We start from the raw sequence: 1,129,810 nt of genomic DNA on the forward strand, positions 1-1,129,810 counted from the left end.
CCCCCCCACATGTTACCACACCTCTGTCTCTGTATCCCTCCCTCTCTCCACCTCCACACCCTCTATCTCCTTCATCGGGGCAATTTCCAGCACCTCCCCCTTCCAGATGATGCTCTTCGCTGTGACATCCACCCCCCTTCCTACCAACTGTAACCTGGCTTTGTTCCCCCCCTCCTTCTCTAGGTCACCCCTTGACCCCTTGTTTCCTCTTCCTGTCCTTCCCCCACAGCAGTTTTTCCTCCTTCCCCCCTCCCACTTCCCGCAAGTCTCTGCACCCTCACCTCAGCTGTTTTGCTCCCCCGTCCTTCGCTCCCCAGCCCCCTTTGGCGCACCCCCCCTCCCATCCATCTCCCACTCTCTCATCCTCTAGCAGTGACCATCTCCCTTTCTTCCCTTCTCCCTTGTCTCTGTACCCCTGGCAGGTCCTCTGTTTGTTGTTTGTCGTCGTCAGTGTGCTACATCTGTGTTGTGCCAGTGCCATCAGGAGCTGTGATTTTAATCGTGTGCTGGACTTGTACATAGTGTTGCTGTCCATGACTGTTTTGTGATACACTGCCCGTCACAACTTTTATGGTCTGGCCGTACTTCACCTTGTATTCTTTCAATTGTCAGTGTGTGGTTTTTGTGTACGCTACTTTTTTAAGATTTTTATCTCCATTTTACAGTCACCTACTTGTCGTCTGTTCTCTTCCACAATTTTCCCCCTTTTTATATCTATGTACTGCCATATTCTCTCCTTTATGCCTTCTATTGTATAATTAATGTCTTTCGGCTGAAAAGAAGCTCCTATGCTGCTGCCAGCCCGCCCCAGATGGGAAACTGAAGTACAATAAAGAACAAAAAAACAAAACAAAAAAGCAACATGTTAGTCAGCACCTGAAGATGACGAGCAGCTGTCTCGTCGAAATACTGTGCAGCTTCCACAACATTATCCGACGCGACGCCCGTGAACCAAGGAAGCAGAACGATAATAATTTGGGTCCTATGCGTAAACTGAAATGCGTCCCAAGTTTCTTTCTTTGTAGAAGATATAGTGTTATGTAATCGGCTGAATCTTTTTGAAACACCCTACGTTTTCATGTGTGCCTAGAAACGCGTTTGATGGTCTAGAGAGGAATGCGTGAAGCCCTCAATGACTACCACAGAAGAATATTGTCGAAACATCTTTAAATAAACCAAAAAAAATTCTAGTCGTATCTAAAGGCTGTTAGTGGCATCAAAGTTAGCGTTTAGTCATTCATGGACAAAACAGGAACTGAAATTGAGAGTAAAAAAGCAAAAGCTTAAATGCTTAACTCTGGTCTCAAATGTTCCTGTACATAGGAAAACCCAGGAGTATTGCCCCAAATTTAATCGCCACTGAGGAGATGAGCGAAACAGGTGTCAATGGCGCTGAGAAACAGCTGAAATCGTTACAATTGAACAAAGCACCAGGATCCGACGGAACTTCTATCGGATTCTACACCAGATTTGCGACTGAGCTAGCCCATCTGTTATCTGTAATCTGTCGCAGCAGATTACAGATCCGTGTCTAGTAGCTGAAAGAAACCATAGGTCACACCTGTCCTACAAGAAGGATATCAGCAGTGATCCACAAAACCGTGCAATGTCCTTGACATGCTTTCGTTAGGAACCTTAGAACATGTTCTGAGCTGAAACATAATGGGGTATCTCGAACAGGACGACCTCTGCTGGTTTACATCGATTTTAAAAATATCGATCATGCAAAACCCAACTCGCAATTTTCTCACACGACAGCCTGAAAGCTTTGGATCAACGCAGTCAGGTAGAAGCAGTATTTCTCGATTTCCGAAAAGCATGAGAGTCACATGTACGCTTATCATCAAAAGTGTGATCGTATGGGATATCATACGAAATATATGACTGGACTGAAGGTTTCTTGGTAGCGAGGACGCTGATGGTATTTTGGATAGATTGTCGTCTACAAATGTAGAAGTAACTCTGGGTGTGTTCCAGGGAAGTGGGTTGGGTCCTTGTTGTTCGTGTCGTATGTTAATGACCTTGCAGACAATTTTAATAGCAACCTCACACCAATTGCAGACGATGCATTCATATACAATGAAGTACAGTCTGAACCGAACAGTAAATATTTTCAGCCAGACCTAGAAAAGATTTCAAAGTGGTGCAAAGACTGGCAACTAGCTTTAAACGATCAGAAAAGTAAAATTTTGTACTTTATGTTGTGGGTTGGCAGGAGAGCCAACACCGGGTTACTAGAGTAAGCCGAAAGACAAGAGTTTTAGCTCACGCAGGCTGGCGTGAGGTCTGGAACAGGACAAGGAAATTAGACTTTAGAAAAAACGGACGTAGCTGGTGGAAAACTTAACTTTAATCCATTAATGATGAGCGTCGCTCTTGACTGTACATTATTCACAATATCAATAGTAACTGAACATGGCGCCTTGCTAGGTCGTAGCAAATGACGTAGCTGAAGGCTATGCTAACTATCGTCTCGGCAAATGAGAGCGTATTTTGTCAGTGAACCATCGCTAGCAAAGTCGGTTGTACAACTGGGGCGAGTGCTAGGAAGTCTCTCTAGACCTGCCGTGTGGCGGCGCTCGGTCTGCAATTACTGATAGTGGCGACACGCGGGTCCGACGTATACTAACGGACCACGGCCGATTTAAAGGCTACCACCTAGCAAGTGTGGTGTCTGGCGGTGACACCACACTTTATAAAACGAAAAACATAGTATCCAATGAATATAACACGAATCAGTCAAAGTTGAGATCAGTAAATACAAATACCAGGATGCGACACACATGCTTAGCAGTGGGTAAAGCAGGTAGCAGACGTAGATTCATTCATAGAATACTAGGGAAATTCAGTTGGTCTACAGGGAAGAATGCTTACAGATTACTTCTACGAAACCATTCTAGAATATTGCTCAAGTTTGTGAGACCTGTACTCAATAGGAGTAGCAGGGGGTTTTGTACGTACACAGAGAAGGGCAGCACAAACGGCCACAGGTTTGTTTGACTCACGGGAATGTGTCACATAGATGTTGAACTAACTGAACTGGCAGACTGTTGAAGACAGACTGAAACCATCCCGAGACAGTCTACTAACAAAGTTTCAAGAACCGGCTTTAGATGATGACTCTAGGGGTACACTACAACCCCCTACGTATCGCTCCCATAGAGAGCGTCAGGACAAGATTAGATTAATGACAACACGCACAGAGGCATTTAAACAATCATTCTTCTCGCTCTCCATACGTGAAAGGGACGGGAAAAGGCCCTAATAACTGAGACAGTGGAACATACCATTTGGCATGAATTTCACGTTGGTTCACCAAGTATGGATGTAGATGTAGGTGTAAAAACATGTCGGAGCAGATCAGCAACGTCACAGATTGCGAAATAACACCAAACGCAATCCGTTTAACTTTGATGTTATCATTCTCAAACTACGACGCCTAACAGCGACCAAATTAAACAATTTCGGACAGGGATTCACTCACGCTCACTTTGCTGTCCAGATTAATGCAGTGGGCACTGCCTGTGGTGTTTCTACATGCTTTGTAGTAACAACGTGCTTATAGACGTGTAACAGCGGAGATGTCTGTGGGCAGAACAGCCACCCCGCGTTCAAGCTCCTTAGCTACTCATTCTGCTCGAGATACCTTCTCCCCTGACAGGGCTTTCCCGGCGGAGTGACGCTGAGAGCGTAATCGTATTATTCCTGTGTGGCTGGCAGCCTGCCGAACCAGTTCATTCGCTCTCCTACCTTCAAATTTAGACGAGATCGATTTTCAGCCTTGAAGAGTCTACCATATGTTAGAATATGTTCTCATAGACGCTACGAACTGCTAAAGCGCCTAAACAAGTCTGTGTTTGCAACGCGAATGATGTCAGACATAGGAGATATAAAAAAAACTGGCATATTTTGCTTTTTTTCACTCCATTATGTCATATGGTATCATATTTTGGGGTAAATCCACAAACAGAGAAAACATTTTTGGAGTACAGAAGCGTATAATAAGAGTAATGAGTAGTGTTAATCCAAGAACATCATGTCGAAACCTATTCAAAGAATTGGTCATATTAACCACAGATTCTCAGTATATTCATTCCTTAATGATGTTTGTTGTAAATAATTAATTACACAGTAAATAATTAATTACACAGTATCAATACTAGGAATAAGAACAATATACATAAAGATTTAAGATCACTTACTCTTGCCCAGAAAGGAGTCCAGTAATCAGCAACGCATATTTTCAGTAAGTTACCAGCAACCATTAAGAGTTTAGTTTCAGACAAAGCACAATTTAAACATAATTTAAAAGAATTTTTGGTGGCCAACTCCTTCCATTCCATCCACGAGTTTCTCAACAAGTGCAGTAGACCATTTTAATGAAAATTTATCATACTTTCATTTTTGACAATAGTCGGTTGTAACAGCCAAGTAACTACCTACTGTGTGAATGATGGACGTATGGAAAGCAGATGTAAGTCTTAAGTCTGTAAATAGTGGAAGTTTAATTTTAAATCTTGTACATAATCTGACTGTTCTTAACTGTGGATCACTGAAATGAATAATTTACTTTAATTTTTGTCAATACTTAGTTGTAATACCCAAGGAACTTGCAAATGTCTGAATGATGGATTTAATGAAAGCAGATGTAAGTATTAAACCTGTAAGTATTAGAAGTTTAAATTTAATTCATGTACGTAATTTTACTGTTTATAGACTGAGGATCATTAAAATTAATGAAACTCAAGTTTTTCTAATTACATTTTTTGTAATGTGTTTATCTGATATGTTCCACACCCAGGAGGATTCCCTCTTTTATGGGTCTATGGAATGAATAATTACTCTAATCTAATCTCTAGAAACGTTTACCACATTTTACTTATCCACTGTCCCCATAGAACTCTTGAAAAATGCGTGCTATTCAGGGTATCGTCAGATATTTACAGACGTTTATTTAATACAATAAAACTCATTGTCGATCATTTAAAGTGGATGTCCGCCCCTGGTAGATGAGTGGTCAGTGCGACGGAATGTCATACCTAACGGCCTGGGTTCGATTCCCGGCTGGGTCGGAGATTTTCTCCACTCAGGGACTGGGTGTTGTGTTGTCCTTATCATCATCATTTTCTCCCCATCGACACGCAAGTCGCCGATGTGGAGTCAAATCGAAAGACTTGCACCAGGCGAACGGTCTACCCGACGGGGGCCCCAGCCACACGGCTTTTCCATTTAAAATGGATTATCCTACTTCATTCTGCATTTCCACTTGTACTGCAGTATTAGTACGGCGTTGCTAGTTAAAACGATCTATAGGTGGCACTATCTAGATGTGACATTGCTATTGTTTTAAAATTTACCATTCGTTATTGTTAAAACAATGGCAGCTCATGTAATTGACTAAGTAGTCTGTAACCTCCTACTTCCTAATCGGCCTACTGGTTTGTGATATAACTGACCTGATCGTATATGCCTAATGAAATTTTACAGTGAGTAAGGCTATCGTTACCGAAGGAAAATAACACCTGTTCGTTGGAGGAAAGTGTACAACAGGCTCTTCTGAATGAAGAATCTATTCTAAACTTAAGCTAAATTTAGATGATCATTTTTAAATGAGTGGAATATAGTGCAATCGCTCATAGACCGCAAAGGGGGGAAAAAGGGTACCACGTAATATTTACTAAAAGTCACTGATAACACAAAGAAAATACTGGTTAACTAAAAAAGGGATAACTAAATGGTCGCCGGCCCGCTAGGGCAATGAATCTCGAGAATCACGAGAAAGGTAATGGCAGAGAAATTTAAGTAAATAATCACTGGCATGGCAAGAGAAGATTGTCACTCTCTTCCACAGCACAACAGTTCACGAGAAAATGAGTCAGAAATCACTGAGTTTGCAGTTACTTATTCTGAAATACTAGAAATTGAAAGTAACTTTAAATGAAATTACTGGTTAAATAAATGACTGACTTAACGTGAACATTGTTATGTATAGTAATAACTTACAGCAACCTCAGTGTAATGTAATGCAAAATTTAGAAAAAGGCAAGCAATTTACTTCTGATTATTGAAAGATTGAACTGAATTTACTTTAAGCAAGTGAGCAATTTGTTTTACTTTTAAAATAACAGCAATAAAATACTTACCAAGCCAGCAGAAATCACTCGCTAAGCTAAATACAGAATAAATGAAATCGCGCACTCTTAATTCGTGCTGTATCTTTTGTTTTTAGTTTTGCCAGTGAAATTTTACTTTACTTTCAGAAGTCTCTGTCATAGAATACAAGAATGAACACTTACTGTCGCAGAAAATTTAGACTGAAACTGGTCTTTAGCAAACACACTAACTGGCAGTAAATAGTTAATCACTTTTCATATTCTTATGACGCTCGGTGATAGCACCGAAAGAAAAGGGACCCTGCTTGGTAATAACGTCTGAGGACAATGAGAACACAGGTGCCCCACAGATTTTAACTATTGCAAGTTATTATTCAAGTTATTCATACCCGGTTAAAGAAAATCAACTGGGAAAAGCCTCTACATTACTATGTTTGTCAGTTAACGGTCTTAACGCTGTTTTAGCTGTGCGGACGACGAAGAACGTAGCCGACGACTCTGCTAAGCTACCGTTGTTGTTGTTGTTGTTGTTGTTGTTGCTGCTGCTGTTCGATGAGAACCCCGAGTCGTCTCCAGAGCCACGGATAGTCATGGGACAGGCAGCAGTCAGAACTGTAGCTTCCTCCGCCTGTACACTCCTACCGTGCTTTCAATTCTCGCGGGTTAACAAATCAGGCGCATCTACACCGGCGCGAATATACACTCCTGGAAATTGAAATAAGAACACCGTGAATTCATTGTCCCAGGAAGGGGAAACTTTATTGACACATTCCTGGGGTCAGATACATCACATGAACACACTGACAGAACCACAGGCACATAGACACAGGCAACAGAGCATGCACAATGTCGGCACTAGTACAGTGTATATCCACCTTTCGCAGCAATGCAGGCTGCTATTCTCCCATGGAGACGATCGTAGAGATGCTGGATGTAGTCCTGTGGAACGGCTTGCCATGCCATTTCCACCTGGCGCCTCAGTTGGACCAGCGTTCGTGCTGGACGTGCAGACTGCGTGAGACGACGCTTCATCCAGTCCCAAACATGCTCAATGGGGGACAGATCCGGAGATCTTGCTGGCCAGGGTAGTTGACTTACACCTTCTAGAGCACGTTGGGTGGCACGGGATACATGCGGACGTGCATTGTCCTGTTGGAACAGCAAGTTCCCTTGCCGGTCTAGGAATGGTAGAACGATGGGTTCGATGACGGTTTGGATGTACCGTGCACTATTCAGTGTCCCCTCGACGATCACCAGTGGTGTACGGCCAGTGTAGGAGATCGCTCCCCACACCATGATGCCGGGTGTGGGCCCTGTGTGCCTCGGTCGTATGCAGTCCTGATTGTGGCGCTCACCTGCACGGCGCCAAACACGCATACGACCATCATTGGCACCAAGGCAGAAGCGACTCTCATCGCTGAAGACGACACGTCTCCATTCGTCCCTCCATTCACGCCTGTCGCGACACCACTGGAGGCGGGCTGCACGATGTTGGGGCGTGAGCGGAAGACGGCCTAACGGTGTGCGGTACCGTAGCCCAGCTACATGGAGACGGTTGCGAATGGTCCTCGCCGATACCCCAGGAGCAACAGTGTCCCTAATTTGCTGGGAAGTGGCGGTGCGGTCCCCTACGGCACTGCGTAGGATCCTACGGTCTTGGCGTGCATCCGTGCGTCGCTGTGGTCCGGTCCCAGGTCGACGGGCACGTGCACCTTCCGCCGACCACTGGCGACAACATCGATGTACTGTGGAGACCTCACGCCCCACGTGTTGAGCAATTCGGCGGTACGTCCACCCGGCCTCCCGCATGCCCACTATACGCCCTCGCTCAAAGTCCGTCAACTGCACATACGGTTCACGTCCACGCTGTCGCGGCATGCTACCAGTGTTAAAGACTGCTATGGAGCTCCGTATGCCACGACAAACTGGCTGACACTGACGGCGGCGGTGCACAAATGCTGCGCAGCTAGCGCCATTCGACGGCCAACACCGCGGTTCCTGGTGTGTCCGCTGTGCCGTGCGTGTGATCATTGCTTGTACAGCCCTCTCGCAGTGTCCGGAGCAAGTATGGTGGGTCTGACACACCGGTGTCAATGTGTTCTTTTTTCCATTTCCAGGAGTGTAGCTGCATCCCCCGTCTGCGGGAGCACCCAACAAACACTTCCGCACTCTTTCATGACTCAAGCTTCTCTGCTTTCTCTCTGCTCGCAACGCAACAGGCTCTCCATATGAAAAAATAAACAACGGCATAGTGTAATGTAATAAAAATTATTTGTGACTCTTTTCCTTGCTATCAGTGTTATGTAATAGAATGAATATGAGCCGTGACTTATATAAAAAAGAAACACACATTAATGCGACGGCTCAGCATAAAAGAGAAATAACTAATGTAGGAATATTATTAACAGAGTAATATGTTGTTTAATTTAGCCCGACGTGTATAAGCACTCAGTAAACTATCTCAGTTCACAGGGTAGTTGCGTAATCGTCGATAATTAATTGTCCTTTTCTTATTCACCCAACACTTAAGATATTATTCCAGGCTGGTGAGAAGTCGTGTGCTTATTGCACCAGAGAATATTTGCCAAGTCTGTTCGATGAACACTACTGTAATACGTAACTTATCGTGGTTTCGTCTCGATTCCAGAATATAAGATAACAAGAGTAGCATCTACAAATGATATCCTATAATGGAACTGGAATCCTGTGACCAGATCTTTTCTGCCTGGGATGTTATCTCGTTATATAAAGAAAATCTGTAAATAAAATTGTTAAATTATTAGTAGCTGCCTCCTGTCTTGTGGGATCTGAGATTTTTCTAAGATGGCGCCTAACAATGAAAATTCTTTGTTAACCCTAGGACGCCCAAGCCTTTTTTACTAACTTGGATGCCTAAGGGGGGGGGGGGATTCGGCGAGCCCACAGGTATTAAATAAGTTTACTGACGAAAAATTACAACTTTCAAAATGGTTTATGTATTTTAACTAAAGCATTGGTTTATAAATGTTGTTAATTGTTATAAATATTGGATTGAGTGAATAAAAAATTGACATATCACAATAAAAAATATGGATGTGTTCATAAACAATAGACTACTCTGAGTCCTCAACTTCAAGGCAAGAGACACACTTCACAATTTTTTCTGAATGTGTGTTACACACATGTTTATGACACTATCCACAATACTGTTTTAGTTTACTTAGATTGTTGTACTTCTGCTTCTTCGTTTTAGCTTTTCTCACACAAATATGGCACCGACCTTTCCCTGCAGGAGGCTGACGTGCTTCTATTGTCACTTCTTTGATTTTCTTTTGTAGAGTAGTCTCCATTGATTGATCAATTTGGTTAGATAACCCTCTTGCACTGGCACTTGTTTCTTCTACCTGCAATTTCACTAGTTCCATCCCAGCTTGCAGAATATAAAGTTTCCGTTTGCTGTGTTTCCTTTCATTCCATCTTGGATGTTGCTGGATGAATATGGTGGTTGCATTGATAGCACAAATGTCGATGAGTGAGTAAAATACAGATAGAGGCCATCTCTTTGTTCCCCTCTTGCAGGTGTAGATACGCGCCATTTGATCAATGGTATCAATTCCACCGTTAGTGGTATTATAATATGCATTTATCTGGGTTTTAATCTTCTCTCCTCCAACAGTGCCTTTATCTTGGTGCATTGTTGACAACATCAGTAAGTTTTTATGTGGTTTCGTTTTTGCTGTGCAGGACAGCAAAAGTTACTGGAGGCCTACATGTTGGGAATTGCACTAACTCACTGCATATTTACGAGATAAATAACAGCTGACTGACATCTACAATCACTTCCTCTGAAAGCAAAACGATTGTTGTGAATATAAAGAATACCAACCAACAAGAAACTAACTTGCATTGTTGTAGAGGTGAGAAAAACGAAATCCTACTAAGGGAAATTTTCTATAGCATGGAAGCCTAAGGGGAGGGGGGGGGGGTTGTTGGGCCCATAATAAGTTTATTTATTTTTTCTTTCAAAGCAGAAATTTTCTATAAAATATATTGAGACTGACGTGTCATAAAATAGCCAACAAACAATAACTCAAAGGGAATATGTAGTATGAAAGTTACTTGGGCAAAAGCAGGGGACATAAACAAATTCTGGGTTCAACGAACCCCCTCCTTAGGCGTCCTAGGGTTAAGGCCCATATCTACTTAAGACAATCCAGGTATCAGACTACCAATTGATTGACCACATACACAAATTCTTTTGACAAGATAACCATTATATTTTTCGGGTTTTAAGTACAACTTACACTATCAGCGGGTACAGCAAGATGATCTTTACACAAAAACGTCCTCTTAGGTCCGAATCCAAGCAGATAAGTGAAAGACAAAAGAAAGATAGTTCATGCATATAAGCGCAAGAGCCCATGGAATAACATGTCCATTGTGGTTCTATCTCTTCTTCTTTGGCGTACTTGTCGACTATTTATAAAATTTATCGTAATATTTAGTTTACATTTTTCTAAACCCAAATCCAACCAGGAGAAACAGTACAACAGCTACTACCATTTCGTCTTCCTATCGATACATTTCAATAAAGTTCCCTTGGCTATTACCCAGCAATTTACAATATTTTCATTATAATTACAATCAATCATATATAGTCAAAATAAATACTCTGGTATATCGATTACGTATTAAATATAGTTTCTGTAATACAGCTTACAGATTCAGAATCAAAAGTACAGTGCAACTTATCAACAGCGAAAATTTTGGATTGTGCAGAAGGTATATTATTTGCATTTTCGATGTTCCTAGTTTTCTTACAGTGAGCTTTTTAGGTAACAGTGTGCTGAAAAAAATAGAAGTTTTGACGTGCAGGTTTCCGTCGCGCAATTCTTTTCTGTTTTCGTAACTGAAGGCACTAATATGCCAAGACATTATTACCACTGCCCTTCGCGAAATCGTATGTCACTTTGTGGTGTTGCTTGCACGTTGCGCGGTAGGGGAAGTATGTAAGGGGAGCAGAGGCAAGTGAGGAATCACTAAAGCAACGATATGGTCCTACAAATGGGGAAGTCTACCGACATACACGACTCTGACAACGGCCAGGCTGTTATGTCCTTGCGTCTGCGAAGAGGCCGTATCGGAAACGCTAAATCTAGGTGCCCGTTCGCGTTGTGAACATTTGTGCTAAGTGTATGCAGAATGGTGAAATCACGAGTGGATTACAAGGCGTTGGACATCGACGCCTTGGTACAGAACGTGCAGATCGAAGGCTTGCCACTTTCCGTATAGTAGGATAGGTGCCGATCTCTGGCAGATCTACGGTTGAGCAGACACAGTTTATTGTTCCAGTGGGCACGGGTTCATCGGACTGTTGCTGCGCACCGATGGAAACGTGTCTATTGGTCGGCTGAATAACGTTCCTACGGTCGATGGTCATGTCTGGATACGCTGTTATACAGACCGTGTAACCTCCCCCTCACTTATCGACCTTAATGACAGTGAAAAATTAAACCGCGTGTACCTAATGGAAATTTGGGAAAAGCAATCGTCACCGAAGTTAATTTGTCGGTAAAGAGGGAGGAAAGGGTTACATCTAAATGAAAGGAAAAATGCTAATGAAACTGGTGGAAATTAATTTTGAAATAGGGGTAAAGTTAATAAAGAAAGTAAATGTGCGGACGTTACGTTAACAATTAATTAGCGGTAATTAGGTATTTGAGATTTTTGGGAAATTACGGTCGCCAGTCCTAAGGACAATTACTATAGTAACTGAAAAAGAAAGGTTGTTACACGTATAATTAGCACTAGCAGCGTGGCAACTGAAGGTTGACACGTGTAGTGTGAAAACTGAAAGTTTGTCAGAAGTAATAAATTTCGCTACACTCTGACTTAATTTAGCAAAAGAATTAATAAAACCGGAAAATTGAAAGTTAATTTAGTGACTGAAGTTAATAGTGAGCTTTCTTTCTGAAGCACATCGAAATTCAGTAAAATACGGTTAGTCTTGGACTACATCAACAATCATTTCAAAAGCTACTTGAATCTACGCAATTTAGAAATAAGAGAGTTAACTTTGAACTTGAATTAAATGATTCTGAACAATAGTAAAATTTAGTATGTACCAAGCTGAGCTGCAGTCACAGGTAAGCTAAAATACGGTAACAAAACTCGCACTCTTAATTTGTGCTTGTGTAATCTGAATTTGTAGCCAGCTATGAATACTTTAACTGAACTTTGAAATTAAAGTAGTGAAGTGGAATGATGCTGGCGTTTGAATTTCAACGACACTCGGGTTCATTCCGGAAAAGGAATGGACCCTGCTTGGTAATGCAATTGGGACAATGAGCAACAAACGTTCATGCTAAGTTGCTGTAATTTTGTGATGCAACAATTTTAAAAGTTTGAAAAGCTGAGGTCTGCCATAGAGTTCTAAAACTTTACGTGTTTCCAGTCTTCCTTGTTGGTTGATAGAAGGTTTGAAGCCGTCGATCGAGGAAGTGGCGACAGTCACTCATTGTCGGCCGTAGCTGTTGCAGAAGCTGGATGTTGGCTCGCCTTCTTCTCGACACGGTCACCAGGCGAAACGGGCTCTTGATGTGCGCCAGCTAATGCTTCCCGTCCGCGACACCGTGTCAGAAACTATCATAGCATGTCGAACGCAATTACATGCTGCCCAACCCCGAAAGCGCGGCAACTCGCGGGAGCGTCACACAACACACCTGCTCCACTCGCTACTCCAGCCAGACTCTCTCTGCCCGCGCTCCACGCGGCAGAGTTAACACTACCAAAGATCCTACACACTTTGATTCTTCACACGACCTATCGATGTAATCGTTCGATAGCAGTTTTCCCTAGGCAAGACCCAGCGTAAAAAATACAAATAATATTTACGAAACAAGCAAATTATACACCGACATAAATGCATAAATATATATATACAAATAGTAAAACAATTACAATATGTAAAGACACAGAAACGTCATATACTCAGGTAACAAAAATAAGGAAAACAAATTTATAGTACAATAGATGGAAATAGGAGGATATGCATTTCTGACCGCTCAAAACGTACACACAGCCACGGACGAACACAGTATTATGCTATGGCAGACGTTCAGCTTATCTCCCAAGTCATCTGTTGTGATGATCGAAATCACCAAGATAACTGTGGACTACATGAACATTATATCACCTGTACTGTTTCGTGAATTATGCGTTCACCTACGACGAAGGTATCTTCCAGCAAAACAACGCCAAGGCCAGAAACGTGTTACAGTGATTTGAGGAGCACGATATTGGACTCACTTCGATATCTTGCCCGCCATACACACCTAAGCTGAACCGATTAGGGCACGTGTTGGACACTACTGGGGCGCCAGCTAAGAACCCACGAAACACTGGACGATGGTTGGTGGGTTGATTTGGGGGAGAGGACCAAACAGTGAGGTCATCAGTCCCATCAGATTTGGGAAGGAACCATCCCTGCATTTGCCTGAAGCGATTTAGGAAAATCACGGAAAACCTAAATCGGGATGGTCGGACGCGGGTTTGAATCATCGTCCTCCCAAATGCGAGTCCAGTGTGCTAACCACTGCGCCACCTCGCTCGGCCGTAACTTACGGGAATTGAGTGACTGAGCTATGCGCAGAGACTTAGCTCATAGCTCCGGAAACGTACCAAGACATTGTCGAATCCATGTTACTGTACTGCGTTCCAAAGGTGGAGCAACACACTATTAGGCAGTGGTCATGTTTTAGCCCATCGATGTAACTCAACAACCAAGTGTAACCAAAATCGGTTGTTTTTATTTTTAAAAAAATTGAGGTGCTATGCCCAACATGATTGAAGATGTGATTCATCATCTCCTCAGTTCGTGAAGAAATAATTCATGTGTGAATGGCTGGATGTCAGCATCAAACAGCACAATATTTCGTCAAGCAATGAACTGACACCTAGGGGCTAGAGCGACGGTTTTATCTTCTTTACGCTCCTACCTTCTCGAGGGGGGGGGGGGGGGGGGCATAAGGGAAAAGATAACAGCGCCGTACTAGCCCCTAGGCAAGCAGTTCGTCAGCGCACCTGATCACCTGATGATGATAACGTGGCTGCTTGCCGAAATGTTGTGCCCGTTGGACACTGAAATCCGGCCGTTCATCCGTGAACTATTTCGTTATGATTGCAGGTAATGAGCATGTAATTTACCGTGGCACAGAGGCATGCTAATCAAACATCTCAACAACAGGGTGCTGCAGTGCGAGCTGTGTACTTCGCAGGATAATGAAACAACGTAGGTATTTTCATTAATCGGTGCGCTATCGGAGTATGTTGAAAAAATTAAGAGACCCAGTGTCTCTAAATGGGCTACAGAATATCATCAACAAATTTGAAGAAACAGGTGGTGCAGCATGCAGACGGAGGCGGCACGTTCCCATGGCAGTTGTTGATGAAGTTGCCGTAGCCATGGCTGATGGTGCAGCACGAGCATCAAATTATACAGCCAGTGCTCGAACTCTGAGAGGGGATTGCCTCTCCCCTAGTCAAAAGTTCAAAAGATTTCGAGGTGCATTTTACACCGGTATCCCCCGGTATACCTACAATATTCAGAATGTGCACCAAATGAAGTCACAAGATAAGTTACGACGTCGTGACACTGCCCGATTTTTTTTTTTTTTTTTTTTTTTTGGCGCTCTTGTAAATGGATGACATGCGGCCAGGCAATATTCTTCGGCCAGACGAGGTGCATTTTACTCTGCACGGTTTCATGAATGTACAGAACTGCCGCATGAGCTCTACTCCGCTACATGGTGTGCAGGAACATTCACTGTACTCAGCTTATTTGACTGAGTGGTGTGGTCTCACAAGCTCCTTCCATATGACTTCTGGTTGTGGGGATGTCTGGAAGATCATGTCTGTCAGGGATATATCGAGACTCTTCTTGATGTGAAAGGTAGCATACGACGACATATCGATCTGATTACACCGTGTATGCTGCGACCAACTGTCGGCCATCACGTGTTAGAGACGCAGTTTCTTGCTGAGTCAGGAGACCAAACTGAATTCATGTTGTAAATCTGCCTCCATATTCTAACAAACATACCAAACCACCTTTATCATGTGCATGACCGTTCCGCCTCTTTTCCTGCACTGACACCACATAGTGACTGCTCGCAGCGCCATATTTTCACCTGGTGGCAGAGAGTGGAACTATTATTTTTTCAGCATACTGTGCGAGCCCAGAAGAACCAAGGGACTACCAACAGTGTCTCCTCAACGACCATCCCCATACTCGTGCTGAGCCACTGTGCCATCCAGAACGACGATATCATCGACGGAAGGCCGCATAAACATTCTGCAGATCAAAACGCTCCCTTCTCCAATCTGAACCCTATGGACATTGTGTGACTGCTTACACTGCCATATTTTCACCTCTTGGCCGAAAGTGGAACTGTCACTTTTTCAGCATACTGTGCGAGCCCAGAAGATCTAAGGGACTACCAACAGTGTCTCCTCAACGACCGTCCCCAAGGATAGATACATACTCGTGCTGAGCCACTGTGCCATCCAGAACGACGATATCATCGACGTAAGGCCGCATAACCATTCTGCAGATTACAACACTCCCTTCTTCAATCTGAACCCTACGGACATTGTGTGACTGCTTACACTGCCATATTTTCACCTGGTGGGAGAAAGTGGAACTGTTATTCTTTCAGCATACTGTGTGAGCCCAAAAGAACCAAGGGACTACCAACAGTGTCTCCTCAGCGACCGTCCCCAAGGATAAATACATACTCGTGCTGAGCCACTGTGCCATCCAGAACGACGATATCATCGACCGAAGGCCGCATAAACATTCCGCAGATCACAACGCTCCCTTCTCCAATCTGAACCCTACGGACGTTGTGTGACTGCTTACGGTGCCATATTTTCACCTGGTGGGAGAAAGTAAAACTGTTATTTTTTCAGCATACTGTGTGAGACCAGGTGAACCAAGAGACTACCAACAGTGTCTCCTCAGCGACCGTCCCCAAGGATAAATACATACTCGTGCTGAGCCACTGTGCCATCCAGAACGACGATATCATCGACAGAAGGCCGCATAAACATTCCGCAGATCACAACGCTCCCTTCTCCAATCTGAACCCTACGGACATTGTGTGACTGCTTACGGTGCCATTTTTTCACCTGGTGGGAGAAAGTAAAACTGTTATTTTTTCAGCATACTGTGTGAGACCAGGTGAACCAAGGGACTACCAACAGTGTCTCCTCAGCGACCGTCCCCAAGGATAAATACATACTCGTGCTGAGCCACTGTGCCATCCTGAACGACGATATCATCGACTGAAGGCCGCATAAACATTCCGCAGATCACAACGCTCCCTTCTCCAATCTGAACCCTACGGACATTGTGTGACTGCTTACGGTGCCATATTTTCACCTGGTGGGAGAAAGTAAAACTGTTATTTTTTCAGCATACTGTGTGAGACCAGGTGAACCAAGGGACTACCAACCCTGTCTCCTCAACCACCGTCCCCAAGGATAAATACATACTCGTGCTGAGCCACTGTGCCATCCAGAACGACGATATCATCGACCGAAGGCCGCATAACCATTCTGCAGATCACAACGCTCCCTTCTTCAATCTGAACCCTATGGACATTGTGTGACTGCTTACACTGCCATATTTTCACCTGGTGGGAGAAAGTGGAACTGTTATTTTTTCAGCATACTGTGTGAGCCCAGAAGAACCAAGGGACTACCAACAGTGTCTCCTCAGCGACCGTCCCCAAGGATAAATACATACTCGTGCTGAGCCACTGTGCCATCCAGAACGACGATATCATCGACCGAAGGCCGCATAAACATTCCGCAGATCACAACGCTCCCTTCTCCAATCTGAACCCTACGGACATTGTGTGACTGCTTACGGTGCCATATTTTCACCTGGTGGGAGAAAGTAAAACTGTTATTTTTTCAGCATACTGTGTGAGACCAGGTGAACCAAGGGACTACCAACAGTGTCTCCTCAGCGACTGTCCCCAAGGATAAATACATTCTCGTGCTGAGCCACTGTGCCATCCAGAACTACGATATCATCGACCGAAGGCCGCATAAACATTCCGCAGATCACAACGCTCCCTTCTCCAATCTGAACCCTACGGACATTGTGTGACTGCTCACGGTGCCATATTTTCACCTGGTGGGAGAAAGTAAAACTGTAATTTTTTCAGCATACTGTGTGAGACCAGGTGAACCAAGGGACTACCAACAGTGTCTCCTCAGCGACCGTCCCCAAGGATAAATACATACTCGTGCTGAGACACTGTGCCATCCAGAACGACGATATCATCGACCGAAGGCCGCATAAACATTCCGCAGATCATAACGCTCCCTTCTCCAATCTGAAACCTACGGACATTGTGTGACTGCTTACGGTGCCATATTTTCACCTGGTGGGAGAAAGTAAAACTGTTATTTTTTCAGCATACTGTGTGAGACCAGGTGAACCAAGGGACTACCAACCCTGTCTCCTCAACCACCGTCCCCAAGGATAAATACATACTCGTGCTGAACCACTGTGCCATCCAGAACGACGATATCATCGACAGAAGGCCGCATAACCATTCTGCAGATCACAACGCTCCCTTCTTCAATCTGAACCCTATGGACATTGTGTGACTGCTTACACTGCCATATTTTCACCTGGTGGGAGAAAGTGGAACTGTTATTTTTTCAGCATACTGTGTGAGCCCAGAAGAACCAAGGGACTACCAACAGTGTCTCCTCAGCGACCGTCCCCAAGGATAAATACATACTCGTGCTGAGCCACTGTGCCATCCAGAACGACGATATCATCGACCGAAGGCCGCATAAACATTCCGCAGATCACAACGCTCCCTTCTCCAATCTGAACCCTATGGACATTGTGTGACTGCTTACACTGCCATATTTTCACCTGGTGGGAGAAAGTGGAACTGTTATTTTTTCAGCATACTGTGTGAGACCAGGTGAACCAAGGGACTACCAACAGTGTCTCCTCAGCGACCGTCCCCAAGGATAAATACATACTCGTGCTGAGCCACTGTGCCATCCAGAACGACGATATCATCGACCGAAGGCCGCATAAACATTCAGCAGATCACAACGCTCCCTTCTCCAATCTGAACCCTACGGACATTGTGTGACTGCTTACGGTGCCATATTTTCACCTGGTGGGAGAAAGTAAAACTGTTATTTTTTCAGCATACTGTGTGAAACCAGGTGAACCAAGGGACTACCAACAGTGTCTCCTCAGCGACCGTCCCCAAGTATAAATACATACTCGTGCTGAGCCACTATGCCATCCAGAACGACGATTTCATCGACCGAAGGCCGCATAACCATTCTGCAGATCACAAGGCTCCCTTCTTCAATCTGAACCCTATGGACATTGTGTGACTGCTTACACTGCCATATTTTCACCTGGTGGGAGAAAGTGGAACTGTTATTTTTTCAGCATACTGTGTGAGACCAGGTGAACCAAGGGACTACCAACAGTGTCTCCTCAGCGACCGTCCCCAAGGATAAATACATACTCGTGCTGAGCCACTGTGCCATCCAGAACGACGATATCATCGACCGAAGGCCGCATAAACATTCCACAGATCACAACGCTCCCTTCTCCAATCTGAACCCTACGGACATTGTGTGACTGCTTACGGTGCCATATTTTCACCTGGTGGGTGAAAGTAAAACTGTTATTTTTTCAGCATACTGTGTGAGACCAGGTGAACCAAGGGACTACCAACAGTGTCTCCTCAGCGACCGTCCCCAAGGATAAATACATACTCGTGCTGAGCCACTGTGCCATCCAGAACGACGATATCATCGACCGAAGGCCGCATAAACATTCCGCAGATCACAACGCTCCCTTCTCCAATCTGAACCCTACGGACATTGTGTGACTGCTTACGGTGCCATATTTTCACCTGGTGGGAGAAAGTAAAACTGTTATTTTTTCAGCATACTGTGTGAGACCAGGTGAACCAAGGGACTACCAACAGTGTCTCCCCAGCGACCGTCCCCAAGGATAAATACATACTCGTGCTGAGCCACTGTGCCATCCAGAACGACGATATCATCGACCGAAGGCCGCATAAACATTCCGCAGATCACAACGCTCCCTTCTCCAATCTGAACCCTACGGACATTGTGTGACTGTTTACGGTGCCATATTTTCACCTGGTGGGAGAAAGTAAAACTGTTATTTTTTCAGCATACTGTGTGAGACCAGGTGAACCAAGGGACTACCAACCCTGTCTCCTCAACCACCGTCCCCAAGGATAAATACATACTCGTGCTGAACCACTGTGCCATCCAGAACGACGATATCATCGACCGAAGGCCGCATAACCATTCTGCAGATCACAACGCTCCCTTCTTCAATCTGAACCCTATGGACATTGTGTGACTGCTTACACTGCCATATTTTCACCTGGTGGGAGAAAGTGGAACTGTTATTTTTTCAGCATACTGTATGAGCCCAGAAGAACCAAGGGACTACCAACAGTGTCTCCTCAGCGACCGTCCCCAAGGATAAATACATACTCGTGCTGAGCCACTGTGCCATCCAGAACGACGATATCATCGACCGAAGGCCGCATAAACATTCCGCAGATCACAACGCTCCCTTCTCCAATCTGAACCCTATGGACATTGTGTGACTGCTTACACTGCCATATTTTCACCTGGTGGGAGAAAATGGAACTGTTATTTTTTCAGCATACTGTGTGAGACCAGGTGAACCAAGGGACTACCAACAGTGTCTCCTCAGCGACCGTCCCCAAGGATAAATATATACTCGTGCTGAGCCACTGTGCCATCCAGAACGACGATATCATCGACCGAAGGCCGCATAAACATTCCGCAGATCACAACGCTCCCTTCTCCAATCTGAACCCTACGGACATTGTGTGACTGCTTACGGTGCCATATTTTCACCTGGTGGGAGAAAGTAAAACTGTTATTTTTTCAGCATACTGTGTGAAACCAGGTGAACCAAGGGACTACCAACAGTGTCTCCTCAGCGACCGTCCCCAAGTATAAATACATACTCGTGCTGAGCCACTGTGCCATCCAGAACGACGATATCATCGACCGAAGGCCGCATAACCATTCTGCAGATCACAACGCTCCCTTCTTCAATCTGAACCCTATGGACATTGTGTGACTGCTTACACTGCCATATTTTCACCTGGTGGGAGAAAGTGGAACTGTTATTTTTTCAGCATACTGTGTGAGACCAGGTGAACCAAGGGACTACCAACAGTGTCTCCTCAGCGACCGTCCCCAAGGATAAATACATACTCGTGCTGACCCACTGTGCCATCCAGAACGACGATATCATCGACCGAAGGCCGCATAAACATTCCGCAGATCACAACGCTCCCTTCTCCAATCTGAACCCTACGGACATTGTGTGACTGCTTACGGTGCCATATTTTCACCTGGTGGGAGAAAGTAAAACTGTTATTTTTTCAGCATACTGTGTGAGACCAGGTGAACCAAGGGACTACCAACAGTGTCTCCTCAGCGACCGTCCCCAAGGATAAATACATACTCGTGCTGAGCCACTGTGCCATCCAGAACGACGATATCATCGACCGAAGGCCGCATAAACATTCCGCAGATCACAACGCTCCCTTCTCCAATCTGAACCCTACGGACATTGTGTGACTGCTTACGGTGCCATATTTTCACCTGGTGGGAGAAAGTAAAACTGTTATTTTTTCAGCATACTGTGTGAGACCAGGTGAACCAAGGGACTACCAACAGTGTCTCCGCAGCGACCGTCCCCAAGGATAAATACATACTCGTGCTGAGCCACTGTGCCATCCAGAACGACGATATCATCGACCGAAGGCCGCATAAACATTCCGCAGATCACAACGCTCCCTTCTCCAATCTGAACCCTACGGACATTGTGTGACTGCTTACGGTGCCATATTTTCACCTGGTGGGAGAAAGTAAAACTGTTATTTTTTCAGCATACTGTGCGAGACCAGGTGAACCAAGGGACTACCAACAGTGTCTCCTCAACCACCGTCCCCAAGGATAAATACATACTCGTGCTGAGCCACTGTGCCATCCAGAACGACGATATCATCGACCGAAGGCCGCATAACCATTCTGCAGATCACAACGCTCCCTTCTTCAATCTGAACCCTATGGACATTGTGTGACTGCTTACACTGCCATATTTTCACCTGGTGGGAGAAAGTGGAACTGTTATTTTTTCAGCATACTGTGTGAGCCCAGAAGAACCAAGGGACTACCAACAGTGTCTCCTCAGCGACCGTCCCCAAGGATAAATACATACTTGTGCTGAGCCACTGTGCCATCCAGAACGACGATATCATCGACCGAAGGCCGCATAAACATTCCGCAGATCACAACGCTCCCTTCTTCAATCTGAACCCTACGGACATTGTGTGACTGCTTACGGTGCCATATTTTCACCTGGTGGGAGAAAGTAAAACTGTTATTTTTTCAGCATACTGTGTGAGACCAGGTGAACCAAGGGACTACCAACCCTGTCTCCTCAACCACCGTCCCCAAGGATAAATACATACTCGTGCTAAGCCACTGTGCCATCCAGAACGACGATATCATCGACCGAAGGCCGCATAACCATTCTGCAGATCACAACGCTCCCTTCTTCAATCTGAACCCTATGGACATTGTGTGACTGCTTACACTGCCATATTTTCACCTGGTGGGAGAAAGTGGAACTGTTATTTTTTCAGCATACTGTGTGAGACCAGGTGAACCAAGGGACTACCAACAGTGTCTCCTCAGCGACCGTCCCCAAGGATAAATACATACACGTGCTGAGCCACTGTGCCATCCAGAACGACGATATCATCGACCGAAGGCCGCATAAACATTCCGCAGATCACAACGCTCCCTTCTCCAATCTGAACCCTACGGACATTGTGTGACTGCTTACGGTGCCATATTTTCACCTGGTGGGAGAAAGTAAAACTGTTATTTTTTCAGCATACTGTGTGAGCCCAGGTGAACCAAAGGACTACCAACAGTGTCTCCTCAGCGACCGTCCCCAAGGATAAATACATACTCGTGCTGAGCCACTGTGCCATCCAGAACGACGATATCATCAACCGAAGGCCGCATAACCATTCTGCAGATCACAACGCTCCCTTCTTCTATCTGAACCCTATGGACATTGTGTGACTGCTTACACTGCCATATTTTCACCTGGTGGGAGAAAGTGGAACTGTTATTTTTTCAGCATACTGTGTGAGACCAGGTGAACCAAGGGACTACCAACAGTGTCTCCTCAGCGACCGTCCCCAAGGATAAATACATACTCGTGCTGAGCCACTGTGCCATCCAGAACGACGATATCATCGACCGACGGCCGCATAACCATTCTGCAGATCACAACGCTCCCTTCTACAATCTGAACCCTATGGACATTGTGTGACTGCTTACACTGCCATATTTTCACCTGGTGGGAGAAAGTGGAACTGTTATTTTTTCAGCATACTGTGTGAGACCAGGTGAACCAAGGGACTACCAACAGTGTCTCCTCAGCGACCGTCCCCAAGGATAAATACATACTCGTGCTGAGCCACTGTGCCATCCAGAACGACGATATCATCGACCGAAGGCCGCATAAACATTCCGCAGATCACAACGCTCCCTTCTCCAATCTGAACCCTACGGACATTGTGTGACTGCTTACGGTGCCATATTTTCACCTGGTGGGAGAAAGTGGAACTGTTATTTTTTCAGCATACTGTGTGAGACCAGGTGAACCAAGGGACTACCAACAGTGTCTCCTCAGCGACCGTCCCCAAGTATAAATACATACTCGTGCTGAGCCACTGTGCCATCCAGAACGACGATATCATCGACCGAAGGCCGCATAACCATTCTGCAGATCACAACGCTCCCTTCTTCAATCTGAACCCTATGGACATTGTGTGACTGCTTACACTGCCATATATTCACCTGGTGGGAGAAAGTGGAAGTGTTATTTTTTCAGCATACTGTGTGAGACCAGGTGAACCAAGGGACTACCAACAGTGTCTTCTCAGCGACCGTCCCCAAGGATAAATACATACTCGTGCTGAGCCACTGTGCCATCCAGAACGACGATATCATCGACCGAAGGCCGCATAAACATTCCGCAGATCACAACGCTCCCTTCTCCAATCTGAACCCTACGGACATTGTGTGACTGCTTACGGTGCCATATTTTCACCTGGTGGGAGAAAATAAAACTGTTATTTTTTCAGCATACTGTGTGAGACCAGGTGAACCAAGGGACTACCAACAGTGTCTCCTCAGCGACCGTCCCCAAGGATAAATACATACTCGTGCTGAGCCACTGTGCCATCCAGAACGACGATATCATCGACCGAAGGCCGCATAAACATTCCGCAGATCACAACGCTCCCTTCTCCAATCTGAACCCTACGGACATTGTGTGACTGCTTACGGTGCCATATTTTCACCTGGTGGGAGAAAGTAAAACTGTTATTTTTTCAGCATACTGTGTGAGCCCAGAAGAACCAAGGGACTACCAACAGTGTCTCCTCAGCGACCGTCCCCAAGGATAAATACATACCACTGCTGAGCCACTGTGCCATCCAGAACGACGATATCATCTACCGAAGGCCGCATAAACATTCCGCAGATCACAACGCTCCCTTCTCCAATCTGAACCCGACGGACATTGTGTGACTGCTTACGGTGCCATATTTTCACCTGGTGGGAGAAAGTAAAACTGTTATTTTTTCAGCATACTGTGTGAGACCAGGTGAACCAAGGGACTACCAACAGTGTCTCCTCAGCGACCGTCCCCAAGGATAAATACATACTCGTGCTGAGACACTGTGCCATCCAGAACGACGATATCATCGACCGAAGGCCGCATAACCATTCTGCAGATCACAACGCTCCCTTCTCCAATCTGAACCCTATGGACATTGTGTGACTGCTTACACTGCCATATTTTCACCTGGTGGGAGAAAGTGGAACTGTTATTTTTTCAGCATACTGTGTGAGCCCAGAAGAACCAAGGGACTACCAACAGTGTCTCCTCAGCGACCGTCCCCAAGGATAAATACATACTCGTGCTGAGCCACTGTGCCATCCAGAACGACGATATCATCGACCGAAGGCCGCATAAACATTCCGCAGATCACAACGCTCCCTTCTCCAATCTGAACCCTACGGACATTGTGTGACTGCTTACGGTGCCATATTTTCACCTGGTGGGAGAAAGTGGAACTGTTATTTTTTCAGCATACTGTGTGAGACCAGGTGAACCAAGGGACTACCAACAGTGTCCCCACAGCGACCGTCCCCAAGGATAAATACATACTCGTGCTGAGCCACTGTGCCATCCAGAACGACGATATCATCAACCGAAGGCCGCATAAACATTCCGCAGATCACAACGCTCCCTTCTCCAATCTGATCCCTAAGGACATTGTGTGACTGCTTACGGTGCCATATTTTCACCTGGTGGGAGAAAGTGGAACTGTTATTTTTTCAGCATACTGTGTGAGACCAGGTGAACCAAGGGACTACCAACCCTGTCTCCTCAACCACCGTCCCCAAGGATAAATACATACTCGTGCTGAGCCACTGTGCCATCCAGAACAAAGATATCATCGACCGAAGGCCGCATAACCATTCTGCAGATCACAACGCTCCCTTCTTCCATCTGAACCCTATGGACATTGTGTGACTGCTTACACTGCCATATTTTCACCTGGTGGGAGAAAGTGGAACTGTTATTTTTTCGGCATACTGTGTGAGCCCAGAAGAACCAAGGGACTACCAACAGTGTCTCCTCAGCGACCATCCCCAAGGATAAATACATACTCGTGCTGAGCCACTGTGCCATCCAGAACGACGATATCATCGACCGAAGGCCGCATAAACATTCCGCAGATCACAACGCTCCCTTCTCCAATCTGAACCCTACGGAAATTGTGTGACTGCTTACGGTGCCATATTTTCACCTGGTGGGAGAAAGTAAAACTGTTATTTTTTCAGCATACTGTGTGAGACCAGGTGAACCAAGGGACTACCAACCCTGTCTCCTCAACCACCGTCCCCAAGGATAATTACATACTCGTGCTGAGCCACTGTGCCATCCAGAATGACGATATCATCGACCGAAGGCCGCATAACCATTCTGCAGATCACAACGCTCCCTTCTTCAATCTGAACCCTATGGACATTGTGTGACTGCTTACACTGCCATATTTTCACATGGTGGGAGAAAGTGGAACTGTTATTTTTTCAGCATACTGTGTGAGACCAGGTGAACCAAGGGACTACCAACAGTGTCTCCTCAGCGACCGTCCCCAAGGATAAATACATACTCGTGCTGAGCCACTGTGCCATCCAGAACGACGATATCATCGACCGAAGGCCGCATAAACATTCCGTAGATCACAACGCTCCCTTCTCCAATCTGAACCCTACGGACATTGTGTGACTGCTTACGGTGCCATATTTTCACCTGGTGGGAGAAAGTAAAACTGTTATTTTTTCAGCATACTGTGTGAGACCAGGTGAACCAAGGGACTACCAACAGTGTCTCCTCAGCGACCGTCCCCAAGTATAAATACATACTCGTGCTGAGCCACTGTGCCATCCAGAACGACGATCTCATCGACCGAAGGCCACATAAACATTCCGCAGATCACAACGCTCCCTTCTCCAATCTGAACCCTACGGACATTGTGTGACTGCTTACAGTGCCATATTTTCACCTGGTGGGAGAAAGTAAAACTGTTATTTTTTCAGCATACTGTGTGAGCCCAGAAGAACCAAGGGACAACCAACAGTGTCTCCTCAGCGACCGTCCCCAAGGATAAATACATACTCGTGCTGAGCCACTGTGCCATCCAGAACGACGATATCATCGACCGAAGGCTGCATAAACATTCCGCAGATCACAACGCTCCCTTCTCCAATCTGAACCCTACGGACATTGTGTGACTGCTTACGGTGCCATATTTTCACCTGGTGGGAGAAAGTGGAACTGTTATTTTTTCAGCATACTGTGTGAGACCAGGTGAACCAAGGGACTACCAACAGTGTCCCCACAGCGACCGTCCCCAAGGATAAATACATACTCGTGCTGAGCCACTGTGCCATCCAGAACGACGATATCATCAACCGAAGGCCGCATAAACATTCCGCAGATCACAACGCTCCCTTCTCCAATCTGATCCCTACGGACATTGTGTGACTGCTTACGGTGCCATATTTTCACCTGGTGGGAGAAAGTAAAACTGTTATTTTTTCAGCATACTGTGTGAGACCAGGTGAACCAAGGGACTACCAACCCTGTCTCCTCAACCACCGTCCCCAAGGATAAATACATACTCGTGCTGAGCCACTGTGCCATCCAGAACGACGATATCATCGACCGAAGGCCGCATAACCATTCTGCACATCACAACGCTCCCTTCTTCCATCTGAACCCTATGGACATTGTGTGACTGCTTACACTGCCATATTTTCACCTGGTGGGAGAAAGTGGAACAGCTATTTTTTCGGCATACTGTGTGAGCCCAGAAGAACCAAGGGACTACCAACAGTGTCTCCTCAGCGACCATCCCCAAGGATAAATACATACTCGTGCTGAGCCACTGTGCCATCCAGAACGACGATATCATCGACCGAAGGCCGCATAAACATTCCGCAGATCACAACGCTCCCTTCTCCAATCTGAACCCTACGGACATTGTGTGACTGCTTACGGTGCCATATTTTCACCTGGTGGGAGAAAGTAAAACTGTTATTTTTTCAGCATACTGTGTGAGACCAGGTGAACCAAGGGACTACCAACCCTGTCTCCTCAACCACCGTCCCCAAGGATAAATACATACTCATGCTGAGCCACTGTGCCATCCAGAATGACGATATCATCGACCGAAGGCCGCATAACCATTCTGCAGATCACAACGCTCCCTTCTTCAATCTGAACCCTATGGACATTGTGTGACTGCTTACACTGCCATATTTTCACATGGTGGGAGAAAGTGGAACTGTTATTTTTTCAGCATACTGTGTGAGACCAGGTGAACCAAGGGACTACCAACAGTGTCTCCTCAGCGACCGTCCCCAAGGATAAATACATACTCGTGCTGAGCCACTGTGCCATCCAGAACGACGATATCATCGACCGAAGGCCGCATAAACATTCCGTAGATCACAACGCTCCCTTCTCCAATCTGAGCCCTACGGACATTGTGTGACTGCTTACGGTGCCATATTTTCACCTGGTGGGAGAAAGTAAAACTGTTATTTTTTCAGCATACTGTGTGAGACCAGGTGAACCAAGGGACTACCAACAGTGTCTCCTCAGCGACCGTCCCCAAGTATAAATACATACTAATGCTGAGCCACTGTGCCATCCAGAACGACGATATCATCGACCGAAGGCCGCATAACCATTCTGCAGATCACAACGCTCCCTTCTTCAATCTGAACCCTATGGACATTGTGAGACTGCTTACACTGCCATATTTTCACCTGGTGGGAAAAAGTGGAACTGTTATTTTTTCAGCTTACTGTGTGAGACCAGGTGAACCAAGGGACTACCAACAGTGTCTCCTCAGCGACCGTCCCCAAGGATAAATACATACTCGTGCTAAGCCACTGTGCCATCCAGAACGACGATATCATCGACCGAAGGCCGCATAAACATTCCGCAGATCACAACGCTCCCTTCTCCAATCTGAACCCTACGGACATTGTGTGACTGCTTACGGTGCCATATTTTCACCTGGTGGGTGAAAGTAAAACTGTTATTTTTTCAGCATACTGTGTGAGACTAGGTGAACCAAGGGACTACCAACAGTGTCTCCTCAGCGACCATCCCCAAGGATAAATACATACTCGTGCTGAGCCACTGTGCCATCCAGAACGACGATATCATCGACCGAAGGCCGCATAAACATTCCGCAGATCACAACGCTCCCTTCTCCAATCTGAACCCTACGGACATTGTGTGACTGCTTACGGTGCCATATTTTCACCTGGTGGGAGAAAGTAAAACTGTTATTTTTTCAGCATACTGTGTGAGACCAGGTGAACCAAGGGACTACCAACAGTGTCTCCGCAGCGACCGTCCCCAAGGATAAATACATACTCGTGCTGAGCCACTGTGCCATCCAGAACGACGATATCATCGACCGAAGGCCGCATAAACATTCCGCAGATCACAACGCTCCCTTCTCCAATCTGAACCCTACGGACATTGTGTGACTGCTTACGGTGCCATATTTTCACCTGGTGGGAGAAAGTAAAACTGTTATTTTTTCAGCATACTGTGCGAGACCAGGTGAACCAAGGGACTACCAACAGTGTCTCCTCAACCACCGTCCCCAAGGATAAATACATACTCGTGCTGAGCCACTGTGCCATCCAGAACGACGATATCATCGACCGAAGGCCGCATAACCATTCTGCAGATCACAACGCTCCCTTCTTCAATCTGAACCCTATGGACATTGTGTGACTGCTTACACTGCCATATTTTCACCTGGTGGGAGAAAGTAAAACTGTTATTTTTTCAGCATACTGTGTGAGACCAGGTGAACCAAGGGACTACCAACAGTGTCTCCTCAGCGACCGTCCCCAAGGATAAATACATACTCGTGCTGAGCCACTGTGCCATCCAGAACGACGATATCATCGACCGAAGGCCGCATAAACATTCCGCAGATCACAACGCTCCCTTCTCCAATCTGAACCCTACGGACATTGTGTGACTGCTTACGGTGCCATATTTTCACCTGGTGGGAGAAAGTAAAACTGTTATTTTTTCAGCATACTGTGTGAGCCGAGGTGAACCAAAGGACTACCAACAGTGTCTCCTCAGCGACCATCCCCAAGGATAAATACATACTCGTGTTGAGCCACTGTGCCATCCAGAACGACGATATCATCAACCGAAGGCCGCATAACCATTCTGCAGATCACAACGCTCCCTTCTTCAATCTGAACCCTATGGACATTGTGTGACTGCTTACACTGCCATATTTTCACCTGGTGGGAGAAAGTGGAACTGTTATTTTTTCAGCATACTGTGTGAGACCAGGTGAACCAAGGGACTACCAACAGTGTCTCCTCAGCGACCGTCCCCAAGGATAAATACATACTCGTGCTGAGCCACTGTGCCATCCAGAAAGACGATATCATCGACCAAAGGCCGCATAAACATTCCGCAGATCACAATGCTCCCTTCTCCAATCTGAACCCTACGGACATTGTGTGACTGCTTACGGTGCCATATTTTCACCTGGTGGGAGAAAGTAAAACTGTTATTTTTTCAGCATACTGTGTGAGACCAGGTGAACCAAGGGACTACCAACAGTGTCTCCTCAGCGACCGTCCCCAAGTATAAATACATACTCGTGCTGAGCCACTGTGCCATCCAGAACGACGATATCATCGACCGAAGGCCGCATAACCATTCTGCAGATCTCAACGCTCCTTTCTTCAATCTGAACCCTATGGACATTGTGTGACTGCTTACACTGCCATATTTTCACCTGGTGGGAGAAAGTGGAAGTGTTATTTTTTCACCATACTGTGTGAGACCAGGTGAACCAAGGGACTACCAACAGTGTCTCCTCAGCGACCGTCCCCAAGGATGAATACATACTCGTGCTGAGCCACTGTGCCATCCAGAACGACGATATCATCGACCGAAGGCCGCATAAACATTCCGCAGATCACAACGCTCCCTTCTCCAATCTGAACCCTACGGACATTGTGTGACTGCTTACGGTGCCATATTTTCACCTGGTGGGAGAAAGTAAAAGTGTTATTTTTTCAGCATACTGTGTGAGACCAGGTGAACCAAGGGACTACCAACAGTGTCTCCTCAGCGACCGTCCCCAAGGATAAATACATACTCGTGCTGAGCCACTGTGCCGTCCAAAACGACGATATCATCGACCGAAGGCCGCATAAACATTCCGCAGATCACAACGCTCCCTTCTCCAATCTGAACCCTACGGACATTGTGTGACTGCTTATGGTGCCATATTTTCACCTGGTGGGAGAAAGTGGAACTGTTATTTTTTCAGCATACTGTGTGAGCCCAGAAGAACCAAGGGACTACCAACAGTGTCTCCTCAGCGACCGTCCCCAAGGATAAATACATACTCGTGCTGAGCCACTGTGCCATCCAGAACGACGATATCATCGACCGAAGGCCGCATAAACATTCCGCAGATCACAACGCTCCCTTCTCCAATCTGAACCCTACGGACATTGTGTGACTGCTTACGGTGCCATATTTTCACCTGGTGGGAGAAAGTAAAACTGTTATTTTTTCAGCATACTGTGTGAGACCAGGTGAACCAAGGGACTACCAACAGTGTCCCCTCAGCGTCCGTCCCCAAGGATAAATACATACTCGTGCTGAGCCACTGTGCCATCCAGAACGACGATATCATCGACCGAAGGCCGCATAAACATTCCGCAGATCACAACGCTCCCTTCTCCAATCTGATCCCTACGGACATTGTGTGACTGCTTACGGTTCCATATTTTCACCTGGTGGGAGAAAGTAAAACTGTCATTTTTTGAGCATACTGTGTGAGACCAGGTGAACCAAGGGACTACCAACCCTGTCTCCTCAACCACCGTCCCCAAGGATAAATACATACTCGTGCTGAGCCACTGTGCCATCAGAACGACGATATCATCGACCGAATGCCGCATAACCATTCTGCAGATCACAACGCTCCCTTCTTCAATCTGAACCCTATGGACATTGTGTGACTGCTTACACTGCCATATTTTCATTTGGTGGGAGAAAGTGGAACTGTTATTTTTTCGGCATACTGTGTGAGCCCAGAAGAACCATGGGACTACCAACAGTGTCTCCTCAGCGACCATCCCCAAGGATAAATACATACTCGTGCAGAGCCACTGTGCCATCCAGAACGACGATATCATCGACCGAAGGCCGCATAAACATTCCGCAGATCACAACGCTCCCTTCTCCAATCTGAACCCTACGGACATTGTGTGACTGCTTACGGTGCCACATTTTCACCTGGAGGGAGAAAGTAAAACTGTTATTTTTTCAGCATACTGTGTGAGACCAGGTGAACCAAGGGACTACCAACCCTGTCTCCTCAACCACCGTCCCCAAGGATAAATTCATACTCGTGCTGAGCCACTGTGCCATCCAGAACGACGATATCATCGACCGAAGGCCGCATAACCATTCTGCAGATCACAACGCTCCCTTCTTCAATCTGAACCCTATGGACATTGTGTGACTGCTTACACTGCCATATTTTCACCTGGTGGGAGAAAGTGGAACTGTTATTTCTTCAGCATACTGTGTGAGCCCAGAAGAACGAAGGGACTACCAACAGTGCCTCCTCAGCGACCGTCCCCAAGGATAAATACATACTCGTGCTGAGCCACTGTGCCGTCCAGAATGACGATATCATCGACCGAAGGCGCATAAACATTCCGCAGATCACAACGCTCCCTTCTCCAATCTGAACCCTACGGACATTGTGTGACTGCTTACGGTGCCATATTTTCACCTGGTGGGAGAAAGTAAAACTGTTATTTTTTCAGCATACTGTGTGAGCCCAGGTGAACCAAGGGACTACCAACAGTGTCTCCTCAGCGACCGTCCCCAAGGATAAATACATACTCGTGCTGAGCCACTGTGCCATCCAGAACGACGATATCATCGACCGAAGGCCGCATAACCATTCTGCAGATCACAACGTTCCCTTCTTCAATCTGAACCCTATGGACATTGTGTGACTGCTTACACTGCCATATTTTCACCTGGTGGGAGAAAGTGGAACTGTTATTTTTTCAGCATACTGTGTGAGCCCAGAAGAACCAAGGGACTACCAACAGTGTCTCCTCAGCGACCGTCCCCAAGGATAAATACATACTCGTACTGAGCCACTGTGCCATCCAGAACGACGATATCATCGACCGAAGGCCGCATAAACATTCCGCAGATCACAACGCTCCCTTCTCCGATCTGAACCCTATGGACATTGTGTGACTGCTTACACTGCCATATTTTCACCTGGTGGGAGAAACTGGAACTGTTATTTTTTCAGCATACTGTGTGAGACCAGGTGAACCAAGGGACTACCAACAGTGTCTCCTCAGCGACCGTCCGCAAGGATAAATACATACTCGTGCTCAGACACTGTGCCATCCAGAACGACGATATCATCGACCGAAGGCCGCATAAACATTCCGCAGATCACAACGCTCCCTTCTCCAATCTGAACCCTACGGACATTGTGTGACTGCTTACGGTGCCATATTTTCACCTGGTGGGAGAAAGAAAAACTGTTATTTTTTCAGCATACTGTGTGAGACCAGGTGAACCAAGGGACTACCAACAGTGTCTCCTCAGCGACCGTCCCCAAGGGTAAATACATACTCGTACTGAGCCACTGTGCCATCCAGAACGACGATATCATCGACCGAAGGCCGCATAAACATTCCGCAGATCACAACGCTCCCTTCTCCATCTGAACCCTACGGACATTGTGTGACTGCTTACGGTGCCATATTTTCACCTGGTGGGAGAAAGTAAAACTGTTATTTTTTCAGCATACTGTGTGAGACCAGGTGAACCAAGGGACTACCAACAGTGTCTCCTCAGCGACCGTCCCCAAGGATAAATACATACTCGTGCTGAGCCACTGTGCCATCCAGAACGACGATATCATCGACCGAAGGCCGCATAACCATTCTGCAGATCACAACGCTCCCTTCTCCAATCTGAACCCTATGGACATTGTGTGACTGCTTACACTGCCATATTTTCACCTGGTGGGAGAAAGTGGAACTGTTATTTTTTCAGCATACTGTGTGAGCCCAGAAGAACCAAGGGACTACCAACAGTGTCTCCTCAGCGACCGTCCCCAAGGATAAATACATACTCGTGCTGAGCCACTGTGCCATCCAGAACGACGATATCATCGACCGAAGGCCGCATAAACATTCCGCAGATCACAACGCTCCCTTCTCCAATCTGAACCCTACGGACATTGTGTGACTGCTTACGGTGCCATATTTTCACCTGGTGGGAGAAAGTGGAACTGTTATTTTTTCAGCATACTGTGTGAGACCAGGTGAACCAAGGGACTACCAACAGTGTCCCCACAGCGACCGTCCCCAAGGATAAATACATACTCGTGCTGAGCCACTGTGCCATCCAGAACGACGATATCATCAACCGAAGGCCGCATAAACATTCCGCAGATCACAACGCTCCCTTCTCCAATCTGATCCCTAAGGACATTGTGTGACTGCTTACGGTGCCATATTTTCACCTGGTGGGAGAAAGTGGAACTGTTATTTTTTCAGCATACTGTGTGAGACCAGGTGAACCAAGGGACTACCAACCCTGTCTCCTCAACCACCGTCCCCAAGGATAAATACATACTCGTGCTGAGCCACTGTGCCATCCAGAACAAAGATATCATCGACCGAAGGCCGCATAACCATTCTGCAGATCACAACGCTCCCTTCTTCCATCTGAACCCTATGGACATTGTGTGACTGCTTACACTGCCATATTTTCACCTGGTGGGAGAAAGTGGAACTGTTATTTTTTCGGCATACTGTGTGAGCCCAGAAGAACCAAGGGACTACCAACAGTGTCTCCTCAGCGACCATCCCCAAGGATAAATACATACTCGTGCTGAGCCACTGTGCCATCCAGAACGACGATATCATCGACCGAAGGCCGCATAAACATTCCGCAGATCACAACGCTCCCTTCTCCAATCTGAACCCTACGGAAATTGTGTGACTGCTTACGGTGCCATAATTTCACCTGGTGGGAGAAAGTAAAACTGTTATTTTTTCAGCATACTGTGTGAGACCAGGTGAACCAAGGGACTACCAACCCTGTCTCCTCAACCACCGTCCCCAAGGATAAATACATACTCGTGCTGAGCCACTGTGCCATCCAGAATGACGATATCATCGACCGAAGGCCGCATAACCATTCTGCAGATCACAACGCTCCCTTCTTCAATCTGAACCCTATGGACATTGTGTGACTGCTTACACTGCCATATTTTCACATGGTGGGAGAAAGTGGAACTGTTATTTTTTCAGCATACTGTGTGAGACCAGGTGAACCAAGGCACTACCAACAGTGTCTCCTCAGCGACCGTCCCCAAGGATAAATACATACTCGTGCTGAGCCACTGTGCCATCCAGAACGACGATATCATCGACCGAAGGCCGCATAAACATTCCGTAGATCACAACGCTCCCTTCTCCATTCTGAACCCTACGGACATTGTGTGACTGCTTACGGTGCCATATTTTCACCTGGTGGGAGAAAGTAAAACTGTTATTTTTTCAGCATACTGTGTGAGACCAGGTGAACCAAGGGACTACCAACAGTGTCTCCTCAGCGACCGTCCCCAAGTATAAATACATACTCGTGCTGAGCCACTGTGCCATCCAGAACGACGATCTCATCGACCGAAGGCCACATAAACATTCCGCAGATCACAACGCTCCCTTCTCCAATCTGAACCCTACGGACATTATGTGACTGCTTACAGTGCCATATTTTCACCTGGTGGGAGAAAGTAAAACTGTTATTTTTTCAGCATACTGAGTGAGCCCAGAAGAACCAAGGGACAACCAACAGTGTCTCCTCAGCGACCGTCCCCAAGGATAAATACATACTCGTGCTGAGCCACTGTGCCATCCAGAACGACGATATCATTGACCGAAGGCTGCATAAACATTCCGGAGATCACAACGCTCCCTTCTCCAATCTGAACCCTACGGACATTGTGTGACTGCTTACGGTGCCATATTTTCACCTGGTGGGAGAAAGTGGAACTGTTATTTTTTCAGCATACTGTGTGAGACCAGGTGAACCAAGGGACTACCAACAGTGTCCCCACAGCGACCGTCCCCAAGGATAAATACATACTCGTGCTGAGCCACTGTGCCATCCAGAACGACGATATCATCAACCGAAGGCCGCATAAACATTCCGCAGATCACAACGCTCCCTTCTCCAATCTGATCTTTACGGACATTGTGTGACTGCTTACGGTGCCATATTTTCACCTGGTGGGAGAAAGTAAAACTGTTATTTTTTCAGCATACTGTGTGAGACCAGGTGAACCAAGGGACTACCAACCCTGTCTCCTCAACCACCGTCCCCAAGGATAAATACATACTCGTGCTGAGCCACTGTGCCATCCAGAACGACGATATCATCGACCGAAGGCCGCATAACCATTCTGCACATCACAACGCTCCCTTCTTCCATCTGAACCCTATGGACATTGTGTGACTGCTTACACTGCCATATTTTCACCTGGTGGGAGAAAGTGGAACAGCTATTTTTTCGGCATACTGTGTGAGCCCAGAAGAACCAAGGGACTACCAACAGTGTCTCCTCAGCGACCATCCCCAAGGATAAATACATACTCGTGCTGAGCCACTGTGCCATCCAGAACGACGATATCATCGACCGAAGGCCGCATAAACATTCCGCAGATCACAACGCTCCCTTCTCCAATCTGAACCCTACGGACATTGTGTGACTGCTTACGGTGCCATATTTTCACCTGGTGGGAGAAAGTAAAACTGTTATTTTTTCAGCATACTGTGTGAGACCAGGTGAACCAAGGGACTACCAACCCTGTCTCCTCAACCACCGTCCCCAAGGATAAATACATACTCATGCTGAGCCACTGTGCCATCCAGAATGACGATATCATCGACCGAAGGCCGCATAACCATTCTGCAGATCACAACGCTCCCTTCTTCAATCTGAACCCTATGGACATTGTGTGACTGCTTACACTGCCATATTTTCACATGGTGGGAGAAAGTGGAACTGTTATTTTTTCAGCATACTGTGTGAGACCAGGTGAACCAAGGGACTACCAACAGTGTCTCCTCAGCGACCGTCCCCAAGGATAAATACATACTCGTGCTGAGCCACTGTGCCATCCAGAACGACGATATCATCGACCGAAGGCCGCATAAACATTCCGTAGATCACAACGCTCCCTTCTCCAATCTGAACCCTACGGACATTGTGTGACTGCTTACGGTGCCATATTTTCACCTGGTGGGAGAAAGTAAAACTGTTATTTTTTCAGCATACTGTGTGAGACCAGGTGAACCAAGGGACTACCAACAGTGTCTCCTCAGCGACCGTCCCCAAGTATAAATACATACTAATGCTGAGCCACTGTGCCATCCAGAACGACGATATCATCGACCGAAGGCCGCATAACCATTCTGCAGATCACAACGCTCCCTTCTTCAATCTGAACCCTATGGACATTGTGAGACTGCTTACACTGCCATATTTTCACCTGGTGGGAAAAAGTGGAACTGTTATTTTTTCAGCTTACTGTGTGAGACCAGGTGAACCAAGGGACTACCAACAGTGTCTCCTCAGCGACCGTCCCCAAGGATAAATACATACTCGTGCTAAGCCACTGTGCCATCCAGAACGACGATATCATCGACCGAAGGCCGCATAAACATTCCGCAGATCACAACGCTCCCTTCTCCAATCTGAACCCTACGGACATTGTGTGACTGCTTACGGTGCCATATTTTCACCTGGTGGGTGAAAGTAAAACTGTTATTTTTTCAGCATACTGTGTGAGACCAGGTGAACCAAGGGACTACCAACAGTGTCTCCTCAGCGACCATCCCCAAGGATAAATACATACTCGTGCTGAGCCACTGTGCCATCCAGAACGACGATATCATCGACCGAAGGCCGCATAAACATTCCGCAGATCACAACGCTCCCTTCTCCAATCTGAACCCTACGGACATTGTGTGACTGCTTACGGTGCCATATTTTCACCTGGTGGGAGAAAGTAAAACTGTTATTTTTTCAGCATACTGTGTGAGACCAGGTGAACCAAGGGACTACCAACAGTGTCTCCGCAGCGACCGTCCCCAAGGATAAATACATACTCGTGCTGAGCCACTGTGCCATCCAGAACGACGATATCATCGACCGAAGGCCGCATAAACATTCCGCAGATCACAACGCTCCCTTCTCCAATCTGAACCCTACGGACATTGTGTGACTGCTTACGGTGCCATATTTTCACCTGGTGGGAGAAAGTAAAACTGTTATTTTTTCAGCATACTGTGCGAGACCAGGTGAACCAAGGGACTACCAACAGTGTCTCCTCAACCACCGTCCCCAAGGATAAATACATACTCGTGCTGAGCCACTGTGCCATCCAGAACGACGATTTCATCGACCGAAGGCCGCATAACCATTCTGCAGATCACAACGCTCCCTTCTTCAATCTGAACCCTATGGACATTGTGTGACTGCTTACACTGCCATATTTTCACCTGGTGGGAGAAAGTGCAACTGTTATTTTTTCAGCATACTGTGTGAGACCAGGTGAACCAAGGGACTACCAACAGTGTCTCCTCAGCGACCGTCCCCAAGGATAAATACATACTCGTGCTGAGCCACTGTGCCATCCAGAACGACGATATCATCGACCGAAGGCCGCATAAACATTCCGCAGATCACAACGCTCCCTTCTCCAATCTGAACCCTACGGACATTGTGTGACTGCTTACGGTGCCATATTTTCACCTGGTGGGAGAAAGTAAAACTGTTATTTTTTCAGCATACTGTGTGAGCCGAGGTGAACCAAAGGACTACCAACAGTGTCTCCTCAGCGACCATCCCCAAGGATAAATACATACTCGTGTTGAGCCACTGTGCCATCCAGAACGACGATATCATCAACCGAAGGCCGCATAACCATTCTGCAGATCACAACGCTCCCTTCTTCAATCTGAACCCTATGGACATTGTGTGACTGCTTACACTGCCATATTTTCACCTGGTGGGAGAAAGTGGAACTGTTATTTTTTCAGCATACTGTGTGAGACCAGGTGAACCAAGGGACTACCAACAGTGTCTCCTCAGCGACCGTCCCCAAGGATAAATACGTACTCGTGCTGAGCCACTGTGCCATCCAGAAAGACGATATCATCGACCAAAGGCCGCATAAACATTCCGCAGATCACAATGCTCCCTTCTCCAATCTGAACCCTACGGACATTGTGTGACTGCTTACGGTGCCATATTTTCACCTGGTGGGAGAAAGTAAAACTGTTATTTTTTCAGCATACTGTGTGAGACCAGGTGAACCAAGGGACTACCAACAGTGTCTCCTCAGCGACCGTCCCCAAGTATAAATACATACTCGTGCTGAGCCACTGTGCCATCCAGAACGACGATATCATCGACCGAAGGCCGCATAACCATTCTGCAGATCTCAACGCTCCTTTCTTCAATCTGAACCCTATGGACATTGTGTGACTGCTTACACTGCCATATTTTCACCTGGTGGGAGAAAGTGGAAGTGTTATTTTTTCACCATACTGTGTGAGACCAGGTGAACCAAGGGACTACCAACAGTGTCTCCTCAGCGACCGTCCCCAAGGATGAATACATACTCGTGCTGAGCCACTGTGCCATCCAGAACGACGATATCATCGACCGAAGGCCGCATAAACATTCCGCAGATCACAACGCTCCCTTCTCCAATCTGAACCCTACGGACATTGTGTGACTGCTTACGGTGCCATATTTTCACCTGGTGGGAGAAAGTAAAAGTGTTATTTTTTCAGCATACTGTGTGAGACCAGGTGAACCAAGGGACTACCAACAGTGTCTCCTCAGCGACTGTCCCCAAGGATAAATACATACTCGTGCTGAGCCACTGTGCCGTCCAAAACGACGATATCATCGACCGAAGGCCGCATAAACATTCCGCAGATCACAACGCTCCCTTCTCCAATCTGAACCCTACGGACATTGTGTGACTGCTTATGGTGCCATATTTTCACCTGGTGGGAGAAAGTGGAACTGTTATTTTTTCAGCATACTGTGTGAGCCCAGAAGAACCAAGGGACTACCAACAGTGTCTCCTCAGCGACCGTCCCCAAGGATAAATACATACTCGTGCTGAGCCACTGTGCCATCCAGAACGACGATATCATCGACCGAAGGCCGCATAAACATTCCGCAGATCACAACGCTCCCTTCTCCAATCTGAACCCTACGGACATTGTGTGACTGCTTACGGTGCCATATTTTCACCTGGTGGGAGAAAGTAAAACTGTTATTTTTTCAGCATACTGTGTGAGACCAGGTGAACCAAGGGACTACCAACAGTGTCCCCTCAGCGTCCGTCCCCAAGGATAAATACATACTCGTGCTGAGCCACTGTGCCATCCAGAACGACGATATCATCGACCGAAGGCCGCATAAACATTCCGCAGATCACAACGCTCCCTTCTCCAATCTGATCCCTACGGACATTGTGTGACTGCTTACGGTTCCATATTTTCACCTGGTGGGAGAAAGTAAAACTGTCATTTTTTGAGCATACTGTGTGAGACCAGGTGAACCAAGGGACTACCAACCCTGTCTCCTCAACCACCGTCCCCAAGGATAAATACATACTCGTGCTGAGCCACTGTGCCATCAGAACGACGATATCATCGACCGAATGCCGCATAACCATTCTGCAGATCACAACGCTCCCTTCTTCAATCTGAACCCTATGGACATTGTGTGACTGCTTACACTGCCATATTTTCACCTGGTGGGAGAAAGTGGAACTGTTATTTTTTCGGCATACTGTGTGAGCCCAGAAGAACCAAGGGACTACCAACAGTGTCTCCTCAGCGACCATCCCCAAGGATAAATACATATTCGTGCTGAGCCACTGTGCCATCCAGAACGACGATATCATCGACCGAAGGCCGCATAAACATTCCGCAGATCACAACGCTCCCTTCTCCAATCTGAACCCTACGGACATTGTGTGACTGCTTACGGTGCCACATTTTCACCTGGTGGGAGAAAGTAAAACTGTTATTTTTTCAGCATACTGTGTGAGACCAGGTGAACCAAGGGACTACCAACCCTGTCTCCTCAACCACCGTCCCCAAGGATAAATTCATACTCGTGCTGAGCCACTGTGCCATCCAGAACGACGATATCATCGACCGAAGGCCGCATAACCATTCTGCAGATCACAACGCTCCCTTCTTCAATCTGAACCCTATGGACATTGTGTGACTGCTTACACTGCCATATTTTCACCTGGTGGGAGAAAGTGGAACTGTTATTTCTTCAGCATACTGTGTGAGCCCAGAAGAACCAAGGGACTACCAACAGTGCCTCCTCAGCGACCGTCCCCAAGGATAAATACATACTCGTGCTGAGCCACTGTGCCGTCCAGAATGACGATATCATCGACCGAAGGCGCATAAACATTCCGCAGATCACAACGCTCCCTTCTCCAATCTGAACCCTACGGACATTGTGTGACTGCTTACGGTGCCATATTTTCACCTGGTGGGAGAAAGTAAAACTGTTATTTTTTCAGCATACTGTGTGAGCCCAGGTGAACCAAGGGACTACCAACAGTGTCTCCTCAGCGACCGTCTCCAAGGATAAATACATACTCGTGCTGAGCCACTGTGCCATCCAGAACGACGATATCATCGACCGAAGGCCGCATAACCATTCTGCAGATCACAACGTTCCCTTCTTCAATCTGAACCCTATGGACATTGTGTGACTGCTTACACTGCCATATTTTCACCTGGTGGGAGAAAGTGGAACTGTTATTTTTTCAGCATACTGTGTGAGCCCAGAAGAACCAAGGGACTACCAACAGTGTCTCCTCAGCGACCGTCCCCAAGGATAAATACATACTCGTACTGAGCCACTGTGCCATCCAGAACGACGATATCATCGACCGAAGGCCGCATAAACATTCCGCAGATCACAACGCTCCCTTCTCCGATCTGAACCCTATGGACATTGTGTGACTGCTTACACTGCCATATTTTCACCTGGTGGGAGAAACTGGAACTGTTATTTTTTCAGCATACTGTGTGAGACCAGGTGAACCAAGGGACTACCAACAGTGTCTCCTCAGCGACCGTCCGCAAGGATAAATACATACTCGTGCTCAGACACTGTGCCATCCAGAACGACGATATCATCGACCGAAGGCCGCATAAACATTCCGCAGATCACAACGCTCCCTTCTCCAATCTGAACCCTACGGACATTGTGTGACTGCTTACGGTGCCATATTTTCACCTGGTGGGAGAAAGAAAAACTGTTATTTTTTCAGCATACTGTGTGAGACCAGGTGAACCAAGGGACTACCAACAGTGTCTCCTCAGCGACCGTCCCCAAGGGTAAATACATACTCGTACTGAGCCACTGTGCCATCCAGAACGACGATATCATCGACCGAAGGCCGCATAAACATTCCGCAGATCACAACGCTCCCTTCTCCATCTGAACCCTACGGACATTGTGTGACTGCTTACGGTGCCATATTTTCACCTGGTGGGAGAAAGTAAAACTGTTATTTTTTCAGCATACTGTGTGAGACCAGGTGAACCAAGGGACTACCAACAGTGTCTCCTCAGCGACCGTCCCCAAGGATAAATACATACTCGTGCTGAGCCACTGTGCCATCCAGAACGACGATATCATCGACCGAAGGCCGCATAACCATTCTGCAGATCACAACGCTCCCTTCTTCAATCTGAACCCTATGGACATTGTGTGACTGCTTACACTGCCATATTTTCACCTGGTGGGAGAAAGTGGAACTGTTATTTTTTCAGCATACTGTGTGAGCCCAGAAGAACCAAGGGTCTACCAACAGTGTCTCCTCAGCGACCGTCCCCAAGGATAAATACATACTCGTGCTGAGCCACTGTGCCATCCAGAACGACGATATCATCGACCGAAGGCCGCATAAACATTCCGCAGATCACAACGCTCCCTTCTCCAATCTGAACCCTACGGACATTGTGTGACTGCTTACGGTGCCATATTTTCACCTGGTGGGAGAAAGTAAAACTGTTATTTTTTCAGCATACTGTGTGAGACCAGGTGAACCAAGGGACTACCAACAGTGTCTCCTCAGCGACCGTCCCCAAGGATAAATACATACTCGTGCTGAGCCACTGTGCCATCCAGAACGACGATATCATCGACCGAAGGCCGCATAACCATTCTGCAGATCACAACGCTCCCTTCTTCAATCTGAACCCTATGGACATTGTGTGACTGCTTACACTGCCATATTTTCACCTGGTGGGAGAAAGTGCAACTGTTATTTTTTCAGCATACTGTGTGAGACCAGGTGAACCAAGGGACTACCAACAGTGTCTCCTCAGCGACCGTCCCCAAGGATAAATACATACTCGTGCTGAGCCACTGTGCCATCCAGAACGACGATATCATCGACCGAAGGCCGCATAAACATTCCGCAGATCACAACGCTCCCTTCTCCAATCTGAACCCTACGGACATTGTGTGACTGCTTACGGTGCCATATTTTCACCTGGTGGGAGAAAGTAAAACTGTTATTTTTTCAGCATACTGTGTGAGACCAGGTGAACCAAGGGACTACCAACAGTGTCTCCGCAGCGACCGTCCCCAAGGATAAATACATACTCGTGCTGAGCCACTGTGCCATCCAGAACGACGATATCATCGACCGAAGGCCGCATAAACATTCCGCAGATCACAACGCTCCCTTCTCCAATCTGAACCCTACGGACATTGTGTGACTGCTTACGGTGCCATATTTTCACCTGGTGGGAGAAAGTAAAACTGTTATTTTTTCAGCATACTGTGCGAGACCAGGTGAACCAAGGGACTACCAACAGTGTCTCCTCAACCACCGTCCCCAAGGATAAATACATACTCGTGCTGAGCCACTGTGCCATCCAGAACGACGATTTCATCGACCGAAGGCCGCATAACCATTCTGCAGATCACAACGCTCCCTTCTTCAATCTGAACCCTATGGACATTGTGTGACTGCTTACACTGCCATATTTTCACCTGGTGGGAGAAAGTGCAACTGTTATTTTTTCAGCATACTGTGTGAGACCAGGTGAACCAAGGGACTACCAACAGTGTCTCCTCAGCGACCGTCCCCAAGGATAAATACATACTCGTGCTGAGCCACTGTGCCATCCAGAACGACGATATCATCGACCGAAGGCCGCATAAACATTCCGCAGATCACAACGCTCCCTTCTCCAATCTGAACCCTACGGACATTGTGTGACTGCTTACGGTGCCATATTTTCACCTGGTGGGAGAAAGTAAAACTGTTATTTTTTCAGCATACTGTGTGAGCCGAGGTGAACCAAAGGACTACCAACAGTGTCTCCTCAGCGACCATCCCCAAGGATAAATACATACTCGTGTTGAGCCACTGTGCCATCCAGAACGACGATATCATCAACCGAAGGCCGCATAACCATTCTGCAGATCACAACGCTCCCTTCTTCAATCTGAACCCTATGGACATTGTGTGACTGCTTACACTGCCATATTTTCACCTGGTGGGAGAAAGTGGAACTGTTATTTTTTCAGCATACTGTGTGAGACCAGGTGAACCAAGGGACTACCAACAGTGTCTCCTCAGCGACCGTCCCCAAGGATAAATACGTACTCGTGCTGAGCCACTGTGCCATCCAGAAAGACGATATCATCGACCAAAGGCCGCATAAACATTCCGCAGATCACAATGCTCCCTTCTCCAATCTGAACCCTACGGACATTGTGTGACTGCTTACGGTGCCATATTTTCACCTGGTGGGAGAAAGTAAAACTGTTATTTTTTCAGCATACTGTGTGAGACCAGGTGAACCAAGGGACTACCAACAGTGTCTCCTCAGCGACCGTCCCCAAGTATAAATACATACTCGTGCTGAGCCACTGTGCCATCCAGAACGACGATATCATCGACCGAAGGCCGCATAACCATTCTGCAGATCTCAACGCTCCTTTCTTCAATCTGAACCCTATGGACATTGTGTGACTGCTTACACTGCCATATTTTCACCTGGTGGGAGAAAGTGGAAGTGTTATTTTTTCACCATACTGTGTGAGACCAGGTGAACCAAGGGACTACCAACAGTGTCTCCTCAGCGACCGTCCCCAAGGATGAATACATACTCGTGCTGAGCCACTGTGCCATCCAGAACGACGATATCATCGACCGAAGGCCGCATAAACATTCCGCAGATCACAACGCTCCCTTCTCCAATCTGAACCCTACGGACATTGTGTGACTGCTTACGGTGCCATATTTTCACCTGGTGGGAGAAAGTAAAAGTGTTATTTTTTCAGCATACTGTGTGAGACCAGGTGAACCAAGGGACTACCAACAGTGTCTCCTCAGCGACTGTCCCCAAGGATAAATACATACTCGTGCTGAGCCACTGTGCCGTCCAAAACGACGATATCATCGACCGAAGGCCGCATAAACATTCCGCAGATCACAACGCTCCCTTCTCCAATCTGAACCCTACGGACATTGTGTGACTGCTTATGGTGCCATATTTTCACCTGGTGGGAGAAAGTGGAACTGTTATTTTTTCAGCATACTGTGTGAGCCCAGAAGAACCAAGGGACTACCAACAGTGTCTCCTCAGCGACCGTCCCCAAGGATAAATACATACTCGTGCTGAGCCACTGTGCCATCCAGAACGACGATATCATCGACCGAAGGCCGCATAAACATTCCGCAGATCACAACGCTCCCTTCTCCAATCTGAACCCTACGGACATTGTGTGACTGCTTACGGTGCCATATTTTCACCTGGTGGGAGAAAGTAAAACTGTTATTTTTTCAGCATACTGTGTGAGACCAGGTGAACCAAGGGACTACCAACAGTGTCCCCTCAGCGTCCGTCCCCAAGGATAAATACATACTCGTGCTGAGCCACTGTGCCATCCAGAACGACGATATCATCGACCGAAGGCCGCATAAACATTCCGCAGATCACAACGCTCCCTTCTCCAATCTGATCCCTACGGACATTGTGTGACTGCTTACGGTTCCATATTTTCACCTGGTGGGAGAAAGTAAAACTGTCATTTTTTGAGCATACTGTGTGAGACCAGGTGAACCAAGGGACTACCAACCCTGTCTCCTCAACCACCGTCCCCAAGGATAAATACATACTCGTGCTGAGCCACTGTGCCATCAGAACGACGATATCATCGACCGAATGCCGCATAACCATTCTGCAGATCACAACGCTCCCTTCTTCAATCTGAACCCTATGGACATTGTGTGACTGCTTACACTGCCATATTTTCACCTGGTGGGAGAAAGTGGAACTGTTATTTTTTCGGCATACTGTGTGAGCCCAGAAGAACCAAGGGACTACCAACAGTGTCTCCTCAGCGACCATCCCCAAGGATAAATACATATTCGTGCTGAGCCACTGTGCCATCCAGAACGACGATATCATCGACCGAAGGCCGCATAAACATTCCGCAGATCACAACGCTCCCTTCTCCAATCTGAACCCTACGGACATTGTGTGACTGCTTACGGTGCCACATTTTCACCTGGTGGGAGAAAGTAAAACTGTTATTTTTTCAGCATACTGTGTGAGACCAGGTGAACCAAGGGACTACCAACCCTGTCTCCTCAACCACCGTCCCCAAGGATAAATTCATACTCGTGCTGAGCCACTGTGCCATCCAGAACGACGATATCATCGACCGAAGGCCGCATAACCATTCTGCAGATCACAACGCTCCCTTCTTCAATCTGAACCCTATGGACATTGTGTGACTGCTTACACTGCCATATTTTCACCTGGTGGGAGAAAGTGGAACTGTTATTTCTTCAGCATACTGTGTGAGCCCAGAAGAACCAAGGGACTACCAACAGTGCCTCCTCAGCGACCGTCCCCAAGGATAAATACATACTCGTGCTGAGCCACTGTGCCGTCCAGAATGACGATATCATCGACCGAAGGCGCATAAACATTCCGCAGATCACAACGCTCCCTTCTCCAATCTGAACCCTACGGACATTGTGTGACTGCTTACGGTGCCATATTTTCACCTGGTGGGAGAAAGTAAAACTGTTATTTTTTCAGCATACTGTGTGAGCCCAGGTGAACCAAGGGACTACCAACAGTGTCTCCTCAGCGACCGTCTCCAAGGATAAATACATACTCGTGCTGAGCCACTGTGCCATCCAGAACGACGATATCATCGACCGAAGGCCGCATAACCATTCTGCAGATCACAACGTTCCCTTCTTCAATCTGAACCCTATGGACATTGTGTGACTGCTTACACTGCCATATTTTCACCTGGTGGGAGAAAGTGGAACTGTTATTTTTTCAGCATACTGTGTGAGCCCAGAAGAACCAAGGGACTACCAACAGTGTCTCCTCAGCGACCGTCCCCAAGGATAAATACATACTCGTACTGAGCCACTGTGCCATCCAGAACGACGATATCATCGACCGAAGGCCGCATAAACATTCCGCAGATCACAACGCTCCCTTCTCCGATCTGAACCCTATGGACATTGTGTGACTGCTTACACTGCCATATTTTCACCTGGTGGGAGAAACTGGAACTGTTATTTTTTCAGCATACTGTGTGAGACCAGGTGAACCAAGGGACTACCAACAGTGTCTCCTCAGCGACCGTCCGCAAGGATAAATACATACTCGTGCTCAGACACTGTGCCATCCAGAACGACGATATCATCGACCGAAGGCCGCATAAACATTCCGCAGATCACAACGCTCCCTTCTCCAATCTGAACCCTACGGACATTGTGTGACTGCTTACGGTGCCATATTTTCACCTGGTGGGAGAAAGAAAAACTGTTATTTTTTCAGCATACTGTGTGAGACCAGGTGAACCAAGGGACTACCAACAGTGTCTCCTCAGCGACCGTCCCCAAGGGTAAATACATACTCGTACTGAGCCACTGTGCCATCCAGAACGACGATATCATCGACCGAAGGCCGCATAAACATTCCGCAGATCACAACGCTCCCTTCTCCATCTGAACCCTACGGACATTGTGTGACTGCTTACGGTGCCATATTTTCACCTGGTGGGAGAAAGTAAAACTGTTATTTTTTCAGCATACTGTGTGAGACCAGGTGAACCAAGGGACTACCAACAGTGTCTCCTCAGCGACCGTCCCCAAGGATAAATACATACTCGTGCTGAGCCACTGTGCCATCCAGAACGACGATATCATCGACCGAAGGCCGCATAACCATTCTGCAGATCACAACGCTCCCTTCTTCAATCTGAACCCTATGGACATTGTGTGACTGCTTACACTGCCATATTTTCACCTGGTGGGAGAAAGTGGAACTGTTATTTTTTCAGCATACTGTGTGAGCCCAGAAGAACCAAGGGTCTACCAACAGTGTCTCCTCAGCGACCGTCCCCAAGGATAAATACATACTCGTGCTGAGCCACTGTGCCATCCAGAACGACGATATCATCGACCGAAGGCCGCATAAACATTCCGCAGATCACAACGCTCCCTTCTCCAATCTGAACCCTACGGACATTGTGTGACTGCTTACGGTGCCATATTTTCACCTGGTGGGAGAAAGTAAAACTGTTATTTTTTCAGCATACTGTGTGAGACCAGGTGAACCAAGGGACTACCAACAGTGTCTCCTCAGCGACCGTCCCCAAGGATAAATACATACTCGTGCTGAGCCACTGTGCCATCCAGAACGACGATATCATCGACCGAAGGCCGCATAACCATTCTGCAGATCACAACGCTCCCTTCTTCAATCTGAACCCTATGGACATTGTGTGACTGCTTACACTGCCATATTTTCACCTGGTGGGAGAAAGTGCAACTGTTATTTTTTCAGCATACTGTGTGAGACCAGGTGAACCAAGGGACTACCAACAGTGTCTCCTCAGCGACCGTCCCCAAGGATAAATACATACTCGTGCTGAGCCACTGTGCCATCCAGAACGACGATATCATCGACCGAAGGCCGCATAAACATTCCGCAGATCACAACGCTCCCTTCTCCAATCTGAACCCTACGGACATTGTGTGACTGCTTACGGTGCCATATTTTCACCTGGTGGGAGAAAGTAAAACTGTTATTTTTTCAGCATACTGTGTGAGCCGAGGTGAACCAAAGGACTACCAACAGTGTCTCCTCAGCGACCATCCCCAAGGATAAATACATACTCGTGTTGAGCCACTGTGCCATCCAGAACGACGATATCATCAACCGAAGGCCGCTTAACCATTCTGCAGATCACAACGCTCCCTTCTTCAATCTGAACCCTATGGACATTGTGTGACTGCTTACACTGCCATATTTTCACCTGGTGGGAGAAAGTGGAACTGTTATTTTTTCAGCATACTGTGTGAGACCAGGTGAACCAAGGGACTACCAACAGTGTCTCCTCAGCGACCGTCCCCAAGGATAAATACATACTCGTGCTGAGCCACTGTGCCATCCAGAAAGACGATATCATCGACCAAAGGCCGCATAAACATTCCGCAGATCACAATGCTCCCTTCTCCAATCTGAACCCTACGGACATTGTGTGACTGCTTACGGTGCCATATTTTCACCTGGTGGGAGAAAGTAAAACTGTTATTTTTTCAGCATACTGTGTGAGACCAGGTGAACCAAGGGACTACCAACAGTGTCTCCTCAGCGACCGTCCCCAAGTATAAATACATACTCGTGCTGAGCCACTGTGCCATCCAGAACGACGATATCATCGACCGAAGGCCGCATAACCATTCTGCAGATCTCAACGCTCCTTTCTTCAATCTGAACCCTATGGACATTGTGTGACTGCTTACACTGCCATATTTTCACCTGGTGGGAGAAAGTGGAAGTGTTATTTTTTCACCATACTGTGTGAGACCAGGTGAACCAAGGGACTACCAACAGTGTCTCCTCAGCGACCGTCCCCAAGGATGAATACATACTCGTGCTGAGCCACTGTGCCATCCAGAACGACGATATCATCGACCGAAGGCCGCATAAACATTCCGCAGATCACAACGCTCCCTTCTCCAATCTGAACCCTACGGACATTGTGTGACTGCTTACGGTGCCATATTTTCACCTGGTGGGAGAAAGTAAAAGTGTTATTTTTTCAGCATACTGTGTGAGACCAGGTGAACCAAGGGACTACCAACAGTGTCTCCTCAGCGACCGTCCCCAAGGATAAATACATACTCGTGCTGAGCCACTGTGCCGTCCAAAACGACGATATCATCGACCGAAGGCCGCATAAACATTCCGCAGATCACAACGCTCCCTTCTCCAATCTGAACCCTACGGACATTGTGTGACTGCTTATGGTGCCATATTTTCACCTGGTGGGAGAAAGTGGAACTGTTATTTTTTCAGCATACTGTGTGAGCCCAGAAGAACCAAGGGACTACCAACAGTGTCTCCTCAGCGACCGTCCCCAAGGATAAATACATACTCGTGCTGAGCCACTGTGCCATCCAGAACGACGATATCATCGACCGAAGGCCGCATAAACATTCCGCAGATCACAACGCTCCCTTCTCCAATCTGAACCCTACGGACATTGTGTGACTGCTTACGGTGCCATATTTTCACCTGGTGGGAGAAAGTAAAACTGTTATTTTTTCAGCATACTGTGTGAGACCAGGTGAACCAAGGGACTACCAACAGTGTCCCCTCAGCGTCCGTCCCCAAGGATAAATACATACTCGTGCTGAGCCACTGTGCCATCCAGAACGACGATATCATCGACCGAAGGCCGCATAAACATTCCGCAGATCACAACGCTCCCTTCTCCAATCTGATCCCTACGGACATTGTGTGACTGCTTACGGTTCCATATTTTCACCTGGTGGGAGAAAGTAAAACTGTCATTTTTTGAGCATACTGTGTGAGACCAGGTGAACCAAGGGACTACCAACCCTGTCTCCTCAACCACCGTCCCCAAGGATAAATACATACTCGTGCTGAGCCACTGTGCCATCAGAACGACGATATCATCGACCGAATGCCGCATAACCATTCTGCAGATCACAACGCTCCCTTCTTCAATCTGAACCCTATGGACATTGTGTGACTGCTTACACTGCCATATTTTCACCTGGTGGGAGAAAGTGGAACTGTTATTTTTTCGGCATACTGTGTGAGCCCAGAAGAACCAAGGGACTACCAACAGTGTCTCCTCAGCGACCATCCCCAAGGATAAATACATACTCGTGCTGAGCCACTGTGCCATCCAGAACGACGATATCATCGACCGAAGGCCGCATAAACATTCCGCAGATCACAACGCTCCCTTCTCCAATCTGAACCCTACGGACATTGTGTGACTGCTTACGGTGCCACATTTTCACCTGGTGGGAGAAAGTAAAACTGTTATTTTTTCAGCATACTGTGTGAGACCAGGTGAACCAAGGGACTACCAACCCTGTCTCCTCAACCACCGTCCCCAAGGATAAATTCATACTCGTGCTGAGCCACTGTGCCATCCAGAACGACGATATCATCGACCGAAGGCCGCATAACCATTCTGCAGATCACAACGCTCCCTTCTTCAATCTGAACCCTATGGACATTGTGTGACTGCTTACACTGCCATATTTTCACCTGGTGGGAGAAAGTGGAACTGTTATTTCTTCAGCATACTGTGTGAGCCCAGAAGAACCAAGGGACTACCAACAGTGCCTCCTCAGCGACCGTCCCCAAGGATAAATACATACTCGTGCTGAGCCACTGTGCCGTCCAGAATGACGATATCATCGACCGAAGGCGCATAAACATTCCGCAGATCACAACGCTCCCTTCTCCAATCTGAACCCTACGGACATTGTGTGACTGCTTACGGTGCCATATTTTCACCTGGTGGGAGAAAGTAAAACTGTTATTTTTTCAGCATACTGTGTGAGCCCAGGTGAACCAAGGGACTACCAACAGTGTCTCCTCAGCGACCGTCCCCAAGGATAAATACATACTCGTGCTGAGCCACTGTGCCATCCAGAACGACGATATCATCGACCGAAGGCCGCATAACCATTCTGCAGATCACAACGTTCCCTTCTTCAATCTGAACCCTATGGACATTGTGTGACTGCTTACACTGCCATATTTTCACCTGGTGGGAGAAAGTGGAACTGTTATTTTTTCAGCATACTGTGTGAGCCCAGAAGAACCAAGGGACTACCAACAGTGTCTCCTCAGCGACCGTCCCCAAGGATAAATACATACTCGTACTGAGCCACTGTGCCATCCAGAACGACGATATCATCGACCGAAGGCCGCATAAACATTCCGCAGATCACAACGCTCCCTTCTCCGATCTGAACCCTATGGACATTGTGTGACTGCTTACACTGCCATATTTTCACCTGGTGGGAGAAACTGGAACTGTTATTTTTTCAGCATACTGTGTGAGACCAGGTGAACCAAGGGACTACCAACAGTGTCTCCTCAGCGACCGTCCGCAAGGATAAATACATACTCGTGCTCAGACACTGTGCCATCCAGAACGACGATATCATCGACCGAAGGCCGCATAAACATTCCGCAGATCACAACGCTCCCTTCTCCAATCTGAACCCTACGGACATTGTGTGACTGCTTACGGTGCCATATTTTCACCTGGTGGGAGAAAGAAAAACTGTTATTTTTTCAGCATACTGTGTGAGACCAGGTGAACCAAGGGACTACCAACAGTGTCTCCTCAGCGACCGTCCCCAAGGGTAAATACATACTCGTACTGAGCCACTGTGCCATCCAGAACGACGATATCATCGACCGAAGGCCGCATAAACATTCCGCAGATCACAACGCTCCCTTCTCCATCTGAACCCTACGGACATTGTGTGACTGCTTACGGTGCCATATTTTCACCTGGTGGGAGAAAGTAAAACTGTTATTTTTTCAGCATACTGTGTGAGACCAGGTGAACCAAGGGACTACCAACAGTGTCTCCTCAGCGACCGTCCCCAAGGATAAATACATACTCGTGCTGAGCCACTGTGCCATCCAGAACGACGATATCATCGACCGAAGGCCGCATAACCATTCTGCAGATCACAACGCTCCCTTCTTCAATCTGAACCCTATGGACATTGTGTGACTGCTTACACTGCCATATTTTCACCTGGTGGGAGAAAGTGGAACTGTTATTTTTTCAGCATACTGTGTGAGCCCAGAAGAACCAAGGGTCTACCAACAGTGTCTCCTCAGCGACCGTCCCCAAGGATAAATACATACTCGTGCTGAGCCACTGTGCCATCCAGAACGACGATATCATCGACCGAAGGCCGCATAACCATTCTGCAGATCACAACGCTCCCTTCTTCAATCTGAACCCTATGAACATTGTGTGACTGCTTACACTGCCATATTTTCACCTGGTGGGAGAAAGTGCAACTGTTATTTTTTCAGCATACTGTGTGAGCCCAGAAGAACCAAAGGACTACCACCAGTGTCTCCTCAGCGACCGACCACAAGGATAAATACATACTCGTGCTGAGCCACTGTGCCATCCAGAATGACGATATCATCGACCGAAGGCCGCATAAACATTCCGCAGATCACAACGCTCCCTTCTCCAATCTGAACCCTACGGACATTGTGTGACTGCTTACGGTGCCATATTTTCACCTGGTGGGAGAAAGTAAAACTGTTATTTTTTCAGCATACTGTGTGAGCCCAGGTGAACCAAGGGACTACCAACAGTGTCTCCTCAGCGACTGTCCCCAAGGATAGATACATACTCGTGCTGAGCCACTGTGCCATCCAGAACGACGATATCATCGACCGAAGGCCGCATAACCATTCTGCAGATCACAACGTTCCCTTCTTCAATCTGAACCCTATGGACATTGTGTGACTGCTTACACTGCCATATTTTCACCTGGTGGGAGAAAGTGGAACTGTTATTTTTTCAGCATACTGTGTGAGACCAGGTGAACCAAGGGAGTACCAACAGTGTCTCCTCAGCGACCGTCCCCAAGGATAAATACATACTCGTGCTGAGCCACTGTGCCATCCAGAACGACGATATCATCGACCGAAGGCCGCATAACCATTCTGCAGATCACAACGCTCCCTTCTTCAATCTGAACCCTATGGACATTGTGTGACTGCTTACACTGCCATATTTTCACCTGGTGGGAGAAAGTGGAACTGTTATTTTTTCGGCATTCTGTGTGAGCCCAGAAGAACCAAGGGACTACCAACAGTGTCTCCTCAGCGACCATCCCCAAGGATAAATACATACTCGTGCTGAGCCACTGTGCCATCCAGAACGACGATATCATCGACCGAAGGCCGCATAAACATTCCGCAGATCACAACGCTCCCTTCTCCAATCTGAACCCTACGGACATTGTGTGACTGCTTACGGTGCCACATTTTCACCTGGTGGGAGAAAGTAAAACTGTTATTTTTTCAGCATACTGTGTGAGACCAGGTGAACCAAGGGACTACCAACCCTGTCTCCTCAACCACCGTCCCCAAGGATAAATACATACTCGTGCTGAGCCACTGTGCCATCCAGAACGACGATATCATCGACCGAAGGCCGCATAACCATTCTGCAGATCACAACGCTCCCTTCTTCAATCTGAACCCTATGGACATTGTGTGACTGCTTACACTGCCATATTTTCACCTGGTGGGAGAAAGTGGAACTGTTATTTCTTCAGCATACTGTGTGAGCCCAGAAGAACCAAGGGACTACCAACAGTGTCTCCTCAGCGACCATCCCCAAGGATAAATACATACTCGTGCTGAGCCACTGTGCCATCCAGAACGACGATATCATCGACCGAAGGCCGCATAAACATTCCGCAGATCACAACGCTCCCTTCTCCAATCTGAACCCTACAGACATTGAGTGACTGCTTACGGTGCCATATTTTCACCTGGTGGGAGAAAGTAAAACTGTTATTTTTTCAGCATACTGTGTGAGACCAGGTGAACCAAGGGACTACCAACCCTGTCTCCTCAACCACCGTCCCCAAGGATAAATACATACTTGTGCTGAGCCACTGTGCCATCCAGAACGACGATATCATCGACCGAAGGCCGCATAACCATTCTGCAGATCACAACGCTCCCTTCTTCAATCTGAACCCTATGGACATTGTGTGACTGCTTACACTGCCATATTTTCACCTGGTGGGAGAAAGTGGAACTGTTATTTTTTCAGCATACTGTGTGAGACCAGGTGAACCAAGGGACTACCAACAGTGTCTCCTCAGCGACCGTCCCCAAGGATAAATACATACTCGTGCTGAGCCACTGTGCCATCCAGAACGACGATATCATCGACCGAAGGCCGCATAACCATTCTGCAGATCACAACGCTCCCTTCTTCAATCTGAACCCTATGGACATTGTGTGACTGCTTACACTGCCATATTTTCACCTGGTGGGAGAAAGTGGAACTGTTATTTTTTCAGCATACTGTGTGAGCCCAGAAGAACCAAGGGTCTACCAACAGTGTCTCCTCAGCGACCGTCCCCAAGGATAAATACATACTCGTGCTGAGCCACTGTGCCATCCAGAACGATGATATCATCGACCGAAGGCCGCATAAACATTCCGCAGATCACAACGCTCCCTTCTCCAATCTGAACCCTACGGACATTGTGTGACTGCTTACGGTGCCATATTTTCACCTGGTGGGAGAAAGTAAAACTGTTATTTTTTCAGCATACTGTGTGAGACCAGGTGAACCAAGGGACTACCAACAGTGTCTCCTCACCGACCGTCCCCAAGGATAAATACATACTCGTGCTGAGCCACTGAGCCATCCAGAACGACGATATCATCGACCGAAGGCCGCATAAACATTCCGCAGATCACAACGCTCCCTTCTCCAATCTGAACCCTACGGACATTGTGTGACTGCTTATGGTGCCATATTTTCACCTGGTGGGAGAAAGTAAAACTGTTATTTTTTCAGCATACTGTGTGAGACCAGGTGAACCAAGGGACTACCAACCCTGTCTCCTCAACCACCGTCCCCAAGGATAAATACATACTCGTGCTGAGCCTCTGTGCCATCCAGAACGACGATATCATCGACCGAAGGCCGCATAACCATTCTGCAGATCACAACGCTCCCTTCTTCAATCTGAACCCTATGGACATTGTGTGACTGCTTACACTGCCATATTTTCACCTGGTGGGAGAAAGTGGAACTGTTATTTTTTCAGCATACTGTGTGAGCCCAGAAGAACCAAGGGACTACCAACAGTGTCTCCTCAGCGACCATCCCCAAGGATAAATACATACTCGTGCTGAGCCACTGTGCCATCCAGAACGACGATATCATCGACCGAAGGCCGCATAAACATTCCGCAGATCACAACGCTCCCTTCTCCAATCTGAACCCTACGGACATTGTGTGACTGCTTACAGTGCCATATTTTCACCTGGTGGGAGAAAGTAAAACTGTTATTTTTTCAGCATACTGTGTGAGACCAGGTGAACCAAGGGACTACCAACCCTGTCTCCTCAACCACCGTCCCCAAGGATAAATACATACTCGTGCTGAGCCACTGTGCCATCCAGAACGACGATATCATCGACCGAAGGCCGCATAATCATTCTGCAGATCACAACGCTCCCTTCTTCAATCTGAACCCTATGAACATTGTGTGACTGCTTACACTGCCATATTTTCACCTGGCGGGAGAAAGTGCAACTGTTATTTTTTCAGCATACTGTGTGAGCCCAGAAGAACCAAGGGACTACCACCAGTGTCTCCTCAGCGACCGACCCCAAGGATAAATACATACTCGTGCTGAGCCACTGTGCCATCCAGAATGACGATATCATCGACCGAAGGCCGCATAAACATTCCGCAGATCACAACGCTCCCTTCTCCAATCTGAACCCTACGGACATTGTGTGACTGCTTACGGTGCCATATTTTCACCTGGTGGGAGAAAGTAAAACTGTTATTTTTTCAGCATACTGTGTGAGCCCAGGTGAACCAAGGGACTACCAACAGTGTCTCCTCAGCGACCGTCCCCAAGGATAAATACATACTCGTGCTGAGCCACTGTGCCATCCAGAACGACGATATCATCGACCGAAGGCCGCATAACCATTCTGCAGATCACAACGTTCCCTTCTTCAATCTGAACCCTATGGAAATTGTGTGACTGCTTACACTGCCATATTTTCACCTGGTGGGAGAAAGTGGAACTGTTATTTTTTCAGCATACTGTGTGAGACCAGGTGAACCAAGGGACTACCAACAGTGTCTCCTCAGCGACCGTCCCCAAGGATAAATACATACTCGTGCTGAGCCACTGTGCCATCCAGAACGACGATATCATCGACCGAAGGCCGCATAAACATTCCGCAGATCACAACGCTCCCTTCTCCGATCTGAACCCTATGGACATTGTGTGACTGCTTACACTGCCATATTTTCACCTGGTGGGAGAAAGTGGAACTGTTATTTTTTCAGCATACTGTGTGAGACCAGGTGAACCAAGGGACTACCAACAGTGTCTCCTCAGCGACCGTCCCCAAGGATAAATACATACTCGTGCTGAGACACTGTGCCATCCAGAACGACGATATCATCGACCGAAGGCCGCATAAACATTCCGCAGATCACAACGCTCCCTTCTCCAATCTGAACCCTACGGACATTGTGTGACTGCTTACGGTGCCATATTTTCACCTGATGGGAGAAAGTAAAACTGTTATTTTTTCAGCATACTGTGTGAGACCAGGTGAACCAAGGGACTACCAACCCTGTCTCCTCAACCACCGTCCCCAAGGATAAATACATACTCGTGCTGAGCCACTGTGCCATCCAGAACGACGATATCATCGACCGAAGGCCACATAAACATTCCGCAGATCACAACACTCCCTTCTCCAATCTGAACCCTACGGACATTGTGTGACTGCTTACGGTGCCATATTTTCACCTGGTGGGAGAAAGTAAAACTGTTATTTTTTCAGCATACTGTGTGAGACCAGGTGAACCAAGGGACTACCAACAGTGTCTCCTCAGCGACCGTCCCCAAGGATAAATACATACTCGTGCTGAGCCACTGAGCCATCCAGAACGACGATATCATCGACCGAAGGCCGCATAAACATTCCGCAGATCACAACGCTCCCTTCTCCAATCTGAACCCTACGGACGTTGTGTGACTTCTTACAGTGCCATATTTTCACCTGGTGGGAGAAAGTAAAACTGTTATTTTTTCAGCATAGTGTGTGAGACCAGGTGAACCAAGGGACTACCAACCCTGTCTCCTCAACCACCGTCCCCAAGGATAAATACATACTCGTGCTGAGCCACTGTGCCATCCAGAACGACGATATCATCGACCGAAGGCCGCATAACCATTCTGCAGATCACAACGCTCCCTTCTTCAATCTGAACCCTATGGACATTGTGTGACTGCTTACACTGCCATATTTTCACCTGGTGGGAGAAAGTGCAACTGTTATTTTTTCAGCATACTGTGTGAGCCCAGAAGAACCAAGGGACTACCACCAGTGTCTCCTCAGCGACCGACCCCAAGGATAAATACATACTCGTGCTGAGCCACTGTGCCATCCAGAATGACGATATCATCGACCGAAGGCCGCATAAACATTCCGCAGATCACAACGCTCCCTTCTCCGATCTGAACCCTACGGACATTGTGTGACTGCTTACGGTGCCATATTTTCACCTGGTGGGAGAAAGTGGAACTGTTATTTTTTCAGCATACTGTGTGAGCCCAGGTGAACCAAGGGACTACCAACAGTGTCTCCTCAGCGACCGTCCCCAAGGATAAATACATACTCGTGCTGAGACACTGTGCCATCCAGAACGACGATATCATCGACCGAAGGCCACATAAACATTCCGCAGATCACAACGCTCCCTTCTCCAATCTGAACCCTACGGACATTGTGTGACTGCTTACGGTGCCATATTTTCACCTGGTGGGAGAAAGTAAAACTGTTATTTTTCCAGCATACTGTGTGAGACCAGGTGAACCAAGGGACTACCAACAGTGTCTCCTCAGCGACCGTCCCCAAGGATAAATACATACTCGTGCTGAGCCACTGAGCCATCCAGAACGACGATATCATCGACCGAAGGCCGCATAAACATTCCGCAGATCACAACGCTCCCTTCTCCAATCTGAACCCTACGGACATTGTGTGACTTCTTACAGTGCCATATTTTCACCTGGTGGGAGAAAGTAAAACTGTTATTTTTTCAGCATAGTGTGTGAGACCAGGTGAACCAAGGGACTACCAACCCTGTCTCCTCAACCACCGTCCCCAAGGATAAATACATACTCGTGCTGAGCCACTGTGCCATCCAGAACGACGATATCATCGACCGAAGGCCGCATAACCATTCTGCAGATCACAACGCTCCCTTCTTCAATCTGAACCCTATGGACATTGTGTGACTGCTTACACTGCCATATTTTCACCTGGTGGGAGAAAGTGCAACTGTTATTTTTTCAGCATACTGTGTGAGCCCAGAAGAACCAAGGGACTACCACCAGTGTCTCCTCAGCGACCGACCCCAAGGATAAATACATACTCGTGCTGAGCCACTGTGCCATCCAGAATGACGATATCATCGACCGAAGGCCGCATAAACATTCCGCAGATCACAACGCTCCCTTCTCCAATCTGAACCCTACGGACATTGTGTGACTGCTTACGGTGCCATATTTTCACCTGGTGGGAGAAAGTGGAACTGTTATTTTTTCAGCATACTGTGTGAGCCCAGGTGAACCAAGGGACTACCAACAGTGTCTCCTCAGCGACCGTCCCCAAGGATAAATACATACTCGTGCTGAGACACTGTGCCATCCAGAACGACGATATCATCGACCGAAGGCCACATAAACATTCCGCAGATCACAACGCCCCCTTCTCCAATCTGAACCCTACGGACATTGTGTGACTGCTTACGGTGCCATATTTTCACCTGATGGGAGAAAGTAAAACTGTTATTTTTTCAGCATACTGTGTGAGACCAGGTGAACCAAGGGACTACCAACCCTGTCTCCTCAACCACCGTCCCCAAGGATAAATACATACTCGTGCTGAGCCACTGTGCCATCCAGAACGACGATATCATCGACCGAAGGCCGCATAAACATTCCGCAGATCACAACGCTCCCTTCTCCAATCTGAACCGTACGGACATTGTGTGACTGCTTACGGTGCCATATTTTCACCTGGTGGGAGAAAGTAAAACTGTTATTTTTTCAGCATACTGTGTGAGCCCAGAAGAACCAAGGGACTACCAACAGTGTCTCCTCAGCGACCATCCCCAAGGATAAATACATACTCGTTCTGAGCCACTGTGCCATCCAGAACGACGATCTCATCGACCGAAGGCCACATAAACATTCCGCAGATCACAACGCTCCCTTCTCCAATCTGAACCCTACGGACATTGTGTGACTGCTGACGGTGCCATATTTTCACCTGGTGGGAGAAAGTAAAACTGTTACTTTTTCAGCATACTGTGTGAGACCAGGTGAACCAAGGGTCTACCAACAGTGTCTCCTCAGCGACCGTCCCCAAGGATAAATACATACTCGTGCTGAGACACTGTGCCATCCAGAACGACGATATCATCGACCGAAGGCCACATAAACATTCCGCAGATCACAACGCTCCCTTCTCCAATCTGAACCCTACGGACATTGTGTGACTGCTTACGGTGCCATATTTTCACCTGGTGGGAGAAAGTAAAACTGTTATTTTTTCAGCATACTGTGTGAGACCAGGTGAACCAAGGGACTACCAACAGTGTCTCCTCAGCGACCGTCCCCAAGGATAAATACATACTCGTGCTGAGCCACTGAGCCATCCAGAACGACGATATCATCGACCGAAGGCCGCATAAACATTCCGCAGATCACAACGCTCCCTTCTCCAATCTGAACCCTACGGACATTGTGTGACTTCTTACAGTGCCATATTTTCACCTGGTGGGAGAAAGTAAAACTGTTATTTTTTCAGCATAGTGTGTTAGACCAGGTGAACCAAGGGACTACCAACCCTGTCTCCTCAACCACCGTCCCCAAGGATAAATACATACTCGTGCTGAGCCACTGTGCCATCCAGAACGACGATATCATCGACCGAAGGCCGCATAACCATTCTGCAGATCACAACGCTCCCTTCTTCAATCTGAACCCTATGGACATTGTGTGACTGCTTACACTGCCATATTTTCACCTGGTGGGAGAAAGTGCAACTGTTATTTTTTCAGCATACTGTGTGAGCCCAGAAGAACCAAGGGACTACCACCAGTGTCTCCTCAGCGACCGACCCCAAGGATAAATACATACTCGTGCTGAGCCACTGTGCCATCCAGAATGACGATATCATCGACCGAAGGCCGCATAAACATTCCGCAGATCACAACGCTCCCTTCTCCAATCTGAACCCTACGGACATTGTGTGACTGCTTACGGTGCCATATTTTCACCTGGTGGGAGAAAGTGGAACTGTTATTTTTTCAGCATACTGTGTGAGCCCAGGTGAACCAAGGGACTACCAACAGTGTCTCCTCAGCGACCGTCCCCAAGGATAAATACATACTCGTGCTGAGCCACTGTGCCATCCAGAACGACGATATCATCGACCGAAGGCCGCATAACCATTCTGCAGATCACAACGTTCCCTTCTTCAATCTGAACCCTATGGACATTGTGTGACTGCTTACACTGCCATATTTTCACCTGGTGGGAGAAAGTGGAACTGTTATTTTTTCAGCATACTGTGTGAGACCAGGTGAACCAAGGGACTACCAACAGTGTCTCCTCAGCGACCGTCCCCAAGGATAAATACATACTCGTGCTGAGCCACTGTGCCATCCAGAACGACGATATCATCGACCGAAGGCCGCATAAACATTCCGCAGATCACAACGCTCCCTTCTCCGATCTGAACCCTATGGACATTGTGTGACTGCTTACACTGCCATATTTTCACCTGGTGGGAGAAAGTGGAACTGTTATTTTTTCAGCATACTGTGTGAGACCAGGTGAACCAAGGGACTACCAACAGTGTCTCCTCAGCGACCGTCCCCAAGGATAAATACATACTCGTGCTGAGACACTGTGCCATCCAGAACGACGATATCATCGACCGAAGGCCGCATAAACATTCCGCAGATCACAACGCTCCCTTCTCCAATCTGAACCCTACGGACATTGTGTGACTGCTTACGGTGCCATATTTTCACCTGGTGGGAGAAAGTAAAACTGTTATTTTTTCAGCATACTGTGTGAGACCAGGTGAACCAAGGGACTACCAAACCTGTCTCCTCAACCACCGTAACCAAGGATAAATACATACTCGTGCTGAGCCACTGTGCCATCCAGAACGACGATATCATCGACCGAAGGCCGCATAAACATTCCACAGATCACAACGCTCCCTTCTCCAATCTGAACCCTACGGACATTGTGTGACTGCTTACAGTGCCATATTTTCACCTGATGGGAGAAAGTAAAACTGTTATTTTTTCAGCATACTGTGTGAGACCAGGTGAACCAAGGGACTACCAACCCTGTCTCCTCAACCACCGTCCCCAAGGATAAATACATACTCGTGCTGAGCCACTGTGCCATCCAGAACGACGATATCATCGACCGAAGGCCGCATAGCCATTGTGCAGATCACAACGCTCCCTTCTTCAATCTGAACCCTATGGACATTGTGTGACTGCTTACACTGCCATATTTTCACCTGGTGGGAGAAAGTGGAACTGTTATTTTTTCAGCATACTGTGTGAGCCCAGAAGAACCAAGGGACTACCAACAGTGTCTCCTCAGCGACCATCCCCAAGGATAAATACATACTCGTGCTGAGCCACTGTGACATCTAGAACGACGATCTCATCGACCGAAGGCCGCATAAACATTCCGCAGATCACAACGCTCCCTTCTCCAATCTGAACCCTACGGACATTGAGTGACTGCTTACGGTGCCATATTTTCACCTGGTGGGAGAAAGTAAAACTGTTACTTTTTCAGCATACTGTGTGAGACCAGGTGAACCAAGGGACTACCAACCCTGTCTCCTCAACCACCGTCCCCAAGGATAAATACATACTCATGCTGAGCCACTGTGCCATCCAGAACGACGATATCATCGACCGAAGGCTGCATAACCATTCTGCAGATCACAACGTTCCCTTCTTCAATCTGAACCCTATGGACATTGTGAGACTGCTTACACTGCCATATTTTCACCTGGTGGGAGAAAGTGCAACTGTTATTTTTTCAGCATATTGTATGAGCCCAAAAGAACCAAGGGACTAACACCAGTGTCTCCTCAGCGACCGACCCCAAGGATAAATACATACTCGTGCTGAGCCACTGTGCCATCCAGAATGACGATATCATCGACCGAAGGCCGCATAAACATTCCGCAGATCACAACGCTCCCTTCTCCAATCTGAACCCTACGGACATTGTGTGACTGCTTACGGTGCCATATTTTCACCTGGTGGGAGAAAGTAAAACTGTTATTTTTTCAGCATACTTTGTGAGCCCAGGTGAACCAAGGGACTACCAACAGTGTCTCCTCAGCGACCGTCCCCAAGGATAAATACATACTCGTGCTTAGCCACTGTGCCATCCAGAACGACGATATCATCGACCGAAGGCCGCATAACCATTCTGCAGATCACAACGTTCCCTTCTTCAATCTGAACCCTATGGACATTGTGTGACTGCTTACACTTTCATATTTTCACCTGGTGGGAGAAAGTGGAACTGTTATTTTTTCAGCATACTGTGTGAGACCAGGTGAACCAAGGGACTACCAACAGTGTCTCCTCAGCGACCGTCCCCAAGGATAAATACATACTCGTGCTGAGCCACTGTGCCATCCAGAACGACGATATCATCGACCGAAGGCCGCATAAACATTCCGCAGATCACAACGCTCCCTTCTCCAATCTGAACCCTATGGGCATTGTGTGACTGCTTACACTGCCATATTTTCACCTGGTGGGAGAAAGTGGAACTGTTATTTTTTCAGCATACTGTGTGAGACCAGGTGAACCGAGGGACTACCAACAGTGTCTCCTCAGCGACCATCCCCAAGGATAAATACATACTCGTGCTGAGACACTGTGCCATCCAGAACGACGATATCATCGACCGAAGGCCGCATAAACATTCCGCAGATCACAACGCTCCCTTCTCCAATCTGAACCCTACGGACATTGTGTGACTGCTTACGGTGCCATATTTTCACCTGGTGGGAGAAAGTAAAACTGTTATTTTTTCAGCATACTGTGTGAGACCAAGTGAACCAAGGGACTACCAACCCTGTCTCCTCAACCACCGTCCCCAAGGATAAATACATACTCGTGCTGAGCCACTGTGCCATCCAGAACGACGATATCATCGACCGAAGGCCGCGTAACCATTCTGCAGATCACAACGCTCCCTTCTTCAATCTGAACCCTATGGACATTGTGTGACTGCTTACGGTGCCATATTTTCACCTGGTGGGAGAAAGTGGAACTGTTATTTTTTCAGCATACTGTGTGAGCCCAGAAGAACCAAGCGACTACCAACAGTGTCTCCTCAGCGACCGTCCCCAAGGATAAATACATACTCGTGCTGAGCCACTGTGCCATCCAGAACGACGATATCATCGACCGAAGGCCGCATAAACATTCCGCAGATCACAACGCTCCCTTCTCCAATCTGAACCCTATGGACATTGTGTGACTGCTTACGATGCCATATTTTCACCTGGTGGGAGAAAGTAAAACTGTTATTTTTTCAGCATACTGTGTGAGACCAGGTGAACCAAGGGACTACCAACCCTGTCTCCTCAACCACCGTCCCCAAGGATAAATACATACTCGTGCTGAGCCACTGTGCCATCCAGAACGACGATATCATCGACCGAAGGCCGCATAAACATTCTGCAGAACACAACGCTCCCTTCTTCAATCTGAACCCTATGGACATTGTGTGACTGCTTACACTGCCATATTTTCACCTGGTGGGAGAAAGTGGAACTGTTATTTTTTCAGCATCCTGTGTGAGACCAGGTGAACCAAGGGACTACCAACAGTGTCTCCTCAGCGACCGTCCCCAAGGATAAATACATACTCGTGCTGAGCCACTGTGCCATCCAGAACGACGATATCATCGACCGAAGGCCGCATAAACATTCTGCAGATCACAACGCTCCCTTCTCCAATCTGAACCCTACGGACATTGTGTGACTGCTTACGGTGCCATATTTTCACCTGGTGGGAGAAAGTAAAACTGTTATTTTTTCAGCATACTGTGTGAGACCAGGTGAACCAAGGAACTACCAACAGTGTCTCCTCAGCGACCGTCCCCAAGGATAAATACATACTCATGCTGAGCCACTGTGCCATCCAGAACGACGATATCATCGACCGAAGGCCGCATAACCATTCTGCAGATCACAACGCTCCCTTCTCCAATCTGAACCCTACGGACATTGTGTGACTGCTTACGGTGCCATATTTTCACCTGGTGGGAGAAAGTAAAACTGTTATTTTTTCAGCATACTGTGTGAGACCAAGTGAACCAAGGGACTACCAACCCTGTCTCCTCAACCACCGTCCCCAAGGATAAATACATACTCGTGCTGAGCCACTGTGCCATCCAGAACGACGATATCATCGACCGAAGGCCGCGTAACCATTCTGCAGATCACAACGCTCCCTTCTTCAATCTGAACCCTATGGACATTGTGTGACTGCTTACGGTGCCATATTTTCACCTGGTGGGAGAAAGTGGAACTGTTATTTTTTCAGCATACTGTGTGAGCCCAGAAGAACCAAGCGACTACCAACAGTGTCTCCTCAGCGACCGTCCCCAAGGATAAATACATACTCGTGCTGAGCCACTGTGCCATCCAGAACGACGATATCATCGACCGAAGGCCGCATAAACATTCCGCAGATCACAACGCTCCCTTCTCCAATCTGAACCCTATGGACATTGTGTGACTGCTTACGATGCCATATTTTCACCTGGTGGGAGAAAGTAAAACTGTTATTTTTTCAGCATACTGTGTGAGACCAGGTGAACCAAGGGACTACCAACCCTGTCTCCTCAACCACCGTCCCCAAGGATAAATACATACTCGTGCTGAGCCACTGTGCCATCCAGAACGACGATATCATCGACCGAAGGCCGCATAAACATTCTGCAGAACACAACGCTCCCTTCTTCAATCTGAACCCTATGGACATTGTGTGACTGCTTACACTGCCATATTTTCACCTGGTGGGAGAAAGTGGAACTGTTATTTTTTCAGCATCCTGTGTGAGACCAGGTGAACCAAGGGACTACCAACAGTGTCTCCTCAGCGACCGTCCCCAAGGATAAATACATACTCGTGCTGAGCCACTGTGCCATCCAGAACGACGATATCATCGACCGAAGGCCGCATAAACATTCTGCAGATCACAACGCTCCCTTCTCCAATCTGAACCCTACGGACATTGTGTGACTGCTTACGGTGCCATATTTTCACCTGGTGGGAGAAAGTAAAACTGTTATTTTTTCAGCATACTGTGTGAGACCAGGTGAACCAAGGAACTACCAACAGTGTCTCCTCAGCGACCGTCCCCAAGGATAAATACATACTCATGCTGAGCCACTGTGCCATCCAGAACGACGATATCATCGACCGAAGGCCGCATAACCATTCTGCAGATCACAACGCTCCCTTCTTCAATCTGAACCCTATGGACATTGTGTGACTGCTTACACTGCCATATTTTCACCTGGTGGGAGAAAGTGGAACTGTTATTTTTTCAGCATACTGTGTGAGCCCAGAAGAACCAAGCGACTACCAACAGTGTCTCCTCAGCGACCGTCCCCAAGGATAAATACATACTCGTGCTGAGCCACTGTGCCATCCAGAACGACGATATCATCGACCGAAGGCCGCATAAACATTCCGCAGATCACAACGCTCCCTTCTCCAATCTGAACCCTATGGACATTGTGTGACTGCTTACGATGCCATATTTTCACCTGGTGGGAGAAAGTAAAACTGTTATTTTTTCAGCATACTGTGTGAGACCAGGTGAACCAAGGGACTACCAACCCTGTCTCCTCAACCACCGTCCCCAAGGATAAATACATACTCGTGCTGAGCCACTGTGCCATCCAGAACGACGATATCATCGACCGAAGGCCGCATAAACATTCTGCAGATCACAACGCTCCCTTCTTCAATCTGAACCCTATGGACATTGTGTGACTGCTTACACTGCCATATTTTCACCTGGTGGGAGAAAGTGGAACTGTTATTTTTTCAGCATACTGTGTGAGACCAGGTGAACCAAGGGTCTACCAACAGTGTCTCCTCAGCGACCGTCCCCAAGGATAAATACATACTCGTGCTGAGCCACTGTGCCATCCAGAACGACGATATCATCGACCGAAGGCCGCATAAACATTCTGCAGATCACAACGCTCCCTTCTCCAATCTGAACCCTACGGACATTGTGTGACTGCTTACGGTGCCATATTTTCACCTGGTGGGAGAAAGTAAAACTGTTATTTTTTCAGCATACTGTGTGAGACCAGGTGAACCAAGGAACTACCAACAGTGTCTCCTCAGCGACCGTCCCCAAGGATAAATACATACTCATGCTGAGCCACTGTGCCATCCAGAACGACGATATCATCGACCGAAGGCCGCATAACCATTCTGCAGATAACAACGCTCCCTTCTTCAATCTGAACTCTATGGAAATTGTGTGACTGCTTACACTGCCATATTTTCACCTGGTGGGAGAAAGTAAAACTGTTATTTTTTCAGCATACTGTGTGAGACCAGGTGAACCAAGGGACTACCAACCCTGTCTCCTCAACCACCGTCCCCAAGGATAAATGCATACTCGTGCTGAGCCACTGTGCCATCCAGAACGACGATATCATCGACCGAAGGCCGCATAACCATTCTGCAGATCACAACGCTCCCTTCTTCAATCTGAACCCTATGGACATTGTGTGACTGCTTACACTGCCATATTTTCACCTGGTGGGAGAAAGTGGAACTGTTATTTTTTCAGCATACTGTGTGAGCCCAGAAGAACCAAGGGACTACCAACAGTGTCTCCTCAGCGACCGTCCCCAAGGATAAATACATACTCGTGCTGAGCCACTGTGCCATCCAGAACGACGATATCATCGACCGAAGGCCGCATAAACATTCCACAGATCACAACGCTCCCTTCTCCAATCTGAACCCTACGGACATTGTGTGACTGCTTACGATGCCATATTTTCACCTGGTGGGAGAAAGTAAAACTGTTATTTTTTCAGCATACTGTGTGAGCCCAGAAGAACCAAGGGACTACCAACCCTGACTCCTCAACCACCGTCCCCAAGGATAAATACATACTCGTGCTGACCCACTGTGCCATCCAGAACGACGATATCATCAACCAAAGGCCGCATAACCATTCTGCAGATCACAACCCTCCCTTCTTCAATCTGAACCCTATGGACATTGTGTGACTGCTTACACTGCCATATTTTCACCTGGTGGGAGAAAGTGGAACTGTTATTTTTTCAGCATACTGTGTGAGACCAGGTGAACCAAGGGACTACCAACAGTGTCTCCTCAGCGACGGCCCCAAGGATAAATACATACTCGTGCTGAGCCACTGTGCCATCCAGAACGACGATATCATCGACCGAAGGCCGCATAACCATTCTGCAGATCACAACGCTCCCTTCTTCAATCTGAACCCTATGGACATTGTGTGACTGCTTACACTGCCATATTTTCACCTGGTGGGAGAAAGTAAAACTGTTATTTTTTCAGCATACTGTGTGAGACCAGGTGAACCAAGGGACTACCAACAGTGTCTCCTCAGCGACCGTCCCCAAGGATAAATACATACTCGTGCTGAGCCACTGTGCCATCCAGAACGACGATATCATCGACCGAAGGCCGCATAACCATTCTGCAGATCACAACGCTCCCTTCTTCAATCTGAACCCTATGGACATTGTGTGACTGCTTACACTGCCATATTTTCACCTGGTGGGAGAAAGTGGAACTGTTATTTTTTCAGCATACTGTGTGAGACCAGGTGAACCAAGGGAGTACCAACAGTGTCTCCTCAGCGACCGTCCCCAAGGATAAATACATACTCGTGCTGAGCCACTGTGCCATCCAGAACGACGATATCATCGACCGAAGGCCGCATAAACATTCCGCAGATCACAACGCGCCCTTCTCCAATCTGAACCCTACGGACATTGTGTGACTGCTTACGGTGCCATATTTTCACCTGGTGGGAGAAAGTGGAACTGTTATTTTTTCAGCATACTGTGTGAGACCAGGTGAACCAAGGGACTACCAACGCTGTCTCCTCAACCACCGTCCCCAAGGATAAGTACATACTCGTGCTGAGCCACTGTGCCATCCAGAACGACGATATCATCAACCAAAGGCCGCATAACCATTCTGCAGATCACAACCCTCCCTTCTTCAATCTGAACCCTATGGACATTGTGTGACTGCTTACACTGCCATATTTTCACCTGGTGGGAGAAAGTGGTACTGTTATTTTTTCAGCATATTGTGTGAGCCCAGAAGAACCAAGGGACTACCAACAGTGTCTCCTCAGCGACCGTCCCCAAGGATAAATACATACTCGTGCTGAACCACTGTGCCATCCAGAACGACGATATCATCGACCGAAGGCCGCATAAACATTCCGCAGATCACAACGCTCCCTTCTCCAATCTGAACCCTACGGACATTGTGTGACTGCTTACGGTGCCATATTTTCACCTGGTGGGAGAAAGTAAAACTGTTATTTTTTCAGCATACTGTGCGAGCCCAGGTGAACCAAGGGACTACCAACAGTGTCTCCTCAGCGACCGTCCCCAAGGATAAATACATACTCGTGCTGAGCCACTGTGCCATCCAGAACGACGATATCATCGACCGAAGGCCGCATAACCATTCTGCAGATCACAACGCTCCCTTCTTCAATCTGAACCCTATGGACATTGTGTGACTGCTTACACTGCCATATTTTCACCTGGTGGGAGAAAGTGGAACTGTTATTTTTTCAGCATACTGTGTGAGACCAGGTGAACCAAGGGACTACCAACAGTGTCTCCTCAGCGACCGTCCCCAAGGATAAATACATACTCGTGCTGAGCCACTGTGCCATCCAGAACGGCGATATCATCGACCGAAGGCCGCATAACCATTCTGCAGACCACAACGCTCCCTTCTTCAATCTGAACCCTATGGACATTGTGTGACTGCTTACACTGCCATATTTTCACCTGGTGGGAGAATGTGGAACTGTTATTTTTTCAGCATACTGTGTGAGACCAGGTGAACCAAGGGACTACCAACAGTGTCTCCTCAGCGACCGTCCCCAAGGATAAATACATACTCGTGCTGAGCCACTGTGCCATCCAGAACGACGATATCATCGACCGAAGGCCGCATAAACATTCCGCAGATCACAACGCGCCCTTCTCCAATCTGAACCCTACGGACATTGTGTGACTGCTTACGGTGCCATATTTTCACCTGGTGGGAGAAAGTAAAACTGTTATTTTTTCAGCATACTGTGTGAGACCAGGTGAACCAAGGGACTACCAACAGTGTCTCCTCAGCGACCGTCCCCAAGGATAAATACATACTCGTGCTGAGCCACTGTGCCATCCAGAACGACGATATCATGGACCGAAGGCCGCATAACCATTCTGCAGATCACAACGCTCCCTTCTTCAATCTGAACCCTATGGACAATGTGTGACTGCTTACACTGCCATATTTTTACCTGGTGGGAGAAAGTGGAACTGTTATTTTTTCAGCATACTGTGTGAGACCAGGTGAACCAAGGGACTACCAACAGTGTCTCCTCAGCGACCGTCCCCAAGGATAAATGCATACTCGTGCTGAACCACTGTGCCATCCAGAACGACGATATCATCGACCGAAGGCCGCATAAACATTCCGTTGATCACAACGCTCCCTTCTCCAATCTGAACCCTACGGACATTGTGTGACTGCTTACGGTGCCATATTTTCACCTGGTGGGAGAAAGTAAAACTGTTATTTTTTCAGCATACTGTGTGAGCCCAGGTGAACCAAGGGACTACCAACAGTGTCTCCTCAGCGACCGTGCCCAAGGATAAATACATACTCGTGCTGAGCCACTGTGCCATCCAGAACGACGATATCATCGACCGAAGGCCGCATAACCATTCTGCAGATCACAACGCTCCCTTCTTCAATCTGAACCCTATGGACATTGTGTGACTGCTTACGGTGCCATATTTTCACCTGGTGGGAGAAAGTAAAACTGTTATTTTTTCAGCATACTGTGTGAGACCAGGTGAACCAAGGGACTACCAACAGTGTCTCCTCAGCGACCGTCCCCATGGATAAATACATACCACTGCTGAGCCACTGTGCCATCCAGAATGACGATATCATCGACCGAAGGCCGCATAACCATTCTGCAGATCACAACGCTCCCTTCTGCAATCTGAACCCTATGGACATTGTGTGACTGCTTACACTGCCATATTTTCACCTGGTGGGAGAAAGTGGAACTGTTATTTTTTCAGCATACTGTGTGAGACCAGGTGAACCAAGGGACTACCAACAGTGTCTCTTCAGCGACCGTCCCCAAGGATAAATACATACTCGTGCTGAGCCACTGTGCCATCCAGAACGACGATATCATCGACCGAAGGCCGCATAACCATTCTGCAGATCACAACGCTCCCTTCTTCAATCTGAACCTTATGGACATTGTGTGACTGCTTACACTGCCATATTTTCACCTGGTGGGATTAAGTGGAACTGTTATTTTTTCAGCATACTGTGTGAGACCAGGTGAACCAAGGGACTACCAACAGTGTCTCCTCAGCGACCATCCCCAAGGATAAATACATACTCGTGCTGAGCCACTGTGCCATCCAGAACGACGATATCATCGACCGAAGGCCGCATAAACATTCCGCAGATCACAACGCTCCCTTCTTCAATCTGAACCCTATGGACATTGTGTGACTGCTTACACTGCCATATTTTCACCTGGTGGGAGAAAGTGGAACTGTTATTTTTTCAGCATACTGTGTGAGACCAGGTGAACCAAGGGACTACCAACAGTGTCTCCTCAGCGACCGTCCCCAAGGATAAATACATACTCGTGCTGAGACACTGTGCCATCCAGAACGACGATATCATCGACCGAAGGCCGCATAAACATTCCGCAGATCACAACGCGCCCTTCTCCAATCTGAACCCTACGGACATTGTGTGACTGCTTACGGTGCCATATTTTCACCTGGTGGGAGAAAGTAAAACTGTTATTTTTTCAGCATACTGTGTGAGACCAGGTGAACCAAGAGACTACCAACAGTGTCTCCTCAGCGACCGTCCCCAAGGATAAATACATACTCGTGCTGAGCCACTGTGCCATCCAGAACGACGATATCATCGACCGAAGGCCGCATAACCATTCTGCAGATCACAACGCTCCCTTCTTCAATCTGAACCCTATGGACAATGTGTGACTGCTTACACTGCCATATTTTTACCTGGTGGGAGAAAGTGGAACTGTTATTTTTTCAGCATACTGTGTGAGACCAGGTGAACCAAGGGACTACCAACAGTGTCTCCTCAGCGACCGTCCCCAAGGATAAATGCATACTCGTGCTGAACCACTGTGCCATCCCGAACGACGATATCATCGACCGAAGGCCGCATAAACATTCCGTTGATCACAACGCTCCCTTCTCCAATCTGAACCCTACGGACATTGTGTGACTGCTTACGGTGCCATATTTTCACCTGGTGGGAGAAAGTAAAACTGTTATTTTTTCAGCATACTGTGTGAGCCCAGGTGAACCAAGGGACTACCAACAGTGTCTCCTCAGCGACCGTGCCCAAGGATAAATACATACTCGTGCTGAGCCACTGTGCCATCCAGAACGACGATATCATCGACCGAAGGCCGCATAACCATTCTGCAGATCACAACGCTCCCTTCTTCAATCTGAACCCTATGGACATTGTGTGACTGCTTACACTGCCATATTTTCACCTGGTGGGAGAAAGTGGAACTGTTATTTTTTCAGCATACTGTGTGAGACCAGGTGAACCAAGGGACTACCTACAGTGTCTCCTCAGCGACCGTCCCCAAGGATAAATACATACTCGTGCTGAGCCACTGTGCCATCCAGAACGGCGATATCATCGACCGAAGGCCGCATAACCATTCTGCAGATCACAACGCTCCCTTCTTCAATCTGAACCCTATGGACATTGTGTGACTGCTTACACTGCCATATTTTCACCTGGTGGGAGAAAGTGGAACTGTTATTTTTTCAGCATACTGTGTGAGACCAGGTGAACCAAGGGACTACCAACAGTGTCTCCTCAGCGACCGTCCCCAAGGATAAATACATACTCGTGCTGAGCCACTGTGCCATCCAGAACGACGATATCATCGACCGAAGGCCGCATAAACATTCCGCAGATCACAACGCGCCCTTCTCCAATCTGAACTCTACGGACATTGTGTGACTGCTTATGGTGCCATATTTTCACCTGGTGGGAGAAAGTAAAACTGTTATTTTTTCAGCATACTGTGTGAGACCAGGTGAACCAAGGGACTACCAACAGTGTCTCCTCAGCGACCGTCTCCAAGGATAAATACATACTCGTGCTGAGCCACTGTGCCATCCAGAACGACGATATCATCGACCGAAGGCCGCATAACCATTCTGCAGATCACAACGCTCCCTTCTTCAATCTGAACCGTATGGACAATGTGTGACTGCTTACACTGCCATATTTTTACCTGGTGGGAGAAAGTGGAACTGTTATTTTTTCAGCATACTGTGTGAGACCAGGTGAACCAAGGGACTACCAACAGTGTCTCCTCAGCGACCGTCCCCAAGGATAAATGCATACTCGTGCTGAACCACTGTGCCATCCAGAACGACGATATCATCGACCGAAGGCCGCATAAACATTCCGTTGATCACAACGCTCCCTTCTCCAATCTGAACCCTACGGACATTGTGTGACTGCTTACGGTGCCATATTTTCACCTGGTGGGAGAAAGTAAAACTGTTATTTTTTCAGCATACTGTGTGAGCCCAGGTGAACCAAGGGACTACCAACAGTGTCTCCTCAGCGACCGTGCCCAAGGATAAATACATACTCGTGCTGAGCCACTGTGCCATCCAGAACGACGATATCATCGACCGAAGGCCGCATAACCATTCTGCAGATCACAACGCTCCCTTCTTCAATCTGAACCCTATGGACATTGTGTGACTGCTTACGGTGCCATATTTTCACCTGGTGGGAGAAAGTAAAACTGTTATTTTTTCAGCATACTGTGTGAGCCCAGGTGAACCAAGGGACTACCAACAGTGTCTCCTCAGCGACCGTCCCCAAGGATAAATACATACCACTGCTGAGCCACTGTGCCATCCAGAATGACGATATCATAGACCGAAGGCCGCATAACCATTCTGCAGATCACAACGCTCCCTTCTGCAATCTGAACCCTATGGACATTGTGTGACTGCTTACACTGCCATATTTTCACCTGGTGGGAGAAAGTGGTACTGTTATTTTTTCAGCATACTGTGTGAGACCAGGTGAACCAAGGGACTACCAACAGTGTCTCTTCAGCGACCGTCCCCAAGGATAAATACATACTCGTGCTGAGCCACTGTGCCATCCAGAACGACGATATCATCGACCGAAGGCCGCATAACCATTCTGCAGATCACAACGCTCCCTTCTTCAATCTGAACCTTATGGACATTGTGTGACTGCTTACACTGCCATATTTTCACCTGGTGGGAGAAAGTGGAACTGTTATTTTTTCAGCATACTGTGTGAGACCAGGTGAACCAAGGGACTACCAACAGTGTCTCCTCAGCGACCATCCCCAAGGATAAATACATACTCGTGCTGAGCCACTGTGCCATCCAGAACGACGATATCATCGACCGAAGGCCGCATAAACATTCCGCAGATCACAACGCTCCCTTCTCCAATCTGAACCCTACGGACATTGTGTGACTGCTTACGGTGCCATATTTTCACCTGGTGGGAGAAAGTAAAACTGTAATTTTTTCAGCATACTGTGTGAGACCAGGTGAACCAAGGGATTACCAACAGTGTCTCCTCAGCGACCGTCCCCAAGGATAAATACATACTCGTGCTGAGCCACTGTGCCATCCAGAACGACGATATCATCGACCGAAGGCCGCATAACCATTCTGCAGATCACAACGCTCCCTTCTTCAATCTGAACCCTATGGACATTGTGTGACTGCTTACACTGCCATATTTTCACCTGGTGGGAGAAAGTGGAACTGTTATTTTTTCAGCATACTGTGTGAGACCAGGTGAACCAAGGGACTACCAACAGTGTCTCCTCAGCGACCGTCCCCAAGGATAAATACATACTCGTGCTGAGCCACTGTGCCATCCAGAACGACGATATCATCGACCGAAGGCCGCATAAACATTCCGCAGATCACAACGCTCCCTTCTCCAATCTGAACCCTACGGACATTGTGTGACTGCTTACGGTGCCATATTTTCACCTGGTGGGAGAAAGTAAAACCGTTATTTTTTCAGCATACTGTGTGAGACCAGGTGAACCAAGGGACTACCAACAGTGTCTCCTCAGCGACCGTCCCCAAGGATAAATACATACTCGTGCTGAACCACTGTGCCATCCAGAACGACGATATCATCAACCGAAGGCCGCATAACCATTCTGCAGATCACAACGCTCCCTTCTTCAATCTGAACCCTATGGACATTGTGTGACTGCTTACACTGCCATATTTTCACCTGGTGGGAGAAAGTGGAACTGTTATTTTTTCAGCATACTGTGTGAGACCAGAAGAACCAAGGGACTACCAACAGTGTCTCCTCAGCGACCGTCCCCAAGGATAAATACATACTCGTGCTGAGCCACTGTGCCATCCAGAACGACGATATCATCGACCGAAGGCCGCATAACCATTCTGCGGATCACAACGCTCCCTTCTTCAATCTGAACCCTATGGACATTGTGTGACTGCTTACACTGCCATATTTTCACCTGGTGGGAGAAAGTGGAACTGTTATTTTTTCAGCATACTGTGTGAGACCAGGTGAACCAAGGGACTACCAACAGTGTCTCCTCAGCGACCGTCCCCAAGGATAAATACATACTCGTGCTGAGCCACTGTGCCATCCAGAACGACGATATCATCGACCGAAGGCCGCATAACCATTCTGCAGATCACAACGCTCCTTTCTTCAGTCTGAACCCTATGGACATTGTGTGACTGCTTACACTGCCATATTTTCACCTGGTGGGAGAAAGTGGAACTGTTATTTTTTCAGCATAGTGTGTGAGACCAGGTGAACCAAGGGACTACCAACAGTGTCTCCTCAGCGACCGTCCCCAAGGATAAATACATACTCGTGCTGAGCCTATGTGCCATCCAGAACGACGATATCATCGACCGAAGACCGCATAAACATTCCGCAGATCACAACGCTCCCTTCTCCGATGTGAACCCTACGGACGATTGTTGCAGGGTGTTTGCTTTCAGACGTTTCATGCCATATACGCCAATGAACATCTGTCAGAGGCACCTTAAGACGTGATTCATCCGAAAAGCCCGCCTGTTGGCACTCAATGGACGTCCAGTGATGGTATTGCCACGCAGATTCCAGCCTTGTTCAGCGAACGTTGCTGCGTAAGGGCGTCCTCTGCTGGCGCCTGGTTCATGGACCCATACCGACTGTTGTTCATTGGCGATGAAGGCTGTAGTTTGCATGCTAACACCGTAACTGGACTACAATGAGTGGCGAAATGTGGCCTTTACAGGTGAATCACGTCTTATGCCCCATGACCTAGTAGATAGTGTCTGAAGTTCCATGCGGCTTTTTGCGGATGATGGTGTAGTATACAGATAAGTTGCAGCATTAGAAAATTGCATCGAAATGCAGGAAGATCTGCAGCGGATAGGCACTTGGTGCAGGGAGTGGTAACTGACCCTCAACATAGACAAATGTAATGTATTGCGAATACATAGAAAGAAGGCTCCTTTATTGTATGATTATATGATAGCGGAACAAACACTGGTAGCAGTTACTTTGTAAGTAGGCTGTTTATGTTTTCTTATCGTCAACGTTACCTAGCTCTCGGTATGAAAATCACTGGCTGTGCTGTGTGCAGTCTGTAGCTAGTTTGCATTGTTGTCTGCCATTGTAGTGTTGGGCAGCTGGATGTTAACAGCGCGTAGCGTTGCGCAGTTGGAGGTGAGCCGCCAGCAGTGGTGGATGTGGGGAGAGAGATGGCGGAGTTGTGAAATTTGTAAGACTGGTTGGCATGAACTGCTATATATATTATGATTATTAAGGTAAATACATTGTTTGTTCTCTATTAAAATCTTTCATTTGCTAACTATGCCTATCAGTAGTTAGTGCCTTCAGTAGTTTGAATCTTTTATTTAGCTAACAGATGGCTGCTGGCCGTCTCTACATGGACTACAGTGGGTCTGCATCCTTGATGGCCCACCTATATCATTATTTCTACAAGGACTGCAGTGGGTCTGCATCTCTGGTGGCCCACCAATACCATACTCTCTACCAGGACTACAGTGGGTCTGCTCTGTGATGACCTACCTACCAATATTCTTCAAAACGTCGAATGACTCTGCGGTGGGTTTGCTCTGTTGTGGCCCATAACCTGTCTGCTTTTTAAGAGTCAGCACTGTCTTTCCGTTGGAAGGACAACACTACTTCTTCAAGACTGCATGGAAATCCACTACTTCTGTGTGCAATTTCTTTTACTAATGAGACTTTGTGAAAAAAACCTGTAATTACTATTATGATGAATGATCAGGACTATCTTTATGGACTGTGAGAAAATTTTAGCTTTTGACCAACATTGTATCAATAAGTGTGTGCATTTGATATCTTTGTTATTGTAATTATGAAAAATTTTATCAAATCATTATTGGCCACTGCTCAAAACAATTTGTAAAATTTTTTGTAGGGAGCATGGGGGCTATGTAAGTAGGCTGTTTATGTTTTCTTATCGGCAACGTTACGTAGCGCTCGGTATGAAAATCACTGGCTGTGCTGTGTGCAGTCTGTGGCTAGTTTGCATTGTTGTCTGCCATTGTAGTGTTGGGCAGCTGGATGTTAACAGCGCGTAGTGTTGCGCAGTTGGAGGTGAGCCGCCAGCAGTGGTGGATGTGGGGAAAGAGATGGCAGAGTTGTGAAATTTGTAAGACTGGTTGGCATGAACTGCTATATATATTATGATCATTAGGTAAATACATTGTTTGTTCTCTATTAAAATCTTTCAATTGCTAACTATGCCTATCAGTAGTTAGTGCCTTCAGTAGTTTGAATCTTTTATATAGCTGCCAGTAGTGGCGCTCGCTGTATTGCAGTTGTTCGAGTAATGAAGATTTTTGGTGAGGTAAGTGATTTGTGAAACGTATAGGTTAATGTTAGTCAGGGCCATTCTTTTGTAGGGATTATTGGAAGTCAGATTGCGTTGCGCTAAAAATATTGTGTGTCAGTTTAAGCACAGTCCTGTATAATTTTTCATAGGGAACGTTTCAACTTCTGTAAAATATCTGGGAGTATGCGTGCGGAACGATTTGAAGTGGAATGATCATATAAAATTAATTGGTGGTAAGGCGGGTGCCAGGTTGAGATTCATTGGGAGAGTCCTTAGAAAATGTAGTCCATCAACAAAGGAGGTGGCTTACAAAACACTCGTTCGACCTATACTTGAGTATTGCTCATCAGTGTGGGATCCGTATCAGGTCGGGTTGACAGAGGAGATAGAGAAGATCCAAAGAAGAGCGGCGCGTTTCGTCACAGGGTTATTTGGTAAGCGTGATAGCGTTACTGAGATGTTTAGCAAACTCAAGTGGCAGACTCTGCAAGAGAGGCGCTCTGCATCGCGGTGTAGCTTCCTGTCCAGGTTTCGAGAGGGTGCGTTTCTGGATGAGGTACCGAATATATTGATTCCCCCTACTTATACCTCCCGAGAAGACCACGAATGTAAAATTAGAGCCGGCCGCGGTGGTCTAGCGGTTCTGGCGCTGCAGTCCGGAACCGCGGGACTGCTACGGTCGCAGGTTCGAATCCTGCCTCGGGCATGGGTGTGTGTGATGTCCTTAGGTTAGTTAGGTTTAAGTAGTTCTAAGTTCTAGGGGACTTATGACCTAAGATGTTGAGTCCCATGGTGCTCAGAGCCATTTGAACCAATTTTTTTGTAAAATTAGAGAGATTCGAGCGCGCACGGAGGCTTTCCGGCAGTTGTTCTTCCCGCGAACCATACGCGACTGGAACAGTGACACGCAAAGTGTCCTCCGGCACACACCGTTGGGTGGCTTGCGGAGTATAAATGTAGATGTAGATGTAGATGTAGATCCATTGGCGTGTATGGCATGAAACGTCAGAAAAACACCCTGCAACAATAGTCCGTGGGATCCAGGTCGGAGGAGGGAGCGTTGTGACCAGGGGAACGTTTCCGTGGCATTCTCTGGATGAATCGCAGTGTCTCAACACAAGTATGCATCTATCCTTGGGAACCATGTTCACCACCAAAAACAGTCTGTTTTTCCTCGGCACAATGGCATCTACCAGCAGGATAATGCAACGTGTCACACAGCTCGCAATGTATGTGCGTGGTTCGAAGAGGACCAGCATGAGTTTACCGTACTCCCTTGGCTACGAAAGACCCCGGCTTTAAACCCATTCGAGAAGCTGTGGGACTACCTCGATCGGACCGTTCGCTGCATGGAGCCTCAACCCAGAAATCCAGCACAGTTGTCCATGGCACTGGAGTCGGCATGGCTCCAGAGCCCTGTTAGTACCTTCCAGAACGTCACTGACTTTCTGCATGTGTAGCACCAATCCGCACTGCAAAAGGTGGTTATTCAGGGTTTTGACAGGTGATCACATTAATGTGACGTTCTAGGTATTTTCACGCGTGGTTGCGGTTTTGAAAATTCTGCAGTCGGTTTCTTAACTTCTAAAAATAAAGAAGCAATCATTACCAACAATTAAAATACATGACCATTATTTTTAATTACCAAAAATACTGTACCTTCAAAGTACCATAGGGCAACTGTTTTGCTGCAGTGCTGTTTCTGTAGTGTAGCTTATTATCTCAAATAAAGGAATTATGGTTTTTCGAGTATACTTTAATAGTCGATCTTTACCGTGTGAACAACATAAAAAAATCGTATCTAACGGGATCGTCTCTGGATACGAATTTAAAGTTTACCAAACTGTGGCTATTCAACCTAAACAATTCCCTTGAGGTAACTCAACCAGTAACTGCCCTCTTTGGCACAACAAATAATAACTGGAACAAGTATGTAAAATGCACATACATTAGTGCACTTGTCATTGATTGGCTACCGTTTTGTAGCCACAATTTCACAACTGTGGATCTGTAGTTAGGTGGAAAATTTTGTTCGTTTTAACGTTTCCCAACCCTATTTTGACCTTAATATCATTTTTTCTGCACCCCGTATGTTTTATTACCTACAGCGTGTGATGATGTTACATGTGTGCTTACCTTCCGGCTGGTGCTTCGTGCGCTGAAACTGTTTGTCAAGACATAATAGCAAAATAACTGAAATTCCAAGCTGGACTGAATGTCATCATCACATAAATCATGAAATTCTGCTAGACAAGCTCAAGTATTGTGGCATGAGTGGGACAGTGCACAAATGGTTTAATTCGTACCTAACTGGAAGAGTGCAGAAAGTTGAAATAAGTAGTTCTCATAATACACAAAGATCAGCACATTTCTCAAACTGGGGAACTATCAAGAATGAGGTTCCACAAGGGTCAGTCTTGGGTCCTTTGTTGTTCTTAATATATATTAATGACTTGCCATTCTATATTCATGAAGAGGCAAAGTTAGTTCTCTTTGCTGATGATACAAGTATAGTAATCACACCTGACAAACAAGACTTAACTGATGAAATTGTCAAAACTGTCTTTCAGAAAATTACTAAGTGGTTCCTTGTAAACGGACTCTCACTGAATTTTGATAAGACACAGTACATACAATTCCGTACAGTGAATGGTATGACGCCATTAATAAATATAGACCTTAATCAGAAGCATATAGCTAAGGTAGAATATTCTAAATTTTTAGGTGTATCCATTGATGAGAGATTAAATTGGAAGAAACACATTGATGATCTGCTGAAACGTTTGAGTTCAGCTACTTATGCAATAAGGGTCATTGCAAATTTTGGTGATAAACATCTTAGTAAATTAGCTTACTACGCCTATTTTCACTCGTTGCTTTCATATGGAATCATATTTTGGGGTAATTCATCACTGAGGAATAAAGTATTTATTGCACAAAAGCGTGTAATCAGAATAATAGCTGGAGTCCACCCAAGATCATCCTGCAGACATTTATTTAAGGATCTAGGGATATTCACAGTAGCTTCTCAGTATATATACTCTCTTATGAAATTTGTTATTAACAACCAAACCCAGTTCAAAAGTAATAGCAGTGTGCATGACTACAATACTAGGAGAAAGGATGATCTTCACTATTCAAGATTAAATCTAACTTTGGCACAGAAAGGGGTGAATTATACTGGCACTAAAGTCTTTGGTCACTTACCAAATAGTATCAAAAGTCTGACAGATAACCAACAAGTATTTAAGAAGAAATTAAAAGAATTTCTGAATGACAACTCCTTCTACTCCATAGAGGAATTTTTAGATATATTTAAAAAAAAAATTAATAAAAAAATAAAAAATAAAAAAATAAAAATAAAAAAACACAAAAAATGAAAAAGTTGTTTTATTAACTTAAGTATGTTGTTAAATTAACTTAATTATGTCATGTATTGGAAAATTTGACTCGTTCCACATCATTATGAAATATCGTATTCATGATCCATGGAACTAGTATTAATCTAATCTAATCTAATCTAATCTGTCGCTGCGGCCGTGTGTGAGTGGGCTTACGTGGGTGTCTTTTAATTATGTCATCTCTTCTGTCAGATTTAGCATTAAGTTGTTAGGTATGTGAGTGGTCATCAATTACTTACTGTTGTGGCTTCTCGGATATGATAGTTCTAGTGTATCGGGATGAGACACTTTTAATAACTTAGCAGCGTATGTTTACGTACCTCAACTCGCTGGAATTTGTCTGTCTTGCTTGGATGATGATTGTTGTTTTGCACGCCACATGGGTGCACTTTTTATTCTAAATGTTTGCATTTCTGTATAACAGTTGATTCCTATTTCTCATATTAGATTCCCTTTTCTTTTGTGTTGCTAATTCAGTACGTATCATTGTGTATGTGTTTGTGGGGTTGGGGGTGGGGGATGTAGTGTAACTATGCAAGTCTTGTATAAATGATTTTCTTTTGACATAAGACCATGTGCAGACTTCGCCACCTACGTCAGTTACAACACACTTCAAAATTATTTAAATTCTTTTTAAATTGTCTCTGAATGGTTCTTGAACGAAACTGTAAAACATCATCATTTGAGTCGTATGCGCAGAATTACGTCACTCAGTCCAATTTGTTTGTGCAAACTTTTTTTCAATTTAGATGTCGTTTTGTTTCTTCTCAGAAATTATATTAATGCAAGTTATCTGATTTAACAAATATTAGAACCACATTGAATAAACTTTCCAGATTCAAACTCGCGATGAACGTTGTCACAATTAATAATCTTGTCAAATAAATTAATAATTCATTCACATAATTCTTCATAAATAAATTCTCGGAACACGTATTTGAACTTTAGCAGTATCCACTAGTTTATTATCTTCCTACATATAGACGTGAACCTGAGCCTTGACAAGATAGGACTGACCATTTACAACATGATTAAACTTTCTATGACATCATTGTTGTACAAAATTACAAAATCTTATTTTTTCAGGTTTCTAGAAGCACAACGCAACAACTCGGTTTCAGGATCTTCTGTTGCTCTCTGGCTGTCGACCCGCGACGTATAGTGGCCAGCAATTTTCTCTCTGGTCCTGGCAGTGAAGATGATGTCTCCGTTCGTTGCGCCGCCCTCTCCGTACATGAAACATAAAAATTTAAATACAAAACTTTATACAATTCACAACAATTACAAAGATAACAAAAATACATAAACAAAACACTAAATTAAATTTATATTCACCTTCAAACTGGGCTGACACTGGTGGATGGGTGACGCTTCAATTTCGCGTCCCACTACAGGGAGCGGCATTCTCTTTGTATGTGAGCTATTGGTGTCGAAATTTTCCTGCAATAACAAGCGGCGACATCGTCGCGAAAAAAACGCAGTGACCCGTATATGTAATAAGTTTCCTTTAATTTACGTCTATGGTCACAATATTTGACCGGTTTCGGTCTTTAGTGACCATCATCAGATCTGTCTCATAAAATAAAGTCATATGCACTGCAGCCATAGTGGCATAGCCAACTGTTAAATGTACTACTGAGTAGTTTTACTGACAACATGACTCGTGCATGTGATGTGATTTATATGTATTTGACGATGCTGGTGCTGATTCCGCATTTAACAGTTTTGGTTTTAACTTTGTGATTCAGCCCGTCTGTAAATTCATTGGCTCAGTTTCACGCAGGCGTAGCCACCTAATTATTAACATAATATTACTAACAACGGATTCTCGACAGGTTGTCAGTATTAACTAATTTTTAGAAAGTATTTACTTTGTAATTATTGTAACGGTACTTCGTACATCCGCGGAAATATAATGCCCAATATACGTCAAAATGAAAACCGATACTTGTCCTGTGGATAGCATCTCAGTCTCTGTTTATTATACTATCACCATTCCTCGCCTCTGCCGTCCTTTCCGAGGTAAATCGATTTTCCTTCCCTGACGCCCCCGTTTAATCACAAACGTGGTCGACGTGGTAAAATCTCGATGACATTCCAAAGGAAATGAACAGTGTAGGTGGTCCCGGCAACCTCATTTCCTGCAGCAGTTTTGTGGTAACTGGAGGCTGTCTTTGGAGCGAGAAAGCATGCTGCGCTCTTGATGTGGTTCCGTCCGACAGGCAATGTGTTAGTGGCCAAGTTCACTAGCGTAGAACATTCGTGGTTTTGGAGGTTGTTGTCAAGGTTATCCTTGAGTTCTGCAACCTTTTTTCTCAAAATTAAAGACTAATACCAAAGTTCAAACCAAAGTACGTTCATTACTGCTAACTTCTAAGGAGGTAACTTATTCTCCACGCTTCTAAAAAGGACCCGCAATATACAATTAGTGTCACTTGTTCTCATAGCGTAGACGATAGCGCATGAGGCCGCTCAGTCTTTAGATCGGGTTCGATCCTTACTACAGTTCCATGTACGTTTTTTTATCGCTCTCTTGTTCGTTTTTAGGAGACCACCTAACCTAACCTAACCTAACCTAACCAAACGAAGAACACGTGGGCCGCTTGAATTTACACGCGTAATGTCTTGATGGTTAACTTCATTACAAATTAAATCGGAAACGACAAAACGTACAAAATTTTCTACATAACAATTACATCTCAGCACGACCTCCCTGCAGCACCCTTACAAGCTTTTCAGAATGTTTCTGACCACCCAGTCTATTGCATTCTTTATTTTGTTCTCTCTAGAGACACATTTGCGTTTTCTTAATCCATTTCCTATTTGAAATCTTAAAAATGCTCTATGGATACTGGAAGTCACTGGTTATCAAATTTACTCTTGTTTTAAAACCAAGAAATTAATCCATGCTAAAACATTGTTAATAGGAGCTTCAAAAATGCCATTAAAGATAAGAAGACAGACGATTCACAAGCTGCGACATGGTCGCGAGTACAACGGTGATCCCGCAAGCGTAGAATAATTTTTTTCTTTCCGTTTATGACCACAAAATTGTTTGGTCCATAGATTGCCGGTTTCGGTCAGCGACGATCATCTACAGACCTTCTTAAACCCTATCTGAAGATGATAAAATGTTGTTGGGTTGACAGCCGAATCAATGCGTCGTTCTCCGGAGCACGACTCATTGACTAGGCTGTCAATCCAACAAGATTTTATTATCGAGATTCGCCGAAAAAGCCTTCATTCTCAAATCTGAAGATGGGCATCGCTGAATGACAGACTGAAGCCCATAGTCTAAGAACGAAACAATTTTGTGATTGTAGACGGAAGTAAAAGAAAGACAGACGTTGTAGCATAAAATCTACATTTTAACTACTAATACAATTGCCACACTGGAGAGCAACAAACGAACTCCTTTACTAGTGAGAAGCTACGAGAAATGTCGGGATAAAGCTCCATCAGTCTTGCAAGACACAATATTATCATCATTTTGAAATCCGTAAGATATCTTCAACGACAAAATCCCTGTCATACTTGCCAAACGACTTAGGAAAATATGAGAACGCCAACCAAGAACTAGAGATATTCGTTGAACATAATTAGCCACAGTTTGCTTGTACATACGTATACAAACGGTTGTAGAACAGAAACGGGTGTTCAAAAATGGTTCAAATGGCTCTGAGCACTATGGGACTTAACATCTGTGGTCATCAGTCCCCTAGAACTTAGAACTATTTAAACCTAACAAACCTAAGGACATCACACACATCCATGCCCGAGGCAGGATTCGAACTTGCGCCCGTAGCGGTCACGCGGTTCCAGACTGAAGCGCCTAGAACCGCACGGCCAAACAGGCCGGCAAAAGTGTGTGGAGTACGCCTTCTACAGTACTACTAATGGAGCTTTTAAAATGACCGCACTCTCAAAGGAAATTTACACAGTTTGCTATGGAATACAAAAACATTAACGACCACGCTGATGCTCACCGATTCCAAAATTATCCTACGGAGATTGTAGAACCCGAAATCGGAATGGAAGATTAACAAGTGTATTTTGGAAATATCGGAGATCATTACAGAAGGAAAGACATAAACTCCATTTAATGTTACTGAAATTACATGAGCAAATCTGTCATTACATAAGAGCTGAATCTTCGCAAATAGGAGCATTACACAAGGTCGCCAACAGTTACTAACGATTCGACGTAACAATTTTCGGCAATCTGCCTATAACAACTGGGTCCACAAATAGCACGAATTTCAGAAACATAGAGGTAGACCCTTAGCAAGAAGGCAGCCGTACGTATTCCCGAGACTGTTCGCCCACGTGAAACATAGCAAACTTGAGCTTACGTCCATCACCCGTATGAGTTTGGGACAGGAATGCTACGCTACACACTTTTATCGCATGTACCGGTAATATTTACGGAAAATCGTGGCTTTAGAAATACTACCAGTGTGCTCTGTTGCCTTTGGGGAACTTGGTGAATTAATGCTAGTGCCTAGAAAAAGGGAGAGAATTACCTGGGTCGTGAGAACTGTACTGGACAACATGGAAGTCAAACAATAAATAAATTTTTAATATGTTACGCAATGAACTGTCATTGTTGTTACACATTAAGGCGGGTAGAACGTCAAACGGGCTGACATGGAACAGGTGAGGCACCACAGGACATTTTAATTTCCACTGTCTATACTTTTGTAAATAAATTCATAAAACTTTGTCAGCGTGGCCAGGAAGTATTCAGCATCTCTCTCATAGCAGTGAAAGTTCAAAACATAAACAAAATAATTTTTTTTACGTGTGAAATTTCATCATTTACTTCACTTACTATTGGCTGCATTTGTCGCTATGGGTATACATTTCTTCATAAGTAAGGGAGTTTCTTCGATGAATAATATGATAATTTCATTATTCTTTATTTTGAAACATCAACATAGATGTGAAAATTACCGAACAATTAGTTTAATAAGCCACAGCTGCAAAATACTAACACGAATTCTTTACAGACGAATAGAAAAACTAGTAGAAGCCGACCTCGGGGAAGATCAGTTTGGATTCCGTAGAAATACTGGAACACGTGAGGCAATACTGACCTTACGACTTATCTTAGAAGAAAGATTAAGGAAAGGCAAACCTACGTATCTAGCATTTGTAGACTTAGAGAAAGCTTTTGAAAATGTTGAGTGGAATACTCCCTTTCAAATTCTAAAGGTGGCGGGGGTAAAATACAGGGAGCGAAAAGCTATTTACAGTTTGTACAGAAACCAGATGGCAGTTATAAGAGTCGAGGGACATGAAAGGGAAGCATTGGTGGGGAAAGGAGTAAGAGAGGGTTGTAGCCTCTCTCCGATGTTATTCAATCTGTATATTGAGCAAGCAGTAAGAGAAAAAAAAGAAAAATTCGGAGTAGGTATTAAAATCCATGGAGAAGAAATAAAAACTTTGAGGTTCGCCGATGACATTGTAATTCTGTCAGAGTCAGCAAAGGACTTGGAAGAGCAGTTGAACGGAATGGATGGTGTCTTGAAGGGAGGATATAAGATGAACATCAACAAAAGCAAAACGAAGATAATGGAATGTAGTCGAATGAAGTCGGATGATGCTGAGGGAATTAGTTTAGGAAATGATACACTTAAGGTAGTAAAGGAGTTTTGCTATTTGGGGAGCAAAATAACTGATGATGGTCGAAGTAGAGAGGATATAAAATGTAGACTGGCAATGGCAAGGAAAGCGTTTCTGAAGAAGAGAAATTTGTTGACATCGAGTATAGATTTAAGTGTCAGGAAGTCATTTCTGAAAGTATTTGTATGGACTGTAGCCATGTATGGAAGTGAAACATGGACGGTAAATAGTTTGGACAAGAAGAGAATAGAAGCTTTCGAAATGGTGGTACTACAGAAGAATGCTGAAGATTAGATGGGTAGATCACATAACTAATGAGGAAGTATTGAATAGGATTGGGGAGAAGAGGAGTTTGTGGCACAACTTGACCAGAAGAAGGGATCGGTTGGTAGGACATATTCTGACGCATCAAGGGATCACCAATTTAGTATTGGAGGGCAGCGTGGAGGGTAAAAATCGTAGGGGGAGACCAAGAGATGAATACACTAAGCAGATTCAGAAGAATGTAGGTTGCAGTAGGTACTGGGAGATGAAGAAGCTTGCACAGGATAGAGTAGCATGGAGAGCTGCATCAAACCAGTCTCATGACTGAAGACCACAACAACAACAACAACAACAACAATTTTTCTAAAAACAATTCGTTATATTCGATAATGTTTGTTTAATTTTATCTTAATGCGAGTTGATGAACAATATTTTTAGTCAATTCCTGAGGGGTATAGATGAATAAACTTGACGGTTTTCCAACATGAGAAAACGCCTCATATAATTGGCCATGTGAAAAGACCGGATTTTCTAGATCCAACCCACAAATCGACATTGTTTGACCTTGTGACTTATTAACAGTCATGGCAGATGCCAAGCGAATTGGAAATTGCAGACGTCTGAATGGAATGGGTGAGTCTGACGGGATCATTGGGATTCGTGGCAGGAGAACAACTTCACCTTCAAATTTGCCGTTCAAAATTGTAGCTTCAAGAACATTGCCCATAATTTTTTTAATGACTAATCTTGTACTGTTGCATAGCTTAGGTACGTTTAAATTCCGAAGCAAAATGATAGGTGAGCCAATTTTTAATCGCAAGTTATGTGGTGGCATTCCTGGTAAATCCAGCGAATTCAAAAATTCGACAGGATAGTTGACTGCCTCGTCAGGATCGGTAACAGTGTCGATCGATTTGAACAATATCTCATTGCCGGAAAATGACTGTTGTATTTTGAAGTTAATAGCGTCAACATCTATATTTTTTGCGGCTAAAATAGCTTGTTCACGAAGCCACGCATGATTAATATAATTAGCCTGTAAGTCTGGAAATATGCTTTCAATCAAAGCATCTTTCGTATTTACCATGTTGCAGAAATTGTCTGGCAATTTGATGCATTGTGTGTCTCCATGCAATGGTATTGTTCCATTTCCAATGTTGAGCAATTTCTCGGAGAATGATAGTGCCAATGGATCGTTTTGCAGTTGAACACCTATATTTTTGTTATGACGTAATGTACTGACATTTCGCCACAGATAGAATTGTTTTATACATGCGTTAATTTCATCCGCAAATGTAGCGCGTGAAATGATCGGCAATGTCTGTCTAAAATCACCGGATAGCAGCAGTAAGGCACCACCGAAAAGCCTGGCGTTATTATTTAGATCTTTCATCATTCTATCGAGAGCTTCAAGTGAATGCTTGTGGGCCATAGTGCATTCATCCCAGACAATAATTTTGCATTTTTGCAAAACTTTAGCCATACCGGAATACTTTTTTATGTTGCACACTGCATCTGGATTTGTGTGAATGTTCAACGGCAACTTGAGTGCTGAATGTGCAGTTCGTCCGCCATCAAGCAAAGTGGTTGCAATACCTGATGAAGCAATTGCTAACGCAATATGATTAGTGCCACCTATTGCGTAAAAAAAAAATCCACCTTGTTCTGCTGCAGTTGACAAATTAATTCGATCGTATACATTATTTTGTTTATCAGTGAGTAGTTGCTCATTATTTTCAAAGAAAGTAGTTAAAGAGACCGTATTGAACTGTTGTTCGCGATGAATCTCGCTGTTAATGATGTCTGTTGCTGGGAGGTTAGGTGAGGGCATACCAAAATGAATGAGTGGCATATTCGAATTCAGAGTGCAAATATATTCAATCTTTATAAGTGACTCGTTATATATTTCCGGCGAAAAATCGATATTGGGATCTTGATCAGCGATCCGAATGCGATGCAGAATGTCGTCGCTCATGGAATCTTTATATTTGTCCCAGAGGACAGAAGATTGAGATGGAAAACATGTCGTCAATAATATGGCGAATAATTGGCGAATTTGATGAGGAGAGGAACTCAATGCTGCATCTGCAAGTGTAATATCCCAATAGTTGTCATCTTCCAGCAAATGTAATTCGCGATACGCATCATGATATGTGTCGTACAAAATGCCATTGACTGTTCGCAAGTATTGGAAGGACGTCGGTCCAGGAACATTAACCAACAATAAACAAAGAAGAAACATTCGCGTTGCTTTGGATAAATATGCCGTTGTACCCTTCAGCCCGAACACCTCGCTTTCTTGGTTCCCACTTTTTTGACTGTTTGTTCCATGTGAAATATCGTGGCACATCAGTATACATTAATGTCTTTTCGAATTGACCGGTAATACCTGGTCGGTTGCATAGTTCGAAAAACTCAGTTAATGTGGTTTTTGCGGCAATTGATGCTCGTTGTAGAGCAGGCTCTTCCGTGAAATAAACACGCTGTCCATTTTCAAGGTGCACGGCCAAATGTATAACAGCAGGGTCTCTTTCGTGTATCGGAAAACCCAAAATACGCCAAACTGCTTAATTGCTGCTGATGTATCGGCCCATTTGATACCGTGTTATTTCATCGTTTCCGTTAACATTGTAAACAGCAAATACACCCATATCACTGCCCTTATGGACATATTTGCGCATATATTGTATGGACTTCACCAAACTGCAGAGCTCAATGTTTATGTGTGCTTTGTAGATTTTACACAGCAATGGTGAATACGGAACCACCCAGTGATTGTCAATGTCAACTGTTGTACCGTTTGACATGCGTAATTGATGTGATTGACCACCATGGTCAGTGTCTCTACGACGATACAATGGATAACCATCGATATTGGTGATTGTATCATTTATACAACTTTTTGGAAAACGTTTCGTACATTTCCCATTGTCCATGCACGGCGCCTTCATGTTTATAGCACCGCATGGACCATGGATCATGTTAGCGGTAACAATCTCATACAATTCTTGATTGATATTCCGATCCGGAATTTCTGCTGAGATAATTTTATCAATTTCTTCAGACTGTATTTTGTCGACCAACCAAATCAAAACATGCGCGTGTGGCAAACCTCGTTTTTGCCATTCAACAGAATACAGCCAGCAACGTGTTTTGCCAAATACAGAGGAATGTATAATCAAGTTCATCACCGATTTTAACTTTTGTCTGAAGACACGTGCAGTGATATCGTGCCGATCTATTGCAGTTTGACCTGGCAACAACGCAATTTTAATTTCATCCCATTTTGGATTACACGTAAAAATAATGAACAAATATTGTCGTCCGTGCGCGCGAGCATATGACGTGGGCTACCAATATATGATGATGGAAGAATACAGGGTTATTACAAATGATTGAAGCGATTTCACAGCTCTACAATAACTTTATTATTTGAGATATTTTCACAATGCTTTGCACACACATACAAAAACTCAAAAAGCTTTTTTAGGCATTCACAAATGTTCGATATGTGCCCCTTTAGTGATTCGGCAGACATCAAACCGATAATCAAGTTCCTCCCACACTCGGCGCAGCATGTCCCCGTCAATGAGTTCGAAAGCATCGTTGATGCGAGCTCGCAGTTCTGGCACGTTTCTTGGTAGAGGAGGTTTAAACACCGAATCTTTCACATAACCCCACAGAAAGAAATCGCATGGGGTTAAGTCGGGAGAGCGTGGAGGCCATGACATGAATTGCCGATCATGATCTCCACCACGACCGATCCATCGGTTTTCCAATCTCCTGTTTAAGAAATGCCGAACATCATGATGGAAGTGCGGTGGAGCACCATCCTGTTGAAAGATGAAGTCGGCGCTGTCGGTCTCCAGTTGTGGCATGAGCCAATTTTCCAGCATCTCCAGATACACGTGTCCTGTAACGTTTTTTTCGCAGTAGGAAAAGGGGCCGTAAACTTTAAACCGTGAGATTGCACAAAACACGCTAACTTTTGGTGAATTGCGAATTTGCTGCATGAATGCGTGAGATTCTCTACCGCCCAGATTCGCAGATTGTGTCTGTTCACTTCACCATTAAGAAAAAATGTTGCTTCATCACTGAAAACAAGTTTCGCACTGAACGCATCCTCTTCCATGAGCTGTTGCAACCGCGCCGAAAATTCAAAGCGTTTGACTTTGTCATCAGGTGTCAGGGCTTGTAGCAATTGTAAACGGTAAGGCTTCTGCTTTAGCCTTTTCCGTAAGATTTTCCAAACCGTCGGCTGTGGTACGTTTAGTTCCCTGCTTGCTTTATTCGTCGACTTCCGCGGGCTACCCGTGAAACTTGCCCGCACGCGTTCAACCGTTTCTTCGCTCACTGCAGGCCGACCCGTTGATTTCCCCTTACAGAGGCATCCAGAAGCTTTAAACTGCGCATACCATCGCCGAATGGAGTTAGCAGTTGGTGGATCTTTGTTGAACTTCGTCCAGAAGTGTCGTTGCACTGTTATGACTGACTGATGTGAGTGCATTTCAAGCACGGCATACGCTTTATCGGCTCCTGTCGCCATTTTGTCTCACTGCGCTCTCGAGCGCTATGGCGGCAGAAACCTGAAGTGCGGCTTCAGCCGAACAAAACTTTATGAGTTTTTCTACGTATCTGTAGTGTGTCGTGACCATATGTCAATGAATGGAGCTACAGTGAATTTATGAAATCGCTTCAATCATTTGTAATAGCCCTGTATATGAAGTACCGATGTCGTTGATATTAGTTATTCCATTTACGTTACCAACAACAGCATCACGCAAATGAATGTATTCCTCAGCTCGAAGTTTCGCTTGATTTTACCTGATGTATCGTAATTGCTCGCTTTCAATTTTCGCATACATATCAACGATATATTGATGAAACAGCTGGCGGCATCGGAGAATATTGTTGTCTTCATTGGCACGAATCATCAACCGATATGCGTAGAAGTTCATCGCGCTCACTTTCTTGCTGGTTTCTGCACGTGCAAAGTAAAAATATAATTAAGACAAAAAGAAATCAATCGCGCATAAAAATAAAATATTAGGTAATGACAGGTGTTGATTGTACCTGTTGCTGGATTTCTTTGTTTGATATTTAAATGATATCCATCTTCTCCTTCCGAAAATATCAATGGATATTGCAAAGCGTCGTAAGAGTGATGACTGTCTTCAATCATATGCACTGTGTTATTTCTGCTTTGGATTTGTATATCTCGATGTTCAAATGCGTCGCCAGCCATAACAACTGCAACTTCATTCATGGTCAGTGCATTATATCGGGCCGCGAGCTGCCCAGATGGTACTTTGTCTGCTTTGATGACGATCGTATAGTTGTCGTTTTGCAGTCTGTTTGAAACGGTATTAAACAACTGCACCAACTGGTTGCGATTCTGTGAAACTGGTTCTAAAATACCCACAATTTCTCGCTCCTCCATCTGCTCGATATGGTTGTACTGACAGCGTGCGCTTATTTGCCTCCCCTCATCACCCATGAAGTAGATTTGCAGAAATTTTGAATCGGTATCAGACATAGGCATTAAAGAACCAATTTGATGATAAACTTGGTCCTGAGTCTTAAACGTTGATTGAAAATTGCGACCATCCTCATTCTGAACGATTTTTGTTGCTCCAAATGATGTCATTTGAAAGCATGAATTGAATTTGCGAATTTTACGCAAAAACAATTTAGATTGAGATGTAGCTCCAGCCAATAGTGTTTTCAATGGTTCTGGCGGCGAATTAAATGGTGGCAATACAGCTTTTCCAGACGCGCAGCAGGAAACCGGCCGATTCACCTTAGTATTGGAGTGCATGACAGTGTTGGCATTGTTTGTTCATAGCACCGATTACAATTTGTGAATGTGACGAATAGTCGATGTCCGACTCATATTCAAACGCAAGGCAAAGAAGTGGAGCACGTGTCAATGCGCGATACACTTGCAAACGCTGTTGTTCACGTGTTCTGAATGTGTCGATGACTTATGTCTGAATATAATACGCTCAATATTGCACACAAAAATGCAACGCCACCTACCATGCTGATTTAAGAATGTAAATTTTCCAGGTCCCCACTTGAATGGATACACAAAAATTGATTCAAGTCGATCCAGCCGTTTAGTTGCAGTATAGATAAATAACGTAGTCACCGACTGCAGCGCCATCTGCCGGGCTGATTTGTGAATCTTTAACCATCCAGGGCGCCACCCAAACGCATACAAAAAAATTCATTCAAATCGGTCCAACCGTATAGGAGGAGTTCAGTGACATGCACACGTACAGTAGAATTATATATATAAAGATAGAAATGCATGCATGCATGCATGCATGTATATACGTACACTGACCAGCCAGAAGACTTCACCTCCTACCTAATAGCTGGTATGTCCACCTTTGGCACGATTACAGCGGCGCCGCTTCGTGGCATGGAAGCAATGAGTCCTTCGTAGGCCGCTGGAGGGAGCTAATACCACATTTGCACACACAAGTCACCTAATTCCCGTAAATTCCGGGGAGAGGAGATGATATCTGACGCCACGTTCAATAACATCCCAAAAGTGTTCAGCTGGGTTGAGATCCGGCGAGTTGTGGGGCCAGCACATCAATTGGAACTCGCCCTTGGGTCCCTCTAGCCACTCCATCACACTCCAGGCTTTGTGACATGGCGCATTATCTTCCTGAAAAATGCCACTGCCGTCGGTAACATGGTCATCATGAATGGGGTGTATGTGGTCTGCAACCAGTGTACGATACCTCTTGGCCGTCATGGTGCCTTGCACGAGCTCCACTGACACGTGGATGTCCACGTGAATGTTCTCCAGAGCATAATGGAGTCGGTGCCAGGTTGTTTCTGTACAGGTGTCAAGGAGCAGTTGCCTGGAAGACATTCGCGCTCTCCCGTTGGTATGATGAAGGTGTCGGGATTCATCTGACCATATAATGCTCTGCCACTGCGCCGATGTCCAGTGGCGACGGTCACGTGCCCATTTCAGTCGTAGTTGACGATGTTGTGGTGTTCATATTGGTACATGCATTGGTCGTCGGCTGCGGAGGGCTATCGTTAGGAGTGTTCGGCTGTGTGTTCGGACGAACTTGTCCTCTAGCTAGCATTAGAGAGTGAATTTAGTTCCGCCACGGTTCTCCGCCTGTCCTGTTGTACTAGCCTTCCCAGTCTACGACGTCCGACATCTGTAATGAGGCGTGGACCCCCAACCCCACGACGTCTGCACGTGGTTTCACCACATGTTAAAGACACTCACCACAGCATTCCTGGAACACCTGACAGGTCGTTCAGTTTCCGAAATGGTCGTGCAGAGTCTCCAGGCCATTACAATCTGCCCTCTGTCAAACCCAGATAGATCACGCGCCTCCTCCATCCTACATGCGGACAGCACTCTCACTGATATTACATGCACCGTGCGTGCGTCTGGCTAGCAGTCATTCCTCGCCAGGTGACGTTGCTATCACCTGGACGGGTTTATATCGATGGGGAGTCAGCAGTCATAATGTTCTGTATGTGTGTGTACTCGTATGTATGTGTCTGTATGTACTCGTATGTATCAGTGTCTTTACGTAAGTAGGCATTTATGTATATTCCACATCTCGTACTAAACCACTTCATCGATTTCAACCGAACTTGGTAAAGCATATCACTTACTGTCAGGAAAGGAGCACTTGGGGGGTAAGAAGCACTTACCTCCCACAGGGGTGGGGGTGAAAAGAACATAGAAGCACGACTTCCAAATATCTGGACCAATTGCAATCAAATCTTGTACATACGTGTCCCGTTGTTTGTATAACAATACTGTTCCAGGGAAATCGGAACTAGTTGTACTGAATAAAAAAATTGTGCAACTGGGTATGAAAAATAAACTATATATTGAAACTGTTGTAAGTTAGAGTGTCTTTGAGAAGAAGGGCTCAAGTATGTGTGAGTGAAAGCGACACTGAGCATCTGTTGTAGTGTCAGCCGGCAGATGATTATCAGAGACAGAAAGTCCATTACCCAAGAAGTATCTGTTCCCATGCGTATGTTTATACACCTTTTTCATTGTTTTTACGTCTGATTTCTCTTGTAAGAATGTCACACGGAATAACTGTCATTTCTGCACAATAGTGGGAGTGCACATTACGATCGTAACGCACCTGCCACGTGGCTGCGAGAGCAGTGGAGAAGCAGGCGGCAGAGCCATCTCGTCAAGCAGAACCCACGGCTGGGTCCTTCGGGGCGTGTCACGCTTACGCAAAGCTAACGAGATTCTCTCTGGTACGACGCAACGCGTGCGAAACGCTTCCGGCCAAGAGTGGGGGGGAGTTTGCCCGCCAGTAATTGCCGCGGGCAAGCATATGTCCCAGGGGCGGTCCGTGTGGAAGGCGTCAGCGCTTCTCGGAGATAGCAGGGGACGTCTCGTCTCTCTGCAGAGAGCGCGGTAGAAGGGAGGAAGAGAGGAAAAGAGAAAAGGTCGGAAAAGGAGATGTAGCGTGCGCAGTTCTCCTTGCCACAAAGTTCTTCGGTGTGTCCCGCAGGGAATTCGGACGATCTTTCAGCTTATTTCGATCCTTACGAAGCCTTAGCCAATGCCGGACTATACAGTATACATAGTAACAAACTACCACAGGACACCTCAGACACATTCTTAACGAGTAAATTTTGTAAGGTGGGGTTTTCGCCGAGTAATAGCAGACAATGTGGTGAATGTTCTGATGTTCGTAAGTAGATACTGAATGATAACATGTACATTTTTAGGATTCCGTGCCTAAATCGGTAAAAACGGGACGCATATAGGAAGGATCACTTTGCAGTCTGTTCGTCCGTCTATCTGTCTGTCTGTCAGACAGTTAAAAACTCTTTTTCTCAGGATCGGGTACACGTGTCAAATCGAAATTTACATCACATATTAAGGTCTATAGATCGTTGGTGCTGTAGTAAATGTAAGCTTTTAAATTAGTGCAATCAAAAGTTACGGCCATTTATACTACATATAGCTGACAAACGTTACATTTCCAGGGTATTTATTTTACCAGTTTTCTATTAGAAATGGTTCAAATGGCTCTAAGCACTATGGGACTTAACATGTGAGGTCATTAGTCCCCTAGACTTAGAACTACGTAAACCTAACTAACCTAAGGACACCACACACATCCATGCCCGAAGCAGGATTCGAACTTGCGACCGTAGCAGCAGCGCTGTTCCGGACTGAAGCGCCGAGAACCGCTCGGCCACAACGGCCGGCGGTCGACGTCATGGTTATATTTGTAAGCGATGTCGCATCCTAGATATTTAAAATGTTTTACTTGCTATGAGATATTTTAGATCTTAGCAGTAGTCTGTCCTGAAATACTATCACTTTCGTTTTATCTACCGCCAATGTTGTGGTGTAATCTCAGGCTATATGTTGTAATTTACAGACTTCCATCTGAAGCTCATCTTCGTTCTCTGTAATCAAAATTAGGTCATTTTCATATAAACTTACGTTTAGTCTAGTGTTACCACATAAAAGAATTCCTTTTATGTTCAACATTTTCCATTTGCTTTTAACTTCATCTATTTATATTGAAGAGTGCTGGTGAAATACAGCATCCGTGTCTTATCGCTTTGTTTGTTTCCATTGGCTTTGTTATTATATTTCCCATATCCATAACAACTTCTATGTTTGCGTACAGACTCTTAATATCATTTATAAGGTGAGATGCATAACCTCATTCAGCCATGATATTCCATAGCATTTCTTTGTTCACGTTAACGAATTCTTTCTCAAAAACCACAAAAGTGAGATGGGTTTCGCTATTAAACTTTTGTCTTTTCTCTGTAACTTGTTGCAGTGAAAAAACATTGTCAATAGTTGATCGTACTTTTCTAGAACCTGATTGTTCTTCAGATATTACCTTTCCAGTGATATTTTTAAGTCTTTCATCCAGGATTTTGGCACATAATTTATAGGCTGAATCCAGGAGGCTTATATCTCGATGGCTGCTATATTTATGTCTATCGCCTTTTAAAGACAGATATCACTTTGACTCTCAGTCAGTCTTTTGGTACCTTCTTATTTTCCCAACACCCGTTAAACACACGAATAAGTCTCAGATGTAGGAATAACCCTCCATATTTCCACAGTTCCATATTTATACCATGTAAACCAGTGGCTTAACTACTTTTTGTAGCTTTAAGAGCTTCCGTCAGTTCACTCATATCAGTATCGCCCAGGCGTCTGAATTTAAGTATATCATACCACAATTTTTTTATAATGAGTTATCCATTACGGTATATTAATAATTTTTACTTATGGACCGTCTGACAGCAACTGAATAAAACACAATTTTAGTGCCATACGTGTTTCGCCTTTATTTTCTGCAAGGCATCATCAGTGGCCTGGAATATGTACATATGTTAGCTATTTTATTTACATTTTTGTCATTGTGCCTATAGGTTATAAACAGTTCTGGTGGTTGGTATTTCCTATTAAGTAGTAATGTTTTGAACTGTACTTACAGGTTGCGTGGACAATTTCCTACATATTACGCTCCTGTTGCATTTTTGGTGTTGTTCTTCTTCTTATGGACGCCAATTTGCGGTTTATTTCGCCATTCCACAACACTATGCACAGAACGCTTGTTTTAAAGCAATGTTTTGGTTTCTGTTGACGACTGTCAAATGTTTTTGCCAAAGATCGAATTTTATTGCCAAATTTATGAGTGTAACTATTGAAGTATCTGTGGTCTGTTCGTGTATGCATTTGTGTGTGTGTGTGTGTTTTTTGGTGTGATATATATATTTTTTGTGCTGTGTGTGTGTGTGTGTGTGTGTGTGTGTGTGTGTTTGTGTGTGTGTGTGTGTGTGTGTGTTTTGGTGTGATATATATTTTTTGTGTTGTGTGTGTGTGTGTGTGTGTGTGTTAGTGTGTGTGTGTTTTTTTTTCCTGTGTGAGTGTGTGTGTGTCTCCAGATGATGTGGGGAAGAGTTCTCTTTTTTTGTTTTTTATTTTCTTTTATATTTTATTTTTATTTTATTTTATTTATTTATTTTTTTGTTTTATGTTATCATTTCCTTTACTAAGTGTAGTAGGGAGCCTGTGCTGATCTGTGTTTGTTCATTTATCACATGTTTGTTTTCTGCTATGGCTTTCTGGATGTGGAAGTTTTCTTGCATTTGTATAAGATGTTTGTCATGGTTGCTTATTCTCATTATTTTCATTTCTTGTTCCATGTTAGTAGGATGATGGTTGTAGTGTTTTAAATGCTCTGCAAATGTGGAATGGTTTGTTTCATACTTCCAACATCTGATATGTTCTTTGTATCTTGTTTGAAAATTCCTGCATGTCATGCCTATGTATACTGCATCACAACTTTGACATTCAAGTTTATATATTCCTGATTGTTGGAATTTGTCTCTCTTGGTAGCTGGCTGGCTTAGGTGTTTATAACCTATAGGCACAATGACAAAAATGTAAATAAAATAGCTAACATATGTACATATTCCAGGCCACTGATGATGCCTTGCAGAAAATAAAGGCGAAACGCGTATGGCACTAAAATTGTGTTTTATTCAGTTGCTGTCAGACGGTCCATAAGTAAAAATTATTAATATACCGTAATATTGAGCGCAACTGAGGAGGACAGGACTATAAAATTTGAAGATGTCAATACAGCTATGTCAAGCATTCCCTGTCAACGTGTACAACAGGTTCAAGAAAATACATCTGAGACTCCATAAGACGATACAGCATATAAAATTCCACAAAACATGCAAAAAGAACGATTTAATTCCAAGTTACATTCATGTAAAGGTTAAAAACAGTTCTACAGTGGCACAAAAGTCGAAATCATTTGCAGAACGATATTGGTTACTACATGAAATTAAGATGCTCTATTCGAGAAAACAGCACCTAAACATGATGCTCTATGAGACTCATCTAGAATTGGCAAAAAACGTAGGAAACGCCGCAGTTTTCATGGCACTAGTAGAAAAAACTGAACACAACACATACACAGCAATGAAACATTTACAAACCAAACATAAACAGAAGATAATGAAACTAACAGTAAAAAGGACGCCAAAACACATTTACATTTTAAATGTGAAACCACATGAACACCAACACACATTCCATCCACGCTTAGTTAACCTAACAGAGACAGAACTACACGAAAATGAAAAAATGCTCTTGGAAAAAGGTTTGAAACACTGCACCAATAGCAAAGTGAACAATCAATACATAGAAAATCTCATAGTAGAAACCGAACACATCCTTACACGTGAAGAACAACAAAATAATTGTGAAATAAACATAGGACTGACGAGAGAACTAGTAAAAGAAGAAATAAAAGGCATAATAAAACAAACACAGCAGACACACAATAAGAACAACCAAACAGAAGCAGCTACTATGAAAAGGTTAAAACAAAAGTTAACAGACAATAACATATTAATAACAAGAGCAGACTAGGGAAATGTAACAGTACTCATGGATAAAGAGCAATACATCACAAAAACCAAGGAATACATAAACACCAACGCCATACAAAAACTGAAGTCAGATCCAACTACACGATTCCAGGCAAATGTGAAACGAACACTGAAAAACATTGAACACACACTCACAGACAAACAGAAATACTACTTAACACAGAAAAACCCACAAGCACCAACACTCCGCAGTCAACCGAAAGTACATAAAGACGGAATGCCAATGAGAGCTGTTATCAACTTCAAGAAAGCCCCAACATACCGCATAGCCAAACACCTCCAAAAGTTAGTTACAAAACACTATAAAGTAGAAAACAACAGAACAGTGATAAACACAGGAAACCTAATAGAAAACATACAGAACATACAGGTACCACACACAGCATCACTGATTTCATTCAATATAGAAAATATGTATACCTCCATCCCTATCACAGAAACAATAGAAATCATAGAACAAAATCTCTCATCCCACAGCAACCTCACCACAGACGCAATAAAAGAAATAACAGATATGCTCAGACTGACAACTGAACAAAACTATTTTCAATTTGAGAAAGAATATTATCTACAAACTGATGGACTGCACATGGGATCCCCAATATCAGGAACACTAGCAAACATTTTCATCGGTCACCTAGAAAATCAGATATTTGATAAGATAACCACAAATGAAAGTTTCAAAATCATATATTGGTACAGATACGTGGATGACATTATTTGTCTGGTAGATGAGCCAAGTGAAAAAATAGATGAACTCCATTCAGAAATAAACAAAGCTCATCAGAACATAAAATTCACACTTGAAAAAGAAAAAGAAAATCAAATAAATTTTCTTGACATTACAATTAAAAAAGAAAATGGTAAACATACATTTAACATCTTTAGAAAACCAACAGCCACAGACACAATAATACATTCCACATCCAACCACCCCCACAGCCAGAAACTTGCAGCACTAAGACACATGTTACATAGATTAAACAGAATCCCACTCAGCAAGAGAAACTATGAACAAGAAATGAGTACAATCATACAAATAGCTAGGAACAACGGGTATGACACACATGTGGTACACAAGCTCAATCAAAAAATAAAAACACAAATAAAAAACAAACACAACAGTTCCACAATACAAAAGAACTCACAAGCTGAAAACTTACAAACACACTCAACAAACACACACAATGACAACACCACACAGAAAAGAACCAGATGGTACACCATGACCTACACACATAAACTAACACACAGAGTTGCAAACATCCTAAAGAGACAGGGCTTTAAAATAACATATAAGCCTGGGCAAACCCTTCAATCACACCTAAGCCAGCCAGCTACCAAGAGAGACAAATTCCAACAATCAGGAATATATAAACTTGAATGTCAAAGTTGTGATGCAGTATACATAGGCATGACATGCAGGAATTTTCAAACAAGATACAAAGAACATATCAGATGTTGGAAGTATGAAACAAACCATTCCACATTTGCAGAGCATTTAAAACACTACAACCATCATCCTACTAACATGGAACAAGAAATGAAAATAACGAGAATAAGCAACCATGACAAACATCTTATACAAATGCAAGAAAACTTCCAAATCCAGAAAGCCATAGCAGAAAACAAACATGTGATAAATGAACAAACACACATCAGCACAGGCTCCCTACTACACTTAGTAAAGGAAATGATAACATAAAAAAAAATAAAATAAAATAAAAATAAAATAAAAAATAAAATAAAAACAAAAAAAGAGAACTCTTCCCCACATCATCTGGAGACACACACACACTCACAGAGGAAAAAAAATACACACACACACACACACACACACACAGCACAAAAAAATATATATCACACCAAAAAACACACACACGCACAAAAATGCATACACGAACAGACCACAGATTCTTCAATAGTTACACTCATAAATTTGGCAATAAAATTCGATCTTTGGCAAAAACATTTGACAGTCGTCAACAGAAACCAAAACATTGCTTTAAAACAAGCGTTCTGTGCATAGTGTTGTGGAATGGCGAAATAAACCGCAAATTGGCGTTCATAAGAAGAAGAACAACACCAAAAATGCAACAGGAGCGTAATATGTAGGAAATTGTCCACGCAACCTGTAAGTACAGTTCAAAACATTACTACTTAATAGGAAATAGCAACCACCAGAACTGTTTATAACCTATAGGCACAATGACAAAAATGTAAATAAAATAGCTAACATATGTACATATTCCAGGCCACTGATGATGCCTTGCAGAAAATAAAGGCGAAACACGTATGGCACTAAAATTGTGTTTTATTCAGTTGCTGTCAGACGGTCCATAAGTAAAAATTATTAATATACCGTAATATTGAGCGCAACTGAGGAGGACAGGACTATAAAATTTGAGTTATCCATTCGTTCTCCCCTATATTATTAACACGTATACGATCATTTTCTTGTCTGTTGACTGATTCCTTCACTTTACAAGCGACAATTTGTCTGCCGAGTAAATCATGCTCTATGTTGTTAATAAAGCCTTACTGTGATTCTGGATGCGCTTTCCGAGTTATGTATTTCGCATTATTTCTCTTCTTTTTATATTCATTACACTTTTCATTAATGACATTATTTATGTAGGTCCTGAAAACTTCTTGTTTTTCTTGAATAGGTTTTTCTATCTCTGGCGTCCAAATCCTACGTTTCTCTCCTCTACGTTCGATACGGCTGTGTTTAAGTTTTTCCGTTCTTCTTCTAAGTCTTCTACTGTTTCTAAATTTGCTAATGTTTTTGTTATCCGCTTTTGATAGAGGTCTTTTATGCTGATATCTTTTGCAAGGTAAATTTTAAGAATTTGGTCTTTCTTTAATACTTAACTGGTTTCCTCGGTATTCTCCATTTTGCATAGATGTCAATTATTGACACCAATAAGAAGTGAGCGGATACAGTATCGACTACTCGATAAACTCTGGTATATCTAACATGTTCAGGAAATCTCTCATTTATTATAATATAATCTAGAGTAGATTTATATCCTCTTGCTGACCAGCTGAACTTCCGTATTTCTTCCTAAAGAAAATGCTTGTAATTTTTAAATGATTAAAGTTAGCAAAATCTCTGAGTATTTTTCCGTTTTCATGACATACGTCTTCCACAAATGTGCTTACCATTTTTAGAATGCGCATATTTCCAATTGTAGCATTGACGTCTCCCTTAAGTAAAATCCAGTTTTTATTGTATCTGTTTAAGAGCACTTGTAACTGTTTCTAAAATGCTTTGGACTCGTCGATTTTTTTCTGCTTCCGGGGCATAAGTTGCTATTATTCTTAGGATTTCTCTTGGTTCTTTAATTCCTACTAGTGCAGTGCGTCCATTATCGAATCATAGTCCGTATTTTATCTCCCCATTTTAGATGGGAAAGCACACAGTGGACAAAGAGCGTTTCACCGTTTGCGAGATCCTCGCTCCCACGCGCTGGGCTGTAACAGTCTGCCCCTTGTTAGTATCGTTTGTGTCAATGGACTTCTCCTTTCGCTGCCCATATCATCTTTAGAAAGATTCCCCATTCGTACCAGCTCCGCTTGTACACTTACCGCGTCAAATGTCTGCAGTGCCATCTGGCTGCATTAAATCTCGCGTTGGGTAATGCACATAAAAAGTTGGCTCATCGATGTGTGTAGGTTTTATATATATATATCACTGGAGAGAGCCACCGAAGAAGTCTTATCATTTGTGGAACTAGATCAAACTGCAACTGTTTTCCAAGAAGACACAAGCTAGCGTAAAAGAAGTGAACACCTCTTAATTTCACAGTCATACAGATTTTGTGTATTGCGTTAGAACACTCAATACTTTTTTTTCCCGCACTATTAACAGAATCAGATAGGTGCGTTACAACAACTAACTTACATCCTCTTGCTGACCAGCTGAACTTCCGTATTTCTTCCTAAAGAAAATGCTTGTAATTTTTAAATGATTAAAGTTAGCAAAAAATGACTATCAGGAATCAGTTGATGTTACCTGTGTCATTTAGTGTAGGCACAGTAGTATTACGAACATGCGACTACACAGTCGTTTTCTTTCTGAAACATCTTACTGACAGCGAATACTGAAATTAAATGATTGCGACTCAAAGGCGATGGCATTTCCTTTATCCTGTGCGAATGTAAATCAGTGACATGTCACGCAATAGCCGTTACGGGAAAAAAGAAGTCGTGAGTGATTTTTTAATACGATTACCGTGTGTTTAAGAGCAATTATTATTATTTTTATAATGTTAATAATATTGTTATCTGAAAACTTGTATTCAGTGGTTATAAATTGTAGTGTTACAAGGGACTGAATAGTGAATAAAATAACAGTACAGCTGAGATTAAAGCATAAGAATGACATTTCGATTTATTTTTGTGTAACAAATGCCTAATATATAGCTTAATCAAAATCTCAATTATCTCTGTAACATTTTCAACGGTAGTTTTTTTTAGCTTATCTTCGCAGTAATAAGTGCAGTGATATCTACTTAAGGAAGCAACAACACCTGCAACACTATCGACTAAATTTTCTTTCGCGTTTACTCTGACTGCGTAAACTTCGGTCCCCAGAGAGCCTAATGGAAAACGTGACCGTAGCTGAGGGTTCATCGTTGACAGAATGTTGATTTTGGCTTTACCGCGAGAATGTGAAGGGCTCCGCCGTGTTGGAAGCAAAGGCCCAGTCCCGGTGATGAGGGGACCCCTTACAACACCGTGGGGAATTTGTTGCGCATAAAAAAAATATGTATATATAATGTCTGTAAGACTGTCTGATAAGACAAATCCCCACTTATCTTGTAATCAATCAAACAATACTTCATCGACAAACGGACGCTGCAGGAAATCTCTGAGGAACTGAACAGAATTTTTTTTTTCTTGTGTAGATGCACAGCTTTCAGCCAGTTCGAACTGAACTTCTCTTTAAACTTAAACACCTCTCATGTGGACGCTTTTACTTGAAATTATCTTTCAGGGAAAAGTAAATTTCAATGCCCAGCCATGAATGTTTGGATGACTGCGCGAGTTCCACATTTCTGACCTGTGTAACGCCGGAAATGCATATCCTCCTATTTCCATTTATTGTACTATAAATTTGTTTTCCTTAATTTTGTTACCTGAATATATAACATTTCTGTGTCTTCGTATATTGTAATTGTTTTACTATTTGTATATATATATATTTATGCATTTATGTCGATGTATAATTGGTTTGTTTCGTAAATATTATTTGTATTTTTACGCTGGGTCTTGCGTAGGTAAAACTGCTATCGAACGATTACATCGATAGGTCGTGTGAAGAACGAAAGTGTTTAGGATCTTTGGTAGTGTTAACTCTGTCGCGTGGAGCGCGGGCAGAGAGAGAGAGTCTGGCTGGAGTAGCGAGTGGAGCAGGTGCGTTGTGTGAAGCTCCCGCGAGTTGCCGCGCTTTCGGGGTTTGGCAGCATGTAATTGCGCTCGACTCGCGATGATAGTTTCTGACATGGTGTCGTGGACGGGAAGCATTAGCTGGCGCACATCAAGAGCCCGTTTCGTCTGGTGACCGTGTCGAGAAGAAGGCGCGCCAACATCCAGCTTCTGCAACAGCGACGGCCGACAATGAGTGACTGTCGCCACCTCCTCGATCGACGGCTTCAAACCTTCAATCAACCAACAAGGAAGACTGGAAGCACGTAAAGTTTTAGAACTGTATGGCAGACCTCAGCTTTTCAAACTGTTCAATTTGCCTCGAAAATTACAGCAACGTAGCATGAACCTTTGTTGCTCATTGTCCCAATTGCATTACCAAGCAGAGTCCCTTCCTTTTCCGAAATGAACCCGAGTGTCGTTGAAATTCAAACGCCAGCATTAAAGTAATATAGCTAATTCGTTTTCACTGCTTTAATTTCAAAGTTTAGTTAAGGTATTCATAGCTGGCTACAATATTTAGATTACACAAGCACGAATTAAGAGTGCGAGCTTTGTTACCGTATTTTAGCTTACCTGTGACTGCAGCTCAGCTTGGTACGTACTAAATTTTACTATTGTTAATTGTTCAGAATCATTTAATTCAAGTTCAAAGTAAATCTCTTATTTCTAAATTGCGTAGATTCAAGTAGCTTTTGAAATGATTGTTGAGGTAGTCCAAGACTAACCGTATTTTACTGAATTTCGATGTGCTTCAGAAAGAAAGCTCACTATTAACTTCAGTCACTAAATTAACTTTCGATTTTCCTGTTTTATTAATTCTTTTGCTAAATTAAGTCAGAGTGTAGCGAAATTCATTACTTCTGACAAACTTTCAGTTTTCACACTGCACGTGTCAACCTTCAGTTGCCATGCTTCTAGTGCTAATGATATGTGTAATAACCTTTCTTTTTCAGTACTATAGTAATTGTCCTTAGGACTGGCGACCGTAATTTCCCCCAAATCTCAAATATCTAATTACCGCTAGTTAATTGTTAACGTAACGGCCGCACATTTACTTTCTTTATTAACTTTACCCCTTTTCAAAATTAATTTCCACCAGTTTCATTTGCATTTTTCCTTTCATTTAGATGTAACCCTTTCCTTCCTCTTTACCGACAGATTAACTTCGGTGACGATTGCTTTTCCCAAATTTCCATTAGGTACACGCGGTTTAATTTTTTCACTGTCATTAAGGTCGATAAGTGAGGGGGAGGTTACACCTGGACGAGATTTTAGTAGAAGTACTTTTCCGTAGCCTTCCCTTGTACTTTCCCAGAACGTGATAGTTGTGTCTGAAAGTCGTGTTGGTGAGAGGAGGGACTACTCAGTGTATTGTTTTGTTTGTGTTGTTACAGAAGGTATAACTCGTTTCTCTCTTACATTTCTTTTTTCCTCAAAATAATCCTCGCGCTCGTCGGTTAATAACACAATATAAACACAGAAACTACTGGTACATGTCCTCAGAAACTCCCGAGACTAATCGACAATGCCGACGACATATTTCATATCGGCCAAAGGCACGTTGAGAAATGCTCATTCTCACAGAATAGTCACAAATAACATACACTGGCGGAAAAAAATTTCTGCACCAAAAAATAATTAATGTAAAGTAATGAAATGTCGGGAATTCATTTGTCTAGGTAAAATACTTACGCGATTAATATTGCAAGGTCACAGATTAATGTAAGCGCGAGATAAGCCACTGAAAATATGAAATGCTGGTACATTAATAACTGGCCAACATATTGACTGCAAGCACAGGTGCCGGATGTCAGTTTGTGAGATGGAGTTCCATGCCTGTTGCACTTGGTCGGTCAATATAGGGATGGTTAACGCTGTTTCTTGATGACGCTGAAATTGCCATCCGATGATGTCCCATATGTGTTCGAATGGAGACAGATCTGGTCATCGAGCAGGCCAAGCAAGACGTCGACATTATGTACAGCCTGCTAGGTTACAACAGTGGTATGTGGGCGAGCGTCATCCTGCTGGAACACCCCTGGTGTTTGCTTTGTTTGTTTAGTTTTGTTTTAGAGCGCAAAAACAACTAAGGTCATACGCGCCGATGTGAGAACCTTAGAACGCGAAGACGAAAAAGGAATTAAAAGCTGCTACACGTTAAGGTCAATCGACGAAAGGAAAGATAGTGAAAAACAGGGACAGCTTCTTGGAGAAAGGTCCATAAAATATGCCATGGAGACAATGGAGGTCCTGCACTAAAGATTAACTGATAAAAAGTAAACTGCGGTCGACAGCCCGCGCGTCATTAAATAAAACGGCCGATAACTCAAACGGCAAACAAATTAGAAAGTAAGTGACGAAAAAAAAGGACATTCCGTCAGGAAATGGCGAACTGTCAAAGGCTGTAGACAATGGGTACAAAGCAGTGGGGGATCACCACTTAACAAATGGAGAAGGCTAAAAAGACAGTGCCCAATACCCAACCTAGCTAAAATGATCTCCTCGCAGCGAGAAGGTCGAGAAGAGGTCGACCAAGCCGCAGGGAGAGGTTTAATTCCCCAGAGTTTGTTCCCATGAAGCAAAGACCAGAGGCGAAGCGAAAGTGACACCACCTGCTGATAGACGGCTACACAGGGATCCTCGAAAGAATGGAAGAACTAGCAGGCCGAGGCACGAGGACTGCAGCTTCGGCAGAAGTGTCATCGGCCTCGTTTCTTGTCAGGCCGACGTAACCGGTGACCCACATAAACATCTCAGTGGCTCCATCAAGAGTGAGCAACTGAAAGCTTCCCTGCACCCAATGGACTATGGGACGGACTGTGTACAGCCAACAGATGCTTTGAAGGGCACTGAGAGTCGTAGGAAACGACATAATTGGAAAGCCTGAGCCCTTGGATGAACTGCATGGCCTGATACAGGGCGAAGAGCTCTGCTATAAATGCTAAGCAATGCAGATACCACAAATCGTCAGTGATAATGACGAAAGCTGCCTGACACTGTGGTCAATCCAAGAGCCATCAGTGTACACAAAGGTACTACCGCGAAGTTCCGTGCAAAAGTCCAGAAACGTACAGCGATAGAGTGAATCTGGAGTAATGTCCTCAGGAAGCGAATGAAGTCCCAGATGAGGACAGGCCACTGCACGAAGCCAAGGCAGTGAAGGCTTCATAACCATCGGAAAAGTGGCAGGTAGCAAGTAAAGTGGCAGATAGCAAGGAAAGTGGCAGGTAGCAAGGAAAGTGGCAGGTAGCAGGGGTAGCAAGGAAAGTGGCAGGTAGCAAGTGAAGTGGCAGGTAGCAAGGAAAGTGGCAGGTAGCAAGGAAAGTGGCAGATAGCAGGGGTAGCAAGGAAAGTGGCAGGTAGCAAGGAAAGTGGCAGGTAGCAAGGATTTTAAATGCGAACATTTTTAGGTTAGGCTTTACCGTGACATTAAATGAAACAACAAGTTTACTGTTACCAGTCACCATAAATCCACCCGATGATGGAGGTTTAAATCTTTGAAACGCGCCGTGGAAATAAATAAAACGGTGACTGGTAACAGTAAACTTGTTGTTTCATTTAAGGTAGCAAGAAGTTAAGATGCTGGAGCAATAGTCGAAAGCGAACTCCAGGAGGTAACACAGAAGAGGGACGTGCCCCATACTGGCGATCACGGGAGTCATCAAAGAAGAAGGCATAGGATGGGTGGCCAAGCATAGGATGGGTGGCCAAGCATGACAGACAAACGGCATGCATATCTGCTGAGGAGAACGTCACGTCAGTATGACAGCAGTAGTTTGGCAGCTTTCACAAACAGACTCTCAATTGGGCTAGTGTAAAAGTGGCCAAATGGATGCTGCGATGGTGGATTGTATTTAGACGCTGTAAGATGGACAGACGTGCAGATGCGTAAACGAAACACCCATAGTATAGTTTCGAATGGATAATGTATCTTTACAAACGAAGGATGGTGGTCCGATCCCCTCCCCAGGAAGTACAGCTGAGGACATGTAAGACAGTGAAGGACTGGGTACAGCGGGCAGCCAGGTAAGACACATGAGAGGACCAAGAAAGTTTCCTATCTACGAGTAACATGAGCCCCAGGAATTACGTAGTCTCAGCGAACAGAAGAGCAATAGGCCCAAGCTGTAAAGGCAGTGGAAGAAACCAATTGCGTAACCAGAAATTTATACAAATAATTTTGTCAGTGGGAAAGCAAAAGCCACTGGCGATGCTCCACGAGTAAAGACGATCGAGACATCGCTGAAGACGCCGGTCAAGAAGACAAGTTCGAGGAGAACTGCAATAGACCACAAAATCGTCAACGAAAAGGGAGTGGAAGATGCCCAGTGGGAGGCAGGCCTTAATAGGATTAATGGCGATAGCAAAGAAGATGACGTTCAGGATGGAACCCTGAGGCACACCGTTTTCCTCGGTAAAGGTGACCACAAGGTGGAACCCACATGTACTAGGAAAACTTATTTGTAATTGCGTAACTGTATTGTTCACCACTTTCCTATTGTGTGAATTTAATATGGCAAATTAACATGGAAATTATCTACCTGTTTTATTAAAGGGCATCTGTTATTACTTTGAAAAATAAATGTTTGTTGTCAAATGATTAATGACGTTAGCTAAAGGGGCCTAGTCCTTCCATGTCATTATCCTGAACCTGGTAACTCCCGAGCTCAATGAGATGCCCCACTTAACCCGCAGGACAGGACAGATAGTATAAATTATGGTTCAAATGGCTCTGAGCACTATGGGACTTAACTGCTGAGGTCATCAGTCCCATAGAACTTAGAACTACTTAAACCTAATTAACCTAAGGACGTCACACACATCCATGCCCGAGGCAGGATTCGAACCTGCGACCGTAGCGGTCGCGCGGTTTCAGACTGGAGCGCCTAGAACCACTCGGCCACCCTGGCTGGCAGTATAAATTATGGAAAACGGCCAAAATAGGGGCTGTCAGTTACACTCGAACATATAACTTTATTACTTGATGAAACATTACAAGAACCCAAAAAAATTTTAACACAGAGCTTTAATCTTTGGGACTTGATTACCAACTGAAAGACACTTTTAAAAACGGCTGAAGGCCACTAACTTAAAACGCAAGCACAATCAAAAATTTAAAAGGCAAGCCTTATCTTAAAACAGTTCTTTAGTTAGGCTGAAGAAAACAAGTTACATTCAAATCGGCTGAAGGGCTCACACTTAAAACTCCATAACATTAATTTTTTTTTAAATACCAAAGGCCTGACGTGAAAAAGTTCTTTAATTTAGGCTGACAGCCTTAAGAGCAAACAACGGCCTTAAGAAAAATGGCTCTTAGCATCTATGGTCATCAGTCCCCCAGAACTTAGATCTACTTAAACCTAACTAACCTAAGGACATCACACAACACCCAGTCATCACGAGGCAGAGAAAATCCCTGACCCCGCTGGGAATCGAACCCGGGAACCCGGGAAGCGAGAACGCTACCGCACGATCACGAGCTGCAGACACGGCCTTAAGAGCAAACAAGTCAAACTCAAAGGCTGAAGGCCTGAGACTTAAAATTCAACATTAACCTTTTTTTAAAATGCCAAAAGCCATACGTGGCACAGTTCCTTGAAGTAGGCTGAAGGCCTTAAGTACAAACAACTCAAAGACTGAAGGACCAACACTTAAAATGCAACAACATTAATTTTTTTTAAATGCCAAAGGGCTTAGTTGAAACAGTACCTTAAACTAGGCTGAAGGCCTTAAGAGCTCTAATTTAAATAAAAACTGGCTAGGAGCCATACAAGTACAAACAACAAGAACAAATTAAAAAATAGGGCAATACACCCAAGGGCGCTCAGATGTTCGAGGGTCGGCCTGTAATCCAAACACTAACGCTCGCTTAGGTGAGACAGGCAGTCGGGCCAACCATTCACGATCCGACGACGACCCAACCGACCGACAGTCAGCGGACCCACCGACAAGATAACTTCCACTTCACCCGACCGCGGCACAACAGGGAGTACAACAGAACAACGTAGAAGATATTGGCGCCCCCAACCAATCACACATGGAGCTGTCTAACTACATACGATGCTGGACAGCAACAACACATTGGGGAATCGACACTGCCTGAAATTTACGTCAGTGGTCAGGGCAGGTAACCGGAATGTTAACGGCCACAAGGCAGAAGATTCCAGTGGTGCACTTCAATTCAAATAACCAAGTACAGTGAAACTCCGTCAGAGGGTGGCTGGAATTTTCCAACTTGAAAAACACGTTGTTGCTCGTGGGGATATCCCAACAGCTGACAACAGACTCCAAATGACACAATGTGGTCTTGACTTGCTGAGCCAGCCACGGTTCAACCTCCCCCCCTCAAACTTAACACAGGAAGGGGTAATTCAGCCCCTGAGCTACCTGAACTATTCTCCTTGACCAACAGATTTACTGGGCCTAAAATACGCATGATACTGCAAGGCCCCAGAAAACGAGAAGTAAATTTATTAAGATTCCCGCCATGCACCTGCCTCCCCGGGACATTGCGGACATAAACATGATCCCCTGGCCAGCCCTTAAAGGTTTTTCGATTGCGATTATAATGCTAAGCTTGTTTATTATGGGGTCTGAGTATATTGTGCCTGGCCCGCTTCCAGTTTTCCTTGATAACACGAGGACTAATATCAGCTGAAATAAGATCTTAAATTCCCCACAAGTTTTAAGTGGCGGTTTTAAAGGCAAAACTAAGCCACGGAAGACTGGAGTTCCATTTAGTAGGGGTTTCCTGATGATAAGTAATCAACACGGACTTAAGATTTCGGTTAACTCTCTCCGTGAAAGACCACTGGGGATAATGCGGGTTGGTAGTGATATGCCTAACACCATTATGAAAACAGAAGGCCTTGAAAGGAGCCGAAAGAAAAGTAGGAGCAATATCGCTAACAAGCTGCTTGGGTGGGCCAAAAATACTGAAAATATTAGTTAAATGATAAATAGTGGTAGCAGCGGTAACGTTACGGGTCGGGAGGAGTCAAGTAAATCTGGAGTACGCATCGATAATAACTAGTGCATATCGATGACCCTTCCTAGTACAAGGTAAAGGTCCTAAATAATCAATATAGAGCTTGTGCATAGGACACGACTCACGTTCAGAACTCAACTAACCCTGCTCAAGAGCATTCTTGGGTTTGGCTACATTACACAAGCGGCATTGGGATATCATCTCTCTGACATCCCATTCCATGGAGGGCCAAGTTAAATGCTCCTTGAATTTTTTGGAGTCTTATAAGTACCCAAATGGCCACCGCCCAACGAATCATGAAAATAACGAAAAACCGGACGAAATTGGGAACGAAACGCCTGAAAGAACAAGTTCCAATCAGTACAAAATGCAGTAACATGTTTACACTCTTCAGCCAATGGAATCTGATAATAGGCTTGATTCAAATCAAGAACCGTAAACCAATTAGCGCCAGCAAACCAAGTAAAAGATTATGCAAATCAGATAGGGGTACCGATTCAAGGACAACCTTAGCGTTTAAATAGCGGTAATCAACCACAGGTCTGAAATCACGCCCCTGATCTTTAGGTACAAGAAATATTGGGGAGGCATAAGCAGATGTAGAAGGCCTAATTACTCCTTGTTGGAGCATCTGAGATATCTTAGCCTTAAGTATCTTCACCTTAGGGGGTGAGAGGCGGTATGGGGACTGCCTAGCTGGAATATCGTCGGACAGACGGATATGACAATCAAGAACGTTAGTAACACCCAGGTTATCACTAAGGAGCTGGGGAAAACAGTGCAAGAAATAGCGTAACTGAGAAGTTCGGTGCACAACAGGTTTAGCGCACTCACAAAAGCCAAACTTCTCTCAAGGAGTGAATTTAAAGAAAAAGTTGTGTCCGGAATAATCCAAGACCAAGCCGGTTTTATTGATGAAATCACAGCCCCAAAATTAGATTAACGGGTAGTTCCTTAACCAAGGCTACAGACATAGGCCAGGAAAGATCGCCGATCGATATACTCCCCCGGACCCAACCATACAGAGGCAACACCTGGCCATTGGCCACCCAACGTCTCTGCACCGACGAAGGGACCAACAGAATTTCGTGAGATGCCCAAATTCCAAAAACCACTCGAAACTCAATAGTGAGAAGGAACTACCAGAATCCAAAAGAGCACAAACCGGCTCGCCATCTACCCGAGAACAATCGTAAGGCAAGGGGGGTGATGAGGGAGCGACCACCCGAGTTCACCAATGTCTGGAAGCTCGAACCCGACTTTGCAGTCCATCCCGGCGTCATCTATTGGCTCTGGGTGCAAGAGGCTGAACACAAGAACGCACCAAATGAACCGTACTGCTGCACCTGAAACAACGCCGGGGTTCTCTTTTGATAACTTCAGCAGATGTAGATACTCCAGCATCAGCGCTGACGTTCCGTCCCCTAACCATATGACGTACACAGTTCTCAAGTGGTAATGCAGATACTGCTACGACCACGTCATGGAGCTCTTCCCAGGTTGACGGCTGCTTACAGAATGTAAGTAGGCTGTTTAGGTTCTTATATTGGTAACGCCGCCGCCACGTAGCGCTCTCTGTATGAAAATCACTGGCTGTGCTGTGTGCAGTCTGTGGCTAGTTTGCATTGTTGTCTGCCATTGTAGTGTTGGGCAGCAGCAGCTGGATGTGAACAGCGCGTAGCGTTGCGCAGTTGGAGGTGAGCCGCCAGCAGTGGTGGATGTGGGGAGAGAAATGGCGGAGTTTTGAAATTTGTAAGACTGGATGTCATGAACTGCTATGTATATTATGATTTTTCAACACTATTAAGGTAAATACATTGTTAGTTCTCTATTAAAATCTTTCATTTGCTAACTATGCCTATCAGTAGTTAGTGCCTTCCGTAGTTTGAATCTTTTATTTAGCTGGGAGTAGTGGCGCTCGCTGTATTGCAGTAGTTCGAGTAACGAAGATTTTTGTGAGGTAAGTGATTTGCGAAAGGTACAGGTTATGAAACGTCCCCTTTGAAAAATTATACAAGACTGCTTAAACTGACACACAATATTTTTTTAGCGCAACGCAATCTGACTTTCAATAATCCCTACAAAACAATGGCCCTGACTAACATTAACCTATACCTTTCACAAATCACTTACCTCACAAAAATCTTCGTTACTCGAACTACTGCAATACAGCGAGCGCCACTACTGCCAGCTAAATAAAACATTCAAACTACGGAAGGCACTAACTACTGATAGGCATAGTTAGCAAATGAAAGATTTTAATAGAGAACAAACAATGTATTTACCATAATAATCATAATATATATGCCATCCAGTCTTACAAATTTCAAGTCTCCGCCATTTCTCTCCCCACATCCAGCACTGCTGGCGGCTCACCTCCAACTGCGCAACGCTACGCGCTGTTCACATCCAGCTGCCGGTGCCTAACACTACAATGGCAGACAACAATGCAAACTAGCCACAGACTGCACACAGCACAGCCAGTGATTTTCATACAGAGCGCTACGTAACGTTGCCAATAAAAAAACATAAACAGCCTACTTACATAGCCCCCATGCTCCCCACAAAAAATTTTACAAATTGTTTTGGGCAGTGGCCAATAATGATTTGATAAAATTTTTCATAATTACAATAACAAAGATATCAAATGCACACACTTATTGATACAATGTTGGTCAAAAGCTAAAATTTTCTCACAGTCCATAAAGACAGTCCTGATCATTCATCATAGTAGTAATTACAGTTTTTTTTTTACAAAGTCTCATTACTAAAAGAAATGGCACACAGAAGTAGTGGATTTCCATGCAGTCTTGAAGAAGTAGTGTTGCCCTTCCAACGGAAAGACAGTGCTGACTCTTGACATGCAGACAGGTAATGGGCCACAACAGCGCAAACCCACAGCAGAGTCAGTCGAAGTTTTGAAGAATATTGGTAGGTAGGTCATCACAGAGTAGACCCACTGTAGTCCTGGTAGAGATTACGGTATTGGCGGGCCACCAGAGGTGCAGACCCACTGCAGTCCTTGTAGAAATAATGGTACTGGTGAGTCAGCAAAGGTGTAGACCCACTGTAGGCCTTGTAGAAATAATGGTATTGGTGGGTCATGGATTTCTGAAAGTCAGAAATCCCTACAAAGGAATGGCCCTGACTAACATTAACCTGTACCTTTCGCAAATCACTTACCTCACAAAAATCTTCGTTACTCGAACTACTGCAATACAGCGAGCGCCACTACTCCCAGATAAATAAAAGATTCAAACTACGGAAGGCACTAACTACTGATAGGCATAGTTAGCAAATGAAAGATTTTAATAGAGAACTAACAATGTATTTACCTTAATAGTATTGAAAAATCATAATATACATAGCAGTTCGTGACATCCAGTCTTACAAATTTCAAAACTCCGCCATTTCTCTCCCCACATTCACCACTGCTGGCGGCTCACCTCCAACTGCGCAACGCTACGCACTGTTCACATCCAGCTGCCCAATACTACAATGGCAGACAACTATGCAAACTAGCCACAGACTGCACACAGCACAGGAAGTGATTTTCATACAGAGAGCGCTACGTAGCGGCGGCGTTACAAATATAAGAACCTAAACAGCCTACTTAGAAGAAGACAAACAGCGACTTATCCACTACATGCATTCCCCTAAGAACGATAGAGAGCAATTCTTGTTTAGGTAAATCAATCAGCAAGGCCAAAGAGGCTGTCTGAACTCTATCGACATAATGATGTAACTGCTCCTCACCCCGCTGCACTTCCCAAATATAACGACACTCAAGCTGTTTACGAACCCCGGTGGTCAACCTTTGCCTAATTAGGAGTTCCCTTAATTGCAAGGAAAACCCTTCTGCCATAGCTCGCGAGACAAGGTTCTGCAACTCCCCTCTAGCTAACAGGTACAACAACGACAAAATTCCTTGGTGTGGCATTCGAGAAGCGACCGCATATTGTTCTACGCGAACCAATAACCACAACAATCCCTCTACCTCATCAAGTCCAATTCAGTAATATCACGAAAGAAAAAGGCCAGAGGATTAGGCAACCTAGCAAACACAGCATCTAACCTGACAGCGGATCTAACAGTACCACACCCGTGCTGGCTCTCACTCTCTCCCTGACAGCGCAAGTCTCTTATCTTCAACCCTCCTCACATTCAACTCCAAACATGTAAGCTTAAGCTGAAATGCGCTCACCAAAGTTCCCAACTCAATGGTTAATGTTTTATGATGATCTTCCAAATCTAACGTGCTAAAATTCGCTACCCAATTACGAGGGCAGTTCAATAAGTAATGCAACACATTTTTTTTCTGAAACAGGGGTTGTTTTATTCAGCATTGAAATACACCAGATTATTCCCCAATCTTTTAGCTACACAACACTATTTTTCAACGTAATCTCCATTCAATGCTACGGCCTTACGCCACCTTGAAATGAGGGCCTGTATGCCTGCACGGTACCATTCCACTGGTCGATGTCGGAGCCAACTCCATTGATTGCCGTTTTGTTTCAGGTTCGAAGTGATGAACCCATGTTTCATCGCCTGTAACAATCTTTGACAAGAAATTGTCACCCTCAGCCACATGACGAGCAAGCAATTCCGCACAGATGGTTCTCCTTTGCTCTTTATGGTGTTCGGTTAGAAAACGAGGGACCCAGCGGGAACAAACCTTTGAATATCCCAACTGGTGAACAATTGTGACAGCACTACCAACAGAGATGTCAAGTTGAGCACTGAGTTGTTTGATGGTGATCCGTCGATGATCTCGAACGAGTGTGTTCGCACGCTCCGCCATTACAGGAGTCACAGCTGTGCACGGCCGGCCCGCACGCGGGAGATCAGACAGTCTTGCTTGATCTTGCGGCGATGATGACACACGCTTTGCCCAACGACTCACCGTGCTTTTGTCCACTGCCAGATCACCTTAGACATTCTGCAAGCGCCTATGAATATCTGAGATGCCCTGGTTTTCCACCAAAAGAAACTCGATCACTGCCCGTTGTTTGCAACGCACAACCGTTACAGACGCCATTTTAACAGCTCCGTACAGCGCTGCCACCTGTCGGAAGTCAATGAAACTATACGAGACGAAGCGGGAATGTTTGAAAATATTCCACAAGAAATTTGCGGTTTTTTCAACCAAAATTGGCCGAGAAAAAAAATGTGTTGCATTACTTATTGAACTGCCCTCGTAGTTAAATGCATTAACTGTGCCCCCACCCTATCCAGCTGATTGTCACTAGGTTGGGTTCCCTCCAAAAGACAAATAGTGTCCTTAAGGCCTCTAATAGCCTCAAACAAGAACCCAGTTGCCGCTCCTGTCTCACCCACCATCGCTGGCGTGACGTCAACCGGCTGAACAACACGCAAACGGACTACCAATTGCAGAACACTGCCCTCAATCTGTTGGCGCCTTATTGCCAACTCGTAAACAAGGCGGTCCTTTCTGAGCAGGCCGATCCGCGTACACTGTCTGACCGCCATTACAATAAGCATCTGAAACAAGTAACAGCCAAAACAATATGGTGCAATGGAACGCAAAGAAACAAGAGTGAAACTGACAGCAACTAGAATGGCAAGCACAAGCGCAGCCACGCTCTGCTACCAGTGAGATGCCCCGCTTAACCCGCAGGACAGTGCAGATAGTATAAATTGTGGAAAGGAGCCAAAAAGGGGTCTATCAGTCCCTCCAGATCCTTGAGCGTTATGCACTCCGCCTCGCCTTCCGTATCCGCCTCCCATCCACCACGCGGATCCTCTATGATCTCATTCCTTTCCCCCATCTGCTCCTCTTCCTCGAACATATCCGCATCCTCTACACCTCCCGCCGTCTTCAACCCCCTCACCCCCTGGTTGCTCCTCTCCTCTCCCATCCCCGCCCCCTGCCACGTCTTCACCGTTGTGTCCCCCCTACCCTCCATCTCTACACCCTCCATCTCCTTTCCCAAGGTGGCTTCCGTCAACTCCCCCTCCCGGACGATGCCCTCTCTCCCTCCATTTATCCTTCCTATCAACTCTGATCCTCACTCCCCCTCCTTTCCTCTGTCCTTTCCCTGGGCTCCCTCTTCCTCCCCTTCCGTCCTGTTTTCTCCCCACTAAACCTCTCCCTGCCTCCCTTCTCCCCCCTCCAAGTCCTTTTGTATTCCACTCCTCTGCCTACCCCACTCCCTGTCGCGTCTGCCCCCCACCCCTCTTCTGGGTCCTCATCCTCCATCAGCTCCTTTCCCGGTTTCACCCTTCGCTTTTACTCTCCTTTCCCCCCTTTTTTTGTTTTCCCATCTTCTGCCCAGTTTCCCCCCACCTGCTCACGACTGTGGTATGTCACATTTGCCAACTTTTTAGTGCAGTGTTCCAGTGACTATTCAGTGTTGTTTGTCTTTCTTGTGTTGCGAACAGAAACCACGCTGTCGCTAGGTGTGAATTTTATGTCTTTTGCGAACAGAATCCAGACTGTCGCCGTGTTTTTTTAATTGTCTGTCTATTGTTTTCCCTGTCTGCTTCGTATGTATTTTATTAGCATCATCATCCCTCTGTTGTTTGTTTTAAGTTCCACGATTTCTTTTCGCCATGTTACTCTTCAAGTCTCCGATTTTATCGCCTGTTTTTAATTATTTATTCTCTAGAACTTTCTCACAAAATCTGTAGGCTGAAGAGCGGCATACTAAGCTGCTGCCAGCCCGCCCCTTTCGGGGGGAATTGAAATTCAATAAAGAAAAAAAAAAAAAACAAAAAGGAGCTGTCAGTTACACTCGAAATACAACTTTATTATTATTTGCTCAAACATTACAAGAGACCAATTTTTTTTTAACACACAGCTTTAATCTTTGGGACTTAATTACCAGCTGAAAGCCACTTTGATTGAAAAACGGCTGAAGGCCAATACCTTAAAAAGCAAGCATAGTCAGGAATTAAAAAGGCAAGCCTTATCTTAAAACAGTTCTTTAGTTAGGCTGAAGTAAACAAGTTAAGTTCAAATCGACTGAAGGGCTAACACTTAAAACTCCATAACACTATTTTTTTTAAATACCAAAGGCCTTGCGTGAAACAGTTCTTTAATTTAGACTGAAGGCCTTAAGAGAAAACAACTCAAACTCAAAATCGGCTGAAGGCCCAAGACTTAAAAATTCAACAACATTAAAATTTTCAAAATGACAAAGGGCTTATGTGAAACAGTACCTTAAACTAGGCTGAAGCCCTTAACAGCAAAACAACTCCAATTAAAAAAAGTCGGCTAGGAGCCATACAAGTACAAACAACAAGAACAAATTAAAAAAAAAGGCAGTATACCCAAGGGCGCTCAGATGTTTGAGGGTCGGCCTAGAATTCAAACACTAATGGTCGCTTAGGTGATACAGGCAGTTGGGCCAACCATTCACAATTCAACAATAACCCAAGCGACCGACAGTCAGCGGACCCATTGACAAGATAACTTCCACTTCACCCGACTGGGGCACAACAGGGAGTTCAACGGAACAACGTAGAAGATATTGGCGCCCACAACCAATCGTGCATGGAGCTGTCAAACTACACACTGTGCTGGACAGCAACAAACGATGAGGAAACTACATTGCCTGAAATTTACGTCAACGGCCAGGGAAGGTAACAGGAACGTAAACGGCCACAAGACAGAAGATTCGACTGGTGCATTTCAGTTCAAATAACCAAATACAGTGAAACTCCACCAGAGGGCGGCTAGAATTTTCCAACTTGAAAACCACATTGTTGCCCGCGGGGATATCCCAACAGCAGACAACGAACTCCAAACGACACAATGTGAACAGTCTTGACTTGCTGGTAAGTTAAATCAAAACTCAACTTTCGTGTCCAAGCTCGGTGAGTCACGGACCTCGTAGCAATGGGAACAGCGCCACACACTCCGGCACCGCGTAGAGACCGCCAGTGGGCCCGGACAAACTACGCCCCGCCGAGAATTCCTCGCTGCTGCACGCCAACCGACCGACTGGTCGCATTCCTCCGAGCCAGAAACTACAGGGCTATTACAAATGGTTGAAGCGATTTCATAAATTCACTGTAGCTCCATTCATTGACATATGGTCACGACACACTACAGATACGTAGGAAAACTCATAAAGTTTTGTTCGGCTGAAGCCGCACTTCAGGTTTCTGCCGCCAGAGCGCTCGAGAGCGCAGTGAGACAAAATGGCGACAGGAGCCGAGAAAGCGTATGTCGTGCTTGAAATGCACTCACATCAGTCAGTCATAACAGTGCAACGACACTTCAGGACGAAGTTCAACAAAGATCCACCAACTGCTAACTCCATTCGGCGATGGTATGCGCAGTTTAAAGCTTCTGGATGCCTCTGTAAGGGGAAATCAACGGGTCGGCCTGCAGTGAGCGAAGAAACGGTTGAACGCGTGCGGGCAAGTTTCACGCGTAGCCCGCGGAAGTCGACGAATAAAGCAAGCAGGGAGCTAAACGTACCACAGCCGACGGTTTGGAAAATCTTACGGAAAAGGCTAAAGCAGAAGCCTTACCGTTTACAATTGCTACAAGCCCTGACACTCGATGAGAAAGTCAAACGCTTTGAATTTTCGGCGCGGTTGCAACAGCTCATGGAAGAGGATGCGTTCAGTGCGAAACTTGTTTTCAGCGATGAAGCAACATTTTTTCTTAATGGTGAAGTGATCAGACACAATGTGCGAATCTGGGCGGTAGAGAATCCTCACGCATTCGTGCAGCAAATTCGCAATTCACCAAAAGTTAACGTTTTTTGTGCAATCTCACGGTTTAAAGTGTACAGCTCCTTTTTCTTCTGCGAAAAAAACGTTACAGGACACGTGTATCTGGACATGCTGGAAAATTGGCTCATGCCACAACTGGAGACCGACAGCGTCGACTTCATCTTTCAACAGGATGGTGCTCCACCGCACTTCCATCATGATGTTCGGCATTTCTTAAACAGGAGATTGGAAAACCGATGGATCGGTCGTGGTGGAGATCACGATCAGCAATTCATGTCATGGCCTCCACGCTCTCCCGACTTAACCCCATGCGATTTCTTTCTGTGGGGTTATGTGAACGGTTCAGTGTTTAAACCTCCTCTACCAAGAAACGTGCCAGAACTGCGAGCTCGCGTCAACGATGCTTTCGAACTCATTGATGGGGACATGCTGCGCCGAGTGTGGGAGGAACTTGATTATCGGCTTGATGTCTGCCGAATCATTAAAGGGGCACATATCGAACATTTGTGAATGCCTAAAAAACTTATTGAGTTTTTGTATGTGTGTGCAAAGCAGTGTGAAAATATCTCAAATAATAAAGTTATTGTAGAGCTGTGTAATCGCTTCAATCATTTGTAATAACCCTGTATAAGCGCCAGGTCAAATATAGGTCAAGGTGCGAATATCGATACACACCGCTGCTGCCACCCGAGGATAACAGTATAATCACGATAACTGCGGGAGACTAAATACAGAATCACAATAAAGGTTTAATCCAGCGCATAGCATGAGCCAGCCACGGCTCGCTCAGTGGTGACCACAGAGCGGGATTGCAATCCTGTTGGCTAATTGGAGGGGGGGGGGGGGGGAAGGGAAGGGGAAGTGGGGAGTAGAATTGCCTACCTGTGATAACATATTTGACCTCACAAAGCATAATATTTGTAACATATTTCGCTTTGTTTCAGAGAACCGTGGCCAGTGTTGAGGCAAGGAGTTCTGCAGGCACAGCTATCTCAAACGCGAACATCTTCAATATGAACTGGCGTTTGCCGCACACCTATCGAGTGTGGTGATTCAGAGCTGGCAGCAGGGTTGCGTGTGGCATTGGGCGAGCCTCTTCGCATTTAATCCGAAACGGTAGGCTAGGTGGGTGCCGCTATTTCTGTTGTCTAGGAATCCTGCCCACTCAGTTCGCTAGCCAAACAATCAAACAACTTGTATTAATGTGTTTTATTACACTTAATCAAATACAGTACTTAACTTTGGCGATTACACAGATGTGTCGCTAGCAAGGGGCTACATACGAGATAATCAATCTTTGCAGTGATTGCTGATCTCTAACTGACAAAAGTCTGTCCTGAACTGCAATCGAAGTTCCTAATGTTGACGCTGCTATCCAAGTGGGCCGTCAGCAGGTGGGCGTGGTGCGTACGTCCTCTTCACATAGGAGCCGCTGCTATCACACTACCGTTCTGGAAGGGAGGTCGGTCAGCGTGCAATTGTCTGATTTCTCACAGCCTTCTCTTCTCTTTCGTTCCTGACTGGTGTGCTGTCACTTGACTTTACGCCATAACATTCCTCCTCCCCAAAGCGATGGACTATCCTCATATATGGGGCACAACAACAGGAGGGGAGGTACGAGTGTAGACACTCTGATGGCCTGGAAGCTGAGGTTGCAGGGGGCGTCAGACTTCCGGTCGTACCCCATCATCCAGCCTTCACTCTGGTGGAGACATCCAATGGGAAACATCCAGAAGGATACAGGTGCATCTCCTGAGGACCATACCGTGATGTAGAAGTTGTGGGCGGGTCCAGTTCCAGTTCCATCGGTAAGACGAGAAGAGGCGGAGGAGGAGAAGGCTCCATCTCCATGGGGCTGTCCTGTGGTGCTGTGATGACACCCTATGGAGGCTGCTGTAGCCGTGCTCTCCTTGGAATCCGTGAATCTGGGGCAAGAGATACAGAAGGATCACCGTGCACATGACAGTGGCGAATTTGATTGTGATGTCAGCACTGCAATCCATCTTGGCTTGAAAGGAGATACATGCACGCACCAATTCGACGAAGGATCTCGCCTCATGCCCACCAGCTGCTGCTGCTGCTAAAAACCCTGTAAAACACAATATCATGCAGCGCAAAGCAATAGTTGCGGCCTTCCATCGGCGCTGGATGCTGAGCAGGATGGAGCAGGTTGAACAGTGTTTGATGGAAGCGGCTGTGTAGCAGTTCCACTGGCGACGGTCCAACTCGTGGATGGGAAGGATAGTAGGCGAGAAACAGTTGCAATGCTTGATCCCTGGTGTGTGCAGTGTGGTTCAAATGGTTCAACTGGCTCTGAGCACTATGGGACTTAACTACTGAGGTCATCAGTCCCCTAGAACTTAGAACTACTTAAACCTAACTAACCTAAGGACATCACACACATCCATGCCCGAGGCAGGATTCGAACCTGCGACCGTAGCGGTCACGCGTTCCAAACTGACGCGCTTAGAACCGCACGGCCACACCGGCCGACCTGTGCGGTGTGAAGTTTGGCCATCTGCTGTGTGAAGGTTCTGACAAAATGTTCCGCTTCACCGTTTGACTGTGGATCGAATGATGCACTATTTAAATGCTGTATACCAGTGAGTTCACAGAATCTTTCAGATTGATTTGATGTGAACTGAGGTCCGTCGTCCGACATTATGACTTCAGGCAAACCTAGGAGGCAAAAAATAGCGAACAGCACCAGACTGTGCTACGTGATGTTATGGAGTTCATTGGCACAGCAAAAGGAAACATGCTACAAGAATCTACCACAATGAACCAATGAATGTTCCAAAAAGATCCTGCAAAGTCCATGTGGCCACGTTGCCATGGTACACTCCTGGAAATGGAAAAATGAACACATTGACACCGGTGTGTCAGACCCACCATACTTGCTCCGGACACTGCGAGAGGGCTGTACAAGCAATGATCACACGCACGGCACAGCGGACACACCAGGAACCGCGGTGTTGGCCGTCGAATGGCGCTAGCTGCGCAGCATTTGTGCACCGCCGCCGTCAGTGTCAGCCAGTTTGCCGTGGCATACGGAGCTCCATCGCAGTCTTTAACACTGGTAGCATGCCGCGACAGCGTGGGCGTGAACCGTATGTGCAGTTGACGGACTTTGAGCGAGGGCGTATAGTGGGCATGCGGGAGGCCGGGTGGACGTACCGCCGAATTGCTCAACACGTGGGGCGTGAGGTCTCCACAGTACATCGATGTTGTCGCCAGTGGTCGGCGGAAGGTGCACGTGCCCGTCGACCTGGGACCGGACCGCAGCGACGCACGGATGCACGCCAAGACCGTAGGATCCTACGCAGTGCCGTAGGGGACCGCACCGCCACTTCCCAGCAAATTAGGGACACTGTTGCTCCTGGGGTATCGGCGAGGACCATTCGCAACCGTCTCCATGAAGCTGGGCTACGGTCCCGCACACCGTTAGGCCGTCTTCCGCTCACGCTCCAACATCGTGCAACCCGCCTCCAGTGGTGTCGCGACAGGCGTGAATGGAGGGACGTATGGAGACGTGTCGTCTTCAGCGATGAGAGTCGCTTCTGCCTTGGTGCCAATGATGGTCGTATGCGTGTTTGGCGCCGTGCAGGTGAGCGCCACAATCAGGACTGCATACGACCGAGGCACACAGGGCCAACACCCGGCATCATGGTGTGGGGAGCGATCTCCTACACTGGCCGTACACCACTGGTGATCGTCGAGGGGACACTGAATAGTGCACGGTACATCCAAACCGTCATCGAACCCATCGTTCTACCATTCCTAGACCGGCAAGGGAACTTGCTGCTCCAACAGGACAATGCACGTCCGCATGTATCCGGTGCCACCCAACGTGCTCTAGAAGGTGTAACTCAACTACCCTGGCCAGCAAGATCTCCGGATCTGTCCCCCATTGAGCATGTTTGGGACTGGATGAAGCGTCGTCTCACGCGGTCTGCACGTCCAGCACGAACGCTGGTCCAACGATCGTCTCCATGGGAGAATAGCAGCCTGCATTGCTGCTAAAGGTGGATATACACTGTACTAGTGCCGACATTGTGCATGCTCTGTTGCCTGTGTCTATGTGCCTGTGGTTCTGTCAGTGTGATCATGTGATGTATCTGACCCCAGGAATGTGTCAATAAAGTTTCCCCTTCCTGGACAATGAATTCACGGTGATCTTATTTCAATTTCCAGGAGTGTATTTGCGACTTAGGCCAAGCAGAGAATTTTTGTGACAGACCGGACTGATTTTCCGCACATGCATGATACTGATGTCATCTGTTCAATTTGGGTGTCCATACCCTGCTAAATACAGTGTTGATACACTAACTGTTTTGTATGAGCAATTCCCTAGTGTCCTTGGCGAAGTAACTGCAACACTTCTTTTTGCAAAGCTTTGGGGATCAACACACGTCACTGTCCACTGTCATTCTGAAGAAGAATCACACATTGCTGTGTAGTGAGGCTATGTCGACCTGAAGGTTTGAGGAGCAAAACCAGTGGACTGTAAGGTGTGAAACAAATAAAACACCTTACATTGAATTCCTGAAACAGTTCCAGTTAAATCGATACGCCACACGACATAGTTACGCGATAATATACGAATTATTGTTAGACGAAGTGAACAAACGAGCCAGCATTTCATGAATATAAACCACTCACACTAGTAACTGCATGCAAGTAATTTCCCAAAACTGAGCTACGAGACGCATTTCTGTGGGAAAACGAATTTTATAACAGCAACGCCCATCTCAATGTTAGGCCGAAACCCACACAGCAGGACATCTCGTGGACGCAGTGAGATGCTGGAGCCACTGTGCAGGCCATTGGCAAAATCCGTCCTTGTCCCTGCTTTGTACGACGACACTTCGGAACGCCTTTCTACAGGAACATGGCCGGATATGTCAGATAAACGTCCAGAGAAACCAACTCAAAACATGGGTGACTCATTGTAGACACCTGTGTTAAAACTCGCATTAAAAAAAAAGCTGTTTATTTCAGTTTTACGTAGAAGAAGTTAAACTCTGCTCTACGAAAGAAACGACGCCTGTGATAGGCTACAAAAACTCTAGTGGGTGGAGTTGTAACAAGTATGAATGCTCTCAATGGTCAGAAAGAAAACGCGTGGTCACCAGCTTTGATATAGACAAATGTAGACAGAGAAATTCGTATTTTCTCTTGCAGCAAATCGTTGAGTGTTTGAGCAAGGCGACTCGCGCCACGCTGGGACGACTGCGAGAGTCTTTACGTAAACACTTGTTCACAGGCTTGTCTTAACTCGTAAGAGGTTAAACTGCAAAGCCTCCTGGTACGTAGAATCGCACCGACACTCACAGTTAACGCTTTGAGGGCAATGACGTATGCACTGTTCCAACCAAATAGTATGTACCATGCCAATTAACTTAGCTAGGGAATAACTAAGAGTCTCGGCTTCACCAAAGACGCAGGAAATGTATCAGATTGGGGTTTAACAGTCGAGAGGGATTTAGAATAGATTCTCAGGTTCACAGCTCGCGCCGACAGCCGCCACTGCCGCCCCAAACGAAAGGTAAACACGCACGCTCGCGCTACGCCAGTAAGTGATATTCAATTGACACTGAGAACTGCGGTTGTCTCCATGTCTCCTATTTCTTTGCACATTCAACCATGACCTGTAGCTAAAAATATTCATGGTTGTCGCGCCTAATTGAAGCAGGGATGGAAGATATCCGATCCAACAAAAAGGATTGATTAGCCACTGTAGAGAACTTTATACTCTGAAATTATTGAACTGTCTTAACTGTGCAATTATCTTTGCAGTGATATTTACGTACCCTGTACAGAACCCATTGAATTTTGGTTATTTTAATTGTGTATTTTTAGCTTAATTGATACCTCTTGCCCCAACTGTATTTGTTTGTATTTTATCGATCGCAGACATGGTCATCAACTATCTTACTGTTAAAGAGCCATGGAATAGTTAGGAATTTCGCTTCACAGTTGGGAACACCCAATATCAATTTTTTACCATCCTGTACGTTTTATAATTATGATATTAAAATACCTTGGTATCATATACACTCCTGGAAATGGAAAAAAGAACACATTGACACCGGTGTGTCAGACCCACCATACTTGCTCCGGACACTGCGAGAGGGCTGTACAAGCAATGATCACACGCACGGCACAGCGGACACACCAGGAACCGCGGTGTTGGCCGTCGAATGGCGCTAGCTGCGCAGCATTTGTGCACCGCCGCCGTCAGTGTCAGCCAGTTTGCCGTGGCATACGGAGCTCCATCGCAGTCTTTAACACTGGTAGCATGCCGCGACAGCGTGGACGTGAACCGTATGTGCAGTTGACGGACTTTGAGCGAGGGCGTATAGTGGGCATGCGGGAGGCCGGGTGCACGTACCGCCGAATTGCTCAACACGTGGGGCGTGAGGTCTCCACAGTACATCGATGTTGTCGCCAGTGGTCGGCGGAAGGTGCACGTGCCCGTCGACCTGGGACCGGACCGCAGCGACGCACGGATGCACGCCAAGACCGTAGGATCCTACGCAGTGCCGTAGGGGACCGCACCGCCACTTCCCAGCAAATTAGGGACACTGTTGCTCCTGGGGTATCGGCGAGGACCATTCGCAACCGTCTCCATGAAGCCGGGCTACGGTCCCGCACACCGTTAGGCCGTCTTCCGCTCACGCCCCAACATCGTGCAGCCCGCCTCCAGTGGTGTCGCGACAGGCGTGAATGGAGGGACGTATGGAGACGTGTCGTCTTCAGCGATGAGAGTCGCTTCTGCCTTGGTGCCAATGATGGTCGTATGCGTGTTTGGCGCCGTGCAGGTGAGCGCCACAATCAGGACTGCATACGACCGAGGCACACAGGGCCAACACCCGGCATCATGGTGTGGGGAGCGATCTCCTACACTGGCCGTACACCACTGGTGATCGTCGAGGGGACACTGAATAGTGCACGGTACATCCAAACCGTCATCGAACCCATCGTTCTACCATTCCTAGACCGGCAAGGGAACTTGCTGCTCCAACAGGACAATGCACGTCCGCATGTATCCCGTGCCACCCAACGTGCTCTAGAAGGTGTAAGTCAACTACCCTGGCCAGCAAGATCTCCGGATCTGTCCCCCATTGAGCATGTTTGGGACTGGATGAAGCGTCGTCTCACGCGGTCTGCACGTCCAGCACGAACGCTGGTTCAACTGAGGCGCCAGGTGGAAATGGCATGGCAAGCCGTTCCACAGGACTACATCCAGCATCTCTACGATCGTCTCCATGGGAGAATAGCAGCCTGCATTGCTGCGAAAGGTGGATATACACTGTCCTAGTGCCGACATTGTTCATGCTCTGTTGCCTGTGTCTATGTGCCTGTGGTTCTGTCAGTGTGATCATGTGATGTATCTGACCCCAGGAATGTGTCAATAAAGTTTCCCCTTCCTGGGACAATGAATTCACGGTGTTCTTATTTCAATTTCCAGGAGTGTAGTTACGCCTGAAGCCGTATACCAATTTCTGTTAGCAATAATGTTTCCTACACAGTAGTGTAGTTGAAGCGACATTGAGATCATTGTCTGATTACATCACTGTCTGTACTGCTGCACTCTTCTGAACCCTGCATGCATGGGATGGTATCTTCCTACCTTGCAGGCCGTAGGTTCCACACCAAATTCCTAAAACACTCAAGGAGCGTCCTTGTGTAACTGTGGTAGAAAGATAGATCAGAACCAGTCTCACACATGTTAGAGGACTTGCCCATTGACTAGCTCGTATGGGCGCAATAGCTCTGCTGACTAGCAATTCTTAAAATTCGGCAACTACTTTGTCCCGTAATGCAATGGGAACAATTCTAGCCTCGCATAATTTCAGCTGAGCATTGTCTTTCATAGTAATATGTGCAACAAAATTGGTAGCTTTGCCAAAACCTTCAGAAAAGAGTTCAGGGAATTTTTTCAGCAAGCTAGCTACACTGTCTTTGGCATTGAATGCAGTAACTGAGAACACATTGTCCTGAATTTGAAAGCCGAACAAATCAAAGGAATCAAGACCAAATACGTTCTTACAATCACGTGACTGTAGCACAGTGAAAGTCATAGTTTGCGTATGTGAGCGATACATGCTAGGCAAAGTACATTTTCCAAGAATGGGAATGTCTTGTCGATTGTAAGCTGTCAGGTGCTTTCTAGTTTTAGACAGTCATGGGGAGCCTAACAGTTCATATGTGTTATAATTCAGCAATGTAACAGAGGCACCCGTGTCCAACTGAAATTTCACGTGGTTGGTTGGTTTGTGGGATTAAAGGGACCAGACTGCGACGGTCATCGGTCCCAAATTCACATGTTTTCCAGTAAGATGCAAATGAACAAACAGTTTGTTGGACTGGAGTAGAACTGAAGAAACTGTTTGCTTCCTTGCTAGATTTGTTAATGCCTATAGCAGGCTTCGAATACACTGCATTTATTTCATGAGCCTTTTGGTTAGATTTTTGTGAGTGGGCAGAATTCTTATGTTTGCTGCGATGCAAACATACGGATTGTACATGACCTTGAGGCGGGGCGGTTCTTTCCCGTCCCTTTACGACGGACCTGCACCTACCTGTGAACATTGTCTCAGCAGATCATCAGTAGGAAAGCCGAGTGAAACCTACTGTACTTGGACGTGAACCAGGCTGCAATTTAAGTCACTAATCTACGTTTCGGGAGAAACACGAAATGAAAGTTTGGAAATTTTGTCCTCAATTAATATATTCTGAAACTTAGGTGAACAAGTATCACCGCCAAGCCCGTGCTAGTCTTAACACAGTCACTCACAATCCCTTTCACTCACGTTAGCAAGTTTATGGTGTTACATTTCCCGGAAACGTAATAGCTACAAAAATACGTATTGTTTTTGGTTGAGAATGCTCGCCAAATATTAAGTCTGTCGGTACCTAATGCAGTCGCTGTTTTTAGCCACCGACCTGCTCAATACGCCACGCGGAATTTATGTCTTTTGTCGTCACAAAATTCACTTAAAAAATTCTGAAATTTCTACACGCCCATCGGAATAATTATGCCGTTACTTTACCACACTTTTGATGTATGAAACACTGCTAGATCCGGCAACTTATCATTTCCATCGGAACTACTACTACTGCACACGTCCGATCACTTTCATGGCTAGGCTTCGACCCTCTGGAAGTCTGGAATACTCTAAGTCTTCTCTACCAGCAGAGAAAGGCGCGCGAAGAATACTGCTTTACCATTAGCCAGTTTTCTCAACAACCAATAGCAAAACAACACTATCCCGCGTTAATCCGCGCTTTTCATCAATAACCAATCGCAAAATAGCAAACCTAACGACTGCACTTTTTACCGACGTAACTATCTAATATGCTGAAGTTTTGCTTATGCATGAAGTTATTTACTATCGTTATTTATACCTGAATTAACTTTCTCTTTACCATAAACTTACTTTGCAAATCTATTCTACAAAAATCCCCTTTGTCCATAGCCATTCTTCTTCGAAATGTTCCCACACTAGATCCTACTACATAACTCGTTAAACAATTATCTTCATATTAACATTAATCCACACTCGCGCGTCATTCATACTGCTAAAACACATTTATAAAATTTTTCATGCACAAAAAAACATAACACTTTAGCACAGTTTATGAAAAGCATTCTATTACTTTAGTGCACTCTAGTGGGAACAATGGAAGCTAAAATCACAGTCCCCCTATCCAATACTGTCCTCTGTCGGCTGATACATAAACTACGTGCGCGTCCAGTCTCGCGTCACCATCCTTCACTCTCCAGCTCTGAGACACATTTCCCACCCAACCGCCTCTAAGGCAGGATCGTTATATGGCACTACGCCTCAACCTTTCTTGCCACAAACGTAACACTATTCTTTTCCTGACTGGACAGTCTTGGCGGTTATGCCGTGAATAGCGCCGAGGGCGTGACTTAATTCTGTTCACAGATGTAGCCGCTTGTTTAGAGAACTTTTTACGTGACTTGGCACGCGTATGCTGTAGCTGGTTACTGGGTCGGTCATGACCTAGTGACGACTCATCCCGATAATTTTGCGGCTGCTCAGACTTATCGGCCGCTACGGTACCTGAATCAAACTGGTCGAGAATTTGCACTATGTGCCGCAATGATGAATCCAGCTGTTTTAAAATCTGTTCTCTAAGTATGACATCAGTTACATTGTACATGATCGCATCACACAACATAACATCTGAATATAAGGCACCACAAGCACATTTGAATTTGCATTTCGTCGTCATACCCTGCAAATCTGTTACCCACTCGCGATGAATTTGCTCTGACCTTTTCTTGTAATGAAAGAATTGGTACCTAGCTGTCACAATATTTACTTGTTGAAACTTCCTGGCAGATTAAAACTGTGTGCCCGACCGAGACTCGAACTTGGGACCTTTGCCTTTCGCGGGCAAGTGCTCTACCATCTGAGCTACCGAAGCACGATTCACGCCCGGTACTCACAGCTTTACTTCTGCCAGAACCTCGTCTCCTACCTTCCAAACTTTACAGAAGCTCTCCTACGAACCTTGCAGAACTAGCACTCCTGAAAGAAAGGATATTGCGGAGACATGGCTTAGCCACAGCCTGGGGGATGTTTCCAGAGTGAGATTTTCACTCTGCAGCGGAGTGTGCGCTGATATGAAACTTCCTGGCAGATTAAAACTGTGTGCCCGACCGAGACTCGAACTCGGGACCTTTGCCCTTCGCGGGCAAGTGCTCTACCATCTGAGCTACCGAAGCGCGACTCGCTCGCGGTACTCACAGCTTTACTTCTGCCAGTACCTCGTCTCCTACCTTCCAAACTTTATAGAAGCTCTCCTGCGAACCTGAAAGAAAGGATATTGCGGAGACATGGCTTAGCCACAGCCTGGGGGATGTTTCCAGAGTGAGATTTTCACTCTGCAGCGGAGTGTGCGCTGATATGAAACTTCCTGGCAGATTAAAACTGTGTGCCCGACCGAGACTCGAACTCGGGACCTTTGCCCTTCGCGGGCAAGTGCTCTACCATCTGAGCTACCGAAGCGCGACTCGCTCCCGGTACTCACAGCTTTACTTCTGCCAGTACCTCGTCTCCTACCTTCCAAACTTTATAGAAGCTCTCCTCCGAACCTGAAAGAAAGGATATTGCGGAGACATGGCTTAGCCACAGCCTGGGGGATGTTTCCAGAATGAGATTTTCACTCTGCAGCGGAGTGTGCGCTGATATGAAACTGTGAGTACCGGCCGTGAGTCGTGCTTCGGTAGCTCAAATGGTAGAGCACTTGCCCGTGAAAGGCAAAGGTCCCGAGTTCGAATCTCGGTCGGGCACACACTTTTCATCTGCCAGGAAGTTTCATATCAGCGCACACTCCGCTGCAGAGTGAAAATCTCATTCTGGATTTACTTGTTGGTCATAATAGCTAGTTAGAGAACCTATAACCTGATCACAGGAAAGTTCATTCGGAGTCGCGTTAGGGAACAATTTCTGAATGAGGCGAAAGACTGCACTTCCTACCGTTGACAAAAAGTAATTTTGATCTGTCAGGAAGTTTCATATCAGCGCACACTCCGCTGCAGAGTGAAAATCTCATTCTGGAAACATCCCCCAGGCTGTGGCTAAGCCATGTCTCCGCCATATCCTGTCTTCCAGGAGTGCTAGTTGTGCAAGGCTAGCAGGAGAGCTTCTGTTAAGTTTGGAAAGTAGGAGACGAGGTACTGGCGGAAGTAAAGCTGTGAGGACGCGGCGTGGGTCGTGCTTGGGTAGCTCAGTTGGAAGCTGGCACGGTAGCTCAGCGTGTTCGGACAGAGAGCTGATTGGCCTCTGTAATAAAAAAAAAACTGAGTGTAACGATCAACAAACGAACTTGAACGGATGTCATGTGACGCCCGCAACGACCAAACATATATATATATATAAAAAAAAAGAGTTGGTGGAGCACTTGCCCGCGAAAGGCAAAGGTCCCGAGTTCGAGTCTCGGTCCGGCACACAATTTTGATCTGCCAGGAAGTTTCATATCAGTGCACACTCCGCTGCAGAGTGAAAATCTCATTCTGGAAAAGTAATGTAGTTTCACAATACCTGCCACTTTGTGAGCAATGATGTGGGCTTCATACTGTTGCAACCACTCGAGCCATTCCTCCTATTTTTCGTTAAACTGGCGAAAAGGTGGAATAGTACTTGGAGCTACAGTTGTTGCATGTTGAGCTGCGTTAGTTATTTGGTTTGCGAGTAACTGCTGTACTGTGTTTAGAAGGGTTGCAATCTGTTGCGTCTGAAACTGAAACATCTGTATCAGCTGCGTTACATCTATCGCTTGTAAGCTGAGGTGCCTGAACGGGGCGTGGGAGAGAGGTGGGCTGCTCATTTTGGAATAGACAAATGCAATAAATCGACAATGCAAAAATAAAAATAAGCACACAAGCAAAGAAAATTTCCGCAACACCCACCTGTAAACACTGACTAGAAAAAACCCTATAAGAGACACTGTTAAAACACGTAAACACAACCCAGCAAAGTAAAAGACAAGGTAGAATTAAGGCGCCAGCAAAACACAAAAGCCCACGACAAAACAAAGTCTGTGGCAGCTGCTGCTCGGGCTTCGAAACGTTAACAGGTTGTCGCTCTGTTATTTTACACCTCGTCGCCAATCTTGTAGTGTCTAGTAATCGTGCCTACTAGGCTCGCTAGACAAACAATCAGACAACTCGTATTAATGAGTTTTATTACAACTAATCAAATACAATACTTAACTTTGGCAATTAGACAGATCTGTCGCAAGCAAATGGCGACATACGAAATAATCGGTCTCTGCAGTGATTGCTGATCTCCAACTGACAAAAGTCTGTCCTGGACTGCTATCGAAAAGGCTAACGTTGACGCTGCTATTCAAGTGGGCCGCCACCAGTAGGGCGCGGCACTGCTGTCACGTTGTCGTCCTGGAAGAGAGGTCGGTCAGCATACAATTGGCTGTCTTCTTCTCAAAGCCTTCCCTTTCCTTCCCGACTCGAGTGCCGCCGCTTGACTTTACGCCGTAACAATTTCCACCATTTCTTTAGCTTTGGCTGAATCATTTCAAAACATTAAAGTCTTAGAGGGTAACCAACCTATCCGTAAGCAAGTGTGTAGGGTACCATTTCAGTAATTGTCTTGCCGATCTAGCCCGCCTTGAACTCAATGATCGGCAGAAAAGCGATGTAAAACAGCTATGGGTAGGATTAATTAATTACAGATTAGCGAGGATGATTAGGTTGTGAGCCGGCCGGAGTGGCCGAGCGGTTCTAGGCGCTACAGTCTGTAGCCGCGCGACCGGTACGGTCGCAGGTTCGAATCCTGCCTCGGGCATGGATGTGTGTGATGTCCTTTGGTTAGTTAGGTTAAAACTGTTCTAAGTTCTAGGGGGCTGATGACCTCAGAACTTAAGTCCCATCCTGCTCAGGGCCATTAGGTTGAGAGAGTGAAGGACCACGTGGGGAAGAAGGTGTTTTAGTTGATCAGTTCCAAATCAGAAAGGCCGAAGCCCAACCTCTTCGGGTATCCATCTCGGATTCTACCGCTAAATTGCCGAATCCTACTTTGTGGGTCAAATGGCTCTGAGCACTATGGGAGTTAACATCTGTGGTCATTAGTCCCCTAGAACTTAGAACTACTTACACCTAACTAACCTAAGGACATCACACACATCCCTGCCCGAGGCAGGATTCGAACCTGCGACCGGAGCGGTCACGCGGTTCCAGACTGAAGCGCCTTTAACCGCACGGCCACACCGGCCGGGTTCCTACTTTGTGTTTATGGTGTCACTGAACTAGTGGTTGTCCAATGGAACCAAGTTCGTGTGTATTACGGTCGATCGTGTGGACTGAATTACATGCTAACGCCTTGCAGGTCTTGCATTTAATCATTCTTTCTCTTCTTTATTCTTTGTCTAAGCGTTCGTCAAGCGAGTTGGTGTCAGGTGTACTCCGAGAGTTGGAAAATCTGGGCCAGTTTAGGGCCCGAATAATTGAAAGGAAGTTACCAGCACGTATTAGGAACGAACTTGACCGCTTGTAGTATTGGAAGGTACAGGCGTCTGATGAATCCTTGTTTCAATTCACTGAGCGTGTCTCAGCTTTGGGTATGAATGTCACCGAATGGGGCTGTATTTCTAACATCTTGTAGGACATGTGGTCCGAGGATCGGTCTAGGCTCGTGTTCGCTCGGAAGCCGGCCACCACTGTTCAACTCACTGATTTGGTAACCTCTATCGAAGCCTTTAGAGTTGCTGATGAGCAGCGTAATCTAAGTGAGGGTGAGCCACCTGTTTCTTGTTATTGTCGCGACAACTATCGCGGATCAGCTGTTAAATGACCATCTAGTTAATCCTGTTTCTGTTTCTTTACTTGATTATGATTGGTACCTCGAGTCTCGACATTTGCGTTAACTTCGCCACTCTTAGGCCTTCCCCCTCCCCCACACATGTGTTATCAATAGGCAGCCGTTGGCCCTTACTGGTGAGGAGCGAGTGAGTCTGTCGATCCTTAGTTTTTCCTGACCCGTTAAATTGTTAGTTGTGAAGAAATTGTCACTTCATTGCTTGGATGTACAGTGTACCGGATTAGTCCTCGATTTTGCCAGTAGTACCTTCTTCTTTGAGTACGTTCAAGAGAGAATATAGCGTTCCGTTCCTGTTTCGCTAACAGTGCTAATATTAATACCTTTCAGACTGAGTGGATGGAAGCGGATCATCCTATTCAGTTAATGGATCCTTTGAGTAAGTTTCCCGATGTACTAAATGATCGGTTGGGAGTGACCGACAAGATTCAGTATAAAATCCGTTTAGTGTATGATGTGCTCGTTCATCAGGGTCCTTATCGTCTGTCACCACCTAAAATGAAAATCTGAAAGCAAAAGATTGAGATGGTGTTTTGCTATGGAATAATTATACCTTTAACTTCTCCACATGTCTAACGTTTATCTTTGGTGCCTAAGCGACAGGGCAAGGATTTTAGAGCGTTTTAATTATAGGACCCTCAATGAAAAAGTTGTATCATGATCAGTTCCCTTCGGGATATCCATAACTACTTTACTTGGTTTGTTGGTGCCTCCTATTGTCCTGTGATTGATTTAAATCATACTTATTATCAGATAACTTTGAGTGAGGATTCCAAGTCTGTTACAGTGTTCTGTTGGACTGGGATTTGTATGAATTCAACCGTATCCCCTTTGCCCCAGCCACTGGAGCTGCCGTGCTTTCATGTCTTGTAGATTATGTTTATAATTATCTGTATGATCTACATCTGCATCTACATGATTACTCTGCTATTCACAATAAAGTGCCAGGTAGAGGGTTCAATGAACCACCTTCAAGCTGTCTCTCTACCGTTCCACTCTCGAACGGCACGCGGGAAAAACGAGCACTTAAAATTTTTCTGTGCGAACCCTGATTTCTCTTATTTTATCGTGATGATCATTTCTCCCTATGTAGGTGGGTGCCAACAGAATGATTTCGCAAATCGGAGGAGAAAACTGGTGATTGAAATTTTATGAGAAGATCCCGTCGCAACGAAAAACGCCTTTGTTTTAATGATTGCCACTCCAATTCACGTATCATGTCTGAGACACTATCTCCCCTATTTCGCGATAATACAAAACGATCTGCCCTTCTTTGTACTTTTTCGATGTCATCTGTCAGTCCCACCTGATGTGGATACCACACCGCACAGCAATACTCCAGAGAAAAACAAAGATGGCTGCAGATCTATAGAGAAAGCAAGGGCCAATTTCAACAGGAGCTTAGGGCAGTCAGGCTCAGAAGCTGGGAAAACTACGTGAAAAGCCAATTGGCTACAGACCCTTGGGGAGTCCCGTACAAACTATTACGGGAAAAAATAAGATCACCCATGGTGCTATCCACCGTCAGGGACGGGGACCGGATGACGGGCACATGGCAGGAAACTGCTGAGGCCCTCCTGTTACCTGATGATGTGGACGAAAACGATACAGAAGAACAGAAAAGAATAAGGAGAGAAGACCGAAGGGATTACGACAACAACATTAGAACTTACCCCTTCTCTGAGGAGGAGGTTGCTGCCCAGATCAAGGCCCTCAAAAGGGGAAAAGCTCCTGGCCCAGACGGCATCACTGCGGAAGTGGTGCAATTCCTTGCCCCCCAGCTCGTAGCTCCTCTCACTAAGTTATACAACGAGTGCCTGAGACTCGGGAAATTCCCAGCAATATGGAAGAAAGCAAATGTAATCATTATGAAAAAGAGTCCAGACAAAGATCCTACCGAAATTAAGTCTTACAGACCCATCTGCTTGTTAGACATACTGGGCAAACTTTTTGAGAGGCTACTGGCAAACAGACTGACAGCACACCGCATGCTGTGCGGGATGAGCGACAGGCAATTCGGTTTTTGGTCTGGGCGTTCTGCGTCTGACGCAATCGCCCTGGCCGCCGAGGTCTGTGGCTCTACCCCGCACAAGTATGTCGTCGGCATCATGGTGGACATCAGTGACGCCTTCGACAACCTGTGGTGGCCCTCACTCTTTTCCTGCTTGCGGGAGAAGAACTGCCCAGGGCTACTATATGGCTGTCTGAGGAGCTATTCTGCAGACAGAGAGGTCTGGCTATCGGCCCCTAGCGGCATAGTCAGGAAGACTGTGACCAAAGGATGTCCTCAGGGCTCTGTCCTAGGACCTCTCTTTTGGGACATCAACATGGAGCCACTATTGGAAGACCTGAAGAACTGTGACGATATGCTAGAGGTCATAGCATACGCAGACGACCTCCTCCTGCTGGTCGGCGGCCTAAGCCGCGAGGACCTAGAGCCAAAAGTGGAGAGAGCCTTAACTGTACTTATATCATGGTGTCATAAAAGCAAAATGACGATTGCGCCCAGTAAATCTACATACCTACTTCTCAAAGGCCAACTGGTCAGAAACCCTACTGTAAGAATCAGTGGCACGCCAGTTCTTCGGCGCCGCGAGGCCCGATACCTAGGTGTAATCATCGATGAGATGTGGAACTTTGCATCACACATTGGTACCGTATCTCAAAAATCTTTGGTATTATTAAACAATCTCATTGGAATTGGTCATAAACGATTTCACCTTCCACCCAACTTAATCAAATTATACCATAACAGTATCTTGACCTCAATAGTAGGATACGGATCAGGAGTCTGGGCACACAGACTCACGAGGGTCATGCCTGCCATGGCCGTAAGAAGAGTGCAGCGGAACATGCTTCTACGTTCAGCAGGGGCCTATAGGACAACACCTGGGGGAGCGCTGTTAGTGCTAATGGGGATCTGTCCACTGGACATAAAAATTCGTGAGCAGGCCGCCTGGTACTGGGCGAAGAAGGAGAACAGGGTCAAAATTAGGGAGATACTTTGGGTTTATGCTGGGGATAAGTACGCCATCAAAAAGAGAGGGACTGAACTGTGGCAGGAACTGTGGAACAATGAGGATACGGGACGCAGAACCTATGAGCTGCTACCGAATATAGAAGAAAGGGTAAAACTTAAGTTTTTCGCGCCTACGAGAGGAATGCTGCACTTTCTTACTGGACATGGACCATACCCAACATATCTATGTCGGTTTGGGAAGCAGGCTACACCAGAGTGTGACTGTGGTGCTGTGCAAGGTACCCCAGAACATGTGGTGTATGAGTGCCACCTCTTTGATGATGTAGCCCATGACCTGAGACAACAGCTACCAAACAATCACACGTACCACTTATTAAGGCACGATAACACTTTTAACATCCTAAATAAACTCACTGATGAAATATCCCAAAAAGTGCTTAGGAACTTTTTAAGGGACAATCAGTAAAGGCAAAAACTTTTCACCGACTTAGACTTCGTGCACCCTTCCTGTACCGCCGGGTAGGGACTTGGCCAGCCGCTTCACGGCTGGAATCCGCCTTGCCCTGGACTAGGAGGGAGGGGGGTACATAAACACCGGATAGGAACAAGCACCGATTATGACTTATGTCATTTAATTAGATGTAGAAGATAGGATAATACCTTAGAATAGACTGCAGCGATACCAAGTTAAGGGCCAGCCCAGTGCCAGGGGCATGCCCACTGGGATTAGCTCAGTGGGCCTGGCCAACACCCAGTAGGTTTATAGCAGCACTGGCACACCTGTAACGCTGCAGGTAGCATGTGTTTCCTTGTAGATTAAGTAGCTTAGAACCTCATAGCGGTAAGATTAGAGTAAATAATAATACTAATAAAATTACCTGTAGTGTAGAATAGAAAGCTGCATTTTCTTTGTATCATTATTAGGACCCACTAATGTAGTCAGGTAGTGGGTTAATATGTATAATACAATGAATTGAATAAAGATTAAAAAAAATACTCCAGAATAGGGCGGACAAGCGTGGTGTAAGCAGTCTCTTTAGTAGACCTGTTGCACCTTCTAAATGTGCTGCCAATGAATCGCAGTCTTTGGTTTGCTCTACCCACAATATTATCTACGTGATCGTCCCAGTTTAGGTTATTTGTAATTGTAATCCCTAAGTATTTAGCTGAATTAACAGTCTTCAGATTTGTGTGACTTGTCGCGTAATCTAAATTTATCAGATTTCTTTTAATAATCGTGCGAATAACTTCACACTTTTCTTTATTCACGATCAATTGCCACTTTTCGCACCATACACATATCTTACCTAGATGATGTTATTGTGTATAGTCGGTCTTTTGCTGAACATCTTTCGATTCTTTCGCAGGTCTTATTGAGGCTTCGGTCTGCTTGTATGACGGTTAAACCTTTTAAGGTCACTCTTGCCGAGCAGCAGATTTTGTTTTTGGGGCATCTGGGTTCTTAAGTTGGAATCAGAATTGATAAAGAACGCATTTCCGATCGCAAGAAGTTACCTCCTTCCAAGAAGAAAAAGGGAGTTGCCAGATTTATCGGGATGGCCAAATACTTTCGGAAGTTTGTACCTAATTTCGCTCAGTTATCTGCCCCTCTTAACGATCTTCGTAAGAAGGAATGGGAATTTGTTTGGGGAGAGCCTGCAGGCCGCATTTGAGGCGATTAAGACAGCTCTGAGTAATTCGCCAGTAATTTCGAAAAGAGATTCGGTCTCTAGACCAAAGCGTGTAATGGCGGAGTGGCCACAGTCGATTTACAGTAAGATGCTGATGAGAGAATGACTTGTTCCATTGCCTCGCTAAGATTGGTGGGACCTAAGATTAAGTATTCGGTGTATGAGTATGAGACTTTGGCTGTTCTGTTTGCTCTCGAAAAGTCTAATCTTTATCTTGAACACAGAGAATTTGACCTAGAGACAGACAACCAGAACTTCAGTTGGGTTTTGGCCAGCCCAAGGAAGACTGGCAGGACTGCGAAGTGGGCGATCCGTATATCTGCCATTCGTTTCCAGGTTCGGCATACCAAGGGCTCAGATAACCAGATGACCGAAGCGCTCAGCCACATGTTTGAGGAGGGTGCCCACGAATCAGGGCAGTGTTGTTCCGTCATCGCGTCTTCCGTTTTCAACGCGTTAACTGAGATACCTCAATTATTTTCTGAATTGAGGAATAAGCAGGACCAAGATCCATAATTAGGATCTGTAGGAACTCTGTTGTTGTCAGATGAGAGACTTTACAGCTATTCCTTGAGAAAGGGCATACTTCGTCGTGAAGTTGGGAAATAATCCGAGCCCAAAATTTGTTTACCTGTTGAACTCACGCCATCTGTATTTCGTTATTTTCACAGTTCCTTATTAGGTGGGCATCTGGGTCTCTATAAAACACTTGCTAAGGACCGTGCTCATTTTACATAGCCGTCGTTGTACAAGGATATTCGCCAATTGATTCAAAAGTGTGAATCTTGCAAAATGAGGAAGCTCAAGTGCAACTCACTTGAAGACTTATTGCATTTCGAATGGGAGCGAAGCCTTGTGTATGAAGTATTAATTGATTACGTCAGTCCCCTGCCTCGAAGAAGAGCTGGTAATCGTTATATATCAGTTACTGTTGATGCCTTTTCTCGTTTTAGGTGGCTTTTGCCAAGTAGAAGTGTTCTGTCTCACTAACTATTCGTCATTCAACTCAAACATTTTTCCGATTCGGTCCGCCAAAGGACTTTGTCAGCGATAATGCCCTCGCCTCCGCGTCATGAGAATTTAAGCAGTTTCGTTTTGGTAATGCCGTTAAGTACATTGCGACCACGCCCTATTACGCTCATCTTTTCTGAGAGATTTAATCGTAATCTTAAGGCCGCTTTAATTATCTGTCATGCTAAGAATCACACCAAATGGGACAATTCCATCAATTCCATCCCTTGCATTAACGCGGCCTTCAATTCAGCACAGCATGAGGGTTCTAAAGCAGTTCCTGCTGCTTTGGTGTTTCCTTATTCCATTAATTATCCTCTGGCAGATTTGTGGCGCGTAAACGATCTGTTGTCTGAGTGAATTACCCTTGTCTGGTTAAAGAGAGGTGGTACAGAGCTAGGAAAAACATCGAATTAACCCAACGCTGTCAAGAGAGATGGTATAACCAGGGAAGGAGACCATTTGCAGGGGAGTTGGGTATAAGGTTTTTGTTAAGAATTTTAGCTTGGTAATCAGGGTAACAGGTAGCTTGCACCTACCAGGTATACCAGCATGAAATGAGCGTTAAGATACAAATGTGTCGATAGGGAACATTTGTTGTGAACGAGCCTTAATTCTTTTTGTTTGGTTGGTATGACATCTGTCAATGATATTTAGTATACATCAAGTCATGGAGCAAACAACATCATATGTTTTCATCGTGTTAACAATGTCCAATTTTGTACCAGAAAGTGATGATTTGCGGAAAGCATTAATTTTTTGTTTTCATCTGAAAGAAAGTGCTGCAGAGTCGCATCGAATGCTTGTAGAGGCATATGGTGATCATGCTCTATCAGAAGCAACATGCAAAAGATGGTTTCAATGGTTCAGAAATAATGATTTTGATGTAAGAAATGAAGAACGTGGAAGACCACCAAAAAAGTTCGCAGACACCGAATTGCAAGCAATATTGGATGAAGATGATACTTTGAGTCAGAAGCAAATGGCAGCGATGCTAAATGTTGCACAACAAAGAATTTATGACAGTTTGAAGGCTATGGGAAAGATCCAAAAGTGTGGAAAATGGGTGCCACATGAATTGAATGAAAGACAGATGGAAAACCGAAAAACCATTTGTCAAATTTTGCTTCAAAGACATGAAAGAAAATCAATTTTGCATCGAATTGTTACTGGCGATGAAAAATGGATTTATTTTAAGAATCCTAAACGGGAAAAATCATGGGTTAATCCGGGACAACCATCAACATCGAGTGCAAAACCAGATCGATTCGGCAGAAAGACAATGCTCTGTGTTTGGTGGGATCAGAAAGGTGTGGTGTATCCTGAGCTTCTAAAACCCGGTAAAACTGTGAATACTAATCGCTTCAGACAACAAATGATCAATTTGAACTATGCATTGATCGTAAAAACACCAGAATGTGCCAGAAGACATGGCAAAGTAATTTTTTTACACGACAATGCACCTGCACACAAAGCAAAACTGGTTCAGGATACAATCGAAACACGTGGCTGGGAGTTGCTACCGCACCCGCCGTATTCACCAGACTTGGCCCCTTCCGACTGCCATTTGTTTTCATCAATGGGACACGCATTGGCTGAGGAACACTTCGATTCCTACGATGAAGTCGAAAATTGAGTGTCTGACTGGTTTGCTTCAAAAGACGAACATTTCTATTGGCGTGGTGTCCACAAATTGTCAGAAAGGTGGTCAAAATGTATAGAAAACAATGGTCAGTACTTTGAATAAAATGTCTTTACTTTTCAATTCAAAATTAGTGTTTCATTTGCACAAAAAATGCTGATTTCATACAGGTACACCTGGTAGGTTTGTGGGACCCTGTGCAGTTGTTAAGCATCAATCCCGTTAATCAGTTAGTGCACAACCTTGTGACTGGGAAGGCCTTGAAGGTATATGTGAGCCGAATAAAAAAACTAAGTGATTTATTTCTCTCCTTCTCTCATTGAAAAATGGTGGTGGTGTTTTTTGCTTGAGTGGGGGAGGTTGAGCCACGCCGGCTCACTTCGCCTTCCCACTATGGATAGCTTCTGTCCGACGTCACACCAGATCGGGAGTTTTACTCCCTCACTGTCCTGGATAGGCTTCAAAAGCTGCAGCTAGAGCGGCGTCGGGGAGGCCTTGGAACAGTGCAGCAGTGCTGGAGTTTATGCGTAGTCTTCGCGCAGTGTGGAACTGGGACCAGCGGCAATGCCTGGAGCAACAGACATGCGGTGCGGATCGGTACGACGTTTTCTATTCGTCGATCACTCTTTTTCACCAAAACTGAGTTGAAGGCAAAAGGTTTGGTTCGCCTATGCTGTACGTATCTGGTTATTCAGCTCTGTGCACCTGTCTGCCGCTCTGCAAGCTGTTTGAGCTGATGTTTCGCGTTTATATTGACTGAACGTCATGGTACACCTTGTTATTTGACTCTAGGACACTTTTAGTGCCCTGCTTGCTCTGTGGGTTTTTGAAGTGACTTATGTTAATTTAACGGCCAGGGTTCTCTCTAAATATCTGCCATGGTTTCTTATTGTAACACCCTAATGAACCCCAAAACCCAAGTAGGAAAGACCATCATGATGTAAAGTAGGGAAAAATTATCCTGACAGGTACGACAACTTTGTCGATGATATAACACCAGAAAGTCTTGATAAACACCAACATTAAGCGTTATGGAGTGTGTTTTGATAGAAAGGAAGAAGAAAGAAAGGTCATCTTTAGTTATTTACCAAACATTTAAGTAAAAATTGCAAATTAATACCATGAAAGTTAAGTCCAAAGAAATGTCGGTCAGAGATAACTTTTATGTGGAAGAGAGTTGTAAACGCAACGAAGAAATTCAATGTGCCTACAATACTCATTAACGGAAAAAGTAAGTCGCTTGCTAGCTATCATGATATCAAGGCATACGAGAGCAGCTCTTGCCATAGTTGAGCGAACAGAGCGCGACGAGATTGGTTTACTTTCAAGAGTCGTTGTTGCGTGACGTAGACGCACGGATTTTGTGAACTGATATTCAGACTAGAGACTTGAACCGAGATAGTACGAGGTGCATTCAAGTTCTAAGGCCTCCGATTTTTTTTCTCCGGTCTGGAAAGAGATAGAAACATGCGCATTGTTTTAAAATGAGGCCGCGTTCATTGTCAGTATGTCCCAGACATGGCAGCACCGTACGGCAGATGGAATTTTACCGCCAGCGGCGAGAATGAGAACTGTTTTAAATACTTAAAATGGCGACGTTTTCATTACTTGAACAGCGTGCAGTCATTCGTTTTCTGAATTTGCGTGGTGTGAAACCAATTGAAATTCATCGACAGTTGAAGGAGACATGTGGTGATGGAGTTATGGATGTGTCGAAAGTGCGTTCGTGGGTGCGATAGTTTAATGAAGGCAGAATATCGTGTGACAACAAACCGAAACTATGGTGTCATCGCCAGACACCACACATGCTAGGTGGTAGCTTTAAATTGGCCGCGGTCCATTAGTACATGTCGGACCCGCGTGTCGCCACGGTCAGTAATTGCAGACCTAGCGCCACCACATGGCAGGTCTAGAGACACGGACTAGCACTCGTCCAGTTGTACGACGACTTTGCTAGCGACTACACTGACGAGGCCTTTCTCTCATGTGCCGAGAGACAGTTAGAATAGCCTTCAGCTAAGTCCATGACTACGACCTAGCAAGGCGCCATTAACCATATCTGGAGAGAGTCTCACTTGTATAACCAAGAGCGATGTACCACAATGATGGAATAAAAGTTAAGTATCACCTCAGCTACGTACTTTTCTTTTAGCATTAATTAAGTATCCAGTTTCAGACTTCATGCCAGTCGGCGTGTGTGTACGCGTGCCTTTCGGTTACCCGTCACTGTGGACTGGCTGTCTTGTCAGGCCACTACATTGGCGACGAGTCTTTAAAGAGGCTTTCGCGTTCGTATTGCTCTGATTTAATTTGCTTGTGTCATGGCTTCGCCACATTCTCCAGATGTACTGTCCGAATTTTATCGCTTGCGGAATCAGCAGACGCAGGCGTTATTGGATGCCCTTGGACAGCTCGTCCAGGGTCAATGTGCGCTGCCAAACGATGCGGCCGCCGCCGCTTCATCGCTACAGCAGCCACAACACGCAGTTGCACCGACTTTTAGGCCTTTTGATGCAACCCAGGAAAGCTGGACGGAGTGGTCACGCCAATTTGGATTCCATCTCGCCGCCTACAGAATTCAAGGTAATGAGCGGCAGCCGTTTTTGCTTTCGTGTGTAGGTGTGTCCTCCTACCGTGTGATAGTGAAATTGTTTCCCCGACGCGACGTAGCAACTCTGTCATACGAAGAAATTTTGTCTGCTTTAGTGCTTTAGATGCCTTTTTCAAAGAAACAGTCAATGTCGTTGCTAAAAGGTATACGTTCTTTCGTACAAAACGTACGGCCGGTCAGACTAATAGCGAGTGGGTTGCAACATTGCAAGGCCTTGCTAGGGATTGTGCGTTTGAATGTGACTGTGGACTCCCTTATTCAGATATAATGGTGCATGATGCAATAGCGCAGTACGTTTCTGATGTTCGTATACGGGAACAGATTTTGAAACTAGTCAATCCCTCCCTTCAACAAGTGATAGACATATTGGATAGGCAAGACACACTTGACTTTGCTCAGGAATCATTTGAAACTTCGCCAGCTGTGTGTCGCATTAACCGGCCCGCCGGGCGCGCTGCACGGAACTGTAAACAGCCTTCGCGCACGTCCGCGCCGCCACGTGTCCCGCGAAAGCGAGCAAATGCAGTGCTGAAATCATGCCCGCATGAGAATTGCCCGTCACGCCAAGCTCTTTGCTTTTTCTGTAATAAGAAAGGACATGTTCAAAGTGTTTGCCAGAAAAAGCTTAAATCGGACACTACCGACCATTCCAGGCCCTTTGCTTCGCCCCGGAATCGAACCAAGGACACTCAGGCTCGGGAACCTTCGCCCATGGACATTCATGTAGTTAATGCCACTCCGCCCAGTGTTCCTCTCTCTAACTGTGACTGTGTTCGTCCCACAAAAAGTGTGCGTCGACGTCGACGGCAATCCCGTCACGTCGCATGTGATTCTGTACCAGTGTCTGTTCAAGTTGCACAAAACAGTCGCTCTTGTCGTCAGCAGGACAATAAACTTTTTGTAGATTTGGACTTTGCTGGGCAAGTGATACCGTTCCAGCTCGATACCGGAGCTGCAGTTTCATTGCTCAATCACGCCACGTACAAACAACTGGGCGCCCCTCCGTTGCGTGCTGCAAATGTTCAGCTCACTAGTTATTCAGGACAGCATATCCCTGTGTTAGGACAGTGCAGCCTTCTTGCAACATACAAGGGACAAACAAAACTTGTGTCATTTTACGTTCTTCGTTCTTCTGCTGCAGTGAACATGTTTGGTTTAGATTTATTTCAGTTGTTTAACTTGTCTATAGTCAATCAGGTCCTATCAGTGAACCAGACTGTGCCTTCACCTAGTGTTTCTCGTCTATGTGAGGAATTTGCCGACATTTTTGCACCGGGCCTTGGTTGCGCTAAGAACTATGAAGCACATTTGGAACTAAAAGTAAACGCGCAACCGAAATTTTTCAGGGTGCGCAATGTTCCCCACGCATTGCGTGATGAGGTCGCAAGAACATTAAACGATTTAGAATCACAAGGTGTAATTGAACGTGTGCAGGCTTCTCTCTGGGCTTCACCCTTAGTAATTTTGCAAAAACCTTCCGGAAAATTGAGACTTTACGTGGACTTCAAGGCAACGGTGAATCCACAACTAGTGACTGCTACTTTTCCTTTGCCCCGCCCGGAAGATCTTTTTGACAAACTGTGCCCGGGAAAATATTTTTCAAAGTTGGACCTAGCAGATGCGTACTTGCAAATACCGGTGGACGAAGAATCACAGCGCGTATTGGTGGTTAACACACATCTTGGTTTGTACCGATTCAAAAGACTGCCATTCAGGTGTGCATCCGCCCCTGCATTGTTTCAGCAATATTTACAAACTATTTGTGCGTCGGTCCCTACTGCAGCAAACTATCTGGACGATATAGTGATCTCCAGAAAGACAGAAGAAGAACATCTTGCAAACCTACGAACATTATTTCAGGTCTTGCGACAAAATGGTCTTCGCTTGAGGAAGGACAAATGTGTGTTTTTTGCTCGTGACTTGCCATATCTGGGGCATGTCCTTAATGCCCAAGGCATACATCCGAGTCCAGAGCACCTCCGTGCCATACAGGAGTTGCCTTCGCCGCGGAATTTGAAGCAGCTACAGAGTGTGTTGGGAAAAATTCACTATTATAATAAATTTCTTCCGCATGCCTCTTCCATTTCAGCTCCGCTTCATCGCTTACGCCGTAAAGGTGTTCCGTTCGTCTGGTCGACGGAATGCGAACGCGCCTTTCGCCAATTGAAATCGGCGTTGCTTTCAAATACTTGCCTTACGCCATTCGATCCCCAGAAACCCCTTTTGTTGATGGCAGATGCATCGGATTTCGGGATCGGTGCTGTGTTTGCGCACAAAGATGGTTCGCATGATCGCCCTATTGCCTTTGCGTCCAAATTGCTCTCGTCGGCGCAAAGAAATTATTCCCAGATAGAGAAAGAAGCTTTGGCTCTCGTGTTTGGTGTTACAAAGTTTCATGATTTCTTGTATGGTCGTCACTTTACCATCATCACAGACCACAAACCTTTGACATCGCTTTTTCATCCGAACAAGCCTGTACCTCCACGTACAGCGCAGAAATTCATTCGCTGGTCTATTTTCCTCTCGCAGTACCGCTACGATATCTTGTATCGGTCCACTGCTAAGCACGGAAACGCCGATGCGTTGTCCCGTTTGCCTGTTGCTGAGGATAGAGCACTCGATTCTTCCGAACTTGCTTGCATGTTCATTGATGCGGAAACTGATGACGTGGTCGAATCGTTTCCGATTGATTTTCGTCGTGTAGCTACAGCCACAGCTGCTGACCCTGTCCTTGCTACCGTTTTGCGTTTTGTTGCTACGCAATGGCCCTTGTCCAAGTCCCGGATCGAGGATCCGTTGGTTCGCAGATTTTTCGCTCACAAGGAGAGACTTTTTGTACGACGTGGTGTTTTGTTGTTGCGTTCTGATAATGATCAGTCTAGGGTCGTGGTCCCACGTTCGTTACAGTCCTCTGTTTTAAAGCTTCTTCACCAAGGGCATTGGGGTATAGTGTGAACGAAACAACTTGCTCGTCAGCACTGTACTTGGTTCGGAATCGATGCTGCGATTACGACTATGTGCTCTTCTTGCATGGCGTGTGCCAAACAACAATCCGCACCGCCGCGGAAATTCTTTGCTTGGCCAAAAGCCATTTCCCCTTGGCAACGCTTACATATCGATTTTGCTGGTCCATTCTGGAATGCTCGATGGCTGGTTGTTGTCGATTCCTTCAGTAATTTTCCTTTTGTTGTCCGGATGTCTTCCACGACGTCATCTGCCACCATCCAAGCGTTGTCTGCTATCTTTTGCATTGAAGGTCTTCCACAGACTATTGTTTCCGACAATGGCCCACAATTCATGTCCGCAGAATTTCAGTCATTCTGCAAGGCCAATGGTATTCAACATCTGACATCCGCGCCGTTTTCGCCTCAGTCAAACGGTGCCGCTGAACGATTGGTCCGGACTTTCAAGTCACAGATGTTGAAGTTGAGAGTCGCATTCTCGGGAGGACGCGTTGTTGCTCTTTTTGGCTTCGTATCGCTCTCAGCCCCGCGATGGTCGCTCGCCGGCTGAGTTGCTTCATGGTCGTCCTCATCGAACCTTGCTGTCTTTGCTGCATCCGCCGCATCAGGTTCCTGTGCAGCGGCAGACACCTGCTTTTGCTCCAGGCGACGTTGTATCCTATCGCAACTATCGAGGTTCACAGCGTTGGCTCGCAGGGCGCATTCTTCGCTGCCTCGGCCGCGCGATGTATTTGGTGTTGGGGGCCTCTGGTGAGGTGCGTCGGCATCTCAATCAGCTTCGCCTCTGTCGTCGCACGGGTTCTGCCGCTCCCCGTCTGCTTTCAGCGACGGTGCCGTCCGGTCAGCGCCCTGGGGACCCATCTACTGGCTCGCCTCATCCCCAGGTGTTACCACGATGCCTTCCATTTTGCCCCATGGCGACGCGCCGCCGCCGCCGCCGCCGCCTGTTCTCCCGCCGGCGCCTCCCGCAGTGGACGCTTCGCTGGAGCCGCCAACCGCCTCCCTGGGTCACGCGCCGCCGTCCGCTTCCCGTGACCAGCTGTCCTCCGCCATGGAACTCTTGCCCGCTCCGGACCACATGGCGTCATCGCGCGTCGGATACCCCGACGCAATGGAGGTCGACCCTTCGGCCCCTCCTGTCTCTTTACGGGCGCATACACCGCATGTTGACGTGCACCCTGGACTAGGTTTCCAGGCGTTTCCTAGCTCCCCTCGGACCGAATGGCCGGGTGCGGGTGGCACAGCCTCGCCTGTTGTTAGGCTCCCCACCTCATCGCATACGTCAACATGCGGCTCTCCCCACGGCGGGCGGAAGCCTTATAACACGACCGTTCGCCGATTTGCGGGGGAGGAATGTGGTGTCACCGCCAGACACCACACTTGCTAGGTGGTAGCTTTAAATCGGTCGCGGTCCATTAGTACATGTCGGACCCGCGTGTCGCCACTGTCAGTAATTGCAGACCTAGCGCCACCACATGGCAGGTCTAGAGAGACGGACTAGCACTCGTCCAGTTGTACGACGACTTTGCTAGCGACTACACTGACGAAGCCTTTCTCTCATTTGCCGAGAGACAGTTAGAATAGCCTTCAGCTAAGTCCATGACTACGACCTAGCAAGGCGCCATTAACCATATCTGGAGAGAGTCTCACTTGTATAACCAAGAGCGATGTACCACAACGATGGAATAAAAGTTAAGTATCACCTCAGCTACGTACTTTTCTTATAGCATTAATTAAGTATCCAGTTTCAGACTTCACGCCAGTCGGCGTGTGTGTACGCGTGCCTTTCGGTTACCCGTCACTGTGGACTGGCTGTCTTGTCAGGCCACTACAGAAACAACCTCGGGCTCGCACATGCCGGTCTGACGACATGATCGAGAAAGTGGAGAGAACTGTTTTGGGGGATCGCCGAATGACTGTTGAACAGATCGCCTCCAGAGTTGGCATTTCTGTGGGTTCTGTGCACACAGTCCTGCATGACGACCTGAATATGCGAAAAGTGTCATCCAGGTGGGTGCCACGAATGCTGACGGACGACCACAGGGCTGCTCATGTGGCATGTTGCCAAGCAATGTTGACGCGCAACGACAGCATGAATGGGACTTTCTTTTCGTCGGTTGTGACAATGGATGAGACGTGGATGCCATTTTTGAATCCAGAAACAAAGCGTCAGTCAGCTCAATCGAAGCACACAGATTCACCGCCACCAAAAAAATTTCGGGTAACCGCCAGTGCTGAAAAAAAGATCGTGTCCATGTTCTGGGACAGCGAGGGCGTAATCCTTACCCATTGCGTTCCAAAGGGCACTACGGTAACAGGTGCATTCTACGAAAATGTTTTGAAGAACAAATTCCTTCCTGCACTGCAACGAAAACGTCCGGGAAGGGCTGCACGTGTGCTGTTTCACCAAGACAACGCACCCGCACATCGAGCTAACGTTACGCAACAGTTTCTTCGTGATAACAACTTTGAAGTGATTCCTCATGCTCCCTACTCACCTGACTTGGCTCCTAGTGACTTTTGGCTTTTTGCTACAATGAAAGACACTCTGCATGGCCGCGCATTCTCCAGCCTTGCTGCTATTGCCTCAGCGATTTTCCAGTGGTCAAAACAGACTCCTAAAGAAGCCTTCGCCGCTGCCATGGAATCATGGCGTCAGCGTTGTGAAAAATGTGTACGTCTGCAGGGGGATTACGTCGAGAAGTAACGCCAGTTTCATTGATTTCGGGTGAGTAGTTAATTAGAAAAAAAATCGGAGGCGTTATAACTTGAATGCACCTCGTATGCTGACTGTGTATACCGAGATGTTGGACTTTATTAACGGAAGTAGGCAATATTGGACTCAACATTCATATAAGTGGACTTATAGAAAGGAATGGAGAAAGTTTCAAAAGACTATAATACACGTTTAGTCTCGAGTAGGAGACATTGACACGAATACATGAAGAAGATACGATTGCGCCGAGGGTTAAAGCTGTCGTAATTGTCACGATACTTGAAACTAACAGAACTGCCAGTGCTAATTAACCGTGTGTGCGTGTGGTGTGATGTTTATAAAGTATTTACCGAAAAGGAACAATAAAATTGTTGATCAAAAGTGGAAATTCAACTTGTCGCCTCCATCATTCAATGAATATTTGGTAATTGCACATCAAAAGTTAATGAACAGTGACTATTTAACTTGGAAGTAAATTCGTGGACCGTTAGTTGTGGCAAGGAAGGTTTGGACATACATAATTTTACGACGCAAGACAATTAAGACATTGTTAAAGAGTATCTGTGGATCTCGCGAAAAATTTTACTTAACAGCGAACAAACAACGACCATTACCATCGGCAATTGAACTTTTTCCTCGCTTTTGGTGATGTGGACGATGCGCATAGGGGAAGATTCATCAATTACTGCACTGAAGTGTTAACCGGGCAGATAATAATTCAACTTCAAACCGTAAGAGACAATCAGAGTGCGCAGTTCGCGTTAATAAGGAAACTGTGCGGACTCGCAATCAGACTTTAACCATTACGCGAGGAACGATTTCTTAAGAGCTTTTTCAGATCTTGTCTCTCGTTAACCGACGGAGATATCCACCATCGCGCATAGCGTCTCGACTCCACCGACCGAGCTGTAGCAGTAACAGCTCCACGGCGTCGACAACACCAGCACGTGGCGGAGAGGGGACGTCACATATTCTTGTGATGATATGTTCATGTAACATGGTTTTACCATATTCGGCCCAGCCTTAGACTGTGGAGTTTATGTCCTGATTTGTATTGGGTGGGAACCCTTGTTCAAAGTTACAGCTGTTCTGTATGATGTGTGAAATCTGGTGCCTTACGTCATATCTGATTGTTATGGCGATCCCGCCTTGTGTTACTGTGTAATGTGCGCAGCTTACATGCATAGTTATATAAGAGGCCTGTAAATTATCTAGGTTTTTAAAATTTTACATTTTGGTTCAAATGGCTCTGAGCACTATGGGACTTAACATCTATGGTCATCAGTCCCCTAGAACTTAGAACTACTTAAACCTAACTAACCTAAGGACAGCACACAACACCCAGTCATCACGAGGCAGAGAAAATCCCTGACCCCGCCGGGAATCGAACCCGGGAACCCGGGCGTGGGAAGCGAGAACGCTACCGCGCGACCACGAGCTGCGGCCTTACATTTTAGTTGCTAAATTGTTTTATGCGAGAGGACAAACTGTTGCTGAATTATGTTTTCACTCTGTTTTAGAAGCTGGTGTCGTCTCTGATATTATTAGCCAGCCCTTTAACTTTTGTGTGTTATGACCCATAGATAATGATAAGATCTGGGCGGTTTGTTATTTATATTCTTTCGTGGAAGATTTACAGCTCCCTTTAAGTTGCTCTCTTTTACATCTTACAGACACTGAAGAGTCAAAGAACTGGTACACCTACCTAATATCGTGTAAGGCCCCCGCGAGCACGCAGAGGCGCTGCAACACGACGTGACATGGACTCGAGTAATGTCTGAAATAGTGCTGGAGGGAACTGACACCATCAATCTCCAGGGCTGTGCATAAATCCCTAAGAGTACGAGGGGGTGGAGATCTCTTCTGAACAGCACGTTGCAAGGCAGCCCAGATACGCTCAATAATGCTCATGTCTGGGGAGTTTGGTGGACAACCGAAGCGTTTAAACTCAGAAAAGTGTTCCTGGAGCCACTCCGTAGCAATTCTGGGCGTGTGGGGTGTCGCATTATCCTGCTGGAATTGGCCACGTCCGTCGGTAGGCACAATATACATGAATGGATGCTGGTGATCAGACATGATGCTTATGTACGTGTTACCTTTCAGAGTCGTATCTAGATGTATCAGGGGTCCCATATCACTCCAACTGCAAACACCCGACACCATTACAGAGCCTCCACCAGCTTGAACAGTCCCCTGCTGACATGCTAGGTCCACGGATTCACGGGACTGTCTCCATACCCGTACACGTCCATCTGCTCGATACAATTTGAAAGGAAACTCGTCGGACCAGGCAACATGTTTCCAGTCATCAACAGTCCAATGTCGGTGTTGACGCGCGCAGCCGAGGCGTAAAGCATGGTCATGCAGTCATCGAGGGTGAAGGAGAGGACCATCGGCTCAGAAAACCCACATCGATGATGTTTCTTTGAATTGTTCGCACGCTCACGCTTGTTGATGGCCCAGCATTGAAATCTGCAGCAATTTGCGGAAGTTGCACTTCTGTCACGTTGAAAGGTTCCCTTAAGGGGCTCCGGAAAGGCTTAAGATCATGAAAAGTTCAATTGTTACTTTTTTGCGTTATCTGAATCTGCAGACTATTACCTTTTAATAAATATATAATTTATTCAATTCCGAAGACTACAACTATTTTTAAATTTTTTTTGAAATGTGTTCTACATGGGCGTGACCCACTGTGGCGCTGTTAAACTGCTGTCAAATGGTATTATTAACGTCCGTGTTCATCAGGTACATTTTAGTGATGTGAGATAAAGTATGTGTTGTGGCTAAACCTATTTTCAGAGACTTAGCAGAACCTGAACTGTTGAAAAAGTGTATTCACGGAAAAACTCAAAACCGCAATGAAAGTGTAAATAGTGTTATATGGTCGAGAATCCCCAAGACTGTATTTGTTGTAATAGAAACACTTCACTTTGGTGTGTATGATGCTGTTGCGACTTTCAATGATGGCAACATCGTAAGGTGCAAGGTATTTAGAAAGATGGGAATGAAGATAGGTTCTAACGTGGTACGAGCGATGCTTGCTTTAGACAAGGAACGCCTTCGGGCTGCAGACAGGGCTGTAAAGAGTCTAGAAATACAAGCAAGACTAAACAGGAGGAGGAACAAGAGGAAGCTGGAGGAGGAGTTTGCAGAGGATGAAGGTAATCCATCCTATGGACCTGGAATGCACTAAAAAGTTAATCCAATCTTTGTCGCTCGATTCCCAAAACTTTTATTTTCTCATACTAATTACATGTTTTCTAAGGATCTTCCAAACATATTTGTTTCAAACTTTCAGTAAATGTTACACAGTACCTTCTGCATAATTTAACACAGCCTTTTTCCAAAAAACTGTATTTTTTTGAATATATAAATAAAAAATTGCGAAAAAATGTTGTGAATTTTCATTACAATTGAAAAAAAAATCATCTTTAATAACTGAACTAAAATTTTGTAAAATCCCTGTGTTAAGTTGTAGCCCATATTCCAATAAATAATCTGTAAAAAGTTCAACTTCCTACCTCAAATACTTTGTGAGGAAAGATGTAATTTATAAGCGTTATTTTAACATTGCAAGTATAGGGCGTTCCGGAGCCCCTTAAGTCGTCGTTCTTCCCGTTTTTAGGATCTTCTTCCGGCCGCAAGAGTGACTGCGATTTGATGTTTTACCGTATTCCTGATATTTACGGTACACTCGTGAAATGGTCTTACGGGAAAATCCCCACTTCATCGCTACCTCGGAGATGCTGTGTCCCATTCGTCGTGCGCCGACTATAACATCACTTTCAGATTCATTTAAATCTTGAAAACTTGCCATAGTTGCAGCAATAACCGACCCAACGACTGCGCCACACACTTTTCTTATATCTAGGTGTTGCAGGCCGCAGCGCCATACTCTGCCTATTTACAGATCTTTCTATCTGAATACGCATGCCTATACGACTTTCTTTGGCGCTTCGGTGTTTTTAACAAGGCTTATTTCCTAGGGCACACTGCCTTATTGGAAATATTCTCTACGTGCAGTCGTTGTAAAACAATAACTTTCACTCGTAGTGTAATTCAGACAGCCATTTATTTTCGGTGCTTGTTGACAGCACCAAGTTGCCGGGAGAGCATTCCGTGTCGGCTACTTCGTGCCGCGTGGACACGTCTTGCTTCCAGCAGCTTGGACCGCTCATGAACATTTCCTGGGGTGGCTTGCTATTTGTTTGCAGTCACGTATCCTGACTTTCTGTGCTCAAGTTGAGTAGGTTACGTTATGTGACTTGCAGTGTAAATGAAATTTTGCTATCAAGAAGCCTTTAAGTGATTAATTGGCTTTCACACAGAAAATTTTCCCGTCGATGTTATTGTTTTGTTTCCTATATACATACTGCAACTTTATTCTAAATTGTATTTTAAATGATTTGGTGCAAACCCTTTGGGTAAGCCGTAAAGGCGAACTGTTATGTCTTGTTAAATAGTTAATATTTATCTTTTGGGGCTCTGCCTAATTTCTTGGTTGAGTTCGCTTGCAGAAATTTATCTAGGGCTCAGTTTTAATTATTTGCTGTTATTTTTTTAAATTTTTAAATGCCAATATTGTTAAAGTCTTGCACCTACCATTAAAAGAGTTTTACTGTAATTCAGTAGCTTTTATTCACCATTCCGAACGCTTTTCAAGCTTGTAAATTTAACATGGCAAATTAACTTGGAATTTTTTTACCAGTTTTCCTAAAGAGTGCCTGCTGTTACTTTGAAAAATAAATATTTGCTATCTAAAAGATAAATGATGTTATTTGAAGGGGCTTACCCCTTCCACGTCATTTTCCTTATCCTGATATTTCCAGATCTCACTCAGTATAAAAATAAAACTGAGAGTCATCCATTTATGTTGTTACAAATCCATAGTAATTCTCATTCCACCAGCTACTAATGGTCCTTTAAAGAATTTTTATTTTCTTGAATTAAAAAAAAAAGTCTGTAGTCACTCATATATCGCTGCAGAAAAGGACGTTTCGCAGGTTATTTGTAAGATAAAATATTCTCCATTTTGTGTGCTATCACATGACAAAAATTCGTTTCGGAATCTCAAACCATTTATGAGACTTGAGGGATGTCATGAATATTTCAGTTGCGCTCTGTCGTCTGCACACACGATCGGGGGTGAGTGCACTACATACAATTCAATCTCGAGACTGGCGATAGATATAGATCTTGTCCCAAGTTTAAATAAAATTTCAATACGTTAGCTCGATCTTGTACACTACAATATATGAGTTAACGCGGACCGAATGCAAACTCATACCAACCACTTTTATTGGAAACTCTTTGGATTTGCGCAGCGGCACCTTCCCAATGTAGGGGTCACTGTGATCGCCAAGGAAATGAAAGGCAGTTCACCATGAAGCTGATGAATGAGACTATGAGATCCGTGAGAATAAATTTCTTTACAGAACAGTTTCTTTAATGTCGTCTGAGAAAAGACGCAGTGGAGCCAGCCATGTGTACGCCTCCATTACCACAGTCTAGACAAGGCAGGTGGAGAAGAAGCACACCGCTCAGCAGGCGACCGGCAACTGAGGCCTCCGCCCCTTTGAAACAGAGTGGGCTCGCCCAGTGCTGAGAACAGGAATGAATTTCCGTGCACGGGTCAAGTAATCTTACGCGAGCTCTATCAATTTCTGTGGTCTCCAGGCTTGCCATGTGTGACATGTTAGTACGGACTGTACTGCAGGTAACCGAAGGCTACAATATCAGGACGGGCTGCTCAGGACATTCCAGTGTAAGCCTTTCTTTTGGACTGCTAGAAACAAATTCAGTATCAGGGGAAACTTGTCACTCGTGGTAGCTCAAAGTAAATCCGCAGGAACGTTAATGTCCTTCGGCATTGTTGGCAGGAATATCTGTGGCATCATCAAGTTTTGATGTCACTTCGTGGGCTTTAAGTTAGTAACGGAATAACAAGCTTCCACCTGACGCCGATAGCTGTCGCGCGGGAGCTGGCGACTCCAGTAGTGCGCACCCGGCTGAGCCACGTCTCCAGCAGCTTGTCACCTCGAGCGCCCTTTGACACCGCAATATACAGGGTGATTCAAAAAGAATAGCACAACTTTAAAAATGTGTATTTAATGAAAGAAACATAATATAACCTTCTGTTATACATCATTACAAAGAGTATTTAAAAAGGTTTTTTTTCACTCAAAAACAAGTTCAGAGATGTTCAGTATGGCCCCCTCCAGACACTCGAGCAATATCAACCCGATAGTCCAACTCGTTCCACACTCTCTGTAGCATATCAGACGTAACAGTTTGGATAGCTGCTGTTATTTCTCGTTTCAAATCATCAATGGTGGCTGGGAGAGGTGGCCGAAACACCATATCCTTAACATACCCCCGTAAGAAAAAATCGCAGGGGGTAAGATCAGGGCTTCTTGGAGGCCAGTGATGAAGTGCTCTGTCACGGGCTGCCTGGCGGCCGATCCATCGCCTCGGGTAGTTGACGTTCAGGTAGTTACGGACAGATAAGTGCCAATGTGGTGGCGCTCCATCCTGCTGAAATATGAATTGTTGTGCTTCTTGTTCGAGCTGAGGGAACAGCCAATTCTCTAACATCTCCAGATACTGTAGTCCAGTTACAGTAGCACCTTCGAAGAAAAAAGGACCAAAAACTTTATTGGCTGAAATGGCACAGAAAACGTTCACCTTAGGCTAGTCACGTTCATACTGAGTTGTTTCCCGCGGATTCTCAGTGCCCCATATACAGACATTGTGACGGTTGACTTTCCCGTTAGTGTGGAAAGTTGCTTCATCACTAAACACAATCTTTGAAACGAAAGATTCATCTGTTTCTATTTGAGCAAGGATAAAATCACAGAAATCGATTCTTTTAATCTTATCAGCTGCAGACAGTGCTTGAAGCAATTTCAGACGATAAGGTTTCATAACTAACCTTTTTCGTAGGACTCTCCATACAGTTGATTGTGGAATTTGCAGCTCTCTGCTAGCTCTGCGAGTCGATTTTCCTGGGCTGCGAACAAATGCTTGCTGGATGCGTGCTACATTTTCATCACTCGTTCTCGGCCGTCCAGAACTTTTCCCTTTGCACAAACACCCATTCTCTGTAAACTGTTTATACCAACGTTTAATACACCACCTATCAGGAGGTTTAACACCATACTTCGTTCGAAATGCACGCTGAACAACTGTCGTCGATTCACTTCTGCCGTACTCAATAACACAAAAAGCTTTCTGTTGAGCGGTCGCCATCTTAGCATCAACTGACGCTGACGCCTAGTCAACAGCGCCTCAAGCGAACAAATGTACAACTAAATGAAACTTTATAGCTCCCTTAATTCGCCGACAGATAGTGCTTAGCTCTGCCTTTTGTCGTTGCACAGTTTTAAATTCCTAAAGTTGTGGTATACTTTTTGAATCACCCTGTAGAATGGCCGGCGGCAGAGACGCGGGCCACTCTCGCTTGGAGCCACAACACTACATCACCTGGTCGCGGCTCCGTCTTCATCCTTCGTACAGAGAGACTTTTCCGTGTGGACATTGTGATAGCTGGACTCTATTTCTAAGGACATAACACACATCCATGCCCGAGGCAGGATTCGAACCTGCGGCCGTAGCGGGTGCCCGGTTCCAGATTGTAGCACCTAGAACCGCTCGGCCACTCCGGCCGGCTTTATAGGAGAAAACAGTCATTTGTCATCTGGTACAATATACCAAACGTTGTCAATTTTGCAAAACGAGCCACCATAATAACTTTATATCGTAATTTTCGGGGACTGACAACAATATTCAGAAAGTGTAGTTGCAGGTACTGTGGCGTTAACTCGTAGACTGGGCTGGGAGACCATACTTGGGTAATTCCAGCAACTGAAAGAGGTTGAGAAGACCAGATGGCTCTGAGCACTATGGGACTTAACATCTGTGGTCATCAGTCCCCTAGAACGTAGAACTACTTAAACCTAACCAACCTAAGGACATAACACACATCCATGCCCGAGGCAGGATTCGAACCTGCGGCCGTAGCGGGTGCCCGGTTCCAGATTGTAGCACCTAGAACCGCTCGGCCACTCCGGCCGGCTTTATAGGAGAAAACAGTCATTTGTCATCTGGTATAATATACCAAACGTTGTCAATTTTGCAAAACGAGCCACCATAATAACTTTATATCGTAATTTTCGGGGACTGACAACAATATTCAGAAGGTGTAATTGCAGGTACTGTGGCGTTAACTCGTAGACTGAGCTGGGAGACCATACTTGGGTAATTCCAGCAACTGAAAGAGGTTGAGAAGACCAGATGGCTCTGAGCACTATGGGACTTAACATCTGTGGTCATCAGTCCCCTAGAACGTAGAACTACTTAAACCTAACTAACCTAAGGACATAACACACATCCATGCCCGAGGCAGGATTCGAACCTGCGGCCGTAGCGGGTGCCCGGTTCCAGATTGTAGCACCTAGAACCGCTCGGCCACTCCGGCCGGCTTTATAGGAGAAAACAGTCATTTGTCATCTGGTACAATATACCAAACGTTGTCAATTTTGCAAAACGAGCCACCATAATAACTTTATATCGTAATTTTCGGGGACTGACAACAATATTCAGAAGGTGTAGTTGCAGGTACTGTGGCGTTAACTCGTAGACTGGGCTGGGAGACCATACTTGGGTCATTCCAGCAACTGAGAGAGGAGGTTGAGAAGATCAGACTTGCTCAAGGATTTCAACGAGGCGTCGAATGTAAACGTACAGGGTTATTACAAATGATTGAAGCAATTTCACAGCTCTACAACAACTTTATTATTTGAGATATTTTCACAATGCTTTGTACACACATACAAAAACTCAAAAAGTTTTTTTAGGTATTCACAAATGTTCGATATGTGCCCCTTTAGTGATTCGGCAGACATCAAGCCGATAATCAAGTTCCTCCCTCACTCGGCGCAGCATGTCCCCATCGATGAGTTCGAAAGCATAGTTGATGCGAGCTCGCAGTTCTGGCACGTTTCTTGGCAGAGGAGGCTTAAACACTGAATCTTTCACATAACCCCACAGAAAGAAATCGCATGGGGTTAAGTCGGGAGAGCGTGGAGGCCGTGACATGAATTGCTGATCATGATCTCCACCACGATCGATCCATCGGTTTTCCAATCTCCTGTTTAAGAAATGCCGAACATCATGATGGAAGTTCGTTGGAGCACCATCCTGTTGAAAGATGAAGTCGGTGCTGTCGGTCTCTAGTTGTGGTATGAGCCAATTTTCCAGCATGTCCAGATACACGTGTCCTGTAACGTTTTTTTCGCAGAAGAAAAAGGGGCCGTAAACTTTAAACCGTGAGATTGCACAAAACACGTTAACTTTTAGTGAATTGCGAATTTTCTGCACGAATGCGTGAGGATTCTCTACCGCCCAGATTCGCACATTGTGTCTGTTCACTTCACCATTAAGAAAAAATGTTGCTTCATCACTGAAAACAGGTTTCGCACTGAACGCATCCTCTTCCATGAGCTGTTGCAACCGCGCCGAAAATTCAAAGCGTTTGACTTTGTCACGGGTGTCAGGGCTTGTAGCAATTGTAAACGGTAAGGGTTCTGCTTTAGCCTTTTCCCTAAGATATTCCAAACGGTCGGCTGTGGTACGTTTAGCTCCCTGCTTGCTTTATTCATCGACTTCCGCGGGCTACGCGTGAAACTTGCCCGCACGCGTTCAACCGTTTCTTCGCTCACTGCAGGCCGACCCGTTGATTTCCCCTTACAGAGGCATCCAGAAGCTTTAAACTGCGCATACCATCGCCGAATGGAGTTAGCAGTTGGTGGATCTTTGTTGAACTTCGTCCTGAAGTGTCGTTGCACTGTTATGACTGACTGATGTGAGTGCATCTCAAGCAAGTCATACGCTTTCTCGGCTCCTGTCGCCATTTTGTCTCACTGCGCTCTCGAGCGCTCTGGCAGCAGAAACCTGAAGTGCGGCTTCAGCCGAACAAAACTTTATGAGTTTTTCTACGTATCCGTAGTGTGTCGTGACCATATGTCAATGAATGCAGCTACAGTGAATTTATGAAATCGCTTCAATCATTTGTAATAGCCCTGTAACTAAAAGTATTTCGTTATCAGGTAGCAGAAACAAGAAATGTTGGAAGACCGAGCAGAAGCTGTATCCAACAAGTTCAAACTGGCAGCTGCATTGGACCGTCAGGATTACATACTTGTTGTTGGAAAAATAAGAAAGATGTAGTTCCAGCGGCATAAAATTCTGGGTACTGCGCCATTCAATGCAATTTTAAATGTATATTTTACTTAGATAATTCTTGTAAGATCTTCGAAACAACATTATGCAATGTATAACTGAATGGAGATAACTTTGGAAACAAAACATCAAGTATGACCATACACAATTGAGAGGTGGCATGAGCCCCCTCTCATATTTCTATCTTACGATTCTCCCCTCTAATTGCATGCGGTGGAAAGTTGCTATTCCTTCACACGCGGACTTCCCACGCAGCGCCTCTCGTCACCCGGGTGGTCCGGTGACAGGCGGGCTCTGCTGATCTGGAAAGCTTTAAGCCGACGGGTGTGAGGAAGTCGAGTGAATGCTTTGCAGACACCGACATTGTCAAGAGGCACGCCCGCAGAGCTTGAAGTAGCGGCTGGGCTAGAGGTTCCGTTACTTCTCAGAAACTTAGCGAAAACACTTTCTGGCGGGCTACCAGCGAGGCGTGGGAATGACTTGTGTACCCAGGCAGCTGTGGCGGGAAAATTCCCGCACTTTCTGCAAAATAGTAACTGTGATTGGCTTGCTCAGGGCATAGCTCCGTGACGTAGCAACATCGGCGCAGAAATTGGCGCCAAGAATCTCCATTGGTGGAATGGTAGCGTTCCGGCAATGGAGTGGAATTTTCCGCCGGTTTTCGAGTTGCTGATTGGAACGTTTAACCACGGCCACTGTCGTGGGGGCGGGAATGTTCTGTGTTCGGTTTTTGTACGGGAGCTCTTGTAAGTAGTCGGCTCTCGTCTTTCGGTCGAGGACGTCGAAGCAACCAGCCAATGGCTCCGGTACGCCAGATCGTGTCCTGGCAGTCAACAAGACAGTCTGGTAATATATGTCCGCAGCACCGGCAGATAGGGATTTTCCTAGGTGATAATCAGAGCTCAGCAGAGCGCGCCTGTTCGTCTTTTTTCTAACTTTGTTCTGACTGGGGTAGCAGCAATTAATGTTGGGTTGGCTATGTGTTTTCTCTAAGATTTGAGTTGCAAGGAATTGGCTGCACATACCACTTCGTCATAATCCTCACAATCTAGTTTAGGGACAACTTCACATTCACAGCGTTTGTTTGAGTATCCAATTTGAGCCAATTTGATGTATTGTTTCATGTGTTTTTGTTTATTATTTTGTGTTTAGTCTTAATAAATCATATTGTTATTTTGGACAGAACTTTAATTCTGTTAATCGGTAGAGCAACCCCATCATTCCTCACTATGTTAATGAAACCTTCGTTTATTTAACTTATTTATCAAATTAAATTATTGCAGGTGCCAAACTCTCTTCTACTCCACTGGCAGGGTTGATTAGAGTCAGTTCGCGTATTTTTTTTATCCTTGTGCAACAGCAAAAGTTGGAGTTAGACTAGGGGGGGCTTAGAGCATCATGTACATATGTAAATTCTAGAAGAATTGAGTGTTAAAAACACTGCTAGCCCCGGCACCTCGCACAATATCGAAGTCGACTTTCACATCTCCTCGATTCACCCACCTAATAACAGATAAACACCACATTACGTTACCTCTACAAGAAGGAAATTTTGTCTGCTTTATTTATCTCTCACATTTAAGGTTCGCCTGTTTTACACGTCTCATCCAGTATAAAACGCAACTCTGGTTGATACATGTAATGACCACATGCATACGTGTCTAGACTGACACTTTAGAATCGCAATATGGGGCGAACACAAAGGACGTGTTAACAGCTGTTTATTTGACGATAAAACAGTCGTAAGAAATAGGGATGGACTGATATAACTGCTTACCTTTAAAATTTTGACATAATGGGCAATATCTGCATTATTTGTCTGTAATTTTTTGCACAATAGATGGAAAGGATGCAAGCATATCTAGAAATATCTTACGTATTTTTGCTTTTGTCTTAACTGAAATAACAGCAATGTTTAAATAATTTATGTATATTCTAAGCGGTTTAATCACTTCAGTATTAAGAAACGTAGCTTAATGACGTGCTTTTGACCTGTTTTGATCACTCTCGACTTTTCTTCGAATAGTTTGCTCGTTATGAAAATGCTCCTATAAGTAGGGCGTGCTACTTGTAGTTGATAACAAGTATGTCTATTCATGTAAGTGCTCTTACGGAAACTACACTCCTGGAAATTGAAATAAGAACACCGTGAATTCATTGTCCTAGGAAGGGGAAACTTTATTGACACATTCCTGGGGTCAGATACATCACATGATCACACTGACAGAACCACAGGCACATAGACACAGGCAACAGAGCATGCACAATGTCGGCACTAGTACAGTGTATATCCACCTTTCGCAGCAATGCAGGCTGCTATTCTCCCATGGAGACGATCGTAGAGATGCTGGATGTAGTCCTGTGGAACGGCTTGCCATGCCATTTCCACCTGGCGCCTCAGTTGGACCAGCGTTCGTGCTGGACGTGCAGACCGCGTGAGACGACGCTTCATCCAGTCCCAAACATGCTCAATGGGGGACAGATCCGGAGATCTTGCTGGCCAGGGTAGTTGACTTACACCTTCTAGAGCACGTTGGGTGGCACGGGATACATGCGGACGTGCATTGTCCTGTTGGAACAGCAAGTTCCCTTGCCGGTCTAGGAATGGTAGAACGATGGGTTCGATGACGGTTTGGATGTACCGTGCACTATTCAGTGTCCCCTCGACGATCACCAGTGGTGTACGGCCAGTGTAGGAGATCGCTCCCCACACCATGATGCCGGGTGTTGGCCCTGTGTGCCTCGGTCGTATGCAGTCCTGATTGTGGCGCTCACCTGCACGGCGCCAAACACGCATACGACCATCATTGGCACCAAGGCAGAAGCGACTCTCATCGCTGAAGACGACACGTCTCCATTCGTCCCTCCATTCACGCCTGTCGCGACACCACTGGAGGCGGGCTGCACGATGTTGGGGCGTGAGCGGAAGACGGCCTAACGGTGTGCGGGACCGTAGCCCAGCTTCATGGAGACGGTTGCGAATGGTCCTCGCCGATACCCCAGGAGCAACAGTGTCCCTAATTTGCTGGGAAGTGGCGGTGCGGTCCCCTACGGCACTGCGTAGGATCCTACGGTCTTGGCGTGCATCCGTGCGTCGCTGCAGTCCGGTCCCAGGTCGACGGGCACGTGCACCTTCCGCCGACCACTGGCGACAACATCGATGTACTGTGGAGACCTCACGCCCCACGTGTTGAGCAATTCGGCGCTACGTCCACCCGGCCTCCCGCATGCCCACTATACGCCCTCGCTCAAAGTTCGTCAACTGCACATACGGTTCACGTCCACGCTGTCGCGGCATGCTACCAGTGTTAAAGACTGCGATGGAGCTCCGTATGCCACGGCAAACTGGCTGACACTGACGGCGGCGGTGCACAAATGCTGCGCAGCTAGCGCCATTCGACGGCCAACACCGCGGTTCCTGGTGTGTCCGCTGTGCCGTGCGTGTGATCATTGCTTGTACAGCCCTCTCGCAGTGTCCGGAGCAAGTATGGTGGGTCTGACACACCGGTGTCAATGTGTTCTTTTTTCCATTTCCAGGAGTGTATATTCTACTTTAAATGTGTATATATGCAATATGATGTTCTTCTCATAACACGATTCTACAATGTATGTGTTAAACTCAACTAGTACGCAAATATTTGCTCAGCCGCACAACCTCGTAAAGCTTACAAAATCATTTCGTTTCAGAAAATCGTAGTACCTTACACAGATTTCTTGACGCCGCCATCTTACCTGACCAAATGTCAGGCCTCTATAAAAGATGTACCTTTGCCAGTCCAGTGATTATCTCTGTTAATTATGTCATACACATTGTAAACTGTGTTATATTTGAAAGATGCCTTTTATTTGCTGTAATCGCAGAAAACAAAACATATTTCACGAAATGTAATAAAAGTTGTGAACTTTCATTCGCAGTAGAAATGTGCGTTTCGCATTGATACAGATTTGACTAACGTATCATGATTATATTTCTAATAAAACAGAAAATGTGGAATAAATACATTTTTCGTTCAACAATGAAATGAGAGTGACAGTATCGCGTCATATTTCTCTCTCCCTCTTTCCTGTATGCACCGTTACCATTCTACGTAAAAGGCTCGGCTTAGACGACAGCGTACAGCGTTTATTGCCAATGCCCTGAAGCCCCCCTCCTCCCCCCCCCCCCCACCTAACGAGGCGTCGAATGTAAACGTAACTATAAGTATTTCGTTATCAGGTAGCAGAATCAAGAAATGTTGGAAGACCAAGCAGAAGCTGTATCCAACAAGTTCAAACTGGGAGCTACATTGGACCCTCAGGATTACATATTTTGGTTTTCTTAGAATGGTTCAAATGGCTCTGAGCACTATGGGACTCAACTTCTGAGGTCATTAGTCCCCTAGAAGTTAGAACTAGTTAAACCTAACTAACCTAAGGACATCACAAACATCCATGCCCGAGGCAGGATTCGAACCTGCGACCGTAGCGGTCTTGCGGTTCCAGACTGCAGCGCCTTTAACCGCACGGCCACTTCGGCCGCGGTTTTCTTAGATTTGGTCGTTTTACACGATAGACTTATTGTAACAGACCCTGATTACAAACCGCTGGCTTCGTCATCTATGAATCGAAATGCACCATTAACGAAGAGAACACGTCATTTTATGAGCAACAACTAAAAGTAATACTAAAAATGCTGCTAAAGCTGGAAAAGGTGTGGTCTCCAGAAGTTAGCGCCCTTCCGAAGGCGATGGAGTAACAACGCTATTCAACGTGCTATTACAGAGCCAGATTGCGAGACGATAGCCATCTTGGTTCTACCTAGGCTGTTACGACTGTAAGAAGGCTGCTTAGGTTTTTATATTGGTAACGCCAAGTAGCGCTCTATATGAAAATCACTGGCTGTGCTATGTGCAGTCTCTGTCTGGTTTGCATTGTCGAAAAATTCTCTATTGTAGTGTTGGGCAGTTGGCTGTTAACAGCGCGTAGCGTTGCACAGTTGGAGGTGAGCCGCCAGCAGTGGTGGACGTGGGGAGAGAGATGGCGGAGTTTTGAGAGCGGATGATCTGGACGTGTGTCCATCTGAGACAGTAAATTTGTAAGACTGGATGTCATGAACTGCTATGTATTATGACTTTTGAACACTATTAAGGTAAATACATTGTCTGTTCTCTATCAAAATCTTTCATTTGCTAACTATGCCTATCAGTAGTTAGTGCCTTCAGTAGTTTGAATCTTTTATTTAGCTGGCAGTAGTGGCGCTTGCTGTATTGCAGTAGTTCGAGTAACGAAGATTTTTGTAGGTAAGTGGTTTGTGAAAGGTATAGTTTAAGGTTAGTCAGGGCCATTCTTTTGTAGGGATTATTGAAAGTCAGATTGCGTTGCGCTAAAAATATTGTGTGCCTTTTTAAGCAGTCATTTATAATTTTTCTAAGGGGACGTTTCACGTGTAATTTTTTTCCTCCTATCTACGTAATTCTGTAGCTCTCAATTCGTTCGAGCAATCAATCATTCATGATAGGAAACACAGTCATAGCTCAGTCACTCAAAATGATTCTGAAATTTTACTTGTTAGAATGAAATCAGGCGATGATTCTTCTTCTCTGCAGGCTCGTGCTTTGCGGCAGTCTGCTAATCTGTACAAATAAAATGCCTCGTAGTTTTGGGAGCGTTGTATAATCAGTCGGGAAACCTCAGATCAAGCGGATATTTGGCTTTGATGAAGTTTAACCTTCCGAAGAAGTAATGGAGCTCTTGGATTATTAAATGCAGGTTCGTATCCAGTCTTTCAGAAGTCCCTTCTGATTAACAACTACGCAATATATCGATAAATATCATTAATTCTCAAATTTAAAATACACACCTTTTATTTGAAAGAGCAATATATATATATTTCCCTTTTAATCGTACAGTTCGTATCAGTTATCTTCTGTGATAAATCTCAATAATCAAATTACAGTTCTTCCAAACCAAGCTCATGCTAATCGGCACGAAGACAATCTCGGAAGCTCCCTTTCTTTCTTTTTCTTTTTTTTTTCTAACAACCACCAGAGAGAGTACTACAAAGAATACTTATGAGCTCATGGCATAGCTATTGTATGAAACTATTTTGCGCCTGGATTCTGCGAGTATGAAGATAGAAAATTTGTAAACGTCATTCAAGAGTAGAATTGTATCAGAATAATTCATCGAATATAAAGAGATATTACACACGACTACTGTAGTCTACGTCGCTGAGGCCTGATTTTGCTAACTTTTTCAGCTGCTGATCAGCAGCGTTACGTCCAATGGCTACATGTTCTGCTGACAAACTGATGCAGCGTGCGCTGCCATGGCCCTCTGCGACTGCTCGACAATTTGTCAACGCCATTGTCCTTTTGACCTCCTCCCAGAACGATAATCTGTCACCGCCCTCGGGAGACCACGTGGTGAATAGCTCTTTATTTGCGTCATATCCTCCGCTTCGACAGCAAAATCCAACAGATATCTTATTTCTGTCTGCTTATCTCCGCTTCTGAGAAAATATTGATCCAATATATTTTCTACTCGACGGATTTCACCTTTGCGGGTAATATGGTGAAGTAAACGATGGTAAATCGTAAAAATATATTTGCTCATTTCCTTAAGGGATTGCCTCATCTAACAGACTCACGTATCAGAGACAGGTATCGATTTCTTCCTTTCACTGTGTGCCTGTCGACCTAGCAGTATGGAATTTTCTTTGTGCATTAAGAGCATATTTTTTTGTCTGCGTTGTGTCTTCTACATGGTTCATATCCCTATGGAACAACTGTTGTTTTTCACACCGTTAAAATTTATCACAATTAGCCAGCGTAATGTAATTGGCTAAACACTGGATTTCGACAAAGCGAATGCACCCAGCATAAACTAGAACGCATTGGTTGTATTAAAGTGAAAAGTCAGGCACACGTGTGACCTTAATGTGGCGTTTAGATGATATACCTCCCATTTTCAAAGCAGTTAGCATCGAAGAGAAAAAAGAAAAGAACTTCCTAATCCATAGATATTATAAAAATATATGCTAATGTGTATCTATGCTTGTACGTGCCGGATCTCGTCCTAAACCCCTCGACCGATTTCACCCAAACTTGACACACATATCACTTGTATTCTGGAATGAAACGCTGTGAGGTTTAGAACCATCTACCTCTCTAAGGTGGGCAAAAGAGAAGAGTAGCACGAATAGCATGACTTTTTTTATACAGTATTTGACAATGAGAGCAGTTACTAACTGGCAATAAACTTAACACATGATTTTAAACCTTTATGAAAATTTTTCGCCGAAAACGCTCACGAAATGATGAAAGGAAAAGAGTTCACCTCTTATTACGTTTTCACTTTTCATGCAATAAAGCTGCCGCATCAGGCATGGCGTTTTAATTTATTACTTGTTTACTACTAACTGTATCCGCGAAAATTTTTACAGATAGTATCCACTTATGCCACTGACTGTATCTACAAATCAATATTACTGTAAAACACGTAGTTCAGGAGATATGACGTCAAAAACATTGCGCTGCGTGGAAACGAATTTGCAAGGTGAAATTTACTATTTATACTGGTGAACTAAGTGAACAAATATGTGTGAAATATGTTAAATATATGTGACATGTGCGTACGTTGGCAAATCATGGGTAAAAAGGTTCTCTTAAAGCCCTGGATCGATTTCAGTATCAACTTGGCATACATACTACTTACTATTGGAAAGACATACTGGTACTGTGGGTGTAAGAACCAGCGACATCCTATTGGGGTATGAGTGATAATGTGGAGAGAGAAGGCTGGAGGAAGAGATGGAAAGAGAGGGGGAAGGAGAAGGTGGACACAGATAGGGGGTCGAATAGATGGGCAGAGAGAGGAGAGGGGAAAATGGACAGAAAAGGAATAGGAGGACGTAGATAGAGAGAGGGAGAGAAGGAAATGAACTGAGGGGGGGGGGCAATATAAAAAGAACTTTAGAGGAGAGAGACAGGAAAGGAACAGGTGGGTAGATTAAGGAAAGAGGAAAGTATGGACAGAGACAAGGAAGAGAGAAAGATTATAGAGAGAGGGGAAGGACATGGACAGAGAGGGGAAAGAGAATGAAGAGGGGGAGGAGTAGATAGACCGAGACAGGGTGGAGGAGGAGGTGGACAATATGTGGAAGAGGAGGTGGCCAGAGAGAGGGAGTAGGAAGGAGGATGAGGAGGTGTGGAAGATGGGATGATGATGATTGGTTTGTGGGGCGCTTAACTGCGCAGTTGTCAGCGCCCGTACAAATTCCCAACCTTTGCTCAGCCCAATCTCGCCAATTTCACGAATGATGAAAAAATGATGAGGACAACACAAGCACCCAGTCATCTCGAGGCAGGTGAAAAATAAGACCCTGCCGGGAATCGAAGCCGGGACCCCCTGCTCGGGAAGCGAGTACGCGACCGCAAGACCACGAGCTGCGGACAGGTGAGGAAGAAATCGATGGGGAGGAGATGGATGGAGACAGAAACAGGGAAGAGAGAGAGAGATGTACAGAGAGAGGGGAAGTACGAAATGGACAGGGAATAACATGGACAGGGAAAGGATTAGAGGATGAAGAGGCGAAGGAATAGATAGACAGAGACAGGGAGGAGGAGGACATCGACAATGAGAATGTGGAAGAGGAAGTGGACAGAGCGAGGGAGTAGGAAGAAATGGACTTAGAGGAGGTGAGGAAGATATCGAGGGCGTGGAGATGAACAGAGGGGGAAGGAACAGATGGATGGAGGGGGGAAGAAGCGGATAGACAGAGAGAGGGTGTAGGAGGAGATCGACATAGAGAGAGAGAGAAAGAGAGAGACAGAGAGACAGAGAGAGAGAAGGAGGAGATGAATAGAAATACCCGGGCAATGCTACGAGATAAAACTTTGCCACCAAGACGCGGTGTCGCCCAGAAGCTGTTACTACAACCTTCAACAATAGCAGGGTGGCTATATTTGGGAACAGTGGAAGATGTGTATTTTTTTACTCTACGGCATCGGTTTACCAAAATCTTTCGCAGTCTGGAGCGAAAGATAGTACCTTATGGAGGTAATAAATGTAAATGTCGTATGACTAGGGCCTCCCGTCGGCTAGACCATTCGCCGGGTGCAAGTCTTTCGATTTGACGCCACCTCGGCGACTTGCGCGTCGATGGGGATGAAATGATGATGATTAGGACAACACAACACCCAGTCCCTAAGCGGAGGAAATCTCCGACCCAGCCGGGAATCGAACACGGGCCCTTAGGATACACATTCTGTCCCGCTGACCACTCAGCTACTGGGGGCGGACTCTTATGGAGGTGAACCAGTGGGAAAGAGTAGCAAAGTATAATGTTAGACCAACTTCCTGCTGTATTTTTGAAAATCAGATTTACTGCCCCCAGTCGATTTCCTTTATGACAATTTGTGGACCATTGTGCCTCCAACAGAGACAAAATGCTGTTAATGCACGAATTGTACTCGCCAAAACCATCTTGGTATGTCTAGAATAGAATGTTTAGTAATGTTGTATGCTTCTCGGAACTACCGACTACCCAGATGTTACGAACACAATGTTTTCGTTTTACTTCTTCTGCAACACGGCACAATGATTAATTGCCCTTACGGCCCTTAATTACCAGTATCGAAACGAGTTTTCTGTGTCCCTTCTGCAGAGGAGCTCTTTCTGATTTTCCACCAGTGTACTAGAGGAATAAGAAAATGGCCTTTATGGTCACCTACACGATGTGATCAAAAGTATCCGGACATACCCAAAACATACGATTTTCATATTAGGTGCATTGTGCTGCCACCTACTGCCAGGTATTCCATATCAACGACCTTAGTAGTCATTAGACATCGTGAGAGAGCAGAATGGGGGCTCCGCGGAGCTCACGGACTTCGAACGTGGCCGAGTAATGGGGTGTCACTCGTGTCAAACGTCTGCACGAGATTTCCACACTCCTAGACATCCCTGGGTCCACTGTTTCCGATGTGATAGTGAAGTGGAAACGTGAAGGGACACGTGCAGCACAAAAGCGTACAGGCCGACCTTGTATGTTGACTGACATAGACCGCCGACAGTTGAAGAGGGTCATTCAAACGTTCAAATGTGTGTGAAATCTTAGGGGACTTAACTGCTAAGGTCATCAGTCCCTAAGCTTACACACTACTTAACCTAAATTATCCTAAGGACAAACACACACACCCATGCCAGAGGGAGGACTCGAACCTCCGGCGGGATCAGCCGCACTGTCCATGACTGCAGCGCCCTAGACAGCTCGGCTAATCCCGCTCGGCGAAGAGGGTCGTAATGTGTAATAGGCAGACATCTATCCAGACCATCACACAGGAATTCTAAACTGCATCAGGTTCCACTGAAAGTATTATGACAGTTAGGCGGGAGGGGAGAAAACTTGGATTTCATGGTCGAGTGGTTGCTCATAAGCCACAGATCATGCCAGCAAATGCCAAACGGCGCCTCGCTTGGTGTAAGGAGCGTAAACACTGGACGATTGAATAGTGGAAAAACTTTGTGTGTAGTATCGAATCACGGTACACAATGTGGCGATCCAATGGCAGGGTGTGGGTATGGCGAATGACCGGTGAACGTCACCTGCCAACGTCATCTGCCTTTTCGTAAAGGAGTTCCTCAGGGCAGCATATTAGCGCCAGTACTGTTACTGATATACGTCAATGACTTTTATAGTCATGTTGGGGAAGAATTTCCGTTTGCTAATATCAGAAGTATTATAATCACTGAGAAAACGAGAAAACTCCTTGCAGACAAAGCAAATGAAACCCTCGAGGAAGTTTACAGCTGGACAAAACGCAATAAAGTGACATGTACAATAAAGAAAATAAGTGCCATGAGTTTCAATCCGAAGAGTGAGAATGGCATTGTTAAATGAAATTTTGATCTGTTTATAGGCTGTGTAACAGACACAAAATTTCCGGGAATGAATACTGGTGCCCAGTTCAAGAGGTGGATCACACAAAGATACTTCCAAACGGAATGTAATTAGCGTGCTAGGTCTTGTAGTCAGCGTGTAGCAGAAAGTGTCTTTTAGTCACAAATTACTCATATGTACACTCAATTCCGAACTAATGAATTCTCTTCTGGGGTAGAAATGCATAAAATATGAACATAGTTTTCAAACTATAGAAAAAGGCCACAAGAATAATATCCAAAAATAGTAGTCGAATTCATTGCAAATATCTGTCCAAAACACTGGAGATTTTAACTACGCTATGTGAGTGAATTTACCAACCAGTTACGCACATAAAAAATAACATTGATAATTACTGTACAGACAACTCCGCCAGCGAGCATGGATCAAGGTCAGAATAAACAAAATATTCAAAACAGCATTTTTTGCAAAGGACTGCAATTGTACAGTAAATTTCACAAGGATATTAACATGGATTACTAATGGAAACATATTTTATAATGCTGTTAAAAAGTACCTGTTAAGCAGTGCATTTTATACTGTGAAGAATTACTGAGTTTGGTAAAAGGTACAACATAAGTGAATAATAATAATAATAATAATAATAATAGTGATAAAAATAGTAACACAAAGAGCTGATGATTCAAGTATGCATTGATATTAAAGATGAAGAAAGCTTGAAGTTGAGTAATTGTGAACAGCACGAAATGTACAAATGTTATTTTATTTACCACTCAGGTAATGGTTCAATAATGAATGGACATGTTGGAAACTAACCACTATTAACCCAAACTCTCAATGCACTTGAGACAGCAATATAAAGAAACAATAAGATCATCTCAATTTCCCTATGATGTTCTCTGAAATGATGTCATCTACATCCATAAACAAAAGAATTTGACACGGTGATGTTCAAAGACGTTAGGCTGGGGAACAGCGTCGATATGGGCTCATGAAATGGAATCGCGACCTTCTAAAAAGCAGCAGTTCTAATGTCTTCTGTACAAGACATCTGAAAAATATCTGCTGACAAGAATTCACTTTGCCTGAGGTACTTTGTTGTAACAACAACACCGGTATTCTTCAGATAGGTAGATGACACGTTAGACAAAGTGGCCCCGACGCAGAAATGTATTCTCGTCCTGGCCGTTGAGTGAGTCCATTCCTTTGTTTTGAGGGTGTGCCCTCCTCAGTTGTGTGTCGTCTACTTAGTTGAGGCCGCCTCAATTGCCAAGGTGCTTCGCATGGCCAACCCCAGTACTTGGAGCGTTCTTGCTACTATCTCTATTCTACACATCACGACCTCACACTCACTACATGTACAGCGAAATTGTTTCATACCGTGCACGGGAGATTGTATGCAGTGCCATGAAATTTACGTCGGAAGAGGCAGGTGAGGCAGTGAAAATCCCATTAAAAAGTGTGCTAGAGAGTGCTGCACCAACCACTGGCATTTCCCATCACAGAGTAACGAGAATAAAGAATACCGGTAAAGAAGTCTGCTGCAGGTACTTCCTAAGGCTTCTCTGCCACAGGAAAGACGAGGAAAAGCAGAAAAAAAATTTTACATTTAGATAATTCTGATTAAAAGGTAGTCAGGAGAATAATACATAATTTCATGACACATAAACAGTGCCTGACATCAAAGTCACTACTTCTATTAAACAAAGAAAATACATATTTAAAGGAGGCATATCATCATTGTTATCATTAAAACAGAAGTTAGGCTACTGGTACGCCAGTTCCTACTTCTTTCATATAATATTTGTATGTTTAAAAGTTCATATAATTCACACAGTATAACGTTTAACAGGTGGAGAAGATCATAAGAAATGGGGACGTGTTAACTGAACGCATAGATATACGAAGTAAATGTACTGACTTTCTGAATAACGTGAGAAATGACAGTAAAGGGGGCAGCTCCAACGCATATGTCACTGAAAGAATTTTTTTTTTATATAACAGCTGCTGTTTAGTAACGGTGAATGTAAATGAATGATTTGAGAAAATCAGCCAACGCGTTGCAGGTGTGATGGTTTATTAACAACCCTTCACCACTGTCTCAAAGATTTTAAAATTGTCTTCTTCAGGACTGCTTAGACACATAAAATCACATGTTGACGATGGCAAATTTCAGAGCAAAGAAGCTCTTGTCAAGTAACACTACATGTGTGACCATCGGCACAACCAAATAAAATCCATTAAAAAATATTCCCATTGGAGCTGGGCTAAACGAAAAACTCTTCATATTAAAATTTACATGGAATTAAAAGGCAGTGAAACAGGCCGTATGCAGCTGGTGGCATGCGGCCATGCGGCGCTTAGCCCAGCTCCAATGGGAATGTTTCTAATGGATTTTATTTGGCTTTTCTAATGGGTATACATTTTACGTGCCCATGTACTTCTGAAGAGGACAATTTTAACATTGTTGAAACCATGCTCAAGGATTGTTAATAAACTCTTACACCTTGCACCCTTGGTGTAGGGGTAGCGTATTTGGTGACAAATTTTTTACGTCCTCGGTCCGGGGTTCGAAACCCGTCACCGCTTAATTTTGATTAATAATCAGCATTGGTGGCCGAAGACTTCCTGCAAAAAAACGTCACACTCATTCCGTCAACTGCCTTGTCGAAGAGGGCGGAGCAGTGGATAGAAGTTTAGAGCACTCTCTTGTCCTTGGAGTGGGAAACTGCCCCTAAAGGCGGAAGAATGAGCAATGATAAAAGGCATGAGGATGCAGAACGCAATGGAAACCATTACATTAAAACACATAACGTATATCCACAGGGTCTGTAAATAAAAAAGTGTCGTGAGGATCTCTCCATTGGCAAAAGATTCCAGAATAGTCCCCCATTCGGATCTCCGAGGGGGACTGCCAAAGGCAAGTGACTATGAGAGAAAGACTGATTATTCAACGAAAGGATAACGTTCTACAGGTCGCGTCCTGGAATGTCAGAAGCTTGAACGTGGTACGGAAGCTAGAAAATCTGAAAAGGGAAATGCAAAGGCTCAATCTGGATATAGTAGGTGTCAGTGAGGTGAAACGGAAAGAAGACAAGGATTTCTGGTCAGATGAGTATGGGGTAATATCGACAGCAGCAGAAAATGGTGTAATAGGAGTAGGATTCGTTATGTATAGGAAAGTAGGGCAGAGAGTGTGTTACTGCGAACAATTCAGTGATAGGGTTGCTCTTATCAGAACCGACAGCAAAGCAACATCTACAACGATAGTTTAGGTATAAATCCCATCTTATCAGGCAGAGGGTGAAGAGGTAGAGGAAGTATATGAGAATATAGAACGAGTAATATAGTGTATAAAGGGAGATGAAAACCTAATAGTTATGAGGGAGTGGATTGCAGTTGTACGGAAAGGTGTAGAAGAAAAGGTTACAGGTGAATATGGGCTTGGGACAAATAATGAATAAGAAGAAAGACTAACTGAGTTATTTAATAATTTTGAGCTACTAATAGGGAATACTCTATTGAAGAATCACAAGGCGAGGAGGTATACTTGGAAAAGGCCGGGTGATACGGGACGATTTCAGTTAGATTACGTCATGGTCAGACAGAGATTCCGAAATCAGATACTGGATTGTAAGGTGTACCCAAGAACAGATGTAGACTCAGATCACAAAGTATTGGTGATGAAGAGTAGGCTGAAATTCAAGAGATTTGTCAGGAAGAACCGATGTGCAAAGAAGTGGGATACAGAAGCACTAAGGGATCACGAGATACGCCTGAACTTCCTTAAGGCTATAGATACAGTAATAAGGAATAGCTCAGTGGGCAGTACAGTTGAAGAGGAATAGACATCTTTGAAAAGGACAATCACAGAAGTGGAAAAGAAAAACATAGATACAAGGAAGGTAACTGCGAAGAAACTAGGGGTAAAACAAGAAATACGTCTGTTGATCGATGAAAGAAGGAAGTACAAAATGTTTTGGGAAATTCAGGAATACAGAAATACAAGTCGCTTAAGAATGAAATAAATAGGAAGTGCAGGGAACCTAAGATGAAATGGATGCATGAAAAATGTGAAGAAATCGAAAAAGAAATGATTGTCGGAAGGACAGACTCAGCATACAGGAAAGTCAAAACAACCTTCGGAGAAATTAAAAGCATGGGTGGTAACATTAAAAGTGCAACGGGAGTTCCACTGTAAAATGGAGAGGAGAGAACGGATAAGTGGAAATAATACGTTGAAGGCCAATATGAAGGGGAAGATTTGTCTGATGTGATAGAAGAAGAAACAGGAGTCTGTTTAGAGGAGATAGCGCATCCAGTATTAGAATCTGAATTTAAGAGAGCTTTGGAGGAGTTAACAAATAAGCAGAAGGGATATATAACGTTCCATCAGAATTTTTAATGTGATTGGGGAAAGTGGCAACAAAACGACTATTCATGTCGGTGTATACAGTGTATGACATACCATCTGACTTTGGAAAAAATATCATCCACACAGTTCCGAAGACTGGAAGAGCTGACCAGTGCGAGAATTATCGCACAATCAACTTAACAGCTTATGCATCCAAGTTGATGACAAGAATAATATACAGAAGAATGGAAAAGAAAATTGAGAATGTGTTAGATGACCAGTTTGGCTTTAGGAATAGTAAAGGCAGGAGAGAGAGAATTCTGACGTTACTGTTGATAATGGAAGCAAGACTAAAGAAAAATCAAGATACGTTCATAGGATCTATCGATCTGGGAAAAGCGTTCGTAAATGTAAAATGTTGCAAGATGTTTGGAATTCTGAGAGAAATAGGGGTAAGCTTTAGGGAGATATGGGTGATATGTAATATAAACAAGAACCAAGAGTAGACGACCAAGAACGAAGTGTTCGGATTAAAAAGGGTGTAAGAGAGGGATGTAGTCTTCCCCCCTCCCCTATTATTCAATTAGTACATCAAAGAAGGAATGATGGAAATAAAAGAAAGGTTCAGGAGTGGAATCAAAATTCAAGGTGAGAGGATATCAGTGATACGATTCGCTGATGACGTTGCTATCCTGAGTGAATGTGAAGAAGAATTATATGATCTGCTGAATGGAATGGACAGTCTAATGAGTACAGAAAATGGACTAAGAGTAAATCGAAGAACCTCGCGGAGTGACTGCGCAGTTTGAGGCACCATGTTATGGATTGCACGGCCCCTCCCGCCGGAGATCCGAGTGCTCCCTCGGGCACGGGTGTGTGTGTTTTTCTTACCATAAGTTAGTTTAAGTTAATTTAAGTAGTGTGTAAAAATGGTTCAAATGGCTCTGAGCACTATGGGACTTAACAATTGAGGTCATCAGTCCCCTAGACTTAGAACTACTTAAACCTAACTAACCTAAGGACATCACACACACCCATGCCCGAGGCAAGATTCGAACCCGCGACCGTAGCAGCAGAGCGGATCCGTATTGAAGCGCCTAGAACCGCACGGCCAGTAGTGTGTAAGTTTTGGGACCGATGACCTCAGCAGTTTGGTCCCTTAGGGATATACACACATTTGCACATGTAGTAAATCGAAGAAAGACGAAAGTAATGAGAAGCAGCGGATATAAATACAGCGGAAAACTTAACATCATGATTGATGGTCACGAAGTGGGTGAAGTTGAGGAATTCTGCTACCTAGGCTGCAAAATAACCTGACGGACGGAGCAAGGAGGACATCAAAAGCATTCTAGCACTGGCAAAAGGGGCATTCCTGGCCAACAGAAGTCTACTAGTATTAAACATAGGCCTTAATTTGAGGAATGAATTTCTGAGAGTGTACGTTTGGAGCACAGCATTGTATGGTAGTAAAACGTGAAGTGTGGGAGAACCGGAAATGAAGAAAATCGATGCATTTGAGATGTGGTGCTACAGACAAATGTTGAAAATGAGGTGAACTGATAGGGTAAGGAAAGAGGAGGTTCTTCGCAGAATCGGAGAGGAAAGAAATATGTGGAAAACACTGACAAGAAGAAGGGTCAGGAAGATAGGACATCTTTAAGACATCAAGGAATGACTTCTATGTTACTAGAGGGAGCTGCAGATGGCAAAAACTGTAGGGTAAGACAGAGATTAGAATATATCCAGCAAATACACTCCTGGAAATGGAAAAAAGAACACATTGACACCGGTGTGTCAGACCCACCATACTTGCTCCGGACACTGCGAGAGGGCTGTACAAGCAATGATCACACGCACGGCACAGCGGACACACCAGGAACCGCGGTGTTGGCCGTCGAATGGCGCTAGCTGCGCAGCATTTGTGCACCGCCGCCGTCAGTGTCAGCCAGTTTGCCGTGCCATACGGAGCTCCATCGCAGTCTTTAACACTGGTAGCATGCCGCGTCAGCGTGGACGTGAACCGTATGTGCAGTTGACGGACTTTGAGCGAGGGCGTATAGTGGGCATGCGGGAGGCCGGGTGGACGTACCGCCGAATTGCTCAACACGTGGGGCGTGAGGTCTCCACAGTACATCGATGTTGTCGCCAGTGGTCGGCGGAAGGTGCACGTGCCCGTCGACCTGGGACCGGACCGCAGCGACGCACGGATGCACGCCAAGACCGTAGGATCCTACGCAGTGCCGTAGGGGACCGCACCGCCACTTCCCACCAAATTAGGGACACTGTTGCTCCTGGGGTATCGGCGAGGACCATTCGCAACCGTCTCCATGAAGCTGGGCTACGGTCCCGCACACCGTTAGGCCGTCTTCCACTCACGCCCCAACATCGTGCAGCCCGCCTCCAGTGGTGTCGCGACAGGCGTGAATGGAGGGACGAATGGAGACGTGTCGTCTTCAGCGATGAGAGTCGCTTCTGCCTTGGTGCCAATGATGGTCGTATGCGTGTTTGGCGCCGTGCAGGTGAGCGCCACAATCAGGACTGCATACGACCGAGGCACACAGGGCCAACACCCGGCATCATGGTGTGGGGAGCGATCTCCTACACTGGCCGTACACCACTGGTGATCGTCGAGGGGACACTGAATAGTGCACGGTACATCCAAACCGTCATCGAACCCATCGTTCTACCATTCCTAGACCGGCAAGGGAACTTGCTGTTCCAACAGGGCAATGCACGTCCGCATGTATCCTGTGCCATCCAACGTGCTCTAGAAGGTGTAAGTCAACTACCCTGGCCAGCAAGATCTCCGGATCTGTCCCCCATTGAGCATGTTTGGGACTGGATGAAGCGTCGTCTCACGCGGTCTGCACGTCCAGCACGAACGCTGGTCCAACTGAGGCGCCAGGTGGAAATGGCATGGCAAGCTGTTCCACAGGACTACATCCAGCATCTCTACGATCGTCTCCATGGGAGAATAGCAGCCTGCATTGCTGCGAAATGTGGATATACACTGTACTAGTGCCGACATTGTGCATGCTCTGTTGCCTGTGTCTATGTGCCTGTGGTTCTGTCAGTGTGATCATGTGATGTATCTGACCCCAGGAACGTGTCAATAAAGTTTCCCCTTCCTGGGACAATGAATTCACGGTGTTCTTATTTCAATTTCCAGGAGTGTAGTTGTAGACGTAGATTCCAAATACTACTCTGAGACGAAGAGGTTGCCACAGGAGAGGAATTCGTGGTGGGCCACATCGAACCAGTCAGACGACTGGTGATCAAAAGAGACAAGCAACTGGTTGGCTGATTTTCTCAAATGATTCAATGAAAGATATGTCCATGGTTCTCACATTAGACCCAGTCTGTAGGCAGATCGATCAAGTGAAGGAATAGAAGTGCCACTTTCAAAAGGACAACTCCTAGCTTTAGTACACACAGATGAAAGATCGTAAATCATGTGAAGGTACCGTTTTACAGAATATAAGATATTTATTCCTTTCTAGAAAATAAGTAAATGATTTATGTACAAGAGGAAAATGCGGTATTGTTCCATATGCTTTTTTAATGTGCAAGAATGAAACGGCAGAGTAGCATGAGGAGATTATTGCTGTGAATTTTTCGTGGTAACAATTTGTGCTGTTACTATTCTCTTCAAAAGCATGCATAAAACAGTATAGCTGTTCGACTGAATTACAGTCTTTTTTGGATCAGGGCGGGAAAAATTGTAACTTTCCAAATTTCCCGTAGCTCCATTATTCTGATTGGTGAGCCTATTTAGAAATATTGCTTTTGTCGGGTTATTGGTCGTACTGATGTAACCTTTCATACGATCTTCTACAGACCAGCTAGCTGTAACTTCCAAGTTGCGCGGGATACGCTTCGAGCGAACGGTTCAGCGGCCCTAACTGCACCTCCCCCACCACGCGTGGCCGTCCGTAAGAGAACCCACACCACTACCAGTCTTTCCCCCTCCACCGCGCCATCTGTGCAGGTAGGGACCGCGTTATTTTGCGCAGCCTTTGTGTCAAAACTGTACTGCGATGTCACGTCTCCATGGAAGGTGAGGGGGGACTAATTTGAATAACTTTTCTGAATCTAGTACTATGTGCAGATTGTTAGGTACATAAAATAATTACCAAAATGTGTGTACAATGAAACGATCCTCATTATGTGATTGTGTAGTCATGCTGTTTAGCAGACGAACATAGTTTCCATTGAGGTGCTGAATGTATGCAGTAATCAAATGTATTGGCCATTCTTGCAAGCGGTCCTTATGAGAGTGCTGAATTCACTGACCAGGGTACTGCAGTTATACCCTGAACAAGCCCAGTGCCGACAGTGGCCGAAACATTGGCCAGCAAAACATTATGAGGACACGATCACTTACCCAGAAACGTTTCATCGAAGCAGAAAACAGTCGTGGCAGCCTACACGAACACAAAAAACAGTTAATCCCCCCTCTCCCCTTCCGCCCATCATCGGTCCCTTAGGATTAGGGAAGGACGGAGAAGGACGTTGACAGTGTCCTTTCAAAGGAACCACCCCGTCATTTGCCTGAAGTGATTTAGGGAAATCATGGAAAACCTAAATCAGGATGGCCGGACGCGGGTTTGAACCGTCGTTCTCCCGAATGCGAGTCCAGTGTGCTAACCACTGCGCCACCTCACTCGGCGCATCTGATTACTTTGCAAATGAGTTAATGTGTGAAATATTTGACGTTTAACATGTAAAACCATAACGGTTGAAGAAGCAAAAATATTGTAGGTTTTATTAGTTTCGAATTATTCACCCGTAGCTTTTCACGCAAATCAATGTTAAGACCTCATATCTCCTAAACTATCTGACGCACAATGATATAATTTTGCAGATTCATTCAGTGGTACACTCCTGGAAATTGAAATAAGAACACCGTGAATTCATTGTCCCAGGAAGGGGAAACTTTATTGACACATTCCTGGGGTCAGATACATCACATGATCACACTGACAGAACCACAGGCACATAGACACAGGCAACAGAGCATGCACAATGTCGGCACTAGTACAGTGTATATCCACCTTTCGCAGCAATGCAGGCTGCTATTCTCCCATGGAGACGATCGTAGAGATGCTGGATGTAGTCCTGTGGAACGGCTTGCCATGCCATTTCCACCTGGCGCCTCAGTTGGACCAGCGTTCGTGCTGGACGTGCAGACCGCGTGAGACGACGCTTCATCCAGTCCCAAACATGCTCAATGGGGGACAGATCCAGAGATCTTGCTGGCCAGGGTAGTTGACTTACACCTTCTAGAGCACGTTGGGTGGCACAGGATACATGCGGACGTGCATTGTCCTGTTGGAACAGCAAGTTCCCTTGCCGGTCTAGGAATGGTAGAACGATGGGTTCGATGACGGCTTGGATGTACCGTGCACTATTCAGTGTCCCCTCGACGATCACCAGTGGTGTACGGCCAGTGTAGGAGATCGCTCCCCACACCATGATGCCGGGTGTTGGCCCTGTGTGCCTCGGTCGTATGCAGTCCTGATCGTGGCGCTCACCTGCACGGCGCCAAACACGCATACGACCATCATTGGCACCAAGGCAGAAGCGACTCTCATCGCTGAAGACGACACGTCTCCATTCGTCCCTCCATTCACGCCTGTCGCGACACCACTGGAGGCGGGCTGCACGATGTTGGGGCGTGAGCGGAAGACGGCCTAACGGTGTGCGGGACCGTAGCCCAGCTTCATGGAGACGGTTGCGAATGGTCCTCGCCGATACCCCAGGAGCAACAGTGTCCCTAATTTGCTGGGAAGTGACGGTGCGGTCCCCTACGGCACTGCGTAGGATCCTACGGTCTTGGCGTGCATCCGTGCGTCGCTGCGGTCCGGTCCCAGGTCGACAGGCACGTGCACCTTCCGCCGACCACTGGCGACAACATCGATGTACTGTGGAGACCTCACGCCCCACGTGTTGAGCAATTCGGCGGTACGTCCACCCGGCCTCCCGCATGCCCACTATACGCCCTCGCTCAAAGTCCGTCAACTGCACATACGGTTCACGTCCACGCTGTCGCGGCATGCTACCAGTGTTAAAGACTGCGATGGAGCTCCGTATGCCACGGCAAACTGGCTGACACTGACGGCGGCGGTGCACAAAAGCTGCGCAGCTAGCGCCATTCGACGGCCAACACCGCGGTTCCTGGTGTGTCCGCTGTGCCGTGCGTGTGATCATTGCTTGTACAGCCCTCTCGCAGTGTCCGGAGCAAGTATGGTGGGTCTGACACACCGGTGTCAATGTGTTCTTTTTTCCATTTCCAGGAGTGTATATGTGGATATTGTGTGCAAAATGGGTTGCGAATAGAATTAGTAGTAAAGAAATGATAAACTAAATCGTCATGCCTGGTGCCAAAGTTTTACTGAATGAACGTCTTAGGCGTTTCATTGTTCCGTGGGGGGTCGTCAACAAGGAAAAGTTTCGGGAAGGTTTGAAATTATGTGTGAAGTTCGTTGAAGTCGCTACATCGTCTGTTTCCCAAATACTGGACGAACAGACTCTGAATGATTTGCACACCGTGAGTTGGTTATCTCAAAACATATAACTCCACAGTTTCTAACTTTAATTCTTGACTTATTACTTCAACATGAAGCCCTTGTTTCAATAGTGGTACAAGTCCATTTTTGTTCATATTGAGATACAGAATCCTAAAGTTGAATGAGCGCTGAAAAATCTGCGGTTGAGATACCAGAAATATTCAAGCATATGGCTTCTTGCTAGAGATGAACCTTTCTTTCTGTTTGTTTGGCTCATTAATTTCAGAAGCATTATAGACAGAAAAGTGGAAGTAATGGACTTGTACCACTACTGAAATAAGGCTTTCACATTAGATTGTACCTCATAATGAGTAGACTGTAACAGCATTTTAAATTTTTAAATTCAGTCTGTAATTATAAGAAATTTTTTGTTCCCCTGGAAGCCGTTTGATAGGCTACCTGCAACTGAGACCGTGTAATCGTCTTAGTCGTTTAATAATATAAAGACATGTCCTCTCGGATTTTTGTCAACATCAGGAAACCAAACGTAGATTACAAATTATCTCATTTTCGTTTTTAGCTTCCGCTAACTGGCTTCTACGCCGACGTTTCTTTCCTCCAATTTGGCATTTTATCCTCTGCTAACAAACCTGCGAGTCTGCTTCATCATCATAGGAATGCAGTATATGTTACTCTGCCCAGTCAAATTAATGTGACTGCGTGTCAAAAGCCTGAACCACCACCTTTCGCAGCGCGGCCGCTGCGAGTCGTGCAGGAACACAGCCAGTGAGGTTCTGGAAGGTATGGAAAGGGATGTGGAGCCATCCCGACTCCAGTGTCGTGGCCAGCTGCGGTAGGTTTCTCAGCTGAGGATCCATGCCGCTGACAGCCCGATCTAGGTGGGCCCATAGATTCTCCATTGGGTTTAAATCCGGAGAGGTTGGTGGCTAGGGGAGAATAGTAAACTCATCCTCATGCTCTTCGAACCACGCACATTCGCCGCGATCTGTGAGACAAGTTGCGTTGTTCTGCTGGTTGATGCCATTGTGCTGAGGAAAACCAAACTACTTGTAGAAGTGGACATAATCCGCAGGGTTAGATGTATGCTGATACTGATCCATTGTACCTTCCATAATCACGAAATCACCCGTGAATGCCTTGATAACATTCTTCATACCTTAGTACTCCCTCTTTGTTTGCTTTCAGATGTTTCAGATGTCGACGACCACCTATCCAATGGAGCACCAAACGTGATTCATCTGAAAAACCCATCTGTCGCCTCCCAGTGGAGGTTCAACTGCGGTTGTTGTTGTTGTTGTTGTTGTTGTGGTCTTCGCCGGCCAGAGTGGCCGTGCGGTTCTAGGCGCTACAGTCTGGAACCGAGCGACCGCTACGGTCGCAGGTTCGAATCCTGCCTCGGGCATGGATGTGTGATGTCCTTAGGTTAGTTAGGTTTAAGTAGTTCTAAGTTATAGGCCACTGATGACCACAGAAGTTAAGTCGCATAGTGCTCAGAGCCATTTGAACCATTTTTTTGTTGTGGTCTTCAGTCCTGAGACTGGTTTGATGCAGCTCTCCATGCTACTCTATCCTGTGCAAGCTACTTCATCTCCCAGTACCTACTGGTATCTACATCCTTCTGAATCTGCTTAGTGTATTCATGTCTTGGTCTCCCTCTACGATTTTTACCCGCCACGCTGCCCTCCAATACTAAATTGGTGATCCCTTGATGCCTCAGAACAAGTCCTACCAACCGATCCCTTCTTCTGGTCAAGTTGTGGCATAAACTTCTCTTCTCCCCAATCCTATTCAATACCTCCTCATTAGTTATGTGGTCTACCCATCTAATCTTCAGCACTCTTCTGTAGCACCACATTTCGAAAGCTTCTATTCTCTTCCTGTTCGAACTATTTATCGTCCATGTTTCACTTCCACACAAGGCCACACTCCATACAAATACTTTCAGAAACGACTTCCTGACACTTAAATCTATACTCGATGTTAACAAATTTCTCTTCTTCAGAAATGCTTTCCTTGCCATTGCCAGTCTACATTTTATATCCTCTCTGCTTCGACCATCATCAGTTATTTTGCTCCCCAAATAGCAAAACTCCTTTACTACTTTAAGTGTCTCATTTCCTAATCTAATTCCCTCAGCATCACCCGACTTAATTCGACTACATTCCATTATCCTTGTTTTGTTTTTGTTGATGTTCATCTTATATCCTCCTTTCAAGACGCTATCCATTCCATTCAACTGCTCTTCCAAGTCCTTTGCTGTCTCTGACAGAACTACAATGTCATCGGCGAACCTCAAAGTTTTTATATCTTCTCCATGGATTTTAATACCTACTCCGAATTTTTCTTTTGTTTCCTTTACTGCTTGCTCAATATACAGAGTGAATAACATCGGGGAGAGGCTACAACCCTGTCTTACTCCCTTCCCAACCACTGCTTCCCTTTCATGTCCCTCGACTCTTATAACTGCCGTCTGGTTTCTGTACAAATTATAAATAGCCTTTCGCTCCCTGTATTTTACCCCTGCCACCTTTAGAGTTTGAAAGAGTGTATTCCAGTCAACATTGTCAAAAGCTTTCTCAAAGTCTACAAATGCTAGAAACATAGGTTTGCCTTTCCTTAATCTTTCTTCTAAGATAAGTCGTAAGGTCAGTATTGCCTCACGTGTTCCAGTATTTCTACGGAATCCAAACTGATCTTCCCCGAGGTCGGCTTCTACTAGTTTTTCCATTCGTCTGTAAAGAATTCGTGTTAGTATTTTGCGGCTGTGGCTTATTAAACTGATTGTTCGGTAATTTTCACATCTGTCAACACCTGCTTTCTTTGGGATTGGAATTATTATATTCTTCTTGAAGTCTGAGGGTATTTCGTCTGTTTCATACATCTTGCTCACCAGATGGTAGAGTTTTGTCAGGACTGGCTCTCCCAAGGCCGTCAGTAGTTCCAATAGAATGTTGTCTACTCCGGGGGCCTTGTTTCGACTCAGGTCTTTCAGTGCTCTGTCAAACTCTTCACGCAGTATCGTATCTCCCATTTCATCTTCATCTACATCCTCTTCCATTTCCATAATATCGGTCTCAAGTACATCGCCCTTGTATAGAACTTCTATATACTCCTTCCACCTTTCTGCTTTTCCTTCTTTGCTTAGAACTGGGTTTTCATCTGAGCTCTTGATATTCATACAACTGGTTCTCTTATCTCCAAAGGTCTCTTTAATTTTCCTGTAGGCAGTATCTATCTTACCCCTAGTGAGATAAGCCTCTACATCCTTACATTTGTTCTCTAGCCATCCCTGCTTAGCCATTTTGCACTTCCTGTCGATCTCATTTTTGAGACGTTTGTATTGTTCAACTGCGGTATTGGCTTGAAAATTCGTCGCTGATGAACAGCAGTCAGCTTGGGTGTATGAAATTGGTACCTGCTGCGAAGACGCATATGCAGAAATGTTCAATGAAAAGTCGATAGGAGACACTGGTGGTAGCCCCTTGGTTCATATGGGCAGACAGCTGCACGTCTGTTCACCAGCACACATCTCCGCTCCTGCCGTTCACCGTTGTCGCGTATGGTCCGTGGTGCACCACAGTTGCTTCGCCTCCAGTTTTGGAGAGCGCCATTTTGCCACGCACAGTATACTTTAACCACACCGGCACGCGAACAGTTTACAAACTTAGTCATTTCGGAAATGTTTCCATCCTTGGCTCGAGAGCCAATGATCATGCCCTTGTGAACGTCAGATAAATCGCTCCCCGTGTGTATTACGACAACGAGTGCACTGTTTTCTGTGTCTCCCTGACACGTTTTATACACCCACCACTGCTAGTGCTTCCACCTGCCGTCTGTGAGTGGTTATTGCACGTTGCCGTTGAACGCAGGCGGTGGCTCAGTCATGCGACTGGACTGTGTACATTCATTAATGTGGAATATGTTGGAGTGATTTCTCGCGTTAATCGCGACTTGGCTAATACAGGGTGTTTCAAAAATGACCGGTATATTTGAAACGGCAATAAAAACTAAACGAGCAGCGATAGAAATACACCGTTTGTTGCAATATGCTTGGGACAACAGTACATTTTCAGGCGGACAAACTTTCTAAATTACAGTAGTTACAATTTTCAACAACAGATGGCGCTGCAAGTGATGTGAAAGATATAGAAGACAACGCAGTCTGTGGGTGCGCCATTCTGTACGTCGTCTTTCTGCTGTAAGCGTGTGCTGTTCACAACGTGCAAGTGTGCTGTAGACAACATGGTTTATTCCTTAGAACAGAGGATTTTTCTGGTGTTGGAATTCCACCGCCTAGAACACAGTGTTGTTGCAACAAGACGAAGTTTTCAACGGACGTTTAATGTAACCAAAGGACCGAAAAGCGATACAATAAAGGATCTGTTTGAAAAATTTCAACGGACTGGGAACGTGACGGATGAACGTGCTGGAAATGTAGGGCGACCGCGTACGGCAACCACAGAGGGCAACGCGCAGCTAGTGCAGCAGGTGATCCGACAGCGGCCTCGGGTTTCCGTTCGCCGTGTTGCAGCTGCGGTCCAAATGACGCCAACGTCCACGTATTGTCTCAAGCGCCAGAGTTTACACCTCTATCCATACAAAATTCAAATGCGGCAACCCCTCAGCGCCGCTACCATTGCTGCACGAGAGACATTCGCTAACGATATAGTGCACAGGATTGATGACGGCGATATGCATGTGGGCAGCGTTTGGTTTACTGACGAAGCTTATTTTTACCTGGACGGCTTCGTCAATAAACAGAACTGGCGCATATGGGGAACCGAAAAGCCCCATGTTGCAGTCCCATCGTCCCTGCATCCTCAAAAAGTACTGGTCTGGGCCGCCATTTCTTCCAAAGGAATCATTGGCCCATTTTTCAGATCCGAAACGATTACTGCATCACGCTATCTGGACATTCTTCGTGAATTTGTGGCGGTACAAACTGCCTTAGACGACACTGCGAACACCTCGTGGTTTATGCAAGATGGTGCCCGGCCACATCGCACGGCCGACGTCTTTAATTTCCTGAATGAATATTTCGATGATCGTGTGATTGATCTGGGCTATCCGAAACATACAGGAGGCGGCGTGGATTGGCCTCCCTATTCGCCAGACATGAACCTCTTTGACTTCTTTCTGTGGGGACACTTGAAAGACCAGGTGTACCGCCAGAATCCAGAAACAATTGAACAGCTGAAGCAGTACATCTCATCTGCATGTGAAGCCATTCCGCCAGACACGTTGTCAAAGGTTTCGGGTAATTTCATTCAGAGACTACGCCATATTATTGCTACGCATGGTGGATATGTGGAAAATATCGTACTATAGAGTTTCCCAGACCGCAGCGCCATCTGTTGTTGAAAATTGTAACTATTGTAATTTCGAAAGTTTGTCTGCCTGAAAATGTACTGTTGTCCCAAGCATATTGCAACAAACGGTGTATTTCTATCGCTGCTCGTTTAGTTTTTATTGCCGTTTCAAATATACCGGTCATTTATGAAACACCCTGTATCTCTATACATACAGAGGGGGCGGGTGCGAGGTAGCAGTTAGGCTTGAAAGATGCGTGTCAGAGCAGTACGCGCGGTGAGTTGTACATCAGGAATAGTAATAAAGTGGACTCACTAGATCAGGAACGAACATCACCACAAACCGATCCACTTCATCTAAGGTACTTCAGAGCAGCCTCCTCTGACGTAAGATAGGATGAACAAGGACGCGCTTCAACATGTGCTGGCCACCAGCAGCAGCTAATGTGTGTGTACGCACTGGCGATTTGTGGCTTATCAAGGCACACGACAGTACTTTGCTTGGCGATAAGAATACAAGAAGAAAATTCCCCGACGTGCAAAGGCACCTTTGTTGGCTGGAGCACTGTACTTACGAAACTTTTTTATATTTTTATCATGTTTTGCATCTGCAATTGAGATCTCTTCTTACGAACTTTCACGTTCAGTTTGTTCAAACGATTTGCGTACTATTCGGCAATTATTCTTTTACATTTCCCAAGGCAATAAATAAGAAGAACCCCTTTAGCATCTCAACCCTGCCCTTTCTGCCAGATGAAAATTGACTTTGTCTACGTTGCTTTGGTTATTACTATGTTTCCGAGCACTTCGACATCTCGGAAGGTGATGTGCCGCAAACATAACTAGTGCACTGGCCTTCCTCACCGACTTGCCAGCTATACTGTCAGTTTGTAGGAATCTTGCAGGAAAACAGATCGCAGGCCCAACATGTGCTATCAAGAGGGAGTCGCTCACCAGTAGTTACCAACTAACATCCCTCATAGGCACTCTCTTACAGAATAGAGGATTCCACGTCTTTCTCCGGGGTAAGAAGAACAGATGACAGATGGCGCATACGAAAGAACGGCTACTCAACGCAGTACGCTCGCTCTTGTGCTCTGTAACATTTACACTAATGGTCAGTCCATCACAGAACACTCCATACAATTCATCTTAAGTTTTTGAAAACAGGCACAAATCACATTTAGTATACAGGGTGATTCAAAAAGAATACCACAACTTTAAAAATGTGTATTTAATGAAAGAAACATAATACTGTATAACCTTCTGTTATACATCATTACAAAGAGTATTTAAAAAGGTTTTTTTTCACTCAAAAACAAGTTCAGAGATGTTCAATATGGCCCCCTCCAGACACTCGAGCAATATCAACCCGATACTCCAACTCGTTCCACACTCTCTGTAGCATATCAGGCGTAACAGTTTGGATAGCTGCTGTTATTTCTCGTTTCAAATCATCAATGGTGGCTGGGAGAGGTGGCCGAAACACCATATCCTTAACATACCCCCATAAGAAAAAATCGCAGGGGGTAAGATCAGGGCTTCTTGGAGGCCAGTGATGAAGTGCTCTGTCACGGGCTGCCTGGCGGCCGATCCATCGCCTCGGGTAGTTGACGTTCAGGTAGTTACGGACAGATAAGTGCCAATGTGGTGGCGCTCCATCCTGCTGAAATATGAATTGTTGTGCTTCTTGTTCGAGCTGAGGGAACAGCCAATTCTCTAACATCTCCAGATACTGTAGTCCAGTTACAGTAGCACCTTCGAAGAAAAAGGGACCAAAAATTTTATTGGCTGAAATGGCACAGAAAACGTTCACCTTAGGCGAGTCACGTTCATACTGAGTTTTTTCCCGCGGATTCTCAGTGCCCCATATACAGACATTGTGACGGTTGACTCAATAACACAAAAAGCTTTCTGTTGAGCGGTCGTCATCTTAGCATCAACTGACGCTGACGCCTAGTCAACAGCGCCTCAAGCGAACAAATGTACAACTAAATGAAACTTTATAGCTCCCTTAATTCGCCGACAGATAGTGCTTAGCTCTGCCTTTTGTCGTTGCAGAGTTTTAAATTCCTAAAGTTGTGGTATTCTTTTTGAATCACCCTGTATTTTATTTATAAAAATTACTAAGTGCGACTTGTGGCTGCTTTCAGAAACTTAGCTTTAACAGACGCTTCCCCTACACGGAATGCCTGTTCTTGCTCATTTCATCTGTACTAATATACAGCAGTGGCTGCTGGAGTGAAGACGTTTTAAGAGACAGAGGTTAACTCCATTGAACCGTGAATTTACTTTCAAAACATTTCTTAAGAATTTACTTTATTTACTAGCGATTCATCAAGAACATTAACACATTTAATCACACTATGTGAGCGTGGAAGTAGTTGCCAATGGGTAACTGAAGAAACAAATTAAATTTTTTTTTCAATAAATGCAAATTTTATGCCTAAAAACCCTTTTTTTTACAGATTTAAAATTATAATCAGAAAACACCTTGTAAATATCAAGTTACAATTTTTTCAGAGGCAGAAATAACACTTTTTTTCTATAGTATGAGCTTTCGGGCTGAGAAGCTTGCCGCTTGCCGACCGCGGTGGTCTAGCGGTTCTGGCGCTGCAGTCCGGAACCGCGGGACTGCTACGGTCGCAGGTTCGAATCCTGCCTCGGGCATGGGTGTGTGTGATGTCCTTAGCTTAGTTAGGTTTAAGTAGTTCTAAGTTCTAGGGGACTTATGACCTAAGATGTTGAGTCCCATAGTGCTCAGAGCCATTTGAAGCTTGCCGCTCCCTTTCAACACGGCCGTAGTCACGACCGCTCACAACAACCTCTGAAAGGCTACACTGGTGTAAATCTGCAACACACCACATTACTTTAAACTAAAAATTTTAACAACTCACACAAACACATAAACTATGCACCCCGTAAGAGGGATGGAAATGGTACAAAATACTCACATTAAAAATTATTTGCCACCGAAAGTGCAACTTGTTTTAAAAGAACTCTCACGGTGGATGGGTGGCAACTTTATATACTAAAATGACCATTTACATAAAATCCATGAAATGCAGTTTTACATAAAATGTACCAACATGCTCTACATTACACATATACCACCTCGCAAGAAGATAGGCAAGATAAAAACATATTTCAGGAATTCGGCCTTTACACCTTAAGCAATAAATTCGTTAACATCGAATCCGACGAAAATGACAGAGGCAGCTATTAACGTATGGCAGATTGACAGGGGGAGTACTGAACAACCCGAACCGCAGGTTGCTCTAACCAACTCCAACTTGTAACATTATGTGATTGTCTTATCATTTTAAATCATTCACTAATCGAGCAGTCGCTCGGCAACAGCTACAGTTAGCAAATAATGTTGCAAGAATGTAAAAGGTGAACGACCTGTGACGTAACTTGTTTATTGTCGAAGCGCCGTCAGAGATGCAGTGAGTTATTGACTTTGAAAACCGCGGCGCGAAAAACGGACAGAAGAAGAACACTTCTACACATTTTTTTTTTTTTTTTTTTTTTTTTTTTGGAGGTACGAGATATTCTCGATGAACAGTTACTCATTCTTCTCTTGTCTCCTGTAACTTGTGTCGGACGCGCATGTCTTGCCGCCGTATTATTATTGTTAAAATTAATATTGTTCTAGTGTAAAGTAAATGTGTAATACTAAAAGTGCCTAGCAGTAGATTTATTGTGCGACGTGTATGTGAAAACGTCAAAGGAATTGTTTTCATTAAGAGAAGTGCCAGTCAGAACGGCATCCATTTTAAATCCTTCATTGCAGTGTAAGTTCGTCTATTAATTGCCATAAATTCAGAGTTAAATGGAACTGGTGTATGGACTATTCATTTACTATAGAATCTATGTCTCACTTCTTCATGAAATTATTTAATTTTCTATATGTTTCTGCCAAATAGAGAGTTCACAGTCACGAATTCTTTCGTCGAGTTCGGACGGAAGTTGCATGCGGCGAAATATTTTCTCCGCGCCATATTCTACTGGTAAATGCATGATAAACTACGGTCCCTTAGGAAATTCATGTTGAGCTATCCAAAATAATTATATTTTGAACAGGCATTTACTCTCCTCTGCAATGCAACTTCCGACTGATCAGACGATCCAACAAGAAACAGCCGCACACGGTCGGCGTTCGCAAATATGTTTCCACCGCTGATTATAGCTATATGTTACAGCACAAAAGTAACATATTGTTATAATTAGAGACTACGAACGGGGACATTTATAACTGTATGTTTATGTATACACATTACGTAAACATATCGTTATAAACTCCACAAGGGAGAACGCACCACCCAATTCATAAATAACCACCTTCCCGCGGATGGGCAAACGGAGAAGAATGGTGGGTCGACCCCAAAACAAAGCGGCTGGTGACCTCACCAAGAAGACAAGTAGAATTTAAAAAGTAAATGAAACAACATATCTCCAATCACTTAACTTCTAATAAACTGCGATTTCTGGCGAAGATCTGGCGCAGCATCCCCAACGCTCTCCCGCACCGTCCGCTGACAGCCGTTTTTACGGACGCAGGAAGGCGCGCCGATCTCCCGTCTCACGGCGTCGCAGCTCGCCCCGTCCAGCCCGATGTCGTGGTTTGACTCCGGTTGCTCTCGTGTCGACCGCGAAGCCACTACCCCTTTCTATACGGTGCGGCCCACTGGACTCACGTGGGGACCTCACATGCGCCGACGCTCAAGGCGCACCAGCCATCTTGTGCCTCAGTGCGCGACCGACCAACCGACCGATCCAACCGCCAATGACCGTTGCCTGAGCAAACTCGAGCAGACTGGCGGCCTAATGCGCAGACTCAGATGCAGGAACACAGCCCCGACCGGGAGACCACTGGCTGAGTTCTGTTACTGGCAGAGTGGCACGACTCTCATTTTCTGGCCTTAAAGTTTGATCCAAACGACAGCCATACAAGCACTCCGACGACAGACAGACACTCAATGCCGCACAAATGCGAACGAGAGACAGACCAGAAACTGGTGACACGAAACTGACCCAGGCTCACTCGGACTGACCGACCAACTTCCGAGCTGATAGCGCCCATTAAATGCACGTGAACAGGCCACCTTTCCCTTTCCCAAAGGGAGACACCAAAGCTGCGATTGCCACAGCGGTGCGACCGCCAGAAACGGAGGGCGACTGCTTCACACAACGCGCTGCGGCGAGCTCTTCAAAACAGCAATTTTTACCACGGCTCATCCATCATTACATACTCTTGGTCCTTACTATGAGTTCCGCCAACTGAGGCACAGTCCCAAAAAGGCTCAGGTGTGCTCATTTCACTTACAGAATGGAGAATCTCGGCGCGAATTGGTCGTCACATAGCAAGGCAGACTTCTTCAACATTGTCCACAACATGAGTATTTGGGTGTCATTCTTGATCGTACACTCTCCTTCAAGAAACATTACCATTACAATAGGCTGCAAATCAGTGGAAGGAGTAATATTCATAGGCAGCTCACAGTCGCCACCTAGCGAGCTAGTTTTCGTGTTCTGAGAGGTTCTGCTATTTCTTTGCGCGTGTAAGCTGCCGAATACGCCTCACCTGTGTGAGGTACATACGCTCACCCCGAAAAGGTTGACACGGCAGTCAACAAGACTGTCTGATCTTCTCGGGATGTATGAAACCAACTCCAATCGACAAACTTTACTCGATCGTTGGAATAGCTCCCATCACTCCCAGAAGGGCCGTTGCTGACGACGCGAAGAGGGCGAAACAGATCAATGACCCTCGCCATCCAGCGTATGATCATCAAGCTGCAGTCTGTCGATTGGCATCTGGCGAAAGCTTTATCACGAGGACTCAACCAATGGAGGAAACACCAGGGATTAACCGCGTCGCGAAGTGGACCAGGAAGTCGCCGTTGGATATCCCTGCAAAGATGATCTAGCCTCAGGAAACGATGTACGCTACCTTATCTGGAAATCACTCAATAGTCGTAGGGTGGATATACCCCACTGCAAGATCAACACGCAAAAACGGGACTTCCTTCCAACTGACGGCCGTGTGACCTACGAGTGCAGAACAATGCAAGTTACGAGCTACTAGCTCATGTGTCTTGTACTGTAGAAACGTTACACAACGCAGGACTTAACCGTGGAAAAAAAATAAGGCCATCGGAGTTACAGCATTCTGAAAATATTGACCAGACAGAGAAATGAATGAGCTCCTCATATAGCCCCTGATGCTGTTTTTACACTACTGGCCATTAACATTGCTACACCAAGAAGAAATGCAGATGATAAACGGGTATTCATTGGACAAATATATTATACTAGAGCTGACATGTGATTACATTTTCACGCAGTTTGGGTGCATAGATCCTGACAAATCAGTACGCAGAACAACCACCTCTGGCCGTAATTATGGCCTTCATACGCCTGGGCATTGAGTCAAACAGAGTTTGGATGGCGTGTACAGGTACAGCTGCCCACGCAGTTTCAACACGATACCACAGTTCATCAAGAGTAGTGACTGGCGTATTGTGACGAGCCAGTTGCTAGGCCACCATTGACCAGACGTTTTCAATTCGTGAGAGATCTGGAGAATGTGCTGGCCAGGGCAGGAGTCGAACATTTTCTGTATCCATAAAGAGCCTTACAGGACCTGCAACACGCTGTCGTGCATTATCCTGCTGAAATGTAGGGTTTCGCAGGGATCGGGTCGTAACACATCTGAAATGTAGCGTCCACTGTTCAAGGTGCCGTCAATTTGAACAAGAGGTGACCGAGACGTGTAACCAATGTCACCCCATACCATCACGCCGGGTGATACGCCAGTATGGCGATGACGAATACACGCTTCCAATGTGCGTTCACCGCGATGTCGCCAAACACGCATGCGACCATCATGATGCTGTAAACAGAACCTGGATTCATCCGAAAAAATGACATTTTGCCATTCGTGCACCCATGTTCGTCGTTGAGTACACCATCGCAGGCGCTCCTGTCTGTGATGCAGCGTCAAGGGTAACCGCAGCCATGGTCTCGGTGCTGATAGTCCATGCTGCTGCAAACGTCATCGAACTGTTCAAGCAGATGGTTGTTGTCTTGCAAACGTCCCCATCTGTTGACTCAGAGATCGAGATGTGGCTGCACGATCCGTTACAGCCGTGCGGATAAGATACCTGTCATCGCGACTGCTAGTGATACAAGGCCGTTGGGATCCAGCACGGTGTTTCGCATTAGCCTCCTGAACCCACCGATTCCATATTCTGCTAACAGTCATTGGATCTCGACCAACGCGAGCAGCAATGTCGCGATCCAAAAACCGCAATCGCGATAGGCTACAATCCGACCTTTATCAAAGTCGGAAACGTGATGGCACGCATTTCTCCTTCTTACACGAGGCATCACAACAACGTTTCACCAGGCAACGCCGGTCAACTGCTGTTTGTGTATGAGAAATCGGTTGGAAACTTTCCTCATGACAGCACGTTGTAGGTGTCGCCACCGGCGCCAACCTTGCGTGAATGCTCTGAAATGCTAATCATTTACATATCACAGCATCTTCTTCCTGTCGGTTATATTTCGCGTCTGTAGCACGCCATCTTAGTGGTGTAACAACTTTAATGGCCAGTAGTGTACATGTTGCACTTTTTACGTGTTGCATTAGTTATGCAGAATTCTGTGATCTTTCTTCTGATGTGTTTAAGGCGTCATGTAATTCATACACCTTTAACAGCCTATTAACCAGTACCATAATGAACGCCTTGAAGATGTTTTCAGCAGCGGCAGCTGTGGTGGAGTGGACGGTGAAGTTCTTCATCCAGCTGTAGACAGTAGTTAACGCAGGTAGAGATTAACTCCAGTGAATGTACACGAGAAGCCTCTGCACGTAGGATGGTGGAAGGCGACAACCTTTGGGTTGTCGTGGAACTATGTTCCACAACTCCTATCATAGAAATTATTTCTCACCCTGCAGAGGGTCGCTCAATCTGGAAATACTATTAGCAAAATGTGGGTGTCAACTAACAAAGATAATGAAAGGAAGTGTTCTGCATTCAGGGTCGGAATGCCATTTACTTCTTTTGCGATTTTCTTCTGTCACAGAAATTACACTGCGGCTGAAATTTGCTTGTACATTAATACCGTACGCTGGACTGAGACTCAAGTTCTGAATATCTCTACATCTACATCTACATCTACATACATACTCCGCAATCCACCATACGATGCGTGGCGGAGGGTACCTCGTACCACAACCAGCATCTTCTCTCCCTGTTCCACTCCCAAACAGAAGGAGGGAAAAATGACTGCCTATACGCCTTTGTACGAGCCCTCATTTCTCTTATCTTATCTTTGTGGTCTTTCCGCGAAATACAAGTTGGCGGCAGTAAAATTGTACTGCAGTCAGCCTCAAATGCTGGTTCTCTAAATTTCCTCAGTAGCGATTCACGAAAAGAACGCTTCCTTTCCTCTAGAGACTCCCACCCGAGTTCCTGAAGCATTTCCGTAACACTCGCGTGATGATCAAACCTACCAGTAACAAATCTAGCAGCCCACCTCTGAATTGCTTCTATGTCCTCCCTCAAGCCGACCTGATAGGAATCCCAAACGCTCGAGCAGTACTCAAGAATAGGTCGTATTAGTGTTTTATAAGCGGTCTCCTTTACAGATGAACCACATCTTCCCAAAATTCTACCAATGAACTGAAGACGACTATCCGCCTTCCCCACAACTGCCATTACATGCTTGTTCCACTTCATATCGCTCTGCAATGTTACGCCCCAATATTTAATCGACGTGACTGTGTCAAGCGCTACACTACTAATGGAGTATTCAAACATTACAGGATTCTTTTTCCTGTTCATCTGCATTAATTTACATTTATCTATATTTAGACTTAGCTGCCATTCTTTACACCGATCACAAATCCTGTCCAAGTCATCTTGTATCCTCCTACAGTCACTCAACGACGACACCTTCCAGTTCACCACACCATCATCAGCAAACAGCCGCACATTGCTATCCACCCTATCCAAAAGATCATTTATGTAGATAGAAAACAACAGCGGACCTACCGCACTTCCCTGGGGCACTCCAGATGACACCCTCACCTCCGATGAACACTCACCATCGAGGACAACGTACGGGATTCTTTGGCAAGAGATGCTCTTACCGACTTAGCTATCCAGACAAGAACAGCTCAGTCGGTAAGAGCACTACTCATGAAAGGCAAGGTTCTGGGTTCGACTCCCCAGTCCACCACACGCTTTAATCTACCAGAAAGTTAAGCAAACTCGACTAATGAGTCAAAGATTCATTCTGAAAACATTGTCAGTAATATACACTGCGAAAGAATATTAAGGGATCGCTTTTTTGATGCCATGTAATTGTCTCCCATTGCGACGCGAATTTGACTCGAACTCGCGACGAAGAGCTAGGCCCTTGCAGAAAGGCAACCCCTTCGACATCTCTCCGATTCTGCATGCCCACTGACAGGCGCAAGAGCAGCAGCATGGCCCGCCTAGGACTCTCGCCACGGGTTGTTTCTGTACAGGTACACTTTTAAGGCGTTCACAGATGTGGGCAGGTGGCACCGAGGATGTTGCAGAGCTGTGTGGTCTAAAAGGTACCCTTTGCCGTTTTATTCAAGCTGAGTCAATGTCAAACCCTCCCTTGATCACACCACAGGATGACGTGAAAGAAGAGAGCTGAAAAGGCCGAGACCGATTGCAGTGTTTGTTTTTGAACAACCATTGCTGCTTCGGATCACGGCCCGATGTCGTCGAATGGTTTTGAACGGACGCTACTGGTTCCAGCTTGTATACCAGAGGAAAATTTCGGTTGTGCTAAGATCCAAAGGGGTGTGATCACGTTCAGTCGGATTGCAAGCCCACGATGTCCTTAGAGTCGTCCTTGGGGTATCAGCATTGTCAAAGGTGATCAAGAGTGTCGTCCTGTTGTTTATCGCACTGCGGACTATTTTTTTCGACCGCGAAACGTGTGGGAATCAACGCCCCATGGAATGGAATGTGCGGCGGCGCGGTTCTTTCCGTCCCTTTACGACGAACCTGCACCTACCTGTGAACATTGTCTCAGCATATCATCCGTAGGGAAGCCGAGCGAAACCTACTGTACTTTGACGTGAACCAGGCTGCAATTAAAGTCACTAATTCACGTTTCCGGAGAAAGTTTTCACACGAAATGAAAGGTCGTAAATTTTGTCCTTAATTATTATATTCTGAAACTTAGGTGAACAAGTATCACAGCCAAGATCGTGCTAGACTTAACACAGTCACTCACAATCCCTTTCACTCACGTTAGCAAGTTTTTGGTGTTACATTTCTCGAAAACGTAATAGATTTAAAAAATACGCATTGTTTTTGGTTGAGAATGCTCGCCAAATATTGAGACTGTCGGTACCAAATGCAGTCACAGTTTTTAGCCACCGCCCTGCTCAATACGCCACGCGGAATTTATGTCTTTTCTCGTCACAAAATTCACTTAAAAATTCCGAAATTTCTACACACCCATCGGAATAATTACGCCGTCACTTTACAACACTTTTGATGTATGAAGCACTGCTAGATCCGGCAACTTATCGTTTCCATCGGAACTACTACTACACACGTCCGAACTGTTTCATGGCTAGACTCCGACTCCTCCCTAGAATACTCTAAGTCTTCTCTAACAGCAGAGAAAGGCGCGCGAAAAATATTGCTTTACCATTGGTCAGTTTACTCAACAGCCAATAGCAAAACAACATTCTCCCGCGTCAGTCCCCGCTTTTCATCAATAACCAACCGCAAAATACACTCCTGGAAATTGAAATAAGAACACCGTGAATTCATTGTCCCAGGAAGGGGAAACTTTATTGACACATTCCTGGGGTCAGATACATCACATGATCACACTGACAGAACCACAGGCACATAGACACAGGCAACAGAGCATGCACAATGTCGGCACTAGTACAGTGTATATCCACCTTTCGCAGCAATGCAGGCTGCTATTCTCCCATGGAGACGATCGTAGAGATGCTGGATGTAGTCCTGTGGAACGGCTTGCCATGCCATTTCCACCTGGCGCCTCAATTGGACCAGCGTTCGTGCTGGACGTGCAGACCGCGTGAGACGACGCTTCATCCAGTCCCAAACATGCTCAATCGGGGACAGATCCGGAGATCTTGCTGGCCAGGGTAGTTGACTTACACCTTCTAGAGCACGTTGGGTGGCACGGGATACATGCGGACGTGCATTGTCCTGTTGGAACAGCAAGTTCCCTTGCCGGTCTAGGAATGGTAGAACGATGGGTTCGATGACGGTTTGGATGTACCGTGCACTATTCAGTGTCCCCTCGACGATCACCAGTGGTGTACGGCCAGTGTAGGAGATCGCTCCCCACACCATGATGCCGGGTGTTGGCCCTGTGTGCCTCGGTCGTATGCAGTCCTGATTGTGGCGCTCACCTGCACGGCGCCAAACACGCATACGACCATCATTGGCACCAAGGCAGAAGCGACTCTCATCGCTGAAGACGACACGTCTCCATTCGTCCCTCCATTCACGCCTGTCGCGACACCACTGGAGGCGGGCTGCACGATGTTGGGGCGTGAGCGGAAGACGGCCTAACGGTGTGCGGGACCGTAGCCCAGCTTCATGGAGACGGTTGCGAATGGTCCTCGCCGATACCCCAGGAGCAACAGTGTCCCTAATTTGCTGGGAAGTGGCGGTGCGGTCCCCTACGGCACTGCGTAGGATCCTACGGTCTTGGCGTGCATCCGTGCGTCGCTGCGGTCCGGTCCCAGGTCGACGGGCACGTGCACCTTCCGCCGACCACTGGCGACAACATCGATGTACTGTGGATGCGGTACGTCCACCCGGCCTCCCGCATGCCCACTATACGCCCTCGCTCAAAGCCCGTCAACTGCACATACGGTTCACGTCCACGCTGTCGCGGCATGCTACCAGTGTTAAAGACTGCGCTGGAGCTCCGTATGCCACGGCAAACTGGCTGACACTGACGGCGGCGGTGCACAAATGCTGCGCAGCTAGCGCCATTCGACAGCCAACACCGCGGTTCCTGGTGTGTCCGCTGTGCCGTGCGTGTGATCATTGCTTGTACAGCCCTCTCGCAGTGTCCGGAGCAAGTATGGTGGGTCTGACACACCGGTGTCAATGTGTTCTTTTTTCCATTTCCAGGAGTGTAGTAAACCTAACTACTGCACTTTTTACCGACATAATTATCTAATATGCCGAAGTTTTGTTTATGCATAAAGTTATTTACTATGTTATTTATGCCTGAATTAACTTTTCCTTTGCCATCAACTTATTTTACAAATCTATTCTACAAAAATCCCCTATTTTCCACATCCATATTTCTTCGAAATGTTCCCACATTAAATCCCACTACATAACTCGTTAAACAATTATCTTCATATTAAACTTAAACCACACTCACGCATCAGTCATACTGCTAAAACACATTTATAACATTTTACCTACACAAAAAGACATAATAACACTATGAAAATACTAAAACAGTTTATGAAAAACATTCTTCTACTTTAGTGCACTCTAGTGGTCACAATCGAAACTAAATCACAGTTCCCCTATCCAATACTGTCCTCTATCGGCTGATACATAAACCACGTGCACGTCCAGTCTCGCGTCACCATCTGTTACTATCCAGCTCTGAGACACATTTCCCACTTAACCGCATCCAACGCGGGATCAGTATACGGAGCTACGCCTCAAATGGTTTGATTGGCGCCCTTTGTGCCACCCCCTCAGGGCCTTTTCGTGTCTATTCTGAGCGGTGGTGTGTCTGCAATGTTTTCCTTTGCCACTAATATCAAAACCACTTGATTTCAACGTTGGTCGCCGCGATTCTGACCTCTGTCGCCGAGGTGAAATGTGAGTGAGAGGGGGTGTGACGACATTCCCACAGTGTTTCACGTCCACCGTGTCAGTGGGCTGAATTCTGGTAAACTTTAGTGCCCATATGACCTCATTAACCTGCCTTACATTTGACATGAAGCCGCGAGGGATTAGCCGAGCGGTCTAAGGCGCCGCAGTCATGGACTGTGTGGCTGGTCCCGGCGGAGTTTCGAATCCTCCCTCGGGCATGGGTGTGTGTGTTTGTCCTTAGGATAATTTAGTTTACGTAGTGTGTAAGCTTACGGACTGATGACCTTACCTGTTGAGTCCCAAAGGATTTCACACACACACTTGACAGAAATATAAACGGATTGAGTGCCAAATAGGAGGAACAAAGTTAGAACAGGTGGACGGTTTCAAGTACTTAGGATGCATATTCTCACAGGATGGCAACATAGTGAAAGAACTGGAATCGAGGTGTAGCAAAGCTAATGTAGTGAGCGCTCAGCTACGATCTACTCTCTTCTGCAAGAAGGAAGTCAGTACCAAGACTAAGTTATCTGTGCACCGTTCAATCTTTCGACCAACTTTGTTGTATGGGAGCGAAAGCTGGGTGGATTCAGGCTACCTTATCAACAGGGTTGAGGTTACGGATATGAAAGTAGCTAGGATGATTGCAGGTACTAATAGATGGGAACAATGGCAGGAGGGTGTCCACAATGAAGAAATCAAAGAAAAACTGGGAATGAACTCTATAGATGTAGCAGTCAGGGCGAACAGGCTTAGATGGTGGGGTCATGTTACACGCATGGGAGAAGCAAGGTTACCCAAGAGCCTCATGGATTCAGCAGTAGAGGGTAGGAGGAGTCGGGGCAGACCGAGGAGAAGGTACCTGGATTCGGTTAAGAATGATTTTGAAGTAATAGGTTTAACATCAGAAGAGGCACCAAAGTTAGCACTGAATAGGGGTCATGGAGGAACTGTATAAGGGGGGCTATGCTCCAGACTGAACGCTGAAAGGCATAATCAGTCTTAAATGATGATGATGATGATGATGATGACTTGACATGAACTTCTGGGCTCTGACTTGATTTCCGGATCCGGTAGGTGAACTTGCAGTCCGCCACGCTTTTGCAGCGTTACAGAGGAAGGGTGTAGTCACCTTTGAGGCAAATTTCAAATTTTGCATTGCAGTGGGAGACAATTAATGGCCTTCACAATAGTAATTCTTTAATTGTATTAGGCAGTATATGAAAGAACTTGCGGAATCCACAATCTTCACCTGCGACAGGGCTACCTGCATTGCAGACGTAGTCGACAAGTTGCCTGCTCTTCACTACCGCAGGGGACACTTTTTTCCAGGATCCTTACGTCAGCGCCTGCCGGAGTGCCCGAGCGGTTATAGGCGCTTCAGTCTGGAACCGCGCGACCGCTACGGTCGCAGGTTCGAATCCTGCCTCGGGCGTGGATGTGTGTGATGTCCTTAGGTTAGTTAGGTTTAAGTAGTTCTAAGTTCTAGGGGACTGATGACCTCAAAAGTCCCATAGTGCTCAGAGCCATTTTTTGAACATTACGTCAACAGTACTAAAAGGGCAGCGTATCCTTCACAACAAGCTGGAATGTACTCAAAACACGCCGGACTGTTTTGAAGTACAACTACAGCTGGTGCCACGGAAACACGTAGCGCTACTGATAGGCATAGTTAGCAAATGAAAGATTTTGATAGAAAACAAACAATGTATTTACCTTAATAGTGTTAAAAAAATGGTTCAAATGGCTCTGAGCACTATGGGACTCAACTGCTGTGGTCATAAGTCCCCTAGAACTTAGAACTACTTAAACCTAACTAACCTAAGGACAGCACACAACACCCAGCCATCACGAGGCAGAGAAAATCCCTGACCCCGTCGGGAATCGAACCCGGGAACCCGGAATAGTGTTCAAAAGTCATAATATATAGCAGTTCATGACATCCAGTCTTACAAATTTACTGTCTCAGATGGACACACGTCCAGATCATCCGCTCTCAAAACTCTGCCATTTTTCTCCCCAGGTCCACCACTGCTGGCGGCTCACCTCCAACTGCGCAACGCTACGCGCTGTTAACAGCCAACTGCCCAACACTACAATAGAGAATGTTTCAACAATGCAAACCAGACAGAGACTGCACACAGCACAGCCAGTGATTTTCATATAGAGCGCTACTTGGCGTTACCAATATAAAAACCTAAGCAGCCTTCTTACAGTCGTAAATAGCACAGTAATAAAAAATAGTATTACAGCAAAGTGTGTTGCAATGTGTGCTAAAGATATGAGACCTTTTAATGCTGTTTGCGGTGAAGGTTTCAGAGAACTAGGCCACGAATTAATATATCTAGGTGCGCATTATGGAAAAGTTCACGTGGCAGATGTCATGCCACATCCCTCTACTATAAGCAGACATGTCAAAGAACAAGCTGATGCAATACGAAACAGTATAATGCCTTCTGTTATTGCGGAAGTTATTAATAAAACATGTGCTGTGATAGTTGATATGTGTAATGTGTTTGTAGTTACGTGCTACGTATTCGGTCACGGCTTCTATGCTCGGTCTCTAGACCTAGTGCGGGCAGCCTATCCAGTTAGGGTGTGTTCGCCCCATCTCGTATTTTGTGCTCGCTTACTCGGTCATGCAGGACTCTAATGCCTGTAACATTGCTCAACCAGTACTTGCACCACAAATCTTCCCCTTTTGTACACAAACCATGCTGTGGGATTTCATCTGTTGACACTCTGTGGAACCATGTTGCCCAAACAGCTCGTCTCATGTTCTTCAAATCTCCCACATTTCTCCTTGTTGCTAGTCCATAATATTGAGTCAAAAAATCAGTTTCACTTTTTGTAAGACGTCCTGGACCACTTATGTGTTCTCCGTCTGACAGTTTTTCTCCACTGAAGTCTTTACATAATTTTCTCAACCCAGCTCCCATTCTTTTTTTGTACGTGCCCAACATATTCAAGCTTTTCTATTAGCGTTCCCATATGGTCTGTCATTAACAGCAGTAGCGTGTCCCTTACAGTCTCCACCCCCAATGTAGCCTACATACCTCACACCACAACTGACCTCTGATCTTCTAAAATTGTTTAGAACTCCTTTCGTTTCCATGTTTCACTTGGGCCATCAAAGTTTTTTACACAAACATGGGTACCAATAAATTTACTTGATCAACCCTGGCAGTGCTGTGTTAAACATTCATAATCTAGTATCTTACCAGTTTTAATAAATGTGGCAGTTACAACCCCATTCAGTGACGTATGACCTCTCTTCTGCCAAGATCCATCAAATGTTGCTACAACGTCTGTATTCCCAGACAAGGCTACTGCTTCTTCTGTTGCTCTTTTCATTGAATGTTCGCTTACACCACATAAAGCATTATTTATTAATTTATTGTATCTGTCAAACCTCATTGGTGATGGAGGAAAATCCATCACTGCGCAAAATGTCTGGGCAGCTCTCCTTCCCCTTCCAATACATCGCATTGCGTAAGCAAGCTGAATATTTACAACAGTCATGTCAGCAGGGTACTGTTCAAGCTGGTGGTGGCGGCTTTGTAATGGTGTGCGGCGTGTGCAGTTGGAGTGATGTGGGACCCCTGATACGTCTAGATACGACTCTGACAGGTGACACGTACGTAAGCATCCTGTATGATCACATGCATCCATTCATGTCCATTGTGTATTCCGACGGACTTTGGTAATTCCAGCAGGACAATGCGACATCCCACACGTCCAGAATTGCTACAGAGTGGCTCCAGGAACACTCTTCTGAGTTTAACACTTCCATTGGCCACCAGATTCCCCAGACATGAACATATTGGGCTGTTCAGAAGAGATCTCTACCCCGTCGTACTCTTACGGATTTGTGGGCAGCCCTGAAGGATTCATGGTGTCAATTCCCTCCAGCACTACTCCAGACATTAGTCGAGTCCGTGCCAGGTCGTGTTGCGGCACTTCTGCGTGGCTGCGGAGGTTCTACTTGATATTAGGCATGTGTACCCGTTTCTTTGGCTCTTCAGTGTAGTTATACAACATGGTGCCAAAAGGCACGAATAAATTTGTACAGGAAAGTCCAACTGTGACCAACAAATACTGTCATCGATAAGACAATCTACACTCCTGGAAATTGAAATAAGAACACCGTGAATTCATTGTCCCAGGAAGGGGAAACTTTATTGACACATTCCTGGGGTCAGATACATCACATGATCACACTGACAGAACCACAGGCACATAGACACAGGCAACAGTGCATGCACAATGTCGGCACTAGTACAGTGTATATCCACCTTTCGCAGCAATGCAGGCTGCTATTCTCCCATGGAGACGATCGTAGAGATGCTGGATGTAGTCCTGTGCAACGGCTTGCCATGCCATTTCCACCTGGCGCCTCAGTTGGACCAGCGTCCGTGCTGGACGTGCAGACCGCGTGAGATGACGCGTCATCCAGTCCCAAACATGCTCAATGGGGGACAGATACGGAGATCTTGCTGGCCAGGGTAGTTGACTTACACCTTCTAGAGCACGTTGGGTGGCACGGGATACATGCGGACGTGCATTGTCCTGTTGGAACAGCAAGTTCCCTTGCCGGTCTAGGAATGGTAGAACGATGGGTGCGATGACGGTTTGGATGTACCGTGCACTATTCAGTGTCCCCTCGACGATCACCAGTGGTGTACGGCCAGTGTAGGAGATCGCTCCCCACACCATGATGCCGGGAGTCGGCCCTGTGTGCCTCGGTCGTATGCAGTCCTGATTGTGGCGCTCACCTGCACGGCGCCAAACACGCATACGACACACCGGTGTCAATGTGTTCTTTTTTCCATTTCCAGGAGTGTATGTGCCTACTGTTACACCTGAGCGACACAACCAAGCTACTGTGTAGTTAAGGTGTAACAGAGAGTGGGCGAGTCAGCCGGAAACCGATAACCACTGTAGCAGTAAATTGTATGTTCATGCAATAGAAACGGATGAAACAAAAGAAAAATTATCAAAATTTCCTCCCGAAGCAGCATGCCTCGAAACAGTTGAGAATTTGAGTTCAACTGACAAATAGATGTTAACTGCATTCTAACTGCGACAATCAGTTATTGATGTGTGATGCCACGTAGAACTCAGTATAAATAAGTGATTCACGTGGTGGGGCCAGCAAGACTGTCAGATTATTGGCTGACAATGTCGTTTGTCATTGGGAATGCATCGTAACAAAAAGCAGAAACACTTGGACATGGCTTTCACTTGGTGTAACAAATAGCTGATGCTTTGAACGTGAATAAATGCAAAGTAATGCTCATAACAAGAAGAAAAAAAACACCCGATATGTTTAATTCCAATATTAGCAGTAAATTTCTCGAGACCGTCTTATCTTTTGTCTATTAACGTACGACGCTAAGAAGTAGTACGAACTGAAACGAACACCTATAATCAGTGATAGTGAAGGTGAATCGTCGACCACTGTCACAGAGTGATGTACTTCTCGCAAGTGAGAGACTGCTTGTTTACTCTTAGGACAATGTATCTTTGACTTGTTATATTGTATGTTCTGTGACTATGTAATAAAGTGTTGTTGGACTGCTAATCGCTGCTCTATTGTGATTCACGACACAAGAGTATGGTGCCGAAGCCCGGGAATAGACTTTGCCCGAGACAATTTCCACGATTGCCGTTGTGAAACACGAATTCTGGACGCACGTCACGCGGCAATACTACGACGGGGTTTACTGCAGCGATTTGTTACACCACGCAACAAGCTCTTCGACGACAACCGCCATCATACACAGCTAAGTTCAACTGAATTATCACGCAACATGTTTTGTAGTGCCATTTGTAAAGGAACTGATTACATTATTGCCGCTGTGTACTGCTATTGTAGCTGTTCGATTAGCGCTTTAACGAATTATCAGATCCCACGCTACGCCTACATATTGTTTATGACTAGTGCTGCCATCTAGCGACCATCAATTGAACTACTTCGACTAGCGATCCAAAGATAACGCCTTACTAGGACCAGCTGATCGCTAGCCGACACTGCTTTAAACTTTGGAGTAATCGGACGGAATGGGCGTGCCAGATCACAAACCAGAAGCGCAATTACACTCTCTAAAGAGAAAACGTATGAGAGAAAGAGCAAACATTACGCGACTCGTGGCGGAAGTTGCAAGGTTGCCCGACACATCAGAAATCGCGGATTATAAATATTACAATGACAGATTGGGAAGCGTTCTGGACCGCCTCGTTAAATTAGATGAGAATATTCACGAGTTGTTAGACGATGGCGAATACGAAGAAGATGTTCCTAAATGCGAAGATTATATAGACACCGCAAAACTCACAATTTCCCGATTGTCTCACGAAATAGAGAAACAGCTTGCGAAATCGGTAGCAGACATAAAGATTCCCGACAATCCGCTGGCACAATCTGTAACAATGAGTGTTCCCACAGCTTCAGTAAAACTTCCGCCGATCAAACTTGAGCCCTTTTCAGGCGATATTGAGACATGGGCGCGATTCTGGGAGCAGTTTGAGCAGTCGGTTGACAAAGATCCGACGGTAACTACAATCAATAAACACATTTTTCTTCGCGGCTATCTCTCGGGAGAACCAAAGCATTTAGTGGACGGTATTGCGGTGACGGCCGAGACGTACGCAGAAACGAAGAGGATTCTCCGAGCGCGTTATGGCAACAAGGATCGAATAATTCAAGCCCACTTAGATTATCTCGAAGCCATAAAACCAATTAAGCTGTCCACCCCAGAGGAACTTAATTCAACATTCATTGAATGCCAGCGACGTATTCAAGCTCTCCGGGCACTTGGGGAAGACGTGAACGGATACGGTCGAGTCCTCGCGCCGAAAATTTTACGCGCCTTTCCGGATGACATATGCCGCCGCTGGATAATTCACGCCAAGCGTACAGGAATATCCGAAGGGGACATTTTGCAACTGATGGAGTTTCTGAACGAGGAAGTCGACGGGGCGCTTACCACGCAGAAGATACGCGGTGAATTTTCAAGCACTTCTAGTAACGGTAACCTTCCCACAGCGTCCACACTTCACGTACACGCGAAATCTAAAAGATCGACTCCGAAGGATACCAGCGTAAAGGAACCATTCTGCGTCTTTTGTGAATCTGACGGTCATTGGGCACAAGACTGTAAGAAGATCTTACGCGTTAATGATCGAATAGATAAATTGAAACTAGCAAACAGATGCTTTCTTTGTCTTCAACGTGGCCACAAAGTGTCAAATTGCAAAAAGAAAGAAAAGGCTCGGTGTGTTAACTGTAAAAGACTGCATCATAAGTCCATTTGTGAGGAACGAAAGGATATTAGGGGTCCTGCGGGTCAGACAAACGTTACCTCCGTGGGAAAGGTATCTGTCGCTCCTCACGGATATACGTACCTTCAGACAGCTCAAGTATGCGTCTCAGGACCTACAGGATTGAGCAGGACAACGCGATGTCTACTGGACGCAGGTAGTCAGTCCAGCTTCATAGCAAAATCGCTGATTGATGATCTGAAACTGCAAACGGTAGACAGACAAGAACTAACCGTTTGTTCCTTTGAATCAAACCCTACACGCCCACGCCACCGCAGGCTTGTTCGGTTTAATATGAAGGGGCTTTGGCAGAATTCTTCAGTGCCACTTACTGCCTTCGAAAGTACTCACGTTATTTCTCACCAGCCTTCAGTTCCACAACATATAAAGAGTTTACCAGATGCCCGTAAGATTACGCTAGCAGATCCGAAAACCGATTCAACAGAAGATCTTCCCGTGGAGATTCTTGTAGGAGGCGATTTTTATTGAAAGATAGTGAAGCACAATTCGCCCATACGCATCTCTGAAACCTTAGTGTTAGTTCCTTCTCTGTTTGGCTGGATACTTAGTGGTAACAAGTCACAAGCCTGTGTGCATGCAACCGTGGTAAATTTTGCTCAGACTGACCGATCTCCTCTGCACTCTGACAATGATTTCAGACGCTTTTGGGACTTGGAAACTATAGGGATTACTGCCGATCAGGATCTACCTGTGAACAACAAGGATACGAGACTTCTTGAAGAGTTTAGAGCATCTTTCTCTATAAAGGATCATCGAGCAGTCGTTACACTTCCCAAAATGCAACATAAAGTGCTTTCGAGTAACAGACCTATCGCGGAAAAACGATTCAAGCACCTCAGGGAAAGATTTCAACGTCAAGAGACATTTAAGCAAATGTATTTCGATCTTATGCTAGACTACATTACGAAGGGGCAAGTAGAGGTCGCTCCCACCCCACTCTCAGGAAAGGAGCTATTTTATCTCCCTCGTCATGCAGTGAGGAAGGAGAAATACGGAACCACTAAGTGGAGAATAGTCTTTGACGCCTCATCTCACGAAAACAATGCACCTTCTCTGAATGAGGTATTAGAAGTAGGACCGAACCTATTACCAGAGATTCTGGAAATTTTACTGCGTTTCAGATTATATTCTACGGCTATCGTCGCGGACATCACACAAGCTTTCCTTCAATTAACCTTGAGCGAAAAGGACAAAGACTTGACCAGATTTTTCTGGTTCAAAATTAGCCAGGATCAAACAGGAAATCTTCAAACGACGGACGAACTAACAGAATACCGTTTTAACAGACTCCCATTCGGCCTGACCTGCAGCCCATTTTTACTTTCTGCAACACTAAGAGAACTTGCCGACAAGTGTATGACAGCATTTCCCACCGTAGCGCCACTTATAAACAAGACTGCATACGTGGACGATTTTGTGATCTCAGTAGAAGGTGATAATTTGGTGATAACTATATACTATGAACTTGTAACCCTAATGAAATTGATCAGTCTCCCCTTATCAAAATGGGCTACCAACTGTGAACAACTCCACACTATCTGGAGGGCAGAAGGGCGAGAACTCCACACCCAGACTCAAGTTTTAGGCGTAGACTGGAACACTGCAGGTGACTACTTCTGTATCGATCCTAGCGAAATCATCAGAAGGTCGTCAGAAGAGCCAGCCACCAAACGACTCCTTTTACAATGTACGGCTAAATTCTATGACCCACTCGGACTGTTTTCCCCAGTTTCTCTTGTTGGGAAATTGCTATTCCAGGACACATGGTGCCGAGGAATTGGCTGGGATGAACTTATGCCCTGGGACTTAGGGGCACGATGGCGCGCTTGGATATCTAGCTTACCTTCATTGTCACATATACGTGTCCCTAGATGGATTGCTACAGCTCATGGAAGAGACTCTCAGCTGCACGTATTCTGTGACGCCTCGGAAAAGGCATATGGAGCAGCTTTGTACATTCGTACTGTCTTAGATGATGACGTCGTAACCCATTTAGTCTGTAGCAAGAACAGACTTGCTCCTATTAAGAAGGTGACATTGCCTCGACTCGAACTTTTAGCGGCAGTAGTTAGGACCAGACTACTGTGTTACTTTTGCCGTGCAACAGACTTTAAAATTGCCCATACGATATTGTGGACGGATTCTACAATAACACTAAGTTGGATTCGCTGTGATCCTAACAGATGGAAGACCTTTGTTTGTAATCGGGTAACTGAGATACAAACACACACGACTCCCACGCAATGGAAACACTGCCCAGGACCAGACAATCCTGCTGACCACCTCTCACGTGGACTCCTCGGCTACCAAATGAATTCTCTGGATATTTGGTGGCATGGGCCGCCTTGGCTTACACGCCCTCCTGAATGCTGGCCAAACAACGATACTCCAACGATGGTACGACTTCCTCCCGAAGAAAAGAGGAAGAAAACCCAGAGCCAAGTTTTGTCGATATCTACGCCAACCAGCCTTTTGAACTTACTTAAATTCAGCTCGTACTGGAAGCTCATTCGTATCACAGCATGGACTCTCCGTTTCCTACACAACATTCGTCAGAAGAATAAATCTTCAGGAGAACTTACAGCCTCCGAATTATCAGCTGCCAAAATGTATTGGATTCGAGTGGGCCAGAGAGATTCCTTCCCCAACGAATTACATGCACTTCAGAATAACTTACCACTGCCAAGAGAGTCAAAAATCGCACGATACAATCCTTTCCTAGAAGATGGACTGATACGTCTAGGAGGTCGACTGCAGTGCACTAGCCTAAATAGGGAACAAAAACATCCTGTACTCCTTGACGGTTCCCACCACTTCACACAATTGGTTATTCGAGAGACACACATCCACCTTCATCACTTTAGTGTTCGTTCTGTACTATCCGAACTGCGAACCGAATTTTGGATCCTTAGAGCTCGTCAGGCCATCAAAAGAATCCTATACTCATGCCTCGCATGCAAGATCTTGAAGAATCCACGAGGGCAACAGATCGAAGCACCGCTGCCACCTGAACGAGTTTCACCTGCCAAACCATTTGCTGTAACCGGAATAGACTTTGCTGGCCCACTATTCATCAAAGTGGGGAAGGAAACGCACAAGTCATATATCACTCTTTTCACATGTGCTACCACACGAGCTGTACACCTCGAACTCTGTACAGACTTGTCAACGGACAAGTTTCTTATGGCACTTCAGCGATTCGCCGGAAGACGCGGACTACCCCACACGATATATACAGATAACGCGAAAACATTCCACGCCTAGAATATGGAACTAGCCCAACTTTGGAAGGTATTAACCACCACAAAATCTTATCAGTTCCTCGCCCACCACGGTATTACTTGGAAATTCATTGTCTCCCGTGCGGCTTGGTGGGGAGGATGGTGGGAAAGAATGGTGGGCACTATAAAGCGTTGCGTACGGAAGGTACTGGGACTCGCAAAGCTCACTGAGGAACAACTGAACACCACCTTGATCAGTATTGAAGCCGCGGTGAACTCCAGGCCCATCACACCAGGAGATGATTGTGATGCACTCACACCATCCCATTTTCTGACGGGAGAAAAACTTACGACTATTCCGACGGGACCAGAGCCTTCAGCGAGCACGAATTTAACAAAGGAATTTCGACTGAGACAGCAACTCTGTGACAGTTTTTGGAACCGTTGGGTTAAAGAATACCTATTGGAGCTCCGGAACTACCATGAAGTTAAACGCCCATCGGGACGAGTCATCCCCTTTCGCCCTGGCGACATCGTGCTGATCCAAGAGGACCTTCGTCCGCGACATATGTGGAAGAAGGCCAGGATAGAAAAGGTACTACCAGGAAGAGACGGCAGGGTAAGGACGATAATACTCCGGACACCAGAAGGTCACATCATTAGTCGTCCTGTGCAGCTGGCCGTACCTTTGGAGGTCGACCAGGGTGGGGAGGATGTCACAGAGTGATGTACTTCTCGCAAGTGAGAGACTGCTTGTTTACTCTTAGGACAATGTATCTTTGACTTGTTATATTGTATGTTCTGTGACTATGTAATAAAGTGTTGTTGGACTGCTAATCGCTGCTCTATTGTGATTCACGACAACCACAGTTATTTGAGACGGTACTGGGAAACTGCTATCAGTCTTAAAAGGAAACTGGATACAAGCAGCTCAATACGGTATTGGCATTCGACAGAAAATCGTTGACATTGGTTCGAAGTACCTTCTGGCATGTTGCGCCCAGTGAGGATGTTTCAGACAAGGTGTTTGCTTCTGCAACTCCCAAAACAGTCTGTGAACAGAATATTTATTGAGACAGATAAACGTAAGAACCGTTACTCTTTTGCGGAGTTGTCAACGTGTTGTTGTTGTTATGGTCTTCAGTCCTGAGACTGGTTTGATGCAGCTCTCCATGCTACTCTATCCTGTGCAAGCTTCTTCATCTCCCAGTACCTACTGCAACCTACATCCTTCTGAATCTGCTTAGTGTATTCATCTCTTGGTCTCCCCCTACGATTTTTACCCTCCACGCTGCCCTCCAATACTAAATTGATGATCCCTTGATGCCTCAGAACATGTCCTACCAACCGATCCCTTCTTCTGGTCAAGTTGTTCCACAAACTTCTCTTCTCCCCAATCCTATTCAATACTTCCTCATTACTTATGTGATCTACCCATCTAATCTTCAGCATTCTTCTGTAGCACCACATTTCGAAAGCTTCTATTCTCTTCTTGTCCAAACTATTTACCGTCCATGTTTCACTTCCATACATGGCTACACTCCATACAAATACTTTCAGAAATGACTTCCTGACACTTAAATCTATACTCGATGTTAACAAATTTCTCTTCTTCAGAAACGCTTTCCTTGCCATTGCCAGTCTACATTTTATATCCTCTCTACTTCGACCATCATCAGTTATTTTGCTCCCCAAATAGCAAAACTCCTTTACTACTTTAAGTGTCTCATTTCCTAATCTAATACCCTCAACATCACCCGACTTAATTCGACTACATTCCATTATCCTCGTTTTGCTTTTGTTGATGTTCATCTTATATCCTCCCTTCAAGACACCATCCATTCCGTTCAACTGCTCTTCCAAATCCTTTGCTGTCTCTGACAGAATTACAATGTCATCGGCGAACCTCAACGTTTTTATTTCTTCTCCATGGATTTTAATACCTGCTCCAAATTTTTCTTTTGTTTCCTTTACTGCTTGCTCAATATACAGATTGAATAACATCGGGGACAGGCTGCAACCCTGTCTTACTCCCTTCCCAACCACTGCTTCCCTTTCATGTCCCTCGACTCTTATAACTGCCATCTGGTTTCTGTACAAACTGTAAATAGCCTTTCGTTCCCTGTATTTTACCCCTGCCACCTTTAGAATTTGAAAGAGAGTATTCCAGTCAACATTGTCAAAAGCTTTCTCTAAGTCTACAAATGCTAGAAACGTAGGTTTGCCTTTCCTTATTCTTTCTTCTAAGATAAGTCGTAAGGTTAGTATTGCCTCACGTGTTCCAGTATTTCTACGGAATCCAAACTGATCTTCCCCGAGGTCGGCTTCTACCAGTTTTTCCATTCGTCTGTAAAGAATTCGTGTTAGTATTTTGCAGCTGTGGCTTATTAAACTGATTGTTCGGTAATTTTCACATCTGTCAACGTATTATATTTATTTTTCACACATGATGCATCCACAGCTAAACCTTTGATCACTTCTAGCTCCCTAACTGAAACTGAATGAAATTTGATTTTAACTAATTTGTACTTGGATGGTTCAATTACATCAAGTACACAATTACAAACAATTAAATTTACGACAATATAACTTGTTGATGCAACTCTTTGGAACATAACTAAACTACATTCCTGACTGGGCAGAAAGAGTAAAGGTTCTTACGTTTACTTTCTAAATAAATATCCCTTTCGTTTATTATTTTGTAAGTTACATGGAAAAACACCTAACCTGAGATACCATGTGTGTATGTTTGAAGTAGAACTAAATGCACGGTGTGTATTCGCAAAATGAAGAAAACAGCCACATTTTTATAATAATATTTTATTGTTTACCATCAGTTTCTGAATAATGTAATACGATCTTCCGGCGTACACTGTAACGGTTGTAAACAATAAAATATTATTCGTTCAACAACTGATGCGGTTTACTTCATGTGAAAATGGACACGTACAGTTGCGGTTGCCCCATGAAAATAACTCTTTGTAAATGCACAGTGTTTACGCAGCCTGTCTAAACATAATTTTTTTCGACGCACTGCCACGGATGTGTGCCTACTGCCAAGCGAGGATAAATAGCGCAGAATAAATAATTTCTGAGCGCGGATTTTTGCTGTGATCGTTTTAGGTATCACTGACTGTACACACGCAAGTTGCGTCATTTCGACACAATAGCTCGTACGAAATCGTCAAATTATGGGTCAGGCATCCAGACACTTTCCTCTAACTTTTGTTTAGGGGCGACTTGAATTCTTTAATAATAGATAAAAATAGAAGTACGAAACTTATATATCTTCCTTTTCATCAGTGCACTTCAGGTTATAAGACGTGTATATTTCTATTGTTTATTGTCAAATCACAATTTATGAAAGATGTTTATATTTTATTAATAGGATTAAATAGGAATAATTAATATTTGTCATGTTGGAAATATTTGTGGTAGCAGGGAATGTCTGCACCAAAGTATTGTTGACAAGAGAGACCGCAAATTGATATAATTTTAAAAAGGGCGGTAGAGACCGCGTATGAATACATTTTAAGAAAAGAGCGGGAAAGACCACGCATTGATACATTTTGTAATGGTAGCAGGGATTGTCTGCACCAGAAAGCATTGTTGGCAGGAGAGACCGCACTTTAGCGTTCGTAGGAAGTCAGTAGTAAGCGATATGTGAAGCGAGTCGGTAGCAGGTCTGAAGCGAGAGGTTGAGAGGAGTAGTGTGCCTGCCAGCCACCAGCTATGATTTACAAGAGATTATAAACGGATGTACAGAGACATCAGCTAACTATTATAATAAGAGGAACTAACATTATTGAATTGAGAAACTCAAGACTACTGAAGGTATGTTTGCGCATTGCTAATTGTAAGATTATTGTAAAAAGTAAGTCCCATTTGAACGTTTGTAAAATCATTTCATTCAGAATATAATTAACTTTTGCCAGCAATATTGCATTTCTAATTATAATGCACCCCAAAAACCATCAACGTAAATCTTTGTAAAATTTTATTGTTGTCAAGAAAAAGTTTAACTATGAATTACGTAACTTCAGTCAAATTAATTAAAGAATAACGTCAGCTTTGCTATTAAAGAATAACGCCAGCTTTGGTAATAAATACAGCCACTTATTATGAAAGCCCACTAGCAGCTAATAGAGTATAGTAAAACAGGGTAAGTATATTCATGTCGCAGTTCGATGTAGCAGTCAGATGGTGATCCAGTAACAGTAAAAAAGGTAAGCAACGGTTTTGGGTTATTGCAGATAACGACTGAGGGCCACGACGATAACACATTCTATGTTTCGTCGAAATAATCAGAAAATCACTTTTAATAAGCAGCAATTAAATTTGTATGCGAAGACAGAGAAAGAGAATAAATTTCAAAGGGAAGATTTCATTTGTTATTATTAAGCAAGAGATAGAAATCCTAAGGAAAGGTTTCATAGTTTATTGTAAAAGGGAAGGTTATCATTAACAAAAGAGGTATAAAGGAGACGGGAAGGTTTCAAGGTTTGCGCTCCAAAACGTGGAATTGCCACCAAAAAGTTATTGTCGAAGATTGACAGAGTCGGTCTTCAACAGTTTCAATGTCCTTGCGGCTTTAAACGAATGTCACATGAGAATAACATGGCGCAACAATGAAAATGTAAGTTGCACAAAACTAGCTAGTTCTCATCAGTTCCATCGCGTTGATAACAAATATCACGAAGAAAACTGAAACTTTCCTTTGGTTTCTCTTTTGGTAATGCATTCATCCATAGTGGAAAACAGAAAAAATTCATTGGCAACTTATGTGTAATTATTGCATATGTAAAGAAAAAAACAACAGAAGAAAAATATTATACCAGCACTGGTCATACCAGTGCATTACCTTACTTCAGTTAGTATTGTAGGTGGTACTGATTGTAATTTGACTTTATGCTTTGTTCTAAAGTGATTTTTACATGATTCTTGAAAAATTTTGTGAAGCAGTGAATCACAAAGGCGAGGCTTACAAGCACTTGAGGAAAAAGTTCCCATGAATGAGTGTGTCAAAATAAAAAGCGGGTTTCTTCGTTGTTTTGCATTTTCGAGAGCCATTCAGAGTCAAACAATATGATGAAATGTTATACGGAGATGAGAAGTCTGCTTGGGACAGTTCTTAAAACGTTAGGTTCATTTACTTGGGAAATAAGAGAGCACAAAATCATTAGGAACATATGGATGACGAGTTGTCACCTCATGAAAAGCTCAGCTGTTCTTTCTTGCAGACTCCGGAGCAATTTTCGACGAACATGGCGAACGATTTCATCAGGATACTGTCGTCGAGGAGAAAAAGCATACAGGCAAAAAGGTACTAGTTACACAGTTCTCTAAGGCTGTTGATGGACCACTGCTAGGGATGCTCCAGATGTAATTTATGACTGACAAGTGAAGCGGAAACGTACAGCCGGTTAATAGTTTGATCGACTTTTTTTTTTTTCAAAATATCATGTCAGAAGATTAATGATGGTAAGTGTTTGTAGAGTTGGATATTAAGCACTCCAGCGGTACCTACTATTACCTTATTCATTAAAAGTTAATGGGTTCTTTATGTAGGTTTCATAATTTCTATAAGAAACAAAAAAAAACAATGAAAATCCTTCAGTTGTTTTAGTTTAGTTTAGTAATTTTATGAGCTGATGTTCACTGAATTTGATAGGCGCTATTATTTCATGCCGTTTGAGTGATTCTTCACCTTAGGAATTCACACATATTAACAAATTTCCTATACTAATCATTTCTGTTATGTAGGTCTACATAATAAGTACGTATATTGGCATGGTTCAAAATGGCTCTGAGCACTATGGGACTTAACATCTGAGGCCATCATTCCCCTAGAACGTAGAACTACTTAAACCTAACTAACCCAAGGACTTCACACACATCCATGCCCGAGGCAGGATTCGAACCTGCGACCGTAGCAGTCGCTCGGTTCCAGACTGAAGTGAGTAGAACCGCTAGACCATATATTGGTATGACACGTATTTCTAAAGCTGTAGCTAAATATCTTTTGTAACGGCTATTTTTCAGTTCAAAAATGTGTGTTAAATCTTATGGGACTTAACTGCTATGGTCATCAGTCCCTAAGCTAACACACTACTTAACCTAAATTATCCTAAGGACAAAGACACACCCCCATACCCGAGGGAGGACTCGAACCTCCGCCGGGACCAGCCGCACAGTCCATGACTGCAGCGCCCTAGACCGCTCGGCTAATGCCGTGCGGCTATTTTTCAGTATATTAAGTCTTAGAAAATGCAGAAATTCTAAATGTAAGTAATTTAAAAATTACCAATGAAAATTTATTGCACAGTGAACGTTCAATTCCAATAATGAACGTTTAATGTGAGACGACAGCTGTGGCTTTAGTATCGAAGTCTCTCAACGTACCAATCGCGAGTTCGAGACGAGCTCATAGCGACAATTTTCTAAATGCTAAAATTATTTTAAGTTCTCGCTCTGCACAATTCCTTAACCGACGCAGACCAGCCCGAGACACGGATCTCGCTGCACAGAATGCAGAACCGCTCCACAGAGGCCTATACTGTAGCGCTTGAGTAACCTCGCTCCAAAAATTTATTCTTGAGTGTCGCTATTGTGGGATGATCTTCTTCCAGTCCGGGTGCTAGCCACGTACAAAAGTCTCCTAGTTGGCCTGATGCCACTTTGCCGCTGGAACGCAAAACGTAATTATGTGTCCCCTAAAATCACACGTTAGAAAAATAAATCTGCGCAGAACCCGAAGGTTCAGGATGAATAAGGAAAAAAGTACAAAATATGGAACATTATTCAAGATATTGAAAATATTTAAGGGCCTCCGGAAAGGCTCAAAATCATGAAAAGTTCAATTTTTACTTTTTTGCGTTTTCTGAATCTGCAGACTATTACCTTTTAATAGATATATAATTTATTCAATTCCGAAGACTACAACTATTTTTAAATTTTTTTTGAAATGTGTTCTACATGGGCGTGACCCACTGTGGCGCTGTTAAACTGCTGTCAAATGGTGTTATTATTAACGTCCGTGTTCATCAGGTACATTTTAGTGATGTGAGATAAAGTATGTGTTGTGGCTAACCTGTGATGGTTCAATATATATCGCTGGTGTGATTGTCGATTGTTTCATGTTTATTTACTCTGTCGTTATCTCGAAAATATTCGTAATTAATTCTGTTTCTTGAGTCTCTGTTTTGTTGAAGTATAATAATGAGTAAAAGTAAAGTTATTAGAAATCCTCTGAAGGCTTTTAAGAAAAGGAGAAATGTTGGAAAGCCAAAGGTATGTGTTATTACTGTAAATAATAGCATTCTAACAAGGTACGAGCGATGCTTGCTTTAGACAAGGAACGCCTTCGGGCTGCAGACAGGGCTGTAAAGAGTCTAGAAATACAAGCAAGAGTAAACAGGAGCTGGAACAAGAGGAAGCTGGAGGAGGAGTTTGCAGAGGATGAAGATAATCCATCCTATGGACCTGGAATGCACTAAAAAGTTAATCCAATCTTTGTCGCTCGATTCCCAAAACTTTTATTTTCTCATACTAATTACATGTTTTCTAAGGATGTTCCAAACATATTTGTTTCAAACTTTCAGTAAATGTTACACAGTACCTTCTGCATAATTTAACGCAGCCTTTTTCCAAAAAACTGTATATTTTTGAATATATAAATAAAAAATTGCAAAAAAATGTTGTGAATTTTCATTACAATTGAAAAAAAAATCATCTTTAATAACTGAACAAAAATTTTGTAAAATCCCTGTGTTAAGTTGTAGCCCATATTCCAATAAATAATCTGTAAAAAGTTCAACTTCCTACTTCAAATACTTTATGAGGAAAGATGTAATTTATAAGCGTTATTTTAACATTGCAAGTATAGGGCGTTCCGGAGCCCCTTAAATTATCTCTAGCAATGAGTTTCCCTCTTAGAGAGATATTTAGTAACGACATATTTTCGTTGAGGGTATTGTCTGCAGGCCCTTCAAGAAAGTCGATTAATTGTTAATTAAAAGACTAACAATTAAACCAAAATATATGCTGTTTGGCGGATTTCTGACATTTTTACTATTCACTGTCGAATGATATTAAAAACTAAATTTATCGTACGAAATTTCTGAAGAGAGGTGATTGTGTAGTACGAGGTCAGATTCCTAGTTGACTGTGTAGTATGAAATTAAACTTCCAGTGCCCCCGGTTAGCGCTCTGCGCCCCTAGCGGTGCGTTGCCAGGACGAGCTTGCCTCCCCCACAACGCTTGCAGCAGAACAGAGCAACGGCGACGCGTTGAGTCTTCTCAGAAATATCTTCGGCGCTGTTTAACGCTACGAAATTATCCGTAACAACAGAATCCAGTAACTTATACTCTTCGCGTGCTCAGCACCAGAGAAATTTGCTGGAAGAGCCAACGCGTTCGCTGTGAACATTCGCGGGGGCCACTTCGTGCACACCTTCCGATGTTCCAGCTGTTCAGTCGACGTCTTATGAATGGTGCCTCCATAAATCCAAGGAGACAAAATTCAGAGATCATCGACAGCGATCCTCCATTGTTGTTCTTGTGCTCTTCAGTCCTGAGAGTGGTTTGATGCAGCTCTCCATGCTACTCTATCCTGTGCATGCTCCTTCATCTCCCAGTACCTACTGCAACCTACATTCTTCTGAATCTGCTTATTCATCTCTTGGTCTCCCTCTATGATTTTTACCCTCCACGCTGCCCTCCAGTACTAAATTGGTGATCCCTTGATGCGTCAGAACATGTCCTACCAACGGATCCCTTCTTCTAGTCAAGTTGTGCCACAAACTTCTCTTCTCCCCAATCCTATTCAACACCTCCTCATTAGTTATGTGATCTACAAATCTAATCTTCCCCATTCTTCTGTAGCACCACATTTCGAAAGCTTCTATTCTCTTCTTGTCTAACCTGTTTGTCATCCATGTTTCACTTCCATACATGGCTACACTCCATACAAATACTTTCAGAAACGACGTCCTGACACCTGAATCTATACTCGATGTTAACAAATTTCTCTTCTTCAGAAACGCTTTCCTTGCCTTTGCCAGTCTACATTTCATATCCTCCCTACTTCGACCATCATCAGTTATTTTGCTCCCCAAATAGCAAAACTCCTTTACTACTTTAAGTGTCTCATTTCCTAATCTAATTCCCTCAGCATCACCCGACCTAATTCGACTACATTCCATTATCCTCGTTTTGCTTTTGTTGATGTTCATCTTATATCCTCCTTTCAAGACACTGTCCATTCCGTTCAACTGCTCTCCCAAGTCCTTTGCTGTCTCTGACAACACTGTCTCACTCCCTTCCCAACAACTGCTTCCCTTTCATGCCCCTCGACTCTTATAACTGCCATCTGGTTTCTGTACAAATTGTAAATAGCCTTTCGCCACCTTTAGAATTTGAAAGGGAGTATTCCATCAACATTGTCAAAAGCTTTCTCTAAGTCTACAAATGCTAGAAACGTAGGTTTGCCTTTCCTTAATATTTCTTCTAAGATAAGTCGTAAGGTCAGTACTGCCTCACGTGTTCCAACACTTCTACGGAATCCAAACTAATCTTCCCCGAGGTCGGCTTCTACCAGTTTTTCCATTCGTCTGTACAGAATTCGCGTTAGTATATTGCAGCTGTGACTTATTAAACTGATAGTTCGGTAATTTTCACATCTGTCAACACCTGCTTTCCTTGGGATTGGAATTATTATATTCTTCTTGACAACTGAGGGTATTTCGCCTGTCTCGTACATCTTGCTCACCAGATGGTAGAGTTTTGTCAGAACTGGCTCTCCCAAGGCCGTCAGTAGTTCTAATGGAATTTTGTCTACTCCGGGGCCTTGTTTCGACTTAGGTTTTTCAGTGATATATCAAACTCTTCACACAGTATCGTATCTCCCACTTCATTTCATCTACATCCTCTTTCATTTCCATAGTATTGTCCTCAAAAACACCGCCCTTGTATAGACCCTCTATATACTCCTTCTGCCTTTCTGCTTTCCCTTCTTTGCTTAGAACTGGGTTTCCATCTGAGCTCTTGATATTCATACAAGTGGTTCTCTTTTCTCCAAAGGTCTCTTTAATTTTCCTGTAGGCAGTATCTATCTTACCCCAAGTGAGATAAGCCTCTACATCCTTACATTGGTCCTCTAGCTATCCCTGCTTAGCCATTTTGCACTTCCTGTCGATCTCATTTTTGAGACTTTTGTATTCCTTTTTGCATGCTTCATTTACTGCATTTTTATATTTTCTCCTTTCATCGATTAAATTCCATATTTCTTCTGTTACCCAAGGATTTCTACTAGCCCTCGTCTTTTTACCTACTTGATCCTCTGCTGCCTTCACTACTTCATCCCTCAGAGCTAGCCATTCGTCTTCTACTGTATTTCTTTCCCCCATTCCTGTAAATTGTTCCCTTATGCTGTCCCTGAAACTCTGTACAACCTCTGGTTTAGTCAGTTTATCCAGATTCCATCTCCTTAAGTTCCCACCTTTTTGCAGTTTCTTCAGTTTTAATCTACAGTTCATAACCAATAGATTGTGGTCAGAGTCCACATCTGCCGCTGGAAACGTCCTACAATTTAAAACCTGGTTCCTAAATCTCTGTCTTACCATTATATAATCTATCTGATACCTTTTAGTATCTCCAGGATTCTTCCATGTATACAACCTTCTATCATGATTCTTGAACCAAGTGATAGCTATGATTAAGTTATGCTCTGTGCAAAATTCTACCAGGCGGCTTCCTCTTTCATTTCTTAGCCCCAATCCATATTCACCTACTACGTTTCCTTCTCTCCCTTTTCCTACTGTCGAATTCCAGTCACCCATGACTATTAAATTTTGGTCTCCCTTCACTATCTGAATAATTTCTTTTATCTCATCATACATTTCTTCAATTTCTTCGTCGTCTGCACTGCTAGTTGGCATATAAACTTGTACTACTGTAGTAGGCGTGGGCTTCGTGTCTATCTTGGCCACTATAATACGTTCACTATACTGTTTGTAGTAGCTTACCTGCATTCCTATTTTTTTATTCATTATTAAACCTACTCCTGCATTAGCCCTATTTGATTATGTATTTATAGCCCTGTATTCACCTGACCAGAAGTCTTCTTCCTCCTGCCACAGAACTTCACTAATTCCCACTATATCTAACTTTAACCTATCCATTCCCCCTTTTAAATTTTCTAACCTACCTGCCCGATTAAGGGATCTGACATTCCACGCTCCGATCCGTAGAATGCCAGTTTTCTTTCTCCTGATAACGACGTCCTCTTGAGTAGTCTCCGCCCGGAGATCCGAATGGGGGACTATTTTACCTCCGGAATATTTTAACCAAGAGGACGCCATCATCATTTAAGCATACAGTAAAGCTGCATGCCCTCGGAAAAATTACGGCTGTAGTTTCCCCTTTCTTTCAGCCGTTCGCAGTACCACAACAGCAAGGCCGTTTTGGTTAGTGTTACAAGACCAGATCAGTCAATCATCCAGACTGTTGCCCCTCAACTACTGAAAAGGCTGCTGCCCCTCTTCAGGAACCACACGTTTGTCTGGCCTCTCAACAGGTACCCCCCCCCCCCCCCCCCCGTTGTGGTTGCACCTACGGTACGGCTATCTGTATCGTTGAGGCACGCAAGCCTCCCCACCAACGGCAAGGTCCATGGTTCATGGGGGGAGGGATCCTCCATTACGTATTATTATTATTTCAAAACAATGGTTCAAATGGCTCTGAGCACTATGGGACTCAACTGCTGAGGTCATTAGTCCCCTAGAACTTAGAACTAGTTAAACCTAACTAACCTAAGCACATCACAAACATCCATGCCCGAGGCAGGATTCGAACCTACGACCGTAGCGGTCTTGCGGTTCCAGACTGCAGCGCCTTTAACCGTACGGCCACTTCGGCCGGCTATTATTATTTCATTTATTGTCCAACAGAGAAAACCCACAGCCAGTCACCATGTATATTTAATTATGAACAAATGCAGTGTGCCTCTGGAGGCGTATAATACGATATATCACAAGACAACGTAACATATTTACACAGAAAAAATTATTACATAAAATAGTCGTGGTGTAGTTCGATTTTTTGTTGCATATTGATCTGTCGAAAAATCTAGCTAAAACTTTTTTATATTTTCTTATTTATTTTTACTCTTATATATACACTCCTGGAAATGGAAAAAAGAACACATTGACACCGGTGTGTCAGACCCACCATACTTGCTCCGGACACTGCGAGAGGGCTGTACAAGCAATGATCACACGCACGGCACAGCGGACACACCAGGAACCGCGGTGTTGGCCGTCGAATGGCGCTAGCTGCGCAGCATTTGTGCACCGCCGCCGTCAGTGTCAGCCAGTTTGCCGTGGCATACGGAGCTCCATCGCAGTCTTTAACACTGGTAGCATGCCGCGACAGCGTGGACGTGAACCGTATGTGCAGTTGACGGACTTTGAACAAGAGCGTATAGTGGACATGCGGGAGGCCGGGTGGACGTACCGCCGAATTGCTCAACACGTGGGGCGTGAGGTCTGCACAGTACATCGATGTTGTCGCCAGTGGTCGGTGGAAGGTGCACGTGCCCGTCGACCTGGGACCGGACCGCAGCGACGCACGGATGCACGCCAAGACCGTAGGATCCTACGCAGTGCCGTAGGGGACCGCACCGCCACTTCCCAGCAAATTAGGGACACTGTTGCTCTTGGGGTATCGACGAGGACCATTCGCAACCGTCTCCATGAAGCTGGGCTACGGTCCCGCACACCGTTAGGCCGTCTTCCGCTCACGCCCCAACATCGTGCAGCCCGCCTCCAGTGGTGTCGCGACAGGCGTGAATGGAGGGACGAATGGAGACGTGTCGTCTTCAGCGATGAGAGTCGCTTCTGCCTTGGTGCCAATGATGGTCGTATGCGTGTTTGGCGCCGTGCAGGTGAGCGCCACAATCAGGACTGCATACGACCGAGGCACACAGGGCCAACACCCGGCATCATGGTGTGGGGAGCGATCTCCTACACTGGCCGTACACCACTGGTGATCGTCGAGGGGACACTGAATAGTGCACGGTACATCCAAACCGTCATCGAACCCATCGTTCTACCATTCCTAGACCGGCAAGGGAACTTGCTGTTCCAACAGGACAATGCACGTCCGCATGTATCCCGTGCCACCCAACGTGCTCTAGAAGGTGTAAGTCAACTACCCTGGCCAGCAAGATCTCCGGATCTGTCCCCCATTGAGCATGTTTGGGACTGGATGAAGCGTCGTCTCACGCGGTCTGCACGTCCAGCACGAACGCTGGTCCGACTGAGGCGCCAGGTGGAAATGGCATGGCAAGCCGTTCCACAGGACTACATCCAGCATCTCTACGATCGTCTCCATGGGAGAATAGCAGCCTGCATTGCTGCGAAAGGTGGATATACACTGTACTAGTGCCGACATTGTGCATGCTCTGTTGCCTGTGTCTATGTGCCTGTGGTTCTGTCAGTGTGATCATGTGATGTATCTGACCCCAAGAATGTGTCAATAAAGTTTCCCCTTCCTGGGACAATGAATTCACGGTGTTCTTATTTCAATTTCCAGGAGTGTATATGATATTCTGCGATGTTGACGCTTGAGTTGTTCATATTCGTGAATTTCCTGCTGAGTCCGGCTTCTATCTTTGGAGTGAAATTCACTGTGGCGGCCTGGAATCTCCTTACAACACTTGGGCACGTTCGTAACAACGCATTCACTATTGTCCATAGACTTCCGTCAACTGGCGATGAATTTCGTCAGCGGTTTTGACGCCTTACCTGTCGGATTTTATTAACAAAATTGATACAAATTATTCTGAATTGTGGATAACTTGTGCTTCCCTAAACGTTACAGTGTTTGTTATGTGGATCATCCTTTAGAGAAGGCCTCGTATGTTCTGACAAACCCATTTGTTAACTAGTGCGAACAAAGGAGCAGAATCCCTATAAATGATCACAATCGTATGACGTTTATCCATCCGCGATAAACCGACCTAAATGAAGAACTTTATGACAGCACAGTGTTCACTTCATCTTTTTGACAGATACACGGACAACACAACTGATTTTACAATTGTAGTTTCAGCTGTGATCCACAGCCTCGTAATAACACGGCGCATATAGCATAACAGCGCACACGCTTGGTCTAAAACTAGCTGCAGATCACATCTGAAACCGGAAACAGTAAAAGGAAAACGAATGTGTGTCTTCCGTTTGAATAATAAGAAAAACTAACAGATAGTATCGCATCTGACAACGACATGTGACCTCTCGTAACATTTTCTTTCAGTCATCAGTCCTCTGACTTTTGATGCGGCCGGACACGAATTCCTCTCATATGTCAACGTCTTAATCTCAGAGTAGCAACTGCTCCCTACCTCCTCAATTATTCGTTGGACGCATTTCCCTATTTGTATTAACCCTACAGTTTTTACCCTCTACGCCTCCCCTTATTACCATGGAAGTTATTCACTGACGTATTAACATATGTCTTATCATCCTGCCCCTTCTTCTTGTTAATGTTTTAATTTTCAGTCTCCTTCTATAGCATCGCTTAACGCTTCGATTCTCTTCTCTTTCGCTTTTCCCACATTCTATGACTTCATACAATGCTGTGCTCTGAATGTACATTCTCGGAAATTTCTTCATCACGTTAAGCCCTACGTTTTGTACTAGCAGACTTCTTTTGGCCAGGAATGCCATATTTGACTGCACTAACCTACTTTTTATGTCCTTCTCGCTACATCCATCCTTAACTTCATTTACTTCTCGTCCCCAATTCTGACGTAAAATTTCTCACTGTTCTCATTTCTGCTACTTCTCATTACTTTCTTCTTTTTCGATTTACTCTCAGTCCATATCCTGTACTCATTAGACTGTTCATTCCATTCCACAAATGCTTTAATTCTTCTTAACTTTCACTAACGACAGAAAGTCATCTTATCATCCATGTCCTTCCATCTTGAATTTTAATCCCACTCTTGAACTTTTATTTTATTTCCGTCATTGATTGTTCGATGTATAGACCGAATAATAGGGACGAAAGACTGCGTCCTTGTCTTTCATCCTTTCTAATCTGGGCACTTCCAGTGTTATTGTTCCATCTTGGCTCTTGTACATGTTGTTTAATAATCGTCTTTCCCTAAAAATTACTCTTATTCTTCTCTGAGTTTCGAACATCTTGTACCATTTGACGTCGTCGAAAGCTTTTTCTAGGTATACAAATTCTATGGACGCCACTTTTATTTTTCGTACGTCTTGCTTCCATTACCAAGCACAACGCGAAAACAGCTTCACTGGCGCTTTTGTCTTTCTGAAATCTAACCTGATCGATATCTAAGGTGTTCTTTTCCATTCTTCTGTATATTTTTCTTGTCAGAAACTTGGATGCATCACCTTTTAAGCAGTGTACTCTTTCGACCTATCCGCACTCACCTCTGCGTTTGACAGTTATATTCCAGTGGCAATATACAATTGTTTTGAATTTTCTGTGTTCTGACTCAGTCCTTCCGACGACCATTTCTTTTTCGATTTCTTCGCATTTCTCCTACTGCGCTTTCTGCTTATTTCATTTATAAGCGACTTACTTTGCTGTATTCCTGTCTTTTGCTGAACATTTTTGTACTTCTGTCTTCCATAGATCAATTGAAATATTTCTTCGCAGTTACCTTTCTTTACCTGTGTTTGTCTGTCCGGCTTCTGTGATTGCCCGTTCAAGGCTATCCATTCCTCTTCAACTGAACTGCCTGTTTCTGTATTCGTTGTAGCAGAATCTGCAGCGTTAGAGAAGTTGAAACGCGTCTTATCATTCCTCAGTATCTCAGTGACCCACTTCTTTTCACATTCTTTCTTCCTGACGCTTCTCATGAACTTCAGTGTAGACTACATTCTGATTTGTGTCTGGATTTATTCCTGGGCACGCCTTAGAATCCAATGTCTGATTTCGGAATTATAAGTGTTGTGGTTGGCAGGAGAGCCAACACCGTTTTGCTAAAGGAGGCCGAAATGCACGCGTTTTAGCTCACGCAGGCTGGCGTGAGGTCTGGAACATGACAAGGAAATTAGAATTTAGAAAAACGGACCTAGCTGGTGGAATACTTAACATTAATCCATTAATGATGAACGTCGGTCTTGACGGTACATGATTCACAATATCAATAGCAACTGATAATGGCGCCTTCCTAGGTCGTAGCAAATGACGTAGCTGAAGGCTATGTTAAACTATCGTCTCGGCAAATGAGAACGTAAGTAGGCAGTGAACCATCGCTAGTAAAGTCGGCTGTACAACTGGGGCGAGTGCTAGGAAGTCTCTGTATACCTGCCGTGTGGCGGCGCTCGGTCTGCAATCACTGATAGTGGCGACACGCGCGTCCGACGTATACTAACGGACCGCGGCCGATTTAACGGCTACCACCTAGCAAGTGTGGTGTTTGGCGGTGACACCACAATAAGAACTAATAGTTGCGTTGTTGTGGTCTTCAGTTGGAAGATCGGTTTGATGCAGTTCTCGACGAGTATATCCTGTGCAAGCCTCTTCATGTCGGGTAATTATTGCAACCTTCATCCACTTAAAACTGGTGTAGACAAGCCTTGCTATTCTTGTTAATATTTTACCGCTTCCCCCGCCCCCCCTCCCACGCACACACACACACACACACACACACACACACACACACACACACACTCGTTTCCCTTCATTACCAAATTAACTACAGCTTCTGCGTCAGAACGAATATTGTTACCGTATCCCTTACTTTGACCAAGGTGTAACATATTTCTTATCTCTGCAATGCGATTGAGTACCTCTTCATTAGGTATCAGAACTAACCATCTAATCTTCGACATTCTTCTGTAGCACCACATTTCAAAAGGCACTCTTCTGTTTTAGTACGTATCGCTTATCGTCAATGTTTCACCTCCGTGCAATGCTACTCTTGAGATAAATAATTTTCGGAATAGAATTCCTACGTCTTACAATTTCAAGTTTTCATTCTATAGCCTTTTGTAATCGTCAGTTACTCTGCTTCATAAACAGCAAAATTCGTCTACTACTTTCTGTGTTTCATTTCTTATCTAATTGTCCTCGACATCATCTCAGTTAATTAATTTCTTTGCCCTCGTTTTACTTTTATTCGCATTCATCATGTTATCTGTACTCAAGATATTATCCATTCCGGTCATCTTATCTTCCATTCCTTTGCCATATTTATTAGATTTACTTCATCAGCAAACCTTAGAGTTCTTATATCTCCTCCCTGAACTGTGATCTCCTATTTAAATTTCTCCTTGGTTTCCTTCATCGGTTTTACTACGTGCAGATTGATTAACGTGGGCGATATGCAACAAAGCTGTCTCTCTCACTTCTAACTGCTGCTTCGCTGCAGCCTGGTTTCTACGCAAGTTGTCGCTCCACAACTGACACTACTTTTCATAAATAAGTTATTTTAGTGACAGTGAGTTCATCCTGCAACTTAATTGGTGCGTATAATAGCCCTAACGACATCAATACGAAAACGTGATTGCAGACCTGATTTAAAATACACGAATTCAGTAGACCTCGAATAACATCGTGCAGTTTCCGAACATTCTCTGTCGTTGACTGATGGTGACATCTAATACATATTTTACGCAAATGGCTCAGTGAAATGAAATGATCGTGTGGCATTGTTGTACAACACATCAGTTTATTTGGAGTCTTTTTGTGCAATTCTCATATACACTCCTGGAAACTGAAATAAGAACACCGCGAATTCGCTGTCCCAGGAAGGGGAAACTTTATTGACACATTCCTGGGGTCAGATACATCACATGATCACACTGACAGAACCACAGGCACATAGACACAGGCAACAGAGCATGCACAATGTCGGCACTAGTACAGTGTATATCCACCTTTCGCAGCAATGCAGGCTGCTATTCTCCCATGGAGACGATCGTAGAGATGCTGGATGTAGTCCTGTGGAACGGCTTGCCATGCCATTTCCACCTGGCGCCTCAGTTGGACCAGCGTTCGTGCTGGACGTGCAGACCGCGTGAGACGACGCTTCATCCAGTCCCAAACATGCTCAATGGGGGACAGATCCGGAGATCTTGCTGGCCAGGGTAGTTGACTTACACCTTCTAGAGCACGTTGGGTGGCACGGGATACATGCGACGTGCATTGTCCTGTTGGAACAGCAAGTTCCCTTGCCGGTCTAGGAATGGTAGAACGATGGGTTCGATGACGGTTTGGATGTACCGTGCACTATTCAGTGTCCCCTCGACGATCACCAGTGGTGTACGGCCAGTGTAGGAGATCGCTCCACACACCATGATGCCGGGTGTTGGCCCTGTGTGCCTCGGTCGTATGCAGTCCTGATTGTGGCGCTCACCTGCACGGCGCCAAACACGCATACGACCATCATTGGCACCAAGGCAGAAGCGACTCTCATCGCTGAAGACGACACGTCTCCATTCGTCCCTCCATTCACGCCTGTCGCGACACCACTGGAGGCGGGCTGCACGATGTTGGGGCGTGAGCGGAAGACGGCCTAACGGTGTGCGGGACCGTAGCCCAGCTTCATGGAGACGGTTGCGAATGGTCCTCGCCGATACCCCAGGAGCAACAGTGTCCCTAATTTGCTGGGAAGTGGCGGTGCGGTCCCCTACGGCACTGCGTAGGATCCTACGGTCTTGGCGGGCATCCGTGCGTCGCTGCGGTCCGGTCCCAGGTCGACGGGCACGTGCACCTTCCGCCGACCACTGGCGACAACATCGATGTACTGTGGAGACCTCACGCCCCACGTGTTGAGCAATTCGGCGGTACGTCCACCCGGCCTCCCGCATGCCCACTATACGCCCTCGCTCAAAGTCCGTCAACTGCACATACGGTTCACGTCCACGCTGTCGCGGCATGCTACCAGTGTTAAAGACTGCGATGGAGCTCCGTATGCCACGGCAAACTGGCTGACACTGACGGCGGCGGTGCACAAATGCTGCGCAGCTAGCGCCATTCGACGGCCAACACCGCGGTTCCTGGTGTGTCCGCTGTGCCGTGCGTGTGATCATTGCTTGTACAGCCCTCTCGCAGTGTCCGGAGCAAGTATGGTGGGTCTGACACACCGGTGTCAATGTGTTCTTTTTTCCATTTCCAGGAGTGTATTTGATGGTCCATCGAGTTAGATTCCAGAGAAGCTTGCGCGAGCTGTCCGGACATCGTTCTCGTTCTACTCTCTAAGTATTAGAAACTATAAAAGCCACAGCCGCCATTTTATGAATCAGACCTTTTCGATAGACCCACTTCTGTGATTTCTTCTTGTACGATAGCCATCTTCTGATCTAGATTTTGCTTAAGCTTCGCTGATTCAGTCGATTAATTAGAATAAATTTTGAGAAACATTTCATAGTAAAGCTTCACACTCTTATTATGAGTGTAGTTATGCGGAAGTCACTGTAAAGTAATGCAACTGTTAGTTAACAAAAAATCAATAACGTGAACTTACTTATAACTGTGAATTATTTACCGATCCTTATCAATGAAGTACTTAAGAAATATTAACAATTCAGCTGTGATTATTTCAAAACAAATTTGCAATTTTCGTCCTCGGTGACGCTAGGATTTTGTAGTTGTTGCTCAGAATAACTTTTATTTTGGTGGTCGATGAACCTGCTACACGTGTCAAATATAATGGTAGATTATTCAAATTAAACCCTACAATAGATGGAAATCTTTCCCAATGGCGGTTGACACCCGCTAAGACGTGTGTTATTGTCATATTGAACAGTAGCTCTCGGAAACATAGCACAGTTTTCGCTACACTCTTAGAAGTCGACATTTTATAACAGTGCCTCGCAAGCGCTGTTGTAATTGGCTGTGAGATCCCGTGCGGGATTGTTCGACCGCCTGATGCGCCTTTCTATTAGACAGGACTTCAGCAACCTGTGCGTCGATGAAGATGTGAACTAATGAGAACAACAGAAACATGCAGTTACACTGGCAGGCTGTTACAAATCGTGATACTGTCACAGAGACGAAACAAAATGTATTATTTGAGATTTTTCATTTACCATCTGCTAACTCTATACTTTTAATGACTTGGGTACAATGTGTACTTGTTGCCTATTATTTTCAATTATTTATATGGATTCCGCTTTAATATTACTAACTGCTACATCCGCATTGGTGAGTCACCTTGCTTAAATTGAACTATGGAAATTTCTTTCTGTTACCTCCCTTTTGTAATAATTGATTCTTATACAGGGTGAGTCACCTAACATTACCGCTGGATATATTTCGTAAACCACATCAAATACTGACGAATCGATTCCACAGACCGAACGTGAGGAGAGGGGCTAGTATAATTGGTTAATACAAACCATAAAAAAATGCACGGAAGTATGTTTTTTAACACAAACCTACGTTTTTTTAAATGGAACCCCGTTAGTTTTGTTAGCACATCTGAACATATAAACAAATACGTAATCAGTGCCGTTTGTTGCATTGTAAAATGTTAATTACATCCGGAGATATTGTAACCTAAAGTTGACGCTTGAGTACCACTCCTCCGCTGTTCGATCGTGTGTATCGGAGAGCACCGAATTACGTAGGGATGCAAAGGGTACGGTGATGGACCTTAGGTACAGAAGAGACTGGAACAGCACATTACGTCCACATGCTAACACCTTTTTATTGGTCTTTTTCACTGAAAGTGGACGTAATGTGCTGTTCCAGTCTCTTCTGTACCTAAGGTCCATCACCGTTCCCTTTGCATCCCTATGTAATTCGGTGTTCTCCGATACATGTACATGTACATGTGCGTCAGTGAAAAAGACCAATAAAAAGGTAATGTGCTGTTCCAGTCTCTTCTGTACCTAAGGTCCATCACCGTTCCCTTTGCATCCCTATGTAATTCGGTGCTCTCCGATACATGTACATGTACATGTACATGTGCGTCAGTGAAAAAGACCAATAAAAAGGTGTTAGCATGTGGACGTAATGTGCTGTTCCAGTCTCTTCTGTACCTAAGGTCCATCACCGTTCCCTTTGCATCCCTATGTAATTCGGTGCTCTCCGATACATGTACATGTACATGTACATGTGCGTCAGTGAAAAAGACCAATAAAAAGGTGTTAGCATGTGGACGTAATGTGCTGTTCCAGTCTCTTCTGTTCCTAAGGCCCATCACCGTTCCCTTTGGATCCCTACGTAATTCGGTGCTCTCCGATACACACGATCGAACAGCGGAGGGGTGGTACTCAAGCGTCAACTTTAGGTTACAATATCTCCGGATGTAATTAACATTTTACAATGCAACAAACGACACTGATTATGTATTTGTTTATATGTTCAGATGTGCTAACTAAACTAACGGGGTTCCATTTAAAAAAACGTAGGTTTATGTTAAAAGACATACTTCCGTGCATTTTTTTATGGTTTGTATTAACCAATTACACTAGCCCCTCTCCTCACGTTCGGTCTGTGGAATCGATTCGTCAGTATTTGATGTGGTTTACGAAATATATCCAGCGGTAACGTTAGGTGACTCACCCTGTATACCTATTATATGACCCCATGTCAATATTTACTTGTACGAAACCCTATTGCTCGTTCGTTAGATAATTGTCCTCTTCATTATTGTTGATTTTCAACTCGATTATATTGTTGTCTAGACAGGGGCCTGACCACGATGTAATGCGACAACGAAAGAGGTAGGTTAATAATCAGCTCAAAATTTACGGGTGAAGGTGTACTGGATTTAGTTCAGATTGACCAACCGACGTCCCACCCACAATCTTCTACAAAGATGGACATACAAAATACCAGTTACCAGCGCTTCACATCGCTCGTTTACGTAATTGCAGTTCTAGAAACAACCCAACCAATCAATCAATGTAAAACAATTATTTTCATAGTCGGAGGAGGATGTAGTTGTCGGGAAAACAATTCCTGCCGTACTACAAGAGGTATAACAAAGGTTCACGCGATCATTTATTCCAGACTTTGGAGCGTCCGGAAAAGTGACTGATTTAGCGCGTCAGCGGCGGATATGAAATACGGAAGTTGTAAATAATGCGCTCTGTATGGATTTATGCCACACGGTAGGCACAAGCTTTCAGCTTCAATTTGAAGTTAAATTACACCGACTGCGGGCGCACTCTAAAAATTCCCAACCCTTCGTCGCGCTGCGAATGCTTCCTTTGGAGATAAAGCTTACACACTCGGAGAACTGATTAAATATCTAGCTAGTGGTCTTTCTGAAACACAAATGTTACTCGAAGGCGGATGGCCTAAAATAGCGAGACCAGTTATAAAAGCAATAAAATCAACTTTAGAATGTGCCCCAGTATTTGGAGAGTTCTTTTATGTCTTTATTTTTATTGACTTTTAGAAACGCCCTATACATTTACATGTACGGGGGGTGGAAAAATAATATGGCAACATTAAAAACACAGCACATTACCATGGCTAATATGGTGTAGGAAGCCCGTTGGCACGGCAGGTATTAAGAAGTCCTCCCAAACACTTAAATACCTCAGTTCTATGAAAATGAGTCGCAATAATCCAGAACTCTTAAATTTCTATCACAGATACAAAAAGATCTATAGGAAGGTGCTGATTGCTGCAATAAAGTAATTTAATGACAAAATAATATATAATGCAGAGAATAAAAGCAAAGCAGTCTGAGATGTTATAAAAAAGAAACGGGGAGAAGCAAAAACACGCAGAATAACATACTGCTAAGGGAGGGGGATAAGGTAATAAATGATCCACACCACTTAGAAAATTATGTAAACGAGCATTTTTCAAGTATTGCAGAGAAGTTACAGCAAAAACTCCCCAAAACAAATATAACACCTGTAAATAATGTTGCAATAAATACAATGATGTTACTTCAAATCAGAGAGAATGAAGTCAATAAAACTGTTCAAAAACTAAAAAATAAAACGTCAGTAGGCTTATATGAAGTACCAATGTGTGTACTGAAACAATGAATAAGGATTGTACAAGGCCCCTTAACAAATATAATAAATGAATCCTTCGCATCAGGGACATTTTCAGAGCAGTTAAAACAGGCAAGACTTGTACCTTTGCTTAAGAAAGGTAATGCAGAAGACGTAGAAAATTACCGGCCTATTTCCCTGCTGTCACCATTCGCAAAAATAATAGAAGCAATTATGAAAGACAGATTAATGAATTACCTGAATAAATACAATCTTTTAAACGAATCACAGTTTGATTTCCGAAGTGGCAAAAATTTATAGAAACAAATAATAATAATGATTATAAAACATCCAACATTCCACATAACTCTTTCAACTATATTTTTTTTTCCTTTCTTAACCCCAATCTATGCATAGCACAACACTGACACCTCTTCCTGTTTCTGAGCTTAACATCTCACTCATTATAGAGTGATGCTGACTCACTTTTTCAGGATAGCAAATGGGAAGTTGTGGTACAGAAAATGGCCGAGAGATCACCGGTGTGTGTGTGTGTGTGTGTGTGTGTATGTGTGTGTGTGTGTGTGTGTGTGTGTGTGTGTGTGTTTGTGCGTGTAATGAGTGAAGTGTTACGAAAAAATGTGTGCGTATAGTGTGTGCAGTGACTTATAGTGAGATATGAGTGAACATTGTGGCATTACACTATTTAATTAGTTATTTGTAAAAATAATATTGTATACCAGGAGTAAATCTAATGATTGTCTCTAACTAGAAGTCTGTAAATGTAGGTGTATACGAATTAGCTTATTTTAAATTAGTCTAAACTTGTAAATACTTTGGTATGTCCTATATCCTTGTAAAAAGAGATCTACGGATGAATAAAGCTACTACTACATCAAAGTGCTTCCAGTCGTCTGGGAATAGATAAATACAGGTACTGTATTGATTTCTAGGGAATCTTATCAAAAAAATGGTTCAAATGGCTCTGAGCACTATGGGACTTAACTGCTGAGGTCATCAGTCCCCTAAACTTAGAACTACTTAAACCTAACTAACCTAAGGACATCACACACATCCATGCCCGAGGCAGGATTCGAACCTGCAACGGTAGCGGTCGAGCGATTCCAGACTGTAGCGCCTAGAACCACTCGGCCACTCCGGCCGGCGAATCGTATCCTATTCTTCCTGCAAAATATTTGCGGGTGTAAGTAACCGTGAAGGTGGATATTAACCATACACGCTTCTCTCCAAAGGAGTCCACAAAGGTCAATAATAATGAGATCTGATGACTGCGGTGGCCAGGGGAATTGCAACAATTCGATCTCGTGTTCACGAAACCAGTCCTGGACGATATGAGCTGTGTGTACAGGCTCCCTGTCTCCATGGGACGCAACATCACCATCAGGGAACAAACACTGTGCCACAGGATGGACTGATCAACCAAAACGGTCACATACTTCTTGGCAGTATCGCGACCATGGGACCCTTGTAATACCCTAATATCGCTGCCCCAATAACCACTCAACCTGCGTCATGTTTCACTCTTTGGACGTAAAATTGGCCAAAAATTGGAAACAATGAGAACCAAGACTCATCCGACCACACGGCATCGTTCCGTCGCTCCTGTTTTTACAGCTTCGGCACCACATTTTCCCTTTGCGGGCATTTTGCATCACTGATGTGCAGTTCTGCAGTTTCTTGGTTACGGAGTTCCCTTCATATTTTGATGCTGGTACTGTTCGTGACCGCGACATTCAGTTCTGCAGTGACTTTTGCAGCTGTCGTCCTCATATTTGGTGTCCCAGTCGTCTTCAGTGACATTTGTGTCAGAATCACTCAACGCACGCTGTCATCCTGTAACCTCCCCCTCACTTATCGACCTTAATGACAGTGAAAAATTAAACCGTGTGTACCTAATGGAAATTTGGGAAAAGCAATCGTCACCGAAGTTAATCTCTCGGTAAAGAGGGAGGAAAGGGTTACATCTAAATGAAAGGAAAAATGCTAATGAAACAGGTGGAAATTAATTTTGAAAAGGGGTAAAGTTAATAAAGAAAGTAAATGTGCGGCCGTCACGTTAACAATTAACTAGCGTTAATTAGATATTTGAGATTTGGGGGAAATTACGGTCGCCAGTCCTAAGTACAATTACTATAGTAACTGAAAAAGAAAGGTTATCACACATATAATTAGCACTAGAAGTGTGGCAACTGAAGGTTGACACGTGTAGTGTGAAAACTGAAAGTTTGTCAGAAGTAATAAATTTCGCTACACTCTGACTTAATTTAGCAAAAGAATTAATAAAACCGGAAAATCGAAAGTTAATTTAGTGACTGAAGTTAATAGTGAGCTTTCTTTCTGAAGCACATCGAAATTCAGTAAAACACGGTTAGTCTTGGACTACCTCAACAATCATTTCAGAAGCTACGTGAATCTACGCAATTTAGAAATAAGAGATTTAACTTTGAACTTGAATTAAATGATTCTGAACAATAGTAAAATTTAGTACGTACCAAGCTGAGCTGCAGTCACAGGTAAGCTAAAATACGGTAACAAAACTCGCACTCTTAACTTGTGCTTGTGTAATCTAAATATTGTAGCCAGCTATGAATACCTTAACTGAACTTTGAAATTAGAGCAGTGAAATCGAATGGTAGTATTTTAATGCTGGCGTTTGAATTTCAATGACACTCGGGTTCATTTCGGAAAAGGATGGGACCCTGCTTGGTAATGCAATTGGGACAATGACCAACAAAGGTTCATGCTACGTTGCTGTAATTTTGTGATTTGAACAGTTTGAAAAGCTGAGGTTTGCCATACAGTTCTAAAACTTTACTTGCTTCCGGTCTTCCTTGTCGGTTGATTGAAGGTTTGAAGCCGTCGATAGAGGAGGTGGCGGCAGTCACTCATTGTCGGCCGTCGCTGTTGTAGAAGCTGGATGTTGGCGCGCCTTCTTCTCGACACGGTCACCAGGCGAAACGGGCTGTTGATGTGCGCCAACTAATGCTTCCCGTCCGCGACACCGTGTCAGAAACTATCATAGCAAGTCGAGCGCAATTACATGCTGCCAAACCCCGAAAGCGCGGCAACTCGCGGGAGCTTCACACAACACACCTGCTCCACTCGCTACTCCAGCCAGACTCTCTCTGCCCGCGCTCCACGCGGCCGAGTTAACACTACCAAAGATCCTACACACTTTGATTCTTCACACGACCTATCGATGTAATCGTTCGATAGCAGTTTTCCCTAGGCAAGACCCAGCGTAAAAATACAAATAATATTTACGAAACAAACCAATTATACATCGACATAAATGCATAAATATATATATATATATATATATATATATATATATATATATATATATATATATATATATATATATATATATACAAATAGTAAAACAATTACAATATACGAAGACACAGAAATGTTATATATTCAGGTAACAAAAATAAGGAAAACAAATTTATAGTACAATAAATGGAAATAGGAGGATATGGATTTCCGGCGTTACAATCCCCGCTGTGACTTAACGGATGACGTATTACCGCTTCTTCTGTGCATGGTGTAAACCTTCCATACGGTACCTCCTGAAACACCTGACACTGCTGCTCTCTTGGTTACGGAAGCACCGAGCATACGAGCCTCAGCAACTTGCCCACGTTCGAATCCACTCAGCTCCGACACAATTCACTCACAACTACAGAGAACACCGTGCTGACCTCGACTCACATATTGAGGACATTGCAGAGGAACGGTTGGTGATCAAATTAGACAGCGGAACTCTCAGGCACGTCTAGCATCTGCACTTACGTTCAAGCACGCATTTCTCGCTGTTTTTCCATATTTCTGTTCAACCCCTGCACATATACAGGGTTTAAGCGATAACTGAAGTAGAGGCGAATAAATTGATCTGGGACACTAGTGGTTCGTAAGAGCCCCGAACTCGTCTACAAAAACAGCCTTAGCTGTAGCCCAAAGCGCTGCACAGGATTTTTGCTAAAACGGTCCTTGAATATTAAAAATCCCTTGTTATTCCACTTACAAAATGGAAAATTGACATTCCTCTTACTACGAAAGTACTCCTATTGTGCTCGTAAGGGTTTAACTTTAGACAGAATTGCAAACGTAATTAGTTTTTGAAAGAAATACTTTTCCTTCCATTGACGTCATGGGAAATTGTTTACGAAATATCCGAATAAGTCGGTTGCTTAGTGGAGCTAGAGGATTTTGAAAATCTCGAGAGAAGCACTTGCGCTCTAACTTAGGTGGCTTTTGGTAGGCCAATGTGAGGCTGTTTCCCAGCTGATAGACCACAAGTGTTCCGTATCCAGTTATTCGCCTCTACTTGCGATGCCACTACCCGAATTTACTGTATTATTATTAGACCATGCGGCATCGGACTTCCGGAAAGCGGCTCTCGTGTGTAATAGGTTCGAATAGACACCCTATGGTGATCCAACTACTACACGGAATTTTTGGAATAAATAATGATAATGGCGCGTAACAAACTTATTTTTACGTCTATATTTGATTATTAGTAGCACTGTTAATCTCTTTGAAGTGACTGAACAGGGAGCACTTAATTCTGTATGTTTGATATTGCCTAGCAGGAGGACATTATTCATTTAAAACAATACCACAGCCTGAAATCGTTTCACAATACATAAACACACATTATAAACACTTGAACTTGTTTTAGGTTAATGTAAACTACACAAATTGTAATTTTGAATTTAATGTTATTGAGCTTGCTTTGTGCTGAAGGCACAATGTGTACTGTGGTAGCAGCAATTTCCTTGAACGCTTAATTAAAGAACGATATAGATCTGCTTGTCAATATAGTTACTGAAAACACTAATTGAGAATCACGTTGCTCGGACGGAACCGTGTAATTTTTGACTATGGCTGTGTACTGAAAAACCACCACCTCTAGCTGGATAGTAATTAAGGTGGCACAGTACCTGTCATCTTCCATCCGTTGCATGAAGCGGCGTCTGCTGGCAATTTCGGCGTTAATTCCGACTATTTTCTCTTGTAATATAGCTACGCCGATACTCACGCAACATAACTTTTCACTGGTGTTGCAGCACATAGAAATCACTGTATATCGGGTAATAATGAGCTATTTCCTTTAAGCAATTGATTACACTCGGGGAATGCAATTTAAACCACAAAATTATTATTGCCTCCAAATTTTACACACTGTAGAGAACTTGGTTTGACTATTACACAAACTGATTCACAAAATATAAATGTACTGGTAATGGCGTCAGCATAACAACCTCTGTTCCTAATAATGCCCTTGTAAGATAACTTTCAGTTCGTTGCTACCGAAGTGAGCTCGCCAATGGACCTGATCCGTTATTGAGATCACACTACGCCATTGGATGCGGCTACTGGTCCCTTCCAACCTCTCCGCTGGCACAAGCAACTCGTCTCAATTAACACAGCACTGCACCATGCAGTGCCATGTACCTCAAAGCGGGAAACCGTACTATTTTGCCGCTCACAGCCCATCTCCGTCGAAATACAGCGTCTTACTAGCCTTAGTGTCCATTTAGCTTGTAGCCATACGATAAACGAAGTCCATATCTGTTTACAGGTCACTTCTAAATGGTCTGTTAGGAAAGTTACCATAGCACACACCGGCAGTCACTTTTACACCACTCAACACTTGTTCTGCCTCAGAGCTACGCCAACTTACTTCTAACGCCAATATTACGCGCCAACCTGTACACTGTTCTCCTTCTCGGGGATTCCCCCCACACCTAAACATTATTTTACATTACGCCAAGTTCTCTGTTTACAATTAAACAAACTATAGCATTGTTGTTGTTGTTGTGGTCTTCAATCCTGAGACTGGTTTTACGCAGCTCTCCATGCTACTCTATCCTATGCAAGCTTCTTCATCTCCCAGTACCTACTGCAGCCTACATCCTTCTGAATCTGCTTAGTGTATTCATCTCTTGGTCTCCCTCTACGATTTTTACCCTCCACGCTGCCCTCCAATACTAAATTGGTGATCCCTTGATGCCCCACAACATGTCCTACCAACCGATCCCTTCTTCTGGTCAAGTTGTGCCACAAACTTCTCTTCTCCCCAATCCTATTCAATACTTCCTCATTAGTTATGTGATCTACCCATCTAATCTTCAGCATTCTTCTGTAGCACCACATTTCGAAAGCTTCTATTCTCTTCTTGTCCAAACTACTTATCGTCCATGTTTCACTTCCATACATGGCTACACTCCATACAAATACTTTCAGAAACGACTTCCTGACACTTAAATCTATACTCGATGTTAACAAATTTCTCTTCTTCAGAAACGCTTTCCTTGCCATTGCTAGTCTACATTTTATATCTTCTCTACTTCGACCATCATCAGTTATTTTGCTCCCCAAATAGCAAAACTCCTTTACTACTTTAAGTGCCTCATTTTTTTAACTAATTCCCTCAGCATCACCCGACGTAGTTCGACTACATTCCATTATCCTCGTTTTGCTTTTGTTCATCTTATATGCTCCTTTCAAGACATTGTCCATTCCATTCAACTGCTCTTCCAAGTCCTTTGCTGTCTCTGACAGAACAATGTCATCGGCGAACCTCAAAGTTTTTATTTCTTCTCTATGGATTTTAATAACTACTCCGAATTTTTCTTTTGTTTCCTTTACTGCTTGCTCAATATACAGATTGAATAGCATCGGGGAGAGGCTACAACCCTGTCTTACTCCCTTCCCAACCACTGCTTCCCTTTCATGTCCATCGACTCTTATAACTGCCATCTGGTTTCTGTACAAATTGTAAATAGCCTTTCGCTCCTTGTATTTTACCCCTGCCACCTTTAGAATTTGAAAGAGAGTATTCCAGTCAACATTGTCAAAAGCTTTCTCTAAGTCTACAAATGCTAGAAACGTACGTTTGCCTTTCCTGAATCTTTCTTCTAAGGTAAGTCGTAAGGTCAGTATTGCCTCACGTGTTCCAGTATTTCTGCGGAATCCAAACTGATCTTCCCCGAGGCCGGCTTCTACTAGTTTTTCCATTTGTCTGTAAAGAATTCGTGTTAGTATTTTGCAGCTGTGGCTTATTAAACTGATTGTTCGGTAATTTTCACATCTGTCAACACCTGCTTTCTTTGGGATTGGAATTATTATATTCTTCTTGAAGTCTGAGGGTATTTCGCCTGTCTCATACATCTTGCTCACCAGATGGTAGAGTTTAGTCAGGTCTGGCTCTCCCAAGGCCGTCAGTAGTTCCAATGGAATGTTGTCTACTCCGGGGGCTTTGTTTCGACTCAGGTCTTCCAGTGCTCTGTCAAACTCTTCACGCAGTATCGTATCTCCCATTTCATCTTCATCTACATCCTCTTCCATTTCCATAATATTGTCCTCAAGTACATCGCCCTTGTATAGACCCTCTATATACTCCTTCCACCTTTCTGCTTTCCCTTCTTTGCTTAGAACTGTGTTTCCATCTGAGCTCTTGATGTTCATACAAGTGGTTCTCTTATCTCCAAAGGTCTCTTTAATTTTCCTGTAGGCAGTATCTATCTTACCCCAAGTGAGATAAGCCTCTACATCCTTACATTTGTGCTCTAGCCATCCCTCCTTAGCCATTTTGCACTTCCTGTCGATCTCATTTTTGAGACGTTTGTATTCCTTTTTGCCTGCTTTGTTTACTGTATTTTTATATTTTCTCCTTCATCAATTAAATTCAATATTTCTTCTGTTACCCAAGGATTTCTATTAGCCCTCGTCTTTTTACCTACTAGATCCTCTGCTGCCTTCACTACTTCATCCCTCAGAGCTACCCATTCTTCTTCTACTGTATTTCTTTCCCCCATTCCTGTCAGTTGTTCCCTTATGCTGTCCCTGAAACTCTGTACAACCTCTGGTTCTTTCAGGTTATCCAGGTCCCATCTCCTTAAATTCCCACCTTTTTGCAGTTTCTTCAGTTTTAATCTACAGGTCATAACCAATAGATTGTGGTCAGAATCCACATCTGCCCCTGGAAATGTCTTACAATTTAAAACCTGGTTCCTAAATCTCTGTCTTACCATTATATAATCTATCTGATACCTTTTAGTATGTCCAGGGTTCTTCCATGTATACAACCTTCTTTCATGATTCTTAAACCAAGTGTTAGCTATGATTAAGTTGTGCTCTGTGCAAAATTCTACGAGGCGGCTTCCTCTTTCATTTCTTAGCACCAATCCATATTCACCTACTACGTTTCCTTCTCTCCCTTTTCCTACACTCGAATTCCAGTCACCCATGACTATTAAATTTTCGTCTCCCTTCACTATCTGAATAATTTCTTTTATTTCATCATACATTTCTTCAATTTCTTCGTCATCTGCAGAGCTAGTTGGCATATAAACTTGTACTATTGTAGTAGGTGTGGGCTTCGTATCTATCTACATCTACATCTACATCTACATCCATACTCCGCAAGCCACCTGACGGTGTGTGGCGGAGGGTACCTTCAGTACCTCTATCGGTTCTCCCTTCTATTCCAGTCTCGTATTGTTCGTGGAAAGAAGGATTGTCGGTATGCCTCTGTGTGGGCTCTAATCTCTCTGATTTTATACTCATGGTCTCTTCGCGAGATATACGTAGGTGGGAGCAATATACTGCTTGACTCTTCGGTGAAGGTATGTTCTCGAAACTTTGACAAAAGCCTGTACCGAGCTACTGAGCGTCTCTCCTGCAGAGTCTTCCACTGGAGTTTATCTATCATCTCCGTAACGCTTTCACGATTACTAAATGATCCTGTAACGAAGCGCGCTGCTCTCCGTTGGATCTTCTCTATGTCTTGTATCAACCCTATCTTGGCCACAATAATGCGTTCACTATGCTGTTTGTAGTAGCTTACCCGCACTCCTATTTTCCTATTCATTATTAAACCTACTCCTGCATTACCCCTATTTGATTTTGTGTTTATAACCCTGTAGTCACCTGACCAGAAGTCTTGTTCCTCCTGCCACCGAACTTCACTAATTCCCACTATATCTAAGTTTAACCTATCCATTTCCCTTTTTAAATTTTCTAACCTACCTGCCCGATTAAGGGATCTGACATTCCACGCTCCGATCCGTAGAACGCCAGTTTTCTTTCTCCTGATAACGACATCCTCTTGAGTAGTCCCCGCCCGGAGATCCGAATGGGGTACTATTTTACCTCCGGAATATTTTACCCAAGAGGACGCCATCATTATTTAATCATACAGTAAAGCTGCATGCCCTCGGGAAAAATTACGGCTGAAGTTTCCCCTTGCTTTCAGCCGTTCGCAGTACCAGCACAGCAAGGCCGATTTGGTTATTGTTACAAGGCCAGATCAGTCAATCATCCAGACTGTTGCCCTTGCAACTACTGAAAAGGCTGCTGCCCCTCTTCAGCAACCACACGTTTGTCTGGCCTCTCAACAGATACCCCTCCGTTGTGCTTGCACCTTCGGTACAGCTATCTGTATCGCTGAGGCACGCAAGCCTCCCCACCAACAGCAAGGTCCATGGTTCATGGGGGGGCTATAGCATTACATGGGGGGGCTATAGCATTACAATATTCAATTACAGTCATTTTCATGTATTAAAGTAATATTACATTTATATTTTTACTACACATAACAATATTATTTAGTTTAATTCTTTTGTTATATCGCTGTCAGCGTGCAGAACAAGCCAGACACTGTCTCCCGCATAGCGTTCTTTAATTAAGCTGCCACCAGGCGGAAGCACTTCCGCTTTGTCTTCGATTCTGGCCCACAGATGGCATAAGCGTCCAGTTTCTCTACTGTTGCGGCTTGACTATGCCTGGCATTCACTAGAAGGCACGTTGTCACATTACATACTCCACCCACATCTCTGCGGTACGCCATGAACACTTATGTTTACACTACGTTACATTACATTACATGCATGTCTGATAGAACAGATACAGTTGGCGATCAAAAGCTGTACGAAATATTTTCGAAGCTATTTCGCTAGCTGCAAAATGCGTGACATCAGTCGTATTAGGCGTAGATCTACTACCCAACAGTCACGTATGAAAATTTGTGCTGGATCGGAACTCGAACCCGAATTTCCCGATTATCACGAGCTGTTGGGTAGTATATGTATATCTCACACAGCTGATGACAAGGAATTCGCAGACAGCGAATTAATTTACAAAAGTTTCGTGCAGCTGTGGATCATCGACAGTGTCTTTTCTTTCAGACAAACATGTTGTTGTTGTTGTTGTGCTCTTCAGTCCTCAGACTGATTTGATGCAGCTCTCCATGCTACTCTACCCTGTGCATGCTGCTTCATCTCCCAGTACCTACTGCAACCTACATCCTTCTGAATCTGCTTAGTGAATTCATTTCTTGGTCTCCCTCTACAATTTCTATCCTCCACGCTGCCCTCCAATATTAAATTGGTTAAATTGGTGATCCCTTGATGCCTCAGAACATGTCCTACAAAACGATCCCTTCTTCTTGTCAAGTTGTGCCACAAACTCCTCTTCTCCCCAATTCTATTCAATACCTCCTCATTAGTTGTGTGATCTACCCATCTAATCTTCAGCACTCTTCCGTAGCACCACATTTCGAAAGCTTCTATTCTCTTCTTGTCCAAACTATTTATGGTCCATGTTTCACTTCCATACATGGCTACACTCCATACAAATACTTTCAGAAACGACTTCCTGACACTTAAATCTATACTCGATGTTAACAAATTTCTCTTCTCCAGAAATGCATTCCTTGCCATTGCCAGTCTACATTTTATATCAATTCTACTTCGACCATCATCAGTTATTTTGCTCCCCAAATAGCAAAACTCATCTACTACTTTAAGTGTCTCATTTCATAATCTAATATCCTCAGTATCACCTGATTTATTTCGACTACATTCCATTAACATCGTTTTGCTTTTGCTGGTGTTAATCTTATATCCTCCTTTCAGGACACTGACCATTTCTTTCAGTAGCTCTTCCAGGTCCTTTGCTGTTTCTAACATAATTACAATGTCGTCAGCAAATCTCAAAAGGTTTTATTTCTTCTCCACGGATTTTAATTCCTACTCCAAATTCTTCTTTTGTTTCCTTTACTGCTGCTCAATATACAGATTGAATAACAGCGAGGATAGGGTAGATCCCTGTCTCACTCCCTTCGCAACCACTGCTTCCTTTTCATGCTCCTCGACTCTTATACCTGCCATCTGGTTTCTGTACAAATTGTAAATAGCCTTTCGCTCCCTGTATTTTACCCCTGCCACCTTCAGAATTTGAAAGAGAGTATTCCAGTCAACATTGTCAAAAGCTTTCTCTAAGTCTACAAATGCTAGAAACGTACGTTTGCCTTTTCTTAATCTATTTTCTAAGATAAGTCGTAGGTCAGTATGGCCTCACGAGTTCCAACATTTCTACGGAATCCAAACTGATCTTCCCTGAGGTCGGCTTCTACCAGTTTTTCCATTCATCTGTAAAGATTTCGGGTTAGTATTTTGCAGCCGTGACTTATTAAACTGATAGTTCGGTAATTTTTACATCTGTCAACACCTGCTTTCTTTGGGATTGGAATTATAATATTCTTCTTGAAGTCTGAGGGTATTTCGCCTGTCTCATACATTTTGCTCACCAGATGGTAGAGTTTTGTCAGGACTGGCTCTCCCAAGGCTGTCAGTAGTTGTGATGGAATATTGTCTACTCACGGGGCCTTGTTTCGTCTTAGGTCTTTCAGTGCTCTATCAAACTCTTCACACAGTATCGTAAGTCCCATTTTATCTTGATCTATATCCTTTTTCATTTCCATAGTATTGTCCTCAAGAACACCGCCCTTGTATAGACCCTCTATGTACTCCTTCCACCTTTTTGCTTTCCCTTCTTTGCTTAGAACTGGGTTTCCATCTGAGCTCTTGATATTCGTGAAAGTGGTTCTCTTATCTCCAAAGGTCTCTTTAATTTCCTGTAGGCATTATCTATCTTACCCCAAGTGAGATAAGCCTCTACATCCTTACATTGGTCCTCTAGCTATCCCTGCTTAGCCATTTTGCACTTCCTGTCGATCTCATTTTTGAGACGTTTGTATTCCTTTTTGACTGCTTCATTTACTGCATTTTTATATTTTCTCCTTTCATCAATTAAATTCAATATTTCTTCTGTTACCCAAGGATTTCTACTAGCCCTCGTCTTTTTACCTACTAGATCCTCTGCTGCCTTCACTGCTTCATCCCTCAAAGCTGCCCATTCTTCTTCTACGGTATTTCTTCCCCCCATTCTTGTCAATTGTTCCCTTATGCTCTCCCTGAAACTCTGTACAACCTCTGTGTTAGTCAGTTTATCCAGGTCCCATCTCCTTAAATTCCCGCCTTTTTGCAGTTTCTTCAGTTTTAATCTACAGTTAATAACCGATAGATTGTGGTCAGAGTCCACATCTGCCCCTGGAAATGTGTTACAATTTTAATTGTGGTCCCTAAATCTCTGTCTTACCATTATATAATCTATCTGATACCTTCTAGTATCTCCAGGCTTCTTCCAAGTATACAACCTTCTTTCATGATTCTTGACCCAAGTGTTAGCCATGATTATGTTATGCTCTGTGCAAAATTCTACAAGACGGCTTCCTCTTTCATTTCTTACCCCCAATCCATATTCACCTACTACTTATCCTACTGTCGAATACCAGTCATCCATGACTATTAAATTTTTGTCTCCCTTCACTATCTGAATAACTTCTTTTATCTCATCATACATTTGTTCAATTTCTCCGTCATCTGCAGAACTAGTTGGCTTATAAACTTGTACTACTGTAGTAGGCGTGGGCTTCGTGTCTATCTTGGCCACAATAAGTCGTGCACTATGCTTTTTTTAGTAGCTTACCCGCACTCCTATTTTTTTATTCATTATTAAACCTACTCCTGCACTACCCCTATTTGATTTTGTATTTATAATCCTGTATTCACCAGACCAAAAGTATTGTTCCTCCTGCCTCCGAACTTCACTAATTCCCACTATATCTAAGTTTAACTTATTCATTTCCCTTTTTAAATTCCTAACCTACCTGCCCGATTAAGGGATATGACATTCCACGCTCCGATCTGTAGAACGCCAGTTTTCTTTCTCCTGATAACGCCGTCCTCTTGAGTAGTCCCCGCCCGGAGATCTGAATGGGGGACTATTTTACCTACGGAATATCTTATCCAAGAGGACGCTATCATCATTTAACCATACAGTAATGACACATCCCTTCGGGAAAAATTATGGCTGTAGTTTTCCCTTGCTTTCAGCCGTTCGCAGTACCAGTACAGCAAGGCCGTTTTGGTTAATGTTACAAGACCAGATCAGTCAATCGTCCAGACTGTTGCCCTGCAACTACTGAACAGGCTGCTACCCCTCTTCACGAACCACACGTTTGTCTTTCCCCTCAACAGATACCCCTCCGTTGTGGTTGCACCTTCGGTACGGCTATCTGTATCGCTGAGGCACGCAAGCCTCCCCACCAACGGCAAGGTCTATGTTTCATGGGGGGGGGGGGGGGGGGGAAGGCAGACAAACATGTATGTATTACAACTGTAGGTAGACACACGACGGTAAGAACACTGCTCTCAGTTCCTCGTTGTCTCGTTCTCCCTGTTCCAGGAATCCAAGTAACGTTGCCAGCATTAGGTACTGAATTCAGTGGACTGTGATATCAGGACGTAGACGGTGTGACACACTGAAGTTTCGGTCTGTCCGGGGAGCGTGCACGGATAGCCGAAGTGGTTATGGCAACTGTTCGCGATAAGCGGGAAATGCGGTTTCAAGTCACAAATTTTCATTTCACTTTCGGGTAATACCTAATACAGCTGAGATGTTTACGCCCGGTACACTGAAGTGACAAAGTCATGGGATGGAGATATGCACATATACAGATGGCAAAAGGATCGCGCAAACTAAGTATAAAAGGGCAGTCCAATGGCAGAGCTGTCATTTGTCTTCAAGTGATTCAAGTGAAAAGGTGTCCGATGAGATTACGACCGCACCACGGGAAGTAACAGACTGTGATCGCGGAGTGGTAGTTGAAGCTAGATGCATGGAATATTCCACACACATAAAAAAAAAAATTGCATCACCTCGGTTCCGAGAGGTCCGGAGCCTGTACAGAAAATTGGAATAGAGATCAACATAAACATCATTTCCGCCCTTTTTATTGCTCATGAAAACCACACATTGCATGTTGTACTACCATACAGCGAGACCTTCAGAGGTGGTGGTCCAGATTGCTGTACAAACCGGTACCTCTAACACCCATTAGCACGTCCTCTTGCATTGATGCATGCCTGTATTTGTCGTGGCACACTATCCACAAATTCATCAAGGCACTGTTGTTCCAGATTGTTCCACTCCTCAACAGCTATTCGCTCGTAGATCCCTCAGAGTGGTTGGTGGGTCACGTCGTCCATAAATATCCCTTTTCAATCTATCCCAGGAATATTCGATAGGGTTCCTGTCAGGAGAACACGCTGGCTACTATAGTCGAGCGATGTCGTTATCCTGAAGGAAGTCATTCACAAGATTATCACGTCCATGAAGACAAATGCGTCGGCAGTATGCTGCCTGTATGGTTGCAGTATCAGTCGGAGGATGGCTTTCACGTATCGTACAGCCGTTACGGCGACTTCCATGACCACCAGCGGCGTACGTCGGCCCCACATAACGCCACACCAAAACAGCAGCGAACCCCCACCTTTCTGCACTCACTGGACAGTGTATCTAAGGCGTTCAGCCTGACCGGATTGCCTCCAAACACGTCTGCGCCGATTGTCTGGTTGAAGGCATATGCGACCCTTATCGGTGAAGAATAGTGATGCCAATCCACAGCTGTCCATTAGGCATGTTGTTGGGTTGGGTTGCTTTGGGGAGGGGGCGGGGGGGGGGGGGGGGGAAGGAGACCAGACTGCGAGGTCATCGGTCTCATCAACTCAGGGAAGGATGGGAAGGAAGTTGGCCGTGCCCTTTCAAAGGAACCATCCCGGCATATGCCCGAAGCGATTTAGGGAAATCAGGGAAAACCTAAATCAGGACGGCCGGATGTGGGATTCAACCGTCGTCCTGCCGAATGCGAGGCCAGTGTGCTAACCACTGCGCCACCTCGCTCAGTCATATTGTTGGGCTCATCCGTACCGAGCGGCGTGGTGTTGTGGTTTGCAAAGTGGACCTCGCCGTGGACGTCGGAAGTGAAGTTGTGCGTCACGCAGCGGTAGCGGGCATCCACTGCAGTAGTAGCCCTCGGGCGGCCTGAGCAAGGGGCATGTCATCGACAGTTTCTGCCTCTCTGTATCTCTTCCATGTCCCAACAACATCGCTTTGGTTCACTCCGAGGCGCCTGGACACTTCCCTTGTTGAGAGCCCTTCCTGGCACAAAGTAATAATGCGGACGCGATCGAACCGCGGTTTTCACCGTCTAGGCATGGTTGAACTGCAGACAACATGAGCCGTGCGTGTACCACCTTCCTACATCTACATCTACATCTACATCCATACTCCGCAAGCCACCTGACGGTGTGTGGCGGAGGGTAACTTCAGTACCTCTATCGGTTCTCCCTTCTATTCCAGTCTCGTATTGTTCGTGGAAAGAACGATTGTCTGTATGCCTCTGTGTAGGCTCTAATCTCTCTGATTTTATCCTCATGGTCTCTTCACGAGATATACGTAGGAGGGAGCAATATACTGCTTGACTCTTCGGTGAAGGTATGTTCTCGAAACTTCAACAAAAGCCCGTACCGAGCTACTGAGCGTCTCTCCTGCAGAGTCTTCCACTGGAGTTTATCTATCATCTCCATAACGCTTTCGCGATTACTAAATGATCCTGTAACGAAGCGCGCTGCTCTCCGTTGGATCTTCTCTATCTCTTCTATCAACCCTACCTGGTACGGATCCCACACTGCTGAGCAGTATTCAAGCAGTGGGCGAACAAGCGTACTGTATCCTACGTCCTTTGTTTTCGGATTGCATTTCCTTAGGATTCTTCCAATGAATCTCAGTCTGGCATCTGCTTTACCGACGATCGACATTATATGATCATTCTATTTTAAACCACTCCTAATGCGTACTCCCAGATAACTTATGGTATTAACTGCTTCCAGTTGCTGACCTGCTATTTTGTAGCTAAATGATAAAGGATCTATCTTTCTGTGTATTTGCAGCACATTACACTTGTCTACATTGAGATTCAATTGCCATTCCCTGCAACATGCGTCAATTCGCTGCAGCTCCTCCTGCATTTCAGTACAATTTTCCATTGTTACAACCTCTCGATACACCACAGCATCATCTGCAAAAAGCCTCGGTGAACTTCCGATGTCATCCACCAGGTCATTTATGTATATTGTGAATAGCAACGGTATGGTGGAATGACTGAAAATAATCGGCTGCCGCACCCCCTGCGTCTAATACGCGGTGCTCATGCATGCTTGTTTACATCTTTGGGCGGGTTTCGTGACATCTTTGAACAGTCAAAGGGACTGTGTCTGTGGTACAACATCCACAGTCAACGTCTATGTTCAGCAGTTCAGGGATCCAGGGTGATGCAAAACTTTTTTTTGAAGTGTGTATTTCGAACATCGTTAGGGAACTCAATATTCCGAGATTCACAGTGTCGAGGGTGCGCCGAGAATACCAGATTTCAAGCATTAACTCTCACCACATACACTCCTGGAAATGGAAAAAAGAACACATTGACACCGGTGTGTCAGACCCACCATACTTGCTCCGGACACTGCGAGAGGGCTGTACAAGCAATGATCACACGCACGGCACAGCGGACACACCAGGAACCGCGGTGTTGGCCGTCGAATGGCGCTAGCTGCGCAGCATTTGTGCACCGCCGCCGTCAGTGTCAGCCAGTTTGCCGTGCCATACGGAGCTCCATCGCAGTCTTTAACACTGGTAGCATGCCGCGACAGCGTGGACGTGAACCGTATGTGCAGTTGACGGACTTTGAGCGAGGGCGTATAGTGGGCATGCGGGAGGCCGGGTGGACGTACCGCCGAATTGCTCAACACGTGGGGCGTGAGGTCTCCACAGTACATCGATGTTGTCGCCTGTGGTCGGCGGAAGGTGCACGTGCCCGTCGACCTGGGACAGGACCGCAGCGACGCACGGATGCACGCCAAGACCGTAGGATCCTACGCAGTGCCGTAGGGGACCGCACCGCCACTTCCCAGCAAATTAGGGACACTGTTGCTCCTGGGGTATCGGCGAGGACCATTAGCAACCGTCTCCATGAAGCTGGGCTACGGTCCCGCACACCGTTAGGCCGTCTTCTTCTCACGCCCCAACATCGTGCAGCCCGCCTCCAGTGGTGTCGCGACAGGCGTGAATGGAGGGACGAATGGAGACGTGTCGTCTTCAGCGATGAGAGTCGCTTCTGCCTTGGTGCCAATGATGGTCGTATGCGTGTTTGGCGCCGTGCAGGTGAGCGCCACAATCAGGACTGCATACGACCGAGGCACACAGGGCCAACACCCGGCATCATGGTGTGGGGAGCGATCTCCTACACTGGCCGTACACCACTGGTGATCGTCGAGGGGACACTGAATAGTGCACGGTACATCCAAACCGTCATCGAACCCATCGTTCTACCATTCCTAGACCGGCAAGGGAACTTGCTGTTCCAACAGGACAATGCACGTCCGCATGTATCCCGTGCCACCCAACGTGCTCTAGAAGGTGTAAGTCAACTACCCTGGCCAGCAAGATCTTCGGATCCGTCCCCCATTGAGCATGTTTGGGACTGGATGAAGCGTCGTCTCACGCGGTCTGCACGTCCGGCACGAACGCTGGTCCAACTGAGGCGCCAGGTGGAAATGGCATGGCAAGCCGTTCCACAGGACTACGTCCAGCATCTCTACGATCGTCTCCATGGGAGAATAGCAGCCTGCATTGCTGCGAAAGGTGGATATACACTGTACTAGTGCCGACATTGTGCATGCTCTGTTGCCTGTGTCTATGTGCCTGTGGTTCTGTCAGTGTGATCATGTGATGTATCTGACCCCAGGAATGTGTCAATAAAGTTTCCCCTTCCTGGGACAATGAATTCACGGTGTTCTCATTTCAATTTCCAGGAGTGTACGTGGTAGTGGCCAACGGCCTCCACTTAACGACCGAGAACAGCGGCTTTTGCGTAGAGTTGTTAATGCTACCGGATAAGCAAGAGTGTGTGAAATAACCGCAGAAATCAATGTGGGGCGTACGACGAACATATCCGTTAGGACAGTGCCGCGAAATGTGACGTTAATGGGCTATGGCAGCTGGCGACCCACGCGAGTGCCTTTGGTAACAGCACATTTCGTCTGCAGCGTGTAATGGTCGCCTAGTCGTAGATATTGCTAATTACTATAATCGCACTATTTCACTCCCATTTACGGAGCTTGTTAGCACTTGATGTTAGGTTGGCGCCATTAAAATGCATTGTAGTGATCACTGCTGCTTGCTGGATCGCTGCTGTGTCTCGATGTTGATGCTGGTTCTAAATCTGGTTGTCTAGGGTTAAAAATATGAGGTCCCGTGTTTTTTTATGTGCTTTTGTTGATAAAGAACGAGCGAAACCAACAAATATGTAAACATAAAATATTTATTTCTCTGGTGGCCACCTTAATTCCACTGTCCACCAAAGACCATGACACAACACAAAGTAGTACTTCCTTTACATGTTCTTTGCATTGTTTACCCACCTCAAACAATAACACAGAAACACACTTTACCAAAGTGACATTTCGACTGCGCCCTGACCCTTCTTGCTGCTTGTATTTGTAACATTGTCAAAGAACTACTAAAAAGAGATATAGTTTATAAGTCACATGTACATCTGTTAACATAATTTGTGCAGAAAAGTTATTAATTTACATCGAGTGACATAATTTAACATGTTATTAAAATGACAAACAGATTTGTTGACTTGACAGGATAATTCTTTGTTACAAAAAGGCCGTTTTTTAGAAGTTTGTCAATTGACTTCTCTAATTTGCATAAATAAGTAAATAACATGAATTATTAAGAATTACATTGGTTTTCGTCTAACATAGGAATGATTACATGAATACTGAGTGAAACCGCTCCTAGTGAACAAATAGGTTTCACTGGGTGATTTTTATTTAAGGAGATCTAAAATACCAAAGTTGGCCACTATTTTTCGTACTTCATATTAATTATTTAAGATGAACTTAGTGTTTTTACATGATGACATTTGCTGTATCAGTGATCAAGTGATATAAACTTTTGTGTGGGTCAGTTATTCAGTATAATTTAATGGGTTGACTGTTTATGGAGACATGTTATGCAATCATTGTTAACATACACAATAACTTTTCTATACTCATAAATACTTGTTAAACTGGTTGAATTTGGAGGGTATCGCATACTTCGGTACAGTAATGCCTTTAATATGTTCCGTTACAAGCGCCTCTGCTAGGCTAGTGACAATATCGATTGGACACAAGACAATTGGAGAATCGTGGCCTGGTCAAATGAGTCCTGATTTCAGTTGATAAGAGCTGATAGTAGGATTCGAGTGTGGCGCAGGTCCCACAAAGCCATGGATGCAAGTTGTCAACGAGGCACTTTGCAAGCTGGTGGTGGCTCCTTAGTGGTGTGGGCTGTGTTTACAAGGTTCAAATAAACCAATCATTGACTAGAAATGCCTGTGTGCGGCTACTTGGAGACCGTTTGTAGCCATTCATGGACTTCATGTTCCCAAATAACGTGGAATTTTTTTGGATGATAATGTGCTATGTCACTGGGCCACAACTGTTCCCAATTGGTTTGACTAACGCACTGGCCAATTCGAGAGAATGATTCGGCCACCCATCAAACATTTATGAGACATAGTAGAGAGTCCAGTTCGTGCCGAAAATCCTACACTGGTAACGCTTCCGTAGTTATGGACGGCCGTAGATGCAACATCGCTCAGCATTTCCGCATGGACTTCCGACTTGAGTCCATGCAACGTCGATCTCTTGCACTACGCCGGAAAAAGGAGGTTCCACACGATATTAGGAGGTGTACCACGACTTTTGTGACCTCAGTGTATACTGACCACTGTCAGTGCACGATGGATACAGCGTACCACTGTTATCCGAATTTCTTTCCGATTCCATTCGCTTATTGAGCGAATACAAGTGACTGTCGATATGCATCAGTACGTGCCATAATCTCTCTTGCTTCTCACCATCTCTAAGAGGGATATATGTTCATGCCACCGTTATGGTCCCACAGTCTTATTAAAGTGCAAGTTCTCTAAATGCACGCGGCGTGGTTTCGTAAGAACTACGTCGACTTTCTACCAATTTAAAACGAACCGAGCATTTTTGTTACACTTAGCATGAGCTACACAGGCCTGTTACGATCGTGTCTAAAATCGTTTGCTATCTGTCTTCGTACTTGATGGAGGCTCCAAAAATTGGAACGGTAGGGTTCGGTGGGCTAGCGCCTTGTGTGCGATTTCCTTTACAGATGCGTTGGATTTTCCCAGAAACCTTCCAACAAATCTAAATCTTCCACTCGCTTTTCCTAATATTCCAACAAATCTAAATCTTCCACTCGCTTTTCCTAATATAGATTTTACGTGATTGTCCCATTTCATATTGCTACTTAGAATTACCCCTAACTACTTAAATAATTTCCCGTGCTCAAGACGTTCAAGGCTAATGTTGTAATAAGATGCGAAATGATTCTTTCTCTTTGTTACACGGTTTAACTTACATTCTTCGACATTTAAGGAGAGCTGCCATTCATTACACCGATTGGAAGTTTTATCTTTCCTCATTACCTTAGGATCGCCTAGAGGATACTGTCCTATACACGACAATATCGGCATCATATAGTATGAAAGAAGCCTATTTCAGCCCACTTTCATATGACTATCAATTACAATACCCTGTTTAGTCTGTGATTAGAAAAAAATGGTTCAAATGGCTCTGAGCACTATGGGACTTAATTGCTGTGGTCATCAGTCCCCTAGAACTTAGAACTACTTAAACTTAACTAACCTAAGGACATCACACACATCAATAACCGAGGCAGGATTCGAACCTGCGACCGTAACAGTCGCGCGGTTCCAGACTGTAGCGCCTAGAACCGCTCGGTCACTCCGGCCGGCCTGTGGTTAGAGCAGCAGACTAGTTTGCTGGTAGGGTGCACCTAAGCGAGCCAGGTGGTAGTATTTCTGGTTTTACAGCCATCATGTTCAGCTGCGAGAAGCTCTTCTTACAGCAGTTGAGAAGACAGCAGTGGGAAAATAATGTAATGTGGTGTGAGATATCGATGACATGTGGGTTGTTCGGTACTGATATCGTGGAAAGGCGGCCTAAATTGTGGTCCTTCTCAACGATTCGTTGCTGCGTTCGAAAGTAGCGCGCCAAAATGATAAACTTCTGTTATTAATACTAGAAAAACCTAAAGAGTGATCTTACTTTCATTTCGCATCTGTCAATACCAGACTACCAAGCCGGCCGAGGTGGCCGAGCGGTTCTAGGCGCTACAGTCTGGAACCGCGCGACCGCTACGGTCGCAGGTTCGAATCCTGCCTCGGGCATGGATGTGTGTGATGTCCTTAGGTTAGTTAGGTTTAAGTAGTTCTAAGTTCTAGGGGACTTATGACCACAGCAGTTGAGTCCCATAGTGCTCAGAGCCATTTGATCCATTTGCTACGGTCGCAGGTTCGAATCCTGCCTCGGGCATGGATGTGTGTGATGTTCTTATGTTAGTTAGGTTTAAGTAGTTCTAAGTTCTAGGGGACTGATGACCTCAGGAGTTGAGTCCCATAGTACTCAGAGCCATTTGAACCATTTGAACCAGACTACCATTTCTTTACTTCAGAAGTGTTAATTACGAGCAGAATAATAAACAATTACTAAATGAGAAGGCAGACGAAGCACTTCGGAGGTCGCATCACAACCAATTCTGATGGTGAGCGAATTGGTCGGCTGTAAGATCAGAGCTAGCTCGACAGTCTCGAAAGATAGACATGTTGTCTTCCGCGGTCGGCGTTGGTTTAGAACGTAATTAACAATCTTCCTTTTTTGCACATGTGACTGAGAACTAGTTTGGTAGTAATTACGCAGATACGCAGTTCATTATTTCGTTTATCTTCTATGAAAGTGTGAAAAATGGGCATTTGTGATTCACAAAGTCGACTACAATTGTGCAGTTTCTCGTATTCTGCTAACAAAAATCGAATGGCTTCCCATTTAAACAAACCGATCCAAAATTCAATTACTTATACAATTTCAGTTCCTCGCCAACAGTTTATTACAGCCACAAGGCAACGGACTCACGACCCACGCGCGGTTTTCTGCGCAGCTTACAACTACTATAGAAGACTACAGGTTGGTGAACATTATTCAGAACTTATGCATTCCACTCAGGGCGATGGAAGCAGCTGAGCACCTCGCGTGTACTGCAGTCTTAGTACAAATGAGATGAGTGGCACGTCATCTGTGGTAACACAGAGGAGATATGAAGCAGAGAAATTTTCGAGGGATGCGATTTATCACTCACACATAAATCTCTCTCTCTCCTTTCTTCCATGCCATGGCATCCGTGGTGGGGATCTTTGAAGTCGAAGTGCCACGGAATTATGAGGCTAGCTTTTACTAGCGATAACTGTGAACCGTAATCGACCAGTGAACTGTGTAAGGACTTTGATACGTGTAAACTATAAATGACCAGAGGACAGCATAAGAACTGTGATAGGTAGGCGTTGAACTGTGTTTGAACTATTTTTGAACTTTAGTTGAACTATAATAATTGATGCTGCAATTTCCTTTATTTTTTATTTTTTTTTTTTTTTTTTACAGTGAAATTAGTATCGGTATAAAGATTCGACCATAGATACTAGTAGACTGGCCTTGCTGTGCAGAAGCTACAGGGCTGGTTTGGCTCCAACAGAAACCACGTGACTGTTGGCAAAACGTGGCGGGATTTCAAATCAGCGGTCTGCCATCCTATGTTTGTATCGTATTTTCCCCACATTTCTCAATTGACTGCCAAACGCTTCCAACAAAAATTATTTTTTTATTTGCGAAAAATTATGTCAGAACTACATTTGACCTGGATTTGTTCACAGTACCATTTATAAAATCTAACAAATACATCGAACGCCCTTCTGGTGGGCAGCGGGACGAAATTACTATAAACTATCAATTAAAGTAAAATGTCGTTAAAATTCTTTTAAATAGTAAGAGTGGGCTCGGGTCAAAACTTTAAATATTGGATTCACCGCGTTTTGAGCTCTAGTCACTTATAAAAGAAAATGGGATATGGGAGTTACGTCAACTATAGGTGCCAAAATTGTCGACTTTAGGAGCAGGTCCATTTTAGAGTATCAATTTTAGGTGCACTTCAAAGGTTCAGTTCCTACTATTTTTACAAAAGTTTAAACTATCAGTTTAAAAAAAATGATATTTTAGATGAAAGTGGGACTTTGAAGTTTCAGAAAATAATTTTGGAACCTACATTTATTTAGTAGTATTAGAAGGTAGAAAAAAATTCTCTTCATGTGCCGACTGCAGGTGCTCTTACCTTATTATAATCTCACTTGTATATACAAAAAGGCGCGTATGTGCAGACGGCTTAAAGTTTTTCCGTTTCAGGGCCTGTATCCAAAGCTGCCTTCGGTTTTCATCCTTAGGGAACCTATGAGTAGCAACGAGAAACAGTTGTACTTACTTCTATAACCGAATTATCACAGATAATTTCCTAAATGTAATATGAGTCTGACATTACAGGCATCACTTTCAACACTTTAATTTACGTGATACTCCATTTCAAGAGTAAAACACATATAAAAGTCACTTCAGCAGATTTCAAAAAACGAATCTGCACTATCATAGAAACACACGTGAAATGTAATGCCATTTCCCCCGACAAAACGCTGAGTACAGCCATAAGCGCAACACGAAACAACCATGTTTTGCCAACATTCACGTGACTCTAGCCCAGAGATGTTGGAGCCAGAAAATGACGTCAGGGCCAGTCTATTATACACTCCTGGAAATTGAAATAAGAACACCGTGAATTCATTGTCCCAGGAAGGGGAAACTTTATTGACACATTCCTGGGGTCAGATACATCACATGATCACACTGACAGAACCACAGGCACATAGACACAGACAACAGAGCATGCACAATGTCGGCACTAGTACAGTGTATATCCACCATTCGCAGCAATGCAGGCTGCTATTCTCCCATGGAGACGATCGTAGAGATGCTGGATGTAGTCCTGTGGAACGGCTTGCCATGCCATTTCCACCTGGCGCCTCAGTTGGACCAGCGTTCGTGCTGGACGTGCAGACCGCGTGAGACGACGCTTCATCCAGTCCCAAACATGCTCAATGGGGGACAGATCCGGAGATCTTGCTGGCCAGGGTAGTTGACTTACACCTTCTAGAGCACGTTGGGTGGCACGGGATACATGCGGACGTGCATTGTCCTGTTGGAACAGCAAGTTCCCTTGCCGGTCTAGGAATGGTAGAACGATGGGTTCGATGACGGTTTGGATGTACCGTGCACTATTCAGTGTCCCCTCGACGATCACCAGTGGTGTACGGCCAGTGTAGGAGATCGCTCCCCACACCATGATGCCGGGTGTTGGCACTGTGTGCCTCGGTCGTATGCAGTCCTGATTGTGGCGCTCACCTGCACGGCGCCAAACACGCATACGACCATCATTGGCACCAAGGCAGAAGCGACTCTCATCGCTGAAGACGACACGTCTCCATTCGTCCCTCCATTCACGCCTGTCGCGACGCCACTGGAGGCGGGCTGCACGATGTTGGGGCGTGAGCGGAAGACGGCCTAACGGTGTGCGGGACCGTAGCCCAGCGTCATGGAGACGGTTGCGAATGGTCCTCGCCGATACCCCAGGAGCAACAGTGTCCCTAATTTGCTGGGAAGTGGCGGTGCGGTCCCCTACGGCACTGCGTAGGATCCTACGGTCTTGGCGTGCATCCGTGCGTCGCTGCGGTCCGGTCCCAGGTCGACGGGCACGTGCACCTTCCGCCGACCACTGGCGACAACATCGATGTACTGTGGAGACCTCACGCCCCACGTGTTGAGCAATTCGGCGGTACGTCCACCCGGCCTCCCGCATGCCCACTATACGCCCTCGCTCAAAGTCCGTCAACTGCACATACGGTTCACGTCCACGCTGTCGCGGCATGCTACCAGTGTTAAAGACTGCGATGGAGCTCCGTATGCCACGGCAAACTGGCTGACACTGACGGCGGCGGTGCACAAATGCTGCGCAGCTAGCGCCATTCGACGGCCAACACCGCGGTTCCTGGTGTGTCCGCTGTGCCGTGCGTGTGATCATTGCTTGTACAGCCCTCTCGCAGTGTCCGGAGCAAGTATGGTGGGTCTGACAAACCGGTGTCAATGTGTTCTTTTTTCCATTTCCAGGAGTGTATTTATGGTCGAAGGTATAAAGCGGGAATTGGGAAGTGCGGAAGTGCAAAGAAAATAAAAGTTGTCGTGTGCGCGGGCCGTAGGATTACGTTAAAAATCGCCACTTCAAGATTCTTCACGCTACGAAACGGCGCAACGCGAGGTAGCCACCAACAGCAAGCAGCGGCCGGCGCAGTTTGTAGTTCAGGGCGCGTCTGAAATGTCAGCTTCAGCACAACACGACGGCGGAGTTGCAGCCAGCGGCGCAGTGCACAGCTACGAGAATCAGCTGTAGTACGTCAAGAAAAAGAAAAGTAGTGAAGTGTTGCGCTTGCGTATAGTAGTCTAAGATTTGTAACTGGAACAGTAATATTAGTAAAATGTCTGGGGAAAAGGAAGTAAGGTGCGCTCTTAGAAGTAGAGAAGGAGTCCAGTCTCACAGTAGTAGGGGCGATACAGTGGGTCAGATACAAATAAATGGTAGTGAAGTTAGATATGTGTTTAATGAAATGTCAAATTTAGTCAAAAATATTTCAAATTTAAACCTAGATTCAAACCTTGGTGAAGAATCCTAGCCGGCCGCTGTGACAGAGCGGTTCTAGGCGATTCAGCGCTGCTGCTACGTGTACTGTTTCTCCTGGGTGGACATGGGTTTAAAAAAAATGTATACTAAATATGACGATATATTTTATAAATAATCGACAAGTACGCCAAAGAAGAATAGATAGAATATAATGGAAATGTTATTCCATGGACTATTGCGCTTCTATGCATGAACTGTCTTTCCTTTGTCTTTCGCTTATCTTATCTGCTTGGATTCGACCCTAAGAGGACGTTCTTGTGTAAAGCTCAGCTTTCTGTACCAGATGATAATGTAAGTTGTAGTTAAGACCCGAAAAATATAATGGTTATTTTGTATGTGGTCAATCCATTGCTAGTCTGATACCTGTATTGTCTTAAGTAGATATGGGCCTTAACAAAGAATTTGTTTACAGATAATCTTTATATAACGAGATAACACCCCAGGCAGAAAAGGTCTGATCACAGGATTCCAGCTCCATTATGGGATTTCATTTGTAGATACTACTCTTGTTATCTTATATTGGTGAATCGAGACGAAACCACGATGTCAAGTTACGTATTGTAGTAGTGTACATCGAACAGACTTGGCAAATATTCTCTGGTGCAATAAGCACACGACTTCTCACGAGCCTGGAATAATATCCATAGTGTTGGGAAATAAGAAAAGGACAATTAATTATCGACGATTACGTAACTACCCTGACAACTGAGCTAGTTTCCTGAGTGCTTATACACGACGGGCTAAGTTAAACAACATATTACACTGTTAATAATATTGCTACATTAGTTATTTCTGTTTTATGCTGAGCCATTGCATTAATGTGTGTTTCTTTTTATGTAAGTCACGGCTCATATTCATTCTATTACATTACACTGATAGCAAAGAAAAGGAGTCACAAATAAAATTTTTATTTTATTACATTACACATGGTCGCAGGTTCGAATCCTGCCTCGGGCGTGGATGTGTGTGATGTCCTGTGGTTAGTTAGGTTTAAGTAGTTCTAAGTCTATGGGACTGATGACCTCAGATGTTAAGTCCCATAGTGCTTAGAGCCATCTGAACCATTTTGTGAAGAATTCTAAATAGTGAATTCATTAATCAGTGACCTCATTGGAAATCCTGAAGTAGCCTGAATGATTTAAGTGGGAACGTAAACAGTGAAATTGTAGGTTTAGTGGGAAACAATTATATTGTAAACCCAGGATATATAGTACCTAGTCAAATTAAAGTGAATAATTGGTAAGATGATAATAGACAAAATGACTCTGACGTCGACATAATTAATGAACCAATAGATGAGTTACGTACATTAAGTAATGGAACAGCTTCAGCTGACACGTTGCCAATTGAAGCCGACGATCAAGATATAAGGTTAATGCTAAAATTAATTTTGCAACAACAAAAAGTAGCAAGAAAAGAAAATAAGGAGGAATTAATAAAAGCACAATCACAATAAAGGAAGGGCTAAAGGAAACTGATGTAGCAATAGCTCAACTTAATGCTAAGTTCAATGCTTTGGAACAAAAATTTGTAATCCTTGAAGCTAAAATTGAGGGATTCTGCAAGAAAATAGATTATGAAACAAAAGAATGAGGTGAAAAATTAGAAGTTTATAAGTCAGAAATAAATCAAAAGTTTGACTATGAAAGACAGAAGTTAAATAAGGATCTGCGGGATCAAAATGGGGTAGTAAAAACAACCATCAATGACATTAGTAATGTGAGGCAAGAGCAAAGCAAAGCTACCAAAGCATGTAATGATAATCATAAAAAAACAATCTAATTTACAATATATCAAACATAACCATGAAATATTTCGTCGTAATATTTGACATGTAGAATCAGCTTGTAAAGGCAACACAAATGCTATTCAAGGTAAATTGAGAGAAACAGCAAAAAGTACTTCCTGAGATCCAAGACAATATAGAAAATGAAGCTTAACGAAAAGTCGAAATTTGGTGTGAACGGGAAACGAACAAAGAAAGAAAGGTAAGGTCATGTAAGTGACGGAGCAAATCACGATAAAGCGTATAAATTCCATCATTTCTCTAGTAAGAGATCTATACACCTCCTGGCCTTCATTAGACGGTTTGAGGACATCATTCCTGAAAATATGAAAGAACAACGAAACATCATATTCGTAGTCAGTAGGTTAGAAGGAAAAGCAATTTCACGGGGAACAGTGGTCAGTAACACATGCAAAACCTATAAAGAACTAAACACCTTTCAGCCGTCTAGTTTCCAGCCCTGTTTTGATCACAACAGCGGCAGAATCTTCCTACTCGTCGGTCAGGCGCCTGAAGATGGCGTAGTAAAACGCTGAAACTGGTTGCCAAATAAGGTTGCAAACTAGACGGTTGAAAGGTGTTTAATTGGACATCCTGTATCGAACAGACGAGTCTCGCAACCACCTCTAAAAAGATGGACATACAGAGATATAAAGAATTTGTTCAAGCATTTTTGAATTGATAGTGATCTTCCAGCGCGCAAAACATAGCGAGAGGTAAAGTAACTGTGGGCAGAAGGTTTGATGTTGAGAAAGTCATTATACCACAAATGGATAGGTGTAAGGTACTAAAAGATCCTGCAACGCCGCGCGGGATTAGCCGAGCGGTCTAAGGCGCTGCAGTCATGGACTGTGCGGCTGGTCCCGGCGGAGGCTCGAGTCCTCCCTCGCGCATGGGTGTGTATGTTTGTCCTTAGGATGATTTAGGGACTGATGACATTAGCAGTTAAGTACCATAAGATTTCACACACATTTGAACATTTTTGATCCCGCAACGCAGTTTGGAGACGTCAAGACATCCATAAGTATAGAATTGCCAGTCGGTTTCTGTCAGAGACAGCTAGCAAAAAACTGGTCGAATGTGTACTGCATTAGTTAATAGGAGACAAAGTTATTAGTTCATTTTTAAGAAGCATATTCTGGAGATAGTTTACTGATTGAATTTGAGAAAGATTTGAATGAAGATTCTCATTCTAACAAGGAAATACCGCCACAACAATTATTAGATGAAATGTCAATCAGTTACATGAAAAAACATTACGAATACTGACCTCAAGGGGGAATAACGTTCTTCGTATTGCTAGGTAACTGACGATTACCAGGTGACCGAATTAACCGACAGCATATTTCATTTTCCTTACCTGCTGTTAGTTTTTTTCTTTCTTTTATTCGGAACTGTATTTATCTTCTTTAACATTCTTCACTATCAAGGTTAAGATGCGTAAATTTCCTTATACTGAATAGGACAACAAGGAAACAAACTATGACAGAAACAAAATAACCCAGCAGAATAAACATCTACTTAGTAAGGGTGAAAAACGGGCGTTTGACGAAATATAAGTGGACTGGCTACAATATACGAAGAATAGGATTACCGATACACCAGCAAGAGAACACAGTGTGTAGCTACAACAAGACACCGGTACCATATTAATGCACATAAAAGAATATTGTAAAGAATATAGTGGGACAATTTTTAAATATTTACAACAACGAAAAGCAAACCTTTATGTTTGAAAATATTTTAAGAGTAGGAAAGGAAGAGAGGGGGTAACAGAAATAAAATAACGCATAAGCTACGCTGAAGGCTGCAGAAGAATAGGGCGATGCTAAACCAGGTAAGTGAGGAAGGCAATGTATAAAAGAAGAAATTATGGTGGCAAAAATAATACAAATAACTAAATGTTATGAGATGATGGACAATTGTATCAAAATAGACTGTAAGTAGGCTGTTTATGTTTTCTTATTGGCAACGTTACGTAGCGCTCTGTATGAAAATCACTGGCTGTGCTGTGTGCAGTCTGTGGCTAGTTTGCATTGTTGTCTGCCATTGTAGTGTTGGGCAGCGGCAGCTGGATGTGAACAGCGCGTAGCGTTGCGCAGTTGGAGGTGAGCCGCCAGCAGTGGTGGATGTGAGGAGAGAGGTGGCGGAGTTTTGAAATTTGTAAGACTGGATGTCATGAACTGCTATATACATTATGACTTTTGATGACTATTAAGATAAATACATTGTTTGTTCTCTATTAAAATCTTTCATTTGCTAACTATGCCTATCAGTAGTTAGTGCCTTCCGTAATTTCAATCTTTTATTTAGCTGGCAGTAGTGGCACTCGCTGTATTGCGGTAGCTTGAGTAACGAAGATTTTTGTGAGGTAAGTGATTTGTGAAAGGTATAGTTTAATGTTAGTCAGGGCCCTTCTTTTGTAGGGATTATTGAAAGTCAGATTGCGTTGCGCTAAAATTATAGTGTGTCAGTATAAGCACAGTCATGTACAATTTTTCTAAGGGGACGTTTCAAGACATATTGTTATTCCCCAGCATGAATTGAAACGGTGAAGTGTTTTCCGCTGTGTGATACACTGACAGGCCGGGAATAGTTCCGGCTAAGAGGTTTATGATAAATGGAGAGTTCTGGTTATTAGGCGACACAAAAGTCGGCCAATTATTTACGCAGAGAGAAACGAGGTAAATGGAGAGATACAGATTAGGCGACAGAAAAGTAGGCCAATTATTTGTATAGAGACAGAAAGGAGAAGCATGTTTATTACGCGACAGTAAAGTCAGTCAATCGTTTGTGAAGAGTTATGGAGAAAGGGCAAAAGGTGACGCGAAAGTCGACCATTAGATAGTATTTATGAGCGAAGTGGTTTCCGCCAGCTATTTAAGGAAGTAAAAGCGAGCAGACATACTGTCGACATAAGTCAAAACACTGACCTAGAAATCTCATAAAAGACATAAATTTAGTAAATAAGGTTTAAATAGAAGGCGTTGTAATATGAAGTACAGAGAGAGTAATGGCACACACTGGCTTTAAATATGAAAGAAATTTGGAATAAAGGTCTAGCTAAGAATAAGATGATTAGCTTCTACAAAGTCACATAATGCTCGTATATGAAAATCAGTAGAAAATACACAGTCATTACACGAATACAGTTCCACTAGTACGATTTGTAGCGGCAGTGACACTCAAATACAGAGGGAACGACACACCGTACTGTGGACTGAAGCAACGACATGGTAAACGAGTGTTTATGCATTCTAAAGGGTTCTCTCAGTTTATCAATGGATCGCAGTTGTAAGCCTCCGTGTGTAAGCTTTTAAAGAGGATAGCAGCAGACTCTGGGTAGCGGCGTGAGTCTTTATCGAAACGGGTCAGTAGTAACAGGTGGTGCGAACAAGCACAGAGCTATGAAAGAGTGCGATGGGCTATGCCCAGCTGTATATTAACAGTGGATACAGGTGTGATCAGACGGCCGCGGTGACCGAGCGGTTCTAGCCGCTTCAGTCCGGAACCGCGCGACTGCTACGGTCGCAGGTTCGAATCCTGCCTCGGGCATAGATGTGTGTGATGTCCTTAGGTTGGTTAGGTTTAAGTAGTTCTAAGTTCTAGGTGACCGATGAGATCAGATTTTAAGTCCCATAGTGCTCAGAGCCATTTGAGCTGTGATCAAAACAGACACAATGATAAATGGCTGTCGTCGTTGGATGTAAACAGTGGCATTGCTTATAAACAGCCAAAATCAGAACAAAATCTTACGTATTATCTATTTATATTGTTATAGTGTATAAAAATTTGTTTATTTAAAATTTGTTTAAACTCATTAGGAAACTAATTGACGACATTTTGTACTGTTACATGGAATTATACTCCAGCTGTATGCTGAGGTTAGAGATGGAAGAATGGACTGACAATTATTGAATTCAGCACCATCCGGAAAGTCTGGAGTTTCGCAATGAGAGACCACATCTTGAACAACAGGACCATCTGTATGGGTTGCAGTTGTGGATTGCTTACGTATGTTCTGGCAAAAGGTGTGAGTGAAATGTTCATCGGTCTCCAAGTATTTGTGAAATATATACGTGTTGTGTTTTTCTTTTCTTTGTAACCTTGTGCAGTGGGCGCCTTTATGACTCATTCAAATGCATATAAGTGCAGAACGATATGGTGCCGACATAATACTAAGGAAAAATATGAAGAATGGCGTGATAAAGCCATCTAGTGACATAACTGTTTCACCGAATTGAAAGGACGGCAATGCGCCGATTGTGGTTATGTAGCAGTGTAACTTTTTACGACAGATGGTTGGTCAATTTAAAGACCAGCAGTGCGTGAAAAGCGAATAGCAATTTAACTTCTGATGAGAAATATTTTGTCGAATTTGATTGACAGCAATGCGCCGATAGTAGCTTAACAGCTGTATAGAATTTTGTCACTGAAACTTGGCTAGGAGATAGTGAACTACTATAGAGTTTTCTAGCAGAAATGATAGACTATAAGTTAATAAAAGACTGCCAACAACATAAAGGTGCAGAGTAATGATGCTTTGAAAATTTTTACTATAAAATGAATAATGTAATTAGTATAGAATGCGTTACTAAAGATTAGTGATTTTTGGGTATAAGGCTACACACGATATAGTGTCCCTTTTGAAATATTCAAGCCGATATATTTGAAGTAAATATTAAAAGGACTCTGAATAATATTATATGGACATAAACGAGAAAATTAATTATGAAAATGTATTATATTGGCTCCAAAGAAAGACTATATCGATTGCAATGTTATAAAAAGACATTACTTATATTAGATGAGATCGTGGTGCATAACGTTCTCGAAACTAACATTATTATCTTTGTCATTATATATAAGAGAAAAAAAGATATTTAAAATCACTTCGAATCAGATCATTTCTTCTGCTGTATGTAAGGTACACTTGCAGTAGCTTTTGTTCTTTTTGTTCTTGTACGTAGCGAATAATTCAAGTGTGTATTCTGTGTTCTTGGAAAAATATTTACAAAAAGTGAGGGCATTGTGTTACTTAAAGAAACCATGCAAACAATTCTTCCTGAATTAATAACAGCAAGAAGCGAAGCGAGCAGCGGTGATCTTTGACTGGCAACAGTTGGACGCCATTACGCGGCGTATTTAAATTTATTTTTCTGTGTAACATATCACCATAGCCGGAGCAAAAAGAATCATTTCAAGTTAATCAGTTAACTAAAGTGCAAAGCTTCACTAATTTTATTTCATCAAAAAATGCATACTTTCAAAGATACGATTTATTCTAGGTCAGTGAACTTAGCCTGCATTAGATTTCGACGAAAGCATTTGAAACAATTTGTTGGGAGCCTGGCGCTCATTTTAAACATAATTTAATATTTATCTTTGGCCACCTACAAATATGTATTATCCCTTTCTTGTGTTTCACTTAATAATAATAATAATTAATAACCACAGAAAGGAAGGGATAATATAACGAATGTATTGAGGGTAATAATTAGTCTTCTCAAAACACAAAATAATTAATTCTATGATTATATAAATTAATTAATAACTTGAGGATGAAAAATAAAAAGCAGATCCAAATTTTAAATATAATTACGAATCACAAGTGTAGTGGAATGGTATGACTTGTGAGATTCTTACTGAAATATTTATAAAAATTTCGGTAAAAATTGATTGTTGTCTGCGAGATCTCAGTTTCTGGGAATCTCAGAATGAGGGGGACGTGTAATATTTCTCGCTTTAGAGCCATCATATTCAGCTGCAAGAAGCTCTTCTTAGAGCAGTTGAGAAGGCAGCAGTGGGAAGTTGACGTAACGTTGTGTTAGGTACCGGTGGCAGATGGTTTGTTCGGCACGGATATCGTGAGAAAGACCTCCTAAACTTAGGTCCTCCTCAGTAATTGGCTGCTGCGTTCGGAAGTGGCGCGCCAGAATGATAAAGTTCTGTTATCAAAATCAGAAAACTAAACAACGAATTTACTTGCATTTCATATAAAAGCACATCGCAACAGCAGGCTACTGTTCTATTATTTCAAAACTTTTAATTATCCGCAGAATAATAAACAATTGATAAAAGCAAAGGCAGACGAAGCACTTCGGAGATCTTCGGATCGCGCCAATTTTGGATGGCGGGCGAAGTGGTTCGGCTGTAAGATCAGACGTGGTTCCGCAATTTTGGAGGATGGACATGTTCTCCGCCGCAGTCGGTATGAGTTAAGACCTTATTAGCAATCTGATTTTATTAGCAATCTCTGATTTGAAGACGTGTCAGCTGGTTCGTCAGTCTCGGAGGATAACCGTATTGCCTGCTGCTATCGGTATGGGTTAACAATTTAATTAGCAATCTCTGTTTTTGGACATGTAACTGAGAAGTAGTTTGATAGTAACTACGCAGATACACAGTTCATTATTTTATTTATTTTCTATGAAAGCGTAAAGAATGGAAGTTGTTTGTGATTCATAAAGTGGACTATAATTGTGCTGTTTCTCGTATTCTGTTAATAAAAGGCGAGTGGCGTCCCGTTTAAACAAACCAGTTCAAAATTTAATTATTTATAAAACAGCAGTTCCTCGATACTGTTTATTATAGCTCCAAGATAACGGACGCACGACCGACATACTACACTCCTGGAAATTGAAATAAGAACACCGTGAATTCATTGTCCCAGGAAGGGGAAACTCTATTGACACATTCCTGGGGTCAGATACATCACATGATCACACTGACAGAACCACAGGCACACAGACACAGGCAACAGAGCATGCACAATGTCGGCACTAGTACAGTGTATATCCACCTTTCGCAGCAATGCAGGCTGCTATTCTCCCATGGAGACGATCGTAGAGATGCTGGATGTAGTCCTGTGGAACGGCTTGCCATGCCATTTCCACCTGGCGCCTCAGTTGGACCAGCGTTCGTGCTGGACGTGCAGACCGCGTGAGACGACGCTTCATCCAGTCCCAAACATGCTCAATGGGGGACAGATCCGGAGATCTTGCTGGCCAGGGTAGTTGACTTACACCTTCTAGAGCACGTTGGGTGGCACGGGATACATGCGGACGTGCATTGTCCTGTTGGAACAGCAAGTTCCCTTGCCGGTCTAGGAATGGTAGAATGATGGGTTCGATGACGGTTTGGATGTACCGTGCACTATTCAGTGTCCCCTCGACGATCACCAGTGGTGTACGGCCAGTGTAGGAGATCGCTCCCCACACCATGAGGCCGGGTGTTGGCCCTGTGTGCCTCGGTCGTATGCAGTCCTGATTGTGGCGCTCACCTGCACGGCGCGAAACACGCATACGACCATCATTGGCAGAAGCGACTCTCATCGCTGAAGACGACACGTCTCCATTCGTCCCTCCTTTCACGCCTGTCGCGACACCACTGGAGGCGGGCTGCACGATGTTGGGGCGTGAGCGGAAGACGGCCTAATGGTGTGCGGAACCGTAGCCCAGCTTCATGGAGACGGTTGCGAATGGTCCTCGCCGATACCCGAGGAGCAACAGTGTCCCTAATTTGCTGGGAAGTGGCGGTGCGGTCCCCTACGCACTGCGTAGGATCCTACGGTCTTGGCGTGCATCCGTGCGTCGCTGCAGTCCGGTCCCAGGTCGACGGGCACGTGCACCTTCCGCCGACCACTGGCGACAACATCGATGTACTGTGGAGACCTCACGCCCCACGTGTTGAGCAATTCGGCGGTACGTCCACCCGGCCTCCCGCATGCCCACTATACGCCCTCGCTCAAAGTCCGTCAACTGCACATACGGTTCACGTCCACGCTGTCGCGGCATGCTACCAGTGTTAAAGACTGCCATGGAGCTCCGTATGCCACGGCAAACTGGCTGACACTGACGGCGGCTGTGCACAAATGCTGCGCAGCTTGCGCCATTCGACGGCCAACACCGCGGTTCCTGGTGTGTCCGCTGTGCCGTGCGTGTGATCATTGCTTGTACAGCCCTCTCGCAGTGTCCGGAGCAAGTATGGTGGGTCTGACACACCGGTGTCAATGTGTTCTTTTTTCCATTTCCAGGAGTGTATTTTCTGCGCAGCGGACAACTGCTATAGAAGAGACTGCAGGTTGGTGAACATTAATTAGAAATTAAGCATTCCACTGACTGCAATGGAAGCAACTTGGCACTTCACGTGTATTGCGATATTAGTACAAATGAGATTAGTGACACGTCGTCTGTGGTAACACAGAGGAGTTATGAAGGAGGAAAATTTTCAAGGGAAGAAATTTACCTTAGACACATAAATTTCTCTCTCTCCCTCTTTTGCGCTTGCAGTAAAGTGTGCACTACACATCATCTACATGGTTACTCTGCACATCAGGCTTATGTGCCTTACAGAGGGTTCATTGAACCACCTTCTCAATAATTCTCTATTGCAGTGCATATCTTTCGGTGCGAGCTTTGATTTCTCTTACTTTAATATGACGATCCATTCTCCCTATGTTGGTCGGCGCCAATAAAATCTTTTCACATTCGGAGGAGAAATTTGATGATTGAAATTTCGAGAAAAGATCGCGCCGCAACGAAAAACGCCTTTATTTTAATGATTTCCGCTCCAAATCCTGTATCATATCTGTGGCACTCTCTCACCTATTTCTCTATAACACAAAACGTGCTGCCCTTCTTTGAGCTTTCTCGATGTACGGACAAGCGTAGTGTAGGCAGTCTCTCTACTATATCTTTTGCATCTTCTGAGTGATTTGCCAGTCTTTTGTTGCCCCTCCCAACATTTCCTATGTGTTCTTTCCAATTTAATTTGTTCGCAATTGTAATTCCTAGGTATTTAGTTGAATTTATTACCTTTAGATTTGATTGATTTATCGTGTAACCGAAGTTTAACCGATTCCTTTTGCCACTCACGTGGATGACCCTCACATTTTTCTTTACTTAGGGTCAATTGCCAATTTTCGAAACTTACAAATACCTTCTCTAAATCATTTTTCAGCTGGTTTTGATCGTTTGCTGACTTTACTAAACGATAAACGACAGCATCATTGACGAACAACCTAAGACGGCTGCTCAGATTATCTCCTAAATCGTTTATATAGACAAGGAACAGGAGAGGGCCTATAATACTACCTTGGGAAACGCTAGAAGTAACTTCTGTTTTACTTGATGACTTTCTGTCAGTTACTACGAACTGTGGCCTCTATGACAGGAAATCACAAATCTAGTCCCTTGACTGAGATGGTATTCCACAGGCACACTTCTCTAAATCATTTTTCAGCTGGTTTTGATCGTTTGGTGACTTTACTAAACGATAAACGACAGCATCATTGACGAACAACCTAAGACGGCTGCTCAGATTGTCTCCTAAATCGTTTGTATAGACAAGGAACAGGAGAGGGCCTATAATACTACCTTGGGGAACGCTAGAAGTAACTTGTGTTTTACTTGACGAATTTCTGTCAGTTACTACGAACTGTGGCGTCTATGACAGGAAATCACAAATCTAGTCCCTTGACTGAGATGGTATTCCACAGGCACACAATTTGATGGCAGGCCGCTTGTGAAATACAGCGTCGAAAGCCTTCCGGAAATCTAAAAAAAAAAAAAGAACTAGTTTGAAATCCTTTGTCGATAGCACTCAACACTTCGAGTTAGTAACGAACTAGTTGTGTTTTACAAGAACGTCGTTCTCTAAATCCGTGTCAACAGACCGTTCTTTTCGAGGCAATTCATAATTTTCCAACACAATATATGTTTCAAAATCATGCTGCATATCGGTGCTAATGATATGGGGCTCTGATTTAGTGAATTACTCCTATTGCCTTTCTTGAATATTGGTGTGACCTGAGCAGCTTTCAACTCTTTGGGTACGGATCTTCCGTCGTGCGAGCGCTTGTATAGGATTGATAAGTATGGAGCTACTGCATCAGCATATATTGAAAGGAATAAGTGATTTAAGTTGCCTCTTTACTCCAAGGATATATGCTTCCGAGTTACTCATGTTGGCAGAATTCTGAAATATTTACTTAATCTTCTATGGTGAAGGAATTTCGGAAGGCTGTGTTTAGTAACTGTGTTCTGTCATCGATAGTATTTCAATTGTTATAGCGCAGAGAAAGCATTGATTGCGTCTTGCCGCCAGCATACTTAACATACGACCAGAATCTCTCTGGATTTTCTGCCAGATTTCGAGAAAAAGTTTCGTTGTCGAAACTATTGTAAGTATCTGGCACTGAGGCCAGCGCTGCGTTCCGAGCATCTGTAAAAGATCGCCAGTCTTGGCGGTTTTGCGTCCATTTAAATTTGGCATGTTTTTTCGTAGTTTCTGCAACAGTGTCTTGACCTGTTTTGCGTACTATTGGCGATCAGCTCCATCGTTTGATGATTACTTGGTGTAAATCTCTCAATTGCTGTCGATACTATTTCTTTGAATTCGCGCACATCTCGTCTACACTTACATTGTTAATTTGGAAGGAGTGGAGATTGTCTCTCAGAAAGATTTCAAGTGAACTTTTATTTGCTTTTTTGAATAGGTGTATTTTTTGTTTATTTTTGGAGGATTAGGAGGTTACAATATTCACTCTCGCTACCACAACCCTGTGTTCACTAATCCCTGTATCCGTTTTGATGCTCTTTATTAGCTCTGATTATTTGTTGCCAAGAGGACAAGTGTGTTTTCACAACCGTTTACTATTCGCATGGGCTCGTGAAGTAACTGCTGGAAATAATTTTCAGAGAGTGCATTTAGCACAATTTCGGATGATGTTTTCTGCGTACCATCGGATTTAAATATGTATTTTCGCCGGCATATCGAGGGTAAATTAAAGTCACCACCAACTATAATTGTATGAGTCGGGTACAGGTTTGAAATTAAACTCGAATTTTCTTTGTACCTTTCAGCAATTGTATCATCTGAGTTGGGAGATCGGTAAAAGGACCCAATTATTATTCTATTCCGGTTGCCAAGAATTACCTCTACCCATACTAACTCACAGGACCTACCTACTTCTATATCGCAACAAGATAAACTACTCGTAACAGTAACAAACACGTTACCGCTAATTGGATTTAGCTTATCCTTTCTGAACACCATTAGGTCCTTCGCGAAAACTTTGACTGAACATATTTCTGGCATTAGCCAGCTTTCAGTGAATTTAGCGCTTTGAGTATCAATGTTTCCTGCTAGCGCTTGGAGCTGTGGTACTTTTTCAACACAGTTACAATAATTTGCAGTTGTTATACACATGATTCCTAGATATACGTTCTTCCTGTGTTCGATGTGCGCCTTTTAGACTGAAACCCTTTTTTGTGTTTCCTGAAAACCTCTAAACTAAAAAGCGCCCACTCCACGTTACACAGCTTGCACTACCCGTATAGCCACCTCCTGCCTGTAATGGACTCTCGACATATTTAGCGGTACCCGAAATCCCACCCACCCTAAAGCGCAAGTCGACGTGTCTGTGGCCTACACGGTCGCAGAACTGCCTGAGCCTCTGATTCAGACTCTCTACTCGGCTCTGCACCAAAGGACCAAAGTCGGTTCTATCAACGATGCTGCAGATGGTGAGCCCCACCTTAATCTCGCAGGCAAGACTGGCAGTCTTTACCATTTCCGCTAGCCGCCCAAAACCAGAGAGAATCTCCTCCGATCCAAAGCGACATACGTCATTGGTACCGACATGTGCCACAACCTGCAGTTGGCTGCACCCTGTAATCTTCATGGCATCCGGAAGCAACCTTTCCACATCCTGAATGACTCCTCCCACTCTGAGCCTCTGATTCAGGCTCTGTAGCAAAGGTCCGCAATCGCTCCTGTCGACTATTTGCTGCAAATGGTGACCTCTGCTTCCGTCTCCGCAAGCAAGACTGGCAGCCTTTGCCAGATAGCGGTCGAAATGAGGGAGAATCTCTTCCTTCCAAAGGGACACACATCATTGGTACTGTCGTGAGTCACCACTTGCAGCTGGCTGCTTTCCCTGAGCAGTTTTTCTCCCTCCTACACCCCCCTTTCCAGTGCCCCCCTTCTGTGTCTCGGTACTCCCTCCTGCCTTGCCTACTCTCTTCCTATCCCACCCAAGCCGTCTCCTGCCTCTTGGACTACCCCTGCCCCTTTTATCTTTTTATCACACCCCCTCCATCCCCCCCTCCCCACGGCACCTTCCTCTCCCCTCTTTTTCACTCCTCTCAGGCCTACCACCCTTCGGCAGGTCCCTGCCAGCGCCTTTTATTCTTTGTGTGTGCTCGACTTTTTAGGTGTCTCTCCCTCTGTGTGTTTTTTTGCACTGTGTCTGACTTTTAACTTGTGTGTGTGGCTTCAGTGTATTTTAAGTGCCCCAAAAATCGCCTTCTGTGTTATTTTAACTGCATGTCGACTTTTGAACTGTCCTCCAATGAATGCCCCTGTGTTAGTGTATATTTTAACTTCCATTGTCTCTATTTACCATGTTTTATATCCCTCTTTTTCTTCCCTTTTTAATGTATGTTGTCTCTTTTATTATTTTGATATGATAATTAAATCGACACCATAGGTGCAAACAGGCGTTGATATACATCATTGGAGACGTGTTGAATATGTCAACATGTCCCTAATGATGTATAGCGACGCATGTTTGCAGCTAGGGTGTCAATTTAATTGTCATTTTATTCTAGAGGCGCTGCATGGTTATTAATGGCATCTGTTTTTTCAGGAACAGATACTACCTTCATATATAGTTAAATGTGGCTACCTAGTCATTGATATTCTTGTGCAAACGCACACACCATGCCCCAACTCGTATGGGACTTGGTAGATTAATCTTCCATGAGTAATGAGTGTGATGGGCAATCATTTATTAGGCACACTACGAATATAGTGGTGTGGACATGTTGGGAATGTGGGTCTCACAGGGAGCATGCAAGGGATAAGTCCATGCAAGCGCACTATCCTCTGTGCCCTCAGTGGCTCAGATGGATAGAGCATCTGCCATATAAGCATGAGATCCCGGGTTCGAGTCCCAGTCGAGGCACACATTTTCAACATCTCCCCCATGATGTATATCAACACATGTTTGCAGCTAGGATGTCGATTTAATTACCATTTCATTCTAGAGATGCTGCACAGTCATCAATGGCATCTGTTCTTTTGGGAACAGATACTACCTTCATGTACGTTTATTATTTGTATACCGCTCAGCTGAAGAGTGGTGGATTATGCCACTGCCAGCCTTCTCCTGCTTGTAAGGGGCAGGGCATAAAATTACAATAAAGGAAAAAAAAACATTTCACCCTGCCTGGCCACAACCCTTGTTCAATGACCCAATCGAACACCTTGTCTTCAGGGTTATTTCCGTCACCCTCACCCTTACCTGTGCCACAATATATGTCTGTCCTGCTGCCCCCATCCCCTATGACTTCCTCTCCAATATTGACTGGACCTTCTCCATCTACATGGTTGCTGCAGACCTTCACATCCATAGCTGTTACTTTGACACCCTCCAACAGTTTCACCAAGTTTCATCAGTTCCTTTCCACCCTCCAAGGCAACCTTGTCCCCTTCCTCAGCAGAACTGCCCCAAAAGTAACACATCTCCTGATGTCGTACTTGATTCCCCCAATCTCCTTGTGCATATCACCACAGAAGTCCTAGATCCCCTCCCAGTCCTTATCACCATCTCCTTTGCCCCTCATCCTACCCCAGTTCCTCACTCTGTCGCTCATCCCAAGGTCGTTCACGAGTACTGCTCTGCTGACTGGAATGCCTACCGGGAATCCATTGACATTCAAGTCAGAAGCCACCCCCTTCCCCTTCCACCATCCTGATGACAGCATTCATGCCTCTTCCTTCCTCCAGCAGACCATCTCTGACACTGTGGTGGCACACATTCCTACCAAATCTATCCACCTCCACTGTCCTATCCTTCCTCCAAAGGCCTTACTCCTTCTCTGTGAATCCCACTGGCTCTAACATTCCTTCCTCTGCATTCATGACTGGGACACATTTCTCCACCACTGGCAGTTTCAACACCTTCAGAACCTTCTGACAGCAAAGAAATGCTGAGACTGGCTCCATACACACACACACGACTCAATACCACCCTCCCTGTCAACTCCTCCAAGCAGTGGTCCTCCACCACCTTGCTGGTAGCCATTTTGTGCCACGTTACCCATTGCTCCATGATAACTGGCCCCTTTCCCTGACAGTCCACCTCTCCAATATCTTCTCCATACTCGATGATGCTCACTTTGATTACTCCATTTTCCCTGATGTCCTTGACTACACCAATACCACTGTCCCACCACACCTTTCTAGCTTCTGGTACTTAGACCGATTACCGCCCTCAGAATTGAACATTCCTGTTACAACACATGACATTAAACCCATCCTCCACTCTAAATACAACACCCACCACCCCTGGTCACGATTGCATCACCTGCTGCCATCTCCTTCCTCGCCTCCCTTGCCACCCTGTACAACACTATCCTCTCCACTGGCTTTTACCCTTACTTGTCCTAGACCTTCTACATCCTGTTGTTCCTTAAACCCCACAAACCCCCTTCCAGCACGTTCTCGTATTGCCCCGTATGCCTCACCTCTGTGTTCAGTAAGGTCTTTGAGTCCATCCTCTGCCGCTGTATCCATCACCACCTAACTCAACACCACTTCCTCTCTCTCACCCAGTGTAATTTCCAGAATTCCTTCTCCACTGATGACCAACTCCTCATGAGATGTGGATCGGCCATGAGGTGAGCTGAGATAATTTGTGCAGTTGCAATAGCAGGATATCCTGGGTTCGAATCCCGGTCTGGTACACGTTTTCATTCATAACTGCTGATTCCATGTAATGTCCCAATGCAGCTGACAGCCATGATCCCTCCCCTTTCCTTTCCTTTCTTCCCCAGTTCACCTTCAATTTATATATAACAGGTGCGGATTCTGTGGATTTGGATTTGTCTGAAAGAACCGAACGACACAGTCATACAATTTCAAACAACTCCTCATCCTTGCCCATCTCCTCATCCTCCAACTTAACACCTGTCACTCTGCTTCAGTTTCTTTCCCTTGACCTCCACATCGCCTATGTCCATGTATGGCATTCCAGGCTCCTTTTCAAGCCCCAGACGTATGCCCTTCCTACCAACTTCATCCATCTCAATGCCTCTTTCCTCTCTAACTGTCCTTACTATGTCACCATCCGTAACACCAATTCTCGTACCTTCTACCCTCTCGCAGGTGTGCCCCAGGGCTCTGTCCTTTCTCATCTCCTGTATCTCCTGTACACCACTGATATGCCCAAATCACCTCACCTGTCCATCTCCTTCAATATGCTGATGGCACCACCTTTCTCGCCCTCTGTCCTACCCTTCAATGGTCTCAGCTCTCCCTGCAAACCGACATAGACCATGTGCATTTTCAACTTCTCGCGGCGTAATGAATAATCCATTAAATTTCGGGCATGCAGCCGCGCAAATAAAATTTCTTCTACTGATATTTCGGCCGCGTATCGTCCGGCCATCTTCAGAGCGAGTCACAAGACTGATGACAAGGTGCCAAGCGCGGCCTTATATGCTCCACCGCGGCGGTACTGCGCATGCGGGTCACAGATGCTGCGCCGCCTGTGGCGAAAGCGGACGGACGTTCGATGTGCTTATCGATGTTTGATCGGCGGCGATGACACGGTGACGACTTCTCTGCAATTTAATTAGTGCAAGAGCCGGATTCCATGCTTTGTCCAAATTGAAACCTTTATCTCTGTTTATTAAATTGTTGGCTAATCGAATTTCTATGGCTTCCTTGAATACAGAATCCCAAAAAGAAGAGGTGGATGTTAAAATCTTCACATCACTGTAATTCATGGAATGACCCGTATCAATACAGTGTTCGGCCACAGCTGACTTGTCTGGTTGTAATAGGCGTGTGTATCTTCGGTGCTCCACACACCTTTCATGAATGGTGCGTGTTGTTTGACCTATGTATGACTGCTCACAATTTCCGCAAGGAATCTGGTACACACCCGCCTTACGAAGCAATAAATCGTCCTTTACAGAGCCGAGTAAAGCCGCAATCTTCGTGGGGGGCCGGAAGATCACCTTAACACAGTGTTTCTCTAGAATACGGCCTATCTTTGAAGAAAGAGCACCCACATAAGGCAGAAACGCCCTAGATCTGAAGAAATTACTATCTTCTTCCGCATCGTATACCTTCTTTTTAGGTTTTACATCGAATGCTCTACGAATTTGTTGCGGAGAATATCCATTCGATTTAAAAATACTCTTGAGGTATGTTAGCTCTCCTTGTAAATTGTCTTCATCGGATACACAGTGCGCCCGATGCACTAAGGTCTTAAGGACACCCATGCTCTGAGAAGGGTGATGGCAGCTACTGGCATGAAGGTATAGATTTGGGCTAAGTCTGACTGGGTTCGCGAAGTGGCCACGAAAAGGCAGATTACCAAGTATAGCCGATTGGACCAGCCTTCTCAGGTGGACTCAGTTATTCGACGCCCTGTCATAAATTTGACGGGTAAGGAATTGGACGAAGCTACGTTGTCTGTCTTAAGTAAAGGGCTAAATTTTGCCCCTACTCCCAAGACTTTGCCGATATCATCTTTCATCAGTGCCATTGAAGAAGCTGTCCGACCACTATCAGAGGATTCTGCGGAAGAAATCAGACGAGAAACCTGTCAAGCAATCACGAAGCATCGTCCACAAAGAAGCAACGTTTCCAAGGAAGAAAGACGTGCGATACGAAAGCTGTGTGAGGATACTGATACAGTCGTCCTGCGTGCTGATAAAGGTAATGCTACCGTCCTTTTGCCTCAGGAAGTCTACAAGGAAAAGATATGTGGTCTACTTAGTTCTGGTGCATACCGGAAGATTAACAAAGATCCTACTAACAAGGTGACAATAAGGACTGCTGCCTTGCTGAACGCTTCATCACTACCGAAGGAAGTCATAAGAAGTTTAAAAGTACGAGGTGCAGTACCACCGAGATTTTATGGTCTTCCTAAAGTTCACAAGATGGGTAAGGATGAGCGTCTAGAGGACTTGTCTATGAGACCTATAACGAGCACTATTGGTTCACCAACATATTTTTCTGCCAAATATTTAGCTTCCTTATTAAAACCATTGGTAGGAAAATGTAGTCATCACATTCGTAATTCTATGGATTTTATTCAGAGACTTAGCAATGTCAGGCTAAATAGTATGGATGTTCTTGTTAGTTTTGACGTAGTATCATTATACACCAAGGTACCTTTAAAGGACTCTTTAGCTCTTATCAACCAACATTTTGATAAGAACATTACGGCCTTATTTGAACATGTGCTTTTATCATCTTATTTTCAGTTTGATGGTGAATTTAATGAGCAAATTGACGGTGTTGCCATGGGAAGCCCCCTCTCCCCTCTGGTAGCTAATTTATTCATGGAAGACTTCGAGGACAAGGCACTGGACTCAGCATGTTTTAAACCCACGGTCTTCTGGAGGTACGTGGACGACACATTCGTGGTATGGCCCCATGGTATGGATGAATTACATCGATTTCTTCAGCATTTGAATTCTATCCATGCTAGCATTAAATTTACCATGGAAATAGAAAAAGACGGGTGCCTCCCCTTTCTGGATGTTGTCGTTCGCCGTAAAAGTGATTGCACATTAGGACATGCCGTACATCGGAAACCAACGCATACAAATCTATACCTTCATGCCAGTAGCTGCCATCACCCTTCTCAGAGCATGGGTGTCCTTAAGACCTTAGTGCATCGGGCGCACTGTGTATCCGATGAAGACAATTTACAAGGAGAGCTAACATACCTCAAGAGTATTTTTAAATCGAATGGATATTCTCCGCAACAAATTCGTAGAGCATTCGATGTAAAACCTAAAAAAGAAGTTATACGATGCGGAAGAAGATAGTAATTTCTTCAGATCTAGGGCGTTTCTGCCTTATGTGGGTGCTCTTTCTTCAAAGATAGGCCGTATTCTAGAGAAACACTGTGTTAAGGTGATCTTCCGGCCCCCCACGAAGATTGCGGCTTTACTCGGCTCTGTAAAGGACGATTTATTGCTTCGTAAGGCGGGTGTGTACCAGATTCCTTGCGGAAATTGTGAGCAGTCATACATAGGTCAAACAACACGCACCATTCATGAAAGGTGTGTGGAGCACCGAAGATACACACGCCTATTACAACCAGACAAGTCAGCTGTGGCCGAACACTGTATTGATACGGGTCATTCCATGAATTACAGTGATGTGAAGATTTTAACATCCACCTCTTCTTTTTGGGATTCTGTATTCAAGGAAGCCATAGAAATTCGATTAGCCAACAATTTAATAAACAGAGATAAAGGTTTCAATTTGGACAAAGCATGGAATCCGGCTCTTGGACTAATTAAATTGCAGAGAAGTCGTCACCGTGTCATCGCCGCCGATCAAACATCGATAAGCACATCGAACGTCCGTACGCTTTCGCCACAGGCGGCGCAGCATCTGTGACCCGCATGCGCAGTACCGCCGCGGTGGAGCATATAAGGCCGCGCTTGGCACCTTGTCATCAGTCTTGTGACTCGCTCTGAAGATGGCCGGACGATACGCGGCCGAAATATCAGTAGAAGAAATTTTATTTGCGCGGCTGCATGCCCGAAATTTAATGGATTACGACATAGACCAGTTTACCACTTGGTGTAACCAGTGGCTCCTTCAGATCAATCCTTCAAAATCCCAGGCAATCATAATAGGAAGTACCATCCCCCCCTTTTCGCTCCATGATTTCTCCCTCACCATCTGTGACCATCCTATCCAACTTACTCCCACCTTGAAATACCTTGCCCGTCACCCTCGACTGTCACCTCATCTGGACTCCCCATCTTACCATCTCACACAAAGCCTACAATAGACTCTGCCTCCTAAAACACCTGTCCAGTCAGACATAGGGATTGCGTCTCTCCACCATCCTTCATACTAACATATCCTTGATCTGCCCCATTCTTTGTTACACCAGTGTTGTCCAGATCTCCACCACTCCTAAATTCTATAAAGCCCTTCATATCCTTGAACACCATACTCTCTGCCCGATGTTCTGTATCTGTCTCCCCCTGAGGATCCTCAATCCCCTCAACTGTTTCGCACATCTCCTCCTTTTTCTCGAATATATCTGTGTCCTCACAAAATGCCGTCTCGATCACCCTCACCTCCTTGTGTCCCTGTTCCTCTCCACTCCCCACCTGCTGCTGTGCTTCTACTGATGTGTCCCACCCCATCTGCGTCTCCACACACTCCACCTCCTCTTCCAAAGAAGCTTTCATCGTCTCACAGTCCCAGATAATGTGCTTCACCCAGATATTTAACCTTTCTTCCGACTCTGACCCGCCTCTTCCTCTCCCCTCCTCCTTAGGGCTCCATCTCCTTTCCTTCCCTTTCTGTTTTTCCTCCCTCCTACCTTCCTGTCCTTCTCACTTCTCCTTTCCCAGTTCTTGCGTTCCTTCCTAGAGTCCTTCCCTCCCCACCCTCACCGTCTCCTGCCCCTTGATGTGCTACCAGTTACCTCCCTTCCGCCCCTTCCTGCACCCCCTCCTCAGCCAATTCCCCTTCTCTCCCTCCTCTCCGACCTCCCCTCACTTGGGAGGTCCTCCCAGTTTTAATCCAGTCACTCTCGGTCGTGTTTTGGTGCTCGTTGTGTGTGTTACGTAAGTGCAGTGCATGTCAAGTGTCGTCGCCCCGTATGCTTTTCGTACTGTGAATGCAGTTTTTAATTGTGCCCCTCGTGCCGCCTGTGCTTCTGTACTATGTCTTCGTGGAGTGTCATTTTAATTATATGTGTATTTTATACAGACGTGCCTCGCTAAATTACTCCCTTTTTGTGTATTTTAACTCCAGCTGTTTCCACTTGTCATGTGTCAACATCGTCTTTTATTCCCGCATTGTTTGTATTTAAGTTTTCTCCTGTGCCAGTTTCTACGGTCTCTTGGCTGAAGAGCGGCGTATTGTGCAGCTGTCAGCCCATGAACATGAAATAACAATAAAGAAAAGAAGAAAGCTTCAAGCTGCATGGGGCAAGTTGAAAACTGTTGACAACAGCGTTACTATAGCTGTTCCGCAACTCTTCAGCGTTATTTTGCTTAAAGTTGTCATATTATAAACATTTGCAATCATAATATTACAAACAGTTTAACACGATTTTTTAATATGTCAAGAGTAATATTGTGTACCCCTTGACCCTCTGGCCCCTTCGGGTTTTTTTATTCACGGAAAACGGTTTTACGGTCGTACAACCACAGAAGACATTATGTACATTGTCTTAAGTGTGCCAGCTTTAACTAATTCCCTTCCAACCCTCTAGTAATCTCTATAATTTTAACGTGTATTAAGTATTTATGAACTTTTACTGGTGATAATAATATATGTGCTGTAAGTTGTAAAAAGCAAACCAAAAGATTTCTTAGTTAACAGACAGTTGGCCCAGCGCCAATCAGAGTGTTCTTCCAATGTGTTAGTAAAAAAAAGTCTATTACACATTGTTTTGTAAAGTAATGCCTTTTTGTAAAACATTGTAAAGTGATTTTCATATACACTGATGAAATTATTTTGTACGAGGTAATGATGGAAATTATGCTTGTCAACAGAAATTACACTTTTCAACAGAAACAAATTGCAGCGTGTACCACGTACCCAGTTAATGCACTTTTGGGTGGCATAAGTCCGCTGCTATAATGGCTTCTGTAAACGTTGGCTTCCTAAGAATGCCAAATGTCAGTTTGTCAGAGAATCTATTTATAGTTAAATCGAGAAAATTTGTAGCTGTTCAACTTTGTGCTCAACTGTTAATTCTATGTTGGGGTGCATACTGTTAAATTTGACAGCCACCTCTTTGATCGTTTCCTCATTTTCATTTACTACTATGAAAGTCTCATCCACATATCTGCTATAAGTGAGAACGTTACTCCAGATTTCTGGGTACGATATATGACGATGAAACTGTTTTCTAAGTGATCCATCAAAGTCTCGGCTAATGTGCCAAATAATCTGTTTCGCAGAGCAAGGCCTACTGATTGATGATGATATTTACCAATAAAGGAGAAGCAGTTGAAAGATATAGAAAACTCTAACATTTCGACCAATTCTGTTATCTCACCTTGGTAAACTTTTTTTTATATTTTAACAAATTACTCTTGATAATGTCAATGGTTTCAGAAACTGGCACACTAGTATATAGATTACCAACGTCCAAGGAGGCTAAGGAAGCATTTTCTGGATGGACTAAATCTTTTGTCTTTTCCACAGAATGGTAAGAGATCCTTAAAGAAAAGCACCTCTCAAAAGTGCAAGACTCTCGGAGTCTTCTATTGAGAGCCCTATTTAACCTGTACGTAGGTGCAGTACGACTGTTCACAACTACACGCATCGGATGACACCCTCTGTGCAGGTTCGCCTGTGATTTCAGTGTAGGTATACCTGGATTCATTACTGTCACTCTTTTCCTATCTATCTCTGTTGCATGTAGAAAACTACGCGTCTTTAACTTCGTTTTCAATGCTGCGTTAAAGTATTGCACCGGGTTATATTTAATCTCGGTAATACCACCACTCATTAAAAACTCCATAGTTTTGTTAATATAATCACAATCGTCTATTAAAACAACCGGTTTCCCTTATCAGCCTTCGTTACTATGACTTTGTTGTCATACAACTTCATTCAACTGCCTTACCGTTTTTCACAGCACTGGGGATTTTTTCATATCTTGTTTGGCTTTCCCCATAACCCTGTTTAGACTAATGGCGATGTCTGCTTGTTGACTTCTACTTAATTTCGCTACATCGCAAATTGTTTTTACTTCTGCAATAGCACTTTCGATTATTTTATTGTTGGTTCTAGGAGGGACGTTGTACTTCGGTCATCTGCGCAACAAATTTAGTTCCTTAGTGCTTATTCACGTTGGATACCCTAGTCGCTGGCTGTGTTGCTATTCTCGTCTCTACAGTACCTAGTTAACTCAGAAATTTTCGATTCGTGCCTCCTAAAATGCAACGGTACTAATGGAACACTAAGTCATCACTATGTTTGAACAGAGTATTACATTGAGACATAGTGAATCTGTTCCTAAACAATGTTTCTAAACGGAAAAGGTCTCTCCCATACAAGTGCATATGTCTGCACGAAATTTTTATTTCACTTCTTAACCACGCGATTTCGTAGCGTTGTTTAATCTTGGTTGCTGTTCTTGAGCTGTAGACGTTTCGTAATCTTGCATATTTCGGTATAAGTCCATGGACTAAACAAGTTTTATTGCAGTTTATTCTCGTCGCGTTCTTCATGATATCTCGTTTTATCTTGTATAATTCCCTGACGTCTCTGAGTGCCCGATCAGGCGTACATAGTATGAGTTGCAATTCGCATGAAAACGCTCTGCCGGCTGCGGTGGCCGAGCGGTTCTAGGCACTACAGTCTGGAACCGCGCGACTGCTACGGTCGCAGGTTCGAATCCTGCCTCGGGCATGGATGTGTGTGATGTCCTTAGGTTAGTTAGGTTTAAGTAGTTCTACGTTCTAGGGGACTGATGACCTCAGATGTTAACTCCCATAGTGTTCAGAGCCATTTGAAAACGCCCCGAGACGGGGTGGCCAATTGGATGCAGTTATAATAACTTTACTTATGTCTTGACCGTACATTTAGTTTACAACAGCCTTACACGTTTCGACTTCCCTTCATTTTCAAAGGCTACAAAATACAACACAAAACAGATATCAGAAGATATGAAAATAAGATTTCATCATTGATAAAAGACGTATTATAACGACTAGAATATGGCTTCCTAGCTTACCAGTGTTATGTTCATTAGATAGGTTGTAACACGTCAACATTCTCGATCACGAGACAAGTGAAAACTGCTGCCAAGGTAAAATTTTGGAAGGCGAGTGAGCTAAACCGTACCATTCTGTATTTTTACCCCCAAGACTGTGCACCTTTGTGTGGTTTCCTCCTGTATTTTGTTTTGTGCACAAGATGGGTAAAAGTTTAATTGTTTACTACTTATTTAGTGTCGCACGCGCGGATTGTCCATAGGCCGCTAGGGCATTCTTAAGCGGCTGGTCAGCACTTCAAGCTGATGGCACAGGTCGAAAACTGTTGACAATAGCGCCGCTGTAGTTATTCCACAATTCTTTAGCTTTATTTTACTTAAAGATGTCATTTTATAACCAATTGTAGTCACAGTTTTACAAACAGTATTACAGGATTTTTTTTAATATGTCAGGATTAATATTGTGTACCCCTTTACCCCCCTCCCCTTCTTTAATTGCGTCTTGGCGATCTACAATATTTTTTATTCAAAGAAAACAGTTTTATGGTCATACAGCCAGAGATCATCTTATGTATGTTATCTTAAGTGTGAAAATTTTAACCACTTCCCTTCCAACCCTCTAGTAATCTATAACTTTAACTTTTATTAAATATTTACCAATTTGTACTGATGTTAGCAGTCTATGTGCTGTTAAGTTGTAAAATAAAAACAAAAGATTTGTTAATAAAGAGACAGGTGGCCCCAGAGCCAATCAGCGCGTTCTTAGAGTGTATTAGGAAAAAAATCTGTTACAGATTTTTTTGGAGAGTAATACCTTTATGTAAAACACTGTAAAGTGATTTCCATGTTTACAGATGAAATTGTTTCATACGATGTAACGATGAAAATTATTGTTGTAAACAGAAACAAATTGTAGCACGTTCCACGTACGCAGCGCCTCGTAGTGGTCTAGTCCACTGGGCTTCCAAACTTTTCCCTTGGTAGCAGTTTGCAGTTGTCTCGTGATCGAGAATGGCGACGTGATACAATGTATCTCATGAAGAATTTTATACGACGTAACACTGGTTAGCAAGGAGGCCATATCCTAGACGTTGTAATATGTCTCTTATCAATGGTGAAACGTATCACGTTTTCATATCTTGTGACACCAGTTTTGTGTTGTAGCCTTTGAAAATGACGGAAAGTCGAAACGCGTAATGTTGAAAAATAACAGTGCGGTCAACACATAAGAAAAGTTATTAAAAGTGAATCTATTGTCGAGTACGCCTGCCCGTACGTTGACTGAGAAGCGGTTCTCATGCCCTATTCCCTGAATTACTTGGGGATTTACATCTGCCCTTACATGCTGGTTATGGAAATTCACGACACCATCTCTTGTGAACCCAGCCTCATCGGTAAATAAAATATTGGATGTGAACAGTGAATCTGCGGCACACTTCTGCAAGAGCCATTGACGGAACCGCCATCTGCCATGAAGATCCAGTGGCCTTAGGGCCTGAACGTGCTGTAGATGATATGGGTAGAGCAATTGTTCATGAAGTACCCTCCAGATAACACAGAGAGACACGCCTTCTGACGCTGCTAATCGTCCCACACTGGTCCCAGGGCTGTCTTCCACAGAACGTAGCATACGCTCCTTCCTGTCAGGCATGCGAACTGCCAATATTCCAAGGTGCAAGGGTACCTGTATCCCTCAGTAGATGGAAAAGTCTTCCGAACAGCTTATCAGAGGGCACTCTGCGCTGTGGATATTTTTCAGCCTGTAACAGATTTCAGATTGTAACAACTACAGAGGTATCTCTTTAATCAGCGTTGAGGGTAAAATCTTCGCAGGTATTGTTGAAAGGAAAGTGCGAGTATTAGTTGAGAACCAATTGGATGAAAATCAGTGTGGGTTTAGGCCTCTTAGAGGTTGTCCGGACCAGATCTTTAGCTTACGGCAAATAATGGAGAAGTGTTATGATTGGAACAGGGAATTGTATCTATGCTTTATAGATCTAGAAAAGGCATATGACCGGGTTCCTAGGAGGAAGTTATTGTCTGTTCTACAAGATTATGGAATAGGAGGCAAACTTTTGCAAGCAATTAAAGGTCTTTACATAGATAGTCAGGCAGCAGTTAGAGTTGACGGTAAATTGAGTTCATGGTTCAGAGTAGTTTCAGGGGTAAGACAAGGCTGCAACCTGTCTCCACACTTGTTCATATTATTTATGGATCATATGTTGAAAACAATAGACTGGCTGGGTGAGATTAAGATATGTGAACACAAAATAAGCAGTCTTGCATATGCGGATGACTTAGTTGTGATGGCAGATTCGATTGAAAGTTTGCAAAGTAATATTTCAGAGCTAGATCAGAAATGTAAGGACTATGGTATGAAGATTAACATCTCCAAAACGAAAGTAATGTCAGTGGGAAAGAAATATAAACGGATTGAGTGCCAAATAGGAGGAACAAAGTTAGAACAGGTGGACGGTTTCAAGTACTTAGGATGCATATTCTCACAGGATGGCAACATAGTGAAAGAACTGGAAGCGAGGTGTAGCAAAGCTAATACAGTGAGCGCTCAGCTACGATCTACTCTCTTCTGCAAGAAGGAAGTCAGTACCAAGACTAAGTTATCTGTGCACCGTTCAATCTTTCGACCAACTTTGTTGTGTGGGAGCGAAAGCTGGGTGGATTCAGGTTGCCTTATCAACAAGGTTGAGGTTACGGATATGAAAGTAGCTAGGATGATTGCAGGTACTAGTAGATGGGAACAAGGGCAGGAGGGTGTCCACAATGAGGAAATCAAAGAAAAACTGGGAATGAACTCTATAGATGTAGCAGTCAGGGCGAACAGGCTTAGATGGTGGGGTCATGTTACACGCATGGGAGAAGCAAGGTTACCCAAGAGACTCATGGATTCAGCAGTAGAGGGTAGGAGGAGTCGGGGCAGACCGAGGAGAAGGTACCTGGATTCGGTTAAGAATGATTTTGAAGTAATAGGTTTAACATCAGAAGAGGCACCAATGTTAGCACTGAATAGGGGATCATGGAGGAACTGTATAAGGGGGGCTATGCTCCAGACTGAACGCTGAAAGGCAAAATCAGTCTTAAATGATGATGATGATGATGATCATGATGAGAAGGTCCGGGCTTCAGCCTACGTCCATTTGTTAAACCATAGCAGAATATCAGTTCCGCCACTTCACGTGTCGAAGCTTCCATTGCAAACAAGTGGTTGAGGAGAGAAAATATATGTGTACTAAACCAGTTGTACGTACAAACAGAGCAATAACAGTAAACACATAAGTGATTCCGCGTTTGAAAGGAAGGTGAAACCCCATGATACTTACCCAGGGTTGACAGCACTGTGCTAATGAGGCACACAAACACGACGAAGACTAACGTAGCCTGAATACGACTCGAAGCACACAACTGACTGCAGACCATCTAATGGTAGGTTGAGTACTGTGAGTGAGGTCACAATACCCTGGCGACACATTTCACGAAGCGCCAATGCAACGACGGTGCTAATACTCACATCAAAAAAAGTTTTGCATCGCCCCGGTTCCCAGAACTCCTGAAGAAAGACGTTGACTGTGGATGCTGTATCACAGACACAGTCCCTTTGACTGTTTAGAGATGTCACTAAACTCACCCAAAGACGTAAACAGCCATGCATGAGCAGCGCCTCTTAGACGGACTGGGTCCGACAGCCGATTAGTTCCAGTCATTCCACAAGGAAGGAGGTACAAGGCTCGTGTCGTCTGTAGTTCAACCATGCCTAGACAGTCAATATCGCTGTTCGATCGCTTCAGTATTGTTCCTTTGTGTCAGGAAGGGGTCTCAACAAGGTAAGTGTCCAGGCGTCTCGGAGTGAACCAAAGCGATGTTTTTCGGACTGTCGATGACATGCCTCGATCAGGCGCCCCAGGGCTACTACTGCAGTGGATCACCGCTACCTACGGATTATGGCTCGGAGGAACCCTCACAGCAACGCCACCATGTTAAATAACGCTTTTCGTGCAACCACAGAACGTCGTGTTACGACTCAAACTGTGAGCAATAGGCTGCATGATGCGCACCTTATCTTCCAACGTCCTTGGTGAGGTCCATCTTTGCAACCACGACACCATGCAGCACTTTACAGATGAACCCAACATCATGACGAATGGACCGCTCAGGATTGGTATCACGTTCTCTTCGCCGATGAGTGTCGCATATGCCTTCAACCAGACAATCGTCGGAGACGTGTTTGAAGGCAATCCAGTCAGGCTGCACGTCTTAAGACACACTGTCCAGTGAGTGCAGAAAGGTGGAGGTTCCCTGCTGTTTGGGGGTGGCATTATGTTGGGTCGACGTACGCCGATGGTGGTCATGAAAGGCGCCGTAACGGCTGTACGATACGTCAAAGCTATCTTCCGACCGATAGTGCAACCATATCGGCAGCATATTGGCGAGGCATCCATCTTCATGGACGACAATTCGCGCCCCCATTGTGCACATATTCTGAATGACTTCCTTCAGTAAAACGACATCGCTCGACTAGAGTGGTCAGCATGTTCTCCAGACTTGAACCCTATCGCACATTCCTGGGATAGATTGAAAAAGGCTCTTTATGGACAACGTGACCCATCAATAACTCTCTGAGGGATCTACGCCGAATCGCCGTTGAAGAGTTGGACAATCTGGACCAACAGTGCGTTGATGAACTTGCGAATACAGGCATGGATCAGTGCAAGAGGACGTGGGTGTTAGAGGTACCGGTGTGTACAGCAATCTGGACCACCACCTCTATGGTAGTACAACATGCAATGTGTGGTTTTCATGAGCAATAAAAAGGGCCGGAATGATGTTTATGTTGATCTCTATTCCAGTTTTCTGTACAGGTTCCGGAACTCTCGGAACCGAGGTGATGCAAAACTTTTTTTGATGTGTGTATCTGTAACCAAGCGTCGTGCAGCCCTTCCTATAAACACGTGATTATCACGGAAAGTATGCTTTTCAGAACCCAAGCTTATGGGATTTATTTTTCTTGTTTGTATTAGTACTACCAGCTCTCAAGACTTCGACATTTTTTTTAACACCCTGTATTGTGATTTTATAGCTCACGTATCTGATGATCTGAAGATGACAATATAACTTAGCCGAAACTAGTAATCAGGATATGTATCAACTGCTCTCTGGGAAATAAAACTTCAGTTTTGGTAGCTTTTTACATATATACTTAAATTTTGTTCTTTTAGTCCGTTTGTTGCAAGTAATCCGAGGAGAATGGAAGCAAAGTATTCCAGCGGTGATCCCTCCGAAGCAGCGTCTTCGTGGGTCGCGTCACCACGTAGAGGCGACGGTTGTCATCGCAGAGAACGTCGCTCAGCCATTGTCTTAAACCAATGTATTCATTATTAATAAATTGAAAAACGGTAAGTATTGTTAAAAGTTAAAGTTACTGTTCGACTCTTGAACTGCTAACACGTACGATATTCATGGGAAAGCTCTGTATTGTGACGAAAGAAAACGACCACTTATATCGCAAAGAAAGAAATCTGGTGTTGAAGATGGCTTTCTTGAGTAATTTACTCGATATTTTTACACATGACTTTTTTTTTAGTGTCTCAAACCTTCATGTTGGAAGCTGATATTGAGAATTAATGTGAAAAGAAATTCCACACAAGATGCTGAAGTAATTTCTGGTTATTGAAGCGTTTTGGAAAAGTATTACATTAACTAAGTCGAGTTTGACGAAACTGAATTTTTCATAGTTTTGACCTGAAAGTGGTTATGAAGAACTGTGCTCTGCAAACAGTGATTTCTTTAATCTCAGTGAATCCAAATGCGATACAAACAGAATTCAAGAAATAAGTAATCAGTGATACATAGTCGTAAATTCAAAATCTCTAGAAAGTGGTTGAGGCGGCGTTTTGATCGACTTAGAACCAAGCTATCGATCTCAGCATAGATAGACTACATGAACTTTGCCGTTGATTTTTAAGGACGTAACCGACATATTTCGGTGCACAGAATGTAGTACACGATGTTAATTAAACATGTACTCAGCTTGCATAATCAATGGTTAAGTGACTGAAATATTACGGTTAACGGAGTTTGAATACTGGATTCAAATCTTAAGCTACAGAGAAGTTAATATCGCTGACTGATGGAGAATTTTTTTTTCATGTCGATGCTTCATTGTTTGACGTAACTTTCTGCAGCTTGTGACTTACGACGACGAACTACACGCCGCAGTTCAAGCCATCCCTTCTCTATAGTCCAGATAAAGCTATCCTGGGTAATGTACACTGACTTAAAAAAAATAACAACGTCAAAGGGGAGTTGTGCGACATAAACAAAAATTGGTTTCTATGTCTGTAAGATAATGTCTATTCAAATTTCGCGCTAGTTGCCTAAGAGGGGCGCTAGTAGCGCCAATATAAGGATGCAAATAAGAATGATATTTTCACTCTGCAGCGGAGTGTGCGCTGATACGAAACTTCCTCGCATATTAAAACTGTCTGCAGGACTGAGACTCGCACTCGGGACCTTTACCTTTCGCGGGCAAGTGTTCTACCATATGAGCTGCCCAAGCACGTCCTTACAGCCTTACTTCTACCAGTACCTCGCCTCCTACCTTCCAAACTTTACAGAAGCTCTCCTGCACACCTTGCAGAACTAGCACTCCTGAAATAAAGGATATTGCGGAGACATGGCTTAGCCACAGCCTGGGGGTATTTCCAGAATGAGATTTTCACTCTGCAGCTGAGTGTGCACTTGACCGCGAAAGGCAAAGCTCCCTAGTTCGAGTCTCGATGCGAATAAGGTTTGCTTTAAATACACGCCGTAACGGTCGAGAGCGTTAGTTACCTTTGAGATTGTACGTGGTGCGTTGACATGAGACAAGAATGCCTTTAAAGCGACAAAGACGCCGTTATCGACGCCTCACTGAGTTTAAACGAGGTCATGTAGTGCGAAGAGAAACTGGATATTCCTTCTGTGGCATTGCAGAAGGACTTGGCAGGACGCACGGTATTAGACGGGCGGTCTGAGGCGCTGCAGTCATGAACTGTGCGGCTGGTCCCGGCGGAGGTTCGAGTCCTCCCTCGGGCATGGGTGTGTGTGTGTGAGTTTGTCCTCAGGATAATTTAGGTTAAGTAGTGTGTAAGCTTAGGGACTGATGATCTTAGCAGTTACGTCCCATAAGATTTCACACACATTTGAACATTTAGCCTTTATTTAGTTTCTTTCTTTCCTTCCTTCTTTTCACAGGAAGACATATTTATGTTATTTATGTGTAAAATCAAGCAGCAGAAGCCTACCTTAATTCATTACCTTTCTGAGGAAGAGAATTTTACTTATCAGCAATAACGAGTTTGCTTCTTTCCGTTTATCCACGCACGGAGAAAGAAAGTTATAGATGCAGTTACGTTTCCATAACAATTATGTGAATGCCTTCTCAATGGAATTTACATTTAATTGGCGAGCGCAAAGGACGGGTTGAAGGTGAAGGGGAGGAAGGAGACCCGAAAAAAAAGGCGTGATTCCTGCTTTGGGTGCAGGAGGTCCCGGGTTCCAATCCCGGACGAGTACGACCGTTTTCACCGTGCTGAAGAGTAGGTGGAGCTCACCCACATTTGCAGCTCTGCAATGAAGAATAGATGCCTGCCGCAGCACGCTTTGTGTACCACTACGGTCATGAAGGGAGCGTTTGATATGGCTAGAATTTGACACCAGTAAATTAGATAGGTCGATTGCTGTAGACGAGCCGACAGTAATCCTGCAAAATAAAATTAAAACTTAGCAGTTAAGTCCCATACCCATAAGATTTCACACACATTTGAACATTTTTTTGAGTTTGGCAGGAATGTACCCACTGTACATGTTTGCTGGCGGAGGTGGTCACAATAATGTAAATTCGCAAGAAGACCGTGTTTGGCTTATGGCTCTGTGGCATCTGCAGTAGCAATTTGAGCAGCAGTTGGAACCACAGTGACACAAATCAGTTACTTCAAGGACAGCTCTGAGTCAGACGCCGTGTAGCGTGCATGCTACTGAACCCAAACCACCGCCATTTGCGACTTCAGAGGTGTCAAGCGAGAGATCATTGGAGGGCAGGGAGGTCTGTTGTGTTTTTTGATGAAAACTGGTTGTGCCTCGATGCCAGTGACGGAAGTGTGTTGCTTAGGAGGAAGTCAGTTGAGAACCTGCACCTAAACTGTACATGTGCGAGACACACTGGACTTACACTTTGAGTTATACTCTGGATTGCGATGTCGTATGATAGCAGGAGCACTCTCGTGGCTATCCTACGCTTCGCTCACTGCAAATCTGTATGTCGATCTGGTGACTCGATCTGTTGTGCTGCCATTCATGAACAGCGTTCCAGAGGACATTTTCCAAGAGGATAGCGCTCGCCCACACATCGCTGTTGTAACCCAAGATGCTCTACAGTGTCGATATGTTGTCTTGGTCTGTTCAATAACCAGATACACTCCTGGAAATTGAAATAAGAACACCGTGAATTCATTGTCCCAGGAAGGGGAAACTTTATTGACACATTCCTGGGGTCAGATACATCACATGATCACACTGACAGAACCACAGGCACATAGACACAGGCAACAGAGCATGCACAATGTCGGCACTAGTACAGTGTATATCCACCTTTCGCAGCAATGCAGGCTGCTATTCTCCCATGGAGACGATCGTAGAGATGCTGGATGTAGTCCTGTGGAATGGCTTGCCATGCCATTTCCACCTGGCGCCTCAGTTGGACCAGCGTTCGTGCTGGACGTGCAGACCGCGTGAGACGACGCTTCATTCAGTCCCAAACATGCTCAATGGGGGACAGATCCGGAGATCTTGCTGGCCAGGGTAGTTGACTTACACCTTCTAGAGCACGTTGGGTGGCACGGGATACATGCGGACGTGCATTGTCCTGTTGGAACAGCAAGTTCCCTTGCCGGTCTAGGAATGGTAGAACGATGGGTTCGATGACGGTTTGGATGTACCGTGCACTATTCAGTGTCCCCTCGACGATCACCAGTGGCCAGTGTAGGAGATCGCTCCCCACACCATGATGCCGGGTGTTGGCCCTGTGTGCCTCGGTCGTATGCAGTCCTGATTGTGGCGCTCACCTGCACGGCGCCAAACACGCATACGACCATCATTGGCACCAAGGCAGAAGCGACTCTCATCGCTGAAGACGACACGTCTCCATTCGTCCCTCCATTCACGCCTGTCGCGACACCACTGGAGGCGGGCTGCACGATGTTGGGGCGTGAGCGGAAGACGGCCTAACGGTGTGCGGGACCGTAGCCCAGCTTCATGGAGACGGTTGCGAATGGTCCTCGCCGATACCCCAGGAGCAACAGTGTCCCTAATTTGCTGGGAAGTGGCGGTGCGGTCCCCTACGGCACTGCGTAGGATCCTACGGTCTTGGCGTGCATCCGTGCGTCGCTGCGGTCCGGTCCCAGGTCGACGGGCACGTGCACCTTCCGCCGACCACTGGCGACAACATCGATGTACTGTGGAGACCTCACGCCCCACGTGTTGAGCAATTCGGCGGTACGTCTACCCGGCCTCCCGCATGCCCACTATACGCCCTCGCTCAAAGTCCGTCAACTGCACATACGGTTCACGTCCACGCTGTCGCGGCATGCTACCAGTGTTTGCGATAGAGCTCCGTATGCCACGGCAAACTGGCTGACACTGACGGCGGCGGTGCACAAATGCTGCGCAGCTAGCGCCATTCGACGGCCAACAGCGCGGTTCCTGGTGTGTCCGCTGTGCCGTGCGTGTGATCATTGCTTGTACAGCCCTCTCGCAGTGTCCGGAGCAAGTATGGTGGGTCTGACACACCGGTGTCAATGTGTTCTTTTTTTCCATTTCCAGGAGTGTATGTCTCCAGTCGAGCAGGTGTGGGACATCATCGGACGACAACTCCAGTGCCATCCACGACCAGCGTTAATCGTCCCTGTACTGTCCGACCAAGAGCATGTGACGGTGTAAACCCCCGTTACTAGATGGATGTTTCTAGTACGCAAGGATTGCTTTGTGGAGAGCGAGCGTGCTACACGGTGCGTGATTCGCGGAAGCGCGTGCCGCACCCGCGCGAGATTTCCAGCGGTCGGTGGGATGGTCTCCGCCGCCGGGCGGCCACGTGGCCCGCAGCTTGGGGCATCGTTCGGTTTTCCGCGCATTACGCGAAAACTGTGTATCTTACGGTGAAGAGCGATGCGGCAGTGGGTTGCGGTAAGCAGCATGCACCTTCTGAAAGAGCGATCTTTATTTCATGTCACGAGACGCAAAAGTTATAATAATAATAATAAAGATTTTATTGTCTTTAGGCCATTACAGCAATTGACAACGTCAAATGAAGTTACAATTTATAATACAGTGTGATAAGGTATTGACTACTGAAATATTTTAGCTTATATTACAATAAATGTACTGTGGGTCATCTGTTGGATTACTGCATTTTACAGTTGAAGTATTCATTGATATCATAGAATGGGTGGGCAATAAACCATTCATGCAGTCTTTCTTTGAATGTATGTTCAGGAAGATCCTGTATAGCATGTGGCAGCTTATTAAATAGTTTGTGCCCTGTGACTTCATAGCTATTTATTAATTTTGATAGTCTGTGGTAAGGCGTGTATATGTGTTTGATGCTTCTTGTGTTGTAACAATGTACATTTTCTCTATGTTTCACATCTTGTAGGTTCTTCTTCATAAAGATTAAGACATTGTATATATAGAGGTTTATTACTGTCATAATTTTTTGTTTAGTAAATAAGGGTTTACAGTGATCCTTATGCGAAGAATTTGTAATTATCCTAATGGCTTTCTTCTGCAATAATAGGATGTCATGTATATGACTACAGTTACCCCACAAGATAATGCCATAGGATATTATACTTTGGAAAAATGCAAAATAAGATGATCTGATGTATGTTTCAGGAACACAATTTCTGAGTTGTCTTAATAAATAAATTACTCTAGATAGCTTACTACTAATATAGTTTACATGTTGGCCCCAGGATAACTTTTCGTCTAAATAAACTCCCAGGAATTTAACAGAACTAGGGTCATCAGATAGTGGCTTGTCTCTTAGAGTGAAGATTATCTGCTGAGTTTAGCAGGAAACCATTTGCTCTGAACCAATATGCTACATGAGTGAGTGTATTTTCAGCACAGGTTTGAAGATAATTAAGATTGTTACTGCTATGAAGAAAAGTCGTATCATCTGCATACAATACAGTGTTGGATCTAATAAACGAGGGGAGGTCCAACATTATCAGAAACAGGAAGGGTCCCAGTACAGATCCCTGAGGCACATCTACTTTAACATTTTCTATGTTTGAGATTTCCTTACCAACACAAACTACTTGTTTACGGTTGTTGAGATAAGCTTTTAATAGTCTGGGATGTTTCCTTTGATGCCGTAGAATTCTAGTTTCTCTAGTAGTGGTGTGTGCTCAACACAGTCAAAGGCCTTGCTTAGGTCACAGAATGAGAGCTGAGCAAAGCCTTTGTTCTCAAAAACTTTGAGGATGTCACTGACTAGCGTGTTGATTGCATCAATGGTCGACAGATTCTTCCTAAACCCGTATTGTGTAGCATTAATTATTCCTAGATTCTCAAAGTGAGATGATAATTGTTGGTACATGATGCATTCTATTATCTTGGAGAATGCGGGTACTATTGAAATAGGCCTGTAACTAGATGGAGAGTCTTTATCCCCCTTTTTGTATACTGGGACGATCCTAGACAGTTTTAACTCATCAGGAAAATATCCCTCAACTAAGCACTTGTTTATGCAATGGGTTAAAGAGTACAGAATGCAATCACACACTTTTTTTAGCAGATTTCATTATATGCCATATATATCTAAGCTATCAGATGATTTCAGTTGTTTTATGACTCCTTGTACATATCTAGGCGATACTTTGGAGAAGGTTAGCATGCTTGTATTTAGTGACTGTCCACCCCAATTTTGGGAGAGTAGCTCTGATGGACTAATGTCTGGTTTGATAATTGCATCTCCTATTTCTTTCACTGAATTAATAAAAAACTCATTGAGTGTTTGTGGTGGGATATTAATTTTGTCTTTTTTAGTATCTGTGGCAGTACTGTTAATTACTTTCCAAGCGGTTTTGTATGCAATCCTGCATTCCACATAGGCTGATTTGTCACAGTCAGACTTCATACTGTTGTATGTTGTACAGTAACAAAACTTGTTTCTTTAGATCTGTCAGCTGTTTAGTGTACCATATATTTTGTCTGTTTTGAGATCTGGATTTGTGGCTGCTATCCATTATTTTGATTTTCTTTATGGGAATACTAGGGTTAAATAGGGTCAAGAATGCATTAAAAAATCTATCAAATATTATTTTGGCTGGCAGGTAATTGCTTGATGTGTAATGTCCATCGACACTACAATGGCCAAACCAGTCTTTGTCAGCAAGGGAATTACGAAATGTGTTAATTTTATCCTCAGTTAGGGGTCTGGTAATACCAACTGTTGGGACAGGTCTGTTTGCATTGCTCCTATTGAGGGGAATTTTACTTGCATAATTTAGAGATATGGAGTCATGGTCAGAGAATGGGAACACTACAACTTCGCATGTGTTTTTAGTGGTCTTGAAGTTTACAAAGATTTTATCTAAACATGCTTTGTTTCTTGTGGGCCTGTTATTAACATGATGTAAATTGTATTGTCTTAGTAAGTTTTCCAGATCTGCAACACTACTCTTACATTTAGTAACATCAAAATCAGCATTCAAATCACCTCCTATTGCAATATCATAGTGTAGCCATTTAATATTACTTAATTCACTCAATAGCATGTCCATTTTTTCTAAAAATATGTTAAAGCTTCCCTTTGGTGATCTGTACATGGATACTACTATTAGTTTATGACTATTAATGATTATACCCGTAACTTCAAAGTGCTGTTCATCACACAAGGAATTTAGGTCTAGTTTCGTTATTGTACAATTGAGTGACTGGTTGGAATAAATTGCCACACCACCTCTAATGTGCTCTTTCCTACAGTAGCCATTTACTATACTAAAATTGTCAAATTTGGCAACTGCAAGTTCATTCTCATTAGCCCAGTGTTCACTCAGACTGGTTATCAAGACCAAACCCATTTATGATAAGTTCTTTATCTTTCAGTCCTTGAACGTTAAGGTAACATATTTTAAGATCCATGCTCTTATTGCTTACACACTGAACACCATGGTGATTGGTTTTCAAACCTTTTTCAGGGCTTATCTTTTGGATTTCTGCCTCTTGTTGCCTTTTACTACAAAAGTGTTCACTTGGAGTGGTAGTACATCTACTGTTGTGTGCCTACTCTTCCCTCCTTGTGATGATATTGTAGATGGGGCTGCTACTACAGGACTTGATGGAACTGCTGCTATGGTGTGTGGAGGCACTGTTGTGGCATCTGGTGACTGAGGAGATAAGGTGGTTGCTTCTTCTTCTGCTACTGTTGAATCTTGCTGGTGAAGTGTGATAGGTACTGCTGCTGCTGCTGCTGCTGCTGTAGGCATTGTTGTGGTAACTGGTGACAGTGCAGATTTGGATGTTGCTTCATCTTCTGCTGCTGTTGAATCCTGTAGATGAACTGTGGTAGGTACTGCTGCTGCAGCGTTTGTTATGTGTGTAGGTACAATTACTGCTTCCACCTCTACTTCTACTACTGCAATAGAAGTAACCATTTCTTCAGGCTCTGCTTGCGTCAAGCAAGGAACTGGAAGAGCAGCAATTACTTCTTGGTTGTCAGATGCTTTCAGTATCATGCTGATGTTTTGGCACAGGATCTTCTTGCCTCTGTTATTAAGGTGCATGCCATGTCTCGTGTAACAGTCTCTTTGCAAGGAGTCCGTACTTATAAAATATGCATTTTGGTAGGCCCTGCAAATCTTTGAGTATTGCCTGTTTGCTTTTATGATTTCCACGTTCACATATGACCATTCCGAAAGGTCATGCCTATATCGAATTCCGACTACAAAAACTGATTTCTCTTCTGTTGAATTTAGTATTGCCTTAAGGTTTCGTGTTGCACTGTGGAGGTCGTTTTTATATACATTATTGGCTCCAGCTATGACGACAATATGACGATCATTTTCAGTTTCTATGTTTCTAATGAGTTCTTGTATGGGTGCATCTGGTTTGACAATACTAGTTGCTTGTATACAATGACTGTAACGTAGTATTTTTGCGATCTCACGTCCATGGGTATCAGAGAATATTTTCACTTTGAGTTTGTCTTCACGTTTATTGCGGAAGTTTCTGCTCATGTGCTTGCCACTATATAGATTCGGCGTGTTGTTGTCGTCACAGTTTTCCGTGGATTCCACATTTATATCTGAATCTAGTGCATGAAAACGGTTTTTTGTTGCCACAGGAATTCTACAGTCACTGGGTTTCACACGACCAACCCTTTTTGGCCTAGTAAACATATGTTGCCTTGTTGTTTGTGCCTTTAGGCCTATATCCACTTCAGAGCACTCGTTTATTGTAGGTAGGACACTGAAACTGCTTTTATTGCCGCGGTTCGTTCCATTCGTTGTATTTATCACCTTTTCGCTTCTTTCTTCCGTGATCATGCTACTCCTGTGCTCCCAGTTCCGTGTTTTACTTGCTTTGGTGATCGGGATATTACGCGCCATTTTCAGTTCGGCATTTTCATTTTCTAAATGCGCAATGTCCCGCCTTAGTACATCTACAGTTAATTGCAAGCTTGATACACGTTCATTTAGCTTCACTATTTCACTGTTATAATTTACGTATATTCCGTTTTTCACCGCACAACTATAACTTTTGTTCACTTTCTCACTATAAACAGCTGTACCGGATGCCATGTTTTATCACTCAAACTCGGTTATATCACGAATACTGAAAGATTAATAAAAATAGTAAATACCGACTTACAGGGATGAGCGAGCACCCATTAAAAACGTCTCGTCATAGCGGATCGGGTGCCGTAATCATATGTTAAGATTCATAAATAATTAAGCTCGTAAAGAGCAATAAACAAAGTTTATAAAATTCAATAGAAAATTCATGACGTAAAGAACGGCACTATATAATATTTTGGGTAGCATCACACGTAATTTAAACTAGTTAAGTTATATTATACACTTGACTTGCAATAGTTTTCATTGTTTGCAAATTATTATTAACATTTATGGCCCATAATTAATTAACTATTATAGATACGAAGATTTTGAGCAGCGCAATGTGTAGATCGCTATAGATTACGTCTAAAAACGGTGTTACATGCAGTTCTACGTTAAAACTTTGCAGCACAGATGTCAAAAAACAAATTTGCGCTAAGTGGCGAAATTTTGCAAAAATTAAACTTGATTTACGGGCGATAGAATAATCCTAGAAATTAATGTAAAATTGCAAGTAAGATGTACTCTTTAGCGCGGTTCCGATGGTGTACTTATTTCTGTCGAGGGATGTATGTACCAAAATTTGTAACCTTAACTGGTGAGACTGGTACTTGCATAACGAGGGGGTTGACGTCCGAGCCTGTATAAGCGAGCGGCCATCTTGGCCAGTGGTCACATGCACGCACGCGGAACGTGACGCACGCACTCCGCTGCTCGAATCGCTGCGGCTCGCACCGTTTACACCGTCGCTCGCTCGCCACTGGCCCATCGCCATGTCCGGACGCGGAAAGGGAGGCAAACTTGCTGCTGTGGCAAAGCTTCTGCTCACGCTGGCATGAGACGGCCGCGGCAGCAACAAGAAGAAGAAGCGCAGCCGACCGCAGCACAAGAGGCAGTGCTACCGCTGCCAGAAGATGGGACACGTCGCCAGGACGTGCAGGGACGCAGTCGCGTGTCTGAAATGTGCAAAGGCACATGATACACGCGACTGCAACAAGCCACACACGTCGCGCCAACGTGCGTTAACTGTGGCGGCGCGCACGCCGCAAATGCACGCAGCTCCGCATACCTGAAGCAGCGGACACCAACAATCGCCAACAAAGCGGTACATGAAGAAGAGGCAGCCGTCCCGCCACCCCCGCCCAAGGGGGAAAACGGGGCGGCCGCAATCCCGTCCAGCGCCGCTACCGACGACGCCGTGGCCGCCCTCAAAGCCGCGATGGCGGCAGAGAGAGCGGCCATGCAGAAGGATGTCGTTGGTCTCCACCGGCAGCTGCGAGAGTTGCGGGAAGAAATCCGGACGACGCAGAAGAAGACACCCGCCCCCGTTGCCACCCCCACGGTGGCACGACAAGTTGGGGTGGATGTGTCCACGCAAACGGATGTGTCCACGCAGACGGATGTGTCCGCGCAAACGGACGTCGCCCCGGAACCTGTACCAATACAGGAGACCGGGGAGACGCCCATGGACGTGGTACAGTCCGTCTCGCCGCCGCCGCCGGAAGTGGTGAAGCAGCACCTGCAGCACACACAATCAGTCGTCACTCCTGTCTCTGCGGAACCGCAGACGACACAGGAAGTGCAGATGGAGGCCGAGAGAGAAGAAGAAGACGAGCTGTTCGAGTGCCTCCCCCTCCCCAACAAGAACTGTGTGAGGGAGGTGCTCACCAAGATCGCCGATTCCCGGCGAGACGGTAGCTACCCCCATCGTGGCAATCCCTGCCCTTTCACGGTAAACAACATCCCTCCCCCACCTCATAAACCGTATCCATTCCACTGGGGGTCCGAACCCTTAAACTGGAAGCTGCACGGGAGGGAAATCGTCAGGCGTGGAGATCTGGAGCTCATAAACAAGCACCCGATCTTCACGGACGAGGACTGGAAATACATGACTGAGGAAGCAGTCGAGTATATCCGGACACAACCGCCGCCAGTGGACCACTCCCGCCCGAAGAAAATAGAATTCGGGCAGCCAGGAAGCAGTAAGAAGAAGAAGAACAAGAAGCCGCCGGAATCAGCCGGCAGATAAGCTGCTGCATCTCAGAAACCAGAGGACAGACCAACACGCGAAGAAAAACCATTCCAAACCGAGAGGACTTCAGGAGGAACAGCTCACAACAGCTTAAACTCCGCTATCTCGGGCCAAGGCAGGCCCGTCATTATAGTGAGTGAGTGAGTGAGTGAGTGGCCAGTGGTCAGTCGTTGGTCAGTCGTTTTGGAGGGTGGGTGGCGAGCAAGCCCCACTTGAGGGTGGCCCATGTGGTCGTTTGAGAATGCTTTTTTTTTGTGGACTGACAAGAGCAGCCAGTCCACAATGAAGTAGCCGATAGGGCACGCGTCAACTCACGCCGTCTTGCGTTAAGTCTGAAACAGGATACTTCATAAATGCTATAAAGAAAAGAACGGAGCGTCTCATATACTTAACTTTATTCTCTTGTGTGGTACATCTCTATGGTGAATACAAGTAAGACTCTCTCCAGACATGGTGAACTGCGCCTTGCTAGGTCGTAGCTATGGACTTAGCTGAAGGCTATTCTAACTGTCTCTCGGCAAATGAGAGGAAGGCTTCGTACGTCTAGTCGCTAGCAATGTCGTCCGTACAACTGGGGCGAGTGCTAGTCCGTCTTTCTAGACCTGCCATGTGGTGGCGCTAGGTCTGCAAGTACTGACAGTGGCGACACGCGGGTCCGACGTGTACTAATGGACCGCGGCCGATTTAAGCTACCACCTAGCAAGTGTGGTGTCTGGCGGTGACACCACACTTTTTCGCACCGATTTATTTGGACAAAGAGTATTGTTTAATAGTGCAAGTGTGCAAGCATATATTTGGTGAACTGGAACTGCTACGATTATTTGTGTGAGTGCGATTTACGAGGTATACGTCGTCGTAAGTGAACATGTGGCGAACTGTGATATCGCGCCAAAACTGTTAGAACAAAGAGGACAGTGGTTCTTGTGGTTCTGTTCGAATTGATTGAATAACTTTCGATTATAGCAGCCTGCACTGCTGCTATTGGGGTCTCGGAGTCAAATTATTATCAAAGTAAAACTGTAAACCGTCTCACCAGTGATAATTTCATTGTGTGAAAGAAAAGGACAACGCCAATAAATAGTGATTGAACTGTGTCGTGAAAAACTGATTTTAATATAATAATCGCCTAATTCTTGTTCCCTAGCATAAACTGTACTTATGTCTAAGTGAATAATTGATTCATAACTATAAAAAATGCGCGGGTGTGGAAGTGTACTAATGCACCAAGTGTGGAAATCATCCCCTGAGACTCATGTGAGAGCCAAAATTTGCAATAACATTTTTAACCAACATTTGTATATGCACATTCGCGTGTGAACTCTCTGCAACCGCACGTCTTCTTTAATAATTTACCGCCCCGTCGCTAGCAACAGACATGGAAATTTTCCCCCGAACTGACATCGGACACCTTTACAACATAATGCATTCACGTTTGGATGCTTCTGATACTTACACCGGTTATTAATGTACCAGCATTTCACATTGGCAATGGGTTATCTCGCGCTGTGATCTTGCAATGTGAATCACATAAATGTGTTACCTAGACAAACGCATTCCCGAAATTTCGTTACCCTGCATTAATTATTTTTTGGTATGCGATTTTTTTCACCAGTGTATTCAACGTAGTCCCGACTAATAATACCAATATAAGCCAATGTTAAAGACGAAATAAAACTTCGTATGAGGCTTCGTCCCACTCTGATAAACACGGTCGTGTTTGTTAACTGAAGGGTATTCTAAGAAGTAAGGCAGCTTATTCACGTCTTAATACATCATATAACGGGACGGACCACTCGTTACAGTAGACAAGTACACCTGTAACACCACAGCTCTTATGCTGTATGGATTTATTTTGCTTTTGCTTTATTTAATGTTACATTGTTGATCTTCTGTAAATGTGTTTGATTGAATAGATAACACAAAATTGTATACTCTTTTCTTTGTACAAACTTTGAGTCATGGTCTGATTCTATACAAAGTAGTGTATCTGTAATTCAAATTCTTTGTCCCATTTGGAGGGGACTAAACTTACTGTATATGATTGTAATTTTGTGTGAATAATTTTTTGTAGAAGTGTCAATATGTGAAAATGTTCTGTCTTATTTAATGTATTTGGTTGCTGTTATGTAAATTGCTGATCCTTACTTAGGGTTCTTAGTTAGTTTGCATGTAAAAGGTGTAGTGGTTGCCCTCGGGAACGGAACTGTGTAGCGCGCGCAAATTGTGGTTGGCCTAGGTAGAAAAGGTGGAACTGATAGTCAGTCGGAGACGAGCTACGAGTCGGGACGAGCTACGAGTCCGTGCACTGCCATGTAAAAGATGCATATTGTGCTGATTCCGAGAGAGGCTTTTCCTGCTTCTTTCCAAGGCCTCGGATGGATGGATAAATAGCTGGAACTATTCTGGAGTTTGTATCTATCATCGCCACCAAGAAATGACAGAGTCCAGCAATTCTGCCTACAATTCCACCTACCAACATGCAGTTGCCACCACATTGCGCAATCATTGCAACGTAAAACTATAATGATGTACAGTGAAGGATCAGCTTAATGGACGTGCTAATGTGCTGAAATATAAGATAATTTGTATCTGAATTTATGTACCTACCTTGATTTTTCTCCTCATCATAACACCTCTCAGGTTCCTCTCCGTTTGAGCTAAAGTGATATCCGAGTGTCCTTACTAAAAGAAATTAAAGCCTAGAGTTTTGCTAATTAATGCCTCTTGAACTTAGTAAAAAGAAAGTTAAAGTTAATGTGGCGATAGAGTGAGTTCAAGTAAATGTTATTTGCTCAAAATAATTTTCCTATTAAAACTGCTATTTAAAGTGTTGTTGCTAACTTCAATATTAAAAGTTCTTAAGACTGAGGCTTATAAGGCAAATGATCACATTATTGTCTGTAGTAAATTCTAAAAGGTGAGTTTGTTTCTTGCAATTTGGTCAGTATTGTGTTTCGCTGTAGTAAAAGTGAGAAAGCTGCAGTTTTGAAAAATTATATATTCATGTTTGCTAAGTGTTTGTGTATCTTGTGTATTAGAAGTGCATGTTAATACACTCCTTGAAATTGAAATAAGAACACCGTGAATTCATTGTCCCAGGAAGGGGAAACTTTATTGACACATTCCTGGGGTCAGATACATCACATGATCACACTGACAGAACCACAGGCACATAGACACAGGCAACAGAGCATGCACAATGTCGGCACTAGTACAGTGCATATCCACCTTTCGCAGCAATGCAGGCTGCTATTCTCCCATGGAGACGATCGTAGAGATGCTGGATGTAGTCCTGTGGAACGGCTTGCCATGCCATTTCCACCTGGCGCCTCAGTTGGACCAGCGTTCGTGCTGGACGTGCAGACCGCGTGAGACGACGCTTCATCCAGTCCCAAACATGCTCAATGGGGGACAGATCCGGAGATCTTGCTGGCCAGGGTAGTTGACTTACACCTTCTAGAGCACGTTGGGTGGCACGGGATACATGCGGACGTGCATTGTCCTGTTGGAACAGCAAGTTCCCTTGCCGGTCTAGGAATGGTAGAACGATGGGTTCGATGACGGTTTGGATGTACCGTGCACTATTCAGTGTCCCCTCGACGATCACCAGTGGTGTACGGCCAGTGTAGGAGATCGCTTCCCACACCATGATGCCGGGTGTTGGCCCTGTGTGCCTCAGTCGTATGCAGTCCTGATTGTGGCGCTCACCTGCACGGCGCCAAACACACATACGACCATCATTGGCACCAAGGCAGAAGCGACTCTCATCGCTGAAGACGACACGTCTCCATTCGTCCCTCCATTCACGCCTGTCGCGACACCACTGGAGGCGGGCTGCACGGTGTTGGGGCGTGAGCGGAAGACGGCCTAACGGTGTGCGGGACCGTAGCCCAGCTTCATGGAGACGGTTGCGAATGGTCCTCACCGATACCCCAGGAGCAACAGTGTCCCTAATTTGCTGGGAAGTGGCGGTGCGGTCCCCTACGGCACTGCGTAGGATCCTACGGTCTTGGCGTGCATCCGTGCGTCGCTGCGGTCCGGTCCCAGGTCGACGGGCACGTGCACCTTCCTCCGACCACTGTCGACAACATCGATGTACTGTGGAGACCTCACGCCCCACGTGTTGAGCAATTCGTCGGTACGTCCACCCGGCCTCCCGCATGCCCACTATACGCCCTCGCTGAAAGTCCGTCAACTGCACATACGGTTCACGTCCACGCTGTCGCGGCATGCTACCAGTGTTAAAGACTGCGATGGAGCTCCGTATGCCACGGCAAACTGGCTGACACTCACGGCGGCGGTGCACAAATGCTGCGCAGCTAGCGCCATTCGACGGCCAACACCGCGGTTCCTGGTGTGTCCGCTGTGCCGTGCGTGTGATCATTGCTTGTACAGCCCTCTCGCAGTGTCCGGACCAAGTGTGGTGGGTCTGACACACCGGTGTCAATGTGTTCTTTTTTCCATTTCCAGGAGTGTAGTAATGTTATAAAGACCATTCACTTTATGTAAGCCTGAAAGTAATAGGATGTTTCGGTATCTCTTATAATTTTGCAAATAGTTTGTGCTGCTCCAGTTGTTAGCTTCAATCTTAAAACATATGTGTGTCAGAGTTCATTGCACTCGCGTGTGGCTAAGTCTAGGTTGTGTTTGTCCGTTATAGTTATACCTACTTTCTTAAACGAGAACGGTAATCTTTCTCTTGCCTAATTAGGCTGGCGACCGTTTCCCTTATTCTATAAACAGTATAGCTAGGCAAAATTTTGTTTGTTACTGTTCAAATATTTGCGTAATTTTGACTTTCATTTCCGATAAGCCACCTCCGATAGGAACAACACGGTCAACTAAGCAAAATTCCTCTCAGAGGGTAACACTGCTCTGTTGCTTTGTGCCATAGTTGCTTTTGCAAAATAGTTTTCTAGCATTGAGGTTATGATACAGTAGTAGCAGGTGGAAGTGTTATACACCGACTAAGGGAAGTGCATCGAGCCGTGAATGATTCAAACACAGATGCGCATATACAAGTGGTTCAGCGTGTCCTAGTGAAATTCCACGATAAAATCTCACGATAAACCGACTGAAGTGCCCTGTCTCCCAGGTCCAGCATATTGTGGTCGACTTATAGTTTTCGCTTGCATTAATAAGCGTGTGTTGAGAGACTCAAATGGCTCTGAGCACTATGGGACTCAACTGCTGTGGTCATAAGTCCCCTAGAACTTAGAACTACTTAAACCTAACTAACCTAAGGACAGCACACAACACCCAGCCATCACGAGGCAGAGAAAATCCCTGACCCCGCCGGGAAGCGAACCCGGGAACCCGGGCGTGGGAAGCGAGAACGCTACCGCACGACCACGAGATGCGGGCTTGAGAGACTCAGAGCTTATCATGCTTCCTAAAGTATTCATGTCACTTAAAGACCTCGTGCTGATGTTAAATGTAAAATCTTCTTAGTGAAAACCCCATTTCATCTTAAGGAACCGTATTGATAAGTTTTCTCTTAACATGAGAATTTTGTTGTTAATGAACGCCTGTTTCTTAGAATATGATTCACTTTTCTCCTCCCCCCTATAGAATCTGCCGAAATCCCAGCTCCCCTGTGAAATCACTCATAGAAAGAGGAAACGTGCGACAAACGTATAGCCGGCCGCTGTGACCGAGCAGTTCTAGGCACTTCAGTCCGGAACCGCGCTCCTGCTACGGTCGCAGGTTCGAATCCTGCCTCGTTCATGGATGTGTGTGATGTCCTTAGGTTAGTTAGGTTTACGTAGTTCTAAGTGTAGGGGACTGATGACCTCAGATGTTAAGTCCCAAAGTGCTTAGAGCCATTTGAACCATTTGAACAAACGTGTAACGAAACTCGCTCCCTGTGTCGTCGCGTCAGTATCTCAGTATTAATTTTAATAAAATACAGGTACTAAGAGATGTAGGCTGTGTGGTTACTAACAGATTAAAATTGTCCACGTTAAACTATCTGGCAAAGCTGCTTCAAACCAAAATTCTAACGGTAGACTAAAACATCGATAGTCTCGTGTATTACAGAGACAGAGAAAGATTAGGATCTAAAGTCCCATCGGTGGCGAGTTTGTTAGAACAAAAGTAGGAGTGCAAATGTGTGGGGAAGAAAATCCGCCATCATCTTGTCATCTTGTGTTACAAACTGTGGGACCAAATTTCACGGGAAGATTAGTTTCCTTAAAAGACGTACCACGTATGACTATTGCGGTTCGACGGGACGTGTGGCATGAATCTCTCTCTCTCTCTCTCTCTCTCTCTCTCTCTCTCTCTCTCTCCCTCCTCTCCCCCTCCCCCCCCCCCCCGCCATTCCTGCGTCTCAAAAATGGTTCAAATGGCTCTGAGCACTATGAGACTTAACATCTGAGGTCATCAGTCCCCTAGAACTTAGAACTATTTAAACCTAACTAACCTAAGGACACCACACACATCCATGCCCGAGGCAGGATTCGAACCTGCGACCGTTCCCGACTGAAGCGCCTAGATCCGCTCGGCCACATCGGCCAGCCCCCGCGTCTCTCTCTCACCCTCTCATTCGGAGCGTCTGTCCCGCCGTCTTCATGACTTGGCAACTATATTTCAATTTTTGTGCCCGGATGCCCTGTCATCGCAAGCAAAGCTTAAACTGAAGTGAGATAAGGGTCACTGATGGTGATGCACCAATCTGGCATCGCGCGTTCGAGTCATAGTACTCTGAAATGGCTCATCCCTTTTAAACACCTCCGGTAGCAAATAAAATCTATGTGATATATACCACATAGTAATCGTACAAGTTATGTAGGGTACATGTAGTAATCGTAAGCAGTAACATTCTCTGTCCCCAGCCTAGCTGTAGTCCTTAAGCCTAACTGTCATAACATATTGACGAAATAAGAAATGTATGGCTACAGCTCTGTTCTTCAATATGTTGAGTTGTGCAGTCCCTCTTTAATAGCGATAACTAAAGCATTACCATACTTTGCACAATGCACTCTCTTCCGCTCCTCAAATTCACTACTAGAATTACGGCGTTACCTTATTCACAGACATCCCGCACACACTTGAAACTGAATAACGATGGGTTCATTGTGCTTATTCAGTCACATACAGCTGGTGCGCTGAGAGGGACAAACAGAAGTCTATTGTACGTTTGGAATAAAGCAGTCTTTGCATTCAAGCATATAGGAGGTTTCTACATAACATGGTATTCCTTTTTAAATATTCAGCTCTCGCACACACATGTTCTAGAATCTAAACAGGTATGTATCAATAAGTCGCCGTTTCTCGCACATGTAACAAACAAAACCTTTGTATGACGCTCTAATAGGCTCTATAATTTTTTCGTAACAAGCTCAATTTTGGCTGCTGCAACAACAGACCCGTTTCGCAGTGATCCTCCTCCTGCTCGAGTGTGTTAAGGAAAATGTGCTTAGATTAGAACAGTTTCTCCACCTATTTCATTGGCCCTGAAAATTAACTCCTAATGGACGTACTCCACTATATAATGCACTCGCAATGATTTTTTAGTCAGGGGGAAAATTTTATGACCTGGGTGATGGTAGGTAGGTCTTCGGTAGCTTTTCATGGAATGCACTGACACAAAGCCCGACTTGTCGACCTGAATATATATGTAAGATGCCACTGCGTGTTGGGTTCGAATCCTGCCTCGGGCATGGATGTGTGTGATGTCCTTAGGTTAGTTAGGTTTAAGTAGTTCTAAGTTTTAGGGGACTGATGACCTCAGCAGTTAAGTCCCAGAGTGCTCAGAGCCATTTAAACCATTTGTGCGAAAGTGACACCCAGCTGGAGCGAATGTGGATGTATCATAATTTTTTTTATACACGATAGTCAGGAATGTTATGCTGCTTGAACGTAAAGATACTGTGGCTTATGTTCCGATATATCACCAGACTTTTTGGGAAGTAAAGACTACTATTCATGTAAAAAAAAATTGCGTATTTCAAGTTGTAAAGGAAGGATAGATTTGACATGGTGAATTCTGATTTCAACTCATTGAGGAGTCTATCCGAACGTAAGTGGTGATATATTCATTTCGTAACCAGCTGCACAATATAGCGATGCGAAGGTTCTACTGGATCTGCTGTAGTGTACAAACAGAATGGGCAATACGTCTGTAACAAAGTGGATACACAGAACGTCCTCTCATTGGCTACCCTAAGCATATCCTCACGTTTTCCTTGTTGCACTATCGACTGCGATGTAGATTACAGTACACCAACCTGTATCGGTGATGTCTTTCCAGTCCTTTCGTCCGCAGGAGCACTGTTGATCATCACAAAGTGCCGGACGCCTTTGATTTAAAACACTTGTTTGAGAGATACAGCACTTTCCGAAAGCGCTGACTGGGAGACTTAAACGTCAAATAATTTACTAGAACTGAGGAGAATCGAGGCACGTAGCCGCTGTGACGTGTTGGCATACTATAATTTTTTCTGAAGCTGAACTTATATAAACAATAACTGTCTGAAATGTGTAATGTTGCAGAGTAAAGTTAATGTGGCTTATGTACCGCCATGTGCAGAGAAAATGCTGTGTGTCCTATCGTGAGGGAGGTATAAATTCAGCACATTGATAGCCTCAAGGGTATGTCGTATGTAAAGTAAACTAGTGGCAAAAAACAGTCAATACCGTCGCTGAGCGATAGCGATGGAAATGTTACCGATGATGGTGCCACTGAAGCGGAGTTGTTAAATACAGTTTTCCGTAATTCCTTCACGAAAGAAGATGAAGTAAATATTCCAGAATTCGAAACCAGAACAGCTGTTAGCATGAGTGACATAAAAATAGTTATCTTAGGGATTGCGAAACAACTCAAATCACTTAAGAAAGGCAAGTCTTCCGGGCGAGATGGTATACCAATCAGGATCCTTTCGGAGTATGCAGACACAATAGCGCCTTTCTTAGCAATCTTATTTAACCGCTCACTTGACGAAAGGTCTGTTCCCAAAGACTGGAAAGTAGCACAGGTCACACCAATATTCAAGTAAGGAAATAGGAGAAACCCATTGAATTACAGACCCATATCACTGACCTCAATTTGCAGTAGGATTTTGGAGCATATACTGTACTCGAACATTATGAATCACCTTGAAAAAAATGACTTATTGATGCATAACTAACACGGATTCAGAAAATATCGTTCTTGTGCAACGCAGCTAGCTCTTTATTCCCATGAAGTAATGAGTGCTGTCGACAAGGGATCTCAGATCGATTCCATATTCCTAGACTTTAAGAAGGCTTTTGATAGCGTTTCTCACAAGCGAGTATTAATCAAATTGCGTGCATATGGAGTATCGTCTCAGTTGTGTGACTGGATTCGTGATTTCATCTCAGAGAGGTCACACTTCGTAGTGATAGATGGAAAATCATCGAGTAAAACAGAAGTGATATCTGGCGTTCCGCAAGGTTGTGTCATAGGCCCTCTGATGTTCCTGATTTACATAAATGATCGAGGTGGTAATGTGAGCAGCCCGCTTAGATTGTTCGCAGATGATGCTGCAAGGTACCGTCTAGTAAAATCATCAGACGATCAATTCCAATTACAAAATGATCTAGAGAGAATTTCTGTATGGTGCGAAAAGTGGCAATTGGCACTAAACAAAGAGAGGTGCGAGGTCATCCACATGGGTACTAAAATAAATCCGATAAATTTTGGGTATACGATGAATCGCAGAAATCTAAGGACTGTCAATTCGACTAAATACATAGGAATTACAATTACGAGCAACTTAAATTGGAAAGACCACATAGATAATATTGTGGGGAAGGCGAAACAAAGACCGCGCTTTGTTGGCAGAACACTTAGAAGATGCTACAAACTCATTAAAGAGACAGCCTACATTACACTTGTCCGTCCTCTGCTGGAATATTGCTGCGCGTTGTGGGATCCTTACCAGGTAGGATTGACGGAGGACATCGAAAAAGTGCAAAGAAGGGCGGCCCGTTTCGTGTTATCGTGCAATAGGGGTGAGAGTGTCACTGATATGATACGCGAGTTGGGGTGGCAGTCACTGAAACAAAGGCGGTTTTCTTTGCAGCGAGCTCTATTTACGAAATTTCAATCACCAACTTTCTTTTCCGAATGATAAAATATTTTGTTGACACCCACCTACGGAGGGAGAAATGATCATCATAATAAAATAAGAGAAATCAGAGCTCGAACGAAAAGATTTAGGTGTTCCTTTTTCCCACGCGCCATTCGAGAGTGGAATGGTAGAGAAGTAGTATGAAAATGATTCGATGAACCCTCTGCCAGGCACTTAAGTGTGAATTGCAGAGTAACCATGTAGATGTAGATGATAGATGAGATAGGTTTTACATCGAAAATTACGTGCGCTATAGATATTGAAACTTCAACGTGAGATTCGTTCCAGAACCACAGCCGTCAAGAGCAGACATTTCCAGTACAGCGCTCGGTGTCAGACTGCAGCAGCAATCGTAATATTTAATTGTAGTTACACTGCGCCTGGTTCTCAGTTACAATGATGAATATGTGCCTGGTTCTCAATATTCTTGTGAGTCTGCAGATGGCCGTAGAAATAGCCTAGCAGCAAGCAAGCAGGTCGGAGCTGGAAACAATGTCTCAGCGGACCCCTTTGTTCCGTGCTGGAGCTTGCGCATCCATTGTACACCAGTTCGGAGGGTCAGAGAAAGCTTCCGGTCTGCCGTGGCTTTTGGTGCTTTGGCTTGCAGCTACTCCTGGGTGGGTGAATAGGGAACTAATACTCAGTTTGTGTTGAGTCGCCTTCAGGACTGCGTGTGTCGCACGTTTACTCTGTGGAAATGTGAGAAGATTCAGTGTGACGAGTGTTTGCACTGGGAATACTGATAGAATTCGAAGTCCTACCACTCATGCTCTCCTGTGGGGAGAGGGGGGTGGAGGGGGGGGGAAGGTCTACGGCTGGTGGGTATCTCTGTGGCTGGCAGCTGTGGCCATGGGCCGTGCTTACTGTGGTAGTTTCCTCCGCTCTCTGAGCGTCGGCACTGTACTCCGGCAAGGCGCGTGTGGGCGTCTGGAAGACGATGTAAGAATGTTTCCAACGATCCCATTCATCTAGCCATGAATGGATCATGTTTCTCAATACGTCTCAGCGGTATTTGTAGTTGTTACTAGAGATGGGCAAAACTGTTCTTTTCAGAGATTGGATCAGAACTGTTCACTCCCTGAAATGAATTAGCTCTTTTTCATGACTCACCACTCATTTACAATAGAAAATAAATGGAAGGCACATTGCCCTTTAAACTTGGTTTATTCCAGTACTATACCTGTATTTTGATCTTATTTGATCCTATTTTGAAGTAACACAGATAATGAGTAAGAATTTTGTATTGTTTATTGAAATTTCCACGATATGACAAAGTTTTTGATTATTGATTTATTTTGCACTATCGTGGTTTTTTGGGTGATCGGAAAATGTTGTAACTTGAGATTTACATTAACAATATATTTGGCTATAATGTATTAAAATTTCATTAACCTCATACAAATACATCGCAAGCCATATATTTTTAAAGTGAACATTTCCTTCCGAAGACGCCTAAAATCGCAAAATCCGTACCAGAAAAAAAAGATATAAATTTGACTGTAAAACGAAAGTGCTGCATATAGCCTTACGCAGAATAAAACAAGAAAAATATTGGTGTATCACATTTTGCGATACGTTTATCGGTTTGCTCGTAATTAAAGCGTAAATTCGAGTGTCCATAATAAAAATCCTATAGTAAGAGGAGTCATCAGGAACCTAATCTAATCAGTTTAAACAAATAAAAATAAAATAAAAACAATTGATGTATACATAACATAATAATGTAATATACATAGCGGTATTACTACGAAGAACAATATCCAGTAGGGACAAACTCCGATGCAGAGGTGCTGAGTCGAGCAGGTCGAGCCGCGAGCTGTATTACTGCGTGAGCTGAGACCGCAGAGACCAGAGTGACACCTGAGTCGCTTTGCTCGACACTCTGGCTAGAGTCGAGACGGTGGGGTGAGCATTGAGCGGGCGAGTTCCGAGGGTGGGGGGAGCGGTGAACGGCCACCAGTCACCCGCTCCAAGACAAATCGTCCGTTCCCTTGCGAGCAGGTTGTTGCAAGTAGTTCCTATGTTATCCGCTAGGTGGCTCTCTGTCCTGTTGCTCGCATCAACTGCCCAGAGGGCAGGACGTGCGACTGAAACAATCGCCGACAGAGTGCGATGCGAAGTTAAGCTGCGCCAGACACTGCACGCGGCAGACGACGCACAGAGACAGCACGGCATATGTGAAACACAAAATCCAATGGGGCACTGCACAATGCAGGCAGCCAAGGTAGAAGCAGGGCAGAGGCCGGCGCTGGCTGTGTTGTGTGGCGTGCACTGTGCTCTGACCAGCAGAGGCGCTGCTGATATGCTCCGTCTCTCCCTCTCTCTCTCTCTCTCTGCCGTGGGAAACGTTTGGAGCTACCGTTCTTTTTTTCTGAATCACTGATTGTTCACTCCTTTGAAAGATTCAACTCTATGAATTAGTTCAAGAGCGGATCCCCCATCTCTAGTTGTTACTACTCTGTCACGCAGCAGACTCTTTCCTCCGTCCTTCTTCGTCCTGGTGTAATTGAGGAAACCAGTCAACTTAGGAATTCTCTAGTACTTTAAAAAAAGAAAATGCACTTGGCAGATTTGTAGTGGTCGGGAACTCTGTTACCGTGACGGTATAAATTCACGTCGAAATCCGAAATTCCAACTTTCATTTCATACCTCACCGATTCCAGTCGTGACGTCAAATATATGGATTATTTAATTTAATACATTTGGGTTATTTAACATAACACTGTTGTTCATGCCGCAAACTACTGTGCAGTGTCGACCTTTTTTATTTCAAGTAGTTTTGGCGTGAAGCAAATTGTTTGAGCGCTATATTAACGATTTGATTAATATTTCTTCTGAAGCAACGTTTGTGACATCTTCAAGATGTGATATTCCGCACCAATTTGATAACTCCTAAAGCAGTTCGTGGAAGTGCACCACAAGGAAGTGCGCCAGGAAGGCTGGGGCAGTTTAAAGCCCATGGTGGAATGAAATATCCCATGCTAGTTCCTATGTCATCTGCAAAGCAAACTACAGCTCTTTCTCCCTCTCAGCCGGACGGTGTGGCCGAGCGGAACTAGGTGCTTCAGTCTGGAACCGCGCTGCTGCTACGGTCGCAGGTTCGAATTCTGCCTCGGGCATGGATATGTGTAATGTCCTTAGGTTAGTTAGGTTCAGGTTGTACTACGTCTAGGGGACTGATGACCTCAGATGTTAAGTCCCATAGTGCTCAGAGCCATTTGAGCCATTCTCTCTCTCTGTATTTGTATGAAACGATCTTTTTTTAAAGTGTATTTCGAATCAGCCTGCTACTAGTTTTATAACATTGTCAATTTGTGTGTGTGAAATACTGTAGTTACCCCATCTTCCTTATATCCTGTACACCACGATCATGTGACTGGAAATAATTATTTATTAACTGCAGCAGTATTTCTGGGTCGATTCCCTGTCAAGCATTTGCTTTGGAAGGAAGGTGTCTCTTGTGTCCTTTCGTGGCCAAGAGGTTGGTTCATGCATACAGACCACTTGAAATGGCGACAGGCAGCGACAGGATCTTCACAGGTATCAGTAACAAAGAGCTGCCCCACCTAACGCTTTTGTTCAGGGATTAGCGCTGTAATTCTCGTAACTGTGGAGCTGCAAAAACCAACAGCAGTGCGGCGAGCCTTCTGGTGTTTCCAAGTCCGTCTGGAGCGCCACGACTCTAGGCAGCCTGCGTAGGCGGAGAAGGTTTTTCAGATATGTTTAAGCTGTCTGTGACAGCATAGTTATGTGTTTCCTTAAGCGATCGGAACGAAAAAAAATGCCGCAATTGCTTAAATATTCCACACAGAGCGATCGATTCCTTTACAGATTCATTAAATACATTATATTCCAAATACCACCTTCTACCCCGTTAATTTTTTAAATAAACAATATCCACACATTGTATAAATTGTTTAAACAACTTTCCATACAATGCATTCGATCAATCAATATTTTCAGTAAGGGGAAAGGGTCAAAGGAAAACTGAGAGATATCGATTTAATTAATTAATTAATTAATCACTCAATGAAATTGATACAGTGGTAAGGGGGCTATCCACATAACCTGAAGCAGCTCGCGAATACCGAAAGTGACACAACTGAGCTATGTTTAGACAAATTTTTTCAGTAAATTTAATTGACTAGTCAATTAATTCGATATGAGAAGTGGTGTTGGGTTTCTGGGAGGTGGGAGGGGTAGGTTTGAGATGGAAAACCACTTAACCTAATGATAGGTTGAGGGCCTGTCAATCAAAAGGACAGATTATCCCTAGGGGATCATAATCGTCTTAGCAGAACAATAAGTTAAGGACATGTCAATCAAAAGAGAAGAATAAGTTTGCCCCTGAATGTATTCTTGCGCCTGAGGTAGGAAACTCACATTGTGCACTGACGCCCCTGTTGCTCCACTACTTGCCCGGGCTACTCCCAGGGTTCGAATCTCGCCATGGCAAATTTCCCGGCCGTCGCTATTTACGTCATAACGGCCAGTCCTCACTGGCAGTAGCTGCTACCTAGTCATCGCCTCTGCTATAACGTAGATAAATGTAACATATTGCACATATACAGGAAAAGAAATCCACTACTGTACAGCCGCACTATGACAAACAGCTGGAGACAGCGTCTGCTGTACAATATCCAGGAGTAATTATCCAGAGCAATCTTAAGTGCGATGACCATATAAAACAGATAGTCACAAAAGCAGACACAAGACTCAGATTCATCTGAAGAATCTTAAGGAAATGTAAGTCATCCACGAAAGAATTAGCTTATATGGCGCTTGTTCGCCCGACTCTTGAGTATTGTTCATCTTTCTGGGATCAGTATCAGGTAGGAGTGATGTAGGAGATAGAGAAAGGTCAACGAAGAGAGGCGCGTTTCGTCACGGGATTGTTTAGCTGGAGAGAGAGCGTTACGGAGATGCTAAACGAACTCCACTGGCAGACGCTACAAAAATGGCTCTGAGCACTATGGGACTTAACATCTGAGGTCATCAGTCCCCTAGAACTTAGAACTACTTAAACCTAACTAACCTAAGGACACCACACACATCCATGCCAGAGGCAGGATTCGAACCTGCGACCGTAGCGGTCGCGCGGTTCCAGACTGAAGCGCCTTTAACCGCGTGGCCACACCGGCCGGCGGCAGACGCTACAAGAGAGACGTTGTGCATCACAGAGAGATTTACTACTGAAATTTCGGGACAGCACAGAATGACAGAATATTTCCAAGATATTGACAGCTGGTGATTTATCAGGTATCCACTAATCTGTTCAGTATAAAAGAGGGGTTATTGCGGCACATGACAGACACTCACTGGGCAAGAAGTAGCCACATCAGAGAGGGGAGGGAGAGAGAGTGGGGGAGAGAGGCGAGAGATAGAGAGAGAGAGAGAGAGAGAGAGAGAGAGAGAGAGAGAGAGAGCATGTGTTTCGACAGGAATTTCTGAATTTCTCAAATATCAGTACCAAAGAATTCCCACCATCTGATGCTTTATTCCGGGTTGTGAGATCAAAGGAGGCCAACATCTGGTCCGTGGCCAGTGGTCCTTAGTATCATGTTCTGTAATTAGCAAACTGCGTGGTGTTTGACCTCTGTGGCGGCACCCAGATGACAGACACAGGTGCAGGAGAATCCAAATAGTGGCTGCTATACCGCACTTCATTCCATTTCTCGGTGCTTACAGTTACTAAATTATGGCAAGCGGAGGTGGGTAGTGCAGAAGTGAGCTCTACCTAAGTGGGGGAGCCTTGTCCCTAGAAAACTGATTAAATAAAGAATATACGTGAATATGTTATTAAGGCTTATTTGAATTTCGTGTCGTGAGATGCTTCCTCTTCGTCCGCAGCTCGTGGTCGTGCGGTAGCGTTCTCGCTTCCCACGCCCGGGTTCCCAGGTTCGATTATCGACGGGGTCAGGGATTTTCTCTGCCTCGTGATGACTGGGTGTTGTGTGATGTGGTTAGGTTAGTTAGGTTTAAGTAGTTCTAAGTTCTAGGGGACTGATGACCATATCTGTTAAGTCCCATAGTGCTCAGAGCCATTTTGAACCTTCCTCTCCAGAGCAATGTGAGTCTTTTTCAACCAATTTTTTCTGGAAGGAGGGGAGGTTGGGGCGATGAGTGGGGAGGTGGGATATCCTCTGGTGGTTGTATTATGTAGTAGCTCAGTTGATCCCTGCATGTCAAGGTAAACGCACACGGGAATTTTTCAACAAGACAACACCTCCATTCTGCAGCAGTGTAATTAGGACATTTAGTTGCTGGATGTGAGCTTTTCCCGCCAAATAAGGAAATTCATCTGCTGAAAATTGAATTTTATAAATAAACAGTATAAGATCTGCTATGTAATTGACACTGACTTCAATTTTGTATCATGAGATCCTTCCTCTCCACCACAGACCGAGTCCTTTTCCTGCCAATTTACAGGTGTGGAGGGGAGGGTGTCAGCGAGGGATTTCTCGGAGGGGAAATTAAACAGTCAATAATCAAAAGTATTTTGCCGGAGTGAGGAGGTTTCTCAGAGTGGTGGTGGAGGAGTGGGAGAGGGAGAAGTGGGGGGAAGGTTCTCACAAGAATCTAGGGGGTCATAAATCAATTAACAGAACAATAGGTTAAGGGCAGGGGGTAATAAATCAATCAAGTTTTCCCTGAATATATGCAAACCGCACTAACAAAACGCTCCAGAAAATACACTGGCAACTACTAACTCACACTGACAAGATATCACTATGGTTTGAACCAGTGTGGATCACATGGCTGGCATACATGTGTTGTGCCCATCACAGGGTGTGGGTATATGCATAAAATCACTTCCAGTCGTATCCACACGTCTGGGCCACTTTTTTTGCCCTACGCTGTATAGGTGTATACATACACATATCAAAAAAAGTTTTGCATCGCCGCGGTTCCCAGAACTCCTGAAGACAGATATTGACTGTTGATATTATGTCACTGATAAAGTCCCTCTGACTGTTCACAGATGTCACTAAACTCCCCATAGATATGAACAACCATGCATGAGCAGCGCCTATTAGATGGAGGGAGTCTGACAGCCGATCAGTTCCAGTCATTCCACCAGGAAGGAGGTACACAGCTCGCGTTGTCTGTAGTTCAACCATGCCTAGATGGTGAATACCGCGGTCCGATCGCGTCCGTATTGTTACTTTGTGCCAGGAAAGGCTCTCAACAAGGGAAGTGTCCAGGTATCTAGGAGTGAACCAAAGGGATGTTGTTCAGACAAAGAGGAGATGTAGAGAGACAGGAACTGTCAATGACATGCATCGCTCAGGCTGCCCAAAGGCTATTACTGCAGTGGATAACCGCTACCTACGGATTATGACTCGGAGGAACCTCACAGAAAAGCCACCATGTTGAATAATGCATTTTGTGCAGCAACTGGACATGGTGTTACGACTCAAACTGTGTGCAATAGGCTGCATGATGAGCAACTTCACTCCCGACGTCCATGGCGAGGTCCATCTTTCCAACCACTACACCATTCAGTGCAGTACAGTTCGGCCCAACAACATGCTGAATGAACCGCTCAGGACTTGAATCACGTGATCTTCACCAATGATTATCGCATATGTCTTCAACCAGACAATCGTCGGAGACGTGTTTGGAGGCAACCCGGTCAGGCTGAGCGCCTTAGACACTGTCCAGCGAGTGCAGCAAGGTGGAGGTTCCCTGCTGTTTTGGGGTGGCATTATGTGGGGCCGACGTACGCCGCTGGTGGTCATGGAACGCGCCGTAACGGCTGTACGATACGTGAATGCCATCCTTCGACAGATAGTGCAACCATATCTGCAGTATATTGGCGAAGCATTCGTCTTCACGGATGACAATTCGAGCCCCCATCGTGCACATCTTGTGAATGACTTCCTTCAGGATAACGACATCGCTCGACTAAAGAGGCCAGCATGTTCTCCAGACATGAACCCTATCGAATATGCCTGGGATAGATTGGAAAGGGCTGTTTATGAATGACGTGACCCACCTACCACTCTGAGGGATCTACGCAGAATCGCCTTTGAGGAGTGGGACATTCTGGACCAACAGTGCCTTGATGAACTTGTGAATAGTATGCCACGACGAATACAGGCATGCATCAATCCAAGAGGACGTGCCACTGGGTATTAGAGGTACTGGTGTGTACATCAATGTGGACCACCACCTCTGAAGGTGTCGCTGAATGGTGGTACAACATGCAATGTATGGTTTTCAGTTAGCAATAAAGAGGGCCGAAATCATGTTTACGTTGATCACCATTCCAACTTTCTGTACAGGTTCCGAACTCTCGGAAGCGAGGTGATGCAAAACTTTTTTTGGGGTGTGTATATATATAACTTTTTGAGATTTTTTCGTAATAACATATCTTTATTACTAAATTTATAAAATATTATATACATGAAACATGGGTATATAAAAAGACATGCATATTCCAGTACAATCGTTCATCAAAAGTACAAAGGAATTAGTCTACAGCTTTTGGAGATTTGCAATTAGGAACATCTACATTTTCTATGTAAGTACAACTGTAGATGTTGGTTTCTTCAAGACCTCGAAGCCCAAAAATTCTTCATGGACCCCTTTCAAATTTTGACACAACGTTGCATTCGAATACTCAAATGTTTTTATATTCCTTTTGGAACGCCATCTGGTATATATGTATTACATATGTTATAAAAGTAGATACATTATAAACACGTAAATGTTGGTCTGTTCAAAATCGTTAATCGCCGAAAGTTCTTGACCGATTGATTTGAAATTTTGACACAACGTTGAATTCTAATGTGGTCGCGGTTGTAGATACTTCATTTTTTAATATACATACATACATACATATGTACTTATGAGTATTTGTTTATGATTAAAATAGTACTACAGAGTCTGAATTTTCAGTTGTCAGTAATATGTCATGAAACACTTTATAACAGAGTTTACTTACTTGACCACAGTATCATTGGCAAAAGATATGCAATTCAGCAATACCAGCAAGGGCCGTGCATACACAGTTCTCACAGTGCAGATTGGTCACTGCTCTCATAGAAAGACTCTTCTGTTAATCCTTCTTTAAAGCAGTAGCCCAAGGGTGTTTGAAATACACCGTGACAATGTTTAGTATAGCTGCACTGAAAATCATGAAAATTTGGTTAGAGTGCAGGATCGTGGCGCCGAGAACTGGAAATAAATAACTGAAGGCTTAGGAAATGGTTTGTATGCCATATATTAATGTCATTGTCGAAAGATACTATAACAGTTATGTATCTGTGATGAATTTCAGATATTTTTTGTATGAACCGAAGAATAAAACGACGCCGACAAGCTACGCTTTGCTGGAATCAGCTTCCTGATCAATTTAACGCCGTCAGGAACTTTAGAGTTGTATAGTTTATCCTTTATACGCTGAAGAACTTCAGTTATACCTTACTACTAGTTCAATAAACCTATGCACAGGTGTCTAGCACGTAAATGCTGACATTGTTGCTGTATCATAGTGGTAACAAAACATAGGTTTGAGACTTAACTCCTCTAAAACGCAAGCAAACATGATCGCTTACACAAGGCTTATGATCCCTCAGTTCAAAGAATCTCTTCTACCCTTAATCCTAAACAGCAAAGAAAAAACCTTTTCTTCTTCTGGAAAGAACTTTGGGATTATTCCTGACCATTTAGACTGAACTGAAGACACTATAAAGACTTATAAGAAGGTGTCAGCATCACTTCATTCACCAAAGAAATACAAAAATGTATTTCCTCCCGAACTGAAAAAGAAAATCGTAGAATCTCTAAATCTCTAATCCCCCCCCCCTCCATTTTTTACTGTGGCTGTCATAGAGTCTTAGGTCTCTCGTATGAGAACTCACACCAGCTGGAACTGATGACGAATTCTTGAGTGGGATACGTTTGTGATGCACGTTGTTTTGACCACAGCACTCCTGCCTACGAACAATTGTCAGGGCTACATTCCGGTAAGGGCAGAAATTATCATACCCTGCATTTGCTCTATCGTTCTCTCAATCATTGCACTCCCTCTTGTTTATCAACTGTCTTAACAGCACAGCAGAAATACGCATTCTGAACAAAGTAAAATCCTCTCTGCACCACTGCACAATAATTCCACGTTCTCTAAATCAGTTTCTGCATCAGCCATTGTCACTTTCATTTCAGTCTTCTCCTCTTACATTATCCCTTCCACTTCTTGTAATAATAAATGAGGCTTCACAAGTGTGAGCTAATCAATATCATTCTTAGCTAATCAATGTCATTTTTAATGCCTCTACTATTTTATTACTAACACTAATGTTACTTTTATTATTATTTTTGCCAGTCATTATTTTAGTTTATTTCCTAACAGTCATTGTCATTTTTATTTCAATCTTTTCCTCTTCAATTAGCCCTTCCACTTCTTATAGTACCAAACAAGGCTTTACATGTGTTAAACTAATCAGTATCATTCTTAACTAAACATTATCATTAAATGCCAAATACAAGGCTTGACATGTGTTAAACTAATCAGTATCATTCTTAACTAAACATTATCATTAAATGACAAATATTAAACTTGTTGTTTCATTTAAACATTATCATTTTAATGCGTTTATTTTTTATTAACACTAGTGTTATTATTATTATTATTAATATTATTATTAGTGCCACCCCTTATTTTTATTGATAATGCAAATTATTCTTCTTCTAATTCTTATGTAATATTCTTTTGGTTTATGTTGTTCCTGGTCAGATAGAGAAGAGGTTCTTAAGGCCCCAGTATGGTCAGGCTAAATAAGCAATTAACAAATAAATAAGTAAAAAAATGTTTCCTAGTATCTTTCTCTTGCGAGGTAAATTAGCTTAATGACCACAGGTGGTGGGACAGTGTCCTGGTATGCACATTGGAAATATTTTAATGAACAAAGTGGAGAGTACTCCTCAACTTCAATAATCATTTAACATGTGCAAAATCCTGCCTCTATGGTTCCGTAGGGGAAACATATCTATCTTCACATTAATTCTCACTATTCAGCGAGGATTAGGCTGACTAGGAACGCAACATGGACGCTCTTGTATTCACACACAAAGATTCAAACATCCACAGCAAGACGGAGTGGAAAATTCACTGTTTCCTAGTGAAGACTGTCCTATGTAAAGTGCTTCTTGACTCACAGCGAGAAGAAGCGCGAAACGTAATCTGAGATCACGTTGTATGAGATGAATTGTGGCCGAAGAAACAACAAAGTTAGCCCCCTCTGAATCTAGTTAAACGTCAGCGACATTGTGACTCGAGAAATCAACAATGCTTCTGACAGATTTAAAAGTTTTGAAAGTTCCTAACATGAAAAACTAAACTAACACCATCCAGAATCACTTACCAAATTCGCGCGTAAGCGGCATATCACACTCACCAGGCAACAGTACACCAAGTGCCTTACTCTGCACAAAATTCAACCTACCTCGCCTCCGTGCACAAAGACAGAAAAAAAAATGGAGCGGGTGAATTCACCATTCGACAAGGTGAATTCTTCAGTTGTAGCAGGCGTCTGCTCCAATTAGTTAGTAAGAGAGACAACACCTGATCTCTTTGCTCAATATTTTCCATCGGTTAAACGCCTAAAATGTGAACAAGTGGTTGCCTAGCACGTGAATCTGAAGGAAACAGTCACAAGTCTTGCGTTAAAAAATGCCAACCACATTATCGACCCACCAATCTGGCGGTCCAAGGCAACATCGAAAAATTATATTCATTGGCATTTCCAAGCCCTGCTACAAAACTGAACCAACAAAGTCCTTCTGAATTACTGACGTGCATGCTATTGCAATTACACCAACATTCATACAAAGTAGCGATCATCTATGAAGAGGAAACGTAGTAAAAATTACGTGGCGTGCAGAATATCACGCTTAACAAAAATCGGTCAGTTCGGTTCCTAGAGTGATCTCCCCCTCCCACTCCCCCCTCCCTCCGCCCGTCTGGAATGGTACAAATATGAGAAAAAAGACAGGCATTCTAGAACTTGATAAAACTACATCACATAAAAGGTGGATTCACTGGCATCTTTTAGCCTAAATCTAAGATGGTAATGGTGGGAAATTCAAAAATATGTAAAATGCGGGTGGATAGAATTTTAAAAATTCAGGGTGGCAGAACAAGCCAAACTGACCTACATTTAAAATGCCAGAAAAAACCAAGATGGCGGAACTAGCCCAATTATACGTTGTAACGCCTGTGACGACACAATCAAGGTGTATCCGAATGACGTGTATTATTTATCATAAATATGGAAACATAGTGACAATGCTGTAGTATTTCCACATCTGTATTGTTTATCAAAAATATATAAGCTTCACCTGAATTACATTAATTGGCATCATGGTCAAAAGCATCCAAAGGATATGAATTTGAAAAATGCGAAAATGGTGTAACTTATAGTATCTCCATATCTTTATTATTTATCGAAATACGGAAACTCCATCAGCAACACCAAATATGTATGTCATGTACAGATGAGACCTCAAATACCCATACATCGGGATTGGAACTGATGGAAGCTGTTCCCACAACTGGATCCAGTGACAGACTAGTCCAAAAAGTGGAGAGTGTCAGGGGGACGTTGGAACAAATACTGAGATCAAATGTAATAGGATATTTCCTCCATTCTAACCAGCATCGATTTTGGAAGTACAGATTAGATTAGATTAGATTAGATTAGTTTTTCGTTCCATAGATCCGTGCTGAGGAGATCCTCGTGGATGTGGAACATATCAATTTTTTAAAAAAAATTTTTAAGCTAAAATAACAATACTAATAGTATGAGTATATACAATACATCATTTGTTTCCATTAAAAAAATCGTCAGTGGAGTAGAAGGAGTGGAGTAGAAGGAGGACTAGTAAGTCTTTCAGGCTCCCTTTAAACTGATCTTTATTTGTAACTAAATTTTTTGTTTTTGGCAAATTATTAAAGATGAGTGTTCCTGAGTAGTGTACCCTTTTTGAACTAAAGTAAGTGCTTTTAAGTCCTTGTGCAGATCTTTTTTGTTCCTGGTATTGTATGTATGAACTGAGCTGTTTGTTGGAAAAAGAGATATATTATTTAGGACAAATTTCATTAAGGAGTAAATATGCTGAGAGGCATTAGTTAGTATACCCAGTTCTTTGAAGAGGTTTCTACAGGACGTCCGTAAATTTACTCGACAAATAGTACGTACTACACGTTTTTGGACTCTGAAAACTTTTGTTTGACTTGAAGAGTTACCCCAAAATATTATACCATATGACATTATGGAATGAAAGAAGGCAAAATATGCAAGATTTTTCATTTTTATGTCGCCTATGTCTGCTAACGCTCGAATTGCAAATACAGAGTTGTTAAGGCGTTTCTGCAGTTCTGTGGTGTCCTCCTCCCAACTGAATTTATTATCAAGTTGTAATCCCAGGAATTTAAGACTGTCAACCTCTTCTATCTTCTCTTCTTCATACTTTATGCATATGCTGTGTGGAAACCTCTTACAGGTTCTTAATTGCATATTGTGAGTCTTTTTGAAGTTTAATGCCAGTGAGTTGGCTTTAAACCATTTATTATATCCATGAAAATATCATAGCAGATATTTCTAGAACTACGCTCCACATACTATTTATTGCAATACTTGTGTCATCTGCAAACAAAACGGACTCTGCTTCTGGTAGTGTAACGGATGAGAGATCATTAATGTACACAAGAAAAAGCAATGGCACTAAGATGGATCGCTGTGGGACACCATATGTAATTTCTTCCCATTCTGATGATGACTGATGACTTAATTCACTAGTCCCTTGCACTGACACCCTCTGCTTCCTGTTAGTGAGGTATGACTTGAACCATTTTGCAGCACTGCCCATGACACCATAGAATTCTAATTTATTTAAAAAAATTTTGTGGTTCACACAATCAAATGCCTTTGACAAATCACAGAAAATACCTGCTGCTTGTAATTTGTTATTTAATGAATTAAGTACATTTTCACTGTAGGTGTAAATAGCCTTCTCGATATCAGAACCCTTCAGAAATCCAGACTCTGTTCTTGATAATATGTTATTTGTGGTCAGATGGTTGAGAAGCTGCCTGTACAATACTTTTTCTAAAATTTTTGAAAATGCTGGCAAAAGTGAAATCGGTCTGTAGTTTGATGGTATCTCTTTATCGCCTTTCTTGAATAGAGGCTTAACATCTGTGTATTTTAGCCAGTCAGGAAATGTCCGAGTTATAATTGACTGGTTACACAAGTAACTTAGAATTGTATTAAACTCACAAGAACATGCCTTAATTAACTTTGTTGATATTTCATCGTAACCACTAGAATGCTTTGTTTTTAAAGATTTTATTATGGAAGTTATTTCTTTTGGTGAAGTGAGTGACATATTCATGTACCTGAAGCTATTTGTAAAGGCTAGTTTCAGATATTCAAGGGCATTATTTACTGATCCTGACAATCCCATTCTATCAGTAACGAATATAAAGTACTTGTTAAATAGATTTGCCACACTATGCCCATCGGTTACTAATGTGTCATCTACCCTTAATGCTATTTGCTCCTGTTCCTTTCTGGTTCTACCAGTCTCCTCATTCACTATATCCCATATTGTTTTTATTTTGTCCCCTGAGATTGCTATCTTCTTCTCGTAGTACATTTGTTTAGATGTCTGAATTACTTTTTTTAATATTTTACAGTATTCCTTGTATTTAGCTAAATCATAGCATTGGAGCTATTCTTGGTCGACAGATACATTTTCCTTTTTGTCGTACAGGAAATCTTTATTCCTTGTGTAATCCATGGTTTTATTATAGACTTCTGTTTAATTTGAGTAACTTTTAGAGGAAAACGGTTTTCAAACATGGTACTGACATTGTTCATGAATGTGTTGTATTTTTCATTCATGTCATGAGTACTATTAACATCTTTCCAGTTCATATCTTTGAGCAGTTTTCTAAAACACTCAATTTTTGGTTGATTGACTACTTTCCTGTACTCAGATTTAGCAGTCTTAATAATCTGCATAGAATTTACATCTAAAACAAGGAGCTGCATGGCATGATCTGATAGTCCATTTATTACAGGTTTTATGATATGATTTTGTTCCTTTGATTTGTCTATAAAAATTTTATCAATGGCATGTGAAACCCAAATCGACCTTTACTCGTACGACATCCTGAAAGTCATGGAAGCGTGTAGTAAGGAAGATACAGCGTTTCTTGACTTCCGAAAGGCATTTTATTCAGTACCACACATTCGATTATTATCGAAAGTACGTTCGTAAGAGGAATCAAGCGAGATTCGTGACTTTACAGGAGATTGCTTCGTGGAGAGGTGGCAGCATTTCATCTTGGACGGACGCTTATCGACAGACGTGGAAGTAGCTCGAGGTGTTCCCGAAGGATGTGTGTTGGAACCCTCGGTCTTCCTGTTGTAGATTAATGATCGTGCAGACAGTATTAATAGTATCCTAAGAATTTACGCAGATTATGCGGTTTCTCTAAGGGACCACTGCATGAAAAAAAGGTGCAGAAAATGTTGTTAGACCTTGATAGGATTTCAGAGTCGTGCTAAGACTGTCTACATGCTTCAAACGTTCAGAAATTAAAATTTTCCAACGGAAAAAACTTAATATTCTATGACTGCAACGCCACTGAGTCACATTTTGAATAGGTCAACTCATACAAGTAATTGGGTGTAACAGTTTGGACGGGTATGAACTGGGACGATCACATGCGCTCAGTCGTAGATGTATCGGGTGGCAGATAGCTGTTTTTTTTATAGAGTGCTAGGGAAATGCAATCAGTTTACAAAGGAAATTCCATACAAAACACTTGTGCCACCAGTCCTAGAACATCGTTCAAGTGTGTGAGAGCCGTATCAGATAGGACATGCGGTGGATACTGAATGTTTTCAAAGAGGGACCGCACGAATATTCACAGGGTTTTCTGGCTCTTGAGAGGATGCCCCAGAGGTGCTGAAAGAATGAACTGGCAGAACCTTGAGGCATTTCACCCTTTGAAAACTTACTTAGAAAATTTCTGGAACAACTTTTAGTGAGGATTCTATGAATAAACTACAACTCCCTACGTATCACTTCCACAGGGACAGCAAAAGCAGGTATACACTGATTATAGAGTGCACTCCATGTCTGATTGGAACGGGAAAAAGCCCTAACAACTGGTGGAATGGTAAGTAACCTTCGTCATGAAATTCGCAGTGGTTTTCAGAGTATAAATGCAGATGTACGTACAGGTGCATAGCCGACGATAATTTTTCTGAAATTTCCCTCCATCGGCGATCTGTTTCTTTCCATCGGGATTTGGTGGAATAGATTCACTTTTCGTTCCATAAACTGGAAGGTATGATGCCTTTGTAGATTTGAAAATTTCCAGAAAAAGAAATAAATAGAATACGTGTTTGAAACAAGAACAGACATGGTTAGATTCAACCGTTATTCTACAGATATAAAACGGTTTGGTCGTAAAGGATGTGAAACAAGTCGAGTATATGCGACTCTAAGGAGGCTATCGTAAACCCTATCAGCCCCTCCCTTCTAGTCGCTTCCGAATGTTTCCATCACGGAATGGATCCTGATCATGATAGCTCTCTTCGTACCACTTCATACAGATTGCGTATGTCAAAGAAAATGATACACACATTTTTCAGTGACGTCACTTTCAACAATGCGTTCGGGCACAAAACCAACCGAGTCGTTGCGTAGCATCAGTCTCATTGACAAACCTTCCGAAGAAAGAGCCGATTTCGAAGTGCGCTTTCTAGGAAGTCTATTTCGCATCCTTCGGGCCGTGAGAAGAAGTGAGGAGGTAGGTGGTCATCGAGTTTTACATTGTTCTATAGTAGCAGACTCCGGATCAGAGACTAGTCTTTTGTGCAGACTAGCCAAGTAATATAACGATGGAAATCGAGAGCAAGAGAACGTCATCTTCATTTTTCGAAGCACTTGCTACGTAACTGTAGTTACCATTTGTCGTCTTCTGGATCGTGGAAGCGTCTGTCCCATTCGAAGTTAGGTTCTATTTACCCAAACACACGTTTTCTTCTGTTGCACCTGATGACGAGAAAAAATTATTCTAATCGTAACTATGACTACCACAAACGCTCCATATCAAGTTAAGTGCTACTAGTTTTCAATGTCCAGCGTGTGAATGAAGCCACGGCGTAGCAGTCACTACTATTTACCAATTGTTTTCAGAAAAGTCAGTGTCGTTGTGTTCATTTACGTGAAACTAATTAATCTGTTTCAAAAGTATATGTACCCACAAATGAAAAGTCAGACTTTTAACTTATTTTCCGTCTCGTTTAGTAATATTTTAGTCCCACTATAATCAATTATCACAGAAAGACTGTCTCACTTTCGGATGGTGTGTCACTATTTCAAATACTATCAAAGATCAAAACGGTAGTGAAGAACGTGTAAAGCCGTCAGGTAGTAATTAATCTATCTCGGCAAATAAGCAAAATAGGAAAACAAAATTGTTCATTTCGTTAAAAAATTCTCCCGAGTGCGATTAGCAAATAGAGATTCAGATAAAACTGACGTCTGCCTATCGTGTTGACGCTAATACCACAGTTTACACCGAAAGTGAGAAATGTCATGGCATACATTAATATCGTGTCGGACCTCCTTTCACCCGGCGTAGGGTAGAAACTCGACACTGCATGAACTCGGCAACTCGTTCAAAGTCCCTTACAGAAATTTTGGACCATGCTGCCTCCATAGCCGTCCACTTACAGAAATGCTGGACCATGCTGCGTCCATAGCCGTCCATAATTGCGAAAATGTTGCCAGTGCAGGATTTTGCGCACGCATTGACCGTTCAGTTGTGTCCCATAAATGTTAGATGGCATTCATGACGGGCGATCTGGGTGGCCAAATCAGTGACTATCTGTCCAGGCTATTCTACAAACCTATCACGAACAATTGTGGCTCGGTGACATGGCGCATTGTCATCTATAAAAATTCTGTCCTTCTTTGCGAACATGAAGTCCATGAATGGCTGCAAATTGTCTCCCGGTAGCCGAACATAACCATTTCCAGGCAATGATCGGTTCAGCTGGACTAGAAGACCCTGTCCATTCCAAGTAGAACAACCCACACGATTATGGGACCACCACAAGCATGCACAACGCCTTGTCATCAACTTGCGTACCTGGCTCCCTGGGGTCTGTGTCACACTTTTACCAACTGAAATTGCGACTCTTCCGACCCGGCCAGGGTTTTCAAGTCGTGTAGGGTCCAACGCGATCGGCCGTCTGCTGCCACAGTCAATTAATGCCAAATTTCGCCGCACTGTCCGAACGGGTGCGTTCGTCGGACATGCCACGTACATTTCTGCGAATGTTTCACGCAGTATTGCTTGTCTGTTAGCACTGGCAAATCTGCGCCAGTGCCGCTTATCTGCGTTGTGTGTGATGAGAGGTATTGCCTGAAATTTGGTATTCTCGACACACTCTTGACACTGTGGATCTCAGAATAATGAATTCGCTAACGATTTCCGAAATGTAATGTCCTACGCGTCCAGCTCCAAGTACCATTCCGCAATCAAAGTCTTTTAGGTTCCATCGTGGGCCATAATCACGTCGGAAACCTTTTCACATGAACCTTATACTCATATGGATATGGTGTCTGTTTTTTCGGACATGTCCGAAAGAAAAGACACCATATCCATAAGTATACAGTTCTGGCAATACCGGCCATGCCCTTCCTCTTCCGTGTGGATGCACACGTATTACCCGAACTCTTACGGGACTTGGTAAGAATGTCTTCCACGAGTAATGAGTGTGTTGGGTAAGGAGACTACGAATGTAGTGTGTGGACATACAGGGTGTTTCAAAAATGACCGGTATATTTGAAACGGCAATAAAAACTAAACGAGCAGCGATAGAAATACACCGTTTGTTGCAATATGCTTGGGACAACAGTACATTTTCTGGCGGACAAACTTTCGAAATTACAGTAGTTACAATTTTCAACAACAGATGGCGCTGCAAGTGATGTGAAAGATATAGAAGACAACGCAGTCTGTGGGTATGCCACTCTGTACGTCGTCTTTCTGCTGTAAGCGTGTGCTGTTCACAACGTGCAAGTGTGCTGTAGACAACATGGTTTATTCCTTAGAACAGAGGATGTTCCTGGTGTTGGAATTCCACCGCCTAGAACACAGTGTTGTTGCAACAAGCCGAAGTTTTCAACGGAGGTTTAATGTAACCAAAGGACCGAAAAGCGATACAATAAAGGATCTGTTTGAAAAATTTCAACGGACTGGGAACGTGACGGATGAACGTGCTGGAAAGGTAGGGCGACTGCGTACGGCAACCACAGAGGGCAACGCGCAGCTAGTGCAGCAGGTGATCCGACAGTGGCCTCGGGTTTCCGTTCGCCGTGTTGCAGCTGCGGTCCAAATGACGCCAACGTCCACGTATCGTCTCATGCGCCAGAGTTTACATCTCTATCCATACAAAATTCAAATGCGGCAACCCCTCAGCGCCGCTACCATTGCTGCACGAGAGACATTCGCTAACGATATAGTGCACAGGATTGATGACGGCGATATGCATGTGGGCAGCATTTGGTTTACTGACGAAGCTTATTTTTACCTGGACAGCTTCGTTAATAAACAGAACTGGCGCATATGGGGAACCGAAAAGCCCCATGTTGCAGTCCCATCGTCCCTGCATCCTCAAAAAGTACTGGTCTGGGCCGCCATTTCTTCCAAAGGAATCATTGGCCCATTTTTCAGATCCGAAACGATTACTGCATCACGCTATCTGGACATTCTTCGTGAATTTGTGGCGGTACAAACTGCCTTAGACGACACTGCGAACACCTCGTGGTTTATGCAAGATGGTGCCCGGCCACATCGCACGGCCGACGTCTTTAATTTCCTGAATGAATATTTCGATGATCGTGTGATTGCTTTGGGCTATCCGAAACATACAGGAGGCGGCGTGGATTGGCCTCCCTATTCGCCAGACATGAACCCCTGTGACTTCTTTCTGTGGGGACACTTGAAAGACCAGATGTACCGCCAGAAGCCAGAAACAATTGAACAGCTGAAGCAGTACATCTCATCTGCATGTGAAGCCATTCCGCCAGACACGTTGTCAAAGGTTTCAGGTAATTTCATTCAGAGACTACGCCATATTATTGCTACGCATGGTGGATATGTGGAAAATATCGTACTATAGAGTTTCCCAGACCTCAGCGCCATCTGTTGTTGAAAATTGTAACTACTGTAATTTCGAAAGTTTGTCTGCCTGAAAATGTACTGTTGTCCCAAGCATATTGCAACAAACGGTGTATTTCTATCGCTGCTCGTTTAGTTTTTATTGCCGTTTCAAATATACCGGTTATTTTTGAAACACCCTGTATAAGGTGAGAATGTGGGTCTCACGGGAGGCGTGCGCGAGATAGTCCCTGCAGTCGCAATATCCTCTGTGCCCTTGGTGGCTCAACTTGATAGAGCGTCTGCCATGTAAGCAGGATATCCCGGGTTCGAGTCCCGGCCGGAGCACAGATTTCCACCTGTCCTCGTTGATATACATCAACACCCGTCAGCAGGTGAAGGTATTAATATATAATTCTATTTTCACGTGAATGACGTGAGTACAAGTGACAGCTTTCACGGTACACTGCGCTTTTGTACCTCGTGGGCTTGACACTACCGCCATCTGTATATGTGCATATCGGTATCCCTCGACCTTTGTCACCTCAGTGTTTACTGTCACGAAAAGATAAATCTTTGTTACATGAAGACTATCTGCAACCTCTGGTTGCCAGAAATCAAAAACTTTATGTGAAATGGAATACAACCAGGGCTTAAAGGAGCTGCGATTGATGTACTGTAAGGTTTCGTTACCGAGTGTGAGACAAGATAGACTAATTACGTTATGTTGTTTAGGTTAAAATTCTCGTTATAAAATATGCTTTGTGTGCCTTAATTTTTTTAGATTTACGGAATGTATTTTAAAATTCAAAAAGGGACAAAATTTTTTTTTGGTTATAGGCAATATAGTATCAAACAAATACAGGTATAGAGAATAAATCATTCTGTTTACGCGAAGAAGATTTACGCAAGCATCACCGAGGCTCTGGTACAGTTCTTCAAGGGCACCAAATTTGAAAGTCTGACCTGCTCATTCCCCCTGCCGATATTTAATTTGTGTACTGCATCTGTAGTGAGGGAGGCAACGGACTGTATTGAAGAGGAAGTGATTTGTCACAGAAAAGAGATCAGACCATGTGAGGCTGGTCCCGGCGGAGGTTCGAGTCCTCCTTCGGGCATGGATGTGTGTGGTTGTCCTTAGGATAATTTAGATTAAGTAGCGTGTAAGCTTAGGGACTGATGACCTTAGCAGTTAAGTCCCATAAGATTTCACACACATTTGAACATTTGAGATCAGATCGATACAGTTCACTGGTGGAAATGCACGGGAACCAAGTGCTCAACGAAATTGAATATGTGCTGGATGATGGTTATACCCGTAATATACACAGAAGCAAAAGGAAAAATAAGGTAATGATGTTTTCGGCAGCAGGACATTCTAGACTTATAAACTTTAAACTTGGGCTGGAGACTCTTAAAGAAGTGGACGAATGTTGCTGTCTACGAAATGGGAATGATCAGAATGTAGATGCGAGGAATACACGGTAGCAAACATCGCGCAAAAGAAAAGTGCTTCCTATAAAGAAACTCAGCTATCACATTTACGGAATGTAAACCATGAGATCTGAATAACAATGAGGAATTTAAGAGTGTGATCTTTGTAAAGTTGAAACAGGCCTATGAGGAACATTTCTTATAGAGCACAAGTTTTTCGCTGAAATAAATCATTTCTGGAAAGCCGAGAACACGTTGAAGGTGAACCTCGCTCAGGGAGACATTCAACTTCAGAAAACGACAAAAACGTCGAACGTGTGCATACTCTTGGGCGATTTGTTACTTCAGGACTAACTGTTAACCAAGTGTTTTACAAAGATGTCCTTTAAAGGCTCAGGAAAAGGGTGAGTCGAGTGTGACTGAACATTGCTGGCAAGTGGGTGCTGTATCATGGCCAGGGGTGGATCCAGGATCTCGGTCAGGGGGCGGGGGGCAAATTTTTTGGTGCCTGCCTTCCAAAAAATTAATTCCAAATAAAACCATTAATACTCTATACGCGAGCGCGCGCGCGCCCGCACACACACACACACACACACACACACACACACACACAATATATATATATATATATATATATATATATATATATATATATATATATATGGTTATAATAGAAGGAAACATTCCACGTAGGAAAAATATACCTAAAAACAAAGATGATGTGACTTACCAAATGAAGGTGCTGGCAGGTCGACAGACACACAAACGAACACAAACATACACACAAAATTCAAGCTTTCGCAACAAACTGTTGCCTCATCAGGAAAGAGGGAAGGAGAGGGAAAGACGAAAGGATGTGAGTTTTAAGGGAGAGGGTAAGGAGCCATCCCAGTCCCGGGAGTGGAAAGACTTACCTTAGGGGGAAAAAAGGACGGGTATACACTCGCACACACACACATATCCATCCACACATATAGAGACACAAGCAGACATATTTAAAGACAAAGAGTTTGGGCAGAGATGTCAGTCGAGGCAGAAGTGCAGAGGCAAAGATGTTGTTGAATGACAGGTGAGATTCAACTACATCTTTGCCTCTGCACTTCTGTCTCGACTGACATCTCTGCCCAAACTCTTTGTCTTTAAATATGTCTGCTTGTGTCTGTATATGTGTGGATGGATATGTGTGTGTGTGCGAGTGTATACCCGTCCTTTTTTCCCCCTAAGGTAAGTCTTTCCGCTCCCGGGACTGGGATGGCTCCTTACCCTCTCCCTTAAAACCCACAGCCTTTCGTCTTTCCCTCTCCTTCCCTCTTTCCTGATGAGGCAACAGTTTGTTGCGAAAGCTTGAATTTTGTGTGTATGTTTGTGTTCGTTTGTGTGTCTGTCGACCTGCCAGCACCTTCATTTGGTAAGTCACATCATCTTTGTTTTTAGGTGTATATATATATATATAATATTCTCTTTTTAGTTTAATTGTGTATCGCTATGTGTTAAGTGTGTTTAATGAAATAACTTACTGCATTGCCTACAAAATATTCTTAAAATACGACACGTGCATTTGAAAAACTCAGTGACTGTCTGCTAATGTAAAACAATCTATAAAAATGCTAATGTTCATTTGTTTCCATTCTTAAATCTTCGAAATTAGTTCACCAATTGCTTTCATTTGACAGAATGTTGCCATCGAATTCGCGCATGTGTTTATACGCAGCAATGACGATACGACTGCGAAAAGTTATAATAGGGTATTTGACTGTGTTCAGAAAATCATCTTATATTGTTAATTACGTCATTTTATGCTCATAATAAGCTGTTTTCCCTCATTAATGTAAATATTAACAATAGGAAAAGATCGGTCACGCACCGGGGGGGGGGGGGGGCAATTGCCCCTTTTGCCCCCCCCCCCCCCCCGCCCCCCCGGATCCACCCCTGATCATGACAACGCCTAATGTCACACGGCCTTTTCCGTCACGGAATTTTTGACCTCAAAAGGCGTTCCTGTTGTTCCACAGCCCCCTTGTTCACCTGATCAGAGAGCTTGTGACTTTTTACTTTTCCCGAAGAGTCTTATAAAGGACGTCATTTTGGGACTCTGTAGAACATTCAAAAGAATTTGGCCGACAAGCTGAAGCATTTCAGAGCAGCTACCAAGATCGTGAACTACGAGTGCGTAGTTGCTGAAGGGAACCACTTTGAATCGGACAATACTGTTGTTCGTAAAAAAATAAAAACTTCAGTTGATATAATTCAGTGTCAGTACCTCTCTCGCATACCTAGTATATCTAAAGCATTATCTGAACCTGGCGCTTTTTTTTGCTGATACTCGTTTTTTCCGTTTGTGACCTTTATACTTAGTAATTTAATGTTCTGGTATATGGATGTTTGCATTGTATGGTTTTCTTTGATGGATTGTATGGGCAGATACAGTGAGGGAATTAATTCCGAAAGACTGGTCACTGTTCGCTACAGCACATTGAGTTCCTACTAGATTCCAGCATCGCACATCTATTTCAAGTATTAAATCTACATATACATCTATAGCCCGCAAGACATCTTACGATGTGGCGGAGAATACTTTGTGTACTACCCTCACGTCCCTCTTTTTCCTGTTCTAGCCGCGAATATTTCGAGGGAAGAACGATTTATGGTAAGTCCCCGTGTGGATTTGAATCTCTCAAATTTTACCTCCATTATCTTTTCGCGAGATATACGCAGGACCAAGAAATGCATTGGCTGACTCTTGTAGAAACGCACGCACTCGTAACTTTAACATTAAAGCGCGCCGTGATGCAGAACGACTCTCGTGTAGCTTGTGCCACTGTAGTTGGCTGAGCATCTCCATGACGATTTCGTGCTTACTAAATCAACCTGTAATGAAAGACGCTGCTCTTTTTTGGATCTTTTCTATCATTGCTGTCCGGTACGGGTCCCATACTGACGAGCAATATTGAAATATTGGTCGATCGAGGGTAGGGTTTTGCGATGTACTTCCTTTGTGGGTTGACCCATTTTATGAATATTATTCCAGTTTATCTTAGGACATCTGTCTTACCAGCAATTACGTTTGTTTGTCCGCTCCACTTAAAACCGCTCCGTACACACTGTGATGCAACAAAATAAAAGTGATGTTGTTATTCAATGGGAAAGTTGGAAACTGAGATTTCGCTTACTGTTTTATAACTCACAAATGGCGTAAGAATCATGGATTGACCATTGTCATAAAATATTGCATAATGAAATGTGAATAGTTTTTAATGGCAGTTTCGCGTGGCTTGAAGCAGTCACAGCTAGCGTGCTATTGATTAAGAAATTGCATTATCGTTTTCCTAATTACTTCATGATCGTAGATACGATCATACACGGTGGTGAAATTATTGTTATGACAAAACAATTTCCTAAGGGACCAGAAAGTTCATAAGGGCGCAAAAACAACTGTAACATCACGCAAAAGGGAAATTCAATATTAAAGCTCATGCAAGAAGACGATAAAACAGTTTTCTTTTTATCAATGTAACACGCACATTGGACTGCTGATCTTGGTGTCTGTAATCTTAGCAAAATGCATAATTAAAATGAAAATAATTCTGAGGAGATGATAGGTATGAGCACTGATAAATGATTCAGTATTCCCAGAACAAATATTTATTATAACTAAAACATATATCGTACCTTAAGCTTAGTACTACAATGACAGTAGATTTTTATGTCCGTTTCATGTCCATTGAGCGCTCTTTTATATAGCCATTGTCCTTTTGAGTCGCTCGTGCGTCGTCACGATAAGTTATAACAGTTCTTATTTTTACACTTCACTCAAACTTAGACGGAACACGTTTTAATTTATTTAGTAAAAAAAATTAGATCAGACCGCCACAAATCTGCGTCCGTCTTACTTAAGAAAAACAGTACAAGTCTTTAGCGCTCAAGGCTTCATTTGTTCTCCAGCGAACAAAATAGTGAAGGATCGCATATCCATCCATATTCTACTGTTTATGTTGCCGCCCAAAGACGACGAATTACATTATTTAGGAAATTCCAACATCGCTATGCGACGCCTTATTACACATTAATCATTCTTTATGAACAAGTATTTGCCTTCAGGCTGAAAGTATTAACTATTTGCTGTTTTAATGAAGCCAAAACTAGCGAATATCACAACATACTCCTATAAGTAACTGATCCACAATTTCCTCTCGTGTAATAACGCAGTAATAGGTGTTTCTGCCTAGTTATGTGCAACGCTTTATATCTGTATATGTTGAGGTTCAATTGCCACTCCCTGCACAAAGTGTCGATCCTCTGCATTTCGCTACAGTTTATTAGTGTTGCGACTTCTCTGTATACAACAGCATTATCCCTGAAAAGCCTCTTTGGACTTCCGACGCTACCCGCCTCGTCATTTCTATATCTTGTGAAAGTATTGGTCCTACCATAACACGAACTTGGGGTACTCTTGAAGTTACTTTTGCGTCTGAAGGTTCTCCCTCCGTTGATAATGACATGTCGTGTTCTCTGTGTTAGAAACTCTTCAATCCAATCGCACAACACGTCTGATATTCCATACGCTCCAGTGTTGTTCGTAAGGCAGCAGTGAAGAATTACAGCGAAGGACTTCCGGAATTCAATGAACACAGCCTCAGTCTGAACGCCTACATCTGCTGCTTTCTCGATCTCGTGGACGAACAGCGCGAGCATGGTCCCCACGATCGATATTTTCGGAATTGCTCCCGAGTAGGTTTTCGGTTTCCACTAGTGTCAAAATACACGAGTATAAAAAAATGTTCCAAAAATCTACAGCTGGTCGCAGTCAGAGATATAGGGTTATTGTTGCGTGCGTCTGTTCGTTGATCCTTCTTCAAAAAGGACGTGATCTGCACTTTTTGTTTCAGCTCATTACGAACACTTCGCTCCTCCAGCGACCTGCAGAACACTGATACTGGAAGAAGGGGAAGATCTTTCGTATACTCTATGCAGAATCGTGTAAACATCCTGTCAGGTTCAGTTACATTTCCTCTGTTGAGCGATAACAGTTCATTTTCTATCCAATGGCCAATTATTTCGACATCTGTCATTCTAACGTTCTTGCGACGATTCAAACGAGATACTACCGTGCGATCGAAACTGTTTGGGGAAAAGATTTTTAGTATTTTGGTCTTCTCTTTATCATATTTCGTTTCGGTCACAGGATGTCTGGATGGTTGACTTAGATTGAGTCACTCATTTAACATTAGAACGAAATTTCTTAGGATCTTCTCTCAAGTCGGTTGATAGAAATTTACTTTAGAATTCGTTGAATGTGCCACTAATAGGCCTCGTTACACTAATTTTGACTTGGTACAGTCTTTTTTGTGAGTCTTTGGCTCTGTTTAAATTTGCAGTGAAGCTCTCTTTGCAGGTCTCTTCACAGTTTTTGCAAATTTTATAAATTCAACTTGATAGGAATTTTAAGAAAAAACAATTAAATGTCCAGTGCGTAGTAGGTGTAATTTACGTTTCTGTCTATCAAAATGGCTCAAATGGCTCTGAGTACTATGCGACTTAACTTCTGAGGTCATCAGTCGCCTATAACTTAGAACTAATTAAACCTAACTAACCTAAGGACATCACACACATCCATGCCCGAGGCAGGATTCGAACCTGCGACCGTAGCGATCGCTCGGTTCCAGACTGTAGCGCCTAGAACCGCATCGCCACTCAGTCTGTCACTTTCCTGTCTTTTATTCTCAACAACTGCTTACTTGTTGCCAGTATTTTGTTTATTACTGGTTAGTCAGTTTTGACTTCAGTAACATAGAAATCCTTAATCATTAATTGTGTCATGGTTGTTACAAGTACTTGAGTGTGCCACATATGGCTTAAAGTACGGTATAAGAATGAACCACTGGTTTAAGACAATCCCCCTTGTCAGTAAAACGGTCTTCATGTGATTATTTTCGCTGCACCAAAGCTGCACTTACTAAATACTTCTTGATTTACGTCTGCAGATGTTTTCGCGAATCAAGTCGCGGTTCCGTTCTCCGCCTGCCAGTCAGGGGGGACCCAGGCTGACGGATCTGCCGCCAACACCTGCGTCTCTACGCCGCCTTCGGCCACCTCGACCAAAACCTAACGAGAAGAAGGCGGAATCCACCACCGTTGAAAGCGAAGAGGCCGTTGCTGACAAACCAAAGCTTCAACCAATTCATGTAAGCACCAAAGCCCCGTCTCTAGAACATCAGAGAATAATTACTGCCAGAGTGCTCCAAGAACAAAGACAGAAATGAATTCCGATGATGTTGAGCAGACACGTTTATTGACATGGTAAATTTTTTCTCACAGTTTGGTCCGAGGCCAAGAATTGTGCATTTTGACGTGTCTGACGTCGAAGATGAAGAGGAGGAAGTCTCTGGCTCTTACTATCCGCCTGGAGTTCCAGTTCCACCCAGTCGTCTGCAGATCTATGACAACAGACCACGCAGACGGAAAATCATCCGGGAGCCACCGGCGCCTGAAGTGCAGATTGCGATGGTAAAACTACGAGCAGAGATACAAGTAGTGGTATGTTGCTCCTGCAGCTGTTACAAGTACAGCTTCATATTAGAAAGAATCGTTTTATATATATGAATGTAGGATTCATTTATTCATTGGTTCACCCATAGTTTCCCAAACAACCCATCAAGAAAAGGAAATCATATCTATATTCTAATATATATATATATATATATATATATATATATATATAATAGAGGGAAACATTCCACGTGGGAAAAATATATCTAAAAAGAAAGATGATGAGACTTACCAAACAAAAGCGCTGGTAGGTCGATAGACACACAAACAAACACAAACATACACACAAAATTCAAGCTTTCGCAACCAACGGTTGCCTCATCAGGAAAGAGGGAAGGAGAGGGAAAGACGAAAGGATTTGGGTTTTAAGGGAGAGGGTAAGGAGTCATTCCAATCCCGGGAGCGGAAAGACTTACCTTGGGGGGGAAAAAAGGACAGGTATACACTCGCACACACACACACACACACACACACACATATCCATCCGCGTATACACAGACACAAGCAGACATTTGTAAAGGCAAAGAGTTTGGGCAGAGAGACTGACATCTCTGCCCAAACTCTTTGCCTTTACAAATGTCTGCTTGTGTCTGTGTATATGCGGTTGGATATGTGTGTGTGTGCGAGTGTATACCTGTCCTTTTTTCCCCCTAAGGTAAGTCTTTCCGCTCCCAGTATTGGAATGACTCCTTACCCTCTCCCTTAAAACCCAAATCCTTTCGTCTTTCCCTCTCCTTCCCTCTTTCCTGATGAGGCAACCGTTGGTTGCGAAAGCTTGAATTTTGTGTGTATGTTTGTGTTTGTTTGTGTGTCTATCGACCTGCCAGCGCTTTCGTTTGGTAGGTCTCATCACCTTTCTGTTTCATACTAGAATGTCGTGTTCCCAGTTTGGCACAGCTTTGCCACAGGAAACACGAAAGCGGTCGAAGACGTCCGTCTTCTGGTCGGTTCCTGATCGTTGTCAGAAGGAGGCTAGTTTTTTATTACGCAAAGGCTTCTATTATTTGGAAAAGAACAACCCGGATTTCATTACGTAATCAGTATGAAATTTATAATCACCTAAGGGACCTTTAACAATGAACAATAAAAAAATTGCATTTGCAAATGAAATCATTAATAAATGGGGCAGCTATGAGTTGTATAGAAGACAAGGAGCGACCTTCTGTCTACGACCAGGATGCCTCAGTATTCTTTGCTGAAGTAAAGGCTGTTTGATATTTACAAAAACAATATGACACGGAGGTAAAAAAAATAAAGGAAAAGAACAGAATAAGAAATCTGGTAAACACTAAATATATTCAAACAATTCTCACTAGCTAATTAGGGCTTATTTATAAACAGTATAACTTACATAAGTACTTTTCTAACTGTATGGTGCGATCAGATATCAGCCTGCCCTGTGCTGTGTCCTTGGTTCACGTTTTTGTCACAAATTACAGTAATTACTTTTCTCCTTCGTTAAAGACAATTATTGCACTGTTCAACACCTCCATAACAATAACTTGCCGATGTACAGTTTCGAACATAAATTACTTGAATTTTATTAATTAATAATGTTGTCTGCACGCTGGCAAGACCGCTCACTTTTATAGCTTAAAGTCGACCTTCTTAACGCTTTCACATTACGAGCAGAAGTACATTAAAATCTGAAGATCTACAAAAGTTTTTTACTGTCATCTTTTATTTAGATCGAAGCGGAACGTCAGTTCAGCTTCTGTTAAAATGTTTCTTTGACTGCGCAATCGATGTATTAGCGTCCGCGCTAGATGCGCATCTTTACAGTTACGTAAATTATATAAAACAAATGTCTTTCAAAGAATAGGTCTCATCTCATAAGTTCATCATTTAATATACATATAGGTGAATGCCTTTCCAAGGGTACTCACAGCTTTCATACTACGGAAATCCCAATAATACTACAACATCTACACCCCAAACTCTACCATTCACTACAACATGCATGTTGGAGAGTAGTTCCCATGCTGTGGTGTGTTAGAATCTCTTCCTTTAGCAGCATCTTAGGTAGAATGCGTTTGAGGTATTGCGTTGTATGTCAGACACAAACAGAAATATCTGTATAGAACGTTTGATATACCTCCCCTTTACCATTTTCATTTGTACTATTTGTTTTTATTTCTGCGCGTCTTAATTAACTTCTACATCACATCTCTTAGTTTGTAGTTATATATTCTAAGACAAGCATCTCTGTTGAAAAAGATGTCACCACAACACCAGAGCATATCTGTAATGTTCACTTAACCGTTAAACAGCCATAAAGTCCACAATTTTGGGTCATCTCCTAGAAAGGCATTTACTTTTAATAAAAGATATTTGTTGTAAATAGAATACAGGGCATTTATTTATAGTGAATTTGAGCCGGCCGGAGTGGCCGAGCGGTTAAAGGCGCTACAGTCTGGAGCCGCACGACCGCTCTGGTCGCAGGTTCGAATCCTGCCTCGGGCATGGATGTGTGTGATGTCCTTAGGTTAGTTAGGTTTAAGTAGTTCTAAGTTCTAGGGGACTTATGACCACGGCAGTTGAGTCCCATAGTGCTCAGAGCCATTTTGAATAGTGAATTTGTGTGAATTTATTAGAATAAAATGTATATGCAGTGCTAATATTGCGAATCTCAGTATTCTGTTAAAACAGTTTCCATGTTATGTCTCTCTTTTTTTTCAATACATGCAAAAGTCTTAGTCACCCCATTGTTATACCCTGCTTCTAGGGTGAGGTAGTGTAACTAGACAATGTAGCGCTTGTAACCTCCCCCTCACTTATCGACCTTAATGACAATGAAAAATCAAACCGCGTGTACCTAATGGAAATTTGGGAAAAGCAATCGTCACCGAAGTTAATCTGTCGGTAAAGAGGGAGGAAAGGGTTACATGTAAATGAAAGGAAAAATGCTAATGAAACTGGTGGAAATTAATTTTGAAAAGGGGTAAAGTTAATAAAGGAAGTAAATGTGCGGGCGTTACGTTAACAATCAACTAGCGGTAATTAGATATTTGAGATTTGGGGGAAATTACGGTCGCCAGTCCTAAGGACAATTACTATAGTAGGTGAAAAAGAAAGGTTATTACACATATAATTAGCACTAGAAGCGTGGCAACTGAAGGTTGACACATGCAGTGTGAAAACTGAAAGTTTGTCAGAAGTAATGAATTTCGCTACACTCTGACTTAATTTAGCAAAAGAATTAATAAAACCGGAAAATCGAAAGTTAATTTAGTGACTGAAGTTAATAGTGAGCTTTCTTTCTCAAGCACATCGAAATTCAGTATAATATGGTTAGTCTTGGACTACCTCAACAATCATTTCAAAAGCTACTTGAATCTACGCAATTTAGAAATAAGGGATTTAACTTTGAACTTGAATTAAATGATTCTGAACAATTAACAGTAGTAAAATTTAGTACGTACCAAGCTGAGCTGCAGTCACAGATAAGCTAAAATAAGGTAACAAAACTCGCACTCTTAATTCGTGCTTGTGTAATCTAAATATTGTAGCCAGCTATGAATACTTTAACTGAACTTTGAAATTAAAGCAGTGAAATCGGGCGTTTCCATTTCATCGACACTCGGGTTCATTTCGGAAAGGGAAGGGACTCTGCTTGGTAATGCAATTGGGACAATGAGCAACAAACGTTCATGCTAAGTTGCTGTAATTATAGTGACGAAAATGGAACAGTTTGAAAAGCTGAGGTCTGCCATACGGTTCTAAAACTTTACGTGCGTCCAGTCTTCCTTGTCGGTTGATTGAAGGTTTGAAGCCGTCGGTCGAGGAGGTGGCGACAGTCACTCATTGTCGGCCGTCGCTGTTGCAGAAGCTGGATGTTGGCGCGCCTTCTTCTCGACACGGTCACCAGACGAAACGGGCTCTTGATGTGCGCTAGTTAATGTTTCCCGTTCGCGACACCATGTCAGAAACTATCATCGCAAGTCGAGCGCAACTACATGCTGCCAAACCCCGAAAGCGCGGCAACTCGCGGGAGCGTCACACAACACACCTGCTCCACTCGCTACTCCAGCCACACTCTCCCCGCCCGCGCTCCACGCGGCAGAGTTCACTACCAAAGATCCTACACACTTTGATTCTTCATACGACCTATCGATGTAATCGTTCGATAGCAGTTTGATTCTTCACACGACCTATCGATGTAATCGTTCGATAGCAGTTTTCCCTAGGCAAGACCCAGCGTAAAAATACAAATAATATTTACGAAACAAACCAATTATACATCGACACAAATGCATAGATATATATATATATATATATATATATATATATATATATATATATATATATATATACAAATAGTAAAACAATTACAATATGTAAAGACACAGAAATGTCATATATTCAGGTAACAAAAATAAGGAAAAAAAAATTATAGTACAATAGATGGAAATGCGAAGATATGCATTTCCGGCGTTACACGCTGTTCAAACAAGCAGCATAATAAAAAATAATTATTTTTATCATTGGCAGGAGAACCCGCCACCTACAACATGGATTGGGCATTTAGTGGAGAGGTTAGTCGACGTGTATCGAAACAAGAGAGATTACCGGCGGAACCATGGATTACCAGAGAGACCTGGGTTCGTCAGTCGAATGAAGAGGAGATTCGCACCTGTTCGAGAGGCAGTGAGAAGATTTCTGTATCTGAAGAAGAATACGGACGAGAGACAGTTGCCCACAGGCATAGATTCAACTCTGCGTGAATACTTTCTTCATTGTGAGCACCTTGACCCTTATTATCCGCCAATTATTCTCTTAACACCACAGCTTCTTGAAACCTCGCTGTGAGCGGACTGGCGCAAGCCAGTCTGGTTTGATTAAAATAAAACACTTTAAAAACTTCCTTAGTCGTGTTTTTATTACACTGATTATTTAAAATAATTATGTCTAGACAAAATAAATCACAGTGAAGAAGTATGGCACTGAGAAATTGTCTTAAGCGTGAAGACAGCATTTGTTTCTCCTCGCTTAGGGACCTATGAAGCAATCTACTTGGAAGAAATTGTAGGAGTTCATGATGTAGTTAACTTTATTACGGTTAATGACAGATACTCTATGTCATCTAGATGTAGTCTGTATATCAATAATCTCTTCGAAGATTTGAAGACTACGGACATGCGCCTGCAGACAAACCAGTACAGTTCAGACACATTCGGAAATTCCAAGGAAAAAGTGCAAATCATGACTAAGAGTCATAAGAATGAATGACTAAGATGGTAACTTTTGCTAGGTAGGGAGCACGGTAGGGAGATGTCCAAATTAACGCAGTCAATACTACCGCCTACTGTTTATAAGTCACGCATAGGGCTCAGCATATCACCTGTGATATAAGATCTCTGGGGAAGGATCTTCATACAGAAGAACATGTATCATTATTGTGGGTACAGGTAACTTTTCAGAACATAACTGCAATTCCTCACTTAAGGATGATATCAGGTACATCACTGGTAATGCACATTGCAATGAGGTGAGTGATATAACAAGCAGTGGAGTTTTAGGATTTCATTAGTCGTTGTGCCAATCACGTGTGGACGTAACTTATGCATTGCCCCACACGTAGTGACACTGCCAACATCTGAATGTTTAAGAGATTATCTGCATTACTAATTTCCAGAAGTAGTCTCTGTGAGAGTTTTGGCTGTTAATCCCAGAGGTTTCCAATAATTTCACTAAGGATTAAAGTATCCTAAAGAAAGAGCTGCCACATAACTATAGATGCCGTGGCAGGAAGTAAGCAAAAGAGCTCAAATAGGACGCTTGGAAAGGACAAATCATTAAACATTCGGACATTTTCAGCAACACATTCCCGTTGAAGAGGATCTACTGGTATCGCAAGAAGAAATAGAAAATCAAAAGTAACGAGGGCTACTCGGAAATTAAGGTCCAATAGGTCGCCAAATGGAAACAGCAGTGAAAATCCGATGAAGCTTTGCACAGATGTGCTGGGCAGCGTTTCTAGTATACCTCTCGACCACGTCGCGTCGCTCTTTTCAGTTCTGAGCACACAGTGAGCACGTAAAGATGCCTAGAGTAGTTATATCTCCCTTTAACTATGGGTGCCCGCTAAGAGATTTCGTCTGATTTCATGCAACCCCACATGGTGTACCTACCACGCACTTCCTTCTTCATAACAGTTTTCACCCGTATACTACGAGGGCAATGATGACGCCCCTGCAGCCTTTTCGATGGGAAGAGATGACCCACCACACAACCCAGACTTGTCCTTCCCCTAATGTTTATCTCTGCTCACATGAACAGCTGGCTATGAAGACAATGTTTGGGCACAGACAACGAACTGCAAACCGACGTGGAGAAGTGGCGGAAAGCCAAAGAAATTTATTTCAAAGTGGAGGGTATTGGAAGGCTGGTACAACATTACGACAAATGTCTAAGTCAGCGTGGTGACTATGTAGAGAAATAGCTGAAAGATGTAGCACACCGTTTCAAATAAAACGTTGGTGAATTTGACAAAGGTTTCGATTGCACGACCGACCGGATCTTACTTCTCGAATAGCCCTCGTACTTTTACAGATGTGCTAGGCTAAATACTGCATTGAGGAGATACAGCTATATCGATACAGCTTAATATCAAATTGCTGTAGACATAACTCGAGGACAGAGAGAGTGGCTCCACGGACAAAAATTTGAATAAGGTACCAAGCAATAGAAGTAAGAAAGCGTTGCTCTAGACAGCACGTGACGTCTCCTGGCAAGACATTTACAAATTCGTTATAATATATATATATATACATTAAAAAATAATAAAATTAATCATTTATCTGTATTATTATTATTGTTTCATTACTGTATGAATGGCTGTAGATTATGTATAAAAGGAAATAAAAATTTTTCATTTTTACGTTTGTGCAATATTTATGTATCTATATTTTACAAATAACATCTGTGGTCTGCGAATGTATGTATCGAAGCAGACAATGATAATTAAAAATATTTACAAAGATGCATATTAAATTGACTATAAATAGTGGAGGTTAAAACATTACTGTCAATGTCTTCTTGTAGCCGTTAAAGTTGTAAGAGTCTGTGGCGCTCGCTTGAATGCTAAGGTAGCCTTCGTTTGTCCTCTGATCGAGAAAGACGCCATTGGAGGCTGATATTTGTAAAAGATGTGTACTTTCAATTTATGTTGATTTTTTGAATATAGAAATTGTTAAAATTATTACCTGTAATAATTTATTGCTAGCTTGTCCAAGATTTCATTCCACATTCTTAGCCGTTTTCAGCATATTAGGAATTATTCATGACGCAGAGCCGTGCAGCCATCGCGTAATGAATTGAATGAAAGCAGTTTTCCCGCAATATAGCGGGCAGGTAACGGTACATTAAAATTATCTCTTTCAGCTTCCTGGAGACTTCAGAGAGAAATTGTGGATTTTATTATGTAATTTTCAGGTGGACATGGGCAGCTGCTATTATGTTATCAGTTACGTAAACAATTCATGAATGGTAAAATTTTACTTGTGTGTGATCAAAGTCTGCTGTGCAAAACATGTTCTGGCTAATAACATAAAAATCAAATTTCGTTTTTTCTTAGTTTCATCCTCTCATGTTAGTCGTGGCAGTGAATAGTGTTCATATATTTAAAAATAATCTACTGCAGCTTTTACGTTTAGCGAACATAACATACTGTAACTTCCGTACAGGTAATAAAAGTAATTGTCAGTGCATTCAAGACATGAAAGTAGCGAAGGGCATTTTTTTATTCCATAATTAGTTACAGTAATGATACCATGTTCCATATCTCACTCGCCAGATCAGTGTTATATGAAAATAGTCTGCAAATTAAAGATCGTACGTCCACAGCAGGAAATCTTTCAGTGTTGTGCGTATCCCCACATAATACGTCAAAGTGCATAAAGTTAAAATATTTTCAACTGCAGAAACTAATAGTGAGAATCGTATTTTATCTGTCGCGCTCTCAACAATAAGCAATACAAAATTAATTAAAATTTTATGCCATGCAAACTGCATATAAAGTAAAAAGGGTGTGCGGTGGGGATTACGCGACAATTTGGCGCCCACAAGCGCGGGGCCCGAATGAGCAGTGGCCACGAAAGAAAAAAAATATTAACAATTTTATGTTTTTTCTTTCAGAATAGTTAGTGGATACATATATTTGCTGATAAATGTACATATGTATTTTGCATCAAATGCTATGTATTAATGCATCTATAATTCTTTCATGAAAACTACACCACTACGAACAAACTGAACGAGTAAGAACTGATGCTACAGAGAAATTGTAGCAACATAGCCTGGAGCAGCCGAAATCAGAACCTTGCAAATTAACGGTAAGACTGCATCGTAGTTGTCCTGTCTGTAGAGCATAAATGTCAGTGAAGTCATCTCATGTCACTAGTGGTGTGTGTGTAGTTTAAAGATAGTTGCTTGTGACAGGACAGAGTTTGAATGTAGATAGAACTTTTCATTGTTTGGTGTATTGTGTACCAGTTCACATGTTTTTGTGCAACAAGTAAGACGATAGATATTGTATCCAACTTCGAAGTGATAAATATGGTCAAACCGCGTAGGCAACACACAGGCAACATGGGCTCTGAGGACCATCCCTTAAACCAGTGCAGTAAATGTAGAAGCGAGTGCTTTAGACAGCACAAGCAATCTGTTTGAGGAAATACCCTGTGAAACTGTGGGGGCTGGGGCACAGGAAGTGTTGCCACCGTCCACCAGTGTCCAAGCAGGCGTAGAAAAGTAGTAGTACAACCACCAGCAGAGCGGGAACCAGATATTGGAAATCTGCCTGGTTGATATTCGATTCAGGCTATGTTAGAGCGCATGCTAGATTATCAGGCGAAGTTAGCGCAAGCAGAGTGGGACCGCCAGCAAGAGGTAAAGGATGAAAAACTCGAAAGTTTTCTTGCGCAGCAAGCGAAGAGGGACCGCCAGCAAGCGGTAAAAGATGAAAAACTCGAAAGTTTTCTTGCACAGCAAGCTGGGCGCGACTAACAAGTAGTACAGTCCTTAGAATCCGTGCAAAAGGAGATAGCAAATACGAAAAAAACCTATGAGTCAATACCTAAAGCTGTACAGGAGTTAACTGCGCAGGTAAGTAATCTGCAGTTAGCGTATACTACCACTGTAGATGAAATGAGCGTTTTAGCTAACCGAATCGAAAAATTAGAACTAGATTCTCACAGCTTGTCGAACACAAACTGAACGAAGAAGCGACTAAAATTGACTGAGTTTAATTCCTGGTTAGACACGAAAGACAATGAAATCGAGAAAAAGAATGATTCAAAGGTAAAGCAGCTTTTGACGATAAGAACTCTGAATCTTTTAGCGCTTTAATAAACAGCCAGGTACAGAGTGATGTTCAGACTGAATCTTTTAGCGCTTTAATAAACAGCCAGGTACAGAGTGATGTTCAGACTATCAAACAAATACGAAGTGATGATATTCCGCACTGGCAGATGAATATAGCTAAGCGGGTAACAGAGTTGGAAAAAGGTTTAGCCGATGGTAGCAAACGTGCCGAAAATGAAGGTGTGTCGCCAGTAACCAGTGTATTTGGTAACGCACAGACGCATGCGCGACGCAATAATGAGAAATCTTCGTGCGACAATGCGAATAGCCGCAGCTCCAGATTAGAGCAGGCAGCCTATGCACCAGGCGCAAATGCGTACAATTCAAAAATATTGGTCGAAGAAAGTCTAATTAAGAACAGACAATTCCAGACTTTTCACTACCGAACGAAAGTCAGTACCTCCGATAGTGTTTATTAAAAGTTTCAGAAACAACTTGCCAAGCGCATGGAATGAAGCGCAGAAAATACAATATGTCATGTCCTATATTCAGGGTGACGCAGCATTATGGGCTATTGAAGTAGCGGACAGCTGCATGACCTATGCGCAATTTGGGAAGGCATTTTTAGCAAAATATTGGTCGCCTTGCATCCAAGAGCAGCTTAGGAAAGAGGTCTATAATCCTGAACCTTATTCAACTCGTCTTGGAAACCTGAGACGATATTTTGAATAATACATTAACAAGACGCGCTACTGGGACGAGCCTATATCGTCGAAAGACATTATTAGGCTACTTAAATCTCATTTACCTACCCAGATTAAGAAAAAGCTAATTAACGTTCCCGAAAACGACATGGAACTTTTCCTGTCAGTACTAGATTCGATTGACGTAATACAGGAAGACGTGAAGTCAGCGTGCAAACACGCAAGAAATAATGGCTCAGGATGCACGAATGGTAGATATGGTAATGCACAGAACCACAACCATCGAAATGGTGGGAGCGGTGGTAAAAGGCATGAATATCAGCCGAGTAGTAGTAATAACCGAAACCAAAATGGTTATGGTCACCCGTGAAATAATAAAAAACGTAGATTTGGCGATAATATGATTTCAGACAAGCCGGGACCAACCGCTGAAAAATGCGCGAGGTCTATGGCATGACAATTACAATGAAAAGAATCGTTACTGGAATCATAATCACCGACCGAACCAAGACCGGCAAAATAACGAGTGGTACGATAACAACAGACCACCGCAGCAAAACGCTCCTATCGCGCAACAGTGGCGGACTGCAAATCAAAATGTTCGTATTATAGAGGTCACGGATAACAACCGTCCAAGCACCTCGCACGAAAATAGTTTAACTAGAATCGTCCACGATATGCTCTCCGTCGCTGGCTGTAGGGTGAAGTGAGAGCATCACAAATTATAGTATACCTGGAATCAAAATGCTGCGTTATAATGACGGAATTAGCATGGAGCACGACCTCCTAACAGAACCGCACGAATGTGCAAAGAATAATAATGAAAACATACAAGCAATCCTAGAAGCAAAAATCTACGATATTGCTGTAAACATAATCATTGACACAGGTGCCTCGGCCAGTGTGATGAGTGCAGAATTGTATAAAGCACTTGGGAAGGGACGAAATATACCGACTTTCCCAGTGAATAACTGCAAGGTGTCTGGAGCCATAAGCGCACTGAGCCAGTTAATGAAGCGCCAGGTACAGGTAGAAATTTGTAAAGAGGGCGTAGCCATAGTGAGATCGTTCCCCGTTGTTAAGGGGTTAAGGGTGGCCTGCATTCTGGGAGTAGATTTTCTCCGTGAGAGGGACGCAGTGATCGACTTCTCCGCAGGAAAACTAAGCAGTCTTAATAAAGGCAGAAGGGTTGAATTGTCAATGATGCGATCGAAAGAGGTACTTGTGCCCTGTTGTAACAGAATAAATATGAAGGGTAGGAACCTGTGTGTACTGCACTTAGAAAATAGTTCAACGACAGATCTCTACTATTCCAATAAAGAGAGTAATGATTTTGAAGTAAAGGTAGATGCATTCCAGAATAAAGTCCAAGTATCTGAAAGTTTAAATAATATGCAAAAACAACAGCTAACGCAGCTGCTGTCAGAATATACAAGGGTATTTTCTGAACGACCAGGAGTAATTAAGGGTTACAACTATCATTTAGAGGTGACGACTCACAATACTTATTGTCGAGCTTCTTACCCCATCCCATGGTCGAGGAGAGAAGCAGTGGCGAAAGATTTTAAATAATAGCCGTAAGGAAATTTCATATTTGTGTCTTAGAATGTAAGTGTGTTTAGTTTTAAGTATGAATTTGTGTATATTCAGTTCTGAATATCAAGATAGTAAAGAATATTTATGGTGTGAGCAAGGCTCACAAGAAAGTGTAATAATGCGCTACATAAAGAATTGCCTACCGACAGATGAGTGATAAACAATAAAAAAAATTCATGCTCACGAAGTAGTGAACAATTTCTGGTGTAAAAACATTAAACAATTTCTGGAGTCATTTTTCACTACTATGTGTACAGAGAATTGTTGATTAAATTGCAAGTAGTAACATAATAGATTTAATTGTGTTAGGTTAATGTACTGCCTTGAGAGGATATTTATTTAAATGAAAGTAACTTTGAGTCGTTGGATGATTAGGTATACAGTATTACCACCAATAATGATATGAGTGACACTTGAATAAATTCAGCCTAAACCGAACCCATTTTATATGACGTACACTTTGTACGTACCAGTGCTTCAATTGAAGCCAGTATATTTCGTACACGTCTTTGAACATTGACTGCGCATTATGCGAATTGACTCATTCTGTGCGGAAGCTACACTGTAGTCCCGTAGGACAGATTATTCAAGCAAATTTTGTCACCAAAAGATAAAGTATTTATTGAACAACATGCCCAAGTCTAGCTGATATGCACTTGATAAGATCTGTTTACTAGAGGAGTGATAACTTGGCAAGTTACACAGAAAAAACTAATGTACAAACTCACACACCTTAATTTAATTGCAAAAAAGTCATTTATGCACTGTAATAATGTTAAGAAAAGTGCAATGGACATTGTAAATGTAACGGACTCACCATGAGGGCAAATAATTGTTTAAAGAAGGGGCAACATGCTTTCCAGATAGACTGTGTGTACACAAGCAACCTTGCAGACAGACAGAATATTGCGAGTAGAAGGGACAGAGCGTGACTGTTGGAACTGCACCAATATATACGTCGAAGTGAATCGAATGCTGAGCTATAAACTGTTATAACGCAGTGCTCAAACAATAACAAACTTACCGTGTGTAAGGAAACAGGTAGTACTCCGTTCAGAGACGATAACTATAAACATCGCTCGACGGAAACAATTAGTGTGTGTGAGCCGAAATGATTTCACGTGTCGAGAGACGCTCTGACAACGCATCGCCCGTGAAAACGAAGTAAAAGTGTTATCACGGTATAAGTGTATATTTTTTTATTTTTATAATTATATATTTTATGATTTTGGTTGGGGTGGCTTTAAATATTGTGGGCTAGCATGAGACTTTTAATTAACTTATACCGCGATAACACTCGTACGGACATCGGCTGCCCCTAAGTACGCACGATATAATATTTTTTAAACACAGCGCGCGACTCACCGCCTTCTAATACATAGTTTGCATGAGCGGTGCTATTTAAAAAAGAAAATATGCGTATTCTTACGCAAACTGTAATTATTAATATGGGTCTCAGGGGCTACTGGTTATTCATGTACCAAATTACATAAAGATTTACTGAGATATTGCGGAATGTAATGCTTTTCAATATTTTTGTTCATTTATTTGCAAGGCAAAACTGGAGAGAATCTCGTCTGCCGTTAGGCGGCCAAAATGAAACATACTGAACTCACTCAGTATTCTAAATATTAATGAACGAAATCTATTTTGACTCTTTTTAACTTTGAAATTAATGAAAGATCAAAATTGAGAAGTCTCTCGCATTTACATTTAATATTATGACACTATAAGTTAATTAAATAATACAGTCAGCGTAATGGCCGACTAAATCCTGCTAGGGGAGATGGACTCCCGGCACTATGATGTTCTGAAAAAAATTTGTTAATTATAATTAATGGTTGCAATCATGAGAGGTGACAACTAAGTCCATTCTACACACTTTCTAATGATAATTTCTATTATATTTTTCAAAATACAGATAAAACTTACGTTAATTATCAGATAGTACTACAATGGCGGCCTACCGCTGGACGAAACAAAACAGGAGAGATAGTTCAATCAAAGCATTGTCTCTGATCTTCATGGCCTATGTTACACAGAGATTATACCAAAAAAACTGTGTTTTGTTAATTACATCGATATTTGTGTTTTGATAATAACTTACGTTCTTTACTAATCGCGCACATGTACACAGTCTCGAAATAATTTATAATTCACACGTCTCATAACAAAAACTTCCTTTCCCTTTCTCCAAATGTCCATTTATGTGACGTACCGTCACAGTGTATAGTGCAACTTGTGCGTGATAAACTCTTAATAGCAGTTTCACAGTGTAACTCAGTTGTCAGGTCATGAAAACCGTTATCACATCAAAACATTCTGTGCAAACCAGCGAAACGACGGCTTACTGGGCAATAACCGCTGATTAATCCAACTGCATCCTATCCCACAGCTTATAATGTGTATCCTTAAAGATAGTATAGTGTGGCGGAATGTCTGTTACATGTATTTTGATGGAGAGCCGTGCGGAGGAGCAACAAGGGAGTGCAGTGCCGTCTCCGGTCAGCTGATCGCGGGCGAAACATCTGCCGTACGCCACGACAGCGGAACAGGCCGGCTCAGCTCGCGACTGCGCAGGCGCCACCTACCGCCGCACCGTCGCTGCTTCTGCGAGAACGCGGCGTCGATCCCGACGGTCACTGAGACATCGTGTTCCAGCCGACGCTCCAGGACACAACACTGACCGCACGCACTCCACCGCACACACCGTCCAACGTCATCGTGAACATTTCGCTGAACTTGAACTCCAATATTGACGAACTAAACATCAGAATGATTTTTGTAGTACGAACTTACACCAAGTGACGAATACTTTAATTTGTTCCAGTAATGAACTCAAACTATGAACCTGTTAGACACCATATGTGAGATGTCTTCTTTATATTAGCAACATAAATTGACCTGCGTAAAATGCTCCGGTAGGACGTCTATAATGAACAATTAAGTGGCAAAGTCATAACAGTACTTTGAATTATTTAATGTACCACTTATCTTAGAAAATAGATTAAGGAAACGCAAACCTACGTTTCTAGCATTTGTAGACTTAGAGAAAGCTTTTGACAATGTTGACTGGAATACTCTCTTTCAAATTCTAAAGGTGGCAGGGGTAAAATACAGGGAGCGAAAGGCTATTTACAATTTATACAGAAACCAGATGGCAGTTATAAAAGTCGAGGGGCACGAAAGGGAAGCAGTGGTTGGGAATGGAGTGAGACAGGGTTGTAGCCTATCCCCGATGTTATTCAATCTGTATATTGAGCAAGCAGTAAAGGAAACAAAAGAAAAATTCGGAGTAGGTATTAAAATCCATGGAGAAGAAATAAAAACTTTGAGGTTTGCTGATGACATTGTAGTTCTGTCAGACAGCAAAGGACTTGGAAGAGCAGTTGAACGGAATGGACAGTGTCTTGAAAGGAGGATATAAGATGAACATCAACAAAAGCAAAACGAGGATAATGGAATGCAGTCGAAATAATTCGGCTGATGCTGAGGGAATTAGATTGGGAAATGAGACACTTAAAGTAGTAAAGGAGTTTTGCTATTTGGCGAGCAAAATAACTGATGATGGTCGAAGTAGAGAGGATATAAAATGTAGACTGGCAATGGCTAGGAAAGCGTTTCTGAAGAAGAGAAATTTGTTGTTGTTGTGTTGTTGTGGTCTTCAGTCCTGAGACTGGTTTGATGCAGCTCTCCATGCTACTCTATCCTGTGAAAGCTTCTTCATCTCCCAGTACCTAATGCAACCTACATCCTTCTGAATCTGCTTAGTGTATTCATGTCTTGGTCTCCTCCTACGATTTTTACCCTCCACGCTGCCCTCCAATACTAAATTGGTGATCCCTTGATGCCTCAGAACATGTCCTACCAACCGATCCCTTCTTCTGGTCAAGTTGTGCCACAAACTTCTCTTCTCCCCAATCCTATTCAATACTTCCTCATTAGTTATGTGATCTACCAATCTAATCTTCAGCATTCTTCTGTAGCACCACATTTCGAAAGCTTCTATTCTCTTCTAGTCCAAACTATTTACCGTCCATGTTTCACTTTCATACAAATACTTTCAGAAATGACTTCCTGACTTCCTTAATTCGACTACATTCCATTATCCTCGTTTTGCTTTTGTTGATGTTCATCTTATATCCTCCCTTCAAGACACCATCCATTCCATTCAACTGCTCTTCCAAGTCCTTTGCTGTCTCCGACAGAATTACAATGTCATCGGCGAACCTCAAAGTTTTTATTTCTTCTCCATGGATTTTAATACCTACTCCGAATTTTTCTTTTGTTTCCTTTACTTCTTGCTCAATATACAGATTGAATAACATCGGGGAAAGGCTACAACCCTGTCTCACTCCCTTCCCAACCACTGCTTCCCTTTCATGTCCCTCGACTCTTGTAACTGTCATCTGGTTTCTGTAAAAATTGTAAATAGCCTTTCGCTCCCTGTATTTTACCCCTGCCACCTTTAGAATTTGATGGAGAGTATTCCAGTCAACATTGTCAAAAGCTTTCTCAAAGTCTACAAATGCTAGAAACGTAGGTTTTCCTTTCCTTAATCTTTCTTCTAACATAAGTCTTAAGGTCAGTATTGCCTCACGTGTTCCAGTATTTCTACGGAATCCAAACTGATCTTCCCCGAGGTCGGCTTCTACTAGTTTTTCCATTCGTCTGTAAAGAATTCGTGTTAGTATTTTGCAGTTGTGACTTATTAAACTGATTGTTCGGTATTTTTCACATCTGTCAACACCTGCTTTCTTTGGGATTGGAATTATTATATTCTTCTTGAAGTATGAGGGTATTTCGCCTGTTTCATACATCTTGCACACTACATGGTAGAGTTTTGTCATGACTGGCTCTCCCAAGGCCGTCAATAGTTCCAATGGAATGTTGTCTACTCCGGGGGCCTTGTTTCGACTCAGATCTTTCAGTGCTCTGTCAAACTCTTCACGCAGTATCGTATCTCCCATTTCATCTTCATCTACATCCTCTTCCATTTCCATGATATTGTCCTCAAGTACACCGCCCTTGTATAGACCCTCTATATACTCCTTCCATCTTTCTGCTTTCCCCTCTTTGCTTAGAACTGGGTTTCCATCTGAGCTCTTGATATTCATACAAGTGATCCTCTTATCTCCAAAGGTCTCTTAATTTTCCTGTAGGCTGTATCTATCTTACCCCTAGTGAGATAAGCCTCTACATCTTTACATTTGTCCTCTAGCCATCCCTGCTTAGCCATTTTGCACTTCCTGTCGATCTCATTTTTGAGACGTTTGTATACCTTTTCGCCTGCTTCATTTACTGCATTTTTATATTTTCTCCTTTCATCAATTAAATTCAATATTTCTTCTGCCACCCAAGGATTTCTACTAGTCCTCGTCTTTTTACCTACTTGATCCTGTGCTGCCTTCACTACTTCATCCCTCAAAGTTACCCATTCTTCTTCTACTGTATTTCTTTCCCCCATTCCTGTCAATTGTTCCCTTATGCTCTCCATGAAACTCTGTACAACCTCTGGTTCTTTCAGTTTATCCAGGTCCCATCTCCTTAAATTCCCGCCTTTTTGCAGTTTCTTCAGTTTCAATCTACAGGTCATAACCAATAGATTGTGGTCAGAGTCCACATCTGCCCCTGGAAATGTCTTACAATTTAAAACCTGGTTCCTAAATTTCTGTCTTACCATTATATAATCTATCTGATACCTTTTAGTATTTCCATGTATACAACCTTCTATCATGATTCTTAAACCAAGTGTTGGCTATGATTAAGTTGTGCTCTGTGCAAAATTCTACCAGGCGGCTTTTTCTTTCATTTCTTAGCCCCAATCCATATTCACCTACTACGTTTCCTTCTCTCCCTTTTCCTACACTCGAATTCCAGTCACCCATGACTATTAAATTTTCGTTTCCCTTCACTATCTGAATAATTTCTTTTATTTCATCATACATTTCTTCAATTTCTTCGTCATCTGCAGAGCTAGTTAGCATATAAACTTGTACTACTGTAGCAGGTGTGGGCTTCGTATCTATCTTGGCCACAATAACGCGTTCGCTGTGCTGTTTGAAGTAGCTTACCCGCACTCCTATTTTTTTATTCATTATTAAACCTACTCTTGCATTACCCCTATTTGACTTTGTGTTTATAACCCTGTAGTCACCTAACCAGAAGTCTTGTTCCTCCTGCCACCGAACTTCACTAATTCCCACTATATCTAACTTTAATCTATCCATTTCCCTTTTTAAATTTTCTAACCTACCTGCCCGATTAAGGGATCTGACATTCCACGCTCCGATCCATAGAATGCCAGTTTTCTTTCTCCTGATAATGACATCCTCTTGAGTAGTCCCCGCCCGGAGATCCGAATGGGGGACTATTTTACATCCGGAATATTTTACCCAAGAGGACGCCATCATCATTTAATCATACAGTAAAGCTGCATGCCCTCGGGAAAAATTACGGCCGTAGTTTCCCCTTGCTTTCAGCCGTTCGCAGTACCAGCACAGCAAGGCCGTTTTGATTATTGTTACAAGGCCAGATCAGTCAATCATCCAGACTGTTGCCCTTGCAACTACTGAAAAGGCTGCTGCCCCTCTTCAGGAACCACACGTTTGTCTGGCCTGTCAGCAGATACCCCTCCGTTGTGGTTGTACCTACGGAACGGCTATCTGTATCGCTGATGCACGCAAGCCTCCCCATCAACGGCAAGGTCCATGGTTCATGGGGGGGGGGGGGGGGGAATTTGTTAACATCAAGTATAGATGTAAGTGTCAGAAAGTCGTTTCTGAAAGTATTTGTATGGAGTGTAGCCATGAATGGAAGTGAAACATGGACGATAAATAGTTTAGACAAGAAGAGAATAGAAGCTTTCGAAATGTGGTGCTACAGAAGAATGCTGAAGATTAGATGGATAGATCACATAACTAATGAGGAGGTACTGAATAGAATTGGGGAGGAGTTTGTGGCACAACTTGACAAGAAGAAGAGACCGGTTGGCCGGACATATTCTGAGGCATCAAGGGATCACAAATTTAGTATTGGATGGCAGCGTGGAGGGTCAAAATCGTAGAGATAGATCAAGAGATGAATCGGTGTGGCTGAGCGGTTCTAGGAGCTGCAGTCTGGAACCACGCGACTGCTACGGTCGCAGGTTCGAATCCTGCCTCGGGCATGGATGTGTGAGATGTCCTTAGGTTAGTTGGGTTTTAGTAATTCTAAGTTCTAGGGGACTGCTGACCTAAGCAGTTAAGTCCCATAGTGCTCAGAGCCATTTGAGCCAGATGAAGAAGCTTGAACAGGATAGAGTAGCATGGAGAGCTGCATCAAACCAGTCTCAGGACTGAAGACCACAACAACAACAGCAAAAATACTGTACTTTCACCAAAACACTCATACTCATACTTCACTCACAGGATATCTGTTGGAGGAACTGATGGTGGCACCAGCTGCTTCTCTTTTCCACATGCCGACATTTACACTTGAACGTAGTTACTGAGCCGTGGCGGCCCCATTTCATTTTATCCCTGTCTTCCCAGTGCGGCGCGAATTTAGCGTGCTGTTTTCGTAGATGATCGCTGGCTCAGAGAGTTTGAAATAGGCCGAAAGTGGGTTGTGAAGTTAGAGTGGGCAGGAAGGGCGCAGTGGCATGGTATCACGCGTGGATTTTCGCGCACAACGGCTCTTTCAGCCGTTAGTTCTGTTTGTGCCGATATCGGTTTGTCACTCGTTTGGGTAGTGTCAATCGTACTGCTGTATCGACGGTGTCCTACGGAGTTCAGTGAACTTGCACTTTCCTCTTTATCCATTCTGGGCGCTTGTAGTTTTGCCCTCATGTTTTCCGTGTATGAAAGGACCTTAAGCCGCGCAGTAGATTCAAATTCAGTGGTTTTACTAGTGAAACTTAGCTTTTGCCTCATGTGTATGGCAGTTTGGTGTTTAAGCTTTAGTGTTTAACGAAGTTCTATACTCAGCTTTATTAATCGGGTCATGAGCAGTGTGGCATAATTCCTGTTCACTGAGTCTGAGTTTTGTTACGTTTTGTAAGGATTCTAGTTTTACCTTTTAATGACTTTAAGGGGAATTCGCTGTATTAATATGTTTGTTTTGAAACTAGGTTCTAGGTGGTTGTCAAGCCTGCGGACTGATTCAAAGAAACACTGTTTCTAATGCCTAGTCACCAAGTATTCCCTTGGATGTGTAAGCTTAAACATTCATTTGTTCCATCCGTTTGAGTCGAATAAGCACCTGGCCGTGCAGTTTTAGTATGAAGTTTACATAACTTGTTTGGGGAGACGTTAACTATTATATTTTTTACACTCTCTTACCAGTCGTTTAAGATCTTTCTCCTTTAGGTAGTTTTTTGCAAGTACACTCCTGGAAATTGAAATAAGAACACCGTGAATTCATTGTCCCAGGAAGGGGAAACTTTATTGACACATTCCTGGGGTCAGATACATCACATGATCACACTGACAGAACCACAGGCACATAGACACAGGCAACAGAGCATGCACAATGTCGGCACTAGTACAGTGTATATCCACCTTTCGCAGCAATGCAGGCTGCTATTCTTCCATGGAGACGATCGTAGAGATGCTGGATGTAGTCCTGTGGAACGGCTTGCCATGCCATTTCCACCTGGCGCCTCAGTTGGACCAGCGTTCGTGCTGGACGTGCAGACCGCGTGAGACGACGCTTCATCCAGTCCCAAACATGCTCAATGGGGGACAGATCCGGAGATCTTGCTGGCCAGGGTAGTTGACTTACACCTTCTAGAGCACGTTGGGTGGCACGGGATACATGCGGACGTGCATTGTCCTGTTGGAACAGCAAGTTCCCTTGCCGGTCTAGGAATGGTAGAACGATGGGTTCGATGACGGTTTGGATGTACCGTGCACTATTCAGTGTCCCCTCGACGATCACCAGTGGTGTACGGCCAGTGTAGGAGATCGCTCCCCACACCATGATGCCGGGTGTTGGCCCTGTGTGCCTCGGTCGTATGCAGTCCTGATTGTGGCGCTCACCTGCACGGCGCCAAACACGCATACGACCATCATTGGCACCAAGGCAGAAGCGACTCTCATCGCTGAAGACGACACGTCTCCATTCGTCCCTCCATTCACGCCTGTCGCGACACCACTGGAGGCGGGCTGCACGATGTTGCGGCGTGAGCGGAAGACGGCCTAACGGTGTGCGGGACCGTAGCCCAGCTTCATGGAGACGGTTGCGAATGGTCCTCGCCGATACCCCAGGAGCAACAGTGTCCCTAATTTGCTGGGAAGTGGCGGTGCGGTCCCCTACGGCACTGCGTAGGATCCTACGGTCTTGGCGTGCATCCGTGCGTCGCTGCGGTCCGGTCCCAGGTCGACGGGCACGTGCACCTTCCGCCAACCACTGGCGACAACATCGATGTACTGTGGAGACCTCACGCCCCACGTGTTGAGCAATTCGGCGGTACGTCCACCCGGCCTCCCGCATGCCCACTATACGCCCTCGCTCAAAGTCCGTCAACTGCACATACGGTTGACGTCCACGCTGTCGCGGCATGCTACCAGTGTTAAAGACTGCGATGGAGCTCCGTATGCCACGGCGAACTGGCTGACACTGACGGCGGCGGTGTACAAATGCTGCGCAGCTAGCGCCATTCGACGGCCAACACCGCGGTTCCTGGTGTGTCCGCTGTGTCGTGCGTGTGATCATTGCTTGTACAGCCCTCTCGCAGTGTCCGGAGCAAGTATGGTGGGTCTGACACACCGGTGTCAATGTGTTCTTTTTTCCATTTCCAGGAGTGTAATATCTACTACTTGCCTTATGATGGCCTTTATGGACTTGTAGCCGTGATCTCTTAAAAAGGTGGCTATTGTTGCTCATCTAATGTGTATTTCTGTAGCCTATATCTCACCTACTTGGTGTTCGTCAGCAGCGCCTCTAAGCCTTGTGAAGTGCGTACCCGACATTTCGGCGGCTGCAGGCCGCGCGGGCCACAGCAAGTTGAAAAAGAGAAAGTGGGAGAGAGAGAGAGAGAGAGAGAGAGAGAGAGAGAGAGAGAGAAAGGGTGATGTATACGTGCGTGTGATAAATCCTTTCCCTCGACACTTTCTCTCCTTCATACCTCCTCCGTGTTACCACAGATGACGTATCACTGATCTCATTTGCACTAAGATTGCAGTACACGCGAGGTGCCTATTTGCATCCACCGCCCTGAGTGGAATGCATTAAGTTCTAATAAATGTTTACCAACCTGCTGTCTTCAATAGTTGTTGTCCCCTGCCCAGAAAAGAGCACATAGGTCGTGAATCCGTAACCTTGAGGCTGTAATAAAGTGTTCGCGAGGAACTGTTATTTTAAAAATAATTAAATTTCTAATCAGTTTGCTTATACGGGATGCCACTCGCTTTTTATTAGCAGAACACGAGAAACTGCACAAATAATATGCATTCTTCACAACGAAATTATATACATACCGGGTGAGTCACCTAACGTTACCTGTGGATATATTTCGTAAACTACATCAAATACTGACGAACCGATTCCACAGACCGAACGTGAGGAGAGGGGCTAGTGTAATTGTTTAATACAAACCATACAAAAATGCACGGAAGTACGTTTTTTAACACAAACCTATGTTTTTTTAAATGGAACCACGTTAGTTTTGTTAGCACATCTGAACATAAAAACAAATACGTAATCAGTGCCGTTTGTTGGATTGTAAAATGTTAATTACATCCGGAGATACTGTAACCTAAAGTTGACGCTTGAGTACCACTCCTCCGCTGTTCGATCGTGTGTATCGGAGAGCACTGCAACATACATCGCGTTTCTACAGAATGATCTGCCAACGTTGCTCGAAAATCTCCCACTGGAAACGCGTCGACGTATGTGGTATCAGCATGATGGTGCACCTCCACATTCCGCAATTAACACTAGGCTGACCCTTGACAGGATGTGGAGGACACATAAATTGGCCAGCCCATTCTCCTGATCTTACACCTCTGGACTTCTTTCTGTGGAGTACGTTAAAGGAGAATGTGTACCGTGATGTGCCTACAACCCCAGAGGATATGAAACAACGTATTGTGGCAGCCTGCGGCGACATTACACCAGATGTACTGCGGCGTGTACGACATTCATTACGCCAGAGATTGCAATTGTGTGCAGCAAATGATGGCCACCACAATGAACATCTATTGGCCTGACATGTCGTGACACATTCTATTCCACTCCGTAATTGAAAACGGAAACTACGTGTGTACGTGTACCTCACCCCTCATGGTAATGTACATGTGCGTCAGTGAAAAAGACCAATAAAAAGGTGTTAGTATGTGGACGTAATGTGCTGTTCCAGTCTCTTCTGTACCTAAGGTCCATCACCGTTCCCTTTGGGTCCCTACGTAATTCGGTGCTCTCTGATACACACGATCGAACAGCGGAGGAGTGGTACTCAATCGTCAACTTTAGGTTACAATATCTCCGGATGTAATTAACATTTTACAATCCACCAAACGGCACTGATTACGTATTTGTTTATATGTTCAGATGTGCTAACAAAACTAACGGGGTTCCATTTAAAAAAACGTAGGTTTGTGTTAAAAAACGTACTTCCGTGCATTTTTGTATGGTTTGTATTAAACAATTACACTAGCCCCTCTCCTCACGTTCTGTCTGTGGAATCGGTTCGTCAGTATTTGATGTGGTTTACGAAATATATCCAGCGGTAACGTTAGGTGACTCACCCTATATATATATATATATATATATATATATATATATATATATATATATATATATAAAAAATTTATTGCGCACATGTTGTGCATACTAAGACACATTATTTAGCACAGAGGTCTATGATTTATTTCACAGGGTTTTTACGCGCTAGACCGTGGTATAGCTCACAATGTTTTTCACAGAGTTCACATATGCATATCGTGTCTGGGTCGTGGTATGTCCTTGTTCTGCAGATTGTGTGATGGTTGCCGTGGGCGCGATGGAATTTACGAGTAGTCTCAGCTCCTGGTTTGTACCGATCCATGCTCTGTTCATCATGGCCTCTGAAGAGTAGAACTCTGGCCATATCTCCTTCTCTTTGCCGGCCGCGGTGGTCTAGCGGTTCTAGGCGCGCAGTCCAGAACCACGGTCGCAGATTCGAATCCTACCTCGGGCATGGATGTGTGTGATTCCTTAGGTTAGTTAGGTTTAAGTAGTTCTAAGTTCTAGGGGACTAATGACCTCAGATGTTAAGTCCCATAGTGCTCAGAGCTATTTGAACCATTTTTTCCTTCTCTTTCTTCTCCCTGTCTAGCCGCAGTTTCTTCCAGTTGTCTGTGTAGGGCAAGTTGAATTTACATCTCAGATCGTCTACTAGAAATGTTTCTCTCGCGAGTTCGTACGCTAGTATTGACTTGGTGTACTTAGTAATTCAAAGGGCTGCCTTCAGGAATCTGGCTTTCACTTTTTCCATTCGTAGTAGGTCTAAAATGGTTCAAATGGCTCTGAGCACTATGGGACTTAACAGCTGTGGTCATCAGTCCCCTAGAACTTAGAACTACTTAAAGCTAACTAACCTAAGGACATCACACACATCAATGCCCGAGGCAGGATTCGAACCTGCGACCGTAGCAGTCGCGCGGTTCCGGACTGCGCGCCTAGAACCGCGAGACCACCGCGGCCGGCGGTAGTAGGTCTCCATAGCTTAGCTTTTCCCATGTTATCTCTGTTCTATATGTTCGAATAGGAACGATTTTCGCTTTTAAGAGGGCCATGGCTGTATCCAGGGATAGTTGATGTCGCAGATGGCTATGGTTGCGGCTGCTTCTCGTTGTGTTGTGTGGATTCTGTATGAGTGTGCTGTTGACTGAACCGTTACGGCCAGATATTTGAAGCTGTTCGTAGTTGTAGAGGTTCTTGTTTGAGATATATTTTGCCCTTCGTGGATAGGCGTCCTCCTTCCCTGAATACCATGTGTACAGTCTTTTCTGCGTTTATCTGCAGTCCGTTGTGTTCAGCCCATGCTCCAAGAGCATTTATTTCTTAATGTAGTTCATTTGCATCGTGTGAATCCACCACCATGTAGCCTGCGTATATCTAGATATTGAGGGACGGAGCCAAATTTATTATTGCTAGGACCTCATCGTGTGTGGCTACGTCGAACAGAAGGGGGACTTCTGGGGTCTCTTTGTAACACTCCGTTTGTCTGTGTCATTTCTTGCGAGGTTGTTACGCTGTCTGATGTTATGATGGTGTTCTTTCAACGAAATAATGAACTGCGTATTTCGGTAACTACTATCATACTCCAGAATGAGTCTCGGTGCGGCACACAGTTTTCATCTGCCAGGAAGTTTCATATCAGCGCACACTCCGCTGCAGAGTGAAAATCTCAGTCTCGAAATATCCCCGAGGCTGTGGCTAACCCATGTCTCCGCCATATCCTTTCTTTCAGGAGTGCTAGTTCTGCAAGTTTCGCAGGAGAGCTTCTGTGAAGTTTGGAAGGTAGGAGACGAGGTACTGGCAGAAGTAAAGCTTTGATGAGGGGGCGGGGGGGGGGGGAGGGCGTGAGTCGTGCTTGGGTAGCTCAGTTGGTAGAGCACTTGCCTGCGAAAGGCAAAGGTCCCGAGTTCGAGTCTCAGTCCGGCACACAGTTTTAACCTGCCAGGAAGTTTTTTACTATCATACTGTTCTCAACTATATGTCCAAATAAGAATACATTGCTAATAAAGTCTTAACACCGACTGCGACAGACATGTTTGTCCTCCGAGACTGCCGAGCCAACTATGATCTTACCCACTAGACATTGCTAAACGAGTATTAAATGATGCCGCCCGCGGCAGACAACATGTCTGTATTCCGATACTTTCGAACCAGCTCTGATCTTACAGCCGAACCTCTTCGCCCGCCATCCAAATTAGGCGCCACCCGTAGGTCACCGGAGTGCTTCGACTTCCTTTTCGTTTCGCAGTTGTTTATTATTCTGCTGGTTATTATTACTTGTGAAATAATTGAATGGTAGTACGCTATTTAGAGATGCTTTAATTTGAAATGCAAGTAAATGCACTATTCATTAACAAAAGATTATCATTTTGTTCCGCAACTTCCGAATGTAGGAGTCAATCGTGGAGAAGGACCACAATTTAGGCAGCCTTTCACACGATACCCGTACCGAGCAAACTATGATCGGTACCTCACACCACATTGCGTCATCTTGTTACTGCTGCCTTCTCAGCTGCTCTGAAAAGAGCTTTTGTACCTGAATATCATGGCTGTATAGGCAGACATATTATAGGGCCTGTTCTTGTTGTGCCCCTGAACGTGCCTCCCAGCTGTGTTTGAGGCGTGTCCACTGTTGCTATACTGGAACTGTTCACATTGGCGGTTTGTCTTCTTTAAGTTTCGTCTGATGTACTTGCTTAAATATTGTGCCTTAATATAGGTGACACTGTAATTAAATTTTGAGGTAGTTCCTTTGCTTGTTCAAGTGTTTCCTTATATACTGTACTTGTTGTGCTGAGGAAAATTGTAATATAATTTCGATTCTCATTGCCATCTCCTTTGATTTGTATTTCTAATTATAACTCGCTATTCTTTGCTCGAGCTTAATTTGTTATTGTATCCGTTCTATGGATGTGAGAAAATGTGTCAGATCTGCCATGCTTGGGTGTGTATTCCAAATTATCAGTTCTAACTTAATAACTGTGACTAAGAAGGTTACGAAGAGTTATCTTCACTTACTGCTTAAGAATATCAAAAGCTCAGATGGAAACCCAGTACTAAGCAAAGAAGGGAAAGCAGAAAGGTGGAAGGAGTATATAGAGGGCCTATACAAGGGCGATGTACTTGAGGACAATATTATGGAAATGGAAGAGGATGTAGATGAAGATGAAATGGGAGATATAATACTGCGTGAAGAGTTTGACAGAGCACTGAAAGACCTGAGTCGAAACAAAGCCCCGGGAGTAGACAACATTCCTTTAGAACTACTGACAGCCTTGGGAGAGACAGTCCTGACGAAACTCTACCATCTGGTGAGCAAGATGTATGAGACAGGCGAAATACGCTCAGACTTCAAGAAGAATATAATAATTCCAATCCCAAAGAAAGCAGGTGTTGACAAATGTGAAAATTACCGAACTATCAGTTTAATAAGTCACGGCTGCAAAATACTAACGCGGATTCTTTACAGACGAATGGAAAAACTGGTAGAAGCCGACCTCGGGGAAGATCAGTTTGGATTCCGTAGAAATGTTGGAACACGTGAGGCAATACTGACCTTACGACTTATCTTAGATGAAATATTAAGGAAAGGCAAACCTACGTTTCTAGCATTTGTAGACTTAGAGAAAGCTTTTGACAATGTTGACTGGAATATTCTCTTTCAAATTCTGAAGGTGATAGGGGTAAAATACAAGGAGCGAAACGCTATTTACAATTTGTACAGAAACCAGATGGCAGTTATAAGAGTCGAGGGGTATGAAAGGGAAGGAGTGGTTGGGAAGGGAGTGAGACAGGGCTGTAGCCTCTCCCCGATGTTATTCAATCTGTATATTGAGCAAACAGTAAAGGAAACAAAAGAAAAATTCGGAGTAGGTATTAAAATCCATGGAGAAGAAATAAAAACTTTGAGGTTCGCCGATGACATTGTAATTCTGTCAGAGACAGCAAAGGACTTGGAAGAGCAGTTGAATGGAATGGATAGTGTGTTGAAAGGAGGGTCGAAGTAGAGAGGATATAAAATGTAGACTAGCAATGGCAGGCAAAGCGTTTCTGAAGAAGAGAAATTTGTTAACATCGAGTATAGATTTAAGTGTCAGGAAGTCATTTCTGAAAGTATTTGTATGGAGTGTAGCCATGTATGGAAGTGAAACGTGGACGATAAATAGTTTGGACAAGAAGAGAATAGAAGCTCTCGAAATGTGGTGCTACAGAAGAATGCTGAAGATTAGATGGGTAGATCGCATAACTAATGAGGAGGTATTGAATGGGATTGGGGAGAAGAGGAGTTTGTGGCACAACTTGACAAAAAGAAGGGACCGGTTGGTAGGACATGTTGTGAGACATCGAGGGATCACCAATTTAGTATTGGAGGGCAGCGTGGAGGGTAAAAGTCGTAGAGGGAGACCAAGAGATGAATACACTAAGCAGATTCAGAAGGATGTAGGTTGCAGTAGGTACTGGGAGATGAAGAAGCTTGCACAGGATAGAGTAGCATGGAGAGCTCCATCAAACCAGTCTCAGGACTGAAGACCACAACAACAACAATTGCTGCCTTGCTGTTTCAAGCGTCACCGAGTGTAAGAGTGACGTCTCTGGGCGCCTCGCTTTTGTAACATTACAGAGGAAGATTGTAGGCAACTATGAGCCAAATTCCAAACTTCTACGTCCCAATGGGAGGCAATTACGGCATTTCGCAGGAGTCATTATTTACCTGTATTGCACAGTGTCTATTTGTGCAAGACTGCTATTGCGTCACAGGCCAATTGTCAGACACTGGGTTGTAGCAAGTGCGACTAGTCCTCTGTGTGGTGCAGTGGCTGTAATATCCGATATGTAGTCCGATAGCCACATAGTCGTGCATTGTGTTAAAGAACTAGCTAGGCTGAAGTCATTGGCGACATGGGAATCTTGGCTCAATGACCTTTTAACTGTCAAAATATTAATAGCAAGTTACTCATAAGAGGGCAAGTTTCCATATATGTAAAGATTTCAAACAGCTTTTACCTTTCTTTAGTATTTCCCGTTGGAACGCACAGAAGGCTAGCCAAATACGTTAACAATAAATACAGAAAATGTTCATCACAGACCAAATGCACTTAAGTCTCAAAGAAACTAGTATAGGCATGCGGATTCAAATACAGAAGAGATATGTAAACAGACAGAATATGGTGCTGCAGTCGGCAACGCCTGTGTAAGACAAGTGTCTGGCGCATTTGTTAGAACGGTTACTGCTGCTACAATGACAGGTTATCAAGATTTGAGTTTGAACGTGGTGTTATAGTCGGTGCACGAGCTATGGGACACAGCATCTCCGAGGTAGCGATGAAGCGGGGATTTTCCCGTAGGACCATTTCACGAATGTACCGTGACTATCAGGAATCAGGTAAAACATCAAATCTCCGACATTGTTGCGGCCGGAAAAAGATCCATCGAGAAAGAGACCAACGACGACTGAAGAGAATCGTTCAACTTGACAGAAGTGCAACCCTTCCAATGCTGGGCCATCAGCAAGTGTCTGTGTGCGAACCATTCTATGAAACATCAAGGATATGGGCTTTCGGAGCCGAAGACCCATTCGTGTACCCTTAATGACTGCACGACACAAAGCATTACGCCTCGCCTGGGCCCGTCAACACCGACCTTGGACTCTTGATGACTGAGACATGTTGCCTGGTCGAACGAATCTCGTTTCAAATTGTATCGAGCGGACGGAGGTGTACGCGTATGGACAAAACCTCATGAGTCCACGGACGCTGCATGCCAGTAGGGGACAGTCCAAGCTGGTTGTGGCTCTGTAATTGTCGGGGCGTGTGCCGTTGGAGTGATATGGGACCCCTGATACTCTAGATACGACTGACAGGTGACACGTACATAAGCATACTCTCTGCTCATTTGCGTCCATTCATGTCCATTGTTCATTCCTACGGACTAGGGCAATTCCAGTACGACAATGCGACACCCCACACATCTATAATTGCTACAGAGTGTCTCCAGAAACACTCTTCTGAGTTTGAACACTTCCGCTGGCCATCAGACTCCCCGGGCATGAACATTATTGAGCATATTGGGATGCCTTCCAACGTGCTGTTCAGAAGAGATCTCCACCGCCTCATACTCTTACGGATTTTTGGACAGACCTGCAGGATTCACGCTGTTAGTTCCCTCCAGCATTACTGCAGACATTAGTCCATGCCACGTCGTGCTGCGGGATTTCTGTGTGGTCGCGGGGGCTCTACACGATGTTAGGCAGGTGTACCAGTTTCTTTGGCTCTTCAGTGTATAACTCACTAGTGATCAATTTTGGAACAAAACTGATTTTTTTCTCTGTTAAGCAATTAGTTCCACCTTCAAAGGCACAATATATTTGTTCGTGATTACAATTCTGCTTCTACAAATTACATTTTATTCAGTAGTTCTTTCTGTTCTTTTTCGGTTTCTGTGGCGTTAAACGTTGTATCCCTCCTGTAACTCTTGCATTTTAAGTATATCAGCTATAACGAATACACATAAAGACAAACCAATTCAAAAGCCTGATTTACAACACATTTACGTATTGCTAGAGATATTTACGTATATAAAAGGTACACACCCCTTACAGCCTCTCTGCAGATATCTGACAAATATTTACTGACTTATTTTCATTCTACTGAGTACGAATGATATTTGTTTACAATGTACCAGAAGGATGCAGAGAAATTCGAGCCGAAGAGTTTGATATAGAGCACTTGTGGCTCATCGAGTCGGGAATCTACCACAATCTGGCCTACAAATATCGTCTAAGCTACAGAGCATGCGCGGTGCTCGAGATTTTCAATATTTTCCCGCTTAATGCGTGCAAACTACAGATCCTACAGAAAAAATGAATATGATCTTTTTTGTAGGAAATTTAACGTAGTTTCATTGGGAAGTGGGAGAGGTTTTCGAGTTATTCAAGAACAACGTGCGTACATAGCTGCCTTTCAAGCGCACTCCAACCCCCACTCTCCCCCAAAAAATGGTTCAAATGGCTCTGAGCACTATGGGACTTAACATCTGAGGTCATCAGTCCCCTAGAACTTAGAACTACTTAAACCTAACGAACCTAAGGACATCACACACGTCCATGCCCGAGGCAGTATTCGAACCTGAGACCGTAGCAGTCGCGCGGTTCCGGACTGAAGCGCCTAGAACCGCTCGGCCACCACGGCCGGCTCTCACTCTTCCCACCCCCACCCTTCGCCCATTTCCCCCTCGCACAGGTCAGAAAATTTAGCAAGTTCTTCACGACACTCCGTCCTATCACTGTACAAAAATTTGCGACTACACAAATTATTTCTCATATTCGACGTTCTTCTGTATTCGAACTTTTTATGTCATCATTGGCAGGGCTATTACGCCAGAAACATAGTCGGTTATTTCGTTAATAATATTAATTAAACCTTTCCCTTAAGGGGCTCCGGAAAGGCTCAAAATCATGAAAAGTTCAATTTTTACTTTTTTGCGTTTTCTGAATCTGCAGACTATTACCTTTTAATAGATATATAATTTATTCAATTCCGAAGACTACAATTATTTTTAAATTTTTTTTGAAATGTGTTCTACATGGGCGTGACCCACTGTGGCGCTGTTAAACTGCTGTCAAATGGTGTTATTATTAACGTCCGTGTTCATCAGGTACATTTTAGTGATGTGAGATAAAGTATGTGTTGTGGCTAACCTGTGATGTTTCAATATATATCGCTGGTGTGATTGTCGATTGTTTCATGTTTATTTACTCTGTCGTTATCTCGAAAATATTTGTAATTAATTCTGTTTCTTGAGTCTCTGCTTTGTTGAAGTATAATAATGAGTAAAAGTAAAGTTGCTCATACTAATTACATGTTTTCTAAGGATCTTCCAAACATATTTGTTTCAAACTTTCAGTAAATGTTACACAGTACCTTCTGCATAATTTAACATAGCCTTTTTCCAAAAAAAACTGTATATTTTTGAATATATAAATAAAAAATTGCAAAAAATGTTGTGAATTTTTATTACAATTGAAAAAAAATCATCTTTAATAACTGAACTAAAATTTTGTAAAATCCCTGTGTTGAGTTGTAGCCCATATTCCAATAAATAATCTGTAAAAAGTTCAACTTCCTACCTCAAATACTTTGTGAGGAAAGATGTAATTTATAAGCGTTATTTTAACATTGCAAGTGTAGGGCGTTGCGGAGCCCCTTAAGTATATTGAAAAGAAAAATGACTTTTGTAAAAGTTATGCATAAATTAATTACGTTTACAATACGATCTCAACGTCTATAATCACAGTAGTAGGAACAAGACCAGACAAACAAAACGATTTCATTGTTAATTTTATGCAGCTAAAATTCACAAATTTATGAGTTACAAATTTACACAAACGTCAGTTTTGCAAGTTTTAAGTGCACGAGTAAGTCGGTGGCGTAATAATAGCCCGGAAAATGACTACCAAAAAAGGACGTTAGTAGGTTGTAAACAATTACCATTCAGACGCTCTATATTTACACAGATACACGCAAGCCACTTACAACCCCTGAAGCTTTGCTGTTTACCATATGTGGTACGTATTTGCCAAGAGCGTGTTTACACTTTCACATTTACGCATTATTCATATTTGATCTTAAGCAGTTTCAGTTCCCTTTTGGGCAGGTTGTTCCTGGCTGTCATCTCAACCACCCATAAACACTCTTCTAGTTTCTTTTCTATTTTTGGCTCTCGTGAACGTAGTCACTATAACATCATTATGATAAATAATCCGAGTCTCTCTAAAAGATATTTATGTGTCGTGTGAGCTGTACGACAGTCGCCTGACAACAGGTTCGGAATTACTTCACGACACTGTCGTAGCCGCCTCTGATACATCAGAACTTTTCTCGGTCGATACTTGGAAAACTAAACGCCGACTCCTGCTACTACCTTATGAACAAGGTATTTACGTACTAACGAACTTAGGCTGTATTTGAATGGCTACGATCGATGTGTCTAAAACTGGAAACGGCTAGGAACATAAGTTCCGTAATTTAAGTCCAGCACAGCTAGTTACTACTGTCGACGCGAGTTAGAAGTAGGATTCACTTTGTACGCCGTCGCAACAAATTTTTCTGCTTGATGCTGTCAACGCTCCACCCTCAGGGGAGTCTAATGACCTCTGCGTAACAAAAAAAGTGAAGAACCCAGAAGAGATGGTCGGATGTGAACGTAGCTTCGTACACATAAACAACATCGGCTGGTGTATAAATGAATAGACCGGAATAAAAACCGTCTTGGTGGCGAAATTATTGACTATCAATGATGCGTTTCATACTTTTGAGGCATCATCAGGTTGTGTAAAAGTAGCTGGATATAAAATCCACCCGTCGCAAAGCCATATAAAATGGAAAGTGGACGCAACAGTAACATTTTATATGGCTTTGTGACGGATGTGTTTGATATTCAGCTACTGTAACACAACCTGATGATATCCCAAAAGCGTGAAACGCGTCATTTATATTAAATAGTTTCGGAACCAAGACTTTTTTTATTCTGAAATAATTCGAAACTAGTTGCTGTAGCCCCCTGCCACAATGGAATGGAACAATTTTTAAGGGGCTCCGGAACGCCCTATACTTGCAATGTTAAAATAACGCTTATAAATTACATCTTTCCTCACAAAGTATTTGAGGTAGGAAGTTGAACTTTTTACAGATTATTTTTTGGAATATGGGCTACAACTTCACACAGGGATTTTACAAAATTTTAGTTCAGTTATTAAAGATGATTTTTTTTTCAATTGTAATGAAAATTCACAACATTTTTTTGCAATTTTTTATTTATATATTCAAAAATATACAGTTTTTTGGAAAAAGGCTGTGTTAAATTATGTAGAAGGTACTGTGTAACATTTACTGAAAGTTTGAAACAAATATGTTTGGAAGATCCTTAGAAAACATGTAATTAGTATGAGAAAATAAAAGTTTTGGGAATCGAGCGACAAAGATTGGATTAACTTTTTAGTGCATTCCAGGTCCATAGGATGGATTATCTTCATCCTCTGCAAACTCCTCCTCTAGCTTCCTCTTGTTCCTCCTCCTGTTTACTCTTGCTTGTATTTCTAGACTCTTTACAGCCCTGTCTGCAGCCCGAAGGCGTTCCTTGTCTAAAGCAAGCATCGCTCGTACCGTGTTAGAATGTTATTATTTACAGTAATAACACATACCTTTGGCTTTCCAACATTTCTCCTTTTCTTAAAAGCCTTCAGAGGATTTCTAATAACTTTACTTTTACTCATTATTATACTTCAACAAAACAGAGACTCAAGAAACAGAATTAATTACGAATATTTTCGAGATAACGACAGAGTAAATAAACATGAAACAATCGACAATCACACCAGCGATATATATTGAACCATCACAGGTTAGCCACAACACATACTTTATCTCACATCACTAAAATGTACCTGATGAACACGGACGTTAATAATAACACCATTTGACAGCAGTTTAACAGCGCCACAGTGGGTCATGCCCATGTAGAACACATTTCAAAAAAAATTTAAAAATAGTTGTAGTCTTCGGAATTGAATAAATTATATATCTACTAAAAGGTAATAGTCTGCAGATTCAGAAAACGCAAAAAAGTAAAAATTGAACTTTTCATGATTTTGAGCCTTTCCGGAGCCCCTTAAATGAATAGAGTTGTAATTCTCTGCGACAGGTAGAACAACCACGGGAGTGTCGTTCATGGTGAGTGTCGTTAGCCCGCCTGATAGGACATATAATGGGCGTGAACGGTTTCAGATGTTGAGTGATCACTATGAAAGAGATGGGGGTATCAGCGTTATCAGCACCCTGACGGAGCCCAAAAGGGGAAGCATTATGGGTATCCAATTAGCTGGCTGGTCGAATCGTGCATCATGCAGATTTGTGTAGATTGCAGATGTGACAGTGGCCTGATCTTGGACTGCGTGGGAAGAGGACAGGCATGCTAGTTGTCAAGGTTCCAGTCGACAACGTCTGACCACCACAATTGAGGATCGCCGCATTGTGCACCAAGCACATTGTGACCCCTTCACATCTGCTCCAGCCACCCAACAATAAGTAATGGACTCCCTGTCGCAATCTGTGTCATCCCACCTATCGCTCAGATGTTGGCAGCACATGGGCTGGGGCAATAGCGTCCAACACCACAACACAAACTGCTGTGTTTGGAGTGGTGCTGTGAATGAATGAATGAATGGCGTGTGACGAGGGCCTCCCCGTCGGGTAGACCGCTCGCCTGGTGCAAGTCTTTCGATTTGACGCCACTTCGGCGACTTGCGCGTCGACGGGGATGAAATGATGATGATTAGGACATCACAACACCCAGTCCCTGAGCGGAGAAAAATCTCCGACCCAGCCGGGAATGGAACCCGGGCCCTTAGGATTGACAGTCCGTCGCGCTGACCACTCAGCTACCGGGGGCGGACGGAGTGGTGCTGTGACTGCTGATGAATGACGTCGCATTGTGCTCAGCGACGAATCGGGATTCTACACTACCCCACATGGCCAACGTAGGCGAGTATGACATCGACCTGGGGAGATGTCACATTCTTTCCGATGTTCTGCAGAGGCACAGCGGTGTTACTCCAGGAATCATTGTTTGCGGGCCATTGGGTATGACTTCCGGTCATGGCAGGTAGTGATTGAGGGAACGATGATGCCACAACGGTACGTCACGGAGAGCCTACATTCTACATCTATATCTACATATACACTCCGCTAGCCACCAAGCCGTGTGTGGCGGAGGGCACTATTCGTGCCAAAGTCATATTCCCCCCCTCCTCTGTTCCACTCGCGGATCGCGCGAGGGAAAAACGACTGTCTGAACGCCTCAGTACGAGCTCTAATTTTCCTTATCTTTGAATGGTGATCATTGCGCGATATGAAAGTTGATGGTAATAATATATGCTCTACATCCTCGGCGAAGATCGGATTTTGGAATTTAGTGAGCAGCCTTTTCCGTTTAGCACGTCGTCTATATGCAAGTGTGTCCCACTTCAAACTTTCTATGAGATTTGTAACGCTCTCGCGATGGCTAAATGTACCAGTCACGAATCTTGCTGCCCTTCTTTGGACCTTCTCAATCTCTTGAATCAGTCCAACTGGTAAGGGTCCCATACAGACGAACAATACTGGTTGTCAAGGTTCCAGTCGACAAAGTCTGACCATCACAAATTAGGATCACCGCATTGTGCAGTCGACGAACTAAAGTATTGTAAGCAATTTCCTTTGTTGAAGGACTGCGTCGCTTCAGGATTCTACCAATAAACCGCAATGTAGAGTTCGCTTTACCCGTTACTTGTGCAATCTGATCGTTCCATTTGAGACCATTTCGAATAGTCACATCCTGGTACCTGACGGATATTACCGCTTTCGAAGACTGGGCATTTATTTTGCACTCGTACATTAATGGGGATTTTCGCTTTGTTATACGCAGTAGGTTACACTTACTAATATTGAGAGATAACTGTCAGTCATTACACCACTCATTTATTTTCTGCAAATCCTCATTGATCTGTTCACAGCTTTCGAGTGATACTACTTTCCTGTTGACTACAACATAATCGGCAAACAGTCTAATGCCTCTATCAGTACCGTCAACCAGATCGTTTATGTAAACAGTAAAAAGTAGTGGACCTATTACGCTGCCCTGGGGCACACCTGATGTTACGCTTGTTTCTGTTGAATTCTCGCATATTACTTGTCATGCAATAGCATAGTGGTCCCATTTTTCAACAGGACAATTCTCGTCTACACGTGGCACGTATCTGTATTTGTGTGACGTTGAGGTACTCCTGTGGCCAACAAGATCCCCATATATGTTCACAACTGAACATGTGTGAGACTGGCTCGGGCGTCAACTTCATCCCAGTGCAAATATCCAGGATATCTAGGACCAGTTACAGTAGTTGTGGGCAACCTTGCCTCATGAAGGGATACAACAGCTCTTTTGATACAGTTCCCAAACGAATCAATACATATATCTGTGCCAATGGGAGTGCAGCATTATACTGACAAATGGTCTCATACTGCCAAGCTGTTTGAGGCCAGACTTACTGTAAACAGTGAAATAATTTCACTATCCTCTCAACCCAAGAAATTGCTTTTTGTTTCCTTCTCCCCTTCTGGATGAACCACATTCTTTCTCATGTAATCTATATTTCCGCTAACTTTCCACGCCTGGTTTAAAGCAAACCTTCATTCTTAGTGGAGTTTCGTAGAAAGAGCCCGCTGTGTTGACGTACACTATTGGGATGTCATGCCAACATTTACTTAGCCGCTATCGTGAGTTAAAAAACATTTAAAATCTACCTCATAGTGATCGCCCGCAGTCAACAGCAGTAGGCGTCCATCACGAGCAACAGTACGAACCCCAAACAACAGCAATGTGGGCAAGGGAATGCCTTGAATTGAACCTGGATCAGCGATGGCAAGTTTTCTTCAGCGATGAGAGCATGATATGTCTGACACTTGATATTCGCTGTAGAATAGAATGGAGGCGACCAAGTACCAATGCAAGTATCAGGCATTCAGTCCAACGGGTTCAGCAGAAAGTGGGGTCAGCCATCTTTTGATCTAATGTCATGTACATATGTGGCCATGGAGGACCCTGCTTGAATCCCTGATAGAGGTGGGAATTTTTCCTCATTCCAAGCCCTTCAGGATGGCTCCAGGCCCTCTCAGTCTGTTATCATATGAGTACTGGGAATCTTTCCTGGAGGTAAAAGGCTTCCAGGCTGATGGGTCTGACATCCTGCCCCACCTGGTGCCACACACTCTACCTAGATTTAGTGTGTCACAGACTTTACCTTTGGTTTACCTTTATGCATTAAATACATGTGAAGGACTCCGCTCTTCACCATCGAAGGTAATCTGAGGGTTGTGGAGTTTTGGGATCGAATACGCCAACCAACTGTCCAACCATACAGTCAACATTGTGGCCCATATTCATAAAGACAATAATGAAAGAGCACACCGCGCCCAGCTCGAGCTTTCTCCCGAGGCAGGTGGAATGGTCTGCAATAACTGCTAACATGAACCCTGCTCAGAATGGTTGGAGTCTCGAAATTTGCAGTTTGTCGTCGTCAAAAACTGAAGAACCTCATGAGGGCCGCTGATGAAGAGCGAGATAGGCTTCAGCAGCAACACTTCGCCACTTTGTGGGCATCACAGTCTACAGAGTGCGTGTTGTATGCGATCTAACGCGAGAAACAAAGCAGTCATTTTAATTCACCTAAAACTAAGTGAAGTTTAAGGCGTAGTGGAAATTAAAGACGCTGTAACTGGAAACAGTAAACTTTCATTTCAATCGATATGTGCAGATGTTATTAGGAATACCACAGTTTTCCAAGCTAAATACTAGTTCTTTCAGCTTGACAGGAGTCTGTAAACGATCCAGTGATGTCACGCTGAAGTTTTCCCGTATAGCTAACCACTGATGCCAAAGAATGGAAATAAACTTCCAGCAGAAAAAGATTCGACTTTCTTCGGTATACTTTCACCTTCGTCAAACTTTTGTAGTGATTTCGGTTTTGCATTTTGGATGTGCGAGGGCCATTCAATAAGTAATGCAACACATTTTTTCTCGGCCAGTTTCGGTTGAAAAAATGCGGAATTTGTTGTGTAACATCGTGGAATATTCCTGCTTCAGCCGCCTATAGCTAAGTGAAGTTTCGAAAGGTGGACATACTATACGTGAGCTTCAAAATGGCGTCTGTAATGGAGGTGCATTCCAAGCGGAAAGATACACTCCTGGAAATGGAAAAAAGAACACATTGACACCGGTGTGTCAGACCCACCATACTTGCTCCGGACACTGCGAGAGGGCTGTACAAGCAATGATCACACGCACGGCACAGCGGACACACCAGGAACCGCGGTGTTGGCCGTCGAATGGCGCTAGCTGCGCAGCATTTGTGCACCGCCGCCGTCAGTGTCAGCCAGTTTGCCGTGGCATACGGAGCTCCATCGCAGTCTTTAACACTGGTAGCATGCCGCGACAGCGTGGACGTGAACCGTATGTGCAGGTGACGGACTTTGAGCGAGGGCGTATAGTGGGCATGCGGGAGACCGGGTGGACGTACCGCCGAATTGATCAACACGTGGGGCGTGAGGTCTCCACAGTACATCGATGTTGTCGCCAGTGGTCGGCGGAATGTGCACGTGCCCGTCGACCTGGGACCGGACCGCAGCGACGCACGGATGCACGCCAAGACCGTAGGATCCTACGCAGTGCCGTAGGGGACCGCACCGCCACTTCCCAGCAAATTAGGGACACTGTTGCTCCTGGGGTATCGGCGAGGACCATTCGCAACCGTCTCCATGAAGCTGGGCTACGGTCCCGCACACCGTTAGGCCGTCTTCCGCTCACGCCCCAACATCGTGCAGCCCACCTCCAGTGGTGTCGCGACAGGCGTGAATGGAGGGACGAATGGCGACGTGTCGTCTTCAGCGATGAGAGTCGCTTCTGCCTTGGTGCCAATGATGGTCGTATGGGTGTTTGGCGCTGTGCAGGTGAGCGCCACAATCAGGACTGCATACGACCGAGGCACACAGGGCCAACACCCGGCATCATGGTGTGGGGAGCGATCTCCTACACTGGCCGTACACCACTGGTGATCGTCGAGGGGACACTGAATAGTGCACGGTACATCCAAACCGTCATCGAACCCATCGTTCTACCATTCCTAGACCGGCAAGGGAACTTGCTGCTCCAACAGGACTATCCCGTCCGCATGTATCCCGTGCCACCCAACGTGCTCTAGAAGGTGTAAGTCAACTACCCTGGCCAGCAAGATCTCCGGATCTGTCCCCCATGGAGCATGTTTGGGACTGGATGAAGCGTCGTCTCACGCGGTCTGCACGTCCAGCACGAACGCTGGTCCAACTGAGGCGCCAGGTGGAAATGGCATGGCAAGCCGTTCCACAGGACTACATCCAGCATCTCTACGATCGTCTCCATGGGAGAATAGCAGCCTGCATTGCTGCGAAAGATGGATATACACTGTACTAGTGCCGACATTGTGCATGCTCTGTTGCCTGTGTCTATGTACCTGTGGTTCTGTCAGTGTGATCATGTGATGTATCTGACCCCAGGAATGTGTCAATAAAGTTTCCCCTTCCTGGGACAATGAATTCACGGCGTTCTTATTTCAATTTCCAGGAGTGTATAATTGAATTTCTTTGAGCAGAAAACCAGAACACCATAGGTATTCATAGTCTCTTTCAGAATGTCTAATGAGATCTGGTAGTGAACAAAAGCAATGTGAGTCGTTGGGCGAAATGTCTGTCACCATGGGAACAAGGTCGTACAAACCTGTCTGATCTCCCAAATGGCGGCCGGCCGCACATAGCTGTCACTCCTGCAGTGTTGGAACGTGCAGACGTTCTCATTCGAAGTGATCGACTGATCACAGTCAAACACCTCGCTGCACAGCTGGCCACCTCTGCTGATAGTACTGACAGACTCGTCCAGCAGTTGGGGTACTAAAAGGTGTGTGCCCTCTGGCTTGCTCAATGCCTTAACAGAAGATCATAAACAGCAACAAAGGACTATTTGTGCGGCATTGCTTGCATGTTACGAGGTTGATTGTGACAATTTTTGTCCAACAGCGTCACAGGCGATGGAACATCGCTTCATCCCTTTGAACCACAAACAAATCGGCAACCCATTGAGTGGCAGCACACCACCTCTCCTCTGGAATCTGAAGGGCTTATTCTGACTGACGTCCTCCCTCGTGCAATGATTGGCTCTGAAGTGCATTGTGCTACTCTCAGGAAATTATTCCCCCCATGTAAACTTATCTGTTGACTGCTTGGTGACAGTAGCTCCGACCTCTGAACATTCGGTACGGTGGTTGTGTAGATGCCAGGGGATGGGCGTGCAGCTGCCAGCATGGTTGGCGTGTGTGCAGGTCTCTGCTGGCCAGCGCGGTCGGGTCTACGCTGCAGTTGGCAGACGGTGCACGCTTCACGGTCACGAGTTTGTGCGATCGGTAGGATTTCTTTCACCTGGTATGTTTAGCAGAAACGTTGCGGTGGAGGAGGGTGTTTGTGTTCTCAAACGCTGGTGCAAATACAAGAACTTGGAAATATTTAGCGCTATGATCTGTCTGTCACGGAAATTTCATTACTTGATTTGAATAGTGTTTGTGCGTGATACTCAAACATTGAAAATGTGCTTTTGTTCGCCGGCCAGGGTGGCCGAGCGGTTCTAGGCGCTACAGTCTGGAACCGCGCGACCGCTACGGTCGCAGGTTCGAATCCTGCCTCGGGCATGGATGTGTGTAATGTCCTTAGGTTAGTTAGGCTTAAGTAGTTCTACGTTCTAGGGGACTGATGACCTCAGCAGTTAAGTCCCATAGTGCTCAGAGCCATTTTTTTGTGCTTTTTTTCCGAAGAAGGATCATTATAAGGTTGGTGGTGATTCTTTTAAGCAATCTATTTGACTCCTGTAAATTGTTAGACAATTAGTTTGATAGGTTAATGCAAATTGACTTTTTCCCTCTATTTTTGACATCAAAATTGCGTCCACTCTCCCTTTGCCCCCAGCATGATCCAATAGGAAAATAATATTCTGAGGAGAAATGAAAACCTCTGTCTGTGTGTTTGGAGACGCTGGTTCACACAGGCAAACAGCAAGTGGCCTCTTGGGAGAGACAGAGACAGGAAGCGAGTCTAGAATTTCTCGATCAACAGAATGCCGCCACTTGATGCTTTGTTTGGGGCAGTGCAGAAAGCTACCACTTTACGCTTTTTTTGAGGGGCGAGAGGTCAAAGTAGGCCGATATCCGGTCCATGGTCGGCAGTATTTAGTATTGTGGTCTGTAGTTAAGACATTGGCGGTTTCTGACCGTCACGGCGGCTCCCTGACGACAGACACATCTGGGAGACCCCCAAATGATGGCTACTATACTGCACTACATTCCATTCCTCAGTGCTTAGAGTTATTATGTCATGGAAGGCGAAGGGTGTAGGGGGGGCGGGTGCAGACATGAGTTCTGCCAATGTGGTGGAACCCTTTCTCCCACAAACTGTTTAAATAAAGAATATGCATCAACATCTCATTGACCTTGATTTGAGTTTCATGTCATGATATCCTTCCTCTTCAGCAGAGAGTGAGCCTTTTTCCCACTAGTTCCTTGTGGTAGGGATGGAAAGGGAGGGATGGGAGGTGGGTTGGGGAATCCTCTGTTGGTGGAATTGTGCACTAGCTTATTTGATCTCTGCATGTCAAGATGACTAAAGACACGAAAATTTTTTCCAACAGTACAACACCTCCAATCTGCAGCAGTGTAATTACGTAATTGTAGTTGCTGGATGTGAGCTTTTCCCGGCAAATAAAGAAATTCAAGGCCTGAAAATTGAATTTCATAAATAAAAACAGTATATCTATTGCTGTGTCATTGAATTTCCTCTGATAAGATCCTTCCTCTCCAGAAAAGACTCACCAATTTCCATATGGGGGAGAGGAGGATGATCTGGGTTTGGGAGAGGAGGGATGGGAGGATTTCCCAAGATGTGGAGGGGGTACGTAATTTATCAATTTAATTAATTAGTCAATTAAGTTGATATCAAAGATGTGCTTGTATCAACAAGGAGAGGGGGAGTGTGGGAGGTTTCCAGAGGAGTGGGGAAGGTGGTGGTTTCACAGGAGGATGGATTGTCTCCAGGGGTTTTAAATCCACCCACAAGTGATCCTAAACCACTTAGTCAAACAATAGAGTAAGGTCATAAATCAACCAAGTTTGTCAGGGATATGGGCAACCTGCACAAACAAAATGTGTTAGAATACAGTTTGTCCCACTACCAATTTGGCTCATTAAAACTTCATGCAATTTCGCAAACTCACTGGAATCAAAAATTTTCAAATGTGTGTGAAATCTTATGGGACTTAACTGCTAAGGTCCTCAGTCCCTAAGCTTACACACTACTTAACCTAAATTATTCTAAGGACAAACACACACACACCCATGCTGGAGGGAGGACTCGAACCTCCGCCGGGACTAGCCGCACAGTCCTTTGACTGAAGAGTCCCAGACCGCTCGGCTAACCCCGCGCGGCTCACTGGAATTGAAACCAACAAATGTTTACAGTAACATTAAATGAATTCTTTCGAGCGCCGACGTAGGAAGTGACACTAATATTAAAAAGGAAACACTTTCCTGGTTTTTACAAATATCTATTTGACCACGACCCAATTTTCTGTGTGTCTGGCCATCGTCTGGTGATAATGGGATATTGCAACCACAGACAAACTGACGTGCGATTTGCACAGATACTACCTATGAAATAAATTATGTACTCAATGCATACTTTCTAATCGCGGCCTGGCACGAATTCCTCTCTTGTGCCAACCTCTTTGTCTCAGAGCAGCACATGGAGGAAGTGGAGGAGGACATTACTGTCTAACGTCCCGTCGACATTGAGATCATTAGAGACGGAGTACAAGCTCGTATTTTGGAAGGATGGAAATCGGCTGTGTCCTTTCGAAGGAACCATCCCTGCATTTGCCTTAGGTGACTTAGGGAAATCACGGAAAACCGAAATCAGGATAGCTGGACGCGGATTTGAATCATCGTCCTTCCAGATGCGAGTAGCATATGCATCTTACGTTCCCAATTATTGCTGAGTTGGAAAGGTACCAAATTATTTTGTAAATTTAGCAAAAAGCTGTCCAATGATTCTGGAAAACTTATTGATAGTTAACACTGAGAATGACTTTATTGAAATTTACTTGCATTTTTGAAGACGTATTGGAAACTAACTGGTTTGGTAAAACTGTAAAATGCTTGTAAAGCAAGTCATGACAATACTGAAAGTGTATAATATGATGGATAATCTTAAAAACGGACTAACAAAAAAGAAACAGCCCTCCCCGTTGGATATGAAGCAGACAGAAAAATTAAACTGTGTTATTCATCTGAATTGATCAGTAAAATTTACAGAATTTTTATCATTTTATTGATTATTTATCCTAAACCAATATTTATTTAAAAAGCAACGTTGAATTTTGATATTTTATTAATATAGCTGAGAATTTAAAACTTCAAAATCTCAAATTAAATGTGGATTATCTTTATGAGGATATCGCATTATTAAACAAATCATATGACCAAATAAATATTTCTGGAGCTTTTGCAGAATTATCCATTGCACAAAAATGGCAACAAATATTCAGTAACCCAAATGACGATTTCACAGATTTGTACAACTTAACTTCATCCAGAATCTTTAGAGAATTATTCTTGACATCAAACATTACAAACAGTTCATATGAACATAGGTACAAAAATCCGTCTTCGCGGAGATATCGAGGGAATTCCCTTTTTGTGTGATTATCGTTTCTGTGTTTTAGAGCAACTTCAGTTACAACGATGTGTTCGCTGTTCGAAATGAAGGATATGCAGAACACGTACGGCCTATCAGATGAGAATGGGGTAGCAGCACGCCAGCTTTATGCTGAACGGAACCCGGGGAGGCAATTTCCTTGTGCAACAACGTTTGTACGACTTCACAAATACTTGCGAGAGACAGGATCATGTGAGAAGAGTAGCAGTTGGTGGGAGACTACGAGAGATATGAACACCTGAGCTTGAAGAACGAGTTCTTCGCGCTGTGGATGAATCTCCATCAATCAGTACAAGGAGGATCGCGCTAAGGAGACCGTTAATCACATGACGATATGGAACATTCTTCGACGCTTGCAAAACAAAGAATAGCTTTCAGTCAACGGCTGCTAGGCAGTGTGCTGTGTATCTGTAGTTCTTAGCATGCACCTTACTCACAAATGATGCTGCCTTTTCACGTGATGACAATCACGTCTGGGCTTATGAAACCCTCATGAAGTGCAACAAGGCAAATATTAACAGAAATTAAGATGGAATCGTTCGTGTGATTTCATAGGTCGCTACTTTTTACCACCAGGTCGTACTGGACTAACGTAGCTACGATTTCTCAGACATGAGTTACTCATTTACAGGGCTATTACAAATGATTGAAGCGATTTCATAAATTCACTGTAGCTCCATTCATTGACATATGGTCACGACACACTACAGATTCGTAAAAAAAACTCAAAGTTTTGTTCGGCTGAAGCCGCACTTCAGGTTTCTGCCGTCAGAGAGCTCGAGAGCGCAGTCAGACAAAATGGCGAGAGGAGCCGAGAAAGCGTATGTCGTGCTTGAAATGCTCTCGCATCAGTCAGTCATAACAGTGCAACGACACTTCAGGTCGAAGTTCAACAAAGATCCACCAACTGCTAACTCCATTCGGCAATGGTATGCGCAGTTTAAAGCTTCTGGATGCCTCTGTAAGGGGAAATCAACGGGTCGGCCTGCAGTGAGCAAAGAAACGGTTGAACGCGTGCGGGCAAGTTTCACGCGTAGCCCGCGGAAAATTGGCTCATGCCACAACTGGAGACCGACAGCGCCGACTTCATCTTTTAACAGGATGGTGCTCCACCGCACTTCCATCATGATGTTCGGCATTTCTTAAACAAGAGATTGGAAAACCGATGGATCGGTCGTGGTGGAGATCATGATCAGCAATTCATGTCATGGCCTCCACGCTCTCCCGACTTAACCCCATGCGATTTCTTTCTGTGGGGTAATGTGAAAGATTCAGTGTTTAAACCTCCTCTACCAAGAAACGTGCCAGAACTGCGAGCTCGCATCAACGATGCTTTCGAACTCATTGATGGGGACATGCTGCGCCGAGTGTGGGAGGAACTTGATTATCGGCTTGATGTCTGCCGAATCACTAAAGGGGCACATATCGAACATTTGTGAATGCCTAAAAAAACTTTTTGAGTTGTTGTACGTGTGTGCAAAGCATTGTGAAAATATCTCAAATAATAAAGTTATTGTAGAGCTGTGAAATCGCTTCAATCATTTGTAATGACCCTGTACTTGACGCTGTAGCTCTAGATGTCATCCAACAAATGCGGATTATGCACGATTGTGCTCCACGTCAGTTTACACGGATAGTTCGCCAGTGTCTCGATAAACATTTCCCGAACAGGTGGATAGGTGGAGGGGGGGCCCATTTTTTGGCCCACCCGATTGCCAGATGTGGACCAGATGGAATTTTTTTTCCTTTTGGTACATTTAAAATCGGTGGTGTATTCAACACCCATACCAAATGTCGATGTTCAGAGGGAGCGTATCCAGAATCTATCTGACCAAATACGGAACGAACCAGGAGTTTTCCCTAACGTACGGAAAAGTGTGGAACGCAGGCGCAGGGGATGCGTGGAACCAGGAGGTAGATAATTGAGCAAGTTTCTTAAATGTCAATGTGTTTGGCAACTGTGTCATTTTTGTGCCGTGTATAATAAATCCTTTCATACCTCCGTAATGAATGTTTTTTGCATCAACGTTCATATGTACTTTTTGTAATGTTTTAATGTCAGGAATGTCCGCTTGCTGAGAGGTTAGCGTGTCTGAGTGTCATGAGACGGTCCTAGGTTCGTTCCCCGACCTGGTCGGAGATTTCCTGCACACGAGGACTGAATGTACTGTTGTTGTCATCTTCATTTCTCTGTATGTCCATCTTTTTCGAGATGGTTACGGGATGTCAAATGAAACTCCTTTCAGCCGTCCAGTTTCAAATGGTTCAAATGGCTCTGAGCACTATGGGACTTAACATAGGAGGTCATCAGTCCCCTCGAACTTAGAACTACTTGAACCTAACTAACTTAAGGACATCACACACATCCGTGCCCGAGGCAGGATTCGAACCTGCTACCGTAGCAATTCGCCGTTCCGGACTGAAGCGCCTAGAACCGCTCGGCCACCGCGGCCAGCTCTAGTTTCAAAACTTATTTTATTTGGCAACCAGTTTCAGCGTTTTACTATGCCATCTTCAGGCCCCTGACCGACGTGTAGGAAGACTCTCCCTTGGTTGCCGTTAAAACAGGGGCCAGCAATATTGGTACTTTTAGATTTTTGCTATAGCGGTCACTTCAACCATCATCTGCCCACCTGTTTGGCAGATGATGGTTGAAGTGACTGCTATAGCAAAAATCTAAAAATACCAGTATTGCTGGCCCCTGTGTTAATGGCAACCGAGGTATAATCTTTCTATACGTCGGTCAGGGGTCTGAAGCTAGCATAGTAAAACGATGGACTGGTTGCCAAATAAAATAAGTTTTGAAACTAGATAGCTGAAAGGCCTTTCATTTGACACCTTCATCGTCATTTCGTCATCATCGAAGCGCAAGTCACAGCAGTGGGGCGATACAGAGAGACTTGCACCAAGCAGTCGAACTCCCCGAAGGGGACGCCTGGCCAAAATATGTCGTACGCACATTTCATTTCATCTCATATCAGGAGCAAATCCTTGAAGTTTCAAACGCATGTTTTTATACACCCTGTATCAATATTCATATGCAACATTACAAACTTGGTATTTCTTCTTCTTCCACTGAAGGTTCCCGTCCTGCACCACTCCTTTAAATCATCGCACGAACGACAAAATGACAGCTATTTAAATAAGTGACCAAGCGATAGAGTAGCAACTAAAATCCATCAGTAGAGGAAAGGCCAATGGAACTGACGGGATACCAGTTCGATTTTACGCACTGTGTGCGAAAGAACTTCCCTCTTGAGTCTTCTTGTCAGATTAAAACTGTGTGCCGGACCGAGACTCGAACTCGGGACCTTTGCCTTTCGCAGGCAAGTGCTCTACCATCTGAGCTACCCAAGCACGACTCACGCCCCCTCCTCACAGCTGTACTTCTGCCAGTACCTCGTCTCCTGCCTTCCAAACTTTACAGAAGCTCTCTTGCGAACCTTGCAGAACTAGCACTCCTCAAAGAAAGGATATTACGGAGACATGATTAGCCACAGCCTGGGGGAAGTTTCCAGAATGAGATATTCACTCTGCAGCGGAAAGTGCGCTGATATGAAACTTCCTGGTAGAGGCAAAGGTCCCAAGTTCGAGTCTCCGTCGGGCACACAGTTTTAATTTGCCAGAAAGTTTCGTATCAGCGCACACTCCGCTGCAGAGCGAAAATCTCATTCTGGAAACTTCCCTCTTTTTTGACAATGGTGTACAATAGGTCTTTAGAGGAATGAACGGTTCCTAATAATTGAAGAAAGGGCAGGTCATTCAACAAAGATCGTCGAACAGGCCCACAAAACAGTAGGCCTATATCTCTGGCGTCACTCAGTTGTACAACTTTGGAACACGTTGTATGCTCGCATGTAATGACATTTCTGGAGACTGAAAATCTTCTCTGTAGTAATCAACATAAGTTTCGAAAACAACGATCGTGTGGAATCCAGCTCACTCCGTTTGTCCATGAGACCCAGAAAGCAATAGATACGGGCGCCCGACTAGATGCCGTGTTCCTTGACTTGCGAAGCGCGTTCGATACAGTTCCGCATTGCCGCCTAATGAACACAATACCAGCGTACGGAATATCAGACAAGCTGCCTGATTGGACTGAAGAGTTTGTAGCAAACAGAACACAGCATACCATTCTGTACGGAGAGAAGTGTTCATACGTAAAAATAACTTCTGACATGCTCCAGGAATACGGCCATTACTTTTCCCCGTATTTATAGATGACCCAGTAGACAAGGTCGGATGTTGCATGAGGCCTTTCGCGGATGATGCTATGGTTCGCAGAGCAGTCGCGAAGGTAGAAAATTGTAGCGAAATTCAGGAAGACCTGCCGAAGAGTGACGCTTGGTGCAGGGAGCGGCAGTTGCCTCTTAACGTAAATGTAACATATTGAGAATACATTGTCAGAAACACTCTTTACTGTACCTTTACACAACTGCACAACAATCACTGTGTAATGTTATGTGAGCCTCACTGCCCCCCTTTTTTTTTTAACTAATTTGTGCCTGATTTTATTCAGAGAAGCTCAGTAATGTATGTAAATACCGTGAATGTAAATGTGATTCAAAAAGTACTTGAAGTGAAGTGGAGCGCAGCTGGACAGGAAGAAACTCTTTTAGCGCGCAATTCCCGCAACGATAGTAGTTGTGAATGTTTGAGTATGGAATCTAAAGCAAAGACAATTGATTTATTAAAAAAAGAGGACTGTTAATCTGTATCTTGTGGAAAGAGGACGTGTTGCTAGGCCGTCGCTCAGAACGTATTGTTACATTTAATGAAAATTGATATTTTAGTGATAAAACCGAGTAAAGAGTTGCCAAACATTTATGTATACAAATTTTCTGGAAGTGAAGAATAGAAATATCTTGATTTTTGGAAAAGGAGTCACGAAATTCATTGTCGTCGCCGTCTATCAAAAGACAGAATTGTAAGTGTACAAAGTTCAGTAAAATACAGGAAAAGAAATGCATTCTCTATAGTTTTCATTCAATAAGTAACAACGTCTCATAATTTGTTAATTACAGTAATTGAATTATGTTCTTGTACAATAGTGTGGTGCTGAACTCCACAGACGAATTTTGATGGAGCACGACGTGTAGTTTGAAGGATGTTTATGTGCCAAGCAGTCTCCTTTTCTCACGAAAAGGAGATTTTTGTTTGATCTTATTTACTTACAATAGTGGTCCCTTAGGTATGAAAAGCTACGAAAACTTGGGCTCAAAGCTATACGCAATACGGCCAAGTAACTAACAGAGTCGTATTTTAAACCTTAAAGAACAATAACTTCCTTCAAATTGCAACACGTCACCAACTAGTGCAGAAGCTGATCATTCAAGGAGGCAGCAACCAAAAGTCAGGTACCAGTTACGACTTAAAGTAAAAATCTCAATCAAAAATCAATCTCTTTCTTTCTCTCTCTCTCTCCAAACACATATGTAAAGATTCATATTATTAAGATAAAAGTCATTTTATAACTGGAAGCAGATTCTTCCATAAAATATCTATGAGTCTGCGTCAGAACGATTTGAAGTTGAACGACTTCATAAAATTCATCGTGAGTAAGGGAAGTGCCAGACTGAGATGCATTGGAAGAATCGTCATGAAATGTGGTCCATCAATTACGGAAGTAGCTAGCAAAATACTTGACTGAATACTGCTCGTAATTATGGAATTCGTACCAAACAGGACTGATAGAGGAAATAGAGAAGAGCCAAAGAAGAGTAACACATTTCGTTACAGATTCACTCAATAAGCGCGAAAACGTTACGGAGATGCTCAGCCAACTCCCCTGGCAGGCGTTGCAACAGAGGCGTTCTGCATCACGGTACTTTCTACTGTTAAAGTTCCAAGAGGGAATTTTCCTAGAACAGTCAAAAGCCATGGGATAGCTGTATGCACGCATACAATTTGCGGTAGTATCGCGTACACAAGGTATAAAAGGACAGTCCGTTGGCGGAGCTGTCCTTTGGGCTCAAGTGATTCATGTGAAAAGGTTTCCGTCGTGGTTATGGCCGCACGACGGGAATTAACAGATTTGGTACGACGATTGATAGTTGCAGCTACACGTATGGAACATTCTATTCCAGAAACGGTTAGGGAATTCAATATTCCGAGATCAACAGTGTCGAGAGTTTGCCGAGAATATCACATTTCAAGCATTACCTCTCACTCCGGACAGCTTAATGACCGACACCAGTTGCAAGTGCTAACAGACAAGCAACACTGAGTGAAGTAACCGCAGAAATCAATGTGGGATGTACGACGAATCCGTAACAACAGTGCGGCGAAATTTGTAGTTAATGTACCACGTCAGCAGATGACCGGCGAGAGTGTCTTTGCTAACTGGACGACATGGCCTGCAGCGCCTCTTCTGAACTGGTGACCATATCGGTTGGACCCTAAGCGACTGGAAAACCGGGGCCTGTCGGATGTGTCCCGATTTCAGTTCGTAAGAGCTGATGGTAGGGATCGAGTGTGGCGCAGACCATACGGAGCCATGGAGCCAGTTGTCAACAAGACGCTGTGCAAGCTGTTGGGGGCCCTAGAACCATGTGGTCTGTGTTTACATGGAATGGACTGGCTACTTTGGTCCAACTGAACCGATCATTGACTGTAAATGATTATTTTCGGCTACTTGGCACCCATTTGCAGCCATTCATGGACTTCATTGTTCCCAAACAATGATGAAATTTTTGTGGATGACAGTGCGCCATCTCAGTGGACCACAACTGTACGAGATTGGTTTGAAGTTCATTCTGCAGAACTCGAGCGAATGATTTTGCCACCCAGATCGGTCTACATTAATCCCATCGAACTTTTATGGGATGTAATCGAGAAGCCAGTTCGTGCATAAAATCCTGCTATGACAACACTTCCGCTTTAATGGACGGCTTATAGAGGCACGAATGTCTCATTATTCCTGCAGAGGACTTGCAACGACATGTTGAGTCTACGCTGCGTCGAGTTGTTGCAGTACACAGGGCAAAAGTGGGTACGATACGATATTATGAGGTATCCCATGACTGCTCCTTCCTACGTATGCTACTGGCCATTAAAATTGCTACACCAAGAAGAAATGCAGATGGTAAACGGGTATTCATTGGACAAGTATATTATTCTAGAATTGACATGTGATTACATTTTCACGCAGTTTGGGTGCATAGATCCTGAGAAATCAGTAACCAGAACAACCACCTCTGGCCGTAATAACGGCCTTGATACGGCTGGGTATTGAGTCAAACAGAGCTAAGATGGCGTGCATAGGTACAGCTGCCCATGCAGCTTCAACACGATGCCACAGTTCATCAAGAGTAGTTACTGGCGTATTGTGACGAGCCAGTTGCTCGGCCACCATTCACCAGACGTTTTCAATTGGTTAGAGATACGGAGAATGTGCTGGCCAGGGCAGCAGTCGAACATTTTCTGTATCCAGAAGGGCCCGTACAGGACCTGCAATATGCGGTCGTGCATTATCCTGCTGAAATGGGGGGATCGAATGAAGGGTAGAGCCACAGGTCTTAACACATCTAAAAAGTAACGTCCACTGTTCAAAGTGCCGTCAATGCGAACAAGAAGTGACCGAGACGTGTAACCAATGGCACCCCATACCATCACGCCGGGTGATACGTCAGTATGGCGATGACGAATACACGCTTCCGATGTGCGTTCACCGTGATGTCGCCAAACACGGATGCGGCCATGATGATGCTGTAAACAGAACCTGGATTCATACTAAAAAAAATGACGTTTTGCCATTCGTGCACCCAGGTTCGTCGTTGAGTACACCATCGCAGGCGCTCCTGTCTGTGATGCAGCGTCAAGGGTAACCGCAGCCATGGTCTCCGAGCTGATAGTCCATGCTGCCGCAAACGTCGTCGAACTGTTCGCGCAGATGGTTGTTGTCTTACAAACGTCCCCATCTGTTGACCCCGGGATCGAGACGTGGCTGCACGATCCGTTACAGCCATGCGGATAAGATGCCTGTCATCTCGACTCCTAGTAATACGATTCCATATTCTGCTAACAGTCATTGGATCTCGAACAACGCGAGCAGAAATGTCGCGATACGATGAACCGCAACCGCGATAGGCTACAATCCGACCTTTATGAACGTGGGATACGTGATGGTACGCATTTCTCCTCCTTACACGAGGCATCACAACAACATTTCACCAGGCAACGCCGGTTAGCTGCTGTTTGTGTATGAGAAATCGGTTGGAAACTTTCCTCATGTCAGCACGTTGTGGGTGTCGCCACCGGCGCCAGCCTTGTGTGAATGCTCTGAAAAGCTAATCATTTGCATATCACAGCATCTTCTTCCTGTCGGTTACATTTCGCATCTGTAGCACGTCATCTTCGTGGTGTAGAATTTTGATGGGCAGAAGTGTACATCCCCCCCACTCACGGAGGTTTACCAGCAATCTTTTTTCCCGCAAATCATACGCGACTGGGACAGTACACAAAGTACTCTCCGCAACACTCCCTAACGTGGTTTGCGGAGTAAGACGTAGATGTAGATGTTGACGTTGTCGCGACTTTAATTTTACAATGAAATGAGCACCCTTAGCTGCTTACAGGCGTTGACATACGTCAACGGGGACAGATGAAAATGTGTGCCCCGACCGGGACTCGAACCCGGGATCTCCTGCTTACATGGCGGACGCTCTATCCATCTGAGCCACCGAGGACACAGAGGATAGCGCGACTGCAGGGATTTATCCCTGGCACGCCTCCCGCGAAACCCGCATCCTCAACGTATTGTCCCGCACTACATTCGTAGTGCCCCCGCCCATTATACTCATTACTCGCGGCGTGTTGCCGATTTCCGTAAGAGTTCGGGCACTGTTTGTGCATTCGCACAGAAGAAGAAGATGGTCAAGAGGCTGGTGAGACTTTTATTTTTATATATATATATATATATATATATATATATATATATATATATATATATATCAATCCCGCGTCCGGCCATTCTGATTTAGGTTTTCCGTGATTTCCCTAAATCGCTCCAGGCAAATGCCGGGATGGTTACTTTCAAAGGGCACGGCCGACTTCCTTCCCCGTCCTTCCCTAATCGGATGAGACCGATGACCTCGCTGTCTGGTCTCCTTCCCCGAAACAACCAACCTATATATACAGGGTGAGTCACCTAACATTACCGCTGGATATATTTCGTAAACCACATCAAATACTGACGAATCGATTCCACAGACCGAATGCGAGGAGATGGGCTAGTGTAATTGATTAATACAAACCATAAAAATATGCACGGAAGTACGTTTTTTAACACAAACCTACGTTTTTTTAAATGGAACCCCGTTATTTTTGTTAGCACATCTGAAGATATAAACAAATACGCAATCAGTGCCGTTTGTTGCATTATAAAATGTTAATTACATCCGGAGATATTGTAACCTAAAGTTGACGCTTGAGTACCACTCCTCCCCTGTTCGATCGTGTGTATCGGAGAGCACCGAATTACGTAGGGATCCAAAGGGAACGGTGATGGACCTTAGGTACAGAAGAGACTGGAACAACACATTACGTCCACATGCTAACACCTTTTTATTGGTCTTTTTCACTGACACACATGTACATTACCATGAGGGGTGAGGTACACGTACACACGTGGTTTCCGTTTTCAATTACGGAGTGGAATAGAGTGTGTCCCGACATGTCAGGCCAATAGATGTTCAATCTGGTGGCCATCATTTGCTGCATACAATTGCAATCTATGGCGTAATGAATGTCGTACACGCCGCAGTACATCTGGTATAATGTCGCCGCAGGCTGCCACAATACGTTTTTTCAGATCCTCTAGGGGTTGTAGCCACATCACGGTACAAAAAAATGGTTCAAATGGCTCTGAGCACTATGCGACTCAACTTCGGAGGTCATCAGTCGCCTAGAACTTAGAACTAATTAAACCTAACTAACCTAAGGACATCACACACATCCATGCCCGAGGCAGGATTCGAACCTGCGACCGTAGCGGTCACGCGGTTCCAGACTGAAGCGCCTTTAACCACACGGCCACACCGGCCGGCCCATCACGGTACACATTCTCCTTTAACGTACTCCACAGAAAGAAGTCCAGAGGTGTAAGATCAGGAGAACGGGCTGTCCAATTTATGCGTCCTCCACGTCCTATGAAACTCCCGTCGAACATCCTGTCAAGGGTCAGCCTAGTGTTAATTGCGGAATGTGCAGGTGCACCATCATGCTGATACCACATACGTCGACGCGTTTCCAGTGGGACATTTTCGAGCAACGTTGGCAGATCATTCTGTAGAAACGCGATGTATGTTGCAGCTGTTTGGGCCATTGCAATTATGAAACGTCCCCTTAGAAAAATTTATACACGACTGTGCTTAAACTGACACACAATATTTTTAGCGCAACGCAATCTGACTTTCAGAAATCCCTACAAAAGAATGGCCCTGACTAACATTAACCTATACCTTTCACAAATCACTTACCTCACTAAAAATCTTCCTTACTCGAACTACTGCAATACAGCGAGCGCCACTACTGCCAGCTAAATAAAAGATTCAAACTACGGAAGGCACTAACTACTGATAGGCATAGTTAGCAAATGAAAGATTTTAATAGAGAACAAACAATGTATTTACCTTAATAGTGTTGAAAAAAACATAATATACATAGCAGTTCATAATATCCATTCTGTACTCAAAAATCCGCCCGCATCTCGTGGTCGTGCGGTTGCGTTCTCGCTTCCCACGCCCGGGTTCCCGGGTTCGATTCCCGGCGGGGTCAGGGATTTTCTCTGCCTCGTGATGGCTGGGTGTTGTGTGCTGTCCTTAGGTTAGTTAGGTTTAAGTAGTTCTGAGTTCTAGGGGACTTATGACCATAGCAGTTGAGTCCCATAGTGCTCAGAGCCATTTTTTTTTTCAAAAATCCGCCATCTCATTTCCCACATCCACCACTGCTGGCGGCTCACCTCCAACTGCGCAACGCTACGCGCTGTTCACATCCAGCTGCCGCTGCCAAACACTACAATGGCAGACAACAATGCAAACTAGCCACAGACTGCACACAGCACAGCCAGTGATTTTCATACAGAGAGCGCTACGTAACGTTGCCAGTAAGAAAACATAAACAGCCTACTTACACAATGAAGTGAGGACCAATGAGGTGGTCGCCAATGATTCCGCACCATACATTTACAGTCCACGGTCGCTGTCGCTCTACCTGTCTGAGCCAGCGAGGATTGTCCACGGACAAGTAATGCATGTTCCGTAGATACACTGCCCCGTGGTTTGTGAAACCCGCTTCATCGGTAAACAGGTAGAACTGCAACGCATTCTCTGTTAATGCCCATTGACAGAATTGCACTCGATGATTAACGTCATCACCATGTAATTGCTGATGTAGCGACACATGAAACGGGTGAAAGCGGTGACGATGCAGTATGCGCATGACACTACTTTGACTCAGTCCACCGGCTCTCGCAATGTCCCGTGTACTCATGTGTGGGTTCATGGCAACAGCAGCTAACACACCAACTGCACCCGCTTCTCCTGTGACGGGCCTGTTACGGACCCGTTTGCGTGCTACGACCATACCTGTTGCATACAGTTGGCGGTAGATGTTTTGCAATGTGCGGCACGTTGGATGCTCTCTGTCCGGGTACCGTTCTGCATACACCCTGCAGGCTTCAGCTGCATTTCGTCGACACTCGCCATAGATGAATATCATCTCCGCCTTTTCAGAGTTCGAATACACCATGGTCACAGTTCCTACAACACTACACTATCACAGACGTCTGGTAACACGGTGTACTACAGTTGGTCTGCGTGCAGAGGCGAATGCAGAATAACAATAGCAGCAAGCGCTACATGCGGACACTGCGACAGCTAGACCAAACCACAACAGTGTACTACAGCCACACTCGTAAATACGGTCGTCATCGTAAACATGTCCCTGCAGATGCTGCTCGCCGACCGTGGCCCGTGTTTGTTACAACACGCAACTGAACGTCGGAGGTTTCAAGCGTCAACTTTAGGTTACAATATCTCCGGATGTAATTAACATTTTACAATGCAACAAACGACACTGATTACGTATTTGTTTATATGTTCAGATGTGCTAACAAGACTAACGTGGTTCCATTTAAAAAAACGTAGGTTTGTGTTAAAAAACATACTTCCGTGCATTTTTGTATGGTTTGTATTAAACAATTACACTAGCCCCTCTCCTCACGTTCGGTCTGTGGAATCGGTTCGTCAGTATTTGATGTTGTTTACGAAATATATCCAGCGGTAACGTTAGGTGACTCACCCTGTATATATAGGGTGTTAGAAAAAGGTACGGCCAAACTTTCAGGAAACATTCCTCACACACAAAGAAAGAAAATATGTTATGTGGACACGTGTCCGGAAACGCTTACTTTCCATGTTAGAGCTCATTTTATTACTTCTCTTCAAATCACATTAATTATGGAATGGAAACACACAGCGACAGAACGTACCAGCGTGACTTCAAACACTTTGTTACAGGAAATGTTCAAAATGTCCTCCGTTAGCGAGGATATATGCATCCACGCTCCGTCGCATGGAATCCCTGATGCGCTGATGCAGCCCTGGAGAATGGCGTATTGTATCACAGCCGTCCACAATACGAGCACGAAGAGTCTCTAGATTTGGTACCGGGGTGCGTAGACAAGAGCTTTCAAATGCCCCCATAAATGAAAGTCAAGAAGGTTGAGGTCAGGAGAGCGTGGAGGCCGTGGAATTGGTCCGCCTCTACCAATCTATCGGTCACCGAATCTGTTGTTGCGAAGCGTACGAACACTTCGACTGAAATGTGCAGGAGCTCCATCGTGCATGAACCACATGTTGTGTCGTACTTGTAAAAGCATATGTTCTAGCGGCACAGGTAGAGTATCCCGTATGAAATCATGATAACGTGCTCCATTGAGCGTAGGTGGAAGAACATGGGGCCCAATCGAGGCATCACCAACAATACCTGCCCAAACGTTCACAGAAAAATTGTGTTGACGACGTGATTGCACAATTGCGTGCTGATTCTCGTCAGCCCACACATGTTGATTGTGAAAATTTACAATTTGATCACGTTGGAATGAAGCCTCATCCGTAAAGAGAACATTTGCACTGAAATGGGGATTGACACATTGTTGGATGAACCATTGGCAGAAGTGTACCCGTGGAGGCCAATCAGCTGCTGATAGTGCCTGCACACGCTGTACATGGTACGGAAACAACTGGTTCTCCCGTATCACTCTCCATACAGTGACGTGGTCAACGTTACCTCGTACAGCAGCAACTTCTCTGACGCTGACATTAGGGTTATCGTCAACTGCACGAAGAATTGCCTCGTCCACTGCAGGTGTCCTCGTCGTCCTAGGTCTTCCCCAGTCGCGAGTCATAGGCTGGAATGTTCCGTGCTCCCTAAGACGCCGATCAATTGCTTCGAACGTCTTCCTGTCGGGACACCTTCGTTCTGGAAATCTGTCTCGATACAAAACTGCTATTGCCCCGTGCTAATCCATACATCAAATGGGCATTTGCCAACTCCGCATTTGTAAACATTGCGCTGACTGCAAAACCACGTTCCTGATGAATACTAACCTGTTGAAGCTACGTACTGATGTGCTTGATGCTAGTACTGTAGAGCAATGAGTCGCATGTCAACACAAGCACCGAAGTCAACATTACCTTCCTTCAACTGGGCCAACTGGCGGTGAATCGAGGAAGTACAGTACATATTGACGAAACTAAAATGAGCTCTAACGTGGAAATTAAGCGTTTCCAGCCGGCCGCTGTGGCCGTGCGGTTCTAGACGCTTCAGTCTGGAACCGCGTGACCGCTACGGTCGCAGGTTAGAATCCTGCCTCGGGCATGGATGTGTCTGATGTCCTTAGGTTAGTTAGGTTTAAGTAGTTCTAAGTTCTAGGGGACTGATGACCACAGATGTTAAGTCCCATAGCGCTCAGAGCCATTTGAACCATATAAGCGTTTCCTATATATATATATATATATATATATATATATATATATATATATATATATATATATATATATATACTAAGGTGGTATCTGTTCTTTCGGACATGTCCGAAAGAACAGATACCATCTTAGTATATATAACTTTAATTTTCTACTTGTTGGCTACGAACGGGGCACTTGACCAGTGGGTGATGCACTATACGAAGAGGAAGAACTGTGCTATAGCTGACCGCGTACGTGGGCCGGCGGATTGATGGTTCCGCTAACAGGGGGTAGCGAGGAAACTTCGGGCGTGTAGGTGTCGACGCGTAGGCGGAGGCGTGCGCAAACGTTGCCTGCCCACGTCAGCGCGCATGCGCGGCGCCCCGGCGCCCGGCGTGGCGGAAGCTATAAACGGCGGCGCGACGCCGCCGAAGCCCAGAGCAGCGCCCCGCGCCGGACCGACGCCGCCCCACACTCACCGACGCCGCCCCACAGCGTCCGCCCCCGCCGATCTCGCAGACGACGCCTGGCACGGTAAGACGCGCGCTGTCTTCCCCTCTCTGCACGTCACTTTCTCACGCTTTAATACACGCCCGCTGCTCACAAGAGGACCGACCATACGAACTTACTTTTACCGATTCGGTTCACATTGACAGGGGGTGCAGAGTACGACGAGGGCTTCAACCTATGTAAACAGGGAGACGTATCGCTCAGCCGTTTTCGAGAAAAGCGAGTTTGAAAATTTTACGCGCGCTTAAAGGCTTTGTATGGTCGCTTTTATTTAAGGAATCCGTAGGTGAGCGAGGAATCGCTTAGCTTCGAAATCCGAGGCCTCTGAATCGAAACTCGCTGTCGGTTTTCTTTCATTCCCACGTAATTCAAACAACAGATTCATTATGACTGTGAAAATTATCAATATTTAATGATTCATTTATTACTTTAATAACCTTTATCCTGAAAAATGAAGAAAAAAGTTCTTTCATAAGGAGATCTAAGTTATAAAAGATATGCGCGCACTTTCACTCAAATCAGTACCGTCATTTGTTTATTTATGGTATTGTACCTACATCTGTGGCACGTATAATGTGTAATCTACGGAGTACTGTACTTATCAAGGTGAGAATTATCGTAGAAATGCAGAAAGCAATAATTATTGCGAAACACAACACATGGAATGAACGCCAAAGTTTTGAATGTGAGTGGTTTTTGCAATGCGTGTACTGGAAAACAAACTTGGTCTTCATTCAGAAACCGTTCTCGGGCATCCGTAATTTCGCAGCGTACCACGCATGTCGAAGCTTATCATCGAATATTGGTGCAGACAACAGATATTGTACGGTTTATTGAATTTTAATGTTAACTTCTCTACAAGCTCTCCGTTCTGTTCGATAATGTACGCTCCATTTTGTAGCTGTTCTATGGCGTTCTACACCTGCCTGTAAAAAAAAGAGCGGTGCAAGGCTGCAACAGTTGAGTACATTTTGGGAGAATTACTTTAATGCTCTATGCTGGGGAGACGCTCACCATCTTGGAAAGCTTCGTCGTACAAACCTGGATTCCTTTACTCTCCACATGAACCGAGGGGCGAAAGAAATTCTTGTTTCCTCACTCATGGCTCAAGACGTCGGTTAGAAAATTCTTCTATACTGCTGTCGTGAGTGTGCTGGACTTAAAAAGCACTATGGCAACACTCTTGTATTTGCGTGCGTGCTCATCAACTGATTTTGTCGCTCTTCGTCCAAATGAGCCAGAGCCAGTGGTCTCTTGCAAGCAGACGAAGACCCTAGGTAGTGATATTGTGGATAAGATGACAACTTTCTGTGCAGTCTACTAATGTTTTATGGCGTTAGAATTACGTGGGAATAAAAAAGAAATACCGGCAGCGAGATTCGACCCAGAGTAGGCCTACTCGCACTTACGAAACTAAATGCTTATTCACTCAGTTGCGGATTCTTGCAATACTAGCGACCATACATTTAAAGCAACGTTGGGAAGATACTTTCGAAAAGCTAGGAATAATCCCAACTATAGAGCTGACAAATCAGATGACAAGTTGGTAGCACATCTAAGGAAATGGAGAGCAGGCTCTTTAATCCAACGATGAAACACCTCATTGTCAGATCATTAACCTATAAAATTAACAGAAAGAAATAACTTACCACACAGATTTGTCAGAGAAACTTGTCTAGCCGTGCACGACTGGGTTATAGGATTTACCAATAACCGCCCTACAGGAGCTGTTCGCTAAACATAAAATACATTTGGTACACGAGCGATTGTATTCAATAAAATAACAGTAACAGCAACTAGGCATTAAGCATTAAAAAGAATTCTAAATTTTTTTAAATGACTTTAAAATAAAGGTTTCTTGAAATTACTGCAACAGTCGCCTTTTGTTTTGTTCTTCAGTTTGTCGTTATTCCATTTCAGGTTTCGAACAGCCTAGCGATTCATCATCAGATTTTACATGTTTATTAATTGTCTGCAGCAGTGTGAGAGTCGTGTAGCTGTGGCAAGTTGTACAAACGAAACATGTTAGCACTAAGTGTGACGAGAATTATTCACATTATGAGATAGATTTTGTAGCTTTACTTACACTGAATAGTGTCCGTTGGTGGATACTGGTGTATACAGCATTGTGGAAAACATAATAAACGTTTTCCAGCGACATTAATTGCACTACGCTTTACGCCACAGGTAGCACGTTCCACATGCTTTACAAGACGTAAATAAACCACGGAGTATGGCTAAATTTATGTCAAAGAGTTTGTGTTAGCGCAGAGAGCTCTTTCTTCACGTCTTGTAATAAACGCTGCCGTCAGTATGTATCTATTTGTCTATTGTAAAGTAACATATAGTAATATGGCAAAATTGACATGTGCTATTTATAAAATCTATGAAACAATGAGTTCAGAAGCTAATACAACTACAATCTTGGCACTGCAATTGCGATTCACATTTCATTTGTCATTGGTTAACTAAAATTGATCAACACTTATGAAACTAACAATAAACATTACACAATTTTTTTAAATTTAAATAATGAACTGTTAAGCTAGGTGATATGTGGGAGGAGGAGAGTATGTGTGTGTGTCTGTGTGTGTGTGTGTGTGTGTGTGTGTGTACACTAGAAGGAGAAAGAGGCTGTTGAGTAGGTGTGCCATTATGGGAGAGACAGAGGGAGGGGGGGGGGGAGGAAGAGAGAGTGAGTGGGTGGGAGGGAGACCTTTTAGTGAGTTGTTTGATTTTTCAAGTGGGAAATTTTGGAAGAAGGGGTTATTTGGTTACTCTATTTATTCATTTAAGTTGGCGTTGGGAGACTTATTATTGGAACTTCCTGGCAGATTAAAACTGTGTGCCGGAGCGAGATTCGAACTCGGGACCTTTGGCTTTCGCCTTTGCCCACGTAAGACAAAGGTCCCGAGATCGAGTCTCGATCCGGCACACAGTTTTAATCTGCCAGGAAGTTTCATATCAGCGCGCACTCCGCTGCAGAGTAAAACTTTCATTCTGGCGACTTATTCTTATGAGCAAAAATTTCTAATTGTTCCAGGAGATCAACTTTTATTCCTTTATCTGCAATGTTTAGGACTTCAAAATATTCTCTTGATGTTACCAGTACCGATTTTGTTGAAGATTCTTAATTTCTTAGTCTAAATTGTTAATTAAACAATTTTATCTTAGTTTTAAGATGACATTCCTAATAATTTCAGCGTTTACGCAATAATTTCACAAAAAAATTATCTTATACTGCTCTCCCCCATGGGTAATACAGAGCGGGAAATATGCAGGAATTTCTTTGAAATTGTAAAAACTACATAAATTACAGTTTTAAGTGATTTTTAACTAAGGTATGTTAGGTTGTACTGCAAGGTGATATTTTACACGTTTAACAAGTGTTTTCTTGTGTTCTCTTATTTTATAAAAAATTTTAAAGAGTAAGTATCTCTTTCCGACCTGAGTTCCCCTGTAGTGCTTGTGAATTGATCAGCTTTTTTTGTTAACCACAAATACCATTAGGGTGTATCAGCAGTGTTCAGTTTTTTTTATTAACCACAGACACCATTAGGGAATATCAGCACATCAGCACATCATCCACATATCTAAACTAGCACTTAATTTTAGCAATTCAGTGGCTCTTCCTGCAAGAAAAGTTGTTCAAAAGCGTTAAGTTAGTAAGGATAAAACGCTCAGAAAGAAAATAACATAAATAGTGGCACGTAGTTGTAGTTACTGTAGGAAAAAATACAATATATATTAGCTCAAGAAAAGTAGCACAATAAAGACAGATTAAAGTAAGGTATATTTAAACGAAGGTTGCGAAAAATCTGTCAGACATCTAGCTTTTGACCTTCGTGGAAAAGATGAAGAGTCATACCAGAATCTACAAATACTCTTTAACCCACTAAGTACCACTTCTTTAGAGAGCAACATAATGAAAAATACCCTCCCTCATAAACCTTGTACTGATTCCCAGAATAAAAACGCAACTGTCAGATGCTTTCAAATTTCTTCTACTTTCACCTGCTTCGACCTGACATTAAATCTTTCCTACTACCCCCTCCTCTTGATTTCTAACGAGTTTATATTATCTTAACGTCTTTAAAAGTGTGCCTTCGTCGTTAAAAAATTTTAATCAGTATTTGAACTACGTCCTGTAAACCGATTATTTGAAATTCTGTGTGCCTGTACCACTCTGATTATCGTGTAATATAAAACTCCATGCTCACATAAACTTACGACGGCGGCACAAAAATTAGAGACAAACTCATGGTCAATGTGTAAGAAAGACGTTCCACTACGCAGTTACTAAATATGTTTATCTGCATAACGGTAGCTTGATTTTCAAATCATAAAAATTCATCTGTGGTTGTACAAATAACGTACATGTTCCAGATCAGAGTAATACCACGTCTACAGTCATGGAAACTGTACAAGTTGAGAAAGTCATTAGTAACACATATATAGTATTCGAATTGAATAAAATTTACGAAGCAAAATACGATATACGACGTCAAACACGTACTAATAGAATTATTAAACTGTTGTTCTAAAAGGCTGTTGAACAGAGGTCGTAGCTCTCGTACAATAGTACGAGTACACTTCAGTCACATGCAGAAAGATCACGAACCTTGAAAAATGCATTACAAACACCCTCAACCCCATTAAGAAGTTTATTTCGATGATTAACGGTTTCGGTCAGTATGTGAACATCCTCAGACCCTTATACTCTGAGGCTAGGTGGTGATTGCGAATGGAACAAGTGTTGAGACTCCACGAACGTCAACTGCTGACTGCTAATTGCTAATCATTGAAATAAATGTTTTATTGCGGTCGAGACTGCTTGAAATACTTTTTTAAGTACTTTTATCCAGACTGTTGTTTCTCCTCGAAAAATGTTCTCAAAAATTACTATCAAGAACCTTATATTTTTGGTAGAAACACCAATTTTCATGATTAATCCTTATGGAACTGTAATCGATATACGTTCCTCGTATCAGTAATATGGTTCACTCTTATTTATAACTATCATAGATTGTTTGCGATTGGTGCTGTTGCCTCCCTAATACATATTAGAGGTATGGTTGATAAGTACGTAAATAAGTTGCAACTGCAGGGGCCATTGTGAAGTTAAGCAGTGATTTAAGTTTAAGGCACTCAAGCTTTTGTGTGTCAAATGGCTCAAATGGCTCTGAGCACTAAGGGACTTACCATCTGAGGTCATCAGTCCCTTAGAACTTATAACTACGTAAACCCAACTAACCTAAGGACATCACACACATTTATTCCCGAGGCAGGATTCGAACCTGCAACAGTAGCAGCAGCGTGGTTCCGGACTGAAGCGCCTAGAACCTGCTCGGCCACAGCTCCCGGCTTTTGTGTGTCAAGTAGTATTTTTGTATGTAATGTATGAGGACTAAATCCGGCATTTTGATATTCTAAAAGTACTGGTTACGGCCTGTTTACTCGAAACTTGGCAACAGGGGCAGACTTGCAAATCCGACGCATAAACACACACATTTTCTACGTGCTTATTAATGCTGAATATATTCCATGGCTTAATTTTCATGTGCGATCTCCATTTTGAAACGTAACTTCATTAGTAAGATTCTAGTATAGATTTTTTTCCGAATTCAGTTACTGTCAAATGTAGAACGCTGATTACGAGTGAGATTAGCTACTGTCGTGCATCTCCGCTTGTGAGTCTCATTTTTGAAGAGTTGGTGTTTTCTTGTAATTTTAGGAGAAGTGAAATAAACGCAGATGTTTACGGAAACAGTTTGGACTCTAGCGTGCTTATAAAACAGTTTTTATCATATATTTACTCTGCCAGTATGACAAAGTTGCTCCCTGCTACGCATTGTTCATTGCGTCGTGGTTCATTGTAAATAAGGAGGGTTTGCTCGGCCAGTATGCTTTAATGCCCGCTGATATTCAGCAGGGTTAACTGGTGCCGTTTCCCCTCCCACTCTCCCCAGAACCCGGCAGTAACTATTCATTATACTCCTGCACTAAGTGGACAAAATCCGTATTTAGCGTACCGGACACTATTGGAAAGATTGTGGAAAGTATTAAGCGCTGTAATAACGGATAAAGTAACCCTACACGGTACGTTGTCAGTTATATACGACGAGACAGCTAATGGAAATTGTAACTCTGTGGTAAGGTCTTATGGGACCAAACTGCTGAGGTCATCGGTCCCTAAGTCTGCACACTGCCTAATCTAACTTAAACTAACTTACGCTATGAACAACACACACACACACACACACACACACACACACACACACACACACACACACACACATGCTCGAGGGAAGACTCGAACCTCCGACGGAAGGGGGGGGGGGGGGCAGGGGGTACCGCACGGACCGTGACAAGGCACCTGAGACGACAATGACCATGATAAATGAATCGCTACAGCCCCTCAATATCCACATGTTACACTCTGGTGCTACTGGACATAGTCCTTGAAGGTGAGGCACTTTCTTTTCCGGCAGTGTAGGTCCATTAAAAACAATAACGGTATCATAACTCGGCAGCTTTAAACGTTAAGCAATTATTTGGGCACGTCATCAAAATTCGCCTTATTTTTGTCTATAACTTACTGAAAGTCGTATACTGATACGGTCAGCACTTCTGGCTACATTTGACTGCGCTCATTTACACCGAAACCTCCAGGTATCAGACACTCAGATCTGTACCTAACGTTGCGTGTCGATAGAGTATCAACCAAAACAGCGATTTAGTTCGCCTTATGTGCTGTCGTCCAGCAGAACACGTGTAAACTTAATTAAAAGTAACACCAGAAGTACGGAACACAGAAAAAGAGTATCTGTGAGTGATAGTCTTACAGATCTCTTGCGGTTTGAGGCTCGATGTCACGCATTGCGCGGCCCCTCCCGCCGCAGGTACGATTCCTCCCTCGGGCATGTGTGCGTGTGTGTGTGTTGTTCTTAGCGTAAGTCAGTTTGAGGTAGTTTAAGTAGGATGTAAATCTAGGGAACGATGACCTCAGCAGTTTGGTCCCTTAGGAATTCACACACAGACACAGACACACACACACACACACACACACACACACACACACACACACACACACACACACAAATCTCTCGTGGGTGGGTTAATAAAGAATTTAGGTGGACTGTAGAAGTTCTGTAAGCAGAAATCGATAGGTCACCGGTTCGAATCCAGCCCGAAGGTAACATATTTATAGCTGTACCTCGGCAGAACATTTGATACACAAACTAACAACTGTTGTTCGCGCGGAACGGGAATTCTCCTTCCCCGTACTGAATCTTCGCCTGGACGACGGTCAGCGCAACGAGAAGCCCAAAGTCTTGACGCGCCATGAGACGATTATGATTATACATAGACACAAAATGAGTAATTTATGACTGGCTGAATATTAATACTGTAATTAGTTGTAATCTGCACAATACAGTTTGTATGAATGTAAAAAGTTGTGTAATACGTGGCATTAGTTTGTACGCTGTGGTGACAAATAAACCAAATTGACATGTTAAAAAAAGAAAAGTAAAAAAGAAAAAAAATAGAGCGTGACGTTGTTGTGTCAAAGGTCCCGCGTTCAAACCCCACGGATGACAGTTTATTTTAAGTGACTGCGATTGAAACTGTTATATGGGATTTTTCGGAGTTTGTTGCAACGTTCTTTTGGTGGTCTGCTTTCGCTTCTTTAGTTGAAAGTAGCAAACCTATAGAGTATATTTGTATAGATAGGAGTGGTGTCCCGTCGGATATGTACGTCAGAACAGACACCACTCGTGATGAAGCAACTAGTGTATTTGTAGTTCCACAGAATAAATATAAACAATCGGAACAGTAGATTAAAGAAACAATTGCATCACACGAGCGGATGTATTAATAGTCCCATACAACAATTTCACATATAATGCAGTATAAAAAATTTCATCATTGGAATATGCACCTAAGACCCTTGGTACGACGATCTAACGCTCTGCCATCCTCCCCACGGAAGCTGTACTAATTAGTTATATTTTTCCTGTGCTCCATGGTTCTGACGTTTGAGCCGTGGTAAAATTTGAAGAGCGCGCTGCAGCCCGTTGTGTGAAGCAGTCGCCCTCCGTTTCTGGCGGTAGCGCCGCTGTAGCAATCGCAGCATTGATGTCTCCCTCTGGTGGGAAAGCGGAAAGGTTGCCTGTTCACGTGCATTTAAGGGGCGCTATCAGCTCGGCTAGGTCAGTCACGCGTCACCAGTTGCTGGTCTGTCTCTCGTTCGCATTGGTGCGGCAGTGAGTATCTGTCTGTCGTCGCAGTGCGAGTATGTCTGTCGTTTGGATCAAACTTTAAGCCAGAAAATGAGAGTCTTGCCACTCCACCAGTAATAGAGCTCAGCTAGTGGTCACCCGGTCGGGGCTGAGTTCATGCATCTGAATCTGCGCGTTAGGCCGCCAGTCTGCTCGAGTTGCTCGGGCAACGGTCATTGGCGGTTGGATCTGTCGGTTGGTCGGTCACGTACTGACACACGAGATGACTTGTCCGCCTTGAGCGTCGGCGCATGTGAGGTCCCCATGTGAGTCCAGTGGGCCGCGCCGTACAGAAAGGGGTAGTGGCTTCGCGGTTGACACGAGAGCAACAGGAGTGAAACCACGACATCGGGCTGGCCGGGGCGAGCTGCGACGCCGTGAGACGGGAGATCGGCGCGCCTTCCTGCGTCCGTTGAAGCGGCTGGCAGCGGACGGTTCGGGAGAGCGTTGGGGGTGCTGCGCCAGGTCTTCGCCAGAAATCGCAGTTTATTAGAAGTTAAGTGACTGGAGATATGTTGTTTCATTTACTTGTTAAATTCTACTTGTTTTCTTGGTGAGGTCACCAGCCGCTTTGTTTTGGGGTCGTCCCACGATTCTTCTCCGTTGGCCCACCCGCGGGAAGGTGGTTATTGTGAATTGGGTGGTCCCTTTTTCCCTTGTGGAGTAGGGGCGGGTTAGAGCAATGTGCGGTTTGGGTTGTTCGGTAATCCCCCGGTCAATCTGCCATACGTTAATAGCTGCCTCTGTCATGTTTGTCGGTTTCGATGTTAACGAATTTATGGAATTTAAGGTGTGAAGGCCGAATTCCTGAAATATGTTTTTATCTTGCCTATCATCTTGCGATGTGTAAATGTAGAGCATGTTGTACATTTTATGTAAGTGTGAATTTCATGGGTTTTATTTAAATAGTCATTTTTATAAAGTTGCCACCCTTCCACCGTAAAAAGCACTCCGTCTTCAGGCCACAAGTGGCCCATCGGGACCATCCGACCGCCGTGTCATCCTCAGTTAAGGATGCGGATAGGAGAGGCTTGTGGTCAGCACACCGCTCTCCCGCTCGTTATGATGATTTTCTTTGACCGGAGCCGCTACTATTCGGTCGAGTAGTTCCTCAATTGGCATCACGAGGCTGAGTGCACCCCGAAAAATGGCAACAGCGCATGGCGGCCTAGCTGGTTACCCATCCAAGTGCCGGCCACGCCCAACAGCGCTTAACTTCGGTGATTTCACGGGAACCGGTGTGTCTACTGCGGAAAGATCGTTGCCCTTCCAACATAAGAGTCCCTTTAAAAAAAAAAACAAATTGCACTTTCGGTGGCAAATAATTTCTTAGTGTGAGTGTTTGTACCATTTCCATCCCTCTTACAGTGTGCATAGTTAATGTGTTTGTGTGAGTTGTCAAAATTTCTAGTTTAAAGTAATCTGGTGTACTGCAGATTTACACCAGTGTAGTCTTTGAGAGGTTGTTGTGAGCTGTCGTGACTACGGCCGTGTTGAAAGGGAGCAGCAAGCTTCTCAGCCCGAAGGCTCATACTGTCAATATTGTTCTTTCTGCCTCTAAATAAAATTGTAACTTGATATTTCGAGGGTGCTTTTGTACTTATAAATATTTCATCTGTTTTTGAAAAGGCTTTTATGAATAAAATTCTCATTTGTTAAAGGTAATTTCATTTTCATCAGCTACTCCCTGGCAACTACTTCCACGCTCACCTAGTGTGATTAAATGTGTTAATGTTCTTGATGAATCGCTAGCAAATAAAGTAAATTCTTTAAGAAAAGATTTTGAAAGTAAAGTCACGGTTCAATGTTATTTTTAATTGATCTTTACGACCGTCCTGCAGGACGACAGCACAGAGCACGGACTAAATCGGAGTTTTGGTTCTCACTCTGTCTGCACACAATGTTTGGTACCGATCTGAGTGTCTGACACCCAGAGGTTTGGGTGTTAGCTTTTCCATCTTTAACTACAAACGGCTACGAGAGTCAAGAGATCAGATCACAAAGTTTTTGTACCATCCTTGAGAATGACTGGTTCTTTTTTTATTTAAACGGCTTCGTATATGTCGCTCCACAAAATGAAATTAAAAACAAAATAACTATGCGTCTAAAACTACGCGACAACTTTGTCAACCGGGTGGCGTGAGAGGTCCTCTTTGGAAAGTTGCCACGCCGTCGGCTTTTCCTGCGCGAGCCCGTGGAGCACCCGGCAGCACCTCGCCACCGCCTAAAGCCGCCGCTCCTTCCCCGAGATGGCTCTCAGGCGGCGTCTACCGCCACATAAGGCGACCCAGCCATTAGTCCCAGAGCTCTGGCGAGCGTTTCTTTTACGCCTCTCACCCTGAGCTGACTTGTCACCGGAGAAATGCCAACCTACTAGCGTTGCCAGTATTTCTCCTGAGGTCCCACAAATTTTCTTTACAGCATTCATAAATTCTCCGCAAACGTGTGTGTAGTGGTTGGCCATTGTTTGCCCTGTTCCTTTATTGTGTTACTCGCGAATGTGGCGGAAGCAAAATGACTGCGTTGAAGGTGAAAACCGTGGTCCCGCCGCACTCTAAAACTTAGTCAGAATTAAAATTTTGAACACAGCCGCTATAGGTCAGTTGTCAAGTGATGCTGCGAAAGAGATTTTCTCCATTCTAATTAGCGTAGTATCTTTTACCTACGATTCAAGATTTTAATACAAGTTCAAATATAATCTGCGTTTTAATTATTTTTTGGAATCAAATGCTATGTATATACATGATGATAATGACTGCACTATATGGGAAAAATACCGTAAATTAGTTACAAACTACGGAGTGCACGCGCTTTATTCAATATCGAAACCATCGCTGACCTCCTGAATGACTTGCTTTCAGCTCAGAAACGGTTTTGGGCTTGCTGCTGTAAATCTTGAGTTTGCTACAGCCTGTAACGGAACATATTAAAGGCTTTACTTTGCCGAAGTATGCGATACCCTCCAAATTCAACCAGTTTAATGAGTATTTATGATTATAGAAAAGTTATTGTGTATGTTAACAATGACTGCATAACATGTCTCCATAAACAGTCAACCCATTAAATTATACTGAATAACTGACCCACACAAAAGTTAATATCACTTGATCACTGATACAGCAAATGTCATCATGTAAAAACACTAAGTTCATCTTAAATAATTAATATGAAGTACGAAAAATAGTGGCCAACTTAGGTATTTTGGATCTCCTTAAATAAAAATCACCCAGTGAAACCTATTTGTTCACTAGGAGCGTTTTTACTCAGTATTCACGAAATCAATCCTATTTTAGACGAAAACCAATGTAATTCTTAATAATTCAGGTTATTTACTTATTTATGCAAATTAGAGAAGTCAATTGACAAACTTCTAAAAAACGTCCTTTTTGTAACAAAGAATTATTCTGTCAAGTCAACAAATCTGTTTGTCATTTTAATAACATGTTAAATTATGTCACTCGATGCAAATTAATAAATTTTCTGCACAAATTATGATAACAGATGTACATGTGACTTATAAACTATATCTCTTTTTAGTAGTTCTTTGACAATGTTATAAATACAAGTAGCAAGAAGGTTGGGGGCGCAGTCGGAATGTCACTTTGGTGAAGTGTGTTTCTGTGTTATGTTTTAGGTGGATAAACAATGCAAAGAACATGTAAAGGAAGTACTACTTTGTGTTGTGTCATGGTCTTTGGTGGACAGTGGAATTAAGAAGGCCGCCAGAGAAATAAATATTTTATGTTTACATATTTGTTGGTTTCGCTCGTTCTTTATCAACAAAAGCACATAAAAAACACGGGACCTCATATTTTTAACCCTAGACAACCAGATTTAGAGCCAGCATCAACATCGAGACACAGCAGCGATCCAGCAAGCAGCAGTGATTACTATAATGCATTTTAATGGCGCCAACCTAACATCAAGTGCTAACAAGCTCCGTAAATGGGAGTGAAATAGTGCGATTATAGCAATTAGCAATATCTACGACTAGGCGACCATTACAAGCCCCACAAAAAGGGGTCGCATGTGTTCGGATGCGGAGAACATGGCGGCCAATCGAGGTCCATGCCAGTGGTCTCTGGATAACCCAGAGCCAGAATGCGGTTCCCAAATTCCTCCTCAAGAGCATCCAAACACTCTCCTGCTTCGACGGCGTCGAGCTCCCTCTTGCATGAAGCACATCTTGTCGACATCAGGGTCACTTTTGGAAAATGGGGATGAAATCGTCTTCCAAAACCTTTATGTATCATTCGGTAGTCACCGAGCCACTAAGCAATATCGTACCGATAATTCCGTGATTGGTCATTGCACACCATACAGTCACCCGATGAGAATGAAGAGACTTGTCGATCGTGAAATGCGGATTCTCAGTCCCCCAAATGCGCCAGTTTTGCTTATTGCCGAACCCATCCAAATGTACAGGGTTATTACAAATGATTGAAGCGATTTCACAGCTCTACAATAACTTTGTTATTTGAGATATTTTCAAAATACTTTGCACACACATACAAAAACTCAAAAAGTTTTTTTAGGCATTCACAAATGTTCGATATGTGCCCCTTTAGTGATTCGGCAGACATCAAGCCGATAATCAAGTTCCTCCCACACTTGGCGCATCATGTCCCCATCAATGAATTCGAAAGCATCGTTGATGCGAGCTCGCAGTTCTGGCACGTTTCTTGGTAGAGGAGGTTTAAACACTGAATATTTCACATAACCCCAAAGAAAGAAATCGCATGGGGTTAAGTCGGGAGAGCGTGGAGGCCATGACATGAATTGCTGATCATGATCTCCACCACGACCGATCCATCGGTTTTCCAATCTCCTGTTTAAGAAATGCCGAACATCATGATGGAAGTGTGGTGGAGCACCATCCTGTTGAAAGATGAAGTCGGCGCTGTCGGTCTCCAGTTGTGGCATGAGCCAATTTTCCGCGGGCTACGCGTGAAACTTGCCCGCACGCGTTCAACCGTTTCTCCGCTCACTGCAGGCCGACCCGTTGATTTCCCCTTACAGAGGCATCCAGAAGCTTTAAATTGCGCATACCATCGCCGAATGGAGTTAGCAGTTGGTGGATCTTTGTTGAACTTCGTCCTGAAGTGTCGTTGCACTGTTATGAGTGACTGATGTGAGTGCATTTCAAGCACGACATACGCTTTCTCGGCTCCTGTCGCCATTTTGTCTGACTGCGCTCTCGAGCGCTCTGACGGCAGAAACCTGAAGTGCGGCTTCAGCCGAACAAAACTTTATGAGTTTTTCTACGTATCTGTAGTGTGTCGTGACCATATTTCAATGAATGGAGCTACAGTGAATTTATGAAATCGCTTCAATCATTTGTAATAGCCCTGTAGTGTGTGGACATTAAGTTGGGAATGTGGGTCTCACTGGGAGCGTGCAAGGGATAAATCCCTGCGGTCGCGCTATCCTCTGTGTCCTCGGTGTCTCAGATGGATAGAGCGTCTGCCACGTAAGCAGGAGATCCCGGGTTCGAGTCCCTGTCGGGGCACACATTTTCAACAGTCCCCGTTGATGTACGTATATCAACGCCTGTCGACAGCTTAGGGTCTTCATTCAATTATCAAGTGGAAGTGGGGTTCGTCTCTAAACCAAACCACACAGCGCATACTAATTCCCATCTTGCCCCGTGGCCAACAGCGCAGTTTGAACGTTCTAACGCAAACCGTTCAGAACTTCTGACGATTTTATTTCATATAACTGTCACCCTGTACGTATGTTTGTCACGGTACATGTACGATCAAATGTAAATTCCGTGCGATCTAACCCGTAAGTAGAAACTGCCATGAGCAAGCGGGGTAAAGTTATATCTGCGTAATTAAAAAAAAAGTAATATGCAGGTAGTTGAAAGTTAGAACTCTGAGAGGGATGAAATGCATTTTTGTCTCGTCTTGTGGTCGAGGGAGTTTTCACTTTCGGAAATTATGGAATCGAAAATGAATTACATGTAAAAAAAAAAAAAAGACCAGCAGTGAGGTGTATAGCACAAGAAGAAGTAGAGATGATTTGAAGAAACAGTTAGACTGACACAGTTATCTGAATACCGTCAAAAAAGGTAATTAACAATCGTCCAGAGAGTCATCACCGTGTCATTGCTGTAACGAGTCATTACATTTTAAGATGAAACATCGGAGAAGAGTCTTATGAAGAGGAAGACGGAAGAACCGGAGAACGAAAAATTGAATACCAAAGGTTTATGAAGAAGGTCGACGCACAAGGAAACAAAGGACGAAGTGTTTCGTACATCGAGAAAATGAGAATCGAGCGGTTTTCGTCAAAGAGGCGAGAATATACAGAACAATAGCAGTGAGTAGATGGAGGGAATATTAAATTAGAAAATAAGCAGCTGAAACGATCAGAGGAGTTCTGCTGTTTGGACAGCAAAACTATTTAGGACATTGGGAGTGAAGAGGCTACAGCAAGAAAAGCATTTCTGAAAAGGGGGAATGTTAACATAGACTGTCCCTTTATGCCTAGGTGCACGTTGCGTTTCGTATTACTCGTGAGAATGAGTCTTATAAGCCATCTATATTATCCGCGACAATTTGCTTACTACTCGTAGAATGTGAGCACAGAAGCGTACATTTACCTGAGATAATGGGTACTTGTCCGAAGGCATAGTTGATTAGTGACGGTAATGCTGGTATAGTTGCCAGGAGAAATAGAGTAATGTTTTCTTTTGTTTTTGAGTCGTCAGTCTTCTGACTGGTTCGATACGGTCCGTCACGAATTTCTCTCCTGTGCCAACCTCTTCATCTCAGAGTAGCACTTGCTACCTACGTCCTTAAATACTTGCTGGATGTATTCCAGTCTGTCTTCCTGTACATTTTTTGCCCTCAACAGCTCCCCCTAGTATCATGGAAGTTATTCCCTGATCCCTTGACAGATGTCCTATCATCCTGTCCCCTCTCCTTGTCAGTGTTTTTCGCATATTCTTTCCTCTCAGATTCTGAGAAGAACCTTTTCATTCCTTACCTTATCAGTCTACCTAACTTTCAATATTAGTCTGTAGCACCACATCTCAAATGCTTCGATTCTCTTCTCTTCTGGTTTTCCCACAGTCCATGTTTCACGTCCATACAATACTGTGCTCCAAACTCATATTCTCAGAAATTTCTTCCTCAAATCAAGGCTTATGTTTGATACTAGTAGACGTCTCTTGCCCAAGAATGCTCTTCTTGTCAGTGCTAATCTGCTTTTTATGTCCTCCTTGCTCCGTCTGTCATTGGTTATTTTGCTGCCTAGGTAGCAGAATTCCTTAACTTCATATACTTTGTAACCATCAGTCCTCATGTTAACATTCTCGCTGTTCTCATTTCTGCTAATTCTCATTACTTTCGTCTAATTCTCATTACTTTCTTCGATTTACTCTCAATCCATATTCAGTACTCATTAGACTGTTCATTCCATTCAGCAGATCCTATAATTCTTCTTCACTTTCACTCAGGATAGCAATATCATCAGCAAATCGTCTCATTGATATCCGTTCACCTTGAATTTTAATTCCACTCCTGAACCTGTCTTTTATTTGCATCGTTGTTTCTTCGATGTATAGATTGAGCAGTATGAGAGAAAGACTACATCCCTCTCTTTTTAATCCGAGAATTTCGTTCTTGGTTGTCTACTTTCATTACTCCCTCTTGACTCTTCTTCATGTAACATATTGCCCGTCTCTCTCTGTAGCTTATCCCTATTTTTCTCAGAATTTCGAACATCTTGCACCATTTTACATCGTCGAACGCTTTTTACATTCGCCAAATCCTATGAACGTGTCTTGGTTTTTCTTTAGTCTTGCTTCCATTATCAACCGCAGCGTCAGAATTGCTTCTCTGCTGACTTTACCTTTCCTAAAGCCAAACTGATCGTCATCTAACACCTCCTCAATTTCTTATCCGTTTTCCTGTATATATTCTTCTCAGCAACTTGGATGCATAAGCTGTTACGCTGATTGTACGATAATTCTCGCACTTGTCAGCTCTTACAGTCTTCAGAACTGTGTGGATGATATTTTTTCGAAAGTCAGATGGTATGTCGCCAGACTCATACGTCCTACACACCAACTTGAAAGCCGTTTTCCTGCCGCTTCCCCCAATGGTTTTAGAAATTCTGATGGAATGTTGTCTATCCCTTCTGCTTATTTGATCTTAAGTCCTCCAAAGCTCTCTTAAATTATGATTCTAGTACTGGATCCCCTATCTCTTCTAAATCCATTCCTGTTGCTTCTTCTATCACATCAGACAAATCTTCACCGTCATAGAGGCCTGCAGTGTACTCTTTCCACCTATTCGCACTCTCCTCTGCATTTAACGGTGGAATTCCCATTGCACTCTTAATGTTACCACCCTTGCTTTTAATCTCACCAAAGGTTGTTTTGACTTTCCTATATGCTAAATCAGTTCTTCCGACAATCACTTCTTTTTCGATTTCTTCACATTTTTCATGCTGCCGTTTCGTCTTAGCTTCTCTGCACTTCCTATTTATTTCATTCCCCAGCGACTTGTATTTCTGTATTCCTGAATTTCCCTGAACATTTTTGTACTTTCTTCTTCCTCGGTCAACTAAAGTATTTGTTCTATTACCCATGGTTTCTTCGCAGTTACCATCTTTATAGCTATATTTTTTTGCGACTGCCCTTTTTAGAGATGTCCATGCCCCTTCGACTGTGGTGCCTACTGAGCTATTCCACAGCGCCGTGTCTATAGCCTAGGAGAACCTCAAGCGTATCTCGTCATTCCTTAGTACTTCCGTATCCTACTACTTTGCGTATTAATTCTTCCTGACTAATCTCTTAATCTGATTTCCGAATCTCTACCTGACCATGATATAATCTAACTGAAATCTTCCCGTATCACCTGGCCATTTCCAAGAGTAATGTAAGAGCACAAAATCCTAATAGCCTAATAATTAAACAAAAGTACAATAATGTTATCTTCAAAATACTCAGCACGGGGTCCCGGGTTCGATTCCCGGCGGGGTCAGGGATTTTCACCTGCCTCGAGATGACTGGGTGTTTGTGTTGTCCTCATCATTTCATCATCATCCAAGAAAGTGGCGATATTGGACTGAGCAAAAGTTGGGAAATTGTACGGGCGCTGATAACCACGCAGTTGAGCGCCCCACATACCGAACATCATCTCTTCAAAATACTCAGATTATTGTCATTTATTAACAAAGCTGCAGACACAATACTACATAAAATAGCAAAGATTGGAATGTTCGTGAATTAGACATTTATGGTGAAAATCAGCGTCTTTGAGGAATAAAAGAAACTGCCACTCTTGCCGCAGTCTAGCAGTTTCCTCTGCATTGTCGCGTGGGTCATTTGTCCACAGTCTCGAGTAAATCTTTATCCCACAATTATCATGTTGCATTGTAAAACCGATTCCCGCGTAAGCCAGAAGATAGAATGTGTACACCAGTGTGTAGGTGCTACACACATAAACGCTATTTAACAGACTGTGTGTAAAGGCAAATTACATGGAAGTTCAGCACTTTTTTAGTGAATTTGACTGTTGAAACGTTTTAATGTTGGGATTACCTCCTTCATAGAGTCAACAATGTATAGCTTAAGATAAAGAGATAGCAGGAACACTGCAGTGTCGGGCTGTTCTTTGAGAGGACGTAGCCGTCCGACGTTCGCGACGGTTGCAGAGGAGTGTCTGTCAGCTCAGAGGCAGCTGCACCCGCCGACAGCCACATTCCAGAAACGATGAGGCGTTTCTTACCTTCGAAGCGGCCGCTACAACATGTGCCCCCATCGTCGAGAGGAGACAGATTTTGAATTAACAGGAAAACTGCGGGGAGAGACTATGGCGCAATGTAGCTAATCATAATTTACGAATTACTGGTAAGAAGCAGTTTCAGAAACAGGAAGACTCCTGTTAAAAAGTGTTATAACCAAGGAATAACACAATAACCTCTTCAGTCTGCTTTATTAAATCACAAATCACTTTTTAACAATTATGTTAGCCAAGCGTCTACCCAGGCTCACACTCAGAAGTAATGGATAATTAAAGTTTGGTTGTACCAATGTCCAGATGTGCATGGTGGGGTGCACGTCCCGTATTTATTCCCAAGTCCAGTGAAGTTCAGTCTCTCCAAGTGAAGTCGCAAGATTTTCCGCCGAGCAGCCAGGTAACCTCGAGTGGTGCGGCGAGTCATCCACAAGCAGCTGGAACACGGCGTACTGCTCATCCCGATGAGAACTGTCGTTTGCGGCGGCGGCCGGGTTTATATAAGGCTTGCTAGTTAATGGAGCCGTCGGCTGGGGTCGCTGTTTTCCAGGGAAAACCAATCGCAATGTTTCCTGGCGTAGCCAATTGCTGTGTGCTGACAAACGCGCGCGCGCGCGAAGGCAGCCAGCGATGGTAGCCGCGGGCCGCCCGGAGAAGTGCGGCCAGCGATGTATTTCTCGGCCACGTAAGGGAGCGTGCGTGTGAAGATGGCCAGCGATGGAAGCAGCGGGCCGCCCAGAGAAGTGCGGCCAGCGATGTATTTGGCGGCCGCGTACTGGAGCGCGTTGTTCGGTGTTTGTTAGAAGTGGTGTATACCACAAAAAGAGGTGTACTTTTATGAACGTTACGTGATAACTTGATATTTGCGTCAAGTGTATGTGGCCTGAGGTGTTTTTCTTTTGCTTTTATCCTGCATCTACACGGGGTCGCCATGTACTAGGTCTGATCCGTAGCTAAAAGGAATCTTTGTTTTTATTAAAGTATCTTATTTATAATTAACATCAACTTTGTCCCGGCCGCAGTGGTCTACCGGTTCTAGGCGCTCAGTCCGGAACCGCGCGACTGCTACGGTCGCAGGTTCGAATCCTGCCTCGGGCATGGATGTGTGTGATGTCCTTAGGTTAGTTAGGTTTAAGTAGTTCTAAGTTCTAGGGGACTGATGACCACAGATGTTAAGTCCCATAGTGCTCAGAGCCATTTGAACCATCAACTTTGTCCCCCTTAACATATAATACAACTGTGCCAGCACTTTTTCCAATCTTGGAAGCACTTCTGGAACTTACTTTTTATTACGGTGTTAAGGTCCTTTAGCGATTCTGTTTTTATCTCATCGACGATGTCAAAACGACCTCCTTTCGTAGTTCTCTTCATCCTCTGGTATAGAAAACAGCCGCAGTGGGCAATGTGGGGTGATTTCGGTCGCTGAGGCAACATGAAGGTTTTGTTTATTGCCCAAAAATCACTAACAAGCATTGATGTGTGAGCGCGAGCATTATTATGATGCAATGTCTACGGGGGGGGGTTTTGCCACAGTTCTGGTGGTTTTCTTCGGACTGCTTCAAGCAAACGGCGCATAACTTCCAGGTAGTATTCCTTATTGAACGTACAACCATTAAGCAGTAACTCGTGATGTACTATGCCATTGTAATCGAAGAAAACAGCGAGAAGAATCTCCACGTGTGATCGAACTTGTCGAATTTACTGGTCTTGGCTCTCCAGGCAGCTTCCATCAGGACGATTGGCCCTCTGTTTCAGCGTCATACCCGTGTACCCATGTTTAGTTATAACCGTCGTTAGAAATGATACGAAAAGGGACAGACAGAGTAGCAACTTAGTCAGTGACCAGTTTCGGGCTACGCTCATTCTACATCTACATCTACATCCATACTCCGCAAGTCACCTGATGGTGTGTGGCGGAGGGTCGAAACTTCGACAAAAGCCCGTACCGAGCTACTGAACGTCTCTCCTGCAGAGTCTTCCACTGGAGTTTATCTATCACCTCCGTAACGCTTTCGCGATTATTAAATGATCCTGTAACGAAGCGCGCTGCTCTCCGTTGCATCTTCTCTATCTCTTCTATCAACCCTATCTGGTACGGATCCCACACCGGTGAGCAGTATTCAAGCAGTGGGCGAACAAGTGTACTTTAACCTGCTTCCTTTGTTTTCGGATTGCATTTCCTTAGGATTCTTCCAATGAATCTCAGTCCGGCATCTGCTTTACCGACGATCAACTTTATGTGATCATTCCATTTTAAATCACTCCTAATGCCTACTCCCAGATAATTTATGGAATTAACTGCCTGCAGTTGCTGACCTGCTATATTGTAGCTAAATGATAAAGGATCTTTCTTTCTATGTATTCGCAGCACATTACACTTGTCCACATTGAGATTCAATTGCCATTCCCTGCACCATGCGTCAATTCGTTGCAGATCCTCCTGCATTTCAGTACAATTTTCCATTGTTACAACCTCTCGTTATACCACAGCATCTTCCGCAAAAAACCTCAGTGAACTTCCGATGTCATCCACAAGGTCATTTATGTATATTGTGAATAGCAACGGTCCTACGACACTCCCCTGCGGCACACTTGAAATCACTCTTACTTCGGAAGGCTTCTCTCCATTGAGAATGACATGCTGCGTTCACAAACCGGTGGCAAGTAAAATGTCCGTCCAAAACAGCAGTAAATGAAGCGGGTACGTACTTGTATGGTCCGAACCAATGTTCGATAGAAGTTCTGGATCATTGTTGACTTCATTCAGCAATTCCTGAGCTATATCTGCACGATGTCAGTTTTGGTCGAAATTCAGCATTTTGGAACAATCTTTGCTGCTACACATTTCATGTCCAAAATATCCGAAAAATTGCCTAGCATGAACCAGTTGATATGCCAACATTACCAGCAACTTCTCTAATGGTGACTCAAAACCATTGTCCCACACTGCCGTCAGTAACTGACGTGCTAGGACGTTCAGGGCGGTCATCGTTTTCAACGTCTTTTCGACCCTCTTTGAACCGCTTATACCACTCGTAAACTCCTGTCTTACTCATAGTAGATTCGCCAGAAACCACAGTCAACAATTCGAATGCGGTGCTGCACTTTATTCCACTTTTTAAGCAAAATTTTATGAAAGTTCTTTGGTTCGTTTTTTTCGTAATACGAAATTGGCTGTGCACTGGAAAACATGTGTAACCTTCTACACTGTGAACAATAAGCTAAATATTCAACTGAACATACATATTGTATCAACAAGATTTTAAAAAATATTTTGGAAATGGGATGCAGGAAGTCCGCGACATTAAAAAATTCCCGCTGCTTTTTGATCACAACTCGCGTACAATTGGGTTTCGCACTGTTAATGTTGGAGGGTGGCCGGATGTTTTCCTATCTCCATCCCATTACACTTGTGACGGAATTTCGGTGCCACAACTGCCTGTAGTGTTATCTATGTAAAAGTGTGCGAACGTTTTCTAAATGTTTGCGAGTTGTGTAACTTGGAACATGCGTACCAGCCGGTTATTTACCTAGTCGGATGCGGAAAACCGCCTAAATTACAGCGAGCCTGGCCGGCGCACTGGTCCTCGTCGTTAATCCGCCGGGCGAATTTGATCCGGTGTCGCCGCACCTGCCCGAATCGCGGAAGCGCCGTGCTAACAATCGCGACTGTCCCGTCGGTTGTAGATGGCCCGACCTGCGGTGGGGAATCAAGCAGACGCTCACACTAGCTCACTAAGGTCTCTGGACAGGACCTCTCACTTGCTTGTAATGTGACAGAGGAATGAGGTGTCCTAAGTGCTCCACGATACTGGCTGAGTACAGCCAAGGCTGCGTGAAAACTCAGTGGAAGTGCAGGAACGCACAGGGGTGAGTATTTAGGGTTAGACATGTAGTCATTCTGCTGATATCAATTTCCTTATTTTATTATTTCTTAAGTGTCTTCTTCGGTATATAACGGACCCCTGCCTTAATATGAAGAAAATTCAGTTTTATATTTGTACACTCCTGGAAATGGAAAAAAGAACACATTGACACCGGTGTGTCAGACCCACCATACTTGCTCCGGACACTGCGAGAGGGCTGTACAAGCAATTATCACACGCACGGCACAGCGGACACACCAGGAACCGCGGTGTTGGCCGTCGAATGGCGCTAACTGCGCAGCATTTGTGCACCGCCGCCGTCAGTGTCAGCCAGTTTGCCGTGGCATACGGAGCTCCATCGCAGTCTTTAACACTGGTAGCATGCCGCGACAGCGTGGACGTGAACCGTATGTGCAGTTGACGGACTTTGAGCGAGGGCGTATAGTGGGCATGCGGGAGGCCGGGTGGACGTACCGCCGAATTGCTCAACACGTGGGGCGTGATGTCTCCACAGTACATCGATGTTGTCGCCAGTGGTCGGCGGAAGGTGCACGTGCCCGTCGACCTGGGACCGGACCGCAGCGACGCACGGATGCACGCCAAGACCGTAGGATCCTACGCAGTGCCGTAGGGGACCGCACCGCCACTTCCCAGCAAATTAGGGACACTGTTGCTCCTGGGGTATCGGCGAGGACCATTCGCAACCGTCTCCATGAATCTGGGCTACGGTCCCGCACACCGTTAGGCCGTCTTCCGCTTACGCCCCAACATCGTGCAGCCCGCCTCCAGTGGTGTCGCGACAGGCGTGAATGGAGGGACGAATTGAGACGTGTCGTCTTCAGCGATGAGAGTCGCTTCTGCCTTGGTGCCAATGATGGTCGTATGCGTGTTTGGCGCCGTGCAGGTGAGCGCCACAATCAGGACTGCATACGACCGAGGCACACAGGGCCAACACCCGGCAATTTGGTGTGGGGAGCGATCTCCTACACTGGCCGTACACCACTGGTGATCGTCGAGGGGACACTGAATAGTGCACGGTACATCAAAACCGTCATCGAACCCATCGTTCTACCATTCCAAGACCGGCAAGGGAACTTGCTGTTCCAACAGGACAATGCACGTCCGCATGTATCCCGTGCCACCCAACGTGCTCTAGAAGGTGTAAGTCAACTACCCTGGCCAGCAAGATCTCCGGATCTGTCCCCCATTGAGCATGTTTGGGACTGGATGAAGCGTCGTCTCACGCGGTCTGCACGTCCAGCACGAACGCTGGTCCAACTGAGGCGCCAGGTGGAAATGGCATGGCAAGCCGTTCCACAGGACTACATCCAGCATCTGTACGATCGTCTCCATGGGAGAATAGCAGCCTGCATTGCTGCGAAAGGTGGATATACACTGTACTAGTGCCGACATTGTGCATGCTCTGTTGCCTGTGTCTATGTGCCTGTGGTTCTGTCAGTGTGATCATGTGATGTATCTGACCCCAGGAATGTGTCAATAAAGTTTCCCCTTCCTGGGACAATGAATTCACGGTGTTCTTATTTCAATTTCCAGGAGTGTAAATAAAATGTCCCATGCTTTAGGAGAATATAACTTCTCATAAAAACGTTTCAAAGATGTTCGCAGGGTGGTCGTCACAACGCTGAATAATACTGTTTCAAAGTTAAAGTTTATGGCTCTTCACTTTTGTTGTCTAGAGTATTATATATTTATAAGAGGTCCGGATTTTTGAAAAAGGTCGAGGCTGGAGAATCTAGTAGTTTTTTAAAAGTCATCACACGTTTTTATTCCTCATTAAAAATACACGTAAAGTTTACATGGCATCTCTGACAAAACAGTTACATCTTGTGCATAATCTCTTTGGTTCTGCGATCCACACATGTTTACATACAATGGAATTAGCCGGCACTAAAAACACTGACCGACGTAACTTTCACAACTACACTGAGTCAACTGCCTGCCGGTCTTCGACAGTGTCCGTATTTATAACCTTCCAAAGAGATCAACAAATTATCTCTTTTTTTAGAGTCAATTAAATTGTTATTAAATGAATTATTTACATGAAATAGTTACGAATGATTCTGGTGCTCAGGTGTTTAGATTAAAAACATAAATGGTGCATTTTACAAATAATTACAAGTGCCAAGCAAGTGAAATAGCTGGATTGCAAAGTTTTGAATATGACCTTTCTCATTTGCATAATATTGGGGTTAAAAAGTGCAAATCTGTAAATTACGTGAGTATACAGTATAAAAGTATTATTAAACTTATTTGTTTTTCATACTAAGTGTAGTGAATAATCAGGTTTTCCTGGCCAAATTTTATAACGAGCAATTCCGTAGTCACATATGTTGATACTTTGAATAAGCCTATGTGAGCAAAACATAACAGTTTCTGATGAAACATTTGTGTTAAAACAGTTTAAATAAATGTACCTCGCTTTTAAATATCTTTTGGATCGAAATATTATATATTAATGACATTGAAAAACATTGCATCATAATTGCACCTATACGAAATGTAACTAATTTGAGTTTAATTTACTGAAAAATCGTAATTTATCCTCAGCATCGTATACTTCCATACTTCTTTTCCCTCCTATCGGGATGATTACAAGTACGTGATACTAAATTTAAATTAAATGTCGGTGAATATGTTTTCTGCCTCAGGATACGAAAGTGTCATATTTTGTGAGTAATCTCTTCCAGCTGATAACACACTCTAAGAAAGAAGAAAATAAAGACAAAAAACGACGCACAACGAACGAATTACCCGAATGGGTCGGAAATCGGTAGATGTGATGTACATGTACAGATAAACAAGTGATTAAGTTTCAGAAAACTTGAATGATCTGTACAAGAGAAAGAGCTTCACAAATTTAGCAAATTAATCGCGTTGCTCCACCTCTGGCCCTTACGCAAGCAGTTACTCGGACTGGCTCTGACTTATACAATTGCTGAAGTCCAGAAGGATATCGTGCCAAATCCTGTCCAGTCGGCACGCTAAATCTTCAAAATCCCGAGATTGTTGGAGTGCCCTGCCCATAATGATCCAAACTTTTTCAGTTCGGGAGACATTCGGCGACCTTGCTGGCTAACGTTGGATTTCGCAAGCACGAAGACAAGCAGTGTGCTTGCGGTTATTATATTGCTCGAATGCAAGCCCAGTATAACTTGCCATGAAGGGCAACAAAACGGGGCGTATAATATCGTCGACGTACCTCTGTGCTGTGTAAGGCTACAGCGGATGACAACCAAAGAGGTCATTCTATGAAAAGAAATGGCAGCCCGTACCATTACTGCTGGTTGTCGGACCGTATGGGTCGTTCGGGTCAGCTCGACACATTTTAGCTGGTCATCTTGGTTCTATGTGGGACTTACCACTGAAGACAATGCTACTCCGGTCAATGAGATTCCAGGCCGAAGACGCATCTGGAGACGCCACGAACAAACTTGAGATACCAACCTGATTGTCTCCTTCCCTACGGCCCGACAACCAGAAGTGTTGGTCTGGGGTGTCATTTCGTTTCATAGGAGGACATCTTTGGCTGCCACCCGCAGCACCCTTACAGTAGAGCGGCACTTCGACAATATTTTGCTTAGCGTTTTGTTGTCCTTCATGGCAAGCCATCCTGGGCTTACCTTTCAGCATGACAATGCGCTCTCGCACATGGCAAGAGTTTAGTCTTGTCTTAGTGAATGGTCAGCTAGGTCGCCCGATCTTTCTCTGATTGAGAACGATTGGAGCATTTTGACAATCTAAAGCGCCAGCTGGACAGAATTTGGCACGATATTCTTCAGTAGGATTTTGAACAACTTCTGGCGTTAGGAACTTGCTTATTAATAATAGTGATGCTGTCACTGTTGGTTGGTAATATTTACTGGCAAAATACAACCTAACACCAGACTGCGTACTTACGGCTATCCTGTGTGGCCGTTTTTCAGTACGTCTTGAAAAGAGAGGGAGATTATTAATTGTTCACCGATGCGTCGGTTCTCGATTGTGTTCAGGAGACGTAAGGATTGATTGCGCGAATAATTGACCTTTTGACCTGGATTGCCTTCACGCAATCACAATCTTCGATGAAAATACCCAAGGGACCTATTTGAATATAAAAATGGAAATGAAAGCAAATTAGTGGAATTTCGTAAGAAAGATTAACGGATCGGAAGTTGAGCACATTAGTGGTCTCCCAAATACAATCGAGACCCCGCGATAAAGAGCGAACCTGTTACAAAACTCATATACAATTTGAACATCATTTTTGGTTAGTGAAAGAAAAGAATAAGAAGAAAATTACTGCATCGTAAGATATTAATATATTGTCAACAAATTGGCTTTAAACTTCTAGACATTGACAAATACACAATAAATACGTGACTTACATCTGATATTTCTTTTGTGCATGGCGCAGTCCAATAATCGCTGCTTTGTCAGTCCGTTCCTTCTTAAAAATTAAATGTCCTTGCGTGTGCGTAAGTACATTATATCCTCACCCGAGTTACCGAAACGTATGTTCCTCGTTTTACATAGTTGTTACACAAAATAAAAATACAACTTGTAGCAGTGCTATGTAGTACGTCTTAACATGCGGCGACCAAAAGTACAAGGGATAATGGAGTCTCTAGAATATTTCTTAACAAAAGATAGATTGTTCTTTCTTCTGTTTCGCAGCTTCTTGCTATCAAGCGCTGCGGCAATGATTTCAAATATCTGCGCCCAGCGGGTCATAGTGTTTATTTAAAGTATTTAAGCTCCGGACGCGCGTTTTGGTATAGGCCCACATTAAAAAAATATTTCGTCTCTTTATTCTCTCGCTGTGATGCTTAGCATTTTTACGAACTACAGCTAGTTGGCTGTTCTTTTCTTTAATGACAAATATCTCACATGCAAAGAAGCTGAAATCCAATAATATTACAAACTCTCTCTCTCTCTCTCTCTCTCTCTCTCTCTCTCTCTTAACGAAGGGTATTTTAGTAGTTTTCGTAGGAAACTGAATCATACAGAACTCTAACTTTGTGCCACTCCTCAAACTTGCTAGCCTCTTTTGCAGCAGACACGAAGGTAAAATATGGTTAGCACTTATTTCAACGTCTCTGGTGGTGGTAATCAAATCAAAATTTCAACACACCGGCTCAAAATGGTGATATTAGGAATGAAGATGGAACAGACACGTCCGCCGCTCGTGGTCTCGCGGTAGCGTTCTCGCTTCCCGAGCACGGGGTCCCGGGTTCGATTCCCGGCGGGGTCAGGGATTTTCACCTGCCTCGAGATGACTGGGTGTTTGTGTTGTCCTCATCATTTCCTCATCATCCAGGAAAGTGGCGAAATTGGACTGAGCAAAGGTTGGGAAATTGTACGGGCGCTGATAACCACGCAGTTGAGCGCCCCACAAACCAAACATCATCATCAGGAACAGTCACAACCCTTCTTTTATTAATTTGTACCGGATGTCAGCATGACAAGTAGATGCCACGGGCGTCTTTTATTCGCTGTGTTACAGTGCGTTAAGAGGCAAATTAATAGCTGAAATAATATATCGTAATGAACGTGTCATAAGTGATTTAAAGTATTTATTACGTTTCCAAGTTTTATACGAATATTATACATAAAGTTAATGTATGGTTAACGTTGCCAAAATTCTAGAGGAACACAGCAGCTGTACACATAACGTTTTCTAATAAGAATCATTTGTCCTGTTTTACAATCACCAAACTTGAAGAGAGTGGAGCCATAAAAAAAGTCAGAACAATGCTGCGGCATCTCCAATAAAAAGTCACAATGGTTGCCACAGAACAGAAAGGCAGAGTGGTGTCACTAAAACAAGTGTGCATCGATTTCTCCGAAGAGATTACCGTCACCTTTTCTATGTCGCACATCGTCAAGAACAGCACAGCAATGACTCTATACGTTGTAACGTACGAATTTGTAACAGTGTGTTACACACGAAGCCCTTGCTTTCATGGGGAATGGTTTTTTCCTTATAAATCAAATTTCACATAACACGGAAACATCAATAGATGTAATTTGCATTTCTGGTCATGAGAAAACTCACACTGGCTTCTGTAACTTGTAACAACAAAATATACCCTCTCGAAGCTATAGAGTCACAGAAATTACTTGTTCCTCCTGCGTATACTCAGTGTTAATAATAACATGAATGCGTGTGCGTCTGAGGCAACGTGGATGCTTTCCGCTGTCGGATTTGCGAAGGGCGGTATGAGTTAGGGAGCCCCTATTGAAGTAATTTGCTCGCTAATATGAAAGAGGAGCATCTGCCACCTGGTAAGACAAGTTCAAAACAAAACACTGCGATACTTAATAGAATCTTTCTAAAGTTAACGTACAAAAATGGTTCAAATGGCTCTGAGCACTATGGGACTCAACTTCTGAGGTCATTAGTCCCCTAGAACTTAGAACTAGTTAAACCTAACTAACCTAAGGACATCACACACATCCATGCCCGAGGCAAGATTCGAACCTGCGACCGTAGCGGTCTCGCGGTTCCCGACTGCAGCGCCTAGAACCGCACGGCCACTTCGGCCGGCATTAACGTACTGAGAGTATGATAATTAACAGCGAAGACTGAGTAGATGAAAGTATCCGACAATAGAAGCAGAATCTTTCTAGTAAACAATGGTCAGCAAAAGAGACGTTCGCGAGATATCTGCGAATGGGTGGTTACGTATCGCAACCAAACTGTCGTCCTATATAGTACAAACGTACTTTAAATATGAACTTTTCGATTAACTCCCCATCTAACTGGCATGAAATTTCCCCCAAGATGTATCGTTGGGAATGTGATACATGAATGGCACATTTTGAACACCGAGGACATCTAATGAGCCAATACGGTCGAAGATTGACAGATCGAACAGGGCCTGTAACTTGGCCTCCAAGATCACCCTACCTCAATCCTACTGGTGCTATGGATGTTCCATTTAGCAAGTTTTATATATTAACCAGTATGGAGCTGTATTAATGTAACTGGAGAATGTTCTCATGTCGACAAGACTGATGTGTAGCTATATTTCTGAAAGATCTGAGAATCTGAGGATGACAGTTACTGTCGAAACTGGTCATGAACTAAATAATTTCACATCAAGTGTGTTTGGCTTCTAATATAATTTTCAGTCCTATGGATTTTCCTACCTGGGATCATCTCAGAGCTAAAGTACACAGCACTGTCGCTGATACATTTTGTGACATCGTACACCGATCAAGGTCCAATGAGAAGACAGCCCAAGTAAACAAGGTAGAAGAGATTTTCTATAAATTTCATGAACTAGAGCTCCTCCTTGGAAAAAGCCAATTGCAAGGATTGTTTGCAATAGTTCAGGTAATTCACCAAATTTACACAAGTTCGTAGGTGAGCAGATGGCCCAACGACAAAGTCAAGAGTCTTAGATCCACACTGAAAGTAAAACAGTGCAACGAAAGATAAGGTTGACGTCCAATACCAAAAGTCCTTTGCAGTCTCCAGGGTAGAGGCGACATCGTGGCGACGCCTGAGGTGGTCACTGGAAGCTCCTATGGTCGACTGACTTTCAGACGGCACGACTTCGAAGATTCCAAAGACTCCCTGACGACAACTGTGGGTGGAGTCGACTCCTGGCCCAAAGGACTGGAGGGAAAGTCTATGGAGAGGCTCTGCTCCGGTCTAAATATTCTGGAGGTGCCAGGACACAGAAGAAGATATTTACGGCCTCGTAACTCGCTGAAGCAAGAAGGTCCATGGAACCTGTGGCCTCTGGGGCCCTCATGGTGCCGCTTGTTGAGCGTGCGCGATCATTGACTTGTCTTCTGCTGGGGTAACTCCTGTTGCGTTAGGCCACCCGCATACCAGAGGTGTGAGAGTGGTTGCTGCGTGATAGGACGAACGACCTGTCCACAGTACACTTGAAGAGCTAGAGTAGTTAGTTGTACAGTCTTACCAAGATATGAATGATGGTCGGAGGCTGTTTGAAAGAATTCGCAGCTCACTACAGAGACGACTGCAGTACTGCTTGTAAATGTGAGGACGACACATGTATCACCTCCTTTAACAAGTTGTCGTGCTCTTCAGTCCTAAGACTGGTCTGGTGCAGCTCTTCACGTTACTCTATCTTGTGCAGGCTTCTTCATCTCTGAATAAAAACTGCTCCGACTGAAGCTGCTTGCTGTATTCATGCCTAGGTCTCCGTCTACAATTTTTACTCTCGCCCCACTTCCCTCCGCACTCCCCTTCATTACCAAGTGTGTTGTTCCTTCATTATGTATCTCTCCTTTTAGACCACTCTTCTTTTAGCCAAGTTTTGCCATAAATTTATTTATTCCCCTGTTCCATTCGGTATCTCATTAGTTCAGCCTACTCAACTAATCTTCGGCATACTTCTACAGCAACTCTTTTCAAAAGCTTCTATTCTTGCTGGTGTGAAATGCTTATCGTCCACGTTTCACTATCGTACAAGACTACACTCCAGACAAATACCTTCAGAAGGACTCCTTGACATATGAAACTACATTAAGTGTTAACAAATTCCAGTTTTTTGGAAATGCTTTTCTTGTTCTTGCCGGTCTGCATTTTATAACCTCTTTACTTCGATCAGTGTCAGCTATTTTGCTATTCAAATAAAAAATTCATTTATTACTTTCAGTGTCTTATCTCATTCTCTAATGCCCTCAGTATCATCTGATTTATATCTGCTACATGCCATTAACCTTCTCTTACTTTTGTTTTTGTTCATTTAGAACCTCTTTTCAAGAAAATATTCATTCCATTCTATTGCTGTTCCAAGTCCTTTGCCATCTCCGACTGAATTCTAACGTCATCGGCAAACTGCAACGTTGTTATTTGTTTTCCCTGAATTTTGATTCTCTTTCCAAGTTTCTCCTTGCTTTACTTAGCTACTTCCTTTAACATGTATTAGTGTACATACAATGTGCTCAGGTAATATTGTATTTCTTTTGAAGGTAGACCACTGAAATTTGGGCTCAGTTACATGTGGACTATCTAAAAGCTAGCAGTTAAAATACATTTGTACTATAATAACTGGGACAGTATTTGGTACTGAAATCGGTGGCAACTCGTAACCCCACAGTCATAGTTATCTCGCAAACAACTCATTTGTGGACAACGTTCACACGGAACGTTTTTGGTTCTATGAGCTATCGTATGCCTTCCCCTATGTCAGTTTTCACTATTAATTGTGATACACCTCGTATGAAACAAATTATACACCAGATGACCCCGTAACTGTACAACACTGACAGGTGGTTAAATTCGATGGTCAAACTGTTGTCAGATATTTCATTCCTCTAAATTTTGCGACTGAATCGAAGATTGTAGTAGAGACTCACCAATCACCTGCTGGAGCAACAGACTGAAACGAGCTGTAACGATTGTTATCTTCCTATGAAGGGTAAACTTATGTGAAAACAATGACTGTAATCTTAGCTGTTCAATCTGAAAATTGTTTCCTGTAATGATGTGGTCCTTTGAGCTTAGTCTGCAGAGCCAATTTTCCGTTAAAGATATGGATTCTGAAATGTTTCAATGGCTTATGCCAGAGCAACTAGCCATAACTACACTGTAACTTTACATTTTTCGATAAGAACTGAGTGCATGAAGGAGTGAGGAGGGGAGGAGGGGCAGGAGGGGGAGGAGACCTGGAGGGGGAGGACGATGGCGTGCTGAGAGCGGATATAAGCGAAGCTTTCCTCCCGCAAACAAAACACAATGTTGCTGCCAACAGTATTATTTGCTTCCGTCGGCACCGGCCGGAAATTACCCAACACTGGCCGACTGCTGCTAACACCCCCGCTACCAGCATCCTTCGGCGAGAAGTGCCAAGTTATATTGTGCGTTGGCCATATCGTCTCTCTCTTCTTCGGTGTTAAAGTGTTTTGATTTTAATGTATGAGGTGGTCGGGATTGTTTGGAAAAAACACACTGTTGGAGCCGCGTATACTCTGTACGCTCGTAAAAGCAGCTAACATATACGCCGACGATGATCAAAGTAGCTACACAGGCAGAAATATTAGTAAAAATGAGTACAGTTTTGCTTGTAATGATTCAATTACGTTACCCAAAAAATCAGAAGTAACATGAAACTATTACTTTTATTGCCCGATAAATTAATTGTAGCGAAAAGAGAGTCGATATAACCACCTACGTAGCTTAAGGATTTGTACTCAAGGTAAGTAATTTCATTTATATCACACTGGCTTCAGTTTCGTTAAGCATTTACATGACAGAAATAAATTTAATTGCAAACTCAAACATATTGTGAAGCAAATCTAAGCCTTGTTGCCTACTGCAGTTAAATTTATCTATGCATTTACGTAAAAATTCGGATGAAGTGAACTTTGCAAATATTAATGCTTCGAATTATTAGCAGTATTCAAACTCTTTATTATGTTAACTTGAAGGTGAAGCCCAATATCTAATATTTTAATTAAGTTCCACGTTATGGCCTCCTGTGCGTCATTACGACGAGAGAAAGCCAGATGGTTAGTGTTCTACAGAACTCACTCTAAATAACTATTTTCACTTAAATATTTCCACAGGGATGGAGATGGTTTGAATAAGAACAGGAGAATTTCACTTTTTACCATATATTGTAAAAGAAAATACATGCATCAAATACTTAGTGCGTCAGTAAGTTAAGCGACTTAATTCTTCACCAGCAGAGACAAAAGCATGATTAGATCTTTTAACCAAGTCTTTTTAACATAAAGGAGGTAGGATTTCCATGGTTAAAAAGAATGTCTTTGATACTAAAATACATATTTTATTAATATTTTTAACACAAAAATATATGTTAACGAGTTTTAGATTTTATAATTATTGTCGTATTAGCTACGGTTTTTATCGACAGAAATACACACGCTTCACATTTACACGTCTGCTATAGCTTTAGTTTAATCTTTTTAGCTCTTTACAGGAGACGTCAGAATACAAGATGATATTTTTACGTGCTTTATCTCAGATATTAAGTTTGAAACGTGTCTCCACAACTTTCATTACGAATATTCAAATTTTTTTATTTTATCCTTCAAAAAGGTTTTGCTGAAAGCCTACGACTGTAAAAACGATGGGTTTGTTTATAAAATAACTTTCTGTTGAAAGTCAGAATTTTATTTTTATTTATCTTTTGCACGTTGCGTTTCGGGAAACGATACATATTCTCAAGTGCGTTTTTCATGTTATCATATAATGTTTTTTCTCTGTGTGAAAACACCTTTGGAAATGGGAATCGTCGTGTAAAACAAAAATTTAAAAAAATCGTGACTCCTACCTGAAAAATTATTTTACAAACAAACTCAGTATTAAAAAAAATCTGATTTCGAGTAGTTCCATTCATTTTCTTTATTGTGTATAGAAATGTTACTTTCTTTCCTATCATCATCATCATCATCATTTAAGACTGATTATGCCTTTCAGCGTTCAGTCTGGAGCATAGCCCCCCTTATACAGTTCCTCCATGATCCCCTATTCAGTGCTAACATTGGTGCCTCTTCTGATGTTAAACCTATTACTTCAAAATCATTCTTAACCGAATCCAGGTACCTTCTCCTCGGTCTGCCCCGATTCCTCCTACCCTCTACTGCTGAATTCTTTCCTAATGAATGAATAAATGTGAGATGACGCAGATTCGTCAGAAAATAGCTTATACAGAGGGCAGACGTGAGGAAATACGGTCCGAACTGTGCAGTCATTTTAGAGCCACAGAGCTAAGCATCCATGTATAGTACAGTGTTTCAAATAGATTCACCCGGTTTGACAAGACTGCACAGTCTACATGAATGAAGACAAAAACTTGCAGCGAATTTTAACTTACACAAAGGACTTTAAGGTTTTTATTTTCAGAACTAAAATTCTATTTTGTAAGGCTTTATCTTTTATATGCATACAGTTACGGTATTGGGGTAACTTTTACAGTTGCGTTTAGGATCAGAGTTTTCATTTACCTTTCACGAATGTTGAATGTGCCCTCCACCCCTTATAGCCCATCCATGCATGACAGGAGCAACTCAAGAGTTAAGAAATGTTCTTACACTCAGGTGCCAGAGCGCTAATGTTCTGTCCTGTTGAAAAAAAATTAATTTTCTACATGTACCCGCAGGTGTGGAAAAAGCCCGATCTCCAACATAATCAGATACATGATTAACGTAACGATAATTTCTGGAAAAAAAACGGGTTGTACATTTTTCTCGGGAAACGATGAAATCATATGAAGCTTTGGATTGTCTCTTGTGCTCGATTACCGTATGTGGCTGCGATGTCCCCATATATTTACGTACTGGGGGTTCACTTTTCCAATTAAATAGAATATAACCTCATCACTGAATACCAAGCACGAAAGGAGAGGAAACCCTTACCTTGCTGGGAGCAAGCATGGATATCATAAAAATGAAAAAGAGTCTAGAGAGTGTGACACAAAGTGAAATTCACAAGTGTAGGTTGTCACAACAACTGACAATGCACTCAGCAGGTGGGTATATAACTACATTCAGAATCATTTCACAGAACTATCATGATGGGCTCATAGCAACTGACTCCTGTATGGTTTGAAATACGCTGTGGAAAACAATACAGGGTTAATTTTTCGAAACCCTGTAATTGTCTCCCATTGCAACGCACAAGTTTAAAATTTGGCTGAAGGGTGCCTAGAACCTTCCTCTGTAATGTTGCAAAACCTTGGCGCATTACTGCCTAACCTTCGGGATCAGCGAAGCTTCAAACATCGAGGTATCGACGCAGGTGAAAGAAAGGCCAGAGCTCAGGAGTTCATGTGAGGTGAAAGGTGGGTTAATGATGTCACATTGGCACCAAATTTCACCACATTTCTGCCAAACGATACCGTGGACTTGTCATGCGATGGGAAGATGGTCGCAACCCCGTCTTACCGACATTTCACACCTTCTTTTCACACTCTGCGATAAATGTCAGTACTGCGACGCCCAGCATTGAAATTCCGAGGGTTGTTTATGGCTGGTCGAGGGAAACGCTTCTTGCCGCGCCCGGGTTCCCGGGTTCGATTCCCGGCGGGGTCTGGGATTTTCCATGCCTAGTGATGACTGGGTGTTGTGTGATGTCCTTAGGTTAGTTAGGTTTAAGTAGTTCTAAGTTCTAGGGGACTGATGACCATAGATGTTAAGTCCCATAGTGCTGAGAGCCATTTGAACCATTTTTTTATGGGAAACGCTTCAGACATACCATTACTCAGAATCGACACGAAAATACCTCGGGGAGTAGCATGAAGCTCATCAATGAAGCCGTCCCCTTCCTTGTGGCATTGATTCTCTCACATTTCGCGGACGAAACCGACCGTTTGAAGTGTGATAAGCAACAGAACGACATTCTTGACAACCTTTGTCACTGATGACACCCCCCGGACGATTCAACCCTTCCCCGAGAACATGGTGAGCCAGCAACCCCACTGAATGTGAGAGCACCCCTTTAGAGTCCAGCACGACCGCAATTTATGCTCTGCTGGACAGGGTAGAACCAATGGGAACCGTTCAAAACCATTCGACGAAATTTGAGCGGGACCCGAAGCAGCAAAGGGTGCTAATGCTTTCAAGCCCTAATTTTTTACGCCATCCTGTGGCGTAATCGTGGGGAGGTAGGGGGGACGACGACGACGTTGACACATGTGTTCAATCATTTTATCTTGAAACTCTTCCATAGGTCCGTGTTCGCATAAAAACAACAGTATGGGATTGTTGACATGCTTTGATGAGAAACACTTTTGTTTTTTATTTATTTATTATCAAACTACACTACTGGCCATTAAAATTGCTACACCACGAAAGTGACGTGTTACAGGCGCGAAATTTAACCGACAGGAAGAAGATGCTGTGATATGCAAATGAGTAGCTTTTCAGAGCATTCACACAAGGTTGGCGCCGGTGGCGGCACCTACAACGTGCTGACATGAGGAAAGTTTCCAACCGATTTCTCATACACAAACAGCAGTTGACCGGCGTTGCCTGGTGAAACGTTGTTGTGATGCCTCGTATAAGGAAGAGAAATGTGTACCATCACGTTTCCGTCTTTGATAAAGGTCAGGTTGTAGCCTATCGGGATTGCGGTTTATCGTATCGCGACATTGCTGCTCGCGTTGGTCGAGATCCAATGACTGTTAGCAGAACATGGAATCCGTGGGTTTAGGAGGGTAATACGGAACGCCGTGCTGCATCCCAACGGCTTCATAACACTAGCAGTCAAGATGACAGGCATCTTATCCGCATGGCTGTAACGGATCGTTCAGCCACGTCTCGATCCCTGAGTCAACAGATGGGGACGTTTGCAAGACAACAACCATGTGCACGAACAGTTCTACGTCGTTTGCAGCAGCATGGACTATCAGCTCGGAGACCACGGCTGCGGTTACCCTTGACGCTGCATCACAGACAGGAGCGCCTGCGATGGTGTACTCAACGACGAACCTGGGTGCATGAATGGCAAAACGTCATTTTTTCGGATGAATCCAGGTTCTGTTTACAGCGTCATTATGGTCGCATCCGTGTTTGGCGACATCGCTGTGAACGCACAAATAAAAGCCTCCTTGCATATCTTCTCCTCCTGTATGGCATGGCTGTGTGCTGCGTGCGGCTGCGTCGAGTCGAATGAGCATGCTGTTGCCTCACGAGCGAGCGAAGCGTCTATTCGTTATCGCCATACTGGCGTATCACGCGGCGTGATGGTATGGGGTGCCATTGGTTACACGTCTCGGTCACCTCTTGTTTGCATTAATGCAACTTTGAATAGTAGATGTGTTACGACCCGTGGTTCTACCCTTCCATCGATCCCTGCGAAACCCTACATTTCAGCAGGATAATGCACGACCGCATGTTGTAGGTCGTTCAAATGGTTCAAATGGCTCTCAGCACTATGGGACTCAACATCTTAGGTCATAAGTCCCCTAGAACTTAGAACTACTTAAACCTAACTAACCTAAGGACATCACACACACCCATGCCCGAGGCAGGATTCGAACCTGCGACCGTAGCAGTCCCGCGGTTCCGGACTGCAGCGCCAGAACAGCACGGCCACCGCGGCCGGCGTTGCAGGTCGTGTACGGGCCTTTCTGGATACAGAAAACGTTCGACTGCTGCCCTGGTCAGCACATCCTCGAGATCTCTCACCAATTGAAAACGTCTGGTCAATGGTGGCCGAGCAACTGGCTCGTCACAATACGCCAATCACTACTCTTGATGAACTGTGGTATCGTGTTGAAGCTGCATGGGATGCTGTACCTGTACACGCCATCCAAGCTCTGTTTGACTCAGTGGCCAGGCGTGAGAGGTGGTTTTCTGGGTACTGATTTCTCAGGATCTATGCACCCAAATTGCGTGAAAATGTAATCACATGTCAGTTCCAGTGTCCATTGAATACTCGTTTATTATCTGAATTTCTTCTTGGTGGTGCAATTTTAATGGCCAGTAGTGTAGTCTCAGCAACAATATCGCCACAGTTAGCGTTGCGGCAGAATCTTCTCACGAAATTCCAATCACCAACTTTCTCCTCCGAATGCGAAAATATTTTCTTGGCGCCGACCAACATAAGGAGAAACGATCGCCATGATAAAGGAAATCAGAGCTCGCACGGACAGTTACAGATGTTCGTTCTTCCCGCGCGTTACACGAGATTGGAGGAATAGAGAATTGTGAAGATGGTTCGATGAACCCTCTGCCAGGCACTTTAATGTGATGTGCAGAGTACCCTTGTAGATCTAGAGTGAATTCTTTAATCCCAAGACATGCAAGAAATAGCATACTTATAAACACTGCAAAACTTTATTATTTGGGTACTGTGTGGCTCCAAAATCTTATGTTTTGTGAATAGTTTCATATTAACTTATTTCCTTCAAGTGACAGCATGGTTTTTATGTTTATTGTGACAGTTTCCGGATTTATTTATTTTTTATTTTTTATTTTTTTATGTTTGTTCGGCACACAGCATGTCTTCTGCAAATGTATGAGTAGCTATTAGTAAACAAATATGAAAAAGTGAACTTATGTATATCAGCGTTATACTGTTGGGATTGCGGTAATGTTGTGGATATAGTTTTGGCGTGTACTATGTTCGTATGTAGTTTGTCACATACACTCTTCGGTGCCTCCCGTGCACCCTGTACAGAGAGAGCGATTCACTGATTCCTAGGTGCCGGTATGATATGAGAGGCATCGCTTTCCAAACCCCTTAGATTTCGCAGGTCTCCCGTATGCGCTAGTTTAGTGACGGAGCGCCACTCAGCTGACTGCTGTCGAGATGGTTGTCTATCACACTGGTGGCTAGCAATCACTGTGCAGGGATATTTTTACAGTGCCCAGCGAAGCTGAGTGGGTAACAGCGAGGGTGTTGCCGAACTGGGGGGTCTTAGAGGGATGCTTTGCCGTTTTATTCACGCATGTGTCAATGTCGCACACATACCCCTCCCTCCCCCCTATTGATTACGCCACAGGACGGCGCTAAATAGTTGTAAAAGCATAAACACCCTTTGTTGCTTGGGATCAGGTTCAAATTTCGTCGTATGGTTTTGAACGGCCCTTAATGGTTCCACTCTTTACACCAGACCAAAATTTTCAATCCCACTACACTCTAGAAGGCCGCGATGACAGTCAGTAGTGTTGGTCGCCCTTGGCGTCCTTAGGAAATGGTTGATTTGCCCTTGGGAGAGGTGGTTAAGAATATGAAAAAATTCTAATGGCTCTAAGCACTATGGGACTTAACATCTGAGGTCATCAGTCCCCTAGAACTTACAACTACTTAAACCTAACTAACCTAAGGACATCACACACATCCATGCCCGAGGCAGGATTCGAACCTGCGACCGTAGCAGCCGCTTGGTTCCGTACTGAAGCGCCTAGAACCGCTAGGCCACAGAGACCAGGTGTTAAGAACATCGTCCTGTTGCCCATCGCTCTCAGAAGTGTCGTTTTCAACCGCCAAATGTGTGGGAATCAACGTTCCATGGGAAGGGATGGTTTCATTGACATCCTTTATCTCATCCACTAATGACTTTTCGTGTCGATTCTGAGCGCGGTTTGCCTCCAATGTTTTCTGCGGTCAGTTATCACCAAAGCCACGTGATTTCAACGCTGGGCGTTGTGATTCTGTCCTCCATCGCAGAGACTTCAAGGAAAGGTGTGAACTTTGGATACGAGGGGATGGGGTGACATTCCTGTAGTGTGACTCGTCCACGTCCACGTTGACGTTGGGCAGAATTGTGGTGAAATTTTGTGCCAGTTTGTCGTCATTATCCCACCTTACACCTCACATGAGCCTCTGTGCCCAGGCCTTTTTTTTCACCTGTGTAGACACCTTGTTATTTGAATTGTCGGCGATCTCAGAGATTACGTCTCGGGCGTGTTTTGCAGCAGTTAGGTTGGATGATCCTTGAGCCGACTTTGAAACTTCTGTGTTGCAATGGGAGACAAGTAGCATACTAACGTCTCTGTATAACACACCAGACAGGCACATTGGGACTGACTAACTCTCGGATGGCACGATGAGCAGATCTGTGGACTAGGTGCTGTCTTCTGTTGCATGCCCTCTCTGTCTTGACCGACGACTTGGGGCCTGCCTGTAGGTTTCCCCTTACGTAAACGGCCAGTTTCCTGAAACTGCTGACGGCATCGTCGAATGTTTGCACGTAGAAGATAATGCCAAGAAAGAAGACAGGATCATGTGTTCCGTTATCCGAAGGGAACGGAACAAATCCAATAAATGTCTTTAAATTCCGTCAGCTAGAGCTCCTGTTCTGGATGTAAAAATAAATTTAGTTCATTTGGCACATTAAACTTGATGTCTACATATCGGCTGTCAACAAGGCTATAAAAACAGACTTACACTCCTGGAAATTGAAATAAGAACACCGTGAATTCATTGTCCCAGGAAGGGGAAACTTTATTGACACATTCCTGGGGTCAGATACATCACATGATCACACTGACAGAACCACAGGCCCATAGACACAGGCAACAGAGCATGCACAATGTCGGCACTAGTACAGTGTATGTCCACCTTTCGCAGCAATGCAGGCTGCTATTCTCCCATGGAGACGATCGTAGAGATGCTGGATGTAGTCCTGTGGAACGGCTTGCCATGCCATTTCCACCTGGCGCCTCAGTTGGACCAGCGTTCGTGCTGGACGTGCAGACCGCGTGAGACGACGCTTCATCCAGTCCCAAACATGCTCAATGGGGGACAGATCCGGAGATATTGCTGGCTAGGGTAGTTGACTTACACCTTCTAGAGCACGTTGGGTGGCACGGGATACGTGCGGACGTGCATTTTCCTGTTGGAACAGCAAGTTCCCTTGCCGGTCTAGGAATGGTAGAACGATGGGTTCGATGACGGTTTGGATGTACCGTGCACTATTCAGTGTCCCCTCGACGATCACCAGTGGTGTACGGCCATTGTAGGAGATCGCTCCCCACACCATGATGCCGGGTGTTGTCCCTGTGTGCCTCGGTCGTATGCAGTCCTGATTGTGGCGCTCACCTGCACGGCGCCAAACACGCATACGACCATCATTGGCACCAAGGCAGAAGCGACTCTCATCGCTGAAGACGACACGTCTCCATTCGTCCCTCCATTCACGCCTGTCGCGACACCACTGGAGGCGGGCTGCACGATGTTGGGGCGTGAGCGGAAGACGGCCTAACGGTGTGCGGGACCGTAGCCCAGCTTCATGGAGACGGTTGCGAATGGTCCTCGCCGATACCCCAGGAGCAACAGTGTCCCTAATTTGCTGGGAAGTGGCGGTGCGGTCCCCTACGGCACTGCGTAGGATCCTACGGTCTTGGCGTGCATCCGTGCGTCGCTGCGGTCCGGTCCCAGGTCGACGGGCACGTGCACCTTCCGCCGACCACTGGCGACAACATCGATGTACTGTGGAGACCTCACGCCCCACGTGTTGAGCAATTCGGCGGTACGTCCACCCGGCCTCCCGCATGCCCACTATACGCCCTCGCTCAAAGTCCGTCAACTGCACATACGGTTCACGTCCACGCTGTCGCGGCATGCCAACACCGCGGTTCCTGGTGTGTCCGCTGTGCCGTGCGTGTGATCATTGCTTGTACAGCCCTCTCGCAGTGTCCGGAGCAAGTATGGTGGGTCTGACACACCGGTGTCAATGTGTTCTTTTTTCCATGCCACGCCAAACTGGCTGACACTGACGGCGGCGGTGCACAAATGCTGCGCCGCTAGCGCCATTCGACGGCCAACACCGCGGTTCCTGGTGTGTCCGCTGTGCCGTGCGTGTGATCATTGCTTGTACAGCCCTCTCGCAGTGTCCGGAGCAAGTATGGTGGGTCTGACACACCGGTGTCAATGTGTTCTTTTTTCCATGCCACGCCAAACTGGCTGACACTGACGGCGGCGGTGCACAAATGCTGCGCCGCTAGCGCCATTCGACGGCCAACACCGCGGTTCCTGGTGTGTCCGCTGTGCCGTGCGTGTGATCATTGCTTGTACAGCCCTCTCGCAGTGTCCGGAGCAAGTATGGTGGGTCTGACACACCGGTGTCAATGTGTTCTTTTTTCCATTTCCAGGAGTGTACTACTGTAGTCACTATTTAAGACCTCTTCTGTGACCATTCGCTCGGCATATCACAGCCAGACACTTGCTGACATGGACTGCAGTTTGCCGGCCGGAGTGGCCGAGCGGTGCTAGGCTCTAAGTCTGGAAATTCGCTCCCGCTACGGTCGCAGGTTCGAATCCTGCCTGAGGCATGGATGTGTGTGATGTCCTTAGGTTAGTTAGGTTTAAGTAGTTTTACGTTCTTTGGGACTGATGACCTCAGCAGTTAAGTCCCATAGTGCTCACAGCCATGGACTGCAGTTTGTCGTTTGTTCCACTCATAAGCAAGATGGCCATCCACACGATCTACTGCTACGGTTTGCCTCTGCTGATATAGTGACTCGCTCATTTCCCTGGGTACCAATCTGATCTTGTATTTAACGGGATCTGTAGCACGAGAAGAAGGACCTCTTAGTTCTGCACCAGTTGTGTTTTTTCTTTTTTTTTAAGTAGTTAATTTACAGTTCGCTTTGCCCATCTATGGCTACATCTCTCTAACTGTTCGACACACGTCTTGCTTTACCCCTCCCCCTTTCCCCCGTCCCCCTGTTCAATTTTTTCCTTGTTATTAATAGTGATTACTGTTACTCCAAAAGTAGCCAAAAGTAACTGAGCTGACATTTGTACTTTTGCTTTTTATTTTGTAGAAATTCTGATAATTATTGCATATGTTCATTTTGCTGTGCACGTATTTATTGGTTCTTGGTATTGAAATGTATGGCGGCTCTCATGAGATGTAAAAAAGAAACCGAAACGCGTTAAGTACTCACATAGTCTATAGCTGGCTGGTTTTCAGGAATTCAAACGTCAGAAAGTAGTCAAACACTAGTAACATTTTTCATTATGTGCGCGCTATTGGAACTTCACATTCGTAACGTTTACCATGTTACATTTAGAGAATTTTGAAACATCAACCAGAAATTGGGTATTGCTGGAAATAAAGCAGTGGGGGTGGGTCTTGAGTCATACTTGGGCAATTCACTCGGCAGAGCAAAGGTCCCATGTTCGAGACTCGGCCCTGCACACTTTCACTCTGCCAGTACGTGTCAGACCATTGCACACTCCACTGTAGAGTGAAATTCATTCTGGAGGTGCTTTAATTCCCTCTCAGTTTCAAAAAATATGGTGATAACTTGAACAAAAATCCAAGCTTCAGTTATAAGTATCGAGTAACTTGAAACAGAAGTCATAGTTGAAACGCGAATAAGACAGGTTTGTAGCCTATTTCCAAAGTTATTCAATACATAAAGTGAGTAGCAGCAATTGAAATCTAGCAGAAATTTGGAAAGGCAGTTATTATAGATCAGGGAGAAGGAATAAAATCTTTGAGATTTTAAGATGACCTCATAAATATATCAGACAAGATAGAGAACGTGGAAAATTACTTAAACGGAATAAATTGTCTAGAAAAGCGGTTATAACGTGACCATTCCCAAAAGTAAAACAGTAGTAATGTAATGTAGTAAAATTAAATCAGATTATTCCGAGATAATTACATATATTACGAAATTACACACTGAAAATGATACGTGAGTTTTCGTATTCGGAGAGCAAAGAAACTGATCACGGCCAAAGCAGAGAAGATAAACGGACTGACTATACAAAGAAATGAATTTGTGAAAATCAGGAATCTGTTAATATCTAATGTGAAGTTAATGTTTAGGAAACCTCTTCTGAAGATATTTGTTTGGAGCGCAGCCTTGTTCGGAAGTGAAACGTGGATGATAAGCAGTTCATACCGGAAGAGAAAGAAAGCTTCTAAAATGTGGTGCTACAGAAGAAGGCTGAAAATTGTGTTGGGTAGGTCTTACAACAAAAGAGTAGGTTGATAGGAAACAGTCTCAAGTTTGAAGAAATAATCAGTTTGGTAATGGAGTAAAGTGTGGGGCGTTTCGATAATTACAGGGAGAGACCAAGGGACGAATGCAGTAAGGAAGTTTAAATGGGAGTAGGGTGCAGTAGTTGTGCAAAGATGAAGAGTTCTGAACAGGACAGACTAGCGCGGAGAACTAGTTTTCGGATGGAGATACAGCAAAAGCAGTTGTAATGCTTTAGTGCTGACTAAAAACGGATGCTAAGTTTCGAATTTTCTTTTACGTTAATCTAGCTTGTTGAGGGATCCGTACAGACGAACAGCAGTCAAGAATTAGTCGTACTAAGGACTTTTGAATACTCTCCTACGAGGACATATTTGAAAGTCCACTAACAATGTGGCTTATCCTGCAAGTACCGTCACCATTAGTGAGCAGTGTAGCCGCTCATTCGCAAATAACATTTTCTCTCAATGGTTACTGTTTTTTCTTCACTCGGAAGTAATTTGACACTTCACTGTTCGCGGCCGCCGTTTCGCTTGGCTTAAATGGATATTTGTAAATATAAGATTCTGAATTCCAAGGGCTACTTTAAATTAAGGGAACATCAGCATCTTCAACTAATTTTTGTTCTGTCAGTTGCGCAGCAGATCATATTACGATACCAGTACATCTAGGAGTTTACCATTCTGATAGTTTTTACCGTTGTCTGAAAAGATCTTAAAGCCATGTTATTTATATGGAAAATTGAAACTGTATTGACAATTTAGATGAATGGAGATTTATGTAGTTATCAACACCAGCGGATCAAAGACCGATTTCATTACGGACGCTTTTGTGTTCGAAACTGCCTTTTGGACGCAATTCAGTCAACCTCTACCCAGCAAGTATTTTTGAGTCTTCATCTTCTGTCGTGTTATGTACAAGATCAGCTTTTGTAATTCTCATGTAACGTAGCATCCATTTTTCTTCATTCTTCAGTACCAGTTTGTAGCAAGCACGAGACTTAATTATGCAGTTTCTGAAATTCAGTTAAAATGATTTTTATTACTGCACTATGTCCCAGCGGAGAACGGACACAGCAGTTAGAAGACTGCGAGGATAGGGAAACAATTCAGGAGCAGTACGTCGTTTGGCATGCATGAGCGCTGGGACGCTTCTGTTCGGAGCGGGCGAAGATGAAAATCGTCAACCACGCATTCGCCAGCGACGTAACGTTTACTTCATTCATGGAAGTCAAGATACAGTTCAAACCGGGGCGTCTGCTGCAGATGTTACACAAAGAAATATGGACTCCTGGGTATCAACGTTCACTTTCAGAGCTTATCTTCATATTACTTTTCAACTCTCTGACAGCATCACCTGCACCTCGACAAAGGATATTTATACTTTAGTCGGCACGTACATTCCAAAGCCCTTCTGTAGTTCGTAATGTCTACATCTACATCTACATCTACATCCATACTCCGCAAGCCACCTGACGGTGTGTGGCGGAGGGTACCTTCAGTACCTCTATCGGTTCTCCCTTCTATTCCAGTCTCGTATTGTTCGTGGAAAGAAGGATTGTCGGTGTGCCTCTGTGTGGGCTCTAATCTCTCTGATTTTATCCTCATGGTCTCTTCGCGAGATATACGTAGGAGGGAGCAATATACTGCTTGACTCTTCGGTGAAGATATGTTCTCGAAACTTTGACAAAAGCCCGTACCGAGCTACTGAGCGTCTCTCCTGCAGAGTCCCCCACTGGAGCTTATCTATCATCTCCGTAACGCTCTCGCGATTACCAAACGATCCCGTAACAAAGCGCGCCGCTCTCCGCTGGATCCTCTCTATATCTTCTATCAACCCCATCTGGTACGGATCCCACACTGCTGAGCAGTATTCAAGCAGTGGGCGAACAAGCGTACTGTAACCTACTTCCTTTGTTTTCGGATTGCATTTCCTTAGGATTCTTCCAATGAATCTCAGTCTGGCCTCTGCTTTACCGACGATCAACATTATATGATCATTCCATTTTAAATCACTCCTAATGCGTACTCCCAGATAATTTATGGTATTAACTGCTTCCAGTTGCAGACCTGCTATTTTGTAGCTAAATGATAAAGGATCTATCTTTCTGTGTATTCGCAGCACATTACACTTGTCTACATTGAGATTCAATTGCCATTCCCTGCACCATGCGTCAATTCGCTGCAGATCCTCCTGCATTTCAGTACAATTTTCCATTGTTACAACCGCTCGATACACCACAGCATCATCTGCAAAAAGCCTCAGTGAACTTCCGATGTCATCCACCAGGTCATTTATGTATATTGTGAATAGCAACGGTCCTATGACACTCCCCTGCGGCACACCTGAAATCACTCTTACTTCGGAGGACTTCTCTCCATTGAGAATGACATGCTGCGTCCTGTTATCTAGGAACTCCTCAATCAAATCACACAATTGGTCTGATAGGCCATATGCTCTTACTTTGTTCATTAAACGACTGTGGGGAACTGTATCGAACGCCTTGCGGAAGTCAAGAAACACGGCATCTACCTGTGAACCCGTGTCTATGGCCCTCTAAATCTCGTGGACGAATAGCGCGAGCTGGGTTTCACATGACCGTCTTTTTCGAAACCCATGCTGATTCCTATAGAGTAGATTTCTAGTCTCCAGAAAAGTCATTATACTCGAACACAATACGTGTTCCAAAATTCTACAACTGATCGACGTTAGAGATATAGGTCTATAGTTCTGCACATCTGTTCGACGTCCCTTCTTGAAAACGGGGATGACCTGTGCCCTTTTCCAATCCTTTGGAACGCTACGTTCTTCTAGAGACCTACGGTACACCACTGCAAGAAGGGGGGCAAGTTCCTTCGCGTACTCTGTGTAAAATTGAACTGGTATCCCATCAGGTCCAGAGGCCTTTCCTCTTTTGAGCGATTTTAATTGTTTCTCTATCCTTCTGTCGTCTATTTCGATATCTGCGACAATCTAGAGATGGAACTACGGTGCATGTACGAAACATGGTAGAACTGTAAGGCTGCAACAAGGCAAGTACTTTGCAATGTTATTCTAAAAAACATTACAAATAGCTGAAACTTGGAAACAATTTACAGAATCTCGGCTGCATGTAGCATGTCATCTCACTGGATGTCGGCTTCGTTCGCCTGGTTTAATCGCTCACACCAGAATGTCTTTCCGCCAAGGGAACTGTTGTTGTGGTCTTCAGTCAGAAGACCGATTTGGTGCATCTCTCCATTCTGTGAAAGCCCCTTTATATCCGAATAATTGCTGCAATCTGTATCCATTTGAACCTGCTTACTGTATTCATTTCTTGGTGTCCCTTTACAGTTTATACGTCCCAGACTTCCCTCCACTACGAAACTCATTATTTCTTCAGTCCTCAGGTTGTGTCCTACCGACCGATCTCTTCAGCTCTTCTTCTAATTAAGTTATGCCATAATTTTTCCCCCAGTTCGATTCAGTACCTCCTCACTACGTACCATAAGGAGGCAAAAGTGTCGCTTCTCCTTTTGCTCGGCGTAGTGAATCATGTCAGCGTAGCCTGGATTCCACAAGATGTTGGAAGCCCCCTGCAGAAACATTGAGCTATGCTACCTCTATAGCTCCCATTATAGAGAATCTGTTGCCAGTGCAGGATTTTGTGGACGTGCTGAACTCTCGATTATGTCCCATAGAAGTTCGGTGTGATTCACGTCGGGCCACCTGGCTGGCCAAATCAGTAGTCCAGAATGTTCTTCAAACCAGCCTTGAACAATTGTTGCCCGATGGCATGTCTGAAAACACGAACGGCATGAATGGCTGGAAATGGGCTCCAAGTAGCCGAAGATAATCATTTCCGATCAATAATAGTTTCTGCTGGACCAGAAGACCCAGTCCATTCCATGTAAACACAGCCCACACAGTTATGGCGATACCACCAGCTTACACAGTGCCTTATTGACAACCTGAGTCCATGAATTCTAGGGGTCTGCGCCACACTCGAAACTTACTGTCAGATCCTACTAACTGAATTCGGGACTCATCTGACTAGGCCGCTGTTTTCCATTTGTCTAGGGTCCAAACGAAATTGTCATGAGCCAGAAGAGGTGCTGCAGGCGATGTGTGCTCTTAGCAAAGGCACTCGCGTCTTTCAACAGAAAATGCCATATATGCTTTCACTAATCAAATTTTGGATGATCTGAATAACCGAACACCACCCATTGGGATTATTTGTGATCTCTCAAAGGCTTTTGATTGTGTAAATCATGAAATTCTGCTAGACAAGCTCAAGTATTGTGGCATGAGTGGGACAGTGCACAAATGGTGGTTCCTTGTAAAGGGACTCTCACTGAATTTTGATAAGACACAATACATACAGTTCCGTACAGTGAATGGTATGACGCCATTAATAAATATAGACCTTAATCAGAAGCATATAGCTAAGGTAGAATATTCCAAATTTTTAGGTGTGTCCATTGATGAGAGATTAAATTGGAAGAAACACATTGATGATCTGCTGAAACGTTTGAGTTCAGCTACTTATGCAATAAGGGTCATTGCAAATTTTGGTGATAAACATCTTAGTAAATTACCTTACTACGCCTATTTTCACTCGTTGCTTTCATGTGGCATCATATTTTGGGGTAATTCATCACTGAGGAATAAAGTATTTATTGCACAAAAGCGTGTAATCAGAATAATAGCTGGAGTCCACCCAAGATCATCCTGCAGACATTTATTTAAGGATCTAGGGATATTCACAGTAGCTTCTCAGTATATATACTCTCTTATGAAATTTGTTATTAACAACCAAACCCAGTTCAAAAGTAATAGCAGTGTGCATGACTACAATACTAGGAGAAAGGATGATCTTCACTATTCAAGATTAAATCTAACTTTGACACAGAAAGGGGTGAATTATACTGGCACTAAAGTCTTTGGTCACTTACCAAATAGTATCAAAAGTCTGACAATTAACCAACAAGTATTTAAGAAGAAATTAAAAGAATTTCTGAATGACAGCTCCTTCTACTCCATAGAGGAATTTTTAGATATAAATTAAAAAAACAAAAAAATATTTAAAAAAAATAAAAAATAAAAATAAAAAACAAAAAAAATGAAAAAGTTGTTATATTAACTTCAGTATGTTGTTAAATTAACTTAATTATGTCATGTATTGGAAAATTTGACTCGTTCCACATCATTACGAAATATCGTATTCATGATCCATGGAACTAGTATTAATCTAATCTAATCTAATCTAATCATCTACTGCCATAGCCCGTTAACGCCAAATTTTGCCGCACTGTCCTATCGGATACGTTCCTCGTACGTCCCATATTTATTTCTTGCGGTTATTCCAAGCAGTGTTGCTTGTCTGTTAGCACTGACACCTCTACGCGGACGCCGCTACTCTTGGTCGTTATGTGAAGGCCACCGGTCACTGCGTTGTACGTGGTGAGAGGTAATGCCTGAAGTGCGGTACTTTCGCCACATTTCTGACACCGTGTACCTCGGAATATTGATTTCCCTAACGATTTCCAAAACGAAATGTCCCATGTGTCTAGCTCCAACTACCATTCCGCATTCATAGTCTGTTAATTCCCGTCGTGCGGCCATAATCATGCCGGAAACCTTTTCATATGAATCACCTGAGTGTAAACGACAGCTCCGCCAATGCGCTGCCCTTTTACACATTTTGTACGTGATACTATCGCCATCTGTATATGTGCATATCGCAGTCCCATGACTTCTGTCCCGTCAGTATACTCTACCTACCCATCTGCACTCTCCAGTAGCATCACATTTCAAAAGGTTTTATTCCATCCTTGTCTGAACTACTTATTGTCCACGTTTCACTTTCATACAAGGCTACAATCCACATAAGTAGCTTCAGGAAAGACTTCTAACATTTAAAAATTCATCTTTCTCAGATATGCTTAATGTACTAAAGACTGTCTGCATTTTGTATTTTCTCTGCTCCGACCAAACTCGGCAATTTTTCTGACCAAATATCAAACTTCATCTACCATATAAGTGTCTAATTTCCTAATCTAGTCCCACTGACATCGCCTGATTTAATTCTACTACTTTCCTTTTTCCTTGTTTTACGTCTGTTGTTATTTATCTTATAATACTGTTTTCGAGATACTATCCATTCCGTTCAATTGCTTTTACATGTCCTTCGCTCTCTCTGAAAGAATTACAATTTTCTCTTAAAGATCTGAATAGTTTGGGGAAATGTCCTATTTTCCAGGACCCAGAGAGCCCTGTCAAATTCTTCTCGCAGTATCATATATCCCATCTCATCTGAATGTACTTCCTCTTCCCTTTCTATAATATTCCCCTCAACGTTACTTTCTTCGTATAGTCCTATTTGTTTCTTCCCTTCTTTGCGTAGTACTCGCTTGTCTTTGGAGCTCTTGTACTGATTCAGCTTCTTGTCTTTACTCCAAACGTCTCCTTAGTTTTCCTATAGGCAGCGTCTGTTTTTCCTCTAGCCATACATGCTTCCAAATCGTTGAATTTGTTCTGTAATCATTCGCACTTAGGCATTTTGCACTCTCTTCCAATGTTAGTTTTAGAAGTATGTATTCGCTTTCTCTGCATTATTATGTTTTCTCTTTTCGTCAATTAAATTAAATATCTTCAGTCCAAAGTTTCCTATGGCTTCACCTGCAACCTTCAGTAACACCTAGTTCTTTTAACTCATCCGTGTCTCATTTCCCTAATTTTCTACATTTTACAAATTCTTCACTTTTAATCTGTAGTTCGCAACCTAAAACTTATGGTCAGAGTTCACATCTGCACCCGGAAACGCCTTACAGGTTAAAATCTGGTTTTGAAATTTTACGGTTATATAGACAATCTGAAACCTCACAGTGTCAGTTGAACTCTTCCACGTAAATAATTTTCTTTCATTATTCTTAAACCAGTTCTTTGTCTAGTTTAAATTATGATCCGTGTCCACAAGGGCGCAATGCCATCTGTACGGAATTCCGCAAGACGCAACGTTCAGTGACATAATAAGTAGATCTTCACTCGCAAAATTACCTCGAGCTACACCGTCCTAAGTTTCAACCAGAGATGTTGCAGTTTTCCAATGGAACTCCTCACTTTGTCGAAGCAAATAATATTGCGAGAAAGAGGTGGGGTGAGAAAGAAGAGGACGGAGATACGCGAGCAGAGGTCCATAAAAACACTGGCAGCTGCAACGTTCTACTTGTGTTACTCTGCTCCATCTGTAGTAACTAATATTCTGTAGTCTGGTCTTTAGACTTCCTTCTTTTTTCGACACTTTGAATAGTGCTATAGGTTACACCTCACACATCATTACGTCTGGAATTTCATTAAGATTCCTGTTATATGCTTGTTGATAGGAAATGTTCTGTATGTATATATGAGGAAGACTACAACTTGGTCGTCAGCTTCTATCGCGGCCTATGTTCTCATACGTTCTCGCCATAGTTGGTAATAGGAGTGGCTCATTCTTTATCTCTCTTTCTTTCACCCACCTGTCATTTTTAAATATCGTTTTACTCTGTGTATACGAAAAATAATAGGGGGAACAGTTGTCGATAAAGTTTAAAATATCACACCGATAAGAAGCTAGATATTCACTAAGCAAAACTAGCAACCTAAATTGTGAAATACGACCTGCATAAGCTTCTTGCAAGGAAACTAATGAGTGAAAATAAAAAATGTATAATCCACCGCTATCCAGAGGTGAGAAAATATAACCATTGCATCGTAATTAGGTTAATTAGAGATTAACAAGCCTTTGAGACTTGGAATGAAATAATTTTTACTTTCAGTTTGATTCGTGATTTTACGTGTGTTTCGAGGACAGATGAGAGATACACTAATGTTGCCTCGGTATAGAGGCTGACGTGAACACAGACACGGCTTTTGGGAAGTGGAACATACTCGAACATTACTGGCTGTAAAAGAAATACTTTTAAACTTTGTATTTGAAATTCAGCAGCCCGATATAAAAACAACATTACTGGTCAGTTAAACAGCGATCTATCACTTCACTGTTAGTGCTAATAACATTTAATGAATTTAATTTGATACCTTACAAAGTGCACTGACAATTGACCATGCAGATTATGTCACTTTATTTGTGCGTACACAAATACAGTCTCAGTAAACTAGCAAACTAAACATAAAAACTTTAAAAATACGAGTGAAATTATCTTTAAACAAATGAGTTAAAAACATAAATAATTAGTGTTAGTGTACTGCAGAATGCTCAGTGAGGACTTTTGTTGTTAACAGGTTTATGCCCAATGACAGTTTTCAAGTACATATACATAATGCCTTTACAATAAAAAAATTTAGCTGACCTTTTAATATCTACCTTCCCTTTTTGACCGGTCAGGTTCCGTACACTTTTAGTATCGTCGTTCTGGTCTTAACATTAAAGAGATGTATTAATGAATAAGATCGAGAGTTTAGAGCAGCTCGTCTTACTACCAGTTTAAAGTATTATTAGACCGAGCTCAGTGTTACTGAACAGAATCGTAACGGATAGAAATTAGAAAATTTTTATTAATACTCATTCAAACTGCCACATAGAAAATAAAGTTGTGTCAGAGACAGAGGTGGAAGCAGGACGCCATACAGTATGTCGCAACTGAGTCCAGGTTGTTGACACATTACACATACGGCAAGTTGATAAAGAGAGAGGAAGCGAAAGGGATAATTACGTGCATGTGATAAATCGCTTCCCTCTAAAATTTCTCTCCTTCATACCTCCTCTGTGTTACCACAGATGACGTGTCACTGATCTCATTTGCACTAAGACTGCAGTACCGCGAGTTCCCTACTTGCTTCCACCGCCCTGAGTGGAATGCATTAAGTTGTAATAAGTGTTCACCAACCTGCAGTGTTCTGTAGTCCTTATCCCCTGCGCAGAAAACAGCACATAGGTCGTGAATCCGTTATCTTGAGGCTGTAATTAACTCCTAGCGAGGAACAAATATTTCAAATTAGTTTGTTTATACGGGAAGTCACTAGCCATTTATTAGCAGAAAACTAGAAACTGCGCAATTACATTCCACTTTACGTCACAATAGCCGGTCGCTGTGGGCGAGCGGTTCTAGGCGCTTCAGTCCGGAACCGCGCGGCAGCTACGTTCGCAGGTTCGAATCCTGCCTCGGGCATGGATGTGTGTGATGTCCTTAGGTTAGTTAGGTTTAAGTAGTTCTAAGCCTAAGGAACTGATGACCTCCGATGTTAAGTCCCATAGTGCTTAGAGCCATTTGAACCATTTTGAACAGTCACAATAATTTCCATTCTTCAACAAAATAATCAACTGCATATTTCCGTAATTACTGTCACACTGTTCTCAACTACATGTCCAAATAACCAGAAATTGCTAAAAAAAAGTCTTAACTGACACCGACCGCGGCAGACAACATGTCTGACCTGCGAAACTGCCGAATCAACTCCGATCTTACAGCCGAACCACGCCCGCCATCCAAGATAGACGCCATCCGAAGATCACCGAAGTGGTTCGTCTGCCTTTTCGTTCAGCAGTTGTTTATTATTCTGCTCGTTATTAATACTTGTAAAATAATGAAATGAGAGCACGCTATTGACAGATGCTTTAGTTTGAAATAAAGTAAATACACTGTTTAGTTTTTCTAATATTAATAACAGAAGATTGTCATTTTGCCGTGTTAAAGTAGCAGCCAATCGCGGAGAAGAACCATAGTTTAGGCGGTCTTTCTCACGATTCCCGTACAGAACAAGCCAGCTGTCATCGGTACCTTACACCAGGTTACGTCATCTTGCGACTGCTGACTTCTCGGCCACTCTAAGAAGAGCTTCTTGAACCTGAATGTGATGACTGTAAAACCAGAAACATCACACACCGTCTACTGAGTGAGGAAACTCATTCAGCAGAAAGGAGACCTCCGAGGAAAACCAAAAGAAGCGAGACAATCATACTCGTTAGCTCGTAAGATATGTTGCAAGAAACTCTGTTTCTGTCACAAGAGAATGTAGTGAGTAACTGATGCGGCAGTTAAAAGCCTGGTAAATAAATATAGCAAAATAAGGACACATGTGGTATAACAAGGTGAAATCCCCATTAATGTAGGAGTAGAAAATAAATGCCCAGCCTGTGGAAGCGGTAACATCTGTCAAGTATCTGAGTGTGATTATTCGAAATGATCTCAAATTGAATGATCAGATTACACAAGTAACGGGTAAGGCAAACTCTAGATTGCGGTTTATTGGTAGAATCCTGAAGCGATGCAGTCCTTCAACAAAGGAAATAGCTTACGATACTGTTCGTCCAGTCTTAGAGTACTGTTCGTCTGTATGGGACACTTACCAGTTTGACTGATTTAAAAGATTGAGAAGGTCCAAAGAAGAGCGGCAAGATTCGTGACTGCTACATGTAGCCATTGCGAGAGCACTACAAATCTCATAGAAAGTTTGAAATGGGACACACTTGCAGATAGACGGTGCGCTAAACGGAAGGGGCTGCTCACTAAATTACGAAATCCGATCTTCACCAATGATGTAGAGTATATATTATTACCATCAACTTTCAAATCGCGCAGTGATCACCATTCAAAGATAAAGGAAATTAGAGCTCGTACTGAGGCGTTCAGACAGTCGTTTCTCCCTCGCGCGATCCGCGAGTGGAACAGAGTGGAGGAAATATGACTTTGGCGCGAATTGTGCCCTCCGCCACACGCCGCTTGGTGGCTAGCGGAGTATATATGTAGATGTAGATGTAGATTATAAACCCAGCCTTGTTCGTAGCCTTACAGCAGCTCCTTTTCAATACTCGTCTCTCCAGCTCTCGTCATGAGTTGATCATTGGGATCGATGCCATTTAGAGTGACTCGATTTCACGATTATGATAGTACAGGGTGATTCAAAAAGAATACCACAACTTTAAAAATGTGTATTTAATGAAAGAAACATTATATAACCTTCTGTTATACATCATTACAAAGAGTATGTAAAAAAGTTTTTTTTCACTCAAAAACAAGTTCAGAGATGTTCAATATGGCCCCCTCCAGACACTCGAGCAATATCAACCCGATACTCCAACTCGTTCCACACTCTCTGTAGCATATCAGGCGTAACAGTTTGGATAGCTGCTGTTATTTCTCGTTTCAAATCATCAGTGGTGGCTGGGAGAGGTGGCCGAAACACCATATCCTTAACATACCCCATAAGAAAAAATCGCAGGGGGTAAGATCAGGGCTTCTTGGAGGCCAGTGATGAAGTGCTCTGTCACGGGCTGCCTGGCGGCCGATCCATCGCCTCGGGTAGTTGACGTTCAGGTAGTTACGGACAGATAAGTGCCAATGTGGTGGCGCTCCATCCTGCTGAAATATGAATTGTTGTGCTTCTTGTTCGAGCTGAGGGAACAGCCAATTCTCTAACATCTCCAGATACTGTAGTCCAGTTACAGTAGCACCTTCGAAGAAAAAGGGACCAAAAACTTTATTGGCTGAAATGGCACAGAAAACGTTCACCTTAGGCGAGTCACGTTCATACTGAGTTGTTTCCCGCGGATTCTCGTCGATTCACTTCTGCCGTACTCAATAACACAAAAAGCTTTCTGTTGAGCGGTCGCCATCTTAGCATCAACTGACGCTGACGCCTAGTCAACAGCGCCGCAAGCGAACAAATGTATAACTAAATGAAACTTTATAGCTCCCTTAATTCGCCGACAGATAGTGCTTAGCTCTGCCTTTTGTCGTTGCAGAGTTTTAAATTTCTAAAGTTGTGGTATTCTTTTTGAATCACCCTGTATACTCCATGAACCAGCTGAAGATGTACGCAAGATGATGGACGTTCGCCTGACGAACTGCGAGCTGCTTGCCACCTAGCATCTACTGATACAGAAACTGTCTTCCAACAACACCATATCGCAGAGGGCTGCCACCACGAAACGTCAACGTGAAAGCCAGCAACAGAATCCGTCGGGGTGCACGTTCCTGTTCAACGCTCAGATGCCTTCTAGTGGTGAAACCTACGTAGGTTAGGGAGTAGATCAACCGACCACACGACTAACGACACCGGGTCCGTCGCAGATGAGCGATCAAGGTTCACCGTAGAATTCGGAGCGTGAGAACGCACTAGGCAGTGGCCGCGTCTGCTCGCCAGTAATCTGATGTGCCGCCAGGGTCGCTGACATCTTCTACTGGGCGTGCCGACGTTGAGGTTGTTACACCACAATCTATTGTGAGCAATCGGTACAGTGCAACTTTATTTAAGAAGTGTTTACTCGTTACTAGTTAAGTTTTTTGGATCAGTGGAGGGAGGTGGTACTTAATGATGTATAAATTATTTAACGTAATAGTGTGCTTAAATGATGGAATTTTATTAAATATGTTTGTTTATGTATGAGAAACTGCAATGTAAAAACTGGTTTATACTTAGGGATTTTGTATTGTACACTCCTGGAAATGGAAAAAAGAACACATTGACACCGGTGTGTCAGACCCACCATACTTGCTCCGGACACTGCGAGAGGGCTGTACAAGCAATGATCACACGCACGGCACAGCGGACACACCAGGAATCGCGGTGTTGGCCGTCGAATGGCGCTAGCTGCGCAGCATTTGTGCACCGCCGCCGTCAGTGTCAGCCAGTTTTCCGTGGCATACGGAGCTCCATCGCAGTCTTTAACACTGGTAGCATGCCGCGACAGCGTGAACGTGAACCGTATGTGCAGTTGACGGACTTTGAGCGAGGGCGTATAGTGGGCATGCGGGAGGCCGGGTGGACGTACCGATGAATTGCTCAACACGTGGGGCGTGAGGTCTCCACAGTACATCGATGTTGTCGCCAGTGGTCGGCGGAAGGTGCACGTGCCCGTCGACCTGGGACCGGACCGCAGCGACGCACGGATGCACGCCAAGACCGTAGGATCCTACGCAGTGCCGTAGGGGACCGCACCGCCACTTCCCAGCAAATTAGGGACACTGTTGCTCCTGGGGTATCGGCGAGGACCATTCGCAACCGTCTCCATGAAGCTGGGCTACGGTCCCGCACACCGTTAGGCCGTCTTCCGCTCACGCCCCAACATCGTGCAGCCCGCCTCCAGTGGTGTCGCGACAGGCGTGAATAGAGGGACGAATGGAGACGTGTCGTCTTCAGCGATGAGATTCGCTTCTACCTTGGTGCCAATGATGGTCGTATGCGTGTTTGGCGCCGTGCAGGTGAGCGCCACAATCAGGACTGCATACGACCGAGGCACACAGGGCCAACACCCGGCATCATGGTGTGGGGAGCGATCTCCTACACTGGCCGTACACCACTGGTGATCGTCGAGGGGACACTGAATAGTGCACGGTACATCCAAACCGTCATCGAACCCATCGTTCTACCATTCCTAGACCGGCAAGGGAACTTGCTGTTCCAACAGGACAATGCACGTCCGCATGTATCCCGTGCCACCCAACGTGCTCTAGAAGGTGTAAGTCAACTACCCTGGCCAGCAAGATCTCCGGATCTGTCGCCCATTGAGCATGTTTGGGACTGGATGAAGCGTCGTCTCACGCGGTCTGCACGTCCAGCACGAACGCTGGTCCAACTGAGGCGCCAGGTGGAAATGGCATGGCAAGCCGTTCCACAGGACTACATCCAGCATCTCTACGATCGTCTCCATGGGAGAATAGCAGCCTGCATTGCTGCGAAAGGTGGATATACACTGTACTAGTGCCGACATTGTGCATGCTCTGTTGCCTGTGTCTATGTGCCTGTGGTTCTGTCAGTGTGATCATGTGATGTATCTGACCCCAGGAATGTGTCAATAAAGTTTCCCCTTCCTGCGACAATGAATTCACGGTGTTCTTATTTCAATTTCCAGGAGTGTAGATTCATTAAAAACATTTCCACATTATTATGCCTAATTAGGCTGGCAACCGTTTATTATTTCATTTACGTTAAATCTGTTACTGTGAATTCTTACAAGAATTGAAGTCCTTTTAATTTCTAGCAACAGCCATAGTTACGAAATTCGGGTTCGATTCCCTCTATCCGTTGCATTAATGCACGGTCAATGCAAAAATCCTCCCAGAGGGTAAAACTTACTGCAGGTTTAGGCCATATTTGGCAATTATCAGCCAGTTATAGTGTTATACGTCGCCCCTGGTGACAGAATTGAGAATGTTGTCACTGGCCAAACTGCATGCAGGTGTAACACTTGAGGCTTAACTGTGAAGCGTCAGTGTTATAAGGTGACTGGATTAATGTCAGCTAGAATCCAACATACAGTTGAACGAGCATCAGTCAAAAATGGTTCAAATGGCTCTGAGCACTATGCGACTTAACTTCTGAGGTCATAAGTCGCCTAGAACTTAGAACTAATTAAACCTAACTAACCTTAGGACATCACACACGTCCATGCCCGAGGCAGGATTCGAACCTGCGACCGTAGCGGTCGCTCGGCTCTAGACTGTAGCGCCTAGAACCGCACGGCACCTCCGGCCGGCGAGCATCACCCAAGCTGGTGCGAAAGAGCAACGACTTGTAGACATTGAGAATAAATCCTTGAACTCTAATAAAGCTCTACTAGCTTCGAAGACGCTTCACAGGTTCCCAACAGCTATCCTGATTTCACGTGGATGTGTCTCTGTTCGGCTATCTGTAGCATTAAGTCTTTCACGGATATGTTAGACTTGCACAAGAAACACGTCCGAAATACTGTGCAGCTAAGTTCTCGAACATTAACACTTGCCACAGTTGCGACTTAACATCAGTACCCTTGTCTTAAATCTTCACAATGCCTTTTGAATATTCCATAGGTTAATGCAGCGTTTACTTATGCAGCGTAGTCGAACCTCGGCACAATGTTCGTGGTGGATGCATTCCAAACCCATGGTCTGTGGCCGGTTCTCCAACGGACAAGAGCCTGCCTTGTCTCCAGCCGCATAGTCCACACACTGTCCTCTGTCTGTGTGCACATAAGGACAGCCAGCCTCACAATGGCACGCTCACTGTTGGGGACCTACTTCTAGAGCTTCACTTCGTACTCACTACTTGTCTCGATCTCACTCTGTCACTCTTACATTGGCCAGTAATTATACACCGAAGCACCAAAGAAACGGTATAGGCATGCGTATACAAATACAGAGATACAGGGTGTTTCAAAAATGACCGGTATATTTGAAACGGTAATAAAAACTAAACGAGCAGCGATAGAAATACACCGTTTGTTGCAATATGCTTGGGACAACAGTACATTTTCAGGCGGACAAACTTTCGAAATTACTGTAGTTACAATTGTCAACAACAGATGGCGCTGCGGTCTGGGAAACTCTATAGTACGATATTTTCCACATATCCACCATGCGTAGCAATAATATGGCGTAGTCTCTGAATGAAATTACCCTAAACCTTTGACAACGTGTCTGGCGGAATGGCTTCACATGCAGATGAGATGTACTGCTTCAGCTGTTCAATTCTTTCTGGATTCTGGCGGTACACCTGGTCTTTCAAGTGTCCCCACAGAAAGAAGTCACAGGGGTTCATGTCTGGCGAATAGGGAGGCCAATCCACGCCGCCTCCTGTATGTTTCGGATAGCCCAAAGCAATCACACGATCATCGAAATATTGATTCAGGAAATTAAAGACGTCGGCCGTGCGATGCGGCCGGGCACCATCTTGCATAAACCACGAGGTGTTCGCCATGTCGTCTAAGGCAGTTTGTATGGCCACAAATTCACGAAGAATGTCCAGATAGCGTGATGCAGTAATCGTTTCGGATTTGAAAAATGGGCCAATGATTCCTTTGGAAGAAATGGCGGCCCAGACCAGTACTTTTTGAGGATGCAGGGACGATGGGACTGCAACATGGGGCTTTTCGGTTCCCCATATGCGCCAGTTCTGTTTATTGACGAAGCCATCCAGGTAAAAATAAGCTTCGTCAGTAAACCAAATGCTGCCCACATGCATATCGCCGTCATCAATCCTGTGCACTATATCGTTAGCGAATGTCTCTCGTGCAGCAATGGTAGCGGCGCTGAGGGGTTGCCGCGTTTGAATTTTGTATGGATAGAGGTGTAAACTCTGGCGCATGAGACGATACGTGGACGTTGGCGTCATTTGGACCGCAGCTGCAACACGGCGAACGGAAACCCGAGGCCGCTGTCGGATCACCTGCTGCACTAGCTGCGCGTTGCCCTCTGTGGTTGCCGTACGCGGTCGCCCTACCTTTCCAGCACGTTCATCCGTCACGTTCCCAGTCTGTTGAAATTTTTCAAACAGATCCTTTATTGTATCGCTTTTCGGTCCTTTGGTTACATTAAACCTCCGTTGAAAACTTCGTCTTGTTGCAGCAACACTGTGTTCTAGGCGGTGGAATTCCAACACCAGAAAAATCCTCTGTTCTAAGGAATAAACCATGTTGTCCACAGCACACTTGCACGTTGTGAACAGCACACGCTTACAGCAGAAAGACGACGTACAGAATGGCGCACCCACAGACTGCGTTGTCTTCTATATCTTTCACATCACTTGCAGCGCCATCTGTTGTTGAAAATTGTAACTACTGTCATTTCGAAAGTTTGTCCGCCTGAAAATGTACTGTTGTCCCAAGCATATTGCAACAAACGGTGTATTTCTATCGCTGCTCGTTTAGTTTTTATTGCCGTTTCAAATATACCGGTCATTTTTGAAACACCCTGTATGTTAACAGGCAGAATACGCACAGACGGCGCAGCGGTCGGCAATACCTATACAAGAGAACAAGGGTCTGGCGCAATTGTTATAAGTGTTACCGCGGCTACAATGGCAGGCTATCATGATTTGAGAGAGTTTGAACGTGGCGCTATAGTCGGCGCTCGACCGATGGGACACAGCATCTCCTAGGTAGCGGTGAAGTGGGGATTTTCCCGTATGACCATTTCTCTGGTTTATCGTGAATACCAGGAATCCTGCAAAGCATCAAATCTCCGACATCGCTGCGGCCGGAAAAAGATCCTGCAAGGACGGGACCAACGACGACTGAAGAACATCGTTCAACGTGGTAGAAGTGCAACCCTTCCGCAAATTGCTGCAGATTTCAGTGCTGCGCCATCAACAAGCGTCAGCCTGCGAACCACTCAACGAAACATCATCGATACGGGCTTTCGGAGCAGAAGGTCCATTCGTGTACCCTTGATGACTGTACGACACAAAGCTTCTCACCTCGTATGGGCCCCGTCAACACCGACATTGGACTGTTGATGACTAGAAGCATGTTGCCACGTCGGACGAGTCTCGTTTCAAATTGCATCGAGCGGATGGACGTGTGCAGGTATGGAGACAACCTCCTGAATCCATGGATCCTGCATGTCAGCAAGGGACTGTTCAAGCTCGTTGAGGCTCTGTCAAGGTGTGGAGCGTGTGCAGTTGGAGTGATATGTGACCCCTGACAAGTGTGAATACGACTCTGACAGGTGACACAAACGTAAGCATCATGTCTGATCACTTGCTTCAATTGTGCATTCCGATGGACTTGGGCAATATCAGCAGAACATTGCGACACCCCCAAGTGTCCAGAATTACTAAAGAGTGGCTCCAGGAACACTCTTCTGAGTTTAAACATCTTAAAAGACATCATGTTTACACCAGTGATTGTTAATCTTTTTATTTCCACTATTGCAATTTTGGCCTTAGGCCGTTATCAGGTGCAGCTATATTACAAAATGTTTATAAAATATTTTACGAAAATCGTTGTGTATTTTGACATTCGGCCGATTACACAAAATGAAAAATGTAACTGTTTACTTACATGTTTTGGCTTTAAGTCATGTCTACCTTATACAAGATGACACATTCATATGTCGTTGTCATTTGCTGTTATATACATTCGTAACGCTGTTAAGTAGTGCGAGCACACATATTCATATATCGTAAAACAGCATAGTCTGTACATACATATGTTCGTTCCACCATCACTAGCAACTTTTGCACTAAGCCACAGCAGCGAACTACTGTTTAGAGGCTACTGGGAGCCGTTTTGGCGCGTAAACGGATTACAGATATTATTTTTGTTCTGAGTACAGCGTCATTGCAGTCCAGCGACTGTACCAGCAAGCACTGAGTTATGCACTCGTTTTACAATTATGGAACATACTATAATTTCTTACAAAACCTATTGTTAATGTTAGATGGATTTAGAAATTGGACATAATTTATTTCCCCATAGATTTTTTTAAAACTTCTTACTTAAAATACGTGAAGGTTTTACATCATTTGATTAAAATACAGTTGGCGTGACATTCTGCCAACGTTACACATATCTTAAGCATACAGACTGATCATCTCCCCCACGCGGATCCTCTATGATCTCCTTCCTTTCCCCCATCTGCTCCTATTCCTCGAACATATCCGCATCCTCTACACCTCCCGCCGTCTTGAACCCCCTCACCCCCTGGTTGCTGCTCTCCTCTCCCATCCCCGCCCCCTGCCACGTCTTCACCGTTGTGTCCCCCCTACCCTCCATCTCTACACCCTATATCTCCTTTCCCAAGGTGGCTTCCATCAGCTCCCCCTCCCGGATGATGCCCTCTCTCCCTCCATTTATCCTTCCTATCAACTCTGATCCTCAACCCCCCCTCCTTTCCTCCATCCTTTCCCTGGGCTCCCTCTTCCTCCCCCCTTCCATCCTGTGTTTTCTCCCCGCCTATAATCTCCTTTCTCTCCCCCCCCCCCCCCGAGTCCTTTTGTACTCCCCTTCTCTGCCTTCCCCAATCCCTGGCCCGTCTGCTCAGCACCCCCCACCCCTCTTATGGATCCTCCTCTTCCATTGGCTCCTTTCCCCCCTCCCCCTTCACTTTTCCTCTCCTTTCCCCCCCCTTTTCATCTGACCAGTTTCCCCCCACCTGCTCTCGGGTGTGGTATGTCGTATTTGTGCCAACTTTTAGCGCAGTGTTTAAGTGAGTGGCCGGTGTTGTGCGTCCTTCCACAGTGTTGCGAACAGAAATCATGCTGTCGCTGGGTGTCCTTTTTATATCTCTTGCGAACAGAACCCAGACTGTCGCCGTGTTTTTTTTAATTGTCTGTCTATTGTTTTTCTGCTTCCTGTGTGTTTTATTAGCTTCATCGACCCTGTGTTTTATGTTTTATGCTCCAGAATTTTCTGCCATTTTTACCTTTAAGTCACCGATTTTATCGCCAACTGTTATTATTTTTTATTATCTTCATCTTTTTAAAACAAATTCTGTAGGCTGAAGAGCGGCGTAATAAGCTGCTGCCAGCCCGCCCCCTTTAGGGGGAATCGAAACCCAATAAAGGGGAAAAAAACTGATCATCCCCCTCACCCCCTGGTGTCTCCCTTCCTCTCCACCCTCAGCCCATTGTCGCGCTTTGCCGTTGTGTCCGGCCCTCTCTCCATCTCCACACCCTTCATCTCCTTTCCCAACGCAACTTCCACCATCTACCCCTCCCGGATGATGAGCTTCATCCTGACATCTACCCTTCCTACCAACTCTAACCCTCTTCCTCCTGTCTCCTCCTCAGGGCTCCCTCTCTTCCCCCTCCCTCCTCCTGAGTGGCTCTCCCCCTCCTGTACCCCCTCCCTCTCTTGTGCTCCCCTTCAGTGTCTCTGCACTCCCTCCTGCCTTGTCTTCCCTCTTCATCTCCTGCCTCACCTGTCTCCTGCCTCTTGGTGTACCCACTGACGCCCCTCCTCTTTCCATCTTGCCCCCTCCCTTGCTGCACCTTGCTCTCCCCTCCTTTTCTCTCCTCTCCGGCCTCTCCCTCGGCAGGTCCCACCTGCCAGTTTTATTCTTCATCGTGTGTGCTCCAAGTGAGTTTAAAGTGTGTTGTTCTGGAGTGTTTTTTACTGTGGCCAACTTTTAACCTGTGCATGTGACTTCAGTGCCTTTTTTGTGTTCTACAACTCGCCAATTTTTTTTTAACTTTATGTCGACTTTCTTAATTGTCCCCCAATGAACGTCTCTATGTCACTGTCTTTTTACCTCCATTATCACACCTTACTCTGTTTTATGTCCCCCTTTTTTATCTCCTTATGTATGTAACATTTTATTCTTGTTTTAGTTGTCGTGTCACTCGGCTGAAGAGCGGCGGATTGTGCCGCTTGCAGCCCTCCCCTGCCCATATGGGGCGGGGGAATAAAATCACAATAAATAAAAAAATCTGATCATCGACATATAAGCATAAATTCAGGTATATATAAGCTGTAGTATATACATATAAGATGTAGCACTACTTCAGACATTAGTAGAGTCCATGCCACATCCTATCGCAGCACTGCATGCTCACGGGGGCTCTACACAATATTAGGCAGGTGTATCAGTTTCTTTGGCTTTTCAGTATATTCGCACCATATAGTTCATGTCTTTTATAACAACCGAATGACACCTCGATCTTAGCATAATCGTTAATGTGACACTGGTCAAAGGTGTCATCAATAATTTTTGCTGGTTGTAATTAAATTTAATTTAGAAGCCAGTTAGTTTCGCCGAGACAGCGTCTTCAGTTGTAAAAGAGCCCATTGTTGGGTGTTTTAACTGTCCTTCCCAATGAAAACACCAGAAGCACTAGAGAAGCGCTTACGGCCATCAGAAGGAGGCAGTATCTAGTGCTGCCAAGCAACCTGCCCCAAACTGCAAAGGAGCACAGTCGAGTTGATTATGAAAAGCAGAGTGCTCTACACAGTATGCCTTATTCTTCGAAACCTGATGATTTAAATAATGGCGACGGCGAGCGCTCTGCCTCTCTGGGTCCTGAGTTGTTCCACCATCAGGACATGTTTCTGTGGCTGGTACAGTCAGTCTCCAGACCATATGGTGCTATAGTTTAGGTGTCATGTTGAGACAGTTTAATTGCACGCCACAGGCACTTGAAGATCCATAAAAGACTGCCAGTTAGTCAGAGGAACAGTAAGTGATCCTGTTGCTTGCAAATTGAGATATTCAGATCATCCGGAATTACGATGGTAATTCGTAATTTATGCACTACATCTTCTTCTTCTTCTTCTTCTCCTGTAGGCCTCTATCCCACAGGAACGCAGGGTCGGCCGTGTTATGACGGATTTGGCAATGTTAGTGGCAGAGTGCCCTTCTTGCCGCCACCCCGAACCCCCCCAGGATGGAAGAAGTGTGCCCCAGTTGTCTGTGCCTAGTGTAATTCATGAAATAATGCGAATGTATTTTAAATGTCTGTGAGTCGTGCAACTGAGGCGGAACTTGGGAACCAGCCTGGTATTCTCCTGGTGGAATGTGGAAAACCACCGAAAAACTACATCCCTCGTCATTAATCCGCCGGTCGGATTCGATCCAGGGCCGGTGCGCCTACCCGAGTCCAGGAAGCAGCGCATTAGCACTCATGGCTACCCTGGCGGGTAATTTATGCATCTACATCTATATTCTGCAAACAACTCTGAAGTGCATGGCAGAGGGTACGTCCAACTGTATCAGTTACTAGGGACTTTTCCCATTCCATTCACGTATGAAACGCGGAAAGAATAATTGTTTAACTCCTCTGTGCACGCTGTAAATAATGTTACCTTGTCCTTGCGATCACTACAGGAGCGATACATAAGGGGTTGTAGTAAATTTCTGGAGTCATCATTTAAAGCCGATTTTTGAAACTTTTTGAGTAGGTTTTCTAGTGATAGTTTACGTCTGTGTTCAAGAGTCAGCCAGTACGGTTTCTTCAGCATCTCACACTCTCCCAAATACCCCCTGTCAGTCCTGTTTGTATGGGCTTCACACACTTGAGCAGTATTCTAGGAGGGGTCGCACGAGGGATTTGTACGCTACCTCCTTTGTAGACTGATTGCACTTCCCTAATATTCTGCCAACAATCCGATGTCTACCACCTACATTTCCCACGACTGAGCCTATGTGATCGTTCCATTTCACAAAGTGTTACACACAAGTATTTGTACGAGTGAGCCAATTCCAGCTGTGTCTCACTGATATTATACTCAAAGGATACAACGTTTTGCGTGTGCACGAGTTTACATTTCTGAACATTAAAAGCAAGTTTTCAATCTTTGCACCACTTTGAAACCTTATCAAGGTCTTGCTGAATATTTAAGTAGGTTTTTTTTTATCAAAGAGTACTTTTTTACAGTTAAATGCGTCATCTGCAGAAAGTCTGAGGTGATTATAAATATCATCAGCAAGGATCTTATTATGTAACATGAACAGCAAGTGTCTCAAAACATTTGTCGGAGCCATACCCGACACTTCTACATTTGTCGAAGACTCTCCATCCGAGATAATACTCCCTGCCAAAAAATTCCCTCATATGATCGTACTTTTGATGCTGAGCGTAGACGTAGGACTGAGTCAAATGCTTTTCGGCAATAGAGACTCACTACATTCAACTGAGTGCCTTGACGCAAAGCTTTCAGGATGTCATCTGATAAAAGCGTGATTTGCTTTCACATGATCGATCTTTTCGGAATCTGCGCTACCACCATTACGACAGCATCAAGTCCACCAACACCTCCATGCCGCTTCTATGGCAACCTGTCATGTTCTGTAATCATGTACCTTCTTGCTTACACTCAATTATTTGTTTTATTTCTTCGTTTTGTAAGTGTCCTCCGATTACTTATGTGTGTAGTTTTCTTGTCTCCCACTTCAGTAACAAGCGCTTTGTATCCAGGTACTTTTGCTACATTACGCGGTGCTTTTTTATGTGCTCAATCGTGCGAGCCCCATTGGTAACACACAGTGTGATTTCGTGATGATTTTACTAACTTTCAGAGATGATGGATACGGGGAAATGTACCAGTATGAGAAAGGGGACCCACGTCGGGATACAAATGGCTCTGAGCACTATGGGACTTAACATCTGAGGCAATCAGTCCCCTAGACTTAGAACTACTTAAACCTAACTAACCTAAGGACATCACACACATCCATGCCCGAGGCAGGATTCGAACCTGCGACCGTAGCGGTCGCGCGGTTCCAGACTGAAGCGCCTAGATCCACTCGGCCACTGCGGCCACGTCAGGATACAGCCGAGTGGAAAGTTGTTAGCGAAAATGGTTCTGCAACCTCTGACAGAGAATATATGTACCGCCACTGTTGTTTCTAAGATTGTTCGATAGGGAACTTTCGGAGGTGGTAGTATGGATGAAAATAAGAAAATAATGTCTAGTAAACATGGACTCTAAAACGCATACCTCAAGACCTATGAGCATTTTTTTCATCTTCGATTATGTGAAACACGTCTCCTCTAGTGAACTAATGCCCATACCTAATAAGGTATTCATTTTAGATTGCATATGTACTGAACTTTTTTTTTATGTGGTCCATATTACCTCCACCAAAGATATGTAAACCAAATTGTGACCTGACAGTCAAGGGAAGGCAGGATTCGGTTACGATTGTGGACGGGGCCATAATAAGTTACTATTGGTTGCCATTTACAGTTACACACATTTATTTTTAAAACGGTAATTCCAGACTCAACAATAAATTTAAAAAATACCACACGTTTTATTAATGAAGGAATAAACAACTGTATAAATAGTAGTGTTTTCAGTGCATTATAATTTAGCAAATCACCATAAAATACAGATACAGATAATGTTTTTTTAAAAAAAGCCACTGTGATCACGGCTAAATGTCAATAAATTAAGAATTTTTAAGAAATCGCTGCAATTACAACTTACAGGTATTGAAATATTAAAAGTAAGTGGCCACAAACACAGCGAAAGGTATCAGACTCCAGGAAGGCTTACTGCTAAAATACAAATACTGAATTGTTTTTTCAAAGCAAATGACCACAATCACGGCTAAAAGCCTTACACACCAGGAACGGCAATTATATAAAAAATTAAGAAACCTGCTGTAAAACAGCAAATACAAGTGAAGGTTAATTGAAAGAAACAAGCAACTGATCAACAAATAGGTGAAATAAAATGATGATAACCTTGTAACACAACCCTTACACTGCTAGATTTATTCCAAAAGGCGACCAGAGCTATTAACTAGACATTCATAACCTTTAATGTAGGCATTACAAGGTATGATAGTAAATAATACAATAATAAAACACAAGGACCAGTCACAGACGGTGCTCCAGGAATCGACCTCTGAGAAGGTCTGGCAACAAACACTTTCGCGAACTGAGACAGGCAGCCGAGAGTTGCATTCACTTCACAAGATGGTAACTCAGATTAGTGGCAGTGTAACGAATGACTAATGATAATCTTGCTGAAGCTACCTGAAGTCTAATAAACGACATGCAAGTATGGAACAACATGCCAAAGCCGGAACTGGCGGACTGCACTACGCCCCCAGAATACTGTGCCTATAGTGTCCAGAACGAGAAAGGAATCACTACCACCAGAGTGGAAGAATCACCAACCGGCCTACAATCAAGAAAGCTGTCAAAACTACACGCCTTACCGGACAGCAGCGGCAAGCCGAGGAAACGTACACTGCCGTTGTATACACTAACCCCCCAGGGCAGGTAAATGGGGCGTTAGTAGCCACCAGGCAGGAAAAATACCGCTGGTTGATCTTAATAAATTGTAACAAGCTGAATGCAGTAAATGGTAATAACAAGTCGAGGAAAGCTAATCAGATCCGCTTTCTCCAAGCACTCCACTCGCTACTCTTCGCCTTGGCGGCACCACGAGCAGCAACACGATCCCAAGTCACTGGAGAATCGCGAGATGTCACAATGGTGGAGGTTTCTCTAGTGAACTGAACTGAAATGCACTCATCTTAAAGCCTGCAGGATCTGGTTCACGACAAGGTCGAGCACCCTCGTGACCACAGCCCTTCCATCCAGCAGTCCATGCGCACCGCCAGCCGTCCAGGTGTGTTCTGGCACTGTGCGGACCTGGCTCCTCCTGAGTCCCCAACTGAACTGGCCCACTCACACGACCCGGAAAAACGACGACGTAGCCCCAAAGATAGGGCAACAGTTACTATATATCGATAACCACCACTGCTGCCACTAGCGGACAGGCAACGCTTGCGAAACCGAGTGGCGCCAGTCAACACGAGAAGACAAACAACCACAACCGTGCCAACTAAACGATACCGTCTGGCCTCCAGCCTCGAGCGGAAACCTACAAACAGCACCAACGTGAGCCGCAGCACGGCTCACAAATAGCTTGCAGTAGATGAGATTTGTTTCACAGTATCGAAGATGAAGAAACCTATATACACAGAGGCAAAGATAAGCCACTAGAAGGCAACAGTGAGGAATGCAGTATTATATGCTGCTGAGACGATGACACTAGGAAGAAATGGGACAGAACAACTAGAAAAAGAGGAGAGAAAAATAATGAGATAAATACTAGGTCCCAAAAGAGGTGGATGCGACAACCTAGGGAATAATTTTACCGGAACATGAGAACAATATCTGGGGAAATCAGACTCAAAAGGGCAAGCTTTGCTGGACATGTAGTTAGGATGAGTATGGACAGAATGACGAAGATAGTGTGGGAAACAACAGGGAGGACAAGGGGAAAGACAGGAACCAAGTGGGTTGTTGAACTTCGGAAGGACTGGTTGGAATTGGGGATCAAGGTGGAAGGAAAGGAAAATTGGAGGAACAAATATACACTGAGCAATGTGCCGGAGTTCAATGACAGAGAAGAATACAGGAAAAGTTTAGAGTGTCACCAGTGGAGCCGACAGGAGAAACGGACACTGAAGATCTCGGAAGAAGAGCGGGAGAGAAGAAGAGAAAGAATGAAGAGGTTCTGGGAGAAGAAGAGGAAAATGCAGTCCAAGAAGGGGCTACCCGTGGTCCTACAGAGGCCGTAACGCAAGAACAAGAAGAAGAAGCTAAAGAAGTGCTCAAGGTCTTAGGTATGCGGTATAGAGCCCACGTCGAGTAGACATATTTTATTGTTTTGGTCCATACTACCACCTCTGAAAGTTGCCTACGCTGCGGTCTTGGCAACAACAGTACCGGTATATGGTCCTAACAACAATAGTAGCGGTACGTGTACTCCTGCCTCAGGGGCATCAGAATGATTTTCGCTTATAACTTTCGACTCGGCCGTTTCCGGACCATGGTACATTCCCCCAGACTGATACTTACCCTTCTCCATCACCCTCGAAAGTTATTGACGTCATCACGCACTCATCCTTTATTTATGGGTCTTTGTCAGATACACATATTTTATTGAGTCTGTATTTGATATATACACTCCTGGAAATTGAAATAAGAACACCGTGAATTCATTGTCCCAGGAACGGGAAACTTTATTGACACATTCCTGGGGTCAGATACATCACATGATCACACTGACAGAACCACAGGCACATAGACACAGGCAACAGAGCATGCACAATGTCGGCACTAGTACAGTGTATATCCACCTTTCGCAGCAATGCAGGCTGCTATTCTCCCATGGAGACGATCGTAGAGATGCTGGATGTAGTCCTGTGGAACGGCTTGCCATGCCATTTCCACATGGCGCCTCAGTTGGACCAGCGTTCGTGCTGGACGTGCAGACCGCGTGAGACGACGCTTCATCCAGTCCCAAACATGCTCAATGGGGGACAGATCCGGAGATCTTGCTGGCCAGGGTAGTTGACTTATACCTTCTAGAGCACGTTGGGTGGCACGAGATACATGCGGACGTGCATTGTCCTGTTGGAACAGCAGGTTCCCTTGCCGGTCTAGGAATGGTAGAACGATGGGTTCGATGACGGTTTGGATGTACCGTGCACTATTCAGTGTCCCCTCGACGATCACCAGTGGTGTACGGCCAGTGTAGGAGATCGCTCCCCACACCATGATGCCGGGTGTTGGCCCTGTGTGCCTCGGTCGTATGCAGTCCTGATTGTGGCGCTCACCTGCACGGCGCCAAACACGCATACGACCATCATTGGCACCAAGGCAGAAGCGACTCTCATCGCTGAAGACGACACGTCTCCATTCGTCCCTCCATTCACGCCTGTCGCGACACCACTGGAGGCGGGCTGCACGATGTTGGGGCGTGAGCGGAAGACGGCCTAACGGTGTGCGGGACCGTAGCCCAGCTTCATGGAGACGGTTGCGAATGGTCCTCGCCGATACCCCAGGAGCAACAGTGTCCCTAATTTGCTGGGAAGTGGCGGTGCGGTCCCCTACGGCACTGCGTAGGATCCTACGGTCTTGGCGTGCATCCGTGCGTCGCTGCGGTCCGGTCCCAGGTCGACGGGCACGTGCATCTTCCGCCGACCACTGGCGACAACATCGATGTACTGTGGAGGCCTCACGCCCCACGTGTTGAGCAATTCGGCGGTACGTCCACCCGGCCTCCCGCATGCCCACTATACGCCCTCGCTCAAAGTCCGTCAACTGCACATACGGTTCACGTCCACGCTGTCGCGGCATGCTACCAGTGTTAAAGACTGCGATGGAGCTCCGTATGCCACGGCAAACTGGCCGACACTGACGGCGGCGGTGCACAAATGCTGCGCAGCTAGCGCCATTCGACGGCCAACACCGCGGTTCCTGGTGTGTGCGCTGTGCCGTGCGTGTGATCAGTGGTTGTACAGCCCTCTCGCAGTGTCCGGAGCAAGTATGGTGGGTATGACACACCGGTGTCAATGTGTTCTTTTTTCCATTTCCAGGAGTGTATCTAAGTAGAGCTGTGCTATCCCCTTCCGTCATTGATATATAATCACGCCAGTTTTACTCCACTGTGATCGTGACGACAAAGTCGGATCACGCCATTAGCAGGAAGCGAATTCTATCCTCGACGCGCGGCCAGGTGCGGGAATAGGGTAGTGTGCGCTGGTTTCCAAGCAGCTGGGACAGCCGTTTCACCTTTTCATAATAATTCAGGGAGAGCATTGCAGCGAATGGCGGTTCCTGCTACAGAGCTGGGATCGAGTGATAAAGAGTGCAAAATAATGGCTGCACTCTTAATGGTGGGAGGGGACGCTGCGTTCGCCGATAGGAGGGCAGTAATGATGCCTCAAAGAGAGGCCAGATGTACTCGAGTCACCGATCGGTTGCCCGCTGTTAGGATGGAAGCGTCAGGAGCAGAGCTGCCTTAATGGTCGGCGAGGGCGGCGGCTCAAAAGACGGTAGCGCTACCGCTCACCATAATGTTGGCGACAGGCGGGATAAGCGACCACTTCATCCTCCGACGGAAACACGAGTTAGTACTCCAAGATGAAACGGAATATTTTCCTCCTGAACGCTATTGTTGTTGCTTCATTATATCTTCTGTACACTCTTAGGAAAAGTCAAGTTTTATGGAACTGATGGGATTACATACAACTGATTTGAATTACACTAAACAAACAAAATATATAAAGTTGTTTCGAATAACCGCAATAATAGTGGAAAGGTAGAAAATTTTAGTGACTTGGGAGAAATCACAAAGGGACTCACACAGGATTCAATTTCGTGTCTACACCTATTCCTTACATATGAGACTGACTTTCACTTAATATTCACGAGCTACTTTGTGCAGACTAGTGTTGTACTACATATAATTAGTCATAAAACAACGTAAGAGACAGTTAATAATGTTTTTCAAACAATTAGTAAGTGGTTCTCTGAAAATGGACATTCCGTTAGTTTTGGGAAAACACACTATATTCAGTTCTGTGCAAAAAAAAGTCATACCAACAAATAGTGAAAGGAAATCTATATATCGGATAGAGGGCTCCTAATTTTTGGGTGTACATGTAGATGAAAACTTGAACTCCGAGAAGCTACTTTTGCTCTTCGTATAAGAACTGGTCTTGGAAACAAACAAATAACCTTCTGGCATATTCTGCCTATTTCCACTCAGAAATTTTTTACTGAATAATTTTCTGGGATAACCCATCAACAGAAAGAAACCACTGATTGCACAAAAGCATGCGCTAAGAGTAAAATGTCGTGTTCATTCGCGGTCGTCAGTTAGGTACGTCTTCAAGGGGTTGGGCATTTTAACTGTACCATTACAATATACACACACGCAGACAGAAAAACGACCCACTACGAAGGATTTATCTGAATGGGGCAGAAACCTGTAGATGTGATTTACAAGTACAGACAAACCATACAGTTTCAGAAAAATTGGGGGTGTGCTCTGCCAATAATGCTCTAACCTTTCTCAATTGGGGGGGGAAATCTGGTGACCTGCCTGGCCAAGGTGCGGTCTGGCAAGCACGAAGAAGAGCAACAGAAACTCTGGCCATGTGCAGGCGGACATTATTTGGCTGAAATGTAAGCCCGGGAGTGCTTGCCAATTTTTTTTTTAAAAAAAAAGAAAAACGGGGAATAGAATATCGTCGACGTGCCTCTGTGCTGTAAGGATGCAAAGTGCAAAGGATGACGACCGAAGGAGTCCTGCTATAAAAAGAAATGGTACTCCCGACCGTCACTTCTGGTTGTTGGGCAGGCGACAGTCAGGTTGGTATGCTACTGCAGTCCGGGCATCTCCAGACACATATTCGGCTTGGAATCTCATTGATGGAGCAGAATTGTCTTCAGTGATGTGTTCCGGCTTCAGGTTGGGCCTCGATGACCATCGAAGACGTGTCTGGACACGCCCAGGGTGGTGGTGGGATACCAACCTGACTGTCGCACGTCATACAGACCGACAGCCAGGAGTGATGACTTGGCGTGCCACTTAATTTTCACAGCAGGCCGCATTGGGTTGTCATCGGCAGCATCCTTATGTCACAGCGGCATGTCGACGATATTCTGCCCCTCGGTTTGTTGCCATTCATGGCAAGCCAAACTGGGCTTACATTTCAGCCCACCCTCACGTGCCGAGAGGTTCTACTGCTTGTCTACGAACTCGTCAAACTTCCAGTAAGATCACCGGATCTCTCCCCGACTGAGAACGTTCGAGCATTACGAGCAGATACCTGCAACAAGCTCGCGATTTTCATTAGTTCACCCGCCAATTGGGCAGACTTTGGCACGATATCCCTCACGATGTCATCCAACAACTCCATTAATCAGTACCAAGCCGAACAACTTCTTCCATGAGGACCAGAGATGGACCAACGCGTATCTGCCTTGTTTTATTTGTGGAATTCCTTCTCTTGAATGTTGTTGTTGTTGTTGTTGTTGTTGTTGTTGTCTTCAGTCCTGAGACTGGTTTGATGCAGCTCTCCATGCTACTCTATCCTGTGCAAGCTTCTTCATCTCCCAGTACCTACTGCAACCTACATCCTTCTGAATCTGTTTAGTGTATTCATCTCTTGGTCTCCCCCTACGATTTTTACCCTCCACGCAGCCCTCCAATGCTAAATTTGTGATCCCTTGATGCCTCAGAACATGTCCTACCAACCGATCCCTTCTTCTAGTCAAGTTGTGCCACAAACTTCTCTTCTCCCCAATCCTATTCAACACCACCTTATTAGTTACGTGATCTACCCACCCAATCTTCAACATTTTTCTGTAGCACCACATTTCGAAAGCTTCTATTCTCTTCTTGTCCAAACTATTTATTGTCCATGTTTCACTTCCATACATGGCTACACTCCATACAAATACTTTCAGAAACGACTTCCTGACACTTAAATCTATGCTCGATGTTAACAAATTTCTCTTCTTCAGAAACGCTTTCCTTGCCATTGCCAGTCTACATTTTATATCCTCTCTACTTCGACCATCATCAGTAATTTTGCTCCCCAAATAGCAAAAGGCCGGCCGGTGTGGCCGTGCGGTTAAAGGCGCTTCAGTCTGGAACCGCGTGACCGCTACGGTCGCAGGTTCGAATCCTGCCTCGGGCATGGATGTGTGTGATGTCCTTAGGTTAGTTAGGTTTAAGTAGTTCTAAGTTATAGGGGACTGATGACCACAGATGTTAATTCCCATAGTGCTCAGAGCCATTTTTTGAAATAGCAAAACTCCTTTACTACTTTAAGCGTCTCATTTCCTAATCTAATTCCCGCAGCATCACCCGACTTAATTCGACTACATTCCATTATCCTCGTTTTAGTTTTGTTGATGTTCATCTTATATCCTCCTTTCTCTTGAATAAATCATCTAATTCTTTCTGAAATTATTATCGTTTGTTTGTCTGTACATGTACAACACATCTACCGATTTCCGTCCCATTCTGATAATTTCTTGGTGGTGCGTTGTCCTATATTGTCTTGGAGTGTATACTCGCTAATGAAATTCATCATAAATAACGCATCACAATTTGAGAAGAAGAGTGAGTTCACACCCACAACACTAGGGGGAAAAATAACCTTTATTGGCCACTATTTAACCTGTCAGTGACTCACATCGGAGTTCAATATGCCGCAACAAAAATTTTTGATCTTATGCCCAATAACATAAAATGTCAGACAGGAAGCAAAGCAAGTTTCACATATAACTTTAAGTACATATTTCTGTTTAGAAACCTAGCTTTTAGGCATAAGTGGGGCTAAAAAATAGTGTTCATTAATGATAACACTAAACATGTATAAATAAGCTACAAAACTGACTCGTTCAAAAATTTTCGATAAAAGTATCGTTCAAATCATCTATGAAACACGTGACTAACAGGCTAACCACTGTAAACTCTAGTCACATAGATAGGTCTGGAAGTGCTAGTAGCTGTTTTATTCATCCTTGGTCACTTTATCAAGTATTTGGGGATATTAATGTTTAAGAATAAATTGCATAATTCATGTCTAATTTGACCAGGATACGACAGGTTTGTTGGTTTCTTTATTTAGAGTGGGGTGGTAGACGTGTCCCAGTATAGATCCTCGGTTCTTTCCAGCAACTGCCAATCCAGCTATTAGTGGAGCAGGAAGCAGTCCCAATTGAGAAAAAATTGCAGGGGTTACCAGCCCCAGCATTTGCCTTACATCTACATCTACACTCCAAAAGCCACCTGACGGTGTGTGGTACATCTGGTTCAGCTACCTCATCCCCCTTTCCCCGCTCCATTCGCAAACTGCGCGTGGGAAGAATGATTCTCGGTAAATCGCCGAATTCGCTCATTGTGTTCATTTCGAGGTACGTATGAGGGAGGAAGTAATTTGTTGTCCGACTTTTCCCGGAACGTACTCTCGCGGAAATTCAATAGTAAAACACTCCGTGATGTACAACCAATGCAGCCTTTCTTCAAAATTTCATTAACCTGCTTTACAATTTAAAGTAAAAAAAAATTGCCCACTGTTGTAATATTTACGCATTCACATCCATCCCAACACATTTACTGTGATTTCATGTATGCCATAATGTGTCCATAGTTGTAATATTTATTTATGTACATCTGTCCCTTATTATTTACTTTTGTTAGAACGTACACCATGATATTTACGTAATATCACTGCCATAACACTTTATAACTAATGCTTTATTTGTTTATCATTTTAATCAGATCTCTTTCAATGTAAACAGTAAGTAATGTAACATTAGCAATTTGTAAATTTCTACTGTCACATACATATACATTCTTCGTATACATACCTCAGTGTGATGACACTTCTTAGTGTATGAGTGGTGCCTTACATAATGTGCATACATACAGGGTGGTCCACTGATCGTGACCGGGCCAAATATCTCACGAAATAAGAGTCAAACGAAAACGCTACAAAGAACGAAACTCATCTAGCTTGAAGGGGGAAACCAGATGGCGCTATGGTTGGCCCGCTAGATGGCGCTGCCATAGGTCAAACGTATATAAACTGCGTTTTTTAAAAATAGGAAACCTCATTTTTTATTACATATTCGTGTAGTACGTAAAGAAATATGAATGTTTTAGTTGGACCACTTTTTCCGCTTTGTGATAGATGGCGCTGTAATAGTCACAATCGTTTAAGTACGTGGTATCACGCAACACTCCACCAGTGCGATCGGTATTTGCTTCGTGATACATTACCCGTGTTAAAATGGACCGTTTACCAATTGCAGAAAAGGTCGATATCGTGTTGATGTATGGCTATTGTGATCAAAATCCCCAACGGACGTGTGCTATGTATGCTGCTCGGTATCCTGGACGACATCATCCAAGTGTCCGGACCGTTTGCCAGATAGTTACGTTATTTAAGGAAACGGGAAGTGTTGAGCCACATGTGAAACGTCAACCACGACCTGCAACAAATGATGATGCCCAAGTAGGTGTTTTAGCTGCTGTCGCGACTAATCCGCACATCAGTAGCAGACAAATTGCGCGAGAATCGGGAATCTCAAAAACGTCGGTGTTGAGAATGCTACATCAACAACTATTGCACCCGTACCATATTTCTATGCACCAGGAATTGCATGGCGACGACTTTGAACGTTGTGTACAGTTCTGCACTGGGCACAAGAGAAATTACGGGACGATGACAGACTTTTTGCACGCGTTCTATTTAGCGACGAAGCGTCATTCACCAACAGCGCTAACGTAAACCAGCATAATATGCACTATTGGGCAACGGAAAATCCACGATGGCTGCGACAAGTGGAACATCAGCGACCTTGGCGGGTTAATGTATGGTGAGGCATTACGGGAGGAAGGATAATTGGCCCCCGTTTTATCGATGGCAATCTAAATGGTGCAATGTATGCTGATTTGCTACGTAATGCTCTACCGATGTTACTACAAGATGACTCACTGCATGACAGAATGGCGATGTACTTCCAACATGATGGACGTACGTCACATAGCTCGCGTGCGGTTGAAGCGGTATTGAATAGCATATTTCATGAGAGGTGGATTGGTCGTCGAAGCACCATACCGTGGCCCGCACGTTCACCGGATCTGACGTCCCAGGATTTCTTTCTGTGAGGAAAGTTGAAGGATATTTGCCATCGTGATCCACCGCCAACGCTTGACAACATGCGTCCGCGCATTGTCAATGCATGTGCGAACATTACGGAAGGCGAACTACACGCTGTTGAGAGGAATGTCGTTACACGTATTGCCAAATGCATTGAGGCTGACGGACATCATTTTGAGCATTTATTGGATTAATGTGGTATTTACAGGTAATCTCGCTGTAACAGCATGTGTTATCAGAAATGATAAGTAGTCAAAGGTACATGTGTCACATTGGAACAACCGAAATAAAATGGTCCAACGTTCCTACGTTCTGTATTTTAATTTAAAAAACCTACCTGTTACCAACTGTTCGTCTAAAATTGTGAGCCATATGGTTGTGACTATTACAGCGCCATCTATCACAAAACGAAAAACGTGGTCCAAATCAACATTCATATTTCTCTACGTACTACACGAATATGTAATAAAAATGCGGGTTCCTATTTTTAAAAACGCAGTTGATATCCGTTTGAAGCTTGTTTCGTGAGATATTTGGCCCGGTCACGATCAATGGACCACCCTATATAATGAAGTGTTTTATTTTACAGGTTTGTCTTGATCACATTTTTTCCTTTTTTTTCACATTTCACTGTGACCGGAGGCACAGTTACAGTTAAAAAGACGTTGTCTCGCATCTTGTTTTATTTGTAGGGCAGCACTCCCGCAAGAAAATTTCGTCAAGTGGGGAAACAAAAGACGAAATCTGATGAAAACGTGAACTAGCCGTCTCAAGATGAACCTGTCGGTTCGAAACCGGTAACGGCGCTATTTAAATAAATAAACAGAATTGTAAAAAGTGGCTGAATGCTGTAATCTCCTGTGTGAGAGTCAACCCACATCTGAATGTTGGGCTCCATACGGTTCCCTTTCTGTGCAGCGACAGAGGAATATAAAATTATAAAGAATGTAGCAACTAGTCGCGGAAACATAATTTATTTATCTTGTTGCAAATCGATTTTGACTTCTACTTATGGCATGTGTCGGTTAAAAAACGCACCGATGATGACTGATATCAGTCGAAATCGATTTACAAAAAGATAAATAAATTATAGAATGAGATTTTCACTCTGCAGCGGAGTGTGCGGTGATATGAAACTTCCTGGCAGTTTAAAACTGTGTGCCGGACTGAGACTCGAACTCGGGTGCTTTGCCTTTCGCGTACAAGTGCTCTTCCAACTGAGCTACCCAAGCACGACTCACGCCCCGTCCTCACAGCTTTACTTCTGCCAGTATCTCGCCTCCTACCTTCCAAACTTTACAGAAGCTCTCCTGCGAACCTTGCAGAACTAGCACTCCTGAAAGAAAGAATATTGCGGAGACATGGCTTAGCCACAGCCTGGGGGATGTTTCCAGAATGAGATTTTCACTCTGCAGCGGAGTGGGTGCTGATATGAAACTTCCTGGCAGATTAAAACTGTGTGCCGGACCGAGACTCGAACTCGAGACCTTTGCCTTTCGCGGGCAAGTGCTCTACCAGCTGAGCTACCCAAGCACGTCTCACGCCCCCTCCACACAGCTTTACTTCTGCCAGTACCTCTTCTCCTACCTTCCAAACTTTACAGAAGCTCTCCTGCGAACCTTGCAGAACTAGCACTCCTTAAAGAAAGAATATTGCGGAGACATGGCTTAGACATGGCTTAGTGCTCTACTGCGAGCACTTGCCCGTGAAAGACAAAGGTCCCGAGTTCGAGTCTCGGTCCGGCTCACAGTTTTAATCTGCCAGGAAGTTTCTTAAATAAATTTTGTTTCCATGACTGGTTGCTACATTCACTATAATTTCAACCCACATTGTCGTCTGCCTGAACATGTATCTGGAGGGGAGGCCTGCCAGAGGCCAGCTGGACTCACGGCAACTGGGATCTTGGTGGAGGGCCGAGTGCCTGTTGACTGGCGAGTGCAGTGGGGAGGCATTCTCGACTGCAGAATATGTTGATATAATGACACGATGGTCCCCATCCCATACTATCCTACCACTCATGACAGTGGCAACTGTTTGACTGCATACAGGTCGCAGCTGCAAGCTACGTAGCTTTGAAGTGAGCATATGTGCTCTAGTTCTGACAGTCAGAGGGCTTCCCATCTTTTTAAGCTTAGATTTTTGATTTTCACACCGTTTTTAACATAGGACTTGTGAATTTTTTTGAGTGTCCAACCATTTCAACTTATGGTAACTGAGGTACAAGGAACTGTTTAGCTTGTGACATCAGAATGATAGGAGGATACTGCTAAACACATCACTATTTTAAAATTATGACCATTTCTATACTTCACGCATGTGATCTGGTAACCATGAAGGCTGTGCTCATGTCCTCAGGTCCCCCAAACTGTATATTTTTAATTTCACCCGAGCAGGACAAAACGCCATCAGGATTTTTTAAAAATTTTCTGCCAGTTTGCACTTAGGAAAACTATCTTACTTCTACAGTAATGTCACAGGAGTGATGGGAAACGCTGTAGCACAATCGATCTATTTTCAAATTTTCACCATTTTTTGTACAATTTTTTGAATTTCCCGCCAGTTTTGAATTTTCTTCCACTTTATACATAGGCCAATTGTCCTGTATCAGAGGTTTTAGGGAGGGGGAGGTATGACTTTAGGAAACAGTACCCTTGGTCTCAGAACCTCCCACAGGGGGAGGCTGGCTAACCTCGGGAGACAACACACTTTGTCCCGCAACCAATACAGGAGTTCTGGAGAGGAGGGTGGTGGTGATCTTTGTTCCAGAACTGGCACAGTGGCAGCAGATGACCTTGAGAACAATGTCCTTTGTTCCAGGACAGTGGAGATAGAAGGGGAAGAGAGAGGGGGTGATCTTGACCTTGAGAACAGTAGAGGAGGGAGGAGGTTAGAGCAACTTTTGGTCCCATGCTGGTAATAATACGACTGAGAAGAACAGGAGGCAGTTGTTCATGGAATCTAGAACAAATTAATTTCTGATTAGGCAAAAAAATTACTTGGCTCTTCGTCGCATTTAATATAACTCACTCGCTTTGTGCTAATCTGTATACTGAAGATGATCATCATTCATCTGGACGATGGCAGTATTGACTAGTTCTGGCACTTAGTAAAGCTGGAAGTCATTTAATTCGAAATTGATTCACCATAAGCGAATTCCTTAACATCAGTTGTATTAAGTATAGATCTAGTACCCAATAGTGACGCATAAAAATCTACACTGTCGAAGGACTCGGACCCAGATTTCCCCATTACCGCGAGTGGTCGCCTTAACCACTTCGTCTATCCATGCGCGCTCCTTGGAGCGACCCAAATCTCCATGTGTCACACTGTGTACCTCCTTATATCGTAGGCCAGTCCACTAACTTTGATACATCACAATTGGGTAGTAAATCTACACGTAATACAGGTGATGTCATGGAATTTACTTGCAGTGAATTAATTTCGAATATATATATTCGGAATTAATTCACTGCAAGTAAATTCCATGATATATATATATGTATGTATGTATGTATGTTTGTGTGTGGTCTACAGAACTTATTACTTTCTTTTCCCCTTTTTGTGAATCACTGGATGCTTTCATCACGTAAAATAAGTTGGCCGAATCCATTTCATGTAGTACACATTTATTTCAGTAAGCCAAGAACAACTTAAGGAGACCTGGTGTCTCTTAAAAGCACGAGTCTGTATCGCTTGCTAGCCAAGGAGGGTGTTCTTGTCACGCGCTGACGTTTCGTCCAGTGGGACGATGCCCTGCCATCCTTCCCTCCCCCTCCCACATCGCAACCCTTTCCACAGTCTGGTTTCTCACTCAGACACTTTTGGAAATTTGTGGTAAGGTCTTATCGGACCAAAGGTCATCGGTCCCTAAGCTTACACACTACTTAATCTAACTTAAACTAACTTACGATTAGGACGACACACACACACACACACACACACACACACCCATGCCCTCAGACACTTCTCTCCAGTACACAGAATATGAGAAATAAAAGGTGACTTAAGATCCGTTTGGTTCCAGAAAAAACTGAAAGCTACACAATAAACTCTGACCTTAGGATTTTATCGCAACCCCAATAGGAGAGAGGTAGACAGAAGGACGACTTTCCACCAGCAGCGGGTGGAAGACTACAAAAGCATTTTTCGGAGCGCGGGACACATTCTGCTTCTCCGAGCTGGGCTGCAGATTTTCAGCTAGCCGTAAGAAAAGGCAAACGTTTCCGATGCATATTCCTCTTCTCCTCCGCGGTATCGAAGCGTAGCCGACGGAGCGCACACCGTGCTGCAAGAGGGCCGCCTCGCAGCGTGCGTGAAAGGCGCTACCAGGAGACGAGACAGTGACGTCATAGTCCATCACTGCAGACGAGATCGCGAGACATTTCCTGCTTATATTTCAAATGTATTAATTTTGTCCCTGCACCTATAACCAAGCACCAGCAGAAACTCTTTAAAAATAATCACATTTATATTCTTACACGACAGTTTCAGCCCTATCAAAGAGTCATATACACATCTAAAAATAAAAAATAGATAAAAATTTTTATGCCGTATTACATAGAACATGTAAAATGTAAGGGGCAGCTAAATGAAAAAGAGACAAATGGAGAAAAGTAATTAAACTGTTTGTCATCTCAAAAGTAATCTCCGCAACTGGTAACACATTTACCCCACTGCGAGACAAGACGGTCAGTGCCTTAACGGACAAATGTCTGCGGCTTCGTGCGGAACCACGATTGTACCCACGCGTGGACCTTTTCATCCGAAACAAATCGATGGCCAGAACTCCAAAGTAATGGACATTTCAGAGCGAGAGATCGAAACTGTAGTGAGGATGGGTAAGGACTTACCAGTGAACCTTCTGCACCGTACTCGAAACAACCTTGGCAATGTGAGGACACGCTGCGAAGCCCTTACAAAACCTCCACACAGTCCGGGTCTCTCCGCATGCGATATTTTTGTATCCCTGAAGAAATACATTCGTCGCCGTCGGTTTGTTTCTGGCGGAGAGTCACACGCCTGGGTACAATCGTGGTTCCGCCAGCAGCAGCAAACATTTTTCCATGAAGGTCATGACGGTATTGTCTCGCAGTCGGATAAATATTTCAACAGTTAAAACATTTACTTTTGAAATAATAAAGTTTACTTACTTTATTTCCAGTCTCGGTTTCATTTGACTCCTCCTCATAGTATTACGAAATAATAATATTCTCATATGAGTTTAAGATAATGGATTAAAAGTTAGATCCAAAAATAAAAATTCGACGAAGTAAGGTATTTATAATTTTGTAAGCATAACCAGCTAGCGCTCGTCTCTTCTGTGGAAATCCTACCGCATCACCTTCTTAAGTAATCAAATTCCGTAACCCTTAGCGAGTCTAAGAGTTTTTTTGTTCAGTATTGCAATATTTATTGCATGTGACATTCTTTTCATTTTTAGACATGAACATCGCCGACTAATGTGGCTGAAACCGGCAACGAAAGAATATATGGAAGACTGTATCGTAAAATAAATATTAACCGTCTCACCATAATTCAGAATGGTGTTGCCTCTTCCTGTCCATTTCTCTATCACAAGATTAAGAATCCTTACCAAACATATCGGCACGTTCCCGTAGCAGAAACTGGAAGAACAGTGTTTGTCCTTTTGTCCACTGACTAATCGGTCCTCGCTAACCGATTCTGCCCGCCAAGCGCTGCAATTGGCTGGCTCACCTTAGATTTTACGCTACTCGTTTAAGGGGAGCCGGAGGTGCCTATGCTGCCCATGTTAAAATCACTAAGTTTGAGGGACATTTATGAATAAACTACCAAATAGAAAAATCTGAATTTTTTTTTACATATAGAGTGGTTTAGTATTGCAGTTATGACAGAGGGATTTTGGAGTATCTTTTCTAGTTTCCTTCCAATTATTTTTTTATTAATGACCCAAAGTTTTTAATAATAATTGCTTTATAATTACACTGAAATGAAACTACTGAACATATTGCCAAATGGCTGTGTTACAATGTAAGTTTGACCACTAGGAGTGCTGTATAAAAATTCCATCTCTCTAGCTTGAGTGGATTTTGAGAAAATGTTCCTTATATTCGAAAAATTCTAATTTACGGGAAATGGCTATGAAAGTTTCTCAATACCTTCCTGCACTATAGGATGGATTATCAGGGTCCTCTTCTTCATCCTCCAAAAGCTTCCTCTTCTGTCTTCTTTTCTGGCCTGTTGTTCCACCATACTTCATATGCCTTTCTCTTCTTTCTGCTCCTCTTATCCTTTCTCTGTCAATATTTCTTAGTTCTCGTACAGTGTTCACCCCAGCTGTAAATCCTAATGCCTTCAGAACTTCACACTTCACACTGTTCCCTTGGTTGTAGGTTGCTATTGCATCATAAATGCCAAAGTGCAGTGTTTTTATGCTTACAAACACCCTTTTAGGAATCACTTTCCAAATCAAATTGTTTACGCTCTCATTAGGATTCTGCGTCTTTCCGTGTAGACATTTGTGTAACAATTCTGGCTGTGCTAAGTCATGAAAAATTGGTTTTATTGCATTTACCACAGCTGCTGGCAAACCATGTCTGTGATCATAGTCCTTTATGGCATTATATTTGCACCAGGAATCTTTTGGGCACAGGCTGTGTTGAGGGTATTCATTGGAAGAGGCAGTATGAAGGAACAATGCCCACACTGCTTTTCGCATGTCACTAACATTGCTAGTATTTTGCCTTATAGCATACCCATAGTATCTCTGTAGACGTTCAATCACCTCATCAGTAAGCCTGCCTCTCCCTCCTATTGTCTTTCCATCACTGAGCTTACTTGAACCCAAAGTTTGTTTGAGCCTTCAAAGCCGTGCACCCATACGCTTTTGCACATGCCCAATGCATTCCAACTTTTCAACTACAAATTCATTTCCATATGGTTTCAGTTCCTCTATAGTCTTGAAACCTTTGGAGCCACCATCCCCAAGGTAGTATTTGCTAGAAGATGTCACAGGGCTATGGCCGGCCATGTGTTGCTTAGCAGAAGAACGCACTATTTCAGTAATTGTAGTATCGCAACTTGGTATTAGTGTTAATTTTCTTTTCCCTACGTTCTTCCTCTTCTTATATACACGGTTACTAAAATGTGGCATCGTAACGAGAACAACGCTTTACACAAGAAGTATAATACTACCAACAACAGGCGCAACACTGAACTAATTCGAAACGGTAAACAGCAGAGAGACGATGTTCCGCGCTCTTAGCGCTTCATTTGTCACAGAAAACAATGAAGCCAACCCTTGCACACTCACTGTATGCGTAACATAAGGCGCTGTATGCGTAACAGGCCGAGAAAATCCCAATCAGTTCGCCAGGAAGTCACGAGAGGGTGTCAGATGCATTCAGCGGCCGCCCATTTCCTCTGCAGGCGTGGGGGAAAATGGTAATAACTCCACTTGTAGGGCGAGTAGAACAATAATTCAAAGTTTACATTAAAGAGGAATGTTCCAATTAATTTTCGGTAGCAAAAAAAAATCGTAATTTTTTGGATTTGACCACCTCCGGCTCCCCTTAAGTCAACCCTTGCATTTTCCATCCAAAGATAGGCTGCTCTAAGATACATATTGCGTAAAAACTTTGTGAGATGGGGCGGCCATATACTGCACTTAATGTCGTGACTACAATTCTTTTTTATTTTGCACTTATGATTCGTAAAATTAACTTCGATGTGGTACTTTGTATCAGTAGGATTTTGATCGTTTGAAATTATCTCAAAGCCAAAACGCGTAAGGATTAATTATAGATAGTAAAGAATCATGGTCAGGACACAAGTTTTCAAAACTCGTAAGGATTAGTGAGAGATAGTAAAGAATTGTGTTATAAGCTACTCCCTCAGATGGATGACTAAAGCTCTTTGAGACAAACAAGTGATTATCGATGGAAGCATGAATAAATGGGATGAACGTGTCTAACAGCAAACGACTTTCAATGCATTTTGTGGTACAGCATTAAGTAATGCTCGGAAAGGCGAACGAATGTACTGAGAAAAATATCACAACGCTTATAATTCTAAATAGAAGAAATTTGTCGCTGCAAATAGAAACTTGAGAGTAGCTGAGTAGTCAGAGCCACAGGAAGCTCACAGACATTGTCAGTCAGAGACGGTTCACATAGCATAATTCGAGAATATGGTGTTGGACTGTGTGGAACACACTCATTGAAGGATACTATATGGTAAATCTACGTGCGCGTGTGTGTGTGTTCCAGATCTCTTCGTAAACCGATTTCAACCAAATCGGTCCCGTGTCCGACCATCCTGATTTTGGTTTTCCGTGATTTCCCTAAATCGCTCCAGGCAAATGCCGGGATGGTTCCTTTGAAAGGGCACTGCTGACTTCCTTCCCCCTCCTTCCCTAATCCGATGAGACCGATGACCTCGCTGTTTGGTCTCTTCCTCCAAGCAACCCAACCCCCAACCAAATCGGATACATATATACCTTACCGTCAGGCAACAATCGCTGTGGTGGGTAAGAACAACCTAACTATCATATTTCAGGAAATATGACGTCATAAACACCGAATGCGTGAAAAACTGCGGCATCGTACATGACGTTTAAATGTATTACTTCTCCGCTACAAACTCTGTTCGTAGCATATTTTGCAGACAGTATCCACATATGCTACTGCACGTCTAACACATTTTCTATCATTGCAGGAAACATATTTCAAGAGATATGGTGACACAAACACTGAGATGCGAGAAAAATGCGCCATTATGTGAGAAGTTTTAATAAATTTTCTTCATTACTAATAAGACCCTCCGACAGTCGAATCAACTTAAGGAAACCCCCGAGACCTGGCTGGTTTTATTGACAGCTTTCAATAGCGAAGAGCGAACCAGTGTAGGAGAAAACTATAGCTGTCTGTAGAACTATGAAGAGGCGTTGCCATAGAGACGTAATCGCGTTGTCGACACGTGCATCAGATACACCCAGGATACAGGAACTGTCCGGGATAGTGAATTTAAACATTTGTGCATATTGGATACTTCTCTCTACGGCTGTTTCATAATATCAAAGTTGTTTTCACGAATACATGGAAATGAAACTTTTGCGATATTACAGTACAGACGCAGTTCATTTTTTGTTTTCGTTTGTAATGGAAAATTAGACAAATGAATACCAGAGCAATGCCGGGTTTGTCGTTGACTAGTACACGGAGTGATTCAGCCGCCCCTATTGATAGGTCTTCTGCAACCAGCATCACCTTCAAATACCAAGCATAACATTTTCATATTCTCTTGTTCGCTATGGGGAAACTACTAGTCCTACAGAAAAAAATGAACAGGACCTTTTTGAAGGAAACTTAATGTACACTACTAGCCATTAAAATTGTGGTCTGAAGTTGTGGTCTAGGGTGCGATTTCGTATGACAGCAGGAGCACTGTCGTCGTTATCCCACGCACCCTTACTTCAAATTTGTACACTACTGGCCATTGAAATTGCTACACCACGACGATGACGGGCTACAGGCGCGAAATTTAACCGACAGGAAGAAGATGTGGTGATATGCAAATGTTTAGCTTTTCAGGGCATTTACAAAAGGTTGGCGCCGGTGGCGACACCTACAACGTGCTGACACGAGGAAAGTTTCCAACCGATTTCTCATACACAAACAGCAGTTGACCGGTGTTGCCTGGTGAAACGTTGTTCTGATGCCTCGTGTAAGGCGGAGGAACGCGTACCATCACGTTTCCGTCTTTGATAAATGTCGGATTGCACCATATCGCGATTGCGCTTTATTGTATCGCGACATTGCTGCTCGCGTTGGTCGAGGTCCAATGACTGTTAGCAGAATATGGATACGGTGGGTTCAGGCGGGTAATACGGAACGTCGTGCTGGATCCCAACGGCCTCGTATCACTAGCAGTCGAGATGACAGGCATCTTATCCGCATGGCTCTAACGGACCGTGCAGCCACGTCTCGATCCCTGAGGCAACAGGTGGGGACGTTTGCAAGACAACCACCATCTGCACGAACAGTTCGACGACGTTTGCAGCAGCACGGACTATCAGCTCGGAGACCATGTCTGCGGTTACCCTTGACGCTGCATCACAGACAGGAGCGCCTGCGATGGTGTACTCAACGACGAACCTGGGTGCACGAGTGGCAAAACGTCATTTTTCGGATGAATCCAAGTTCTGTTTATAGCATCATTATGGTCGCATCCGTTTTTGGCGACATCGCGGTGAACGCACATTGGAAGCGTGTATTCGACATCGCCATACTGGCGTATCACCCGGCGTGATGGTATGGGGTGCCATTGGTTACACGTCTCGGTCACCTCTTGTTCGCATTGACGGCACTTTGAACAGTGGACGTTACATTACAGATGTGTTACGACCAGTGGCTCTGCCCTTCATTCGATCCCTCCGAAACCCTACATTTCAGCAGGATAATGCACGACCGCATGTTGCAGGTTCTGTACGGGCCTTTCTGGATACGGAAAATGTTGGACTGCTGCCCTGGCCAGCACATTCTCCTGGTCTCTCACCAACTGAAAGCGTCTGGTCAATGGTGGCCGAGCAACTGGCTCGTCACAATACGCCAGTCACTACTCTTGATGCACTGTGGTATCGTGTTGAAGGTGCATGGGCACCTCTGCACGCTATCCAAGCTCTGTTTGAGTCAATGCCCAGGCGTATCAAGGCCGTTATTACAGCCAGAGGTGGTTGTTCTGGGCACTGATTTCTCAGGATCTATGCACCCAAATTGCGTGAAAATGTAATCACATGTCAGTTCTAGTATAATATATTTGTCCAATTAATACCCCTGTATCATCTGCATTTATTCTTGGTGTAGCAATTTTAATGGCCACTAGTGTAGTTAAATCTTATACTGGGATGTATTTTCGCTGGAGGACGCCGTTTTCGAGTTATTCAAAAAAATGCGTTCCAATGTCACTTTATGTTTTTCTTGAATAACTGGAAAACCGTAGCCTCCAGTGGAAACGTATCCCAGTACAATGTTATTCAGGAAAAATGTACAAAAGTGACTTTCAAACGTGTTTTTTAGAATAACTCGAAAACCGTGGCACGAGCGAAAACTTATCCCAGGACAAAATATAACTATATTAAATTTCCTACAGAAAGGTCCTGTTAGTTTTTTCTGTGCGACTAATAATTTACACGTAGAGAGTGAAAGAATACGAAAATCTTGCATGTGGTTTTCGCGGTGTTGCGGTTTTGCATACTTCCATTGGGAGGGGGAGATAAATCAACTTGTATAAAAATATGCACGCGTTGTCACAATATTATTTTCAATCAAGAGTTCAGTTCTGTCAGTCTACAACATCGTAATGCATTCATTGCGACTGCCAGTAATAACTTTGAACGGCTGTTATGTACTTGAGCTATTGTTGCAAACTGTACATCTCTTCAGTAAGAATACGTATATTGATTCCTAATCATAAATTATAAATATGAAAGTATTCAGTGTAAGATTTGAATCTGACAAAAACGTTTTGACATACATTGCATGTACTATCCACATAAAATCGCATTACTGCCATTAACCACACTAAGTGCTTTGAATCGTCTTGTTGGGACTTCGTATCAATTAAATTCTCACATAGGTTGCATCCCCTGCCACGTATTTTACTGAGGTGTTCGAGAGAAAGTCACATATAAATGGCACGCATTAAGTGCATTTGAGTAGAATGTGTTCGATACTGCCAAAATTCCAACATTCACAACGCCATTATTCAATGTACGGGAACTGGATGGTGGCTGCTGGGTCTTACTGGGAAGAGAGACCACGCCTCAATTAGGGCCTTACGACACCGACTAACTGTAATGGAACTGTGTATACTGATAAGCCAAAACATTATGACAACTGCACAACGCAACGTTGGGAGCCGCATGGTGACGTTGCCGGCACGTGAAGCGGTAACAAAAGTATGTGACCATAGCAGAGACGGACGGGGGATCACCCTAGCGGAGGTATGGGTTGCAAATTGGGAAATCCATTGAGATAAGCCACGTTGACAAAGGGCAGATTATCATTACGTAGAGCGTGTGAACGAGTATCTCGAAAACGACGAAGCTGGTCGAATGTTGACGTGCTACTGTAGTGCTAATATCGTGTGCATCTACGGAAAGAGGTAGAAGGACATTGAAACTACCACTAGACGCTAAATGATTGGACGACAACGACTCTTCACAGAACGTGGGGTTCGGGGTTTTGTCTGCTCTGTAAAGTAAGGTAGATGGTGATCTGTGGTATCTTTGCCGAAAGAGCACATGCAGAAGTGTTTCGGAACACACTTGTTCATCATGCATTTTTGAACATGGGACTCCGCAGCAGAAAACTCCTATGTGTTCACATTTTGACCCAACGACTTCGCAGATTACGACTGCAGTGGGCACGGGACCATCGGGATTAGACCGACAATAAATGGAAACGTGTAGGCTCTTGTACACTAGGTCGATGGTTGTCTTCACGAACGCCGTCATCGAGGTGAACGGCGGCTCGAAACGTGCAGCGCGCCGCGGCCGCATGCTGGTGGGAGCCGTATTACTCTATGGGAGACAGTCTCCTGCGCTTGCATGGGACCTGTGATAGCAATCGAAGACATGCTGGCAGCTGCGAACCACTTGCGTCCCTCATGCTTGATGACTTCCCCGATGGCGATGTCATCTTGTCTGTCTCTCGGAACCAGAATAGTGCTACAGTGGTTTGAGCAGCATTATTATGAACTCACGTTGATATTTCGGGGACCAAATACGCCTGATGTACATTCTATGTAACCCATCTGGATCGCTGTCGGGTGCCAAGACCGCGTACGCAAATCTGCGGCCCGTTATTTACACGAATTACATGTCCTGTGCGTACATATCTAACACCGTATATCTCCACAAAACTACCAACAAACTGTCGGATCTCTGGTACGTAGAATCAATAATGTAGTTCGTTCCAAAGACGGACAAACAAATTATTAAGTAGGTGGTCGTAATGTTTTGGCTCATCAATATTCCTTTTTCTGTAGCATTCGGGAAAGGACTCCAGTTATGTCACATGTGTCAAACTTGATCAAACCGTAACAATATAACAGCGCCACAAAACTTTACCCCGCTGTCAGGTAAAGATACATCACAGTCAGGAGAAGGGACATGTAATGGGACGTCTGCTAAGGCACCGTGTTAGTTAGTTAACTAGTCAATGGAAGTAGCAGAGAGACAAAATATGTAAGGGTAAATCAAGAACAGAATACATAATACAGATTATAGAACACTCTAGGTATAATGGTATTTATAACGATTTTGGAAAAAAACGACATTTTGTGTATGGAGCGAGTGACTGATTCTATTTTTTGTTTATTTATGGATGCAATCATGTTTATGAGACAGTCATAACCGGTTTCGACCATACAATGACCATCTTCAGATTCTATAGACGGCATACACTGAACACAGGTTCATGTGTTGTCAAAGTTTGACAACGCATGAACCTGTGTTCAGTGTATGTCGCCTTTAGAATCTGAAGATGGTCATTGTATGGCCGAAACCGGTTATGTCTGTCTCATAAACATGTTTTTGTGTCCATAAATCAACAAAAAATTTATAACAACGTACATAAACTATCTGACACCGAAGGTAGAAACAGTCCTCTTATAGTTTAGTTTTACATCTGAAGATGGCAAATTAGAGGATAACAATTAAAGACGTGATCTAAACATTTTCGTTCACAAAATGGGCTTGATTGTTATGTAGAGATGAAAAGATTAGCAGCAGAGAAGAAAGGATGAAGGACAGCATCAGACCAGACTACAGAATGGTTAATGACCTTAAAGAAAGAATTGTACTATTTAAAGGTCTCACAGGGTTTCGTCTTATAACAGTGGACTGATGTCTTACTCCTATATGTAATACTCGCTTCTGAATTGCAGAAAATGCATCAAAAAAGAAATTTTTAGCTATGCCTGTAGCCGGATACAGTTCAGGCTTGTACAATAGAGTTGATGTTTATTTTGATCATGTTGCACCATTTGCTAGGAGGTCGGCTTTATGTTCCCAGCAATGCTTCCTTTGTTCCAAATAACGAAAGCAGTTGCATTCTAGTGGTATAGTGGCTTCACAAGAAATTATACATTATGACACCGCAAATTTGGCTGAAACAATTGAGGCTAAAAATTATTATCTTTGAATATGAGCGTAAGAGCCAGTGCAATTACGTGAGCCTGGCTCGTAGAGCGAGAGGCAGTGGTCAGCGTTCATGTTTTGACAGCTAAACAGCTAGTCAGCCGAACGAGGCATGAGAGGAAAGCGCGGACCTGCGTGGCGGATGCGGAATTTTCCAAAGGACGGACAGCATGCGTGCTGTGCACAAGACACGACACAATGGCGTCTAAGATGGACGAAATGCAAGATGAATTACATATTTTCAGTGAAATTACACATCAAAAAAGTCTTGCATCAACCCGGTTCCCAGAACTCCCAAAGACAGACGTTGACTGTGGATATTGTATCACAAACACAGTCCCTTTGACTGTTCAGAGATGTCACTAAACCCGCCCAAACATGTAAACAACCATGCATGAGCAGCGCCTATTAGACGGAGGGGATCCGACAGCCGATCAGTTCAAAACATTCCACCAGGAAGGAGGTGCACAACCTGTGTTGTCTGTAGATCAACCATGCTTAGACGGTCAACACCGCTGTTCGATTACGTCCGCGTTGTTACTTTGTGCCAGGAAGGGCTCCCAACAAGGGAAGAGTCCAGAGGTCTCGGAGTGAACCAAAGCATTGTTGTACGGACATGGAGAAGATACAGACAGACAGGAAGTGTCGATGACATGCCTCGCTCAGGCCGCCCAAGGGCTACTACTGCAGTGGATGATCGCTACCTACGGATTATGGCTCGGAAGAACCCTGACAGAAACGCCACCGTGTTGAATAATGCTTTTCGTGCAGCCACAGGACATCGTGTTACGACTCAAACTGTGCACAATAGGCTGCATGATGAGCAACTTCACTCCCGACGTAGAAGCCCAGGTCTATCTTTGCAACCACGACACCGTGCAGCGCGGTACAGATGGCCCCAACAACATACCGAATGGACCGCTCAGGATTGGCAACACCTTCTCTTCACCGACGAATGTCGCATGTGCTTTTAACCAGACAATCGTCGGAGACGTGTTTGGAGGCAACCCGGTCAGGCTGAACGCCTTAGACACACTGACCAGCGAGTGCAGCAAGGTGGAGGTTCCCTGCTGTTTTGGGGTGGCATTATGTGGGGCCGACGTACGCCACCGGTGGACATGGTCGGCGCCGTAATGGCTGCACGATACGTGAATGCCATCCTCCGACTGATAGTGCAGCCATATCGGCAGCGTATTGGCGAGGCATTCGTCTTCAAGGACGACTCTTCGCGTTCCCATCGTGCACATCTTGTGACTGACTTCCTTCAGGATACCGACATCGCTCGACTAGAGTGGCAAGCATGTTCTGCAGACATGAACCTATCGAACATGTCTGGATAGATTGAAAAGGCCTGTTTATGGACGACGAGACCCAACAATCACTCTGAGGGAGCTACGCCGAATCGCCATTGAGCAGTGGGAACAATCTGGACCAACAGTGCCTTGATGAATTTGTGGACAGTATGCCACGACGAATACAGGCATGCATCAACGCAAGAGGACGTGCTACTGGGTATTTGAGGTACCACTGTCTACTGTAATCTGGACCACCACCTTTGAAGGTCTCGCTGTGTGGTGGTACAACATATAATGTGTGGTTTTCATGACCAATAAAGAGGGCTCTATTCCAATTTTTTGTACAGGTTCCGGAACTCTCGAAACCGAAGTGACGCAAAACTTTTCTTGATGTGTGTATTACTGGCCCCACAAAAACGGTACAGAGTAACTAAGTACACCAGACAAACGCGGCGATGAGACGAACTCATTGCAGCTTTGGGCATGGTTCTAGAATTAACGTTAAGCAATTTGAGTTTGTTTTTAATTGTTGTTGTGGTATTCAGTCCGAAAACTGGTATGAAGCAGCTCTTCATGCTACTCTATCCTGTGCAAGCCTCTTCATCTCCGAATATCTCTACAACTCACATCCATTTGAACTCCTTAACTGTATTCACCTCTTGGTCCCCCTCTACGATTCTTATAGTTCCCCCTCCCCGTTCCCACCAATATTAAACTGGTGATCCTTTGATTTCTCAGAATGTGTCCTATCAACAAATCCCTTCTTTTAGTCAAGTAACGCCACAAATTATTTTCTTCCCAGTTCATCCGCTCTTTCAAGTACTTGACTGTCTCTGACAGAATTACAATATCATCGGCAAACCTCAAAGGTTTTATTTCTTCTCCTTGAACTTTAATTCCAACTCCAAATTTTTCTTTCGTTTCCTTTACTGCTTGCTCAGTGTACGGATTGAATAACATTGGGGGTAGGTTACAACCCTGTATCACGTCCTTCTTAACCAGTGCCTCCCTTTCACGCCCATCGACTCTTATAACTGCCGACTTGTTTCTCTACAACTTCTAAACAGTCTTTCGCTCCCCGTATTTTACTCCTGCTACTTTCAGAATTTCAAAGGGAGTCTTTCAGTCAACATTGCCAAAACCATTCTCCAAGTCTACAAACGCTGTAAACGTAGGATTATCTTCCCTTACCCTATCTTCTAAGAAAAGTCGTTGGTTTAGAATTGCCTCGCGTGTTTATAAATATCTTCGGAATCCAAACTGATCTTCCCCTATGTCGGCTTCTACCAATTTTTCCATTTTTCTGTAAAGAATTTTTTTCTGTAAAGAATTCGTGTCACTATTTTGCAACCACGATTTATTAAAGGAATAGCTCGGTAATATTCAAACCTGTCAAAACACGCTTTCTTTGGGATTGAATTATTATATACGCCTTGAAGTCTGAGGGTATTTCGCCTGTCTCATACATCTTGCATACCTGATGGAAAACTTTTGTCAGAGCTGGCTCTCACAAGGATATCAGTAGTTCTGACTCCTGGGCTCTTAGTTCTACTTAGGTACTTAAGTGCTCTGTTTTTAATTGCAATAGATTATAAACATAATAACAACAAAACTACTAGAGCAGTTTGATCATATGCCATATAAAACCTGACGACATCGATAAACAGAACTGCCTACTTTTCAAATCATGCATGTGTATGTAGAATTATAGACACGTTTATTAAAATTTTACAAGCTCGTTGTATACTAACGCAGGAGCAGAGGCCTGCAAATGAACTGCGTACAACCTTTGGTCACATTGCCGACGCTCTGCTCACACAACTTACATTAACTATTGTTTATACACTCCTGGAAATTGAAATAAGAACACCGTGAATTCATTGTCCCAGGAAGGGGAAACTTTATTGACACATTCCTGGGGTCAGATACATCACATCATCACACTGACAGAACCACAGGCACATAGACACAGGCAACAGAGCATGCACAATGTCGGCACTAGTACAGTGTATATCCACCTTTCGCAGCAATGCAGGCTGCTATTCTCCCATGGAGACGATCGTAGAGATGCTGGATGTAGTCCTGTGGAACGGCTTGCCATGCCATTTCCACCTGGCGCCTCAGTTGGACCAGCGTTCGTGCTGGACGTGCAGACCGCGTGAGACGACGCTTCATCCAGTCCCAAACATGCTCAATGGGGGACAGATCCGGAGATCTTGCTGGCCAGGGTAGTTGACTTACACCTTCTAGAGCACGTTGGGTGGCACGGGATACATGCGGACGTGCATTGTCCTGTTGGAACAGCAAGTTCCCTTGCCGGTCTAGGAATGGTAGAACGATGGGTTCGATGACGGTTTGGATGTACCGTGCACTATTCAGTGTCCCCTCGACGATCACCAGTGGTGTACGGCCAGTGTAGGAGATCGCTCTCCACACCATGATGCCGGGTGTTGGCCCTGTGTGCCTCGGTCGTATGCAGTCCTGATTGTGGCGCTCACCTGCACGGCGCCAAACACGCATACGACCATCATTGGCACCAAGGCAGAAGCGACTCTCATCGCTGACGACGACACGTCTCCATTCGTCCCTCCATTCACGCCTGTCGCGACACCACTGGAGGCGGGCTGCACGATGTTGGGGCGTGAGCGGAAGACGGCCTAACGGTGTGCGGAACCGTAGCCCAGCTTCATGGAGACGGTTGCGAATGGTCCTCGCCGATACCCCAGGAGCAACAGTGTCCCTAATTTGCTGGGAAGTGGCGGTGCGGTCCCCTACGGCACTGCGTAGGATCCTACGGTCTTGGCGTGCATCCGTGCGTCGCTGCGGTCCGGTCCCAGGTCGACGGGCACGTGCACCTTCCGCCGACCACTGGCGACAACATCGATGTACTGTGGAGACCTCACGCCCCACGTGTTGAGCAATTCGGCGGTACGTCCACCCGGCCTCCCGCATGCGCACTATACGCCCTCGCTCAAAGTCCGTCAACTGCACATACGGTTCACGTCCACGCTGTCGCGGCATGCTACCAGTGTTAAAGACTGCGATGGAGCTCCGTATGCCACGGCAAACTGGCTGACACTGACGGCGGCGGTGCACAAATGCTGCGCAGCTAGCGCCATTCGACGGCCAACACCGCGGTTCCTGGTGTGTCCGCTGTGCCGTGCGTGTGATCATTGCTTGTACAGCCCTCTCGCAGTGTCCGGAGAAAGTATGGTGGGTCTGACACACCGGTGTCAATGTGTTCTTTTTTCCATTTCCAGGAGTGTATTTTTGAGTCCGCAGTTCATATGAGACCACCATTCACGTATGGATGTGCATTGTATAGATAAACATTTATTTGGTTTGTAGCATGAATTTCTGACTTTGTGAAAGTAATTAATCTAACAGAATTTATCCAGTCATTTGACATAATTTTATATTATTCATTGTCTACTTCCTAAAAAGGGCTTGAGGATTAATTCAGTATTAAACGTATGGGCTTCAAAGCGACGGCACTCAATCGAATCCTCTCATAAAAAAGCGACTGACGCCAACAAATTAGTTTGTGCGTTGCCCACACCGACAGTGGCCAACAAAACCGCCAGAGCGCCTGCAATATTCTCTTCGTAATCTTGTTAGCGGCGCAAGAAAGTTATGGGCGGAAAGTTTTAGTCTCGCCTCATTGCTGACACAAGATGAAAGTCCTGTGCAACTTTGTCTTCGTGCGAGCATAAGTAGCATATTCCAGAGTTTGCAGTCTGGAATCCGTACTAATTTCGCACGTACACACTCGTTTGAAACCAGACCAGCTCATCTGCTTGTATTGTATCACTTCTTCCAAAGAAATGATTCAAACGGAAGGATGAACATAACATTCTCCATAATGATTTTGCTTGACGCCCTAAGAAGGTCACTGTTTCATTTGTGGAAATCATTTTATTTCGCATGACCGGATGGATACTTTCATTCCCATCGATGGACGCTGTGTACTTATTTAATGTAACGTTATTACACACTTGAGATACGAAATGATTTTTTCTGAGGCTTTCTCGCAACTTGCTTTGGCTATGCGATCAGCGTCATACTACGTCGAGGTAGAACGACATCGAACTACCCCGTTTTAGCGTCCATCTCTAGGGAGTGGCGTCCCACTACGACAGCTTATGTCTTTTTATTGCATATTATTCAAGGCCATTAAAATTGGAACATCATGCAGGCGACACGAATTACAACGCAATCGCTCAAATTAGATAGGAGTTACGCCATCTACATCCATAAACAAATAATAAAAATGTATGTACACTACTGGCCATTAATATTGCTACACCACGAAGATGACGTGCTACAGACACGAAATTTAACCGACAGGAAGAAGATGCTGTGATATGCAAATGATTAGCTTTTCAGAGCATTCACACAAGGTCGGCGCCGATGGCGACACCTAAAACGTCCTGACATGAGGAAAGTTACCAACCGATTTCTCATACACAAACAGCAGTTGACCGGCGTTTCCTGGTGAAACGTTGTTGTGATGCCTCGTGTAAGGAGGAGAAATGCGTACCATCACGTTTCCGACTTTGATAAAGGACGGATCGTAGCCTATCGCGATTGCGGTTTACCGTATCGCGACATTGTTGCTCGCTTTGGTCGAGATCCAATGACTGTTAGCAGAATATGGAATTGGTGGGTTCAGGAGGGTAATACGGAACGCCGTGCTGGGACCCTGCGAAACCCAACATTTCAGCAGGATAATGCACGACCGCATGTTGCAGGTCCTATACGGGCCTTTCTGGATACAGAAAACGTTCGACTCCTGCCCTGGCCAGCATATTCTCCAGATCTCTCACCAATTAAAAACGTCTGGTCAATGGTGGTCGAGCAACTGGCTCATCACAATACGCCAGTCACTACTCTTGATGAACTGTGGTAACGTGTTGAAGCAGCATGGGCAGTTGTACCTGTACACGCCATCCAAGCTCTGTTTGACTCAATGCCCAGGCGTATCAAGGCCGTTATTACGGCCAGAGGTGGTTGTTCTGGGTACTGATTTCTCAGGATCTATGCACCCACATTGCGTGAATATGTAATCACATGTCAGTTCTAGTACAATATATTTGTCCGATGAATAACCGTTCATCATTTCTTCTTGATGTAGCAGTTTTAATAGCCAGTAGTGTATTAGGTAGTGGTTTCATCAACGCTGCTTCACACTGCCTAGCACGTATCTGCTACCACAGAGTGAAGAGACATCGGCACGAATCCTATCGAAGTAGGTGAAATGAACGATAGCAGACGACTGACCCCGCACCGCCAAAGTATCTACAAAAATTTATCATTCTACGAGACATACTTCTGGAGACATAACGTCATAAACACCGAAATGCGTGAAAAACTGCCGTATCGTGCATGACGTTTCAATTTATAGGCTATTTGCTACTTTATTCGCAATACGTATTGCAGATAGTAGGCACATATACCACTGAATGTACCCACACAATTATATCATCGTGTAGCTCATGGTTCAGGAGATCCGACATCAAAAAGATCAGAGTTGCGTAAAACAGAAACCGCAGGGCTGAATTATAGAGGTGAAATATGGGTACAAATATGCGTGAAATATGTTGAACGCGTGTGAAGTACAGGGTGTTCGAAAATTTCCGCTATAAACGTATAGGGAAAATAGAGAAGAATGAATAGACAGTATTTTAAATGGGAATCCATGTCCATAAACTTACCGTTTCCGTGCCACAGCCATTTGAAAAATGTTGTAATGCGACTACTTTTACAAGTAAGTGATTAGGTGTAAACAAGTACATCACTTGCTTTTATTAATACCCAAATAAATTTCTCGTGTACTTGTTGACGGGTTCTCTTTAACTACACTGGTGTCCAAAATTAAAGCAACAAACTGCTGTATCCCAGTCCTGAGTCTAATTCACAGTTTAATCACACAAACTGTCAACAGCTTGTAATGGCTCTTTATTTACGTGACCATTACGGCATTCCAACCCCAGTTCTCGATACCAGTAATATCGTACTACTTTTCTGCTAAGTAACAGACATATTTTTGTGACAATATTCACATTTGGTTTTATAAATGTATAGGTACTCCGATGTATCGATATATTAGTGTGATATGGTTCTTGTGTGTAATCGTTTCTGTGAGACTGTCATAATCTTTGACTTACTTGTAACCGTTTTGGCGCGAATGAGCACAGTGCAATCTTTGTTTCACTTTGCAGAAGTTAAGTTGTTATTTCGCTTTATGAAAGAACAGTCAAGTCTTGTGTTTGGTTAAAGTGCAAATTAAATACATGAAGATTTATACGAAACTGTTTTCTTGATGATGTGACAATTAAAAAGAAGTATATGTGAATTTACAAGAAGTTTAATAAAAATGTGGATCGTGAACACCAAGTCAAAAATTATTTCTACCATACCATTGTTCTGATCTGGGATTGTTTGATCATTAAGAATTTCATGAAAAACGCATTTGTTAGGTCTTCATATACTGCTTAAATGCAGAACTGGACCTTCTAGCAGTCAAAGTGGAATCACCCTAGAATCAACAAGATGAGCCATAACAACTTCGACGAAATCTACGTGGGAATCCATTCAAGATAAGTGCCGAAATTGATGACTTTTTTACAGTGACTTCATTATTTCCATTCTGACGATACCATCCACAGTTAATAACTTCACAGGAGAGCTTCTGTAAAGTTTGGAAGGTAAGAGACGAGATACTGGCAGAAGTAAAGCTGTGAGTACCGGGCGTGAGTCGTGCTTCGGTAGCTCAGATGGTAGAGCACTTGCCCGCGAAAGGCAAAGGTCCCGAGTTCGAGTCTCGGTCCGGCACACAGTTTCAATCTGCCAGGAAGTTTCATATCAGCGCACACTCCGCTGCAGAGTGAAAATCTCATTTTGGGAACTTTGTTGTTGCCCGATAAAGCGAACATATGCTGCTTGAGCAACATTATTAATCTGATTTCTAACCTACTCTGCTAGTGGTGGTATTGTTAGAAGCTGTATTCAATGACGTCAGGGCACCTATCAAGAGGAGTAGAGTTTGCAGGGTAGCCCCACATTCATAATCACTGTAGGAAGAGTGGCAGCAAGAGACTCGATGTGTTCCGATCGTTTAATATGAATCGTTCTGTTGTTTCTCGGACGAGGCGACAGTTTGTAGAGACCGAAACTGTATCCCAGAGACCAGGACAGTGCCGACCACGTGTGACATCAGAAAGAGTAGGCCGTTATTTGGCTGTTAAGGGTAGGACGGTACCGCCTTACTACTGTACTGCAACAGGCATCTGACCTCGTAGCATACCCTGGACATGTTGCATCGAGGCAAACGGAGTACAGAAGGCTTCAGCAGAGCGGCCTTTATTGTTGGAGACCTGCTGTCTCTTTAGCTCTGGTGTGTCTTCACGGAAGGGAACGTCTAGAGTGGAGCCGTCAACATGTCACCTGGACAGTCGAAAGGTGGGCCAATGTTCTTTTCACAGATCAGTCCCGAGTTCGTCCGGTGAGATTCTCGACGGCTTTGCATCTTGAGGGCACGTGGAACACCATTTTGCGACCCACCGAGGAGGAGGATTCCTAATGGTGTGGGCAGGGATTATGTTGACCACTCGAACACCACTTCATGAAATCGTACAGATGAAACAGCAAGATTTAACAGCTGTCAGGTACGGTGAGGGGATCTTAGGATCTGATGCGTGTTGTTGCAAGTTGCTCTGGGCCCAGACTTTGTTTTGATGGACGATAATGCTCGACGTCATAGGGCACAGGTGGTTGATGTTATTTTGGGAACGGTAGATACTGCACGCATAGTGTGGCCTGCTCGCTCTCCCGATTTGAATCACATAGAGCATGTCTAGGATGCACTAGGGAGACCGGTTGAGTCACGTCATATTCCACCAACCACCCTCCAAGACTTGTGAAGAGCTCTACAAGGAGGATGGGTGTTATTGCCTCATCATGAGACTGATTACAAAAAAAAATGGTTCAAATGGCTCTGAGCACTATGGGACTCAACTTCTGAGGTCATCAGTCCCCTAGAGCTTAGAACTACTTAAACCTAACTAACATAAGGACATCACACACACCATGCCCGAGGCAGGATTCGAACCTGCGACCGTAGCGGTCCTTCGGTCCCAGGCTGTAGTGCCTAGAACCGTTCGGCCACCCCGGCCGGCGATTGATTACATCATTCACAGCATGTCCCGTCGTTGTCAGGCCTGTATTGGTGCCAGAGGCGGTCACACCCCATACTGAGCATATTAAACAGTTGTCAGAATGTATGTGCAAATCCGTTAAGTTGCAAAAGAATTAAAACATTATTGTCTAACGTTATGCATATTGCAGCTGATTACTTTCCGTATTCTTTACACTGTTAGTTCTTTACTATCACCTGTTTATACCGTTCTGTGGCAAAATAAGCGCAACTTTGCAAAATTTCCGTTTGTTGTTTTAATTTTGGTCGCCATTGTAGTTCAGGAAATACGAAGTCATAAAAATTAAGCTGCGTAAAAATGAAACTGCAGGGCGAAATTTGTTACCCATAAAGGTGAAATATGAGTACAAATACGCGTGAAACATGTTAAAAACCTGTGAAGTTCGGCGTTTTCGGAAATTCCAGCTACAAACTTCTAGGACGTGTAGAGGGGCGTGAATACATAATATTTTGAATGGGAACCCATCTCCGGAGATGTACCGTTTCCGTGCTGCAACTATTTCAAAACATGTTGTTAATGCGACCAAAACAAATTGTTCAAATTGCCCTGAGCACCATGGGACTTAACTGCTGAGGTCATCAGTCTCCTAGAACTTAGAACTACTTAAACCTAACTAACCTAAGGACATCACACACATCCATGCCCGAGGCAGGATTCGAACCTGCGACCGTACCGGTCGTGCCGCTCCAGACTGTAGCGCCTAGAACCGCTTGAACACTCCGGCCGGCTTTAAAGCGACCACTTTTACAAGTAACTTATAAGGCGTAACCTAGTACATCACTAGTTTTACGATACCACTCACTAATAGCCAAAGAAATATCTCGTGTACTGGTTGACGGGTTCTCTTCAACGAGTTGCAAGCGCGACCTCTTCAAATTCAGATGTGCGGCGTCTCCTTGGAGCACCTCAGTCACGTTGCTGACGAAGCAGGTACCTTTTCTCGAAGCCGCTGCGTAATTGTGGCGAAAAGGGTATGTGGTGGAGTCGGACGTTGTGAAGAACGATCATGATAAAGGCGACGAGCAGCTCTTCCTTGAGCCTCAAGGATCGTGTCGGTGTAAGCGTACTCAATTAGGTTGCTGTAATACTCATAGACACGTGAATGAGGCTCGAACCAGGGCAGAGTGGTAGGATAAACGTCAAAGGGCATCAACCCCCCCCTTCCCCAACAGGACTACTCCTTTGCATATCTACCTGTTGTTGTGGTCTTGAGTCCTGAGACTGGTTTGATGCAGCTCTCCATGCTACTCTATCCTGTGCAAGTCTCTTCATCTCCCAGTACCTACTGCAGCCTACATCCTTCTGAATCTGCTTAGAGCATTCATCTCTTGGTCTCCCTCTACAATTTTTACCCTGCACGCTGCCCTCCAATACTAAATTGGTGATCCCTTGATGCCTCAGAACATGTCCTACCAACCGATCCCTTCTTCTGCTCAAGTTGTGCCACAAACTCCTCTTCTCCTCAATTCTGTTCAATACCTCCTCATTAGTTATGTGATCTACCCATCTAATCTTCAGCATTCTTCTGTAGCACAGCATTTCGAAAGCTTCTATTCTCTTCTTGTCTAAACTATTTATCGTCCATGTTTCACTTCCATACATGGCTACACTCCATACAAATACTTTCAGAAACAGCTTCCTGACGCTTAAATCTATACTCGATGTTAACAAATTTCTCTTCTTCAGAAACGCTTTCCTTGCCATTACCAGTCTACAATTCATATCCTCTCTACTTTGACCATCATCAGTTATTTTGCTCCCCAAATAGCAAAACTCCTTTACTACTTTAAGTGTCTCATTTCCTAATCTAATTCTCGCAGCATCACCTGACTTAATTCGACTACATTCCATTATCTTCGTTTTGCTTTTGTTGATGTTCATCTTATACCCTCCTTTCAAGACACTGTCCATTCCGTTCAACTGCTCTTCCAAGTCCTTTGCTGTCCCTGACAGAATTACAATGTCATCGGCGAACCTCAAAGTTTTTATTTCTTCTCCATGGATTTTAATACCTACTCCGAACTTTTCTTTCGTTTCCTTTACTGCTTGCTCAATAAACAGATTGAATAGCATCGGGGAGAGGCTACAACTCTGTCTCACTCCCTTCCCAACCACTGCTTACCTTTTATGTCCCTCGACTCTTGTAGCTGCTATCTGCTTTCTGTACAAATTATAAATAGCCTTTGGCCCCCTGTATTTTACCCCTGCCACCTTCAGAATTTGAAAGAGATATCTACCTAGGAAACATATTTGCAAACAGCTGTACATGGAGAGGGTTTCCCGGACATGAGTTCCTATTCATTATCTACTCACTCCCCTCTACAATTTCTAGAAAGAGATATCTACCTAGCAAACATACTTCCAAACGGCAGTACACGGAGAGGGTTTCCCGGACATGGGTCCCTATTCATTATCTACTCATTCCGCTTTATAAATCCTAGAAATTTATAACGGGAATTTTCGAACACTCTGGGTGTTTGGTATTTCCGTATGCGAGAAAAGCCATGGATAAATTGCTCATCCTAAATCCCTGGAGCGACTTCAATCAAATTTGGTACACATATTAGTTACAGTCTGGAAAGGAATGCTGTAGGGGTAAGAAACACCAGTCTCCTATTGGGAGAGCGTGATGATGTGGAGAGAGAAGGGAGGGATCAGGAGGTGGACAGACAGCGAGGGGGAAGGAGGAGATAGATACGGATAAGAGGAGGAGGAGGAGATGGACAGACAGAGGGACAGAAGGAGATGCGCAGAGTGCGGGAGAGAGACGAGGTGGACGTAGACATGGGCGGTGGAGTGGAGAGAGGGAGTATGGAGGTGATGAATAGGGACAGGGGGATGGATAGAAAGAGGAGGGAGGAGAGGTGTATAAAAAGAGAGGGGATGAGTAGTGAGAGGGGGGAGGAAGTGGATAACTGGATAGAGAAAGGTGGAAAAAGTACAGAGAGAGGGGTCAAGAGGATAGGGACAAAGGGAAGGAGGGAGTGAAAGAAGAGAGAGGAGGAGATGGTCTAATAGAAGACTGGAATAAATTAATAGCGGATAATTCCGGTTTTCTCAGCTAGTTCTCTACATACGTTCGCTCGCTGGACTGGGGTTCAGAAATGACATGTTTATTCGTGAGAAAATCGTGTTATGACTGTATAGCGTAAAAAGGTCGAACGTGTACCAACAAGTTTCGGAACTCAACAGCAGTAGATTCATAGTCCATAAACTCTGCGGTTTACAGCTCTGTGATACTGCTGTACGGATTGGTCGGCATGAAAGGACTGTCACGTGACTATGGAATCTGTGTGTTCAATAGGACCATATCCAACGCCACGAAAGTTCTCAAAGGACCCACACGACAGTCACGGGGACCACTGTCGCAGCTCCACTTTACGAGGTTGCAGAGAGAAGCTCGCCGGCAGTATGCACCCAGTGACAACACTGTACACCGGTGTGGTACTGCGTCGTCTTTGCAGCCGCGTCTCGGTTCAGTCTGCGATCACGATCGATTTATCAGTGTGCCGAAGATACGTTGGAGAAATAGCGTTTCAGACTGTGCCCGTCATCATCATACGTGTCTAGCACCTGACGAGACCGATGTTACCGACGACTTAATGCAAAGTTAGATGTCAAACCAGATGACGGTTCTTTTACATGTCTCCATATTGGCCCTTTTAAATACAGACAGTATTCCTATATTTAGGAACCAACTCAAACATGCAGACGTCAGGGCTGAACCATTCTTCATTTATTATGTTTTTGTACCTGTGTACATAACATGTAACACTGAAATATGGAAAGCAAGTTATATGTTCATAATTAGAGCTGACCTCAACCCTAAGATTCGTTTGAACAGCACAATACTTTATTGGGAATCGTCGTGTTGTAGGTAGGGAAATATCTCGTACAACAAGTTATAGAGGGACGTACATTTTAACGAGGATTCTGAAAAAAAAACGGCGCAACTTGACAATATTTATATATACCAGAAGCGAAAGAAACAGTAAGTGAACGAACAAATCAAGACATTTGGATGTGTAGTCTGGCAGCTACCCACGTAAACACCAAAATCTCTTGAATGGAGCTACATAAACAAAATATACTTGATGAAATGGTCGTTTTTCGATAAACCGTCCTGCAAGCGTTTATCAAGTTAATTTAAATATCTCCAACGAGAACAAGCACTTTTTGCAGGGGCAAAAATCCTTTATTAAAATTAAGTTTTTAGGATGGCTAGCAGTCGCACTCAGTAGATTTTATTGAACGATTTTGCTCTATAATATTAAAAGGGCATCACCAGAATCTCTGTAATTTACAGCTTAAAGTACAGCATCCGGCATCGGCAATGTAATCAACCAAACAGGTTTTAATTGACCTGTTTCGCTCTAGAATATTACAAGAGCACCAACAGAATCTCTGAAGTTTACAACTTAAAAAGTACAGTGTTTGGTTGATTACATTTCCAGCACCGCCTACTGTACTTTAAGATGTTAATTCCAGAGATACTGATGATGCCAGTGTAATATTATAGAGCGAAACCGGTCGATAAAATATGACGGGAAGAATATTAGATGCTAATGACTGTCCGTGTACATCAGGAGGGCGACAGAAAATGAGTTTCCATGTGGTGCGGAGGTCAACCTTCTATGGAATTTATGAATTACACTTCAGAAAATGGACATCGTCGACATTCAATAAATGTTAAAAACAAACCAGTAGCTTGCGCCATGAACATCGAATGGAAAATGGCACGCCACAGTGATCACAAAGGTTCGCCCCCATCAAGCTCGAAGGCGAACTCCTTGGGAATTACAAACCGTGCAGAACTTTCAGCTAAGTATCCACTCCTATATAATGCATGTAAAATCGTATTGGTGCAACGACGTGACGAGAACTGATGGAATGTGACGGCATGCAACCGAATGCGAGACACTCCTTCGTGGTACTTTTGATGAAACTGGCTATACTTTAAAGCTTAGTTGCAGTTAGTGCGATAACATGTTTTAAAGGCACGGAAAAAAGAAACATCCAGAGGCTGCATTTGTCCAGTGGTTTCAGAGGAATAGTTTGCTCTAAGGAAGTATGATTTGTATATGCAGGCCAGGAATCAAGCAAAACAAGTTATTGTGACCAGCTATTGAACAAACGTAGTGCTCAAACCACAGTTTTAGTTGTCTTACGCCCATTTTCCCACTCTTGCTTTCTGTGACGTAAATATTCCCAACCGCCCTTGCAAGATCACGCACACGAGAAAGAATCGAAGAGGGCAGAGCACATCAAACTTCTCGCAGCACAATAAATAAATTTCCAGCCAATTTACTATCCAGATTAACAGGCGGCATAATTGTACACGAATTCATTAAGGCATTGATGTTAATTGATCTTGGTACAACTTTCTTGGTCGCGCGGGATTAGCCGAGCGGTCTCAGGCGCTGCAATCATGGACTGTGCGGCTAGTCCCGGCGGAGGTTCGAGTCCTCCCACGGGCATGGGTGTCTTTGTTCGTCCTTAGGATAATTTAGCTTAAGTAGTGTGTAAGCTTAGGGACTGATGACCTTAGCAGTTAAGTCGCATAAGATTTCACACACATTTTATATTTTTACAACTCTCTTGCTACCTCTAATTTTGATTGTTCCTCTCATATTCCTTTCCTCTTCAAATCCCGATTAGTCGGAGTTGAATACAAATTCCTTACTGAACGGTGGGATAAGTTTGTTTATCTCGCCTGAAAAATTTCATGCCGATTCCGCAGTTTGCTGTGCACTGTCAAGTTCACGCTTTGTTTGAAATTTCGATATCTTACGTCTCACAATTCTGTAGCACTGTTTGAAGTTATGCAATCATCCACTGCTTTCCTTCAAATCAGTATAATCTATGTCACGAGCAATTTAATATATATAACTTCGTAGGTCACTATCATGCAGATCCTGTGAATTGTATCCAGCATTCTCGAAACGCAGAAACACCAGTTCTTGTAAGAAGTATCCTTTGTCCTCCCTTGAACATCCTAGTTTTTCTCATGCACTACACGGTCATATTGCTGGGGACTTATACTAAATCTGTCCACAATTTTTTTTTGCTATGCTGTGGATCATCTTCCGTATCCGTTTAGTACCCTCTCCCTGGCCAACGATTGCCCTTTACTACATTACACTGGAGACGGGATTTGTTGCTTCATGTCCGACAAGAATAATCAACTACGTGACTCGACACCTGATTCAATATCACTTTCACTTGTTAATCACGTGTCGTCACCTGTTTACTCCTCATGTACGTTGATCGCACATTCGAGAGTACACGACACCACACATTCCACTGACTCATCTTGCAGAAACGCTAATATTTCATCTGCCTCTTCTTTCTCACTCTGCGAAATTCCTTGGGTTCCTTTCTGACGAATTTTAATTTCGACAACTATTGTTACAAATGTAATGCAATGTTTGCTTTGTTTATCGTTGCCATTGCCACTAGCACTGTAGCACTCTTGTGAGTTACTCGTCGACTAAGCAGGTCAACTACGCTCCGCCTGATGCTGTGCTCGCCATTTCACACCTCCAGTCCCGTCTCCTGTTGCCATTAGCAGCGAATATTGTGATTACATGGTAGTCAATATTGGGGGCTTCGAATGCTGTAAACATCATTGGCCTTTTGCGATCTTCCACTCGAGGGGTTCCTTGTAAGATCTTGCACTAGAAGAGGTTTGCTTCACAGTATCGAAATGAAGTGCGCATAGCTTTTAATGACTGCGTTTTAGAGCCCATTTTTACTATACTTTTTTCCTTCGAATGCTTGTTCCTGTCACGCCCTTGAATGTTGACCATTCTTCCTGAGACACTGTGTGTATGACTTGACTGATTCCAGTGGTGACTCACTATTACTGTAGCCATAGGATACTACGCTTTTGTGTTTCGTAAGGTGCAAGTTGTTTATTTATGTATGTTTAAAGCAACTTGCCAATCCTTTCACCAGTTTGAAATGCTGTCGAGATTTGACTGACTGTTGGTGCATCTTTCTTCAGAGAGTGTTTCATTATAGATAAAAGCATCATCTGCAAAAATCTCCAGCGTTACTATTAATTACTGGTAGGTCATTAATATAAAATACATTAACAAGGCTCCAAAACATTTCTCTGAGACACACCAGACGTTATTTCTACTTCTGTCGGTGGCACTTTATCCAATAACGCGCTATGTCTCAGGAAATCCAGTGGCAAATTTCGTTTATTACCCAATATGACGGTAATTACCATAATGAGCCTTAGTAAGGTACTTAGTGCAGTGTCTCTGGGAATTCAAGAAATACTGCATCCATCTGATTACTTGACCTTTGGTTGAGTTTCGCGTGATTGATATTACAGATTTAGTGTTAGTTCTCATAGAGGTCGTTGTTTTCTAGGTTCATCATTACGTCTGACTTCAGAAAACATTTTTAACTCACCTAGAAGGTGCTCATAATGGCAGCAAACGTCAACACGTGCATGAAATTAATTGAACTCGTTGACACGAACTGCCCGGAAAGGCTTAGCAGCAGCTCCGTTTTGAAACCTGTTTACGGGGCTGCCTAACTACAGGTGTGAACCTATTCGATGTGACAATAAGGGGCGAATGTCCCGATGCCTCTTTCCCTTAGAGCAACTACGTCACAGCGTATATTACGATTGGAAGCATGGAGAGGTATTCTATCCACTAGAACGTGTCGTTTTTCTGTATGTTTGGTAGTTTTTACGCAATCCTCTTATGAAACGCCAGAAGTGAGGTACTTATGAATAAACCTGTATACTGGACAGTAGTTTTCTGAATCACTTCTACTACACTTCTTGTACACGGGTGTGACCTCTGCTTTCTTGCAACCACGTGGTACTTGGGTTTTATTAAATTTTAGCGGACTCAGTGTCCCTCACTGTCATTAAAGCTGATACCTACACCGTCCGTCCAAAAACTTCCGAGTCATTTTATTCCTGGCCTACTAATGACATTAGCGCAATAACTGCTGTGACAGCTTGAGCTAACAACTGTAAACAACTGATGTGCAATGTAACCCTACATTATTAAACCCCTGTGAAATTTACGATTGCACTTGGTATTTCTTCGGGGTATCCGCCAATCTGGACACATGAGTGACACATGCTATTAAATAGCTTCATGGCAAACATATCCTTGAATAATGGCTGAATTATTTATTGCCTGACTCCAGCCGTTGTCGCAAATATTATGAATGTTTAATAATGGTGTGACTGTTTTCTTATAGTAGGCATATTTGTTTTATCGCTTTTAATTTATCTTCTTGTGGCTACTTCGGTGAAATATTGATCAGTCACAGTTGTAAGAGGGGTGTTAAGCACTGCTGGGGTATGGTTGCCTGGGAGGGGAAGGACCTGGCGAAATAAAGGTTGAACATCATTCGTATGAAGACTTTTATTGACACTTGCCAGCAAAATGACTATTAACAAGGCCAACAAAAGCTTGACATATTAAATAAAATTACTTAAGAACAATTATTGATACTCGATCAACAGTTTATCAGAAATTTCAGTGAGATCAAATGACAAGAGGTTACAGTGTTAATTCAAATACCTCCTCTTAATTCTTCAAAAGTCATTCATGGGAACATGAAGTATGAAAATTTAAATTACTAATGAATATTATTCTCTTTCCCACAAGTAACTGTTGTTGAAATATTTACAGAAGTTTTAATAAGAGAAGCAATATAGTATTTAACCAGTTGAAGTTACGTAATAATGTTCCGAGAAAATTGTCTTCAAATAGACTATAAAGATTTCTTGAATGTGTTTGACTAAAATACAACAAATAACTGAGGTTTACCTAAAAGGAGTTAATTAAAAGAAACAAAAAAAAACAATTAAACATGCTCGATATGAAACCATCACGCAGCAGGCAATGTGATCCGAACAAACGGCCGCAAAATTACTTAGGGCAGCCCGATACGCTGCTCACCACACTCCTAACATCCTAAGCAACCAATGGGAACTTGCCCCAAGCCACTAACATACGCTGATAGTCTGATGAACAGACAGGTAATTTTTAAGTAAACCAAGTAAAAAAATAAGCCATCGGATTACACACTGGCATTGCGGACAAAGCAGTTGTCCGCCCGGCGGATTAACGACGTGGGCCAGTGTGTCGGCCAGCCTGAATGTGGTTTTTAGGCAGTTTTCCAAATCCCGCTAGGTGAATACCGGGCTGGTCCCCACATCCCGCCTCAGTTACACGACACGCAGTCATTTGTAACACTTCCGCACTATTTCATGGTTTCCACTAGACGCAAACAGCTGGGGTACACTGATTACGTACGGGGGGGTATGGGGTGGCGGCAGGAAGGGCATCCGGCCACCCTTTTAAATTAACCTTGCCAAATCCGTTGTAACCACGCCGACCCTGCGACCATTGCGGGACACAGGCGCAAGTGAAAGTGAAATGACAGAACAAAAATACGCTCAAGATGTACACTATGTGATCAAAAGTAGCCGGACATCTCCAAAAACATACATTTTTCATGTTGTTGTTGTTGTTGTCTTCAGTCCTGAGACTGGTTTGATGCAGCTCTCCATGCTACTCTATCGTGTGCAAGCTTCTTCGTCTCCCAGTACCTACTGCAACCTACATCCTTCTGAATCTGCTTAGTGTATTCATCTCTTGGTCTCCCCCTACGATTTTTACCCTCCACGCTGCCTTCCAATACTAAATTGGTGATCCCTTGATGCCTCAGAACATGTCCTACCAACCGATCCCTTCTTCTGGTCAAGTTGTGCCACAAACTTCTCTTCTCCCCAATCCTATTCAATACTTCCTCATTAGTTATGTGATCTACCCACCTTATCTTCAGCATTTTTCTGTAGCACCACATTTCAAAAGCTTCTATTCTCTTCTTGTCCAAACTATTTACCGTCCATGTTTCACTTCCATACATGGCTACACTCCATACAAATACTTTCAGAAATGACTTCCTGACACTTAAATCTATACTCGATGTTAACAAATTTCTCTTCTTCAGAAACGCTTTCCTTGCCATTGCCAGTCTACATTTTATATCCTCTCTACTTCGACCATCATCAGTTATTTTGCTCCCCAAATAGCAAAACTCCTTTACTACTTTAAGTGTCTCATTTCCTAATCTAATACCCTCAGCATCACCCGACTTAATTCGACTACATTCCATTATCCTCGTTTTGCTTTTGTTGATGTTCATCTTATATCCTCCCTTCAAGACACTGTCCATTCCGTTCAACTGCTCTTCCAAGTCCTTTGCTGCCTCTGACAGAATTACAATGTCATCGGCGAACCTCAAAGTTTTTATTTCTTCTCCATGGATTTTAATACCTACTCCAAATTTTTCTTTTGTTTCCTTTACATTTTTCATATTAGGTGCATTGCACTGCCAGCTACTGCCAGGTACTCCGTATCAACGACCTCAGTAGTCATTACACATCATGAGAGAGCCAAATGGGGCGCTCCGCGACATCAGGTGATTGGGTGTTACTCGTGTCATACACCTGTACTCGAGATTTCTACTCTCCTCAACATCCCTAGGTCCACTGTGTCCAATGTGATAGTGAAGTGGAAACGTGAAGGTACACCTACCGCACAAAAGCGTGCAAGCCGACCTCATCTGTTGACTGACAGAGACCGCCGACAGCTGAAGTGTGTCCTAGTGTGTAATAGGCAGATATATATCCAGACCGTAACACAGGAATTCCAAACTGCATCAGCATCCACTACAAATGCTATAACAGTTAGGAGGGAGTAGAGAAAACTTGGGTTTCATCGTCAGGCGGCTGCTCATAAGCCACACATCACGCCGGTAAATGCCAAACGACGCCTCGCTTAGTGTAAGGAGTGTAAACATTGGACGATTGAACAGTGGAGAAACCTTGTGTGGAATGACGAATCACGGTACACAGTGTGGCGAACCGATGGCAGGGTGTAGATATGGCGAATGCCCGGTAAACGTCATCTGCCAGCGTGTGTAGTGCCAACAGTTAAATTCGGAGGCGGTGTGGTATTATGGTGTGGTCGTGTTTCTCATCGAGGGTCTTGCACTCCTTGTTGTTTTGCGTGGCACTATCACAGCACAGGCTTATATTGATGTTTTAAGCACCTGTTTCCTTCCCACTGTTGAAGAGCAATTCGGGGATGGCGATTGCATCTTTCAAAACGATCGAGAACCTGTTCATAATGCACGGCCTGTGGCGGAGTGGTTACACGACAATCACATGCCTGTAATGGACCGGTCTGTGCAGAGCCCTGACCTGAATCCTATAGAAGACTTTAGGGATGTTTTGGAACGCCGACTTCGTGCCAGGCTTCACCGACCGACGTCGATACCGCTCATCAGTGCAGCACTCCGTGAAGAATGCACTGCCACTGCCCAAGATACCTTCCAGTACCTGATTGAACGTATGCCAGCGAGAGTGGAAGCTGTCATCAAGGCTACAGGTGGGTCAACACCATACTGAATTCCAGCATTACCGATGGAGGGCGCCACGAACTTTTAAGTCATTTTCAGCCTGGTATCCGGATACTTATGATCACATAGTGTATACCGGCACCATTGACCTCTACACAGTCTCGATATCCCATTCACTCAGCTTTCTATCCTAAGATCTAGCGGTCCTTCCAGATTTAACTCGATACTCTTTTTCCTCTTTTGTTGTTCACATTTCTCTTTCCGTTTCTGACAGCATGGTTTGGGGCTCTCTTTTCCATGGCACTTTCTGTGCAAAAACTCTCCCACAAAACCCGCTTCACCTACTCATCATTTCTCTCTCAAAATCAATAAATTCTAGTTATCCTTCGATTCCTACGAATACTCACACAGATCAACAGCTGATATCTCAGTTGTCAGTTGTCAGCTACTGCGTGTGTGAGCACTCGTAATCGGCGCGTTAGTGTTAAGTTTGTACATAGTATTACTTTTATGTTTTACATGCGGCCTTGCAGTGAATTTTACGACACTGACACACACAGGTTAACCACCTACGATTTGCACAGCAAATACGGCGGAATGGGAAGTGCAACTGACGTGCAGTTGTCACAGAATGGACTAGTAGGGCCTCATATTGTTAGACAATAAACAGATTGTAATAACACTTATAAACTGTGTTTTTCTGCAAACACACACTTTTTAAAATATAACAATGCCTAAAAGTAGGGTAGAGTAGTGGTGTCTATTGTAGGATGCTGGTGCGAATTGTTTACGAGATATCATATTTTGAAAAGTTCCCACACGGACACTTGTACAATACCTGTGGTCGTACACGCTAAAGAATACTTGGATTCTGACCATTAAAGTGACAATTGACCAACCCGGATTGTGTTCAAAATAGCCAGTGGCAGCGGCAGTACTTGCTTCCTATCTGGTATGAGAGGGGGTTGTTTTGGAGGAGGAGACTAGACAGCGAGTTAATCGGTCTCATCGGATTAGGGAAGGAAGGGGAAGGAAGTCGGCCGCGCCCTTTCGAAAGAACCATCCCGGCATTTGCCTGGAGCGATTTAGGGAAATCACGGAAAACCTAAATCAGGATGGCCGGACGCGGGATTGAACCTCTGGTATGAGACAACTGTTGTCCCCGTGCTAATATTTCAGCAGAGATATCCGAGCAGTCTGTGGTTAGATGTCGTTGCACATCATCAGATGTAGTTGCTGTGTCCATGTTGACAGTGTCTTTCAGCTTTCGCCACAGAAAAAAGTCTACAGGTGTCAAATCTGGGGAACAGGCCGGCCAAGGTATAGGACCTCTGTGTCCAATCCAACGATTTGGAAACAGTTCTGGAAGACATGCTGCAGTACTTAGAGCGCTGGGGGCTAGACAGGAATTAAGTTGGTACCATAGGTACCTTCTAGTCTATGGAGAAACGTCTTCTAAAAGATGGTCTGTTAGAAAGCTGCGATACTTGAGCGTGTTTAGTGTTCTGTCGTGAAAAACCGGACTATGAGCTGATGGTTCACTGTCCCGCACCACTCCATGTACGCTGACGTTCCACCTGACGAAGCCTACGGGGACTGTTAACAGACCAATAGTGCATGTTTTGGCGATTTACCGGACCATGATTGGTAAATGTGTCTTCAACACTAAGCAAGATACGCGATTCATCTGGAGTATTCTGTCTTAAAGCCTATGTAAGGGGTTAACACAATCCTAATAATCGTTTCTATGCAGCTCCTCATGGAGACAGATGTGATAGGGATAGACCTATGTCGATGGAGAATGCGTGGGACATTTGCCTGGCTATGCCACTCCCTCGCGCGACTGCGCGAGAGCGAACGTGCGGATCAGCTGCAACAGCAGAAAGAACCCTAATTTCCATCACTTCTGCCATCACTTGTTTCCCTCTCTTACGTTGTCTAGGTGTTAAGCTACCACTTTCACGTAAGTGGTTGAAGAGGCTGATAACTGTCGATATGGTTGACGTGTATTGGGATATATTGCCGCATACACCGCACACGAACGAATTGCATTCTTCCCAGACTCTCCATATACCATGAACGTGTCGGCTTTGTTTGCGTTGGTAAATCCCACCGTCCACTCACGACCTACTGCTTGGACTATCACACACTAACTAGCAAGTCGGAATGCACTCAAGGGACACACAAGCATCCTGTAAGAAAACATAACATCGTACCTAGCAACTGCGCAGGTTGAATGGCACAGACAAGGGTCGGTGGCGAAACTATGCGTAAAAGTGCTAGACTTCTGTGACAAGTACCACTGACTTTCTAATTTATCCTACTTTTAGTTTGTTAATGTACAGCACCATCAGTGGCACTGTAGCGAGAAGGAAGTACTTCTCTGGGCGGTATCACCAACCTGGTGTCTTGCTGCTTCGGTAAATCCCTCGTTGCACAGTAGTAGCGCTCAGCCGCCAGGTTCCATGTAGGTGGTGATCCTGCTGAATTGGAGTGTTTAGGGATGCCAGTTGTTAATTGTCGACAACGTTTGTACTATACTTGTTTTAATACAGAAATAGCTTTGTCACACACGTCACAGATCAGCATTTGCAATATGGCGACTCTGGGCTATGCCATTATATTCGTCCCTTTACACACATTAACACAGTTTTCTGAGTTTACATAATGGTAAACACTTCCCACGACACGTGGCGTTCTGGTAACTAATAACTTCACTATCTATCTTGTTTGACAGCTGAAATATGTACTCGCGACCGTTCTTTTAGAGCCGCGCCGGTTACTCGACCGTGCGTTGAGTGGCTCCTCGCGACTAAAGTGCGCGCCATTTATGACGGCGGCCGATTTTAGGTTCGTTCTGCGCATCTGACGTCACAAAACACAGTCAGCCAATGAACAGAGAACGACGTTGCCACAGCTGGATTGCAGTGCAGAGCACGGACGAGTGCCTTCAGTTTTAGAAACCTTCAGTCATAAATAAAGTAATTGAACAAAAGCAGTGTCTTGATAGGAGACTTTCTTTTATAGAAAGTTTGGAAAAAGCATTCTTTATACCAATTGCTTCATATTCTATTAATTAATTAAACCAAACAAACAATAAGCCTCCTAATTCAGGCGATAGCAAGGAAAGGTGTTTGTATCATTCTCACAAACCGATTTTTCGCAGTAAAGAACAGCAGTAATTGTTTATTTCCTATTGTACTTCGACGAAACGTGAATAATTCATAGTCATACCAACAGTGTTTGTCGGTATTTTGCGTGATATGTTAAAGTCCTTTGGAGATGTATTGACTCACGAGCTGTGTTAGCGTAATGGTTAAAGTGTATGGCTGCTAAGCAAAAGGTTCTGAGTTCAAGCCTTGTTCGATACTTAAAATTTTCTTTATTTAAAAACAATATCAATGTGTCTTAGTTAATCAATTTTATTCGTTTGAATGTAATTTTGTGAAATTTCTAGTGACAACTAAAATCAACTATACAGAAAGTATACGCTATGGACTTTTACCTCTGCAAACTCTTCAAAATTTCGTGCAATGGTTTACTACATCTAATGCTGCACAATAACTGCGTTGCACTTCGGAACAAAATTAAGTCATTTATGGGGGGAAGGTATCAGTCAAGATGATGTGTAAAAATCAAATTTTTGGGCCAAATAGTTTTTGTGAAATCGAATGATAAAGTGTGTCAAAGCAGTCGAAACACCATGTGTCTGAACAGGCGAGCAGTGCAGTGATGACAAAATCGCGCACAGCGCGGAATGCGGAGAACACGTCTCTGTAGCAGCGAAAGGGTTAATGCGGCCGTGGTGGCTTTACTTCATAAACTGCGCGCTCCCCTCTAAACGTAAGTTTGCGAACTATGCTATGGCGCTGCTTCTCTTGGCGCGTACAACTGGCAACGCAGCAATCATCCGCGTCTGGGCGGGCATGCGCGAACCGCCAAGATAAATGAATTGAACTATAACTCTCCCTGTCCTCTCGAAGGACAAGAGAGACCACCCCACCTTTCTCCCTCAGCCAATGAGGACACTTCTCTCGTTTGAATCCAAACTTTCAGCCAATGGGCGTTCAGATCACTGTTGCTAGGCGGATCTGACGTCACGTTTGCGGACATTGTGACGGACGTTTGTCTCGTAACACTGTCTCGGATTGTAAGATCCTACTCCCAAAGAGTCGGATCTTGTCCCTACTAAGGTTGCACAACATTGCCTCATATGATTTCATCACTAATGCTCCTTGCTGACGCTTAATTGTTAAACGTACATGTAGCCTGGTTGCTACTGAGCATTCCCGATTGCATAAATATGCATAACAATTGACTTAAACACGTGAAGGGAATGCACATATGCATTACAAATGTTAATAGGCATTGTCCCATTTAAGAAATGTATGTCTGCACAAATAATACTCTTTCTAAATACTATTACAATCTATTTATTGGCTAACAATAAAAGCCCATGACTACTAATCCATTCTGTGAAAACCGCACATCAATAGCGCTTTCCATATCCGCAACATCTGTGGTGCAAATTGTAGGTGATTCACCCTCTATGTATGTATGTATGCAGTGCTGATGGAAACGATGATGTAATGTTGTAAAGCGAAAGATCTAAAGATGCCAACATAGTCTTGCCGAAACCGGTTATTTAATAAATGCTTCACTAGCCAGTATATAGAGGCTCTATGCAAGGGCGATGTACTTGAGGACAATATAATGGAAACGGAAGGGGATGTAGATGAAGATGAAATGGGAGATACGATACTGCGTGAAGAGTTTGACAGAGCACTGAAAGACCTGAGTCGAAACAAGGCGCCGGGAGTAGACAACATTCCATTAGAACTACTGACGGCATTGGGAGAGCCAGTCCTGACAAAACTCTGCCATCTGGTGAACAAGATGTATGAGAAAGGCGAAATACCCTCAGACTTCAAGAAAAATATAATAATTCCAATAGCAAAGGAAGCAGGTGTTGACATGTGGAAATTACCGAACTATCAGTTTAATAAGTCACAGCTAACTAACGCGAATTCTTTACAGACGAATGGAAAAACTAGTAGGAGCTGACCTCGGGGAAGATTAGTTTGGATTCCGTAGAAATGTTGCAACACGTGAGGCAATATTGACCCTACGACTTTTCTTAGAAGCTAGATTAAGGAAAGGAAAACCTACGTTTCTAGCATTTGTAGACTTAGAGAAAGCTTTTGACAATGTTGACTGGAATGCTCTCTTTCAATATCTGAAGGTGGCAGGGGTAAAATACAGGGAGCGAAAGGATATTTACAATTTGTACAGAAACCAGATGGCAGTTATAAGATTCGAGCGACATGAAAGGGAAGCAGTGGTTGGGAAGGGAGTGAGAGAGGGTTGTAGCCTCTCCCCGATTTTATTCAATCTGTATATTCAGCAAGCAGTGAAGGAAACAAAAGAAAACTTCGGAGTAGGTATTAAAATCCATGGAGAAGAAATAAAAACTTTGAGGTTCGCCGATGACATTGTAATTCTGTCAGAGACAGCAGAGGACTTGGAAGAGCAGTTGGACGGAATGGACAGTGTCTTGAAAGGAGGTTATAAGATGAACATCAACAAAAGGAAAACGAGGAGAACGGAATGTAGACGAAAAATCGGGTGATGCTGAGGGAATTAGATTAGGAAATGAGACACTTAAAGTAGTAAAGGAGTTTTGCTATTTGGGGAGCAAAATAACTAATGATGGTCGAAGTAGAGAGGATATAAAATGTAGACTGGCAATGGCAAGGAAAGCGTTTCTGAAGAAGAGAAATTTGTTAACATCGAGTATAGATTTAAGTGTCAGGAAGTCATTTCTGAAAGTATTTGTATGGAGTGTAGCCATGTATGGAAGTGAAACATGGACGATAAATAGTTTGGACAAGAAGAGAATAGAAGCTTTCGAAATGTAGTGCTACAGAAGAATGTTGAGGATTAGATGGGTCGGTCATATAGCTAATGAGGAGGTGTTGAATTGGACTGGAGAGAAGAGAAGTTTGCGGCACAACTTGACTTGAAGAAGGGATCGGTTGGTAGGACATGTTCTGAGACATCAAGGGATCACCAATTTAGTATTAGAGGGCAGCGTGGAGGGTAAAAATCGTAGAGGGAGACCAAGAGATGAATACACTAAACAGATACAGAAGGATGTAGGTTGCAGTAGGTACTGGGAGATGAAGAAGCTTTCACAGGATAGAGTAGCGTGGAGAGCTGCATCAAACCAGTCTCTGGACTGAAGACCACAACAACAGTAGCCATCTTCGCGTTTGAAATTTTCTTCAGATTCCACACACCTGCGTACTTCATTAATCGATCACTGTAAAGGTGATTATTACCTGATTAAACACTCTTTCTCTGTATAGGAGTGGAGTGCACGTGTGTTACACATCACAGAAAAGTCGCAGGTCTACGTTGGTATGGCTGTATTTGTCGTACATAATTGAATACAGCGTGTTTTTGCTTATAAACGGGTCCCTGCTGGAACCTGGAGAGCGGTCCGCCAGGCCCTGTACTTCCGTGTACACGGTGACGCGAGGCGTGTGGGCCACGCCCTGGCGACCCGCCTTCAGCCGCGAGCCGTCGCCAACCAATTTCCGCACGCAATGCGCCGCGGCTCGCCAATCCCGCTTTGTTTGGACTGCTGCCGCATTGTTGCCCTACCTGCAATCTGCCCGCACCGCAGCGCCGTCTCGCGCCACACGGCCGCGCCTTTGTCCCAGCTGCCACGTCGCTCGTCCGTGCTCAATGCTATAGCCCCTACCGTGCCTCCCCAAACAAGTGCCATCGGCGACCACGTCTGATGTGCGACCTTCTCGCATTCACAGTCCCCCTAGACAAGCAGAGCAGCGCTTACGCGCTAGTAAAAAGATATTTAACGGGAGAGTTCATATTCATTGTCCCTGATACAGACTAAGGTCATGAAATAACAACACTCAGTGACGAAAAATCTAAAGCAGGCACCTCGAAGGAAGTACAAACTATCAGCGACTGTGTAAATGATTAGATTTGCAATGATCTGTGGCGGCTAGAATGGCCCCCAGGTTGCTTAAGTGTGGCCATCATCTGGCAGTCACATTAAGTCTGTGAGGATATGTAATGTGGATGCAGTGCGTCAGGTGATTAGTGAGCATCCTGAATGGCCACTGATATTGTAATTTCACAATCTACTACAGGATTTTTTTCCATGAAGGCTCGGATTTAATGTTTAATTGCTAGGAAACCAATAAGCCTGTGGCAAAAGTAGCTATACAAATATACTGGGTGATCAAAAAGTCAGTATAAATTTGAAAACTGAATAAATCACTTAATAATGTAGATAGAGAAGTACAAATTGACACATATGCTTGGAATGACATGGGGTTTTATTAGAACAAAAAAAAATACAAAAGTTCAAACAATGTCCGACAGATGGCACTTCATCTGATCAGAATCGCAATAATTAGCATAACAAAGTAAGACAAAGCAAAGATGATTTTCTTTACAGGAAATGCTCAATATGTCCACCATCATTCCTGAACAATAGCTGTGGTCGAGGAATAATGTTGTGAACAGCACTGTAAAGCACGTCCGGAGTTATGGTGAGGCATTGGCGTCGGATGTTGTCTTTCAGCAATCCTAGAGATGTCGATCGATCACGATACACTTGCGACTTCAGGTAACCCCAAAGCCAATAATCGCACTGACTGAGGTCTGGGTACCTGGGAGGCCAAGAATGACGAAAGTGGCGGCTGAGTACACGATCATCACCAAACGACGCGCGCAAGAGATCTTCCACGCGTCTAGCAATATGGGGTGGAGCGCCATCCTGCATAGACATCATACGTTCCAGCAGGTGTTTATCAACCAGGTTGGGGATGATGCGATTCTGTAACATATCGGCGTACCTCTCACCCGTCACGGTAGCAGTTACGTTTTGCTGTCCAGCGCCATCTGTCGGACATTTTGTGGACTTCGTTTTTTTCGTTCTAATAAAACCCCATGTCATTCCAAGCATGTGTGTCAATTTTTACCTCTCTATCTACATTAGTCTGTGGTTTATTAAGTTTTCAAATTCATACTGACTTTTTGATCACCCAGTATTTCTTGTTTCACTCTGCATTAGGCCATAAGGAGCAATTCGTTTTTAAGTTCAACATTCATCTTGTATTTTATACTGTAGTAAGGACTGTTCGGTTTTCGGCTTCTTCGCTACGAACTGCTCGTTTCAAAACTACGTAGCTTGAAACGTATTTGTTCGATGTTCACGAAATTTTAATAGGGTCCGATGTTAACGAAATTTTAATAGGTGATAGACATATAAGTTGGTAATGGAAACTCAACTTCCTGAGTTTTTCAGTCGCCCATAAAAAGTTCTTATGGTTTTTCAAAAGTAACATTTTCTCAGTCCTGGATAAATATGTAGGGTGATCGGAAATTCCCGTTACAAACTTCTAGGACATGTAGAGGGTACTGAGTACATAAGATTTTGAAGAGGAACCCATGTCTTGAAACGTATCGTCCACGTTCTAAGACTGTTTCAATGCAGATGATTATCTCATCCACACCCACGTGAGGAATGTACTTAGGCGTGACCCAGTACAATTGTTGCAATCCATTTGAAAAGAATACTAACTCGTTCCGTTATCACTTACGCAGCGGCTCGATGTGGCGACCACCAACGTTGTTACACACATTGTACCTCCGAAGCATGTTCTGGTACACTCTCTCCATCCCACCTGGTGTCTCTTCAATGTCTTGTGCAGCGGCCAGAACTCGTGCCAGCAGATCTTCCTTTGTCTCTACAGGTGTCTCATAAATTAGGCTCTTCATACGACCCCACAAGAAGTAGTCCAGGGTTAAATCTGGCGAATAGTCGACAACAAGAACCCAGCATCTACAGCACCAGCCGAAGCGTGCCGATGCATTACAACAGCGGCTCGATGTGGCGACCACCAACATTGTTACACACATTGTACCTCCGAAGCATGTTCTGGTACACTCTCTCCATCCCACCTGGTGTCTCTTCAGTGTCTTGCGCAGCGGCCAGAACTCGTGCCAACAGATCTTCCTCTGTTTCTACAGGTGTCTCATAAATTAGGCTCTTCGTACTACCCCACAAGAAGTACTCCATAGGGGTTAAATCCGGCGATCGTGGCGGCCACGCGGTTGGACCACCACGGCCTAACCATCTTTCACCATACCGTCTGTTGAGATGTCTCTGGACAGCCAGTGAAAAGTGAGGCGGTGCTCCATTGTGCTGAAACCACATTTCCTGACGGACATTCAATGGTACAGCTTCCAAAAACGGGTCCTGTGAGCTTGGATGGAAGGAGGTATGGTCCAATCACATGACCGTCCAGAATACCTGCCCACACGTTAATTGTTCAAAAATTTTCAAATGTATGTGGAATCTTATGGGACTTAACTGCTAAGGTCATCAGTCCCTAAGGTTACACACTACGTAACCTAAATTATCCTAAGGACAAACACACACACCAATGCCCGAGGGAGGAGTCGAACCTCCGCCGGGACCAGCCGCACAGTCCATGACTGCAGCGCCTAAGACCACTCGGCTAATCCCGCGCGGCACGTTAATTCCAAACCTGTCTTAAAATCCCTGAACATGCGTGGCATAAGGGTTTTCGTCCGCATAGACATGGCTATTTTGAGGATTCAGAACACAATCGCTTGCGAACCTACATTCATCTGTGAAGAGAACTCGACGTAGAAACAGGGGCGCGTCGATGCAACGGTGCAGGAACCGTGTGCAGAAGGCGACGCGTTGTGGAAAGTCTGCTGGATTCATAGCGTGTACCCTTTGTAAGTGGTACGGATGTAATTGTTGCTCATGCAGGACGTCCAAGACTGTACTGTGACTAACAGCCGTTGCACGCGCAATTGTTCGCGAACTCGTTGACTGGCTGTCTTCAATGCGACGCAGTACTCCTTCTTCAAACTCGGGAGTGCGGCGTCGCCGTGGAGCACCACAGTCCAGCCTCCTCACGGTGAAGGTACCCGTTTCTCGTCGCCGTTGTGTAACCTGGGCAAACAGTTTGTGCGATGGTGTGTGACGGTGTGGAAAACGTTCGTGATACAGCCGACTAGCAGCTCTTCCGTCACCTACAGCTTCGCCATACACAAGGAGCATGTGTGTGTATTCCGCAAAACGTGTACTGCACCATGTTCCCTCTATCGGTGATGCACAGATATTCACTCGCTCTCACAGCAAAGCGGACAGTAAGTGACATCTGGGGATCGTTTGACGAAGTACACGTCATCTTGTCTACCCTGTTGCATACCAGGACAGGGAACTCTGAGACGTTTCTCTTGCCCTAAGCAGACGTTGACGAGGTACACATCTGAACTGAAACTGTCGTAGAACGGAATCGATACGATTCCGGACATGGGTTCCTATTCAAAATGTGCTGTACTCACTACCCTCTACATGTCCTAGAACTTCGTAACGCGAATTTCCGACCAACTTGTATATCAGAAAGTGTGGGTTAGTTTTGAAGATCTCTTTTGTGGTTGTAAGAAGCTATACCATTGTGACTGTACAGTGTGATGAGGATTTTGTAAAAAGTGATATTTAAGACTGATTCTGTCATCCTGGACCTCGCGACAAACAGCGTACACAGCAGCGAAACTAAATGCGTCGTTGCCTCTAACCTCTGGGCTGTTAGAAAACGGTTTGCCTGTGACTGCCAACGTAGCACTGCGCCCCTTGTTATTGTAAACGTTCAGCAGGAATAGAACCGGTCTTGTATATCAGTCTTTATAAAATCCGAATCACGCCTTGCAACTACAGGAGAAACCTTCAGAACAAACGCACGCTTTCTTTTACGTATTTACTCTGGGCTGAGATAAAGTTACTTCAGTAAAATCATAAGAACATTTTTTTGGGTGATTGAAAAATTCTGTAACTTGAGATTCCCACTACCAATGTACATTGATCGGCTGCAACATTATGACTACCGACCTACTATCGATATAAACCCATCCAGGCTATATCAGCGTCACCTGGCGAGGAATGACTACTAGTCATACACACGCACGGAGCACGTAGCGTCACTAAGCGTGCGGTCAGTGTGTAGTATGGGGAAGGCACGCGATCTATCTGAGTTCGGCCGAGGACAGATTGTCATGGCCAGGAGGCTCTGCAACAGCATTTTTCGAACAGTGCTGTGGTGAGTGTCTTCAACACGTGGCGAAACGAAGGTGAAACTACTTCCAGACGATCTAGGGGGTTGGGCGGCCACACCTCATTACTGATGTCGGTCGTTGTAGCCTGGGCAGACCGGTGAAACAGGACAAGCGGCGAACTGTAGCGGAACTAACATCAGATTTTAATGCTGGGCAGTGCACCAAACATTCCTAAAGATGGTCCTCCGCAGCCGACGGCCCTTGAATGTGCCAATGTTAACACCACGACATTGGCAACCACGAGTGAAATCGTCACGTGACCATCGGCACAGGATGTTGGCGCAGTGGCAGAGCGTTGCACGGTCTGACGAATCCCGATACCTTCTTCGTCGTGCCGATGGGAGGGCGCAAATTCGTCGTCTTCCAGGGGAACAGCTCCCTGACACTTGTAATCGGGATGAGACAAGCAGGCGGCGGCTCCGTTCTGCTCTGGAGAACGTTCACGTGGGCATCCATGGATCCAGCGGAGCTCGTACAAGGCGCCATGACGGCCAAGGAGTATCGTACACTGATTGCAGACCACGCACACTCCTTCATGAAGATCACGTTTCCCGACGGCAGTGGCTTTTTTCAACAAGATACTGCACCATGTCACAAGGCCAGGAGTGTGACTGAGTGGTTCGAGGAACACAGTGGGGAGTTCCAATCGCTGTGCTGGTCCCACAACTGGCCAGATATGAGGCCGATCGAACACATCTGAGATGTGACTGAATGTGACGTCAGAGGTGATTGTGCATACAGATGTGGTGCCAACAGCATCCAGTGACCTACCGAGGCCTCATTGCTCCCATTCCACTACACGCGGCCGCTTTTATCCGTGCCAAAGGTGGACTTACCGGCTATTGGGTAGGTGGCCATAATGTTCTGGCTGATCAGTGTACGTGTCTGTACCTATTCTGAGGTGTGTGGAGTGATCTGTTATTCTGTTATTCTGCGCAACGGATTAAGCTGAGATGTACCCTTTACCCTGTGGCTCCTGCAAGATGCAATTTCCACCCCCACACTACTACAGAAGTCAGACAGACGCTCCTAACGTTCTAAAGAGAAATGCCTGAAAAACTTTCAGCAATAAATATCTTCTGGAGTCGTCCGCTGTAAGGAAATGACACAAAAATTCAAAACAATTTCTTACGTAACTAGTGGGATACTTGGGTACTGGAGTAGTGCTAGTTAGTGTGAGAAAAACATGAAACTAACGAAAGTTATTATTTATTTTGCAAAAATTCTGAGAAATCACAATGACACTTTTAGTTATGAATTGAACAAGTTATATCCTGGTTCCTTTTGGAATGTGAAGTTACCTTTCAAGGATAGGATTCGCTAATGAAATTTCTATACAAAGATGCTTGTTGCCTTGGCAGAATGGCTGAGAGGCGCGCCTACTCAACTTGAATAATTATCCTTTAGAATGTTGTTAGGTACGGTCGAGGCTGTCGAGTGTGAAATGCAGTGAAGTGTACTGCTGTGGAGGAAATAATGGGGCTCGCAATAGCTGTAGCGCACAATATCGTAAGCTGCGATGACTGCTGTCTGTGCCGCTCGCTCTGGCAAATAAGATAACTCTCGTTCTATCTGGATTGACCTTCGCCAGTCAAACTCTCCCAATGCCTTGATGAAGTTGAGGACTCCTATTCGCCCCTAGTCTAACTATTGGCGTGGTACACCGGTCAGATAACCAGTCCACCGCGATGCCACTCAAAAATTCGCTCGCAGGCGTTTAACTATAACTCTGTCCGTTCACACCGCACAATAAGTGTGTCTGCTAACACAGTGAACAACGCTTAATCGCAAGGACTCAGTATAGAGTCGCCCTTTGATTCGCTCTCGACAGAGGTGCTCTCCCAGTGAAGTACTGAGGAGAGACTTGTTCCTCTCACTTTCGAGTACACGTACGAGCGCGCACGCTCTCATTACATGTTCTCGCTCCAAGAGCGACAACGGAACGACACCTCCCCACGCCAGACGTGAAGTCTCTTTCGGTCTCTTCCAATATTCCTTTAGCTCAAGGCATCAGAAATATCGTCTGCCAATTGGCATTGCTCTTCTAAAACGGGAGAATGACATTTCGTTTAAGGCGACCAATCCGGAAGCTTGTAGCTTTGGCGTTTGGCGTTTGCTGTCTCCCTGTGAAAATCTCTGAAACTGTGTACTATGTGTAAAGAATACGTAGGCAGGCCACTCCCACACAATGTAGCGGAATTTGCTTTTAAGCCAAACACGGGGTTGTTCCCCCCTTTCCACTCGGGCCCACGCTGTCCGCTACAGGCGGTCACCAGCTGACATTGCTGGGTCGTCCTCTGAAGGGCCTGGCGTCCCGCTGTGCTGCCTCTCTCCCGAACTAAAAGCCTCTGTGACCGTCGTGTCTGGAATGTATGTGTGCACGCCAGCCTGGAGTATTTCAACCACAGTGCGATCACTTGTCAATTGCATATCGTTTACATGAATTCATACAACATTGACTTTGTCTTATCGAGTTTGGGTTCGAATGAAGCATCTTGATGTGCGGAATACACTATTAAAACTTCATTAACGTCAGACGTACATTTCAAGCTATGTACTTCTGAAGTGAGCAGTTCGTTGCGAAAACGCCGAAAACCGGACAATTCTTGTTACAATCTACAACAAAAAATATGTGTTGAACTTTAAAACCAAACTGCTCCATATTAGCATAATGCAAATTCCACTATAAAAATATTGGTGTAATTGATTTTGCGACAGGTCTATTAGGTCTATTGGTTCACTAGTAATTAAAGCTTAAACCCGAGTCAGCATACTAAAACTATTGGACAGTAATACTATTTTTTTCTTAATTGTTTTAGTAATTATAGTCCCCTTCAATGAATTCTTCAAAAGAATCATGTGTGTCAAGTGAGCCGTTTATTCCTCTTCTATAATCTATTCACAATCAGTCACAACTGGCAAGATGGCATACTCAAGCCAGAATCATTCTGCACGTCTCAACGCTGCGTCCATTTTTATAGGGCACACCACCAGTCCTATATTTGTTGTATTTATTCATGATAATCTAATGTGAATCAGTGATGACAGCCACATGAAAATTTCCGTGGGCGCGTAAGATCGCTACTGCGCCAACACCGATAATTATCTTGCAGAGTATTAACAACAATGTTTTTCTCTAATTTCCGTGCTTCCTAAGAAAATTCGAGAGGAAAAATTCTGCCTCATGCAAGACACCTTTGTAGTTTTGTTTTCACCCAGACATGTTTCAGCACTTTTTGTGCTATTGTCAGTGGGTTTCTTTTGTTCTGCAAAATTTTTGCTACACGTTGTTTTCACAGAAACTTTTGGTAAAAATATTTACGTTTGTAAAATGAATGATTAGTATGCTTCGACACAGTGATATACGTCTCAGCTTTGTATTGTATGCTAACCAAAGTAAAAATTTTGATAATAATCGCTCATTTTACAAAAGTAAAGGTTTTTACAAAAGGTTTCTTTAAAGATAAAATGTAACAACAGTTTTGCAGGAAAAACTTGTCAAATGAATCCACTTAAGATAGCACAAAAATGCTGAAACATGTCTGGGTGAAAACAAAACTACGAAGGTGTCTTGCATGAGGCGGAATTCCTCTCCAACACTAATAACTCTGCTTGCTAGAAACTTACGAACCAAAACGTGGTATACTGTACAGCCGTTCATGGAAGCAGATTCCTCTGAATTAGCAAATGTTGCAGCTAGCATTTTGTGCAAGCACACCAAAGTTTAATGCACATTCATCTTCAATTATTTGATATTGATTTTATGCAACAAAAAATGGCTCTGAGCACTATGGGACTTAACTTCTAAGGTCATCAGTCCCCTAGAACTTAGAACTACTTAAACCTAACTAACCTAAGGACATCACACACATCCATGCCCGAGGCAGGATTCGAACCTGCGACCGTAGCGACCGCTTGGCCACCGCGGCCGGCTTTATGCAACATGCCAGAGTATTAACTACAATGCTTTCCCTATGTACAGTTACGTTGCTCAGAGCTCGAGTTCTTTTTTTGCCCATAGATTATTAATTTGTTTCTCCATTTGAACGTAGCTCAAGGAAAACCAGGGAAAACTCGGGCGAAGCCCTCAACTCTGAATAGCGCAGGTGCTACAATAATCAGTAATGGTTAGGAACTGCCGCGGAGCCCGTGAACATCAAAAATGAAGTACCGATTTTTAATATCAATTATATATGACAATCAATAAAACTTGTATAACTCGAAAGGCACTTTTACCATAGATGTGGACAAAAAATATCATATGTTTACGTCGCCGTTAAGAGAGATGAAACGAAGTGGTTGGTGGATGCATCCCGGACATGCTCTATGGGATTCAGATCGGGAAAGTGAAGAGTGTAACAGTAGCGTGTTTATCTCCCTCTAACCTACCAACCGAAACTTTAGTCCTGTCACGGGAAAAGTCACATATAACACTAACGTGCCGTGAAACACTCTAATGTTACCCTCCGAGAAGATTTCGAATTTTGACCGCGCGTGTGTAATGGACAAAGGTATCGGACTATAATTTTGAATACGGTGAAATTAACAGAAAAACTAAACGTACTTTAACCTTGGGAGTTACTTAAAGGGGTAAAATCATAAGTGAATGAAAAAAAAAAAACAAATTAGGATGAATAATATCCCAAATGCACTGCTTAAACTCCTCTACATATATCAGTTTTCCTTAGCAACAGTAATAGTTTAATTTTTTTCTAATAGGTGGAGAATACGATGGGGGCCCATAAACTAGTATAATTTTACTAGTCAACGCACTCTGATTATTACAGTAGAAAAGACTAATTCAAAAAGCTAATCATTCACTTCACTTGGAGTAGTTCATAGTTTACTTTGTAAGACAATAAAATACATCACCGGGCTTGATTACCTCAAAAAAGGAACTGTTCATGATAGAAATCACAACCACACTATTATTGAAATGAGCTTAACTTATTTGCCTTTTTTTATCACCTGTGAAGCAGGTTTCTAGACAATAATATTTACACAATCTTGCACTGTAATCCCACAAAAGTATATTTTGTAGTAAACTAAGGATACTTTCGCGAGAGCCTATCGATCTTCACTTTTGTCGTTTTAACTTTAACTTTTACTACTCCTTTTATTAGACAAAAAATTGCTTTTAAACACTGGAATGCAAGAATTGTTCATTTAAATCAGGATACTCGGTGTTAGTAGCACTTAGGTGAGAACCCTGCATGGGTTCTTGATCAAGATAGAAAATATGGTTCCGGACACGAATTTATAATGTTGTAATAATTATTAACACAATTCACAAATTAACTGGTCCATGCCCATATACATTACTGAATGTATGAAGTTAGTGAAGCAGCGGCGAAGACTGGTGGCTAGCGACATGGCGGTTGACTGTACTCAAGGTTCTTGATGTTCGAATGCTCTATAAAACCTCTTCTTGGCGTCGGATTTTCAACATTATAGAGCCATTCCTTTATGCCAAGAATACCAAATATTTGCCAGATCCACAACCGAGACAAATCCTTTATAAAGCAGCTTCCAGTTGCTTCTCTTGGCACCGTTGAAGTGTACCGCGCTATGACGAGCCACCGTACCGTTCACACCAAGGAACCGCTCAGTGCGACCGCCAAAACCACCTTTTACATCGCGCCATGCCCCTTCCGTTGCGGGAGGACCTCCCTACAGCTTTTACATGTTACAAATACAAGTGCCCAAGCATGAACCAGCTTTCAATAAACATTTTCTTTTTATGAACATACACATTTTGTAACAATTTAACAGTTTGGCATATCCTTTTGCTTTTTTCATATACACATTACAAAACTCTAATTTCCTTGCCATATATGAAGGAGTTTAAATAAATCAGAATACACACTCCATAATTGCAGGTACACATTTACATAATATACGAGGTGCGACAATTAAGTAATGAGACTGATTTTCTTTGCAAGATGTGGAAATCCCGCAGGCTTGTGTAGGCACAATATTTTTGACCTTGGTCTATAAGCTGCTTCTAGACCAAGCGGCACATCGATGCAAATGCTCAGTCATGAGTTGCGCTGTAATAAGTTAACACATGTTTGTGTCTCTTGTCAGGGAAATGGAACCTCATAATATTGCGCAATGGTATGCCATTTCATTCTGCGTTAAAATGGATGAAAACGCGACGACGGCTTACGGTAAGCTTCAGAAGGCTTTTGGAGAGGAGGTTATGTCGAGAGCTCAAGTTTTTCATTGGCATAAAATGTTTAGTGAAGGCAGAACGAATGTTGAAGATGAAGACTGCAGGGGACGACCATCAACCTCATGGAAGGATGTCAACTTGGCCAGGATGCATAAACTCGTACGATCTGATCGTAGATCACCCGTCAAAATGATTTCAGAAGAACTGAACATCAGTCGAGAAACGGTTCGTCTAATAATAATTGAAGATCTGCATCACGATAATGCTCCATCCCATACTGCTCTGTCAGTACAGCAATTTTTAAAATCAAAACCAATTTCAGTACTACCACAGCCACCTTATTCTCCGGATATCGCTCTGTGCGACTTTTTTCTATTTCCAAGAGCCAAGGGACACCATTTTCAAACAACACAAAATGTCCAAAAATCCGTGCCGAGGGTCTTGGAGGATATTACAGAAGATGAGTTCCAGAAATGTTACCATCAATGGCAGAAGCGCTGGAAAATTGTGTGCAATCAGAAGGGAACTACTTTGAAGGAGACAACACTAAACTTGACTAAAACGGTAGGCAACATTTTTCTTCACATCAGTGTCATTACTTTATTATCACACCTCGTAAACCTACTTCTAACCGATGTTACGTGAGGCCATGGTGTGTGTGCATTATCTTCCGTTTCCAAAGAAACATCAACTACCTGTGCCCTATTAGGTCGAGCATAATCGTCCACGAGTACGCAGTCTGGGCCCACTGCTCCTCGCAATGCCGCACATGGGGCCCCAAGATCTCGTCACAGCAGTTAAACCTTGCTGATTCACCCGTACAGTGTCATGAAGAGGTGTTCGACTAGTCAACATAATCCCTCCCCACACCATTAGGGATATCCCCCGATACCGTTCTCTTTCCACAATGTTTGGGTCCCTCAGCCGTATTCCACATTCCCTCCAGATGCGAATCCGTCGAGAATCACTCTTCCTACCAAATCGGGGCTCATCTGTGAAAAGAACATTGGCCCACTGTTCGACTATCCAGGTGGCAGGTTGACGAATCCGCTCTAGTAGATGCCCTCTGTGAAGGTGCGTCACAGGTACACATACAGCAGGCCTCCGACAGTAAACAGCACTCTCCCGAAGCCCTCCGTATGCCGTTTGCCTCGATACAACACGTGCAGTGGATGCTGCGAGGTCAGATGCAAATTGTCGTGCAGTACTAAGGCGATACCGTCGTGACCTTACAGCCAAAAACGGTCCTTCCTTTCCGATATCACACACGGTCGGCACTCCCTGTTCTTTCGGATACAGTTCCGGTCTCTATAAACTGTCGCCAAGTGCGAAAACAACAGAACTATTCACATTAAGCCATCGGGCCACATCAGTTTGCGAGTGACCTGCTTGCATTCTTCCCATGGCCGTCCACCGCAGAGTCTGGTAGGCGTCTTTTCTGTGCCATGCTGTACCGTCTGTGGCTGTGTACATGGCGATGGTGGATTTGGGACTACCGGGCAAACATTAGCCCTTTTGAGAGGCGCCATGACGCCATCTTTGGCGTAGTTGGCGTAGTTGTCTGTTGACCGGAATGCCATCTACCGTGCAGAACACAATCGTACGTACATCTGTTGACAGTTTGTATGATTATATCGTGAATTAATCATAGGACGGGGAAATAGCGGTTTGTTGCTTTAATTTTGGACACCAGCGTAGTAGCCACATCCTGTTCCTTGGACGCTGCAGTTATATCCCACTGGAGCAACCATTTAATGTCTTTATTCGCAGCAGATATCCTCGCTCACAGGATAGAATAGAGACTATGACAGCATGTAGTATGATTGGGTGCAACATGCAGGTGCCACGCGATTCTGGTTTCTTTTCAAAAACCTTATTGCTGATATAAGTTCAATAGCTCAACCCGACGTGCTTGGCCATTAGATTCTAAGACGTTGGACTGAATTTGTTCATGTAGAGACGGAATATTTATTGTTACCGGGGATGGTCTTCCGCTAGCACTGGTCCCTTTATCCATCTACTTAATCGCTCTCCCCTATTTGCTACGGAATTTCTGTTTGTGAAATATTTTATTTTATTTAGCGGATGGCACAAATCACAATCTGTAAAGAACACGAGAAAAATACATAAATTCGTAAATGCGCAAGAAGAATAAAAATAAAATTTACGCACAGATCGCAAACATCCAACGAAAAATAGAAACATCTACATCTACATCCATACTCCGCAAGCCACCTGACGGTGTGTGGCGGAGGGTACTTTGAGTACCTCTATCGGTTCTCCCTTCTTTTCCAGTCTCGTATTGTTCGTGGAAAGAAAGATTGTCGGTATGCCTCTGTGTGGGCTCTAATCTCTCTGATTTCATCCTCATGGTCTCTTCGCGAGATATACGTAGGAGGGAGCAATATACTGCTTGCCTCCTCGGTGAAGGTATGTTCTCGAAACTTCAACAAAAGCCCGTACCGAGCTACTGAGCGTCTCTCCTGCAGAGTCTTCCACTGGAATTTATCTATCATCTCTGTAACGCTTTCGCGATTACTAAATGATCCTGTAACGAAGCGCGCTGCTCTCCGTTGGATCTTCTCTATCTCTTCTATCAACCCTACCTGGTACCGATTCCACACCAGGAGCAATATTCAAGCAGTGGGCGAACAAGTGTACTATAACCTACTTCCTTTGTTTTCGGATTGCATTTCCTTAGGATTCTTCCAATGAATCTGCTTTACCAACGATCAACTTTATATGATCATTCCATTTTAAATCACCCCTGATGCCTACTCCCAGAGAATTTATGGAATTGACTGCTTGCAGTTGCTGACCTGCTATATTGCAGCTAAATGATAAAGGATCTTCCTTTCTACGTATTCGCAGCATATTACATTGAGATTCAATTGCCATTCCCTGCACCATGCGTCAATTCGTTGCAGATCCTCCTGCATTTCGGTATAATTTTCCATTGTTACAACCTCTTGATATACTGCAGCAGCATCCGCAAAAAGCCTCAGTGAATTTCCGATGTTATCCACAAGGTCATTTACGTATATTGTGAATAGCAACGGTCCTACGACACACCCCTGCGGCACACGTGAAATCACTCTTACTTCGGAAGACTTCTCTCCATTGAGAACGACAAACTGCGTTCTGTTATCTAGGAACTCTTCAATCCAATTACACAATTGGTTTGATAGTCATTATGCTCTTACTTTGTTCATTAAACGACTGTGGGGAACTGTATCGAACGCCTTGCGGAAGTCAAGAAACACGGCATCTACGTGGGAACCCGTGTTTATGGTCCTCTCTGAGTCTCGTGGACGAATAGCGCGAGCTGGGTTTCACACGACCGTCTTTTTCGAAACCCATGCTGATTCCTACTGAGTAGATTTCTAGTCTCCATAAAAGTCATTATACTCGAACATAAGTATGAATAATGATGTAAATAGACATATAAAGTCACAAAAGTCTTAGTGTACAATAAAATAAGACGCGCATCACTAACATATGTGCATATTACTAACGTAATCAATAGCCTGTTCGGTTGCATTCAGGAAACGAGCAATCTGGCCGTGGTTCACCCTAACAGGGCATTCCTCGACGATGTCACCGCAGTCAGACTCAAGAGAAGTAACCACGTGCCGTTTATACATGGAGTCCATACGTCTTCCGCGGTTCGTTCTTATCCGATTTAGCCCGGTCTCAAGATATGCACTAGATCTCTCTGAGATGTGTCAATAAAGCCATTTCCCACTCTTGACTCTGAGCACTATGCGACTTAACTTCTGAGGTCATCAGTCGCCTAGAACTTAGACCTAATTAAACCTAACTAACCTAAGGACATCACACACATCCATGCCCGAGGCAGGATTCGAACCTGCGACCGTAGTTTCCCACTCTCTACGACAACATTCTATCATGTCGAATTCATCTCGTTGAAGGTTTACAGCAGTAACCTATTGGAGGATTTCTTGACCAAAGTCTGTTGAGGTTTACATCTTCCAAGAAAGAACGAATAAGGAGCTGGAAGTTGTCTTGTACTTATTTGTAATCTCTAATGCATGCTGTTTGCGTACGTGAGGTGGTGGAATACAGCCAAGTATCGATAGCCAATGGACAGCGTACTTTTTAGTACCCCAGATAGCATTCTCAATAAGCGTGGTGTCAGAAAGACAATGGAACATGGAAAATGTGAAGGAGGGTCATTGTTTTAGACGAAGTAGCCGGCGCATGTACCGTTGATTAACTGGAGTTTAATGTCTCTCCGTTGCCTACAAGAAGTACTCGTATCGGGATATTCGCTCCGCCCGTGTTCCAGCTTTCATAACGTAAATTTCGGAACGAGGCGTTTTGGGAGATCATATTACGCGCCTCGTGTACCACTTGTGGAGATCAAAGCCAGCCTTTTTAATTTTTTCCCGCTTCACTCCTCCCAGACGTTCTACATCCTTTAATAGCAGGCGACCTTACAACAACACCTGCAGAGAGAATTTAATTTCACGCCTTACTCGACAAATGGTAAATTACCTTACAGCTCAGGGAAGCATGAGCTTACAAGGACTTGAGCTGAAGAGTGTCGCAGGGGCCAGTTGATCTTCTGCGAACTCAAATCTAGCGTTTTCATTTCAGAGTTTGACAGCACTTTCAGTAAGAAGCATCTCTGCTCCGGACTATTTAATTCTTCAGAACGAATTCTCAGCTAATGGTACCCTGGCAGTCAGTTCGCTTTTGCTAATATAAAATCTAAGAGACCACGATGGAGTTTAACGAATGGGATGGAAATCGGTGGATGTGATGTACATGTACAGAAAAACAAATGATTGCAGTTTTAAAAATACTAGATGATTTATTTAAGGGAAAGAACTTCAAAAGCCGCACTGTCTTAACCGAGCTGTCTAGGGCGCTTCAGTCATGGACTGTGCAGCTGGTCCCGGTGGAGGTTCGAGTCCTGTGTGTGTGTTTGTTCTTAGGATAATTTAGGTTAATTAGTGTGTAAGCTTAGGGATTGATGACCTTAGCAGTTAAGTCCCATAATATTTCACAAACATTTGAACATTTTTTGAACTTTGAAAGGTGGCTACACTGAGCCACAGCGCCAGAGATCACGCCAGAGAGTTTTGTTCCGCCGCCTCCACTGGCAGTGATTATTGAGAAGTAGCGGCAGGCAGTTCTTGCCGAGAAGTCGTGGTGGGCAGTTCTTGCCGAGAAGTTGTGGTGGACACTGTTTGTCGTGAAGTCGGAGTGAGATGTGGTAGTGGAGAGTGTTGTTCCATGTTTTATGCAGTGGTTTGATGGGAGAGATAGCAGATGTTGTTCCAATGGAGATATTGTAATGATCTGAGTGCTTTTCGTCAATACATATGAAGGTAACAAATTCCCTGTTTTTTCTTTTTAATATTTCTGTATCTCAAATAATGCATCATTACAGGTTCAGTCAACAAAGCATCTGGCTTGTGTTCTTGTATTAGAGTGTAATTCTGATTTTCTTGCGCAATTATAGTATTTCTAATTTTTTTAATTACTTCAATATAAATGGTACTTGAAATTTCTTGTCTTATTGGAGAAGAACCGTGCCAGATGTGTACGTTGAGTCACACTTCCACACACAGAACAGCTACACTTGTGCTTTGTTGGCTTCGTAGATTTTATAGTTGCTGGGGACTTAATTAATTAACTGTGTTAACGAAAATTTTGTTTCATTGTTTGTTGTTATTCTATGCAGTCAGATAGCGTACTAAAACTAGTCAGGGCCAGCCGTTTACGACACAGCGTAACCGGACAGCTACTAAAATTATTTGCTTAATATTTAAATATTAAATTAAGCCCCCATGCACGTGGATGTATGTCAATCTTAGAATTGCGGAAGATCTTAAATTTCCGAACAGTCAAAAAGTGTTTATAGTCAAAGTTTTCGCCTCGTGGCGACAAAGACCTACCGCGTCTGTCCCAGTCACAATGACGATTATTGTTAAATTCACGCGCCTGGCGCTCTCTTGTTGCATCCCGTACACGAAACAAATTACTTTCTTCAAACCCCTCTGCTACCTGTGATTCTAAATTTCTTCTGCTATCTTTTCCTACGATTTCGCCTTCAATTTGCTTGACTTGCTTTCGTAATGCCTCAACTTCCCTTTTAACGCGTTCATTAATTTTTCCCTGATTTTCAACATGCTTATTTATGAAAGAATTGAGGAATCCGTACCAAATGACAGAATAAATAACCTAACACAACAGTGTGAACAGTTAACTACTAAATGTGACCATACCGAAACCCGAGTCGCGACACTTACGGAAGACGTAAATAAACAGAAAGAACAAATAGATGACTTATCGGAAAGAGTGGAGGAGATTTCAGGTAAATTGACAAATCTTAGTTTAAATGGGGACAGAGATTCAGATCATACAGCACCATTGCCATTTGCAGAAACCGAAGAGTACCAGAACATATCAGCGCACACTCCGCTGCAGAGTGAAAATCTCATTCTGGAAACATCCCCCAGGCTGTGGCTAAGCCATGTCTCCGCTATATCCTTTCTTTCAGGAGTGCTAGTTCTGCAAGGTTCGCAGGAGAGCTTCTGTAAAGTTTGGAAGGTAGGAGACGAGATACTGGCAGAAGTGAGGCTGTGAGTACCGGGCGTGAGTCGTGCTTCGGTAGCTCAGTTGGTAGAGCACTTGCCCGCGAAAGGCAAAGGTCCCGAGTTCGAGTCTCGGTCGGGCACACAGTTTTAATCTGCCAGGAAGTTTCAATAACCTATACCTTTCATGAATCAGTTACCTCACAAAAATCTTCGTTACTCGAACTACTGCAATACAGCGAGCGTCTGTACTGCCAGTTAAATAAAAGATTCTAACTACTGAAGGCACTAACTACTGATAGGCATACTTAGCAAATGAAAGATTTTGATAGAGAACAAACAATGTATTTACCTTAAAGTGTTCAAAAGTCATAATATATACATCAGTTCATGACATCCAGTCTTACAAATTTACTCTTTCTGAAGGACACAAGTCCAGATCGTCCGCTCTCAAAATTCTGCCATCTCTCTCCCCACATCCACCACTGCTGGTGCCTCACCTCCAACTGCGCAACGCTATGTGCTGTTCACATCCAACTACCCAGTACCACAATAGCTAATATTCCACCAATGCAAACCAGCCACAGACTGCACACAGCACAGTCAGTGATTTTCATACAGAGCGCTACGTTGGGTTACCAATATAAAAACCTAAACAGTCTACTTACAAGTGTGTACTCCCTCATTCTAGGTGATCGATGGATCATAATGAAACACCTCTCTGCTCAACCAGACATCTCTCTTGATAGTGCTGACACACACGTCCACAGCTTGGGATATTCAAAGGTTTATGTCCGCCGGTTTCCTCTCCGTCGAACACAAGACCATAAAGAGCGACAAGGACTATCTTTGCGGTATTTCTACCGCGTTATGAGGCCGATCGTGACAATTTTTTGTTGAACATCGTCACAGGCGATGAAACATAGATCCTTCACATCGAATCGGAAACAAAACGGAAAACCACGGAGCGGCCCCGCACCATCTCTCCTCAGAAGAAAAATCCAAAGCCGCACCCTCAGCAGGTAAAGTCATGGCGACGTCCTCTGGAACTCTAAAGGGGTTATTCTGTTTGATGTCCTTCCCTACGCTGCAACGATCAACCCTGAAGTGTACTGTGCTATCCGCAGAAAGTTGAATAAGAAAAGGAGTCACAGCGTGTTCGCCTCACAAAAATGCAGACGAACTTCTTCTTATCCGTGACAACGCTAGTCCTCACAGGTTTGCGCACCCGAGAGGAGCTCACAAAATTTTCTTGGTCTGTTCTTCTCATCCACCCTACAGCCCGCGTCTCACACCTTCCATCTCTTTGGCCCAGTGAAGGATGCACTCCGCGAGAAGCAGTACATGGATGATGGAGAAGTTGCTGGTGCAACAATGACCTTTAGGGCGGTACCATGCGGGTAAAAAGGCCATCGCAGTAAGGCATCCTAAGCTAGTCGAACGGGGATTTTATTGGAAAATAGGGTTTTGTAGCCGAAATAATGAGGAATAATATGGTTTCTGGGAATCCTGAATTAAAAATCCAGGAAAAAGGTGTTGTAATACTTATTCGACAGCTATCTAATGTATACAGCACATCCTGAAATTTAAATATTTTGATTATTTTTAAAGATATTCAGCTTCACAACTCCTCTTCATTCAGTCCAAATCTCAGTAGGTTAATAACTAGCAACATTAAAAACACAAATTCCATTTCTTCTGTACTTCATAGAAAATATCCTTTAATGTGACACACAAAAGTGTAGCTTTATAAAGTCAAAACCCCAGGCAGCGCGAGTAATGATTTTCTCAAGCTACCTTGTATGTTAAAGAGGCTCATTTCCAAAAATATTTCTTGTTTTCCACTGACATGATAATGATGAGCTTTCCCCACCTTCACTGCGAGAAGACAGATTATGTAGAACAAATTTCCACACTAGCTAAATTCTAATTAGGTATCTTCCTGTAATTTTATAGAATTAGTAGAAGTGTTTCGTTCGATGTTGTAGTGGACAATGTAGGCAGCTAGCATTCCGAATGGGAGAAAATCATCCCACAATGGCAGAAGTAAGCAATAATTTTTTTTTCCAGCGAGATTACTTAAGCGCTGCTACACGGACCTCTATGGAGCTATTCGGCATGATGTGCGGCGAAATCTTTGTGTTGTCCTCGTCTGCCTTCGATGAAGAACTGTTCAGAACGAAAACTCACAATTTCGTGCCGCGCCGCTATTAGAAAACCTTCGCTGTAAGCACGTTTCAGACGCTATCTCTTCGCGAGTGCATAGCTCGACATAACTTTTTTGTATATTTTGTAATATAAAACATCGACTAAGTTGAATTTACCGTTACATCTGAGGATTGTTACCGTGTGCCGTCCGTCTTAATCCGCATGCAGAGTACAACTGCTGATGACTGGCTTAGTCAGTCTTAGAAGGGAAGTGCATGACCTCGCACGAAAATGGGCTTAGAGTATAAATAACTCATTCCATAAAAGATGATATGAACCATTCGCATGAAAAACTGTGCATCTTACCGCGAGAGACATTCAAGGTGAAAGAGAGGAACTTTGATACCGCGAAGGAACAAGATATAAGGCCCAAAGATACACCGAACACTACAGAATGTTTCCAATCTTTTGATGTGTGCTCCTTTAAGCAATATGAACGCAACATGAGAAGAATTGTTGGTTTTGTAAGTAAAGTTACACGATCGTCCTTTCGTCATCAGACTACACTTTGTGCTGCACCATCAAATTTCTGCACCGAAGTACAAACCTCTGTTACAGTATGCCTGGCAAAAAGCAGGCTATGTAACTGACATACCAAAACCACCGTTTGGAAATGTAAGCAGTGTGGAGTTTGATACTGGATGCTTGAATGCAGAAGTAATATGGAAAGGAAAAATGTGGCCCTATTCAGATGTGCTTATCGTTCCGTTTGCAACGTAAGCGTTTAATTCCTAGGAACCCAACTCGAAACACTCAGCTTTCATTCTCGTTGTCTGTAGATGAGGCGTATCTGTACGCTGCAGTTTGCTTCGCCTAAAAATTAGATCCTGCATTTACCGTATTGTCAGGCAATTTATATCTTCTTTACTGAATGATGTAGCCGAAACATGTAATAAATTTGTTTTACCATACTTTTATTGCATCACAAGATGACTTCACACACGTACTACTAAAGCTGATACAAGACTGTTTCGAAACCTGTTCAAAAGCCGCCTGCACAAAGTCATAACTAAAACTGCCGGACTCCGATTGTTGGCGCAGAAGTTTATATAGATACTAGCAATTGGGCCGAGCGGTTAAAGGCGCTACAGTCTGGAACCGCACGACCGCTACGGTCGCAGGTTCGAATCCTGCCTCGGGCATGGATGTGTGTGATGTCCTTAGGTTCGTTAGGTTTAAGTAGTTCTAAGTTCTAGGGGACTTATGACCACAGCAGTTCAGTCCCATAGTGCTCAGAGCCATTTGAACCATTTTTGTACTAGTAATCGGAACCTAATTGTTTACATTATTTAATATTGGCCACTTGATGGTTTCAGTTAAAAGTTGCACAATTTTAGAGGGTGAGTTACCGAATTTAGAAGTATAAATCGTTACTTATATTCCAGAATAATAAACAAGTTGCAAGAGTATCGTTAACGTGCCAAAACACAGAAAATGTAGTTTTACAAAAAATGCGTAATTTACAAAACTGAATAACTTTGTAATTACAGAATAGACTTTAATACTAACATGATTGGTGGGACTTTCACTAAACTGAACGATAGTAACAGGTAGGCTTTACTGCAATAATTTTATAAATGTGTGTTTTTTTATTTGTTCACATTCATTGAGTACATCTTTGAATAAAAATTGTATTTCGTAACAGTTTCATTATAATTCATCATAACTCATCATAATTTCATAAATTTAGCCAATTAATAACATCACGACATGCACTCACTAACACACGCTATAGTGTGTATACATCGCGAAGTGGTATCGAACGATTTAGTTGGCTGGGAATAATGGCGGTTTTCATTAAGAGGCAGCCTATTATGTTGTTTTACATGATCCTCTTTGCTTTGACCACTTCACTGAAATCCCACACCTGCAGTGTGAAGACTGAGTAGCCGAGCAACAATCTGAAGCCAGTGGAAAAAGTCTGTTCAACAGATAGGGTTAATTTAGGCAGAGGAAACAGTAGCAACAAGTCACGACATTGAAATTATGTATGATTTTGGTTCTACCATATTGCTGTTTTGTGTCTTCGCATTACGAAAGTTCCTCACTTGGACCTTGAGTTGGTGATTATTCGAATGTCTTTTGTGGTAAGACCTACAATTCTGCACGCAAATGGCTCGTAACACTGCTTTTGGGATGAGCGATTTATATTCTAAACGTGTTTTCGAGCTTTTCGGAGATTTCAGGGACACACTCTTGCTTGTTAGGTGAAAACCTTTCGTTCTGAACGAACAAACCTGAACATTACCGGTGAACTTCACTTATATTTTCGTGTATTGAACTTGATTTGAATACCGAGATTGAGTTGAGACAAATCATTACGCCAAACATACTGGCACGAATATAAACACGTAGGTTTTCGCATTCACCGTCAGTATCATTCCTATCTATCTGCTTGTGCTGCCACGTCATCCTTTAAAATACTTAAAATGCTTCGATGCTAAAATAGTCGACGTTTCAGTCGCGTTGCGGCAGTCTTCCACAGGAGGGAGTCTGATTTGGTTGGAGAAAGAAATGGGCTGGGATTGCTTCAATACATTGCATTTCTAAAGGTATTATAACATCAACATTATATCTCTACAGTTGTTATGATCACTTATCACATTTATAACATCAATTATCAAAATTATAAATTACTGGAAGTAAAAAAAAGACGGAAGATAGCGCTGTAGACTTACACTGTAAGTTTTTTGAAGAAAGGGTAGATGGGGCCTGCCTCTAACTCAACTAGCCCAAAATATTAGAAGGCTGTTGTTTACAATTGCTTCTTGTTCAGTATTTCTGTCGTGTGTATACAATAAATGTTTTAAATACTAAGAATTGCAGTGCTTAGATGAATAACATAGGAAGATAATTTCGCACGTTTTTCTGTTCATGAATGAATATTTGCGCTAGTGATACGACGCATTTGGCCTCGTTAATGTAATTTGTTTTTTCGTTGATATATTTCGAATAACCAAAAAGAGAGGGAAGTTAGGTGAAAAGCATGCTTTCGTAATCCATTTAATTCCACTTTTTTATATTTGTATCGGTAACGAATGAAGCTGGAACTCCGAAACCAATGCTTGTTTTCTTAGTGGTACCGGTACTGCTTCTTGTTCGTTACATTTTCAGATTTCAACTCATATGGACAGCATTATTAATGTTCACGTTTGCCAAAAACTGATCTTCGTGTTCTTTGCTTGCTCTTTAACGCGTGCAGTGAGGAAAGAAGCAAGACAGTCTATCGTATCTTGCGCATGTCATCAAAGTGAACCATTATTGAAATGTAGAGGTATAGCTCCATGCAGAATAGAGTTCTTGTTTTATTAGATTGTCAGTGCATTAGTTTCACTGCAGCTTACGCGTCTTCTCGCACTGAAATCTTACCTATCATGGCTCATTCAGTGTGTGACCAGTAATAGCAATTTATAGGGTATAAATAAACAATATAATTTTCTTAAACATGTTCTCGCATTGTATAATACTATAAATGTCGTTAATGGAATGGTCTCAAACGGTTAGACCCCGTAAAAAGGATATTTTTCTTTAACGTATCTGACCTGTGTGAATTACGTGTAATCCTATCTTTCCAACAGTGGCCTTTTTGCTTCTTTTCCCGGAATATTTCTCGCCAGTAACTCTGTCGGATTTTTTTTTAACATCTGGAATGTACGTCTAATTTGATTCATATGCTTCACTTTACTTTTGAATTTCATTTTCTTCAAAGTTATAAGTGTATGCCATGCTTTGTGATATACCAGTTTCCATGTAAGATATGCACGACAGATCGTACTGATGTGAAACGAGTCATTTTACATTAACATCAATCTTTTTTGTAAACATGCCTCCTTGTTGACCATTTATTAGCTTTTTGTTTTTGATTGAAGACAGATAGACGTTAGTCAGCAATTCTTACCCGTTACCACTTACACATTAGCCATTGCGGAACAGGAGGCGTTATCAAAGAGAAACATTTTCAGCTTAGTTTCAAATTTTAGTATGCTGTATGTCAGGCATTTGATGTCACTGGGTAAGTGATCAAAATTATTGGTTGCAGTATTGTGAACTCCTGTTTGTGCTACACACAAACTTAACGTGGCATAATGAATGTCATTTTTTCTCCTGGTGTGGTAATTATGTAGGTATTGTTCCTGATGAAGTGCAGTGGATTATGCACAACAAACTTCATTAAGCAATAATTACATTGTGAAACGGATAGATTGCTACTCACACCACACGCCAAGCAGAAAGGAAGCAAGGCACACACACACATTGATACAATAATACACGCAAAACTCACACACACGACCATTGTCTCAGGCTGTTCTAGCCAGAATCTTTTTTAAAGAGGGCGGAAATATGAATAACGAATAATAATCGGCGGGAACAATGTCGGGCACGAGATGCTACACGAACAATCAGCGCTGTCAGGTAGCCGTGTGTTGTGAGGAGGCCGTTGATACAGTGTGGCTTGTAGAGATGGACAAACTGAAAGACGTAACTGTTTCGAAACAGATGAAACAGTACAATGTAATGTTTCGATACGCTGTTTCGATACAGTGAAACAGTTTGTGTTTTGTAATCTAATAAACCTACACATTTTATCGTCTTGACTGTCTACTGTATAAGTATATCCACATAAACACAAATGGGGTGTGAGAGCGCTAATCATATCGCAGAAAGTATGAAATTATCACTTAGGCGTCTTGGCAGTTTCGTATTTCCTGCAGCAAATGCGCTGCTTTCGTGTCGTGTGATTTTCATACTTTTCAATTGGCTGAAGACAGCCATAGCTGAAGACAGAAGAGCCACCACGAACGGAACTGGAGGTGGGAGCAAACTGCAGAAACAACAGATATGCTACTGGGGTTCGCACATTCCGTTAGTATGGGTAATATACCCATCCTGCTAATTTCCATGCACACAAAGGGAATCATTAAGGATAATAGGCACAGTGACTATAGACTCACAAATAACGCCAAATAATTCGAATAAATAATAAAATACAACAGAAAAAATTTTGTCTTTCTACATCTACATCTACATCTATACTCCGCGAGCCACCTTACGGTGTGTGGCGGAGGGTACTTATTGTACCACTATCTGATCCCCCCCTTCCCTGTTCCATTCACGAATTGTGCGTGGGAAGAACGACTGCTTGTAAGTCTCCGTATTTGCTCTAATTTCTCGGATCTTTTCGTTGTGATCATTACGCGAGATATATGTGGGCGGTAGTAATATGTTGCCCATCTCTTCCCGGAATGTGCTCTCTCGTAATTTCGATAATAAACCTCTCCGTATTGCGTAACGCCTTTCTTGAAGTGTCCGCCACTGGAGCTTGTTCAGCATCTCCGTAACGCTCTCGCGCTGACTAAATGTCCCCATGACGAATCGCGCTGCTTTTCGCTGGATCATGTCTATCTCTTCTATTAATCCAACCTGGTAAGGGTCCCATACTGATGAGCAATACTCAAGAATCGGACGAACAAGCGTTTTGTAAGCTACTTCTTTCGTCGATGAGTCACATTTTCTTAGAATTCTTCCTATGAATCTCAACCTGGCGCCTGCTTTTCCCACTATTTGTTTTATGTGATCATTCCACTTCAGATCGCTCCGGATAGTAACTCCTAAGTATTTTACGGTCGTTACCGCTTCCAATGATTTACCACCTATGGCATAATCGTACTGGAATGGATTTCTGCCCCTATGTATGCGCATTATATTACATTTATCTACGTTTAGGGAAAGCTGCCAGCTGTCGCACCATGCATTAATCCTCTGCAGGTCTTCCTGGAGTACGTACGAGTCTTCTGATGTTGCTACTTTCTTGTAGACAACCGTGTCATCTGCAAATAGCCTCACGGAGCTACCGATGTTGTCAACTAAGTCATTTATGTATATTGTAAACAATAAAGGTCCTATCACGCTTCCTTGCGGTACTCCCGAAATTACCTCTACATCTGCAGATTTTGAACCGTTAAGAATGACATGTTGAGTTCTTTCTTCTAGGAAATCCTGAATCCAATCACAAACCTGGTCCGATATTCCGTAAGCTCGTATTTTTTTCATTAAACGTAAGTGCGGAACCGTTTCAAATGCCTTCCTGAAGTCCAGGAATACGGCATCAATCTGCTCGCCAGTGTCTACGGCACTGTGAATTTCTTGGGCAAATAGGGCGAGCTGAGTTTCACATGATCTCTGTTTGCGGAATCCATGTTGGTTATGATGAAGGAGATTTGTATTATCTAAGAACGTCATAATACGAGAACACAAAACATGTTCCATTATTCTACAACAGATTGACGTAAGCGAAATAGGCCTATAATTATTCGCATCTGATTTATGACCCTTCTTGAAAATGGGAACGACCTGCGCTTTCTTCCAGTCGCTAGGTACTTTACGTTCTTCCAGCGATCTACGATAAATTGCTGATAGAAAGGGGGCAAGTTCTTTAGCATAATCACTGTAGAATCTTAAGGGTATCTCGTCTGGTCCGGATGCTTTTCCGCTACTAAGTGATAGCAGTTGTTTTTCAATTCCGATATCGTTTATTTCAATATATTCCATTTTGGCGTCCGTGCGACGGCTGAAGTCAGGGACCGTGTTACGATTTTCCGCAGTGAAACAGTTTCGGAACACTGAATTCAGTATTTCTGCCTTTCTTCGGTCGTCCTCTGTTTCGGTGCCATCGTGGTCAACGAGTGACTGAATAGGGGATTTAGATCCGCTTACCGATTTTACATATGACCAAAACTTTTTAGGGTTCTTGTTTAGATTGTTTGCCAATGTTTTATGTTCGAATTCGTTGAATGCTTCTCTCATTGCTCTCTTTACGCTCTTTTTCGCTTCGTTCAGCTTTTCCTTATCAGCTATGATTCGACTACTCTTAAACCTATGATGAAGCTTTCTTTGTTTCCGTAGTACCTTTCGTACATGATTGTTATACCACGGTGGATCTTTCCCCTCGCTTTGGACCTTAGTCGGTACGAACTTATCTAAGGCGTACTGGACGATGTTTCTGAATTTTTTCCATTTTTGTTCCACATCCTCTTCCTCAGAAATGAACGTTTGATGGTGGTCACTCAGATATTCTGCGATTTGTGCCCTATCACTCTTGTTAAGCAAATATATTTTCCTTCCTTTCTTGGCATTTCTTATTACACTTGTAGTCATTGATGCAACCACTGACTTATGATCACTGATACCCTCTTCTACATTCACGGAGTCGAAAAGTTCCGGTCTATTTGTTGCTATGAGGTCTAAAACGTTAGCTTCACGAGTTGGTTCTCTAACTATCTGCTCGAAGTAATTCTCGGACATGGCAGTCAGGATAATGTCACAAGAGTCTCTGTCCCTGGCTCCAGTTCTGATTGTGTGACTATCCCATTCTATACCTGGTAGATTGAAGTCTCCCCCTATTACAATAGTATGATCACGAAACTTCTTCACGACGTTCTGCAGGTTCTCTCTGAGGCGCTCAACTACTACGGTTGCTGATGCAGGTGGTCTATAGAAGCATCCGACTATCATATCTGACCCACCTTTGATACTTAGCTTAACCCAGATTATTTCACATTCGCATTCGCTAATAACTTCACTGGATATTATTGAATTCTTTACTGCTATAAATACTCCTCCACCATTGGCGTTTATCCTATCCTTGCGGTATATATTCCATTCTGTGTCTAGGATTTCGTTACTGTTCACTTCCGGTTTTAACCAACTTTCCGTTCCTAATACTATATGCGCACTATTTCCTTCAATAAGAGATACTAATTCAGGAACCTTGCCCTGGATACTCCTGCAGTTTACCAATATTACGTTAACTTTTCCTGTTTTTGGTCTCTGAGGACGGACGTTCTTTATCAACGATGATAATGTCCTCTCTGGTAAGCCGTCAGGTATTTTATCGTTTCGCCCAAGGGGGGGTCCCTCTAACCTAAAAAACCCCCGTGTGCACGCCACACGTACTCTGCTACCCTAGTAGCTGCTTCCGGTGTGTAGTGCACGCCTGACCTGTCTAGGGGGGCCCTACAGTTCTCCACCCAATAACGGAGGTCGATGAATTTGCAACCATTATAGTCGCAGAGTCGTCTGAGCCTCTGGTTTAGACCCTCCACACGGCTCCAAACCAGAGGACCGCGATCGACTCTGGGCACTATGCTGCAGATATTAAGCTCAGCTTGCACTCCGCGTGCGATGCTGGTTGTCTTCACCAAATCAGCCAGCCGCCGGAAGGAACCAAGGATGGCCTCAGAACCCAAGCGGCAGGCGTCATTCGTTCCGACATGTGCTACTATCTGCAGCCGGTCACACCCAGTGCGTTCAATAGCTGCCGGAAGGGCCTCCTCCACATTACGGACGAGACCCCCCGGCAAGCACACCGAGTGCACACTGGCATTCTTCCCCGACCTACCCGCTATTTTCCTGAGGGGCTCCATAACCCGCCTAACGTTGGAGCTCCCTATAACTAATAGGCCCGCCCTCTGTGACTGTCGGGACCTTGCCGGAGAATCGGCCACTGGCCCAACAGGCGAGGCATCCTGTGGTGGCTCGGAAACGATGTCATCACCACTAGGAAGCACCCCGTACCTGTTGGAAAGGGGTAAGGCAGCTGCCACGCGGCCAGATCCCACCTTCGCCTTTCGGCCAGGCACGCGAGAGCCCACCACTGTCCGCCATTCACCCTTGAGTGATGGCTGACCGGTAAGATGCTCACTGCCGGAAGACGCAGCGACATCAGGGGTTCCATGTGATTCCAAGGCCACCGGAGTAGGCATAGGTCTCACCACAGTTGCCCCAACGCCACTACGAGCCGACGCCTGCGCCTCGAGCTCGATGAGCCTAACAGACAAAGCCTCCACCTGCCCCCGAAGAGTGGCCAATTCTCCTTGCGTCCGCTCACAACAACCACAGTCCCTACACATGACTATGTTTACCCTACCCTATACGGTGACAAATTCCCAAGATAATCTTCTGATGAGCTACTCTGATAATCAAGAAACACTCACTGAAATACGAGACGCGAAAACTACGCTAGGTTTTCCCAGAAAAACTATTTAAAAGCTAAGCGCAGCAAATAAGTACAAAAACGCTTTATACAAACAGTACTCGCTGCTGCTGGTGCTCTCGCTCTGGCTGTCACAAGACAACTGCTGATTCAAGTGACTAGTGGCTAACGGCCGCGAAACAAACAAAGACGGTTTTAGGGCGCTTTCTGTTCTAAACGATCAAGAAAACACTAAGAAATCTAACACGAAAACTACGTAAAGTTTTATCAAGAACTGTTAGTTACTATGCAGAGCAGATAAACACAAATAGAATCCCTTCCTTAGTGGAAGGTCGTAAACAAAATGCAAAATAAACGCTTTATACAAACAGTACTGTGCTGCTGCTGGTGCTCTCGCTCTCGCTGTCACAAGACAACTGCTGATTCAAGTGACTAGTGGCTAACGGCCGCGAAACAAACAAATGACGGTTTTAGGGTGCTTTCTGTTCTAAACGATCAAGAAAACACTAAGAAATCTAACACGAAAACTACGTAAAGTTTTATCAAGAACTGTTAGTTACTATGCAGAGCAGATAAACACAAATAGAATCCCTTCCTTAGTGGAAGGTCGTAAACAAAATGCAAAATAAACGCTTTATACAAACAGTACTGTGCTGCTGCTGGTGCTCTCGCTCTCGCTGTCACAAGACAAGGTGTTTCGAACCGTTACTATAAATTCAACATGCTTCCTAGTCCTTCCCATTCACCATTACACTATCAATGATGTGTCAAACAGATTGCTTGCAATTATACCTACATCAAATTTATGTATATGTCTAATAACTGTCACTCTACGCCTTTTTTTATTCAAAATGTTGTAGGCTTACTTACGTTTCTTAATATGATTACTGTACATGAACAGAGAAGTGTATGTTATCAAAAAGTGTAATTTAACTGAATGATTTTCACATATTTATTATTTTGAATGTGAATAGTATGCGTTGTTTTATTGTTTGGTTAGTGTTTATAAAGCAGATCTTACGCCATTTCGGAATATGACAGTCAGCTAGAAACGAAGCTTTGTTTTCGGATATCTTAAGCTTCATGCTATTGCTTGTCAAAAAGATTTGGACACTCTTGAAAGTGTTTCATGAAGTGGTATGTTAAATGTGTTTCAGTACCTGTGCCGAGCCCGAATCTCGTCCGACACAGAGGGGAATGAAACATCACTGTTTAGATACAATTAGTCCGTTCCAAGCACAGGTGGACTGAAACAGCCTTATTTTGAAACAACGGTACAGTTTCTGTGTCTGGCTCGAGATCGAATCTGGTCCAGTTATCCGAGACAGGAGCGGAATGAAACACCACTGTTTCGAAACAGTGAACCGTAGCCGTTCAGAAACACTGAAACAGTTCCACGTATCGACACACTGTATCGAAACATAGAAACAGTGGCCAAGTCTAGTGGCTTGGAAATCGGAGCGTTTGCGGTTTGGAAGGCAAACGCAGGAAAGAATACAAGTAAACACTGCAATCAGGAATCATGTGTACAAAAAGAATATTGCTTCAACAGTGGCTCCATTTATGAATGAAATGTGATTCCGTGAAACTTTAGATGAGGATTTGATGGATAGGTAGACCCGTAAACGACTCAGGCTGACATTTTTGATGAAGCGATTACATCTCCACATAATAAAAGCACCTGACGCTATTCACGATACGACCACAAAAGTCGATAGATACACACAACGGTCGAGGCCACTGTCAAATCAATGTGACACGGGGAAGTATCACTGCTGTGAACTGTAGTGGTATAAACGCAGTCATCCTAATGCTTTGGGCTCTGTTCATGACGTAATGGCAACTCCCTTCTTTTTTTTACCTCCACGTGAATTACACATGAAATTGTGTTTGACTGTATAAATTAACTTCAAACAACATCTTTTTATCGCTGAATACAGCGCTGATCTCTCTGCCTTTTTGACGCGTTCTCAGTAGTCGATTTGAGAAGAATGTGTTGTGAGCCCTTGTGGTGTTCATGCGCACATTTTTTAGAAAAGCTTTTTAATTCAAGGTTTTGTGTGTTATGCTGTGTTCCTCGAAAAAAGGATTAAAAGAGGGAAATAATCACGAGGAAAATTTTTTGTAACTAATCGTTTCTAAAAGTGGTAATAATCAATATCACCGTCATGTTCTCCTCATCAAAGAAGAAGTATACTTCTTGACACATTGTGCCAACCTTGAAAACTACAAAGAAGTGACAAAGATTTGTAATAAACAATTTTACAAGTTTTGTGAATTATTATATCTCAAAACGCTGATTCACAACTGTTTTGCGCTCTAAGTTATTCAGATGTATGCAGACTTCACCAATGTTCGCCACTGAGGTCTGCTGGAAAATTTTGAATATCCTATCGACCCCTTAACGAAAGAGTGGGTTAGAAGGAGAGGGGATATGCCCCGACGGGAGACTATCCATAGGTTAGGCGATTTGCTGGTATTGGTAGCCCACAGCGAATCAGCGACTAATTTTTGGAGCCATTCTTTTCCGCCTGCCGGTCGAGGAAAACCCTCGCAAGTTATGTGTGTGTTGTCTCTTGCCCGTAGGCCGCGAATACGCTCGGTCCCTGACACCGGGATCGCCTGTAACCATGGCGACAGGAGCCTGCAGCCGTCATTTCCAATGATGTTATTAGGCTGCTTCCAGGTTTCAGTTGCCTCTCTTATTATGTGCGGGCGCATCCACGACTGTCTTGCAATAACTGGGACTTCTTGGAACTTTATAGGGTGTCCACAATAGTGGTGATGTTGCGCTAGTTCCTGTCTGTTATGGTGCCCCAGGCAAACCGTGCCCTGATTTCTGACCTGACGTATCACGCTGGCCCCACCACAGACGGCTAAAACTGGTTCATTCCGCACTAGGAGGGAGGGGAGGGAGAGAGTAGCGCTGAATGCAGACCAGTTCTCTCTTGTCCTCGGAAAGCAGTTCACGTTCGTTTCCGTAGTGTAGTGGTTATCACGTGCGCCTCACACGCGCAAGGTCCCCGGTTCGATCCCGGGCGGAAACATTATTTTAACGTATAGTTTCGTGTTATTGAGAACAGTGTAAACGTACGAAGTAGAGTCGTACCTGAAAAGACGCTTTGAGCTAGCAGAATAAAGGTTTTAATGGTTAGTGTAGCAACCTTGATATTAAAACAGCCTTCCAAAAAATTTTGTTGTTTATCGGATGTTAACCTAAATCTTTGTCACTGCCTTTACATGGACCTCCCAAAACCAGATTTCATAAACCGATTTCCCTATACCGATTTTGATTGGTCACGTAAGGACTGCAGTGTCTATGAGTAATTGGGATGAAAGGAGTGGACAGGAAACGGGATGACAAAGAAATAGGAAGGAAGTAAAGGCTTTCAACCGCACAGGGCGTTGCGGCAATGAAACGGCGAGAGTCGAAAATTCGTGCGGAGCCCCTTTTATAACGTATGAAAACTTATACTTACAAATTATAACAGCTACATTTGTTTACAGAAAAATTACTTCTTTTATGTTTCAAATAAAGGCTTATGATTTCGATTGATAGATTGCATGGTTTGATTATTTTCAGGGTCTTAATTTGTTAGTTGTCCTTTAAACGCCCTTATGTTTTATTGTATTTTTGGTGATATGGTTGCTTTTTTGGTTCAATTTTTGTGAAAGCGAAAGTATTTATGCTTTTACATGTTGCAGTTTTTGTCTTTTATCACTCTTTATTGATTTTAAATGGAGTGACATGCTTTATGGTGCATTTTTTAAACGTAATGGCATACACGAAAATAAAACATACATATGAATAGTAAAATATAAGAAAATTGCAATTAAGCACACGATCTATTGGTCAGGGAGCAAAAGACAGATGGTGGCATACATGAAATAGTAGGGACTTACACGTGAACAATAATAAAAAGATACAAGCAACTTACATTTAGACTCACGATATATGATCAGAGGTCAATGAACATAAAGGACGGACACAGTGCATTATAATAAATTAAAATTTTGTTTAAGAAAGACGAAGGGCGGAGAGTGAGAGGCAGAGACAGAGAGACAGAGAACGGGAGAGATATAGAACATTTGTATATAGAAATATTGTTTAATTTATATGGAGTAAGGTGACGCAGAATTTATATCTGCTGCTTCTCTATAATGGGAGTCTCTTATTTTTTTGTACACTTTGATTGCACACAACAGTTTAAAAAACAAATAAATAGAAATATTATTTTATTATGCATTTAAAACATAGCACAATAATACACCAAATTTACATTGATATTCGTAATGATTAACAGAACATCTTTGATTTCGTACTTTTAGTTGCATTCGGGAACGACACGGAGCAGTCATGAACAGGAAGAATACATTTAATTGATCAGAGAATATGTACTTAACACTTATCACTTCGACTTGTGTGGGGTGTGGTAGAGGTGGGAGGGTGCGACAGTGGCGACTGGGGCATGTCGGGAAAAGGAAAAGGGGGGGGGGAGGAAGGGGTGAGGTGATAGCCACGCCTCGTTTTGTGGTCTGCGTCCCTGAAGGCTGCGTCCATCGCGATGTCAGGTAGTTCTGGAACATCTCTCGGTACTTTTTCCGCTGTAAAGACCTGTTGTGCTCTTCCCACAAGTCCACGAGAAAGCTCAATTTATGCGTCTGGCGTTTTGTAATGACTGCATGTTTTGTCATTCTGAGAATCTACAGAGTTGCTACGCGCTTGGGCCTCGGAAAGCTTTTACCGTCAGGAATGGTGGGCGCCGTGACTCAGATGGTTCTAGCGTCAGTCCTGTTGATATGGGCCACCATTCTTTTACGGGCTACCCGTATTTCGCTGCTCTGCCTCCAGGAGAATGTGTTCTACCGTGCGTTCTTTACCGAATGTTTCTGTTTTATCTCCGCCAGGCAGCACGCAGATGGTTCAAATTGCTCTGAGCACTATGGGACTTAACATCTGAGGTCATCAGTCCCCTATAACTTAGAACTACTTAAACCTAACTAACCTAAGGACATCATACACATCCATGCACGAGGCAGGATTCGAACCTGCGACCGTAGCAGTCCCGCGGTTCCGGACTGCAGCGCCTAGAACCGCACGGTCACCGCGGCCGGCCAGCACGCAGATTCGCGCCAGTTTTTCGTTCGTGGGTATAATTTTGTGTACAGCCCTGTAGCATGAATCTTCGGAGTAGGTTGTCACGACACGTTCTGAGATATTCTCCCGTGCAGAGTCATGGTCCAGAAGACTTACGCCGATTTTGCATTTTACGGCGTCCCCCTGAGCTCGCCGTATATTTTCCGTGCAGTCCTCTTTATTAGGTTGGACACAGTAAACAGCGCATAGCTTTTGTCTGTTATTATCTGCTTTACACTGAGGCGAAAAAAATCATAGGATACCTCATAAAATCGTGTCGCAGCTCCTTCTGATCGGCGTAGTGCAGCAACTCGACGTGTCGTGGACTCAACGAGTCGTTGGAAGTCCCCTGTAGAAATAATGAACCTTGATGCCTCTACAGCCGTCCATAACTACGAAAGTGTTGCCGGTACAGGATGTCGCGCACGAACTGATCTCTCGCTTATGTCCCACAAATGTTCGATGGGATGCACTTCGGGCAATCTGGATGGCCAAATCATTCTCTAGAATTGCCCAGAATGTTCTCGAAACCAGTCGCGAACAATTGTGGTCCGGTGACATGAGATCGTTGTTTGGGAACACTAAGGCCATGAATGGCTCAAAATGATTTCCAAGTCAAACAATAATATCAGAAATTGAGTCCACCTTGATCCAAAACACCTTGTTATTCGTTTATTTCTTTACTCTCCCGAACTAGTTTCGGCGACAAACATCATCATCATGACTGCGTTTTTTAAATCTTATTTATTGTATGTTTCAGAATACTCAGTACTGTAGAACACTCAGTAAAATGTCGTTTATTGAAACTGAACTACACTTCTCGAACAATCACTATATACACACAGAAACAAATAACTTGTAGACGGCCATCATCAAGAGCGTCGGTGAGGTCCGTCGGAGTTGGTCCTAGCTCGGCGAGGAACTGGCTGTACTGCTGCTGCGCTGGCCTTATAAGGCCGGCGGAGTACTTCAACTTTCCCTGTATCTGTGAGGCGACCTCTGCAGAAAAAGGTTCGCATTAGTCTCTAGCAAGTTCTGTTTGTTTCGAAGAATTGTTTTCCTCTTGCTTGCGCCTGCAAGTGCTTGTGTACGTTATATGGTACATAGAGGTGTCTTGAGTGTAGTCTGCCTGACAGGGGCCGTCTGTGGCAGACGTAACATATGTTACAGCGTGTTTTAAGAATTATTTTTGCTGTTTGCGACATTTTTTCTGTGCGCTTTTTTCTCTTTTTTTCTGTTGCCGTTTTTTTTTTTTTAACTGAGCAACCAGCATGTCATGTTCGTTGGATGGTATGTAGCTGCTTTTATACACAAAAAAACTCTCACACTTCGTTTCTCTGTGTATAAAAGCAGCTACATACCATTAATCCAACGAACATGACGTGGTGTTCGGTCAAAAAAACGCACAGAAAATATGTCGCAAACAGCGACAATAATTCTTCAAACATGCTGTAACATACAATAAATAAGAGTAAAAAATCCAATGATGGTGATATTTGTCGCCGAATTGCATCAAGGCGGACTCAATTTCTGATATTGTTTTTTCTATGCGAACAGGGACCAAATGAAAGAGTTCCAAGATAAAATTATTGATTTCGAAGTAGTCGAACATAACCGTTTCCAGTCAGTGACTGGTTCAGGTGGACCAGAGGATCCAGTCCATTCCATGCAAACACAGGGCAACCCATTATGGAGCCACCACCAACTTGCACAGTGCATTGTTGACATCCTGAGTGCATGGCTTCATTGGATCTGCGCCACGCTCGAACCCTACCATCAGCTCTTATCAACAGAAATCGGGAGTCACCAGGCCACGGTTTTCCACTGGTCTACAGCCCAACCGTATTTATGGTCACGAGCTCATGAGAGGCACTGCAGGCAATGTCGTACTGCAAGCAAAAGATTTCGCGTCGGTCATCCGCTGCCACAGCCCATTAACGACAATTTCGCCGCACTGTCCTAACGGATACGTACGTCGTACATCCCACACTGATTTCTGCGGTTATTTCACGCAGTTTTCCTTCTCTGTTGGCACTCACAACTCTAGGCAAAGCCCGCTGCTCCCGGTCGTTAAGTGAAGTCCGTCGGCCACTGCGTTGTCCATGATGAGAGGTACGGCCTGAAATTTGGTATTCTCAGCACACTCTACACTGTAGATCTCGAAACTTTGAATTTCCTGACGATTTCCGAAATGGAATGTCCGAAGCGTCTAGTTCCAACGTCCATTCCGCATTCAAAGTCTATTAATTCACAATATGTCCATAAGGCGAGGTTCAACAGACGTAATACATTCCAGCTATCAGCTGATGGTTAAAATGTCTTCTATAAAAAAAAATTACGTCGTGTGACTAAAATCATGTCGAAAACCGTTTCACATGAATCAGCTTAGAGCAAATGACAGCTTCGCCAATGCACTGCCGTTTCGTACCTTGTGTATGCGATACTACCGCCATCTGTATATGTGTATGTTGCTATCTCGTAACTTTTGTCACTTCAGTGAATGTGCCTCGGCTTGAAAGATATGTGACCGCTGTAGACTGGCGCTTCCTTAGACTGCGGTCGGTATATTTTGATGAAACTGTCAAAATTTTTTTCGTCTGTCTTCAGTGCTCAGCACGCTCGCGCAGTTTGCTTTTGCATCCACCAAACCTAACCCGCCTTCTTCTCTTGGTTACGCCCACGTTGCCTGTGGAACCTTAAGGATTTCTCGTCTCCACAGTAAATAGAGTAGTGTTCTTGTCATTGCCCACGCTATCTATGCTACTATTCATAGAATTTGCGTCATATACCGGGCTTTCGACAGGATCGCCACTTTCTTTAATACCATTCTCTGGCTCAGAGATAGATTTCCGTACGCGTTCGTTCTGGTGAGCTTTCTAGTGGCGTGTGTGATACTACGCCAGTTGTCTGCAACAATTTTCAGTGGACAGTTCTGAATTCTCACACCAAGTGCCTTGTGGTCGTCCGTTGCTTGGTACACTGAAATAGCAGTATTCAACCATCCATTTCGTATTTGGAACAGCACTGTTTTTATGGGGTTGGGACTGACGCTTTTTCAAATGAGATCGTGACTTGTATTTCCCCTACGTCTTCTTCGTCAAAGGTGAAGACAGGTATCGTCTGCATATGCCATGCACGCAACAGTGGTTCTTCCTATGTTATAGCATTTGATGCTGGATTCCAGTTTGCGTAGAAGTGGGTCGAGTGCAGCCGCCAATAAAGCCATGGACAGCGGACATCCTTGCCTGACTGATTTCCTCATTTTTATATTCTTGGAGGTCGACATGTGGAGTGTCATTTTCGAAATCACGTTTGTGAAAATATTCTCCATAATATCTTTGGCCAAAAACCAAGTCGGGGAGTGTCTTCATTAGGCAACCTCGATTCATCCTGTGGAAAGCCTTCTGAAAGTCGATGGATATTATTGCTGCGGTAGCTTTGGTGGATGTGACGTAAGCAACTACATATCTGTACGTCCTGACGGCATCCTCCTCCTGCAATGCATCGCACAAGTCTGCCATGAGCTGATGGCTTTCTTCATTGCCACTTTCAAATTTTCTGCGAGGCACTTTGCTCCTATTGCTTCTAATTTGTAATCAATATTTAGTAACGCTATTGGCGTGACTTCTTCGATGCTTTGTGGTGCTTGCGTTTTAGAATCAGAAATATCATCAGTTCTAAGAAGGCGGTTATACATCTGCCCCACTTAAACCTCATTGACCTTTTCCGTTACGGTGGCGCCTATTACACTGATGGAAAAATAATCGCAGCACCAAAAAATAATTAATGTAAAGCAATGAAATTTTGGGAATACATTTGTCAAGGTAACAAATTCAAGTGATTAACATTGCAAGATCTCTGGTTAATACGAGGGTCACTCCAAAAAAATGCACAATATTTTTGTAAAAATACAGTTTTCATTCTGCATGTGTGAAAGTTTTACAGTGTGTTAATACATCCTTCCCGCTTGTTTTCAAACTTAGTTCAATCTGTTCCCGTGAGAGGCGCCGTCACAGCATGTCTTCAAGATGGCTGCTACACTTGACGTTCGTCAGTACCAACGTGCTGTCATAGAATTCCTGTGCTGTGAAAACGAGATTGTGGGAATCATCCACAAGGGGTTGAAAGAGGTGCACGGAGATGCTGCTGTCGATCGCAGTACAGTTAGTCGGTGGGCAAGCAGGTTACGTGATGAAAGCGGTCACGGCAATATTGAAGATTCTGCTCCAGTGGCAGGCCTCGTACTACACACATTCCAGACAATGTGCAGAGAGTTCACGAATTGGTGACTGCTGACAGACGCATCACAGTGAACGAATTGTCACGCTACGTTGGAATAGGGGAAGGAAGTGTTTGCAGAATACTGAAAGTGTTGGCGTTAAAAAAGGTTTGTGCCAGGTGGGTTCCCCGGATTTTGACAGTGGCTCACAAAGAAACAAGAAAAACAGTATGCAGCGAACTTTTGGAACAGTACGAGAATGGTGGAGATGAATTTCTTGGAAGAATTGTGACAGGTGATGAAACATGGCTCCATCATTTTTCACCAGAGTCAAAGAGGCAATCAATGGAGTGGCATCATGCAAATTCACCCAAGAAAAAAAAATTCAAAACCACACCTTCTGCTGGAAAAGTTATGGCTACGGTGTTTTTCGATTCCGAAGGACTCTTGCTTGTGGACATCATGCCAAGTGGAACCACCATAAATTCTGATGCATATGTGACGACATTGGAGAAACTACAAGCTCGACTGAGTCGTGTTCGACCACATCAGCAAAAGCAGAAGGTTTTGCTGTTGCACAACAACGCACGGCCACATGTCAGTCAAAAAAACCATGGAAGCGATCACAAAACTCGGATGGACAACACAGAAACACCCGCCTTACAGTTCTGACCTGGCTCTATGTGACTATCATCTCTTTGGGAAACTGAAAGAATCTGTTCGTGGAACAATGTTGGAAGATGATGACTCCCTTGTGCACGCTGCCAAACAGTGGCTCAAACAGGTTGATGCAGAATTTTACCGGGCGGGTGTACAGGCGCTGGTTCCAAGATGGCGTAAGGCAGTTGAGAGGGATGGAAATTATGTGGATAAATGAAAATATTGTTCCTAAAGGATGTGTCTACACACTGTAAAACTTTCAAACATCTAGAATAAAAAATTGATTTTAAAAAAAGCGTGCATTTCTTTTGGAGTGACCCTCGTATATGCACGAGAAAAGCCATTGTAAATGTGAAATGCTGCTACACTAAAAACCGATGCAACCGCCAGTATGTTGAATGCAAGCACGCAAACGTGCATACAAAGTGTTGTACTGGTGTTGGATGTCAATTTGTGGAGTGGAGTTCCATGGCTATTGCACCAGGTCGGTCAATACAGAACAGTTAATGCTGGTTGTGGATGACGCTGGAGTTGTCCCATGTGTGCTCGATTGGAGACAAATCTATTGATCGAGCAGGCCAAGACTATATACCGACACTCGGTACAGTATGTTGGGTTACAACAGCGGTATGTGGGTAAGCGTTATCCTGTTGGAAAACACTTCCTGGAATGTCGTTCACGAGTGGCAGCCCAACAGGTCGAATGTCGAATCTTTACACGACCTCGTTCAAACTCAATGAGCTGTTGATAACGGCGTGTTTGTCACCTTGCAGGCACTCTCGACTAGCATCAACTCACCACGTCCAGTCTCGAAGGTAACTAACGCTCACGACCGCTACAGCGTGTGTTTAAAGGAAACCTGATTTGCATTCTCATAGTGGCTCTGCTAGCTCCACTCTTATGTGAGTGGCGCGAAATTTGAATGGACACCTTCTTTAAGATGTAGAAACACTCTTACCAACTTTAGTCAATGTCGCATAACTTCTTCTTGGAGTTGCGAATTCTTTTTCTCCGTCAGTGTACGTTTTAGAACTGAAGATAGAATTAATTACGGATGACATCGGCGCGTGTATTTCGACCGCTTCCGCAAGTTTTTAGGATGGCCCTCACCGAATCCTCTGAAACTCGTTTTGTCAGCAGGAGTCTCTTTGGGTTTGTCAGAGCTCGCTGCGTTTGATGGAGAATTCTCGCGGTTTCTGCGTCGTCTACATCCTCGCAACTGGAAAGGCCAGCGAAATGTCTTTCAGTGTGGCTCATGCCGTCTTGTTTCGTTGACAGTTTTTTGTCCTCACTGTTTTATTCTCGGCCCTTTGTCTCTCTTTGTGCAGGTGGTGTAGTGTGGCAGGTTCGTCTTCTATGACGTCGATGGGCCGGCTTCTGTTTACGACCGCTCTTATCTGCTGCCTCTTGATGCTCAGTAGTCGTGTTTTTAATCCTCTCGCGCGTGACAAGTGCAGCTGGTCGTCTGCAGGGGCGTTCAGGGGATCTTTTAGACAGGGTGCGCACAAAGTCTGCCGTGCTTTTTCTCCAGAAAGTTTTTCCAGAGCTGTATCTAATTAAGGTTCTCCGAATCGCTGGCCTGGCTTGCTCCACCCACCACGCTTGATGAAGTTGTAGAAACCTCGCTTCTCTGGGCATTTTCCTATTGTTTAAGTTACTTCTGCGCATAATCTCTCATCCGTGAAGTTCTCTGTTTTGAGCTTCCACCTTCCCCTGATGCCAGCAGTCCATTTTCTTTTCAGGATGTGGGTTTTGCATTCGTAAGCAGAGTGATCAGAGAAGATCACCGGGCAGACTTCTACGTGAGACACAGAGCTCATCAATTCTCTGGTCACATGCACCATGTCCAACCTACTTTTTCCCCTGTTGCGGTGGAATGTGAACTCCGTATACTCCTTGCTGAGCTGACGCCATGTGCCGTCTAGCTTTAGACCTCTTATCAGTTCTTGCAGTTATAAACATATACGAATTAAAGTCTCCTCCTAGCACGATGTTGGTTTTATTATGCGAGAGGAGTTCCGAAATATCTTCGTTGAAAAACTTGCTCTTCTTTTCGACTCCTGACGGTGCGTATGTACACTGACGAGGAAAAAATCGCAACACCACGAAGGAGTTGTGCGAAATAAACCGAAGTTCGTAGGAGTGTTTATACATCTGAAACTCGATGCATATTCATATTTGTGGCATGAGAGTGGCGGTAGTAGCGTGACTATGAGGATGCAAATCGGATTTGCGTCAAATACACGCTGTAATGCTGTAACGTTATTTAATAAAAAGTGCCCTTATCAGCACCTCACTGAGTTTGAACGACATTGTATAACAGGGCTATGACAAGTTGGACGTTCCTTCTGCGATACTGCAGAAAGACTTGGCAGGAACGTAGCCACTGTAAATACTGCTGGCAGTGGTGGTCACGGGAATGTACGGTCACAGGATGACCAAGCTTCTGACGCCCAAGTTGTATTACCGAGAGGAAAAACCATCGTGTTCGGTATGTGGCTCTGTCGCATCCTACTGCATTGCACCAACAATCTGAGCAGCATTTGGCACCACAGGGACACAACGAACTGTTACAAATCAATTAAATTAAAAAATTCTCATTCAACAAAAATTCTATAGTCAGTTATTGAATAATAAATTCCCAAAATAAAATTAGGTTATTTCAAGGTCAACTCCGAGCCAGACGTCCTGTAGCGTGCATTCCACTGAACCCAAACCACCGCCGTTTGCGACTTCATTAGTGTCAAGCGAGAGCTCATTGGAGGACAGGCTGGAGGTTTGTTGTGTTTTCTGGCGAAAGCTGGATCTGTGTCGGTGCCAGCGATGGCCGTGTGTTGGTTAGAAGGTGGCCACAAGAAGGCCTACAACTGAACTGTCTAGTTTCTAGAAACACCGAATCTACTCCTGAAGTTGTGGTCTAGGGTGCGATTTAGTATGACAGCAGGACCAGTGTCGTCGTTATCCCACGCACCCTTACTTCAAATTTGTACACTACTGGCCATTGAAATGGCTACAACAAGAAGATGACGTGCTACAGACGCGAAATTTAACCGACAGGAAGCAAATACTGTGATATGCAAATGATTAGCTTTTCAGAGCATTCACACAAGGTTGGCGCCGGTGGCGACACCTACAACGTGCTGACACGAGGAAAGTTTCCAACCGATTTCTCATGCACAAACAGCAGTTGACCGGCGTTGCCTGGTGAAACGTTGTTGTGATGCCTCGTGTAAGGAGGAGAAATGCGTACCATCACGTTCCCGACTTTGATAAAGGTCGGATTGTAGCCTATCGCGGTTGCGGTTTATCGTATCGCGACATTGCTGCTCGCGTTGGTCGAGATCCAATGACTGTTAGCATAATATGGAATCGGTGGGTTCAGGAGGGTAATACGGAACGCCGTGCTGGATCCCAACGGCCTCGTATCACTAGCAGTCGAGATGACAGGCATCTTATCCGCATGGCTGTAACGGATCGTGCAGCCACGACTCGATCCCTGAGTCAACAGGTGGGGACGTTTGCAAGACAACAACCATCAGCACGGACAGTTCGACGACGTTTGCAGCAGCATGGACTATCAGCTCGGAGACTATGGCTGCGGTTACCCTTGACGCTGCATCACAGACACCCTGCAATGGTGTAATCGACGAACCTGGGTGCACGAATGGCAAAACATCATTTTTCGGATGAATCCAGGTTCTGTTTACAGCACCACGATGGCCGCATCCGTGTTTCGCGACATCGTGGTGAACGCACATTGGAAGCGTGTTCGTTTTTCCCGTGCGCTGTTCGGGAGTGGAATGGTAGAGATATAGTATGATTGTGGTTCGATGAACCCTCTGCCAAGCACATAAATGTGAATTGCAGAGTAGTCATGTAGATGTGGATGTAGATATTCGTCATCGCCATACTGGCGTATCACCCGGCGTGATGGTATGGGGTGCCATTGGTTACACGTCTCGGTCACCTCTTCTTCGCATTGACGGCACTTTGGACAGTGGACGTTAGATTTCAGATGTGTTACGACCCGTGGCTCTACCCTTCATTCGATCCCTGCGAAACCCTACATTTCGGCAGGATAATGCACGACCGCATGTTGCAGGTCCTGTACGGGCCTTTCTCGATACAGAAAATGTTCGACTGCTTCCCTGGCCAGCACATTCACCGATCTCTCACTAACTGAAAACGTCTGGTCAATGGTGGCCGAGCAACTGGCTCGTCTCAATACGCCAGTCACTACTCTTGATGAACTGTGGTATCGTGTTGAAGCTGCACGGGGAGCTGCACCTGTACACGCCATCCAAGCTCTGTTTGACTCAATGCCTAGGCGTATCAAGGCCGTTATTACGGTCAGAGGTGGGTGTTCCGGGTACTGATTTCTCTGGATCTATGCACCGAAATTGCGCGAAAATGTAATCAGATGTCAGTTCTAGTATAATATATTTGTCCTATGAATACCCGTTTATCATCTGCATTTCTTCCAGGTGTAGCAATTTTATTGGCCAGTAGTGTATATAGAACTTGTCGTTCCGTAAAAAGTTAATTATTTATCTACAAATAGACAGTCTTTGTATAGGTTTCGATGAGTGAGTTTGTGAGTATCAAAATATGTGACATAAACCATCGTATTTGATATAAATTTCAGCTATATACCTCCACCAGTTCCAGAGAGAAAAGGGTCTTAAGAGACAGACAGAGAGAGAGATTGGCGGACGACAAACGGAAATAAAGTATTCTTTAGTGTGGTATAATTACAAGTTAACAATTCTCTGATTTTCGCTTTACTTGTGCAGTGAAAGCTTGCTTCTTGCCAAATTTCATGACTCTGAGTCAATTAGTAATGCACTGTAGATTTTGATGAGCGACTTTGCGACATACACTCCTGGAAATGGAAAAAAGAACACATTGACACCGGTGTGTCAGACCCACCATACTTGCTCCGGACACTGCGAGAGGGCTGTACAACCAATGATCACACGCACGGCACAGCGGACACACCAGGAACCGCGGTGTTGGCCGTCGAATGGCGCTAGCTGCGCAGCATTTGTGCACCGCCGCCGTCAGTGTCAGCCAGTTTGCCGTGGCATACGCAGCTCCATCGCAGTCTTTAACACTGGTAGCATGCCGCGACAGCGTGGACGTGAATCGTATGTGCAGTTGACGGACTTTGAGCGAGGGAGTATAGTGGGCATGCGGGAGGCCGGGTGGACGTACCGCCGAATTGCTCAACACGTGGGGCGTGAGGTCTCCACAGTACATCGATGTTGTCGCCAGTGGTCGGCGGAAGGTGCATGTGCCCGTCGACCTGGGACCGGACCGCAGCGACGCACGGATGCACGCCAAGACCGTAGGATCCTACGCAGTGCCGCAGGGGACCGCACCGCCACTTCCCAGCAAATTAGGGACACTGTTGCTCCTGGGGTATCGGCGAGGACCATTCGCAACCGTCTCCATGAAGCTGGGCTACGGTCCCGCACACCGTTAGGCCGTCTTCCGCTCACGCCCCAACATCGTGCAGCCCGCCTCCAGTGGTGTCGCGACAGGCGTGAATGGAGGGACGAAAGGAGACGTGTCGTCTTCAGCGATGAGATTCGCTTCTGCCTTGGTGCCAATGATGGTCGTATGCGTGTTTGGCGCCGTGCAGGTGAGCGCCACAATCAGGTCTGCATACGACCGAGGCACACAGGGCCAACACCCGGCATCATGGTGTGGGGAGCGATCTCCTACACTGGCCGTACACCACTGGTGATCGTCGAGGGGACACTGAACAGTGCACGGTACATCCAAACCGTCATCAAACCCATCGTTCTACCATTCCTAGACCGGCAAGGGAACTTGCTGTTCCAACAGGACAATGCACGTTCGCATGTATCCCGTGCCACCCAACGTGCACTAGAAGGTGTAAGTCAACTATCCTGGCCAGCAAGATCTCCGGATCTGTCCCCCATTGAGCATGTTTGGGACTGGATGAAGCGTCGTCTCACGCAGTCTGCGCGTCCAGTACGAACGCTGGTCCAACTGAGGCGCCAGGTGGAAATGGCATGCCAAGCCGTTCCACAGGACTACATCCAGCATCTCTACGATCGTCTCCATGGGAGAATAGCAGCCTGCATTGCTGCGAAAGGTGGATATACACTGTACTAGTGCCGACATTGTGCATGCTCTGTTGCCTGTGTCTATGTGCCTGTGGTTCTGTCAGTGTGATCATGTGATGTATCTGACCCCAGGAATGTGTCAATAAAGTTTCCCCTTCCTGGAACAATGAATTCACGGTGTTCTTATTTCAATTTCCAGGAGTGTATTTGAGACAAATGACCATATCCTTTCATTGCCTTGACTCACAAGCTTAAATGTTTTAAAACGCCAAGGGACCATAGATTGCAGTACTTGACGTAAATTTCAGCTTGATACCTCTACCGGTTCCTCAGAAAAAGGAGTTTTAAAAGATGAACAGACGGACAGGTGGACGCCACAATGACCCTATAAAGGTTCTGTTTTTCACTCCTGGGGTACGGAGTCCTAAAAATTGCTTGTGATCGTCAGTAAACTACCTACATTGTCTGCATGTACACATGTACTTCACAAGCCACCTGACTGTATGTGAAGGAGGGCACTTCTCATTCCAGAATCTGATTCCCCTTCCCTGTCAAGCTCGCGAATGTAGCGTGGGAGGAATGATGGTTGGTAAACCTCCGTTTTAGCTCTAATTTCTCAACTTTTCTCTACATATACATTTATACTCCGCAAGCCACCCAAAGGTGTGTGGCGGAGGGCACTTTACGTGCTACTGTCATTACCTCCCTTTCCTGTTCCTGTCGCGTATGGTTCGCGGGAAGAACTACTGCCGGAAAGCCTCCGTGAGCGCTCGAATCTCTCTAATTTTACATTCGTGATCTCCTCGGGAGGTATAAGTAGGGGGAAGCAATATACACTCCTGGAAATGGAAAAAAGAACACATTGACACCGGTGTGTCAGACCCACCATACTTGCTCCGGACACTGCGAGAGGGCTGTACAAGCAATGATCACACGCACGGCACAGCGGACACACCAGGAACCGCGGTGTTGGCCGTCGAATGGCGCTAGCTGCGCAGCATTTGTGCACTGCCGCCGTCAGTGTCAGCCAGTTTGCCGTGGCATACGGAGCTCCATCGCAGTCTTTAACACTGGTAGCATGCCGCGACAGCGTGGACGTGAACCGTATGTGCAGTTGACGGACTTTGAGAGAGGGCGTATAGTGGGCATGCGGGAGGCCGGGTGGACGTACCGCCGAATTGCTCAACACGTAGGGCGTGAGGTCTCCACAGTACATCGATGTTGTCGCCAGTGGTCGGCCGAAGGTGCACGTGCCCGTCGACCTGGGACCGGACCGCAGCGACGCACGGATGCACGCCAAGACCGTAGGATCCTACGCAGTGCCGTAGGGGACCGCACCGCCACTTCCCAGCAAATTAGGGACACTGTTGCTCCTGGGGTATCGGTGAGGACCATTCGCAACCGTCTCCATGAAGCTGGGCTACGGTCCCGCACACCGTTAGGCCGTTTTCCGCTCACGCCCCAACATCGTGCAGCCCGCCTCCAGTGGTGTCGCGACAGGCGTGAATGGAGGGACGAATGGAGACGTGTCGTCTTCAGCGATGAGAGTCGCTTCTGCCTTGGTGCCAATGATGGTCGTATGCGTGTTTGGCGCCGTGCAGGTGAGCGCCACAATCAGGACTGCATACGACCGAGGCACACAGGGCCAACACCCGGCATCATGGTGTGGGGAGCGATCTCCTACACTGGCCGTACACCACTGGTGATCGTCGAGGGGACACTGAATAGTGCACGGTACATCCAAACCGTCATCGAACCCATCGTTCTACCATTCCTAGACCGGCAAGGGAACTTGCTGTTCCAACATGACAATGCACGTCCGCATGTATCCCGTGCCACCCAACGTGCTCTAGAAGGTGTAAGTCAACTACCCTGGCCAGCAAGATCTCCGAATCTATCCCCCATTGAGCATGTTTGGGACTGGATGAAGCGTCGTCTCACGCGGTCTGCACGTCCAGCACGAACGCTGGTCCAACTGAGGCGCCAGGTGGAAATGGCATGGCAAGCCGTTCCACAGGACTACATCCAGCATCTCTACGATCATCTCTATGGGAGAATAGCAGCCTGCATTGCTGCGAAAGGTGGATATACACTGTACTAGTGCCGACATTGTGCTTGCTCCGTTGCCTGTGTCTATGTGCCTGTGGTTCTGTCAGTGTGATCATGAGATGTATCTGACCCCAGGAATGTGTCAATAAAGTTTCCCCTTCCTGGGACAATGAATTCACGGTGTTCTTATTTCAATTTCCAGGAGTGTATTTGATACCTCATCCAGAAACGCAACCTCTCGAAACTTGGACAGCAAGCAACACAGCGATGCAGAGCGCCTCTCTTGCAGAGTCTGCCACTTGAGTTTGCTAAACATCTCCGTAAGGTTATCACGCTTACCAAATAACCCTGTGACGAAACGCACCGCTCTCCTTTGGATCTTCTCTATCTCCTCTGTCAACCCGAAGTGGCACGGATCCCACACTGATGAGCAATACTCAAGTATAGGTCGAACGAGTGTTTTGTAAGCCACCTCCTTTGTTGATGGACTACATTTTCTAAGGACTCTCCCAATGAATCTCAACCTGGCACCCGGCTTACCAACAACTAATTTTATATGGTCATTCCACTTCAAATCGTTCCGTACGCATACTTCCAGATATTTTACAGAAGTAACTGCTACCAGTGTTTGTTCCGCTATCATATAATCGTACAATAAAGGATCCTTCTTTCTATGTTAACGGTCAGTTGCCACTCCCTGCACCAAGTGCTTATCTGCTGCCGATCTTCCTGCATTTCGCTAAAATTTTCTAATGCTGCAACTTCTCTGTATACTACAGCATCGTCCGTGAAAAGCCGCGTGGAACTTCCGACACTATCTACTAGGTCATTTATATATATTGTGAAAGGCAATGGTCCCATAACACTCCCCTGTGGCACGCCAGAGGTCACTTGAACGTCTGTCCAGACATGACATGATACGCGAGCAAAAAACATGTTCTAAAATTCTACATGTTGTGTTCTGTTTGCTAAAATCTCTTAAATCCAGCCACAAAGCTGGTATGATATTCCATAAGCTCTTACTTTGTTTATCAGGCGACAGTGTGGAACTGTATTGTTCGCTTTCCGGAAGTCAAGGAAAATGGCGTCTACCTAGGAGCCTGTATCTTATATTTTCTGGGTCTCATGAACAAATAAAGTGAGCTGGGTCTCACACGATCGCTGTTCCCGGAATCCATGTTGATTCCTACAGAGTAGGTTCTGGGTTTCCAGAAATGACATGATACGCGAGCAAAAAACATGTTCTAAAATTCTACAACAGATGGATGTCAGAGATATAGGTCTATAGTTTTGCGCATCTGCCCAACGACCCTTCTTGAAAACTGGAACTACCTGTGCTCTTTTCCAATCATTTGGAACCTTCCGTTGCTCTAGAGACCTGCGGTACACGGCAAGTTCTTTCGCGAACTCTGTGTAGAATCGAATTGGTATCCCGTCTGGTCCAGTGGACTTTGCTCTGTTGAGTGATTTCAGTTGCTTTTCTATTCCTTGGGCACTTATTTCGATGTCAGCCATTTTTTCGTTCGTGCTAAGATTTAGAGAAGTAACTGCAGCGCGGTCTTCCTCTGTGAAACTGCTTTGGATGGGATGTGATGTGTGTCCTGTGTTGGCTGCTCCTCCTCATATAGGACTTTTGCATGGTGTAATAACCAGTAGATGGTCTGCACAGAACTCAGTTTGCAAATTTACTACTTACTGAAAACTCAAAACTACTTTGGCACCTTACTGATATCCTCTGGCGCTACGTCAAACAGCTTCATGTTTCGAGGACTTATACGCTCCTCATCTTCAGGAGAATATGCCGACTGTTGGTGGAAGATCACATCTGAGCGCTTGTTTTGACATGTCTACGACACGATATGTTTTCAGAGCGCTAACAGGATTCATACAGAGGTTGCCTGCCGCACAAGTTTTTGTGTTTTGTTTTTTGGTGCGCTTGGGCGCTATTGGAGGTTTTGTGCGTGCCGTGTTGATCCGCGCGTGCTCGCAAATTCTCGCTTTTTAGCCGCAAAAGCAATAACAGTGCAACACGGACGGAGGGCACTAAATCTGGGTGAATGTGCTGCGCGCTTTGTGTACGTAGCCTCTACGCTGCTGTTTACGTTGACACACGCGTTTCCATTAGGCTGCAGATTTTCATAATTTGCTGCGGAGGGCGTCGCCTTAATTCAGTAACAATTTTTTTTTTCTGTTGTGTGTCTTGGTTTCGTTCTTGCTATGATTCAGCGAACGAAACAAAATGAGCCGTGAAATGCATGTATAGTCAGAAAAAAAGAAACTATTACAATTTATTTAAAGTTAATAGCTAGTCACTGTTTTTGTTCTGTTGATTTTTGTTTATTTCGGACTAGTTTTCGCTTTATTAGGCCATCTTCAGGAAGTAACTGACTAGCGAATGGAAGGGACACTGGTTCTTAGGTAACCGAACATTATAGGCAAAGACACAGTAACTTGCATGGAATGTTGTGCATGAAACATGTTTCTTAACGTTGAAATTACACTTTACACAATGGACAATGTTAACCATAAAAAATAAACTACACAACCATTAAACCTGTAATATTGTGTAATTTAACTATTTATTGTGCTTAATATTGTCCATTGTGTAAAGTGAAATTTCAACTTTAAGAAACAAGCTTGATGCACAACATTCCATGCAAGTGATTGTATCTTTGCTTATAATGTTCGGCTACCTAAGAACTGTCCACAATTCTACATATGTATTGTACCTTATAGACATTTTCCCACCCACTTGGGAATGTGAGTCTCACGGGAAGCGTGCAAGGGATAAGTCCCTGCAGTCGCGCTATTCATCTGTGTCCTCAGTGGCTCAGATGGATAGAGCGTCTGCCATGTAAGCAGGAGATCCCGGGTCGGGGCACACATTTTCAGCTATCCACATCGAGGTATATCAACAACACCTGTGGGCAGCTGAGGTTGTCAGTTAGTCATCATTTATTCCAGGGAAAAGCTGCATGGTCATCAACAGTAACTGTTCTTTCGAGAACAAGTTACTGTCTTCGTATTTATGTATATTGTGAATAGCAACGGTCCTACGACACTCCCCTGCGGCACAACTGAAATTACTCTTACTTCGGAAGACTTCTCTCCATTGAGAATGACATGCTGCGTTCTGTTATCTAGGAACTCTTCAATCCAATCACATAATTGGTCTGATAGTCCATATGCTCTTACTTTGTTCATTAAACGACTGTGGGGAACTGTATCAAACGCCTTGCGGAAGTCAAGAAACACGGCATCTACCTGGGAACCCGTGTCTATGGCCCTCTGAGTCTCGTGGACTAATAGCGCGAGCAGGGTTTCACACGATCGTCTTTTTCTAAACCCATGCTGATTCCTACACAGTAGATTTCTAGTCTCCAGAAAAGTCATTATACTCGAACATAATACGTGTTCCAAAATTCTACAACTGATCGACGTTAGAGATATAGGTCTATAGTTCTGCACATCTGTTCGACGTCCCTTCTTGAAAACGGGGAATGACCTGTGCCCTTTTCCAATCTTTTGGAACGCTACGCTCGTCTAGAGACCTACGATACACCGCTGCAAGGAGGGGGGCAAGTTCCTTCGAGTACTCTGTGTAAAATCGAACTGGTGTCCCATCAGGTCCAGCGGCCTTTCCTCTTTTCAGCGATTTTAATTGTTTTTCTATCCGTCATCTATTTCGATATCTACCATTTTGTCATCTGTATGACAATCTAGAGAAGGAAGAAGCAATATATTGGTTGCTCTTCTGGGAAGCACGGTCTCGGAACTTCAAGTGTAAACCGCACCGCAATGCAGTCCGCCTCCCTCGCAGCGTCTGCCGATTGTGTCGGCTGAGCATTTTCGTCACACTTCCGTGCTCATTAACTAAGCCTGTAATGAAACTCTCTGCTCTTCTTTGGATCTTCTCTACCCTATCAGAGACTGGCGAGCAATATTCAATTATTGGTCGAACGTGGGTTTAGTACGCTAACTCCTTCGATGATGGGCTGTATTGCCTGAGGATTCTTCCAATGTATCTCGTTCTGGCGTCTGCCTTACCTGCGGTTAGTTTTATGTGACCGTTCCACTTGGGTCCCGAAACAGCGATCGTGTGAGATCCAACTCGCTTTATTTGTTCATGAGATCCAGAAAATATTAGATACAGGCTCCCAGGTAGATGCCATTTTCCTTGACTTCCGGAAGGCGTTCGATACAGTTCCGCACTGGAGCCTGTTAAACGAAGTAAGAGCCTATGGCGTATCAGACCAGCTGTGTGGTTGGATTGAAGAGTTTTTAGCAAACAGAACTCAGCATGTTGTTCTCAATGGAGAGACGCCTACAGACGTTAAAGTAACCTCCGGCGTGCCACAGGGGAGTGTTATTCGACCATTGCTTTTCACAATATATATAAATGACCTAGTAGCTTGTGTCGGAAGTTCCATGCGGCTTTTCGCGGATAATGCTGTAGTATACAGAGAAGTTGCAGCATTAGAAAATTGCAGCGAAATGCAGGGAGATCTGCAGCGGATAGGCACTTGGTGCAGGGAGTGGCAACTGACCCTTAACATAGACAAATGTAATGTATTGCGAATACATAGAAAGAAGAATCCTTTACTGTATGATTATATGATAGCGGAACAAACACTGGTAGCAGTTACTTCTGTAAAATATCTGGGAGTATGCGTACGGAACGATTTGAAGTGGAATCATATAAAATTAATTGTTGGTAAGGCGGGTGCCAGGTTGAGATTGATTTGGAGAGTCCTTAGAAAATGTAGTCCATCAACAAAGGAGGTGGCTTACAAAACACTCGTTCGACCTATACTTGAGTATTGCTCATCAGTGTGGGATCCGTACCACTTCGGGTTGACAGAGGAGATAGAGAAGATCCAAAGAAGAGCGGCGCGTTTCGTCACAGGGTTATTTGGTAAGCGTGGTAGCGTTACGGAGATGTTTAGCAAACTCAAGTGGCAGACTCTGCAAGAGAGGCGCTCTGCATCGCGGAGTAGCTTGCTGCCCAGGTTTCGAGAGCGTGCGTTTTTGGATGAGGAATGGAATATATAGCTTCCCCCTACTTATACCTCCCGAGGAGATCACGAATGTAAAATTAGAGAGATTTGAGCGCGCACGGAGGCTTTCCGGCAGTCGTTCTTCCCGCGAACCATACGCGACTGGAACAGGAAAGAGAGTTAATGACGGTGGTACGTAAAGTGCCCTCCGCCACACACCGTTGGGTGGTTTGCGGAGTATAAATGTAGATGTAGATGTAAAACTGTCCGTATACATACTTCTAGATATTTTATGGAGGTAACTGCTTCCAGCTATTGTTCTGCAATCGTGTAACCATACAAGAAGTCTGTGTATCCGCAATGCGTTACGTTGTTTTATGTTGTGAGTCAGTTTCCACTCCCTGCACTACGTGTCGATTCTCGCGGATCTTTATTTCGCTACAATTTTCTAGCGTTGCAGCTTCTCTGCATTTAATACTTCACATGCGAAAAGCCTAATGAAGAGCGTTGGTCATATAATTCTGTCTACAAGTTTGTCGGAATTAATTTATGTCTGAACACTTCTGTCCGTTGAAAATGATGTGCTGCGTTCTGTTTGCTAAAAACTCTTCCAGCCAGTCACACAGTTCGTCTGATACTCCGCATTTCGTATTTTGTTCATGAGGCGGCAGTGCTGAAGTTTACCGTAGCGATAACCGTTGCCCACGTTAGTTTATACAGACTGTGCCTACCTCCGCCCTCGATGGCTCACGCATTTAGTTTTAGTATTTGCTATTGGTTAGAATATCTCAGTAGGGCTGCAGTATCAAGCTACCAAAACTCGCAGTCGGCCCCATAGTATTAAATGGTACTAATAGTCACTAGACAAATCAATATGTGTACTAAAAATGCAATATCTAAACAAAGAATTCACAAATATTTATACCAGGCGTTGAATGGTATTGTTCGCAGCTGTAACAAATATAGAGAAATACAAAAAGAAATGTTTCTTCATTTCTACTTTCGATATTGTCCTCACTTCTGCCATACTGCCATTTTTGACGGTAAAAAAAGTGTGGATGTCTATGCACTCCGGCTGAGTTATCGACCCGAGCATTTTTCAGCCGCTCCTGGTGCTGTTGACATTGCATGTTGCACTACGCTGGAGGTCGCCACAGCCCTGAATATTACATGAGGGCGTCATTCGTGCGCCGTCGAGCAGATAAATGCAGCGTCCAATTCGGGAACCTAAGGCTACACTGACACGTTTAGTCGCTGGCAAATATTTACATGTGCAGCCTGTTACCTCTCAATTTAGCAGTTTCAAACATAAAAAATACCGCATTTATAGCAGAAACAGAACGCAACTACGTTTCGTGAAGAAGTTAATGACATTACAGGGAGAGAAACCTCGAGGAAAGGGGATTTATGATGTGTCATAATCAAGGAAGCAGGGGGGGAGGGGGACTTCATAATTTTGTTGATAATGTACCGATAGCACAGAACAAACGAAACCTTGCAAAAAAGTCAAAAGAAATTGCACATCGAGTAACGGTACTGATAAAATATGAAAATTATTGACATCCTGGTATTAAACACAGAGGCCATGGAAGACAGAGAGCCGAATTGGGAACTGGTACATCAACTGACTAACGTTACCAACAACAATAAATCCCAATTTTGATCCTGCAGCCGAATGTGCACTGATTTGAAACTTCCTGGCAAATTAAAACTCGAGGACTCGAACCGAGATCCTTTGCCCTTCGCAGACAAGTACCCCACTGACTACACTATCCAACTTTTTATCTGCGAGTAAGTTTTAAATCAGCGTACACTCCTCTACAGAGTGAAAACTCATACTGGAAACAGTCTCCTAAGGCTGTGACTATATCATTTCTCTGCATTATCCTTTCTTCCGATAGTGTTAGTCCCGCAATGTACGTTGGAGAAATTCTATGAAGTTTGGAATGCAGGACAGGAGGTTCTGTGGAAACAAAAGAAAAAAAAACAACAAGTACTGCTATGATGACGGGTTGTGAAGCGTGCTTCAATAGCTCAACCGGGTTGGAGCATTTTCCCTGAAAAGTAAAGGTCCCAGGTTCAATCTCGGTCCGGCACACAGTTTTAATCTGCCCACGTTTGCGTCCCAGGCGGCACATAATTTCAATATGCCAGGCAGTTTCAACAAAAATAATCTCTCTACGATACCAAAATTTGGCAGTACAATACGCAGTTCAAACAAACTTCTACAGTGCAGAATGTTTGTCCCTAGTTACATAAAGAGAAATACATACTAAGTGGTGCCAGTAAGAACGCCTAAAGCGAGTTTAACATTGAAGAAACACAGACTCAAAAAAATGAAGAAGCTGAAAAGATGAACGATACTACTAGAAAAATGTGAGTAGGTTCTTCGCCACGTAGTGATAATGGTGAAACGTACATTTACCAAATGACTTTTCAGTCTCGATTACACAAAAGAGGGTCAAGGGATATTAGGAGTAAAGTAGGGCATGACAGAAATAAGAGTAAACAAAACAATATTTCGATTAGAAATACATCGAGGAGACTGCTGGACGAATGTGAGGTGGAAGAAGCAAGATGAAACAATGAAGAGCTACTGGGAAGCCATAAAAGGTCAATACGGTTGAAAATGAATGCATTGTATTATTTTGTGCAGTTGTAAATTGTTAGAATCGAAAGCAAGGAACTGAAGTAGACGGGCAGCCATAGTGTGTCGAAGTTAATATATTCAGTAGACACGGTGTTCAAAGAATTGCCCATGTCATTTGTCGGAAGAACGATATTAACCGAGTCTTCTTGGAACTTAAGGGGCTCCGGAAAGGCTCAAAATCATGAAAAGTTCAATTTTTGCTTTTTTGCGTTTTCTGAATCTGCAGACTATTACCTTTTAATAGATATATAATTTATTCAATTCCGAAGACTACAACTATTTTTAAATTTTTTTTGAAATGTGTTCTACATGGGCGTGACCCACTGTGGCGCTGTTAAACTGCTGTCAAATGGTGTTATTATTAATGTCCGTGTTCATCAGGTACATTTTAGTGATGTGAGATAAAGTATGTGTTGTGGCTAACCTGTGATGGTTCAATATATATCGCTGGTGTGATTGTCGATTGTTTCATGTTTATTTACTCTGTCGTTATCTCGAAAATATTCGTAATTAATTCTGTTTCTTGAGTCTCTGTTTTGTTGAAGTATAATAATGAGTAAAAGTAAAGTTGCTGTTGCGACTTTCAATGATGGCAACATTGTAAGGTGCAAGGTATTTAGAAATATGGGAATGAAGATAGGTTCTAACATGGTACGAGCGATGCTTGCTTTAGACAAGGAACGCCTTCGGGCTGCAGACAGGGCTGTAAAGAGTCTAGAAATACAAGCAAGAGTAAACAGGAGGAGGAACAAGAGGAAGCTGGAGGAGGAGTTTGCAGAGGATGAAGATAATCCATCCTATGGACCTGTAATGCACTAAAAAGTTAATCCAATCTTTGTCGCTCGATTCCCAAAACTTTTATTTTCTCATACTAATTACATGTTTTCTAAGGATCTTCCGAACATATTTGTTTCTAACTTTCAGTAAATGTTACACAGTACCTTCTGCATAATTTAACACAGCCTTTTTTCCAAAAAACTGTATATTTTTGAATATATAAATAAAAAATTGCAAAAAAATGTTGTGAATTTTCATTACAATTGAAAAAAAAATCATCTTTAATAACTGAACTAAAATTTTGTAAAATCCCTGTGTTAAGTTGTAGCCCATATTCCAATAAATAATCTGTAAAACGTTCAACTTCCTACCTCAAATACTTTGTGAGGAAAGATGTAATTTATAAGCGTTATTTTAACATTGCAAGTATAGGGCGTTCCGGAGCCCCTTAATCTATTTGTGAGTGCTATTTTCCAAGAATTGAAATAAAATATCTTGGTTACCGACTATATTTTTGCACTCTCCGAACTATAAAAAAGGTATCCAAAGAGATATGTGATCAAGAAAGAGGACTCCCAACCGCCAGCTGTATACTACCTCACACGATTGTCACACGATTGCCGATAGCCATAATGTAAGCGTCAGGTAAAAAATTGTTAAGAAATACTTACAATGACAATATTTCGTAAAGAGAAAATTTCGAAAGTTAATGACATCTTTAAGCGTTGTAGCGCAGTGACAGAGGAAAAATTATATAATCAACGATACAAAGGGAATAAAAAAATAAAAGCAGAAATACTGAAATTAACAAGACACAAACTTCGGATGAATCAACGGCACCAGCAAGAATTTCATCAATCTATCACTGTGTCCAAAAAAGCGCAATGTCGAGACGAAACCAATGTCTGAAATTCGGCTAATTCGGGAATTATTGGAAAATCAGATAAACTACAGACTATGGGGAAACATTTGTCGAAACTGTACGAGGTGCATTCAAGTTCTAAGGCTTCCGATTTTTTTTCTAATTAACTACTCACCCGAAATCGATGAAACTCGCGTTGCTTCTCGACGTAATCGCCCTGCAGACGTACACATTTTTCACAACGCTGACGCCATGATTCCATGGCAGCGGCGAAGGCTTCTTTAGGAGTCTGTTTTGACCACTGGAAAATCGCTGAGGCAATAGCAGCATGGCTGGTGAATGTGCTGCCACGGAGAGTGTCTTTCATTGTTGGAAAAAGCCAAAAGTCACTAGGAGCCAGGTCAGGTGAGTAGGGAGCATGAGGAATCACTTCAAAGTTGTTATCACGAAGGAACTGTTGCGTAACGTTAGCTCGATGTGCGGGTGCGTTGTCTTGGTGAAACAGAACACGCGCAGCCCTTCCCGGACGTTTTTGTTGCAGTGCAGGAAGGAATTTGTTCTTCAAAACATTTTCGTAGGATGCACCTGTTACCGTAGTGCCCTTTGGAACGCAATGGGTAAGGATTACGCCCTCGCTGTACCAGAACATGGACACCATCATTTTTTCAGCACTGGCGGTTATCCGAAATTTTTTTGATGGCGGTGAATCTGTGTGCTTCCATTGAGCTGACTGGCGCTTTGTTTCTGGATTGAAAAATGGCATCCACGTCTCATCCATTGTCACAACCGACGAAAAGAAAGTCCCATTCATGCTGTCGTAGCGCGTCAACATTGCTCGGCAACATGCCACACGGGCAGCCGTGTGGTCGTCCGTCAGCATTCGTGGCACCCACCTGGATGACACTTTTCGCATTTTCAGGTCGTTATGCAGGATTTTGTGCACAGAACCCACAGAAATGCCAACTCTGGAGGCGATCTGTTCAACAGTCATTCGGCGATCCCCCAAAACAATTCTCTCCACTTTCTCGATCGTGTCGTCAGACCGGCTTGTGCGAGCCCGAGGTTGTTTCGGTTTGTTCTCACACGATGTTCTGCCTTCATTAAACTGTCGCACCCACGAACGCACTTTCGACACATCCATAACTCCATCACCACATGTCTCCTTCAACTGTCGATGAATTTCAATTGGTTTCACACCACGAAAATTCAGAAAACGAATGATTGCACGCTGTTCAAGTAAGGAAAACGTCGCCATTTTAAGTATTTAAAACAGTTCTCATTCTCGCCGCTGGCGGTAAAATTCTATCTGCCGTACGGTGCTGCCATCTCTGGGACGTATTGATAGTGAACGCGGCCTCATTTTAAAACAATGCGCATGTTTCTATCTCTTTCCAGTCCGGAGAAAAAAAATCGGAGGCCTTAGAACTTGAATGCACCTTGTACACTGAAAAATCGACTGACCGAAACAAAACAGATAACGTCTTGAATTACATTCAAGGAAACGAAAGTGGTGACAGTGGAACATGCTACCGCTGCAAGAAATGACAGAGGAAGTGTTTGCCGACTTCACGAAGAGCTCTAGCAGCCAATATCCAGTTCTCATCTTCGCCACGTCCGCAAACTCTTTGTATAGTTACAAAAAAAAAAGTAGATCTGAATGCAACCGTCAGGTATGCATTCAGTTCATTACAAAGCAAGACAAGAAGAGATTTCGGGATGGCAGGCGGTCGTCATAAACGTCACTCCACGGTATTACGGCTGGAGACCCGGTAGTCATCTTCAGGTTAGCCATCGAAGACTGATGAAGACGTTCTCCACTCCGCCTCACACACCGTGCTGAGAGTATTGCCGCGAATACGTCGATGTACAGTCACGCTAAATGTAAATGTCGTGTGACTAGGGCCTCCCGTCGGGTTGTCCGTACGCCAGGTGCAAGTCTTTCGATTTGACGCCACTTCGGCGACTTGCGCGTCGATGGGGATAAAATAATGATGATTAGGACAACACAACACCCAGTCCCTGAGCGGAGAAAATCTGTGACCCAACCGGGAATAGAACCCGGGCCCTTAGGAACAGTCACGCTGACAGAAGGACCACTCCGTCCGGCGGCAGCGCCTTCGCTGGTGGAACAGCAAAGACCAGTTATCTTCGGCGTTGCCGCTCGCCACAGTTATCGGAATTCATAGGAGTATTGTGGCGTCTTCGTCTGGAGTAAATCTCAGAGGTGACGGGATTCCACACGTTACCCAGCTGGTAGGCGCTGTCACGGTTGACGAAATTTTCCTCGATGCGTATTTCAACGGGTTCTCTTATAATCGAGTCCCAAAAAGATGTTACTGCGGTCAAAATTAATGTTTCGTCAGCTGCCATTGAATGTCCGTTCGAGATACAATGTTCTGCAATTGCAGACTTGCTGGGTTGCAGAAGGCGAGTGCAACGTTTATGTTTTGTACAGGGCTCTTCCGATGCGTGTGTGTTGTTTGTCCTGTGTAGGTCATATCACACTGGCAAGGTATTCTGTTAATTCCAACCTTACGCAATAACAGATTATCCATCACTGATCCCAACAGGTCTGAAATCTTAGATGGTGATCGGATAATCACTTTCACCTGAAAAGTACTAAGGATACTTGGTACGAGGGCAAATCAGAGTCTTTGCATCTTTTTTTCTTTTTTTTCAGCCAAATTAAGGCTCTAAATGCAAAGTCAACGCATCCATTCCCAGCGTTGGACCTTTATTGGTCCGTGCCGGCCTTATTTGCCGGTAGCTCCACCACACGGTGCTGCCGTCAGTTGTTAAAGATGGCGGTTGTGCTTTACAGTTCCACGGAATTACAGCAACGAAGTGTGATTCATTTTCTATGGAACAAGGGACGAACGCCCGTCGAGATGTATAGGGAAATGTATCCCACATACGGGGAAAACTGTCTCGCTTTGAGAACTGTGAGGTGGTGGTTTTCTGAGTTCGGCAAAGGCCGTGAAATCTTGCATGACAATGAATGGTCGGGGAAGCCGCGTTCATCGCTGATTGACAACATTTCCCGCGTGGATACAATGGTGAAACTAGATCGGCGTGTGCACATCACGGCCATTTCCCGAGAGCTTGGCATATCGTAAGAGAGTGCTTGCGACATCGTTCACGGGTCCCTAGAGTACCAGAAGCTTTCATGTCGGTGGGGCCTAAGCAGCTGGAGGACATGATGAAAGGCAAGCGAATGTCTTCACTGAATAATCTGGAACGGTACTCCAAGGAGGGTAAAGGTTTCATGGACCTTATTGTTACTAGCAATAATACGAGTGTCACTCCAAAAGAAATGCACACTACTTTTTTTTAAATCCATCTTTTATTCTACATGTTTGAAAGTTGTACAGTGTGTAGATACATCCTTTAGCAACAATATTTCCATTTCTCCACATAATTTCCATCCCTCTCAACTGCCTTACGCTATCTTGGATCCAGCGCCTGTATACCAGCACGGTAAAATTCTGGACCAACCTGTTGGAGCCACTGTTTGGCAGCGTGCACAAGGGAGTCATCTTCTTCAAACCTTGTTCCACGAAGAGAGTCTTTCAGTTTCCCAAAGAGATGATAGTCACATGGAGCCAGGTCAGGACTGTAAGGCGGGTGTTTCAGTGTTGTCCATCCGAGTTTTCTGATCGCTTCCACGGTTTTTTTAACTGACATGTGGCCGTGCATTGTCGTGCAACAGCAAAACATCCTGCTTTTGCCGATGTGGTCGAACGCGACTTATTCGAGCTTGAAGTTTCTTCAGTGTCGTCACATATGCATCGGAATCTATGGTGGTTCCACTTGGCATGATGTCCACAAGCAAGAGTCCTTCGGAATCGAAAAACACCGTAGCCATAACTTTTCCAGCAGAACGTGTGGTTTTGAATTTTTTTTCCCTTGGGTGAATTTGCATGATGCCACTCCATTGATTGCCTCTTCGTCTCTGGTGAAAAATGATGGAACAATGTTTCATCACCTGTCACAATTCATCCAAGAAATTCATTTCCACCATTCTCGTACTGTTCCAAAAGTTCGCTGCATACCGTTTTTCTTGTTTCTTTGTAAGCCACTGTCAGTATCCTGGGAACCCACCTAGCACAAACCTTTTTTTAACGCCAACACTTTCAGTATTCTGCAAACACTTCCTTCCCCTATCCCAACGTAGCATGACAATTAGTTCACTGTGATGCGTCTGTCAGCAGTCACCATTTCGATAACTATCTGCACATTATCTGGAGTGTGTGCAGTACGAGGCCTGCCGCTGCGAGGACAATCCTCAATATTGCCGTGACCTCTTTCATCACGTAACCTGCTTGCCCACCGACTAACTGTACTGCGATCGACAGCAGCATCTCCATACACCTTTTTCAACCTCTTGTGGATGTTTCCCACTGTCTCGTTTTCACAGCACAGGAATTCTATGACAGCACGTTGCTTCTGACGAACGTCCAGTGTAGCAGCCATCCTGAAGACATGCTGTGACGGCGCCGCTCGCGGGAACGGGTTGAGCTAAGTTTGAAAACAAGCGGGAAGGATGTATCTACTGTTGAGTGGTACTTAAGTAAATAAATTAGTGAAATCAAAGTGAACTAGAAATTAGAATATAAATGGAAAACTTGGTTTAGTTAGAGAGTTACATACTGGCATTCAGCGAGCCGAACAGCGGAACAGCAGAGACAATGACCGTGAAGTCAGCAAGTTCCACATAAGCGGGCGCTGTCGATTCAGCCGTCAGGGCATCGCCCGACCGGCTCACGTGTTTCTCAGTTGCCGCATGTGAGTAAAGGCCCTCACCTACATCCCAAGAGCCAATGACCGACGTTAAGAAGATTCTTCGAGAATCTTTTCAACGTGACAGAAGAGGCAATGGCCGTGAAGTCGTTCACCTCCAGTAAACTGAAGTGAATAAATACGCGAGACGCAGTGGGCCCGACAGATGTAGATGGGGAGGTAGATGAAGACGAGAGGAAGACGAAGGCGAAGACGGAGACGAAGACGGAGACGAGCGACGAAGAAGAAGCGTAGCAGTTGTTTTAAGTTAGTTTCGGTGCTGAAGATCGTCATGCAAGAAGAGACTACATCATGCACAGACGCACCGAGTCCGCCGCTGTAATGGAATAGCAAGCAGCAGCCTCAGTGCCAGAAGAAGAAGTTAAAAGGTATTTTGAAGTCTGATTTTACATACCCGGGTGACTCGTGAGGACGGGAAGGAGACGGCCTCACTTCAGCAGTCACCTGTGAGCTGGGATGAAGACCTGACAGCCGAAGACTGGCAAGCGGGAGTCCGTGGTTCGAGTCCGGGACACTGGCCTTCCCCCGCCGCGCCGCTCTGCTGGCCGAAGCACAACACACGCGGCCGCTTAGAGAAGAGAAACACTGGGACGCCACATTCAAGGTATCACCATCCGATGCACGACGTCGCTCGCAATAATTAAACGGGCCACCTCGCGCTGCGCTTCTCCGGTCAGCTGGGCGAGACGGCGACACGAGATACACACCGCTACGCGTAATCAGACGCCGCCGCCGCCGCCGCCGCCGCCGCTGCTGCCGCAGCAGAAGGCTACGTAAACGACACGGCTGCCGCTCTCCGAACCAGAACGTCCAGTAAGATAACAGTTGTACGAAACTTTCAATAAAAGTTATCTTATGTATAAAATGATGTTTCATTCGACCTCATACCCGAGCCAAGGAAGAACCCACCCTGCCCACATTTTGTAAGAGAGAAAAGTTTATTTATTTAATATTTTCACCCTGACAGAATGATTGAGAATACTCATCCTGACAATTGACAGCATCAAAAGAGAAAACCCAGTTACATTGAGTGACAGAAGTGTCACATTTAGTAACACAGCTGTTACATTTGATGTCAGAAGCCGTAGTAGTTGTTACATTTGGTGTCAGAGAAAAACCCTTGGCTCAATATGAGGTGTGAATGACAGTCACTAACGGTCCACAGTTAGTATTGTTTAATGTGTGAAAGGATAGAGGTTTGCATAGCAGTCGTAATATTTTCTTTATTTAGAAATGTATTCTCTCTCATAATTTTAAGAGTTTGTCGAAAATATTTAAACATCTTTTTAATTCAGTGTGGTAAGATTGTGTAACTAACAGTTTATAAAATGATGACACGAAATCGTACAAAGTCAGAGTCAGCACCACAAGGGGTTTCTACTGAGGAAGCTATTCAGAGCTTAGTTAATCAAATAGCACAGCTTAAAAATGATAATAATGCATTATTTAAACAGTTGTGTGAGGTTAGGCAAACCAGTTCAGTCCCTCCTACCCTAGATTCCTCAGCAGCAGCCTTGGTAACTCCTTTTTCAGGTAAACCTGGCGAAGACATAACAGCCTTTTTTGATGATTTAGTAGCAGCTGCAAAGTTAGGATCATGGTCAGATGAACAGCTCTTACAAATGACAAAGTTAAGATTGCTAGGAGAGGCTAAAGCACACGTATTATACCATGAAGAATTACGGAATGCTCGAACATTTGAGGAATTGAAGAAAGGATTACTTAAACGTTTTCAAAAACAGAACAGCTGTAGATTTTATAGGGAACAGTTAAACACTATCACTCAGAGGCAAAACGAGTCGTTAGAAAGCTTTGTAGATAGGATTAGAAAAGTTAATATTAACACCTATCAGTTGACAACTAGTGATGAAGCAAATAAAGTTATTTTACAAGAGGCAGAAGATAGAGCTCTAGATACATTTTTACGTGGGTTACCTCCTGAAACGTCCCGTCGTGTCAGGGCAGAGTTTCCTAAAAGTTTAGCGGAAGCTGTATCTGTGGCGACGGCTTTTGAAGAAATTAACATTGCCACCAGATACAAGGAGAAGCGAAATGTATTTTCAGCAGGAGTACGATGTTTTAGGTGCGATCGACAAGGCCATATAGCAAAAAACTGCAGACAACCTCAATGCACTAATTGTCAAAGAATAGGTCACACATTCAAGGAATGCAGGTCTAAGAAAGTTTTTGGAAATAGAAATCAGTTAAACTCAAACGGGAATGTCGGAACCGCCGCCAGGCGTTCCCAATAAAATTTCATGCCATTAAGGCGAATGTGAAGGCGGAATGCTGGTTATCTGCTACCATACGGGATAAAGAGGCAAGGATACTGGTGGATACAGGCGCAAACGTATCAATAGTGAGTAATGAATGTATTGGAGAAAAGAAATATGACCCTCCAAGGTATAGACTGAGTGGAGTAGGAGGAGGTACAGTGAAGTCATTAGGATGTACATCATTGATTTTCTATATTCACGGTGTACAATTTCAAGAAGATGTAGAAGTGGTAACAAAGATAACTGACGGGTACGACGCGATCCTAGGGTTGGATTTCCTGAATAAACATCACGCTAAAATTGACCTCAGACAGCAAACTGTAGAACTTAGCGGAATAGTATTTCAGCTAGGTGACACCGCTGCAAAGGGCCCTCTGCCGCAAGATTTCCCTAACCGGAAGGCGAAATCAACTACACTGCGTGCAACGTCCTTGAAGGTTGATTCGCGGGATCAGATACCATCTGGCTCAGGAAAACTTCTCTGGATGACCGTTGACCCCGAGGTACCTATAGACACAATATGTCTAATAGAGCCACTAGAGGAAAATGAGGAATTAGATGTATCACATTGTTTTGTACGTAGAAGTGTTGTACGGGTTCAAGACGTTGAAGGAGAAAGAAAAGTACCGGTACTTATTGACAATTTTGGAGTGGAGGACAAAGAGTTGCATAAGGGAATATTAGTAGCTACAGTCAGTACTTTTGAAGAAGAAGATTTCATTTGGTCAGATATTAATGATGGTCAGAAACCAGACGCCTATAAAACCGCATTACGCCAGAAGATTGAGCATTTGCAAGGAAAGGATAGAGACACGATAGAAGCAGTTTTAGTTGAGTTTCAAGATTTATTTAATGCAGAAGGTCCACTGCCAGCAACAGATATCACACAGCATAGGATCCCAACAGGAAATAGCCCCCCAGTTTATAGAAAGCCTTATAGAGTTGCGCATCACTTACAGCCAGTACTGGATGAATTTTTAGAACAGCATCTAAAAGATGGAATCATAGAATATTCTGATTCGCCTTATAATTCAAATATTGTAATTATTCCAAAGAAGTCTCCCGACGGTACGAAACGATATAGATTTTGTTGTGACTACAGACACCTTAACAAACAAACTATCTCAGATGTTTATCCTCTTCCAAACATTACAGATATCATTGACAGTTTAGGTAACAGTAAATACTTTTCAACAATCGATTTACGTAGCGGATATCATCAATTGGAAGTTGCACCTGAAGATAGGCATAAAACAGCATTTTCTACCCCTGGAGGCCACTGGCAATTTAAAAGAATGCCTTTCGGTTTGAAAAATGCACCAGCAACTTTTCAAAGACTACTCGATGGAGTATTGCGAGGACTAAAAACTCAGCAATGTTGTGTATATCTAGACGATATTATAGTATTCTCCAAAGACATTAATGAACATGCTGTGCGTCTGCGTAATGTTTTTCAGAGACTTAGAAAAGCTAAATTAACATTAAATATGGAAAAATGTAGTTTTGCATTGACAGAGGTTACATACCTAGGGCATGTCATTAGTGAAAAAGGAATTAGAACAGATCCTCGATTAATTTCGGCAGTTAAGGACTTCCCAACACCACAACGCGTTAAGGAAGTACAAAGTTTCATTGGTCTCGCATCGTATTACCGAAAATATGTTCCAAATTTTGCTGAAATTGCCCGACCCTTAACCCAATTATTGAAAAAGGGTGCAAAATTTCATTGGTCTGAAGATTGTGAATCAGCATTTCAAACCCTTAAAGATAAGTTAACACACAGTCCAGTATTAGCCTACCCAGATTATAACAAAGAATTTATTTTATCCTGTGACGCAAGTGGTCATTCAGTAGGAGTTGTTTTGAGTCAGAATTTTAATGGCGCGGAACACCCCATAGCCTACGCTTCGAGACAACTAACAACAGCAGAAAGAAATTATTCCACAACAGAGAAGGAATTGTTAAGTGTTATTTATGGTATCAAATACTTTAAATGCTACTTGTATGGTAGGAAATTCAAGGTCATTACAGACCACGCAGCTTTAAAATGGTTGCTTGGGTTAAAGGATCCATCTAGTCGTCTCACGCGTTGGGCCCTATGTCTTTCCGAAATGGATTTCGAAGTTATCCATAAACCAGGCAAAAAACACACGAATGCAGATTGTCTAAGTCGGAAAATAGCACTTTTGGAAGCAACAGGCCGAGATACTGAGGACTGGAGAAAGGCACAAGATGAGGATACAGATTGCAAAAAATACGCATCTCAAAAACAATTTTGCTTTGAAGATGGTGTATTATGCCGTAAAACAAAACTTGGACCGCGAATTGTTGTTCCCCAACACCTTAGACAAGAAATAATGGCAGAGGCCCACGATCATATCCTTGCAGGACACGGTGGACAACGGACAACCGAAAGACGTGTAGCAGAGCGATTTTGGTGGCAAACCAGAAAGCAGGATGTTGCGCAGTACGTTCGCAATTGCATTGCGTGCGCACAACGAGCTGAACTTTCTCGTTCAAAAATACCCTTACAGAGGCTCCCCGAGGCTTCATGTCCATTTCAAATCTGCGGAGTGGATCTCTACGGGCCATTTCATAAAACACCTGCTGGTAATAAGTATGTTCTTACAATTATCGATCACTTTTCACGCTATCTAGCTATGGTGAGTCTCCCAGATCAGCAAGCAAATACAGTTGCCCAAGCTTTAGTTAACAACTGGATACTTAAATTTGGAGTACCTGAAGCTATTATCACAGATCAGGGATCTAATTTTATGTCTGAACTAATGAAACAGCTATGCCACTTACTAAAAATACGCAAATTACGCACAACTCCGTTACACCCTCAGTGCAACGGACGCACAGAAAGAGTTCATCGGACAATTGGCAAGATGCTTAGTTATTATATTAACGAACAACATTCTAATTGGGATACGTATTTACCAATAATCGTGTCGGTATACAACGCCAAAACGCATGAAGCAACTGGCATGTCACCTTATGAAGTGGTTTATGGGAGAAAAATGCCGTCCCCTTTTGATGTAATCAGGCAGAAAAACGGAAAAGTCGGAGAAACAGTAAGAGATTTCAGTCGAATGATGAAAGATGTATGGAAAAAGGTTCAAAAATCTAATACAAAGGCTTTGGAACGACAGGAAAGATTAGGTAATACCCAAGCAAAATATCCAAATTACAAATTCGGTCAGTGGGTTATGCTTTCAACTCCTTACATAGCTAAAGGAAAAACGAAGAAATTTGTAACAAACTACAGAGGTCCTTATCAAATTATTGAGATCACGTCACCAGTCAACGTTAAATTGCAACTGCCCACCAGAACTACTGTTGTGCATGTAAGTCGTTTAAAACCTTTTAAGGGCGCTCCAGATGTAATTCCTTCAACAATAGTGTCTGCTCTTCCGAAGGGTGGAGGAAGTACCCGAAAAGGAAAAAGAGTGGCCACGCCAGCACAACATACAGACATGGCACCATACAATCTTCGACCAAGAGTGCGAATGTCCTAGTGGAATCTCAGTAGACTGTGGATAGTATACATATGTAAATAATTAATAAATGATAATGGTTTATTTTTTTTAAAAAAAAAAGTTGAACGTAGAAACAGGTAGATCTTGTAGTTAACAATGTATTCCTTCTTTTCTTTATTTTTGTTTTTACTAGGTTCGTAGGTCCATAACCATGTTGTTTGCTTTTTTCAGAAAACGCCATGCAAAGCATTTCCTACACAAAACCTATCCTACCTCAATGACTCCCTTGACAGTTCCCTTCTGAAGTCATTAGATACGTTCATAAACTCACAGCAAGACAAAATTGATGCCAATGTTATAATGCAACATGTTTTAAAATTAAAAGGTGAACACAAAACTAAAATTATAATGCTAGGAACGGGTATATCTGGAACCTTTGTGTTGGTGTTTCTGCTTTGTACAGTTTTCTTTTATTTAAGACGAAAAAATAAGCCAAATAACAATATACCACTTCATCAAATCCCTGTTAATTGGATACCACACTCTTAACTGGTGTACTTCAGTAGTTACTTTTGAGCATTAGTGTATTAATTTTGTTTATTGTACTTCATTCTTCATTAAACAGTCTCTTGTTAAAATAAACAATACTGTAGAATAGATATTCTTGCATTAGTATAGCGTAGATTAAACAGCTGTTGCTATGTAATTTTCTAAGTGAAAAATCTATTTTTTGTTTATTCATTCTCATCAAGATTTGTTACTCTTATTATAACCATTTATGTGTAAACTATGTGATTCATGAGCGCACAGGGCTTTTATAAAGTGATACAGTATTTTCAACATACTTAATGTGATGCATGTGTAAGTCGAGAGTTTTCAGTGCTTGTGTTTTTTCCGTGTGAAGAGTGGAGGAATGTTGAGTGGTAAATTCGAGGGCGAATTTCTCCGAAGGGTGGAGGAATGTTGAGTGGTACTTAAGTAAATAAATTAGTGAAATCAAAGTGAACTAGAAATTAGAATATAAATGGAAAACTTGGTTTAGTTAGAGAGTTACATACTGGCATTCAGCGAGCCGAACAGCGGAACAGCAGAGACAATGACCGTGAAGTCAGCAAGTTCCACATAAGCGGGCGCTGTCGATTCAGCCGTCAGGGCATCGCCCGACCGGCTCACGTGTTTCTCAGTTGCCGCATGTGAGTAAAGGCCCTCACCTACATCCCAAGAGCCAATGACCGACGTTAAGAAGATTCTTCGAGAATCTTTTCAACGTGACAGAAGAGGCAATGGCCGTGAAGTCGTTCACCTCCAGTAAACTGAAGTGAATAAATACGCGAGACGCAGTGGGCCCGACAGATGTAGATGGGGAGGTAGATGAAGACGAGAGGAAGACGAAGGCGAAGACGGAGACGAAGACGGAGACGAGCGACGAAGAAGAAGCGTAGCAGTTGTTTTAAGTTAGTTTCGGTGCTGAAGATCGTCATGCAAGAAGAGACTACATCATGCACAGACGCACCGAGTCCGCCGCTGTAATGGAATAGCAAGCAGCAGCCTCAGTGCCAGAAGAAGAAGTTAAAAGGTATTTTGAAGTCTGATTTTACATACCCGGGTGACTCGTGAGGACGGGAAGGAGACGGCCTCACTTCAGCAGTCACCTGTGAGCTGGGATGAAGACCTGACAGCCGAAGACTGGCAAGCGGGAGTCCGTGGTTCGAGTCCGGGACACTGGCCTTCCCCCGCCGCGCCGCTCTGCTGGCCGAAGCACAACACACGCGGCCGCTTAGAGAAGAGAAACACTGGGACGCCACATTCAAGGTATCACCATCCGATGCACGACGTCGCTCGCAATAATTAAACGGGCCACCTCGCGCTGCGCTTCTCCGGTCAGCTGGGCGAGACGGCGACACGAGATACACACCGCTACGCGTAATCAGACGCCGCCGCCGCCGCCGCCGCCGCCGCTGCTGCCGCAGCAGAAGGCTACGTAAACGACACGGCTGCCGCTCTCCGAACCAGAACGTCCAGTAAGATAACAGTTGTACGAAACTTTCAATAAAAGTTATCTTATGTATAAAATGATGTTTCATTCGACCTCATACCCGAGCCAAGGAAGAACCCACCCTGCCCACATTTTGTAAGAGAGAAAAGTTTATTTATTTAATATTTTCACCCTGACAGAATGATTGAGAATACTCATCCTGACAATTGACAGCATCAAAAGAGAAAACCCAGTTACATTGAGTGACAGAAGTGTCACATTTAGTAACACAGCTGTTACATTTGATGTCAGAAGCCGTAGTAGTTGTTACACTACACACTGTAAAACTTTCACACATCATGTTGTGGAAGCATTTCGGTTCAAATGTGATTAAAAAAAATCCGTTCAGTGCCCTCTGTCGGTGAAGTGACGTTAACGGCCTTCTGGGATAGCAGTGGACTGCTCCTACTGGATTTCACCCCATTCAGTGCACCCATCAATTCCGAGAGCTATTGTTCCACTCTCTCATGTCTGAGGGCTGCCATGAGGCGAAAGCGCCGAGGGACTCTCGATGTGGACTCCAGGATAATGCGAGACCATATGTGGTAATCAGAACTGCCGAAAAGTTGCGGGAATTTCACCCGGAGATTTTGGACTACCCACCATACAGTCCAGACCTCTCCACCTTTTCTTAACGCTGACGAAGTTCCTGGCCGGACATCGATTCAGAAGTAACGATAAAGCCGAGACAGCAGTCCGACAGTGGTTCCATAGTCAGCTGAACGAATTCATCGGCAGGGGCACATCAAATTTAGTGCCGCTGTAGGACAAATGCGTGAAGCGATGTGGGGACTACGTGGCAAAATAATGTATGGTACGTAGAACAGGATGTGTATCTATCACTACCTGCACGTACCTTACTTCGGCTAATACAAAAAAGCGACGAAGACTTTCTGATTTGCCCAAGTATTTTGAAGGCAATATGTTCAACGAAGGGAAGAAAAGCTACGGACATTCTTGGCGCGTTCTCCTCTTTATCCACTTCCTGATTCTTGGTTTTAGCTGAGATTGTCCTGTTAATCTGCTGGGTAGAGTATCCTTTGTCTCTGAAGACTGTCTTTTGATGTGCAAGCTGTTTAGGCAAACTATCTGCAGCTGACAGTATATGAACTCTGCATACAAGGGTTCTAAGCACACTCGTGCTTTGGGATGGCTGATGGCAACTTCAGGAGTGCAAGTACAAATCATGGTGAGTGGGCTTACAGTAAATAGAGTGTCCCAGAGAGCCGTCACTCTTCCTTCTAACCAAAACATCCAGGAATGTGTGACAACCATCTTTTTCTAATTCCGTAGTAAATCGAATGGTCTCATAGATGATGTAAAAACTCCATTAACTTATCTTTTCTGTGGGACCACACTGAGAAGGTATCATTTACATACCTCCAAAAAACAGTTGGTTTATGAACCGTTGATTCAAGTGCTATTTCCTAAAGGTCCTCGATAATAAAGTTAGCCACCACGGAATACAAGCGGGGCTGCCCATGGCGATACTGTCAGTCTGTTCAAAATATTCTTTCTTAAATATAAAGTAGGTTGAGGAAAGAGCGTGCCGAAACAAAGCATTGATGCCCGCCTTAAACTAGTTACCAACTAGTGCCAAGAAATCAGCAAGAGGTACCTTTGTAAAAAGAGATACTACACCAAAACTCACTAAAATATCCAAACAACATAGGTGGAGAGCCCCCAGTCTGTCGATAAAGTCGGCTCAGTTCCGAATATAATGTGGACATTTGCCAATTAGTGGTCTCAGCAAGAAAGCAAGATCTATGGCTAATTCATACGTGGGGGCTTCAATATTAGTCACTACAGGAAGACCTTCTTTGTGCACCTTAGGAAGACCATAGGGACTTGATGGTACGCTGCCCTCTGATCTTACCCATCTACATCTACATTTATACTCCGCAAGCCACCCAACGGTGTGTGGCGGAGGGCACTTTACGTGCCACTGTCGTTACCTCCCTTTCCTGTTCCAGTCGCGTATAGTTCGCGGGAAGAACGACTGCCGGAGAGCCTCCGTGCGCGCTCGAATCTCTCTAATTTTACATTCGTGATCTCCTCGGGAGGTATAACTAGGGGGAAGCAATATATTCGACATCTCATCCAGAAATGCACCCTCTCGAGACCTGGACAGCAAGCTACACCGCGATGCAGAGCGCCTCTCTTGCAGAGTCTGCCACATGAGTTTGCTAAACATTTCCGTAACGCTGTCACGCTTACCAAATAACCCTGTGACGAAATGCGCCTCTCTTCTTCGGATCTTCTCTACCTCCTCTGTCAACCCGAGCTGGAACGGATCCCACACTGATGAGCAATACTCAAGTATAGGTCGAACGAGTGTTTTGTAAGCCACCTCCTTTGTTGATGGACTACATTTTCTAAGGACTCTCCCAATCAATCTCAACCTGGCACTCGCCTTACCAACAATTAATTTTATATGGTCATTCCACTTCAAATCGTTCCGTACGCATACTCCTAGATATTTTACAGAAGTAACTGCTACCAGTGTTTGTTCCGCTATCATATAATCATACAATAAAGTATCCTTCTTTCTATGTATTCGCAATACATTACATTTGTCTATGTTAAGGGTCAGCTTCCACTCCCTGCACCAAGTGCCTTTCCGTTGCAGATCCTCCTGCATTTCGCTGCAATTTTCTAATGCTGCAACTTCCCTGTATACTACAGCATCGTCCGTGAAAAGCCGCGTGGAACTTCCGACACTATCTACTAGGTCATTTATATATATTGTGAAAAGCAATGGTCCCATAACACTGCCCTGTGGCACGCCAGAGGTCACCTGAACGTCTGTAGACATCTCTCCATTGAGAACGACATGCTGTGTTCTGTTTGCTAAAAACTCTTCAATCCAACCACACAGCTGGCCTGATATTCCGTACGGTCTTACTTTATCAGGCGACAGTGCGGAACTGTATCGAACACCTTCCGGAAGTCAAGGAAAATGGCATCTTCCTGGGAGCCTGTATCTAATATTTTCTGGGTCTCATGAACAAATAAAGCGAGTTGGGTCTCACACGATCGCTGTTTCCGGAATCCAAGTTGATTCCTACAGAGTAGATTCTGGGTTTCCAGAAATGAAATGATACGCGATCAAAAAACATGTTCTAAAATTCTACAACAGATCGATGTCAGAGATATAGACCTATAGATTTGCGCATCTGCTCGACGACCCTTCTTGAATACTGGAACTACCTGTGCTCTTTTCCAATCATTTGGAACCTTCCGTTCCTCTAGAGACTTGCGGTACACGGCTGTTAGAAGGGGGCAAGTTCTTTCGCGTACTCTGTGTAGAATCGAATTGGTATCCCATTTGATGGTCTCTGGAGGTAACGAGGAAGAATTCAGGTATGTAAGCGTCTTGCATTGCATACGTTCTGCAGGGTCGCGATCAATCTTCCTGTACATCTCTACGCAGGCCATGCATCTTCTCCAAATGCAACCTACGAGGTAACAAAACAGTTGTGTTGCTTCCATCAGCCCTCATTATCACTATGTCCCGATCCTTTCGGAGATTTCGTAGTGTAGCCCTTTCTTCAGAGGTTCTATTATGGCGTTGAGGAGGAGTTTTCCCAAGCGCTCGGTAAGTTTCCCTTCTTATTTCTTCGGTAGCGTGCGCAGGAAGGCGTCGAACAGCTTCTTCAACACCACTTGTAACAACAACGACGCTGTACTATTGTACATATAGGTAAATTTTTTTCCATCTGATTTTTCGATAAACTAGTGTAATTGATGTTCTGATTTAATTTGTTTTTTTGTTTCATGCCATTGTGTTAAGATAACTGTAAACAAGTTTCAATGTGAAGATTAATGTTTATATCAAATGTTAAGCAATATTGTAATAGAATTGAAATGTAACAAATGTTGAGACTGTTGTAAGATGTTTAAAATTGTAACTGTGCATCTGGTCCATACGTAGGCAATGTGTTAGGAGATGTAGAATGCAAAACCTCGAGTGAATACCCTGTCTGTAAGGGAGCGGTAAAAGGTGGACGGCAGGCGAGCGCGGGAAAATGTGCACGGGCACTGCACGGCACAACGGGCTCAGTAGTAGTAGTCGGAGTTTGGCATTGGTCTGAGCAACATCTTCTGGAGCGAGGAGGCTCTCCTGGAAGACGTAGTTTCACTGAGCCTCGGGTATGCTGTTCCAACGCCCATACAGCATGGCAAAATTCCATAGGCACTAAATGGAAAAGTATTGCGGCGCTAAGAAGAATTAAACTGCCGATACGTCAAGAGCCATAGCTGTAGTTGTATGTGTGCTCTGTGCCTCGCCATCTCGCCGCCCGCCAACCGCCGCATCGATACGAGCAGGTTGAAACTTTTAGTACTGTATTTGTATGGACCATAGAGTGAACTGTTCAATAATAACATAAATTTTACCAGAACTGTCCCATCATCTAATTATCCTCACAACCAACCTAGACAGGGTCCTTTCCAAATGTTGTGAAATCCGAGTGTCCCGAAATGAAAAATTAAATTTTGTGTTAATAATAATTACTTGCAGACCTAGTTATGTTAGAATGGTGTTTAAAGAACTGTTTTGTTAGTGAACCAGTAAATGAATAACGAAGGTCTAACGAAGCTGGAAGATAACTTTAATATTGATATAGTAATGAAGTTTAATTATTTCGAGACAGATATAAAGGTATTTAAATGAACAGTAAATAAGAAAAAAAAAGAGTAGTAACTCATATACTGGAAATCTTGAACGCATAATAATTTCAGTAATCAATTCTTTTATACAGTTTCTGAGCCCCCCCCCCCCCTTTTTATTCATTTGAATTCTGAAGTGTTCCACATTGGTTTGACCAGCAAAAGTTAAAGTCAATATATAAGTCAAAATTTATCAGTATTTTATCTTTATCAAAATTGACATTTTGTGTGTGTCACGAAAGTGCTGTTGCTAGGGTAACCTATGCCCGATTATAATCAGATCAATAGACAGTACGAAACTTTGTAGTATACATTATAGTGTAGTGTTTTGTATTCATGGTTTTTCCATATCAGTACATATCGTGAAACTATCAGTTCAATAGATTTTCTGGTTCTAAAATTCTACTATATTATGCAGTGTTATTACGTGTTGTTTTGCATGAATATACACCAACTTGTACAGTTAATGCCTAATTAGGCTGGCGACCGTATTATTATTAAATTGGTAGCATCTTCAGTGTTGCTTTTGGTCCATCCTGACGTCTGGTTGCATTTTGAACTTACTTGACGGATCATTGTTATTACAGAGTGGGTGTAAGTCTGATTTGCCACCATTCAGGTACATGCGGTCAATATCTATACGAAAATCCTGTCTCGCAAGCGAAACCCCGCTCACTTACCATAGTACAGGCTTTAATGAGTATTGTGTGCCCCACGCGCACGTTACACACTCACAAAGCTGAGTCCTTTACCCAAAACAGACAGCGTCGCATCGTCCAAATATTTCTCCGTTATGTTGCCAACGCAACGTCGTGCAGTTATTCCCTGCAGTGACAGCTGTTTCACAAAGAATTTTAAATTTCACAACGAAGAACTAGTCAATTATAAACAAGAAACTTGTGGAAAAGGAAGAAACATGACAAAATGTTCACAAACCGCTAATCAGATTAAATGAACTATCTATCAGAGTCATAGGAAGAGTATTACAAAGAGTGAAGTACATGAAAGAGTACCTTACTCCTCGCCAAGGTATGCTCCTTGTAACGAGTGAGACGCCATGCAATACCTATTGTTGCGCCGTGACGAACTGTAAATTTTGCAGCGACAGAAACTAGTGGTCATAAAGAGAACTTCGCCAAACAACTACAGTCTAGATGATATTTTATTTCCAAAACTGGCTTTTTATCAAGAAGTTAAAAATACGCGTATTTACGGCCTGCTATCGAACTGTACATAGTGTTCGACTAACAAGACAACTGAAGTCAGTATCTTAGATTACCTGCAATATCTGACAACGCAACACCCGAAAATGCTACCAGGTAGACAGTACACTGACAACTTCACTGAATTTTTCTTATTCAATAAGAGTCTTTCCAATATTGAGACAGAATATTGAACAGTTAAATGATGTTTTGTGCTTATTCCAGTGATTTTAACAAACCAGTCCGGACCCGTTTTTAGTTCGTTTAATCCTTCATGTAAACGAAAAAGAAGCAAAACGAATGAAATACCTCAAAATAGAAACTGAAGACAGAACCTTTATTTGATCATTTCTTATATCGGTTTAGAACTCTCACCATGTTTGATTAAGGAAGGAAACGGAAAGTGCAGCAGGATTCCTCACGGGCTTCTTTAGTCAGCGTAAGACCGTCACAACTGCTCAACGAGCTGTAATGAGGAACGTTACAAAAAATACTCTTTGCATCGCGAAAAGTCTTACACACAAAATATCAAAATCCCACGGTGCAAAATGAGTCACGATACAAACTACCTCCTCTGACCTACATCTCATTGCGATACTCTGGTTGAGCGTTTGGCATATCCCTGAGATGCTACCAAAATCTGAATCCGGTGACATTTACATTGAACATATCGCTCCCCCACCAAATCATGCCTAATGTTAAGACAAGGTCGAACTATGCGAACTATTAAAAAACTGAATATAACAGGGGTGACAGAATTAAACACGAAACACCGGTACCATAGCTTACACAGATATATCGAAAAAGGGTTCATTAAACTATGGAGTGAAAGTAAAGATCACAATAAAATCTTGTGTATTATTGAGTAGCATGGACTTTATACTAATTACTTAACAGGCAATACAAATAATTATAAAGTGCACAAATGTTCATATGTATTATTGAACATAGTTGATAATACCTTGGCACAGGTTGACGGAATTGAAATATTGCAGTTAGGTACAGCCACATAACCCACCAATGATTGCTGAATTAGTCAACAGATTAAAGGAAATACCCGGAAAAATACATATGAGCACCAGTTACCTTGCCTAAGCACACGTTCAGGTCAACTAGCTGACAATGTGACTCGATTCAGAAAAGCAAAGCTTTAAATCAACGTAAACGACCTTTTGGTCCCCCTGTCACGACGTACAGAAACGTGGCTCATGGTTACCATCGTTCTAAAACTCGGATGCAGGGGATGTCCGCAGTGATAGCTGAGAGTTATGAGTTCGGCGCTAGCATCTGTGATCAGCTCTAGGACGAAGTCCTCCCTCTTGCAGTTCTAAGGCAATGACATCTCTAACTCACACGAGCCAAGAATATCTACTCTCCTTCTCAAAATCTTGGTGTTTCTGCCAGCACCAGATTGTCGTTAGCCAATCACTGTAGACTAGGATTGTTGCTATTCTTAAAAATATCGGGAATCCAATATTTAAAGAAAGGTCATTATCAGCTCTCGATATATCGAAGGAAAGTATCGATATATCGTCAGAAAAAATTTCGACGTACTGACCTGTAAAAAAACCGGCTGCACATTGTAAATTTACTCCCGGTTTTAGTAATGATTTATTCATTAGTTAAAACTTTCGGGCTGAGAGGTCGTGGTCGATCTGTAAAACTTCTTCTTCCTTACTTTTCATTGCCAACGGCGGGCAACGTCTTCCGAGGTGAGTCAACGACTGGCTGCCAGGCCGTGGAGGTCCCGTTTATATAGGGCGCACAGAGCGCACCACCGTACGTCACGTGGCGCCGACTTAAAGTCTGTCTCTTCTGACTAAGGTCATTATTCTCGATCTGACAATCGATTATCTTCAATCGAGAATAATAACGTTAGTCAGAGATAGACTTACAGTCGGCGTCACGTGACGTATAAACGGGACCTCCACACGCTGGTGGTCCAAACGCAACATGGCTCCTGGTCACGACTGTCACCTACCGCCAACTTTGAGAAATCCCTCTCTCCTTCCTGACTGCCCTTGCCAATCTCTATAACGTCATCCTCTCTACCGGCTTCTACCCTGACCTGTGGACTATTTCCCACGTCCTCTTATTCCTCAAATCCAAAAAACCCCATTCCGTCGCCTCTTCCTATCGTCCCATCCGCCTCACCTCCGTCTTCAGTAAGGTCTTCGAATCCATACTCTCCCGCCCTATCCATCAGCACCTTAATCAACACCACCTGCTCCCCCTTGCCCAGTGTGGCTTCCCACCCTCCTTCTCTTCTGAGGACCAACTCCTTCACCTCGTTCACCTTCTCTCTCTCCAGATTAACTCTCGTCGCTCCGCCATTTTTGTTTCCTCGACCTCCAAAGTGCCTATGACCGTGTATAGCATCCCGGTCTCCTCTTTAAACTCCAACCTTACGCCCTGCCTATCAGTTTTGTCCATCTGGTCGCTTCCTTCCACTCGCGCCATCCTTCCTATGTCACTCTCCACAATACAAACTCACATATTTTATATCCCACTTCTGGCGTCCCCCAGGGCTCTGTCCTCTCCCCTGTCCTTTATCTCTTGTATGTGGCTGATATGCCCCCACCTGTCCACCTTCTCCAGTACGCTGATGACACCGCCTTCCTGGCTCTCTATCCTACCCTTCAGTGGTCCCAATGCACTCTCCAAACCCACCTTGACCAGTTCACCACTTGGTGTAACCAGTGGTTCCTTCGTCTCAACCTCTCCAAAACCCAGGCAATCATCATAGGCCAGACCACCTGCTCTTCCCATCTCCATGATTTCTACCTCACCCTTTATGGTTGTCCCATCCACTCATCCCCCCCCCCCCCGCCCTTGAGATACCTTGGCCTCACCCTCGACCACCACCTCACCTGGACCCCTCACCTCCTGACCATCCAGTAGAAAGCCCATTTCTGCCTCCACCTCCTAAAAGTCCTGTCTGGCCGGACATGGGGATTGCATCCTTCCACCATCCTCCACACCCACAAATCCCTCATCCATCCTGTCCTCTGTTATGCCAGCATTGCCTGGATCTCCACACCCACCCGCTTTTATAAGGCCCTCCAAATCCTCGAACACAACGCGCTCTGCCTTGCCTTCCATATTGCCTTCCTTCCCCCACATGGCTCCTGTATGATCTCATCCCCTTCCCCCACCTCCTCCTTCTCCTCCAACATCTCTGCTTCTTTATACTGTCTGCAGGCTTGATCCCACCCACCCCCTGGTGTCCTCCTTCGTCTCCACCCCTCCCCCCACACATTGCCGTGCCTCTATCGCTGTATTCCTCCCTCTCTCCATCTCCACACCCTCCATCTCCTTCATCAGGGCAATTTCCAGCACCTCCCCCTCCCGGATGATGAACTTCACTGTGACATATACCCTTTCTTCCAATTGTAACCTGGCCTTGTTCCCACCCCCTTCCCCAGGTCCTCCTTTTTCCTCTCCCCTCCTTCTTCCAGAGCGGATTTTCCTCCTTCCCTCCCTGAGTCCCTGGACTCCCTTCACCAGCTGTTTGCCTCCCCAATCCCTTACCTTCTGAGCCCTCCTTCAGAGTGCCCCCCACCTCATCCACCTATCTCTCCCCTCCCCCTCGCCTCCTTTCCCCTTCTACCCATTTCCCTTTTACCCCCCCCCCCTTGCAGATCCTCCCAGGTTTTTATTCGTTATCTGTGTGCTACGTTAGTGTTGTATTTCGGCCCCGTTCTACAGTGTCATCGAGTGATGTGGGTTTTAATTGTGTGCTCGACGTGTTCATCGTCCATGACAGTTCCTTGCTATGCCGTCTGGTCATGTGGCTGTTTTACTCGTTCTACGCACTTTTATGCTCTGGCCATACTTTGTCCAGTGCCTTTTAATGTAGTGTGTGGGTTTTTTTGTGTAACATACTTTTTTAGATTTTTATCTCCGTTTTATAGCCACTGATTTGTATGTCTTCTTTGCTTCTGTTCCGCCTTTTTTGTTTCTATATTCCATGTTATCTCCTTTATATTGTTTTTAAATGTCTTCCTGTCTATTTATGTCTCTTGGCTGAAGAGCAGCGCTCATGCTGCAGCCAGCCCGCCCTGATGGGGAATGGAAATGACAACAAAGGGAAGAAACGAAAAAAAAGGGCCTGGCTGCCAGTCGTTGACGTGCCTCGGGAGATGACCGCAGTTGGCAACGAAACGTCAGGAAGAAGAAGTTTTAGAGATCGACCAAGGCATCTCAGCCCGAAAGTTTTAACTAATTAATACGCTGGCCATGAAAGTCTACACCTTATGATTAATGATTTATTTTTAAGTATTTTGTACATAGCAGTCTGCCTGTTCCCCTTAGAGTTAGAACTGAAAAGAAAACAGTGCATGTTCACGTTGGGCGATAACCACTTTGCTAACACTGGTAAATGCGTGTAAGTGGCACAATACAAGGTGTTTCGTCACATATATGATTTGTCTGGAACACTTCATGTCAACTTCCCTGTTTTTTTTTTTTTTTCATTTCTGCCAACGCCAGAGGCCTAGCAGCTGTATTCTCAAAATTGCGTGGTGAATTTAAACGTTGCAGTTTTTGTTGGCAGCGGGGAGCGCCGATTTCGTCAGCGTTTCCCCTCCCACATCTCCGTCCACCACAAAGACCAATCTTGTCATTCAGATTTCTGTTCGTCGTTTTCAGCAACGTTTTTGAAGAATGCCGATGTGAAGAAATAGCATACTAGTTGCGTTAAAAATCGTTTTTCAACGCAACTGGTGTGCTTTTTCTTCGCATCGGAAATTTAATTATTGAATTCAGGGGCCTGGGTTCGATTCCCGTCTGTGCCGGAGATTTTCTCCGCTCAGGGACTGGGTGCTGTGTTGTCTCTATCACCATCATCTCCTCCCCATAGATACGGGCCGACTTGGAGCAGGAGAGGCACCATAGGACATTTTAATTTCCACTGTTTATACTTTTACAAATAAATTCATAAAACTTTGTCAGCATGACCAGGAAGGATTCATAATTCACACTAATAGCAGTGGAAGTTCGAAAACATAATGAAATAATTTTCTTCACATGTGAAATTTCATCTTTTTTTTCACTTACTAATGGCAACATTTCTTGCTATGGGTACACTTTTATTCATAAGTAAGAGATATTCTTCGATGAATTTTGCACAGCATAAAATCATTCTTAAAGGTGTACTCTTGAAGTTTTCCCGGCGTATAGAATATTCCACAAGATTTCGGGATTGCAGCCGGATCTCATCGACTTCTTTCCACGATATTTCGGCTGACAACCTTACAGCCATCTTCAGGCGAGTGTTTGACACTGGAGATTGCTAGTTTTTTTTTTCCTTTATTGAGTTTCGATTCCCCCTAAAGGGGGCGGGCTGGCAGCAGCTTATTACGCCGCTCTTCAGCCTACTGAATTGGTTTTAAAAATCGGTGACTTAAAGGTAAAATGGCAGAAAATACTGGAGCTTAAACATAAAAACACAGGGTGGATGGTGCTAATAAAATACACAGGAAGCAGAAAAAATAAGAGACAGACAATCAAACAACACGGCGACAGTCTGGTTTCTGTTCGCAAGAGAGATAAAATGCACACCCAGCGACAGCATGATTTCTGTTCGCAACACTGTGGAAAGACGCACAACACTGAACACTCACTGAAACACTGCACTAAAAAAAAAATGGCACAAATATGACGTACCACACCCGAGAGCAGGTGGGGGGAAACTGGTCAGATGACGGGAAAAAGGGGGGGGGGAAGGAGAGGAAAAGTGAAGGGGGAGGGGGGAAAGGAGCCAATTGAAGATGAGGATACATAAGAGGGGGGGGGGGGGTGCTGAGCAGACGTGCTTGCGAGTGGGGAAGGCAGAGGAGGGGAGTCTAAAAGGACGCGGGGGGGGGGGGGGGGGGGGGGGGGGGGGGGGGGGCTCACGGTGAAGAAGAGCTGTCACGGTTTTTACAACATCTGAATTCCATCCAGACAAACAGTCAGTTTACGATGGAAGTTGAAGAGGATGGTTGCCTACCATTTCTGGACGTCATGGTTAATCGCAAGATGGATGGGTCATTGGGGCATTCTGTCTATCGAAAACCCACCCATACGGACCTGTACCTGCAGGCGTCAAGCTGCCATCACCCGTCACAAACTATGGGCGTCCTTCGAACGTTGGTGCATAGGGCACATGTCGTGTCTGATAAAGACAGCCTTGCAGACGAATTAGATCACTTGAAATCTGTATTTCAACATAATGGATATTCTGCACATCAGGTCAGTAGTGCTTTAAGGACGAAAAAACGTGACCACCCACAAAATCAAGAGGATAAGGAGGTGTTTAAGTCCAGAGCATTTCTCCAATATGTCGGTAACAATTCATCGAAAGTAGGCAGAATTTTAAAGAAACATCGTGTGAAAGCAATCTTCCGGCCACCTACAAAGACTCGTGCTCTTCTGGGCTCAGCCAAGGATGATCTGGGATTACGAAAGGCTGGAATTTATAAAATACCTTTCGAGTGTGGGAAAGCCTACATTGGTCAGACCACACGCACAGTACACGACCGCTGCGTTGAACATGAGCGCCACACTCGCCTTTTACAGCCCAGTAAGTCGGCCATAGCCGAACATTGTATTTCCACAGGACATACTATGGATTATTCTGCCTCGAAAATCTTGGCCCCATCGAGATCCTTCTGGGATTCAGTTGTTAAAGAATCGGTGGAAATACGTTTGACGGAAAATCTCATTAATCGTGATGGCGGCTTTCAATTGAATAAGGCCTGGGACCCGTTGATTTCTTTAATATCAACCAAAAGAAAACTTTTTATGGCTTCTGACATGTCGAGTGACAAGTAATTTTAATTTTAATATTGAAATTTTGCATTTTATTGTTTTGGACACGTCTGCGTGCATGTTTTACTTGTATCACGCATTCGTTTGCGCTCCATAGATGCAGTAATATTGCAGAGGGCCTTGGAATCGACAGGTGGCGCGCATGCAACGGTAACTTGCGCATGCGCGTCTTGCGGCACTTTTACGTATAAATAGAGCGACTTGCACTAGCAACCTCTGCCAGTCCTGCCTGGATATCTGCCCCCCCCCCAAATTCTATAAGTCCCTCCAGATCCTTGAGCGTCATGCACTCCGCCTCACCTTCCGTATCCGCCTCCCGTCCCCCACGCGGATCCTCTATGATCTCATTCCTTTCCCCCATCTGCTCCTATTCCTCGAACATATCCGCATCCTCTACACCTCCCGCCGTCTTGAACCCCATCACCCCCTGGTTGCTCCTCTCCCCTCCCATCCCTGCCCCCTGCCACGTCTTCACCGTTGTGTCCCCCCTACCCTCCATCTCTACACCCTACATCTCCTTTCCAAAGGTGGCTTCCATCAACTCCCCCTCCCGGACGATGCCCTCTCTCCTTCCATTTATCCTTTCTATCAACTCTGATCCTCACTCCCCCTCCTTTCCTCTGTCCTTTCCCTGGGCTCCCTCTCCCCCCCCCTTCCATCCTGTTTTCTCCCCACTAAACTCTCCCTACCTCCCTTCTCACCCCCCCCCCAAGTCCTTTTGTATTCCCCTCCTCTGCCTACCCCACTCCCTGTCGCGTCTGCCCCCCACCCCTCTTATGGGTCCTCATCCTCCATCAGCTCCTTTCCCGGTTCCCCCCTTCGCTTTTACTCTCCTTTCCCCCCTTTTTTGTTTTCCCATCTTCTGTCCAGTTTCCCCCCACCTGCTCTCGACTGTGGTATGTCACATTTGCCAACTTTTTAGTGCAGTGTTCCAGTGACTATTCAGTGTTGTTTGTCTTTCTCGTGTTGCGAACAGAAACCATGCTGTCGCTAGGTGTGAATTTTATGTCTTTTGCGAACAGAATCCAGACTGTCGCCGTGTTTTTTAATTGTCTGTCTATTGTTTTCCCTGTCTGCTTCGTATGTATTTTATTAGAATCATCATCCCTCTGTTCTTTGTTTTAAGTTCCACGATTTCTTTACGCCATGTTACTCTTTAAGTCTCCGATTTTATCGCCTGTTTTTTATTATTTATTCTCTTGATCTTTCTCACAAAGTCTGTAGTCTGAAGAGCGGCATACTAAGCTGCTGCCAGCCCGCCCCCTTCGGGGGGAATTGAAATTCAATAAAGGAAAAAAAATATCAATCTCCAGTGTCAAACACTCGCCTGAAGATGGCTGTAAAGTTGTCAGCCGTAATATCGTGGAAAGAAGTCGACGAGATCCGGCTGCAGTCCCGAAATCTTGTGGAATATTCTTAAAGGTGTATGAAACTCTAGAATTTTCCACATCTATTAAAAACTGTGGTAAAAATTGAGGTAATTAACTATAAAATTTGTGTTTTTTCTAAACATGGAGTTTAAAATATAACAGCTCATTCGTTTTTTCATAAATTCAATAAATTCTAGTGTTTCATACACCTGTAAGCATGGTATGTATACTGTGCAAAATTCATCGAAGAATCTCTCTAACTTATGAAGAAAAGTGTACCTATAGCAACAAAGGTAGACATAAATAAGTGAAAAAATGATGAAATTTCACATGTAAAAAAGTTATTTTGTTGTGTTTTAGAACTTCCACTGAAATGGGTGTAAATTCTGAATCCTTCCTGGTGATGCTGACAAAGTTTTATGACTTTATTTGTAAAAGTATAGACACTGGAAATTAAAATGTCCTATGATGCCTCTCCTGCTCCAAGTCGGCCCGTTTGACGTCCTACCCCCCTTAAGGGGAGTTGGAACGCCCTATCCCGACAATGTTAAATTTAGTAACTTGTCGTCCCTGTATTTCAGGAGCCACTGATATGAAACTTTTACAGGACATTAACTGTGTGTTCTGAGTCTACTGAACTACAGTACTTGCATTTCAGCCACTGCTTTCGGAAATACAATTTTTTAATTATACGGTTAAAATTTTGTGTACTTTTTTATACGTTATCCTAAATAATTTTAATTATACATAACATTAAGTTCTTCTTTTAGTTCAGTTGACTCAGGATATGTATGTTATTACTCGCTGGAAATTTGGATACTCTACTCGAAGTGGTTTCTGAGATTTACGGAAAAATGCAACAGAAAATGCTTCTAAAATTTGTTTATAAAGTTTCAAAAGACTGTAACTCACTTAATATATGCTTATTTTTTTCATTTTTAGTCCCTCAAAAGCACCCTGCACCATACTGTATATCATCCTCTTGATCTTTTTCCAAGTTTTTTTTTTTTCTTTCTGGACTCCTTAGTGGCCAACTGTGCTGCATACTCTGCTTTATCAATGTGAACCTTGTCCATCCGTTCAAGTTCTCTGATGCGGTTTGCTCCAGGATTAATTCCCATATGCTGTAGCTCTTTCACCCTGCCTATGTTGCCATCATTAAAAGCAATAAAGCAATAACAGCATCACTGAGCCCCCCCCCCCCCCCCCCCACCGCACTTTAGTGTCTTCATTCCAAACAAAAATATTTTTTGGTAAGCGAGTCCATATAAGATTATTGAACGACTCATTAGGATTTTGAGTCTGACCATGCAGACATTTCTTGAGTAATTCAGGATTTTCCAGGTCTCCGTAAATAAATTTTATGATATCCATGACTGCTACTGGGGTGGAGTGTTTATGGCTGTATTAACTGTTTGGGTACTGGGCGTTGCGGTAACTGCACCATGAATCAGATCCAGGAGGATAAAGGTGGTATACTGGTTTTTCATCAGTTGACAGTCTGCGGAAGAAGGTAGCCCATACTGCCTGTTTCATTTTCAACAAACCCTCAGTATTATTTCTAATGGCCGTCAAGTAATACTGCTGTAGTTAATCAATCGTTTTGTCTGTCAGTCTGCCTCTTATCGTTTCACCATCAGAAAGTTTCTTGTCTCTCAAACTTTGTTCCAACTTCCTCAACCTGGTGTTCATCCTCTTCTGGACATGACCAACACTGTTAAACTTCATAACACAGCAATCCACAGCCTTCTATATAAAAAATTACCGATTTTATTACATCTTGAAGTAATGCACATAAAAATTTTAACATTTTCAACCGGTGTAGATTATATTTAAAAAAATAAAATAGAATACTTCCCATGGTAGTTTATAAGTGGTATATATATATTTTTTTAGTCGGAAAATTGCAAATTTTGTAATGAGATAAAAACCCGAAAATGTGAAATTTTTTTTCCTTTCTAACTTCCCTTAAGGTACGGGGATGTTTTTCGAGGTTAGTGTGTGATCCCCTTATTGCGCTTAAGGAAACGTTAAATGAGGAAGGATATGAACACATTTCTCTCCGTTGTGTATTACTTATAGCAGAGAAACGTTTCGGAGACAAAGATAGTATCAGTATGACAATGCAACCTCTCATAAAGCAGCATCTGTGACGCAATGTTTTATGCACAGTCACATTCCCGAAATGAACTGGCCAGCCCAGAGAACCGCCGTGAAATCAGTGGAACACTTTTCAGATACACTCCTGGAAATTGAAATAAGAACACCGTGAATTCATTGTCCCAGGAAGGGGAAACTTTATTGACACATTCCTGGGGTCAGATACATCACATGATCACACTGACAGAACCACAGGCACATAGACACAGGCAACAGAGCATGCACAATGTCGGCACTAGTACAGTGTATATCCACCTTTCGCAGCAATGCAGGCTGCTATTCTCCCATGGAGACGATCGTAGAGATGCTGGATGTAGTCCTGTGGAACGGCTTGCCATGCCATTTCCACCTGGCGCCTCAGTTGGACCAGCGTTCGTGCTGGACGTGCAGACCGCGTGAGACGACGCTTCATCCAGTCCCAAACATGCTCAATGGGGGACAGATCCGGAGATCTTGCTGGCCAGGGTAGTTGACTTACACCTTCTAGAGCACGTTGGGTGGCACGGGATACATGCGGACGTGCATTGTCCTGTTGGAACAGCAAGTTCCCTTGCCGGTCTAGGAATGGTAGAACGATGGGTTCGATGACGGTTTGGATGTACCGTGCACTATTCAGTGTCCCCTCGACGATCACCAGTGGTGTACGGCCAGTGTAGGAGATCGCTCCCCACACCATGATGCCGGGTGTTGGCCCTGTGTGCCTCGGTCGTATGCAGTCCTGATTGTGGCGCTCACCTGCACGGCGCCAAACACGCATACGACCATCATTGGCACCAAGGCAGAAGCGACTCTCATCGCTGAAGACGACACGTCTCCATTCGTCCCTCCATTCACGCCTGTCGCAACACCACTGGAGGCGGGCTGCACGATGTTGGGGCGTGAGCGGAAGACGGCCTAACGGTTTGCGGGACCGTAGCCCAGCTTCATGGAGACGGTTGCGAATGGTCCTCGCCGATACCCCAGGAGCAACAGTGTCCCTAATTTGCTGGCAAGTGGCGGTGCGGTCCCCTACGGCACTGCGTAGGATCCTACGGTCTTGGCGTGCATCCGTGCGTCGCTGCGGTCCGGTCCCAGGTCGACGGGCACGTGCACCTTCCGCCGACCACTGGCGACAACATCGATGTACTGTGGAGACCTCACGCCCCACGTGTTGAGCAATTCGGCGGTACGTCCACCCGGCCTCCCGCATGCCCACTATACGCCCTCGCTCAAAGTCCGTCAACTGCACATACGGTTCACGTCCACGCTGTCGCGGCATGCTACCAGTGTTAAAGACTGCGATGGAGCTCCGTATGCCACGGCAAACTGGCTGACACTGACGGCGGCGGTGCACAAATGCTGCGCAGCTAGCGCCATTCGACGGCCAACACCGCGGTTCCTGGTGTGTCCGCTGTGCCGTGCGTGTGATCATTGCTTGTACAGCCCTCTCGCAGTGTCCGGAGCAAGTATGGTGGGTCTGACACACCGGTGTCAATGTGTTCTTTTTTCCATTTCCAGGAGTGTATGTTAGAACGTCGACTTCGCTCTAGCGCAACATTCATAAGAGGCTGTCAGTAATCACATGGAAAATATGGAGGGGAGCCCAGGGGGCTTCCCAGGAAAATTTTAGATACCAGAAGCCTGATTTAGGCCTTTAAACGCTATATTTCAGACATTTTCCAATCCCAAATGAAGAATATTTTCCAAGAATAAAATCAATTGTAAATGAAAAGTCAGGACTAGTTTGCTTTTGTTCTTCGGTATGGTGTAGAATACTGTAGAAAAAAAGCAAACTAGTGCTTCTCTTTATTATAATGTTGTTCTACTAAGAACCGATGGAAGATTCAGCTAAGACGAAAAAGTGAGGTTAAGTGGGAAAGACTAAAAATTACTATGGTAACCATCAAAGGTGCTTTGAAAACATTTCTATGATTCTAAAATACTGCAAAATCAGTATACATATATCTCAGAATTTGTTAATGCAAATAAAAGTGAAACATGGAATTCCCCGCATTTTCGACAAAACAAATGACAAATCCTTAAAAGCCAACGCTATATACAAAGTGTTTTTTTAATTATAAAAAAACGAATAAAACCAATGAACACAGCTAATGTCACAAAATTACCGAAAACTTTATCAGTTTTCAATAAGTTACACTCGCCACAATTTAAAAAAATTAAGGAGACGGCCATTACTATAATAGCGCCAGTATTATCAAGTGCGGGTAAAGAGGTGAACTACGCACCTTGTAACGTCACCTGGATAGGAAAACCGCACCAGCTCACGGACGAATGTCTTCAACCTTATGACGTCACTTGATTCGAAAGCTGTTTCATTCCTATCCTCAAGCTGAATCATGCAAAACGAACAATTTTCTGTTGTCGCACAACATAGCCGCAGTAAGCAGTGGCGACAAAATCATTCGTAGGCAGCTTTTCCACGCTCTCAGGAAGCAGATCATTACAATCTAAAAAACATTTCAGTAACATACGATTAGCGAAATGTAAACAGTACCTTTTCCGATTCTTATAAAGAACAAATTGTAAAATGTCGTTTCCTTCGCGTAACTCCGTAACTAAGGTTATGAATCGGAAAAAATACGTACAGTCCGAAATACACTCCTGGAAATTGAAATAAGAACACCGTGAATTCATTGTCCCAGGAAGGGGAAACTTTATTGACACATTCCTGGGGTCAGATAAATCACATGATCACACTGACAGAACCACAGGCACATGGACACAGGCAACAGAGCATGCACAATGTCGGCACTAGTACAGTGTATATCCACCTTTCGCAGCAATGCAGGCTGCTATTCTCCCATGGAGACGATCGTAGAGATGATGGATGTAGTCCTGTGGAACGGCTTGCCATGCCATTTCCACCTGGTGCCTCAGTTGGACCAGCGTTCGTACTGGACGTGCAGACCGCGTGAGACGACGCTTCATCCAGTCCCAAACATGCTCAATGGGGGACAGATCCGGAGATCTTGCTGGCCAGGGTAGTTGACTTACACCTTCTAGAGCACGTTGGGTGGCACGGGATACATGCGGACGTGCATTGTCCTGTTGGAACAGCAAGTTCCCTTGCCGGTCTAGGAATGGTAGAACGATGGGTTCGATGACGGTTTGGATGTACCGTGCACTATTCAGTGTCCCCTCGACGATCACCAGTGGTGTACGGCCAGTGTAGGAGATCGCTCCCCACACCATGATGCCGGGTGTTGGCCCTGTGTGCCTTGGTCGTATGCAGTCCTGATTGTGGCGCTCACCTGCACGGCGCCAAACACGCATACGACCATCATTGGCACCAAGGCAGAAGCGACTCTCATCGCTGAAGACGACACGTCTCCATTCGTCCCTCCATTCACGCCTGTCGCGACACCACTGGAGGCGGGCTGCACGATGTTGGTGCGTGAGCGGAAGACGGCCTAACGGTGTGCGGGACCGTAGCCCAGCTTCATGGAGACGGTTGCGAATGGTCCTCGCCGATCCCCCAGGAGCAACAGTGTCCCTAATTTGCTGGGAAGTGGCGGTGCGGTCCCCTACGGCACTGCGTAGGATCCTACGGTCTTGGCGTGCATCCGTGCGTCGCTGCGGTCCGGTCCCAGGTCGACGGGCACGTGCACCTTCCGCCGACCACTGGCGACAACATCGATGTACTGTGGAGACCTCACGCCCCACGTGTTGAGCAATTCGGCGGTACGTCCACCCGGCCTCCCGCATGCCCACTATACGCCCTCGCTCAAAGTCCGTCAACTGCACATACGGTTCACGTCCACGCTGTCGCGGCATGCTACCAGTGTTAAAGACTGCGATGGAGCTCCGTATGCCACGGCAAACTGGCTGACACTGACGGCGGCGGTGCACAAATGCTGCGCAAGTAGCGTCATTCGACGGCCAACACCGCGGTTCCTGGTGTGTCCGCTGTGCCGTGCGTGTGATCATTGCTTGTACAGCCCTCTCGCAGTGTCCGGAGCAAGTATGGTGGGTCTGACACACCGGTGTCAATGTGTTCTTTTTTCCATTTCCAGGAGTGTAGTTGGCAGTTGTGCCCCAGCTTCCAACGTTACTACAGTCTCTGGTTTTATTCATGAACGTACACTCGAACATCTCGTGGGAGGCGTCTTCTATCCTCGGTAGCCGCGCAGTCAGCAAGGAGGATTGTCAAGCGAATGAGCTCAGATTCGATTCCAGGTCGGGTCGGAGATTTTCTCCGCTCGGGGACTGGGTGTTGCGTTGTCCTTACGCTCGTATCGTCATAATTGACAATCCAGCTGGCTCAGTGACCGCCTCACGAAAGCCAATAAATTGAAAAAAATGTGCCATCAGGTGAGTTCATTGTGTACGGAGGACGCACCCCATTTTACTGCACACTAATAGGTGTCCGGATACTTTTCATCAAATAGTGTATATTACATACACTACTGGCCATTAACATTGCTACACCACGAAGATGACGTGCTACAGACGCGAAGTTTAACCGACAGGAAGAAGATGCTGTGATATGCAAATGATTAGATTTTCAGAGCATTCACATAAGGTTGGCGCCGGTGGCGACACCTACAACGTGCTGACATGAGGAAAGTTTCCAACCGATTTCTCATACACAAACAGCACTTGACCGGCGTTGCCTGGTGAAACGTTGTTGCAATGCCTCGTGTAAGGAGGAGAAATGCATACCATCACGTTCCCGACTTTGATAAAGGTCGGACTATAGCCTATCGCGATTGCGGTTTATCGTATCGCGACATTGCTGCTCGCGTTGGTCGACATCCAATGACTGTTAGCAGAATATGGAATCGGTGGGTTCAGGAGGGTAATACGGAAGGCCGTGCTGGATCCCAACGGCCTCGTATCACTAGCAGTCGAGATGACAGGCATCTTATCCGCATGGCTATAACGGATCGTGAAGCCACGTCTCGATCTCTGAGACAACAGATAGGGACGTTTGCAAGACAACAACCATCTGCACGAACAGTTCGACGAGGTTTGCAGCAGCATGGACTATCAGCTAGGAGACCATAGCTGCGGTTACCCTTAACGCTGCATCACAGACAGGAGCGCCTCCGATGGTGTACTCAAGGACGAACCTGGGTGCACGAATGGGAAAACGTCATTTTTTCGGATGAATCCATGTTCTATTTACAGAATCATCATGGTCGCATCCGTGTTTGGCGACATCGCGGTGAACGCAGATTAAAAGCGTGTACTCGTTATCGCCATACTGGCGTATCACCCGGCGTGATGGTATGGGGTGCCATTTGTTACACGTCTCGGTCACCTCTTGTTCACATTGACGGCACTTTGAACAGTGGACTTTACATTTCAGATGTGTTACGACCCGTGTCTCTACCTTTCATTCAATCCCTGCGAAACCTTACATTTCAGCATGATAATGCACAACCGAATGTTGCAGCAACTTGTACGGGCCTTTCTGGATACAGAAAATGTTCGACTGCTGCCCTGGCTAGCACATTCTCCAGATCTCTCACCAATTGAAAACGTCTGGTCAATGGTGGCCGAGCAACTGGCTCGTCACAATACGCCAGTCACTACTCTTAATGAACTGTGGTATCGTGTTGTAGCTGCATGGGCAGCTGTACCTGTACACGCCGTCCAAGCTCTGTTTGACTCAATGCCCAGGCGTACCAAGGCCGTTATTACGGCCAGAGGTGGTTGTTCTGGGTACTGATTTTTTTCAGGATCTATGCACCCAAATTGGGTGAAAATGTAATCACATGTTAGTTCTAGTATAATATATTTGTCCAATGAATACCCGTTTATCATCTGCATTTCTTCTTGGTGTAGCAATTTTAATGGCCAGTAGTATATTTAGCGAACGATTTTTTGTATGATGTCAGGAGCGAAACAGTGTCCAGTCTGCATAGTGCAGGCGACTGAAGAGGTGCTTGGCGGAGGAGCTACGATTCTGGTTTGGTAAACCTGACCAACACCCCGGGTGGCACTGCTGCAGCCTCATGTTCTTTCAAACTGCCGTCCAGTGACGTAATAGGCACAAAGGCACAACATAAAAAGCGATCTATTGGCATCGTATGGCTGCCTGATCGCCAAAGCATTAATTAGTTCCCCATTTCAGCTGTTTCTGATTGCCGATGGAGTGCTGACACGTACACGGCGCGGTACTCTGCCGGCGTGTCGTGTATCGTCACATCACAAGCAGATCAGTGTCCCCGCTGATGGTGGTCGATGCTGCAGCTAGAGGCTCACTGGCGACAGAGGCGGGTCGCGTCATTTCTATTCCAAACACATCTGAATCGACATTTGCAAAACTCTGTTTGGTTTACCAAATGCTACAGAGACCATTCTCAGTTTTCTGCTTTGCTGTCCATCTGGTCGTTCTTTTCAACTTGTAACACCGGAAATGCATATCCTCCTATTTCCATCTATTGTACTATAAATTTGTTTTCCTTATTTTTGTTACCTGAATATATGACATTTCTGTGTCTTTACATATTGTAATTGTTTTACTATTTGTATATATATATTTATGCATTCATGTCGATGTATAATTGGTTTGTTTCGTAAATATTATAATATTATTTGTATTTTTACGCTGGGTCTTGCCTAGGGAAAACTGCTATCGAACGATTACATCGATAGGTCGTGTGAAGATCAAAGTGTGTAGGATCTTTGGTAGTGTTAACTCTGCCGCGTGGAGCGCGGGCAGAGAGAGTCTGGCTGGAGTAGCGAGTGGAGCAGGTGTGTTGTGTGAAGCTCCCGCGAGTTGCCGCACTTTCGGGGTTTGGAAGCATGTAATTGCGCTCGACTTGCGATGATAGTTCCTGCCACAGTGTCGCGGACGGGAAGCATTCGCTGGCGCACATCAAGAGCCCGTTTCGTCTGGTGACCGTGTCGAGAAGATGGCGCGCCAGCATCCAGCTTCTGCAACAGCGACGGCCGACAATGAGTGACTGTCGCCACTTCCTCGATCGACGGCTTCAAACCTTCAATCAACCAACAAGGAAGACAGGAAGCATGTAAAGTTTTAGAACTGTATGGCAGACCTCAGCTTTTCAAACTTTTAAAATTGTTGCATCACAGAATTACAGCAACTTAGCATGAACGTTTGTTGCTCATTGTCCCAATTGCATTACCAGGCAGGGTCCCTTCCTTTTCCGGAATGAACCCGAGTGTCGTTGAAATTCAAATTCGATTTCACTGCTTTAATTTCAAAGTTCAGTTAAGGTATTCATAGCTGGCTACAATATTTAGATTACACAAGCACAAATGAAGAGTGCGAGTTTTGTTACCGTATTTTAGCTTACCTGTGACTGCAGCTCAGCTTGGTACGTACTAAATTTTACTATTGTTAATTGTTCAGAATCATTTAATTCAAGTTCAAAGTTAAATCTCTTATTTCTAAATTGCGTAGATTTAAGTAGCTTTTGAAATGATTGTTGAGGTAGTCCAAGACTAACCGTATTTTACTGAATTTCGATGTGCTTCAGAAAGAAAGCTCACTATTAACTCAGTCACTAAATTAACTTTCGATTTTCCTGTTTTAATATTTCTTTTGCTAAATTAAGTCAGAGTGTAGCGAAATTTATTACTTCTGACAAACTTTCAGTTTTCACACTGCACGTGTCAACCTTCAGTTGCCACGCTTCTAGTGCTAATCATATGTGTAATAACCTTTCTTTTTCAGTTACTATAGTAATTGTCCTTAGGACTGGCGACCGTAATTTCCCCAAATCTCAAATATCTAATTACCACTAGTTAACTGTTAACGTAACGGCCGCACATTTACTTCCTTTATTAACTTTACCCCTTTTCAAAATTAATTTCCACCAGTTTCATTGGCATTTTTCCTTTCATTTAGATGTAACCCTTTCCTCCCTTTTTACCGACAGATTAACTTCGGTGACGATTGCTTTTCCCAAATTTCCATTAGGTACACGCGGTTTAATTTTTCACTGTCATTAAGGTCGATAAGTGAGGGGGAGGTTACAAACCGTCCTAAATAGAAATACTCGTCAACATCTTTTATGATTGGGTGTTTAATTTGCTCTATTTTCTTTCACTGGGATGAAGTTTACAGCTTATTGTATTTGATTTTTCAGGCCTACTCTTAAATATAACATTAATTTAAACCTTATTACTTGACTGTTTATAATGTGTTCTGACATTATTGTGTCTAACATTGTAATGCTCATTTCACTCTTTACGTTTATTTCAGAAAATTCATCTCCAACTATACACAAACTAGCTTAGCACCCGCTGCTTCGCTCATGTAGACTGTATGGCCTGCAGACATTTTTATTTTCATTTAATCGAATTTTTACGTTGTTCACAAAGTGCAACACCTTTTAAGCTTTTCATGCTAATTAAGGCCATAGAAGCATGGCGTTTTCCATCCCGCCAGGGTAGCCGAGAGTGCTAACGCGCTGGTTCCTGGACTCCAGTAGGCGCGCCGGCCCCGGATCGAATTAACGATGAGAGCCAGTGTACCGGTCAGCCTGGATGTGGTTTTTTGGCGGTTTTCCACATCCAACTAGGTGAATACCGGATTGTTCCCCACGTTCCGCCTCAGTTACATAGCTCGCAGACATCTGCACACATTCACACTATTTCATGGATTCCATTAGACACAGACAGTTGGGGTACACTAATTCCGTCCTGGGGGGTACGGGGTGGCGGCAGGAAGGACATCCGGCCACCCCTTAAAATTAACATCCCAAATCCGATTAACCATGGCCGACCCTGCGTAACCGCGGGACAAGGCACAAGCGATACATAGAATCATGGTGTTTTCAGAATGTACTTCTGACAAAAGCGATTCTTGTCGCTGGAGTCCAAAGTTTTTTTTTAATCATGCCCTCTGCGTACTTGCGGAGATATTTCCACAGCAGCTTCCATTCCCTAACAAGTATTTCTTTATACCTAACCGACAAGTAAGATACCAATTTTCATAAATTTAGCTTTAAAATTTTTTACTAATGTAACGAAATATTTTCTTAAAAATTTTCACCTCCTCCTGCACTCCCGTAGGGGCTGAATTTCCAGGAACACTAAAACACGTATTTCTTTTATTTCTAATCGAGAAATCAAATAACAATTGCCATAGACGTAGCCTTAAAAATCCTTTAGTAGTTCTTCAATAATTGTTTTCTTTTTAAAAAATTTCCCCACTATTTTATCCCCTAACTGGCTGAATTTCCAAAAATGCTGAAACACGCATTTTTTATTTTCTGACTGAGAAACCAAACAACGGTTTTCGTGGTTCTAGCTTCAAAATTCTTTAACAGCGACATACTTTCAAAAAGCTTTTCATCCCCTATTTCAACCCCTTAGGAGTGGAATTTCGGGAAATCACTTCTTAAATAATGCCTTCAATTTAAGATCCACAACTTCTCCAAACTTTAAGTTTCTACCCTAGCAGTTTGGGCTGGGCAACGATGAGTCAGTGAATCAGTCTGACCCTAATGTCTAAAAACGGTGAAACAAGTTTTTTTTTATCTCTAACTGAGAAGCCAAACTTCGGTTTTCAAATGTTCAAAAATGTTCAAATGTGTGTGAAATCTTATGGGACTTAACTGCTAAGGTCATCAGTCCCTAAGCTTACACACTACTTAACCTAAATTATCCTAAGGACAAACACACACACCCATGCCCGAGGGAGGACTCGAACCTCCGCTGGGACCAGTCGCACAGTCCATGACTGCAGCGCCCTAGAACGCTCGTCTAATCCCGCGCGGTTCGGTTTTCAAAGATTTAGCTTTAAAAATGTTTTCGCAATTAAATATTTTCATAATTCTTCTCATCCCTTAGGGGGTTCAATTTTCAAAACGAATTGACCACGTGAAATGCCAAAGCTCATATATGTAGCTTTAAAAATCCCACTCTTTCACTCCCATGCGGTTAAATTTCCAAAACTGCTGAAATAATTATTTCTTTGTTTCTGGCCGAGAAACCAGATACTGATTTTCACACAAGTGCCTTAATAGCGACATTTTCAAAAAACCCTTCACCCCTATTTCATCCCCTTAAGGTTAGATTTTCGAAAAATTTCTTCTTAAATGACTCCTAAAGTGTAATTCTCCAAATCACAAGTTTGGGCTGGCCAATGACGAATCAGCTGGTCAGGACGTTGCCTTTCATACAGAGAGATAATAAATCTGCAAAAGTGTCGTGTCTGTCTGTCTGTCTGTCTACCTTTGAACACGCTAACCTCAAAAACTAATAGACAGATTTTCACAGCGTTTCCGCATGTAACTTGAGCATAGTTTTGGGCACTGTATAGGTTTTAATTCATCAGAACCGGATAACGCAGAAAAATATATCATGATTTAAAGTTGTACTGGAACTTTCTCGTCTATCTATTTTAACACTCAAATCTCCAAAACTACTAAACGGAATTTATGGGATTTTCACTGGTAACTTCAGCGTAGCTAGGGAAACCTTATAGGCTACGTTTCATCAAAATCGGATAACGGAAAAAGGTGTTAGTATATATTGCAGAATATATGTATGTATTTATGTATGTTCCACACTTCTCCGAAACCACTCTACCGATTTCAATCAAAGTTGTTACACATATCACTCAGTCTAGAAAGAGTGACTGTGGGCTTAAGGGGACCACACCCTGCCTATAACCCATGTTAATTTAGACAAGTATTTGACCCATTTCTGAAAAAAACTATTTGATGCAGAACCTTAATATTTTTACTGTATGTTACATGACGCTAATAGAGTCAACTGTACTAAAATCTACTTTATCCATTTTATAGTTTTTAAGAAATACTTTTTTAAATTTATTAACAAAAAATATTAAGTGAATTCCCTAATGGGGGAATATTAATGAATGTAGTACCAGAGGTGGCTTTTCAACTTATGCAGAGTCTCTGAAAATTTCATTCATTTACCTATGTTAGTTTCTCATTAATGGGGCATATGTACTGAAAATTTTAGTTAGTGGGAATTTGACTTTAAAGAAAAAGCTTTTGAAATTTGTTACTTACAGTTAATTAAAACTGTCCTGCTGTATGTGATGGCCCTTCTTTGGCCTCTAGCAGGTCTTCCAGCTTCTTTTTCACCACCCTGGATGTTTGTCTTGCTTTCTTGGCCGTATTAGATGCAGACCTGTCTGCATCGGCTATCCTCATTTTATCGCAGTGTTGCAGCCCAGTGATCATATTTTCACCGGGATTAATTCCCAGAGTTTTCATTACCCAACACTTTCCAATATTACCACAATTGAATGTAATAACAGAATCATGAACTCCTAGTTTCGTTATATGCATGTCTACAAATACAGTTTTAGGAAGGCGGTTCCAAATCATGCTGTTGGAACATTCTTTTGGGTTCTGTGTCTGCCCTTGCAGACATTTCCTTAGAAGGTCAGGTGAGCCAAGTCTCTGAAAATAGGTTTAATTGCTGTAATAACAGCAGCAGGAAGAGAATGCTGGTGAGAATAAGATTCTCCAGTTGCCTGAGCCCTATTGTACACTCCTGGAAATTGAAATAAGAACACCGTGAATTCATTGTCCCAGGAAGAGGAAACTTCATTGACACATTCCTGGGGTCAGATACATCACATGATCACACTGACAGAACCACAGGCACATAGACACAGGCAACAGAGCATGCACAATGTCGGCACTAGTACAGTGTATATCCACCTTTCGCAGCAATGCAGGCTGCTATTCTCCCATGGAGACGATCGTAGAGATGCTGGATGTAGTCCTGTGGAACGGCTTGCCATGCCATTTCCACCTGGAGCCTCAGTTGGACCAGCGTTCGTGCTGGACGTGCAGACCGCGTGAGACGACGCTTCATCCAGTCCCAAACATGCTCAATGGGGGACAGATCCGGAGATCTTGCTGGCCAGGGTAGTTGACTTACACCTTCTAGAGCACGTTGGGTGGCACGGGATACATGCGGACGTGCATTATCCTGTTGGAACAGCAAGTTCCCTTGCCGGTCTAGGAATGGTAGAACGTTGGGTTCGATGACGGTTTGGATGTACCGTGCACTATTCAGTGTCCCCTCGACGATCACCAGTGGTGTACGGCCAGTGTAGGAGATCGCTCCCCACACCATGATGCCGGGTGTTGGCCCTGTGTGCCTCGGTCGTATGCAGTCCTGATTGTGGCGCTCACCTGCACGGCGCCAAACACGCATACGACCATCATTGGCACCAAGGCAGAAGCGACTCTCATCGCTGAAGACGACACGTCTCCATTCGTCCCTCCATTCACGCCTGTCGCGACACCACTGGAGGCGGGCTGCACGATGTTGGGGCGTGAGCGGAAGACGGCCTAACGGTGTGCGGGACCGTAGCCCAGCTTCATGGAGACGGTTGCGAATGGTCCTCGCCGATACCCCAGGAGCAACAGTGTCCCTAATTTGCTGGGAAGTGGCGGTGCGGTTCCCTACGGCACTGCGTAGGATCCTACGGTCTTGGCGTGCATCCGTGCGTCGCTGCGGTCCGGTCCCAGGTCGACGGGCACGTGCACCTTCCGCCGACCACTGGTGACAACATCGATGTACTGTGGAGATCTCACGCCCCACGTGTTGAGCAATTCGGCGGTACGTCCACCCGGCCTCCCGCATGCCCACTATACGCCCTCGCTCAAAGTCCGTCAACTGCACATACGGTTCACGTCCACGCTTTCGCGGCATGCTACCAGTGTTAAAGACTGCGATGGAGCTCCGTATGCCACGGCAAACTGGCTGACACTGACGGCGGCGGTGCACAAATGCTGCGCAGCTAGCGTCATTCGACGGCCAACACCGCGGTTCCTGGTGTGTCCGCTGTGCCGTGCGTGTGATCATTGCTTGTACAGCCCTCTCGCAGTGTCCGGAGCAAGTATGGTGGGTCTGACACACCGGTGTCAATGTGTTCTTTTTTCCATTTCCAGGAGTGTATTTGCACCACGAATTTTCTCCTGATGGACACAATCCATAGCATGGCTTATCATCAGTAGAGGACTTACGGAAGAATATGGCCCAAACATCTCTCTTCATTGCCTCCAGATTTTCTTTATTTCTCCTAATTGCCTCCCCATAGTATACCTGCAAGTTTTCTATAACAGCTACTCGCAATCACACTTGAACAAAACTAATCGCGTGTTTGAAAGCGTATTGTTTACAAACAGCGGAAACAAAAGAATACCGACCGTTGCATTCCAAGGATAGCCAACACACTCGGGAGAAAAAAAAATCGCTAACGTGCAATGTAGGGCGAACGAGAACACTTAGTAACTTACAACTAATTTTACACATGATTTCAAACCCTTACGAATGTTTTTCTCGCTGTCAGCCCCCAAAAAATGACGCAAGGAAAAAAGTTTATCGCTTACTAAATTTTTGCCGTTCATGCAGTAAAACAGTCGCATTGGGCTTGACGTCATGACGTTTACATTTATCGCTTGTTTGCTACTAACTCTATTCGCAACGCATTTAGCGGGCAGTATCCACATACAGGGTGACAATTATTGAACAATATGAAATAAAATCGTCATAACTTCTGAACGGTTTGCGTTAGGACGTTCAAACTGCACGTTTGGGACACAAGGCATGATGGGAATTAGTATGCTCATTGTTTGATTTGGTTCAGCGATGAAGCCCACTTTCATTTGGATGGGTTCGTCAATAATGAAAATTGGCACATTTGGAGGAACTGAGAATCCGTATTTCACGATCGAGGAATCTCTTCACCCTCAATGGGTGACTGTGTGGTGCGCAATGTCCAGTCACGGAATAATCGGTGTGATATTCCGTGATGACACGGAGATCACCGAACGGAAGATGATTTCATTCCCATTATCCAAAGTAAACCTGATTTCGACAAGATGTGGTTCATGCAAGACTGAGATCGAACCCATTGAAGCAGGAGTGTTTGATGCCCTCGAGGAACACTTTTGGGAACGTATTCTGGCTTTACGGTACCCAGAGGCCACTGACATGGGCCTCGATTGGTCGCCATATTCTCCGGATCTGAACACATGCGACTCCTTTTTGTGGGGCTATATTATAGACGAGGTTAGCAGCGACAACTTGTAAGCTGCGGCAGATCTTTCCCTTACTGCTCAAACTAAACAGCCTCTCCTGTAATCCATCCCCTTTTCCATAGAAGTAGCTAAGGAAGGCGTAAACTACACTCCTGGAAATGGAAAAAAGAACACATTGACACCGGTGTGTCAGACCCACCATACTTGCTCCGGACACTGCGAGAGGGCTGTACAAGCAATGATCACACGCACGGCACAGCGGACACACCAGGAACCGCGGTGTTGGCCGTCGAATGGCGCTAGCTGCGCAGCATTTGTGCACCGCCGCCGTCAGTGTCAGCCAGTTTGCCGTGGCATACGGAGCTCCATCGCAGTCTTTAACACTGGTAGCATGCCGCGACAGCGTGGACGTGAACCGTATGTGCAGTTGACGGACTTTGAGCGAGGGCGTATAGTGGGCATGCGGGAGGCCGGGTGGACGTACCGCCGAATTGCTCAACACGTGGGGCGTGAGGTCTCCACAGTACATCGATGTTGTCGCCAGTGGTCGGCGGAAGGTGCACGTGCCCGTCGACCTGGGACCGGACCGCAGCGACGCACGGATGCACGCCAAGACCGTAGGATCCTACGCAGTGCCGTAGGGAACCGCACCGCCACTTCCCAGCAAATTAGGGACACTGTTGCTCCTGGGGTATCGGCGAGGACCATTCGCAACCGTCTCCATGAAGCTGGGCTACGGTCCCGCACACCGTTAGGCCGTCTTCCGCTCACGCCCCAACATCGTGCAGCCCGCCTCCAGTGGTGTCGCGACAGGCGTGAATGGAGGGACGAATGGAGACGTGTCGTCTTCAGCGATGAGAGTCGCTTCTGCCTTGGTGCCAATGATGGTCGTATGCGTGTTTGGCGCCGTGCAGGTGAGCGCAACAATCAGGACTGCATACGACCGAGGCACACAGGGCCAACACCCGGCATCATGGTGTGGGGAGCGATCTCCTACACTGGCCGTACACCACTGGTGATCGTCGAGGGGACACTGAATAGTGCACGGTACATCCAAACCGTCATCGAACCCAACGTTCTACCATTCCTAGACCGGCAAGGGAACTTGCTGTTCCAACAGGACAATGCACGTCCGCATGTATCCCGTGCCACCCAACGTGCTCTAGAAGGTGTAAGTCAACTACCCTGGCCAGCAAGATCTCCGGATCTGTCCCCCATTGAGCATGTTTGGGACTGGATGAAGCGTCGTCTCACGCGGTCTGCACGTCCAGCACGAACGCTGGTCCAACTGAGGCGCCAGGTGGAAATGGCATGGCAAGCCGTTCCACAGGACTACATCCAGCATCTCTACGATCGTCTCCATGGGAGAATAGCAGCCTGCATTGCTGCGAAAGGTGGATATACACTGTACTAGTGCCGACATTGTGCATGCTCTGTTGCCTGTGTCTATGTGCCTGTGGTTCTGTCAGTGTGATCATGTGATGTATCTGACCCCAGGAATGTGTCAATAAAGTTTCCCCTTCCTGGGACAATGAATTCACGGTGTTCTTATTTCAATTTCCAGGAGTGTATCATCCGAATATGTCGTCAAAGATCTCATGGTAAACAACTCCTCTTACAAGCAGAACTTCCTTGTTAGATGTTATAAATCTTAACAGAAGAAAACTCATAAGCTTTCAGCGGAAATAAGACTGAGGCAGACCAAAGCCGTCTACCTTCACGTAAGGAGAATGAATACCCTCGCGCATGCGCACATAGTGTGCAGGACAGACAGAGAGCAGTGGCAAAAAACAGCTGCCAAAGCGAGATGGTGCATGAGAATCAGTAGCACTCGCCAATGCACATTATGTTTCACGTTTTACGACACTCGATACATATATTACATGCATTCCGTAACAGAGGTCTCAGCAATGTGACGATATTCCTTCTGGTGTAGGACGAGACTTACATGAGTTCTTTTTATTGCCCACGGTGGCGAACTGACGAACGTCCGTCGTCTTTCTGGAATCTGCTTTTATAATGAGTTTTTAAATGGAGAACGCAACACATTGTTTAGCTCATCTGACTGAGTTCCCATTTATTATCACTCATAGTAACCCGATGACCAGTTAGACCATAAGGTGTCATACTGAACACTATTTACAAATAGATATATCCAATAATCTACGAAATGTTCTGACAGTGATAAGATCTTTAGAGTGCAGTTTTAGAGGCGCATTCTAATAAGCGAAAATGACCAAGTTAGTTTTCATTAGACAAACACAATAGACGTTCTGATAATGGACAGACGTACGCAAATGTTCACGTTGTCGACACAGCTAAATTAATAAAATAATCAAGGCAGAATTTAACATTGATGTACTGACCGGTTGACAGCCGACTGCAGAGTGAAATATACCAAAAAAGTTCCTATTCAATATCCGGATGGGCCATATAAAGACAGGCATAGGAATATTTTGTGTTATAAGTAATTATATTGTACTTATATACTACTGCAAGCACTAGATTCGCCATTAGTTACAACATTTTAGCCCAACAATAATCTTGTTTAAGAGAATGTGAGAGGATTAAAGGTATTAAATTTCTATGTACTATTTGGTTAATACGCTGCACACCAACTCGGTGGAGTACATATTTCATGTGAAATTTTTAGGTTTATAATTTACAGGGTGTTTCAAAAATGACCGGTATATTTGAAACGGCAATACAAACTAAACGAGCAGCGATAGAAATACACCGTTTGTTGCAATATGCTTGGGACAACAGTACATTTTCAGGCAGACAAACTTTCGAAATTACAGTAGTTACAATTGTCAACAGCAGATGGTGCTGCGGTCTGAGAAACTCTATAGTACGATATTTTCCACATATCCACCAGGCGTAGCAATAATATGGCGTAGTCTCTGAATGAAATTACCCGAAACCTTTGGCAACGTGTCTGGCGGAATGGCTTCACATGCAGATGAGATGTACTGCTTCAGCTGTTCAATTGTTTCTGGATTCTGGCGGTACACCTGGTCTTTCAAGTGTCCCCACAGAAAGAAGTCACAGGGGTTCATGTCTGGCGAATAGGGAGGCCAATCCACGCCGCCTCCTGTATGTTTCGGATAGCCCAAAGCAATCACACGATCATCGAAATATTCATTCAGGAAATTAAAGACGTCGGCCGTGCGATGTGGCCGGGCACCATCTTGCATAAACCACGAGGTGTTCGCAGTGTCGTCTAAGGCAGTTTGTACCGCCACAAATTCACGAAGAATTTCCAGATAGCGTGATGCAGTAATCGTTTCGGATCTGAAAAATGGGCCAATGATTCCTTTGGAAGAAATGGCAGCCCAGACCAGTACTTTTTGAGGATGCAGGGACGATGGGACTGCAACATGGGGCTTTTCGGTTCCCCATATGCGCCAGTTCTGTTTATTGACGAAGCCGTCCAGGTAAAAATAAGCTTCGTCGGTAAACCAAATGCTGCCCACATGCATATCGCCGTCATCAATCCTGTGCACTATATCGTCAGCGAATGTCTCTCGTGCAGCAATGGTAGCGGCGCTGAGGGGTTGCCACGTTTGAATTTTGTACGGATAGAGGTGTAAACTCTGGCGCATGAGACGATACGTGGACGTTGGCGTCATTTGGACCGCAGCTATAACACGGCGAACAGAAACCCGAGGCCACTGTCGGATCACCTGCTGCACTAGCTGCGCGTTGCCCTCTGTGGTTGCCGACGCAGTCGCCCTACCTTTCCAGCACGTTCATCCGTCACGTTCCCAGTCCGTTGAAATTTTTCAAACAGATCCTTTATTGTATCGCTTTTCGGTCCTTTGGTTACATTAAACCTCCGTTGAAAACTTCGTCTTGTTGCAACAACACTGTGTTCTAGGCGGTGGAATTACAACACCAGAAAAATCCTCTGTTGTAAGGAATAAACCATGTTGTCCACAGCACACTTGCACATTGTGAACAGCACACGCTTACAGCAGAAAGACGACGTACAGAATGGCGCACCCACAGACTGCGTTGTCTTCTATATCTTTCACATCACTTGCAGCGCCATCTGTTGTTGAAAATTGTAACTACTGTAATTTCGAAAGTTTGTCCGCCTGAAAATGTACTGTTGTCCCAAGCATATTGCAACAAACGGTGTATTTCTATCGCTGCTCGTTTATTTTTTATTGCCGTTTCAAATATACCGGTCATTTTTGAAACACCCTGTATCTAGTTTAAGCAATTTCATAATTAGTGGCTACTTTTGATTCAGTTTAGGAAAATTTCGGCAATAAAAGTGTCGTGTCTCACCTAAGAAATAAACAAGCTTAAGGGCTCGAATCACGAAAGTATTTTAGAATGTGTCCGAATTTTGATTACAAATATTCTCCCAGTTAATAATTTTCGGAAAATTAAACCGCTTAATGTAAAGAGTGAAGTTAGAGCTAATCAACTACCTGTCTCAGTCTCCCCAAATATATTTTAAGACCACATGGCAGTGGAACAACCTCAGTTACAGATTTATTTGAAATAAAGGTAATTTATGATGAACTAACTATGCCATGGGAGTTAGCAGTTAGTAAGTTATAACGCAAATAATAGGACTGAATGAAATATTTCCTAAGTAAGAAATTGTCAATCTTGTGTGCATGTTGTATATACATTATGCGTATAGTGGAATTAATAGGAGAGAAACTAGTTATCTAATGGAGTACAATGGTAGCACATCAAGTCACTGCATCTTGCTGCAGTTTGGGTGGAAGACAGAAAAATATATAAGAAAACTGATTTTACTAGAAAGAACTCTTCTACAGCTACTCAATTATTTATGAATTTGTTTATTAATTGGTTGTCATCAGTGGGGTGACGCCAGCAATCCAGTGACTTTGGCTGGCGTCAATGGACATGAGCATTTCAAAATTGGGCCACAGCTCCAAAACTAGTAGAGACCAAATAAATAACAAATACTCTAGCTGTGGAAGAGTCATTACCGGAAAGGAATGACTTCAGTCTCTCAAAAAATTGAGATCAAGAAGAGCACCAAGTGTCACTGACGTTAAGGACACTGGGCAACAATTCCGCGACATTACAAATGATTTTCATATACTATATGAAATGTGCAACGGATGTGAAACGAATTTATATGAACAACTTGACATTTTTGTCAGTGGCGTAATACACGGAAGCAAGTAGCTCAATAGCGGGCACAATGTAACAATGCAAGTTTCTTTAAAAACATATCCATTGTTGAATGCTTGTCCCTATAATAGTAAAAAGATTTAGGGACCGTTTGTCCAGTGATAGTAAACAATAAAGTAAAATTATCATCCGCATGAAGGTTGGTTTGAAGACCACAACCATCCTATCTGGAAGTTGTGTGCCACTGACTTCCTCTGACGTTAGAGCTGTCCTAAGTCGTTAGCTATACTGAGACAAGATTTAATGTGAACACTGAACAACTGTGAATCTTGGTATTTACATTAAGAAACATTGCCAGAGCGAGAAGCGACAGATAAAAATTCTAAGACCAACTGGGGATCGATCCCAAGACATTTGGATACTGAAATTTCAAGTACTCTTATCTAACAATAACGTCGTAGAAGAAAAGAATCGCCACAATAATTTTAGGTTTCATGACATACTTTTCAACCTCTCTAGTGTAAATCTCGGTGCAAAAGTACACAACTTTCTTTGTAAAGGATTCAGCTCTAAATTAGCTGAAGAATCAAAACCCAGTAATACTGTATTTATGATTGGACATATTGAAATATCATAAGACGCCGCAATAATACCCTTGAATGGAATAGTATTACAAGCAAAGCAGCCAAAAAAAAAAAGGAAATGTTATGAAGAAATGTGTAGTTTACACAATATTAACAGAAAATTTATTATCCATAATACTGTGGCGTTAGACGCTTATAACAGTAATATAGTTGTTCTTATAAAAAAGAGTAATATGTCCAAAAAACATAGATTTCTTGAATACAAATAACATTACATGCATTTATAGGAATCCTACTAATAAATATCAAGCATGAATATAGAAAGCTCTAACCAAGTGTAGAGTTCTGCTTAGTAATAGAGAAAAAGGCCAATGTATAATGATGAACCCTTAGTCTCCCAAACTGCGATCCCAACCCAAGATTCACAAACAACACGCCCCTATCAGGCGACTGTTAATTGTGTAAAGAGTCGAATATATTTATTAAACAAAAATTATAATCTTATCATTAACCAAAATTATACGTTTGAGAAAATGTTCACAGTTAAAAACTCAATAGACCTGATAAACCAAACCAAAGACATTCACACCCCAATTAAGGCAGATTCTTCTCGTTAGATGTCACTAATATCTACACCAACGACCCGATAGCTGAAACTACATCCATTATCGAAACCAACTCATTCAAATTCAATAAAATGAGTCAAATAGAAATTTATAAATCAGGTTACCTTATTGAATTAGTTCTCTCATAGGACTGTTTTACGTTCAATGGCGAGGCCTACCTATTAGGAACTGCCTATCAGGAACACTTGCAAATATATTTTTATATTATATCGAAAACAATTTTTTTTGAAATTTTCGATTATCTATGAAAGTTATATACTATCTCCATAATGTAGATGATACACTTGTTTTTCCAATGGCACACTTGATGAAGTTATGTTACCAACGATTTCATTGGTTATATAAGAACATCGTCTTCACCATACAGCATGAAGAAAATGTATTAATTTTATGGACCTGACTGTTAAAAGAGAAAGAGGTACCCCCATTTTCAACATATTCCGGAAACCCACTGCATTTGACTGCTTAATTGACAACAGTTCTTGCCATCCACAGTCCCATAAAGAGGCATATTCCCACTCAACAATCGACAGGTTAATCAAATATCCTTTAAACAAGGCGAGTATTAACTCTTAATTACATACACTTCAGAAGGTAGCATCTCACAATTGCTATCATCCAAAACTATTTACGAGATTGAACACAGAAAGAATATAGTAAGAGTAGAAACTAGATTACATAAGAGAAAAGCAAGCAAGTAGATAAAGATAAGTTTATGACCTTACCATACTGGGGTTGCATTTCTGACAAAATAAATCATTTGTTTCGAAAAACTAGAGTGCAGATTGTACGCAGTACAGAGAACAATCTAAGATCATGTCTTGTACCCCGTAGCGATAAGAGCCAAATCTGTAACATGTCAGGTGTGTATATACACTCTGGAAATGGAAAAAAGAACACATTGTCACCGGTGTGCCAGACCCACCATATTTGCTCCGGACACTGCGAGAGGGCTGTACAAGCAATGATCACACGCACGGCACAGCGGACACACCAGGAACCGCGGTGTTGGCCGTCGAATGGCGCTAGCTGCGCAGCATTTGTGCACCGCCGCCGTCAGTGTCAGCCAGTTTGCCGTGGCATACGGAGCTCCATCGCAGTCTTTAACACTGGTAGCATGCCGCGACAGCGTGGACGTGAACCGTATGTGCAGTTGACGGACTTTGAGCGAGGGCATATAGTGGGCATGCGGGAGGCCGGGTGGACGTACCGCCGAATTGCTCAACACGTGGGGCGTGAGGTCTCCACAGTACATCGATGTTGTCGCCTGTGGTCGGCGGAAGGTGCACGTGCCCGTCGACCTGGGACCGGACCGCAGCGACGCACGGATGCACGCCAAGACCGTAGGATCCTACGCAGTGCCGTAGGGGACCGCACCGCCACTTCCCAGCAAATTAGGGACACTGTTGCTCCTGGGGTATCGGCGAGGACCATTCGCAACCGTCTCCATGAAGCTGGGCTACGGTCCCGCACACCGTTAGGCCGTCTTCCGCTCACGCCCCAACATCGTGCAGCCCGCCTCCAGTGGTGTCGCGACAGGCGTGAATGGAGGGACGAATGGAGACGTGTCGTCTTCAGCGATGAGAGTCGCTTCTGCCTTGGTGCCAATGATGGTCGTATGCGTGTTTGGCGCCGTGCAGGTGAGCGCCACAATCAAGACTGCATACGACCGAGGCACACAGGGCCAACACCCGGCATCATGGTGTGGGGAGCGATCTCCTACACTGGCCGTACACCACTGGTGATCGTCGAGGGGACACTGAATAGTGCACGGTACATCCAAACCGTCATCGAACCCATCGTTCTACCATTCCTAGACCGGCAAGGGAACTTGCTGTTCCAACAGGACAATGCACGTCCGCATGTATCCCGTGCCACCCAACGTGCTCTAGAAGGTGTAAGTCAACTACCCTGGCCAGCAAGATCTCCGGATCTGTCCCCCATTGAGCATGTTTGGGACTGGATGAAGCGTCGTCTCACGCGGTCTGCACGTCCAGCACGAACGCTGGTCCAACTGAGGCGCCAGGTGGAAATGGCATGGCAAGCCGTTCCACAGGACTACATCCAGCATCTCTACGATCGTCTCCATGCGAGAATAGCAGCCTGCATTGCTGCGAAAGGTGGATATACACTGTACTAGTGCCGACATTGTGCATGCTCTGTTGCCTGTGTCTATGTGCCTGTGGTTCTGTCAGTGTGATCATGTGATGTATCTGACCCCAGGAATGTGTCAATAAAGTTTCCCCTTCCTGGGACAATGAATTCACGGTGTTCTTATTTCAATTTCCAGGAGTGTAGTAACATGTATTGACAAAAATAAATTTTATTGGACAAACGCGGAGAAACTTCAAAAAGAGACGCAGTAACATACTAATGTTAGTGGAGCAATTCCCTCAGCATTCAGTGCTCATTTAAGGGAATACAAACATTCTACTAATTACATTAACAAAAACACCACCATTCTCCACAAAGCAGTAAAATGCAGGTTATTAAATATTCTATAAGAAGTGCAAATACATACGACAAAACAGCTAAAAACATACTTAATGAACAAACAAAGTTACAATATGAGATGTATATACAAAGTTTCAGCAGTGTTTTAACCGAATAGGAGTCTGCATACTGCACGTAAAAATTATCTGGTTTGACGTGATGTATTGCAATCTTCTATATTTTTTATACTCTGCCTTTACATGCCAGTTGTCAAAAATTGTAATTTACATAATTATTTGAATGCATGTGACAGAAATATATAAATACGATCTTAGAAATAACAAAAGGCAGGTAATGTAGACTCCTTGACTTGTCAGTTACATGCATGAAGGTAAAAAAAAAAGAAAGAAAGGAAATGACGTTGCAGACCTTCGACCATAAATGTAATAGACTGGCCCTGACGTCATTTTCGTGGCTCCAACATCTCTGGACTAAAGTCACGTGAATGTTGGCAAAACATGGTTGTTTCGTGTTGCGCTTATGGCTGTACACAGCGTTTTGGCGGGGGAAATGGCATTACATTTCACGTGTAAGTGTTTCTATGATAGTGCAGATGCGTTTATTGAAATTTTTTTTAATATGTTTTTTACTCTTAAAATAGAGTATCACGTAAATTAAAGTGTTGAAAGTGATGCCTGTAAAGTCAGACTCATATTAATTTTGGAAAGTATCTGTGATAATTCGGTTACAGAAGTAGGTATAACTGCTTCTCGTTCCTACTCATAGGTTCCCTAAGGATGAAAACCGAAGGCAGCTTTGGATACAGGCCCTGAAACGAAAATACTTTAAGCCATCTGCACATACGTGCCTGTTTGTATATACAAGTGAAATTATAAGAAGGTAAGAGCACCTATAGTCGACACATGAAGAGAATTTTTTCTACCTTCTAATACTATTAAATACATGTAGGCTCCAAAATTATTTTCTGAAACTTCAAAGTCTCACCTTTCATCTAAAATATCTTTCTTTTTAACTGGTAGTTTAAACTTTTGTAAAAATAGTAGGAACTGAACCTTTGAAGTGCACCTAAAATTGATACTCTAAAATGGACCTGCACCTAAAGTCGACAATTTTGGCACCTATGGTAGACATAATTCCCATATCACATTTTCTTTTATAAGTGACTAAGAGCTCAAAACGATGCGAATCCAATGTTTAAAGTTATACATGAGCCCACTCTTCTTACCGTTTAAAAGAATTTTTACGACATTTTACTGTAATTGATAGTTTACAGTTATTTCGTCCTGTTGCCCACCAGAGGGGCGTTCGAGGTATTTGTTAGATTTTATAAATGGTACCGTGAACTAATCTAGGTCAAATGTAGTTCTGACATAATTTTTCGCAAATAAAAAAGTAGTTTTTGTTGGAAGCGTTTGGCAGTCAACTGAGAAATGTGGGTAAAATACGATACAAACATAGGATGGCAGACCGCTGATTTGAAATCCCGCCACGTTTTGCCAACAGTCACGTGGTTTATGTTGGAGCCACACCAGCCCTATAGCTTCTGCACAGCAAGGTCAGTCTACTAGTATCTATGGTCGAAGTTGCAGACTTAAGCTACATTTTGTTTTGAAGCTAGAGTGAAGGGGCCTGTCATCATATTAAACAGCCAAAATATTAGCAGACTACTGTTTACCATTGCTTCTTGTTCATTATTTCTGTCCTGTGCGTGCAACAGCTGTTATAAATACTAAAAAATTACAGTTCTTACATGAATAAAGCAGTGTCGTAAAGACAATTTCGAACTTTTTCTGTTCTTGAACGCATATTTTCTTCAGTAATACGACACATTTGGCCTCGTTAATTTGACACGTTTTTTGTTGCGTTTCGGATAACCAAGAAGATTGATGTGAAAAGGATACTTTCGTAATCCGTTTAATTCCACTTTTATTGTATCTCTATCGATATCAAATGAAGCTGGAACTCTGAAACCAAAGACTGTTTGCTTACTGGTACTGCTTCTTGTTCGTTACATTTTCAGTTTTCAACTCGTATGCAAAACCTCTTTAAGGATCAAGTCTGGAAAAAACTTAGTATATCTTCTTTGTTAGCCCATAAACGTGTATAATAAAGAAAGAAGCAAGGCATGCTAATGTACCTTGTTCATGTCAACAAAGTGAACGATTGTTGAAATGTCAAAGAAACAGAACTGCATAGAGATATACTTCCATACAGGGTTAGATTGTCAGTGCATTAGTATCACAGTAGTTTACACGTCCTCTCACTCTGAAATCTTATCTATCATTCAGTAATAGCAACTTACGGGGTAAAAAAGCCACTACAACAAATTTAAACGGCGCAACTATAATTCATGTAAACAAAAGAAAATATCGCTTGAACGGCTCCAATTATGAATGAAATGTTATTTCTTTAAACTTTAGATTACGATCGGATCGATTGGTACACCAGTAAACAACGCAAGCAGGCATTTTTTTTATGAAATAACAATGTCTCCGCACAATCAAAGCACCAGATGCTGTTTGGGATATGACCACCAAGGCGACAGATATTCCGAACGGTCGAAACAGGGCACGGACACATCAGAGTGACGTGAGGGGTAAGTACCACCGCACTGAAACATGGAGGTATAAATGCGGTGAACCTAATGTTTTGGGCTATATAAGATGGCGGACGTCGGCTTCAAGTTGTGATATACTGACTGTTGCTTTCTTTTTTTTACGTCCATGGTTCCGTGTTCACCCTATCTGACAGTTATGTCAAACATTATCAAGAACTGTCAATGCCTAAAGTTTGATAGCAGTAACGTACATGAGAAACTGTGTACTGCGTTATAGGATTTATTTAAGATCCCGTTGTATTAACTGACAAGTATGTCATTGCTATAGAAGTTCGTAATGTAAGTAGACTTACGTTACTGCTATATATGAGCCAAGTGGGATTAGCCGAGAGGTCTTAGGCGCTACAGTCATGGACTACGGAGGTTAGAGTCCTCGCTCGAGCATGGGTGTGTGTGATTGTCCTTAGGATAATTTAGGTTAAGTAGTGTGCAAGCCTAGGGACTGATGACCTTAGCAGCTAAGTCCCATCAGATTTCACACACATTTGAACATTTTTGCTATATATGAACATTTATCATTTTTTAAAAATCGATGCACATACACTTTTTTGTTTCTCTGTATCACATGCCAATTTTGGCAAATAAAACATTTCTAGTGTAGCTCATGGTGCATAGAAAATGTTTATTAATAAGCACTTGGATACATTGTATGACATTGTACCACTAGGTTACAGAGCCAATAAAAAGGAAATCTCCTTAGTAAATAAATATCTTACTGTATGAGAATGGGCCTGAGGCAAATATACTTGGACAAAAATAATTCCTTGAACATAGTGTACATATTTTCTTAGCTGTTGTGATAATCTCTGGCCTGGTTTATGGTTTAACCATTACACTGCAAACAAGCAAGAAAGTGTGAAGTGACAGTGTGGTGTTTGTTCTTGCGCTCTGTGTGTCAGGGAGGGATGTATTAACAACATTTTAAGTAAAAATATCTGTGACATATATTATTTAAATAAACACACAGAATGCGGTACACTAGGATAGATTAATCTTTGTGGACATAACAACATTTCGGAGTATAGCCCAATTACACATAAAGAGAGAAGGAATGTTTAATTTACGAACTGACGTGTACATAACTGCTGGGCAGCGTGTTGCTCTAACGTATCCTGCCAACAAATATTGGAATGAAAACGGTACTGACGCTGAAAAAGTGTTATTTTTTTTAATTCGCTGTATAGTCAGAGCCCTCAACCAATTCCATGAAACATGGTCCTATTTTAAAATAAACAGTATGAAAATATCAGTGACTGATTTCGGTAGATAAGAGAAGATTACCTAGCGTACAATATTGTAACCGTTCAAATGGCTCTGAGCACTATGGGACTTAACAGCTGTGGTCATCAGTCCCCTAGAACTTAGAACTACTTAAACCTAACTAACCTAAGGACATCACACACATCCATGCCCGAGGCAGGATTCGAACCTGCGACCGTAGCAGTCGCGCGGCTCCGGACTGCGCGCCTAGAACCGCGAGACCACCGCGGCCGGCTATTGTAACCGTGTTGAACAAGTTTTTACTAAGAAAATTAACAAAAATATTTTAAAGGAGGAGTGGATGCGATTATTCGCGCGATATAAGAAAAGTTGCAAAAATATCGTGTCTCACTCGTTCATCTCAAACCGAAGCAAAAACTGAAAGGAAGTCTGGGATTTAGTGTCCAGTCGACAGTCAACGAATAGACCATCAGCTCGTGTAGGTTAATACTGGCGAAGGAAATCGACCGCCCCTTTTTCATGGAAACGATCATTCACCTTAACCGACTTAGCTTAATCACGAGTAACCTGTGTCTGGATGACCAAACAGATACGAACCTCCTTCCAGCCGAATGAGGCTCCACTTTGTCAACTTCTGCACCAACTCGCTTCGTTGCTGTTCATTATGAAGCTTGCATTAAGGGGCTCCGGAAAGGCTCAAAATCATGAAAAGTTCAATTTTTACTTTTTTGCGTTTTCTAAATCTGCTGACTATTACCTTTTAATAGATATATAATTTATTCAATTCCGAAGACTACAACTATTTTTAAATTTTTTTTGAAATGTGTTCTACATGGGCGTGACCCACTGTGGCGCTGTTAAACTGCTGTCAAATGGTGTTATTATTAACGTCCGTGTTCATCAGGTACATTTTAGTGATGATGTGAGATAAAGTATGTGTTGCGGCTAACCTGCGATGGTTCAATATATAACGCTGGTGTGATTGTCGATTGTTTCATGTTTATTTACTCTGTCGTTATCTCGAAAATATTCGTAATTAATTCTGTTTCTTGAGTCTCTGTTTTGTTGAAGTATAATAATGAGTAAAAGTAAAGTTATTAGAAATCCTCTGAACGCTTTTAAGAAAAGGAGAAATGTTGGAAAGCCAAAGGTATGTGTTATTACTGTAAATAATAACATTCTAACGTGGTACGAGCGATGCTTGCTTTAGACAAGGAACGCCTTCGGGCTGCAGACAGGGCTGTAAAGAGTCTAGAAATACAAGCAAGAGTAAACAGGAGGAGGAACAAGAGGAAGCTGGAGGAGGAGTTTGCAGAGGATAAAGATAATCCATCCTATGGACCTGGAATGCACTAAAAAGTTAATCCAATCTTTGTCGCTCGATTCCCAAAACTTTTATTTTCTCATACTAATTACATGTTTTCTAAGGATCTTCCAAACATATTTGTTTCAAACTTTCAGTAAATGTTACACAGTACCTTCTGCATAATTTAACACAGCCTTTTTCCAAAAAACTGTATATTTTTGAATATATAAATAAAAAATTGCAAAAAAAGTTGTGAATTTTCATTACAATTGAAAAAAAATCATCTTTAATAACTGAACTAAAATTTTGTAAAATCCCTGTGTTAAGTTGTAGCCCATATTCCAATAAATAATCTGTAAAAAGTTCAACTTCCTACTTCAAATACTTCGTGCGGAAAGATGTAATTTATAAGCGTTATTTTAACATTGCAAGTATAGGGCGTTCCGGAGCCCTTTAAGCAAAAGTGATATTCTCCATCATTCTACGTTACCAGTGTGGACTGCACCACAGTGATTCTTGCACGCTTCGTTCGGATATTGAAGGAAAAAGTTTTCGGCAGCACATCTCGACCTTTCCTCTGTTGATACAACGAAATCCGCTTCCCCACAAAGCTCTTCCACCCGTAAGAGGCTGAAGCAGAGCTGTTGTAAATCTGGAGCCTTTCGCTAAGTGTTGCACGAGTTGCCACTTCAATTTGTGAGTACGAATAACAAGGCAAAGATGGCCATTCCTAATATTGCACAGCCTCCCGATTATCAGTTACGCACTTGGAAGTGGGCAACAGGTAACTGAAGTTGTCAGCAGGCTCCAGCAATTTTTTTATGCATTACCAGATTTTTACCGCGTGCTATGCAATAGCGTCATAAGTTGACAACTAATAGTAGCAGTACTAAACAGCCCGCCCGGTTGGCCGTGCGGTCTAACGCACGGCTTTCCGGGTGGTAAGGAGCGCCTGGTCCCTGGCACGAATCCTCCCGGCGATTTGTGTCGAGGTCCGGTGACCCGACCAGTCTGTGGATGGTTTTTAGGCGGTTTTCCATCTGCCTCGGTGAATTCGGGCTGGTTCCCCTTATTCCGCCTCAGCTACATTATGTCGGCGATTGCTGCGCAAACAAGTTCTCCACGTACGCGTACACCACCATTACTCTACCACGCAAACATAGGGGTTACACTCGTCAGGTGTGAGACATTCCCTGGGGGGTCCACCGGGGGCCGAACTGCACAATAACCCTTGGTTCGGTGCGGGGCGGCGGAGGGGTGAAGTGGACTGCGGTAGTCGTCATGTGCTTGTGGACCACTGCGGCTGCGGCGGGGACGGAGCCTCTCCGTCGTTTCTAGGTCCCCGATTAACATAAAATACATACATACATACGAGGTGCATTCAAGTTCTAAGGCCTCCGCTTTTTTTTCTAATTAACTACTCACTCGAAATCGATGAAACTGGCGTTACTTCTCGACGTAATCGCCCTGCAGACGTACACATTTTTCACAACGCTGACGCCATGATTCCAAGGCAGTGGCGAAGGCTTCTTTAGGAGTCTGTTTTGACCACTGGAAAATCGCTGAGGCAATAGCAGCACGGCTGGTGAATGTGCGGCCACGGAGAGTGTCTTTCATTGTTGGAAAAAGCCAAAAGTCACTAGGAGCCAGGTCAGGTGAGCAGGGAGCATGAGGAATCACTTCAAAGTTGTTATCACGAAGAAACTGTTGCGTAACGTTAGCTCGATGTGCGGGTGCGTTGTCTTGGTGAAACAGTAAACGCGCAGCCCTTCCCGGACGTTTTTGTTGCAGTGCAGGAAGGAATTTGTTCTTCAAAACATTTTCGTAGGATGCACCTGTTACCGTAGTGCCCTTTGGAACGCAATGGGTAAGGATTACGCCCTCGCTGTCCCAGAACATGGACACCATCATTTTTTCAGCACTGGCGGTTACCCGAAATTTTTTTTGGTGGTGGTGAATCTGTGTGCTTCCATTGAGCTGACTGGCGCTTTGTTTCTGGATTGAAAAATGGCATCCACGTCTCATAGATTGTCACAACCGACGAAAAGAAAGTCCCATTCATGCTGTCGTTGCGCGTCAACATTGTTTGGCAACATGCCACACGAGCAGCCGTGTGGTCATCCGTCAGCATTCGTGGCACCCACCTGGATGTCACTTTTCGCATTTTCAGGTCGTCATGCAGGATTGTGTGCACAGAATCCACAGAAATGCCAACTCTGGAGGCGATCTGTTCAACAGTCATTCGGCGATCCCCCAAAACAATTCTCTCCATTTTCTCGATCATGTCGTCAGACCAAATTGTGCGAGCCCGAGGTTGTTTCGGTTTGTTGTCACATGATGTTCTGCCTTCATTAAACTGGTGCACCCACGAACGCACTTTCGACACATCCATAACTCCATCACCACATGTCTCCTTCAACTGTCGATGAATTTCAATTGGTTTCACACCACGCAAATTCAGAAAACGAATGATTGCACGCTGTTCAAGTAAGGAAAACGTCGCCATTTTAAGTATTTAAAACAGTTCTCATTCTCGCCGCTGGCGGTAAAATTCCATCTGCCGTACGGTGCTGCCATCTGTGGGACGTATTGACAATGAACGCGGCCTCATTTTAAAACAAGGCGCATGTTTCTATCTGTTTCCAGTCCGGAGAAAAAAAATCGAAGGCCTTAGAACTTGAATGCACCTCGTACAACAGTACTAAACACAAATCTCAAGTAATAGAGTCAGAAGGAACTTAGTAAAGCTAAGGCTTTAAGACAAGGATGCTGTACCTACTTAACTTTCCGTGTCCGGGCGAGAACGTCTAAACTCTCGCAAACTCTACAAGCTTTAATGACCTTGTCGTTGCTTAAAAATAGATCTTCCGCTGTGCAAACAAACTCCATCCGTGGGCGTATGAACAAATATTCAATCGTTGGTGTTTCCACACTTTCACAGTGGCCATCTCCAGAATAGTTGCACTCAACCACGCTTACTTTGCATTTCGCGACTCCCGTCCTTAATCTATTCAGTGCTCTCCATGTACTACACTGTAGTCGCTGCCCGTGTGTGATTTCCTTTGTAGTTTGCAGAGAGTGCGACCACAAAGATAGGAGGCGGGTCTCGGTATGCCTTCTAGCGCTACTGTCAGTTTGATAGAGTTTTTTTCGACTTCAGACGAGTTGCAACTGTTTGGTGGTTATACATTAAATGCCATCGGTCGGCTTGTTCTTTTTTCCTATATCACTGACTGCTTTGCGTCTGACATTTGGTGGTGCTATGGCCGCAATTGGGCAAATTTCGTGGCCAGATATGGGCCTCAGGCATCAGGTGACATTCAAAGCAACGTCTACTTGTTTGGCGTGGCAAGACGCATCCTATACTGGTGCGCATAGCAGTCCCACTGCTGGTGATCGAAGAACAACAGGTTGCTCTCCCCATGTAGATCAGTCAGGTGACATATAATATTGTTTCTTGCACATATTTTCCCTTCGAGATCAGGACAGTGTTTTTTAAATAACAGTGTACGTTCTAGGCTGAGTTCCAAGTATTTTGGTTTGGAGCAATGTTGTATTCTGGCTCCTCTCCAATCTATTTGAAACTGTCTTGAGACTTCTCTGTTAAGCAGGTGGAATGTGAAAACTTGCCTTTTTTCTGGTTTAGGTCGCAGGTGATTTCCTTCATAGCAGTTCTCCAAGGTATGCAAAGTCTTTGTCATTTTTCTTTCAACCTACTGTTTCTTGAGCAGTAATGGCTGTATCGTCTCCATATATGAATCTCTTTATTTCCGGATGGTGTGGCTCGTCATTTGTGTAAAAAAAAATGGTTCAAATGGCTCTGAGCACTATGGGACTTAACATCTGTGGTCATCAGCTTCCTAGAACGTAGAACTACTTAAACCTAACTAACCTAAGGACATCACACACATCCATGTCCGAGGCAGGATTCGAACCTGCGACCGTAGCGGTCACGCGGTTCCAGACAGAAGCGCCTAGAACCGCACGGCCACACCGGCCGGCGTTTGTGTAAAGAACATCTACTTTTGGTAATCTGTTTTTTTTTATTTTTCCATTTAATTTTCTTCTCTTGGATGGTTACGTAGAATCTACGATAATGCAACCTGCCTCTTAATATGTAAGTAGTCGGATGGCTCTTGTTATTTCATAGACTTTCGTGAGTAGTCGCTGGTGGTTTACTGTATCTTATGCAGCACAAAAGGTCAACAAAGACAACCGCAGGTATTAAATTCGTTTCAGAACAGTCTTCGATGTGTTGAGTCAGATTTATTATTCGAGTACAACATGCTTTCCCTGGTCTGAATCCAGCTTGTTCAAGGATAAGTTTTGCATCGCTTTTGCTTCCTGTTCTTGACATAATCATTCTTTCGAATAACTTATCTACGTGGTAGGTTAAGGAAATAACACGGCAGTTTTTTGACTCAGTTGGCTCTTGGCCAGGTTTTAGTAATGCTGCTACCTGTGGGTTCCTCCACAGCTTCGGAATTCGAAATATTTCCAAACAGCTATTCATCATATTCACTAGCCATTTATTCGTTTTCGGACCAGACTGCTTTATTTGCTCAGTTCGCACGTCATCGGGACCTGCTGCTTTACTTCCTTTCAGTTCTTGCAATGCTCTTCCCAGTTCTTCAGTTGACAATGGAACTTCTAGGGATTCGCTCTCTCCTCCTATTGTGTTTTGTCTTGCCATTCAGCACCAGTTGGTGAGCAATCTGGATCGGAGTGACGTTAGAACCCAGCGTCCTTCGGGCTCTGTAAATCAATATATGGTATGTCGTGCCGTATTGCAGAAGGAAATGCCATTAAATTCGATTACTTGTCAGGTGCTCTTAGCTGCGCAAGGAAGCGATGCGTGTAAGGTCACCGTTGCCGCATCTCGATCTATACGAGGACAAAACAACCTCTGTGAGGCGCGACAGTGTGCGGTTAAGCGTCTCTCGATACAACAATGACTTTCGCGATTGTCTGATTTGCTCGCGCGGCAGTGGTGCGGTCCTTAGAGCGGAGACTACAGATCAGTGTTGCCAAATCGGCTTTTTAGAGCTTAAGTCTGGTTTCTTGTTAATATCATTTAACTGGAAAATGAGTATTTTACATGTGGTCCGAAAGTATTCCTTTTTTCACAATCATGTGGCTTGTTTTCTAGCTTTTTTCCTTGAAAACAGAAAAATATTAATATCAATGTTGTAAATAGTCTTCACGGGTTTGCTGCCGGATCACGTTGTGCAAAAACCACAATATTTCCTCGGAGCAACCTAGCCACGAGCATGGCTGAACCACCTGAAGATGTCGGACGGTTGCTCCGAGGAAATATTGTGGAATTTGCACAACGTGATCCGGCGCCAAACCTGAGAAGACTATTTACAACACATCCGCCGGGAAAGCTTGAAGAGTCACAAAATCAATGTTGATTAAGGAACTATTATTTGCACTGAACTAAAATTTCAAAACTCGCTTCAATATTCCATGAAAATGTGTTATCAGACTGAATTAAAACATACAACAAAGCTAACTAAAATTGTGTTGGCGTGTGGTTTGGGCTCGTCAGCGTACAGATACACAAAACCAAAACCACAACTACGGAAAATAAACAGTTGAAAGCCTTACTGGAAAGGCTGTTGCAGCATAGCATAGTGTTGCAACTTCATAACAATGAAGGAAGCTGTTCCAAGCAAAGCAGACTTCGGTTTACGCAGGATGAATCAGAAGTGATACGCTTCACAGTTATAATAAACCATGTCCCAGCGACTGAACTGAGAGAGGAACAGCGAACTTCTATGCAATAGTTTGCTAAGTGAAAGACCTTTATTGCAGTCGCAAAAGACAGTATATAACTTATGTTATTTGGAAAGTATATGTTTGCATAAGGAAACGTAAAACCTTGGTACACAGTATATTTCAGTTATCGAGCCAAATTTAGACTCTCCTACATCTACATCTACATTTACATCTACATTTATACTCCGCAAGCCACCCAACGGTGTGTGGCGGAGGGCACTTTACGTGCCACTGTCATTACCTCCCTTTTCTGTTCCAGTCGCGTATGGTTCGCGGGAAGAACGACTGTCTGAAAGCCTCCGTGCCCGCTCGAATCTCTCTAATTTTACATTCGTGATCTCCTCGGGAGGTATAAGTAGGGGAAAGCAATATATTCCATACCTCATCCAGAAACGCACCCTCTCGAAACCTGGCGAGCAAGCTACACCGCGATGCAGAGCGCCTCTCTTGCAGAGTCTGCCACTTGAGTTTTTACATCTCCGTAACGCTATCACGGTTACCAAATTACCCTGTGACAAAACGCGCCGCTCTTCTTTGGATCTTCTCTATCTCCTCCGTCAACCCCATCCCACACTGATGAGCAATACTCAAGTATAGGTCGAGCGAGTGTCTTGTAAGCCACCTCCTTTGTTGATGGAGTACATTTTCTAAGGACTCTCCCAATGAATCTCAACCTGGTACCCGCCTTACCAACAATTAATTTTATATGATCATTCCACTTCAAATCGTTCCGCTTGCACACTCTCAGATATTTTACAGAAGTAACTGCTACCAGTGTTTGTTCCGCTATCATATAATCATACAATAAAGGATCCTTCTTTCTATGTATTCGCAATACATTACATTTGTCTATATTAAGGGTCAGTTGCCACTCCCTGCACCAAGTGCCTATCTGCTGCAGATCTTCATGCGTTTCGCAACAATTTTCTAATGCTGCAACTTCTCTGTATACTACAGCATCATCCGCGAAAAGCCGCATGGAACTTCCGACACTATCTACTAGGTCATTTGTATATATTGTGAAAAGCAATGGTCCCATAACACTCCCCTGAGGCACGCCAGAGGTTACTTTAACGTCTGTGTTCTGTTTGCTAAAAACTCTTCAATCCAGCAACACAGCTCTGTGACGTAACTGCGACTCGGTCCTCCCTCATCAGCCACAACCCCTTGATTAACCTTGATTAATACACGATACTTAAAGAGGAAAACAGAACTGTCGACTGAAGGAGTGACAATATTGTAAACATATGATGTAAACAATAGTGGTGATTGTGTAATATGTAAAATGACTATATTGTTGTGAATTCAGTAGAAAAAGCCGTGGTTAGTAAGCGCAGCGACTAACTGATTGATTAACAAAACGCATGGCACAGCAGAAGTGCTTGATAAACGTCCACTGCCGAAATTAACTAATAGCGCGATTTTAATAAAGCACGGTACAGCCTACAACGTACACTGTATTCTTTTATTAAACATTTATAGGCTGTGGATCCCCACGGCAGCAAAATCTACTCGATTGGCTACATGCAACCGACTGTTTCCTCAGGTTCAAATTGTTTTAGGACCTGTATCGGCAGACACAGTCGGAGGACACCAGCGTGGATCCTTTGTAGGCGTCTAATATGTTGGCGGTGTGAAGCTAGGGTTACGCTGCCATTGTCCGCAAATACGCCGTTGATCCCCGTGCTGCGTTGTGGCCGTAGAGCGGGGCTGTTACGAGTCAGCGCGCAGGGTTATGAGAGACTGCTGGCCACAGCTATCAGTGTCTGCTACAGATTTCCAATAACGTTTCGCCATCCATTTCCCCGCTAGCACAGGGTGGTTACCTCGTTATCTTCTCACTCTCAGCGGCAGTGCAGTTGACTCTTATCGTACCGCTGCCAGTCTGGCTCTTCCGTACGGTACGATCCATTTACCCAGACAAATGAATCAGAATAGGGAGCGTATGGAGGTATACTCTGACAGCTTCAGAAAGCAAGTGTTTCATTATTGTATGGAAGAAACCCATAGCACACAGTCAAAAGAGCACCAAAGAAACTGGTATAGGGATGCGTATTCATACACTACTGGCCATTAAAATTGCTACACCACGAAGGTGACGTGCTACAGACGCGAAATTTAACCGACAGGAAGAAGATGCCGTGATATGCAAATGATTAGCTTTTCAGAGCATTCACACAAGGTTGGCACCGGTGGCGACACTTACAACGTGCTGACATGAGGAAAGTTTACAACCGATTTCTCATACACAAACAGCACTTGACCGGCGTTGCGTGGTGAAACGTTGTTGCGATGCATCGTGTAAGGAGGAGAAATGCGACCATCACGTTCCCGACTTTGATAAGTACTATGTACTGACTTGGCAGAAAATCCTAAGAAATTTTGGTCTTATGTCAAAGCGGTAGGTGGATCAAAACAAAATGTCCAGACACTCTGTGACCAAAATGGTACTGAAACAGAGGATGACAGACTAAAGGCCGAAATACTAAATGTCTTTTTCCAAAGTTGTTTCACAGAGGAAGATTGCACTGTAGTTCCTTCTCTAGATTGTCGCACAGATGACAAAATGGTAGATATCGAAATAGACGACAGAGGGATAGAGAAACAATTAAAATCGCTCAAAAGAGGAAAGGCCTCTGGACCTGATGGGATACCAGTTCAATTTTACACAGAGTACGCGAAGGAACTTGCCCCCCTTCTTGCAGCGGTGTACCGTAGGTCTCTAGAAGAACGTAGCGTTCCAAAGGATTGGAAAAGGGCACAGGTCACCCCCGTTTTCAAGAAGGGACGTCGAACAGATGTGCAGAACTATAGACCTATATCTCTAACGTCGATCAGTTGTAGAATTTTGGAACACGTATTGTGTTCGAGTATAATGACTTTTCTGGAGACTAGAAATCTACTCTGTAGGAATCAGCATGGGTTTCGAAAAAGACGGTCATGTGAAACTCAGCTCGCACTATTCGTCCACGAGACTCAGAGGACCATAGACACGGGTTCACAGGTAGATGCCGTGTTTCTTGACTTCCGCAAGGCGTTCGATACAGTTCCCCACAGTCGTTTAATGAACAAAGTAAGAGCATATGGACTATCAGACCAATTGTGTGATTGGATTGAGGAGTTCCTAGATAACAGGACGCAGCATGTTAATCTCAATGGAGAGAAGTCTTCCGAAGTAAGAGTAATTTCAGGTGTGCCGCAGGGGAGTGTCATAGGACCGTTGCTATTCACAATATACATAAATGACCTGGTGGATGACATCGGAAGTTCACTGAGGCTTTTTGCAGATGATGCTGTGGTGTATCGAGAGGTTGTAACAATGGAAAATTGTACTGAAATGCAGGAGGATCTGCAGCGAATTGACGCATGGTGCAGGGAATGGCAACTGAATCTCAATGTAGACAAGTGTAATGTGCTGCGAATACACAGAAAGATAGATCCTTTATCATTTAGCCACAAAATAGCAGGTCAGCAACTGGAAGCAGTTAATACCATAAATTATCTGGGAGTACGCATTAGGAGTGATTTAAAATGGAATGATCATATAATGTTGATTGTCGGTAAAGCAGATGCCAGACTGAGACTCATTGGAAGAATCCTAAGGAAATGCAATCCGCAAACAAAGGAAGTAGGTTACAGTACGCTTGTTCGCCCACTGCTTGAATACTGCTCAGCAGTGTGGGATCCGCACCAGATAGGGTTGATACAAGACATAGAGAAGATCCAACGGAGAGCAGCGCGCTTCGTTACAGGGTCATTTAGTAATCGCGAAAGCGTTACGGAGATGATAGATAAACTCCAGTGGAAGACTCTGCAGGAGAGACGCTCAGTAGCTCGGTACGGGCTTTTGTCAAAGTTTCGAGAACATACCTTCACCGAAGAGTCAAGCAGTATATTGCTCCCTCCTACGTATATCTCGCGAAGAGACCATGAGGATAAAATCAGAGAGATTAGAGCCCACACAGAGGCATACCGACAATCCTTCTTTCCACGAACAATACGAGACTGGAATAGAAGGGAGAACCGATAGAGGTACTGAAGGTACCCTCCGCCACACACCGTCAGGTGGCTTGCGGAGTATGGATGTAGATGTAGATGTAGATGTAGATAAAGGTCGGATTGTAGCCTATCGCGATTGCAGCTTATCGTATCGCGACACTGCTGCTCGCGTTGGTCGAGATCCAATGACTGTTAGCAGAATATGGAATCGGTGGGTTCAGGAGGGTAATAAGGAACGCCTTGCATGATCCCAACGGCCTCGTATCACTAGCAGTCGAGATGACAGGCATCTTATCTGCATGGCTGTAACGGATCGTGCAGCCACGTCTCGATCCCTGAGTCAACAGAGGGGGACGTTTGCAAGACAACAACCACCTGCACGAACAGTTCGACGACGTTTGCAGCAGCATGGACTATCTATCGGAGACCATGGCTGCGGTTACCCTTGACGCTGCATCACAGACAGGAGCGCCTGCGATGGTGTACTCAACGACGAACCTGGGTGCACGAATGGGAAAACGTCATTTTTTCGGATGAATCCAGGTTCTGTGTACAGTATCATGAGGTCGCATCCGTGTTTGGCGACATCGCGGTGAACGCACATTGGAAGCGAGTATTCGTCATCGCCATGCTGACATATCACCCTGTATTATGGTATGGGGTGCCATTGGTTACACGTCTCAGCCACCTCTTGTTCGCATTTACGGCACTTTGAACAGTGGACGTTATATTTCAGATGTGTTACGACCTGTGGCTCTACCCTTCATTCGATCCCTGCGAAACCCCACATTTTAGCAGGTTAATGCACGACCGGATGTTGCAGGTCCTGTACGGACCTTTCTGGATACAGAAAATGTTCGACTGCTGCCCTGGCCAGCACATTCTCCAGATCTCTCACCAACTGAAAACGTCTGGTCAATGGTGGTCGAGCAACTGGCTCGTCACAATACGCCAGTCACTATTTTTGATAGACTGTGGTATCGTGTTGAAGCTGCATGGGCAGCTGTATTCGTACACGCCATCCAAGCTCTGTTTGAGTCAATGCCCAGGCGTATCAAGGCCGTTATTACGGCCAGAGGTGGTTGATCTGGGTACTGATTTCTCAGGTTCTATGCACCCAAATTGCGTGAAAATGAAATCACATGTCAGTTGTAGTGTAACATATTTGTTTAATGAATACCCGTTTATCGTCTGTATTTCTTCTTGGTGTAGCAGTTTTAATGGCCAGTAGTGTATACAGAAATATGTAAACAGGCGGAATACGGCGCTGCGATTGGCAACGTCTATATAAGACAAGAAGTTTCTGGCGCAGTCGTTAGATAGGTTACTGCTGCTGCAATGGCAGGTTATCAAGATTTAAGTGAGTTTGAAAGTGGTGTTATAGTCGGCGCACGAGCGATGGGACACACCATCTCTGAGGTAGCGATGGGGTGGGGATTTTCTCGTACGACTGTTTCCCATATGAAGGTGAATATCAGGATGGGTTGGGTAGGTTGTCTTTGGGGGGGGGGGGGGAGCAGACAAGACAGGGAGGTCATCGGTCTCATCGGATTAGGAAAGGAAGTCGGCCGTGCCCTTTGGAAGGAACCATACCGGCATTTGCCTGCAGTGATTTAGGGAAATCACGGAAAACGTAAATCAGGATGGCCGGACGTGGGATTGAACCGTCGTCCACCCGTATGTGAGCCCATTGTGCTATCCACTGCGCCACGAATATGAGGAGTCCGGTAAAACATCAAATCTCCGACATTGCAGCGGCCGGAAAAAGTTCCTGCAAGAACGGGACGAACGACGAGTGAAGAGAATCGTTCAACCTGACAGAAGTGCAACACTTCCGCAAATTGCTGCAAATTTTAATGCTGGGCCAACAAGTGTCAGCGAGCGAATCATTCAACGAAACGTCATCCATATGGGCTTTCGGAGCCGAAGGCCCGCTCTTGTACCCTTGATGACTGCACGACCCAAAGCTTTACGCCTCGCCTGGGCCCGTCAACATCGACTTGGACTGTTGATGACTGGAAACATGTTGCCTGGTCGGACGAGTCTCGTGTCAAATTGTATCGAGCGGATGGACGTGTACGGGAATGTAGACAACCTCATGAATCCATGGAGCCTCCGTGTCAGCAGGTGACTGTTCAAGCTGGTGGAGGCTCTATAATGGTGTGGGGCGTGTGCAGTTGGAGTGATATGGGACCCCTGATACGTCTAGATTCGATTCTGACATGGAACAAGTACGTAAGCATCCTGTATGATCACCTGCATCCATTCATGGTGCATCCATTCATGTCCATTGTGCATTCCGACGGATTTGGGCAATTCCAGTAGGACAATGCGACACCCCACACGTTCATAATTGGTAAAGAGTGGATCCAGGAACACACTTGTGCTGGCCACCAAACTCCCCAGACATGAACATTATTGAGCATATCTGGGATGCTTTGCAACGTTCAGAAGAGATCTCCACCTTCTCGTACTCTTACGGATTTATGGACAGCTCTGCAGGATTCATGATGTCAGTTCCCTCCAGCACTACTTCAGACTTTAGTCGAGTCCATGCCACATCGTGTTGTGGCACCTCTGCGCGTTCGCGGGGGCCCTACGCGATATTAGTCAGATGTACCTGCTTCTTTGGCTCTTCAGTATATACACTCCTGGAAACAGAAATAAGAACACCGTGAATTCATTGTCCCAGGAAGGGGAAACTTTATTGACACATTCCTGGGGTCAGATACATCACATGATCACACTGACAGAACCACAGGCACATAGACACAGGCAACAGAGCATGCACAATGTCGGCACTAGTACAGTGTATATCCACCTTTCGCAGCAATGCAGGCTGCTATTCTCCCATGGAGACGATCGTAGAGATGCTGGATGTAGTCCTGTGGAACGGCTTGCCATGCCATTTCCACCTGGCGCCTCAGTTGGACCAGCGTTCGTGCTGGACGTGCAGACCGCGTGAGACGACGCTTCATCCAGTCCCAAACATGCTCAATGGGGGACAGATCCGGAGATCTTGCTGGCCAGGGTAGTTGACTTACACCTTCTAGAGCACGTTGGGTGGCACGGGATACATGCGGACGTGCATTGTCCTGTTGGAACAGCAAGTTCCCTTGCCGGTCTAGGAATGGTAGAACGATGGGTTCGATGACGGTTTGGATGTACCGTGCACTATTCAGTGTCCCCTCGACGATCACCAGTGGTGTACGGCCAGTGTAGGAGATCGCTCGCCACACCATGAAGCCGGGTGTTGGCCCTGTGTGCCTCGGTCGTATGCAGTCCTGATTGTGGCGCTCACCTGCACGGCGCCAAACACGCATACGACCATCATTGGCACCAAGGCAGAAGCGACTCTCATCGCTGAAGACGACACTTCTCCATTCGTCCCTCCATTCACGCCTGTCGCGACACCACTGGAGGCGGGCTGCACGATGTTGGGGCGTGAGCGGAAGACGGCCTAACGGTGTGCGGGACCGTAGCCCAGCTTCATGGAGACGGTTGCGAATGGTCCTCGCCGATACCCCAGGAGCAACAGTGTCCCTAATTTGCTGGGAAGTGGCGGTGCGGTCCCCTACGGCACTGCGTAGGATCCTACGGTCTTGGCGTGCATCCGTGCGTCGCTGCGGTCCGGTCCCAGGTCGACGGGCACGTGCACCTTCCGCCGACCACTGGCGACAACATCGATGTACTGTGGAGACCTCACGCCCCACGTGTCGAGCAATTCGACGGTACGTCCACCCGACCTCCCGCATGCCCACTATACGCCCTCGCTCAAAGTCCGTCAACTGCACATACGGTTCACGTCCACGCTGTCGCGGCATGCTACCAGTGTTAAAGACTGCGATGGAGCTCCGTATGCCACGGCAAACTGGCTGACACTGACGGCGGCGGTGCACAAATGCTGCGCAGCTAGCGCCATTCGACGGCCAACACCGCGGTTCCTGATGTGTCCGCTGTGCCGTGCGTGTGATCATTGCTTGTACAGCCCTCTCGCAGTGTCCGGAGCAAGTATGGTGGGTCTGACACACCGGTGTCAATGTGTTCTTTTTTCCATTTCCAGGAGTGTAAATACACTCTGTGCAATACTTAAGGACGAGACAAATAAAATACCATACCACATTAACTACTCGGTGAAAGTGAATGGAAGTGCAGGAGAGTGTTGCCAGCGATCTCCAAGCCGTCCACAGAAAGGTGGACATGGCGTGACGCCAACGTAACTGAAGCACCAAATGGGTCTGGCCCCACAACACAGGGAACTTGAAGGAAGTGTGTCAGTCGGTGAGCAGTCACGGTGTACTGTGGTGGTGTTCTTCGTCCGAAGATGGGCCGAAGATATCGGAATGTCTTCACACGGGAAATATATGTTGGCCACGACATCTTGGTAGATGATTGTTGCAGTGTCTGTGTGTTTATGGGTTGCATTTTTTCATATGACTTGTCAAGCCAATGGCAGCACGGCATCTCTTGCCGCAGTTGTCACAAGTGTATCTGGCTGCTGAGGCAGGAGCAGTGGTAGCATTGCGAAGCTTTTTCTGCCTTAATCTGTCTAACAAGCCTTCATCATGCTTCGACATTGCAGATGATATATCATCACGCCAATCTGGTCTCATGCTAGCCCGTGCCTCCCATCTGTTTGTGTCGATTCCAAAGCTCTCCATATCTCGTTTATAGGAGTCCTTGAACCTCAATACAGGACGCCCTACAGGTCTTTTGGCTATAGAGATCTCTCCAAGCATCACCTCACGTGGTAATCTGTCAGGATCCATACGGTGGACATGTCCCAGCCAGCGGAGTCGTCTTTGCTTCAAGATAACTGAAATACTGTTGCAGTTAGTTTTAGATAGCACTGCTTCGTTGGTCACTCGGTCCTTCCACGTTACTCCGAGGATGGATCTAAGGCACCGCATGTGGAAAGCATTAAGGCGACGTTCTTGTTTGGCATAGGTAGTCCATGTTTCCGATGCACGGGAAAGAAGCATTGGAAAAATTGAAGAAAGAAGAAGTGTAAGCCAGGAGATTGGTATCGCTCACGGTATTGTTTCACGTGCATGGGGAGCGTTCCGAACCACAGGCAGTGCTGTCTGAAGGAGAGGAGACGGTCGATCATGTTCAATTACAGCAGCAGAGGAACGCCGCACTGTACAATAGGCAAGAAGGGACCCTGTAACCTCCACCTCACTTATCGACCTTAATGACAGTGAAAAATTAAACCGCGTGCACCTAATGGAAATTTGGGAAAAGCAATCATCACCGAAGTCAATTTGTCGGTAAAGAGGTAGGAAAGGGTTACATCTAAATGAAAGGAAAAATGCAAATGAAATTGGTGGAAATTAATTTTGAGAAAAGGGTAAAATTAATAAAGAAAGTAAATGTGCGGTCGTTACGTTAACAATTAACTGGCGTTAATTAGATATTTGAGATTTGGGGAATATTATGGTCGCCAGTCCTATGGACAACTACTATAATAACTGAAAATGAAAGATTAATGCACATATAATTAGCACTAAAATCGTGGCAACTGAAGGTTGACATACGTGTTGTGTGTGTACTGAATGTTTGTCAGAAGTAATAAATTTCGCTACACTCTGACTTAATTTAACAAAAGAATTAATAAAACCGGAAAATTGAAAGTTAATTTAGTGACTGAAATTAATAGTGAGCTTTGTTTCTGAAGCACAACGAAATTCAGTAAAATACGGTTAGTCTTGGTATACCTCAACAATCATTTCAAAAGCTACTTGAATCTACGCAATTTAGAAATAAGAGATTTAACTTTGAACTTGAATTAAATGATTCTGAACAATTAACAATAGTAAAATTTAGTACGTACCAAGCTGAGCTGCAGTCACAGGTAAGCTAAAATACGGTAACAAAACTCGCACTCTTAATTCGTGCTTCTGTAATCTAAATATTGTAGCCAGCTATGAATACTTTAACTGAACTTTGAAATTAAAGCAGTGAAATTCTATAATATTACTTTAATGCTGGCGTTTGAATTTCAACGACACTCGGGTTCATTCCGGAAAAGGAAGGGACCCTGCTTGGTAATGCAATTGGGACAATGAGCAACAAATGTTCATGGTAAGTTGCTGTAATTATAGTTACGAAAATGGTACAGTTTAAAAAGCTGAGGTCTGCCATACAGTTCTAAAACTTTACATGCTTCCAGTCTTCCTTGTTGGTTGATTGAAGGTTTGGAGTCGTCGGACGAGGAGGTGGCGACAGTCACCCATTGTCGGTCGTCGGTGTTGCAGAAGCTGGATGTTGGCGCGCCTTCTTCTCGACACAGTCACCAGGCGAAACGCGCTCTTGATGTGCGCCAGCGAATGCTTCCCGTCCGCGACACTGTGGCAGGAACTATCATAGCAAAACGAGCGCAATTACATGCTGCCAAACCCCGAAAGCGCGGCAACTCGCGGGAGCGTCACACAACACACCTGATCCAACGCCCTACTCCAGCCAGACTCCCTCTGCCCGCGCTCCATGCGGCAGAGTTAACACTACCAAAGATCCTAAACACTTTGGTTTTCCACACGACCTATCGATGTAATCGTTCGATAGCATAGTTTTCCCTAGGCCAGACCCAGCGTACAAATACAAATAATATCTACAAAACAAACCAATTATACATCGACATAAATGCATAAACATATATATATATATATATATATATATATATATATATATATATATATATATATAAATAGTAGAACAATTACAATAAATAGATACACAGAAATGTCATATCTTCAGGTAACAAAATAAGGAAAAAAATTTATAGTACAATAGATGGAAATAGGAGGATATGCATTTCCGGCGTTACAACCCACGTTAAACAGTAGGTGCAGCTGCAACCACGTTTAATAGGACTGTAAGGCATATGCCATTGCACGCTCCGCAGTGGCAGGGCGATTGCAAGGGGGTGGTTTCTTTCCCCGATGGCCAATACGTTGTGTGCAGCTGACACCTACGCATCGGTGGTACAGTTTGCAATGTTGCCAAGAACAAAGGGACTGGTCCACTTCCTCTTCTCGGATGAGAGCAGATTCAGTATGAGTTTTAATTCTGCATATAGCCTTAAGAGATGCTGGAATACATAATGCTCACAGGAACGTTGTGGGACATGATCTTCTTGATAGTCCAGGTGTTAAGGTGTGGAGAGGTATAATGTTGCATGGGTGAACTGACCTTTAAACCTTTGAACATGGTACACTCGCCGGTCAATGTTATTGTAACACTGTTTTCCATTACCACCGGAGTCTTTTCAGATGTGCGTTCGACTTTTACTTCATTTGTATGGATGCCAATGCGTGACCGCATCGAACAACGCGGGTGGAGGACCTCATGGAACGAGAGGATTTTCGGCGAATGCACTGCCCTGCCCGTTCCCACGAGTTAAACCTCATCATACACATGTCGGATGCGTGTAGGAGGAGCATTTCAGCACGACCACGTGCACCCCAACGACCATGCAGCAGCTGTCAATCGCGCTGCTAGTGAAATGGAACGTCCTGTCACGAGGACTCCTTACCAACAACCTTGTGACCAACATGGGAACACGTTTCAGAGAATGCACTGCCGTCCGTGGTGATCACATACCTTTTTAAGAACCATGTCTCGTCTTTTCTAATGGCCGTTGACCATCACAAAACACAGTGACTTCAGAGTAATTATTAGCTTTGAATTAAAAGTGTCATTTCTGTTCGTCTCTCTTCGCATTTCCTTCAGTTACCTTCTGTGCTACACTGTAGCAGTTCTTTTTATGTTGTTGTTGTTTTTGTTGTTGTGGTTTTCAGTCCTGAGACTGGTTTGATGCACCTCTTCATGCTACTCTATCCTGTGCAAGCTTCTTCATTTCCCAGTACCTACTGCAGCCTACATCCTTCTGAATCTGCTTAGTGTATTCATCTCTTGGTATCCCTCTACGACTTTTACCCTCCACGCTGCCCTCCAATACTAAATTTGTGATCCCTTGATGCGTCAGAACATGTCCTACCAACCGATCCCTTCTTCTAGTCAAGTTGTGCCACAAACTTCTCTTCACGCCAATTCTATTCAATACCTCCTCATTAGTTATGTGGTCTACCCATCTAATCTTCAGCATTCTTCTGTAGCAACACATTTCGAAAGCTTCTATTCTCTTCTTGTCCAAACTATTGATCGTCCATGTTTCACTCCCATACATGGCTACACTCCATACAAATACTTTCAGAAACGACTTTCTGACACTTAAATCTATACCCGACGTTAACAAATTTTTCTTCTTCACAAACGCTTTCCTTGCCATTGCCAGTCTATATTCAATATCCTCTCTACTTCGATCTACATCAGTCATCTTGCTCCCCAAATAGCAAAACTCCTTTACTACTCTAAGTGACTCTCCTAATCTAAGTCCCTCAGCATCACCTGATTTAATTCGACTACATTCCATTATCCTCGTTTTGCTTTTGTTGATGTTCATCTTATATCCTCCTTTCAAGACACTGTCGATTCCGTTCAACTGCTCTTACAAGTCCTTTGCTGTCTCTGACGGAATTACAATGTCATCGGCGAACCTCAAAGTTTTTATTTTTTCTCCATGGATTTTAATACCTACTCCGAACTTTTCTTTTGTTTCCTTTACTGCTTGCTCAATACACAGATTGAATAGCATCGGGGAGAGGCTACACCCCTGTCTCATTCCCTTCCCAACTACTGTTTCCCTTTCATGTCCCTCGACTCTTACAACAGCCATCTTGTTTCTGTACAAATTGTAAATAGCCTTTCGCTCCCTGTATTTTACCCCTGCCGCCTTCACAATTTGAAAAAGAGTATTCCAGTCAACATTGTCAAAAGCTTTCTCTAAGTCTACATATGCTAGAAATGTAGGTTTGCCTTTCCTTAATCTTTCTTCTAAGATAAGTCGTAGGGTCAGCATTGCCTCACGTTTTCCAACATTTCTACGGAATCCAAATTGATCTTCCCCGAGGTCGGCTTCTACCAGTTTTTCCATTCGTCTGTAAAGAATTCGTGTTAGTATTTTGCAGCTGTGACTTATTAAACTGATAGTTCGGTAATTTTCACATCTGTCAACACCTGCTTTCTTTGGGATTGGAATTATTATATTCTTCTTGAAGTCTGAGGGTATTTCGCCTGTCTCATACATCTTGCTCACCAGATGGTAGAGTTTTGTCAGGACTGGCTCTCCCAAGGCTGTCAGTTGTTCTAATGGAATGTTGTCTACTCCTGGGAACTTGTTTCGACTCAGATCTTTCAGTGCTCTGTCAAACTCTTCACTCAGTATCGTATCTCCCATTTCATCTTCATCTACATCCTCTTCCATTTCCATAATATTGTCCGCAAGTACATCGCCCTTGTGTAGACCCTCTATATACTCCTTCCACGTTTCTGCTTTCCCTTCTTTGGTTATAACTGGGTTTCCACCTGAGCTCTTCATATTCATACAAGTGGTTCTCCTTTCTCCAAACGTCTCTTTAATTTTTCTGTCGGCAGTATCTATCTTACCCATAGTGAGATAAGCCTCTACATCCTTACATTTGTCCTCTAGCCATCCCTGCTTAGCCATTTTGCACTTACGGTTGATCTTGTTTTTGAAGCGTTTGCATTCCTTTTTGCCTGCTTCATTTGCTGCATTTTTGTATTTTCTCCTTTCATCAATTAAATTCAATATTTCTTCTGTTACCCAAGGATTTCTACTAGCCTTCGTCTTTTTACCTACTTGATCCTCTGCTGCCTTCACTATTTCATCCCTCAAAGCTACCCATTCTTCTTCTACTGTATTTCTTTCCCCCATTCCTGTCAATTGTTCCCTTATGCTCTCCCTGAAACTCTGTACAACCTCTGGTTCTTTCAGTTTATCCAGATTCCATCTCATTAAATTCCCTCCTTTTTGCAGTTTCTTCAGTTATAATCTACAGTTCATAGCCAATAGATTGTGGTCAGAGTCCGCATATGCCCTTGAAATGTCTTACAATTTAAAACCTGGTTCCTAAATCTCTGTCTTACCATTATATAATATATCTGAAACGTTCTCGTATCTCCAGGTTTCTTCCATGTATACAGTCTTCTTTCATGATTCTTGAAACAAGTGTTACTATGATTAACTTATGCTCTGTGCAAAATTCTACCAGGCGGCTTCCTCTTTCATTTCTTAGCCCCAATCCATATTCACCTACTATGTTTCCTTCTCCGCCTTTTCCTACTATCGAATTCCAGTTACCCATGACTATTAAATTTTGGTCTCCCTTCACTACCTGAATAATTTCTTTCATCTCATCATATATTTCTTCAATTTCTTCGTCATCTGCAGAGCTAGTTGGCATATAAACTTGTACTACTGTAGTAGGCGTGGGCTTCGTGTCTATCTTGGCCACAATAATGCTTTCACTATGATGTTTGTAGTAGCTTACCCGCCCTCCTATTTTTTTATTCAGTATTAAACCTACTCCTGCATTACCCATATTTGATTTTATACACTCCTGGAAATTGAAATAAGAACACCGTGAATTCATTGTCCCAGGAAGGGGAAACTTTATTGACACATTCCTGGGGTCAGATACATCACATGATCACACTGACAGAACCACAGGCACATAGACACAGGCAACAGAGCATGCACAATGTCGGCACTAGTACAGTGTATATCCACCTTTCGCAGCAATGCAGGCTGCTATTCTCCCATGGAGACGATCGTAGAGATGCTGGATGTAGTCCTGTGGAACGGCTTACCATGCCATTTCCACCTGGCGCCTCAGTTGGACCAGCGTTCGTGCTGGACGTGCAGACCGCGTGAGACGACGCTTCATCCAGTCCCAAACATGCTCAATGGGGGACAGATCCGGAGATCTTGCTGGCCAGGGTAGTTGAATTACACCTTCTAGAGCACGTTGGGTGGCACGGGATACATGCGGACGTGCATTGTCCTGTTGGAACAGCAAGTTTCCTTGCCGGTCTAGGAATGGTAGAACGATGGGTTCGATGACGGTTTGGATGTACCGTGCACTATTCAGTGTCCCCTCGACGATCACCAGTGGTGTACGGCCAGTGTAGGAGATCGCTCCCCACACCATGATGCCGGGTGTTGGCCCTGTGTGCCTCGGTCGTATGCAGTCTTGATTGTGGCGCTCACCTGCACGGCGCCAAACACGCATACGACCATCATTGGCACCAAGGCAGAAGCGACTCTCATCGCTGAAGACGACACGTCTCCATTCGTCCCTCCATTCACACCTGTCGCGACACCACTGGAGGCGGGCTGCACGATGTTGGGGCGTGAGCGGAAGACGGCCTAACGGTGTGCGGGACCGTAGCCCAGCTTCATGGAGACGGTTGCGAATGGTCCTCGCCGATACCCCAGGAGCAACAGTGTCCCTAATTTGCTGGGAAGTGGCGGTGCGGTCCCCTACGGCACTGCGTAAGATCCTACGGTCTTGGCGTGCATCGTGCATCCGTGCGTCGCTGCGGTCCGGTCCCAGGTCGACGGGCACGTGCACCTTCCGCCGACCACTGGCGACAACATCGATGTACTGTGGAGACCTCACGCCCCACGTGTTGAGCAATTCGGCGGTACGTCCACCCGGCCTCCCGCATGCCCACTATACGCCCTCACTCAAAGTCCGTCAACTGCACATACGGTTCACGTCCACGCTGTCGCGGCATTCTACCAGTGTTAAAGACTGCGATGGAGCTCCGTATGCCACGGCAAACTGGCTGACACTGACGGCGGCGGTGCACAAATGCTGCGCAGCTAGCGCCATTCGACGGCCAATACCGCGGTTCCTGGTGTGTCCGCTGTGCCGTGCGTGTGATCATTGCTTGTACAGCCCTCTCGCAGTGTCCGGAGCAAGTATGGTGGGTCTGACACACCGGTGTCAATGTGTTCTTTTTTCCATTTCCAGGAGTGTATTTACAACCCTGTATTCACCTGACCAAAAGTCTTGTTCCTCCTGCCACCGAACTTCACTTATTCCTACTATATCTAACTTTAACCAAGCCATTTCCCTTTTCAAATTTTCTAACCTTCCTGCCCGATTAAGGGATCTGACATTCCACGCTCCGATCCGTAGAACGCCAGTTTTCTTTCTCCTGATAACGACGTCCTCTTGAGTAGTCCCCGCCCGGAGATCCGAATAGGGGACTATTTTACCTCCGGAATATTTTATCCAAGAGGTCGCCATCATTATTTAACCATTCAGTAAAGCTGCATGCCCTCGGGAAAAAATTACGGCCGTAGTTTCCCCTTGCTTTCAACCGTTCGCAGCACCAAAACGGCAAGGCAGCACCAAAACAGCAGATTGTTGCCCTTGCAACTACTGAAATAGCTGCTGCCCCTCTCCAGGAACCACACGTTTGTCTGGCCTCTCAACAGATACCCCTCCGTTGTGATTGTACCTACGGTACGACTATCTGTATCATTGAGGCACGCAAACCTCCCCACCAACGGCAAGGTCCATGGTTCATGGGGAAGTCTTTTTATGTATGGTCCAAATTTGATCAGGACAGGTTTCTTGGCAGTGACATATCTTGCGAAAGTCACTTAACGTCAGTAAGTTTAGCACGCCAGTATATTTGGGGACAACACTGGGAAGTTGTTAAGGAAAGCAAATGGGAGATTTGTATTTGTTCAAATGCTTCTGGTAATTTGCAGTGCATCTGCAAAGGAAATTGCATATAAGACACTAGTGCGACATATTCTAGAGTTCTAGCGTTGGAGATTTTACCATGTAGGCATGACAACAACATCGCACTATTTCAAAGGCACGTTGATGAGATCATAACAGATCGATATAAAGAGTACGAAACTGTAGAGTGGCGCGCATATAACCGGCCCTTGCGCTGAAAGGAGTATGAATAAAGAAAATCAACGTACATCATCGCTTTCTTACATTTTTATTGTACAGTTTCATTATTAACTACGTAATTAACAGTTTAAGAAACAGATTTACTTTTATTAGTTTAATAAGCATATTTTAGAAAGGAATTTAAAGTCTGTGTCCAAAATGTTCTTTGCCAACATCCAAGAAAGGTGTACACGTCGAAGCATGCTAAGGAAAACACTTTTCAGTTCTCTTTGAGGAATGTTCGAAATTTCTTCACATATGTTGTTTTTCATGTGTTAAGAGTTCTGGGATTGTTGCGGTAGACTATAGCCTTTAGAAATCCCAAGAGGTAAAAGTCACATGGTGACAAGTCGGGAGAGGGAGTGGCCACAAACCCTTACTAATGGTCCTCTCTTCTGTAAAATCAGTATGTATACGAGCAACGGACAAATCCGACGTACGAGAAGTTGCCCCATCTTGCTGGAAATATGCACAAAATTTTTCATTTGGAGTTAACAGAGGCGAAAGTAAACATGTGTGTTGACAGCTTCGTTGAAGTACAATGGCCCGATAATTCTGTTACCAGATATAGCACACCATACACCAATTTTTATATCGTGTAGCGGCTTTTCCAGTATGCCATGGGGATTCTCTGTAGCACAGTGGCTTGGGTTTTGTGAATTAACGTAACCTGGCAGATGAAACCAAGATTCATTCGACGAAAACAGTAGGAACGGATCAAGATGTGCCCCAGCGACATTTTCCAGCAACCAATTACAGTAATGTGTACACTTACCCTTGAACGCTTCTTTTATTTGCTGAACAACACTCAAACCGTAAGGTTTCATTTTTAAGCCGTGAAGGATGTGCTGACATGACCTGCGAGATTTCCACATTGCTGTGATATTCGTCGTGTTGACTTGCAGGGACTTCTTTCAATGTGTGCCACCACGTTTGCCACAACTTCAGGTGTATGTACAGCCGGTGCCTTATTTCTCGTTGAATTAACAACACTGCCTGTCGAACGCCACTTTCTCACTAGATCCTGAATCGTTGACTTTGCATGAATATTACTGTCAGGAAACGTTTCGTGGAAAGTGTCACAAACAACTTTAGTGGATTCAGACCGCACATATTCTTCAGCAATGAACACACATTCTTCAGTGGAGTAAGGCATGACAGTGAAGTACACGGTTTATAACGGCTACTTTCCGTATGAACTACTCACACGCTACTGCTGTTGGAAGGTGGCAATGAAACTGAAGAGCCAGAAACGCTACTCACGCGCGTTCGCAGTCCGCTTGGGGCCGGTTTTATGTGCGCAACTCAGTATAAGAAATTCTTTATAAAGTTGAATCGAAATCCTTGAAATAAAGACGACGTAATCCTCTGCTGGATAAATTTAGACGACGTGTATTTTAGGAAGATCATGCGACCATTCGTGGTCATTGGCAGTCCTCTCAAGAATATCAATGCATACGTTCCTCCGATTGTCCTTCTGCTCATTTGTGAAACTTTTCGTCTCAATTTTGGCACAACCCTTTCGCATGTGCAAAACTTTGGTCAAAAGTTGATGTACGAGGTAAGTGTTTAACAGGTCACCCAACATCCTTATCGTTAAACGTCGATCTTTTCTGGTCTCACAAACGCACGCACGCGCTCAACATTTTCGTCGCTGTTTGAAGTTGAAGGTCTGCCTGAGCGGGATACATCTTCAACGTCTTCTCAGCTTTCCAGAAACGACTTTTTCCAGCGAAAAACTCGTGTTCTTTTTTGCGGATGATGCTGTCGTATATCGAGAGGTTGTAACAATGGAAAATTTAACTGAAATGCAGGAGAATCTGCAACGAATTGACGCATGGTGCAGGGAATGTCAATTGAATCTCAATGTAGAAAAGTGTAATGTGCTGCGAATACATAGAAAGAAGTTTCGCTTAATATTTAGCTACAATATAGCATGTCAGCAACTGGAAGCAGTTAATTCCATTAATTGTCTGGGAGTAGGCATTACAAGTGATTTAAAATTGAATGACCATATAAAATTAATCGTCGGTAAAGCAGATGCCAGACTGAGATTCATTGGAAGAATCCTAAGGAGATGCAGTCCGAAAACAAAGGAAGTAGGTTACAGTACACTTGTTCGCCCACTGCTTGAATACTGCTCACCAGTGTGGGATCCGTACGAGATAGGGTTGATAGAAGAGATAGAGAAGATCCGACGGAGAGCAGCGCGCTTCGTTACAGGATCATTTAGTAATCGCGAAAGCGTTACGGAGATGATAGAGAAAATCCAGTGGAAGACTCTGCAAGAGAGACGCTCAGTAGCTCGGTACGGGCTTTTGTTGAAGCTTCGACAACATACCTTCACCGAGGGGCCAAGCAGTATATTGCTCCCTCCTACGTATATCTCGCGAAGAGACCATGAGGATAAAATCAGAGAGATTAGAGCCCTACATAGAGGCATACCGACAATCATTTTTTCCACGAACAACACGAGACTGGAATAGAAGGGAGAACCGATAGAGATACTCAAGGTACCCTCCGCCACACACCGTCAGGTGGCTTGCGGAGTATGGATGTACATGTAGATGTAGAAGGAATGTTCCCCATAGGCCTGTTTCAACTTATCAAAGATCACACTCGCAGATTCCCCTAGTTTAACGCAAAACTTGATTGCATAACGTTGTCCTAAATTCCGCTGTTCCATTTTCGTAACACGCACCAAAAACACAGTTTCACAAAAGGCGGTCTCAAAAATCACGTGATGGTTGTTCCGAGCTGAAACTCTGATTGAGCATCTGGAAGGGATGAGCACATCAGCGTAGACAAGTAGAACAACACTGTGTTGTGAGATCGCTCGCAGAGTTCTCAGTGTCATAACTTTTCCCACACACCTCGTACAAGAGAACAATGTAGGTTGCTTAACTCCCTGGTGAACACATACTCTTCTTCCAACTACAAATACTTCTGAGGTTTCAGAAGACGATTGCGAGAAAACTACAAGATAAACACAAGTGGACAGCGGATCTTTCAAAGCTTTTAACTCATATAACGCAGCAAACATCAAAACATGTGTGTAAATTAACTGAGGTCACTGACATGAATTGTTCAGGAAGGTGTGACAATAGCTCCTTTTGATAACCTGTTCGTTGGATTGCCTATCTGCAGGCACAAGCTAACTCCACGTGAATGTACGGAGCAGATGGTTTGTATCACGGTATAACTGTATATGCGGATGTGTGTGTGTCTGGGTGCACTTTATCACGGGATAATTATATATTTTTATTTTTGTAATTGTATTTTATGTTTTTGGTTGGGGTGGCTTTAAATATTGTGGGCTAGCATGAGACTTTTAGTTAACTTATACCGCGATAAAAGTCGTACGGACATCGGCTGCCCCGAAGTACGTACGATATAATATTTTTCAAACACAACGCGTGACTCACAGCCATCTAATAAATAGTTTGCGAGAGCGCTGCTATTTAGAAAAGAAAATATGCGTATTCTTACGCAAACTGTAATTATTAATATGGGTCTCAAGGGCTACTGGTTATTTATGCACCAAACTACATGAAGATTAACTGAGATATTGCGGAATGTAATGATTTTCAATATTTCTTGTTCGTTATTTGCAAGTCAAAACTAGAGAGAATCTCATCTGCCGTTAGGCGGCCAAAATGAAACATACTGAACTCATTCAGTGCTGTGAATTTTAGTAAATTAAATTTATCACTATTGTCTTTAACTTTGAAATTAATGAAAGATCAAAATTGAGAAGTCTCTCGCATTTACATTTAATAACATGAATAATGGCCGACTAAATCCTGCAAGGGGAGATGAGCTCCCTGCATTACGAAGTTCTGTAAAAACTTTGTTAATTATAATTAATGGTTGCGATCATGAGGGGTGACAACTAAGTCAATAATACACACTTTCTAATAACAATTTCTATTATATTTTTCAAAAATACAGATAAAACTTACGTTAATTATCAGACAGCACTACAATGGCGGCCTACGTTTAGACGAAACAAAACAGGAGAGATAGTTGAATCAAAGCATTGTCTTTGATCTTCATGTCCTATGTTACACAGAGATTATACCAAAAAAACTGTGTTTTGTTAATTACATCGATATTTGTGTTTTGATAATAATAACTTACGTTATTTACTATTTGTTATACATTGCGCACACGTGCACAGTCTTGAAATAATTTATAATTCACACGTCTCATAACAAAGACTTCCTTTCCCTTTCTCCAAATGACCATTTATGTGACGTACCGTCACATTTGTCTACATGTTCTGACGTGCCTGTTCGATAGTGCAACTACGCCATAACGGGTATTACCAATCTAAACTCGCAGAGGTGCTGTATCCACTGATGTGCGTCATTTTTCTGCAAGTCTTGCAGCTCTCGCGTGAAGCTTTAAGCAACGAGTGAAGGTCGCCATAGAGCAAGGTCGTTGTGTTGCTGAAAGGATACGGCACCTGAAGTGCATCGTAGGCATAGCTAAGGTCATTCCGACTTGCTAGCAAAGTGTGATCAAATAACAGGAGGTTAACGACTGCTTGCCACGCTTTGTCGACGGCACATAAATACGTAATCCTCCTGTCTTGCTTACTTACTACGTGGCATCGCGGAATTGTGCATAACGCTATGTCATGGCAGATAACACGACACTAACTTCGGTCCCCGGTCGACAGACTTTTAGTGTCGTCACACCGTATGAGGCAACTGTATTCGCAACGAGCCACATATGCAAGAAATAAGGCAAATGGATTTTCATCTTATGATTGGAGGTTATGGCAAAAAGTTTAGTTATTCGAAATTACTTTGAAAAGCAGTAAACTTTACAATGTTAACAGGGACATCAGTGTCTGCAATACACGGCTCCATTTTGTGTAGTTGTCATTACTCATTTGCACAACGCGGTAGAGGCCTGTAAATTTGCTAATTTTTGTGCGGTATGGTATCAGTTTCCTCACATACATTTTCTAAAGGAAAATGTTGCAAGATTCATAACTGTGTATGTTTCCGTTTCTTCCAAGTTATTTTTTTTATAATTTTATGAAACTTTGATTTCTAACATTGTAACATTTAATAACATCCATATTAAAATGGACTATCAAATTCCCGTTTGGGGGCGTAGCTGCAGCATATATGAAACGTAGTGCGACTCCATGTGGGTAAGTAAGCACCGACACGTAGACATGCGATTAGTGTGGTGTTATTGTCTTTCCGTTTCGCGTGCGGTAAATGCGCAAACCCGAACTATGGCGACGTCGTTACCAAATGCGTCCGAACAGGACCAATGGCTCTGAGCACTATGCGACTTAACATCTGAGGTCATCAGTCCCCTAGAACTTAGAACTACTTAAACCTAATTAACCTAATGACCTCACACACATCCATACTCGAGGCAGGATTCGAACCTGCGAGACCGTTACGGTCTCGCGGTTCCAGACTGAAGCGCCTAGAGCCGCTCGGCCACACCGGCTGGCTCTTATTCTTATCTATTCCTATCTTGGCTGTCGGAGGACAAACGCTGGCAGACATCCATCAGAGACTGAAGAATGTGTATGGGGCACCATGTCTGTCGAAAACCACTCATGTGCTGGGGTGCTGCTGAACGTCCTGGTATCGTAAATATCGTAATGCACGGGATACGTCAGTTCAGATCGGAGACAGTCGAGTACCCGCCGCACAGTCCTGATCTCTCCCCATGCGATTACCACTTTACAAGTGAGGACGGCTCTTGTCTTAAGAGGATATGGAGCAGGCAGCTACAGACTTCTACACGCAGCAGGAAACTGTGTTTTACCAAGTGAGTATCTTCAGCCTGGTGCGTCTGTGAGATGATTGCCTCAATTCTCACGGCGATTTTACCTGATTGCCACGCCGATTATGAACTGTGCGGCCTTAGAACGGAAACTTCTTGATCGCTCTTCATAAAATTCCAAATACTTTTATAAATGATTTATGCTACGCACCAAGAATTTATATTTCTTAAACATATCTAATATGTTGTTGTTGTTGTTGTTGTTCTTGTTGTGGTCTTCAGTCCTGAGACTGCTTTAATGCAGCTCTCCATGCTACCCTATCCTGTGCAAGCTTCTACATCTCCCAGTACTTACTGCAACCGACATCCCTCTGAATCTGCTTAGTGTATTCATCTCTTGGTCTCCCTCTACGATTTTTACCCACCACGCTGCCCTTCAATGCTACATTTGTGATTCCTTGATGCCTCAGAACATGTCCTACTAACCAGTCCCTTCCTTTTGTCAAGTTGTGCCACAAACTCCTCTTCTCCCCAATTCTATTCAATACTTCATCATTAGTTATGTGATCTACCCATTTAATCTTCAGCATTCTTCTGTAGCACCACATTTCGAAAGCTTGTATTCTCTTCTTGTCCAAACTATTTATCGCCCATGTTTCACTTCCATACAAGGCTACACTCTATACAAATACTTTCAGAAACGACTTCCTGACACTTAAATCTGTACTCGATGTTTACAAATTTCTCTTCTTCACAAACGCTTTCCTTGCCATTGCCAGTCTACATTTTATATCCTCTCTACTTCGACCATCATCAGTTATTTTGCTCCCCAAATAACAAAACTCCTTTACTACTTTAAGTGTCTAATTTTCTAATCTAACTCCCTTAGCATCACCCGACTTAATTGGACTACATTCCATTATCCTCGTTTTGCTTTTGTTTATGTTCATCTTATATCCTCCTTTCAAGACACTGTCCATTCCGTTCACCTGCTCTTCCAAGTCCTTTGCTATCTCTGATAGAATTACAATGTCATCGGCGAACCTCAAAGTTTTTATTTTTTCTCCATGGATTTTATACCTACTCCGAATTTTTCTTTTGTTTCCTTTACTGCTAGCTCAGTATACAGATTGAATAACATCGGGGATAGGCTACAACCCTGCCTCACTCCCTTCCCAACCACTGCTTCCGTTTCATACCCCTCGACTCTTATAACTGCCATCTGGTTTCTGTACAAATTGTAAATAGCCTTTCGCTCCCTGTATTTTACCCCTGCCACCTTCAGAATTTGAAAGAGAGTATTCCAGTCAACATTGTCAAAAGCTTTCTTTAAGTCCTCAAATGCTAGAAACGTAGGTTTGCCTTTCCTTAATCTTTCTTCTAAAATAAGTCGTAAGGTCAGTATTGCCTCACGTGTTCCAGTATTTCTACGGAATCCAAACTGATCTTCCCCGAGGTCGGCTTCTACTAGTTTTTTCATTCGTCTGTAAAGAATTCGTGTTAGTATTTTGCAGCTGTGACTTATTAAACTGATAGTTCGGTAATTTTCACATCTGTCAACACCTGCTTTCTAATATGTTATATCTTTATTCACCAACGAAAACACATCATTGTACAGAGTCGTGTTACATAACACATGATTATTTGTCGAAAAGATGTGTTAAGGGAGAGTTGTATCTAAGACTGCTTGAAGACTGGCTGGAAAAAAATGTATTCACAGGATCAAAACTGAATATATTTGTTCAAAACCGATTATTCTGAAATATTTGTTCAACATGTTGCACCTGAATCCGAAAATTCTCCATTCTTTTGGGGAATGTGCTAAACACTAGATTTTATTGGAATTAACTGCACACCGAAATATTTTTTATAGTGGTTAGGCGAGAATGAGTGGGATTGCAACTTGACATTTTAGAATAGCTCAGTGTTTTCCCACTCCATTTTTTTTAAGTCGAAGTATTCCGTATTTTCTTGGCAAAAGTAGCTGCCGCGCTCGGCCGGTCAATCTGCCGCCACTCAGCGTATCATAGGATGACAGCGGGTACAGAGCTCAGCCAACTTGAAAATAGCTTCGAGATGGCAAAGGGCAGGCATTCGTTGCCTCGGCCATATCGATTACATTATCCGGCTGGAGATCAGAGCAAGTTTCGTCGCATTTAATAGGCCTCGAGAACGTGCTCTCGTGCGCGCAACACACACACCGGCGGCAGTGAATGTCTCGCTGTTAAGTAATTCGCATAAAGCAGAGCACGACCAGGCGCACAAAAGTACTTCAACCGCTGGTATGGATCTAATCGCGGATGGCGTGCATCTGAATTCTCGTATTTTACAACACTCTTATTTCTCGGCTCACCATAAATTCGGTCTTCTGATGCTCTCGATAACGGCATGGTACTGTATGGCCACTTTAATTTTCTGCGTGGTGTGCTAATAAACGGCTAATAAAACCTATAGTAAAAAAAGAATTTCCACGTTCCGAGCCTGGAGGGGCCAAACAGACCAGACCGACCGTCGTGTCATCCTCTGCCTATAGTGTCACCGTATGCGGTAGGAGGGGCACGTGGTGAACACACCGCTTGCCCAGTCCTTGTCGGGTTTCTTGACCTTGGAACCGTCACTAATCGGTCGAGCAGCTCTCCAGTTGGCCTGAGGAGGTGGCGAGGCTAAGTGCATTTCTTATAAGTCCTCCCACCAAGGAACAATCCCTGGCAGTACCGGGTCTCGAACCGGGTCCTGTACATGGCAATCTGCTGCGCTGACGACTCAGGTAGAGAGGCGGACAAAACTTGTACTACCTAGTATACACAGTAATGCCACACATAACTAATGATAGCAAAGGTCGTTCTAGTCTATTATTACTATCAAAGTAGAATTTTTATAATTTATTTGCTAGACATTGGACTTTACTGTATCTAATGTCATGCCATAGAGACCGAATTAGATCACACGAAATTACGAGGGCCACTCCAAAAGAATTGCACTCTATTTTCTTTAAAGTCCATCTTTTATTCTACACGTTTGAAAGTTGTACAGTGTGTAGATACATCCTTTAGGAACAATATTTTGATTTCTCCACATAATTCCATCCCTCTCAACTGCCTTACGCCATCTTGGAACCAGCGCCTGTACACCCGCACGGTAAAATTCTGGACCAACCTGTTAGGGCCACTGTTTGGCAGCGTGCACAAAGGAGTCATCATCTTCAAACCTTGTTCCACGAAGAGAGTGTTTCAGTTTGTCAAAGAGACGACAGTACTGTTCCAAAAGTTCGCTGCATACCGTTTTTCTTGTTTCTTTGTGAGCCACTGTCAACATCTTGGGAACCGACTTGGCACAAACCTTTTTTAATGCCAACACTTTCAGTATTCTACAAACACTTCCTTCCCCTATCCCAGCGTAGCGTGACAGTTCGTTCACTGTGCTGCGTCTGTCAGCTGTCACCAATTCGTTAACTCTCTGCACAGTGTCTGGAGTGCGTGCAGTACGAGGCCTGCCGCTGCGAGGACAATCATCAACATTCCCGTGCCTGCTTTCATCACGTAACCTGCTTACCCACCGACTAACTGTACTGCGATCGACAGCAGGATCTCCATACACCTTTTTCAACCTCTTGTGGATGTGTCCCATTGTCTCGTTTTCACAGCACAGGAATTCTATGACAGCACGTTGCTTCTGACGAACCTCAAGTGTAGCAGCCATCTTGAAGACATGCTGTGACGGCGCCACTCACGGGAACAGGTTGAACTAAGTTTGAAAACAAGCAGGAAGGATGTATCTATACACGGTAAAACTTTCACACATGCAGAATGAAAACTGTATTTTTACAAAAATAGTGTGCATTTCTTTTGGAGTGACCCTCGTAAATGACAATAGGACGAGGAATTCCGCCTATTTTCAGTGGGTTACTTTATTTTCTTACTGTAAAATTGGTGTTACATATTAATATTTAGAGAAACTTTTGGTTGAAGATATTTACGATTGTGAATGAACAATTGTTGTAAAATATTGTACATCATCTCTTTACAGTTCACAGTTGAGGTATGTATTAACGACCTGAAGCACCGTATGTTGTTTATTACATTATGTCTAAAGTTCTAGTTAGAGCTTAATTGACAAAAGAGTGGATGCCTGCATTAGTTTATATACTCTACATGAAGCTATTGTGTATTTACTCGTATGCTGGTAGCTAGTCTGCTACACAATCTACAACTTGTCATCTGCAAACAGCTGTACGTAATTTTTATTTTTCTGTTTATTATGCATTTACGAACGGAAAAGAATATATTATCATGTTTTTTGTTTTTGTTTTTTTGTGTGTAAAAAAACTCCACGTGGTCGTCCGGAGCCAGGTCGTTCTCACGAGCACTGCTGCCAGCAGTAAGGTACAGTGCTTACATTGTTGCCAAGTCTTTCTGCAGTACTGCAGAAGGAGCACCCAGTGTCCCGTAGCCCTATTACACGATCTCGTTCAAGCTTAGTGAGGTGTGGATAATGGCTACTCCGTCGCATTAAATGCATTCTTGACCAACATCGACTCACCACGCCAAACGTCAAAGGTAACTAAGGCTCGTGACCGTTACAGCGTGTATTTGAAGGAAACCTGATTTGCATTATAGTGGCGCTACTTGCGCCAGTCTTCTGCGTCTGGCGTGAAATTTGAATAGACTTGGTCTTTCAGATGTGGAAACGTGCCTTCCAATTTTGCTTTATGATTCACAACTCGTTACCGGTGTTGCGATTTTTTTCCGTCAGCTACATGATTACGACATTGCTTAATAAAGTGTTAGACCACCTCTGGGATGCATTACAGCAGCAATTCTCTGTGGAACGATTCTAACAAGCATAGATTCGGAAGCCAGTGGTTTACCTGATACGGCGCGATACGACTGAGTACATAATCACCATATAAAAGAGGCCCTGAGCATCTCAACTGCATATATGCGGTTGAGTACAAACACAGGACAAGTGCTGCACGTGGCCACTGTTCATAGGAAGGAAGGCTTCAGTACGTGTCGTCATAAATGACCATGCACATCCAAAACCCATAGTCCTATTTCGAATGCTTTGAAAGCATTCGGTCCCGGAATTTATTGATACTATCAACAAAGATGGAACACACCAAAGATTTTTAAATATCCCTACATAAGAAATCCAAGGGTTTAGGTTGGGAGTCCAGGAACGCCTTAGTATTGCTGAGCCATGACCGATATACTTTCTGTCAATTTACTATTTACCAGTACTTAGTTACCCAAAATGATGATAAAATCAAACGATTGCAGTTTATCACTTTGTAATTTAGGCCGCAATCGCGGTGTTTTGAAACAGATGAGAGGTCTCCTATCTTGGGGGTACACAGGTGGCGACGATGGGGCCCGAGCTGAACGCTCAGTGCTCCCACTTACTTCTGCCAAACTCCATCTACCTGTTTTCCTATTGGCCTCCCTTTGTCAACAATTGCTTTTTTCCACCAGAAGGATAATGGTCTCAAGGCCTAAAGGTGTGTTTACTTTTCAGACTCTTTGTCGCCAGACTCTTTGCTCGCCAGACTCTTTGCTTCCTTAAGCAGGAGTGGTGATTAAGCTTCATTACCCCCCATGAACCATGGACCTTGCCGTTGATGGGGAGGCATGCGTGCGTGCCTCAGCGATACAGATGCAACCATAGCGGAGGGGTATCTGTTGAGAGGCCAGACAAACGTGTGGTTGCTGAAGAGGGGCAGCAGCCATTTCAGTAGTTGCAGGGGCAACAATCTGGATGATTGATTGATCTGGCCTTGTAACACTAAGCAAAACGGCCTTGCTGTGCTGGTACTGCGAACGGCTGAAAGCAAGGGAAAACTACAGCCGTAATTTTTCCCGAGGGCATGCAGCTTTACTGTATGATTAAATGATGATGGCGTCCTCTTGGGTGAAATATTCGGGAGGTAAAATAGTCCCCCATTCGGATCTCCGGGCGGGGACTACTCAGGAGGACGTTGTTAGCAGGAGGAAGAAAACTGGCGTTCTACGGATCGGAGCGTGAAATTTCAGATCCCTTAATCGGGCACGTAGGTTAGAAAATTTAAAGAGGGAAATGGATAGGTTAAAGTTAGATATAGTGGGTATTAGTGAAGTTCGGTGGCAGGAGGAACAAGACTTTTGGTCAGGGGAATACAGGGTTATAAATACAAAATCAAATACGGCTAATGCAGGAGTAGGTTTAATAATGAATAGCAAAATAGGAATGCGGGTAAGCTACTACAAACAGCATTATTGTGGACAAGATAGATACGAAGCCTACGGCTACCACAGTAGTACAAGTTTATACGCCAACTAGCTCTGCAGATGACGAAGAAATTGATGAAATGTATGATGAGATAAAAGAAATTATTCAAGTGAAGGGAGACGAAAATGTAATAGTCATGTATGACTGGAACTCGATAGTAGGAAAAGGAAGAGAAGGAAACGTGAATATGGAATGGGAGTAAGGAATGGAAGTGGAAGCCGCCTGGTAGAATTTTGCACAGAGCGTAACTTAATCATAGCTAACACTTGGTTCACGAATCATGCAAGAAGGTTGTATACATGGAAGAAGCCTGGAGATACTGGAAGTTCTCAGATGGATTATATAATGATCAGACAGAGATTCAGGAACCAGGTTTTAAATTGTAGGAAGTTTACACAGGCAGATGTGAACTCTGACCACAATCTATTGGTTATGAAGTGTAGATTACAACTGAAGAAACTACAAAAAGATGGGAATTTAATGAGATGGGACCTGCATAAACTGAAAGAATCAGAGGTTGTAGAGAGCTTCAGGGAGAGCATTACGGAACGATTGACAAGAATGGGGGAAAAATAGAAGAATGGGTAGCTTTGAGAGATGAAATAGTGAAGGTAGCAGAGGATCAAGTAGGTAAAAAGACGAGGGCTAATAGAAATCCTTGGGTAACAGAAGAGATATTGAATTTAATTGACGAAAGGAGAAAATGTAAAAATGCAGTAAATGAAGCAGGCGGAAAGGAATACAAACGTCTCAAAAATGAGATCGACAGGAAGTGCAAAATGGCTAAGCAGGGATGGCTAGAGGACAAATGTAAGGATGTAGAGGCGGATATCACTAGGGCTAAGATAGATACTGCCTACAGGAAAATTAAAGAGACCTTTGGAGACAAGAGAAGAGCATGAATATCAAGAGCTCAGATGGAAACCCAGTTCTAAGCAAAGAAAGGAAAGCAGAAAGGTGGAAGGAATATATAGAGGGTTCTTGAGGAAAATATTATAGAAATGTAAGAGAATGTAGATGAAGATGAAATAGGAGATATGATACTGCGTGAAGAGTTTGACAGAGCACTGAAAGACCTAAGTCGAAACAAGGCCCCAGAGTAGAAAACCTTCCATTAGAACTACTGACAGCCTTGAGAGAGCCAGTCCTGACAAAACTCTACCATCTGGTGAGCAAGATGTATGAGACAGGTGAAATACCCTCAGACTTCAAGAAGAATATAATAATTCCAATCCCAAAGAAAGCAGGTGTTTACAGATGTGAAAATTACCGGACTATCAGTTTAATAAGTCACAACTACAAAATACTAACACGACTTCTTCACAGACGAATGGAAAAACTGATAGAAGCTGACCTCGGGGAAGATTAGTTTGGATTCCGTAGAAATGTTGGAACAGGTGAGGTAATACTGACCCTACGACTTATCTTAGAAGAAAGATTAAGGAAAGGCAAACCTACGTTTCTAGCATTTGTAGACTTAGAGAAAGCTTCTGACAATGTTGACTGGAATACTCTCTTTCAAATTCTGAAGGCGGCAGGGGCAAAATACTTGGAGTGAAAGGCTATTTACAATTTGTACAGAAACCAGATGGTAGTTATAGGAGTCGAGGGGCAAGAAAGGGAAGCAGTGGTTGGGAAGGGAGTGAGACAGGGTTGTAGCCTCTCCCCGATGTACTCAATGTGTATATTGAGCAAGCAGTAAAGGAAACAAAAGATAAATTCGGGGTAGGAATTAAAATCCATGGAGAAGAAATAAAAACTTTTGAGGTTCACCGATGACATCGTAATTCTGTCAGAGACAGCAAAGGACCTGGAAGAGCAGCTGAACGGAATGGACAGTGTCTTGAAAGGAGGATATAAGATGAACATCAACATAAGGAAAACGAGGATAATGGAATGTAGTCGAATTAAATCGGTTGATGCTGCGGAAATTAGATTAGGAAATCAGACGCTTAAAGTAGTAATTGAGTTTTGATATTTGGGGAGCAAAATAACTGATGATTGTCGAAGTAGAGAGGATATAAAATGTAGACTGGCAATGACAAGGAAAGCTGTTCTGAAGAAGAGAAATTTGTCAACATCGAGTATAGATTTAAGTGTCAGGAAGTCGTTTCTGAAAGTATTTGTATGGAGTGTAGCCATGTATGGAAGTGGAACGTGGACGATAAATAGTTTGGACAAGAAGAGAATAGAAGCTTTCGAAATGTGGTGCTACAGAAGAATGCTGAAGATTAGATGGGTAGATCACATAACTAATGAGGAGGTATTGAATAGAACTGGAGAGAAGCGAAATTTGTGGCAGAACTTGACTAGAAGAAGGGATCGGTTGTTATGGCATATTCAGAGGCATCAAGGGATCACCAATTTGGTATTGGAGGGCAGCGTGGAGGGTAAAAATCATAGAGTGAGACTAAGATATGAATATACTAAACAGATTCAGAAGGATGTAGGTTGCAGTAGGTACTGGGAGATGAAGAAGCTTGCACAGGACTAAGCAGCATGGAGAGCTGCATCAGACCAGTCTCTGGACTGAAGACTACAACAACAACAACCCTCAAGCTCAAAGTACATCGTGGCTATATGTTCCAGAAATACCTCACGATCTGCTCTCCAGAAGGGAGCAACTTTGATGTCTACGTCTACAAGAGAAAAATGTATGAATGAGAAGACTAAGATCCAGCATGGAGAGCTGCATCAGACCAGTCTCTGGACTGAAGACCACAACAACAACAACCCTCAAGCTCAAAGTACATCGTGGCTATATGTTCCAGAAATACCTCACGATCTGCTCTCCAGAAGGGAGCAACTTTGATGTCTACGTCTACAAGAGAAAAATGTATGAATGAGAAGACTAAGATCCAGCATGGAGAGCTGCATCAGACCAGTCTCTGGACTGAAGACCACAACAACAACAACCCTCAAGCTCAAAGTACATCGTGGCTATATGTTCCAGAAATACCTCACGATCTGCTCTCCAGAAGGGAGCAACTTTGATGTCTACGTCTACAAGAGAAAAATGTATGAATGAGAAGATTAAGATCATACAAGTCTGCTCTTAAAACTGCCGTTACCTGTTAGTCAGGGACAGATTAGAAGAAACTGAGGTTGAATTGTAAATGATCAACTGGAGTATCGTCGCTTTAAGAGAAAAGCGACGCAAAAAGGGACTGTTTCTTTCTGAGATGTGGAAATATGTTCTCTTAGTCTGATGAAGCCGATGGGAAAAAACTGGAGTCGGGTTCCTAATGAACAAAACATTTTTGATAAGGTGTCGATATTAGAAGGGACATCGAGCAGAATAGCTCGATTCGTTTTAAACATTTCGTCGAAGTGCAAAATGCACATTTTGCAGATGTATGCTCCCACTGCAAGTCACACAGAGGAAGAGGTTGACTCGTTCGATGAGAACGTTATCGAAACACGTAAAAAAGGGATTACCTCTTTAAATTAGATGTTGGTGTAGGTAGGAACACACATGTAAGGTCAGAAGGTAGTTGGAAAGTATGGTTCGGCGAGTGAGCGGGTAATGCAGTTTGCCGTATTTACTAAAATGCCTATAACGAACCCGTTTTTTAAAAAGCATCCTTACTGGAAATGGACATGGAGAAGCTCCAGATCCAATGTAAAAAATGAGTTACACTTTATACTGTTGAATTCTTCTCATATTGTTAAAGATATCTATGTTTTAAACAAATTCAACTCTGGCAGTGGCCATCTACTAGTGAGAGCAAGGACTGAGTCAAATGCAAGGAAAGAAAGGTATCAATTTCTGAGACCGAAGAGGAATACTGTTAATTTCATAAATCTTGAAGGAAACAAAGAAAGCCTCCAACAAGTCCTCGAGCTAAAATTTCAAGATTGGGTGGAAGAAGATACGGCAGAAGCAGTTGTTTCGAGTGTACAGTGGTTTGTGCAATAACATTTACTTCTCAGTTTGAGATTACAGAGCGATAATGTGTCTCAGAGCGCTGGTCGGTGGCCGGGGTGAGCGCGTGCCATGAAGTGCCGACGCCCCATCAGCAAGCCGTATGGCCAGCACAGGACAGCGAAACACGGCCGTGTGCTGTGCAGGTAGCGGCACGGGGACGCGAAGGCGCTGTCAGCTGAACGCTCTGCGGTGCCTCAGCTCAGCCCTCTCGTACACAGCCGACTGTGTTAGTTATTCTGTTTGTTGTGTTATAGTGAATACGGTATTCGACTCTTTTTTTAAAATTAGAGGAGTACCCATTTGTAGAAAACTGCTTAAAAATTCTATGGAAAACCTTATTGACAAATTCTCCCGTTGCTGTCTGACTGAGGTACATGCAACTTTGTGAGGAAAAGCTACAAAAGTCTTTTTTTGTGTTTTAAATGTTGAGTCGTTCAGATATATAAGGTATAGGAATAGACCCAAAATAATGGAAACCTGTGGTACTCCTTTCGTAATTTCTAACAATTCGCTGTAATTTACTCTCCTTCCAGTGTTTTTTGTATTATTCAGCATAACTTTTGCATTATTTTTACTGAGAATGAATCAAACTAGATTTTTTAATCCCATTAATACCATACAACCTAAGCTTTCCCCAAAGAATATTACGACCTACACGTTTCAATTCTTCGGACAAACCACAAAAATGTCAAGTGTTGATATTTTGTTCAAATGGTTCAAATGGCTCTGAGCACTATGGGACTTAACTTCTGAGGTCATCAGTCCCCTAGAACTTAGAACTACCTAAACTTAACTAACCTAAGGACATCACACACATCCATGCCCGAGGCAGGATTCGAACCTGCGACCGTAGCGGTCGCGCGGTTCCAGACTGTAGCGCCTAGAACCGTTCGACCGCGTCGGGCGGCGATATTTTGTTGTTTAGATAAACAACTATGAGGCGATTAATCCTTAAACCACTTTCTCTCAGGAAATGATTATTACGAAAAATAGTACAAATTTCATTTTTGCGTCATTCAGTAATTATGTATAAAATTGGAGTTTCAGTTTTTCGGAGGTATCCACATAATGCAATGCTTTTGATATTAATTTGTACGTTTTCTGTATCACTTATGAAACTTGTCTACATCTCCATGATTTTATTTCTTGAAATACGAAGTATATTTAAGGTGGAATCAGTAAATGTTACCAACGTTCTTTCATTTGTTCTTCTCTTCATTTGTAGTGACACAAAATTAATATTCATTCCTAAAAGTTGCTTCATTCTATGGCTTGCTGTGTGGGGCTACTAAAGGAACTACTACATATTAAATCTAACGAAGCAAGACGTATCCAGAACCCACCAATAGAGCGCTACCTACCCGATTAGCTATTCGACTGTCTGCTGCCTACAAAACAATAAAAGAAAAACTAGCAGTGCCAGTCTCTCGATTACCACTGCATTTGTGTTTAACGCACTGAGTAGAGCAACTTTTTGCGGTTCGTTTCACCGAAACCATTAGCAATCCTGTTTACCCTCTCGAGGATTTTCAAATACGGGTGAAAAACACATTGCACTGTGTATAGGTTGTTGTTGGATAGCCTCGTCTGTCACAAATACACACAAGTAGTTCCAATATTAGCCCTGTTATAACTTTACCGACCCTTCTACCAAAAGGTTTCCGGTGCCTTATTCTGGTGGTATTTTACAAAGGGCAGGAGTATGACGGGGCGAAATTATTTATAATCTTTATTTTGTAAATAATGAGCTCATTCGGTCATTGCTTAAAGATTTGCTGTTAGTGAAAAGCTAGTTAAATATTGTTTGGCTGCTTCTATTTTGTTGTCTTTTTAACTTTTATTTCTTGATTTATTTAGCTTTTCATGTCCGTTGAAACCACCAGAGACAAATTTATTTCATCTTGAAAAGAGTCATAATTTGTATAATTTACAGAACTCTGATTTGAAAACACACAAAGACCTGATGATTTATCATAGTGGCTACAAAAACGATAGATTATGAGGAAAGGTTCTAAACTACTATAAGGGAACCCTGTACAGAATAAAAAAGCTTTTAACTTATAATTGAGAATCTGTAATTTGTCACTTTTAACCTACATTTCTGATGAAAGGTTATTAGAAACAGAGCTTTGAGGTTAGTGTACACATTTTTGTTCAATGCCTATGGGAGTGTATTCCAAATTCAAAAAGTCTAGTGCTCATTGAGTCTGGTTGGACTGAGTAATAATATGCAGCAGTAGCGGCTGCGGGTTGTGTTGTTTAAACCTCAATAATGTCTGGCGAGCTGCCTTTCGTGTCTTACAACGTATGTGCGTCTATACACTCGTTACGTGTATCAGAGGCCACAATATTCAGGATGCATTTCGCCAACTGTCAGAATGGGAAAATTGTGTCTTATGATTGCTACTTGTCAATAAATCAGCGATTGTTATAGGTCCATCCCCTGACCTGACGGCATGGTTCTATTCTGACTTCGAATATATCGACTAAATTAAAGGTGTTACCGAACGCGACTGTGAAGATAGAAGAGAAGAGTAAACTGGCGACTGCTATAGTCCATAATTAATGCACACATTTTATTAACCGCAAATCTCACGCAGAACTTTACGTACAGGGTTGGTAGAGCTGGAATTCCGAGACACTTCAACAACGGTATTTACGAAGTTTACGAACTTACATCGCAGATCGTTCCGACCGAAATTTCCTGGGCTAAAAGTATTATCTGTGTCTGCACTGAAGTTAATAATCACCTAGGTAAGCAGGTATTATCATTCAAACCTAACTGCCGATGGCAGTGCAGATTACTTCGGCAGCGAAGACACGGGCGGACAATGTCTGCAGGAGGTTCTGAAGGCGATGTTCTGACGCAACCGTGGTTTCCCTACTCGGTAAAAGGAAATTATGACCTGACAAAACTATAATCGTCCGGTCATAACTGTGGGTTCTACGATTGCTCTGGGAGATCGCTGAACATATGAAACATTAGTTCACTTTATTACAAGAATGACAGAAAGATGTACTTAACTTTATACAGTACACTGCCACAAGAATGAGCCGAATATTTATAACTGGCTTTGAACAGGAAAGCATCACCTGATGCACAAAAGCTCTTCTCTTGAAATAGAAATTCAACGTTTACAAAAATACAGTTCCATATGAGACCTGAGTAGCACAGATGTCCAAACTAAATGTTGTCGACTGCTTCATCAGAGGTCACGAACTGGGAGGGAGTGAGTCCCATGTTCCGCTCTATATTGACCTCTGTGTGACGGCCGTGTGGTGCTGAGAGAGAGGGCATGTCTTCAAGGAGCGCCTCCCATTCGTCGACGACACCGCACAGGGATGGTTGCTTGGAAACAATTTGATCTACTTGCTCCCTCACCCTTCCATTACCCGAGCTACACTAATAATTTTTTTTAATTATTTAATTTGTTTGAAACATACATTTAATGAATGTGGGGTAGATAGGAGAGAAGTAAAAATACGATTTTGAAGAAACTTCAATTATTTTTTAAGGTGGACTCAGTGAAAGTTCACTGTTGGACACCACCCATACTGAGTGTGCCAAGTAGATCTGACTATCAGAATTCACCACCACTACATCCTTCGTCTCATCAACAACGAATTCAACGATCAGAATTGTCAGATGCCAGCTACTATGTCTGAGGGCGTATTCATCGCGTATATCAGTGCCAACATTGCCAGTTGATTTTGGGTTCTATGTTTTGCGCTGTCATCCACTTAGAAATTTTATTCTCTGTGTATTCGTGAAGGATTTTTGCAATTCTAGCTGTACTATTCTTTCGTACAAATGGTTTTAATTGTCACGTAGAAAAAGGCAAATAGCGATACTGAGACTTGGTGGTAGTGTTGGTCCTTCTCTACATATCCACGCTTGAATGAGACATTTTTCCCAACGATGGAAGATTTGGTGATGACCTGCTTGTGGAAGTCGGCATTCCGGCAGTTCAGGTAACGTTTCAGTTCAAGAATCACCTCATCGTCGTTCTGGGAATGCCTCTCTATCTGAAAAGATCATGAAATGTATCTGGAAACTGCGAATATGATACCACCACAGATGAAAAATTTATTGGAAACAAGTGAAAATTTGTGGCAGACTGGGACTTTAACACACATTGTGTGTAATCATTACCAAAATAATAAACAATTAAGATCCAATAGTACGCCCTCCAGGAGAATAATAATAACATGAAATTGGCACCAGTAACAAACAAAACAAATGGAATGGAAAACGCCCTCCTGTCGAGGCATACAAAGACTTGTGGGTAGATTTACGCAGAACCCCAAGGCAATTAGACATCTTCTGGGCACTCTGCGAAGAGTATTCCGTTTTGCTGGTACACTGGTCCGACTCTGGTGTTACACATTCGCACTGAGATCACCTTCTCATACCCCAGACACTCCAACTATGGGTAGTAGGTGGGGGGGGGAGGGGAAGGTCGAAGAAGACACTTCCCAGAAAGTTAACATAGTGTTAATGGTATCTCGGATTGTGTATGTGATAGGTAAAGCAATCTTGCAGGAATATCCAAAAATAAGAATACATATCTCCGTCACGGAAGAAGTAAGAGATCGATAGGCCTTTCATCGAGTCCACCGCGTTGGTCTTCGTACGTGGGAAATAAGTCTCACCTGGACATAGAAGTACCTTCGGTGCAATGGTATGGGGAGCCATACGTAAAAGAAAGGCAAGCATTCTCTCCATCAGCTGGCACATCTCTGCAGAAGATCCACACACCAGTCGATGTCCATCCGTGTCAGGCGTGTGACAATGGGGGCAAAGCGGCGAATCTGTCACGTTAATGGTAGGTAGACAAAGTTGTGTCATGTATTTCCCATTAACAAACAGATACCAGGTTGCACGAGCGTTCGTGTCGAGGACATGGTGCACAGAACGCCAGAACACGATCCATGGCTTTCCACAACATTCCGAGTATGATCTCTCATCATTGGGCGATAAATATCACGCGCCGTAGGGTTCCTGGTATAAGGCAAGTCGGCATGGACGTAACTAAATTCGATGGAAAAGATCCTGGCGTGTGAGAGGGAGGCAGAAATATGTGCTGCTGCAACGGTTGCCACTCTGGAGGGAGGGGCCAGTTCAGCCGTCAGGCTTGCTGTTAATCTGACTCGGCTGCGGATCCACGATTTAACTGCTGCACTTACATAAAGGACAGTCGATCTTACATGGACGTTGGCAAGACTGAGGCCACCGTCTCGAAGAGGAAGAGTTAGCACGTCATAGTGGACTTTGATGGATATGACCTGCACTTACAAAGCAGCGAAATGCTGCCTGCAATTTTTGTGCTATTGTCTTTGGCATCGGTAAAGTCTGTGCCAGATGGGGTAGTCGCCAAGCCAGGCGATTGTTAACAAAATACACCCGTTGTATCGTGTCCATTGCTCGCAGGAGGATGCCACGAACATTCGTTCGGATAACTTGAAACAGGCGTTTATAGTTGAGTGAGGCCGTGTGCTGTATATGACGCGTACAGGTGATCCACAAACATTTTAGCTTGTCCAGTAATGGAACGCAGCAAAGGACTCTGCCAACGAACGTAGCACCAGACTTCATCAAGTTCACACGGCTTCTCGCAGCAGTCTCATATTAGTTGATCCATTCCAGTGCCTCTCGCTCATCATCCCCTGATAGAATCAACAACACCAGGTCATCTGCGTACGCACGGCAGATGAAAATTTGCCCCCTCTTTGTGATCCCTGTCACCCAGCTCCGCAAACCGTGTAACAGTGACTCAAGGACGATGGCATAAAGGAGCATCAACAGTTGACATCCCTGGCGGTCCGACCGCATGATAGTAGCAGGCCAGCCACACGGCCATTGACCAGCACTCGCGACGTGGCATCTCGGAGGAGTCGCAAGGTGATGCGTATAAATGTGTGGGGAAGACCATCCGTCGGAGGATTTTTTCTAGAAATTAGTGACTCACTTTATCAAAGGTGTAGTATAAGTCCACTGCCACTAAGGAATCGCGAATGTGGCAGGTCGTTGCTAAGGCTATGATATGGTGATCGCTGAGCGCCGTCTGAATGTTACTGTCACCACCAAAGCACGTTTGACCGATAGAGAAGACTTGAGGCAGGACGCACCGAAGGCGGATGGCAATAATCCGGGTAAAAATCTTGAATTCACAATTTAACGTGGTCAACGGCCGGTAATGTCCAACTCCCCGACCCCCAGACGGCTTGGCGACCGGTGTAAGCAGGACTTCTACGAATTGAGGTGGGAGGGCAAGGTCAGGGTTCATCAGTTCTTGACACATCGCAGTGAAGAGTGACGCCATTACTTCGTGGAATGTGCGGTATAACTCCAGCGGAGAGCCGTCAGAAGACGGGGCTTTGTTTGCCGTACCCTAATGAAAAGCATCAGCGACGTCATCAGCCGTAATCGTCGCTGTGAGAATCTCCACAGCAGCAGTGTCAAGAGTTCCTGTCAACAAGTGGACATCATTCATTGCTGTGGTGTCCGAGTCCTCTGCTGCATGGAAGCGTTTGTGGTGGTCCACAAACGCGCCTGCGATGTCATTCTGGGACCTCAAACGGGGACCATCTGGCATATCGAGGGCGTTGACCAGCGTTCTCCGACGCCGCTGCTTCTTTCGGATAATACGACGAGTAGACGGGGCTTCTCCTCGTACCTAGCTTTGACATCTTGCACGTACTATTGTGCCTTCAAGACGTCGACGCATAATCGAAATTAACTTCGCCTAAGTCCATTGAATTTCAAACTGTCGTTGAACAGAGGGGGCGTGATCTGAGAGTCCGAGAAGAATTGTGAAATCATAGTCCTTGGTATGTCATTGCTACAGCATTTTGTCGTGACCGTAATTCTTCATCGAACGACGTAAAGCAGGCTTGGTGCAGTAGAGCCACCACCAGAATGTTGAAGGATATGCTGGAAGGTATCTCACACAGCTGTTCCACGTCGGCTTTATGACCTGCATACCGGATCGTCGAGATGGGCGACATTCGGTTCCCACGGGATTCAACCGCGCCACACCTTCTGCCGCTGGAGGGAAACAGCCCAAATGTATGTTTTACGTTCGGAGAAGGCCGTAGGCGACAACTCGGCGTCAGGCGTGGTAGTTACGAGACATTGGTAAACAGACGCGGTGAAGACGACTCGCTGAATGGCTGGTGACATTCTTATATCAAGGCCGATCTCTGAGCACACACTCCCGAGTATCGGTGAGGTTCAGTTATGTACTAGCAGCTTGAGTTCCTGGCATATGGTAAAATGGGGATGTTGGTCCTTCTAGGATAACACACAACTGAAATCGCCGTCAAGAACAATATGGTCGTAACGGCCCACAAACAAAGGAGGGACATCTTCTGAATAGAACCGCGACTGCTCGAGCACTTGGCTGTGCCCCATGATTCGGACACCAGGGAAGGTCACAGCAAAATCCCTAGAAAATGGTAGGTGGGCCACTTCGGCTACCTCAGTGCCTTCTTTTAAAAGTATGGCCGTCCCACTACCGCTGTCAGCACACGGCGTGAGATAAGTAACATACCACTGAGAGTAGTTAGATGAACTTCCTGCCGGAGGGCAACATCAAGGTCCGATACCCTCAACATTTCGCGGAGCAATTGCAGTTTGACAGGAGTGCTAGTGGTGTTGACATAGACTGAGCGAATGATATAAACTTGTCACTGAATCGTGAATGCCTGGACGTTCACTGTGTAAGTAGGCTGTTTAGGTTTTTATATTGGTAACGCCATGTAGCGCTCTATATGAAAATCACTGACTGTGCTGTGTGCAGCCTGTGGCTGGTTTTCATTGTTGGAATTTGCTATTGTAGTGTTGGGCAGTTGGCTGTTAACAGCGCGTAGCGTTGCACAGTTGGAGGTGAGCCGCCAGCAGTGGTGGATGTGGGGAGAGAAACGGCGGAGTTTTGAGAGCTGATGATCTGGACGTGTGTCCATCAGAGACAGTAAACTTGTAAGACTGGATGTCATGAACTGCTATATATATTATGACTTTTGAACACTATTAAGGTAAATACATTGTTTGTTTCTATCAGAATCTTTCATTTGCTAAGTATGCCTATCAGTAGTTAGTGCCTTCAGTAGTTTTAATCTTTTATTTAGCTGGCAGTAGTGGCGCTCGCTGTATTGCAGTAGTTCGAGTAACGAAGATTTTTGTGAGGTAAGTGATTCGTGAAACGTATAGGTTAACGTTAGTCAGGGCCATTCTCTTGTAGGGATTATTGAAAGCCAGACTGCGTTGCGCTAAAAATATTGTGTGTCAGTTTAGTGTTGATCAGAATAGGTAAAGAGCGAAATATCTGAGTACGTTCAGTTCTGCTCAGCTGTTTGAAAATCACGTAACGTAAGGGGTTTATCAGCACAGTAATTCATTAATTTGTTTAAGGGGACGTTTCAACTGAGGCAGGAAGTGCAGCAGGAACAGGGGTGTCCTCCCAGCAGGCGGTATGTCCTCATCCAATATCCCTGTCGATTAGCAGTCGTGGGCTAGAAAAATGGCTCTGAGCACTATGGGACTTAACTTCTGAGGTCATCAGTCCCCTAGAACTTAGAACTACTTAAACCTAACTAACCTAAGGACATCACACACATCCATGCCCGCGGCAGGATTCGAACCTGCGACCGTAGCAGCAGCGCGGTTCCGGACTGAAGCGCCTAGAACCGTTCGGCCACATCGGTCGGCCGTGGGATAGAGCACCAGGATACGCTGCTCCAATAACGAAGGATGTGTCATCCTCTACATTATCAGACACGCAAAGATGAGTGGTGGTGTACGTCCAATGCCGCGCGCCTGTCTTGTCTGAAGGCGCTGTTAAGTCTGCAGTGGAACAGTGGTACAGGCTCAGCTGCTGTTAAACGTCCATAGGCACTACGCCTCGTGCGATGATTGTGCCTCCGACGGGAGGGGCACGCTGCTGCTTCCACCCTGGAATCGTCCGTCGGGAAATAATCTTGACAGTTGTGATACTCACCGTCTTGAGATTGTTCCCTGCATGTGTCTGACGGCGCGATTCACCATTTCCGATGTCTCTTCAGTGACCGTTGCTTACGCACATGATCTGCAGTGCCCGAAGACGCCTCGGGATCCTGATGGTCAGGCACAAAAGCATCGGCAGGCACAACTACAGAGTCAAGAGCCATCGCCTGCCCCAGAGATTGCACACCACTGCACGAGACAGGAAGAGCGGCAAGAGAACGGGCGTCATTCCGTCGGCAGTACCCTGCGGCACTACCGGAGACGGCTGTATTTCGGTAGTAGGAGCCAACGTGGATCGCGGTCGGAGGTCGCTTTGGAGAACTTCGACAGTCGTCAGTGGGATTTCGTCGCGGCAGACATGGCCCGCTGGTCAACAGGTGGCAACTGTGTGATTCTGCGTTGCATATAGCTGGAACGGAGGTGTCCTCCTTGGGCACGTCCCAAGCACGTCTTCGGATGGCCATCATACGTAAATTATAATGGCATGGATCCGCCAGTGTATACGTAGGATGGCAATTGTTTTGTTAGTTCTATGCGGATCTGTCGTACTCCACTGAGATCGGAGTATGTGGTGAATTGAGCCCACTTTCAGCTGTACGGCTGATCACCTTCCCATACGGGCAGAATCCAGATTCCACGACATCTCAAGACACCTCTATCTTTTCTTTCAAGGGAGTTCAAATACACAGATCGTCCGCAGTCCAAGTCCCGCATGATGATGATGATGATGATGTTTGGGTTGCGGGGCGCTCAACTGCGTGGTCATTAGTGCCCGTACAAAGGCCCAGTTTTAACACAGTCCAATTTTTTTTACATAGTCGACGAATGAGGATGACGATGAAATGATGAGGACATCACAAACACCGAGTCCCCGGGCAGAGAAAATCTCCAACTCGGCCGGAAATCGAACCCGGGACCCCGTGATCTCAAGTCCCGCATGTTCCACAGTTACGTGACAGCTGTGTACATCAGAGTGACGGAATTTAAGACTACTTTTAGTTGCATGTAGAATTTTGACACATACTTCCTCATTAATCAGTTTCACGTACACCACGCTGCTCACTGTAGACAGGCAGGTGCCAACAATATCGTAGCAATCAACACTCACTTCATCTCCGATCAGCTGTTCCATTTCAAGTGCTTTTGTTCGAGCACATTCAGTCGAAAATCTGATCTTCAGTGTCGATTTTCTGTGGGCATAAGCTACTCTCTTTCTAAGAAAATACTGCGTGCTAAGACGGCAGAATCACGTAAAGTCCGCGAGTGAATTGTGCGGCGATGACATAAACATACCGAAGGGCGACTGTGGCCGTTTCGGCTATCCAAGCACGCTCCACGGACAGACCCAAACTTTCATATGTCGCAATGTCTGCTTCCCATAGAGCTCGCACAGTTATGTGAGTCCCGCTCAAGGAGGGACTTATTTAGTTCTCGCGTCAGGTTGCCTTGTCTTTGGCGAGAAAGTGTGTTGAACTTTACAGACGCTGCCAAATACGAGGCCCTGCCCAAAATATCCGAGATTTTCATTGAACTGGTGGAAAGAGTAGCAGTACGACATTTCGCCGCTAGATGTCTCGAGCTACTGCAGCACAAAGTTGGGTTATGTTTGGCTCATTCAGTTGTGAGATGTAGTGGTGCGTGCCACGGAGCGTTTCAGTGCTTCTGTGAACTGTGAAATGGGTAACGTGAAGGAGCAACAGATTTGCATCTAATTCTGCTTCAAGCTGAAGAAAACTGCAGCTGAAACCCACCGCATGTCGACAGAGCCATTAGGTGAGAGTGCACTGAGTCAAGGAAGAACAATTGAATGCTTCAGGCGCGTCAAGGAGGGCCGAGAATGTGTGGAAGATTTGAAACAATTCTGGTCGACCGTCGTGCACCGGAAATGATCTTGAAAGTGCGTGACGTGATTCACGAAGGCAGACAGTTCACGGCGTTTGTGACAGATTGGGCTATTTATGGTACATGTCAATGAATTGTAGCTAATGAACAGAACATGAGACGAATTCCAGCGGGGTCTGTCCTTCACCTTCCCGGCGTTGACCAATGAAACACCAGGATTCAAATGTGCACTGAGCTGCAACAAAGATTTCGAGAGTATCCAAAATTCTTATCCAGAGTCAGAACCAGTGATAATTCTTGGGTATAAGGTTATGACCCAGAAACGAAGCATCACAATCATGACAATGGAAAACTCCATCCTCTCTAAGGCCGAAAAAGACTCGACAAGTTCGCAGCAACATGAAGTCAATGATATTTGGGGAGTAGTACATAATGAGTATGTTCCACCTGGTTTTATTGCAAGCTTTTGAGGCGACTGAGAGAAAATGGCCAGAGTTGTGGAAGGAGAAAGACTGGTTGGTGTACCATGACAACGCACCCGCGCACTCCTCCTGGCCAAAAACAATATGACAATGGTCCCCCACCCCTCCTACTCCCCAGACATGGCCCCGTGGGACTTTTAGCGGTTTATGAAGACAAAAATCGCGTTTTGACTCGGTTGAAGACATACAAGTGGAATCGCAGCGGTTCCTGAACTCCTTTCACCGTGCTGACTTCAAAAAATGAGAACAACGCGGGGATCATTGTTACATGCCCGAGTTGACAACTGTGAAGGTGATGGAGGACGTTAGGACGTAAGTATAGTTTTCTAATTTCTACAACGAAATTCTCGGATATTTTGGGTAACGCCTCGTACATACACTGCACGAATGTATATGAAGAGAGGTACTGAGTGTTATGTCACAAGCATAGGGAGAATGGGAATAAATCTGATAAGCCAAAGAATCAGCATGTTGTGAAGCAATAACATCCCCCTGGACAGTTTTTAGCGACACTTCGTCTTCGCAGCCTCAAGCCGCCCCCTCAAGTGATTTCGAGAGTACGCTGCTTTGATCATTTGCCTGTTACGAGCATATTATGTTAGCGCAACAGAACGGCAGTCACAAAAATACAGTCAGTGTGACCCTGTCCAACGATGATTGCGTCTTTGTCTTTTTCTGCAGTGGTCTTTCCACTGATTGCATTGCTCACTTGCTTTGGTGTCATAGTGCTACACACTACATTCGTTCATGGTTAACAGACGTCTGAAGAAGTAATCTGGACCCGCCTGGCATAAGTGCAACATTTCCGCTGCTGCCTCAATTCGAAGGGCTCTTTGAATGGGTGCGAAAAGTCGCGGAATCTAGCGGGCGGCGAACCTTTCTCATTCACAAAATGAGCATAAAGATATCACTGAGAAGCTTTCAGTCACTCTAAAAGCAAAATTTTGTCAACCGATTTGGCTGAAAATCCTAAGAGGTTTTGGACTTACGTGAAGTCATTAAGAAGTAAGAAATCATCTATTCAGTCACTCAGTGACAAGACTGGCACCGAAACGGAAAGTGACAGAAGTCCGAAATACTGAATTTAGTCTTACGAAACTGTTTCACCGCAGAAGATCGTAAGTCGGTTCCTCATTTCAATCATCGTACGAACTTCGAAATGGCGGGTATTGAGACAACCGGTCGTTGAACAGAAAAACAACTACAATCGCTTTGTAGTGGAAAGGTGGTAGGACCAGATGAAATACCTGTAAGAATCTACAAAGATGATGCGAAAGAACTTTGTCCCCTCCGTCTGAACACGCTTTTGATGGCCCAACGGTACTAAGAGACTGCTGTGTGCCATCCTCAGCCAACAAGCATCACTGGAGAAGGATATGAAGGGGCATGTGGTTCATGTGGTTTGGGGATCAAAATAACTGATGATGGTCGAAGCAGAGAGAATATAAAATATAGACTGGCAATGGCAAAGAAATCGTTTCTGAAGAAGAGAAATTTGTTAACATCGAGTATAGATTTAAGTGTCAGGAAGTCGTTTCTGAAAGTATTTGTATGGAGTGTAGCGATGTATGGAAGTAAAACATGGACGATAAATAGTTTGGACAAGAAGAGAATAGAAGCTTTCGAAATGTGGTGCTACAGAAGAATGTTGAAGATTAGATGGGTAGATCACATGACTAATAAGGAGGTATTGAATAGGATTGGGGAGAAGAGAAGTTTGTGGCACAACTTCACTAGAAGAAGGGATCGGTTGGTAGGACATGTTCTGTGGCATCAAGGGATCACCAATTTAGTATTGGAGGGCAGCGTGGAAGGTAGAAATCGTAGAGGGAGACCAAGAGATGAATACACTAAGCAGATTCAGAAGGATGTAGGTTGCAGGAGGTACTGGGAGATGAAGAAGCTTGCACAGGATACAGTAGCATGGGGAGCTGCATCAAACCAGTCTCAGGACTGAAGACCACAACAACAACAACGTGGTTCAAATGGCTCTGAGTACTATGGGACTCGACATCTGAGATCATCAGTCCCCTAGAACTTAGAACTACTTAAACCTAACTAACCTAAGGACATCACACACATCCATGCCCGAGGCAGGATTCGAACCTGCGACCGTAGCGGTCGCGCGGTTCCGGACTGAAACGCCTAGAACCGCTTGGCCACCACGGCCGGCGGGCATGTGGTCAGCACACCGCTCTTCCAGCCGTTGTCAGTTTTCGTGACCGGAGCCGCTGCTTCTCAGCCAAGCAGCTCCTCAGTTTGCGTCATAAAGGCTGAGTGCACTCTGATTGCCAACAGTGCTCGGCAGACCGAATGGTCACCCATCCAAGTGCTAGCCATACTCAAACCCGCTTCGGTGATCTGACAGGAACTCTTGTTACCACCGCGGAAAGGCCGTGGGCAACGAAAGGTACCTAGCGACTGGTCAAAAGCACAGGCTGGTAAAGAGCGCACGCCTTTCACATTTTCAAGAACGGTCGTAGTACATGCAAATGTAGGCCTATATCGCTGACGACAATCTGTTGTACAATTACGGAACACATTTACGCTCTTGTGCTCAGACATTTTTGGAGAACGAAAATCTCCACTATAAAAATCAACAAGGATTCCGCAAGCGGATCTTGCGAAACTCAGCTCTCTCTGTTTCTCTATGAAATCCACAGCGCTGTCGACATGGGTGCTCAGGTTGATGCTGACTTCAAGAAGGCAACTCACATTGTCCCAGACTTCCGTGTAATTAAAAAAATACGAGCTTACAGAGTGTCGCGCCAGATTTGTGACTGGATTTAAGACTTCCTTGCAGGCAGAACTCAACACTTCGATCTTAGCGGAACAAAATTGTCACATGCAAAAAACTAATTTCGGGAGTAATCCATGGAATGCGACAGGACTGTTACTGTTTACACTATATATAAATGAACTTGTAGAAACAGTAGGAAGCTCTGTAAGACTGTTGCAGTTGGTACGGTTGTCTATAAGAAAGTAGCAACCCCAGAAGACAGTAACGATTTGCAGAAGGGCCTACCGAGTACTGATGAATTGTGCTGGGATAGGCAGTTGACCCTGGAGGTAAATAAGTTGTAATGTAATAAAATAGAAATTATTTGTGACTCTTTTTCTTTGCTGTCAGTGTGATGTAATACAACGAATATGATCCGTGACTTATATAAAAAAGAAACACACATTAATGCAATGGCTCAGCATAAAAGAGAAATAACTAATGTAGGAATATTATTAACAGTGTAATATGTTGTTTAATTTAGCCTGACGTGTATAAGCACTCAGTAAACTAGCTCAGTTCTCAGGGTTGTTACGTAATCGTCGATAATTCAGATGGTTCAAATGGCTCTGAGCACTATGGGACTTAACATCTGATGTCATCAGTCCCCTAGAACTTAGAACTAGTTAAACCTAACTAACCTAAGGACATCACACACATCCATGCCCGAGGCAGGATTCGAACCTGCGACCGTAGCGGTCGCGCGGTTCCAGACTGAAGCGCCTAGAACCGCTCGGCCACATCGGCCAGCCGTCGATAATTAATTGTCCTTTTCTTATTTCCCCAACACTACAGGTATTATTCCAGGTTCTTGAGAAGTCGTGTGCTTATTGCACCAGAGAATATTTACCAAGTCTGTTCGATGTACACTACTGCAACACGTAACTTAACATCGTGGTTTCGTCTCGATTCCCCAATGTAAGATAACGAGAGTAGCATCTACAAATGAAATCCTATAATGGAACTGGAATCCTGTGACCAGACCTTTTCTGCCTGGAATGTTATCTCGTTATATAAAGAAAACCTGTAAGTAAAATTGTTAAATTATTAGTAACTGCCTCCGATCTCGTAGGATCTCAAATAAGGCTAATTGTCCTAACCGACGGCACGTCTCGTAGATGAGCTAAAAGAAAAATGTTAAAGATTTTTCTAAGATGGCGCCTAGCAATGAAAATTCTTTGTTTAAGACCTGTATCTACTTAACACAATCCAGATATCAGACTACCAATTGATTGACCACATACACAAATTCTTTTGACAAAATAACCATTATATTTTCCGGGTTTTAAGTACAACTTACATTATCAGCTGGTACGGCAATATGAGCTTTACACAATGACGTCCTCGTAGGTCCGAATCCAAGCAGATAAGTGAAAGACAAAGGAAAGATAGTTCATGCATAGAAGCGCAAGAGTCCATGGAATAACATGTCCATTGTAGTTCTATCTCTTCTTCTTTGGCGTAGTTGTCGATTATTTATAAAATTTATTGTAATATTTAGGTTGCCGGCCGTGGTGGCCGAGCGGTTCTAGGCGCTACAGTCTTGAACCGCGCTATCGCTACGGTCGCAGGTTCGAATCCTGCCTCGACCATGGGTGTGTGTGATGTCCTTAGGTTCGTTAGGTTCACGTAGTTCTAAGTTCTAGGGGACTGATGACCTCAGGCGTTAAGTCCCATAGTGCTCAGAGCCATATTTAATTTAGATTTTTTTAAACCCAAGTCCACCCAGGAGAAACATTACAAAGTTTAACACACTGCCCACAACAGAAAAAGAAATTCAGTACTGTGCAACTACACTGTTGCTGACATACTGCTGGAAACAGATCTATCGTAAAATACACTCCTGGAAATGGAAAAAAGAACACATTGACACCGGTGTGTCAGACCCACCATACTTGCTCCGGACACTGCGAGAGGGCTGTACAAGCAATGATCACACGCACGGCACAGCGGACACACCAGGAACCGCGGTGTTGGACGTCGAATGGCGCTAGCTGCGCAGCATTTGTGCACCGCCGCCGTCAGTGTCAGCCAGTTTGCCGTGGCATACGGAGCTCCATCGCAGTCTTTAACACTGGTAGCATGCCGCGACAGCGTGGACGTGAACCGTATGTGCAGTTGACGGACTTTGAGCGAGGGCGTATAGTGGGCATGCGGGAGGCCGGGTGGACGTACCGCCGAATTGCTCAACACGTGGGGCGTGAGGTCTCCACAGTACATCGATGTTGTCGCCAGTGGTCGGCGGAAGGTGCACGTGCCCGTCGACCTGGGACCGGACCGCAGCGACGCACGGATGCACGCCAAGACCGTAGGATCCTACGCAGTGCCGTAGGGGACCGCACCGCCACTTCCCAGCAAATTACGGACACTGTTGCTCCTGGGGTATCGGCGAGGACCATTCGCAACCGTCTCCATGAAGCTGGGCTACGGTCCCGCACACCGTTAGGCCGTCTTCCGCTCACGCCACGCCCCAACATCGTGCAGCCCGCCTCCAGTGGTGTCGCGACAGGCGTGAATGGAGGGACGAATGGAGACGTGTCGTCTTCAGCGATGAGAGTCGCTTCTGCCTTGGTGCCAATGATGGTCGTATGCGTGTTTGGCGCCGTGCAGGTGAGCGCCACAATCAGGACTGCATACGACCGAGGCACACAGGGCCAACACCCGGCATCATGGTGTGGGGAGCGATCTCCTACACTGGCCGTACACCACTGGTGATCGTCGAGGGGACACTGAATAGTGCACGGTACATCCAAACCGTCATCGAACCCATCGTTCTACCATTCCTAGACCGGCAAGGGAACTTGCTGTTCCAACAGGACAATGCACGTCCGCATGTATCCCGTGCCACCCAACGTGCTCTAGAAGGTGTAAGTCAACAACCTTGGCCAGCAAGATCTCCGGATCTGTCCCCCATTGAGCATGTTTGGGACTGGATGTAGCGTCGTCTCACGCGGTCTGCACGTCCAGCACGGACGCTGATCTAACTGAGGCGCCAGGTGGAAATGGCTTGGCAAGCTGTTCAACAGGACTACATCCAGCATCTCTACGATCGTCTCGATGGGAGAATAGCAGCCTGCATTGCTGCGAAAGGTGGATATACACTGTACTAGTGCCGACATTGTGCATGCTCTGTTGCCTGTGTCTATGTGCCTGTGGTTCTGTCAGTGTGATCATGTGATGTATCTGACCCCAGGAATGTGTCAATAAAGTTTCCCCTTCCTGGGACAATGAATTCACGGTGTTCTTATTTCAATTTCCAGGAGTGTATCTACGAGTATCTGTCCGAAGCGACCTTAAGTGGAATGACCACAAAAAACAAATGGTAGAAAACGCATATGCGAGACAAATTCTTAGGAAGAATCTTAAGGAAGTGTAACACATCCACGGAAGAGGTGCTTGTTCTACCGTTCTTGAGTACTGGATGAGCTGATAGAACAACTAGCGCTCATCCAAAGAAGAGCGGCGTGTTTCGTCACAGGATCGTTTAACTGACACGAGAGCCTTACAAAAATGCTCAACAAACTCCAGTGGCAGACACTACAAGACAGGCCCTGTGCATCACAGAGAGGTTTGCTATTGAAATTTCGGGAGAGCAGTTTCCGGGAAGAGTCGCACAAAATATTATTTCGTCCCATATACGTCTCGCGAAATGACCACTAATACAGAGCCTGGTGTTGTGTTGTCCTAATCATCATCATTTCATCCCCATCGACGCGCAGGTCGCCGAAGTGGCGTCAAATCGAAAGACCTGCACCAGGCGAACGGTCTACCCGCGGGAGGCCCTAGCCACACGACATTTCCATTTTATACCGACAATCATTCTTCCCATGCACCGTTTGCGAATGGAACAGGGAAGAGGGCGACCAGTTATTGATACCAGAGGTACCCTCCGCCACACACCGTCAGATGTCGTGCAGGGTTGTTGGAAACTGATCTGTAAATAATTTTTCACTTTCTGCACTATCGCACATCTTAGAGGGTCAGAGCCTCTTCTTGCTATTCCTGGTCCTAACAGAGAGATGGTCTGCCACTTCGTTATTCTCCACTCGGACTTGTTTGACCACAGTGGAAGCGCTCACGCCATATAAACACAATTTCATATGCCAGTGTATTGTTGCCGTGCACATCCACTACATCAGCATCGATTGTTGCTACCGTTTCTCCTGCCACATGCAGTAAACGAATAACTAAACGATTTTCTACTGCATCGATGGACTGCCGCATTTTGATTTGACTTCTCTAGCGCAGTGCTAGTTGGGGTTGAGGAAAACCGATCGGTTAAAACTGATACCATGATTATTACTTCTGAAAAACCGGAATTTTTCGGTATTTATTTGGTCTCGATCATAAGAGGTGTATTTTTTAGTTTTATTAATACATAGCAGAAACAAAACAAATTATCAATTAGCCATAGCAGCAATACTAAAAATTTTTGTTTGTAAATAAACGTTGGACATTAATCCATGAGGTTGACCATATAAAATGATTGAGAATGTATGCAAAATTTAGTTTACTAACAACATTTAATTTCTCAAAACAGACATAAATTATGCTAAACAAGTTATTGACTGAATACCTAGACAACTAACAGATGGTTTAAGACCACAATGGACAAGAATCCTAGGTGGCAGCCCTAAAAAATGTGGATAACGCAATCTGAAATGATCTGACGCTGAGCAGACTTTGATTGATTAAATCTACTGTGGTTTCACTACACAGGTGCAGCTGAGAGCAAGTGGCCATTGAGATCTGTGGGCCCTGACAATGCCGGATCAGCAGTACATTACCCTGTTTGCTTCGTGCAGCAATGTAACTTGCAATTGGCGAAATGGGTGCGGCGGAGGTGAGACGTCAGATGGCACCTGTGAATCGATCGCGGCCACGAAAGAAATGCAAAAATCTCACTGTCTAGCGATCAGGCAGACGTATCGCAATTTACTCTCCAGCAGAGCCCTTAAATCACGATAGATTTCAGGGTGTGACACACCCATTTGCTGGTCGTACCAAGGACCAATTTGGCTCATTTATATGACAGAGCGCACAAGGATACCAAACGTCAAGACTGGTAAACCAAAAACGAATAAGTGTGCCCTCGGCAAACGAGTAGTCTGAGTTGTTTGAAGTCAAACTGTCGGTACAGTAAGAACTTCACCACTGGCTCCCCAGTCTAAATTACTTGCAAGTGAAGTCAGTCTCAGGACAGGTCCCAAGCATCAACCACACATACCAGAGCGTCGAACAGAATCCCCTACTAGGCCAAAGACCAGCACCCGAGTGCCTCGCACCTCTTCAGAAAAAAATCCGTTTTCCCACAAAGTGCACAAACGACACCGCCTTCACACCTTCTTGAGCCAATCATAGGGCTCTAGAGGTGCTAAATGTCCTCTCCCACATGACACCACAAACTCATGTCAAACCAGAGCAAGAGTTACGAAACCTGCGTCTCTGAAAAGAAAAGGAAACCGCCAGTTACTGGCTTTTTTTTTCACAGAGCGGGAAGATGTTTTTCTCTGAAGTTGCGTCACTTCCCAAGGCAACAAGCGAACAGATACAATCTTATAGATCTGTATCTAAATCGCCTTTGCCTTGGAGCTCGTTAGTCCTAACTATGAGGTGTAATAAAGATTCTATCTCTAAATGTTTCTTAGACGCCGGAGTTTCTTATACAACTGAGGTGGCTAATAGAAGTGGGTCACAGGCCTATTTGCAGTATCAGCAAACACAAAAACTTGTGAATTTTTATTACATGTGGTTTTGCGCACAATGCCTGGTTAACAACTGCTCTTTGTAGATTCGTCCCTTCAGTCTGTCATCCCCAGACCAGCTTTCGGCTGGCGCCAATGCAGGTATTGCAGCATTGTTCTGCTGGAGACCTGTCTCGACGAGGGGCTGCTCTGTCTGCCCTTTATGGCTGTGGATCTGTCCAATAAGATTTACCGAGGGGTTGGGCTCGCCACCAATTGCTTTCAACTACAGCATACCGTTTCTGTGAGTTAAGAAAATTGAAATACCTCATGCTTTAGCGCCCTACCAGGCTCCATCAACATTTGCTCAGGCCGTTAACTTTCTAGAATCCCACTCAAGGTGGCTCAGGTTGTAATAAAACTTGCAATAACTTTTCCATATACGAAAAATAGGTGAGAGAGTAACTTCTCCTCTCTCAACGTTTTTTTAAAAAAATGAAAAATTTTTATTCGTAAAATTTGCTTTGGTTGAAATAGTGCATTATTGTAGAACTATTTTAAAAACGATGCTGACAAAAACGAGCAGCAAACACGTGGCGTAAGAACTGGTGCAGCATTGTACCTGTTGTCATGTATTGTGGGTTAAGTAAGCGTGTAAGTACAGTGTGCAAGATTCGCACCCATCTGTTCTATATGGTAGTTTTTCGCTGTTGTCGCCGGACGTCCGTTGTATTGCAGAATGGCACCAAACCTAGTCTGGGAACATTTTTATGAAGTGATGTAGCAATTAAGTTCAATGCTTCATTTGCTATAAAAAATTAAAGATTTATCTGCCATTTCTATGAAACAATAAAAGAGGAAGGAAATTATGGAGACAGTGATAAATCAAAAACTTAACAACAATTCATTCATAATGTAACGTTCTTTAAAATAATCTATTCTGGAATACTTAGGTGAGTGCCTGTGCACAAAACAAATAATGAAATTATCTTACTGGATCTGCTTTGTGACACATAGAATGAACGCGTGACTAAGGAATGGATACACAACTGGAGCTATCGTGTAGCTTGTTGTAACTGCAAGTGGTATATTTACTCTGTATTATTGTTAGCAAAAATTTAAATAAATTGATTCGGTAATGCAACTCCCAATACCGATTAAGGAATACAGTCACAGTAAAATATATTCAGCCCCTTAGGCACTGAGTCCACTGGCCCTGTGCAATACTGATAACCTTGGTCCCTGTGCACATAACAATTAAATTTAATTGTCTTACTTCTAAAGCAGCAACAATGGAACGAGGTATATTATAGTCTCTCATAAAAAAATAAAAATATGCTAGCTACAAGCTCGGTGGTGTGCAATGCTGACCGTAATACTTTGAAATGCACATTAAATTCTTTCGGCTGATAAATGAAAACATTTAAGCAAAATTCCAACGTCTTTGAAAAACATATGACCTGGAGAGGGAGGCGATACTGATTGTGGTGAATTACTAACACAGATTTTTTAGTAAAATTGTATTCCTAGTTAAGTCTTTCTTTTCAAAACACCTGAAATTGAAATTACATTACTCAGAGAAATTGCATCATTTTTACTACAAACAATGAGATTTATACAGCAAGTATTATCTAGCCTCACAAAAATAAAAATCATCAAATTATATACGCCTGCGTTAACAAATCTTAAAAACATTACAAAAGGGAAATATCTAACTATCCTTTTCACCAAATCAATTTACATACATTCTGAGGTTGCTCAACAATTACAAATTTATCAGCCAACTCACCTACACTAACGCGCTGGCACATAAACATTTATCATCTTTGCCTTGCTTGCGAGAAGATTGCTGCTTACATATTCTCGTAATTCTTACTTTAATCTAACACTGAATGACTTCACAGAGCACACCACAAAAACTGTCTACTCCATCCTCTTTCTCTCACAGACAGCTGTCTACAACTGTGCACCAAACACTCTCTTACTCCAACGCTACAGTCTCAGACCAGAAACAACATCTTTGGCTCCCTGGCCGTGCACAATCACCGATCCGTGTTATAAAGCCTATCAGAGACGTACATCGTTTATAACATGTTAATTTCATTTTAATTTACATTAATATTATTATCATATTCGGGTGCCAGATACAAGTTTGCCTCAGTAGGCTCCTTTCAGTGGTATAGAATTAAAATAGGTGATCTACTGCCTGTGTCTACAAAATATACCTTTATCTGCTTGTAGCCCTTGAAAACAGACAAATTAAAACGGAAAACAGAGTTCTTCTGCTTCAATTTTCACCCTTTGGTACTGACTATAAGCAATGCACAAATTTGTATGATCCCAGATTACAAGATTTTCGAGCACAGACTCAAAAATTGGAATCAGTAGCAGAATCCTAGTGATATTTCATAGTATTAAACCACTTTTCACATTTCGAGAAAACAAGCTAATGGTGGACGGACTGCGTTTTGTTTTATTCGCCTATTTAATTTAATACTTTGATTCTATGCATCTTGAAACTGAGAGAGTCGAAATTTCGCAATCATTGTTCGATATCTACGTGTATTGTAAGAGGTATGCGATGTATGCGCTGCCTGCAACAGGCAAGACTTAGGAGAGTCTCTGACCAGAGAGCAGTATGTAGTTATTCATTTTAATTTAAAGATTTTATCCAATGAATAATTAATTCCTTTCACGAGTCACAAAGCATAGGCCAGCATTGCACGGAGCTGTGCCGAAAATTTTTTAGTTAAGAGCAGATATATTCGCAGTTTTTATTGAGGTAAGAATTTTTGCTTTTTTATTCAGAGTACAGGGCCGTGGCGCAGTGTTGCTGTCGTCATAAAATTTACCAGGTTACTGAATTTTTTATTGTTTCCGGGTTTAGGAATTGAATTTTGTGGTTACATTAAATGTGAATGCATTTCTGCGCGGAGACTATAAATGGGAACCAATTTTGTTCAGAGGTTACAATATTTAAAAAAAATTCATTTAATTAATATTTACGTGGGGAGGTTACAGTATTACAGGAAATAATAGGAATAAAAAACCTAAAATCGGTTATTTCAGACGCATGTTATTTTGAGCGGTTTTAACAGTCAGCTTGAACTGACGTGAAAAGAAAGATATAACAAAAAACTGGTTGTTTGAGCGATAACCGCCATCCCTACTGCTAGGTACCGTGCCGCGGGGACATCAAGGTATAGCGCTGCAGGCATGTACCTGCAATCATAAAAAGCATTAATTAGTTAACTTTATTCTTTCGATGTGCTAATTAAAATCTCTCGTATATCGTAGTATTTTAAGAAAATCAAAACCTTCGAAACTTTTGCGAAGTTACCGTGCCATACGAACCTGAGATTTGGAGATACGTACTGGAAGCTCATAGGGAGACATAAAACATTCACTCTTCTTCAAAGTTTCATTTGGTACACTCGGATTGTACGCTCGACTGGATCCCAGAGTCAGCGCCTGTGTCGCCGCCCAAGGAGGGCACCGCGTGCTAATGAGGGTGTTTCAGCATGGGTCGACACATGGTATCTCAGAAGAACTTGTGCTATTGATCTGTAAATGTAATCATGTCATGTAATTCATATGCACAATTGCAACAGTAAATCTACAACCAATTAAAATAGAAAAGTTTTTAAACATCGAAATTGATATTAGGAAAAAGGCGAATGAAATTCTTTGGCTATCTCAGCCGACTACGAGAAAATCGATTGATGAAGAGAATAATAGATTATGCATCACTTAAGAATTCAACACCTTGGCTAGATGAAATTCGAAAGGACCTAAATAATGCAAACATAATACCAGTCGACATTCTAGAAAGAGACACCTTCAGACACAAAGTAGACAAATGGAATGTTATATCAGAGCAATCAAAAGAAAAACGGCACAGACCAAAGAGATCGGGTAAGCGTAAACAAGCCTTTTCAGAGCTAATAAAAGCCTATTGGAAGAACAAGACGAACTCAAAGAAAAATTGCTCGAGTTATTTTCTTTACGTCTTCCATTTCTGGGCAGAATTCGCCATATATATATACACACAGGGTGAGTCACCTAACATTACCGCTGGATATATTTCGTAAACCACATCAAATACTGACGAATCGATTCCATAGACCGAACGTGAGGAGAGGGGCTAGTGTAATTGGTTAATACAAACCATAAAAAAATGCACGGAAGTCTGTTTTCTAACACAAACCTACGTTTTTTAAAATGGAACCCCGTTAGTTTTGTTAGTACATATGAACATATAAACAAATACGTAATCAGTGCCGGTTGTTGCATTGTAAAATGTTAATTACATCCGGAGATATTGTAACCTAAAGTTGACGCTTGAGTACCACTCCTCCGCTGTTCGTTCGTGTGTATCGGAGACCACCGAATTACGTTGGGATCCAAAGGGAACGGTGATGGACCTTAGGTACAGAAGAGACTGGAACAGCACATTACTTCCGATTGCTAACACCTTTTTATTGGTCTTTTTCACTGACGCACATCTACATTACCATGACGGGTGAGGTACACGTACACACGTAGTTTCCGTTTTCAATTACGGAGTGGAATAGTGTGTCCCGACATGTCAGGCCAATAGATGTTCAATGTGGTGGCTATCATTTGCTGCACACAATTGCGATTTCTGGCGTAATGATTGTCATACACGCCGCAGTACCTCTGGTGTAATGTCGCCGCAGGCTGCCACAATACGTTGTTTCATATCCTCTGGGGTTGTAGGTACATCACGGTACACATTCTCCTTTAACGTACCCCACAGAAAGAAGTCCAGAGGTGTAAGATCAGGAGAACGGGTTGGCCAATTTATGCGTCCTCCACGTCCTATGAAACGCCCGTCGAACATCCTGTCACGGGTCAGCCTAGTGTTAATTGCGGAATGTGCAGGTGCACCGTCATGCTGATACCGCATACGTCGACGCGTTTCCAGTGGGAAATTTTCGAGCAACGTTGGCAGATCATTCTGTAGAAACGCGATGTATGTTGCAGCTGTTTGGGCCCCTGCAATGAAGTGTTTGTTACAACACGCAACAGAACGTCGGAGGTTTCAAGCGTCAACTTTATGTTACAATATCTCCGAATGTAATTACCGTTTTACAATGAAACAAACGGCACTGATTACGTATTTGTTTATATGTTCAGATGTGCTAACAAAACTAACGTGGTTCCATTTAAAAAAAAACGTAGGTTTGTGTTAAAAAACATACTTCCGCACATTTTTGTATGGTTTTTACAAAATATATCCAGCGGTAACGTTAGGTGACTCACCATATATATATATATATATATATATATATATATATATATATATATATATATATGAGGGTTGGGACTTTAATAGTGGCAACTATTAATTTACAGCTCGTAAAAAAATACGTGTTTCAAAGTTTTACTGACCTTCATAATAGTCACCAGCATCGTGTATAACCCGTTGCCAGCGATGTGGAAGTCGTAGGATACTCTTAGCAATGCCAGTTGTGTTGAATGTTCGAGCGACGCGGTCTGTTGCCCTACGAATTTGTAGCAATTCTGAAGCAAATGCCGTGAAGTGTTTCTTTCAGTTTAGAAATCGAGTTGAACTCACGAGGGCTTAAGTCGGGGGAGTGCGGTAGGTGGTATAGCACTTAGCAGCCCCATCGGTCAAACAAATCCGTAAGAACTCGCACTATACGTGCTTGACCATTGTCCTGCAAGACGATGGTCAAGTCCCGCAGAAAGTGTCATCACTTCTTTCTCTATGCTGTTCATTTTCGAAACATAGCCTACGACCAGCTTAGAGACAGAAGTGATGACACTTTCTGCAGGACTTGACCATCATTTTGCAGGACAATGCACCAGCACGTAAAGTGTAAGCTGTTACTAATTTGTTTGACTGATGGGGCTGCTAAGTGCTATACCACCTACTGCATTCCCCTGACATAAGCCCTCGCAAGTTCAACTTGATTTCTAAACTGAAGGAAACACTTCACGGCATTCACTTCAGTACTGCTACAAATTCGTCGGGCAATAGACCGCGCCGCTCGAACTGTCAACACAACTGGCACTGCTAAGAGTATCCTACGACTTCCACATCACTGGCAACGGGTTATACACAATGCTGGTGACTACTTTGAAGGTCTGTAAAACTTTGAAACACATCTATTTTGTGCGATCTGGAAATAAATAGTTGCTGCTATTAAAGTCCCAACCCTCGTATATATACTCTAAAAAGGTTCAATAATACAAGTTGTCGATACATCTTCCATTACGTCGTCCTCTAGGTCACGAGGAATACAATACATAATGGCCTATCATTTTGTTTGCTATATACGCAGCTCATCTTCGTAGTACTATCACGTCCTCAACTTCCGTCTTTCCTTTTATGTTTGGACTTTGTACGTTGGCAATTTATTTTTGAATATAGTAATGAGTTCATCAAATGACCTTCCAGCCATTATAACCCTCCTCTCATTTCTTTCAGCGTTCTTCAGTTTGTTATTTTCAGTTATCCTCAGTGTAAAAATTCGTCAACTGTTTTTATTTACTATTCCCCTATCAACACCACATCATTTTGGTTTTAGTGTAAACAGTTTTGAGCACTGCTGTCATATTTCCTCTGCTCCATTCTGTGCTGAAGTTCTTGTGGATCAGAAACAAACAAAACAGCGTCATCTGCAAATGCTGACTGGATCGGCAGAAACCTGCCGATGTTGCGGAAGCTGACAGGACCTCCGCTGCCACCTGCGGGAGGTGGGTAAGCTGCAGCGAGCTGACAGTTGCTGACTGCTGATCGGCTTACAGCCTCCCCTGCCACGAGTTTCCCCCACCGGTTGACAGCCTTGCGGCCAGCAACCACCGCGACACGCGGACCGGCGCTGTTGCACACACGGAAACTTTGCCTAACGTAACTCTTTGAACGAAGTATCGAAAAGACCTGGGGTCGGCGCAGGACGCTGCGGTCAGAGATTGCTGCCGATAGCTCGCGAAGGATGACCTTAATGTCGTGAACAGACGAAACTACAGTCGTCCAGTCACAGACGTGGGTTCTTTGGTTGCTCAGTACTGAAACGTCAGAAATATTAGTTAAATTCATTACACAAATGAATAAAAGATTTACTTAATTTTGACACAGGTCTTTGCCACAGGGTTGGTGAGTTACTGCTGTTATTAACTATTATTTTCTTGAGGTACAATTTCCAACATTAACAACACTACAGGTTCATCTGAAAATTTTACTACTTTTTAGTCCTACAGTATGACAGTGACTACTGTAGCTGAGGTCTCGAACTGGGCAGAGCTGTTGCTAGTTCGACACTATATTTACCTCAGTGTGAGGGGCTGCTGTGCTGGGAGGGGAGGTGTGGTCTTCAGGAGAGCCTCCCATACGCCATTACGGACGGCAGCAAGACATCGCTAAAGTTTGTCGTATCTATATGTTGTAATCTGCACCCTCCTTCCTGATTCCAGTTATTGTCCACAATAAGCAAAATGAAAAATGAAAAAATTGAGGGGAGCGAAAATTACAATAAGCTTTCTAGTTAGCTTTTCGTGTAGAGTTGGCTCCAGCTCTTCTTGTCTAGGGTCTGATTCTTGGAGAGATGAAATTCTCGTCATGGTTAAAGTGATCTGAATAAATTTTAGGATTGTTGTTGCAGATTTTTTGTTGTTACGTTAATATATTTTGTCACATTTCATTATATTATACAGTCTTTTGAATTTTCACACTAACAAAGCCGAAATTACATTGTTCGCCCAAAATACAAAAATACGTCTGATCACATCAGAGGCATGCTTAATACGGCTTCATTCTGCGGTAACAGCAATATCCCAAAGGCTTTACAATTTTTCTTGACAAATGAATTTCTATTAATTTCCTGTATTATTTCAAAAACGAATGCAGAAATAAACATAGAGAACAGTACTAGATTGTGTAACTAACAATAGAAATTTTAAGTCTGTCAAATAATTCGTAATATCAAATGTTTCTAAAAAAAATAATTTTAACTGCACAGTCAGAGCTAGTATTTATAGATTGTAACATTGAAAATAAAGTAATTCCTTTTCATACATTTTAGCTCGAAATATATTTTGTATAAAATTACATGAAAGTTTTCAGAAAAGTAGCACGAGATAATACTGACCTGTCCAAAATTCAAAAAATAATTCTCGTATCGACAACTGCTGTCAAGGAAAACTAATGCTAGAGGAGGATGTCCCGTTACAATGTGTTCCCGACTTGGGTCTGCCAATGCAATCTCTAACTCATAACTAAAATTGTATTGCCTTAATAGAAATTCTTAAACTGTTTTGTGATAGTGCTGATCGTTGTCACTTCGTTCTTTCAGATCTCTTAAAGCATTTACAAGTTACTTTTAAAGGAATTAAATAACGATACTTATATATATCTTCCATCGAACTGTCTAAAGTAATATATATATATATATATATATATATATATATATATATATATATATATATATATAATGGGTCGGAGTTTACATTTGCTTTCTCGTAAAATTTCCCTGTTTCATGTGATGCCATTGCCACTACTGTATCTTTATTGGTATGGATTGTACATATGCGCCGTCTGAGAAATAATTTGCAGTGTTTGAGTTTTCGCCACGGTGGCACCGTCACGCCAAAGGTGTACCTGCGACGACCACTCGCCTGGTGGAAACCGCTGCCAGTGGCCTGCTGCTCATCTGACAGCTGGCTTACGTCGTAACTTGTGTATTCTGCCAATAGCCGAGGCTTGTGTTTTCTGCTGATCAAACAGAAAGCCGGTACCACCTCGCGAGCTATGCTCCTCTGTGCTGGGACTCACGCCGCTTCATCTGTCAAACCAACGCGAGTCTAGCCGCTACTGTCCGTCGCCTTACAATGTCAGCCACTCAGATACAGGACAATCTAGCCAGTAAGTTTCGTCTTATTCAAAACCTCTCTGCTTTCAATAGGAGATTAAAGTTTTATCTGTTATCATTGACGTAATATCCCTCTTGTGTACATTAGAGCTGTCGTTCTTTTGCCCAACAGCAAAGCGGTACGTCCGCTTCATTGTCAACAATATTGCTGTCTGTTTTCCCTTTTTCCCCTTGCCTTATCTGCTGACTTACCTAATTATTTCTCGGTGTTTCCCGTACCATTAAACTCATTCTTCAGATTTCATTCCTTCTCACTCTGCGTCATTTCTGCCAATACACAGTTACGCTACGTAATGAGGAACTTAGCTAACATAATCTTAAGAACACTACTGTATACCGTGTATTTGTTATTACAGATATTATTATTATTATTATACATTGTTACTATTAATATTGTTGTTATTACATACATCAAAAAAGGTTTTGCAGCACCACGGTTCCGAGAGTTTCGGAACCTGCACAGAAAATTGGAATAGAGATCAACATAAACATCATTTGCGCCCTTTTTATTGCTCATGAAAACCACACATTGCATGTTGTAACACTATACAGCGGGACCTTCAGAGGTGGTGGTCCAGATTGTTCTACACACCAGTACCTCTAATACCCAGTAGCACGTCCTCTTGCATTTATGCATGCCTGTATTCGTCGTGGCATACTATCCACAAGTTCATAAAGGTACTGTTGGCCCGGATTGTCCCACTCCTCAACGGCGATTCGGCGCAGATCCCTCAGAGTGGTTGGTGGGTCATGTCGTCCATAAACCATAAACAGCCCTTTTCAATCTATCGCAGGCGTGTTCGATAGGATTCTTGTCTGGAGAACATGCTGGCCACTCTAGTCGAGCGATGTCGTTATTCTAAAGGAAGTCATTCACAAGATGTGCACGATTTGTGGGGGGGGGGGGGGGGGGGGGCGAATTGTCGTCCAAGAAGACAAATGCCTCTCCAATATGCTGCCGATATGATTGCACTGTCGGTCGGAGGATGGCATCCACATATGGTACAGCCGTTACAGCGCCTTCCGTGCCATCAGCGGCGTACGTCGGCCCCCACATAATGCCACCCGAAACCAGCAGGGAACGTCCACCTTGCTGCACTAAGGCGTTTAGCCTGACCCGGTTGCCTCCAAACACGTCTCTGACGATTGTATGGTTGAAGGTATATGCGAGACTCATCGGTGAAGAGAACGTGATGCCAATCCTGAGCGGTCCATTCGGCATGTTGTTGGGGCCCATCTGTACCGCGCTACATGGTGTGGGAGCGTTGTACATCATGCAGCCTGTTGTGCACAGTTTGAGTCGTAACACGATGTCCTGTGGCTGCACTAAAAGCATTATTCGACATGGTGGCGTTGCTGTCAGGGTTCATCCGAGCCATAATCCGTAGGTAGCGGTCATCCACTGCAGAAGTACACCTTGGGCGGCCTGAGCGAGGCGTGTCATCGACAGTTCCCGTCTCTCTGTATCTCCTCCATGTCCGAACATCATCGGTCTGGTTCACTCCAACACGCCTGGACACTTCCCCTGCCGAGAGCCCTTCCTGGCACAAAGTAACAATGGGAACGCGATCTAACCGCTGTATTGACCGTCTAGGCATGGTTGAACTACACACAGCACGAGCCGTGTACCTCCTTCCTGGTGGAAGGCGCTGCTCATGCATGGTTGTTTACATCTTTGGGCGGGTTTAGTGACATCTCTGAACAGTCAGAGAGACTGTGTCTGTGATACAATATCCACAGTCAACGTCTGTCTTCAGGAGTTCTGGGAACGTGGGTGTTGCAAAATTCTTTTGAGGTGTGCGTTACGTACAGCTCATGTGCTGTACACACTGCATTGTTAACTCTCTTAGGATTGGTTAGACATAACGGAGTATGATGGTCCAAATATTGTCAGGTGAAATAAATTATTAAATAAGAAAATAAAAGATCCCTTAAAATCTCTGATTGGATGTTGGAGGGGGAGTTGAACAGTTCAGAGTTCTACGCGTACCAGTTATTTTAACAGAGAGAACAGTGACGTCTGGGACTGTGACAGCCAACAGAGGATTGCTCTTGGATCTCACTAAAAGAAGTTTTCCGTTCACATTTGTATTTGTATTGGGATGGATGATAAACATCTGTAAGGTGTGTATTCACTTAACTGGAACAGTTTCCACCCCACAGGACTTTAGCACCCAAACCAAAATGTTTATAAGACGAGGGTGGTTAAAGATGCAACTATTAATATACTACGCGAAACAGTTAAAGTGTGACTTCCTTAAACTACAACATTTTTACCTATTCCGACGGTGGCGCTCTGCTAGGGGACCCTTGGGATCAGCGACGCTTCAAACGGTAACGTGTCGTCGCCTGCGAAAACAAAAGCCAGAGCTCTGAGGTTCATGTGAGCTGCAATGTGGGTTAATAAGGCCATGTTGTTGTTGTGGTCTTCAGTCCTGAGACTCGTTCGATGCAACTCTCCATGCTACTCTGTCCTGTGCAAGCTTCTTCATCTCCCAGTACCTACTGTAACCTACATCCTTCTGAATCTGCTTATTGTATTCATCTCTTAGTCTCCCTCTACGATTTTTACCCTCCACGCTGCCCTCCAATACTAAATTGGTGATCCCTTGATGCCTCAGAACATGCCCTACCAACCAGCCCCTTCTTCTAGTCAAGTTGTGCCACAAACTTCTCTTCTCCCCAATCCTATTCAATACATCCTCATTAGGTATGTGATCTACCCACCTTATCTTCAGCTTTCTTCTGTAGCACCACATTTCGAAAACTTCTATTCTCTTCTTGTCCAAACTATTTATCGTCCATGTTTCACTTCCATACATGGCTACACTCCATACAAATACTGTCAGAAACGACTTCCTGACACTTAAATCTATACTCGATGTTAACAAATTTCTCTTCTTCAGAAACGCTTTCCTTGCCATTGCCAGTCTACATTTTATAACCTCTCTACTTCGACCATCATCAGTTATTTTTCTTTCCAAATAGCAAAACTCCTTTACTACTTTAAGTGTCTCATTTCCTAATCCAATTCCCTCAGCATCACCCGACTTAATTCGACTACATTCCATTAGCCTCGTTTTGCTTTTGTTGATGTTCATCTTATACCCTCCTTTCAAGACACTGTCCATTCCGTTCAACTGCTCTTCCAGGTCCTTTGCTGTGTCTGACAGAATTACAATGTCATCGGCGAACCTCAAAGTTTTTATTTCTTCTCCGTGGATTTTAATACCTACTCCGAATTTTTCTTTTGTTTCCTTCACTGCTTGCTCAATATACAGATTGAATAACAACTGGGAGAGGCTACAACCCTGTCTCACTTCCTTCCCAACTACTACTTCCGTTTCATGCCCCTCGACTCTTATGACTGCCATCTGCCATCTGGTTTCTGTACAAATTGCAAATAGCTTTTCGCTTCCTGTATTTTACCCCTGCCACCTTCAGAATTATAAAGAGAGTATTCCAGTTAACATTGTCAAAAGCTTTCTCTAAGTCTACAAATGCTCGAAACGAAGGTGTGCCTTTCCTTAATCTAGCTTCTAAGATAAGTCGTAGCGTGAGTATTGCCTCACGTGTTCCGATATTTCTACGGAATCCAAACTGATATTCCCCGAGGTCGGCTTCTATCAGTTTTTCCATTCGTCTTTCTCACCAGATGGTAGAGTTTTGTCAGGACTGGCTCTCCCAAGGCTGTCAGTAGTTCTAATGGAATGTTGTCTACCCCCGGGGCCTTGTTTCGACTCGGGTCTTTCAGTGCTCTGTCAAACTCTTCCCGCAGTATCATATCTCCCATTTCATCTTCATCTACATCCTCTTCCATTTCCATAATATTGTCCTCAAGTACATCGCCCTTGTATAGACCCTCTATATACTCCTTCCACCTTTCTGCTTTCTCTTCTTTGCTTAGAACTGGGTTTCCATCAAAGCTCTTGATATTCATCCATGTGGTTCTATTCTCGAAAGGTCTCTTTAATTTTCCTGTAGGCAGTATCTATCTTACCCCTCGTGAGATAAGCCTCAACATCCTTACATTTGTCCTATAGCCATGCCTGTTTAGCCATTTTGCACTTCCTGTCGATCTCATTTTTCAGACGTTTGTATTCCTTTTTGCCAACTTCATTTACTACATTTTTATATTTTCTCCTTTTCTCAATTAAATTCTGTATTTCTTCTGTTACCCAAGGATTTCTACTAGCCCTCGTCTTTTTACCTACTTGATCCTCTGCTGCCTTCACTACTTCATCCCTCAAAGCTACCCATTCTTCTTCTACTTTATTTCTTTGTCCCATTCTTGTCAATTGTTCCCTTATGCTCTCCATGAAACTCTGTACAACCTCTCGTTTAGTAAGTTTATCTAGGTCCCATCTCCTTAAATTCTCACCTTTTTGTAGTTTCTTCAGTTTTAATCTACAGTTCATAACCAATAGATTGTGGTCAGAGTCCACATCTGCTCCTGGAAATGTCTTACAATTTAAAACCTGGTTCCTAAATCTCTGTCTTACCATTATATAATCTATCTGAAACCTGTCAGTATCTCCAGGATTCTTCCATGTATACAACCTTCTTTTATGATTCTTGAACCAAATGTTAGCTATGGTTAAGTTATGCTCTGTGCAAAATTCTACCAGACGGCTTCCTCTTTCATTTCTTAGCCCCAATCCATATTCACCTACTACGTTTCCTTCTCTCTCTTTTCCTACTGACGAATTCCAATCACCCGTGACTATTAAATTTTCGTCTCCGTTCACTATCTGAATAATTTCTTTTATTTCATCATACATTTCTTCAATTTCTTCGTCATCTGCGGAGCTAGTTGGCATATAGACTTGTACTACTGTGGTAGGCGTGGGCTTCGTATCTATCTCGGCCACAATAATGCGTTCACTATGCTGTTTGTAGTAGCTTACCCGTATTCCTATTTTCCTATTCATTATTAAACTTTTTCCTGCATTACCCCTATTTGATTTTGTGTTTATAATCCTGTAGTCACCTGACTAGAAGTCTTGTTCCTCCTGCCACCGAACTTCACCAATTCCCACTATATCTAACTTTAACCTATCCATTTCCCTTTTTAAATTTTCTTACCTACCTGCCCGATTAAGGGATCTGACATTCCACGCTCCGATCCGTAGAACGCCACTTTTCTTTCTCCTGATAGAGACATCCTCTTGAGTAGTCCCCGCCCGGAGATCCGAATGGGGGACTATTTTACCTCCGGAATATTTTACCCAAGAGGACGCCATCATCATTTAACTATACAGTAAAGCTGCATGCCTTCGGGAAAAATTGCGGCTGTAGTTTCCACTTGCTTTCAGCAGTTCGCAGTACCAGCACAGCCATATTGGAACCAATTTTCACCACAATTCTGCCCAACGCCTCCGTGATCGTGTTACGCGATGGGATTATGTCAGACTCCCATGTATCAACAACCCACCACTTCTCTTGACGCCTCTGCGATGGAGGTCAGAACCGCGACAGCCAGCTTTGAAATCACGCGATTTTCCTACGTGTGGCCAAGGAAAACATTTCAGGCACATCGATGTGAAAGTCCTCAGGAGGAGGCACCAAGGGGATCAATGAAATCACTCCTTCCGTTGGCGGTTTTCATTTGCACACATTTCGCTATCGAAAACGATAATTTGCAGTGCGATGTGCAACACAATGGTATTCTTGACAATACTTGCTATTGCTGGCACCCTGTGGACAATTAAAAACTTCTGTACGGACACTGTGGAGCAGCAAACCCATCGAATGTCATCTGATCCCTTTTTAGTGTAGCGGGACCGCAAATTTTGCTCTGGCACATAGGCTGGATCACTAGGGACCATTCAAAACCATTCGACGAAATTTGAACGCGATCCGAAGCAGCTAACGGTGTTTCCGCTTTTTCAATCCTCTGGTTTTGTGCTCTTCTGTTGCGTGAGCACGGTGGTGGAGGGCGGGGTCACAGGGAAGGGAGTGACGACCTTCCCATTGCGTAGCATATCCACAGTGGCGTTGAACAAAGAAATTTGGTGTCAACGTGATATCATTAACACACCATATAACTTTTGAGCTTTGACTTTCTTTTTCATGTATCAGCACCTTGCTGATCGAAGGTTGTCGAACCTGAGAGTGACGTCGCAGGGCGCTCTGCTTTGTCCCACTCCCACTACAGAGGAGTGCTGTAGGCACCTTTGAGCCAAATTTCAGACTTCTGCATCGGAGTGTGGCAAAATGACAAGACTTCAAAAACGTGTACCCCGTAATTCTTTTGTGCTGTGTATTAAACAACAATTAAAGTATAGTAACTTCCTAAAGTGCATCTGAACCCACTCCCCTCTCCCCTCACCCACATACACACACCACAAAAATGACATTTCTAGACAGTTCTAAAACTCTCGATGAAAAATCAACTTACAAGAGGGAGTTTTCCGATTGTTTTGCTATGCAGTCATACTTTTACTGTGTCAAATGGTTACCCGTTCTGGTAACAAGTACCATCATCAGGCCATTCTACGATCAAAGACATCTCATTGCACACTAAAAATGGTTTTGATCCTAGGTTCGCCCGATGACGGTACTTTTTGACACCAAAACCGGTAGTCATTTGACAAAATAAAAATGCGACTGTCGACTAAATGAAATCTCAAGAAATCTGCTGGTTGTGTTCGCTGTTCCAATACGCAACATACTACAGATAAATATTGTTAGTTGACCACTGGACTGAAAGAGGATCAGGCAGCCATTCCTTAATTCACCTTCGAGACTACACTCAAACAACTTGCATGCTTATTTGAAAGGACAGAGACTGTTGACGATCCGCAACAGTACGAAACACTTCGAAATGATTTTCGCTGACCGCGAACCACTTGACATCAGCTATATCAGGCATACATCTACCAACCAGCAGTCAATTACGAAACTTTGTGCCGGATTTCCGCTTATCGCTTATGCACATTGACATAACGATGTATGCAAGATGACATATAGAAGTCTGGGTCGGTTGGGGGGGGGGGGGGTGGACGTGCACAAATTGCTGAAGTGGTCAAGGTGGCCGCTCGCCGTAAGTGGGGAAATTCGGGTTCGAGTCCTGGTCGAGCACAAATTTTCACCTCTCACTGTTGGGTGGCAGATCTATACCCGGTACAGCTAACGTCAACGATTCGCAGTCACAATTTCGAAACATACAAAATTTTATAAATTTTACCACACTCCAACTCGTCAGGTAGAGTAGAAGGATGATCCTCATTTAAGCGTGCTTCTACATCGCGTAAAAACAGGAAATGCGTTCAGTTAAAACATGGCGTACAGCGATTTGCCCACCACAGGCATCACAGACCATGCCCACCAAAGTATTGAAGCAGTGACCTATTCGCAGGTTGGCCAGGGGCCTACATCCGTTTTGGAGGGTTTGATACATGGTACGCCACAGCAGTATGTTTGGCTTCACCGACTGCAGTTTTTCGTTCCACAGCTTTGTAGCTCTCGGACTCAACGGCAGAAAAGACACTGTCAAAGGAACGGTAGGCTTCTACATTCCCTTGCGTCTCGTTGCATTCCCTGCAGGGCCCATAGGCTGCTTGGTCTGACTTCTCATTTCCCCACAATTGTAAATAATGTTGTAACCAGCAGAACGCCACGTGCTTGCACTGCTGTTGAGGAAAGAGAAGTGTGTCCTATATCTTTTGCATCATTTTTCTGCTGGGTCCAAACGTTGTAATGCCTGTATGGAACTAAGGAAATCGGAGCAGCTGAGGAACTTCGCTACATCGAGCAGTGTCTGCCCCAAGGACAATGCATGGGCCTGTTATGATTGTAACGGTGTTATCTCCATTGGCACTAAATCTGAGCTTGTTTCCCAAGTCATTGATGTGTTTCGCGAGATAAAACACATGCCTTCCATGCTCAAAAGAACTGAACGATCATTTGTGTCTAGGTACCAAGCATGTAATAAGGACTCAGCGCGGACTGTCTGAACCTCTTCAATTATTTTATTTGAACATCTTTTAAATAAAATGAAAATTGTGCACAGCTATTATTAGTTCTCAGAACCCAAATTGTAAATTACGGATTAAACCGAATATGCTTCTTAGCACAAAATTATTATCCATGTCTGATCATTCCTCGAAGTAAGTTCCTGAAACATGTAAAGGATACCGGGTGTATCAAGTTACGCGGAGACGAAAACATTAAGATTCAAAGAGGCTAGGACAACATCAAAACAGTAAAGGGATTTACCGAAAAATGTAATACACTAGTTAGATATGATGAATGTGCATTGTAAACTGCTTTTACACTTTTCATCTTAGCCATCTGACCAGCAGTAAAATGTGTCATTTACTCAACAGTATGTTTACGTCCTCTTTTCTTTTTATTAAAAACGAGACGTAAAATAACAAAAAAATGGTTCAAATGGCTCTGAGCACTATGGGATTTAACATCTGAGGTCATCAGTCCCCTAGAACTTAGAACTACTTAAACCTAACTAACCTAAGGACATCACACACATTCATGCCCGAGGCAGGATTCGAACCTGCGACCGTAGCGGTCGCGCGGTTCCAGACTGTAGCGCCTAGAACAGCTCGGCCACAAGGGCCGGCCGTAAAATAACATCCTGCGAGGATTGAACTGTAATTGTCATAAGTTAGAGGGCTAATCTATCGTGACCTGAGATTATCATTAGTATTATCGATTGACTTATTTCTATTTTCAAATTTTAGTTTGTAATGGAAACTCGATTATCTCGTGGAAATAAATACCATTCTCATGCACTTTCATTTCATTCCTGCAGGTGCTGCTCCAAATCCTTTGATTTTGCTGATTGAACTTATTGTAATTGATTTGTATGAATGCAGTTGGCTACAGTTTAGTGCATTGTTACTAATTAATAAATGTAATTAAATTAGATTCCTAAGATGTGTAGCATAACAAATCCACCATTACATTATTAATTTTCCCTATCTCCCTCTAACAAAATACTCATCAACATACATCGCACAAAACGAAGCATTTATCTGATCGGTTCTCGTATTCAGGGAAAATGAAAGATTGGTACACTTCATACAAACTTAGTAACTTTCACGCTTACTGTCATTCTGTACCCAATGTATCTTTTCAACTGTACAAGACTTCAAAAACGTGTCCCCCGTAATTCTTTTGTGCATTGAATGAAACAGCGATTAAAGTATAGTAAATTCCTAAAGTCCATCTGCCCCCCCCCCCCCACACACACACACACAAATACACCACAAAAATCATATTTGTAGTCAGTTCTACAACTGTCTATGAAAAATAAACATACAAAAGGGAAATTTTCTTTTTTTTTGCTATACAATCATACTTTTACTGTGTTAAATGCTTACCAGTTCTGGTAATAAGTGCCATCATGAGGCCAGTCTACGATCAAAGACATCTCAGTGCACACCGGAAATGGTTTTAATAGTAGGGTGGCCTGATGACGATACTTGACACCAAAACCGGTAGTTATTTGACAAAACTTTTCAAACGACAGTTTTTACTTTTGAAACTCAGTGACATCTTTAGTCTTTAGCTTGACTATGTACATAGTATATATTCTCGCGAGTAGCTGTATGTAACCATTACTTGTGCTGCAAATGAAGCTTCTGTGTTGAAAGTGCCTACGTGGATTATTACGTACATTACATGCAATCCTTATGAACACAATGCGTCTGACCTCCCACATGTGATTGTTATGTTGATGTATGCATTTTGTACGTAATCTCAATATCTTTATTTGTAATGCAAAACACTTACAAGCCACTTAACTAGATAACACCAGAATGTATATCAAACCAGTTATTGCCTCACTGAATGTAATCTAAATTGATAATCATTGTTCTCCAAGTGCAGAAGACAATGTTTGATTCTGGCCGTACTAACCATAAGACTTGTCTGTGTGACAACGGATTATCAGGCTGCTGCTGAACAGTTGTATTCTACAACTAAAAACTGAAATAAATCACAGTGCTGTGCAGTTACTTCAATAAAACTTGGAATGCGCACTGCAACAGTTAACAGTCGAATCTTACGAGCTGCAATCCGATTCAGAATCAATTTTCTTTTAAAAGCTTTGGAACAGCAGGTAGGCTGTGGAAGCTCAATGTCGAATAATTTGAGAACTAATTGCACTTCACTAGCGGAAGTTAGGAGACATGAACATACCTACAAAAAATTGTTCAAATGGCTCTGAGCACTATGGGACTTAGCTTCTGAGGTCATCAGTCCCCTAGAACTTGGAACTACTTAAACCTAACTAACCTAAGGACTTCACACACATCCATCCCCGAGGCAGGATTCGAACCTGCAACCGTAGCGGTCGCGCGGTTCCAGAATGAAGCGCCTAGAACCGCTCGGCGACATAATGCGTGTACGAGTACAGCTTGTGACACTGGAACGACGAGGTATGGAAGTTTGGATATGGTCGTGGGTCGTGCACGGAAATCCGGATTCGAGTCCAGCCGGGCTCAAATTCTCGTTGTCGTCATTGTCTTATACAGCTGGTGGTTGTTCGTAATCGCAGTTGCGAATACATTCACGTGTTTCATAACGGCTGTAGTCGTGGCAGGCCCTGTTCCTTCAGACATACATCCATTTCCGAAGGAACATTGCATCGTTTTCTCAACAACATAGGCCCTGCAATATCTTCTACTTTATTAAGCCCCTCGATCTGTTAATAACACATGGAGAACATGTACATACACGTCAGTCCCTGGAGGTGGGCTTAGGCCCAAAATTAGTTTTGAATAAATAAGAATTTCCATCAACACAGTTGTGACCTGTTGGTATTTTACTCATTGTTATTAGTGTTCGATTTTCTAAGTAGTGATCTTTTGTAAAGTGTATAAGAACTGATTCAATTTAAGTTTCTATGTGGGAAGCATGTTAAGTTCTATTTCCCCTAAAATGACGGAACAAAAAGGAAACTGGTGGGTAGTCAATACAAAACACTCGATGTGGAACAGAGACGTAATGGCAAGAAGTAGCAAAATGAGAACGATTGTGTGTCTCACTACAGACGAGAAGAAGGATCAAAGGCGATATAAATTCTGATACGCCGAGGTGTACTGAAAGCAAACAAAAGCTCAGACAGCGGCGACAGCGCAGCGTCTAATTAGACAGGAGAGAAATCCTGTCAACTTCGATGCCTTCTCCTGCAGCCTCTCTGAGCTCCAAGTACAGGGTTATTACAAATGATTGAAGCGATTTCACAGCTCTACAATAACTTTATTATTTGAAATATTTTCAAAATGCTTTGCACACACATACAAAAACTCAAAAAGTTTTTTTAGGCATTCACAAATGTTCGATATATGCCCCTTTACTGATTCGGCAGACATCAAGCCGATAATCAAGTTCCTCCCACACTCGGCGCAGCATGTCCCCATTAATGAGTTCGAAAGCATGTTAAGCTCTGTTTCCCCTAAAATGACAGAACAAAAAGGAAACTGATGGGTAGTCAATACAAAACACTCGATGTGGAACAGAGACGTAATGGCAAGAAGTAGCAAAATGAGAACGATTGTGTGTCTCACTACAGACGAGAAGAAGGATCAAAGGCGATATAAATTCTGATACGCCGAGGTGTACTGAAAGCAAACAAAAGCTCAGACAGCGGCGACAGCGCAGCGTCTAATTAGACAGGAGAGAAATCCTGTCAACTTCGATGCCTTCTCCTGCAGCCTCTCTGAGCTCCAAGTACAGGGTTATTACAAATGATTGAAGCGATTTCACAGCTCTACAATAACTTTATTATTTGAAATATTTTCAAAATGCTTTGCACACACATACAAAAACTCAAAAAGTTTTTTTAGGCATTCACAAATGTTCGATATATGCCCCTTTACTGATTCGGCAGACATCAAGCCGATAATCAAGTTCCTCCCACACTCGGCGCAGCATGTCCCCATTAATGAGTTCGAAAGCATGTTAAGCTCTGTTTCCCCTAAAATGACAGAACAAAAAGGAAACTGATGGGTAGTCAATACAAAACACTCGATGTGGAACAGAGACGTAATGGCAAGAAGTAGCAAAATGAGAACGATTGTGTGTCTGACTACAGACGAGAAGAAGGATCAAAGGCGATATAAATTCTGATACGCCAAGGTGTACTGAAAGCAAACAAAAGCTCAGACAGCGGCGACAGCGCAGCGTCTAATTAGACAGGAGAGAAATCCTGTCAATTTCGATGCCTTCTCCTGCAGCCTCTCTGAGCTCCAAGTACAGGGTTATTACAAATGATTGAAGCGATTTCACAGCTCTACAATAACTTTATTATTTGAAATATTTTCAAAATGCTTTGCACACACATACAAAAACTCAAAAAGTTTTTTTAGGCATTCACAAATGTTCGATATATGCCCCTTTACTGATTCGGCAGACATCAAGCCGATAATCAAGTTCCTCCCACACTCGGCGCAGCATGTCCCCATTAATGAGTTCGAAAGCATCGCTGATGCGAGCTCGCAGTTCTGGCACGTTTCCTGGTAGAGGAGGTTTAAACACTGAATCTTTCACATAACCCCACAGAAATAAATCGCATGGGGTTAAGTAGGGAGAGCGTGGAGGCCATGACATGAATTGCTGATCATGATCTCCACCACGACAGATCCATCGGTTTTCCAATCTCCTGTTTAGGAAATGCCGAATATCATGATGGAAGTGCGGTGGAGCACCATCCTGTTGAAAGATGAAGTCGGCGCTGTCGGTCTCCAGTTGTGGCATGAGCCAATTTTCCGCGGGCTACGCGTGAAACTTACCCGCACGCGTTCAACCGTTTCTTCGCTCACTGCAGGCCGACCCGTTGATTTCCCCTTACAGAGGCATCCAGAAGCTTTAAACTGCACGTACCATCGCCGAATGGAGTTAGCAGTTGGTGGATCTTTGTTGAAGTGTCATTGCACTGTTATGACTGACTGCTGTGAGTGCATTTCAAGCACGACATACGCCTTCTTGGCTCCTGTCGCCATTTTGTCTCACTGCGCTCTCGAGTGCTCTGACGGCAGAAACCTGAAGTGCGGCTTCAGACGAACAAAACTTTATGAGTTTTTCTACGTATCTGTAGTGTATCGTGACCATATGTCAATGAATGGAGCTACAGTGAATTTATGAAATCGCTTCAATCATTTGTAATAGCCCTGTATATTCATTATCAGCCACGCTAGACAGAGGACCAATAAGCTTACCTAACTTTCTGACTATTGTTCTATTTCACTAGTGAATAGGTTGATACAATAGGAGCGCATTAAATGACTTTAATCAAGCTGCACTGTTATCAAACTTAATTCGAAAACATCTGAAGAGGTCAGTAATTTCCATAGGGACGTATTACTGTTGTCGCCTCGAAATGCGGAAACTATTCTATTGCAGCTTCTCAAGATTCTGAAAAAGAAGTACACTACTGGCCATTACAATTGCTACACCAAGAAGAAATGCAGATGATAAACGGGTATTCATTGGACAAATGTATTTTACTAGAACTGACATCTGATTACATTTCCACGCAATTTGGGTGCATAGATCCTGAGAAATCAGTACCCAGAACAACCACCTCTGGCCATAATAACGGCCTTGATACGCCTGGGCATTGAGTCAAACAGAGCTTGGATAGCGTGTACAGGTACAGCTGCCCATGCAGCTTCAACACAATACCACAGTTCATCAAGAGTAGTGACTGGCGTATTGTGACGATACAGTTGATCGGCCACCATTGACCAGACGTTTTCAGTTGGTGAGAGATCTGGAGAATGTGCTGGCCAGGGCAGCAGTCGAACATTTTCCGTCTCCAGAAAGGCCCGTACAGAACCTGCAGCATGCGGTAGTGCATTATCCTGCTGAAATGTAGGGTTTCGGAGGGATCGAATGAATGGTAGAGCCACTGGTCGTAAGACATCTGAAATGTAACGTTCACTGTTCAAAGTGCCGTCAATGCGAACAAGAGGTGACCGAGACGTGTAACCAATGGCACCCCGTACCATCACGCCAGGTGATACGCCAGCATGGCGATGACGAATACACGCTTCCAATGTGCGTTCACCACAATGTCACCAAACACGGATGCGGCCATCATGATGCTGTAAACAGAACCTGGATTCATCCGGAAAAATTACGTTTTGCCATTCGTGCACCCAGGTTCTTCGTTGAGTACACCATCGGAGGCGCTCCTGTCTGTAATGCAGCGTCAAGGGTAACCGCAGCCATGGTCTCCGAGCTGATAGTCCATGCTGCTGCAAACGTCGTCGAACTGTTCGTGCAGATGGTTGTTGTCTTTCAAACGTCCCAATCTGTTGACTCAGGTATCGAGACGTGGCTGCACGATCCGTTTCAGCCATGCGGATAAGATGCCTGTCATCTCGACTGCTAGTGATCCGAGGCCGTTGGGATCCAGCACGGCGTTCCGTATTGCCCTCCTGAACCCACCGATTCCATATTCTGCTAACAGTCTTTGGATCTCGACCAACGCTAGCAGCCATGTCGCGATACGATAAACCGCAATCGCGATGGGCTACAATCCGACCTTTATCAAAGTCGGAAACGTGACGGTACGCATTTCTCCTCCTTACACGAGGCATCACAACAACGTTTCACCAGGCAACGCCGGTCAACTGCTGTTTGTGTATGAGAAATCGGTTGGAAACATTCCTGATGTCAGCATGTTCTAGGTGTCGTCACCGGCGCCAACCTTGTGTGAATGCTCTTAAAAGCTAATCATTTGCATATCACAGCATCTTCTTCCTGTCGGTTAAATTTCGCATCTGTAGCACGCCATCTTAGTGGTGTAGTAATTTTAATGGCCAGTAGTGTATAAATGAGAATGACTGTTGAAAGATACAAGAATACTTTAATTCTAGCTTGTTTGCTGACTTGAGCGAAAGTTTCTTCGACACTTACATATATTCAGACAAATTGAAGTTTTCTTGCTTTCATAACTGCTGCCTGTTTCATAACTGTTGCCTGTTTAGTACCTAAACTAAGATCTCGTATTCTATTGAAATAATAGCCAAATTTGTAAGTCTCTGTTGATGCATTGCTGATCTTAGATAATTTTTTATAATTTTTAATTTCGAAAATGATCTTTCATCGGATGCAACTGTGACTGGCAGAGTCAGAAATATTCTTAGCTCTATTGCTGTGCTGGGAAACGTTGATATTAAAACATTTTTGAAAAGATACTGAAGAATGTTATACGGACCACAAGACTGATTTTCTAGGAATTGAAACCTTAAAATCAGTACCGTCAATGTCGGGTTCATTTCTGGAATCAGTTTCATTTCATAAGCAAATATTTACAACGATTCATCAGTTCTTCTTTAGGGTAACTAGATAATGTACTACTGAAAAAAAAAAAAACCAAAAACGTCGTCTAAACTTTTTAACTCTTCAGATCTGTTTGTTAAGGAAATTAATGTCTGGTCTAGTATTCGGAAAAATCTCTACTCTGAAATTCGTTTTGCGTTCTAACAAAACTTCGTCGCGATGTTCATATTGAAACTGAGCCGGTTTTCTTCTTGGGCGAAGTATATTTACTGGAGGGAAACTTGCTTCAGCATTTAGTTTGTTTGGACATTGGTAGCTTCCTTTAAAGATATTTTAAAGTTTTCATCTGTGCCATATTGTGTGAATTCGTCAATCAAGTTCTTTAACAAACTGATGCATATCTGAGTATTAATCGTCGGGTTTTACATAATTGTACTTGAAGAATTAATTTCGCTCAAAACATCGTACCAAATTACAACAGAACAAATGAATTTATAATTTTGAATTTTTAAAGGAAGTGACTTTGCATTGAGACTGGTGGTGCAATCCAATCTAGAAGAGGCTTCTGATGTTTCCAACAGAGCATCAAATACGTTTTCTGTGTAGAACCGTAAGGGCTTGGTGCTTCAATTCTGCTACACAATCTCGTAGCACTTAAAGCTTTTAGCTTTAGCTCTGGTAAATGGTTGCAAATGATTGACCACCTAACTGTCGATGCTGAAAAGAAGACGTAAATTTCTTGAATAGCGTCGAAGAAATTTATGGTCTTGTGAGAAATTTTGCTGTATCACTTACCACTAAGTTCAAGATATGAGCTGAGCATGGAACGTAAAATGCACGCTTATTGATATCCAAAATTGTTTTCTGCAGTCCGTTGTGTTTTCCACGCATGTTAGAGCCATTATCATAACTCTGTCCACGCAAGTTTTGAATGTCCAGCTTCAATTAAGAAAATAAATTCAATACGAAATTTAACAAATCCTCGCCAGTTCAACCGCTAATCGGGCAGAAACCAGTGAAATGTTCACGTACCTCTACCTTCTTGTCTGTGTGGTTTAGACAAACATGCCTAAATATTACTGTTATTTGTTCTGTATGGCTTGCATCTGATGTGCAGCCTAATATGATGGAAACATATTTAGAATCTCTTACTTTCTTCCAAATATGTTTTTTTATCATTGTGCCGAGTAAATCAATAATTTAATTTTGAATGTGATCTAAATAGTGGATCATACTCATCCGACTTGGGTCAGATTTTGATTCAGTTCTGCGAACATGTTCCCGCATAACTGAATCAAAAGACGCCACCGTCTCTACTGCTTTTAAAAAATTTCCATTATCACGTTCACATATCTTTTTGAAAGAACCGCGAAAAGTCAGACTTTGTCGCGACAAGAATTTAACAACAGTAATAACTCTTTCTAGTGCATCACACCAGTACTTTTTCCTTTCTCTAATAGTCTCAGTTGCATCTGATTTACAGTGTTCTTTGTCTGTGACATATTATTCAATCGTACCAATGACTTCACATTTTCATTGTGGGAATCACGTGTTTCGTGTCTTCTCAAAGTCAATAATAAATGCTGCCAATCAGAGAATTCATTCGTATCAGACAGACTATTTACACTTTTACCAAACCTTTCACAACAGAAACGATACACTGATAAAGAGTAAAGAAGCCAGTCTCTTTTAACTTTTTCGCCGTTAGGAAGATTTCTATAGTACTAAGTGTCAGCAGACTTTCTTCCCTCGTCGTTAATTGGATAAGTATTATTATGTACTTAAACAGGATCACGTTTAATTAAAATGTTAACAAGATTACTATTCATATTAAGAGGCCCTGGGGGTTCGCTAAATGTCAAACTCTCACAGACTGCTGCTGTACTGGTTGAAGATTCCTCAGCAGCAACATCACAAGTGTCAATGTTTCGTTGAGAACACCAGAAGGAGTAGGAGCGCAACATGTCTAGTCTTCACTTGCTTCCGCAGTTTCAGACCCAGACGTCGAGCATTTGGCAGAAGCAAGAGTTTCTTGACCGACGATTACAGATTTGGTCAAAAATTTCGTAATAGAACCTGCCAGTTTTTCTTTTTGCCTTTCCTTCTCTCGTTTCTGATTACGAAACTGAGACCCAGAAGGTTATTTTTTTTCTTTTCTGTGGTCCCTGAAACAATTTTTGGGTGAAACTAATTAAATTGTTTGTTGCTACTTGGTTGAACAAATTTACAAACAAATGAAATGCTCACTCTTCTGTTGTATAGTATTTTATTTGGTGTTACTGTAGGCGTTTTAGAGCGTATATATATTTCCTTCCACTTCTAACACTCTCGTTGTTTTCCCGGCGTGTCAGTGACTGTTGAATTCACAGCATGGTCGATAACGCTACGCAGTGTCTCTTAATTTTTACGAAGAGTTTATTAATTTATGTTAACAATTGGCAGTAAAGCCAGTAAGGAGGAGTGAATGAATCTAAATACTAAAACAGTCTTACATATGTTAATGTAATACGAAATGTACTTACTGTACTGAAACTTCCTGGCAGATTAAAACTGTGTGCCGGACCGAGACTCAAACTCGGGACCTTTGCCTTTCGCGGGCAAGTGCTCTACCAACTGAGCTACCCAAGCACGACTCACGCCTCGTCCTCACAGCTTTACTTCTGCCAGTACCTCGTCTCCTACCTTCCAAACTTTACAGAATCTCCTTTGTTCCAGGAGTGCTAGTTCTGCAAGTTTCGCAGGAGAGCTTCTGTACAGTTTGGAAGGTAGGAGACGAGGTATTGGCAGAAGTAAAGCTGTGAGGACGGGGCGTGAGTCGTGCTTGGGCAGCTCAGTTGGTAGAGCACTTGCCAGCAAAAGGCAAAGGTCCCGAGTTCGAGTCTCGGTCCGGCACACAGTTTTAATCTGCCAGGAAGTTTCATATCAGCGCACACTCCGCTGCAGGGTGAAAATCTCATTCTACTTACTGTACTGTTTCAACATTAGTAAATAGTACAGCTAATTAATTGGAAAAACGAAGATTCGCTTTTGGCTGACGTTGCCTCCATATACGGTTGGGTTTAACAATGAAAATATCGGTGATGTACTGGAGATGATAAGTAACCAGGGAAAAAGCGTGACATGATGTTTCTCTGTTGTTAATTGTCTGTCACGGAAGTCACCGCTCCTTTGACTGCGCTGCTACATTATGAGGTTACAGTCAGTCGCGGCTGGTGATCATGTGTTACTGTGCTATAGCACACTGTAAATATCTACGAAAATTATGGCATTTATCTTCGAATGAAAGCCACAAATCGCTGTAAAATTATGTAATTTCTCCCCGATTGGGGGCCGGAAATCGCACTAAAATTATGTCAATTCTATTCCAACGCGTGTTGGTATGTAAATAAAACGGAGAAGAACTTGTTTTAGATACTCATTCTGATATTAATGACGTAGGCCAATGACATCAAAAACTAGTTTGTGTCAGATAGTGTAATGTGAGAAAGTAGCAAGTCATGTATCAATGACACAACGAATGAAATTTGCAAAACATTTGTAGCTGTATGGGGCGGGGGCATTGAATTGATCCTACAGGGCGGCAAAATTCGTCAAGACAACTGAGCTTATGTACTAACCTTTTTATGATAGATTAGAAATCAGAAAGTTAGAAATCATGATTACATTACTGGCAGAATTTAATTAAGTCAGTTTACCACAAGAATCAAATGCGTATCGGCACAAAATTGCGTCCTCCTTCCTTAAAAGGAGATAAAGTTGCCTACATTATTTTGAGAATTAACTATGAAACTATTGTTTAAAAGTCCTTCGCTCGTACAGTTACTTACTGGGTATAAATGACGTTCTCCAAGTGGCGTTAGTAATAAAGATATTACCACTCCGAAAAGGCAATAGGAAAGGAAATTAGAGTAAATTAGCCTAACTGATCGCTGCACAAATGTTATAAACTTCAGTGAAAATTTAACTTTTATTGTCAAAGGTAAACTGCGGCCACTTTGGGAGAACATTACGTTCGATCGAGGCTTTAAAGTTCTGTATAGACACTGCTGTCAGCAGTTAAAGTGCTAAAACAGCAACAATAAAACAGAGAATATTTAGTATTAGAAATTAATACGATTAAAATAGATAACCGTACTCACGATATTGACGCTTTTTTTTCCGCCTATATTTTATAAAACTAGATTATATTATATTAGTACTTGTTCCATAGATCATGAATACGACACTTCGTAATGATGTGGAACGTGTCAGGTTAATAAAAGGTGTCTATACAAGATATTATATTACACAAAATATTACATGACACTCAATATATATATATATATATATTGTGGGGGTTGGGAAATTACCCACTTACAATAGCCAAAAATTCATCTAATGAGTAGAAGGAGTTTCCATTAAGAAATTCTTTTAATTTCCTTTTAAATGCTGTATGGCTATCTGTCAGACTTTTGATGCTATTAGGTAAGTGACCAAAGACTTTCGTGACAGAATAATTTACCCCCTTCTGAGCCAAAGTTAGATTTAACCTTGAATAGTGAAGATCATCCTTTCTCCTAGTGTTGTAGCCATGTACACTGCTATTACTTTTGAATTCGTTCGGACTGTTAATAACAAATTTCATAAGTGAGTATATACCTATTGTGAGGCTACAGTGAAGATTTCTAGCTCTTTAAATAAGTGTCTGCAGGATGATCTTGGATGAGCTCCAGCAATTATTCTGATTACACGCTTTTGTGCAATGAACACTCTTTTACTCAATCATGAGTTACGCCAGAATATGATGCCATACGAAAGCAGAGAATGAAAATAGGCGTGGTAAGCTAATTTACTCAGATGTATATCGCCAAAATTTGCAATGACCCTAATAGCATAAGTAGCTGAACTCAAACGTTTCAGCAGATACTCAGTGGTTTTTTTTTCTTTTTTTTCCAGTTCAAGCCCTCATCAATGCATACACCTAGAAATTTTGAGTATTCTACCTTAGCTACCGATTTCTGACCGAAGTCTACATTTATTAATGGGGTCATTCCATTTACTGTGTGGAACTGTTTATACTGTGTTTTGTCAAAGTTTAATGTGAGTCCATTTGCAGAGAACCACTTAATGATTTTCTGAAAAACATCATTTACAATTTCACCAGTTAATTCTTTTAGCATTGTTAGACTGCTTATTTCTGCAATTTCAATATTAATACGATTTTAATGTGTTTAGAAAATGTCTTAAACTTGCTCTAGCAAAGTAGGGAATATTATAGAGTGTTTGATAATGCTGTTAAACTATTTCATATTATAAACTATGTTTTGCATTGTTGTAACCAATAATACATTGTAGGAAGAGTGTAAATACTCGGCCTCGAGTACTGTTAGGGCAGATGAGTGTTGGAACCACTAGAGAACATATCTGTGCGTACAGTTGAGATAAGTTATTAATGCACGGTTCACGTTTGGATTTACAATAGAGCAACTGGTGGGTTGGACATTCTCTAAAACAGCATATTAGAACAGTGCAGAGACGGATTACTTCGGAGTGTTAAACAGTTTGATTTAATATCGCAAAAGGCAGAATGATATGTGACTTTATATTCGTACTTTGTTGAGTATTAGTGTTGAACAATGCAGCGGACCTCACGCACGCATTTCTATCAAATTACTGCACCTGGACTATTTAATATCGCCAGTGTAGTATGTGCTACAATCGGTTAGCTGTAGTAGTAGTAACAACGAGGCTTATTACACCGAAGAGTGATCATGAGCTCATAAGATTCAGGTTTTGAAGTGAATAAATCTACGTACTTACACCCAGTTGTGGCCTACATCATTCTAGTGAAATCCATTAGGGTATCCTGCATTCACTGAACAAGCATATTTTAGCTCATGTGTGCAGTCTTCAAGGTACATCGAAGGCAAGATATTCACAGGTATTTAAACCATTTTTAACTACTCACTAACCGGTGGGACATTACAAACTGTCGAACATTATCGTTTTGGTGATCCAGGCGCACATACTAGATGCATCTGAGGTTGGGGCTCTTAGCCCCGAAATCGATCATGATACTATAAAAAAACTGAAGATAATTTTTTCAGTCAAAGGCAAATTTATTCCTAATCTCAGCTATTGAAAGAGTTTAGAGGTCCAGTATTTGCGACAGACTGCAGAACGATTCTAATGTCGTCAACATACATCTCATGTAAGAACCACGAAGAGAAGATAAGAAAAATGTGGACTCATACAGAAGCACGTAGCTAATCGCTCGGTTTGCGACTGGAACAGGGAATGGAATGAACCCGTTGGGACTCATCTGGGATGTTATCTCGCGCCAGCTCCTTGCTCACAGACCACCAGCCTGTAATTTACGAAAAATTCGTGACCTGTATCTCATTCCAGAGAGCAGTGCAATAATCGAATATACACTCCTGGAAATGGAAAAAAGAACACATTGACACCGGTGTGTCATACCCACCATACTTGCTCCGGACACTGCGAGAGGGCTGTACAAGCAATGATCACACGCACGGCACAGCGGACACACCAGGAACCGCGGTGTTGGCCGTCGAATGGCGCTAGCTGCGCAGCATTTGTGCACCGCCGCCGTCAGTGTCAGCCAGTTTGCCGTGGCATACGGAGCTCCATCGCAGCCTTTAACACTGGTAGCATGCCGCGACAGCGTGGACGTGAACCGTATGTGCAGTTGACGGACTTTGAGCGAGGGCGTATATTGGGGATGCGGGAGGCCGGGTGGACGTACCGCCGAATTGCTCAACACGTGGGGCGTGAGGTCTCCACAGTACATCGATGTTGTCGCCAGTGGTCGGCGGAAGGTGCACGTGCCCGTCGACCTGGGACCGGACCGCAGCGACGCACGGATGCACGCCAAGACCGTAGGATCCTACGCAGTGCCGTAGGGGACCGCACCGCTACTTCCCAGCAAATTAGGGACACTGTTGCTCCTGGGGTATCGGCGAGGACCATTCGCAACCGTCTCCATGAAGCTGGGCTACGGTCCCGCACACCGTTAGGCCGTCTTCCGCTCACGCCCCAACATCGTGCAGCCCGTCTCCAGTGGTGTCGCGACAGGTGTGAATGGAGGGACGAATGGAGACGTGTCGTCTTCAGCGATGAGAGTCTCTTCTGCCTTGGTGCCAATGATGGTCGTATGCGTGTTTGGCGCCGTGCAGGTGAGCGCCACAATCAGGACTGCATACGACCGAGGCACACAGGGCCAACACCCGGCATCATGGTGTGGGGAGCGATCTCCTACACTGGCCGTACACCACTGGTGATCGTCGAGGGGACACTGAATAGTGCACGGTACATCCAAACCGTCATCGAACCCATCGTTCTACCATTCCTAGACCGGCAAGGGAACTTGCTGTTCCAACAGGACAATGCACGTCCGCATGTATCCCGTGCCACCCAACGTGCTCTAGAAGGTGTAAGTCAACTACCCTGGCCAGCAAGATCTCCGGATCTGTCCCCCATTGAGCATGTTTGGGACTGGATGAAGCGTCGTCTCACGCGGTCTGCACGTCCAGCACGAACGCTGGTCCAACTGAGGCGCCAGGTGGAAATGGCATGGCAAGCCGTTCCACAGGACTACATCCAGCATCTCTACGATCGTCTCGATGGGAGAATAGCAGCCTGCATTGCTGCGAAAGGTGGATATACACTGTACTAGTGCCGACATTGTGCATGCTCTGTTGCCTGTGTCTATGTGCCTGTGGTTCTGTCAGTGTGATCATGTGATGTATCTGACCCCAGGAATGTGTCAATAAAGTTTCCCCTTCCTGGGACAATGAATTCACGGTGTTCTTATTTCAATTTCCAGGAGTGTATTTGTTATCTGTTTTCAGTTACTCGTTCAAATCTTTCGTTGCTGCCATCCACACATCAGACTCGTTCCAAAGTTGGTTCCACCCTGGTCCAGGCTGACAGCTACCTCCATGCAGCAGGGCTGCTCAATTGCTCCTGGAGTACCGGCTGTCCTTCCTGTTTTATTTTCGGTACTGATTCGTATCTATCAAATGAATATCCCACTAGACTAATTTGGGATCGCTATGTCTAATGGGCACGTGAAATTCCGCATTAAAAATAGTTTTGTTTGTTACGGCAAAAAAACTGACGGTTTCCGTCGGTACTGGGCGCCACATGTCGCATGGCGTTCAAAAAAATGTTCAAATGTGTGTGAAATCTTATGGGACTCAACTGCTAAGGTCATCAGTCCCTAAGCTTACACACTACTTAACCTAAATCGTCCTAAGGACGAACACACACACCCATGCCCGAGGGAGGACTCGAACCTCCGCCGGGACCAGCCAGACAGTCCATGACTGCAGCGCCTTAGACTCGCACGGCGTGATGAGCAGCAATTGTTTGGTGTGATTCCAGACAGCCACTGTAAAACGAAATTGGAAATATCTGCCGCAACATAAGAGAAAATGCGCCTGATGACTCTTAAGGGGGACACCAGATGTACAGGATGTGACAGATACAAGTGCAGATATTTTTGTATGTGGTACCTTAATATGTACACACATGCATCGAACAGTCTTCCCACAAACACGCTAAAAACTTAATGCCCTATTGTTTTCTGCACCATCGTAACTGCACTATTAACGAGAACACGGCAAGTGCCATAACCCAATTTCCCAGACACTTCCTTCAGTGGGAGAGGGGTCAAAATAAGCGGACACGTGTCTCATCCATAGATACTCAACTGTTTTTGAAAAAGCGACGGTCAGAGTTTTCGGGGTATTTTCCAGGTACTATATGTGTCTTCTTCCGCGCGATATCCTGAGTCGAAATGGTGTTACAGTGTTTAGCGTCGTGGCTTTTTTCTAAATTTGCGCCTCGTGTTCGAAATCAGATTATTACCTTTGTTTTTTTTTTCTCCTTTATATAACCATATTCGTGGGAGATTACAACACGAAAGTTTTCCAGTGTATATTGATATAACATTGTCTTTATTCGCCAGATTGTATATCTGGTGAATCAATTTTTAAAAAAATTTTAAATGAACGGGAAAATTACAAGGTGTAAGACTTTGCTTCCGCCGTTTGCCGATAGGTGACGACAACGGTACGTAGCGGTCGAAAGAAACATAACACAGACGTCAGGCAGTTAGCTTGGACCTCGGTCAGCACAACCTCATTCAAACATTAGTCGATTTGTGTCTGCATAATTAAGTTTTTCTAAATTGAAAATGTCAGTTTACGAGCCTAATTCTCATCATTTGCGGGAGGTGTTACTGTTTTGTTTCAGTGACCAGTTGCTTCAGAGGCAAAAACGGAAGGGACTTCTGCATCGCATTGTGACCGCGGACGAAAAATGGGTTCATTACGATAACCCTAAACCCAAAAAATCGTGGGGATACCCCGGCCATGCTGCCATGTCGACGACCAAACAGAATATTCACGACTCGAAGATCATGCTCTGCATTTGGTGGGACCAGCTCGGCGTCGTGTACTATGAGGTGTTAAAACCAAATGAAACAATCAGAGGTGTTCTTTATCGAACGCAATTAATGCGTTTGAGCAGAGCATTAAAAGACAAACGGCCGCAATACAGCGAGAGTCACGATAAAGTGATTTTGCACCACGTTTCAAAAGAGGTCCAAACGTACTTGGAAACGTTAAAACAGGAAGTCCCACCCCACCCGCCGTATTCTCCAGACATTGCTCCCTCTGACCTGTTTAGATCAATGGCGCATGGCCTGGCTGACCAACACTTCCGATCTCATGAAGAAGTCACAAATTGGATCGATTCGTGGATCGCTTCAAAAGATGAAAAATTTTTTTGACGCCGGATTCGTACACTGCCAGAAAGATGGGAGAAAGTAGTGGCCGGCGATGAAAAATACTTTGAATGATACATGTGTAACCAATTTGTTTCATTAAAGCCTCAAATGTTGCGGAAAAAGACGGTGAAAACAAAGCTGTACACCCTGTACTTTAAATTGCTTTCGGTGAAATTCCTGATGTGCATTTTGATTCATAACCAACTGCAAGTACCAATTTACGGAAAAGTGATACGTTATGCTCGACTTGTCACGAAATGACTGCCAAAGTGCAAAATCTTCACCAGTGTTAACGAGGTTTTTTTCCCCAGTGAGATTAATACGAAGAAATGTCATTGTGACAAACCTGTCTTTGCACGATTCTCGTTGTGTTCGGAACATCTGTGTTTCGAATGTTTCTACGATCGGTACAATCCAAGTAAGTGCACCAAATCGTCCTGAAGAATAAACATATGAACAGAATACAAGAATCAATACAAGAATTGATGTGAGAATGAAGTATCAGAACAGGATAAAGATTGTAATTCCTTAATACACAACACACACGTACATTACGTAATAGATGTGTGATACTGTGAAATCCAGTTGTAATTTTAAAATTCATATAACGCCCATGTATCCCCTAATTTTCTAAGAAACATTCCTGTAATAACCTTCTATGGACATGGACAGATAAATGAAAACATTTGAAACAATAATCGGGTTTCGAAAGCAGGGCGCAGAACTAAGAAGCCGTGATACTAACTACTGAGCCACCATTTCCTCTACGGATACTGAGCGATAAAAGGCACATAAAGTACTCCGAAAATACAGGGGATAGGCAAAATAATGTGAACAGTGTTAGTAATGAGACGATTGTGCTTGACGGTTAACAACGCAGGTAAGTCACTTGTCGCGCTGGTCTGTGCTTGTTCAGTACGGACTAGGCATCGGTGCAGGTTGTTTATGTGTAGTGCACACTTTGTATTTGCATTCAGAGACCGGGGTCGACGTGCAATGAAAGACGTAACAGAGTTCCATGGAGGGCAGATTGTGGGGGCCCGATTAGCTGGAGCGTCAATAACCAAGAAAGCCAACTTATTGAATGTTTCAAGAGCAACTGTTTCAACAGTCATGACAGCCTACACAAAACATGGAAAGACATCATTGTGTAAACGTAATAGTGGGCGCAAATCAAAACTTAATGACAGAGATCGTCGTACGCTAACACGAACTGCGTCGAAACAACGCAAGACTACGGGTGCTAAAGTGACTGCAGAGCTCAATACCCATCTTCGAGACCCCGTATCTATCGACGCTATCCGCCGAGAACGCCATACAGCGAATATTCATGGATGAGCTGCTATACTGAAACCATTATAACGACAATGAACGCAAAGAAGCGTAAAACACGGAGTCAGGAGCATAATTCCTGAACGACTGATCAGTGGAAACGCATCATATGGCCCGTTATTTCCAAAATCGGGCGGGTTTACGTCTGGAGAACGCCAAAAGAAGCCTACTATCCTGATTGCTTGATTCCAACGCCTAAGCACGGAGGTGGAAGTGTGGTGGTGTGGGCAGACATATCATGGTATTCTGCTGGTCCCATCATTACTCTCAAAGGCCGTGTCACAGCCAACGGTTATGTGAGCATTTTAGATGATCAGGTGCATCCGATGATTCAAATGTTGTTCGCCACCAATGATGTCGCATTTCAGGACGATAATGCACCCATTCACACTGCCAGGACAGTACAATCGTGGTATCTACATCTGCATTTATACTCCGCAAGTCACCCAACGGTGTGTGGTGGAGGGCACTTTACGTGCCACTGTCATTACCTCCCTTTCCTGTTCCAGTCGCGTAGCCGGCCGGAGTGGGCGAGCGGTTCTAGGCGGTACAGTCTGGAACCGCGCGACCGCTACGGTCGCAGGTTCGAATCCTGCCTCGGGCATGGATGTGTGTGATGTCTTTAGGTTAGTTAGGTTTAAGTAGTTCTAAGTTCTAGGGGACTGATGACCTCAGAAGTTAAGTCCTATAGTGCTCAGAGCCATTTGAGCCAGTCGCGTATGGTTCGCGGGAAGAACGACTGCCGGAAAGCCTCCGTGCGCGCTCGAATCTCTCTAATTTTACATTCGTGATCTCCTCGGGAGGTATAAGTAGGGGAAGCAATATATTCGATACCTCGTCCAGAAACGCAGCCTCTCGAAACCTGGACAGCAAGCTACACCGCGATGCACGGCGCCTCTCTTGCAGAATCTGCCACATGAGTTTGTTAAACATCTCCGTAACGCTATCACGCTTACCAAATAACCCTGTGGCGAAACGCGCCGCTCTTCTTTGGGTCTTCTCCATCTCCTCTGTCAACCCGACCTGGTACGGATCCCACACTGATGAGCAATACTCAAGTATAGGTCGAACGAGTGTTTTGTAAGCCACCTCTTTAGTTGATGGACTACATTGTCTAAGGACTCTCTCAATGAATCTCAGCCTGGCACCCGTCTTACCAAAAAATAATTTTATGTGGTCATTCCACTTCAAATCGTTCCGCACGGGTACTCGCAGATATTTTACAGAAGTAACTGCTACCAGTGTTTGTTCTGCTATCATATAATAATACAATGAAGGATCCAAGGAGCATTCGACTGAACTGCAGTTGGCCGGCACAGTCCCCGAACTTGAAAATTATCGAACTCTTGTGGGTGATACCTGAGCGCAGACTCCGGAATAGATTTCCGCCTCCCTCGTCACTACAGAGTTACGAGAGTTTCTGATCGAAGAGTGTCATAATACATTTCACTGGAGACTATAGAATATTATATGCCACTATTCCAAGAAGAAACGCACCTGTATTGATGATGATGATGATGATGATGATGATGATAATGATGATGATGATGAGGTCCGATACTCCAAGGAGCGTAGGGAACGATGCGGGAGACCCGCACCGCCGACTAAGCAAGATCCTCCTACCGTAAGGGGATGAATGATGATGATGAAGACGACACAACAACACCCAGCTATCTCGAGGCAGGGAAAATCCCTGACCCCGCCGGGAATCGAACCCGGGACCCCGTACGCGGGAAGCGAGAACGCTACCGCAAGACCAGGAGCTGCGGACCAGCTGTATTACGGGCAAATCAATATTAAATGATTCCCGAGAACGTACGAGTGTTCACATTATTTTGCTTATACCTGTACCTCGAAAACTTCGACCGTCGTTTTTCCAGAAATGGTCTAGAATCAACAGATAAGCTGAGACCGCTCATTTTGACTCCCCTTCTACTGAGGGAAGTTCCTGGGAAATCCCGTGATGGCGCTTGCCGTGTTTTCGTCTTAAGTAGATTATGCCTCACAGTATAGACTAACAGTTCTGCGTCCACGCTTCCGTACTTCAACACGTGACCTGTTGCCCAGAAGGAAAACAAGCATTAATGGCTTGCTATTGCCACATGTGCTTGGAGGCAGAGCACTACCTAACCTAAAAGCATATGACTCGTAATAGCTACAATTACTAGTCTACAAATGACACATATTGATGTAATGTTGTTCAGTATATCGTTCTCAGTCGCCACTAGAAATATCTGCACTTATACCCGTTACACCCTGTACAACTTCGATTAAACCCAACAAACTGCCCTCCGCTGTCTCCTCCTACTGTCCCATCAGCCTTACCTCGGTCTTCAGCAAGGTCCTGGAATCCATCCTTACCCAACGCATCCACCAGCATCTCCGCCAGCATCACCTCCTTCCCACTACCCAGTGTGGCTTTCGACCATCCTTCTCTGCCGATGACCTTCTCCTTCACATCACTCATCTCCTCTCCGAACAGCTCAACACCCCCTTCGATCCGCCATCTTCTTCTCCCTCGACCTTGAGCGTGCTTACGACCATATATGGCATTCCGGTCTCCTCTTCAAGCTCCAAACCTTCGCCCTTCCTATCAACTACGTCCATCTGATCGAGTCCTTTCTTTTCCAACTTCCTTTCTACGTTGCCACCCATAACACAGATTACTACACCTTCTACCCTCCGCCGGTGTGCCCCAAGGTTCTGTACTCTCCCCTCTTCTCTACCTTCTGTATGCAGCGGACATGCCGCCGCCTTCACGCCCCCCCCCCCCCAATCCACCTCCAGTACGCCAATGACACCGCCTTCCTTGCACTCGCCCCCACCCTGCAACGCTCCCAACACCTTCTCCAATCCCATCTTGGCCAGTTCACCACTTGGTACAACCAGTGGTTGCTCAAGGCCAATCCTTCTAAGACCCAGGCGATCATTGTAGGCAAAACCACCCCTTCCTGCCGTCTCTTTGATTTCTATATCACCGTTTATGGCCGTCCTATCGCCCTCTCCCCCACCCTCAAGTACCTTGGCGTCAAACTTGACCGTCGCCTCTCCTGGACCCCCCATCTCTGGACAATCCAAGCCAAGGCACGCTCCCGACTCCGTCTCCTCAAGTTCCTTTCTGGCTGCACATGGGGTCTGGAACCCTCCACCATCCTCCACACCTACAAATCCCTCATCCGCCCAATCCTCCTCTATGCCCACCCTGCCTGGATCTCCCCCCCTCCTACCTTTTACAAATCCCTTCAAATCCTAGAACGCCATGCTCCCCGCTTCGCCTATCGCACCTGTCTCCCCTCCCCCACACGGATCCTGTATGACCTTATTCTGTTCCCACACCTCCTCCTTTTCCTCAAATGGATACGGATCCTCTACACCTCCCGCAAACTGGATCCTCCTCACCCGCTTGTCACTGCCATGCTCTCCCACCCCCATCTGCTGCCGCACCTGTATTCCCACGTCCCACCTGCTCTCCCTCTCTCCACTCTCCATACCCTCGCCCGAGATGGCTTCGACCAACTCCCCCTCCCTGATGATGCCCTCATCCCCCCCATTTACCCCTCCTACCAACTTTGATACTCCCCTTCCACATCCTGTGTTTTTTCCTTAGGGCACCCTCTCTCCCTCCTCCCGTCCTCCCCCCTCCTCCCCCTGGGCTTCCCCTACCCCCCCCATAGCTACTTTCCTCCCTTTCCCATCTCCTCTGCCACTGGCATCTACTCTCCCCTCTCCCTCCTCCCCCACCTTTCCCCTTTTGGCAGGTCCCCGGACTTGCACATGTCAAGTGAACATTCGCCTGCCGGAGATCATCACCATCAGTTCTGTGTGTGTGCCGTTGTGTTAGTGCTTCAGTGTTTTCACCCCCCATGCTCCATCATTCACATGTGTCATCTCAGTCATCAGTGTTCATGTACAGTGCTGACCGTTTTTTATTTTACTACACCTGTGAATGGCACCGTGTTTTTTTACTCATGTGTCTGCTGTTTTTGTCCACCATTATGTTTTGTTTTTCTGTGTCTTCCTTGTTTCTCTTTGTACTGTCTGTGGCCGAAGAGTGGTGTAATACGAGGTGCATTCAAGTTCTAAGGCCTCCGATTTTTTTCTCCGGACTGGAAAGAGATAGAAACATGCGCATTGTTTTAAAATGAGGCCGCGTTCATTGTCAATACATCCCAGAGATGGCAGCACCATATGGCAGATGGAATTTTACCGCCAGCGGCGAGAATGAGAACTGTTTTAAATACTTAAAATGGCGACGTTTTCCTTACTTGAACAGCGTGCAATCATTCGTTTTCGGAATTTGCGTGGTGTGAAACCAATTGAAATTCATTGACAGTTGAAGGAGACATGTGGTGATGGAGTTATGGATGTGTCGAAAGTGCGTTCGTGGGTGCGACACTTTAATGAAGGCAGAACATCGTGTGACAACAAACAGAAACAACCTCGGGCCCACACAAGCCGGTCTGACGACACGATCGAGAAAGTGGAGAGAATTGTTTTGGGGGATCGCCGAATGACTGTTGAACAGATCGCCTCCAGAGTTGGCATTTCTGTGGGTTCTGAGCACTCAATCCTTCATGACGACCAGAAAATGCGAAAAGTATCATCCAAGTGGGTGCCACGAATGCTGACAGAAGACCACACGGCTGCCTGTGTGGCACGTTGCCAAGCAATGTTGACGTGCAATGACAGCACGAATGGGACTTTCTTTTCGTCGGTTGTGACAATGGATGAGATGTGGATACCATTTTTAAATCCAGAAACAAAGCGCCAGTCAGCTCAATGGTAGCACACAGATTCACCACCACCAAAAAAATTTCGGATAACTGCCAGTGCTGAAAAAATGATGGTGCTCATGTTCTGTGACAGCGAGGGCGTAATCCTTACCCACTGCATTCCAAAGGGCACTACGGTGACAGGTGCATCCTACGACAATGTTTTGAAGAACAAATTCCTTCCTGCACTGCAACAAAAACGTCCGGGAAGGGCTGCGTGTGTGCTGTTTCACCAAGACAACGCACCCACACATCGAGCTAACGTTACGCGACAGTTTCTTCGTGATATCAACTTTGAAGTGATTCCTCATGCTCCCTACTCACCTGACCTGGCTCCTCGTGACTTTTGGCTTTTTCCAACAATGAAAGACACTCTCCGTGGCCGCACACTCACCAGCTGTGCTGCTATTGCCTCGGTGATTTTCCAGTGGTCAAAACAGACTCCTAAAGAAGCCTTCGCCGCTGCCATGGAATCATGGCGTCAGCGTTGTGAAAAATGTGCACGTCTGCATGGTGATTACGTCGAGAAGTAACGCCAGTTTCATCGATTTCGGGTGAGTAGTTAATTAGAAAAGAAATCGGAATCCTTAGAACTTGAATGCACCTCGTATTGCCGCTGCCGGCCCACCTATTGTTTAAGGTGTTAAAATAACAATAAAGGAAAAAAATACAAATTAGAGGCCAGCAAACTGGGCGTTTTGCTCGCCTGTATTCCGCGTCTCGCGCCACGCTCTGGCGTGGTTTGTCCAAGTGCGAATGCTCGGAGAGGCCAGCTTCTGGCTGGAGACCACAGCGCAGAGTCCGCCCGGTCTGGGCGCGTTCGCCGCACTGCTGTTGCGACCGTTGTAGTGGCAGCCCTGTGTGTCTGCAGGCTGGCGCCGCTACTGACATTCCCGCCAGCTACGTTCAGACCAATTTAGTTGCGCTGTAGAGCACATTCCTGGGTAGTAGTGTCGAATCGCTACAACGCTGTGATCTATAACTTGCTTTATGCAATAACGAAAGTTTTGTAGCAGTTTGGAGTTTCACTGTGTGGTGCCTTAATGGAAAATGTTACTATTTTTTTGTCAGTTCGTTACCTGAAGTCTTTATTGTTGTTGTTGTTGTTGTTGTTGTGGTGGTCTTCAGTCCTGAGACTGGTTTGATGCAGCTCTCCATGCTACTCTATCCTGTGCAAGCTTCTTCATCTCCCAGTACCTACTGCAGCCTACATCCTTCTGAATCTGCTTAGTGTATTCATCTCTTGGTCTCCCTCTACGATTTTTACCCTCCACTCTGCCCTCCAGTACTAAATTAGTGATCCCTTGATGCCTCAGAACATGTCCTACCAACCGATCCCTTCTTCTAGCCAAGTTCTGCCACAAACTCCTCATCTCCCCAATTCTATTCAATACCTCCTCATTACTTATGTGATCTACCCATCTAATCTTCAGCATTCTTCTGTAGCACCACATTTCGAAAGCTTCTATTCTCTTCTTGTTTAAACTACTTATCGTCCATGTTTCACTTCCATACATGGCTACACTCCATACAAATACTTTCAGAAACGACTTCCTGACACTCAAATCAATACTCGATGTTAACAAATTTCTCTTCTTCAGAAACGCTTTACTTGCCATTGCCAGTCTACATTTTACATCCTCTCTACTTCGACCATCATCAGTTATTTTCCTCCCCAAATAACAAAACTCTACTACTTTAAGTGTCTAATTTCCTAATCTAATTCCCGCAGCGTCACCCGACTTAATTCGACTACATTCCATTATCCTCGTTTTGCTTTTGTTGATGTTCATCTTATATCCTCCTTTCAAGACACTGTTCATTCCGTTCAACTGCTCTTCCAAGTCCTTTGCTGTCTGACAGAATTACAATGTCATCGGCAAACCTCAAAGTTTTTATTTCTTCTCCATGGATTTTAATACCTACTCCGAACTTTTCCTTTGTTTCCTTTACTGCTTGCTCAATATACAGATTGAATAGCATCGAGGAGAGGCTACAACCCTGTCTTACTCCCTTCCCAACCACTGCTTCCCTTTCGTACCCCTCGACTCTTATAACTGCCATCTGGTTTCTGTGCAAATTGTAAATAGCCTTTCGCTCCCTGTATTTTACCTCTGCCACCTTCAGAATTTCAAAGAGAGTATTCCAGTCAACATTGTCAAATGCTTTCTCTAAGTCTTCAAAATGCTAGAAACGTAGGTTTGCCTTTCCTTAATCTTTCTTCTAAGATAAGTCGTAGGGTCAGTATTGCCTCACGTGTTCCAAATTTGTACGGAATCCAAACTGATCTTCCCCGAGGTCGGCTTCTACCAGTTTTTCCATTCGTCTGTAAAGAATTCGCGTTAGTATTTTGCAGCTGTGACTTATTAAACTGATAGTTCGGTAATTTTCACATCTGTCAACACCTGCTTTCTTTGGGATTGGAATTATTATATTCTTCTTGAAGTCTGAGGGAATTTCGCCTGTCTCATACATCTTGCTCACGAGATGGTAGAGTTTTGTCAGGACTGGCTCTCCCAAGGCTGTCAGTAGTTCTAATGGAATGTTGTCTAATCCTGGAGCTTTGTTTCGACACAGGTCTTTCAGTCTTTATTGTTATGGACACAAAATGTTTTTACAAGAGGTGTACGTTATAAATGTTTAAAGGTCGTACACTCTTTAAGATCAGAAGGAAATAAAATGTCGTGTGGCTAGGGCCTCCCGTCGAGTAGACCGAAAGTTTAATACTTCGTCTATAACGTGACAGTAATTGCGTGGATTCTTCAGAATAAAATTTTCATTCTGCAGCGGACAACGCGCCGATATGAAACTTCCTGGCAGATTAAAACTGTGTGCTGGACCGGTAGGAGAAGGTAGGAGACGAGGTACTGGCGGAAGTAAAGCTGTCAGGACGGGCTGAAGTCGTGCTTGGGTAGCTCAGGCGGTAGAGCACTTGCGTGCGAAAGGCAAAAGTCTCGAGTTCGAGTCTCGTGTGGGTTATTGTTAGTACCCTTCATTCATTGCACGTAGGCCACAGAAATAATATCTCTCCACTTTTGTACTCAGTACTTTATATACATTCAAAGTAATTGGAGCTCAAGTCTTTAAAAGTATTCCAGTACCAGTGAAAATTTAGTCTGTCTGTGCAAGAAAAGCAGTCTTGCGAAGTTAAGCGTCTGTATCTACGTGCGCATAAGGTATGAAGTAGACATCACAAAAACACAGTGCAAAATATCCTCCATAAATCAGTTATGTTTTAAGGTTCAATATCTTTCACTTTTACACCAGCATAATCTGAGAAATTTACGTTAAACCTTGAGCCAACCCGTTATCGATTCTGGACTTTTCACTTATATCAGTTCTATATTTTTTGTAGTAAAATATTTATGATAGTCAGATCTCAGAACTCTTCTGGAATAATAATACAACTCTCTGTGCGCTTTAGGTGGCTCTATTTCATAAACAATTACAGAACATTAAAATTTCCGCGTAATGGCGGAGACCAGCAATATTACGTTCGTCTCCGCAGCAGCGTGTGCTAAAGAATGCGGCAAATTGGAATTACATTCCTATAAAACAAAATAAGTAATCACATATACTGCGACGTCTCTATTTCAGACTAAATCAAATTTAACAGAATGACAGACGTGAGTACAGTAATTCGCTACTACTCACATCTAGTACATCAGATCAATAGCAAGCGAACGAAACGACCAGACAATAGCGAGAGAGAGGGAACCGAATAGAACACCCAGCGATAATTTTATCACACGATGATATATATTACATTACAGCACCCAGCGATTACACGTTGGATCCTATACACATTCTTGTCATAATCTTTAGCAATCATAAACGAAATATTTACTAAATGTACATAATTGCAGATTTCATCTCTGCTTTTAGTATCAGAACAAAATTTCACTTTTAAGAAAAATCCATAAACTCATAATTACTTCAATACGTGATTTACATCTGTTGACAGTAGTCGTTAATCTCATTTATCTATTCTTTTTGCTCAGGATTGTCATCTTTGAACGTTTCTCTCGTCATCACAGGATTGCGTAATAATCAGTGTTTTTATTTTCCGTGACGTACTGGGAAAAGTTTTCATAGCAGTTATATCGCAGACCTTACTCTTGTGATATAAATTTCAGAGAGAACCGTTCAAACGATAATATGATAGTTGTACTGTACTGCCAAAATATCGGTTACACTGAAACCGACGTTTTGTACTTTTGTGCAGTTTTCGTTTTCTGGACACGCAGCGTGTAATAAACAAGGAAACTGTGTCTACAGTAATTTAAAAGTACCTCTATATATTCGGGTCCTGTATTACAGTGACTTTTCACTTTGTACGTCCATAACAAAACGAACTGAATTGTTGGGAGCTTCTCGCGTTCCAGAATTTCTACTGCACCTTTTTATGGTTCTAAAACTTCCCGAACTCTTTTGTAGTGTTGTTGTAACCATTAAGAATTCTGCAGACGCCTCTCTTCAGAAACATTTCCGTGATATAGGGTGTTTCAAAAATGACCGGTATATTTGAAACGGCAATAAAAACTAAACGAGCAGCGATAGAAATACACCGTTTGTTGCAATATGCTTGGGACAACAGTACATTTTCAGGCAGACAAACTTTCGAAATTACAGTAGTTACAATTTTCAACAACAGATGGCGCTGCGGTCTGGGAAACTCTATAGTACGATATTTTCCACATATCCACCATGCGTAGCAATAATATGGCGTAGTCTCTGAATGAAATTACCCGAAACCTTTGACAACGTGTCTGGCGGAATGGCTTCACATGCAGATGAGATGTACTGCTTCAGCTGTTCAATTGTTTCTGGATTCTGGCGGTACACCTGGTCTTTCAAGTGTCCCCACAGAAAGAAGTCACAGGGGTTCATGTCTGGCGAATAGGGAGGCCAATCCACGCCGCCTCCTGTATGTTTCGGATAGCCCAAAGCAATCACACGATCATCGAAATATTCATTCGGGAAATTAAAGACGTCGGCCGTGCGATGTGGCCGGGCACCATCTTGCATAAACCACGAGGTGTTCGCAGTGTCGTCTAAGGCAGTTTGTACCGCCACAAATTCACGAAGAATGTCCAGATAGCGTGATGCAGTAATCGTTTCGGATCTGAAAAATGGGCCAATGATTCCTTTGGAAGAAATGGCGGCCCAGACCAGTACTTTTTGAGGATGCAGGGACGATGGGACTGCAACATGGGGCTTTTCGGTTCCCAATATGCGCCAGTTCTGTTTATTGACGAAGCCGTCCAGGTAAAAATAAGCTTCGTCAGTAAACCAAATGCTGCCCACATGCATATCGCCGTCATCAATCCTGTGCACTATATCGTTAGCGAATGTCTCTCGTGCAGCAATGGTAGCGGCGCTGAGGGGTTGCCGTATTTGAATTTTGTATGGATAGAGGTTAAACTCTGGCGCATGAGACGATACGTGGACGTTGGCGTCATTTGGACCGCAGCTGCAACACGGCGAACGGAAACCCGAGGCCGCTGTCGGATCACCTGCTGCACTAGCTGCGCGTTGCCCTCTGTGGTTGCCGTACGCGGTCGCCCTACCTTTCCAGCACGTTCATCCGTCACGTTCCCAGTCCGTTGACATTTTTCAAACAGATCCTTTATTGTATCGCTTTTCGGTTTTTGGTTACATTAAACCTCCGTTGAAAACTTCGTCTTGTTGCAACAACACTGTGTTCTAGGCGGTGGAATTCCAACACCAGAAAAATCCTCTGTTCTAAGGAATAAACCATGTTGTCCACAGCACACTTGCACATTGTGAACAGCACACGCTTACAGCAGAAAGACGACGTACAGAATGGCGCACCCACAGACTGCGTTGTCTTCTATATCTTTCACATCACTTGCAGCGCCATCTGTTGTTGAAAATTGTAACTACTGTAATTTCGAAAGTTTGTCCGCCTGAAAATGTACTGTTGTCCCAAGCATATTGCAACAAACGGTGTATTTCTATCGCTGCTCGTTTAGTTTTTATTGCCGTTTCAAATATACCAGTCACTTTTGAAACACCCTGTATTATCACACTGTGTAACTACAGACGTGTGAACTCTAAACGAGCTGTTCCACCTCTAGGTGATCCCTGACAATCTCAGTGGGCTGGGCACGGCAGCTTCGCGGGTCCATCTCAACCAACAACCTAACCAGATTTTGTGTAAGGCACTACAGCAAGGCCTCAGTGTTGTCACAGCTCTGCAGAAGGCTACAGTTTTCGCCTGCAGGCGTTAGCGCTTCGAAACTGAAAGCTGGCAACACCGCTACGAGCGAGCGAGGTAGCGCAATAGTTAGCACCCTGGATTCGCATGCGGGAGAACGACGGTTCAAACACGCATACGGCCATCCGGATTTAGGTTTTCCGTGATTTTCCTAAACCGCTCCAGGCAAATGCCGAGATGGTTCATTTGAAAGGGCACAGCCGATTTCCCTTCCCACACTTGCCCCAATCCACGCTTGAGCTCCGTCTCTAGTAACCTCGATGTCGACAGAACTTTAAACCCAGTCCTCCTTCCTTTCTTCCAGAGCCCTGTGAGCTGTCATAGATCAACTTACGCCATCTCGACCAGAGTCTCCATGGCGTACGAGGGCTACTCAGAAACTAGGGAACGTTTTGGCATTAAAAAAACACTCAGTACAAGAAATACATTTTATTATATACGAGGGCAGTTCAATAAGTAATGCAACACATTTTTTTTCTCGGCCAATTTTGGTTGAAAAAACCGGAAATTTCTTGTGGAATATTTTCAAACATTCCCGCTTCGTCTCGTATAGTTTCATTGACTTCCGACAGGTGGCAGCACTGTACGGAGCTGTTAAAATGGCGTCTGTAACGGATGTGCGTTGCAAACAATGGGCAGTGATCGAGTTTCTTTTGGCGGAAAACCAGGGCATCTCAGATATTCATAGGCGCTTGCAGAATGTCTACGGTCATCTGGCAGTGGACAAAAGCACGGTGAGTCGTTGGGCAAAGCGTGTGTCATCATCGCCGCAAGGTCAAGCAAGACTGTCTGATCTCACGCGTGCGGGCCGGCCGTGCACAGCTGTGACTCCTGCAATGGCGGAGCGTGCGAACACACTCGTTCGAGATGATCGACGGATCACCATCAAACAACTCAGTGCTCAACTTGACATCTCTGTTGGTAGTGCTGTCACAATTGTTCACCAGTTGGGATATTCAAAGGTTTGTTCCCGCTGGGTCCCTCGTCGTCCAACCGAACACCATAAAGAGCAAAGGAGAACCATCTGTGCGGAATTGCTTGCTCGTCATGTGGCTGAGGGTGACAATTTCTTGTCAAAGATTGTTACAGGCGATGAAACATGGGTTCATCACTTCGAACCTGAAACAAAACGGCAATCAGTGGAGTGGCGCCACACCCACTCCCCTACCAGGAAAAAGTTTAAAGCCATATGCTCAGCCGGTAAAGTCATGGTTACAGTCTTCTGGGATGCTGAAGGGGTTATTCTGTTCGATGTCCTTCCCGATGGTCAAACGATCAACTCTGAAGTGTATTGTGCTACTCTTCAGAAATTGAAGAAACGACTTCAGCGTGTTCATAGGCACAAAAACCTGAACGAACTTCTCTTTCTTCATGACAACGCAAGACCTCACACAAGTCTTCGCACCCGAGAGGAGCTCACAAAACTTCAGTGGACTGTTCTTCCTCATGCACCCTACAGCCCCGATCTCGCACCGTCGGATTTCCATATGTTTGGCCCAATGAAGGACGCAATCCGTGGGAGCCACTACGCGGATGATGAAGAAGTTATTGATGCAGTACGACGTTGGCTCCGACATCGACCAGTGGAATGGTACCGTGCAGGCATACAGGCCCTCATTTCAAGGTGGCGTAAGGCCGTAGCATTGAATGGAGATTACTTTGAAAAATAGTGTTGTGTAGCTAAAAGATTGGGGAATAACCTGGTGTATTTCAATGCTGAATAAAACAACCCCTGTTTCAGAAAAAAAATGTGTTGCATTACTTATTGAACTGCCCTCGTACATCTGAAAGAGCGACTGACGTACTACTTTTCCACATAGTCACCAAACACATTGAGGCACTTATCATGGCCGTGGACAAGCTTTGAAAGACCTTCGTCGTAAAATTCTGCAGCCTGAGACTTCAGCCAGTGAGTCACGTCCGCCTGGAGTTACGCGTCATCAAAGCGCTGCGTTGCAAGCCAGTTCTTCATCTTGGGAAACAAGTGGAGCTCGCTTGGTGCAAGATCGGGGCTGTACGGCGGATGAGAGAAAATTTCTAATTTGAATGAATTAAGGAGTTCTTCAGTGCGGTTTGCCGTGTAAGGTCGGGCATTGTCGTGCAAAAACAAAATTTTGGACCTCGGCTTTCCTCGGCGTTTGTTTTGAACTGATCTTCTAAGGCTGTGCAAAGTTTGACAGTTCCGGGCAAAATTTATGGTTGCTCCACGTTCGAGAAAATCAGTAAGAAGCACACCTTGCCTATCCCAAAACACTGTCACCATCAACTTCCTTGCTGACAAGGTTTGCAAACATTTTCTTGGTTTTTGGGGGGACCTTGTGTGCTCCCACTCCATGGACTGTAATTTTGTCTCGTAATTGACGTGTTTCACCCAAGTCTCGTCACCGGATACGATTCGATCCAGTAATGAATCACCATGTTTGTGGTAGGCCTCTAGAAATGTCAATGTTGTCCCCATTCGCTGTTCTTTATGGTGCTCTGTAAGCATTTTGCCGGGCGGAGTGGCCGTGCGGTTCTGGGCGCTACAGTCTGGAACCGAGCGACCGTTACGGTGGCAGGTTCGAATTCTGCATCGGGCATGGGTGTGTGTGATGTCCTTAGGTTAGTTAGGTTTAATTAGTTCTAAGTTCTAGGCGACTGATGACCTCAGAAGTTAAGTCGCATAGTGCTGAGAGCCATTTGTAAGCATTTTGGGCACTCATCATGCACAAAATTTGTGGTACCCTAGCTTTTGAGTGACAATTTCAAACAACAAAGTCCGTGAAACTTGTGGAAAAGAAGGCGAAAGCTCCGTTACTGTGAAGCGACGGTTTTCACGAATCTTTTCATCAACTTTAGTTACAAGATCGTCAGTCACAGTTCTGGGGCGTCAACTCTTCTCTTCATGATGAACGTTGGTTCTGCCATTTTTAAAGCGAATGCTGCGTTTCCGGACGGAACATTCACTCATTACGTTGTTTCCGTACACTTCGCACAGTTCACGATAAATTTCTATAGGTTTTAGGTTTTTTGCCAAGAAAAACCGTATTACAGACTGCACCTCACAACTGGCAGGATTTTCGATTGTAGCGCACATTTCAAATTCGAATATCGAAAAAACCAGACGCGCAGAGACGTTCCCGCTGTCACAGATGGATGCTGAGCCCGCACACACCGAAATATACGTGATCGGCGCGCGCCTAGCGGCGTCAGACGGAAACGTTCCCTACTTTCTGAATAGCCCTCGTGCTTCAAGTTTATCTGTATCGAATCTGCGTCACCAGATTTTTTTCATGAAATGGACACAGCTTGAGTCGTGGAATAAACCACTACAACGTCATTTTTCAAATAATTGACATCGGAAATGTGTGTCAGGACTGCGATCAAAACCTGCGTAACACGTGCGTAATGCTGGAAGGATTGCACTGCATTGCATATACCAGCACCTCAATCAGTGACAAACGAAATGTTATTAAAATTGCTGATTTACTCCTAAGTTAAATAAAGTTTTCTCATCGTAATTCTTTATAAATTTCCCAAACTTTTTGTTCTCAGAAAAGCGAGTTGTTACCGATACCATATTCCATATTTGCTAGTCTTGATAACTGTAATTTGCAGTAACGTAAGGGTAACACAGTATCCAAAATATATCGAATCATATAATGAGATTATCACTCTGCAGCGGAGTGTGCGCTGATATGAAACTTCCTGGCAGATTAAAACTGTGTGCTGGACCGAGACTCGAACTCGGGGCCGTTGCCTTTCGCGGGCAAGTGCTCTACCGGTTCGCAGGAGAGCTTCTGTTAAGTTTGGAAGGTAGGAGACGAAGTACTGGCAGAAGTAAAGCTGTGAGGACGAGGCATGAGTCGTGCTTGGGTAGCTGAGTCGGTAGAGCACTTGCCCGCGAAAGGCAATGGTCCCGAGTTCGAGTCGCGCTCCGGCACACAGTTTTAATCTGCCAGGAAGTTTCATATCGAATCATGTCCGCTTTAGATCCACATTCATTCACACATACTGGACGGATAATACTGGGCACCATAAGCGCCTGTATTTCATCGGCTCATCTTTCAGTGTTCCGTACTACCGTCGTAGGATGAGGCAAAGTCTTGCAGACATCTACAAGCCCCAATCCTGAACCGAAATTTACAATCCCCTGACGTAAAGCTTGAAATCGCTCCTGACATTAATGTAAATGGACGAAGATCCTGGCACACATTTCGGTGCACCTTTTTACCTACCGTAGCTTTCACTGAAACTTGTAATGTTTCAGAACTTACACTTTGTCCTTTTCTGCAGACATGTGGCTTCAAATGTGTGATGGCGGATCTGTAAGACAGGGCAGAAGAGCACTTGACACGGTACATGTAGCCGACATCTTTATCAGCCACTAATGAAAATCTCTCCCAAAGGTTGTTACGACCACCATCTATCGGACTCAGAATATATTCTTTCGAATCAGGTTTCGCTTTCACACACTCCTCATCTCACGTTCGTGTTCCATGATCCTACAGCATGTGACTGAAGGGCTCTCGGTTGATTATAGCAGTTAGGTTCAAATGGCTCTGAGCACTATGGGACTTAACTTCTGAGGTCATCAGTTCCCTAGAACTTAGAACTACTTAAACCGAACTAACCTATGGACATCACACACATCCATGCCCGAGGCAGGATTCGAACCTGCGACCGTAGCGGTCGCGCGATTCCAGACTGTAGCGCCTAGAACCGCTCGTCCACTCCGGCCGGCTATAGCAGTTAGGCAACCATTCGAGTATGAGGTACTCGGACTAGTGTCAAGGTAGTCGAGTGCAGTTGCTCCACGCGTCCAAAGTGGCTGTATTGGCTTCTGACGGCCTGGATGAACTGAGCAATTCAAGCAAGCATAAACGTCAGATACAGAACTCTAATACACATAGCGAATCCCTTGGAACTTGCACCACAAATATTGCGAAGGTGGCTGGTGCTATTAATGTGTGGTTTTCACAGATTGGATTGATAGTCATGGGCTAGTATTATTGGCCAATAAACAAAGTGTAATAATAGTTAGAAAGCGTATTTTTTGTGCAAACATACACATTTCAAATGGAACTATGTCTGTGGACATTAAGGGGGGTAGGACGTCAAATGGGCCGACTTGGAGCAGGAGAGGCACCACGGGACATTTTTATTTCCACTGTCTACAATTTTATAAATAAATTGATAAAACTTTGTCATTATGACCAGGAAGGATTCAGGATTGACTCTCATAGCAGTGGAAATTCAGAAACACAGCAAAATAATTTTTTTTTACGTGTGAAATTTCATCATTTTTTCACTTACTATTGGCTGCATTTGTTGTTGTAGGTACACTTTTCTTCACAAGTAAGAGAGATTCTTCGATGAATTTTGCACAGCATACAAACAATACTTACAGGTGTCTGAAACTCTAGAATTTATTTAATTTATGAAAAAATAAATGAGATGTTACATTTTAAAGTTCACGTTTAGAAAAAAACTCAAATTTTATAGTCAATTATCTCAATTTTTACCACAGTTTTTAATAGATCTGGAAAATTCTAGAGTTTCATACACCTGTAAGTATGGTTTGGATGTTGTGCAAAATTCATCGAAGAATCTCCCGTACTTACGAAGAAGAGTGTACCTACAGCAACAAATGCAGCTAGTAGTAAGTGAAAAAATGATTAACTTTCACGTGTAAAAATAGTTATTTTGTTATGTTTTTGAACTTCCACTGCTATGAGAGTGAATCCTGAATCCTTTCTGGTCATGCCGACAAAGTTTTATGAATTTATTTGTAAAAGTATAGACAGTGGAAGTTAAAATGTCCTGTGGTGCCTCTCCTGCTCCAAGTCGGTCCGTTTGACTTCCTACCCCCCACCCCCTTAAAGAACTAAAAGCAGGATGATTTAGAATGTCGGTGGTGTTTGTTGTAGGATTCTAGTGCGAGTCGCTTACGCGATATCGCATTTTGAAAAGTTCCAACATCGAGACTTGTACGGTACTTGGGGCAGCACGCACTAAAGAGCAATGCAAGTGCATATACCAGTTATATGGATTCTGACTAGAAACGAGCCAATTTACCAGCACAGATTGTGTTCAAACTGACCGCCGGCAGTGCAAAACGGGCTTCCAGTTTGGTACGGAACGACTGCTGGACACGTGATAGCATTTCAGCGAAGATCTCCGAGCAGGTTGCAGTAATACGTCGTTGTATATCATCGGGTGTAGTTGGTGTGTCCTTGTAAACAGCGGTCTTTTAGATTTCTTCACAGAAAAAGGTCTACAGGAGTCAAATTCGGGCAACGGGCCAGCCAAGCTACAGATCCTCTGCATCCGGTCCAACGATTTGGAAAAAATTCGTGAAGACATTCTGTAGTACTTCGTGCAGTAAGGGCTGCGCAGCCATCATGTCGGTACCACAGGTTCCCCACCCCCTCCCCCCTGGTCTACAGAGGAACGTCTTCTCGAATCCGTGGAAGATGGTCTCTGAAATACTTGTGGGCGTTCAGTTTTCCGTCTATGGAAAACGGGCCTATGAGCTGATGGTTCACTATTTCGCACCAGACGTTTAGACTCCAAGGACGCTGACGTTCCACCCGACGAAGACATCGGGGATTGCCAGCAGACCAGTAGAGCATGTTTCGGCGGTTTACCTGGTCATGATTGGTAAATTTGGTTTCATCTCTAAACGAGATACATGATACTTCTGGAATATCCTGTCTTAATGCCCACGTACAGAAGTTAACACGATTTTCATAATCGTTTTCATGCAGCTCTTATGGAGAGAGATATGATAGGGATGGAACCTATGTCGATGGAGAATGCGTGGAACATTTCCCTGACTCATACCACTTCCTCTTGCAATTGCACGGGAGCTAACATGCAGATCATCGGCAACAGCATCAGGAACTTTAATTCCAAAAAAAAAAAAAAAAATGGCTCTGAGCACTATGGGACTTAACATCTATGGTCATCAGTCCCCTAGAACTTAGAACTACTTAAACCTAACTAACCTAACGACATCACACAACACCCAGTCATCACGAGGCAGAGAAAATCTCTGACCCCGCCGGGAATCGAGCCCGGGAACCCGGGCGCGGGAAGCGAGAACGCTACCGCACGACCACGAGGTGCGGACGAACTTTAATTCCCTCCCCCCCCCCCCTCCCCCCACTTCTGTCATAACTTGTTCCTTTCTGTTACGTTGACTAGATGTTAGACTATCACATTCGGTTAACTGATTCAAGAGGTTGGTAATAACTGCCAAGATGGTTGAAGTCATTTGACATATCTTGCCGTATACTCCGTACAACAACGAACTGCATTTTTCCTACACTCGCCATACACCACAAGCATGTCGGCTTTTCCTGCATTGGTAAATCTGATCACGACTTATTACTTGGACTGTTACACACACTAACGTACTATCAAGGCGCCGTGCACTCAAGTTACGCAAAAGCACACTATATCCAAACATAAGAACAACGTATCTAGTAACTACGCAGGTTGAATGTCACAAACAAGTCTTCTCAAAACAAGATATCTCGTAAGCGACTTGCATTAGACTCCTGCAACAAACACCACTGACATTCTAATTTAGACTTTTTAGTTCAAATGTTCAAATCTATGTGAAATCTTGTGGGACTTAACTGCTAAGGTCATCAGTCCCTAAGCTTACACACTACTTAACCTAAATTATCCTAAGGAGAAACACATTCACCGCTGCCTGAGGGAGGATTCGAACCTCCGCCGGGACTAGCCGCACAGCTACTTTTAGTTAATGTCAATAGGCATTGTTCCATTTAATGAAAGTGTATGTATAAAATATACACTTCCTAAGTATTACTACAATCTGTTTATTCGCTAACAGTAAGAGCCCGTGACTACCAAACCATTCTGTGAAAACAGTACTTTCAGTTTCCGCATTATATGTGGTGTAGGTTTTAGGTGATTCACTCTTTATATAGCCACGTCACGCTTTTAACATATATATGATTAAGAACATGACATGCTTTGTTCCAGAGTTGGAACGTGTGGGGGTGGCAGAAACAGAAGACTTGAACGCGTAACTGAAAGTAGATAAGTGATATTCGATTGTTCCACTGCTGTCCGTAGTGAGATACAGGAACATGTTTACTATTGTAATGGTGTCAGATTGAGTCCACGCAGCGTCGCAATAGAATTAGCGCACTCGGAGCCAGATTACCATTTTGCCCCTGGGAGGCAGCAAGCCCGCTTAACGTGAGCCACACTTCCCCTGAGGGCGTGGCCGGATGTTTGCAGGTTGGGAGACCCCCGCCCACTGCAGCGTTTACCGTGGTGTATTGTCCTCGGGGGCGAAGCCATTAACGCTATCACCCATCAATATTTCGGCACCCTTCCACCTAACAGTACCTCCTAGTTAACGGGCAGACTGTTCTGCGAACACGTGGATGAATTATTCAGACGTTGGATCCCACAGCACATGCTGTACAATTCTGTCGAAGGTATTAACAAATGTAGTAGCTTCGCAAATATCCGTGGATCGATTTGTTCCGAGTAATAAAACATATAACGTTAGGTACTGATACAAAATGGAAGAAAAATATGACATTGGCTGTAGGAAGCTCAAAGGACGACTGTGATTTATTAGGCGAAGGGCAGCTCCAAAAAAAGACTGCATACAAGATGGATAACGACCTGTCCTTGAGCAGTGCTGGAGTGTTTGGGATCCTTAAAGCAGAGACAGTGGCTATTGTTCAAGCTTCCCAGTCCATCAATTGGCTTGGGCCGATCTTGAACATATCTGTCTCTCATCACGCCAGCAATACCAACGCACAACAGGGTTCATCATATGAACGTGATGCATAAGGGGTGGTTTAGCTGCAGCTGCAGCCGTGAACTAGCTCTGGATATCAGTGCACCAAAGCGTGCAACAAAATGAGTTCTTGGACTTCCTAGTGAAGGGCGCAACACACGACATTAACTTATTTACCCCTGATTTCGATCTGTCAGACCACACCTCTGAACATAAAGCGAGGCACGTATTGCGAAGGAAGAAGGGCAGGAAGAAACATGAGTGAAGATAGACCGCTAGTACTGTATTCTCTCCCCCTCCCCCCTCCCTCAATCCACCATCTGCCTCAGAATATCACGGTTTAAGGACTGTACATGCGACAAACAATGTTATTGTTGTGATCCTCAGTCTGAATATTGGTTTGACGGAGCACTCACCGCTACGCTATGATGTGCAGGCCTTTTCATATCTGCGTAAGCACTGTAGTTTACATTCGCCTTGTAGCTGAGTGCTCAGCGCGACTGACTGCCCTGAGGACGACCTGCGTTCGACTCCCGGTACTGCCAGGGATTTGTTGTTGATGGGAGGTCTAGAATGGGGTACACTCAGCCTTGTGATACCAGTTGAGGAGCTACTTGGCCGAGTAGTAGCGGCACCAGGACACGAAACTGATTACTGCCAGGAGAGGGGTGTGATGACCCCACACTCCACCATGCCGCATCTAATGGCACGACTGATGGAGGGTGACATGGCGGTCGGTCGGTGCCGATAGGCCCGACACGGTTTGTAGACGGATTTTACGTTACCGTAACTTACATCCATTTGAATTTTCTCACTGTTTTCAAGCATTGGCCTCCTCCTTCAATGTTTTACCCTACATATTTTCTTCCATTACCAAACTGACAATTCGTTGACGCTTCAGATTGTGCCCTGTCAACCGATCTCTTCTTCTAGTTAAGCTGTGACACAAATTTCTCTTCTCCCCATTTCTATTCCTCATTATTTATTCGCTCTATTCACCTAATTTTCACCGAGTGAGGTGGCGCAGTGGTTAAACACTGGACTCGCATTCGGGAGGACGACGGTTCAATTCCGCGTCCGGCCATCCTGATTTAGGTTTTCCGTGATTTCCCTAAATCGCTCCAGGCAAATGCCGGGATGGTTCCTTTCAAAGGGCACGGCCGACTTCCTTCCCCGTCCTTCCCTAATCCGATGAGACCGATGACCTCGCTGTCTGGTCTCCTTCCCCAAAACAACCCAACCCCAACCTAATTTTCAATATTCTTCTATAGCGCCACGTATCAAAAGCTTCTATTCTCTTCTTGTCTGAACTCCTTATCTACCACGTTTCACTTCCACACAAGGTTACACTCCAGAGAATTACCTTCATAAAAAGATTCCTAATATCTAAATTTATATTAGAAGTTAACAAATTTCTCATTACAGAAGTGCTTTCTTGCTGTTACCAATCTGCATGTTATATCTTGAAACTTTAGCCATCGTTACTTCTTTGCTGCCAAGTTGCAAAACTCATCTAGGCCTAATAACTTTCAGTGTCTCATTTCCTTATCTAATTTTGTCAGCATAACATGATTTAATACGACCTCGTCCCATTACCCTTGTTTTACTTTTGTTGAAATTGGTCTTAGAACTTTCTTTCAAGGCGCTATATTTTCTCTTCAAGTGTTGTTGCAATTCCTTCACCGTATCTGACAGAACTGGAATGTCGTTGGCAAACTGCAACGTTTTTATTGAATTTTAATTCCCTTTCCAAATTTCTCCTTGGGTCCTTTTACTGTTTGCTCAGTGTACAAATGAAATAACCGAGGAGAGGCAACAACCCTCTCTCACTCCCTTCTCAGCTACTGCTTCCCTATCATGTCCTTCTACTCCTATAACCACAGTCTGCAAAAGTTAAAGACAACTTGCAACTCCCTTTATTTTACTGAAGCTACCATCAGAATTTCAAAAGGTATATTCCAGCCAATATTGTCAAACGTTTTCTCCAAACTGTTTCATTTCTCCGGGTATCTGACGTCAATGGTAAGGGTGAGTTTCTATCACGGAAACTTTTGCAGTCACCTCCACAATACAGGTGTCAGCTTCTGGTATGATTTTTTTTTAATAATTTAATTGAAAGCTTTGTTGCTTTGGTAAAAATAAAATTGGTTCTTTTTGTCGTGACAGAATAAATTACTATTAATCACACCAGATTTGTCGGAGAACAGCAGCAACATGTGTAATTGATCCAGCTTTAAGAAATTCTATTACCTTTTAGCAGAAAATTCGTGCGGTACTCTCCGACGTTAGAAAAGTGGTGGTGTTCCGTTCGGAGCAGGAGGCGGCTGTCTTTTCTCATTCGCGATATCGAAAATTACTAAAAAATGAACAGAATTTTTTTTTCGGAGGAAGATCGCGCGGAGAAAACAGGCAGAAGTTACATGAAAGAACCCTAAGGGACCAACTAATTGGATTTGTACGAACATATAAACGGAACTGAAAGAACTTGGAATAAATACTATAACGATGTCGTCACGACAGACTCCTGTTCCGACAGAACACACGCTGGATCATAAGCTGCATAAATCTTTTAAACAGAAAAGATTATCACAAGTATAATCAATGAAAATAAGGTTGAGAGATTTTCTTTGAAATTAAATAAACTTCAAGGCTTTAAGTATTATATTATGAAACGGAAACTTACATTAATATGACCACCCATTGTGGCGTGGAGCGAATTTTCATGATACGCATTCTCGCTTGTTTGTGGCTACATATATTTTTAATCACTTAAACTCTTAAATTTACAATAAAATGAATATATCAGTATGGAGCACAATACTTTTGCGTCCGACTCGCAACACATTCACAGAAAAACAGCTAGAGAGCGGCGCGGCTCCCTGCAGAAGTAAAAATTGGCAATTGTTATTTTGGAACATAGGTGCATCGTTTTTTTACTGATCGATAGCAGCGTATAACAGTTTATAGCTATCGTGATATTCTGCGCTTTTCAGGAGCGCGGCAAAGATATCTGGTTACAACATTCATTGGTATATGTTAAAAGTTCTCTCATACTGACGCGAACACAGAAAAAAAAACTTTTACATATTAAAAATCGCAGTGATAAAGGCTGTAATGTCACAAGCTACGCCCCAACTGATTGAAGGGACTCACCGTTAATACGTGACTTACAATGAGGTGACAAAAGTCGTGGAACACCTCCTAATATCGTGTGGCACCTTCTGTTGCCTGTCGTAGTGCAGCATCGTATGGACTCATCAAGTCGTTGGAAGTCCCCTGCAGAAATACTGACCCATGCTGCCTCTATAGCCGTCCGTAATTGCGAAAGTGTTGCCGGTGCAGGCTTTTGTTCACGAACTGACCTCTCTATTACGTCTCATAAATGTTCAGTGGGTGGCGGCCAAATCATTTGCTCGAGCTGTCAATATTATTCAAACAAATCACGAACAATTTTGGTACAGTGACATGGCGCAATGTTATTCATAAAAGTTCCGTCTGGGAACATGAAAACCACGAGTGGCTGAAAATGGTCTCCAAGTAGCCGAACATAACCATTCAGTCAATGACAGGTTCAGTTGGACCAAAGAACCCAGTCCATTCCGTGTCAACACAGCTCGCAGCATTACGGAGCCATCACCAACTTGCACAGTGTACGAGCGCGCCACCACACTCAGCTCTTACCAACTGAGATCTGGACTCACGTGACCAGACCACAGTTTCCAGTCGCCTAGCGTCCAACCGATATGGCCACGAGCCTAAGAGAGGCTCTACAGGCGAGGTCGTACTGTTAATAAATGCACTCGCGTCGGTCGTCTGCTGTCACAGCCGACTAACGCGAAATTTCACCTCACTGTCCTAACGGATACGTTCGGCATACCTCTCATATTGATTTCTGAGGTTATTTCACGCAGTGTTGCTTGTCTGTTAGCACTGACAGCTCAATTCAAACGCCGTTGCTCTCGGTCGTTAAGTGAAACCGTCGACTACTGCATTATCCGTAGTGAGAGGTAATGCTGGAAATTTGGTATTCTGGGCATACTCTTGATACTGTGGATTTCGCTATACAGGGTTATTACAAATGACTGAAGCGATTTCAAAGCTCTACAATAACTTTATTATTTGAGATATTTTCACAATGCTTTTCACACACATACAAAAACTCAAAAAGTTTTTTTAGGCATTCACAAATGTTCGATATGTGCCCCTTTAGTGATTCGGCAGTCATCAAGCCGATAATCAAGTTCCTCCCACACTCGGCGCAGCATGTCCCCATCAATGAGTTCGAAAGCATCGTTGATGCGAGCTCGCAGTTCTGGCACGTTTCTTGGTAGAGGAGGTTTAAACACTGAATCTTTCACATAACCCCACAGAAAGAAATCGCATGGGGTTAAGTCGGGAGAGCGTGGAGGCCATGACATGAATTGCTGATCATGATCTCCACCACGACCGATCCATCGGTTTTCCAATCTCCTGTTCAAGAAGTGCCGAACATCATGACGGAAGTGCGGTGGAGCACCATCCTGTTGAAAGATAAAGTCGGCGCTGTCGGTCTCCAGTTGTGGCATGAGCCAATTTTCCAGTATGTCTGGATACACGCGTGAATCTTGCCCGCACGCGTTCAACCGTTTCCTCGCTCACTGCAGGCCGACCCGTTGATTTCCCCTTACAGAGGCATCCAGAAGCTTTAAACTGCGCATACCATCGCCGAATGGAGTTAGCAGTTGGTGGATCTTTGTTGAACTTCGTGCTGAAGTGTCGTTGCACTGTTATGACTGACTGATGTGAGTGCATTTCAAGCACGACATACACTTCCTCGGCTCCTGTCGCCATTTTGTCTCACTGCGCTCTCGAGCGCTCTGGCGGCAGAAACCTGAAGTGCGGCTTCAGCCGAACAAAACTTTATGAGTTTTTCTACGTATCTGTAGTGTGTCGTGACCATATGTCAATGAATGGAGCTACAGTGAATTTATGAAATCGCTTCAATCATTTGTAATAGCCCTGTACTGAATTCCCTAACAATTGTGAAATGGAATGTCTCATGCGCCTAGCTCCATCTACCGTTCGGCGTTCAAAGTCTGTTGATTCCTGTCCAGCGGCCATATCCACGACGGAGACCTTTTCATATGAATCACCTGAATACAAATGATAGCTCCGTTGTCGCTGTCGCTGCCGCTCCATTGGTGAGCTATCCTTGTTCTGAATGTTGGGAAGAGTAAGCATATAAAAAAATGTTCAAATGGCTCTGAGCACTATGGGACTTAACTACTGTGGTTATCAGTCCCCTGGAACTTAGAACTACCTAACCTAAGGACATCACACACATCCACGCCCGAGGCATGAACCTAAGACCGCAGCGGCGCGCGGTTCCAGAATGTAGCGCCTAGAACCGCTCGGCCACCCCGGCCGGCAGTAAGCATAAAAGTGCTGTTCCTGCTTTTCCTGTGCCTTACTTCTACGGGTTGTCCTTGGGTGGTGTGGTGATGATATCCTGTGTCTGCTGCGAGAAAATTATTGTCGCAGCACGTGAGGCCAACGTGTTGTTGGCCTGTGTTGTGGTTGGTGTCCCAGGCCACGGACGAGCCGGTTACGAGATAGCCTCGCCTTCTCATAGAAGGAACTCGAGACGGTCCTGAATCTGTCCTTCAGGATCGGGATACCAGCTCGATTCGTTGCGATGAGCGAATCTGCGGCCTTTCCCCACACCACAGCTGTCGGACCAGTTGAAACGTCCCCTTTGAACAATTTATACATGACTGTGCTTAAACTGACACACAATATTTTTAGCGCAACGCAATCTGACTATTAAAGATCCCTGCAAAAGAATGGCCCTGAGTAACATTAAACTATACCTTTCAGAAATCACTTACCTCACAAAAATCTTCATTACTCGAACTACTGCAATACAGCGAGCGCCACTACTGCCAGCTAAATAAAAGATTCAAACTACGGAAGGCACTAACTACTGATAGGGATAGTTAGCAAATGAAAGATATTAATAGAGAACAAACAATGTATTTACCTTAATAGTGATCACTGTCTTTCCGTAGGAAGGACAACACTACTTCTTCAAGACTGCATGGAAATCCACTACTTCCGTGTGCATTTTCTTTTACTGCTCAGACTTTGAGAAAAACACTGCAATTTTACAGTGATGAACAATCTGGAGTGTCTTTATGGACTGTGAGAAAATTTTAGCTTTTGACCAACATTGTATCAATAAGTGTGTGCATTTGATATCTTTCTTACTGTAATTATGAAAAAATTTTTCAAATCTGTATTGGCCACTGCCCAAAAAAATTTGTAAAATTTTTTTTGGGGAGCATGGGGGCTATGTAAGTAGGCTGTTTATGTTTTCTTTATGTAAGTAGGCTGTTTATGTTTTCTTATTGGCAACGTTACGTAGCGCTCTGTATGAAAATCACTGGCTGTGCTGTGTGCAGTCTGTGGCTAGTTTGCATTGTTGTCTGCCATTGTAGTGTTGGGCAGCGGCAGCTGGATGTGAACAGCGCGTAGCGTTGCGCAGTTGGAGGTTAGCCGGCAGCAGTGGTGGATGTGGGGAGAGAGATGGCGGAGTTTTGTAATTTGTCATGAACTGCTATATATATTATAACTATTAAGGTAACTACATTGTTTGTTCTCTATTAATATCTTTCATTTGCTAACTATCCCTATTAGTAGTTAGTGCCTTCCGTAGTTTGAATCTTTTATTTAGCTGGCAGTAGTGGCGCTCGCTGTATCGCAGTAGTTCGAGTCATGAAGATTTTTGTGAGGTAGGTGATTTCTGAACGGTATAGTTTAATGTTACTCAGGGCCATTCTTTTGCAGGGATCTTTGATAGTCAGATTGCGTTGCGCTAAAAACATTGTGTGTCACTTTAGTGAATGTTTGAGTACGTTCAGTTTTGCTCAGCTGTTTGAAAAGCAAATAGTGTAAGAGGTTTATCTGCACAGTCGTGTGTAAATGTTATAAGGGGACGTTTCACAGTGTTAGGTACAGCGTGATGCCGTGTTGTGGCGGCAGTGTCGACTGCGGGTTCAGCAGCAGGTAAAGAGCTCGGAGGTGCCCTGTGTGTCTGCTTCTGACGTCACGGATGTGAGGCGCCCAGGAGAGTCTTTCGTCTAGGTTAACACCTAGGCACTTCGCCACCTTGCTCCATGGGATAGTGCTCCCAGGATTTCGACGGGCGGGAAATCTGGCGGCAGCATTCTTCGTGTGAAGATCACCGCCTGGCTCTTAGCTGCCCCCATTTTCTTGACCACAAACCCAGGGCGGCGCACCCGAGTTGGAGACGCCGTTGCATGGTGTGCGCGTTCATGCTGCAGGTGTGCAGAACTCTGTCATCGGCGTAGAGAGCCAATTGGACGCGCGCCACCCGCGGTATCTCGACAGTGCACGGTGAGTACAGCAAGGGGCCGAGCAATGACCCCTGCGGCACCCCAGCACGTATCTGTCGGTCTGTGGACGTACCATCGTTTGCCCTGACGTGGAACGTTCGCTATGCTAGGTAGGATCTGAGGAGGACTGCGTGATGACGGCGTTCCGAGTAGAAGGTGTTTGTACACGAGACCGTCTTGCCGGGCGCAATCATACGCTCTGGACACGTCGAGCCCCAAGGTATTCTCTTGTTTCCACTGCTCTCATTACCGGCTCTACCAGTCTCAAAAGCTGATGACAGGTAGAATGACCGCTACGAAAACCAAACTGCTCATCTCCAATGACCCGCTCCTGGGTGACGTGTTCCATCGGCCTTTCCGCTTACATCTTCTCGAAAACTTGCGAGAGAAGCGGGGGCAGGTTGATGGGCTGATAGCTGGTGGCCTCTGGCGTGGATCTTAGCCTGTCTTCGGGATGGCCACAACTTCAGCGTGCATCCACGCTGCCGAGTAGCTGCCTGTGCGAAGTATCTCGTTGAACACGTCAGCTAAAAGCTGGTGCGCTCCTGGTGGGAGATTCTTCAGCGGTTGGTTGTTTATTCCATCGCTGCCTCGTGCTTTCCTGGTGTTTTAGAAAACGAAGCTGCACTGCAACTCCTTCCTCTGTAATCGGTCTGCACGGTATAAATATCTAGCACTTTCCCTTGAAAAATAATCAAATGTAATAAACAGAAGAGAAAAACTTGCATCCCAATGGCTCAAAAGAGGGCGTAGTTTGCCCGTAAACTTCTCAAGGAAGACATAAAAATGTGCAAAAAGCAGTCGCCAGGAGTCAATTAATGTCACTGATGATAACAGTGAGGTCTGTTGCCGTAATACTGCACATGTTTCTCACGGCGGGTGCTTTTCATTCGTTGGATACAACAGAGAATGGAAGAGAGAGAAAGTCTGTCTTGCCCACATCCTCGACTTGATAAGTAAAAATATGAAATAATAATATAGAAATAAGGAAATTTGGAAACTGAATAAATCTAATACAATGAGGAGTAGCCAAAGTTGATTCATCGTACCCTCCAAATGGGTTATTCGAAAGAAAAAAAATAGAAAAAAGGCTTTTTAGTAATTCAGATAGACACTACTGGCCATTAAAATTGCTACACCAAGAAGAAATGCAGATAATAAACGGGTATTCGTTGGACAAATATATTATACTAGAACTGACATGTGATTACGTTTTCACGCAATTTGGGTGCATAGATCCTGACAAATCAGTACCCAGAACAACCACCTCTGGCCGTAATAACGGCCTAGATACGCCTGGGCATTGAGTCAAACAGGGCTTGGATGGCGTGTACAGGTACAGCTGTCCATGCAGCTTCAACACGATACTACAGTTCATCAAGAGTAGTGACTGGCATATTGTGACGAGCTAGCTCGGCCACCATTAACCCGACGTTTTCAGTTGGTGAGAGATCTGGAGAATATGTTCGCCAGGGCAGCAGTCGAACATTTTCTGTATCCAGAAAGGCCCGTACAGGATCTGCAACATGTGGTCGTGCATTATCCTGCTGAAATACAGGGTTTCGCAGGGATCGAATGAAGGGTAGAGCCACAGGTCGTAACACATCTGAAATGTATCGTCCACTGTTCAAAGTGCCGTCAATGCGAACAAGAGGTGACCGAGACGTGTAACCAATGGCACCCCCTACCATCACGCCGGGTGAACGCCAGTATGGCGATGACGAATACACGCTTCCAATGTGCGTTTACCGCGATGTCGCCAAACACGGATGCAGCCATCATGATGCTGTAAACAGAACCTGGACTCATCCAAAAAAATGACGTTTTGCCATTCGTGCACCCAGGTTCGTCATTGAGTACACCATCGCTGGCGCTCCTGTCTGTGATGCAGCGTCAAGGGTGACCGCAGCCATGGTCTCCGAGCTGACAGTCCATGCTGCTGCAAACGTCGTCGAACTGTTCGTGCAGATGGTTGTTGTCTTGCAAAGTCATTGGATCTCGACCAACGCGAGCAGCTATATCGCGATACGATAAACCGCAATCGCGGTAGGCTACAATCCGACTTTTATCAAAGTCGGAAACGCGATGGTACGCATTTCTCCTCCTTAGACGAGGCATCACAAGAACGTTTCACCAGGCAACGCCGGTCAACTGCTGTTTGTGTATGAGAAATCGGTTGGAAACTTTCCTCGTGTGAGCACGTTGTAGGTGTCGCCACCGGCGCCAACCTTGTGTAAATGCTCTGGAAAGCTAATGATTTGCATATCACAGCATCTTCTTCCTGTCGGTTACATTTCGCGTCTGTAGCACGTCACCTTCGTGGTGTAGCAGTTTTAATGGCCAGTAGTGTAGAATGGAAATGGATAATCGGCAATAGAAATATCGAAAAGGACGTCCGTTACTTTCAGAAAGCAGTAACAGAGCAAAATATATGCATCTGAGACAACTCAGGAACAGTTATAACAAAAACAATTTGGACGCTCGGTCAGTTTAGGACGTTTTGTTTAAGGGCAGCAGAGCTTCAGTGGATGGTCCGCGTGCCGCACGTGTTCGTCCGCAGCGACCGCCGTGTTCGCGTGTAATGGCTCGCTACGCTAATTAAGTAATGAATTAATTACGGACGCTTTAATGAACTGGCAATAATTCTTCCTCTGGCTGAACACAACACCTAATCGAAGGCCTGCGAGCTCCCACTGGTTCATTACGACAGTGTAGAATTCTGGTGAGAAAAAAAAAAGACGAGACAAAGCAATAACAGCTAACGTCCCATTCCCCCCCCTCCCCCTCCCACCGTTCGGTGATCGATTCTCATCACGTTACAGATGTCACAGGGCGCCTTGATCTCAGCAGAAAGTATCATAGTCCAAGCGCCAGTCAGAAATCTCTTTTAGGAAAAATATAACTAATCATGTAGTCACCTCATGTACCCCTTATCAGAAGAGGAAGGAATTACCCCCTCCCCTTCTCCTATCTACATGGAAATAAACAAGCACCGTCGTTGAGAATAATGAATCGATAAATCTGGAAAATCCACTAGTATGTAGAACTTAAGCACGAAGGTACCTTTCCCATGATGTGTCACTTTGAAGTTACATAGCTCGATGAAACGTGGACCATAAACCCTAGTTTACACGACGACACTAGGTTGCAGGCAACTGCGCTACCGGCCACTGCGCATGCGCGCCGCGCGTTTGCGCAACTCGTTGGTGAAACTAAACACTTTCGGCGTGTTCCAACTTTGGCGACACTAGTTGCATGAGTTTTTGAGGTTTATGTGTGTTCGTAGAGTGTAGACAAACTGAAATATGAAGTGGGGAACTGAAATAATGTTCGCTTTTTGGATATCTATGCTTTGCATAGGTGTTTGTGGGATTTCAGTGATACTGGTTACAAAAATAAGCAACGTATTGCTGCCGCTGAGACCGTCATGTGCGATCATAACATAGATGGTTTGACAATATCTGAGCTGCAGGGAAAAATTTATTGAGTTAGGAGCACATATACTAGTGAATTAAGAAAAATACAAGCAAGTGTAATTCTAGCTGCGGCAATGCTCTCGTCTACAAGACTAAAATCCCTTAGTTTGAGTTGGCCAACTCTTTGTTAAGGAATATTGTTGGCAGGAGGGAAGGCTATACAAATTTAAGAAGCTGCATTCTTTATTCAATATTCATCTACACTCCTGAAAATGGAAAAAAGAACACATTGGCACCGGTGTGTCAGACCCACCATACTTGCTCCGGACACTGCGAGAGAGCTGTACAAGCAATGATCACACGCACGGCACAGCGGACACACCAGGAACCGCGGTGTTGGCCGTCGAATGGCGCTAGCTGCGCAGCATTTGTGCACCGCCGCCGTCAGTGTCAGCCAGTTTGCCGTGGCATACGGAGCTCCATCGCAGTCTTTAACACTGGTAGCATGTCGCGACAGCGTGGACGTGAACCGTATGTGCAGTTGACGGACTTTGAGCGAGGGCGTATAGTGGGCATGCGGGATGCCGGGTGGACGTACCGCCGAATTGCTCAACACGTGGGGCGTGAGGTCTCCACAGTACATCGATGTTGTCGCCAGTGGTCGGCGGAAGGTGCACGTGCCCGTCGACCTGGGACCGGACAGCAGCGACGCACGGATGCACGTCACGACCGTAGTATCCTACGCAGTGCCGTAGGGGACCGCACCGCCACTTCCCAGCAAATTAGGGACACTGTTGCTCCTGGGGTATCGGCGAGGACCATTCGCAACCGTCTCCATGAAGCTGGGCTACGGTCCCGCACACCGTTAGGCCGTCTTCCGCTCACGCAGCCCGCCTCCAGTGGTGTCGCGACAGGCGTGAATGGAGGGACGAATGGAGACGTGTCGTCTTCAGCGATGAGAGTCGCTTCTGCCTTGGTGCCAATGATGGTCGTATGCGTGTTTGGCGCCGTGCAGGTGAGCGCCACAATCAGGACTGCATACGACCGAGGCACACAGGGCCAACACCCGGCATCATGGTGTGGGGAGCGATCTCCTACACTGGCCGTACACCACTGGTGATCGTCGAGGGGACGCTGAATAGTGCACGGTACATCCAAACCGTCATCGAACCCATCGTTCTACCGTTCCTAGACCGGCAAGGGAACTTGCTGTTCCAACAGGACAATGCACGTCCGCATGTATCCCGTGCCACCCAACGTGCTCTAGAAGGTGTAAGTCAACTACCCTGGCCAGCAAGATCTCCGGATCTGTCCCCCATTGAGCATGTTTGGGACTGGATGAAGCGTCGTCTCACGCGGTCTGCACGTTCAGCACGAACGCTGGTCCAACTGAGGCGCCAGGTGGAAATGGCATGGCAAGCCGTTCCACAGGACTACATCCAGCATCTCTACGATCGTCTCCATGGGAGAATAGCAGCCTGCATTGCTGCGAAAGGTGGATATACACTGTACTAGTGCCGACATTGTGCATGCTCTGTTGCCTGTGTCTATGTGCCTGTGGTTCTGTCAGTGTGATCATGTGATGTATCTGACCCCAGGAATGTGTCAATAAAGTTTCCCCTTCCTGGGACAATGAATTCACGGTGTTCTTATTTCAATTTCCAGGAGTGTATTTAAAGCGTCGCTGCAGTGCTCCCCATTCACATATGTTAGAATTTTGAAATATTGTCACTGTACAGATCTATCTTCCAGAGAGAAGTCTGCAAACCATTCTGTTCTTAATGCGGCCTGTTAATGTTAATAATTATTGGTGTTAATGAAGTAGCGTCAACACCAACTAAAACCGTATCTTATAGCACGCCGAGTGTTCTCGATGCTCGCAATATGATATGTAATTTCAGTTCTGGCGACAGTACTTGATGCATTGCAGTACCTTTTATACCTTACTGCATAATTAACTCTATTTAGAAGAAACGTGAACAGTTCTGGTGACATTCTAAGATAATTAAAATAACTTCTTGGATCTTCCGTTATAAACTATTTGAGCAAGGATGCTGAGCAACCGCGCTGACGTCTTTTATTCATCCAGTCACGAATAAAAACACGTTCATTATTTTTTTTCTTATGCAGCGATTCCACGCAACAAGCTTTAACTCCATCATAAGTCGTGCGACATGCAGCTGCCAAAACTTTCATTTTAGACACGAATCAGGGACCGACAAAACGACAGAACTGAAGTGTATACTGGTGTCGCCGTGTCTACAGTCATATATGAAACCATTTGCGTGCAACTCATTCCACGGAACGAGTGGCGCAACCCAATGCCGTCGTGTAAACTAGGCTTAAATAGGAAGAACTGCTACAGTATAGTACGGAAGGTATCTGAAGAAATACGCAGTGGTATGAACAGAAATGACACTTTATGCAAAGGCAATACTGTAAATACACTGAAGTCACAGCGATTAAAAAAAGAGGAAGGAAGATTAGGGTTTAACGTTCCGTAGACATCGAGGCAGTTAGGGGCGGTGCACGTGCTCGGAATGTTTCAAGGAAGGGTAACCAATTCGGCCGTGCTCTTTTCAAAGGAACCGTCCCGGCATTAGGGAAATCACGGAAAACCTAAATCTGGATGGCCAGACGCGGGTTTGAACAGTCGAGTCCAGTGTGCTCACCACTGTTCCACCCCTCTCGTGTACAGCAATCCACGGCGGTCCCTGAACATTACAGAAGGTGGGACGTGGTTCTCAGTAGGGTGTGTGATCACCACGCGCGGCAGTGCTCTGTAGAGTGCTCCCATGTGCTCCCCGCGCGGCAGTGCTCTGTAGAGTCCTTGTGATAGGGCGTTCCATTCCTCCAACCACTGCGGTTGACAACAGCTGGATAGCCGTTGGTGCATTGCACGTGTTGCAATGCGTCTCCCAACACATCCCCCACGTGCTCATCTGGGGAAACACGCAGACCGGTCCATTTTCCAAATATTCTGTTGCTCCAAGACCTCCTCCACTTACACTGTCGGAGGTCAGTACGTCCGTGCAACATTATGCCACCTTGACCATCAAAACAATCATGTTCAATAATGCCAGACGTAGCCTCATATAGCGAGAGGTCAGGACACTTAACGCACCCAGGAACAAAATTACTTTCGTCCCTACGCTTTGCACACCAGTGTAAATCAAAGCGGCAACAATATTTTCTCCCTCTGTTCGTGAAGAGGTGCAGTCTAATCGGCGATGCGCTTGTGTAACCGATATCTGCAATTTTAATTCTTCGCAGTGCAGCAATTGAGGTATCTGACTCAAATCAAGGGGAAAACAGTAGCTACTCAAATTCCTGATCGGTCATCTATATTAGTAAATGGCCAATATGGTAACCCATTCCCAGTTTCAGATTCCCTGTCTAATGGCTTCCAGCGGCAACAAAAATTTGAATTTTGGTATTTCGTACAATATTATTCCAAAATTCAGAAATGTATTATTATTTTATCTAATTCCACTATGAAGCCCTCTTCGAAGTTTCTTCCCAATGATGCAGACAACAAGTACGTAGTTTTTTTTTGTTTTTGTTTTTTATTTATCGGTGTCATAAATCGGCAGCTATAGAAGTTAAAGATTACTTTCTCATGTCAAAAAATTCGCAAACTTGTTCGTCGTAGCTTAATGGTAATCAGACCTCGGTCTCTCTTAGCTACCTCGCCCTGCATATAACGGTACGTTATAATTAAAGTGCAGCTACTCACATAGGTCCAGTATGTGCTTCAATTATCACATGGCAACGAAGCTTAGTAGCTATTATACTGGATTAATGCAAAACCGATTTTCGCTGAACAAAAGATAGTTTTAATTTTTTCAACCAGGTGCAAATCTTGCGCTATGAATACAAGAAACACGTATAGAAATGGGATTTGGAGAGTAAAGGACAAATAATAAGTGACAAAGGCATTGTTGTTGTTGTTGTTGTTGTTGTTGTTGTTGTGGTCTTCAGTCCTGACACTGGTTTGATGCAGCTCTCCATCCTACTCTATCCTGTGAAAGCTTCTTCATCTCCCCTTGGTCTCCCTCTATGAATTTTACCCTCCACGCTGCCCTCCAATACTAAATCTGTAATACCTTGATGCCTCAGAACGTGTCCTACCAACCGATCCCTTCTTCTAGTCAAGGTGTGCCACAAACTTTTCTTCTCCCCAGTCCTATTCAATACCTCCTCATCAGTTATGTGATCTACCCATCTAATCTTAAGCATTCTTCTGTAGCACCACATTTCGAAAGCTTCTATTCTCTTCTTGTCTAAACTATTTATCGTCCACGTTTCACTTCCATACATGGCTACACTCCATACAAATACTTTCAGAAACGACTTCCTGACACTTAAATCTATACTCGATGTTAACAAATTTCTCTTCTTCAGAAACGCTTTCCTTGCCATTTCCAGTCTACATTTTAAATCCTCTCTACTTCGACCATCATCAGTTATTTTGCTCCCCAAATAGCAAAACTCCTTTACTACTTTAAATGTCTCATTTTCTAGTCTAATTCCCTCAGCATCACCCGACTTAATTCGACTACATTCCTTTATCATCGTTTTGCTTTTGTTAATGTTCATCTTATATACTCCTTTCAAGACACTGTCCATTCCGTTCAACTGCTCTTCCAGGTCCTTTGCTGTCTCTGACAGAACTACAGTGTCATCAGCGATAAAGTTTTTATTTCTTCTCCATGGATTTTAATACCTACTCCGAATTTTTCTTTTGTTTCCTTTACTGCTTTCTCAACATACAGATTGAATAACATCGGGGAGAGGCTACAACCCTGTCTCACTTCCTTCCCAACCACTGATTCCCTTTCGTGCCCCTCGACTCTTATAACAGCCATCTGGTTTCTGTACAAATTGTAAATAGCCTTTCGGTCCCTGGATTTTACCCCTGCCACCTTTAGAATTTGAAAGAGAGTATTCCAGTCAACATTGTCAAAAGCTTTCTCTAAGTCTACAAATGCTAGAAACGTAGGTTTGCCTTTCCTTAATCTATTTTCTAAGTTAAGTCGCAGGGTCAGTATTGCCTCGACGGAATCCAAACTGATCTTCCCCGAGGTCGGCTTCGACCAGGCATTATGTTGATTTTATTATTAACAGCCGCTTACACAATTAGTTCAATATGAAAACCGGAGAGGTCCACGAGATGCTGTACGGCACCAAATCTGCACCTGCTGGCCAAAACTGAAACTAATTTTTTTCAGAGTAAATCGGTTTCGCTGTAACGCATTACCATTTCTATCAAGCCTCGCCGCCATACGATAATTACGGCTAATTATAAATACCCGGTACAAGAAGTTTCAATATTATATACTGACCTGCCCTGAACAGATACCTTGGGACCAAAAAAATACAGTAAATAGATGTACGCTATAGGGTCCACAGTGAGTTTTCAGGGAATTAAGTGCTACGAAATGGACTGACTCGAAAAGAATTACTTAACAATGAATCGGAATCTGCTTGTTTTAAAGTGTACAAGCAGTCGTTTAGAAGACACATACCGCACAACACAGCTTTACCCACACACTCATGACTGGAATAAACAATAGTTCGTATCCCGAAATTGCTTAGAATTCTGCAACCGTTTACACGATATCCTCACCGTTAACATACAGGCGCATCACAGTTGTAGGTGGAAAGTGAGTAAGCGGTTGCCTATAAGATAGGCAGCCCACAGTACTTACATGCACGTCGTGTGGACTGGTATCCAGGCTAAGAAGGTCTGTATGGGAAAGTAACGGGCGTAGAACAGTTGACGCGACATGAACCTCGATAGTGTGTGCTGCTTCACTCCAAAGTAAAAAATCTGGAAATGTGATTTGCGTGTTAAAAGCGAAATTACCATTTTTTATCGGTTTTTCCACGTTGCTTTAAAAGATGTAATGTAAACTTGTTCGAAGTACATGACTGTAAAGTTCAAAGCAGTTTCAGGATGCGAACCCCTGATTGCCTGTATTCAGATTTTCGTTCTTTCGCGTGCGGTTTCCCACTTGTTGTTGAATAACACTTTTGAAGTCGGTGCCTTTCAGGGCGCCTAGCGCACTCAAGAATCAATGTAGACCTTATATTGCATGTCTGTTTTCCCATTTATTTGTCATAATGGATCTGGTCGTATAGAACAATATCGTAATGTAGCTGCAAATGTTACTGTGGGTGCATTTTGTTTATTGCATATTAATTTAGTGCATGCGTGTGTGACGCACAAACGCAAATAGTTCTGTACGGTCCTACAGTGTTCCATTATCTTGTGCAGAATGATCAGAGGACGAATAAACAAAAATGCTTTGGAACTGATATTATGCTTTTCCAATAGCTTATTTGTCAGATTTCATGACAAGAGACAGAGATTACAGTTGAGATTGAGAGTTTATGAACAGGTCAAAATTTGTATACCTTTGAAGTTTTTTAGCACCTCTGAGTACTTCGAAAGTAATAGAATTTTAATAATAGTGGTAACAGCTAACAAAAATGTTTTGTTTCATTCATTATGAAGCTGGAGATAACACGGCAGCATCGAATAACTAATGAGAAGGTACTGGCTCTTATTGAGGAAAAACGTAATCTGTAGCCCAACTTGACTAAAACAAGGGATCTATTGATAGACCGCGTCCTTGGGAATCAACGAATCGTGAATTTAGTATTGGAGGGAAGTGTGGGGAGTAAACGTTGTAAAGGGATATACAGTAAGGAGGTTAAAATGGCTATAACGTGCAGTAGTTATTCAGATATTAAAAGGATTGGCCTGGGATAGATAAGCGTGAAGAGCTACTTTAATCCAGTTTTCAGACTGAAGACCAAAATAACAGATGATTGTGAAATCGTAGTTTCGATTTTATTCAAGTAAATATTTCCTTCTGCTAGTGACGATTCTTATTTGTTGCTAAGCGGAAAGGCCGCCTTTATGGCCTAGTGCCGAGCACTGATGGCTGCTATCGTGGATGCCCCACTTTTCTTTCACAGTAACTACTTCACTTTTAGGGTTCCGTGCCTCAATTGGTAAGAAATGAAACCCTTATACACTGAAGAGTCAAAGAAACTGGTACACCTACCTAATATCGTGTAGAGCCCCCGTGAGCACGCAGAAGTGCCGCAACACGACGTGGCATGGACTCGACTATTGACTGAAATAGTGCTGGAGGGAACTGACACCATGAATCCTGCAGGACTGTCCATAAACACGAAAGAGTACGAGGATACCAATTCGATTCTACACAGAGTACGCGAAAGAACTTGCCCCCTTCTAACAGCCGCGTACCGCAAGTCTCTAGAGGAACGGAAGGTTCCAAATGATTGGAAAAGAGCACAGGTAGTCCCAGTCTCCAAGAAGGGTCATCGAGCAGATGCGCAAAACTATAGACCTATATCTCTGACGTCGATCTGTTGTAGAGTTTTAGAACATGTTTTTTGCTCGAGTATCATGTCGTTTTTGGAAACCCAGAATCTACTATGTAGGAATCAACATGGATTCCGGAAACAGCGATCGTGTGAGACCCAACTCGCTTTATTTGTTCATGAGACACAGAAAATATTAGATACAGGCTCCACAGGTAGATGCTATTTTTCTTGACTTCCGGAAGGCGTTCGATACAGTTCCGCACTGTCGCCTGATAAACAAAGTAAGAGCCTACGGAATATCAGACCAGCTGTGTGGCTGGATTGAAGAGTTTTTAGCAAACAGAACACAGCATGTTGTTATCAACGGAGAGACGTCTACAGACGTTAAAGTAACCTCTGGCGCGCCACAGGGGAGCGTTATGGAACCATTGCTTTTCACAATATACACTCCTGGAAATGGAAAAAAGAACACATTGACACCGGTGTGTCAGACACACCATACTTGCTCCGGACACTGCGAGAGGGCTGTACAAGCAATGATCACACGCACGGCACAGCGGACACACCAGGAACCGCGGTGTTGGCCGTCGAATGGCGCTAGCTGCGCAGCATTTGTGCACCGCCGCCGTCAGTGTCAGCCAGTTTGCCGTGGCATACGGAGCTCCATCGCAGTCTTTAACACTGGTAGCATGCCGCGACAGCGTGGACGTGAACCGTATGTGCAGTTGACGGACTTTGAGCGAGGGCGTATAGTGGGCATGCGGGAGGCCGGGTGGACGTACCGCCGAATTGCTCAACACGTGGGGCGTGAGGTCTGCACAGTACATCGATGTTGTCGCCAGTGGTCGGCGGAAGGTGCACGTGCCCGTCGACCTGGGACCGGACCGCAGCGACGCACGGATGCACGCCAAGACCGTAGGATCCTACGCAGTGCCGTAGGGGACCGCACCGCCACTTCACAGCAAATTAGGGACACTGTTGCTCCTGGGGTATCGGCGAGGACCATTCGCAACCGTCTCCATGAAGCTGGGCTACGGTCCCGCACACCGTTAGGCCGTCTTCCTCTCACGCCCCAACATCGTGCAGCCCGCCTCCAGTGGTGTCGCGACAGGCGTGAATGGAGGGACGAATGGAGACGTGTCGTCTTCAGCGATGAGAGTCGCTTCTGCCTTGGTGCCAATGATGGTCGTATGCGTGTTTGGCGCCGTGCAGGTGAGCGCCACAATCAGGACTGCATACGACCGAGGCACACAGGGCCAACACCCGGCATCATGGTGTGGGGAGCGATCTCCTACACTGGCCGTACACCACTGGTGATCGTCGAGGGGACGCTGAATAGTGCACGGTACATCCAAACCGTCATCGAACCCATCGTTCTACCATTCCTAGACCGGCAAGGGAACTTGCTGTTCCAACAGGACAATGCACGTCCGCATGTATCCCGTGCCACCCAACGTGCTCTAGAAGGTGTAAGTCAACTACCCTGGCCAGCAAGATCTCCGGATCTGTCCCCCATTGAGCATGTTTGGGACTGGATGAAGCGTCGTCTCACGCGGTCTGCACGTCCAGCACGAACGCTGGTCCAACTGAGGCGCCAGGTGGAAATGGCATGGCAAGCCGTTCCATAGGACTACATCCAGCATCTCTACGATCGTCTCCATGGGAGAATAGCAGCCTGCATTGCTGCGAAAGGTGGATATACACTGTACTAGTGCCGACATTGTGCATGCTCTGTTGCCTGTGTCTATGTGCCTGTGGTTCTGTCAGTGTGATCATGTGATGTATCTGACCCCAGGAATGTGTCAATAAAGTTTCCCCTTCCTGGGACAATGAATTCACGGTGTTCTTATTTCAATTTCCAGGAGTGTATATAAATGACCTAGTAGATAGTGTCGGAAGTTGCATGCGGCTTTTCGCGGATGATGCTGTAGTATACAGAGAAGTTGCAGCATTAGAAAATTGTAGCCAAAGGCAGGAAGATCTGCAACGGATAGGCACTTGATGCAGGGAGTCGCAACTGACCCTTAACATACACAAATGTAATGTATTGCGAATACATAGAAAGAAGGATCCTTTATTGTATGATTATATGATAGCGGAACAAACACTGGTAGCAGTTACTTCTGTAAAATATCTGGGAGTATGCGTGCGGAACGATTTGAAGTGGAATGATCATATAAAATTAATTGTTGGTAAGGCGGATACCAGGTTGAGATTCATTGGGAGAGTCCTTAGAAAATGTAGTCCATCAACAAAGGAGGTGGCTTACAAAACACTCGTTCGACCTATACTTGAGTATAGCTCATCAGTGTGGGATCCGTACCAGGTCGGGTTGACGGAGGAGATGGAGAAGACCCAAAGAAGAGCGGCGCGTTTCGTCACAGGGTTATTTGGTAACCGTGATAGCGTTACGGAGATGTTTAGCAAACTCAAGTGGCAGACTCTGCAAGAGAGGCGCTCTGCATCGCGGTGTAGCTTGCTCGGCAGGTTTCGAGAGGGTGCGTTTCTGGATGAGGTATCGAATATATTGCTTCCCCCTACTTATACCTCCCGAGGAGATGCCGAATGTAAAATTAGAGAGATTAGAGCGCGCACGGAGGCTTTCAGACAGTCGTTCTTCCCGCGAACCATACGCGACTGGAACAGGAAAGGGAGGTAATGACAGTGGCAGGTAAAGTGCCCTCCGCAACACACACCGTTGGGTGGCTTGCGGAGTATAAATGTAGATGTAGATGTAGATGTAGAGGTGGAGATCGCTTCTGTACAGCACGTTGCAAGGCATCATAGATATGCTCAATAATGTTCATTTCTAGGGAGTTTGGTGGCCTGCGGAAGTGTTTACATCAGAAGAGTGTTCCTGGAGCCACTCTGTAGCCACTCAGGACGTGTGGGGTGTCGCACTGCTGAAGTCCGTCAGAATTCACAGTGGACATGAATGGATAAAGGCGATAAGATAGGATGCCTTCGTACGTGTCACCTGTCAGAGTCGTGTCTGGACGTATCAGGGGTCCCATATCACACCGACTGCACATGACCCACACCACTACAGAGCCTCTGCTAGCTTGAACAGTCCCCTGCTGACATGCAGGGTCCATGGATTCATGAGGTTGTCTCCATACCCGTACACGTCCATCCACTCGATACAATTTGAAACGAGACTCGTCCGACCAGGCAACATGTTTCCAATCGTCAACAGGCGAGTGTCGGTGTTGACGGGCCCAGGCGAGGCGTGAAGCTTTGTGTCGCGCAGTTATCAAGGGTACAAGAATGGGCATGCGGGTCCGAAAGCCCATACTTATGATGTTTCGTTGAATGGTTCGCATGCTGACACTTATTGATGGCCCAGCACTGAAATCTGCAGCAATTTTCGGAAGGGTTGCACTTTTGACACGTTGAACTTTTCTCTCCAGTCGTCATTGGTCCCTTTCTTACAGGATCCTTTTCTGGCCACAGCAATGTCGAAGATTCCTGATATTCACGGTACTTTCGTGATACGGCCGTAGGGAAAAATCCCCACTTCATCGCTACCTCGGAGATGCTGTGACCGTCACTCGAGCGCCGACTATAGCACCACGTTCAAACTCACTTAAATCTTGATAACCCGCCGTTGTATCAGCCATAACCGATCTAACAACTGCGCAAGATACCTGTCTTATTTGAATACGCATGCCTGTACCAGTTTCTTTTGCGCTTCAGTGTAGAATCGCTATGTTGTCCGTCTGTCTGTACGACTGTTAAAAACCCTTTTTCTCAGGAGCGGGCAGACGTCTCAAGTTGAAATTTATGTCTCATACTGAGGTCTATGGTCTCTTGGGCTGTACAAAATTGAAGGTGCAAAGTCCATGTAATCGAAAACTTCCTCTATTTATAGCACATTTTAACACTCGCAAACTCACTCATCAAAACCTGTAGGGTGCTTCCCATTGGCCTAGAATCACGAAATTTGTCAAAAAGGAGGGTTTCACAGTACAACCAAAGGAAAAAACCCGAAAACGGTAAATTTATAATTATATAACACGAAAACAAATATTTTTGTCATTGCTTATCTGACTGTTTGGCCGTCTGTTAAGACTCATTTTTCTTAGGAGATATATCAAGTTCAAGTTTAATACAAAGGCCTACAGTTCTTTGCTGTAGTAAAAAAAAAGAGGAAAAGTTCAAGTCAAGTCAAGTCAAAAGATGCTGCCGTTTACGTCACATTTTTTGATACTCACAAACTCACTCATCCAAACCTACAGGCTACTTTCCGTTGGCCAAGGTATCACAGTGCAACTGAAGGAAAAAAGTTCGAAAACTTAATTTTTAATGATATCGCACGAAAAAAAAGTTTCTTTTCATTTGTTATCTGTCGTCAAATCTTCCAATTAAAACAATATGCAGTTCTGCATTGAGGCTGACTGGGTTGAAATGGTAAAAGTCAAATACGTCATATGAGACATAATGTCATTTATTGGCCGACTTTTACCATTGCTACCCAGTCAGCTGAATGTATAACTGCTGATTACGAGGGTTTACCAGAAAGTAAGTTCCGATCGGTAGCGAAATGGACACATCAGTGAAAACCCAATGAAGCATTGCACACATGTGTTGGGCAGTGTCTCTAGTATGACCGTCGATCGCATCAAGACGTTCTTTTCAGTTGTGAGCGCACTGTGAGCGAGTAAAGGTGCCTAGAATAACGATGTCTCCCGCCAAGTAGGAGGGCCCGCTGAGAGGCTTCGCCTTAATGAATGCAGCCCAGCTGACACAACTGCCACGCACTTCCTTCTTCATGGCAATTCTCAGCCGCATTCTGCAGGGGCAGTGAAGATGCTCCTGCAGCGTTTTCGATGGGGAGTTTTCGATCACCCACAACACAGCCCTAATTGGTTCGTCCTGATTATCATCTCTGTTCACATGAAACGCTGGATACGAAGACAACACTTGGGCGCAGGCAAAGCACCATAGACCAGCGTAGAGAATTATCGGAAAGTACAGGCGGCTGCCTTCTATGACGATGGTGTTGGAATTTTGCTATAACGCTCCGACAAATATCTAAGTCGGAGCGGCGACTATGTAGAGAAGTATCTGTTAAAGTGTAGCTAACTCTTGCAAATAAAATGTTTCTGATTTTCACTGTGGTTTCCGTTTAGTGACCGATCGGAACTTACTTTCTGGGCAACCTTCGTTTTACAATAATGGTCGCCCGCCTATTGCCTGATTTTATGTCACGTTTATGTATTGAATTAAAATCTTGGAATTCCTGGGACTAATATGTTGTCAGTATGAATATCGATAATAGGCAAAAATGGTAGAGATTCTCGATTACCTGAATGAATGATTTGTCTGTACAAACATTTGAGTTTGCACGGAACCCTCAGTCACGAAACCTACTTCCGCTCGCCCAGTTTTTTTTTTCTTTTTGTAATAGAAAATCCTGTATGAGTACTCATCAGCATCTGTAAACTCCCACTTTACAGAACAGTCGAAATTCCTGAAGCTTCTAGAACATTGCTGGAGCTTCGCTTATGGGAAGCATCGCATTTATTGAATTTTAAAGAAACGAACATGTCAGTGGGAATTATTTTTCGAAAGTAGTCGTGGGCAGTATAATTGAAATCAATAAATATCGCGACTGGCAGCAGCAAATAACATAAATAAAAACAAATATTTTCTTTTCAAATTACGTAATTAGGTACCCAATAAGTCACAGTTAGAAAAAAAAAACTTTTGTTGCAGTTCTCAGTCGGACATCAGTTGGAGGTGTGTTACTGCTAACAGGAGACTACAAAAACGGAGAAGGTGGTTTCTAGTTCAAGGGCACAGGCAGTGTGCGCCATCTACCAGGTGGTGAGTAAACTGCGAAGCGATCAGATGGCGCCTCGTCGTGCGTCATATACTTCCAAATCCCCACCTCTTTGGCTCTCATATCAGCCTGGTAGTCGAGGTACAGATCAAACGTGAAAAGACTGTGATTATGGCACAGACAATTTTTTTTAAAAAATTGAAGCAGTTTTAAGTAGTTGATACGAGTAGTTGTGCTGCTATAAAGTTTATTTGTCCATTGATCTTTGTCAAAATTTCTTGGTTGCATTTACGGCCTTGTTATTTTGTAATGGTACGTATTTTTTCGAAGAGACAAAATAAGTTCAAGCAATAGCTGGCATTAAGACAACTGCAAGGCTTTCTTCCTGCTGTGGCGTTACTTATACTTGGGGTTGATTAATAAGTTCTTTCAGTATAGCAACCGAACTCCACAAATCCAAAGATTCTCCTTATGAATAGGCCATGTAAAGTTTTTATTCCCTTTGGTTAAATACGTTTTCCTTGTAATAAATGGCGTGAGTGGGCATAATATATACCAGGTGTAGAAGTATGAAACCGGAATTTGGTTGCAATAATTACACGTCTATTGTCTGAAACTGATAAACAATATTTTATTCAAAATAATCTCCATTGCTATTTATAAATTTCTCCTACCTCTCCGGCACGCTATGAATGCCATGCCAAAAAAACAGTTCTTCGTTTGAAGTGAACCAGCCAGCAAGCCATTTTCGTACATTTTCATACGAATTGAAGCGTTGTTCAGCGAGAGCGTGTTCCAATGATGCAAATAGATGATAATCGTGCGGAGATAAGTCTGGAGAAAAAGCTGCATGCGCTAATATTTTCCAACTGAATGCGTCGATCGCTTCCCTGACCCATTTTGCTGTGTTTGATGGGACGTGATCATGGAATTGCCTTTTTCCATATTCCGGTCGTTTTTCTCTTCAGGTTCAATTTAAATCGATCATTTGCTGTCGGTAGCGATCAGTGGTAACGGTTTCACCACGTTTTAGCAGCTCATAATAGATGACACTCTTCTGAACCCACCAAACACAGAGAATTGTCTTCTTTCCAGAGCGATTTGGCCTTGCACTGGATGTCAATGGCTTGCCTGGATTCACCCACGATTTACGACGCTTAGGATTCTCAAAACATATCCATTTTTCATCACCGGTCCTATTCGATGGAGAAACTACTTTCTTTTGTATCTGGCGAGCAGCATTTCACAAGTGGTCTTTCGATTTGCTTGCTCAAGCGGAACTCATTTTCCCACTTTCTACACCTTTCCCATAGCTTTCAACGGAAGAGAAACGGATTTCTGCGTCACGTTCAGTTGTTCCGCCAGTTCCTGTTGAGTTTGAGTATCAACTTCATACAATAAGGCCTGCAATTCTTATGGAACTTGGGCTACTATGTGTCGTCGCCAGCCGTTACAGGAAGCAAATGGCGCTGCAGACGCGGACTCACAGGCCCTACACTGACGGCTAGTGCCATCTATAGGGAAATTCCGGTTTCATACTTCTACACCTGGTAATTACGAGGGCACTTCAAAAAGAAAGTTACGCGTGATTATGGCGGCCGAGTTCCTCGACTGTCTGGACGTTATTATCTGTGGTCTATGTCGGCGGTGTTCCTTTCCAGCCAGAATCACTCATGTCTGTGCGGAGTTGGTCATACACTCCTGGAAATTGAAATAAGAACACCGTGAATTCATTGTCCCAGGAAGGGGAAACTTTATTGACACAGTCCTGGGGTCAGATACATCACATGATCACACTGACAGAACCACAGGCACATAGACACAGGCAACAGAGCATGCACAATGTCGGCACTAGTACAGTGTATATCCACCTTTCGCAGCAATGCAGGCTGCTATTCTCCCATGGAGACGATCGTAGAGATGCTGGATGTAGTCCTGTGGAACGGCTTGCCATGCCATTTCCACCTGGCGCCTCAGTTGGACCAGCGTTCGTGCTGGACGTGCAGACCGCGTGAGACGACGCTTCATCCAGTCCCAAACATGCTCAATGGGGACAGATCCGGAGATCTTGCTGGCCAGGGTAGTTGACTTACATCTTCTAGAGCACGTTGGGTGGCACGGGATACATGCGGACGTCCATTGTCCTGTTGGAACAGCAAGTTCCCTTGCCGGTCTAGGAATGGTAGAACGATGGGTTCGATGACGGTTTGGATGTACCGTGCACTATTCAGTGTCCCCTCGAAGATCACCAGTGGTGTACGGCCAGTGTAGGAGATCGCTCCCCACACCATGATGCCGGGTGTTGGCCCTGTGTGCCTCGGTCGTATGCAGTCCTGATTGTGGCGCTCACCTGCACGGCGCCAAACACGCATACGACCATCATTGGCACCAAGGCAGAAGCGACTCTCATCGCTGAAGACGACACGTCTCCATTCGTCCCTCCATTCACGCCTGTCGCGACACCACTGGAGGCGGGCTGCACGATGTTGGGGCGTGAGCGGAAGACGGCCTAACGGTGTGCGGGACCGTAGCCCAGCTTCATGGAGACGGTTGCGAATGGTGCTCGCCGATACCCCAGGAGCAACAGTGTCCCTAATTTGCTGGGAAGTGGCGGTGCGGTCCCCTACGGCACTGCGTAGGATCCTACGGTCTTGGCGTGCATCCGTGCGTCGCTGCGGTCCGGTCCCAGGTCGACGGGTACGTGCACCTTCCGCCGACCACTGGCGACAACGTCGATGTACTGTGGAGACCTCACGCCCCACGTGTTGAGCAATTCGGCGGTACGTCCACCCGGCCACCCGCATGCCCACTATACGCCCTCGCTCAAAGTCCGTCAACTGCACATACGGTTCACGTCCACGCTGTCGCGGCATGCTACCAGTATTAAAGACTGCGATGGAGCTCCGTATGCCACGGCAAACTGGCTGACACTGACGGCGGCGGTGCACAAATGCTGCGCAACTAGCGCCATTCGACGGCCAACACCGCGGTTCCTGGTGTGTCCGCTGTGCCGTGCGTGTGATCATTGCTTGTACAGCCCTCTCGCAGTGTCCAGAGCAAGTATGGTGGGTCTGACACATCGGTGTCAATGTGTTCTTTTTTCCATTTCCAGGAGTGTATTATTGGCACCATTTCACTGTGGCTGTACGCCACATTGCATTTGGTTCACATGCTTCTGAATTCCTCTGTGAATCTATATTCAGGCTAGACGTTTTGCCAATAAGAATCGTACTGCCCCGCGTACTTCAGCTCTACAATACGTTTCCAGTTGTCACGCCATTGCACTCCCATTACTGTAGTGCACCTGTTATCCATAACGCAGCAGAGCCGCGTTTACAGGAAAGCCAGAAAACGTACTCTCTTGTGACAAAGTGCCACTCTTGTTGAACAGTGGCCTTAGAGAACAAAGTGTGTGGAGCGATATGTGGAACTTACTTTTTGAAGTTCCCACATAGATTACTCATAAATGAACCGATAGGCTTAAGTTGTCCTGTGAGGTAACCAGAGGACCGGCGAAAAGAGACGCTCTTCTCAGCATGTACTGTTTGTTCACGATAAGTTGACGATTGGCGCGGAGGCTGTCGGGAATGGCCGTGCCCCCGCATTACGGCTGCCGAGGGGAGAGGGACGGCGAGGGGAAGGCAGCGGCGGCTCCTAGCATCAGCTGTGGCACCACTGCCTGTTTCGCGCTTAACACGAAAGCCCAGGCGGCACTCGCGGAAGTATTGCCCACTAAGTGACACTTCCGTCAGATCGGAAATCACCTGCCAGCCGGGGTGGTCGAACGGTTCTAGGGGCTACAGTGTGGAAACGCGCGACCGCTACGGTCGCAGATTCGAATCCTGCCTCGGGCATGGATGTGTGTGACGTCCTTAGGTTGTTTAGGTTAAGTAGTTCTAAGTTCTAGGGGACTGATGACCTCAGAAGTTAAGTCCCATAGTGCTGAGAGCGATTTTTTTTCTCGGAAATCACCTAATTTGTTGACATATTCTTGTCGAGAGTTTTACCTATAACTTGTTGTTGTTGTTATGGTATTCAGTCCTGAGACTGGTTTGATGCTGCTCTCCATGCTACCCTATCCTGTACAAGCTTCTGCATCTCCCAGTAATTACTGCAACCAACATCCTTCTGAATCTGCTTGGTGTATTCATCTCTTCGTCTCCCTCTACGATTTTTACCCTCCACGCTGCCCTCCAATACTACACTCCTGGAAATGGAAAAAAGAACACATTGACACCGGTGTGTCAGACCCACCATACTTGCTCCGGACACTGCGAGAGGGCTGTACAAGCAATGATCACACGCACGGCACAGCGGACACACCAGGAACCGCGGTGTTGGCCGTCGAATGGCGCTAGCTGCGCAGCATTTGTGCACCGCCGCCGTCAGAGTGAGCCAGTTTGCCGTGGCATACGGAGCTCCATCGCAGTCTTTAACACTGGTAGCATGCCGCGACAGCGTGGACGTGAACCGTATGTGCAGTTGACGGACTTTGAGCGAGGGCGTATAGTGGGCATGCGGGAGACCGGGTGGACGTACCGCCGAATTGCTCAACACGTGGGGCGTGAGGTCTCCACAGTACATCGACGTTGTCGCCAGTGGTCGGCGGAAGGTGCACGTGCCCGTCGACCTGGGACCGGACCGCAGCGACGCACGGATGCACGCCAAGACCGTAGGATCCTACGCAGTGCCGTAGGGGACCGCACCGCCACTTCCCAGCAAATTAGGGACACTGTTGCTCCTGGGGTATCGGCGAGCACCATTCGCAACCGTCTCCATGAAGCTGGGCTACGGTCCCGCACACCGTTAGGCCGTCTTCCGCTCACGCCCCAACATCGTGCAGCCCGCCTCCAGTGGTGTCGCGACAGGCGTGAATGGAGGGACGAATGGAGACGTGTCGTCTTCAGCGATGAGAGTCGCTTCTGCCTTGGTGCCAATGATGGTCGTATGCGTGTTTGGCGCCGTGCAGGTGAGCGCCACAATCAGGACTGCATACGACCGAGGCACACAGGGCCAACACCCGGCATCATGGTGTGGGGAGCGATCTCCTACACTGGCCGTACACCACTGGTGATCTTCGAGGGGACACTGAATAGTGCACGGTACATCCAAACCGTAATCGAACCCAACGTTCTACCATTCCTAGACCGGCAAGGGAACTTGCTGTTCCAACAGGACAATGCACGTCCGCATGTATCCCGTGCCACCCAACGTGCTCTAGAAGGTGTAAGTCAACTACCCTGGCCAGCAAGATCTCCGGATCTGTCCCCCATTGAGCATGTTTGGGACTGGATGAAGCGTCGTCTCACGCGGTCTGCACGTCCAGCACGAACGCTGGTCCAACTGAGGCGCCAGGTGGAAATGGCATGGCAAGCAGTTCCACAGGACTACATCCAGCATCTCTACGATCGTCTCCATGGGAGAATAGCAGCCTGCATTGCTGCGAAAGGTGGATATACACTGTACTAGTGCCAACATTGTGCATGCTCTGTTGCCTGTGTCTATGTGCCTGTGGTTCTGTCAGTGTGATCATGTGATGTATCTGACCCCAGGAATGTGTCAATAAAGTTTCCCTTCCTGGGACAATGAATTCACGGTGTTCTTATTTCAATTTCCAGGAGTGTAAATTGGTGATCCCTTGATGCCTTAGAACATGTCCTACAAACCGATCCCTTCTTCTTGTCAAGTTGTGCCACAAACTCCTCTTCTCCCCAATTCTATTCAATACCTCCTCATTAGGTATGTGATCTACCCATCTAATCTTCAGCATTCTTCTGTAGCACCACATTTCGATAGCTTCTATTCTCTTCTTGTCTAAACTATTTATCGTCCATGTTTCACTTCCATACATGGCTACACTCCATACAAATACTTTCAGAAACGACTTCCTGAAACTTAAATCTATACTCGATGTTAACAAATTTCTCTGTTTCAGAAACGTTTTCCTTGCCATTGCCAGTCTACATTTTATATCTTCTACTACGACCATCATCAGTTATTTTGCTCCCCAAATAGCAAAAGTCCTGTACTACTTTCAGTGTCTCATTTCCTAATCTAATTCCCTCAGCATCACCCGACTTAATTCGACTACATTCCATTATCCTCGTTTTGCTTTTGTTGATGTTCATCTTATACCCTCCTTTCAAGACACTGTCCATTCCGTTGAACTGCTCTTCCAACTCCTTTGCTGTCTCTGACAGAATTAAAATGTCATCGGCGAACCTCAAGGTTTTTATTTCTTCTCCATGGATTTAAATACCTACTCCGAACTTTTCTTTTGTTTCCTTTACTGCTTGCTCAATATGCGGATTGAATAACATCGTGGAGACCCTAAACCCCTGTCTCACTCCCTTCCCAACCACTGCTTCCCGTTCATGCCCCTCGACTCTTATAACAGCCATCTGGTTTCTGTACAAATTGTAAATAGCCTTTCGGTCCCTGGATTTTACCCCTGCCACCTTTAGAATTTGAAAGAGAGTATTCCAATCAACATTGTCAAAAGCTTTCTCTAAGTCTACAAATGCTAGAAACGTAGGTTTGCCTTTCCTTAATCTTTCTTCTAAGATAAGTCGTAAGGTCAGTATTGCCTCACGTGTTCCAACATTTCTACGGAATCCAAACTGATCTTCCCCGAGGTCGGTTTCTATCAGTTTTTCCATTCGTCTGTAAAGAATTCGCGTTAGTATTTTGCAGCTGTGACTTATTAAACTGATAGTTCGGTAATTTTCACATCTTTCAACACCTGCTTTCTTTGGGATTGGAATATTTTATTCTTCTTGAAGTCTGAGAGTATTTCGCCTGTCTCATAGATCGTGCTCACCAGATGGTAGAGTTTTGTCATGACTGACTCTCCCAAGGCCGTCAGTACTTCTAATGGAATGTTGTCTACTCCCGGGGCCTTGTTTCGACTCAGGTCTTTCAGTGCTCTTTCAAACTCTTCACGCAGTATCGTATCTCCCACTTCATCTTCATCTACATTCTCTTCCTTTTCCATAATATTGTCCTCAAGTACATCGCCCTTGTATAGACCCTCTATATAGTCCTCCCACCTTTCTGCTTTCCCTTGCTTAAAACTGGGTTTCCGTCTGAGCACTTGATATTCATACAAGCGGTTCTCTTTTCTCGAAAGGTCTCTTTAATTTTCCTGTAGGCAGTATCTATCTTACTCCTAGTGAGATAAGCCTCTACATCCTTACATTTGTCCTCTAGCCTCTATAACTTATGTATTCTTTATACATCGAAAACATTAAAAAATGAATATGCGACTCTCCACGCCGGAACAGAAAGTTTAACAACGATTTTTTGGAATCTATTAGCACATTGCATTTATTAAGCTCAGGCAGCAGTAATGTTTACAAAGAGCAATTAATTGTGCCTGAAAGAAATGTCGAAATCATGTTCTCTAAAAAATGACTGTCATTTATGCTTGTTTCAAGATCATCATCATCATTATCGTCATCTCTTGAGGGCGTAGTACTAATCACAGCTTCTTCAACGGCCATTTCCATTGCTCCATCTTGTGTCCAATACTCTTGCTCCAGTTGCAGCACCTTCCTGCAGTAAGCCTGCCAGTCTTGTACAGTAACTGAAAGGAGAGCAGCATTAACAAGATTCTGCACTCTTACCTCCGACATGCCAACCGATACTTTGTTCTCCGTGAAATTGTGTTCTATTTTGGCCTATGGCAATTCTGTCTGATTTAGTTCACAGTTATAGGGCTGTAAACCCTCTACATTGCGGCCTCTGCTCTCAGCGATCTTATACACGACGTGCACTTTCGCGGCTGGTTTGTTTTCCTTTATTGTAGATAACTGTTCACCCTTCCTCATCGAGTCGTTACAGTTTATCAGTCCATCTAGCAACCACTCTAACATCGTAATCTTGAAATCACATTTATTAGATATTCTGTCGAATTTTCTGCTGTGATATGGCGCATTATCGCATTGTCCATACAATCAGTGAACTGGATGGAATATTACGAAGGACCATGTCGATCTTCCTCAAGAACGGCTTCCCCCACTCTTTGCATTCTTCTGTAAATAATTCATCGTAATATTTTGCAAGGATGACTCACTAAAATGATCGTTCTGTAACGCTCATAACTGTCAGCACCTGTCTTCTTTGAAAGAAAGAAGGGAAATTGTCGCTTTCAAGTTATTGTAAGAACCGATATCAGGCTTAATATACACTCCTGGAAATGGAAAAAAGAACACATTGACACCGGTGTGTCAGACCCACCATACTTGCTCCGGACACTGCGAGAGGGCTGTACAAGCAATGATCACACGCACGGCACAGCGGACACACCAGGAACCGCGGTGTTGGCCGTCGAATGGCGCTAGCTGCGCAGCATTTGTGCACCGCCGCCGTCAGTGTCAGCCAGTTTGCCGTGGCATACGGAGCTCCATCGCAGTCTTTAACACTGGTAGCATGCCGCGACAGCGTGGACGTGAACCGTATGTGCAGTTGACGGACTTTGAGCGAGGGCGTATAGTGGGCATGCGGGAGGCCGGGTGGACGTACCGCCGAATTGCTCAACACGTGGGGCGTGAGGTCTCCACAGTACATCGATGTTGTCGCCAGTGGTCGGCGGAAGGCGCACGTGCCCGTCGACCTGGGACCGGACCGCAGCGACGCACGGATGCACGCCAAGACCGTAGGATCCTACGCAGTGCCGTAGGGGACCGCACCGCCACTTCCCAGCAAATTAGGGACACTGTTGCTCCTGGGATATCGGCGAGGGCCATTCGCAACCGTCTCCATGAAGCTGGGCTACGGTCCCGCACACCGTTAGGCCGTCTTCCGCTCACGCCCCAACATCGTGCAGCCCGCCTCCAGTGGTGTCGCGACAGGCGTGAATGGGGGGACGAATGGAGACGTGTCGTCTTCAGCGATGAGAGTCGCTTCTGCCTTGGTGCCAATGATGGTCGTATGCGTGTTTGGCGCCGTGCAGGTGAGCGCCACAATCAGGACTGCATACGACCGAGGCACACAGGGCCAACACCCGGCATCATGGTGTGGGGAGCGATCTCCTACACTGGCCGTACACCACTGGTGATCGTCGAGGGGACACTGAATAGTGCACGGTACATCCAAACCGTCATCGAACCCATCGTTCTACCATTCCTAGACCGGCAAGGGAACTTGCTGTTCCAACAGGAGAATGCACGTATCCCGTGCCACCCAACGTGCTCTAGAAGGTGTAAGTCAACTACCCTGGCCAGCAAGATCTCCGGATCTGTCCCCCATTGAGCATGTTTGGGACTGGATGAAGCGTCGTCTCACGCGGTCTGCACGTCCAGCACGAACGCTGGTCCAACTGAGGCGCCAGGTGGAAATGGCATGGCAAGCCGTTCCACAGGACTACATCCAGCATCTCTACGATCGTCTCCATGGGAGAATAGCAGCCTGCATTGCTGCGAAAGGTGGATATACACTGTACTAGTGCCGACATTGTGCATGCTCTGTTGCCTGTGTCTATGTGCCTGTGGTTCTGTCAGTGTGATCATGTGATGTATCTGACCCCAGGAATGTGTCAATAAAGTTTCCCCTTCCTGGGACAATGAATTCACGGTGTTCTTATTTCAATTTCCAGGAGTGTATATGAGTAAGAAAACATTACTGTAGTGCTCGAATACAGCGGATGTACAAGATAAAGTATTACAATCTCGAGTTAAATTATAAACCAAATAGAAGAATACACACAGCAAGACCAAATAAGAGATAGAAAGGTAAGGCGTGGAAACTGAGCAGAGGTTCAGAAGGAGAATGTTTGTAATGACTGAAAAAAAAGCAAAGGAAGAGTAAAATACATTGCGCTCGTGCTGCTGTCGACAAGTGAGTCCGACGCTCCGCTAATTACGAGGCGTTGCTACGAGCCGACAAAAGCGCTGATGGGCGGTTTGCCTATAATCAACCGTTGGCAGCCAGCCCCCCCCCCCCCCCCTCTACCCCGCTATTGAATTAAGCTCTAATGAAGCTTTGACGTGTTGGGTGTGACAACTGTACCTCGTTATATGACAGCACCGCAGCCCTAACGTAATAGGGTACGAAATATAGTCATCAAGTTTCAATTATGACTTCATAAAAATGTTTCTGCAACCATAGAAATTGGTGATGGTGTTATTCCTTCTCTACACATAAATTCTTCAATGTGTATTATTTTTCCCAGCAGTAGAAGACATGTAGGAGATTTTTGTTTTAAATTTCTCCATTTTGGTTGTTCAGGAGACGTTCTATCTCGAAAATCACCTCGCCACTGTAATGAAGATGTCTGCCACGTGATGGTTGTTTCATACGAGGGAAGAGAAACAGATGGTGCAGTGTGAGGTGACTGTAGGGAGATGAGGCATTACTTGACAGCCCGAAGAAGCAGCACGTGTGACCGAGGCCTGTGCAGAATGCCCTGAGGTGATGTCATGCTGGAAAATACTCCAAACGTAGGTCTGCCTTTTCTTCAACATACCTTCTATGATGGCTCATAGATTCAGTGTTACCGCACGTGTTCCTTAATTTCTCCAGAACCAAAACTGATATTTTCCAAGGTCAGATTCACACGTTTCTCTATTGTTCGAAATAAATTCGCTGAGTACGAATGTCTTGGCACCGGCTATATTAGGTATAGGTATAGTACCTATTAAAGACATACAGACTTGCGCTCTAGCAAAACTTCGGTTTGGCAGTTTTGGCACGTTACATAAATAACGTAGTAACTGTAGGATGTCGCGGTAGTATTGGTAGCATTAACACGGAAAGAAAGATAAATGATTGAATGATTGTATAGGAGCCGACGACATTTTTTTTTTTTGCACGTAACTAAAACCGTACATCGTTAATTGCATCGTCCATTGTATATTTTATATCTTTACAAAATTTAAATGGCATTTTATGAGTAATAAAAGTTAGTTCATCACGTAACTTCTGCTCTTTTATGCAACCAAAGCAATTACTTCTCATGCAAGTATGTTTTACATGGACAAACACAACAAAATCTATGTAGTTATTGTTATTTTGCACTCGGTGGAACTGTCTTCGTCATGATCAAAGACAAAACTTTCCTGCTATTGTTAATAAGTACGAAAGTTGTTCGTGAATAACATAAAACATGTTTTATATGAGCTCAACGAAATATTGAAGCGATGTTTGATATGTTTTTCTTTTGCGTTTTCTTTTAATGTTACCTTTTTTTTTGGGAGATGGAAATTATGTTTTCTAGCGCTAAATGATAAATCTGTATCGCTTTTTTTTCAAATTTTTGCTAAAACATCCCTCTGTTCCACGATATAAATCAACAATTTTCGAATAAAACCTGAATTAAACATTGACAATTTCGATTTGGCTATAAAAACTGTTTATTTTTAAGTAAAAGCCAGGATTATAACTATGTAGTCCAAAAATGTTCCTTATGTTATGGGACCTTTAAATATCCTCACTTAGTTTCTAGACACTTCACCGTTCCTGTTTTCTAGGCGAGTCTAGTATGACACTGATTGCATACGCAAAGTGATAGATATGCAACACACCTAATGTACAGGTAACACGAGTACGGTCTTAACTGACCAAGGCTACCGGGAAAAGTACCGTAGTCTAGGCTTACTTATGATGGTGTACGGTAGCCTACAGTTTTTTCAGAACTCTAGAACTCTAGTGGCATACGAATATTTGTGCTGGACCGAAACTCGATTTGTCACGAGCAGTCGCCTTAACCACATCGGCTACCCGTGCACGCTTCCAGGACTGACCCAAATTTCCATATGTCACTCTGTCTACACCCTTGTACCATAATCGCCTAGAGTCATGACTTGATCTTCGCAGCTTTACAGTCGATTCCAAGATATTCGCACTAAGCGAATTTGTTTCGAACTAATTTCATGTGGCTATCGATCGTCGGTAAAGTCTATTTTTTTTCAGATACGCAAGTAAATTTTTCTGTTACTCCTTAAATAATTCGTGTCCGTATTTTGAAACTGATGGTTCGGTAATAGTCACATCTTTCAGTAACTGCCTTCTTTCGGACTGAAATACGTCCTCCTTGAAATGTAAGAGTATTTCACTTGTCTCTCGCGTACTAGGTAGAATAGTTCTGTCGTTGAATATTCTTCCAAGGATATCTCTGTCGTACCAATATATAATTTCATTGGAGCCTTCCAGTGCTTCCACGTCTCTTAGACGTGGACAACATTCTTCCATCATGTGTCTGCAATGACTCAACTGTGCTCTGTGCAAATATCTACCAGCTGGTATCCTCTTTCATTTCTTTCCCCTAATCAATATTCTACTATTAATCTTTCACTTAATTTTCCTACCATCGAATTCCAGCCCCCGAACACGCTTAAATTTTCATCTTCTTAACTATGTGAATAATTTCTTTTATCTCATCACACGTTCTTTCAATTTCTTCACCATCCGCGGAGCTAGTTGTCGTAGAAACATTTTATTGTGGCTGTTGTTGTCTTTGTATCTATCATTGCTACGATAACGGGTTCGCTGTGCTGTTCGGAGTAACTTATCATACTTTCTTATTCATTGTTAGAACTACTCCTGAATTACCCTTATTTAATGTTGTGTTGATAACCCTGTAATCAACTGGCCAGAAGTCCTATTCTCCCTGCCACCGCACATCACCAATTTTCATTATATCTAACTTCTACCTAACAATTTCTCTTCTTAAATTCTGTAACCTACACACCCGATTAAGGGATCTAACACTCCTTGTTCCAAGTCACTGCACACGAGTTTCGTCTTCCCTGAAGAAAACATCCTCTTGAGTAGTATCGGCCTCGAGATCCGTTTGGGGAACGTTTCACCTCCGCAATAATTTACCCAGGAGGATGCGATCACACCTAAGCCATACAATAGAGCTGCATGCCTTCGTAACATATGACGGTTGTAGTCTTTGACGAAAAAAAATATTTATTATGTAAAAAATGAATGGATGAAAATGGGGAAGAAATGGCTTTAAATATTTTTGTTATTTACTATTTCAGTACGAACTTTGTTGTAGAACCGCCTTTTTTACGTGTGGTAATAAAAATTCATTTAGACAGAATTAAGCACATTTAAAATTACGTGAACTTTAGCAACCCTCTCATGCTCGTAAATTCAAACTAACTGATTAATAACATTTATGACTTTGAAAATTATTTAAATTAAATTTTTAGCGTATTTCGGCCTTGGCACACATTTTTTAGATGCAGTGGGTTTTTAAATATTTACTGAATTCTTTCCCGGCGTTAGCTATGGAACACAAGACTGTCTCTGTTACCATAAAATGGTTAAATATTGCCAAGCCGACTTGAACGTTCAATCATCATTGACAAAATACACTTTACTATACGTTTAAGTTATTTGCTTTAGAAATTAAAAGAACCAACAGATTAACAACTTCAACGTTAATTATCCGCCTATGAATGCACAAATGTAAAACCAGTCATAAATTCAGTCAGCCTCAGGATCGCTGTAAAAGAAAAATATTTCGTAATTCACTGCTAATTTTACCTGCTCCCGATTTACGGGTCTGGTTAATTTCATAGCGGAACAATTTTTAAATGTGCCGCCGCTGCAAATCGTTCGGTCGCGGCACAGCCCAGCAACACCAACGATAATCGCTAAAAATGCTGAAAACTCTTTAAAGAAATATTATAGATGACATGAGCAAGCTAATTTACATTAGTAATACACAATTTTGATAAATTATAATGTATTTAGACCACAACAATAATTAAAATTACACACCTTTATAATTTCTCCTCTAATGGCGGCTAAAGATAGATACAGACAAAAGAAGTCTACTCATTCATATAATGCTACGTCACACGTTCCTCTCTCTCTCAGCTCTCGAGGAAGACGACAAAGAATGCACATTATGTATTCCTATTTATACTATTGCTGATTGTGAATGTCTCTTTGTAATCTTACAACATTATTTTCCTCTGTGGCTGTATTTTACATTTTTTTCATCGCAAATATTAACATATTTCGTAATTACATTATGAGTATAGAAATATTACAGTCATAAATACATCGAGAATATTATTACAGAAAATATTACAATAATAACCAACGTCCTTTATACAAAATTAAATAATATTGTTTGTTAAACAATTACAGCATATATGAATTGCTTCATAGCGGCGTATATAGTACAATTAAATTTTAGTTTATTAATAGTGTGTGTGCTGCCAGGGAACGTTACAAGTCCCACCTTGCTTTCAGCCGTTCGTAGTACAAGCACAGCAAAGCAATGTTCGCTTATGATCACTCACCCACACTGTTACCCCAGAAACTACTGAAAAGGCTGCACCGCTTCAAAAACTATATGATAGTCCAACATTTCTACAGATACCCCTCCTTTGCGGGTGCACCACGCTGTTCACCCAACATCTACAGAGTTCAGTGTTAGTTGGTGAGGGAAGAGGGGGAGTGAGTTTCCTGGTTGTTGTTGTTGTTGTGGTTTTCAGTCCTGAGACTGGTTTGATGCAGCTCTCCATACTACTCTATCCTGTGCAAGATTCTTCATCTCCCAGTACCTACTGCAGCCTACATCCTTCTGAATCTGCTTAGTGTATTCATCTCTTGGTCTCCCTCTACGATTTTTACCCTCCACGCTGCCCTCCAATACTAAATTGGTGATCCCTCGATGTCTCAGAACATGTCCTACCAACCGATCCCTTCTTCTAGTCAAGTTGTTCCACAAGCTCCTCTTCTCCCCAATTCTATTCAATACCTCCTCATTAGTTATGTGATCTACCCATCTAATCTTCAGCATTCTTCTGTAGCACCAAATTTCAAAAGCTTCTATTCTCTTCTTGTCCAAACTATTTATCGTCCATGTTTCACTTCCATACATGGCTACACTCCATAAAAATACTTTCAGAAACGACTTCCTGACATTTAAATCTATACTCGATGTTAACAAATTTTTCTTCTTCAGAAACGCCTTCCTTGCCATTGCCAGTCTACATTTTATATCCTCTCTACTTCGACCATCATCAGTTATTTTGCTCCCCAAATAGCAAAACTCCTTTACTACTTTAAGTGTCTCATTTCCTAATCTAATTCCCTCAGCATCATCCGACTTAATTCGACTACATTCCATTATCCTCGTTTTGCTTTTGTTGATGTTCATCTTATACCCTCCTTTCAAGACACTGTCCATTCCGTTCAACTGCTCTTCCAATTCCTTTGCTGTCTCTGACAGAATTAAAATGTCATCGGCGAACCTCAAGGTTTTTATTTCTTATCCATGGATTTTAATACCTACTCCGAATTTTTCTTTTGTTTCCTTTATTGCTTGCTCAATATACAGATTGAATAACATCGGGGATAGGCTACAGTCCTGTCTCACTCCCTTCCCAACCACTGCTTCCCTTTCATACCCCTCCACTCTTATAATTGCCATCTGGTTTCTGTACAAATTGTAAATAGCCTTTCGGTCCCTGGATTTTACCCCTGCCACCTTCAGAATTTGAAAGAGAGTATTCCAATCAACATTGTGAAAAGTTCCAACATTTCTACGGAATACAAACTGATCTTCCCCGAGGTCGGTTTCTATCAGTTTTTCCATTCGTCTGTAAAGAATTCGCGTTAGTATTCTGCAGTTGTGACTTATTAAATTGATAGTTCGGTAATTTTCACATCTGTAAACACCTGCTTTCTTTGGGAAGGGAATATTTTATCCTTCTTGAAGTCTGAGGGAATTTCGCCTGTCTCATACATCTTGCGCACCAGATGGTAGAGTTTTGTCAGGACTGGCTCTCCCAAGGCTGTCAGTAGTTCTAATGGAATGTTGTCTACTCCGGGGGTCTTGTTTCGACTTAGGTCTTTCAGTGCTCTGTCAAACTCTTCACGCAGTATCATATCGCCCATTTCATCTTCATCTACATCCTCCTCCATTTCCATAATATTGTCCTCAAGTACATCGCCCTTGTATAGACCCTAGAACTAGGTTTCCATCAAAGCTCTTGATATTCATGCAAGTGGTTCTCCTTTCTCCAAAGGTCTCTTTAATTTTCCTGTAGTCAGTATCTATCTTACCCCTAGTGAGAGAAGCCTCTACATACTTACATTTGTTCTCTAGCCATCCCTGCTTAGCCATTTTGCACTTCCTGTCGATATCATTTTTGAGACGTTTGTATTCCCTTTTGCCTGCTTCATTTACCGCATTTTTATATTTTCTCCTTTCATCAATTAAATTCAATATTTCTTCTGTTACCCAAGGGTTTCTACTAGCCCTCGTCTTTTTACCTATTTGATCCTCTGCTGCCTTCACTATTTCATCCCTCAAAGCTACCCATTCTTCTCCTACTGTATTTCTTTCCCCCATTCCTGTCAATTGTTCCCTTATGCTCTCCCTGAAACACTCTACAACCTCTGGTTCTTTCAGTTTATCCAGTTCCCATCTCCTTAAATTCCCACCTTTTTCCAGTTTCTTCAGTTTCAGTCTGCAGTTCATAACCAATAGATTGTGGTCAGAATCTACATCTGCCCCAGGAAATGTCTTACAATTTAAAACCTGGTTCCTAAATCTCTGTCTTACCATTATATAATCTATCTGAAACCTGTCAGTATCTCCAGGCTTCTTCCATGTATACAGCCTCCTTTCATGATTCTTGAACCAAGTGTTAGCTATGATTAAGTTATGCTCTGCGCAAAATTCTACCAGGCGGCTTCCTCTTTCATTTCTTAGCCCCGATCCATATTCACCTACTATGTGTCCTTCTCTCCCTTTTCCTACTCTGGAATTCCAGTCACCCATGACTATTAAATTTTCGTCCCCTTGACTACCTGAATAATTTCTTTTATCTTATCATACAGTTCATCAATTTCTTCGTCATCTGCAGAGCTAGTTGGCACACAAACTTCCTGGTACCCAACAGAATCTCATTTCGTTCCATAAGTGAAGGTAAATGTTGTAGGTGGACTGGTTTCTATGCTGAGTACGAGAATCATTTCGCTCGACTTTTGATAATCTGTCGCCTCATAAAAGACTATTTATAATTCGTTTAGAGAATTTCGTTGTCTTCGTGCTTCTATCAGCGACGAATATTGTGGAGGTCGCCCACATCGGCCCATCTTATTTCACTGATGCCACACGCACCACGTCACCGCCATGACTAATGACGTCACCGGTAGATTGTCACGTGGCTGCCTGCTACGATCTACACACGTTGAAAGCGACCACTGTGCTCTTTTAAAGGCATAACTCATATTCTGTGCGTTGATATTTTAGTCTATGTTATCAAACGGCTAAAATGTTCATGCTTTCCCAGTTGCATGATGCTTATTTTCCCGGGACACAAAAATTTTGTTTTCAGATTAATATTGTCCATTACGGATGTGAGGTAACGGTTGTTATGCTTTTACGGTAGTAAGTGGTAGCATCCAACCGTGCTTCTATCCTACCTACAGCTCAACAAGGCGTTTCGGAACACAATGTTCTCATCATCAGGTTTTAAAAATTTAGCTCACGAGCTTGATGTGAGAGCATTATCTCTCGAAACACGTTTTTGAGCTGTGTATAAGACAGAAATACGGTTGAATGCCACAAATAATTCTTGTTTATTTTCAGTATTTCATGTAATTGTTCACTGAATTTAAAAATTTAAAACATTGTCCGAATCTACTCATTAAGAGGAATAATCTTATGTTGAAGGTTTGACACATTAAGGCAAGTATTACGGCGTATGTCTTGAGGGAAAGTAACACACAGCGTGCAAATTACCCAGACTATATTCACCCAGTATTTGAGAATGAGGGCACTTAGCAATTTCCAGCAAACGTCACACATAATTTCAAACTTGTACGAAACTTCCTGTTTCTGACACATCGAAGAAATTAATGAAATGACAAAAGTTTGTCGTTTACTACACTACTGGCCATTAAAATTGCTACACCAAGAAGAAATGCAGATGATAAACGGGTATGCATTGGACAAATATATTATACTAGAACTAACATGTGATTACATTTTCAGGCAATTTGGGTGCATAGATCCTGAGAAATCAGTACCCAGAACAATCACCTCTGGCCGTAATAACGGCCTTGATACGCATGGGAATTGAGTCAAACAGAGCTTGGCGCGGTCAGGAATTTTCTCTGCCTCGTGATGACTGGGTGTTGTGTGATGTCCTTAGGTTAGTTAGTTTTAAGTAGTTCGAAGTTCTAGGGGATTGATGACCATAGATGTTAAGTCCCATAGTGCTCAGAGCCCTTTGAAACAGAGCTTGGATGGCTTGCACAGGTACAGCTACCCATGCAGCTTCAACACGATACCACAGTTCATCAAGAGTAGTGACTGGCGTATTGTGACGAGCTAGTTGCTCGGCCACCATTGACCAGACGCTTTCAATTGGTGAGAGATCTGGAGAATGTGCTGGCCAGGGCAGCAGTCGAACATTTTCTGTATACAGAAAGGCCCTGTAGTGGTTAATAAAAAAAAGAAAAGGGAGAATAAAAGAAAAAGAAAAGAAAAGGTTGAAAATGTGGGAAGAAATGGTGAATAAAAAGGCGGTTTTAAAATCGTAAATGACCGTGAAAAAAGGAAAGAATGAAATGCAAATCGGACTTCGTATTACAGAAAAGCTATAGTTGGGGTGGTCCTTGTGGCGTTTTTGAGCAAAAGTTAAACCAATTTCCACTACAAAACTTACTGAAAAGAAACAGAGAGTAACAAAAAGCTACTGACAGGGGGAAATGGTGTAGCTTTGAGTTCATTCTTTACCAGGTTAACATGTCTTCTTTCGTGCGGCATCCAGGTCTTCAAAAATCTCCTTCAATTCTGCGTGAAAAGTCTGCTCCGAAATCTTGCAATCGTCCTGGAATCACTAATTTATACCAATTAAAATCATCTTGATACTGTATGCAATTTAATTTACTTTGCTACTTCCATCCTCCGAATTTTTTAACAACTTCCACAACATGTCTACACATTAAAAATCAGATCAAGACTAGCTAATAAGTTTTTTTAACGTCTTCATCAGATCACGTCTGCCTTAAGCTCCGGCTATCAAGAGACAATAAAGAAACGAATAGAAAACAAAAAAAAGTTACAATTTTAGTAGTTTCTCTTCCGTCGAGCGCTCATACCGCTGCGACGGGATAGTTTTTATATGAGGGAACGAGTGTAGCGCGGCGAAATTCAAAGTCCCGCTACATCGCCCCCTCGACTGTCACGCTAAAACATTTAGCGTGGCAGGCTAGCAGACCTAAAATTCAATATATGCATATTTTCATTGGAAAGGCCACGTGCATCCATAGAGGATAATCTTTCCCAACACTTAAAAGACCTGCAACATGCGGTCGTGCATTATCCTGCTGAAATGCAGGGTTTCGCAAGGACTGAATGAAGGGTAGAGCCACGGGTCGTAACACATCTGAAATGTAAAGTCCACTGTTCAAACTGCCGTCAATGCGAGCAAGAGGTGACCGAGACGTGTAACCAATGGCACCCCATACCATCACGCCGCGTGATACGCCAGTATGGCGATGACGAATACACGCTTCCAATGTGTGTTCACCGCTATGTCGCCAAACACGGATGCGACCATCCTGATGCTGTAAGCAGAACCTTGATTCATCCGAAAAAATGACGTTTTGCCATTCGTGCACCCAGGTTCGACGTTGAGTACACCATCGCAGGCGCTCCTGTCTGTGATGCAGCGTCAAGGGTAACCGCAGCCACAGTCTCCGAGCTGATAGTCCATGTTGCTGCAAACGTCGTCGAACTGTTGGTGCATGTGGTTATTGTCTTGCAAACTTCCCCATCTGTTGACTCACGGATCGAGGCGTGGATGCATGACTTACAGCCATGCGGATAAGATGCCTGTCATCTCGACTGCTAGTGATACGAGGCCGTTGGGATCCAGCACGGCGTTCCGTATTACCCTCCTGAACCCACCGATTCCATATTCTGCTAACAGTCATTGGATCTCGACCAACGCGAGCAGCAATGTCGTGATCCGATAAACCGCAATCGCGATACGCTACAATCCGACCTTTATCAAAGTCGGAAACGTTATGGTACGTATTTCTCCTCGTTACACGAAGCATCACAACAACGTTTCACCAGGTAACGCCGGTCATCTGCTGTTAGTGTATGAGAAATTGGTTGGAAACTTTCCTCATGTCAGCACGTTGTAGGTGTCGCCACCGGCGCCAACCTTGTGTGAATGCTCTGAAAAGCTAATCATTTGCATATCACAGCATCTTCTTCCTGTCGGTTAAATTTCGCGTCTGTAGCACATCATCTTCGTAGTGTAGCAATTTTAATGGTCAGTAGTGTAGTTTAGCACACATAATGTCATAAGCACTGAGATGTATGAAAAGCTAAATTTTTACAGGCTTAACGTCAAATATTTAGAATGTTAACTCATTTGAACAGTACTCAGACTTTTGCAGCTATTTTATACAAGTGAGTACGAGTCTCCACACAATCTGGATGGGAGGGTTACTGAGTTGTTTCTAAATTTTTTAAACTGCGTCGCTCGTGTTTTCTCTTCAGCAGTCTGGCACGCAGAAATCATTTGAAACTGCTGATAGGACCGAAGGTTGACTACAGTGCAGAATAAAATATTGTGTAGGATCTGTCAAAAAGTTCGCAAAACATTGGAACTCTTTGTAAACCGAAGACCAAGCAGCGTTCGTGGTGGGGGAAGTTGATCTTCCCAGGAGAACGTTACAGTCGCTGTATAGCAACACTAAGAAGCAGTTTCCTAGCAGCCTAGTGGAGCGATAGGTGATTTACGTAGCATCTGTACGTTTGCTTTTCTCGGATTATTTATATCAATCGCTAATTTCAGTATTCTGTTGAATATTGACACATTTAGTGAAAACTCCGCGGATGTGTCAGCAGTGTGAGTCGCCACTGATTTTAAAGATGTGCTACTGAAGACTAGTATCACCTTATCAAACAGCTCGTAGGGACTTCTTGTGGCGTAGTTTAGTAGAAAGTGTGGGTATTGGCCTGTTCGCTTTTCAGACTATACCCTGTCGTCGTCATCATCGTCATCTTCAGGCATCTTCTTCGACCTGTTGCAAACTTCAAACTCAATCTTTTCACCTTTCCTTTGTCTGCTCGCTCTGTGGAACCCTCTAGCCTCATACACGTACACAGATTTTACGAACATTCATTGCTCATCCGTTCAGTATGATACCTGTTTTGATAATATTCTAATTTTTTTTCATTTTCAGCTGTAATTGTTGAGTGCCTGCCTTAGGTCTTCACCACTCTGTCTGCCCTGCTTTGTCACATCGTCCTCTAAATGGTTCAAATGGCTCTGAGCACTATGGGACTCAGCTGCTGAGGTCATTAGTCCCCTAGAACTTAGAACTAGTTAAACCTAACTAACCTAAGGACATCACAAACATCCATGCCCGAGGCAGGATTCGAACCTGCGACCGTAGCGGTCTTGCGGTTCCAGACTGCAGCGCCTTTAACCGCACGGCCACTTCGGCCGGCCCATCGTCCTCTGATCAGAGATATCGTATTTCGGCGGCCTGGAATATGACAAAAGTAGTCACTGCTTCTTAGGCCAACGCTTGATTATCTTATAAACTTGCTGGTACCACCGAAGTCTTGTAGAACATCAATGTTTCATTCCTTATATTGTTTCTTGGTCTTTTATTGATTGTACCATACAATATGTTAAACTTTTCGATTTCTTTTCCAATATCACGTTCTTCAAAAGGTAACATTGTCCAACAAAGGACACTAAATTGGATGATCTGCTAAATGGCTTTGTTGTAAAAAGTCAACTTGCAGGTGACATTGTCTTTCCATTATCAAGTTCTTCAAAGGTGACAGTGTGCAATCAAAGAAAGTAAACTGGCTGAGGCTTTTAACTATTATTTTATTAACAACCGCCTTCAGTTGAGTTAAGAGCCACAAAATGCCACGGATTATATTTTATGCAGCAAAATTTCAAAATTGTGCTGTTCCATTACTTTATTCAATTCAAATAGATCTCGTCAGAGCATATCTTCAAAATTTTAAACTGTATCATGACGCGGAAAGCAGATTTTCTCGGCGGATTTCATTGATGAAATCATTCCGGTCATAAGCTGAGTTGTGGCGTCTTGTTGTCGCAGCGTTTCGACGAATTTTCTGCATGTCATGTGCAAGTGAAATGTCGGATTTAAGTCCAGTTCTCCAGCCGCGGTGGCCGAGCGGTTCTAGGCGCTACAGTCAGGAACTGCGCGAATGTTACGGTCCCAGGTTCGAATCCTCCCTCGGGCTTGGATGTTTGTGATGTCCTTAGGTTAGTTAGGTTTAAGTAGTTCTAAGTCTAGGGGAGTGATGACCTCAGATGTTAAGTCCCGTAGTGCTCAGAGCCATTTGAACTATTTAAGTCCAGTTCCTTCCTTTACAGCCGCTGGACCGCTGACTCCTCGGTCGAGGACCCAACAGGTGGGCCAATTCTCACGCCTGCTGTGTCTGCAGCTTGTAGCTTTCACATCAGGGCGTTCCTGTCGTACTTTCACAACACCACATCTCAGGCCGAGCTCAGTTGCAAACCGTTGTCCGTTGCCTCTTTAATGAGCGATAGTCTGTAAACAAAAATGTTAAGATGTAAAATCTAGCTGTAGAATTTTTCTTTTCCTCTATCGAATGCCGTCGTCTGTGCTTAAACTACATAAAATCGGCGACAAGTAGTAGCCTTGACGTCACTAAAATTAATGTAGTATGCAAGAAAATGTTTTCTTCAGTAGATGGTTGGTTGGTTGGTTGGTTTGGCTAAAAAAAATGGTTCAAATGGCTCTGAGCACTATGGGACTCAACATCTTAGGTCATAAGTCCCCTAGAACTTAGAACTACTTAAACCTAACTAACCTAAGGACATCACACACACCCATGCCCGAGGCAGGATTCGAACCTGCGACCGTAGCAGTCCCGCGGTTCCGGACTGCAGCGCCAGAACCGCTAGACCACCGCGGCCGGCGGTTGGTTTGGGGAAGGAGACCAGACAGCGTGGTCATCGGTCTCATCGGATTAGGGAAGGATTGGGAAGGAAGTCGGCCGTGCCCTATCAGAGTAACCATCCCGGCATTTGCCTGGAGTGATTTAGGGAAATCACGGAAAACCTAAATCAGGATGGCCGGACGCGGGATTGAACCGTCGTCCTCCCGAATGCGAGTCCAGTGTCTAACCACTGCGCCACCCCGCTCGGTTCTTCAGTAGACATTGGCATGGTGGCGAAGTAAAAGTTTCACATAATATAAGAAACATCAATCCAGCGTATTAATCCATCCATGTATCATGACACGATTGGAATTTCCGGTGATTACGTGGTCAATATTTTTAGTAATCATCCATGGTGTCTCCGGGACAGTTATTTTCTTCCAGGTAGGTTATTATGCACTGCCTATAAAAAAAAAAGAGTGAAGCACCCAGAAGACATGGTCGTATGCCACAGTATAACTTTGTACATGTATACACCATCGGCAGGTGCGTAAACTGTTGGACCTGCACCACTATGGTCGCAGGTTCGAATCCTGCCTCGGGCATGGACGTGTGTGATGTCTTTAGGTTAGTTAGGTTTAAGTAGTTCTAAGTTGTAGGGGACTGATGACCTCAGAAGTTAAGTCCCATACTGCTCAGAGCCATTTGAACCATTTGTTAGACCTGCAGTTCTCTGTGACAGATGGAACAGCCATCAGAGGGCATTACTGTTGTTTGTGCCTGGTGTTGTTACCAGGCCTGGTACTGTATCTAAGGGGCGTGAACAGCATCAGATATTGAGCCATCGCTGTGAAGGACACAGAGATGTGACGTACTCGTTTGGGACAGAGTTATTAGCACCATACAGATTCTGAAAGGGACCTCATTGTGGGCCTCCAGTTGGCTGAGTGGTCGAATCGTGCAACGTCCAGATTTGTGCGGCTTTGGTGTGTCACAGTCGGCTGATGCTGGACTGTATGGGAACGAGAGGGCAAGCTTCTGGTGGACTGGGTCTGACCACCACAAGCGCCGGCCGTTGCGACCGAGCGGTTCTAGACGCTTCAGTTTGGAACCGCGCGACTGCTACGGTCGCAGGTTAGAACCCCGCCTCGGGCATGGACGTGTGTGATGTCTTTGGGTTAGTTAGGTTTAAGTAGTTCTAAGTTCTATGGGACTGATGACCTCAGATGTTAAGTCCCATAGTGCTCAGAACCATCTGAACCATTTAAGTCCAGTTCGTTCCTTTACAGCCGCTGGACCGTAGACTCCTCGGTCGAGGACCCAACAGGTGAGCCAAAATGCGTATTTCCGGAAGTGATGACGCGGCTAGTGGTTGAGGTTCCATCTCCCCCCCCCCCCCCCCCACCTGTCCTGCCCCTCACGCCAAGGGGGTTGGAGGAAGAACCGGGCGTCGAGTCCTGTTTCTCACGCCTGCTCTGTGTGCAGCTTTCACATCAGGGCGTTCCTGTCATACTTTCGCAACACCACATCCCATGCAGAGCTCAGTTGGCAACCGTTGTCCGTTGCCTCTTTAATGAGCGATAGTCGGCAAACAAAAATGTTAAGACGCAAAATCTAGCTGTAGAATTTTTCTTTTCCACTATGCTTAAATTACATAAAATCGGCGACAAGTAGTAGCCTTGACGTCCCTAAAATTAATGTAGTATGCAAGAAAATGTTTTCTTCAGTAGACATTGGCATGGTGGCGAAGTAAAAGTTTCACATAATATAAGAAACATCAATCCAGCGTATTAATCCATCCATGTACCATGACATGATTGGAATTTCCGGTGATTACGTGGTCAATATTTTTAGTAATCATCCATGGTATCTCCGGGACAGTTATTTTCTTCCAGGTAGGTTATTATGCACTGCCTATAAAAAAAAGAGTGAAGCACCCAGAAGACATGGCCGTATGCCAGTATAACTTTGTACATGTATACAACATCGGCAGGTGCGTAAACTACGGTCGCAGGTTCGAATCCTGCCTCGGGCATGGATGTGTGTGATGTCTTTAGGTTAGTTAGGTTTAAGTAGTTCTAAGTTGTAGGGGACTGATGACCTCAGAAGTTAAGTCCCACAGTGCTCAGAGCCATTTGAACCCGGCGGGGTCAGGGATTTTCTGTGCCTCGTGATGACTGGGTGTTGTGTGATATCCTTATGTTAATTACTTTTAAGTAGTTCTAAGTACTAGGGGACTGATGACCTCAGATGTTAAACCCCATAGTGCTCAGAACCGAGAACAAATAATAGACTCCCTGCGAATTTCTAGGTCATCTGCACCATTGGTTGGAGACTAGCAGCAAAGGAACTAGGCTGTCGTTAACACCACAACACAAACAGCTGCATTAGAGAGTTTCCATGACTGGAAAGCATGGACTGATGATGATGACGTCGCATTGTGTTCAGCGATGAACCACAGTTCTGTACCAGCCAGGATGACCATCGTCAGCGAGCGTAGCAGCAATTTGGGGAGATGTCCCACTATCCCAGTGTCCTGGATGAGCACAGCGGTATTGTTCCTTGTTGTGTAAGACTTTGTACACTGTGGTCAGGAGAGGTGGGCTACAGAGTGGTGCGCAACTGTCCTTGTAGGAAAGCTGGACAGGATCAGAAATGGTTAGCGAACAAACAGGAGATTTACTTACCTTGTATTTCTCGAAATGTAGAAAGACTCATTACAAATGTGGTAGCAACAAACAAAGTCCAGCTACTTCAGTGTCAACTAGGACGTGGCTCGCTTTAATAAGGCATGAACAATGGAGTCAGAGCATCCTGCAGCGGAGTAGCTCCAAGAGCGAGTGGGCTGAGAGAGCATCTTATAACAAAGTAGCTCCAACAGCGAGTCGGCTGAACAGCTGCCGCAGGCCATCCTATGTGGTGGCAGCAGAAGCTGCTGTAGGTGTGGCTCAGTGGGCATACTTCATTGGTTCTGCCAGATACGACGTGACCGATTTTGTACTAGACGAAAACTTGCACTTCCACTGCTATGATGATACCTCACTACTGGCATCATGGTGTGAGGACACATCGCGTATGACTTCAGGTCATGTCTGATAGTGATTCAGAGAACTCTGACGTGACAGTTGTGCGACTAAGGTATCCTGCATCATCATGTGTTACCACTCATGCAACAGTATAATAGTGCTATTTTTCAACAGGACAATGCTCATCCACACATGGCATAGCTCTAAGAAATGTGTGTGAGCTGTTGAGATACTCCTGTGGCCTAGATCTGCCCCCGACAGAATATGTGTGGGACCACCTCAGACATCAACTCCGTCCCAGTACCAGAGGCCTGGATATCAAGGACAACTTAAAGCAGTTGTGAGGCAGTTTGCCTCAGGGTAGGATACACCAGCTTTATGAGACCCTTCCCTACAGAATCAGCGCTTGTAGCTAGGCCTGAGAGAAAGGGTGTTAGTGGAGGATGGGAGGTACCGTCATACTGATAACTCGATTTATACTGACAAGTTCTTTGTAAATTTCACTGAACATTGTAATCATTGAAAAAAAACATTGCATACCTTCTCTCAGTCTTTTAAGTTTAATTTCGTTTCCACCTACCCTTCTTCGTGCTTAACCTTTTTTTTTTTCAGGAAGTACACTACTGGCCATTAAAATTGCTACACCACGAAGATGACGTGCTACAGACGCGAAATCTAACCGACAGAAAGAAGATGCTGTGATATGCAAATGATTAGCTTTTCAGTGCATTCACACAAGGTTGGCGCCGGTGGCGACAGCTACAACGTGCTGACGTGAGGAAATTTTCTAACCGATTTCTCATACACAAACAGCAGTTGACCGGCGTTGCCTGGTGAAATGCTGTTGTGATGCCTCGAGTAAGGAGGAGAAATGCGTACCATCACGTTTCCGACTTTGATAAAGGTCGGATTGTAACCTATCGCGATTGCGATTTATCGTATCGCGACGTTGCTGCTCGCGTTGGTCGAGATCCAATGACTGTTAGCAGAATAAGGAATCAGTGGGTTCAGGAGGGTAATACGGAACGCCGTGCTGGATCCCAACGGCCTCGTATCACTAGCAGTCGAGATGACAGGCATCTTATCTTCATGGCTGTAAGGGATCGTGCAGCCACGTCTCGATCCCTGAGTTAACAGATGGGGACGTTTGCAAGACAATAACCATCTGCACGAACAGTTCGACGACGTTTGCAGCAGCATGGACTATCAGCTCGGAGACCATGGCTGCGGTCTCCCTTGACGCTGCATCACAGTCAGGAGCGCCTGCGATGGTGTACTCAACGACGAACCTGGGTGCACGAAGGGCAAAACGTCATTTTTTCGGATGAATCCAGGTTGTGTTTACAGCATCATGATGGTCGCATCCATGTTTTGCGACATCGCGGAGACGCACAATGGAAGCGTGTATTCGTCATCGCCATACTGGCGACCTGGGTGCACGAATGCAAAAACATCATTTTTTCGGATGAATCCAGGTTATGTTTACAGCATCACGATGGTCGCATCCGTGTTTGGCGACATCGCGGTGAACGCACATTGGAAGCGTGTATTCGTCATCGCCATACTGGCGTATCACCTGGCGTGATGGTATGGGGTGCCATTGGTTACACGTTTCGGTCACCTCTTGTTCGTATTGACTGCAGTGGACGTTACATTTCAGATGTGTTACGACCCGTGGCTCTACCCTTCATCCGATCCCTGCGAAACCCTACATTTCAGCAGAATAATGCACGACCGCATGTCGCAGGTCCTGTACAGGCCTTTTTGGATACAGAAAATGTCCGACTGCTGCCCTGGCTAGCACATTCTCCAGATCTCTCACCAATTGAGAACGTCTGGTCAACGGTGGCCGATCAACTGTCTCGTCACAATACGCCAGTCACTACTCTTAATGAACTGTGGTATCGTGCTGAAGCTGCATGGGCAGCTGTACCTGTACACGCCATCCAAGCTCTGTTTGACTCAATTCCCAGGCGTATCAAGGCCGTTATTACGTCCAGAGGTGGTTGTTCTGGGTACTGATTTCTCAGGATCTATGCACCCAAATTGCGTGAAAATGTAATCACACGTCAGTTCTAGTGTAATATATTTGTCCAATGAATACGCGTTTATCATCTGCATTTCTTCTTGGTGTAGCAATTTTAATGGCCAGTAGTGTATATTTCGATTTCTGAATATATTCAACCAGACAAGGGCAGTAGTGACAGGCGCCGTATTTTGTCAACGCATCTTTTTCAGGCTGCATTTGTGTACGACTCGTCCACAGTGCGAAACGCTTCAGATGAAAAGAAGGTGACGTCTGTGGCGATGCGACAACGGGAGGTTCTCCCCTCTCTCTCCCCCCCTCCCCCCTCCACCGCTGAAGCGATTTCCGGCCGCAGCTCTGTGGCGCTGCCGGCTGCCCCTGATACGCCGCCGTTACAGGCTGCAATATCGGCGGTCCCTGTGCCGGCGCTGTCTCAGACGTCAGATATTGTTTCCCGTGCGCTACGTCATAAGCATGCGCCTCGCCGAAATAACAGCCGGGGCGTTTCCGTGACGCCGCCGATCGACAAGCCATCACGACAACACAGCACGCCTCGCTTCGAATATCTGCGGTGTCGTTTTACCTCTCGATCACTCCGCTCGATGAAATTATTGGAACATAATGACGTCTTTGTTGCGTAAGCGTTGGAATCGTGTTCATCACTAGACAGATCTGCTGCTTCTTCTACATATGCGGGAGGATTCGCGCTCGATCAGTAGTATACGAGGGACATTCAATAAGTAATGCGACACTTTTTTTCTCGGTCAGTCGAGGACTATTCCTGCTTCAGCTCCTATAATCTCATGAAGATCCGATAGCTGAGGGCGCTATACACAGCCTTCAAAACAGGCATCTGTAACAGAGGTGCGTTCAGAGCCAAGAGCTGTCACTGAGTTTCAAAAATGGTTCAAATGGCTCTGAACACTATGGGACTTAACTTCTGTGGTCATCAGTCCCGTACAACTTAGAACTACTTAAACCTAACTAACCTAAGGACATCACACACATCCATGCCCGAGGCAGGATTCGAACCTGCGACCGTAGCAGTCCCGCGGTTCCGGACTGCGCGCTCGAACCACTAGACCACCGCGGCCGGCGTCACTGAGTTTCTTTTAGCGTAAAATCAAAGCATCGCAGATATTCATAGGCGCTTGCAGAATGTCTATGGCAAAAGAGGGGTCCGCAAGATGCTATTAGAATAAAAAATATATTAAATATATTTCGTATGATAACAGATTTTTTTTTGTTTTGGGCGCTTCCTGCGTGAGCAGAGCCTTAACGAACGCTAACTTCTGCGTCTAGCGTCTTCCTAGAGTGTAAAGAGATCGGCAGTGAGCATGAGCAACTTCTTATTCATACGGAAGTAAGATGGCTTTCTCGAGGAAGGATCTTGTCAAGATTTTTTGAACTTAGAGACGAGGTTCGCGTCTTCCTTCTTGACACAAAGTACGCGGATTTCCTCACTAACTACTCTTGGCTTTGCTCAGTTGCGTACTTAGCTGATGTGTTTGAACACTTGAACGTGTTAAACTTGAGTTTACAAGGAAAAAATGTAGATGTGTTCAAAGTTGAGGATAAGATTAGTGCTATGGTCATAAAGTGTCAGATCTGGATGTCAAGGATAGAAAACGAGTCACTAACTAACTTTTCTACTTTAAAACAATTCTTAGAGTCATCAGAGGAGAGTTTGCTTGACCAGGTCGAGATCAATGTAGCCGAGCATACACGCAGCCTAGCCACCACTTTTAGAGAGTATTTCTCTGAACTTGACCATGACAACAGATGGATTCGAAATCCCTTCAGCTGTGAAGAAATAGACAAAATCCGAGGACTCACTGAAGAAGAGCAAGATCAACTTGTGGATCTGTCCAGCTGTGATACGATGATAAACATTTTCATCGGTGATAAAATTACATACTTCTTGGCATCAGCACGCAAGCACTACAACAAACTTGGTGATAAGGCAATGAAAAATATCCTTCCATTTGCAACCACGTATCGGTGGGAGCAAGCATTTTCTTCCATGTGTTTCACGAAAAACAAATATTGGAATCGGCTCGACATGCGGTCGTATTTCAGAGTGAAAGTTTGAAGTTTTGAACCTAATATTTCAGAAATAATGGACTCAAAGGTAAGACTGAACTCACCTAAGAACTGTAAATTAAAAGTAACTGTATACTGATGGAGTGTTCTGTTGTAAATGTATTTTTTTTTTCAAATAAATAATACCTTGTATAAAATTAGTGATTTCTTATTTTTCACACATGTCCACTCAATGCAATCTCAAGTGTAGTACAGTTGAAAGACCAATACACTCAGTTTTAATTTTTTCCAGTCATTTTCAGTACATACTCAATTTTTATTTTTTTAGGGAGTTTGTTATACTAAACAGCCAGATTTGAAGACAAAGATTTTGAGCAATAATCAAAAATTTAACAATAACAATGATGGCTACATTGAAAAAGTTTTAAGCTCAATATTTTTTCAATAATGAGTATGTCAATGTTTTTTCTAAGTAGCAAAAACAGAAAACGTATAAAAAGACTCTTCATTTGGCTTTTTTAGGTACTTGATACTGTGATATGACAAGGTATCAATCATGCTCAGTGAGGGGGTCCTCGAGAAAATTTTGTTGGGAACCCCTGGCAGTGGAAAAAAGCACGGTGAGTCGTTGGGCGAAGCGTCTGTCATCAACGCAACGAGGTCACACAAGCCTGTCCGACCTCCGGCGTGACGTCTGGCGGCAAGCAGCCATGTCTTCAGCAATGTTGGAACGTGCGGACACTCTCATTAGAGGTGATGGGCGGTTCAAACACCTCGCTGCCCAACTGGATGTCACTGTTGGTAGTGCTGACACAACTGTCTACCAGTTGGGGGACTCGACGGTGTATGCCCGCTGGATTCCTCGCCACCTAACAGGAGACCATAATCAGCAACAAAGGACCATCACTGCGGAATCGCTTGAGCGCTACGAGGCTGATGGTGAAAAATTTTTGTCGATATCTTCACAGGCGGTGAAACGTGGGTTCATCACTTCGAGCCGGAAAGGAACGGCAACCCATGCAGTGGCGCCACGGCACCTATCCTCCTGGGATTCAAAGCCATACCGTCAACCTGTAAAGTCATGGCGACGGTCTCCCGTGTCCATGAAGGCGTTTTTCTGTTTCAGTTTCTCCCTCATGGTGGATCGATCAACTCCTAAGTGTACTGTGCTACCGTCAGGATACCGAAGGAACGGCTTCAGATTGTTAGTCGCCACAAAAATTCAAACGAAATTCTCCTTCATTAGTTAAAACTGAGAGACCGTGGTCGATCTGTAAAACTTCTTCCTGACGTTTCGTTGCCAACTGCGGGCGACATCTTCCGAGGTGAGTCGTTGACATTGCCCGCAATTGACAACGAAACGTCAGGAAGAAGAAGTTTTACAGGTCGACCATGGTCTCTCAGCCTGGAAGGTTTAACTAATGAAGACGCCGGTCGTGAAAGCCTACACGTTGTGAAATTGGCCCAATGCGTGATGCCCTCCGTGGGAAGCAGTACGTGGATCATGGGGAAGTTATTGATGCAACAAGACGTTGGATCCGATGCTGACCCGTGTAGTGGTACCATACGGCATAGAGGCCCTCCCAGCAAGATGTACAAGGCTGTCACATTTAATGGACAGTATGTTGAAAAATAGGGTTTTGCAGTTAAAAGAGTGGGAACTATATGGTGTACTGAATTGGATGACGCTATTATCGATGCTGCTTAACGGAGTTCATTCGGGTGTTCAGCCGAGTTGTTCTTTCCAACCATTAATCAATCACACCGAGATAACCGGAGAGGCCGATGATGCTTTGTTTTCAGTTGGTATTTTTGAGCAAAACTAGTCGCATTGTATGCTCTTCATTCATATGAATAAACTATACTATGGCACTGTCATTGAAATTCTTGGGAATACTAAACAATGAGATAAAGCAATCGGCATTGACGAGTGACGTCATTAGAAGTGCATTCAAGTTCTAAGGCCTCTGATTTTTTTTCCCCGGACTGGAAAGAGATAGAAACATGCGCATTGTTTAAAAATGAGGCCGCGTTCATTGTCAATACGTCCCAGAGATGGCAGCACGTACCGCAGATGGAATTTTACCACCAGCGGTGAGAATGAGAACTGTTTTAAATGCTTAAAATGGCGACGTTTTCCTTACTTGAACAGCGTGCAATCATTCGTTTTCTGAATTTGCGTGGTGTGAAACCAATTGAAATTCATCGACAGTTGAAGGAGACATGTGGTGATGGAGTTATGGATGTGTCCAAAGTGCGTTCGTGGGTGCGACAGTTTAATGAAGGCAGAACATCGTGTGACAACAAACCAAAACAACCTCGGGCTCGCACAAGCCGGTCTGACGACATGATCGAGAAAGTGGAGAGAATTGTTTTGGGGGATCGCCGAATGACTGTTGAACAGATCACCTACAGAGTTGGCATTTCTGTGGGTTCTGTGCACACAGTCCTGCATGACGACCTGAAAATGCGAAAAGTGTCATCCAGGTGGGTGCCACGAATGCTGACCGACGACCACATGGCTGCCCGTGTGGCATGTTGCCAAGCAATGTTGATGCGCAACGACACCATGAATGGGACTTTCTTTTCGTCGGTTGTGAGAATGGATGAGACGTGGATGCCATTTTTCAATCCAGAAACAAAGCGCCAGTCAGCTCAATGGAAGCACACAGATTCACCGCCACCAAAAAAATTTCGGGTAACCGCCAGTGCTGAAAAAATGATGGTGCCCATGTTCTGGGACAGCGAGGGCGTAATCCTTACCCACTGCGTTCCAAAGGACACTACGGTAACAGGTGCATCCTATGAAAATGTTTTGAAGAACAAATTCCTTCCTGCACTGCAACAAAAACGTCTGGGAAGGGCTGCGCATGTGCTGTTTCACCAAGACAACGCACCTGCACATCGAGCTAACGTTACGCAACAGTTTCTTCGTGATAACAACTTTGAAGTGATTCCTCATGCTCCCTACTCACCTGACCTGGCTCCTAGTGACTTTTGGCTTTTTCCAACAATGAAAGACACTCTCTGTGGCCGCACATTCACCAGCCGTGCTGCTGTTGCCTCAGCGATTTTCCAGTGTGTGAAAAATGTGTACGTCTGCAGGGCGATTACGTCGAGAAGTAACGCCAGTTTCACCGATTTCGGGTGATTAGTTAACTAGAAAATAAATCTGAGGCCTTAGAACTTGAATGCACCTCGTATTAAAGCCAAAGACGATATGAGCAAACATTTGAAACCATCAACGCGTTTTCAGAATCAACTATTGTTCCTCACACACTGACGAGCCAAATATTATGACCATTGGCCACTGCGAAATTGGATGCCGCCTGGTCGCGTTGCGGGAGCTTTTTAATAAATAGGATGGGGCCCCTCCACGCCCACACCAGCGTGGTGACCAAACCAAAATTTCTGCTGTCACCTCCGTATAACATGTTAGTTTTTGAATCAGGAGTCACAGGTTACGGGCTGTGATGTTATCCACGCGTCTGGGTAAGATTACTCATTAACATGGTCCATCAGGAGATAGAAAGTGGACGAAAGCGATCGAAGGGTAGCGGTTGTAAGTGCAGAGGAAAAAAAGTGCCAAGGCAAGCGCCAAGGGAAAAAAACCTCTGCGACAGTAGGACGGGTAGTAAGGGCAGTAACGGCTTGCTATCTGCCAGAGTGCATGCAAGGTGTGGTTATGTTAGTGCGAGACACTGTGCATCCCTACCTCTGTCGCTGCGGAAGCTCGTTGTGGGGCTTGCTGCAGTTGCTGCGTCCCTGTAATACACTCCTGGAAATTGAAATAAGAACACCGTGAATTCATTGTCCCAGGAAGGGGAAACTTTATTGACACATTCCTGGGGTCAGATACATCACATGATCACACTGACAGAACCACAGGCACGTAGACACAGGCAACAGAGCATGCACAATGTCGGCAGTAGTACAGTGTATATCCACCTTTCGCAGCAATGCAGGCTGCTATTCTCCCATGGAGACGATCGTAGAGATGCTGGATGTAGTCCTGTGGAACGGCTTGCCATGCCATTTCCACCTGGCGTCTCAGTTGGACCAGCGTTCGTGCTGGACGTGCAGACCGCGTGAGACGACGCTTCATCCAGTCCCAAACATGTTCAATGGGGGACAGATCCGGAGATCTTGCTGGCCAGGGTAGTTGATTTACACCTTCTAGAGCACGTTGGGTGGCACGGGATACATGCGGACGTGCATTGTCCTGTTGGAACAGCAAGTTCCCTTGCCGGTCTAGGAATGGTAGAACGATGGGTTCGATGACGGTTTGGATGTACCATGCACTATTCAGTGTTCCCTCGACGATCACCAGTGGTGTACGGCCAGTGTAGGAGATCGCTCCCCACACCATGATGCCGGGTGTTGGCCCTGTGTGCCTCGGTCGTATGCAGTCCTGATTGTGGCGCTCACCTGCACGGCGCCAAACACGCATACGACCATCATTGGCACCAAGGCAGAAGCGACTCTCATCGCTGAAGACGACACGTCTCCATTCGTCCCTCCATTCACGCCTGTCGCGACACCACTGGAGGCGGGCTGCACGATGTTGGGGCGTGAGCGGAAGACGGCCTAACGGTGTGCGGGACCGTAGCCCAGCTTCATGGAGACGGTTGCGAATGGTCCTCGCCGATACCCCAGGAGCAACAGTGTCCCTAATTTGCTGGGAAGTGGCGGTGCGGTCCCCTACGGCACTGCGTAGGATCCTACGGTCTTGGCGTGCATCCGTGCGTCGCTGCGGTCCGGTCCCAGGTCGACGGGCACGTGCACCTTCCGCCGACCACTGGCGACAACATCGATGTACTGTGGAGACCTCACGCCCCACGTGTTGAGCAATTCGGCGGTACGTCCACCCGGCCTCCCGCATGCCCACTATACGCCCTCGCTCAAAGTCCGTCAACTGGCACATACGGTTCACGTCCACGCTGTCGCGGCATGCTACCAGTGTTAAAGACTGCGATGGAGCTCCGTATGCCACGGCAAACTGGCTGACACTGCCGGCGGCGGTGCACAAATGCTGCGCAGCTAGCGCCATTCGACGGCCAACACCGCGGTTCCTGGTGTGTCCGCTGTGCCGTGCGTGTGATCATTGCTTGTACAGCCCTCTCGCAGTGTCCGGAGCAAGTATGGTGGGTCTGACACACCGGTGTCAATGTGTTCTTTTTTCCATTTCCAGGAGTGTAGTTCAAGGTCGTCATACATTAGTGGGCGATCGGTCATAGATCGGCTCACATTGTAGGGGGTGTGTGTGGCTGGTTTGCGCGCTGTGTACAGTACGATTTCCCTGCGGTTGCCTGTTTTTCGGCGGGTCGAGCATCTGGGGTTACCAGTAGTAGCTGTGTTGCAGGGGCTCGCCAGTACTGTCGTGTTAGCGTGCTATGGACCATAGATGTTTACTTCGTTGTCAATAGTGTCTTTGGTCTACTATGTTTCCGTCTATGGTTGTGGACGTAGTTACCCAGATAAAGGATAAACGGTTTGCGCGAGTGTCTCGTGTTACTGCACAGTCGTGTGGAGAGTTTTTGAAATACCTGCAAGATGGTATCTAGCCGATATTCCCGGTGAAGGTCCGCGGTGCGTATGTAGCGCGGAGCATTGCTTATGATTCTGAATACTTTGTTATGTATGAGCTGCAGACGGCGCAGGCGAGTGGGCGCAGCGTATCCCCAGACAGGGGCTGCGTACGTCATCAGGGGTCGAATAAGTGTCATGTACATGGACCTAGACACCCTCCTATTCAGTGTGCTACGCCTGTTAAGCATAGGGTAGAGTTGTTTGAGACTCTCGTTTACTTTGCTGGTCACATGCTGAATGTGATCCCCCCAGAGCAGTTTCCGATCCTGCGAGACACCGAGGTATTTGACCTTCTCGCGGAAACGTATTGGGCGTGCATGTAGTGTTATTGGGTTGCAGTGCTGATGTTTGCGCAGTAGTTTCGGTCTTCTAGAGAACAGAACGGCTCCGCACATGTCGACGTTTTCTCTAACACGCCATTTCACCAGCCTAGGTTCTGCTACTCTGAGTGCAGTCTGTAGTCATGAGTTAATGTTAGACGGCTTCCAATCTTGCGCAAGGATGGCGGTGTCATCCGCGTAGACTGCCACCGTCGTGCTGTGTGTAGCTGGGAGGTCGTTAATGCAGAGGTTAAACAGTAAGGGCCCTAGGATGTTTCCTTGGGGTACTCCTGCCTGGATACCATGTCGTATCGATTGTTTGCCCTGCACGTCAGTGTTGAAACTCCTGTCCGTGAGATATGTGTATGAGACGTACGAGCCCATCGGGGAACCCTGCGTCGCTGAGTTTGCGTATTAGGCCGTTGTGCCGTAGACGATAGAAAGCCTTTTCGATGTCCAGGAACACTGCCCCAGTTGCTTTGTTTGTGTTGTATCCGTGTGTTTTGTATTCGACGACGCGGAGGAGTAGTTGTGTTGTTGAGTGGTGATTCCTGAAACCGAATTGCTCCGGTCTCAGGGTGTCGTTTGTGATGCAGTGCCTGGTGAGTCGTTTTAGTATTACCTTCCCAACGATCTTGCTGAGCGCGCTCAGCAGACTGATGGGTCGGTAATTTTGTGGGAGGGAGTAGTCTTTCCCCGGCTTCCTGAACATCACGACCTTGGCCGTCTTCCAAAAGGCGGGGAAGTGTTGGTGTTTAAGTATGGCATTCGTGATGTGTGTTAGGTAGTCCACTGCTTTGTCCGTGCGGGAGCGTGACGCGGTAACAAAAGTACGTGAGCAGTGCTGACACGGATGGGGGGATCACCCAGCGAAGATATGGGCTGCAAATGTGGAAATCCACTGAAATAAGCGACTTTGACAAAGGACAGATTATTATTATGCAGAGCCTGTGAACGAGTATCTAGAAAACGACGAAGCTGCACGAATGTTCACGTGCTACTATCGTGAGCATCTACGGAAAGAAGTAGAGAAACAGTGAAATTACCACTAGGCGCTAAATGGTTGGACTTCCACGACTCTTCACAGAACGTCGCTTGTCTGCTCTGTAAAGGAGGGTAGATGGTGATGTAACCTCCCCCCTCACTTATCGACCTTAATGACAGTGAAAAATTAAACCGCGTGTACCTAATGGAAATTTGGGAAAAGCAATCGTCACCAAGGTTAATTTGTCGGTAAAGAGGGAGGAAAGGGTTACATCTAAATGAAAGGAAAAATGCTAATGAAACTGGTGGAAATTAATTTTGAAATAGGGGTAAAGTTAATAAAGAAAGTAAATGTGCGGCCGTTACGTTAACAATCAACTAGCGGTAATTAGATATTTGAGATTTGGGGGAAATTACGGTCGCCAGTCCTAAGGACAATTACTATAGTAACTGAAAAATAAAGATTATTACACATATAATTAGCACTAGAAGCGTGGCAACTGAAGGTTGACACGTGTAGTGTGAAAACTGAAAGTTTGTCATAAGTAATAAATTTCGCTACACTCTGACTTAATTTAGCGAAAGAATTAATAAAACCGGAAAATCGAAAGTTAATTTAGTGACTGAAGTTAATAGTGAGCTCTCTTTCTGAAGCACATCGAAATTCAGTAAAATACTTTACGTGCTTCCACTCTTCCTTGTTGGTTGATTGAAGGTTTGAAGCCGTCGATCGAGGAGGTGGCGACAGTCACTCATTGTCGGCCGTCGCTGTTACAGAAGCTGGATGTTGGCGCGCCTTCTTCTCGACACGGTCACCAGACGAAACGGGCTCTTGATGTGCGCCAGCTAATGCTTCCCGTCCGCGACACCATGTCCGAAACTATCATCGCAAGTCGAGCGCAATTACATGCTGCCAAACCCCGAAACCGCGGCAACTCGCGGGAGCTTCACACAACACACCTGCTCCACTGCACCACCCCAGCCAGACTCCGCTCTGCCCGCGCTCCACGCGACAGAGTTAACACTACCAAAGATCTTAAACACTTGGGTTCTCCACACGACCTATCGATGTAATCGTTCGATAGCACAGTTTTCCCTAGGCAAGACCCAGCGTAAAAATACAAATAATAATTACGAAACAAACCAATTATACATCGACATAAATGCATAAATACACTCCTGGAAATTGAAATAAGAACACCGTGAATTCATTGTCCCAGGAAGGGGAAACTTTATTGACACATTCCTGGGGTCAGATACATCACATGATCACACTGACAGAACCACAGGCACGTAGACACAGGCAACAGAGCATGCACAATGTCGGCACTAGTACAGTGTATATCCACCTTTCGCAGCAATGCAGGCTGCTGTTCTCCCATGGAGACGATCGTAGAGATGCTGGATGTAGTCCTGTGGAACGGCTTGCCATGCCATTTTCACCTGGCGCCTCAGATGGACCAGCGTTCGTGCTGGACGTGCAGACCGCGTGAGACGACGCTTCATCCAGTCCCAAACATGCTCAATGGGGGACAGATCCGGAGATCTTGCTGGCCAGGGTAGTTGACTTACACCTTCTAGAGCACGTTGGGTGGCACGGGATACATGCGGACGAGCATTGTCCTGTTGGAACAGCAAGTTCCCTTGCCGGTCTAGGAATGGTAGAACGATGGGTTCGATGACGGTTTGGATGTACCGTGCACTATTTAGTGTCCCCTCGACGATCACCAGTGGTGTACGGCCAGTGTAGGAGATCGCTCCCCACACCATGATGCCGGGTGTTGGCCCTGTGTGCCTCGGTCGTATGCAGTCCTGATTGTGGCGCTCACCTGCACGGCGCCAAACACGCATACGACCATCATTGGCACCAAGGCAGAAGCGACTCTCATCGCTGAGGACGACACGTCTCCATTCGTCCCTCCATTCACGCCTGTCGCGACACCACTGGAGGCGGGCTGCACGATGTTGGGGCGTGAGCGGAAGACGGCCTAACGGTGTGCGGGACGGTATCCCAGCTTCATGGAGACGGTTGCGAATGGTCCTCGCCGATACCCCAGGAGCAACAGTGTCCCTAATTTGCTGGGAAGTGGCGGTGCGGTCGCCTACGGCACTGCGTAGGATCCTACGGTCTTGGCGTGCATCCGTGCGTCGCTGCGGTCCGGTCCCAGGTCGACGGGCACGTGCACCTTCCGCCGACCACTGGCGACAACATCGATGTACTGTGGAGACCTCACGCCCCACGTGTCGAGCAATTCGGCGGTACGTCCACCCGGCCTCCCGCATGCCCACTATACGCCCTCGCTCAAAGTCCGTCAACTGCACATACGGTTCACGTCCACGCTGTCGCGGCATGCTACCAGTGTTAAAGACTGCGATGGAGCTCCGTATGCCACGGCAAACTGGCTGACACTGACGGCGGTGGTGCACAAATGCTGCGCAGCTAGCGCCATTCGACGGCCAACACCGCGGTTCCTGGTGTGTCCGCTGTGCCGTGCGTATGATCATTGCTTGTACAGCCGTCTCGCAGTGTCCGGAGCAAGTATGGTGGGTCTGACACACCGGTGTCAATGTGTTCTTTTTTCCATTTCCAGGAGTGTATATATATACAAATAGTAAAACAATTACAATATGTAAAGACACAGAAATGTCATATGTCCAGGTAACAAAAATAAGGAAAACAAATTTATAGTACAATAGATGGAAATAGGAGGATATGCATTTCCGGCGTTACAGTGACTTGTGGCATCTCCGTCGAAAAAGCTCGATGCTGGTGCACGCACAAGTGCTTCGGAGCACACCGTGCATCGTACAATGCCGAACATGCGGCTCTGCACCAGACCACCCGTACGCGTTCACATGTTGACCCAACGACGTCATCAATTACGACTGCAGTGGGTGCGGGACCGTCGGGATTCGACCGTCGAACAACGGAAAGGTACCGGCTCTTCGGGAGAATCACATTTTTGCTACACTAGGTCGCTGGTCGTCTCCACAAACGCCGTCATCGAAGTGTAAGGTGGCTCGAAACGTGCACTGTGCCACAGGCGCAGGCTGGTGGGAGCAGCGTTATGCTGTGCAAGCCATTCTCCTACCTTTGCATGGGACATGCGGTAGTAATCGAAGGTACGCTGACATATGCGAACGACCTGCATCCCATCATTATTGATGTCATCTTTCAACACTATAATTGTCCGTGTCTCGGAGCCAGAACCGTGCTACAGAGGTTTGAGTTGTTGTTGTTGTTGTGGTCTTCAGTCCTGAGACTGGTTTGATGCAGCTCTCCATGCTACTCTATCCTGTGCAAGCCTCTTCATCTCCCAGTACCTACTGCAACCTACATCCTTCTGAATCTGCTTAGTGTATTCATCTCTTGGTCTCCCCCTAAGATTTTTACCCTCCACGCTGCCCTCCAATACTAAATTGGTGATCCCTTGATGCCTCAGAACATGTCCTACCAACCGATCCCTTCTTCTGGTCAAGTTGTGCCACAAACTTCTCTTCTCCCCAATCCTATTCAATACTTCCTAATTAGTTATGTGATCTACCCATCTAATCTTCAGCATTCTTCTGTAGCACCACATTTCAAAAGCTTCTATTCTCTTCTTGTCCAAACTATTTACCGTCCATGTTTCACTTCCATACATGGCTACACTCCATACAAATACTTTCACAAATAACTTCCTGACACTTAAATCTATACTCGATGTTAACAAATTTCACTTCTTCAGAAACGCTTTCCTTGCCATTGCCAGTCTACATATTATATCCTCTCTACTTCGTCCATCATCAGTTATTTTGCTCCCCAAATAGCAAAACTCCTTTACTACTTTAAGTGTCTCATTTCCTAATCTAATACCCTCAGCATCACCCGACTTAATTCGACTACATTCCATTATCCTCGTTTTGCTTTTGTTGATGTTCATCTTATATCCTCCCTTCAAGACACCATCCATTCCGTTCAACTGCTCTTCCAAGTCCTTTGCTGTCTCTGACAGAATTACAATGTCATCGGCGAACCTCAAAGTTTTTATTTCTTCTCCGTGGATTTTAATACCTACTCCGAATTTTTCTTTCGTTTCCTTTACTGCTTGCTCAATATAGAGATTGAATAACATCGGGGAGAGGCTACAACCCTGTCTTACTCCCTTCCCAACCACTGCTTCCCTTTCACGTCCCTCGACTCTTATAAGGTTTGAGTAGCAACACAGTAAACTCACGTTAACGTCTCGGCCACCAAATTCGCCTGAGGTAAATCCTGTGGAACCAAACTGGGTCGGCATTTGGCCCCACCACCGCGTACGCGTACGCGAATTACGTGATCTGTGCGCATCTAATGCCACGTACCTCCGCAAACCCACCAACAAACTGTCGGATCCCTGATACGCAGAACCAGTGATGTACTTCGTTCCAAAGACTGACAGACAATCCATTAAGTAGGTGGTCCTAATGTTTTGGCTCATCAGTGTATATGTAAACGATCTACACAGAGTACGCGAAAGAACTTGCCCCCTTCTAACAGCCGTGTACCGCAAGTCTCTAGAGGAACGTGAAACGCGTACGCAGCGATGGTGAGCCACACAATCTTTGACCAGAGACCATGTAGTAGTTGTTGCGAGATGCAGTCGCATGTAGGGAGTCGGTAGTGGCAGTTGCGAGTTAGCAGTTGCGTGTAGCGAGCCGGCAGGAACAGTTGTGGTACGTAGCGAGTCGCGAGAGCATGTAGTTCAGTTGCATGTAGTTTAGTTGCGAGATGTACTCGGTCGGAGTCGGCGGGCGTCGACATGGGTCTCTGGTCACGATTCAGGACGAAGTATATTGTTAAATAAGGTAATGAAGCAGGATTGCGCTCAGCTAATAATGTATTGTAATTGTAATTAATTTGTTCAACAAATGCCCCAATAATAATTCTGTTTTCAAGGCAATCGTCATTAAAAAGAAAAAAAATCATTACAATTGAATGTTCATTTCTCAATTTTTGTGTCGAGTTTACATTGGGCCATTATTTTTCAATATTTTTGTAGAGAAGGTACAGTCGCTTTTATTTCAATTTAACGATGTTTTGTGGGAGCTGAACAACATTAGAGTCATTATTATTCAGTAATCTTGTGGGGAAATAACTTTTGGCACGTTTTCATTATCATAGACTTTTCTTTTTATTTTTGCTGGGAAATCACACTTGGTTCTATTCACATTAACATTTGTATTGTCTTGTAAGAATTTGCTGGGAGGTTACCTTTAACACGATTCCTATTAACATTTAATTATTGTCCTTTCAAAATTTTTGTGGGGAGGTTTCACTTAGTACGATGAGTATTCACATATAAATATTTCCCATTTTATTATTTCTTGGGAGGTTACAAACGGAAGGTTCCAAATGATTGGAAAAGAGCACAAGTAGTCCCAGTCTTCAAGAAGGGTCGTCGAGCATATGCGCAAAACTATAGTCCTATATCTCTGACGTCGATCTGTTGTAGAATTTTAGAACATGTTTTTTGCTCGAGTATCATGTCGTTTTTGGAAACCCAGAATCTACTATGTAGGAATCAACTTGGATTCCGGAAACAGCGATCGTGTGAGACCCAACTCGCTTTATTTGTTCATGAGACCCAGAAAATATTAGATACAGGCTCCCAGGTAGATGCTATTTTCCTCGACTTCCGGAAGGCGTTCGATACAGTTCCGCACGGTCGCCTGATGAACAAAGTAAGAGCCTACGGAATATCAGACCAGCTGTGTGGCTGGATTGAAGAGTTTTTAGCAAACAGAACACAGCATGTTGTTGTCAATGGAGAGACGTCTACAGACGTTAAAATAACCTCTGGTGTGCCACAGGGGAGTGTTATAGGACCATTGCTTTTCACAATATATATAAATGACCTAGTAGATAGTGTCGGAAGTTCCATGCGGCTTTTCGCGGATGATGCTATAGTATACAGAGAAGTTGCAGCATTAGAAAATTGTAGCGAAATGCAGGAAGATCTGCAGCGGATAGGCAGTTAGTGCAGGGAGTGGCAACTGACCCTTAACATAGACAAATGTAATGTATTGCGAATACATAGAAAGAAGGATCCTTTATTGTATGATTATATGATAGCGGAACAAACACTGGTAGCAGTTACTTCTGTAAAATTTCTGGGAGTATGCGTGCGGAACGATTTGAAGTGGAATGATCATATAAAATTAATTGTTGGTAAGGCGGGTACCAGGTTGAGATTCATTGGGAGAGTCCTTAGAAAATGTAGTCCATCAACAAAGGAGGTGGCTTACAAAATACTCGTTCGACCTATACTTGAGTATTGCTCATCAGTGTGGGATCCGTACCAGATCGGTTTGACGGAGGAGATAGAGAAGATCCAAAGAAGAGCGGCGCGTTTCGTCACAGGGTTATTTGGTAACCGTGATAGCGTTACGGAGATGTTTAGCAAACTCAAGTGGCAGACTCTGCAAGAGAGGCTCTCTGCATCGCGGTGTAGCTTGCTCGCCAGGTTTCGAGAGGGTGCGTTTCTGGATGAGGTATCGAATACATTGCTTTCCCCTACTTATACCTCCCAAGGAGATCACGAATGTAAAATCAGAGAGATTCGAGCGCGCACGAGGCTTTCAGACAGTCGTTCTTGCCGCGAACCATACGCGACTGGAACAGAAAAGGGAGGTAATGACAGTGGCACGTAAAGTGCCCTACGCCACACACCGTTCGGTGGCTTGCGGAGTATAAATGTAGATGTAGATGTAGATCTTCCGTCTAATACATAAAAAGCAGAACTAGTTGTTTTTGCGTATGTCACTGGTACTGTAACCAGTCCAAGCAGACACTATGTGATCCAAAGTATCTGGACACCTGGCTGAAAATTACTTACAAGTTCGTGGCGCCCTCCATCGATAATGCTGGAATTCAGTATGGTGTTGGCCCACCCTTAGCGTTGATGACGGCTTCCACTCTCGCAGACATAAGTTCAATCAGGTGCTGGAAGGTTTCTTGGGGGATGGCAGCCCATTCTTCTCGGATTGCTGCACTGAGGAGAGGTATCGATGTCGGTCGGAGAGGCCTGACACGAAGTCGGCGTTCCAAAACATCCCAGAGGTGTTCTTTAGGATTCAGGTCAGGTCTCTGTGCAGGCCAGTCCATTACAGGGATGTTATTGTCGTGTAACCACTCAGCCACAGGCCGTGCATTACGAACAGGTGCTCGATCGTGTTGAAAGATGCAATCGCCATCCCCGAATTGCTCTTCAACAGTGAGACGCAAGAAGGTGTTTGAAACAGCTGTGGTAATAGCACGCAAAACAACAAGGAGTGCAAGCCCCCTCCATGAAAAATACGACCACACCATAACACCACCACCTCCGAATTTGACTGTTGGCGCTACAGACGCTGGCAGATGACGTTAATCGGGCATTCGCCATACCCACACCCTGCCATCATATCGCCACTATGTACGGTGATTCGTCCCTCCACACAACGTTTTCCCATTGTTCAGTCGTCCAATGTTTACGCTCCTTACACCAAGCTAGTCGTCGTTTGGCATTTACCGGCGTGATGTGTGGCTTATTAGCAACTCCTCGACCATGAAACACCAGTTTTCTCACCTCCCGCCTAACTGTCATAATACTTGCAGTGGATCCTGATGCAGCTTGGAGTTCCTATGTGATGGTCTGGATAGATGTCTGCCTATTACACATTACGACCCTCTTTAACTGTCGGCGGTCTCTGTCAGTCAACAGACGAGGTCAGCCTGTACCCTTTTGTACTGTACGCGTCCCTTCACGTTTTCACTTTACTATCACATCGGAAACAGTGGACGTAGGGATGTTTATGAGTGCGGAAATCTCGCGTACAGACGTATGACACAAGTGACACCCAATTACCTGACCACCTTCGAAGTCCGTGAGTTCCGCGGAATGCCCCATTCTGTTCTCTCACCATGTCTAATGGCTACTGAGATCGCTGATATGGAGTACCAGACAGTAGGTCGAGGCACAAGGAACTTAATATGAAAAACGTATGTTTTGGGGGTGTCCGGATACTTTTGATTATATAGTGTATATCAATGAACAGCGTTAATTACCCCAGCGCGAGGCTCCACGAAAAAGTGCACCTAACATTTCGGTCTCTTCCACCAATGCGCCAGCAACTGAGACAATTTTGTTGTTGTTGTGGCCTTAGTGGAGAGAATGGTTTGATGCCATTCCCCACGCTAGAGTATCCTCCACAGATTTCTTCATCTCTGCAGTACAATTGCAATCTACATCCAATTGAACGATTTAGAAAAGATATCTGAATGGTGCGAAAATTGGCAGTTGATCCTAAATAGCGAAAAGTGTGAGGTCATCCACGTGAGCGCTAAAAGGAATCCGCTAAGCTTTGGTTACACGATAAATCAGTCAAATCTAAAGGCCGTAAATTCAACTAAATACCTGTTGTTGTTGTTGTGGTCTTCAGTCCTGAGACTGGTTTGATGCAGCTCTCCATGCTAAGCTATCCTGTGCAAGCTCCTTCATCTCCCAGTACCTACTGCAACCTAAATCCTTCTGAATCTGCTTAGTGTATTCATCTCTTGGTCTCCCTCTACGATTTTTACCCTCCACGCTGTCCTCCAATGCTAAATTTGTGATCCCTTGAAGCCTCAGGACATGTCCTACCAACCGATCCCTTCTTCTAGTCAAGTTGTGCCACAAACTTCTCTTCTCCCCAATCCTATTCAATACCTTCTCATTAGTTACGTGATCTACCCACCTAATCTTCAACATTTTTCTGTAGCACCACATTTCGAAAGCTTCTATTCTCTTCTTGTCCAAACTATTTATTGTCCATGTTTCACTTCCATACATGGCTACACTCCATACAAATACTTTCAGAAACGACATCCTGACACTTAAATCTATACTCGATGTTAACAAATTTCTCTTCTTCAGAAACGCTTTCCTTGCCATTGCCAGTCTACATTTTATATCCTCTCTACTTCGACCATCATCAGTTACTTTGCTCCCCAAATAGAAAAACTCCTTTATTACTTTAAGTGTCTCATTTCCTGATCTAATTCCCTCAGCATCACCCGACTTAATTCGACTACATTCCATTATACTCGTTTTACTTTTGTTGATGTTCATCTTATATCCTCCTTTCAAGACACTGTCCATTCCGTTCAACTGCTCTTCCAAGTCCTTTGCTGTCTCTGACAGAATTACAATGTCATCGGCAAACCTCAAAGTTTTTATTTCTTGTCCATGGATTTTAAAACCTACTCCAAATGTTTCTTTTGTTTCCTTTACTGCTTGCTCAATATACAGATTGAATAACATCGGGGAGAGGCTACAACCCTGTCTCACTCCCTTCCCAACCACTGCTTCCCTTTCATGCCCCTCGACTCTTATAACTGCCATCTGGTTTCTGTACAAATTGTAAATAGCTTTTCGCTCCCTGTATTTTGCCCCTGCCACCTTCTAAAGGCGACTAAATACCTAGGTATTACAATTACAAACAACTTAAATTGGAAAGAACAGATAGAAATGTTGTGGGGATGGCTAACCGAAGACTGAGTTTTATTGGCAGGACACAAATGAGGCTACCTACACTACACTTGTCCGTTCCCTTTTAGAATACTGCTGTGCGATGTGGGATCCTTACCAGATAGGATTGACGGAGTACATCGAAAGTTCGAAGAAGGGCAGCACGTTTTGTATTATCGCGAAATAGGGGAAGAGTGTCACTGAAATGATATGGGGTGGACATTATTAAAACAAAGGCGTTTTTCGTTGCAGCGGAATCTTCTCACGAAACTTTAATTACCAGGTTTCTCCTACGAATGCCAAAATATTTAGTTAACATCGACCTACATCGGGAGAAAAGATCACCATAATAAAATGAGAGAAATCAGAGCTCTCACGGAAAGATATAGGTGTTCGTTCTTTCCGCGCGCTATACGAAATTGGAATGATAGAGCATTGTGAAGGTGTTTCGATGAACCCTCTGCCAGGCACTTAAATGTGATTTGCAGAGTATCCATGTAGATGTAGACGTAGATGTAGATGTGGATGTGGGAAAAGGCAGCCAACTGCTATTCAAGTTGGACTGAATTGAGAACCTCAAGCCGATCTGTTTTAATCAGTAAAAGTTATTCAAACAGCCAAGATCACATAAAATGTTACTTTATTTAAGACAACCGGTTACAACAGACTTTGCCGTCATCTTCAGCTCTTAAAAATCTTTTTATTGTAAAATGTGTTCATTTTACGCTGAAACTTCACGCCAAGGTGTCAAGTGGATAAAAATCACCACTTTACGTTTTATAATGTGCTGATTTTTATCCACTGGACGTCTTGGCGTGAGGTTTCAGCACACGTTCTACAAAAAAAGATTTTTAAGACCTGAAGATGACAGCAAAGTCTGTTGAAACCGGTTGTCTTAAATAAAGAAACGTTTTATGCGACCTTGTCTGTTGAATGGTTTTTAACTATTCAAGTTGAATTTTAAAATCTGTGACTCTGGATACATACCATCAGACTTCCCGAAAGTGTCTTTCACACAATCCCGGAGATGGCAAGGGCACATAAACGCGAGTACCGTCGCACAATCAGCTTAACAGCTCATGCATACAAATTACTCACAAGAACAATGTACAGAAGAATGGTGCAGAAAATTTAGGAGACGATCAGTATAACTTTAGGAAAGTTGAAGGCCCCGAAGAGGCAGTTTTGTTTGCGCATAATTATTGAAACAAGACTTAAGAAAAATCAACACTCGTTCATTGGATTCATCTACCAAGGAAAAATATTTGACAATGTTAAATGGTGCAAAATACTCGAAATTCTCGGGAAGAAAGTGTAAGCTATGAGAAAGGTGGACGCTATACAATATGTACATGTACCAAAATGAAAAGATAAGAATGGAAGACCAATAATTGGTAGTATCGCGCTCATACTATGCATTGAAGAAGCAACGACGAAAATAAAAGAAAGGTTCAAGATTGGGATTAAAATTCAGGGTGAGAGGATATCATTGATCAGATTCAATGGCGATATTGCAACCCCTATGGAAGTAAGGAAGAATTGTTGAACAGAATGAACAGTATAATGAGCACACGGTGTGGGTTGTGAGTAAGCAAAAAAAACGCGGAAGTAATGAGGAGTAGTAGAAATGGGATCAGCTATACAAGCCGGCCGAAGTGGCCGTGCGGTTAAAGGCGCTGCAGCCTGGAACCGCAAGACCGCTACGGTCGCAGGTTCGAATCCTGCCTCGGGCATGGATGTTTGTGATGTCCTTAGGTTAGTTAGGTTTAACTAGTTCTAAGTTCTAGGGGACTAATGACCTCAGCAGTTGAGTCCCTTAGTGCTCAGAGCCATTTGAACCATTTTAAATCAGCTATACACTTAACTACAAAATTGGGCACCACGAAGTGAAGGAATTCTTCTTCCCTGGAAGCAAACCAACACAAGACGGCCGAAGCAAGGAGGACATAATAGGCAGACTATCCCAGGCAAAGATAAGTTTACTAGTACCAAATACCCGCCTTAATTTGAAGAAAAAATTTCTGAAAATGTGCAAGGCCGTGCTGAAAAGTAAGGCTTCTGAATTTTTTGTGAAAAGTTTTAAGACTTAAAAAAAACGTTATAAACATTCTACTTTCTTCTTCCTGTATACGTATTTGCAGCCCTATGCCGCTAGTGGACTGCGAACTGTAACGTGTAACATGACAAAATGTAACATAAATAAGTCGGTGCGTGAGAAACAGCGTGCTGTAATAGTGTATCGAATTCGAAGGGTTCGTCTACACGTGGAGCATTCTCTGCTTCAGCATGACAACCCCAGACCGCAGACGAGCGCTACGACATGTGCAACAATCCGACGCCATTCGCCCACTGTCATCGATCATCCTCCATACAGTCCCGACTTGGCCCCATCAGATTATCATCTGTTTCCAAAACTTGAGGAACACCTTCGAGGACTTCACTTTCATAGTGATGAAGCACAGGTGAGTTTGTCAACAAACATTAGTAGCGGTATCAACAAACTGCTCTCGTTGGGGGACATGCGTTCGTCGTCAAGGTGACTATGTTGAGAAACAAATATGTAGACCTGAAGAATAAGGTCGCAGAATATTAAAAACATTTGTTTTATTTAAACAGCCTTAAGAATTATCACATAAAAATTGGGAGGCATTACTTTTCAGCAAGCCCTCGTAATTTTAGAGCAAAGCATTGTGTGGGAGGCATTCATGGACCGTGGGAAAACGACTAAGAAGAGAGGTTTTTGAGATGTGATGCTGTAGAAGGATATTGACATTTACGGGAACTGATCAGACAAGAAATGACGCGGTCCTCCGCAGAATCGCCGAGGATACGAAATTTTGGGAAATATGGGCAAGAATAACGAAGGGATAGCTTCTGTGGTACCAGAGGGAGCTGTAGAGGATGAAAACTGTAGAGGAAGGCAGAGATTAGGGTATATCCGACGAATAATTGGAAACGTTGGGTGTAAGTGCTACTCTGGGATGAATTTGAGGCGGGGCGCATCGCACCAGTCAGAAGAGTGATGGCAACAAAAATTGAACTTGATGACTACCCTCCTGTACGAATCATTTCGATGCCAGAGTACTAGAATCTAACAAGCACGAGCCATCATGTTCCTGTCGGTGTGTTGACACATCCGTAGTGTGGCAGTGTGGGGTGGACAGACTTAACAACAGTTCCTACAGGAGCTTCACCCGATCTAGCCAAGCATAGGGGCAGCTACCTTTTCTCGGTGTTTGGTTAAGAGAGGGGCGGATGGATCCCTAGGTGACAGTATATACAGGTCGTCCATCTATACTGATCTCTGTCGTAATTACACGAGCCATTATCAGTCATCGCACCTGTTCTGAATTTAGAGTACTGGTCCGCAGAACATGTACATCGAGGTGTTTGCGTGAAGGTTGTCAGTACTAACAGACAAGCAACGTTGCGTGAAATAACCAAAGATGCGCACATATAGATGGCGGTAATATAGCGTACACAAGTTGTAAAAGGGCAGTGCATTGCCAGATCTGCCATTCTCACTCACATGAAAAGGTTTCCGACGCGATTATGTCCGCACGTCGAGAAATTAACAGACTTTGAACGCGGAACGGTAGTTGGAGATAGACCCACGTGACATTCCGTTACGGAAATCATTATGGAATTCGGTATTCCGAGATCCACAATGTCAAATGTGCCGGAAATACCAAATTTCAGGCATTACCTTCCATTACGGACAACGCAGTGGCCGACGGCTTTCACTTAGCGATGGAGAGCAGCGGCGTTTGCGTGGAGTTGTCAGTGCTAACAGACAAGCAACGTTGCGCAAATAACAGAAGAAATCCATGTGGGACGTACAGGTACGACGAACGTTTCCGTTAGGACACGGCAGCGAAATTTAACGGCGATGGGCTATGACAGCAGACAAGCGACGAGAGTGTCTTTGCAGAGAGCATGAGATAATATTAGACCTATTTCAATGCCATCAGTGTTTGCAAAAGTTATTGAAAAGGGTGTGTATGTAAGGATAATCGATCATTTGATATCATACGATTTGCTATCAAATGTACAGTTCGGCTTTAGGAGTCGTTTAACAACTGAAAATGCTATATTCTGTTTCCTCTGTGAGGTGCTGGATGGGCTAAACTGAAGGTTTAGAACGCTTGGCAAACTTTTAATTTAACTAAGGCATTTGATTGTGTTGGTCACAAAACATTGCCCCAAAAGTTGGACCATTACGGAATATGGGGAGCAGCTCACAATTGGTTCACCTCTTACTTTAGCAACAGGCAACAAGAGGTTACTATTCACAACGTTGATAACGGCTGTGATGTGGGGTCTGAGTGCGGTACTGTCAAGTGGGGGGGGGGGGGGGGGGGTGCCCCAGGGATCAGTGTTGGGGCCACTCTTGTCCCTTATTTATATAAATGATATGTCCTCTAGTGTTATGGGTAACTCTAAAATATTTCTGTTTGCTCAGGACACTAGCTTGGTAGTAAAGGATGTTGTGTGCAACATTGGCTCGGTTTCAAATAGTACATGACCTAAGTCCATGCCTTGTAGAAAATAAACTAAAGCTAAATCACAGTAAGACTCAGTTTTTACAGTTTCTAACACACAATTCAACAAAACCTGACTTTTAAATTTCACATAACGGGCATATGATTAGTGAAATTGAACAGTTCAAATTTCTAGGTGTTCAGATAGGTAGTAAACTTTCGTGGAAAGCCCACGTTCAGGATCTTGTCCAAAGACTTAATACTGCCTTTTTTGGTATTCGAACGGTATCAGAAGTGAGTGAATTAGTCTATTTTGCTTATTTTCATTCGCTTATGTCGTATGGTATTATATTTTGGGGTAACTCTTCTCATTCTAAAAGGATATTTTTGGCTCAGAAACGGGCGGTTCGGGCAATAAGTGGTGTAAATTCACGGACCTCTTGTCGACCCCTGTTCACGAGTCTGGGTATTTTGACACTGGCCTCTGAATATATATATTCCTTACTGTCATTTCTTGTTAACAATATTAGCTTATTGCCGAGAATAAGCAGCTTTCACTCGGTTAATACTCGGCAGAAATTAAACCTGCATTGTGATCGGACTTCCTTAACTCTTGTGCAAAAAGGTGTGCAGGAAACTGCTGCATCCATTTTCAGTAAGCTACCATTCGAATTCAAAAATATTAGCAGTAATCCACACGCTTTCAGTTCGAAACTGAAGAGTTTCCTCATGGGTCACTTCTTCTATCCTGTCGAGGAGTTCCTTGAAAAATTAAGCTTGTTCTTCTTGTATTGTTGATTGCGTTTACTTAAACTTATGGACTGACTTTTTTCGGGTTCATAAACATTTGATTTTGATCTGTTATTACTTTTATGTTGTAATTTCACGTACTAACACGTTCCATGACCTTGGAGATTTGCTCCTCAATTTGGTCCTTCGGAACTTGACGTGTAAATAAATAAAATAAATAATCATCGCCTGCAGCGCCTCTATTGAGATCGTGACCATTTCAGCTGGACGCTAGACGACTGGGGAACTGTGGCCTGGTCAGATGAGTCTCGACATGGGTTGGTGAAAGCTGATGATGGGGTTGGAGTGTGGTGCAGACCCCACTAGGCCATGGACCCAAGTTGTCAACAAGGCACTGTGTAAGCTGGTGGTGGCTCCATAGTGGTATGGGCCTAAGTTTACATGGAATGGACTGGAACCTCTGTTCCACTTGAATTGAAGATTGGCTAGAAATGGTTATGATCGGCTACGTAGGGATCATCTGCAGCCATTCATGTATTTCATGTTCCCAAGCAACGATGGAATTTTTACGGATGACAATGCGCCATGTCGCCAGGCCACAAATGTTCGCGATTGGTTTGAAGAACGTTCTTGATTGTCACGGTCCGCGCGACTCCCCCTGTCGGAGGTTCGAGTCCTACCTCGGGCATGGGTGTGTGTGTTGTCCTTAGCGTAAATAAGCTTAAGTTAGATTAAGTAGTGCGTAAGCTTAGGGACCGATGACCTCAGCAGTTTGGTCCCATACGATCTTACCACAAATTTCCAAAAAACATTCTAGACAATTCGAGCGAGTGATTTGACCGCCCAGATCGCCCGACATGAATCCGATCGAACTTTTATGGTACATAATTGAGAGGTCAGTCCGTGCGCAAAATCCAGCGCCGGCAACACTTTCGCAATCATGGGTGGTTATGGAGGCAGCATGGCTCTATATTCCTCCAGGGGACTTCCAATGACTTATTGAGTCCATGCAATGTCGAGCTGCTGCACTATTCCGGGAAAAAGGAGACACTACGCGATATTGACAGGTATACCACGACTTTTATCACCTCAGTGTACACTGTCAGACAAGCAAAGCCTCGCTGAATAATTGCGGGACCTGAAGTATTTTTTTTCGAAAAGAAGGGGAAGAAGTAAACTATCACGGCGTATAATTTTATTTGCATTGCTGTTGGGAATAATTAAAATGCGATATGCCAGTTATTAGGCCTACAGTTCGATAAAATATTTTTCTTCTTCTCCTTCGCGGATGGATCACTTAGGACCACGCGTAATCAACATTTGTTGGCCTTCCTTTTCGCCCAGTATTCCTTCGTAAGCAACGAATGGGCTAGCTTTCGTTGCGTAGACCCGTATGTCGGTTAGTTTTCCTCTCTTCTTCCTCAAAACCCCGTGTGTTTGTGATTTTTCTGATTTCATTTCTGTCATGTAGATTTGGAGACCCTAATTCTCTCAGGTCTTTTTCCGTCTGTTTGTACCAGTTCAGTCTTGTAGTTTTGTTCTTTAAAAATGTATAGACTTTGTGCGTTAACCTGTTTGAGTCTATTCTTTCTAAATGCCCCATGAATTGGATTCTTCTTATGCGCATTGTGTCTGTTATTTTGGAGATATTTTTATATATTTCTGCATTGGGTTTTGGATAATGCACACCATCTTTAGTTTTTGGTCCTAGGATTTTCCTTATTATTTTACGTTCTTTCACTTCTAATTCCCCTTTTAGTGTTCTGTGTTGAAGGTTTAGTGTCTCAGATGCGTAGAGAGCTTCGGGTCTAATTACTGTTGTGTAGTGTCGTATTTTGCAGTTCCACGAGAGACTCTTTTTGTTGTAAATGTTTTTTGTTAACTGGAACGCCGTCTCCATTTTCTGGGCTCTTGATCTGACAGCTTTCTTTTCATTGCAATTTTCTGCAATCCATTCACCTAAATATTTAAATTCTTTTACTCGAGAGATGTAATTATTACCAATTTTGAGATCAGAAGGTGCATCTTTGATGCCAGTCATAAATTTTGTTTTTTCAAATGAAATTTGTGATCCTATTTTTGCTGCCTGCTCTTGTAATAATTCTAGCTGTTTCTGTGCATCGGTAATGTCTTGTGCGATCAGTGCCATGTCATCAGCAAATGCTAAACAGTCTAATTCTATGACCTTACGTCTTGGTCCCTGTCTGTGTGCTGGTGCACCTGCTTTTCTCCATTCTACAACAAATTTTGCAAGAGCACAAGTGAGGAACACTGGGGACAGTACATCCCCTTGTCGTACTCCTGTGTCTATTTCAAATATTTTATACATTAGAAAAACGATTATTTAAAAGAGTATTAATACAACTAAACAATCCACGGTAATTAAGAGAGGAACATACAGAAAAAACACAAGCCAGAATATGATGCGCATTTAGCATATAATAGGCCTCCTGTGCCGTAGGCGCGTTTCAGATTCCTTAATCGGAGGTGTTGGAGGGTATAGTACGGTAGGCATCCCTTGTTGGAGGCCACTTGCAGAATTTAGCGTGTGCCTCGTGGTCCACGAGGGAGCTCCATAATTGGGAACGCGTTAATGTAATTAGCAAACGTGCGTGCTAACTTCAGACGGTTGTGTTCATTAAATGGGCGTTAGCTGCTGAAGGCAGGTAACCATTGTTCGGTTAATTGCACATTCAGCATTTCCATAATAAGAGGAATTTTACTGCACGAGATATTACACAATGTGAAGCAGCAACATTGTTTCGTAAACTATGAAAATTGTTTTGATGTCCCAGCAATTACATTATTAAATAATGTTTTGACATCATTGTGAAAAACGAGAAATTTTGTCTAGCAAACAATAACATAATATCATATGCATTTACTAAAAGTAAACAGTGTGTGTGTTCTTATCACCACAGTACATTATTTGTATTCCGTGGACCTTCCGCAGAAGTTTTTCTGGATTGTGGAAAGAAGTCAAGGGTGAACATTTCAGAATGAAATATTTTTGTATTACAGTGCTAATATTTATTACAAAGTAAACTGAAACTTTAATTTCAATTAATTAGAAAGAAGGTCTTTAAGGCCGTTGAAAAGTCCACCATGCTATCCATCAGACATTTAATATCCTCTTGCGGGTTGTTTGTACATGTGTACCTGTGTACTAGGCACCATGTTGTACTATAACTTTAAGCCCTTGAAGTCTACGTAGATGTTGTTTTTGGTCCTAATATTACATTGAAGCTTTGCACAAGCTTTTGAGAAAAGAGAAGTACGGGGCGTGTTCAGATAGTATGTGAACTGTGATCATAATGCGCTGTGGTGTTTTTGTTTTTTGAGGTTTGTGAGTGGTAGGGGAGGATCCTCTGACGAGAACGAGAATCGCAGGAACATGGCAGTCCGTAAACTCACCTAGTGTCCAGCTGCTTGAAAGATGTCTATAAGACATCTCGCCAAGTTTGAACCACATATTGTGATCCTCTCCCTACTCACGGAAGCAATAACACAACACCTATCTAATTTTTTTCGCAAATCAAAACGGTTCACGGCAAACGTCTTATGCACAGAACGAATGTGCTTAAGTGTAGGGAGTTCAGTGGAGGCGTAACAAATGTTGATGACGAACAGAGGCGGGGAAGACCTATTTTTAATGATGAGTTGCTGCAAAAAAAATCGAGGAAACTGTTCGTGAAGACCGCCGATTGATAGTGGAAGAAATTTCTGCGATGTTTCTACAACTCCAGAACTTTCTCATACGAGACACTGACAGAAACGGTGACCGGAAACTGTGCGCGAGATGGGTCCCAAAACAGCTGACAGAACAGCAGATGAAAAATCGGGTCAGTAGCACCCGTGAGTTTCTTGAGCGATGTGAATTGGAGGCTGAGGATTTTTTGAGCTCCGTTGTGACTGGAGATGAAACGTGACTCATTACAAGCCTGAGACAAAAGAAAGTCGTCCCAGTGGCGTCGCAGCATCCCCAATCTGCAAAAAAGAATTCAAAACTACAATTTCGGGCAAAAAAAAATTATAGCCTCACTGTTTTGGGACCGAAAAGACATCATTTTAGTCGAATTTCTGCCTCAGATGGAGGCTATCAATGCACAACGATACTGTGAGACCCTAAAAAACTCAAAACGAAGGAAGGGGGAATGCTGACGAAAGTAATATGCTTGTAGCACGACAACGCCCATCCTCACACAGTCTAAGCCACCAAGGCGTTCTTGGACTCATTTGGTTGAGATGCTTAGAACAACCCATCGTATTCAATCGACTTGGAGCCTTTAGATGGTCACCTTTTCACCTGCCTGATTGGAATTAAATTTTCAACCGACGGGCAGGTGCCGAAAGTTGTTCTGAATTGGAGGAAGCAGCTACTGGGAGAGTCCTTCGAGGAAGACATAAGCGTCTACCACAGCTCACCACATGCATTGAATAGGACGGCGATTATGTGGATTAATAGTCAGTCAGTGTATTAACAATACCCTGTATTTTTTTTTCAAATTCACTTTTCTAAAAAGATATAGAAGTCTAGTACACTTACCTTCTGAACATAGCTCGTATTATTAACGACAAAGGACTCTGGTGAGTATATGTATTGTGGCACAGTTGTGAAAATACCAAGTTTTTTGAAGATATGTCTACATGAAGTTACAAAACTAACAGCAGATATAATTATTCTGCAGTCTGAAAAAAAATATTCCTTAAATTGAGTTTTCTCAAAATATGATTCCGTAACTTATCAGTGAATGGAAATATGCAGAAACAAACTAATCTTACATTTTTAAATATCCTATACCTCTAATCACTAGTGCTGCAAATGTAGCTTAACTAGGGCACTTCTTTTATTATACACTGTGGGTTTTCTGTTTAAACTGTGACCTACACATGGTGTTTGTGGAGGAATAGCGAGTACCTTAGCAGTGGTGGTGTAGAATTATTCTAATGAAACATTCCATACAAGATGTGTCCCATTTTTATTGGTTAAAGAGATGAATTGGTATTCCAGGTGCTATGGTCCTATTTAACGGTTACTATTTTTGTTTTGAAATTGAGCTTGAGTTTACTCAACTGAACTTTTCAGCTGTGATTGCAATTGTGACTTGTTGACTATTTTTCTGTATCGTTTAAATATACCGCAAGGTTTTACGAATGATGACTATGCGGATATTATTCACTGCTTGATAATCGCTAAGGAGCAGAGCTATTGCTGGACACGAATAATCACAGCCAACGATGGATGACGTGAAACACAGTACATACATAATGCAGGTAGAGTGGTACATTTATAACAAGAAATGGCAAATATTTCACCAGATGGGAAAGTAGGATAACAGAAATAAATAACGTTCGTGTTTGACGCTAATCAGACTCCGATCATAAAGGTGGATGTCGGAGTCTCTGTAAGGAATATGCCAAAAAATGTTCAAATGTGTGTGAAACCTTATAGGACTTAACTGCTAAGGTCATCAGTCCCTAAGCTTACACACTATTTAATCTAAATTATCCTAATGACAAACACACACACCCATGCCCGAGGGAGGACTCGAACTTCCGCCGGGACCAGCCGCACAGTCCATGACTGCAGCGTCTTAGACCGCTCGGCTAAAGGCATATGCCCTCCTCAGGTATTAACGATCACTTTGCACTTGTTATTCGTGCTGGCTACCAGACTGTTTGAGGTCCTTGGGGGATACAATCCACCTCCTCTCTCAGGGCGGTTTACAGTTCTTGCACGCTTCGGGAATGCGTCGTTGAGAAACACGTTTGCCAACAGCATACCAGGCATGCTCTGTGGGACTTAACGTGCGGGAGGCCATTCCATACATTCAATATCTCCACTTTCCAATGTGTCCGACATTTCAGCGGTCCTGTGTGAATGGGTATTGTCGTCCATAAATAGGAAGTCGGGACCTACCGCACGGGCATGATCCAGAATAATCTCCCTGCAATATCTCTATAATAATAATGAATAATGAGGGTATGGCATTTTTTTGTAACGTGTATAAACTTTTGTTTAGAATTTTTAACAATTACAGGTCTTTACATGAAATGGTGTGCTTGATTATTAAACGGTGATGTACTTTTTCTCGTTTCTGTTCTGATTGTTCTTTGAGTAGTCTTTTGGTTAAGTTACAACACTTTTAATGTCCTTCAGATAATTTTTTCCTGTCGTGTGTTTATGTCTTTTTTTTTTTAATTACAGACTTGCGTTACTTCGATTTTTCTGTATTTTAAATTTAAATTTTTTTACTCTCTGTGGTATTAGAAATGCACCTATTTTCGCATGTTCGCTATACGTTTGCCAAAGGCGAAAGGGGAATAAAGGCCAGAGCATCTATGTGAATAAATTAATGTACTATGTATGGGTGGACGCAAAAGTTTGCACAGATATTAATGTTAAAATTATTATAAGTCACAAAGAGGCATGCTACGTTGAGGCACATCATGAGCATATATATATATATATATATATATATATATATATATATATATATATATATATATATATATATAAGGCTATTCTGCCATCAGAGCGCTCGAGAGCGCAGTGAGACAAAATGGCGACAGGAGCCGAGAAAGCGTACGTCGTGCCTGAAATGCACTCACATCAGTCAGTCATAACAGTGCAACGACACTTCAGGACGAAGTTCAACAAAGATCAACCAACTGCTAACTCCATTCGGCAATGGTATGCGCAGTTTAAAGCTTCTGGATGCCTCTGTAAGGGGAAATCAACGGTATATATGGAGAGAGTGAGAGAGGACATTAATTACATGAAATACACTGTTTTACATTTCGTTGTTATCTTGGAACTCTTCTTTGTTATCCTTTGCACTAAATTAATGGTTGATCATTTCCTTTTTGCCTGCTTTATTTGGCTATTGGGCACTGGACACTGTATGACTATAATTGGCACACGTCACTCTCACTTTGTCACTGCTACACGTACACGCTTTCACTTTGCGCACATTTTCGCAATCGCTTTCCGCATTACACCACTCTTGACGTCGGGGCTTTGGAGGGATCGGTGGGCGTCGTCCTCAGCAACTGGGGCGTGGGAGGGCGTCGGTCACGGCCTGTTGAAGGCGGCGTCCAGCGGGACCTGCAGGAAGCTCCCACAGGTCCTTGGTGGCCGGGAGACCCCTCGCGGGGCGGTTCGGCCGCCGCTCCACAAGTTCTTTAACGCCACTACGGCGACTTGCGAGTGAATGAGGATGAAATGATGATGAAAGACACACAACACCCAGTCATCTCGAGGCAGAGAAAATCCCTGACCCCTCAGGGAATCGAACCCGGGACCCCTTGCGCGGGAAGCGAGAACGCTACCGCAAGACCACGGTACATTGCGCAAAGACATGTAGTGGTGTTCGGACATTATGCGTAATTCCTGCCCACATCGTAACGCCTGGGACACACCGATGTCGTTCATGATCATTCTGTGGGGCGTAACGCGTTCCCCTCTCTCCCCGCAGTAACTAGTGACCAGGATCTTTTGCCATAGTGCAGCGAGACTCGACGAAGAACGTCACTTTGGACCATTGTTACTGACCTCAGTCAATATGCTCCTACACCAGTGGACTCTTTCTCGACGATGCCGTGGCTGATGTGGGATGCATTCAACACGCGGCGCGAAATGGGGCTGGCAGAGACACGTGTTTTGGTAGTGGTCGCAAGCTCTGCAGCGAGCTGCTTTGAAGTGAGAAATCTCCTACTATTGGCCACTAGAGCTACTTATCGATCCACCTGCGCTCTGGTGGTCCGTTTACGTCCACCAGCATACTTTCGCATAGCATTTCCCACTTTAGCGGTCTCTTTTAATCGCAAGTCGAGACCTTTGGACACACCCATTCCTGTGACCATAGTATTGACACTTCGACCGGCTTTGAGCCGTCAAATTGCTCAAAAATGGTTCAAATCGTTCTGAGCACTATGCGACTTAACTTCTGAGGTCATCAGTCGCCTAGAACTTAGAACTAATTAAACCTAACTAACCTAAGGACATCACACACATCCATGCCCGAGGCAGGATTCGAACCTGCGACCGTAGCGGTCAGACTGAAGCGCCTTTAACCGCACGGCCACACCGGCCGGCGTCAAATTGCTCGTCTACGGTCGTAAGCGCTCAAATGATGTCTTGCAGACACGTTGCCGTACCACATAGACTGTCGCACTAATCTGTTCCACAACAACCTCCGTCAGACACCGTACTGCACTAACTGTTGAATGCATACAGAGTGTTCGTGCACAAGCTTCGCTGCAGTTGACACGTCATGCTCTCTACATTTTCTTTTGCTGTCATTCGGTTAGGTCTTCCATAGCAATTGTCGGTTGTTCCGTAAAAACTGTCTGTTGCTCCGTAACAATTAGCAGCTTTTCCTAAGAAATTGCCATGGAAATGCCGATGTTGCTTGTAGAGAATACGGTAGACGATTTGCTAACCTCAAACTGCCAGCTTCAGAAGTATTTACTTGTGTTTTCACTGAACTCCTGAGACATGTGCAGTTCCCAGCAGTCATATCTGTCTGAACACAGACGTAAAAGACATTATTCACTTGGTAGAAGGTAGTCCCTCAACAAGTACACGCATAATTTCTGCACGTATCGGTTTTCCCGATACAAGAATACGACGGAAATTAAGTGTGCGCGGCCTCTATAATCGTTAGAATTATGTCTTTGGATAATTGCAAATCGGCGAGCATTTCCATTAACTTTGTTCAGCGATGAAGACACACTCACTCGAACGGTACCGATAACAATAACGAAATCCCACGCGCCTTTGTGGTGACACATTTTCGAGAACTTTCCTGTGTAGATGTGCGATGCGGTATGCCGGACAGGACCTGGCGTGTCACCGCATCGTATTACAGCACCCCGTCATCTTGAAAGCGAGCTTCTAGCACTATTGTAAGAGGGGTCCTTTGACTACAAGCATGGGTATGTTTTTCCAGCAAAGGGACCCCTGCACTTTCTGTGCCACATCTTCTAAACCAGCGCTCGTCGAACTGCGGCCCGAATCACGTATTTGAGCGGCCCGCGGTTCTCAGCCTTGTTTTATGATAATATGTATCTACCAACTAACAGCCGAAACCAAAAAGGTCCACAAACGTTAAGAGATTCTTCGGGTATAATTTTCCTGCTCAGTAACAAACAAAAATTCTTACAGAGGCAGTAACGTTTAAAGATGTGCTTTTATTTTAATTGACGTTGTTGAATTCGACCGCGGGCTAAGGCCGCTTACCTCAGACTTTGAGAAATCGTGGGCTAAGACCGATTACGCCGGTCGGGGTGGCCGAACGGTTCTACGCGCTACAGTCTGGAACCGCGCGATCGCTACGGTCGCAGGTTCGAATCCTGCCTCGGGCATGAATGTGTGTGTGGTGTCCTTAGGTTAGTTAGGTTTAAGTAGTTCTAAGTTCTAGGGGACTCATGACCTTAGAAGTTGAGTCCCATAGTGCTCAGAGCCATTTGAACCATTTTTGAAGACCGATTACCTCAGGCTTACAGAGATAAGAAGCGCGGTAACTGCGTAATAGTAGGTGGGAGAGAGGAATGTTTTATTGTTTCTTTTCCACTAATGACAACTCACAGGCGTGGATGACTAATCAGCTGTTACGGTACAAATTTTGTCACAGAAGTAAAATCGATTCGTGAATGCGTATTACAGAGACGGTCATCTTCAAATGCGATATTCATTTATTGCAAAGAACATTAAATTAATTAAGGCTGTTGTGATACAATGTAGAATAAAAGTGGCTCTGAGCACTATGGGACTTAACATCTGTGGTCATCAGTCCCCTAGAACTTAGAACTACGTAAACCTAACTAACCTAAGGACATCACACACAGCCATGCCCGAGGCAGGATTCGAACCTGCGACCGTAGCAGTCGCGCGGTTCCGGACTGAGCGCCTAGAATCGCTAGACCACCGCGGCCGGCAGCGAACATTCGTTTCTATATTGTATAATGCATTTAAATACAATTACTGTTATTAATCAATTAATCGTCCACTCACATGGACGACACAACTCATAGTCAGGCAATTAAATGGCTGCCACATGTCCGGATTTCCCCAGATTCGTCCTAGCTTTGTGGGCGTCTGGCCCCAGATTTGTTCTATTTTGGTGGCAGTCTGGCCCGAAATACGTCCTAGTTTCGTAGGCGTCTGGCCCCAGATTCGTCCTACTTTTGTAGGTGTTCAGGCCTTGAGTTTTCCTAGTTTTGTGGGAGCCCGGCCCCAGATTTTCCCTAGTTTTGTGGCGTCCGGCCAGGGATTTGTCCTAGTTTTGTGAGTATCCAGCCCTGGATATGTACCATTTTTGTGGGTGTCCGACCCTGGATTCGTCCTAGTTTTGTGGGCACCCGGTCATGGATTTGTCCTAGTTTTGTGGGCGTCTGGTGACTTTTTATCCATGGTCTAGGTTAGACCTGGACTTTTTTCTGCGAGGGGATATTCGGTTGATTGGAAATGAAAAAAAAATTAATAAATCTTTGTGGTGGACTAAGAGGAAAGCAGAGTGGGCGGCACGTCCCAGCCTCTGGTCCTGGAGGGTCTCCAAATCTGCAAGCCCCCTAGGACCAGACAGTTTTTAACCAAATCTCAGAAAAGGCCAAACTATGTTAAGTAAACAGGAGTCGACTAGAGTGGTCCAACGAAGGCCATAAAATGTAAATAACAAAATGATAATAAGTAGGAGGCGATTTGGAGTTCGAGGCCCCATACGTATGCAAAATATTGTCCAAATTAAATGACGGCAAAGACTGCAGAGGACACATAAAATATATTCAAAAGCAGCTGGAGAAAGATGACCTGGATATTACGTTGTGCAGGGCTCAAGACTATGACAATGCCGCGTCAGTGTCAGGTCTACATGGAGCAGTACAACGAAAAATTCGAGAAGTCAGTCCAAAAGCTCTTTTCAGCCCCTGAGCTAATCATTCCTTAATTCTTTGTGGAGTTCATGAATTCTCATGCATTCCCTCTAGCGTCGTATGTTTTGGAACTGTAGGGAAGTTATATTTATTCATTCTCGTCTTCTTAATGCAGATGGGAATTACTTGCAGAAAAAATAGGAAAACGTCTGAAATGACTGGATGATATTCGCTGAAGCGCTCATTAAAATTCAGCTACAGTCATAAAATAAAACGTGGAAACAAACGTGAGCACTTTGGGAGATGTGCAAGATCCATTCGAGGCAAATCCTAATACTAGTTCTGCAGCAAGCTTCCTCCCTCCAGCTGTATGTAATTATACCTGTTTGACCTTCATTAACTTTTGGGACACGATACTAGAGGAAGTAAATTCAGTGCAACAATATCGACAGCGTCAAGAACTGACTCTTGATAAACGACTCACCAAATTAAAAACCCTGAATGAGTTTTTAATGACGGAACGAACTACTGTTACAGACATTGCTGTTACTTTTGGTACTAAAAAATCTGGTGATACGGACATTAACAAAAGGAGACTAAATAAAACAATGCCAGATGAACTTGCTCACGACGCTGCTTTATCAGTTCAAGAAGTAGTCTGTCAATGAGTGTTTGAATGCGTAGACCAGTTTACGTAAGAAGCTTAACAACGATACGCGGCTAATTTTCTGAATTGTTGAAACAATATTTATGCTTGGATCTTCCGATGACGCCCTGGCTGTATCATTGAAGAATCTGGTAGAAAATTACGGTGAGTTTGATAAAGAGCAGGCGCTGCAATAAATAAAATGGTCTCGTAGACATCTGCATGCAACCGACACGAGTGTGCACGTCGTTGCTAGACGGACAGCCCAAGAAATCCTATAATTTATAATTAAATTGGACTTCAGTGAACCGTTACCCTGCACTTCACTTACAGGGCTATTACAAATGATTGAAGCGATTTCATAAATTCAATGTAGTTCCATTCATTGACATATGGTCACAACACACTACAGATACGTAGAAAAACTCATAAAGTTTTGTTCGGCTGAAGCCGCACTTCAGGTTTCTGCCGCCAGAGCGCTCGAGAGCGCAGTGAGACAAAATGGCGACAGGAGCCGAGAAAGCGTATGTCGTGCTTGAAATGCACTCACATCAGTCAGTCATAACAGTGCAACGACACTCCAGGAAGAAAGTTCAACAAAGATCCACCAACTGCTAACTCCATTCGGCGATGGTATGCGCAGTTTAAAGCTTCTGGATGCCTCTGTAAGGGGAAATCAACGGGTCGGCCTGCAGTGAGCGAAGAAACGGTTGAACGCCTTCGGGCAAGTTTCACGCGTAGCCTGCGGAAGTCGACGAATAAAGCAAGCAGGGAGCTAAACGTACCACAGCCGACGGTTTGGAAAATCTTACGGAAAAGGCTAAAGCAGAAGCCTTACCGTTTCGAACTCATTGATGGGGACATGCTGCGCCGAGTGTGGGAGGAACTTGATTATCGGCTTGATGCCTGCCGAATCACTAAAGGGGCACATATCGAACATTTGTGAATGCCTAAAAAAACTTTTTGAGTTTTTGTATGTGTGTGCAAAGCATTGTGAAAATATCTCAAATAATAAAGTTATTGTAGAGCTGTGAAATCGCTTCAATCATTTGTAATAACCCTGTATAATCTAATACTTCTTGGCCATTTGTGTCAGTCATACCATGCTAAAGAAATTTTTCTAAACTGAAACTAATAAAAAATTATCTTCATTCCACATTGAATCAAGAACGACTAGCCAATCTGCCCATTTTATCAACTGAAAGAAAAGTTTGAAACGAAATACACTCCTGGAAATGGAAAAAAGAACACATTGACACCGGTGTGTCAGACCCACCATACTTGCTCCGGACACTGCGAGAGGGCTGTACAAGCAATGATCACACGCACGGCACAGCGGACACACCAGGAACCGCGGTGTTGGCCGTCGAATGGCTCTAGCTGCGCAGCATTTGTGCACCGCCGCCGTCAGTGTCAGCCAGTTTGCCGTGGCATACGGAGCTCCATCGCAGTCTTTAACACTGGTAGCATGCCGCGACAGCGTGGACGTGAACAGTATGTGCAGTTGACGGACTTTGAGCGAGGGCGTATAGTGGGCATGCGGGAGGCCAGGTGGACGTACCGCCGAATTGCTCAACACGTGGGGCGTGAGGTCTCCACAGTACGTCGATGTTGTCGCCAGTGGTCGGCGGAAGGTGCACGTGCCCGTCGACCTGGGACCGGACCGCAGCGACGCACGGATGCACGCCAAGACCGTAGGATCCTACGCAGTGCCGTAGGGGACCGCACCGCCACTTCCCAGCAAATTAGGGACACTGTTGCTCCTGGGGTATCGGCGAGGACCATTCGCAACCGTCTCCATGAAGCTGGGCTACGGTCCCGCACACCGTTAGGCCGTCTTCCGCTCATGCGCCAACGTCGTGCAGCCCGCCTCCAGTGGTGTCGCGACAGGCGTGAATGGAGGGACGAATGGAGACGTGTCGTCTTCAGCGATGAGAGTCGCTTCTGCCTTGGTGCCAATGATGGTCGTATGCGTGTTTGGCGCCGTGCAGGTGAGCGCCACAATCAGGACTGCATACGACCGAGGCACACAGGGCCAACACCCGGCATCATGGTGTGGGGAGCGATCTCCTACACTGGCCGTACACCACTGGTGATCGTCGAGGGGACGCTGAATAGTGCACGGTACATCCAAACCGTCATCGAACCCATCGTTCTACCATTCCTAGACCGGCAAGGGAACTTGCTGTTCCAACAGGACAATGCACGTCCGCATGTATCCCGTGCCACCCAACGTGCTCTAGAAGGTGTAAGTCAACTACCCTGGCCAGCAAGATCTCCGGATCTGTCCCCCATTGAGCATGTTTGGGACTGGATGAAGCGTCGTCTCACGCGGTCTGCACGTCCAGCACGAACGCTGGTCCAACTGAGGCGCCAGGTGGAAATGGCATGGCAAGCCGTTCCACAGGACTACATCCAGCATCTCTACGATCGTCTCCAAGGGAGAATAGCAGCCTGCATTGCTGCGAAAGGTGGATATACACTGTACTAGTGCCGACATTGTGCATGCTCTGTTGCCTGTGTCTATGTGCCTGTGGTTCTGTCAGTGTGATCATGTGATGTATCTGACCCCAGGAATGTGTCAATAAAGTTTCCCCTTCCTGGGACAATGAATTCACGGTGTTCTTATTTCAATTTCCAGGAGTGTAGATTTCGATGTCGTTATTGAGAATTTCAGTGCAATAAAGGCACGAAAACATGTACTGTAATGTCGATAATAAATCATATATCGTAGTAAGGTTACGATGCTGATATAATTATAAGTGCTTTGTTTCCAAGGTACTTCTCTTATTCTATTCTTTATTATTTCTTTGCATTCTACCAGATGGTTGCTGAGCGCAACGCTGATTCTTATTCTGAATTTCTCGCCCATAAATTTAAGTAAAGTATCGGAGAAATATGCAGCCTCACAAATGAGGTGACAGGCAGCTCATCATTGTATCTATACGACAACAGATTCGGACCAAATGACACACGTTGTTACTGCAAAGGGTGCACAGACAGTCGCATAAATACACAGTGTATCCTCCTGTGGTGGCAACACAGGCACGTATTCTCGCATGAAAACGATCATAAAGACGCTGAATGGCATCCTGCGATAGATTGTCCCATGCACCTTCCGCCTTTTGTTCCAGTTCGGCAGTGGTTTTTGTAGGCCCTGGAAAGCGATTGAGTTCCCGCTTCATCGTGTCCCGTGCGTGTTTAGCTGGCGAGGGAGGTAGTGAGATTGCGGGACAGGGCAGCTGTGCAGCACGAAGAGTACGTTGAGTTGCAGCAGCAGTAAGTGGACATGTATTATCCTGCTGTAAAAACACATAACCTCTGTGTCGCAGAACTTACACGAGCACAGACATAACATCCCGCGCAATGTTTTAGGCAGTAGTCAATTTATCCTGCAGAAACGCCAAATATGACCTCGAGCTGTAGCTGGTGGCCTCACACACCTTGAATCCAGTAATGGGACTTGTGTATCGTGAGCGTATGCAGTCTGGAATAGGCAAGTCACCAGGACTACATCGTCCAAATGTACCTACATCATCTACATAAATGATCTTTTGGATAGGGTGGATAGCAATGTGCGGCTGTTTGCTGATGATGCTGTGGTGTACGGGAAGGTGTCGTCGTTGAGTGACTGTAGGAGGATACAAGATGACTTGGACAGGATTTGTGATTGGTGTAAAGAATGACAGCTAACTCTAAATATAGATAAATGTAAATTAATGCAGATGAATAGGAAAAAGAATCCCGTAATGTTCGAATACTCGATTAGTAGTGTAGCGCTTGACACAGTCACGTCGATTAAATATTTGGGCGTAACATTGCAGAGCGATATGAATTGGGACAAGCATGTAATGGCAGTTGTGGGGAAGGCGGATAGTCGTCTTCGGTTCATTGGTAGAATTTTGGGAAGATGTGGTTCATCTGTAAAGGAGACCGCTTATAAAACACTAATACGACCTATTCTCGAGTCTGCTCGAGCGTTTGGGATCCCTATCAGGTCGGATTGAGGGAGGACATAGAAGCAATTCAGAGGCGGGCTGCTAGATTTGTTACTGGTAGGTTTGATCATCATCAAATACTTCAGGAACTCGGGTGGGAGTCTCTAGAGTCTACAGGAAAGGAGGCGTTGTTTTCGTGAATCGCTGCTGAGGAAATTTAGAGAAGCAGCATTTGAGGCCGACTGCAGTACAATTTTACTGCCGCCAACTTATATTTCGCGGAAAGACCACAAATATAAGATAAGAGAGATTAGAGCTCGTACAGAGCCATATAGGAGGTCATTTTCCCTCGTTCTGTTTGGGAGTGGAACACGGAGAGAAGATGCTAGTTGTGGTACGAGGTACCCTCCGCCACGCACCGTATGGTGGATTGCGGAGTATGTATGTAGATGTAGATGTAGATACCTGTCAGAAACTTCAGCCTCGTGGCTAGTCTAGCGCCTTAGAATTCGGCAACCGTTTCGATAAACCGTGAAGTGCCCTCAGGCGCTAGAACAGCAGCAAGACAAAATCTGTGCCCAAGTTTGTGACAGGTACATATGCAACGTGATCAACTAAGGTGCGTGGACGGTACCGAAAGTGCTGCTGAACTGGAGGGTCTAATGGAGATCCTTTGCTGTCTTACTCGCGTCTTAATGTTACAAACCCCTGGGATCAAGCCATAGGTAGACGCGAAAACGGAGCGATGAAAAAGTGTACGAATCCTTTACTGTTTCGGATCACGATCAGATTCCGTCGAATGATTTGTAACAGTCCCTAGTGATTCCAAGCTGTACCGCAGAGCAAAAATTGCGCTCGCGTCACACTCCAAAGGGATCAGATCATGATCAGTGGGGTTACAGCCCCACGATGTCCTTAGAGGAGACTTGAAACGCCCAGAAGCTGGCAGCAGTGTCGGACGTTGTGAAGACGGTCGACCTGCTGCTCATTGCACTGCGAACCGTTGTTTTCGACCGCGAAATGTGTGGGAATCTACGCCCCGAGGAAAGGGGTGGTTTCATTGACACCCCCTAACGCGTTTCCGTGTCGATTCTGTGCGGTTGAGTGTCTAAAATGTTTACCTCAGTGACCCATAAAAAACCGTGATTTCGGCGCTGGTTGTCACGGCTCGCAGTTTCTCCGCTGAGGCGTCAAAAGAGGGGGTGTAATGTGCGTACGATGGGTTGTGACGACATTCCTATCGCGTGACACGTGCATGGTGGCGTTGGGCAGAATGTGGCGCCAATGTGACATCACTGACTGATCTGACACCTCACTTTTGGAGCTGTTTTCTTTTATTTTGTTTTTTATTTTTTTTCACGTCTCGTCGACACCTTGCTGTCTGAAGAGTCGCAGAGTCCGAGACTGCCGTCTCAGGGCACTTCGCTTTTGCACCATTGCAGAGGAAGCCCTTTGAGCCAAATTTCAAACTTACGCGTCAGAACCGTAAACAATTACTGGGCGAAACTTACTCGTCAGAACCAGAAACAATCACGGAGTTTCGAATAAGTAATCCTTTAATTTCGTTGCCAGTGTATTTTATTCATTTTAATATATGTAGCCCATATACATGTCCGCCCGCTAGACATTTTTGCGCAGGAAAGCCAACCATACGACTCCACGCAAACGCAATATATCGATACTGGAGTACACCTTGTTACGTAAGTTTATATAATTTTTATACGTCAAGATTTAACTCGTCGGGGATTCATTTGCACCTCTTACCTACGCCTATTAATTGTACTCGAGCTAATAATCACGCTCTTAAGCGCCCTAAAACCCCAATAACAACCGTCTATTCTTGTTCCCAGACGCAAATTGCCAAAACGTAAATGCGTATCTGCACCTACATGGATACTTTGCAAATCACATTTAAGCGCCTAGCAGAGGGTTCATCGAACCACCTTCACAATTCTCTATTATTCCAACCTCGTACAGCAGGCGGAAAGAACGAACACCTATATCTTTCCGTACGAGCTCTGATTTCCCTTATTTTATCGTGGTAATAGTTTCTCCCAATGTAAGTCGGTATCAACAAAATATTTTCGCATTCTAAGGAGAAGGTTGGTGATTGGAATTTCGTGAGAAGATTCCGTCACAAAGAAAAACGCCTTTCTTTTAATGATGTCCAGCCCAAATCCTTTTCTGTGACACTCTCTCACATGTTTCGCGATAATAAAAAACGTTCCGCCCTTCTTTGAACTTTTTCGATGTACTCCGTCAGTCCTATCTGGTAAGGATCCCACACCGCGCAGCAGTATTCTAAAAGAGGACGGACAAGCGTAGTGTAGGGAGTCTCCTTAGTAGATCTGTTACATTTTCTACGTGTCCTGCCAATAAAACGTAGTCTTTTGTTAGCCTTCCCCACAACATTTTCTGTGTGTTCCTTCCAATTTAAGTTGTTCATAATTGTAATACCTAAATATTTACGGCTTTTAGATTAGACATTTATCGTGTAGCCAAAGTTTAACGAATTCCTTTTAGCACTCATGTGGATGATCTCACAGTTTTCGTTATTTGGCGTCAACTGCCAATTTTCGCACCATTCAGATATCTTTTCTAAATCGTTTTGCAATTTGTTTTGATCTTCTGACGACTTTATTAGTCGATAAACGACAGCGACATCTGCAAACAACCGAAGACGGCTGCTGAGATTGTCTCCCAAATCGTTTATATAGATAAGGAACAGCAAAGGGCCTATAACACTACCTTGGGGAACGCCAGGAATCACTTCTCTTTTACTCGATGACTTTCCGTCATTTACTACGAACTCTCACCTCTCTGACAGGAAATCACAAATACAGTCACACAACTGAGACTATATTTCATAAGCACGCAATTTCACTAAAAGCCGCTTATGTGGTACAGTGTCAAAAACCTTTCGGAAATCCAGAAATACGAAATCGATCTGAAATCCCTTGTCAATAGCACTCAACACTTCATAAGAATAAAGAGCTAGTTGTGTTTCCCAGGAACGATGTTTTCTAAACCCATGTTGACTGTGTGTCAATAGACAGTTCTGTTAGAGGTAATTCATAATGTTTGATCACAATATATGTTCCAAAATCCTGCTGCATATCGACGTTAACAATATGGGCTTGAAATTTAATGGATTACTCCTACTAATACCTTTCTTGAATATTGGTGTGACCTGTGCAACTTTCCAGTCTGTGGGAACGGATCTTTAGTCGAGCGAACGGTTGTATATGATTGTTAAGTATGGAGCTAATGCATCAGCATACTCCGGAAGGAACCTAATTGGTATACAGTCTGGACCAGAAGACTTACTTTTATTAAGTGATTTTAGTTGCTTCACTACTCCAATGATATTTACTTCTACGTTACTCATGTTGGCAGCTGTTCTCGATTCGAATTCTCGAATATTTACTTCATCTTCTTTTCTGGAGGCATTTCGTAAGGCTGTGTTTAGTAACTCTGCTTTGGCAGCACTGTCTTCGATAGTATCTCCATTGCTATCGCGCAGAGAAGGCATACCGCTAACATTCTTCACATACGACCAGAATCTCTTTGGATTTTCTGCCAGGTTTCGAAAGGGAGATTGTCTCTCAGGAAGGCGTCAAGTGAATTTTTATCTGCTTTTTTGAATAGGTATATTTTTCTCTTATTTTTGGAGGATTTGGGGATTACAATATTCAATCTCACTACGACAACCCTGTGTTCACTAACCCCTGCGTCGGTTTTCATGCTCGTTATTAACTCAGGATTATTTGTTGCGAAGAAGTGTGTTTTCGAAACCGTTTACTATTCGCGTGGGCTCATGAACTAACTGCTCGTAATAATTTTCAGAGAATGCGTTTAGACCAATTTCGGATGATATTTTATGCTTACCTCCGGAATTAACCATGTTTTTTCGTCAACATATCGGGGGTGCATTAAAGTCACCACCAACTATTATCGTATGAGTCGGGTACGTGTTTGAAATCGAACTCAAGTTTTCTTTGAACCTTTTAGCAGCTGTATCATCAGAATTGGGAGGTCGGAAAAGGATCCTATTATTATTTTATTCCGATTGCTAGCAATGACCTCTGCCCATACTAACTCAGAGGAAGTATCTACTTCAATTTTGGGACAAGATAAACTACTTCTAACAGCAACAAACACGCCATCGCCAACCGTGTTTAGCCTATCCTTTCGGAACACCGTTAGGTTCTTCGCAAAAATTTTGGCTGCGCTTACATTCGGCTTTAGACAGCTTTCAGTGCCTATAACGATTTGAGCATCAGTGCTTTCTATTAGGGCTTGGAGTTCTGGTGCTTTCCCAACACAACTATGACAATTTACAACTGTTATACCATTGGTTCCTGTCTCTACGTTCTTCCTGTGTTCGGCCTGCACCCTTTGTGACTGAAGCCCTTCTTGTGTTTTCCCGAGACCCTCAACCTAAAAATAGTGCTTTGCAGACGAAATGCCCAGCGTTAAAAAAAAGACGAAACCATATACTGAAAGTAGTCTGCACAATTTGTTCGACAAACAGTTTCCAGTGCAAGTTAAGGGTCACCAAAAGTCACAGTGGCAATCGACGAACACATCGTCGACTGACTGTACCATCTGGGAAAATGATCCGATATTATCCACAAGTCCAGTGTTTTTGAAGTCTTTGACCGGATCACCAATGTAGGTAATAGCAGGGGCGTGGAAAAACTGACCTGTTAAAACCGATATACACTTAAGCCCCAAAGAAACTGGAATAGGGAAGCGTATTCAAATACATATGTCAACAGACAGAATAATACGACGCTGCGACAGGCAACGCCTATGTAAGACAACAAATGTTTGGCGCAGTTGTTAGATCAGTTACTGTTGCTACAATGGCATGTTATCAAGATTTAAGTGAGTTTGAAAGTGATGTTATAGTCGGCGCACGAGCGATGGGACACAGCATCTCTGAGGTAGCGATGAAATGGGTATTTTCCCGTACGACCATTTCACGAGTGTACAGTGGATGTCAGGAATCCGGTAAAACATCAAATCTCCGACATTGCTGCGTGCGGAAAAAGATCCTGCAAGAACGGGGCCAACGACGACTGAAAAGAGTAGTTCAACGTGACACAAGTGCAACCCTTCCGCAAACTGCTGCAGATTTCAGTGCTGGGCCATCAAGAAGTGTCAGCGTGCGATCAATTCAACAAAATTTCATCGATAGGGGCTTTCGGAGCCGAAGGCCCACTCGTATACCCTTGATGACTGTACGACACAAAGCTTTACGCCTCGCCTGGGCCCATCAACTTGACATTGATTGTTGATGACTGGAAACATGTTGCCTGGTCAGACGAGTCTCCTTTCAAATTGTATCTAGCGGATGGACGTGTACATGTATGAAGACAATCTCATGAATCCATGGACAATGCATATCAGCAAAGGACTGTTCAAGCTGTTGGAGCTTCTGTAATGGCGTGGGGCGTGTGCATTTGGAGTGATATGGGATCTCTGATACGTCTGGATATAACCCTGACAGATGACACGTACGTAAGCATCTTGTCTGATCACCTGCATCCATTCATGTCCATTTATATTCCGACGGACTTGGACACTTCCAGCAGGACAATGCGATACCCCACACGTCCAGAATTGCTACAGAGTGGCTCCAGGAACATTTTTCTGAGTTTAAACACTTTCGCTGGCCACCAGACTCCCCAGACACGAACATTATTGAGCATATCTGGGATGCCTCGCAACGCGCTGTTCAGAAGAGACTTCCAACCGCTCGTACTCTTACGGATTTATGGACAGCCCTGCAGGTTTCATGGTGTCAATTGACTCCAACACTACTTCAGACATTAGTCGAGTCCATGCCACGTCGTGTTGCAGCACTTCTGCATGCTCGCGGGGGCCCTACACGATATTATGCAGGCGTACCAGTTTCTTCGGCTCTTCAGTGTATTTCAGTCTCAGTAACTGGTATTTTTCGGTATTCGTTTGATCTCAGCTATAACAGGTTGATTCAATTTTTTTACTAATACAGTAACTGGACAAAGAAGCCGGTACATAAATTTTCGATAGTAGTAGTGCGTAAATATGTGTTTCTTAAATAAAACTTTTCTTAAAAAACGTATACTGTCTGTTCACGAAATTTCCGTTGTTTTGAAACATTGGGTTATTATATAAAATGGGAAAAGTAATCACTGTTATTCCACTAGCAATGTTATCAGTTACCATCAGGCAGCAACCACTTGACATAAGAACCTGTACAGCATTTCTGAGACAATAACGTGTCTGTTGTCGTGTGGCATAACTTATTAGACGATGCTCATGCACGTGCAGCGCGCGGGACTTGCTCCCACATGCTCCGTACGGTGATTTCTTGCTGTCGTCGCTGAGCGTCGGTTGTATTGAAGAGTGGCACCATCCTTAGTCTGGAAGTATTTCACAAAGTCCGGTAGCAATGAAGTACTGTGCTACAATTGCTTCAAAAGATTACAAACGGGAGGCGGCACAACAAACTTGCAACATCTCATAAGAAGAAAATACCCACACTGATCCGTGGAAGAGAAGGTCAACTTGATATGCACTGCGTAACAGAATTAAAGGACCACATTTTCGAAACCCCATAATTCCTGCCCCATTGCAACGCCTGAGTTCGAAATTTGGCTCCAAGGTGCTCCAACCATCCTCTGTAAGGGAAGTGTGGCGCCCTGTGACGTCGCCCCTCCAGCTCGACGACGCTTCAAACTCTCTGTCAGTCGATACTTGTGGGAAAGAAAGGCCGCAGCTCAGAAGTACAAGATAGGTTAAAGTTACCACGTTGGCGCCAAAATTTCACCATAATTAGGCCCTGTAATAGGAAGACCGGAGCGGGTGATGTGGTCGGGGTTGTAGAGTGTGGCTGGGTTGAAGAAGGTGGCTGGTTTTAGCAATCTTCCTCTTTATTGTTGGTTCTTCCAATACATTTTCTGGTAGCTCAGCCCCACCGCTCGTGTCATGGTGAAGACGTGCTGATGCGCGCAGCCCGGGGAACGCGACGCTGTGCTTGGTCAGAGGCTGCGCAGGCGGTAGGAGGTTAGCAGCACGAGGCCCAGCCTAGCTCACCTCCTGCAGATGCTGCGGCTCGTGACGACGCCGGGAGTCGCCGGTGCAGCAGCGGGCAACACCCTCCGCTGGCCGGTCCTCGGGGACAGCGTCACTGATGACGACAACGTAACAGCGACCTAACGCCCAATTGGCCAAACCGATGCCGACACTCACCTCTGATGCCCTTAATAGTGCAGACCACTGCTGAATCCGCCGGTTACGCAGCACTGTGTTGATTAGAATGTTCTCGATGACTTGGCTAACGCAACAGCACCACACGCGGCCTGCGCCTGCATAATTTTGCTAATGCTGCATTCTGGCTGTTGATGGCTGCCACGCACGTACACACATACTGACGCTCATTGCAAAACTGTGTCACCTGCATAACGCGCTGGCCAGCCTTTGTCCGCCGTCTTCCATGAGGCTGGTGCATCGTGCACTGAAACACACTAATCACAATTTCGCAAAATATTACTTAAAAATAATCCCTTGTCCTCTACAGTCCAATGCCACCGTGCACGGGTCACACGATCAAAAGGTCGTCACACCTCCTCTTACATTTCCTCCCTTGTTTTGACGCCTCTGAGACACGAGCGTTGAAACCATGCGGGTTTTCTTATGAATGGGCCGAGGAAAACAGTCTAGACACACTGCGGCTCAGAATCGCCACGGAAAGGTCGCAGTGGCGGCATAAAGATCGTCAATGAGCCCATCCACCCCTTTCCCTGGGGCGTTGATTCCCACACATTTCGCGGTCAAAAACAACCATTCACAGTGATCACACTCACAGCGCGACCGCAATTTTTGCTCTCCTGTACAGGTTCTAACCACTAGCGCCTTCCAAACCCGTTCGACGAAATTTGAACGTGACACAAAGCAGCTAAGGGTGCTTGGGCTTTTTTCAGTGCTCCTGTTTTGTGTCCTCTTGTGGCGTTATCACCAGGGGTGTGACATTGACATATGCGTGAATAAAACGCCAGATGGTCGCTCAGGGACTCCCCAGTTTGGGAAAACCCTTGGTGCCACCTGCCAACATTTATTGACAATTTTTAAAATGTCCTTGTCCGGACAGAACCCATGACGGGAGTACCAGGCGCCTGCAGGCATCTACATCTACATCTACATACATACTCTGCAATCTACCATAAGGTGCGTGGCGGAGGGTACCTCGTACCACAACTAGCATCTTCTCTCCCTGTTCCACTCCCAAACAGAACGAGGGAAAAATGACTGCCTATATGTCTCTGTACGAGCCCTAATCTCTCTTATCTTATCTCTGTGGTCTTTCCGCGAAATGTAAGTTTGCGGCCGTAAAGTTGTACTGCAATCAGCCTCAAATGCTGGTTCTCTAAATTTCCTCAGTAGCGATTCACGAAAAGAACGCCTCCTTTCCTCCAGAGACTCCCACCCGAGTTCCTGAAGCATTTCCGTAACACTCGCGTGATGATCAGACCTATCAGTAACATATCTAGCAGCCCGCCTCTGAATTGCTTCTATGTCCCCCCTCAATCCGACCTGATAGGAATCCCAAACGCTCGAGCAGTACTCAAGAATAGGTCGTATTAGTGTTTTATAAGCGGTATCCTTTACAGATGAATCACATCTTCCCAAAATTCTACCAACGTACCGAAGACGACTATCCGCCTTCCCCACAACTGCCATTACATGCTTGTCCCACTTCATATCGCTCTGCAATGTTACGCCCAAATATTTAATCGACGTGACTGTGTCAAGCGCTACACTACTAATGGAGTATTCAAACATTACGGGATTCTTTTTCCTATTCATCTGCATTAATTTACATTTATCTATATTTAGAGTTAGCTGCCATTCTTTACACCAATCACAAATCCTGTCCAAGTCATCTTGTGTCCTCCTACAGTCACTCAACGACGACACCTTCCCGTACACCACAGCATCATCAGCAAACAGCTGCACATTGCTATCCACCCTATCCAAAAGATCATTTATGTAGATGATGTAGGTACGTTTGTAACGTGTTTATTTAAGGTGTGTGGGTGGTACCCAGGGGGTTGCCGAGCTGGGGGAGGGGGGGGAGGGTGTTATAGAGACCCTTTGCCGGAGAGTAAAATTGTGTGCCACATTCTGCCCAACGCCACCATGCACGTGTCACGCGATAGGAATGTCGTCACAACCCATCGTACGCACATTACACCCCCTCTTTTGACGCCTCAGCGGAGAAATTGCGAGCCGTGACAACCAGCGTCGAAATCACGGTTTTTTATGGGTGACTGAGGTAAACATTTTAGGCACTCAACCGCACAGAATCGACACGGAAACGCGTTAGGGGGTGTGAATGAAACCACCCCTTTCCTTGGGGCGTAGATTCCCACACATTTCGCGGTCGAAAACAACGGTTCGCAGTGCAATGAGCAACAGGTCGACCGTCTTCACAACGTTCGACATTGCTGCCAGCTTCTGGGCGTTTCAAGTCTCCTCTAAGGACATCGTGGGGCTGTAACCCCACTGATCATGATCTGATCCCTTTGGAGTGTGACGCGAGCGCAATTTTTGCTCTGCAGTACAGCTTGGAATCACTAGGGACTGTTACAAACCATTCGACGGAATCTGATCGTGATCCGAAACAGTAAAGGATTCGTACACTTTTTCATCGCTCCGTTTTCGCGTCTTCCTATGGCTTGATCTCAGGGGTTTGTAACATTAAGACGCGAGTAAGACAGCAAAGGATCTCCATTAGACCCTCCAGTTCAGCAGCGCTTTCGGTACCATCCACGCACCTTAGTTGATCACGTTGCGTATGTACCTGTCACAAACTTGGGCACACATTTTGTCTTGCTGCTGTTCTAGCGCCTGAGGGCGGGAAAAATCATTCACGGTTTATCGAAACGGGTGCCCAATTCTAAGGCGCTAGAGTAGCCACGAGGCTGAAGTTTCTGACAGGTATCTACATCTACATACATACTCCGCAATCCACCATACGGTGCGTGGCGGAGGGTACCTCGTACCACAACTAGCATCTTCTCTCCGTGTTCCACTCCCAAACAGAACGAGGGAAAATGACTGCCTATATGGCTCTGTACGAGCTCTAATCTCTCTTATCTTATCTTTGTGGTCTTTCCGCGAAATATAAGTTGGCGGCAGTAAAATTGTACTGCAATCAGCCTCAAATGCTGGTTCTCTAAATTTCCTCAGTAGCGATTCACGAAAAGAACGCCTCCTTTCCTCTAGACTCTAGAGACTCCCACCCGAGTTCCTGAAGTATTTCCGTAACACTCGCGTGATGATCAAACCTACCAGTAACAAATCTAGCAGCCCGCCTCTGAATTGCTTCTATGTCCTCCCTCAATCCGACCTGATAGGGATCCCAAACGCTCGAGCACTACTCAAGAATAGGTCGTATTAGTGTTTTATAAGCGGTATTCTTTACAGATGAACCACATCTTCCCAAAATTCTACCAATGAACCGAAGACGACTATCCGCCTTCCCCACAACTGCCATTACATCCTTGTCCCACTTCATATCGCTCTGCAATGTTACGCCCAAATATTTAATCGACGTGACTGTGTCAAGCGCTACACTACTAATGGAGTATTCAAACATTACGGGATTCTTTTTCCTATTCATCTGCATTAATTTACATTTATCTATATTTAGAGTTAGCTGCCATTCTTTACACCAATCACAAATCCTGTCCAAGTCATCTTGTATCCTCCTACAGTCACTCAACGACGACACCTTCCCGTACACCACAGCATCATCAGCAAACAGCCGCACATTACTGTCCACCCTATCCAAAAGATCATTTATGTAGATAGAAAACAACAGCGGACCTACCACACTTCCCTGGGGCACTCCAGATGATACCCTCGCCTCCGATGAACACTCACCATCGAGGACAACGTACTGGGTTCTATTACTTAAGAAGTCTTCGAGCCACTCACATACTTGGGAACCAATCCCATATGCTATACTGCTGCTCTTTCGCCACTACAATGCTGCTCTTGTGCCTGATAGTAGGTCACCCTGGATCGTAGACGGTCATTAGGGTTTCCAATCTGCAAGCGCCTAGGACATCATCAGAGGTTCTTCCATACAGATGCATTTTTAAAATTCTAGTAAACCTGGGCAGGTTTTGCGTGTGTCAGTGTTGCATCCCCCCCTCCCCCCCCCCCCCCCCCCCATGAACATGCCACATGAGGACACAAAATAGGAGTGCTGAAAAAGCATACGCATCCTTAGCTGCTTCAGATCACATTCAGATTTGGTCGTATAGTTTTGAACGGTCTCTAGTAGTCCAAAATTGCAGTCTCGCTGCAGGTGCTATCACGTTCAATGGGGATACAGTCCCACTATGACCTTAAGAAAGGGTTGAAGTGCATCAGGGGGTCACCAGTGTCAAAGGTCGTGAAGAACGTCTTTTTGTTGCTTATCGCACTGCGATCTGTCGTTTTCGACCGCTAAATGTGTGTGGGAATCAACACCCCGGGGAATAGGGTAGTTTCATTGTCGCCCTTTAGGCCACCCCTTGCGGCCTTTTCGTGCTGATTCTGATCTGCGGTGTGTCTGGAATGTTTTCCTCGGCCACCTGTAAGGAAACCCCGTGATTTCAACGCTGACGCCGTGGCTCTGACCTCCATCGCAGAGGCCTCAAAAGGAAGGGAGAAATATGGATGAAAGGGGGGTGTGACACCTCCAGATTGGATGACAAGTTCACGGTGGCAATGGGCAAAATTGTGGTGAAATTTGGTACCAGTGTGCCAACCTCTGTTACACGCCACATGAACTGCAGAGTTATGGCCTCCATTTCTCGTGTATCGACACGTTCCTGTATGGAGCGACGTCGAGCACGAGGGTAACGTCGCAGGGTGTCACGCTTTTGCACCATTACAGAGGAAGGACGTACGCACCTTTCAGGCACATTTCAAAATTTAGCGTCGCAGCAGGTGGGAATTACGGAGTTTCGAAAATTCTGTTGTGCAGTGTATGTATTCGTCACCATGTTTCCACGTTGTAAAGATCGTATACACAGATGACATCCTACAATTTATAAGACTGTTTTAATGTGAAGGATGATAGTAGAAAATTACTATGTTCTGCTTGGGCAAAGTGCATTTCGTGGTGGTCAATTTGACTGGTGTTCAAATTGTACCTGGTCAAGCACGACTCCATCTCTCCATGGTGATTCTGCTCTACGTTCGTTAGCTAGGAGTTGGAGAATTTTCCTCCTCGAGATGTAATCGCATGTAGGACATTTATGGTACCTCACGTTGGAGCTGCAATGCACACGGAGACTTGTGGCACATTTTTTGTTGATAAACCTGTGTGTGTACAGACTCGACACATGTTTAAATTGTCCAAAGACGATACTGTATCTGTTTTCGCAAGAAGTCGTACACAAGGCCGCCTCAAGCCAGTCGGAGGCAAAAATATCTGGATGATCTAATCGTCAATGAGTGGTTTCAGATGGATGTGGCGCGCCTGAAGAAACTTGGAGGAATCTTTTTCTCGTCGATTGACGCCATTATCAAGGACGTAGGTAGCGTTACATGGTATTAGTGTGATGTCTCCTGTGGGTGACCAGTTCTTTATCCGGTTTACTTTCTTTTTAAACATATTTTTTTTATTTCCATATAATATGTGCAAGGACAGGGGTTGTGTTACATGGTACTAGCGTGGTGTCTCTTGAGGGTGACTAGTTTTCTACTCAGTGTGCTTTCTTTTTGAACATATTGTTTCAGTTTCATGTAATATGTGAAGGAATCATAAAAAACGCTAGTTTCGCAATTTGTAGCACTAACAGATGCTATATACTACAATGTGTTAACCCTTTCGTGGTTGATAGGTCACATATATGTCCCACTAACTTTGAGCGCCAGTTCGATTGTCGAGATATATGTTACCCAGCTCTGCACGGTGCTGCCATCTAGGGACGACTGTACTGAACCTGAGAAAAAATTGGGACTGCACTGCAAAGGAAGGAGTGCTAGTTCTGCAAGGTTCGCTGTAAAGTTTGGAAGGTAGGAGACGAGATACTGGCAGAAGTAACGCTGTGGAGACGGGGCGTGAGTCGTGCTCGGGTAGCTCAGTTGGTAGGGCACTTGCCCGCAAAAGGCAAAGGTCCCGAGTTCGAGTCTCGGTCCGGCACACAGTTTTAATCTGCCAGGAAGTTTCATATCAGCGCACACTCCACTGCAGAGTGAAAAATCTCATTCTGAGAACAAAAGTTGTTTGCACTGCTTGAGGTGTACCACTTTGTGCCACACCATGTTTTTCCAAGTTTCATGGAATGTAAAGTTTTGCAAGTATTGGTCATGTATCATGAAAACTGAAATGTAATGAATATTTTTTACACTGGCTCTACACAAATAAAAAGATTATATGCATGTATAATTTCTAGTTATTTTATTCTCCACAAAATCCAGTTTATGGCTAAAAAAAATAAAATTACAAAATCACTCATTCAGCAGAAAAGGTATCGCGTATTGGTTCGTGGGACATATAGGTCCCACTTCCTGTTGTGAAAAAATGGAGAACTTAAAAAATATTTTGGTCGTGAAAATATAATACTGGGACTGAAAAGAAAACGTTATCACCTTCATATTTTAAAAATCTGTAAAAAATGAATTTTATCCATGAAAGGGTTAACCATTATCGACTAATCCTGAAATCATCAGTCAACATTAAAATTAGCTACCACATTTGATTATTATTAACTGTATTAGCTGAGTACCGGCGTTGTTCAGATAAGTATTTGTTCCTGTTATATCTGTCTCTCTTCCCCCACCACCTCTACTGTTCATCCCATTCCTTGCTGCACCTCCCTCTGTCCATCTATGGCTCCTCCGCCCTCTGTCCATCTGCTCCTGCCCCATCTATCTCCTTCTTACCCCATGTCACTGTTCATCTGCTCTTCTTCACTTTCTTTGACCATCTCCTCTTCCCTTTCTCTGTCGACCTCCTCATATCACCTTTCTCTATCTATTCCCCCTAGCCCTCCCTGCCTGTCCATCTCTCCTCCACCCTGCTCTCTCGACGTTATCAACCCCACCCCAATAGAAGGTTGCTGTTTCTTACCCCCAGACTATTTCTTTCCTGTAATAGACTCCAGGAAAATGAAAAAGAACACACTGGCACAAGTGAATAAGATCTGTTATAATTGCACGGGACACTATGAGAGGGCAGTGCATGCAACGATAAAATGTGCCACACTGCGGACGTACCAGGAACTGCGTTATCAGCTGTGGAATGTTGCAACCTGCTCAGCTGTTGTTCACCACCAGAGCCGGCGGCAGCCAGGTTGCCACGGTATACGGAGCTCCTTGTGTGTCTTCAACATTGTCAGAATTCCATAGCAGTGTGCATGTGAACCGTTTGTGCAACTGATGGAGTTTGAGCAAGGGTGTATAGTGGGCCTGCGGGAAGCTGGATGGACATACTGCAAAACTGAGCAACATGTCAGGTGAGAGGTCTCCACAGTGCATCGATGTTGTCGCCAGTCAAGTAGTCAGCAGGAGGTGCACGTGCCTGTCAACCTGGGTCCAGACAACAGCAATGCACAGATGCACACCAAGACCATCGCATCTTATGAAGTGCCCTAAGGATCGCACCATCATTTCACAACAAATTAGGGACACTGTTGCTCCGGGGGCATAATCGAGAACCATTCGCAACCATCTCCGTGAAGCAGGGCTACGATCCCATGTGTCGTTAGGGCATCTTCTGTTTGTGCCCCAACATCGCTCAGCCCGCCTACAGTGGTGTCACAACAGGCGTTTATGGAAGGGCGAATGGAGACGTGTCGTCTTCAGTGATGAGAGTCACTTCTGCCTCAGTGCCAATGATGGTCGAACACGTGTGTGACGTCGTGCATGGCAGCGCCAAAATCTGGAGTGTGTATGACACAGGCACACAGGACCAACACCCAGAATCATGGTGTGGGGTGCCATATCCTACACTGGCCATTCTCCACTGGTGATTATAGATGGAACATTGAACAGTGAATGGCACATTGAAACCATTATTCAACCGGTCTTGCTACCATTCATGCACCAACAGGGTGATATGCTTTTCCAACAGGACAATGCATGTCCACATGTCTCACGTGCCATCCAGTGTGCTCTTCACCGGCCACAGAATCTGGCCCAGCTGAGGCACTAGGTGGACATTGCATGGCAGGCCATTCCTCAAGACTACATTTGGCACCTCTACAATCGTCTTCATGGGAGAATTGCAGCCAGCATTGATGCAAAAGGAGGGTATACACAGTACTAGCGCTGACATTGCACACGCTCTGTTGACTTTCACTCATGTGGGTATGGCTCTGTCTTTGTGAACGTGTGTTATATACATCCCCTAGAGTGTGTCAATAAAATTTCCCTCTGCTGGGTTGACGAATTTATGGTGTTCTTTTTTCATATTCCAGGAGTGTATGTCTACCAAGTTTGGCTGAAAACACCCCAATGATCTTGAAGGAGCTCTTTACCCACAACTTTGTCTGCATATGCACGTCACATAATTTCACATATGCAATGCACATCTCTAGAAAATTTCGCCCTGCAGTTTTGTTTTCATGCAGCTTAATGTTTATGATGTCACATCTCCTCAACTATGAGTAGTACAATAATATAATTTTGCAGGTATATCCTGTGGTATATGTGGTCACTGTGTAAAGTTATTGTTGAACAAAGCACCACGTCATTTTTATGACAATTGACATTAAGTAGAAAACAAGAATGATTATCATGCATAAAAATCTGGTAAAAATATGCTCAATTTGTCAAAATATTTGACTCTCTCTATTCTAAAGATGTGAAACAAATACTAACAAAGAGATAGAGGGGCTGGCCAGTACTTAGCTCAGTACAGCCGAGGCTGAGCTGAGGTAAGTACTGGCCAGCCCCTCTATCTCTTTGTTAGTATTTGTTTCACATCTTTATAAGAGATTTTCCATTAATCATTTAGACTCTCTCTATTCTCTAAGGCAACCCCTCAATCAGCAGTATATTCCTGACAGTTGGTGCGTTATCACTGTCTATTGCAAGGACTAAGGGCAACCTGCCGCTATCTCCTCAATGCAGGTTATCACCACACAGGGTCCACAGCACTGATGAACTATGGAGTCCCTAACCAGCAACATACTGAAAAAAATGTAAACTTATTATTCTAATTCCATTTCACACCTGAAGGCAACATCTAACAGAATTTTATTTCACTAATTTAGACATCAGAAAATGCTACATATTTTGATTTTGTAGTCATCATCTGAGAAAATAATCTACATGTTACAAGAAACCAAAATTACCTGTTTAAGCTGATTCTTATCAGCTCCACTGACATAGCAGGGGAAACCACTGTTTATGAATAATAAGTCTATGAATTTAAAAAAACTGCAATACAATTTTTGGACTGTTACGCTACATATATACATAGAGAAACTGATCAAGTGAACAGGGTGCCACTATTCTTACTTTCACTAAATGGGAGGAATAAGGTAGCAACTGTTCCAGAGTTCTACCATCACAAGAAGTACAGGTGAACAGAACTAGCAATTGCCCCCTTTACCAGGCACTGGCATGTGCAAATTGTCATGATATTGGTTATAAATTATTACCACCCACTTTAAATAGTGAAATGCATTGTGTCATAAAGTATAGATATCTCAGAGCACAATTCCATGGTACATTCCACAGTTCTGTGCTACACAGTAAAACTTCAATAGACACCAATAGTGAAAGCCTTATCTACATAGTTCTTAGTGTGTGGAAGCTGGAAACCTAACATTGCAACAGTTGGCAGGAGAGAATTAGAGCACTGGTATAACTGAGAGAGTTACTTATTAAAACATACATGACAGAAATGTAAGACAATATCACATGTACCCCATAATGACAATACAGTTCTCCCCACTTTCAAATTGTCAGCTTATTGTTGAAGATTTTTGTAAGAAGAAATTTACACCTTGTTGAACATTCCAGTCTCAATCTTTAACAACCAATAATAAGAATGGCTTCTTTTATTTATTTATTTATTTATTTATTTGTTCATATAACTCTCTTTTTCATTACATATACTGAAGGCAAGACACTGGACAAAAAATCTGTTTACCTGTTGGTTTTACAACAGACTGGATCAATACCATAAATATTTACAGGTGTGAGTGCACACTGCACATTTACAGCTTATTTCTACAACTGAAAGGACGAATTACATTTTTTCATACGCAGCAATGAATACAAGCAGTTTTTGCAGTATGTAGGAAGTCACAGATTTTTTAAAAGATATGTGGTTCAGAGAGAGATTTTATGTCTGGGTAATCTGTCAAATAGTGCTGCTCCTGCATGATTTACACATCTTTGGGGCAATATCGTTGTCCAATGATTAATATGTATGTCATTGTTTGACCTGTTATTGTAAACATGGACAATTTTGAGCAAAAAATTTTCCTCAATATGTTTTTTTTTAACATCCATAAATTCCTCTGTTATATAAATGTAGAGGAGGGGTATGATTTTTAGATCTCTGAAAAAATGTTTACATAGTTTCCTGTGGCTTGCTTGATTCTTATAACAGCCTTGCCTTTTGTTTCCCGAAAACTGTTCTGGCCCAGTGTACATTTCCCCCAGACAATTATACCATACTTTAGCCAGTAATGAATGTATTCTGGCTTAGATGTGTTCTTTTAATTTCCTTGTAAGACTGGGCCCCAGATATCTGAGTAATCAAAATACAGCTGGTGTGCAGATTGAATGTTAAATGTTGCATTTTGTTCCAATAAACATTAACATCCTTGGTTCCTTAAAACAATAGTTAATTTTTAATGCCACTCAGGAAGCGATTTATAACAGCTATTGCTCCTTGTTAAAAGATACTGTTGCTCACTGCACATTACTGGAAATTCTCCCCAGTAAAGGGAGCTAGGAATGAATTGAATCAGTGAGCTATTGAGTGAATAACATGTTAACCACCATTCCAGCTTCTGTTGCCTGAAAATGATGTTCACAAAAAGGACACTAAATTATATTAGGAAATAAAATGCTATGCCCATAATTGGCAATTATTTGCAATGCAAATGGTGAAAGGCTGTTGCTTCCTTTACACCATGTTTCTGTCTGCTACTGAATAAAAACTTTCTTCCAATGGACATATGATTAAAGATTTAATATTTTACAAATATATTTCTTTTGAAAGTGCACATTTTTTTGCGACAATGGGCACCAAGTTGTAAACACTTCTCTCACAATGGCTTGCAAACTTGTTTTTAAAATTCTGAATTTTCCAGCTATGACTTGTAAAAATCATTAATTTAAATCATTTTCTTATTGTTAATATTAATAATGATTAACTTCACATTTTGTTCTCAGATGAAGCCATCTCTTAGCATTCTCATCTCCACCGTGCTGCTGCTTGTGCTGTCAGGCACTGTCTCATCTTACAACGATGACAGGCCAATCTACAAGTGGAGTCCACTGTGGTTCAACAGGTACTTCCGAACAGCCAGCATGATTAAAAGGGTGAGTACTGTAGAAGGATGCAAGTTTACCTGTAGAGTTGATCACTTATATTACAGAACTGTTTTTCCAAACAATAATAAAACTAGACCTGTAACATAACAACAAATGAGGAGAACTTGCATATGTGTGGCCATATTCAAGCTAAAATTTTTTGATACAGCGTAACGAATCAGTAATATTCTGGATTGTAACTTAATTATGTCCTGAGTAGTGATTACTAAAACAACAGAGACAGGAGAAGGAGACCTGTTAGCTGTTGAGGAGGGGGGGGGGGGGGGGTAGTTAAAATCTCCTGCAACTATTATGGCATGATTGAGATACATTCAGTCTAGCTATATTTTCAGTTATTTCTGCAAGTGAGTGTCATGGCCATAAGGAGCCTGCTGAAACTTTTAGCCTACATTTGAAAGTTAACTCCTGCCATCTTCTCATTACAGGTGGTTTGGAGAAGGTAGTATGTTGAGCTTAGGTGATAACTGCTTTATCAGGTCAGGTGAAGTGAACTGTTTCATCAGCTGCTTTGGTGTTGTTCCAGTTTATTCAGAAACTTATTTTCTATGATAGTGAGACAGATTCCTCAACTTGCGCCATAGGGTGGTGGTGTTTCTGGTTCCACTGGATAGGTCAGGAGTCGACTACACACAGCAGGCAGCTATATGGGTAGCAGGGGTTGTGTGGCGTGGACTGGGCGGTTTTTTAGGTTAGATGGCCTCGGGCAAGTACAGAAAGGGCAACAGCATCAAAGGGTGCGGGGTCAGGACGTGTGGGGACCAAGCAGCAATCGGTATTGTAATTGTAAACTGTCGAAGCTGTGTTGGTAAAGTACCGGAATTTCAAGCGCTGATAGAAAGCACCGAAGCTGAAATCTTTATAGGTATGGAAAGCTGGCTGAAGCCAGAGATATGCCGAAATTTTTACAAAGGCACAGACGGTGTTCAGAAAGGACAGGTTGCATGCAACCAGTGGTGGCGTGTTTGTCGCTGTTGGTAGTAGTTTATCCTGTAGTGAAATACACTCCTGGAAATGGAAAAAAGAACACATTGACACCGGTGTGTCAGACCCACCATACTTGCTCCGGACACTGCGAGAGGGCTGTACAAGCAATGATCACACGCACGGCACAGCGGACACACCAGGAACCGCGGTGTTGGCCGTCGAATGGCGCTAGCTGCGCAGCATTTGTGCACCGCCGCCGTCAGTGTCAGCCAGTTTGCCGTGGCATACGGAGCTCCATCGCAGTCTTTAACACTCGTAGCATGCCGCGACAGCGTGGACATGAACCGTATGTGCAGTTGACGGACTTTGAGCGAGGGCGTATAGTGGGCATGCGGGAGGCCGGGTGGACGTACCGCCGAATTGCTCAACACGTGGGGCGTGAGGTCTCAACAGTACATCGATGTTGTCGCCAGTGGTCGGCGGAAGGTGCACGTGCCCGTCGACCTGGGACCGGACCGCAGCGACGCACGGATGCACGCCAAGACCGTAGGATCCTACGCAGTGCCGTAGGGGACCGCACCGCCACTTCCCAGCAAATTAGGGACACTGTTGGTCCTGGGGTATCGGCGAGGACCATTCGCAACCGTCTCCATGAAGCTGGGCTACGGTCCCGCACACCGTTAGGCCGTCTTCCGCTCACGCCCCAACATCGTGCAGCCCGCCTCCAGTGGTGTCGCGACAGGCGTGAATGGAGGGACGAATGGAGACGTGTCGTCTTCAGCGATGAGAGTCGCTTCTGCCTTGGTGCCAATGATGGTCGTATGCGTGTTTGGCGCCGTGCAGGTGAGCGCCACAATCAGGACTGCATACGACCGAGGCACACAGGGCCAACACCCGGCATCATGGTGTGGGGAGCGATCTCCTACACTGGCCGTACACCACTGGTGATCGTCGAGGGGACACTGAATAGTGCACGGTACATCCAAACCGTCATCGAACCCATCGTTCTACCATTCCTAGATCGGCAAGGGAACTTGCTGTTCCAACAGGACAATGCACGTCCGCATGTATCCCGTGCCACCCAACGTGCTCTAGAAGGTGTAAGTCAACTACACTGGCCAGCAAGATCTCCGGATCTGTCCCCCATTGAGCATGTTTGGGACTGGATGAAGCGTCGTCTCACGCGGTCTGCACGTCCAGCACGAACTCTGGTCCAACTGAGGCGCCAGGTGGAAATGGCATGGCAAGCCGTTCCACAGGACTACATCCAGCATCTCTACGATCGTCTCCATGGGAGAATAGCAGCCTGCATTGCTGCGAAAGGTGGATATACACTGTACTAGTGCCGACATTGTGCATGCTCTGTTGGCTGTGTCTATGTGCCTGTGGTTCTGTCAGTGTGATCATGTGATGTATCTGACCCCAGGAATGTGTCAATAAAGTTTCCCCTTCCTGGGACAATGAATTCACGGTGTTCTTATTTCAATTTCCAGGAGTGTAGAAGTGGATAGTTCCTGTGAATTATTATGGGTGGAGGTTATACTCAACAACCGAGCTACATTAATAAATGGGTCATTTTACCAACCTCCCGACACAGCAGCATTAGTGGCAGAACAACTAAGAGAAAATGTGGAATACATTTCACATAAATTTCCTCAGCATGTGGAGATTTCAATTTACCAGATATAGACTGGGACACTCAGATGTTTAGGACGAGTGGTAGTGACAGAGCATCGAGTGACATTATAGTGAGTGCACTATCCGAAAATTACCTTGAGCAATTAAACAGAGATCCAACTTGTGGAGACAGCATCTTGGACCTACTGATAACAAACAGACCCGAACTTTTCGTCTCTGTAAGTGCAGAACAGGGAATCAGTGATCATAAGGCCATTGCAGCATCCCTGATAATGGAAGTTAATAGGAATATAAAAAAAGGGAGGAAGGTTTATCTGTTAGCAAGAGTAATAGGAGGCAGATTTCAGACTACCTAACACATCAAAACGAAAATTTCTGTTCCGACACTGACAATGTTGAGTGTTTATGGAAAAAGTTCAAGGCAATCTTAAAACGTGTTTTAGACAGATACGTGCTGAGTAAAACTGTGAAGGATGGGAAAAACCCACCATGGTTCAACAACAAAGTTAGGAAACTACCGCAAAAGCAAAGAGAGTTTCACTGCAAATTTAAACACAGCCAAAACCTCTGAGATAAACAGAAGCTAAACGATGTCAAAGTTAGCGTAAGGAGGGCTATGCGTGAAGTGTTCAGTGAATTCAAAAGTAAAATTCTATGTACCAACTTGACAGAAAATCCTAGGAAGTTCTGGTCTTACATTAAATCATTAAGTGGATCAAAACAGCATATCCAGACACTCTGGGATGATAATGGCATTGAAACAGAAGATGACACGTGTAAAGCTGAAATACTAAACACCTTTTTCCAAAGCTGTTTCACAGAGGAAGACTGCACTGCAGTTCATTCTCTAAATCCTCGCACAAACGAAAAAATGGCTGACATCAAAATAAGTGTCCAAGGAACAGAAAAGCAACTGAAATCACTCAAGAGAGGAAAGTCCACTGGACCTGACGGAATACCAATTCAATTCTACACAGAGTATGCGAAAGAATATGCCCCCCTTCTAACAGCCATGTACCGCAAGTCTCTAGAGGAACGGAAGGTTCCAAATGATTGGTAAAGAGCACAGGTAGTTCCAGTTTTCAAGAAGGGTCATCGAGCAGACACGCAAAACTAAAGGCCTATATCCCTGGCATTAATCTATTGTAGAATTTTAGAACATGTTTTTTGCTCACGTATCATTTCATTTCTGGAAACCCAGAATCTACTCTGTAGGAAACAACATAGATTCCAGAAACAGTGATCGTGTGAGACCCAACTTGCTTTATTTGTTATGAGACCCAGAAAATATTAGATACAGGCTCCCAGGTAGATACCATTTTCCTTAACTTCCAGAAGGCGTTCAACACAGTTCCGCACTGTCGCCTGATAAACAAAGAAAGAGCCTAAGGAATATCAGACAGCTGTGTGGCTGGATTGAAGAGTTTTTAGCAAACAGAACACAGCATGTTGTTCTCAATGGAGAGACGTCTACAGATGTTAAAGTAACCTCTGGCATGCCACAGGGGAGTGTTATGGGACCATTGCTTTTCACAATATATATATAAATGACCTAGCAGATAGTGTCGGAAGTTCCATGCGGCTTTTCGTGGATGATGCTGTAGTATACAGAGAAGTTGCAGCATTAGAAAATTGCAGCGAAATGCAGGAAGATCTGCAGCGGATAGGCACTTGGTGCAGGGAGTGGTAACTGACCCTTAACATAGACAAATGTAATGTATTGCCAATACATAGAAAGAAGGATCCTTTATTGTATGATTATATGATAGCGGAACAAACACTAGTAGCAGTTACTTCTGTAAAATATCTGAGAGTATGCGTACGGAATGATTTGGAGTGATCATTTAAAATTAATTGTTGGTAAGGCGGGTGCCAGGTTGAGATTCATTGGGGGAGTCCTTAGAAAATGTAGTCCGTCAACAAAGGAGGTGGCTTACAAAACACTTGTTCAACCTATACTTGAGTATTACTCATCAGTGTGGGATCCGTACCAGGTTGGGTTGACAGAGGAGACAGAGAAGATCCAAAGAAGAGCAGCACGTTTCGTCGCAGGGGTATTTGGTAAGCGTGATAGCATTACGAAGATGTTTAGCAAACTCGAGTGGCAGACTCTGCAAGAGAGGCACTCTACATAGCGGTGTAGCTTGCTGTCCAGGTTTCGAGAGGGTGCGTTTCTGGATGAGACATCAAATATATTGCTTCCCCCTGCTTATACCTCCTGAGGAGATCATGAATGTAAAATTAGAGAGAGATTCAAGAGTGCACGGTGGCTTTCCGGCAGTCGTTCTTCCCGCGAACCACAAGCGTCTGGAACAAGAAAGGGAGGTAATGACAGTGGCACCTAAAGTGCTCTGCGCCACACACCGTTGGGTGGCTTGCGCAGTATAAATGTAGATGTAGATGTTAATAAACATTGCTGCCCTAAATTCTCACACATTGTTTTGGCTACTAATACTGATTATTATTATTATTATTATTATTATTATTATTATTACTATTGTACCCACATTTAATTATTTTTGAGGCTTTAACCTGTATAATTTAATATACCTGAATCATGGCAGTTTTTATCTGTTGTTAGGCTGACATAGAAGAGCCACAGATCGCAACTGAATGTGTGACAACCGGAAGACGTTGCAGTTACTGGGGAATGAGGCTACCCTGCTGTGGAACAGGAGCATGTTTAATGGGACACTGTGTTCCATTACAGTGAGTAAAAGAATAATTCATAAATCATAAGAATGTGCCGTTAAAAATATTAAGAAGTCAAGCGAGCACAGTTGCAGATAAAAATGCAGTTACATAGGAAAAGAAACATTCACAAATCAAAGTTCACATTGCACATCAAGAGAGAAAATCATTATATTTATGGACATAACACACAATGATTCCAAAGTTTGGATACATGCACAATGTACTACAAAAGTCACAGGACAAAAGCAATAAACAAATTTACAGTCAAATACTTAAGAGTTTAAACTGTTTAGTTAGTCAACATTTGATACATTTCTCACTTCATCAGCCCAAGGAAGTCTTCTACCAACACTGTTTTTATTTTCTCTGTCACCCCACTGTATCTCCTCTGTCAAACTGAATCTTTAACTGTCCAGAAACGTTTTCATTTTTAGTAACATTAAGTTATTATGAATAAGGTGGATCGGGTATTATTGAAATTAGGTTTTTGCTAAGAAACTGGTGATTACTTGCTGCTAAACAGTTGCGGGAGGGGCTTGTTGCACTGCAACAAGGGAAAAACATGAGAGGTGAAGGAGTCTGAGGAATATGGTGGATCCAAGCAAGCTATAGTTCAATTCTTTTATCTTGGCGGTTCGTGCATGCCCGCCCAGACACGGGAGATTGCTGCGTTGCCAGTTGCACGCGCCAAGCAAACTTACGTTTAGGGGGGAGTGCGCAGTTTATGAAGTAAAGCCACCACAGCCGCATTAACCCTTTCGCTGCTACAGAGACGTGCTCCCCGCATTCCATGCTGTGTGCGATTTTGTCATCATTGCACTGCTTGCCTGTGCAGACACATGGTGTTTCAACTGCTTTGACACACTTTATCATTTGATTTCACAAAAACTATTTGGGCCAAAAATTTGATTTTTACACATCTTCTTGACTGATACCTTCCCCTCATAAATGACTTAATTTTGTTTCGATGTTCAACGCAGTTATTGTGCAGCATTAAATGTAGTAAACCACTGCACGAAATTTTGAAGAGTTTGTAGAGGTTAAAATCGATAGCGTCTACTTTCCGTATGGTTGATTCCAGTTGCCACTAGAAACTTCAAAAAAATACACTCAAACGAATAAAATTCATGAAGTAAGACACTTTGATATTGTTTTTAAATAAAGAAAATATTAAGCACATAACAAGGTTTGAACTCGGAACCTTTCGCTTACCAGCTAAGCACTTTAACCATTACGCTAACGCAGCTCATCGTTCAATATATTTCCTGGAGGACTTTGAACTAGGACGCAAAATACCGGCAAACACTGTTGGTATGTCTTCTGGTAAACCTTCCGGGATGTAAGACTCACCGGAGGAGTCTGAAGATGTCCAGTGCAGCTCTGGATGAAACGTTAGGAGCTGAAGAGTTTCATGGACCACGACCTTACATCCCGGAAGGTATACCAGAAGATATGTCATCCGGTCATGAAAGCCTTCATACTGTTGGTATGACTATGAATTACTCACGTTTTGTCGAAGTACAATAGGAAATAAACAATTACCGCTGTTCTTTATTGCGGAAAAGCGGTTAGTGAGAATGATACAAAAACCTTTCCTTGCTATCGCCCGAATTAGGAGGCTTATTGCTTGTTTGGTTTAATTAATTAATAGAATATGAAGCAACTGGTATAAAAAATGCTTTTTCCAAACTTTCTATAAAAGAAATTTGGCTATCAAGACATTGCTTTCATTCAGTTACTTTATTTATGACTGAACGTTTCTAAAACTGCAGGCAGAGTGTCCGTGCTCTGTACTGCAGTCAAGCTCTGGCAACGTCATTCTCTGTTCATTGGCTGACTGTGTTTTGTGACGTCAGATGTGCAGAACGAACCTAAACTCGGCCGCCGTCATAAATGACGCGCACTTTAGTGATTAAACACTTCATGACAGAACACTTTATTTACTGTTCTACACACAGGTATTAAGTTGTTGTGAACAATAACACTACTGAAAAATATGATCAACATTTGCAGATCATTTGGTCTTGAGGTCATAGCACTAGGATAGTTTTAACTCATCTCTTTCATAAACAAGCGAGAAAAGCTTAACTAAAGACATGCAGACAGTGTAGAAAGTAGTACATCAATTCAGGATTCAAAACACAAATACACACAAAGGGAATATTACCATATATCTTATTGTCCATGACATGCTGCCTGGAAATATCTTCATAATTTCATGCACAGACGTAATTATGAAGCCAGACAACTGAATTCTCTGCAATAGCAAATTAGTTTTCTCAGTTGCATCAAAATTGTTATGCATCTTTCATTGTTATAATAAAAGTTATAAATATGTACAAGCATCTGTGAAGATAGATGAATATATAACCAATTGATCATTCACTTAATTTTCATCTCCTCTTCTGCCCTTCACAGTCTAGGCAAAATGTCTGTTCCTTCTCATTTCACATAATTATGATTTTAATGACTCCCACTTCAAACATTCCATTTACCTGGTATTATGTTGCATTTGGTTTTGAAGAATCTTGAAGTCCTATGTCTCGTTGAACTGAAATGACATACTGAGAACTGATGTCAGGTATGAGAGAACCAAATGATGTAACCTGGACATGAAATGAAGTTTTAAAGTTGGTTAATCTCAATATATTTGCACTACATTATAGTTGACTTGTTCCAGTTTCACAATTCACGGTATACCCAAGTAAAAGGAAGTGCATCTCGTGCCTTTGTAATACCTTAACGGAGAATAATCACCCAACTACTAAGTGATGTCACAGATTTGGTTAACGTTCACAGTGGCAGATAAAAAGGATGACAGGTTAAGGATTGTATCAGTGCACATGAATGAATTCACAGTATTGTTACCAGCATATGTATTGCTGCCCAGTAAACATAGTCTGCAGATCATTAACTCCTTCTTGTTGGATATCCACTGGCTCAACTGAGATTCTTTAAACACAAAAGCCAGTCATAATGTTTCATACTCCTGGCAGTTACTTGTATTACACTGAAATTCAGCATCTCACTTTGTCTGGCACAGAAATGTGAACATAAAGATAGTACTATGCAGAATCCCCCACGAGGTGACACACTGATGTTAATTAAGCAAAATGATCACATATAGATATGTTAACGATATATGGATGTGGACTGCTGACTTTCAGGTAGGGGTGGCTATACACTGATGAACTGCTGGGATGGGTTCCTGACTGGAAATGGAAGAAAAAAAGGTCCTACGAACATGTGGCTGGAAATGCATCATTGCCATGGTGGATAGTGCTGATGAATGAAAGTTTCCCTGATGATGTACCATGTGTTCATTGTGTGTTGCAAGCTGACTGATTGACACAGTGTACTGTAAATGCAGAATGGTCTGGTAGGGAACAAGCCGAGTTATTGTTTGTGTACGGCTTTGTGGTGAATGTGGAAAACAGATTTGACCTGTTGCTTCAGTTAGAAGCTGGTGAGCCTCAAGCAGTTGCAGGTGTAGACAGGGCACAACAGACTTTCAGCAGCCAACTGAAAAGTAAGAATGTAGGGAAATCAGTAAAGAGAAAGAAAGTGTTGTTGTTAGGTAGTTCCCATGGAAGAGGTGTTGGCCAACTTTTGCAGGATGAACTAGGATCAGAATACCAGGTCACCAATTTTTTTAAACCTAGTGCTGGTCTGGAGCAGGTGACAGAGGATTTAGGATCGCTTTGCAATGATTTCACTAAGGAAGACACCGTGGTTATAGTGGGTGGGACATTAGATTAGATTAGATTAGATTAGATTAATACTAGTTCCATGGATCATGAATACGATATTTCGTAATGATGTGGAACGAGTCGAATTTTCCAATACATGACATAATTAGGTTAATTTAACAACATACTTAAGTTAATATAACAACTTTATTTTTTTTGTGTGTTTTTTTTATTTTTTTTTATTATTTATTATTTTTTTAATAATTTTTTTTTCTTAATTTATATCTAAAAATTCCTCTATGGAGTAGAAGGAGTTGTCATTCAGAAATTCTTTTAATTTCTTCTTAAATACTTGTTGGTTATCTGTCAGACTTTTGATACTATTTGGTAAGTGACCAAAGACTTTAGTGCCAGTATAATTCACCCCTTTCTGTGCCAAAGTTAGATTTAATCTTGAATAGTGAAGATCGTCCTTTCTCCTAGTATTGTAGTTATGCACACTGCTATTACTTTTGAATTGGGTTTGGTTGTTGATAACAAATTTCATAAGAGAGTATATATACTGAGAAGCTACTGTGAATATCCCTAGATCCTTAAATAAATGTCTGCAGGATGATCTTGGGTGGACTCCAGCTATTATTCTGATTACACGCTTTTGTGCAATAAATACTTTATTCCTCAGTGATGAATTACCCCAAAATATGATGCCATATGAAAGCAATGAGTGAAAATAGGCGTAGTAAGCTAATTTACTAAGATGTTTATCACCAAAATTTGCAATGACCCTTATTGCATAAGTAGCTGAACTCAAACGTTTCAGCAGATCATCAATGTGTTTCTTCCAATTTAATCTCTCATCAATGGACATACCTAAAAATTTGGAATATTCTACCTTAGCTATATGCTTCTGATTAAGGTCTATATTTATTAATGGCGTCATACCATTCACTGTACGGAACTGTATGTACTGTGTCTTATCAAAATTCAGTGAGAGTCCGTTTACAAGGAACCACTTAGTAATTTTCTGAAAGACAGTATTGACAATTTCATCAGATAATTCTTGTTTCTCAGGTGTGATTACTATACTTGTATCATCAGCAAAGAGAACTAACTTTGCCTCTTCATGAATATAGAATGGCAAGTCATTAATATATAATAAGAACAACAAAGGATCCAAGACTGACCCTTGTGGAACCCCATTCTTGATAGTTCCCCAGTTTGAGGAATGTGCTGATCTTTGCATGTTACGAGAACCACTTATTTCAACTTTCTGCACTCTTCCAGTTAGGTACGAATTAAACCATTTGTGCACTGTCCCACTCATGCCACAATACTTGAGCTTGTCTAGCAGAATTTCATGATTTACACAATCAAAAGCCTTTGAGAGATCACAAAAAATCCCAATGGGTGGTTTTCGGTTATTCAGATCATTCAAAATTTGACTGGTGAAAGCATATATGGCATTTTCTGTTGAAAAACCTTTCTGGAAACCAAACTGACATTTTGTTAGTACTTCATTTTTACAGATATGTGAAGCTACTCTTGAATACATTACTTTCTCAAAAATTTTGGATAAAGCTGTTAGAAGGTAACAGTATTGACAGAGATCCTGGGTACAGTATAGAGTGTGACCTGGCAAAGATTGCATCAGCATCGAAGCATACTAGTGTTCAGTTTGTATCTGTTCTTGGGCGCCATGACCCACCTCATTTGAACTCTTCTGTCAAGAGAGTTAATTTGGAGACGGAATGGCTGCTTATGTCGGGTGCAGGGTCATACATTAGTGTGGTTCCTGTTGATTCTCTCAATAGGTGGGATTATACTAGGCGTGGCCTTCACCTCTACAGGAAGCGGAAGGGTAAATTGACTGGGAAAATAGCAGGAAAGTTAAAGGGGGGGGGGGGGGGAGGCACTGTCATGATTGGTAAAATACCGGTGGTTAAATGGTTCAGAAAAGACCCTTTTTTAGGGTAGGTAGTGAGGACAGAAAGAAACCAAATTTTAAGAGAGGTTAGAACTGAGACAAACCTTCAGTTTGAGAAAGAAACCAAAAAACATAATTATAGCAGCATAAACAGCTATTGGTTAAGAATTTTCAACAGTCAGCAGATATTTTAACTCTAACCAATTTCAATTCAGTCAATGTGAAATGTCAGCCAACAAAACATCTTCATTAAATATAGAAAGACAAACAAAAAACTATATAAAAATAAAATGTTATTGCATCAAAATATTCGAGGACTGAGAAATAAAATTAATGAATTAACTATCTGCGTAGATGAATTACAGTCTTCAAACCCAGCTGACATAATCTGCCTCTCTGAACATCATGTGACCACTGCTATAGAACTTTTAAGTGTTACAGGGCTTAGGTTAGCATCTCACTTTTGTAGATAAGAAATGGAGAAAGGAGGAGTTGCCATATTCATCAGGAACTGTCATAAATTTAAGAACATAGACATTCATAAATTTTACCTACAATAGCATATGGAAGCATGTGCAACAGAAGTAGAATTTCACAAAAAATCCTTCATAATATTAAGAGTATATCGAGCACCTGCAGGTAACTTTAATCTGTTCGTAAACCACCCTGAAGCTGTACTGGCCCATTTAACAACCAAAAACAAAGAAATAGTGGTTGCTGGTGATTTCAATGTAGATTTCCTTAAAGACTCTCCCAATACGAACTTATTTGAGTTAGTAACACTATCATTCAACTTAATTCCCACTAGGATAGCCAATTGCTCACAAATAACCATTGATAATATCTTTATATGGGGTAATTCATCAAGCCAAGCTAAAGTTTTCCGGGCACAAAAATGTGCAGTAAGAATTATATGTGGTGTGAACTCAAGAACATCCTGCAGAAGCCTGTTTATGGAACTAGGGATACTAACTACAGCTTCCCAATATATTTATTCCTTAATGAAATTTGTCATTAAAAATATATCACTTTTTCAAACCAACAGCTCAATTCATGGAATCAATACCAGAAATAAGAATAATCTTCACGAGGATTTAAAGTCACTTAGTCTTGTACAAAAAGGTGTGCATTATTCAGGAACACACATTTTCAATAACTTGCCAGCAGCCATAAAAAGCTTAACAACCAATGAAATTCAGTTTAAGAGAAGCCTAAAGGATTTATTGGTGGCCAACTCCTTCTACTCCATTGATGAATTTCTTAGTAAAACCAACTGATTTGTATATAAGTACAACATAACTTCTGCACAATTTCAGTGCAGTAATGTGTTCACTGAAAATTTGTGTGTGTGTGTGTGTGTGTGTGTGTGTGTGTGTGTGTGTGTGTGTGTGTGTGGTTGTGTGTGGTTGTGTGTAAGTATAATCTAACTTCTGCACCATTTCAGTGCAGTAATGTGTTCATTGTAAATAAGTATTTCAGTAGTTGTATTACATGTTTATTACCTTATAAATAAATAAAAAACTTTTTTATTTTAAATTCAGTGCATTAGTATTTGTAAAATGACTCTTAGTGTTCATTAAAAAATGACGATCATTCCACTTGGGATCTGTGGAATGGTACATTAGCTTATTTGTTTTAGTTGTAAATATTTGTCATGTATTGTTGTTTTTCTGACATGTTCCACATCCTGGAGGACCTCCTCACTACGGATCAATTGGAATGAAAGTAAATCTAATCTAATCTAATCAAAATTATATTACAAAACCAACAGCCAATGGCTCTCAGACCATGACATGCAGTTCCTTCTGTTAAATGTTTAATACTGAACAGGATATAAAATCTGTTACATCTGAGCTCAAGAGGGTAATCAATAAGCCAAAAATTGATGATTTTAGGACACTCCTCAGAGACATTCACTGGACTGATGTTTACAGTGCTCATGGCATGAATGAAAAATATAACACTTTTGCTAATAAAGTGTTTACCTTATTCGAATACTGTTTTCCCCCAAAACTTACCAAGGTTAGAGCAAAGTCTACAAAGAAGCCATGGATTACTCAAGGAATAGGGGTATCATGTAAAACAAAAAGAAAACTGTATCTGTCGGACTGATGACCACAGCTGTTAAGTCCCATAGTGCTCAGAGCCATTTGAGCCTGTATCTGTCAATCAAAAACAGTTCCAATGTTGATGCTATAGCACATTACAAGAAATACTGCAAAATATTAAAGACTGTAATATGGACATCAAAGCAAATGTATTATAAGGAAAAGATAGTCATATCAGATAACAAAATAAAGACAACACATGATGTAGTGATGGAGGACACTGGTGGAACCAGACATGAAGAGGAACAAATAGCATTAAGAGTAAATGATACATTGGTGACAGATGTGTATAGTGTTGCAGAACTTTTTAAGAAACATTTTATAACTGTAACTGAAAAGATGGGGTTGTCAGGTTTGGTAGCTGCTGCTATGGAATACCTCAGACCAGAAATTTCAAGTAACTTCCATAATATGAATTTGGCCCTCACTACCCCAGCAGAAATAATGTCCATCATAAAATCTTTAAAATTCAAAAACATCTAGTGGATATGATGAAATATCAACAAAGTTAATTAAAGAATGTGATTTTGAGCTAGGTAACATATTAAGCTATCTGTGTAACCAGTCGTTTATCAGTGGAATATTTCCTGAATGGTTGAAATATGCTAAAGTTAGGCCACTGTTTAAGAAGGGAGATAAAGAAATAGCATCAAATTTCCGTCCAATTTCACTGTTGCCAGCATTCTCAAAAATTTTAGAAAAAGTAATGTACAATCGGCTTTATAACCATCTTATCTCAAATAACATACTGTCAAAGTCACAGTTTGGATTTCTAAAAGGTTCTGATATTGAGAAGGCTATCTACACTTAAATTAGAATATTATAGTGTAACAGGAAATGCTGCAAAATGGTTCAAATCTTATATCTCTGGCAGGAAACAAAGGGTGTTATTAGGAAAGAGACATGTATCAAGCTATCAGGCATGATCCAACTGGGAATTAATTACTTGTGGGGTCCCACAAGGTTCCATTTTGGGGCCCCTACTTTTTCTTGTGTATATCAATGACCTTTCATCAGTAACATTACCAGATGCCAAGTTCATTTTGTTTGCCAATGATACAAACATTGCAATAAATAGCAAATCAATTATAGTCTTAGAAAGATCAGCTAATAAAATATTTGTGGACATTAATCACTGGTTCCTAGCCAATTCTTTGTCACTAGACTTTGAAAAAACACACCACATGCAGTTCAGAACTTGTAAGGAGTGTCCCACGAGTATATGCCTAACATACGATAACAAGCAGATAGAAGAAGTGGACAGTGTTAAATTCTTGGGATTACAGCTTGATAATAAATTCAACTGGGAGGAGCACACCACAGAACTGCTGAAGTACCTTAACAAATCTCTATTTGCAATGTGAATTGTGTCAGATATTGGGGACATAAAAATGAAAAAGTTGGCATACTAAGCTTACTTTCATTCCATGTCATATGGGATTATTTTTTGGGGTAATTCATCAAGCCAAGCTAAAGTTTTCTGGGCACAAAAACGTGCAGTAAGAGTTATATGTGGTGTGAACTCAAGAACATCCTGCAGAAGCCTGTTTAGGTAACTAGGGATACTAACTACTGCTTCCCAATATATTTATTCATTAATGATATTTGTCATTGAAAATATATCACTTTTTCAAACCAACAGCTCAATTCATGGAATCAATACTAGAAATAAGAATAATCTACACAAGGATTTAAAGTCACTTAGTCTTGTACAAAAAGGTGTGTATTATTCAGGAACACACATTTTCAATAACTTGCCAGCAGCCATAAAAAGCTTAACAACCAAAGAAATTCAGTTTAAGAGAAGCCTAAAGGATTTATTGGTGGCCAACCCCTTCTACTCCATTAATGAATTTCTCAGTAGAGCTAACTGATTTGTGTGAATTTTTGGATATGGTAAGTGGGTAATTTCCCAACCCCCACAAAAAAAGTTAAGTGTCATGTAATATTTTGTGTAATGTAATATCTTGTATGGACACCTTTTATTAACATGACGCGTTCCACATCATTACGAAGTTTCATATTCATGATCAATGGAACAAGTACTAATCTAATCTAATCTATCTAATCTCTGTGTGATATTATAACTTCTGCACAATTTCAGTGCAGTAATGTGTTCATTGTGTGTGTGTGTGTGTGTGTGTGTGTGTGTAAGTACAATCTAACTTTTGCACCATTTCAGTGCAGCAATGTGTTCATTGTACATAAGTATTATAGTAGTTGTATTGCACATTTATTACCTTATAAACAAATAAAAAACTTTTTTATTTTAGATTCAGTGCATTAGTATTTGTAAAATGACTCTTTCATATAGTGTTCATTAAAAAATGACAATCATTTCACGTGGGACCTGTGGAATGGTACATTAGCTTATTTGTTTTAGTTGTAAATATTTGTCATGTATTGTTGTTTTTCTGACATATTCTACATCCTGGAGGACCTCCTCACTACAGATCAATTGGAATGAAAGTAAATCTAATCTAATCTAAGCAGATGGAAATGATCGAGAGGCAGCGTGGCTGTACCAAAACATGTACCCTCACACGCACCAACCACATCACACAACATTTCAAAACGTTTTTGGGTGTTTGTGTGATCATGGGTCCCTTCTGACAGATGAACTTGCAGGGAGGCAGCAGACGGTGCACACACACCAGATTTGAAGAACTGGGTTCTACTAGATAGTGAGACAAACCCTAGTATAAGCTCCAAATCTCGTGTACACACTGTCTGCTGCCTCCCTGCATGTTCATCTGTCTGAAAGGGCACAGGATAACACAAAAGCCCAAAAGGGCTTGAAATGTTGTGTGATGTCATTGGTGTCTCTCGGGGCACTTATTTTGGTATAGCTCTGCTGCCTCTTGATCATTTCCATCTGACTGGCCAAACACAGACATCACCTCTGCTTGTTCCTGACATGAATACCAGACCATTTTGCTGCTTACAGTATGCTGTACCAATCACACAGTCTACATTCACAAGGTTCAAATGGTTTAAGTGGCTCTGAGCACTATGGGACTTAACATCTGAGGTCATCAGTCCCCTAGAACTTAGAACTACTTAAAGCTAACTAACATAAGGACATCACACACATCCATGCCCGAGGCAGGATTTGAACCTGCGACCACAGCGGTCACGTGGTTCCAGACTGAAGCACCTAGAACTGCTCGTCCACAGTGGCCGACAATACACAAGGAACACACAAAGTGGGATCAGAAGGACTGTCATTTGGTGACAACGCATTTCTGGACTCATGTTCATAGGACCTTTTTTGCTTCCATTTTCACTCAGGAATCCGTCCCTGCTGTTTATCAGTTTTATTAATTTTCACCCAGTATAAATACAGATGTAAGAACCTGATGTGAATTATGAAGTTACATAATGCTTTGTAATTCTGTTAGTTAGATTCTACTATTTGGCACAAACTCTAAGACTACTATTGTTTGGTTTATGAAAAATGTTTTAGGTTAATAATCTAAAAAAGTACATGGAACTTTATTATAAACATTATAAGGAAAGGGATAGATTACTATTTATTTATTTATTTAATTTTTTTGCATAGAGTCAACAAAAATGATGACATAGGGAGCACATTGTGCTCCTGTGGGAGCGATCTAGGTGCTTGTAAAACAATAAACTGGTAGCCAAGATCACAGGAATTCTTTTTATTCCACGATTACCGGTTTTGGCGAAACTAAAGCTGCCATCATCGCATCTTAGGACACATACAGGTTACAACATCACGGCAAGCAATGGTGATATTAATAGTTGCCTATAACACGCAGGCCTTACAAAATTGTCGTAAGTAGCACCTAGGTGTCCAAGAGAGATGACATTATAAATATTTAATATATAAATATTTTAATATAAATATTTAAAAAAAACATTTATAATGTCATCTCTCTTGGATGCCTATGTGCTTCATACAACAATTATAAATATAAATATTTTAATATAAATATTTAAAAAACATTTATAATGTCATCTCTCTTGGATGCCTATGTGCTTCTTATGACAATTTTGTAAGGCCTGCGTGTTATAGGCAACTATTAATATCACCGTGGTTTGCCGTGATGTTGTAACCTATATATGTCCTAAGATAAGACGATGGCGGCTTTAGTTTCGCCGAAACTGGTAATCATGGAATAAAAAGAATTCCTGCGATCTTGGCTACCAGTTTATTGTTTTACAAAAATGATGACTATTGCAAATGTCAGTGTTGTTTACATAATTATGAAGATGTTCTTAAAATACAAACAAAACAAATAGTTGATATAAATTAGCAAGACTATAATACAAACACACGAAGGGAATGTAGTGTCACAGAAGTAGGTAGACAACTAAAATATTTCTAATTTCTGATACAAACTATAAGATTACATGTTTTCAACTTAGAATTCAGACAGAGTACAAACATTTCTTTGCCAGGAATAATTTGAGTTTCGTTTTAAAGATATTTCCACCATAGGCACGTAAGTCTTTTGGCAATTTGTTAAACCAAATTTGACCACTGATGTATGGGCTGTGATCTGTTATTTTTAACTTTATTCTTTGCCTAAAGTAACTATTTTTATTTCTAGTGTTGTTGTCATGTATGTTATTACATCTTCAAGGTAAGTAGCAATCTATCCTTTTCCTTATGTTGTTAACATTCCAGTCTGGAGTTTCCATTTTTTGGACTGTATTATTATGAGGCTTCTGAAATCCCCTATTTATGAAGATGGCATCCATCTTGAAATAAATGTTATGATTCTAAATTAGTCAAAATCTTTATTACTGACTGGATCATTAATTGGAGGTGTCATCTGATTTAGAAAAAATACAGCAATGAAATTATATTGCCAAAGTTCAGAATCTTGCAGTCTTTAAGAAAAATCTCTCTTAAGTTAATTAATTTCAGATAATTCTGTCCATGTTCTCAGGAAGTTAGGAGTGTCTGTCTGCTTTTGAAAGAGTGGCACACTACCTCCTCTACTGATTGTTTGCTCACAATGTTGGTCCCATTTCAATTATCTTTATCTTTTAATTTCTAATGCTTTCAGTAAAACTAGTTGCAGTGTTGCAATCAGAAGCATAGATATAAACAAGTGCAAAAGTGAATTTTTGTGACAGCAGTTTCATACATTCCTGTACAGAAGATACATTGTGTGTGCACCTGTATAGCAAATACAGCATGAAAAAGCAGAAACAATTTTTTATTCTTGGGAGCAGAAAACATAACAGATGGGTTAAACCCCAAATTGCTATGTCTCACACTCCGACATATTTCCAGATCCACTTTTCTGTTTTCACCAAATGATTCTTTGACTTCATTGTTAATTTATACTACTTTCCATTTGCCATATTGATTACACATTATTTCCACCTTATTATAGCTGATTTTCAGGCCCACTTTCAAATATATTCTCTTATGTTTTTCCATTTTTGAAATTTATTTGCAAAAGGTAAAATGTTATCAGCGAACATATGTACATGCAATACAAATTCATTCTTTAGTTCTTCAGTTGAAAAGTCTGAAATCTTCCCTTACGACTGCCGAGAATATTTTGGTGATATAGAAAATCCTTGTCAAATTCCTTTCATTTCTAAATTTCTTGCTGACATGATGAATAATGGAAGGTAGTCTTCACTTATTATTCTTCAGTATACTCACATAGGCTGATGATGCCTTACTTTCAACGGCTGCTAGCATATATTTTGTTTAAACTGAGTCAAAATAATTCACAAAATCTGTAAATCTCAAACAAAGTGATAAATCATGTTCATTGTTCTGCTTTACAATTTCACACATAACTTTCAAGTAGATATTGCACTATGTATCACTGTTGTGATTTTCAGTCAAAAAACTGGTTTGATACAAATCTCCATGCTAGTCTATCCTGTGCAAGTGGCTTCATCTGTGTGTAACTAATGCAGTCCACATCCAATGGAACCTGTAGCGGTTATGTCTGCTGTTTTTTTTTTTCCTTCGTTGACTGTCCTTGGTGTTGATGTCCTCTGTTGCTACACTGGCTGAAAAATGGGGCATGTAATTCCGACACTGACTACTGTAAATAATGTAGCAGACAGGTGTACAGTTGTGTTTCACAGTTCTTTAATTTCACTGTTCACAACCCCCCAATAATACAGTTATTTGGCCAGTGCACTATTGTTTAACTTTTGTTAAGCCTCATTAATAGTTTGCAGGCAAACCTCCACATACTGCTACAATAGTTTACTACTGAATATCTACAAGCAGTAAAACCCTAACCACAAAGTTCACAGTTCTTTCAGAATAATCAGGTATGTATGGAACAGACACTGTCATTGCTTTATCACACAGCCTATTGGTGTAACACTTATTTCACTGTTAAGTTAATGCATTGTTGTCATTCTAACAAACACAGGTTCCTCGTCTAAAACTCGGCCATGGACTGACTGTCTCACGACCAAAAAACTGGCCCTTATATATCCTCACAATAATAGGTGCTGAAACTACACATTTTTTGAAGTTTAATTTACAGGAATTACAATTAAAACTTAACTCATTAAATTAACTGACTACATCGAAAAATTCTGTCTTTTTAACAATTTCTTCTACTACAAGGATTAGGCCGAATTATTTGTTTAAATGATAAAATTAACATATATAGTTACACAAACAGCACTTTTGACAAAACTGTTAATTACTTTGGAATTAATTAAGGGCTGGCTCTGCTGACATGTTTCCGACTAGAGCCAAATAGATACTTTAAGATTACTAGCATTTGGTCTTCCAAATATTTAAAATTAATACAGAATTTATATTTGTTCATAAGTCAACTGTAGAATTTAAGTTATGAAACAATTACTGATTTCGCCCTATAATGAAAGATACTAACTAGGAATAGTCAAAATAAATTGGGAAATCAATTACATACACGAAACTAAGCGCAAAATTAGATCTGGTTAAATTCTTTAAAACTGATGGCCAACGTTTATCTTTTATGAAAATTCTGATTATATTCATGTTTGTTAATGGTAAATTGTTAAAAGTGAAAAAATTAATTTAAGGAGGCAAATGGCGAGACAAGAGGGGAATTAAAATATCCCAGCTTGCTTCGTCACAAACCTGGTTACTGCATTTGAGCTTCAGTTTCCCCCTACAGTGTTTATCATGCACACTTCTCTCCATCACCATTACTTCCTACAGTCAGCATGTTCCCTTTCCTAGATTAAAATCCAATGTCTTTTATATGTAGGTGCTACTGATGTTACCTGAGTCTTCTATCATTTCTTCATAAAACGGCTTCATAATTACAAATTCAAAGCACAATATTTTGTATGTTCTACAGTATTTCATATGTAATTGGATGCTGATTTTATTGAATATCTCGTACATTATGGAGAAGAGGCTGATTAGCTCCCAGCACACATACAACAGATTAGTTGCAAGTTCCTCTTGTACTACTTTTCCTCCGGCTTTAACCACTTCTATTGAAATGCTAACATATCCAGATATCGTCCTTTCTTCACACCTTTAGTGGCTTTATACATCACACCTGACATTATTTCAGGAATTCCACTACTACAAATCTCTCTCTCTCCCATTAATCTCACGAACTACACTACATGAATGTTTAAGGAAATCTTGGAATAGCTGTACAATTTCCTCTTGTTACTAAGCAGTCTGCAAGTTTACAGATAAAATTTATAGTTTACTACATATAAATACACTAAGCAGATTCAGAAGGATGTAGGTTGCAGTAGGTACTGGGAGATGAAGAAGCTTGCACAGGATAGAGTAGCATGGAGAGCTGCATCAAACCAGTCTCAGGACTGAAGACCACAACAACAACAACATATAAATTAATATTTTTTCTTCATACTTTGTTTATCCCATCAAATTTTCAGTGTAACTTCTCACAACAACCTGCGGTAATATCAAAAGTTTTTCTTAATTCAACACAGTCTATCAACTTATTGTTAGTTAGAAACTGCCCCATTCTTTTTTATTGCTGCTTTGTTCCCTTTGTTTTCTTTTGAAGCTTCTACATGCTCTTGTGTTTACATAAGTATCTTTGTTAAATAATTACCCTTTTGTTGAATAATTTAATACATAAACATTTCTATTCTTAAAAATTCTAATCATCTATATTATTGCTCACATTATGCAATAAGCATTTTCTTCTAGCTTTGCATCTACTGTTACCCTGCTTCTTTCAAGTCTGTGATAATTTGCAGTGTGGAAGTGTTTAGCAACGTCATATCCTGTACAATTTATTTACTGTTTGATAAAATATAGTCAATATCATTTTTATTTGCATTTGGTCCTTGCCAAATCCATTCTCTATTTGTTTTCTTCTTAAAGAACGTGTTAAGGGCAATCAAGTTGTTAGTCTTGGCAAATTCTACTACTGTAAACACTCTGTCCTTGTATCATACCCCAAGGTTCTCACAAAAGAATTGCTCTTTACATTTTGTCCTACTTTCCCATTATGCCTTATCATCATCTTGTAGTAGAATTTGCTGTCACCTATCAATTTATGTACATATCTGTGGAGGTGTTTTGTTTTGCCTCACTGGAATTTAAGCACATTGGTGCATACATTTGAATGATTTCCACAGGACACGTTTTTTGCTTATGTATCGCATGGATCATGTTATTCTGTGAGAGCTCCCTTTAATAACTGTGATACAGTTTTGAATTTTCTTGTTTGCAATGAAGCCTGCACATGAATGTCCTCATTTTGTTCCTCCATAATAAAAAACACATCCCGATTTTAATTCAATTTGGCCTTTGTTTATCTTTCCACATTTCTGGTAACCCTTATGTCTCCTCACTTGATCCTATGTAACCTCACTTTCAGCTCAACTAGCCTGACTTCAAATTCTGGAGTTCTGTTATATGTTTCTCTTAAATAAAAATAGGAGAAGGTGTTGGTGTCTAATGTTCTTGCTTTTATCAATGTAGCCAAACTTTATGCAGCAGGGAGCAGACATTTGGGCAACTAAGTGTGCCCATTGGCAGTTTGCTGAGATCATTACTCCAAATATACTTTTAACCAGGCCAGAGTGTTGATGTCTCTGGAACTTTCATATGGCAGATGGGTCTTCAGCAATGCTAGCCATGACAGACTAGCTAGTCATGGCTTGAAGAGTTGGAGAAATAGTGAATAGTGCTAAACCTCAGCAGAAGTCACTTACCACTTCCCTGCAGTGTTCACTAGGTACTCCCCACAACTACTGCATCATACGCATCCCTCTTGACGTTTGGGCGAGGACACGGCAAAAATCAGACAGTCCTGGACTTTTGTTGATTTCTACCATTACAAAATGGCCTCTGCTCAGTTACCAGATAGATGCATGTGTACATATCTGCCCCACCCTACAATAATGCTGAAGCAGAAGCACTGTATGGAGCACAGCCAACATCACAAGGCCAGCACTGTGGAAGAGCCTACTACACATGCAATTGAATTAAATAGCACTTTAGAAGAAGTACTAGTACAGGAGGTATATATATTTTTATATTATCTTGAGCTTGTAATACAGCTGTGCCGGCAGTATCTATAGAACTACCTACCTTTCCCACCTGTGTCTATCTGTTTGTCATCTGCCATTTCACGGGCATATAGTAGTGGTGGCTCTCTCCTCAATGGAGTGAGGTGTATAGCATATTAAAACTGTGGATTTTACCCTTTGCTATATTCCAAATCAATTCTAAGGCGTTTAGGCCTGAATGTTATGGATGCAGTTGGAGAGGAAAATCTGTCTTCTCACAAAATTTTGTCAATAGATTAACCAGGAGAAACTTGGTGCTTCTTGAAAAGTGTCAGAAGTTTGACTTTCCTTAAGTATGGTTTATAATGTGCGATTACTGGCCAGCCAAGACTGTATTTTACATTGTAACAAATTAAAAAAAGGATGGTTTATTCTCCTAATTGTTGTGATATGGAGCATCATAAAAAATAAATATGCTTCTAGGAGGTAAAACTGTAAATTTTTTCTATTCATTTCTGAATGACAGTTCTGGTTTGCTTTTTGAATCGTATATGAAAAGTGAACCTGGAACAAAAGCTGTCACCACCTTCAAGTACCAAATTAACTGTTGATCGGCACTATTGCCTGACAACATTCTTCACTTGGCTAGTATTTATTCATTACATAATTTGAATGAAGTTAAAATCTTTTTTGTGAAAAAATGAAAATATCATTTATATTCTCTCATTTGCATATGGTGACTTGTTTATTCTCCAGCTGTTCATATAAAATCCCATACACAGCAAAATTTGTTTCAGATTTTCCATGTTAGCCTACAATTCCCATTCTCTGCAATAAAAGCTGTTCGGTATTCACAGATACTGCTGCATTGTAACACATTTACCCACATCATCAATGGAACACTTATTGTGTGCAATTTGTTGTTTTTTCTTCTTCTTATTTTTCCTCTTCTCCTCCTACTCCTGCTGCTGCTTTGATGAAGATGCCCGACTCCCACTTCTGTTAGCATTGTGTTCTTCCTTTCATAAATTATGTTAATCTTTTCATAAATTACATACCTTTGACTTATTAAAATTTGACTTTTTCCTTCCACATTACATCACCTTCTGCATCAGCACAGTTACTCTTTCCTTTTCTTAAAATTAATTTGTGCCAACCTAAAAGGACATTTACTGTGATTACTTTCCATGCTTACAGTAAGAGGTAACAACACACACTAGTTTGTACTGGAACATGGCAGTCCTCATGTGACGTCGTTAGTCCCCCTCCCCAAAAGCTGGATGTAATGTTTGCTTTGTCAAGTAAGAGTCACTTGTTGCAGCCATGTTTGCTAGTAACTATAATGATAACTATATTAAGAAACATTGACAAGAGATTTCAGTACATGAATGCCATTTTATTTCATAGGAGTTTATTCATAAAAAGCATAGCATGCACTGACATATGAAATCCACTGATCCTGTATGCAGAATGTATCGAAATACTAATTACACCTTAATGTTTCTGAGCCAATGGTCCTGAATCAACACTAACCTTATTGGTGTTCAAACCATCAATTTTAAATCTCTGCCAAACACGGAATGAAACTGCATTGCTATCTATGATAAATGCCTCACTGAAAGCTCTATGATAACTGACTTCCTTCCATTCCTGTGTATAATATGGCTATATTAATATACTTCATGGGTACAAAGGTAGGAGGCGAGGTGCTGGCGGAATTACAGCTGTGAGGATGGGGCGTGAGTCGTGCTTGGGTAGCTCAGTTGGTAGAGCACTAGCCCGCGAAAGGCAAAGGTCCCGAGTTTGAGTCTCAGTCTGGCACACAGTTTTAATCTGCCAGGAAGTTTCAATTCATCAAGTATTTTTCTACTAAAAATACTGTACTGTGTATAAGAATTGCTTGACATCAATTATCTATAGAAACGTTTGTCATCTATTACACTATCTAGATGGAGAACCTCATAATTGCTGTTCCGATTCATAGCTGATATGTGGAATTCTTCATTTCATGACTCATTTGAGGTTTTTACGCCATTAAAAAATAGATGATGAAATTGTAAATCATATACCAACAACTGAAAGTCATATCCTTCCTGCTACTGAGACAGCAAAAGCTTGGAAAAGAATCAATAACACTAGAAAACAAAGGCAGATGGTAAAACAACAAATGCATACTCATCAGAAGCGCAGGAAGGAAGGAAGTTTAGGGCTTAGCCTGTTGACATTGAGGTAATTAGGTATGGGAGAAGCACAATTTAAATCAGTAACCATGAAACAGAAAGGTACAGACTCCTTAAATCGCTTCAGGAACAAAAACAGATGGCAAGATTGGGTAAGCGTTGTTTTGATTCATCCCAGTCTACCTTACTGAAACTGAGCATTTATACTACATTTAATATTACATACAACAACTCAATTCCTGCATATAACAGTAAACAACTGTGAGGAAAGGCTTCCTTTTTCCTGTAGTTTGTTGTTTGTTTGTTTTGTTTTGCTGTAGGGCACAAAAATAACTGGTGTCATACGCACCCAAGACAAAACTATAGTACACAAAGACAGAGACGAGTTAAAAAACGACTATACATCAGTCCCAATTGACATGAGAGAAGATAGCTAAAAACAGGGACGTAGAGAAAGGGCTAAAAAAAAGACACCATACAGAAACGGAGATACAAAACTAAAAATTAAATGACCTTCGCCATATTGCTTTAGCGGATAAAAAGTAAAACATGGTGAACAGCCTGCACGTCATTTGCTAAAATGACCATTAACTCAGATGGCAAACCCAAGCGGGAATGTAAACAGTTAAAAAAATGGGCATTCCGTAAGGAAGTGGCGGACAGTTAAAACTTTGGCACATTGTGTGCAAAGTGGTGGGGTAGCACCACTTATTAAATGATGATGGCTAAAAAGGCAGTGTCCAATACACAGCCAAGTTAAAATGCCCTCTTCCCAGCGGGAGGGCCGAGAGGAGGTCATGCAAGTCTCTGGGAGAGGCTTAATAAGCCAGAGCTTATTCCCATGATGGGAGGACCATTGGTGATGTCAAAGGAACACCACCTCCTGACAGACAGAAACATAGAGACCATCAGAGGGAATACAGGAACTAGCAGGCTGAGGTACGAGGACTGCAGCCTTGGCAGCAGCATCAGCAGCCTCGTTTACTGGCAGACCAACATGACCAGAAACCATATAATATCACAGTGGTTCCACCAAGAGTGAGCAAGTGACAGTTTTCCTGGAATCGTTGCACAAAGGGATGGGTGGTGTACAGTGCACATAGACTTTGAAGGGTGCTGAGTGAGTCTCAGCAGAGGACACAATTGAAAAATCGGTGTCGCCGGATGTATTCCATGGCCTAATACAGGGTGAAGAACTCGGCCATGAATACTGAGCAGTGTGCCAGAAGCCGATATCGAAAGACACTGGTACCAATGGCAAAGGCACACCCGACCCCACAATCAGTCCGAGAGCCATCAGTGTACACAAAGGTATTATCGCGAAGTTCCACGCAAAGGTTGGTAAACTGCAGGGGACAGAGTGAAGCTGGAGTAGGGTCCTTAGGAAGCAAATGAAGGCCAAGGTTAACATGGGTCACTTCGTGACACCAAGGTGGTAAAGGGTTCACAACCACCAGGAAAGTTGCAGGTAGGGTGAAGTTAAGCCACGGTAGCAAGTGCCAAAAGCAGACTCCAGGATGTAAGAGAGAAGAGGGGCGGGCCCCATACTCGCGATGAAAGGAATAATCAAAGAAGGATGGGTGGCCACATATGGCAGACAAACGGCATGCATATCTGCTGAAGAGGATGTCATGGCAGTAGGGCAGCAGTAGTTCGGCAACTTCTGCATACAGACTCTCAACCAGGCTAGTGTAAAAGGTGCCAGTGGCCAAACTGATGCAACGATGGTGGATAGTGTTGAGACGGCATAAGAGAGATGGACGTGCAAAGGTATAAACAAAAAACCCACAGTCAAGTTTCAAATGGACAATGGTCCGGTACAAACGGAGGAGGGTGGCCCAATCAGCACCCTAGGAAGTAGCGCTGAGGACACTTAGAACACTGGGGAACCACGAACAGCAGGCTACCAGGTAAGACACATGGGAAGACCAAGAGAGCATGAGCCCCAGTAATTTTGTAGTTTCAATGAATGGAAGGGCAACAGGTCCAAGATGTAAAGATGGTGGGAGAAACTATTTGCACTGCCAGAAATTCATACAGATGGTTTTATCAGTGGAAAAACGAAAGCCACTGTCGATGCTCCAGGAGTAAAGATAATCAAGACACCGCTGAAGATGCCACTCAGTGAGACAGATCCATGGAGAAGTGCAATAGGTGGCAAAATCTTCAACAAAAAGGGAGCCGGAGATTGTGCATTTGTTAGTAATTGCGAGACTTGAACCATCATACCAGCCGGGCATGAATTATATGTTCCATCACTTTGCAGATGGAGCTGGTGAGAGAGACGGGGCAGTAGCTACAAGGAAGATTTTTGTCCTTACCGGTCTTAGGTATGGGTATGACAGAGGCTTCACACCAAAGTCTGGGAACTGCGTCCTCTGCCCAGATGTGATTGTATGTATTAAGCAGAAAGTGCTTGCCCGCAAGAGAAAGGTGCTGCAACATCTAAACGTGGACAGTGGCCCTAGGGCAGAGGATCGGCATAAACTGAGAGCATGATCGAGCTCCCTCATAGTAAAGGCATTGTAGCGCTCACGATTCTGAGAAGAGAAGGATATTGCCTGAGCCTCCTCTGCTCATTTCTGATGGAGGAAGGCAGGGTGATAGCTCGAAACTTCCCCAAAATAGCAGCTCAAGGTGTTGGAGATAGCAATAGGGTCCACAATAACACTGTTTGCTACTGTCAGGCCGGAAATTGGTGAATGGATCTTAGTCCCAGAGAGCCAGTGGAAGTTGGCCCATATGACAGAGGAAGGCGTGGAACTGTTAAAAGAACTAGTGAATGAAATCCAGCTAGCTTTTTTGCTGTCCCGAAGAACACGAAGATACTTTGCATGCATCTGTTTACAATGAATACAGTTTGCCATCCTCATCACGACTGGGGAAATCTTGTTCTTAAAAGGTCGCTATGAAGGAGTAAAGCCACCAGTCATCCTTAGTAAGCTCCCATTTGGGTGTGCACGTGGGTGGGGTAGGAGTCAGCAAACGGACAGCACATGGGAAACAGTCACACAAGTAAGCATCAGAAAGAATGGACCACTCAAGACAATGGGCAAGCTGGGCAGTGCAGGAGGCTAGGTCCAAATGGGAACAGGTGTGTGAGGAGTTGGAAAGGAAAGTGGGTGCTCCGGTGTTAAGGCAGAAGAGGTTGAGTTGATTAAGAAGATCAGCCAAGAGGGCACCTCTCCACAGGTTCTGGGAGAAACCAAAGGGAATTATGCACATTAAAGTCACTGAGTAGCAGAAATGGGGAAGTAGCTGCCCAAGAAGCTGAGGGAAGTCTGCCCTGGTGACATCGAATGACGGAGGGACATAAATAGTACAGAGGGAAAAAGTCAGGTGGGGAAGGAAAAGGCGAACTGCAACAGTTTGAAGATCAGTAGTCAGGGAGATGGGGTGACTATGAATGTCATTCCATATCAGCAGTATGACGCCCCCATGAGATGGAATGCCGACCTCAGGGGGAAGGTCAAAATGAACTGGGAAGAAATGTGAAAACTCAAAGCAGTCGTGAAGTCAAAATTTCATTTCATGAAGGCAGAGTACAAGGGGATTCTGCGATGCTAAAAGCAGCCATAAATCCTCTTTGTAGGACCAAAGGCAGAGAATGTTCCATTGGAGGAGAGTCACTATGAGGAAGAGATGTAGGGGTGTTATCTCGGTGGCTGCTGAGTGACGGCCTATGAAGAGTCGCTAGTACAGGGCACAGAAGGCGGAGGATCCTGCTCCATGGGGTCCACAGAAGCATCGGCTTACTTGTGCTGTGAGTCTGTGGAATCCAATGCTGAAAAACAGTTGGCAGTGTGCACCGGCGACACAGAGGCCGGCTGGCTTAAGGTAACACGTGACAACACTGTCGAAGAGGATCTTCAACTCGGCGAAGGTGAAGACCGTTTGCCTTTGGTGGACTTCTTCGATCCTTTATGGTTAGAGGAAGGTTCGGGTGTTGTTTGGCTGGAGGGACGTCACTTGAGTATTCCTTCTGTCCTTGCCGGCCTACTGGTTGTGTAGCTGATGGCTTTGCCTCTTGAGACGAGAGTTTGATGGCTTGTTGCACACGTGGGTGAGGGGGTGGCGATGATACCTTGACACTGGGCGATTTCACAACCTGAGCTGAATTTGAGGTCACATGTTTATGTGGCCACGTAGGTGCCAGATGGGAAAACGCAGCGTTTGCGACTAGCCAGTAACTTGTGAGCTACTGGGTACGGCATTTTTTCCTTTACCTGGATCTCTTGGACAGCCCGCTCATCAAGATACGTGGGAAAATCCCGAGAGGCAGCAGCATAGCCGCCATTGCAGTTGATACAGCTGGGAGAAGGAGGCAGACAATCACCCTCACGCACATCCCTACCACAGGTTACCCATTTAGCTGGGTGTTGACAAGACATTCTAGTGTGGTTGATATGATGATACTGTGCATTGGGTTCAGAATTTGTGGTCGGACTGTGATAATTTCATAGTCTGCTTTGATCTTGGACAGAAGCACCTTTCTATCAAAGGTTAGAAAATGAGTGTGGGTGGGCACTAAGGAGGAATCTACCTTTTTCATCAACCGATGGATGGCAATGACACCCTGAGCAGAGAGGTAAGATTGAACTTCAGCCTTGGTTGGACCATCGAACAGCCTAGTGTAAATAACACCATGGGAATAATTCAAAGTTCTATGGGCCTTGACACGAACAGGGTAGCCGTGGAGAAGCGAGGCAGCAAGCAGTTGTTGTCCCTGAGAATCAGAAATAGTCCCCAAAAGCAAAGTGCCATTCCGTAAACGAGAGCAGGATTTCACAGGGTCAGCAATTGCATCAACACCTTTCTGAATAATAAATGGATTTACCATGGCGAAGGACTGACCATCTTCAGTATGTGTGTATGACTCCGTAGTGTTACCACCTAGGACGCAGGAGGCCTGGGTTCGATTCCTGGCAGGGGAGTGGGTGTTGTGTAACCTTCATCATCATTGACTTGCAAGTCGCCAATGTGGCGTAAGCTATAAAGGACTTGCAATATGGCAGCTGATCTCCCCTGAATGGGGCCTTCCAACCAACAATGCCATATGGTCATTTCATTATTCCCCCCCCCCCCCCCCCCCCAAATACGTGAGACTAGAAGGAACCATGGTGCAGTGGGAAGCCTCATTACGTTTATGTTTCGTAGGCATTGATTGTGAAGATGATTGGCTCATTGTGAGAAAATTCCCCATGATTGCCAGTGTCTCCAATGATGCTCCTACCAACTGGGGACTCCCTTCACAAGGGTGCGCACCTGCCTTAGGTGATTGTTCACACCTCAAGCCACACCTCCCGAACACCCGACAGAGGAACCAATTGGCAATTTAGGAGGGTTGCAGCTCAGGCAATCGCCCCTCCCTGGGCCTGACTTGTACCAGGGGGGTACGTGCAAACCCTATCTGTCAACCCGGGGTTGGTATTACGCATTACCCAGTCACCTGTTATGGATCAGACACAGGGTTCAGCCTTCAGGAGCACACAGGGAGGAAGAAGAAAGAGAGGAACCTCAAACACCAAAGCAGAGGAACAAGAGGAGAAGGGAAACAAAGAAAGGAAAAGGGAGCAAAAAACAGTGGTGAGACTGTTCTTACGTCAGTGACAGACAATGTGGAACATTCCCAATAACACCTCAGACATATTCCCCAAGGGAGGGGAAAAAGAATAGCAAGAGGATATACATGAAGCTTGGAAGGGAAAAGATGCTGCAAAGGCTGGTACCCTCTGGTAACCAAGCAAAAACCCGCCAAAGAGTGTTGACCCCCCTGGGGGATTTCCTGTAGTTGATTGGCACATGTGACACAAACATAAACAGCACAGAGATATCACCAACTTTCGAGTCATCACACTCTGTGTAGCTTAAATACATCCCCATACCAACTTTTGAGATATTACACTATCCAGCTTCAGTACATGCACAGTCACACAGGCAGACAATGCATACACCCAGAGCAATGATATGGATACTAAAAAGCAAAAAGGAGTTTCTGTGAATAGAAAAATTTAGTTTTCACCATAATTTCCACTGTGTTTGATCACTGATTCAGCAAGATTTCTTGAGATAAAATTTGTTTTAACCCTTCATAATACACATTTACAGCACATGTAACGTCTTTGTTCCAACAAAACTGTTTTGAAGCCCAGTTTGTCATATTTGTCATCTTAAAGGCTGATACATCAATAGATGTGAACTATTTTTTTGCTCACTGCTTTCATCACTCATTTCCACTTCAACTAAATACATAAATGGTCATGTACTACTGTGCAACCAGTCACAGATTTATCCTTATCAAAACTGTCAAGCATGTTGGTATAAGGTGACTCACAATGGAATCTTCATCACTTTTCTCACTATCTAAAAGGTTATCAGTTTACTTCTATGGAGCACTTTCTGCTTAAGGGGCTCCGGAAAGGCTCAAAATCATGAAAAGTTCAATTTTTACTTTTTTGCGTTTTCTGAATCTGCAGACTATATTACCTTTTAATAGATATATAATTTATTCAATTCCGAAGACTACAATTATTTTTAAATTTTTTTTTGAAATGTGTTCCACATGGGCGTGACCCACTGTGGCGCTGTTAAACTGCTGTCAAATGGTATTATTATTAACGTCCGTGTTTATCAGGTACATTTTAGTGATGTGAGACAGAGTATGTGATGTGAGACAGAGTATGTGTTGTGGCTAACCTGTGATGGTTCAATATATATTGCTGGTGTGATTGTCGATTGTTTCATGTTTATTTACTCTGTCGTTATCTCGAAAATATTCGTAATTGATTCTGTTTCTTGAGTCTCTGTTTTGTTGAAGTATAATAATGAGTAAAAGTAAAGTTATTAGAAATCCTCTGAAGGCTTTTAAGAAAAGGAGAAATGTTGGAAAGCCAAAGGTATGTGTTATTACTGTAAACAATAAAGACGATAACCAAGTGAGTGAACCTAAGCTCTCAAGTACACCTGCCCATAGCAGTCAAAGTGGGAAAGAAAATACTTCACAGAAGAAGCTTGGTTCAATGAGTGAAAACTATGAATGTTTTATGGGCGAATCGGATGTGAATGAAATATTTGATATGTCGGTTCTCAAATGAATTTTTTCAAACTGTGTAAGATGTATTCATTGTAGTGAAGTTGGTCTGGAACTCTCCATAATGAAGCACGTAGGACTTGCTAGTGAAATACAACTGAAATGTGATAAGTGTTCATACATGACCACCTTTTGGAACAGTGTTGCAGTAACTGCAACTGAAGAAAATGGTAGCAAAATCTACGAACACAACATTAGATTTGTTTATTCTTTGCGTTCAGTTGGTAAGGGTGCTACTGCAGGTGCAATTTTCTGTGGCATCATGAATCTTCCAAATCTCCCAACCAAGTTTACGACCTATAATAAATTAATAGGGTCTAAAGTAGAAGATGTCTGTATAGAATCTATGAAGAACGCTGTGGAAGAGGCAGTATGGAAAATAATGGTAACAGAGATTTGACTGCAGCGTTCGATGGTACCTGGCATAAACGGGGACACACATCTCTTCATGGTGTAGTATCTGCCACCAGTATGTATACAGGGAAAGTTTTAAATGTAGCAGTAATATCAAAGTATTGTAGATGTCCACAAAAATATAAAGGTACACATGAAAATAATTGCAAAGCTAACTATAGTGGCAGTAGTGGAGATATGGAAGTGGATGGTGTTGCCAGTATATTCCAGCGTTCTGAGGTGTGTGATAAAGTGCGATATGTTAATTACCTTGATGACGGTGATTCTAAAAGTTTCAAACATGTTCAAGGACTGAAGCCCTATGGTGATGATGTAGTGCAGAAATTTGAGTGTATTGGACACGTACAGAAGCGAATGGGAACAAGACTTCGGCGACTGAAAGCTTCATACAAAAAACAAAAACTCAGTGATGGTAAAGGGTTGGATGGGAAGGGAACGTTAACTGACAGTGTAATTGACAAAACACAGAACTATTATGGAATGGCTATTAGGAAAAATACACAAAGTGTCGACGAAATGAAGAAGGCTGTTTGGGCTCTTTTTTTTTTTTCATACTTCTTCAACCGATGAAAATCCCCAACATAGCTTGTGTCCCACAGAAGAAGACGGTTAGTGTAAATATAACAAAGGATTGCTAACTGGTGAAGTGTACACTCATAAGCATAGTCTGCCTCATGCAATAATGGAAGTGATAAAACCTATTTTCAGAGACTTAGCAGCACCTGAACTGTTGAAAAAGTGTATTCACGGAAAAACTCAAAATGAAAGTGTAAATAGTGTTATATGGTCGAGAATCCCCAAGACCGTATTTGTTGGAATAGAAACACTTCACTTTGGTGTGTATGATGCTGTTGCGACTTTCAATGATGGCAACATTGTAAGGTGCAAGGTATTTAGAAATATGGGAATGAAGATAGGTTCTAACATGGTACGATCGATGCTTGCTTTAGACAAGGAACGCCTTCGGGCTGCAGACAGGGCTGTAAAGAGTCTAGAAATACAAGCAAGAGTAAACAGGAGGAGGAACAAGAGGAAGCTGGAGGAGGAGTTTGCAGAGGATGAAGATAATCCATCCTATGGACCTGGAATGCACTAAAAAGTTAATCCAATCTTTGTCGCTCGATTCCCAAAACTTTTATTTTCTCATACTAATTACATGTTTTCTAAGGATATTCCAAACATATTTGTTTCAAACTTTCAGTAAATGTTACACAGTACCTTCTGCATAATTTAACACAGCCTTTTTCCAAAAAACTGTATATTTTTGAATATATAAATAAAAAATTGCAAAAAATGTTGTGAATTTTCATTACAATTGAAAAAAAAATCATCTTTAATAACTGAACTAAAATTTTGTAAAATCCCTGTGTTAAGTTGTAGCCCATATTCCAATAAATAATCTGTAAAAAGTTCAACTTCCTACCTCAAATACTTTGTGAGGAAAGATGTACTTTATAAGCGTTATTTTAACATTGCAAGTATAGTGCGTTCCGGAGCCCCTTAACCAGTCTTTGACTCTGACTGTGGTTTTGTGTCTAGTATGTAATAATATAATACAACTTTTCCAAACATGCTCTGCTAATAACAAACACAGTGCCCATCACAAACTCATATTTTTCATATGCAGATGCTCATTCTCAATTATATGTACCCATTCACAGGAGATATCCACCAGTTCAACAATATCAGGACTCTTAATGTGACGGTTTCTTACCACGATAAAATTTTATTGATAATTTCTTTCAGAATATCAGAATCAGTAGAGCAGCTAGAACCTTTTGAAACAATAGTGCTTGCATGACCAAAACTGTAAAAAATGCCACTCTGAAACACCTATGAAATTGACTCTCTTCGTATTTGCACATTGCTCTTTGTTTTGAAATAAAAATATTTCATCACTGCACAATTCCTCTTCTTACCAATTTTTACAAGATATACAAGTAAGGTAGCTGCCAATAAACAATTATATATTGCGTCTCTTTCAAAGATTGAACAAAACCAATAAGAGAGTCACACTCGTCAACTGTACTACTGATTAAAAATTTCATGCAATTTCGCATAAATTTAGCAAATTTTTAAATTCATCTTGGTTAAAAATTGAAAGAGAACGTAAAGTATCTGACAAGAACAAATGTTATATGTTCAAGAAAGTGAGTTTCCCTGACAGAAGTTAATGGGAAGCCAAAGTAACAGACTAAGAAAGAAGTCATTCAGTAATGAGGACTTTTGAAAAGATGATACTAGACATGTTTTTGCAGTTTCTGAAAAATACAATAGGAACTACTCTTTAAACACCAAGGAATGCTAACATCTTTGTCATTATCACTGAACAAATATCTATGATCCCATAGACAACAGCAAAATGTGCTTTCATCCTGTTCCTTAGAAGACTCTTGCCAAAATTATGTCAGTAAACATGCAACATCTTTTTAAACGCTAACTGTCTACTGATACCAGAGAGATATTTTAGATGTTACAGTACTATTTAATTTATCTATTTTCAGGGACCAGTACCTTTTCCGACCAGAAGAAGAATAAACCATAAAATCAGCAGAGGATCAACACTTCACTGCATCTTCTAATTACTTGTTTTCATTATCTGATAAGAATAAGTAATTCACTATCAGTATGAAACTTTCATGTGCTGCCTATAATTCATTCTATATGTCCAGAATGAACTTGGAAAGTAGGAAAGAGGTACTGACAGATTAAAGCTTTTAATTTGGATGACTCAGTTGGTAGTGCTTCAAGGAGAGCAGCTCAGTTCCATTTCCTGTTCAGAACAAAATTTTAGTAAGTAAGCAAGTTTTGATTCTAAGTGTATTTGTGATATTATTGCATGAATGTTATGGCTGAAAAAATGTATGTCTCGTGTGGCACTGTCAGTATGTACTCATATTTCTTATCTTATACCATTACGGAAAATCCCAAATGAAAGTTAATAAACGCTCACTACAGAGACGAAGTGTTGGGCAGGCACATTAAGTGACTGCTGCTCCATTGCAGCATGTTCTACCCCACCTGGACTTGACTGAAACTCAAAAATTAAGTCTGGGCAAGTGCACATTATGACGAAGAAAAGAAGTTTTACAGTTGAACAGTGTTAATCACCACTCTAATATGCTTGCCCACTTCTCAATACTTCCTCTGTGTGCTCTGTCCTCAAACTATTTTGTTCAGTCATTGTATCTTGCATCTAATCAGTTTCCTAACCATTATAATTTCAGTAAATGATTTTATTGTATAAGACAACATTTTAAGTCGATTTTCCTTACAAAATACCAACAAACATTTTTATTCAAATACAATCCAACCCACAAACATAAATAAATTACTTAGACTGCCGAGTTTCACACAGAAGTTATTTTTCAGTGGGTGGGAAAGCTCAATTGCCTCAATCCAGCAAACAGTCTGCTTTATTCTCTAAAACGCAAAAATATTTACAAATTGCACTGTTCATAGGCAGTCACAAATAACTTTAAAATAAACAAAATATGAAGATCATTTACAAAAATACATTTTAAAAAAGAATGTTTCACAATAAACTTACAAAAAACAGTATTTTAAAAGACCATTATCAGACATCATAGAAAATTACAGACCTAGTTGACAATGATGGATAATTCATAACATTGTTATCTTCACAGAAGTGATGTTAATTTTCACTGTGCAACTGCAAGTATTTACAGCTGCTATGAGCCCTCAGTTCTTGCTACAATGGTTTATAGCTTTTCTTGTCAGATTTGTCAATTACTTTGATCATGTGGGTCTGTGTTAGTTATTAAACAAGATACAAAAACATAAAATCACATGTTTTATTTAGTCCTCCTTACCCAATATACTAATTGACATTAAAAATAATAAATTCATATTTCACATTTATATCTCAGAGCTAGGTTCTACCTGATATATTTCCACCTTTGCCAGAAATGTATAGATGCACCAATTTATTCTAATAAAATGTCAATTTACATTGTATTATAAGCTAAATGTCAATAAAATATATGTACATGTCATGATTTCTGTGGGTTAGTTTCATTTTGGAATAAAGATCTTTACCCCACCTCATTTATTATTTCTTTAATATACAGCCGAACATGTATCATAAGTTTTTCTGCAAGTGTTAATTCAATATAAAGTGCAAACATTTCCAAAAAGCTGAATAAAATAAATTACTTCACAGGAATTTTAGATATGTACAAGCTTGTAATAATAATAATAATAATAATAATAATAATACTATTTTATATTTATTATTATTATTATTATTATTATTATTATTATTATTATTATTATCATTTGTTCATTCTCTGATAATTTTGTAGAATGATATAAACAAAACACTTTCTAAAGAAGTATACAATATGGTACACAAATAGGAGAACATTTCATATGGAAGCAAATGTTTGATTTAATATTGTATAAAAGCAATGAACATCTTATCACCACCATCAGAATCCCCCCCGACCCACACACACACACACACACACACACACACACACACACACACACACACACACTATTTATCATGCCAATCAAAAGGCAAAATTCCTTTATTAACATCAGAAAATAAGACAATTTCAGCAAAAAGAATTCAGTATTCAGGATTACAGTATTTTAATAGTATATACAAAGGAGTAGTACACACTGACTTATAACTGCATACTCTACCTACATCTAGCACAATTTTTGTGTCATGGTGGCATATCAAAACAAGACTAACACAAAAGCAGAACTAATGAACATATCTCTGCATGTGACAATCATATATGAATACACAAATATGTCAAGAAAAGGAATTTCTGATAAATAAGGAGACACTATCATCAAACATAATAAGCTGTAGCTAAATATGGTGACAGATTCAAGTGTTTGTAATATTCCTGTGCGCGAAAATTACAGCTCCGTAGTGAAAAACAGTCATTATGTGAATGATAATGGTGTTACAACGAAATTAAATGAACGTATTATCAGCCTACAGAAAATTTTCGAAGTGCTTCTTAAAGAAATTGCATGGCTCAAGAAAGAAAATTATGATCTCCGATCAAAACAAGGTACGTGCTACACGTGGGACTCGGTGCAAAACATTTCGCCTGCTTCCAAAAACAGGAACAAAGCTACGTTTAAAAACAACAAAAAAGAAGTGTTAAATCGTGTGAACAATGACCACAATGTTAATTTCGTGCATGAAAACTCGTTTGAAGTACTCGCAATTGTAGACAGTGAGGGTAAAACAAGCTGTTACGAGTCGCTTGGGAAGAAAAACATTCTAGATAGTAGGCCTAAAATCACCAGTGAACAGTCTAAACACATCAAAAAATCTCTAAACAGCGATAAAGTGTTGTATGAACTTCATGAGACAATACTGGTACAAAATGACCTTGAAGTAGTACCGATACAAACAGACACTCAAACGAAAAAATTGTAACAGATAACTCAGATAATAAAATACTCATGCTTTCAGACAGTCATGGCCGTGGACTCGCAAAGAAAATTAAAGAGAAAACTAATAGAAGTTTGTGTAGCATAGTAAAACCGGGAGCCCCACTAGCGGAAATAATAAAAACGACTGAACCTAGAGAGGTTAAAAATCTACACAATAAAGACTGTGTAATACTCATCGGAGGTTCAAACGACGTATATAAAAATGAAACTGCAAATGCTACACGTTATCTTAAACAGTGTCTGAAGAACCTCACGCATACAAACGTGATAATCGTGAATACACCACATCGGCACGATCTGGATAATCAATCATGTGTAAATACAGAAATACAAAAAGCTAACTATCAGTTTGCCAAAATCTGTAGACGTTTTAAAAATGTTAAATGTGTTAACATAAATAATATAGGTCATAGATTCCATACACAACATGGACTACACTTAAACAGTATTGGGAAAGAATATCTGGCGAACATGATAATGAAGGAATTAAAACTACTTCAAAACACCTTCAACACAAAAACAACTGTTATACCACTATCAGTAATAGAACATTCCACAATACAAGAAAAATCAACAAAGGCAGTCATCTTGTCAGCAGCATAACTGACATCAGCAGAACCTTCACCACCACCAACAACAATAAGAACAGGAGACACAGCAACAGTGGGACAGACAACAGCAAAGCCAACAACAGCATTAGCACCAGAAACGACAGTACCAATGGAGAAGCCACCAGCTAAACCACACCCCATCAGAAGGAGCCAGAGGACAAGAAAGTACATCACTCCAAAGGAGGATTTTTTATGGTTCAGCATCAAGAGGAGAAAAAAACTTGGACAAACCGGCGCAAAGCATCAGTCACTGTCAACAAAATGCAAACAAAAGATACAGGCAAGGTAAGCTGTGCTCATTTCTCAGTCTTTCATCAAAATATACAATCTGTCAGAAACAAAGTGCAACAATTAGAAGCGGAACTACAAACTTTAAACAGTTCAGTCACATGCATTACTGAACATTGGTGTAGAGGAACTGAAATAACATTAATAAATTTAAACTCATATATATACTAGCATGTCATTATAGTAGAACCACCATTAGAGGTGGTGGATCATGTATATACGTTAAGCAAGGAATTGCCTATAAAATTAGAAATGATATTAATTCTGTAAGTGAGGAAAAACACATAGAACTATCAGCCATAGAGATAAGCAAGACAGATGAGGCACAAAGGTTAACTATAATATGTATTTACCGTTCACCCAGTGATGATATAGATACTTTCACTGCAAAACTAATCCAGATTCTAGATATGGCTTCGAATCCTAAAGGGAAGGTTCTCATTTGTGGAGACTTAAATATAAACACACAAAACCCAGATAGATTCTGTAACTCATTCTTGAATATATTGCGCTGATATAAGTTATCACCATTAGTTAACAGAGCCCCGAGGATAGCCAAAAATTCATCATCAACAATTGATCACATCATCACAGACATAGATAAAGAAAGTTGTGAAATTATTGTAGATAACCTTGGCCTTTCTGATCACTCCTGTCAAATCCTAAAATTAAACATAAATATAGACAATACAACTAAAACATACACATACAGAAGGGTTTTCTCCAAATCAAACAGGTCAGAATTTGCCAAGCAAATAAACAGTATAACTTGGGAAGAAGCGTATGCTGAAACTAGTGTAAATAAGAAATTCTCTAAATTCATGTCACTATTTAAACTCAGATTTGATGAAGCATTCCCAAAGGTGCAAACTGCAGTACACTCACACAAAAGAAATACCTGGGTGACCAAAGAAAGAAGGAAATCCTCTGCAACACTCAAACAACTGAACAGGTTAAAAAACTACCATAGTGATCCTGGTTTCCTAAACTACTACCACACATACAAAACAATATACAGAAGAGTACTACGAGATGCAAAAAAAGCCCACAATGACAGTATTATAGAAAACGCAGAAAAGAAAATTAAAGCAGCCTGGACTGTTACCAAACAGGAAACAAACAGTAATAAATTAAACATTCAAATTAAACATAATGGGGCTATTATACATAACCCAAATACACTAGCAAATACTGTAAATGAGTACTTCAGCAGTGTTGCTACCAAGATACAGCAAAAGTTTGGCAAAAAACAGCCTGAACTAAAATTGAACTATATGGCTAACTTAATGTACTGTTACCGACTTCTACAGAAGAAGTAAGGATGGTTGTGAAGAATCTAAAGAATAAAACATCAGCAGGTTTAGATGAAGTGCCAGTGTGCTTACTGAAGGACTGCATTGACAGCATACAACATCCTTTGGCACACATCAAAAATGAATCTTTCACTGCAGGCTGCTTCCCAGAATACTTAAAATGTGCAAAAGTCCTGCCTCTATTTAAGAAAGGCGATCCAGAAAATATAGAAAACTATAGGCCCATCTCATTACTCTCATCCTTTTCCAAGGTAACAGAAAATATAATGAAAAAGAGACTAATGGATTTCCTAAACAAGTACAACCTACTGTGTAAAGAACAGTTTGGTTTCAGGCCAGGAAGAAGCACAGGTTCAGCAGTAGCTCACTTCACAAATTTTGTCTTAGAAGCACTTGACGAAGGTGAACATGCAACAGGCATATTCCTTGACCTTAGCAAAGCATTTGACACGGTAGACCACAAAATACTACTAAACAAAATGGAGGCACTAGGAATAAGGGGAACAATAAATAATTGGTTTCAATCGTACTTGGAAAATAGGGTAGTGTGTAGAGATCTCACAAACGAAGTTCAGCAGATTGACAAAACACATTTCCAAACCAGAACATATTAACAAAGGAGTCCCTCAGGGAAGTGTGTTAGGGCCAATACTCTTCCTAATATATATCAATGATTTTTCCCAGAGTGTCAAATACGGGGAAACAATACTATTTGCAGATGATAGCAGCATCCTTATCAGTGATGAGTCACCAGACAAATTGAGAGACAAAGCTAAAGAAACTCTCGATCATGCATGTGGGTAGTAAGCAACAAATTAACCCTCAATATTTAAAAAAAAAAAAAAAAAAAAAAAAAAAAAAAAAAAAAAAAAAAAAAAAAAAAAAAAAAAAAAGTATTAATTTCCACATAAATAAAAAACATAATAGCATAGGCCTAAAAGTTAAAGATGAACTTATAGATTGTGTCACAAACACAAAATTCCTAGGAATGCATGTTGACTCACAGCTTAACTGGACTGACCATATTGCAGCACTAGAAAAGAAAATTGCTACTGCTTGCTATGCACTCCGGATAATTATGTCAGTATGTAATAGTTCATGTGCTAAGACTACATACTTTGCATATGTGCATTCAATAATTAGTTATGGCATAACCTTCTAGGGTACAAATGTGCAGAACATACAAGCAATTTTCAAGCTGCAAAAGAGGGCTGTACGAATAATAACAAAAAGCAGCAAGAGAGCTCACTGTACTGATTTATTCAACACCATGGGAATCTTGACAGTACCATGTGAATACATCTTTCAGACTGTGATATATATATAAAGAAACACATTGACCAGTACACACAAAACAGATCTATACACCAACACTGGACTAGATCCTGCCACCACTTGCATCTCATACGAAAAAATAAAACAAAAACCCAAAATTGTTTATTATTTAATGGAATAAAAATGTACAATAGACTTCCAGAGGAGATCAAAGCTGAAACTGGAATACATGCCTTTAGGAAAGCTGCAAAAAGTTATTTAGCAGATAAATGTTACTATACTGTCAAAGAATACTGTAAATGAGATGTGTTCACCTCAATTCATGCAAGAGTACCTTTGTAAATTTATATTTATCTGTAATTAAGATTGGTGTGTATTTGATTTGTGTAATCCATGCAAGAATACATTTGTAAATTTATAATTATTTGTAACTAAGATTGGTGTGTATTTGTTTTGTGTACAAATGATTAAGTTGCACCATAGAAATATGTACTACCATAAGTACTATTATGTATATACTCATTCCGTGTATACAGTTGATGACATCCATACAACACAAGTTGTCTACGGATGAATAAATAAATAAATAAATAAATAAATAATACAGCATACATTGGTTACAGGCTATATAATGTATTTAGACTTGTAAGTCTGATGGTTTGATTAGCCACTATTTTACATCTAATACCTATTTTAAAATTCACACCATTCTAGTTTCACATACTATGTAAGGGCAAAAAATATATGTGTCTGAACACAATAAACATCTACAATGTACTTTGAAGCTATCAAACTGTTGTATAAAGTTGTCGGCAGTGTAAAGGGCCATACACACATTCAGAAATGAAAAATTTTGCACTTCATAAAATTAAAAAAATGTAGTATCCTATGACTATAATGAGTCACTGTTGGAATTGGATAACTCATAAATAAAGTTCTGTGATGTCAGTAAAAGTGATATTGACTCAATTGAAAAAGACTTTGAAATTAAGCTCTGGCAGTTTGATAATAGAAAGTTCATAGTTATTAACATATATAGAGCACCAAGTGGAAACCTGTCAGTCTTCATGAATAAACTAGAGGTTCTGCTGAACAGGATCAGTACACTAAATATGAAGATAGTGCTTTTTGGGTATTTCAATATTGATTTTTCAAAAGACAGCAGCACCAGATAAATATGACCAACACATTCAATATGATCCTCACAATACAAAGTCCAACAAGATTAACAGAATGCACAAATTCCATTATTGACCAAATATTCATCTCAGAAACAACTTACAGATTCACTAGCAGAGTACTGAGCATGGGTTATAGTGATAATGAGGCAGAGCTGCTGTGTATAGAAATGCCAAGAAGTAGTGGCAGTTCCAGAAAAGTAGTTGAAAAAAGAACCTTTTCTGAAGATAACATCAGAATTTTTAATCTCTTACTAGCGAAGGAAAAGTGGGAAAGCATCGCCACTCAGAACAATGTTGATAGCATGTACATGAGTTTTCAGAGCATCTTTCTTCACTATTTTAATGTAGCATTTCCAAAAGTAGTAAACACAGTAAAACGTAACAATAATAAGCAATGGGTAACTAAGAGCATACAAATTTCCAGTGAGAGAAACAGATTTCTGCAGAACTCCTGTAAGAAATATAGAATAGCCCAAGAATTCACAGATTATTCAAAAGCCTACAAAAGAATCTATGGTAGAGTAGTCAAAGAGGCAAAAATTATGTGGAATGACAATTTGATAAGAAACTCATCTAACAAAATGTGATCCACGTGGAGAGTTATAAAGAAAGAAACTTGTAGTTCAGTGCCAAAGAAAAAGAATGTATCATTAACACTAGAAGACTCAAAAGTCACAGACCCAAATTCAGTTGTGGAAAAATTCAGTGAATACTTCACCTCACTAGCTTAAGACCTCATTCAAGTACACTGTCAAGGACCAGTCCAAAGTTTCTCCAGCAAGTCAGTGATCTCGACTGCTTCTATGTATGTCTATGAAACAAACCCCAATGAAATTATAAGTAAAATTAAATCATTAAGCAATAAAATGTCACATGGTCTTGATGAAGTACCTGATTTCATATTAAAAGCATGTGATCACCACATAGCAAACCCCTTGGCAAATATTTTCAACCTCTCTTTAAAAACTTGTGTATTTCCAGATTTTTTAAAATAGCAAAACTTTCACCACTGCTAAAAAAAGGTTCTCCTGAAAAAATATCAAACCACCGACCCATCTCACAGTTAAGTTCCTTCTCAAAAATTCTAGAAAAACTCTTCTATGACACCAGGTGTCTGTGTATGTGCGCATGGATATGTGTGTGTGTGCGAGTGTATACTGTATACCTGTCCTTTTTTCCCCCTAAGGTAAGTCTTTCCGCTCCCGGGATTGGAATAACTCCTTACCCTCTCCCTTAAAACCCACATCCTTTCGTCTTTCCCTCTCCTTCCCTCTTTCCTGACGAAGCAACTGTTTGTTGCGAAAGCTTGAATTTTGTGTGTATGTTTGTGTTTGTTTGTGTGTCTATCGACCTGCCAGCGCTTTTGTTTGGTAAGTCTCATCATCTTTGTTTTTAGATATATTTTTCCCACGTGGAATGTTTCCCTCTATTATATAAATATGTTTGTTGATAGATTAGGAAGTGCAGATTTGGACTTTATATATAATTGTCAATCTGGAAAAAGGGAAGCTGAAATTAGCTTTGGTAACTTCTTTAAAAAGTACACAGATATATGGTATTCTTGCTCACCAGTAAAAAAAATTAGATATCCAAATGAAATGAAAAAGAAAAGTCTGAACTAGTTCACACAAGAGCTAGTAGAAATTAGAGGAAACTTGCATATGCTGTACCAGATGCATAAACAAGCCTCTGACCAAGGGGCAGAACAGAGTGTGAACATTCATAGGTCATATCTGAAATGCAAAAAATACTATAAAGCTAAACTACATCTGGCAAAAAAGCAAGCAGTGGAGAACTATATAGAAAGAGCTCCCAATAAATGCAAGGCAGCCTGGCAAATAATAAAACAAGAGAATACACCGAAACGCACAGAAACAGCTCTGCTTGATCCTGAAGAATTAAATGAGTACTTTTTAAACTCAGTTAAAGAAATAAGTAACAGTATCAAAGCAACAAACTCATCTGCAATGAACCTTGTTGGAACACCACTGCCTGTTAACCTCGCATTTCAATGGAGGGCTATCACACCTGCTGATGTTATAAAAGCTGTATCCAAATATTCAGGTTCAGGTTCTACAAGTATGGACTGTTATTGGTTATCAAATAACATAATTAAAAAGACAATACACTCAATCGCCAAACCATTAGTTGATATTTTTAATAAATGTGTAGAATTTGGAGTTTTTCCAGATGCACTCAAGGTATCAAAAGTTGTCCCAGCTTTTAAGAAAGGAGACAAACATCACCCCCAAAGCTACAGACCAGTCTCCATTGTTCCAATATTCTCAAAGGTATTTGAGGCGCTGATACACACACAAATAAGCAACTTCTTTGAAAAACACAATATCCTATGTAACAATCAGTTTGGCTTTCGAAAGGGGAAGAACACAACAGGGGCCATCTAGGAAATCATTGACCAAACCTTAACAGCTTTCGAAAGTAACAACATGGTATCACTGGTATTATGTGACCTAAGCAAAGCTTTCGATTGCATTCCTGTTGACATACTACTGGGGAGACTAGAGTTTTATGGGGTGAGAGGGAGCACTTTATCTGTGATAAATTCTTATTTAAGTAACCGAAAACAATTCGTTTCAGTCAGAAATTTAAATTCTTTCATCATGGAAATCAGCACAGGTGTACCACAAGGGTCTATCCTTGGATCCTTCTTCTTCTTCATTGTCACTATTAATGATTTACCTAAAAATATAGCTCACCCTGTTGTGTGTTATGCTGACGATACAACACTACTTACCACACATCAGAACGTTTCAGCTCTGAATAAGCTAACAAAAGAAACACTAGATAAGGCCCTGGACTGGTTTGCAGCCAATAAGCTCCTATGCAACCCTGACAAAACACAACAACTTCTAATGGGAACATCAAATGAAGTAGGCAATAAGTCGGTAAAACTCTTAGGTATTCACATTGACTCCAAACTATATTGGGAGGAACATGTCAATCATGTATGTGAAAACATATATCGGGTGGCATACCTTCTCTTGAAACTAAGGGAGGTAGTGAGCTTGGAGTACCTCAGGGTGACATACTTTGGGCTATTCCAGTCACATATTTCATATGGTCTGATTATATGGGGGCACTCCCCTCGCATCAAAAAGTATTGAAATTACAAAAAAAAGTCGCACGTATAATATGTAAAAGAGGTCATAGGGAGCACTGTCGTCCTCTTTTTTCCAGACTCAGAATACTTACAATTATAAATCAATGATATGGTTATAATAGAAGGAAACATTCCATGAAGGAAAAATATAGGTACAATTATAAATATAGGTACAATTATAAATCTATACATCTATGTGTCTGTACTCTACATTAAAAATAATATTTCAGAATTTATTGCCAGAAGGGAAATACACGAACACAACACCAGGGCTAATGGTAATTTAGACATACCACGCCACAGATTAGCAAGAACAGGAAATTCCCACAAAGTTAACCCACTCAAAATGTTCAATAAACTGCCAGTTCATGTTCAGTCTATGGATACAAATTCTTTTAAAATTAAGTGGTACAGGTGGCTGTCAGATCATCCATTTTATGACATTAAGGAACTCTTTGAGATGCCTGAGGAGAATATAAGCATTTAAAAGTTGTCTGTAATTAAACATATTATTTTGTACTGTGGTTAATCGTGTGTAATTACAAAGTTTATACTATAAACAATAAAATACCATATTATATTAGATTATAAGATAGCTTGTTGCATTAACTTTTAAAAGCTATCCTTTGTAATTTGGTACACTGCCATGCTTCAAATGTATTCTATAATGTATTGACAGAAGTTTATTTTATTATCCTGTATGTACTAGTACATCTTGTATGACGAAGCCAATATCATTGTAAAATGATCTACGGTGAATAAAATTCTTGATTCTTGATTCTTCAATATAAGATGGCATCAGTAACAGCAGTGTGTGATAGTTTCTCTCAAGAAAACAGTAATTCTAAAGTAATCATGTGTGTAATCTGTAATTCAAATGTGCAAAATGGTTTCAGATTTGCTTAGAATCACAATTATGGATACATTCTGCGTGTGTGAGATACATTACTGCAAAAACTGTGTTTTCTTGTGAATATGATCAGGGAAGTTGTAACGGATTTAACGCTATGTTAGTCTCTTACGTTACCAGACGTGAAATCAATGAGTTACAAAGTGTGTTGTATGAATTGCAAAGTGCTAAAAAAACAATAAAAGTCCTAAAAGCAAAGCTTCATGAATGTGAATTGAATGGAGTATCATCACTTAACACAAACTACGAAATCTACAGCATATCTATTCTTCCTAAAACGAGTAAATTTTAAAAAATATGAACCAAAAGCAACTGAATAGATCGCTGTACAAAACAGATACAATGCTCTGGAAATATGTGACGAAATAAAATCTTGTGGTGAGAAAGTGGAAGAAGTGTCATGAGAACTGAAAGTAAACAAGCCTTCGATAAGTTGGTCACACCTAACATACAAGCAATTGTTAACAAAAACCTCAAGCGAAAACTTAACAACTCAGCCATAATGTGCTCAAAACGTTAAAAATCTGTTAATAATATAATACACAGAGACTGTGAAAAGAAAGAAGATCATATAATAGACTGCAAAACTTCGGAAGACTTGAGCACAACAAATAATGCTTTTACTGTATATATGGCAGAAATCCTATATAACCCAGGATAATAAAACCTGATGCTCCACTGAAAGAGATCATCAATAACAGCAAAAATCTGAGTATCAAGATAAAGAAAAATGACTGTGTTCTAATCCTAGGGGGCGGAGTACACGTCCGCTGCAAAGATGTATTATCAGCAAGATGAGTGCTAAGAGAGACACTCAAAAAGCTCAAAAATGTACATGTGATGGTGTTAATGAAGAAATCAAAAAACTAACAGACTGCTTCACAAAATAACAAAGTGCTACCTAAATTCAACATTCGTCCAGCTAGATTTCAGAAAACAACATTTTATAAACAGTGGAGATCTCCTAAATAGAGCAGGACACCTGTATTTCTGTGCTCAAATTATGAAAACAATAAATAATCTCAATGATCAACACAAACTGCCTGGTATCCTCACCATAGCAGTAACTGAGCAAATGGAAATTTGCAAGGAAACGCCTAAGATGACAGAGATACCTAACATACTGGCACCAGTATCTGAAAGAGTGGTAGAATATGGGGTACCAGCAGAAATGTTAGGAACATCCAGCAGAGTTGAAGAGGAAACAATTTCTTCAGATGAGAAAGCCTACAAACCTAGTGTAAACTCATGTGCACCTGAAACCTCCAAGGATGAAGCTGTCAGCACATTCGACACACTTAACACGTTCACTGCCATCGGCGCACCAGCGCGTCCGGCCGATACTAGTGCATATGCCGTCGACGCGCCTGCGCGGCGAGACACTCAGCTGTTTCTCAGCGCCACAGTTTAGTCGGGCACAGCCATTCGGTGTGGTTCATTGCGCAGGCACTCTAAGAACGTATTGTTTTCAATTTTTGCGGGTGCGGTTCGTGTGTTTTCCCTACAGTTTTTCTCTGTTGTGGGACTGAAAATGGAAGACAATCGTGACACGGCGGGCCCTTCAGAACCTAAGAAACGTAAAACACAGGACACAAGAAACGTACAAAAACTAACGGATGCGGAATTATTACGAATATTAGAAGAAAGCGATTCGGAAACGGAACTGGCCAGTGAGGAGGACGGCGTGGAATCCAGTGAAGAGTCTGACGGAGCCGAGTTTGTTTTAGATGAGACTGTAGAAATGGCTGTGAATCCTAGCGACAGGGAAATGGCAGAAGGAGTGGTAACAAGAGATAACGCAGCTGATACAACTGTTGCGTGGGAAAGAGAGCCAGTTGGAATGATAAATTGCCCATTTATAAAAAATGAGGGACTGCTTATTCAACCGACGGAAAACACTCCCTTAGATTATTTTCGTCTTTTGCTGACGGACGAATTTCTATTGACAGTTGTAGAAGAAACAAATCGAAACGCGATTGAATTATTCCTTTCTGCGGGAACCAAAGGACAATCACGAATAAACTGTTGGAAAGATGTGACTGTTGGCGAATTGTTAGTGTTCTTGGGAGTTTTCCTGCACATGGGAAATGTAAAGATGAGGAATTTGCAGGACTATTGGAAAAAGGACGCTTTATTCAACGTGAAAGGAATTGCCGATAGTATTTCACGAAATCGTTTTCTGCTAATACTACGTGCATTACACTTTTCTGAAAATCCAAAACAGGGCAAACCAACACCATCCGACAGGTTGTATAAAATACGTCCCGTTATCAATTTTTTCAATGAAAGGATGTGCCAAGTTTACTACCCTGGACGGGAACTGTCTCTGGACGAATCAATGATCCTTTGGCGTGGACGATTACTTTTCCGCCAATACATCAAAAACAAAAAGCACAAATATGGCATAAAGCTATATATTTTGACAACTCCCACTGGAATGGTCCTAAAATTCGCGGTATACACTGGCATGCTGGACGATTTAGGAGGAAGAGGCCATGCGCAAAAAATTGTTCTTCATTTACTAGATGAAAAGTTGAATGCTGGTCACCATGTGTACATGGACAATTACTATAACAGCTTCGCATTGGCAAAGCTGCTCCTGGATAAGAAGACCCACTGCACGGGAACTCTGAGGGCGAATAGGAAGGATACACCCAAGGAAATACAGGAAGCAAAACTACGAAAAGGTGAAGCCGTTGCCAGATTTGCGGAAGGAGTTATGATAGGTAAGTGGCGTGATAAGAGGGAGGTTTGCTACATTTCTAATGCATTTACAAATGAAATGGTTGAGGTTGAAACCAAAAGAAAGGAGAAGAAATCTAAGCCCTTGGCCATTGTAAACTACAATAAATTTATGGCGGGAGTTGATCGGCACGATCAGATGTTATCATATTACCTCTCGGAACGCAAAACCATACGCTGGTACAAGAAACTTTTTATCCACGTTGTGGAAATGATACTGACAAACGCACATGCCCTACACAATAAATATTGTGGCACAAAAATGCCCCTCCAAGAATTTAGACTCAGTATTATAAGAGCACTATTGCCACGAAAGCAGGTAGAACGGCCAGTCAGAAATCCCCAACATGTTGTGGTAAAACGAGAATCAAATGGAAAATCAAAAACACCGCGAAAAAAGTGCAGATCATGCGCCAGCCGTGGACAACGAACAGACACGATTTACGAGTGCCTAGATTGCCCAAATAAAGCGGGATATTGTTTGAATTGTTGTGTTATTCACCACCTCTAAAGGCAGATAGCACTTTCGTTGCTCATTTATTTTTCGACAGTTATGTGTCGGTACTATACGTAAACTTTGTATTTATTTTATTTGTTTGAGAGTGTAATGGATAAAGCTCTAGATTGTATTTTTCTTAGATTTGACATACATTTTATTTCAGAAGTTTCTTCGAGATCTTGTGTTTGTATTTGAATGTTTCTACTATATTTTTTGTCCAATAAATATGTCGTTTGTCAGTAGGATGTTTCGTTTCATTTATGAATATAAAATGAAATTGTAGTAACCTAAACTGTCACACTAACCAGGAACAATACACTAGACGCATTGGCGCGTCCACGGCCACCCGCTACAGAATATGGCCTGATATGCCACTGACGCCTTAGTGCGCCCCAAAACAACTTTGATTCACGAGAGTAAATTTGATTGTGTACTTATAAAATAAATACATGTTATATTACTTTTAGCAATATATTTTCAGATTCTATTAAGAAAAATATTGGTTACGTGGCAAAGCAAGGCCAATTACAGTGGCAGTGAACGTGTTAATGCCTCATGCTCACCTGTAACTAGAACTGCAACCACACCAACAGCCAAGAACCATTCTACTAGATCCAGAAACCCATCAGCTGCTCTGCAGACATCTCAAAGGAAGAGCCTCCTCAGGATAAGACGAGCTGCTGTGTGTAGTGACTATTTTTTATGGGATCTTTGCAATTCGAAGAAGAAGAAAAGGCAGAATCTTTACAGTGTCAGCAACAAGAAAGTACAAAGGTAAATAGTGCATCAAATCCACTAAATGAAACTTTAACAGTTGTATACCAAAATGTGCAGGGACTAGAAAGTAAATTAGCTGAAATAGAAGTTCTATTAACTGACTATCTAAAAGACATTAACATACTATGCATAAGTGAGCACTGGGTAAAAGAAATGCAAGTGTCTAGCATAATTATTCCAAATTTTGAAATGATTAGCAAATTTTGTAGAATCAACCATAAAGGGGGTGGGACATGTATTTATGTTAGGACAGGGGTAGAATCAAAAGAAATTAAATGTAAACTAAAATGCATAGAAAAAGATTTTGAATACTGTATATGTGAGCTAACCAAATTAAAAATTACTATTGTGTGTTTGTACTGATCACCATTGGGCAACTTTGCCATTTTTATGGAAAACCTTGAGGGACTACTGAATGAACTTAAACATAATGTAATTGTTCTTGGTGATTTTAATGTTAACTTTAAAAATGATTGTAGTAAACAACAGCAACTGTGCAATCTGTTTTTGTGTCGTAATATGATGGCAACTGTAAATGAAGTTACCAGATGCAGAAATATGTCTGAAACTATAATAGATCAAATATTTATAAACAACGACAAGTGTGAATATAACACTGAAGTAATTGACACTGGTTTCTCGAATCACAAGGGTATCAAATTGAGTTTAAATGTCACATCTTAGAAGGACCCTGTTATCAATAATAATTACAGAGAAAGGAGATTTATAAGTGATGACAGCATAAGAATTTTTAATTACATTCTGGAAAATAATAACTGGGGTAGTGAATCAAGTGGTGATGTTAACACAGAGTTTGACTCATTCCTTGAAAGCTACAAACACTGCTTCGATGTTGCCTTTCCTATAAAAAGAGTCAAAACTAAACATAAAACCAAAACATGGGTTACACAAGGGATTATAAAGCCATCAGACACTCTCAGAAAGTTAAATAAATCAGCCAGGAAGAATGTAGCACTGAAAGCACATGAAAAATGTTATAGAAGCCTGTACATGAAAGTAATAATTGTAGCTAAGAAGCTTGATAATGATTCATATATTGAGAAAGGTAACAACAAAATGAAGTCAACTTGGGAGGTAATAAATAAAAATATAGGTAGACACAAAAGAAAAGATAACAGCTTTGTCATTAAAAGTGGGGGTAAAACTGTTACGGACCCACTTCAGATTGCCAACATATTTAACAAACATTTCACAAATATAGGCATAAATTTAATTAAAACTAAATGCAATTCCGATAGCAAGGTAAAAATCCCCATGAATGACATGACAATGTTCCTTTATCCAGTAACTGAATCAGAGGTACTAAATGCTATAAATAAGTTAAAAAATAAAATGTCATGTGGGTGTGATGGGACTCCTGACAAAATCATTAAGCAAAGTGCAAGAAACATGGCTTCACATCTCACAGAAATTATAAATGGATCTTTTAAGACAGGGGTGTTTCCATCAAAACTTAAAATCTCAACTATAAAGCCACTTTACAAGAACGGTGATAAATATGATGTTAGTAACTTTAGGCCTTTATCAATGTTGCCAGGTTTCTCAAAAACAATAGAAAGGGTAATGTATCATAGACTATACATACTTCTTATTAAGAATAGAATATTGGTTAATGCGCAAAATGGTTTCTGTAAAAATAAATCAACTGAAACAGCTACCTTCAACTTTTTGTAAATTGTTCTAAATTCCATAAATAGAAAGGAATTAAATTGTGGATTGTTTTTAGACTTATCAAAGGCCTTTGATGTCATCGACCATAAGTTACTGCTGAGGAAGTTATATGCGTATGGGATACGTGGAGTTGCCCACAAATGGTTTGAATCGTATCTGTCGGACAGGTATCAGAAGGTGAAGATAAGCCATGCAGATAGGACATATTCATCAAGATTTGAGAGAGTTTTGTATGGAGTACCCCAGGGATCTGTATTAGGGCCATTACTGTTTTCAATATTTATCAATGACGTACCAAGTGAACTATCTGAAGCAGAGGCAGTACTGTTTGCTGCTGATACAAGTTTGTTTGGTAAAGCAAATAGTGAAGCTGACTTACAGGAAAAAGTCACATTAGCAACAGATGAAGCAGACAGATGGTTTAATGAAAACAGACTCATTGTGAATGCCAAAAGAACAACGTGGATCAACTTCAGACATATTGCAAATAAAGTAAAAACTAACCTTACAGTAGAACTGGGTAAGTGTAAGATTGAACAAGCATCATTCACTAAATTCATGGGAGTATGGTTTGATGAACACTTAAGATGGGAAAAGCATGTAATATCACTGAACAAAAAATTAAGTCAAACATGTTATATACTTAGAATGCTTAAAAGCTCATGTAATATTAAAACAGTGTTATGTGTTTATTTCTCATTCATGCACAGTTTATTAAGATACGGTGTACAGTTTTGGGGGAACAACATCTAACAAAACATTCATTTAGACTACAAAAGAAGGCAGTCAGAATAATAAAAGGTATAGGATATAGAGACTCTTGTAGGCATGCTTTCAAAAAATTAAAAATCATGACACTACCATCCTTATACATATATGAAAGACTATGTTTCTTAAAAGAACATGAGGAATTTTGTTGTGACTTTGTGACTCGCCGATCGTTCAAAGTGCCACCGCGCAATTACGCACGTGCTCTACATGCGGCGCTGTCTGCCAGCCATGCAGCAGCTGCACCACCTAAGCGGCCAGCCGAGCAGCGGCCGCTAGACTAAGAGACAGTGCTTATTCGAATGCGAACGAGTACACATGTCAACTGACTCTGTGACTTATATGTGTTGTTGTGTCGTTCCTAAATATATGTGTTAAACTTGAAGTTCTAACAATTGGCGACGAGGATGGGATTTTTCCTTTTCACTGTTGGCTCACAGGGTTCCATGGCTACTGTCGAGCAACTCTTGCAAAATCTCCTTGAACAGCAAACGCTTCTCACAGCGGCGATCCGCGATTTCGTCGCGGCGTCAAATGCGGGGCATTTCTCGTCGTTGGCTGTCCCTCCTTTTCCTCCTTACGACGAGACGGCGGAAGACTGGTCTGATTATGAAAAACGTCTTCGACAGCACTTCTTGGCATTTCATGTCACTGACGAACAACCATGTAAGTCTCTGTTCCTTTCCTGGATTTCACCTCAAATGTATCGGTTGTTGTCGCAATTGGCTCCTTTGAAGGATCCTGCGTCTTTGTCCTTTGCTGAAATGTGCTCACTTCTGTCTGTCTATTTTCAAAAGCAAACGCATGTGGTAGCCTCTCGTGTTGCCTTTTATCATTGTCAAAAACAACCAAATCAATCCTATCGCGCTTGGGCTGCTGAACTTCACGGCCTCAGTCGAAAGTGTCAATTTGTTACTGACGTTTACAAAGAATCCTATGCCGATTCCATGGTACGGGATGCTATTATCCGGTCGGCACCCGACAAAGAAGTTCGGCAACGTGCCCTTCAGTTGGCGAATCCGACTCTGGATGAAGTTCTCTCCATTGCGCAGTCTTTTGAAATTTCTCGCACCGCTGGGGCGCAAATAGAAGCGTGGGGTGATGTCGGGGAAATACAACCTCTGTGCGCTGTTGACGACGCGTGCGGCGCGTCCCCGCCGGCCGACGTGGCCGCAGTGCGCTCCCAGGCGCAGCCTCAGCCTAGCCATAAACAACCCTCTAAGAAACTGCAGCATAATCCCTGGCAACTTCTTTCATGTCCGCGGTGTTTTACGAAACATTCACGCGAGGATTGTCCCCAACATTGAGCTGTGTGTCACAATTGCAGAAAGAAAGGTCATGTGTCTTCCGTTTGTAAATCTGACCGCATACATGATGTTCATGAACATGACGCTGATTCTGATTCTGTGTTGTCTGTCAATTGCACTTCTTCCCTTTCAGGGAAGTTATTCCTCACTGTCCAAATCCTTGGTCGAGATGTTCGCATGCAAGTGGATACCGGTTCTGCTGCCACTATAATTAATTCTGAGACGTATCTTCAGCTGGGTTCTCCACTCCTGTCCCCCGTCACTCGGCAATTACGGACGTACAACAAACAGAAGATTTCTCTCTTGGGACAGTTTAATGCTGAGGTATCTTACAAATCCATCGTTCGCACTGTTCCCATATCTGTGGTCAACCAGAGCAACGCAGAAAATCTTTTTGGTTTCGATGCCTTTCGCGTTTTTGGGTTCTCCATAGATGATTCTGTCAATATTGTCTCTGACGCTATTCCTTATGCTCAACTGGATTCCTTGTCGACGACATTTTCATCCCTTTTTTCTCCTGGGTTAGGCCGTGCAAACGACTTTGAAGCTCACATCATGCTCAAACCCACTGCTTGGCCTAAGTTTTTTCGGGCTCGGCCCATTCCTGTGGCCCTTCGTGATCGGGTAAAGCGGGAGTTGGATCGTCTCACTGCATCAGGGGTCTTGCTTCCTGTCACTTCCAGTGAGTGGTCCTCTCCTGTCGTTGTAGTTGCTAAGCCCAATGGTGATATTCGTCTCTGTGGCGATTTCAAAGCCACTGTAAATGCCACTTACCCTATGCCCCGTCCTGAAGAACTGTTCACTAAACTCGCTGGAGGCCAGTATTTTTCTTAAATTGACCTGTCAGAAGCTTATCATCAACTTCCTCTCGACGCTGCTTCCCGGCAGTTTCTGGTCCTTAACACGCCTTTCGGCCTCTATCAATACCAACGCTTGCCATTCGGGGTTGCTAGTGCCCCTGCTCTCTTTCAGCGATTCTTGGAACAATTATTGCTCCCTGTCCCTGGGTGTATCAATTACATGGACGACATTGTTGTCACTGGCTCCACCACTGAAGAACATCTTCAAAATCTCTGCACACTTTTTAATGTCTTACAGACTGCCGGTCTTAAGTGTAATCTTCAGAAATCACAATTTTTTCAGGCCTCTATCACGTACTTGGGGTTTCAACTCTCTCGGGATGGTATTCGTCTGCTTCAACAAACTGTCGCTGCGATCGATGCCCTTCCTCACCCTACATGTGTTGAGGAACTGCAGACCTTCTTGGGGAAAATAGCATACTATCACAAGTTTTTACCATCTGCGGCGTCGGTGGCTCAGCCGTTGCATCGCCTGTTGCATAAAAACGTGCCTTTTCACTGGTCCACGTCATGTGACGCGGCTTTCCAGAAATTGAAGACTATGCTGAAACAGGCCCCGTGCCTGGCTACTTATCGACCTGGCCAACATCTTGTTCTTGCCACAGACGCCTCTCAATACGGGGTTGGGGCAGTCCTTGCGCACCGTTTTTCTGACGGTTCGGAACAACCCATTGCTTATGCCTCCAAAACGCTCACGGATGCCCAACAAAAGTATTCTCAAATTGAGAAAGAAGCTCTGGCCATCATTTATGCTCTTCATAAGTTTGGTGTTTTTCTCTATGGCTCAAAATTTCATCTTGTTACGGATCACAAACCGCTTGTTTCCTTGTTTCATCCATCAACGTCACTTCCCGACAAGGCTGCACACCGCCTCCAGCGTTAGGCCCTTTACTTGTCCCGTTTCAATTATGAGATTCATTTCCGGCCAACGGCTCAACATGCGAATGCTGATGCTCTGTCTCGCCTTCCCATGGGTCCTGATCAGGCATTCGATAGGGACGAACTTTTGTGTTTCCACCTGGATGTTGCCGAGCAGCGGGTTGTGGATGGGTTCCCCATCACTGGGGACAGGCTGGCGGCTGCTACGGGTTCTGACCCTACCCTCTCCCGGGTTTTGCGCTGTATTCAGACGGGTTGGCCAGATCGCCCGTCCGCTAAGACCTCTGATCCGTTGCGGAACTACTACACTTTGCGCTACCGCCTCACGGCTAGGGATGGTGTTATCCTCCTCTCCACTGACAATGCTTCGCCGCGTGTTGTGGTACCTGCGTCTTTGCGTGCTTCGGTCTTGCGCCTCCTTCATTGGCATTGGCATTGGGGTGTGTCTCGCACAAAATCTCTGGCGCGCCGTCATGTGTACTGGCCTGGCATCGACTCTGAAATAGCACACATGGTTGCTGCCTGCGGCCCTTGTGCGTCACAGGCCGCTGCCCCGAAGTCATCTTTGTCACCGTGGCCTTCGCCTGAGAAGCCCTGGGAGCGCATTCATGCTGACTTTGCGGGACCCTTTTTAGGTACTTATTGGCTCCTCGTAATTGACGCCTACTCTAACTTTCCTTTCATTGTACGTTGCACGTCACCTACACCGCGGCAACCACCAGTGCTCTCACCCGCATTTTTTCTTTCAAAGGCCTCCCCTCTACTCTTGTTACTGATAATGGTCCGCAATTTGCCTCTTCCGAATTTGCGGATTTTTGTGCTCGTCACGGCATTACGCATGTCACGGCCCCGCCGTTCCATCCACAATCCAACGGTGAGGCTGAACGGCTGGTCCGCACATTTAAGGGTCAGATGCGGAAACTTCTGACTTCTTCTGCTACTAATGAGGCGCTTCTCCAGTTTCTGGCGTCTTACCGTTTCACCCCCATGGGCGACCACAGCCCGGTTAAGCTCTTACATGGCCGACAGCCCCGCACGCTACTTCATCTTCTGCGGCCTCCCGCCTCACGGCCGCGGGTGTCTTCACTTGGTCGGTTCACTGCCGTCGACCTCGTCTGGGTACGGGGATATGGCAGGTGGCCAAAATGGAGCCCGGGCCGCATCTTAAGACACCGTGGCAGACGCCTGTATGAAATCCAGACGGACACGGGTGTTTCAGTGCGTCATTCGGACCAGCTTCGGCCTCGGGTGCCAGCAACGCCTGTTCCGAATGCTGCCACACCACCTTTGGCTCTACCTGATGCTCAGGATCTTGGCATCTCTCAATACTCACAACGCAGCCCTCTCACCGTCATCGCGATGCCAGCACAGAAACGGACGCCACCAGGAGACGTGCCCATGCAGGAACCGGAGGACCATCCTCTGTCTGAGCGAATCTACTCGCCTCCTCCTCCAATGGACGCCGACACGTCGCCCATGTCTCCTGTCATATCAACTGGCCTTGCCACAATGGGCAGATTGGTGCATGGGGCCCCAGCAGATTCGACCCCTACGTCTCCTGTCATCTCGACCCGTTATCATCGGGGACACTTCCGTCCGTACGGGAAGCCGCCTCCTCGAGACTTTACAGCGAGTCAAACGACGCCTATGGACGTTAGCCATCTCCAGGACACCTCCATCAAGACCAGTGCAACAATTTTGAAGGGGGGAAAAGTGTTGTGACTTTGTGACTCGCCGATCGTTCAAAGTGCCGCCGCGCAATTACGCGCGTGCTCTACATGCGGCGCTGTCTGCCAGCCATGCAGCAGCTGCGCCACCTAAGCGGCCAGCTGAGCAGCGGCCACTAGACTAAGAGACAGTGCTTATTCGAATGCCAACGAGTACACATGTCAACTGACTCTGTGACTCACAACTACGAAATGGGGAATAGGAATGATTTCCACAGAGAAATTCATAAAACAGCTATGTATCACAAATGTGTACTGTACCAACCCAAAATCCTCTACAGTGCTCTCCTCAAACAACTAAAAATAATACCAAAATTGCACATATTTAAAAGAGAATTAAAAAACATGTTACTGAAAAATAGTTTTTACAGTATTGAAGAGTTTATGAATCATTGACAATAAAAGCGCAGTTAATATCTCCCTGACATAATAAATATGTGTAATTGCTCACATTTAAATACTTGCTGTTTCTATGAAAGTGTGAAACAGTGTTAATGTAAGAATGGAAATAATCTTTGATATGAGAATCACTAGCTCTTTTTTTTATGTTAATGTTCTTATAGTTCTATTAAAATTGTAATGTCTAAGTGACAAGTAAATTCAATTATAAATTTTCATGTACATGTATTTTAAATTGTAATGTTTATTGACAAGTCCTATGTCATTTTGATGATGTACTACAAGGACGCTAATAAATTGAATTGAATTGAATTGAACTGTTTTTACAGTGTTACAGAGTAGATGGATTTTCAGACCATAGTGACATAGTGGTCAATGAAAATGATAATTCATATTTGAACAAATGTATGAAAATAGTTTGCCTGTACACACTATAATTAATTAATTATTGTCTGCTCTGTTATTCTCTACTATAGTGGTCAATGACAATGATAAGTCATATCTGAAAAACAATGTATGAAAAATAGTATGCACTATAATTAATTAATTATTGTTTGTTTTGTTATTCTCTACTGTACGCTGCACGAGATATATATTTGTATATGTTTTACCATGGTAGGCCTATGCTATTAATTTAGTGTATAATTACAAACTCATATAATGTAACATGACAACTCCTTTATCATTGTATATGATAAAATGGGTGCTCAATAAATATCAATACCAATAACTTATTCTGTGTCTGATCCAAGTGTCTTTTGCTGTGGTAACAAATGTAATACATGTGTAGGATCCATATTGTCCATATGCAATGTATGTTGATACTTCAAAGTTGTTATGACTTAAATTGTGTGCTCTAATTGTGTGCTCTCCTCCCCCTTGTTTGCTTGCCAAGTTACTATATCAGTTCCCATTATTCAAAATTAAAGATTGAGAGGTAAGAGCTTAGCTCTGCAGTGCTTAGAGTGAAATCAACACTGAGGTTTAAAAATCTTTTAGGTTTAAATAAGAATGTGGTTCAAAAATTCTGCTGGGCAACAGAAACTGAAAATGATGTTAGCAAAGCAATACACAATCTAAGTAGTTCCAGAGCAGAGGACTTCTATGGTCTGTCAAACTTTGTCATAAAGAAGATATCAAGTGATCTTCTGTCCCCTGTAACCACTCTCATTAACCGTATATTACAGCAAAGGATTTTCCCCGACTGTTTGCAAATAGCAGTAACTATTCCCATATTTAAGAAAGGAGATAAATCAAATCCAAGTAACTATCGCCCTATGGGTGTATTAATCCCAATAATATCTAAAATACTCAAAGACTGTGTTCACCAACAAATGACTCACTATTTTGAGAGGAATAACCTGTTAAGTAACTCACAATATGGATTCAGGTCTAAACTATCCACAGTGAAAGCGTTTGAAAATATTGTTAGTGATATATATGATGGGTTTGAAAACAAATTAATCTCTTGCACTACTCTCCTAGACCTGAGTAAAGAATTTGACACTGTATCTCATAGTACTTTGATCATGAAATTAAGACACTACGGCATGAAATCAAGGATCTCAAAAAAACCACTATGAAGCCGTATAAGAAAGATTTACAATTGGCGAAACAAAGATACAACACAAATCTCACGAAAAATAGTAAAATCCAATGCAAAATAGCCTGGTCAGTAATTAATACTGTTATAGGTGAAGTCAGAAACTTTGACAAGACAGTTCCAATACCAGTAGATACATTCAACAAATATTTTGTAAGCTGTGCTGATGATATCAAAAAGTTGATCAGTAAACTCAATGGAACATGTATAGATTATCTTAAGAGTGCAAACCTAAATCACAGTATGGCCAGATCATGACTGAAACACTTTAAAGGGGTACGCCAACATGAAGTTCTTAAAATAGTCAAAGAAATGAAAAATTCATGCAGTGCATATATTTTTAATATGTCAAACAATATATTGAAAGAAATCATACATTACATTGCAGCGCCATTAACATATTCTATAAACCTGTGTCTCATGGAAGGGGTTTTTCCTGTTCCTGCAAACTACAGACCAATTTCACTAATTCCAGTACTAGGAAAAGTCTTTGAAGGCATAATATATCAGCAGATGTACGCGTACCTATAACTAAATGGTATGTTAAGTGCATCACAGTTTGATTATGGAAAAGGAAGGTCAGCTATACATGCCATAGAGCTCTTAGTCAGAGACATTTTAGCAGCATTTGAAGACCATGCTCACACACAGGTAATCTTATGTGATCTGAGCAAAGCTTTTGACTGTGTGACCACTCACTTTTGCTCTGTAAACTTGAGTACTATGGAATGTGTGATAAAAGTTTAAAACTCATCAAATCATACCTCAATAAAAGGAAACAGATGGTGAGTTCAGGAAGTCATCTGTCAAACACACTCGAGGTTCAACACGGAGTGCCGCAGGGATCTAAATTGGGACCACTTCTTTTCCTTGTACACATAAATGACTTACCAGGAAATTTTGTACTTGATAACCTTGTAAGTGATATGAAATAGGCAAAAGAAAATGCAACTTCATGGTTTAATGCAAATGGTCTACTATTAAATGAGGAAAAGACCCAGAATATGAAGTTCAGTCCATAAAAGACTACAAAAATAGAAAAACAAAAGGCAAAGTTCTAAGGTATCATACTTGACAACAGTCTAACATGGAACTCTCATGCTGATCACATAGTGGTTAGGTTGTCAAGAGTTATATTTGTTGAAGAGACTGATGTGTTGTGTGACATTTGAGTACATAAAGACAGAGTACTTTGCCTTTTTTCAATCTGTTCTAAGGTATGGATTAATATTCTAGGGGAACAGCAGAAAAATAAATGAAATTATGGTGATCCAGAAGAAAACAATCAGACTAATGGCTAAGGTAGATAATAGAACACATTCTAAACCATTGTTCATTAAATATAGAATTTAAACAGTTATTAATTTATATATTCTTGACAGTGTTAACTACATACTTGCTGAACTACCTAATTCAAATCAAAGGCATGACTACTATACAAGAACCTGTACTTCTCTGCTGTTGCCACAAAATAGATTAGCTAAAACTAACAATAGTCATAAGTATATGGCAATTAAAACATGTAACAAATTGTCTAAAATGTGTCAATCAAGCCCAACAAATTATTTAAAGAAAATGAACATAGCTTCTTGTTAACTAATCCATTCTATTCATCAGAAGAATTTTTAGAAATGCCCAATATCAACTTAAATATGTAAAAATTTATTTTGTAAAATTAATAGGTTAAGTGAACTGACAAAGCCTATTGCATGTAATAATGTCAAATGACCAATAAAGAATCTGAATCTGGAAGAGGACACCCTGAAATTATTAGAAACCTACTTAGGCAACAGAGTACAAATTTTAGTGTAAATGGGCAGCTGTCAAACCCGAAGACAATAAAAAGAGGTGTGCAACAGGGCTCCATACTTGGGCCCTTCCTGTTTGTAGTGTATGTTAATGATATGCCACAGTATTTACCCTGTAAAACAGTCCTCTATGTGGATGATACAGCTTTTATTAATTCAGGACAGACTCTTGAATCTGTATGAGAAAAAAATAATATAATATTCGAAAAATCGGTCATTGGTTTAGTGCAAACTCCCTATACATAAATGAAACAAAAACTGAGGAAATATTCTTTAATTGGAAGGTATCACACAAAGAAAATAAGTCTGTTAAACCGTTAGGAATGATGATTGACCAGAAACTTAGCTGGGGTAAACATATCACATACGTCTGTTCTAAACTTGCATGTGCTATGTTCCTACTTTATAAGCTTAGGAATAATGTCAGCCAAAACTTACTGCTGCATTCATATTTTGCTTATATCAACCCCCTTCTTTCATATGGTATTCTGCTCTGGGGAAATTCTCCCAATTCAGTGTCAATTTTTAGATGGCAAAAAAAGCTCTTCGATGTACGGTGGGTTTATCTCCTATGGATACACACAGGGAACATCTCAAAAAACTTAACATCATGACAGTTCCTTGTTTGTATATCTATTATTGCTTATTACACGGAAAAAAAAAAAAAAAAAAAAAAAAAAAAAAAAAAAAAAAAAAAAAAAAAAGAGAAACAGAGCTCAATATCCCCTTAGGTCATCTGTCCACACCCATAATACAAGACGAAACCACACAATTGATCTGCTATACTCTAGATTGTCCAAGATACATAATAGTTATAAATATGTAGCCCTCAAACTGTTTAATATGCTCCCTAAAATTGTATTAACAGTAACTAAAAATAAATTTAAGACAACATTGGGTCAATGGCTCAAAGGTAAAGCATGCTTGCTGAACTACCTAATTCAAATCAAAGGCATGACTACTATACAAGAACCTGTACTTCTCTGCTGTTGCCACAAAATAGATTAGCTAAAACTAACAATAGTCATAAGTATATGGCAATTAAAACATGTAACAAATTGTCTAAAAATGTGTCAATCAAGCCCAACAAATTATTTAAAGAAAATGAACATAGCTTCTTGTTAACTAATCCATTCTATTCATCAGAAGAATTTTTAGAAATGCCCAATATCAACTTAAATATGTAAAAATTTATTTTGTAAAATTAATAGGTTAAGTGAACTGACGAAGCCTATTGCATGTAATAATGCCGAATGACCAATAAAGAATCTGAATCTGGAAGAGGACACACTGAAATTATTAGAAACCTACTTAGGCAACAGAGTACTCAGTTGATGAATATAAAGATTGTAATATGGCAGATTTGCTGTTTTAACACAAGAAAGGTACCTCTGCCTGTAGTAGGACCTAAATTTGGAAAAAACAATACCTAGCATATAGGTATAGACATATTTCAAGTGCTCTATATTTGTATCAATATGATAATGACGTAGGTAGTGTCATTAACATGAATACTCCCCGCTTAATATAAATTTGTATAATGTTTTCTTTTTTATTGTGAAATTAACACTATATAAAATTCCACATGTTTGCTATTGTACTACACTAACATTCATATGATTTATATATACATTGTTATGAGAATATAACCATCTTTATACTGTAATTGAACTTATTGATGAAGCCCATTGTATAAGAAAATACTGAACAGCTAATAAAGATTCTTATTCTTACAGCACATGAGTGTCCCCCCATTATAATTACGAGTCCAATCGCCAACCATGGTCATTTAAAGGGGAAAACTGATACATATAGAACTGGGCGGGGCATCGCACGTGGCTTCCTGGTGACGGCCTTTTTACGTGGAGGTCGCGTATAGCGAACATGCTAAGATTTTTCGAAAGTTAGGAAACAAAACTGGGAACCATTTTCAAAATTTTAAAGAGGTTTTAGGTAGGAAGTGTTCACACATTAATTTGAAGTTGGTAAACGTGAGTACAAACATTTAAAAAAATTAATTGCTTATTTTGGCTAAGTAATATTAGAAAGTTTTTCAAGATGACAGATGAGCAGTCACAAGGAGAGGAGCACACACTACTAGCAGATGTAGACAAAACGGATGTTGTTGGTGGGAATGCAAACATTAACAATGTAGAAGACAGTCCATTTAGTACAGATGGCATAGACTTTATAACAGTGAAGCAAGAGCTGATAGACGTCGACCAGGAAATTCAGAGAATTGAATTTGTATCCGCTTTTGAATATGAAGCAGGAAAAAATAGATTTGGATCAAAATGAGGTAGACAAGGCAGTTATATATCCTATTGAAGTAGGGACAGTGAAAATGGGAGTAGGTCTCAACACAATGGATAAGGATAATCCAATATTGGGCATGTTGCAGGCAATGTCATCACAAAACGCAGACACAAGTTTTCAGACAGTACAAAAGCAAAATCAAACTATGCAAACCATAGATGAGAAATTTAGTCACCAAAGCCAGTTAATATAGAGATTGGATACTAAACAAAACCAAACCATGTGAAAGGTAAATCAATTACAACAGTCACTGACAACTCATATAAAACAGGCAATAGAGGTGTTGGAAACTAAACACCAACAGGCCATACAAACACTAACAGATAAGGTTACACAACTGAATAAGAAGTTAGACAAAAAGGCAGGTTTAATGTATAAGTAATTAAAAGAGGAATTGGAGGAAGAGGTAACTGAGTTTGTAGACCAGAAAGTAAATGAAGACATAACAAAACATGAAGGTACTTAATGAAAGGACAGATAGTGGTGAGGAAAGGCTAGGCAATGTAGAAACTACTGTCCAGAAAATACATACTCAAACCGATACTAAAATTCACGGCTTCAGAGAATCTGCAGCTGAGAGATTACATGAAACTGTTACCAAAACAAATACTAAAGTAGATAATAAAAATAAATCATTAGTAGAAAAGATTAAAGTATTAGAGAATAGAAGTATGTTAGCATTTTATATTACATTTGGAGGGACACGCCACAATCAGTTAAGAACTGAAATGAAAAAGATTGACCCAAAAGGTAAAATTTATCCAGTGTAATTTATGAAGTCCTGTAGGAAGTTGACCCCTAAAGAACTCCCAGAAAAACACAGAGTAATAATAGTTGAAAATAGACTCAGTGGTGATGCTAGTAACTGGTCAGTTAAGACTACAGAAGAATGTGAAACTTTGGAGGAATTTTTGCATAAATTTGAGGAAGAACTTTGGTCAAGTAGTAAACAAAGTGAAGTTTATCAGGAATTTGTAGATACACCACCATACAGGAGCCAGGCAAGTAAAGGAACCATCCCAGCAATTTCCTATTTTGAAACAACTATGTACCTGTAACACCCAAATTTCTCCCCGAATATAAAATGTTCAAATAACATTATGGAAATGCAGACTGGTGACATCTTCGACAATACTGATATTTCAACAGGGGCACACAAAATTTCAAGTCAACATTATGATACCAGTTCAATATCATATACTATCTGTATAGTTAAGTGGGTATCGTACAGTTCTATATACCTAAAGTCTATATAAGTAAATGTGACATTCTACATTCATCACCAAGAACATTCTTAATTGTTAATAGAATGTCACCATTAATCAGAACCTGTGCCTATGCCAAATTAGTCATCATTTTGTAATTGTAGTGATCATTCTGTAACAGTAAATAATTAGAGAGTGCAGAAATGTTGGCATGAAAAATCAATGCAAGGAAATGCAATCCGAAAACAAAGGAAGTAGGTTACAGTATGCTTGTTCGCCCACTGCTTGAATACTGCTCAGCAGTGTGGGATCCGTACCAGGTAGGGTTGATAGAAGAGATAGAGAAGATCCAACGGAGAGCAGCGCGCTTCGTTACAGGATCATTTAGTAATTGCGAAAGCGTTACGGAGATGACAGATAAACTCCAGTGGAAGACTCTGCAGGAGAGACGCTCAGTAGCTCAGTACGGGCTTTTGTTGAAGTTTCGAGAACATACCTTCACCAAAGAGTCACACAGTATATTGCTCCCTCCTATGTATATCTCGCGAAGAGACCATGAGGATAAAATCAGAGAGATTAGAGTCCACATAGAGGCATACCGACAATCCTTCTTTCCACGAACAATGCGAGACTGGAATAGAAGGGGGAACCGATAGAGGTACTCAGGGTACCCTCCACCACACACCGTCAGGTGGCTTGCGGAGTATGGATGTAGATGTAGATGTAGATGTAATTAACAAAATGGTAATTTAAAAATCTGATAACAGAAAACCTCATTACTTTTGTGAAACAGCTTAAAAGTTATTATCAAGCGATGTATTTTCCTTTGTTATTTATTTTTATGTCCTGCTTTGTAATTAATATTCTTTGTAATTACATTTCTAATTAACTCTCCATTGTTTACAAGACCCACCTTTCCAATTTCTAGAATCTGAAGCTACATTTGTGAGTTTTTCATATGTAATCAGATAAAGTGCGAGTTCTGTACTGTCAATACATGTTAGTAACAAAATCCATACTGTAAGTAATTACAAAACTAAAATAATATGAAAGACATTATTGTAATTAAAGTTCAGATTGATTCTCATATTTAAAATCACAGATGTCATTATGTCATTCGATTTTGTATTTTATACCATATTCGGCTGTATCATCAGTTTCTTTACATCTTGTAAATTTTAATTATAAAATCGAAATTGTACCAAATTAATAACAGGTCATTTTGAAATTCATTGTTAAAATTCTGCTCAAAGAAACACAGCACTGCTGCCACCTCTAAGTTTTTTGTCTCAGATTTTCATCTCATGCTCATTTTACTGTCTCTGTGTTTTGTCTTGATGTGCTTTGGACATTCAGTCTTCTGGTGATGCTATTTATATCAAGTGGAGAACAAATAAACAACTATAAAATTTGAAAATATACCTGAGTCTTTATTTACATAGTTTCCACATGCAAATACAGAACCAGGCAAATTTCAAAAGAAGAATTCGACAAGGTGGAGGCAGCAACAAAAACAATAGGTTATGTATCAGTTAAGTGTAACTTCCTCTCACCTCGATACTGTTCAGAGTGTTACAAACTGTGTTTATTACAGTAGAAATCCTTAGACCATGTCAGTTTGACTTTTGGATATTACTATTAAAGAGAGGGTGGTAAAGTTACAACATACAATGAAGACTTTCATGACTGGATGTTTCAGCTGCCGAGAATTCTTCTGGGTTGTATGGGCGTGGTCCATGGAACTCTTCTATCCCTGATGTTTTGTCCAAAACTATGTTGGACATCTTCGGAGGTGCTCGTGGCTGTGCTGAGTCTTGCCGACTTAAAAGTTGGCAAGACTCAGCACAACCAGGAGCACCTCCGAAGATGTCCAACATAGCTTTGTACGAAACATCAGGATTATAGATTGTAATCATATTCTGTATTTTCAAGAGCATTATACTTCTGTTTCAAAAAGCCTGTGGTAAATTACAAATTAGCAACAGTATATTGCATTAAAAAACACAGAAAAATAGATTGTATTGCTATCTTGCCCATATTAAAAACAGAGTCACTTCAAGATGGTGGTGAGTATAGCAGAGCACGATTTAACTGATAAAAGAATTACAGTGATGCAGTCAAAAATATACCATGTGACAAATGCAAGAGTGAATTTACAAAATTTAATGAAGGCATTAAGTTTGCAATATGTGATTGATTGTTTAAAAAAGAAAATACTGAAACTGCCGCACAACAGAGGAGATAATTCGTCAGAATGGGAGCAAGTAAGCAACAAACGCAGAACATTAAGAGTTAAAAACATCATCTGCAACAATTGATTCAAAGTTTGCAAATGTAAACAACTTTGACATTCTTACGCATAGCAGTGTACCAATGTCCGGCTCAGAACTTAAGCGTAAGTCATATGTTAAAATGTCAAAAAATATAAGCCACCGGAAAAAATAATTATGATAAGCCAAAACATAAGCATTCAACTACGAGGTGTGGCTAGAAAAAAACTGGACTAGTACTGGTGAAACAATAAAACGAATGCAATAAGGCTGAAAGTCGCGTGGCCTGTCACGTGACTCTCGCTCCGCCTACTGCTCGAGTTTCATCTGCCTCCTGCACTCAGTCTGCCCGTGGTGTCTGTTTTAAGTAGTTGACGTTTTGTCTGTGCGTCGGAAAATATTGAGTGTACAGAAAGAACAGCGTGTTAACATCAAATTTTGTTTCAAACTAGGAAAATCTGCAAGTGAAACGTCTGTAATGTTATAACAAGTGTACGGCAATGATTGTTTATCGCGAACACAAGTGTTTGAGTGGTTTAAACGATTTAAAGATGGCCGCGAAGACACCAGTGATGACACTCGCACTGGCAGACCATTGTCAGCAAAAACTGATGCAAATATTGAAAAAATCGGTAAACTTGTTCGACAAGATCGCCGTTTAACAATCAGAGCAGTGTCTGAGTTAACAGGAGTTGACAAGGAAAGTGTTAGGCAGATTCTTCATGAAAGTTTCAACATGAACAAAGTGTGTTCAAAAATGGTTCCAAAGTGTCTCACAATTGAACAGAAGGAACGCCGAAGAATGATTTGCTCCGACATCCTGGAAAACATTGAAAGTGATCCCACCTTCTTACAAAATGTTATTACTTGCGTTGAATTGTGGTTTTTTACTTACGATCCCGAAACTAAACACCAATCGATGCATTGGAAAACTCCTGGTTCTCCACGACAAAAAAAAGCACGATTGTCAAAATCGAAATTCAAGGCAATGATGATTGTTTTTTTTTTGACATCAAAGGGATTGTGCACATTGATTGGGTACCAGAGGGACAAACAGTGAATCAGCATTACTACATTAGCGTCCTGGCTACCCTACGTGAGCGAGTACGGAGAAAACGGAAAGATTTGTGGAGAAAAAAATCATGGATCCTTCACCAAGACAATGCCCCAGCTCACAGTGCATTGTCAGTGAAGACGTTTTTGGCAAAACACAACATTCCCATCTTAGATCATCCACCCTACTCACCTGATTTGGCCCCCTGTGACTTTTTTTCTTTTCCCTAAAGTCAAGTCAGCTTTGAAAGGAACTAGATTTGAGACTGTTGAAGCAGTAAAAGAAAAAGCGACGGAAGTAATGTATGGACTTACCGAAAATGATCTGCAGCATTGCTATGGACACTGGAAAATTCGTATGGAGCGGTGTAGAGACCGAGGAGGAGAGTACATTGAAAGAGATAACATGAAATTGTAAATAATTGTAAATAAATGTTTTTTCCAGCATCAGTCCAGTTTTTTTCTAGCCGCACCTCGTATAACAGGAAATCTGCCGCAAAACGAGTACTAATTGTGCAAATCAAGTTGAAAATCGGTGCAGTGGCTGATGGAAGTGACTGTAAATGCATTTTCCATTTACAGTCACCCCAGTCAGCCACACTGCTGAGTGTCAACCTAGTTTGCGCAAATAATACACATTTTTGTGGGCATTTATGGAAGAGGTATGGCCGAAATTATAAAAAGTAATCTCAGAAGTGTCGAGGTATGTGGAATAGTGAAACCTGGTGCTAAAATCCAGTAAGTACGTTGCAGGTTGTAATCCCAAAAATGTAAAAAATGAATATGTGATAATAACTGCAATGAAGGTTATGATGTAATAGAAATGTTGGAAGAGAAATTCTGGGCAATTCAACGATGCAAGATTTTGGTTACAAACATCCCCAAGAGACACGACTTAATCCTATAGTCCTGTTTAAATGAATCCGTCTCACAAATGAACTTTAAGTTAGCAAAGACTTGCAAATTTTCAGCAATACTCCTGTTGTAGACATAAGCAATTTTAGTGGAGAGTTGTTTATTACCCATGGATTGCACCTAAAAAGGTCATGAAAAAAGTATTAGGTGCCCTTCTAAATGCAGAAATTTCGAAAGCCCTCGACTCTACAAAAGGCAGTGCATACACATAGAACACATTAAACAAATGGTTTCTGAAATCACAGGTCAAGAAAGAACCTGTGGCGACCATCGACCACCAGTAAATGCCACCTGCTAAGTGCAGAGTAGATTGTCTTTGGACTCGGGGTTCTTTCTTTCATGTGTGTTGGACTCTGATATAGATGTTTGAGTTGTTATTGTCTGTAATCTTTTTCTGTGTCTAGTGTAATTATGCAAGCCATAATAAAGTGCTTGATCGTAATCAGCTGGAGTTTTCTGTGCGTGGTCAGTCGCTATAGCTACTAAACCAACACTGGTGATCCTGAGGCGGGAAAATTTGTTGCATTTTCTTGCTGTGTACCACCGGTTTTGCACCAATAGACAATGTCGCAACCTCTAGTTTTTCTGGCATTACAGGGTGCCGAGACAACAGAATAGACCTTTGACTGTGAAGTGCAATGCTTTACCACGTGTGCTACTAATACAGTGGGATTGTTCAAGTCCCCAGTGTTTGCTTCAACATGCCAGACGACCCTAACCTCCACCAGCACACCAGACCAGGCACTGTACACATCAGTGTGGATGTCTTCTGCAGCATTCTAATCTCAACAGGATGTTTCTCCAGCACAAGATTCTGCATTCCCCTAACCCAAGTTTCTACTGCACTCCAACACGGACCATGCAGCTGTCCGGTTTTGGGGTCCACACACATGGCTGCCCTCTCCTCCACACATGGCTGCCCTCTCCTCAGAGAGGTTCATCATTTATTTTGTCATCGTCCCCCCCCCCCCCTCTCCTTGCATTGGTTAAAGGGACACTTGCTGCATCAACCACGCTTGGTCACGTAAACACCTATCCATCCTGCTGCCCCACACACAACCCAGGCACACAACTGCCATGGTTCTGCCCTGTCACTCGGCATGCAATTCCGATTTTGCCCCTCTGCTTGACGTTTTGTCTGCATCGGTCGTCAATCCTTCCATACCTGCTGTGCCGTGCTCATTGTGTGGCCGTACAGATTTCCTGCTTACAAGGACTGGACATCATGTCCCGCGAGCACAGTTACCAGGCGTTCAACCCACCACATCGCCCATCACCGAGGCACAGTTCATGTCAGTGACCACTGTGCAGAATCCTCGAACGATTCGTGTCTTTCCTACAACGCCGCAAGCACTGGCCCCAGGCCATTTTCTGAAGCTGCTGCCACCGTTACAACCAGGCAAGCCTGTGATGTGCTTTACCTTGGTGGACAACATGTTGGACGTACACAGCATTGTGGACGACAGCACTCGTTTCGTGTGTTTAGTGAGTCACCTGCATGACCAACTTGATCTTATCAGTGACTTGTTACTGTACCCACCCAAGAGCAACAAATACGCCTGTCTGTGTGCACACTACTCATTGAATGCTTTTCTTGTCCACCAGCTGATACTACTCACAACATTATTTATGACGAGACTTTAGGTGACACAACCCCCTTCCAGCTGTGGTGGCACTTGCGTGCGCAGGTCACTATTGAGATCTTGCCGAACTTAGCACTCTGGTCATTGTGGTTGCTGAATCTGCTGCAAGAACTACAATTACATTTGCTTCCCCATACTGCAGCATCGCTCGAGCATAAAATTCAGCTGGCAGACCATTATTCTGCACCGCCACATCCCTTCCCTTACACCATTGCACGGTAGAGGCCACACGCTCGCATGTTGTGGACAGCACACAGAACAGCAGCCACCTAGTGACCAAGACTGAAACTAGACAGCAGCACCTAGCGGGCAAGACTGAAAATTAACAGTAGTTCACTGCCAGCCTCTCCCTACCTCATATGGGCTAGCGCCTGCCCGCCCCAACTTCCCCTCGCCTGTCGCTTTGGCTGGCAGAACAAGTACAGCTGACTCACACATAGGCTGGTTCTACTCCACTTACAGGTACGCCCCTCACAACTGCCGCCCACCCTGCACATTCCCAAATAGCACACGTGGGGCCGCAGTAGGCACCAAGGTTCACAGGTGAATGGAAGGGCATCCTCAGACATTGCATTCTGTCAGACCCTCCACCTCACGAGTTCACCTGTACGCCTTGGATTTAGTTTTGCACCGGTACTTTTTCGTCAACACCAGAGCAGATATTCGCATCATACCTCTTTCATTTACTGTAACGGATACGACACCAGCCAAACTGTTTCTTCGAGCAGCAAATAAACCATAACTTTGTGTCAACAGTTTTGCCGAGTTAGCTATTGAACTCATACCTGGTAAGTGTTTCACTTGGTCCTTCTACATGGCTGATGTAGAAGACCCAGTATTAGGCATTGACTTCCTTTTTCACTTTAGTCTGTCTACAGGTCTAAAGTCAGCCAAATTACTGCAACATGCCTCATATACTCATATTGTGTGTTCAGTTGCCTCCTCAGCTCCCCCTCCCCCTCAGCTTCCCGACGATTTAGACTCGGCTCTCATCGAGTGCTCTTCTCTGCCAAACAGCTTCACAACTTCCATTGCCCAGGTTCAATCCGAGCATTCTGCTGTCGACGATCTCCGCCCTTGCAATGCCAAACTGAACCGCGCCATATCACTGGCTATACAAGCCCTCACTGTGGCACAATGTCTCGTACAACGCCTGTCAAAGCCCCCTCCCCCCCTCCAACATAACTCATGGAACTTAGAAGCCACCACCGCGGGCTGCTCTGCTGGCACATAAGGTTAGTGACTAATTGTGTGCTGCTGATTCCCATTTGCGATGGCCCCCAAGCGAGTTCATAAGCCCAGCGCCTCATAAAGCATGCCGATTACCACCATATAAACTATGCCTGGCTAAGGCCGCAGTGCAGGAACTTCTACGGGCAGGTGTTTTCCGTCCATCAGACAGTAACGGGTCTTCGCCCATACATTTAGTTTCCAAAAAGGATGGCACAGTGCGCCTCTGTGGCAACTATCGCTGCGTCAATGTGCGGACCGTATTAGAGAATTACCCTACACCTCATACAAAGAACTTCGCGCAAATCCTTAATGGAGCACACATCTTCAGCGTCTTGGACTGCTGCAAAGCATATTTACAGATACCTACTGAACAGAGTGACAGTGTTGAGCACACCCTTTGGTGTACGAATTTTGTTACATGCCTTATGGTCTGAAAAATGTGGCCCAAACTTGGCAACATTTTATTGGCTCACTTATGTTTAATGCTCATACTGTTATGAATCCTTGACAATATACTCATTTTTTCCTCCTCTGACTGAGAACACGAACTCCACCTGGCCATGATACGGGACCTACTGACACACAACAGAGTCAAGATCAATAACAAATTCAACGCACCGCTGTCACTTTTTGGGGTACAAATATCTCCTCCAAAGGTATACGCCCTCCTCGGGGGTGGGTTGAATGCATTCGTGATCTACCTCTCCTAGTATAGTTTCACGAATTACACTGGTTTTTAGGAAACATCAGTTTCTGCTGTCGTAACCTACCAATGGTGGCAGCCACTCAAGCACCTTTGACAGATGCATTGGCAGGAACAGAAACCTCTGTTCTACAAAAATATATTTGTATTTTCTTAAAGTCATTCCAAATCCTGGCTTCTTACACACATTAAAGGATCTAAGGAATATTTATGTACACTTTTATGCCAATTTATGCGAACAGTTTTTGTCTGCAATGACATTTCACAGTGTGTGCCACAGAAGTGCCCAAAAATAATTCTTATTCACAGTTGTAACAGAATATTGGACGTTTACAGGCAATTTTGATTTCTTTGTGAAACATTTAGAACCTCATCTGGAATCTATATTTAAAAATACAAGAAATTTGATAAATTCTGTATGTACTGTGATGTCCACATGTAATCTTGCTTTTGTAGTTCATTTCCCCCTCTAGAATAACTGTATGTTCTACAGTACTTGTGGCGACTATCGACTCTACGAGTGATGTATCTTTGCCATAGCAGGCTCTCTGACCCATGTGGACCTGTTGTGTGCTGCCATAATGCTTTTCATTCTATTTTGTGCCGCCGACTGTGTATGACTTTGTAAATATTCACGCAAAATAAAGTTGTCTTCATGTATTTTGGTGTGTTATTTAATGGTCGCCGCCGCTCCGTGTATCAGGAATAACCACACTGGTGACCCCGATCTGTTTTCGTTCAATTCGCGAGTGCTATTAACAGTGATTTGTATTGTGCTACGAACACTGTTCCAACAACCGTTCAGTCCCTGTGATCCGACTTTACAGCCGCAGTTTTTCAAAGTGGAAAATGAATCCATACCGGAAATCACGCTGCAGTTTCAGTGCCAAAGTGAACTTCGCTGTCAACTGGATTCTAACCTACGCGGCCCCGAGATAACCTCAACGGTTCCCGCTTGGCCGCCGCAACACATTCCCATGCCTACGGCTGCCTCATGACCGTCGGACTGCATTCTGCTTATCGACGCCCCAGCACTGCCAGCGCCTACCGTTCCTGCTCATCTGCTGCACCCACACACGACGCCTGCTCTACAGCCTCAGACTACGCAACTCTCCACGGACATCTTACAACAACTCAGGTATGATGCAGCCGCACCTCCCACGCTGCGCCCCTGTTTGTCTTCCGCATGTTTTCCCGACAGTTTTGTCCATCTCTGCCGCGTCGGTTTCAACCACGGCCGCTACACTCCTGCACCCCTTGTTACAAGCTCCCGCATGCCTACCGTCTGTTCCCGTGGCGGCACCGGCCGCCCCACCCGCGCCGGTCCACAATGTTTCATCGACTTCCGCGCCGGGTTCTTTCGCTTGGAAAACACCGGTCATGTGCTCACCAGTCCGAACTGCACCTGTTTCCATGGTACTGGAGAGTCTGCCACACCCAACCGTGCCCCCACCAGCCAGGGCCCCAGCAACTGTACCTGCCTACACTATGCAACTGAACTCATGTGTCAAGACTGAACTCTCTTCTTGCACTCCTGCTACTTGTAAATCATGTGGTTTTGTCCCTATTAACCAGATTAGTACAGCTACTGTGTGCCAGTCTCCTGGTGCCTACAATCCTGATTTCGCACCACTCTACACTGCCACACCGCCCACACCTCCGAGTAGTGTGTTCGCTGCACCGACTGTTCCTCAGTACCTCGCGCCTAGCAGATTCCCAAAACTGCCAGCCCTACAAACCGAGAACCCTAAGACATGGTTTGCATTAGTGGATAAAATGTTGGACATTCACGGCGTCCTAGACGACGGAGCCCGATTCGCGTACCTTGTTAGTCACCTGCACGATCACATGGATCTTATTAGTGACCTGCTGCTTTCGATTCCCATTCAGAATAAGTACGAATTTGCTAAAGCTCGTATCGTTGAACGCCTATCCCATCCTCCTGCCGAGTCAATCCAACACATTATCCATGAGGAACACATCGATGACTGTACCCCGTCACAGCTGTGGCGCCACTTATGCGCACTTGTGGACACAGACTTTCTACCAGACGTTGCACTTTGGACAATTTCGCTACTTAAACTTCCTTCTGAGCTACAACTGCAGCTACTGTCCCATGTCTCTAGAGCCCCTCGAAGCACGCCTGTGCATCGCCGACTGTGCCTAAAGCATCATTCAACACTGGTACCTCCAGCATTCGAGTCCGGCATCTGCCGCCCCTACGCATTATACAGTAACAGAAGCAACGCCTACCTGCAGCTAGGGTAAGACATGCGCCTCGCTGTCAGCACAAGCAATGGCCCTGCCACCCCGTGGTCACCCGACTGCACTACCTATTTTTACGTTGCCACCCCAAAGGTCACCGGAGACAGCCAAGCGAGCACCTGAGTACACTCCAGCCGCGCAGCTGGCCGCCTCACCGCGAAGCCATGCTCCTGCACCGCAAGCTGGCTTTCCTTATTGCTGGTTCCACGCTAACTTTGGTGACGTGGCTCGCAACTGCAAACCCCTGTGCACTTTCCCAAATGCTCATGGCGGGCACGTCTAGGCACCGCGTGCCGCTGCGCTGCCTCACGGCGCCTACCAGCATCTCGTCCGACGCCTGCTACACTGTCATCTGCTTCGTGCCTCTTCGTCGAAGACACCAACACTGAACTTCATTTTCTAGTGGACACTGGAGCTGACGTTAGTGTTATCCCGCCCTCCCTCACCTCTAACATAGATCCCTTATCTGCACAGCCACTGATAGCTGCTAACAATTCCCCGATTCTGGTGCTAGGTTCCTCACATCTCCTGCTCGAATTTGCCCCAGATCAGGTTTTCCCCTGGACATTTTACGTTGCGGAAGTTGATGCACCTGTACTGGGCCTTGATTTTCTTCATCACTATGCCCTCTCCCCTAATCTGCAAGCCAGCTGTCGAGTGTTCCTGGTGCGTCACACCATTCACCCCCTCAGCTCGAAGTTTCTACTGACTGTTCACTCTGCCCTTTCAGAGTGTATGTCACTTGCTGCAAATCTTTCCTCTGCTCTCTCACCTTTCTTGCGCCAGCATTCAGATGTCGATGCGTTGCGCACTCAGAATGTCGACCTGTGTGTTCGCATTGACATCTATGAAGTCTATGCACAACTGTTGCAGTCACAACAGCAGCTCCTGCAACTCCGCACACCCACTCTTGCAATCGTGAACACGCCTCCTCAGCCTGGAAATTGTTCTGCCACATGCCAATGGCACATGCCACAGAATAAACAAGACTGACGAACCCCCTGTGCAGCAGAATGACTATACGCGCAAAAACTTTGCTGTGCTAAAGACATTGTTAAAGATCTTTTGGATTCCAACATTCTCCGTCAATCTGAAAGTAACTGGTCGTCGCCAATCCATCTCGTGCAGAAGGACGGTACTTTCCACCTCTGTGGTGACTACCGTGCTCTTAACGCATGCACTACCATCGATAACTACCCTATCCCCCATATTCAAGATTTCACTCAGATGTTGCATTGTTCCCCCAGATCTTCTCTGTTCTTGATTGTAGCAAAGCATATCATCAGATTCCCATGTTCCCCAATGATATCCCCAAGACAGCCATAATCACTCCATTTGGTCTCTTCGAGTACTGTTCCATGCCATATGATCTCAAAAACGCCGTACAGACATGGCAACGCTTCATCAACTCACTGTTGTTTGACCTCCCTTTCACCTATGCCTACTTAAAACGATATACTGATTTTCTCTCCCTCACCTGAGGAACACACTCTTTATCTTTCCAGAGTGCTTGCACTGCTTGCTGCTAATTGAGTGGAGATCAACCATGAGAATTCTCACCTCAGCAGTCCTGAAGTCACCTTCTTAAGTCACACAGTCACAGCCGAGGGCATCCGCCCTACTTCCTCTCTGGTTGAACTCATACTTAGCCTCCTTCTCCCAGAGGACTTCGCTGAACTTTGCCATTTTCTAGGCATGGTGAACTTCTACAGACGCCACCTGCCCCATACTGCGTCTATCCGGATCCCTCTGATCGACGCTCTGGCGGGTAAGGATACTAAAGGCAAACACAAACTCGTGTGGACACTGGAGATGGCCGATTCATTCAAAAACCTCAAAACTGCCCTCTCTAAAGCTGTCACACTCACTCACCCTGCTCCTGACGCACCCATTTCTATTACAGCTGATGCAAGTGACACTGCAATTGTCGCGGTCCTTCAGCAACATGTATTGGATACCCCCCAACCCCTCCATTTCTTCTCCAAGAAATTAACCAAATCCCAGACCAAATGGTCCACCTTTGACAGTGAACTCCTGTACTAGGCAGTCAAATATTGCAGAGCCGATGTCGAGGGTCGCCCGTTAACGATTTATACAGATCAAAAATCCTTGGCAGATGCAATCCGTAATCCCTCATGCGATCTCCCCCACGAAGCTTCCGCCATATGGATTTCATATCCCAATATTCCACTGATGCAACATATATCTGAGGTGCTGACAATGTAGTCACTGACTACCTGTCTCGCGTCAACATCATCACTATCCCACTTAACCTTACCGACCTGGCCCCCACTGGCAAACCGAAGACCCCAATATTCGTGCCTTGCAACAAGACACAACCTCTTCCCTCCAATTGGAACAACGTGCATTCCCCGGCACCACAGAACCGGTCTGGTGCGATGTTTCCACTAGTAGCACCCGCCCTCTCGTACCCGTAGTTCTCCACTGCTGTATTTTTGATGCACTCCACAACCTAGCTCACCCAGGCATCAAAGCCTCCACCAGATTGGTCACGGAAAGGTACGTCTGGCCCAGTGTTAAACATGATAGCAGGATGTGGTCTCGCGCCTGCGTACCGTGTCAGAGACCTTAAGTGGGCCACCATGCACTTCCTCCACCAGGCACTTTCGACATACCTAAAGGACATCTACGACATGCCCATATTGATATTGTAGGTCCCCTCCCTCCCTCCAAGGGCTTTCGATATATCCTCTCCATTATTGATAGGGTCACTAGATGGGTCGAGGCAGTCCCTTTGGAAGATATTTTGGCTGAGTCTGTGGCTCGGGCCTTCGTTGCCACTTGGATTTCTCGATTCGGAAGCCCTACCTCACTGACCACCGACCAAGGTAGGCAGTTTGAATCACAGCTGTTCGCCTCCCTCTGATCGTACTGTGGTGTCGCGAAGTTTCACACAACCGCTTATCACCCCCAGGCCAATGGACTTGTGGAGCGCTGGCACTGCAGGCTTAAAGCCGCACTTATGCGCCACGGTGGCCAGTGGTCTAACGCTCTCCCCTGGGTTTTGCTAGGCCTCCGCACCGCATACAAAGAGGAATTGCAAGCCTCCCTCGCTGAGATCCTTTACGGGGAGCCCCTGGTTTTACCAGCCGAATTTGTCAAAGATATGCCACTACCAAGCTCTTCCGAGCTCCCAGCACTCGTCGAGAGCGTCCGAGGACACATTGCGCTCATCAAACCCCCCCTGCCCTCTGCCCAATGCAGGCCTCATGTGTTCATGCATAAGGAACTGACCACAAGCGAATTTGTCATGTTATGTGACAACACAGTATGGACAACCCTGCAGCCTCCCTACACCGGTCCATTTAAAGTCCTGTCCTGAGGTCCTTCCACATTGTTAATACTTAACAACGGCAAACCAGTAACCATTTCACTCCACTGGGTGAAACCTGTGTGGACCTTGCAGGAGCACTCTGCAAGTGATCCTGATGTACACGGCACCTGCTCTCCTTCCCAGGAATCCTATCATGATTTGGATGGGCCCCCCCCCTCCCCCCCTTGCATCCTACACCACAAGCCGTACGACTGGTGTGTTGTGTGTGTGATTTCACCATGGACAAGTGCTTTTGTGATCAAGTGTTCCACCCCCACCGGGCTGGCACAGGACCGTGCTCCACATTGCAGGGCGGGGAGGGGGGGAGGGGGGGGGGTGTTCTGTGGCGACTATCGACTCTACGAGTGATATATCTTTGCCACAGCAGGTTCTCTGACCCATGCGGACCTGTTGTGTGCCGCCATACTGCTTTTCATTCTGCTTTGTGCCACCGACTGTGTATGACTTTGTAAAGATTCACGCATAATAAAGTTGTCTTCATGTATTTTGGTGTGTTATTCAATGATCGCCGCCGTTCCGCGTATCAGGAATAGCACAACCTTGATAATTTTATGTTGCCAGCAGCTTTTGTAGAAGTAATTTAACTTGGGGAGGATCATGTATACCAGTGGAAAGATCGATGGAATATAAAGCAAGAATTGATTTCGATTCCCTTAATGAAGAATGTATATTTGAAAGCTTCTGCGTAGAGTTAGAGCAAAATATTGTAACTTTATCTGTGTACAGAATTCCAGGTGGAGAAATAACGAAAAATTTTCTGTCAAAATTCCAGTGTCTATTGCAAAAACTTCAAAAAGAAACCAAGAAAAGAGTCATAATGACTGCTGATTTCAACACAGATCTAGCCAGTGAAGCCAATAAGTCAATAAAATTCATTGATATGATTCAAACATCAGGTTTCAACGCAAATTTCACTGATCTCACTCAAGTAAACTAAGTGTCTGCAACATGTATAGAAGGTAAGCAAGATGGCGGTGAAAAAAGGTCGACGAAAATCAAGTTCCATGAAAAACGTAAAAAAGAATAAGTCTTTATGTATTCAGTACAAAAAGTATCATGGTTCAACCAGGAAAATGTTACTGCTGCGAAGTTAAAGCAAAAAAAGCAAACGAAATCATTACCAGAACAAAATCTAGTGAAAAAACCGTGGCAAATGCACATTCAGTGACATTGATATGTAAACATTGCAATGATTCTCGTCTCATTTTAACTGCAAAAAACAGTGAAATCAGTGAACTTAAAAGGGCTGTAGCCTTACTGGAGAAACAGCTGCAACTTCTTGGATGTAAAGCTAATCAAAAAGAGCATTGTCTGAACCTGAAAGAAATATTGGCTACTAGTGATGTAGGGGAAGGTGGGGGGATTACACGCATGTGGGTAATATGCCACGCAGGCTGATTTACGCAGTTTGAATGGTGTGAGCTGTTCCCAGTTGGTGCTACACCCTACCAGCAGGAGTAACGACTGTTATGCGGCTTACACCAGCCATTTTCCAGTGGCATTGTTGGAACAGTGAAGTATTGTTTATTTTCAGTGTGCCTCATGTAATTTTGTACAGCTGTATTTTGCAAGGTAAGTGCTACTATAAGTTGCTTTAATGTAATTCCTGTGTATCAACTACTAACACTAGATTAAACCTGTAATTTAATTGTAGATTTGTCCCACTATTTGATTTGGGTGCCGAGTTAGGCTTAGGTTAGTCATTGAACTTACAGTGGGGTAATGGCACGCAGCTGTTGAAGTGCGTGGTATTCCCCCTTGCAGGTTATATTTTCAATACTAACGAGGAATTTTTTTTATTTCAGATGGATAGATATTATAAAAGAAAAACCCAGAATGCGAAATGGACTTTGTAAGCCTCTTGATGCCATCAAATCTGGAAGAAAAATAAGAGAAGTATCTATAGCTTTCGAGATTCATGAAGCTACTCTGTGAACGAGAATAAATGTTAAAAATACCGAGGGTCCAAACCCAACATTTTTGACAGAACAGGAAAATGAGATTAGGGAGCATGTTATTACAATGGCCAAGCTGTTCTATGGCATTACACGCATCCAGCTGTGAAAGATTGCATTTGAGTATGCAGAGGCCAACAACATTGCAAACAATTTTGATAAGTCATCTAGGTTAGCTGGAAAGGGTTGGCTAGCTCTATTTTTAAAAAGAAACCCAAGTATTAGCATGAGAAAACCTGAAGCAACTAGCATTAACAGAATACAGGCATTTAAAGAAGAAGAGGTTAATGCATATTTTAAAAACTTAGAATAGGTCTTTGAAAAATATAAATTAAAAGAGGGGCGAGTGTTCAACGTCAGTGAAATGGGCATAAATACTGTACTAAAGCCCAAGAGAATCTTGGCTCCTAAAGGTGTTAAACAAATAGGTGGGGTCATGTCTTGGGAAAGGGGGAAAAATGTGATTGCGATATGTTGTTTCAGTGCTGCTGGTATCTACATCCCCCCTATATTTATCTTACCCAGGAAGAGGATGTCAAATCTCTTAAGTAAAGATTTCATTAAAAATTTTCATTAAAAATTGACCTAAATTATAGCACTAATGTTATAAACATGGGTTACAGTGACCATGAAGCTCAGCTCCTGTCTATTGAACTGAAATCAGACACTTAAGTGTGGACCATAAGCTAAAATAGTTGGACAAAGAGACTTCAGTGATGACAACATTAGAGTGTTTAATTTTATGCTGTCAAGGGAAACATGGGGCGATGTCTTTAGTAAAACTGAAGTAAATAGCATGTTCGACAGTTTCCACAATGTATACCTTCACTACTTTTATATAGCATTTCCAATCAAAAAAAGGAGGATTAAGATAGTAAAAAATAAATGTTGGGTAACGAAAGGCATTATAACTTCCAGTAGAAAGAAAAAAAATTCTTCACTGTCTTATTAAGCACAGAAATACTACTCCAGAATTCAGAAATTATGAGAAAAAATACAACCAAATATTCAGCAAGGTAATAAAAGAAGCCAAAAAACGAAAAAATGATGAGTACATCTCAAATGCAAACAATAAAATGGAAGCTGTATGGAAGGTTATTAGAGCTGAAACTGGTACAGAACAGTCAACTTCACAAAATATTCTCTCCAAATTGAAAATAACAGAAACTCCGATCCAAAAGAGGTAGCTGAAAAGTTTAACATGTACTTTACTAATATAGCAAAGCAATTAATTGAAAATCAGTATGACGATGGACCTACATGCCTACCAAATTATTTAAATGCTAGTGTTAAGTCTATGTGCCTTCAAACAGTCATGGAAACAGAGGTGAAACAAATAATAATGTCACTCAAAAACAAATATTCATGTGGACTGGATGGTGTGCCAGACTATGTCTTTAAAAAGTCCTCTGATAATGTATTAAAACTTCTAATATACATATTAAACAACTCCTTATCAACTGGAATCTTTCCCAATAGCCTAAAAACAGCTAAAATAACTCCACTGTTGAAATAAGGGCACTCTGAAAATGTAAATAATTATCATACAGTATCCCAACTCAGTGTTTTCTCCTAAATATTTGAGAAGATTTTCTACAATAGACTACTAAGCTCCATTACAAAAATTCATTACTCTCAGGAAATCAACATGGATTCAGTAAATCAAAGTCTACAACAACAGCAATGTATGAGTACATAGAAGCTGTGCTTAAAGCACTGGAGGACAGAAAAGAAGCTACTGGTATCTTTCTGGACCTTTCAAAAGCTTTCGACATATCTGACCATGACTTCCTCGTTTACAAATTAGATAAAAAAGGTGTCCGAGGAATCCCAAATCAGTGGATAAGATCTTACCTAGAAAACAGGCAGCAAGTGGTGGTTTTAAGGCAGGATGACATTTCAGTACAAGGAAATATTATCACAACAACACATGTCTCCAGTAAATCAACAATAAAGTACAAAGTTCCACAAGGTTCTGTCCTAGGACCTCTACTGTTCCTCCTTTATATTGATGACATAAATGACTTTATTAAATTGGGAAAACTAATCTTATTTGCTGATGACACCAGCATATTAATAACAGCTGCTGACAAAATCTCCTTGGAAGTAGCAATAGATACTGTAATGTCCCAAATTACTAGCTGGTTTCAAAAAAATAAAATAATAATAAACAAAGAAAAAACTGTCTTTATGAATTTCCACTCTTCTCCACATGTGCAAAACTTTGTTACAGTACCATACCTTGAAAATACATTACTGAACTCTGTTATTGACGCTAAGGTTCTAGGCCTATGGGTACAAGATAATTTAAAATGGGAATGTCATATAAAAGAACTTGAGGAAAAAACTTTCAAAAGCTTGTTATGCTCTGTGTGTGTTAAATAAAAGTGCAAGCAAGTCAACAGTTATTCAGGCATATTATGCATACTTCCACGCACTACTTCGATATGGGCTAATCTTCTGGGCAAATTCAGCCACCAGCATAAAGGTCTTTAGGGTGCGGAAAAGAGCAATCAGGGCTATCTGCAACCTAAGAAAACTGTAAACATGTAGACCACATTTCATCCAGATGAAAATAATGAGCCTACCGAGCCTTTACATATACGAGTGTATCCTGTTCACAAATGAGTATCTTTTAAACCAAACTGGACATCTTCAACAAAATAAGCATATACACAGTCACAACACAAGAAACACAAATAATATCCACATGTCACAGCGTAGAACAGCACTGTACCAAAAACGTGTATCACAGATAACAGTTCAGCTATATAACAGCCTACCCAGCGATTTAAAATTGCAGAAACATAAAAATTTTTTAAAACATAATCTTAAGACATTTCTAGTGGAAAAATGTTTTTACTCTGTAAAAGAATTTTTAAATTACAAAAAATAGCCTAGTAAACAATGATTATGTAATAATGGTTAAATTCAAATTGTCACTTGTCACTTGTAATTTATAATTGTTATCTGTAATTAATTTTGTCATGCTCTCTCTCTCTCTCCCCCCCCCCCCCCTCTGTGTGTGTGTGTGTGTGTGTGTGTGTGTGTGTGTGTGTGTGTGTGTGTGTGTGTTTCTGCTCCTTTCCCAACTTTGACTTGTCCTATATTCAATGTACTGTTTAAGTATGTAATGAATCAAATGGACCAATAAATAAACGAATGAATGAATGACCAGTTGGAGCAATATATGGTTGTTCCGTCAATGGCTGGTGCAATGAGTCATCATTTTTCGAATGGATCCAACATTTTCAGAACAATGTAAAATCAACTATTGATGACCCTGTGCTGCTGATTTTAGATAATCACAGCAGCCACATTTCACTTGACATTTTTTAATTTTGTAAAAAACATTCTATTGTCATGGTAACCATACCTCCACACACTTCTCACAAGCTTCAACCACTAGATGTTACATTCTTTTCTTCTTTGAAATCAGCCTTCAATCGTGAATGTGACATGTATATGAAGTCACAGGTGTATCAAAAAATTACACCATGTGAGTTAGCAGAACTTTTTTAATGAGGCATATATTAAGGGCAGTCATGGTTTAAGGCATGTTGGATTTGCCCTTTCAATCCAAACAAATTTCAGCATGATGACTTACAACAATGTGAGATCTTCAGAGATGTTGTCCTTGAAGACGAAGATGAAGATGTTCCGAATGCAACAAATGGAAATGAAGTGGTTGCATCTACAAATGACCCACATATTCCCAAAAGGAGTCAAGAACAGATTCCTGGATCTTCAGCAGAAGATGTTCCACTTCTAGTAGGCCTAGAAGAGGTCACAACAATATCAACTAAAAGTGCATGTGTCAAGCACGTTAGTGTATTTGACATATCTCCTGTTCCAAAACAAAAACAAGTTCTTCCTAAGACGAAACAAGCCAAGGGAAAGCCCGTAGACTTACTAAATAAAAACTAGACTGCACATTGGCGCTAGTGTCGTGTCCCCACATTGAACATGATAGAAGCTGCCGTTTGCAGGGAAACAGTGCGTAAACATGGTTCGTTCGTGTGCTGCTTTTAATTGTAACAGTAAGAATGGAAGCAAAGACGAAGACAGAAACAATGTTGCATTTCACAGGTCAGTCATTTCTGTTTGTTTGTTACTTTCGATTACTTGTACATACTACCACGCAAGACCTGGACTACTCTCAACAGAATCCGTACCGGCCATGGCCGATGCAGGGATGCTCTCTTTAAGTGGACGAAGCTGCCTGATCCAGCCTGTGACTGCGGGGCTCCATACCAGACTGTTCACCACATTGTCAGTGAACGCAGGATTCGAGCCTATCACGGTGCCAAAGAGGACTTCCTGCTAGCAACTCCAGATGCAGTGCGCTGGATTGAAGGACTGGATATTCAGTTTTAAAGACAAACTTAAGTTTCTTGTGTGTTAATATGTACATATGTATATGTAATTTAATTTCATGATATGTCTGTATTAGCCATACGCTAAATAATAAACTCTTATATAGTATTTTCATTAAGAAATAATACATCATGAGCGTTTGTTTTTGTTTAGGTTTTCCCTTACAAATGATTTTCTAAATCATAAATGGATAGTTGCTACCCGGAGAGAGAACTTTCAACCGACAGCAAATCATTTGTTGTGCTCTCTTCATTTTGAAGAGAATTGTAACATGGAAAATTATGTAAATAGACGTCAACTGAAGGACGATGCTATACCAAAAGTATTTGCATTTCCAACTCATTTGAAAAAGATATAGTGTCCTGGAAATCGTGCAATATAGGTCTAGGTTAAATAGTGTGGAAATACTGTCAGTGTGTATAATTTTGAACATTCCTTTTCCTGGTTACCAAGGCAAGGAAACCACCAAAGCCAAGAAATGCTGAGACAGCAGAAAACGTGTGTGTGGATGTGCACGTTTCTGGTTACATTGGAGACCACAATTATTCATTTCCATTGAGTCCAAGTAAGCTGAAGGAAAAGTTCAAAAAAATTGAAGAAAGAAAGGAAGCAAAAATTGTGCAATATAAGACTAAGTTAAATACAGTGAACAAAAACTGCAAAAGACAAATGCAGAAGATTTGCAAATTAGCAAATATTTTAGAAGAACTAAAAGCTACAAACTTAGTACATGATAAAGTAATCTCGCTTATTAATGCTACTCACAGTGACATGTTATTGGAGATCCTAGATAGAAGCAAAAACAGATCACAGCAATATTCAGATAGGTTAAAAGCTTTAGCTATAACTTTAAATTTTTATTCACCTGCTGCTTACAGGTATGTTCGCAGTACATTTAATTTATCTCTACCACACGTAAGTACTTTACGGAGATGGTACAATTGTATTGAAGGTTTGCCAGGTTTTACATCAGAAAGTTTTGACATTATAAAGGCAAGAATTTCAAAATCGTCTCGTGAAGTGTTTTGTGTGTTAATGTTTGACAAAATGTCAATGAAAAAGTGTGCTGAGTGGGGTGGAAGTGAATTTGTAGGCTATATTAATTTTGGTGTGTGCCAACAACATCAGGACTAGAGGGTGTTGAATGTTTATGGCAGCAGGTGTCAACGATCGCTGGAAGACTCCTATAGGATACTTCCTAAATGATGGTGTTTCTGCCTGGGAGAAGAAAACAATTATTGAAATGGCCATTACAATGTTGTATGATGTAAATGTCAGTGTGTTAGCTTTTACTTGTGATGGACTTTCCACTAATATTGCAACGGCAAAGGAGTTAGGGGCAAATATTGCTGTTGAAGATATGAAACCCTATTTTTCTCATCCTGTTACAGGTAACAATGTATATATAATTTTAGATCCTTCCCATATGATCAAGTTAGTTAGAAATATGTTTGTTACACATAAGAATTTAGTTGATGGGAGTGGAAGGAAAGTCTCCTGGCAGTATATAGAAAAGCTGCATTATACACAAGAAAGGGAGGGGCTTACTCTAGCTAATAAACTGAAATTATTGCACCTGAACTTTGGACAACAAAAAATGAAAGTGAAGTTAGCTGTCCAGGTATTAAGTGCTTCAGTTAGTTCTGCACTGCAATATTTATGCTGCAATTTAAAATTAGAGGAATTTCAGGGATCTGAAGGAACAGCAGACTTTTGTCTTATTTTTGATCAAATATTTGATATGTTCAATTCAAAAAATCCTTTGACTAAGGGATACAAAGCACCAATACGGAAGAGTAATAAGTGTGTTTGGGAGCCTTTCCTAAAGACAGTAGCTGGTTATTTGACATCCCTTAAGGATAAAAAATGTAGTGGTTCCGAACTGTAAAGTCGATGTTCGCCCTGGAATCCGACCACAGCAGATTGTGAAACATTTCAACAACATTAGGAACACGGAAAAATCCAACCAAAACAACAATGATTCCAACACAAATTTTAAAGGCGCGATAATTCACGTAGGGACAAACTCTATTAGAAGCAGCAGACAAGAAGAAATCATAAATGATATTTGTAATGTAATTCGGTCAGCCAAAGGTTTGTTTACAAGCTCCAGAATTGTTATCAGCAGAATACTACAAAGAAGATCGGTGAGTAACGCGTATAAAAACAAAAATAAACACTGGCATTAGGGAACAGTGCGACGAACTTGGTGTTGTATTTGTTGACCCAAATAAATTTCTCGACGACAAATGTCTGGGTTGTACAAGTACAAAGAAAAACTGGGAATGAGCTCTATAGATGTAGCAGTCAGGGCGAACAGGCTTAGATGGTGGGGTCATGTTACACGCATGGGAGAAGCACAGTTACCCAAGAGACTCATGGATTCAGCAGTAGAGGGTAGGAGGAGTCAGGGCAGACCGAGGAGAAGGTACCTGGATTCGGTTAAGAATGATTTTGAAGTTGTTGTTGTTGTGGTCTTCAGTCCTGAGACTGGTTTGATGCAGCTCTCCATGATGCAGCTACTCTATCCTGTGCAAGGTTCTTCATCTCCCAGTACCTACTGCAACCTACATCCTTCGGAATCTGTTTAGTGTATTCATCTCTTGGTCTCCCCCTATGATTTTTACCCTCCACGCTGCCCTCCAATACTAAATTGGTGATCCCTTGATGCCTCAGAACATGTCCTACCAACCGATCCCTTCTTCTGGTCAAGTTGTGCCACAAACTTCTCTTCTCCCCAATCCTATTCAATACTTCCTCATTAGTTATGTGATCTACCCATCTAATCTTCAGCATTCTTCTGTAGCACCACATTTCAAAAGCTTCTATTCTCTTCTTGTCCAAACTATTTACCGTCCATGTTTCACTTTCATACATGGCTACACTCCATACAAATACTTTCAGAAATGACTTCCTGACACTTAAATCTATACTCGATGTTAACAAATTTCTCTTCTTCAGAAACGCTTTCCTTGCCATTGCCAGTCTACATTTTATATCCTCTCTACTTCATCCATCATCAGTTATTTTGCTCCCCAAATAGCAAAACTCCTTTACTACTTTAAGTGTCTCATTTCCTAATCTAATACCCTCAGCAGCACCCGACTTAATTCGACTACATTCCATTATCCTCATTTTGCTTTTGTTGATGTTCATCTTATATCCTCCCTTCAAGACACCATCCATTCCGTTCAACTGCTCTTCCAAGTCCTTTGCTGCCTCTGACAGAATTACAATGTCATCGGCGAACCTCAAAGTTTTTATTTCTTCTCCATGGATATTAATACCTACTCCAAATTTTTCTTTTGTTTCCTTTATTGCTTGCTCAATATAGAGATTGAATAACATCGGGGAGAGGCTACAACCCTGTCTTACTCCCTTCCCAACCAATGCTTCCCTTTCATGTCCCTCAACTCTTATAACTGAATTGAAGTAATAGGTTTAATATCAGAAGAGGCACCAATGTTAGCACTGAATAGGGGATCATGGAGGAACTGTATAAGGGGGGCTATGCTCCAGACTGAACGCTTAAATCATGATGTTGATGTTGATGTTGATGAAATGTCTGGGCAGGGATGGCCTGCACCTAAACAGACTAGGTGCAATAACTTTCAGTAAAATGCTCCTGGATTTATGTAAAATTATAAAAAATAAGGGAAACTAATACGGTCTGCAGGGTGTGACTATCCAAGAATGTCATATGCTAACAAAAAACGTGAGTGTAATCAGAATAAGGAAGCAGTTGAACCAAAACAGAACGACATTAAAACGAAAAAAAGTGGGAATGCAAATAATGCTGGAAAAAATTACTGAACAGTTGTCCACCAAAATATATGTTCCCTAGCAAATAAGACCCAACAGCTAGAAGTGGAGCTGGAGTCTACAGAGTGCTCAGTTGTTTGTCTCACTGAGCATTGGTGCAATGAGGCTGAAATTAATCAGTTAGTCGTGCAGTCTTATAATTTAGCGTGTGCACACTGTAGGACTTCTATGAAGTGTGGAGGGTGTTGTATTTATGTAAAACAAAATTATCAGTATAAGACCAGAAGCGATTTATGTGTAATCAGTGAAGAGCAACATTTTGAACTGGCAGCAGTTGAAATCAGGGACCAATACAGGTGTAGGAATTTGATTATCTTATGTATATACAGATCTCCTAGTGGAGACTTCAATATCTTTTTCTCCAAACTTAATCATGTTCTTAACAAGATATCCACTCCAAAGAACCACATTCTCATATGTGGAGACCTAAATGTGGATAAACTGAATCCTGATTCTACATGGGACTCATTACAAAGTCTTGCTCAAAGTTTCAATTTAGTTCCAATGGTTAACAGTGCAACCAGAATAACAAAATACTCAAAGACAGCTGTTGATCAGGTATTAACAGATTTAGGCAAAGATAACTGTGAAGTGGTGGTAGCAGAGCTATGATTATCTGATCACTCAGCTCAAATCATTAATATAATAGTGGCTCCAGAAGAAACAAAGAAAACGCATATTTACAGACGAATTTATTCTAAAAAAAAAAAAAAAAAAAAAAAAAAAAAAAAATAGACATGAGTTTGCCAAACAGATAGCAGGAGAAACATGGGACTCAGTATACTCAGAGGTAGATGCAAATGAAAAATTCAAAAATTTCATGACATTGTTTAAATTAAATTTTGAAGAAACATTTCCTAAAGTATTATGTCCATTATCAACAGCAGGAAAAAGCAAGTGGGTCACAAAAGGAATCAAAAAATCATCTGAAACACTAAAGTACCAGAGCTCCATTAAACACAGCCAAACTAATCCTGCTTTCTCACTCTTTTATAAAAGATACAGGAAAACATATAAGAAAATATTGCTTGCAGCAAAGAGAGCTCATAACTCCAAAATAATGCACTCTGCTGAAAACAAAAATAAGGCAGTATGGAAGATTGTGAAGCAGGAAACTGGTACCAGGAAAATGAATCTGTCAAACTTGAAAATCAAAGAGGAAGGGACTCTAATAAAAGACCCAATGTATTTGGCAAACTATATAAATGATTATTTTAGTAGCATAGGAATAAAATTACAGGAAAATTTTCTAACAGCCCCTCAAGTCAAAAAGCCAAAAAATGGTGTATCACACTCGATGGTGTTATTCCCTACAACACAGGAAGAAGTCTATAAAGCAGTCAGCAAACTGAGAAACAAAAACTCAGCTGATCTGGATGAAGTCCCCATCTTTATAATTAAGGACTGTATCAAGAGCCTACTTCCACCTTTAGTTGATATTATAAATCAATCTTTCAAGCAGGGCTACTTTCCAGACTATTTAAAATATGCGAAATTACTACCTCTCTTCAAAAAAGGTGATGCAGGAATAATTGAAAATTATAGGCCAATTTCTCTACTATCATGCTTTGCAAAAATATTAGAAACTATTATGAAAGATACGCTAATGAATTATTTAAATAAATACAACTTACTGTCTGTTGACCAGTTTGGATTTCGATCAGGGAAAAGCACAGAATCAGCAACAGCACACTTCACAAAGCACATTCTAGAAGCATTAGATAAAGGGAACTACACAACAGGTATATTTCTTGATCTAACTAAAGCGTTTGATACAGTAGACCACAACATATTGTTAAATAAGTTAGATGAACTTGGAATAAGGGGACTTGTGAACAAATGGTTCCAGTCATATCTAAAAAATAGAAGACAGATAACTGAAATCTCACATATTTCAAGTTGCTCAAACTATATTGTAAAGTATACTTCAGACCCAAATTATGTAAATATAGGTGTCCCACAGGGTAGTGTCCTTGGCCCAGTACTATTCCTCATTTACATAAACGACTTCCCACAGAGCATCAAGCATGGACAAACAATATTGTTTGCAGATGACTCAAATGTTCTAATCAGTGACAAATCACCAGATTCACTAAAAGAAAAAGCCAAACAAACACTAAACAGTGTACGTGAGTGGGCATCCAATAATAAACTAACACTAAATCTTAAAAAAACAAATGCTGTTAACTTCTATGTCTGCAAAAAACCACACTATAACAACTTTAAGTTAAACAATGAAACTATAGAATGTGTAGACTACACAGAATTTCTTGGTATGTTGACAGTCAGTTAAAGTGGGAAGAACATATCAAAATACTTAGTAACAGAATCACTACAGCATGCTATGCTCTGAGAATTCTGACTGCAGTTTGTGATACTACATGTGTCAGATCTGTATATTTTTCTTATATCCACTCTGTTATTACCTATGGATTAATATTTTGGGGAGTCAACAGTAAAAATATTCAAATAGTTTTCAAATTACAGAAAAGAGCAATTCGTATAATAACCAAGAGTGGCAGTAGGGCTCACTGCCTTGAACATTTCCAAAAGCTGGAAATCCTAACTGTCCCCTGTGAATACATTTTTCAAAGTGTTATGTATGTAAAAAAAATATTGACTGCTATATGAAAAATTCTTTAGTACACAGCTATGAAACCAGAAACCAATACAATCTGCATCTAGAGAGGAAAAATAAAGTTAAAACTCAGCAGAGCTTGTTGTACAATGCTGTTAAATTATATAATAAATTACCCCAAAAAATAAAAGATATTGACACAATCGGACAGTTCAAAACAAAACTAATTTTTTTTAATTAAATAAAAGTTATTACGCAGTAATGGACTATCTGAATTAAAAGATGTAGTGTAATTAAAGTAGCCTGCATTGTAATACATGAGGAAATAATTATAATATGAAATCAAAAATTGTACAGTACTATAAGAAAATTATAAATTACACAAGGATATAAAACTAATTTAAGATACCTCAAAAATGTGTGTAAATACAAATTTTATGTGTATAATTGTAGGTATATTGTATTGTATATGATTTTGCTGACAAAATCCACACAATGTAAATTGTTACATGGATTAATAAAGAAATCAATCAAAAAAATGTATTTTTCTTTAGTTAGATCTAGGTTAGGATGGAATAACAATGCATCCTACCTACAGTTCAAAGCAGCATATAGGAACCTCCTCCTTTCAAATGAGATCAGACCTAAAGCTACTGCTGTCAGGTTCAAGGTGATACATGTCTTTTACCTTGGACTGGGAAAAATAAACATGTTTTGTATGACCCAGTTGAGTTTTGCAACAGCAGGATATCTGACTGTACTTATGAAAGAAATGTGGAATCTGTGTCTGACCATGATTATGTGATATTGCCAAATAACTTAACAGAGTACACTAGTAATGTTGTTGTTTATATTGCAGGTTTTGTCGTGAAACATATGGTAAAGAAATTGAATTGCACTTCTTGTGTACATAGTTTTTTTTAGTGTAGAAGCAGTTCAGTTCTCTGATTTGTTAAGAAGGAAAAACAATGGTGGCTTTATTATGCCATCAGCAGGAGTAATTGTGGTTTGCAGAGAAGCTGAGAAAATAATACAGCTACGGGTTGTGAAATCAACTAATGTAATTCAGAAAATCAAATACACTCATTGAAATAATGTCACATGTTGTGCCAATAGTAATGCAGCAGGACTTATTTCCTGAACTGAAGGACCATCTGATGGAAAATGTATTCCCAGAGAATCATTTGTACATTATTGTAAAATCAATTGTAAGGCAGTATGTTACTGTTCATTGTCACCATTTTGCAAACACATGCAATGCAAAATTGCACAAGGAAGTTATTAGACAGACACTTACAAAATCAATTTTATTTAAAAATCAGAGATGGGTGAAATATGATGTTTTTTAATTAAAAATAAAACTGTTTAAAATTTAAAATAGCGTTGTTGTATCATTTCAACTCTTGCATTTTACCGCCTGTGTATGAATAATCCAGACAGCTGTAAATGTCTTTCATATGTATGTGTACAAAATTAAATCCTGTGAACTTAATTATGCCAATTAATGTCTGTAGTGTGGTGGTCGTTCCTCACACCTCTTACCTCCACCTACTGAAAATTACATCAGTAGTATTCCATGGAGTGTGGAATGAAGTTAGAGATGTACATGTCAGTGTAAGATAGTCAAAAGTCATTACATCATTGCACTAAAGTGCTAATTCTATAACCAAAATAACAAATTTAAGATTCACTGAATAGATTTCAAGCAGTTGCCACATAGAAAGTTCTTTGATTGTTTTGACCTCCACTACATGACATTTAATGTGCTCTGTTAAGTTAATGAAAACATGGATAGCTGACTCTTCTTAATAGGTTGGTTGGTTGTTTCGGGGAAGGAGACCAGAGAGCGAGGTCATCGGTCTCATCGGATTAGGGAAGGATGGGGAAGGAAGTCGGCCGTGCCCTTTGAAAGGAACCATCCCGGCATTTGCCTGGAGCGATTTAGGGAAATCACGGAAAACCTAAATCAGGATGGCCGGACGCGGGATTGAATCGTCGTCCTCCCGAATGCGAGTCCAGTGTCTAACCATTGCGCCACCTCGCTCGGTGACTCTTCTTTATACCTTTAGGTCTTTGCAAAGGCTCTTTTTGGTCCTAGTATTTTATTTCCATGCTTTCACCATTTATTTAAAGTGAGAAATGTTGATAATGATAAAGGATATTAACGGATGGTTGTCAAAATACCAATAATAGGTTGTTACAGGGTATTCTTGAAGTGACACTACATCTTGGTTGTGATAAACCAATATGTGATGCCTCTGAGTTGTACGTTAAATTGGAAAGTAACAATTTGTTTGGAAAGCCAATTAATGCAAATGCTAAATGTAGGTGACAGTAGATTGTTCTATAGCCAAACCTGATGTCTATATTTATACCTTATACTGTATCTAATAAACTTTCTGCTACAAAAATTGCAAGCTACATAGGGAAAAAGTTGCACTGTTAGATTACAGACAAAGGTATGTGGCGATTATCGACCGCAAGCAATTGACCGACTCATCTTCGAACTAACTTCCCTGAAAAACTGTTTATTGGAGTGTTAGCCACGTTGTCGAATCAAGCAACTGTGGATTTTCAATGTGTCACTTCGTGTATCTATTTCTAGCAACAATAAAAGTATTCAATCGATTAAGTGGTATGTTTCAGTTCTACAAACCCCTATACGACCCAACTACCACACTGGTGACCCCGAACTTTTGTTTTTTCATGTGCTTCTGATACAACTCAGTGTATAAACAATGTGGCTGATCAACAACGCGAGTGTGCCTACGATTCCGCTGTCCTGTGTGAGTGCGAGTGAATTCTCACGAACTGCTCCAGGACAACTACCGTTTACGCCGCATCCTATGTTTGCGTCTCTTACAAATTATTATGCTCCACAGTTGCAGATTACGACAGACACTTGTGTTGTGACAATGCCACCCGACAGTGTTCGTGTGAAACACGCATGAAACAAGACATCGACGACGCATCACGTGCTGTGTATTACCTACATCGTATGGCACACAGGCCATACAATACGACCTGATTGCCCACTCATTTGTTCCGGCGGCACCGGCCGCCCCTGTCGTGTCTACTGCGACATATGCTGATCATATTTTGGACTGTTCCGTGTTTTCAACAGCACTGGCTCTTTCATCCACGGCGGCAACACACCACGCGTCTTCCATGATGACCGTGTCCCACCGCTTTGCATCTTCAGCTGCCACGCCAGATGTCGCATCTCGCTCCGAGCCGGATACCACTTTCCAGGCCCCCGCCTTGTCTCCAGTCGCACAGCCGTCGAAGCCTCCAAAACTGCCACCATTCAATCATGACAATCCTGTCACTTGGTTTGCTATAGTCAAGCACGTGTTTGAACTTAATGGTGTTATCTCAGACGATGCATGTTACTCCAGTTTGATTACTCATCTACACGACGAGCTCAAGCTGGTGAGCGATATAATTAATTCACCACCACCTCTGCCACGCTATATTTTGGCGAAGAAAATTATTCTGGAATGTTTAGCAGGCACTACAGATGAGGCGCTGCAGCAAATCATCCATGTCGAGCAAATTCAAGACAGATCGCCATCTCAGCTGTGGCGCCGACTACGCTCAATGGCCGACCAGCAAACCCTGTCAGACACCGCACTGTGGGCCATTTGGTCAGTTAAATTACCATATGAAATCCAAATGCAACTGCTCGCCCTCTCGACGGCACCTTTGGACCAGTGTCTACGGATCGCTGACAGTATGCATCGGCTATATTCGCACAGACACCTCATCACTACAAGCCATGTTCGCATGGCACCAACGGGTGGCACACCTGCAAGTGTCAGTGCCTCACCAGCGCCACCTAGGAGCGGTCGCGTGAACTCCATCTCATTGCGTGAGCCGACAGCGTCCCCACCTGGGAACCACACAGGAAAACTACTAGTGCTGCCTGCCCCCAACACGGCTAACACTCCCACCACTGACGCCCTGCACAGCCGCACGACAGAGGTGGGAACTCCTTGCCCGGCTTCCCCTCCCACTCATCTGCTGTGCTGGTTCCATGCAACACACGGCGACACCGCCCGCAAATGCCGACCGCCGTGCATGGCGGTAAACTACAGGCACGAACCACTTTAGGTGCCTCGTCTCACGCTGCCTCTTCAGGGCACCTCCAACGCACGAAACATTCTACACACGACGCCAGCTGTGCAACCGGCCATTTGTACATTCTCGACAAATGCTCCAAACTCCACTTTCCCATGAATACAGGTCCAGCATTCTGCCACGAACACTTGTTACGTCGAGCATGCTACCTACCGTTTCCATGCCATGCTCCATGCTGCAAATAATTCCAATATCAGCGTTCACAGAACAGTCGAGATTCAGCTTCAGCTCGCACCCGACATGCTGTTCCCGTGGACGTTTCACGTCGCGGATATCGACGAGCCGTTGCTCGGTATTGATTTCCTCCGACATTATGGACTTCCTCCAGACCTACAGTCTGCAGCACTGGTGCACCACGCTTCCGGCACACGCATCCCTGGCTCCTTCGCACCACGTGCTACAAACTCTGCCTCTTAGTTATGATTCACTCATCAACACTTCTGCCGATTGCTCCAACCTGTCAGCTCAACTCATCGCCTCCATCGCCGCAGTTAACTGCCAACATCGTGAAATAGATGCTATTACTAACGACAACAACAGACTACGACAATTGATTGCAGACGCATCACGCAAGCTGGCGTGTGGACACAGCGTGATCACCAACCTCTCATCTACGAACGCTCTCCTGTCATCTGCGGTCACTCACACCGCCAACCTCACACACGTTTCCGCACCTGTTGCGGATTCTACTGATGAACTCCAGCTCGAGTTATTCCCTCATTCTCATTTCAAGCGACCTGCTCACGTAGAGCTGACACACGACCCCACCTCATCACAGGTCACTGCCATGGACTGCAGATCTCTTCCTGCTACGGCACTTCGCACGAAGGCCTCCACCGACCACGCCTTCACAGCTCCTGTTACGACGTCGACTACGCGGCTCCCACAGCTGCCACCACAGGTCATTGACTCTTCAACTGTCAGGGCCGCGGGCGATTCGACATCCTCCCATCGTCCCCACGTCGCAGTGATTTCGAATGGCACTTGCCACAGACCGAATACTACCGAAGGCCCACCAGTTTGTCACAAAGCCAGGCGCCTGTCGGCCCACAAACTTCGCCAGGCAAAAGCTTTCAACAGGACCTATTAGACGCCGGTATTGTCCGTCTGTCCTCCAGAAAATTGTCTTCTCCAATTCACTTGGCTTCCAAGAAAGACAGTTCGTACTGCTTATGTGGAGACTACCGCAATTTAAATGCATGCACCATCATTGACAATTATCCGATTCTGCATATTCAGGACTTTGCACAACAACTACATGGTGCACGTGTTTTCATTGTTATTGACTGTAAAACAGCATACCATCAGATTGCTATGCACACTGATGACATTCCAAAAACGGCTATTATCACCCTCTTCGGCCTCTATGAATACTGTACCATGCCGTACAGCCTCAAAAACGCCGCACAGACCTGGCAATGCTTCATTGACTCACTCCTTCTCCCACTGCTTTTTTGCTACGCATATCTTGATGACGTTTCTCAGCGTCCGAAACAGAACATGAAGAACATTTGTCACATGTGCTACAAATTCTCTCAGAGAATGGCGTTGCGATTAACAAGGATAAAAACCAGCTCCGCCACTCTCGTGTGACGTTTCTGGGTCATGAAGTCACCCCCGTCGGCATATGGCCTACATCCGAGCGTCTCACCATTATTAACGAACTGCCACTTCCAGAAACGTACCGTACCCTCCGTTGTTTCTTAGGAATGGTGAACTTTTTCTGGCGACACATCCCGCTCGCAGCTTCACTCCAGGCACCGCTCACAGACGCGTTGGCAGGCAAGAACACTTCTGGCACGTGCAAAGTAGTTTGGTCCGAGGATATGACACATGTGTTCGACAATCTCAAGACCGCCCTGACCAACACAGTTACACTTGCGCACCCACTTGCCGATGCGCACATCTCTATTACTACAGATGCAAGTGACGCCTGTATTGGCGACGTGCTTCAGCAACACGTCGGTGATACCTCTCAACCACTCCGATTCTTCTCTAAAAATCTGTCCGCTCCTCAACACAAGTGGTCCGCGTTTGACAGAGAGTTACTGGCTGTTTACGAAGCTGTCAGACACTTTCGCAAAGATATCGAATGTCGCGAGGTCACTATTTTCACCGATCACCGACCACTCGCAGATGCCATTCGTAATCCTGCTACCGACCTCCCACCGCGTAGGTTCTGACATATGGATCTCATATGTCAGTACACGACAGATGTCCGCTATATAAAAGTTGCAGACAACGTAATCGCAGGCTATATGTCACGCATAAACGCAATTACTTCGGCGTTTGACATGGCTAATCTGGCGCACCTTTAACAACAAGATCCCAGCATACAGGACTTATTACAGGACACCAACACATCTCTTACCTTGGAGAACCGCCACCTACCGGGGTCTACCTCAGTCATATGTGACACTTCCACTGGTACACCGCACCCGATCGTAACTGCCACGCTCCATCAAGCAGTTTTTGATACCCCCCACGACCAAGCCCACCCTGGCGTTCGGGCTACGACACACCTTGTAACCAAACGTTTTGTATGGCCTAATGTCAACCATGACTGCCGGTACTCAGTCTGTGCTTGCACACCCTGTCAGCGCAGTAAAGTCGGACGTCACACCCAGCTGCCACTTGGACAGTTCAATGTTCCTATGGGTCGCTTCTGCCACGTCCACCTCGACATCGTCGGTCCCCTCCCCCATTCTGAGGGCTACAGCTACATTTTGTCTATGATCGACCGTACCAGCAGATGGGTGGAAGCTGTACTGTTTATTGACATTTCAGCTGCCTCGGTGGCTTTCACCTTTGTCCAAACGTGGCTCGACCGCTATGGCTGTCCATCTGTGATTACTACGGACCAGGGCCGGCAGTTTGAGTCCGTCCTTTTCGCCAGTCTTTGCCAACTATGCGGTGTCAATAAATTCCATACAACCGCTTATCATCCACAAGCGAACGGTTTAGTTGAACGCTGGCACAGAATGCTGGCACAGAACAGCCCTCATGTGCCATGCGGAACAGTGCTCCGAGGCCTTCCCTGGGTGCTTTTAGGTGTGCAATCAGCTTTCAAAGAGGTCCTGCAAGCATCATTAGAGGAAGTGCTCTACGGCAAGCCCATTGTTCTCCCTTCGTCGAGGATTCACATCCCCTATCATTGAACGAGCTCCCCAACTTGGTCGAGTGTGTTCGCACGTGTATTTCACGCATCCGTGTACCCCCTCCGCGTGCACACAAACGGTTCCACACGTTTTCCTACACAAAGACTTGGCTCAATTCCAGCATGTAACAGTGCGAGACGACACTGTGTGATCCGCTTTACAACCTCCCTACACAGGACCTTACAAGGTACTGTAACGCTCCCAAAACACGTTCCAAATCTCCATCAATGGACAACCAAACACCGTGTTCATGAACCGTTTAAAGCCGGCATGGACCATCTCGGAAGCAGCATCCGTTATTCCATGTGACTTCACCACCCCAGTCGAGTGTAGTCACCCGAGTGACAACAGTGTTCTAAGTGATGTGCCGTGTCACGCCCACACTCCGAGCGAGTGTTCCGACTCTGGTCATAGTGTCCCGTGTGACGTTTCTCCCCCTCAGCGTGACACAGCTACGCCACCCGTTAGGTCGAGTGATTGTGTCTCACCCGCACCGTCGCCAGCAACTCACCTTTCGCCAGCTCCTCCATCGAGCATCTACGTCACGGTCGATGTCTCCATGTATACGGCCGATGATCTAGCAGTCCAGGTCTGTGAGGGTTCCCTTTTCAAGTCAGAGCGATGGCGTGGTAAAACAAAAACCAAAGATGTGAAAGTCGGTGCTTCATCCTCCGAAAATGATCCGTTGTTAATTATTGCTGAGCTAAGAGAGGGGACAAATATTCTGAGTGATGAAAACAGAAGACTCAAGCTTAAATTGGAAAAGAGTGGTCATCAGGTATGTCTTAATATCCCCAAACCTATGGAAGGATTGCCAGAATGTGAAGCTATGACTAAAACGGCTCACAACAGGCCTAGCAGTAGATGGGTAACTGTAAAATCGAAGGGGAGCGCTTACAAACATATTAACAATAAACATAGGCAGGACTTTGTGTTACCATTAAATAACAAATATAATTCGCTTCAAAACACAGATGACATAGAAACTGTATCAGCACACTCATCTGATAAGGTGTTGCAGGACTCTCAAAACTTAGCGAACAGCCAAGTAAGGTATAAGAAAAAACGTAAAATCAAGACTTATTCAGACAGTTACGCCAGAGGATTAGCAGCTATGTTAACGGAAAGCGGACCTCGTGTGATTAACGAGTTTGAAATAGAAGGTACCGTTAAATCAGGAGCTGGTTTACAAGATGTTTCAACATCAATCAAGAAAGAAAGCACAGTCCTCATGGACAGAGACTTTGTAGTGGTAATGGCCGGAGCAAACGACGTCAGCAGAAACGAAAGGAAGATTGCTACTTCGACACTGAAGAAGACTCTTGGAATGTTAACCCACACCAACGTGATTGTTGTTAATGTGCCACATCAACATGATTTGCCCCAGTGGTCATGTGTGAATAAGGAAGTGGAGCAGACAAACAAGGAGTACAAAGCTATCTGTAAGCACTTTAAGAATGTTTCCTTAATTGACACCAGTAGCTGTAGCAGAGAATGGCATACCAAGCATGGTCAACATTTCAGTTATCTAGGTAAAAGTGTTTTAAGTGATACAATTATCAGAATAGTATTGGATAAGCTAGAGAAGGAAAAAAGACCAGTAATGTGTTTGGATTACGTTTCAACTGAGATGACAAAAAACTTGTATGCATAGACCAGATTGGGTGTTCTAGTAACATAAGGACACAACCTGGTCAACTTTCATGCAGTAACAGTAGGTCATGTCAACTAAGAGAATATGCAAAAAAAGAAATGCCTAAAGTAGAGTTTAAAATATGCTACCTCAATATTCAGGGCATGGCAGATAAAAACTTAATTGTCAACGAATTTTCAAATGAAAACGTGATTGATATTTTATGTTTAAGTCAACATTGGTGTAAAGAGGATGAGCTTGGGTACAAAGTATTGGATGATTACACACTACTTAGTTGCTATTGCAGAAAACAGCACTTACATGGTGGGGTAGCAATATATGCAAAAACACCTCTTGCATCAAACTGTGGCAGGATAGATCTCAATACCCTTTGTGATGAAATGCATTTTTAAATGTCAGGTCTAGTAATTGAGAGCCTTAAGCTAATGGTAGTAGTAGTGTACAGGCCACCTAGTGGTGACCCCCATATCTTTCTGGAGAAACTTGAGGAACTCTTAATGTACATATGTATACCGAAATGGAAAAAATACAACATTGTCATTGGAGGGGATACCAATTCAAGTATTGATGTCCTGCAGAACAGAAAAACTGAGACAGAGCTCAAAAATGTGGTTTGACAATTTAACCTGTACTATGTTAACTGCAAACCTACCAGAGGCTCATCCTGTCTAGACAATATATTTACAAATATTAAGAGAACTTGTATGTCCACTGATGTAATTAGTTTCCCTTTCTCAGACCATGATGCAGTATACATTAGTCTTAATAATGTAACTTCAGACTGCACCAAACAAGAATCTAAAACTGTGATTACTAGACCAGTGAGCAGAGAGAGGATGGATAGGTTTAGACATGCCCTCACTTATTTCAGTTGGGACACATGTTTTATTAGGCTTCAACACTGTTCAACTGATATTGTATTCACAAAGTTTTTCTCTGTCTTTTTAAATGTATTTGAAAATAACATCCCTCTAAAAAAAAGGTACAGTGAATATTAGTAGTAATTACAAGAAAAGGAAAACGAAGGAATGGTATACTCCACAGTTAGGGCAACTGAAAAATACTGTTATGCTGTATTCTAGTCTGTACAAAACCAGTAAATCAGAACTGTATAAAGACCTGTATGCTAAAGCTAAATGCAAGTATAGGAAGGCAATAAATGAAGCAAAGAAGCTGCATAACATAGTAAACATTGAAAAATCTAACAATAAATGCAAGAAGGCCTGGAGTGTAATAAACTCCATTGCACACACTAAACACAAAGAGGAAATTGCCATTACCCCAGAAGAATTTAATAAATATTGCATTCAGTCCATTGAAGACATTAGTAGTTCAATAATCAAACCACCTGAAAATGTACTTAGTATTATGGGCAGCTGCTTTGAAAAGCTTCCCCCAAGCACCTCCACTTTCACAGAAGTGAGCCCAAATAATATCCTAAAAATAGTGAAAAATTTCAAACCTTCAGTTAGTGTTGATTACTATGATATGTCATGTAATTTGTTGAAAGATGTTATTGATTGTGTGATTTATCCTTTAACCTTTTGTGTTAACAAATGCCTAGTTGAAAGTAAGTTCCCCGACATACTAAAAATTTCTAGAGTTGTGCCCATATACAACAAAGGGGAAAAGAACTGTCCCGCTAGTTACAGACCTATATCCATAACCCCAGTTTTCTCAAAAAATTTAGAACCGATTATCTATGAGCAAGTTAGTGCCTACTTGGGTAAACTAAATATAATTAATGATAAACAGGTTGGATTTAGGAAAGGTAAATCCACAACGGATGTAATGGACTCCCTCGTAAAATTAGTCCTAGATATGTTTGAGGCTAGGGACTGTGCCCAGGCAACATTTTGTGACCTGAGCAGAGCCTTTGACTGTGTAGAGCATGACACTTTGCTGAATAAGCTAGTTTACTATGATTTTGATGACAACAGCATAAATATGTTCAGGTCTTTTCTAGAGAACCGTCAACAAGTTTTGTGTGCATTGGTAGGGAGAAATCAAATTTGGTTAATTTTAGGTATGGAGTGCTTCAAGGGTTGGTGCTTGGACCTTTACTGTTTATACTAATGATTAATGATCTGCCCTTATTCATAAATTCTCATACAATATTGTATGCTGATGACATAACTTTTCTAGATAAAAGCTCTGATCTAGGTACACTGAAAACACTGACCGAAAATACCCTTGCTGAGTCCTCATTATGGTTCAAAGCTAATGGCTTCTTGCTAAATGAAAACAAAACCCAGACACTTTACTTTAGCCTCAAAGAGATTCCTAACTACCAGGAATTAGAAACTGTTAAATTTTTAGGTGTTACTATTGACAATAAATTGACGTGGGAACCACACATTAAAAATATATTGGCTAGGCTTTCAAGAGTTATTTATCTAACCAGAAATTTAAAAAGACATGTTCCCAATGACTATGTGAGATCAGCATATTTTGCCTTCTTCCAAAGCATCATCTCTTATGGAATTTTACTGTGGGGTAGTAGCTGTCATGTAAATGACATTTTACTTTTACAGAAGAAAGTAATAAGAATAATAACAGATTCTGATAAAACAGAACATTGTAAACCTCTGTTTATTACATTGCAGTGTCTTACAGTAGTAAACTTATTATCTACAATGTTTTAATGTACATTAGAAACAATGTGTCTAATTTTGTGTTGAGAAGTGATATTCATAGCCATAATAATAGAAACAGAACATCTGTAGACGTACCATATCATAGATTATCAAAATCGCATAACTCTTACCTAGTTCTTGGACTAAGGATGTTTAATAGACTAAGTGCTGACTTTAAAGAACTGCCTGTAAATATCTTTAAAGCTAAATTATACAAGCTACTAGTGAACAATCCGTCTTACACCATTGATGAATTCTCTGAAGACGAAAATACTGTATTCTAACGTGTACCTATTTTATGTAAACCAATTTACATCGATATAGTAGTTTATGTAGCAATATATGCTCTTGACTTTGTCTATTGCTGTAATCAGCTGAACGACAGTAAAATTATTATTATTATTATTATTATTATTATACAAATTTGGCCGTTAAAGACCATGAAAACAGTTATTTCTTGCGCTTCTGGGAAGTCTTCTTTCTCTCAGTCCACACTTCTTTCATTCTTGCGCTGAAGGCGGCTTTTCTCTCTTCAGACCATTTAGTTCCACAAGTCTTCTTAATTTTCACACCGAAACCCGTGAATGAATTCAGTTTTTTTCTAAAAAGGTTTCTGTTAAATATTGTTTCCTGATCTATGTCCATTTCTTTTAGATCTCTTTCTGTGTTGATAAACCATAAATTTTTATTTTTTAGATTTGCGATGTACGAAAATATTTGTTTTGTAAGCCTATTCGGGTTCATCCTCATGATGTGAGCATAAAAGGAGCATCTTCTTTTTCTAATTTCGTCTGTAATTTTGCTGCACTTCGTATACACTTCTTTGTTGCTTTTTAGTCTGTATACAGGCTTGCCTTGATCATCTGTTATTTTCCTGTGTCCAAGAATTGTCCTCACAATTCTTCTTTCACGATTTTCTATCTGTTCTGCATATGTAAAATTTGCCAGTGTTTCTGATGCATATAGTATCTGCAGTCTAATGACAGTCTGGTAGTGTCTGAGTTTAATGATTTTGGATATACATTTTTTTGAATACATTTGTCTGCAGTAGTGAGTTGCTGTCTCTAGTTTTTGTATTCTAGCCCTGCAGGCTGGATGACCTTGTGGCGACTATCGACCAAGTCGCGGGTAATATCTTTGTTTTTGGCAAGCTCTTTGAACCAGTCTGTGGTCGCGCGTGAAAGTGTACGGACGTGTACCGAGAATTCAGAATGTAAACAACTGTATATGTGTGCTTACGAGAAATAAAAATAGTGTTTATTACACATGGTGTAGCGTGCATCATTGGATTCGGCAACCCTACAACGCTAAAAACATACTGGTGACCCCGAATTTTGTTCGCGAGTGCTACAACGAAATCTTATACCGTCGAGCAGTACACAATGGATCGCTTGCCGCCTGCTACACCGAACACGTGCCAACTAAGTGTTCCAACGGACGCTTCGGCATGGTTTTACAATTATCCACCGGGCGTCCGCAATAGTTCTACGCAGTTTCCGAACACATCGACTAGCTGTACTCAACAGGACAGTGTTTATGAAATTCCAAAGCCACGTGTTCCGAGTGCTCAACAGCCGACACAAGGTGCTCAAACCCCAGTGACTATGTTTACAGGTTTCCCAAGTGCAAGTGTGAATTTTCCACCCGAATCAGTGACTGTACAAATCGAGCCGGACGCTCAAGACAGGAGAGTTCATATTTCTGCCGGAACTCCAGATTTTGCACCAACCCCCCCTACACCACCAGCGTCCGCTTTACGAGTGTTTCCGACGGCACACGCCGTTCCTGCCGCGTGTGTTCCACAAACATTAGGTGGTTTTAACTATTTTAATGCACCTGTAGGGGAGGGGCCCGGAAACTATATTCCGTCGTTCGCCACACATCGGTCGACTACGGTCGATTCTACCGCGCCGGTCCATTCTACGCCCGTCGGCGTTACTCCGTCGACCGCTCGATTCGTTGATTTCTCGACCAAGGTCGAGCCAGCCGCGCCTACCGTGCCGCGTGCCACTGACAGTGGCGGAAGCTGGTGCACCGCTACTGCACCCGAGACAATTACGTTGCAGAACTATGGACAGGGAGAGACAGTTTCTGATAAACATTTATGTCAAGACTTTCCCACCCGTTGGCCGAAGCTACCACCCCTTCGCAAGGATCACCCACGCACATGGTTTGCCTTGGTCGACCACGTCCTGCAGCTACACGGCGTCGCCGACGACAATTTGAAGTTCCTATGCTTACTGTGTCATCTACATGACGAACTGGATCTGATCTGCGACATTGTGGCTTCGCCCCCCGCTACGGACAAATATGCGTTCGCCCGACGCACCATCCTCGAGCGACTATCCACATCGACAGAGGAAGCTATCCGCCTCATCAGTCAGGAATCGCTGGGATCCAGGTCTCCGTCGCAACTCTGGCGTCATCTCCGCGCTATGATTGACACGCATCACATGCCGGACATTACACTTTGGACCATCTGGTTGCTGAAACTTCCCCAGCAAGTTCAACTTCACCTTCTACATGTAACTTCGGCCCCACTAGATGCCAAACTGAAGATCGCAGACCAGGTTTACAACATTCTGCCCCCCCCGCATACCCCACCAGGGTGCCCTCAGGCCTCAGGGGTTGGCACACCTGCGCGGCAGTTCCCATCCTGCAGTACAGAGTGCGCACGACTCGCTCCACGCATGCGCGCGGAGCCAACGCCGCCTGGCAACCGCCGCAGTAACTCCTCTCCTACCAGCACTACTGCAGCGTCGCCATCGAAGGGAACCACAAACAAGTCCCCCTCCACTGCCGCTTCGACCTCAACCAGCGCGACGGGCGACGCCACGCGCCGCCCCGCTTGGTGTTATTTCCACTCCCGCTTTGGCGACGCGGCTAAGAAATGTCGTTCTCCATGCGCGTTCCCAAACTAATAACGCGACCCAATTCAGGCGCTACGGGCCGCGTTGCACCGCACAGACACCTATCACTAAATACTTCTTCTCCTCACGCGCCAGGACGCTTGTACGTGAAAGATGCAGTGTCTTGCCTTTCATTTCTAGTCGACACGGGGGCCGAGGTTAGTGTGATACCTTTGTCCGCAGGTATTAAATTCGAGCTTCAGCCTTGCCCCCCGCTTCGAGCCGCCAATAATTCCCTGATCCGCTCTCATGGAATAACGAATTTAAGCCTTAAACTGCAGGACATTAATACGCCCTTACAGTGGACTTTCGTTATCGCGGATGTGGATGAACCCATGCTTGGGGTAGATTTTCTCTTAGCCCACGCACTGTCACCCAACCTACAACGAGGTACACTATCCTTTAACTCGGGAGACCGTACCACCGGTTCAGATATCTTACCCCTCTCATCCGAAAGCGCCATTCTGCTGTGTGAGCTAGCGGAAACTGCTGTTGCAGTGCTTTCTCTTAGATCACACAACGACGAACTTCGGGACAGCAATGGGGCCCTCCGCTTACGCATCGCCGCCGTGCAAGCCAAGCTCACGGACGCGCGTAAGCAGACCGCCCAGCTGTCGCACACGGCCACGCCCCCAACCCCCGCACCACTTCCTCGCAACTGCAGCCGACGCCGCGTGACATTTCTACTGCCGGACGGAAGCAGTACCCGCGACGCTACCAGGTACCCCACCGAGCTCTTCGACAAGGACTACCAGTGGATCACCGCCACTGCTGCTGAACTGCCGGCCTTGGACACACACACGTGTGCATTACAGGTTAGTCACAGTGCAACGGGTGCTGGTCCAGCATCCCCATCGGTGTTCACGATCAATAACGGTACTGTCCACAGAATAAATACCACAGAAGGCCCACCGGTACGTGCAAAGGCTAGGCGTTTAAATCCGGAAAAACTTAAACACGCTAAAGCTATTGTTCAGGAACTTTTAGATAATAAGACTATCCGCCCTTCTTCTAGTTGTTGGTCGTCACCCATTCATTTGGTGCCCAAGAAAGATGACACTTTCCGCCTCTGCGGTGACTATCGGGCGCTTAACGACAGAACAATTTTAGATAATTATCCCGTCCCAAATATTCAAGACTTTGCTTCCCAGCTGCATGGGGCACAAATTTTCAGTGTAGTCGATTGTCATAAGGCGTACCACCAACTGCCAATGGCATCTGAGGACGTTGAAAAGACTGCTATCATCACCCCGTTCGGGTTGTTCGAGTATTTGTTTATGCCATTCGGCCTTAAAAATGCTGCACAGGCGTGGCAACGGTTCATCGACTCGCTGGTTGGAAAACTGGACTTTGCATATGCGTACCTGGACGACTTGTTAATTTTTTCTTCCTCCCTCGAGGAACATGAACAACATTTAAATACAGTGTTCCAACTATTAAAAGCAAATGGTATCGCAATGAACAATACTAAGTCACAACTCCGCTGCACCAGTGTCACTTTTCTGGGCCACAGAGTTTCTGGCGACGGCATCCGCCCCCTAACTGAACGGGTGGAGGCCATTAGTACGGTGCCTTTGCCCAAAGATTTTCAGGGCCTCCGCCGCTTCCTTGGAACGGTAAATTACTACCGTAAACATATTCCCCGCGCCGCCGACATACAAGCCCCACTGACGGATGCCCTCGCAGGAAAAAACACATCAGGGTCTCGGGCGGTCACGTGGACTCCAGATATGCGTCGCGCATTTGATAATCTAAAGTCAGCCTTACAGACAGCTGTTACGCTTGCTCACCCCATTCCTGATGTTCCCATCTCGCTTACTACAGCAGCAAGTGATACAGCAGTGGGGGCAGTACTTCAGCAATCCGTGGGTTCTGTTGTACAGCCGCTCAGATTTTTCTCCCACAAACTGACCGCTTCCCAACGTAAATGGTCGACCTTCGACCGGGAACTGTTTGCTATTTACGCTGCTATCAAATATTTCCAAGACGATATCGAAGGTCGCCATCTCGTGGTATTTACCAACCACGAGCCATTGGTTTACGCTTTCCGTAACCCAGGTAAGGACTCATCCCCGACGTTTTAGGCATATGGACCTTATATGTCAGTTTATGAATGACATACGTTACGTCAGAGGCGCAGACAATGTCGTCGCTGATTTTCTGTCTCGGGTGTCGGTTTTATCTTCACAACTGGACCTCAGTGAGCTCCCTAAATTGCAGACAGAGGATACTGAACTCGCAGCATTGTGTTCCGATATCACAACAGGACTCAAACTAGAGTTACGGACACTTCCTGGGTTTTCATCACCCATCTGGTGCGACATTTCAACAGGACGCATACGCCCGGTGATTCCTGCACCTCTCCGCCGGGACATATTTAATAGTATCCACGACTTGGCACACCCTGGCATTCGCGCCTCCGCACGTCTGGTATCTGAACGTTTTGTTTGGCCCGGGGTGATAAAACAGTGTCGCAGTTGGGCACGAGCATGTGTGGCTTGTCAGCGCGCAAAAGTAGGATGTCATGCACAGCCCCCCATGGGTACGTTCGATGTGGCAAAAAGAAGATTCCAGCACATACACATCGATATCGTCGGGCCCTTACCCCCCTCAGGCCCCTTCCGTTACATACTGTCCGCAATTGACAGGTTTACCCGCTGGGTAGAGGTAATTCCTCTCACTACTATCACAGCCGATGCAGTGGCCCGAGCCCTGCTGTTAATGTGGATCTCGCGCTTCGGCTGCCCAGTCTCTGTCACCACCGACCAGGGCCGCCAGTTCGAGTCTGCCCTCTTCCGACAGCTTTGTGAACTGTGTGGGGTGACACGATTTAGGACTACAGCATACCACCCCCAGAGCAATGGGCTTGTGGAACGCTGGCACCGAACGCTTAAAGCTTCCCTGATGTGCCACGGAGGTGAGTGGGCCGATGCCTTACCATGGGTAATGTTAGGCGTTCGGGCCGCGTACAAAGAGGACCTTGGCGCATCCCTGGCAGAGGTACTGTATGGAGAACCCCTCACACTCCCAGCAGAGTTAGTCGAGCCTTCACTTCCTCCAGATCAAATCTGCGACTCAACATTCGTCGGGCAGGTCAAGGAGCTAATTGCTAACATCCGCGTGCTGCCTCCTCGACCACACACGCCCCCTCCCGTATTTCTGCATAAGGACTTGGCGTCGTGCACTCATGTCATGGTGCGTGATGACACCATCCGACCGGCACTCAGACCTCCATATACGGGCCCGCACAGAGTCATATCACGGCGTACCAACACGTTCGAAGTGCTCAGTAACAGCACGCCTCAAACGGTATCCGTCTGCCGCCTCAAACCTGCATGGACTCTGGGAGAACTGCCCGATACCTCACCCAGTCAGACCCCATCCCCTGCTGCACCCACCTCGCATGAGGCATCTACCAACAGTCCATGGATGAGCGACGCCCATTCCCACACGTGTGACGTTCCCCACTCCCAGTCGTGTGACAGTGCTACAGGGCAGCCCCTCGCCTCTCCCCTGTTAGGATTCAGTGATGTATCAGGGACCAGCCTCAGAGCGTGTGATGTCACCGATGACGACTCGTGTGGAGATTCTGTCAACCCGTATAAGGAAGTGGTAGTGAATGTCAACACAGATCTTATTTGCAGCTCTAATGTGTTTTTTGTTATGCAGCCGGGTAATGTGTACATCTTCTACGAACAAGCCAGCTTCCCCAGTGACAACTTAACTCACATTCATCTCCTCCAGTCTGTCCCCTTGCCTGTTGGTACTGACCCATCAACGGTCAAAGTCCTACGTACCGCCACAGGCATTCAGATCCGCTATCCTGGCCCCTCACAACCCACCATCCCCTCCCCAGATCCCTCAACTGCTGTACGAGGATTCACCCGGTCAGGCAGGACCATCCGCCCCCCTCGCTGGCTCGAAGACTTCAATTACTAATGTAATGTAATGTAAGGTATGGTTTCTGATTAAACACCCTCTCCCTCCCCCCTGGGTGTTCCCTTTACATGTATGCCCCAATATTTATGTTTGTGCTCCACACTCTAGGGGGGGGGGGGGGGGGGGGGGGGGCTAATGTGGCGACTATCGACCAAGTCGCGGGTAATATCTTTGTTTTTGGCAAGCTCTAGGACTCAGTCTGTGGTCGCGCGTGAAAGTGTACGGACGTGTACCGAGAATTCAGAATGTAAACAACTGTATATGTGTGCTTATGAGAAATAAAAATAGTGTTTATTACACATGGTGTAGCGTGCATCATTGGATTCGGCAACCCTACAACGCTAAACCCATATGTACAACCGTACAATTCTATGATTTGTATTGACTGTTTTAAGAAAGATAATTTCCTTGCTATAAAATAATGTAAAAATCAATTTGTAAAAATTACTTGTAAATATGCTATCTTGACCTGTCCAATATCATATGTACAATTGTGCAATACTATGACTGCAATAAAATACAATACAATAAATCAAAAGCTATCCCATATTATGACACTTTACTCTAGTTGTTTTATAATAATGATTATATTTTTATAATGATAATTAATACATAGCCGTTTCGAAACGGCTATGATGGCGGCGGCGAGTGTAAAAGTAATTCGTGTATCCCCGCGAAAAAAAGGAAATTTCGGTAGTAAAAAGAATACGTGTGTAAATTGTATGGGCGAGATCTCGAAGCTAAACGAACGAATATCCAGTTTACAAATGATAATCGGTTCTTTAAAGCTGGACATACAGAAACTTCATGCAGAAAAACGTGAGTCGCTGAAGAAGCAAGAAGACTCGACCTCTGCACACAAGTGGCAAACAATGACGGGAGAAAACTGCACTCGGAAAGTACAATCCCAAAATAGCAGTGAAAGTTCAGTATGTATAAACAGTGAAAGAAACTTCAATTTGTATAAACAGTGAAATTTAATGCATAAAAACTGTCAAACTAGAACGTATAACGACCTTGTGGGAGTATTCACTACTGAAGATTCAATGACCACGCCAGCCGAAGTCGAAAAGTTACGAAATGAACCACAAAAAGTAAACAAACCGATGCACGGTGAACTTCCGACTGCTAACATTATAAAATACGGAAAAATATGCGTGTTAGGCGATAGCCACGGCCGTGGAATTGCCGCAGTGCTAATGGAAAAATACAATTACAGGGCAAACGGTTTCGTGAAGCCTGGGGCTTCCATTAAGTGAACTGAAAAACCTTACAAAATTACGTGAAGTAACTAGTTTGTATAAGGATGACTTTGTTGTATTGCTGGGAGGATCAAATGACGTATATAGAAATGTGTTGTTCAAGGCTAGAACAGAATTGAGAAAATGCCTCAATACTTTATCTCACACGAATGTACTCGTTGTAAATATCCCGCATCGTCGCGATTTACCGAGGTGGTCGTGTGTAAACAGTGAAATTCATGCCGCAAACAAGATTTTCAGTGAAATATGTTCTCACTTTGTAAATACAGACGTTATTGACATAAACAGTTTGGAGCGAAGGCTCCATACAGTTCACGGTCTTCATTTGAATGCATTAGGAAAGGAGGTCCTTACGGAAAAAAATTTTACTCGTATTTCGCGGTGCTATGAAGTACCCAGGACAAGTGGAAATCGATCGCAAGTAACAAAGCGTTCTTTTCATGCAGCGAACAATATAGCCATCAATCAGTGTCAAATCACGAAATGGTTTAAAACCAATAGGCCAGAAAGTAACATTCAAGCTGGGAAACAAACTCAAATTACGAAATGGTTCAAGCCAAAAAGAAATGAAGCACAAATTTTGCAAGCTCCAAAAACACTGGAAGACAAACAAGCTGCTGTATGTGTGTCTTCCAGAACAAGGAAAGCTCCAGAGAGGAACAGTGATTTTTTATGGCTGGCACCAGGGAAATCACTTCAGCACCATCCAGATCCAGTGCCATCAAGAATCTAACTATGGCTGTAAGTACACAACATCAAAGTGACAAAGAAATATACAAGCCAAGTGAGCAAGGTGATGGGCTGCTACAGAAGAATCCAGACGTACCCTTTTGTGAGGATGGCTCATTATTAAATATTAGGTCTTTAAAAAATAAAATTGATGATCTTAGTAGTAACTATATAATGCATTGTAATATAAATGGTTTAAGTGCTGAATACTCATGTGACAGAAGCTCTAAGTTAGATGAGCTACAAGTTTTTTTATCTGAATTTCTAAGTGTTAAAGTAATTTGTTTAAATGAACACTGGCTTAGTAGTGATACCATAAAAATCTTAAATAAAATTGAAAACTTCAAGGTAGCTACCAGCTTTTATAGGAAAACGAGGAGGCTCATGCATACTCATTCATTCTGATTTAGATTACCATGTAAGATGTGACTTCAATTGTTTTAATGAAGAGTGTATTTTTGAAAGTTGCTGTGTTGAGTTACAGGACTTAAATGTTGTTATAATACCAATTTATAGAATCCCAGGGAGGGTGACAACTGAGCATTTCCTACGTAAATTTCAGAGTTTGTTAGAATACCTCAGTAAAGAAAAGATGAAAAAAAATTGTGGTTGCTGCTGATTTCAATATCAATGTGTTGAATGAAACATGTGAGGTATCAAAATTTACAGACTTAATAAAAAAAATATGGCTTCAAATTAAATTTTTCTGAATCTACAAGAGAAAATGCTCAGTCAGCCACATGCATTGACAATATTTTAACAAATTACGTATTTGAAGATGGATATAAATTTTGTCTAGATCTAGGAATTTCTGATCATTCAGCATTATTCACTGAGCAGGTAGAGAAGTCCCATGTACAAAAGCTTATGTAAAAAGGATCTTCAACCAAGAAACTTCGACTCCATTCCATGATAAGCTCAAGGAGACAGAATGGTACTTTGATAAAAGTATTTCATACACGGCAAATTTTGAAGCATTTCTAAGGGATTTTCTAAGTGCTTTCGATTAAATGTTTCCACAAAAAACTTATTTTAATAAAATGACAAAATTAAAATGGATCACTAAAGGTACAAAAGTCTTAAGTGCTAAGAAAAGGCAGCTACATAAGGAACTAAGACATAATAAAAAAATTGAATTTATTGAATATGTTAAATGATACAAAAGTACATTTAAGAAAGTTGTCAAACCAGCAAAGCAAATGACAAATAATAAATTAATCTTAAAACATGAGAATAAATCAAAGGCAGTGTGGTCATTGTAAAACACGAATTAGGTATCAAAGCCTCTAGACATGGAATTAGTACAATTAAGCTTGAAGATGAGATCATTGTAAATGCGGCTCAAATTTCAGAATGCTTCAATGAGTTCTTCATTAATGTAGTGAAACCAGAGGTTAATGTTGCAGATTATGGGAACAATGTATGTCCCTTTGGACTAAATCATAATTCTGAATGCCTCACAAAATTCAAAACAATTTCAACAATAGATGTAGAAAAAATTATATTAAAACTAAAAAACAAAACTTCTGCAGGTTGGGATGGAATACAAGCAAAAGTCCTTAAATTTGTGTGTAAAATAATAGGATACCCACTATCTAAAATAATAAACCAATCCTTTGAACAAGGAAGCTTCCCAGAGGTGCTGAAGTATGCGGAAGTAAAACCGTTGTTCAAAAAAGGGTCAAGAGAGGATATTAGGAATTATCGTCCCATCTCCCTTGTTCCAGTCCTTTCAAAAATCTTTGAAAATGCCGCTGCTATGCAGATTCGAAATTTTATCGATAAATATGATATTATTACGGAAAACAAATTTGGTTTCCAGCGTGGCAAAAGTACTACTGATGTAATTAACAAGTTTATCCACAAGATCAGCACATCATTAGACAACCATAATAAAGTTGCAGGAATCTTTTGTGATCTCACAAAAGCCTTTGACTCTATAAATTATGTACTGCTTATCTATAAGCTTGACAAGTATAGGATCAAGGGTAATGTTCTAAATTGGCTTACTTCATACTTATTAAATAGGAAACAAAGAGTGATTGTCTCATCAAATTCAGCAAATTACTATTCAAAATGGAAAACAGTAGCCCAAGGTGTCCCTCAAGGCTCGATTCTAGGACCTATTTTGTTCTTGTTCTATGTTAATGATTTACCGAACAATATAAATGCTCCATCGATTTTATTTGCAGATGACACAACTGTATTAATTGAAAACCAGGAGCCAGAAAACATCCCTCTCTACATAATAAACACAATGAACAAACTAGAAACATGGTTCCAACTGAATGGATTAAGATTGAACATCCCCAAAACCCACATGGTCCAGTTCAGAACAAAACAGTCAAAGCCCCAAGAAATTAAAATAACTCATAAAAATCAGGATATAGAAGAAGTAGATTCTGTAAAGTTTTTAGGGTTAAACCTAGATAACAATTTAAATTGGAATAAACATGTTGACTACCTGTTAAACAAATTATGTAGCTTTGCATTTGCTATGCTAATATTAGCTGGTGCAACAGACATGAATACAAGGAAAATTGCATACCACAGCTTCTTTCAATTAGTTGTAAGGTATGGTATTATTTTTTGGGTAAATTCAAGCAATATATTACGCATACTAAAGCTACAGAAAAGAATAATAAGGAACATGTGTGCCGCCCATCCAAGGACATCATGTCGCCCACTATTTGAAAAACAACAGTTATTAACAGTTCCCTCCTTATACATCTATGATATTATCATCTTTCTACATAGCAATTTAGAGTTATTCGTGAAAAACTGTTTCAATCACTCATATAACACAAGAAACAAAGACAATTTTATGCTTCCCACTCATCGGTTAAACCTATATGTGCAGTCTCCTCAGTTTATGGCAATGAAAATTCATAACAAGCTAAAAGGAAAGAATGTTCAGAGTATGAACCTAGAGACACTGAAAACAAAGCTATATGATATATTTGTCAAACGCTGCTACTACACTGTTGAGGAGTTCATGAAGGATGAACTGAACATTCGAGCAGGATAAATTTACATATAGTCTTGTGTGTAAATGCAGCTGTCCTTCACAAAATGGAGGAAAGAAAAATAAAAGTTTATATTAATGTTAAAATTCTTTGTACCAATTAAGCCCAAGTTGTGTTATTCATTTTTTTGACGTGTCTCCTGTACACTAATCATATGATTAGAGATTGTATGTTATGAGACAAATAAAACACTATTCACTAAAAATGAATGAATAAAGGTGGCGCTGGTAGAACAGTGCAGCGACGCTTCAGTCTCAGCTAAAAAGAAGTTTCATAACAGCTCAGGGTGTAGAGAATGCAAAATCGTGTGATTAAAGGCATCCTCTGTGTGAACTGTAACTTCTGGTTACACGAAAAATGTGCGAATGTGAATCTCAAGTTCGTTAATGACGGTATTAGGTGGTCATGTCCTAACTGTTTTAGTGATGAACGTGAAGACTTCCTCAACACGACAAATTCAAAAGACGAAATTATCAAGTTACTGAATAGTGACATTGAGACTCTCAGAAAAGAAATTGTAATAATGAAGCAAGAAAACGAGAAACTATGAAATGAAAAACGTTTATGGATCTGTGGGAACAGTGAATCAGTGAGGGGAAAATGGCCAAAAACACAGTGAGACTCAAAGTGTTAAAAGCGATATGCAAACGGAAAAATGTGATGGTAATGACGAAAATCGCTTAGAAAGAAATACAAAATATGTCGAACCTAGAAATAAATATAAGTGGGTTGCAGTGAGGTACAAAAACAAAGGAAGGAAGCATCAAGATTTAAGATGACGGCCGAAGAAGACATACATTTGTTACGATTTTAGTAGTAAAAATCGCGTGTTTAAGTGTTCTCTGTGCGAGAAATACAACGTGGTGTGTGAAAATTTTTGCGTGCTGTGCCACATCTTAATTAACAACACTGGGAAAAAATAACATGTAAACTCTCGTGTACCTACAAGTGTTAGTGATCAGACCTATGCAACAAAATTTGGACGATATGCTGAGTGAATTAGCAACAAAAGAAAAAATCATTGACATCCTGTGTGACAACATAGTAAAACTAAAACAGGACTTGATATATCTTCATTCACTGAACAGTGTTAATACATCGCCAAATAAAAGCTGTGCTGAGTTTAATAGGCCTAAAAAGCTCACTCGTCGAAAACCAAACTAATCTGTCATCCAAGTGCCATTAAATAATCGTTTCAGTGTTTTTGAAGAGAATAGAAATAGTGAATACTCTATTGCTACTGTATTGTCAAATAACAGTGTGTGAGGGAAGAAATCCCTTAAGGTAAACATCCACTCGGATAGTCACGGTCGTGGATTGGCAAAAATCTTACGTGAAGATCATGATGTTAAAGTTTGCAGTTATGTGAAACCAGGAGCACCCTTGTATGAACTCGGAAAAAACATAAAAGACGGGTCTCCAGCAAGTATAAATGAATATGCAGTAATAGTGGAGAGAGCCAACGACGTTTATAAAAATGAACTGTCGAGTGCTGTCCAAAACTTGAAGAGGATACTTGATCCTAATAATAGTAAAGCAATGATAGTCATGAGAATTCCACATAGACATGACCTCACATTTGAATTGTGCGTAAACAAAGAAATAACCAAGGCTAACGAACAGTTCGAAAATATATGTAAACTGTATCTAAATACTTAGTTTCTGTCTGTCGACTTCCTACTTAGAGACACATTCATGAGACATGCACCTTAACAGAAAGGGCAAGAAACTTCTCCGCAGAAAAATTGTGGAAATGCTGCCTGAAAGTAGCAAAAAAGTAAATTACTCGCCTCGAAAAGTTCAACCTTCAGTACCCCAGCGAACACCACCATATGCAGCAGCTCAACTTTCCAAAATTACTGCAACAACTCAACTCCCAACAGTGGACCCCCTATTAATAGCATTAGCAAATTCACCATCATCACCGAATTCAAGAGAGCCAACACCTGTGGCAGCATTACCAGGATTAATTGCTGACACAACACAGACTCCACCAAGGGCAGCAAAACCTGAATCAACTGAAGGAAAATCACCCTCATCAGAAGTGGTTGCAACAGTACTACTAGCATCAACAAATAATGTTGTTCCAATGGTCATTCAAGAAATCACTTCAGAATCCAGAATAGACCTACCAACAATTTCAGAAGAAGTTCAGGGGATATCATCACTCCCACACGCAGAAGAGGCTTTCCCAGTATCACCTCAGGAAGATATACTGGCATCAAGAATAGTTCCAGAGCCAAAAGATGAAGCATCATCAGCACCCAGAGCATCATTTGCAGCTGTTGCAGAACCATCAGAGCAGCTAACAGACAAGGATTCATCACCAACCCAAGGAGAAGGAGCCAGAGGTCCAAAAAAGCCGCAGTTCGTAGTGAGAATTTTTTATGTTATCATCACAAGGAAAGGAAAATTCTGTCATAACTACACCTCCAAGTAAGCCTAATGTTAATACTTTAAGAGAGACTAACCCAATCAACCATCTCAAATCTCCAGCCAGTGCTAATAAATTTGCTGTTTACCATTAGAACATTCAAGGCTTATTAAGTAAACTAGATGAGCTATCCATTAACATTTTAGATAAGGACTTTATCAATAATGCTGATGTAATCTGTTTTAGTGAACACTTTATGAAACTTGGTTGCGACACACTGCAACTGAATAACTATAACCTAGCAGCTCTTTACTGTAGACATTCTTTAGATAAGGATGGAGTGGTGGTTTACGTTAAGAACTAAATAGCTTATAGATCTTTAGACTTGGGTGAATACTGTATTGATCAACATTGTGAGGTTTGTGGAGTTGTAATCTGCACTGATTTCTCTGAAATTACTGTCCTTTCATTTTATAGGACTCCTGTGCAGGCAAAATCTGTGTTTTTCTAAAACAGTTAGAATCTCTGTTAACTCATCTCTTCGCAAAAACAAAAGATATTTTAATTGTAGCTGATTTTAATGTTGACTTTCTTATAGATAACATGGGAAGAAATGATTTATCACATTTAATGAACTCTTAAGTTGACAGCACTGGTGGATTTTCCCACTAGAGTCACAGCTAATTCAACAAGTCGAATTGACAACATCTTCTTAGATAGCAGTATAATTCTAAACATAGCTGTAAAACATATATTGAATGGGCCCTCAGACCATGATGGTCAACTACTTTCAATTGATAATGTTAGCCCTCTTTGTAAGAACAATTCCTGCTGTAAAACTTTCAGAGTAATTAACACACAGTCTATCAATAGCTTCTGTAATTCCCTACAAGTAGTAGACTGCGACCAGATTGAGCTCTTTGACAATGTTACTGACAAGTACAATGCTTTTCTAAATCAATTTATCTGCCTATTAGAAGCGGCCTTTCCTAAAAGGGCTGTCAAATTCAAACGCGAGACATATTCTATTAAAAACTGGCTAACTCTGGGCATTAAAACGTCTTGCAGAAGGAGGAGGAATCTGTATGCCTCACTCAAAACCAGTTATAGTGTAGAAAAGGAAAAACATTACAAACTATACTGCTCTATCCTTAAAAAAGTTCTAAGAAGGGCAAAGAGTATTTCTATAAAATCAGAAATTGATATCTCTAATAACAAAATTAAAACTAAATGGGGCATAATAAAAAGGGAAACAGGTAAAATCCCTGCTGCAGAAAACACAATAGAAATTAAAAGAAATGATACCATTCATGACAATGTTGAAATAATCACTGACATTTTTAACAACCACTTTCTGGCATTAGCAGCACAAACTGGAAAAACATGTTCTGTTAATGAAGCCACATTATTTCTTCAAAAAACTATTAATAAGAAAACCAAGCAGATTGAAGTGTCTCCTGTCACAGTACATGAAATTGAGAATATAATTAGAGAGATGAAGAGCAAGAATTCTATTGGCATAGATGGTATCTCTTCAAGATAACTTAAGGAGTGCTATAAGCTGATAAGCAAAATACTGTGCCACATATTCAATGAATCCATCCAGCACAGGATTGTTCCTGAGAGACTAAAGTATGCTATTGTCAATCCTCTCTTTAAAAAAGGTTATAAAGCCGACATTACCAACTATCAACCTATCTCCCTTATAACAACCTTTTCTAAAATTCTTGAGAAATTGGTTCAGAAAAGACTTACTGAACACCTCATGCATTATAAGGTATTAAACAGTAGCCAGTTCGGATTTCAACAGGTTGCATCAACAGAACAAGCTATTTTTTCCTTTACCCATTAAATCTTGGAGTCTTTTAATAATAAATTATCTCCTGCTGGTATCTTCTGTGACCTTTCTAAGGCCTCTGATAGTGTTAATCATGAAATCCTCTTAGCAAAGGCTGAATATTATGGTATAAGTGACTCTTGGATTAAATCTACCTACCTGGAAGAAAGCAGAAGGTCATGCTGAATGACTCTGAGGGGTACTATGTGTCATCTAGCTGGGGCTCTATTGGCTGTGGTGTCCCTCAGGGCTCTGTACTTTGCCCCCTTCTCTTCCTCATCTTTATCAATGACCTTCCCTCGCATACTAGCTTTAAAACTCACTTTACTGTTTTGGTGATGACAACGCTATCCTCATCAACAAAACTCCCAACCTCAATAATGAGCAATAGGCCAATATCGTCTTTAGTGAAGTATGTAATTGGTTTGTAAATAATGGGTTATCACTAAATGTTAATAAGACCTAGTTTGTGCATTTCCAAGTAAGGAAAAAAGTTGAGGATCAATTAAGTATTACATTGAAAGGTATTGAGTTACTACAAGTTGGGTCAACCAAGTTTTTGGTTGTACACATTGACAAAAGTCTAAATTGGTCTGAACATATTTTGCACCTCCACAAAAAACTCAGCTCAGCAACATAGCTGTTCGTATTATTTCCACTGTATGTGACCGAGATACCACAAAAACTGCTTATATTAGTTATTTCTGTGGTGTCACCGCCAGACACCACACTTGCTAGGTGGTAGCTTTTATATCGGCCGCGGTCAGCTAGTATACGACGGACCCGCGTGTCGCCACTGTCAGTGATTGCAGACCGAGCACCACCACACGGCAGGTCTAGAGACACGTCCTAGCACTCGCCCCAGTTGTACAGCCGACTTGCTAGCGAAGCTACACTGACAAATACGCTCTCATTTGCCGAGATGATAGTTAGCATAGCCTTCAGCTACGTCATTTGCTACGACCTAGCAAGGCGCCATTTATCCTTTGCTATGTATCTAATGAAGCATGAACCATCAGACCGATGTACACCAATTATGGATTAAAGTTAAGTATTCCAGCAGCAACGTACCTTATTGGGTATATTAATTACATTGTCCTGTTACAGACCTCACGCCAGTTTGCGTGAGCTTAAACGCGTGCATTTCGGCCTCCTCTAGCAACACGGTGTTGGCTCTTATGCCAACATAAAATATGGCGACGAGTACTTAGTGTTTGTCTTGCGTTTGCTCTAATTTACTTGTCATGGCTTCGCCACAATCTCCAGATGTACTGTCCGAATTTTATCACTTGCAGAATCAGCAGACGCAGGCCTTATTGGATGCCCTTGGACAGCTCGTCCAGGGTCAACGTGCACTGCAAAACGATGCGGCAGCCGCAGCTTCACCGCTGCCACAGCCACAACACGCAGTTGCACCACCTTTTCGTCCGTTTGATGCGGCACTGGAAAGCTGGACAGAGTGGATTCCATCTCGCCACCTACAGAATTCAAGGTAACGAGCGGCAGCCTCATCTCCTTCCTTGTGTAGGTGTGTCCACCTACCGGGTGATAGCGAAATTGTTTCCCTGACGCGACGTAGCAACTCTGTCCTATGACGAAATTTTGTCTGCATTAGATGCCTATTTCAAAGAAACAGTCAATGTAGTTGCAAAAAGGTATACCTTTTTTCGTACAAAACGTACGGCCGGTCAGACTAATAGGGAGTGGGTTGCAACATTGCAAGGCCTTACTAGGGATTGTGCTTTTGAGTGTGAATGTGGACTCCCTTATTCAGATACTATGGTGCGTGATGCAATTGCACAGAACGTTTCTGATGTTCATATACGGGAACAGATTTCGAAACTAGTCAATCCCTCCCATTCAACAAGTGATGGACATATTGGATAGGCAGGACACACTTGACTTTGCTCAGGAATCATTTGAAACTTCGCCAGCCGTGTGTCACGTTAACCGGCCCGCCGGGCGAGCTGCACGGAACTGTAAAAAGCCCTCACGCCCGTCCGCGCAGCCACGTGTGCCACATAAGCAAGCAAATGCAGTGCTAAAATCATGCCCGCTGTGTGCAACTAGACATTCGCGTGAGAATTGCCCGTCACGCCACGCTATTTGCCTTTTTCTGTAATAAAAAAGGACATGTTCAAAGTGTTTGCCAGAAAAAGCTCCGATCGGACACTCACAACCATTCCAGGCCCTTTGCTTCGCGCCGAAATCGAACCAAGAATACTCGAGCTCGTGAACCTTCGCCCATGGACATTCATGTAGTTCATTCCACTCCGCCCAGTGCTACTCCCTCTAACAGTGACTGTGTTCGTCCCACAAAAAGTGTGCGTCGACATCGACGGAAATCCCGTCACGTCGCACGTGATTCTGTACCAGTGTCTGTTCACGTTGCACGAGACAGTCGCTCTTGTCATCAGCATGACAATAAACTTTTTGTAGATTTGGACTTTGACGGAAACATGATACTATTCCAGCTCGATACCGGAGCTGCAGTTTCTCTGATCACGACACGTACGAACAGCTGGGCAAACCTCCGTTGCGTGCCGCCAATGTTAAGCTAACTAGTTATTCAGGACAGCATAGTCCTGTGTTAGGACAGTGCAGCCTTCTTGCAACATACAAGGGACAAACAAAACTTGTGTCATTTTACGTCCTTCGTTCTTCTTCTGCAGTGAACTTGTTTGGTTTAGATTTATTTCAGTTGTTTAACTTGTCTATCGTAAATCAGGTCCTATCAGTGAACCACACTGTGCCTTCTGCCAGTGTTTCTCGTCTATGTGAAGAATTTGCAGACATTTTTGCATCGGGCATTGGTTGCGCTAAGAACTATGAAGCACATTTGGAACTGAAAGTAAATGCGCAATCGAAATTTTTCAGAGCGCGCAATGTTCCCCATGCATTGCGTGATGAGGTCGCAAGAACATTACACGATTTAGAATCACAAGGTGTAATTGAACGTGTGCAGGCTTCTCTCTGGGCATCACCCTTGGTCGTTTTGCAAAAACCTTCCGGTAAATTGAGACTTTGTGTGGACTTTAAGGCAACAGTGAATCCACAACTAGTGACTGCAACTTTTCCTTTACCCCGCCCGGAAGATCTTTTTGATAAACTGTGCCCGGGTACATATTTTTCGAAGTTGGACCTAGCAGATGCGTACTTGCAAATACTGGTGGACAAAGAATCCCAGGCAACGCTTACACATCGATTTTGCTAGTCCCTTCTGGAATGCTCGATGGTTGGTGCTGGTCGATTCATTCAGTAATTTTCCTTTTGTTGTCCGGATGTCTTCCACGACGTCTTCTGACACCATCCAAGCGTTGTCCGCTATCTTTTGCATTTAAGGTCTTCCACAGACTATTGTTTCCGACAGTGGCCCACAATTCATGTCCGCAGAATTTCAGTCATTCTGCAAGGCCAATGGTATTCAACATCTGACATCCGCGCCGTTTTCGCCACAGTCAAACGGTGCCGCTGAACGATTGGTCCGGACTTTCAAGTCACAGATGTTGAAGTTGAAAGAGTCGCATTCTCGGGAGGACGCGTTATTGCTCTTTTTGTCCTCGTATCGCTCTCAGCCTCGAGATGGCCGCTCGCCGGCTGAGTTGCTTCACGGTCGCCCTCATCGCACCTTGATGTCTTTGCTACATCCGCCGCATCAGGTTCCTGTGCAGCGGCAGACACCTGCTTTTGCCCCATGCGACGTTGTATCCTATCGCAACTATCGAGGTTCACAGCGTTGGCTCGCAGGGCGCATTCTTCGCTGCCTCGGCCGCGCGATGTATCTGGTTTTGAGGGCCTCTGGTGAGGTGCGTCGGCATCTCAATCAGCTGAGCCTCTGTCGTCGCACGGGTTCTGCCGCTCCCCGTCTGCTTTCAGCGACGGTGCCGTCCGGTCAGCGCCCTGGGGACCCATCTACTGGCTCGCCTCATCCCCAGGTGTTACCGACGCTCCCTTCCTTTTTGCCCCATGGCGACGCGCCGCCGCCGCCTGTTCTCCCGCCGGCGACGCCCGCAGTGGACGCGTCGCTGCAACCGCCGGGCGCCCCCCTGGGTCACGCGCCGCCGGTAGCTTCCCGTGACCAGTTGTCCTCCGCCATGGAACTCTTGCCCGCTCCGGACCATCTGTCGTCTTCGCCTGTCGGGTGCTCCGACTCGATGGAGGTCGACCCTTCGGCCCCTCCTGCCTATCTACGGGCGCATACACCGCATGTTGGCGTGCACCCTGGACTAGGTTTTCAGGCGTTTCCTAGCTCCCCTCGGACCGAATGGCCGGGTGCGGGTGGCACAGCCTCGCCTGTTGTTAGGCTCCCCGCCTCGTCGCAAACGTCAACATGGGGTCCTCCCCACGGCGGGCGGAAGCCTCATGCCACAACCGTTCGCCGATTTGCGGGGGAGGAATGTGGTGTCACCGCCAGACACCACACTTGCTAGGTGGTAGCTTTTAAATCGGCCGCGGTCAGCTAGTATACGACGGACCCGCGTGTCGCCACTGTCAGTGATTGCAGACCGAGCGCCACCACACGGCAGGTCTAGAGACACGTCCTAGCACTCGCCCCAGTTGTACAGCCGACTTGCTAGCGAAGCTACACTGACAAATACGCTCTCATTTGCCGAGACGATAGTTAGCATAGCCTTCAGCTACGTCATTTGCTACGACCTAGCAAGGCGCCATTTATCCTTTGCTATGTATCTAAAGAAGCATGAACCATCAGACCGATGTACACCAATTATGGATTAAAGTTAAGTATTCCAGCAGCAACGTACCTTATTGGGTATATTAATTACATTGTCCTGTTACAGACCTCACGCCAGTTTGCGTGAGCTTAAACGCGTGCATTTCGGCCTCCTCTAGCAACACGGTGTTGGCTCTTCTGCCAACACAATAATTTCCATGCATTATTGCTGTATGGAATTGTTTGCTGGGCTAATCAGCCACTATCCAAAAAATTATTCATTGCCCAAAAGAGAGTTATTAAGATAATGAGCGGAGTCCAGCCTAGACATTCTTGTAGGAACCTTTTCAGAAAATTAGAGATACTGACAACTGCATGCCAATATATCTACTCAATGTTATGTTTCATTGGTAAAAATGGACAATCGTACAAAACCAGTGATTCATACTGTACCCACAATACCAGGAGGAAGATGGACCTCCATTATGAATCAAAAAACCTTACTATTGTACAAAAAGGAGTCCATTACATGAGCTGCAAGGTGTTCAATGCTCTCCCACCATCACTGAAATTACTTATCCACGAGCTTCCCAAATTTAAACAACAGGTCAAACAGTATTTATTAGAAAATTCCTTCTATTCGGTAGAAGAATATTTCAGTAGAGTTAACTGTAACTGATTTTTTTCATTTATTAATTTGATGTGCTATTGTGCATTACGATACTCACAATCACTGTTAACATTACTGTGTCTTTCATTTAGCTATTACGATCTACCATATTTTTTAATGTAATTTTTTCTATACCTATTAATGTGTATTTTGTCTTATACCAGATATCCTCTTGTAAGAGGTACTTTTATGTATTCCTTTTGTATTATTTGTAATAATTCTGACACGTCCTACATCCATGCTATAATGCCTCACAGTATTGGATTTATGGGATATAAATAAATAAAAGAACGTGGCAAACAAAGTACCGGAAATGGCTTCTTAATAATTGCTGATTCATTAATTAAAAACGTTGCAGTATCGAATACTAAAACCGATATCTGCCCAGGGATAGGTATACATCAATTAAATTGTCACCTCAACAACATGCAGACAACGCAACAAAATCCATTCCCGCTGGTACATCGCAATGAAAGCTAACAAGTACAAACGTGTATTCATCCACGTGGGGACAAACTCACTGCGAAATAGCAGTGAAGAAATGGTAAACGAAGCAAGAAATCTAATCCGTACGGCGAAAAACGTGTACCCAGCATCAAAATTAATTATTAGTAGTATTAAATTGCTTCAAATGGCTCTGAGCAATATGAGACTTAACATCTGAGGCCATCAGTCCCCTAGAACTTAGAACTACTTAAACGTAACTAACATCTGAGACCATCAGTCCCCAGACTTTAGAACTACTTAAACGTAACTAACCCAAGGACATCACACACATCCATGCCCGAGGCAGGAGTCGAACTTGCGACTGTAGCAGTCGCGCGGTTCCGGACTGAAGCACCTAGAACCGCTCGGCCACCGCAGCCGGCTATTAGTAGTATCCTGCACAGAAGTTCGGTAAGTGATAAATACATAGACATGATAACAATCGCATCAGAGAGCAGTGCAACAGACTTCGTGCAGTTTTCGTAGATTTGAATAAAATTATTAGTGATAATTGTCTAGGAAAAGATGGTTTGCATCTGAACAGGCTAGGATCGGCAACATTCAGCAATATGCCAAAATGGGGTTGTAAAAATTGATAACGAAGTCGAAACAAAAATACACAAACAGCGTTTCAAACCAGATGCCATTAGGAAATATTCAAAAAAGTAACAATACGTCCGTAATGCAATGAACATAAATGGGTTAAGTTCAAATTACACCAATGGCAGAGAAACAAAACTTAACGACTTGCAAATCATTTTGTCAGAAATACCAAATATCAAGATTGTGTACTTGAATGAACACTGGCTTGCAAAGGATAGTATCAAAATCTGAAATAACCTTGATAATTTTTATGTTGCCAACAGCTTTTGTAGAAGTAATTTAACTGGAGGAGGATCGTGCATGCTAGTGGAAAGATCAATGGAATATAAAGCACGAGTCCAAAGGAATATAAAGCAAGACTCGATTCGATTCCCTTAATGAAGAATGTGTATTTGAAAGGTACTGCGTAGAGTTCAACATGTATAGAAGGTAAGCAAGATGGCGTAAAAAAGGTTCACGAAAATTAAGTTCCGCGAAAAACGTAAAAAGGAACGAGTCTTTATGTATTCAGTACAAAAAAAGTATCTTGGTTCGACCTGGAAAATGTTTCTGCTGCGAAGTTAATGCAAAAAAAAGCAAACGAAATCATTACAAGATCAAAATCTAGTGAAAAAACCGTGGCAAATGCAAATTCTGTGACATCGATTTGTAAACATTGCGATGATTTTCGTCTCATTTTAACTGCAAAAAACAGTGAACTTAAAAGGAATGTAGCCTTACTGGAGAAACATCTTGGCTGTGAAACTCAACAAACAGAGCATTGTCTGAACCTGAAAGAAATATCGGCTACCAGTGATGTAATCAAAGGAAGAACGACTGTGGAAACCAGCACCAAACTTGGAAATAATAAAGTAAGTGCATCAAATAGTTATAATGACAATCGTGATTCCACAAACAATGTCATTCAGAAACATATGAGCCCAGATAATAATTACAAACAACAACAGCCGTGAACTGTGCATTTATCGCATACAAGACAAAAAAATGTTAATAAAATAATCAGTCGACTGGCTTCAAGTTTGCAAAAAAGAACAAAAAGTGTTAATTTTTGCCCATAATCATGGACGTCAGATAGCAGAAAAGGTAGCAGATAAACAAAATAACGCAAGTGTCCAAGCCTTTGTCAAACCAGGAGCAGGCATTGCAGATGTGACAAAAACAGTGGTAAAATCGTGTGAAAACCTTAACCCGAAAGACTGTGTCGTAATTTGTGCAGGTACAAATGATGTTGCCAGACATAAAGGTAGTGAACTCATCACTGTTCTTGAAAGTATGCTACCCAAATTCGACAACACAAATGTAGCTGTTGTAAATCAACCACAAAGATACGACCTACCTCCTTGGTCATGTGTTACTATATTAATATAAAGAGTAAACAAAGAGATAGCTGCTGTATGCAAAAAGTTTCTGTATGTGAAGTTAATAAATGGGCACTTATCGAGTTTAGGGGGACAAAATTTCGAAAATATTTTTTCTCACTTTTTGATCAGTTCGACTATGTTGATCTCGAAGATGCTATTTATTTTCATCCCCGATAAAAACTTTTTAATATATTGAGAGAAATATTTTTTTAATGAAAATTTTTCTCATTTTTTGATCGGACCACGAATATGTTATTTGCAAACATCATTCAAGCTAAATTGTAGCACATCGAAACACTCGGGTAATCATTCAAGCTAAATCGTGGCACATTAAAGCACTCTGATAAAATCGCCTCATTCAGTTTACGCTAAAGTCAAATAATAGTGTAGGCAAGTGTTTGCTCGGTGTTTGTTCTGTGCATTTGTTCTACCTACTCGTACTGACTAGAGCTATGATTTTTGCATATTTGCATGATAGTACTCATAAATGCATATTTAAGGGGTTATTGCGTATATAAATAAGTTTTGCATATTTATGTATATATTTTAATTTTGCAGCAATGAGTCTTGAAATACAAGTATTTCACCACAATAGTTTAAGAAGAAGAGTAAGACCTGAGCAAATTTCTCTTTTATTGCTCCGTTTGTGTAGAATTACTTCTGCGTCATATTTACAAATCCATAAAAGGGCGCCTAAAAATTAGGCGAACATAGCAATCAGCAATGAGCAGTTGATGTACTATAAAAATATGACTCTCGACAGCTTAACAAAAACTAAATAGCGATCAATAATCATGCGGCAGATCTTTTAAGTTCGATCAGCCATTGCGTCATAAAAGTCATTACAGTTTGTACTGTGTCTGAATAAGCTGCCTTCCGGAATATGTTGAAGTCTATTTTAGCATCTTTAATAGTCAACGTTAAAGCAAGATAATTTAGTGATCTATCAGCTGATTCCAATTCTTGTGTGAATTTTATTTTTTCATGTAGACTGTTAAACGTTGCGAAAATTTGCTTTATTCCTTCTGGAGAGTTATTAACCAGACAACATCATACCGACCGATTCAACCCACCCCCAAGCGCATAAAATGGCGTTTTTCTATTCTAGTATCCATCGGGCGATTTCTATCCCGTTGTCAGATTTCAACCTCAAAAAAGAATTACAAATTCTCCAGAATATTGCACAGAATAATGGCTATGATCCAAAGATAGTGAGGCAATTATATCATAAGAAAACGCGAAAAAGGACGACTTTAGTAAACACAAGTACTCAAACCCAAGACTAGACCAAGAAATGGTTGTCAGTTCCTTATATAGGTAATGTCTCCTACAAGATAGGGCGCCTGTTGAAAAATTCAGGTTTTAAAATTTCCTTCTCGACGAGTAATAGTTTAGAGCGAAATTTGGTTCATACTCTTGAGAAAGACTGTTATAAGTCAGCGAAATCAGGCGTATATATGATTATGTGTGATGATTGCCCATGTTAGTACACAGGTCAAACAAGCAGAGCTATAGCAGTAAGGTTTAAAGAACATCTTCCAATAAAGGGCGTAGGATCATGGGGGTCAGCCTTTGCGGAACATCTGGTGCAAATGGCTCATACACCTAAACCTTTACGTGACGTAGAGCTACTACAGAAGGTAAAGACTATAGCCTCGACACGCTTGAGGAACTACAAATTTATGCACACCTCATTACAGATTGAGGCAATTTACTGAACGATCAACTGTATCTAAAAAATAGGGCATACTTCGAAGGCATCCAGCCGTTATTAGGTTTACAATAATTCATAATGCATGTGACCATTACAGTTTCTGTCATAATAGAACCTTTCCTACAGATGTTCATACGAGATTTGTTGGTCAGTTTATAAGGCTCTGTAGTAGAAGGTAAAACGTAGTCATGCTGGATACTGTAATTGACTTACAATAGTAAAGCATAAAATTAATTCATAACAAAAATGTTATCTGACGCGTGCGTAATAAAGAGTTTGATTCTATATGTCTCGCGCATGCGCGCCGCCCTCTGTGAGGCAGACCACGAAGCCCTCGCGGTCCGCAGTCTCTACTCACACGACGAGGCCCACACAACGGGCCTAAAGTGAATTTGCTACAGCTTGTTTAATAGAAGTGACAAAGCCTTATGGTTATGCATCAAGTTTTATAAAGTTGAATTAGGACATGGCTTGTTTTAGGCAAACATTTAAATAATATTTTTTGTAAGTGCTACACGTTGCATCCTGTAGGATGAACATATCTAATATAATTTACTAGCACATTATAACATTAACTTTTTGCAGGTTCTGAAGAAGACGTTATTACTAACGTTGAAACCTAGGTAAACGATAAAGTTAACCTGCAACTGTAGGCTGTATATTCTTATATGATTGATGAAAATCCTACTCTAATAACAGATGGAAATGTAGTATTGTGCCAAGTGTGTGAGAAGCACGTAAGTTCTATTTTTGCTTTCTCAAAGTTAAAAATCAATGTGATTTTCGAGTTAGTTTTTTACTTAATGAAAATAAACTCACTTTACTTTCATAAACTCACTTTATTTTCATACCATTGTTATAGGTGCCCTGTGATAAAAAATTCCAGATTACACAACATTTACAAACAGCTGCTCATAGAAATGGTGCTAATAAAAATATCTCCAACATCCAGACAACCTTACTAGCAGCATTTTCTGCAAGCAGAAGTGGAAATGACGGCAACGATAATTTTTCGAAAGATCTCTGCAAAGCTTTAGTGTCAGCCAACAACCCTTTCAGTAAATTAAATAATGTAGAATTTCGAGGGTTCCTCGGAAAATATACCAAACGAAAAGTTCATAAGCGAACACTATCTTGGCAAAGTTTACGAAGAGGTACGTTTAAACATTTATTTAATGAAATTAGTTTGCATGTTAGCTACCCCCAATATCCCCCACCCTCCACTTAAGTTTCATTAAAACTTTTCAATTTTTTTTAAGAATTTTAAATCTATTACATGAAAATATTTTAAAATCTAAACATAAAATTTCGTATGGCCCCTAGTGTCAACGAGTTTACGATCAAGAAACATTTTTAATATTTTTTGGTATACTTATCCTCCCCCCCCCCCCATTTTACACTTGTGCTCACCCCCCCCCCCTCCAAAAGAAAAGTGAGACCCAAATTACCATGGCTGTTCTTTACAAATTTCCAATAAAATAATTCTTTTTCCGGTAATACAAGAGATCGGAGATGATATTGGGGATTCAAACGTGTGGTTATCTGTAGATGAAACGACTGACTCATGTGGGAGATATATTGCCAACGTTGTCGTCGGAAAAATGGCGGAATCTGAACCAGGAACACCTCATCTCATTGTCTCCAGAGTACTGGAAAAAACAAACCATTCTACTATAGCTGGGGTTGTTCGTGATGCATTACGCGTTTTGTGGCCCGCTAAAGAAAACGAGGAAAAACTCCTGGTGATAGTTACAGATGCAGCATCATATATGATTAAAGCTGCTAAAGCTTTGCAGGTATTTTACCCCAAGGCAGTTCACGTAACTTGGTTAGCACATGCTCTTCACCGACTGGCTGAAGAAATTCGAGCGTATTTTCCAGAAGTAAATGCGTTAATTTCCACTGAGAAAAAAGTGTTTGTGAAGGCGCCATCAAGAGTAAAATTATTTACTGAAATGATGCTAGGTATTCGTTTACCCCCACAGTCGATAGCACAAGTAACCCGATTTACAAGAAAGGTGATAAATCTAAAATTGAAAAGTACCGCCCCATCTCAATCTTACCTGCATTTTCTAAGGTAGTTGAGAAACTTATTTACACTAGATTAATGACATTCCTGAGTCAACACAATTTAATATTTGAAAAATCAGAATGGCTTTATGAAAAACAAGTGAACTTCAGTTGCAGCAGCCCAATTAATAGACAAAATAATAACGGCCATAGAGAACAAGGAGTAAGTAACTGGAGTGTTCCTTGATCTAGAAAAAGCTTCTGATTGTATCAACATCACCATATTAACTGACAAGCTGTGGAACCTGGGTATCAGAGGAACTGGCTATGAGCTAATAAAATTGTATATGAGCAATACAAAACGATTTGTCTTGCTTAAAACAAACAGTGGGTCTTAGAAATCTAAAATTACTGATATCAAATATGGAGTGCCTCCAGGTTGTGTTTTGGGACCCCTTCTTTTCTTGATTTATGTTAATGATATACAGTATTGTTCTCCTAACTGTACAAAAATATTGTTTGCAGATGACAGATCAATAGTTTTTTCATCAAGATGGCGTCGAAGATAAAAGTTCGAAATGTGTCTCTCCACAAAAACGTAAATTTTGCGACAAAAAAGAAATCTTGTGAAAACTGCAGGGGCGAAATTACGAAGCTAAATGAACGAGTTCCACGGTAAACGGTTACATATCGAGTATAAATTGTATAAAGTGCAATAACTACATCGCGAAAGGTATCAAGTTATGTGCAGTGTCGCAAAAATGGATTCATACAAAGTGTTTCGCGGGAACGGAAGAATGGGACGCGAAATGTGACTTTGGCATGGAATGCTGCGATCTACTAACGGTAGCTTTGTCAAGATACGATAACTGCTTCAGCAAGACCTTGCGCTTGCCGGCCGCGGTGGTCTAGCGGTTCTGGCGCTGCAGTCCGGAACCGCGGGACTGCTACGGTCGCAGGTTCGAATCCTGCCTCGGGCATGGGTGTGTGTGATGTCCTTAGGTTAGTTAGGTTTAAGTAGTTCTAAGTTCTAGGGGACTTATGACCTAAGATGTTGAGTCCCATAGTGCTCAGAGCCATTTTGAACCTTGCGCTTGCAAATCGTTAAGTAAATAAGTTAGAGGAACTGATAAAGCAGCGGAATTATGACGATTTAAAAAACGAGTGTAATGAAAACATACTGGCAATTTTCGTTTCAAACAAAACTTCTGCTAGTAGTAAACGAAATCTTTCTGGCGGTATGACATCGTCAGTAAATAGTGCAAAGAAAAACGGGTAATAAAGACACGAAAGGACGAAATGTGAACTCAAAAAATAAGACATGTGAAAGTGAATCTAGATCATCACTGTGTTCTAACGAGAGAAATGTTTCTCCAAAGTGTACTATAAAAACGACGGAACGAGGGCACCTGGAGAACAACAAATATCAAGTCTGTGAATTAGGTGATAGTCATGCAAAGGGTGTGGCACAAATATTAAATGATCGGCAGATCGCAATTCAGAGTAACAGCCATTGTCAAACCTGGTGCTCCCCTTAATGAAATAGTAAATAATTGTGAAAACTTAGTTAAGACTGGAACATGCTGTGTGCTAATAGGTGGAGCAAATGGCATATACAAAAATGAAAGCCAACTAGCGACAAGGGCACTTCAAACAACTCTAAAAAAGCTGTCAGATCTAAATTTAAAGGTTCTCGTTGTAAGTGTGCCACATAGACATGATCTAATCGAGGAGTCATGTGTAAACAAAGAAATAAAGTCAACAAATAATAAATTCAGGAAGATCTGCTGTGCTTTTAAGTGTGCAACTTTTGTGGATGCAAACAGCTCAGTGAGAAATCATTTCACAAGGCATGGATAGCACAGGAACTATTATGGAAAAAAGATGATGGGTGAAAAGATACTAGAAGAAATAAGCCGCATAACAGTAGAAAAGTTCCAAAATCCCACTCCAAATGAGGACAGAAGCAGAAGAAATGAAAACCTTAACAAGAGCAACATTTGCTGAAGCACTAAAAACATCATCATCTGCTATTGTACACTCCTGGAAATGGAAAAAAGAACACATTGACACCGGTGTGTCAGACCCACCATACTTGCTCCGGACACTGCGAGAGGGCTGTACAAGCAATGATCACACGCACGGCACAGCGGACACACCAGGAACCGCGGTGTTGGCCGTCGAATGGCGCTAGCTGCGCAGCATTTGTGCACCGCCGCCGTCAGTGTCAGCCAGTTTGCCGTGGCATACGGAGCTCCATCGCAGTCTTTAACACTGGTAGCATGCCGCGACAGCGTGGACGTGAACCGTATGTGCAGTTGACGGACTTTGAGCGAGGGCGTATAGTGGGCATGCGGGAGGCCGGGTGGACGTACCGCCGAATTGCTCAACACGTGGGGCGTGAGGTCTCCACAGTACATCGATGTTGTCGCCAGTGGTCAGCGGAAGGTGAACGTGCCCGTCGACCTGGGACCGGACCGCAGCGACGCACGGATGCACGCCAAGACCGTAGGATCCTACGCAGTGCCGTAGGGGACCGCACCGCCACTTCCCAGCAAATTAGGGACACTGTTGCTCCTGGGGTATCGGCGAGGACCATTCGCAACCGTCTCCATGAAGCTGGGCTACGGTCCCGCACACCGTTAGGCCGTCTTCCGCTCACGCCCCAACATCGTGCAGCCCGCCTCCAGTGGTGTCGCGACAGGCGTGAATGGAGGGACGAATGGAGACGTGTCGTCTTCAGCGATGAGAGTCGCTTCTGCCTTGGTGCCAATGATGGTCGTATGCGTGTTTGACGCCGTGCAGGTGAGCGCCACAATCAGGACTGCATACGACCGAGGCACACAGGGCCAACACCCGGCATCATGGTGTGGGGAGCGATCTCCTACACTGGCCGTACACCACTGGTGATCCTCGAGGGGACACTGAATAGTGCACGGTACATCCAAACCGTCATCGAACCCATCGTTCTACCATTCCTAGACTGGCAAGGGAACTTGCTGTTCCAACAGGACAATGCACGTCCGCATGTATCCCGTGCCACCCAACGTGCTCTAGAAGGTGTAAGTCAACTACCCTGGCCAGGAAGATCTCCGGATCTGTCCCCCATTGAGCATGTTTGGGACTGGATAAAGCGTCGTCTCACGCGGTCTGCACGTCCAGCACGAACGCTGGTCCAACTGAGGCGCCAGGTGGAAATGGCATGGCAAACCGTTCCACAGGACTACATCTAGCATCTCTACGATCGTCTCCATGGGAGAATAGCAGCCTGCATTGCTGCGAAAGGTGGATATACACTGTACTAGTGCCGACATTGTGCATGCTCTGTTGCCTGTGTCTATGTGCCTGTGGTTCTGTCAGTGTGATCATGTGATGTATCTGACCCCAGGAATGTGTCAATAAAGTTTCCCCTTCCTGGGACAATGAATTCACGGTGTTCTTATTTCAATTTCCAGGAGCGTAAATATTAAAATGTCATCAGCTGCCACAGCTAGTATAAACAATCAATCAGCATCATCCACTTCAAGTAGGAAAAGCAACAGAAACAAGAAACCTGTGGTACAACAGGATTTTTGGTATCCAGCCATAATGAAAACTCCAAGATAACAGTGTTAAACGAAAGGAGAAATACCACCAGTGCTCACTCCCCTGTTCTAAAGATTATGACCCTAAATGTGCAGTGCCTCAAGAACAAATATTGTGAACTTGAAATAGCAGTGAGTAACACCCAACCTGATGTCTTGTGTATTACAGAACATTGGTGTAAGGACCAAGAAATTTATTTGTATTCATATTAATCCATTTAAACTGGCAAACAATTATAGTAGGAAAATGGCAAAGTCGGTATTTACCTTAGACAAGAGATAGAATTTAAAAAGAGATGTGAAGCAGAGAACTTAAGTATTGAAAAGTTTTTTGAAGCAGGTGCTGTCCAGCTATATGGCCTGATGAAAAAAGTCATAGTCATAACAGTATATAGGTCACCATGTGGAAACATAGAAGTCTTTCTTGATAAATTAGAATTGTTGCTAAATACTATTTACAAAAAAGAAACTGTGAATATTCTTTGTGGTGATTTCAATATTAATCTTCTACAAAATTGTTGAGGCTTTCGTGGCCACTTGTTGACAAACTGCCTATTGGCTTCTGTCTCGGGTTCTTCGGCCGACGTTCATCTAATGATTTTTCTGACGTTTCGCCAGCACGAGTGGCTGGCATTGTCAAAGCTTCACCCTCCATCGCCGGTGGTGAACTGGAGCCGAGCTCGCGGGCGCAGATTATACACTCCTGGAAATGGAAAAAAGAACACATTGACACCGGTGTGTCAGACCCACCATACTTGCTCCGGACACTGCGAGAGGGCTGTACAAGCAATGATCACACGCACGGCACAGCGGACACACCAGGAACCGCGGTGTTGGCCGTCGAATGGCGCTAGCTGCGCAGCATTTGTGCACCGCCGCCGTCAGTGTCAGCCAGTTTGCCGTGGCATACGGAGCTCCATCGCAGTCTTTAACACTGGTAGCATGCCGCGACAGCGTGGACGTGAACCGTATGTGCAGTTGACGGACTTTGAGCGAGGGCGTATAGTGGGCATGCGGGAGGCCGGGTGGACGTACCGCCGAATTGCTCAACACGTGGGGCGTGAGGTCTCCACAGTACATCGATGTTGTCGCCAGTGGTCGGCGGAAGGTGCACGTGCCCGTCGACCTGGGACCGGACCGCAGCGACGCACGGATGCACGCCAAGACCGTAGGATCCTACGCAGTGCCGTAGGGGACCGCACCGCCACTTCCCAGCAAATTAGGGACACTGTTGCTCCTGGGGTATCGGCGAGGACCATTCGCAACCGTCTCCATGAAGCTGGGCTACGGTCCCGCACACCGTTAGGCCGTCTTCCGCTCACGCCCCAACATCGTGCAGCCCGCCTCCAGTGGTGTCGCGACAGGCGTGAATGGAGGGACGAATGGAGACGTGTCGTCTTCAGCGATGAGAGTCGCTTCTGCCTTGGTGCCAATGATGGTCGTATGCGTGTTTGGCGCCGTGCAGGTGAGCGCCACAATCAGGACTGCATACGACCGAGGCACACAGGGCCAACACCCGGCGTCATGGTGTGGGGAGCGATCTTCTACACCGGCCGTACACCACTGGTGATCGTCGAGGGGACACTGAATAGTGCACGGTACATCCAAACCGTCATCGAACCCATCGTGCTACCATTCCTAGACCGGCAAGGGAACTTGCTGTTCCAACAGGACAATGCACGTCCGCATGTATCCCGTGCCACCCAACGTGCTCTAGAAGGTGTAAGTCAACTACCCTGGCCAGCAAGATCTCCGGATCTGTCCCCCATTGAGCATGGGGATGAAGCGTCGTCTCACGCGGTCTGCACGTCCAGTACGAACGCTGGTCCAACTGAGGCGCCAGGTGGAAATGGCATGGCAAGCCGTTCCACAGGACTACATCCAGCATCTCTACGATCGTCTCCATGGGAGAATAGCAGCCTGCATTGCTGCGAAAGGTGGATATACACTGTACTAGTGCCGACATTGTGCATGCTCTGTTGCCTGTGTCTATGTGCCTGTGGTTCTGTCAGTGTGATCATGTGATGTATCTGACCCCAGGAATGTGTCAATAAAGTTTCCCCTTCCTGGGACAATGAATTCACGGTGTTCTTATTTCAATTTCCAGGAGTGTATGTACCTGGCGCGCCAACGTCCGAAGGCTTCTCCGCGGTCATTTCCGGTGCGGTTCTCCTCTTGCTACCTGCGACGGTCGTTCGCTGCAGTACGGGAAGCCAGGATCCGTTTACCTTAAGGCTTTCCTCTTTCTTGTTCAAATTGTTCGTGTGTTTTTGTATTTCTACGGCTTCTCTGAACAAGCGCGTGTGATAGTGCTTCTCTACAGCCAGAACTTCCGTGTCGGCGAATTTTATTACGTGGTCGGTCTCATTCAGTGCGTGCTCTGCCACGGCCGATTTCTCCACCTGCCCCAGCCTGCAATGTCGCTTATGCTCTTTGATCCTGGTGTTAATGGATCGTCCAGTCATTCCGACATAAACTTTTCCGCATGTGCATGGTATGCGGTATATTTCCGACATTGCAAGTGGGTCTCTTTTCTCCTTCGCCGATCTAAGACACTCTTTGATCTTCCTTGTCGGTTTGAAAATCGTCTTTACGCCATGTTTGCGCAATATACGGCCGATTCTGTCCGTCTCTCTGGGAATGTATGGCAGAAAGGCCGTACCCGACAATTCTTTTTCTGGTTCCTTACCTCGCCGAGTGTTTGGTTCTGTTACACTTCTAATATAATTTGTGGAGTACCCATTGCTCCTCAGGACAGTTTCCAGGTGTTGCATTTCTCGTTTGAAGTGTTGCGGCTCACATATTCGTCCTGCTCTCGTTACGAGCGTACTAATCATGCCTCTTTTCTGGCTCGGGTGGTGGTTTGACAGTTTGTGCAGGTATCGGTCCGTGTGTGTCGGTTTTCGATACACGCTGTGTCCCAGGTTTTCGCCGTCCCTTGTGACCAGAACATCTAGAAATGGCAGTTTCTTGTCCTTTTCTACTTCCATGGTAAATGTTATGTTGGCATGGAGGCTGTTCAAGTGTCTTAGGAAGTCGCCGAGCTGTTCTTCACCATGGCTCCACACCACGAAAATATCATCGACATACCTGTACCACACCTTAGGTTTGCAAGTCGCCGAGTCCAGTGCCTGTGCTTCGAATTGTTCCATGAAGAAGTTGGCCACCATTGGACTGAGAGGACTACCCATGGCGACGCCTTCCAGCTGTTCGTAGAAATCGCCATTCCACGTGAAATAGCTCGTGGTGAGACATGCATGGAAGAGCTTTCTGATGTCTAGTGGGAAAATAGAACCGATGTGCTCCAGAGCGTCACTGAGTGGCACTTTCGTAAATAACGAAACAACATCAAAGCTGACCAGGATGTCGTTTGGTGCAAGTTTCAGTTTCTTCAGCAATGGAGGGTGAAGCTTTGACAATGCCAGCCACTCATACTGGCGAAACGTCAGAAAAATCATTAGATGAACGTTGGCCGAAGAACCCGAGACAGAAGCCAATAGGCAGTTTGTCATTAATCTTCTAGTTGAAAGTCAACAAAAAAGGCAATTTTTGGACATATTAAAGAGTTTCAACATGTCACCACACATAAACAATTCAACTAGAATAACAGACACCTCCAATAGCCTCATAGATAACATTTTCTCAAATATGTCAGAAACTGACATAGAGGTAACAAACATAGATTTAGATTTGTCTGACCACAATGCTCTCACCATTGAAATCCCTTTAAGGTCAAAGGAAGATAAAGGTGTAAATAATATTTACAAAAGAAACTTCTCTGTGGACAGCTGTCATCAGTTCATAAGTATCCTAGAAAATGAAAATTGGTTAGATGTTATGAAACAGTCAAGTACAGATGAGGCATATAGTGTATTTGCATTGATTTATATGATGAACTTTGAGATGTGTTTTCCAAAGAAACTGACCAGAGTTAAGTCTACTGGATACATAAAGTCAAGTTCTTGGATGACTCTTGGAATTAAGAAATCATGTGAAAACATGAAAACACTGAATTCAGAGTTGAGGGAGTGTACAAATATTGATTTTATAGAATATGTAAAGAGGTATAGGAAAATATACCGCAGAGTAATTGCAAATGCAAAGTTATTAAGTAATAATATGGAAATAAAACAGTCCAGAAATAAAACTAAAATAGCACGGGAAATTGTGAGAAAAGAAACTGGGGTACCAACCAAAGACAAGGAAATTATTCTAAAAGATGAGGAGAATAAAATGGTAGATAAATATGCCATGCCTAATTATATAAATAATTACTTTTTAAATGTACCCTAGACATTAAGCAGGAATCTTGGGGAGCAGATTAAGATGGAAGCACCCAAGGCAGCCAGCAGTATGATGGCAGTTCCAACAAACGAAAAGGAAGTTTTACAAGTGATTAAAAGTCTGAAGTCCAAGATGTCAGCTGGAGTAGATGAGGTGCCAATAATATTAGTAAAGAAAATAGCTAATCAGATAGCGAAACCATTGGCGCACATAGCAAACTTGTCAATGGCTGAGGGTGTGTTTCCACAAAAACTGAAAATTTCTAAAGTAATTCTCTGTTGAAAAAGGGTGATAAACTTAAAATAGAAAACTACAGACCTGTCTCACTCCTCCCAACTTTCTCTAAAGTTTTAGAGATACTAATGAAATATAGAGTCACACATTATCTTAATATGCACCATCTGATAAACAGTAATCAGCATGGATTTCAAGCTGGGAGAAGTACTGAAACAGCTGTACTAGAATACACAAAAGAAATAATCACTAAATTGGAAGAGGGAAATAGTGTAGTTGGGATAAATCTAGATTTGTCAAAAGCCTTTGACACTGTTGACCACAGCATACTTTTGAAAAAGCTTGAAGCTATAGGTATCAGAGGACCGGTAAAAAAGTGGTTTGAGTCTTATCTGGAAAAGAAGATGCAGGTGATTGAAATTACAGCACCAAATATTAATCAAAAAATTAAACTAAGATCAGATCCAAGGGAGGTCACAGTAGGAGTACCCCAAGGAAGTGTATTAGGCCCCTTGCTGTTCCTCATTTACATTAATGATATTCAGGTGTCAGAGAGAAAAGCTAGAATCATGTTATTTGCTGATGATACTAGTTTAATAGTTAGTGATATGAAGCAGTCATTGCACAGTACTGTGGAGCATGTCCTACAAGATATACAAAAATGGTTTAGTGCTAACAAGCTAACACTGAATGCAAAAAAAACTAATTATGTGCAATATGGAAAAATAAGTGAACAGGACAACCTAAATCCCACCATGGAGGGCAAACAACTTGAAAGAGTACAGTGTGCAAAATTCCTGGGTATGCACATTGATGAGAAGATTAATTGGAAGGACCATGTGGTGAACTTAGCACTAAAACTAAATTCAGCATGTTTTGTGCTTAGAATAATTTCAAGAGTTTGTAGTAATGACTGTACCAGATTAGTATATTTTGGATATTTTCAGTCCATTGCATCCTATGGGATAGTATTCTGGGGAAAACAAATTGTCGTCTAAATGAGATTTTCAAATTGCAAAAACGTGCTATTCGGATAATGACCCACAGCCCACCTCAAACACATTGTAGGCCCCTTTTTAAAGCATTGAAAATTTTAACAATTCCATCATTATACATTCTGAAATGTCTGTTGGTGATCAAAAGAAATCAGGACAAAATGAAAACCAATACAGACTTCCATAATTACGATACACGGCAATGTAAAGATCTCTACATACAAGTTGTAACAAGGACCCGAAGCCAGAAACATGTATGTAATCAAGGCATCAAACTTTTTTAATGCATTACCAAAACACATCAAAGAGCTGGAAAATGAGGATAAATTTAAAACTGTTCTAAAGAACCACACGCCTGACAAATGCTATTACAGCATAAGTGAATATCTCTGCGCAACTGTATAAAATATATGTTTAAGTTAATGTGACAAATGAAATTACATCAGTGCATAATAAATTATGTTATAAAAACACTTATTAGTTGTATATTGTATTAAACATAAGACAGATTAATATGAATTCAGCGCAGATACAAATTTTGTAAAGATATTATATAGTTGTTAAAATGTACCCTGACAAATCCTATATCACAAATGTGATCATTGGGATGATAATAAATAGATAGATAGAATTAGTAGCCTGTGATACTGTCACAACATGGATCACCGGAACAAGAGATAAATAAAAAATAAATAAATAAAATAAAAATAAATAAACAGTTCGTAATCAATGCCCTGAAAATGGATATTACTAAAATTCAAGAAAGAGAAACTGAAGTGAACACGCCACGTTTTCTGCAAGATAGTTCGACAGTTTTTAAAAGTGGACAAAGGTGAAGTGCAGCGGCCGCACACAAAAAGTACAAGATCAAGAGAATTGTGAAATAAATGTAAGCTTCGTGCACGACAACTTATTTCAAGTACTTTCCACAACAGATTGTGGATGTGCAGTGTTTAGTGATAGTGTTCATGAACCATGTGAAAAGCAAAAGAATCTTGTAAATAAACCAGAAAAAAAAAATTCGTTGATGCAGAAAAATAAGAAATCCGATGTAAATTTAGTAAACAAACATCTGCCGACCTTATGTAGTTCTGATGGATTATCGGCTCGTGTAAAAAAGAAAGAGGAAATAAACAGCGCAGTTAGGCCTACATTTTGTAGCTCCAAAACAATTACAAAAATCGAAATATACGTATTCAGACAGCCAAGGGCAAAACATAGCTACTGACTTTCGTAATAAAAGCAATGTGAACTTAACTTCCATGGTGAAGCCAGGTGCGAAATTCTGCACAGCAACTGCAATAAGCCACGAAAAAATTCCCACATTAAGCAACAAAGACTTTGCCGTTTTCCTGGCGGGAACAAACGACGTCGCAAGAAACGAAAAACATCTGTTGCTTTCACTAAAAAGGCGACTGTATGAACTAAGATGTACAAAGGTCATTGTATTTTCAGTATGACATCGTCATGACCTAGCGGAATGGTCCTGCGTTAACAAAGAAGTGGAAAGTGCAAATAGTGAGATGAAACAGATATACAGACGATTTGAAAATGTGACTTTCATTGATATAAGCAAACTAGGAAGGAGTTTCCATACTAGACATGGTTTCCACCTAAATAGATTAGGAAAAAATTTCGTAAGTGCAAAAATAATAGAAATAGTAAATGCCAAAATGAAAGTAAGTTGTGACACTTCAAATGTAATTCCCCTCAAGGACAAGACCCACAAACTACTTGGTGAATCTGAAAATGAAGCATCACCACTACAAGACAAGTGTGATGTTCTGACATCGCAAGAAAACACCCCAAGTGCTATCAGTTCACAAGGATGCAAATCAATAACATCAGAACCTACACCTTAAATATCAAAAACAGCTACACCACCATCATCATCATCATCATCAATGACAACAACAGAAATGACCGCATCAATGACACTGGGAGCTACACCAGCAGCAGCAAGCAACTCACCATATCCCAGTGAACGACCTACAAGGTGCAGAAAACCTGCCCTTCTGGAGGATTTTTGGTACCTCGCCAGGGCAGGGAATGGAGTATGACACCACAAAATGTAAATATAAATGTAACCAGTTCTCATCCTCATCACCTGCAGATTCTAAGCTTAAACATTCAGTGTCTTAGAAATAAATCATTAGAACTTGAGGTAGCTATGAACAGTGCAAATATTGACTGCATGTGCATTGTGGAGCATTGGTGCCGAAGTTTTGAACTAAGTAGCATAATGTTCATCCGCTTAAGTTGGCAAGCCAATATTGCAGAAAAAATACCAAAAATGGAGGTGTATGTATATTTACCAAACCAAGTATCAGCTATAAAAGAAGGTGTGAAGCTGAATCATTGAGTGTGGAAAATCATTTTGAAGCAGCAGCTGTGCAGTTGAATGAAATACAGGGAAAAGTCGTAGTCATAGCAATATACAGACCACCTACTGGTGATGCAGACATATTCTTTAACCAATTAGAAATATTGCTTAACACTCTGTTCACCGATAGAGCCATTGTAGTTGTGTGTGGTGACTTCAATATTAGTCTTATGAGTGAAAGCAAGCTAAAAGACCAGTTCCTAAATCTGTTATGTAGTTTCAACCTGCTTCCACACATACACACACCCACAAGAATAACAAATAATACAGTCAGTCCTATTGATAATATATTTTCAAATGTAGGACGCACAGAAGTTGAAGTAACAAATACTGATTTGGGATTATAAGACCACAATGCTCTTGTCCTCAAAATTCCTTCAAGGCCACTGAAAGAGAAAAAACACACTTCATGTATAAAAGAAATTTTTCTACAGAAAACTGTGTAGAATTCATAAATATGCTAACTAATGAGGCTTGGGCAGAAGTACTATCCCTAACAAATACAAATGATGCACAAAACACATTTTCTTCCATTTTAATGGGATATTTTGAAATGTGTTTTCCAAAAAAGCTGTCAAAAATCAAGTCACATGGCAATACAAAGCCAAGTTCTTGGTTCACAGCTGGCATCAAAACTTCCTGTGGAACTCTAAAGAGACTAATTTCTAAAATGAAAACATCCACAGACCCAAAATTCATAGAATATGTCAGGAATTAGAAGAGGGTATTTATAAAAGTAATTGCTAAAGCAAAATTCATGAGTAATGATAGTTTTATAAGACAGTCTGAAAACAAATCAAAAGCCATATGGGGTATTGCGAAGACTGAAACGGGGAAGAATTGTGAAAACCAGGACATTAGCCTCAAAAATTTTAAAAATGTCAATATTAGTAAACAAGATTTGCCAAATTATATTAACAATTATTTCATAAATGCAACAACTTCATTAAGCTTAAAATTTACAAATGAAGAAAAACCTGAATATCCAAAAACAGCTTGTAGGATGAGGGTAGAGCCAACAAATGAGGGTGAAGTGTTGACAGTGATACAAAGCTTGAAACCCAAAATGTCGGTTGGCATAGATGAGGTGCCTGTCTCAATCATAACAAGGACAGCCCCACAAATCGCAAAGCCCTTTGCACACATAGCCAATTTATCATTCAGTGAAGGGGCTTTTCCAGAAAGGCTGAAAATTTCAAAAGTGAAGCCATTATTTAAAAACGGCGACAAGTATAAGGTAAAAAACTATCGCCCAATATCTCTCCTCCCAGCAATTTCAAAAATATTAGAAAAACTGATGAAGCACCGAATCAACAAATATCTAAAGGACCATAATTTACTAAACAGAAATCAGCATGGCTTCCAAGCACATAAAAATACCGAAACAGCAGTAATGTGCTACACTGAACAAATAATCAAAAACCTAGAAAAAGATTATAGTGTAGTAGGAGTAAATTTAGACCTCTCCAAAGCTTTTGACACTGTGAACCAGGACATTCTTTAAGAAAAATTGGAAGCGTTGGGTATACATGGGATAGGAAAAAAATGGTTTGAATCATACATAAAAAGCAGAACACAGGTTGTAGGACTGACATCAACTTACTCCAACCACAAAATAAATTCAGTATCAGAGGCAAAAAATGTAGAAATAGGAGTACCACAAGGCAGCATCCTAGGGCCCATACTGTTTCTTGTCTATATAAATGATTTTCACACCTCAGATGATGCAGCCAAGGCAATAATATTTGCAGATGATACTAGTGTGATAATAAGTGCACCAAAGCAATTGCTACCAACAACTGCTGATAAAGTACTAAATTACATCCACTCTTGGTTCAATGCAAACAGGTTGACACTAAATGTAAATACAACAAATTATAAGCAGTTTGGGAAAAGATGTCAAAATGTAAATCTCGATCTGGTGTGGGGTGACAAAGCCTTAGACAGAGTGACATCCACAAAATTGCTGGGGATTCATGTGGATGAAAATTTTAATGACCACATAATAAAACTTGCACAGAAACTTAATTCAGCCTGTTTTGCCTTCAGAATTGTTGCAAATTTTTGTACCTGAGAGGAACTACAATACCCGTAATAGCGCAGCACTCCATACTCAGTGAACAAAAAGAACGAATACACAAAGGCATGTGAGCCATATCGGTGCAATACTGTACAACGCACTGCCAGTCAACATCAGGCAGTTAGAAGATGATAACAAATTTAAAACAGAATTTAAAAAATTTCTAGTAGAACAATGTTTTTATTCTGTAAATGACTATGTAGGTCAATAAATTTTTACTGATTATATTTATGAAGGCAAAATGGAAAATACTCTATCTGTACCTAATCATTCATTACCTAATCATTCATTACATTTACATACTTAAAGTACAGCTGTTGTGTGATGTAAATATATACTTAAGCAGTGTTGTGTATATAAGGACTTGCCGTTTAGGGAGGAAAAATCTAAAGCCTTATGAAAAACAGTCTATGCATTTAAAATAACAAGCAGGGATGTATATAGACTATATTGATTTCATTGTATTATTATTAACTTCATTGTATTATTTCGTTTTGTACTTTTTTACGCATGTATTGTTTGTGTCCCATTTCTTTGAAATGGCTTACATGTACCCTTGACAACATCCATACAATATTTATTGTAAATGGATGGATAAATAAAATAAATAAAGTGTGTAAACACAAAGACTATGAGAGTTTGGAGGTGCTGTGCAACAGTGTAACTAATGAAAAAGTCAAGTATTTTAATGAAAGCCATCTAAATGTAAGTGCTTCAAAGATTGTAATGATGGAATTTAACACAAGGAAACAAACAGAATTTCACATGAAATTATCCATAGGGAATGACATTGTAAAAAAGGAAAAATGGACAAAGTTCTTGGGAATGACAATCCAGGACAGCCTCAAATGGGACATGCATAACGATTCTTTAGCATGTAACCTGTCGAAGAATGTGATTGCTATAAACATGATTAGCAAATATTGCAAGGACATGTGTGTACTAAAAACTGCTTATCAAGCCCTATTCCCATCAAATTTAAACTATGCTGTAGAAATATGGGGTGCAACAACTCAAGCCAACCTAAGAAGAAAGATGGCGTCGATAGAGAAAGTACGTGTAGGTTCAGCTCCCAGTTATGAAGATAAAAGTAATAGTAATTGTAAATTGTGTATCAGAAAAGTTCGTAAAGGAATTCAGTGTAGAACCTGCAAGTACTGGTTTCATGAAAATTGCTGCAAGATCAACTTAAAACTCGTAACTGATGACTATTTGTGGACCTGTGAGCCGTGCATAGCAGCTGAGTGTGAAAGTAAATTTTCAAACATTATCAAAAATAAGGACGAAATAATCAGAATGCTACAAACCGATATTGAAGTGATAGAAGTGAAATACGCTGTCCTCCAAGACCGATATACAGCTCTACAAAACAGTAGTGCTTCGACACTGTTTGTAGATCGGAGTTATGTACGTCGTGAAAACGTAACCGTCGACGACGCCACATTTATATACAAGAAAGGAAACCCACAAGTGAATAAAGAAGCCTCAACAGCGGACAAAGTTCAGTGCTTGATAAACAGTGATAATTCAAATAACAAAAACAGTGCATCTAAAATTTTAGTAGACGGCAACACGTGTACACAAAACACGCGTGGTTGCGTAAGAAAAAGTTCCGATCGCGTACGTAAACAAACACAACGGAAAAATATTTTGAGACAGTCATGCTCGCAATATTTCGACATGCATGTCGAACTCTGCACAAGATGGTTCGTGTATATCAGCAATTGTTAAACCAGGAGCAAAATTCGTGAAGTGGTAGAAGACATACACACAGAATGTGCTAAATTCACGGAAAAAGACTGTGTTGCGATAATCGCAGGAGCAAACGATGTTTATTGCAACGAGGCCAGCACTTTCATTAAAAAGCTACTCGTATTGCTGCAGTTATTACAGCATACAAACATAATACTAACAACTGTGCCCACGAGATATGAACTGGCAGACTGGTCTTCTGTGAACTGAGAAATTCGCCTAACGAATAGTAAACTGAAACACTTTTGCACTAAGTTTACGAATGTGACACTACCGGATACAGACAGGTATGAGAGAGACTGCTTCACAAAGCATGGACTACATCGAAATCAGTTTGGCAAAAATAAACTGGCAGCAGACATTGGAAAAGCTTTTCATGAAATAATAGGCCTAAACAATAACGACCATGAAAGCAGACCAGGCATAGCCCTAACTAACGAGGGAAACTAGTGAGCTGGGCCAACTCTAGCAGGATTTGGTCCAGTAACAAAAATCTGCAACAAGTAATTAATACACAAACGAAAGTTCACTCAAACAGCAATACAATTAAAGACAAACAAAAGTTAACAGTGTTTCATCAGAACATAAGAGGCCTATACTGCAAGCTGGATCAGTTCACAGCAAATATAGAAGACACAAAAGGTATAAACAGTGCCCACATTCTGTGTCTAACAGAACACCACATCACTGCTGGTATTGAAGTGGTCCCTATTCCCAACTATGTTTTGGCAACGTCTTATTGCAGGAACTATATGGACAAAGGAGGAGTAGCTGTATATGTAACAAACAATGTCTTGTTCACGGCAATAGATGTACAAAGATTCTGCTTTGAGCTACATTTTGAAGTATGTGCTATAGAGGTGCCAGACACTGTCTCCAGATTAACAGTTGTGGCAGTTTACAGGGCACCATCTGGTAATTTTAAAGTGTTTGTTAAACAATTAGATACTCTTTTGTTGTACTTAAGTAGAAAAAATAGGGGCATGGTAGTTGTTGGGGATTTTAACATAGATTTCTTGGTTAATTCTCCCTGCAAGGTGGAGTTTGAAAATCTCATGTGCACGTACAACCTTGTTCCCGTGGTTAGCTCGCCCACCAGAACCACAACCTCTTCCAGTACTCTCATAGATAAAGTTTTTGTTGATCAGAGTAAAGTCAACCATATTAATATTGAAATGGTTATAAATGGTCTGTCTGACCATGACGGACAACGAGTTACTTTCAACAGCTTGGGAATTCCTCTGAGTGACACCTCACTTAGATGGAAAACAGTAAGGAAAATAAGTGAGGAAGCTATTCAAACGTTCAGATCATGTCTTCAGCATACTGACTGGACACCTGTTTATCTAGCAGAAACTGCTAATTCAAAATACAATTTATTCACAAATGAGATAGCAGGTACCTTTGAAAGTGTATTTCCAAAAAAGTCATACAGAGTCCAACCTGCTAGGTCTGCAAAAAAACCATGGCTCACTAAGGGCATCATAGCTTCCTGTCAGAGAAAAAGACAACTCTACATAGCATCAAAGACTTCTAACAACCCTGCTCAGCTAAAACATTATAAACTCTACTGTAAAATTCTTGCCAAAGTAATTAAAAACTCTAAAAGTATGTGTATAGCATCTGAAATTACTAATTCTGAAAATAAAATTAAAACAATCTGGAATGTGATAAAGAGAGAAACAGGGACTGTAAACTACACCAAAGACAAAAATATTGTTTTAACTGTTGATAACTCAGAGATAACTAATAGTGAGGAAATTGCTGAAATCTTTAACCAACATTTTTTAACTATCCCAACACAGATAGGTTGCCATGGTTCTGTAGATAAAGCTGCCTGTATAATGAAAAATAATTTTCCAGAATCTTTCAGTCAAATAAGTGTGCTTCCCATTACTGCCAATGAAATCAAAAAACTCATACAGTCTTTGAAAAATAAACATTCTGCTGGTATCGACGATATTTCAAGCAAGCTGTTGAAGGCTTGCTGTAGTGAAGTGACCGAAGTTGTGTCTCACATCTGCAACACATCCATCCAACAAGGAGTGTTTCCAGACAGAATGAAATACTCTGTTGTCAGGCCCCTGTACAAAGCAGGGGATGCTACAAATGTGTCAAACTATCGCCCTATCTCTCTATTAACAACATTTTCAAAAGTCCTAGAAAAAGCTCTGTACAACAGGACTGTGGCACACCTTGGTGACCTGGACATCATTAACAGTCAGCAGTTTGGTTTTCAAAAGGGAGTTTCAATAGATAACGCAATTTTCTCATTCACAAATGAGGCTGCCAATTGGTGTCTTATGCGACATATCAAAGGCGTTCGACTGTGTAGATCACCAGATACTCTTCAAGAAGGCCTGTCATTATGGAATTACAGGACCTGTAGGGAACTGGTTAAAATCGTATCTCGAAAACAGGAAGCAGAAGATTATTCTAGATGTTTCAGATAGTGTATCACAATATATAGTGGACTCTGTGTGGGGAATTGTGCAGCATGGAGTGCCACAGGGATCAGTGCTTGGGCCCTTGCTGTTCCTCATATATGTTAATGACCTGCCTTTATCCATCAATAAGCAGTGTAAATTTACAATGTTCGCTGATGATACGAGCATTGTGGTGGATAATGTGTCATCCAGTTCCAGACAATCCACAAAAACCCAAAAGAAATAGTTATCACACAGAATGATCAGATGATAAAGCAAGTGTACTTATCAAAATTCCTAGGTGTATACGTGGACATTAGGCTGAACTTGGAACATCACGTTCTACAAACACTAAAACGGCTGACATCGGCAACATTTGCTTTACGAATTTTGTCACGCTTCAATGACTTTACCATCTCAGTCAGCTTACTTTGGCTATTTTCATTCAGTCGTGTTATGGCATCATCTTCTGGGGCAATACACCTGCCGCAAAGAAAATCCTCACAGCACAAAAAAGAGCAATAAGAATCATTTGTGGTGTACCTCCACGAACCTCATGTCGAAATCTTTTTAAACGACTTGAAATACTGACAGCAACATCTCAGTACATATATTCACTGATGTGCTTCATAATAAATAACCCCACTCTGTATGAAACGAATTGCCTACATCATGAACATAACACCAGAAGAAATGAGGATTTCCACTGTGAGTTAAAGAACTTGACACTTATTCAGAAAGGGGTAAAGTACGCTGGAACGAAAATTTTCAATTCCCTACCCAACACCATCAAAAGTATAAGGAGTAGTACATCAGTATTTAAACGTAGCTTGAAAAATTACTTGAGACCCCACTTTATTCACTAGAGGAATTCTTTCAGAGAAATAAGTAAAACCCAGATTGGAAAGACGTTTTTAAATTTTTTGACACTGTTTACTGTTAACTGGAGGTAAAAATTCCTGTTTTTCTCATTTCCATTTTTGGGTCACTTTTGAACCCAAACTGGGAAATTTTGATTACTGTTCAAGGTTAAAATAGATGCAATAATGCCCTAAATATGAAACTGCTATCTTCACATTTATGTTGACTAGTTTTTAAGCTAATAAGTATGACTTTTGTGCACTGTTATTAATACTATAACAATGTCTTTATTCTATGTATTTTCTTATGTACATTGACATGTTCCACATCTGAGTGACTTGCTCACATGTACAGATCTATGGAACAAGTATATAAATAAATAAAATAAAGCACATTATTAATACTACAGAAAAAAGTTATCAGAATTATTTGTGGTGCCAAACCTCGAGAATCATGTCAGAATCTGTTCCCAAAATTAGGTGTGCTTACCATTATAGGTGTGTACATATTGAAAGTTATATTGGTTGCGAAAACAATAAATCCAAATTTCAACTGTGACCTGCACCAGTACGATACAAGGCAAAAGTTCAGATACCATGTAAATAGCCACAGAACAGCTTTATATGAAAAAAATGCACTTCACGCTGGGCTGAAGCTAGCCAATGCCCTACCAACAAGTCTCACAACCCTTCCTATTAACAAGCTAAAAGAGCAGCTAAAAAGAATTCTAATTGAAAACCCTTTTTATTCCCTAGACGAGTACTATATCTGTACGAAAAGTGCTTCATAAGTATGTCAAGCTCATAGTTTTAAGTAACCTACAACTAATATAATGTTGATAACAACAATATTTGTAATATTGTGATTGTATACTACCAAATGTAAAATGCATCAAAATGTAAAATTTATTAATACAAACAAATCTTTAGTTTGTAAATTATAAACTGACGTATTCAGAAGAATAATCTGTATGATGTCCTGAAACTGTATTATTTCTAGGGATTGTATTTGATTATTCAATGTTGAATAAATATTATTATTATTATTATTATTATTAAGTCTCCAGAGTAAATTAGTGTTTATTAGGACCTATTTCAGTAAACTCCCAGCCACAATCACACGTTTGGAAGAAAAAGCAATGCCTCTATTTTCTGCCCTTGAGGTCTACGAAATAGCTGTCATCGGAGACAACCCAGGAGAAATAGGAAAGTGTCTTCACAACAGAATTGAGAAAACTAAAGCAAGGAATCTAGGTTTAATGTTTCTTCGGGATGTGTATAAGGTGTTGCAAGGAGAATCTGAAAAACACCTTAATGGTTAATCTGTAAGTGACATAGCTCTTTTCGGTACTGTCCTGTGACTTCGTGTGATGTAGAGAGATCTTTCTCTTCGTATAAAACCATTTTAAGTGACAGAAGGAAATCATTTCTTCCAGGAAACTGTGAAAAATATTTAATCGTTTATTGCAATAAACGCAACTGATGCTAAAATAGACTAAGAGAAAGGGACAGAAAGACTAATAAATATTAAATTAGTTAATTAATGTTTTAGGAATAATTGTATAATCAGGTTACTTTAGGAGGATTAAAAGATGTGAGAAAGTTGAAATAATGAATTTTATTTATTATGCACATTTTTAAAGTTTTTAGAGCATATTTATCAGTTTTTAAATGCATAGATGCATGCATATAGTCATACTTTTCACTGCACATAAATCCGAGCACTAGTAATGACTAGAATTTGACCGAATTTTGTATGGTAAATTTGTTCGACGTTTGCCGTGATAGTGATTCAGCTATTGAATGGGCCTTCGGTCATGGTTTGCTGAAACGTGAGAGATTCTGTGAAGATGGACAATGCCTTGGCAGTGGGAATAAAATGTTCTTAGCATGTAAGCAATTTGCCGATGGTAGTATTTGGCGCTGCTCTGTAAGGCACATTTGCAGGAAGGATTTCAATTCGCAAAGATTCTTTTTTTACGGGTAGTCATCTGCCTATCGAATGCATTATCAAAATGGCTTAGGCCTACTTCTGGAGCTTCAAATTTGATAAACAGGAATTTTTGATGCGTGAACTGCAAATCTCGGCTAATACGGCTGTGGCTTGGAAACAGTTCTGCAGAGACATTTGCCACAAGTATTTCGTGCAAGAGCCAATTGTTTTACAGGGTCAAGGGCGTACAGTTGAGATCGACGAAAGCTGTTTCATCCATCAAAAATACAATCGAGGCCACACGGTTAAGGAACAATGGGTACTCGGTGGATACAACACTAAGACCAGAGAAAGCTTCCTTGTTCCTGTAGTTTGAAGAAATGCTGCAACTTTGCTGCCGATTCATGGGTGTCCCCCTAAACTCGATAAGTGCCAATAAATGTAAGCACTTTAGACAGGTCCATGCACACCAGCCATGGCCTTCATTAAAATCACAGTGGGAAACAATTTTTGGTTGAAGAAATCTGTCGTCTAGCAAATTTGAGTCACAATAGGCATAATATAGAAGCAGTCCAAAGTACTTTGGACAAATGGGTCATAAAGAAAGATGCGATATCTCATAGAAAGGGCGAAAGACATTTTTTAGGCAAGTAGTCTGTATCACAAAAAAATGTGATGCAGAATTAAACTGCAAATACACACTGAAGATTGTAAACCAGAATGTACAATCATTAACAAACAAAGTTGATGAAATAAATATACTCCTCAATAGTGAATGAAAAGATGTTTCAGTGTTATGTTTTTGTGAGCATTGGGTACAAAATGAGTATTTTCAGTACTAAAAAGATTGCATTTTAACCTTGCAAACTGCTTTTGTAGAATGGAATCAAAATGTGCGGGAACTTCTATATATGTGTGGTGACAGTAGACCGCCAGTAACTTCACTGGCGAAGTGCAGAGTAAACGGTCTTTGGAGACTCAAGATTCTTTGGCAGATCCGTCAGCGACTTGACTGAGTGATACACGTGTCGTGAAATTCTGCATTGTTTTTCTTGTGTTTCTTATCGTAATAAGTTGGAGTTTTCGGTGTGTGGTCCGTCACTATAGCCACATTGGTGACCCCGAGTCGCGAAAATACGTTGCAGTCGCTCGCTGTGTATCACCGGTTTCGCGCCAACAGACAATGTGGAAGCCTCCAGTTTTTCCGGCAGTGCACGACGCCGCAACCGCAGAATGGACATTCGACTGTGAAGCGCAACGCTTTACCCCATGTACTACCAATACAATGGGAATGTTCGTATCTCCTGAGTTTGCCTCACCTGGCTGGATGACGCTAACCTCTGCCGGCATACCACACCGCGCGCTGTACACATCGTCGCGGACACCATCTACAGCATTCTACGCTCGACAGAATGCTCCTCCAGCACAGGACCCCGGAAACCCCAAGTTTCTACCGCACAACATGGACCATGCGGCTGGCCAGTTTCTGGGTCCACACACACGGCCGCCCCCTCCTCAGAGTGGCCCGGCATTTAACATGTCCCCCTCCGCGCCGGTCGAAGGGACACTCGCACCAATCGCGCCAGGCCATTGATACGCCTATCCGTCCTGCGCCCCACTCACACTTCGGACAACGCACATGCCGCGGTTCCGCCCCGTCACTCTGCCCTAAATCACGATCTCGCACCCCTGGTCAAGATTTTGGCTGCATCAGAAGTTGATTCACCTGTGCCTGCTGCGCCGTGCTCATCGTGTGGCCGTACAGATTCCGTGCCTACAAGGACTGGATACCACGTCTCACCTACACAGCTAACAGATGTTCAACGCAACACATCACCCGCCACTGAGGCACAGTTCGCACCAGTGAGCGCCGTGCAGAATCCCCGTGCGTTTTGTGCCTTTCCTACAGCCCCACAAGCACTGGCCCCCGGTCATTTTCCAAAGCTGCCGCCGTTACAACCGGACAACTCAGTGACGTGGTTTACCTAGGTGGACAACATGTTGGACATACACAGTATTGTGGACGACAGCACTCGTTTTGTGTGTTTAGTAAACCACCTGCACGACTACCCTGATCTTATCAGTGACTTGTTGCTGAACCCACCTAAGACCAACAAATATGCCTCTGCTCGTACATTACTCATCGAACACCTCTCTCGTCCGCCGGCCGATACGATTCACAACATAATTCATGACGTGACTGAGGCGACAGAACACCCGCACAGCTGTGGCGACACTTGCGTGCACAGGTCAGTACCAAGATCTTGCCGAACTTAGTGCTCTGGGCATTGTGGTTGGTGAAGCTGCCGCAGGAACTACAGTAACATTTGCTTCCACATACCGCAGCATCACTCAAGAATAAACTATGGCTGGCAGACCAGGCATACGCCATTATTCGACACAGCCACCTCCCTCCGTGCAGCACAGTGCCTAATACTGCCGAGGTTGGCAATCCTGTGGTTATACTTCCACCGGCAGGCGGTAGAGGCCGGGTGCGTGCATATCGCAGACAGCACACGGAACAGCAGCCATCTAGTGGCCAAGACCTGGAACCGCCAGCGGGTCGGGAACAGCCTCTCCCCACCCCAACAAGGCTAGCACCTGCCCACCCCGCCTTCCCCTCGCCTGACGCTTCGGCTGGCGGGACGAGTACAGCTGACTCATGCATATGCTGGTTTCATGCCACTTTCAGGGATGCCACTCCCAACTGCCGTCTGCCCTGCGTGTTCCCAAATGCCACACGCAGGCCGCAGTAGGCGCCACAGCCCGCGGATACATGCAGGGGGCGCCCATAGACGTTGCATTCTGTCAGATCCCCCACCTCATGAGTACGTCTGTACGACTTGGATTTAGGTCCGTGCCGGTATTTTCTCGTCGATACCGGAGCAGACGTTAGTGTCATACCTTCACATTTTCTGTAAAGGACACGACACCAACCAAACTGTCCCTTCAAGCAGCAAATAAGTCGACACTTCGTGTCGAGGGTTTTGCCAAGTTACCTATTGAACTCATACCTGGCAAACAGTTCACTTGGTCCTTCTACGTGGCTGATGTCAAAGATCCAGTATTAGGCTTCCTTTTCCACTTCAGACTGTCTCTAGACCTTCAGTCAGCCTCGTCCACTCATATTACATGTTCAGTCGCCTCTTCGGCCCCCCCCCCCTCCCCGTCAACTGCCCGATGACTTCAACACAGCTCCCATCGAGTGCTCTTCATTGGCGGGCAGCCTCACAATTTACATTGCCCAGCTCCAGCCCGAACGCCCTGCAGTCGACGATCTCCGTGCTCGCAATGCCGAACTGAACCATGCCATATCGTCGGCTATGCAAGCCCTCACCGAGGCACGATGCCTCGTACAATGCCTGTCAATGCCACCACCATCCGACACCGGAGATGCACCGCAGGGAACTTTGTCGCCACCCACACAGACAGCTTCTCCGGCACATCAGGTCAGTGACTCTTGTGTGCTACCGATTCCCGTTCACGATAGCCCCCGAGCGAGTTCGCCAGCCAAGCAGAACGCTATCATGAATGGCACGACACATGTCACGACAGATGGGCCTCCAGTGTGCCATAAAGCGCACCGACTGCCACCACATAAACTACGCGTTGCTAAAGCCGCAGTGGAGGAACTTCTAGGGCAGGTATTGTTCGCCCATCGGACAGTAACTGGTCCTCCCCCATACATTTAGTCCCCTAAAAGGACGGCACTGTGCGCCTCTGCAGCGACTACCATCGCCTCAACGCGCGGACAGTATTAGACAATTACCCGATACCTCACATACAAGACTTTGCGCAAGTACTTAGCGGAGCACGCATCTTCAGTGTCTTGGACTGCCGCAAGGCATATTTACAGATACCAATGGAACAGACTGATATACCAAAGACGGCAGTGATCACACCTTTCGGCCTGCACGAATTTTGTTACATGCCTTATGGTCTCAAAAACGTGGCCCAAACTTGGCAGCGGTTTATAGACTCACTTCTTTTTAACTGCACATATTGCTACGCATACCTCGACGACATGCTAATTTTCTCCCCCTCTGACAGGGAACATGAACTCCACCTGGCCACGATACAGGACTTATTGACACATAATGGAGTCGAGATCAATAATGACAAGTCACAACTCCTTTGCACCGCTGTCACTTTTCTGGGGTACACCATCTCCTCGGACGGTATATGCCCCCGCAGGAGTGCGCTGACTGCATTCGTGATCTACCCCTCCCAGTGTCGTTTCGCGAGTTATGCTGGTTCTTAGGAACTGTCAATTTCTACCGTCGTAACCTGCCAATGACGGCAGTAATTCAAGCCCCTTTGACTGATGCATTGGCCGGGAAACAAACCTCAGGCAGTCGCCGAGTACTGTGGTCTGACAACATGGTGAGAGCTTTTGAAGACCTTAAATCAGCGTTAGCCAGATGCCTGCATCTTTATTACAGCATATGCAAGTGATTTCGCAATCGGTGCAGTCCTCCAACAGCATGTCAATGACACAACTCAACCACTCCAGTTTTTTTCCAAAAAACTATCTACAACTCAACGTAAATGGTCAGCATTTGACAGAGAATTGCTTTCACTTTATGAAGCTGTAAAATATTTCTGCACAGACATTTAAGGAAGGAATATAACAATTTTCACAGACCATCGCCCCCTCACGGAGGCTATCCGTAACCCCGCTGCTGACCTTCCCCCACAAGGTTCCGACAAATGGACTTAATTTGCCAATACACAACAGATATCCATTACATTCGAGGTTCAGAAAATGGGGTGGGTGACTACCTATCACGTATCACTGCAATTTCATCCCCCATTCATTCCGACGAATTGGCCCACTTACAGGACAGTGACACCGAATTGCACAACCTCTAACAGGACCCAGATACTTCCCTCCAGATCGTTTCGTGCAATCTACCGGGCTCAGCCAAGCCACTGTGGCGTGTTACATCCATGGGCACCACTCGGCCTATTGTTCCCCCTGCGCTGCGTCGCCAAGTGTTCACTACTTTACATAACCTGGCACATCCTGGTGCTAAGGCTACTATGCGCCTGGTTACAGAACGCTTTGTGTGGCCAGGTGTGAAGAGGGATTGTCGTACTTGGGCTCGTGCTTGTTTACAGTGCCAGCGCAGCAAAGTCGGCAGGCACACACAACCCAGTCTAGGTAAATTCGACATCCTGAAAGGCCGCTTCTGTCATGTACTTGTGGTTCTCGTAGGACCATTGCCCTTGTCTGATGGTTTCAGGTATACCCTGTCCGTCATTGACCATGTTACACATTGGATGGAGGCAATACCCCTGCAGGACATCACAGCGGATTCCGTAGCACGCGCATTTGTATCCTCCTGGATAGCTCGATTTGGCTGTCCTACATCCATCACCACTGACTGGGGAAGACAGTTTGAATCCCTGCTGTTTAACAAACTCTGCTTCCTCTGTGGAGTAGATAGATTTCGCACTACGGCTTACCACCCTCAGAGCAATGGACTGGTCAAGCGGTGGCACAGAACTCTGAAAGTGGCACTCATGTGCCATGGCGGTGAGTGGTGCAACACCCTTCCCTGGGTTATGCTAGGAATACACACGGCTTACAAGAAAGACCTCCAGGCTTCACTCGCAGAGCTCCTGTATGGCGAGACCCTAATTCTCACCACAGAGTTCGTCAACAACAAAGCAATCGCCGACCTATCCGACCTCCCCACGCTAGTCGAGTGTGTCCGAACACACACAGCCGTGATCCGCACGGCTCCTCCACGACCACATGCCCGTCCTCGGGTGTTCCTGCATTCAACACGGACTATTGCGAGTTCGTTATGTTACGGGATGACACAGTCAAACCGGCATTACAGCCACCTTACTCTGGCCTGCATCGAGTAGTGGCTCGCACGGACAATAGTACGGACATTCTCGTCAGTGGTCGCCGGCAGACAACGCGTGCAACCATCCTGGGCGATCGAGGAATCTATAACACCCCCCCCCCCCCCCCTCCCGCCGAGTAGAGTGTTCTTCCATCAGGTGACGACCCCGATCTCACACAGACCACCCACTCCCCTGCGCCCCACCATGATCGTATGTGCACCGAGCCTACACCTGTGGGCAACTCAGTGGTTGCGTACGATGATACTCTACTCTCGATTCAAACAGGCACTGTGTGTGACAATCCACAGCCTCAGGCTCAACCACTTGTTGCATGTGACATTACATCATCCCAAGTGTTGGCACCCAATACCCCCAAAGAGTGTTCCAACGTTTCTCCTGAACTACATTACTTTTCTCCCCCCCCCCCCCCCCCCCTAGTGCCACCAACATCCACTGTCGACGAAATTTGCATCGCAATCAACGCCTCTGAGTGCCCACGTGATGAGCTTTCCTTGCAGCTCCATGAGGGATCCATCTCGTCCTCCGCATAGGGGACACTTCACGTGGGTCCACACCCACGTCACACATCACCATCCTGCGCACAGTCCCTATCCCAAATGGGGTGGATACGGCTGCCATAGCTGCAACGTTCAGCACCGACGGGATGCTCAAGATTCGCATCCCCCTCTCCACCGGTACTGCAACGACGACATCTATTGTGCCAGTCCAGCTCACGCACGCAGGTCGACCCCCCCCCCCCCCACCACTCCCATGGGATGGCGGACTATACAAGCACTAGTCCACCCTGCACAGACAGTATGGACTCTTAGCACACGCTGCTATCAACCAGAGAGCATTCCACAACGCCACTACACAGGAAGACACCCACGTCCTTCCCCCAGTGCTCCGCACTCCCGGGGGGGAGGGGGGTGGGGCTCTGTGGCGACAGTCGACCGCCAGTAACTTCACCGGCGATGCGCAGAGTAATCGGTCTTTGGAGACTCGAGATTCTCTGGCAGTGCCGTCTGCGACTTGACTGAGTGATACACATGTCGTGAAATTCTGCATTGTTTTTCTTGTGTTTCTGTAACTATACGAACCTTAATAAAAGTGTCTTATCGTAATAAGTTGGAGTTTTTGGTGCGTGGTCCATCACTATAGCAAAAAAAAAAAAAAAAAAAAAAACACATATGTAAAAGAAAATGTAGATTATAAGACTATAGCATCTATTTGCAAACTTGGTTGTGAAAGAGCCTTTGAAATCTCAGCTGTTGAGTTAATGTCTGGAAAAACTCGTTTTAGCAACATAAACGTTTTTTTCAAAAAATTGGATCTTGCTTAAGGCAAACTTAAGACATCTGGGAAAACAGTGTTACTATGTGGTGACTTTAATATTGACTTTCTGAGCCATAGCCGTCTCGGGGAAATGTTTTTAAATATTATAAAAGCCTACAATCTTTGTCTGTCTGTTAGCTCTCCAATACATGTAACAAAAACTAGTATCACTCTCCTTGATCAGGTATGTGTAAACAGAGACAAGTGTCCATCAGAAAACTTTGATACTAACTATAGTGACCACCTTTCGAAATTACTGACCATACCTGTAAATCACATTTCGACCAGTATAGAAAATGTTATCCATAAAAGGATTTATAGTAGGAAAAATATTGAATACTTCCAGTACCTAATCAGCGAACAATCTTGGAGAGAAGTATATGATACCTCTAATACCAATGAAAATATGGAAATTTTTTGAACATTTTCAAGTATAACTTTGACACAGCTTTTCCACACAGGAAACTGATTTCCAAAAGCACAGATAGATTCAAAAACAGGATTATATCAGGCATTAGAGTATCTCGTAAAAGGAAGCGGGAACTTTTCCTCCAGTCAAAACCTCACAGCAGTCCAGAATTTATTAATTATTTCAAAAAATACAAGCTAGTTTTGAAATAAAAGAGGCAAAAATTAGGGAAAATTACAAATATATTATGAAGTCATCCAATGAAACTAGTCCATGTGGAAAGCTGTGCAGGGTCTTATGGGGAAGAAGACAACTCATAAAAATATTGTGATATTACATTATGGCAAGAATGTCACTGACCCTAGGGCAGTTGTAAACAGTTTTAATTCTTATTATGCAACTGTTGCTGGAAAATTAGTGACGGAAAAATTTGGAAATCCACCTAAACAACATGGAAAGAACTTTCATATATTGAAATAAATAATATATCCATGTTCCTCAGTCCAATAAGCCCAACAGAGTTCCTAAATACCATTAATTCACTGAAGAGTAAGTATTCAACTGGTATTGATGATGTTCCAGATTATATTACAAAAATAACAGCAAGACAAATACTTTTGCCTTTATTGGACATATGCAGTTCATCCTTATTATGTGGTGCCTTCCCTCAGCAACTGAAAATGGCAAAAGTAATACCACTATATAAAAAAGGTGATCATCAATGTTAGGGTAACTATAGGCCTGTGTCTCTATTGTCAGGGTTTTCGAAAATTATTGAAAAAGCGTTCCTTTCAAAACTAATTACATTCTTCGACAAGAATATTATTATTTCTGGATGTCAACATGGCTTCAGAACACAGCGATCAATTAAAACACCCACTTTCAGTCTGATAAACCATTGTGGTGTAGAGTGCTATAAATATCGATATTTGTTCAGTGTGTAAGTGTGCTATCTTTGAGTAGAGGGCTTTGGGAGGATGTTGGCCGCTAACGGCAGTTACCCTCCGGACTTGTATCTGTGTAGAAGCGAAGTGCTAATAAATCTGTATTTGAGAGAATTCTAGTTGTTTACCTACAACTATATCTTATTCCCTCACTGGTGACCCTGTTTTTTGTGTAATACGCGTCCGAGTTACCGTTCAAAGGTTATTTACGTGCCTACCGCGTCAGGTTTCTTCGCGATCGCGAGGGCGGTTGTTCAGCTTGAGACAATGGCCTTTCAGCAACTCACCGCCCACCCGGATTTCAGCAACATCTCTCCAGCACTCCTGCCGTCGTAGTGGACATGTCGCAAGACTCTTCAGAATCCTTCAGCCCGAACATGCAGTGGAATTCATTGGCCGCCAGTTTCTTCCAACTGCCAACGGTCACAGACTCTGGCTTTGTTAGCCTAGACCTTTCCACGTGTTCTCCACAGAGTGTTGTTCGGAACATTCCTACTTATGTGTCGAACGCACAATTCAATACAGTTCGTGGCGTCGAGCGAAGTTTTGCTATTTTGGAAAATCCATTAGTAAATTCAAACTCGAATCAGTTCCCGCCACGTGTGTATCCTTCCGCGCCGGCTAGTCAACAGGTGCTCAATGCTCGCCAAACAGCAAATATCACACCTAGTGTGCATCCTAGTGGACATGTGTGGGATCCTTGTGTTGCTTCTAATCAAGTCAACAATTCTGTGCTGGACAGTAATTACCCAGATATCTACAACCAGCCCCATCATTCATGGTCAAGTGAAGAAAGTGTGCACAGCGGACATTCACCGGCGTACTGAAGTACTTGTGGCTTCTCTCCGAGTTACCACGTCAATGAGAATGCACATTTTGACTACGATCGTCCCGTTGCTTCTCAGCCCCCCCCCCTCCCCCCCCCCCCTCGTCGCACTGTTGCTTCTCAGCCCCCCCCCCCCCCCCCAGCGTCAAGTGAATTTCGCAATACCCGCACTACAGGATGCCAATAATTTGGACTCACTATCTTCTGCATGCTCTACTTCCATCTGAAGAAATAGGCGCACCTCCGCAGTGACTGCAGTGCCGAATCTGCCAAAACTACCAGACTTCAAACCCGCTCACACGGAGTTCTGGCTAACCTGGTTGAGCAAACATTCAATGTCTGTGCTTCGCCTGCCTCATGAACTATCTTCACAACTACGTCGATTTAATTTATGATCTGGTCAAAGCACCCACCCCCCCCCTAGCAGGGAAGTATGCTGTCGTGAAACAGACGATACTGGAGCGCGTCTCGAAGACCAGGAGACAAAATGTGCGACAGCTCATCTACGAAGAGCGTCTCGGCAACAGGTCTCCGTCCCATCTGTGGTGGTGCATCCGTCTTCTCGTCGATGAGCAAGTTATGCCTGATGACATGCTCGCAGAAATCTGGACAGAAAAGCTGCCTTTGCCTGTCCAGACTACAATCTCTGCGTATGAAGATAGGCCAGTAAATGAACGTTTACGCACCCCCGACAGAGCATACTCCGCCAGGCAACGTGAGCTCCGTGCACTGCATTCTGGACGTGACCGCACTAAGAAGCTTTCTGACACCACGCCCTTGTCTGGTGCTGCTAATAACAAGTTTGTTAAACAAGCCGCCCTGCCTGCACCTTCAACTCCCTGCAACGACAGTGCATCGGCCTCTGTGGAAGACTCTGGGTCACATACTCAATGCCATTCACCGTGTTCTTACCCAAACTCCAACCACAGGTAGGCTGCGGTGCCACCTCCTGCGATGTAAACAACGGGCACCATCCAATGTTGCATTCCATTTTGGACAACAACAGTAAGTGTGGTCGAGTCTATGTTCGCGATTTACAACCAGGTGTACGTTTTCTGGTAGACACTGGTGCAGACGTCTCTTTGCTGCCTGTTCACCTAGCAACCAATAAAGTGCACCTACACAAAACAGTACTTCGTGCAGTGAACTTGTCTACCCTACAGTGTTTGGGTTCTACTGCATACAGCGAAACTTTCAGCCGAGTGCAGGCTGGAGTGGACGTTTTCAGTGTCAACAATTGAAGAACCTATTCTCGGAATTGATTTCCTCAAGCACTATCCATTGTCACTAGATTTTGTGCAAAATACTGTGTTTTACCCTCCACTAAACAAACATATTCTTTCGCTCTGCCGAGTGACAGTTTGGCTAACACCAAAGATGTGTGCTGTGCTAAGAAGTGTTTAAACCTATCCTTGGAGCTGCAATCTTGGACAAACAAGTGGCTAGTGGAGTGCGCCAAGTCTTCGAAGTTGCAGATGGAACGTATGGAAATACTCCTGCATCTCCACAACATACACCATGAGTTGGCCTCCACACAACAATGCCTCGCGACACTACAAGCAGACGACTCGTCGGCTACAGACGAGGTCAGTCCGTGCCAATCTGGTGTTCCCGTGCCCGCGCACATTAACGACAATGTTGTGAACTCTGTAAACTGTGTCAGCACCCCCTTTTGTAATGATAGGGTATGCCCGAGTGCTCATGCTCCTTGCGTTCCGAATGGACAATTAACTTGCCAAGCTCGTGGCAATGAACTACGGCCATCTGCTGTTCGGCCACGCCCACTTGTGCCTACAGCGCTCGTAGCGGCACGGCCCGCTACCAAGAACCAGTGTACCAACCTCGCCCATGTTAACACGTGTGCGGCCTTTACGCAGCCTACGAGCGGTTGGCACACCTGTACTTCCGTGCCCTCAGCGACACAGCTTTGCCCGTCCGCGACCGCCTGCTCTGCTTCACGGACATCTGACTGTCGTGCCAAGTATTGCAGAAGACACTAATGGCACAGTTCATCGGTTACGTCTAACCGATGGGCCGCCCATATTGCAATGCCCCCGCTGCCTCAAGCCGGAATTTATGAAAATTGCAAAAGAACAATTAGATGATCTATTACAAAAGGGAATAATTGAACCTTCTTCCAGTTGCTGGGCTAGTCCTATCCTGTTTGACCAAAAGAAAGACGGTACTTGGCGTATGGTCGGAGACTACAGGTGTTTAAATGCCTGCACCATCATTGATAAATACCCGGTCCCACACATTGCGGACTTCAATCATGCGCTTGCAGGTACAAAGTATTTCTCTGTTTTGGACTGTAAGCACGCATTTCATCAGATTCCTATGGCTCCAGAGAATATTGAAAAGACTGCCATAACCACTCCCTTCGGACTGTTTCATTACAAATTTATGCCGTTTGGGTTGAAAAACGCCCCCCCCCCCCCCCCCAAACGTGGCAGCGGTTCATCAATCAAAGTTTATCCCATCTAGACTTTTGTTTCGTATACATGGACAAGATATTGGTTTTTGCTTCTACTTTGAAACAGAGTGAGGAGCATGTTCAAGTTGTGACAGATATTTTAGCAGCCGCTGGTATTGAACTGAACAATAAAGAGCCTCAATTGCACCAGTCATCCATCACATTCCTAAGTTATGTTGTGTCGTTGGACGGTCCAACACCACCGCAGGACAAGATCAAGCCTGTTCTCCAGATGCCACGTCCCCTGACCTATAGGGAATTACGCAGGTTCATCAGAACAGTTTATTATTACCGTAAACATTTGCCAGCCACTTCTGCGGTGCAGGCTCCTCTCACTGATGCTGTGGCTGGCCCACAAACTTCTGGCACCCGCCTTGTCCCATGGACACCAGACATGGACAAGGCATTTAACGAACTCAAACAGCTGTTGGCCTCCGCTGCCACTATTGCTCACCCACGTGCGGACGCCACAATGTTTATCACTACTGACGCTAGTGACAATGCTGTCGGCGCAGTACTGAGTCAGACATACAATGATGTTATGACCCCCCTGCAGTTTTTCTCAAAAAAGCTAAACAACGTGCAGAAGAAATACTCAGCATTCGACAGAGAATTACTTGCAGTCTACGAGGCCATAAGACACTTCAGAACTGGTGTTGAGGGACGAGATTTCTATGTGCTCACTGATCACAAGCCATTGGTTCCTGCCATAAAAAATCCTTGCGGCTGATCCGCCCGCATGACGCTTTCGTCACATCGATTACATCTTGCAATTTACAAATTACATTCGCTACATCCGAGAAGTGGACAATGTGGTTGCTGATTTTCTCTAGCGCGTTGGTGCTGTCACAAACTTAATTGAGTTAACGGACCTACCTCGGTTGCACCTACCTCGGTTGTTATCAGCAGACCCCGATACCATGCGGTTAATTTTGGACCACAGCTCCTCTCTCCAACCGGTACGCTCTCACTTTCCCTGGCATATCTGACTTAGTGTGGTGTGATGAATCGACTGGTACGTTGCGGCCATTCATTCCTAAGCCCCTTCAACGGCAGGTCTTTGACAAATTACACACATTAGCACACCCTGGTGTCAAAGCTTCCACCCGTCTGGTAGCTGAACGGATTGTCTGGAGAGACATGCGCCGCGACTGTCAGTCTTGGGCCAGGGCAAGCATGTTGTGTCAACAAAACAAAGTTTCCAGGCACACTTCCCTACCCCTTGGCTGTTTTGCCCAACCGCCAGACCGGTTTCACCATGTTCATGTGGACCTCGTGGCCCTTTGCCCCCTCTGAGGGTTTCCATTACTTGTTTACAGCTATTGACAGGATGACTCGGTGGGCTGAGGCTGTGCCTATTCTGAACATTACCTCTGAGACAATAAGTCGAACATTCTTAGATTCGTGGATCTCTAGATTTGGCTCACCTGTTTACCTCACCACTGACTAGGAATGACAATTCGAGTCTTCAGCTTTCTCTGACTTATATAAGATGTGTGGTATTGTCAAAATTCCCGCAATACCACCCCGAAAGCAATGGGCTTGTCGAGCGATGGCATCACACCTTAAAGTCTGCCTTGCATTGCCATGGCTCACTATGGACAGAAGCACTGCCCTTCGTGCTTCTTGCCCTTCGTGCTTCTTGGCCATTGTGCGACTTTCAAGGAAGACCTCAAGGGTTCCGTAGCCAAGTTTGTGTATGGCCAACCTGTGGTTTTGCCTGGAGAATTAGTCACTCCCACCCCACTTCCATGGCCCTCTGAACTCCTTTCACTTCTCGAGCGAGAGCACTTGCACTGCAGGAAAATTCAGCTGCCACCTTCGGCTACTCATGCACCTCTGCGCATGTACGTACCACGCACGCTAAACTCTTGTGAGTACGTGTTTCTCAGAGACGACTCAATCAAAGCCCCACTTCAGTCACCCTACACAGGTCCTTACAAGGTTGTCCAATGCTCCGAGAATAACATGCATCGCCTCATAAAAGACTCTGTAACCACAGTCTCACTCAACCGAGTGAAACCAGCTTTCACTGAGGTTTCACTCCTCACAGCCCTCGCAGTCAAACTGTCAACCACTTGGATTCTACCACTGTGTTACCATCTTCATGTGACAGCTCTTTGTCACGCCGTTCAATCCACGCTGGCTCCTCGTTGCCTTTGGTCACGCTCCCTCCTCCTTCAGCTGATTGCCCGAGGTTGTCGCCTGCGCAGTCCAGTGCACCTGCCACCCCCCTCTTCGCAGATGCTTCCCCCTGCCACGGCTTTGCCACACCTCCCTGCCTCCCTACCATTGCTCGTACAGGTGCCACCCAAGAATTCACAATGCATGTACACCCTGATGACATACATAAATTATCTGTTGTCGCAGATCGCGATACACTGTGTGTGGTACTCACGTGTGACAATGTTGAGGGAGGAAGTGCAGAAACTCGTGTGGTGCGCCACTTTAAATTGTGCACAAGTGGTCCGTGTGGCAATTTACGTGCCTTTGTTAGGCCTTCTGGCAAGGTGATTCTCCGCCTGCCTGCTGACGAAGTGCTACACCTCCACTCCAGGACGGGACGTCGTCTTCAGCTGCCGGTGTCACTTGCTGACTTCGCCGTCAACATACCAGGTTTCACACCCTGGTCTCCTACCAGTCAACCGCTTCCGCCTGACGCGGAAGAACTGTACATTACCTTCCTAACTTCTCACTCCTCCCATTCACAGGGACGTACTCCATACTGCGCGGGGTGGGGGGGCTATGTGGTGTAGAGCGCCATAAATATCGATATTTGTTCAGTGTATAATTATGCTATCTTTGAGGAGAGGGCTTTGGGAGGATGTTGGCCGCTAACAGCAGTTAGCCTCCGGACTTGTATCTGTGTAGAAGCGAAGTGCTAATAAATCTGTATTTGAGAGAATTCTAGTTGTTTACCTACAACTATATCTTATTCCCTCACCATGTCTTAAATGCAGTGGACAACCACAGAAATATCTCAGGTTTATTCTTGGACCTAACAAAAGCTTTTGATGTGACTGATCATTCTATACTCCTGAGGAAGCTGGAATGGCATGGTGTAAGAGGTACAACAAATCAGTGGATTAAATCATATTTGGAATATCGCTCTCATGTAACTGAAATTAAGTACATGGAAGGAAATGAACTCCAGGTACACCTTTCAGAACCATGTGGACTAAGTCATGGTGTTCCACAGGCTCCATTTTAGGTTCCTTTCTTTTTTTGGTCTACATTAATGATTTCCCATTGCACGTTAGGGATTCTGAACCAGTACTGTTTGCAGATGACACCAGTCTATTGACTGAAGGGAATAAAGAAGAAAATCTTACTGCATCTGCAAAAGATATTACAAAAGGGGTGTCTAAATGGTTTACCAGAAACAGGCTAATCGTTAATCCCCAAAACACGGTACTCATGAATTTCCACATTGATCAAAATAAAAATCCAGCACAACCCGTAATATGCATAGATAACCAAAACATAAGTGCTGTCAATGAAACTAAATTTCGTGGGATCTTAAACGGAGCACTCATATCACATCCCTAAATTCAAAACTAGCAAAAATGAGTATGTAGTAAGAATTCTCTGCAACAATACTAGTGCAGAAACAGTTAGGGCTGTATACTTTGCTCGTGTACATGCAATACTGAAGTACGGTACCATTTTCTGGGGAAATGTACACCAGACCATAACAGTTTTCAGGAAACAAATGGCAATTATAAGAATAATGAAACAAGTGAGCAGCAGAAAACCATGCAAACATTTCTTTAAAGATCTAAAGATCCTACCCTTCCCTGCATTTATATACTGGAAGTAGTCATGCATGTCAAAAAAAGCATAGTGAGAAAAGAAAGCCACCTTCCTCAAAACAAAAGTGTCCATTATTACGGTACCAGGACAGACAGTGACATACATGTTAATTGTTGTAATACCACATTATGCCAAAAATATGTATATCATGCAGGAACAAAACTTTACAACAGATTACCAAGACATATAAAATCTCTTCCTGAACTACAAAGCTTTAAGAAAGTCTGTGACAGCCTACCTTCAGAAAAACTGCTACTATTCAATCTCACAGTATCTTATGCAAGAAAAATGTAGTTTATATATTTAATTGTAGGAAATAAGCTGTAAATATACAGTATAGATCCAATTTGTCATAAAAATTTAAATAATGTATTTTTGATGTTTGAAAAACCTATAGCTTAAAAGGTTTTCTGTCCAATATCCTGTGTACAATACATGTACTGAAAAAGAGATTTATTTGGAAAAATAAATAAATAATATTTTAACCAATTACACTTATACTCGCAGTCGAGCGGCCGACCCGAGCGGAACGCTGCTCTCTGCACCTGGCGTAGCTGCCCGTTGATAGCTCCTCGATGGGGTCTCAAATAAGCTGCAACTGGCGTAGCTGCCGGTGACACCTTACTGAGCGGCACGAACCAGCGCAAGCCGCTTAACGCTTCCGGGTGCTAAGTGGCAAGAGTTTCGTCTCAACTTCCTGCAACTTCGGTTGCAAACCTCCCCAGTGGGACTCTCCCGTTCTTTGGTAGGGTAATCTCAGTGTCACGGGGCCGTTCACGTCGGATAACCCCGCGCACTGTAGGCCGCTCTCTTCAACCCGCGCTCTCTTGCGCCGCGCATTGCACTCCGCGCAGATAGGTCGTAGGGACACCCCTCTTCTGTAGGGACACGATACACAGCACTTTCGCCGAAAAAGCAAATATCGTTGTTTCATGAAAAGAGCAAAATTGTTGTGCATCCTTCCCTATCCAAATAAAAACTCCCAAAACAGCAAAGATGTCCGATCTTTCCTGTGTGCTTCCCCACCACTTGCCCGCAGCAAAGCTGCAGCACAAGAGGCGGAAATGCCGGCTACTCCCGCCATCATTTCCGTCCCACTGTCCACCTTCCAAGAGCAGGTTGCCTTGAAGGACAAACAGATCGCGGAACAGCAGGAGCTGATCGCAGAGCTAATGGGCAGTGAACACACACAACCAGAAACACCCACACCACACACACAGGCACCTGCTGAGAAACCGAAGGACATGCCCTGTATTTCACCTCTGGCGGCCCAGGCACCGACGGAACCAGAGCCAGAGCCGACGGAGGACACAACCAACACAGACAAAGACAGGCCGTGGCAGCAGGTCGGCCCAAGACGCAAACAGCCGCCAAATACACAAACAAGTGAGCCCGCAAACTCATGAGGCAACGGCCAAGTGCTGTTGCCAACACCATCTACATCGCGAACCAACAACAAAGGCAACACAGGGACCAACACAAACAACCCTGCGACTGCAGCAACCACAAATATACAAGCAACTACGCAGAACACAAACAATACCGCGACTGGCTTCCCACCAGTCATCATACACATCTACGGAGACCTAAGTCTCCTAAACAAGGAATTTAACAATAAACACAACCCCACAACATACTACTCTAAGCTCACTGGGGAACACGCCGCACTGTACGTGGCGAACAAGTCAGATTACTCAAATCTACTGGACTTTCTTAAAGAAAGGAAGGTAGAGCACTTCACGTACAGGACAGTCCTGGAAAAAACACAGCAGTACGTGATAAAGGGGATAGACTCACGAACCCCGACCTACACAGTACACGAAGAACTCTCTGCTCTCGGGTGGGAGTGCATTCGGGTAAACCAAATGTCAGAGTTCGGGACAGCAAGACCGTCTCATAACTACATGGCGGAATCGGCCGACACGGCCAAGTCCCGCGATCTGCTGAAGTTAAAGCTATTTCTTCACATGGTCGTCAATGTAGAGATCTACAACACGCCGCGCACCCCCCAACAATGCCATAACTGCCAGCGCTTTGCGCACGCGGGTATCAGATGCGGTCTCACACCCCGCTGCCACATTTGCGCTGGCGGTCACACGACCCAACGCTGCAAACTCCCCCATACAGCACCTCGCAAGTGCGCCAACTGTGGTGCTGCCCATCCGGCAAACTACAGAGGGTGCATTGCTTACAAAGCAGCTCTGAAGCGCAAAATAGCAAAACATGCCAAACCTACCGCCATCACAGTTCCGAAACCGCCCACGCGCCCAGTAAGAAGTGGAATATCCTTCGCTGGAGTGGTCGCTGGCAGCCCCAGCAGCGCGGGACGGTCAGAGGAGCCTCAGAGCTCAGGACACGCTCAGCAAACACCCCCAGCAACAGAAACACAAGACCACAGTGCCAGAGGAGGAGAAGTAGGAACAGCCGCAGCACAAGGAACACGACCACACCACAACAAGTACACAGACATCAGGACACCAACACTCATGAACACAACCCGGACACCAACTCAACAACCCACATAACACACCCACTCACCACAGAGAACACACAGGCGCCCACAACTGCCACACGAACAGCCGACACTCAGGCCAGCCCTCACCAGATGCCAACACAGGGACAAGCGGCCGCTAACACGACCAATAACTCGCAGGCCGACATGACCAACATTATGACAACATTCCAGAGAATAATGGAAACATTATTCCCCAGACGCACGACCACCGAAATAGTCACGAAGATTATGGGGTGTGTCTCACAACTCTTCATGCAGTTCATGTCGAGCACGCTCAACTGGACTAGCTTCCAAGCCACTATCACACCACTTTTTACACTACTACATGGATAATACACCACACCAGCCCCGAAACGCAGACTTAAACACAATTCACAGATCCTGTTTTGGAATGCCAATGGGATCGCAAGCAAAAAAGCCAAAATGGCCGCGTTCATGGAGCAAAAGGGTATCCGAATCGCTCTTGTGAATGAAACACTGCTTACGCCTCGCAAATAACTAAACATCCCAGGGTATTGTGTCTATCGTACCGACCGAGCGGATGGCAGGAGGGGAGGCGGCATGGCAATCATCATACACAGAGACATAGAACACACGAACATCGAGCTCCCAGCACTTGAAAGACTAGAGGCTACGGCCGTCAGGGTCAAGTTCAACGGAGCCAACACCACACTGGTATCGATATACAATCCTCCTAAAAACATAGTAACACGCGATATCAGCACAGTACTCAACATAGCACCGCGGGTAATTGCCGCTGGAGACCTCAATGCAAAACACCCTGATTGGAACTCACGAATACGAACCTCCAATGGCAAGAAACTGTACGAACACGCACTAGGCTGAAACTACATTTTACTTGGGCCGGACGTTCCCACGTTCGTGCCTACACAGGCTCGACATAGGCCAGACGTGTTAGACATAGCCCTCATAAAGGGCATCACATGCACACTCAACCTTACGGTTGAAAACAATCTGGACTCAGACCACATGCCTGTAATGCTGCACATGGAAGAGACACTGCAGGACATCGAACCACGCAGGATGCTTAACTACAAGCGTGCGAATTGGACACTGTTCAAGGAAACGCTTGATAGTTGCATTCCTGACACCCACGGAATTAACAACACACAGCAAATCGATGAGGCTGTGGAGGCACTCACAACTGCCGTCGAAGACGCAATGACCGACGCCATTCCATTTACAACACCAAGACAACACTCGACGGCCCTGTCCCAGGAAATCCTGGGCCTTATCTCAATGAGGAACCGCCTCAGGAGATACTGGCAGCGTACCAGGCGCCCGTTCTATAAACTGCACGTCAACAGACTCCAGGGCATAATACAGAAAAACATTCAGAAACGAGCAATGGGGACAGAAACTCGCTGGGCTGGATACCACTTGTCCTGGCGTGTGGCAGCTGGCCAGACACTTCACCAGGGAGAATCATTACATTCCCACGTTACAAGGAGCAGACGGCCCAGCCTACTCCACGATGAAAAAGGCACAGCTTATGGCCACAACACTTGCAGCGTCCTTCATGCCGAATCTGGTTCCTTCAGACCCGGCATTCACACTTGAAACAGACCAGGAGGTTACACGACTTGTAGCCCAGCCCTCGCGCAACGAAATAAGACGTACTAGCACAAATGAAATCACATGGGCTATCAAGCACACCAACACTAGAAAAGCCCCTGGGCCTGATGGCATTCAAAACCGTGTCCTCCAGGAGTTCACGGATAAAGCCGTAGAATACCTCACACACTTAACAAATGCCATCCTGACACACCAACACTTCCCTGACTTTTGGAAGGCGGCCAAGGTCCTGACATTCAGGAAGCCAGGGAAAGACCACTCCCTCCCACAAAATTACCGCCCCATCAGTCAGCTGTGTTCGCTCAGCAAGATTGTTGAAAAGGTAATACTAAAACGTATCACTAGGCATTGCATCGCCAACGACACCCTAACACCGGAACAATTCGGCTTTAGGAATCACCACTCGACAACACAACAACTCCGCGTAGTCGAACATATAACACACGGCAACAACATGAACAAAGCCACAGGGGCCGTGTTCCTAGACATTGAAAAGGCTTTCGATCGTCTCTGGCACAACGGACTCATACGCAAACTAAGCGAAGCTGGTTTCCCGGACGGACTCTTACGTCTCATACACTCATATCTCACGAACAGATGTTTCAACACTAACGTGCAGGATAAACAATCAACACAACACGGTATCCAAGCTGGAGTACCCCAAGGGAGCATCCTAGGGCCCATCTTGTTTAACCTGTACATTAATGACTTCCCAGCGACACAAAACACGACGTTAGCCATCTACGCGGATGACATAGCCATCCTCGCGCAAGACTGGAAACCGTCGAACATCAATTCACGAATACAGACAGCACTCAGAACAGCTGAGCCTTGGTTGGAGCGACGGCATATTAAAGCAAACGTCGACAAGTGCGAAGCAGATCTGTTCACACGCAGACCGAAACTACTGCGCAAACACCAAGACTGTAGACCAATAACACTACATACATGCCCAATACGTTTCCGAGAGAAAGTCAGGTACCTTGGTGTCTGGCTGGATCGGAAACTTACATGGGGGGACCACATCAAATACATTGCCAACCGAGCACACGCGAGGCTCAAACAGCTCTACCCAATGCTCAACAGGGAAAGCACACTGAATAGGAGGGTGTCGAGGTCCATATACATGACACTGATTAGACCTCTGATGACGTACGCAGCTCCCGTCTGGGGATATGCAGCTCCTACACGACTGCGCCGCCTGCAGATCATACAGAACAAAGTGTTACGAATCATTAGCAACGCTCCACGCTACACACGCACCATGGATCTTCACCATGAATACCGCCTTGATACCCTCAAGGAAGTATTCAAAAAACATGCCACATGACTATACAGGAACTCGAGACACTCGAACAATCCTTTCATCCTCACTCTGGGAAACTATGATCACAACCACAGGTGGAAACACAAGCGGCCAAAGACACTGCTAGCTAGGGCATAGCCACCTATAGTAAACTAACATACGAAAACAGCGACAAACGTCGGTAAGCCCCTGCATATCAGCAACACTGACTGGCAACTACCAGCTGCTATTAGAGCCGACCAACAGCCCACAGCAGGGACACCGACGAGCTTGCCCACAGATGCACAAACAATCTGCCAACATTCCCTCACACTGTGTTTGCGGTATATGACCTATCGGACACAAGATCGATAACAAACCTAACTGTTGCAGGTTGCTGACGCTGAATGAGGACTGTGTACCAGCACCCAGCGCCAGCCGCCGAGCAGCACAAACGCACAACGTCAAGGTATCGACATGCGTGATACCCACTACTAACAAAGCCTATCCTTGCACAACCTATCGCAGGCAGCAAGACAACCGCTACTGCTCTTACCACCCGATCTAACTTTCGCAGAGGTTTTTTTCTCTTGGCTCTTGCATTGGCACTTTTTTTCCTCTGCCCTTCAAACCGCTACCCTTCGTCAGATTTCGACCAATCTATGTCCAGATGAGCGCGTATTAATGGTTAATCCTAACCAGACGTACGCAAACATCGCAGTACCCACATCCTGCGACACCTCACTTTAGTGAATACTAACCCTTATGCAGAGATGGCAGTAGACCTTTTGTGTTGGCCATCATGCCGGTGTGGGCGTGGAGGGGCTCCACCTCTTATATATAATAAAAAAAATAAAAATTAAAAAAAATATTTAAAAAATTTACACTTATAATGAGGCAAATGAGTTTTGTTTAGATTTAGGACTTTCTGATCATTGAGCTCTGTTTATGGAGTTACCAAAAACAATAGAACCTTGCTCAAAAAAAACCTACACCAAATGCCAGATCAGCAAAGAAGATATAAACTTTCTCTATCATAGATTAAATAAGGTTGAGTGGTCTATAGATTATAGTATTTCATGCTTTGAAAACTTTGCTACTTTCTTGGAAAAATTCCTACTAGTTTTTAATGAAGCTTTCCCCCTTACTGTACATTACAAAAAAGAAGGAAATAAAGTAAAGTGGATTGCTGAAGGAATAAAAATCTCGATTGCAAGAAAAAGACGGCTACATAGGGAACTAAAACATAATAAAAGTCCTGATTTTGTTACCTATGTAAAAGATTACAAAAATATTTTTAAAAAAGTTGTAAAGGCAGCCAAAGAACTGGCAACTAATAGATGTATATTGGATAGTGAAAACAAATCAAAGGCATTATGGTCAGTGATCAAAGATGATACGAGTGCCACAGGTAGAGGCCACAATATTTATGAAATCAAGATAGAGGATAAAATTTTCGAATTGTTTAATGAACTCATGTTCATAAATGAACATAAATGTAAACAAATCTAATATCAATGTAGCAGAGTATCCAGACACGGTAAATTTCTTCAACGGTGAGCAACTTGACGGTGAATTTTTCAGTACATTTACAAATACTACAGTAAAAGATATAGAAATTGTGATACTGTCACTAAAAAGTAAAACACCAGCAGGATGGGATGGGATACCAACAAAAGTGTTAAAAACAGTCTCTAAAATATCTGTGCAGCCACTATCAACAATAGTTAATCAGTCCCTCCAAGAAGGTTATTTTCCAGGAACACTGAAGTACACAGTAGTTAAGCCACTATTCAAAAAAGGCTGTTACTGAACTGTAGGTCTATATTCTTCTGAATCACGTTAAGCAAAGGTCGGGCAGCCACCAGTTTAGCTGAACCCGACACAAACAAAATTCACGCAAGAAAATGACTTTGTCGTATGCGTAACGGGATCAAATGATGTTGCGAAAAATGAAGCAGATGTCTGCGTAAAAGAGCTTCAGAACTTTCTAGAAAAAAATAAATCAAGGAATACAGTTATTGCTACAGTGCCTCATAGGTACGATCTAATCTATAGTTTGTGCGCTAATAGAGAAATTCGAAGAACAAATATTAAAATAAAGAAACTGTGCTCTGAATACGCAAATTGTGCTGTGTTCGATGTAAGTAAACTGCAGCGTAACCTTCACACCAGACATGGGCACCACCTAAGCTATGAAGGGAAAAAGTTTGTGTGCGAACATGTCAATGAAATAATTAAATAAAGACTCACATGGAATAAAACAAATCTACGAAAGTAGCGGTTTGAGTAATACCTGGAATGTACATCATTTTTTAGTATAAAAGTCAGTGGATCGGCGGGTAATAAACCTCCTGTACTTGAACTAGGTGCTAAAAGCAACATTCGAATTTGAGAGTGTTCACAGACAATAAACAATAAACAAAAATCTGTTACTGTAATGCAAACGAACATTCACTGCATTAGGAACAAAGTATTACAATTAGAACATTTTTGCAGTATTGAAAACGTCTGTGGGAGTGACAAGTCAATAGTCGACAGGACACTGAAACATTCTCTTTGTGAGTGAGGTTCTTTGGAGGAAACAGCAGTGTTCGTTTCCCGCATTTACTTATGTATGTATTGTGTTTGTGCGGTACAATAAAAGCGATTATTCCCAGTATAAAATCCACGCAAGCGTTTTCTTTTATGTAGTGAAATTACCCCTACATAAGTGGTGAACCCGTAAATAAGTGGGGTGACAGTAGACAAGTTTCTTTAGATATTTTCCGCACCGTCTCGTATTGACATGTCGTCTGCACAGAACCTCTTCCGCGGCATCGATGGCGTCATCCAGAATATCAAGAAGGAGCTCAACAGGATGCAGCAAACCCCTCAGTTCACTGTGCCACGGATTCCTACATCTCATACCGACTTCGTTCACGACGTTACGTTTCCAACCGCGCCACGTGTACCGCACAACCAGCCCGCAGGACACGCTGATATCATACCAAATGTGCTCTGCGTCGGTGCCACACCCACGAGTTTCAAACAATCCGTTCGCCGGCTCTCGTGGCCCACCCGCGTCGCGGTTACAAATTCGGCCCCCACCTTACATTCCCGAATGTCCGGAAATTTGGTTTGCTATTATGGAGAACATTTTCGTGCAGCAACAAATAGTCGATGATTTTGAACAGTTCACGCTAGTGATATGCAACCTGGACCAATGTGCATCGTCAGTCGTATCGGATATAATTATGCAACCCCCACCACAACATGCCTACGCAACCCTCAAGACGGTGTTAATTTTGCATTGCACAAAACCTGTGGACCAGCGGATAACACAGCTCCTGTACCACGAGAAACACGGTGACAGGTCGTCTTCAGACTTTTACTGGCATTTACATGCTATGGTGGACCCTTCCGTGTTCTCAGACACATTACTTGTGCACATCTGGCAGCAGCAGTTACCTCCGCAGGTGTGCTTAACCTTAATTGCTTACAAGGGCCGGCCATTAAGTGAGTTGCTGCAAGTGGCCGATAGAACGCACTCCCTGCTCGACTCACATGCCACAGTGGCCGCCGCCAGAACCACCTCGACCAACAACACCAGCCGAGCATAGCCGGAGCTGACTCACGCGGCACCTCCAGCTTGTGCTGCCACGACCACACGATGAGCAACGGACGCAACCGAAGATTTCCAATCTCTCCATGCTGCCATCAATCAACTGAATGCCAAGTTTCAGTGGTTAGAGCCACGTGACATCGTGGCGGATGACACACACACACGTGTCCTTGCCAGCCGACGCGCCCGCCGCATCGCGTAAACAACGGCTCCGGTTATTGCTGGTTCCACCAGTGTTTCGGCAAGCAAGCTACGAAGTGTAAGGCGCCGTGCTCCCACCCAAACACATCACACAGCCTGCTTTAGGTGCAGCCGACCGTGACAACAAGCAACTGTGCCTAAACTCACAGACGCATGGGAGGAGAACACCCCCATTTCAGCACGAGCCTACGTTATGCGGATTGACTTCTCCCACAGCTTTCAGGTATGCAGCTTCACAAAAACTTTTTGTTCCTGATTGCTCTACGGGATGGATGTTTTTGGTTCATGCCGGCTCAGATGTCAGCACTCTGCCTTTAAGTTTCTTTCCTTCAGACAAGCGTGCTGAAGAGACCATTTTGAAAGCAGTCAACGATTCAGGCATCCACACATATGGACAGAAAACACTGGCAGTGGACACTGGGCTACCAGAAAAATGCAACTGGACCTTCGTTGTGGTTGATATTGACCAACCTATACTAGGTGCTGATTTCATGGCAAAACATGCATTGTCTGTGGATTTACACAAGTTACACCTCGTCCATTGTGCCAATGGATGTGTTATCCTGGGAATACAAAGACGTCTGACCTCTCATGCATGCCCATGAGTAGACAAGCTCAGCACGCCCACCTGGAGGACACCATAGCGATGAAGGAGTCTGACCTGCAGAAGGCCCAAATGACATCAAAACAGTTGACGGCCCAACAACAGGCTCCTGTTGTTTCAACCGCAAAGGCGACACCCAAGCCACAACACGGAACAAGAAAGAACAGGGTGAAGCATGAGATGGTGCACCACATCCGTACAACTTCAGGTCCACCAGTCTTTTTACACGTTCGCAGGCTTGCACCTGATCGCTTGCGGGACACTGAGACCATTTCCAATGAGGCACTACAAGAAGGAACTACATGGCCATCTACAGTCGATGGTCCTCGCCTCTGAATCTTGCCCACAAAAAGAATGGGTCATGGTGCCCGTGCAGTGATTATCGAGCTTTGAATGCCCGAACTGTTCCGGACAGATGCCCTATGCCACATAAACAGGATTTCAACCATTCACTGGCTGGGGCGACCATATTCAGTGTTTTAGATTACCGTAAGGCTTATAATCAGATCCCAATCGCAGATCAGGACATACCAAATACTGCATTGACAACCCCATTCAGGCTGTTTGAGTTTTTGGTGATGCCATTTGGGCTGCAAACATGGCAACGGTTTCTGGGCAGCGTGCTAAGAGGGCTACCATATTGTTTTGCTTATCTAGACTGTATTCTGGTGTTTTCTGAGAACATTTCTCACCATCAGAAACACGTAAACAAGGTGTGAAGCAGGCTTAACGCTTATGGGATAACACATAACAAGGACAAGTGCATGTTTGGGGAACCCGTGATGACCTTCCTGGGTTATAAAGTGTCAGCTCAGGGAATTTTCCCACTGCCAGAGAAGCTGGAGTTATTGTGTACCCTACCACGGCCTCAAAATTACCACAATCTCTGACAATTCCTAGGAATGATAAATTTCTATCGTTGCCAACTCCCTGGAACAGCAGCTATCCAGACGCCACTTAACAATGCTTTGGCCAGACACAACAAAATTGGCAAGCGCCCACTCCCATGGACACCCAAGATGGACTCTGCTTTCAAGGCACTGCAAAACAGCCTTCACAACAAAGTGGGGCTTGCACACCCTGCACCAGGAGCTCAGCTAGCCCTAGTAGTCGACGCAAGCCAAGTTGCAATCGGTGCAGCACTGCACCAGAGAGTGAAGGATCATTGGCAGCAACTAAGTTTTTTCTCACAAAAACTACAGATGGGTCAAACCTGTTGGAGTGCATACAACTGGGAACTCCTTGCAATGTATGAAAGTGTAAGGCACTTCCGCCCTTTCATTGAGGGCAGGCCGTTCACCATATACACTGACCATAAACCTCTCGTGGCACCTTTCTACAAAATCAGCGGTTCATCTCCCCCCTGCCAGGCCCGCCATATCGAGTTTATATGTCAGTTTTCGACAGACAGGCGTCACATCCATGGTGCCGGCAACATCGTGACAGACTATTTCTCATGCTTTAACGGAATAAGTTCAATGCTAGATTATTCTGAATTGGCAAGGGCTCAGGCTTCAGAAGCACAGCTAAAGTCCTTGTTGGTGGACTCATCCACTGGCCTACGTTTACAACTTGTGGACGTCCCCTGCAGCCCAGTTAAGGTATAGTGTGACACCTCTATGATTAGACCACTCCCCAGTTCTGCCGAAAGGTATTCAATGGCATTCACATCCTGGCACATCCAGGAACCAATGCCTCAGTGAAGTTAGTGATGGACCGTTTTGTGTGGCCTTCAATCAAGAAAGATACACAGGAGTGGGCCAGCAGCTGCTATCAGTGTCAATGTAGCAAAGTGGGATGGCATGTTCACACTCCAGTAGGACAATTCCCAACCCCAACAGCACGTTTTGGGCATGTACACATTGACTTCGTCAGACCTCTCCCTCCTTCAGAAGGCTACAGGTACTTGTTTACAGCAGTTGATCGTTGGACACGGTGGGCAGAGGCTACACCAATCAGGGACATTTCTGCAGAGACTACTGCATGGGCATTCTTGGAAACTTGGGTAGCTCACTTCGGGTGTCCATTTTTCATTACCACAGACCAAGGACACCAATTTGAGTTGACACTGTTGCAACAAAAGTCGAAGCTCTGCGGCTGCCAATGAAACCGGACAACTAGCTACCACCTGGCCAGCAACGGTGGCACCGAACTTTAAAGGCTGCCCTGATGTGCCACAAGGACTCTTGGACTCAAGCATTGCCATTGGTTTTGCTGGGATTACAGACCGCATTAAAAACAGACATCAGTTGTTCCTCAGCAGAGTTGGTATATGGAGAACCACTACGTGTTCCAACAGAATTCCTTGCACCAGTTCCTCTCCCAGATGAGACACAACTACCCCACCTCTTGCAACAAATGAGGAAACAGGCAGAAATGCTATGTGCAGCCCCGACGTCTCAGCATGGTATGCACCCAGTGTTCATACACAAGTCCCTCGATATTTGTTCTCACATCATGCTTTGCACAGACCTGGTACGTCATGCTTTATAGCCACCGTACACTGGACCATACCAAGTGCTAGGACAGGGCACACACAATGGATATCCTCCTCCAGGGAAAGCCAACCGAGGTTTCCATTGAGTGGGTAAAACCCACTTGGACAATGACAGCACTCACAGACTACGTCAGACACACCTCGCAACAAACCCGCACCCTTCACAGAGCCAGACAGCGGTGACAAACTGGAGCTCCACACCATGGGACCTAATGCATCAGTGGAATCATCGAGCAGTGTCCACACCCGCACTATCTGCACTCGGGCAGGCCGAGAGGTGAAGTTTAAGTATCCCACCATACCAGGTGCTCCATACTTCAAGAGGGAGGGGGGGGAGGGGAGGGGGGGGGGAGAGGGGGGAGGAAGGGCTGTGTGGCAGTGAGAAGTCGATAGTCGACAGGACACTGAAACACTCTCTTTGCGAATAAGGTTCTGTGGGGAAAACGACAGTGTTCCATTTCCCATGTTACCATATTGTGTTCATGCGGTATAATAAAAGAGATTTTCCCCAGTATAAAATCCTTGCATGCATTTTCTTTCATGTAGTGTAATTACACCTACAATGGCATCGTGTAAGCAGAAGAATGCTTCCAAAAAATACATAAGTGAAAGCATACAGGTAGGTAGAGGCAACACTTGTTGACAAAACATTGATAGCTGACATTTTAAAATAAAACACCTGAAAATAAGAAAATCATTTCATTGTAACATGGCGCCGATTGCAGATTGGCAGAATACTAGGTCCAAATAAAAGTACAAAAAGAACAAGGAAAAGTGTACAGAGTGTACTAGTATCGATGTACATCGTGAGTATTTGTGTTTTTTATGCTACATCATCATAAAAGTGATGGAAAAGAACAATGAAGCCAGAAGAAGGTATGAAGAAAACTTCACACATGGAGAGTCCACATCGTCATACGACAAATCAAGTGAAATAATAAGTTCGGACACCTGCATCTGCGATAAATGTGCAGCAAAAGATGTAATGTGCACAGAATATAAAACTGAGTTTCATTATAAATGTGTAAATACAGATCGAAAACATAAGATATGGTTCTGCTCATATTGTCCCAAAGATGATTTAGTTCACAACCTTAAAGGAAAAGACTGTTCAAACAAAATTATCTCAGTGTTATAGGAGGAGATAAAGGTTTTAAAACATAACTGTAACAAAGGCACGCAACAGAATGTAAGTAAATCGCCTGATAACTTTCACTCTGATACAAGAACTTGTATCAACACTAAAACAATTTATAGCGTGTGTAAAAACTACAAGAGGGTGGCAAAAGTGGAGTCATATGCACTGTATGTGAAAGAGAGCTCAGTTATGGTACAAAAACTCAGTGCGTCATAAAAACAGTCAAAAACACAATATCAGAGTGGATATGTGATACCAGTAACAGCAGAGAGTTACCAAATTCACCAATTCCTCTAAAAAACTGATATGACGTCCAAAGTACAGTAAGTGATGACTCTGTATCATAAAATGGTACTGCAAACATTCAGATACCTAAACCAGCCATTTCTGCACCCCTGAAGACTCGCGAACTATGACAACATGTACCTATGTCGCAGCAAAAAATTCGTGATCGCTTGATGAAACTTTACATTCTATCTGATAGCCATGAGCTCTGTCAAGCCAGAAGCTCCCCTCTCAGAAATAATGAATGCTATCCATTATAAAGAAATGATGGAGTTATCTTGAGGCAACTTTATAGCTCTGTTTGGCGACTCAAACGATATATACAGAAATGAAACACCCACAACTTGCTCAGAATTAAGGAAACAACTGGTTCATATGTCGCACACAAACATTCTCTTTGTGACCATTCCCCACCGCTACGATTTACCACATTGGTCTTGTGTAAACAAGGAGAGCAGAGCTGCCAACGACCTTCTTTCTGATATATGCAAGCAACTCAAAAACATTGACGTCATTGATATTAGCGACATTGGGGGCAGGTTTCACACATCACATGGCCTTCACTTGAACAGTCTAGGGAATGAAATTGTGACCCAGAAATTACTGGAAAAAATCAAGAGGCACCTGCCAATATTTGCAACACAAACAGCAGTATCAGTAAAATCACCAAAACCAGTTGTAGAAATGACAACAGCAGCAGTACCATCCCCATGACCACCACCACCACCAACAACAACAACAACAACAACAAACAACAACAACAATAAAAACTAAATCTACATCAACAGCAGAAGAACCATCCGTAGCTGAGGATGAACCAAAACAGTTACAGCAGCAGCCCCACCTCCAGCAGAAACAGAAATAATAACTAAACCTACATCAACAGCAGAAGAACTATCAGTAGCTGAGAAAAAACCAACATCAGTTACAGCAGCAGTCCCACCTCTGGCCTTAACATTGCCAGTGAAAAAAAGCAAACACAGTCACTGTACGAGAAACCATGTTACCGACAGCATCAGCCACTGAACTTCCAACAACAGTAGCAGCTGATCAACACTGCCTGAGGAGGAGCCAAAGGTTAGGTACAACTGCTTCACTTGCTGATGATTTTTTATGGCACCAAACGAAGAAAAGGAAGAGTGTGACAAATCAGCCTAAAAAATTGCAGATGAGTGTCAAAAATCAGCAACAAAGCAGCACTTCACCAGGTACTGACAAAATAACAAATACTTGCAAAACTTTCAAGATAATGAGTCAAAACATTCAGCGTCTCAAGAATAAAGTGTTAGAATTAGAAGTCGCAATAAACAACTTTGTAGATATCACTTGTATCTGTCTATCAAAACATTGGTGCAGGGTCAGTGAATTAAGTCTTATAAATAAAAACAATTTTGAATTAGCATCTCATTGTTGCCGCAGTGTTTGTAAAAATGGTGGAGTATGCATATACACTAGGGCTGGGCTGCAGTATAAAGTTAGATCTGAAACATACCATCTAAATACCGAGAAACATTTTGAATCATGTGCCATAGAGCTAAAATCTGAGAAGCATAAAAAACTAATTGTCATATCAATATACAGTCACCACTAGGTGACAAAAACATATTTTTTTACAAATCTGGAAACAGTGCTAGACATTTTGTATAACAATGAAGTGAACTTATTACTATGTGGGGATTTTAACATCAACCTGGTAATTGAAAATGAAGAAAAAAAAAAGACAGCTTTTGAATATCCTAAACAGCTTTAACATGAAACCACTCTTCACGGACCCCACTAGAATAACAGAGTTCTTCATCCCTATTAGATAATATCTTTACAAATATCAAAGATGATGTTACTCAAGCACAAAATGTAAAATTAGGTCTTTCAGACCACAACACACTAGTAACATGCACAAATTCTTCTGTACCTGAGGTGGTTAAATACAAGTGGGAATATAAAAGGCACTTCTACCTAGAAAAGGTTAATATTTTTATTCAGTCATTAGAAAAAGAAACCTGGGAAGATGTATACTCAAAATCATCAACTGATTAATCATTCAAAACTTTTTATAATACTTTCGTGTCCATATTTGACATGTGTTTTCCAAAAAGCTGACAAGAATTAATGTCACGCCAAGAAAAAGCAGCCCGTTGATTACACCTGCTATCAGAGTATCCAGTCAAAAGCTGAAACTACTCAATAAACTGAGAAAAGACAACCAAGATGAACACTTTGCAGAATATGTTAAGAGATATACGAAAATTTATAAAAAAAAAAGTAATTAAAACAGCCAAAACAATGCACAATGACAAAGTAATCGTGGCAATGAACTACGGCCATCTGCTCTTCAGCCACGCCCACTCGTGCCTACAGCGCTCGTAGCGGTACGGCCCGCTACCAAGAACCAGTGTACCAACCTCGCCCATATTAACACGCATGCGGCCTTTACGCAGCCTACGAGCGGTTGGCACACCTGTACTTCCGTGCCCTCAGCGCCACAGCTTTGCCCGTCCGCCACTGCCTGCTCCGCTTCACGGACATCTGACTGTCGTGCCGTGCCACGTATTGCAGTAGTCACTAATGGCACAGTTCATCAGTTACGTCTAACCGATGGGCCACCCATATCACAATGCCCATGCCACCTCAAGCCGGAATTTATGAAAATTGCAAAAGAACAATTATATAATCTATTACAAAAGGGAAGAATTGAACCTTCTTCCAGTTGCTGGGCTAGTCCTATCCTGTTTGACCAAAAGAAAGACGGTACTTGGCGTATGGTCGGAGACTATAGGTGTTTAAATTCTCGCACCATCATTGATAAATACCTGGTCCCACACATTGCGGACTTCAATCATGCGCTCGCAGGTGCACAGTACTTCTATGTTTTGGACTGTAAGCACGCATTTCATCAGATTCCTATGGCTCTGGACGATATTGAAAAGACTGCCATAACCACTCCCTTTGGGATGTTTCAATACAAATTTATGCTGTTTGGGTTGAAAAACGCCCCCCAAACGTGGCAGTGTTTCATCAATCAAAGTTTATCCCATCTAGACTTTTGTTTCGTATACATGGACGACATATTGCTTTTTGCTTCTACTTTGGAACAGAATGAGGAGCATGTTCAAGTCGTGACAGATATTTTAGCAGCCGCTGGTATTGAACTGAACAATAAAAAGACTCAACTGCACCAGTCATCCGTCACATTCCTAAGTTATGTTGTGTCATCGGATGGTATGACACCACCGCAGGACAAGATCAAGCCTGTTCTCCAGATGCCACGTCCCCCGACCTATAGGGAATTACGCAGGTTCATCAGAACAGTTAATTATTACCGTAAACATTTGCCAGCCACTTCTGCGGTGCAGGCTCCTCTCACTGATGCTGTGGCTGGCCCACAAACTTGTGGCACCTGCCAGGTCCCATGGACACCAGACATGGACAAGACATTTAACGAACTCAAACAGCTGTTGGCCTCCGCTGCCACTATTGCTCACCCACGTGTGGACGCCACAATGCTTATCACTACTGACACTAGTGACAATGCTGTCGGCGCAGTACTGAGTCAGACATACAATGATGTTATGACCCCCCCTTCAGTTTTTCTCAAAAAAGCTAAACAACGCGCAGAAGAAATACTCAGCATTCGACAGAGAATTACTTGCAGTTTACGAGGCCATAAGACACTTCAGAACTGGTGTTGAGGGACGAGATTTCTCTGTGCTCATTGATCACAAGCCATTGGTTCCTGCCATAAAAAATCTTGGGGCTGATCCGCCCCCACGACGCTTTCATCACATCGATTACATCTTGCAATTTACAAATGACATTCGCTACATCCGAGGAGCGGACAATGTGGTTGCTGATTTTCTCTCACGCGTTGGTGCTGTCACAACCTTAATTGACTTAACGGACCTACCTTGGTTGCTATCGGCAGACTCCGATACCATGCTGTTAATTTCGGACCACAGCTCCTCTCTCCAACTGGTACGCTCTACTTTCCCTGGCATAACTAACTTAGTGTGGTGTGATGAATCAACTGGTACGTTGCGGCCATTTATTCCTAAGCCCCTTCAACGCCAGGTCTTTGACAAACTACACACATTAGCACACCCCGGTGTCAAAGCTTCCACTCGTCTGGTAGCTGAACGGTTTGTCTGGAGAGACATGTGCTGCAACTATCAGTCTTGGGCCAGGGCATGCGTGTTGTGCCAACAGAACAAAGTTTCCAGGCACACTCCCCCACCCCTTGGCTGTTTTGCCCAACCTCCAGGCCGGTTTCACCATGTTCATGTGGACCTCATAAGCCCTTTGTCCCCCTCCTAGGGTTTCCATTACTAATTTACAGCTATTGACAGGATGACTCGGTGGGCTGATGCTGTGCCTATTCCGAACATTACCTCTGAGACAGTAAGTCGAGCATTCTTAGATTCGTGGATCTCTAGATTTGGCTCACCTGTTTACCTCACCACTGACCAGGGATGACAATTCGAGTCTTCAGTTTTCTCCGACTTATGTAAAATGTGTGATATTGTCAAAATTCATACTTCCGCATACCACCCGCAAAGCAATGGGCTTGTCGAGTGATGGCATCGCACCTTAAAGTCTACCTTGCTTTGCCATGACTCACTATGGACAAAAGCACTGCCCTTCGTGCTTCTTGGCTTTCATGCGACGTATGGCCAACCTCTGGTTTTGCCTGGAGAATTAGTCACTCCCACCCCACTTCCATGGCCCTCTGAACTCCCTTCACTTCTCGAGTGAGTGTGCTTGCACTGCAGCAAAATTCAGCCGCCACCTCCGGCTACTCATGCACCTCTGCGCGTGTACATACCACGCACGCTAGACTCTTGTGAGTACATGTTTCTCAGAGACGACTCAATCAAAGCCCCGCTTCAGTCGCCCTACACAGGTCCTTACAAGGTCATCAAATGCTCCGAGAATAACATGTATCTCCCCATAAAAGACTCTGTAACCACGGTCTCGCTCAACCGAATGAAACCAGCTTTCATTGAGCCTCAGGTGAACCTCCCTGATTCTGCCCCTATTTCTCCCACTCCTGCTTCGAGCGGTCATCCATCTTCTCATACCATGCATTCGGGTATTGATTCTCCACAGCGTGCTTCTCTGCCGAACACTGCTTCTTCTCCGCATTCATCTAATTCGAGTGGCCAATCTTTTCGAGGTTTCACTCCTCACAGCCCTCGCAGTCAAACTGCCAACCACTCGGATTCTACCATTGTGTTACCATCTTCGTGTGACAGCTCTTTGCCACACCGTTCAATCCACGCTGGCTCCTCGTTGCCTTCGGTCACGCTCCCTCATCCGTCAACGGATCACCCGAGTTTGTCGCCTGCGCAGTCCAGTGCACCTGCCAACCCCCTCTTCGCAGATGCTTCCGCCTGCCACGGCTTTCCCACACCTCCCTGCCTCCCTACCATTGCTCGTACAGGTGCCACCCGAGAATTCACAACACATGTACACCCTGATGACATACATAAATTATCTGTTGTCATAGATGGCGTTACGGTGTGTGTGGTACTCACGTGTGACAATGTTGAGGGAGGAAGTGCAGAAGCTCGTGTGGTGCGCCACTTTAAATTGAGCACAAGTGCTGCGTGTGGCAATTTACGTGCCTTTGTTAGGCCTTGTGACGAGGTGATTCTCCGCCTGCCTGCTGACGAAGTGCTACACCTCCACTCCAGGATGGGACGTCGTCTTCAGCCGCCTGCTGACTTCGCCAGCGACGTACCGTGTTTCACCCCCCAGTCTCCTACCAGTCAACCACTTCCACCTGACACGGAAGAACTGTACGTTACCTTCCTAACTTCTCACCCCCCCCCCCCCCCCCCATTCACAGGGACATACTCCATACTGAGCAGGGGGGGCTATGTGGTGTAGAGTGCCATAAATATCGATATTTGTTCAGTGTATAAGTGTGCTATCTTTGAGGAGGGGGATTTGGGAGGATGTTGGCCGCTAACGGCAGTTAGCCTCCGGACTTGTGTCTGTGTAGAAGCGAAGTGCTAATAAATCTGTATCAGAGAGAATTCTAGTTGTTTACCTACAACTATATCCTATTCTCTCAAGTGTAAACAAAAATGAAGTACGCACTGTGAAAAAGTGCGAATCAAAAATCGATGTATATGGGGACAGCCACGCCAAGGGACTCTCTCAAGAACTTAAAAGCATTAGTAAGTAATTGGCAGTAACAGGTATGATCAAGCCAGGCGCCGATTTCAAGGAAGCGACAAAAAACATTGTGAAAAATAACTATACTGGACAAGACAGTGTAATTATCTGTGCTGGAGCTAATGACATATACAAAAACAGAGCTATGTACATGTTTAAACAGCTTGTGACACATCTATTACTCCTAACAAACACAAATATCATACTCGTGAACTTCAGCCACAGACACGACCTGCCTGAATACTCACCCATAAACAAAGAAATTCGTAGAATAAATGATGAACTCAAGAGCACGTGTAAGATGTTCAGTAATGTGGAACTAATAGATGCCACCTCACTAGACAGAACATGCTTCACCAGATATAGACTTTACTTGAATCGTAAAGGAAAGTGCAAATTAGGGAAACTGATAAGTGAACTAATTAAAAGTAGGTCCCAAAAGACAGTCAGAGAACTAGGGTGGTATGAACCTTGTGTAAGATCAACAACAGCAGCCCCTTCAACAGAGGACAACAGCAGTGCACCAGCTAGAACTACGGATACAGCCACATCAACAGCCACGAGGTACGACAGAGCTGCCACTTGCTTATCTACCAGCAGTAAGAACCTGAGTAGCTGCAGTGAAGGTTTTTTATGGACTACCATCCCCCAGCCAGTGCCACAAAAACTGTAAAGATAGAAGCATCTAATTCTTTGCCTATCCTTCTCAAAAACTGAACTTTAATTATGCACCTAAATGTACAATCAATCAAAAACAAAATAGATGAAATTGATGTGTTCCTAAGTTCAAACCCATGCCATGTTTTCTGTGTAAATGAACACTGGCTCACACCAGCTGAAACTGCTCTGTATACCCCAGAGGGATTTGAATTAGCAAGCTCATATTGTATAACCAAAAGTAGTCATGGAGGCGTCGCTATTTTTATAAAGAGAAACTCTAACATTAAAGATGTAGCACAAAAAGTTGATCATTTTTGCAAAGAGCAACTTTTTGAAATTGCTGCATTATTGCTTCCCAAACTTAAATTAGTGATCATCTCTATTTATCGCACTCCTAGCTCTGATATTCATCAGTTTATTGGCCAAATGGAGACTTTAAATAAGTACCTGCTGGTAAAACACAGACACCACAAGATAGCATACATTGGTGACATTAATATAGACATACGACTAAAAACACCAACTGTCACCCACTTTCAAAACATGATAAGGTCTAACAACTTGTACTGTATGAGTAACAAGCCAACCACATTAGATGCCTGCCTAGATAACATAATCTCCAATTTTACAAAATACGAGTGTCAGTACGGAGTGATAAATCCAGTATTATCCGACCATGACAGTCTATGGCTAATGGTCAACTGTGAAAACTATCCTACTCAGCAACCTGAACACATTAAGAGGATCAGATTATTATATCCTGACAACATTACGAAGTTAAGGCAAAAATTATCAGAACTTGAGTGGGACAGAGTATATAATTGTATTAACAACGATAATGCTTTTAACTTATTCATGAACATACTAACGAGCTTAGTTCAAAACTGTTGCCCACAAATAATCAAAAAGATGAAAATAGATGGTACACCAAATAGAAAAAAGAAGCACAACTGGTTCACTCCTGAACTGCATGACCTGAGAAACACACTTATTGCCCTACATAAAATGGCTAAAACTGGTAACCTAGAATTGAAGCAAAGGTATAAAGCAGCCAGGAAGAATTATAAAACTGAAATACAGACAGCAAAGCAGAGAGCCAATGATGCTTTCATTGAAAACTGCAGCAACAAATGCAAAGCAGCCTCGCAGGTAATAAACAAAATAGCAGGGAAGCATAAAAACAGACAAGAAATTCCAATAATGGCAGAAAAATTAAATTAATTTTTTGTTAACAGTACTAAGTTTGAAGCTACTGCTACCTCTGCACCAGATGATGCAACTTCTGAAAGTTTTACCTACAACATTCCTGACGTAAATAACTTATCCTTTAAATGGAAACAGGTGACCTGGCAAACTGTATACAAAGCCGTCACAAACCTACATGGCTCATAGAGTGAAGATCTCTATGGCATCTCCAACACCATCTTGAAACAAATAATTGACATTATTGTTGCCCCTCTTACCTTTCTGATCAATAGTACTTTTACAACTGGAAAATTTCCTGAGGTCCTGAAGGCTACTATTGTTATCCCAATGTATAAAAAAGGAGAAAAAAACAAACCTGAAAGTTACTGTCCAATATCCCTCATACCTATATTATCCAAGATAACAGAATGCTGCATTAAAACACAACTTTGAAACTACTTTGCTGAACAAAATTTTTTCCCCCTCACTCTTTGGTTTTAGGCCAGGATTGTCTACAATAAATGCAGTAGAAACTCTTGTGACAGGCATACTTAATGGCTTCGAGAACAATTCCATCACTTGTGCTGTACTACTAGATCTGAGTCAAGCAGTTGATACTGTATCCCATGAAATACTAATAAATAAACTAGAGTGCTATGGTGTCAAAAATAATGAACTGGCACTAATCAGATCATACCTGACAAACAGAACTCAGGTAGTTATAGTAAATATCCAGCAATCAAATGCCCTACCAGTTGTAAGAGGCATGCCACAAGGCTCAGTGCTTGGACCTTTTCTCTTCCTGGTATACACGAATGACTTGCCTACTTTCATGCTTCACAAGTCAATAATATATGCTGATGACACAACCCTGATTACCTCAGATAACAAATTGGAGGAAGTGAAGAAACAAACAAAAGTAATGCTTTAAAAGTCTGCCATATGGCTCCACAGTAACAAGCTGATACTTAACAGTAGCAAGACTGAAACTATGTATTTCTTCTTGCACAATCTACAGGAAAAATTAAATGAGTCTGACTCTGTAAGACTTCTAGGAATCCACCTGGACCCGAAATTAACATGGAACACCCACATGGAACTGTTATGTACCAGACTATCTAGAGTAGTCTTTTTGTTAAGGAAACTAAAAACATTAGTTAGCAGAAAACAACTTTTACCTTCTTATTATGCCTTCTTTGAATCTCACTTACAGTGCGGAATAAAATTATGGGGCAACTCATCTGGTGCTCAGACAGTGTTCATGTGGCAGAAGAAAGCAATTAGAGCAATTACAGGTATTAAAAGCCAAGAATTATGTCGAAAGCACTCTACGGAACTTAACATCTTAACATTACCTTCTCTGTATATAAAAACGTGTCTTCTTTTGATTTAAAAAAAAAAAAAAAAAAAAAAAAAAAAAAAAAAAAAAAAAAAAATTACATATCTTACCTTCTAGAACAGATGTTCACTCACAAGATACCAGATATAAAAGCAATCTTGATGTAGACTTTACTAGGCTGTCTAAGGTCCACAGTAGCTTTAAACAAACAAGATTAAAATCATATAACAAGTTACCACCGTCACTGAAAGACCTACAAGGTGATGCCTTCAAGAAGCTGCTGCACAAATTGTTAGTTGACAAGTGTATCTATGATGTAAAGGAATTGGAATGTAGTAGAGAGTGAGAGTAACTATGATGTTAAGGAATTGGAATGTAGTAGAGAGTAACTATGATGTTAAGGAATTATAATGTAGAGAATAACTCTTTATCCTCATGTAATGTAATCTGAATGTACATAGTTTCCCAATTTTAGATTCACTATCAAATGTAATGTCAAAACTGTCTATTTCAACAAATGTTGGCTAATGACAAGTAATAAATAAATAAATAAATAAATAAATAAAATAAATAAATAAATATAAGCCTACAAGGCAGAATGCTTGCATAGATAACGTTACATCAAACATTTGCAGAGATAATGTACTTTTAAATGTTGTTAAGCTTATGTTGTCTGACCATGATGCAATATTCCTAAAAGTAATGGGGTCCACAGAAAAACACGTTCAACCAATACAACCTAGACCTGTGAAACAGTTAAAACCACCAAATGTTGTAAATCCCACTCAAAGATTTTTAACAACTGATGAAGACTGACTCACTGAACACAATACTTTTGATTATTTCTTGCACATCATTACAACTATATTTCATGAATACCATTCTGTTGCTTCAAGCTGTATCCACAACACTACCACAATTTATACTGTATAACGCTGACATAGATAAGTTTACGTTTTGTATTTGTTTACTAACAGCTACTCATACAGTTGCAGCTGACATGATGTACGCCGAGAAAAATGGCAACAGAAAACAGAAAATGTGCCGGAAACAACAACAACAACAACAATCATAAAACCTTGCTGTGACATATAGTAAATATGGTATTATTAAATTACTCACAAAAACAATATTTGGAGCCAAGCAGTGCATATGTAATAATCTTATACAATGTTTTATAAGCATGCTCTTTCTGCATCTTTCAGAATCAAAGAACCCACTGATGATAACGATCTTTTTCATTGTAACTAGTTTGGGAATAAATAAATAACTAAAGTGTTTGCATCATGGCAGACCCACAATGCCATATTGTTGTTTTTGTATGCAAACATGGACCAATGGAAGAATTTCCAGATAAAATTAAGGTGACAGAAATTCATCTCAGAATTACAAATCCTGAGCAACAGTGCCAATAATTTCAAACATTACTGAAACGATGTTTTATTATATATAAATTAAGGTGACAGAAATTCATCTCAGAATTACAAATCCTGAGCAACAGTGCCAATAATTTCAAACATTACTGAAACGATGTTTTGAGGATAACAACCTATTCAACAAGGCCCAATATGGGTTCCGAAGTGGGCCATCAACAATTAAGGTAGCACATGAAGTTGTATTACCAGTAATACATTGTTGTTGTTGTTGTTGTTGTTGTTGTTGTTGTGGTCTTCAGTCCTGAGACTGGTTTGTTGCAGCTCTCCATGCTACTCTATCCTGTCCAAGCTTCATCTCCCAGTACCTACTGCAGCCTACATCCTTCTAAATCTGCTTAGTGTATTCTTGGTCTCCCTCTACGATTTTTACCCTCAGCGCTGCCCTCCAATTCTAAATTGGTGATCCCTCGATGTCTCAGAACATGTCCTACCAACCGATCCCTTCTTCTAGTCAAGTTGTGCCACAAGCTCCTCTTCTTCCAAATTCTATTCAATACCTCCTCATTAGTTATGTGATCTACCCATCCAATCTTCAGCATTCTTCTGTAGCACCACATTTCGAAAGCTTCTATTCTCTTCTTGTCTAAACTATTTATCGACAACGTTTCACTTCCATACATGGCTACACTCCATACAAATACTTTCAGAAACGACTTCCTGACGTTTAAATCTATACTCAATGTTAACAAATTTTTCTTCTTCAGAAACACTTTCCATTGCCAGTCTACATTTTATATCCTCTCTACTTCGTAGCCTCTCCCCGATGTTATTCAATCTGTATATTGAGCAAGCAGTAAAGGAAACAAAAGAAAAATCCGGAGTAGGTATTAAAATCCATGGAGAAGAAATAAAAACTTTGAGGTTCGCCGATGACATTGTAATTCTGTCAGAGATAGCAAAGGACTTGGAAGAGCAGTTGAGCGGTATGGATGGTGTCTTGAAAGGAGCGTATAAGATGAACTTCAACAAAAGCAAAACGAGGATAATGGACTGTAGTCTAATTAAGTCAGGTGATGCTGGGGGAATTAGATTAGGAAATGAGACACTTAAAGTAGTAAAGGAGTATTGCTATTTGGGTAGCAAAATAACTGATGATGAAATACTGAATTTAATTGATGAAAGGAGAAAATATAAAAATGCAGTAAATGAAGCAGGCAAAAAGGAATACAAACGTCTCAAAAATGATATCGGCACGAAGTGCAAAATGGCTAAGCAGGGATGGCTAGAGGACAAATGTAAGGATGTAGAGGCTTATCTCACTAGGGGTAAGATAGATACTGCCTACAAGAAAATTAAAGAAACATTTAGAGAAAGGAGAACCACTTGCATGAATAATCAAGAGCTTTCATGGAAACCCAGTTCTAAGCAAAGCAGGGAAAGCAGAAAGGTGGAAGGAGTATATAGAGGGTCTATACAAGGGCGATGTACTAAAGGACAATATTATGGAAATGGAAGAGGATTTAGATGAAGATGAAATGGGAGATATGATACTGTGTGAAGAGTTTGACAGAGCACTGAAAGATCTAAGCCAAAACAAGGCCCCCGGAGTAGACAACATTCCATTAGAACTACTGACAGCCTTGGGAGAGCCAGTCCTGACAAAACTCTACCGTCTGGTGAGCAAGATGTATGAGACAGGCGAAATACCCTCAGACTTCAAGAAGAATACCGGTATAATACACAGTCTATCTCATCAAGGCATTTGACACTGTCTCACGTAGCATTTTGATTAAGAAACTTGAATCATATGGAATAACTAAAAGAGAACTAGCATTACTGAAATAATATTTGGCAAATAGAAACCAAATGGTTGTTGTAAATTCAAATAATACATCTGACTTTCTGAAAGTAAAATATGGTATCCTGCAAGGATCGATGCTAGAAGCTTTCTTATTTATAGTCTATGTGAATGACATTCCTAACTTACCACCCTATAAATCTTTGATGTTTGCTGATGACAACTTGTCCCACATCACATAATGATGTGGATGCTGTCAAACAAATTAACAACTCATTGTTGGAAAAGGCAGGTTAGTGGTTCCAGGAAAATAGGCTAACATTGAATAACAGTAAAAGTGAGCATATCCTGTTTTCTTTAGAAATACTAATAATGGATAAAATCACTTGGTAAAGTTGTTAAGACATTTAAATTTATGGTCAATTATGCTGGAACACCCACACCAACACGCTCTATTGTACACTGGCAAGAGTTTTATACCTCTTAAGGAAACTAAGGATTGTGTGAGTACAGATCTCATGCTTATCGCATATTTGTGCAGTGAAAACCGGAACATGCATAAATTATAATAGTGGCATAGTGAAGCTAAATGAACATGTATCATGTCTGCAATTAATTGTAGATGTACTGAGGTGGGACACTGCACATTTAGAAAAGGAAAATGCTGAACTGGAAAAGGCATGTAATATTGTATACAAGCAACTAGTATTGTCAAACCAGGTGCACCCATTCAAGAATTCATTATAAACATAGCAACTGAAAATTATTGTCATATTTTCATCATAGATGGAGCCAATAATGTCTATAAAAACAATCTCCACAGTGCAACATGAAACCTTAAGGCAATACTAAATTCAACAGAAGAGAAATCAGTTTTTGTAGTCAGAATTCCACATACGCATCACCTTTTGGAATGATCATATGTGAATGTGGAAATCCTAACAGCAAACAGGAAATACTCAAAGATTTGCAGGCCCTACCAAAATGCATATTTTATAAGTCTGGACTCCTTGCAAAGAGACTGTTACATGAGACATGGCATGCACCTTGTTGAAAATGTGTGAAAGAAGAACAAATTCATTTGTTACATTTATGTTAGAATCTCATTATTTATTTTCTTTGGTTCTCACAACTTTTTGCTATGTGCATTTTCTTTGCAGTCCAGTATCTTTGTATGGTTATTGTAAGTATCCGTTCTTCCCAGTCTGTATAACTGTGCATCAAATAGATATCCAAGTTCAGTTACATTCAATATATTATTTTTTTATCTCAGAAATAAGTAGTTCCAGCAGATTATGGGCCCAGGAATGCAAGACAGATAATATTTTGTAAAAAGTTGGTATCGGACACTAAATAATAATTTAAATATGATCGTGCCACGTGAGGTTAGTTTTCCGGCCATGAGCGGAGAGAAAAATGACCTAACCTCAAGATGGTATGTGAGATCATCTGCATAAACAAGCTCAGAGGTGTCAAAAATTGGACTGCCTGGAAGTTTCAAGTGTGCATAGTGTTGAAATCACACAATGCTTTGACTGTTGTCGATGGTTCGTATAATTTGCCTGAAGAAACATCCAATAATGCTGCATACAAGTTGGTTGCAGCCCGGACGAAGTGTGAGAAAAGAGCTCAACGGATTATTGCTACGTCAGATGGAGAAAAAACAATGTTGCATATTATGAACTAGAACACATCAAAAGAAATGTGGGACAAGCTAGTGTCTATTTACGAACAAAAATCTGGAACCAATGTGTACATGCTACTGCAACAGTGGTATAGTTTGCAAAAGAAACCAACAGATGACATAGTGACTCATATTGCTAGAATTGAAGATCTCGCACATCGCTTGCAGATTGTTGGTGAGCAAATACCGGAGCAAATGGTTGTTACAAAAATTTTGATGACTTTACCAGTGGCATACAAATATTTTATGAGTGCATGGGAATCTGTGCAGGCAAGTGAATGAACACTTAGTAATCTGATCTCCAGACATGCCATTGAGGAAAATAGAATAAATGTAAGTGATCACGATGAAAGCGCAGCATATGCAGCAAACAACAGCTCTCATAAAAAAGGTGGTAAAAAACACCGCCATTTTGGAAAATCAGGCACTTGTCACTACTGTCATAAGCCACGGCACTGGATCTGTGACTGCAAAAAGAGAAAAGCCACAATTGCAAACCAGTCCTCACCCAATGGAGAAGCTCCCATTGGAAAAGCAATATTTAGTGCAAGCGATTCAGATACAACTGGAGAAGCATGGTATATGGATCCAGGAGCAACTGACCACATGTCCAGTCAATGTTCTTGGTTCACCACCCATCAAGAATTTCCAGAGGCAAGACCTGTTCGAATTGGTGATGGAAAATACAGTCCTGCTCTTAGATCTGGAAACATTAATATTCTGGCCTAAATTGGAAAGCAATGGAAGAAGAAGCACATTAGCAAGGTTTTGTATGTTCCAGAGTTGACCTACAATCTGTTCTCTTTGGGTGCTGCCCTTGATAAAGGTATGACACATCAATCTGACAATAGAATGTGTAAATTTTTAAAGAACAAAAGTGTTGTTGCTGTGGGAGAGAGACATGACAAGCTGTTTAAAATGAAATTTAAGGTTGTGACAAATTGTGAGTATTGTGCAAATGTTGCTGCATGTGAACCTCTTTTTCTGTGGCACAAGAGGATGGCATCTCAGAATATCATGCAAGTTAAGCAAGTTTTGTCAAGTGCTAACATAAATTTCCAAGATTAAAAGTTTCAGTGTGAAGACTGCATTATTGGTAAAATGTGCAAACTGCCATTTCCATCCAGTGATACAAAATCAAAACAAATAGGTGAGCTTGTACATGCAGATTTGTGTGGTAAAATGCAGGAAGACTCTCTGGGTGATGCAAAATATTTCTTGATGTTGAAAAATGACTATGGTCACTGGAGAATGGTGTACTATATCACGAATAAATTGGACATAGCTGAATGTTTAAAGACATTTTCCAAAGTGAGTGGAAAACAATTGTGCAGAGGCATAAAGACATTAAGAACAGAATATGGATTAGAATTTTGTAATGAAGTGGTTGCCAATTTGATTAACCAGCATGGCATCTTGCATCAGAAAACAGTGTCATACAGTCCACAACAGAATGGAATCATTGAAAGGGAAAACAGAACTGTTGGCGAGTTAGCCAGGATTTGTATGCATACAGGTGGACTGCCAACTGAAATGTGGGCAGAAGCTGCGAATTATGCAGTATTCACACTGAACTGGACTGGAGCAAATAAAGAAAGGGGAGTTGTGCCATGTGAGCTGTGACTAGGGAAGAAACCAAGCTTAAAAATCCTCAGAACTTTTGGTGAAGAAATTTATGTCCATGTTCCTAAAGAGAAGAGGCAAAAATGGGATGCAAAGGCTAAAAAGGGGTATTTTGTTGGCTATGACCAAAACATTAAAGGTTATCGTGTGTGTTGTTTCCAGACCTGCGACAAGTAAAAGTCCACAGAGATGTTGCTTTTACAGGGAAACTATTTAAGGACAACTGCAGCAAGCATGAAACATCAAAACCAAGAACAGTGAACTTTTTCTTACCTGAAAATAGTTTATCATCTGTAGAAGCCAACCTTGAAACTATTCCTGTGGTGCGGGATTCCACAGAAGCATGTGAAGAAAGAGACAATGATGCGCATTCTGATGATATCAGTGAATGGGAAGCGGTAGTTGATGAAGCTGGTCAGTCTGATAGGAAATATCGATTAAGAGATCACAGATCATTAAGATTGCCAGCAAGATACGAGAATCATGTACCTGTTTTAGATATTGGTGAACCAGAAACATATGACGAAGCAGTTACGTGTGATGAGGCAGAAAAGTGGAAAAATGCTATGAATGATGGAATTAATTCCTTGGAAGCTAACCAGACCTGGACATTAGTGGATCTACCTGCACATCATCAAGTCATTGATAACCGTTGGGTGTACAAAATCAAGTATTCCAACAGTGATGATGCTCCACATTTCAAGGCTAGATTTGTGGCTAGAGGTTTCAAGCAAGTTGTAGGTATAGATTATCTGGAAACTTACAGTCCAGTGACTAGATTTGACTCAGTTCATATAGTATTATCCACTGCAGCATACAGAAACATGTGTCTTGAACAATTTGATGTCCGAAATGCTTTTCTTTAAAATTTAGCAGAGAACATTTATATGAATCAACCAAAAGGTTTCGAAGATGGGACTGACTGTGTGTGTGAGCTAAATCGAAGCTTGTATGGTCTGAAACAAGCTTCCAGGTGCTGGAACCAACATTTCACAACAGTTTTATGCAAGTTTGGACTTCAGCCAACAAATGCAGATCCATGTGTATTCATCAATCAGGACATAAATAATCCATTAATCTTGGCAGTACATGTGGATGATGGTCTGATAGCTTCTGAAGATCTTTCTACCATTAGCCCTTTGCTTGGTGATCTACAAAGAGAATTTGACATCACATTCAGAAAATTGGATACATACTTGGGCCTGCAGGTAGAACGCTTAACAGATGGCTCTATTTTTCTGCATCAAGAGGCTTATGCCATAAAGGTTTTATGCTGCTTCAGGATGATGGATGCTAACCCTGTAACAGTACCTGCAAACCATCATCATCAGATGTGTGCTGACCTGCATAAAGCAGGGCAGAAGGGCATGTCCAATGTTCCATATAGGCAAGCTGTGGGTAGTCCGATGTATTTATAAATAGGAACACGCCCAGACATCACTTTCGCAGTCAACAGTGCCAGTCAGCATCTTGAGAATCCAATGAAAATACATTGGAGTGCTGTGAAAAGGATCCTGAAATATGTTAAAGGCACTATGGACTATGGGCTTTATTTTCTTTCAAAGCAGGAGAATCACCTTCACGCCTATAGTGACGCAGACTATGCTGGTGTTGCAGAAACTAGGAGATCCACAACTGGTATGTTGTTAAAGCTCGGTGAATCCACTATTACTTGGGCCTCAACAAAGCAGAAAGTGGTAGAACTTTCTACAACTGAGGCTGAATACATTGCAGCCAGTCAGACAGTGAGAGAAATTGTTTGGGTGAAAAGTTTGCTCAATGACTTGGCTTTGTACAGCAAAATAAAAACAACTTTGAACACTGACAGTTTAAGTGCAGTGAAACTTATTGAAAACCCAGAGTTTCATCAAAGAAGCATGCATATTGATGTACGTTATCACTTTGTGCACAATAAGTACAAGGAGAATGAGTTTGTGCTAGAGCATATTCCATCCAAAGACCAGCAGGCTGATTTACAAACCAAGCCATTACCAAAGGTGACACTTCAGATGCAGATGAAGATGCTGAAGATCTGAAGCATTCAGGATATTTGTGAGAAACTCTTAAACACTTAATAATGAATTTGAGTCCTCTTTAAGTGGGGGTGGTGAAAATGCGTGAAAGAAGGACAAATTTATTTGTTATATTTATGTTAGAATCTCAGTGATTTATTTTCTTTGGTTCTCACAACTTTTTTCTGTGTGCATTTTCTTTGCAGTCCAGTATCTTTGTATTGTTATTGTACATATCCATTTTTCCCAGTATGTTGTCTGTGTAACTGTGCATCAAATAAATATCCAAGTTCATCACATTCGATATATTATTTGTTATCTCACAAATAAGTAGTTCCAACACACCTTAATAACAGAGGCAAGAAGATTCTGTGCCAAAATATCAGCATGATACTGAAAGCATCTGACAATCAAGAAGGAATTGCTGCTCTTCCAGTTCCTTCCTTGATGCAAGCAGAGCCTGAAGAAATGGTTACTTCTAAAGCAGCAGTAGAGGTGGAAGCACCAATTGTACCTACACACATAACAAATGCTGCAGCAGCAGTACCTACCACACTTCATCTACAGGATTCAACAGCAGCAGAAGATGAAGCAACGTCCACATCTCCACTGTCACCAGATGCCACAACAGTGCCTCCACACACCATAACAGCAGTTCCATCAATTCCTGTAATAGCAGCCTCACCTACAATATCATCACAAGGAGGGAAGAGTAGGCACACAACAGAAGATGTGCTACCACTCCAAGTGAAAAAAAATTTTAGTAAAAGGTAACAAGAGGCAGAAATCCAAAAGATAAGCCTTGTAAAAGGTTTGAAAACAAATCACCACACTGTTCAGTGTGTAAGTAATAAGAGTGTAGATCTTAAAATATGTTACCTTAACGTTCAAGGACTGAAAGATAATGAACTTATCATAAATGAGTTTGGTCTTGATAACCAGTTCGATATTTTTTTGTCTGAGTAAACAATGGGCTAATGAGAATGAACTTGCAGTTACCAAATTTGACAACTTTAGTATAGTAAATAGCTACTGTGGGCAAGAGCACATTAGAGGTGGTGGTGTGGCAATTTATACCAACCAGTCACTCAATTGCACAATAACCAAAGTTGACCTAAATTCCTTGAGTGATGAACAGCACTTTGAAGTTACAGGTATAATCATTATAAACAGTCATAAGCTAATAGTAGTTCATAAGGGCTCAAGATGGCGGTGTGTGTAGATATCCACGATTTTATTCCTAAAATAAGTTACAGTGAAGCCGTTAAAATTCATGTGTAAAGTGCAAAAGTGAATTCTTAAAGTATAGTGAACGTATTGCTTGTTTACAATGTGTAATCAGCAGTCTAAGAGTAGAAATCGACAGTCTGAAGTCCAAAAATATGGAGCTGAAGTCGAAGCAAAACATGGATCCATTGCTTCAAGACAGACAGAAGAACAAAAACTTTCGCCAGAACATGGATACACTGCCGCAAAATGATGCTGATAAATCATCAAAATGGAAGATAGTACACAACAAGCGTCAAACATTCAGTGCTAAAACGTCATCTACAACAAATGTTTCGAGGTTCGAGAATGTAAACAATTTTGACGTAGGGGAGAGTGGGGCACTCTGAACCATGGGGCACAATGAATCAGGTATGATAATTTTGGTATAAAGTGGTAAATTATTTTTTCCTCTGTGCATATGTTGTCAGTACTGCTCTACCGACTGCCATTTGTTTTCTGCAGGATCTAGTTCACACCATTAGTGTTATATTGGTGATACGTTAGTTTCATGACAGTAAAGTAATTTTTGGAGACATAGATAGATTGAATTTTGTTCAATCCTTTGTCACAAAATTTTAGAGAAAGTAAGTCATTATAACAATATCGATACTGTATTTTAATGATATAAATCTTCAAATATTAACAATGTTCATACATAACCTCATATGAGCTTTGTTTGAAACATGTACTGTTGGAGCACATTGAACCAAGCTCTCCTGGGGCACAATGAGCCATGGTTCATTGTGCCCCAGGAATCTTTTAATTGTCCAATACAAGCACTCTGTACTTTGTTTCCTCAGCATGGGTAAAATCATATGTGTAGGTATTTAAGGCTTTTAAATTACAGACGTTCAGCAGTCCTGTTTTATATTATCAGATTTGAAGATGGTTTGTTCATACCGCAGGCAGATGGGTAGAGGTAAAACTGACCATGATGTTATACAAGAAGCTGCACAGGATGTTCTTAATAAGGGGCCACGCGGGATTAGCCAAGCGGTCTAGGGCGCTGCAGTCATTGACTGTGCGGCTGATCCCGGCAGAGGTTCAAGTCCTCCCTCAGGCATGTGTGTGTGTGTTCGTCCTTAGGATAATTCAGGTTAAGTAGTGTGTAAACTTAGGGACTGACGACCTTAGCAGTTAAGTCTCATAAGATATCACACACATTTTAACATTTCCTTAATAAGGGCATGGCAGTCTGCCAAGCAGCTAAATGTCATTCAATACCTTACCCTACTCTTCGACGATATGTTCAAAACATTAAATGTGGTTCCAGTGAAAGACTGACACCAAACTATGACAATCGTAATGTATTTTCTGTGGAGCAGGAGAAAGAATTAGTGGAGTATTTGTTGCATTCTTCTAAGATATGCTTTGGTGCTAACACTAAAACATGCAGGCACTTAGCAAGTGAGCTTACTTTGAAAAATGGTCTGAAATGTCCTGAGAACTGGATGGAGGGAATGGCTGGCGTAGACTGGCTCTATGGGTTCATGAAACGATATCCCAGTTTAAGTATCCGAACCCCAGAGGGCTGCAGCTTATCCAGAGCAACGTCCTTTAATCTGTATACTGTTTCGAATTTCTTCAAAACTTGAAAGACCTTTACCGGAGATACCCTACTTTCGCTGATGGTACAAGGGTTTTCAATCTGGATGAAACCAGTACCTCAGCTGTACCAGATAGGCTTCCAAAGGTAGTGGCGCAAAAGGGAAGAAAACAGATTTCTCAAGATAGTAGTGGAGAACATGGTGTCTTAGTGACCACCTGTTGCATAATCAGTGCAGGTGGTACTTTCCTGTCCCCAGCAATGATATTTCCTCGAGTACATTTTAAACAACATATGATAAGTAATGCACCAACAGGCACCCTGGGGTTAGCAACAAATACTGGCTGGATGAATAGCGAAATTTTGTTGATGTTATGAAACATTTCATCCACAAATCCAGTAGTAGCAAAGACAATCCTGCGCTTCTCATTTTAGACAATCATGAAAGCCATCTGTCAATTGAGATAATTGATGTAGCAAAAGCCAATGGGGTGGTTATGCTAACTATACCCCCACATACCTCAAACAAACTGCAGCCTCTAGTTGTAGGAGTGTTCGCTTCATTCGAGGGAACTTATTACTCAGCATTAAATTCAAAACTCCTACACAGGAAACACACACCTCTCACTATTTATGATGTACCTGCATGTGTCAAAATTGCTCATGACAGATCAATGACACCCACTAACATATGTTCAGCTTTCAAGAAATGTGGAATATTTCCATTTGATGAAGACATCTTCACTTTTGAAGACTTTATGGTCAGCGAAGCAACAGACAGGGTCACGGAGGCAAACAGAAACTTCAGACGTTAATTCTCTCCATCATATCAAGGGTGCAAAATGTGCAGGACAAGCCTCAGTCGATGTCAGCCAGTCACAAGATCTGCAGCAAGCAGGACCATTTGCAGTGCTTAACACCCAAACAGCTTTCCCTAATGGAGTTTCTCATTAAATAAATCGAGGATATCCAAAAGCAGAGAACAGAAAGAAGAGCAATAAACGTAAGAGAGGGTGAAGTTTAATTGGAAATGATACACCAGAGAAAGATTTGTTACAAACCACAAAACATCCCGATAAAAAGGTCAACCAGAAGCTTTATGAACAGGAATCAGATGACGACATTAGTGAGGCGCATTATGAAGAGAGCAATGCCAACGTGGATGTGTCTGATGAATCTGAGTACAACTTTGAAGACTTGTACAAATTACCAGAAACAGATGATTTGTGTTTTGACCAAAACACCGGTTTACTATGTGGGGAAGATTCTGAAACAGAAGGATGATGCAGGAGACTATCAGTTACCATTTTTGAGAAAAAGTGAAAAAATGGGAGGGAAGTTTCATTTTCCTCAGGTAAAGGATGAAGCTTTTGTTCCAGCTTGCAACATACTTTACGTGCTCCCACGACCTACTACTGACGGTGTGACAAAGAGACAAAAATCATATTTCAAATTTGGAATCAGCTTAGAGTCCATTGATGTTCAGTAATTCCAAAATAAGTTACATGATTGTGTGCCTACAGATTTAATTATATGATTCACATGTGGAATATGTAAACATTATGTTTAAAGTACATTTACACTACTTTGTATGCTAAATAGGTTTTTTTAATGAACCTGTCTAAAGTGGTTCATTGTACCCCAAATGTGGAGCACAATGAACCATTTACCAAATTTTCTTCAAAGGCGTGCAGCTAAAAGACAATTAATGACAATGTAATCATATAAGGCCATTTGATGCAAGCAGAGCCTGAAGAAATGGTTACTTCTAAAGCAGCAGTAGAGGTGGAAGCAGCAATTGTACCTACACACATAACAAATGCTGCAGCAGTAGTACCTACCACACTTCATCTGCAGGATTCAACAGCAGCAGAAGATGAATCAACATCCACATCTCCACTGTCACCAGATGCCACAACAGTGCCTCCACACACCATAACAACAGTTCCATCAATTCCTGTAATAGCAGCCTCACCTACAATATCATCACAAGGAGGGAAGAGTAGGCACACAACAGAAGATGTGCTACCACTCCAACTGGAAAAATTTTTAGTAAAAGGTAACAAGAGGCAGAAATCCAAAAGATAAGCCTTGTAAAAGGTTTGAAAACAAATCACCACACTGTTCAGTGTGTAAGTAATAAGAGTGTAGATCTTAAAATATGTTACCTTAACGTTCAAGGACTGAAAGATAATGAACTTATCATAAATGAGTTTGGTCTTGATAACCAGTTCGATATTTTTTGTCTGAGTGAACAATGGGCTAATGAGAATGAACTTGCAGTTACCAAATTTGACAACTTTAGTATAGTAAATAGCTACTGTGGGCAAGAGCACATTAGAGGTGGTGGTGTGGCAATTTATACCAACCAGTCACTCAATTGCACAATAACCAAAGTTGACCTAAATTCCTTGAGTGATGAACAGCACTTTGAAGTTACAGGTATAATCATTATAAACAGTCATAAGCTAATAGTAGTTCATAAGGGCTCAAGATGGCGGTGTGTGTAGATATCCACGATTTTATTCCTAAAATAAGTTACAGTGAAGCCGTTAAAATTCATGTGTAAAGTGCAAAAGTGAATTCTTAAAGTATAGTGAATGTATTGCTTGTTTACAATGTGTAATCAGCAGTCTAAGAGTAGAAATCGACAGCCTGAAGTCCAAAAATATGGAGCTGAAGTCGAAGCAAAACATGGATCCATTGCTTCAAGACAGACAGAAGAACAAAAACTTTCGCCAGAACATGGATACACTGCCGCAAAATGATGCTGATAAATCATCAAAATGGAAGATAGTACACAACAAGCGTCAAACATTCAGCGCTAAAACGTCATCTACAACAAATGTTTCGAGGTTCGAGAATGTAAACAATTTTGACGTAGGGGAGAGTGGGGCACTCTGAACCATGGGGCACAATGAATCAGGTATGATAATTTTGGTATAAAGTGGTAAATTATTTTTTCCTCTGTGCATATGTTGTCAGTACTGCTCTACCGACTGCCATTTGTTTTCTGCAGGATCTAGTTCCCACCATTAGTGTTATATTGGTGATACGTTAGTTTCATGACAGTAAAGTAATTTTTGGAGACATAGATAGATTGAATTTTGTTCAATCCTTTGTCACAAAATTTTAGAGAAAGTAAGTCATTATAACAATATCGATACTGTATTTTAATGATATAAATCTTCAAATATTAACAATGTTCATACATAACCTCATATGAGCTTTGTTTGAAACATGTACTGTTGGAGCACATTGAACCAAGCTCTCCTGGGGCACAATGAGCCATGGTTCATTGTGCCCCAGGGTAGTCCATTGTGCCCCAGGAATCTTTTAATTGTCCAATACAAGCACTCTATATTTTGTTTCCTCAGCATGGGTCAATTGAGATAATAGATGTAGCAAAAGCCAACGGGGTGGTTATGCTAACTATACCCCCACATACCTCAAACAAACTGCAGCCTCTAGTTGTAGGAGTGTTCGCTTCATTCGAGGGAACTTATTACTCAGCATTAAATTCAAAACTCCTACACAGGAAACACACACCTCTCACTATTTATGATGTACCTGCATGTGTCAAAATTGCTCATGACAGATCAATGACACCCACTAACATATGTTCAGCTTTCAAGAAATGTGGAATATTTCCATTTGATGAAGACATCTTCACTTTTGAAGACTTTATGGTCAGCGAAGCAACAGACAGGGTCACGGAGGCAAACAGAAACTTCAGACGTTAATTCTCTCCATCATATCAAGGGTGCAAAATGTGCAGGACAAGCCTCAGTCGATGTCAGCCAGTCACAAGATCTGCAGCAAGCAGGACCATTTGCAGTGCTTAACACCCAAACAGCTTTCCCTAATGGAGTTTCTCATTAAATAAATCGAGGATATCCAAAAGCAGAGAACAGAAAGAAGAGCAATAAACGTAAGAGAGGGTGAAGTTTAATTGGAAATGATACACCAGAGAAAGATTTGTTACAAACCACAAAACATCCCGATAAAAAGGTCAACCAGAAGCTTTATGAACAGGAATCAGATGACGACATTAGTGAGGCGCATTATGAAGAGAGCAATGCCAACGTGGATGTGTCTGATGAATCTGAGTACAACTTTGAAGACTTGTACAAATTACCAGAAACAGATGATTTGTGTTTTGACCAAAACACCGGTTTACTATGTGGGGAAGATTCTGAAACAGAAGGATGATGCAGGAGACTATCAGTTACCATTTTTGAGAAAAAGTGAAAAAATGGGAGGGAAGTTTCATTTTCCTCAGGTAAAGGATGAAGCTTTTGTTCCAGCTTGCAACATACTTTACGTGCTCCCACGACCTACTACTGACGGTGTGACAAAGAGACAAAAATCATATTTCAAATTTGGAATCAGCTTAGAGTCCATTGATGTTCAGTAATTCCAAAATAAGTTACATGATTGTGTGCCTACAGATTTAATTATATGATTCACATGTGGAATATGTAAACATTATGTTTAAAGTACATTTACACTACTTTGTATGCTAAATAGGTTTTTTTAATGAACCTGTCTAAAGTGGTTCATTGTACCCCAAATGTGGAGCACAATGAACCATTTACCAAATTTTCTTCAAAGGCGTGCAGCTAAAAGACAATTAATGACAATGTAATCATATAAGGCCATTTGATGCAAGCAGAGCCTGAAGAAATGGTTACTTCTAAAGCAGCAGTAGAGGTGGAAGCAGCAATTGTACCTACACACATAACAAATGCTGCAGCAGTAGTACCTACCACACTTCATCTGCAGGATTCAACAGCAGCAGAAGATGAATCAACATCCACATCTCCACTGTCACCAGATGCCACAACAGTGCCTCCACACACCATAACAACAGTTCCATCAATTCCTGTAATAGCAGCCTCACCTACAATATCATCACAAGGAGGGAAGAGTAGGCACACAACAGAAGATGTGCTACCACTCCAACTGGAAAAATTTTTAGTAAAAGGTAACAAGAGGCAGAAATCCAAAAGATAAGCCTTGTAAAAGGTTTGAAAACAAATCACCACACTGTTCAGTGTGTAAGTAATAAGAGTGTAGATCTTAAAATATGTTACCTTAACGTTCAAGGACTGAAAGATAATGAACTTATCATAAATGAGTTTGGTCTTGATAACCAGTTCGATATTTTTTGTCTGAGTGAACAATGGGCTAATGAGAATGAACTTGCAGTTACCAAATTTGACAACTTTAGTATAGTAAATAGCTACTGTGGGCAAGAGCACATTAGAGGTGGTGGTGTGGCAATTTATACCAACCAGTCACTCAATTGCACAATAACCAAAGTTGACCTAAATTCCTTGAGTGATGAACAGCACTTTGAAGTTACAGGTATAATCATTATAAACAGTCATAAGCTAATAGTAGTTCATAAGGGCTCAAGATGGCGGTGTGTGTAGATATCCACGATTTTATTCCTAAAATAAGTTACAGTGAAGCCGTTAAAATTCATGTGTAAAGTGCAAAAGTGAATTCTTAAAGTATAGTGAATGTATTGCTTGTTTACAATGTGTAATCAGCAGTCTAAGAGTAGAAATCGACAGTCTGAAGTCCAAAAATATGGAGCTGAAGTCGAAGCAAAACATGGATCCATTGCTTCAAGACAGACAGAAGAACAAAAACTTTCGCCAGAACATGGATACACTGCCGCAAAATGATGCTGATAAATCATCAAAATGGAAGATAGTACACAACAAGCGTCAAACATTCAGCGCTAAAACGTCATCTACAACAAATGTTTCGAGGTTCGAGAATGTAAACAATTTTGACGTAGGGGAGAGTGGGGCACTCTGAACCATGGGGCACAATGAATCAGGTATGATAATTTTGGTATAAAGTGGTAAATTATTTTTTCCTCTGTGCATATGTTGTCAGTACTGCTCTACCGACTGCCATTTGTTTTCTGCAGGATCTAGTTCCCACCATTAGTGTTATATTGGTGATACGTTAGTTTCATGACAGTAAAGTAATTTTTGGAGACATAGATAGATTGAATTTTGTTCAATCCTTTGTCACAAAATTTTAGAGAAAGTAAGTCATTATAACAATATCGATACTGTATTTTAATGATATAAATCTTCAAATATTAACAATGTTCATACATAACCTCATATGAGCTTTGTTTGAAACATGTACTGTTGGAGCACATTGAACCAAGCTCTCCTGGGGCACAATGAGCCATGGTTCATTGTGCCCCAGGGTAGTCCATTGTGCCCCAGGAATCTTTTAATTGTCCAATACAAGCACTCTATATTTTGTTTCCTCAGCATGGGTCAATTGAGATAATAGATGTAACAAAAGCCAACGGGGTGGTTATGCTAACTATACCCCCACATACCTCAAACAAACTGCAGCCTCTAGTTGTAGGAGTGTTCGCTTCATTCGAGGGAACTTATTACTCAGCATTAAATTCAAAACTCCTACACAGGAAACACACACCTCTCACTATTTATGATGTAGCTGCATGTGTCAAAATTGCTCATGTCAGATCAATGACACCCACTAACATATGTTCAGCTTTCAAGAAATGTGGAATATTTCCATTTGATGAAGACATCTTCACTTATGAAGACTTTATGGTCAGCGAAGCAACAGACAGGGTCGTGGAGGCAAACAGAAACTTCAGACGTTAATTCTCTCCATCATATCAAGGGTGCAAAATGTGCAGGACAAGCCTCAGTCGATGTCAGCCAGTCACAAGATCTGCAGCAAGCAGGACCATTTGCAGTGCTTAACACCCAAACAGCTTTCCCTAATGGAGTTTCTCATTAAATAAATCGAGGATATCCAAAAGCAGAGAACAGAAAGAAGAGCAATAAACGTAAGAGAGGGTGAAGTTTAATTGGAAATGATACACCAGAGAAAGATTTGTTACAAACCACAAAACATCCCGATAAAAAGGTCAACCAGAAGCTTTATGAACAGGAATCAGATGACGACATTAGTGAGGCGCATTATGAAGAGAGCAATGCCAACGTGGATGTGTCTGGTGAATCTGAGTACAACTTTGAAGACTTGTACAAATTACCAGAAACAGATGATTTGTGTTTTGACCAAAACACCGGTTTACTATGTGGGGAAGATTTTGAAACAGAAGGATGATGCAGGAGACTATCAGTTACCATTTTTGAGAAAAAGTGAAAAAATGGGAGGGAAGTTTCATTTTCCTCAGGTAAAGGATGAAGCTTTTGTTCCAGCTTGCAACATACTTTACGTGCTCCCAAGACCTACTACTGACGGTGTGACAAAGAGACAAAAATCATATTTCAAATTTGGAATCAGCTTAGAGTCCATTGATGTTCGGTAATTCCAAAATAAGTTACATGATTGTGTGCCTACAGATTTAATTATATGATTCACATGTGGAATATGTAAACATTATGTTTAAAGTACATTTACACTACTTTGTACGCTAAATAGGTTTTTTTAATGAACCTGTCTAAAGTGGTTCATTGTACCCCAAATGTGGAGCACAATGAACCATTTACCAAATTTTCTTCAAAGGCGTGCAGCTAAAAGACAATTAATGACAATGCAATCATATAAGGCCATTTGATACTTGAATGATTAAACTGTAACATCTGTAAATCACAACTCTGTAATAAAATTATTGGATGAGTAACAAGGAGAAATATTTTTTGTGGTTCAATGTGCCCCACTCTCCCCTACTTTGTTCTAGTAATAGTCTCACAGAAAGTGAAAACAATGGTAAGAAGAGTGTACCGGTAAACTATTGCAAAAAAGGTAGGTTTGATCTTCCAAAGCCACAACGTTCAGTTAATAGCAGTGAAAGTGGCAGTGGCGTGATCCAGACTGCTGTGAGTGAAACATCAACAAATCGTCTTCACATTTTTGCTGATAGTCATGGTAGAGGCATGGCTGATATAGTGAAAAGCAGTTTTAATGGTGCTGATGTTTGTGGAATCATGAAACCAGGTGCTAAACTTCAAGAAGTTGTAGCAGGCTGTGATCCTGAAAAAGTAAAAAACGAGTGTGTGATCTTAATAGGTGGCTCAAACAACGTTGCCTGCAACAAAGGGAAGGATGTCATACAGTCGCTCAGGAAGAAAATGTCAGCGCTTCATCAGGCTAAGGTACGAGGGCAGTTCAATAAGTAATGCAACACATTTTTTTTCTTGGCCAATTTTGGTTGAAAAAACCGGAAATTTCTTGTGGAATATTTTCAAACATTCCCGCTTCGTCTCGTATAGTTTCATTGACTTCCGACAGGTGGCAGCGCTGTACGGAGCTGTTAAAATGGCGTCTGTAATGGATGTGCGTTGCAAACGACGGGCAGTGATCGAGTTTCTTTTGGCGGAAAACCAGGGCATCTCAGATATTCATAGGCGCTTGCAGAATGTCTACGGTGATCTGGCAGTGGACAAAAGCACGGTGAGTCGTTGGGCAAAGCGTGTGTCATCATCGCCGCAAGGTCAAGCAAGACTGTCTGATCTCCCGCGTGCGGGCCGGCCGTGCACAGCTGTGACTCCTGCAACGGCGGAGCGTGGGAACACACTCGTTCGAGATGATCGACGGATCACCATCAAACAACTCAGTGCGCAACTTGACATCTCTGTTGGTAGTGTTGTCACAATTGTTCACCAGTTGGGATATTCAAAGGTTTGTTCCCGCTGGGTCCCTCATTGTCTAACCGAACACCATGAACAGCAAAGGAGAACCATCTGTGCGGAATTGCTTGCTCGTCATGTGGCTGAGGGTGACAATTTCTTGTCAAAGATTGTTACAGGCGATGAAACATGGGTTCATCACTTCGAACCTGAAACAAAACGGCAATCAATGGAGTTGGCTCCGACATCGACCAGTGGAATGGTACTGTGCAGGCATACAGGCCCTCATTTCAAGGTGGCGTAAGGCTGTAGCATTGAATGGAGATTACGTTGAAAAATAGTGTTGTGTAGCTAAAAGATTGGGGAATAACCTGGTGTATTTCAATGCTGAATAAAACAACCCCTGTTTCAGAAAAAAAAAAGTGTTGCATTACTTATTGAACTGCCCTCGTATTTGTTGTGAACATTCCAAAGAGACATGACTTAATCACACAGTCCTGTGTAAATGAGGCAATCTCACAAATGAACTCTAAGTTAGCAACGTTGTGTAAGCATTTTAACAATACTTGTGTTGTAGATATAAGCAGTTTTGGATGAGAATTATTTACAAGACACGGTATGCACCTGAACAGATCAGGAAAAAAAGCATTAGGTACCTTTTAAATACAAAAATATTGGCAGAAGTCCACAAATCTACCCCAAAGTTGGAATCAATCACAATTAAATGGCTCCAGCCATCAAGTCAGACTAAGTTTCAAACTCAAATATTTCAGGAAATTGTTAGTAATGAACGTAATGCTTCTGTAGCTTCAGATAATTTTTCAGGCAAAAGTTTACATCTGCATCTAATTCCAAAGCAATGACAATTTTACACCAAAATGTGGGAGGACTTGGTAATAAAGTAAATGACATTACTGTTCTGTTAGGGGAACCACAAGGAATAAAAGATACTGATGTATTATGTTTTAGTGACCATCATGTGAAAGATATTGAAAGGTTGCAGCTAAGCGGTTACTGTCAGGCAACGCATTACTCTAGAACCAACATGGAAAAAGATGGAGTGGTAATTTATGTAAAGAACAACATATCTTACAATGCATTAGATTTAAAGAGCCATTGCATAGAGCAACAAATTGAAGTACGTGGCGTTGATATTACTGTAAATGACTTCACGGTTCTAGTGTTAGCACTGTATAGATCTCCCTCAGGGAATTTGAATGTATTTCTTAAGCACTTAGATTCTTTATTATCCAAACTGTACTCAGAGCCCAAGAACTTGATAATTACTGGTGACTTTAATGTTGATTTCCTAAATGAGAGCAATAGTAAAGCTGATTTAGTACATTTAATGCAGTATTATAATCTGATGGCAATAGTAGATTTCCCAACTAGGGTTACTGTTAACAGTAAAAGTCTGATAGATAATATATTTATAGATAAGTCTAAATGCAGTGAGATCACTGTACATCCAGTCCTTGGCCTTTCTGATCATGGTGGTCAATTGCTTAGGCTCAATCACATCAGTGTGTGCAACAGTCCCGAGCATTCTTGGAAATCTTTTAGGATAATAAATGAGGGGGGCCTTAAAAATTTCAATGACAGCCTAAAAGAGATAGATTGGAGCCCAGTTTATAGGGAAACAGATGTAAACAAAAAGTACAATTTATTTTTAAATGAATTCATGTCTTTATTTGAGTCCATCTTTCCCAAAAAAAGTAGTTAGAAATAGTCACATAGGCAATGCCAAGAAGTCTTGGATCACTACAGGGATAATAACATCTTGTAGAGCAAAGAGGATGTTATACAATTCTCTCAGGACTTGTAATGATCCAAAGAAACAACAACAGTACAAACTTTACTGTAGCATTCTCAAGAAGGTTATAAATAAATCTAAAAGTATGTGCATAAAATCAGAAATTGAAAGCTCAGAAAATAAAATTAAAATTATATGGAATGTAATAAAGAGGGAAACTGGCAGGAAAACAGGGAACATGTCTCAGGTAGAGATTAAAACTGGGGACAGTATCATAAAGAAGCCTGAGTTGGTTGCAGAAATATTTAATAACCACTTTTTGAGAGCAGCAGAGAAGACAGACTGTAATGGTTCTATGGAAGAACCATTGTCCCTCCAACAGAAAGCTATTAGCAACAGAATCCCACAGTCATCTTTACCTTCAGTTACTGTAAGTGAAGTCATAAGAGTAATTATATCATTAAAAAATAAAAATTCTGCTGGTGTGGACAATATTTCTAGTAAAATACTGAAACACTGTTATAAATTTAACTATCACCCAATATCCCTATTAAACATCTTCTCGAAAATTCTTGAAAAACTCATGCACAGGAGGAATGTAGATCATCTCAACTTCCACAGTATCTTAAGCAAAAATCAGTTTGGTTCTCGTGCTGGTCTTTGTACTGAACAGGCAATATTCTCTTTCAGCAATCAAGTTTTGGAAGCCATTAACAAAAAAATGTCTCCAGTGGGTATTTTTTGTGATCTTACAAAAGCTTTTGCCTGTGTAAACCACCAAATTCTTTTGAAAAAGGCAGAATACTGTGGTTTAGGTGGTACTGTTGGCTTGTGGCTACAATCATATCTAAAGGATCGGAAGCAGACTGTAATGCTAAATGGTTCTTCTGGAGAACCTGCCTCGTCTGAGTGGGACACGATAACGTGTGGTGTGCCTCAGGCTCCGTTTTAGGCTCACTGCTATTCCTCATCTTCATTAATGATCTTCCTCTTTGTTCTGAGACAAACAGCAAATTTACCCTGTTTGCTGATGATACCACAATTCTAATTGATGATTTGATAGATCACAATCTTGAACAAACTACAAATACTGTTTTTAATGACATCTTAAATTGGTTCTTCTCAAATGGTCTCTCACTCAATTCAAATAAAACTCATTATATGAGGTTCCATACATCACAAAGTAATTTCGATGAAATTAACATATTTGAGATCAACCAATACAGAAAGTTGAAGATACAAAATTCCTGGGTGCTTATATAGACAGCAAATGTAATTGGTCAGTTCACATTCTTCATCTATGTAAAAAAACTTAGCTTCGAAACATTTGCATTATGGGTAATTTCTTCAGTGGTTGAAAAGTTGCCTACTTTGGCTACTTCCACTCATTAATGTCATATGCTATCATATTGTGGGGGAACCAACCACTCGCAAAAAAAAGTTTCCACCGTCAAAAAAAAGCAATCAGAATAATGTGTGGGGTCCATCAAAGAAACTCTTGCAGGCACTTGTTTCGAAAGATGGGTATCCTAACAACTGCCTCACAGTATATTTTTTCCTTGCTGACCTTTGTGCACAAAAATTATTCTATCTACCAAGACAATAATAAATTCCATGGCTTTATACCAGAAACAAAAACAATCTACATGTTAAAATGAAATGTCTCACTCTGGTACAAAATGGAGTTTACGACTCCAGCATTAAGCTGGTCAATGCTCTCCCACTACATATCAAATGCGTTCATACAGAACTGCCAAAATTTAAACAAGTTCTCAAAGATTTGCCGACAGAAAAAATCTTTTTATACTGTGGATGAATATCTGAAAGAAAATGTATACCATCACTAAACTTATTGTGTCTAGAACTAGGTCAATTGATTTTATTGAGCATTTGAGCATTATCACACTTTTTGTAACAACAGATTGGCTGTACCTGTATTTACTCTTGTAGGTCTAATGTCTGATTTAACTTTGTGCTCTTATTTATAACCTTTATTTGAAGCTCCTTTTTCTGTTAAATGGTTGTTATGTTATCTAGCTGACATTGTATCTATTTCTGTATTTATAGTATGTCTTACTTAAACTATGTACAATTTGGCATTGAATTGCCCTTGTATTTATTGTAAGTTTAAATAGAAACCTGTACAATTTGACACGTTCCAGATCCTTTCGATTGACTCACTAACTGGATCTACGGAACATGAAATAAATAAATAGTAGTATCCATGTGCAGATCACCAAAGGGAAGCATTAACATATTTTTAGAAAAAATGGACATGCTACTGAGTGAATTGAGTAATATTAAATGGCTACCCTATGATATTGCAATAGGAGGTGATTTGAATGCTGATTTTGATGTTACTAAATGTAAGGGCAGTGTTGCAGAAATGGAAAACTTACTAAGACAATACAATTTACATCATGTCAACAACAGGCCCACAAGAAACTGTGGCGATGTTCACAGAAGTAGTTAAACATTGACCGTCACCAGCTATGAAGGTTTGATTTCTCTTTGCCATGTTCTTTGGAGCGTAAAGCAGAGACCCACGTCTTGGCACCCTTTTCTTTGTCTTTGTGTTGTATACATTGTGCCATCAAGTACAATAAATCAGTGTTTTTAGTAATGGGTGAATTATTCAGTATTATAGTACCTACTTATACCCCATATTGTTGACCCCGAGTTCATTATTCCACTGTTTCACATGAATTAAATGTTCAGGACTATCGCGTCGTGGAAAACCCTATTTACATCCATCGACTCAACCGCATCATGGAAACCATGACCACGGGCAACACACACCCGGAGTTCAGTGTCGACCAGCACAATGAAGAAAGTGTGTTTAATCCACTGGATATCCAACACCCTGCTACAGTGAAATCAGCTCAAGCTACATCGCCGGAAACTTCTTCCACGCCACTTCGAGTACATAACCTAGAGAACAATCCGAGTGACTCTGGTTTTGTGACACCATGCTTCCCCCACGTTACGCCGAAAAATGAATCCCACCAGTGGAACAGCCCCTTCGCATCTCCTACATCTACAGCAGTCCAACGAAACATTAATTACAGTGTGCAAGCAGACAGCGTTAATTCTGTAGATGGATCTGCTTCTGTCCCGTATAGACTTCAACAGTATCCTTCCGCGAACGTGGCACAGCAACAAGTTGCACAGTTCATGAACGCCTCTGTTGACTTGTCAGGCAGTTACTCTAATAATGCGAGTGCTACCATACCTTCGCCAGTGAATGTACCTGAGGACTTTTTTGTACCAGTTCATGGAACCTCTTTTTATACATGCCATGTGAACATTGTAAACAATGAACCATGGTCACGTAGGTCGCACTGATCCAGTCAAGCACAGTGAACTATTCCACCAGGGGACCAAGTAATGTCAATTGTGAACGCTGGCCTGATGCTCAGCCATATACCACAACACGTGTTGTGCCAGCCGCGTCAGTTCACTGCTTTGTTGCGCCGAGCTACCCTACCACCGAACTGCCCGTTTTTACCTTGCCACCGAGCACGCCGGCCGAACCGCGGACGCTCGAAGATACAGCAATCCTCCAGCATGGGACCTGACATCTGCACCCGCACCTAACCTATCGGCCGCTTCCAAAACGCCACCACCCGAGAGACTACCGAAACTACCAGCGTTCACACTAGAGCACCCCAAATTCTGGTTCGCTCTCGCAGAACAAACTTTTCAATACTATTTGCTCAATGATGACTCAAGATTCATCTTTCTGCTGACCAACCTCCACGACCATGTAGACCTGATCCATGATTTAGTAAGCGCACCCCCACAGGTAGACAAATACACAACTGCCAAGGTGATAATATTGGAACATGTCACCCAGACGTCAACGGAAAAGGTTCAGAACCTCATCTACGAGGAGCACCTCGGTGACAAAACTCCGTCACAGCTGTGGTGACGCTTACGACTCCTCATCAATTAACGGGCCCTAGATCAGTCAACTGAAGAACGCATCCGCACCGCTGACCGAGCGCACTTCGCACTCCTGCGCGAATTCCACATCCAGCAACCCCCCCCCCCCCCCACTCGCGCTACAACCTTCCCCCACCAGTGGCAGGCCGCAGACGACGCCACAACGTAGACACCGGGCACAACTCACCAAGCCAGCTGAACCAGCCACAAGCCACACAAACAGCAGCAACTACACCACCTCGGCCCCTTCCCCCTAGTCTCAACACTTCCAATGATCCAGAGCACCCACAACACTAGCCATTCTGCTACTACCACACCAAGTTCAGATTGGGCGCTAAGATATGCAGCCCTCCTTGCTACCACCCAAATGCACCGCGCAGTTCGGTCTAGGCGCCGCCACCTACAATGAAAAAGCCAGGCGCCAGCCGTCCCTCCACTCAGTAGAGAAGCCACTCCCTAAGTGCACTCGCATGTACATCAAAGACTGTGTAACAGGCATTCGTTTCCTCATCGACTCGGGTGCAGACGTGTCTTTGCTACCACTGTCGATGAAACCAGCAAACTTCCGACCACACCGTACACAATTACGAGTGGTCAACGCTACGCGTCTAAAGTGTGTAGGCTCGACGTCATTTTCTGTACACCTTTCCCCCAAGTGCCTGCTTAAGTGGACTTTTCTGGTGGCAGACATTTCAGAAGCGATTCTGGGCATTGACTTTCTTAAACACCATGTACTTTCACCTAACATAGGGCGCGATACTGTTTTTCACGAACCCTCAGGTGAACATTTCCAGTGCGCCACTGAGAGTGCGTACTCCCACCTAATAAGTTTGTGTGACTCGCTCTCAACCACTTTACAACAAACTAGTGACAAACTGTTTGCTGAGACAGACGAGAGGACACGTTTACAACAGGAACAGCACGAGATCAAACGTTGCATGGAAAATGTTACGCTCGAGCTTACGGCCACCAGACATCACATCGAGACACTACAGCATCACAGAGCGTGATACTAAGGTTAGTACCAGTGCCTCGATTCAGTGCGCGAACAGTCATTCTCCACTCACACACAGTGCTAATCTTCCCTCAGCAGACTCCACACAACTGCAACCCACAGATATGGATATTTGTAAACATTCAGCAGTTACCATGACAACCGCAAGCACAAACAGTGACATCTTGCGCGCGGCAGTTGTCACGTCGCCACCAGCGCCAGTTTCCAACACCGCGGTTGAGGCTCATACTCCCTCACGCCAGCGACGCCTCCTGTGCCGGCCCCACTAACTAAAGACAAGGCCGCCACTACACACAAGTGTAACACACTTTTTTCACCGACTCCGGAAGCATTTTCACCCCTGCGCGGCAGACATCTTCCCTAGAAATGCCCGTTGCACCACCAACTCAGATTACGGCCACACAGCACACTATGTCGGCAAGGACACAAACAGCTGACCAGAAGACAACTGAACAGCACCCTCGGAATACTTCGGACCTGCCGAACCACACCGGGCGCGTTGACCTCGCAACACTCCAACAGGCTGCTGCACAACACACGAGTGCTCACAAGTACGAGGCTGCACGCATCGACCCAACAGTCTCGGTCATTACAAATAGAACTGTCCATAAACTGTGCCTAACCGACGGACCTCCAATCTCTTGTAGAACAAGACGCTTACAACCTGAACTCATGCAGACCATGAAGGAGCAAATTACTGAGCTTTTACAAGCCAAAGTCCTGGAGCCCTCCTCCAGCGCATGGTCTACGCCGATACATTTCAGAGATAAGAAAGACGGTAGCAAGAGAATGTGCGGAGACTACGGACTACTCAACACCCGCACTATTCTTGACAAGTACCCTGTACCCAACATAGCCGATTTTACACATGCACTGTCCGGCTGTAGTTATTTTTCAGCCATCGACTGCAAACGTGCGTATCATCAGATACCCATGGCAACCGAAGACGTTGAAAAGATGGCCATTTCCACACCTTTCGCATACCGTTACATGCCTTTCGGCCTTCGTAACGCAACCCAGATTTGGCAGCGATTCATAAATGAGGTTCTCTTTTACCTCGATTTCTGTTTCGCCTATTTAGACAACATCCTCGTGTTCAGCCCTTCATTAGAGACAACAAGACCCATGTACAAACTGTACTCGATACCTTGCAGGTAGCAGGTATCAAAACAAACAATAAGAAGCTGCAGTTACACCGGACCTCCATCAACTTCCTAGGGTTCGTGGTGTCATCAGCGTGCATTTACCCCCCCCCCCCCCCCTTCCCGCCCGCCGAAGTGCAACCAGTGTTACAGATGCAATGCCAAACTACTTACAAGGAATTGCGCCATTTCTTAGGAACAATAAACTATTACAGGAAGGACCTACTTGCTGCGGCAGAAGTTCAGGCTCTGCATACGGATGTGTTTGCAGGACGGTTAACTTCAGGCAAATGACCTGTCCCTTGGACAGCAGAAATGAACTCCGCTTTCGAGAAATTAAAAAAACTTTTGGACTCAGCGTTTACCATAGCACACCCTCACCCAGAGGCAGAACTATTCATAACTACAGATGCTGGCAAAAATGCGGTAGGCGCCGTCCTGAGCCAAACGGTCAGCGATTCTACCTCCCCACTGAGTTTCTTCTAGAAGAAATTGAACAACACACAGAAGAAGTACTCCGTCTTTGATCTTGAACTATTAGCGGTCTATGAGGCCATCAAACATTTTCATCCAGAGATCGAGGGCCAAGGACTCAATGTACTCACGGACCACAAATCGTTAGCCGCTGCCATACAGAACCCCCCAAAAGACCCGCCCCCCCATGCCATTTTCAATATTTCGACTTCATATCACAGTTTACCACTGATGTGTGGTATATCAGGGGTGCCGACAACGTAGTCACAGACTTCCTATCACGAGTGGACATGGTGACGTCACTTTTCGGTATACCGAACCTCACTACCTTGCAAGTAGCAGACGAGGAACTCTTGACACTGATTTCTGACCAAAACTCGTCACTCAAACCAGTACGCACTACTTACCCGAGCGTAGTTGGTGAGATCTGGTGCGACGAATCCACCAGGACCCTACGACCATTTTTCCTGCGTGCCTTACAGTGCGAAGTGTTTCTCAAGCTGCACAATTTAGCGCACCCTGGCATCCGCGCACCCACAAGACTCGTGACAGAACGTTTTGTTTGGCACAACATGAAGCGTAACTCCCAAGAGTGGGTAGAAGAAGCACCCTTGCCGTACATTACCGCAGAGACTGTAGCACGAGAATTCTTCTCCATGTGGATCGCTCGTTTTGGTTCCCCTGCCACCGTCACCACCGACCAAGGTCGCCAGTTCGAGTCCACATTGTTCAACTCACTCTGCGCTCTTTGCAGCGTTGCCCGTGTTCACACCACAGCCTACCACCCCCAATCCAATGGATTAGTTGAGTGATGGCACAGGACACTAAAGACTGTAATTTAATGCCATGGAAAGCTATAGACAGAGGCACTGCCATTCGTACTGCTTGGCCTCCACACCACCTACAAGGAAGTCTTGAAGGGCACAACTGCCAAGTTCGTGTACGGACAGACACTTGTCTTACATGGTGAACTGGTTAATCACTCACCTGAACCCATCCTCTCCGAGCTAGCCAACTTATTCGAACGTGTTAAACTGCATTGCTCTAATCTCCTAACACCCCTCCCTCCAGCCACACTCCCCCGCACACATACATCCCGCGAACATTGGAAATCTGCACACACGTAATGCTCCGTAACGACACAGTGCGGACTCCCCTAAAGCCTTGCTATACTGGCCCACATAAAATTATTAAACGCACAGACCAGACGTTAGACATCGAGGTCAAAGGCAACCCGGTCACTGTATCACTTCACCGGGTAAAACCAGCATACATGGAGCCGACATCCCCACCACCTCCTGAGGAGGACGCAAATTCCTCTAATCAAATTCACAGCTCACAATCGAGCTCCCTTATTTTGCCCCCACCGCCCCCACTTCTAGGCTGCAACTTGCAGCACTCCCGGCTCACCCTTCCGAGGTTTCTCGCCCCAACCTTCACTGTCCAATTCGTCCCGAGCCGAGTCCAGTGACACCAACAGCTCTCTGTCATGCTCTTTAACCCCCTCTCAGACCTCTTCCCCCACGCCGGGAACATCAACATACTCCTAACCAAGCACATATTATCCCCACACTCCCGTGTCCCCCTTGCCGGGTCAGCACAAACCCCTGACCCCTCCCGGCTCCCCATTCCGAGGTTTCTCAGCACCCCTACCCAGTACTGACCAGGGCCTTCCACCGGAGACCCGCATGATTGAACTGCGGGTGGACATTTACAGGGAGGACATCACAAACCTCTCTATCACCATCCGAGGTGAATCTACTTACATGCTGTTGGTAAAACCGAGTGCATCGCCCCCTACTTCCACACCAGCCACGTCAGTAGTATGACGATTCCCACTCCCACCCTCCACACCCGTCAATGCTATCAGAGCATTCGTGTGCCCTAACGGGTTCGTGTTCCTGCGTGTACAGTGTGAGTCACAGATCTTCTCAGCACACCGACACTCCAGGGCCGGTCGACGCCTTCGGCACCCTCAGAGATTTGACGACTACACCGTCCAGTGTCAGTGTCCCCCCCGCCCTCGAGCAGCGAGCACAGCCATCGCCGCCGATCCCAGACAACACTGAGGAGTTACCAATCACGCATCTGCCTATCAGCCCGCTGCCCCTGCCCACCAACGGGTACTCCATACTGCAAGTGGGGGGCTATGTGGCGACGTTCACAGAATTAGTTAAACATCGACTGTCACCAGCTACAAAGGTTTGATTTCTCTTTGCCATGTTCTTTGGAGCATCAAGCAGAGACCCACGTCTTGGCGCCCTTTTCTTTGTCTTTTGTGGTGTATAAATTGTGCCATCAAGTACAATAAATCAGTGTTTTTAATAATGGATGTATTATTTGGTATTATAGTACCTACTTATACCCCATAAAACAAAGTATTCTTAGATAACATCTTTGTAAAATTCAAGACCACTGAAAATACATGCGAAGTTGTAGTGTTCCCATTCTCAGACCATGACTCTGTATCTCTAAATTATGCAAGTAAAATTCCCCTCAATAGGAGCAATACAAATAGACCTGTTCCAACAGTTGTGATTACCAGACCCATAACTGATGATAAAATTAACACATTTCGTAATTCCCTTATTGACAGAGACTGGTTTGGCCATTGTAGTGTCGATGGACATTACACATCAAGTAATGACCTGCCAGCCAAAATAATATTTGATAGATTTTTTAACGCATTCTTGACCCTATTTAACCATAGTATTCCTATAAAGAAAATCAAAATAATGGACAGCAGCCAAAAATCCAGATCTCAAAACAGACAAAGTATGTGGTACACTAAACATCTGACAGATCTAAAAAAAGTTTTGTTACTGTACAATGTATACAACAGTATGAAGTCTGAATATGCCAAATCAGGGTATGTGGACTGCAGGAATGAACACAAAAAAGCCATCCTGCAAGCCAAAAAAACCTACAATGCCAACAGCATACATAATTCCACCAATAAATGCAAAACTGCTTGGAAAGTAATTAACAGTATTGCCACAGATACTAACAAAGGACAAAATTAATATCCCACCACAAACACTCAATGAGTCTTTTTATTAATTCAGTGAAAGAAATAGGAGATACAATTATCAAATCGGACATTAGTCCATCAGAGTTACTCGCTCAAAATTGGGGCAGACAGTCACTAAACACAAGCATGCTAACCTTATCCAAAGTGTCGCCTAGATTTGTTAAGGGGTCATAAAACAATTGAAATCATCTAACAGCTTAGATATATGTGACATATCATGCAACCTGCTAAAAAAAGGTGTGTGATTACATTCTGTACCCTTTAACCTATTGCATAAACAAGTGCTTACTTGAGGGATATTTTCCTGGTGAATTAAAACTGTCTAGGATCATCCCAGTATACAAAAATGGAGATAAAAAGCTCCCCATCTAGTTACAGGCCTCTTTCAATAGTACCCGCATTCTCCAAGGTAATAGAATGCATCATGTACCAACAATTATCACCTCACTTTGAGAACCTAGGAATAATTAATGTTATACAATATGGGCTTAGGAAGAATCTGTCCACCATTGATGCAATCAACACAGTAGACAGTTACATCCTCAAAGTTTTTTAGTACAAAGGCTTTTCTCAGGTCTTTTTCTGTGACCTAAGCAAGGCCTTCGACTGTGCTGAGCACGCACCGCTACTAGAGAAACTAGAATTCTATGACATCAAAGGAAATAGTCTCAGAATATTAAAAGCTTATCTCAGTAACCATAAACAGGTAGTTTGTGTTGGTAAGGAAATGTCAAACATTAGAAAATGTTAAAGTAGGTGTGCCTCAGGGATCTGTACTGGGTCCCTTCCTGTTTCTGATAATGATCAATGACTTCCCTTTGTTTCTTAGATCCACAACTGTATTGTATACAGATGATAAACTTTCCTACATAGCAGTAACAATCTTAAAGATCTTAAAACCTGTGCTGAAAATACACTCACTCACACAGCATATTGGTTCAGAGCAAATCGTTTCTTGCTAAAGGAAAATAAAACCTGGTACATAATCTCCACTCTAAGAGACAAGCCACTATCTGATGACCCCAGTTCCGTTAAAATTCCTGGGAGTTTATTTAGACAAAAAGTTATCCTGGGGCCAGCATGTAAACTATATTAGTAGTAGGCTATCTAGAGTAATTTATTTTCTAAGACAACTCAGAAATTGGGCACCTGAAACATATGTCAGATCATCTTATTTTGCATTTTTCCAAAGTATAATATCCTATGGCATTATCTTGAGGGGTAATTGTAGTCATTTACATGACATCCTATTATTACAGAAGAAAGCTATAAGGATAATTACTAATTCTTCACATAAGGCTCACTGCAAACCCTTATTTACTGAACAAAATATTTTGACAGTAATAAACCTCTATATATACAATACGAAGAACCTACAAGTGTCAAGATAGCGTCACGTGTAGAAGTTGTAGTTAACCGCTCCATAAATCGAGATTATTTAGTATCACTAAAGTGCTTCTTATGCGATAAAATCATGTCGAGTGGTGTCAGAATATGCTCAGTCATGCATAAATGGTATCATTCGCATTGCTTCGCAAAAATAGACCAACATAAAATCTTGTGTGCATGTGGAACAAAGTGCAACGGTCGTTCAGCTGCGATAGAAATGTGCAATGCCACCCACGAATTTAAAGGGATAGAAGAACTGTAAGAAGACCTGAAAGCATCCTGTTGCTTGAAAAGATGGTAAAATACTGACGCAAACCACTACCTCAAGATCGAAGACATAACCAGACATACAGTAAACCAAAACATTTGAAATCTAAACCTGCTCCAGAAGCACTCAAGCTTCCTTCAGGAGACAGAGACCGGAATTTGGATTTAACTGACGAATCTAAAACTGTTGAGGCTTGCAAACCACATTAGGTACACCAATCTAGATCGCTAATAACAAAGCACTCAAAGCAACAGCTTGGTCACAGCACATTAGTAGAATCCGACTGTGTTAAAAGAAACGTAAACAAACCATTTAACAATGACACTAAAAAGACAAAAAATAACATTAAACCTTTGTTCCGCAGTGGTATTCTTACAATATCACCATTTTATAAGCTTCTGCGCCTTTTCAAAATAGCGGTATTGCCTGGCTACCACATTCAGTTGCTACCAGCAGGTGCCATCTAGTGGTGTTTCTTGGAACTACGTCATAAATTTCATGGCTACTGTTCGCTTAGCAGTTGTTCCGAAGTGTGCGTTACTTGTGAGTGCCTGTGCCTGCAGCTGTTGATGTCACGTGGAATAAATATCTACATATCTGTTGTTAATACTGCTAAACGTAAGTGGTATGCATCGTTTATTGCTAATATACACAAGAATAACATCCAACACTGATATTTAGAATTTATGAACGCATTTTGTTTTTCTGTTCAGAATCATGGGTGGTATCGCTACAATACCGGTATACGCTATTACAACTAACAACAGTATTTTCTAAAAATAAGATTTACCATGTATCATGCTTTTGATCATTTACAAAGTATCATACAAACAATATGTTATCCTGGTTAGTTAATATATGTAAGTGTGTATTACATAACTGTAATTATTTTGTAGGACATTGTTAGATATGGTGAAGCTAAATAGAATGTCTTGGAAATTTTGTGAAATTGTTGAAGCCTTTTTGGAGGAACTCTTCGCAAATATACCCAGTGAGGGATCAGATGATAATCTGTTATCATTTGATGATGAAGAAACTGCAAAAACGAATGAAGCAGTTTCATCACCTTTGATTTTTGATGAGAACCCTGAAGAAATAATTGGTGATACATCCATCTCAATTGGTGATTTAGGCCTAGGTGACCCACTTCCATGCATTCCAGTGACTGTAAATCACAATAGCTCAGTGTGTAACACTACCGCTGATGTGCCTCAAAACATGACAGATGATTTAGAGTCCGAATTAGATGATTTGCCACTAATATACAGGATAGATAGTGATAAAATATGGGCACAAGTAAACAACACAAAACGGAAATTCCTTTTCACAGAACCGACTGGGCCATCAGTCTCTGACGGCATAGAATATCCTGCTGAAATTTTTCGTTTCCTCTTTCCTAACATCCTAGTAGAAAGAATTGTGTATGAAACCAATCTGTATGCAGCGCAAAAGAGTGGTAGCATAAATAGAGTTTCCACAAACTGTACTGAAATAAGATCATTTTTGGCAATTAATATTCTTATGGGGCTGAAAAGGTTACCTAGTTTCAGAGATGAGACTCGTACATAAGCAGTTACATGTCTGTCAACAGATTTTCATGGCTCCTATCCCACATTCATTTTAATGATTTAACTACACAACCTCAAAAAGGCTCTCCTAACTATGAAAAACTGTATAAAGTGAGACCTGTTCTTGATGTCTTGTCAAAAACATTCAGGGATTACTAAAAGCCCACTCAACAACAGTCCACTGACAAAGGAATGATTAAATTCAAGGGCAGATCGTCCTTGAAGCAATACATGCCAGCTAAGCCTATCAAGAGAGGTTATAAAGTCTGGTTGCGTGCAGACCAAAGAGGGTATGTGTGACAGTTCAAAATTTACACTGGTAAATTAGGAGAGGCCACTGAGAAACACTTAGGAGGACGGGTTGCAGTGTGCGATTTGCAGGGGGGGATGGGGGGATTTCACCCCCTCTGCATCAGACCATCCCCTCTTCTGGTTTTAGTTTACACATCCCAACCTGGGATGTTTATTTCCCATGAACTGGAGTAAAACTTTACATATAATTTAAATTTGTTGAGCCGAACACTGAAAGTTTTTAATACAGTCTTACTATTAATACTATTAATATGTTTGCTTATTAATTTTGAATAAGTGTTATGCAGTAGTTAAGCATTTCAAAACATTTAGAACTAAACGACAAGGTGATGCACGCCACATTTCCGTAGCATGCCACAGTGTTGCAAGACGTCGCCCCAGCGTAAACGAGGCTTTAGAGCCAAATCTGTATTGTATGGTGGATGTGATGTGTTGCGTACGAAACTGAAACCTACAATCAGACCCTAACGTCGTGGAAAACTGTGAAGAGGTGTCATCCCGCAGCAAGATAATGCTCGCCCACATTCTGCCAAATGGGCAGCCGACGCAATAAAAGAGTTAAGATTCGAGGTGCTGGAACATCCACTATAGAGTCCAGACCTGGCTCCAAGCGATTTTCACATGTTTGGACCCTTAACAGAAGCACTACAGGGAAGAAGATTTGAAAGTGACGAAGACGTCATTTCTGTGGTGCAAAATTGGTTACAGATGCAACCGAAAAATGTATTTTCTGATGAAATAAAAAAACTCGTAAAACGTCAGGAAAACTGCAATGAAGTCCAGGGAGGTTACGTAGAAAAATAATGCATTTTTCAGTTTTCTATCATCAGAATAAGTACAGCTTTTCACAAATGTGCCTTTACTTTTTGAATTTCCCTCGTATACCTGTATGTAGATGATTTAGTAAATAAGCTTTACCTATAATGTACTTTTAAAGATATAACAAGAGATGGCTTTTCTGATAGTGCATACACGTGAATAGTGAGTTTCGATATTAACATCTATTTATAAATAACTGTTTAACCATGAGTAACGCCACGGTCCAAGCAAGTAACATATGTAATTATACTAACCCCCTAAAACATCCCCCCCACTGGTAAAAGCACAAATCGCACACTGACGGGTTGTAAAAACGCTCTGCACAGACTTAGAAATGAAAGGTTATGAAGTGTACTTCGACTATTACTCTACCTCAATTCCATTGATGGAATATTTAAAACAAGAACAGAGTCATGCCTATGGAACTGTTGGGAAGAAAAGGAAACACCTTCCAAAGGATCTAAAAGATGACAAGGAACTATAAAGAGGGGATTCAGATTGGCAGAGTAACCCAAGAGGAATTCTCTGTCTCAAGTGGAAGGATAGGGAAGAGATATATTTCTTGAGAAATTTTCATGCACCAGATGAAAAGTGTACTACAACCAGATGACAGAAAGATGGAACACAGCTGTCAGTGAACTGCCCATGGCTTGTCAAAGACTATAATGTCCATATGGGGTATGTAGACAAAAGCGATATGTTGAAATCTTGCTATGGGATTAACAGAAAGAGTAAGAGATGGTATTTGCATATCTTCTGGCACTTTGTGGATGTAGCAGTTCTCAACTCATATATAATATTTTCTGAAAGAAGTGATGGAAACTTGATGAGCCTGAAAGACTTTAGATTAGTTGTGGTTGATGGACTTCTGTCACCGAACACACCAAAACAGAGGCAAAAGATGAAGGCAACAATCAACAAATTTAAGCCCAAGATTCCGCATGAAGTGAGATTTACAGAGGACCTACCAGTCAGAGGAACATGGAAAAGATGTGCCAACTGCAGTTCATCATCAAATCAGCAGCGTTCGTGGTGGTCTTGTGAAACATGCGGTGTTGCATTGTGTCTCCGAGACAAGAAAAACTGTTTTTTACATTATCACAGGCAATAAACTATGTTTACTTTTGTTTAGAAGCAGTGACATTGCACTTCAAATTATAATATGGTATGGCATATGTTTGTGTGTAAGTGTAGTATTCTAAGGCATTTATACCATAGTGGTATTGTGAGAATACCACCTATACTTTTGTAATTATGTGAAATTAATCTCTGAAAATAAATCTTCATATAAACATTAGTGGTCTTTTTTGTTACTTTGTGCTGAACAGTTGCTGATTTTGAGGAAAATTTAATCTTACGTGCATCAAAGGGTTAACCCAGTTAGGCAAGATGGCATCAGCTGCAGAAGTTTTAAACGTAGAGGTCCGCGAAAATAATGTTATGAAGTGTCAATATTGCAGAACGTGCACGAAAATTGTAAAAAGTGGCTTCATCTGTGTTCAGTGTAATCAAAATTTTCATTTTCACTGCGGAAAGATTGACCCCTCAGTGAGAAGTGACGATAACTAGGCGACCATGTGGAACTGTGTAGAGTGTGAAGTGCAGTGTTACATGCAGTGTAAGGCTGTGTGCGAGTGATTGCCATTTGTAATTATTATCCTGACGCAGTCTCTGACTTATATTTTCCTCATTTGTTTTTATGCTGTTCTGTTGTTTAATTTTCTAGTAAAGGAGTCGTATGAGTTACGGTGTGTTTTTATGTTGCAATTAAGCAAATACAACTAGACCTGCAACATTGGTGACCTCAACGTGATGTCCGATGGTCACTAACGTGAAATTCGATGATCACTAATGCTCCGTATCGTGCCGCATCTCGTTAAATACGAACATCCGCATCAGCCGCGCGCACACATCTTCCATGTTCCATTTCACCATAATTCATGATGGCAGACCCACCATCAATTGCAGAAGTGTCTACTTGTGCAGTAATTAATCGCATGACAGTAAAACTGCCACCATTTTGGCAACAGAATCTCGTGCTGTGTTTTGCTCAAGTAGAAAGTCGATTTGTGCTAGTGCACATAACTGCAGATGAAACGAAGTACAGTTAGTTGCTGCACTCAATGAAGATATGGCCACAGAAGTACACGATATTCTGGCATCACCACCAAGTACTGATCATTACACAACCACCAAGAATGCTCTGATTACCCGGCTCTCACAGTCCAAGGCAAAGAGATTGGAGAAGCTACTCCACACAGAGGAGCAAGGTGATCGCACGCCATCGCAGCTACTATGCTGACTGCGTACATTAGCGAGCAACATGGTCAGTGATGACATTTAGCAGAATATTTGGCTATCGCACCTGCCACCCGACTCGCAAAAAATATTGACAGTGTGTACCGCCAATCTGGATGCACTCACGCAAACTGCGGATCACATAGCAGAAATGTATCCATCCGCATGCAAGCCGCTCACTTTCATCAACAAGAATCTGTTGGTACCACCGAGGGTACAGTTCCGAGGCACACAAGTGTCAACTGCTGTGGGAACTGGGAAACTCAGCAAAAAGTCAGTGATGATGGCCAATAGCTCTCCAGACAGCAGCCGTCGACTGTTTGTAACGGAACATAGCACAAAGTTACAGTATTTGGTAGACACGAATGCTGACAATGTAAGTCTATCCATCTGCCTGTCTGCCACGTCGCAAATGTGATGACTGCCACCTTTTTGCTGCCAATGGTTCCACAATAACAATGTATGGTCATGTCACATTAGTTTTGAACTTGGGCCTGTGGTGCAAATTTGAATAGCAGATGTGACGCACCCCATACTTGGAGCAGATTTTTTATCATTTTATGGACTCCTGCCTGACCTACATCACCGATGCCTTCTTGACACTACTACCAACCTAGCAAGCCAAGGTCGAGTGTATTGTGTGGAAGACACAGCAGTATGAGTGGTTACTGGTGACTCTCCATTTATAGAGCTCCTCAGACAGTTCCCAGAGATCACATGCCATAATCCCACACTAGCACCTGTGCAGCACTCGACATGCACTATATTTTGACTACACCTGGGCCACCACTACATGCTCAACCGCGCCGCTTGACACCGCAGAAACTGAAGATAGTTAAGCAGGAATTCTCATACATGCTAACACAAGGAATCTGCCACAGATGGAGCAGTAGTTGGTCATCTCCTCTACACATGGTACCAAAGAAGAATAACAAATGGCATCCATGCTGCGATCACAGACAGCTCGATGCCAAAATCATTCCAGATCATTATTCAGTCCCGCATATCGAAGATTTTACTTTCAGTGTCCACGGTAAGCAAATCTTTTCTACATTGGACTTAGTTCATGCATTTTACCAGATACCTGTGGCACCTGATGACGTTGCTAAGACTGCTGGCTGCATGCTGTTCAGACTCTTTGAATTTACCTGAATGCCTTTTGGACTTTGTAATGCTGCTGAAACGTATCAACAGTTCATGGATGAAGCGACACGTGACTTAGACTTCTGTTCTGTATGTATTGATGACATTTTGGTCACGTCAGATTCAGAGGCAGAACAGTTATGACAGATCTTCACTCAATTACGTGCATATGGCCTGCTCATACACTCATTGAAGTGCATTTTTGGAGCAGCTGAAGTACAGTTCCTAGGTTACACTATCAACGCTCAAGGAATACAGCCACCACAGGAGAAAGTAGACACTTTACTAAATTTTCCCCAGCCTACGACAGTTAAAGAATTACGTAGATTTCTTGGCATAACGAATTTTTACTGTAGATTAGTTCATAATCAGGCCTTCCTATCTACACCACTGAATAAGTTCTTGCACGGTTCACCAAAGTCGAAAGACAGACTCCAATGGGACAGTGAGGCTGAGATGACATTTAACAAGCTGAAGACTGCCATCACAGAAGCTACATTGTTAGTGCATCCAGTTCCACGAGCACCTCTCGCCCTGATGGTCAACGCATCTGCAACTGCAATTGGTGCTGCACTGCAACAGCAAATAGACAGGCACTGGCAGCCCTTAGCCTTTTTCAGTAAAAAGCTATCGCCATCTCAATAGGATTGGTCCACATATGATCACGAACTGTATGCTGCATATGCTGCTAACAAGAAATTTCATCACATGTTGGAAGGACAGCAGCTCATTCTCATCTTTCCGCCAGCGGCCTGAGAAGGCATCGCCACATCAGCTGCGACACCTTGACTTTATCAGACAGTTCACCACCAATATTGTCCATGTTGAAGGAGAACTAAATGTGCCAGCTGATTCTCTCTCCAGGATTGAAGCAATCACTGAAGCAGTTGATTTTGAAGCTCTCGCCATAGCGCTACATTCTGATAGTGAGCTTCGAGATTTGTTGGCGCAACCATCTGGCCTACAACTCTGCCATATTACACTGCCACTGTCAACTGTGCTGCTATATTGTAATGTAACCACCAACAAACCGGACCTTTTGTGGCTACTGACTTTCGCCAATAGGCAATCACCGCTTTACATAACTTGTCGCACCCTGGAATACGAGCCACTACCAACATGGTGCAGAAGATTTTGTCTGGCCACACATGGACAAAGATTGCAAGCAATATGTGCCACAATGTGTGGCCTGTCAATGGAATAAACTTATCCAGCATGTTAGGTTACCTCTTGGCACATTTCTTCCTCCAAATCAGAGATTTGCATCATGTCCACCTACACCTAGTAGGGCCTCTCCCACCATCGGAAAGGTACACCTACTGCCTTACAGCCATCGATCATTTCACACACTGGCCCAAGGTGTTCCCTATCGCCGACTTCACCGCCGAAACTGTCGCGACTGCATTCTTCAGAGGATGGATCGCCCATTGCGGAGTGTCATTACGAATCACAACAGACCAAGGAAGACAGTTTGAGTCGTATTTGTTCAAAGCACTCTCTATCCTACTGGGTACAAGGCGCATTAGAACAACAGCTTACCAACAGTCAACAAATGGTTTAATTGAACGCATGCACCGCCAACTGAAAGTGTCGCTTCGATGTTACGACTCACAGTGGTGGACAGATACGTTGATACTGAAAACTATGTTCCAAAGAAAAATATTGTAGAGGATCTACAACCTACAACATCTTCACATCAAATTCTGTCTCAAAAACATGAGTTGATTTCTACAAAAAGAGCGACAGCGAAAGAAAATCTTCTACTGTAAGCAACGAAGATGTTGTGAACCTCACAAAAACAATTTTCTCCTGCTCAAATTGGTGATAATGTACGAATACAAGTCCCTGATGGCGACCGTGGTCATACAGATAGCCAAAATGTGTTAGTGGTTGTTTTTGGAATAGAAGACTCCGACTTCTATAAACTGGCAACTAAAAATGGTACCCTCAAGCAGCTTTATACATGTAATCAGTTCGTAATTTGTAAAGAAAAGTTACTTTCCATAGATGAGATTTCTTTTGAAGAAATGTCGCTGAGAGAAGCAGCTACAGCTAATTCAAGAAGCGGGGGACAAGGCTATACACGCTGTCATTACAAAAGGAAGTGTTCCACAAATAAATGCAGTTGTAAAAGCAAAGGACTCTTGTGCAATTCAAAGTGTCATAATAGTTTAAGTTGTTGCAATAAATAAAATTTGAACCACGTAAGTAAATAATTTTTTTATAACTACACTGCTGGCCATTAAAATTGCTACACCACGAAAATGACATGCTACAGACGCGAAATTTAACCAACGGGAAGAAGATGCTGTGATATGCAAATGATTAGCTTTTCAGAGCATTCACACAAGGTTGGCGCCGGTGGTGACACCTACAACATGCTGACATGAGGAAAGTTTCCAACCAATTTCTCATACATAAACAGCCATTGACCGGCGTTGCCTGGTGAAACGTTGTTGTGATGCCTCGTGTAAGGAGTAGAAATGTGTACCATCATGTTTCCGACTTTGATAAAGGTTGGATTGTAGCCTATCGCGATTGCGGTTTATCATATCGCGACAATGCTGCTCGCGTTGGTCGAGATCCAATGACTGTTAGCAGAATATGGAATCGGTGGGTTCAGGAGGGTAATACGGAACGCCTTTCTGGATCCCAATGGCCTCGTATCACTAGCAGTCAAGATGACAGGCATCTTATCCGCATGGCTGTAACGGACCGTGCAGCTATGTCTCAATCCCTGAGTCAACAGATGGGGACGTTTGCAAGACAACAACCATCTGCACGAAAGGTTCGACAACGTTTGCAACAGCATGGACTGTCAGCTGGGAGACCATGGCTGCGGTTACCCTTGACGCTGCATCACAGACAGGAGCGCCTGTGATGGTGTACTCAACGACAAACCTGGGTGCAAGAATGGCAAAAGGTCATTTTTTCGGATGAATCCAGGTTCTGTTTACAGCATCATGATGGTCGCATCCATGTTTGGCGACATCGTGGTGAACGCATATTGGAAGCGTGTATTCGACATCGCCATACTGGCGTATAACCATTCATGATGGTATGGGGTGCAATTGGTTACACATGTCGGTCACCTCTCGTTCACATTGACGGCACTTTGAACAGTGGACATTACATTTCAGATGTGTTACGACTCGTGGCTCTACCCTTCGTTTGATCCCTGCGAAACCCTACATTTCAGCAGGATAGTGCATGACCACATGTTGCAGGTCCTGTACGGGCCTTTCTGGATACAGAAAATGTTCGACTCCTGCCCTGGCCAGCATATTCTCCACATCTCTCACCAACTGAAAACGTCTGGTAAACGGTGGCCGAGCAACTGGCTTGTCACAATACACCAGTCACCACTCTTGATGAACTGTGGTATTGTGTTGAAGCTGCATGTGCAGCTGTACCCATACACGCCATACAAGCTCTGTTTGACTCAATGTCCAGGCGTATCACGGCTGTTATTACGGCCAGAGGTGGTTTTTCTGGGTACTAATTTCTCAGGATCTATGCACCCAAATTGCGTGAAAATGTAATCACATGTCAGTTCTAGTATAATATATGACTACCCGTTTATCATCTGCATTTCTTCTTGGTGTAGCAATTTTAATGGCCAGTAGAGTATTATTTTCTTTTCTCGTGTAGAATGTACTGTGTATTTTAAATTCTTGGTCATTCCTTTCAGAAAAAGAGGCGAAAAAGTTACGTCACCCTTGTGACGTTTTATAGTGACTGAATTACGGGGAAGAAAATATAAATCTCCAACATGTTCAACATTCACCATTAGTGCATGGTGAATGTCAACATTTACTGGTGTAAGTCAGAAATAGGGGTATTTAGCAAATATTTTGGACATACACTAAGCGACTATGTGAATGTTGACATTCACTGGTGAAAGTCGACATTCTCCAGATTTCGGTGTTTCACTGTAACACATACATTATATTTTCAAGGTATTTGATGTGTTCACCCTATATGAGTTGCTCATCAACATACACAGCAAAGAATTTAATGTTTGGGACTCAGATAATTTATGTTCAGATTTACAAGGTTAGATTCTTTTGTTATGCTGAAGTCCATTCGTTTTCAGTTTATCTATGTAGCTCTGTTATTTATTGCCTATGTTTGTGTTACCAGAGGTACAATTATTACTTCAGTATTTCTGATGACTGAGCAGTAGATAAAAAGTTGCTGTCATCTGTGAAAAGTATTTTTTCTGGCAGTGTGGTACATTATGTGTAATCATTAATGTAAACTTGGAATAGTATTATACCCAATGCATAGTAACCTCTGTGTTTACATACTCGTGTGCCGAGAGATGCTTACTAATCTAGTTAATTGTTTCAGTAATCTATTCCATTCTGTTTTCTAGGTACGGTAGAAACCATTCCCTCACTATCCTAAAAAAATTCTGAGCACGTCAAGTTTCTTTAACAAAATTCCTTGGTCTATTGGGTCAAAGGTTTTAGTTGGGCCTAGAAAGATGCCTGTTATATGTTTTCTTCATCTAACACATTACAGAACTGCTACTGTAAATGGTGCCACCACATATGTTGTACATTTTCTAACTCTGAAGTCAAATAGTTCTTTACCAAGAAGTCTGATGTAAGTGATTCATAAGACTGTTTTTTAAATAGTTTTTATTATCTTTGTCAAAGATGACAGTGCTGAGAATTGTTGTAATTTCTTACATTTTGACTGCCACCTAATCTGTGTGCAGGGGAAGGAACTTAGTTTGCTTGAAATGTAGTGGGTTTGTAATTGGGTATCAGTGGTATATTAATATAGTCAAATAAAGCTCTTCCGCCCTGTTAATGAATTCTCTTGGCAAGTACACTGTTGTTTAAAGCTCTAGAAGATTTATTTTTAATACTGAACCCTATATTCAATATGGCGGCGAGTGAGTACCATGCGTTAGCTTGGCTCGGAAGTTTACATGATATCTGGAGGTGTTTTTAAGTAGTTATGCTAGTCTACATATAATAAAGACATATATCTAGTGCCAAGTGCCGTATTTTGCATCACATACTGAGTACCAATTACATGGAATCGCAATTAAAATGGAAAATCACCGAACAACGCACAGTGCAGCCAACGGCCAGGCCGGTGACAGCGAAGGGATGGAGTCTACACCGGGAGTTGCGGCCGCACCGCTCGGCTTCGCTGACATCGCCACACTTGTGAAGGCTGAGGTGAGTGCCCCGCTGCAGGCTAAGGAGACGCTCGGGCTCATTGCCCAAACCATCACTATGCTGTCATTGCAGCAGTGATGGACAAAATACAGAAAACTCTAGAGGCGAAGGTGAGCGAGATCCATGCACTGGACACATCGATAAAGGCAAGTGAGGAGAGAGCATGAATGCTCTAACAGAAATTTATCGAGAAGTCAGACAAGCGTGAACAATATCAGAGATGCAATTATCTCAGTCTGTTTGGCATTCCAGAGAGCAGCAGAGAAAACACAGATGAACTAGTGATAAATCTTGCCCAAGAGAAGCTAGGCATGCAGGTGACACTGAGTGACATTGACAGAAGTCATAGAGTGGGTCATAGGTCACCAGATTCTACAAAACCAAGACCTATAATAGTGAAATTTGTGTCCTATAGGAAAAGATCTGAAATCTTCTGAGCAAATAAGAATCTTGCGAACTCGGGTCTGACAGTACGCAATGATCTGACCTCTGAAAGACTAAACATTTTGAACAGCACGATTTCAAAATCTGGGCTACAGAACCTATGGACAAATAATGACAGGATAATGGTTAAGACCAAAATGGAATGAGAACAATTTGCAGTGTTATTGAACTCAAAAGCCCGTGCATTAGAAGCTAAATCATGCCAAATCTTGCCGCCACTAACCTGTATGTTTACACTGTTTCCATTGCCAACCGTAACTTAACTAATGTATTATCAACTTTTTCATTTCTCTACATAACTATTTTTATCTATAATTGTTTTCTCGTGTAATTTTGTTATTATTTGTATTATCAACTTTTCATTTCTCTACATAACTGTTTTTATCTCTAATTGATTTCTCATATAATTTTGTTAATTATTACATAATACAGTCTTACTTCCACTTTAATTAGCAACCCACTATCATATTTTAGTTGTTATCCTCACAAGTGCCATTAATATCACACTCTGACCTTGTCTTGAAAACCATTACATGCAGATTACGCCCGTTGTGTTTAGTGAGATTCTTCCTCTTGCCAGCACACAGCTACTTTCAGGACCGTTGCAAACCTCGCTCACCATGGCCACAGGTCCCATCGCCTTCCCAGGGACCTACAACCCCCTCCCCCCTTCCGGCCGCTTTCCCTGCAGACAACTGAGAGAACACTCCCTCCTCCTCACACCTTCCGCATTCCTCATGCCAGACCCCCTTGCAAGCACTAACCACGACCCGCAACCATCCGTCGGCAGCCTCCTCTGACAATCAACACCTGAACACACCAAGCTGCATATTGCATATGCAAATGTCCAATCTCTGCCAGCTCACTTCAATGAATTCAAATATATATTTCAAACTACTGATATACACATAATACTTTCATCAGAGACTTGGCTCAAATCAAGTATTCCCACAACTTACGTAAACCTAGGCGGCTATATCTTTCTCAGGCACGACAGATGCAACACACAAGGGGGTGGAGTAGGGGCGTACATAGATTTAACACCTACTGTGCTACATACACCCGACAATAATGTAGAAAAATAAGAGGACTATATGTTCATAGAGATCAAATCCCTTAACAGAAAGTGCTTAATATGTGTCCTTTAAAAACCTCCTAAAATAGGTGGGTTCGCCTGCTTTGAAACTGCCCTCTCAAGTCTCGAATCATCATATGAACATGTAATTATAGCAGGTGACACTAACATTAATTTTCTGCGCAACAGTCCTTCCAGTGGGAAATTTAAGAGGATGCTTTCTTCCTCAAATATGAAGCAACTTCAGCTGGCACCTACTCATCACACAACTACCAGTCACACTTTTATAGATACATTCACAACGAAATCTCCAAACAGAATAATCCGCACCTCTCAAATATCTGTGCCTGGCATATCTACCCATGACATTATTTTCATGACGTATTCACTAGAATGTCCTAGAAAGAAACAAAAACTGTCTACATAGTGAGACTTCAAACACATAAATTTGCCTGAACTCAAAACTGAGGCACAAGAACTAGTTTGGGGGTTGAACTCTACTCCTATCATGGACACAAATGAAAAACATCAGGGATTCATTACAGTAACAACATTACTCAACTATATGACAAATATGCTCCAATAAAGGCCAGAAAAGTGAAAAGGAAACCTGCACCTCAGCTGACTGACGAACTAAAACAGCTCACGAATCTCAGAGACGCTGCACATCGAGCATATGAGATACACCCCACACCTCAAAATCATACTGTATACAAGTAAAGACGAAACAGTCAAGCAGCGAGAAACGCCAAGCTCAGGCATGCCTGTACATTAACTGACAATAGATGTAGACCAGCTATCCTGTGGAAAAATCTCTGTAGTCTCTGTTTAGGCAAAATAAAAAGTTGCAGAAAATCCCATGGTCCTAGCTGAAGAACTAAACCGATTCTTTACATTACCTACAACCACAATTGAACCGGGGGGAAAAAAAAAAACACAGAGAATTATTGATTACTTCATGGGGATGATCGACTGTAGCAAAGAAAATTCCTATCTACAGAATTCTATCTACAGAATTCTATCTACAGCACTTCACTTGCAATACTGTCAAGAAAGTCATCATGCAGATTGGATCAGCATCTACTGGACATGATGGCATCACTATCCAGATGGTAAAACTTAGTACTGATCCACTACTGTCCTCTATAACAGACATTGCAACGATTCCTCGATCACAAGTGTTTCCCCCGAGTCCTGGAAACTGGGACAAAATAAGCCACAGCACCCTCTGATTACTGCCCCATGTGCATTCTTCCTGTACTATCAAAGGCTATAGAATATATAGTCCATGACCAGCTCACCAAATACCTAACTACTAACAACCTACTAGATGAGTACCAATCAGGTTTCCATGAACATCGAAGCACAACATCCGCACTGATAAGGGTGACAGATGACCTGAAACTTGCCATGGATAGACAAGAAGAGACTATCATTTCCTTCTTAGATTTCAGCAAAGTATCTGATACTGTCGACTTCAACATTTTACTTGCCAAACTTAGCATGTCTGGGAATATAAAATCACAATGGCGGCAGGTAATGTCAGGCGTCCCCCAAGGCTCAGTATTAGGTCCTACAGTCTTCTCTCTGTATGTCAATGATATGTCATCGGTTCTGACCTATTGCAAATACCACATGTATGCTGATGACCTTCAGTTGTATCTAAGTGTAAAACCAATCAATCTTACGAAAGCTATTGAAAATTTCAACACTGATCTCGATGCACTATCAAAATGGGCACAGAACATAGGGTGAAAACTCAACCCATCTAAAATCCAGGCGGTACTTTTTGGTCACTCTAAGCTCATTAGCCCAAACATTGGGAATACGTACCATCTCTAATCCTAAATGGAACAAATGTCAACTTCTCTCCCTCAGCAAAGAGTTTGGGAGTAATAATAGATGAAAATCTAAATTGGACAGACACGTAACTGCAATGTGCGAAAAAGCATTAGCATCCCTTCATGCCCAACAAAAATATAAAAAACTCTACCCTTTCAATCTGAAAAAGAAATTAGTACAAACGCTTATACTCCCAATCATTGACTACAGTGATATATCCTACAACAAGGCTTAAAAACTGGCCGGTTTTGAGCGCGAGTACTCGCGTCTGCTCAGGCACGTGCTCGCGAGCAGGTGCAAGGTCGCGGAGTAGGGAGGGAGGGGAAATGCACACGCACGTTTGAATAGGGCCGCAGCGTGCCTATTGAATTCGCGCCGACTGTGTAAGGTTAAATTTACACTGCCCGCAATGCGATGTGATGCCGAGCCGAACGGAGCGATGAAGCACTGAAATCGCGTGACAATGGGCAGGCTTGGTTTAACAGTGGCAACAGAGCGGTGCCCGTTTGGACTGCATGCTGGGCCGAGCGATGTGATGCGGTGCGATGCGATGACTCCGCTGTAGTCGCAACCGAGTTTGCGTTTCGCGCGAGTGTTCGGAGCGATTGCTTGTTTGCGCTTGCATCTGGAGTAATTGCTTGCTTGCGATGGACGTCGAAAGATTAATTAACAATGTGCGTGAACGTCCTGTGTTGTGGGACCAGAAAAATAAATATTACCACAATAGGGATTTTGTTCGTCAAGCATGGAATGTAATAGCTGAAGAAAATGGCTCTGAGCACTATGGGACTTAACTTCTGAGGTCATCAGTCCCCTAGAACTTAGAACTATGTAAACCTAACTAACCTAAGGACATCACACACATCCATGCCCGAGGCAGGATTCGAACCTGCGACCATAGCGGTCGTGCGGTTCCAGACTGAAGTGCCTAGAACCGCTAGGCCACTCCAGCCGGCTGTAATAGCAGAAGATTGTGGAACAGACAGTAAGCACAAACAAGTAAAATAAATAGCTACAAGACTCCAAGAAATAAGTAACACAAACGACTTAGTTTATTTTCTAATTTTAATTGTGTATAGATACTATTACAGTATTTTGATAATGAAATGACGTTCACAATAGATACAGTATTTGATAATTTCGACATGAAATATATTTGCATTAATGACTGTTGACATAGTTTTTGAAGGCCTCTCTGACATTCCTCGCTCTTCTTGAAGCACTGCTGTTTGCTCTGTCATTTTGGAAGCATGCTGCTAAAGCACTGTGTTCTGTTATATCCTGGTCAATAGACAATTGAAGGGAACTGTCAGGCCCATCTTCATCGATTATTATATTGTGCAAGACGCAGATGCACTGAATAATAATGCCTGCATGTTCTACAGAAGTTTCAATTTCCTTTCGGAGAAGACGCCACTTGCTGGCCATAATTCCGAAAGTGCGTTCCACCACCTCGACAGCCTCCTGTTAAATAACCTCACTTCCTCAGTCAGTGACAGTCCAGGGAAAGGGCGCATTAAGTTTTCCAGTAGTGGAAAGGCTTCATCTCCAACCAACACTAATGGGGCTTTTACTGAAGTACCTGGTAGTTCTTTCGGTGGAGGCCAGTTTTCAGTTTCATTCAAAATATTATTGTACAAGTTACTTGCTCTAAATGTGCCACCATCTGATTGCTTGCCACAGCCTCCAATGTCAACTGCTATTAATCTGCAGTTAGCATGGGCTACAGCTAGTAAAGCAAGCGAAAAATATTTTTTGTAATTGTAATACATTGTCCCAGAATGAGGGGGACATTTAACCCGAACACGCTTACCATCAATGGCCCCCACACAATTTGGAAAATTCCAGTTGGCATACATGTGTTTTGCAGTGGTTTGAAGCAGTGATATAGGAGAAGGCAGGTGTACGGGGCTCAGAATTTCACATATTGTGGCGCACGTTTCATGCACACATTGTGCGACTGTAGTTAGACCCATCCGAAACGACTGTGGCAGTGCATGGAAAGACATCCCACCCGACAAATATATGAAAAAGAATGAAATGAGTGTAATTGAAGGATGTGTAGGATTCTCCGTAGGATTTGCAGTTAATGTGCTAAGGACAAAAAATGTATTAAGTATACAGTGTACTTCATTATTTACGCATATTTTCATGTCTATATTTTCAGGCGAGGTACTGAAGAATAAATGGAAGAACCTACGTGACACTCTGCTCTGAACTCAAAAAATCTCGTGCTGAACGTTCAGGAGACGAAGGTGGCATGCCGCCTTTCCAATCCAATTGGCCGTGGTACGAGCTAATGACCTTCCTGACTGACATAACGACGCCACGGAAGACGAAGACTAATGTTCATCACAGTAAAAGAACAGCATCGCAACACGACGACGTACCATTTTCACCAGCTCTTACAGAGAGAGAGAGAGTGTGTTTCACCTGATGAAACCAACCAAGCCAGCTCTTCAAGACTGTCTGTAAGTTCAGAGGGTAGCGTTTCGATGCCTCCTCCCTCACCCACCCTACACACAAACCAAAACAAGAGATCCCAGAAATTGACAAACTCTGAGTTGCTAAATATAAAGAAGCAAAAGTTGAAGCTAATTGAGCAACAATTGTCGAAATCAGAAACGCAAGATGACAGCTATCATTTTGTAGTGAGTTTGCTGCCAGCAATGCGAAAACTATCACCAGCAGCTCAGTTGAGAGCCAGGATATAAATTCAGCAGGTTCTTTTGGAAGAATTGGAATAATCAACCACTTCCACTGCACATTCGTTGATGTCACCCTATGCTCCTGAAAATACAGTTGAAATCTTAATTGCTGGAAATCCGCAGAATGAAATAGTCATTTCTGAAATTCAACCTGATGACATTGTTATTTCAAGCCACCAAGATTCTAAAAACTTCGATGCTTAAGTGACTGAACTGTGAAGTATTTTACTTCTCATTACTTCTCATTATCATTTACGTCAAAATTTATTAAAAGAAAGTATTTTGTAAATTTTTCATAATATAATGATTGCTGTAAACTTAATATTGTGTACTTACCTGGTGGTGATCATAACTTTCTCTTCAGGGGTAATAGCCATTCTGAAATTTGTGTTTTGCTTCTGTAATCTATTTGAAACAGACGACACTATATAATCAAATGTCTATGCACTCATTCTGAAATAATTCCAAAATTTATCCTCATCTTTTCTCAAGTCACTGTACAAATGATGAAATTCTCCTAAAGTCCTCCTCTCCTTGTTGATTTCATGCACCCATTCACGACTGCGTTGAATTCTCAGAGCACTGTTTTCTAACAAAAAAAGAATTTACTGGGTCGAGGAAACATGACATCGTGCCGAGACTACTCAATTGCTGGCCAGATCACGCGCGCGCCCTTTATCGTGTGCAATGTGAACGCTCCATCGCAAGGCATCGCTTTGGCCATTATGCCTCGTATCGCGTCGCATCGCATCGCAGCGCAGGCAGTGTAAACGTACACTAACGTTTAAAGTACTACGATCAGCTCTAACAGTCACTTCGCTGGTTAAGAATCATGTCAAGTCGCCGTTGTGTAACCCCAACCATGCTTTCGCAGTTCAACCCCCATTGGGAGGAATTGCATCTGTTTACAGAAAAACGATGGTGTTGCAAAATGTTTAGTATGTCACAAAACGCTGAATTCTTTTAGGAAATTTAATTTGCAGCGACATTATATGTCGTACCACGCGAAAGACTACGGAAGTGGAAAATGTGATGGACCAGATCGTGCACAGGAAGTTATTAAACTTAAAAGGAAGCTATCCGAAGAAGATCTGGACGACAAAGAAAAATCAACTGAGGCAGCTCTCAGAGTGAGTTACAAAATTGCTTTGCTTTTAGCAAAATCCCTGCGCCCCTTCACTGATGGCGGTTTAATAAAAGAATGTTTGGTAGTTGCAGCGGGACATTTGTGTCCATCTCACGTTGAACAGTTTCGGATTGTGCCATTATCTAACATGACCATTATGCGTCACATACAGCGCATGGCAGATGACATCCAGAGCCAGCTTGCAAATATCTATAAAGATTTTATGGCGTATTCTCTAGCTCTGGACGAAAGTGTTGATATCACTGGAACAGCACAGTTTGCCATATTTATTAGAGGTGTTAATAGAGATCTTCAGGTGAAGGAGGAGCTCCTCGATGTAGTAGCCATTAAGAACACTAAAACCGGTGATATTTTAAGTAGTGTTGAAGAAAGTGTTGAAAATATAGGATTGTCGTGGAATTCTTTAGTTTCAGTGTCTACAGATGGTGCACCAGCGATGATAGGGAAAAAATCAGGTTTTGTTGCCCTGTTGAAGGAGAAAATGCAAAAACTGACCGTGCCAATTGAAATAAGGGGCGTTCACTGTGTGATCCACCAGGAAAACTTATGTGCAAAGAGTATCAGTCTAAAAAATGTGATGAGTGTTGTTGTTCGTACAACCAATTATATAAGGAAGCATGGGATACAACACATGCAATTAAAAAGCTTTCTTGACGATGTAGAAAGCCAGTATGGTAGCCTGCCTTATTACAGCGAGGTCCGCTGGCTTAGTTGTGGCGAATTATTAAATCGATTTTTTTGCCTATAGATGAGATAAATATGTTCATGGAAATAAATAACATGTGTGTTCCTGAATTGAAAGAGCCGCCATGGAAATGTGATCTTGCGTTCTTGGCAGATTTAACTAGCCATCTGAATGCTTTGAACATTTCACTACAAGGTAAAGATCTGCTAATTACTCATTTCATAGATCGAATACGAGCTTTTAAAATGAAATTGACACTTTGGATGAGTCAGCTGGAAACAGGGAATGTAGCTCATTTTCCTAAATTATCATCCATGCAAGATGTTCACAAAGACTGTGAACGTTATTCACATAGTTTAGATGTCCTTAAGGAAGAATTTGATCAACGCTTTCAAGATCTGACAGCACTAGACAGTGATTTTGATCTGTTCTCCTCTCCATATTCAGCGAATATTGAAGAGATTCGTCCTGAGCTGCAACTACAAATTATTGACCTGCACTGTGACAGAGAATACAGAGACAAATTTCAGAAAAAGAAAAACATTTTGGAATTCTACAGACACTTCCCTCAGGACAGATTTCCTCGTTTGCACAAACTGGCAGCTACAATAATATCAATGTTCGGTTCCACGTATGTTTGTGAACAACTGTTCTCTGCAATGAAATGTAACAAGACGCGCCAGAGAAACGCATTGGCTGATCGAAATTTAAACTGCACGCTGCGCCTACAATGCACAAGAACAATTACTCCGAATATAGACGCAATTGTAAAGGGCAAAAAGTACAAGATAACCGAGAATCCCACACTTCAGTGACACCTTTTATTGTGTAACAGTTCACAAATTAATACGAATGTAGAGGCATACACTAAGCTAATAAAATTTTGTGGCACGTGAACATTCTCCTTTATTTGTTTCATTTGTCGCAGTAATAATTCGAGAGTGATATCCCTGCAGGTGACCACGGATTTACATTGACTGGCAGCAGCTGTTGTGTGCCCCATGTGACTCTCCCCACTCTCCGCTCTGGTCCTGTACTGGGGGTAGCGTGCTCGCGCCTTGCTGCTCACAGCTTGCACCGCGAACACGTATGTTATGAATCCCTGTCCTACAAGGTCTCTCTCAGGAAAATTCGATGACTGGAACTGGTCATGAATGCCTGCGTCCGATATATCTGCGACGTTTGACTTTTTGATCACATTTCACCAGCATTCGCGCAACTGTCCTGCTGCGTGCAGACAAATGCAGATTTCCATACACTCTGTCTCATCTACTGTCTTATAAATGTACACTGTCCCTCATATCTCTCGTCCTTAATGCTCATGTATGAACAACATGACAGAAACACACATGCCCATCATAATAAAATCCTCTCTGTTTACAACATTGCTCAGTTACCTTCTCGAGTTCCTTTACAGTAGCAGGAACCCGACTCTGGAATAACCTCCCTCATTATATAAGAGAACCTGACTCTGGAATAACCTCCCTCATTATATAAGAGAACTTAAAAACATCTCCGGCTTCAAAAAACAGTTAATTATGTATCTACTTACGAAACAATAATGCCTTCTTCTGTACATGAATAAACTTCACCACCAGTGAACACAAAAAAACAAGTTATTAAATCTCTGAAAACTGAAACAGACAATCTAAAATCGGAAATAGCACTACTGGAACAAGTAAATAGTGAGCTGACGAGACATGAAAAAAGTAATTGTGAAAATGAAAAACACAATCTCAAAAGCTGTAACAGATTTGTAAACAAATGTAACAGTGAGAACTCACGAATAGACTACACCCAGTTTACGGAATCTTCTAGCTGGATATATGTGAAGAAGACGTAAGCGAAACTCAAAAAAACCTCCTTCCAATGCAGAAATAGTGTGGTACGTAAACTTAATGGTGAAAACTTGCAAAGTGATGATATCCAGTTTACTGAATCATTAAGTTCCACGGTTTGTGATGGTCATATTGAAACTGAAAACTCTTCTATCAAAAGCAGGAAAGGCATTGTAAGCAATCGCAACAGTGAAAACTTGCAAAGTGACGATACCCACTTTTCTGAACCTGTAATATCCACTGTTTGTGAAGAAGTGCAAAGTGAAAACACATACTCAAGAAACAAATACAGTGAAACCTCTTTATAATGTTCCTCCGTATAATGTTTTCCTTTATGTTACGTCCGTTTTTTGTTTTTCCAGTCCGGACTAAGAGCCCATATAAACAATGTTAAATTTTCCTCTTTACTGTGTTTCCTCTGTAATACAATTTCCTCCATGTAACACTCATATTTTTGGAACCCTGGTCAATTATTTACCACTTTATAATGTTTAAGTGACTGGATGTAGACACATTGTTTTCCAAAAAAGTAGTATTAGACTTTGGCACTAAATTAAGTGAGAGTAGTTCTACATCAATCCAATATAGTAAAATGAAAGCAGGTTTAAAGAACCAGGGAAACGTGAGTCACTGACCAAGCCTAGTCCATACCAGATAAAACAGATGCATTGCATGTTCTGAAAGAAGGAAAAGCAAATAGAAGTCCTTGGTTTAGCTGAACATTGGATGAAGCCTGATGGCATCAACTTGACAGGCATTCCAGATTTTAAAGCAGCATCTTACTTTTGCCGTAAAGAAAAGAAACAAGGTGGCTCTGCCATTTTAATTAAGAACCACCTTGTTTTTGAGCCACTACCTAGTGTAACAAATTTATCTGTGGAGGAAACTTTTGAAATATCTGCCTGTTACATTGTGACTTATGGAACAGCCTTTATCTGTATTTACAGAAACCCAGTATTGGAAAATAAGAGAGAATTTTTTGAAAAGATGGACATTTTATTAAACACATTGTTTTTATTGAAAGTTAATGTAATTCTAATGGCTGATTTTAATATTAATTTCAACTCCAGTACTTCTGACAACTTGGAAATAAATAGCTTAGTTAAAAGCTATGGGATGAATATCAAGTTGAAGAATGTAATCACCAGACCTGGTAGTGTAAACATGGGTACTTGTAGAGACAATATTGTTACAACTTTTCATTCTTCGAAATACGATATAAATGTGATTGACACTCTTATTTCTGATCATCACGGAATTATTATTCATGTAAACATGGACGCAATGAGTTTTAATGTCACCAAGCCTTCTGTGATTTATATGACACAACGTACAATTAGTGACTGTAATATATCTGTTTTTCTAAAATGTCTCAGAGAAATTAATTGGTTGTGTGTGTATGGTAACACTGGAGCAGAAAACCAGTTCAACAACTTTCTTGAATTATTCATGTGGGCAATTAACATTGGCCTGTCACTAAAGAGCAAATGTGTTAAAATGAGCAGGGTATCGACTATCAATAAAAATAAGTGGTACACACAGGAACTACGAAAACTTAAAGATCAATGCAACAATTTCTACTACCTTGCAAAGAATTCATCTTATCTGCATGCCAAAGTAAGATATAAAGAATGCAAATATCAGTACAGAATGGGTATTAAGAAAGCTAAATTAGAATATAATTGCAAATTGGTTGCACAAGCTATTAATAAACCAAAGCTAAATTAGAATATAATTGCAAATTGGTTGCACAAGCTATTAATAAACCAAAAGAAACGTGGAAAATCATTAATGAGAATCTAGCATCGGGTAGCAAAGAATTTGTATCTAGATCCAAAATTAGTGCTGATAGTTTTAATAAGTATTTTGTAAACAGTGTAGTTACTAAGATACCTGATAGTAAACATGAACCTAGCTACTATTTGGATGTTGCCAATAAAAACCAAAATGCTATGGAAAATGTGTTTGATTTTGAACACATTTGTGTAGAAGATGTACACTCTGTCATTCTTTCTCTTAGCAAAAGTGATTCATTGGATATTTATAATATCAGCTCTAAAATATTGAAACTTAGCAATCATAATATAGCAGAGGTTCTCTGTAACATTATAAACTACTGCTTTGATGAAAGTTGTTTCCCTGAAAAATTAAAAGTAGCTAAAGTAATCCCAGTCCACAAAAAAGGTGACAATAATTTGCCTAGCAATTATAGGCCAGTTTCTCTTGTACCACTTCTATCCAAGGTCATTGAGAAACTAATGAGTATTCAATAATCAATTTTCTATATTCTCATCAATTACTTTCAAATAGCCAGTTTGGGTTTAGGAAAAGTCTATCAACATGTGATGCTGTTATGAGGTACATATGTAACTGTCTTGAAGCAAAAGAAGAAAAATTTATTTTAAGTACAAAGTTTTTTGATTTATCAAAAGTGTTTGACACTGTGTGCCACAACGCTCTGCTGCTGAAATTAAAAACTGTACGTTTCTCAGTCTCTGCTTTTAAAATTATTCAGTCATACTTATCTAATAGATCTCAAACTGTTTATTTCAATAACCAATATTCTAGTTTCCTGCCCATTAACCATGGTGTTCCTCAAGGTCAATCTTGGGCCCTCTCTTCTTCATATTATATATGAATGACCTACCTAGCAATGTAATAGATGATACTACAAACTGTTATTTGTATGCAGATGATATCAGTTTAAGTGTTACAGTGCCTACAAACAATAACATAAGTAACTCTACCTCACTCAAGGTAGATATACTTTCTAACTGGTGCAATGCCAATAGCCTGTCTATGAACATAAATAAAACGCAGGAATTAAACATTTCTTATAACAATAAAATCACCTTAGAGCCAGTTCCTGTAAAGTTTCTTGGCATTGTTTTACAAAATAATTTAGGCTGGCAGGCACATGTGAATTACGTAACTCCAAAAATTTCTAAAGGAATATTTATGCTCAGAAAATTACAAGCGACAGCAGATAAGAAAATTTTGCTTTCTGTCTATTATAGTTATATTCACTCTCATTTGATGTATGGAACAATCTTGTGGGGAAATAATTGCTACTCAAAATGCTTATTTACAGCCCAGAAAAAAACTGTCAGACTGATATGTAAAGCTGCACCTAGAACTCACTGTAGAGAATTATTTATTAAACTTAGTATTATGACCTTGTCATGTATATATATTTCAATGTCTCTTGTACATTAAAAAGAACTTGTCTAGTTTTGATCTGAATTCTGATGTACATAGTTATAACACACAACACTGTAATGATGTAAGAAAAGACTACTGCTCATATATCAAAACTCTAAACAACTTCAAACATACATCTGTAAAGCTATTTAATAAACTACCAAAGTCTGTTAAGAGTATGGAGCTGAAAAAATTTAACATATTTGTAAGAACTTTATTAATTCCATTATACACTCCTGGAAAGGGAAAAAAGAACACATTGACACCGGTGTGTCAGACCCACCATACTTGCTCCGGACACTGCGAGAGGGCTGTACAAGCAATGATCACACGCACGGCACAGCGGACACACCAGGAACCGTGGTGTTGGCCGTCGAATGGCGCTAGCTGCGCAGCATTTGTGCACCGCCGCCGTCAGTGTCAACCAGTTTGCCGTGGCATACGGAGCTCCATCGCAGTCTTTAACACTGGTAGCATGCCGCGACAGCGTGGACGTGAACCGTATGTGCAGTTGACGGACTTTGAGCGAGGGCGTATAGTGGGCATGCGGGAGGCCGGGTGGACGTACCGCCGAATTGCTCAACACGTGGGGCGTGAGGTCTCCACAGTACATCGATGTTGTCGCCAGTGGTCGGCGGAAGGTGCACGTGCCCGTCGACCTGGGACTGGACCGCAGCGACGCACGGATGCACGCCAAGACCGTAGGATCCTACGCAGTGCCGTAGGGGACCGCACCGCCACTTCCCAGCAAATTAGGGACACTGTTGCTCCTGGGGTATCGGCGAGGACCATTCGCAACCGTCTCCATGAAGCTGGGCTACGGTCCCGCACACCGTTAGGCCGTCTTCCGCTCACGCCCCAACATCGTGCAGCCCGCCTCCAGTGGTGTCGCGACAGGCGTGAATGGAGGGACGAATGGAGACGTGTCGTCTTCAGCGATTCGAGTCGCTTCTGCCTTGGTGCCAATGATGGTCGTATGCGTGTTTGGCGCCGTGCAGGTGAGCACCACAATCAGGACTGCATACGACCGAGGCACACAGGGCCAACACCCGGCATCATGGTGTGGGGAGCTATCACCTACACTGGCCGTACACCACTGGTGATCGTCGAGGGGACACTGAATAGTGCACGGTACATCCAAACCGTCATCGAACCCATCGTTCTACCATTCCTAGACCAGCAAGGGAACTTGCTGTTCCAACAGGACAATGCACGTCCGCATGTATCCCGTGCCACCCAACGTGCTCTAGAAGGTGTAAGTCAACTACCCTGGCCAGCAAGATCTCCGGATCTGTCCCCCATTGAGCATGTTTGGGACTGGATGAAGCGTCGTCTCACGCGGTCTGCACGTCCAGCACGAACGCTGGTCCAACTGAGGCGCCAGGTGGAAATGGCATGGCAAGCCGTTCCACAGGACTACATCCAGCATCTCTACGATCGTCTCCATGGGAGAATAGCAGCCTGCATTGCTGCGAAAGGTGGATATACACTGTACTAGTGCCGACATTGTGCATGCTCTGTTGCCTGTGTCTATGTGCCTGTGGTTCTGTCAGTGTGATCATGTGATGTATCTGACCCCAGGAATGTGTCAATAAAGTCTCCCCTTCCTGGGACAATGAATTCACGGTGTTCTTATTTCAATTTCCAGGAGTGTACAATGGAAGATTTCTGTGAGCATAAATTCTAACATAGATTAAATATTTGTGTATTTAGTGTCATTGTTGTTTGTATATTTATTGGCGTTGCTTATACAAGCTTTACATCCCTGTAAATGTTTTGTTTCTGGGCAATAAAAATCAATCAATCAATCATTCTGTGGATTCACAGTTTGCACCGGCTCGGAAAGCCCGCGCTCAGCGTGTTTCATATATCAGCGGCAGAACCCAGTCACGTGACATGTGACGCACAATCTGCTTGCTGATGCTTTGTATTTGTAGCGTGTTGTGTGAGCTGAGCAACAAACAATTTGTGTGTCTAGTGAGAGTGTGTCTTTGATATAACAAGATTTCATCAGTGGACATGAGTGAAAAGCGGAAGAACATTTTTCTGGAAGAGAATGTTTCTGCTATTAAAAAAAAAGGCATCTCCTGGTGTGAGTCACGTGGAGCTAGCATAGCAGTTTGAACTGGCACCCTCAACACTCAACACTAAAACAGATCGTCGATAATGGAAGGGTTTGAGAATTGTGGAAATTTGAAACGTATGCGTTTGAAACCATCGACTTACCATGAAATGGAGGAAGTTTTATTAACTTGGTTTCAGAATGCACGTGCTGCAAACATTCCTATAAACGGAACTATTTTGAAGGAGAAGGCGCTTCAAATATCACTGCAGTTAGGAATGGAAAATTTTAAGGCGTTCAATGGATGGACTGATAAATTTCGAGAGCATCATAGTGTTGTATACAAAGCAGAATGTGGAGAAAGTAAAAGTGTGGACGAACCAACTGTAGCTCAGTGGATGCAGACTCTCCCTAATCTGATATATGGCTACAAACTGGGTGATATTTATAACGCTGACGAAACTGGCATGTTTTTCAATTTAATGACCGATAAGACATTTGCTTTTCGTGGGGAAAATTGCCATGGCGGTAAGAAGAATAGGAACGTCTTGCTGTTTTGCTGTGTACAAATGCCGATGGCAGTGAAAAACTGGAACCTTTGGTTATCGGGAAGTCAAAAAATCCGAGGCGCTTCAAAAACATCTCCACGTTTCCGTGCAGATATACAAACAATGCCAAGGCATGGATGACGAGTGATATATTTTTACATTTTCTCAGAGAATTTGACGCCAAAATGGGGAGTGCTGCAAGAAAAGTGCTGCTGTTTGTGGATAGATGTGCGGCACATCCACCAGATGTATCCTTTCTGAGAAATGTGAAAGTAATTCTCCTGCCACCCAACTGCACCAGCCATCTGCAACCTTTGGACTTGGGAATAATACACGCCCTTAAGGTTAAATATAGGACAGCCCTTGTAAAAAAGGCCTTGAATTTGATGGACCAAAGAAAACCGAGAAGCCAGCAGAGCTCACAACTGAAGCTGAATATTTTACAGGCAATGAATTTAATTATATACTCATGGAGGGAAGTCAGCGCTGAAACTATTAAAAACTGTTTCACAAAAGCGGGATTCTGTGAGAATGAGATGGCAGCTCATGTGGAAGATGTTGCAAGTGATTTGCAAGAGTTTCAGGAATTAATAGGCAGTTATTCTGTCACTTTTGAGGACTTTGTGGCTGTAGATGACAACATGGAAACCACAGGAGTACAAAGTATTGAGGAGCTGACTGCAGAGAGAAGCTTGGAGAATAATAGTGGTAGTGAAAGTGACAGTGACAAGGAAGATGACCTGGTGCCCTCATATACTAAGTCAACTGAAGACTTTGAAACATTCAGGAGATATATGATGGCCCATAGACTTGAGGACAGAACAGTAGTTCAACTTACTCATTTGGAGAAAGAAATGAGGGCCATAGAGGCTAGGAGAAATAGAAAACAAACATGCTTGCTTGAATATTTTAAAAAATCATAGGTACCGTCATTTGAGGTTACTTTGCTCCATAGGGTCCATGGAGGTATAAGGAGGGGAGATGCCATGACATTACAAACTTGAAGCCGACAGAAACCGAGCTCCGCCATTGCAGTTTGGTCAGAAGACTCATTTCCGATTGTGCTACTGTGTAGAGCTGCGAAAGTTTTTTTCATTTTATAATGCTGGTTTGTGTTGTTTACAGTTGTACTAACTGTTGGAATAGTGCTACCAAGTTCAAAGGAATCACGTTCCATGCGTAAGTGGCCCTGTTCGAAAAATATTGTCGTTTATATTCGTGAGATGTGCGGCCTTGTTTACGTTTCGTGAAACTGTTTTCTTCTTATTTTATTTCAGATTTCCGATGAATGAAGCTCGTAGAGCTCTGTGGGTTCATATGGTAAGAAGGAAAAAACTGGATACCTAACAAATGGAGCAAAATATGTTCTCAGCATTTTTGAGAAGAAGATATTGACCGAACTTCAGTTTCGAGTGTTCGAATCAGGGAAAATGCTTTACCATCAATTTTCCCTGCCTTTCCACCTCACTTACAAAAGGTAGTCTACGTGAAATCAGCATATCGATTCTGAATTCCCATAAAACTAGGAAATATTAACTAGGCCTCTAATTTCAGTTATGTTTTTAATCTATAACCAATAACATGTGCGGATTACAGTGGAATTAATCCATGTAACAATATTTTCATAGTTTTATCACATTTTCAGGCGTAAATTTCTATTTTTTTTCATGAGAGTTTGTGTGTTTTGTGTAATTTGATTTCTGTGTACTAAGACTTCAGGCATTAAATCAAGTTATAACTGTCATAATATGCTCTTCCTCTTTGTCATATTTAATTTTACTTCTTTCGGTCTTTAATTACTTAATCATCCATTTTGGAAAATTCAACAAGTCGAATCACTATTCTTTGATAATAGATCCACACCCGTAAACATTGATGTCTGTAGTGAAAGAACACTAGTTAAATGCCCCAGTAACAGCATTGCATTTACTCTTGTTATGAGCAGCGACAAATTTATCATATTGGGAAAAAAATGCTTAATTGTGTAAGATAGTTTGTCTAATGTATCATATGTTCAAGTGTATATTGCTACTATTTCAAAACATACATTGGATCCAAAACCACCAAATTGGCAATTTCTTACTGCACTGAGAGAACATCGACCAACCCCCCCCCCCCCCCCCCCTCAATGCAGCTTTTCATAAAGGCAGGTTTCTTACCCCCTCACATCCACAGGTGTTTCTGTTCTGTCATTGTAGTGCAAATAAATAGTAACAAGTCCAATCAGAATCTACAAATATTGTAAATGCATTATGGAATGCAAATAATTATAAGCAGGCTGTAAGGTGTAATGGAACAGTTTTTATTTGTTTTCAATCTTTATTTTCTGTAGGAACAGAGGAAGAGACGACCACCAACACAAAGGCAGCAGACATCAAAATGTACAGTTAATTTAACTGCTACATGCAGAACTCAAGATGCAGGCTGAAGCTTCTCATCCTGCTAATCCCACCACACCATTGAATGTAAATCCTGAAGAAACACCAATAGTGAGGAACCTTAAGAGGGATGTGTCTGTGCTGCTGGTAAAAAATGAAAATTATAGGAAGAAAGTCAAAGTTCTTCAGCAATTCAAGTGCCGTTTAATAAAAAAAAAAGTGGCATGTTTGAGTACAGTGATGGAAGAACTGAGAAAAAAACATTTGGTGGATGAAGAAAGTCTAAGTGTTATTGCAAGCATACCTGGAATGCACAAGCAGCTGTTGCAATGACAGGCAGCAAAGGCAAACTGTAAGACCGTACCTAGAACTTACAGCCCTGAGCTACATTCGTTTGCTCTTACATTAAACTTTTAGTCCCCAATATTTTAGACGCTGCTACGACACATCTGCCACATCCAAGAACATTAGCAAGGTGGTACAGTGTGTGGATGGTGCTCCTGGATTTACCACGGAGGCATTTGCCATTATTAAAGCAAAAGCTTCTCATCAGGGACAGACTAATAAAATTCTAAGCAGTTTGTTACTGGATGAAACTGCAATCAGGCAACACATAGAATTTGATGGAACACAGTATTATGGATACATAGATATGGGGTCCTCTGTTGCTATGGATAGTTTAGCTAAAGAGGCCTTTGTATTAATGTTAGTCGCAATTAATGGGTCATGGAAGCTACCAGTAAGGTATTTTTGACATGCGGATTGACTGGAGAGCAGAAAGCTCATTTGATTAAACAATGCATTAGCTGTGCCAGCAATCAAGTAGTGTCTCTCTCGTGTGATGGTTGTGCCTCCAATAAGTCTATGGCCAAATGCTTGGGGTTCAATACTGACGTTGATGGATTAAAGACCACCTTTTTTGTTCAGGGTAACAATTTTCAAGTTGCATTTCTGTTAGATCCACCCCATATGCTAAAACTTGTAAGAAATGCATTAAGGGAGAGAAAACATTTTTGGGATGGGCAAGGTAATGTAATTTCATGGTACCTATTTGAACTACTGCTTAAGTTAAGGGTGAAAGAAGGTCTCCACTCAGGCAACAGCATTACGAGTAGCCACATCAATTTTGTGAATAACAAAATGAAAGTTAGGTTAGCAGCCCAGCTGCTCAGCACTTCCGTGGCAGACGCAATGCAGTACTGCTGCAATATGAAGATACCAGGCTTTGAAGATGCTTCTGCTACAATAAAATTTATAAGGATATTCAACTGCCTGTTTGATATATTAAATTCCAGACACCTTCTGCAGAGTAAGTGGAAGCAGCCTTTGAATGTTCATAATTTCAAGGTTGTTAAAGAATTTTTAATGGAAGTACAGACATACATCAAAACACTTACTGTGTCTCAGATATGTCAGGGACAAAGAGTTGTGGACAGTAACAGGAAAACAGGTTTCATTGGCTTCCTAGTATGTATTTCTAGTGTCTTGCACCTCTATGCAAAGCTTGGGCCACAATCCTCTGCACCTTTATTGAAGTTCCTCCCCATTTATAAGTGCTCGCAAGATCATTTGGAGATGTTTTTAGTGCAATCCGTAGTCGTGGTGGGTGGAATAACAATCCAACAGCTCGACAGTTCATATCTGCCTATAAGAGACTCCTGATTCACAATGATATTCGTGAAACAGACAGAGGCAATTGTATAGCCCTGGAAGAAATCCCTATTTTGACATACAGTGGTCAGACTGTAGAACAACAAATCAATTTCGCCACTGAACATAGGCAATTATTAGATAAGGAAACCCATTTGGTGAGCCATGATCATGATTACGTTCAAGCTGAAATGATTATCTCTGAAGTGGCAACCCATATTGTTGTTTATATTTCAGGATTTGTGGTTCGTCACTTAGAGAGAACTTTACAGTGTGAAACATGCTTGTCAGTGTTGCGAGGGGAAGGGAGTCATACTGCCTATTCTCTTATACACAGAAAGAGTAGAGGTGGTCTGATTGCACCATCTGACGATGTTGTGGAAATTTGTATGTGTTCTGAAAAAGTATCTATAAAATACACTGCTGGAAATAGGAGGGTTCCTGTGAAACATCTTAATACTAAATGTGTGTCAGAGGTACTTGGCACTTTTCTGTTCAAGCCTGTGTTTGAGGAATTGGGAGCACATGAAGGATCAGCACCCATTAGATAATCACTTGGTACTGCTGACCAAAGCTATTGCGAAAAGGTACTTGCTGACACATCAGAAACAAGTGCAAAATGTGTAACAGATTCACTACATGAAAAAAAATTGAGAACAGCATACACCAAATTAGTTCTTTTTAAAGGTCAATGAATTTGTGAACTTTGCTTTCCACACTTCTTTCCTCTATGTTATTTAATTTTCCCTTTTAAAGCTGTGTTTGAGGGTACATATGAAAGCTTTACCCCCTTTTTGTAGAACATTTCTGAAGTATTTTAATGAGGTAGTGTGTGCTTCTGGTGGCAGTGCATTAAACAGTTTCTTCTCCAGGGTATATATAGCCATTGTGCATTTTGTAAAGGGCTGGTCAATTTTTATTTGTGACGTGTATTGTGATGATGAAATGATTACCTTAATTTGTAGCTACATGTAGTTTAAAGAGTACTGCATTTAGTAACGGAGTTCATTATAACGAGAGTTTAGTGGTTTCAGAAGGAAAATTGTGTTTCTTGACTTACACCACTAAGGCTTTCAAGGGCTCATTTGTAAATTGATCCAGGAAATTGGACCACTCCTATGACACACAGCTGTGATCTGAAAGTGTTTTTTTCACATTGTTCTGTGGGATTTTTTATCACCAATTCTAGCCATACTACTTCATGTTCTGATAGATACATAATATTAAAAAGCCCATTTCATACTTGCTTATTTTTACATTTGTTATAACACTGTCCAGATATAATTGTCTTGTTGGCTTGTTATTGGCACAAAACATATTGTGTAACCTGAGGTCATTGAACATATGTAAGTGCTTTGCTGTACCCAAATGTCAATATTAATATTGTACCATATCCCAAAAGATTAAAATGTCTCTCAAAACTACATTATTTATAACTTTCCCAAAGAAATTTTTTAGTCCCACATTTCACATATAAGATTATATGGAATGTTAGTAGATAAGCTATAATGAGATTGAAACACTGACAATTTGATAATACAAGAACACAGCTTGATAATTTGTATTTTAAAATATGTTTCAGTGAGTTGAAATGTACAAAACATCATAGTATGTCATTTATTGTTTCTCTCCTATTTTATCCTCTGCTTTTGCAACTTTATCCCATGGAAGTTTGCAGTATGTTACAGTAATTGAAAAAGGTGAGTGATAAAACAATATTGTGTAAATGTAATGCTAATTTAAAAGCTATGTGCAAGAAATGGTTCCAAGTGAAGCACTGGTTTAAGATATTTTGCTTTATCCAACATTGAAGCAAATAAAAAAAAGAGGTAGGTTAAAACAGTCAAGGTGCCTCACTCTTTTCCATTATATTTTATACATTACAGTGAAATTTCAGACTATTGCACGTAAGTGCTTATCATCAGCAAGTGTTTAGCTTGACTTGCAGATTGAAATTTGAGCATGCTTGTTTGCAGGGCATCCTAATTTAACTATTGGTGATTTTAATAGCAGTGTTGTCCTTTACACAAATTTGTGTAATTGAGATTTGTTTAACAGTTCATGATTAGTATCAAAACTGCTACTTAATGACATGTATTGACTTATACACTAAAGGAAGGTTTCCTAATTATCATCTGACATGTAGGCCTATTGTGCTATTAATAATCACACACAGAGCAACAGTTGTGATTTCATAGTGTTCAGATGTTTAAACTACAATGGTACTGAAAATCCCATTGTGTGTACTTGTACAAATTTGCTGTGTTGGCATTCACAAAAGCACTATCATATGCTTATTTTTCTTGACAAAGCACAAACGATGTTTGTATTTACAAATGAAATTTTGTATAAGTGTGTGAACGAGTAAGGAGTTTTCCTACACTTATCAGAGGCTTTTAATAGGGTTGATCATCCCCCCATGAACCATAGACCTTGCCGTTGATGGGGAGGTTTGCGTGCCTCAGCAATACAGATAGCCGTACCGTAGGTGCAACCACAACGGAGGGGTATCTGTTGAGAGGCCAGACAAACGTGTGGTTCCTGAAGAGGGGCAGCAGCCTTTTCAGTAGTTGCAGGGGCAACAGTATGGATGATTGACTGATCTGGCCTTGTAACACTAACCAAAACGGCCTTGTTGTGCTGGTACTGCGAACGGCTGAAAGCAAGGGGAAACTACGGCCGTAATTTTTCCCGAGGGCATGCAGTTTTATTGTATGAATAAATGATGATGTCGTCCTCTTGGGTAAAATACTCCGGAGGTAAAATAGTCCCCCATTCGGATCTCCGGGTGGGGACTACTCAGGAGGACGTCGTTATCAGGAGAACGAAAACTGGCGTTCTACAGATCAGAGCGTGGAATGTCAAATCCCTTAATCAGGCAGGTAGGTTAGAAAATTTAAAAAGGGAAATGGAAAGGTTAAAGTTGGATATAGTAGGTATTAGTGAAGTTCCGTGGCAGGAGGAACATGACTTTTGGTCAGGTGAATACAGGGTTATAAATGCAAAATCAAATAGGGGTAATGCAGGAGTAGGTTTAATAATGAATAAAACAATAGGAATGCGAGTAAGCTACTACAAATAGCACAGCGAACGCATTGTTGTGGCCAAGAGAGACACGAAGCCCACGCCTACGACAGTAGTACAAGTCTATATGCCAACTAGCTCTGCAGATGATGAAGAAATTGAAGAAATGTATGATGAAATAAAAGAAATTATTCAGATAGTGAAGGGAGACGAAAATTTAATAGTCATGGGTGACTGGAATTCGGTAGTAGGAAAAGGGAAGGAAACATAGTAGGTGAATATGGATTGGGGGTAAGAAATGAAAGAGGAAGCCGCCTAGTAGAATTTTGCGCAGAGCATAACTTAATCATAGCTAACACTTGGTTCAAAAATCATCAAAGAAGGTTGTATACATGGAAGAACCCTGGAGATACTAAAAGGTATCATATAGAGTATATAATGGTAAGACAGAGATTTAGGAACCAGGATTTAAATTGTAAGACATTTCCAGGGGCAGATGTGGACTCTGACCACAATTTATTGGTTATGAACTGTAGATTAAAACTGAAGAAACTGCAAAAAGGTGGGAATTTAAGCAGATGGGACCTGGATAAACTGACTGAACCAGAGGTTGTACAGAGTTTCAGGGAGAGCATAAGGGAACAATTGACAGATGGGACCTGGATAAACTGACTGAACCAGAGGTTGTACAGAGTTTCAGGTAGAGCAAAAGGGAACAATTGACAGGAATGGGGGGAAAGAAATACAGTAGAAGAAGAATGGGTAGCTTTGAGGGATGAAATAGTGAAGGCAGCAGAGGATCAAGTAGGTAAAAAGACGAGGGCTTGTAGAAATCCTTGGGTAACAGAAGAAATATTGAATTTAATTGATGAAAGGAGAAAATATAAAAATGCAGTAAATGAAGCAGGCAAAAAGGAATACAAACGTCTCAAAGATGAGATCGACAGGAAGTGCAAAATGGCTAAGCAGGCATGGCTAGAGGACAAATGTAAGGATGTAGAGGCTTATCTCACTAGGGGTAAGATAGATACTGCCTACAGAAAAATTAAAGAGACCTTTGGAGAAAAGAGAACCACTTGTATGAATATCAAGAGCTCAGATGGAAACCCAGTTCTAAGCAAAGAAGGGAAAGCAGAAAGGTGGAAGGAGTATATAGAGGGTCTATACAAGGGCAATGTACTTGAGGACAATTTTATGGAAATGGAAGAGGATGTAGATGAAGATGAAATGGGAGATACAATACTACGTGAAAAGTTTGACAGAGCACTGAAAGACCTGAGTCGAAACAAGGCCCCGGGAGTAGACAACATTCCATTAGAACTACTGACAGCCTTGGGAGAGCCAGTCCTGACAAAACTCTACCATCTGCTGAGCAAAATGTATGAGAAAGGCGAAATACTCTTAGACTTCAAGAAGAATATAATAATTCCAATCCCAAAGAAAGCAGGTGTTGACAGATGTGAAAATTACCGAACTATCAGTTTAATAAGTCACGGCTGCAAAATACTAATGCGAATTCTTTACAGACGAATGGAAAAACTGGTAGAAGCTGACCTTGGGGAAGATCAGTTTGGATTCCGTAGAAATATGGGGACACGTGAGGCAGTACTGACCCTACGACTTATTTTAGAAGCTAGATTAAGAAAAGGCAAACCTACGTTTCTAGCATTTGTAGACTTAGAGAAAACTTTTGACAATGTTGACTGGAATACTCTCCAAATTCTGAAGGTGGCAGGAGTAAAATACAGGGAGCGAAAGGCTATTTACAATTTGTACAGAAACCAGATGGCAGTTATAAGAGTCGAGGTACACGAAAGGGAAGCAGTGGTTGGGAAGGGAGTGAGGCAGGGTTGTAGCCTCTCCCCGATGTTATTCAATCTGTATATTGAGCAAACAGTAAAGGAAACAAAAGAAAAATTCAGAGTAGGTATTAAAATCCATGGAGAATAAATAAAAACTTTGAGGTTCGCCGATGACATTGTAATTCTGTCAGAGACGGCAAAGGACTTGGAAGAGCAGTTGAACGGAATGGACATTGTCTTGAAAGGAGGATATAAGATGAACAACAAAAGCAAAACGAGAGTAATGGAATGTAGTCGAATTAAGTCGGGTGATGCTGAGGGAATTTGATTAGGAAATGAGACACTTAAACCAGTAAAGGAGTTTTGCTATTTGGGGAGCAAAATAACTGATGATGGTCAAAGTAGAGAGGATATAAAATGTAGACTGGCAATGGCAAGGAAAGCGTTTCTGAAGAAGAGAAATATGTTAACATCGGGTACAGATTTAAGTGTCAGGAAGTCGTTTCTGAAAGTATATGTATGGAGTGTAGCCATGTATGGAAGTGAAACATGGACGGTAAATAGTTTGGACAAGAAGAGAAAGAAGCTTTCGAAATGTGGTGCTACAGAAGAATGCTGAAGATTAGATGGGTCGATCACATAACGAATGAGGAGGTACTGAATAGAATTGGGGAGAAGAGGAGTTTGTGGCACAACTTGACTAGAAGAAGGGATCGGTTGGTAGGACATGATCTGAGGCATCAAGGGATCACAAATTTAGTATTGGAGGGCAGCGTGGAGCATAAAAATCGTAGAGGGAGACCAAGAGATGAATAAACTAAGCAGATTCAGAAGGATGTAGGTTGCAGTAGGTACTGGGAGATGAAGAAGCTTGCACAGGATAAAGTAGCGTGGAGAGCTGCATCAAACCAGTCTCAGGACTGAAGACCACAACAACAACAACAACATAAGGTACTTCCATCAAAACTGACCAGAGATGGCATAAGTGGGAAACTATTGCACCTCATCACATCATATCTTTTTAAAAAAAAAAAAAAAAAAAAAAAAAAAAAAAAAAAAAAAAAAAAAAACCCACAGAAGACAGTGTACCTCAATCTCACACAATAATGGAGAAACATTAAAAAGTTATACATCAAGGGTCAGGAATATTAAATTTTGTGCGCCTCAGGGATCGATAATTGGTTCCTTCCTTTTTATATGTTACGTTAATCACTTCCCAAAGATACTAAAAAATGATACCTTCACTACAATGTATGCAGATGACACTTCAGACCTTTGTTGGGGAAATGATATTCTTAATCTCAGCATAGAGGTAAAAAAAATTATGGATATTGCAAAGGAAAACTTTGAAAATGACAATCTAAAAGTCAACTTAAAAAAAAAAAATAATCCCCTTCAATGTTGGTGATTTGCAAACTTGTATTGATTCTCAAGATAGTAATAGTTTAGGGAAATATCTGCAGTGAGTGTAAATTTCTAGGTATATGCATAGATAGCAAACTACTACGGACACAACAAATTGACAATGTATGTGCAAGGCTATCATCTAGCTCAGGGGTCGGCAACACGCCGATCGCGATCTACTGGTAGATCGCGTGAGTACTGAGAGCGCACAAGAAAAATTGTTGAATAAAATCGTCAGTTGTTTTCCGCAGCAGTAAAAATGCGTGCTCGTTCGACACAAGTTGTTTTGTTTGTTAATAACAGCGTAGAACTGGTACCAACATCTACCTTGAACCTCTAAAACTTTTTGCCGCATTAGTCAAATCAGCCGCCACCTGCGCGCCACTCATTGCTGCACTGTTTCACTCATCTTTGTGAAATGTGTTCGATACGTGTCAGGAGAAGGCGGTGAGTTTTGTGCCATGTACTACCACTTTCTGCGATGTAATAGAGCATGGAGAGGACATAGGTAGAACTTTTTTGTGCTGTCAGTACTCAGCACTGAGCATGTGTAGTTGCATACCTTGTAGACACTTTTCGATAACGTACGAGTAGTACAGCGACTTCACACATAATGAGTTGAGTATCAAAAAACGTAAAATTTATCATTTTCATTCCGAATGGGAACACGAATTTTTTCATAACAGAAAGAAATGGCACATGCATTTGTTTACTGTGTGATGCTAAGATTGCATTTGTTTTTCATAACAGAAAGAAATGGCACATGAATTTGTTTATTGTGTGACACTAAGATTGCATTTGTGAAAAAGACAAACGTCGAGAGACATTTCAAAACTGTGCACTCACGTGTTAACACCAAGTTTCCTATAAACTTCCAACTGAGAAAAGAGAAAATCAAGAAACTTAAAAATCAATTAAGTGTTCAACAAAGGATGTTCATGAAACCAGTAGACAAAAGTGTTGCTGCCACTTTTGCTTCTTATCGTGTTTTGAATGTATTGGCGAAAAGGAAGAAACCCTTCAAAGATGGTGAATTCATAAAAGAAGCATTTCGATAAGCTGCAGACAAGATGTTTCATAATTTCAAGAACAAGTCTGAAATAGTTGCTTCCATCGAATCCCTTCAAATTTCATCAAGATCGTTCACAAGGAGAGTTGTAAATACGTCTAACAATTTTTCTCTCAACTGAAAACAGAATTGATAGAGTGCTATTATTTTTCAATGCAATTAGATGAGTCCACTGATGCAGCAGGTACTGCTCAGTTGCCAGTTTTTGTAAGAATGGTTTTTAATAACTTTACTGTCAAGCAAGAGCTTTCAAAAGTAATTTCTTTGAAAGGCCATACAAGAGGAGAAGATATATTTTTGCCATGAAGCAACTCATTCTATCAGAGAAAATACCTATCCACAAGCTTGTAAGCATTACCACAGATGGAGCCCCAGCCTTGAGAGGTTCTAAAAGTGATTTTACTGCTCTGTGCCAAAGAGGTGAAAGTTTTCCACTGTTTTTAAATTATCACAGTATTTTAAATCAGCAGTCTCTGTGTGGAAAGTTTTTAAATTCGAATAAAACTATGAATACTGTTGAAAAGATAGTCAACAAAATTGGGTATCACTCTCTTCAAAGAAGACTTTTCAAAGATTTGGCAAATGAACTTGAACTACAGTATGGATATTTATAGCTTCACACTGAAGTGCGTTGGCTCAGCAAGGGAAATGTGCTGCAACGTTTCCACAAGTTTTTACCAGCTATCAAACTGTTCTGACAAGAACAAGATGAGAATAGTCTGTCAGCTTGTATTGAAGATCCTCTCTGGCTTATGAATTTTGCGTTCTTAATTGACCTAACAGAAAAGCTTGATGAGCTGAATTTGAAATTTCAAGGAAGTGACAAAGATATTGCTGATACATCTGAAGTAAATTCTTTTGCTGAAAAATTGTTTTTGTGGGAGTGCTGCCGTAAGAGGGGTGAATTAAGACATTTTCCAACTCTGAAGACACAAATACAAGAAAGTGAGATACCTTACAATAGTGAATGTCATGCGATAATGATCTCCAATTTGAAGGATGATTTCAGTGATCAGTTTTCAGACTTCAAAAATATATCAGTGGTAACCCAGTTTGTATCTTTCCCTTGGGCTAACATTGAACTATTGAATATATCTTCTTCTATTGCAAAAGTTTTTGACATAGATAGGGCTGCTCTTGAACTTGAAATAATATCATTAAAAATGATTTGTTTCTCAAAAAGTGTTGCAGAACCCAAAACCTGTTGGCCTCTTAATTCCTCAGGAGAAATACCCTATCTTAGTTAATGTTGCTCTTAGAATAAAGGCCTTGTTTGCTTCTACCCACCTGTGTGAATCACCATTTTCAAATATGAACCTTATTAAAAATAAACACAGAACAAGGTTGACTGATGAATATCTGGACTTGTGTATTCAACTAAGTGTAACAAGTTATACACCAAATATGAAGGACATTGTTGACAAAACAGCTACTCAGATTTCACATTAAATGTAAAATAAATCCTGTATTATTAATGTAAGAATATACTTGAGAATATTACGAAATAAAATTATTATGTATTCAGTAAATAGTGAAGATTTAAAACTTTTATTTTAAATAGTAGTTTTACAGTACAGGTATCCAAAAATTAAAAACGTAGCAATTCAATTTTTAAAAGTAGATCACTTTTAGTATGGAATAGCAGACTGTGAAGGCTTTGTGGTTGCCTACCCCTGATCTAGCCTGTATGTTTTAAGAAGAATAGCTCCATACATCAATACCCAAACAATGAGGATGATGTATTTTGGTTTAATAATCCATTTGTAGCATATGGTCTTTCACTGTGGGACGGGGCTTCCAAAACTCATGTAGACCAAGTATTTAAACTCCAGAAGAGGGCCTTGAGAATATTAGGCAAAAAAGATGCTAGAACATCATGTAAGGGATTGTTTATAGATTTTAAAATTCTGACTATCTATTCTATGCATAAGTTTGAAACAATAGTATTAACTATAGAAGGTAAGAAATATACATGCCATAATGCAGAAATTCATGATCACAATACTAGACAAGTACAAAATTTCCATATGATAAACAGAAGACTGAAAAAAAAAAAAACAGCAAACAGTCCATATATTAATGGAGCAAAATATTTCAATGCACTGCCAAATGAACTGAAGGTAATAACTGGAGAGACATTCAAAAAACATCTAAAACCATGGCTGAATGAGCAGTGCTTCTATAGCCTACTGTAGAAACTAAAATCTAAAGTAGTATTATGTCAAATAATTTGGACTGCATTCTTAAGTTTCTATTATAAAGTAAATTTAGATTGTATACTGTTGTATTGTACTACAAATTGCTATGCATGTAATTACATGTTTCGCGCAAATATATTACAAAATTACATCTATTCTAGAGAGAGAGATATGAAGAAACTTCTAGGGAAGAGATATATGCTCTCACTGGGATCCTTATATTGATTGGCTTGAAGGGTGGAAATAAAACAACTGTTGAAGAACTTTGGAGTAAAGATGGCACTGGTATGAAGATCCTTAGAGCTTGCATGTCATACAGACGGTTCTTATTTCTCCTCAGATGTGTGAGATTTGACAACAAATTGAGCAGAACACAAGAGAGACAAATTAACAGCAATCAGGTCATATTTAGATAAATTTGTCACCAACTGTAAGGAACACTATAGTTTGGGAGAGTTTGTAACCATAGATGAGATGCTGACACCTTTTAGAGGGAAATGTTCATTTTGTCAGTACATACCGAACAAACGAGCAAAGTACGACTTGAAATTCTTTATTATTTGCGATGCCAGAACATTCTTTACAGCATCTGTTGAGCTGTACTGTGGAACACAACCAGATGGCCCTTACAAGATGTCAAATAAACCATACGGTACTGTGCATCATCTGGCAGAACCTTTGCTGGGATCAAATCGGAATATTACTTTTGATAATTGGTAAACCATTTACCCATTGGCAGTCTTACTTTTCCAGAGAAACGTCACACGCATTGGAAAAATAAAACGAAAATCCGCCTGGAATTCTACATCCAGGAACATTGGGTCTTCACTGTTTGGATACCAGAAAGATAACACACTGGTGTCACATGTGCCCAAAAGAAACAAATGCATTGTTTTGCTTTGCACCATGCATGTTGGAGGCACATGAGAATACTAGTAAACCACACATTATCACAGACTACAACATGACAAAAGAAGGGGTTGACACAGTCGACCAAATGTGCAGTAAATATTCTGTTGCATGAGTAACAAGGAGGTGGACAATGACTGTATAGTTCGCTTTACTAAACATCACTGGTATCAATGCCTAAATACTGTTTCACTGCAGCGCAGAAAACCCAAAAAAACCAAGGAGGCTATTTTTGAAACAGTTGTCCCAACAACTTATGAAAGATCATTTAGTTACAAGATCCCATATTTTGATGATTCCAAATGATCTCAAAATATTTTTGGTCCCTTATAAATTGCAAGAACCTCCAGAACCAGAACTACCTCCAAAAAAAAAGAGTCACTGTGTTATGTGTGGCAGAAAAAAACAATGTTGTCACCACAATTCGTTGTAGTCAGTGTCAGATGTTTGTATGCAAGAAGCATTCCACAGTTGTGTGTGAAAAGTGTGCATGCAGCACTGTGGATGAGGTACAGGAACAGGATGAGTAAACTCTGTTCTTACGTAGAAATAATACAGTCATATTCAATAAAGAGAGTATAATCCAATAAATGTTGTGTTAGTACCATGTACTGAGAAACTAATGCACGTAAAATGTGATTTAACTTTATCTTGTGTGTTAGGAATGTATTGTTAAATAAAAAACTAGGATTCATTAATTAGATTTTGTAACTGTACCTTTAGAAATAATAAAGATCAAATATTAAAATTTGTATTTCCATTAATTAAAGTAGCAAGCATATTATGGTAGAACTTTTCACGTCTTTAATGAAAACGATAGCTGGTTGACAGAGTCAACCACGCAACCACTGGTGTTACGAAAAATAGATGCAACCACTCGAGGGTGAAACATTGCATTAGTGTCTAGTAGTAACTGCAGTGAAGCACTTCATATAGGCAGGTGTGCTTTTGTAAAAAAAATATCAACAATACAAACACAATTGAATCAGTTATTATGAAAAGAATCAGTTATTATGAAAAGGACATGAGACCAATTTTTCACAACTTCAGATTTCAGTATTGTTGCACTCTCCATCTGTAGACACACGCATCTGTGTTGAGAATGTCATGAGTTTCTGCCTTTAAAGCCAAGAAAATCTTTGCCAAAATATTTAGTTGGTACGAAAATAAGTCCAGGGCTCATGACTTTTCATAATACATCTTCTCATTAGTTTTATGTAATATCTTTAAATCACTGGAAGTAGCCTACGGCTTATGTCCCTACATTAACAACAATCAGATTTTATCAGTACCGATTTCATGATCTATTGTTGCCACCACAATGTAAGACAAATCTTGTGTGGTTGTTGTCTAATCTTTGATTAGTGGTGGCAATTTAATCAGAAAAGAGATCATGGACTCAAATGAAGAAGGTAACTGCCATATAAAGAGGAAAGGCATACAGCATTATGATAAATACAAACATATCATAATAAAGAAGGCTAGATCGCGAGGAGAAGTGTACATTAACGTCAAAGGACAAAACATTCCTGCAACTGCAATGGGGAAAAATTGCAAGTAAGTATGAATTTAAAATCTAAATGTTGAATACATATTTTGTGTATGTATATAGTAAAACATAATGTTGTGACAGTGCCACGAGATTTAAAAGTGCCGCTACGTCAGTACACAAACACGGCGATAGAGGCGCTCCGCAGCTCGGCTGAGCGCGGGAGCGCCACCTAGCTATGAACGACGCCGGCCGCATGTCACGGCACGGCAGTTGAGTGACAGCTACGGAGTTGGTAGCACGAAACCCACTATTGTTTCTCCGTTTGTGTATCCACGCAGTTTATTAGTGCATTAAAGGTTATAACACTTTTTGGCGACGAGGATGGGATATTTTTTTTCCAGCGTTGGAGTATTGCGCGTTCGTGTCTGGGCAGACATGGAACAGCTTATGCAAGCGCTCATTGAACCACAAACACAGCTGACGGCTGCTATTCAGGCGTTGTCGACGTCACTTACTCATCGTCTGTCGTCCTCTTCTCCGCCTCCGTTCCCGCCTTACGACGAGGCCGCTGAGGACTGGGAGGATTATGAGAAGCGTTTGCGGCAACACTTCTTGGCTTTCGGCGTTGTCGACGCCCCGATGTGTAAGTCGTTATTTCTATCTTGGATTTCCCCACTGATCTATCAGCTGCTATCTCAGTTAGCCCCTCTGCGGGAATCTGCCTCTCTGTCTTTCCAAGAAATGTGTGACTTATTGTCTAACTATTACCGAAAAAACACCCACGTCGTTGCCGCCCGCGTGGCGTTCTACCGGTGTCGTAAACAGCCCCATCAATCTTACCGGGCTTGGGCGGCGGAACTACACGGTCTGAGTAGGAAATGTCAGTTTGTCACGGACACTCACCATGAATCTTATGCTGATTCAATGGTTAGGGATGCTATTCTACGGCTTGCTCCTGATAAAGAAGTTCGGCAACGTGCCCTACAACTGCCAAACCCGTCGTTGTCGGAAGTTCTAAGCATCGCTCAATCCTTTGAAGTGTCTCACGTTGCTGGCGCGCAAATCGACGCGTGGTGTGATGTGGGCGCTGTACAGTCAACTTTCAACTTTCGACACGGACAATTTGCCTGTTTCCCAGGAGGACGATGATGTGGCGGCGGTTCACTTGCGTAAACAACGTCGCGTTGGGCCGCAACGCTCGCAGCGAAAACAGCAACCACAGAAACAGGTTCGTTCCGCCCTTCCTTCTTGTCCACGTTGTTTCGTCCAGCATGACAGGGCCGCGTGCCCAAAACGTTGGGCCACGTGTAATTCATGTAGGAAAAAAGGCCACATTGCTTCTGTGTGTCAGTCCCCTCACGTTCCTGTCGCCGATGACGAGGCATCGGACATGGATGTTAACTGTGTGCTTTCTCAAACAAATAAGTTGTTTGTTACTGTTCGTGTTCTGGATAAAGACATTCGCATGCAAGTGGACACTGGCTCGGCAGTAACTCTCATTAATTCTGGTACGTATTTGGAGTTGGGCTCCCCTCCCTTGTCTCCAGTTACGCGAAATCTGAGAACTTATAATAAACAGAAAATTCCTATCGTTGGCCAGTTTGATGCTTCCACTGCTTACAAGTCTGTTGTTCGGCCCCTCACGTTTTATGTGGTGGATCATGCGGGCACTGAAAATCTGTTCGGTTATGATGCTTTCCAGTTGTTTGGGTTCTCCATTGATGATGATGTGCACCTCATATCTGAGGATATTCCGTATCAACAGCTGGATGGGTTGTGTTCTGAATTCTCGTCCGTGTTCTCTGCTGGTCTGGGTCGTGCCAAGGATTTTGAAGCCCACATTACTCTTAAACCTACAGCTCGCCCTAAGTTTTTCCGGGCACGCCCTATTCCGATGGCGCTGCGTGCACCTGTCAAGGCTGAGATAGACAGGTTGACAGCTTCAGGGATTCTCCTTCCTGTTACCTCCAGCGAATGGGCATCGCCAATCGTGGTGGTTTCTAAACCCAACGGGAGTCTGCGATTGTGTGGCGATTTTAAAGCCACTGTCAACACTCAGAGCCTCATTGACACTTATCCTCTTCCCCGTCCTGAGGAGTTATTTACCAAGCTCGCTGGGGGCCAGTTCTTTTCCAAACTTGACTTATCGGAGGCGTACCATCAGTTGCCGTTGGATGCGTCTTCCAAGGAATTTCTCGTCATCAACACTCCTTGTGGGTTGTATCAGTACCAGCGGTTACCATTTGGTGTCGCTAGCGTGCCGGCCATTTTTCAGCGGTTTTTGGAACAGCTCACAGCTTCCGTTCCTGGCTGCATCAACTACCTGGATGACATTGTTGTCACGGGGGCCTCCACTGAGGAGCACCTTCGCAATTTGCGTTCATTATTTCGGGTTCTGCATTCGGCTGGGTTGAAGTGCAATCTGGACAAGTCACAGTTCTTCCAACCCTCCATTGTGTATCTTGGTTTCCACCTGTCCCGTGAAGGTATACGTCCTCTACGTCAGCACGTTGCGGCCATCACCGCTCTTCCCCGGCCGTCTACGGTCAAAGAACTTAGGCGTTTCTAGGCAAGATTGCTTATTATCACAAATTCATTCCATCCGCGGCGGCGGTGGCTCATCCTCTGCATCAGCTGTTACGCAAAAACGTTCCTTTCTGTTGGTCCGACGAGTGTGAGCAGGCTTTTGTTCGCCTGAAGGCTCATTTGCAGTCGGCGCCTTGTCTTGCCACTTTCCGTCCGGGTCAGCACTTGGTTCTGGCGACTGACGCGTCACAGTATGGCCTAGGGGCTGTTCTCGCCCATCGGTATGAGGATGGGTCGGAACGACCCATCGCCTATGCTTCAAAGACCCTCAACGATGCCCAACGGCGTTACTCTCAAATCGAAAAGGAGGCGCTCGCTATCATTTATGCGCTAAAAAAGTTCAGCGTTTTTTTGTATGGTTCTAAGTTTCACCTCATCACTGACCACAAGCCGCTGGTCTCTCTGTTCAGCCCTTCGGCGTCGCTTCCGGATAAGGCGGCTCACCGCCTGCAACGTTGGGCCTTATACTTGTCTCGTTTTCACTATGAGATTCACTATCGCCCCACGGCCCAGCACGCCAACGCTGACGCGTTGTCGCGTTTGCCGATGGGCCCCGACCCGGTTTTCGATCAAGATGAACTACTCTGTTTCCACATTGATGAGGAAGAACGTCGTGTGGTTGAGGGTTTTCCGCTTACTGGTTCGCAGGTCGCGTCGGCTATTGCGCGGGACCAGGTCCTGCGTCGGGTGATCGGTTTTGTTCAACAGGGTTGGCCGGACAGGACCAAGGGCCGGGCATCGGATCCCCTTCGCAACTACCATGCTTTGCGCCTTCGTCTGTCTGTTCGTGAGGGTGTTGTTCTTCTGGCCAAGGATGGCACATCTCCACGGGTCGTGGTGCCAGCTTCTCTTCGCAACGATGTTCTCAAACTATTGCATGAAGGCCATTGGGGGATTTCTCGGACTAAGTCCCTGGCTCGCCGGCATGTTTATTGGCCCGGTATCGATTCGGACATCTCCCATATGGTCGCTGCGTGTGGTCAGTGTGCTCAACAACTGGCTGCACCCCGTACAATGCCCTCTCCATGGCCTGATCCGGCGCAGCCATGGGAACGGGTGCACGCTGACTTTGCCGGCCCCTTCCTAGGCACTTATTGGCTCCTGTTGATTGACGCCTTCTCGAAGTTTCCGTTTGTGGTTCGATGTCCGTCGCCCACCACTGCGGCGACGACGCTGGCTTTGTCCAAAATCTTTGCGCTAGAAGGTCTTCCCTCCACGATCGTCACGGACAACGGCCCTCAGTTCTCTTCGCAGGCCTTCCGTGATTTTTGTACTGGACAAGGGATTCATCATGTTACAGCACCGCCTTTCCATCCCCAATCGAATGGGGAGGTCGAGCGCCTTGTCCGCACTTTCAAAAGCCAGATGAAAAAATTCCTTACTGATTTTTCTACCGATGACGCTCTGTTGCAATTTCTGAGTTCTTATCGCTTCATGCCTCTGGGTGATCGCAGCCCTGCTGAACTCTTGCATGGCCGCCAACCGCGCACTCTACTGCACCTGCTTCACCCTGTCAGGCCTAGTTCTGTGTCCCCTAGTGCGGGAAAATACTCGGTAGGCGCCGACGTGTGGGCACGAGGGTATGGATCTCGCCCTAAATGGATTCCAGGGGTGGTCAAGGCTCTTCGCGGCCGCCGGCTTTGTGAAATACGTACGGACGATGGCACGGTTGTTCGTCATTACGACCAGATGCGCCCACGAGTGGTGGCCACGCCGGTGCCACCGCCCCTTCTTTCGCCTCCACCAGCCCGAGACGCCAGTCCTGTCGCGGCTGCCGGTCTCCCATGCGTGTCGCTGCAGCCAACGTCGCTGCCGCTTCTGAGTACGCCGGAACCGGCCCCAGTCGCGACGCCGCCTTCTCCGGGACCCATCTCTCTGGAGCACACCCCCAGGTCCACGACACCTATGGATGCTGCTCCGGAGTTTTCACCCATCATCTCGTCCAGGAGGCACGTTCCACGCACAAGCTTCCGTCCTGGACATTTTCGACCATATTCTCGTGTTTCTCCGCGGGATCTTCTCGGGGTCTCCCAAGAGGCCATGGATGTCTCCGCACTGTCCGTGTCTCCCAAGAAGTGAGTGTCTTTTTGTTTCAAGGGGGGAAAAGTGTTGTGACAGTGCCACGAGATTTAAAAGTGCCGCTACGTCAGTACGCAAACACGGCGATAGAGGCGCTCCGCAGCTCGGCTGAGCGCGGGAGCGCCACCTAGCTATGAACGACGCCGGCCGCATGTCACGGCACGGCAGTTGAGTGACAGCTACGGAGTTGGTAGCACGAAACCCACTATTGTTTCTCCGTTTGTGTATCCACGCAGTTTATTAGTGCATTAAAGGTTATAACACATAAAGCCTATGCTTCCCTTGTTTATTCTAAACATAGCTTTCTTCAATTGCAGACGTAAGCTTCACTGTTTTGATGCCACTGATGAGATCAACAAAGCCCAGATCCTGGAATAGATCAAGGAATTCGGGAACACGGATGCACAAGATGGATATCTACAAGGTCTTATGGAAATTACCCGCAGACGCCCAAGGAAGGATAATTCAAAAAGTAGGGAGAAGAACTACAAATATCATGTTCAAGTCCAGGGAAAGAAAATACTGGTATGCAAAACTGTATTTATTAGTATTCATGGGTTGAAGACTGACATGAGGATTCGAAGATTAGGAGACCTGCCAGTTTTAGGAAAATCTCCTGTAGATAACAGGGGTGAGCATGGAAAGCAGAGTCAAAGCTATATAAGGTGATGTTATTGCAAAATAGAGGAACACACTGAATCGTCCGAGGTAAAAGTTACTCACTATGCAAACAGAGATATTAAGTATTTGAAGTCCGGTTTGACCATGCATTCATTATTTCTAGAGACGTTCCCTGGTTTGGATGTAAAATATGGATTTTATTTAAAGTTTTTCCACAAAAATTGTAATTACATGTTTGGTAGACCTCAAAAAGATATCTGTGGTTACTGTGAAGAACTTAAAACCAAACTAAAAAACACTTACCATTGTGCTTCAGTTAAAACAGTGATTACTGCTGAGCAAATGGTTCATATTCGAAGGACCAAAAAGTTTTATAAAAAGATAAAAGCTGAACAGGAAAAGTGCAAACAAAACAACGATGTCGAAGGCATATGTACGGATTTTATGCAGAATGTACCATTTCCCTGCATTCCAGTGCAGGAAGTGTTTTACCTACATCCGCTCTGGGTCTGTACTTTCCGTATTTACAACCTTAAGCCTGGAAAACCTCATTTCTTTGTATACCTTGAAGGAATAGCCAAAAAGGGAGCTAATGTGATTTGTAGTTTCTTGCTTTCTTTCTTCGAAGAATATTTCTTTGGTAAAAATATTAAGGAGATGCACATTTTCTCTGATGGTTGTCCAGAACAAAACCATAGCAATACATTAGTCAGATTCCTAATGCCATTAGTAGGGCTTGGTATGTTTGAAAAAAATTTTCAGTACTTTCCTAGCCAGGGGCACTCTTTACTACCTTGGGATAGGGTGTTTGGGGATATAAGAAAAAAGTTATGACAAACTGATAGAGTTCACACTACGAAAGATTATATTGAACTTATTCTTCATTCTGCCAATAGAAAGAACTCATTCATTGTCAACTACCTTGAGGATAACAACACTGTTAAGAACTATAAGGACTGATGGCCAGATCTTTTTAAATGCAGTTCCCAGAGTTTAGAAGCAATGGGAAAAGACAGTTCAATGAAAGTCAGCTTCAGTGTTTCACAGTACAATATGTTTGAGTATGACAGCCACAACCCAGGGGTATTAGTACCCCGATCATTCACTGATGGACTGACTCAAAACTCTTTCAGACTTTTAAAACCCCTAGCAATAAAAGACTCCCAAGAACCTTCGCACATGGAGAGAAATGTCCTATAAACAAAGTTAAGATAAACGATATAAAAAAATTGGAACAGTACATCCCAGAGGAGCATAAAAACTTTTATATTGATTTATTCACTTGGCCTACAACAGCCGAAGAAGATGAAAAATCATGAAACCTATAGAAAATGTTGCAACAATGCTTATCTATATTGATGATTACATTAAAATACTATTTGTAATTTGTGTTTATCAATAAATTTCATCAAAATTCTATAATTGTACTATTATTTATTTTAATTTGGTTTGAAAAGGTCATAATATGAAAATAAAAATTGATGATTTGAAGATTTAGATTTAATGGTTTCCAGGTACACCAGAGTATAAAAATCCAAGTACTTCATGTCTTCTACCATTGAAGCATAAAACAGTTTTCTTTGAATATCTCAAAATCATGTTTTATGGACTTACGACCTTTTCATAATAACTGACTCAATTAAATGTCTAACAGTGTTCCACCAAAACATTCAGTGTATCAAAAACAAAGTGCAGCAGCTTGAAGTCGATTTGCAAACCCTAAATAGCTCTGTTATATGCATCGCTGAGCACTGGTGCAAGCAAAGTGAAATTGCCTATGTAACTTTATCCTCATATACACTAGCATCTTTTTATTGTAGAGTTTCAATTAAAGGGTGAGGGTCATGTATTTATATTAAGAATTAACTCCAATATAAGGTAGGAAGTAACATTGTCTCTCTTGGTGAGGAAAAGCACTTTGACGTGTCAGCAATAGAGCTATCATCTCAAAATGTTTCCAAAATATTTATCATATTATGTGTATATTGTCCTCCTAGTGGTGATTTTGACAAATTCTGCACAAAACTAATACAGAGTCTAGATCAGGCATCAAAAATTAAAAGTAACATCCTGCTATGTGGAGATCCTAATATAATTCTTGATTGAGAAGTCGGATGAGCTCGAACAATATCAGAGACGCAATAATCTCAGACTGTTCGACATTCCAGAGAGCAGCAGAGAGAACACAGATGAACTAGTGATAAAACTTGCCCACGAAAAGCTAGGCGTGCAGGTGACTCTGAGTGACATTAACAGAAGTCATAGAGTGGCTCGTAGGTTGCCAGTTTCTACAAAACCAAGACCTATAATAGTGAAATTTGTGCAAATAAGAATCTCGTGAAGTCGGGTCTAACAGTATGTGAGGATCTGACCTCTGAAAGACTAAACATTTTGAACAGTGCGATTTCGAAATCTGGGCTACAGAATGTATGGACAAATAATGGCAGGATAATGGTTAAGACCAAAATGGAAAGAGAACAATTTGCAGTGTCATTGAACTCGAAAGCCTGTGCTTTAGAAGCTAAATCATGCCAAATCTTGCTGCCACTAACCTGTGTGTTTACACTGTTTCCATTGTTAACCATAACTTAACTAATGTTGTATCAACTTTTTCGTTTCTCTACATAACTATTTTTAGCTCTAATTGTTTTCTCATGTAATTTTGTTATTATTTGTATTATCGACTTTCGTTTCTCTAGATAACTGTTTTTATCTCTAATTGCTTTCTCATGTAATCTTGTTAATTATTATGTAATATAGTCTTACTTTCACTTTAATTAGCAACCCACTATCATATTTTAGTTGTTATCCTCACAAGCGCCATTAATATCACACTCTGTCCTTGTCTTGAAAACCGTTACATGCAGATTATGCCCGTTGTGTTTAGCGAGATTCTTTCTCTTGCCAGCACTTGGCTACTTTCAGGACCGTTGCAAACCTCACTCACCATGGCCACAGGTCCCATCGCCTCCCCAGGGACCTAGCCCCCCCCCCCTTTTCCCGGCTGCTATCCCTGCAGAGAACCAGGAGAAATCTCCACCCCCCTCGCCCTTCTCCTCACGCGTTCCGCATTCCTCATGCCAGACACCCTTGCCAGCACTAACCATGACCCGCAACCATCCATCGGCAGCCTCCTTGGGCAATCAACACCCGAACGCACCAAGCTGCATATTGCACATGCAAATGTGCAATCTCTGCCAGCTCACTTCAACGAGTTCAAATATATATTTCAAACTACTGATATACACATAATACTTTCATCAGAGACTTGGCTCAAACCACGTATTCCCACAACTTCCGTAACCCAGACGGCTACATCTTTCTCAGGCATGACAGATGTAACAGACGAGGGGGTGGAGTAGGGGTGTACATACGCTCTGATTTATCACCCACTGTGCTACACACATCCGACAATAATGTAGATAAACAAGAGGAATATATGCTCATAGAGATCAAATCCCTTAACAGAAAGTGCTTAATGTGTGTCCTTTAAAAAGCTCCTAAAGCAGGTGGGTTCGCAAGCTTCAAAACTGCCCTCTCAAGTCTCGTATCATCATATGAACATGTAATTATAGCAGGTGACACTAACATTAATATTCTTTGCAATAGTCCTTCCAGTGGGAAATTTAAGAGGATGCTTTCTTCCTCAAATATGACGCAACTTCAGCTGGCACCTACTCATCACACGACTACATCACACTTACATAGATATATTCGCAATGAAATCTCCAAACAGAATAAACCACACCTTTCAAATATCTGCTCATGACATTATTTTCATGAATTATTCACTAGAATGTCTTAGAAAAAAAAAAAAAAAAAAAAACTGTCTACATAACGAGACTTCAAACACATAAATTTGCCTGAACTCAAAACTGAGGCACAAGAAATAGTTTGGAGGATGAACTCTACTCCCCTCATGGACATAAATACAAAAATTGAGGGATTCACTAACAAAATTACTCAACTATATGACAAATATGCTCCATTAAAGAGCAGAAAAGTAAAAAAGGAAACCTGCACCTTGGCTGACTGATGAACTAAAACAGCAAACAGCTCATGAATCTCAGACACACATCGAGCATACGAGATACTCCCTACACCTAAAAATTATACTGCATACAAGCAGAAACGAAACATAGTCCGTCAAGTGGTGAGAAACACTAAGCTCAGGCATGCCTGTACATTAACTGACAATAGATGTAGACCAGCTATCCTGTGGAAAAATCTCCATAGTCTCGGTTTGGGCAAAATAAAAGTTGCAGAAAATCCTATGGTCCCAGCTGAAGAACTAAACCGATTCTTCACATTACCTACAACCACAACTGAACCGCAAAAAAAAAAAAGGAGAGAGAGAATCTCTGATTACATCATTGGGATGAACAACTGTATTAAAAAAAAAAATTCTATCTACAGCATGTCACTTGCAATACTGCCAAGAAAGCCATCATACGGATTAGATCAGCATCTACTGGACATGATGGCATCACTATCCAGATGGTAAAACTTATTGATCCACTACTGCCCTCTTAACAGACATTTTCAATGATTGCTTAATCACAAGTGTTTTCCCTGGGGCCTGGAAACTGGGACAAATTAAGTCACTGCCTAAAAAGGAGATTGCCGCAGCACCCTCTGACTGCCGTCCCATCAGCATTCTTCCTGCACTATCAAAAGCCGTAGAATATGTAGTCCATGACCAGCTCACCAAATACCTAACTACTAACAACCTACTAGACGAATACCAATCAAGTTTCCATAAACATCGAAGCACAACATCTGCATTGATAAAGGTGACAGATGGCCTAAAACTTGCCATGGACAGAAAAGAGGCGACTATCACTTCCTTCTTAGATTTCAGCAAGTACCTGATACTGTCGACTTCGACATCTTACTTGCCAAACTTAGCAGTCTAAATTTCTCACCAAGTGCAGTGCAATGGTTTCGCTCATAGATGACGTCTTGTCAGCAACGTGTCTTGTCTGGGAATATAAAATCACAATGGCGGCAGGTAGTGTTAGGCGTTCCCCAAGGCTCAGAATTATGTCCTATACTCCTCTCTCCGTATGTCAATGATGTGTCATTGGTTCTGACCGATTGCAAATATCACATGTATGCTGATGACCTTCAGTTGTATCTAACAAGGTGACGTGAGGTCGGGGATTTGTCCGAAATTTTGTGTGGTGATGAGGACCCCTAACACCTGACGTTGTTAAAATATTAGGACACACTACTCGAAAAATCCCAGCAACCACGCACTCTTCTCCGTAACCTCCCCTCAATCCACTCCTCTACATCAAAGTGCCCAAGCATTGCCTTCCTACCCCATCAACCTGCTGCCTCTACCTCCCATATTCCTGTCTCATACACGACACCCTTCCCCAAGCTTCTCACCCTCTCCCTGCCTCCTTTCACCTCTCATCAACTCCACCCACCACCACCCCTCACACCACTCTACCGACCAAAGTGGAGTCCCAGTATTGCAGTTTCAGCCACCATAATGCAGCTGTACATGTGTGTGTGTGTGTGTGTGTGTGTGTGTGTACGCGCGCGCTCGCGCCTGCTTGCTTGAAAAAGGATTTGTCCGAAAGCTAGTGAACTATAGTCTTCTTTGTGCGCCTCCATATAAGTCAAGCCTCCACTATCTGTTGAAATGTTGCCCTTACTCCTAAATTATTTACATTCTGCCAGAACTTTCCGTGCCTTATTTATTAAGATTTCTAATGAGATTGATTAAGGCAATTTTTGGTGGGGTTTTACAGAGGTTTCCTTGAATTCTAGTGTAAATGCTACAGTCGAGACACATCCCACTAAGAAAGCAAGAACTACAGATTCAGTTACTAATTCTGCTATTGAAGACAGCAAATAAGAGAAATAATGAACAGGAAACTGAAGATGAAACATGTTGGAATTAAGAATAAACACAATCCCATATATGACATACATGAAGTAAGTTGATTGAAGGCATCAAAGAGTACTATATTCTCCGTACATCCACCATCTCCCCTCAGAAAAGGAAGGAAAGGGGAAAAAAGCTTATGGATATCATCATCACCATAGGTGTTGTGAAAGTTGTTTTTAAAATCTCAAACTCAAAAGTATGGACTGTTACTTGCTACTTCACCACACTATTTTAGAAAATAATTTGTAAACCAGGCACTGCAACACGCCATGTGTGTTAACAATACACAAACATCCTAAAGATACTGAAAACTTTTAAAAGTTTTGTGACATTTTGAGTAGTCACCTCATTGGGAGAGAGCTGGTAGAAGGGGATGTTAATTGTCAGTGTGGAGGCTGAGCAGTGCTGGTCCAAGCAAGCAGTGGCACTGGACTCAGTATTTCCCTAGCTGATCTATGCAGACATGGATCGGTGGTCGGAGAAGACAACACTCACCATGATGAATGAAACATAATATGGATACTGCATTTTCATGTGAACTATTTTACAAACATGGCAAAATAAAATCAAAAATATGATAAAAATCGCAGCTTTGAGATGAGCTCAATACAACCTCCATTGATGAAAACCCAAAATACCAAACACGAAACACCATGAGTGCATGCCATTAAATACTTTCTGTGATGTCACCCGCCACTGAATTTTCAATTATGAATGCTATGCTGGACAGTATTGATTCATAATAATTAAGCCACTGGAGCAATCATATCGCAATAAGTATCAAACAAGAGCTGACATCATCAGCAAATACAACAACAGGCTACATTTCAAATGTCACCGATTTCATAAGAGACAGATATGCAAATCTGCCACAGCCATAAATCGTGAACAGTTACACACAGTAGGAAGACAGCATGCATGAATTGCCTAGTTTCTCACCTGATCATCCCAGACAATAATTACCTACAGTTAACTATTACATTTATCTTAAGTGATTATTTAT

The 1,129,810-nt window shown here is 43.4% G+C and overlaps 1 protein-coding gene and 1 non-coding gene across 2 annotated transcripts; both read left to right on the forward strand.

Annotated features, from left to right (window-relative positions):
• The first annotated feature begins 398,001 nt into the window (after window positions 1–398,001).
• On the forward strand, window positions 398,002–888,543 carry LOC126100993 (uncharacterized). Its single transcript, XM_049911660.1, has 4 exons — window positions 398,002–398,082; window positions 852,239–852,388; window positions 857,544–857,671; window positions 887,028–888,543. Exons 2-4 carry the CDS (start codon window positions 852,239–852,241, stop codon window positions 887,059–887,061), a joined length of 312 nt encoding a protein of 103 aa, XP_049767617.1. The 5' UTR covers window positions 398,002–398,082; the 3' UTR covers window positions 887,062–888,543.
• Window positions 548,170–548,242, forward strand: Trnav-cac (transfer RNA valine (anticodon CAC)). Its single transcript has one exon. It is a non-coding gene; the product is annotated as a tRNA-Val (tRNA).
• Window positions 888,544–1,129,810: the final 241,267 nt, after the last annotated feature.

This window comes from Schistocerca cancellata, chromosome 9 (assembly GCF_023864275.1).
Source record: "Schistocerca cancellata isolate TAMUIC-IGC-003103 chromosome 9, iqSchCanc2.1, whole genome shotgun sequence".
NCBI lineage: Eukaryota > Metazoa > Arthropoda > Insecta > Orthoptera > Acrididae > Schistocerca > Schistocerca cancellata.

Excerpts from the sequence above, each read along its gene's own strand:
- LOC126100993 (XM_049911660.1), top strand. The coding sequence starts at position 852,239 with ATGAAGCCATCTCTTAGCATTCTCATCTCCACCGTGCTGCTGCTTGTG. Across the intron at positions 852,389-857,543 it reads CAGCCAGCATGATTAAAAGG|GCTGACATAGAAGAGCCACA; the intron begins GTGAGTACTGTA and ends ATCTGTTGTTAG. Across the intron at positions 857,672-887,027 it reads GGACACTGTGTTCCATTACA|GGACCAGTACCTTTTCCGAC; the intron begins GTGAGTAAAAGA and ends ATCTATTTTCAG.